Here is a 1153433-nt window from a genome sequence, read left to right on the forward strand (position 1 = left end):
TCTGAGAGCTAGTGACAATTTTTCATCAATGCAAACTTGATAACTAGTTGATAAAGCAGATTCTGGACCAGTTGGTCCAATTCTATCATCAGTACTAAGTTAGCTAAGACCTCCATTTTTAATCTTTGTCATTGCTTGAGGATTTTTAAAATGTTATAAATTACCTTTGATGTTTTTAACATCAGAACTAAAGAATTTTAGAGCTAGTAATGAGGCAGGCAGTTATCTGGTCCGCACCTTGTATTTTACACCAAACTGATGCATTTGCACAGAATTTAAATGGTTTATTCATGTTGATTGCAAGCTGTTATTTCTACTTTGCCTCTTAATTTTTTTTAATCCTCTTTTTTGCAGAAGAAATTCTGCAACTCTGGTGATTTTTCTTTTGTTTGTTTTTTGAGGTCAGGAAGCAACAGTTAGAACTGGACATGGAACAACAGACTGGTTTCAAATAGGAAAAGGAGTACGTCAAGGCTGTATATTGTCACCCTCCTTATTTAACTTATATGCAGAGTACATTGTGAGAAATGCTGAGCTGGAAGAAGCACAAGCTGGAATCAAGATGTCCGGGAGACGTATCAATAACCTCAGATATGCAGATGACACCACCCTTATGGCAGAAAGTGAAGAGGAACTAAAGAGCCTTTTGATGAAAGTGAAAGAGGAGAGTGAAAAAGTTGGCTTAAAACTCAACATTCAGAAAACGAAGATCATGGGATCTGGTCCCATCACTTCATGGGAAATAGATGGGGAAACAGTGGAAACAGTGTCAGACTTTATTTTTCTGGGCTCCAAAATCAATGCAGATGGTGACTGCAGCCATGAAATTAAAAGACGCTTACTCCTTGGAAGAAAAGTTATGACCAACCTAGATAGCATATTCAAAAGCAGAGACATTACTTTGCCAACAAAAGTCTGTCTAGTCAAGGCTATGGTTTTTCCAGTGGTCATGTATGGATGTGAGAGTTGGACTGTGAAGAAAGCTGAGCACTGAAGAACTGAGGCTTTTGAACTGTGGTGTTGGAGAAGACTCTTGAGAGTCCCATGGACTGCAAGGAGATCCAACCAGTCCATTCTGAAGGAGATCAGCCCTGGGATTTCTTTGGAAGGAATGATGCTAAAGCTGAAACTCCAGTACTTTGGCCACCTCATGTGATGAGTTGACTCATTGGAAAAGACTCTGATTCTGGGAGGGATTGGGGGCAGGAGGAAAAGGGGACGACAGAAGATGAAATGGCTGGATGACAGAAGATGAGATGGCTGGATGGCATCACGGACTCGATGGACAGTGAGTTTGAGTGAACTCTGGGAGATGGTGATGGACAGGAAGGCCTGGCATGCTGCGATTCATGGGGTCGCAAAGAGTCGGACATGACTGAGCGACTGAACTGAACTGAATGTGTCCCAATCTATCCAGCATCTATCCAGCCACTCAGTGGGGCAACTGGAAATGATGTTCTCCAGTCACAGCCATAAAACCTCCTAGAGCAGCCGGTATGGTCTCCCAGACTTCCAGGTTCTTGAAAGTGAAAGTGAAGTCGCTCAGTAGTGTCCGACTCTTTGCGACCCCGTGGACTGTAGCCCACCAGGCTCCTCTGTCCATGGGATTCTCCAGGCAAGAATACTGGAGTGGGTTGCCATTTCCCTCTCCAGAGTATCTTCCCGACCCAGGGATTGAACCCAGGTCTCCGGCATTGCGGGCAGACGCTTTAACCTCTGAGCCACTAGGGAAGCCATCTTGACTAACCCAAAATAAGGCATAGAATACCTCCTCCTCACCAGCTTCTCAGGAGACCTAGCATATTGCTAGACTCTTTGACAGAGAGGAATTAATGCCCGTCCTTGATGAGCAATGTCCTAGAGGCTTAGAGAGTTAAAGATACTTGACAGCTGGACTCAGCCAACTGGCAGTTTACTCACCTGGCAGAATCTGGTCAATGGGAAAACGGAAAGAGCCACAATTAGTGAATAAAAACCACCTTTCCTTTTCCTGAAAGTTATACTGGAAAAGGATTCTACTTTTAGAATATGTAAAATCTAGAATCGAAAAGGATCTCTAGAAGCAAAGAATAGATCAATTCTAGTTACTTTTTATTTTAAGTGAATTCTTGAACGTCAGTCTTTGTTTTAGAATGTTATATACATTTTGAAGTTTTATAATAACAAAAGGTGGCTGGTTTTCAGGTCTTAAACTTCTACAAAAGGAAAAGGCTTGCCTTGAAAGCATTTCTAGCTTAAAACAATGCTGCAGCAAGCCCTTACTTAGGAATCATGAGCAACCTTGCTCTTTCTCAAATGGTTCCACTCAAAAGTCATTGCTATTTACTCCCTGCCAAATGGCTGGGCTACTCTCAACCCTGCTGCCTCCCAGAATTCATCTCTAGGCAAATTTGCCTTGTGGCCTCTCCCAGTTGATCTGCTTCTGTGCTCCTGAGCAGGGGGACAGATCCAGAGGCTGTAATACACTTAGGCAGTATTTTCCCTTTGGACTGCCAGCCTGACTCAGACCCAGGTGGGTGGTGATTCAAGTTGAAACAAACATGGGCTCAGTCCAAGCCTTTGGTTTTGATCTGCAGGAAAACTTTGTAATGTGTGCCAGGGAAAAGCAATTTAAAAAATAATAATAATATGCAGGGAATTGTTACATAAGACCTAAGACTGCTTTAGGGTCCCTTGGCTGGGCTGTTTAAAATGCTATATTGTGAGAAGAAAAATGTAAAGTGGAGGCATATTACAACTAAGTTTTGGTATAAAAACATAACCTTTTAAAGGAAGTTGGAGTTGAAGTGCTCCTTGTAAATGACTTTGAGGCCATCATCCTTCAGCTTCTCAAGAATTCAGCCCCAAGGCTGACTTTCAGATCAGAGATCAGTCACTAAGTCGTGTCCGACTCTTTGTGACCCCATGAATCGCAGCACGCCAGGCCTCCCTGTCCATCACCAACTCCCAGAGTTCACTCAGACTCACCTCCATCAAGTCAGTGATGCCATCCAGCCATCTCATCCTCTGTCGTCCCCTTCTCCTCTTGCCCCCAATCCCTCCCAGAATCAGAGTCTCTTCCAATGAGTCAACTCTTCGCATGAGGTGGCCAAAGTACTGGAGTTTCAGCTTTAGCATCATTCCTTCCAAAGAAATCGCAGGGCTGATCTCCTTCAGAATGGACTGGTTGGATCTCCTTGCAGTCCAAGGGACTCTCAAGAATCTTCTCCAACACCACAGTTCAAAAGCATCAATTCTTTGGCACTCAGCCTTCTTCACAGTCCAACTCTCACATCCATACATGACCACAGGAAAAACCATAGCCTTGACTAGACGAACCTTTGTTGGCAAAGTAATGTCTCTGCTTTTGAATATGCTATCTGGGTTGGTCATAACTTTCCTTCCAAGGAGTAAGCGTCTTTTAATTTCATGGCTGCAGTCACCATCTGCAGTGATTTTGGGGCCCCCCAAAATAAAGTCTGACACTGTTTCCACTGTTTCCCCATCTATTTCCCATGAAGTGATGGGATCAGATGCCATGATCTTCGTTTTCTGAATGTTGAGCGTTAAGCCAACTTTTTCACTCTCCACTTTCACTTTCATCAAGAGGCTTTTTAGTTCCTCTTCACTTTCTGCCATAAGGGTGGTGTCATCTGCATATCTGAGGTTATTGATACTTCTCCTTGCAATCTTGATTCCAGCTTGTGTTTCTTCCAGTCCAGCGTTTTTCATGATGTACTCTGCATATAAGTTAAATAAGCAGGGTGACAATATACAGCCTTGACATACTCCTTTTCCTATTTGAAACCAGTCTGTTGTTTCATGTCCAGTTCTAACTGTTGCTTCCTGACCTGCATGCAAATTTCTCAAGAGGCAGATCAGGTGGTCTGGTATTCCCATCTCTTTCAGAATTTTCCAGTTTATTGTGATCCACACAGTCAAAGGCTTTGGCATAGTCAATAAAGCAGAAATAGATGTTTTTCTGGAACTCTCTTGCTTTTTCCATGATCCAGCAGATGTTGGCAATTTGATCTCTGGTTCCTCTGCCTTTTCTAAATCCAGCTTGAAAATATGGAAGTTCACGGTTCACATATTGCTGAAGCCTGGCTTGGAGAATTTTGAGCATTACTTTACTAGCGTGTGAGATGAGTGCAATTGTGCGGTAGTTTGAGCATTCTTTGGCATTGCCTTTCTTTGAGATTGGAATGAAAACGGACCTTTTCCAGTCCTGTGGCCACTGCTGAGTTTTCCAAATTTGCTGGCATATTGAGTGCAGCACTTTCACAGCATCATCTTTCAGGATTTGAAAAAGCTCAACTGGAATTCCGTCACCTCCACAAGCTTTGTTCGTAGTGATGCTTCCGAAGGCCCACTTGACTTCACATTCCAGGATGTCTGGCTCTAGGTCAGAGATCACACCATCGTGATTATCTGGGTCGTGAAGATCTTTTTTGTACAGTTCTTCTGTGTATTCTTGCCACGTCTTCTTAATATCTTCTGCTTCTCTTAGGTCCATACCATTTCTGTCCTTTATCGAGCCCATCTTTGCATGAAATATTCCCTTGGTATCTCTAATTTTCTTGAAGAGATCTCTAGTCTTTCCCATTCTGTTGTTTTCCTCTATTTCTTTGCATTGATCACTGAGGATGGCTGATGTTGGTTTCTCCCAAATGGTGAGCTTGTTGGAGGGTGATGAATTACAAAGCCAAGAAGAATCTTCTCATTCTTGTTCTCATCCTCTGGTGAGAAACTATTGCAGGCAGACTCTTTACCATCTGAGTCATCAGAGAAGCCCATATCATTATATAATATAATATAATAATATAAATAATATCCTTTAAAAGAAATTAGGTATAAAAGGACATGTCTTGAGCTCTAAATTTTTTTATATGCTGTCCTTAGTCTCTCAGTCATGTCCGACTGTGATCCCATGGATTGTAGCCCACCAGACTCCTCTATCCATGGGGATTCTCCAGGCAAGAATATTGGAGAGGTTGCCATGCCCTCCTCCAGGAGATAGTGCCAATCCAAAGACTGAACCCAGGTCTCCCACACTGCGAGAGGATTCCTTACTGTCTGAGCCACCAGGAAAGCCCAAATTGATTTATAGTTTAGGTAAATTTTTACTTGAGACAGCATAGGCCCAAATCGACATCAAGGTCATTTATTTCTCCTTTCCCATCATTCAACCAATTTTAATCTATAAAATCAGGTGGATCATTGTAAAAAATTATCCAAGTAAGTCTCATTAAAATTTTATAAAACATGAATTGTTAAAATGATTGCTTCAGTTCTCCATTTATTAATGTAATGCTGACATATCATTTATAGAAAAATTATTTATACTCCAGTTTTTCTCTGGCTAAATATTTTTATTATTAACATTATAAAGCATATTTAATGCTCATAAGTCCTAAGAATGTGTATAATAACAATCTTCTTAAATTAAACTATTTTTTGTGCATCTCAAAATTAAAATTTGTCATTAATAAGCAAAATCAATACTTTTGAATCTAGGTGGAAGGTGTATGGATATTTCCTGTAAAATTCTTTCAACTTTCCTATATATATGAATTTAAGTAGTTAAAAGTTGTCAAAAAAATAGACTTACCTTATGTAACCTCTCTAACTTTTTCATTAAAATACCTGAGAAGATACACAAAAGGCCAACAACTGGAAACAGTGCTGGAAACTCAGGGGGAAGGAAAAGGCTGTTTGCAGCATTGAAAGACAAGTGCACTGTTGTGTCCCTGGGAGTGGGCTGAGGGACACACTCTGGGGCTCTGCGTGCTGTGAATTTTAAGCTAAAGCAGCAGCGGTAACAGCAATAAAGCAAAAGGCATTGATTCACCTCATCTGCCTGCCCAGAACAAGGAACTCTCTTGGACTAAAACACCAAAGAAGCATTCAGCCATTGACTTCTGCATATGAGCTCTGTTGTGAGCTGGATAGAGCTTTCCCACTGACCCACTCCCAGTCCCACCAACTGCTCCTTTCTTTCCATATCTACTCAGCAGGTAAAACTTCTGCCACAATGCAGGCAGGTAGTAATCTGTTTCAATGTAAAATAATTTTTTAAAGAATATAGTCAAGAAGAAAGAAAGAAAGAGCCCCAAGGATAACATCTGTAGGGGGTGTGCTCAGTTGACACAGCCCTGATTCTTTGTGACCCCCATGGAATGTAGCCAGGCAGGCTCCTCTGTCCATGGAAATTTCCACGCAAGGATACTGGAGTAGGTTGCCATTTTCGATTCCAGAGGATCTTCCTAACCCAGGAATTGAACCTGCTTTTCCTGCTTCTGGCAGATTCTTTACCACTGTGCCACCTTCCCAAGGTCACCAAAGAGCTGGAGACGGGGGCCAACTCTTTGTTGCAGCTGGAGAACCTGCACTCTGAGACGAAAAGGCTCTGGTTCCCTTAGGGCAAAGGATTGGTAACCATGACTTGGGTTTTAAATCCAAGATTTTATGCCAAGCAAGTCTAAAGCTACATATTTATTATCCTTATGATCCCTTCATTTTGTCTTAAGAGTCTTGCTTCTGCTTGGTATCATTTCCCTTCAACCTAAAACCTGTTACTTTTTTATTTTATTTTATTTTTTGCAGTTACTGTCTGTTGGCAAAGAGTTCTCCCAGTGGTACTCTGTAATGTCTTTACCTTCATTTTTAAAGGAGGTTTTCAATGGATATAATAGTTTATCTTGACAGCTTTTTACCCCCTAATTGTTCTTTCGGGACTAAAGATATGGTTCTAGTGTTTTCTGGTCTTCATGATTTCTGAGAGAATTTAGCCTTCATTCTTACCATTGTTTCCCTGAAAGTAAAGATTTTTCACTATCTGGGTGCTCTTAAGATCTGTTCTTGGTCTTTTTTAGCACAGTTTGACTGTCATATGTCAGGGTTTCCCAGGTGGCATCAGCAGTAAAGAATCTGCCTGCAGGAGACGCAAGGGATTCAGATTCAATCCCTGGGTCAGGAAGATCCCCTGGAGTAGGAAATGGCAACCTGCTCCAGGATTCTTGCCTGGAAACCTCCATGGACAGAGGAGCCTGGTGGGCTACAGTCCATGAGGCCACAAAGAGTTGCACATGACTGTCCAACAGTCCCACCCCAGCTGTTTTCTTTGTGTTTATCCTGCTTGGAGTCCACTGAGATTCTTGACTTTGTGGTTTGGTATCACTAATCAACTGAAGAGATTTCTCAACCATTATTTCTTCAAATTTTTCCTGTGCTCCGCTGTCCCCTCCTTGGATTTTAATTACATGTACAGTATTTGACTACTGTTGCTATTGCTTTGCAGAACTCAGATTCCATGGCTTTTAAACCTCCTTCCCTCCCTTTATTTAATTTTGGATCATTTCAATTGACTTGTCTACAGGCTTCACTAACATTTTGTTTCTCTGCTGTGTCCAGTCAGGTAAGTTCATTGAATGATTCTCATATCTGTAATATGTATTTTAACATTTCTAAAACCTCCAGTTCTCTGTGGATTTTGCCCATCTACTTGTGCAGTGTCCATTTTCTACCCACTAGAGCCCTTAATATTCATTATTTATTATAGTTATGTAAAGTCCCTGTCTGATAAGCCCAGCATCTAGGCCATCTCTGGGTTTGCTTTTATTGACTGTTTCTTTTTTCAACCCTAGCTCATATTTTCTTACTTCTTTGAATGTATCTTAACTTTTGATATTAGACAAGACATTGTACATAAAAGATAAATGAAAAGGGAAGTTAATAATATTTGTTTCCAGAAAAGTGCATTTCAATTATTCAACATGGCTCTAAGGTTAGAGGCCTGAATTCTTCTAACCTGTGTGTGAGTTAGTCACTCAGGAGTGTCTGACTCTTTGTGACCCCATGGACTATAAGTTGCCAGGCTCTTCTATCCATGGAATTCTCCAGGCAAAAATACTTGTGTGGGTTGCCATTTGCTTCTCCAGGGGATCTTCCTGACTCAGGGATTGAACCCAGGTCTCTTGCGTTGCAGGCAGATTCTTTACCGTCTGCGCTACTGTCTAATCTGTAGTTGAGCTGAGTATGGACTTTGTTTCAGGTTTGCTAGATTCAGGTTACTAGTTTCAAATGGTTAGAGAGAAGAACTAGCACTTTCCCTTCAGCAGTGCATGGGACCCTACAGTTCTCTTGTTCTGTAGCCAAGTTACCCAGCTTGCTAAATCATGGGAGATCTCTCTCTGCTCTATAGGCTAGCTGCTTGGGGTCCATGGGAAGTTCTCTTTGCTTTTCATCTATGATTCCCAATCAGGGCCTCAGGAGGTCTCTCTGCAGCCTACCCTCAGGCTTTGGAAGCCTATGCAGTGCTCTCAGTGAGGGACTGGTCTCAGTACTCTGACATCCCTTAGCCATAGGAAGCTGGCAGCCAGTGCCTTGCACTGAATGAAACCTTCAGAAGTTTCTCTCAGCTCTCCTTTCCTGTTCCCAGGCCTTGGCTCAGCACCAGTGTGTATTCAGTGAAAGCCCATGGGAGAGTCGACAGGACTGTGAAGACTTGATCTGTGGATAAGGCTCCTTGGGATTCTAACCCGTCATGACAACCCATGTGATGCATTAATATAATGGCATACAACTAAAGTCGCCTTCAAGAAAATACTGCACAGACTCTTCCAGATAATAGGAGATAATAGGAGTAAGAAGAGGGAAGACTTACTTTCTGAGAGTAGCTTAACTTTGATACTAAAGTCTGACACGGGTAACACAAGAAAGGACACTCACATGCAAATCAAAGTGAGTAACGTGTAAAAAGGATCATTCATCATCACCAAGAAGGGTTTATATAAAATATGAAGATATGTCTTAGAGTTATTTATGTATTTATTTTTGGCTATACTGGGTCTTCATTGCTGCATGCAGGCTTTCTCTAGTTGCGGCGAGCAGGGGCTACTCTTCTGGCCCTGCATGGGCTTCTCATTGCTGTGGCTCCTCTTGTTGCACAGCATGGACTCTAGGATGCATGGGTTTCAGCAGCTGTGGCTCCTGGGCTTAGTAGTTGTATTTCCTGGGCTGTAGAGCACAGGCTCAATAGTTGTGGCACATGGGCTTGGTTGCTCCACAGTATGTGGAATCTTCCCAGACTAGGGATCAAACCCATGCCTTCTGCATTGGCAAGCAGTTTCTTTCCCACTGAGCCACCAGGGAAGCCCAAACATGCAGATTTAACATTAGTAAACCAATAAATGGAACTAATTAACAAATGAAATAAATCCTATAATCACCTCAACATATCCAGAAAAATGTATCTGATAAAATTCATTTCCATTTATGATTAAAAATTCCCAGCAATTGTGTATAGAAGGAAAATTATTTGTAGACAACCCAAAAACCTTCCATAAACCTCAGATATAATGATGAGTCATTGGAAGTTGCCCTTTGAGTTCAAGAAAAGACAAGAATGTTCATTCCTACTTTTTCAGTTCAGCATTTTATAGTGTTCCTAGGCAGAGGATTAAAGCATGAGAAAGGCACAAAAGTTTGATGACTGGAAAGGAAGAAATAAAACTGGCATAATTCACATATGATGGTTGTGTTTGTACATGAAACAATGTAATTCAGAAATATAATATTAGAGTCAGTAAGAGAGTTTAGCAAGGTAGCTGTACATAAAATCAGTACACAAACTCCAATTGTATTTCTGTAAAGTAGCAAATTCTTAAAATTATGATTTACAATAGCATCAAAGAAAGTCAATTATCTGTGAATAAATCAGACTAAGAATATAAAAACTTTTAGAGGAAAAAAAGAAAATAGAAAATTTCAGAGACATTTATTGATTTAAATGAACTTCCTAGGTGGCACAGTGGTAAAGAATCTGCCTGCCAATACAGGACATGCAGGAGACTTGGGTTCAATCCCTTGGTTGGGAAGATCCCCTGGAGGAGGAAATGGCAACCCACTCTCGTATTCTTGCCTGAGGAATTCCACGGACAGAGGAGCCTGGTGGGCTACAGCCCATGTGTTGCAAAAGAGTTGGACATGACTGAAGCGATTTGGCATGTAGCATGCTTTTTAAGGTGAGTTAGTACAAAAACATTTGACAGGGATATAATCTTACAAGATTGTTCTAACCAATAGTTTCTATTTCTCTGTAAATCTAGAGTTAATGAAAGTGAGGTATCACATGTGTTGTTGAGAAATCATTGCACAACAAAGGATATCTTAACTCACTCAAACTAGTGGGTTATTTTTCCAGTTTATTTTATACTTGGAGTTAATGAACATGTGTGAGAGCAGCCAGGAAATCAGAATGATGGAACTGGTGCTGCTGCTTGTGTGCCCTTGTGTGTGACACTCAGACACTCTAGGCCTTCATCTCTTTGTTTCGAAAGTGAGGTTGGAGTAGAAATCTCTCAAACTTATCTAGTGTTAAATGTGTAATATTCCTTGAAACCGTGGCTAACTGTGGTGAAGTAAAGAAGCAGCAAGGTGTTCCAGAACTGGAAGGGATTATAGAGACCTGCTATTATTTAATTTGCTGTCCCTCCTGTGCCTCTTACATCCCTGTTCTTTTTGACCAGTTTCATCTGTAAACTGAGAAATGCACCTTAGTTATAATTGCACTGATTAAGTATACATTTGGTCTCTTCCAAGTGGAATGGCAGGAGTTACTCCTTCCATCTACAGCTCAGTATTTTACTCCTTAAACATTGAAAAATGAAGGCTTAACCATACGTCCTTTAGAACAGTATTGCTTAATCATTTTTGGGTTGTGAATTCCTTTCAAAATCTAATAGAGAAGTTTAAACTCCCTACCTAGAAAATGCACATGTAGAATTTAGAATACGTTTTCATCTGACAGTGTACCCATAGCTAAAATCTGCTGCCTTATCCTCAGTGCCTGTATTAAAATTTGTTGTTTTATATTCTTGCCTTTCCTGACAAAATACCATTAATGACAAGTGATATTTTAAGGATTAGTAATTATGTAAGAAAACCCTCTGGCTTAGTATCTGGCTTGTTTTCAAAGTTCAATAAATAATAGCCCATACTGTCGTTATCATTTATGTTATTGTTGTGGTATCATTACTACTACTGCTCAGGAAGGGTCTACATTTTTGTAATATTGTCTTTGGTGACTTGAGTATAAATATACAACTTTTCTATTCTTAAGAGTAATTGAAATTTTGGGCTTCCCTAATTTGAAGCTTAATGTTGGGGAGAGAAGAAAATTTTTATGAGTAGTCTTTTAAGATTCTTATTAGTGCTGTCACCTAATTCATGTTGGAATTAAATAAAATTAGTTATAGTTCAATGTTAAGCAGAAAAATCTCCGATTTGATTCTTTTGTTTTACTTTGCTTTTGTCATGCTGGTTTTATGATCACCAGAAAGCAAAACTGGGAAAGGGAGAGTTAGACTTCAACAGAATTAATGACACTGGGTTTGGAAAGTACCAAGAGGCCATTATGTTTTGCAATATGCCCTGTGGACAAAAAATATCTTTAGCAGCAATAATTACAGTCTATAGAAATAGTCATATATTTTTTGTCCCCTGCAATTCAGACATGAGATAGTTATTGCTTTGATTTTATCAATGCAAGTAAGTCAATAGAATGGTCTCATCCTACTTAGGAGATAATGTGAGGAGAGATTTATTAATTTCATAAATCTAAAGAGCTTTAATGAAAACTTTTTGAAGAGCTTCTAATAACTGACATTTATGCCTTATATTAAATAATTCTGGAAGACAAAATCTTATAATACTTTGTGATTATCTTTTCCTTTCATTTCACGCCTGCCTTCCTTTCTTAACCATTTCTTAGGTGTAGTCCTTCATTATCCCTTATTATAATCATGGCAGTTGTCTTCTGTTGATTTTCTTAGATTTTTTTTTTTCTGGCATTAACTTTTCAATATACAGAGCAGTTCCTGCCATTCCTTTCTTTGGCAGCCTTCAGTAGCTGCATACTGCCGACTTGCTTTCATGCACCTTACCCGGCATTGGCAGAGGATACCTACTCTGGCCAGCATGTGACCTTCAGCCTTCACTTTTTATTGTATCTCTTCCTTGCACTTCAGTAATAGTCAGATTACTTGTTTCAAAATGCTCAACTTCACACCTTTCTGTTTTTACCTGAATTCTGAGTGGATGACACAGTAGATTTCTTTAAAAATTAATTTGTTGCATTCCAAGAGACTTCCTTTCCTCCTTTTGTCCATGTCAGTTAAAGCATTACATGTTTGCTAATATCATTTTCTCAGAAGGGCATACCAGTTCAGTTATATTAAAAAAAAAACAACAAAAAACCGCGTTTCACACTTGGGAAATGGAGCATGGGAAATATATTTGCTAGTAAACTACTTTCCTTTGAGGATTCTTTAATTGCCTTTCCAATAACTTCATTCCTCTGAATATACCTGCAATGAGGCCATATTTCTAGAAGCTGACTACATTAGCTCTTTTTAAGTTGTGTCTAACTTGTGACAAAATACAACAATCAGGAAGATTTACCAAATGTTTAGAAAGAAAAGTCAAAATTACTAATCTGCCTTCTTGACATCTCTTTTAGTCTGCTCTTGAGTTCACAGATGATACTTTTGATCCAGAACTTGTAGCAACAATAGGTAAGCCTGTGTTTAAACATTTAGTAGAAATGTCAAATATTTTCTTGCCTTCAGGCTGTTTTATCTAACTCCCCCTACCTATCCTCTCACTACCCCACTGCTTCCATGTCTGTCAAAATCTTACTTGTCTTTCAAGTGTTACCTTTGGTAGTCATTCAGTTTCCAAAGTCTTTGTATGCTGCCAAATAAAAGACATCCCACAGCACAGGAATGTGTATACAGATAATCATGACATCTTCAGTGTTAACATAAGACCATGAGACAACAGCAAAGGAAGGTATATTTTTGCTTGGTGAGATCTACAAAGTCTTCGGAAACTGAATAACTACCAAAGGTAACACTTGAAAGACAAGTAAGATTTTGACAAACATGGAAGCAGTGGGGCACTGTCCTAAGAGGTGGGTTATAGTGATCAATAATACAAGCTTGGTGTCTGTCATAATGGACCTAGCAGTGTGACCCATGGTAGAGTGTGTTGGTTTTCTAGTTTTAGCATTTTGCATAGTATCTGACATGTATTCTGGCAATATATTTTTTGATATTAGTTATTAAAGACTGTGCACATAAATGCCTCTTAAAATTTTAATTTTTTTTAATATACTACACAGATTTTTATTTCTTTTACAAATGTCATTTTATCTGTATATGTAATATATATTTTCATAAATTATGAATGACCTGATTCTGTAAATGTGAAAAAATCTTGTCAATTCATGACAATAAAAAAAGAAAAGATTAATCACTTTCTTCCACAGAGAAAAGTGAGTGTAGAGACCAGTTCTGACAGCATTTCACATGGTAAAGTATCAAAAAGTCTGATAAACAGCCCCCTTTTAAGGGAAAAAAAAAAAAGATGTCAATGTGTTCTTCCTTTGAACTGTTCAGTAACCCCTGGTGATTTTTAAATTGGGAGGCAGATTACTGGCAATAAGTTCATCAAATTTAGATCTATCCTGAACAGGCACAGTATAGAAATCAAGAACATCTCTAACCCTGCACATCTGGTGAAGCCTGGAGGTAGGCACTGCATGGCCCAAGTCATCAGCTAAACGTGCTAAGAAGCTAAACTTCATATGAACATCTTCCAGGGAGATCTCCTGCCAACTGGTAGGAACAGAAAAAAAAAAAAAAAAAAAAAATTGAAGTTTAGATTGCCTGAAAGTGGTTTGCCACAAAAGCTTACTAGAATATATGAGAAGATAGAGCTAGATAATTTGGTATCACATGTTTAGGGAGTAGATGACAATGTAAAGGTATAAGAGACAACTGGCAGTAGTAGAAAGAGCTGAGTCAGAGCAGTATGAGCATCTCAGCTCTGCCTTGAATGTTGTCACTTTGAGCAAGTCATTAACTTCCTTCATCTGTAAGTTGGGAGTAATTTGTGTGAGAATATATTTTTCTTCCAGCTCTAAAATTTCATGATCTGATGAGGAGAATATAGTAAAGATCTGATCTTGTATTACAATTAGGGAAAGCATCTTAATCAGATTCCCAAAATGTTCACATTTATCACATATGCTTTAGCATTCTCTCCACATACACATACACAGTATTCTTGCTCTTTTCGAATTGTTTGAGAGAAAATTGCATTCAGTATCTTCAGTGTCTTTAACTCTAAGTACTTTAACATATATTTCCTTGATGAGCATGGATACAGTTCTCCTGTATACAGATAGATTTTTATCAGTCATCCTGCTAATATCATATATACCAAAGGAAAGAATTGTTTCTGGTCCAGAGTCCAGTCCAGGACCCTACATTGAATTTTGCTGTCATTTTTCCTTAGTCTCTTTTAATCTGAACAGTTCTTCATTCTTTCTCTGTCTCTTTGTGGCCCTGGCATTTTTGAAGAGCATGTGCAGGCCAGTCGTTCTGTAGAAAATCCTTCCACTGCAGTTGTCCATGTGTCCTCATGGTTAGATTCAGGTTGTGCATTTGGGGCAGGAATTCTCAGCGGTGCTTCTCAGAGCGTGGTGTGTATTGGTGCCGTTAGTGGTGACTGGCCTCGGTTACTTAGATGAAGTGCACCATGTCTTTTCATGTCCGCTGTCATTCCAGCTCCGGTGGTTGTTGAACTGTGGTTTTTCAAATCCCATCTTTCCATTTACATTTCTTACTTAGAATTCTGTAAGGAAGAGCTTTGGACGTGAGTCTGAGCAAACTCCAAGAGATGGTGGAGGACAGAGAAGCCTGACGGGCTACAGTCCTTGAGGTCACAAAGAGTCGGACAGGACTTAGTGACTAAACAACAACAACAGAAGAAAGGCTTTTCTTCGTTTCTATCAATATGATCTCGTGGTGCTTCTGAATTTAATAAATTATATCAGGCATTACTTCTCTTTTGTATGACATATTAGCATTGACAGATTTACCGTTATGTACGAAAATGGAATCATTTAAAACACTACTAGTTCAAAATCTGTTTAATTTGGTTTTGGTATATTATTTGCTTCTTTAAAAAATGAGCTATTAGTAAAACTTGATTTTACTCAGAACATCCCTGGTATTGGATAAGAGTAGCAAATAGTAAGTATCAGGTAAACAAACTTGCTTAGAGTTAAATTTTTACTAAGGGAATGATCCTACATATAAACTTGTTGCTTAGTCTCTAAGTCGTGTCTTACTCTTTGAGACCCCATGGATGTAGCCCGTCATGCTCCTCTATGCATGGGATTCCCCAGGCAAGAATACTGGAGTATGTTGCCACTCCTTCTCCAGGGGATCTTCCTGACCCAGGGATCAACCCTTGTCTCCTGCATTGGCAGGCAGATTCTTTACTGCTGAGCCAACAGGGAAGCTCATAATACACATTGTCTTCATTTCAAATGCAAATGTCATTGGGATCTTGCAGATTGACAGATGATTTGTTGTCTTTATTACTAAAAAGGTTCTGCTTTAAAAACAAATACTAAGATTGTAGCATACTGAAAGAACATTCATAATTTGTTCCCGCAGTCAACCCTGGGTCTTGAAAAGAACCTTTTACATTTTAGCATCAGATAATTTTCTGCCCTAGGTTATAACCAATACACACAAGAGGTTTTGAAATAAAAATAATTATCTCAATTGTTAATGGCCATATGAAAATTAGTATTTTATGGAAAATTAGTGTTTTACCTCACAGTGTAATGGTAAGTAAAGCACACCTTTGTCTTTCAGTAGTACAATGAGACATTCAAGTTTCAGTCGTATATAAAATACTGTATTAAGGTTAATTATTGGATTTTGGGTTTGAAGATGGTACTATTAAGTTGGCATTTTCTTCTGCTTTCTGGCAATCGGCTAATAATGACAAAGACAGGGAAAAACTAAAATACAAACCCCATAGTCTACTAGGCCACAAAACAGGGGAATGGCTGCCTGAAGCAGTGTAGACCAGGCAGGCCGCCTGTGGGAGAAAGTGGACGATGCCATGGCTGCAGAGCCGGGAGCCAGCAGGAGATGCTTCATGAAGTTGAGAGGCCCACCTTGAGGTGCAAAACCTGTTAGCCTTTGTTTGTAAAAGCAGGATGGCTTCTCAAGCCAATGGCAGGACTTTCCCTGCCTCTGGTTGGATTTTGAGAAGTTGGGAAGTGAAACCAAACAGGGAGTCACACCACCAAGGGAAGGAGATGCCTTTGACAAATGTCAAGACCTTCTGTCTCCTCTGGATGCTGAGAAGTAAATAGCTAACTGATTCTCATGTAAAACCCTGAATCAAAACAGAATTTTGCTGGTGCAGAACTCATCCCACTGTGGCCTTCTGCATTAGCTTCCTGTGGACAGCTTGTCCAGAAAAACGTCATCACTTTCAGTGATGACTTGGCAGAAAGAATCCAGCTCAAGGCTGCTACTGCCATTCGAGAATTGAAAAAGGAGAAAGGAATGGAAAAACAAAGGACAGGTGAAGAATATTCATCAGAGAAAAATATTGCTGTAAAGAAGATGAAAATAATGATCCAACATCTTGCCATGAATTTAAGACCCTTAATGGAAATATTTATCAGTGAGAACACAAAACAGTGGTACGAGGTCAGGGAAGAGACAGTGTGACTACATGAGAAAGTGCAGTGTAAGCTGACTGAGTGGAAAGAAAAATAAGATAAAATAAAACTATGGCTGAAGTGAAGATGAAATTGGAGGGCTCACAAGGGACAGTAGAGACTGTGGAAAACACAGTAAAGAACAATAAGCTAGAAATGGATGAGTGGGTAGAATTTACCAAAATGAATAAGAATGTTAAAACAAATTAGAGTGAGAAAACATGGGAATCACAAAAGAAGATTGTTATATAGTCTGTTTCATCTTAAAGAAGAAACATAATGAAACAGCCAATATTTAATGACATAATTCAAGGTAACATTTCTGACATAAAAAATAAACACCCACACAGAGAAAACTGCAAGAATATTTTGACCATGTTTTTGTTTGTAACATGGGAGTGTTTTGGGGGGAAAAACTTAGATTTTTCTTTTTTCCATGACCAGGCCATAAGATGATGCTTAATCACATCTTTACTTAAGTATTTAATCATCTGCATTAGATACAGTTGGTTGAATTTGAGCATGGATATTAGATCTAGTCTGAGTAAATAGCCAAAATTTTCTTCATGTATTCTGTTTGTGATTTTTTAAGTTTACACTTTCTAAAGAAACTTTTGAATGCAAAAAGAGTGCTTTAAGTAAAACTTTTCAAATAAAGAGAAAATTTAGAACTGGTTCTCTACTTAAGACAGGTTCACAAGCTATTTCTTAACTTGTAAGACTTACAATTGTTACAAATGCAGAAGTATTTTTTGGGGTTGATGCATTTCAGCTTAAGTTAGACAAATTTTGGTTGTTGTTGGTGGACTTAGGTCAGTGATTCTTATCACTCCCTTAGTAAGTTTTTAAAGATACCCATTTTGGCTTCTAAGGGAAGATATAAGATCTAAATCCACATGTTACTTTATCATTTGGGCTTACATAACAGAAAGATAATAAAAATAGAAAGCAGCTAATACATCCTGTTTAATGCCATAATATAACCTTGTTAAAATACCTGGAAATGTGAGATAACCTAAAAGAAAAATAGAACTATTCTATTTCATATAATTTCATTCAGGTAAACATTTTAAATGGAATAAAGCTATAAGTATCGTTCTGACATTTCTTTATTTAGAATAATGGCAAATGGTGTTCATCATATATAAATTGTTTCTTTTTTCCATTCTACTTAGAGGCTTTATTAGGAAAGGTTGTGATTTTTTTTTTATGTGCTTTTCAGCACTGACTGATGGCTGACAGACCTTTTTATACTGAAACGTCCTTGCTTTCCTAGTTTAGTCTTTACTCATTTTGTTTGATGTATTTCTGGATTTGGTATATTGCTTTGGGTGGTGTAGTCATTTCCACAACACTGATTCTTCCAGTCCACGAACATGGTATGTCTTAGCACTTGCGTCACCTTTGTTTTCTTTCATCCAGTATATTTCGCTGTGTTCAGGTCTTTCTGAAGTGATTCATGCCGTCTGCACTTCATTCTGATTTTATTTTTTTAACTTGTTGCTTAGACTAACTATACATCTCTTTGGGTGAACTACCATCCTACATATTTTCCTGGCTTCCTTTTTGGACAGTTAGAATTTTCTTCTTGACTTTTTCTTGTGTTTTGAGTCATGAGGACTCCCTTCCTTAACCTCTTTTATCTGATTGTTATGGATAAGTTTGTAATTGAATCGACTAATGCTTTTGTTTTTCTTAATGAGTTTGGGATTTTGTGTCACAGTAGACAGACTTTTTTCTTTCTGAGATTATAATTATCTACTTTTTTACACTTAAATATTGAGCCATCTGGAAACTTATTTTAAAGTCATGTAAAGAGATTGAGAATCAATGATATTGACTGCTTGCTTCAAACAAAAATTGCGCCCCCTTTTCATAATATGGAATTTAATTGAAATATGACTGCCCAATCAAGGACCTCATTTTCTAAGTCCTTTAACTTACATGTGTGGCCATGTGACCAGTAGTCACTAGGAGATGTACACGAGAGTGATGTGTGTCACCTGTAGGCCAAGACTTTTAAGAACGTCTCTGTCCCATTTGCCATCTAAACACAGGCAACAGAAGAGGCAATTGGATTCTGACACCAGAAGTTTGACAGGAACCTGGGTCCCTGAATTACCGGGGTCAAGATGGCCACTCACTGACCAGGAACATCAACAGTGACTGTTACATGAGTGAGAATTAGACTCTCATTGTGGTGAGCCACTACAGAGTTGGGGTTTATTTATTGAACTGGCCAGTATGGCTTCACCAGTACAGAATCCAGAGAGAAGCTAACATTCCCTGAGCACTTGTGTCTGAGCACACCTCATTGTGTCCAGTGAGCACTCTGCCCACTGTCAATGAACAGGAAATGTTAGTTACATAATATTTGTAAAGGATCTGGGAAAGGGGTGGGGGTGGTTTATCAGTGGGTGACTTTCACAATTAACTACATGTTAAAGTGAAAATTCTATTCAGTGCACCTGTGTCATCCACATCACTAAACTAGACCGTGGAAAAATCTGAACGTAAAAACCAGAGGTATTTCAAACCAATCCAGGCTTATTTTCATTTATCTCTCTCTTTTTTAAAAATAACATTGTATTTATTTATTTATTTATTATTTTTTAAAATATAAATTTATTTATTTTAATTGGAGGCTAATTACTTTACAATATTGTATTGGTTTTGCCATACATCAACATGAATTTGCCACGGGTGTACACATGTTCCCCATCCTGAACCTCCACCCACCTCCCTCTCTGTACCATCCCTCTGGTTCATCCCAATACTTCATTTAAAACAAGGCATCCAGTACAAACTTAAAATAGGTGGTATACCAGGATGATAGTAGGAAACAATTTTGGCTTGGAAATTTATCAATTACCTCTATTAAGCAAAATAGGCTTCATCTGTAAATATAAATGGATAACCCAAGATTACATCTGGAGGAATACATGAAAGGAGGAGATGAGCTAATAAAATACCTAAAGTTACTGAACAACAAATATGTGGCAATTAAGTTGAGGTTGAATTAAAAATATTCAAGCATGATAGCACACAGTTGTTCCTCTTAGCTGCCCAGTATCAGGCAGAGTTTACAAATACTTGATTCTTTGTGGAACTACTTTGAAAATCAAGCTGCTGCCCTGCAAAGTTATTGAGCTAATTTGTAAAACTGTGACCAGTTTCTAAATAGAGTCCTCTACTCTTTTTTTGTTGCAATTTGTTCAAAATCAGTTGTGATTCTTTAATCAAAATGTTCAATGAAGGAAACACCATAGAAACATAAAGTTTTGAAGACTTTAGCAAAATGGAATTCTTGAAAACATGGTGCATAAACAGGAAGTAATTGAATTTGTCAATTCACAAGTGAGGGACAAAATGACAAAATCAAATAAGAGGAGTTCAGTGTACCTGCTGAACTTCTATAACTGTGCTTTGTAATTTCATAAATTGTGAGACGAATTTTTGAACGAGTTTCCATTTGTAGGGTGAATTTACATTCTATAATGAATAGAATGAAATTGAAAAGCACTATTTTTGTGACATCTCTATTTTGTTTGGCAAAGTATTCAAGATAATTAGAAACAGACAACACTGTTGTGGAGTTTTGTGTTATAAAATATTTGTCTAAGAATGAGTTTTAATGAAATAAAAATGATAATATGCTGAAAATATTTGGACTAAAGTATTTAAACATTTCCATACATAAAAGCATAATTATGTACCTTCACTGAGAATTTTACTGAGCTTACCAGGAATCTCAACATATGTAGAAAGAATTATTTTTTTCAACAAAATATGGGCTACAGAGAAGAGCTTTTTGAAAGTGTCAATAAATTTCAATTTATTAATGATAAAATGCAATCTTGGGGACTATTACAATTTTATGACAACTGAAAATAATGAGAGCATATTTGTAATTAAGGTCACTGAATGAAAGGGGAAAGACAATGTGGCAGAAAAACATTTGAAGAAATAAAGGCTAAAATATTTCCAAATATGATGGAAAACATCAAGCCACAGGTCCTAAGTGCTTAAAGATATCTAAGAAGATTGAATAGAAAAAAACACCACATATAATCTCATCATAGTCAAATTGCTGAAAGCCAGTAATAAAAAAACATTAAATGAATATAGAGGGAAAAAAGGCATATACCATAGAAAAGATCAATATGAAAGTGAAGACTGAATTCTAATCAGCATTGCATCAAGAAGACAATGCAATGACATTTTTAAAGTGTTGAAGGAAAAAATTCTTCTCAACCTAGAGTTCTATATCTGTTTAAACTATTCTTCAAAAATGAAGAGAAAATAAAGATATTGTTTAATTCATGGGCAAAGAAGAAATCACAAGGGAAATAGGAGCTTATTTTGGAATGAATGATAATGAACATCCCTCATAAAAAAATTGTTGTGGATACCGTTAAAACAGTAGCTAGAAGGAAATTGATAGCATTAAAAGTTTTCTTAGAAGAGAATAAATGTGACTTATCCTACCACCTTAAAAAACTAGAAAATGTAGAGAAAGTTAAACTCAAAGAAAACTGGAAAGACTGAAGAGTAGAACTCAATCAATTAGCAAATAGAGAAACAAAAGAGAAAATAGAGCCAAAAGTTGGTTCTTGAAGAAATTTAATAAAATTGATAATTCCTTAGGAAATAAAAGGTATATAATACAAATTACCAATATCAAGAATTGCATTGGGGACTTCCTTAGAGACATTTAAATGATAAAACACTTAAATGATAAGACATTTAAGTCACCAGGGCTTCCCTGGTGACGCATCAGTAAAGAATTGGCCTGCCAAAGAAGGAGACTCAGATTCAATCCCAGGGTCAGGAAGATACTCTGGAGAAGGAAACAGCAACCCACTCCAGAATTCTTGCCTGGGAAATCCCATGGGCGGAGGAGCCTGGTGGGCTACAGTCCATGGGGTCACAAAGAGTCTGACATGACTAAACAACAAGAAAATAATCGATTAGCAGAATCGGCAAATTCCATATAAAACAAACATACCAAAATTGACCCAAGAATAAAAAGAACATCTTAATGGCCTTCTATTTGTTAAAGAAAGGGGATCTGACATAAAAATTCTTCTCAGAAAAACTCCATGCCCAAAGACTTTACTGGTGAACTCTACCAAACATTTGATAAGAAATGAAAAATGATGCCAACCATAGATCATATATTTCAGAAAACTGAAGAAGAGGAATATTTATTGGCTTGTTTCCTGAGGGCAGTATAACCCTGATATCAAGACCTGAGAAAAGCATTACAAAAAAAAAAAAAGGAAATTGTAACCAATATGCCTCATGAACATCACTGATAAAATATTAACAAAAACAGCAATATGTGAAAATAAAAATGTGAATTATTCTAGGAATGCAAGGTTAGTATAAAGTGATGTCATGTAAGCTGATTTGATTTTAAAAATCATTCAGTATAAGTTGTCACATTCCACAGACTAAAATAGAAAAATAGACATGATAATCTCAGTTGACAGAAATTTGACAAAATTTAATACTTATTCATTTTAAAACATCCCAGAAAACTAGAAGTAGAAAGGAGCTTTCACAATCTGACAGAAGATGGCTGTGAAAAACTTCCAGGTAATCATTATATTTGATGAAATATTGATTCTGTTCCTTACAAAGTCGACAAGGCAATGGTGTCTCTATGTTTTCCTACATTTTCCTGGAAGTTTTAAGCCAGTGCTTAAGTAATAGATAAAGTTTATGTAGGGAGAAATAAAATGGTCTTTATGTGATCTTTACATAATTGCATAAATAAAAACTACTAAAAAAACCTACAAAAATCTACATGAACTAATAAATGAACCTAAAAAGATTACACAGTATAAGGTAGGTATACCAAAACCAATTGAATTTTTATATGCTAGTGAAAAAAAATGAAAAAGGGGTTTAAAATATTTACAATGCTAAAAAATTAATATTGAAGTAAATCCATGTATATCTATAAGATACTTCTGAGACACATTAAATAAGATAATAAGTAAGAGATAAACCATGTTAACAGATTGGAAAATTCCATATTGCTAATACATCTGTTTTCCCCAAATTGATCTGTAGACTGACCATAACCCAATTCTGATCCCAGAAGCCTTTTTTTTTTTTTGATAAATGGACAAGTGATTCTAAAATTAGTATCTAAATGCAAAGAACCTATAACAGCCAAAATACTTTGGAAAAGAGGGAAAATGCTGGATAACTTACCTAACCTAATTTCCATAATTAATATAAAGCTTCAGGAATCAGCACAGTATGGTATCCACCGTATTACAGAAAAACAGATCAATGCACAAAAATAGAGCCACACATAAACTGTCACTTGGTTCTTTGACAGAGGTGTCAAGTTAGCCCGTCTGGTGAAAGGACAGTCTTTTCACTAAAAATGCTGGGACAACTGGGTAACTATAATGGGAAGAAAACAAACCTCTATCCATACTTCCCAAGCTGTGGTACATATACACAATGGAGTATTACTCAGCCATTAAAAAGAATACATTTGAATCCGTTCTAATGAGGTGGATGAAACTGGAGCCTATTATACAGAGTGAAGTAAGCCAGAAAGAAAAACACCAATACAGTATACTACTGCATATATATGGAATTTAGAAAGATGGTAACAATAACCCTGTGTACGAGACAGCGAAAGAGACACTGATGTATTGAACAGTCTTATGGACTCTGTGGGAGAGGGAGAGGGTGGGAAGATTTGGGAGAATGGCATTGAAACATGTATAATATCATGTATGAAACAAGTCGCCAGTCCAGGTTCGATGCACGATACTGGATGCTTGGAGCTGGTGCACTGGGACGACCCAGAGGGAGGGTATGGGGAGGGAGGAGGGAGGAGGGTTCAGGATGGGGAACACATGTATACCTGTGGCGGATTCATTTTGATATTTGGCAAAACTAATACAATATTTTAAAGTTTAAAAATAAAATAAAATTAAAAAAAAAATCCAACAAACATAGGTCTATGAATTATAGATATAAGAAAGTGGAGTCGCTCAGTGGTGTCCAACTCTTTGCGACCCCATGGACTGTAGCCTACCAAGCTCCTCTGTTCATGGGATTTTCCAGTCAAGACCACTGGAGTGGGCTGCCATTTCCTTCTCCAGGGGATATTCTCGACCCAGGGATTGAACTCAGGTCTTTTGCATTGCAGACAGGGGCTTTACCATCTGAGCCACCTAATAAAAGTATTAGCTTTGAGAAGAAAATATAGATGATTTTTTTTAATCTTGGATTAGGCAAAAATTTCTCAGGAAATACTAACCGTAAAAAAAAAAGATAAATTTGATTCCAAAACTTTAAAAACTTCTGTTCATCAAAATACACCATTAAGATAATGCATAGAAAAACCCCAGACTAGGAGAATAAACAATAGTCAGTTGCTCTTTTACATAATAATGCATATGAGAAGTACAACGAAAATAATATTCTATTTTGAGTACAATACATAAAATATTTGAATTCCAGGCATAAACTACTATTGATGAAATAAAAGGACAAATAATTGGAAAGTTATGCTGATTGTATAGACCATAATAAAGATGACAACACTTCCTAATTTAGTAAAGATATTTTAATGTAAGACAAATTAATTTTTCTTTTTCTTCCCAGGAGCAAGCGTCTTTTAATTTTATGGCTGCAGTCACCATCTGCAGTGATTTTTGAGTCAAAAAAAAAAAAGTCTCTCACCGTTTCCACTGTTTCCCCATGTATTTGCCATGAAATGATGGGACCAGATGCCATGATCTTAGTTTTCTGAATGTTGAGTTTTAAGCCAACTTTTTCACTCTCCTCTTTCACTTTCATCAAGGGGCTTTTTAGTTCTTCTTCACTTTCTGCCATAAGGGTGGTGTCATCTGCATATATGAGGTTATTGATATTTCTCCCGGCAATCTTGATTCCAGCTTGTGTTTTATCCAGTCCAGAGCTTCTCATGATGTACTTTGCATATAAGTTAAATAAGCAGCGTGACAATATACAGCCTTGACGTACTCCTTTTCCTATTTGGAACCAGTCTGTTGTTCCATGTCCAGTTCTAACTGTTGCTTCCTGACCTGCATACAGATTTCTCAAGAGGCAGGTCAAGTGGTCTGGTATTCCCATCTCTTTCAGAATTTTCCACAGTTTAGTGTGATCCACACAGTCAAAGGCTTTGGAGTAGTCAATGAAGCAGAAATAGATGTTTTTCTAGAACTCTCTCGCTTTTTCGATGATCCAGCAGATGTTGGCAATTTGATCTCTGGTTCCTCTGCCTTTTCTAAAACCAGCTTGAATATCTGGAAGTTCATGGTTCATGTATAGCTGAAGCCTGGCTTGGAGAATTTTGAGCATTACTTTACTAGCATGTGAGATGAGTGCAACTGTGTGGTAGTTTGAGCAGTCTTTGGCATTGCCTTTCTTTGAAACTGGAATGAAAACTGACCTTTTCCAGTCCTGTAGCCACTGCTGAGTTTTCCAAATTTGCTGGCATGTTGAGTGCAGCACTTTCACAGCATCATCTTTCAGGATTTGAAAAAGCTCAACTGGAATTCCATCACCTCCACTAGCTTTGTTCGTAGTGATGCTTTCTAAGGCCCACTTGACTTCACATACCAGGATGTCTGGCTCTAGGTGAGTGATCACACCATCGTGATTATCTGGGTCATGAAGATCTTTTTTGTACAGTTCTTCTGTGTATTCTTGCCACCTCTTCTTAATATCTTCTGCTTCTGTTAGGTCCATACCATTTCTGTCCTTTGTTGTGCTCATCTTTGCATGAAATGCAACTATTCTGGTTGATTCTTATGTAATGAGCTGAGCATGAATCCACTGACTGGGCTTTTAGAACCACAAAGATACACTAAAACATTGCAAATAGCTAATTCCAGCATATTTCTCCCGGCAATCTTGATTCCAGTTTGTGCTTCACCCAGCCCAGCGTTTCTCTTGATGTACTCTGCATATAAGTTAAATAAGCAGGGTGTTAAATAACATTTTTAAACAGTATTTATAAGCCAAGGAAGCATGTCTTTGATTTTAGTTTATTGACTATTCTTAATAGTACATTTTCATCAGATTGGATTGGGCCAATAAGGAATTCTATAATTGGTCTTTGGTTTGTTAGTGGCTATTCAAACTCACTTTCAAAAAAAAGTTAAGAATACTAGATAAAAATTAGACCATGAACAGCTCTAAATAACATAACAAAAAGCATAGTCTTAGAAAATATCCTGAAGATGTATGCTTTATACCCTTATTATTGTTGAAACTGCACATTGTCACACAGGGTAGCCTAGCAGATACAATGCTTCAGTGGCTTTTTGGTTTACTGAGTGCTCTGAACTGGAAACAAACGCAGATGAAATGTGACCAGAAAAGTCAAAAGAAAACCCTATACAAATAACAAGATTAATCATGGCTATGCAATCAAGATTGACATTCCAGAAGGCCATAAAACCCATGACAACCACAATCACAGAGGCAATAGCAAAAGTTACCCACAAAGAACACAGGGGATGAGAAATTAACCATAAGGAAACCATGAACATAGCTGTTGATGCAACAACCACATTTTGAACAGTGTTTTCTAATATTGCAGAATACTGATTAAAATACATGAATGCCTGATTATACACCATTAGGGAAGCTTCACACTTCTCTGTCATGTCTGGAACTGGAGTAACATCAGCTTTTTATTGGTTGAAGAAGAAATACCCATGGTTTGAATGAAGGCTTGGGAGCAAATGATTTCCTGTGATGATGTAATATTAATATCATACACAAAAAGTGGAAATTCCATTAAAAAGTGGGAATATTGCTTGGAAAAGCTGTCTTATTTAAATCTTGATGGAGTTTTTCTATATATTTTATATATTCTCGCAACCAAAACTCTGTAAGGTTTTTATCTACATACTCATCGTTTTCAAAATCTGCCAGACATTTTTCCAGTTTTTGCCTAGTAACTTTATCCCAGTAGTCAAGAGTCTGTACAAAGTGCAGAGTTATTACAGAACAAGGAGTGATGAGTTGTCTTATGGACTCAGAGGCAACCAGAGAAGGTGTTAGAGAAAGCAGTATCCAAACACAGACTCCGCAAGATTAATGAGACCTTAAGAGATGGGCAAGGTCCATCTCTGGGATAACCATAACCCTGGGACCATAACTTGAAAACTGTTCTTCTTCTACATTAAAATATGGTATGATGTAGGAGTCATCACTTGCCAAATTTCAGAGATCTAAACCTTCCTGCACTCAGAAACACCCATATATACTACTTATGATGTACAAAATGTATAGGAACACTACAAAAATCTTGGACTCGGTGCTTGTGAGAAAAGGACCAAAATAGTCTCTAAAGAATAGATTCACTGGATGGATATCAGCTTTGTGTTCATCTTGAAGAGAATTACATGGGAGGCAGCAGGACTATTTGATGAGGAAAATTTTTGGTCAATTGTTTCCGGCTTCTTCAACCAGCGTAGACAGACTACTTCTCTTTTCCCATCCAGGGCCATAAATGCTCCAAAACAGGTGATGTTATAAAAATAACAAAAGAGCAGGGTTGTTCCTGTATAGATGCAAAAGTATTGTACGGACCTGAAAGAGCTTCCTGTATAGAAGGCCAGAACGTTGGTCATGGTGGTGATTGTCATGGGTACTGCCACTTTTGCATAGACATCAGACATCCGCTTGCTTATGCTATCCATGAGGCTGGTCTTCTGCCAGGCAGAAATCATGGTAAACATGTCATCGACCCCAACACCTGTTAGAGAAAGAAGCAGAGCATTCGTACTTTTTTAACATCCATTAAAAATTAACCAGATCAACTCAAACTGTTTTCTTTGCCCATCCCTCAAGGTCTCATTGATCTTGCGGAGTCTGTGTTTGGATACAGCTTTTTCCGACACCTTCCCTGGTTGCCTCTGAGTCCACAAGACAGCTCATCACTCCTTGCTCTGTAATAACTCTGTGCTTTGTACACACTCCTATTTGTACACATAGCGCAGTACACTCTACTCGCAGTCATCATTCAGGGTATTCAATGAAGAGTCAGGAAACCTGGCTGACTGGGTATTAGGTGAAGCAGGATTAGCAATGTATCTCTGATTCCATCAGAACATTTGAGAGACCATTTTATCTTATAAACCATTTTATTCTAAGGCAGTAATATTGAGGTAACATCGTGTTGTTTAAAATATAAGCTGGATTTATCTGTTCTCCAGTTAGCATCTAGCTATCGATGTGGTATGATTTTAAAGGCACCCGTAGTTTATACACACGCAGATATCTACATCCATGTAGTTTTCCTGTTAGTCTGTTTCTGATACCGAGAATGCTATCATTCCATCTTCACCTGCCCAGGCTAAGGCATTATGTCAGTAAAATGTAGGTACTCTTGAGATCAGAAATATGTACCAAAGTAAACCTTAAGAATCCTTTACATATTAAGTGAATACTAAAGTAACCAGTCTCTTCCACAGTGATGTTTCCTGATTGATTTGTAATAAAGAGGACAGGAGAACATTTGAGGACTCTGAGGTTAGGAGAGGAGGACTACAGAGAAGAAAGGAGATTGCAAAGGACAGCCTAAGCATGTTGCAGGTAAATCTCACTTTCCTCAAGCTTCCAAGCTTCCTACCGCTTTCACTCCCGTACACCTCTGTTTCTGTGTGTATTGATACAAAATCAATACTTGGAACTGAAAAGTGAAAAGAAAGTTAAGTCGCTCAGTCGTGTCTGACTCTTTGCGACCCCATGAACTATAGCCTGCACCAGGCTTTTCCGTCCATGGGATTTTCCAGGCAAGAGTACCGGAGTGGGTCTCCATTTCCTTCTCCAGTGGATCTTCCTGACCCAGGGATCGAACCCAGGTCTCCCGCATTGCAGGCAGACACTTTACTCTCTGAGCCACCAGGGAAGCTTGGAACTGAAATGCTGCTTGATTTTAATACCAACCTTGGAAGATCTTCTCCATGGGTTACATAGGAAGGTACTGGGAATTGCACTTGGCCTCTAATGCCGATGTTCTGTGTGTATGATCTGGGAGAAGGGCCTTCAGTGACACAGGCTTATGTAGTCTATAACAAACTGCATCCTGGCACGCCCCCTGCTGCCAGCTTTGTGGATTTCACTTGCATTCAGCTGGATGAAGGGCAAGAATCCGAACTACTAAGGACCACAAATAAACTCATTGATATGGAACAGGTATTTAAAAACCGGTTTTATTATTTATGCCACTTGGTTCAGAAATTGTCCTCACACATTTCTTGAGCTACTTAAATCACAGCCCGCCCCCACCACATTCACCCCTACACTCACATGTCTATGTATATACAGACAATATGAAGATGGTTGATATGAAGTCAGTTGTCTACACTTGAGTTGTTCATGGCTGTGGGAACATTGAATAAGCGTGAGCGTGTACTGGGAAGGTATACATCCAGTGCACAGTTCCTCCTCTATCTCCCCTAGGAAACCAATTATTAATTCTTTCAAGCTGTTTACTTTCCAAAATATAAACATTTACCTTCTTACACTTATTGTAAAATAAACCCTGAAAGTACAGGAAAATACAAAGAAAAACTTTAAACAACTGCAATTCCACCTGTCAGGGATAATCCTTGCTAATATTTTAAGTGTTATCTATCCAGAATTTGCTATACAAGTATACAGGCATATTTGTATATTGCTCAATTTTAAACATCTTATTTCATAACCACTATTTTTCATTTAACACCTTATATCTACCTCTTTTTAAAGACTGAGTAGGATTCCAAAACTTTAATATGCTCTGAGCAGACCAATGCCGTGTTGATATAGGATTAGCTTGTTTTCGAACACCAAGAACCACCAAACTTTTTTCACAGAGGCAACACCGTTTTATATCCCACTAGCAATGTATAAGTTTTTATGTTTATAGTTGTTATATCTTCTTGATTAATTGGCCCTTTTATAAATATGTAATGTCGTTCTCTCTCTTTCAACAGTTTTTGAAATAGTCTATGTTGTCTGTTATCAGTACAGGCACTCCTAGTCTCTTTTGGTTACTATTCATATGGAGGATCTTTTTCAGTCCTCTTAACTTTCAATCTATTTGTCTTTGGATCTAAAGTGAATCTCTTGTAAATGGCATATAGTTGAATCTTGCTGTTTTATCCATTCTAACAATATCTGCCTTTTGATTAGAAAGTTTAATCTGTTTAGATTTAAAATAATTGGTGACAAGGAAGGACTTACTTCTATTGTTTTGGTATTTATATTCTGTATATATTATAGCCTATTATCTTCATTTCATCCATTTATGCCTTTTTTGTGGCCAAACCCAGACCCCAACAGTGAAAGCACCAAGGAGTCCTAACCATTGGACCACCAGGGAACTCCTGATTTACGCTTTCTTTAATGTGTAGTTTTTGTTTTTAATAGTGAGCTGTTTTGATTAGTCATTTTGCTGCCAGTGATGCCCAAGTCAGCCTGAGCACCGGAATCACATGAAGACATTTTTAGACACATGGATTCTGCAACTTCTCTATAAACCGTAGATCAGAGTCTGCAGATCTGTGTTCCAGGACTGCAGGAATCTAAAGTTCTAAGACTCTTCTAAGTCATTCTGAAAAACTGTTTAACCAACGTCCTTATTGGGGACTAGAAAATCTGCAAGTGTGTTCACTAGTGTTCTACATTCATATCTTTCCTTCCATTGCCTATTGAGCATTAAAATAAAGGTCATTTAGAGAGAGTCAACACAGCGACTAGTCAAACTCAAATCATTCTAGCTAATAATGTACTTCACTCCCCCAACCTCTAAAAAATACCACCAATCCAGAAACCTGAAAGAGGGAATAGGGCTAAACATGTCATATGTAGTTTTTATCCTGTTAATCTTTCTGATTTCAAGATTCATCTTGTTACTTTTATCTTCAGTTCAGTTCAGTTCAGTTGCTCAGTCGTGTTCGACTCTTTGCAACCCCATGGACTGGCAGCATGCCAGGCCTCCCTGTCCATCACCAGCTCCTGGAGTTCACTCAGACTCACGTCCATCGAGTCGGTGATGCCATCCAGCCATCTCATCCTCTGTCATCCCCTTCTCCTCCTGCCCCCAATCCCTCCCAGCATCAGAGTCTTTTCCAGTGAGTCAACTCTTCGCATGAGGTGGCCAAAGTACTGGAGTTTCAGCTTTAGCATCATTCCTTCCAATGAACACCCAGGACTGATCTCCTTTAGGATGGACTTGTTGGATCTCCTTGCAGTCCAAGGGACTCTCAAGAGTCTTCTCCAACACCACAGTTCAAAAGCCTCAGTTCTTCAGTGCTCAGCTTTCTTCACAGTCCAACTCTCACATCCATACATGACCACTGGAAAAACCATAGCCTTGACTAGATGGACCTTTGTTGGCAAAGTAATGTCTCTGCTTTTTAATATGCTGGCTAGTTTGGTCATAACATTCTTGCCACGGAGTAAGCATCTTTTATCTTAAACTCTTGTAAATCAATATTGTTACTTTAAGAAAGTATTGGTTGTAATCAAATTTTGTCATAATAAAGAAATTTACTTTTATTTTGGTGCGTGTGTGTGTGTGTGTATGTTGATCTGGGGCCCTGAGTTTAACTGATAGCATCAGCAGTTTGAGAAAAGGTGAAATACAGACACACATAGTTGTTTTAATAAGAAGAAAGTTTAATTATTTTAATGTGGCCTTGCATGAATAAGGTGTTTAGTTATATTATTGCTCTTTGGGAATCAGTAACTCCATTTCCGTAGCTGAATTTCTTAGTCTTCAAACCAAACTTAGTTTCTCTCTCTTACTAAAAGTTTCTAGAGGCAGTTATCAGTCATTTGTTTGGAAGCAGTTAGCAGTGAAGTAAAACAGAAACCTAGGGATTGTCATCAATATTTTAAGATGTAAAGTTGTGGTTGTTGGTGAGTTAAAGTATTAAATCTTTATTTTTTATTTTTTTTAAAATGCTGTGTATATATTCCCATTTTTGTGGGTCCAACCTAGAAACAGGCATAAGTTGTATTATTCAAAATGGAGCACATATTACTTTTTTTGAAATCAGTAGCCACTTTTCTTGGGTTTCCTCGGTGACTCAGCGATAAAGAATTCACCTGCAATGCAGGTTTGATCCCTGGGTTAGGAAGATTCCCTAGAGGGAGGGCATGGCCACCTACTCCACTATTCTTGCCTAGAGAATCCCATGGAGAGGAGCATAGTGGGCTACAGTCCATAGGATTACAAGCAGACATGACTGAATCGACTGAGCACACACATGCAGCCTCTTTTCTAGAGCACACTTCTCTAGCAGAGGAGAACCACGAACATCTTTTGGAAGGAAGCTGTCATTCTTTCTGTTAGCCACAATATATATTTTAAACCAGCTTTGACATACAGGAGGTATTTAGAATTGCGTTTATGGCTAACTGGAGTCATAACAAGTGGGTGAGAAGATACTTGGACTTGGGCACTTTCATACTGCTTGCTTCCATTCACATTCCTTTGAAGATCAGAGGGGAATTAGCTATTTGCAATGTTTTAGTGTATCTTTGTGGTTCTGAAAGGCCAGTCAGTGGATTTTTGCTTGGCTCGTTACATAAGAATCAACTGGAATAGTTACATTTCATGCAAAGATGAGCACAATAAAGGACAAAAATGGTATGGACCTAATGGAAGCAGAAGATATTAAGAAGAGGTGGCAAGAATACACAGAAGTACTGTACAAAAAAGATCTTTGTGACCCCAATAATCACGATGGTGTGATCACTCACCTAGAGCCAGACATTCTGGAGTGCGAACTCAAGTGGGCCTTAGGACGCATCACTATGAACAAAGCTAGTGGAGGTGATGGAATTCTAGTTTAGCTATAGCAAATCCTAAAAGATGATGCTGTGAAAGTGCTGCACTCGATATGCCAGCAAATCTGGAAAACTCAAGCAGTGGCCACAGGACTGGAAAAGGTCAGTTTTCATTCCAATCCCAACAAAAGGCAATGCCAAAGAATGTTCAAACTACTGCAAAATTGCACTCATCTCACACACTAGCAAAGTAATGCTCAAAATTCTCCAAGCCAGCCTTCAACAGTATGTGAACCATGAACTTCCAGATGTTCAAGCTAAATTTAGAAAAGGCAGAGGAACCAAAGATCAGATTGCCAACATCTGCTGGATCATCAAAACAGCAAGAGAGTTCCAGAAAAACATCTACTTCTGCTTTATTGACTAGTCCGAAGCCTTTGACTGTGTGGATCACAACAAACTGTGGAAGATTCTTCCAGACCACCTGACCTGCCTCCTGAGAAATCTGTATGCAGGTCAAGAAGTAATAGTTAGAACTGGATACAAAACAACAGACTGGTTCCGAATCGGGAAAAGAGTATGTCAAGGCTGTATAATGTCACCCTGTTTATTTAAGTTATATGTAGAGTACGTCACGCGAAATACCGGGCTGGATGAAGCACAAGCTGGAATCAAGATTGCTGGGAGAAATATCAGTATCCTCAGATACACAGATGACACCACATTTATAGCAGAAAGTGAAAAACTAAAGAGCCTCTTGATGAAAGTGAAAGAGGAGACTGAAAAAATTGGCTTAAAACTCAGCTTTCAGAAAACTAATATCATGGCATTTGGTCCCATCACTTCATGGCAAATAGATGCGAAAACAATGGAAAAAGTGAGAGACTTTATTTTTGGGGGGCACCAAAATCACTGAAGATGATGACTGCAGCCATGAAATTGAAAGATGTTTGCTCCTTGGAAGAAAAGCTATGACCAAACTAGACAGCATATTGAAAAGCAGAGACATTACTTTGCCAACATCAGCCCATCTATGGTTTTTCCAGTACTCATGTATCAGTGTGAGAGTTGGACTATAAAGAAAGCTGAGCGCCAAAGAATTGATGCTTTCGGACTGCAGTGTTGGAGAAGGCTCTTGAGAGTCCCTTGGACTGCAAGGTGATCCAACCAGTCAATCCTAAATGAAATCAGTCCTGAATATTCATTGAAAGGACTGATGCTGAAGCTGAAACTCCAATACTTTGGCCACCTGATGTGAAGAACTGGCTCATTTGAAAAGACCCTGATGTTGGGAAAGATTGAGGGCAGGAGGAGAAGGGGACAACGGAGGATGAGATGGTTGGATGGTATCACTGACGCGATGGACTTGACTTTGAGTGGGCTCCAGGAGTTGGTAATGGACAGGGAAGCCTTGGGTGCTGAAGTCCATGGGGTTGCAAAGAGTCAGACATGACTGAGCAACTGAACTGAACAGATTCCCAGCTTTTCTATTCCCTCCCCACCTTTGTTTTTGTTCAGTTGGAATGGGCTAGTGCCTGGAAATCAACATTCTCCTGCAGACAAGTATGGGAATTATTGCCCATGAGGACTCTGAAGATGTGTCTGAGTCAAGAATGTTATGAATTGCTGGAATTTCAGTATGGAAGCTACCACCACAAGTTGCATGACTTTTCCCTCCAAATTTACAGGTGTGACTCTATACAAAACAAAATGTGGGTGGCAGCCTTTGGAGTCATTTCTGCTGCCTTGGCAGTGGTGAGCAGCTTTGGCCTGATGTTGTACATTGGGGTGCCATTTGTGATTATAGTTGCAAATTCACTATTTCTGATTCTAGGTGAATAAAACAAAGTGTGAGGATCTACACTGTGTGTGTGTTGGGGGGGGGGGTGGGTGGTAAAGGCAGGGTATTGTGTTAGATTAAGCAAAGTAAATATATATAGGTGACTCCACAGATCCAAAATGAGAAATCAGGAGAAAAAGAAAATCAAATGGAATTATGTGCCTTTAAGAGTTGGAAAAATCTAGTACCCCAAATGGAAAAACACACACCAGGGACATGAATAGGCAGTTCACACACGCACACAGAATCCAAAATACTAATCATTGAAAATATAAGAAAGAAATATTTGTCTTTTTGACTAATCAAGGGATGAAAGTTCAACCAAAAGTGAGATATCTTGTCTTCTTATTAGAATGAATATTATAGCAAGACTGAAGGTTTGGAGAAGGTTGTATGCAAATAAACACATATTCTGCTGAGGGAAATTTATAAATTGATACACTTTTAAAATATAACTTTAGACAAATCAAAAGACTTAAAAATTTAAAACAGAATACCTTTGACCAGCCAACTTCACTTCTGGGAATTTGTCCTAATTATTGGACAGGTGCTTACAAAATAGAATAAGTATGTTAATTTCAGTATGATTTAGAAGAGGAAAAAGCAAAAACAAGCTAATCCTGTATCAATATGCTTGCTCTACTGAATGAATAATTCTGAATATGGTCAGTATTGGGAACTTCTCTCACATGCAGCCAGCAGCCCCTCAAAATGAGCGAACTCAATGGGAAGCTGGTGGACCACATGGAAGCATCTCTGAGTAACTGTGAGTTGACCCCGCAGGCCAGCTGCTCCACCCTTCCCAAGTAAAATGCCCTGTTCAGTTGCCCAATTGTGTCCAACTGTTTGCAGCCCCATGGACTGCAGCATGCCAGGCTTCCCTGTCCTTCACCATCTCCTGGAGTTTGCTCCAACTTGTCCATTGAGTTGGCGATGCCTTCCAACTATCTCATCTTCTGTCATTCCCTTCTCCTCCTGCCATCAGTCTTTCCCAGCATCAGGGTTTTTTCCAGTGAGTTGGCTCTTTGCATCAGGTAGCCAAAGTATTGGAGCTTCAGTTTCAGCATCAGTCCTTCCAATAAATATTTGGGATTGATTTCCTTTAGGATTGACTGGTTTGATCTCCTTGCAGTCCAAGGGATTCTCAAGACCTCAGAGGCTGAAGGGAAGGGCTTGGAGCCTCTTGAGCCACAGCACGCTTGCCTGGTTGGCTCCTGCAGGCCAAGCAGGTTGCTCCTAGGCCTGGGTGAGCTTCTGGAAGCTTCCATTCCCTTACTTGAGTTACTCCTCCCATCCTGCCCCCTATTGCCTTTTTTCTTGTGATAGCTTCCAGCGAACAGTGTCAGATTCATGATCTCCAAAGAAGAACATTTAGCTTTGGGACCAGGGACCAGGCTTGATCACTCAAGAGCTTTTGTATAGCAGTTTTATTAAAGTACGAAAAGGGACAGAGAAAGCTTCTGACATAGACATCAGAAGGAGGATGGAGAGTGCCCCCCGCCCCGCTAGTTTTAGCACGCTGTTTTATGTTAGAAAGTTAGTAATCAGATAAGACAGACACCTCAAGGCTGATGGAGTTTCACCAGGCCCCTCTCCCACAATATGCATTTTTGAGATAGGATGGCAAGAGGTGTGTCATCTCCTAGCCATAAAATGATTGATAGGAATACTGGTTTATTGAGCTATTATCAGCCAAAGTTAGTCTTAGGTGGAACCATTTTGAAGAAAGCCAAATTCCAAAGCAAATATATAGTTTCATTAACATTGCTTAAGAAAAACATTTCCGTAGAGAGTTTGTTTCCTCCTGCTGCTTAAGGGAGAGAGAAAAAAATGTCTGACACTGCAGCCTATTTCCCCCTTTGGAGACCCCTGACCTTCCAGCCTGTTACCCTCTCACTTGCTTCTTCACTTCTGTCTTGGGGAGAGCTTCCAACAGCAGGTACAGGTGACACGTCCTGTTCCTTAGCAGGTAGCAGCCTGGCAACTCCTGCGGATCGTCCTGCAGAGTCCCAGTCAGCCCGGGCTACCCACAGGTCCTTAACTCTTTCTCCAGCCCAGGCCCAGGGCATAAAGCATGGCATCAGGTACAGCTGCAGGCATTCTTGTTGCATGGAGGGGACCGTTATTAAGACTCATTCCAGACACACCTAAGAAGGGCTCGCGGACGGGCCTGGGTCAGCCAATCCTCACCCATCAGGGACTCATAGCTGCAGAAAATGGGTTTTGCTGCACTGGCCAGTTCCAAGGAACAGGTTTGGGTCCTCAGGGTCAAGATGGACATGTGGCTTCAGCTCTGGTTTTGTTTTCTAACCATTTTAATTGGTCCATGAGTAGGAAGCAACTTCCCAAAGCCCTTCTCTGCATGAGAGAAACCCAGGAGTCAGAGAGAGGAGGGGTGGTGGGTGCAGACAGGTGCCCAGTGCCCCAGGGGCCATAGAAACATCTTGAAGATCTGCTGGAAGGAGGCTGCACAGAGGGTAGCCCAGGGTTACAGACCTGTCCAGGAGCTGCTGTTTGTTAGTTCAGGTCCTGCTCTGAGGGGCTCAGGGTCCGCTCTGACCAAGAAGTGCATTGGGGATGCTCTGCAACAAGGGCTATGTGCATGGTTCCTATGAGCTGAGCCTTGCCTTGGTGCCCATCCAGATAGGCCTTGTGCCCTAGAAGGGGCCTGGCCGTGTGAACCCGGTAGCTGCTGAATGCCTGCCCACAAGAGCTCCATGCCCGATGCAGCGAAGCCCATGTGCCACAACTAGAGAGAAGCCTTCTCACTGCAAAGAATGAGCCTAAGATTCCATGTGCTGTAACTAAGACACCATGCATCCCAAAATAATCAAATAAATAGATATTAAAAAACAGACAACCTGGAAGAAATGGAGAGATTCTTAGAAACAGCCTCTGAACACTGAATCATGAAGAAATAGGAAACTGGAACACACCAATAATGAGCAGGAGGCTGAAACGGTCATTAGAAAAAAAAAACTTACCAACAAAAAAAGGTCAAGATCAGGTGATTTCACTGAACCATGTTTCAATTCTACCAAACACTTAAGAAGAATGAATGCTAGTCCTTCTCATGCATTTCAGGTCCAAATTCTTACACTCAGTCGTATCTGACTCTTTGCAACCCCATGGACTATACAGTCCATGAAATTCTCCAGGCCAGAATACTGGAGTGGGTAGCCTTTTCCTTCTCTAGGGGAATCTTCCCAACATCAAACCCATGTCTCCCACATGGCAGGGGGATTCTTTACCAGCTGGGCCACAAGGGAAGCCCAAGAATACTGGAATGGGTAGCCTATCCCTTCTCCAGCAGATCTTCCTGACCCATGGATCGAACCCAGGTCTCCTGCATTGCAGGTGGATTCTTTACCAGATGAGCCACACGGGAAGCCAGTCCTTCTCAAGTACTTCCAAAAATTGAAGAGGAGGAATAGTCTAAAGGAGAATTTCACAAAGAAAATATCTGTAGAAGATACAAAAAGTGTGGGCCACGTTTTCTAATTCTTCTCCCTCACCCTCGTCCCTCTTGTCAGCCTGTCTGCTTCATCCCTGTTTCTCTGCAGACATCTGTTCTCTCAGATTTATGGCTAATGGTGAAAATGTCAGAGCTTCAGAATTTACACATTCTATGATTAAATCTCCAGCAGGGATTCATGACATCTTTGTTTTTCAGGTCCAAATTCTTACAAGAGAAACTGTCTTATTGGTTCGGTTGGGCTTTATTGGTAAACCTGAACCCAAGCATCAGTGGCTACGGGTGGCGGCGGCTGTGGCTTTGCAGGCTATAGACAGAGCACACGCTGAGAACTGAAAAACTCACCAAAGGGCACCACAACATCTTTGTATATTACATGTGTGTGTGTGCTCAGTGGCTCAGTGTGTCCAACTCTTTGTGACCCTGTGGACTGTAGCCCACCAGGCTCCTCTGTCCATAGAATTTTCCAGGCAAGAATACTGGAGTGGGTTGCCATTTCCTACTCCAGGGGATCTTTCTGACCCAGGGATTGAACCCTAGTCTCTTGCATCTCCTGCATCGGCAGGCAGATTCTTTACCACGAGAGCCACCTGGGTAGCCTATGTATTTCTTAGTTGTGTACATAGACAATACTGACGGCCCAAGTCAATCCGGGCAAACTTCAGTGTGCTTCCTTATAATTTGCTTAGCGTATTGGTGACTTGTGGATTATAGAGTGATGGAGAAAGGCTGGTGATTTGTGTTCACAACAAAGAAACTATATTTAAATATTTAAGCTGTGTCAGTATGAGGCAGAGAAAGGCATGATTTAAATGGTGCTGCGTAGATAATTTTAGCCTCTGCTGTTGTGCTGACATAAAAAAAGAATAACTTTTGTTGCTTTTAGAGGTTAAGGAAGAGATAAGTCGTTTTCCAAAATTGATTTTTTTAAACTCTAAGGATTGAGATTTGTTTTCATTGTCCTTATTTCAAGGTCAAGAAGATGGGAAAATTTCTAGGTGTGAGAGAAAGTCAGTGTGTTTTGAGGAAATATGACTATTGAAGACAGTCTTAAAGACAAAAGAAGAAATCAGTTTATTATGTATGCTGTGAGTGGTGAATTCTAAGTATAAGAGAAAGATTGCTGAAAGATAAGAAGAAATAAATGAGGAGCGTGAGAAGCCTGTTTGGCCAATTTAAAAGAAAAAATAAAGGGAAGGCAAAATCAATACAGATTTATTCCTCAAGTTCATCTGGAAGAAAAATAAAAATATCAATAATTGGTGAAAATAAAAAGTTTTTTAAAGAGAAAGTACAAGGAGAAGAATGGGTTTCTCCTAATGTAAAATATAATGTAAATATTATATATTTAATATAAAAATAAACTAGATGGCTACAAGAATTAAAGGGGTGGTGCACTGGTCAAACACCTAATACACAAATCAATAAAACAAAATAATGAGTCCTGAAAGAGACTCTAAACATAAAAAAAAAAAAAAAAAAAGAAAACTTTGAAAATAAGATACAGGAAATATCACAAAGCAGTGATGAAATAGGATGGGGGAAAGATAGAGCTTTGATTTACAATATATGCTCAAATAAAATCCGGGAAGCGGGAACTAATGGAAACAAAACAGAGGAAAGAAATAATACTTTTCAGGTAAACTAGTAGTTGGACTTTAGCTAAATTTGGTTGGGAAATGACTTCCTTAATGTAAAAGCAGGGGAAGAAGTCACAGTTGTTCAGCCTTGCTGTGTCCCTCCACCCAGGGGAGAGCTAACTGATCACAGAGTGAGAGCTGACTTCCTTTCATCTGTGGAAATGGTCTCATGAAACAGGCGGATCTGGGTTCTCAGGATCAGGACCTGATGGCTCAAGACTGTGTTTCTTTCACTGTGGTCAGTAGACCAACTGCATCCGAACCTCCCAAGATAAACTATGAATGAAGGAATCAAGGAAGGAAGGAGGAAGGAGAGAAGGAAGGACAGGAGGGAGGAAGGGAGGGAAGAAAAAAAGGAGGAAAGAAGATACAATTTAAAAAAAGATTAAAAAGAAATTTAGATTCTATCTTAAACTGAATTAAAGTCTCTGGCAGTACAGCTCAGGACTCTATTTTAACCCACATTTCAAACACAGTATCAAGTTTTGAGAATTGTTGGCTTAAAAAGAAACATTGCTAAGTGGACTAGAAGAAGGGCTTTTGAAAAGAGATGTCAAAAAAAAAAAAGAAAAGAAAAGAGATGTCAGAACATTCCATGGTCCCTATTGTGACATCCCAGGGTCACCCACAGAAAGACGTGGGTTTCTGGTTAAGGACAATGCAGGTTCTCTGACTGATCCCTGCCTGATCCCACTCCTTACCCTTCACACCCCTTGCTATTCTGTCCGGCTTCATGGCAGCAGTTGGCCCATTTGCTCACAATCAATGGGTAAAAGTGCAAGAGAGAAATCTGTACAGTGTCTAGGCGGATTTTCTGTCGCTTGCAGAGAAGGTAAGCTACCTGCCAGTTGTCATGACTGGACAAATTCCTGTTGACTAGGTCCAAACCAGAACTGACTCATTAAATCTTCATTTCACCTTCCTTCTAAGTTTGAGAGGTTAGAAAGCCGAATGCTCTATTTCCCATGCTTCTTTGCTGTTGGAGGTAACGGATGAAAATTCGATTCTGCGAATTGGGTCGACTCACGTGATACTTGGGTCACAGGAGCTCAGGGAAGACTGTCTTTCCATGCTCTCTGCTGCTAAGCCAGGGGACTCTGAAGCATCTTCCTGCTATACGTTGTCAGTTTCTTGGTGTATAGACACCAGAGGCTTGATGTGGAGACAACTCCAGGGGTGGTCTCCAAGGAGGTAGTTCTGCTGGTGGTCAGTTCTACAGTGTTCTGACAACAAAGATCCTGGAATCCCAGCCTAGAACTTGTGTTAGACTCTACAGTAACTGTATAATCACCTAAGACTATATCCAACCCTTTCTTGCTTAATATATGCAGAGTGGATTCTGTTCTTACACCAAGCCCTCATGAACAAAATAATAATAAACAATGTCAGGGATTCACCATTAAATGTCTTGATCAGGTTTTAAAATGCCAGTTTCACTGAAGAATGACCTTGAAGAAGCAGTAACAATGATTAATTTTACTATTTACCCTTAAAATGCATGTGTTTAAAACTTTCTGCATGATGAAATGGGAGGTAAGCATAAAGCACTTTTGCTTCATGCCCGGTTGTGCTTGTCTAAAGGAAAAACACTTGCAAGGTTGTTGAGTTGTGAAATGAACTATTTACTTTTTCACAAAACATCATTTTTACTCTAAACAACAAATGACAGGCAAAGCAAGTTTATTGAGATTCGGGTATTGGCAGATATTTCTCAAAAATGCACAAAATAAGCCTGTCATTGCAAGGAAAGTCACTTGGCAGTTGTCAATTACACAATTTGAATTTTCAAAGCAAAAAGTAAAATTTTGGGAAATTTGTGTCCACCACAGTGGACTTGACATTTTCTCAACTTAAAAACACTTTTCTGATGACAGTGGTGGTGAAAATACTAAGTACATTTTTTCTTGTTGTAGAATGTAGTAGAATATGTTAAAACTCATAACTCAGCAGCCAGTGGCTTTCCAGATGGTCACAGGTCAGTGTTACAAAATCAGGTGTGGATAAAGATAGATTCAAAGTGCAGTAGAGACAACATATTTTAATGTAACAGAAAAGAAGTTCACTGATGGGCTTTAAGATTTCACAGAGCAGCTAAACTTTAAGGAACTACTACTTGTCAGATCTCAATGTAGTAACAGAGAAGAATATACCCAATTATTTGAAAAGGCTATATACCTGTGAGGGTGGATTTTCTTCATGTACTTCAACCAAAGCACCGCCTTGAAATTGACTGAATGTAGAAGTGGACATGAGAATCTAGGTGTCTTTTATTAAGTTCTATACTAGATATGCAACAATTTAAAACAAGGCAATTATTCTTGCCAATTTTTTGTTTTGGGAAACAATGATCTTTTTCATAAAGATGTTATTTATATTAATATGTAATGACTTTATTATTGCTATTTTAATACTTTAAGGAATGTTAACATTTTTGTTTGCAATTTATAATACTATAAATATTCTCAGTATTGATCCTCAATAATTTTGGGGTGTACAGGGTTTCTGTGAACAAAAACCTTGAGAACTGTTTTAGTGTGCGGTTCAATACGTCACCAGGAGGTGGCGTCATGAGCACACGTTGCACGCTCCCCGGCCGTGGTTTAAATTGAACGCTTCAGTTTCCGTAGCACACACAACCTTGCGCCAACAACCTAAGGAGTCTAAGACTGTACATAGTTGATGGTGAGGAAGGAGAGGAAAAAGAGAGGAAGACCGACTCTGCTGCTGCTGCTAAGTCGCTTCAGTCGTGTGCGGCCCCAGAGACGGCAGTCCACCAGGCTCCCCCGTCCCTGGGATTCTCCAGGCAAGAACACTGGAGTGGGTTGCCATTTCCTTCTCCAATGCATGCAAGTGAAAAGTGAAAGGGAAGTCGCTCACTCATGTCCTACTCTTAGCGACCCCATGGACTACAGCCTACCAGGCTCCTCCATCCATGGGATTTTCCAGTACTGGAGTGGGGTGCCATTGCCTTCTCCAAGATTGACTCTAAGTCTTATTAAAAGCCCTGAAAGAACCTGTGATCGTCCTTAGGGAGGGAAGGAAGAAAATCAGATGGTCGGAAATCTGCAGGGGTGAAGTAAGCGCGTTTTAGTGGCAGCGCCTACATAAGTGATGCTGCCTCATCTGCACCTTGAACCTGGAAAGCATCTCTGCATGCCCAGCTGTTAAATGAGACCAGACTTTCCCCCGAAGGAAACCCTTCCACTCCTCTGGTTGCTCTTTATACCCAGAGAACGATTTCTTACTGTGAACATCAAGTTACTGTGAGACTTGGCCCTGACTTCATTCTTCACTGTCCACAAATTCAATTTCCCTCACCAAATTAACAGAAGCAGTTCTCTGCGTGGTAAGTCACAACCCTGTAGCTAGTGTATACCTAGAAATGCCAATTTCCTAGCATTATGAAAAATTATTTGATATAGCATATATTCATGTGATTTGTTCCTTGGGAAATTTGTTCTGAAAAAGACACATCATTTCAAAAATGTGGTGCCCACCCCCTGGAATGTAATTGTGATTATTGTAAGGTTAGACTCTGCCAATTCTTTATTGCTAATCACCCAGCCCCATGAGGAACGGTCTGAAAGGTCGACGTCCCCTCCGTGGACTGAGGTCACTGCACTCAGAGGTCATCCACCCTTTCTAACGTACAGCTGCTCTAAACTATGAAATGTGAGGCCATTACTGTCCTGAGCTTCAGTTCTGGAGCAGCGTCACTTCCTTTACCCACCTTCCTTCTCTGTTTCCTGTTCTGTGTCTGAATCCTCCTTGCTGGGCTGGCGCAGGCTCACTTCGTTCCTCCTGATTTTCATTTCACTGTCCCTTAAGGAAATCCCCGTGTCTTGAGCTGATGTCACACCCCCTGGCCTTGCTCTCACTGCCCTCCACCAGACAAGAAAAGGCAGTAGCTGTGTCTTCACCTGCAGAAGGAGAACCCCATCTACATCCAGCATGGACAGGAGATGAGGCATGATTTCTTAGGGTCTCTCACTTACTACTGTCCCTCCTACCCTGCTTTTCAGAGAGCCAGGTGGGCTTGACCATCAGAGCCACTCCTCTGCTCTGTCCATGCGACCCCATGGACTGTAGCCCCCCAGACTTCTCTGTCCATGGGGATTCTCCAGGCAAGAATACTGAAGTGGGTTGCCATGCCCTCCTCTGGGGATCTTCCCAACCCAGGGATCGAACCCAGGTCTCCCACATTGCAGGTGGATTCTCAACCAACTGAGCCACCAGGGAAGCCCAGCTGGTGATATCCAAGACCAAATCTGTAAGGCATCATCTCAGCCTCTGGCTCTGCTCCCATTCCTCCTGGTCTCTGTTCTGTCTTATGACATAGGAACCTCAATACCTTCTTTGTGCAGAAGTCCACCCATTCATAGGTGCTGCCAGTGATAAAGAACCTGCCTGCCAATGCAGGAAACATAAAAGACGCAGATTTGATCCCTGAGTTGGGAAGATCCCCTGCAGAAGGAAATGCCAACCCATTCCAGTATTCTTGCCTGCAAAAATCTCACAGACAGAGAAGCCTGGCGAGCTATAGTCCATAGGGTCACAAAGAGTTGGACACAACTGAAGCAACTTAGCACAGCACATGCACCCACTCACAGCACTGGTGAGCCCTGTGCACTTGTGGGACCTTAGGGGAGTTCACAGGAGGATGTCGATAGAAATCACGCTGTCATGGGGCTGCAGGTTTTGCCAGGCTCCTTTGCTGGGTCCCTCTCTCCTGGTCCCAGTTGCATCCAACTTGCTTGTTCCTTTCTCCCCATCCTTCCTTTGCTTATCTCTCCTTTGTCTTCCTGAATCATAAGTATCAACACTTCTCTTTGTTTAGGAAGAAAGGCTGCTTTTACCTTCTCTTCTGTGGCCAGGTCCCAGGAAGGACCCTGTCCTTTAAATTCTCACTGTTCATCCCAGGATATATCAAGTTATATTTAGAAAACCCAAACAAAACAAAACAAGAGAAGCTCTTTTGGTTACATAATGGATGACAATTTTTCTAGCTCATTGTTATTTTAGCTTTCAGTTTCTATTAAATTGGGATCCCACAGCAGACCCCAAGCCAAGAGTTTTCCCAAGAGTGCCTTGCTTGGGGGGTGACCATGAAGGGGAGGAAAAGCAGTCAGAGCAGTGGGACACGCCGTGACGGTGCTGGAATGCTCCTGTGTGGGTCTTTCTGGGACATGGGTTTCCATTCTTCCTGGGAAATGCCTGGCAGCGCATGGGCGGGTCATATGCCAGATGTAGGTTTAATTTTTTAGGAAATTGTCAAACTTCTCCAAAGTGGCTGTGACCTTTTACATTGGCATCAGCTCTGTGTGTGAGGGGTCCGGTTTTCCAAGATCTGTATGCCAAAAATGATAATGCAGTGTGTGTGCATGCGTGCCAAGTGCTTCAGTTCAGTTCAGTTCAGTTGCTCAGTCGTGTCCGACTCTTTGCAACCCCATGAATCGCAGCATGCCAGGCCTCCCTGTCCATCACCAACTCCTGGAGCCTACTCAAACTCATGTCCATCGGTGATGCCATCCAGCCATCTCATCCTCTGTCGTCCCCTTCTCCTCCTGTCCCCAATCCCTCTCAGCATCAGGGTCTTTTCCAATGAGTCAACTCTCTGAACTGAAGTGCTTCAGTTGTGTCTAATTCTTTGCGACCCCATGGACTATAGCCTGCCAGGCCCCTCTGTCCATGAGATTCTCCAGGCAAGAATATTGGAATGGTTTGCCATGCCCTCCTCCAAGGGATCCTCCCCACCTGTGGATCAAACCCACATGTCCTGCACCTCCTGCATTGCAGGTGGATTCTTTACCACTTAAGCCAGAAATGCAAAAGACGTGGGACAGACAAAATAACTTTGAGAAAAGAACAGCAGAGTTGAAGGGATAATTTCACCTGATTTCAAGAATTCTCATAAATCTGGGCAATGTTTAAAAGTTCTGAGGCCTGGCCCATGCTCAGCTGGGGTGGGGCTGAGCAGCAGTAAGTTTGAGTCTCCCTAATTCCTGTGTGCTAATTCCTCTGTTGAGACTACTCTGAAAATCTACTTTAAGATTCTTAAGTGAACATATTTCATGAGACCATTAGGGGGCAGCCTAAGCTTAGGACTGCTGGGGTATTGCATTTGCATCACAGCAGCGGGTCTAACTGACACTGGCTAATTTTTTCGGATAATCAGATAATGTGGGGAAGAGGGGAAGGGGAAAGAATAAAGAAAACAAGACGGATGCTTACTGCCTCTGGTAGTACTTTAAAAAATGCACTAAATATTCACTGGGCATGGGGACTGAGCAGCCTTGATTGGTTTTTGATTCTGTGTTGATTGATGGCATCCTGATGTAAAAAGCAGCACCTACCACCTACTAGACATGTTGGTGGCGGATAGAATTTTAGACTTAGCCTGGCGCTTGAGACCTTATCAAACTTGGCTCTAGTTTAAACTTCCACGCTCTTTGAAGCTTTCCCAGACTCCTACATAAACCCTCTGTTTCAGCCACATTGGTCTAGTCTAATCACCTCTTTTCCAACTTGAGGACCGCCCCATTCTGACCTTTGAGGCCCCCAGCCAGAGAACGCCCCAGTCCTCCCCCCCAGGATGTCCTGTTTCCCTCTAGCCCTCAGGGACCGTTCCTCCTCAGAGTCCACTAAGACCTCTTCTTCCTTGCTGCGAGTTTATTACAAGCCTGTGTGCATGCTCAGTCATATCCAGCTCTTTGCAACCCCATGAACTATAGCCCGCCAGGCTCCTCTGGCCGTGGAATTTTCCAGGCAAGAATACTGGGGTGGATTGCCATTCCCTACTCCAGGGTATCTTCCCCACCCAGGGATCGAACCCACATCTCCTGCATCTCCTACATTGGCAAGAGGATTCTTTACCACTGAGCCACCTGAGAAGACCCACTTATTACAGGACACCCCCCTGTAATCCTGAATTGCTTCATACCTTGTCTGACTGACGATACTGGAAGGCTCTTTGAGTCCTGGAGCCCTACTCCCTTTTAATTTAATAATCTTTGGTAGTGTTGCATGTAGATGATTGATTATATTTACTTGATGAAAAATTTTGTTATGATTAGATGAGCTTAAAGTGAACTTCCCAAGAAAAGAGCTACATTTTACGATCCTTAACCCTTGTGCTTAGCATCCTGCCTGAAACAGTGCAGGTGCTTGATATATGATCATTGCCTTGAGATAAATGTGTCCACGTTCAGTATTTCCTTGCTTTATGCTGAATCTTTTCCCTCCTCCTCTTTTTTCTCCTTCTCTTTTTTCAGGAGACAGCTTGGTGCAATCTGGCCCTGGGCTGCTGCTTTTTCTTCCCTCCTCCTACCTCCCCTCTCTTCCCCTCTCCTCTCTCTGATACATGTGCATCTGTGATAGAATGAGAAGCCCAGGTTTGGTCTCTGCCCCCAGTTTCTGGCACAGAGCTTGAAAAACCCTTGTAACTTTCTGAGTGATGGGTGCTGGGAACATCTCTTGGTTTAATACTTGTCTTTTGATTCCCAGTTCCTGACACAGAGCTCCTGAATTCATTGGAATTTCAGGGGTGATAGCAACATCTTTTGTTCTAATGAGGTCACTCTGGGTGGGCTCCTGGATGGCTTCAGAATGGAGGGAGGTCACCAGAAAGACAAAGACGTGATTAGAAGCTTAGGACTTTCAGCTCCATCCTCTAGGAAGGGAGAGGCTAGAGACTGAGTTAGTGAGAGGTCATGCCTACATGGTGAAGCCTCCATTTAAAAAATCCCTAAACTATGGGATTTGGGGAATTTTTGGGTCTGTGAACACATCCACGGGTGTGGGGTGATGCACACCAACCCCGTAGGGACAGAAGCTCCTCAACGTAGGACTCTTCCAGACATCACCCTACACACCTCTTCATCTGGCTCTTTATTCATATCCTTTGTCATGAATCAGTCAGTCCTAAAGGAAATCAATCCCAAGTATTCATTGGAAGGACTGATGCTGAAGCTCCAATACTTTGGCCACCTGATACAAAGAGTTGACTCATTAGAAAAGACCCTGATGCTGGGAAAGATTGAGGGCAAGAGGAGAAGGGGACGACAGAGGATGAGATGCTTAGATGGCATCACCGCCTTGATGGACATGAGTTGAGCAAACTCGGAGATGGTGGAGGGACAGAAAAGCCTGGCATGCTGCAGTCCATGGGGTTGCAAAGAGTTGGATACAACTGAGCGACTGAAAGACAACAATAAACCAATGTAACTGTAAGTTCTTTCCTGAGTTCTGTGAGCCATTTTCACAAATAATGGAACCTGGAAGGGAGTCGTGGGAACAAACTCCAGTCTAGACCTGGTTAGTCAGAAGTACAGGTCATGTGACGGCTTAGGAAGTGGGATCAGCCTTGCAGGCCAATTCCCTAACACGTGGGTTCTGTGCTGACTCTGCGTAGTTAGTGTCAGCATTAAATTAAGTTGTAGGACACCCGTTACCACTGAGGTCGAGAGAATGGTTATCAGTGAGAAGAAAAACCCTATACATTAGTGTCAGAAGTTTTATGAGGGGAGAAATGGTTCTCCTTGAGCTTTATTAACACATTCAATAACAAGACTGAAGCAGAGACAGGCACAATAGCCAAGGTATTTACAACAACTCTCAAGCATTCTGCACAGAGCCGTGATGTTAATGGTGACACAGTCCAAACAGCCACCAATGCCACTCTGGTTTATCAACCGATGTTCAGGATTGAAAAAACCTGTTAAATTGTGGCAGAATTTAGTGAGCATGAAGATGTAATTTCTCCCCAGATATGCTCACAAATCCATTCTGTCTAGAAACCTTTGGTGCCAGGAGGGGTCTGTGGTGTCTCCAAGTTAAAAACCTCTCTTGTGGCACGATATGTGAAGTGCATATTTTTCTTTAATGGTCAAACGAATTCTCTTTCATTTTCTTTTTATTAAAAAAAATTCTAATCTTCAGAAAAGTTTCTAAGCTGCTACCTTTGAGTATTGGAGAAGGAAATGGCAACCCACTCCAGTATTCTTGCCTGGAGAATCCCAGGGACATAGGAGCCTGGTGGGCTGTCGTCTATGGGGTCGCACAGTTAGACACGACTGAAGTGACTTAGCAGCAGCGGCGGCAGCACCTTTGAGTATAAGGTCACACGGATAACCTGAGACCAATATCAGTGGTGCTTAGACTTAAGCATAGGAATCAGAGGGAGTGTTCAGCTTAGAGGCTAGGAATGGCTCACCTGAGGCAGGCGAGCACTGAGCATCTTCATTTCCAGCAAGCACCCAGGCGATGTTGCTGGTGTGGGGTGCCCCTCAGAGTGCCACTCCCTTATAAGAATTTTGCCTTCTGACATGCTGAGAGTTTGAATTGGGCGAGTGACCACCTGGGAAGGAGGTAGCCCAGGGGAAGCAGGAAGAGCTGCGGTGTGTGCTTGTGACATGAGGGGCCTTTGAGGGTGGACAGCCTCGGGGAGGGGCTGTGTGTAGACGCTGGAGACGGACCCGGGTAGCAGACGACTTGGACATCCCACCTCGCTCTGTGGTCACCCTCCAGCTTGCTGACGTTGCCCAGGGCCACGCCTGTCCCCCACATCACTGGGATCTGTGCCCCTGCACACCAGGAGAGGGGTGCCCTGGTTGGCAGCGTCTTCCCGTCGAGGTCTCGGAACACATTCCCAGCCTCACTGTTCTTGCACCACCTGCTTCTATGTGGCTGAGAGCCTGTCGCCCAGGGCAGGGACATTCAGGCTGCATCCCACTTTACCTGCCATCTCTGCCTTTCCTGTCTCACCCTCTTCTCTCTCCTCTCACCTCCCAAAGAAAATGACTCCTTTCCCAGTGCTTGCAGCAGGGGCTGTTTTGTGGGGGAAACTCAACTCACCCTAAGGCATGCTTTCAAATCCCAGCCTGCCCCTCACCCTTGGGGGCCCCAGGAGTGGATCAGTCTCCCCAGCTCCATTTTTGCACCAGAACTAGGGGACCCACCTACCTATTTCCAAGTTATCACCGAGATGGACTCCTATTTCAGAGGCACCCCAGGGCCAGAGCCTGCAGTGGGTTCCAGAGCTCAGCAGAGTGTAGTCCCTGGTCTTCCCTTGAGGCTGGTGGCAACCTGGGAGGAGGGAGGAAGAAGGCAGAGGAGAGAATGAAAGTGTCAGATTCGTGAAACCCACAGGCGAGGGGTTCTCATCCACCCGGTGATCCTCTGGGTGAGTGGGCGGACCGCATCTCTACTCCCCACAGATGCAGCTTTCCCTCTTAGAGAATCCGACTGACAGTAAAACCGTGGGTGGTGGCCTCGGATGCTTTGAGCCATCCTGCTTATCTCCTGGGATTTAAAAATCCTCCTCCCACAGCGCCTGCTATAACCGTATAACATATTCAGTTTCAGCGGCTGAGTTCCGAGTGGAGAAGATGGCCTCATTGATTATCTAACAACCTGGTCTTGCCTTCTCCTCCCTCCTCGTCTCACCCAGGAAGTGGGTTTGCATTTTTATTAATCTGATCATTTATCTCAGAAGTATTAATGACATGCCTGGCATTCACTGGTTTGTTTGACGGTGGACCCTTTAATTTGTTTATGGTTAAGATAAAATTCTATACAGTAGAGAAAGAAATAAAAAAAGCTTTAAATTAATTTCAGAATTTCTTGCTCAGCAAGAGTCTCCCCTTCCAACTGAAAACAAGATATTGAAACAAGTGGTGCGGATGGGGGGAGGCGATCAATGGAACTGCCTCTTCCTTCTCTCCTCTGTGTGAATTTTCAAGCAAGCTCTGTCAGGGGAGATGTATTTTTAAGAACATTTGCTACAGGCAGATGCATCCAAAGGACAGAAAAGGAGGAAGACAGAGTTAGAGAAGATGAAGAAAGCATGAAATGCAAGAGAATCTCAAACAAACACATTTAGAGTGGCAAATCACGTTTTGTAATTTAAAAGAATTTTAAAAGACAGTTTTTATGAGTTCAGACTGAAAGGAGGGCATCTTTCTTCTGAGGAAATTTTACATGTAATTTGAAGTACGGAGCTGTGGATAGCAAAGTGCGCTTTATCTGCCATTTCATCCTTCAACTTGGTCTTAGCGCAAAAGAGCCCGTATGAGCCAGTGAGTCCATTTTTCTGGCTCCTGGCTGAGCAATGGAATGTGGCAGTGGGTCAGGAAGATCAGGGCAGATTTTAAATAGACAAATGGAATTTGAGATGCAGATGATTAAAAGCTAAGAAGCTGAAGTGAATCACTTATTCTTTTGATAGATCATGGCAGACTGTTTGTTCAACCACAGTAGACACCAAGCTGCTTGGGTCCAGGATTCATACCTGGCACATCCTGAGTTTTTGCACAGCATCCCTGGACCTTGAAAAGATCTTGTGCAAATAGTTTTAGCCTTCAGATTTTATTGCATAACATCTTTGCTATATATGGTGTGTGTATATAAGCAAGATGTCAGATATCAAGTGTATACATGTGCATTCACACACTAGGAGTGAAGAGAGAGAAAGGATAGAGATAAACAGATAGAGACAGAGAGAAACCTTTAAGCACAGAGCCCAGAAATGTGCACTGAATTCAGTTGGCCACAGGAGTCGGTCACTAAAAGTTTGTGCATGGAGTATTGATAAAACCAACATTTGCTTTCAAGAAATTTATAGTGGTGATAGATGTATTAATTATCTAAGAATTGGTAGTGATGGGGTTGGTGATTAAAAGTAGAAAGGATAGTCTGGAAGCTCTTGAAGATTGTCTGGGTGAGAAATAAGTCAAGCTTACCCAGTACCAGGGGCTTCCTGGGGGTTCAGATGGTAAAGAATCTGCCTGCAATGCAGGAAACCTGGGTTTGACCCCTGGGTTGGGAAGATCCCCTGGCGAAGGGAATGGCAACCCACTCCAGTGTTCTTGCCTGGAGAATTCCATGGACAGAGGAACCTGGTGGGCTACAGTCCATGAGGTCACATTGAGTCAGACACGACTGAGTGATTAACACTTTCACTTTCACCCAGGACCGGGAATAGAGGTGAATTAACATACTGGGGACACATTGAAGGAGTCGGGGTCAGTGACACAGCAGCTCCTCGTGTGAGGGGGTGAAAGGAAGGGAGAGTTCAGAGAGTTCAGAAATGCCACATCCTGTCTGTCCATCTCTGATCAGGACCTCATTAAGAGTCCCACACCCAGTTATTTACAGTGCTGGAAAGTCCTCCCGAGAAATGCTGGGTGTCCGCCAGCCTCTGCTACGCTAATGCTTTCCATGCTGTCTATTCCACAGGTGATAGCACTCCTTCCTTCCACATAATCGGTGAGAAGGCTCTGGTTTTATATAAAAGGAAGGGGGCAGCCTTTTAACATTGGATATATTCTTTTTAGGGCTTCCCAGGTGGCTCAGTGGTAAAGAATCCACCTGCCAATGCAAGAGATGCAGGAGACAAAGATTCCATCTCTGGGTTAGGAAGATCCCCTGGAGGAGGAAATAACAACCCACTCCAGTACTCTTGCTATAGTCCATGGGGTTGCAAAGAGCTGGACACGACTGAGTGACTAAGCAGCAGCAGCATACCCTTTTTTGAGATGGAATTTGGTTTGCCTTTATAAGATCAGCTACATTATCTGAGAAGGAGAGAAGACGGCCTCCTCAGGTTTTGGATGGGAAGACAGTACTTTGGGGCACGCAGACAACCGGGACTCTAGCCCCCCAAGGGATGGCAGGACCTGAAGAGTGCCAGCCTGGATGTTTCTGAAGTCTGGGCAGCAAGCACTGGACCTGGGGATGAGAGGAGAGGAACCCCAGGGATCCAGCCAGTGGTCAGTGGGGTGAACATTAAGAGGGACACACTTGTGGTTTTCCTGAGCCAGACTTCTTTCTTGAAGCCGTATTAGAAAACCTCTGGTTTGTCTATGGCCCGAGAGAAGGAATGAGGGAGCCATGATAAGAACTGACATCACATGGACATCTTACTGTTCCTAGTAAATGGAATCTGAAAGCCTGGCTTATCTTGATTTTTCTTTCACAGATCTGTTCTCAACTTCATTCTGTTCCACTGATCCATTTATCTGTTTCTGTGCCAGTTTCGTACTTGCTTAATTATCACAGCTCCATGTGTGTGCTAAGTCACTCCAGTCATGTCCAGCTCTTGCGACCCAGTGGACCATGGCCTGCCAGGCTTCTCTGTCCATGGGATTCTTGAGGCAAGAATACTGGAGTGGGTTGCCATTTCCTTCTCCAGGGGATCTTCCTGATCCAGGGATTGAACCCAACTCTCTTAGGTCTTCTGAATTCGGCAGATGGGTTCTATTTTTTTTAACCACTAGCACCACCTGGTACTTACTACAGCTCCATAGTAAACCTAATATCTGGTAAGTCCTTCAGCTTTGGTCGTTTTCTTCTAGATTATTCAGAACTTCCATGTAAATATTATAACTAGTTTGTCAGTTTCCTATAGGAAAAACTTCTGGGGTTTGGACTGGAATTGCATTGAATCTATAAATCAGTTTTACATCTTTTTTATGTCAAATTGTTCTTCCCATACGTGAAAGTGAGTCTCCCTTCAGTTCAGTTCAGTCACTCAGTCGTGTCCGACTCTTTGCGACCCCATGAATCGCAGCACGCCAGGCCTCCCTGTCCATCACCAACTCCTGGAGTTCACTCAGACTCACGTCCATTGAGTCGGTGATGCCATCCAGCCATCTCATCCTCTGTCATCCCCTTTTCCTCCTGCCCCTAATCCCTCCCAGCATCAGAGTCTTTTCCAATGAGTCAACTCTTCGCATGAGGTGGCCAAAGTACTGGAGTTTCAGCTTTAGCATCATTCCTTCCAAAGAACACCCAAGGCTGATCTCCTTTAGAATGGACTGGTTGGATCTCCTTGCAGTCCATGGGACTCTCAAGAGTCTTCTCCAACACCACAGTTCAAAACCATCAATTCTTCAGCGCTCAGCTTTCTTCACAGTCCAACTCTCATATCCATACATGACCACTGGAAAAACCATAGCCTTGACTGGACGGACCTTTGTTGGCAAAGTAATGTCTCTGCTTTTGAATATGCTATCTAGGTTGGTCATAACTTTCCTTCCAAGGAGTAAGCATCTTTTAATTTCATGGCTGCAATCACCATCTGCAGTGATTTTGGAGCCCAAAAAGATAAAGTCTGACACTGTTTCCACTGTTTCCCCATGTATTTCCCATGAAGTGATGGGACCAGATGCCATGATCTTCGTTTTCTGAATGTTGAGCTTTAAGCCAACTTTTTCACTCTCCTCTTTCACTTTCATCAAGAGGCTTTTGAGTTCCTCTTCACTTTCTGCCATAAGGGTGGTGTCATCTGCCTATCTGAGGTTATTGATACTTCTCCTGGCAATCTTGATTCCAGCTTGTGCTTCTTCCAGCCCAGCATTTTAGTTTCTCTAAATAATGTTTACCTTGTTTTAGAGAATAAAGACATAGGGTGATCCATCTACTTAAATACTGTGGGCCACAAACACCTGCTGCGGTGATTAAAGTGCATGGCTCTGCAGTTTTATTGGACATGCTTTTTAGAGGTTTTTCTATCACTGATTTAATTGGGTTTCAGTTCAGTTCAGTTCAGTTGCTCAGTCGTGTCCGATTCTTTGTGACCCTATAGACTGCAGCATGCCAGGCTTCCCTGTCCTTCACCAACTTCTGGAGCTTGCTCAAACTCATGTCCATGAAGTCAGTGATGACATCCAACCATCTCATCCTCTGTTGTCCCCTTCTCCTCCAGCCTTCAATCTTTCCCAGCATCAGGGTCTTTTCCAATGAGTCAGTTGCTTGCATCAGGTAGCCAAAGTATTGGAGCTTCAGCATCAGTCCTTCCAATGAATATTCAGGACTGATTTCCTTTAGGATTGACTGGTTGGATCTCCTTGCAGTCCAAGGGACTCTCAAGAGTCTTCTCCAATACCACAGTTCAAAAGCATCAATTCTTTGGTACTCAGCTTTCTTTATAGTCCAACTCTAACTTCAAAACTCTCAGCTTCCTTGGCTAGCCTGATGCTAGAGTGGAAATCTATAGTCAGTGTCATCAGGGGCCTGGGAAATATAAGCTATGTTGTGGATAATTTCTTTGACCCTTGTTAATTGTGTATGTGTCTCTAAGATTCTGAGCCTCGTTATGATAATTCCGAGTCTGGTATACCATTCTGGAGATTGACAGTGGGCATCCCTGTTGTTGTTATTGTTCATTCTCTAAGTTGTGTCAGTTTCTCTGTGAGCCCATGGACTGCAGCACACTGAGCTCCTCTGTCCTCTGCTATCTCCTGGAGTTTGCTGAAATTCATGTCCACTGAGTCAGTGATGCTATCTAACCATCTCATCCTCTGTCTGCCCCCTGCTTGTCTTGGATGGGTAGGATGATCATCTCTGCTGAAGAGGAAAGTTACTTTCAGATCAGAAATAGACAAATAGGAAATATTTTTTCTCTTCTTTTTTTACTGAAAAAAAAAATTTTTTTTTGACAACCCACTTCAGTACTGTTGCCTGGAAAATCCCATGCATGGAAGAGCCTGGTGGGCTACAGTCTATGGGGTTGCAAAGAGTCGGACATAACTGAGCAACTTTACTTTCGCTTTTCCCTTTAATTGTTTAACTAAGATGTATTAAGATGTAGCCTTATTTTGTGGAATGCTGGGTTAATTCTTTAAAAAACACACACACACATACCCATAAACACACATGCAAACAAACAAATGTCAAGTCATCTAAATAGTAACATTACTTGCTTAGGACCTTATATCAGGTTTTCTGAATAAAGCTCTTGAGATTCTGCACCAAGGCCTAGAATCTATTTTGTAGAAGGAGAAGATAACCCTGTACTGGTCTAGAGGACACCTCAGACTAAAGAGTGGAAGTCATTTTAGGGGGCTGGCTTCAACCTGATATATGAAAAAAGATCTTTCTTACAATGATGACATATTCATAATACACTCTGTTATCAGTTTTTAGAATCTCAGGTTTTAGAGCAGTCTTTTCTTTAATTAGCTAGTTAATTTTCGATGGCGCTGAGTCTTGGTTGCTGCCCGTGGCCCTTCTCTAGTTGCAGTGCACGGGCTTCTCATTGCAGTAGCTTCTCTTGTTGCAGAGCACAGGTTCTAGGGTGCACAGGGTTCTGTAGTTGCAATGTACCAGGTTAGTTTCCCTGTGGCATGTGGAATCTTCCCGTACCAGGCATCAGACCCCTGTCTCCTACATTGGCAGGTGAATTTTTAACCACTGAACCACCAAGGAAGTCTTAGAGCAGTCTTTATAGTACAATATTATTTTTATCAAAAGGAAAACATGCGTATATGCACAGTAAAAAAAGTTTGATAAGACGGAGTTTAAAATGATAGTAGTATTTTTCTTTCTTTTAACCTATGTTTTCTAATATGTATCCACAAGTCTGCATTTCTTGTGTCATAAAAATAGTCATGCAGAACAAAAGGACTTATTGATAGTCAGAGCTGTCCAAAGATGGGGCAGGGTATAAGGCAATAAAGCATTCATCAGCAGAGGAAATGAGCAAAAGTGAGAAGGTTAATTGATATAAATTCCATAGAAAGAGAGCCTTCCACTTAGTTGCCACTGGGCGAAGATAGCCTCTAATCCCCAGCTCAGCCCCAAGGTCTGTAACTTAGAATTCCTCTCATGTGGGCTCTATTTTTCCAAGCCAATTACAAATACTCTGACAGTCATGGCTTCTGGTCACATGAAGTGAAGAGACTGCTAAGATATTTTTAGCCAGTGTTAAATTTCAAATATCCTCGGTATTTTTTTCAGCAAAGTGAAAAGGGCACCATTTTGTATAGAGATGGTCTGCTTGCGTGGTAACTGTCAGCAGCCCTCATGCAGACCTGCCTCCTTCTGCAACCCCATTTCATTATCCCCGAAGGAAGCCAAGTGAGCTGTCACTTAATGGCAGATCGCTAACTTCTTGATGAAGTAAATAAAATAATTGACAAATAAAGGATAACCCAGATTTTCCTGGCACAATGCAGTCTATCTTTTTTTTTTTTTTTAAGAAAAAAACCTAGAACACATTTTAACAGACAGTCATCCTCCTATCCAGACAGGCTTTTAAAAGAAAGGGAAGACCCCACAATAGGGCCTGTCCATGGGGGCCCTTGTTCAGTTTCTGTGGCTGGAGCAAACACTTTTCTATAGAAATGAGAAAAGCTATTTGTGGAGGATCAAAGCAACGCTTCCTCATGGGGCAGACAGGAGCGGAGGGATCTCGTCAGAAGACTTTATCCATTTCATGGGTCTCCTGCGTCTCACCTTGTGAAATGAAAGGAACTCTGTGAATAGAAACCCCAACTCATGAAAGAAAAGACACAAAACACTGAGTACATTTTCTTCACTTTCCTCCTATTTTTTTTTTTTTTTTTTTTTTCTCTCTTAGGACAATTTGTTAGGCTGGTAGGACCTGAAGGCTGCCTGGCCCCATACCTACCATTCCTCTAGATGTTCACTGGTCTTCTGCTTGTCCCAAGTGACTTTTCAGAAATAATGAGGAGGTTAGCGATTGCTGCTGTGCAGAATTTAGCCAGCAGAGAGGGCGTCTCCTCCTAAGTAACCCCACGCTTCTTCAGGGATCATTTCTTAAGAAAAAAGATGAAGTTCAACCACTGAGAGAGATTTTTTCATCATAGTTTTCTTTGCCATTTTTGTTATCATTAGGTGAGAAGGGCAGTATGACAGGGTTTTTGCTAATTGCAGGATATTTGTTCGGGATCTTGTGTCTAGCTTTGACGCTGGGTTTTCCGATTGCACAGGGCTTCAAAGCCTGCGATTTTAACTCTGTTCACCGATTGTCTTAAACCAGCTTTCTGAACTCAAGTAGCAGTCTTTTCATATCTAAATCTTTGTGAGGGATTCGTATTCCATTTTCCCCTTCCATATAAAATTATTACAATATTGTAAAGTTAAAAAATAAAATTAAAATTAAAAAAATAAAATAAAATTATTACACAGACAATATTACAATGGGAAGGAAGGCACCTTTTATTTATTTGCTTTTTTGACATACTACACAGGCTTCATCAGTGATCAATGCAAAGAAATATAAGAAAAACAATAGAATGGGAAAGACTAGAGATATCTTCAAGAAAATTAGATATACCAAGGGAAATTTTCATGCAAAGATGGGCACAATAAAGGACAGAAATGGTATGGACCTAACATAAGCAGAAGATATTAAGAAGAGGTGGCAAGAAAACACAGAAGAACTATACAAAAAAGATCTTCATGACCCACATAACCTCAATGGTGTGATTGAAAGGTTGTTGTTGAATCACGCCAAGGCACCGGGATTCTTGGCCCCCGGAGGAGAAGAATTCAATCCGGGGCCAGAGATGAGGCTTGATCGCTCAGAGCTTTTGTGTAATAAAGTTTTATTAAAGTATAAAGAAGATAGAGAAAGCTTCTGACATAGGCATCAGAAGGGGGCAGAAAGAGTACCCGCTTGCTAGTGTTAACAATGAAGTTATATACTCCAAAAAATGTCTGGGGGTTGTAAAGACCTCCCATAATTTACATTTTAAGATAACAGAATTAGCCAGAAGGTTTAATCCAAAGACTGTCCTTAGGCAGGATACATTATTGTTATATAATCCTTGTAAAGACCAGGTCTACTCCCATAATTTACATTTTAGGATAACAGAATTAGCCAGAAGGTTTAATCCAGAGACTGTCCTTAATCCAGAGACTGTCCTCAGGCGGGATACATTATTGTTATATAATCCTAAGGAATGTAGAGAAGGAAAAAAAGTTTGTCCTTTCTTCCTCCTTGAGAATTCCAGACCCCTCTCTCCTTGGGGACCCCTAGACTCCTTATCAACCTGCGTAGGAAATGACTCTCTCATGATCACTTACCTAGAGCCAGACATCCTGAATGCAAAGTCAGGTGGGCCTTAGGAAGCATCACTACAAACAAAGCTAATGGAGGTGATAGAATTCCAGTTGAGCTATTTCAAATCCTGGAAGATGATGCTATGAAAGTGCTGCACTCAATATGCCAGCAAATATGGAAAACTCAGCAGTGGCCACAGAACTGGAAAAGGTCAGTTTTCATTCCAATCCCAAAGAAAGGCAATGCCAAAGAATGTTCAAACTTCTGCACAATTGCACACATCTCACACACTAGCAAAGTAATGCTCAAAATTCTCCAAGACAGGCTTCAACAGTATGTGAACCATAGACTTCCAGATTTTCAAGCTGGATTTAGAAAAGGCAGAGGAACTAGAGATCAAATTGCCAATAACTGCTGGATCATCGAAAAAGCAAGAGAGTTCCAGAAAAACATCTACTTTTGCTTTATTGACTAGTCCAAAGCCTTTGACTTTGTGGATCACAACAAACTGTGGAAAATTCTTGAAGAGATCGGAATACCAGACCACCTGACCTGCCTCCTAAGAAATCTGTATATAGGACAAGAAGCAACAGTTAGAACTGGACATGGAACAACACACTGGTTCCAAATCGGGAAAGAAGTATGTCAAGGCATTTTATTGTCACCCTGCTTATTTAACTTATATGCAGAGTACATCATGTGAAGTGCTGGGCTGGAAGAAGCCCAAGCTGGAATCAAGATTGCCAGGAGAAATATCAGTAACCTCAGATATGCAGATGACACCACCCTTATGGCAGAAAGCGAAGAACTAAGGAGCCTTTTGATGAAAATGAAAGAGGAGAGTGAAAAAGTTGGCTTAAAGCTCAACATTCAGAAAACTAAGATCATGGCATCCAGTCCCATCACTTCATGGCAAATAGATGGGACAACAATGGAAACAGTGACAGACTTTATTTTTTATTTTGGGGGGCTCAAAAATCACTGTGGATGGTGACTGCAACCATGAAGTTAAAAGACGCTTGCTCCTTGGAAGAAAAGTTATGACCAACCTGGACAGCATATTAAAAAGCAGAGACATCACTTTTCCAACAAAGGTCCATCTAGTCAGAGCTGTGGTTTTTTCCAATAGTCATGTATGGATGTGAGATTTGGACTATAAAGAAAGCTGAGTGCCAAAGAATTGATGCTTTTGCATTGTGTTGATGGAGAAGACTCTTGAGAGTCCCTTTGGCTGCAAAAAGATCCAACCAGTCCATCCTAAATATCCATTGGAAGGACTGATGCTGAAGCTAAAACTCCAATACTTTGGCCACCTGATGCGAGCAACTGACTCATTGGAAAAGACCCCGATGCAGGAGGAGAAGGGGACAAGGGAGGATGAAATGATTGGATGGCATCACTGACTCAATGGACATGAGTTTGAGTGGGTTCCAGGGGTTGGTGATGGACAGGGAAGCCTGGCGTTCGGCAGTCCATGGGGTTGCAAAGAGTCAGACACAACTGTGCGACTGAACTGAACTGACCGCACAGCACGTGGGATCTTAGTTCCCTCACCAAGGATTGAACTCATGCCCTCAGCAGTGGAAGTGCAGTCTTAGCCACTGAACTGCCTCGGATGTCTCAGGAAGGTGCCCCTTTTAACTGAAGAAATATGATCTCACCTTAAGGTATCAATTATTTTGTACTGTTGTGCTTTCTTCTGATCCTTATGTGTATTATATATGGTGCCTATATATTTTACAGAGGTATTTGTAGAATAATCCAACTATTGTTGGCTTCATATTCTGTGGTTTTCAGTTAACTTTGTGTTGTAAACACCTTTTCCCATTTCTCATGGTTGTTTGTAACAAATCTGTGACATAATATCACAGAGTATGATGTATTGTAATTTTCCAGGCCTTCTCTTATTGAACTTTTGGTCATTTTATTAATATATACACAATATTGTAGATATGATATAAAGATAAGCTTTGTTTGCATTTCAGTAAAGACTCAAGCTGTCATTTGACTCCCTAATGGGTTACTAAAGATGTCACTAGCTGTGTAATTGTTTGTTAGTGTCTTTTATACACGATTATAATGCCATTAGCCTGTTGTGTTTAAGACATACACTTTCTACTGATTGGCTTTCTGGGAAACTAGAATTGAAACATGGCACCATGAGGGCCACTCAAGTCTAAAAATGAAGTTTATTTATAAAAAGAAATTTGAGAAAATCCAAAAAGACCTTGATTAAACAAGAACAGTTGAGGGGAAAGTGTTCAAGTTTATCGAATTTCCTGATATTTGCCACTGCTGTTATTATTAGCATATATTTGAGGTTAAAAAACTGTTTTCATGATGATGTTGTTGTTTTGTCACCAAGTCATGTACGACTCTTCGCGACCCCATGGACTGCAGCACACCAGTCTTCCCTGTCCCTCACCATCTCCCAGAGTTTGCCCAAGTGCATGGCCATTGAATCAGTGATGCCGTCCAAACGTCTCCTCCTCCGTCGCCCTCTTTGTCTTCTGTTTTTGTGATATACTATTTTAAATCATGTATCTTGGATTTGTAGAAAGAAAACACTTGTTCCTTCTTTAACTTGGTTCCCAACACTGTGTGTAAATCCATGTGTCTCTCCGTGTCAGGGCAGCGCCACAAATAGTCCCTCACGTGGTGAATGTAATCTGCCCCCTTTGAGAGGGGGCCATGTAGACCTGCCCGCTGTCATTCTGGACACCGTGCAGCTGGAACATCATCCCCACCATTGCAGTAGAGGGGCCACAATATGACAAAATTTGAGGATTTGCTCCAGAACCCATGGCTCCCTTTTGCATGCATGACCATTTCAACAAGATTCCAGATATGAGTATTTGGGTCTGTACATTTTACCTGCTCTTTCCCATTACAGTCAATTGCCACAGGAAATTCCAGATCATCAAGAACGCCATCGTTTAAGGTCTACAGAACTCCAGGACTTGAGAGATGGCAATGACCATCCAGGTGAGGAATTTAAAGCCAAGAGGAGTCATGAGTTTCCTTCAGAGATTAGGACTTGACTTGAAGCTCTGAAGCTTCATGACCCAGTGCTCTTTCATCACCTTCAGCTAATATTTAAAGTTTTATTGCATATACTCTTGGATCTTTTTTATTGAAACAGAAGCAGTTGACAGAGCATCACTTAAAACATTCACTGATCTTATCCTTGATTTTGCTGTCAACTTGCTTAACAGGACTGCATTAAGTCATAAAGCAAAGATACTTGATTTACTGTCTTCCTTCTATTAAATTTTTTATCGTGTATCTACACTGTGTTAGGATACGAGCTAGGTGCTCAGAGTACAAGACGAAGACAGTTTGTGAGGCAATTTGGTGTGGTAGCCAAACACACTGGGGCTTGAATCCCAGTGCTTCCACTTATTAGCCAAGTTCTGCCCTTAGGAGGACTTCCCACGTGGTGCTAGTGGTAAAGAACTGACCTGCCAGTGTAGGAGACATGAGATGCAGGTTTGATCCCTGGGTCTGGAAGGAGCAGGACATGGAAACCCACTCCAGTATTCTTGCCAGGAGAATCCCATGGACAGAAGAGCCTGGTGGGCTACAGTCCATGGGGTTGCAAAGAGTTGGACATGACTGTAATGATTTAACATGCACACACACACACACACACACACAAACTGCCCTAAGGAACAGTGGGTTATTGATAGATTCATGTATTCATTCACAAACATTCAAAGAGTGCTTCAGTAGCACACATGTGGTGAAAGAATAGCTAATACAACAATAAACTGATGAAATGTTACAAGAGTGTGACACACACAGAAAGAGGCCAAAATTTGGAATCCTGTGCAGTGACATGCTACCAGTGGGGCAAGAACAGCATGGTTGTCTCTCAGCAGCACCTGCAAGAGAGAGGGCACAAACAGTAGGGGATTTACAACCAAAATCAGTGTAAAGACATGCTTCTCCAAGAGGCTAGTGAAAAAAAAAGTCCCTTGAATCCTGGTGTTCAGTCTTTCTTCAGGTTTTTGAGAGACATGATAGCAGGCTGAACATTAGAGTCGGAGAGGTCTGGTCCCGTCACAGATGTTAGCTAGGGTGAGTGTCAAACCTTGAAACTCAGGGCTGTCATGTGGGATAAACAGAACTACTCCCTGTAGTTCCAAGGTGGGACTGAATCTTTGGAAAAGCATCTCAGTTTTATTGTCATTGCTGTTGCTCCTCCTCCCTTTATGTCAGATGTAGCAAGAGGAGTGGAAAAGGAGTTAGAAACCCTCTTCGCTCTCAAGGGTGTGCTTTTGCCTACAAATGGAAAATTACCTACACTCTGCGAATGTGAAAAGAAAGAGAACTTGTAACTCTTTTGAGTGGATGGAGGAGTAAGAAGCCTTCTTGCTTGCACTCAGGCACACTGGGTGCTGACTAATAGAAAGTTTTATGATATTTGTATGTGAAGTTAAATGAGTGATGACTCAGGAAGCCACAGTGAATGAGTGATTGTGAACCAGGCAAAATATTTCTGTGTACTCCTTCCTAGTTTTTTATTAAATGAGTCACAGAAAGGAAATATGAAACTGACTCCATAGAAGCCAATCTGTTAAGTAAAAAAACCAACCCAAAGCTTAACAGGCGAAAAAAAAAACGACCATAAATTACTCTCCCAAATGGGAGCTTGATGACAGTGTGGGGCTAGTGTTCTCTGCTTTCAAAAGCAAGAAAAATTGAGCTACAACCTTTCCTTCTTCTCAGATAATAAAGAATGGAATTGAAGTTGGAAAGGAAAATTTTTGAAGCTGGTTTATTCTAAATGAATCCAATAGTGCTGTGTGGTCCCACGTGCCAGAAACCAACATTCCACCAGATTCATGGTCTCGATGGTTCCAATGATTTAATTCTATGTAAGAAACAATCCCAGGCTTCCCAGGTAGCGCTAGTGGTAAAGAACCTGCCTGCCAATGCAGGAGATGGAAGAGACGTGGGTTTGACCCCTGGTTCAGGAAGATCTGCTGGAGGACGGCATGGCAACCCACTCCAGTATTCTTGCCAGGAGAATCCCATGGACAGAGGAGCCTGGTGGGCTACAGTCCATGGCATCTCAAAGAGTCAGACACAACTGAAATGACTTAGCATGCACACATGCGAGAAATAATCCCAGTCTTCATTGGCTTAAAACAATTAACTGTCTATCATATCGTATCATTCCTTAGATACTTTGGGATAGGTGCATCTAGGTAGTTTTCTTCTGTGCCACGTGGCATTGCCTGTAGTCACTTGCTGGTATCCATCTAGCAGAAGGGCTAGTCTGGAGGGTCCAAGGTGGCCTCACTCATGCATCTTGGCTGGGGCCACTGGGGGGCTGAGCTCCACTGGGACTCTGGAACAGAACACCTACACAAGGCATAGCCCCAAAGGCAGTCTCAGGACAGTCAGATTTATTCCATGGTGATTTTTAGCTTCTGGAGTGAGGATCGAATATCATGAGTCATAGCTGAAAGCATTCACACATGAAAGCTCAGCCCTCAGTCCCAGAACATCAATTCTACCACATTCTATCATTGGTCAAGCAACTCACCAAGTGCAGCCCAGTTTGAAAAGGAAAAGAGTGAGAACTGACCTCTTCATGAAAGGAGTATCTGAGAATTTATGGCTGTATTTATTTGATTATAGAGACTAACTCTTGGGTTATAAATGCTAGGTGCACCAGCCCCAAGCAAAGTTTAAAAATAAAATAAAATTAAAAAAAAAAAAAAAGAAAAAAAGAAAACATAAAAAAAAATAAATAAAAAAATAAATGCTAGGGATAATTCAGACTCAAATTTCTCATTATATACTATCGTTTAGCTCTGGATAAGTGTCTTTCTGTGTATTCTCATGGCCTCTTCCTGCAATCGTTCATTACTCTCTGCCCAAGAGTTTTCTCTGGCCACAGGGTTTTTCTCAGCCCAGTTGAGGATCAAGCTGGAAGACCTGGTACTTAATGCTTGCCAGTGAAGGATGGAGATGGAAAGTCAGTATTATTGTGTTACAGAAAATCATTGTGTTGGACTCATTTATCACTGAGGCTGTTTAGAAACTCTGACACACGGTGTTGAATACAAGCACTGTTAATGAACATGCCTGTCTAGCTCTGAGATGAAGAAACAAAACATTAACAGTCACCCCAGAAAACACCATGCTCCCTCATCCTAACTACTACCCCTCTCCCAAGGGCTACCACTCCCCTGACTTCTAACCCCATAGATTGGTTTTGCTTGCTTTTTTTTTTTTTTAATTAATTTTTATTGGAGTATAATTGCTTTACAATGTTGGGCTGGTTTCTACTCTACAGCAAAATGGATCAGCCATGCATATACATATCTCTCATCTGTGCTCAGTTGTGTCCAACTCATTGTGACCCTGTGGAGTGTAAGCCCTCCAGGCTCCTCTGTCCATGGGATTCTCCAGGCAAGAATACTGAAGTGGGTTGCCATTTCCTTCTCCAGGGAATCTTCCCGACCCAGGATTGAACCCACGTCTCCTGTAGCTCCCACCCGGGCAGGGAGATTATCACTAATGCCACCTGGGAAGCCCCTATACAAATGTCCCCTCCCTTTTGGACTTCCTTCTCATTCAGGTCACCACAGAGCATTAAGTGGAGTAAAATGGAATGAAAATGGGTCATTGGTTTTGCCTGCTTTTGAACTCTGCCCGGATGGAATTGTATAGCATATGCTTTATGGAGTCTGGCTTCTGTCACTCACATTATGTTTAATCGGCTGTTTAAATCACTAGCACATGTAGCAGCTGTAGAGTGTCCCTTGGTTTAATATACCACAGTTTACTTTCCAATTCTGTTTTTCAGACATTGACTGGCATTTGGGTGGATTTCTGGCTTGGGTTCTTATGAACATGTCTTCTGAAGGAAAGGAAGAGCATTTCTTTGTTGGGCACGAGCTGAGAAGTGGAGTCCCCCAAGTCTTCTTTGGAAATGCATTTTCCTTTCCTTTCATACTCTAGACCTCTGCTCATCTTTGCACCTTTACTTATGTCTCTCTTAAGCTACTGCAGCACTTTCTGGTCTAAGTAGATCCACTCTCCAGTCTGTTTACTCTTTCATCACAGTTACTCTTCTAAAACTAATATGGCTTGATGTCCCTCTTCTAACCCCAAAACATCTGGTGAATCTTCACCATCTTCAAAACAGAGAGCAGTGAGGGGGCATCTTCCAATCTCATGCTCTGACCAATTCTGCCAGCTTCCACTGACCTCTGCATCCTCTGGCACATTCTGTTGATTGGTCATAGGATCTTATTTGCAGTTCCTGAGTCACAGGTGGCACTAGTGGTAAAGAACCTGCCTGCCAGTGCAGGAGACATAAGAGACATGGGTTCGATCCCTGGGTCGGGAAGATCCCTTGGAGAAGGGCATGGCAACCCACTCCAGGATTCTTGCCTGGAGAGTCCTGTGGACAGAGGAGCCCAGAGGGCTACAGTCCATAGGGTTGCAGAGTCAGACATGACTGAAGCGACTTAGCACACATGCATGAGTCACAGCAATCCTGTTCTTTGGGGGTATTTGTTCAGCCTAAAATACTTGCTTTCATTTTCCAGTTCTCAAAGTTATAGACAAATGTTTGTAGCGCAAAATAACAGTTGCTGTAGAATTACCAGTGGATCCTTGGCGACAGAATCCATGCGTGCTCAGTCGTGTCTGACTCTTTGTGACCCCATGGACTGTAGCCCCCCAGGCTCCTTTGTCCATCAGATTTCCCAGGCAAGAATATTAGAGTGAGTTGCCATTTCCTCCTCCAGGGGATCTTCCCGACCCAGGGATTGAACCTGCATCTCCTGCATGGTAGGCGGATTCTTTACTACTGAGCCACCAGGGAAGTCAGCTGTGAAACAAGTATTGGCACCTCTTGACAGACTCATCCTCTATCTGCTTCTCCTCCACCCCAACGCAGTCAAATACACTTCACATTGGCTCAGCTCAACTCGGAAGCCACCTTCATATCCTCCTGCCCTCCTCCTCTCCACATTTAACTCCTGAATGGTTTCTGACCACCTGCTTTCTCTGCAGAACTCATCCCAGCTCTGACTCTGGCTCCTTCCCACTATCGGTCTTGTGCCAACTTCAGCACCCCAGCCTTGGACCACCCTGACACCTCCCTGGCTTTCCAGCCAGTCCCTTGCTCCCTGCAGTCAGCTCTCCACAGCAACCCACGTGATTATTAAAAATGAATCCATTCCACATCATCTCACAGTTTTGAAAACCCTCAAGTATTTCTGACTTCCCTTGAAATAAAACCCAGCCTCTTTACTGTGGCCTAGAAATCTGCACGATGGGAGTTCTCTCATCAGTGTCTTCTTCCCAAAAGTTACTTCCTCTGAGATGGTACCTGGGCCCCTCCAGCTCACTCATTACCCTCTTGCCCTGCTTTAATCTCTAGACTACTGTTGTCACAGGGTGGCCTGGCATGCTGCAGTCCAAGGGGCCACAGAGAGTCAGGCACAACTGAGTGACTGAACAGCAGCAACCATCGTCATGGCTGAAATAATACTTGTCATTTGTTTGTGGTCTCCAGTCATTAGCATGTCAGCCCTGATGGCAGAACTTCATATGGGTCATCGCTGCACCCTTGAGGAACATCATGGTGTCTGCCCATAGTAGGCACTGAATAAATACTTGTTACATGAGTGAATATGTGAATAAACAAATAGACCAATAAATACACAGCACCACAATTCCTCTACTCATATCAGGACTCTGGATGAAGGCTTTCACTCTCCCACCATTGTCCACAAGGAGATCGACTTGCTCCTTCCTCTAGAATAATTTATATCAACTTTTCACATACTATTTATTTCATTCAGTCTGATAAACAGAATCAGCTTACTTGTCAGCCTCCCCTGTGGGTGACAGGCTCCTGAGTTCAAGGCCTCTCCATGCAAGGCCATCTCTGTGTCCTGAACAGACCCTGCACGTGGGCTTCCACCCTTTCAAGGTCATTGGTGCATCATGGAGAGCTATAGTGTGAGTTATGGGAAATTATTCAGCAATTCTTGGTTCTAACAGGAGGTGCCTGTGATGTCCCTGGTTCTCTTATGTGAATGTGGAGGATAGATATGCAAAGGAAATGCCACCTTGGTGGAACCCACAAGCATTTGTTTATTTATATATTTATTCATTCATTCATCCGACAGGATTTACTTTTTAATAACCAAAGGGAGTAATAGAGATACAGGGACATCTTCTTTTCTCTTTTGAGATTTTCTGGCAGGACATCTCATGAGAACTAAAGATGCTTCATATGTAAAGAAAGAAGTAGAACTAATGTTTCAAGCCATATTTCAATTATTTTAACAGTCACTAGAGGATGAGATGGTTGAATGGCATCACCGACTCAATGGACGTGGGTTTGGGTAGACTCTGGGAGTTGGTGATGGACAGGGAGGCCTGGTGTGCTGTGGTTCATGGGGTCACAAAGAGTCGGACATGGCTGAGCGACTGAACTGAACTGAGGATTTCTTTCTTTTTCCCCTTCATTATTCTGCCATCAAGTAAATAGGACAGATAATCAGGTCATCAGAATAACAAAAAGAAGTCTGAGGTAAAATCTTATGAAGTAACAAATTCCTGTTTTATTGCAAATGTAAAAAGTAGCAAAGCGGATATTTCATTGATATATGAATTTCTTTTAAGTCCCATGCTAGTTTAGATATCATAGCCCTAGCTCTAAAATGATTGGAGGCATACAGGTATGTATAGAACTTTAGTCATATCTCAAATCATTTCATCATATCTCTAAAGCCTTCCCAGGTGGCATTAGTAGTAAAGAATCCCCCTGTCAATGCAGGAGACGCAAGAGACAAGGGTTCAAGCCCTGGGTCAGGAAGATCCCCTGGAGAAGGAAATGGCAACCTACTCCAGTATTCTTGCCTGGAGAATCCTATGGACAGAGGAGCTTGGTGGGCTATAGTCCGTAGGGTTGCAAAGAGTTGGACATGACTGAAGGGACTTAGCATGCACACGTGCATGCTGAAGTCTACAAAGTGACAATAACTTGTTCCAAGAATGATATTGCAATCATAAACATCTCTTTGGGGAATTTCAGCCTAAAATTTAACCATTTATAATTAAGGGGATATAGCTGTGACACATCTAGTGCTTAAAAGCAAGTCTTTCCTTTGATGACAGACACCATCTTTCTCCAGTCCAGCCTCACCATTTACTAGCAAAATAAACTTGGATGAATTACGAGGCTTTGATGAGGGTTCTTGGTTATAAGCAGCAACTAAGACTCTGGCTTACTTAGACAGGGAGGGTGTTCATTAAAAGGATAACAGACAGGAAGGTTGGGAAACCAGGGAGGGGAAAACACAAAAGAACAGGGAAACTAGCTGGAACCACAGCCTACATCCTGCCCCATAAGCAGCTACTGAGGGGCTGCAGTCACTGTGCCTGGACCCCAGTGCCACCACCACCCCGGACACCCCCATGGTCACCCTGGACTTGGGTGTCATAGCAGTGACAGCCCTGAAGAGGCCCAGGTCAGTCCTCGGTCTTCTCGTCACCATCTACACACAATCACTTCATCTCACCTGGTTCACAGCTCTAAACATTATCCCTGTGATGTTAACTCCCCAGTTTACATCTTCTCTTCTCCTCTTTCCTGAACCCTAGACCCTTACCCTATTTCCTGCCCAACACTGAGGTGCCCGAGAGAGAAAGCTCAACACAGCATGTCCAAAACTGGACTTTTGTGCTCTCTCAATGAAAACTCATTCTTCCTTTTCCTCACATTCTACTTTCAATCCATTGGGAAATACTCATCATTCCATATTTAAAATACATGCAGAATCTGACCTCTGCTCTTTGTTCCTGCTCCCACTCTGATCTGAGGCACTATCATCTCTCATCTGGATTATTGCACGAGCCCCTATTCAGTCCTCCTGCCTCTGCCCTCGACCCACCACCCCACCGCACCCTGCTCTTAGCACAGAAGCCAGAGCGGTCACATTAAATGTCAGTCCTTGCTGGTCTCATGCTGTTTCTTACTGCCATTCTGCCATCCCCAGGGCACTGGTGTGGACCGCTGCCTCTATGTGAATGATTTTCCTCTGGGTCCATGGATCTTTGTATGTGTACTCAGGTGCCTGGGGCATCAAATCCAACTCACAGAGGTGCTAAGGGTTATTTCCCACAGCTTATTGAGATATAATTGGCATACATAACTGTATAAGCTTAAGGTGAACAGCAGAACAGTCAGATTTACACGTATTATTATATTTTTAAAAGTCAAGGGAAATACAGTGACATCTGCTGGACACACCACAAACTACTAACTTCAGGTTCTTAGCATTTTCAGCGTTAGGTTGTGTCACATTACTTTCTCAGACATCCCAGTTGTGGCGGGGGGTGGGGGGAGGGAATAATAATCTTGGAAGTTAACAAGGAAGCACTGAATGAAAATTAACATTAAACCAGAAATGAGATAGTTCTTTCCTAATCCAATTCCAAGGATCTGAAAGTTGTTGCATGCCCAACTAGACACCTGAAAGTAATCCCATTAGAAAGCTATCATGGTTATTTACGAATTCAATATATATATATTTTCTATTAAGGAAAGCTAAGTAAGCATGCCAGGGTCCTTGCATAGAAATCATCACCGCTTACTCAACCTTTACTGATGGGTGGTGAGGTAGTCTCCCATCTGAATTCATACAACAGACTTTCCTCAACTTAGGGAGATTGCAGAGACACTGGATAACCAAAGTTCTAAAAAAGGTTCACACCATGATGTAAACTCTCCCTGCCTTAGTTTATTCATAGATTATGTGGGACTTTTAATAATATCTACCTTTCAAGGCATTTTGAGAATGAGAAGATCTGATGCCTAGAAAATAGTTAGCAAAGTTTCATGTATTCAAGGGACTCCAGGTCATTTAAATGAGTACTTTGCCTTTTCTTTTTTTTTTTTTTTTTGGCTGAGACCTGTGGTACCTTAGTTCCCCAACCAGATATTGAACTCATGTCCCCTGCTTTGAGGGCTTCCCTGGTGGCTCAGCTGGTAAAGAAACCAACTGCAATGCAGGAGACCTGGGTTCAATCCCTGGGTTGGGAAGATCCCCTGGAGAAGTGAATGGCTACCCACTCCAGTAGTCTGGCCTGGAGAATTCCATGGACTGTACAGTCCTTGGGGTCACAAAGAATCAGACACGACTGATCAACATTCACTTCACCCCTGCATTGAAAGAGCAGAGTCTTAACCACTAGACCACCGGAAAAGTCCCAGCATTTTGTCTTTGGGACCAATACAGCCCATTTATGTATAGGAGCTGTAGTTTGATGAATTCATCAAGAGAACTTTAGAGAATATGATGGCACACATACCTCTTACCCACCTCAGCTACCGTTAGTGTTTCACTTCTCATAAAGTCTTCAGGAAATGCTGGATTTTGGTTTCTGTTTTATAATTTTCAAAGAGAAAAGTATAATGTAACATTTTTGAGTCTTCTGCAAGGTGAATGGACATGCCTATGACTCTGATGCTGGGAGGGATTGGGGGCAAGAGGAGAAGGGGACGACAGAGGATCAGATGGCTGGGTGGCATCACCAACTTGATGGATGTGAGTTTGAGTAAACTCCGGGTAGATGGTGATGGACAGGGAGGCCTGGCGTGCTGTGGTTCATGGGGTCACAAAGAGTCGGACATGACTGAGCGACTGAACTGAACTGAACTGATGGAGTAACCATTCAATTTAGATGAAGCATAAAACTATCTCTTTTATTGAACATCTTCTAATCTCCTAAAGATGATAATTCACACAGAAAGTAGCATCTGATTGAGCACTCATGCATGACCATAAAAGTATTAGAAACCAACATGAGAAATCAGCTTGGGTGGGGCAATGGATAAAAGGCTTTAGTGACAAGCTCATTCTTAAGATGGCTCCTGGATCCAATCATGTGGGCATTTGGGCTGTTGATTTTTAATTTAAAAAAAAAATAAAACTTTAAATTCATTTTTAATTTTTTAAAATGGAAAATATTTTTTAAAATTTTAAAAATTAATTTTTTAAAAAAGTTTTAGAGTGCTGTGTCAGTTTCTGCCATACAGCAACTTGAATCAGCCATACTTAAACATATGCCCTCTTCTTTTTGAGCCTCCCTTCCCTCCCCCCATTCCACCCCTGAAGGTCATCACAGAGGGCCAGACTGGCTTCCCTGTGTTATACAGCAGCTTCCCACGAGCTGTCTATTTCACACATGGTCGTGTTTTTATATACACCGATGCTGCTTTCTCTACTCATTCCGCTCTCTCCCTCCCCCACTGTCTCCACAAGTCCATTCTCTACATCTGTGTCTACATTCCTTCCCTGCAAATAGGGTCATCGATATCATTTTTCTAGATTCCATATACATGCGTTAATATGTGATCTTTGTTTTTCTCTTTCTGACTTACTTCACTCTGTATAACAGGCTCTAGGTTCATCCACCCAGGGATGCTGATTTTTAAAGAGGAAGATGCTTATGATGTAGAGGTGTGTGTATTTGGAAGGAGAGGCTGAGAATATCAGCAACTCACCTGTTTCCTCTTCTGAATACATTCTGGTTAATTCTGCACTGAATTCTTCTTCTAAATGACACTACCGCTTTCCTGGTGCACTGGGCACAAACGGCCAGGGCACCTTGGATTCGATAACTGTTGGGTTGGTATGCCTTCAGAATTATTACTTGTCTCAACTCTTCTTCCTTGCTCCAAAAGATTTTCTGTATGTGTGTGTGTGAAATATTTAAAATTGTGATAAAATTTTTTTTCTTCCCCTGTGTAATATTCTAGTCACTTCTGTTTTTATCTTATGAAAGTGGGATAAATGGAGAATCCATGGACTTCTCCAGGCAAGAATACTTGAGTGAGTTGCTGTGCCCTCCTCCAGGGGATTTTCCTGACCTGGGGATCGAACCTGCATCTCTTATGTCTCCTGCATTGGCAGGTGGGTTCTTTACCACTGGCGCCACCTAGGAAGCCCCTTGTCCATCTCTACTGCTCAATAAGAACTCTATCATGACCTGTCTTGGAAGCTGATTTTTCTCCTTTGTTCTGTTTCCAGAATTTGAGCCTCCATTTACTTTGCTCTTTTATTCTATTGCTCCCTAATCCAGAGCCTTGCTAACAAGATTCCCAGCTGCTTTAAAAGATGCCTTGAGTAAATGCCAGAAGGTACAAGTGGCATTTACTCAGAAAATATTTTTAGAGCCTCTGATGGTGTTTACAGTTAGAGCGATACTTGAAGGCATCATTTTCAATTCAGAAGCAAGTAAACAAAAGGGTCTTCTCAGCTTGAGATGTGTTGCCTTTATAAACCATCCATCTAGCTTGGAGAAGAACAGTGACATTGACTTACTTTCACCCTCCACTCTCTGCTTGACACCAGCAGCCACATTCCTACTTAGAAGAAAGCCACATCATCAAACAGTTTGGGGTTAATTTAGTTTTTTGTTTGTTTAATTAAAAAACATTCTGGATAGCTAAAACATGACAAAATATAAAAAGCGTAAAATGTTATACAGGGGAAAGTATAACTATTCCCCAGTCCTGTCTAGTTCCCTTTCCCAGAGGCAAACACTGTTGCAGGTTTCTTATGTAACTCACAGCTAAATTTTATCTATACTTAGACCGGTGGTAAAGAATCCGCCTGCCAATGCAAGAGATACAAGAGATGCAGGTTCAATCCCTGGGTCAGGAAGATCTCCTGGAGTAGAAAATGACAACCCACTCAAGTATTCTTGCCTGGAAAATTCCATGGCAAGAGGGAACCTGGGGGCTACAGAACATGTGGTCACAAAGAGTGGGACCCAACTGAGTATGCACGCAGTTCTGTTCTAGTTCTAGACATACTTTACATATATGAATATTTTCCGAATGGCACACGCTGCCATGCATCTTGATTGTGTCGACTGACGCTAGGTCTTAGAGGTGCTGTCGCACAGTGATATACAGACCTGGCTTATTCTTTGTAATGAAGGGGTGTAACTTTCCACCATGCAGCTCAACCGTCATTTGTGGAACCTGCCTCTGCTGATAATCACTCAGGTTGTTTCACTATTACAGGCAGTCCTACAATTAACATCCTTGCACACATCATTTCTCATATCTGTAAAATATCTAAAGATAAATTTTTAGCTGTGATTTTCTGAGTCAGTGGGCATGTGCCATTGACTTCTAGTAGAGACAGCAGGACCTCATTAGATGTTTTCATTTGCATGACCCCCAGCAGGCCAGCTCCTCCAAATCCTCCCTAAGCCTGTTATCAAACGTGATGACTTTTCCAATCTGATATTTGAGAAAATGAAATTTCATGGCAGGTGAATTTGTGCCTCTCCTATTGGAAATGATGTTGAACATCATTTCATGTGATTTAGGGACTTCAAGATTTCTTATGTTTTTTGTCTCATGTCCCTTCTCTATCTTTTCTATGAGGTTTTTTGGGTTCATGTCCCTTCTCCATCTTTTCTATGAGGTCTTGCTTACTTATCTACTTGATTTTGGAGATTTTTTTACATATTTAGGAAAATAGTTCTTCTTGTGATATGGGTGGCAGCTTTTATTTTTCAGAGATTGTCATTTGCACTTTGGCTTTTTAAAGAATGTTTTTGTGATGCTGAACTTCCTCCATCCTTCCCTCCTCCTAACACTCCCCTCCTCTTTCCTTCTTTTCTTTCTTTATGCTTAAAAGGACTTGCTGCACTTCCAGGTTAGGAAAAACGTCCCATGTTTTAGCTTAGTGCTTTGGGGACTTTGTTTCTGCTTTTATGTTTTGTTTTGTTTTTTAATCTATCCAAAATTGATTTAGCACAGGCAGAGACACAAACACATATCTTACCCGGAAGCTGCTTGGATGTTTTGCACCATTCATAGATAATTCATTTCTCCCATCTCCGACATGCAGTATTATCTTTATCAGTAAAATTTAGGTTTACTTTGTAACATTTGTCTGTTTCACTATGGTCTTGCATTTGAGGTGCTGTCTTGTATCTATAAATAGTATGTTCTTATATTTCGTTGGGATAGTTCCCCTTCATTCACATTCTGGCTATTTTTGCTTTTTTTTTTTTTCATATAAACTTTACAATCAGTTTTAAATAATTTAGAGTTCATTCTTTTAAAAAAATCTTTCTGTATATTTTTTAATGAATTAAAATTATTACTATCCTTTCTATCACAAAACAGGGCATGCGTTTTTTTCATGTTCTCATGTGGTATTTTACTGTTTCCTCCATATAAATCCTGTACACCTTTTGTTAAGTTCACTTTCATATACTGCATGTTTTTTCTATAATCTACATATATTAGTATTTTAATTTTTTTCTCCTAAATTCTCTTGTATTCCTCTTATTTTCCATTTGGTTGTTGTTTATATAGGACTGAGTATTGATTTCTGTATATTTATGTACCCAGGCAGCTTGCTGAATTCTGGTTCTAACAACTTTTCAATTTATTCTCTTGGGTTTCCCAAGGTATACAGTATATAATACATAATTCATAATAATTTCACTACCTCCTCTCCAACTTTTAAAACACCTATTATTTCTTTCTCCCACTAAATGTAATGACTAGGACCTCCAGAACAATGTTAAATAATAGCAGTAATTGTGGACATCCTCGTCTAGTCGCGCTTTATTTATGGTGGTGTTCAGTCGCTAAGTTGTGTCTGACTCTGCGATCATTTGGACTGCAGCACGCCAGTCTTCCCTGTCCTTCGCTATCTCCCAGAGTTTGTTCAAATTCATGTCCATTGTGTTGGGGATGCCATCCAACCATAACATCCTCTGTCAACCACTTCTCATCCTGCTCTGTCCTCAATCTTTCCCAGTATCAGGGTCTTTTCCAATGATTCAGTTCTTCGCTTCAGGTGGCCAAAGAATTGGAGCTTTAGCATCAGTCCTTCCAGTGAATATTCAGACTTGATTTCCTTTAGGATTGACTGGTTTGATCTCCTTGCAGTCCAAGGGACTCTAAAGTAGAGTCTTCTCCAGTACCACACTTTATTATTTCCCCATTAAACAGGAAGTCTCAATGTTTGCAGGAGACACATAGTATTAAGAATGTAGTTTTATAGTCTTATTTAACTAAGGGACTGTTTGCTTACTGTTAAGAATAGATATAGAATTTTAATAAATGCTTTTCAGAATCAGAGAGTCATATTTTCTTTGGATCTATTAATATGTTGAAATATAATAATAGATCTCCTAATATTGAAATATCCTTGAATACCTAAAACATGCAGCATTTCTCCATATCCTATTACTCTTAAAATGTGCTTCTAGCTTCTATCATGCAAGATTTTATTAGGATTTATGTATAGGGATTTGGCATCATTGTTATTTGTAAGTAGATTTGAAACAATATAAGTACATGCTGAGGTATCTATTTTTTAATGATTTGATAGAATGCCTCTGTGAAAAAACCCAGAACTTCAATTTTTTGAGTTAGAAAGAACATCATTCTTTGAGATTTTTCTCAATTGTTTCCAGGATTTTTAGTCTCTTTAGATTTTTCTAGTTCTTTTGAGTCACTGTTGATAATTCCTATTTTCTAGAAAGGTGCCATTTCCCCTACATTTAAAAATTTTAGGATTGAAAAAAGCTATCTTTTATTAGTCTTTTAATTTTTTTCATTTGTATTATTTACCTGACCTTGTTTCTTGTTTTGACTATTTTTGCACTCTCGTGTTTTTTTTTTTTTTTTCCTCCTGGATGGAGGGAACTACCTCACTGCGTTCCCCTCCAAGAAAATCAACTTAAAATTTTTTCTACTTATTCTTATATTTTCTAACTTATTAATGAATTTTAATTTTATTAATTTCTTTTTCTGATTTCCTTAGTATTGCATTTTTTTCTCTCTAATTGGTTTTCTTTTTTTCTTCATTTAGGTGTATGACTATGAAGTTTCCTCTAAGCTCTGGTTCAGCTGAATCCTATATTTTCTGATGTATATATAAATCATATATATACTTATATCCATATTCACATTTATTTATATAGTAGACAAATGATTTTACTGTTACTTTTTCAGATATTCAGTAACTTTAATTTTCTTTTTAATGCAAAAAAAAATTGTAAGCAGAATTATTTTTAACTTCTAGGTATATGAGCTTTATTCACTTAAAAAAATTAAATTCTAGTTATGCTGTAGTCTGAGAAGTGAGGGAATGAATACCCTTGGGGTGACTTTCAGACTCCGAAGTGTAGAAGTTGGCCGACAATGCCTCAGCCCCTCCAGCGGCCCCAGCCTCTGTGGAGTTGATTCTGAGGTGTCCTGGACACAGTATCTCAGAAAGTTCCCAGCTGAATGGAGTTCAGATTTCCCATGGAAATAACTAACTTATTAATGTACTCACTTGGCTTTTCTTTTTTCTCTATTTCTTTCTCCCCTTTTCATCACTGTCCTTCTGGAATAGAAACTAACTGCAGCCAGTCCTGTCTTGGTGTCTGTGTTGGGAAAATCAAGGTAAGACACAAGGTATCTTATGAGAAACCATTGAAGAGTGATATATGTGGTATTTTACTGTCATAGACGGATAGAGGTCAACACTGTCTGGAAGGAGAAAGAAATGAGAAGTACTTTGATGCTTAGAATGACTGAAAATGTTAGAAAGAGGAGAGAGAGAGAGACCATATTTAGTGGCTGAGTAGGAATATTCCAGAAAGATAGAATAGCATAATCTAGACGGGATACCAGGAGTGTGTGATGTCACAGTCAGTGAAGTTATCCACAGATTTGCATGGCTCAGTAGGTAAAGAATCTGCCTGCAATGCAGGTGACACAGGAGACATGGTTTGATCCCTGGGTTGGGAAGATCCCCTGGAGGAGGAAATGCCAACCCACTCCAGTACTATTGCCTGAAAAATTCCATGGACAGAGGAACCTGACAGGTTACAGTCCATGGGGTCACAAAGAGTATGACTTGACTGAATGCCTAAGCACGCACGCACACCTTGAGGGGGTACTGAATGGCAAGCCATGTTCTAAGAGCTAGGCTGCAGTGGAGAAGAGACCCCCAGATCTTTCCCCATGAGAGTCTGTGTTCTTCAGACATAGAGAACAAGCTTATGGATATGGCTGCAGAGGTGGGGTGGGGAATGAAGGAGAGGGCGGGATATATGGAGAGAGTAACATGGAAACATACATTACCATATGTAAAGTACATAGCCAATGGGAATTTGGTGTATGACTCAAGGAACTCAAATGAGGGCTCGGTAACAACCTAGATGAGTGGGATGGGGAGGGAGGTGAAAGAGAGGAAGAAGGAGGAGACATGGGTAATCCTATGGCTGATTCATGTTGATATTTGGTAGAAACCAACACAATACTGTAAAGAAATTATCTTTCAATTAAAAGTAAATAAATTGGAAAAAAAAAAGAGTCTGTGTTCTCCTTGGCCACCTGCAGTGTGATTCTGTAGATCAGAGAGCTGTGGCAGGTGTGACATAGGCATTTGAGAGACACAGGGGAAGTAGTAATTACAGTGACTATGGAACTGGGTGCCTCTTGCTAAGTACAAGTGATGTGTTGGAAAAATTTAACAAAAGGTCAGGCGTGATTAATCATAGATTTAAGGCAAAATGTGAAAGTCAGAGGACTTCCTTGCCATTGTGTGAAGGAACTGTCATATCCTGCAGCCAGAAGGCAGTACAAATCCAAGGACCAGGCCTAGAATTTAATTTAAAACATGGCAGAATTCCAGACAAAGTGGTCTAGTTATTATTATCTGGACATCCTGTATGTTGGTTGGGCTAAATTAACAAGGATGGGCAAGAGTACAGAGGTCTTGGTAAGAGTCATGTGTTCCAGATGAATGGGTAAACCCTACAAAGGATTCAGGTCCTCCTACTCCATGGGAACATGGAGGATATTCCATGCAAATTATTGGGTCTCTGCAAAACTTTGATTTACTAAGAAGGAAGCATGAATCCTGGTAGGACTTTTCAGATTCTAGAGTAGCATGTCCAACACATCATGTGTTTCTGATCCATTTTCTAGATGACATGGGAGACTGCCAATGTAGAGTCAATGCCAGAAAGGACTCTGGCAGGAAAGGACTCTGCAGCAGGTCAGGATTATGATATAAACAGTCCTGCTGCTTGACCCATCAAATCCTAAGGCATTAGAGGAGTCTTTGGGGCAAAAGATAGTATGTAGTCTACATAGTGTGACAAAGTCACTATGTAGACTTTGGCAACCCCCTCCAGGGGCCAATCTGCAGCCATGACTGGGAGAGGCAAGCATAAAAAAGCTGCCTTCTTACCCTCGACTTGTGATATTTCTGAAGGACCATCTAAGCTTCAGAACATCTCCTAGGGTCAGCTGAGTCTCTGTTGAGACTGAATCCATTTAACCTCTCCCTTTGCCCATGCCTGTTTCCCTCATTCTCTGCAGCGGCTTTTAAGGTTTGTTCAGAAACTGTTTGGCGTTTCTTCCCTCAAAAGGTGGAGCTGAATTCTCCTTCTCTTGTGTGTGGACAAGACTTGGGACTCATAGATTCACAGAAGCCATGCATGGAGCATTACACCCTGAATTAGCTCATGGGAAGATTGGTTCAGCCTCAGGTACACCCCATCCCTCCCTCACTCTTACACTCTTTCAAGGAGGCCAGCTGCCATCTTCCAAACACTGGGAAGGCAATGAGCTTGAGAGTGGATCCACCAATGGACAGCTTGATGAATCCTTGTGAAAGCTAAAACCACACATCTAAGCCTGACCTGAATCCTGAATCCCTGACCCACAGAAACTGTATGAGACAATAAATGTTCATTGCTTTAAGCTGCAGAGTTTGGGGGTAATTTCCTACATAATAGATAGTGAATACACTCCCTTACAAATGTCCTTGAGAGAACTCTCCAGGGGACGTCTTGCCTGCAGATCTCTGCCTCAGAGTCTGTTTCCCGGGAAATCCATCCCAAGAGAGAAAGAAAAGGCATGTTGATATTACAGGCCTGGCTTTTTCAGAGGGATGCTGAATAATTTATTGCAGCTGAGTGTAGGGAAGCTGATTTATGGCTGTGAATGTGATGGGGAGTGAGAAAGGAGGTTTTCTAAACCAGGCTCATAAAATATAACTTTTATTTTATAGGCAGTTGGGGGAGGGGGGCTACTGAAGGTTTGGGAGCCAGAATAACATTGTGGAAACAGATGAATGGTGGAGAAAATGGAGAGACTAGCAGTAGGGAAGCATATCTGCAGCTGGGTGTGATGTTTGAACAAATATAAGGAAATAAACTACCCACTAACCCCAGATGGTGGGACCTATAAAGTCTACCTGACAATGAGTTGTTAGGACTGAGTGAGTTGACAATGGCGAAGGGCTGAGAACAGCTCCTGGCCTGTTGAATCCCTGTGCGTGTGTTCATTAGGTAAATGTATGCTAGGCTGAGTGGTTCCTCCGTGGCCAGAGAATTTACCAGTCAATACTGGAACATCCAAAGTTCAAATAGGAGGGAAGGGCAGACAATGGTGTGATTCATAGTAAGGTCAGTGTTCTAGGAAACTCACTAATGGGAGAAAGCACGCTGGGTTGATGGTCATCATTCCAAGTTCAAGGCCTTGCTGCCTCTCTCAAATTGGGTTTGTGCTCTTGATAATAAGGGCCACTGGAAAGAGAAGCAAAAATCCATCACTGTGACAATAAAAATAAATCCAGATCTTATGTCTTGCTGACATCTGATCAGCCACTCTGAAGTCTCCCGAGGAAACTTCAAGATGGAAGCCTATCCATCACAGCTGGCCGTGGCCTTTACTCTACTCTCGCTCTGCAAAGTGGATGCATGGCTGGAGACTTCCAAAGCCTTCATGGCTGCACTGCACCTCCTCCACGAATAGGAGGGTAAACTGTGGATGATTTGACCTGGCAAGTTCCTGCTGCCTCATTGCATAGGTCACAACGGATTATTTTCCTGAAAGGCAATTTCCCATTTACTCAGGGCTTAAAAGGCTTCCTCTGATATTTCAGTTGCTGGCTCCAGCTAATGGGCCCGGCTAGCCCAGAGCAGTCACTCAATAGCTATGTAATTAAGAAAGTATTAGATGTCATGTAGAATAAAGAGGAGGAAGTTTATGGCAAAAAAAAAAAAAAAAAAAGTAAGATGGACTGATGCCACCTAAAAACTCAGTCAGAAATAAGGCAGAGTCTGCCCAAACTAGGGTTTTAGGTACAAAGCCATCTAATGGAGGTGCTTTAATGCAGGGCTTTTTTGAAGATGACAAGTGAATTTCTGGAGAGCCATGAAGCCCACATTCTCGAGGGGAAATGACATACAATTTTCTCAGCTGGGATTACATCCTCGAAAGAGAACCTGTGCCAGGGCTTATGCAGGGAGTCTGTCTGGAAGAGTGAGTCCAAGGTCAGGGGTAGGGCTCTGAGAAGAGTACAGGTACACGCACAGATGCTATTACAGTGTGATTTTTTTTCACAACTCAACTGCAGGTTTCCGTCTTTGTGGATAAGTCATAATTCACTTATCCATTTTCCCATTGTTTAGTATTTATGTTGATCCCATTTTTTTTTCTGTTAAAAACAGCATTTTGAAATGTCTCTGTGCATTACCTTTGCAAACATAGTTGATTTCCCTAGGATAAATTGTAAAACTGAAATGGCTAAGTCAAAGATTTCAATGCAGATTATCACATATTCCTACAGAAAGTTATACTAATTTACATGCTTTTGGGTAGTGTATGGGAATTTATATTGCTTCCTAAGTGGCATATTACTATTCTTTTCCATTTTTACTAGATAGAAAATGAGATCTCAGTTGCTTATTTCTGATGTGAACATTTTAACCTGGAACAGAACATTTAAAGATGTACTTATTGGCCATTAGAATTTTTTCTTTTATGGATTTCCCATTCATATCTTTTGGTTTTTTTTAGTGAGTGTGCCAGAATATTTTTCATATTTATTTGAACAAATTCTTTATATAATAAGGAGTTTAGCCCTTTGCAAATATATATAAAATATATATATTTTCACCATTGTTGCTTATTTTAAAATTTTGTTTATAACAATGCATGAAATTTTAAGTTTATGATATAAAATCTGTAAAGTTAAAAATATTTTATGCTTTTCAACTTATGTGTAAGTGCATATTCACCATATATTTAAGATATTTGCTTTCAACATAAATTAGTTTTATCTTGATCAAAGTTTTATTTTCTAATCATCTTTTCTTTCTCAACTAATCTGATGCTATCTTTATCATAAAATAAATACATACACTTGAGTCTGTAAAATAATCACAAGATGAGAAATACAGACATTTGAAAATGTTTAGAGAAAACTGTGTATAACTCTATGCTAATAACTTGAAACTATAAGTGAAATGGCAATTTTATATGAGAACATGAATTTTCAGTTAACTCATACAGAAAATTTGAAAAGATCAATAACCATTTAAGAATTTTTACCTTTTAATTTTAGCTTTGAAATGAATAGAAATTGAATTTAACTTATCAAATCTAGAGGATTTTTTTACTTTTTGATATTTTGCCTTACTTATAGACTGAAAAAAGCAGCTCTTTTGCCTGGATGAAAGAAATATTGTCCTTTAGAGTCATTTATGATTTATTTTTTTGTATTAACTCATATCACATCCAGGATACAATTTGTGTAAGGTGTGACACAAAGAACTAACTCAATTTTCTCTTTCGAACAGTCAACTTCTAAATACCAGGTGTGAATCATCTATTTGTTTCTGTTTGGCTGGTAGATCCTTTACTGTGTTCTAAGTTCTTAAAAATTCTAGACTCTTTCTCAGGGCTTCAGCTATGCTACCATGGGTCTCGTGTTGATACCCTAACTTCTTAATTACTGAAAAGCTACAATACCAAGTAGGTTTTTAATCATATGATTTTAAACCATACAACTCTTTTATTCCAGTGTGAGGCTCTTAAGAGCTACACAGTGGAAAGAGAACACACGGCTCAGAGAACCACACCCCAGGTATGCTGCCAAGTAACTAGGTGGCCCTTGAGAAGCCTCTGAACTTCCCCAGCCCCTAGTTTTCTCATTTGTTAAATAGATAATCAATCCTGAATATTCACTGGAAGGACTGATGCTGAAACTGAAACTCCAATACTTTGGCCACCTGATGTGAAGAGCTGACTCATTGGAGAAGATCCTGATGCTGGGAAAGTTTGAAGGCAGGAGGAGAAGGGGGCAGCAGAGGATAAGATGGTTAGATAGCATCACTGGCTCAATGGACGTGAATTTGAGCAAACTAGGGCTCAGATGGTAAACCATCGGCTTGCAATTCAGGATACCTGGGTTCCATCCCTGGGTCGAGAAGATCTCCCAGAGAAGGGAATGGCAACCCACTCCAGTATTCTTGCCTGGAAGGTTCCATGGACAGAGGAACCTGGTGGGCTACAGTCCATAGGGTCACAAAGAGTTGGACACAACTGAGTGACTAAACAGATAGATATAATCATATTAACCTCCTGGTTGTTGGACTTAACTCCTCCAGAGAAACAAGCAATAGAATGTGTAAACATACACACACACAGAGAGGCAAACAGAAAGAAACAGACTGAGTGACAGAGAAACAGGGGCAGGGAGAGAGAGAAAGATAGAGACAGACAAAGAGACAGAGAGAGACTGAAAGACTTATTGCCAAAATTGATTCATATGGTTGTGGAGCAGGGAAAATTCGATGCTGCAGTATGAGTCTGAAGGCATTCCAGAGGTGCAATGCCTTCTTCCTCAGGGGACCTCGGTCTTTTCTATTAAGGCTTTCCCCTGATTGGATGGATACTTTGGCCACCTGATGTGAAGAACTGACTCATTGGACAAAGCCCTGATGCTGGGAGAGATTGAAGGCAAGAGGGGAAGGGGATGACAGAGGATGAGATGGTTGGATGGCATCAGTGACTCGATGGACATGAATTTGAGCAAGTTCCAGGAGCCGGTGATGGACAGGGAAGCCTGGTGTGCTGCAGTCCATGGGGTTGCAAAGAGTTGGACACGATTGAGTGACTGGACTGAACTGAACTGAACTGAACTGATTGGATGAGGTCCCTCCACACTGCGGAGGGGAGCCTGCTTTACTCAGAGCCCACCAATTTAAATCTTATCATGGCTTAAAGTGTCCTTACAAGCAGTATATAGACTGGTGTTTGACCCAAAATGGGATACCATGGACTAGCATCACAATTATATAACCTTCAAGGTACTTTTACTTCTAAAATTCAGAGGTGCCATGAATCTGAGTAAGCGCTTCTTGTGGGTTACATACATTCATTGTCTCAGATTCTGTAGTCCATTTGGACTCCCTGTCCCAGAACCTTCTCACTGTAGCTCCTTCTTTAGCCTACACTGGGTGGATGACCCGGTTTTATCCTACAAATGTGATATCCCATGTTAAGTCGAGTTCTGGGTCTCTTTCTCCCATCACCGTTGTGTCCTCAAAGATGTCTAGCTTTCTTGTGTGCAGGACTGGAACTGTTTTGCCAGAAGACACCCCTTTCTTAACATTTTCTCAGAGAAAACTCAGATATTAGGAATGGCCTCTTTCTGAGCATAAATTTGGTGTCTAAATTTGGACTTGTCAAGGGGCATTTCCCTTGCAGGATATCACACTGTCTTCCTGACAGTTCGGAATGCTTGAGAGTGGAACAAGAAGAGGCAAACTGCCATCTTGCCTTGGAATAGCATGACTTTTCTTTTCCAGAGTGAACTTAGTACAGTCCTGCATTTGAAGACTCTCTCCCTGAGACATCCGATAACCACTAATATCTCACCCTTTCCCATTAAATCAATTGAATTGACTTTTGTGAAGTCATGTTATCCACAGCTTCCTATATCCAATTTAGGACAGACATAACAGTCATGCAGGAGACCCGGTAACTCAGATAGTAAAGAAACTGACTGCAATGCAGGAGACATAGAGACACAAGTTCGAGCCCTTGGTCGGGAAGATCCCCTGGAGAAGGGCATGGCAACTGACTCTGGTATTCTTGCCTGGAGAATGCCATGAACAGAGGAGCCTGGAGGATCGCAAGGTGTCAAACATGACTGAAGCGACATAGCATGCATGCATAGCCAATTAACAATGTTGTGATAGTTTCAGGTAAAGAGCGAAGGGACTCAGCCAGACATGTACATGTATCTATTCTCCTCATCCACTTTGCAAAAAGCTTTATACCTCATCCACTTTGCACTAAAGTCATGTTATCTGTGACATAACCTACTGACTCTGATCTCAATGTTTGGCTAAACAAAATTAGAGTAACACATACTTCAGAATCTCAGTGAAAACAAACGTGATGTATTGGTCACATTTACTCTCAAACATTACCAGGTCTAATCATGAGACATTCACACTAACCCTTGTTTTAACGTGTGACTTTTAAAGAAGGTCATTTTATCTTTTTTCCTTGAGCTCTGGATCTCATAAGACTTTAGTCAAACTCATAAAAATTCTGACCTGATCACAGAGAAATGATCAGGCTCCAGGAGAGGGGACTTGAGAGGGACCCAAGGAGCTGCATGAAAGGTAAGTGCCTCTCTGTGTTGGTTCTGATTGTATTGCTGCAGTTCAATGTTCCAGAAAGGAAATTCTTCTTGATTAAAGGGGAAAAAATTACATTTTTAAAAAAACCAGAGCTTGTTCAACATAGTTTATTTTGACAAGGACATATTTGAGTAATTCTGGGTTATGGAGTGAAAGTGACAAGTTTTATTTATTAGCCTCAATTCGCAGGAAGATACACCACCATGAATACAGCTCTGTATTCACTCAGGGCAGCCAAGGGAGAGACTATATCTTCTAAGCATATTCTCAGGGCTTTAATTGTACCGTGAAACCACAGACATGACAGATGTAGAATTAAGGAAAGAAACAGATATATATATATATATATATATATATATATATATATATATATCAGTCTTCCAACTCAGCTGGGTAATAAATAAATTTGATTTATTTGCATGATTCAAGTTAATATTTCAAATCTGTTTCTGCCAGAGTGACTTGGAAATAGCGTGACTTTTCTTTTCCAGGAAGAATTTATTTTAAGAGGTGAGAAGAAAAAGAGAAAGGGGAACAACAGTAAGAAAATAGAGGCAGGAGGTGGTTTTCAGGGCTCAGAGACTCCAGCCCTGTCCTCAGGGAGAACAATTCTCTGATCTGCTGTCCCCAACACATGGCCCTTTCACCCCACTTCCCTACATCTTTCTTTCTAGCTTTATTCATTCCTCTCTTTATAAAAGGGAACACCCTTTTGCCTAATCCTTGAGATGCCTGTAGAGCTTCTAGGGTTACAGTGTTTTCCATTCTGCAACAGCCTCCCCTCCTCTGATGACAATAGCTGACCCCTACGCTTTCCAATAATTTTAAGTTTGTTTTCTATGGGACAGCAAGTATTTTGATACCCATTCCATATAGAAAGGAAAGTTGAGGTTGGCGGGGGTTGATGTATGCCCCGGGTCTGGTTGTCTGAAGCTTAATGAAGGTTACTGAAGAGTGGCACAGAGTTCAAACCCGGGTCCTCTCCAGACGTCACTTCTGGGGCTTTGTGTAGTGCCGCGTGGTTCTTTCTCAGGGTTCTTACAGGTGACTTTGCTTGTGTAAACTGAGAAGACTGGAATAGAGTCCAGTTCTGAAATGATGCGGGGACAGTACAAAGAAGGCCGGATGCCCAGGACAGAGCCCAGAAGAGCTGTGTCAGTTGAGACCAGGCCCTCTGATGCCTGAGAGCCCTCCGAAAGTGAGCTGTCTGCTCGGAAAACGTTCTCACTGAAAAATAAACCTAGGAAGAGAGTGATAGGCTCAAAAGAGGTAAGGGAGGGGAATTTGCCCATCCACCTAAAATCTAAAAATAAAAATCTGTGTGCCGAGTTTTCATATTAAGAGAATACATCACATGAAATCTTTGGGTGTATCTTGGCTTGTTCCTATCACTGAGATCTGCTTTTGACTCACTCTGGTTGCCTGAAATTATATTTTGTCTGCTCTGTCAGAGTGAATTGCTTTTAAGGAAAATCCACAGAAAGCTTACAGAGAATATCTGAGTTATGGGAAGGAGATTCAGGCAATGCAGCATGGTCCCAAGCCAGCAGCATCAGTATCCCTTGGGAACGTGTGAGTAACGCAGATCCCCAGGCCCCATCCCGGCCTCCTGACCCAGAAATGCTTGGGGGTAGGCACAGACTTCTGTGTTTTGACAAGCCCACTGAGGGATTCACGTGACCCTCAAGGGTATCCTGGTTTAAGGATGGGTTTTCAGGTCAGCTCTGCCTGGGCAACAATCCTGAGGATGAATGGGACTTTCCCATCCTAGACTCCTCCCTTCTCAGGCAACAGTGTTCTGCCAAGTAACTCAGCCCCACCCCCTCTCAATCATGCTCCCTTCCCAGGTGTCATTTGAGAGAGTGTGTGTGTGTGTGTGTGTGTTTTCCCCCCAGGAGTTCCTGTATTCAAAAAAAAAAAAAAAAAGAAAAGGAATCAAAATGTATTGAGCATCCATGAATGCGACAGGCACTTGGGCTTGGCACCTTTGATGAGTTATTTATGTGATCTTCACAAAAGCCCAAAGGGTAGAAAAACACGTCTCATATTTCATACAGAGGGATATTTGAATGTTGTTAGAGGAACCCTTAAAGACCTAAAACATTTCATGACCTGGAAGGATTTCTATTGGTGGAATCTCATGCACTTGATGGGGGTGGAAGAGATATTTTTGTCAAGGAGGAAGCCCAGGCTGGCACATGCACTAAAAGGATGGTACTTTCTAATGTAACTGTGGTCGTCTTGTCACGCCCTTTACCAGGGTACAAGCAGACTCCCAGGAGCAGGGCTTCCTCTGTCCCAACTCTTGCTATATCTTCTGGTCTCAGTATCCCTTTTGCACATGATTTCAGATTAAAAGAGAAGAAAATTCCACCAAAACACGGCTGATGGCTAAGCATGTATATCCCCCTTCAACCTTTGTTTTGCAGTTTTAGTAGCCCCTGTTTTCTCATTTAAGAGTAATGCTGCCTTAATGGAATATTACTTGGTCATAAAAAAGAACAACATTTTGCCATTTGCAGCAACCTGGATGGACTTGGAGGACACTAGGCTAAGTGAAATGTCAGGCAGAGAAAGACAAATACTGTATGATCTCATTTACATGTGGAATCTAAAACATGTAGCTAACTAGTGAATGAAACAAAAAAGAAGCAGACTCACAGATATAGAGAACAAACTTAGTGATCACCAGTGGGGAGAGGGAAGTGGGGCAACATAGAGGTAGGGAAGGAAGAGGTACAAATGCTTAGGTATAATATAAGCTATAAGGATACAGTGTACAGCACAGGAAATAGAGTCAATATTTTATAACAACTATAAATGGAGTATAACCTTTAAAAGTTGTGAATCACAACATTGTACACCTGTAACCTACATAAGATTGTACAGCAACAATACTTCAATTAAAAAAAGGAGTAAAGCTGTCTGCTAGGTGTGTGCTGAATGGAACAGCTGAGAAGGGGGAACCCAGGCTGCCCATCTGGGTTCTCTCCTTCCTTTAAAAGTCTCCATAAATCCACTTGTGTCTATAACAGGGAGCTTGAGGCTGTCTGTAGAGCAGGCAGAATGGCCTGCAGGCTAGGGTCTCGGGCTCTGGTCAGATCCTGATGAATCAATGGTCAAGGCTATGACCTCCAAGGACCCACTTAACCATCTACCTCCAGCTTCTTCCTCTGGAGAATGTAGTATTGGTGCGTCCCTCGTGGCACCATTGTCAGGATTAATGAGACAATATATACAAAATACTGAAGCACAGCCTGATTGGCAGAAAGCACTAAAAATCATAATCATCACTATTACTATTCAAGGATAAAAATGAATAAATATGTGGATCTATATGTTCAGTGAGGATAAATCTCAAAAATGTGTGAGTGCGTGTTAGAAAGCACAACAGCATGTTCATATTCATGTTCAGGTAATGCTCGTGGCATCTTCCAGATAGTGGTTACCTCTGGTGGTGATGGTGGTGATGTGTAAGGGTGTGTGTGTGTGTGTGCGTGTGCGCGTGTGTGCACATGCATGTAGGCAGAACAGAAGCGGTGTGCATGCTTGGAATGTTTCATAATTAAAAACTGCAGAATGCATTAAAAAAACTTCCATCTGATAATGAGAAGGCTGTCTTGCTCATTTGTATTCTCCTTGGCCATTCAAACTTTCCTTTTGATATTCAAGAGAAGCTGCAGTGTGATATCCATCTGATATGTAAATTATTAATGAGGCTTTTGGTCCTGGGATCCTTCCAGACCAGGATTCTGTGGCTGGAATGTGGGGGCAGGATGGGAAGAAGGCCAGGAGACCAGTTTTATGAATTTACAACATACCGCCTTCCATGATCTGGGGAAAGAAAGATTTACAGCGAAACACCACAGACAGCTTGCTTAATCTCTCTCAGAACATTCCCTTCGCTATAAAATAGAAATAATAAATTGTATTTTATGAGCTTGCTGTGAGAAGTAAATAAACACAGAACATGGCACTTGGTAAGCATATCAAATACCCAGCATTCTGACATCCAATTTATTTTAAAAGCTTCCATGTGACAGACTTTAGAGAGGAAAAAAATATCAATTTTTTGCCAGGCTGAAAGATGTTCTCTGCAGGGGTCAGAGCAACCAGCAGAATTTCCCCTCCACTACCACCCACCCCAAATCAATGGATGCATTTGAGACACCATAAAAGAAACATCCAAGTAAGATCTTTCTGGGTGTTTATGAAACCCCGCCTGTCTTTCCCTACCTTGTGATGTGTGAGCACTTCAAGCATCCAGTGAAAGGGGGTGGAACATGAGCAGGAGGGAGGACAAACCCAAGGCAGCAACCACAGGTGGCTTTGGGAAAGGGTGAGAGGCTGAGCAAAGCCAAGAGAAGGAGGGTTTCAAGGGAGAGAGAGTTGCAGGTGATGGAGGGAGGAGCTGCAGAAGGACCAAGGCTCAAGTAGAAAAGGTGAAGGCTGAGTGATGCCGTCCAAGGTCAGGGATATGTCTGAACTACAGAGCAGGGAGAGGAGAAATGTGACCTCCAGTGGAGGATCAGATCCAGGAGTGCTCTGAGCCTCCTAAACCAGCTCGTGACTTCAAGCTGGATAGCACAAAGGTGTTCTTCCTGTACAAATCTGTAGTCAATCTATCCATCAAGGAACTAAGGTAGCAAGAACAGCAGATAGCCATAAATGAATCTTCAGTAAGGGGATGATGTGTTCTACACAGCTGGGAAAATCAAATCTCATCATGTTGCCAGTTCTGCTAATGATTCAAATCTCCATTTTGTGACTCTTGTCCTCCATGGATGTGAATGTTTTAAAAAATCGCCAAGCTATTTGGTGCCATTGACTCAGACATCACCATTTCAAAAAGCATTTTTGTCACTGATGCTTTAGCCACATTGGATGACAAAGGAAAAATGTGTGGACTCCATTAAGAGGCAACTCAGTCTGGTGAGAAGAGTGGATTTGAGGTCAGACATACTCTGGCTTGCTTCCCAGGTGGCACAGTGGTAAAGAATCGGCGTCCCAATGCAGGAGATGCTGGTTGGATCCCTCAGTCAGGAAGATCCCCTCCAGCGTTCTTGCCTGGAGAATTCCATGGACAGAGGAGCTTGATGGGCTACTATGGTCCAGGGGGTCGCAAAGAATAGAGCACAATTGAGTATGCTTGCACACAAGCATACCCAGACTCATCCATTCTTTCATTCAACAAATATTTATGGAACATGTCCTATGCACTGGGCTTGTAGTATTTACTTTCTAGTAGAGGGTGATAACTGGAGAAGCCAATGGCACCCCACTCCAGTACTCTTGCCTGGAAAATCCCATGGATGGAGGAGCCTGGTAGGCTGCAGTCCATGGCGTCACGAAGAGTCGGACATGACTGAGCAACTTCATTTTCTCTTTTCACTTTCATGCATTGGAGAAGGAAATGGCAACCCACTCCAGTGTTCTTGCCTGGAGAATCCCAGGGACAGCGGAGCCTGGTGGGCTGCCGTCTATGCAGTCACACAGAGTTGGACATGACTGAAACGACTTAGCAGCAGCAGCAGCAGCAGAGGAAGTGAAGGAAGTAAAGGGAGGTGACTACATCAAAGTGTCCAGGAAGAGTAGGGGCTTTATAGTGGGGTGACCATAGGCTGCAGCCTCAATACAAAGCAGTCAACCCAGTGTTAGTTGCGCAGTTGTGTCCAACTCTTTGTGACCCCGTGGACTGTAGCCCACTGGGCTCCTCTGTCCATGGAATTCTCCAGGCAAGAATGCTGGATTGGGTTGCATTCCCTTCTCGTGAGCATCTTCCCAACCCAAGGGTTGAACCTGGGTCTCCTGCATTGCAGGCAGATTATTTACCACTGAGCCACAAGGGAATCTGGGGGTGGGCATTTCATGCAGATCATGTAATGAGCTCACTCTGTATTGCTCTATAGGAAGGCATTCAATTTTAGTGTGCCATTCATATTTCTAAACATCTTACCCAATTTTCATAAAATTTAAATGGTTTGAAGTGGACTCTATTGAGTTTTCTAGGTGGATGAATATATAATTGAAAGTATTAGTTACTTGTCTCTCCTCCCCCTTTTAAAAATTGATTAGCTTTAATCCCCAGAACAGTTTTGCATAGTAGTAGTGACAGCTGGCATCTTTTCTTTGTTCCTGCTTCAGTGGAATTGCTTATGATGTTTCCACATTTAGTGTGGTGTCTGTTGAAATGGTCTAGTAAAAGTAATTGAGGTTTTTTTGCATTATTGAAATTTGCCATTTGGTATTGGAACACATTCTTGAATAAAGGTGGTTATGTTAAACATCATTTTAATGCTCATTTCTTGCCTTATTTATTTATTATTTTTGCTAATGATGTTACTAGCTATATATTTTGTATATATTTTAGACTATGGAAATGATGTTAGACAAAATGCAAATTCAAGAGATTTTCTTATTTGAGTACAAAATGGCTTGTAAAGCAGCAGAGACAGCTCACAACATCCACAACACATTTGGCCCAGAAACTGCCAATGAATGTACAGTGCGGTGGTGACTCAAGGAGTTTTGCAGAGGAGACAGGAACCTTGATGATGAGAAGCACAGTGGCCAGCCATCGGAAGTTGATAATGACCAAATGAGATCCATCACTGAAGCTGATCCTCTTACAACTAAACAAGAAGTTGCCCAGGAGCTCAACATCCACCATTCTATGGTTGTTTGGCATTTGAAGCAAATCAGACAGGTAAAAAAGCTCAATAAGTGGATGCCTCATGAGCTGACCAAAAATTGTAAAGAAAAAAATCTTCATTTTGAAGTGTCATCTTCTCACACCCTATGCAACAATAACAAACCATTTCTCAATTGGATTGTGACATGCAATGAAAAGTGAATTTTATAAGACAGCCAGATATGACTAGCTTACTGGTTGGACTGAGGAGAGATTCCAAAGCATTTCCCAAAGTCAAACTTGCACCCAAAAAAAGTCATGGTCACCATTGGGTGGTCTGCTGCTGGTCTGATTCACTACAGCTCTCTGAATCCTGGCAAAACCATTACATCTAAAGAAGTATACTTAGCAAATCAATGAGATGCACCCAAAACTGCAACGCCTGTAGTCAGCATTGGTCAACAGAAAGGGCCCAATTCTTGTCCCTGACAATGCCTGACTGCATATTGCACAACCAACCTTCAAAAGTTGAATGAATTAGGCTACAAAGTTTTGCCTCATCCACCATATTCACCTGACCTCTCACAAACTGACTACCACTTCTTCAAGCATCTTGACAACTTTTTGCAGCGAAAATGTTTCCCCAAACAGCAGGAGACAGAAAATGCTTTCCAACAGTTTGTCAAATCCCTAAACATGGGTTTTTATGCTACAGGAATAAACAAACTTATTTCTCATTGGCAAAAACGTGTGATTGTAATGTTTCCTATTTTGATTAACAAAGATATGTTTGAGCCTAGGTATAATGATCTAGGTTTCATGATCTGAAGTTGCAATTACGTTCATACCAACCTAAATAAATACCTTTCTCATTTTGGTTTGTGAAGAATTCATTTTTTTCCCTAATATTTTCCTGGCATCTGTGGCATTTGTTACAGGATTTTTCTTCTTTAAACTGTAAATATAGTAATTTACATGAATGATTTTTAATATTGAATAATTCTTACTTTTCTTGGGTAACTCTCAGTTATAATCATTTTGTCTTAATATGTATTCAGTAAGCTGATATTTTATGTAAAATTTCTTCCATCCATATTCATAAATGAGATTGGCCTATGGTTTTGCCCATCCTTTGCAACCATTTTATGGTTTATGCATTGAAATTTGTACTTGTCTTACCAAATGAAATGGGTAGACACCACTCAGAAATAATGTATTTAAGATGGGGATTATCTGTTCTTAAAAGTTTAGTGGAATACTCCTAGATCTACTCCCTTTCCAGGGAATAAATCTTCCACTACAGTGACATTTTCTTCTGTAATCATTGATCTATTCAGATTTTCTAGTTTTCCTGCCAAGTTTGATGGTTCGTAGTTTTTAACTTTATATTGTATCAATTATCGATATAAATTTGTATGTAGTATTTTCTTATGTTTATGTTTTCTGTATTTGTTAATTACAATTTTTTTTCTCATGGGTGTGTATTTCTCCTCTCATTCTCTTACTCTACCTTTTTGAGTCATACTAGCCAAAGATTCATCTATTTTATTTTCAAATTTTACAGTTTCAATTATCTTAACTATATGGCATTTTTGTTTTGTTTAACACTTGTATTAGTCAAGATTCTTCATAGAAAATATATAAAACATGAACAGACAGATATAAACAGATCTATTACAGAAATAGGCTTAGATTATGGAGGCTAAGAAGTACCATGAATCTGCTATCTGCAAACTAGAGAACCAGGACACCTGCCTGTGTAATTAAGTTTGAGTCTAAAGACCTGAGAACTGGGAGCACCAAGGGTGGAGGGCAGGAGAAAGTGGAGGTCCCAGCTCAACAGAGAGCAAATGTGCTCTTCCTCAGTCTTTTTGCTCTTTCTATTCAGGCCTTCAAAGGATTGGATGATGCTCACCCATGCTGGGTGAGCTCATCTCTCCTGGAAACTCCCGCACAGACACACGTAGAAACAATGTCTTACCAGCTTTCTGGGCACCCTTTACCTCAGTCAGGTTGACACATAAAATTAGTCATCACAGCAGCATCTTACTACTTTCTGCTTTTATCTTTATTATTTTCTACCTCTACTCTTCCTTGTTGTTCTTTTATTCTACCTCCTGGTATTGATGAAGAAATCATATTTCCAGACCAACCTGCAAAACCTACTAAGAGACAAGTCAATAAACTGAGGGATCTGAATGTTCTACCAGATAAATTTCCTGACCAATTTCAAACATCTTGGATTGCATCTGTTTAGAAAAGAAAACTGTAATTTGATGTTAGCTGTATATAAAATTCTAAAATTTATTTTCCATCAACACTTGGAAGATATTCATCTACTGTCAATTTGCATTTGGATGTTTGTCCATCTGAATATGGACCAGCTTTGGTGACTTGCTTGTATTGAGTAGAAGTTGATGTGGCCCAACTGCTTTTTCATTATTGAAGGTGATACAGCCTCCATCTGACCTCTCTTGGGATGCTTGCTCTTGGAACCCTGCCACCATACTGTGAGGAAGCCCAGGACACGTGATGAGGCCATACTCAGTAGTCCAGCCAATGGTGCCAATCCAAGGTCCCAGCCACCAGCAAGCAGTAGCCAACAGGAGAGTAAGGAAGCCTTTGAGATGCCCCGAGTGCAGCCACTGTCGGACGCAACTGTATGAGGGAACCCTATGTGAAAATCATTTAGTTAAGCCCAGTTGATCCCCAGAAATCTTGAGCTGGGCCTCCAAGTTCTGCCACTGACAAGCTGTGTGACTTTGGGCAGATTATATAACCTACCTATTAAAAGGTGCTAATAATATCTACACCAGGGGGCTGTATTATTAGTCAAAATAATACCTCTCCAAGGTAGTATTGTTAGGCTCTTTTTCATCCATGAGAACATGTACCAGGAAAGGTCAATTAATTTACACAAAGTTAGTCAAGCAGATACCAAGGGGCAGAATGTGAATTTGAACTTAAGTCTGACTCCAAGCCTGATCCTCTTTACCATTATTCAATTTCACCTCTAAAAAGGGATCACCATAGCAACTCATTAACCTACCTCGTCTCACACAAGGACCTAAGGAAATTGTGCCATCCTTTTGCGTGTTGAGGTTTATTTTAGATCAAACTTGGCAGCAGGCAAAGTTGCAATGCCATTTAAAGCAAAAGAGAGAGAGAGAGGGAGAAAAAAAAAAAACACGTACCATAGGTTTTGAATACCTGAGCCCACGGGCAGGGTGAGCAGACATCTCACTGTGCCAGTATGAGTGAGAACAGCAAGTTCTTTCTAGCCTCACTTTCTTATAGTGCTGTTTGGGGAAAATGATTTCTTACCAAAATAGCATGCCATGGATGAATCTTGTTCAAATGCCAGAGTCACTCTTGGAACCAGAATATAGTTGTATTGCATGTATTTGTAGAGGTTTCCAGCTCCTGGAAAAGAGGAGAGAGGAGCTGAGTAACAGAGTGGGGTGGGGGAGGGTGAGCAGAGTCTCCACGCAGAAGTAGATTTGCATGTGAATTTCATCCATCAGCCTGGGTTCAGATGACATCTCAATGTATATGATAAACACCAACAGCACAAGTCATATTTTATCTGAGCGTGTACCCTGGAAGCAATATTACGAACCAAAAGATAATGTCAGGGTTCTACCTTTGTCACATGGAGGAATGGGGAAATTTTATTTTAGAAAAGGAGGGCTTATTTCTCTGCTTTACTGTGATTTGCTGCTGACAAACTGGTTTACCTCCTCATTGGTGTCATCCTTGCCATCATCAGTTAATTTGTTGAGCACATCCTAAAGGAAATCAGTCCTGAATGTTCACTGGAAGGACTGATGCTGAAGCTGAAACTCCAATACTTTGGCCACCTGATGTGAAGAACTGACTCAACTGGAAAAGACCCTGATGCTGGGAAAGATTGAAGGCAGGAGGAGAAAGGGATTACAGAGGATGAGATGGTTGGATGGCATCACCGACTCAATGGACATGAATTCGAGCAAGCTCTGGGAGTTGGTGATGGACAAGGAAGCCTGGCATGCTGCAGTCCATGGGGTCGCAAAGAGTCGGACATGACTGAGTGACTGAACTGAACTGAGCTAATATACTTAATATGTAATAAAGTTACGGTGTTATATACTTACATGAACCAGGTAGAATTCTTAATAGTTTTCTTGTATTCTCTCCTTTAAAACTCAAAGTATGTTGTAAATACTTTTGAATGTGTGTTCTACAAAAGATGAAATTGAAGCTCAAAGAGACCAATTTAGCTGCCAGGGTAGGAAATATGGAATGTGCAAGGAGGCAGAAGTCAAATCCAGAGCCCATGTTCTTAAGTTCTCAGTTATTTATTAATGTTATTAATATTAGTACGGGTGCCTGCTCAGTCACTTCAGTCATATCAGGCTCTTTGCAACCTCAAGCCCACCAGGCTCGTCTCTCCACGGGATTTTCCAGGCAAGAATACTGAAGTGGGTTGCCATGCCTCCCTCCAGGGGATCTGCCCCATCCAGGTATTGAACCCATGTCTCCTGTGTCTCCTGCATTGCAGGTGTATTCTTTACCCACTAAGCCACTTGAGAAGTCTCATTAATATTAGCATAATCATTATTCTAAAGGAGATCAGTCCTGGGTGTTCATTGGAAGGAATGATGCTAAAGGTGAAACTCCAATACTTTGGCCACCTCATGTGAAGAGTTGACTCATTGGAAAAGACTTTGATGCTGGGAGGGATTGGGGGCAGGAGGAGAAGGGATGACAGGATGAGATGGCTGGATGGCATCACTGACTCGATGGACGTGAGTTTGAGTGAACTCTGGGACTTGGTGATGGACAGGGAGGCCTGGCGTGCTGCGATTCATGGGGTCACAAAGTGTCAGACACAACTGAGCGGCTGAACTGAACCTAACTGAATCATTATTAATTATAATTATTATTTATTGATATATGTGCCAGGCTAGATGCAAAGCCTTGAACAATGCAGAAGAATGAAGGAGAGTGAAAAGGAGATATTTTTCCTCAATATGTGAGTCAGTGTTACCTAATTCCTTGCCTCTTTCCTTGCTGCTCCTTAATGAATCCTTTGGGTTCCTTCCTTGTTACAACGTTTGAACTCATGGATTCACAGGAAGCCAGAACTATGCCTTTTCTACTAGCTCCTTAATTTAACAGATGAGATCTGAACATCGAACATCTGAACATCATGAGAACTGTGCTCTCCGTCCCCTGGGAGCAGGAGTGAAATTATTCAAAATCATTCTCATATACCAGGTTCTGTGCCCCTGTCTCACTGTGCAACACTGGCCAAAGTGTCTAATCTTACAGGGCCATGTTTTTCTCACGCATGTGAGGAGCTGGCTGACCCATGACATCTCAGATTCTTCACGGTCATTGTCTGGGTGGAATGTCTATGGTGTGGCTATTTCATTGTAAGATTAGGAGATAAAGCACTCACTAGGCTATGGTTTTTCCAGTGGTCATGTATGGATGTGAGAGTTGGACTGTGAAGAAAGCTGAGCACCAAAGAATTGATGCTTTTGAACTGTGGTGTTGGAGAAGACTCTTGTGAGTCCCTTGGACTGCAACCAGTCCATCCTAAAGGAGACCAGGCCTGGGTGTTCATTGGAAGGACTGATGCTGAGGCTGAAACTCCAATAATTTGGCCACCTCATGCAAAGAGTTGACTCATTGGGAAAGCCCTGATGCTGGGAGGGATTGAGGGCAGGAGGAGAAGGGGATGACAGATGATGAGATGAGATGGCCGGATGGCATCACCAACTCGATGCACATGAGTTTGAGTAAACTCTGGGAGTTGGTGATGAACAGGGAGGCCTGGTGTGCTGCAGTTCATGGGGTCGCAAGGAGTCAGACATGACTGAGCAACTGAACTGAACTGAACTGAAAGCACTCACTTATACAAAGATTTCATTGTTCTGTAAATCCAATCAGATTATCCTGTCCTAACCAGTGCTTCCCCCAGTAGGGGCTAAGATCACCCACGGAGAGTTCTGATTATAAAGAAGAAAGGGACAGGAATTCAATGACATGGAATTACATCTTTCTCTTTTGGTCTCTCTGCTCTCATCAAGGAGAAAGTCTTACTTTGAAGGTGATGTGTCTTAATCACTCCTCTAGCACTCGTCTCTCTTTTCTTAAAAAAAAACCAAAAAGCAAAAAACTTCCCAGACAACATATCTAGCCAAAATGTAGCAATATTCTGCAGTGATTTTGTCGTATTTGTTTTTGGTTAGTTTCCATTTGTGTCAAGTGAAACTATTTTCTATTTGCTATGAAGACTAAAAATTAAATGGAAAAGTTGCTTTAGAGAAAAATGCTAAACCCATAGTAGTAGGTTCAGTCACTCGGAGAAGGCAATGGCACCCCACTCCAGTACTCGTGCCTGGAAAATCCCATAGACGGAGGAGCCTGGTAGGCTGCAGTCCATGGGGTCGCTAAGAGTCGGACACGACTGAGCGGCTTCACTTTCACTTTTCACTTTCATGCATTGGAGAAGGAAATGGCAACCCACTCCAGTGTTCTTGCCTGGAGAATCCCAAGGACGGCAGAGCCTGGTGGGCTGCCGTCTATGGGGTCGCACAGAGTCGGACATGACTGAAGCGACTTAGCAGCAGCAGCAGGTTCAGTCTCTAAGTCATGTCCAGCTCTTTGCAACCCCATGGCCTGTAACACATCGGGATCCTCTATCCTCCACTATATCCCGGAGATTGTGGAAATTCATTTCCATTGAGTTGGTGATGTTATTTAACCATCTCATTCTCAGCTGCCTCCTTCTCCTTTTGCCTTCAACCCTTCCCAGCGTTGGGGACTTTCCCAATGAGTCAGCTCTTCACATCAGGTGGCCAAAGTATTGGAGCTTCAACTTCAGCATTAGTCCTTCCAATGAATACTCAGGATTGATTTCCTTTAGGATTGATGGGCTTGATTTCCTTGTAGTCCAAGGGACTCTCGGGAGTCTTCTCCAGCACCATAATTCAAAAGCAACAATTCTTCAGGGTTCAGTTTTCTTTATGATCCAATTCTCAGTCAGTACATGACTAATGGAAAAACCATAGCTTTGAATATATAGACCTTTGTTGACGAAATGATGTCTCTGCTTTTTAATACACTGTCTAGGTTTGTCACAGCTTTTCTTCCAAGGAGCATCTTTTAATTTCATGGCTGCAGTCACCATCTGCAGTGATTTTGGAGCCCAAGAAAATAAAATTTGTCACAGCTTCCAATTTTTCCTCTTCTATTTGCCATGAAGGGATGGGGCTAGATGTCATGACCTTAGTTTTTTATTTATTTATTTATTTTTTAAATTTTATTTTATTTTTTAAACTTTACATAATTGTATTAGTTTTGCCAAATATCAAAATGAATCCACCACAGGTATACATGTGTTCCCCATCCTGAACCCTCCTCCCTCCTCCCTCCCCACACCATCCCTCTGGGTCGTCCCAGTGCACCAGCCCCAAGCATCCAGTATCGTGCATCGAACCTGGACTGGCAACTCATTTCATACATGATATTTTACATGTTTCAATGCCATTCTCCCAAATCTTCCCACCCTCTCCCTCTCTCTCAGAGTCCATAAGACTGTTCTATACATCAGTGTCTCTTTTGCTGTCTCGTACACAGGGTTATTGTTACCATCTTTCTAAATTCCATATATATGCGTTAGTATACTGTATTGGTGTTTTTCTTTCTGGCTTACTTCACTCTGTATAATAGGCTCCAGTTTCATCCACCTCATTAGAACTGATTCAAATGTATTCTTTTTAATGGCTGAGTAATACTCCATTGTGTATATGTACCACAGCTTTCTTATCCATTCATCTGCTGATGGACATCTAGGTTGCTTCCATGTCCTGGCTATTATAAACAGTGCTGCGATGAACATTGGGGTACACGTGTCTCTTTCCCTTCTGGTTTCCTCAGTGTGTATGCCCAGCAGTGGGATTGCTGGATCATAAGGCAGTTCTATTTCCAGTTTTTTAAGGAATCTCCACACTCTTCTCCATAGTGGCTGTACTAGTTTGCATTCCCACCAACAGTGCAAGAGGGTTCCCTTTTCTCCACACCTTCTCCAGCATTTATTACTTGTAGACTTTTGGATCGCAGCCATTCTGACTGGTGTGAAATGGTACCTCATAGTGGTTTTGATTTGCATTTCTCTGATAATGAGCGATGTTGAGCATCTTTTCATGTGTTTGTGAGCCATCTGTATGTCTTCTTTGGAGAAATGTCTATTTAGTTCTTTGGCCCATTTTTTGATTGGGTCATTTACTTTTCTGGAGTTGAGCTGTAGGAGTTGCTTGTATATTCTCGAGATTAGTTGTTTGTCAGTTGCTTCATTTGCTATTATCTTCTCCCATTCTGAAGGCTGTCTTTTCACCTTGCTAATAGTTTCCTTTGATGTGCAGAAGCTTTTAAGGTTAATTAGGTCCCATTTGTTTATTTTTGCTTTTATTTCCAATATTCTGGGAGGTGGGTCATAGAGGATCCTGCTGTGATGTATGTCAGAGAGTGTTTTGCCTATGTTCTCCTCTAGGAGTTTTACAGTTTCTGGTCTTACATTTAGATCTTTCATCCATTTTGAGTTTATTTTTGTGTATGGTGTTAGAAAGTGTTCTAGTTTCATTCTTTTACAAGTGGTTGACCAGATTTCCCAGCACGACTTGTTAAAGAGATTGTCTTTAATCCATTGTATATTCTTGCCTCCTTTGTCAAAGATAAGGTGTCCATATGTGCGTGGATTAATCTCTGGGCTTTCTATTTTGTTCCATTGATCTATATTTCTGTCTTTGTGCCAGTACCATACTGTCTTGATAACTGTGGCTTTGTAGTAGAGCCTGAAGTCAGGTAGGTTGATTCCTCCAGTTCCATTCTTCTTTCTCAAGATAGCTTTGGCTATTCGAAGTTTTTTGTATTTCCATACAAATTGTGAAATTATTTGTTCTAGCTCTGTGAAGAATACTGTTGGTAGCTTGATAGGGATTGCATTGAATCTATAGATTGCTTTGGGTAGTATACTCATTTTCACTATATTGATTCTTCCAATCCATGAACATGGTATATTTCTCCATCTGTTAGTGTCCTCTTTGATTTCTTTCACCAGTGTTTTATAGTTTTCTATATATAGGTCTTTAGTTTCTTTAGGTAGATATATTCCTAAGTATTTTATTCTTTCTGTTGCAATGGTGAATGAATTGTTTCCTTAATTTCTCTTTCTGTTTTCTCATTATTAGTGTATAGGAATGCAAGGGATTTCTGTGTGTTGATTTTATATCCTGCAACTTCACTATAGTCATTGATTAGTTCTAGTAATTTTCTGGTGGAGTCTTTAGGGTTTTCTATGTAGAGGATCATGTCATCTGCAAACAGCGAGAGCTTTACTTCTTCTTTTCCAATTTGGATTCCTTTTATTTCTTTTTCTGCTCTGATTGCTGTGGCCAAAACTTCCAAAACTATGTTGAATAGTAATGGTGAAAGTGGGCGCCCTTGTCTTGTTCCTGACTTTAGAGGAAATGCTTTCAATTTTTCACCATTGAGGATAATGTTTGCTGTGGGTTTGTCATATATAGCTTTTATTATGTTGAGGTATGTTCCTTCTATTCCTGCTTTCTGGAGAGTTTTTATCATAAATGGATGTTGAATTTTGTCAAAGGCTTTCTCTGCATCTATTGAGATAATCATATGGTTTTTATTTTTCAATTTGTTAATGTGGTGTATTACATTGATTGATTTGCGGATATTGAAGAATCCTTGCATCCCAGGGATAAAGCCCACTTGGTCATGGTGTATGATCTTTTTAATGTGTTGTTGGATTCTGATTGCTAGAATTTTGTTAAGGATTTTTGCATCTATGTTCATCAGTGATATTGGCCTGTAGTTTTCTTTTTTTGTGGCATCTTTGTCAGGTTTTGGTATTAGGGTGATGGTGGCCTCATAGAATGAGTTTGGAAGTTTACCATCCTCTGCAATTTTCTGGAAGAGTTTGAGCAGGATAGGTGTTAGCTCTTCTCTAAATTTTTGGTAGAATTCAGCTGTGAAACCGTCTGGACCTGGGCTTTTGTTTGCTGGAAGATTTTTGATTACAGTTTCAATTTCCGTGCTTGTGATGGGTCTGTTAAGATTTTCTATTTCTTCCTGGTCGAGTTTTGGAAAGTTGTACTTTTCTAAGAATTTGTCCATTTCTTCCACGTTGTCCATTTTATTGGCATATAATTGTTGATAGTACTCTCTTATGATCCTTTGTATTTCTGTGTTGTCTGTTGTGATCTCTCCATTTTCATTTCTAATTTTATTGATTTGATTTTTCTCCCTTTGTTTCTTGATGAGTCTGGCTAATGGTTTGTCAATTTTATTTATCCTTTCAAAAAGCCAGCTTTTGGTTTTGTTGATTTTTGCTATGATCTCTTTTGTTTCTTTTGCATTTATTTCTGCTCTAAGTTTTAAGATTTCTTTCCTTCTACTAACCCTGGGGTTCTTCATTTCTTCCTTTTCTAGTTGCTTTAGGTGTAGAGTTAGGTTATTTATTTGACTTTTTTCTTGTTTCTTGAGGTGTGCCTGTATTGCTATGAACTTTCCCCTTAGGACTGCTTTTACCGTGTCCCACAGGTTTTGGGTTGTTGTGTTTTCATTTTCATTCGTTTCTATGCAAATTTTGATTTCTTTTTTGATTTCTTCTGTGATTTGTTGGTTATTCAGCAGTGTGTTGTTCAGCCTCCATATGTTGGAATTTTTAATAGTTTTTCTCTTGTAATTGAGATCTAATCTTACTGCATTGTGGTCAGAAAAGATGCTTGGAATGATTTCTATTTTTTTGAATTTACCAAGGCTAGCTTTATGGCCCAGGATGTGATCTATCCTGGAGAAGGTTCCATGTGCGCTTGAGAAAAAGGTGAAATTCATTGTTTTGGGATGAAATGTCCTATAGATATCAATTAGGCCTAACTGGTCTATTGTATCGTTTAAAGTTTGTGTTTCCTTGTTAATTTTCTGTTTAGTTGATCTATCCATAGGTGTGAGTGGGGTATTAAAGTCTCCCACTATTATTGTGTTATTGTTAATTTCTCCTTTCATACTTGTTAGCATTTGTCTTACATACTGCGGTGCTCCCGTGTTGGGTGCATATATATTTATAATTGTTATATCTTCTTCTTGGATTGATCCTTTGATCATTATGTAGTGACCATCTTTGTCTCTTTTCACAGTCTTTGTTTTAAAGTCTATTTTATCTGATATGAGTATTGCTACTCCTGCTTTCTTTTGGTCCCTATTTGCATGGAAAATCTTTTTCCAGCCCTTCACTTTCAGTCTGTATGTGTCCCCTGTTTTGAGGTGGGTCTCTTGTAGACAACATATGTATGGGTCTTGTTTTTGTATCCATTCAGCCAGTCTTTGTCTTTTGGTTGGGGCATTCAACCCATTTACGTTTAAGGTAATTACTGATAAGTATGATCCCATTGCCATTTACTTTGTTGTTTTGGGTTCGAATTTATACACCGTTTTTGTGTTTCCTGTCTAGAGAATATCCTTTAGTATTTGTTGGAGAGCTGGTTTGGTGGTGCAGAATTCTCTCAGCTTTTGCTTGTCTGAAAAGCTTTTGATTTCTCCTTCATACTTGAATGAGATCCTTGCTGGGTACAATAATCTGGGCTGTAGGTTATTTTCTTTCATCATTTTAAGTATGTCTTGCCATTCCCTCCTGGCTTGAAGAGTTTCTATTGAAAGATCAGCTGTTATCCTTATGGGTATTCCCTTGTGTATTATTTGTTGTTTTTCCCTTGCTGCTTTTAATATTTGTTCTTTGTGTTTGATCTTTGTTAATTTGATTAATATGTGTCTTGGGGTGTTTTGCCTTGGGTTTATCCTGTTTGGGACTCTCTGGGTTTCTTGGACTTGGGTGATTATTTCCTTCCCCATTTTAGGGAAGTTTTCAACTATTATCTCCTCAAGTATTTTCTCATGGTCTTTCTTTTTGTCTTCTTCTTCTGGGACCCCTATGATTCGAATGTTGTAGCATTTAATATTGTCCTGGAGGTCTCTGAGATTGTCCTCATTTCTTTTAATTCGTTTTTCTTTTATCCTCTCTGATTCATTTATTTCTACCATTCTATCTTCTAATTCACTAATCCTATCTTCTGCCTCTGTTATTCTACTATTTGTTGCCTCCAGAGTGTTTTTAATTTCACTTATTGCATTATTCATTATATATTGACTCTTTTTTATTTCTTCTAAGTCCTTGTTAAACCTTTCTTGCATCTTCTCAATCCTTGCCTCCAGGCTATTTATCTGTGATTCCATTTTAATTTCAAGATTTTGGATCAATTTCACCATCATTATTCGGAATTCTTTATCAGGTAGATTCCCTATCTCTTCCTCTTTTGTTTGGTTTGGTGGGCATTTATCCTGTTCCTTTATCTGCTGGCTATTCCTCTGTCTCTTCATCTTGTTTAAATTACTGAGTTTGGGGTGTCCTTTCTGTATTCTGGCAGTTTGTGGAGTTCTCTTTATTGTGGTGTTTCCTCACTGTGTGTGGGTTTGTACAGGTGGCTTGTCAAGGTTTCCTGGTTAGGGAAGGTTGTGTCGATGTTCTGGTGGATGGAGCTGTATTTCTTCTCTCTGGAGTGTAATGAAATGTCCAGTAATGAGTTATGAAATGTCTATGGTTTTGGGGTGACTTTGGGCAGCCTGTATCTTGAAGCTCAGGGCTGTGTTCCTTTGTTGCTGGAGAATTTGCTTGGTATGTCTTGCCCTGGAACTTGTTGGCCCTTGTGTGGTGCTTGGTTTCAGTGTCGGTATGGAGGTGTTTGATGAGCTCCTGTCAATTAATGTTCCTTGGAGTCAGGAGTTCCTTGGAGTCAGGGTTTGGACTTAAGCCTCCTACTTCCAGTTATCAGTCTTATTTTTACAGTAGTTTCAAAACTTCTCCTTCTATACAGCACCATTGATAAAACATCTACATTAAAGATGAAAAGTTTCTCTACTGTGAGGGTCACTCAGAGAGGTTCACAGCGTTACATGGAGAAGAGAAGTGGGAGGAGGGAGTTAGAGGTGACCCAAATGAGATGAGGTGGAATCAATAGTGGAGAGAGTGGACTAGCCAGTAGTCACTTCCTTATGTGCACTCCACAACTGGACCGCTCAGAGATGTTCACGGAGTTATACAGAGAAGAGAAGAAGGAGGAAGGAGACAGAGGTGGCCAAAAGGATAAAAGGGGGAAATGAAAAGGAGGGAGACAGATCCAGCCAGTAATCAGTTCCCTAAGTGTTCTCCACCGTCTGGAACACACAGAAATTCACAGAGTTGGGTAGAGTAGAGAAGGGTTAGGGAGGAGATACAGGCGACCTGGTGGAGAAAACAGAGAGTCCAAAGGGAGAGAGAGCAGTCAAGCCAGTAATCTCATTCTCTAGTGAAAAATGCGTCCTGAAGATTGGGTTCTTAAAGGTACAAAATTGGTAACAAATACATAAAAGCAAAAATTAAAAATCTAGAGTAGAGTTTGGAATTTCAAAAATGCGATGTTAATGAAAAGAAGAAGGAAAAGAAAGAGAGAAAAAAGAAACAAAGAAAAACAAACAAGGTTGCGAAAATTATAAAGAAACTACAGGTACAAAATTGATAACTAATACCAGAAAGCAAAAATTAAAAATCTAGAGTAGAGTTTGGAATTTCAAAAATACAATGTTAAAAAAAAAGAAGAAGAAAAATAAAGAGAGAAAACAAACAAACCAACAAAAACAATGTCGCAAAAATTATAAAGAAAATACAGGTACAAAATTGATATCAAATACCAAAAAGCATAAATTAAAAATCTTGAGTAGAGTTTGGAATTGCAGATGTATGATGTTATATAAAAGAAGAAGAGAAAGAAACAGAGGGAAAAAAAAGAAAGAAAAAAAAAAGTCACAGAAATTATAAAAAAAACTATATGTACAAAATTGATAACATATACCAAAAGGCTAAAATTAAAAATCTAGAGTAGAGTTTGGAATTTCAAAAATACGATGTTAAAGAAAAGAAGAAGGAAAAGAAAGAGAGAAAAAACAAACAAAGAAAAACAAACAAGGTCGCGAAAATTATAAAGAAACTACAGGTACAAAATTGATAACTAATACCAAAAAGCACAAGTTAAAAATCTAGAGTAGAGTTTGGAATTTCAAAAATACAATGTTAAAAAAAAGAAGAAGAAAAATAAAGAGAGAAAACAAACAAACCAACAAAAACAATGTCGCAAAAATTATAAAGAAAATACAGGTACAGAATTGATATCAAATACCAAAAAGCATAAATTAAAAATCTTGAGTAGAGTTTGGAATTGCAGATATACGATGTTATACAAAAGAAGAAGAGAAAGAAACAGAGAAAAAAAAAAGTCACAGAAATTATGAAAAAAACTATAGGTACAAAATTGATAACATATACCAAAAGGCTAAAATTAAAAATCTAGAGTAGAGTTTGGAATTTCAAAAATACAATGTTAAAGAAAAGAAGAAAAAGAAACAAAACAAAACAAAACAAAACAAAACATGGTCAAAAAATTATAAAATATATATATGAAGTTTGCTGAAGAAGAAAAAAAAATAGGGTCTTTTTTTTTTTTTTTGCAAAGTAATAGTTATAAAAGTGAAAATTAAAGGACAATAGAGGACTTAAATTTTTTTTTTAATTAAAAAAAAAGAAAGAAAGATTGATCGTAAAAATAGTAAAAATATATCTAGGTCTTTCTCTAGTTTTGTTGTGAGTATTGTGGGTTCAGTTCATTTTTGGCTAGTTCCTTGGTCTGACTTACATTTCTCAAGATCCTATGTAGTCCGTAGTAACCACAGGGTTTTAATCTATGGCCTGTAGCTTCCAAGGCATTTCCCTCTGTTATAGCTTCTTCTGTTTGCTGGTCTCTTCAGTGTCTGGTTCCCGCCCTGACACAAAGGGGGCGGTGGAGGACACTATTTTTTTTTATTTTATTTAGGCTCACTTGTTCAGCCGCGCTGTGGGGAGGGAGGGAGGGATGCTGCAAACAGATAACACTGGCATGCGCTCGCAGTGCCTCAGCCACACTGGGTCTGCCCCCGCTCACGGTGCGTGTAGCCTCCCTGCCCACACTGCTCGGGCTCTAGGTTGTTCCGCCGGGAACAATCAGAGGCCGGCCCTGGGCTGCATGCACCTCCCAGGTCCAAGCCGCTCAGGTTCAGGCACTCGGGTAGTCCTCAGAGGCGCAGACTCGGTTGGGCCTGCGTTTTGTGCTCTTCCCAGATCCGAGCAGCTCAGGTGATGTGTTTGGCGGGCGCCAATGCTGCGACTTATCGCCTCCCCGCCACTCGGTTATCTGGGTGTAAAACCAGCGCACCTTCTCAGGCAGATGTTGACCGTCCAGACCCCCAAGAAGTTTTAGTTAGCAAAGAAGCCTGCTTACAGTTTTATAGATAGTGTCTCTCTTGGGCTGCGATTGCCCCCTTCCGGCTCTGGCTGCCTGTCACCGGAGGGGGAAGGTCTGCAACCGGCTATCTCTGTTCAGTCCTTTGTTCCGTGCTCGGGCCTGGCGGTGTCTTAGGTTAGGGCTGGCTTTTCGCGTGGTAGATATCCCACAGTCTGGTTTGCTAGCCCAAATTATTTCGCTCAGATAGCGCTCAGGACATTCCGCCCGATTCTTACTCTAAGGGACACAGCCCGCGCCGCGCTTCCCTGCCCAGCCCCCGCTTGCTAATGCCGTGTGCAGGCGTCTGCGCTGCTTCTCCGCTGGGGGAGTTACCGTAGGGCTCACAATCTGCGATTTTTAATTGTTTATTTATTTTTTTTCTCCCTTTTATGTTGCCCTCTGTGCTTCCAAAGCTCGGCACAGATTCGGCAGTGAGAAGGTTTCCTGGTGTTTGGAAACTTCTCTCTTTTTAAGACTCCCTTCCCGGGACGGAACTCCGTCCCTCCCTCTTTTGTCTCTTTTTTTGTCTTTTATATTTTTTCCTACCTCCTTTCGAAGAGTTGGGTTGCTTTTCTGGGTGCCTGATGTCCTCTGCCGGCATTCAGAAGTTGTTTTGTGGAATTTACTTGATGTTTAAATGCTCTTTTGATGAATTTGTGGGGGAGAAAGTGTTCTCCCCATCCTACTCCTCCGCCATCTTGGCTCCTCCTCCGACCTTAGTTTTTTAATGTTGAGGTTTAAGCCAGCTTTTTCACTGTCTCTTTTACCTTCATTAAGAGGCTCTTTAGTTTCTCTTCACTTTCTGCCGTTTAGAGTGGTATCATCTGAGTATCTGAGGCTGTTGATATTTCTCCTGGCAATCTTGATTCCATCTTGTGATTCATCCAGCCCAGCATTTCTCATGATGTACTCTGCATAGAAGTTAAAAAAGGAGGATGACTATATACAGCCTTGTCATACACTTTTCCCGGTTTGAACCAGTCAGTTTTTCTCTATTCGGTTCTAACTGTTGTTTCTTGACCTGCATACAAGTTTCTCAGGACAGAGATAAGGTGGTCTAGTAGCCCCATCTCTTTAAGAATTTTCTGGTTTGTTGTGATTCCCACAGTCAAATGCTTTAGTGTAATCAATGAAGCAGAAATAGATGTTTTTCTGGAATTTCATTGCTTACTCCATGATCCAACAGATATGTGGTAATTTGAACTCTGGTTCCTCTGCCTTTTCTAAATCCAGCTTGCACATCTGAAAGCTCTCAGTTCACATACTGCTAAAGTGTAGCTTGAAGGATTTTGAGAATAACCTTGCTAGCACATGAAATGAGCATAACTGAATGGTAGTTTGAACATTCTTTGGCATTGCCCTTCTCTGGCCTGTGGCCACTGCTGAATTTTTCAAATTTGCTGACATATTGAGATCATCACTTTAATAGCATCATCTTTTAGGATTTTAAATATCTCAGCTGGAATTTTGTCACTTCCACTACCTTTGTTCATAGTGATGCTTCCTAAGGCCCACTTGACTTCATACTCCAGGATGTCGGGCTCTAGGCAAGTCACCACACCTTCATGGTTATCCAGGTCATTAAAACCTTTTTTGTATAGTTCTTCCATACATTCTTGCCACTTCCCCTTAATCTCATCTGCTTCTGTTATGTCCTTAATGTTTCTGTCCTTTATCATGCCCATCCTTACATGAAATCTTCCCTTGATACCTCCAATTTTCTTGAAGAGATCTCTAGTCTTTCCCATTTTATTGATTTCCTCTGTTTCTTTGCATTGTTCATTTAAGAAAGCCTTCTTATCTCTCCTTGCTATTCTCTGTAACTTTAAATTCAGTTGGGTATATATTTCCCTTTTCCCCTTGCCTTTTGTTTCTCTTACTTCCTCAGCTATTTGTAAAGCCTCCTCAGACAACCACTTTGCCTTTTTGCCTTTTTTTTTTTTTTTCCCTTGGAAATGGTTTTGATCACTGCCTCCTGTACAGTGTTATGAACCTCTGTCCAGAGTTCTTCAGGCACTCTGTCTACCAAATCTATTTGTCCTTTACTGTATAATCATAAGGGATTTGATTTAGGTTATACCTGAATGGCCTAGTGGTTTTCCCTACTTTCTTCAGTTTAAGCCTCAGTTTGCAATAAGGAGCTCATGATCTGAGCCACAGTCAGCTCCAAATCTTGTTTTTGCTGACTGTATAGAGCTTCTCCATCTTTGGCTGCAAAAAACATAATCAATCTGATTCTGGTATTGACCATCTGGTGATGTCCATGTGTAGAGTCATCTTCTCAGTGGTTGGAAAACCATGTTTACTATATGACCAGCATGTTCTCTTGTCAAAACTCTGTTAGCTTTTGCCCTGCTTCATTTTGTACTCCAAGACCAAACTTGCCGGCTATTCTGGTTACCTCTTGACTTCCTACTTTTGCATTCCAATCCCCTATGATGAAAAGGACATCTGTTTTTGGTGTTAGTTCTAGAAGTTCTTATAGATCTTCATAGAACTAGTCAGCTTCAACTTCTTCACATCAGCAGTTGGGGCAGACTTGGATTACTGTGATGTTGAATGATTTGCCTTGGAAATGAACAGAGATCATTTTGTCATTTTCGAGACTGTACCCAAGTACTGCATTTCAAACTCTTTTGTTGACTGTGAAGGCTACTCCATTTCTTCTAAGGGATCCTTGCCCACAGTAGTAGATATAATGGCCATCTGAATTAAGTTCACCTATTCTGGTCCATTTTAGTTCACTGATTCCTAAGATGTCAATGTTCAGTCTTGCCATCTCCTGCTTGACCACATCCAATTTACCTTGATTCATGGACCTAACATTCCAGATTCCCATGCAATATTGTTCTTTACAACATTGGACTTTACTTTCACCACCAGAAAAATCCACAGCTAAGCATCATTTCTGCTTTGGCCCAGTTGCTTCATTCTTTCTGGACCTATTGGTAATTGTCTTCTGCTCTTCCCCAGTAGGATATGGGACACTTTCTGACATGGGAGGCTCATCTTCCAGTATCATATCTCTTTGCTTTTTCATACAATTCATGGGGTTCTTGTGGCAAGAATATAGGAGTGGGCTACCATTTCCTCCTCCAGTGGACTATGTTTTGTTAGAACTCTTCACTTTGACCTGTCTTTCTTAGGTGGCCCTGCACAGCATGGCTCATAGTGTCATCGAGTTACACAAGTTCCTTCACCATGACAAGGCTGTGATCCATGAAGGGATGTTTATTGGTTATTTATTGCTATATGACAAACCATTCCGAAAGTCAGCGGCTCAGACTAGAACCATTCCATTTTTACTATGATGTGGGTGGGCAGTGTTGGCTGTACTCAGTTGAGTGATTCCTCTGGTCCCAGCTGAAACTCTCATGTATTTGCAGTTAGTCAAAGTCCACGGATTCTTTCTCAAAATAGTGTCTCTTGAGGCATAAAATATATGGAACTACAAAAGAAACCAATTATTTTTGAAATACAAGTGTCAAAATACTACAAAAATAGCAGAATATTGATTCTCTATTAACACATGAAATGACAAGATCCAGTGGCAAGTCCATCAACTACTGTAATTTTGAATAGTGATGGATGTCAACAGTATTTTGAGATTTATGCAAAAGCTTTAATGTGGTATATCTATTATTTCTATTGGTTCCAGAGTCATGATTCTAACAATATGACTGCCATCTGTGGCCTGTATTCATAACAGAAATGGTAAATATTTCAGAAGATAGTGAAAAATCAAGATGTACCTTTCTTTTATCCATTCAAGTTCATTGTTTTCCTCTCCATAAAAGGGGAAATCTGCTTATGGGTTATGGCTGCACTTATCTTCATTCTTTTTTCCTTAAGAAAAGCAAAAGTGTGTCAAAAAATCTGGGGAAATCATGATTTCATTTTGATGAATATATGTTTTATCATATTCCCATTGGCTCTTATTACTTGGGATTTTTGATGGGTTATGTGTTCTCTTCTAGTATCTTGCATAGCCAAGTGTTCCTTCTGATTCTAATCTGAGGTCCCTTGGCATTCTGCTAAAGCTCCAAGGAGCTATCTTTGACCCTTCTCTTATTTTCACAGGACTTAGCCTTCCTTGACATTGTGTTTGTGCTCAGTCACTCACTTGTGTCTGACTCTTTGCAACCCCATGGACGGTACAGGCTCCTCTAATCCATGGAATTCTCTAGGCAAGAATACTTGAGTGGATTGCCATTCCCTTCTCCAGGGGATCTTCTTGACCCAGGGATTGAACTTGTGTCTCCTGTGTCTCCTGCATTGGCAGGTGGATTCTTTACCATTGAGTCACTTGGGAAGCCCTCCTTGACATTATCCATTCCTAAATATTTCCAAAAGATTCTCTGATGCCTGAGGTAAGTACCTACCTCTCTGTTTGTAGTTGGTAGCCTGAGAATGAAAGTGGTGTGTGTGTAGGTGGGAAGGTGTGGGGAGGAGTGAGATTAGGAAGTATATACAGGGAGGGAAGATCGATGAGATGAAATTCTGGTTCTTCTTGGATGACAACAATGTTTAGGAAATGTTGGAGATGCTGGGTGTTAGGGCTGCTGAAGCAAACCCAGAAAGTGCCTATATTTCCTCCCATTCCTCTGCTCTTTCTGGGTAATTCTCTAAGCATTGTGGGGGACATCACAAAAGATCTAAGGAATGAAAAGAGCCTGAAATAATTGATCCTTTGTTGCAAAGAATTTTAGTAGGTATTTATCATGCTTTGCTATGTGGGGTTCATTATGGTGTGGAGACCATTTATGCCAATACATCTGACTCCTATATTACTGTTGAACTGTCTGCAATATACAAGAATATTTCTATGTAGAGTAGACCTGGGCAGTGAAAATATAAAAATTTTAAAAAGCAAAAGACCATGCTGATTATATATAGCTGATGACCAGTACTGGTTAAGGAGTTTTAAATTTTCCTTAGTAGAGTTGCAAGCAGAACTCTCTGCAGAAGAAAGAGTGATGCTACAAGTACAATGATGGATGGCCAAGCAAGTCAGCCAAGAACAATGTTATTTTGGGGGAAATTGAGAATGCAGAAGTTCAAATGGCTCTCCTAGGGACTGCAAAAAATGAAACTAGCATTTTCTCCCTGCAGGATTAAATAAAGGATGATACCTGACTAATTCAGTGTCAAAACTAAGGAATCATTTGTACCCAGTAGATTATTTTTTTTCTACTCTGTCATCAAACAACCATGATTCATTCAAAGCATTGCTTGTTTTACTTGTTCTTCTTTTAGATTGCATAATTAATAAATGTTTATTGCAAAAAAAAAAACCCACAAGCAATACAAGTAATAAGAGAAAGTTGTTTCTCCTCTGCCAATCCCATTCTTCAAGAAAACAGCCTTTAATAACTAAATACGTACACTTACTTTCTATATTTCTAAATGGGCATACCCACATACAAGTGTGTATGGATATACAGGCAAAATGGGATTCTTTTCTACACATAGTTCTGAAATTTGCTTATTTCACCTAAAATAACCTTCTGGGACTTCCCTGGTGGCCCAGGGGCTAAGATACCATACTCCCAATGCAGGAAGCATGGGTTCAAACCCATCTGAGAACTAGATCCCCCTTGCCACAATTTAAAAAAGATCCCTCTCATAGCCAAACAAATCATAAAAAAATATTAAAAAAAAATAACTGTGTTCTCTCTCTCCAGGTGTGTATTAGAGGCAAACTTCTATTTTTTTTCCCAACAACTGTGTTCTGTGAGAGTCTATTGTGTGGCTGCCCGACCATTTGTTTAATATTCTCCTACTGCCTGGTATTTAGGTTGTTTCCCACTCAACAGATATTAATTGGAATCTTGTTATTCTCTAGAGGTGCTGTGGAGGAGTATAAGATATATAAGGAGCTACTTCTTCTCTTGCGGAGTTTGAGACTGAATATGTGAGTTGGAGAGATTGTGTAGCCTTCACATTTTAGCAGAAGAGACTAGGGATTCCAATGTTACAAAATCTAATAGCAAACTGAACAAAAGTAGTCTCTCCAGAGAAAGACGTTGTACAAGAGCATTTTATCGGTAGAAAATCCAATATAATAATACAGAATGGTTAAAGGGCAATTATTCACAGAATAAAGGCTTTTTATTACAAAACGTTTGATTTGTGAAGTTCCCCTCTAGTACTTAACTTTTGATTTTTGTACTGACGGCTATTTGGTACAGTTGAAGGGGAGCTGCCAAGTAAACAGAAGCTTGAACGTTAGGGGGTCCATGAAGGTTGGAATTCTAGCTCCATTTCTTGAACTGTTTAAGTGAAGAAGTACCATTCAATATGTTAAAAGGGCTTTTCAAAACCTAGGTAGGTCAGGAAATTTTAGTTCCTCTTCAGATCATCCCAGGTTCATCTCCAAGACCCTTGGCCTTTTTTTTCTCTCCAGGTTTCACTTGGAGACCAATTTCATATAGTTTCTCATAATTGTCATGGCCTCATGCAATACTTACTATGCAAGAATTACCTGACAGTAGCTTGTCTCAAGTCCATGGCTTGAGCTTCTTGTCTACAACCTAGGGTTTCCTTGTTGCCACTGAGACTCAAGATACATCAGGACCTGCTTGAAACTCACAGGGGCACACACCAAAGTGCAGGGTAATTAATGCCCCAGGGGATGAACCTTTGATCTGTGGGAATTGAGAGATTTGGTGGATAAATTTTCTTCCCTCTTGCTTCACACCTCACCTCCTCTCTATAGACTGTCTTAAGATGCAAGAGCCCTCATGGCCTCTCAGAAGAAGGGCCCTTGAGGTGATGCAATTAGTTGATCTTAACATGAAACAATGGCCATCTCTAGGGTGCAGCCCTCACACTGGGTCTTCCTTGATCTATTCCTTGCCCTCACTTCTGCTTTCCTGGGATTTTACTCCCTGATAGAAGAATTGCAGAAAAGCTATTGACTCAACCTCTGTTTTCTGGAGAATGCATGCAAAGACAAGTCTCATCAGGTGAGGTAGAGGTGGATACATTGCACTGTATATGTTCATTATCTGATTTATAGCTACCCATTATTGAGCACCTAAGTACCCCAAGGTTTTTCAAAGTGCTTTATATGTCATTGAATAACCACCTTATGAAGAGGCTATCACTATTAACAGCAGTTTTTATTCTGCTGTTATTTATTCAGGTTTGGAGAGTACCTTGCTGAAGGATGCATCAGATCACTTTCCAACTTCTCAATTATTGCATTTGGTGGAGGATTGGGGAGCAAGATGGTGCCCTTCTCTACATGGTAATTCAAGCCTTGTTTGACCTCAAGTTTCATATGTGAGACCTTAAGGTCTCATATAGATGTATCAAGTGTGTAAAAACATGGTCAGTGAACGAGAAGGACAGATTTTGGACTCAGAGTTTTATGTGTGAGGCAAGGCAACAGAGGTGCCAACTCAGGGAGGCACCAATCTGCATCTAGTCAGAAAGGTTGGGCTCAGCCAGCATGGGAGGCTGTTATTCACGGCGTGACTCAGCTGCAGCTTCAGCTTTCACACCTCAGGCATGAGTAAGGTTGGCAAGAGTTTTCTGCTGAAATCATCCCTGACTTCTCAGAGTGGCTCATGGGAAACAGGATGGAGTGCTCTGTCATCAGGCTCTCTGATTCCTGCCGTTCCTCCTACCTTATCACACCCTCTGCTCCAGGACCGTCTCCTTCACCTGGGTTCAATCTCACCCAAGTTTTCTGCAGGAGAGTCTCCCCTATCTGACTGACCAGCAGCCTTCTAGACCTGACTTCCAACCAGGGCCACCGCACTGTCCAGCATTCATTTTCTCAATCTCAGGGCTCCCTCCTTTAGTCCATTTTACATGGCAGCTGTTCTAAGCACTCACTGCTCTTTTGCCTTCTCTCAAATGGTTGTCCCCTGTCACCTACACACTCTCAAGAGAAGGAAGGTAAGAGCTCTTTACCATATTCCCCCAAACTACACTCACCCAGCCCTTCACCTGTCCTCCCCACTTTTGTCAACTCAGTTGTCAATTCTCTCTTTGGTGCTCCATGCCTTGGTGGGATTCAAGAAGAGACCCCAGACCTCCATGCTCTGCTCCCAGGTCTGAGGCTAGGTGTGGAGTGACAGCTTTCCCTCCCCTCTTTCCATATGATACAAAATATAGAAGGAAAAACATCACAGGGCTTTTGTTGTAATCCTGCAAATATGCTTAGCTAGCTTTCTGTGCATGTGTGAGTCTTACTTATAGAAGCCATTGTTGAGATTTCCCTGGTGGTCCAATGGTTAAGACTTCACCTTCCAATGCATGGAGTGTGGGTTTGATCTTCAGTTGAGGAGCTAAGATCTCCCATGCCTCATGACCAAAAAACCAGAACTTGAACAAGAGAAGCAATATTGTAACAAATTCAAAAAAGACTTTAAAAACCGGTCCACATTAAAAAAAAAAAACTTTATTAAAAAAAAAAGCCATTGTTGACAGAGGTCGCTTATGTATATGGATTCCTATGGAAGAGATGGACACTGAGGTTAGGTCACTTCAACCTTTGTTGTACCTGGGGAGGTAGAGACTCAGAAGTAGGAGAGATAAGCACCTGGTTTTATTTTAATTGACCATAAAAGTTGTATAAAATCTTGTAAAAGTCATGATCTCTTGAATCACAGCAGAGTACTCTTCCCAACATATTCATTCCTGAGCTCATCACACCAGCAGCCCTAATGGTAGCACTCATATTGTGCTTTGAGCTGGTGGAAATAAATTTAAATTAAGCTTGGTCATGAGCATGTGTCTGTGGCGCTGCTCCTGGATTATTAAAATAAAATTCAGGTCAGAGAAAGCAAAAGCCCTTTTCACAGAGCTAAATTACTTTTTTTTTTTTTTTTTAACCAAGTTCAATTAAAGAAACAACTTTCTCTTCTTGGCAAGTTTTTTTCATTTTTTTTCCAACCTCTCAGGTCTATTTCCACCAATACTTCTAATATATAATCAAACACAAGAAAATATAAACAGTAAACTTTCACTAATGGCTTAAAAAAGAAGAGATTGGTTTAAAGAAATTTGCATTGAACTTGGAAAAAATAAAATAGAGTATTTTTCAATGTGCTGGAGAGCACTATTTCATTCACGGTCTGCATCACATCTGAAACCAGGTGTGTGTTGATGGACACTTGGGTTGTTTCTATGTCTTGGCTGTTGTAAATAGTACTGCTGTGAACGCTGAAGTGCATAAATCTTTTCAAATTAGAGTTTTTATCTTTTCAGGATGTATGCCAGGAGTTGGATTGCTGGATCAAATGGTGCCTGTATGTTTAGTTTTTTAAGGAACCTCCATACTGTTCTCCACAGTAGCTATACCAATTTGCATTCCCACCAACAGTACAGGAGTGTTCCTGCACCCTCTCTAATATTAATTATTTGCAGACTTTTTGATGATGGCTAGTCTGACCAGTGTGAGTTGATACTTCATTGTAGTTTTGATTTGCATTTCTCTAATCATTAGCAGTGTTAAGCATCTTTTTATGTGACTATTGGTAATCTGTGCGTTTGGAGAAATGCCTTTTTAGGTCTTCTGCCCATTTTTGTTTGAGTTTTTTGTTTGTTTTGATATCGAGTTGTATGAGTGGTTTGTATATTTTGGATATCAATCTCTTGTCAGTTGCCTGTTTGCAAATATTTTCCCCCATTCTGTAGATTGTCTTTTTGTTTTGCTTATGGTTTCATTCCCTGTGCAATATCTTTTAAGTTTGATTAGATCCCATTTGTTTAGTTTTGCTTTTCTTTCTTTTGCCTTGGGAGACTGATCTAAGAAAATATTGCTACAATTTATGTCCAAGAATGTTTTGCCTATGTTCTCTTCTAGGAATTTTTTGTGGTATCATGTCTTATATTTAGGTCTTTAAACTATTTTGGGTTTATTTTTATAAATGGCATGAGAGAGTATTCTAATTTCATTGATTTACATGGAGCTGTCCTGCTTTCCAAACACCCGTGTTGAAGAGACTGTCTTTTCTCCATTGTATATTCTTGATTTCTTTGTTGTAAATTAATTGACCATACATGTGTGGGTTTATTTCCGGGCTCTCCATTCAGTTCCAGTAATCTACATGTCTGTTTTTTTGCCAGTACCATGCCCTTTTGACTATAGTAGCTTTGTGGTAGTTGTCTGAGGTCTGAAAGGATTATGCCTCCAGCTTTGTTCTTTCCCCCTCAGGATTGCTTTGGCAATTCTGAGTCTTTTGTGATTTCATCTAAATTTTAGTATTATTTGTCCTTGTCCTGTGAAAAATGCCATAGGTATTTTGAAAAAGATTACATTAAATCTGTAGCTTACTTTGGGTAGTATGGCCATTTGTGCTGGTTTCTGCCATACATCAACTAATACCTATGAATCAGCCATAGGTATATACATGTCTCCTCCCTCCCAAGCCTTCCTCCCACCTCCCACCTCCCACCCCATCCCGCCCCCTCTAGGTTATCACAGAGCACAAGGCTGAGCTCCCTGCACTATATACCAACCTCTCACTAGCTATCTATTTTACACATGGTAATGTAGACATTTCAAGGCTACTCAATTTGTCCCATCTCTCCTTCCCCCACTGTGTCCATAAGTCTGTTCTCTATATTTGAGTCTCTATTCTTGCCCTGCAAATAGGTTCATCAGTATCATTTTCCTAGATTCCATGTACATGCATTAAAAATATCATATATTAATACATATATATGGAATCTTTTGAAAGATATTGATCAGTCATTTCATGGAGTATCCTTTGATTTGAATTTTTCCAATGTTTCTCTTAGAATTAGTTAGGTGATGCATTTGTTATGGACTGAATGTTTGTGTCCCCCAAGTTTCTATGTTGAAATCTTAATCACCGGTGGGGTGATACTTTGTGTGTGCTTTGCCCTGTCCGTGTTTCATGTTGAGGAAACGTGGCATCAATCTTTCTTACTTCTGGTGAGGCTTACTCTCATCACCTGATAGTGGTGTCTACAGAGTTTTTTCATTGTAGTTCCTCCTATTTTCCCTTCGGTAAAATGCTGTAAGGAAATTCTTGGAGACTGTGGAAATATTCCCGTCCCTTTTCATACTTTCATTTAACTTTAGAACCCAAGAAAGAGTCTCACTGTCAACAGGTATCGCTGCGGTGTCTGCCTAAGATGATTTTCTATTTTAATCATGTAGAGGTACATTTTCAATGTTCAGCCATTGGGATTTGACTCAGGCAGAATTTAGTAAGCATTTTCTAAATGTCTGTGCTGTGAGGGAAGGAGGTCAGGGAACCAGCCTTCCTTCTGTTCGTGGAGCGTTTCAGGGCTGGTTGGTTAAGCTCCAGTGGCTTGTTTGATCCCCACAACAGCAGCTGCAGAGGGAGGAGGAGAGGACTCACTTCCTTTGGCTCCTTGCTGCCCTCTGCGTGGCTCCTGCTGTTACCTACACCAGGTGCCCTCCCCATTCACCTTCTAATTGTTCCAACAGCCTCAGCTCCGGGGAAGACTTAGTAGGGAGCTTTCTTATTCTCCCTCCACAACCTTAGCACTTCTCTGGGCTGATTCTGTCACAGCAAAAAATATGCTATCCTAAAACAGCCAGATTTTCCCTTTACGTCCCCCATCACACTGTGAGTAAAGAACTCACAGTTTACCTCTAGATTTTTGAGCTATTGGGCAGCATCTGACAAACAGGATCTCCCCGGGAAGGATCTAATAGAGAAGGAATGAAAGTAAGACAGAGTATTTGTCACAAAATCCTTCCTTACACTTAGCATTTAAAAAAACAATTTGAGGTATCATTTGTATACAGTTAAGTTCATTATTTTGGTGTATCATTCTATGAATTTTGACAAATGTATACTCTCAGGTGGGACTTCCCTGGTGGCTCCAGGGTAAAGAATTGCCTGCTGTGCCAGAGCCACAGGAGATTCGGGTTTGATCCTTGGGTGGGAAAGATCCCTCAGAGAAAGAAATGGCAACCCATTCCAGTATTCTTGCCTGGGAAATCCCATGGACAGAGGCTGCAAGAGTCTAAACCACCACCACCACTCACGCTCTCAGGTAATCATTATCTCATCAAGAGATGGAAATCTCATGTCCTCCCACAAAGTTCCCTTGTGTCCTCTGTAGTCATCCCCTCCCCCACTTAGCTTCTGACTGATTTATTTTCTCTTCTTTTAGTTTTGCCTTTTCCAGGATGTCATATACATGTAATTATAAAACATGTAGCCTTTGGAATTTGACTTCTTTCACTTACTGAAAAGCTTGTAAAATTCACTCTTGTTGTTGTTGCTATGAGGACCTCAGTTCTTTTCATTATTGAGAAGTATTCTCTTTTATAGATTCACCACAGATTATTTATTCACCAGCCACTGGACATTGAATTGATTTCAGTTTGGGGGCTACCACAAACATTCATGAACTAGTTTTTGTGTGGACTCATGTCTTCATTTCTCTTGGGAACATGTCCAGGGGTGGAATCGCTGGGTCATATGACAAGTGAATGGTGAACAAACCTCTTCCTAGAGTGTCTGTATCTTTTTGCATTCTGACCAGCAATGCATGAGCGTTCCTCCTTGTCCTCCTCAGAACACCCGGTAACTGCATGCTGAGGCTTTCAACTGAGGCTTTCACCCCATTACTTGAGACTAGTGAGGGTGAGCATCTTTTCATGTGCTTATTTGCCATTTATATACCTTTTCTAAACAAAGGAGAAAAGGAAAGATATAAGCATCTGAATGCAGAGTTCCAAAGAATAACAAGAAGAGATAGGAAAGCCTTCCTCAGTAATCAATGCAAAGAAATAGAGGAAAACAACAGAATGGGAAAGACTAGAGATCTCTTCAAGAAAATTAGAGATACCAAGGGAACATTTCATGCAAAGATGGGCTCGATAAAGGACAGAAATGGTATGGACCTAACAGAAGCAGAAGATATTAAGAAGAGATGGCAAGAATACACAGAAGAACTGTACAAAAAAGATCTTCACGACCCAGATAATCACAATGGTGTGATCACTGACATAGAGCCTAGACATCCTGGAATGTGAAGTCAAGTGGACCTTAGAAAGCATCACTACGAACAAAGCTAGTGGAGGTGATGGAATTCCAGTTGAGCTATTTCAAGTCCTGAAGGACGATGCTGTGAAAGTGCTACACTCAATATGCCAGCAAATTTGGAAAACTCAGCAGTGGCCACAGGACTGGAAAATGTCAGTTTTCATTCTGATCCCAAAGAAAGGCAATGCCAAAGAATGCTCAAACTACCACACAATTGTACTCGTCTCACATGCTAGTAAAGTAATGCTCAGAATTCTCCAAGCCAGGCTTCGCAATATGTGAACCATGAACTTCCTGATGTTCAAGCTGGTTTTAGAAAAGGCAGAGGAACCAGAGATCAAATTGCCAACATCCGCTGGATCATGGAAAAAGCAAGAGAGTTCCAGAAAAACATCTATTTCTGCTTTCTCGACTATGCCAAAGCCTTTGACTGTGTGGATCACAATAAACTGTGGAAAATTCTGAAAGAGATGGGAATACCAGACCACCTGACCTGCCTCTTGAGAAATTTGTATGCAGGTCAGGAAGCAACAGTTAGAACTGGACATGGAACAACAGACTGGTTCCAAATAGGAAAAGGAGTTCATCAAGGCTGTATATTGTCACCCTGCTTATTTAACTTATATGCAGAGTACATCATGAGAAATGCTGGGCTGGAAGAAACACAAGCTGGAATCAAGATTGCTGGGAGATATATCAATCACCTCAGATATGCAGATGACACCACCCTTATGGCAGAAAGTGAAGAGGAACTAAAAAGCCTCTTGATGAAAGTGAAAGTGGAGAGTGAAAAAGTTGGCTTAAAGCTCAACATTCAGAAAACGAAGATCATGGCATCCGGTCCTATCACTTCATGGGAAATAGATGGGGAAACAGTGGAAACAGTGTCAGACTTTATTTTAGGGGGCTCCAAAATCACTACAGATGGTGACTGCAGCCATGAAATTAAAAGACGCTTACTCCTTGGAAGGAAAGTTATGACCAACCCAGATAGCATATTCAAAAGCAGAGACATTACTTTGCCAACAAAGGTCCGTCCAGTCAAGGCTATGGTTTTTCCTGTGGTCATGTATGGATGTGAGAGTTGGACTGTGAAGAAGGCTGAGTGCCAAAGAATTGATGCTTTTGAACTGTGGTGTTGGAGAAGACTCTTGAGAGTCCCTTGGACTGCAAGGAGATCCAACCAGTCCATTCTGAAGGAGATCAGTCCTGGGATTTCTTTGGAAGGAATGATGCTAAAGCTGAAACTCCAGTACTTTGGCCACCTGATGCAAAGAGTTGACTCATTGGAAAAGACTCTGATGCTGGGAGGGATTGGGGGCAGGAGGAGAAGGGGATGACAGAGGATGAGATGGCTGGATGGCATCACTGACTCGATGGATGTGAGTCTGAGTGAACTCCAGGAGTTGGTGATGGACAGGGAGACCTGGTGTGCTGTGATTCATGGGGTCACAAAGAGTCGGACATGACTGAGTGACTGAACTGAACTGAACTGAAGTGTCTACTCAAATCTTTGTGCATTTCTTATTGGTTTTTTTATTTCCCTATTATTGACTTTTGAGAGTTCATTATATATATTCTAGATATAATATATTTGTCAGATATATGACTTATAAATATTTCCTCCAAACCTGTGGCTTCTTTTTTCATTATCTTAACAGAGTCTTTGAAAAGCAGAACTTCAACCTTTTGATAAAGTCCAATTTATCACTTTTTTTTTATGGTTCATGCTAACATTTATTTGTTCTGCTTGATTGGTAGTAGGTTAAACTTCTTTGTCCAAATTATTTTCTTCTGATAGAATTTCTGAAAAAAAGTACAAGTCTTGATTTCTAAAGCCATAGGCAGGACAGGTCACTTAGCCTTTGTGTAACTTAGTTTTCTTATCTGTTAAATGGAAACAACAGTGCTGTCTTTCTTGGAAGCACTTTTGTCGCCTCCAGGATAAATGCTAGAAGACGCTTACCTGAAGTGAAAAGGAAAAGAAATGATTGGGCTTTGAGAGTTTTATGTTAGCAATAACATGTTGAAGAGGCAAGAAGGAAGTGAGGGTTTACAGGGGAAAAAATGATGGATCCTTATCTACAGGAAGACAAGGAGAAGCAGTCTAAGCCCAGGGGCTCCCCCTTGACTTGGCTGGACTCTAGAGCAGGAAAAGGGAAGTCTAGGAAGCAGATTTTAAAAAATTAAAAATAATTAATATTCAGTAATTTTAAGAGGAAGTCCAAAAGTTGAAAGGTTAAAAAAAGAAACAGGGTTTTTAAAAATGTTTTTATTTTTATTATTTCTGATTGGAGTATAATTGCTTACAATGTTGTATTAGTTTCTGCCATATAACAACGTGAATCAGCTATACGTATATATATATTCTTTCCCTCTTGAGCCTCTCTCCCAGCCCAGCCCAGCCCACTCCTCTAGGTCATCACAGAGCATCACTGAGCTCCCTGTGCTATACAGCAGCTTCCTGCTAGCTATCTATTTTACACATGGTGGTATATATTCATCAGTGCTACTCTCTCAGTTCATCCCACTCTCTCCTTTCCCCATTGTGTCTACATGTCTGTTCTGTACATTTGTGTCTTTATTCCTGCCCTGCAAATAGGTTCATCAATACCATTTTTCTAGATTCCATATACATGCATCAATATACAATATTTGTTTTTCTCTTTCTGACTTACTTCATTCTGTATGACAAGCCAGATGTTTTTATTCTTTGATGATGTCATTACCACGTCCTGTGGAAAGGTACTTTTCTGTGGAAATATTTCTGGCCTTAGTTCCTTCTAGAAGGTTAATAAAAAAGTAAAACAAGACGATCCCAGATACTGAATCTGAGGATTCTTGAATAAGAAACTTTGCACACCTCTCTCTCTGGGTGCTCACACCTCCCAGGTGAGGAGTCAACTTGCAAAGAGTCTCAGTCCAATGACTGAAGATGGAATCGATTATGAGTGACTTCATCATGCAGCAGAACTGAAAAATTGAAGGATCCTCTTCAGAAGGCCAAAGTTCATTCATCTTCATCACATGTCAACACACCAGGCTTCTTTCTTTTTCTAAAGACAAGTAGATCCAGAGAGAAATACAGGATTCTTGGTCACCATCATGAAGAATTCTTGTTGATACAGAATGGCTTCTCGACATCCTGTGTTATTATGTTCCATATCATGATAACAGTTTTTTAAAAAAGATATCCTTCAGTGGCACTGCTTGATTAGGGAGATTGAAGCCACCAGGGTGGGTGGCCCTCTCTCCCCAAACCACCATAATGAACTGCTGATTAATTCTTCACCACCCACTTTGCAAGCAAACTGGGTGTTGTGTTCAAGTAGGATGGGATAGAATCTTATCAGACAGGACTTCACCAGCTGGAACTAGAAACAAATCTGCCCATCTGGCCTGGGCAATGTGCCCTCCTGGAAAATTACTGAACAGCACCCAACTCCATAAAAATACATTCCTTAAAATGCCAGCAGAAGGCACAGACTTATGGTGAAACGAAGAAATTATACAGCCTGCGCAAAGCTCAATTCATCACCAGGCTTGGATAATGGAAATAAATGCCCACCCAGACTTCACACCAAGAACATTAATAATTAGTTCATGGGAACTGTCATGCAGGAAGGTCCTGGCTGTGATTCAGACTCTGGGTGTGAAAAAATGTGATGTAAGTGCTGTGAGACACTAGAGTAATGAGACATTTGGTCCTGCGTGGGCTGGGAACCAGAAGCAGCTCCCTCTCTACAGGGAGGCAGGGGGAAGCAATGGCTTCGGGGATGGCGCTATGGGTTGAGGAAAATTTGCCAAGTTTCATCTGACTGCCTTTCCTTTTCTCTTATTGCATCCTTTCCAGAACTTTGGTTGTGGCCGTCTTCCATCTTCCAAAGGAGAAAGCCATCGGACTAAATGTGCTCCTTGCTGCCCTCACAGTCTGTCCCCAGTCGCCTGCCGTGATGTCCACTCCCTGTTCTTGCAATCATGGTCCCCAGGCAGGTATGGGCCCCTTTCTCCATGAAGCTCTCCTTGCTCTCTGGATTAAGAAGATACCTCCCGCTTGGCTCACAGCTCACATGCTCAGTCCTGTCCAATTCTTTAAGATCCCATGAACTGTAGCCTGTCAGGCTCCTCTGTCCATGGCAAGAATACTAGAAGGGGTTGCCATTTCCTACTTCAGGGGATCTTCCCAACCCAGGGATTGAAGCTGCATTTCTTGCATCTCCTGCTTTGGAGGTGGATTCTTAACCATTGAGCTACCTGGGAAGCCCCACCTCCCCCTTATATTCCTTTTTTTTTTTTTTGGTGGCACATGTAGTTCCTATTTCACATCCTAAATATCCTGTGAAGCTCAGAACCATGCCAGATTCAAATTCGGTTTCTTCTACCCAGAACATTGCTTAGCACATGGTGAGTTCTCTACCAACATTTGTTAAGTGAATCAAAGAAATAACTTGTGATTGATAATGACTATGTGACCTCCTGGCAAGGAGCATTTTTATTTAACACGCACTTGAAAGGTGGCATGGGGTGACCAAAATAACCAAGACTTTCTGATCAGACAAATCTGGCTACGAATGCCAGCTAGACCACAGACTCTAATGTATTGTCTTTATTTCACTCATCTCTAAAGGGATATTTCTACCTATTGTATAGGATTCTGGTATGGATTAGAGAGGGCTTCCCTAGTGGCTCAGATGTTAAAGAATCTGCCTACAATGCAAGAGCTCTGGGTTCGATCCCTGGGTGGGGAAGATCCCCTGGAGCAGGGCATGGCTACCCATTCCAGTATTCTTGCCTGGAGAATTCCATGAACAGAGGAGCCTGGCAGGTTACAGTCCATAGGATCACAAAGAGTCAGACCCAACTGAGCAACTAACACACACACGCATGCATTAGAGAAGGTAACACATGCAAAGACCCTTTAACATTTAAAATGTTAGTTTCCCCTCTTCTTTGTAGTTATCAGAATGGAAGTGCTTAACCTGAAGAAATAAAGTTCTAACGGGAATGCTAAGCATCAGAGGCCCTGGGGGGCGGACAGCTGCCTTCTGCAGGAAGCTCCATCCGAAGAGCCTACCAGCATCCCTCAGCTCGCGGGTGAGAAGCCAGCTCCTCACCCTTTCTAGGAGGTAAGTGTGCTGAGAATCACGGAGTCAGGAGAGAGGCCCAGGAGTTCCAGTCATCAGAGCTGGGGTGAGAGCTCCAGACCCTGGGTGAGAGCCTTGCTATCTGAGCCCAGAGGGGCACCAGCTGGAAAGGCCAACCTGGCTCCATCACGTGAAGTTCCACTCAATTCAGCAACAACTTAATACATGGTGGCTCCCTGTGGATCCACAGAGCAGCGTGACCCCAACCTTCAGGGTTACCCTATTGCAGCACAGACAGTCACAAACCAGGGCTGGGAGCCGGAGATCGGGAGCTGTGGGCACAGTGAGCCTCACCCTTCCTGGATTCCACACGGACAAGTGCACCGACTCACTGAAACCTTTTACCTCCACCTTGATTCTCGTTTTCCCAGTCAGTCACACGTGTGTGCAGAGCAGGGAAGACATCTGAATCCCGCAACATGCACATTCCCAGGTGAGGCGAACGAGGTGCTGTTTCAGCTCTCACACTATGAACATGGGTCCTTTTTATGACCTGTGTACTGTGCCACATTTTCCCCATTTCTGTGCTTTTTGCTGGTGATTTTTCTGTTCAGAATGGGGCTTCCGCACTGATGGCTCAGTGGGTAAAGAATCCACCTGCAATTCAGGAGACATAGGAGATGCAGGTTTGATCCTTGGGTTGGGAAGATGCCCTGGAGAAGGAAATGGCACCCCACTGCAGAATTCTTGCCTGGAAAATTCCATGGGCAGAGGAGCCTGACAGGCTACAGTCCATGGGGCTGCAAAGAGCTGGACATGACTGAGCGACTAAGCACACTTTTCAGTTCAGAATAGCTCTCAGAACAGCACTGAAGAGCCGTTTCACTTTCCTAAGGGCAAGAAGCCCGTGATGTGCCTTGGGGAGAAAATGCAGTGTTGGATAAGCATCATTCAGGCATGAATTACAGTGCCGCCAGCTCTGTGTTCAGTGTTAACAAATCAACGATATATGTTAAATAAAGTGTTTTAAAACAAAGTCACATAAAACAAGGACCTGTTGATCGACTAATGAAAATATTGTGACCAGAGACTCCTCGGAACTGAACCCTGTATTTCCCCAGGAGCAGTGGTTCAATATTGTCTAATTCATTGTTCACAGTGACTTTATAGAATACAACTCCAGCAAATAGTAAGAACTGACTACATTTTGGTGTGAAGCACAGTTCGGAGTTGGATGCAATGGGAGGAGCTGGAGAGACACAAGCAGGGAATTTTCTCCAACAGTAGGGCAGGACCAGGCCTAGATTTTACACTCTGGTGCCTGTGAGAAGAAAGGATGAAAAGAAGGATTTTGGCAAATGGAGTCAGGTTTAAAATTACTCTCCAGGTATATTTTACCTACATCAGCCAGCTACACACAACTTGTAGGTTCACATAGACTTCTGCAAGTATGATCCTGTGTGTGTTGTGGACTGAATTGTGTCCCCTACTCCGAATTCAGACATTGAAACCCCAGCCTCAGATGTGATGGTAGTAGGAGGCCTTTGGGAGATAATTTGATTTGAATGTGGCCACGAGGAAGCCTTCATCATGGCATTCAGTTCAGTTCAGTTCAGTTCAGTCGCTCAGTCATGTCCAACTCTTTGCAACCCCATGGACTGCAGCATGCCAGGCTTCCCTGTCCATCACCAACTCCAGGAGCTTGCTCAAACACATGTCCATAGAGCCAGTGATGCCATCCAACCACTTCATCTCATCATGGCATTAGCACCCATATAGAAAAGGCTGTCTCTCTCTTTCTACCATGTGAGGACACAATGAAGGCAGCTGTCTATAAGCCAGAAGAGAGTTCTCATGAGAAGTCCACCATGCTGCCTCCTTGATCCTGGACTTCTGGCCTCCAGAACTGTAAAAATATACATTTTTGTTGTTTAAGTCTCTAGGTCTATGATATCTTGTTATGGCAACCTGAGCAGACTAAGGCAGTATGCAGACTCTAAAATTTTTAAAGGTGATTTCAGAGAAGACTCAGAAAGACACCTTTTTTTATTTTTGATTGGGATAAAAATAATTTTGGTTGCACGATACTGGATGCTTGAGGCTGGTGCTCTGGGACGACCCAGAGGGATGGTACGGGGAGGGAGGAGAGAGGAGAGTTCAGGATGGGGAACACGTGTATACCTGTGGTGGATTCATGTTGATATATGGCAAAACCAATACAATACTGTAAAGTTAAAAAATAAAATAAAATTAAAAAAAAATCATTTTGGGTATTGGATATATGGTCATCTTTCTACCAAAAAAATTACATGATGAAAAACAGTCAGATATTTTCTAATCTGAATTATTTCCTTTAATTAACTAAACACAAACACATTCACATTCAAACACCTCTTCCAATTTTGGAACACATTAAAAAGAGCAATGACTTGGGAGCCAGGTGATTTGAGTTCAGGCCCAAGTTGCCACCAGCTAAATGGTACCTTTGTGCCTCAGTCCCTCAAGGCTTAAGCGAGGACAATAATGTTGTGTCAGCTCAACCCAGATCACAGGGTCATTGCTGTGAAATGAACAGAACGCAGATGTAAAAATAAAAAAGTTAAAAGGCTATATAGATGCAAAGTATGAACACGGCAGAAATAGAAATTGCTTCTGAATTGCTGGGAATCCAAGCCTGAAATAATTCTTGGAAGCAAGAAAGTCATTTGGGACTTGATAAGTGTCACATTGCTCTTTATGGTTCAAGAACACCAGAGGAACTAAGACATGTTACTAAGGAAATTCGTTCCTACCACTTGATAATAGTCACTTTTATGGAACTCCATTTTTACTGTCATCTGTATGACAAATATACCCCTATGCAAACTACGTCCAGCTTCAGCTGAAATTCTAGGGGGAAAAAAAAGAAAAGTAAGAAAGTGAAGTAGCTAACAAATTAATTTATCCTGTCCACATGTATCTGTGTCTCCATTATGTGCTAAGAATTGTTGGAAATGTTTGAGGAGGCATAAGGTCAAATTTCTGCCTTTGAGAAGATAACAATGCAGCTGAGAACAAGAGAATGACACCAAGTGCTGCTAAATAGAGCTGGAAGTCGTAGAAGCGATGTCACTGGCAGATATGTGACAAGTGCTGACAGGATGTCTAGATTTCAGAGAAGGAAGAGATGAGTGAAGGCTGAACCCGTCATTGAATTTCTTGTTGAAAAGAAGGGACTGGAGTTCGGTCTTGATGACTGACTAGGATTCAGATGGGAAAAGAGAACCAGGCTGGCTTTGCAAGGGGAAGGAAGTCACATGCAAATCAATTGGCTGGAATGGGCTGGGAGGAGCCTTCATGGATAGTGCAACCACAACATAGCTGGGTTCAGTCTGGGCTCTTGAAGACCCTGCTAAAAGAGCTGAGGCCACAGTCCTCATTGCTGCTGCCTTTTAGGTCACAGGGTCTTCAAAGTGCATGAGCCCTTCAGTTCAGTTAGTTCAGTTGCTCAGTCATGTCCAACTCTTTGCGACCCCATGGACTGCAGCATGCCGGGCCTCCCTGTCCATCACCAACTACCGGAGCTTACTCAAACTCATGTCTATTGAGTCGGTGATACCATCCAACCATGCCCACAATGATTTCCATGGAACCTTGATACTTTCTGGGGACTTCCCTGGTGGCTCAGTTGGTAAAGAATCCACCTGCAATGCAGGAGAACTGGGTTTGATCCCTAGGTTGGGAAGATCCCCCGAAGAAGGGAATGGTTACCCACTCCAGTACTCTGGCCTGAAGAATTCCAGGACTGTATAGTTCATGCGGTCCCAAAGAGTCAGACATGACTGAGTGACTTTCACTTGTTACCTTTTGAAGATCAGTATGTCTTGCCCCCAAAATAAAAACATATGGCCAGAAGAATTTAGGGAACATGATATACAGAGATGTTCAATACACATAAGTAGATTCACCAGATTGATTTTGGTAACTCTGAACCATTCCTTATCCCTTTTTATAAGATTTAAAGATATTCTGGGGCTTCCCCCATGGCTCAGATGATAAAGAATTCACCTGCAATGCAGGAGATGTGGGTTCAATACCCAGGTCAAGAAGATCCTCTGGAGAAGGGAATGGCTACCCACTCCAGTATTCTTGCTTGGAGAATTTTATGGACAGAGGAGTCTGGTGGGCTACAGGCTTCCCTGGTGGTTGAGAGAGTAAACAACCTGCCTGCAATGCAGGAGACCTGGGTTCAATCCCTGGGTTGGGAAAACCCCTGGAGAAGAAAATGGCAACTCACTCCAGTATTCTTGGCTGGGAAATCCCATGGACAGAGAAGCTGGGCAGGCTATAGTCCATGGGGTGGGTCACAAAAAGTCAGACATTGAGCAGCTAACACTGAAAGATTCTATGACTGCAGGACGAAACACAGAAGTACTCAGCTGAATGAAAGCAAAATTCTGTCACATACAGCTCCAAAGGAGACAAGGTTGCCATGCAGGACTGTGTAGCGGGTTACACCCACGACAGGATGACAGCAAACTAGAGATGTCCAGGCAGCTTGTATGTGACAAGCTGGCTGGGGTTTGCAAAGTTTCACAGACTTTCTGTGAACTGGTTAGTTTGAATAACTTTGTGGGCTCTGGAGCCTAGGGGTTATCCTTTATTTGGCACCTGACCCCAGGCAACTGGGATGAGCGTGTGATGGCCAAAAGTGTGAGATCTTGGTAGGGAAAAGGCTTGGGATGTGGACTTCATCAGGGGAAACTGACCGGCCTCTGGCCAGGTCTTCCAAATTCTAAAAGCAATAGCAGCAAAATATATGAGTCTTTTTTGTGATCTCTGTAAAATTTAGGGTCTAGCAGCCCAGTAACTTCATTACTGAGTCCCTAAAGTTCAGAGCTCTGATAAGATGCTGTCCTGGAAAGACAATTATCTAAGAAAGAAAAGACAGAAGGGAGAGAAGCTCTACTGTTGTCTTTCCAGCTAGCAGCAGGAGCACATGCAAAGGGATCTAAGGTTTCCAGAGAGCTTTCTAAACTTTTGTCTCGGGGCTGGAGATGGCGGTGGCATCTCCAGCTTTCAAACTGTAATGACCCTTGGATCTCTTGGAATCTTCACCTGACCTTGGCAGCTCCAGCCCTTTCAGGGGATCGTAAGTTCCCGCTCTGCCTTCAGTTCAGTTCAGTTCAGTTCAGTTGCTCAGTTGTGTCTGACTCTTTGCAACCCCATGGACCACAGTCAGTCCTTTTCTACTGGAATCCTCATGTGGTTGCTGCAGTCTTGACTGGACCCCAACAGTATGGCATAAGTAAGCTTCTGAGAAGTCTCACTAGGAGACAAGGCAACATAACTTAAATTAGCATTTCCCACATACTTGATCCCAGAAACTGTCTCTCCTCCCTCTAAACCCTGCCCCACCCCAAACGCTGTCCGATATCCTGGGGAACTTGCGTTCCATGGTCCACCTTTTGGTGAACGCCCAAGGGTTTGTAGACTGAGCACTAAGGAATCCAGAAATAAGGGTGTCATCTCAGCTGTGTGATCTTAGATAATTCACATCTGTTTTCTGGCCTTTAGTTTCATGGGATCTAAGGAAGTATTGGATGAAGTTCACCAGCAGGAGTTGTCCCAGCTGTAACATGTTTTGATTCTGTGAGAAATGGTGTCCTTAAAAGAAAATAATCATTGTTCAGGTAGTAAAGGCAGAAACAACAGCAACAACAAACCCACTGTCCAGTATTTTGCTTTGCCTTCTCTTTCTTTCTGGCTTAATTAGCTTGGATATTTTGAGATTTGAGCTAGGAAAATGCATTAAGGCAAGAAAAGGAAATAAAAGATATCAGTATTGGGAAAAAGGAATAAGACTTTATTTGCAGAAAACATGTTGTATATATAGAAAATCTAAAGGAATTGACTTCTAGAAAAAAATAATTTATTAAGGTCCAGGTCACACAAGATAGAGGTGAATATAAAAAGGTCAAATGTATTTCTATGCCAGAAACAAATAGTGGGAAAATGATAGTAAATATAACAATATTTGTATTAGTATAATCTAATAAATGATGTGCAAGATCTCTATGCCTAAAGCTACAAATATTGCTGAGAGAAATTGAAGATGTCCTAAATAAGTAGAGTTGGACACGACTGAGCGACTGAATTGAACTAAATAAGTAAAAGTGAAATACTATGTTATGAACTGGAAGACTCAATATTGTTTAAAATGATAATTCTCTCTAAACTGATTTATAGCTCTGAGGCAATATTAAGATTCAAACACAATTTTTATAGTTTATAAACTCAAATATTTTATGAAAATGAAAAATCTTATAATTTTGTCAAAATGAGTAAAATTGGAGGATTTACACTACTTGACTTCAAGACATTATTAATATAAACCTACATACTGTGAAAAGACGAGAAGCGAAAAGCAAAGGAGAAAAGGAAAAACATAAACATCTAAATGCAGAGTTCCAAAGAACAGCAAGAAGAGATAACAAAGCCTTCCTCAGCGATCAATGCAAAGAAATAGAGGAAAACAACAGAATGGGAAAGACTAGAGATCTCTTCAAGAAAATTAGAGATACCAAGGGAACATTTCATGCAAAGATGGGCTCGATAAAGGACAGAAATGGTATGGACCTAACAGAAGCAGAAGATATTAAGAAGAGATGGCAAGAATACACAGAACTGTACAAAAAAGATCTTCATGACCCAGATAATCACGATGGTGTGATCTCTGACCTAGAGCCAGACATCCTGGAATGTGAAGTCAAGTGGGCCTTAGAAAGCATCACTACGAACAAAGCTAGTGGAGGTGATGGAATTCCAGTTGAGCTATTTCAAATCCTGAAAGATGATGCTGTGAAAGTGCTGCACTCAATATGCCAGCAAATTTGGAAAACTCAGCAGTGGCCACAGGACTGGAAAAGGTCAGTTTTCATCCCAATCCCAAAGAAAGGCAATGCCAAAGAATGCTCAAACCACCACACAATTGCATTCATCTCACACGCTAGTAAAGTAATGCTCAAAATTCTCCAAGCCAGGCTTCAGCAGTTGTTTACTAAGAGCAGACTCCTAAACATACAAACTTCCTGATGTTCAAGCTGGTTTTAGAAAAGGCAGAGGAACCACAGATCAAATTGCCAACATCTGCTGGATCATCGAAAAAGCAAGAGAGTTCCAGAAAAACATCTATTTCTGCTTTATTGACTATACCAAAGCCTTTGACTGTGGATCACAATAAACTGTGGAAAATTCTGAAAGAGATGGGAATACCAGACCACCTGACCTGCCTCTTGAGAAATTTGTATGCAGGTCAGGAAGCAACAGTTAGAACTGGACATGGAACAACAGACTGGTTCCAAATAGGAAAAGGAGTTCATCAAGGCTGTATATTGTCACCCTGCTTATTTAACTTATATGCAGAGTACATCATGAGAAATGCTGGGCTGGAAGAAACACAAGCTGGAATCAAGATTGCTGGGAGATATATCAATCACCTCAGATATGCAGATGACACCACCCTTATGGCAGAAAGTGAAGAGGAACTAAAAAGCCTCTTGATGAAAGTGAAAGTGGAGAGTGAAAAAGCTGGCTTAAAGCTCAACATTCAGAAAATGAAGATCATGGCATCCGGTCCCATCACTTCATGGGAAATAGATGGGGAAACAGTGGAAACAGTGTCAGACTTTATTTTTTGGGGCTCCAAAATCTGCAGATGGTGACTGCAGCCATGAAATTAAAAGATGCTTACTCCTTGGAAGGAAAGTTATGACCAACCCAGATAGCATATTCAAAAGCAGAGACATTACTTTGCCAACAAAGGTCCATCTAGTCAAGGCTGTGGTTTTTCCAGTGGTCATGTATGGATGTGAGAGTTGGACTGTGAAGAAGGCTGAGCGCTGAAGAATTGATGGTTTTGAACTGTGGTGTTGGAGAAGACTCTTGAGAGTCCCTTGGACTGCAAGGAGATCCAAGCAGTCCATTCTGAAGGAGATGAGCCCTGGGATTTCTTTGGAAGGAATGATGCTAAAGCTGAAACTCCAGTACTTTGGCCACCTGATGCAAAGAATTGACTCATTGGAAAAGACTCTGATGCTGGGAGGGATTGGGGGCAGGAGGAGAAGGGGACGACAGAGGATGAGATGGCTGGATGGCATCACTGATTCAATGAACATGGGTCTGAGTGAACTCCGGGAGTTGGTGATGGACAGGGAGGCCTGGAGTGCTGCGATTCATGGGGTCACAAAGAGTCAGACACAACTGAGCGACTGAACTGAACTGAACAGCACTCAAGACAGTGAGGGAATGATTGACGTGTAAATAAATGGTACAAAATAGCCTAGAAGCACAATGGTACATATATGGTGGAATGATTCTAAACAAAGGACTCAATAAAGAAAATCTTTTCAACGATTAATGGAACAACTGGCCATCTGCAATTTTGTGATTTATAAGAATTATATCTCTGGTCATTCAGGTGATCAAAATATATTAGTCATATGTATTTGATCTTCATTCATGATTCATGGTTCACAGATTCCCAGACCTTTAGCATTTCCTAGGCAAAAGAACAATGGGAACAGCTTTTGCCCTAATATTTTATCTCTTGTCCTCAGTTTCTGGAATGACTTCAGAATGATAAAGGTGAGATGAGTGTCTTTATTTGTTATTCGTAAGAAGTCCATTTCCACCATAAGGTTTATGGTAATGAGTTGACTTTTGGAACACATCTAAAGGCCGGGGGCGGGGCTGGTTGTCAGGGAAACCAACCTGGAATAGAAGGTTTGACCTTCAAGTCCACCCTTTCTGGGAGGGGAGAGAGCAAACGGAGTTTGACTCAATCACCAGTAGCAGATGACTCGATCAACCATACCTATGTAATAATGAAGCCTCCACAAAAACTCAAAAGGAAAGGTTTTGGAGAGCCCCTTCTCCAAACCTGCAGAAATTTGGGGAGAGTGGTAAACTCAGAGAGAGCATGGAAACTCTGTCCCCTCTTTTTTCTCCTTTTCTGCTTCTTTTTCTGGCTTTGTTTCATCCTTTTTACCATGATCTCCACCTGCTTCCCTGTTTTGCCCCCTACTCTCTCTAGACTTCAGAAAAGGAAGGGATATATAATTTTGACCACAGATCACTCTTTTTGGGAAATTCATTGCTTTGTAATGCTCCACTAAATCTCTGATAATGGACAAGTATTTTAGGGAAAGGCCACAGGTAAGCAGAGACATGACTGAATAAACATACCAAGTGAGTGAAAGTTGCTCAGTTGTGTCTGCCTCTTTGCGACCCCATGGACTATACAGTCCATGGAATTCTCCAGGCCAGAACACTGGAGTGGGTAGCCAAGGGGTCTTCCTGACCCAGGGATTGAACCCAGGTCTCCTGCATTGCAGGCAGATTCTTTACCATCTGAGCCCCGAGGGAAGCCCATTTGAAAGAAGTGCCCCAACAGGGTACCACCTCCGGTGCATGTTCCACAAACCACTTGAAGGTTTCTCATGGGACACCTGGCTTGCTCCATCTCAGGGAATTTTAAGTATTAATTAATAAATGATTAGTTCAGCCTCACAAGTTATCAGTCTAATAAAATGGATGTTGAAGCACGTATCTCAACCAATTTGAGTGTGTTATTGCTATTCTAACAGACCTCTTTAATTCGACAACTGAGAAGCATGAAATGTAGTTTAATAGACATAATTTGATGATGTAAAATTGTTATCTGGTGTGAGCCATTCATCTTTATTAATACATCTCAGGTCATGGGAAAATGACTCTTTAATTTGACCTACAAAGGCTGTTGGCTTTTCTTCCTGGTCTTCTGACACAACTTAGCAGCTGAACAACAACAACAAGAAAGTCCTCTAAACTACCGGTGCTGAGAAACCAGGGGAGAGGTTTTTCTGACGCAGTCTTTGTTATCAACTCTGCTGCTGGGCAAGCCAGGCCATCTTGTCTGGCTGGATGGTCTGCTGATGTGCATGTCTTAACTGCACAATAAAATCAAGCTCTGGGCAGAGAAACCCAGTTTTATGTCTCATGTGTATCCCCATGGTGTCTAAAAGTTACAATTAACAATTTGAACTAGATTAAAAATTAAATTTCAATCATTGAATTGAATCGAAAACAAAATCAGAGGACTTTTCATGTGGAAGTCCTGTGAGTTCACATAAACTAGGTAATTTATTAAATCATGTGTGTTTCTCTGTGTAGTGGTTCCCATTTCATTTATTCTTAGAGAATTAGCAGCCTCACAGCTTCTTTCCTAGACCCTCCACTGGCTTCCTAACATGACCACCATCCAGCCCTGACATGCTCCTGCCTCATTCATCTGCTTTTGAGTTTCAACCGTCGTCTTTGTCATTCATAAAATCCCTGGTCAAGCTTCTTTCCATTTTGGCCTATTCTTTGATTCCTAGTGTTATCATTCATGACCCTTTGAGAGTTGCTTTTCTGAGAAATTTTGATAATTAAATAGAATTTATATTTTCTTAAAGTACACTAATTTAAAAAGAAATAAAGAAACATTTTATTGATCAGTTTTTTAAAAAGTACATTAATTTAGTGATAACCATTTCTTTTGTTCTTTAAGGATTTAATGTTATTTATTCTTTTTTGCTGCCTATTGGCCAAGTCAGCAAAATGTTGCCTTATTCTGATTTTGAACATTAAAAGGGGGAGCATGACAATGATGGAAATGAAAATTAATTGGGAAGGAAATGCCCCAGGTTCCTCATTTCCCTCTGCTGATAACTTAGCTTTCTCTATAACCATGGACAAGTTTCTAAACCTCTCAAAATCTTGCTTTACTTAACCTATAAATCGAAGATAATTATACCTCCTAGGATTGCTGTTAAAATCAATTGGGGATAACTGATGTAAAAATTTTTAAAAAGTAAGAGTTCTGTACTAAACCATGATTAGCAATGAGTCGTGCATGACAGCCTGAAATATTGGCCTTTACCTTCAGGGCGGGTTTGTATAAAACTTACCTGCATCTCTAATTAGGTGACTGTCCTTTAGTGCCTCAGTCCCCAAAGTTCAAAACCAAGCTGAGCATCTGCCTGCAAAACCTGCCATTTGATTTGTTTCATAACATGGCCAATTGTGTTGCCATCTTTGTTGCCCGATTCTAAAACAAAATGAAGCTATTTTTGACTTGGGTGGCCATGTCCCAATTTGGATAGAATCATTCTGGTTTATATCTGGTGACCCTGTATATTTGTTTCTAAAGTAGGTGGTTTAAAACAATAGGAATTTATTTTTTTATAGCTTTGGAGATGAGACACCCAGAACTAGGAGTCAGCTAGATTGGCTTTCTGGAAACTCTAAGAGAAAATCTATTCCATGTCTCTCTCCAGCTTCTAGAATTCATCAGGAATCCTTGGTGCTTGTGGACACGTGGCTCCCATCTCTGCCTCCTTGTTTACATGGTGTGTTCACATGGTGTTTTCACATGGTGTCTCTTGCTTCTTATAAGGGTGCCAGTCACTGAGTTTAGAGCCACACTAACTCAGTGTGGCCTCTTCTTGGATTACAATCCTATTTCCGAATGATTAAGACTCGAAGGTATCTTTTCGAGAAACATAATCCTTGTCACTGGGCTCCTCTGGTGGCTCAGATGGTAAAGAATCTGTCTGCAATGTGAGACCAGGGTTCAATCACTGGAATGGGAAGATCCCCTGGAGAAGGGAATGGCTACCCACTCCAGTATATTCTGGCCTGGAGAATTCCATGGACAGAGGAGCCTGGCTTGTCAACCAACTCCTCATTCCCAGATTGAACCACAAGTTGTCTGCGTGGCAGATCAGTCTCTTCAGTGATCTATTTGCCTAAGGTAAAAATCATTCATCCTTTGAGTAATATATAATTTGGAATTCATGTATTTCAATCTCTCCTCCTATAGGGATAATGCCTTGGACTATGACATACTCTGCTGCCTTTTTTTTAAAGACTAAATTGAGTACGTACCATGGTTGTTGATGTGCATTCTTACATCCTTGAAACTTCTTTTTAAATTTTTGAATGAAGAGTAGGATGAGGAAAAGAATTGGAAAAAGAGGTGGGACAATCAGCCCAAGTTCAAACATTTGCAAATTATTTAAAAAATATAATGATAATGTGCTTCTTTGGGTAAATATCAGAATGTTGAGTAAAGGGCACTCATGATGTTCTTACTTCAACTTTTTAGCTTTTAACAACTTGGTCTAGCTTGGTTTGTGTTCGTAGAAATCTGTGAGATCATGTGGAAGAAGGCTATTTCAGAACCTGAGTGAGTTCTGAGCCAGAGCCTGTGGGAGGCACACATGACGTCTGTCTGCTTTTTGCTTCTCGGGACTAAAATTGTAGTATTTTTGACTGACTTAAACTTCCAGAGATAGAAGAAAATTTGAGCAGTTTCTAAACAGGCAGTCTGCCCTGAATTCTGCTACATATATGTATAACAGGTCACCAACAGGCAGGGCATGAAGGCTGACTGTTTTTTAAAAACCTACAAAAGATTCCACATTTCTTTTTAGATTCCACATATAAGGGATGTCATATGCTATTTCTCCCCTCCATCTGACTTCACTCAATATGACACTCTCTAGGTCCATCCACGTTGCTTCAAATGGCATTATTACTTGATACAAATGAGCTTACTTACAAAACAGAAAGAGACTCAGAAAACAAACTTGTGATTGCCAGGGAGAAGGGATAGTTAGGGAGTTAGGGGTGGCCATGTACACACTGCTGAATTTAAAATGAATAATCAACAGGAACCTACTGTATAGCATATGGAACTCAACTCAATGTTACGTGGCATCGGGCATGGGAGTGGAGTTTGAGGGAGAGTGGATACGCATAAATGTATGGCTGAGTCCCTTCGCTGTCCACTTGAAACTATTAGAACATTGTTAGTCAGCTTTACTCCAACACAATACAATGCTTCCATTGTGGCTCAGCTAGTCAAGAATCTGCCTGAAATACGGGAGACCTGGGTTTGATCCCTGGGTTGGGAAGATCCCCTGGAGAAGGGAAAGGCTACCCACTCCAGTATTCTGGCCTGGAGAATTCCATGTCCACGGGGTCACAAAGAGTTGGACAATGAGTAACTTTCACTCTTCACTCCAATACAAAATAAAAAATTTTTTTTAAATCTTCAAAAGAAAGGTGGTGTGATTGTCTTATTTAATACCTCAAAATGAGTGCTTGTGAGAGAGCCAGCAAGCTCTGTGTGAAGCCCATTGTGTTTAATTGTGTTAAAATAGAATTAAAAAAAGAAACATCTTTTGGGGAATAGGTTTAGGATGGACTGGAAGATTCTAATATGGTTAAGTGTTCATCTTTGGCATTTGGAGCTAAGTACATTAAACAGGTTAAGCTTCAAAGGACAGAAAACTGACTGCAGTATACTCTGGGGTGATTTTCTTTTAGCTCTGGCCAAATCACTGGAGCAAAGAGGTTTTCTTAAAAGAAAAGAGGGTAAGAAGGAAAAGGGAGAAAGAACCCTTTTTGGTGTAGTCAGAGGAAACGTTAACAGGAAGGGCTGGGGATGACCTCTCCAAGGAAGGAAGTGAGCAAATGAAGGCTCTCTCAGACCTACACCTGCAGTCACTGAGTGGCTGAACCTTGTGTCTGGGTCCTCCTTGTACATTACAAGGAGGGTAGAAAAATTCTTATCATGGTGAACTCCAGGATGATTAGAAATAGATGAAGTTTGGTATGAGAAAGATAACAAATTTTAGCATTAGTCTTTTATTTTTTAGTTTTTTTTTTTTTTTTTAATGTGAACCATTTTCTTAAAGTCTTTATTGAATCTGTTACAATATTGCTTTTTTTTTTCGTTTTGGTTATTTTGGCCTCCAGGCATGTGAGACCTTAGCTTCCCCATTAGGGATCGAACATGTACCCCCTTGAACTGGAAAGTGAAGTCTTAACCACTGGACCACCAGGGGAGTCCCTGTAGCATTGGTCTTGACTGCATATTCATCTGTGTATTTGTGTTTTTTCGCATGGTAATTAGACATAGTGAAAATACAATGCTAATTATGCAAATAAATAATTATATCTTAAAGGAAGTACACCGGTGACAGGATGGCAGGCCCTCTTCCTTCCAGCTTTCTCTCTTCTTATCTTGCTAAGAAATACTCTCAGGTTGGGGGTTGGCCTTTCCAGCTGAAGCTGACTCCACCCTAACGTGTGTGGGAGGACCACCCTCACCTGTGTGGGAGGATCACCTGCACAGTCTAGGAGGAAACAAAAGCTTGTAAGGCTCATACTGGAAACCTGGATCTCGGTGCATTTGATTGCAGAAGTCAGGCTGCTAGCTGTCAGCACACGAGTGCTAAGATCAATGCAGAGAAGGGAAAAATGTCATTTTCCATTTTTAGAAGAAACTTTCTGCTTTTTAGATATTTATAAATAAGGGATCTTCCAGAAGCAGCACAAAAAAATGGTAAGCGAAGAAAGGGCCACATCAATGCAAACATTTTTTCTGGAAAATAGATTCCTACCAAAATTTTTATTTTCCAACCAAAATTTTTCTTTTCCATTATTTTTGTCTTTTCTTATTGGAAGGAAGCTTTGAGAAAATGCCCTTGCCTTTTGGAGAGCTGTGAAGCAAATAGAAACTGATTTAAAAGTGCAACTTCCCATGTGGATGATAATGTTTGTTCAGCCCAGTCTAAGTGAAGGCAAAGTTGCTCAGTCCTGTCTGACTCTTTGCAACCCCATGGACTATACAGGCCATGGATTTCTCCAGGCCAGAATATGGGACTGGGTAGTCTTTTCCTTCTCCAGGGGATCTTCCCAACCCAGAGATTGAACCTAGGTCTCCTGCATTGCAGGTGGATTCTTTACCAACTGAGCTATCAGGGAAGCCCCAGGATAAAAGCCTCTCAATTGGCAGGTGATGATATCCCAGGGGAACTGACAGCTGAGAAATCCAAGAGCTGCAGGTGAAATAACCACCTCCTCTGTCTCTTTCCACCATCTTCCTCCCCGGACCACCCCCTTGCCATCCAGTATCCTGATGAGCAGAGGATGTTCCAATGCAAAGAGTACACAGATCTTAGAAGAGGGGCGTTGAAGGCCAAAGGCAGTGATTATGTTAATCTTTGTACTGATAGGAAAAGGAGTGATTCTAGGTCCACTTGCGGATATAGATAAAACAGTGTAGACTTGAAAAAAACACGACCTGAAGGTTGTGGACAAAATTTTATTTAGGGGAAAATGAGGACTATAGTCCAGGAGACAGTACCTCAGATAGTTCTGAGAAACTGCTCCAAAGAGGTAAAGGAGGAAGGCCAATATTATGTGATTTTGGTAAAGGGGGAATGCATGCAATCCAGCACATATTTTTTGCATACGATTTTTGCTGGTCATGAGGAGCAGACATCACCATGAAGGAAGTTAGAGCTTTTCTAGATATGAGGAGATACAAGAAGTGGGCTCATAAAATGAGCTCCTGAAAACATATAACTATCTGAAGACCTGAAAAGTGAAAGTGAAGTCACTCAGTCATGTCCGACTCTTTGCGACCCCATGGACTATAGCCTGCACCAAGCTTTTCCATCCATGGGATTTTCCAGCAAAAGTACCGGAGTGGGTTGCCATTTCCTTCTCCAGGAGATCTTCCTGACATAGGATGGAACCCAGGTCTCCTGCATTGCAGGCAGATATTTTACCCTATGAGCCACCAGGGAAGCTATCTGAAGACCTGTCCTGCCAGTTCCCTGCTTCCCCAGAGCACAGAGTGCCTTATATCTGCTCTCCACCCGGAGCTCTTTTCAAGAGGTGTTGAAGGTCAGCAGCTGCAGCAGCACGTGATTTAATCTAGGTAGAGGTAGACGGCAAGTGCCCATGGCAGATAGTTGACAGCAATATCATGGTAGCTTATTGATGAAACACTGACAAAGATTCTTTGCTTGGCCAAACTTTGATCAGGCCTCCTGAACCCTTTCCATAGCCCCCAGAAAAGACCCATCTGTGTGCTTCTTGTAGAAACCAATTTCAGCAAAAATCCATCTAAGTCAGTTTAGGAAGAATTCTCCACAGTCAAATTCCTCATCCCTACCATCCCTCCCCACCCCAGATGGTAATTGATCACCCTGGCCTGCCTTTAGCAAGAATCCTATTGGGTCAGCTCAGCCAGCATCCTCCCAGACTTGATATCTCCTCTTAGTAACCTTCCACCCTCTCCCCATAACTTGCTTCTTGATTTAAAAATCCCCACTTGTTCTGGTTGTATTCAGAATCCAGCCCAGTTCTAACCTGGGCTCCCTCTTCCTTCTTTGCCATTGTGTGTTGAATAAAATCTGTCTTCTTTAACTTCTGTCCAGCTCTGTTTTTTCTTTGACAACACTAGCACTCTTCAGGTAAGATTTGCATCAGCTTTCCATTAACACACCAGTGTTTGCTCTGTGACCGTTCATGGGGACAGCAGCCTTTTCAGACAAATTCCCTGCTTTCATGTTGAGCCTGCACAGTGTGAGCTGGGAAGGTGCTGGCCAAGTGGTCAGCCCTGCAGCCTCTCTCTTGCAGCCCTGAAAAATGAGAACCCTGGTTTACACCAACCATGGAGAACATGGGTGAGTTTGGGAACTGCATCCAGGAATGCTGCTGGAGTGATGTCAGTGTGAGGACTGAGCCTCAACAATCAATCATCTTAGAACACTCCAATTGGACTGAAGTCATGTTAACTGTGTCCGGTCCACTTTCACTGCTGTTCCCATGCCAAACTGCATTTTCAGCCAGTGTGCTCAAAACAAAAGCTAACAAGCTGAACTGAGCAACTCCCCTTCCTGCTCAACAGCTGCCCTCAAACTGACAATTGTGTCAAGAAAACAATGGCTCACAATAGAATAACTCAGAGGAGCATTTTGCATCGCACTTGCTCTGCACTTGGAAATTTAAATTTGTATTCTATTTCTTTTGTTTGCTTTAAAATTAATTGTGTAACATTGACCACTGTTCTCTTTCATTTGAGATCACTTATTGCCTACTTTTGAGTGTTAAAATGTTCCCTTTCTCTTATGAACTGATGTTTACAGTGAAGCTGAATTCAGCCTCTGTAGCCTGGCGTTGAATTAAATCTTGGAGGCGGAGTTTTGGGTGAAGAAGAAAAGAATAGTTTTATTGTGTTGCCAGCAAAGAGGGCCACAGTGGTCTAATGCTGTCAAAACTGTGCCCTGACCTGGTTGGAATAGTGAAGAGTTTTATAGAAATGTTTCAAAGAGGGCATGATCAGCTCGTGGACATACTTCTGATTGGTTGGTGGTGAAGTAATTGGGAGTCAGAATCATACCCTTCTGGTTCCAACTGATCTGGGGGCTATGTGTTTGCGGGCAGCACTCATTCCACCTGATGGGAGTTTCAGTATCTGCAAAACAGCTCAAAGATGGATTCTTTACCACTGAGCCACTAAAGAAACCCATTCGGAATATTATTTTAACATGTAATCAACATAAAATTTGTTATTAATGGGATATTTTACATTCTTTTTTTCATACCAAGCAGATGAAATCTGGTTAGTCTTTTGCTCTTGAAGCTCTTCTGAATTTGGACTAGACATCTTTCACATGCTCTAACAGCCCCAGCTGTCTCATAACTACTGTACTGGACTATGTGGCTCTAAGGAGTTGCAAGGTTAAACATGGAGGGTTTCTAGCCTCAGAGAGAGGAGATAAAAAATGTACATTATTATCATTCAAGGCAATAGGAAAGAGCAAGTGCACAAAATGGGACTAAGCCTTGCCCTGTGAAACTCCTTGTATTGTTTGTATCTGTGGGGATTTGGGACGCTTCTATGGGGATGGGGAGTATCTGGGGCAGATGAAAGGTGAGTAATGGGAGAAGCAGATAAAGAGGATTCCACTTAGGAAGACTAACTGGAGTGATTTTAATACCCAGTACACAAACACAGGGAGAAGGCAATGGCACCCCACTCCAGTACTCTTGCCCAGAAAATCCCATGGATGGAGGAGCCTGGTAGGCTGCAGTCCATGGGGTTGCTACGAGTCAGACAGGACTGAGCGATTTCACTTTCACTTTCCACTTTCATACATTGGAGAAGGAAATGGCAACCCACTCCAGTGTTCTTGCCTGGAGAATCCCATGAACGGAGAAGCCTGGTAGGCTGCAGTCCATGGAGTCGCACAGAGTTGGACACGACTGAAGCAACTTAGCAGCAGCAGCAGCAGCACTCAAACACAAGAGCCCGAGGATCCCAGCCTGTTGCTCTCACACGCTCACCCCTACCTCGTATCAGCCTGCACTCAGGGAGGCTACTTCTAGTTGAAATCACAGAAGGATGGCATTTCATTTCCTACCTCTGTGGTGCCCTTAGCTGCATCTCTGCCTTAGGAAAGGATGGGGAGACTTCCGTCCGCATCCTTAGTTCCTTCCTTGGCCACTCAGCTGAGGGAAAGCAGCTGACTTCTACACCTGTGCTTTTGTACTTTTAGTTCTCTTTACCCCTTCCAGCAGTTAATTACCTTCTACTGGTTATTCATTCTTTGGATTAAACTTGCCTTGTTCAAGTAACTGGGGTGGCTTTTGTTTCCTGTTTGAACATTGACCAATATTCTCATTCACTCTCTCTCTAAAAATTACTGTTGTTCTCCTTGTTGTTTTTATTCAATTTTAGAAAGGAGGCCAGGACAAAATGCCTCTATTTCACATTTAAGCAGATTTGCTCTGGCTTCACTGTGTGTGCAGCACACTTGCTCATGCTCTACTCATGTGCCTTGGGCCTCAGGGCTTCAGTGTAGCCACCTACTTCCAGCTGATGACATCTGACATATGACGAGATGCATAAGAAAGGAATGATCTCAGTGAACCCAGACTCTTGCATCTTCTCATACATAGAAAAGCATTAAATTCCTTAAAGTGGGAATCTTGTTTTCTTTAAATAACAGCAACCTTTTGATGTTCAGACTACCTCCCCTTTTTTGCAAAACTTTTGTATAAATCGGACCCTTCCCTTCCTTGCCTCTTCAGAGCAGTTCTCTCAGGGTTACTTGAGATGCTGTCTCCCAGGTTTGAAGTCCTAAAAATCCCACCAAATATAACTCCCATCAACCTAACTCTCAACATTTAGGTTGTGAACAATTGTTAAGTTCACAGCCTGACACTCCAAGTGCACTGGGATGGTATATGTTAAACTACAGGCGATTCACCATGTATAAAAGTTATATGGATCATCAGTTATAAAACCAAATCATCTATCACAAGCTGAAGAAAATGAATTGTTCTTTTTAAAATCCTTAATATCCCTTGAAGCTATGAAAACATGTTGCTAAAACATCTGTTTGGTTTATTTACTCCAGTCTAATCATCAGTCAGTTCAGCCAGAAACATGTTTGCTGGTATAAACCAAATACCCAGGGGACCGTTGCAACTTTCCACATTTCAGTTACTCACTCTACTGCTGCTGGGACACATCTGCTATCTCAACCACCTTCAGGATAAACTGAAATAAGCATAGCACCACGTTCCCTAGGCTGTTGTGAGGATAATTTCTAAATATTGTTGTGAGGCACATGGCACATAGGGAAGTGTTATACAAATGTTAAATAACAAACGTGGTATACACTATTTCAAGGTACCCAGAGGAAAAACACGAGCTGTATCAGTGCTTAGAACTAGTGCTATTTTTCTCCTGTGTGCCACTGATTAAAAAGCTATTGTATCCAGTAGGTTTCCTGGGCACTTGGATTTATTCTAAATGTGAATAGTTCCTGGTCTTAGTGGTACCATTGTTTTGCTTATGAAGTCTGATCACACAGAAATGACAAAACAGCATAAGCTAGAGCGGTTAATTGTTCATTGTGTGCTAAGTTGTGCCCGACTCCTTGTGACCCTACGGACTATAGCCTTCAACGCTCCTCTGTCCATAGGATTCTCCAGACAAGAACACTGAAGTGGGCTGTCATTTCCTACTCTAGGAGATCTTCCTGATCCAGGAATCAAACCCACGTTTCTTGCATTGGCAGGCAGATTCTTTACCACTAGAGCTACTCGCGAAGGTTAATGTGCTGGATTGCAAATATGACCTGATTCATCATCCCTCCTTGCACCCACCATGAGACTTTGCAGTGTGGTACTTCCCACCTTGGGAAACCTGTCATTCCTTGATGCTGGGCTCAGCCATGTGACTTGTTGGCAGACATCTTGCCAGCAAAGGCTTGATGGGGGCTTAGCCTATTTTAGCTTGCTCTCCCTTGCATCATCTCTGTCTTTGCTATAAACACCTGGGTTAGTTTTCCGGAGGATGACGGGCATGTGAGACAATATTGAGTCATCCCAGGTGAAGCAGGTCACAATTAGCCAACAGCAAGCCACCCTCCACCCATGTGAGTGAGCCCTGCAAATAGCAGAAGAACTACTCAGCTGAGCACAGCACACATTATAAACATATAGACTCATGGGCTAAATTTATGCTTCTTGTTTTAAGTGATTGCACTGTAGGAGGGGTGTAGGCAGTGCTACATGAGTATATAACTTTCCATCAAATGTGGGCTTCCTTGGTGGCTCAGTAGTAAAGCATCTGCCTGCAATGCAGGTTCAATCACTGGGTTGAGAAGATCCCCTGGAGGAGGAAATGGCAAACCGCTCAAGTATTTTTGCTTGGAAAACCCCATGGACATTTTCCTTGGACAGAGGAGCCTGAAGGGCTATCGTCCATGGGGTCGCATAGTCGGACATAAATGAGCATGTATAGGGATCCAAGGTGGACACGCCCACTAGACACTTCAGCTGAAACATTGCTGCTCCAGCTTCCCACCTCATCTCCTTGGTGTGGGTTGATACCCTCAGACTTTCTACATGGCTCACGTCTGAGATTTTACTTCTTCTCAAGAACACCAAAGCTTTTCAATCTTCCTCTCCCCTTGGCATTGTCTCTCTAGCATGCTATGAGCCAAATATGGAGGTAAACTGTTCAATCTTATAACTAACTCCTCAGTAAGCTTCCTGCCCCCTTCACCTTTTATAACCAGAGTTCATTATGACACAGCCGGCAGCAACAAAAATATTTCATTACTCTGACAGACAGCTTAAAGTAATTTTTCTTTAACATTCTCTGAGCCATCGTGGGAGCTGGAGAAACACACAGTGGGTGGGAAGAAGCCGACTGATTGGCAGAGACATTTCTAATTTTTTTTTTAATTTTTTTACACAAAGGGATGCATCTTTAGTTTTCATAGCATTTGCCTCAAGTTAGAACTGTAATAGCTAATTTGCTTCAATCTTAATACTATAATTCAGAAGAAAACTGCCTTCTTACCGTGAATACACTTGTGAAGCACACATGTAGCTGAGTTTCCTTTGTGGGGCCTTTGCATGCCCATCTCTTCCTTTCCTCCATTGAAGCTTTCAGGTAACCGCACAAGTACTAGGAATTAGTGAGGAATTTACTGAGGAAGCAAAGAATGAAGTCATATTGCCCATCAATTTGCAAAATCTACATGAAGAACTCTTTCACCTTTGGTCCTAGGGAGAAGGAATTTTATAAGCAAATAGTACTGTAAATACTAAAGTCTGGATATTAATATTATTTGGCTGGCACTAGTAGAGAAGGAAATGGCAACCCACTCCAGTATTCTTGCCTGGAGAATCCCATGGACAGAGGAGTTATATTCCATAGGATCGCAAAGAGTCGGACACTTCTGAAACGACTTAGCACACACACAGCAGTAAAGAAACCTCCTGCCAATGCAGGAGACATGAGACATGAGTTCGATCCCTGGGTTGGGAAGATCCCCTGGAGAAGGAAATGGCAACCCACTCCCATATTCTTGCCTGGAAAACCCCATGGACAAAGGAGTCTGGTGGGCTACAGTCCATGGGGCCACAAAGACTCAGACAGAACTGAAGTGACTTAGCATGCATGCATCCAAGGGTAACAACAGGTAGTATAAAATCTCCCTACTTCTGCTTGAAATACAAAATAGCTTCAAAAATTTGAAGGCTGCAGGATTTCTTGCACTGTCTCCTGAATTCAGTTGTTCTTTTTTTTTGGTGGGGGGAGGGGGTGGTATTCCTGAATATTAGCCAAGAAACAGCAGGCTCCAACAGGAATATGCCTGAGGGGACCATCTTGCAGCCAGTCCTAGAAATGAGAGAGACATCTTTCTGGAGTTTCACCAACCTTTAGAGCCATAGTGGAGACCACTGTGGAGCCTGGAGCAGAAAAGGAAGAAGGAGGAAGGCAGCCATTTCTCTTCCAGCAATATTTGTTTGTGAATAAGTGTGGGACACCACCATGATGCCCAGAGATATGCGTGAGGTTTGTTTTACAGAGCACTGGAGGCTCTGCTCTGTTTGGCAGGGTGAGAGCCAACAATGTAAATGTTATCCCTGGTTTTAAGGGAAAACATGAGTTATATAAGAATAGACTCCATGTACTAGAAATTCAATCTTTTCTAAGCTTCTTTAGTTTTGAATGGTATTACTTTGCAAAATTCTTCATTAGCTTTTATTTAATTGCAAATACTTGGTATTATGCCTACGGAAACCAAGAGACAGTGTGAGCCATAATATACTCACTTCAGCTTCTAATTTTGATTCTGGAGCCAAATAATAAAACGGAAATAAAGGGAGACTATTCCAAAATGAGTCATAAGATCCACAAAGGTCTGCAAAAATGATTTTTAACTCACCGATCATATTAGAATATACATAAGCTAATGAATCATATATCAATGCTACTTTCTGGGGTGCTAACAGATGGCACTTTCTCTGAAGGAAAGTGAATTTATTCATCTCTGTAGAATCCACATGGGTTGAGAACGAATGGTCCCAACTCCAGCAGCGCTCAGGCAGCCTTTGTCCATCTCCGTCTCTACACAATGGAATCAAAGAATTAGATATAAATAAGATGGAGAGGTGAATTATTGCAAGGGGACTGTCCTATTCCTAACTCAAAGAGGAGAAAGTGTAGAAGAAGAGGGATTCTCCCTAAAGAGTAAGAAGCCTTATCATTGGTTACACTGGATTTGTTTGCATAGAAAAGGGATGGATGTTACTAAAAGTGAAAGGACCACTGAGTTGACCCTCAGGACCCAGAGGCGATGGTTGTTGGCTTGGTTGGGTTTGCATGGGCTTCTCTGCACCTTTGTATCAGACACTCTAGGGGCTGCATCCACATCTTCTTAATCTCTTTGATCATTTCTTTCCCTCTCCCCTGGTTCATGTTTGTTTTTGCTTTTAATGGCCTTTGCCTTGGTTCTCCTTGAAGGCAGGTCACTGGGTTTCGAGAGCCACTTGGCTCACATATGCAGAATGGGACATACCTTTGAGTTTAAGGGAGGCTTCCCTGGTGGCTCAGACACTAAAGTATCTGCCTGCAATACAGACGACCCAAGTTTGACCCCTGGGTTGGGAAGATCCCTGGAGAAGGGAATGGCAGCCTCCTCCAGTATTCTTGCCTGGAGAATCCCATGGACAGAAGAGCTTGATGGGCTACAGTCCATGGGGTCACACAGAGTTGGACACGACTGAGTGACTAACACTCTCTCTTGAGTTTCAGACCCTACCACGGTGGCTATTAGCAAAGACCGGTAACTGGGACAGATGAAGGCCCAGCTCTTTCTGCTCCCGAACTCCCTCAGGGCGCAGTCGAGCTGCAGTCACACCCTTGCTTGGCTTCCTCCCCTCCCCTTGTCTGGCTTCTCCACTCCTTCACTGGTTTCTCCTGGGAGAACCTCCTTAATATGGTCCTGACAAATTCTTTTTTAGCGTTTCTTCCTAGAAGTCCAATCTAAGGTCCTCTCCAAAGATGGCCCTATCCATTTACATGTTCAAAGGGGCTTTCCTGCTCAGCCCTAGTGTCTGGTTGTAGGTTGTTGACTCGTTCACTTGGTTGTAAACTCACCAAACACATTTCGTCAGAACATCCAGGAATGTGTAGATGGCAACAGTGTTCTGAACTCTGGGCTTTTGTGGAAAAATAAAAACTGGAATGATGATAAGCCTCAATCTTCTAAGGACAAGAATAAAAAGTGACTTTTTCATTTCAAAAAATACAGCTAGGGAGACTGATAAAATGACCCTCTTGATAAACAAAAGAATACGCCCTTCTCTCAGTCAGCAGAAGTGAATAGTTTGCCTATTCAAGTTGGAGGTGAGTTGGAAGCTATAATAATTCTGAATCTGAAGAAAGGAGTTGTAATTAGCTCACATGGAACATTTCATTAATTATGTGAGTTGCCACATATTAAGAATGAGGGACATTTACCCTGAGAACTGGGAGTGTCAAGTGGTGACTTTACCTAGACATGATAGGGAGATCTGAATTCTCCTGTCCTAGAGCTCAGAGTCACAGTTGCTGATAGGAGGAGAAAATTCAGGTCATTACTTCCTGCTTCCATTTCTTAATGGAAATTTTGTTTTAGGAGGATTGATTCCAGTCAAATTTATGTTCCATGAGGATATAAATAGACTTTGCATGAGGAAACTGTTGTTTATTTTAATCGACAGAACTTCCCAGAATCTATATCTTGCTAATGTGTGTTGCAAATCTCTCAACATATTATTTCCAAAATTTAATGGTCATAAAACAATTTTTCAAAGTCATCTTTGCTTTTATAGACAAGATTGTGAACTAATTGTTTTCTCCACCTTCCTGAACTTGACTTCTTTGTCGCCTTTCATTGGTTTCTTATAAGAACCATCTGGTATGAAAATATGTGTGAGAAGTATGCTACTGCTGCTAAGCTGCTAAGTCACTTCCGTCGTGTCTGACTCTGTGCGACCCCATAGACGGCAGTCCACCAGGCTCTGCCGTCCCTGGGATTCTCCAGGCAAGACCACTGGAGTGGGTTGCCATTTCCTCTTCCAATGCATGAAAGTGAAAAGTAAAAGTGAAGTCGCTCAGTCGTGTCTGACTCTTCGCGACCCCATGGACTGCAGCCCACCAGGCTCTTCTGTCCATGGGAGTTTCCAGGCAAGAGTACTGGCGTGGGTTGCCATTGCCTTCTCCATGTGAGAAGTATAGGTGTCTATTATTTTCTTTTTCACTTGTTATTTGAACTCAGGTATCCTTTCTACAAAAATTCAGAATGTATTTCTTGGGAGAGACAGGATCATTCTGAAATGGTATATATAATATTATGTTATTTCAGGTATATATTTCTGTCTCCAACTAGATTGTTGTTCAGTCACTAAGTTGTGTCTGACTATGAACCCCATGGACTGACAGAGGCCAGGCTCCTCAGTCCTCGGGGGGAGGGGGCAGGGGAGGGGGCAGGGGAGAGAGAGAAGAATCATATGTATGTGGTCATGGTACTGTGCTTTTTGCTAGGATGAGACTGCTGCTTTACCCTCATATCTAAAATACAGTGATGTCTCACTTAACAGGTGTGTAAGTGGTCTTCTGGAACTTGAGTGCTTTAGAATCTTTCTGTTGGCAGAATGGGCTCCCCTGGTGATTCAGTGATAAAGAATCCTGCTTGCCAATGTAAGATGTAAGAGACTCATTTCCATCCCTGAATCAGGAAGATCCCCTGGAGAATGAAATGGCAACCCACTCCAGTATTCTTGCCTGAAAAATCTCATGGTCAGAGGAGCCTGGTGGGCTACAGTTCATGGGGTCACAAAGAGTCTGACATGACTGAGCAACTAAACAACAACTTATAAGTCCTCAGTGATTGCCAAATCTGAATGTGCCTTAGAAACAGCTTGAGATATTTTCAAAATGTGGAACAGGGGAAAGATGCAGCTTTTGTTTGGGCTGATCCAGCCCGCTGAAGAGGCTTCCATGGAGAAAATCCACATACAGGGCAGGTCTGCACATGTTTAAATATCCAGTACAGCATAGTCCTATATAATCATACAGAGTACGTCCAAACGAACGATGGCGGTCCCTACCTAGAGTCCAAGAGCAAATCAGGAGGAGGCATATGACCGGAGGGGAGAGGTTGTGGAGACAGGGATGCCTTCTGCATATCCAGCCACCCTTGGGTCATTGGTGGCTGCTGTTGTCGTTCTCCTCCTGTTCTGCACAATGAAGGCTGTTTTGGTCATGGTGGGAGCAGACTCTTAACACTCGAATCCTGAGTTCTGTGCCTCAGCTCTCATCCTTCACTCACAGACCATCCTTGAAAATTCTAGCTGAGATAGAAGACAAATTCCCAGTGAAAGGGACTGGGGAGTATACTTATCCCTTTATATCTGGAAAAACAAAGACACCAAGACTTTTATTAAACATGATCAAGCTGATCTAATTTCTGGTTTTATTAACTTAATTTCCAGATGCTTTTGGTGAGTCTTCACTGACTATCTCTTCTGAAATTGAGCTTCAGAGTTTATACCAAGTCAGTATTCCTACCAACTTGTTATTATCAAATAACATTTTAAAGGGTTGTTCAGAAAATAATATTGCTAGGTTGTTTTGGTGCATTGCCTAAGGTATAATTTTGGTGACATAATGTTGCATTATGTAAACATCACACCTAAACTAAAATGATAAGTTGTGGGTATAAATTGTGCTTGGTATATATCACAGTCTTTTGTAGGATAAGCTGTAACTGGCTATGTGTTGATATGTTATTAGTTTAAAATGATTACTCTTGCATGTCGGGGGTGAAATGGAAGAATGCTGCTATGTGCAAACTCACTGTTTTTTAAACTTTCAAGTTTGGGCAGAAATTACAAATCGACCAGAAAGGTGACCAGAAGTTAAATAAGAGCACAGTACTATGTTCTAATATTTGAAACAAAGATGGAAGACTTTGCTGTGACTCAGAGCCCCTTCCCCACCCCCCTCCAAAGCAGTGCAGGGGAGAGAAGGTATGTGGACAAGAATCTTTAGAAATCTGCCCAAATTCTAAGAAGAGTGAATTAAAAAGATGTGTAGGTGGTCCAGAAGTAAATGAAACATCTATGAAAATAAATGTTTCAATCACCTGAGGTCCCAAGAAAGATTAAAAATTCTATCAGGCTTTGCCATTTTGTTTCTTTTGCTGCAAGAAAAGGGAACTAGAAGACAAAATCATCATAATGACGCTGAACTAATTATCTTCAAAGATGATTAGGAATCTAAAAGAACAGAAGACAAAAGAGGAAATAAATATGCCAAGGTTCTTTGCAGGAGGGGGAAAGAGTAGTGGAGTTTCCTCCCTCTACTTCCTCCCTCTTGAAGGTTCTTCCTTCCTCTTAAAGACTCGCGTGTCTCACCTATATTTTCCCTTCTCTTGTTAGAGGATGTGAAGTTGACATAAGATGCAGGTGACATTGGGGAAGGGAAGAACAAGCTGTTTGTGAGAGTAAAGGCCATAAAACCCAGTTTTGAATTGGAGAATGATGTGAAATGTGCAGATGTCCGTAAGTATCTCCTGGACCAAAGAGAGTAAACCTTGGTTCAAGATGATTAAAATTTCAAGAGAGAACACAGAAGTGTTTCCAACTCCCAAACCACTAAGCTACAGAAAAATCCTAAATTTTCACAGCTTTTAATCTAAAGATCTGAGAGCAAGAAAAATAGCCTCAAGAGTTTAAGGAAAATTCACCCAAATCATTGGAGAATAAATTAAAATTTTTGATATAGCTTTAATTCAATCTCACACAAAATAATTTTAAATTTTTAAATAAAAATATAAGCAGATGGAGGCCATTAGCACCTTAAGTTCATGAAGAGGTTAACCTCTAAAATTCAAGAATGTTTAACAATTAATAAATATTAATATGGTGTAAAATCTAATAATAGAGTCAACTATATTATGTATTATATCCATATTATACTATAAATAAATGCCTATACTAAATGGTAGATTATAATAATAACAGTTAAAAAATTAAGGGGGAAATTTAAGAATATTTAACATCTATTTCTATGAAAACCAGACAAAATTGCCTTACAACACACTTGTTTATTACTCAAAATGATTTTGAAATCTCTATCATGAAAGCCAGGATCTTGTGAGCTAATATTTGTTGATTTGGAGAAGAGGGCTTCCCTTGTCCCAGAAGGCATTGGGTTTACATGTTAGAAAGAAAGCAGAAAATGTATCATTATTTGTAGAACTTTTTATTGTCTATAATAAAATAAATAAATAGAAACAAAAATAAAAAAAATAAAAAGAAACAAAATTATGAACAATAGAATAATTCAAAGTGATTGCTAGTTACAAAATTAAAATGCAAAAATTGATAGCTTGTCTAGCTACCTATAATAGAGTCTTCATGACAGCAAAACAAATACAACTGTGGCCTGAACATAGGGATATATTTCTCTCTCTCCCCAAGTCCAGAGGCAGGTAACCCTGGGATTATCACACTCGTCGCTATCAGGGAAGCTTCTATTATTTAGAGAAAAATGAGAAGTTCTATTGGGGAAGAGTTTGCTACTGCCAACTTGAAAATACATTGTAGTAAATGTATCATTTTAAAAAGAAAAAAGAAGCCTAAATAATTTTTAAATACTGGAAATAAACTTAATAAGATACATAAAATTTTATATCCCAGGTGGAACTCTTACAGACTGAATGGATAAAGTTCTTTACGTAAAAATGTGGAAAAGATAGTGAAAATTGTTTGGGAGTAAGGTGTCTTCATGGTGCTAAAATATCCCTCCACCAAGCACTTACTAACATCCAAGGGAGTCACCAACCTTTGCAGTGGCAAGATCAACTGGATCAACTGATGGAACAGTATCATTAGCATTGCAACACCTGATGGATGATTCAGTCTGAAGAGGACAGCATCTCTTGGAATGCGCTTTCACTAAGCCTAGTCAAGCCTTTGACTTCACTCTAGATTCACAGGAAATATAGAAATATCGAAGAGCAGGTTGTTCAAGTAAAATACAATATGGAGACCAAACTTGAAATTTCTTAAGCAAACAAAACCATTTAAGACGTATAAGTGAAACTTAGCATATTCTGCAAAGTGAGTCAAACTTCTCTTGGGCTGCCTCTTGTAAATGCCTCTGAAAATTGTAAAGGGAGCTTAAGCCCTTCTCCAAAACAGGCATGCTACAGCCACTTTTAACCAATCCTGTGTAACTTGGAAAACTCTAAAGCTGCAGCTAATCATTTTAAAGAATAAACACCCTCTGCATTTTCACTATGTTAAGTTGTCTTATAACCATATACCTCTGAGTCTCATTTTACTGTTGGTTTGAGAGCTCTCAATTCACAAACTATTTTGATATACACAACAAACTCTTACTAAATTTTATTTTATTGATCTGGCGATTTTAATTTTGCTATGTTGAGATTTTTGACAAAATTAAACAACTCCTTAAGGAAATAAACACATAAGCCCAGAATGTAGATTATTCATATGACCTCATTAAAAAGCTAATATCAGACAAAAAAAGGTAGACAACTGTTGTATATCAAAGAGACATAACAACAGTATAAAGCAGGTGGACATTAATTAAATCCTAGTTTTAAAACAAACACAAATATTTATCACTTGATGACTAGGTAAATAAAATATAAGGTATATCCATAGAGTGGAATATTTTTCAGTAATAAAAAGATAAATGAAGGGCAGATTTATACTATAACATGGATGAACCTTGAAAACAGCATAACTGAACAAAGTCAGACTCAAAAGGCTACATATTGTATAATTTTATTTATATGAAATGTTCAGACTAGGCAAACCCTTAGAGACAAAAAAAACATCTATTTCTGTTTTATTGACTAAGCCAAAACCTTTGACTGTGTGGACCACAACAAATTCTGGAAAATTCTTAAAGAGATGGGAATACCAGACTACCTGACCTGCCTCTTGAGAAATCTGTATGCAGGTCAGGAAGCAACAGTTAGAACTGGACATGAAACAACAGACTGGTTCCAAATAGGGAAAAGAGTACATTAAGATTGTATATTGTCAACCTGTTTATTTAACTTATATGCAGAGTACATCATGAGAAATGACAGGTTGGATGAAGCACAGTCTGGAATCAAGATTGCCGGGAGAAATATCAATAACCTCAGATATGCAGATGACACCACTCTTATGGCAGAAAGTGAAGAGGAACTCAAAAGCCTCTTGATGAAGGTGGAAGAGGAGAGTGAAAAAGTTGGCTTAAAGCTCAACATTCAGAAAATGAAGATCATGGCACCTGGTCCCATCACTTCATGGGAAATAGATTGGGAAACAGTGGAAACAGTGTCAGACTTTATTTTTGGGGGCTCCAAAATCACTACAGATGGTGACTGCAGCCATGAAATTAAAAGACGCTTACTCCTTGGAAGGAAAGTTATGACCAACCCAGATAGCATATTCAAAAGCAGAGACATTACTTTGCCAACAAATGTCTGTCTAGTCAAGGCTGTGGTTTTTCCAGTGGTCATGTATGGATGTGAGAGTTGGACTGTGAAGAAAGCTGAGCACCCAAGAATTGATGCTTTTGAACTGTGGTGTTGGAGAAGACTCTTGAGAGTCCCTTGGACTGCAAGGAGATCCAACCAGTCCATTCTAAAGGAGATCAGTCCTGTGTGCTCCTTGGAAGGAATGATGCTGAAGCTGAAACTCCAGTACTTTGGCCACCTCATGGGAAAAGCTGACTCATTGGAAAAGACTCTGATGCTGGGAGGGGTTGGGGGCAGGAGGAGAAGGGGACAACAGAGGATGAAATGGCTGGATGGCATCACCGACTCGATGGACGTGAGTTTGAGTGAACTCCAGGAGTTGGTGATGGACAGGGAGGCCTGGAGTGCTGCGATTCATGGGGTTACAAAGAGTTGGACACGACTGAGCAACTGAACTGAACTGAACTGATGTTGATATATTTAGAAATAAGATACCATTCTGCCTATAATTTGGTAACGATACTATGATTAGCAGTCAAATGTCTTTGTTAGGAGATCCATGTTGATATATTTAGGCATAAAGTATCACACCCTTATGTCAGAAAGTGAAGAGGAGCTAAAAAGCCTCTTGCTGAAAGTGAAAGAGGAGAGTGAAAAAGTTGGCTTAAAACTCAACATTCAGAAAACAAAGATCATGGCATCTGGTCCCATCACTTCATGGGAAATAGATGGGGAAACAGTGGAAATGGTGTCAGACTTTATTTTGGGGGGCTCCAAAATCACTGCAGATGGTGACTGCAGCCATGAAATTAAAAGACGCTTACTCCTTGGAAGGAAGGTTTTGACCAACCTAGATAGCATATTAAAAAGCAGAGATATTACTTTGCCAACAAAGGTCCATCTAGTCAAGGCTATGGTTTTTCCTGTGGTCATGTATGGATGTGAGAGTTGGGCTGTGAAGAAAGCTGAACGCTGAAGAATTGATGCTTTCGAAGCGCTTTTGAACTGTGGTGTTGGAGAAGACTCTTGAGAATCTCTTGGACTGCAAGGAGGTCCAATGAGTCCATCCTAAAGGAGATCAGTCCTGGGTGTTCATTGGAAGAACTCATGCTAAAGCTGAAATTCCAATACTTTGGCCACCTGATGTGAAGAGTTGACTCATTGGAAAAGACTCTGATGCTGGGAGGGATTGGGGGCAGGAGGAGAAGGGGACAACAGAGGATGAGATGGCTGGATGGCATCACCGACTCGATGGACGTGAGTTTGAGTGAACTCCAGGAGTTGGTGATGGACAGGGAGGCCTGGCATGCTGCAATTCATGGGGTCGCAAAGAGTCAGACACGACTGAGCGATTGAACTCAACTGATCACATTGCCCAGAGTTTGTTTTCAAATGGCCCAGCAAAAAATAGGAATAAAACAAATAAAATTCCCTAGATAGAAATAAGATATGGCAAATGTCAACAACTTTTGGATCTAAGGGATGAATATATGAATTATCATTTTGCTATTGTTTCAGCTTTTTTGTATCTTCAAAAACTTTCACAGAAAGCTTTGGAGAATCCTGAGATTCTTAAGAGATAATGCAGGTTCACGGAGAGACACATAAAAGGAACCAATGAAGCGAAGGTAAACAGTCTACCGGCAATTGTCGATATCAGTGTCATCCCAATAGGAATATCACCAGCCCTATTTCTGGAAGTTCCCGTCATAACACAAAGGGTAAGCTGGAGAAATAAACATGTGGGAATATCCAAGGAAATTCTGAAAATGAAGGTTAATTGTGGAGACCAACCGTATGGGCTATTAAGCCATTATATAGAACTAAGCCATCTAAAAACAGCTTAATGTAGATGAAAATAGCCAATTAAAGAAAATAAGACAGAGAGTTCAAAAATTGACTCAAATGCATGTGGGAATTGCTTGTATTTAAAAGGGGTGTTAAAGACATAAGTGGAAAAAAGGAAGGCTATATAATAGATTTCTCTGGATCAGATGGACAGCTGTTTGCAAAAATGCAAATATGAATTTCTACTTGTCCTTATTCCAAATACAGTCTAGATGACACAAACCTTAAAAACAAAACAAAACCTAAAACACTAGCCTACAGATAATTAAACCATATCTTACTGAATAGCAAACTGAGGCTTAAAAGTAATTATGTAATACTTGAGTTTTCCTCAGTGAATTGAGCCATGATTCCTCAAATTTGGTGGTGGTGAGGATTTTCACTGCATTGCATTTAGTCAAGGCAGCCTTTTCTAAAGAGCTTGCTGTTCTGAACATCACTGAATGTGGGAAGTTACTGCTGCCCCTTGTCTGGAGGGAGGGAGAGGGTCTGACTCTGGGTTAATTGTGGTACCTTGGAGCTAGAGATGCTCGTTATCATAACTCAAGATTAGATGGGTTGTGTGGGCAAGTGTGTGGTGCTTTCAAAGATAGGAACATGTGCCTGATACCCAGCATTTTGCAACCTTCAAGGAGCATCCCAGGGCCTCCATGGTTAAGCAAATGACAATCCTAGTGCCATTTCCTTACTCAGAGCTGTGCTGTGAACATGAGAATGGACCCTAAGAACCACATGAGGCTAACATGGAAAACTAAACAGTCCACAGATCTGTCATATTCTTAGGAAGAGCATAATAAAGCTACATCCAAGTCCCCCCTCCCCCAACCCCAATGCAGTTTCATGGCCCTCATAAATACCCAGGCTCCCCAAACGTCTGGTATAACCAACAGTCACTGTAGACATATAAGAAAATAAAACTCAGCAAATGCATGAACAGAAGGCCCAGTTTTGGAGGGTCAACTTTCTCCAGAATTAGCTGATGGCACACCGTACGTTTGAATGAGGTCAAATATGTGGAGCTTAAAGGAAAGTGGGGAGAGGTGGGGAGCATTTTCTAAACCAATGGTTTTGGTTTAAAATGATTGCTTTCTAGCCCTTTTTTCTGACGATAACTGGCATGGGTGGAGATGAAAAAATCCCACCAACTGCAGACAAGAGAATGCTTCTTATTTTTTCATATTTATTTTTATCACCAAAGGGCATGCACTGGGCCCAGCATTATATGTAATACCATGAAACTGAATAAGCACCTGAACACAGCCCCTGGTGATGCAGACACATCACAAGAATGAAGTCGACTTGTGGAACAGTTGGAATTCTCACACACTGCTGGTGAGAATGTACATGGTGCAGTCACTGGAAAACAGCTTGGCAGTCCTTCAAAAAGTTAAACATAGACTTACCATATGATCAGCAGTTCCACTTTGAGGCATATTGCCAAGAGAAATAAAAATATACAACCATGTGAAAAGATTGTACATGTATGCTCAGCATAGTACTATTCACATTAGACAAACAATGAAAATAACCCAAATGTCCGTGAACTAAAGACTGGAGAAACAAAATATGGTATGTCCAAGCTATGAAGCATTATTCAATAATAAAAAGGAATGAATTACTGACATACTACAACATAAATGAGGCGTTAGAGCACTACGAAGGCAATCACAAAAGACCACATGCTGTATGAGTGAAAAGTCACCATCTGCAGTGATTTTAGAGCCCAAGAAGTGGAAGAACTGATGCTGAAGCTGAAGCTGTAATGCTCTGGCCACATGATGCAAACAACTGACTCATTGGAAAGACCCTGATGTTGGGAAAGACTGAGGGCAGAAGGAGAAGAGGGCAACAAGGATGAGAGTGTTGGATGGCATCACCGATTCAATGGACATGAACTTGGGCAAACTCCAGTAGATCGTGAGGGACAGGGATGCCTGGTGTGCTGCAGTCCGTGGGGTCATAGAGAGTTGGACATGACATAGAGAGTTTCACGTGAACAACAGTGTGAAAAGTGCAGAATAGGCAAATCTATTTAGAGAGTAAGTGGATACTAGTGGATGCTTAGGACTGGAGGGAGAGGATGGGAGTGATACTGATGGATAGTTTCTTTTCGAGGTGATGAAAATGTTCTACACTTAGATTGAGGTGATGTCTTCCCAACTCTGTGGATAAGCTAAAGCCATTGAAATGTACACTTTAAAGGATGAATTTTGTGGTATGTGAATTATGTCTCAATAAAGATGTTAAAAAGGAAAGAACCAAGTAGGCAGTTTGGCTGAAACTATGGAGGAATATGTTATTCTAAGAGTAACTGTGGGAGAGAACCACAGATGGGATATTCCAGGCCAGGAAACACTTAGAACTGTGGTTACCAATTAAGGGCAATTTTTGTCCCCCAAAGGACATTTGGCAAGGTGGCTCAGATGGTAAAGAATCTGCCTGCAATGACGGAGATCCAGGTTCAGCCCTGGGTTGAGAGGCTCCTCTGGAGAAGGGAATGGCTACCCACTCCAGTATTCTTGCCTGGAGAATCTCATGGGCAGAAGAGCCTGGCGGGCTACAGTCCATGGAGTCTCAAGGAGTAGGACACGACTGAGTGACTACCACTTTCACTTTCAAAGACGTTTTAGATTTTCATAACAGACAGGAAGGCTACTGGTAGCTGGTGAGTAGATGTCAAGTGAAAGTCACTCAGTCGTGTCCAACTCTTTGCAACTCCATGGACTATACAGTCCTTGGAATTCTCCAGGCCAGAATTCCAGAGTGGATAGCCTTTGCCTTCTCCAGGGGATCCCAAAACAGGGACTGAACACAGGTCTCCTGAATTGCAAACGGATTCTTTACCAGCTGAACCACAAGGGAAGCCCAGTAGTTGTCAAGGATGATGCTAAAATCCCATCCCCTGCACCAAAGAATTATCCAGCTCAGAATGTTCACAGTGGTAAGGCTGAGAAGCTCTGCTTTAGTTGAAAGGAGTCAGGCCAACAGTGGAATCTGCTTCACAGGGTTGTTCTTTGCATCTCCACCCTCCCAAATGAGTCTGGATTAAGTAGAGGTAGGGCATTATTATCCAAAGGCATCATTCATACTGAGAATTTCACAGTCTAACCATCTTCAGTCTGATTCTTAGAGCTGCTAGTCATCCAGGGTCTGGCTTGGTGGAAATTCACTCACATTTGATCAACTTCCAAGAGCTGGTAGATTGGAAATAAATAGAAAACAGTATGTTGCTAATTTGTTCCTGTAAGTATGTCCCATATTTAGTGTATCTTTCATAAACTCTCGGGGATCAAAGAAAAGTTACCATTTATTTTGAAGATTTGAAAATAAATTTATCTTAATTTACAAATAATCAGAATTAATTGACTGTGTATTATTTTTAAATCCAATTTCAAAGGGTTGTAAAATAGTCACAAGGTGGAGGAGGGGACTTTTAGCCATTATCTAGTCCAAAAATAAAGTTTGTAGATTTACTTACTTGATGAAAAATCTGTATAGAAGCCAATACAAACACATGGGAGCTAGAAGCTTCTTCTAGGTTTTCCAGAGCATCATTATAATCAGCCACACTTAGAGACGAGCCAAGCAGCTAATCAATCAAATTAGAGGCAGGGAGTTTGGGAAAAGGATGTCACCAGAAAACCAGGCACTTATCAGATTCATGCAGATAATTCTCCTAGAACCCGGGGACATCATAATCAGTTTGGTTTGAGCATCAGGTACAAATAAGTTGCCAAAGGTCAGGAGATTTGGTTCATTCACTCCCCAGGGCTTTAGGATCTCATTTTTTAAATGTACAAAATAAAAGATTTGGAGTGAATTAGTGTTTCCCTGCAATTCATGGAGCTTATTAAATAAGTCTGGGTTCTTAGACTGAATTACTAGGAAGAATGAGTTCATAGGTCTGGAGTCAGGCCCAGGCACCCAGGCTTTAAGTTATGGATGATACTCATGTACATCCCATTTTGGGAATAACTGGACATAATTACTCTGTTGATCCTGGGTGCTTTAGCAAGACAGACATCTAGTGCTTAGCATGGTGTGCCATTCATTGCCCCTCTGCACTCTGTGTCCATATAAATCATGAAGTGAAAAAAATAAAGAAATCTGCCAGGGAAGAGGAGAGCCTTGCAAGGAGGGTGCTGAGGGGAGTGCTGGATGACGTTGCTATGGCAACCCCATCCTTTCCCAGCGTGTGTTCTGAAAGGCTGCCTTTGCTGTGCGGTGGGCTCCACCTCTGATGGAGGGCAAATCACTCATGTCATCAATTTGGGGATGAGGACTTGTAGATAGAGCAGGATAATTAAATAAAAGAGCATCTGAATATTAACCATCAGCAGCATTTCTCAGTAATCTTAATTAAGTGTCTGGTTGTTTGGTTCAAGCCCATCACAGGTAAAACAAGTGGAGTGCTGGTTTCTAGTTTTTGTTTTTTTCAGAGATTCTTTGAGTTTGCTACTTCTATGCTTCTTCCCACTCCAAGCCCCCACCTCCTGAAGGTTAATTGCATCTTCATTTAGAGGAATGACAAAAAAGTCACCAAAAATTTTGATTGACGAGTAAAGCAGCAAATTTAACCACAGGAGGATGAATTTCTCTTTCATGGAGTCAGTCTTTCTACATCCTTTACTTTTTTTCCCTGCACTACTTGTAAGATGGGATGAATGACAAAGAGGAAGGAGGTTGACTGGAATACTAAGTGTGGGCAGTGAATGTCCACAAAGAGCCTGCCCAGTTCAGAGGTTGTTTTCTTGCTGATGGCTCAGCAATTTGAGCATGCTGTGTGCTGCCCCAAGCATTTTCATGAATTATTTATTTAGTCCTCAGAGTGACCCAATGATTTAGCTTCTATTATTTACCCCATTTTACAGAGAGAAAAATTGAGGTTTGGAGGGTTTCTATGATTTGTCCATGATCCCACTGCCAAGGGTGTGCATGCATGCTAAGTCACTTCAGTCCTGTCTCTGCGACCCCATGGACTGGAGCCCATCATGCTCCTCTGTCCGTGGGATTCTCCAGGCAAGAATACTGGAAGGGGTTGCCATTTCCTTTTCCTTCTGCTAAGTGAGTAGTACAAAAAAACCTGACATCTGTCTGTCAGAGTCTGTTCTCTGAACTAACACTGTCTCCTAATTACCTGCATGGCTTTTCTTATGTCTACATGAAAGGGTTGAGTTAGACAAGGACATTTTGCATAGAGGTTGCTTGAAATACATTAGGGGAATGCCAGATGAAATAAATTAAATGAGAATTTTTTTACAGGACTTCTTAAGGCCTATTTGTTATGCTAACATATTCTGATGGAAAACATGCCTCCTTTTCCCACATTTATTTGACCTTGGAGCACACTCTCTGCTTATCTTGGAAAACTATCGTTGAATAAAACCCACCTTAGGAAAGTATGGCATTTGATTATTTTTAGAACCCCACCTGGGTTGGGAAGGTCCCCTGGAGGTGGGCATGGCAACCCACCCCAGTATTCTTGCCTGGAGAATCCCTAAGGACAGAGGAGCCTGAAGGGCTACAGTCCATGGAGTCAAAAAGAGTTGGACATGACTGAGCAACTAAGCCTAGCACAGCACAGGATTAAAGCCAAGGTTCTCCTTTTCCCTTGCTTGCTAATGCTTGCTGCGTTCTTTGTCTTGCCCCCTCCCTTTTTTCTGACATCTTTACTCTAGTATAATTGTCTATTAACATAATCAACTGGACACTGTTGGATGAGTTTTGATAGACATAGATACCCATGAAATGACCAGTATGACCAAAGCACCAAATGTCATTGTTGTTTCCTGTGTCCCATTGCAATCTCTCTCGACACCCCACCTCTAGGCAACCACTTGTCCCTCCAGTGTTAAGGTGAGTAATCTGACTTCTGACCAAGCTGAAGATTATTCTTGGCAATGGTGAAGCACCTCATGGTTTCTGAGTCATTTCATCAACCGTATAAGGAACTTTTTCTATCAAATTAATTTCCAAGCCCCCTTTTTCCTTTCATTTTCACTAACACAAAATGGTGTGCCACCCAGACATTGCATCAGTCATGTACTTGAAACTGGCACTAGAGCCCTCATCCTGCCCATTGCCATGACAGGAAGTCCGGCAATGCTCCAACAATCAGAAGAGAAAGAAAAGGCTTTTATGTGTGGGATGTGGGATCTAGGAAATGTTTATCATCATAAGAAATAGAAAGGCGTTAGGAGATAATTCACTGAATTCTTCAATAAGATGTTTAGCATTTCACAAATATTTAGGTGAAGAGAATTAATTGTATAATCTCTTTATCCATAGGGAAACAAGAAAACTTGGAGACCTGTACTATTTAGATGAGCCATGTGGTCTGGAGGCTTTCTCTTAATTCAGAGATTATCTAGGAAGCTTTTACTATGGGAAGCAGTACTTTACCAGATCCTAGTGAGTCCGAGATAAATAAAACAAAGCACCAGTCATGAAGGAGTCAAGAGTCAAAAGTCTCCATATCATTGATTTTCATCTCAGTATTTAGTTTTTAGCGAGAAATGAACAAATAAAAATGTTTCACTTATCAAGTTGTCTTTTGTGACAGAGTCAAATGTTTAGAGATTATTTGCAATAATAGCACTTAAATATCTCCTCAAGGAAATTTGCAAAAACTGACCTCCTAGAAAATGGTAGAATTTAAAAAAATCTTATTTTAATGTCATGTAGTCATTTCAATTTTTTTCAACAACCTTTGACATGATTTAGCTTATTTCAATGCCCAGATGACCTGGTAAGATAGGTGAGAGGATGTTATCATTCCAATGCTGTTGGTATTTTAGGAAGCCCTCTGAAGGGATAAAGGCAACGACGCTTTCATATTCTGGTTGAAAGATGGCACCTTACAGCTTGACAGCTGTGATCGCCTCCACGAGACAAAGATAAATGATACAATCAGCTCAGGAACCCACAGCGGGTCAGTGCTGGAGTAAGGCAAGAATTCACCATTGGAAATGAAGCAAAATGTTAATATGAACTTGCTGCCCTGGGGTGGAATGGAATCCGCACATCCAGAGGACAATGTGAGCGACTCCAGAGGGCTTGAGCCGACTACATACACAGAGACTGGAGGCAGGGCAGACCCACAAATCTGACACAAAGCTGAGCCAGTTGTTTCCCACCACATTCTGCTTGAGCCTTCAGAGAGAGCTCTCACAGAAAGCTGACATCCTCTCTGCTGGACAGAAGTCATGATCGGCCACCTTTTAGCATTTAACTTTAAGGCGGACCTCTTGATTGGGGTGAAGAGAAAATTAAGGCTGGGGATTGTACCATGAGTTACCCAAGGCATTGAAGTAGGTTTATCCCAGACGTCCCCACTACCATCTTCATTAGTTGGTTAATGCATTCATTGATTAATGTACTCACCAACTCAAATTTCCTCACAGTGAATCTTTTGGTTTCCATACAGTATTTTTGAAAGGAGGAGAAGACTTGTGCATGCTTTAATTGCAAACTCTGTAGAAATTTTAAAATTCACATTTTATCTGGGATTTTCTCAGATTTTAACTACATATTCTTCACATACTCTTTCACCTTCCACATTTACATTTCTAAAAATTGGGTTCCTTTGTTTTTATTCTTTGTTCTATGGCTTTAAAAACACTACACTATTAGCTATCATATGAATTACTGGCCTGGATTCTCTGCCGTTATTAGGAGGGATGTGGGTCTAAAGTCAGACACCATGGCAGTAAACGACTTCAAAAAAAGCCAACCAGCGAGCTGTTAGAACCTCGTTCCCGTTAGAAGCATATTGCCTCTTCCTAATCAAATTACCTTATGATTGTCAAGTTGTTCCTTTCATAAAACCGCCTCTAGTATATTTCCACAAGTGGGGTTAAACTGCCTAGCATGTAATTATTTACTTCATCTTTTTTCTGTCTTTAAATAATGCCATTTTAAATTTCCAGACTTTGAGTATTTAACGTGCTACAAGATATTCCCGGTTTTTCAGGATTAGGGCCGCAAAGACTGTGTCTTATTCACTATCTTTGATCCCGTAGAGTCCAGCAGACTGCTAGAGACATGAGATTAGCACTTGTTTTTCCTCATCATTTTCTTTCTTTCCTCATCCTGGAGTTGGGACTCAAACATTTACCACACACATACCTCAGACCTCAGAATACCACCTACATTTTCTCACTGAGCCCATGTCCAATCCTATGATTCTTCTCATATTTCCCCTGTAGCAGAAAGAAAGGGGCTGTTCTAACAGCTGCAGGGTGTAGACGTTGCTCTACAGGAACGTTATCTCATTTTATCCTCCTAGCAGTCCTTAGAGATAAGTCTTTTTATCTCTTTTTTGCAGCTGAGGAAACCTTGAAGGGCTGAAGGAACTGGCCTGATCTGACAAGAAGAGGAAGTGGCAGAAGCAAAGTCCAAATACAGTCTTTCGATTCCTAAGTCTGTGTTTTTTCTTTTACATCCTTCTGCCTCACTTTTCCAGGAGAAGGCAATGGCAAGCCACTCCAGTACTGTTGCCTAGAAAATCTCATGGACGGAGGAGCCTGGTAGGCTGCAGTTCATGGGGTCACTACTAGTTGGACACGACTGAGCGACTTCACTTTCACTTTTCACTTTCATGCATTGGAGAGGGAAATGGCAACCCACTCCAGTGTTCTTGCCTAGAGAATCCCAGGGACGGCGGAGCCTGGTGGGCTGCCGTCTATGGGGTCGCACAGAGTTGGACATGACTGAAGTGACTTAGCAGCAGCAGCAGCCTCACTTTTCCAGCCTGTAGTTTCTTAGCAGGTTGTTTTTAATATTTTCTTCAACGTTGAGAATCAGCAGCTCATCTTATCTGCCCTTCGGTTTCCAAACTTGTAATACTACTCTCTCAATCTTCTCCTTTTTTTTTTTGGCCCATTTCTTTATCTAGATCAACCTGACCTCTCTCTTGAGCCCTGTACCCTGTTCATTGCTTACTGTACCTCTCACTTCTGCCCCAGCGTCTTCAGGCTGCTCTTCCCTCCTCCGACTCCACTTTGGTTCAACAACTCCATAGCGATTTCTTTTAACACCAGAGCCAAGGGCTCCACTCTCCTTCAAATCCTGCTGACCTCAAACCTGGCCTCCAGACAGGATAAAGGCACAAAGCTGTGATCTACTAAATGTTGAAATACAATTCAAGATTTAAACCATCATTGAAGACAATAATTTGAGAACGATCACAAGACCGTGTGTGACAACTGCCTATTGGGAGGATGTTTATATCATGTGGGATGTTGGAGGAGCAAGATGATCTGACGATGGAGGAAAGCAGGACCCAAACAGGCAAAGAAAAGCACGGGGGTGAGGCTGTCAGGGAAACGATGGGAAGAAACATGGGGGGATTACACAAATGTGACAAATGCAAAAGATACGGGAGGAATGTGTATTGAAAGAGCTTCTTCATGAGAGACGATGTGTTCTTTTGAAGAACAGGTTTAAGGGCCATTGAAGTTGCAAGGACAGTGTTCTGTTTCATTCTTTTCATTATTCAGTTCTATCATTTCTCGGCAGGTTGTTTAGAACATTGCTTTAGCATCACAGAGGACAGATAAATTTAGAAGCTATGATTTAAGCACTGACTGGGGTATTTATCAGGTTCTATAGGAATGTACCTTGCATCTCCATAATAATTATTAGTATTGTTCCTTCAATTATCTATGTTTTCAGCTTTGCCTCTGCTAACACTCCTTTTTTTGTATTTTTAGCAATGACTGAGTTGTATATATTAAAATCAAGTTCTTCTCTGTCCTTTAAAATAAATTCAGCTGCAGCCTGAATACTCTGTCTAAATATTCTGATGGTAACTTTGACCTGACTTCATTTTCAAGACTGTCAAAAGTAATTAGGGACAGAGAAATTTTCCTCTTCAGCATCTGGAACTGCTAAGATACCAAGAAGGAGTCTAAGTGTCATTAGCATCACCTTTCTGCCTACTTTTTCCATCACTCTATAAAATAGTCTATCTCACAGCCAGCAAGGTCTATTATGGAGCTGTCCTTCTCTCTGCAGTCTCAGATTTCCTCCTCTGTTGCTGCTGCTGTTTAGTTGCAAAATCATGTCTGATTCTTTGCAACCCCATGGACCATAGCCCACCTGGTCCCTCTGTCCATGGGATTTCCCAGGCAAGAATACTGGAGTGGGTTGCCATTTCCTTCTCCAGGGAAGCTTCCCAGCCCAGGGATTGAACTCACGTGAAGGAAATGGCAACCCACTCCAGTGTTCTTGCCTGGAGAATCCCAGGGACGGGGGAGCCTGGTGGGCTGTCGTCTTTGGGGTTGCACAGAGTCGGACACGACTGAGGCAACTTAGCAGCAGCAGCAGCAGTCCTGCTTTGCAGTCAGATTCTTTACCACTGAGCCACCAGAGAAGCCCCTTTCTCCCTCTACTGGGAAGCAAAAAACAAGTCCTACCTTTGGAAGGTAGCACCGGTTTTGTTGCCACGCTGACATTGGGCCATTTAGTTCCCCTCCCTGTCTCAATTTCCTTATTTTAAATTACCTCTAAAGATTTTATGAGGATTTCATGGAATAGCACATGTAAGGCAACTTGCAAAGTGATTGGCATATTATAGTCCTCAATAACATTAGCTGTCGGGGTTGATGAATATAGCAGTGGAGAGCTTTGAACTCACAGTATTTGATAGACAATACATTTTGTTTTAATGAACAGAAATCATATTCTAGAAAAACTTTATTTTTCTCCCCATAAATAGCATGATCAATCATAGTCATAATTTTGGAAAAATAGAGTGAAATGCAGAATATCAGAAAAGTGAAGAGTGTGTGTTATGGTCAAAACCCGTCCTTCATTCATTGATAACCAAAGTCACAGTGCACTTAATGGTTTTTATTTTGTAATAATTTAAATAGTACAGAAAAGTTGCAAGAATGCACCCATCTATCCAATCAGATAAAAGTAAAAGCTGAAGCAGAGGCTGAGAACAAAGATGGACTTTCATGAATTCACATCTTCACCGAGGGCTTCCTTTCCTTCTCTTCTTCAATCAGTGAAGACGTAACAAAACATTTGCAGGACTCTTCTGGTTTGTGTACTCCAGTAACGCACATTCAGGGAAGTGTTACCTCTCTGCTGCAAGATAACCCAGCTTCTCATGACTTAAGGTAGACTTTGTTTTCAACACCATTCCCCTTTTATTATAAAAGACTTAATAACAAAGTTATCCTTCACTGGGCTTCCTTGGTGGCTCAGTGGTAAAGAATCCACCTGCCAATGCAGGAGACACAAGAGACTAGGGTTTGATCCCTGGGTGATAAGGATCCCCTGGAGCAGGAGATGGCAACCAAATTCAGTATTCTTGCCTGGGAAACTCCATGGACAGAGGAGCCCAATGGGCTACACTCCACGGTGTGGCTAAGAGTTGAATATGACTGAGCATACACACGTACATTATTCTTTACTGTAAAACCTAACTAACTGAGCTAAACCTCAAGCAGGTTCAATGAAATGTGATCTTTTTGTCATTCCAGTTTTAGAAGAGAAAAACAAACGGCAAGAAGAAAACCTTAATTAGTCTGAATGACAAATTGTGTAGCCCAAATGACTGGGCTACACAAAGGGTCTCTCCATCTGAGAATCATGATATCAGGAATTGCCATGTAATTACACAGGAAAAAAAGTCTCTGGTTATTAATGTTACTCTTTATAAAATAATCAGCTAAAATGGAGCTGTGCAGTACATAAAGATTTCAGTTTTAGCAAGAAGCAACATTGGATGAGACACATAGCAGCTAGTTGTTATGGTGAGATTGGTCCGGGCAGGTAGCTGCCAGTTGTCAGGATGAACTGATGGTCACCAGGGTTACAAAGAGAGCTCAGGACGAGGAAAGCCTGGGGCCTCCAGAAGGTTCTGGGAGAACAGTTGTCCTGATGAAGGCAAACATGCAAATGGACCAACCTATTCATAGGCCCTTAGCTACCTTTACTTTATTTCTACAGCAAAGAACCTTGGAAACTAAGGTACAGTCCCGGTTTGGCTGGCTTTACCATTTTAAGTGATCTGTTTTCCTTTGCCTAGAACCCTTGTCCACCAGAAGTGTCCTGTATTCTGAGATAATCAGAAGACAGTTTAGGGGGGGTGTCTAGTTTCTGGTTTGGATTAAATGCCACACACACACCCCCAGATATAGGGGGGATGATCAGGTGTGCTGTCATCTCTGTGATCCCCAAATCTTCCCCAGTCTTAGGGAACTGAAGAAGTCTAGGCAGTAAGGATGAAAGCTGGAAAGTAAGCCCACATTTACGGGAAACAGGTAGGGTCCGCCCACACTCACATGTGTGCATGTGCACACACATATACACACAAGGTCTAATGTTTAATTTTAAATTCTCCAAACTTGCATTTAGAAACAAATGTTCTCACTGCAGATCTACTAAGTCAAAAACTCCAGGGTGAGAACTAGCACTCTGTGTTTTAACGAGAACTCTACAGCATCCTGGGGACCCTAAGGTTGGGGAAATCACTACATTGAAGAAACTCTGAATGATCAGAGCCAGCGCCCCAGGAGGTTTTCTGCTTCTGTTGCAGCTACTTACCTGCAAATGAAAGCAATGTTGGCCTCATCAGTAACAGTTGTGCCTTGAAGAATCAATATTCAGATGTTTATTTTCATATAAAAATAAGAATGATTCTCCTGCATTGCAGGAGCCGTCTGAGCCACCAGGGAAGCCCCATTCTCAGTCAGGCAGATTTAAGGGAAAAAAAAGTCGTAACCTGAAAAGTTTGCCTAAATCCTTTTTTGCTCCATGGAATTTTAAAATCCTCATCTAAAACTGCCACCCTCTGAGGCTCCAAGTCTTATGCTCAGGACAGCTGTGGATTCACGTCCAGTGCTCGCCTTTCTGTGACTCCAAGAGCAGCCTCTTCCTGGCACGGAATGTACTTGTTCTGTCCATTAGGAAATCACCACAGAGAAAAGAACCCATAAAATGATGCAGTCTTGGACTTCCCTGGTGGTCCAGTGGTTATGAGTCTGCCTGCCAATGCAGGGGACACCAGTTCGATCCCAGGACTGGGAAGATCCCACATGCTGAGGGTCTGCTAAGCCTGTGTGTCACAAATACTGAAGCCCGTGTGCTCTAGAGCCCATGCTCTGCAAGAGGAGAAGCCACCACAATGAGAAGCCTATGCACATCAATTAGAGAAAAGCACGAACCCAACAACAAAGACCCAGGGCAGCCAAAAATAAATACATAAATAAACAACATTTTTCAAATGATTCAGCCTTCCAGGGGTTCAGAGAAAGCAGGAATTGTGCTCATCTATGGAGGTGAAATGTCCATTCTCTTAATTGCTACTAGCACTCAGATGCTTCTTATTTGGGAAATTGCCCAAAGCAGCTTTACTTTGAGAAGCTGAGATCCTGAGGGAAAAAGTGTATGAATGGAGGCAGTTCTATCAAAGAGGGCTAAAGAGCTCCGTGTGGTACCAGAGGAGGGATGCAGGGTAGGTATGCCTGAGAGCAGGAAGAAGAGTGGGAAATAAGTGGGGAGAAGAGGCACTAGCATGTGGTGATGCTGGGATTTAGGGCCAGGGAGGAGCCAGTAGAGAATGCTCTATGTCCTGGTGGCTGGAAGAAATTCCAAGATGCCCGATAGTATTAATAAACTGACAACTTTCGTGTGACATCATTGGAAAGGCTTCTTGTCCCCTACACTCCTCATAGCATATTGTGTGGGTGGGATATTTTGTGCATGGAAAACAAAGCCAATGAGCTAGCTGGATGTCCAGGTTGACATGGAAAGAAAGCAGGAATCGGGGAGACAGAAGTCATTATAGGAACAAAGAGGCCATGCATACATTTAGAAATCGGACAGAACTTAAGACCTCCACCGAGTGTTGAGGGAGAATTTAGGCTGAGCTTATTTAGCTTCCTAAGACAAAGAGACCTCAGCAGGTGCATTTCTTTGTGGTGGTGTTCACAGTCATTGGGCTTTTCTGTTGTCTCAGATGGTAAAGAATCTGTCTGCAGTGCAAGAGAACTGGGTTCAGTCACTGGGTCAGGGCAGTCCCCCTGGAGAAAGCAATGGCAACCCACTCCAGTATTCTTGCCTGGAGAATCCCATGGGCAGAGGAGCCTGGTGGACTACAGTCCATGGGGTCGCAAAAGAGTCAGACACGACTGAGCAACTAACACTTTGACCTCCACTTCATAGTCATGGGAGTTGTGAGAGTTGCTTTCTTCAAGTTGGAGGAATATTGTGCAAAAACTAATGGAAATGATGGTCTTCTCTCTAGACCAGAGCTGGCTGATAGAACTTTCTGCAGTGATGGAAATGTTCTTTATCTGCACTGCTTAATTCAGTAACCACTTGCTACATGTGGCTACTGCACACTTGAAATGCAGCCAGTGAACCTAAGGAGCTGAACTTTTAAGTACATTTAAATTTAAGCCATTCCATGTTGCTACCATGCTGGGTACACAGGTAGAGAAAGATTGGTATTTATTCTATAACTGATTGAGCTAGACTTCCAATTTTATTCTCAAAGCTTTTAGAAATGTTGTTTTGTGATTATTTTTAAATCTCTCTGTATCAATTAGCGTTTCCCTTTTAACATTTTACTTCTTTGATAGTTCCATATTCTCACCTCTTTTCCCTAAGTGAGTTATTTTTGCAGCATACTGTCATTTTAATACACTTCTGTGTTGAATGTGTTGGAGATTTCTTACGATCTCATGTTTTCTTTCTGATTTCTAATTCCTTATTTGACTTTCTCTTTATTACCTTTCCCTTCTGTTCTCCTTTAGCTCATTTTATTCTTCTTTGTCTTTTTTGACTTAGGTGTTTATTTAATTATGTGTTTCCTAATAATTACATCGGAGAAGGCAATGGCATCCCACTCCAGTGCTCTTGCCTGGAAAATCCATGGATGGAGGAGCCTGGAGGGCTGCAGTCCATGGGGTTGCTGAGGGTCGGACACAACTGAGCAGCTTCACTTTCACTTTTCACTTTCCTGCATTGGAGAAGGAAATGGCAACCCACTCCAGTGTTCCTGCCTGGAGAATCCCAGGGACAGCGGAGCCTGGTGGGCTGCTGTCTATGGGGTTGCACAGAGTCGGACATGACTGAAATGATATTTAAGAATTTAAACTTTTTTATGAACTAAGCTTTAGCTATAATAAATTGCTCTTTCTCTTAGATATTTTTGGCCCTTTTATTCAGTGAATTTTTCTTTTCACAAAGTATGCCATATTTTTCTTCCCTTTCATTTATGATGGGGTCTTTTTTTGTTGATGTCTACTTTACTCTTGATGGTGTCTTTATTATTTTGTATGGCAAAAAAAAAAAAAAAAACAACAAACTTGGGGGCAATCTATTCTCAAACTGCCCCTGTAATCCTCAAGTTCTGGGTAGATTACATTTGCTTACACATTTTAATTGAGATATATTTGACATTTAATATTATGTTAGTTTCAGGTGTACAACATAATGATTCAAAATTTGTATATATTGTGAAGTAATCACCACATTAAGTCTAGTTAACATCTATCACCACACATAGTTATAATTTTTTTTCTTATTATGAGGACTTTTAAGATCTACTTTCTTAGCAACTTTCAAATATACAATTCAGTATAAAATATAGTTACCATGTTGTATACTAGGTCCCTAGGATTTACTTGTTTTATAACTGAAAGTTTGGTACATGACTTTTTGACATAAGTTATTAAAAATATCTATTTGGCTACACTGAGTCTTAGCTGAAGCATGTGAGATCTTTTAGTCACAGCATGGGAGCACTTAGAGCACATGGGACCTAGTTCCCTGACCAAGGATCGAACACCTGTTCCCCGCACTGGGAGCATGGGGTTTTAAACACTGTACCACCAGGGAAGTCACCTGTGGCTAGACATGACATGCAATCATGTCAACATGTTTTTGGAGGACCTCCTAGTGGTCCAGTGGTTAAGGTTCCACACTCCCAGAGCAGGGGACATGGGTTTGATCCCTGGTTGGGGAACTAAGATCTCCCATGTTGCACAGTGCGGCCAAAAGAAGGAATGTTTTTTATTTTGTTTTTAATATGAGGATGTTGTGATAAGTCTTGAACAAATTTACAGCTTTAAAAAAGAACTATAGTACATATGAAATTTAGCCTCAAACGCAGGTGTGCATGTGATTTTCTAACTGAAATATCTGATGACTCTGCACCCTGTCTCTCTAGTATAATTCAAGCCAGTCCCTGTGAAATGCAGTGATTCCTCTGTCAGCTGAGCCTCATTTGTATTTGTGTCCCAGTTGCAGACCAGAGCTCAGAAGCTCTGTGCCATCTAGACAGTTCCAGCACTGGGGATATTAGCAGAGGCTCCTGTAGAGGCTGAACGTGTCCACTACTTGTTGGCTAAAGTGATATTGAAATCAGTGGTCCACGGGTGGACCAGGAGGAGTTCCATTCCCACGCCAGGCCCGGCTGCACTAGGTCTTGGAGCTGTGACTATGTTTCCCCCAGCTCTTAATCCCGGCATTTTGATGCAATAAAGCATATCGTGTTTCACCGTGTGACCCCAGAAACTGTCTCTCAGTCTTTCTCCCTCTCATTGTCAATCTCACCCTTGTACTTGCTCTCTTTCTGCAAACCTCATACCAGGGATGGAGTCATGATTCATAGTCCTCTTGGATTCAAGGGAGGTGCAAGGTCTGGAACACCAAGAATTGCCAATGATGCCAGCTCTCTCAGTGATGGCAGTTCTCTATCATGCAGGTGAGAGGGACAGAAAATGCAGTGTTTCTATCCCCTTGAGGCCCGAGCAAGAAAAGACCCCCAATATCAAGGCAGAGAGTTCACTCCATCCAAATTCTTCTTACACAGCTTTCATCTCCTTTCGCCTTTCAAACTCTTCTCTCTCATCACTTTAAATGTTTCACCTCCTTTTCTTCTTGTTTGCTTAGTTTTTAAGCAGAAGTTAGATGTGATTCTTGTTTGTTATTCTACAACTAAGCCATTTTTCTCCAGACTGGCTTCTCTCAAGATTGGTTAAGTAAGGCCACAGCTCAGTGCTGTGGATGGGCAGGGCCATTGGCTGGAACTCTACTCAGAAATGGGGTCCAACAAGATCTGAGGACCAGTCTTCATATACCCCTCCCCTTTCTCCACAGTCTAGTTCAGTAAATTCCCCCAGTGACCCTCATGAGCCCTAGGGAGGTGCTCCTCAATATTGGGGGAGCTGAATGTTCATCTTTGACTCTTTTCCTGCTGGAGAAGCCACAGGCCTGGGGACCTTCTTGGGGCAGTGCTGTACCTGCCTGGAGGCGGTGTGGTGCATTCAGAATGCAGGCTTCTCTGTCTCTGTGGTTTGGGGAAGCTTCAGCCCTAACTCCGAGCTCTGGGGTCTTCCCACTGGTGTCTTGTCCATAGCTGGATAGTTGTTGCTGGGTGTCCTTGTGAGGGGTGTTGTGTTGGGGACCACCTGTGTCTCCACATTAATGATGTCACTTCTGTCTGCCTTTTATTAGTGGGACTTGCTCCAATTTCCACTTGAAATTTTCAGTGTTATTTTTCAGTGGCTAAGTTGTGTTTGACTCTTTGCAACCCCATAGGCTTGCAGCATGCCAGGCTCCCCTGTCCTTCACCATCTCCTGGAGTTTGCTTGAATTCAGGTCCTTTGAGTAAGCGATGTTATCTAACCATCTCATCCTCTGTCGTCCCCTTCTCCTCTTGCCCTCAATCTTTCCCAACATCAGAGTATTTTGCAGTGAGTCAGTTCTTCTCATCAGGTAGCCAAAGTACTGGAACTTCAGCTTCAGCATCAGTTCTTCCAATGAATATTCAGGGTTGATTTCCTTTAGGATTGACTGGTTTGATCTCCTTGCAGTCCAAGGGACTCTCATTGTATATCACATTCTTTTTAGAGGCTTTTTAGTTATGCCAGCCTTATTTGATCTGTTATCTTTGGGCTGTGGGGATGTTGGGAGTGTTCATTCACAGTATGAGCTCTTCTTCTCAGCTCCAGAGTAGATCTTTATTTTTTAATCATTAAATTTCTCAAACTGATAAATCATTTAAGCAATGCAGAAATGAAAAAGATAAAGGTCCTTATGCTTGGGTTTGGAATTAACCTGGGACAAGAGGCTGGAATGGAATAATATTGAGATAATGTCAATCATATCCATCATCTAGTGATAAGCATCAGTTTCACATTTTGACTCAGCTGAGAATGTAGTACAAAAATGACTGCCGTAAACCAAATCCACAGTCGAATAGGAAGCCTTCTGTTGTAAACTTGGCCGTGACAGTAAGAAGATAGAGCAATACTTGGATGGGTTTGCAGAGTTTAACTTTTTTTGGTTGTTATTCTTAATTAAAGGTGACTCTTAGAATATGTGAAAGCCGAGGAGAGGAGAGACTCTTCCAACACAGCTGGGATCAGATCTGCAGATGGCAAGGAGCGCAGAGCCAAACCTGCCCTCATCCTTCTGCTGTGTGGGGCTGATGTTCCTGGCTTTCTTTAAGGTGCCAGATGGAAACCACCCTTGAGCACCCCTCCTGGGTGACTCACTGGCTCATTAGCCCACGGCCAGCTCATGTATTTATACCCTTGGTCATTTGATCTGGTAAACACTCCAGCACACTGGGACCTGATGGTCCATTTTATTGGCTCCCTCACTGACTATCAAGTGCAGTCTTTAACTGAGGAGATATTTCCAATGCCTTGTGAATAGTTTTCTTATATAAAGGTAAGCATTTGTTCAATGCAGTTAGTTACAGGGAAGCAGTGCTTAGTCATCAATCATATCCACCTATCCCTTCTCTATGTCTGCACCTCTATTTCTGCCCTGCAAACATGTTAATCTGTACAATTTTTCTATATTCCATATATATGCATTAATACACAATATTTGTTTTTCTCTTTCTGACTTACTTCACTCTGTATGACCAATTCTAGGTTCATCCATGCATGTATGTGTGCTCAGTTGCTCAGTCATGTCTGACTCTTTGGGACCCTATGGACTATAGCCCACCAAGCTCCTCTTTGCATGGAATTTTCCGGGCAAGAATATGGGAGTGGGTTGTCATTTCCTTCTCCAGAGGATCTTCCTAACTCAGAGACTGAATCCCTATCTCTTGCATCTCCTGCACTGCCAGGCGAATTCTTTACCACTGAGCCAACTAGGAAGCCCCTAGGTCTAGCCACATCACTACAAATGACCCGATGTTGTTCCTTTTGATGGTTGAGTAATATTCTATTGTATGTATGTATCACATCTTCTTTATCCATTCATCTATCAATGGACGTTTAGGTTGCTCCATGTCTTGGCCATTGTAAATAGTGCTGCAGTGAGCAATGGAGCACATGGGCCTTTTAGAACTATGGGGTTTTTGTGTGTGTGTGTGTGTGTGGTTTTTGTTTTTTTGTTTTGTTTTGTTTTGTTTTTTTGAGACAAGGATTGAACCAATAACTTAGTCTGGAGTTCAACTAAATGAAACAGAAGTCTAGGTCATATGAAACCAAGCAAGTACAACTACTTTTACCCCAATTATGGACTTCTCTAGGACAATACAATGAGAAATGCCACATGCATTGAAGTAAACAGTAAATGGGGCAAAGGCATGTGTGGTCTAGAAAGTTCCACCTGGAGGAAGGCTAGGGAAGAAGAAAGAGAGGTTTGCTTAGTAGGAAAAGGAGATTATGAGGGGAATGGACTTGGATTCTAAGTAATATCCAAGCATTTAACAATGTCACAGATTTGAGAGGCAAATTAATACAGTGTTAGAAGGTGTAGATCCCCAGTTCAGACTCCTTGGGTTCAAATCCTGGTTGCATAAGAAGCCTAATCTTTTAGTTTCCTTCATAGTAAAATGGTAACAGTTGGGGGTGATGACTGTGAGAATTAAAGGATACTTAAAACAGCACTTGATCGAAGGAAAAGTAACTCTAAATATCAGCTATTATCATCCCCCAATGACTCGGTCATAATCAGTGTAGACAAACTGAGGGTATTGGAGATACATTGCTTCCCTTGGCTGTTGCTTCCTGGAAGATGCTTAAGGATTAAGTATGATCTGATGGATTGCCTTAGTGGGTTTTGTGGAAAGATTCCACTTACCAGCAGTCTTAATGACTTTTTTCGGCTTAAAAAAATTTTTTTTTTTTTTTGCTGTTCTTTCTGACTAAAGGCTTAGGACGGTGATATGAGAGTCAATATTTGTATATTGTAACATACACATGATTTGATTTTTTACTTAATATTATAATAAGCCTTCTCCAGTGCCATACATTTTTATAATGTTAATATTGTTAATTCATTTGGCTCAATATTCCAGCAATGGAATTGCTACAATTATGATTTTAAAATTTGGCAATACCAGTGATGACTTTTGAGACACTATTATGCCTTAGCACACCAGGGATTATGAATGATATTTGCATCTAGTAATTTCTAAGGGGCTGCAATCACTTCTCTGGCTTTGTATTATGCTTGTTGGAAGACTTAAGTTGAAGAAAGTAGGGAAAACCACTAGACCATTCAGGTATGACCTAAATCAAATCCCTTACGACTGTACAGTGGAAGTGTGAAATAGATTTAAGGGACTAGATCTGATAGACAGAGTGCCTGATGAACTTTGGATTGAGGTTAGTGACATTGTACAGGAGACAGGGATCAAGACCATCCCCAAGAAAAAGAAATGCAAAAAAGCAAAAGGGCTATCTGAAGAGGCCTTACAAATAGCTGTGAAAAGAAGAGAAGCTAAAAGCAAAGGAGAAAAGGAAATATATACCTATTTGAATGCAGAGTTCCAAAGAATAGCAAGGAGAGATAAGAAAGCCTTCCTCAATGATCAGTACAAACAAATAGAGGGAAACAATAGAATGGGAAAGACTAGAGATCTCTTTAAGAAAATTAGAGATACCAAGGGAATATTTCATGCAAAGATGGGCACAATAAAGGACAGAAATGGTAAGGACCTAACAGAGCAGAATATTAAGAAGAGGTGGCAAGAATACACAGAAGAACTGTACAAAAAAGATCTTCATGACCCAGTTAATCACGATGGTGTGATCATGACCTAGAGCCAGACATCCTGGAATGTGAATTCAAGAGGGCCTAAGGAAGAAACACTACAAACAAAGCTAATGGAGGTGATGGAATTCCAGTTGAGCTATTTCAAATCCTGAAAGATGATGCTGTGAAAGTGCTGCACTCAATATGCCAGCAAATTTGGAAAACTCAGCAGTGGCCACAGGACTGGAAAAGGTCAGTTTTCATTCCAATCCCAAAGAAAGGCAATGCCAAAGAATGCACAAACTACCGCACAATTGCACTCATCTCACACACTAGTAAAGTAATGCTCAAAATTTTCCAAGCCAGGCTTCAGCAATATGTGAACCATGAACTTCCTGATGTTCAAGCTGGTTTTAGAAAAGGCAGAGGAACCAGAGATCAAATTGCCAACATCCGCTGGATCATGGAAAAAGCAAGAGAGTTCCAGAAAAACATCTATTTCTGCTTTATTGACTATGCCAAAGCCTTTGACTGTGTGGATCACAATAAACTGTGGAAAATTCTGAAAGAGATGGGAATAAAAGATCACCTGACCTGCTTCTTGAGAAATCTGTATGCAAATCAGGAAGCAACAGTTAGAACTGGACATGAAACAACAGACTGGTTCGAAATAGGGAAAGGAGTACGTCAAGGCTGTATATTGTCACCCTGCTTATTTAGCTTATATGCAGAGTACATCATAAGAAACGCTGGGCTAGATGAACCGCAAGCTGCAATCAAGATTGCCGGGAGAAATATCAATAACCTCAGGTATGCAGATGACACCACCCTTATGGCAGAAAGTGAAGAACAAAAGAGCCTCTTGATGAAAGTGAAAGAGGAGAGTGAAAAAGTTGGCTTAAAGCTCAACATTCAGAAAACAAAGATTATGGCATCTGGTCCCATCACTTCATGGCAAATAGATGGGGAAACAGTGGAAACAGTGTCAGACTTTATTTTTCTGGGCTCCAAAATCACTGCAGATGGTGACTGCAGCCATGAAATTAAAAGACTCTTACTCCTTGGAAGAAAAGTTATGACCAACCTAGATAGCATATTAAAAAGCAGAGACATTACATTGCCTACAAAGTTCCATCTAGTCAAGGCTATGGTTTTTCCTGCGGTCATGTATGGATGTGAGAGTTGGACTGTGAAGAAGGCTGAGCACTGAAGAATTGATGGTTTTGAACTGTCGTGTTGGAGAAGACTCTTGAGAGTCCCTTGGACTGCAAGGACATCCAACCAGTCCATCCTAAAGGAAATCAGTCCTGAATATTCATTGAAAGGACTAATGTTGAAGCTGAAACTCCAAACTTTGGTCACTTAATGCAAAGAACTGAGTCATTTGAAAAGACCCTGATGCTGGGAAAGATTGAAGGCAGGAGGAGAAGGGGATGACAGAGGATGAGATGTTTGGATGGCATCACCAACTCAATAGACATGAGTTTGAGTAAACTCTGGGAGTTGGTAATGGACAGGGAGGCCTGGTGTGCTGCAGTCCATGGGGTTGCAAAGTTGCACCTGACTGAGCGACTGAACTGAATTGCTGGAAGAAATTAAATAATAATGAACAAATAGCCCAAACGTTTTATGGAAAAGGGAGATTGTTCTCCTATGAAAATTGATTTGTTTTAAAGTGAACAAAAGGAGGGCAAGACCGTCTGAAAAAACATTTTTCCCCAAAGTCCTAGAACATTAACTGAATACAAAGATCTCAAACACGTTTTTGAATAAAATAATGGCCATACATAAATCATTGAGATTTACATTAAAGAGCATGACATGTAAGATGGCAAAGTATGAAGGCCCAGAGCTTATCTCCTCCCACGGGCATACAAAAATTACAGAGCAAGTCTTTGCAGAGCAACTTTTTTTCCCTCTTTTTTAAAAGTAAGGAAATGGCAACCCACTCCAGTATTCTTGCCTGGAGAATCCCATGGACAGAGGATCCTGGTAGGCTACAGTCCATGGGGTCGCTAAGAGTCAGACACAACTGAGCGACTTCAATTTCACTTTTCACTTTCACGCATTGGAGAAGGAAATGGCAACCCACTCCAGTGTTCTTGCCTGGAGAATCCCAGGGACGGGGGAGCCTGGTGGGCTGCCATCTATGGGGTCACACAGGGTCGGACACGACTGAAGTGACTTAGCAGCAGCAGCAATGAATTTTGTTACAATAATGTTTCTTTTTCAGGTTTTTTGGGTTTTTTGGCCAAGAGGCATGTGGAGTCTTAGGTCCCTGATCAGAACTGAACCTGCCCTCCCTGCACTGGGAGGTGACATCGTAATTGCTGGATCACCAGGGAACTCCCCAGAGCAACTGTTGATGAGAAACACCAGAAGACTAGTAGAAAATATATACATATAAACTAAATACATTAAGAAAGAATCACGGTGGGAGGGTGAGAGGGGCAGAGTCATGGTCAAATCAAGACTCACCCCAAACCAAGGTGGGTGGCTCTCAAGCTAGAGGATAATTACAATTGCAGAGGTTGTCTTAGGAGTGAGGGGCTAAGCCACAACTAAACCAGCCACAACAATAGATGATTCACTTCGCTGTACAGCCGAGACTAACACAATATTGTAAAGCAATTATACTCCAATCAAAATAGTAGGTACTACCCGAAAAGGGGAAAGGGAGGAAAAAAAGTACTGTGATGTAACATGCAACATAATGAATACAATGAACACTGCTGTATATTGTATATGAAGGTCGTTAGGAGAGTAAATCCTAAGTGTTCTCATGACAAGGAAAAATATTTTTTCTGTATGTTAAATTTTGTACCTATATGAGATAATGGGTCTTCAGTAAACTTGTTTCGAGAATCATTTTGTGATGTGTGTAAGTCAAAAAACTAGGTGCTATATGCTTTACATTTATACTATATACTATAAACTTTTACAAGTTAGGGAAACTTGAAGAAAAATCACAAACATGCAGTTTACCCATTTTGATGGGTACGTGGTACAGAAATAGAGTCACAAAAGAATCATATTTTTTGCCCAGGCCACCATCTTGGGTTGAATGAACATATCCTTTAAAAAACTGGAGAATTAACACATTACCTTTGAACCTTTTAATGTCATTGTCTGATGATCTTAATTTTTTTCTAATGACAAAAGTAATAAATCCTCAGAATGTAAAATGTGAAAAAATACAGAAAGACACAACAAGAAAACATCATTCACTGATTACTCAGAGATAATTTCTGTTAACATGTTAGCCAGTTTCCTTAGATGTTGAGTCTAAATTTCCCTGGGATTGCAGAAATAGATGTTGTTAAGGATAAAGAGATATTAATAAGTCAGAAAACCAAACTTTCTCTGTATATAGCATCACTGTTGCTATGGAAACCAACATCTGACCTGAAGGTAACAAGGAAGCTTGCTTGATGAGGAGGAAATGTGGTTAAGGAGGGCTGCTGGGTGCAGGCGCCTTTTCCCTGTGGGAGCTGACTGCGCCCCAGACAAGGACCCCTAGAGAAACACACAGGGCACCCAGATGTCAGTGTCAGGACTGAGGGCCTGTGAAGTCCAGTGTCTGATAAGAGGCTGGTCTTCCTGACCCACTCACAAAACCTGGACCCCAGAGCTCTGACCAGACCACGCAGGACCATTCACAACTGTTATGGCAAAGAAGGTGTTTTCTACATTATCTGTTGAGTGTGTGAGCAAAATAGGGAGAGTGACCAGAACCAAATGGCCTTTTCCAAATCCTTTCTCTTCCATTTATAAATGGCCTCTAACCAGCGTGTGATTGTTATTATGACTATAAATTCAGAAGACTCGCTATAATGTGCTGGTTGACTTTTCCCTGACAACACATCTTCCTGGCTCTAGTGAAGCTCTCAGAACCAGGAACTCTGAACACAATACAACTTTGCACTGAGTTGCCAATTAGAAAATGATTAGGCACGGATGACCTTCATCCTGGAGAAGTAATTTAATAATAGTATGCTCTGGCTGGGGCCTATTTGCTATAATCCCAACAAAGAAAGCAATTTTACAGCTGAATGACAGTACCCCAAATTCATGGAGGAACCCTCTTTCCATAGCGGTCCAAAGGGTAAAACTCCTGACTTAAAATTTTATAAGATCCTCCGGGAGGTCGCTTTCACTGCCAGTTGCAAAATTTATGAATTTTTATGAACCCATCCAATTAAAGAAATAGAGTCTCTCTCAAAATACAGTCTAATTTCCTTCTATTTTTATTCCAGGTGATTCTGTCGGTGGAGGCCAGATAATACGGCCCACAACTTTCCTATGATACTGAAAAGCAAGTGAAAACAACTCCTTTTGAAAGTCATTTACTGATTATTTTGTAAACGAGGGTAATTTGTTTCTGAGCGATTAAAAAAATATAATAAAAAGGAAAATGTGGGGTCCTAATTAAGAGAGTAGCCTGAATAAGACCTATTTTAAGGTCATATCTATAAGCTGTTGTAGCCAGTTAGGGGGTAAGAATTTGGGGGTTCTGTCATCAGCAGTGATGGGAGAAGAGCCTAACCTCCCAGGCAGGGCACACTTGTACTTGTCGTCTGTGTCATAGGAGTCGTTAACTCTCCTTTCAGTCTCATCGGAAGCATCAGCCCAGTCTTGACTGTGATTTTCAAGGTTCTCCTGGTTCTCTGAGAGGTTTGCCAGTGGAATCTAGATACACACACACCTGGGAGCCAGTGCGGTATAATGAAATCCACACTCAGCAGGAAACACAAAAGTGAAAGTTGCTCAGTCGTGTCCAACTCTTTGCAACTGCATAGACTATACAGTCCATGGAACTCTCCAGGCCAGAATACTGGAATGGGTAGCCTTTCTCTTCTCCAAGGGATCTTCCCAACCCAGGGATTTGGCTTGCAAGTGGATTCTATACCATCTGAGCCACAGGGAAGTAGGAAACATGAAAGGGGGTGACAAGGAATAGATTTGTGTGCTAGTATTTAGTCCCCTGTGTGATCTTCCTCATCATTCAGCCTGCCCCCATGACGCCCAGATGTTTATTCTTGTTCGGGCCTCATACACCTGCCTGACTGTCTTCCCCAAGCCTAATACCTTGAAGATCTGGTTGTTAGACCTGCTACCAATTCAGGGCAATACCGCTTGACCAATTCCATAAAAACAGGGCCTTTGAGAAATCAAACATCGCCTCATGAGGCCATCCTTGTAGATTGTGAAGTGACTTGCGGCCATCCTGTGACAAAGGAAGCCCCAGGAAGGGCCGGAAAGAATCCGCCCACCAGAGAATGGTGTAGCAGTTATGTGAGGGCGCTGGAGTCAGAGGTGACGCTGGCTTTGGAAGAAGGCATTTTCTGTGCAACTGTTCTCTGTGCTGCCAATTCTCAGTCTGTAAAATGAGGTGCCCACCTCAGTTGGTTGGTGGGGGTTGAGAGGATTGATGCGTGTGACGCTGTTACTCAGAGACGATGAAGTCACTCAGAATGACGTCACTAACCCCTGCTGGTTCATCCACGTCAGCCCCCTAGGCTTGAAGGCCTCATTCCCCCAACTGCAAGCTACCAGGCGCTAGTGACTGAAGCACCCAATATCCGATCTTGTCTGATATTGGACATGAGCTGATCAAAACCAGGGTCAGCAAACCATCTCTTCAGTAGCTTCCTATCCAAACAGAAACAAAGTCATAAGGTTGGACACATATAGAAGCTATACTTGTAAATATAGCTGGAGCCTGAAAAAAATACAGATGCACACATAAATGAGGACATTCCATGAAAGTAATCAAGCATCAGTCAGCCACTGGTTCCATTGCCCCCTGAGTCCCTTTAATTTTTACAAAGAGCTGGCTGTTCCTCAGACTTCCCCCAAGGATGGAAGGCTTTGCAACTGAGAGCTATTGGGTCACCTTGCTCTGTTGTGAATTTACACCTGAATGATTTGGGGGCATTTCAGGAAAGATCATCTATCCAGCTGTGGCCATTTTTCCAAAGTCTCTAGGCACAAATGGGGAGATCAATTGTAGTAATAGCTTTTAGCGAACAGTTTATTCATCTCCATCATCTGCGATTATTGGTAGTTCCTGACAGGGTTTCTTCACCAGGGGTCCCCAGATCCATAAATAGGTATCAGGGGAGTCTGTGAACTGGGGTTGAAGAAAGTCTTTATTTTCCTCACTGATATGTTTCATGTGCCTCCGATTTAAAGCTTAGGAACAAACCAGAGCACTACTGGCAGTATTTGTGATTTTGTCACTAACAGAAGTCATACATATTTTCATACCACATTTTAGTTGCTGCATCTCACAAAACATCATTTATGCCCATTGCCACCTCAAAATTAGGATAGTTATATATGAAGGGCATTAGTTATTTAATGCACTAAACAGATAATTGGGACTTCCCTGTAGCTCAAACAAAGTTAGTGGAGGTGATGGAATTCCAGTTGAGCTATTTCAAATCCTGAAAGGTGATGCTGTGAAAGTGCTGCACTCAATATGCCAGCAAATTTGGAAAACTCAGCAGTGGCCACATGACTGGAAAAGGTCAGTTTTCATTCCAATCCCAAAGAAAGGCAATGCCAAAGAATGCTCAAACTACCGCACAATTGGACTCATCTCACACGCTAGTAAAGTAATGCTCAAAATTCTCCAAGCCAGGCTTCAGCAATACGTGAACCATGAACTTCCTGATGTTCAAGCTGGTTTTAGAAAAGGCAGAGGAACCAGAGATCAAATTGCCAACATCCGCTGGATCATGGAAAAAGCAAGAGAGTTCCAGAAAAACATCTATTTCTGCTTTATTGACTATGCCAAAGCCTTTGACTGTGTGGATCACAATAAACTGGAAAATTCTGAAAGAGATGGGAATACCAGACCACCTGATCTGCCTCTTGAGAAATCTGTATGCAGGTCAGGAAGCAACAGTTAGAACTGGACATGGAACAACAGACTGGTTCCAAATAGGAAAAGGAGTACATCAAGGCTTTATATTGTGACACTGTTTATTTAACTTATATGCAGAACACATCATGAGAAACGCTGGACTGGAAGAAGCACAAGCTGGAATCAAGATTGCCGGGAGAAATATCAATAACCTCAGATATGCAGATGACACCACCCTTATGGCAGAAAGTGAAGAGGAACTCAAAAGCCTCTTGTGAAATTGAAACAGGAGAAGTGAAAAAGTTGGCTTAAAGCTCAACATTCAGAGAACGAAGATCATGGCATCTGGTCCCATTACTTCATGGGAAATAGATGGGGAAACAGTGGAAACAGTGCCAGACTTTATTTTGGGGGGTTCCAAAATCACTGCAGATGGTGACTGCAGCCATGAAATTAAAAGACGCTTACTTCTTGGAAGGAAAGTTATGACCAACCTAGATAGCATATTCAAAAGCAGAGACATTACTTTGCCAACAAATGTCCATCTAGTCAAGGCTATGGTTTTTCCTGTGGTCATGTATGGATGTGAGAGTTGGACTGTGAAGAAAGCTGAGTGCTGCAGAATTGATGCTTTTGAACTGTGGTGTTGGAGAAGACTCTTGAGAGTCCCTTGGACTGCAAGGAGATCCAACTAGTCCATTCTGAAGGAGATCAGCCCTGGGATTTCTTTGGAAGGAATGATGCTAAAGCTGAAACTCCAGTACTTTGGCCACCTCTTGCGAAGAGTTGACTCATTGGAAAAGACTCTGATGCTGGGAGGGATTGGGGGCAGGAGGAGAAGGGGACGACAGAGGATGAGATGGCTGGATGGCATCACTGACTCGATGGACGTGAGTCTGAGTGAACTCCAGGAGTTGGTGATGGACAGGGAGGCCTGGCATGCTGCGATTCATGGGGTCACAAAGAGTCAGACATGACTGAGCGACTGAACTGAACTGAACTGAACTGTAGCTCAAATGGTAAAGAATCTGCCTGCAGTGCAGGAGACCCAGGTTCAATCCCTGGCTCAGGAAGATACCTTAGAGAAGGAAATGGCAACCCAGTCCAGTATTCCTGCCTGGAGAATCCCATGGACAGAGGAGCCTGACAGGCTACAGTCCATGGGGTTACAAAGAGTTGGACAAGACAAAGCAACTAACACACACACAAACATATTATTATTAATATTTGCTGCATTGATTAAGGTAGCTGGTTATTAAATGTACTCATAATCAGAATTATTTTGGAATTTTTTGTAAAATACAAATGCTCAGATATGGCTTTTTCCCCTCAGAGCTCCAGATATGTTTCTGATGAGCAGCCATGTTTAAAAGCAACTGGACTATATGATGATCTTTATTTTTAACCAGTTTGTTTAGCTTTTTCTATTTCATATTCAGCACACCTATTTAATTTAGCTTATGTTTTCCAATTTCTCCACGTCTTCTTTTTGATATGCTTTCTCAAATCTTTATCAAGTGTAATAGAAAAGCTTTTGTACATATAAATATACATATAAATAATATGTATAATACTTGTGAATTTTTGCCTAACTAAAATGTTTATGTGGAGAAGGCAGCGGCACCCCACTCCAGTACTCTTGCCTGGAAAATCCCATGGGCGGAGGAGCCTGGTAGGCTGCAGTCCACGGGGTCGCTAAGAGTCGAACACGACTGAGCGACTTTTCACTTTTCACACTCACTTTTCACTTTCATGCATTGGAGAAGGAAATGGCAGCCCACTCTAGTGTTCTTGCCTGGAGAATCCCAGGGATGGCGGACGCTGGTGGGCTGCCATCTATGGGGTCACACAAAGTTGGACACAACTGAAGTGACTTAGAAGAAGAAAAATGTTTATGACATTTTGATTCCACTTGTTTGACTTAATATGAATAGAATGTTAGATTTATAATTAAAAAAATAGATCTGCAATAAGCAACAAAGGTTTACTGTATCACATAGGGAAATATAGTCAATATCTTGTAATAACCTGTGATGGAAAATAATTTCAAAATAATACACATGCATATGGATAACTGAATCACCTTGCTGTGTACCTGAAACACTGTAACTCAACTAAACTTCAATGAAATATATATATATTAAGAAAAAAAGAAAACACATCTTGTAATAAATGCATAATCACAATCTAGTCATAAGAAACACCAGATAAACACAAATTAAGTGCCATTCTAAAAATAACTAACAAGTATTCTTCAAAGGTGTCAAGGTCGCAAAAGACTAGGGAGACACAACAACTAAATACAGTGTGAAACCCTGGATTGGATCTTGGAACAGTGGAAGGACACTTGATGGAAAAGCCTGCTGCTGCTGCTGCTGCTAAGTCGCTTCAGTCGTGTCCGACTCTGTGCGACCCCATAGACTGCAGCCCACCAGGCCTCCCGTCCCTGGGATTCTCCAGGCAAGAACACTGGAGTGGGTTGCCATTTCCTTCTCCAATGCAGGAAAGTGAAAAGTGAAAGTGAAGTCGCTCAGTCGTGTCCGACTCTAGCGACCCTATGGACTGCAGCCCACCAGGCTCCTCCATCCATGGGATTTTCCAGGCAAGAGTACTGGAGTGGGCTGCCATTGCCTTCTCCGGATGGAAAAGCCAGTGAAGTTCAAATACAGTGCACATGTAAGTTCAGAGAATTGCACCAATACTAATTTCTTAGCTTTGATAGATGCACCATGGTTGTCTAAGATATGAACATTAGGGTAATCTGAGTGAGGTGTGTATTAAATGTGCTATACTGTTTTTGCAACATTTCTGTAAGTCTAAAGTTGTTTCCAAATAAAAGATTAGAAAGAATTACATTATTTTTTATTTGAATAAAAAAGAAAGAACCACATCTACTACTCTACCACAATTTGTTTTTATAATATTTTGGCAAAAGTATTTTAAAGAATTATTTTCCTTTGAAGTCCTGTGCACTGTACTTCATGATTTAAAATATTATCATGAGAGGGACCACTGACTCTCTCAGACTGCCAAAAGGATCATGGAGAAAAGATGAAGAATCACTGATTTAAGACCACTGAAGGCTGCAGACACCAAATGTCAAAGTGATTGGATTAAAATCTATGGGAAACCAGTGGCCAGAGGAGCCTCTTCACTTTGGCTTTAGTTTTGAATGAGTTGGTCTGAATCCAAGTTCTTTCCTTTGGCCTCCTTCAGTTCTCCTCTATAGATAGATGTGTCGTGGAGGGAAACTGACCTTGGATGACAGGCAGGACCCACACGCCATTCACTGGACACTCGCGCCCTCCTCCTGGCCCAGCACCACACTTCAAAAGGCTCATCTTTCTTTATCATCCCACTTGTGTTTTGAGCTCAGGTCAGGGTTTAAATTATTAATCACTTTCTGGGGATATTTGTTTCTCAAGTCAGTTTCCAAACCACCTGAACTTGTTCACACAGGTTTTATCCTTCTGCCATGCAATGATGTAAAAACAGCTTTGTCGCTGTTACTAGCCCCTCTGCAGGTGCTGGTGATGGAGCCAGATCCACAGAGGAAACTAATTGGAAACAACATGTCAGGATGCTTTGAGGAATAGTGTTGGTTCAAATGGCTGTGTAACACAAGAGGCAGAGAGGAGAAAAGGCAGTGCCAAGAAAGAAGGGTGGGATGAGGAATGTGGCTGCAGCCTCGGATCTACTGTAAGGATGGCTACAAAGTCTGCCCCCAAGAAGGGATGGGCATCTGGGCACCAAATCTACACCTTCCCTCTCCGCTTCTGACTCAAAGAGGCCAGGAAGCCTTTACTGGGATGAACTCCAGTGTCTCAAAATGGAAATATGGTTTTCAAATAGTGTGGAAACTGTTCTTTTAAAGTAATCTAATTAAATGAAATGGGAAAACTATAGACTGTTGGTTTTACAGTAGTGAATTATGGTTTGGCCATCGTGTTCAGAAGTACTGTGACATGTGTGCTCAAGAGCTCAATTGTGTCTGACTCTGCAACCCCATGGACTGTAGCCCACCAGTCTCCTCTCTCCTGCGAATTTCCTGGCAAGAATATTGGAGTGGGTTGCCATTTCCTTCTCCAGAGGATCTTCCTGTCCCAGAGATTGAACTTGTGTCTCCTGCATCTCCTGCATTGGCCCGTGGATCCTTTATTGCTAGGCCACCATGGAAGCCCCTGTTCAGAAGTAGGGCAATATTAAAACGGTGCTGTCAAGTGACGAGGGTCTGTCCACAACCCCTCCCTGCTTAGTAAACCCCTTCTCTCAGACCTCCAGAGTGGGGATACCTACAGAATTGTGCCTGTGTGTGGCCAGTTCTGTGTTGTGATGCTGTGGCTGTAGGGACCTTTAGTATCCGTGAGAACTACTGAGGTTCAGGCAGATTCAGAACTGACAAAAACCTAAGGGAAGTCTCAAAAGCAGAACTGCAGATAAACACCAAATGAGGGTCTGGAAACACCAGAATGCTGGATGATTTTATTTGTGTATGAAAAGAGGTTTAGGGCTTTTCCAGGACTTCAGCAACCTTACATCCCATAGAGTTTTATAACCCCTCTTTGCGCTTTCTCTATTAAACAGAATTACAAATGCAAACGTGTCTTGCATTCTCTCAAGGAACTCTTCAAACTACTGAATGGAAATTTAGGTGGATCACTTACCATACGCTGCTGCTGCTGCCTAGTTGCTCAGTCAAGTCTCACTCTTGATGACCCCATGAACTGTAGCATACCAGGCTTCCCTGTCCTTCACTATGTCCGGGAGTTTGCTCAAATTCATATCCATTGAATCGGTGATGCCATCCAACCATCTTATCCTCTGTCATCTCCTCCTCCTCCTGCCTTCAATCTTTCCCAGCATCAGGGTCTTTTCCAATGAGTCAGTTCTTCGCATCAGGTGACCAAAGTATTGGAATTTCAGCTTCAGCATCAGTCCTTCCAATGAATATTCAGGACTGATTTCCTTTAGGATTGACTGGTATGGTCTCCTTGCAGTCCAAGGGACTCTCAAGAGTCTTCTCCAACACCACAGTTTGAAACCATAGTGCCAGGAAGTGATAACTATTACACAGAGATTAAACCGGACTATAAATAGGAGTGATCCGTGGTCCTTTTGACATAGACACAATCTTGGAGGAGCAGGTCCCTCTCGATGCATCAATCACAGCTGTCACTTGACCACACATCTGTCCTGGAGACTCCCTTCTGCCAGCCGACTGGCCAAGCAACTGCTCTTTTGCTCCACAGGGCAGGGAGCGTGCTTTTTCCCCCCTCATTATTCCAGCCTCTGCACCTGGAACTCTGTGCTGGAAGGGAGGAAAGGAGTACAGGAGAAATATAATTAATATGATGTATGAGCCTACCAGGCTCCTCTGTCCATGGGATTTTCCAGGCAATAGTACTGGAGTGGATTGCCATTTCCTTCTCCAGGGGATCTTCCCAACCCAGGGATTGAACCCAGGTCTCCTGCATTGTAGACAGACGCTTTACTGTCTGAGCCACCAGGGAAGTCCTAATATGACATAAGAAAATGATTATAAGTTACTGGTACACGCAATCCTGGAGGTTGAGAAGTCCCATGGTCTGCAAGCAGGAAGGCTGGTAATTAGTTCTAAGGCCTGGAGACTGCAGAGTTGATGGCATAGATTTGAGTCTGAGCCTAAAGACCTGGTAAACAAGAGTGCAGAAGGCAGGAGGTCCTTGTTCAACAGTCAGGCAGAGCGAGCACTCAACCTCAACCACCCCTCTCCCTGCCCCCCGCCCAACCTTTCTGTCCTATTCAGGCCCTCAACAGATTGGAGGAGGGCCACCCACTGACACGCAGGGGTGGGGGTTGCATCTGCTTTACTCAACCCACCAATTCAGATGTTCATCTCTTCCAGAAACACCCTTATAGACACACCCAAAAGTAATATTTAGCCAGCTATCTGGGTAACTGTGGCCAGTCCAGCTGACAATAAAATTAACTCTCCCAAAGGGAAGCAGGCAGCAACTTTTCTCCATCACTTGGTCTGCCTGCTTCACTGCCCTTTATGGAAATTCCCTGTCCAGTCCTTCTTCCCCACGGTCTATTGCAGAAGAAAGCGCGAGTTGACCACAGAGAGAATTCACTACCTTTTATCTGTGGGAATTCATTTACCTTTTATCCTTTAAAGTTTGGCCTTTATGCCCAAACTCCAAGGAAGCTGATCTTTCCTATGCTTACTGCTTGGTGCCAGCACTAAAGAAAAATGAGCAGTTGTCTCTCTGGACCAACATTTCCAAAATGTGCTGGGCTGGAGGTTTCATTTGCCTGACAAAGATGCCAGCCCTGGTGGGCCAGGCGGACTTTGAGGCCAAGGGATGCTATGAAACTATCGAATTGCTTGTTATGGAGGGGACCCCCTCCAGACAACCATGCTCAGGCTGTGGGAGTGCTTCTCTGCAGCCTGCGTCCTTGTTCTTAGAGGATCCAGGGTATGGGATGGGGATGAGGGGTGGAGGAGCAGGGACCAGTGAGAACCATGCAAACTCCCCAGCTCCACCCCCAGGGCTTGAGGGCCATGCCTTCAAAGTGGTAGCGGGCTAACCCTGACTCACAAGACTCACCTCTACCATAACCATTTTCATATATATATATATATAAAATATATTTGGCTGCATCTGGTCTTAGCAGCACTTGGCATGCGGGATCTAGCTCCCTGACCAGAGATCAAGCCCTGGCCCCCTGCATTGGGAGCACAGAGTCTTAGTCAGTGGATCACCAGGGAAGTCCCAGCCATGATCATTTTCTTCCTGATATTCTGCTTTATGGATCAGTCATGTGGCCTCTTTGTATGTGCTCAGTCACTCAGTTACGTCCAACGCTTTGTGGCCCCATGAACTGTAGCCCACCAGGCTCCTCTGTCCATGGGATTTTTCAGGCAAGAATACTGGAGTGGGATGGCCTCTTTAGGCTACAGGATTTTCATCTGTAAATAGTTCTTGGGAACAACTCTCACATCCTGAGCGTGTGCTGAGCACCGGGCGTCGTTCCAAGCACTCTCATGGGTTATTGCGTGTAACACTGATGGCTGCCCTTGAGCTACAGATGAGTCTCATATCCATTTTACAGACGAAGATGCTAACCTCATGCCATACCTAAAGTCCGCCTCGATAGACGGCAGTGCCCTCCTTGCTGGGCTCCCTGTGTTGTGTGGAAATGTAATTTCTGTCTGTTCAGAATGCCACTGGCTGCCTCCTGCCCCCCCGTCCCCCTCCCGTCTCCTAACGAATTCTGGATTTGCTCTAAGTGACACCAGGAGACCAGGGATTGACAGCATTTGTACACAGGATGTGTGGGGAGATGGGTGCAAGGGTTTTCTCTTTCCAGTTTCCCAATCTCGTTTCCCCTTTTCCTTATGGTGTGTTCTTCATCTTGTCCACTCACAGCATCTTTCTTCTTCTCTCTGGTCACCCCAGAACCATAATTGATGCTCTTTCATTACTTGCATTAAAACATCCCCTTGCCAGTAGTGTATGTATATATATATATATATATGTTTTTTTTTTTGAGCCTCCCTCAGATAGGTCCATGAAAGAAGGCAAAGATCTCAGATTCTATTGGGGGAAATATTGATCTATATATTAATTATGCACCTCAATTTCCATAGTGTGTTACTTTGGTTGCAGACCCAGCTTAAGCCAGATCCAAGGTAAGTGGAAAAACTGAACACCCTGGGAAGGACAATGATGAGTGAGGGGTTTCAGGACCCTCTGCCCCAAATACAACACCATGACATTTTGAATATTTTAAGCTAAAGGAGTTTGAGAAAACAGCAGAACCACCCTTCTCCCCTGAAAAAGGTCATAAAATCCTCCTGTGATGGACGCCCTCTCTCTACCCATAAGAAATATCTTTCTTTACCCATCTCTTTACCATCTATCTCTTTACCCATAAGAAAGCATCTTTCTCCCAAGACAAAAGGACTCCAAAAGGAATCTAAACAAACAGGACATGCTGTGTCTTCCCCAGTTCACTAGCTCTCCTCCTACTCCTTAACCTACCATATTCCTCCACGACTGTCTGCTCTTCATCAAATTCAGTATAAAAATAGCAGTTCTGTTTCTTCGGGTCTTCATTTCCTTATGAAGGCTCCCATGTCACATAAAACTTGAATAACTTTGAACCCTTTTCTCCCGTTCGTCTGTTTCTAGCATTCTATTAATACATTTCAGACCCAGTCAGGCACCCTACGAGGATCCAGGAACATTTCTCTTCCAACGGGCTCCACAGGATGAACCCACAGCTCAGGAGCCCTGGAGGGCGCGCCTCTGTGCTTGAGTTTCATGTCTCTCTCTGATAGTTTCGTTTCTCTCTCATGAGAAGGAAAGCATGGCTGATGGCAGCTCCCAGGCTTTCTATTTAACAACTTCACAGACAGACTTGCAGTGTCCCTTTTTCTTCCTTTGGGAGGATTTACTGGGCCAATCAAAGACCCAAGATAACAACATGGCAGCCATTGGGATCACGGGGCTCTGCAGGGGAAGGTAGGGCATATGGAACCTTAGATATCCAGGACAGCCCATCATCTGCATTAACATCTCAGCATAATCTCTAAGGTCAGCATATTATTGGACTTGTTGAGTATTGAATTATTTCTGGACTGTTAACCAGCACCCATTGCCTTCTGTTTTGATGTTCGCTTCAGCCAGGAAGATTCCAGTCCCACTGCTACCCCATTTTCTGCATTTGTTCCTTTCCCATGTCTCCCCCACCATGCACCTCCCTGGGTTGTACTGATTCAAGCTGCCCGAGTTTTTCTTCTCTAAAGACACATTATTATCTCACACCTTTCACTTCATTCTCACTTCCTGCTTCTATCTCCTAATTAGCACCTTTTCTATAATTTATTAAGCCAGAACATAATGCTGACAGCATGGCGCCTCTCTAACTGGATAAAGGGAGGGAGCAAAGCATTGAGAGTGATAATCCCACCCATTCAAAATCATCTCATCAGCCTCAATCTCACCTGTCCTCTGGCCTCTTCTGAACCGCAGGGCAGTGCCTGGCTGGGTCTGTCTCCTGAGACTCCTCACATGTCCTGGCATTTTCTACAGGGAAAACCTCTGTAGTACACTGTCTTGGGGCCCACCATGCAGCCATTCCTCAGCTGCTGTGAGTGTTGAGTGCTAAGGCTCAGAGCTGTCCCCCGCTACCCCCACCCCCATCTCCACAGAACCACCCTCTGCTGATTCGACGCCCCACTCTAAGAAGGGAACCCAGAGACATGACTGATTCCTGCAGAATGTGCCTGTGGATCAGGTCAAGGCTAAATTTTCTTTGAGACTACATCCTTTGTCCTTTTTCTATCCTGTGTCTCTTATCTCATTTGCAGTTTTCTCCTAAGAGACAGTCTTTGAAAAATGAAATGCACTGGAGTCTTTTTCTCAGGCTCTGCTTCTAGGGAATCTGACCTAAGACAATGCCTATTTTTCTGAAATCTCTTTAGTGCCTCCACAGTACCTGGTACCCTGCCACTTCACAAACTAAAGTGCCTGAGATGAACAAAACATTTAGAAATTTCCCTTGCTTAGGTTGGATGTGTGAAGGCTCCTCAAAGCCTGTATTCAATATTTCTAGCCATCTGTACCAACATCTACTTCATTTCTTCATCTTGACCACATGGTCACTGCAGTTCCTCAAACAACATCTTATGTGACCTGTGTATACCCAGAGTGTCTTCTCACCCGTCACTTCCAGGAGGAGTTGTGTTTAGTTGAGTGTGTTTTCATTTGGAACTTGGAGTTTTGACTAGGAACCCCTGAGGTTCCGAGTGACGACACTCCCTTTTCTTTCAACACAGACGTTAGCCTTGAGGTCCAGGACAGGGGAGGCTGATGTTCACAGAGGAAAGAAAGTGAGCGTGAACTTTGGAAATGACAGATTTGTGCTCAAATCCTAGTTCTGTTCTTTATAAAACTGTAGTTTTGACCAAGTTACTTAACATCTGAAAGTCTCAGTTCAGCTTCTATACATTAAGTATAATGGTATTTGAATAACAATGATACTCTCCTTTGCACTCAGAAAAAAAAAAAAAATGGTTACAAAGGCAATCTCCTGCAATGCTATGAGTTGCTTTTGAGCAGTGTCCTGAATCTCAGGTGTGTTTCACATAGAGAAAATGGGACGACACGCCGGTGTCAGGCAGGTCTGGGGCAGTACTAGCGCAGCGACAGCTTTCATGCATTAGGTGCTTGTGATAATTCGGCCACTATGCTCAGCTCTCCATCTCAGTTCTCTTGGAATCCTGTCAACAACCTGGCATTGTTCTATTCCTGCCTCTTGGTGGCTATGGGCAGTTGATCAGCCAATGACCTTGAAAATGTTCACAACTGTTGACTTCCATCTCAGGAAATCAAGATTTGGGAGAAGGTGAAGGAGTCAGACTGGAAAGTGCAGACGTGTGTTACCTGGAAGGACCAGATGTAATGAAGGAGCTCATCCACTGCACTCAGAGAGCATCTGAACTAAGAGGTTTTTTACCCCAACTGTGCTTCCTAGGATCCATTTTTGTTTGCTTTCTGTAGAAATCAGTCTTCATCATCTCTTCAAGACTAACTGGTTTCATCGGTTCTCCTAAAACTCTTATTTCATCTTCATTCTGTGTGTCTAGAGACTTCCCTGGTGGCTCAGATGGTAAAAGCATCTGCCTAAAATGTGGGAGACCCAGGTTTGATCCCTGGGGTGGGAAGATCCCCTGGAGAAGGAAATGGCAACCCATTCCAGTACTCTTGCCTGAAAAATCCCATGGACGGAGGAGCCTGGTAGGCTACAATACATGGGATCGCAAAGGGTCGGATACAACTGAGCAACTTTACTTTCTTTCCCTGTGTATCTAAATCCTTTCCCCAACCTTGCCTTCACATTCAGATTTCTGCCTTTCCACAAATAAAATGCTTGGGCTTTGCGGGGATAGAACCCTGACTTGGAGGAAGAAAAACCAAAAAGTTAAAAATACCCTCCTCCCCTGTACACCCAGGAAACTGTGATTACAATTGCCATTTTCTACAAGGCTAAGAGCTCCTGGTTCCCTGGTGCCTCGTGTCCAGATCTGAAATGATAGCCAGTTTTTTTCCATATCCATGACTTGTCTTGGCACCAAACACAGCTGTGTAAATCTCCAGCCACTAAATTCAGCTCTGCAATTCCCCAGGCTGTTCATTTATTATTAATTACAGCCATTATTTATATAGAACTGGAGAGTTTTATGTCAAGGCTGAGGCCCAGCTAGAACATAAAGCTGAATGGGGACCAGTTCAGAGGCAGGGACATGAAGGATCAATAACCTTGTCCCCCACATGCCCCATCCCCCCAAGGACAGAGGTGGAAAAAGGAGGCATGAATGGATGTAGACAGGAAGCTGAGGGAGATGCATGCCTTTCATGAGCTTTCATGCTCTGATAAGTTCCCTTTTGAAGCAAAGGGAGCAGCTTGAGTAGGCAGAGATGGTAATACATTCTGAAATTGTATGATTGGAAGGAAGGACCGTTTTATTCATGAATTTACTTATTTGTTCAACAGTGAGTCATTGAGTGTTGATTATATACTAGGTGTGAGGAATACAGAGATGCACAAAACAGACATGGTCCCTACCTTCCTGAAACTTACATACTGGTTGCATTAATGCATAAAACTGAGACTAGGGCAGTGGTTTGGGTGTTGGGGTCGAAGAGGGTGGTGGTGTAGAGTGGTCAGGGTGGCAAGAGTGGGATAAGACGCAGACTATTACTTAAGAGCAAACACAGCACAAGCACCCTTTTCAAAGAGACCCATTGCATCTCAGCATGGCCATTTTGTAGGCCTGTATTTCTGTTCTAACTCTCTTGGATGAACTCAGAGGCTATGATTCCAACATCAATAGGGTATGGTGTTAATTGTTACTTAACACACACTAATCTAGCTTTCTACATGCCAAGTACTGTACTAAGTGTTTTATACATATTGATTCATTTAATTGACATACCATTTTCTCAAGGTAGATTCTATCAATACTATTGTTTTCATGTTATTGACGAGGAAACTGAGGCACAAAAGCTTAGCTGTCTTGCCGAGGTATGCAGGTGGTAAACGCGGCATCCCTGAATCCAGAGTGATCCTCTCAGTCACCTGTGCTTGGATTTGAAGCTGCTGCAGCTCCACTCCCTGAGTCTTATCACAGTAAATTATCACTTGTTCTCCCTCTAAGAGAGAGTATCAAATGCTAACTACATACATAGGAATACAGAGACACAGAAAGCAATCTGTTGGATGCCAGGAGCTGAGGATAGGGGAAAATTGGGAGCAACTGCCTACTGGCTACAGGGGTAGGGTTTTCTTTTGGGTGATGAAAATGCTTTGGAACCGACCGATTACACAACCTTGTGAATGAACCACATGCTATGAAATGTTTACTTTTACATGGTTAGTTTGATGTTATGTGAATTTCATCTCAAAAGGAAAAAAGAAAATAAGGACGGAAATGAGAGGCCTGACAGGATGAGGGGTGCCCACTTCATTCCAATGTCATGATGGATGGATGCTAAGAGAACCTTCACACACCTTGTGTATTGATACAGAGAACCAGAGGATGCAGGAATTAATTCAGCCTCAGCGGTCAGGGAAGCTTTCACTAAGGTTTCCATTTGAGCTAAGCCATAGCAAAGATCCCTGATGGCTCAGAGGGTAAAGAATCTGCTTACAATGCAGGAGACACAAGAGACACAGGTTCTATCTCTGGGTCGGGAAGATCCTCTGGAGAAGGAAAGGGCAACCCACTCCCCTCGACTAAGCACAGCACAACAAAGATTATAAATCAGGAGGCTTTGTATGGGACAGGACGTAATGTAAATAAGTCATCAGCAGAAAGGTGACAGGAAGGGGTACAGACTCTGTCAAGTGTTCATGTCCCATTCTGTCCTTTCTAGTGACTATTCAACAGACTCCACCCCATCTTGCCACCAGGGTTGTCTGCGTGCCAACAAGACATTTGCCTGAGAATCACCATGTCACACTAAGGCCCTGTTTTTCACTAGATATGTTGGGAGTGTAAGTGTAAAAGTTAAGGAACTCTGAGACAGATTGGAACCAAGCTGGACAGTCTGCAAACATGCATTTTCCTAGATTTTAGAGTGTGGTGTCACTGACTCTACACTCCTCAAAATCAGGATTTGAGCTGTGTAGAGGGCTGCACCTATGACTTGGGGAGTTGGAGCCAGTCTGCAGCTCCTCTTACAGGAACATCTTCATTGTCTGTTGTAACCTCTCCTTTTTACTTCTAATTTTGTTGATTTGATTCTTCTCTCTTTTTTTTCTTGGTGAGTCTGGCCAAAGGTTTGTCCATTTTATCTTCTCAAAGAACCAGCTTTTAGTTTTATTAATCTTTACTATTGTTCCTTTCATTTCTTTTTCATTTATTTCTGCTTTCTTTATGACTTCTTTCCTTCTACTAATTTTGTTTTTTTTTTTTTCTTATTTTTTCAGTAGTTTTAGATATAATGTTAGGTTGTCTAGTTGATGTTTTCTTGTTTCTTGAGGTAGGATTGTATTACTATAAAATTCCCTCTTAGAACTGCTTTTGCTGAATCCCATAGGTTTTGAGTTGTCATGTTTTCATTGTCATTTGTTTCTAGAAATTTTTTTATTTCCCTCTTGATTTCTTCAGTAATTCTGTTATTTAGAAGTGTATTGTTTAATCTCCATGTGTTTGTGTTTCTTACAGTTGCTTTTTTTTCTTGTAACTGATATCTAGTCTCATAGTGTTGCGGTGGCAATGGCACCCCCCTCCAGTACTCTTGCCTGGAGAATCCCAGGGACGGGGGAGCCTGATAGGCTGCAGTGCATGGGGTCACTAAGAGTCGGACACAACTGAGCAACTTCACTTTGACTTTTCACTTTCATGCGTTGGAGAAGGAAATGGCAACCCACTCCAGTGTTCTTGCCTGGAGAATCCCAGGTACGGGGGAGCCTGGTGGCTGCTGTCTGTGGGGTCGCACAGAGTCGGCCACGACTGAAGCGACTTAGCAGCAGCAGCAGCAGTGTTGTGGTTGGAGAAGATGCTTGATATGATTTCAATTTTATTAAATTTACTGAGGTTTGATTTGTGACCCAGGATACAATCTATCCTATAGAATGTTCCATGCATTTGAGAAGAAAGTGTATTCTTTGGATTACACCTTGCATTTGGATGGGATGTCCTGAAGATATCAGTGAGATCCATCTCATCTAATGTATCATTTAAGACTTGTGTTTCCTTATTAATTTTCTGTTTTGATGATCTGTCCATTGGTGTGTGGGGGGTGTTAAAATCTCCTACTATCATTGTGCTACTGTCAATTTCTCCTTTTATGTCTGTTAGTGTTTGTCTTATGTATTGAGGTGCTCCTAAGTTGGATGCATAAATATTTACAATCGTTATGTCTTCCTCTTGGATTGATCCCTGATCATTATGTGGTGTCCTTCCTTATCTCTTGTAATATTCTTCATTTTAAAGTTTATTTTGTCTGATACGAAGATTGCTACTCCAGCTTTCTTTCACTTCCCATTTGCACAGAATATAGTTTTCCATCCTCTCACTTTCAGTCTATATGTGTCTTTAGATCTGAAGTGGGTTTATTGTAGACAGCATATATATAGGTCTTGTTTTTGGATCCATTCAGCCAGCCTGTGTCTTTTGATTGGAGTATTTAATCCCTTTACACTTAAAGTAATTATTGATATGGATGTTCCTATTGTCATTTTCTTAATTGTTTGGGGTTGATTTTGTAGATCTTTTTCTTTCTCTTGTATTTGTTGACTATATCAGATCAGATCAGTCGCTCAGTCGTGTCTGACTCTTTGTGACCCCATGAATCACAGCATGCCAGGCCTCCCTGTCCATCACCAACTCCTGGAGTTCACTCAGACTCACGTCCATCGAGTCAGTGATGCCATCCAGCCATCTCATCCTCTGTCGTCCCCTTCTCCTCTTGCCCCCAATCCCTCCCAGCATCAGAGTCTTTTCCAGTGAGTCAACTCTTCGCATGAGGTGGTCAAAGTACTGGAGTTTCAGCTTTAGCGTCATTCCTTCCAAAGAAATCCCAGGGCTGATCTCCTTCAGAATGGACTGGTTGGCTCTCCTTGCAGTCCAAGGGACTCTCAAGAGTCTTCTCCAACACCACAGTTCAAAAGCATCAATTCTTCGGCACTTGCCTTCTTCACAGTCCAACTCTCACATCCATACATGACCACAGGAAAAACCATAGCCTTGACTAGACGAACCTTTGTTGGCAAAGTAATGTCTCTGCTTTTGAATATGCTATCTAGGTTGGTCATAACTTTCCTTCCAAGGAGTAAGCGTCTTTTAATTTCATGGCTGCAGTCACCATCTGTAGTGATTTTGGAGCCCATGGATGGAGGAGCCTGGTAGGCTACAGTCTATGGGGTCACAAAGAGTCAGACACAACTGAACGACTTCACTTTCACTTTTCACTTATGCTGTCTCTTTAATTAAATCACCCAGCACCGTGCAGGTGTTGTCCTCTTGGAAGTCAGCTCTGTGCTGGGTTTTGCTGTTGCTCAGTTGCCAAGCTGTGTCCAACTCTTTGCAACCCCATGGCCTGCAGCACACCAGGCCTCCCTGTCCCACACTATCTCCCAGAATTTGCCCAAGTTCATATTCAGTGAGTTGGTAATGCTACCAACCATCTTGGAAGCCAGCTCTGTGCTGGGTGCTATCCAATAAACAAATCAATAGAGCTAATTTGTGCTAATCAGACAGAATGTATCCCCTTGACCGAAGGCTTTCTGACTAGCACCTTTGTGCAAAGTTACAGGAACAGTATTCAGGATTTTGACATCTTGGCCGAGTGGCTCGTGACCCCACCTTTGGGCAGCAGCACTGGCTTTGCTAGAAAGAGGCTCAAGGTCTGGTCAGAGCTCCCAAGCAGACTGCCTTGACCCTAAGATCAGGGTCCAGAAGAAACAATGTGTGGTGTCTGTCGTGTCTGCTCTCTTCAAATCTCAACAGTTCTTGTACTTAGAAGTACACTCTAGAAATGTGCATGGGCTCGCCTGGGTTTTCTAGAAGCTGTCAGCTGGTTTGAAGACAAAAATCAGGAATATTGAATGGACTCTGGACACCAGAAGGAAGGTTTAAAACAACATTGAACTATGAAAAAGTAATAGTCATGCTCATGAACCGATTCATTCACGTATTGCAATCACGAAGATTTTTTTCCCATTCGCAGGAATCATCTAAAGCAGACAACATCTGAATAGCTTCATAGTGCTTTTCAGGTCTACTTTATCCTTCTACTTTTCTGTCTATTCATTCTATCAATTTTTGAGAGTTTCATATTGAAGCTCCAACTAAAAATCTTAATTTATCTACTTATAATAATTGTAATATATAATGGAATTATATGTAATTTTGTTCTGTTATTTTCCAAGTCACCTGGAAATGTGTTATTATACTGCCATAATTTTAAAAACTTAAAAAAAGAAAGAGAAAAAAGCAAAGTGAACAGCATAAGAAATCTCAAGGAGGATTATTGTCCAGGTTAAAATAGGAAACTCAGATGACCTGACCTCGTTCTTCAGTTAACTCAAGACCACAAACAGTGGGCAAAGGTTGGCTTCTTGATGTTTCAAATATTCTCTGTCTCCTCCTGGGGACACTCATCCAACTGGAGTGGGACCTCAAAACTGGAGTTAAGTACCAAGCCCTCTTAAGTGGCCACAGGTAGCTGAGAGCCATGAGTTCAAAGGAGAGGTGTGTGTCGCTAGTACCATTTTACATCACTGATTCTCAGCCTGTAGGCGATGTCACAGCAGATGGCAGCCATTAGCACCCCATGTAATTGTCATCACCTCACCCCAGGACACACTGTTGGATCTCAGAAGGCAGGTGCTGTCGGATGCAAACTTCATTTGGCTGCTTGTTTTCTCGTGTATAGGTTTCCTGCTTGCTTTTGACTTCTTTGCCTTCTGTGATTGGTTAACTGTCAAAGGATAAAGAAAAACACTCCTAATAAAGCCCTTTTCATGTATTTCATCTTCTGAATAGATGGGAAATGATGTTTATGAAGACACCCACCAGCGGACCCCTATAGAGAAGTTATTTTGTGTCAAAAACCTACACTGATTGAGAACAGTGCAAAAACATTTAAATTTCTTCCCCCCTGAAGCTTGGAAATTATGTTTTTCAAGATCCTTCAGGGGCTTTGATAAATAACATCTAAATCTCAACAATCTTGTGTTTATTATGGGTTCTGATTTTTAGAAATGTAAGTTGTTATTCTAGGGCCCTGCTAAGCTCTTCTCCAAACCCCTGGAAAGAAGAGCAAGGAGAAATGAATGCATATTTCAGCAAGAAGCCTATCCGTGTTCAATAGGAAAAACTTAGAAACACAAAAATGCAAGTTGGAGTGGGTCTTCCTGATACATGTTCCAAATGAGTTACACAAATACTTACTGCCATTTTAGAAGTGTAAACAGGGCCTCATTGGCCATTGGAATGATCTACTAAAGGAATTATGTTCACATTGGAGAGGATTCTTTGTATTTATTGTATATACGGCATCATGGGCAAATGTGACTAAAACACAGTTTACTGCTATGGATTCAAAGAGAAACACTTGAAATTCTTATTTAATGCTAATAGTTAACCTTCTTGGCACTTGTGAAAGATGGTCTATGGATATTCATCTTGAGAACTTTGTTATTTTAGGAGATACTTAAAGCCCAGGACATCCTTTGTTCCATAAATCAGCACTCTCAAGCTTTCCTGTGCCCACAAATCCTTTGGGGACCTTGTTAAAATGTGGGTGCTGAATCTGCAGTCTGGGGTGTCTCCAAAGAGGCTTCATTTCTAACCAGCTTCTGGGTGATGCTGTAACTGGGATCAGTCCTGAGTGGGAAGCCATAGACGGATCCTGTGGATTCTGTCAGGCACCGCCAGTCTATTCTAGGAAAACTTGACAAGTTGTACACATTTAAATTCTCCTTTAGATTGTGAAATTCACTCTATTTTTCTCTTTAAAAGAAAAGCAAATTGGAAATAATTCAGAAATGTATGTATAAGAGAAAGGAGCAAAGACTACATGATTCAAATGTAACCACTCTTAACTTTATAGTCTTTCTCAGTGGGTCTCAACCTCTCCCAGCATCATAGCTGCAGAGAACTTTTCATACACCACAGACCCTGGAACCCACCTCTCTGTATAACCCTGGACTAAACCTACAGCAATAAATGAACCCAAGAATGGAATAATTGGGATATAGCTAATGTTCTATGTGCAAAAGAGAGAGGATTAGAGAAGGGGGAGTCTTTGAAAGACAATCTTAAGAGACTAGACTTGGGAGTGATGTTGGGCATGGAGGGTTCTGGAAGTAGGCGTTATAAACACAAAAACCTCCTAATTTCTAAGATAAGCTCTGTTCCTGCAGGGAACCTTCCAAGTGTGTGATGTTTTGTCTGTAGAGATACTGGCCCCTCAGTGGTCTCAGGTGGGGTTCTTTCTGGTGGGAACAATATCACTGAGATCCAACATCATTGATACAATTCCTAATGCAGGGCAGGTCACGCACAGCCATGATTCCCTAAGAAAAAAATCCAGGCAGCCAGCAGGACAGGGTTATACGTTCCCTTGTTTCCCTAGTTTGAGACAATGGCTGACAGCATTTCCAAGGGTGAATATGAAAACAGTGGAAAGAGTTACACCGCATCTGTGTGAATGGTTATTGTGTGGACGGAGGATACCTGCTTTATTTTGAATGAAAAGAACAAGAACTCAGAGGACCAGATGGATGAACATATGATATTACTGTATAAATCGGTCTCAGTTTCACAGAGAGCTTTTGCCTTTGACTTCTGCAGAAAATACTACAGACTTTTGGCCAGTAAGATATAAAAAATTATAACATTGGCCCAAGTAATAAGAAGATACCATAAAATTTGAAAACATTTTGATGATTTTATTGTATTAATTAAAGGAGAAAAACTATAGTTACCTTCATAGTTTCAAAAAGATTTTTATAAAATACTCCTAGAAATTAATAAAACAAAGCAAACAAAAATAGCTAGAAATAAAAGGGAAGTTACTTTACCTAAAAACATGCCACCATAAATTATTCTCATTTTTGAGTGGAGTATTAGAAACATTCTTTTTATTCTGGAATGAAACACAGATGAACACTCTAGTCATTTCTCTCTATAGAATCAATGGCCAATGCTCTAAGTATATGAAATGACATTGAAAAAGAAGAAACAAAATGGTCAGTATTTCTGATTATATGATTATCTACATTGAAAAAAAGCCCTATATACACATATATATATATATATATACACACACTAGTATATATATACTAAATAATACTTGTTAATACTACAAATTCAATAAGATTTCTGGGTACATGATCAATAATCAGAAACAAATTATAAATATAATAATAATGATAATAATAATAATAAATCCATCATCAAAGCAACTTGAATTCTAAGAGGCAAGAAATATTTATCTATCAAAATAAGTATAAAACCATTATGGAGAAAAATGTAAGACTTTAATGAAATACATATAAAGTGAGCTAAATGAGAGGAAAATATACCATATCATAGCCAGGACACTGAGATTGCAGTTACATCCAGGCATATATAACTTAGAAAAAGTCTCAGACAAAAACACTGAAATATGTTCTAGAATAGCATTGCAGAACTAATTATAAAGGAACAATAAAAATCAAGTAGCTTAACTGTTAATCAATAGAAGAAATGGATGCAAGCATATACGTGTTATAGTATTTAAATAGCATACAGCCTTTAAAATTAATGAGCTAGGTCTATATATATCAGTATGTGTGAGACTAAGACAATGTTGAGTCAAAAAAAGGAAGTTGTGGAGAACTATGTGTATATAATGTAATGTTATAAACCAAGAAATAAGACTAAATGCTTTACAATAGATACATATACACCCAATAGAAGCAGAAAATTATGGATGAGAATAATGCCCACTGAATTCAGATTCTGAATACTCATCTCTGGCTGAGAGGAAAATTTAATGGGTGAGGCCTTCATCTGTATCTGTGGTATTTTATGTCTTAGAAAAAGAGGAGAATCTGAAGTTAATTTGTTGATATTCGTTAAATCTGAGTGATGTGTTCACAACAGTATGTTTCTCAACTGATCTCATCCCTGTTTGTTTCATTGCAGAAGCTCCATCTTCCCACAGATCAGAATCACCTTCACGGCAGAAGCTGTATACTAAACTTAGGCTTCTCCCAGAGCAAAAGAAACCTCCTAGAAACTTGTTAGTTGTTTTCTCACTGGAATACTAGCATGGCTTTGCATGAGACCTCTCAAGGTTTCTTCTCATTGACAAGACTTTAATCCAAAATAAATAAGCAGCAACTTTAATGGTGCTGAGTAGAGCATGGTGAACTCCATCAAATGATGGCTTGGCTGTTGTGAATCTTTGCAATTTGCACTAAGTGATCGCCTTGACAAAGAGGTCAGCCTTGGATTAATCCACTTTTTAAGAAATCCTGAATAGTTGTTTTTTTTTTTTTTCCCATTCTAGTTCTTTTCTCCATGGTTTAAGAGTTAATGGTAAAGCTTTCACCAATCTTCAGAATAGAAAAATCACAATGGGTCCTCTATGCAGACAAGTCTACTTGAAACACAGTTGATTATGAATGCAGTGCCCATCATGGTTTATCTACTAAATGTTTGTGTTAATCAAACTTGTAAAAAGGACGACTGGCCATAGGTCACAACCTGTCCTCAAGTGAGTGTTAAAGGAGAACAGATCACCAAGAATTGGGGCTTAGTGGGGAGGGGTGTGCTTTGTATGCAAATAATCAAAGCTGACCAAGTAGGTGGGCATGGAGAACCAAGAATCTAGACAGAGCCCAGCCAGGGGCAACCAAGAGCAGGGATCATCTGATGGAGCTGTAGGTATGGAATTTGAGGGTGATCAGTAAAAAAAAAAAAAAAGCCAAGAGCCTAGCTACTGTCTCCATGAGGCATAACAAGATAGAAAAGTAATGAAGAACAGAGACCAACAGTTCAGTCTATCACACTGAGCCCAAGGTACCCAGTCCTCAAGACACACACACACACACACACACACACACACACACACGCATCCACTTTACCAACACACAGTAACTTCTTCAGAGTGAGACATTATTTCTGATAAAACTCTTCAGTTCAGTTCAGTCGCTCAGTCGTGTCCGACTCTTTGCAACCCCATGAATCGCAGCACGCCAGGCCTCCCTGTCCATCACCAACTCCTGGAGTTCACTCAGACTCACGTCCATCGAGTCAATGATGCCATCCAGCCATCTCATCCTCTGTCATCCCCTTCTCCTCCTGCCCCCAATCCCTCCCAGCATCAGAGTCTTTACCAATGAGTCAACTCTTCACAAGAGGTGGCCAAAGTACTGGAGTTTCAGCTTTAGCATCATTCCTTCCAAAGAAATCCCAGGGCTGATCTCCTTCTGAATGGACTGGTTGTATCTCCTTGCAGTCCAACAGACTCTCAAGAGTCTCCAACACCACAGTTCAAAAGCATCAATTCTTCGGCACTCAGCCTTCTTCACAGTCCAACTCTCACATCCATACATGATCACAGGAAAAACCATAGCCTTGACTAGATGGACCTTTGTTGGCAAAGTAATGTCTCTGCTTTTGAATATGCTATCTAGGTTGGTCATAACTTTCCTTCCAAGGAGTAAGCGTCTTTTAATTTCATGGCTGCAGTCACCATCTGCAGTGATTTGGAGCCCAAAAAAATAAAGTCTGACACTGTTTCCACTGTTTCCCCATCTATTTCCGATGAAGTGATGGGACCAGATGCCGTGATCTTTGTTTTCTGAATGTTGAGCTTTAAGCCAACTTTTTCACTCTCCTCTTTCACTTTCATCAAGAGGCTTTTTAGTTCCTCTTCACTTTCTGCCATAAGGGTGATATCATCTGCATATGTGAGATTATTGATATTTCTCCTGGCAATCTTGATTCCAGCTTGTGTTTCTTCCAGCCCAGAGTTTCTCATGATGTACTCTGCATATAAGTTAAATAAGCAGGGTGACAATATACAGCCTTGACGTACTCCTTTTCCTATTTGGAACCAGTCTGTTGTTTCACATCCAGTTCTAACTGTTGCTTCCTGACCTGCATACAGATTTCTCAAGAGGCAGGTCAGGTGGTCTTGCTAACATGCAAATCTCTTACCTGAGACTGAACGAATGAAAACCTCAATAGTTATAAAGAAACAGAAAGTCATATTTTATTGCTCCCTGTCTGCACAACATAAAACTTGATGAGGGAGCTCTTGGTATCCCCAGGTTTTATAAAAGGAAAACCATGTTCAGTCATGTAATTAAATATTGCTATCAAGAACAGGGCCATCTCTGAACAAATACCATTATGTTAACACATGTATATGGAATTTAGAACAATGGTGCAGATGAACCTATTTTCAGGGCAGGAATCATGACAGAGATGCAGAGAACAGACTCGTGGGCACAGGGGGACACAGGGAGGTGGAGTCAAATTGGGAGAGTAGCATTGACGTATCTATGCTACCGTGTGTAAAACAGCTAGTTAGTGGGAAGCTGCTGTATACAGCAGGTGCTCTGTGATGACCTATAGAGGTGGGATGGGGTGGGGGGAAGGTGAGAGGCTTGAGAGGGAAGTGACTTATGTATACATATAGCTGATTCACTCTGACAGCGGAAACTAACACAGTATTGTAAAGCAACTATACTCCAATAAAATCAATCAGTCAGTCCATAAAGGACAAGATTGGTCTCTGAAATTAGCAGAGAACAGCAGTTTTGATCCGGGGCCCTGTAGGGGAGGCACAGACCCCTCCAGGAGGGTATGGGAGGAATCTGCAGCCTGACAGGTATACCAAAGTGCAACACAAGTCCACCCACAGTGTGATTCCTGCTGTTCCTACTCTCAAGCTTGCTAACCTCAGGGGTTTGCTAGGTGTGGTCCTTCTTCTCAGACACTGCCTGTTGGTCTCTGTTGTGATGATCTGTACTTTCCCCAACATTTCAGAACCCAGAGTTCCTCTTCCCATCAGGCTTTGGGTACACCACAGGCAGCTTCCTGGGCCTCGTGGTCTAAATTTACAGCAGCAGCAGACAGCATCTGAAAACAGCAATTTGAAGAACTATTGGTTGGTTCCTGGCTCTAAGATTAGCATCAAAGGCTAAATCAATAATGGAATGTCCCTCATCACAGAGGCACGCAGACAGCAATTAGGACTACATTACTGGGATGACGCACCACTCCGCTCTCTATACCTGAGATCAAACTCGGCTCATTTGCCACTCTTATTTTAATTCTGCCAATTAGAGAAATAAATTGCCAATAAAAGCTCATCTTTTAAAAAGGTTTATTGTAACCTTTTATAAAGTACTTGGGCAAAAGCATAGAGAAGAGCTTCCTAAGTGACTGCTAATTTGTCAGGGTCGGGAGACAGACGCTGTGAAAAATACTGCTTCAAACAACAGCTGAACACTGTCAACCAAGGGGGGAAAAGAAAGAAAAAGAGGAATGCGTTTTCTAGAGCTTTCAGAAACAAAGCATTTTAGCTTAAAATGGAAATATATGGGACAATTGAATATTGGGATTAGAACACAGTATTAATATGAGCTAGCAGGAAAATATCAGTTCTATTTTCAAGCATCCATTCTGTTGCCAAGTATTTATTGAGCGCTGGCAGTGTACTAAGTTCTAGAAAGACAGTGATAAACTCCATGGTCATGGTTCTTGCATTTATAGAACTTGCAGCCAGGTAGCAGAGATAGTCATTAGACAGATGGACACACAGATATGAACAAAATGATGGTGTTCAGAGACGGCAGTGGTGGTAGGGCAACCGTGGTGGCATGCAGCAGGATGACACAAGTTAGAGTGAGAAGATCAGAAGAGGGACCCTGAAGGGGAGACTTGGATAAGGGATTCTGTTTAGTAACTCAGTCATGTCTGACTCACTGTGACCCCATGGACTGCAGCCCACCAGGCTCCTCTGTCCATGGTGATTCTCCAGGCAAGAACATTGGAGTGGGTTGCCATGCCCCCCTCCAGAGGTCTTCCCAACCCAGGGGTCGAACCCAGGTCTCCCACATTGCAGGCAGGTTCTTTATCATCTGAGCCACCAGGGAAGCTGGATAATGGGTTAGAGCTACCCAAGTGGAAAGGACCATTTCAGGCAGAAAGAATGGCCTGTGAAAAGATCAGGAGGCAAGAAAAGCATGGAGGGATCTGAGGGACCCTTGCTTGGAGGGTGGATGCAGGGAGAAAATAGAAAAATGTAAAAACTGTGACTTGAGACAGAATCTTAAAGCTCTGGAAGAAACCTCACTAACCACCCATCCTGTCATCCTGATTATACAGAAGACAAAAATCTAAGTTCCCAAGACAGGACTGAATTATCCAAGATGTCAGAGCTAGGGTGAAAATTCTAATATTGAGTACTTGGGGGTTTTCTAGACATTAGATCCAAAGTGCCCTTTCTAAGCTTATTCCTGCCTAACTTCCACTGTGACTGTCACTGTGATGTTGTAAAAGACTGAAGTGTCTAAGATTTAAGTTGGAAGGCCTAGAGAGGAGGTGGGGCCAAGGGTACATCCTCCTACTCTATGCCTCAGCCCCCACCCCCACTGCACTGTGAGTATATATGTGGGTGTATGGTTATGCCTGATGACTATTCACAACTAGAGTATAAGCTCCATAAAGGCAAGGAAAAGGTTTGTACTCTTGGTTTCTACAGCTGTGGCAGTACACCTGGCAGAAGGTAGACAACCCTGGCTTCCCTGGTGGCTCAATGGTAAAGCATCCACTTGCCAATGCAGGAGACTCAAGTTTGATTCTTGGGTTGGAAAGACCCCCTGGAAAAGGGAATGGCAACCCACTCCAGTATGCTTGCCTGGAGAATTTCACGGACAGAGGAGCCTGGTGGGCTCTAGACCATGGGGTCGCAAAGAGTCAGACTGGACTGAGCAACTCACACAGGCAGTTAGAACAAAGCAGTTTCTTTTAATCCCAGGCTTTGTGAAGAAACAACATGCATTATTTAAGGAGCAACAACAAAAATAAATCCTTGTAAATATTGCACATCCATTTGCAAGCAGAAGATTAATACAATAATAACATCTTGGATATGAAAAACAGGCAGTGAAATGCAAACCTTGCTGAGAGAAATTGCCTTCCTTCTTGGAGAAAAGTCACAGGAGACTGGAGAGAAAATTGTTTTTCTCAGTTCTGGTCCTTTAGGGCATCTGAGATTGCTGAAAAGGATTATGCATCATGCAAAGTGTTAATGTACCTTATTATTCCATTTGTCTCCTATGAATTCTTTGGAATCAATAAAGGTACTTAACAGTTAAGAATTACATTAGGCCACATTGCAATACCAGGAATCTCTTAGATTAATGTAACACCTATCTTCAGCAAGTTCTTTTGAAGCAATCGCAGAGGATGAATAGGTTTTCCTGCTGTGCAAACCCAGTGAATCATGCGGATTTAGGGTGTTTTTCTCCTTGCGGACTTGTTGAGCTGTGGGTAGCGTGGAGCTTATGCAAGTACTGCAAGTTTCCTGTATGTTTAACTTTCTGTTGGTATTTTTGAAATATGTAAGTTCATTAAGCATGTGTCCAAAAAGTGGCTGAAAGATGGGAGAAATGCTACTACTACTCAGAGCAGAGAATTTGCTTTAGTTTGTAGCTGGGAAGATGAGATGGAGATGTTGCTGTTGTTCAGTCTCTGAGTCATGTCCAACTGTGAGACCCCATGCCAGGTGTCTTTGTCCTCTACTATCTCCCGGATTTGTTCAAATTCATGTCCATTGAATCAGTGATACTATCCAACATCTTATCCTCTGCCACCCCCTTCTTCTTTTGCCTTCAGTCTTTCCCAGCATCAGGGTCTTTTCCAGTGAGTCAGTTCTTCACGTCAGGTGGCCAAAATATCGGAGCTTCAGCTTCAGCATCAGTCCTTCTAAGGGAGATCCAGGGTTGATTTATTTTAGGATTGGTTTGCTCTCCTTGCAGTCCAAGGGACTCTCAGCAGTCTTCTCCGGCACTACAATTTGAAAGCATCAGTTCTTCAGTGCTCAGCCTTCTTTATGGTCCATCTCTCACATCCATGCATGACTATTGGAAAAACTATAACTTTGACTACATGGACTTTTGTCCGCAAACTGATGTCTCTGTTTTTAATATGCTAAGTTTGTCATAGCTTTTCTTCCAAGGAGTAAGCATCTTTTAGTTTCATAGGAGAGGGAGATAGGGAAGGTCAAATAGCTCTGCAAGACAAAAATGAAAAAAATGCCACAAGGCAGTCCTTTGAACAATCAGTTTGTGAAGGATAAAACTGGAGGTATTGAGAAGGCATTACCCATGGGGTCTGTTGTGTTCTTGAGAAGAAGGAATTGACCCTTGGAGGAGAAAAATATGAGCGGCAGAAATGAGCACTGAGATTATTCTGAGAGGCATCCAAGGATGGCATACTATTTGTGTTGATTATGCATTTCTTGCAGAACTTCTATCTATTTCAAATTCACTCCCAAGGGCAATGATCACTGATGAAATATAAAACTTGCATGAGGATCATCAGGAAAAGAAAAGAAAATTGAAAGGAAACATTTCACCAAAGCTGGGAACCAGTTTAAGCTTGAGAGGCTCCTGCTATGCCATGTTTTTCTACCTTGACTGTTTTGTAAACTTTACTGCCCTAGAGGATCCTGTAACTAGGCTGTTCTGTGGCTTTGTGAATTAAACCATCCTTTGATCACTCAATTATTCTGGGGTCATTTGATAAAACAACCTGATCCAACATGAAACAGCATAGAACAGGTCTTCGTTGATCCCTACCAATAAATATGCAGCTACCAAAAGCTAAAGAACTTCCTCCTTGTAATACTGAACCACCTATCACAACTTGAACCCATTCACAGATTTGCATGCATTTGGCAAAACTTACAATAAAACCCACTTCTCTGTATGTTGCTGAGTGTTGTGTGAGATATCACAGCCCTGAGTCCAGCTGATTTCTTGGAATTGTGAACATTTCCTACACAGGAACATGCAGGGGAAAAGAGAGGCGGTTATCTGAATGATACCTCCAAGAAAGCTGCCAAGGGGTGTTGGAGAAACAGAATGCTTTGGTTAAGTCCATTGTATACTTACTCTTTTTTTTTTTTGCATCCTCTTTGTTTGTATGTGTATAGGGTGTCCTTAGAATGTTCTCATTTAGAGAAACAGTACCTGTGTTTCCTTGTAGAAGAGTTTTGTTCTTTTTTTTCCTCAAGTGCAATCAAAACACAAGGACTATTTTGATGACATTCTTGGTTTCTGGGGCAGGCTTTTTTGAATCAGTCTTATCCCAGTGCATTCCAGCTTTGATCTTCTCTGATTTTTCACCTCTGTGCTACATAGGCATCACTTTCCTAAAGTTAATAGGAAGATTATAGTCTGATCTATCAGGAAACATCTATGTCTTGATAAACACCTCCTCCTCCACCTCCAAACTGATTAATTTCAGTTCTAATCATTTTTTCTTTGTGTGAAACAAAACATCTAAATTTGTTCCTCCCAATCTTTGTCTACCTTCAGATTCCTAAAAATATCTCAAAATATGCATAAACATAAGGTTCTGAGAAGCAAGCCTTCTCTCTTAACCCTTAGCATTTTTCAACTTGAAATCTTGTCAGAGAAATTGGATGCAAAACATTCTCTCGTTAGCCAAAGGAATATCAGCATTTCCCCTATTTGGGGATGTTGTTTCTTCAAGGTAGATTTTCTTACTTTGGTTTCAGATCACATTAATTGCACTATTTATCTTTCTTCCCTTGAAGGTTCTTTTTCATCTGTTCTTACTGTCTCCTGAATACATTTCTGACTAGCAGGAAGCTCTAAATGATAAATAAGGTAAGAGTCTTAACCTTATCAAACTTTAAGGCATTGGTGTCTAAATTTTGTGTTTTCTGATAGCAGGAGGCTTTTTAACAGGGAAGGAGGTTGTAAGCATCAAACTGGGTGGGAGGAGGTAATTATCTCCTGATCAAAGGCTTACACAACAATCTGTGAGTTTTAGAGAAGTTGATCCATGGCCCCCTAAGGGCTTAGATGGTGTGTTGTCAAAAGAAAGTAGCAAAAAGCCCCATGGCTACCTCTTAGATCTGCCTAGAAACCATGAACAAGGTTTCAATCAATCTTTCTACTTGTTAAATAAAACACTTGGCCAGAATACAAACAATGCTCCAGAGAATAGTGTGCCACATGGAAAGACCTCTTGACAGAAAGTCAGGAAGCCTGGGTTCTAGTCCCTGACTGACCCCCTAGACATTTGACCTTTGGCTTGGTTTGTCACCTCTCTGAGGCTTGGCTGCTTTCACTGGTGTTACAAGAGGGTGAATGAAAGAAAAAAACACAAAAAAAGAGATCTCTGAGTCCTTTTGTAGCTTTAATACACAGTGAGGCCATAATTCTATGCCATAATTCCATAATTCTAAGGGACTAAGCAATACAATGAAGGGACTGAATTTTGAGTCTGAGTTTCTCTCCCTTTGCATTGTGCAAATCTGGACACCTTCAGCATATAGACAGGGGAGGACCACATCCTACAGTGTGATTAGTTAGCCTACTTTTGGAGTGAAGGGAAAGTGCAGGGAGCTGGAGGATGTGAAGATGTGAAACTCCTCCCGTGTAATCAGGGGTACTGAGGGCTGGGCAGGCATAAACACTGCAGAGATAACCACTCCAGCCTTTGGCTAAGCTTCTGAATTAATGTGTTTAAACTCTTGTGACTGCTAAGTGTTAAAAATACCAGAAGCATCTTTTGTTCAAATATGTGGTCTTTGTCCTTGCTTCTGGGTATGCCTGCACGTGCGCACTCAGTCATGTTTGACTCTTTGCAACCACATGGATTGTAGCCCAACAGGCTCCTCTGTCCATGGAATTTTTCCAGGCAAGAATACGGGAGTGCAGAGCTCCTAAATCCCTTAGGATTTCCTGAGTGGTAGGATTGTCTTTTGTTCTAATGAGTCAATACTTGGAGGGCTCTTAGATGAAGAGTAGTCACTAGAAAAACCAAGCTATGAGTAGAAGCCTGGAACTTCCAGCCACCTCCCATCCTCCAGGAAGAGGAGAGGGGCTGGACACTGAGTTAATGATGCATCATGCCTACGTGATGAAGCCTCCATAAAAATCTCAAAGGTACAGGTTCAAGGAGCTTCCAGATTGGCGAACACACCCACATACCTGGAGAATGGGGATACCCAACCTCATGGAGACAGAACCTCCTGCTCCCAGGACCTTTCTAGACCCTGTCCTATGTACCTCTTCATCTGGCTGTTCATCTGTATCCTTTATTGAATCTTTTGTTACATAGTAAACTGGTAAACATGTTTCCCTGAGTTCTGTGAGCTGTTGTAGCAAATGATTGAATCCAAGGAAGGAGACATGAAAGTCTGACTTGGAGCCACATCCTACAGAAGCTATGGGACACCTGGGGACTTACAGTTGTACTTGGCCTCTGAAGTGGGAAAAGTCTAGGGATGCAGCCCTTACATGTGTAGTTCATAATAACTCTAGTCTCAGAATAGAACTCAGTTGTAGGGCATCCAGTTGGTATCACAGAGAATTGCTTGTGGAGGGAGAACCCACACAGCTGATAATTACCAATCAGTGTCAAAGGTGAATCTTGCTGTGTGGGCAGTAAAAGAATACTTTTTCCTTTATGGAAGACTTCTGCAGAAATCTTCACTTTACCTCTTAACCAAGTCCTGAAGGTCCCAGTATTTCTAACTCAATCTAAGTGTATATACTTCTGTATTTTCCTGGGGCGGGGTGGGGGGGTTGGGGGGGGGCAAGTGTGGGGGAAGTGATGGATTATGTCAAATCCTGCCATGGTCAAACTCTGCAGCACGGGAGCAAACCCAAATGGGAAAGTCTTTCATTTTTAGGATTCTCAGGCCATCTTCAATCTCCCTCCGGGTCCCCCTGGGTCCTTTCTAACTGGCCTGCATCACTTCTATCTTCCGCCAAAGTGTTGTCTCTCTGAGAAATGGAAGAATGTGGGGCAGCTGGCCACTGCTGGTGAAGTGTCTGACTTTGTCTTCTGCTATTTTTATTCCCCTGCTTCTAAGGCATCAACGTGAACTGGTGGACTGTCAGCCTCTGGCTGGTGAACACTTTGTCAGGTTCACAAGACACTTGTTTAGTGTCTTGTCTTGAATACTTCCTTCCCCTGCCTGAGGCTGGATTTACTTGTGATGTGGCCCAGCTGAACCATAGGCGTGCAATATCTTCTGAAACAGGTAATACCCTTGAGATACATGCCTTATCGGTTAGATGGGTGGAAATATTCCTGTAGTGGAATTGCTGGAGTACCCATCAGGGTCATTTGATCCACTGGCCCTGGGCCATCTACTTACTAGTATCATTTATGATCAAGGCAAGGGTCCATAATTTTTGTAGTATAAACTCTTTCACTATGACTAAGGATGGGGAAAAATGGAGAGAGAGAGTTGGTAAGAAAAATGGTCATATGGAACAAGATTGAGCTCTCCAGGAGATCACATTCTTTGTGTTAGAAAATAAAATTATCTTCCATACACCTTTATAGACATAACAAGCACAATTTGCCTCTTTAGAAGTGCATTCCTATTTTAGTTAATCCTATGACATGCCAGTGCTTTCTAACTATATAATTAGTGTTATGTCAGTCTTAGAATCGGAGAAGGCAATGGCACCCCACTCCAGTACTCTTGCCTGGAAAATCCCACGGACGGAGGAGCCTGGTGGGCTGCAGTCCATGGGAAGAGTTGGACACGACTGAGCGACTTCACTTTCACTTTTAACTTTCCTGCATTGGAAAAGGAAATGGCAACCCACTCCAGTGTTCTTGCCTGGAGAATCCCAGGGACGGGGGAGCCTGGTGGGCTGCCGTCTATGGGGTCGCATAGAGTCGGACATGACTGAAGCGACTTAGAAGCAGTAGCAGCAGCAGCAGTCTTAGAATGTTCTACAACCTTCTTTCATGACTGAGGTAGCGTTGAGATAGTTAGAGAAGGATTTCTTTGCCTTCCCATTATTGTATAGTTAGGTCTTACCTGGAATTTTACCTGTGTCTCTTTGACTCAAGACAGCCTTGGTTTATGCCTGTTGCCCTGTAATAAGTATTAATAGCAACCCCTTTTCCTATCAACATGTCCTGGATTGGACATTAAGTGATATATACATTCTAGCTTTGCTTATCATGCCAGGAACCATGCTGGTGCCAAGAAGTTCTGATTACTCGGACTCAGATGGTGACTTTAAAGTATTTTTCAGTCCATATGTATAAAGGGCTCATGAAGTCACCAAATAGTCTCCTTGTTATAAATGTCCATCAATTGGGTACAAAAGCAAATCAGAAATAGGATTCATTTTCTCTGTTTTCAAGATGATCTCCTGCTTAGTATGGGGTGCAGGCTTTTATGTGATGGAGTGACGCTCACATGGAGGATAGTTATAAAAGATATTGCACTATGGCCTTGAGACATCACATCACTTTTTCCTGTGATGTCTGTGAACAGTGGCTAGTTGAAAAAGTAGGCATGACTACTGTGGAACCTTGGTTATGACCACGTCAACATCCCAAAATGCAGAGCTAGGTGAGACTGGCCTTTCCCAGGTTTAACTCTTCTTTCTACTCCAGTCCTCTTTCTCTTCCTTCTATTCTTCATACCCAGAGGTTATATGAAGGGAGCAGGAAGCCTAGCTCATTCAATTTTGACTAATGGCTAAATCAGGACAGTGTCTATGGAGTTGAGTTAATGATATGAGTGTTGATTTGTTGGGGCTGCTCTACAGTTGATAGAGTCTGGTTGGGTCTTTGCTTCCACATTTGGTATTCTGCCATCAGATAATATCAAACTCCATTGATTATCACAGGGTGGTTGAATCGGTTGTTTTGTATCCTAGTTCTGTTTAATCAATCACTGTCCTTATATTCATCACTGACATTTGGCAGCATGGAAATATGGCCCTGCTTGCACTGCTCTTAGGTAGTGAATGCTTGAGCTCTAGAAAAGCAATCATCCACACAAATTCAGTTTATTTTAACAATTTTCTCAGATTATGTCTTTTTCAGGAAAAAAAAACATGAAGTACTCTTCCTTGCATGCCTGTGGTTTAAAAACATAATTTTCAAAATGGGCCAGTTCTTTGCCTAGCAATGTATAAACTAAGGTTCCTCATAGTTTATAGGGGTACATTTGAAGATGCTGAAATTGACAGTACAATAAATAAATGCCTGTGGCTGGAAAACACCCAGGCCACTTGTGCAGCATCTCTCAAACTAATAGTGTGTGAAATCATACTGGAATATTTGTGAGCTTTGTCTTGCCATCATTTTGAAGCAATATACATACATATATATATAAGCAATTATATATATATATATATAATATATAGAATTTCCTTCTATATTCTGCACAAATACAGACCATGAGTTTATAGTATGGACCACAAATATTGATTGAGTGAGTGAGTGAAAGTCGCTCAGTCGTGTCCAACTCTTTGTGACTCAATGGACTATAGAGTCCATGGAATTCTCCAAGCCACAATACTGGAATGGGTAGCCTTTTCCTTCTCCAGGGGATCTTCCCAACCCAGGGATCGAACCCAGGTCTCCCACATTGCAGGTGGATTCTTTACCAGCTGAGCCACAAAAGAAGCCCAATATTGATTGAAATGCCTTCTATTCAAGTAGCGATGATCAGTGATGATCAATTTATAAACCTGCTGTACATGTGCACCTTCATATAATTCTTTTGACTGTACGATGAGATATTTATGCCAGTGAATTTGGAGGTTGGTTTTAAGCTGAAGAAATGGATTTGGGAGTCAAGTCTGTTCAGTTTTAGAGAGGAACAGACTGCACAATGTTCCAGAATCCTACAAGGAAGTAATGGTGCGTTGTCCTAGGAACTATTCGAAGAAACGAAATGCTGTTTCCTTTAGCTTATTTGTCATGAGAACTAGTCTTAGAAGAAGACTATTAGAAGAAAAGCTATTTTTGGAAGTGCACTTATTTATTTTATTATTGGGAATATAATTGCTTGACAATTATTGTGTTGGTTTCTGCTGCACAACAAAGCGAATCAGCTGTATGAATACATATATCGTCTCCCTCTTGACCCTCCCTCTCCCCACTCATCCCACCCCTCTAGGTCATCACCGAGCACCAAGCCGAGCTCCCTGTGCTGTACAGCAGCTCCCGCTAGCTAACTCTTTTACACATGGTGGTGTATATATGTCAATGCTACTCTCCCAATTCACTTATTTTGTAAAAAGGGTGAGCTGACCTCATTCATTCAAATGTGTGGGATATAAGCTCCTGGTTGTGAGGTTCCTAGGCTCTTTCTAGCATGCAGACTGGATGTAAACACAGTGGCAGGTAAAGCATCTCTTTCCAGCCTCATACTACTGGAGCAGTTGAGTCATGTTCGCTATAAAATGCCCTGTTTGCTGTGCACCTGAAGACTTAATGAACATTGTGTGCGCAGGAGGGGTGATGATGCCTGCTGACTACTGGGCTGGAAAGCAGGTGGTGGAGGAGCCCATGGCTTCTGGAACAGCACAGGTGGAACTATGATTTGATCCTACTTGTTTTCCTTTAAAACTCTCTTTCTGCCCTTTTTCTGGTGTTTTCTTGCCTTCCTGCTAAAAGGCCAATTGTCCCAGAAACAATTAAGGAATATGTGTGAACATGCGTGTATGTGTAAACATGTCTGAAAAATTAGTTTTGCTCCATAAATCTATTTTTATCAAGAGAAAGATAATAGATCAGGTTGGAAACACCCTCTTGAAGAACATCCACAGAAAAAAATCAAATAAATACTTTCTAGTGAAAGTTGAAAGTGTTAGTCACTAATCCATGGAATTCTCCATGCCAGAATACTGGTGTCAGTAGCTGTTCCCTTCTCCAGGGGATCTTCCCAACCCAGGGATCAAACCCAGGTCTCCCACATTGCAGGCAGATTCTTTACCAGCTGAGCCACCAGGGAAGCCCAAGAATACTGCAGTGGATAGACTGGCCCTTCTCCAGGGGATCTTCCCGACCCAGGAATCGAACTGAGGTCTCCTGCATTGCAGGTGGATTCTTTACCAGCTAAGCCTGCTTGTCACTCAGTCGTGTCTGACTCTTTGTGACCCCGTGGACTGTAGCCTGCCAGTCTCTTCAGTCCATGGGATTCTCTGGGCAAGGATACTAGAGTGGGTTGCCATTCCCTTCTCCAGGGAATTTTCCTGACCCAGGGATGGAACCCAGGTCTCCTGCACTGCAGGTGGATTCTTTACCATCTGAGCCACCAGGGAAGCTCACCTTAGGTACTAAGAAGAACCAAATATTTCAGTCATTGAACAGCTCAATGCCAGGTTTAACATTCTTTCCTTTCCTCCTCCATCTCCCTTGTAAAGGCACCTGTGGAAAGATGTTCTTCTCATCAAGCAATTAGGCAGGCACTTCTATGCCACTTTCCTGGCAAGAGGAAGGTCGGCTTTATCATCTGATTCATTCTGAAGATTCTCCAGAGGCATGTGACAGAGCACCGAGATATGCGTTTGTGCATCCCTCACTCTCTCTCCCACCTCCCTCTTCCCCAGCTTCAATGTTTCCTAAGCACATTGAAAACATTTAAGACCGTGTTAGATCTTCAAGAGCCACTTGGCTGATAAATCGTCCCAATTGTTCTCAGACGCAAACGCAGTTGCCAAGTGGGCTGGCACTAAGTCTGGATTCATTTCAGTACATGTGTAGCTGCTTGTTTGAGAGTTCACAGAAAATTAGGATTCTGGAGGCAATATTTTCATACATGGAGGGGCCATAGGATCTGGACTCACATGGCCAATGTCAGGTCTGTGGTACTCGGTAAAAAGAGAGGATCCAGTCTTGGGATCAGGCTTTGCAGGTTCCCAAACACACTGGAAAGTGAAAGCTGCCATTGTCAGTCCCATGAGTGCAGTTCTTACAAAAGAGAGACCCTCAGACATGAAAGAGCCTTTTATCACTTTGAAATCTCTGTTACTGTTGAGAAGCAGAACTTTTATAACTTCTCATGATTTAAGTACTTAGCTCACTGAACAGGCACCTTTTAAGTACCTAAAATAAATCATCTAACTTTTAACCTCTCTAAAGAGTCTATATATGTGTGAAATTATACATAATGTTAATGACAATAAGGATAATTAAATGCTCTTTGATTTTACAAAAGTGGTGATGCTCATTTGTAATGTCCACACAGGGTACAACCTGTGAGCAAAACTTTCCTAGAGAACCACACCCACAATTAGTTCTTCTAAAAATATGAGAGCATTCGGCCAATTATCCAGGCAGATGAATGCAGTACAGACTTGTACTTCCAATAGAAGTTATGTGCTCTTTGTACATTGTCTCAGGAGTTAATCAAGTACCCATTCTAGACAACTGGCAAAGGGGACTTGAGACTGTCCAACACTGATATCTTTGGAAGAACCTTTGCATTTTTGGGGGGTTTCCCTGGTGGCTTAGATGATAAAGAATCTGCCTGAAATGCAGGAGACCTGGGTTTGATCCCAGGGTCGGGAAGATGCACTGGAGAAAGGGATGGCAACCCACTCCAGTATTCTTGTCTGGAGAATTTCCATGGTCAGAGGAGACTGGTCGGCTACAGTCCATGGGGTTTCAGAGAGTCAGACACAACTGAATGACTCACACTTTCACTTTGCATTTCTATATAAAGACTGGACACTTGGCCAACGCACAGGCAAAAGAATATGTTGTTGAGTTTTTTGTTAGTAGTGGAGGTCAGTTTTCACCAAGCTGCTCAAATTTTCCTCCTTTGTCTCAGTTGTGACCTGTCACACACATGTGTAGACATGTTCATGGGAGAGAATGACCATAGGCCTCGAATCTATAGGCATAGTGTCCATGACCTTGGTCTACTTTGATCACAGCTATTTCCATGGTGTGCATTGGACTGCACTATTCATCCATGGGCTTCCCTGGGTAGCTCAAACTGTAAAGCATCTGTCTGCAATGGGGGTGATCTGGGTTTGATCCCTGGGTCAGGAAGATCCTTTGGAGAAGGAAATGGCAACCCACTCCAGTATTCTTGCCTGGAGAATTCCATGGACAGAGGAGCCTGATGGGCTACAGTCCATGGGGTCACAAAGAGTCAACTATGACAAAGTGACTAACACTTTAACTTTTATTCATCCTTCTGCCCATCATCAGTCCATCTCCCTCCCATATTGTCCTCAAAATCATCATTGGTTGTGGCTCTCTCCAAAGACAGCTGCAATGGTATCTCCCAATCCACATGGTCTTCTTACAATGTAACTCCAAGGCTCCTACCACTAAGTGTTGGACTCTATGTCCCTTGTCCTTGAACATGGATGGGACTTTGTCATTGCCATGACCAACAAAGTATGGCAGAAACAACACTATGTGATTTCCCGGATAGAACATTAAAATGCTATTCACTCCTGCCTTGTTCTTTGGGCATAGTTGGTCTTGGAATCCAGTTCTGTCCAAGCAAACCAAACTGGCTCCTATGGAGAATCCATTTGTAGATGTTCCAGCAAAGTCCCAGCTGGATCCCAGGGATCTGCCAGCAAAACCACCAGACATGGAGGCATTGATGCCTCCAGGTGATCCCAGTCACTCTTTTTCAGTCTCTCAGCTAGGTCCCAGGCACTGAAGAGAGAGAGAGAAGATAAGGACCCATTATCATCCAAATTCCTGATGCACAAAATCCATGAACATAATAAAAAGATTGTTTTATGCCATTAAGTTCCAGGGTAGTTTGTTATGCAGCAGTGGTAACTGGAACATTGTCAAAGCTTAGACTTGGATTGCCTTCAAGCCCTGAGACAGAAAATCGTATTCCATCCTCAGAGTATTTCCATGGCTCAGAAGCACCCTCATGTTTCCACAAGGTGAAGGCTTAGGTAGTAGCCAGTGGAATGAAATATACAAGCTCAAAGTGCTTCAAGACAAAGATGAGGCTCTTTTCTGAAATATAAGATTTTTGAAGAAAATAAAAGTCCCCTTATTTAAAACTTTTTTCTCTTTTTAAAATATTTTTTGATGTGGACCATTTTTAAAGTCTTTATTGAATTTGTTGCAATATTGCTCCTGTTTTATGTTTTGTTTGGGTTTTTTGGCCCCAAGACATGTGGGATCTTAGCTCCCCGACGAGGGATTGAACCCTTGACCCTTGGGTTGGTGAAGCATTGGGAGGTGAAGTCTTAACCACTGGGCCATCAGGAAAGTGGCTAAAACATTTTCTTAATCCTGGTGCCTTGGTGATAGCTGTCTCTTGGACGAAAACCTTGAAAGGGAGATGCATTCCTCCTCCGTGTACAAATTTGTAAGGTCTTCTCTGCATTTAAGATGACTGGTCCTCTGTTCCTGTACCACTTTCCCCAGTGTCAGAAGACTCAAGCTGTACTTCAGACCCACACAACCTGACTTAGATTTTAGACTGATTGTATGCTTCCACAAGCCTTCAGTTTTATGGCTTCAACTATTACACGGAAGAGCTCTGCCTCCTATCAGAGCCACTGATACTCACTTCTTGATTGAGCTGACATTAATCTTCTTCCCTGACTAATCTTCCTCCCTGAACATACATGCAAAGGACAAAGAAAAAATATCACTAACTCCCTCCCTCCCCCACCCTCACATGAGTCAATGCTGACTTTTGCCCCAAGACTCCTCTCTCTTCTTTTTTTTCCTCTCTCATGGGAGTCTCCTTCGAGGCTCTCAAGGGAACCCCATGGTGTTTTATCTTGTCCTAAAGCCCAAATCTGCACTGGTGGTAAACAACATCCACATGCCCAGGTGCCGCCTATCAACCCAAACCAGGCAAAGACCTCTTCAATTTCCTTTACTCATCAATCTCAGGGGACAGAAAATACACAATTTCCTCCAACATTAGACCATTCAGAAAGTGCATCTTGTTCGGAACTAGACACTTGCTCCCAAAGATGACAGTTTGATTTGAATCAGAGAAAGCAATCAAAGCAAGAGGCAGTTACAAGTCCCCGCAACTGCCAGGCCACCAACCAAGGTCACTCTCGGGATTGTCTTTTCCCAGGGCAAGAAGAAAACATTTGATGAAAGGGAAGATTTCAGTGGCAGCTGAAGAGGCACCTGTAAAACAGATCAAATCATCCCCCTGAGGAAAGCAGAGGAAAAGTTCAAAAGCGAAGGAATGACTTAGGACAAAGAGAAAAAACTATAAGCTGCAGTAGAACCTCAAAGTATTAGCTGTGATGCTAGTCATTGTTTGAAAGTGTGAAAGTGTTCATCGCTTAGTTGTGTCCAGCTCTTTGTGAACCCATGGACTGTAGTCAGGTGACTCAGAAGGTAAAGAATCCGCCTTCAATACAAGGAGATCCTGGGTTCGATCCCTGGGTTGGGAAGATCCCCTGGAGAAGGGAATGACAACCTACTCTAGTATTCTTGCCTGGAGAATTCCATGGATAGACGAGCCTGGCAGGCTACAGTCCATAGGGTCTCAAAGAGATGGACATGACTGAGCAACTAACACACTCATCATCTGCCAGTATCTTAGTTGAATTCAACCAAGTTCTTTTTCAATGATTGTGTTGATGTTATGCATGCCCCAGTGTAAGACAGCAGCAAAGATTTCATCCATTTTGTGAGCTATATTTAGGCATCTTCACTCACATTTAATTCACAGAAAGGACCATTAGACCAGCTGTCAGAAAATCTTGGTATTAAACCAACTCTATTTAAAAAGGTCCATATAATGAAACTTTAATATCCAATAGGCATTCCTGGCTCACTGTGACCTCTACACAACTGCCTGCCTCACTCTCCTTTTCCTAAATGCTATAGAATTCCACAAATTCTCATGCTTTCTATAAATTTCTGGGATAAGGTAAATGTTGCCTTGGTACCTCTAATCTTGGTTCATCTTTCAGTATGTGTTATCTCTTCTAAATCCTTTCAACTCACACGTAAAGCCCAGTCTCTTCCTCCATATCTACATAACATTCCTATTCACATCAAGCATTTGGGGAGAAGAACATCATGCATCATGTGGCAAGCAATATAGAAACACAGGTCAGGCTTTCCTACTCTAAAGTCTTTCTGATTATCTGCCAACCTGAGCTCCCTGGCCCTCCATCATCACCTTCAACTGTGGGGCTGAACACTGCTCACCACTCATTCCTCTCACTTTTTTCTTTCTCCTCTTTGCCGAAGGACAATAACTTTCCCCATTTTATCCCAAAAAGCACTTGAATAATTTCTCTTGTAACTCAGTTGGTAAAGGATCCGCCTGCAATGCAGAAGACCTGGGTTCGATTCCTGGGTCTGGAAGATCCCCTGGAGAAGGAATAGGCTACCCACTCTGGTATTATTGGACTTCCCTTGTGGCTCAGCTGGTAAAGAATCAGCCTGCAATGCAGGAGACCTGGGTTCAATCCCTGGGTTGGGAAGATCCCCTGGAGAAGGGAAAGGCTACCCACTCCAGTATTCTGGCCTGAAGAATTCCATGGACTGTATAGCCCATGGAGTCGCAAAGAGTTGGACGTGACTGAGCGACTTTCACTTTCACTCATTGTCAAACTCTAGCAAACAAAAGATCTCATTAAAAAAAAAAAATCGCCAGTCCAGGTTCGATGCATGATACAGGATGCTCGGCGCTGGTGCACTGGGATGACGCAGAGGGATGGTATGGGGAGGGAGGTAGGAGGGGGGTTCAGGATGGGGAACATGTGTACACCCATGGCGGATTCATGTTGATGTATGGCAAAACCAATACAATATTGTAAAGTAATTAGCCTCCAATTAAAATAAATAAATTTATATTAAAAATAAATTAAAAAAACAAAACAAAACTACTCCATGGGACTTCCGTCGTGGTCCAGTGGTTAAGACTTCATCTTCCAATGTGTGTTCAATCCCTGGTCAGGAAACTAAGATCCCAAATGTTTTGTAGCCAAAAAGTCAAATCATAAAACATATGCATTATTGTAACAAATTCAATAAAGACTTTACAAATGATCCACATCAAAAAAAAAAAAAAAAAAGTTAGTCCTGTGTCTAACTGAAATGATGGCAACTGGGCATTGAGAAAGACATGTCCCATCTTGGTATTTGAGTTTCTCTTCCTTTAGACGCCCTGATTCCCCACTGTGGAATTCTCCTTAAGCCCACTGGGGACCAACATTGTGCATGTGGAAAAAAAATGTCAGCTTATCGGCATCTGGGATAATAAACAGATCTACTAATCATGCTTTACATGGAACGTAAAATTCAAGGAAAACCCAAGGGGATGTTAACGGTGCCAAGCAGAGTCCTGTGCTGTTCCCCCTGTTCTACCACGAATCATCTGTGAACTTTGGGTAATTAGTTGGCATGTCTGAACTTCGCTTTTTTCAATTTTGCATCTGTAACATGCTGTGATGAGTTTGGGTATCTCTAAGGTGCACTGTAACCCCTTTGAACGACTGTTTGATGAGATGTAATAAAGCTCAAACAACACCCTGTGGCTTACACTACTCCTCCCAGGAATAAACCCAACAGAAATGCACACACGTGCCCCACAAAGGACACGTATGAGAATATTCACAAAAGCACTATTCACAATTATCCTAGGGTGGGTGGAATGTTGGCACCTATAAGATATGGTGGAGGTGGTTTAGTCACTCAGTCATGTCCAATTCTTGCAACCCCATGAACTATAGCCCACCAGGTTCCTCTGTCCAAGGGTTTCCCAGGCAAGAATACTGGCATGGATTGTCATTTCCTTCACCAGGGAATCTTTCCAAGCCAAGGATCAAACCCAAGCATCTCCTGAATTGCAGGTGGGTTCTTTACTGCTGAACCAGCAGGGAAGCTCCCTCAATAAGATGTATTCACCTCTTAATCCCCAGAACCTGTGAACATGACCTTATTTTGGAAGAGAGTCTTTGTAGATGTAACTAAGGTAAGGTTCTTGTGATGAGATGATCCTGGATTAGATGGTGGGCTCTAAATCCAATGGCAAGTGTCCTTTTGAGAGACAGAGGAGAAGAACAGAGATGAGGAAGAAGGGAGGCCATGTGAAGACAGAGGCAGAGATCGAGGTGATATAGCCAGGAGCGAGGAACACCTGGAGCTGCCTGAGGCTGGCAGAGACAAAGAAGGAATCTCCCCCTGGAGTCTTGAGGGGAACACGGTCCTGAGGCACCTTTATTTCAGACTTTTGGCCTCTAGAAAGAAATCCCATGGACAGAGGAGCCTGGTGGGCTACAGTCCACAGGGTCGCAAGAGTTGAGCATAACTTAGCAACTAAACCACCACAACCAAGAGATGAAGCATTTCTGTTGTTTTAAGTGACCGAATTTGTGGTTGTTTGTTACAGAAGCCCTCAAAACCAATACACATGGACAGGGCAGCCCAGAGCCACTGCCTCTCTCCTTGTAGTGCTGGCCTGGGCACAGGAAGGGTACAAACCTGCCACTCCCCTGAGTTCCACCCACAAAGCTGGGCTTAGGTGTCCTGTATCCTCCAGTCACTCCAAGCCTATCAAAATCCAGGGGGCGAAAGTGTAACGAGAGACAGGGCACGCTGTCCTTTCTCAGGGACACATGGCATACAGATGCCCTGTTCTCTCCTTGTTTGCAAAGTAGGATCCTGTAGTGGTTGGAAGCTCATGACCTGAAGGCAGTTTGCCTGAGTTGGAATCCCAGCCCCTAATGTAACTGTGAGCTTGCTCGCTTGCTTAGTTACTCAGTCATGTCTGACTCTTTGGGACCCTTTGGACTGTATTCTGCCAGGCTCCTCTGTCCATGTGATTTTTTTTTTTCTAGGCAAGAATACTGGAGTCAGTCACCATTTTCCTCCTGCACGGGATCTTCCCAACCCAGGGATTGAACCAGCGTCTCCTGTGTCTCCTGCATTGCAGGTAAATTCTTTACAAACTGAGCCATCAGGGAAGTCCATAATTGTGAGAGTCTGAGCAAATTACTTAACCTCTATAGCTTACTTTCCTGGGTCTCAAATGAGAATAATAGTCACATATACCTTCTGGAATGATTTTGAGGGTTCAGTTCAGTTCAGTCGCTCAGTTGTGTCTGACTCTTTGAAGGTTAGTTGAATTAATACATGATGTTAGATGAATAAACATGGCCCATAGTGAGCATTCACTAAATTTTTCCAGTTTTTTATGATCAAAGTCAGGGCAGAAACTTCATCCAATAACAAAGACAGAGAGAGGCACATTTACTGTGAAACTAAGGAAGCTCAGACTCCAGGGCCCCTCATTTAATTTGTGTTAGTAATGTCATATCACTTTTCTTATAGAGCACCTCCCAAACTTCTGGATCCTACAAAATCTGGCTTCACTCTTGGAAATGAGCTATAGTTTTCCCTTTAGCTTCATCTCTTGGAAACTTGAGCATAGTTGAGGGAGTAGGGGAGTGATGGGGACCCACCATTAATACCTTTTGACTAGGAAGGATGCAGCGAGACCACCATCTACATCCATGCTATCATCCTCATCAAGCTTGTCATCACCGTCCTCCCCGTCCTGATTGCCATCAACTCCACCATCACCAGCAGCATCCTCATTTTCACTGGCACCTCCAATCAGAATCCTCCTCTTCTGCTTCATTATCATTCTTTTAACAGTATTTCTGTTCCAAGTTCTCATTCATTCTCCCACCTCCTCTGAAAAAAAAAGAAAAGGAGCTAAGGTCTTCATTTTTGAGTCAGATAAAGAGGGACACTGATTGATTTTACCATGACTTACTCTTCATATCAGGATGCTTTCAGCCTTGCTCAGAGAAGACTGGATAGGTCACAGGAGTCAGGGTCCAGGGTCTCTTGACCAGAGATCAAATCCAGGCTCTATCATGAACAGTTAGTGCATCTGTAAAAGGAGATGAAACAGGACCTATAGCACAGTGAGGAAATGCAAGTCTAGACCCATGTATCTATGTGCTCAGTCATGTTCAACTCTTTGTGACCCCGTGGACTGTAGCCTGCCAGGCTCCTCTGTTCATGGGGTTTTCCAGGCAAGAATACTGGAGCTGGTTGCCATTTCCTACTCCAGGGGATCTTCCTGACCCAGGGATCGAACCTTCGTCTCTTGTGTCTCCTGCACTGGCAGGCAGATTCTTTATCAGTGAACCACTTGGGAAGTTGAGATAAAGCATCAGTGCAGGAGACCTATGTACATAGCATTGGCCAAAAAGTTCATTCATGTTTTTCCATTGCACCATATAGAAAAAATAAGAACTTTCTGGGCAACCAAATAGTTGCCACATGGAAGGCACTGACCAAACCTCTGGAGTCAGCTCCCTGTCCCCACTGGACCCCTTCCAGAGGACAGATTTACATGATAGAATAAGAAAACAAAGAATCAGACTCACAAAAGGGAAGAAAAACCAAGTACAGAAACCACAAGAGCCAATTTAATTCTAACTGCTAATATTTGCCTCTAGGTTCCCTGGAAGCCAGGGAAGCAATGAAATAAACAGGAAGCTTTCCCTAAAAGAAGTACTTCATTCTTCAACAGAAATGAGTTTACCTTGACATCATATTCTAAAAGATGTTTTCCTTCAGAAATTTTACATGTGATTTTCTGAGACCAGTTTAAAAAAAAAAAATACAGAAGAGTTTTCAAATGGCTGCTGTTTATGTAGACCTTGAATCTACTGGGGGCCTAATATTAAAATCCAAACGATCGAGGTGATTCTTCAGGGAATTATGCAGATGTAGTTCAAGAATAGGAACTGATAGTGATCAGACTTAATATTGGGACAGAATTCAGACAGCATGGAGGAAGCCATGTCCCTTATACTTCCTTCCATCAATGTTAGTTCTCTCAGCTGCCTTTTCAGTAAGAGAGATGATGAGTGGGAGGTTCAAGGTTTAATTCTTTGATAAGAGGTTCATGTACTGATGTTCAGATTCAAGGTAGGCCCATATGTTATTATATAATAGTGAATAATAATAAAGGCAATGGTGATAATAATAAAGCAGTTTGTTCAATATCCCATGAATTCTTGAATTTTGGCTGATGGAACATAAGAGAATATCTGCTAATAACCTATGTGTCAAAATGATTAGCAGGAAGCCTTATTTCTGGTACTCTATCCCAGTGGCTCAGCGGTAAAAAATCTGCCTGCAATGAAGGAGACGTGTGTTCGATCCTTGGGTTGGGAAGATGCCCTGGAGAAAAGAAATGGCAGCCCACTCCAGTATTCTTGCCTGGAGGATCCCAATCCAAGGGGTCGCAGAAGAGTCAGACACAACTGGGTGACTAAACAACAATTTTTTCCTGTAGGAAAAAAAACCTTATGATGCTAGTTAAGAAGCACAGCCTTCTAGATTCAGTTTTCGTCTATTGAGCTCAAAATATACCAAGAAGTTGGGACTGGTTTTCTCAGAACTTCCTTCTGCTTCCTGAAAGCCAAATAATTATTCAAACCATTCAGATAATTGAAGGGTTTGGGGAAAATGTGTTTCTTTTTCAGGTGCAGACATTTCTCTCTTACCCTCTTGGAGCTTTTTCTCTTCATCAAAATGACATCCAAAAAGAACACCATCAATTAAAATTTCTAAAAGTTTAGCTGTTTTTGCTTGTTTATCTCCCAGCTCTGATCCCTCCCAGTTAGCGCTTTGTAACAGTGGGCACTGTCAGTGGACACACTTCAGCGGCAGCCTGTACCCTGCCTGTGTTATAGGACCCTGGCAAGAAAGTAACTTCCAGAAAGTGAAAAGTGAAAGTCGTGTCTGACTCTTTACAACCCCATGGACTTTGGGATCCCATGGGCATCTGTCCATGGGATTTCCCAGGCAAGGATACCAGAGTGGGTTGCCATTTCCTTCTCCAGGGGATCTTTCTGGCTCAGGGATCAAACTCGGGTCTCCTACATTGAAGGCAAAGTCTTTCCTGTCTGAACCACCAGGGAAGCTCAACCTGCCAGTGTGGCCATCAAAATTGCACAGCTAGGCTTGGCGTGATTGGGCACGATATGTCTCTGGGGTCTTGGAACCACTCACTCTAATTATTCCAAGTGGGTGACCAAAGTGTGCTTGTCAGTATTTGTGGAAAGGTTATCCCTGAGGAGCTGGAGTGTCATGGCACAGGGACATCTTGGAATGAATATGGGCTCGGGTGGCCCCAGCCACAGCCGCTTGAAGCAGGGCTTTGGTTCCCAGCCAGAGACGGAGGTTGGGTTGCAACAGTGAAAGCACCCAAACCTAAGTCCTAGAACTGTCAGGGACAAGGCCCTGGCCCTTCGGATTTGCAGAAAGGAATTTCCACAAAAGAAAAGTGGTGAAAAAAGTCAAGTGTTTATTAGGAAGGAAAAAGACTACCGTAGATGTGGATAGACACACAGGTGGGTTCAGAGACAGGATCTCACCCTTGTGCTGGTTTCAATCACTTTTATGGGACATTTCTTCCAGGTTTCTTTTGGCCAATTTTTCTGAGTTTCCAGGTTCTGAGTCCATTTGGTACATCTCAGGGCCTTCCCGTGTGTGCCAGCATCTCTCAGCCAAGATGGATGCCAGTGAAAAGCCTATGGTAGGTTGATACCATTCCCCTTTTGACCTTCAAGAAATTTTCCAGTTGGGAGGATCTCCTTGACCTTGAGAATGAGAAATATGTGGTCTCTTGTCTTCTATCTGGGCAGGGCCCAGCCTCTTCTCTCGATTGTCCTACTATTGATATTTTGGAGTTTTCTATCCACAGGAAACAAACTCTAATGGGCTAGGTGGGGGTGCCTTATCTACCTCTTGCCTCAGATGGACCCCAAATTTTGCAGTTCCTTGAGTCTTGATTTTTTAAATTTGGTAAACAAATATCCTACCTCTGTTCAGCTGTAAGCATGCTCTGTGCTGTCTCTTGGAAGTCTCAGCAGGATTAAGCCCCCAGGTACCTTGGTGAACCCTGTTCACTGATGCACTTGGGACAGACTTCCTTCCCCACCTCACTGTCCACAGCCCTTACTTCCTTGAGGTCTTCATCCAGATGATCCTTGTCACAGGATTAGGGTTTTTTTTACGGCTCGTTCTTGTTTTAAAAAGTTTTGTTGAGGTGTAATTGACACATGACACTATATTAGTTTGAAGTGTCCCACAGAGTGACTCAATACCTGCGTATCTTTTAAAATGTTCACCACAATAAGTCTAATTACAATTTGTCGCCTCACTTAGTCATGAAAACTTTTTCTTTTGATGAGTTCTTTTTCATGTGATGAGAACTCGTAAGATCTACTTTCACAGCCACTTTCAAATATGCAAGACAATATTATTAACTCTAGTCACCAAATATTAGCTTCAGGAGGAACAAAAAAAAAAGAGAGAGAGACACTCTTCATGCACTTTTAATATACGATTTTCATTCCCAGTTTACAGAGAAGGAAACTAAGACTTGGAGTCATGAAGATCAGACATCCAGTAAACAAGAAACCTTGAGTCAATCCACAGGTCCCTGCCCCTCTCCATTACATCAGTGCCTTGTTGAATTGGAAGAGCTAATTTGCCCTTCAGCTGGTACACAGATATGGCTTTAGGAGTACAAGCATCTAGAACTTGCAAGTCCTTTTTCATTAAACTGGTTTTCAAATTTTAAATATCTCTGCAGGGCATTTTTCTCCTTTCTGTTTCATTGGTAACAAAGTATATTTGGTTGCCGCCTTGGAAGTTATGCCTTCATAGTTGCCCAATGAAAGTACTTGCCGTTTCATGTTAGCATAATAATACTCTTCACCTGGTACGCTGGGTGAGTTCTCTTTGTCCCTGGGAGGTCCTCTGTCCCCCTAGTTTACCACCCTGGGAGACTGCCCAATAGAACTGACAAAAATCCACATGTGAGCAAGAAGGCATGGAATTCAAAGGTAATGGGTTAAGCTTTTTTCCAATCATGCTGTCGTAATAACTGAAATCAGTTTTTCAAAGGAGTCAAAATTAGGCAGTAGGATGTGATGAGCAAACACATCTTTGCTTATTGTTAGAAAAACAGAATTCCTTGTTTCATATTGTAATAAAAATGCATTTAAAATGTTACAGGAAAAATGTGATCAAAGAGAGAGAAGCCTGCCTTTTTAGATGTCCCCAGAGCAGAAGCACACGTTAAAATGTCATATTTTTTAAGTTCTGGAGATAAAAGGTGAGGCTGAATGCATAAAAGTGCAAAACAGTTATTTCTAGCTGTGGAAATGCGTAATGGAAAAAGTAGGTAGGAAGGAATTGATTAGGTAGGCAGAAAAAGAGCAAATGTCCAAGCAAATACAGGACATTTGTATGAGCAGAGCTGTTGAGAAGGGAGAGGAATTAGTATGTCAAGCAGAAATAAAGCCACTTTCCACAGCCTCCATCTTCTGGAGAAGGCAATGACATCCCCCTCCACTATTCTTGTCCAGAGAATCCCATGGACAGAGAAGCCTGGCAGGCTACAGTCCACGGGGTCACAAAGAGTCAGACACAACTGAGCAACTGAACACACACGTACACTCCATAGTCTTTCCCAAGAGAGAAAAAGGAAATTGTCTGGGAGGGTGACCCCTAGAATGCCCTTCTGCATTTAAGACAATTTTATCCACCCTGAAGCCTCAAATCCAAAGCCTTTTCCTCAATTGGCTGACAACGCCCAAGCCAACTAACCTCTTTGGGTTTGACTCCTGCCCTTCTTTCAGAGCAAAGTCAGCTTCTTAGCAGTGGTTTGCACTCTGCAGCAGGCTTACTTCTCTGGCTTCAACCAGGCACAATCCTCTGGTACACCTCTGTTTGTGCTCAGTCATTCAGTCATGTCCGACCCTCCTGTGACCCCATGGACTGTAGCCCGCCAGGCTCCTCTGTCCCTGGGATTTTTCAGGCAAGAACACATGTGGGTTGCCATTTCCACCTCCAGGGGATCTTCCCGATCCAGGGATCGAACCTGGTCTCCTGCATTGCAGGCAGCTCCTTTACCACTTAGCCACTGGGGAAGCCTATGGCTCTGTCTGCTTCCTGGCAATTCCATAGCTGTGCCATGTGATGTGGAGATAGTCCATCCTCTCTGTCAGGAATATCTTCACCACCCTGTTGGCCCATCCACCTGGCTCATTCCTATTTGTTCTTTAAAACCAATCCATGACACCTTCTGCAGAAAGTCTTTTTGATTAGCTTCATTTACCAAGTTTTCCACCCCCTCTTAAGTGTGTTTGAGCCTAGGGATGATCACATGGAATCCAATTGTGTATTCACTTGTCTCTCTTTTCTAATACGCTGGAAATGTCTTAAGGGCATTGGGCTGTATTTTATTTATCTTTGTGTGTTCAGAGTTTGACTGGGACACTGAAGCTAGTAGTAGGGGGATGTTGAACTGAATCAGGTTGAGTATATTTAACATGGACTTTGGACTATGGAGATGTGGGTTCAATCCCTGGGCCTGGAAGATACCACTCCAGTATGCTTCTTGGAAAATCCCATGGACAGGGGAGCCCAACAGGCTATAGTCCATGGGGTCGCAAAGAGTCAAACATGACTGAGCACGCATGCCCAGTGTGGTCTTTATGGTATGGTATAAAGTAAGGCAAGTGGGGGTAATCAAACTGTACCCACATTCAGCTGAGTCCCAAGAGGCAAGGAATGTCCACAGTCCAGTAACTCAAGCTAGAACTCTTTTAAATGAGGCTAGCAGATACTTCCAAAAAGAGGTTTACTTCCGTGGGTGCTCCTGATTTTATGACTATGGCGGCCTGAATTACCTGACTCTCAGCTGTGTGTCTTTCACATGGTCCAGGCAGTGCTTGGCTCCCAGGAAAGTGGGTCGCCTGTGATACAACGTCACATCTGTAAAATCTGACAGTTGGGAGGGAGCCGGCTGGGCGCTGCAATCAGAGGGAATTTTCTGCTGGTAGATGGCGATTTGCTGCATTTTGCATTCTCTGAAGTACAATGTCTTTGATTGCCAGCACTGTCATTTCAGGTTTGACATCTTTCTATGGGAACATCTGTGGCATGCGACTTTCTGTACCGGCAAAAAGACAGACAAGACTAATTTTTTTTTTTTAATCACATGATACAGTCTGACATATACAGTAACAGCTAGGCTGCATTTAGGCTGCAATTATTTTTCAATTTGACAGCTAACAGTTGCTCATCTTGTCTTTTCTATTGGTTTTTCTGACTCTTGTGTCCACCCAACCTTCCAGGGCTCTGAGCTGAGGCCAAAAAGATGGGGTATTTCATTCTCATTTCTTCAAGGGATATGTCCTTTTCACTATGACCCTCAGCCACCCAGGAAAGCCAAGAAGGGTCATCAGGGCCCATCCTTCCCCTAGTCTTTCCCATTCTTCTGTAAATGTCCTCCTTTGACATCCCCAGCCACACCTGCATCACAGACTCTCCCATGTTCTTCACTGGTTCTTGGCTCTTACAGACAAGAGGGCAGACCTGTCTAAGAAATGGTTCTACACCAGACCTTGGTAACTTTATGTTTTAACTCCTCCCCAGTTTCCTTAACACAATGGCATTCACTTAATGTAATTAATTACTCTTTACCAGGAATAACACCAAATGCATCCCTGTGGGAAGAATTTCAGGCATCAGTGGTGGTTTTTGAGGAATTATGAGTAGAAGCTCTTCCACATTCCCATTGTAAAAATGGTCTTGCCTTTTCCCTAGTGGGTGACGTGTTGAAGGAGCACCCAGCCTTAGAGTGGTTCTGGTTAATGCACTGAATTACTATGGGACCCCGGACAAGGGAGCTTAATGCTCTGGCCACAGTTCTGTCAAATGAAAAAGAAGGGAATGGGAATTTCCCTCGTGGTCCAGTGGCTAAGACTCCGTGCTCTTAGATGCAAGGGGCCCGAGTTTGATCTCTGGTCAGGGCCCTAGATCCCACATGCTGCAACTAAGAGTTCACACGCTGCAACAAAGAGCCGGTGCAGCCAGATAAATAAATAAATATTTTTTTTAAAGAAGGGAATGTATATTAAATAATAAACATGTTGCTCACAGCTCTAAAATGCCTACATAGCAGAGAATGAGTGTTTCTAGAACATTTCAAAAAAGTTTCCCTCACTTTGACACAGGGACGGCAACACAAGTAACAACAAGGCAGCTTACTCTGGAGATTATCATGAAAGAATCAAGATGATAAATGATGATGAGACCTATGTGTCAGGTCTCTTTAAGTTGGAATCAACAGGACATGGATCCTTCATGAAGTCACATATTTGTCCCTGCTAATGAAGCTGGGAGGCTTTCCATTACTAATCATTTGGACTAAAATCCCAGGTGGTGTGTGTTTGAACAGAACTATGGATGACTTCTTCTGCTCTGTGCTGCAAAAGCATGAATCAGCAGTAGCTGCTTTGTTTGAGGACAGGGTTCGGAGAGTAGAAGTAATAGAGACAGCGTCCAGGTGGCCACAGGTAACTCTCCTCTGAGATGCTCCAGTATTCGCATTCTTACCAGGCAGAGACCCTCAATGCTAAACTTTGTTCTGGAGCTAGAGAAACTTCGACCAACTTGAGACTTTTCTCTTATCATTTGTAAAGTCTTTCTAGGTTTATTTTCCCCTGTATTCAATTTTCAATAGTAAATTCTTCTAGCTGCAATTTTTGGGGGCCTTTAAAAATTTTAGATTTATTAGCTTTTTCTTTTGTGTGTATGCTTTCTTTTAATTAACAGACTTTTTTGGATACAGTTTTAGGTTTACCAAAAAAAAAAAAAATTAGTGCAAAGTACAGAGAGTTCCTCTAAACCCCTGACCCCCAACCAATGTTCCATGTGATTAAAATCCCACATCGGTGTGGCACATTTGTCACAATGAAAGGTCAAGGTCAATGCACTATTCCTAACTAGTCTAGCGATTACATTAGGGCACACTCTGTTGTACATTCTGTGGGTTTTGAAAACTGTGTGATGACAAGTATCCACCATTAGAGTATGATGCAGTTCCAGATTTACAGAGTTATTGCAAAGACAGCACAGAGTTTGTGTATTTCTCACACTCTGTTTTCCGCATTATACACGTCTAAAATTATTATGGTACATTTATCATGATTAATGAACCAGTATTGAAGCTTATTAGCTGAAGTCTATCCTTTATTCAGATGGCCTTATTTTTCATCTAATGCTCCCTTTTTGTGCCAGGATTCCACCCAGGATCCCACATTATATTTGGGCTTCATGTCTCAAGTTCCTCTTGGCTGTGACAGTTTCTTAGACTTGGTTTTTGAAGAGCTTTAAAATTTTCAGGTATTTGGTTAAATGTCTCTCGGAATTTTTTCATATTGTTAAACTAGAATGATATGTTTTGGGGAAGGAATACTACTGAAGTAAAGTATTCTGCTATTGTTGAATGCAGTACATATTTCATAAATGTCAATCAGATCAAGTTGATTGATAGCACTTGTGAAGTAAGCTATTTCTTTATTGATTTCCTGCCTGTTTAATACATCAATTACTCACATGGGTGTTAAAGTGTCCAAGTGTAACAGTGGGTGTGTCTTTTTCTCCTTCAGTCATATGAGTTTTTTGGCTTGTGTATTTTGATGTTCTATTGTCAGGTATATATCCATTTAGAATTTTTATATCCTCTTGAAAAACTGACCCATTTACTATCATGTAGTGACACTCTTTTGGAGAAGGCAATGCCACCCCACCCCAGTACTCTGGCCTGGAAAATCCCATGGACGGAGGAGCCTGGTGGGCTTCAGTCCATGGGGTTACTAGGAGTTGGACACGACTGAGCGACTTCACTTTCAGTTTTCACTTTCATGCATTGGAGAAGGAAATGGCAACCCACTCCAGTGTTTTTGCCTGGAGAATCCCAGGGACGGGGGAGCCTGGTGGACTGCCGTCTCTGGGGTCGCACAGAGTCAGACACGACTGAAGCGACTTAGCAGTAGCAGCAGCAGTGACACTCTTTACCCCTAACAACTTCCCTTGTTTTGAAATCTGCTTTGTTTGAAATTAATACAGCTACTCCAAGTATCTTTTAATTAATGTTAGCATGGTATATCGGAGAAGGCAATGGCACCCCACTCCAGTACTCTTGCCTGGAAACTCCCATGGACGGAGGAGCCTGGTAGGCTGCAGTCCATGGGGTCGCGAAGAGTCGGACATGACTGAGCGACTTCACTTTCATTTTTTCACTTTCCTGCATTGGAGAAGGAAATGGCAACCCACTCCAGTGTTCTTGCCTGGAGAATCCCAGGGACGGGGGAGCCTGGTGGGCTGCCATCTATGCGGTCACACAGAGTCAGACTCGACTGAAACGACTTAGCTAACTTAGCATGGTATATATAGTTCCAACTCTTTACTTTTAATCTATCAGAGTCCTTATATCTAAAGTGGATTTTGTTTGGACAATATATGCTATGCTATGCTATGCTATGCTAAGTCACTTCAGTCGTGTCCGACTCTGTGTGACCCCATAGACGGCAGCCCACCAGGCTCCCCCGTCCCTGGGATTCTCCAGGCAAAAACACTGGAGTGGGTTGCCATTTCCTTCTCCAATGCATGAAAGTGAAAAATGAAAGCGAAGTTGCTCAGTCATGTCTGACTCTTAGCGACCCCATGGACTGCAGCCTGCCAGGCTCCTCCATCCATGGGATTTTCCAGGCAAAAGTACTGGAGTGGGGTGCCATTGCCTTCTCCTTAGGTCCAATTTTTTATCTGACAATCTAGATCTTTTAGTTGGTGTATTTAGACCATTCATTTAAAGAAATTATTGGTATATTTGGTTGAACATCCACCATGCTTTTAACTGTTTTCTATACCTCTGTACAAGAATGCCTGGTATAGCTTTTGCTTTTTGGGATTTATTCTGCTTGATGATCTCTGAGCTTGTTAGATCTGTGGATTGGTGTAAGTCATTAATTTTGGAAATTTCTCAGCTATTATTACCTCAAACTCTTTTTCCTGCTCTTCTATTTCTTTCTTCTCCTTCTAGTGTTTCAATTATAGGCATGTTACATCTTTTGGAATTGTCCCACAGCTGTTAGATATTCTGTTTTTTTATCATTCTTTTTTTCTTTGCATTTCAGTTTGAGGAGTTTGTATTGATCTGCCTTCAAGCTTGCTCACCCTTCAAACCTTGACTTGACAAGTTCAGTTCAGTTCAGTCGCTCAGTCGTGTCCAACTCTTTGAGACCCCATGAATTGCAGCATGCCAGGCCTCCCTGTCCATCACCAACTTAAGCCAACAGTATTTCTATTTCCAGCATTTCCTTTTGATTATTTCTAAGAATTTCCATTTCTCTGCTTATTCTATCAATGTCTTCTTGCATCTGATCTTGTCTATTTTTTCCATTAGATTCTTTTACATATTAAACAGTTATTTTTAATTCCCTGTCTGACTCTAAGCTCTATGTCATATCTGAGTCTGGTTCCGGTGCTTGGTTTGTTTTCGCAGACTGTGCTTTTCTCATATTTTGACAAGCCTTGTAGTCTTTTGTTAATGATGGACATGTCACATCAGGTAACAGGAAAGGAGATGAATAGCCCTCTAGGGCGAGGATTTGTCATGCTAACTAGGACCTGGGCTTTGCTTAGTGTTTCCAATAGCTATAGAGCCAGAAGCTTCAAGTTCTTTTAGTTTTTCTGTTTGTTTGTTTTGTCTTTCCTCTTGACTTTGGGCTTCTTTTCATTGCTCCTCCTCGGAGAAAATCCGTGTCTTACAACTCTTCCAGCTGTGATTCACTGTTATTATACAAGAACCTAGCTGGTACGATGGCAGGTATAGGGGGTGGGGAGCATTCTGTAATTACATCTTGGTCACACTGAGGGGGTCTGTGTCTCTGGACTGGAACCTTTACCTGTGTTTTGTCCTGTAGAATTTCCTCCTACCTAAGCAAGAGAGGAAGCCCAGCAGGGGCTTGTGTGAGAGGACTGCCCTTCCCCCACAGCTCTGAGAGGGAGCTCTGTTTAAGTTTTCCCCCTGGGGAGTGGGCATTTATAGAGAAAACTCTGGGCATCTTGCATTAATATTTCTTCTTCCCTCCCCCTGCCAGTTTCACAATAGGGTTTTTATCAGATCATTAACACAAAACATAGTGGATTCCTGCAAGTAAAGTCGACAGCAGTGTAAGGGCCCCTCATACAGTGGCTCCCAGGAATTTCTCCCTCTCGTGCCTCCAGAAATACACCAAAATTGCCATTTATGTATTTCTTAATGTTCAACCCATTAATGGCTCCTGGCTTCCACTCCAGGAAGATCTCAGCTGTGACTCTCAGCTTTATCTTTTCTCTCCTGAGCTCAGGGCAGTTGATTTTCCCTGCAAAGTCAGTTCTCTTATGGGTCCAAGAGAAGTCTATTATTTTAGTTTGTCCCAAAATTTCTTGTAAGAATAGGAGAAACAACTTCCACACTCTTTATGTCAGAGGTTATAGGGTCTGCAGGTACGATAATTCTCAGGCAAAGTCAAGGTTGTGCCCTTGGGGAGAATTTGTGTTAGGTCAAAATATGCTGCACTTTTCTTTTAAAAAATAAAACCTTAAACACAGCATGAATATATGAATCTGCAATGTCAACCAATATAGTGAACTTCCCAACTGTCTTAATAATCTGTTCTAGTATTTTTCTAACAGTTTCTAGTATTTTTCTAGTACTTTTAAAATACTTTAAACAGATGTTATTAGGAGTCGATTTTGGAATTTTAGTGACTATTTTGAAAATTTAGTAAGTAAATCATAATTTCCATTAAAATACATGGCTCTGTATCCAATTTAAACCCTAACGTGCTCAGGCAGAACATTCTTTAAAGAGGAAGCTTTGCTACTCATCAAAGCCTGATGACAGTTTCACTTGAGAAAAATCACAGGAATCTGATAAACCAGATGACATCCAGGGGATTTCCTTGACTTTTCTTAAGCTGCACTGTGGAAGAGGAAATAAAATACTTCCTCTTCAGTCCCTTCTTTAACTAGTTTTGTCTAAGTTTATTGTGCCTTTAATTGCCTTTGCACTGAATACTAAAAAAATAAATAAATAAATGATGACACAGAACAGACAATGGCAAACAAAAGATTCTTCCAAGTCAAAGAAAATTTCTTTTTCTTGGGACCTACTTATAAAGTAGGCACATTAGAATTATTCTGTTTATGCACATAGGAGGAGACCCTAGGAATCCTCACTGTGACTCAGCCATGAACATCTTGCTGACTTAACTCCCCAAGACCAAGACGTCAAGCAAAGGAAGAAGTATTGACATTACTGTTTTATTTTCTATTCTATTCATTGATTTTTGGCTACTGACAAATGAGAGCTTTCCATAGGTAATTTTTTAAAAAATCTCTCCATGTCTCAGAAGACATATAACAAACAGACAAACAAGAGATCGTCTGTGAAGGGTAACTGTTGGGAAGACACACCAAGAAGTGTAGGTTTTGTTTACTGAGGTCCTTCCTCTCTCCCACCCATCACTCACTTCCTGAGCTCCTCGGTTAGACTCTCAGGCATGAGACATCACCTTAGTGAAACGATATTTGGGATCCAACCATTTTAGATCTAGATAAGAGCTTAGAGATAAAATCGTCCTTTCTCAAAAGAGAAAGTGAAAGCTCCGGAGGAGCTCAGAGATCCACCCAAGCTCCCACCACAGGCCAACTGCCATTCCTCCCTTGTGCCATCTTCCTTGTTTTTGTAACAGCAAACCCACCAACAGATCAGAACATTGAGTGACTCCTATGTGGACCTGCCTGATTCTCCAGTTTTATTCTATTGGCAAAGGGGAGGCATTTGAGGGAAGTTTGAGCCACTTCTGACTTCATTATGTTCTCAGCTAAGTTGTTTTTCCTTTGGACTGTTAATTGCCATTGTACCAAACAAAAATACCCAGGTTCTTAACATTTCTGTTGGCAGCAAGCACACTTGATTACATATCCCTTCAGTCCTGTGGGCAAAGACCACAGTCCTGGGTTCTGCAAGGACTTGTCCTCCCTGGAGCTCCCTTGATGATGGAACAGGGGTACTCCTTCCTTGTTATGTATCAAGGTCCTTCTCCTATACACAGGGAGACAAACTCTTGGGCTCTGCAGTGAGACTGTGACCATGCTGACAGCTTCTCATGTGTGGTCAGAGTCAAATATCCCCTCTGTCATGATGCTCCCTGGCTCCAGCCTGGGTCCATGTCCCTCAGCTCCAATTTAGGGCTGGCTGAGCCTGTGTATTGCCTTTGGAATCTTTCTCCTTGAGGGTTTGGTTCTGTCCGGCTTTTATCCGAGGAATGTTTGCTCTCTGCACCCAATCCTCTCTCTAATTCAGTCAATATTTGTTTTCTGCATCAGCACTCTTCTTTTTCTAAGTGTTGACTTGATGGCAGTATTTGTCTTTCCTGCTCGCTTTCACTTCCTTTTCATTCTGTCACTGTTGAATTTCTCTTAAAAGTAGCTTTGGAATAAAAGAAGGGAAATTAGGGGTATGGGATGAAGAGATGTAAACCACTCTGTATAAAATAGATAAGCAACAAGGATATATTGCATAGCACCTGGAATTATAGCCATTGTCTTATAATAACTTTGAATGGAATGTAATCTATAAAAATACTGAGTCACTATGCTATACATTTGGAACTAATCTAATATTGTAAATCAACTATACTTCAATAAAAAAATTACCATCTATAGCTCCCTGGGTCCCTTCAGCTGGCCCCTGACTCTTAATCCTCCTTTCTTTCTGTGAACAGTGGCCTCTGCATTTTCCACTGTTACCTCTGAGCACAAAATAGCAAAATCTGTGATGTGATATCTTTTTCTAGATGAGACTTTCTAATGAATTCTTCCCTACTGGTGAAGATAGTCTGCCTGAAAAACAACAGGAGAAGAGATGAGGATGTCCCTTAGCAATAAATACCCCTAAATTCATCAGCTTCAAAGAAATTTGACCCATGCTGCCAAAGGTTAAGCAGTGCATTTGTAATCAATGACTTGGAAACTTGTCAGCCTCTGACATTCCCATTCTCCCAACATAGGTGTCCTGCATTCTATTCCTGGTCTGGGAACTAGATCCTACGTGCCACAACTATTAATAAGATAGAAAATCCTGCATGCCACAACTAAGATACAACACAGCCAAATAAGTTTAAATAAATTTTTTAAAAAGGAAATGACTCAGAGACTTCATACCCTCTAACTGGAAGGCTCTATCTTCTACTTACAGCTTCACTAATTCCTGCTTATACTTCAAGTCATGAATTAATATCACTTCTAAAGAAGTGATATTAAAGAGAAGTATTCACTGACCCTCCAAACTAAGTTGTATCATTTTACTTGATCTTCAAGTCTACAGCCAGCCCTCTCCTTTGAACCACAGTTTCAGATATCCAACCACTTACTCAGAATCTCTAATGGATATCCAATTTAAGGCACCTTAAACTTTATAAGGCCAAAGGAGAAGAGGACAGAGGATGATATGGTTAGATAGCATTACCAACACAATCAACATGAACTGGAGCAAACTCCAGGACACAGTGGAGGACCGGGAAGCCTGGTGTGCTACAGTCCATGGGGTCTCAAAGAGTTGGACACGACTTAACTGAATAACAACTACAAACTCAACAAACTGAACTCATTTCCCCCTCCTCAAACCTATTTACCCCCATTTCTGTAAATGTCACCACAATTTATCTAGTTACTCAAGTTGCAAGCTTCAGAGTTCATTGTCTTAGGTTCCTTAAAAGCAGAGGTGAAGGCAGAGATTCCTGTGTATGTGAGAAAGCTCATAGGAAAGCCCTGTAGAGGTATAAAGGAAGCTGTAGGGGCAGGAGAAGATGTGTGGCAAAGGTGTGGGCTCTCCTGGAGTCCACCCTGAGGCCAGGCAGCTTGGAGCATGAATGGCACCAGCGTGGGCTCATTGTGCGATTGGGGGCTGGGCTTTGTATTCCACTAGCAGTGCGTCACTAGTTACAAGTCCCCCTCTTAGCCCAGGATTTCCATTGACTGAGATCCATTCTCCAGAGAAGGAGGCAGCCAGGGGCTCAGCTGGTGATGGGAGCACCCATCTGGTGGTGGGGCATGTGTGCAGCCCTGGCCGAGTCTACTACACACCATCCTGAGTTCCTTCCCCCACCCCCTGCCATCTGCTTCCTCCACACTCCATAAACAAATCCTGGCAAATTGACCTCCAAATTATATCCCAACACAAACAGTCTCTCACTGTCCAATCAGCATCTCCTTAACCCAAACTACCATCTCTCATCTCTTACCTGGACTACCGGGAGCAGATGTACTCATCCCTCCCACAAGAAGCAGGAAATAAAAGAATTAAGGTTGCTTTCTCAGAGACAAGCTCGAAGACCAAGACATGGCCAGTCAGAAAAAGGGTGGGCAGTTGCATGTAGAGGAGTACATTCATCACCCCCTTGGCAAACCCAAACTGACGCAATTGAGTGGACGAGCATATTGAAGAAAAGATTCCATCATGGGAGCAGCTTGTCAGCCAAGGGGGAGATGCAGAGAAACAGCGAGAGAGAGCCCAGAAGTTTCAGTCAGTGAATATCACAAGACCAGTCCAATTTTAACCTGCTGCCGCTCAAGTCATCCACCCAAACCCTCACTCCTTTGTTCTGATTTCATGCTCACCAGGTATATAGAAGGCAAAAAGAATTGGAGTGGTCCTAGAGCAATGGCATTTCCTTCTCATTATAAATAGTAAATGGGCATCCCAGTCTTATTCATCAGAGCATGTTAAGTCACTTCAGATGTGTCTGATTCTTTGCAATCCTACAGACTGTAGCCCCCCAGGCGCCTCTGTCCATGGGGATTCTCCAGGCAAGAATACTGGAGTGGGTTATCATGCCCTCCTCCAGGGGATCTTCCCGACCCAAGGATCAAATTCTAATCTCTTCTGTCTCCTAAACTGGCAGGCGGGTCCTTTACCAGCACTACCTGGGAAGCCCCATTCATCAGTATCTTGATACAAAAACCCACCAAGTGATGAATGTTCCAGCCTGAGCTGCAGCAAATTCCACAGGATGCATAGCAGATTCTATTTTCAATAAATAGCCACAGCGAGAGCCCTGGTTCCACCTGGTCTTCCAGAACTTTGCCACAACCCTGTCAAAAGTGGGAGTCCATCCCCACACCCAAATCTACATGGTTTTTTGGCTATTGCCAAATAGATAGAATGTTATACAAGTGATCAGTGCAAAGAAATAGCGGAAAACAACAGAATGGGAAAGACTAGAGATCTCTTCAAGAAAATTAGAGATACCAAGGGAACATTTCATGCAAAGATGGGCTCGATAAAGGACAGAAATGGTATGGACCTAACAGAAGCAGAAGATATTAAGAAGAGGTGGCAAGAATACACAGAAGAACTGTACAAAAAAGATCTTCACGACCCAGATAATCATGATGATGTGATCACTGACCTAGAGCCAGACATCCTGGAATGTGAAGTCAAGTGGGCCTTAGAAAGCATCACTACGAACAAAGCTAGTGGAGGCAATGGAATTCCAGTGGAGCTATTTCAAATCCTGGAAGATGATGCTGTGAAAGTGCTGCACTCAGTATGCCAGCAAATTTGGAAAACTCAGCAGTGGCCACAGGACTGGAAAAGGTCAGTTTTCATTCCAATCCAAAAGAAAGGCAATGCCAAAAAATGCTCAAACTACCGCACAATTGTACTCATCTCACACGCTAGTAAAGTAATGCTCAAAATTCTTCAAGCCAGGCTTCAGCAATACGTGAACCATGAACTTCCTGATGTTCAAGCTGGTTTTAGAAAAGGCAGAGGAACCAGAGATCAAACTGCCAACATCTGCTAGATCATGGAAAAAGCAAGAGAGTTCCAGAATAACATCTATTTCTGCTTTATTGACTACTCCAAAGCCTTTGACTGTGTGAATCACAATAAACTGTGGAAAATTCTGAAAGAGATGAGAATACCAGACCACCTGACCTGCCTCTTGAGAAACCTGTATGCAGGTCAGGAAGCAACAGTTAGAACTGGACATAGAACAACAGACTGGTCCCAAATAGGAGAAGGAGTACGTCAAGGCTGTATATTGTCACCCTGCTTATTTAACTTATATGCAGAGTACATCATGAGAAACGCTGGACTGGAAGAAGCACAAGCTGGAATCAAGATTTCCAGGAGAAATATCAATAACCTCAGATATGCAGATGACACCACCCTTATGGCAGAAAGTGAAGAGAAACTAAAAAGCCTCTTGATGAAAGTGAAAGTGGAGAGTGAAAAACTGGACTTAAAGCTCAACATTCAGAAAATGAAGATCATGGCATCCGGTCCCATCACTTCATGGGAAATAGATGGGGAAACAGTGGAAACAGTGTCAGACTTTATTTTTCTGGGCTCCAAAATCACTACAGATGGTGACTTTAGCCATGAAATTAAAAGACGCTTACTCCTTGGAAGGAAAGTTATGACCAACCTAGATAGCATATTCAAAAGCAGAGACATTACTTTGCCAACAAAGGTCCGTCTAGTCAAGGCTATGGTTTTTCCTGTGGTCATGTATGGATGTGAGAGTTGGACTGTGAAGAAGGCTGAGTGCCGAAGAATTGATGCTTTTAAACTGGTGTTTGAATGAGTTGAGTCATCCAAAACCCCCAACCTCTAAGGCTGGCTCTGAACAGGTATGAAGATTCCCATGGGATAGAAGTAGAATCCAAGCACCGTAAGTACTATGAGCATGAAGAACTAATAAAAGGTATATACATACAATGGTGTATTAGTCAGCCACTGAAAAAGCATCAATTGATGCTTTTGAACTGATGCTTTTTGAACTGGTGGTGTTGGAGAAGACTCTTGAGAGTCCCTTGGACTGCAAGGAGATCCAACAAGTCCATTCTGAAGGAGATCAGCCCTGGGATTTCTTTGGAAGGAATGATGCTAAAGCTGACACTCCAGTACTTTGGCCACCTCATGCGAAGAGTTGATTCATTGGAAAAGACTCTGATGTTGGGAGGGATTGGGGGCAGGAGGAGAAGGGGATGACAGAGGATGAGATGGCTGGATGGCATCACTGACTCGATGGATGTGAGTCTGAGTGAACTCCGGGAGTTGGTGATGGACAGGGAGGCCTGGCATGCTGCGATTCATGGGGTCGCAAAGAGTCGGACACGACTGAGTGACTGAACTGAACTGAACTGTACAAGTGATGCTGTCTAATTTCCAAGGTGAGATCATAGAAAGCAATATGGCTTCTACTTGGCCCTTGCTCTTTTGGGATGCTCACCCTTTGAGCCCACCACTCTGTTACAAGGAAGTACAGTCCTCAGGGCAAGGCCACCCACAGGTGTTCTGGACAACAGCTCCAGCCAAGATCCCAGCCACCGACCACGGGAAGAAAAGAAACTTCAGATGATTCTAGCCCGGGTCTTCTGACTCCACAGCTGATGATGTACAGAGGGGAGATGAACCAGGCTCACCTAGCCATAGCCAGATTGCAGTTTCATAAGAACAATAAATGTTGGCTTTTTTTAAGTCACTAAATTTTGGGGTGGCTTGTTACATGACAGAAGGTAATCAGACAAAAGAACCTGTTCCAAATTGGAGATCAGCCCAGTATTGCCACTTAACTACATGAGTCCTTGTATTAATCCTTTTCTTTTTAGTTTTTTTCTATTTTTAAAATTGGAATATAATCACTTTATAATGTTGTGTTATTTTCTGCTGCACAATGAAGTGAATCAGCTATATGTATACATATATCCCCTCGCTCTCGAGCATCCCTCCCACCCCCTCATCTCACCCCTCTAAGTCATCACAGAGCACTGAGCTGAGCTTCCTGTGTTATATAGCAGTGAGTGAGTGAAAGATGCTTAATCGTGTCCAACTCTTCGCGACACCATGGATTGTAACCCACCAGGCTTCACTGTCCATGGAATTTTCCAGGCAAGAACACTGGAGTGGTTTGCCATTCCCTTTTCCAAGGGATCTTCCCAACCCAGGGATCAAACCAAGGTCTCCTGCATTTCAGGCAGATTCTTCACTGTCTGAGCCACCAGGGAAGCCTGTGTTATATCGCAGGTTCCCACTGACTATCTATTTTACACATGGTAGTGTGTGTATATCAACACTACGCTCCCAATTCATCCCACCATCACCTTCCCCCTCTGGGGCCACATGTCTGTTTCTCTATGTGTGCATCTCTATTCCTGCCTTGGAAATGGGTTCATCTGGACCACTTTTCTAGATTCCACATATATGTGTTAATATACAATACTTGTTTTGCTCTTTCTGACTTACTTTACTGTGTATGACAGACTCTAGGTCCATCCACATGTCTACAAATAACCCTATCTCTTTCCTTTCAGTGGCTGACTAACACACCATTGTATGTATATACCTTTTATTAGTTCTTCATGCTCATAGTACTTACGGTCTTGGATTCTACTTCTATCCCATGGGAATCTTCATACCTGTTCAGAGCCAGCCTTAGAGGTTGGGGGTTTTGGATGACTCAACTCATTCAGGTGAGTCCTCCGCCTGTTCCTTAAAGGCCGAAGCTTTGTCTGGGTCCTTTTCTCAAGCTCCATTTGAATTATTGTATCATAAGCACAACTTTTCCATCTATCCTCACTCCCTTGATGATTTCACTTGGTTGCTGAGGTTTAAGAAAAATTTTGTTCTGAAGACTGTAACAATGCTTTACCTCTAGCCTGGACATCACCCTGCACTCTAAATCATATCGCTCATTTGATTTCTACACTTGGATAAAGAATAGGCACCTTAAAATGAATGCTCACTGTTGGCCTCCTGCTCTCCTACTGCCTCAAAATTGTTCCTCGCAGGCTGTCTTGTCTCCAGTGAACCAGTGAACCAATGAAGTTGTTCAGTCGTGTCCAACTCTTTGTGATCCCATGGACTGTAGCCTACCAGGCTCCTCCATCCATGGAATTTTCCAGGCAAGAGTACTGGAATGAGTTGCCATTTCCTTCTCCAGGGGATCTTCCCGACCTAGGGATAGAACCCAGGTCTCCTGCATTGCAGGCAAACGCTTTATCATCTGAGCCACCAGGCAATTCTAAATTTTCAGTTCACTCAAATTGAAAAGCCGAGAGGTAGAATTAGGGGAGTACAAGATGAAAGATGTTTATTACAAGAAATTGGCTTCTGTGATTGTGAGGACAGGCAAGCCCCAAGATCTGCAGGGTGAGTCACCATGCTGGAGACCCAGGAGCGGTGACAGTGAAGCTCTAGCCCAACGGCAGCAGGCCTGAGATTCGGGAAAAGCCAATATTGCAGTCTGAGTCTGAAGGCAGGAAAAATTCTCTCATACCCAGGAGAGGGTCCAATTTTTTGTTCTATTCATGCTTTCAACTACTCGAATAAGGCCCACCACACCAGGGAGGGCAATCTGCCTCACTCAATCTAATGACTTAAATATTAATCTCATCACGAAACATGCAGAAAAATGTCTGACCAAAGAGCTGGGTACCCCATAGCCCAACTGAGATGACACACAAAATTAACATCACAAATAACAAGTGCAGAGTTTCCCTCAGGGCCCCTTTGACCGGTTTTGGGAGCCCCTGCCCGGCTCTCAGTGGCCTGCCCTGTGCGGCCTATTCACAAGGTGCCCTGGGGCTACTAGAGCCACACTGCCCTTGTTTAGCAGAGGGCCTCCAGGCACAGAAAGCTAGGAGTGCCTTGGAATGTGCCTCCCAAGGTGACCCTGAAGGTATAGGAATATGAAGCCCCTGGCTCAACTTCAGGCTTCCTATCTTCCCTTCCTGGGTTCTCCTTGGATCAATTCTTTAATAAAAAACTTGCATGAGAACTTCTATCTCAGGGTCTGCTTCTGAGGGAAGTTAGTCTTAAGATAGCAGCCTTTTTTTTTTAATCATACTTTGTTGGCCTTCATAAATATTGTCATTTCCTCCTTAAAGCTGGTCCTTACTCAGTTTTAGGAGACAATCTAAAGCTTCCACATCATCAAATGATTAATTAAAAACATCTTTTCTGTCAGTACCACTAAGAAGCAAGACCTCAGGGTTAGGAAGGTGTGAGCTCTGAAGTCAGTACGTTTCCCCCAAATTGTCTAGGAGCATGAAAACAGTCAGCCTGGCTACTGCATCCTCTGGGAGAGAAACCTCTCTTCCCACTAGTCTCCAGAAGGAGAATTTGGGGCAGCCTGCCATTTGCCACACTGCATGCTTTCCTGTGAAATGAGAGCACTAGGGAAGAAACTAGCTCTGGAACTAATAATAAGACCCAGTTAGCATTTAATTTACACACATACTGATTTATTTTATAATTGCAGTTGCTGAAGAGGTTATGTCTTTCCATTCCCGAGCCCCCAATGACCCCAGAAGGTAATTACAGAAACGGCTCAGCTCTGCTCATAATACGGAATCATCACATTTCTTGAAATGACTTAACCTGTGATGTCATTGAACATCCCCTGAAGAGAATTGGAAGCTAGAAACCCACCTCATAGAGCAGAAGAATCTTTTTCTTTACTCATGTAGAGGAATCTACTTTAATTACCTTTCGGCTCTTCTCTGTGTAAGACGGTACCCAGGAGACTGGAAAACAGTCGTTTAAAGCACCTGATGATAAGCACTGTCAAAGAAGGCCCTGTAGAAAATAGTTACACCATGCTCTTTGAAGCCAGGATGTTTCAAGGGATTTTACGCTAGTTGAGAAATCTAGGTTGTCAAGCTATGGAATTCAGTGCATGCACACAAGTGTGTACATGCATGCACATAAACACACACACACAGTTATCAATTCTACGAAACCTAATGCCTGGAATGGCCTGTGAAGAGTGCAGACACACCATAAGAAAGGAGATGAGAGAGGTTCCATGATTGACTAAACGAGCATTTCACCCATCAAAGTCCTGCTGGTGGTCTGACAGCATTTACAACCCCATTGTGCTGTAACCCAAAGACAGACCAAGACCACTGCACACTTTCTTCCACTGTACGCCTCACCCCTCTTCCCTTGTTGGCTTCCCATCCAAGGTTTGGCCTCTTGGCCTTGCCTGACCTTGACTCCAGGGGATAAGATACCCTTCTGTGAGGTTAGACAGATGCCCCTCAGGTAGGTAGATGGAGAGAGATTTCCAACCAAAGCATCAGCAACACGAAGGGTGGGACCAGGAAATGGAGCCCCGTTGTTGGGAACTCATTTATTATGGCTCAACTCTAAAAGATAAAGGGGGGCAAGAACTGCAGGGGTAAGGGGAGGGTGGGATGAACTGGGGGCTTAGCACTGACATATATACACCACCATGTGTAAAACAGATAGCTAGTGGCAAAGCTGCTATATAACACAGGAAGCTCAGCTTGGTGCTCTGCGATGACGCAGAGGGTCATCAGTGGGATGAATGAGGGATGATCAAGAGGGAGGAGATGTAGGTATACAAATGGCTGATTCCCAAAGGAAATCAATCCTGCATATTCATTGGAAGGACTAGTGCTGAGGCTGAAGCTCAAATACTTTGGCCGCTTGATGCAAAGAGCTGACACACTGGAAAAGACCCTGATGCTGGGAAAAACAAAAGGCAAAAGGAGAAGGGGACAACAGGATGAGCTGGTTAGATAGCATTAATAGACAAGGATTTGAGCAAACTCTGGGAGATAGTGAAGGACAGAGGAGCCTGGGGTGCTGCAGTCCATGGGGTTGCAGAGAGTTGGACACAACCCAGAGACTGAACAACAACTATGGCTAATTCACCATGTTGGACAGCAGAAACTAACACAACACTATAAAACAATCATACTCCAATTAAAAAAATTTTTTAAATAAAAACTGGTAGGCAAGTAGGCATAATCCACATCAAGGAGAAATTCACAACCAGGCAGGAGTTTGATTTAAATAGCTGTGGAAGTGCTTGTCAGGGGAAGGACACATCCCCTAAGGTTTACGGGAGTCTCATTCAGGCAGCAGAGTGGAGGACAACCTGAGCAAAGAGTAATATAGAGGCAGGAAGGCTGGACAGAGGAAGTTGAGGTTTGATGATTGAGGTCATAGGGTAGGTGCCAGACTGTCAGATCGGGGCTAAGAGCAGACCACAGACACTTTTGTTGGTAAGAACCGGCAGGAGGAAAGAGTGTTAGAGGTCACGTCATCGTGACTAGAGATGGTGCTGTGGCAGGAGCCCAGAGAGCCAGTTTCCTGGGACCTTTCCTCTTCTCCCAGGACCATTCCCAGCAGTGAGTGTGTTATGGGCACTCAGGAATTACCTGTTTTACTCAGCTGACCTCATAGTCATCTCTCCTCTCAACCATTCTCTAGGAGAGGCAGAAAATGATGAGATAAGCAAATTAATGGAACTTGGGTAAGTCTCATAAATCTGATTCTGTGTTTCTGCCAGTATAAAATGAGGGGGCTGGACAAGGATCTGGCTGACCATCTCCAACTCTCATACCCAAGGTCAGCCAGTTCTCAGGGGTGGGGCTGGCAGCTGCCTTCTGTGGGGATGTTGGCAGAAATCTTGAGAGATGAACAGACTGCAAAGAGGCTCTTCCAGGTCCCCTCCAAACCCAGGGTTAAGCAAAAGATTGCTGCATTTATTGATTTACTTGTGTTATTTACAAGCACTGACATAGTCATTGTCCTGTAGTTCCCTTTAATGGAGGAAATAAAATGATCTCTACTGAAGGAGGGAGTGGAGTGGGGGACTTGTGTTGCCAAGGCAAGCTTACTGGTGGCATAAAATTCTGGATTTTATATGTTTGTTTTGTTTTAATTGGAGGATAATTGCTTTACAGTATTGCGTTAGTTTCTGCCATACATCAACATGAATCAGCCATGGGTATACACACGTCCCCTCCCTCTGGAACCTCCCTCCCGCCTCCCATCCCATCCCACCCCCTTCTAGGTTGCCACAGAGCACTGGGTTTGAGCTCCCTGCATCACATAGCAAATTCCTACTGGCTATCTATCTCACATATGGTAATGTATATGTTTCAATGTTACTGTTTCAATTTTGTTTTTATTTAAATTGAATTTCCAGTTGACTGGATTGATGCTGCCTTTGACACCCACTCAGTGCTTTGAATAGAACCTGATTCTCGTGGCTTTGTTTTCTCCAGGCCCTGAGAGGGGATCCCGGGATTGTTGATGAAAAGACATTCAGCACAGCTTGTCAGTGTCTCACTGATAACATTCTCTTGACTGACTCATCAGGGCTGCCCTATGTGGGTGGAAGCCTGGCTGGGTCTCCCCAGACCGGTGTTGCCATCTCTGGACCTTGAGCCTCCAGACACTTGAGCAGAAAACCTAATGGGAGGGCAGGAAGGTGCCCAGTGCAGGCTTGTCCCAGACATCACCCCTGTTCAAGTGACTTGCCTGTGTTGTGCTTTGGTCCCCAGCACTGTTTTCCCTTGTCAATTCCGCGAAGCGAGTGGGAGGCTATATGGTGAACACAATGTGCTCCTGGTTTAAAAAGGAAAGAAAGGAGAGGCTCTGTGTGGTATTGCAGCAACCCTTGATTACTGTGAGAAAGGGAAGCAGGAGTCACACACAAGGGAGTGTTCAGGGTTGAAATCTACTTAGTGGAAGTGCTGGCAGGAAAAGACCCCTGGATTCAGAAGCGTAGTTATTAATCTCACAGCTTCCTTATCTATAAAATCATGGCAGGATGTTATCTAATCTCTATTGCCTCTCAGGTCTGTGTGTATGCTAGGTCACTTCAGTTGGGTCTGACTTTTTGTGGCTCCATGGACTGTAGCCCACCAGGCTTTTCTGTCCATGGGAATTCTCCAGGCAAGAATACTGGAGTGGGTTACCATGTCCTCCTCCGGAGGATCTTCCCAACCCAGGGATCAAACCCGTGTCTTCTGTGGTTCGTTCATTGGTAGGCAGGCTCTTTACCACTAGCGCCACCTGGTCTGAGATTCCTAGAAATGCAATCGTAATAGTTAATGTTAGTTGCTGTTGATCAGTAAGGTCAAAGGGTAAAAACCGAGGGAGAAATATCTGCTCTCAGATGCTTCCAGCTACAGGCCTGGATAAGAACTGTCCAAGGTGCTAAGAAGGGAGAGGGATCAGAGAGGACTGTCACTGTTTCCACCAGGACAACAGGCTTAAGCTGGGACAAATGGTCGTCTCAAGAGGGTAGCATCCTTTGGGTGAGATTAGCCTGATAAGTGCTTTGCTGTGTTCCTTTTCTGCTCCTATAAATGCATGCTTCCTACCACTCTGCCCACATGCCCTGAATTAATCCTATGGCCCTGTTGGTCTACCATTTATCAGTGATCTAGTATCAGGCATTCTGCATGGTGAATTGCTGCAATAACAGCTCCCTTACCCATGGCCATGGGTGTTCCCTTCCACACTGACTCTGGGCTAGGCCAAGTGACTTGCTTTGGCCAGTGGAGCATTAGCAAGCATACTGCAGGAGACTGAAAAATGCTTGCATATTAGGGCATGCTCTCTTGGCACTTTTGGAAGTTTGGAATGGTAATGCAAGTAACCCCATGTTAACCTGCTGAATAACGAGAGTCTGGATAGAACAGAAAAGGGCCAATTCAGATGAGGACTCTAGACGACTCAGACCCCAGCCAATTTAGCTGTTGATTAAAGACACGTGAGACAAGCTCATCTGAGACCAGAATATACTTTTGCCTAAGCCTATTCTGAATTTCAAACCTACAAAATCACGAGCTGCATAAATGGTTTTTGTTTTAGTCCAGCACATTTGAAGTGTTTGTTACACAGCAAAAGCTCACTGACACACCTCGTGCTGTTTTAGGAGCTAGAAGGATGCCCAAGAGTGGTACCTATGTCCACAAAGACTTTCTTGCACTCTGATTCTGTGAATAAGCCTGCTCATATGAAATGATAGAGAATAATTCAAAACACTGAGTCTTTGAGAAAAAAAATACGTGTTACTAATATTTGAATATTCTCATAGAAGCTGGTTCACAGTTTGTACCCGAAGAGTAAAAATGATGATTACATGGAGAACCTTGTTCTGACCCCTAAGATGAAGTAGGTGGGTCTGATTTCTTGTTTCCAAGGTAACCTCTTTCAAGAAGCCTTGAGAGAAGAATTACTCTGTGTGAAGACTTGCTCTGCATCACACATAGATGTGGTTCACAGACAATACGCTCACATAAGAACACCAGGTGCTCATGGAATTACCTTGACTTTATGAAGTGAAGCTATTCAAAGTTTAAACACTTGTCTGTAAAAGACTAGAGAAGCATTAGTTTAAAAGTATCCACTTGTTTCAATATGAGATGATTTAGTATAAAAATTTTAAAAGATAAATTTATCCAGTTCTTGCACTTTACAAAGTATAAAATCGAGGCCCAGAAAATTTAAACTGTAAGCTCCACATCTCAGAGCACATTAATGGCAGAACTGGGATAAAAAATTGAGTTTCCAGACTCCTGGTATTGTGCTCTTCTCATCATTTTGTGTATTTTGTATGACTGTCAATGAGGCAGAAGGTATTTGAATATAATATATTTAATTATTTAAGGCAGCAATTAATAATTGACAATTCAAAAATACAACAGAGTACAAATTAGACTACAATAGTCCTTCCACTCAGAAATAATCATGGTTAATTTTTCATATGTATCCTTATAATCATCATTTTACAAGCACGTATTTTTAAAAAAGAGGGATTACACTAATGTATATTTTAACTTGTTTTGTTTCCTTTAATACTATATTGTAAATATATGGTCCATGTAATTAAATATGCATTTATAGCACCATCTTTTCAGCATAGTTTCTCCCCTTGTGGCTTTAACATACACAAATAAGCTTGACTCTCAAATTAGCTCTGTCTTCTGCCTAAGTCAGCCTCAATTTGTTCCAGACACAATTCTAGTGAGTTCCTGGGATCCACAAAGTGGAAAACCACCCTCATCACAGTCTAAGGAATAGAAAGACACAGCCCACAGCTCTTAAGACATCAAGAAGAATCCTCAGGGTTGTGCACGGGAAGAGAAATGCATATTAAATTTCCAATTACCCTCTTTCTCCTGTTAAAGTGGAAAAGGTCAACAAATCTGATGACACATTTTAATGGAAAGCACAGTAAATTTTCGAAATCAGTTCTTTGATGTATTGCAGCTAAGACGGGAAATCAGTGATATAGCTTCATCAGAGAGAAATCTGGCAAAATCTATTAAAATCCTAATACAAACATCTTTCAATTCAGCAATGTCTTCCTAACTGTAGGGCCTCCCTGGGAGCTCAGCTGGTAAAGAATCTACCTGCAATGCAGAAGACTCCAGTTCAATTCCTGGATCTGGAAGATCTGCTGGAGAAAGGATAGGCTGCCCACTCCAGTATTCTAGGGCTTCCCTGGTGGCTCAGACAGTAAAGAATCCACCTGCAATGTGGGAGACCTGGATTCGGTCCCTGGGTTGGGAAGATTCCCTGGAGAAGGAAATGGCTATCTACCTTAGCCTACTTGCCTGGAAAATTCCATGGACAGAGGAGCCTGGCAGGCTACAATCCATGGGGTTGTAACTCTAGTAAATATCATTCATATTTATCTTCCCAAGTATAAAATGGCATGTGATTGAAGTTAATAATGGCAACATAGTTTCTAATTAGGCAAGGCTGGGAGCATCTTAAATACTCATAAATAAGGGACTGGTGTCTTCTCCATAGAATAGAAAATCACACAGCCGCAAAGAAGAATGAGGAGCCCTTCTGTGTACTAATTTGGGTCAAAAATCAAGAATTAATGATAAGTTAGAAAAACAAAAAAAGAGATAATATGTAGGGTGTGTTGCCATTTGTGTAAGAAGAGAATTTGTTTTTAAGATGAGAAATATATTGGCTATCTCAAAAATGTTCAAGAGATTCTTTTGCCATTCAGAACTTTGGGTGCCTTGAGTGGGGTGTAGCTCAGGGGTAGAGCATTTAACTGCAGACTGTTGGGTACCATGGATATTGACATCCTTGAACAAACAGCAATGTAGGTCCAAGTTTCGGCAAATCTACATCAATTAGCAGCAAATGATCTGCGCTTCTCATGTCACTGTGTTGTTTATACTTCAGTCTGCTTTTTTATACCCTACAGATGACTGTTTTTCTCATTAATAAGATTGGGCATATTCAACAGTATTTAAGGCTAGAAAATGTAACTTCTGTGTTAGGACATGACTTTGATTCTCAGGCCAACACTTGTGTTTTGTAAACACACCCTTTGACGTGAGTCTTAAATCAGCTGACAGGACTTCAATCAAACAACCAGGTCGGAAATAGAACAAGGGCACTGTGACAAGCTGCTAACACAATTGCTGCTGCTGACTGGACGTCAGTGGCTCATGCAGAGAATCTCTCTTACAAATAAAGACTGAGCAACTGAAGCAAGGGAGCCCAGACTTACCACCTGGTTATATCCTGGGGGTGAGCAGAGTTGTCCCTGGTGCCTAGTCACATATATCTTCCATGTAGGCTCTGAGTTTTAAACAGTAAAACCGTAAGTCTCTCATTACAAGAAAGTGTCCCACTGTGTACATCCAGCTACTATCAGCTCTGCAAAATGATCCCAGGCTGCCACCATCCTTTACCAGGTGCCATGGCTTTGTCTCTTCCCTTTATGTCATCCTTCTCATAGCACAGAATTCTATGTCTTCACACATTCCTACCTTCTGTTTGAAGATCAATCATACCATCAGATGGCTCAGCCAGCCCTTCAGAGCATCAGCAATCTTGAAGTCTATTCCATTCAATTAAAAAAATATATATCCTATATGTGCTTGAATTGCTGAGGGCAAGAAACCCAAAGCCTAAGGGCTTCAAGGTTCAGGTTTGCCTTAATCTTCATGTCTCCCAATGTCCTATGGCAGATACTGTGAGAAGCCCTTCCATAACCTCTCAGCTCTTACCTGCACATGCTGAGAGCAAGTACTAGGGATGTTCTGCCTGAAGGCTCTCTTTCTGTCTGTGAATAGAGCAAGCCCAAGGTGCTAGAGTCCATATGTTTGGAATTGGCTTCGTTACATGATGAACTGGGAGCTGGTCCCTAAGGATTTCAGCTTTCTAATCCTGCGCAGGAGCCACAGATGCAACAGCACAGCAGTGGCCGAGAGGAGCCACCCCGAGTCCAAGGTAAGGAGCAGCGGCTGCGCTTTGCTGGAGCAGCCGTGAAGAAATACCCCACGTCCAAGGTAAGAGAAACCCAAGTAAGTCAGTAGGTGCTAAGAGAGGGCATCAGAGGGCAGACAGACTGAAATCACAATACAGAAAACTAGCCAATCTGATCACATGGACCACAGCTTTGTCTAACTCAGTGAAACTAAGCCATGCCGTGTGGGGCCACCCAAGAAGGACGGGTCATGGTGGAGAGGTCTGACAGAATGTGGTCCACTGGAGAAGGGAATGGCAAACCACTTCAGTATTCTTGCCTTGAGAACCTCATGAACAGTGTGAAAAGGCAAAAAGATAAGATGCTGAAAGATAAACTCCCCAGGTCGGTAGGTGCCCCATATGCTAGTGAAAATCAGTGGAGAAATAACTCCAGAAAGAATGAAAGGATGGAGCCAAAGCAAAAACAACACCCAATTGTGGATGGGACTGGGGATAGAAGCAAGGTCCGATGCTGTAAAGAGCAATATTGCATAGGAACCTGGAATGTTAGGTCCATGAATCAAGGCAAATTGAAAGTGGTCAAACAGGAGATGACAAGAGTGAACATTGACATTCTAGGAATCAGCGAACTAAAATGGACTGGAATAGGTGAATTTAACTCAGATGACCATTATATCTATTACTGTGGGCAGGAATCCTTTAAAAGAAATGGAGTAGCCATCATAGTCACAAAAGTCTGAAATGCAGTACTTGGATGCAATCTCTGAAACGGCAAAATGATCTCTGTTCGTTTCCAAGGCAAACCATTCAATATCACAGTAATCCAAGTCTATGCCCCGATGAGTAACACTGAAGAAGCTGAAGTTGAATGGTTCTATGAAGACCTACAAGACCTTTTAGAACTAACACCCAAAAAAGATGTCTTTTTTATTATAGGGGACTAGAATGCAAAAGTAGGAAGTCAAGAAACACCTGGAGTAACAGGCAAATTTGGCCTTGGAGTACAGAATGAAGCAGGGTAAAGGCTGATAGAATTCTGCCAAGAGAATGCACTGGTCATAGCAAATACCCTCTTCCAACAACACAAGAGAAGACTCTACACATGAACATCACCAGATGGCCAACACCAAAACCAGATTGATTATATTCTTTGCAGCCAAAGATGGAGAAGCTCTACACAGTCAGCAAAAACAAGACCAGGAGCTGACTGTGGCTCAGATCATGAACTCCTTATTGCCAAATTCAGACTTAAATTGAAAAAAGTAGGGAAAACCACTAGACCATTCAGGTAGCCACCATTCAGGTATGACCTAAATCAAATCTCTTATAACTATACAGTGGAAGTGAGAAATAGATTTAAAGGACTAGATCTGATAGACAGAGTGCTTGATGAACTATGGACAGAGTTTCATGACATTGTACAGGAGATAGGAATCAAAACCATCCCCAAGAAAAAGAAATGCAAAAAAGCAAAATGGCTGTCTGAGGAGGCCTTACAAATAGCTGTGAAAAGAAGAGAAGCAAAAAGCAAAGGAGAAAAGGAAAAATATACGCATCTGAATGCAGAGTTCCAAAGAATAGCAAGGAGAGATAAGAAAGACTTCCTCAACAATCAATGCAAAGAAATGGAGGAAAACAACAGAATGGGAAAGACTAGAGATCTCTTCAACAAACTTAAGAGATACCAAGGGAACATTTCATGCAAAGACGGGCTCAATAAAGGACAGAAATGGTAAGGACCTAACAGAAGCAGAAGATATTAAGAAGAGGTGGCAAGAATACACAGAAGAGTACAAAAAAGATCATCACGACCCAGGTAATCATGATGGTGTGATCACTCACACTCACCTAGAACCAGACATCCTGGAATATGAAGTCAAGTGGGCCTTAAGAAGCAACACTATGAACAAAGCTAGTGGAGGTGATAGAATTCCAGTTGAGCTATTTCAAATCCTAAAAGATGATGCTGTGAAAGTGCTGCACCCAATGTATCAGCAAATTTGGAAAACTCAGTTGTGGCCACAGGACTGGAAAAGGTCAGTTTTCATTCCAATCCTAAACAAAGGCAATGCCAAAGAATGCTCAAACTACCACACAGTTGCACTCATCTCACATGCTAGTAAAGTAACGCTCATAATTCTTCAAGCCAGGTTTGAACAATACGTGAACTGTGAACTTCCAGATGTTCAAGCTGGTTTTAGAAAATGCAGAGGAACCAAAGATCAAATTGCCAACATCTGCTGGATCATAGAAAAAGCAAGAGAGTTCCAGAAAAACATCTATTTCTGCTTTATTGACTATGCCAAAGCCTTTGACTGTGTGGATCACAATAAACTGGAAAATTCTGAAAGAGATGGGAATACCAGACCACCTGACCTGCCTCTTGAGAAATCTGTATGGAGGTCAGAAAGCAACAGTTAGAACTGGATGTGAAACAACAGACTGGTTTCAAATAGGAAAAGGAGTACGTCAAGGCTGTATATTGTCACCCTGCTTATTTAACTTATGTGCAGAGTACATCATGAGAAACACTGGGCTGGAGAAGCACAAGCTGGAATCAAGATTGCCAGGACAAATATCAATAACCTCAGATATGCAGATGACACCAGCTTTATGGCAGAAAGTGAAGAAGAACTAAAGAGCCCTCTTGATAAAAGTGAAAGAGGAAAGTGAAAAAGTTGGCTTAAAGCTCAACATTCAGAAAATGAAGATCATGGCATCCGGTCCCATCACTTCATGGCAAATAGATGAGGAAACACTGTCAGACTATTTTTTTGGGCTCCAAAGTCACTCCAGATGGTGATTGCAGCCATGAAATTAAAAGATGCTTACTCCTTGGAAGGAAAGTTATGACCAATCTAGACAGCATATTAAAAAGTAGAGACATTACTTTGTCAACAAAGGTCCATCTAGTCAAGCCTATAGTTTTTCCAGTTGTCATGTATGGATGTGAGAGTTGGACTACAAAGAAAGCTGAGCGACGAAGTATTGACACTTTTGAACTGTGGTGCTGGAGAAGATTCTTGAGAGTCCCTTGGACTGTAAGGAGATCCAACCAGTCCATCCTAAAGGAGATCAGTCCTGGGTGTTCATTGGAAGGACTGATGTTGAAGCTGAAACTCCAATACTTTGGCTACCTGATGTGAAGATCTGATTGATTGGAAAATACCATGATGCTGGGAAAGATTGGGGGAAGAAGGAGAAGGGGACGACAGAGGATGAGATGGTTGGATGGCATCACCCACTCAATGGACATGGGTTTGGGTGGACTCCGGGAGTTGGTGATGGACATGGAGGCCTGGCATGCTGAGGTTCATGGGGTCACAAACAGTCAGACATGACTGAGCAATTGAACTGAACTGAACTGAATCCTTCACATATGATAACCTTAGACCCATTCTACAGTTCCCCAGAGTTCTTCAGCTACATCACACTCCAATTGGCCAAAAAGATAATCTGATGATTTACACATAGTTACAAATGCAGCAGCAGTGTATAACAAAAGATCAGGAGAAATTCTAGTTACAATACTGGATTTAAAAAAATAAAGCAAAAAAATAAATTAAACTCCTGGATAAGTTAGGTGGCAAAGAAATAAGGGAATTATTTGAAAAGTAGAAATAATGAAAAGCTGAATCCAAAGAAGTAAGCATAAAATGTCAACATTTTCTCTGTAATTATCACTGATCTCAGGTGCTCTAACTTTTGAATTTTAGTTGAGCATGTTAGAGAGCAAGAGACAAAACTTGGGCTCAAACTGGGTGGGAAACCCAATCAAAAAGCCATACAAAAGGCTGAGATCTTTTGAAGGCAATGCTCTGGGATATAGACTAGGAGAAAACACCCTGCTAGTGGGAGAGAAGGTGGCAATCTGTTCATGTCTGGCTTTGGCAATGGAAGAAACATTAGAGATAACAGTAATTTTTTAAAGAAAATTTAAAATCTGTAACCATAAGCCACCATCACCAAGCTGGGGGGAAAACTGATATAACCCAAGTGTCCTAAAATAATCTAAACTTTGATTGTATCCTGAGTTGGTCATACCCCAAGAACTGGCAGAGACAAAAGCACATCATATTTGGAGGACTATTGCCTTGAGTCAATTACAAAGCATTCCCGGAGATGAAGTTCCAAAGAAATTAGCTCACAAATATCACCGGACACAGGAAGTAAGGTACCTTGAGTGACAGTCAGGAAAAACAGCAAATGAGATCATCAGATGGGCAATGAGAGCAGGCATTAGGATTATCATAGATAAAATCTATGGAAATATTAATAAATGTACAGATAGAAGAGAATTAGAAGGATGTCCCTGGTGGTCCAGTGGTTAAGACTCTGAGCTCCCAGTGCAGGGGATGTGGCTCCAGTTCCCAGGGATCTAAATCCTGCATGCTGCAGCTAAGGGCAGCCAAATAATTTTTTTTTTTAAAGAGAGAACTATAATGATGAACTAAATAATAGACACTCAAAATTGACTAAGTATATTTGAAAAAGAACCAAATGGAACTTATTCAGAACACTGTTGTAATTAGAATGAGAAATTCAGTGGATGGGGAAAACAGTAGATTAGACACACCAGCGATGAGAGTTCATGAATGGGAAATGCCTCTGAGAAAGCACCCAGAGATGTGCAGAAAAATGCAATGCAGGGACAGTGCAATGGAGGAGCGAGAGAAAGAGGTTTAACACATTAACACCTGTGATCAAGTTTCCAGGAAAACAAAACAAAACAAAAACCCGAGACGGTATCTGGAGAAATAACGAGTAAGACATTTCCATTAATTTAAAGAAAAAATATAATATATGACAATTAGAGCTGTTGGGTCAATGACAATAGAAAGCACAGGACTGTAGAACAAAATTTTCAAAGCACTAGGAAAAAAAAAAAAAACTATCAGCATAAAACTGTACAGCCAGTAAATTTGAAAAATGCAAGATTAAATAAAGCCATTTACAGACAAACAGAGACTTTTCTGCCAATAGACTCTAACCACAGAAACTTCAAAAACCAACTTCAAAAAGAAAAAAGTCATGCTTGGAAAATCAAAGATGCAAAAGAGAAGGGTAAGCAAAGAAAATGATAAACACACTAGGGTAAATTAGTGGTGTTAAAAAATAAAGTTGAACTAAAATGATTGACAACAACAGTACAGAAATCAGGAGGTGCTGGTTGGAGTGAAAATATGCTAAAGTAAAATCTTATCTTTAAGAAGAAGCATACAGATTATCCTGAAATTTTAGGACTTCTTCGGCTTAGGTAAATGTGTTTGATTGTCTAGGGTGTATGCAGGGGGTTTCTGGGCCTGCACTCTCTTTCTTGATCTAGATGCTAGTTACATAAGTGTGTTTGTATTGTGAACATCCAGGAAGCTGTGTACTTATGATGAGTATATTTTCTATATGTAAATTATCCTTCAGTAACAGTTTAAAATGTAAGGATGGAAATATCCAGGGCAAATAGCATATACAAATAGGATATACAATCTCCCAACCAAAAGAGGGAGGAATAAATTAGAAAAACACATACATGATACAAAAGACAGTAAACCAGGTAAAAAGTAAAATAAAACAAGAAAAGATGCATGGAAAGGTAAAATAAAATATAAAATAAGATAATAAAAGAATTCAAATATACCTGTAATCACAATCAATGTAAATTTGGTTATATGACAAAAATTTACAGTCTGTTAAAAGAGAAATTATAGGCCACCATTCGATCTTTTAAATTGTCAAGCAAATGGTGTTTATGAACACACCTGAAACAAATGATGAGATATTATGCAATTCCTAACTAAAAGAGAGTTAGTGTATATTAATATTAAGCAAAATAGACTTTCTGGACAAAGCCAGATTGGTCACTAAAAATTGGTAAAGTTTGCAATTCACAAAAAATACTACGAATTCTTAATTTGTATGATAATAATAACAAAGCTCCAAAATAAACACACTTTTTCAGAAGACTGAAAGACATTGGCAAATCTACCTTGGTTGTTGTTCACTAAGTTATGTTTGACTCTGCACACCCTCATGGACTACAGCATGCCAAGCTCTTCTGTCCTCCACTATCTCCTGGTGTTTGCTCAAATTCATGTCCACTGAGTCAGTGATACTATCCAACCATCTCATCCTCAGTCAATTCTTCCTCCTCCTGCCCTCAGTCTTTTCCAGAAATAAGATTGCTAGAACTCTGCCCAGGGTTTTTCCAGAGAGTCAGCTCTTCGAATCAGGTGGCCAAAGTTTTGGAGCTTCAGCTTCAGCAATAGTCCTTCCAATGAATATTCAGGACTGATTTCCTTTACGATTGACTAGTTTGATCTCCTTGCAGTCCAAGGGACTTTCAAGAGTCTTCTCCAACACCACAGTTCAAAAGCATCAATTCTTCAGTGCTCAGCCTTCTTTATTGTCCAACTCTCACATGTCCAACTCATACATGACTACTGGAAAAACCATAGCTTTGACTGTGCTCTGCTTAGTTGATCTGTTGTGTCCAACTCTTAACGACCCCATGGACTGTAGTCCTCCAGGCTCCTCTGTCCATGGGGATTCTCCAGGCAAGAATGCTGGAGTGGGTTGCCATACTCTCCTACATGGGATCTTCCCAACTGAGGGATCAAACCCAGGTCTCCTGCATTGCAAGCAGATTCTTTACCATCTGAACCACTAGCGTAGCTTTGACTATAAGGACATTTGTTGGCAAAGTGTTGTCTCAGGCTCTTTAATACCCTGTCTAGATTTGTCGTGGGAGAAGGCAGTGGCACCCAACTCCAGTACTGTTGCCTGGAAAATCCCATGGATGGAGGAGCCTGGTAGGCTGCAGTCCATGGGGTTGCGAAGAGTCAGACACGACTAAGCGACTTCACTTTCACTTTCCACTTTCATGCATCGGAGAAGGAAATGGCAACCCACTCCAGAGTTCTTGCCTGGAGAATCCCATGGACGGAGAAGCCTGGTAGGCTGCAGTCCATGGGGTTGCACAGAGTCAGACACAACTAAAGCAACTTAGCAGCAGCAGCAGCAGCAGAAGATCTGTCATAATTTTCCTTCCAAGGAGCAAGTATCTTTTAATTTCATGGCTTCAGTTACTATCCACAGTGATTTTGGAGCCCAAGAAAATAAAATCTGTCACTGCTTCCACCTTTTCCCCTTCTATTTGTCATAAAGTGATGGGACCAGATGCCATGATCTTAGGGGTTTTTTTTTAATGTTGAGTTTCAACATTATTTTATTCTTTTTTATTCTCCTCTTTCACCTTCATCAAGAGGCTCTTTAGTGCCTTTCACTTTTGCCATTAGAGTGATATCATCTGCATATCTGAGGTTATTGATATTTCTCCCAGCAATCTTGATTCCAGCTTGTGACCAGCATTTCTCATGATGTACTCTGCATAGAAGTTAAATAAACAAGGTGACAATATACAGCCTTGTCATACTCCTTTCCCAATTTTAAACCAATCAGTTGTTCCATGTCCAGTTCTAACTATTGCTTCTTGACCCATATACAGGTTTCTCAGGAGACAGGTAAGGTGGTATGGTACTACCATTTTCCACAGTTTGTTGTGATCAACACAGTCAAAGGCTCTACCATAGTCAACTAAGCAGAAGTAGATGTCTTTCTTGAATTCCCTTGCATTTCCCATGATTCAACAAATGTTGACAATTTGATCTCTGGTTCCTCTGCCTCTTTGAAACCAGCTTATACACCTGGAAGTTCTCGTTGCACGTACTGCTGAAGCCTAGCTTAAAGGATTTTGAGTAAAATCTTGCTAGCATAATCTTGGCTGTGGGGCTGTTTAACTCTCACTTCTCTGTAACTGAATGATTGAGAAAAGGGGGAGGAAGCACAGACTGGAGAAGCTTTGCACAGCAGCAAGCACCAAAGCTTGCACTTTAAATAATACCATCCTTGGGAGAAGTAAAACCATTTTAAAACATGACAGTATCTGAGATAGAAACACCTACATATCTCTGGATGAGTTTATTTAGAATGCACTTTTAAAAAATAAATAAAATAAAACCTTATGAATTTTTTTTCTGATTCCAAAACCAGTATAATATTTGTCAGCAAAATTGCAAGGTCTAATAAGCATACAGTTAGGCAGTTGGTTTTCTTCTGCTGTCCTTGATCTCAAGTGTGAGGCAGGAAGTGTTTTTAATGAGTATGCGTACTAAGAATTACACACATTGTCAAGCCCAGCACAGGTGACCACAGTTCCATCAATTAATTAGGTCTCTCCACTCTGATCTGATGCCTGGAAAATCACTGGTTTGAAATTCTGGGGGAAAGGGGGGCAGCGGGGAACAGGTCAGTGCACTAGCTGAGATTACAGAATCCAATAAAGAAATTGATTTTTCTGTCCAATTAGAGGGTAGAGTTAAGAGCAGGGTAAAAACTAAATGAATACTGTTTTTATGAATTGGAACTTTCAAAGTCCTTTCCTGAACAACAGTCTGGATATACATGCAGCTTCTAGGGGGTCAAAACCTTAAGCAGAGGAGGACAGTGGGAAAAGATGAAGAGCCAGGTGCGTGTCCTGACGTTGTGCAGTTGCAAGGAATACTGAGAACAGATCCACTTGCTTCAAATCAATGCACCCAAGTTCTCTCCCTCTTTTCTCTGATAAGCAGAAGCATCATATGGGATTTGGCAAAGTATTAGTCTCCCTATATTAGAAACCTGCAGGGAGCCACTAGCGAAGATTTGCTTTCTCCTCTCAGAGGACTCACAAGCATGGAGAAAATCTCCACCGTCAATGTATTTATTTTTCCATTACGTCCATAGCAGATAACTGCAAACAGAGGCACAGAGAACACAAATTTATTTTCTTAAAGTTCTTTCAGTCAGAAGTCCAACATGGTTCACTGGGCTAGAATCAAGTTGTCGGCAGGGCTGTGTTTCTTCCTGGTGGCTCCAGTGGAGATTTCATCTCCTTGTTCATTTGGTTGTCAGCAGAATTCATTCCTTTGGGCTGTAAGACCAGGATTCCTTTCTTCTGGTCAGCTGAGAGCTCTTCCTGGCTTCTAGAGGCCACCACATGACCTGGCACACAACCTCCTTTCTGCTCCTTCACAACTGGCAGTGGGGGGCGGGGGGACAAGTTCCCTTTGTGCTTCAAATCTCTCCACCTTCTTCCATCACATCTCTGTCCCCAGCTGGGAATAGTTCTCTGCTTTTAAGAATTTATGGGATTAAATTGTACCCTCGGATAGTCCAGGCTTCTCTCTCCATCTCGAGCTGCATAACCTTAATCACGTTGCAACGTCTCTTCTCCCATCCACACAGGGTGATCTATATCCATAGGCTCCAGGGATTATGGTGTGAGATCTTCAGGGGAAACCTTTGTTTTGCTAACTACAGTGAGATAAAGGGGTGGACCTAACAAAGTTTTGGTCTCACAGTTTGGGGATCAAGTTGGCACTTCAAGTGACAGTAAAGTTCTCTCTTGAGTTGGGAGCCTTGCGATGGAGAAAGAGGTGGTAGTCTTGTTCTTCCCCTGCCCCCAGCCCCCTTCTCCACTCCTGCACTGCAGGGTCCAAGACTGGGAGTGAGGAAAGTCAAGAAAAGAAGGCAGAGCAATCCTCACTGGGATGTGGATTTCTCACTCATTGGCCGAGTTGATGGTTCGAGGACCCGCTCAAGGCTTCTCCAGAGTCTCTTCAGGCCTTCTCTCCCCTACAGTCCTCTTGAGCAGAGAAAGTCCATCTCTACCTACATGGTCAGATGCACTCCTCTCTCTGCTCTCGGTTTCGGTGGCTTCAGCAAGGTTGGTCCAACACGTTCCTGTTGAGGTTTCCTCACACCTTCAGCCACCAGCAGACCTCCTTCTCTGGTGGTCTCGTTGATCCATGAGAAACAGTGGTCCTCTCCCCACTCTTCCAAGCTGCATGTGATGGGAAGGAAAACAGGAAATCATACTTCAGGGAGCTAGCACATGGTGAGAGGTGGGAATGCAAGTGGGGACCCAGCCATAAGAACTGGGGTTCTGTGAAGAGTTGGGGGGTGGTCAGCAAATCAGGTACCCAGTGGGCTCTAAGACAAAATCTTAAGGCTTCCTAGAAGCAGAAACCAAGATGAGGATTTGAAGGCAAGCAGTCTACCTGGAAAAGGAAATGGGAACCCCCTCCAATATTCTTGCCTGGAGAATTCCATGGACAGAGGATCCTGGCAATCTATGGTCCACAGGGTCACAAAGAGTCAGACACGCCTGAAGAGACTTAGCACAAACACACAGTTTACCTGGAAGTTTCCTTTGACCCTATAGCTGGGAGGTGGGGGCTTACTCCAGGGATGGGCAAGCAGCCTACAGAGGTGTGCTGTTCAGTCAGCTGTGTAACAGGCCCTTGGAACTTCCCACCATGGGCAAGTGTGAGGACACGGTGTGGAACACACCTCAGTGCTGTTGCACCTGAGAGGCAAAGGCCTAACGTATTCGTACACCCTCTCCCATCACTCGTGTGCCGCGGGCCCTCCTGGGATATGTGCTGAGCCAGAGAAGCGCTGTTGAAAGCCCCCTGTCACAGAGATGCGGGAGCTACACGTGGACATATTAGAATTCCAAGCAGACAGTGACACATCCAGGGCTGAGAGTGAAATGAAGGGAAAGATTTAGAGGAAAGCATGTGGGCTCTTGAGCCTTTTAGAGATGGAATATGTCCTAGTATCTGGATAGGGATGAATCTAGAAGTAGACACAAGGGTTTCCAAGTAGAAACATACAGGGTTCTCTTTGAGGAGCCAAGATTAACAAAGAAAATGGCAGAGTGAGAAACCAGCCTGTGAGAAGAGCTCTCATGCATGAAGGAGAGTAAGCGCTGAGAGGAATCAACAAGGCAGAGAAGCGAGCGAAGCCTTGAAGGAGGAAGACAGGCTGACCCGCTTCTTAAGGGATGTGGTAGAAGATGGCAGAACTCGTCTCATGATTTGCCTTGGTAACCTTTTTCAGTGTGATGTTTAATTAAAGCCAGGAGGGAAAGTGAGAGAGAAGATGAAGGTATCAACACCAGGAGGGGCATGACACATCTGCGGTGATATCCCCAGGCAAGGGATGAAGAGCATGGGTTTGCTGAGTGCTGAGATTGTCTCAGAAGAAAAGTTCCCATGGTGTTATTTTAGGGCTGAAATGGCTTTCTCGGCTCCCTCTTCTTAATTTGCTGGAGGCTAGTCCAAAGAAAACAATTAGAGCTGTTTGAGGAATGTGTATGCTCTACCACGTTCGATTAAGGACAAGAATAAAGTGAGAGAGAGAGAGAGAAAGAGAGAGAGACAGAGACAGAGGCAGACAGAATGAGTTTGATCACAAGCCCAACAGTGAAAGTCTCTTTCTGTGTCACCACATTTCTCCACGTAAATTTGCACAACATTCCCTTGGTTATTTTAAAGCAATGAATTCCTACCTTATTTCATTTTAAAGAATTTTATTAAGATATAATTATCATACATAAAACACTGGGCATATTTAGAGTAGACAATTTTGATGTGTTATGTACACATGCTAGAACCATTACGACAGTCAAGAGACCTGCTGGAGGCTTCCCTGCCTTGGGGCTTCCACTGCAAGCGGACTTGAGTTTCATCCCTGGTCGGGGAACTAAGATCCCACATGCTGAGTGGCCAAAAGATATAAATCAAATAAATTTTTAAAAATGTTAAAAAAAAAGAGCAACTCATATCTATCACCCCAAAGTGTTCTTCATGCATTTTGTAAACCCTTCTCCTGTGCCCTCCTGCAGCTCTGTCCCCAGGAAACCACCTGCTTTCTGTTGCTGTAGGTTGTTTAAATTGTTAGGATTTTATACCCATGGATCCATACAGTAGGCACTCTTTTTTATCTGGCTTCTTTCACTCACAACTATTCTCAGATTCATCTGTGTTTTTTATATGCATCCATTACTTTCTATTGCTGAGGGATCTTTAAGTTTGCATAGTCAGGTGTCTTTTAATTTTGAGACCTGTCTATCATATCAGTTTCCTAGGACTGCCTTAAAAATTACCGCAAACTGTGTGGCTTTAAACAACAGAAATTTTTCTCTTTCAAGTTCTGGAGGCTAGAATCTGAAACCAAGGGACTTTCCTGGTCCAAGGAAGTTGATCGATTGGGACTTCACCTTCCAATGCAGGGGGTGAAAGTTCAATCCCTGGTTGGGGAGCTAAGATCTCACATGCCTTATGGCCAAAAAAAAAACAAAACATAAAACAGAAGCAGTGTTGTTACAAATTCAATAAAGACTTTTTTTAAAAAAGGTGTCAGTGTTAACATTCGTTTGCCTGATGCACAATGAGACCAAACAAACTGAAACTTTGGTGTTGGGAGCAGAGAAAGGTTTACTGCAGGGCCATGCAGCAGACAGGTAGGTGGTTCAAGCCCGGAGAAGCCTCGAACTCCCGTTTTGGCAAAGTACTTTTAAAAACCAGGTGAGGCTGGGTGTGGGGGTCTCAGGGTTTGTGATCAGCTTGTGCACAATCCTCTGATTGGCCGAAGGTGAAGCAGCAGGACAGAGTCACAGGGGCGAACATTATCAGTCCTTAGGCTCCAGGAGGCCTGGAGGTGTGTGCTCTTGGTCATCAACTAGTTAACACCTTCTGTTTGGTGGGGGGTTTTCACTTCTGCAAAACCACACTCAGGAAATCTGCATCAAATAGGGGCTTCGAGATGATGCAGTGATAAAGACTCCGCCAGCCAATGCAGGAGAGGAAAGAGACTCTGGTTCATTCCTGGGTCTGGAAGGCTCCCCTGGAGGAGGAAATGGCAACCCACTCCAGTATTCTTGCCTGGAAAATTCCATGGAGAGGGGAGCCTGGCAGGCTACAGTCCATGGGGTCACAAAGAGTCAGACATGACTGAACGTGCATGAATACACAAACACCTCTTAACTAGATATCTCGAGAGGAGCTAAAGCAGGATATGGAGGAAAGCCTATCCTAGGAAGGAAGGGCTCAAGGAGCCCTCCTCCTTCTGAAGACTAAAGGGGAGAATGTGTTCCATGCCCTTTTCTTAGCCTCTGGTGCTGGAGCATCCATGCTGTTCCTGGGTTCTAGCTGCATCACTGCCTTCTCTGCCTCCACCCCTATAGGGAGTTCTCTCGAGTGTATGTCTCTGTGTTTTTTTCCTCGTGTAACATGTAAGTCATAGATTAAGGGCTCTTCCTATTCCAGTATGATCTCATCTTAACTAATTACAACTGCAATGATCCTATTTCCAAATCAGTTCACTTCTTAAAGATCCAGGAAGGACACAAATTTGGGGAGATGCTGTCCCACCAAGGACAGTTGTCCTTCCCATTAAACTCTATATGGCTCTGTTAAATTAAATTGGGGAGAGTGATTTTTTTTTTTTTATTCTTGACCTATCTTGAGATAATGTGAGCCAGAAATCACATTTCCCAAAGTGTATTCCAAATAATTACATATGAAATCACATTTTCTAAAAATAGGATAGTAAGCTCAAAAAAGTTTGGTGAATACTGGATTAAAAAAAAAAAGTGTCTTTACTGAAGACTTAGCCAGTCTTTAATATGTATAACTAGAATAAACCTGGCTCTTTTCATTACCTTTCTCAGCACAGCATTGCTTTCACAAGAGCTACAAAAGAATTGAAAAGCAATTTAAGTCTTTATTGCATAACTCTTGAAAACACCACAGGGGAAATATACCACATTATGTACAGTAAAAATACCCCCTAAATCCACACTCATTCCCCACAGCTGCCCCCAAATTGTAGAGTCATCCTTTTAAATAAACCTCCCTAAAGCTTTCTCCCGAAGTGAATCCAAGCTGATCTTGTGGTCTTTGCCCCCTCCTACCCTCCTGCTCTGCCAAGATACACTCTTTTAGAGAGAGGAAAAACTCTCAGTTCTCTCTAATGTAGAAACATTTAGCCTTTTGGAACATCTCTGGTTTTCGCCTCTAACTTCCTTGCTGATGCAAACACGTGGAGACCTTCTTAGAATGTACAAAAGGCTCTGGAGGAGGCTGGCCATGAGGCGGAATTCTACCAGGTCCCGTGGTACAGGTGCGGCTGAACCAGAAAGAGGGCCTAAGGGAAGGGACGTGGCAGTCACTTCAGAAAGATGGCCCAAGCCCAACCTCCAGGGCTTTCTGGTGAATTCCTGAACAATGGAAATTGTTATCTTTGATGCCCCCAGTTGGCCTCTTCAAAAACAATCTGCCCAGATGGACCTCTCTCTGCTAGCTTCCAGATAATCAGTTTATGCAAAAATAGTGCACACAAAATTTATGTTCCCAGACTGAAACAGTCTCGTTTTCTCCCTTCTGTCTTTGATTCCTATTTTTGCCTTCATTCCTTGGCTCAGTCTGCCAAGTGGCTCCTTCTCATGTGAGTAAACAATCTGCCTGCAAAATAAACTAACAAATGTCTCTGAATTGTTCTTTGACAAGAAACATTATTTTCATCCCAGTCACATAAACTGCATTTCACCAAGAATATCCACGTGGGGTATGCCATATTATCCAGCTTTTTCTAAAGTGCCACCTTTGTCTCTTAGAGTCTTTTAATTGATACAGGAGAGGCTTTAAATGGTGATTCCTGCCCCCCATACCCCACCACCGACAATACTTGACAATGTTGGGAACAGTCAAATCTGCTGCAGACCTACAGTGTTTTTAGTTGGAAACCACCAAAAAGCAGGCAACCAGTCCATTGAACATGCACCATTCACGGGATATACTCAAAACATAATTTAATTGTTTTGTCATTTCCCCTTGAAGTAGATTCCCTTTCTGTTTTTAAAGATTGGAGAGGTCTAATGAATTAGGCAATACATAGTTTTATGGCCACAAAGACCTGGGTTTGATCCCTGGATCAGGAAGATCCCCTGGAGAAGGGAATGGCTACCCACTTCTGTATTCCTGCCTGGGAAATCCCAGGGACTTTGACTAAATAAGACACACAGATTTCAGCTTAGAAGTCAGAAGCACTCCTTTGACAGTAATGAAATATGTGAACTTGGTGACTAAGTGTCAAATCTCCCACTTCCCTACTCGGCCTGTCAGGTTTCAGGGGTGGTCCTTCTCCACTCCTGATTCACACTGTTCTTTCCTCCTGCAACTCCTGGCTACAGAGTCTGCCCCTCTGGGACTGGCCGGGGCAGAATTGGGCTTGTGAGAATCCACATCTGACAATCTCTCTCTGGAGTCACCTTTGCAGGTCCTTCCAGATGCAGATCTCAAATGAGGACCGTGCTTCTCCTCTGTACAGACATCTGAGACATTGAGTATTTCCTGCCATATCCATAAATATGGATGTCATAGTCATCAGCGATTTAGGCCCTCCAAATGTGAATTTCTGAGTTCTGAGGGCAATCAGTAAGGAGAACAATACCTGCAATCCAGCAGCCATTAGGCTGCAGTCACTCCCTGCTGTGAGCACTATGGAAAAATGCCAGATACTGGCCCCAGATAGCTGAGAGCTGAGATGCATATGAAAGGAATGATTTCAGTGAGCACAGACTCTTGCATCTTCCCAAATAAAGAAAAGCGCTAAATTCCTTAACTAAAGATATCTGAAAGTGAAAGTGTTAGTTGCTCAGTCATGTCCAACTCTTTGTGACCCCATGAGCTGTAGCCTGCCAGGTTACAGAGAATTCTCCAGGCAAGAATACTACAGTGGGTTGCCATTCCCTTCTCCAGGAGATCTTCCAGACCCAGGGATCAAATCCAGGTGTCCTGCATTGCAGGCAGATTCTTTACTACTGAGCCACCAGGGAAGCCCCTTAAGATATCTGGTTTTCTTTAATTCACCAAGTCCTTTTGATATTCAGACTACCTGCCCTTTGTTGCAAACTTATATACAGCCTCCTCAGAGCAGTTTTCTCAGGGTCACTTGAGACACTCTATCCTGGGATTGAAGTCCTAACTCTTTTAGATCGTGAATATTTTCTAAGTCAACACACCCCAGGTCCAGGCCACGGAGCACATGCTCACCATTGAGGGTTTCATCATCCCTTCAAGGTGGTCCTCTGGCCCAAGACCTGAAATGGATGGGAGCCAGTCATACACGCTGTGTTCAGCGGTGAAGGAGGGACACATGCCTCCCACTGCTGAGCTACTCAGTGATAACTACCAAAGGATCCCACCAGCTTTCCCCTGACCTCCAGATAGCAGGCAGACTGTCAGCTCCTGGGCCTGCAGAATTCAGGGGATGCACCTCAAGTTCTCTGAGGGGTCCCACTGAACTCTCCTCTCAAGCAACTAGGGTTCAGGTGGAAGAATCACTAACCTTTCTACACCTCCCAGCAGGAGTTTTCTTTAAAAAGTACTCATCAAAGAACCCTCTCTACCTCTGCACACTCTTGAGACTCTAGACAAGCTGCCAGGAAATTCTGAAACGAATTGTCTTCTATTTTCTTTACTAAATGACACATACTTCATTTGGGATTCCATTTATATTGTGCCTTGGTTCTTATTAGGAACTTCAGTTCCATGATCCTATTACAACAAGATGTGTCAGAGGGCAAAACGCCAGCATACTCATTCTCGAAGGAAAAAAGAAAGCCAGATATTAGACAAGGTTAGCACTAGGTGACTTTTTTTTTTCTCTTTGATGCTGTGCTGGTCTGATTCTCTCTGTTCGTGTAAGGTAGAAAAATAAGACCTATGTAAATATGAAGAAAATCATGACTCAGAGCAAAAAAAGTAATGAAGTTAAATTTTAGCTACTTTGAAATTTTGAACAGTGTGTTCTAAGTTCCAATACAATTTTTGAGATAAAACATTTAAGAATAATTAGCTGTTAAAATGATCTTGAGAAGTAATCTAGATTTCCCAAAAGAAGTTATTTATGAAGTAAGTAGATGTATTTTGTATTTTGGATAACCATGCAGTAATTGCAAATAATAATCTGTCTCTAAATGTATTGAAAAGACCCTGATCCTGGGAAAGATTGAAGGTGGGAGGAGAAGGGGACGACAGAGGATGAGATGTTTGGATGGCATCACCAACGCAATGGACATGAGTTTGAGTAAACTCCGGGAGTTAGTGGACAGTGAAGCCTGGCGTGCTGCAGTCCATGGGGTCACAAAGAGTCAGAATCAACTGAGCGACTGAACTGAACTGAAATGTATTGACTAAGAAGTGTTGTTCATGCTATACAGTTAAAAATAAACTTAAACCAAACAGTTTTTTATAGCATGGTATCCTTTAATAACTGTGTGTTTATGTGTGAGTGTGTGTGGTACGCTCATAAAAATTGTATGAAATGATATATGCATGTGTGCGTGCTAAGTTGCTTCAGTCGTATCTGACTCTTTGTGACCTCATGGACTATAGCCCACCAGGCTCCTCTGTCCATGGGATTCTCCAGACAAGAATACTGGATTGGGCTGCCATGCCCTCCTCCAGAAGATCTTCCGGACCTAGGAATAAAACCTGTGTCTCCCATGGCTCCTGCATTGCAGGAGAACTCTTTACTGCTGAGCCACTGGGGAAGCCTGGAAGCATATATACCTATATATTAAAAGGAGTCACTCCTAAGTGATAGAATTATGGATAGTTTTCAGTTTTATTTTACATTTTTCTACATTCTCTGATTTTTTAATATTACATGGCTTTACTATTTATAGTGAGAATAAAAACAAGAAAAACATTTTCATTGAAATGAAATATATTTTTCTCATAAATGTGAGGTTTTTAATCAACATAATTATGCTTGAGTTTACTGTTATGAAATTCAGTAAGAGCATTTTTATATTAACTATAATTTGGCTTCGATTCTGAATTAGGTAGTTTTTGCATGTGAATATGTCCATGACAATTTTTTTAAAAAAGATATTGATGAACCAAGCCATTTTCAAATAGATCTGTTTATATTCTCACAATTCAGCAGATATTCTTTTTATTCAGTGGCTGTAAACTGATTGTAGGCAAGACTTTAGCCACAAAATTAAAATTTGTAAACATTTTCCTGAACAATATCCTTAAGAGTTGGGTGGCTTTACTACACATTATTTTTCGAGGTTCTTGTAGATTGCTTAACACTATGTGAAATATACACTATGTCTGCAATTTCTGCACATTTATTTTAATACATATTTCATAGGCACTTTAATATAACTTCATGCTTCACTGACATCAGTTATTCCTGTTTCCCACAAGGAAGAAATTCAGCTGCTAAAGTAATGCGTTTGAAGAAAGAGGAGGGAACAGTAGTATGCTTTAACATGTGCAGCATGTTGTCCCTGAGCTACCTTGGGTATCATAGGGCTCAGGATGTAGAGTGGATGCAGAACAAGAGTGATCTGGTACAGCCTTATCTTTTAATTGGAGTTTCTATTTCTGTCACTGTTTCATTTGCTCACCATAATAGTTTAAACCATAGCAATTGGCAGAAGCATCATTGTTGGTTTGGACCACAGACAAAAGGACACATGTGAGTGCTTTATTTCCAAAGAGGCTTGGAGAGGAATTTAGGATTTTGCCTGGATTTTGCTTGGAAAACAAATTCGATCTGAAAATAGCTAAGCACACACTGAAGCCAGGCTCCTGAGGCATCTTTGCATCCAGCAACACCTCATGAGTCCTCCCAACTCTTTTTACCTCTGCTGCCCATTTCTAGCTAATGGTTAATTTTTATAACTCAAAAGATGTATTTTCCTGAAAACAGCATATGAGGAAACTTGGAGCCCTCGTGTTTGTTGGGAGCTAATGTCCAAAAGACATCAACACATTTATACACATAAAATGTGAGCCAGCAACTTTGTCCTCACATAATAGATAGCAACATTTCTGGTAATTTCTGCTCCAGAGACAGTTCACAAATGGAATAAGAAATGCTGAGTCTAACTTGCCCGGAGAATAGTATTTATATCTGCTGTTCACGGGTCAACATGAGCTATTAAGGAATACTTTCTAAGCACCCTGTCCTCTCTTGCTTCCAGTAGTTGAGTCCTGTTCTTACCAAGAGTCAGATGTGCTTGTTCCCAAGCTTGTTTATCCCAATTTCTGAAATATGCTAGCTGTTTGAAAGTCACATAAAACAATGAAATATGAATGAAAAGATATTTTAAAAAATAAAATGAAGTTGAGTACTTTGAAAAGTCTCAATCAAGATGAATAGAATGTGAATGTGATCTCACTCTTGGAATAACTGATTTAGAGCTTATTATTAAGCTCAAACCAGCAAAGATTTGCACAAGTATGCCACTCATTGTAGCAACCCAAGAACAGAAATTTTTCAGACACTAAACATTTGAAAAGAATTTGGTGGATATTTATTATGGATAAGATGGCAGTCTGCTCAGGAGAGAATGCCAAAGAATTAGTGAAAAAAAAAAAAAGTCAAAATAAACTACAAGTGTGTGTTTAGATTGCATTTTTTCAAAAACAGCCACATCAGTGTCTCCACATATACTCCTATATGGTGATTTGACAGTCCTCTCATGGAGAGACAGGGTCTCTGTCCCTCTCCTTGACTCTGGGTAGGTTTTGTGACTACAAAACCTAGCAGAAGCAGCACCATGGTTCTTGCAAGGCTAGGTTGTAAAAGGTGACAGAGTATCCAGCTGCTCTCTTGGGATGTTCCTGTTGGAATCCAGCCCCGATGCTGTACAAAAACTCACAGCAGCTCCATCAGAGAAATGGCATGAACAGGTCCTGTGTGATTTTCCAGCCAACAGCCAGTTTTACCATCAGACAGGTGAGTGGGGCCACCTCCAGGTCATTCCAGCCCCAGCCATCAAGACAAGTCTCCTTCCAGTCTTTTCAGCTAAGATCCCCAACATCCCGGAACACGCACAGGCCATCTCCACAATGCTCTGCCCACATTTTTGACCTGCAGAACTCACAATCCTAACAAAAGAGCTGTTTTATGCCCATGCACTTTAGGATGCTTTGTTATGCAGCAATAGATAACCAATACAGAATGACCAAATTTTCTGTTGTTCCTTAAAACTATAATATCAAGCTTTGGGGATAATTGAACAATTAAATCTGAGGCTGTTACATTTAACTTAAGGATGTTAGAAATTCAGATGTATAGCTTACAGCTTCTGTAGTAAAATTAAAATGATAGGTGTGTTTGAAATACATGATGAAACAAATCTAAACTTTAAACACTGTATGATGCTAAGAACACATCACTGAATAGACATGCATATAGTAATAGGAAGAGAAAGTGCGAATGCCAAGCTGTGATTCAAACTCAGTACATTAAAGAACAATAAGGAAAATGCCAGGTTATATTTTAATGACCTACTTAGGGATCAGTTCAGTTCAGTTGCTCAGTCGTGTCCAACTCTTTACAACCCCATGGATTGTAGCACACCAGGCTTTCCTGTCCTTCACTATCTCTCAGAGTCTGCTTGAACTCATGTCCATTGAGTCGGTGATGCAATCCAACCATCTCATCCTCTGTCATCCCCTTCTCCTCCTGGTTCAATCTTTCCCAGAATCAGGGTCTTTTCAAATGAGTCAGTTCTGCACATCAGGTGGCCAAAGTATTGGCGTTTCAGCTTCAGCATCAGTTCTTCCAATGAATATTCAGGAATGATTTCCTTTAGGATGGAATGGTTGGATCTCCTTCCAGTCCAAGGGACTCTCAAGAGTCTTCTCCAACACCACAGTTCAAAAGCATCAATTCTGCAGCACTCAGCTTTCTTTATAGTCTAACTCTCTGAGTGACTTTCACTTCACTTCACTTACTTAGGGATATAAAGGCACAATTATAGCCAAGACTTCGTTTACAAATGACAAAATACTTAATTACATTTTATTTAAGCAAAATGAAGGCAGTATTCTTGCTGGGAAAATCCCATGGACAGAGGAGCTTAATGGGGTACAGTCCATGGGATTGCAAAGAGTCAGACATGACTGAGCAACATACATATATATTAGTTTTTTAATCCATATTATGAATATATATTAGTTTCTATAAATGTATTAGTAGTTTTGTGAACAGATTTCATTTCCTTCAAAAATTTAATGAGTTGCTAAGTGTCCCCCATTTTGGAAAACTGCAAAACTAAACATGGCTTACAAATATAATAAACATACAATAACGGAACAGGCCAATCAATCACATTACCACTGTGCTACAAGGTACCTGCTTTGAAACTGGTTCTTCTCTTCTCATGGATCCAGGAGCATGGACCTCAGGGTAAACAGGCTAAAAAGGGACGCTGTGGTCAGTTTCTCCAACATTCACCTCGAAGCTCTAGCACTGTGGGATCCCAGTTCTAAAGAGTAGCTCTTGGCAAAGCAGAAACAGAGACAGACGTAGAGAACAAACATATACACCAAGGCGGAGGAGTGGGAGGAGGAATTGGGAGATTGGGATTGACATATACACTATGTGTAAGTTAAGTCACTTCAGTCCTGTCTGATTCTTTGCGACCCTATGGATTGTAGCCTGCCAGGCTCCTCTGACCATGGGGATTCTCCAGGCACTGCAACCCACTCTGGTATTCTTGCTCTCCTCCAGGGGATCTTCCTGACCCAGGGATCGAACCCACGTCTCTTTTGTCTCCTGCAATGAGGGTGTTTTTTTAACCACTAGTGCCCCTGGGAAGCCCAATAGTAGGTATATATATCTATTATAAGAAGCAGGTGATATTTAGATCTCTTAAGGTTTTCCTCTTTTTTTTTTTTTACTTACAGAATTTTCCACTCCAACAAGCTGCTTGCCTTAAAGGCTTGCCTGTTGGGGATATGTATGGCATTGGGGTAAGTCTTGTTTATTTTTCTCTTAATTTTGCCTGGAAGACCATCTCTTTTTGAATCTCAATAATACAAATTGTGGATTTGAGTAGAAGGCTGAGCGCCGAAGAATTGATGCGTTTGAGCTGTGGTGTTGGAGAAGACTCTTGAGAGTCCCTTGGACTGCAAGGAGATCCAACAAGTCCATTCTGAAGGAGATCAGCCCTGGGATTTCTTTGGAGGGAATGATGCTAAAGATGAAACTCCAATACTTTGACCACCTCATGCGAAGAGTTGACTCATTGGAAAAGACTCTGATGCTGGGAGGGATTGGGGGCAGGAGGAAAAGGGGACGACAGAGGATGAGATGGCTGAAAGGCATCACTGACTCGATGGATGTGAGTCTGAGTGAACTCCCGGAGTTGGTGATGGACAGAGAGGCCTGGCGTGCTGCGATTCATGGGGTCGCAAAGAGTCGGACATGACAGCAACTGAACTGAACTGAACTGAGAGGAATAACAGGAATGAGAAACACTTCTGGAATATTCAGAAGAAACTGAATCAAATTTGTCTGATGAAGCATCGCTTTCAGTCTAAGCAACCGTAGGTGTTAAAACCTGCAAAAATGGCTAATGAAGGCAAGATTCGCACTGTGTTTTCAGGAAACAGGAAAGCACCTGTTGTTTATTTATGCTTCTTCAAATGCAGGTGTTTAGAATCTAAATACAAGTGGGCTTGCATTTCTTCCAAACAAGCTATTCTTCAGCTCTTTAGAGTCCTAAATACCCAACACACTTACAGGTAAAGGTCTAACCTGGACCACAAATCAAACACAGCCACTGCTGGCTTTGCACCAGAGTCACAAGCTTGCAGGATTGCGGTCTTGCTTCTCATGAGGCTCTGATTGGAAATGGCCATCATTTAATGGCATATTGAAGAGGCAGAAGCCAGTGAAGGATGAGGTTAAAAACTAGAACCTGGCCATCTCCTGATAACCCAAAGAATTTCCCCAGTGGCCACTGGGTATCATTGGATGTTCTTGTGTGTGTGCATGCGTGCATGCTCAGTTGCTCAGGTGTGTCTGACTCTGTGATCCCATGGACTATAGCCCTCCAGGCTCCTCAGTCTATGGAATTTTCCAGGCAAGAATACTGGAGTAGGTTGCCATTTCCTACTCCATCTTGTATGCGTGCATTCATGTGAATACATATATGCCTCAGCACATTCCATGTATGTTCTTACACATGTTAATAACAGTGTTTCATCAAAGACAGAGTAAGAGAGGGGCACCCAATTTGAAGTGACATGTTTATAAAGAATGTCTGTGATTTCCAACCCAGTGACCCACTGGGGAGTGAAAGAATTATGTGGAATTGACATTTCTCAAAACTGAAGCATGAGCAACTACCAAAGGTACACATTTCCAGCTCTCAGAACTCCCCATGGGAAGGAGGGTGGCTAAGAACTTGGCATCTAGAGTCAGATTGTTTAGGTTCAAGTCCCGGCTCCATTATGTAAGCTCTCTGCACCTCAATGCTCCCATCTGCAAAATGGGAGTGTTCAGAGTGGTCAGTGATCTAATGCCTGTAAAGAGCAAGAACAGGGCCTGGTCTCATCTCGGCACAGAGAAGCTAGACATTAAGATATGGCAGCAATGAAGGACTGGCCAGTATACACTGCTTTTCTTTTTGTGTTCCAAGGATGTTGTTCCTTCCATTTTCCTAAGATTACTTTTAGATTTGTTTAGATTAGAACTTTATGCTCACAGCCAGCACCAGAGGATTGAGGGTAAAATAACCTTCCGATGGTCTCTGCCTCTGCCTGCCTGCCATCCAAATCTCCCATGACCGCCCAGGCCCTGTTTATTCAGTGCTGCCTCTACCTCACCACTCAGTACCCCTCGCTCCACACGCAGCCTAAGTCCTCTGCCTGGTTTCCCAAACTCCATGCACTTCCACAGCAAGCCCAGAAATACCTCCCTCTTTTCCTACAACAGCAGCTTCAGTGTGAACTGGGTCCTGTGGATTCTGCTCTTTTTGAGAGGAAAAAGGAAGGGTTTTCCCAACTGGAAAGAAATAAAGGAAGCCATGAATCAGATGGCCATTTTGAAGTTGGGAGATGGCACCATTTCAAGACTCAAGGAAGAATGGAAAACAGCCTTTTAAAATATATATTTTGTTTTTATTTTTGGCCTCACCTTGCAGCCTGTGGGACCCTAGTTCTTGGACCATGGATCAAATCTGTACCCCCTGCATTGGAAGGTGAGTCTTAACCACTGGACCATCAGGGAAGTCCTGAAATCAGCTTTATACTCTTAACTCCCTCTTGTCTTCACATCAATGAGCCCACCTCCCTCACCCAGCACTCGGGACATGAGAAGTAATTAGTGCCTGTCAATGTACTGGTGATATCACAGGAAGAATTGATGTGTGGCAACCCAATATTCTTTTTAAAAAATTATAATGGTTGTGAGTGGAAATAATTCAGAGCACAGCTCTTAGCTTTCATATCTTCTCTTTTGCTCTTCATCCCATGGTGTTTTTGGTTTGTTTTATTTCTGCAGCGTCACTGTTCTCAGTCACCCCTTCTTATATAGCTTTGGGTTTCAAGGAGGAGTGCTGGTGGTAGAATCCTGTAGCTCTGACTATAACTGGGCCAAGCGGAGTCCTTCCTGGGAAGTTTACAAAATCTCACCCCAATGCCTGCTCATTGCATTCTCTCTCTCACAGGCCACTGTTTCGTGTCCAGCTGGGACCCTGCACACCCTAAACCCCTCACTCCCGCTTCTGCCTTCACAGACTACTCCTCTTTCAAAAGCTAGATGAATATTTTCTCCAAACTTTATTCAAAGGTTCATTCTCTTGTTAGCATCCCATTCTGATGAAATTCAGAATTTTCACCACCTCCCACTGGCTCCCACATGTTACTTCCAGCCACCCTCCTCCCACCGGCACGCTGCTCCTCGAACTTGACAGACACATTCTCCCCGCCTGGGGCCTTTGCACAAATCTTTTCCTCTACCTACAATTCTCTTCCCACCAAGAATGGGTCACCCTCCCCTCAAATGGCCTCATGGAGAGGCCTTCCCCAAAGTTCCTACACAAAATAACCCCTGTGGCCACTCTGTCCACACATCCTGTTTTCCTAATCTTCTTAGCACTTAACATGGCTTGAGGTCTTCCCCAGTGGCTCAGCAGTAAAGAATCCACCTGCCATGCAGGAGACGTGGGTTCAATCCCTTGGTCGGGAAGATCCCCCAAAGGAGGAAATGGGAACCCACTCCAGTGTTCTTGCCTGGAAGAACTACAGTTCTTCCTGGAAGGCTACAGTCAATGGGGTTGCAAAGAGTTGGACATGACTGAGCAACACACACACACATGACCTGAAATCAGTAGTTGTGGGGTTGGTGTAGATTATCTCTTCTTACCAAAATTTAACCTTCACGAGCAAGGGGACTTTGTCTACTTTTATTCCCTGCTGTCCTTCCAACACTGAAACGGTATTCCTCAGAGTAGGGCCTCAGTAATTATTTTGTTGATGAATGTCTTACTGAACCATTTCCTTGTTGAAAACTCGTACGCTGATGTCCCCAAGCAATTCCTAAAAGCCATTGAAAGGCCACACTCATAAATGTCTTAGGAAATGAATGAACAAGAGACTCAGAAGTAACCTCATCCAATCTCCTCTTTATTAAGATGAGAACAAGGAACCAGGGTGGGCTGAGTGAAGTGCCCAGGAGTGCACACCTATTCACAGCGCAGCTGCTTTTGGCAGAAAAATAAAAATCCAGGCTGAAGCTGTTTACTAGTTTCACAAAGGAAGGCACCCGGGCGCGTGCAAACCCCTCCTGATTTCAATTACATCTGGGAAGCTCAGAGCAGGAAGCAGGTGCTGGCAGTTGGCTTTGTTGTCTCTCAGGCCAAAGCTATACTTGGCCTCCATCTCCAAAGACAGTCTCCCAGCCCCTTCTCCTGCCTCTATTATCTTTGACAAAGGGACTGAATAAGTTCCTATAACACAAAAGACTCCCATGCCCCAGAGCCAGAAGTGGGACAGCAGAAGGGAACACACCAGAGGTGTTTCAGCCCCAGCCCCTCTTCTGTCTCGCTCAAGCAAATGTCCCTGTTCCCTCCCTATCTCCATGGTGCACAATTGCACTCCTGAAGGATGGTGAATCACAGTGATAAATGATACCTAGCTTGTTTGATAAGAGAGCTCTAGTCCCAAAAGTCCTGATTAGCATCTCATAGATTCTTTCCCCATCCCCTTTGGGAAACGCAGCCACAATAGGACAATGTAAGTCAGGAGGCAGTGCCATTCCTTTGTAGGATTTCTGCAGCACCCAGGTGAGCAAAGCAAAGTCTGGGAGGTTTAAGACAGGCCTCAGGGTCACCCACACAGTTACTGCACAGTGCACTGCAGGCTGCAAACTTTTCCTCTAAACCAGGCTGCCTATCAAATTATATCAATTTTGGTTTCTGGAGAAGAAGCAAATTCAATTGCATTGTTCTCATTCAGTACAATTCTTAGGGTGCTCGTGGTAGACAATTAAACACTGCAAAGAGTTTTGTGTTCATTTACCTAATGAAATGCAACATATACATAATGCATATGTGTATACATGAGTTCTTTATATATAAATATATGCATATATACGTGTATGTACATATATGAAGTTTCAGACATACGGTAAGGCAAATAGAACAATACTACTAATACCATGCACCCACTATCCAGCTTGAGATATGAAACAGTAAAAACACCAGCAAATACTCCCATCCTTGAACATTATGGTTTTAATCTGAATTGCCTCATTAATAGTAAGGTTGAATGTATTTTCATATGTTTATTGACCACACATGTTTCCTCTTCTAGAAATTGACTGCTCGGGTACTTAATTGATCTTTCTATTGGATTGCTCATCTTTGTAAGGGTCTTTTATATATTCTGGAATTGAAATCTCATCATGTACATTGATTATAGTTCAATCAAATACATTGGTATTTTCCCCCAGACTGTGACTTGTCTTTTTAATTTTTCATTTTGGCTTACAATGAACGTAGTGTTTTGGCCTAGTATAGCTGGATTTACTACTTTGGTCACCTGATGTGAAGAACTGACTCATTGGAAAAGATCCCGATGCTGGGAAAGATTGAAGGCAGACACAACTGAGTGACTGAACTGAACTGAAAAAATATTTATGATTTTTAACTCTTAAAAATCTTTTCCTACACCAATCATAAAGATTTATTTAAAAAGTTCAGTTCAGTTCAGTTGCTCGGTTGTGTCTAACTCTTTGCGACCCCATGGACTGCAGCATGCACCAACTACCGGAGTTTACCCAAACTCATGTCCATTGAGTTGGTGATGCCATCCAACCATCTCATCCTCTGTTGTCCCCTTCTCCTCCTGCCCTCAATCTTTCCCAGAATCAGGGTCTTTTCAAATGAGTCAGCTCTTCGCATCAGGTGGCCAAAGTATTGGAGTTTCACTTTCAACATCAGTCCTTCCAATGAATATTCAGCAATGATTTCCTTTAGGATGGACTGGTTGGATCTCCTTGCACTCCAAGAGACTCTCAAGAGCCTTCTCCAACATCACAGTTCAAAAGCATCAATTCTTCAGCGCTCAGCTTTCTTCATAGTCCAACTCTCACATCCATACATGACCACTGGAAAAACCATAGCCTTGACTAGATGGACCTTTGTTGGCAAAGTAACGTCTCTGCTTTTTAATATGCTGTCTAGGTAGGTCATAACTTTCCTTTCAAGGAGTAAGCGTCTTTTAATTTCATGGCTGCAATCACCATCTGCAGTGATTTTGGAGCCCAAAAAAATAAAGTCAGCCATTGTTTCCACTGTTTCCCCATCTATTTGCCATGAAGTGATGGGACCAGATGCCATGATCTTAGTTTTCTGAATGTTGAGCTTTAAACCATTTTTTTTCACCCTCCTCTTTCACTTTCATCAAGAGGCTCTTTACTTCTTCACTTTCTGCCATAAGGGTGGTGTCATCTGCATATCTGAGGTTATTGATATTTCTCCCGGCAATCTTGATTTCAGCTTGTGCTTCTTCCAGCTCAGCATTTCTCATGATATACTCTGCATATAAGTTAAATAAGCAGGGTGACAATATACAGCCTTGACGTACTCCTTTTCCTATTTGGAACCAGTCTATTGTTCCATGTCCAGTTCTAACTGTTGCTTCCTGACCTGCATAGGTTTCTCAAGAGGCAGGTCAGGTGGTCTAGTAGTCCCATCTCTTTCAGAAGAGGCTGTGCGGTGCAGGAGCGAGTGGCTGTGAGGAGATACCTCACGTCCAAGGTCAGGAGCAGCAACCGAGAGAAGATACCACAAGTCCAAGGTAAGGAGCAGCGGCTGTGCTTTGCTGGAGCAGCCGTGAAGAGATACCACACGTCCAAGGTAAGAGAAACCCAAGTACGTCAGTAGGTGCTAAGAGAGGGCATCAGAGGGCAGACAGACTGAAACCACAATACAGAAAACTAGCCAATCTGATCGCATGGACCACAGCTTTGTCTAACTCAGTGAAACTAAGCCATGCCGTGTGGGGCCACCCAAGAAGGACGGGTCATGGTGGAGAGGTCTGACAGAATGTGGTCCACTGGAGATGGGAATGGCAAACCACTTCAGTATTCTTGCCTTGAGAACCTCATGAACAGTATAAAAAGGCAAAAAGATATGACGCTGAAAGATGAACTCCCCAGGTCAGCAGGTGCCCAATATGCTACTGGAGATCAGTGGAGAAATAACTCCAGAAAGAATGAAGGGATGGAGCCAAAGCAAAAAAAAAACCCAGTTGTGGATGGGACTGGGGATAGAAGCAAGGTCTGATTCTGTAAAGAGCAATATTGCGTAGGAACCTGGAATGTTAGGTCCATGAATCAAGGCAAATTGGAAGTGGTCAAACAGGAGATGGCAAGAGTGAACGTTGACATCCTAGGAATCAGCGAACTCAAATGGACTGGAATGGGTGAATTTAACTCAGATGACCATTATATCTACTACTGTGGGTAAGAATCCCTTAGAAGAAATGGAGTAGCCATCATAGTCAACAAGAGAGTCTGAAATGCAGTACTTGGATGCAATCTTCGAAATGACAGAATGATCTCTGTTTGTTTCCAAGGCAAAACATTCAATATCACAGTAATCCAAGTCTATGCCCTGACCAGTAATGCTGAAGAAGCTGAATGGTTCTATGAAGACCTACAAGACCTTTTAGAAATAACACCCAAAAAAGATGTCCTTTTCATTATAGGGGACTGGAATGCAAAAGTAGGAAGTCAAGAAACACCTGGAGTAACAGGCAAATTTGGCCTTGGAGTACAGAATGAAGCAGGGTAAAGGCTGATAGAGTTTTGCCAAGAGAATGCACCAGTCATAGCAAACACCCTCTTCCAACAACACAAAAGACCCTACACATGGACATCACCAGATGGCCAACACCGAAATCAGATTGATTATATTTTTTGCAGCCAAAGATGGAGAAGCTCTATATAGTCAGCAAAAACAAGACCAGGAGCTGACTGTGGCTCAGAACATGAACTCCTTATTGCCAAATTCAAACTAAAATTGAAGAAAGTGGGAGAAACCACTAGATCATTCAGGTATGACCTAAATCAAATCCCTTATGATTATACAGTGGAAGTGAGAAATAGATTTAAGGGACTAGGTCTGACAGACAGAGTGCCTGATGAACTACAGATGGAGGTTTGTGACATTGTGCAGGAGACAGAGATCCAGAACATCCCCAAGAAAAGGAAATGCAAAAAAGCAAAATGGCTGTCTGAGGAGGCCTTACAAATAGCTGTGAAAAGAAGAGAAGCAAAAAGCAAAGGAGAAAAGCAAAGATATACCCATTTGAATGCAAAGTTCCAAAGAATAGCAAGGAGAGATTAAAAAAAGCCTTCCTCAGCGATCAATGCAAAGCAATAGAGGAAAACAATAGAATGGGAAAGACTAGGGATCTCTTCAACAAACTTAGAGATACCAAGGGAATATTTCATGCAAAAATGGGCACAATAAAGGACAGAAATGGTATGGACCTAACAGAAGCAGAAGATAATAAGAAGAGATGGCAAGAATACACAGAAGAACTGTACAAAAAAGATCTTCACGACCCAGATAATCATGATGGTATGATCACTGACCTAGAGCCAGACATCCTGGAATGTGAAGTCAAGTGGGCCTTAGAAAGCATCACTACGAACAAAGCTAGTGGAGGTGATGGAATTCCAGTTGAGCTATTTCAAATCCTGGAAGATGATGCTGTGAAAGTGCTGCACTCAATATGCCAGCAAATTTGGAAAACTCAGCAGTGGCCACAGGACTGGAAAAGGTCAGTTTTCATTCCAGTCCCAAAGGATGGCAATGCCAAAGAATGCTCAAACTACCACGCAATTGCACTCATCTCACAGGCTAGTCAAGTAATGCTCAAAATTCTCCAAGCCAGGCTTCAGCAATACGTGAACCGTGAACTTCCTAATGTTCAAGTTGGTTTTAGAAAAGGCAGAGGAACCAGAGATCAAATTGCCAACATCCGCTGGATCATGGAAAAAGCAAGAGAGTTCCAGAAAAACATCTATTTCTGCTTTATTGACTATGCCAAAGCCTTTGACTATGTGGATCATAATTTTTAAGAAAAGTTAATTATTTACTTTATTATCTTTAATCCAAAGTGGAGTTTATATTTGCATACATTATGGAGGAAGGACTGAAATAAAATCGTCTATTCAGTGAATTATCCCACCACCACTTACTGAAAATTCCAGTCTTTCTTAGTATATCTTCATTGCCTGCTCCGCCATTTGTCAAGGTTCCACGTGGGCATATACCTGCTTCCAGGTCTTCTCTTTTGTTCCACTGTGTTCTGTTCTGGAGCCATAAAGCTAAAAACTGATAGGAAGTTGATTTTTCTTTATTTTTGAGCCAATACAACAGCTTGTTTATTTAGTTGAGGTCTTTAAAATGCTTGTTTAACGAAAAATGATTTTCAACCAGCACAACTATCCTCATAGGAGGAGATGCCCATATGAATGAATTTCCTTAAATATTTACTACATTCTATGTTTTGTAATTCAGAGTTTCTTTCTTTTGTTTTCAAACTTTAAATTTTTTATTTTGTATTGGAGTATAGCCAATTAACAGTGTTTCGGTCATTTCTGGTGAACAGTGAAGGGACTCAGCCATACACATACATGTATCCATTCTCCCCCAACACCCCCTCCCATGCAGACTGCCACATAATATTGAGTTGAGTTCCATGTGCTATACAATAGGTCCTTGTTGGTTATCCATTTTGAACATAGCAGTATGTACATGACCTTCCCAAACTCCCTAACTATCCCTTCCTCCCGGCAACCATAAGTTTGTTTTCTAAGTCTGTGAGTGTCTTTCTGTGTCGTAAATAAGTTCATTTGCAGCTTTTTTCTTTAATAACACAAGATCAATGAAGCTGGTTGATGGGCCCATGGTACCTCATTCTACCTTCCCCTCCCATTTTGTGTATGTTTGTTAGTTTCCGTAAGAAAGAACTGTGCAGGTGTTCCCTGGTGGTCCAGCCATCAGGACTCTGAGCTTTCACTGCTGAGGTCACAGGTTCAATCCCTGGTCTAGTAACTAAGATCCCATAAGCTGCTTAGCATGGCCAAAAAAAGAGAGAGGGAGCTGTGCAAGGACCTGGATCTCGGGTCTCAGTGGAATACAAAACTGCTTTACTGGGTGCAGGTGGTCATGGGTAGTGCCGTTAGGGACACCAGATCTCTGCTGTTGAATCCTTCTCTGGGAAACATGCTTCCTTTCATACAGTACCCATTCTTCTGGCTAATGAGACTCACCCCTAATGATTTATCCCCTGGAAGCACTTGCTGACAAATCCAGGCTGAACCGTTTGGGGGCCCTTATCCATGCCGTACTCCAAGCAAGGCTCTCACTCCAGCATGTCTGGGTCTTGCCTTTCCTAAGGCTACTGCTACACTGAGCTCCCTGAGAGCAAGAAATGTATCACGTTTATTTCTGTTTCCCCACAACGCAGCACACTTTAGATATCGGATGTTTAATGATTACTGGGTGAATGACTAAATGACTCTTCAAATATTCTTTTAGGACTAATGATAAGCAATAGGAAAGACATGAGGGGACAAGCAGGATTCTGACTCATAAATTTGGCCTTTAGCATGTCATCAGTGTTGGGATGATTCCAGTTGTGAGACCCAGACTCCATCAGCAGAAGGGCTGGGGAAACTGATCCTGAAAAGCAGCAGGTGTCCGGAAACATCAGCAGAATGTGTGACCTAATACACGCAAAGGCGTCTTAGAAATGTACAAGCCCAGCCCTCCTACACAAAGTGATGTGATATTATTATCAGTAGCTTCTGGTAACTCTTATACTATTCCTGATTATCTCTTGCACTTATGATAGGGTGGCATTTTTTAAAGACATTCCAGCTGAATGTGAAAAATCATCAAGATCATTTTCTAAAAAGGCTAAGAAGTGCAGGATCTATCAACCAAGCAGACAGCACAATTCAGCAAAGAGCTCACAGGTAATATGACCTGCCTGCTTCAGTGAAATGCACTTAGGAAAAAGAAAACCCTTTACTAGCAGAACCCTTTAATTGTCAAAGCGGAGTGATAGAGTCTGTTTTGAGTGGTACAATGTTTTCTTTTTGTTTCCAGGATCAAGCACAAGTGTTTTCATGTGATTGCTAAGAGCAGTTCTCACCGGCAGAGGAAAAAGCTTCCATTGGATAAAAGACACTCTACCACTTCCCATCACAGAGTAAACCCTTTACTTTTCTTTGGTTTTCCCTTTATTTCTTCAAAGGAGTAGCAAGAAGCTGTTTCCAAGAGAATAAAAAGGACAACCTACAATGTTAATAAGTAAATGCTGTGCTTAGTCACTCAGTCATGTCCGACTTTTTGCGACCCCATGGACTATAGCCCACCAGCTCCTCTGTCCACGGGTATTCCCCAGGCAAGAATACCTGAGTGGGCAGCCTATCCCTTCTCCAAGGGAACTTCCTGACCCAGGAATTGAACCAGGGTCTCCTGCATTTACAAGCAGATTTTTTACCAGCTGAGCTACCCAGGAAGCCCTAATAAGTAAATAAGTAATGGCTGTCTTGGTTTAGAATCTGGAGCCCAGGGAGATGAAGGGACTGGACCCAAGATCAGGAGGTAGTGAGTGAGCTGCAATATTTCCTGACTTCAGAGCAAGTGATCTCTCTCCTCCTCCGTGAATTTATTCTTACTCTGCATTATGACCCAATGAGGATGAATCAAGCAGATAATATGTGATGCCTTTTTAGAAACAGAAACAAACTTGGGCAGTTTGGTAATTGGACCACAGATGAAATCAGTGAGAACCTAGGGAAGGATTGCAGGCATTCTGCTGTGGGGTAGCCCTCCATCAGATGCTGTCACCTCAGAAGCTTAAGACTAAGTTATCTACCCAGAATCTGAAACATGCTTTGATCTACCTACTTAGCACAGTGTGAGACTATGAGAAGGCAGTGAGGTGTGGTGTGTGGTTTGATAAAAATTAGTAAACATGGTGCCAGAAGAGAGAGGAAAAACACAAACAGATGTGTAAGCATGTATAATCAGAAAGGCATTATGTGCATAATCCTAGCAGCTTTATTCAATGGCTTATTCCGTTTCGGTGATCATGCTGGTAGATGAGCTAATTGCAAATTTGTTAAATATTCATAACCAGCAATTTCTGCTAAGTGACAATGAACTGTCACAGTCGAAAGGATTACAGACCCTAGCGTGACATGATTCCATAGGCTGCCTCCTGTCTTCACTCAGAGATCATATCTACCCGTTTCCTACCTACAGCACAGGTATTAAGGGGCAGGGCAAGTTGGAGGAAGTGCCCAGGTGTGGAAGGACAGAGCATAATCTGGATACCAGATGGAAACTGATGCCACAGCTTTCAACTACAAAGCTATTCTCCAATGCCCAGACTTTCCCAAGTTTGGGGACTCTGTTATTCTGTTCATTCTCAACTCATTTTCTGTAAATACTGCCTTTTAGAAATGGAAAAACTACAGGAACAGGGCAAATTATTTTCACCAATGAGTTTTTCTGTCCCCTAGAGCCTTACTTCTCAAAGTTGCGGTTGGGAGCATGTTCACATCCAACATCTCAGGCCCCACCCACACCCTTGTGTCCAGATCTGCATTTTAACATGATTTATATCCAAGGTGAATATTATGTGGTTTACTGTGCACCACAGCAAAAGGACTTGAACTTTGTCAGGGGAACTGACTGATACCTTTTGTGGTTCAAGATCACATGGGCTTAGAGCCTTAGAGGAAATAGCACAGAAACCTGTGGTTTTCAGATCTGTTAATACCCACAGTGTATTTGGAGGTGAACCCATCTGCTTTGCACGTTGCTGTCACAGTTACCGCAGTCGCTCTAATAATGGTCATTAGTGTGTCTCCTTATCCAACGTGTAGGAATTCCTCGGTTCTCTGTTGGCTTTCAGGATACGCTGCCCAAGGTGAACTAAGCTCCAAGTTTCTCCATGTGATGCGATTTACTCTTTGCCAGTCAGGTCCTCGACAGCCTTACTCTTTATTAGGCAGTTTCCTCATTATCCATAGTCTGCTTACATGTCCATGCACACTCCAATCCCTCTTACAGACCTCCTCATCTGCAATTTTACGTGTTGATTTGAGATGCATGTGTTCACAGGAATGTGGTTTTCATTTTGCCTTGACATTTGTCATTACGGTCAAAATCAACCGACTAGTTCATTGCTTGTTCATTGTCACAACGATCCATCACTATTTATCAAGCACCTACTAGGTGCCGGACACACTGCTCAGTTCAGTTCAGTTCAGTAGCTCAGTCGTGTCCGACTCTTTGCGACCCCATGAATCGCAGCATGCCAAGCCTCCCTGTCCATCACCAACTCCCAGAGTTCACTCAGACTCACGTCCATTGAGTCGGTGATGCCATCCAGCCATCTCACCCTCTGTCGTCCCCTTCTCCTCCTGCCCCCAATCCCTCCCAGCATCAGAGTCTTTTCCAATGAGTCAACTCTTTGCATGAGGTGGCCAAAGTACTGGAGTTTCAGCTTTAGCATCATTCCTTCCAAAGAACACCCAAGACTGATCTCCCTTAGAATGGATGGGTTGGATCTCCTTGCAGTCCAAGGGACTCTCAAGAGTCTTCTCCAACACCACAGTTCAAAAGCATCAATTCTTCGGCGCTCAGCTTTCTTCACAGTCCAACTCTCACATCCATACATGACCACTGGAAAAACCATACCCTTGACTAGACGGACCTTTGTTGGCAAAGTAATGTCTCTGTTTTTAATATGCTATCTTGCTTGCTTGCTTGCTTGCTTGCTAAGTCGCATCAGTTGTGTCCGACTCTGTGTGACCCCATAGACAGCAGCCCATCAGGCTCCACCGTCCCTGGGATTCTCCAGGCAAGAACACTGGAGCGGGTTGCCATTTCCTTCTCCAACGCATGAAATCAAAAGTGAAAGTGAAGTCGCTCAGTCGTGTCAGAATCTTAGTGACCCCATGGACTGCAGCCTACCAGGCTCCTCTGTCCATGGGATTTTCCAGGCAAGAGTACTGGAGTAGGGTGCCATTGCCTTCTCCAAATATGCTATCTAGGTTGGCCATAACTTTCCTTTCAAGGAGTAAGCGTGTTTTAATTTCATGGCTGCAATCACCATCTGCAGTGATTTTGGAGCCCCCAAAAATAAAGTCTGACACTGTTTCCACTGTTTCCCCATCTATTTCCCATGAAGTGATGGGACCAGATGCCATGATCTTCGTTTTCTGAATGTTGAGCTTTAAGCCAACTTTTTCACTCTCCTCTTTCACTTTCATCAAGAGGCTTTTTAGTTCCTCTTCACTTTCTGCCATAAGGGTGGTGTCATCTGCATATCTGAGGTTATTGATTTCAATTTCTCCTGGCAATCTTGATTCCAACTTGTGCTTCTTCCAGCCCAGCGTTTCTCATGATGTACTCTGCATATAAGTTAAATAAGCAGGGTGACAATATACAGCCTTGACGTACTCCTCACTGCTTAGTACCACACAAATGTTATCTCTAATCCTCTATGCAAAGCAGCATGTAGTATTTACCCCAAATACAGATGAAAAAAATCATCTCAGAAAGCTTAAATGACAGGAGAAATGACAATGTCACCTTTAAGACATGAGGGTGCCAGAATCTAAAGTGGCATCTTTTCACTGCCTCGCTGGTCCCTATTGCCTTTGCCAACTTACATCATTGTGATCACAGTTTTGCATACGTCTAACAATGTTATGCGTTGATCCCTTCTAGGTGTTAAAAGCATTGACTTCACAATGTGTGATGCATCCATTTCATTTGCAAAAGTGGTGTTGACATTCTTAGCTCCATATATTGTTGAACAGCCAGTAGAGAGAGTCATAAATAATTGTCAACTCAGAGTTGAATTATCTGCCTATAGATTTAACTTTTTTTTTAAATTTCTGGAACATGTAGATATAGAAAAAGTATCAAAGAATTAGGTGGTTATTTTAAAGTTTAACAAGTAAATCTTGTTCATAAACCCTTGGGCACTATGAAATCAAAAGATTTAACCCTAAAACTCCTTTTATAGTAATATCTAATTTATATTTTTTCATTTCCAATTTACATTGAATGTATAGTCTGAAAAGACTGTATCATAAATAGATACATAATAATATATGCAGTTTTATGAACACCAAAGAATGATGTCCAAAATAAACTTTTGAACACCTATTTATAAGTATCTGAATATTTTCACTCTAATATTAGGAATTGTGATGAATAGGATGAATTAATTTTAGTAGGGATACCATTTTCTTATCTATACCATAATGGCAAACGTAAATAATATTTTTGTCTTACAAGTTTTAATATGTGAGAGATTTCAGAAATTTGTTATAAGTTATTTTGATATCCCTTGTGTTTGAAATCTTTACACATTTTCTGGTCCAAAATCTTCAACACATATTAAAATTTTTGAGTGGTGGAGAAAAGAAATGGACTCATGTTCCCATCAGATCTCTTAGGGTTGCAAGAAGGAGAAACTTAAATTAGCTGGAATAAAAGACAAGTGTGAAGGTTCAAGACAAGGAACTCACCTGCGATCCCAGGGACTGAAGCAAGGTGCTTAGAAGATAGGAAGAACCAAAGACATCTCTGGCGTCCATGGGCTCTGTCTCAGTCTTGAGTATTTCTGTCCCAACTTCTTCTGATTAGGGACCACCACCAGCTACAGGAAGTGGCTTCCCTATGTCCGAGTAGAAGGGGCCTCACTGTGTAAAGAATTCCTCTTAACAGCACAGCCATACCTGCTGAACAGACCATAGTCCCAGTAATGAAGAAGTGAGCTACAGAAATGTCCTAACTTGGGGAAAATCCCAGGGAGAAATGCCTGGACTTATGGTTCTTGTCCTCCTGCATTTTATGTCTTGCCAGACTCGCCTGCGAAATCAAACCCCTTTGAGCTGGAGAATCCTTGCCCAACTTTCAAAATGTTGTCATGAAATTAATGTCTTATTGTCTTCTCTTCCAGTATCTGGTGGCCCCCAAATGGTTATCTTGACCTTCACTTCATATCATTGTATCTTATTAAGAGGGAGGGAACAGAAGAATTTTGTGGACAGAGATGCTTATGCAGCTTAGATGCTGAAATAGATGTTTGAAATCATGTGGCAACAAGTCAAGGAAAGCCATTGGCCACCAGGAGCTGGAAAAGGTGGGGAGTGGCTCTCCTCTCCAGCCTCCAGATGAAGTGTGGTCCTATCTGCACCCTGGTTTCTGCCCAGCGATATTAATTTCCTACATCTGGCCTCCAGAAATACGAGAAAATAAACTTCTCTTATTTTAAGCCACCAGTTTGGGGTAATTAGTTATCACAGCCACAGAAAACTAACACATTTGGACACACCAAAATTCTGTACATATATGTGAGTGTATCTCTACAATAAACACTCAGAAGATGCTGACCTACAAATGCATAGTTACAATCTTCATGGCTACTACCAACTGCCTCCATAGTAACCACTGAACAGCCCCAGAAGCAAGATTTCAAGCTTGCATATGCTAGTACTCTTGGTATCACAAAGTTACTAAATGCTTTGATTATAAAATTGAAAATTATATTCTAATTGTTGTTTGAAAGTGAATTTCTATTATTCATGGGCTTGTTATTTTAAGATCATTTGTAATATCTGATTGTGTCCACTGCCAATTTTCTGCTGTGCTTTTTTTGTTTGTTTTTTGTTTACTTGAATTTTTTTTTTTTTTTTCAAATCTTTTGGCCGAGCTGCAAGGCATGTGGGATCTTAGTTCCCTGACCAAACTCTCGACCCAGGCATTAGCAACGTAAAGTCTTAACCACTGGACTGTCAGGGAAGTCCCTCTGCTGTGGTTTTGATATTTTGTGTAATCAGTGTCTATGAATCTTTTTATGTTCAAGTAATTAATCTGAATATGAATTACAATTAATTTTTATTTATCATTTGTCTTTTGATTTTACTTTGCCTACAAGATTTTTACCATACAGGATTTCCTCTTTTTTTATGTAATTAATATTTATAGCTGCTGGCTTTCAGGTCATGCTTTGAAAGTCTTTTCCACATCAAAATTATTTTTTAAAGTCCTCTCTTGTAATTATGAAGAGTTTCAGTTTTGATTATTAAATTTAATTGTTTTTCCACATGTGTATCCTGGAGTCCTAATGCTGCTATAAATGATCTATCTTTTGTATGTATTTGGGTCTACTTCGGGACCTTCTCTTCTGCTACAGAGATCTTTCTGTCTATACCTCGTTTTAAATAAAACAAAGCAGGCTGTAAAAGGTGAATTCTGGTTAGGGTATTGAGTTCCCCCACCACTGATGCATCAACCACATCAGGTCTCCTGTTCGTTTAGCTCCTAGACCAGACTTGAAGGGCCCTGCACCATGAGAAATCCCTCAGAGACAAGCACCTGGCAGCAGCTTTCATGACTGCTTCAGCTCCTGCCCGGGCTCCTGGTGAAGTCAGGCTGCACCCGAAGGACCTGTTCCTGAGAGAAACTACAGGACACCTTCCACTTGGAATCAAGAAATAGTCCCTTTGAAGGGATTGGTGAGGAGTCAAGTCAGGACAATTGTGGGGCACTTGTGAGAGAAATGACTAAAACCCATCCCTGGTGTTGTCAACGTGGTTACCCCAGATGCAAAATTACAGTCTGGGCTGGGGACGGAGCCAGGCACAGTCACAGGATGTCTCAGGAGTCCTCCAAGCTTCCCACCGCGGGAACTGTGAAATTTCTAAAGCCATTCCGGGAGTAAAAAATAAGGTCATACATAGGGTCACTGAGTTCTCAGCATCAAAGACTTGAATTGTGTTCAAAACAGCGGCGGGACACAATGACTGCCTGCTTCCCATAGATCCACGTAGCAGTGGGATGGGGTGGTGAAAAATGTTCTCTGACGCGTCCCTTTCCTGGGATTGTTTACAAATCTTGCCATGTTTTCTATGCCGTTTGCCGCTCCTTTGCAGTCTTTTTCTTGCTTGTTTATTCATTTAGTTAAGCCTCTTTGACTGCACAGGCATGCACCATATGACGATATAGCCGGACTTCTTGTTCTAAAAAAAAAAACAGTCAGTCAGTTAGCTAGATGCCTGTCACAAGCAAATGCAGACAGGCAGGAGAGGCTAGTTTGCTTGTCAATCCAGGGTGGAAAGAGGTTCCTGTCAATCAGCTCCATGATAGCATCAGTCTTCTGCATCGCCTCAGAGACAAGAGACTTCACACAGAGCTCTCAGTGTGGCAGGACCTGCACAGGGTTAGAGATATCCTCCGAGCTCATGAGCAGTAAGGGATCCACCCTCCTTCCGGTTAGTCTAGATGGATCTGCATCTTGGGGGCAGCCTCAGCATCAGAAGACCTTATGAAAATCAAAATTAGGAACCTACTATATAGCAGGAGGAGCTCAGCTCAGTGTTCCACAATGACCTAGAGGGGTGGGATGTGGGAGGGGGGAGGTTAAAGAAGGAGGGTGTATGTGTAAGCATGGGTGCACGCTAAGTCGCTTCAGTCAAACCCAACTCTTTGCAGCCCTGTGGACTGTAGCTAGGCTCCTCTGTCCATGGGATTCTCCAGACAAGAATACTGGAGTGGGTTGCCATGCCCTCCTCCACCGGGTCTTCCCAACCCAGGGATCAAATCTGAGTCTCTTAACATCTGCTGCATTGGCAGGTCGGTTCTTTACTGCTAGCACCACCTGGGAGGCCTGTGTATATGTATACATATAGCCAGTACACTTCACTGTATAGCAAAACGAACACAATAAAAATTAATAAATAAATACATTTTGAAATAAAATAAAATGTAAGAAAGATTAGCTAAGGAGAGAAAAATAAAATTTCGTCCTTCTTCACCTTTAAAGCAGAAGGGTTCATCCACTGGGCTGGAGGAACCATGTGAAAGGAAGGTTGGCCTGGGGTTGACTGGGAGAGGAGGAAGAGGGTGATGGGAGAGACCAGACACAGATCACACATACATGGTGTCACTTGAAAACACTCAGTCTCATCTCAGACCTGGCAATATTGACTTTCCACAGTAACATCTCTCATCCCTGACAGAAATTTATACTGAGCTACTAACTCTTCCTTCAAGAGGTTATATATGTTTTTTAAAAAAGATTTAAGGGCCATCTTTGGACATCTGAAATAAAAATGGTAAGGAGTAAGACAGGGAACTCTTGGAATCTAAAAATGCACATTCCTGCTGATCAGTATATAGACACACATGTGTGTGTGCTCACACATACACATATGTATGGATATTTTTCCATTCAGTATCTTAGGTCATTAAGAGCTGATAAAACTGGAGAGTGACAGTGAAGGGTAGTCTTTCACAAAGTGGATTCCAAAAATGGGATATTCATGTCTTTGATTCATACCTGGCACAGTATACAAAAATTAACACAAAATGTACCATAGAATTCTATGTAAAACCCAGAACTGTAAAAAAAATTAAACATAGGAGAAAATATTTGCAGCTTGGTTTAGGCAAAGGCTTCTTATATATGACAACAAAAGTATACACATAAGAACAAACTGATAAATTGAACTTAATCAAAATTTAACCCATCTGTTCTTTGAAAGACACTACTAAGAGAATAAAAAGAAAAACTACAAACTAAGAGAAAATATTTGCAAAGCACATAACTGATGAAGGACTTGTGTCTAAAATACATAAAGAACACTGAAAATTCAATAATAAGAAAATAAACAATCAAGTGAAAGAAGGAAAAGATCTGAACAGACACTTCATCAAAGAAGATACACAGATGTCACATAAATACAAGAAAAGATACTCAACATCATTAGTCATTGTGAAGATGAAAATTAAAATCACAATGAGATGCCATTACACATCTATTAGAATTACTAAAATCAAAGACTGACCACTCCTGGTCTCGGTAAGTACATGGAGGCCTCTCATATACTATTGGTGGGAATGTCAAGTAGTCCAACCACCTAGGGAAACATTTTGGAAAGATACTACAACCAGTTCAATGGAAAATCCAAAGTACCACACAGTTATAGGTATAGACAAGAAATGCTAAAATAAATTAACAGCTATATGCAAAACCAGTTAAAAGCCACAAGACATTGGTGGTGGTGGTGGTTTAGTTGCTAAGTTGTATCCGACTCTTTGCAACCCCATAGACTATAGCCCACCAGGCTCCTCTGTCCATGGGATTTTCCAGGGAGGAATACTGGAGACGGTCGCCATTTCCTTCTCCAGGGGATCTTCCCGACACAGGGATTGAAACTGTGTCTTCTGCATCACAGGTAGATGCTTTACCGCTGAGCCACTAGGGATTTCCCCACAAGGTATTAATCACTTGCATTTCACTGGAGTGAATTTGCATTTCATGGGCAAGACTCATTTGTATTACTCTCAATTTTCTGCAAGTTGCAGAGTTGTGGCATGGCTCAAAGACAATGGAAGGTGAACATAACCCAGATGCATGAGCTACCAGTTAAATAATTCTCTGATGGGTGCTCATTCTTATCTGTATAACTGTCATGATTTTACCTCTTACAAAATTACCCTTTAATAGGAAAGTTGAACAATGTCTAACTAATAAGAAATACTCAATAAATAATAGTTTTTATAACATTAATTTTGTTATTGTTCAGTCACTTAGTCATGTTCAACTCTTTGTGACCCCATGAACTGCAGCACGCCAGGCATCCCTGTCCTTCACCATCTCCCGGAGTCTGCTCAAACCCATGTCCATTGAGTTGGTGAAGCAATCCAACCAACTCATCCTCTGTCATCCTTTTCTCCCTAATAATTTAAAATATTAATGTTTAAATATAAATAAGCATTAATTTTATTAATATTTAAAGTGACTGGAGTCACACTTTAAAGTCATCTGGGAAAGGTACACTGTGAAGATGGCATTCGTGTGCTCAGTCACTTCAGATTATTCCAGTCATTACTGAGTGATTCCTGAGAATAAGGCCCAGTGTTAGCTGTCACTTATTGATAAGACAGAGTTGAGTGGACTCTTCTGCGGTAAGGGGGAGTATTACTTAGCAGGTCTTAGTAGCACTTCAGAGGGGGCAAGGTAAAGTAGATTTGAAATCTAGTTAAAAGTGAACCTTTCAGTAGGAGGGGCTGTGAGCTAGGTTAGGAATGATAAGGATCTTGACATAATGCTTTAGAATTGGTAGACACAGCAGGGTAGGGAATTTGTGGTGACAATTAAACTTGTAAGGTTCAAAGCTTCAGGATATAAAATGTCATTTGGTTCTTTCTTTGAAGAGTTGATTAATCTTTCAGGGAAGTTTCTGGGATGACCAATCAAGTTATTTGTAATTTCTTGGGCAAGAGTTATCTGAAATAGTGACCGCATGTTGATAAAGACAGTGGAATATGAAAGTCATTCAATGTAGGCTTTACACTGTGTGGGTATAGATGGTTTGGTTCTCAAGTAACATTTTTCTTTTATACTTGTTGTTGTCCAGTCACTAAGATGTGTCGAATGCTTTGCGACCTCATAGACTGCAGCACACCAGGCTTCCCTGCCCTTCACTATCTCCTGGAGTTTGCTCAAACTCATGTCCATTCAGTCGGTGATGCCATCCAACCATCTCATCCTCTGTCGCCCCCTTTTCCTCCTGCTTTCAATCTTTCCCAGCATCAGGGTCTTTTTCAATGAGTCTGCTCTTCACATCAGGTGGCCAAAGTATTGGAGCTTCAGCTTCAGCAAAGTCCTTCCAATGAATATTGATTTCCTTTAGGACTGACTGGTTTGATCTCTTTGCAGTTCAAGGAACTCTCAAGAGTCTTCTCCAGCACCACAGTTCAAAAGCATCAATTCTTCAGTGCTCAGCCTTCTTTTTGGTCCAACTCTCACATACATACATGACAACTGGAAAAACCACAGTTTTGACTATAGAGACCTTTTATACTTATTTATCGTTTATCATTTGTGGTCTATCTTCATAATCACATATCCTGTGCTAAATACTCCTATTACTAATAACAACTACCAATAGTATAGCAGCAGCAACCGTTGTGTTTATCCTGTGCTCACTTGGATCTGTGATTCTGAAAGCAGTCTTGTAAATAGCATTTGTTATCCCCACTTCATAGATGAGGAAACCAAGGCTCAGGGGGTGGGGGGACACAGAACTGAATGTGGGACAGCAGGCTCCAAAGTCTACATTATGCTTCCCAACTAAACAGTAAGCTTCCAATGCCAGGCCCAAGGTCATGATCTCCAGGAAGCAGTATAGTCCTGGGCCCAGAGTGTAAATAAGCCCCGAGTAAGTATTTGTGGAGAATGCTGAATAGTGAGACAGTTTGTCCAAAGGCATCTGAGAAGCCTTCCAAAACGGGAGCATCTTCTGACTTTCAATCGAATCTCTATTAGCTGCAGTTGCTGCTCACTTGACTGACCAGGAAGGCGCTGCACAGTTTTATTTCTGTTTAACGACTGAAGTCTTAAAGCTCCCACAGTCACCTGGTCCTTGATTCGGCTGCATAACACACACAGCAAAATCTATAAGGACTCTATTAGCAGCAAATTGGTACTTTAAGCCACAATATTGGTTCAGTCTGGATGCATTAAAGGCCCAGCACTAGGTACATACCTTCCTTCTCTAGCTTTTTCCATTATATACAGAAGATCATTGGTCCCCAGGGTGGAATAGAGGAAAAGATGAATTTAGAGCACATGACAAGGAAAGAGAACAAACCTCACGCTTGTGTCCTTTTCACCTCAGTTTCCGTGAAATTATTGTAGCGCTCAGCATGTGATTTTGTTCATTATTTTGCTTGTGGTATTTTCTTTTACCTGGTGCACATTAATAATCTGTCTATCTAAATGTAATATGTGTTCTCAGTCGCTCAGTAATGTCAGACTCTTTGCGGCCCCATGGACTGTAGTCCACCAGGCTCCTCTGCCTGTGGAATTTTCCAGGCAAGAATTCTGGAGTGGGATGCCATTTCCTACTCCAGGGAATCTTCCCCATCCAGGCATAGAACCTGCATCTCTTGCATCTCCTGCATTGGCAGGAGGATTCTTTACTAACAGCACCAATTGGGAAACCACTATCCAAATATAAGATTTGATGTTAATGATCCAACATGCCCGTGCTCTTCATCTGGCCACATGAAGAACAGGTGCCTAGAAAATCTTGTTTCATGGTTCCACTGGGAATCAAGCTTTAGTCGATTTGTCTTATCAGTTTTCTCTCCAAACCTTAAGTCTTTTGAACTTTTCGTCACATACCCTGGAACTGTTAAAAGCAGTGACAATACATGCTTAGGATTCATACTGGTTTTTATTCACCTGAAGCCTTGTTTCACTTTGTAGTTTAATTCTGTAGGGAAATAAATCAGAACAAGGTGAAGTGGTGTTTGTATTCATTAGTGTGAAATGAATCACTTATTGGATCAGAATCTTTCCTTGAATTCATAAACAGTGCAAAGGAAAAAACCCTCAAATAAAATAATCAGAATATTAGGATTTATCATAATCTCTTTTGAAAGTGAAAGTGAAGTTGCTCAGTCGTGTCCTACTCTTTGCGACCCCATGGACTCCAGGCTCCTCCGTCCATGGGATTTTCTAGGTAAGAGTACTGGAGTGGGTTGCCATTTCCTTCTCCAGAGAATCTTCCCAACCCAGGGATTGAACCCAGGTCTCCTGCATCATAGACAGATGCTTTACCGTCTGAGCCACCAGGGAAGCAATTAATTTTACAAAGTTCTAACAGATTTGATGTAGATTTGATAGAAAACTAATAATAAAATAATTTACAGGTTGAAAATATTCTAGAACTGACAGTAGGAAAATGGTTAAAGTCTACAGAATTCTGCATTTTGTTTTATGGGCTTAATCCCATTAGAGTTCCTTTCTAATTTTATTTATTTATTTTTTCACAATACTTTCTCCTTTTGTGAAAACTAATCTAAAAATTGTCTTTTTCTAAATGAAACGGGTAAGTTAGGAAAATTTCTGTTCCCGGTAATAAATGACTAGGTCATACCTAAACTGGACAAACAGAAAAAATACATAAAAGCACCAAAAGCTAACAAAAATAAGGAATTTCTGGACCAAGATCCAGGAGAGAAAGGGAATCAAGAAAGGCAAGCCCAGAACTCTGGGCAACCTTCATCCCAAGGACAATTGTTACAGTTTAGTCCCTAAGTCATGTCTCACTCTATGACCCCAAGAACTGCCGCATAGTAGGCTTCCCTGTCCTTCACTATCTCCCAGAGTCTGCTCAAACTCACATCCGTTGAGTCAGTGATGCCATTCAACCGTCTCCTCCTTTGTCGCCCCCTTTTCCTCTTGCTCTCAATCTTTCCCAGCATCAGGGTCTTTTCCAATGAGTCAGTTCTTTGCATCAGGTGGCCAAGGTTCTACTATTACTAGTATTCTACTAGTTCTACTATTACAAAGTTCTTCTATTACTACTTCACAATAGTTTGGCCACTATTGGAGCTTCGGCGTCAGCATCAGTCCTTCCAATGAATATTCAGGGTTGGCTTCTTTCAGGATTGACTGGTTTGATCTCCTTGCTGTCCAAGGGACTCTCAAGAGTCTTCTCCAGCACCACAGTTTGAAAGTGTCAATTCTTTAGCACTCAGCCTTCTTTATAGTCCAAACCCCGCATCTGTACATGACTACTAGAAAAACCGTAGTCCTAATATCAGGGCTGATAATGTGAATTGCAGTTTTGAAAAGTCTCACCAGGCCATACAAGCCAGAGTCCTGAACCTGCCACAGTAAACCACACCCCATTTTGGTGTAAGATTACAAGAGTGAAACAAAAATAAGCCAGTCTTTATACAGACTGCAGCCTTGCTTCAATATTTTAGTAGTCCAGAAAGTTGCAAATCTTAAAACTGGGTTAAGATGATCCCAGCTAGCCAGTGCCCCTAGGACCTTAAGAAAGTAAACAGAAAATCTTTAGAGGAAAATAAATTCATCCTATATGACAAATTATTTTTACAAATAATATTGCAAACACAACTTCCAGCACATAGTCAAAGATAAATAGGGACACACAAAAATAAGACATAGTGAATGAGAATCAGCAGGAAGAGCAAATAGGACTAAGCTAGAATATACAAAAATAAAAGGAAGAGGTAAATATGTAGGTAAATCTTACTGATGATTGACTATATAAGACAGTAATAATATAATATTATTATTTATGATGTGCCAAAAAAAAATGAAAGCAATCAAAATGACCTTTACTGTCAGGTTGTTTAGTTGCCAAGTCATGTGCTGACTCTTTGTGACCCCATGGACTGTAGACCACCAGGCTCCTCTGCCCATGGAGTTTTCCAGGCAAGAGTACTTGAGTGGGTTGCCATTTCCTGCTCCAGGGGACTTCCCAACCCGAGGATCCAACCTCAGGGTCTCTCACATTGCAGGCAGATTCTTTACTGTCTGAGCCACCGTATATGTATTCTATTTTATAAGAAAAGAAATTTAAAAGGTGAATTGTATGCAAATTAAAAAGAAAACAAAAAAGGAGGAAAGGAGAGAGTGAAGAAACTGTAAAATTTAGCCCACTAGCATGATTGATCCCACTCCAGTACTTTTGCCTAGAAAATCCCATGGATGGAGGAGCCTGGTGGGCTGCAGTCCATTGGGTCTCTAGAGCCGGACACGACTGAGCGATTTCACTTTCACTTTTCACTTTCATGCATTGGAGAAGGAAATGGCAACCCATTCCAGTGTTCTTGCCTGGAGAATCCCAGGGACGGGGATGCCTGGTGGGCTGCCGTCTATGGGGTCGCACACAGTCGGACACGACTGAAGTGACTTAGCAGCAGCAGCATGATTGATGTGCTTTGCCAAAATGGGAAAAAAAAAAATCGTAAGCAGTGTTTTCAACTACTACTTGATTTGATAGGCAATTTCATAGGAAATGACTGCCCATTTATAGTTTATAAAGGGCTTAGCTTTGAGAAAAGGTCAAGATTCTTGCTGAGAATAAAATATTTATGAAAATAGCCTTGGGTTTGCTTTGTTTTCCTACTCGTGTCCAGCTGCCAAGACTTATGGTGTGCTAAAGACTTGCCCTGGTCTCCATGCCTTTCAGAGATATTTTTGTGACATCCTTTCAAAGGAGCTGAACCTTTTTATCACCATTGGCAAAGACTTCATTCTTTTTTTCGTTTCTTCTATCTCTCTGAAAATATTCCACTTACCTTGTTTTACTAAGTGAGTGACAGTTGTAGATCATGCATCAGAAGACCTTCAGAGCTGCCATGTTGCCCAGCTCCGGGGGCATGCTCACATCATGGCCACGCTGCCACTCTCGAGGTTGCCCAGTGCTCAGATCACCCAGCTTAAGCAGCAGCCTTGTAAGTACTGTGCAGGGGAGTTAGCACTCATATTCCAATGGGTTTCAGGTAGAGGGGAATAGATTGTCTATTGCATAAAATATTCAAGTTAAACCATAAGTGAAGGGGGCTTCCTTGGTGGTGCTAGTGCTAAAGAATCTGCCTGCCAGTGCAGGAGATGCAAGAGACGTGGGTTCAATCCCTGGGTCGGGAAGATCCTCTGGGGTAGGAAATGACACCCCACTCCAGTATTTTTGCCTGGAAAACTCCATGGGCAGAGGAGCTTGGTGGATGGCAGTCCATGGGGCTGCAAAGAGTCAAACTGAGCAACTGAGCCCAAATAGTAGGTGAACTTTTTGCTGTAAAAAATTCCAAGATATTAGTAGGCACAATGCATTTATAACACTCTGCAGAATACAGAGCTCTATCTAATTTATATACCTTCTGAATTTTCATGTGCTGTGGTAGTAGATTCTCACAATCAAAAACTAATAGCAATAGCCTAAGTAACAAGTTTACGTGAACTGCATCAAATAGACCTGCCCTAACATCTGGGGTCTACCTTTCATTGTGAGATCTTGTGCAAGTTGCTTAACTTCTCCGAGCCTCAGATTCATCAAAAGAAAATGATGATGGTGATGAGAGTATCCATCTACCATGGAGACGAAAGTGAGATAATATGCATGAGGCACAGTGACTGGCAGATATGTGCCTTATAACAATTAGATAATATCTTTATTTACTCTCTGATCATTCCTGCTTCCCTTTGAAAATGTTCCCTTCATCCTCGAGTCCTCTGCTCCAGAAGCTGGGAGGCCTCCTTCAGTCTTCTCTTACTCCTTCAGTCTCCCCATACCCATCTCTGCCACAGCCATGTAATCCCCAAGCACCTTTCATTATCCTTAATCTCACATGCTTCTATTACCTCTTCTCAGACTCTTACAAACCTCTTGAGGGACACGTTGCCTCTAATGTTCCCTGCCTCTGTTTACTCATCCATCCATCCATCTATCCATCTATCCACTCAAAATCATACTGAATACACAGAGTAAGTGGCTGAAGAAGACCTCTCTGAGGAGGTGACATCTGGGCAGCTGGGTCAACTGAGGGAGTGAGCATGGAGAGGGCAGGAGTGGTGAGAAGAGAAGACATTCGTGCCAAGGCTCTGAGACAGATGTGTTTGAAGGAATTAAGAAGGCAGCGCATCTCTGCTGGGTGTCAGGAGACGTGGCTGGAGTGGCTGTCAAGGCTGAACCACATCAGAGCTGCAGTGACTGACAGGTTTAAGCAGAGGGGGCGATCTTTTTAGAAAACCTCACTCTAGAGGCAAGGGGGACACTGGGGGACTATGAACAAGTCATTACAGGGGCCGGAGGGTGAAGACCAGCTCGGCAGCAGACAGTCTTCCTAAAACACAGTTCTGAAGGGTCACTCTCCCTACCTAGCCCCTGTTGACACCACACATACACACTCCTGACACCAGCCAAAGTTTTCTCCACTGCCCCTGCTGCTGCTAAGTCGCTTCAGTCCTGTCCGACTCTATGCAACCCCATAGACAGAAGCCCACCAGGCTCCCCCGTCCCTGGGATTCTCCAGGCAAGAACACTGGAGTGGGTTGCCATTTCCTTCTCCAATGCATGAAAGTGAAAAGTGAAAGTGAAGTCGCTCAGTCATGTCCAACTCTTAGCGACCCCATGGACTGCAGCCCACCAGGCTCCTCCCTACATGGGATTTTCCAGGCAAGAGAACTGGAGTGGGGTGCCATTGCCTTCTCCACCACTGCCCCTAGAATAAAGGTAAACTCGGGACCCCTTTCCCAACTCCTGATCTATGTGATCCCGACAGAGGTCATGGTTCTGTAATCCCTCCCCCATATCTACCACTCCCTCACCCACAAATACTCTTCTCTCTTGTCTTTTAGTTTATTCTCCAAAACTCTGCTTTATGATCATCCCCACCCCCACAACCCCCAGAAGCTGGCCTTGATCCTCTTCTTCCTCCTCTCCCAGGAAGACATTACTACCTCCTCTCCCGAGATGGAAAAATATCATATTTATCTCTGTCCTGTATGCTGTGAGCCACTTATGTGCGATGTTCCCATGTTTTAATTTCTTATTTTGAGCCCTCTGTGTAATTACTGCCATCAAGTACGTGTTTAATCTGTGATTAATTGCATAGTAAATAGAGTTTTCTCTCTGGGTAAAGCAGATTGCCTGGGGTTGTTTGGGTATCTCTTTGCTGGAATGTCAAAGAATCTCTGTTCACATCCTTTTGATTTGTTTGTCTCCATGCTCTCATGTCACACTGCCAACTGCTGGATGAATTTGGATTCAGAATCTAGCAATCAGCACTTCCCCCACTATCTTTTTTCTGCTTTCTTGGGTTTTGAGTGCAGTTTCAGAAGTGAACAAATGAGTTCCCCAGGGGCCACCCTTCCTGACCTTCAGTCAATCCTAGACCAACTCTCCTTTCTCAGTCAAAACCAAATAAAAGGCATATACCCTGTCGATTCCATCTTGACTTCAGCTCTCAGAAATTCTTCCTAAATATTCTGTCTTGAAATTTATCATTAATGTTTCACTTAGTCCATCATCAAGGGTCTGCTTCACTGAAGTAGGCTTTAAAATGCTGTCTTTTACAGATTTTTCTCAAACTCCATGGAAAATTAGCAGAGTGATGCTGAACTCTGGCTTGTGTCTTATTGTGTGATGTGCTTAGGTTCTGGCCCGGACACAATCTTAAGTTCTCATGTGAATTGCATTTCCTGTTGCTTATCCTGCATGTTAACTTTCTGCTTGGTAAAATTGCAAATTCCCAATGAAAGCATTCTACAATTGATTACACCCAGGCCATTTGGCAATTTCTTTCTAATCTTTTTTATTGTGCTTTCCATAAAAATGACAGCCCTGGTATAAATCCTAGTTTAAATCAATACCAGTAAGTGCTAATCTCTTCACAGCATTGGAGATGAAAATGTCAAATGGTACCTTCTGGGCATCAGAACTCTTACTGTAAATCATCAAAAATTAAAGCAACACCAAATTGATTTTATTTCACTTCTTTAAAACAGTTACTTTAAGATTCATTATTTTTCTGTTGAGTTATTCTTCCCCCCACCACCAGTTATATTCTGGTTGGATGAGATTGATGAACTGAATTTGGCATAGCAAACAGATTGATGTTTCATGGTAAAATATATAGGACCAAGACTTGTACTAGGGAGAGCCCTAGGATAAATTTGATGTCTTAAAGAATGATGCATATATTTAAGTTATATTTCAAACATTATTCATGTGATTGTTGCTGTTCAGTCACCTAATCGTGTCCAACTCTTTGTGGCCCCATGAACTGCAGCAGGCCAGGCTTCCCTGTCCTTCACTATCTCCTGGAGTTTGCTCAAACTGTCCATTGAGTCAGTGATGGTATCTAACATCTCATCCTCTGCCACCTCCTTCTCCTCTTGCCCTCAATCTTTCCCAGCATCAAGACCTTTCAATGAGTCAGCTCTTTGCATCAGGTAGCCAATGTTTTAGAGCTTCAGCATCAGTCCTTCCAATGAATATTCAGGGTTAAATTTAATTTAGGATCGACTGGATTGATCTTGCCATCCAAGGGACTCTCAAGAGTCTTCTCCACCACTGCACTTTTTGAGGCTTTTGCATCAGTTCTTCAGCACTCAGCCTTCTTTATGTTCCAGCTCTCACTTCCATACATGACTATTGGAAAAACCGTAGCATTGACTATAGTAGCATCCTGGTTGAAGAAGCTATACCACAAGAAGGTATCTAAAAATGGTACAATTACAGAAAAGAATTTCTAGTCCTTTGTCTCATATCTTTGAAGATATTGTCAAAGTTACTCAAGCTTTAACTAGATGTACATCCTCTAAGGGTTGGGTGCCTGGAATCTGGACATTTCACAGTCAAGATAAAGGAAAATGCACAGCTTATGTACTAAATTGTCACGTGACCCTGGAAGAGCTGGGAAATCCCATGGTTTTTAAATCCAGGAGGAACTAACTTAACTAAGCATCTTTTCCAACTTCCCATACTAAATAAAACTAAATAAGAAACTGAAACCTTAGGAGACTTAGTGACAAAATGATGGTCATCACAGATTTAAAGGCAAAGCAGCAGGTCTCTAGATATTTAACCCCTATCTCTTCTTGTTGCATCACAGAGAAAAATAGAAAAGCTCTACCCACATTGAGCAAAGGGCATACAAAACTCTAATGTTTGTGGATGTGTGTGTGTGTTCATAAAAAAAAGGACAAACTCTTCAAATGTGCCGATAGAACAGAAGAGTGGCAGGACAAAACATATTACAGATTAGGCAAAGACTTAATTTAACTGGCCAATTTGAGGTTTACTGCCACACAAAATATTTTTTATGCTTCTTGCACAGTTCCCCTCTCTTTCTCTCTGGTAATTAGCAATGACGTGCTTAAAATATATGTGGCCAAAGAAGTGGCAGAAAAACACATCCCATAGAAAAAGCAGGTCATAAAGGACCCAACTTTTGAATAATGGAGGATCAGGGAAACTTCCAAGAACAAACAACAAAGATTTCTCCAATCTCTTTTAGTTCATTTAGTTATTCATTGTTTTGGTGGCTCAGATGGTAAAGAATCTGCCTACAATGAGGTAGATCTGAGTTCGATCACTGGGTTGGGAAGATCCCCTGAAGAAGGGAATGGCAACCCACTCCAGTATTCTTGCCTGGAGAATTGCATGGACAGAGGAGCCTGGCAGGCTACAGTACATGTGGTCGCAAAGAGTTGGACTCCACTGAGTGACTAACACTTTCACTTTTCTTTCACAACAGCAGTAACCAAAGTGCAAGGTCCTCAAAATTACCTGCCTTTTCTCTTATCAGCTTAAACCCTGCAAGAGTAGCAAAGGACAGGGACTTCCCATGTGGTCCGGTGGTTAACAGTTCGCCATTCAATGCAGGGGATGCAGATTGGATTCCTGGTCAGGGACTGAAGATCCCATAAACCGTGAGGCAACTAAGCCTGCTTGTCACCACTAGAGGAGCCCTTCAGCCTCAGCGAAGACCCAGCAAAGAGAAGCACGTGCCGATGACTGCGGGGGTGGGGTGGGGGTGGGGGCAGTGATGAGCTGGCAGATAGCAGGAATGAGCAACGTGGACTGGGTAAAGACTGGCAAATTTCAAAACACAACCTGAGGACACGGCTCTTCTGTCTCCAGTTAAGACAAATTTGAGTTGTAATTTATACTCCAGATCTTCCCTGCAGGACCAGGTAGAGATTTTACTTGAAATCACACAACTGTTCCACCTGCTTCCCCCTTGTTTCTTGTCTCACTTTCCCCATTCCTTCATCAGAATGCTTCAGGAGCACATCTTCAGAGACTACTTACACGTGAATCTTTTCTTGGCCTGCTTCTAAGCATCTGTCCTAGAACACCCACAAATGTATTGCCTTATTTTATTAAGAGCTACTTTTCCATCCAAATATTTAAGGTAGTTTTACAAATGAAATGATTGTGTGAATGATGGAAAAGTCATGGTGTATGCTGTGTGTGTGTGTGTGTGTGTATAAAGTTACACTTTAAATGTTACATAACAAATATTAGTTACATCCTTCAAGACATTACATACAACTAGAAAGCAGTAAGTGATACAAATCTCACTGTGCAATTAGAGACATTTAGGCATTAGACAGGATATAATGGCCAAGAAAGCAGAACAAAGCCATTTTACCTGATTCTATAAAGGTAGGATATTATGATTAAAAGCATGATTCTACTGTTTCTTGGATTTGTCGACTGTGTTGCTTATTTCAAAAAAGAGATAAATAATATGGCATTTACAATTACATTATTTTCCCATATCCCCAAATCAAGAAAATGTTTCTTCCACAACACAAGCTACATCAATTAAACAATTCTAGAGTAATTGCAAATGCACAGATATGTAATTGAACTAACAGCTATTTGGGCAGCTGATTGGAACAGAAATACTGCTGAAGTCATAATGCATTTTTCAAAATAACTTAGTTGAATACTTCAGTTCAGACACATTTGGTTATAATAATTGCAAAAATCAGTAGGTAGATTAATATACAGGAATTTCCACTCTATTCTTAAGAACCATGTGCTATTTGTTTTATTTTAATAGCCTGTACAGTTATAGGAATATCAGATCAGAAAAAAATATATCCCCACAGATAGTATAATTTCAAGTCATTTTTTAAGAGATTAGAAATGGGAAGAATATTAAAATGTAAAAATGTCTTAGGAGAGTGAAGATTGTTTTGTGGTGCTGAAGCAGTTTGCTAAGCCTTATTATTGGTGTCTTTCCTCAGTTATACAATCGACTGGTTTTTCAAGGGCTGCTTCAAAAATAATTTAGTAAATATGAGCACAAGTTTTTATATTAAAAAGAATCTAAAGGAAGAAAGAAGATGGAAGAAAGAAGATTCAAACTTAGAATCTACCAGTAAAAGTTACATTCAGCAAAACTACAGTTTAATTGCAAAGGCAAAAAGTATTCTCAGACACTTGAGGTCTCAGGGAGAACAGTGCATGCACGTACACACACATACACGCAGGTGCACACACATGCACGCACACACTTTGCTGACACCTTCTCGGAAAAGAAAGAAATGAGTTCAGAACAAAGCAGTGGCTTATGGGAAGTAAGGGTAGGTAATGAAAAGTAAGCCACATATCTCTTAACTTTCCTAGTTCAGTTCAGTCTCTCAGTCACGTCCAACTCTTTGCAACTCCATGAACTGCAGCACGCCACGCCTCCCTGTCCATCATCAACTCCCGGAGTTTACCCAAACTCATGTCCATTGAGTTGGTGATGCCATCTAACCATCTCACCCTCTGTTGTCCCCTTCTTCTCCTGCCCTCAATCTTTCCCAACATTAGGGTCTTTTCAAATGAGTCAGCTCTTCGAATCAGGTGGCCAAAATATTGGAGTTTCAGCTTCAACATCAGTCCTTCCAATGAATATTCAGGACTGATTTCCTTTAGGATGGACCAGATGGATCTCTTTGCAGTCCAAGGGACTCTCAAGAGTCTTCTCCAACACCACAGTTCAAAAGCATCAATTCTTTGGCACTCAGCTTTCTTTATAGTCCAACTCTCATATCCATACATACTACTGGAAAAACCATAGCCTTGACTAGATGGACCTTTGTTGACAAACTAATGTCTCTGCTTTTTAATATGCTGTCTAGGTTGGTCATAACTTTCCTTCCAAGAAGTAAGCATCTTTTAGTTTCATGGCTGTAGTCACTATCTGCAGTGATTTTGGAGCCCAAAAAATGAAGTCTGTCACTGTTTCCACTATTTCCCCATCTATTTGCCATGAAGTGATGGGACTGGATGCCATGATTTTAGTTTTCTGAATGTTGAGCTTTCCTAGTAGTTCCCCTTATATTCTAACGAGAAAAACTTTGGGGACTCCAATCAATTGTACAATCACTTTTGAGCAAATACAAAGTAGAAAGAGTATTTATTTCTCTCCCCTCAAAATACACACACACACACATGTGCATGCACATCAGGCAACCAGCACTCTCTCCTCTTCTCCCCTTATTCAAATTCCAAACCCCTGCTCAAATAAGAGTGCTACTTGCTTCCCACCTGCCAATCAACCCCAGCTCTTGCAGGTAGCCCCTTCTGAGGGGTGTGATCAGGTCCTTCCCTCTTGACTTCTACCAGCAGCATCAAATTGGAGTGCCAATCCAGACTAGACCACATCCCCTACACTAAACTGCAAGGTGGGGTGTATATGCGTAGGCAAGAAGAAACCTTGGGAGGAAATCATCTTTTCCTAGATTTTCAGACTTCATTCTAAGCATGTCCCACCCACCTGGGATGGTATTCCACAGTTGGAAAAATAGATACTTAGAAAGCATACTATCAAAAACACCACTCCCTTGTTTAAAGAAAAAGCACCTGTATAGAGGTTTTTTAAGAAAATAAAAATACAGTTACCATATGATCCTGTGATCCCACTCCTGGGCATATATCTGGAGAAAAACATGGTTTGAAAGGATACATGCACCTCAATATTCACTGCAGTGCTGCTTTACAATAGCCAAGACATGGAAGCAATCTAAATTTCCATTGAAGGATGAATGGATAAAGAAGATATATAAACACACACATATATATATGTACATACATACAGAAACATACATACATACTACTGTTCAGTTCAGTTCAGTTGCTCAGTCGTGTCCAACTCTTTGCGACCCCATGGACTGCAGCATGTCAGGCTTCCCTGTCCATCACCAACTCCCAGAGCTTATTCAAACTCATGTCCATATACAAAAATATGTGTATATGTACATATATATACATACATACATGCAGACGTATATGCACTGAAATATTATTCAGCCATAAAAAGGATGAAATGATGCCATTTGCAACAACATGGATGGACCTGAAGATTATCCTAACAAGTGAAGTAAGTCAGAGAAAGACAAATACAGTATGGGATTGCTTATATGTGGAATCTAAAAAAATGATGCAAATGAACTTATTTACAAAACAGAGACAGATTCACATATTTAGAGAATGAAATTACAGTTACCAAGGGGGAAGAGGTGGGGAAGAACAGACAGATTGGGAGTCTAGGATGGACATGTACACACTGCTATAATTAAAATGGATAACCAACAAGGACCTATTGTATAGCACAGGAAACTCACTCAATACTCTGTAATAACCTAAATGGGAAAAGAACAAGAATAGATACATGTATATATATATAACTGAATCACTTTGCTGTACACCTAAAACTAACACAACATTAATCAGTTCTACTCTGGACACAGAACAACAGACTGATTCCAAATAAGAAAAGGAGTGTGTCAAGGCTGTATATTGTTACCCTGCTTATTTAACTTACATGCAGAGTACATCATGAGAAATGCTGGGTTGGATGAAGCGCAAGTGGGAATCCAGATTGCTGGGAAAAATATCAATAACCTCAGATATGCAGATGACACCACCCTTATGGCAGAAAGTGAAGAGGAACTAAAGAGCCTCTTGATGAAAGTGAAAGAGGAGAGTTAAAAAGTTGGTTTAAAGCTCAACATTCAGAAAACGGAGATCATGGCATCTGGCCCCATCACTTCATGGGAAATAGATGGGGAAATAGTGGAAACAGTGACAGACTTCATTTTGGGGGCTCCAAAATCACTGCAGATAGTGACTACAGCCATGAAACTAAAAGATGCTTACTTCTTGGAAGGAAAGTAATGACCAACCTAGACAGCATATTAAAAAGCAGAGACATTAGTTTGTCCACAAAGGTCCGTCTAGTCAAAGCTATGGCTTTTCCAGTGGTCATGTATGGATATGAAAGTTGGACTATGAAGAAAGCTGAGAGCCAAAGAATTGATGCTTTTGAACTGTAGTGTGGGAGACTCTTGAGAGTCCCTTGGACTGCAAGGAAATCCAACGAGTCTATCCTAAAGGAGATCAGTCCTGAATACTCATTGGAAGGACTGATGCTGAAGCTGAAACTCCAATACTGTGGCCACCTTATGTGCAGAGCTGATTCATTTGAAAAGACCCTGATGCTGGGAAAGATTGAAGGTGGGGGGAGAAGGGGCCAACAGAGGATGAGATGGTTGGATGGCATCACCGACTCAATGGACATGAGTTTGGGTAAACTCCGGGAGTTGGTGATGGACAGGGAGGCAGTTCATGGGATCACAAAGAGTCGGACATGACTGAGCAACTGAACTGAACTAAACTCCAGTGTAAAGTGAAGATGAAATAAACACAGTTAGAATGCTGAAAACAATTGTAGGGCCAGATTTTCTACTAATTTTGTACACTTCCTGATAAATAAATTTAATGCTATAAGAAAGATAAAGCACCTGATCTTGTTTTAAGCCATGCCTCAAGAGTGCTCAACTTGGAAGCGATCAGGTCTCCTGTCTGCTGCTCAATTCTTGCCAACTGAGCAGGAACCCAGAGGCTCCAAATGGCAGCTTCACTTAAGTCGTTCATTTTCGTTTGCTCTCCCTTGGTGATTGCACGGGTTGGGACAGAATTGCAGTCACCAGAAACAATTGCCTTCTTTGTTCTGCGGCTGCTCTTTATTGGATGTGTGACTGCTGTCTTCATACGTCCTGGAGACTATTTAACAGTCTGAAACTGATCAGGCTGGGTGATCCATGCCATATGCCTTATTGCCACCAAACTCAAGGAAGAGAAAAAAAAGAACAGCTACAATCTGTCTCTTGGAACTGGCTGCCTTCCCCTTGCTCAGAGCCAACTCACAGCCTCTCAAGTCTTTCTGGAGCCAGTCTTCTACACTCACACTCACTTCCATGCCATGGTCAGGGTGCTGTTTTCCCAGTGGTCTTAATGTTGTGTCCAACTCTTGTGACCCATGGACAGTAGCCTGCCAGGGTCCTCCGTCCATGGGATTCTCCAGGCAAGAATACTGGACTGGGTTGCCATTTCCTTCTCCAATGGTCTTAACGTAGGGATATGAAATCATATCCGTCGTGCTCTGCCACTCATCAGTCCCTCCACAGTCCTCTGAAAAGTCACAGTGTCCAGGTCTCACACTGAGGGTTATTCAGAGTGAGGGTCCTGGGGGATATTATTGACTTGTAAAGGTGAATGTAGATGGTAGATGTTCAGAGGCGTTAACATTGCCAACAGAATACAATAAATAAAATTCTCTAAGACAAGGATGTAGTGGGTTTCAGGGAAAAAGGAAAGAGCAAAAGAGAAATGTTTCTTCCATGAGAGCCTTTCTTGTCTTCCTGTGGGAAGCTGGAAGGTTTGAAAACCAGCTGCAGAAAATTTATTCCAATTAAGCATGTATTTTGAGTATCTTTATGCTTATATTTGTGAGCAAAACTCTTGAATAGTGGTTTAATTTTTCAGCTCATGGCACCTAGCTTAGTTCTGTGCTCGTAGGTGCTCAGCAAGTAAGTAAATTGTTGCTTCAAAAGAATCCTATCTCTTGGCGCTTAAAAGAACCTCAGAGAAACTAAGAATTAAAGAGATTAAGCTCAAGGTCACACAGCTAGGAAGTTACGGAATCCAAACATGAATCCAAGTCTGCTCTTTTTCTTGGTCATCAGAAAGAGAATGAGGCACAAAAATCATGCCTAAGAGCAGAAACCTGGGGGCCAGACTCCCCGGGTTGGAATTCTAGCTCCACCACTTACTAGCTCTGTGATCTTGGTCAGAAGAGTAACTTTGTCTTGGTTTTGGCATTTGTAAAATGAGGGTAAATATGAAATAAGTCGATGTGTATAAAATACCTAGAACAGTGTCTGATATACAGTGAGCACTCAGTTAATCATTTTAGCTATTTTACATGATTACTGAAGTCGGGAAGTATATTCCATACAGTAATAAAAATTTATGAATTATGCTATAAGTTCCCATATGTTGCAACTCTTAAAAATATATACATAAGGAGAGGGTAAAGTGACTGAAAATAATCACAGCTTTTGTTTGCAACTCAAGTGAATCATCATTCTCTTCATCGCCACCAACATCTTCATCAGCTTCATCACCACCATTTTCTATATTATCACCATCAACTTCATTATTTTCATCACCAACTTCCATTTCGAGACATGTTTGCTTTCTTTTTCACTCATAATTACAAACTTCTCTGCCAGAAAAAGAAGGGAGCCATGTAAAGGTCCTCATGCTTGAGTCAGGTTAAGAAGGACAGAAATGCTTAGTTTTATTTCACTGAGCCTTGTGTGTATATATCTGACTCTTTCAGCCACTAAGACAGCCTGACATAGTAGAGACAGATTGAAAGTCCCAATTCTTGTCATTGTCCATTTAGCAACCCCTGATCTAGTGGCAACTCAGTTTCCTTGTACGTGAAATGGAAGAAAAAATAAGATAGAGAGAATGATATAGAGAATGTTAAGACCAGATGACGCTAGGTAGTCACTGAATAAACAGATTTTGTCAGTGCTTTGTTCTGTCACAACCATTTCCTACCTGCCACAGTTAGAGTAAAAAGCAAGTATACTTTAAGATCAAATGGGATTAATTAAATGCATGATAAAGAAGAATAAGCAAATACATTGGAAGTGAAGATATTTCTTGTCATTATGCATCACATATATCTCTGAGCCTCCCAGAAGCAAGGGCAAAAATTGAATGTCCTGAAAAGGAAAAAGTATACCAATGCTTCAAAAGAAATAAACAGTGAAATAAATAAATAGCCAGAAATAGTGATACTCTTCTCACATGAAATCTTACAAAGATAATGTTGAGTGACACGATGAACAGGTCTCCTGATACCAATGCCATTTTTAATTCAGGTTTTTACATGGATCTTTTCATAAGTAACTTGCCTAACAAGCTGAGAGGTTAACATAAAATCCATTTCAGTTCAAATAGTTTCTGGAGGGGATTAAGTTGACGTTGTCTAAAAATGTAATCTCATGTACTGATAATATGAGGGAAGAATTTAGAAATCATAACCACTCTGAGTGCTATGGAATAAGGAGTTTATTACAGGAATTCAAGTTTGCAGGAGTGTGGGAGGTGCTGGGGAAGAAAGGGTCCAAAAAGGAGAGATGGAAGGTGAGGGGCCAGTCACCAAGCTGGCCTCTGGAAGCACTGCCATGAGTGGATATATTGGAGCCTTCAGAGCAATTTGAAAGCCAAGCACATCCTGCAACTGAAGTGGGACCCTCATCCTGCCAGAGCTGTGTAATAGTAAGATGAGAGATTCCACATGATTGCTTAAAGCTGCCAAGCACACTGCCACTGACATCTTGGTTCTGGGACTTCATCCTAGTATGCCTGGGAAGTCTTCCTCCTTCAAAGACACACAAACCCAGCCTTGAATTGGGCCAGAACATTATATGTCCCCTCACACATCCATTGCAAGACATTCCTTTAACATATTGTTTTTAATTTCATTGCATAATTAAGGTCTTCATTTTATTGTCCATACATTGGACTCTGGTGAGAAGGTGTAAGCTTGTTCTGATCATGAAAGCACAGCCCCTTATTTTGCAAATGGGGTCAAGGTATCAATGATCTGCGCTGAAACATGGCAAGAAAGAAGGGTGGTACTCCTTGTTTTGCATCCTCCATAACACATTTGTCCAAAAAATTATGACCAAAATCATCAAAATAGACAGTTCACAAACCCCTAAACACAGGAACCCCTAAAGACAGACCACAAGTTTCAAAAAGAAATGTATTAAATGCCCTGTACTTTATTTTGTTCATGAACAGAAAAACTTTTAATAAGCCAAATTTCTAAGAAAAGGAGGAGCTGTTAGCTAAAAACGACTTACAAATTAAGTTCAAAGCCTGGGCCATGTGCTCTGAACATATTTTTTTTCTTTAAAACATTTTCTAAGTGCTCAAGAATGGGCACATCACAGATTTGTTCGATTTATTCTCTATTGACATGAACAAGTCATGACTGAGATAGAATAATTTTATCTCTAGTTCTTAGTGTTTTCTCCCTGTAACATTTCACTGGACTGCATCAGTTAGCATTTATGTAGCTCTATTTGAGTAGAGTCTTTGAGTTCTAGTTATTTATTTTTGTACTCTCTTAAGTGGTTCAGACAGTAAAGAGTCTTCCTGTATTGCAGGAGACCCAGGTTTGATCCCTGGGTCGGGCTGGGCTGGGAAGATTGCCAGGAGAAGGGAATGGCTACCCACTCAAGTATTCTTGCATGGAGAATTACATGTACAGAGGAGCCTGGCAGGCTACAGCCCATGGAGTTGCAAAGAGCTGGACATGACTGAGCAAGTAACACAAGGAAGTTTCCGTGGTTCTGTTATTGTATGATCAATTTGTTGGTAGTCATTAAATCAATATAACAGGAAAAGTATTTTCACTTTATATAATTCACGTGATTTCTACAGAGGGTACCTCCTGCTAGGTGCACAAGCAAACATACTCTTGAGTACCTTCATGGTTTGAATATACAGGTTTGAGAGAGAAAATTCAAGGGACTCTTGAGTTCCATATCTGAGTTAATAATGTTGTGAAAGGCTGTCAGCACATTGCAGAGAAAAACCAATTCTGACTCCAATGTTGGAATTGTTTCTTTAGCTTGCTTTTCATTGCTTTTGTTATTATAATCATACATAATGGCTGGTCTTAGAGAATCCTGCCTCTCTGCCTGACTGTTTAAGTGCCTTTGTTCAGAATCCTGTCTACTTTTGGATGGCAGGAAGGAAGAGATGATCACATCCTCTGCCTGAGGCTTGCCATTCTAGGAGATATTTGCAAGATTAATGGCCTTTTTACTTTGTTTCCTCACCTCCCCCATCTTTATTCAATAAAAGAACCTGGCATCCAGACCCCAATAAGATGGTTATTTTGAGACGTTAGTCTGCCACTTCTTCATCAGCCAGGTTTTCCTTGCATCAGTACCTTGTTTCTGATTTATTGGCCTGTCCTGTGGGGAGCAGACCAAGCTTGGACTTTGTAGCAAATGGATACAAGGAGTCTAGGAGTGAAGGTGTCTATGATAAAGCAGTCTTCAGGAACTTTCAGATACCTTGAGGGGGATTAGGATACCCCAGGCCATCTAACTGGGGCTTGGGACAATTCTATATAGATCCCAAAGGCTGGAAGAGTCCGTGGAGATCTCTGGGTTACTTTTTATATACGTTTATCTCTCTTACATTCATGTGTGCTTATTTAAAATCCAAGGTAACCTTGTGAACAAGATAGCTTGTGTTTGGGGGACAAAATAATGTTTCAAGAGGCTACACAACTTGTCCAGCATCTTTATGATAAGGCTGGAAATCTAAATCCTGTCATTACACCAGATACTTTTCCAAAACTGGAGGGTGAAAGGTACAAGATTGGACACAAGTTCTTTCAAGTACTTGCCTTTCCAAGTGATGGTGACTGGAACTGTGATTGGAGGGGTATTCAGTGTTTTTTGAAAACATGATCACAAAACTGGGAAGACACCTTCTTCTTCTGTTTGGTGACCTCATCAGCTTAATTTTCTTATCCTTGTTGCAATTTCTCCCAGTTTTCTTTTCCCATTTTCACACCAGTTCATTCTAGTCTAAGAAGTCACTACCATACGCGCATTAATATTAAATGCAACATTTTAACCTGAAGATCTTTAACATCCACTCTCCAAAACTTCTCAAGACTGCCAGGTGCATAAATTTTCTCATTGACAATACATTAGATATTTTCCTGAGAAACTACATTCTTTGGTTCTCTAATAATGATCAGACTAAGAGACTTTAAAGAGCTATCCCTTTCCCTTGGTTAGTATTGTTATAAGTAACACTTATGTAAAAGGTAAAACTTTAGATTTAAATTTTGATTTCTTCCCAAAACACAGAAGTAAACTTTGTGGTATAAGCTGACTTATTTGTACCTTAGCCTATCCTTTAAACTTAATGTTTTAAATAATTTCATTTATTTATTTATTAATTTTTACTTGTGCTGAGTCTTTGTTACTACACAGGGTTTTCTCTAGTTGCCGCAAGCAGTGTCTACTCTCTAGCTGTTGTGCGCAGGTGTCTCATTGCAGTGGTTCCTCTTGTTGCAGAGCATGGGCTCTAGGGTGCACAGGCAGCACGTGGACTTCATAACTGCAGCTCAATAGTTGTGGTGCTTGGGCATAGTTTCTCTGAGGCATATGGGATCCTCCTGGAGCAGGGATTGAACTCATGTTGCTTGCATTGGTAGGCGGATTCTTTACCACAAGGCCACCAGGGAAGCTCTATCCTTTAACTTTTAAAAGCCATTTTTGGGCATGCCATTACATAATCATTTTTCAGCCCAGAAAAAAAAATAATTGAAGGAACAGTAGAAATTCAGTCCTGTATTTGTGTACAGACATTTGGAGTAATTCCATCATATAATTTTATTCTCACCTTGGCCTCTTATTTTGAAACTGCTCTTCAGAGTTCTTGCATTTGTGCCTATGTTGTGGTAAATTGTTTTAGCATGGTAATATGCTTAGATCAATTGCTGGCAGCAGTAATGTTAGTATCAATCACATACAAATGTGTAATAACTGGGAGATGGATGGTATTACTCCCCTTCTTTTAGCCTGGTACAGTTTGCTCTTCTGGAGGATGCCTTTAGTACAAAGTAATTTTCAGAGAAGTCTGAAGGCACATCAGTCAAGCATTCAGAATTCTTTCAGCTCCTCTCATCCTCAGAGGGAGAGGGGCAGTCCATGCAGTAGCAGGGACTTGGCCAGCACCATGGACAGAGCCACCACATGGATTCTAGGTGCTTCTGAGTGCTGTCATCCAACAACGTCCTGCAACCTCTAACCCAGCACTTTATGCCCTTCAAACACACACACACACATACATACACACACACACACGCTTTCTTTACTTTCCTCTTTCTCTGTTTCTGTATCTCTTGTTTCCTAGCCCTCAATGTTAGGATTTCCTGACTATTCACAATTTTGAATTCTGGTATTTTGTCCTGGGAACTTTTCTCCAAAATGCTGATTTTCCCATTTTATCTATGCCTCCTAATACAGTTTTTCTTAATATTATTGCATTTGCCCCAATGTACGTCACATTTTTGTTCTTATTTGTTTTTACCTTGGCTACTATTTATATTCAGCTGCTCTCCTGGCAACCCACTCCAGTGTTCTTGCCTGGAGAATCCCATGGACGGAGAAGCCTGGTAGGCTGCTGTCCATGGGGTCGCACAGAATCGGACACGACTGAAGCGACTTAGCAGCAGCAGCCCTCCCAGGAGGTTGAAGTTTGTTTTTGATTATATTTATCATAAGTGCTGTATTTAAATATGTAATAACTTTAATATACATGTATTCTATGTCCTGAAAACACATAGCAAGTGTCATATTTCACATAGGTAGTATGTTGGTCAAGATGTTAGCAAAGAAGAGATGGAATATGCAGATGGGAAATTAAGGACAATGTAGTAAGGGACTGTTTATAAATGTATGGAAGGATCAAGCAAATCCAATGAAACATAGTTGAGCGCCCAGGACTAACAACCTATGGGAGCCATTGTCCTTTCAGCCTGAAGAGACAAAGTAAGGGAGTGGTCACTGGAATTGGAGAGGAGTGGGCTTCCCTGGTGCTTCAGGTAGTAAGATATCCACCTGCAGTGCAGGAGACCTGGGTTCGATCCCTGGGTCAGGAAGATCCCCTGGTGAAGGAAATGGCAACCCACTCCAGTATTCTTGCATGGACAGAGGAGCCTGGTGAGCCGCAGTGCATAGGGTCACAAAAAGTCAGACATGACTGAGTGATCAACACATGCATCATATGGAGAGGGCTCTACAACAAAGCTGTGGCATTTAGAAAAGGGATGAAGTCAATACATGGTGACCCAAAAAGGAGGGAGCCTAGAAAATAAAAACCTTCTGCCCTACTCTCCAATTTGTTTCAACAGTTCTTCCCAGTGACTGAATGCAATGGAATGCCATAAAGCAATGAATCTCATTGATGTGACCCATAAAAGTCAGCCTCCCAGAGCATAGCACACATTGGAGAAAGGTGAAGAGGAGATTTGAAGAGGAAAACAGTAATTACCAGGGAGATATAATATACATCATTGGAACCTACATAATAAAACAACAATGTTGAAAATTACTAATATATCATAAACTCAGATGTATTATAAACCCAGGTTATCCATATTTACCACCTGATAACCTCATAGCAAGTAGCTGACCTCAGAGGTCTCTTGCTCAGGTATTTTGTTCTCTCTCGAGTGTCAAATCTCATTATTATTCGTGGGATTCCTGACTCAATACCACTCACTCAATAAACTAGACAAATATGAGTAGGTAACTCACCATTGTCTAATGCTCTAGCCTATTTTTGAAATGCCTTCAGGCCAATATATTCAGCCACATGAGAATGATTGACTTCATGTTCTACCAAAATCTTTTCTTCAATTTGTTCATTGATTTAGCTTTTTTAAAAAATCCCCTTGATTAAGGCTGAATATAACACTTAAATCTGAACACAGCCACACTGCTGTGGTTTTTGACAAATCGCCTCAGCTAAAAGACGCAAGCTCATGCTTCTTATTTATTTGTCTGCTCTTGCCAACTGAACTTGCCAGTTCCTCCTGGTGTATGTCTTCTGGGAAAGAGGAGAGGAGAAATAATAAGGGCACCTTGAAGAAACAATGTAATTATACATAACGTACTGTGGGCAAGGCATTTCATGTGGAACTGAGAACAAGAGCCCTCCTTTCTTGTCATTGAAAGAAATATGAAGACTCGCTCTAGCATAGGTGTATATCTTGGCGATGATTTATTTTTATTCATCATTGAATCCTGGAATTTACACACTGCTACTTAGTAAAATGCCTAGCTGACTTTCCCTTGTGAAGACTGAACCCATGACTTGACTTTGGTACCCCTATACTTCAAACAGCTGAGTCAACCCATCATCAACAAGTCACCAGACATGAATTTGTGACATAAGACTTGGAGCTATCATAGCTGGTTGGACACATGAACATGGCATGATTTTTCTTAACATCCACAGACAAATAACTGATGAGGGGGAAGAGGAATAAGTCAAGAAGAAGGAGGAAGAGGGAGGAGAATGAGGAGTGAGGACGGAGGAGGAAGATGGAGAAGAATAGAAATTACTCTGATTGTTACAATCTGGAATATGTTCAAAAATCTAAGGTCACATAACTAGATTCCATTATCTTTTATCAACTCTAGGTTTCACACACTGTATTATGGCTTAGCCTGAGTTGATGCATTTTGAGCCAAGATCAGCCTTACCTCCATCATCCTCAAACTGAAACATTGCCATTTAAGTCAGATTCAGACCCCAGCAATGTCTACTTGGCTATTCTGAAGAAAATGTCCAGAAGGACACCTACCTTAATTCTTGAGGCCTCTATGAAGAGAGTGATTCATTCTTCCATACAGAAATTATATTATTGAAATGTTCTTTCCCAACACTTTAGAACAATATACCACAGATATATTGAAGATATTAATTTTAAAACTCACCCTTTAAATTAAAAAGTTTGAAGTCAATAGGTTTTCAATCATTTAAATTGACTTGTGAAAATACACTTTTCAATTAAAATGTCTATAGATGCTGGACTTTGTTTGGTATATGGTCTGGATTGCTGTTCAACAAATATTATTTCCCTTTATTCTCCTGCTGTAAGCCAAGTTAGGCTTGGCAATGTGACTTGCTTTGACAGATAGAATACTAGTGGACATGATGCAGTGGCAGCCATAAGTGTTGTTCCATGGCTTTGCTTGGATTTTGAGCTCCATTGATAAGTCCTAAGAAGAGCATGCCTCAGGTAGCCACTGCCACTTCAACTTTGGCTTCAGGAAAAAATAAACATGGAGAAGATCTAAACCAAACTCATGGATTAGAGACAAACTGAGCCAACATGCAGCTTAAAGTAAAGCCACTCAGCCAGCCTAGATCAGCCAAACCAGAGGCAACTGTAACATGAGAATAAAATACTTGCTCTAAGCCATTGAGTTTAGGGTGATTTGTTACACAGCACTGCCATGCAATAGCGGACTGTTACACACTTTGTATGATGGCATTGCCATGCTTCATGTACCATAGCATAGCCTCGTGAAACCAGTAGACCTTAAGAGATATGACAGGCACGAGAGAAATGAGTGTTTGGTAGAAAATATTTTTATTGAAAATTAGCCCTAAACAGAATCTTAGACACAATCAGTCTAAGCAAATACTACCCCCAACTTACATCAAAGCTCAGAGGATGAAGCCACTTACCTCAGGTCCCATGGCTAAAGTAAGAGAGAGCATGAAACAAAGGAGTCTTTGCTTCCAGCTCATGATCCTCCACGTGAACCAAGTCAAGGATGTAAAGCATAGGAGTCATTAAGCTGGTGAACATTCTTCCAACTTGGGCAACTCAGGCCCTGTTATATTTGGTGGTGGGAGGCTAATTGTGACCGAATCACCAAATCTTTGATTATTTTACAAGAAGTCACATTTTGGACTTTGTTATGGGAAATGATTCATTTCCAAAAGATGGTGACTCTTTTTTTTAACATTGTAATCCATATAAAAAAACAATACTTGTGAACCAGCTGCCACCAGCATAAATGAATACATCATAGACTGTGTTATTAGACATCAAGAATACTATGATTAGGCCCTATATGAATTGTAATCTCCTGATTGTAGAATTTTGGTAAAAAAAATAATTCTATAAAAGCCCCTAAGTATTGTCTTAAGTAGTTAGTTCTAGAAGTATGTTTCTAAGGTGTAGGGTTTGGTTTACTCTCTTTAGTGTCATAAGAAGATAAAACAGATATTGTATGATGAAGTTTCTTAAAAATAGATCAGGCCATGTTTCCAAAACCATGAAATTATAGAATGGTTTCAGAAGAAACAGGAAGAGGAATATCTGAGAGCACAGCCATAAATTTATAGCTATTCCTCCAACATTTAAATTACATGATATATCAATTTCTCTGCTTGGGTGAGGTCATCCAATCCAATACTAAAGAGTGTATAATTACTGAAAGAATTTAGGTCTAAGTAAGGACTTTCCTAGAATCAGATGCTTCTTGCAATGGCAGAATTAGCCTTTAAAAACTGTTATACACATTTTAATATTTGAACTTTTATTTTACACATAAAATTCTTATCTTTTCAAATTCCAGTTTATATTTTCTAACAAGCCATGTTCTTTGTTCTCTCTGAATTATTTCTATGTGAGGGGTAGTTTGAAGAGCTCAAAAAATCTCCCTGCTAAAGATAATTTCCATAATCATTCAAAAAAAATGAATTGAAGATTTGCTGTATTTTTTTTAAGACCATGAAACAGAAAAGGAAATAACACAAGGTAGAGAATTCATGAATAGGTAATCACTTTCTACAGACAATAAGCAATGTTCCAATAAGCCCTGAGAAATAACTAACTAATTTTCCAAGTGAGCAAACATTATTTTGTAGTCCTGTAGACCTAAAGAGGAATCTAAAGATAGTGAATAGCAATGTGTTCCTAATTTTCAAAAGAAGATGAAAAAGGCCCTTGGTCCTCATTGTTTAGCTTCTCCAAATCCTAGCAAAATAATAGAACCTAAATTAGCACAAAAAATAAATTTTTACTGTCCTGAAAAATAAGGAAGTAATGAGAGCTTCTGTTTATGAAGAGTCAATTAGTCTGAATAAATTTGATGGCTTGTTGATGAAGTTATAAAATGAATACAACTCATTCTAGATTTAATGCCTTGCTGATAATAAAACTCTCACTAAAACCCCATGAGTCCTCCCCACTGTATTAATTTAAGGCAGCTTAGATACAAGAGTCAGCTGAGATTTCACAACTGAAGAAAAAAACAGAGCTAGGTCATTTAAGGAAAAGGTATAAACTGGTAAAAGCTACAGGAATGGGAGATGGGACCATTCAAGTCCCAATGATTTAAAAGGAGTGAGGATGTGGGAGGAAGGCTCAAAAGGGAGGGGATATATGTGTACATATATCTGATGCATGTTGTTATACAGCAGAAACTAACATAACATTGTACAGCAATTATACTCCATTTAAAAATGAATTAAAAAATAAATAAAAGGAGTGGATGCATGCCAAATAGCTAATTAAATTTTTCAAGCACCTGAATTTTTAGTTAGAGCAAATATGAGAATGTAAATAAATACTGCAGGGAAATGAAATGAGATCTTAGAAAATAAGAATTATCTGGAGAATGTTTTTTAAAAGCTTGATCAATATTGAGTCCAAAATCTGGCAGAAATCTATAAGGTGACACCAGCACTTCAGAAGCCTAAATATGGACTTGGGGGGGAGGGCCGTGTCGTCAGGAAGAATCCACCTGAAGAGGCTGGTAGCACACTGTGACCGTACAGCATTGTGGCACGCCGTGAAATTATATTATTACTGCTCTTAAGGGCTTCCCTGGTGCTTCTGTGGTAAAGAATCCACCTGCCAGTGCAGGAGACATAGGTTTGATCCCTGGATCGGAAAGATCTCCTGGAAGAGTAAATAGCAACCCATTCCAGTATGTTTGTCTGGAAAATTCCAGGGACACAGGAGCCCGGTGGGCTACACTCCATGGGGTCACAAAGAGTCGGACATAACTGAGCATGCAGGCACCACTCTTAGAGAGCTCAGAGTGAAGTCAACAGAAATGAAAAAGCCCAACCTGATTTCTAACAAGGAGGTATTTTAAATTGTACCTTCTGATTTTCATACCTTACTCACCTTCACCTCATCCAATTCGATTACCCATCCATCCAATTGAATAGAAATGAACAGAATTATCTTTCTGCTAACAGTCCAAAGACTATTCAAAGATCCAGCATCCTCTCCTAGGACTTCTACCTTTTCCTCTCCTCCATGGTGATGGGTTTGCCTTCACCTGACACTCCCTGGGGCCAAAATTCTCCCCAGAAATACATCTGAATGAGAGGATCCCAATCACATCTTGGGTGGTTCAGACACTTTTAATCACACATAGGGCTGTTGAGTTACAGTTATGAAGCCATGAAATGAAATACTCTGGTCTTTTCAGGACAATATTTTGTCTTTTCAGGACAATTTCTTCAGAGAGACTCAAGAGCATATGTGTCCCATCTGAACCAGAACCAAATGCCCATGTTTTCTCTACATATACAACAATATCTTTAATAGTAAGAATCTCAGAACTGATGGTTTTCATGTCTGATACTAAGTGTCAGACAGATCAGTTCATCCGTGCACGTGCACTCAGATCAGATCAGATCAGTCACTCAGTTGTGTCCGACTCTTTGCGACCCCATGAATCGCAGCACGCCAGGCCTCCCTGTCCATCACCAACTTCCGGAGTTCACTCAGACTCACATCCATCGAGTCAGTGATGCCATCCAGCCATCTCATCCTCTGTCGTCCCCTTCTCCTCTTGCCTCCAATCCCTCCCAGCATGAGTCTTTTCCAATGAGTCAACTCTTCTCATACAGTGGCCAAAGTACTGGAGTTTCAGCTTTAGCATCATTCCTTCCAAAGAAATCCCAAGGCTGAGCTCCTTCAGAATGGACTGGTTGGATCTCCTTGCAGTCCAAGGGACTCTCAAGAGTCTTCTCCAACACCACAGTTCAAAAGCATCAATTCTTCGGCGCTCAGCTTTCTTCACAGTCCAACTCTCACATCCATTCATGACCACAGGAAAAACCATAGCCTTGACTAGACGAACCTTTGTTGGCAAAGTAATGTCTCTGCTTTTGAATATGCTATCTAGGTTGGTCACAACTTTCCTTCCAAGGAGTAAGCGTCTTTTAATTTCATGGCTGCAGTCACCATCTGCAGTGATTTTGGAGCCCAGAAAAATAAAGTCTGACACTGTTTCCACTGTTTCCCCATCTATTTCCCATGAAGTGGTGGGACCAGATGCCATGATCTTCGTTTTCTGAATGTTGAGCTTTAAGCCAATTTTTTCACTCTCCACTTTCACTTTCATCAAGAGGCTTTTGAGTTCCTCTTCACTTTCTGCCATAAGGGTGGTGTCATCTGCCTATCTGAGGTTATTGATATTTCTCCCAGCAATCTTGATTCCAGCTTGTGTTTCTTTCAGCCCAGCGTTTCTCATGATGTACTCTGCATAGAAGTTAAATAAACAGGGTGACAATATACAGCCTTGACGTACTCCTTTTCCTATTTGGAACCAGTCTGTTGTTCCATGTCCAGTTCTAACTGGTGCTTCCTGACCTGCATACAGATTTCTCAAGAGGCAGATCAGGTGGTCTGGTATTCCCATCTCTTTCAGAATTTTCCACAGTTTATTGTGATCCACACAGTCAAAGGCTTTGGCATAGTCGAGAAAGCAGAAATAGATGTTTTTCTGGAACTCTCTTGCTTTTTCCATGATCCAGTGGATGTTGGCAATTTGATCTCTGGTTCCTCTGCCTTTTCTAAAACCAGCTTGAACATCAGGAAGTTCACGGTTCACATATTGCTGAAGCCTGGCTTGGAGAATTTTGAGCATTACTTGACTAGCGTGTGAGATGAGTGCAATTGTGTGGTAGTTTGAGCATTCTTTGGCATTGCCTTTCTTTGGGACTGGAATGAAAACTGCCCTTTTCCAGTCCTGTGGCGACTGCTGAGTTTTCCAAATTTGCTGGCATATTGAGTGCAGCACTTTCACAGCATCATCTTTCAGGATTTGAAATAGCTCAACTGGAATTCTATCACCTCCACTAGCTTTGTTCGTAGTGATGCTTTCTAAGGCCCACTTGACTTCACATTCCAGGATGTCTGGCTCTAGGTCAGTGATCACACCATTGTGATTATCTGGGTCATGAAGATCTTTTTTGTACAGTTCTTCTGTGTATACTTGCCATCTCTTCTTATTATCTTCTGCTTCTGTTAGGTCCATACCATTTCTGTCCTTTATCGAGCCCATCTTTGCATGAAATGTTCCCTTGGTATCTCTGATTTTCTTGAAGAGATCCCTAGTCTTTCCCATTCTGTTGTTTTCCTCTATTTCTTTGCATTGATCGCTGAAGAAGGCTTTCTTATCTCTTCTTGCTATTCTTTGGAACTCTGCATTCAGATGTTTATATCTTTCCTTTTCTCCTTTGCTTTTCGCTTCGCTTCTTTTCACAGCTATTCGTAAGTCCTCCCCAGACAGCCATTTTGCTTTTTTGCATTTCTTTTCTATGGGAATGGTCTTGATCCCTGTCTCCTGTACAATGTCACGAACCTCATTCCATAGTTCATCAGGCACTCTATCTATCAGATCTAGGCCCTTAAATCTATTTCTCACTTCCACTGTATAATCATAAGGGATTTGATTTAGGTCATACCTGAATGGTCTAGTGATTTTCCCTACTTTCTTCTATTTAAGTCTGAATTTGGCAATAAGGAGTTCATGATCTGAGCCACAGTCAGCTCCTGGTCTTGTTTTTGCTGACTGTATAGAGCTTCTCCATCTTTGGCTGCAAAAATATAATCAATCTGATTTCGGTGTTGACCATCTGGTGATGTCCATGTATAGAGTCTTCTCTTGTGTTGTTGGAAGAGGGTGTTTGTTATGACCAGTGCTTTTTCTTGGCAAAACTCTATTAGTCTTTGCCCTGTTTCATTCTGTATTCCAAGGCCAAATTTGCCTGTTACTCCAGGTGTTTCTTGACTTCCTACTTTTGCATTCCAGTCCCCTATAATGAAAAGGACATCTTTTTTGGGTGTTAGTTCTAAAAGGTCTTGTAGGTCTTCATAGAACTGTTCAACTTCAGCTTCTTTAGCGTTACTGGTTGGGGCATAGACTTGGATTACCATGATATTGAATGGTTTGCCTTGGAAACGAACAGAGATCATTCTGTCATTTTTGAGATTGCATCCAAGTACTGCATTTCACTCAGTCATGTCCAACTCTTTGTGACCCCCTGGGCTGTAGCCCGCCAGGCTCCTCTATCCATGGAAATTTTCCAGGCAAGAATACTGGAGTAGGTTGCCATTTCCTACTCCAGGGGATCTTCCTGACCCAGGGATCAAACTCATGTCTCTTGCATCTCCTGCTTTGGCAGGTCGATTCTTTACCACTGAGCCCCATGGGAAGCCCTGGGATCATTTACTCTGTCCTCAAATTTGCAAAATTAGTAAACATAAGACTCTTTGAGAGAGGTTGTGTTTGTGCTTAGTCGCTCAGTCGTGTCTGACTCTTTCTGGCCTCATGGACTATGCCTGCCAGGCCCCTCTGTCCATGGGATTTTCTAGGCAAGAATACTGGAGTGGGTTGCCATGCCTTCCTTCAGGGGATCTTCCCAACCCAGAGATCGAACCTAGGTCTCCCACATTGCAGGCAGATTCTTAACTGTCTGAGCCACCAGGAAAGCCCATGAATACTGGAGTGGGTAGTCTATCCCTTCTCCAGGGGATCTTCCCGACCCAGGAATCAAACCAGGGTCTCCTGCATTGCAGGCAGATTCTTTACCAGCTGCTCTCCCAGGGAAGCCCCTTGAGAGAGGTTACCTAACAATAAATAGGTCTATTGGCCACCATAATGTTACTGAAAAGGCATGATTGTCTTCAACATTCCTCAAGCTATTGATGATGTTTTCTATGTCAAAGTCTGTACTTGGGCATCTCTTTGAAATTGCTTTCAGATCTGGAAGGTGTCTAATTCAACCACCTCCTTTTACGGATAAGGAGACAAAGGCTTTGAGAGATGCAACGGTTTGGCCCCAGTGACATAGCCAATGACAGCAGAAGCTGCAGTAGCGTTCTTGATTCCACTTCAGTCCTTGCAACAGTCCGCTGCCGTCTTCTGTTCACCTTTTACAACAAAGTTACTATTGTTAATAAAAAAAAAAAGGTAGAAATAGTTATATAAAACACATGATGCACATGGATGTGTATTTGTATTTCAAATAATATCAGTGCATTTCCTCCACTTGCTTACTACATTGTTATACATTAGAAATTTAGTACTTGCACCACAAAAATTTCTTTTTTCATTCACTATGCTGTTCTGACAATATTACGATGAGCTGCATTCTATATAAACCACTAAAAATGGCTTATTCTAATCAGCCACCCAGGCTTTATTTAGCTTGTATCCAATTTTACATGGTTTTAATTATTTAAAATGCAGATACATAAGATTCAACACCGACTAGCATTTCATTTTTAGAATTTATTTAGGAAATGAAGTATTCCTCTGTCGTTGCAGAAAAAAATTAATAAATATCTCTGAATAGATGGTAATTTCATGCTCATTTTCAGAAAGAGTTAGCTACATTAGCAGCACTATTTCCCAATACCCATAATCTTCTAAATTGACTTATTTAATGCTCTTCAGATCTATTTTTCTAAAGACTTAGATTTTTATCTCTGTTGCTGCTTTTGAAATGCTCTCCATGATTGTGAATCCATCTAATGTAATTTTCACATTTGGTGCCATTTTTCTCAAATGATAATACAGGGTAGGAAGAACCACTTAGTATTTCTTCCCAGCCTCATGTGAAAGTGAAAGTGTTAGTCCCTCCATCGTGTCTGACTCTTTTTGACCACATGGACTGCACCTCTGTCCATGGAATTATCCAAGCAAGAATACTGGAGTGGGTTGCCATTCCCTTCTCCGGGGATTTTCCTGACCCTGAGATCGAACCCAGGTCTCCCACATTATGGTCTCATACTTTGATTCAAAATAGGGTAAAATATAAGGAAGTGAGAGAAAGGAAGAGTTGACAGTCTCTAGATAAGAAAACCTTGTGTTAAAATCAAACAGATGGACTATCAGTGATAAGGGATGGAGTAAGATAGGGTGTTTTTGTTTTTGTTTTAAATCTTAGCAGAAATGAACCTCTCAGCAGTAAAGAACTCAGGAAATGAGAGTAGCTCTGTTCCCTTTTATTGACACTTTTCCAGAAACTTTGTCTCTACTCTAGTCTTGTGTTTTAGCACCTTCTCAGCACCTTATTTAGTTTTTCTTAAAGGAATTCAAGTAGTAGTAGTAGTAGTCATAATAATAATAATAACAACTGTATACAGATTTCTTGTGCTCTTATCAAAATCTTCAGTAAAACCTATACTTTTATTTGGTAATGCCTGAACAGGTTTTCCGGGAGCCAACTTCAACAATGAGATCTGCTTCAAAGACAGCGTGTTCCATGGGACTGTGTATTCATTTCTACCGTTAGTGGTTTTCTTATGTAGATTCCAACTTCATGCTAAAATGAAAAGGAGGAAGTCCGAAATACACACACACATATATGTAATGTGTGATTATTATAATCTCTCTCTCTCTCTCCTTCCCACCTCCCCTGCTCTGGATGTATTGCATATAGTTAAGTGTCTGGGGGCGGGGGGGAACCCTCTTATCTCTTATTCAAGTAAGGCAGGATTTTGAACTTTGGAGCTACACAGTTGAGATCAGTGTACACACTCTGTAACTCTATAATATTGTTTGAGTTGCTTTAAAACAATCGCACTCATTTTATTGCAGACATTGCCTCCCTGCTTCCTCGCACTAGGGCAGAAAGAAGCCAGTAGTAAGCAGTTCCTAGGACGTGAGTGCACATTGCTTAACTAGATAACTTAGTTGACCCTCTGCCACTTGGCCTGAATTTGCCCCAGTCGAGGATACTCAGACAGTGTCATCCCAGTGCCTGGATCTGTGGCTGTGCCTTCCCCAAGACGCACCCTCCCTGTCCTTGGGCCGTGTCCCCAAGCCTGAGAAGGCACCTCCAGGCGTCAGTCCCTGCCGAGGCGTCTTGAAGGCGGTCTCCGCGGAGCAGCCCAGACTTCTGGAGGAGTCTCATCTGATCCCACTTGCTGGTGGGGGCGAGCCTGGTCTCCTGCCAGGCTGCCCAGCTGTTTCGTTCCAGATCCGCCTGGAGCCTACAAAAAAATTAAAAAATAGCTCGCTCCTGCACTCTCGCCCCCAAGAGTCACCCCAAGAAGGCTACGTTCCCGCGCTCCCCCACTCCTTCCTTGCCTGTAAGGGAAGCTAAGCCTGCCCTGGGATTTGCCCAAAGTGGTGGGAGGAGAGTTAATGTTCGCTTTGTTATTGAGAGAAGGGGAAGCGAGTAGGATTTCAGTGTGTGTGTGTGTGTGTGTGTGTGTGCGCGCGCGCGCGCGCGTGAGTGTGTGTGAGAGAGAGAGGGAGGGAAAGAGACCGAGAGAGTTGTTTTGCAGCAGAAAATAAACAGGGAAGCAGAGAAGGGAGAGGCCGGTGCCCCAGCTGTCCTCGGGGCCTCGGGAGCGGCGCACACCGTAATTCCCTTTGCAGAGCCCCACAGATTTCCACCAACAATGACATCACTCCGGCGCCGCCGACCGGATTACAGCTGGGGGGATTTTCCCGGGAGCGCGCGGCCCGGGCGGAGATGGGGGCGCTCTCCAGGGTGCTGAAAGGGGCGGGGGCGCGGGCTCGCCTCACGGCGCCCCCAGCGGGCGGAGGCGGACCTGCCCGGCCGGGGGCGGGCAGGGGCGGGCCCGGGGCGGCCCGGGGCGAGGCCCGCCGTCTCTGCAGCCCTCATTGGCTGCCGGCGGGCGCACGTCACTCAGGCTGGTGCTTTCCTCCCTCCCCGATGGAACTGGAGCCGAGGAGGAGCTGAAAATGCAGATTTAGCATCAAGCACAGATACACTCGCTCTTTCTCTGAGATTCACACAGCTCTGCACGTTAGCACCTCTGCGAGCGAGCCAGGCTGCCCGACCACACGGCTTCCCCGCCGGCCAGAGGCTGGAGAACACACACTGATTTGCTGCTTTCCAAACCCCTAATCAGTGTTTTCCTCTACACAAAGATTTTTCAAAAAACAAACACCAACAACAAAAACTACATCTTTTTTTTTTTTTTTTTTTTAATTTGGACCTTCCTTGTGGGACCCTGCTCCGCCATCCTGCGCGCCTCCTGACACCACTTTTCACTCCCAAAGAAAGATGAGAGGTGGTTGTATCTCCCAGGGGAAGGCGGCCGCGGGGCTCCTCTTCTGTGTCATGGTTTTTGCATCTGCCGAGACACCGGTCTTCACGAATCATTTTCTTGTGGAGTTGCACAGAGGGGGAGAGGAAGAAGCTCGCCAAGTTGCAGCAGAGCACGGTTTTGGAGTCCGAAAGGTAAGCATCTCCCTTGCATTTCGCATGTTTGTTTCTAAACGGTGGCAGCCCTGCGCAATCTCATTGCAGATTCGCAAGTTTTCTTTCTTGTGCGATGCAGATATTCTGCCATCGGCTCTTCACACGACATCGCCTCCGGTGATCTTTCACGGGTTATGTAATTAAAATGCCCTTCAAATGCTACTCGGAAGGTCATGAAAACAATTGATCGCCCTTTGACTTAGTGGAGAAAACAGGATAACACCTTTCAAACAATGCGGTGCGCCCGGGCTGCTGTCCGAGCGACCAAGTTCTCAAGGCTGCCTGGGGGTGAGGCAAGAAGTGCCCGCCGTCTGGGCTTGGCGTGGCAGACCCGTCGGGGATGTGCCCCCCGCCCCCATCTCCCGGAGAAAGGCTAGTTTCCGAGGGACAGGGCTGGAAGCTTGGACATCGCAGTTCATCTGCTTGCTATTCGAACCCCGCGCCAGGAGGACTTCCCTTGCCTGACTCTGGTCCCGGCTCTTTCCTAGGGAAGCAGCCCCCAGCTCCAGGAGACTTGGAAACAGAACTGGTTTTTCTTTTCAAAATCGAGGACTGAAACTTGCCCACCTCGCCCCTGCCCACCCACCTCGAAGCGCACTCAGTCGGCTCCCCAGTTTTCAACTTGCAGCGGTAGACGCTGGGGAGGTAGATTTTAAGGGGATTTCCCCTCGGAGAAGTCGGGGTGTCTCTCCCTGCATGTGGGCAGCCGGCTTGGCTTTCCCACCAGAAAGCGGGGATCCCCATGCAAGAAGTTGTCAGAGTTCAGCCGTTTCCCAGCCGGGATGCCGCGGAACTGCTTCGGAGACTCCAGGGTCCCCAGTCTGCGAGGGCGAGGGAGCGGAGAGCACTGGATGGGGGGCCGCGACTGATCTACTTGCTTCCTGCGAAATGTCCTGCCAGGGATCTGAAGTGTCCTTAGGGGACCTGACGAGGGGTGGGGTGGGGTGAGAGGGCAGAGAGAAACCGGGGCGAGCGGAATCTGGAGGACGGAGGGCTGCGTGCGATCTAGCGACCGGAGGGCTGGCCGGGTGGAAAGTCTGTGGGATTCCGGTCCCAGTCCTCCCTCCTGACCCCAGGAAAGACTCTTGAGTTGAGCGGTGGGCGCTTCGGGTGATGCTTGTGCGTCGTCAGGGCAGCGCGAGCTGGGGACTTGGTCCCGACTTCCCACGCGTGGCGCCTCCTTCCCAGCCGCGGCTCAGGCTCCTTCCACCTGCTGCGGGTTCTCTTGCCTCGGTAGGGCGTTGGCCACCGCGGTTCTGACCCCCAAATGGGTCTGCCAGGGAGTTGGACGGAGGTCCGGGAGGAAACACCAGGGCTGCCGGAGGCGCGCGGGCGGCTCCTGCGGGGGAACTTGTTGCTCGAGAAGGAAGCGTGGGTGGAGCGGGGAGAGGAGACGCGGACCGCGGAATCCCGCGCTTCTGGGGCCCGGGGTATGGGGGCTGTTTCCAGAGTGCCGCCAACACAACAAACAAGCATCCCCTCCTTCTTCCCACCCTCACGCCCCCAAACTTGGCAAGATCCAGGAACCAGGGGCATAAATATAGTACTGATTATTACTAGCTGACAGTCACGGGGGGTTGGGAGGGTGATGGAGTCTCTATACACACTTTTATTTAATACTCTCAACAACTGGGAAACTGCTGTTATTATGAAGCCTACGGTTCTGATAAGGAAATTGCCTCAGATAAGGATCCACGATGAAAACTGTTAAGAATTTAAACCCAGATATTTGCAGGGCAGGAATAGAGACGCAGACGTAGAAAACGGACTTGGGGACACAAGGGAAGAAGCAGAGATGAACTTACGCTCTTCAACCTGTTAGTGTATAGCACTCCAAGCTACCTGTCTGCAGGGCATGCTCGCCTTTAGGGTATGAAAAGAGATGTGGCAGCAAGCTCTTTAAAAACCCCACCTTTGTAAAAGAGCTGCAGTTGGAGGGGAAAATCTAACCCTCTCCCCGCCCTCCGCACCCGGGCTACCCAGATGACTCCGTGGTAAAGAGTCCTGCCTACAATGCAAGAAACACTGGGGACTCGGGTTCTATCCCTGGGTGGGGAACATCCCCTGGAGAAGGAAATGGCAACCCACTCCAGTATTTTTGCCTGGGAAATCCCATGGACAGAGGAGTATGACTGGCTACAGTCTGTGAGGTTGCAAAAGAGTGGGACTCAACTGAGCGACTAAACACCAACTCACCCCCTACCAGGCCCTTTCCATGGGATGGGCAGACATCATTATCTTGTTAACTTCTCCTTTTTGAAACTGTGCCCTTAGCATTTGATCTCAGCAATGTAAGCAAACCCAGGTGTAGCTGAGACAGATCATGGCTTAACATATTAATTTTCTAAGAAAGTTATTTCTTTTTTGTATGGTGGTGAACAGCTCAACAAGGGATTTACAGTTTTGGTGATGGGAATTGAGCAACGAGGTGTAGAAAACAATCTCATAAAAGAATCTGAATCCTCTGCATACACTTACCTTAGAATCTCAAGGAACTCCTACTTTGGGGCGAAATCAGACACCTCAGCCTCTTTCCCATCCTTTGCATTACAGCCTCAAACTTGCAATTCCCATCTAGGAAAGATGGGCTTTTACCTTGCCACATCCTCCTTACTTTTCCACGATCTCTCAGAAGTACTCTTATCCAACGGTTTTTGTTCTGAGACATGTTTAAGTAAAAGTCAGTGACACTTCCAATGAATTGTTGCATGAAACTACGCTTGTTGAGAATAAACGTTCTTTTCCTTCTTTGGATCCATGCCCACCCATCCTCCTAGACTGAGTCCCCAAGCTTCCCTGATGCCATGAGCTTTCCCGTCTCCAAATTCCTGTGGGATGAAAAAGCAAAGACTACGTGACTTAAGCTGTAACGTTTCATTACTTGTTCTCTAGTCAGTTCATGAAACTTTTTGCCATCCTATGGACTATAGCCCCCAGGCTTCTGTGTCTGTGGAATTCTCCAGGCAAAAACACTGGAGTGGGTTGCCATGCTCTCCTCCAAGGGATCTTCCTGGCCCAGGGATCAAACCCACAGTCTCTTACATCTCCTACATTGGCAGTTGAGGTTTTTTTTTACTGGTAGTGCCCCCTGGGAAGCCCAGTCACTTCATACATGTAAGTAAACATGGGTGTAAGTAGTGTCTTCCCACTTAAAAAGGTAAATATTCAGGGGTGGAATCTTCTGTATTTCTGGTTTTCTTACCAATGCCAGCTATTATTGGATTTGCCAGCCTGTAAGAAAACTTCTTTCCTTACTCCTCTGGGTTTCCCAAACACTGTTCAGTCTTATTTTCATCATGCTGTAATGTACTTTGGTCAACATTTCTTATCTATTTTTCATTTTAAACCCTCAACACTTCCTTTTCCTTCCTCTCCCTGTCACCCCATCCTTCTAGATGCTCAGTGTAAGACAGCAGAGACTCTCAGCAGTTATTCATCTGAAGGACGGGGGAGGGCCTGCTATTTTACTAAGTTAATTCATCTCATGCATTGGTGAGATAGAAATTATTGGCATCAGCCCTAATTCTCAAATGAAAATCTTTAAAGCTCCAAGAGGTTAAAAGTACCCTCAGATTTAAAGCCAAATGGAAAATAATTTTGTTTTTCTATCATGCTGCCTCCAGAAAGCTTTCCATGACTGCCAAATACTTTGCCTTTTGGGCACCATTTTAGAATTCAGTTATTTTTTCTTTTCTTTTTTCTATATTTAACACTTATTTGGTATTATATGAGCATATGTCATTAGTATGCTTGAGTATGCACTTCTTCAGGTAGGCTGTAAATCTTCCAAAAGACAATATACTATGTCTTTTTATCATGTCTATATTGAGCACAGTAGCCTATGTCTAAGAGCCTCAATGAATATTTGTCAATTATTTTGCCTAACTCCACAAGACCATGAGCAAACAGTTATATTTCCTCTTGAAAATGGAATAAAAGTACCTATAACTTTACCCTCAGGAAGGTGTGTTGAAACTAAAGTTTTCTATTTTATCATAATGTGGCCCAGATCTGTGAGAGAGATGTATATGTCCAGGAGAATGAGTAAGTTTACAACAATGACAAAGACATTATTCTAAAGATTGCTTTAAAATTTTCAATGCGCTGCCAATTGTAATTCCTTTTAAAAATAAGATGATGGTACGGGGAGGGAGGTGGGAGGGGCATTCAGGATGGGGAGCACGTGTACAACCGTGGTGGATTCATGTTGATGTATGGCAAAACCAATACAATATTGTAAAGTAATTAGCCTCCAATTAAAATAAATAAATTTAAATTTTAAATAACTAAATAAAAATAAAAAATAAATAAAAACTTAAAAAAATAAGATGAAAATTATTTATCAAAGTAATGTGTTGAGGGTTGACTAAAAAGCATGTGAGAATTAAAGTAGAAATCCAAACAGCTGACAATTAAGTTTTTTTCTTTTACTATAATGTTTTATTTTTTGCTCATGAAGGACTGAGGCTAGGATGATTACACAAGTAAAATCATGTGACCACTTTTGTATGTATAATTGTTAAAAAATTTTCTAGTCCAGTAGTAATTATACTATTAGGTAATGAAAGAGTAAATTTCTGGTCATTTTAATTTTATTGAAGTATAATTTAGGAAAGATTTCTTTCCCAGATGCTGGGAAAGATTAAAGGCAGGAGAAGAAGGGGATGACAGAGGATGACATGGTTGGATGGCATCCCCAATTCGATGGACATAAGTTTGAGCAAACTCCAGGAGCTGGTGATGGACAGGGAAGCCTTGTGTGCTGCTTCCATGGGGTCGCAAAGAATTGGACACAACTGAGCAACTGAACTGAATTTAAGAAAGAGCACAGCTTGAAAAATTTTCATTAAATGGGCACACATATGTACCCAGCCTCTAAATCAAGAGATAAACTATCATCAGCATTCCCAAAGTCCCCTTTTTGCTCATCTGGATAGTTTTTAGCTTTAGGCTAAATTGCTTAAAATATATTGCTTCTGTGAATATTGTAGTATATGTATGTTGGTGAATACATTTATACTTTTCTGTTGGGAATATTCTTAGGAATATCAGTTTTCCTTTGTTGTATAACAAACCATTACAAATTTAGTGACCTAAAACCACACAATTTGGTTATTTCTTCTTTTTCTTGCATAAAGAGTCTGGCACATGTTAGTTGGTTAGTGAAGCTTCTGCTTAAAGCCTCACAGACTGAGCTCTGGATATTGACAAGCTGTGTCCACATCCAGAGGCACAACTAAGGGAAAATCCTCTTCCAACCACATTCAGATTTTAATGAGAGTTCAACTCATTGTAGTTGCAGACCTGGAATCTTTATTTTCTTGCTGGCTATAGGACCAGGACTACTCCCAGCTTCTAGAGGTGACCCTCATGACCTTGCCACATGGCTTCCTCCATAAGCTTTCATACAGTCTCACCCTTCAGATCTCTGCTTTCTGGAAGGGACAGTCCCTGGTTAACGTTAACCTGATTAGGTCAGGCCCACCCAGGAAAATTTCTCTTTTGATTCTTTTGAACCATACTAAACTGATCTGGGGCCTTAACTACATTTGATAAACCTCTTCACCTCTGCCATGTGATGTAATCTAATCACAGAAGGAAAATTGTCATAGACACCATCCTGCTCTTACTCAGGGGGAGGGGATTATTTGGGGCACAAGGACACAAGGAGCAGAAACACTGGGGGCCCTCCCAGAATTCTGCTGACCACGGACAAACTGGTAAACAGTTTTCCAAAGTAGTTGTGCCAGTTTGCATGCCTGCCAGCCGTGTGTGAAGATTCCATTTGCTCCACATCCCCACCAACATTTGATATTTTATCCCTTTTTCCTTTTAGCTGTTTTGACGGGTACATAGTGTGTCTAGTTGTGATTTGTACTCTGTGTTTCCCTGATGATCCTCTGAAGCTGAATGTCTCTTCGTATGCTTATTTGTGTTTTGGATTTTTTTTAATGCAGTATCTGTTCAGGTGTTTTGCCCTTAAAATATTTTCTTTTGGGTTATCTGTCTCAATTTTTGGTTTGTAGGGGTTCTTTACCTATTATGGATAGGACTCTTGGCAGATATATGTATTTTGAATACTTATTTTCACCATTTTAATAGTGTCTTAATACCCCAATGATATTGAATCCATATTGTATAACTTTACTTTCACTTCCAATGCAAGTAATTTTGTCAGTCAAAAGAATTCTCTGGCCATCTTCCTCTGTTTGGGGGATGAAGACAGAAACAACGGGAAATATATTTGATCCTAAGTGTTTCCAAAAGCATTCCTATTTAAGAAGCCCTTAAGGGATAGTTTTTCTGACTACAAGATCTACTCCCATGCTAGCTAAAGGAAAAGAGCCCAGAACCCCAGAACCAACATGGCTGCCATGAATTCTTTTCGGACCCCAACTTAATACATTATGACTTAGGTCAAGTCCAAGTTCTTCCCTCACATCTTCTCTGATTGTTCTAGAACAGAGCATTTATCTCTTGGGAATTTCCATTGCACATAATTTGTTCCTTTCCTTGGACCAGTCACCAGTCACATCTGTCACAGACATCACCATGCCCAATGCCCCTCTTGTAGTTGAAGGAAACCAAGAACAGTAATGTCTAAAGGAAAAGATGATGTGATTTGGATTAGACAGCACTGGAGACTTGGCTCAATAATGAAATCCCTCAGAGGCTCATTTTATTTGAAATGGTTAATAAAATATGGGGGTTGTGAAAGATCAATAATATAGTGCATGTCAAGTTCTGGACACAGTGCTGAGTGCATAGAATAAAGGCCTATTGTTGGTGGTAGCAATAGTAATAAGATGATGACCTAGCCATATTTTTTACTCAAGAAAGCTTTTGTGGGTTGTACCTTCTCAGGAGTGACAATCTAATTAAGTGAAGAATTAGACACTCAACCCATGAATCAACCATGGTCCATGAGATGGCCTGGCCCAGATAGTTCAGTGATCTATAATTCATTATAGACCATGGTAATTATCTCCACCAATCATACCGGCTTCCTTAGGAAATTTGACTCAATAGTTGCTATAGAATGGAGAATAGAGTATAGTTAGTATGAGAGCGCCCACCCAGGTCTTGGGAGATGCAAATATTTCATCTGAGTTTCTAATAACTTCCTGCTCAACTTCTCAGCCAAAGAACTCTGTGACAGAGACTTAAAACTAATCATCAAACTAACTTCCTCTTCTACATGAGCTACAGAAAGACCTCATTTCCCAGACTGCCTTGCAGGTAGATGTGATCATATGATAATCCCAAACAAGGTATTGTAAACAGAAGTGATGTGCATTTCTTCTATGCTTGATGCATAAAAACTACATGCAGGTTGATCTTCCACACTCTTTTCTGCTCTGAGTCTTGATGTGATCGAGAACAGTAACTTTGAAAGCAAAAGCTAAAGATGGCAGAGTCAAAAGATGAGAGGAGCCCACATCCCTGACTCTTAACTTAGATGACCTTATGTGAATGAAAAATTATTATATTAAGGCACTGAGATTCAGGATTTTATCTTTAGAACAACCAGCATTACTCAAACCAATACATTCTCAATAAATGTCCCTTTATTGCTGAAATGATTCTCCAAGCCTTGCAACCAAACCAAGCCAAATTATAGCAACAATAGTATTTTTAAAAGACTTATACATCTGTATGTCTTCTTTGGAGAAATGTCTATTTAGTTCTTTGGCCCATTTTTTGATTGGGTCATTTCTCCAAAGAAGACATACAAATGGCTAACAAACACATGAAAAGATGCTCAACATCACTCATTATCAGAGAAATGCAAATCAAAACCACTATGAGGTACCATTTCACGCCAGTCAGAATGGCTGCGATCCAAAAGTCTACAAGCAATAAATGCTGGAGAGGGTGTGGAGAAAAGGGAACCCTCTTACACTGTTGATGGGGATGCAAACTAGTACAGCCACTATGGAGAACAGTGTGGAGATTCCTTTAAAAACTGGAAATAGAACTGCCTTATGACCCAGCAATCCCACTGCTGGGCATACACACTGAGGAAACCAGAAGGGAAACAGACACATGTACCCCAATGTTCATCACAGCACTGTTTATAACAGCCAGGACATGGAAGCAACCTAGATGTCCATCAGCAGATGAATGGATAAGAAAGCTGTGGTACATATACACAATGGAGTATTACTCAGCCATTAAAAAGAATACATTTGAATCAGTTCTAATGAGGTGGATGAAACTGGAGCTTATACATAGTGAAGTAAGCCAGAAAGAAAAACACCAATACAGTATACTAACTCATATATATGGAATTTAGAAAGATGGTAACAATAACCCTGTATACGAGACAGCAAAAGAGACACTGATGTATAGAACAGTCTTTTGGACTCTGTGGGAGAGGGCAAGGGTGGGATGATTTGGGAGAATCACATTGAAACATGTATAATATCATATATGAAACGAGTCACCAGTCCAGGTTCGATGCACGATACTGGATGCTTGGGGCTGGTGCACTGGGACGATCCAGAGGGATGGTACGGGGAGGGAAGAGGGAGGAGGGTTCAGGATGGGGAACACATGTATACCTGTGGTGGATTCATGTTGATATATGGCAAAACCAATACAATATTGTAAAGTTAAAAAATAAAATAAATAAATAAAAATTTAAATTTAAATTAAAAAAAAAGACTTATAAAAGAGTTCTTAGATTTTCATCTCATAATGTCAACCAACTTTTCAGGTCCTTGTAACTTGTCTTCTCCAAGAATATAAAATCTACTCAACACTTTGTCCCTCCTACTGACAACCAGTATGCCCTACTCATAGTAGATACTCATTATGTGATTCTTGACTGATACAGGCACTTGGGTCACAAAACAATGATTTAGTCACCAACTCAGAGAGAAGGTACTTGAAGAACTAGACTTTAAGAAATTATTCCTATAGTACACATTTATTTATAGGCAGAAATTTAGAAAATAGAAGTTGTTAACAACCAGCAAATCACTGACTGACAGACTCCAGTGTTTCCCTGAAATTCCCAACTTAGAAATTACCAATACTAGAATAGATGAGTTCTTTGAGCAGAGAAAATAAAGCCTGCAGTTAAAACCTAATAAATATAAAAGAAGGGGGAAATAATACCTCTTTTTCTCAAGTGAGTGAATATCTAGAAATCAGTTTCTATTTCAAAAGGTCTTATTAGCTGTAGATCATAATGTTATAGTACATCAGAGAGTGATGCTGATAGTTAAGTTTGCAATAATTGTATATTCAAGTGTAACTACTCAAAGAAGTCAAGCTTTAAAAATAAAATATGAAACCTGATGTTTAAATGACTTACCCCGACTACAGCAGAAACTTTATTTTACATTAGAGCTCAGATTCATCATTTTGATAGAAACCCTGTACAAAATTTCTGGAATATATTATTTGAGATTCAAATAACCACAGGGCAGTTGAAAAACAATAAATTTAGTTTGTCTTTTTCTACTAAAATGTATCTGTTATAGCTAAAGATGATTTGGTGGCTAAAATCCTCTGATGGTCAGGGAATCAAAAAATTACATCTGAATTAACTCTTCTAACCTAAATATAATGATTGGATATTAGTTGATGGCTTCTACATGGCTTTCTACATATAGAAAAAGTAATAAACTCTCTTGACAAGTTATTTTTGTCCCTAAAGCTATTTGACCATGATTTTTTGGGTATTGTTGTGATATGCTGTGGTCCTCTGATGAGAATAATTGGAAATAATAAATTCTTAGGTTGCAAATGAAGCATTGACACAAACCCTTAATTTTCTGACATAGAATGAAATAAACTTAAGAATGTTACAGCATGTTAACACTTTCCCCCATTATAAAGTTGATAAGAAAATGAAGAAAATTGTAGGATCCTAGAATGGCCCTTCATTTATAACTTTAAATGTGGCGTTGACTCACCTAAACATCCAATTCTTCTAGTTTTTCCTAAAATCTAATTTCATCACAAGTCCTTTTACCAGAACTTCTTCAATCCCGAGCTCTTCATTTTCAAGCATCTCCTGGTTAGCTGGGTTTTATTTAAAAGTGAAGGGATGAGCCAGCACATGAAAAAGGAACTCTCCTTTCTTTGATATAACAAAGAGAAGAGTGGGCAGATGAAGTTCAGTTTTTAGGTCATAGAGGAGGATATGGGAAGAATATCCACTTAGGAGTCACAGTTATTTCAAAGATGTAGGAGGCAAGGCCAATATTTAGAGTGAAGAAAGCAGGGCTGGGATGGGGGCTTCAAAAGAGATAAAGTCTTGTGCTCTGAAAATGGGAATGGGAGAAGATGCTGATAGAGGGCCAGCAATGACTTCTGGCCAGTACCAAGGGGCCAAGCAGGATATAGTGTTACCAACTAAGTTATTTTCTTAAATAGCACTCAAATGGGGGTGATGGAAGTGGGGAGAAAAAGAAATGGGGTTTTTTAAAAAATGGAATATCAAAAAAGTAGAAGAAAAGGTTAATTGAGATTAGTAGTGAGAGAGCTGAAAGGAAGAAAGATATGGTGAGTAGGGTGTTGAAACTCAAGACTCCCCAAATTGAGAACTTCCAGACAATGATGAGGTCTATGGAGGTGAGTTACCAAAGCCAAGAAGAGGTGAAGGTGATCAACTAGCTGAAGGTCAAATGTACAAGCATCCATCCACATGCTCCTCAGTCATGCCATAGCTAAGTAGCATCACCAAGGAAGAGTGTTGAGAAAAAATGAAGTGAAGAGGTTCTAGCACAAAATTTCAGGGGACTTTGGACGCGGAGGGAGAAAGAGGAGCCAGAACTTGGACTGTTAGGGATATGGAAGGATAATTGAGAGAGTGCAGGACTGGGAACAGAATGCAGTTGAGGATTAGGAAAGGAGGGATGGGGCAACAGTGGCCACTGGCTTTAGAGATGAGGTCATTATTAAAATTGGAGGAGCCACCTTAGCACATGGGAAGAAAAGTATGTTGGTTTGGGTCCCCAGGAGTAGTCCTTGGGATAAGGATTAAATACAAGTTGTTTATTCAAAGCGTGATTCTAGTAAATATTGGCAGGGGAGTGGGCAATTGAGAAAGGAAAGGGAAGGCAGGAATTAAGGGTATATCGTATAACAAGTTGTCACTGTGAGTAACTGGAACTCAGTCCCACTAGGAAACTCTGGGAGCTGGTTTAGAATCATGTCCCAGAGTCATACTGCCTGAGTGGGGAGGGAACTGGGGTATTTATACACCAATTGCAATCAGACACTGATTCATGATTGATAGTTTCTCCTGGGTGGCATGGACTCTGCAGCATTTTGACTTGGCAAATGTTCAAACAGAGCATAATCTGGTCGCCAGAGAAAATTCTCAGACAAGTAGATCCAGAGGCTTGCATGCACTAAATGCTGAGGCCCAAAGGGATTTGAACAGGAAATTGATAGTGTCTGCTACAGGAAGGAAGCCAAACTGTGAGGCTGCAGTCAGTAAGATGCAGTAGAAGCATCAAGTGTTGACAATTCCTTTATATAAAGGGGGGACAAGAAGAAAAGTTTTGCTACTCTCCCAATTTGTCTCACCCTCCACCCACCCCGGAGCACATCCACACAATCTGTTCTCTAAGTCTTTGTCTCTATTCCTGCCTTGGAAATAGGGTCATCTGTACTATTTTTCTAGATTTCATTTGTATGTGTTAATACATGATATTTGTTTTTCTCTTTCTGACTCTACTCTGTATGACAGGGTATCTAGGTCCATCCACATCACCACAAATGACAAAATTTCATTCCTTTTTATGGCTGAGTAATATTCTGTTGTATACATGTATCATATCTTCTTTATGCATCTGTCAGTGAACATTTCGGGTGCACTGAGATAACAGCATTGACATATATATACTGCCTATAAAATAGGCAGCTAGTGGAAGCTGCTGTTCAGCACAGGGAGCTCAGCTTGGTGCTCTGTGATGACCTAGAGGGGATGGGGTGGGAAGGAGGCTAAAGAAGGAGGGCATATATGTTCACATATAGCTGATTCATGTTGTTATACAGCAGAAACTAATATTGTAAAGCACTTATACTCCAATAATAAAAATTTTTTTAAAACTCAAGAAAGAGGAAAAGTATTATTATGGTGACTTAAACTTCTATGCTTCTAATGACTTTTATGATAATGATTTCTAAACACTTGTCAGACCACTCACCAATTGGTACCCCACCAAAATATTATGAGATACCTGCTGGTTATTCTAACTGGTTTATCCAGACTCATTTAAATTTTGACAACCAATAACTGAAGTTATGGAATTACAGCCTGTCAGAGCAGTAAGATATCTTGGAAAGGCATTAGATTAACCCCAAATTTTACACACGAGGAAAAGGAGATGAAATGTGATGTTTATGTTCCCAGAAATTTGCTGTGAGCATTTGAACCCTTTTGCTTCCTGCGGTGGTTCAAACGATGCATTCACACTAGACGAGAGAGAGAACCAGACTGAACAAGATTTCTTTGAGTGATTAGGCATGTAAACCAACTTGTTTTCCAGTTCATTTCAGGTCCTCCTGGTCTGCTTTTCAGTTTTGCTCCCACATTTTTTATGGATTCCAGGTTCCCAAACAAAACTGCTCATAGATGCAGAGATTAAAACAATGATCTATTAGATTTATACTTGATAAAAGGTAGAATAAGAATTTTGTATTTCTTTGACTGCCTCCTTAGTGTCTAACACAGTGCTGTACATTTAGCAAGCACTCAATAAATATCAAAATATGTGGTTAGAAAAAATTCAAAATTTTCGCAATAGCATTAGATGCTCAGTAAATGATAAACAGATGTGTTATGAGATACTGTAATCAGGAAAATCAAGCATGTTAGGAACAGTTATAAGAATATCCTAATTTGTGCCCGTGTTAAATGACTTCAATTAATTAATTAACATTAATAGTCTAAAATCTTGGGACTTAAGGAGAAATTAAGAAGCCAGCAGCAGAAAACAGCAAGCAGATCCACAAATTCTGTTTCCTCACCCTTAGCTTGTTCTCCACGTCTCTGAGGGCAGGGGTTGGGGATGGAGGGAGCAATGTCAGTTTCATCAGGACGCTATCAGTTCTCTTAAAAAATTATGGAGTTTGCATGTAAAAAGGTAGTTGGCATGAAACAGTTTATTCTAGTCAGTTCTTGTTGCCTGTGTCAACCAAGAATAGGAGACCAAGTAAGACCTTGCAGAGCCCAAGATGTGGGGAGGAGTTTGGGAAACAAGCCACTGTTGGTCTCTTGGAGTCCGGGAGCAGTACCATCAGGGAGTGGGATGCAGAATCAGGCCAAGGGAACCTTGGAGAGTTGTGTCTGCAATGAGGCAAGGTGTGAGCCAAATTTGGACCCAGAAGCTGAAGCCTGAAATAAGCCGTTCTGGCCATGAACTTACAAAGGAGGAAAGGACCAAAAAAAAGTTATGGGAGTTTGAAACTAATGGACAAAGAAAGTAACAGGAGCCACAGCCTTAGCAGGGTAAGCATACAAGCAGAAGGTTTAGTCCATTCAATAAACATGTGCCTAGCATACTCAGGCAAGTGTGATATCAGACCCCAAGACATGGACTTGGGAACAAGTAAGAAAGGTTTCAGATATAGAGAAGAGATCAAACTCTTGTGTGCAAACACTTTTTGAATCTTTGGTTGTGTTACATTTATTAAGTCCCATTGGCCAAAGAAAGCCATCTGGTCAGGCTCAAAGTCAGTGTGGGAGGGAACCATCCAAAGGAACTGATACAGAGAGACATAAGCAAAATGAGGGGGACTTCCTCGGTGGTCCAATGGTTGGGACTTCACCTTCTGATACAGGCAGTGCCAGTTCAATCCCTGGTTGGGGGATTGTGGTCCCACATGCCTTGTGGTCAAGAGACCAAGGCATAGCACAGAGGCAGTGTTGTAACAAATTCAATAAAGACTTTTAAAAAATGGTCCACATTAAAAAAAAAAATGAGGACCACTTCTGCAACATTCTCCTACAGGACACTCTGGGAGCTATAGCATCTCTGAGTTATCCCATCCAAGGAGGAGGAAGCCAGAAAATGTAGCCACCAGCCCCCGTTCTTCATCAGATTACACCTGAGGGGCAGCAAATCCCTTGTACTTCTGCCCACCCCAAGCAGACCAAGCATGCATCCACAGTCAGAGAACCCCCTCAGCAGAGAGATGCATGAAGACTTTGGCACAGAGAGACACTGTCTACAGTGATCTCCAGGGCAAGGAGAGGGGATATAGGAAGGGCATTAAAACAGTGTCTACTGCACAAGCATTGGCGACACAGACATTGAAAACAGACTTATGGACACAGCTGCAGGGGGGTGGAAGGAGAGGGTGGGATGTATGGAGAGAGTCACATGGAAACATACATTACCATATGTAAAATAGAGAGCCAATGGGAATTTGCTGTATGACTCGGGGAACACAAACCAGGCTTCGGTAACAACCTAGAAGGGTGGGATGGGGAGGAAGGTGGGAGGGATGTGCAGGTAATTTTGTGATGGATCTGTGATATTCGACATGTAAAGCAGAAGGGGAGTCTTCACAAGGCAGGCAAGGTCAAGTTGAGGTGATTTGCAGTGAGGCTCAAAATTTCAGCAAGTAAAAGGGGGTTTATAGATGTTCAAGCTGGTTTTAGAAAAGGCAGAGGAACCAGAGATCAAATTGCCAACATCCGCTGGATCATTGAAAAAGCAAGAGAGTTCCACAAAAACATCTATTTCTGCTTTATTGACTATGCCAAAGCCTTTGACTGTGTGGATCACAATAAACTGTGGAAAATTCTGAAAGAGATGGGAATACCAGACCACCTGACCTGCCTCTTGAGAAACCTATATGCAGGTCAGGAAGAACAGTTAGAACTGGACATGGAACAACAGACTGGTCCCAAATAGGAAAAGGAGTACGACAAGGCTGTATATTGTCACCCTGCTTATTTAACTTATATGCAGAGTACATCATGAGAAATGCTGGGCTGGAAGAAGCACAAGCTGGAATCAAGATTGCTGGGAGAAATATCAATAACCTCAGATATGCAGATGACACCACCCTTATGGCAGAAAGTGAAGAAGAACTAAAGAGCCTCTTGATGAAAGTGAAAGAGGAGAGTGAAAAAGTTGGCTTAAAGCTCAACATTCAGAAAACGAAGATCATGGCATCTGGTCCTATCACTTCATGGGAAATAGATGGGGAAACAGTGGAAACAGTGTCAGACTTTATTTTTTGGGGCTCCAAAATCACCGCAGATGGTGACTGCAGCCATGAAATTAAAAGATGCTTACTCCTTGGAAAGAAAGTTATGACCAACCTAGATAGCATATTGAAAAGCAGAGACATTACATTGCCTACAAAGGTCCGTCTAGTCAAGGCTATGGTTTTTCCTGTGGTCATGTATGGATGTGAGAGTTGGACTGGGAAGAAGGCTGAGTGCCAAAGAATTGATGCTTTTGAACTGTGGTGTTGGAGAAGGCTCTTGAGAGTCCCTTGGACTGCAGGGAGATCCAACCAGTCCATTCTAAAGGAGATCAGTCCTGGGTGTTCTTTGGAAGGAATGATGCTAAAGCTGAAACTCCAGTACTTTGGCCACCTCATGTGAAGAGTTGACTCACTGGAAAAGACTCTGATGCTGGGAGGGATTGGGGGCAGGAGGAGAAGGGGACGACAGAGGATGAGATGGCTGGATGGCATCACCAACTCAATGGACGTGAGTTTGGGTGAACTCCGGGAGTTGGTGATGGACAGGGAGGCCTGGCGTGCTGCAATTCATGGGGTTGCAAAGAGTTGGACACGACTGAGCGACTGAACTGAACTGAACTGAATAGAGGATGGTGTAGCAGGTGAAACAAAATGCACTGGAATTGTATAAGGTTTACTATTAGTATCACCTGACTAGATGCTAAGAAAGAGGGGAGATGAAGCCACAGAAGTGGACTGAGGACAGTTCATGAGGGGTCACCCACACCATGTTAGGCACTGGAATTTTGTGCCTAAATAGAAGGTGGCATTGAAAGATTCTTGAAAAGTATAACCAAGTGGCCACATACAGGAAACCCTAGGATAACAAGTTGAGCTGATAGTGAAGTTGAGGGTAGAGGCTGCCTTGTTCCTTTGTCCTGAGAAACCATTCATATCCTGGAAGCAGGTAGCACCATCCCTTTTGACAGATGTTGCTATTAGGGAATCAGGTTACCTGTCTTTTATCCCATTGCCACTGGATGATGACATCAGAGATGCTAATAGCCACAGTGAATGGCCCGTAGAGGTGGCCAGTTCCATCCATGAAATTTATTCTAGCTAAGAACAAAATGATTCAATGCATCCCACTTCCTCTTAAATACACAAATACATGAATCTAAAACTAGCCCCCTAACTTACAAATCAAACAGAAAAGCCAGGACAGAAATGTCATCTCAGCACACCGGATAAGCCCTTTATTCCCTGATATTCCAAAGGAACAGTGCCTATACTAGATTTTTATTTCTGAGATGATACATGGAAATTTTTCCTTAGTCTAGAAAGGAACTGTCTGTGAGAATAAGGCTGAGACTCAGCTATTCTTCACCTGTCTCGTTGTCTGTCATTTTAGATTTGATATAAATTAGTTGTGTAGTTCTTGGGAATAAATCAGAGTTTGAATCCCACTGTGGACTAGTAGCTCAGTCCTACAGAAATAAACAATCATGGACATCCCAAGCTGTTTTGCCTTTTGGTGCTCCTAGTTGTAGGCAAGAGAAGCTCTTAGCATGACAGAAGAGAACTGAGTGTTGTCCATGGAGAACAATGCTTAGGAGAAGCTTAGAAATGAGCTGGGTGGGTTTAGAACCAGCTGTCCTGAGTGCTAGATCAAGGATTTTCCCCTTTCTCCTTTATCTTCCTCTCAAAGAGCTGATCCCTTCCTCTTACAAATAGCTAATTCCAAAGGAACATCCATCCATATAGTTATATTCTATAGACAAGTTTTTATTGAGACCTGCAGAGACAAAGTGCTTTAAAAGGGCTAGGTTCTACAGACAGCAATGTGACATACTCAGATTTATGTGCAAAGAAAAGCATATTATAGTTCTCTAGCTTATAAGACTTCACTTGATCTGATGGCTTCATCCAGCTCTTACAAATACCTATTTTAAGTGTTGAAGTGTGGAAAGCTCTGTTTAGCAATTGGCATCTGGTTCTACACACAAAGGACTTTCTCAGATCAGGTGACCCTTACAATATGCCCTGATAAGTTCGGGCTGAGTAAGATTTTCCGTCACATCTGGTTACTGAAAGACATGACATCCTCACACCACAGGCTTCCTCCTGTTGACAGAGGAGCTAAAGGCACAAATAAATAATTAGGCTCCTCTGCTGTTTGAGCGGCATCTGTTCAAAGGAGCTGTCAAGCCTTCCACTTCTCTAGTGAAATCATATTTACTTTATTCATCTAAATAATGTGGCTTATTTGCCTTCAGTATGAAATTGTCTTGGTCTGTTTCTTGTTGATTGATTTTTATGAAATAGCATGTCATTTGCTGTGCATCCCTATGCCAGTCTGCTAAGAGTAGAATGACTTCTTATTGAATAGTTCCAATTATTATCTCCTTTTATAGTTTTAGAATCACTGGATTTATTCAAAATGCCCAAGTCCTCATCTCCATGCTATTCACTGCCCAAACATGCCCCTCAAACAAATAAAAGGAAAAGAATGATCAAAAGAAATAAAAATAATAAATAAACATTGAAAAAAAGAAAGATACATACTCTATATTCCTGGAGAAGGAAATGGCAACCCACTCCAGTATTCTTGCCTGGAGAATCCCATGGACGGAGGAGCCTGGGGGCTACAGTCCACGGGGTCTCAAAGAGTCGGACATGACTGAGCGACTTCACTCACTCACTCACTCACTCACTCTATATTCCATTTCCAACACGCTGCTCTGTTTGGGTAATTATAGCAATTGAAACCCACTTAAATGAGCATCTTTCCTGGTGGCTCAGACAGTAAAGAATCTGCCTGCAATGTGGGAGACCCAAGTTTGATCCCTGAATCAGGAAGATCCCTTGGAGAAGGAAATGACTACCCACTCTAGTATTTTTGCCTGGAGAATTCCGTGGACAGAGGTGCCTGGCGGACTACAGTCCATGGAGTCACAAAGAGTCAGGACTGAACGACTAACGCTTTCTTTCTTAAATGGATTATATTATTTTTAAGACTATTTTTAAGATTATTTCTTTTAATTGGAGGATAATTACTTTATGATATTGTGATTTTTTTGCCATACATCAATATGATTTGGCGATAAGAACATGTGTCCCCTTCATCATGAACCCCCTCTCATCTCCTTCCCCACCCTATCCCCCCAGGTTGTCACAGAGCACCAGCTTTGTGTGCCCTGCTTCACACATCAAACTAGCACTGGTTATCCATTTTACATACAGTAATGTATATGCTTCATTACATACAGTAATGTATATCCATTTTACATACAGAAATGTATATACATCAAACTCACACTGGTTATCCATTTTACATAAGTAATGTATATGCTTCAATTTGAGCTATTCTCTCAAATCATCCCGCCCTCTACTTCTGTCACTGAGCCCAAAAGTCTATTTTTAAGACTATTTTTTAAAAGCAACTTTAAGGCACTTCCCTGGCAGTCCAGTGGTTAAGACTCTGCACTTCCAATGCAGGAAGTACAGGTTCAGTCCCTGCTTGGGGAGCTAAGATCCTACACACCACATGGCCAAAAAATCAAAACAAAAAACAGAAGCAATATTGTAACAAAATCAACAAAGACTTTTAAAAAGGTCCACATCAAAAAATCTTTAAAGCAAAAGTATACTGCTCTTTTTTTAAAAAAAGCAATTTAAAGTGTACAACAAAACTGAGAGAAAGGTACAGATAGTTCTCATATATGCCTGCCCCTACACACATAAGCTGTCTACTTTTATCAACATTTTTTCTACATTACTCACCAGAATGGCACCTTTTTTTTACCAAGGATGAACCTATATTGCCACATCATAATGCCAGAAATTCATAGTTTACCTTAGGGTTCACTCTTGGTGCAAATTCTGTAGGTTTGGACCTGAGTATAGTGACGTATCTATCATCATAATATCATACAAAATATTTGGACTTCCCCCACATTCTCTGTGCTCTACCTGTTCTTCTCAGCCCCCACCACCTCTGGCAGACACTGAACCTTTTTTATTCTCTGCAGTTTTGCCTTTTCAAGAATTTCAGATAGTTGGAATCATACAGTATGCAGACTTTTCAAACGGGGTTCCTTTGCTTTAGTAATATGTCTTTTCGTGATTTGATAGGTCATTTCTTTTTAGCAGTGCGTAATAGTCCGTTTCGAGAAGGCAATGGCACCCCACTCCAGTACTCTTGCCTGGAAAATCCCATGGATGGAGGAGCCTAGTAGGCTGCAGTCCATGGGGTCGCTAAGAGTCAGACACGACTGAGCGACTTCACTTTCACTTTTCACTTTCATGCATTGGAGAAGGAAATGGCAACCCACTCCAGTGTTCTTGCCTGGAGAATGCCAGGGACGGTGGGCTGCCGTCTATGGGGTCTCACAGAGTCAGACATGACTGAAGTGACTTAGCAGCAGCAGCAGCAATAGTCTGTTATCTAGATATACCACAGTTTATTTATCCATTTACCTACTGAAGGACATCTCGGAAGCTTCCAAATACTGACAGTTATGAATAAAGCTGCTGTAGACATCTGTGCGCAGGTTATTGTCTGAACATGAGTTTTCTACTCATTTGGGTAAATACCAAGAAGTGCAATTGCTGGATTATATGGAAATAGTATGTTTAGCTTCTTAAGCTGCCAAACCGTCTTTCAGAGTGGCTGTGCCGTTTTGCATCCTCACCAGCAATGGATAAGACACCCTGTTGCTCCACCTTCTCACCAGCCTTCGATGCTGTCAGTGTTCTAGATTTGGGTCATTCTAATAGATGTGTAGTGATATGCCACTGTGGTTTTCATTGGCAATTCCTTATGACGTATGATGTGGAGTATCTCTTCATCTGCCTGTTTGCCACTTGTGTGTCTTCATTGGCAAGGGATCTGTTATGGTCCTTGATCCATTTACTTTTTAACAATTAAAAGAATATATATACATTTAAATTTATTTGGCTGCATGGGGTCCTAGTTGAAGCTGCAGGATCTTTGATCTTTCGTTGTAGCATGCATTATCCCTCTTGCTCTCTCTCTTTTTTTGTTTTTGCAGGAAAAATAATACTTGTTTTTGGTTTTGTTTTTAACAACAGGGAATCCTGCTTATTGCACTCTGGTAACCTGAATGGGAAGGGAGTCCAAAAGGGAGGGAATATGTGGATATGTATGGCTGATTCATTTTGCTGTACAGTATAAACTCTTTGTACACAACATTGTAAAGCAACTATACTCCAAAAAAAATTAATTTAAAAGTTTACACGTGTGAACTCTTTTAGTTGTATGCAAACTCTCAGTTGCACCATGTGGGATCTAGTTTCTTGACCAGGGATTGAACCCAGGCCCCCTGCATTGAGGAGCATGGAGTCTTAGTCACTGGACCACCAGGGAAGTCCCCTTGGACCACTTTTAAATCAAGTTCTTTATTTTCTGATTGTTGAATTTTAAAAGCTCTTCGTGTATGTTGGATAGCAATCTTTTATGTATCCTTTGCAAATATTTTCTCCCAGTCTGTCACTTGTGCTCTAAATTCTCTTGATATATGAAGTCAATACCTGAGAGGCCACTCAGTAAGCTTAAATTTTTGATCCAGGAAACTGAGCTAAATAATCGGTTTCTATTTGGAGCTACTAAGATTTCAGAGAAGGAAGTGGCAACCCACTCCAGTAATCCTGCCTGGGAAATCCCAGGGACAGAGCAGCCTGGTGGGCTACAGTCCCTGGGGTTGCAAAGGGTCGGACACGACTTAGCAAAACAACAGCAATAAGACTTTCTGTGGTTTGTAACACATTATCATGATGATACATGACTGAAACCCCTGTGCCTGAGAGGCTTTCTCCAAGATCAGAGAAGCTTAATGAGGACTCCATGGTCTCCTCAGCCATCAGAGCCACAGACTACCTCCCTGGGTTTGCTGCTGTCTCCATGCTCAGCCACTCATCATGCTCTCTGAGCTTCTTTGTTAATCACCCAAGAGCCTGACAAGAGCTACAATTTATGTTGGTCCTGGGGAGGTGGAAGACAGAGAAGGAGTCTCATGCAGGAGAGGTGGTGGTCTTTACTGATATCCCTCCAGACCCACTTTCTGCCCATCTCTTTTCCCAAAACAAGACAGAAAGAGGTGAGAGTATTCAGATGGCTGAGGTGTGTGACCCTAGGTCCAGACTTGAAGGAGGAGGAACCTTGATTGGGGGATAAGATACAAGTTAGCACAGATGAGCCCTGAGAACCTATTAAACAAGAGATTATTCAGGCTGAAGCATGGGTATAACATAGGCAGGAATACGCTTTGGTACCGACCCTGCCCCAGCCCCTGCCCCTTGTCCCCCATCCCCATAAATTCTCCTCTCTTCCTTTCTGGACCTCTGACCCTCCATCCCATCAGCAAATTTCAGTGAGGCCTTTGGCTGACCACGGCTTAGGGTGTCATCCTTCCCAGAAATAAATGGATTTTCACTCAAGTGTTTGATATGAAAAAAGAATTAAATTTAGGATGGAGTTGAGAGGGAAACTTTGGAGGCAAGGAGAGGCCTTTTAATGCTAAATCATATCAACTGACCTTGCCTCTCTCCAAAATGTTCTCAGGGTACCCCTTCCTTTCTCCTTCTCTTTTTTCCTTACCTTCTCCTAATTGTGGCTGTAAAGCTGCAATCTCCCTATTTCTGTCCATCTCTGTTTCTATAATATTATATGTTTTTGTCAATTGAACATTGTAATTTTCCTGTGTGTTTCTTCATTGGCCTGTAAGTGCCAGTAGGGCAGAGTCTGGGACCATGTCCCTGCCCCTGCCCCCCAGTTCCCTTTCTCCCTCCTCCTTACTGCAAAGTGAAATCCCCCACCCATAAGAGAGTGCATGCAATCCAGGGAAATTAAGAATGATCTCAGGCAATGTCAGTAAAATGAAGAACCTAGGTCCCCTTGTGAAATGCAGAATTCCCCACCCCCCCAATAGAACTGTTATCAGATGAGCCGGTTTTCAATCCTTGATGTTTTATTTCCCAGATTTTACTCCTTGAACCCCATTACAGGAGCTCCCTTTGCCAATAGAATTATAAAATTCTTTATATGTGGAACGAAGTCCAATATTCCACCAAACTTGACTCTCAAATAAACATGACTAAGCATCATGAAAATCAGCATAAAGGAAAAACCTGCCAAAGGAAAAATGATGGGTCAGGACCAGAGACCTCCCACCACCACCATGTTTGGGAGTTCTGGACCCATTTGAAAACCTGTGAGAAGCAGTGGTAATTCCTAAAACAGCAAATGCACAGAAGCACAAAATTTGAGGTGGAGTCTATTTTCGCAGACCAGTGTCCCACTGACTGCCTAAGGGGAAGGGACCCTGGTCTAAAGGGAGACAGGTGTGGGCTCCAGGAGGATTTAGCATGCCTTTTTATCTGTTCACAATCAGCAGCCAGTTCTTGCTGTTGAGGAAAGTGAGCGTGTGGGTTCAAAGAGGAGCTGTAGCTCAGAGCCATGGTTATCTATGGGAAAAGGAGGCAAGAGAGACAGAAGAGAGGCAATGAGAAGCGTTGCTGGGATCTATAACATTCCATGGCATAATGAGAATTTCTAAAAACTGCAAGTCTGAGTTAGCAGCGTTATTATACTGTCACCCAGCCTGAACCTTCAAGCTGACAATTTGCTGTGAATTCTTCTTTCACTTCTTTTTTCTCCTTCCTTCTGGAACCATGCATAGTTTGCCTTAAGAGACAAAGGTGATGGTGTAAAAGAAGAAAAGAAGGGTATGTGTGTGTATATGTGTGTTTAAATGAAGATAACATTGGTCCAGAAGATCCCCTGGGTGAGGGCATGCAACCCACTCCAGTATTCTTGCCTGGAGAATCCCCCTGGAAAGAGGAGCCTGGTGGGCTACAATCCATGGGGTTGTAGAGTCAAACACAACTGACACGACTAAGCATTCACACAAGAGTTGAGATATGTAAGAAGTTTCTTACTGGGAAACAAGTGAAGGTTTGAGGACTTAAGATTGCTTTTAATATATCATTCCTATTTGGAAGATCAGCATTCTACTTAAGAAATGGAGGAATGCACTGAGGTCTCTGTGGACAGCAGGTACCTTGCACTACTGAAATGGGCATGGCATCTGTCTTTCCCTGCCTGACGTAGGCTCAAACTGGCTGATAATCTCCTGAAACAGTCACTTCTCAGAGGCTCGGAGGCCTGTGGATTTGGGGTCTACACTCCAAAGACAGGCAAAAAGGGCTCAGGAAAATAGCCAATGCCTGCAGGTTAATCTTCTGTTTAGTCTGTGATCAGTCAATTTACCTGTATATTGCCCGAGTTTCCAATATCAGCTCTATGAGACCAAGTATTAGTAACTCCACGTCTTCTGTAGCCACGACAGTGCTTCTAATCAAAGAATCTGGGGTCATGGGTCCCCAGGACACAGCAGAGGTCACTCACCAGCTTGGCTGTGCTTGAGTCACACTTATCTTTATCAGGAAGTCCAGCCTGCAATCTCATGAATTCATAGCGCTGGTTACCAAGGGGATGGGACGTACATAGCAAGAGATTGCAGTGAAAGCTGTGTAGTGGGGAGGGTCTGGAGGAACAGTCCGGAGACCGAGGATTTCCTTTAAAAGCTCCCCCTCAACTAGGAAGTCCTGCTCCTCCATGAGCCACAGTGTCTTTTTCTATAAAATGAGACAGTTAGACCAAGCCAGGGTGCCACTCAACTGCCCTAAGTTATAATCATGTGGAAGGACTTTGGGATGTGATAATGGGAAGTGGTGGGACCTCCAGCTTGAACTTTTTAAACATATGACCCTCTTAAGGCCATCCAAATGTAATTTTAGAAAAATATTTTTACATTGTAAACACTTTCAATTTGGGGATAATTTTAGACTTAAAAATTTTGCAAAAAATTGCACACAGGTACACCCATGTTCACAGCAGCATGATTCACAATAGCCAAGAGGTGGAAGGTGTCCATCAGCTGGTAAATGGTGTCCATCAGATGGTGAATGGATGAACACAACGTGTACATACAAGCAATGGAATATTATTCAGCCAGAAAAAGGGGAAGGGAATTCGGACAATGCTTCACACAGATGAACCTTGAAGCTATTCAGCTGAGTGAAGTAAGTCAGTCACAAAAGGATAAATATTGTGTGATTCCACTTACATGAGATACCTAGAGTAGTGAAATTCTTAGAGACAGAGAGTAGAATGGTGGCAGCCAGGACCTTGGGGAGAAGATATGAGGGGTTATTTAATGAACATAGAGTTAAATGTGTAGGATGGAAAGAGCTCTGGGTATCAATAGTAGTGAGGGTTATACAACGGTGGAGAGATACTTAGTGTCGCTAAACTGTGCACTGAATACTTCAAAATGAAAAGTTTTATATTATGTATATTTTACCACAATAAAAATTACTCTTTTTTAAATAGCAGAAAGTTCCCATATACCCCTTATCCAGCTTTTCCAAAGTCAACGTGGACAAAACCATAGGACAATTATCAAAGCCAGGAAAAACATTGCTACAACACTGATAATTAATCTACAGATTTGGTTCACATTATTCCAGTTGTTCCACTAATGTCCTTATTTCTGATTTAGGACCCAATCCAAGATAGGAATTGATTTTGTTTTCCTGTATCGTTAGTCTCCTCCAGTTTTGAAAATTTCTACTGTCCTGATTTGACTTTCATGAACTTGAAGATTTGGAAGGATAGTAGCCAGCTAAGGGCTTCCTCTGACTGAACACAGATTACCTTTTTTGGCAAGAAAATCATATAAGTGATGTCTCCTTCTCAGCGTATCATATCAGGAGGCACGTGATTTTGATGTGTTTCATCTGTGGTGAGATTAACTTGGATAGCTTGGTTGAGGGGGTCTCTGCCAGATTTCTCCACCATAAAGGTATTATTTCTCTTTGTTTATCATTAGATGTGACCCACTATTTTAGCATCCTTTGGTGACACTGGCCAACCACAATTATTTGTTTTTTTTTTTTTAAATGGAGTGTAATTGCTTTACAATGTTGTGTTAGTTTCTGCTGTACAACATGAGTCAGCTGTAAGTATACACATATCCCCTCCCTCTTGAGCCTTCTTTCCCCCACCCCACCATCCCACACCTCTAGGTCATCACAGAGCAACCGAGCCGAGCTCCCTGTGCTATACAGCAGCTTCCCACTAACCACTGTTTTACAATGGTAGTGTATATATGTGTTAGTGCTACTCTCTCAATTCCTCCCACCCTCCTCTACCACTGACCGTGTCCACAAGTCCATGCCCCACGTCTGTGTCTACCATCGTAATTATTCATGGTGCTTCCAAATGGTGATATTCAGCTTCCTTTCATGACTTCTACTTTTGTTAATTGGAATTCTACTGTAAGAAAGAGTTTTCCATTTGCCTCTATTCAAATTTAATTAAAAAAAAATCAGTAAAACAGAGCCAAAACAATGTCTGTCCAAAGCTCAATGGTGCTTGATCACCCCAAATTTCCTTTCTTGTTAAAAATTCACAGATTCTTCATGCCTTCCAGAATAGGAAATAAAATTCCCAAGTTTTTACCACCTGATTGTGGTCACAGGCACAAGTCTTTAGAGAGCAAAAGATGAGCACACCTACATTTCTTTTTTCCCTTCTCCATCTTCGCTCTTCCTTTTTGATAAATCTTAACATTTCCCTGAGTACATCAGCAGGGTTAAGTAGAGAAAACATTCAAGAACCTCTGAGCCTGGAAAGATGCACATGAAATATTTATGTTTAATTTGCCCTGAAGAAGGTGGTTTTAATGAACAGAAACTAAATCACAAATGCTACAGTGTTCTAAAAAATTTTCATTCACACACCCCTAGCCAAACTTGCTGTGCCCTTGAAGTTCATCCAGTATCTGCTTCCTTGGCCTCAGATCCCCTCCTCCAGTGCCAGGAATGTCCCTTGAAGGCCCTTATCTGGGCTGCTCCAGGCTGGTATCACCAACTGACAGACAGCTAATACTAGTGTGGAGTTTCAAATCTGCACAGTCCTAAAAATGGAAGGAATATAAAACTTTTTTTTTTCAGCTACCCATTTGTTCCTGTATTCCATTGCTGAGTAACAAACCAACCCCAAACTTATTAGTTTAAAGCAACAACTATTTTTTAAACTTTTTATTTAATAATGGAGTATAGCCAATGATTACCGCACAACTGCACTCATCTCATATGCTAGTAAAGTAATGCTCAAAATTCTCCAGTCTTCAACAATACATGAACCATGAAATTCCAGATGTTCAAGCTGGTTTTAGAAAAGGCAGACGAACCAGAGATCAAATTGCCAGCATCTGCTGGATCATCAAAAAAGCAAGTGAGTTCCAGAGAAACATCTATTTCTGCTTTATTGACTATGCCAAAGCCTTTGACTGTGTGGATCATAATAAACTCTGGAAAATTCTTAAAGAGATGGGAATACCAGACCACCTGACCTATCTCTTGAGAAATCTATATGCAGGTCAGGAAGCACCAGTTAGAACTGGACATGGAACAACAGACTGGTTCCAAATAGGAAGAGGGATCATCAAAGCTATATATTGTCACCCTGCTTATTTAACTTACATGCAGTGTATATCATGAGAAACGCTGGGCTGGATGAAGCACAAGCTGGAATCAAGATTGCCGGGAGAAATATCAATAACCTCAGATATGCAGATGACACCACCCTTATTGCAGAAAGTGAAGAACTAAAGAGCCTCTTGATGAAAGTGAAAGAGGAGAGTGAAAGTTGGCTTAAAGCTCAACATTCAGAAAATGAAGATCATGGCATCTGGTCCCATCACTTCATGGCAAATAGATGGAGAAACAGTGGCAGACTTTATATTTGGGGGCTCCAAAATCACTGCAGATGGTGATTGCAGCCATGAAATTAAAAGACACTTACTTCTTGGAAGATAAGTTATGACCAACCTAGACAACATATTAAAAAGCAGAGACATTACTTTGCCAACAAAGGTCCTTCCAGTCAAGGCTATAGTTTTTCCAGCAGTCATGAATGGATGTGAGAGTTGGAATATAAAGAAAGCTGAGTGCAGAAGAATTGATGCTTTTGAACTGTGGTGTTGGAGAAGACTCTTGAGAGTCCCTGGGACTGCGAGGAGATCCAACCAGTCCATCCTAAAGGAAATCAGTCCTGAATATTCATTGGAAGGACTGATGTTCAAGCTGAAACTCCAACACTTTGGCCACCTGATGCGAAGAGCTGACTCATTTGAAAAGACCCTGATGCTGGGAAAGATTGAGGGCAGGAGGAGAAGGAGACAACAGAGGATAAGATGGTTGGATGGTATCACTAACTCAATGGACATGAGTTTGAGTAAACTCTGGGATTTGGTGATGGACAGGGAGACCTGGCGTGCTGCAATCCATGGGGTCGCAAAGAGTCGGACACAACTGAGTGACTGAACTGAACTGAACCCATAGCCAATGAACAATGTTGTGGTAGTTTCAGGTGGACAGCAAAGGGACTCAGCCATACATTTACATGTATCCATTCTCTCTCAAACTTCCCTCCCATCCAGGCTGTCACATAACATTGAGCAGAGCTCCCTGTGTTATACAATAGTAGGTCCTTGTTGGTTATCCATTTTAAACATGGCACTGTGTACATGTCCATCCCAAACTCCCTCTCTTTTCCTCCCGTCCTTCCCCTCTGGGAACTGGAGTTTGTTCTCCAAGTCTGTGAACCTGTTAATAAAACAACAGCTACATTATTATGTTCATGGACTTGGGATCAAAGATTCATACAGGCACAATGGGGGGACCTGGGGATGGTCCACATGGGATCCATTTTAATGGCTAATGGCCTGCAGTTTCCTTTTCTTGTGATGCCTAAGAGAAGAGACTAGAGAAGTTGGTGTGGGGATGAACATAAAGGGAAGTCTCTATGGATGAGAAGAGAAGATGAAAAGATAGATGAAAACTACAGTAGTGGAGGAAAGAATGGGTTTGGGGGAGAAGGGAGGTGAACATATTACATCAGAAAAGTAGGGAGATGGGGAGGAGAGCAGTGACAGAGAACCAGAGGGTCGCATGTGGAGTCCCATCCCAGGACCCCCAGCATGCACCCTGGCTCTGGCATCCCTGTCCAGGGGCACCCCCAGAAGCTAACCTTGCCTGTGTCTGTCTGACTCTTTGCAGCTCCCCTTTGCTGAAGGCCTGTACCATTTTTATCACAATGGCCTGGCCAAGGCCAAGAGAAGACGCAGCCTACAGCATCAGCAGCAGCTGGAGAGAGACCCCAGGGTGAGTCTTCCTAGAAACCTGCCTTCTAACCTCTGCGGCCACAGATGAGCCTGTGGAGGGAGTGTGCAAGGGTGGGGCAGGGGGCAGGACTGTGGAGTAAAGGCACTCAGTGGGTGTGTTGCAATCACCCACATGGATCCTTCGCAGAGTGGTCCTGGGGACTCTGCTCCTCTGTCTTACACTTAATAATTTTACCCTGGAGAGGCCAAGGGAAGGGAGTAAACAGGGATACCACCCCTTTTCTGGCCTTTCCTCTTGCATTGTTATGTGAGGATTTCGGGTTGCCAGGGGATGTGCTTTGGCCTCTGATGGATGGGAAGACACCAGCAGTTTAATGAGTCGTTTTATGGGAGGGTTCTCCTGGTGAATCCACATGCCCTGAGGAGACTGCCATGCCCCATGTGGTGAACGGGAACATGAGAGGGCCAGCAAGCCATCAGCTTGCAGGAGACAGCTGGCTTCTCCTGTCCACACACGACTGAGTCCACGGCCTCCTCTGCCCATCTGCCCATCACGGCACTTTCTGGTCTATGTCACCCAGGCCCCCCGTCTTCCTGATGCTTAGGACTCCCACTCTGAACTCCAATCTTTACCTTCTCTTGGACTCTAGGTCTCAATTTCCACTCCCTTCCCCTCCCTGGAAATTTAAATCCATTTTCTTACAACCAAACTCATCACCCTGTCCAAAAGTATCCAAAAGTGGGAAGTGTTCCCACTTCCTGTTTTCTCACTTTGGGCAACAATCGTTGAACCCTCCCCCTCTAACCCCTTCTGCTCTCCCCACTCATTCAACTGGGAGGTTCTGATTTCTTATAGACAGCTCACCAAGAGGGAAAGTCATCATCCAGGCAGCTTGCTATCTGTACGCTGAAGGCTTCATGCCCTCTTGCCCAGGACATGGGGGACACAGATGTAAAGAGGGCAGATGTTTGAATTAGACATTTACATATGACACTCCTTTTGAGCTGGTGGAATCTAGAATCATTCTGGTGGGGCTTTTCATGGAAACGTGACTGCGCTGAATGTGGACTTTAATTAGGAATACAGATGAAGCAGACTCCCCTAGCCGATCACTAGCTGACATGCCACAGGCAATTTTCCTGGAACTCCTCAACCCAGGGGATCCCACGTTCCCTAGAATGGAAACACTGCTTTGAGAATCCACTTAATCTTTGCTTTTGCAGTAGGTTTAAAGATGTCTGTGCTGTCATCTCAGGCCAAGCATTCTTAAAGGGTCTGTTGTAGAAGCTGGCACCATTACTTAAGAGAGAAGCTCTTTTCTGTCATCACATCCTTGACCTTGACTGTACCAGTTCAGTGTCTGGGGATGCCCTTGAGAAGCCCATGGGCAGGGAATCCTGCCTGTCTCACCTGTGTACCCAGAGAAGGTACCAGTGGACCATGACCGCCCTGGTACATGTGACACTGGTTTTCCTTATGCTTCATGCCTGCCCCATGGTCTTACCCTTTATGGTCAATTCTTTACTTTTATTTATATAATTCTTAAAACTCCCTTGTGTGTCTCTCCTTTTCCATGATTAAAGACAGTGCCCCAAGATCATTCAGAGAGAAATAATGAAAGAAACTGGGAAAGAAGGAAAATGATGCTTAAGAGGTTTGGATCAGGAAAGGGAACCAAGAAATAGTGAAACTAAGAAGCCATCATTTGGTTCAGAGAGACACCTTGAGCCCATTAGATTAAGATTGTTTTATTCTTGCACTTACTTGAAACGATCTTTGAAATGTTGATTCTTGAAGTGTATAGAGATGTTTCTGAAAGAGAAGACAATATGATGGGATGGGGAATAAAGAAGGAAATCCTGCATTGGTGATTCCAGTCACTTGTCTTTCTCCTCAAAGTAGTATCTATTTTATCCAAACGGAGCATCCATTCTCTCTCCATTGCCCATTATAAGGGTCCTGGTAGCCACTTGCCTCTGCCTGCTGGGGGTATCCATCTGCCCTATCCACAGAGAACAAGAGAAGATAACAGTGAAATTGAAGATCATAAATCTCCTGTATCTTTTATCTGCTTTCTCATACAGGTTAGGTGTCAGGGCTGCTGTCATTAATACAATCATTTTAGGAAAAGAAATAAAGCATAAAATCTCATAACTCTTTGCAAAATGAAAAAAAAAAAACAACCCTGCTAGTAATGATTGCCTTGTTCCCAAATGTGAGATTAAGGCCTGAGTCTTTTCTGCATGACATGCTTGGGGTCATCTAGTTTTGACATCAGCTAATACCAAAACATGAGGATGACTGCTCTTAAACAAAAAAGCGTTGACAATGGAGAGTACAACAGCTGTATTATAAGGATGCTGTGAGGCCTGTGGACTTATAGACTTCAACAAAAGACAAATACATTGAGTTAGGACACCTCAATGTGGGGGTTCCCAAGCACATTCAAACAAGGTGCAGAAAGAGAAGAAACTGGAAGAATAGACAGGAGAGGGGAAGGACTGGGTAGCTGAAAGGATGTTTTTGTCTCTTGCACAGATGTTGCAAGTTACTTTCATGAATCAGGATCTTAAGAGCAAGTTGTTTTAGCAACTATATTCCAATTAAAAAATAAGTAAATAATAATAATAAAGAATAACAGAGCCACAATATGGAGGAAGCTTGGGTCCCTGAATTACCACATGGAGGAGAAACAAGGCACTGGCCTGAGTTCCTTACCAGGACTGTTTTAGAAACAAGAATAAATATTCTATGGTTGGAATCATAAAATATTAATAAATAAATGAGATAAAATTTTATAGGTATTTGAACACTAGAACAAAATATCTATTTCATCGCTTTTCCACACCAAAAATCAGTCCCACCAAGAAAAAAAGCTTGATTATTTAAAATACTTCATGATATTTCAGTGAAAAAGGGCACAGGTAAAATAAAAGGGCTTAATGAAAGGGAAAAAAAGACCAAGTTATTTCATCCTTCTGTGAAACATGTTATCTCATAGACCAATCGACTTGAATCATGTTTGCTGCCCCAGCTTCCTTCTTACCCCATCTCTGCAGTATTTCCTGGCCACCCTCACTTGCTATTCTCGGGCTTGTTAAGGCAAATACAGAGTCCGAGGAGCCATGCACATACTCCCAGTATGGTTTTAGCTTCTACAGACTCTCAGGGCTCAATCCACCTAAGTAGATTTTTAACGAAAGAAACCACCAAGCTCTCCTATCAACCCAAGAAATAAAGAAGACAAAGATAGAGGACCAAACTTCTGATCAGAAATTTCAAGGAATTTTTGTCCTTCATTTCACTACTAAATTTTTTGTTAAAGGAAAAGAAGAAAAAGACTAGAAAGGGATAACATGGGCTTTTGCCCACACCAACACAGTGCTACTTTCAGTATGTTTACATTTGTTCATCAATATGGAGGGAAGTAGCTAAGAAAACCCCCACTCCAGTACTCTTGCCTGGAAAATCTCATGGACGGAGGAGCCTGGAGGGCTGCAGTCTATGGGGTCGCTGAGGGTCGGCCACAACTGAGCGACTTCACTTTCACTTTTACTTTCATGCATTGGAGAAGGAAATGGCAACCCACTCCAGTGTTCTTGCCTGGAGAATCCCAAGGACGGGGCAGCCTGGTGGGCTGCCGTCTCTGGGGTTGCACAGAGTCGGACACGACTGAAGTGACTTAGCAGCAGTAGCAGCAGCAGCTAAGAAAAATATTCGGATGCAGGACTATTTTAAAGGTGCTCCCTTGTCTTTCCGTTTCTTTCTGCTAAGAGGATTAGCATAATGCTGTGTAACACCATTTAGATGCTAAAAAGCAAAAATTGCATCTTTATTTCTAGGTATCTTTCTATAGTACCATTCTAAGTACACAGTAGATGCTCGATAAATGACTGTCACATGAATAGATGGATGGTTAATAATTTTTCTTCAGGGTTTTAATCCATGAAATAATATTGTTCTTCTCATCTTATGTTTTCATTATTATTCTAAAGTGGAAACAGAAGTATTGCTGTCTTTCCAGGGCCTCCTTTAAATACATTCTTAATTGTGGATGAAAGAAACCACTTCATTTCATCATTTTCAACTCTTGTCACTGAGAATCCCGTGAACAGTCAGCTTTTAATTTCCAAAGTCACTCTGTGTTCCTGCTCATATTCAAAGTCACAGTGCAACCACTGAAGCAAGAACAATGTGTTTGGAAAGTACGAATAGCTAAAATAATGTGAAAATGTAATAAATAAACCCAAAGCTAGAATGAAATAAGAAAACTGAAAATTCCTTCTCAGCATCAAGGTCAAGAACAATTAATCCACGTTCAAAGCCTCTGTGACATTGGTCAAACTTTAGCTAAGAGCAGCATCAACAAATCTTAAAGTCAAACTAAACTATGGTCCACAGTCTACATATCAAACCCCATACATTCAACAAGTGCTTGAAAAGCCGCTGGGAAATAGATTTATTTAAAACATTTGTTTCACAGTCCTTCACATCTGCTCATCTGACATAAAGAGCATTGAAATGAAATATGTTCAAAAATTTAAAGACTCAGTTACTCAATGAGAAACTCCCACTAGTCATATGGAAGCCAGATAATTTAACAAAATAATAATAATAATAATAATAACCTGAATGTCATTTGTTGAGAAAGTTATATTTGATTTAAGAATTTCAAGCATTTATTTCCTTTTCTCAGCAATGATACTAGACCATCCAATTATCTCTTGGGGTTCTCTTTAAACCTGTTTCAAGTCAGAAACTCCTATCAGTCCACTGAAACCTTTTCTTATTTCCCCTGGTCTCAAAGAATATTACATGTTTCCTCTGCATTCTTTACATGGGAGCTACTTCTTCCTAGCTTCTTCCACATCCAAGAGTGTTGACAAGTCTTATAACCATAGGTGTCAGCACATGACCCCATAGTGAGTCAGTTTTGTTCTTTAAGGATCTATTCGGAGCATATGTGTGAGTTTTTAGGGCACTCCAAAAACCTACAAAAGTTAGTTTCACTGGATAGTCCTTCAAAAATCTCACAGACCATGCAACCTGAAAAAAAAAGAGAACTTTGTCTATTCTTTAAAACTAACTGGACATGTCTGGTGTGATCTGTTTGTAAAAATCTGAATAATGAGTGAATCAGGCTTTCTTTGTTTGTGGGACTTCATAATACCATAATTGATAATGCTTTTTTAATAGAGTCATTATGGTAACTGAAACTCAGGTGGTTGACAGAAGCTGAAAATGGCTTGTAAGTGCCATTTGGGTCCTTCAGCAATTCAAACAAGCAGAAAAATTCATCTACCTTCTTCCTCCACGAGTTACATGAAATTTTGTCATAATCACTAAGCTCTTAGCTTCCAAGCATTTTCAAACACCTGGCATCAGTCACAGTAATTTGTAATGATAATGACAACCCACTAGTATGTTTCATGTCTTTCCTTTAATTAATATAACTATTTGATCACAGCCATCCCTCAGTTTCCATAAGGAACTGGTCCCTGGACCCCCGCAGATACCAAATTCCAGATGCTTAAGCCCTTTATGTAAGTGGCATCGAGAAGCTGGCCATCCATATCCGTGGGTTCTGTAAGGGCGGATACAGAAGGCTGACAGTACGTAGATTAAAAGTTGGAGAAGAGAAGAATAAAACACAATTATCTTCTGGAAAATCTACTTTCAAATCGACAATGTCGTGGAGAAAAATGCCTTCCCTCACTTTTCGTTTTGGTTTTGACAAAGCCTTCCCCCAGTGGGTATGTTCTGTCCTTATGTCACAGGGACACCTGAGGACATCCCAGCCTGCGGGGCTGGTGAAAACAAAAAATCCATCTTGTTAGTGCCTTTTAAAAAGAATTTTTAACAATAGGTTGATTTATTTGGTTGGTTGATTTTTATACCCTAGAAAAATTCTTTCCATTTTGTACATTTCTTTTTTTAATAGGTTGTTTTTTATCTTCATCAGTTCAGTTCATTTCAGTTGTTCAGTTATGTCCGACTCTTTGCAACTGGATGAACTGCAGCACGCCAGGCCTCCCTGTCCATCACCAACTCCCGGAGTTCACTCAGACTCACGTCCATCGAGTCAGTGATACCATCCAGCCATCTCATCCTCTGTCGTCCCCTTCTCCTCCTGCCCCCAATCCCTCCCAGCATCACAGTCTTTTCCAGTGAGTCAACTCTTCACATGAGGTGGCCAAAGTACTGGAGTTTCAGCTTTAGCATCATTCCTTCCAAAGAACACCCAGGACTGATCTCCTTTAGAATGGACTGGTTGGATCTCCTTGCAGTCCATGGGACTCTCAAGAGTCTTCTCCAACACCACAGTTCAAAAGCATCAATTCTTGGGTGCTCAGCTTTCTTCACAGTCCAACTCTCACATCCATACATGACCACTGGAAAAACCATAGCCTTGACTAGACGGACATTTGTTGGCTAAGTAATGTCTCTGCTTTTGAATATGCTATCTAGGTTGGTTATAACTTTCCTTCCAAGGAGTAAGCATCTTTTAATTTCATGGCTGCAATCACCATCTGCAGTGATTTTGGAGCCCCCAAAAATAAAGTCTGACACTGTTTCCACTGTTTCCCCATCTATTTCCCATGAAGTGATGGGACCAGATGCCATGATCTTCGTTTTCTGAATGTTGAGCTTTAAGCCAACTTTTTCACTCTCCTCTTTCACTTTCATCAAGAGGCTTTTGAGTTCCTCTTCACTTTCTGCTGTAAGGCTGGTATCATCTGCGTATCTGAGGTAATTATATTTCTCCTGGCAATCTTGATTCCAGCTTGTGTTTCTTCCAGCCCAGCGTTTCTCATGATGTACTCTGCATAGAAGTTAAATAAGCAGGGTGACAATATACAGCCTTGACATACTCCTTTTTCTATTTGGAACCAGTCTGTTGTTCCATGTCCAGTTCTAACTGTTGCTTCCTGACCTGCATATAGGTTTCTCAAGATGCAGGTCAGGTGGTCTGGTATTCCCATCTCTTTCAGAATTTCCCACAGTTGATTGTGATCCACACAGTCAAAGGCTTTGGCATAGTCAATAAAGCAGAAATAGATGTTTTTCTGGAACTCTCTTGCTTTTTCCATGATCCAGTGGATGTTGGCAATTTGATCTCTGGTTCATCTGCCTTTTCTAAAACCAGCTTGAACATCTGGAATTTCATTGTTCACATATTGCTGAAGCCTGGCTTGGAGAATTTTGAGCATTACTTGACTAGCATGTGAGATGAGTGCAATTGTGTGGTAGTTTGAGCATTCTTTGGCATTGCCTTTCTTTGGGATTAGAATGAAAACTGACCTTTTCCAGTCCTGTGGCAACTGCTGAGTTTTCCAAATTTGCTGGCATATTGAGTGCAGCACTTTCACAGCATCATCTTCCAGGATTTGAAATAGCTCAACTGGAATTCCATCACCTCCACTAGCTTTGTTCTTAGTGATGCTTTCTAAGGCCCACTTGACTTCACATTCCAGGATGTCTGGCTCTAGGTCAGTGATCACACTATCATGATTATCTGGGTCATGAAAATCTTTTTTGTACAGTTCTTCTGTGTATTCTTGCCACCTCTTCTTAATATCTTCTGCTTCTGTTAGGTCCATACCATTTCTGTCCTTTATTGTGCCCATCTTTGCATGAAATGTTTCCTTGGTATCTCTAATTTTCTTGAAGAGATCTCTAGTCTTTCCCATTTATCTTCATACTTGACTCTAAATTGGTGAGGTTTGTGGTGCTGAGATCCTGCTCTAAGAAATGGATAGGAATTCCTTGGTTTCTCTTCTGAATGTCTTCTCGAGGGAAAGAATTAAAGCTGATAGATTTAATCATTTTACTTATTTAGAAACACAGACAGAGTGAGTTTATTATAAATAGTACAGCAAGTACAATAGTATTTTAAGTTGCTTTCATGCTTTTATTCCAGAGGGCCTTCATGGCTGCTTCTCTTCATCTCATTTCCTTGGAACACGAGTTGGACCAACAGTTGTTATTCCTTCTTGAAATGAAGGTAACAAAGAGATGGGTGTGTGCTTGAGTCACACACGAGTTTGAAAGCCAAAAACTGACTCAGGTCCCCAGTATTGGCCCCATCTTTTCCACCCTGGATTTAGGTCTCTTGGTCAGCAAGGGAGCAACCTATTTGGAATTGAGATTCTCACAGGGAAAGGACCATCCAGGACGCATGATTATAAGAGCTCTGGGGTCCACGGATATGATTGTGTCCGACTCTTTGCCACCCTATGGACTCTAGCTCGCCAGGCTCCTCTGTTTCTGGGGATTCTCCCAGCAAGAATACTGGAGTGGGTAGCCATGTCTTCTCCAGGGGACCTTCCCAACCCAGGGATCAAACCCAAGTCTCCTGCATGGCAGGCAGATTCTTCACAATCTGAGCCACCAGAGAAGCCCAGGAATACTGGAGTGGTAGCCTATCCCTCCTCCAGGAATCAAACTGGGGTCTCCTGTATTACAGGTGAATTCTTTACCAGCTGAGCTACCAGGGAAGCCCGTGGTCCATTGATAAAGTCATGCAAGTAGAGAGTTAGCCAGTGGTGAGGTTTGAAATTCCTTTAACTCTTGGGGCCTCGGAGGCACAGATTAGCTGGAATTCCCAAGAGACACTCCTGAGCAGGATAACAGGATTCATGGGTGCCTCTGGCATGTCTACTGCAAACAGAATAGTAAACTGGGGACATGGGGAGCTAAACAAAGTGAAGTTGATGCCAGAGGAAGACAGAGAAGGTGAGATGAGGCCCAGAAAACACATTTTTTAATTATTGGTGAAAATTGGATGAGACCCAGCCCCAAACCCACCCCTCAAGGATTGTCTCAATAACACTTGAACCTTGTGACCCCTTCAGTGACCTGGACCTTTCTTGCTCTGTTATCAGCTCAATTTTCTATCATGAAAAAAGGAACCACACTGATCACTTTGAAGAGGCAAATCACTCCTCAAGGAGTGCACAGAAAAACTTCGCATCATTTCTCCCTTTTTCCTCGGGTTTTTCCTCCCTGCTTCTATGCACCTTGTTTCCTCTCCTCGAGAACCCTGAAGTGGCAAACACACACTTTTAGAATGTGGGTCTCAGGGTTCGAAAGCAAAGCTCCTTTACAAAAAATGAACCACAAATGCAAGGGAACCACTACAGCAACATCTAGTAGGAAGGCATTTGGGCTTATACCTCTCCACACCCAACCAGCCAGCCAGCGACCTTGTGTACGTAAGTGGGGAGAAAGCACTTTACACGGTCTTTACACAGTCCTTCAAGATCCTGCTCATGACACTTCTGCAGGACTCAGGTGGCTGAGGAAGAAGAGCCCAGAGGGGAATCTCTCCAGGGCCTCTTCTCAGTTTAATTTCATAACGGTTGTTAAGATTGGTTCGTGTCTGTTGAAGGCTATTGTCTTAGTTTGGGTTCCTGCAAAAAGCAAACCCTGGGACAAGTACCTGGAAGAGGGTCACTTATTTGGGAGGTTGATCCTCAGACGCGCAAGAGGAAGAGTAAATTGATGGAGGGAAGTGACAAAAGTAAGCAGAGGCTGAGATTTACAGCAGGTCTGCATTTAGACAGCTGAGCCTCGGTTTCACGGGCACGCTTCAGAGCTGTCCCACCAGAAAGACAGTTGCCCTTTCTGGTGTCTCTTGTTTCTGAGCTGTCTGTTTCTGAGCTGATCTGAATGTTAAACCCCTGGTACATCCTGTGCATGAGCCTCAGAATGCGGGAGAGAGTCCCCAAGCAGAGGTAGAAATGGAGGTGCTTCATGGAAGAAGCTGTCGGCAGTGGCTGATGATCTCTCGCTACAAATCCTGCTGTCCAACCCATGCTAAGGATTAGCAGGCATCATCTCATTAATCCTCAGAAATCTCCTGTGCATTAAGTGGCATCGGATCCTGAGTCTACAGGCGAGGAAACAGGGGCTTAGGGAGGCTCATGACGTACTGACCATCCCATGGTTTGTGAGGGGTCCCCACACTGCATGGTGCTGCTGTGTCACTGACTTAGATTTCATAATTTCCCTGGTCCTCTGCACAAAGAGAATTGTAGAACAGGAAGATTCCATAGGAAACATTGATTCAACACTCTGCCTTCAAGCTTTAAAATATCATTGAGATAAAATAAACCTAAGAGGGTGACTTCTCTGGGGTCACACAGTCATGATTGAATGGGAAGAAATAATAAAACTGATGATGCCTTTCAATACCAGAGATGATTTAGATAGCAAGCTAAATGAGGATTGATATTGCTTATGAACTTGTGATTCTTTAAGAACTCGTTCTCACTCACGAATAATTGGATTCCCTCCATCAAAAGTAGTGTAATGGGAAAATATGAAGATATATCATCAGCTTATGTGATTTATGTGAACTCAACGCCTGAGTTATAAATGGAAATGTAAAAAAGGAAGGAAAATAAAAACAAAGTGGGCACTTCTGCTCAGGAGTCTGCTTAACCCATGTGTGCCCTCCAGGGGCCAGAATAAGCAGAGTCATCTAAGGATGCAGCCCACATCTTTCCCTCCCAGGTCATAGTGCGAGTGGTTCACCTTTCTGGGTGACAGCCTTTAGCATTTATAGATAATACTTCTTAAGTCAGAAAGAGAAAAACAAATGTAGTGTATTAATGCATATATATGGAATCTAGAAAAATGGTACTGATGAACCTATTTACAGGACAGGAATAGAGAGCCTCAGACATAGGGAACAGACTTACGGACACAGCAGGGGCAGGAGAGGGTGGGACAAATTGAGATAGTAACATGGAAACATGTACGTTACCATATGTAAAAGAGATAGCTAATGGAAAGTTGCTACATAACACAGGGAGCTCAGTGTGATGCTCTGCAACCACCTACGGGATGGGAAGGGATAGGAGATGGGATGGAGGTTCAAGAGGGAGAGAAACACATGTATATCTATGGCTGGTTCCTGTTGTTGTATGGCAGAAACCAACACAACATTGTAAAGCAGTTATCCTCAGTTAAAAATAAATTAAAAAATAATGAAAAAGATAATACTTCTGACGCAAAATATTTCCTAAGTACAAGCTAGCTTGTTCATCTGTTGTGTGAACAATGAGACAGGATTGGGTTCCTTGTGGAAGGAAATTCCACACATTTGTGATGCATTGAGACACAGTATATTGATTTCTAACTTTCCTAAGAAATGTCCGAAGTTCATTTTGACCATGCATAGTTTACATGTTACCTACTTCAGAACTCTGTCCCTACGGTGGGATTTCTCTACAAAAGAGTAAACAAAGATCGGGCTTTAGCTTGCATTCTGTGGAAACAGACTCTGAGGTGGGGAGTTGAGTGTATAAAAGATGTTTCTGAGAACGGGGTTGCAGTGTCTTCTCCCGTGACTCCTTCATTCTCAGATCAACAACACACATCTGATCCTTCTTGTCTTCACATCCCTCTGCTTCTCTTCTGCTTCAGGCTTCTGGGACTCCATTGGACCCACCCAGATAACCTAACATAATCCGCCTCTCTACATTTTAGCAGATTAGTCACCTTAATTCCATCCCCAAAGTCCCTTTTACCATGTGATATATCACATAGTCATGAGAGTGACACCAGGGTCTGGAGACCATGGGGACCAACATTCTGCCCTAAGCCTTGCCTTTCTGGCAATGTTGGCATGCCTCTAGGGTCGGCAACTTTCTCTAGGCAGCCCAGCTTCCCTCACTGGCCCCCTCCTAGGACTGCATGAGCTCAGAGGGAAAAGTAAATCTGTAGACACGCAACTTTGACCACACTTGGAGCCCAAAGGGTGAGCCTGAGAAACCCACATGGAGCAGATACTGACTTAGCTTCCCAACTAGTGACCAAATTCATTTTCTAGACCCCTCGTTAAGAGATAGGCTCAGCAAGTATAAACCTTCATGGGGTGCACATTTTTGAGAGTGATGAGAGCATCTGGAGAAGGAACAATGTGTTGGGGGAGGAAGCAAAAGAGAGCCACCTTTAGTGATGTTCTAACCCAAGGGAAACTGAATCTGCCCTAATCTGCTGGCTTCACGATTCAGCAGGGAGCACTTTCTGTGTCTCCTCTGGGCGCTGCAGATGTACCTGGCTTCCTGCCTCAAAGAGCTGCTGAGAGAGCTATAATTAACTCTTTGTGGGGAACAAGGGAGCTGTGTTTACTATGGATTCAGAAAGGCACAGGGAAAGCTGCTAAGGAGTAAGTCAGGCTTTTTCTAGATGTTGTGAGCTTATTTTAAATGATCACTTATGCTGACACTGTCTCACGACCAAAAGAGAAAGAACACTGGAAGACACCGTTCGGATAGACTTCTGGGGAGGCGCGACTTTCTTTCTAAGAGGTTCTAACGCAGAGGAAAGCAATATGGAAAGAAGAAAGTGCTTTTGTATCATCCTAGTAATTCACAAGATGATAACTCTCAGAAGGCGAGCTGACAAACTTTTAGGACTTTCCACCAAAATCTTCAGTGTTTTTAAGGTGGATTTCCCCTGACCTGCCTCCCATCCAGGGCGTGTTTGATGTGTTCTGTGAGCAACAAGGATGCCAGTAAGACTGGGAAGATGTGTGCCAAGGAGAACAGGAAAAGAAATGAAGTCAGCAAGGAAGCAAGATCACATAAGACATTATAGGTCAGGATAAGGACTGAATCGACTGAATGAATGAATGGGATGGGATTGCTCTACTTTGGGGTGAATGGGGTGGGCATGGGGCTGCACACTGGAAATTAGATCAGTGCAAGGTGATGTCATCTTTCAGGAATGATGGTAGGGAAAGGATGGCAGCTTAAACCAGGGTAGAAGCTGGTCAAGGTGGTAAGAAACAAGTCTGATGTAGGGATGTTTCGTGAAGGTAGAGTCTTCAAATTTGCTGATTCATTGGAGAAGGAAATGGCAACCCACTCCAGTACTCTTGCCTGGAAAATTCCATGGACTGAGGAGCCTGGTAGGCTACAGTCCATGGGATCGCAAAAAGAGTCAAACACGACTGAGCAACTTCACTTTGTTGATAGATTAGATCAGGAATGGGAGAGGAACAGAGAACGCCAGGGTAACTAAGGCAGTTGGCCTGAGTTACTCGAGCACAGAGTAGATAGACTTTTATGTAGATGGACAGATGGGAGGAAAAGCACATTGATTGGGAGTGGGTAGGGAATCAAGAGACAAGTTTTAAGCATGTTAACATCCGAGAGTTGCTTGGAGCATCCAAGTAAAATAAGCAAGCACATTTAAAAGTTTAGGATTGAGGTTGGAGTTGATGACATAATTTGGGAGCCACCCATCTACTAATAGCATTCAATGCCATGAGACAAGTTGAAATTATCTGAGAAATGAGTGCAAATAGAGAAGATAATTTGTGTGGGACTGAGCCCGGGGCATTCTATTAATGAAAGTTAGAAATCTGGAAGATGACTGGGAGCCAGCAGAGGAAATAGAGAAGTTACAGATGCCAGAGAAAAAGGGTCAGAGGTCAAGCAAAGACCCATCTAGTCAATGTGTCCTACTCATTCACTTTTACCAGAGTATCAAGATATAATTATATTTGTATATAATTCCCTATAATTATTTCTTGCTAAAACCACCTAGAAATACCAATGGAAGATGAGTTTCTTCAGTTTTTCCATCTCCAACCTATTTTTTATGAAAGAGTATTGAAATTCATGACACACGCATGAGATTATGAAATAAAAATGGTGGCATGAATTTTAACTCAACCGGACACTGCTGTATCTGGGATGGATGGTGTGTTTTTAAGCAGGGAGTCACATTTGACTCAGAATGGATAAGAACCAATCTAAAACCTCAAGGCCAACGAGGCAATATCTCAGAGCCAAGCCAGTTCTGTGAGTTACTAGGTGGAGTTACCCAGAAATAGCCTCTGTTTGACATGGCAAGAGGGACATCTGAGTTGGGCACTTCTTTTTAATTTTGCTGCTGCTGCTGCTAAGTCGCTTCAGTCGTGTCCGACCCAGTGTGACCCCATAGACGGCAGCCCACCAGGCTCCCCCATCCCTGGGATTCTCCAGGCAAGAACACTGGAGTGGGTTGCCATTTCCTTCTCCAATGCATGAAAGTGAAAAGTGAAAGTGAAGTCGCTCAGTCGTGTCTGACTCTTATCGACCCAATGGACTGCAGCCTATTAGGCTCCTCTGTCCATGGGATTTTCCAGACAAGAGTACTGGAGTGGGTTGCCATTGCCTTCTCCGTCTTTTTAATTTTAAGAAACTATAAAAGCTATGAGACAGATCAGGTTGGACTGTAGACCCACAGGTAATAACCTTAATCGCCAATTCAGAAATGCAAAATCCAAGCTCTGTTGATTCTGCCTTGATCACATTTTCATGTATTTCAGAAAGGTAGAGTTCTTAAAATAATTCCCTGTTAAGATATAAAAATCTGTCTAGAAGGTAGACAGATATGAGCGGTTTCCTCACTCTGGAAACCGCTGCTCCAGAGTGAGCTATATTCAATGCTTAGTTGAAGGAGGTTCTCCGTGCCCCTTCATGATGACACAAACAAATGGTTAAAATAAGTATTTCTATCTGGCTGTGGGTTTTCCTAAGATCATGATTCATGGATAAGCCTAAGAAAGGTTTAAAAAAAAACAACCCACTCTCAAACTCTCTTGGAGTATTTTGAAACTGGTTTAGCCGTTTTGCTTTTATGATGTCCATTGATGTGTTTGTGATCACATCTTCATCCATAAGCAAGCTTGTGCTTTTCAGTCCAAGTCAAAGGAATTTAGAAAAATGAGAGGAAATGAATTCCTACCATTTCCAGTAGCTTCAAACCCTTGTGAGTGGAGTAGAGGAAATGACTGAAGCAGCTAGACAAAGAGATTCACTTCTGAATAACAGTCCAATTGCTAGAGATTATCCAATTGGTTTCCCATTATCTGTACTGAAAATATTGTGTTTTCCATCTTTTCTACGGCAAGTGTGTCCCAGTCAGCAATAAAGAGCTAATTGCCTGAGAGTAAACAGGTAAGACAAAACAATTTTCTGCTTTCCATTCCCCTTGAAAAAGGAAAGCAGCCCCCCTCATATAAAGGACTGCTTAATGGATGTCAGTTTGTAAGGACACCTCAGAGAAATGACAGGGGAAAGCCCTCCCAGAGAACAGAAGGAGTCGTGCCAACTCTTTGTGACCCCGGGGACTGTAGCCTGCCAGGCTCCTCTGTCCGTAGGATTCTCCAGGCAAGAATACTGGAGTGGGTTGCCATTTCCTTCTCCAAAACCAGAGTGGTTCACAAAATGATTGCGTGTAAACAGACTCAAAGAACTGCCAAGGGAGGGGCAAAAGGAGCATGATGGAGGGTGTGCCACCCAAGGTCATTCCTGGGTTCTGACACCAGCTCTAATAATAACTAGCCACGTTTCCTTGTCAAATCATTTTATCCCCCTGTCTTCAGTTTCCTTGTCTACACAGTGAGGAGTGTAGACTGGTTAGCCTTCGAAGGTCCCTTCTGGTGTTTATAGCTGAGGTTCCTCCAGCTGGTTAATGTGCAAGTAGTGAAAGTATTAATCGCTCAGTCACCTCTGACTCTTTGCGACCTCATGGACTGTAACCCACCAGGCTCCTCTGTCCATGGGATTCTCCAAGCAAGGGTAGTCATTCCCTTCTCCAGGGGATCTTCCAGACCCAGGGATCGAACCCAGGTCTCCCACATTGAAGGCAGATTCTTCACCATCTGAGCCCTGGTTGATGTGAAGCCAGAACCAAAACCCAGATTTCCTGCTAGTTTGTGATCCTTCCTTTGCATATCTTTATTTTCATATGAGAAATGGGAATTTTCTTTAAATGACTACTATAAAGCAGGGGTCCCCAATCTCCAAGATCTAAGGCCTGATGATCTGAGGTGGAGCTGATGTAATAATAATAGAAATAAGGTGAACAATAAATGTCATGTGCTTGAATCATCCTTAACCATCCCTCTCTCCAGTCCATGGAAGGATTATCTTCCGTGAAACTGGTCCCTGGTGCCAAAAAGTTGGAGACTGCTACTGTAAAGTGTTTGGAAGAACTACTGCTTATGTTAGTATCCCCAGCTTTTAGAAGAAAATTTCACATCATGCGTTATTCAAACCAGGTCATCAGAGCCCTAAAATTCCATTTCTTGCCTCAAGGGAAACAAGAGATGATGAGATAGAGGCTTTTCATTCACTTCAAAGATAATAGATTTTCCTCCTGGTTTTTTTTTTAATTCATTTTTTAATTGGAGGAAAATTGCTTTACAATGTTATGTTGGTTTCTGCTGTACAACAATAGAAATCATCCATAATTATACATATATCCCTTCCCTCTTGGACCTCCCTCTCCTCCCCCATCCCACACTTCGAGGTCATCACAGAGCACCAGGTTGGGCTCCCTGTGTTACACAGCAACTTCCCACTAGCTATCTGTTTTACACATAATAGTGTATATATGTCGATGCTACTTTTTCCATTCATCCCACTCTCTCCTTCCCCCACTGTGTCTGCAAGTCCCTTCTCTACATCTGTGGATTTGGTGTGAGATTTCATTTGTCAAACTGGGTGGCAACTAGCAGAAGTATTGTTATTTCAACTAAAAAATAAAAGTTTGAAAACCAGTGATTTCTAACTAAATTCTATTCTCCAACACAATCAGTGTGTCAAATCAGGATAACAAACAGAAGGCCTTGAGAGGCTGGGCAAATAAGTCACCAGTTGAGATGGGTTGGGTGTAAGCAGAGCAGTAAGTCAAGCAAGTGGACACATGATCACTTCTTCTTCTGCCTCTAGGTGGGGACACAACAGGGAGTGGTGGGGAGTGTGGAGAACCAGGGAGCATAATCCTTTCACAGGAGGAAGCAGAACAGCTTCCTCAGATGGTTGTTATCTCACAAAAATGGAGATCCATGGCTACCAGATATGCCAATGTTTCAAGAAAATCGGAAAATGCCAACCTTAGTACAAAATCTTTGTGCTGCTTAAATATATTAGTAGCTTAGTCAAGGATTCTTAACACATGAAAAAATAAGTCAGCAGAGCAAATTTGTCCATGGGGCTCCATTTTTCAATCCCTCCTCTTCAACTTCCCCAAACAGGATGACTCAGTATTGGACAAGTCACCTCTATGCAAGCTCCCCCAACCCCCCCAACCCCTCACTGACCTCACAGTTTGCAAAGGTGGTCCAAATAAAAGTTCTTCCTTGGGATTTCCCTGGGAGTCCAGTGGTTAGGAATCTGCCTTCCTAGGTGGGGATACATGTTTGATTCCTGGTCAGAGAACTAAGATCCCACATGCCATGGGGCAATGATAGAGCCCAGGCGCTGCAATGAAGATCCTATGTACTGCAATGAAGACCAGATGCAGCCCACCCCCCCACCAAAAAAAAATCTCCCAGGAAAATGAAAGCTTTAAAAAAAAATTCTTCCTTAAGGCAATCCCAATGCATTGGGACACATCCAGGTTCTGCTTTCTGGGGCTAAATGATCTCCTCCTCCATGTGAGAACACTTTAAACATTTGAATATACTTATTATGACTCTGGACCTTCTTCAGAATAAACATTCCTGGTTCTTGAAGACACTTTAATTTGGTTTGACTTCCTGTCCTTCCTCATCCCACCTCTCTGAACATTGAGAACTAAACACACAATCCAGCTATGATCTGATGATGTCAGAGTAGCCCTGGAGTCTCATTCCTCATACTTTGAAGGCTGTTCTCCTATGAACACACCATTGGATCACTTTATCCTTCTTTAGAGGTCACGGATCTTATGTTGACTAATACTGACCTTTCAACTAGTCAAAACTTCTAGTGTCTTCTCGGATGTGCTGCAAATCAATCCATCCTTGGAAGATTGGTTTATTGGTCCTAAAGCAAAGGCTTAGGTTTAATTTTTGAACTTTTCATCTTATTTATATTTCATATTTTCATCTTATTCATATTTCAGTTTATTATGACCTGTTAAGGTTGTCTTGGATCCTGATTCAGTATCTTTCCCACCTTACTGTCATTCCTTCCCACAGACCTTCCTGTCTGATTTTGATCAACATCAATATCCTCAACCAGTTCTTAATAAAAAGGTTGAATAGAACAGAAAAAAAATGACAAAGCTCAAAAGCCTTTGTCCAGGATGATATAAATCTATTAATATAAACTCCGTGGAATATCTCACACTGACTTCATATTGAAAGGAAATTATAAAGTACCCACAACCCACAAACATCATTCAGGTTAAATGAAAAACAGGGTCTCGCCAGGGAGGCTATTTGAAGACTGGGTTTATATAGCTTAACAGCATCACTTTGAATCTAGTTGATTTGTTTGTGTGCACTGCTCTCTGAGCAATCAGTTTCTTTCCCAGGGAGCAATCTAATTCAGCTGTTCACATGACCAAAATCACCAGACCAACCAGCTTGCAATCTGGTCTTTAGAGGTAATTTGAATTCAGTTGATAATTTGTCCACACATCTGCAAATGGTTGATGTTTAATCATGAAAATTTTTAATCAAAAAACCAAAATCAATGAGTAATCATCAATGCTAATCATGAGAGTATACCAGGTGGCACTCAAGTGCAGACCAAATCAGATTCTTCTAAAACTTAATACAGTGATTCCTTTTTTTTTTTTTTTATTTTTTATTTCTTTATTTTCAAACCTAAGGCAGTTACATTTTATTATCCATTTTTCTTCCAGTTTTATTGAGATATAACATAAAGCACTGTATAAGTTTAAGTTGTGCAACATAATGATTTGATTTGCATGCATCATAAAATAATAACCCCAATAAGTTTAGTGTGCATCTGTCATTCTATATAGATGCAAAAGAAAAACAATCTTCGCTGTGATGAGATTTCTTAGGATTTACTCTCTTAACTTTCTTCCCTCTCCCAACACCCCCTCCACCCCACTCCTCTGGTAACCACAAATCCAATCTTTTTCCCTATGAATTTGCTTGTTTGTTTGTTTTCAGAGTATAATTGATTTACAACGCTATATTAATTCTTGGTGCACAACAGTGATTCTCATATTTTTTAACTTTTTCTTTTGTATTGGGGTATAGCTGATTAACAATGTTGTAATGGTTTCAGGTGAACAGTGAAAGGACCCAGTCATACACATATATGTTATAAAGTTTACTATGCTTAAATCTCTACCTAAATTCTTTCCAGTAAAACATTAAAAAAAAAAAAGAAAGTGAAAGCTTATTAGTGTTTTTCCATAATCAAAGAAGCAATCATTTGCCTTGACAGGATATGTTACCTATGTTCATGGAAAGAATTTTATAAAATGTTGATTAATTTAATGTAAAGTTTTGCTGATTATCCACTATGTTTGGTTTGTACATCGTGAATGCAACATAGTGGATAATCAGTGATTCCTTTTTAATGAGTAAGTTAAACCATCTCAGAAAAAAAAATAACTTGGCCAAGGGTCATATTCTCCATGGCTAAAATATAACTTGTCATTTGACTTCTTCAGAGCATTAAAAAAAACTCATCTCCTACTTAGTCATGCAACATGGGCAAGTCACTTAACCCTTACTAATTGCTTCTATTTTACTATCCGTAGCATTAAGTAACAATGAAAGTCCAAATATCTGAAATAAATTGTCTCAATTTGTCATGTCTATCATGGAATCACAATGCAAGTGCAAATGGCTACAAATGAATGCTCAAGCATTTCAAAGCTATGAGGGTGACTTCATCTTTAAAAATACAAATAACATTGACTTTTGCCAGAGCAGAAAAGCTAACATTACCATCTACTACTTTTGTGTTTTCTCCCTCTTAATTCTCCATTTATTCTCCTTGCTTGCCTCTACTCCATGAAAAATTTTAGTGTGAATTAGAACAATGTTCCTGAAAGTGTATTATGTTGGGATTCTTGCATTTCCTACCAGAATGTTATGAATAATAAAAATATTAGTTAAGATAAGCTGGATCATGTTGCCCCTAAGTTCCAACAGTTTGATGTACAAATGTTTACTGTTCCTTCATACTGCATGTCCAGCATGGGTCCATGGGGGCTTTTATTCACATAATCTTTCAGCAACTGATGCTGTTGAAGATTCCAGCATCTTGAGATGCCTCTGCTCTAATATGGAAGAGGAAGGGGAAAAGGAAGCATGATGAGATCAACCCACTCTTAAATGCTTTGTCTTGAAAAGGACACATATCATATCTCCTCATCACCTACAGGCCAGAAGGAGACACTGTGTGTGACTCAGTTTGAAGAAGCTGAGATGGATACAGTGCCCATGTGCTCCTGAAGGAGAGAAAAACTGGACATGGACACAGTAGAAATGCCCTGTATGGTACATTTTTATTCAAAACAGTAATAAAAATACAAATAAAAGCATGTTCTAACTTTATGGGGGACTCCTTGGGACAGAGGCTCTTTTATAAGCTCAGCACTCACATTCATAATTACATTGGCAGCAATTAGTACCATGTAGTCCCTGGTTAATGAGAAAGGATGGGGCATTTGTGCCAGACTGGGGAACTTACATTTTGCTAAGATGTCGAGAACAACATCTCTCATCACGTGTGCTCTTCTGCAACATGACTTGGCCCTTCTCCATGAACAAGTGGAGTCCTGTTTCTCCATCCTGTAAATCTGAGGAGGCTTGTGACTTTGTGCAGTAGAATGCGACAAGAGTGATGCTATGCCAATTCTTATATTTATGATGTAGCACTTACCTGACCGAGTAGCTTCCACTCTTGACTGTTGGAAGCCAACTCCTTGTAGAAAGTGTGACTATCCTGAGAATACTCTGTTCTGAAGGGAGGCTGAGATACCATGAGGAGAAAAGGATAGCCAAAGTGAATCCAGATACAGCCGTAGGAATGAAGAAGCTTTTGGAAGTGGTCCTTTCAGCCCCAGCGGCCACACCATCTGCTGCTACCCAGAGACAGGTCTCTTCTGAACTTCTGACCCACAAAATCTTGACCCAAATAAGATAGTTGACTCAAGACATCAACTCTTGGAGCATTTATCATACAGTAATAGTCAATTTTCTCACCATTCAGGCCAAATATGAAATGTGGAGAACTGAATCAGGTGTGGAGCATGTTATGGTGGACGGACAGTCAGAGCCACTACACCCCAGGGGTCTATATCTTATCCAAAGGGTCTTTTAGTTAATGGTATTTCATCGGATATTATTGTATTTGTGGGGCTGTTTGTATATTACTTGTAAACTAGTGTTGGTTTCACAGGTATGTAGGAGCTATAAGCCTTAGGAGTTGCTACCAAATTCTACTTTGTGCATATTTTAAATAACAGGTCAAAATGGAGAAGCCAAGGAGAAATGATTTTCTTTGTAAAAGAGTCCATTCCTTGTTCAGGTATATTCAAGTTTAAGAAATCACTGAATCTGAAAAAGATTTCAGAGAGGTGGGCTTCTCCAAGGCATGAACTTTGGCGTGAGACAAAAGCAAAATGGCCCTTTCTGGGCAGAGGCATCAGTGGCGGCCACGTGAGGGGCTGTACGTGTGGTGGGGAGAGTGGTGAACAGGGGATCAGGAGCCATGAGTTCTGACCACAACTCTGTCATTGTCGTCTTGGGCTACAGAAAGCCGCTTGGCTTCGTGGTCCTCATACCGCATCTGTGATATGATGAATGAACACCCTGCTCATTTTGTGTGTTCCTGTGGCAATCAGAGATGAAAGATGGGAGATGTTGATATTGTTCACAGAGATTCAGGGTAGCATTTTAAGTTTCGTGCTGAAAAATCTAAAAATAACTTGATGAAAAACGTGTAGGAAGTGAGCTTAAAAGAATGTCAAAATTATTTTTTTAAATGCAAACCGGTGCCTTATCAAATAGCAAATTACATTGGATTTGAATGCTCTTTGAAGTACAAAGAAATTTGCCCTCTGCTGGGATGCTTGGTCTGGAATAGAGGGTGAATCTAGAGTTCTGGCCATTCTAGAAATTCCTGTATCCTCCTAGTCTGTCTGGAGTGTAGACTCGTGGCCAAGTTTAGGAACTTCGGTAGGTTCAGATTTTAATCACATGTCCACTAGTTCATTTTCCAGCTGCATAAATTCACATAAGTTGTTTAGCCTCTCATAAGCTCCTCTATGAAATTTGGTTAATATTAACAGCACCTATCTCAAGGGTTGGTGTGAGCATATGATGAGATGGTGCTAATTTGTGATCAAAAGATGATAGCTGTGATTAGCAATATTTCATTCTGTAGTATATAATTACAAAGTGACTGACACTGATTTCTGAAAATTACCTGTTTTAGCTCTTTTATTCACTGTTGTTCTTTAACAATTTTATACATACGTCATGAACACATTTAGTTGAGTAGGTGATTTTGTTTTCCCTGTAATTTTGCCAAAACAATACAGTTTTAAAAATTAAATGCAAGCCCTAACATTATTGATGGCAATGTGTTGCCCCACCTCTACCAAGTCTCAGCCCCTCAGAGGCATTATTCATCAATGCTTAGCTGTTCCTGTGTTTACTCCATATTTTAAAATAATCTATGTATGCTGGAATGTGCTGTTTCATCTCAGATGTAGTCTATTGGCTTTCTTCTATGGAGGATGAGAATTTAACTTCTTCAGATTCAACACACACACACACACACACACACACACGTTTGTATTCCAGTCTTTGAATACCACAGTCCCCATTATACCTGGGGAATACAATCCAAGATCCTTAGTAGATGCCGGAAACCACAGATAGTACCAAATCCTACAGATACTATATTTTTTCCTATACATACATACCTATGATAAAGTTTATTAGGCACAGTAAATTAACAACAATAATAAAACAGAACAATTATAACAATATACTTTAATAAAAGTTAAGTGGCCTCTCTTCTCTATCTTACTCAAAAGATCTTACTGTACAAATTCAATGCCTTTTCTATCTTAACAAAGCTTTTATCAAGTCACTCTGGGCATAACCTTTATAGTTTAAGGTGCCACAGCAAAACCGGCACAGATTTTTTTTTCTTCACAGTTTCATAGATAGAAGATTTGTTCTTACTGGAAATCCTAGCAACTGCATATGATTTTTTTCTTTCCTTATTAAGTATATAGCTTTCATCTTTTCACTTAAGGGAAGCACTTCGTGGCTTCTCCTTGGCTTATTCAAATTGCCAGCATCACTACTCATGTGATTTGGGGCCTTATTAAATAAAACAAAAATTACTTAAACATAACCACCAGGATACCTTGACAGTCAGTTTGATAACTGAATGACTGAGGGACAGACCCGGGATAGAGTGAGATGTTGTGAGATTATTATTGCTACTGATGTTATGTATTATTATGATGATGATATTATTATTTTAATAATTTCTTTCTCTGTTTTCTGGAGACCTATCAGTTAGCTGCTGAGCAAATTATAGGATTAATCTTTATAGTTTTATTATTTTTCCTTGTTTCCTTTCCATATTCTTTGTCTTTTTGTTCTACTTTTTGAGAAGATTTATGTGTGTCCATATATCCACCTGGGCTTCCCTGGTAGTTAAGTGGTAAAGAATCCACCTGCCAATGCAGAAGATGCAGGTTAGATCCCTGGGTTGGGAAGATCCCCTGGAGAAGGAAATGCCAATCCACTCCAGTATTCCTGCCTGGGAAATCTCATGGACAGAGGAGCCTGGTGGGCTACAGTCCATGGGGTTGCAAAAGAATCAGACATAACTAAACAACAATAACAAATATATCCATATATACGTTATCTGTATGCATACATATATGTAACTGAAGCAACTTATCATGCATGTATGCATATAGATAACATGTATATGGATATATTTGTTGTTGTTGTTTGTTAAGCTGTGTCTGACTCTTTTGCAACCCCATGGACTGTAGCCTACCAAGTTCCTCTGTCCATGGGATCTCCAGGCAAGAACACTGGAGTGGGTTGCCATTTCCTCCTCCAGGGGATCTTCCCAACCCAGGCATTGAACCCTTGTCTTCTGCATTGGCAGGCAGGTCCTTTACCACACTAGTGCCACCTGGGAAGCCTATGTTGTCTGTATATATCTATATACACACATTATTTTTTTAAGCAAGATTTCTTCCTGTTCCTTTTGTATGGCATCATGCTCTTGTTTCATTGATGAGACTTCTATTCCCTGTAGAGTTTTCCTCCTAGTTCTTTTAAACTTTTGTTCTATACCCTGCATTTTCTCTTTCCCCTGAATTCACTATTTTATGGTTTTAGTTAGTATATATTTGCCTAAACTTTTAGATTACTTTTTCAAATGCCTGATTATCTTTAACTGTCCATTCATTTTTAAAAATTGATTTGAACCTCTACATGCCCCAGTGGAGATACAGCCATTTGTGAGGAGTAACTCCCAAAGAGCTACAGGTCCCATCTCTTGATCATACCAGTTTCCCAAAGGGGCATACACCTACATCCAGCCTGGAGAGCAGCATCTTGCTGCTTGCACTCTGGGGTCTGGTCATGGAAAGGGAATGTTATGGTACAGTGATGAGATCATTTTAGTGAATCCCCACTTTTAATATGACACCTCTTCCCAACTCTTTATATGTTTGTTATCTCCAATATGGAAACTTTCTGGTTCAATAACCAGAATAGTAACCCCAGTCGTTCTTCATGCAGACTTTCAATCCTTCCCCTCACCATTGACGTAGCTGGTGCCTATGATTGTGAAATCTTCCTGGGATGCCGCAGTCTGAGTCAGCTTCATCTTCTTGGCTCTCCCTCAGCGCTCACTCCAGTTCCAGCTTCTCAGTTCAGCTACATCAATGATACATTCTGTACGTGGCAAATAACACGTCGCATGAAGTTGACCCTATTAACAAACGTTTAGGTGTGCAGTACAGAGCCAGTAACTATGAGCAGATCTCTGTAATGTTTTCGTCTTGTGTGGCTTAAACTCTCACAGAACAGCAACTCTCCTTTCCCTCTTCCCCAAGCCTCTGACCACCACCATTTGACTTTCTGCTTCTATGAGTCTGGCTACTTTAGATGCCTCCTATGAGTGGAATCAGGCAGCCTTTGTTCTTCTGTAAGTGGCTTATTTCTCTTAGCGTAATGTCCTCAAGATTCACCCATGTTGTAGCACATGACAGGATTTCCTCCTTTTTTAAATTTGTTTTAGACTTTTCACTACGTGTTTTATGCCGCTATGTGCACACGCATCGTTGCTTCTTTGGGGTAGCCGCCAGAAACAGAACTAATGGGTCAGAGCTGTATTTTGACCCTGGACTGAGAGTGAGGCTTCATCCCACAGGAAGCGGACGTGGGTCCTTTGTGTTTCAGAAAGTGTGACAGAGCCTTCCTCTCACCCTCGGAGTCACCCAGAAGAAGTTCGCTGGTGGCCTTACTCATTACAACGTGTCCTCATTTCCCCCCCCTTTTTTCTTGTTTGTCCCCATTTGACTTTATCCCATTTTGCAATGAACTCACTTCCCAGCTGTTGAGATACTTGGTCTCCAATGTCCCCAGCATCAGTGATCACCTGTTGCTGCTGCTGCTGCTAAGTCGCTTCAGTCGTGTCCGACTCTGTGCGACCCCATAGACGGCAGCCCACCAGGCTCCCCCATCCCTGGGATTCTCCAGGCAAGAACACTGGAGTGGGTTGCCATTTCCTTCTCCAATGCATAAAAGTGAAAAGTGAAAGTGAAGTCGCTCAGTCGTGTCTGACTCTTAGCGACCCCATGGACTGCTGCCTACCAGGCTCCTCCATCCATGGGATTTTCCAGGCAAGAGTACTGGAGTGGGGTGCCATTGCCTTCTCCGATCACCTGTTACTGCTGCCCATTAGGCTGAACACCGCACCCACTACACCCAGCATCGTGAGCAATGGAATAGAGTAATGAGTTATAAAAGTCACAGGGGACCCGCGCCTGAATGTTGTGAAGCATATATAATAAGTAGATGACTTTGCTCCAGAATCCTTTGGTTGGGGAAATACTCTAACATCTTAGATCTATCTAAGACAAACAGAGGATTCTTCATTTATTCACTCCTCCTTTCAGGAGGTGATAATGAGGTACACTTAGTGTCAGGTATTTAAGGTGAAAAATATAACTAAATAATTGCCCTTCTCCATGTCCCGTGAGGCTGTCTAGTCATCCAAATAGTTGTAAGTAAGGCATAGCAAATAAACTCCCAAGTCAGTTGGGAGACCCTGTGTCTCCTGCAAAAATCAACTGTTCTCTCATTTGCTTCTAAGTAATCTGGCCAGATTATTCCTCTCTACACACTGCACTTTAACTTGCTCACACCTAGCAAGTGATGCAAACACTACTTGGAGTCAACTCGGATATTCTGCCACCTTTGCCTTTTCTCTCTCTTCCCCGGAGACTTTCTTTATAGCCTTTTTAAACCATTTCACTTGAAAGTGAAGTGGCCCTGGTGAAGCTCACCATCAAGCCTCTTGATTTGGGTCCAACCCCTGCAGCTGATTGACCACTATGTTGACGACCCATCTGCCAGGCAGACTTTGGGGAAAACCTCTTTATCCTCCTAACTGTGCAATGGAATTAGACATCTCCCCAGCCTGCAATAGATCCACACCCAATGTCAGTCCTCCTGGAGTACCCTTCTTGTCTAGGCACTTCCCTGGGCCCTGATGATGAGGGAAGGCCAGAAGAAAAGCCAATGAACTTTGAAGTCAGGTGCACATGTCCCCTTGGAGGAAAACCTTAGTAAGGTCAGAATCCCAGACTTGGGTGCTTTTATAAAACTAGTTCCAGCCTTTGCTGTAGCTGCGTCCCCACCATGATGCTGAGAATGTCTCAAAGACTTCCCATCTAGTTTGTTATTGTACCAGGTGGGGCAGCTGGTCCAGGCATGTAAGTGACCCTATGCAATGTTCCTCTTTGTTCTAATTCATCTGCCCACTTAACATGGCTAGGATGGCTTCTTATCTTTGGACAGTATCATATACTCAGTTTTAAATCAGCTACTTCCTGCAGGTCGCTGTGAATCCCAATGCCTACTGCGTCTGTTGGCCAAGCAGGGTATTTAAATACCTTTTCTTCAGTTCAATTCAATTCAGTCACTCAGTCGTGTCCCACTCTTTCCAACCCCATGGACTGGAGCACTCCAGGCTTCCCTGTCCATCTCCAACTCCCAGAGCTCGCTTAAACTTGTGCCCATCAAGTCGGTGATGCTATCCAGCCATCTCATCCTCGGTTGTCCCCTTCTCCTCCTGCCTTCAATCTTTCCCAGCATCAGGGTCTTTTCCAAGGAGTCACTTCTTCGCATCAGGTCACCAAAGTATTGGAGCTGCAGCTTCAGCATCAGTCCTTCCAATGAATATTCAGGATTGATTTGCTTTAGGAAGGACTGGTTGGATCTCCTTGCAGTCCAAGGGACTCTCAAGAGTCTTCTCCTACACCACAATTCAAAACCATCAGTTCTTCGGTGCTCAGCTTTCTTTATAGTTCAACTCTCACATCCATACATGACCACTGGAAAAAACCATAGCTTGGACTAGATGGACCTTTGTTGGCAAAATAATGTCTTTGCTTTTTAATATGCTTTCTAGGTTGGTCATAGCTTTTCTTACAAGAAGCAAGAGTCTTTTAATTTTACAGCTGCAGTCACCATCTGCAGTGATTTTGGAGCCCCCAAAAATAAATCTGTCATTGTTTCCATTGTTTCCCCATCTATTTGCCATGAAGTGATGGGACCAGATGCCATGATCTTAGTTTTTTGAATATTGAAATGTATCTGAACCTTGAACCTTGCCCTGCCACTCTTACCTGACTCCCATGTATACTGTTCCTGCCTATGGACAGAGGCTTTCTCTGGGAATTGTAGGCAAATTCTCCATGATCCTGCTTGACTGTTATTATTATGATGCTCCAGATAAACCACTTGACTATTGTCCTTGGATGTACTGCCCTATCCCTGTATCCGTTCTCGAACTCTGAGCTTCCCTGTGTCGTGTGCACAGCCCATAACAGTACTCTCCTGCCCTGTAATGTTCTTTATTACTTTGGCTTCATCTTTCAGAAATTTCCCATGGTATATGCTCTACCAAGGGAAGGGAATATTTTCTTATTTTCCAATGTAGTTAAAGGTTTTTAAAAATTATCTATTTATCTATTATCTATCATCCTATAATACTTAAGGAATTGAAGGAGGCGGGAAGGAAGTGGCTCTCAGGTTGGTATTTGTGCTGATTCCTAAGTGACATTAAATATGGAACATTGATTTCTTCCCTTGGCTTGCTTGCCTTTGGCCCAAATATAATCTCCAGGATATGGCAAGCTTGCTCAAGGAAAGAAAGAGGGACGTGCCCCATTGTTGAATCAAATGCAGATAAGTGCACACCAGATAATACCTCCGCCTCATCTTTTTTATGTAGCTCAGGATAAAAAGAAAATCTCCAAAGGAGGCCTAGAGAACAGCCACATTAATTAAAGGAAAGTTTTGTTTTTTTTTTCCTAAGAAGGGTCTAATAACGAATGGACCAGCAAAAGAGACTCATTAGAGGAAATATTTCCTTTGAAAGGGCATACATGCTGTGAAAAAAGTGTTATGCCAGGTTTTTTTTTTGTTTGTTTTAATGAAGTAAGACCTTTTGCCTTTTTCCTGTTTATCACACAGGCTGGAGAAAATTAATCTGTGTGAGTCTCGTAGATATAGATAAGCTACCATGACTTGAATATTATTCACATCCCAGGTTACTTATTTCTCCCTATTCTTAGGGAAATTTTTTCTTTACTGTTCATGTCCTTGCCTGAAGGATGGTTAGAACAGGGAACCCTTTAGGGAGTCAAACCTAAGTGTGGGGGCTTTGACTCTGTCATCCCTGTTAACTGATCCACCACTTGCCAATAGTGTCTTTTGTGGGTCTTGCCCCACTGAGCAACTAGATGGGAACCTGATCTCATTGCTCAAGACGCTACAGTCAAACAGGAAAGGAAAAGATGCTACAATAGAAAAATGTATGAATGCATGTATAGATAGATACAGAGATATAGATACATAGATAAAGAGACTAAAGAATAAACTCTGTAGAGGACCTATAATTTTAAAAAAGATATTCACAGGTAAGGGAGCTTAGAATGAGTGAATCCTTAAGGAGCTTTCAAGGAGGTAGGGAATAATGTCTAGTATTTGCAGGGTAAATGGAGATTGCTTTTGGATTTCATTTCACCACCCCACTCCCATCATGATGGTTACACTCAGAAACAGCCCTGGAATCTCCAGAAGAAATTGGCCAGTTCAATGAGCACAGTCACTACTTGACCAAAGGAAGAGATGCCTCACATGGAGTACCTAGGCATGAGATTAAGCCTAGGCATGAGATTAAGCCTAATTTCTATTTCTCTACCAAGCCAGAGGATGACCACTGTATGATTTTAAGGATGAGCAATTTTTGACAGGTGTTTAAGCCTTCAGTTTCTTGGGCTGAAAAATGAAGTCTATAGTGGTCTTGTCACACTAAGGAAAAAGGCAGAGGACAATTAGATTTCAGGTGCAGCTCTTCCAGCTGCTGTGCATACTGTGCTAAGTCACTACAGTTGTGTCCGACTCTGCGCAACCCCGTGGACTGCAGCCCTCCAGGCTCCTCCGTCCATGGGATTTTCCAGGCAAAAGTACTGGAGTGGGTTGCCATTGCCTTCTCCATTCCAGCTGCTACCGCTCCCTAAACTGAATTAGCAGCTATACCCGGTCCAGGATCAGCAGGCTGAGAAATTACTAATCTACTTTAGTTCTATGCAAGTCTTTCTTTATGGGCACAAATGAACAAAATGAGCCTCAGAGAAATTTTATGACTTTCCTGAGATGATCCAGTTTGCCATTGCTGGTTCCATAGCTAGAACCCACATCTCCCATCTCCAATGTGTATGGCTCCTCTGGTGTTCTCAGTTGGTATTTAGATCTTTGGCAGGCATCCATGTATATCCATGGCGCATCCATGGTACATTCATGGAGTATCCATGAAGCAGCCACGTAGTCCTACCTCTCTTGGGCGTTCCATAGTATTAGCTCTACCCCCAGCCCCATCACCATCTCGGTGAGTGTAGGAGTTTACAGAGCTCTTCATCTCCCTGAGCACTGTGTGAGATGAGCCAGGAGGTATCATTGTCCCCACTTTGGGAACATTGTTCCCGCTAGACAGAGACTGAGGTTTGTGGAACCAGCAAGTCAAGGAGTAAGAATAGCATGCAAGTTTTCTGTGATACCAGTCTTGGCCTCTGACTACTTCTTAGCTAACAGGACTGACTGTAATCTCCTGAGACTGCCCCTCATACTTGGCTAACTATAAGGTCCAGCATGCTTTTATTGGCAATAGTTTTCATCCTATCCATGAAAGCGTTTCTCAGTTTTCCCTGAGCCATTTCCTGATTGCTACCATAGCCATTTCATTCTTCCTTCCAGGAATCACATCCTCTGCCTTTTCCCTGTCATTTCCTCATGTGAAAGAGCAGGCTTACGCAAGCTCTAAGTCTGTCCACAGCACTGAATTCTTGAGGAGACTGTGTTCTGAGCGCCCCCTTCAGAAAGAGTGGACAGAGTGGCCCCATGAGAAGAGTAACCTTTCAGACCAACGCTTTGGGGAAGTTCCAAAGCCTGGCACAAGTGCTGGACCTCTTTGGTCCCTGGCAGCTATGACCCATCATTACAATGAAAGAATTAGGAGTGGAATTTTCCTTCTTCCCGATCTAGAAGTCAGGCCGTGGTGTCCATCATCCAGGCTCAAGCACCTCACAGACCCACCTGAAGCTCAGCACTGGGTCCTCAGAGGACACTTGAAAAATAATCTTACTACCAGAACCCACAGGAACTGCTGCAAATATTCCCATATGACAGCAGCTGCAGATTTATCATTGGTCTTTTCAGTTAAATTATATTTTATATAAATTTTAATTGATAGAAAATATAATTTTCAAACCCTGCAGAAAACGCATACATATAAGCAAAGATGGTCGAGACTTTGTTCCCAAAAAAATCTCCACTCCATCGTTCCTGTTTTCTCCACTGTGAACAAGCTTTGCATAATGAGGGACCCGTGCTTGCTGGAGCCCCGCTGCCGAAAATTAGCAATAAAAGAAGACCTCACTACCTGGCACATGCGGCTACTCAAAAATTATCTGAAATAAAAACAAGCCAGAATCAGGATAATAGTGTATAACAAAACCCAGACGTCTCTTGAATAAAAGGTTAATCAAATGCTAATGTTAAATGAAAGAGCTTCAAAGGCAGGAGGAAGAATGTTGAAGATAAATGGGAAAATTAGGTGCAGCCTCCATGCACTGGAGAGCGAGCTCTCTGCACAGAATATTTTTTTTTTAAGGAAATTAACCTTTTCTTTAACACCTAGAATGTGTCAGATGCTTTATAAGAAATGTACTAAATACCATTCCCGGAGCTTAGGCTTAAAAAAGAAAAGCCACTAAGATGCATTTGAAGGGAGAAAAATCTAACAGTTGCTACAATGCTTCGAATATTACCCTTCAGCCATATCTCAGATGTTAACATATAAATCCTGGTTTTGTCAAAAATTCAATAGGAGTTTGCAGTGTCTTTAAGCCCACCTGTTCTACTTCCTGGATTGCAGACTGGTCCTGGCCTCACTTCCTAGCACTCCCAGCCTTTGTCCCCACCTTGCTGGAGAGGTCATGTACATAGTGTATATATGTCAGTGTTCTCCAGAGAAACAGAACCAACAGGCTGCATATGTAAAGAGACAGAGATTTATCTTAAGGCATTGGCTCACGTGACTGTGGGGATGCAGGGGGCTCACAGTCTTAAATCTGAAGGGCAGGATGGCAGGCTGGAAGTTCCAGCAAGAGTTGATGGTGCAATCTTGAGTCTGAAGGCACCCTGGAGGCAGAATTTCCTCTTCTTCACGAGACCTCAGTCTTTGCTTTTAAAACTTTCAACTGATTGGACAAGGCCCACCCACATTATGGAGAGTAATACACTTTACTCAAAGTCTACTGATTTAAGTATGAATCACATTTAAAATATACTCTCACAGCAGCATCTAGACTGGTGTTTGACCAAATATCCGAGCACCATAACGTAGCCAAGTTAACACACAAAATTAAAACCATGATGTGGTCCAGTGGGCAAGGTCAGCAAATCAAAATAGCAATTGATGTGTGGGAGTGTTTGGGAGGGTAGCCAAGAAAAGGTGATGAACTGGAGAGTAAACCACAGCAGAAAGGGAGTCAAGAAGGGCATTTCAAGGATTTTCAGGTTCAGAATGTTTTTTTCTATTGCAGTATAATTGCTTTACAATACTGTGTTAGTTTCTCTTGTAGGACAAAGTGAATCAGATTTACATATGTATATATCCTCTCCTTCTTGGACCGCCCTTCCCTACTCCACCCTACCCAACTAGGTCATCACAGAACACCTGAGCTGAGCTCCCTGTGCTTATACAGCAGCTTCCCACTAGCTATCTGTTTTACACTTGGTAATGTATTTATGTCACAGAGTGTGTGTGTGTGTGTGTGTGTGTGTGTGTGTACACGTGCACTTGCACATGCTGAAGTGGGAAGTGGACTCCTGTGATACAAATGACTCTGAAGAAGTAACAGGCCAAGGAGGAGGGTTATCCTTTCGTGTCCACTGTGATTTGCTCCTCAGGCATAGAAGCAAATGTGGGTGGATATTTTTTAACAAGTGGATTAGGAATCTCCAAACTTACTGGAAGTGAAAGAGTGAAAGTGTTAGTTGCTCAGTCATGACTGACTCTTAGCGACCCCATGGACTGTAGCCCACCAGGCTCCTCTGTCCTTGGGATTCTCCTGGCAAGAATGCTGGAGTGGGTAGCCACTCCCTTCACCGGAGCAAGAAGACCTCAATTCTCCAAGAACCAGGAGCTTCAGGAGCAGCAGTACCACTAGCAGCCATAGTTGGGCAAGCCATGGTAGAGTGAAAGTGAAAGTCACTCAGTCACGTTGGACTCTTTGTGATCCAATGAACTATACAGCTCATGGAATTCACTAGGCCAGAATACTGGAGTGGGTAGCCTTTCCCTTCTCCAGGGGCTCTTCCCAACCCAGGGATCGAACCCAGGTCTCCCGCATTGCTGGTGGATTCTTTACCAGCTGAGCCACAAGGGAAGCCATGTTCCATGGTAGCCAGGCACCAAACCCACAGCTCCTTGTAGGTAAAATTCCTGTCTGTAGCCACCCAGTGTTTCTCAAGACACCCTGTGGGGAGGCCTGGAAGGCTTAAAGAGGCCTAGGGAAACCAGGGGAGGCTCAGCAGCCTCTCCATTACCCCCCACTCTCCCCCACACAGGCCACAACATGTGCCTGTGTTATGCTAAACTGTGTCCTGCCAAAATCTAATGGTTCCTTGATAAAGACTCTGCCCACAATGCAGTTAACCCAGGTTCCACTCCTTGGGTCAGGAAGATCTCCTGAAGAAGGAAATGACAACCCACTCCAATATTCTTGCCTGGAAAATCCTATGGACATAGGAGCCTGGAAGACTATAGTCCATGGGGCCACAGAGTCCTATACAACTTAGTGACTTAAACAACAACAACAGCAGAATCTAATGAAGCAGTCCGAACTCCAGTATATCGGAATATAACTCTATTTAAAGATAAGGTCTTCAAAGTTCTACTTAAGTTAAAATGAGGTCATTGGGATGGGCCCTACTCCCATATGAATAGTGTACTTATAAATGGAGGCCATTAGGACACAGACACACCCAGATATAAGACTATGTAGAAGGAATCTGTGAACAGCCATCTACGAACCAAGGAGGAAGACCTTAGAAGAAACCAACTCTGCCGCCACCCTGACCTCAGACTTCTGACTTCCAGAACGGCAGGAAATTGAATTCTGTTATTAAGACACCCCAACCCATGGTATTTTGTTATGGCATAGGTGCATGCATGCTCAGTAATGTCCAACTCTTTGCGACCCCACGGACTGTAACCTGCCAAGCTCCTTTGTCCACAGGATTTTCCAGGCAAGAATACTGAAGTGGGTTGCCATTTTCTACTTCAGGGCATCTTCCCGATCCAGGGATCAAACCTGTGTCTCTTGTGTCTCCTGCATTGGCAGGCAGATTCTTTACTACTGAGCCACCTGGGAAGCAACCCTAGCAAACCAACACACCCAGCTTTACTCTAAATAAGATTACAGTTAGCAGTTGAAGAAGAATGCAGGAAGCTGTCCTAAAAGGCTACAAGAAATAAAAAGCTGGGTTCTTGGGCTGTGCTATTGGATCATAGAAGGATTATTTCCTTCTGTGAAAGGAAAACATAAACGTGTTTCTACAGAGCACCTTGTGCCTAGAAGGAGACATCTCATTTCCTGCAACAGAAGAACAGCAGCAGAGTCCCAGGCGGTGCTGAACAGACAGTGATCAGATTCTTTGCCATTTTGAAGATAAATTTATGCAGTGCTATTGCCTTTCAACTTTGCTTGATCTTATGAGCTGGTTGGCTTAATCAATATTTAGATTGAAGAGCAAAATAGGTGGTGGAGTTGGTCTTTTTGAAACCCAAATTTGTACACCTAAAATGAGCCTAATTAATTTTGTGTACAAGAAGTACAAGACCCTGATGCTGGGAAATATTGAAGGAAAAAGGAGATGGGGACAGCAGAAAATGAAATGGTTAGATAACATCACTGACTCAGTGGACGTGAATTTAAGCAAATTCCAGGAGATAGTGGAGGACAGAGGAGGCTGGCAATGAGGGTCGCAGGTCAGGCTCAACTTAGAGAATGAACAACAATACAAGAGGTAGTAGATGCATATTGGAGGGTCTATATGACCCTCTCTTAAAGAGTAACACCCTGATTATAAGAAATGTTCATCCGATTGTTAATAGTTGGGGAAGTTGTACATGTGTGTGGTGTGAGTGGGGATACATGGAGCCCTCTGAACTTTCCACTCTGTTTGCCTAAAACCTCTCTAAATAATAAAGTTTACTAATTTTTTAAAAAGCACCAAAATAGTAACAATTTAAAAATACTTTTACTATTAAAAAAGGAACTCTTTTATTTATTTATAAATCAATACGTATTTTTTAAAAGTCTAACTTTTGTCTTGATTAGCACAGACTGTTGTAATAAAATACCAGACTCAGTGGGTTAACCAACAGACACTTATTTTTCATGGTTCTAGAGGCTGAAAGCAGCTTGGGTTCTTGATGAGGGTCCTCCTCCCAAAGCAGCTTGGGTTCTTGATGAGGGTCCTCCACCTGCCCATAGCATCCACAAGGGCTCCTGTGTCCCCTACCTTTGGTCTCCAGCACTTGTCAGTCACGCTAAAGTTCTGCCAGTACCAGGTCTTCCCAGGCTGAACCCTACCTTCTGTCTCCATCAATGTGCTCTATCCACAAGAGGTTCTCCCCGAGGCTCAGATCTAGAAATGCGATGCTCCAAAGACCTGGACCTTTCATCCAGTCTCCTACAGTGCAGACAAAGACACTCGGTGGAAGAGACTGGCCCAGGACCCTCTGCAGTTAGGGATGTCTGGTCCCATGGCTGTTTCTGCATAGACCCAGGACTGTGTGCGTGCATGCTAAGTCACTTCAGTCGTGTCCGACTCTGCGACCCCATGGACTATAGCCTGCCAGGTTCCTCTGTCCATGGGATTCTCCAGGCAAGAATATTCGAGTGGGTAGCCATTCCTTCCTCCAGGGGATCTTCCAACCCAGGGATGGAACCCACGTCTTCTGCATTGGCAGGCAGATTTTTTAACACTAGTACCACCTGGGCTTCCCTGGTAGCTCAGCTGGTAAAGAATCCACCTGCAATGCAGGAGACCTGGGTTCGGCTCCAGGGTCGGGAAGATCCCTTGGTGAAGGAATAGGCTACCCACTCCAGTATTGATGGGTTTTCCTGGTGACTCAGATGGTAAAGAATCTGCCTGTAATGCAGGAGACCTGGCTTTGATCTCTGGGTGGGGAAGATCCCCTGGAGGAGAGCATGGCAACTCACTTGTGTTCTTGCCTAGAGAATCTCTATGGACAGAGGAGCCCACAGTCCATGGGTTCACAAGGAGTCAGACACGACTGAGCAACTAAGCACACAAGCGCCACCCGGGAAGCCCAGACCTAGGACTAGCCGCACACTTTCCAGGGCCTCTCATTCAAAAATTATTAAGAATTTCAATGATAGTGACACAGAACCAATTAAACCATGGGCAGGGTCCTGTGTGAACATACCAGTCACACAGGGGGCACAAAACCCACCTGTGTAGACCCCTCCTCTCCCAAAGCAATCCCAGAGAGGCAGGTGGGTGCTTTTGAAACAAGGGCGTTTCTGCTATAGGAGCTCGAGTTGGACCCCAGCTCTGCTTCCCACATTCTGTGTGCCTCACAGGAAGTGTTCACCCCTCTGGCCTGAGTGTCTTCACCTGCAGAATGTGGGTGAGAAGGCAAGAGCATGGCATGTGAAAGGCGCTGACCAAGAGGGGTTCTTTGCCCTCCCCTGACCTTCCTCCACCATATCAGTTATCAGTTTTTTCCCCTCAGGCTAGAAGAACCAGGACATTAAGCTTATCCATTACTGGGAAAAGTTGAAATTCGTATCCTTAAAATATTGGGTCTTCCCCTTCAATATCACACTATGTTTTCCAATTTATTTACATCTTTTTGTGGGTTCTTCAGTAAAATGTCATAGTCTTAGGTATTTAGTTTTTACATATTTCCTTTATTCCCAGGGCTTTTATCATTTGGATTGCTAGCATGAATACTTTCTTTTTACTATTTTTTCTCAAAGACTACAGTCGGAGGAGCCTGGTAGGCTGCAGTCCAAGGGGTTGCTAAGAATCAGGCACGACTGAGCGACTTCACTTTCACTTTTCACTTTCATGCATTGGAGAAGGAAATGGCAACCCACTCCAGTGTTCTTGCCTGGAGAATCCCAGGGACGAGGGAGCCTGGTGGACTGCCGTCTATGGGGTCTCACAGAGTCGGACACGACTGAAGTGACTTAGCAGCAGCAGCAGCGTGCAGGGGAGCTATGAAGTTCTTAAATGTCGACTTTCTCCAGTTTGCTGAAGCTTACTATGATAGCCTGTGAAATGGTTCTCTTGAATTTTTTAGGAAGAAACTCAGATGAAGTATATAGATAATGATCACTTGACATATCTTTTGTAATATTTATATCTCATACGTTTTTCTTGACATTTTGGTTACAACCTCCAGAGAGAAATGAACAAGAACTGTCAGTAGGGACGTCCCTGTGTTGTTCATGATTTTAATGAGAGTGCCTCTTTTGTTTTTTTATATCCTTTGGTAGTGGTTTCCTGACTAAGTCGTGTCCAACTCTTGAGACCCCATGGACTGTAGCCTGCCAGGCTCCTCTGTCCCTGGGATTCTCCAGGCAAGAATACTGGAGTGGATTGCCATTTCCTTCTCCAGTGGATCTTCCCCACCCAGTAATTGAACCTGGGTCTCCTGCGTTGCAGGCAGATTTTTACCAATTGAACTACTAGGAAAGCCCTTATATCCTTTGGACCTTATCAAATATATCAAATATACTTGAAATATTTATCTATATGATTACAGTGTTTGTTTTTCCTTTAAACAATTAATTTAATAAAGTATATTATATTGGCAGATTTCCTAAATATAAAAGCACACCCAAATTGCTAGATTAAATTTTACTTTGTCATGAGATATTATGTTTATTATGCTCTGGATTTAATTTATCGATATTTTATTTAGAATTTTTGAAATCTGTATATTCCTAAAAGGTATTTGTCTGTGGTTTCCCTTTTTGTCAATCTTTTTCTTAAGAACTGTTAAGTCTATAAAATGAACTGGAAGCTTTCTATTTTGTAATGCTTCTTAACAAAAGAACAACATGCTCTTTGAAATTTAATGTAACTCATTTTAAAATAGGGTTATTCTTGTCAGTCTTTAGAAATGTATCTTTGACAACTTTTCTGCTTCTTTTTAAATGCATATTGCCTATTCAGACTTTCTACCACTTCCTGAGCCCATTTTGGTAATTTATATATTTCTTGAAGAGTACTTATTCATCTCAATTATCAAATTTGTTGCTGTAAACCTGTGTATTTTATCATTTAAAAATCCTTTTAGTATCTATAATTATATGCTTTTATTTCTAATGTACTGTATTGCTACTTTTTCTCTTTCATTTTCTTTTTTATTATACTTTCAAAAGGTTTGTCGAATTACATTAGCCATTACAGAAAACCAAAGCTTGGGTTTATTTATCAATACAACTCTGATAGGGGAAGGATTTGGTTTCTGCTTTTATCTTGATAAGGTTTTATATTATTATTTTATATTAATATTTCCTTATTTCTCTTGAAATTATTGCTCTTGTTTTTTGAGCTAGTGCTATTTTGTTTTACTTGTTATTTTATTTGCAGTAAAAGGTGTATATTTCCTATTTATATATATACTTTATTAAAATGTTTTCCTTTGAATCAAGATTTGGATTCATCTCACAGGCTTTGTAAAGTGATCTTCCATCATTATTCCCTTTTCCATAGCCTACAATTATTTTGAAAGTGATATTTGAATAAAATGTGCAGTAACTCCTTGACAATTGCAGTTTTCCACATAATAAAATATAATAGTGTAATAAAATCTGATGTGTTCCTTGTGATACATAAGTTCTCTGTATCCTTATGGTTTTTAGCTCTTCCTAGATTGCCAGTTTTTGAAGAAAGTATGTAAAGTCTCCACTATAACTGAGGTCCAGGTGACCCTTCATTTTATTGCTAGGAATGTTGATTTGCAATCCCAAAGCTATGATGATTGTGTAAAAGTTTTTGATTGTTGTAGCTTTTAGATCAGGGTTCCTTTTAATATGAAATATCTCCTCTCATCCCTTTTAGTCCTTTTCACATAGTTTCTCTTCTCCTGATATTAACATCACCAGCTCTGTTTTTTGAGAAGGTGATCATTTTGCATTTGTTTGGCAAATCTTTCATCATCTGTTTTCAGATTTTCTCATATAGATGTGTCTGTTGCTGAGAGTATATAACTGGCATTCCCTTTGTTTTATTCAGCTGGACAAACTTGTCTTTTATTAGGTATCTAAATCGTTCATATTTATGATGATCACTGATTTACATGTATCTTATTCCTCTCATATTAAGTCATCAGTATATTATACTTTTCTATTATTTCCTTTTTTCCCTTTCTAATCTTATGCTAGAAAACCAACTTTAATGTTATTGCTTCTACCTTCACACACAAAGCTTAGTTCCAAGTTAAATTTAGGGGTGGTTTTTGTTCTTCAGTTGCTGAGTTCTGTCTAGCTCTTTGTGACCCCATGCACCACACACAGCATGCCAGGCTCCTCTTTCCTCCACTCTTTCCCAAAGTTTGCTCAAATTTATTTCCATTGAGTTGGTGATGCTATCTAACCATGTCATCCTCTGCCATCCCCTTCTCCTTTTGCCTTCAGTCTTTCCCAGCATCAGGGTCTTTTCCAATGATCAGCTCTTAGCATCAAGCAGCCAAAGTATCCTATCGGAGCTTCAGCTTCAGCATCAGGCCCTCCAATGAATATTCAGGGTTGATTTCTTTTAGGATTGACTGGTTTGATCTCTTTGCAACCCGAGGCAGGAACTCTCAAGTTTTCAACACCATAATTCAAAAGCATCAATTTATTGGCACTCAGCCTTCTTTATGGTCCAACTCTCAAATCTATACGTGACTACTGGAAAAACCATAGCTTTGACTGTATGGACTTTTGTCAGCAAAGTGATGTCTCTGCTTTTTAATACACTGTCTAGGTTTGTCATAGCTTTCTTTCCAAGGAGTAAACGTCTTTTAATTTCATGGTTGCAGTCACTGTCCACAGTGATTTTGGAGCCCAAGAAAATAAAATCTGTCACTGCTTCCAGTTTTTCTATTTCCCATGAAGTGATGGGACCAGATGCCATGATCTTAGTTTTTTGAATGTTGAGTTTCAAGCCAGCTTTTTCACTCTCCTCTTTCACCTTCATCAAGAGACTTTAGTGCCTCTTCACTTTCTGCCATTAAAGTGGTATCATCTGCATATAAGAGGTTGTTGATTTCTCCCAGTAATCTTGATTCCAGCATGTGAGTCATCCAACCTGGCATTTCACATGATGACTTCTGCATAGAAGTTAAATAAGTGGGGTGACAATATAAAACTTTGTTGTACTCCTTTCCCAGTCAGGAACCAGCCAGTTGCTCCAGGTCCGGTTCCAACTGTTGCTTCTTGACCCACATACAGGTTTCTCAGGAGACAGATAAGGTGGATAAGGTGGTCTAGTACTCCCATCTCTTTAAGAGCTTTCCTCAGTTTGTTGTGATCCACACAATCAGGGTGGCACAGTGGTAAAGAATCCTCCTGCCAATGCAAGAGACGTGGGAGACCCCAGGGACTTGTGTTGATCCCTGAGTCAGGAAGATCCCCTGGAGTAGGAATGGCAGCCCACTCTAGTATTTTTGCCTGGAGAATCCCATGAACAGAGGAGCCTGGAAGGCTACAGTCCATGGAGTCACAAAAGAGTCAGACATGACTGAGTGCACATGTACTCACACAAAGGCTTTAGCATAGGCAGTGAAGCAGAAACAGATATTTTTTGGAACTCCCTTGCTTTCTCCATGATCCAGTGAATGTTGGCAATTTGATCTCTGATTCCTCTATCTCTTTGAAACCCAGCTTGTACATCTGGAAGTTCTCGGTTCACGTACTGCTAAAGCCCAGCTTGAAAAATTTTGAGTATAACCTTACTAGCATGGGAAATAAGCACAACTGTACAATAGTTTGAACATTCTTTGGTGTTGCCCTTCTTTGGGATTGGAATGAAAACTGACCTTTTCCAGTCCTGCAGCCACTGCTGAGTTTTCCAAATTTGCTGACATATTGAATGAATCCAAGGTACACAATCTCTTTTCCTCTGAATTCTGTAAACCTTATTCTGTCTTGTCCTAGCATTTAATATTTCACATAAAAAATCCTAGAATCTAAGACTATCTAGGTCCATATTGATTCTCCCTCCTTGGCATAATTTCTGTCTAAAAGTTTACATAAGTTTATCTTTACCCTGAAACTTTAGAAATTTCCCATGGCATGATTTATTTCTGGTAGCCTGTCTATCATTCAGTGAGATTTCATTCTGTGAAACAAGGTTTCTGAGATCAAAAATATTTTGCTTACTGTAGTCCATTGCCTCTGTTTTCTCCTTCTCAGTGACATGTTACAGATGTGAGATACTCTGGGTCCATGTCTCTTACCCCTACTTTCTTTATTTCTTTCTCTCTCTTTGCACTCTTCTCTGAGAGAGTTCCTTCAGTTCATCTACTTATTTATTAACTTGGCTTTTAGCAATGTCTATTTCATTCCTGAATTAAATCAGGAACAGTAATTGTTTCAATTTTTTTAAAAGGTTCTCTTTTTCCTGTTCCTTCTTTTCTCATAGCAAATGGTTCTTGTCATTTTGATAGAAATACGCCTCAGATTTCACTGAGGTTATTTCAAAATTGGGATGACCTCCCCTGCTTTTGCATTTGTTTCAGTGAGGTTCACACTTATATTCAGGTAACATTTATGGAGAGCTTAATGTACTCCAGTATTCTTGCCTGGAGAATCCCAGGGAAAGAGGAGCCTAGTGGGCTGCTATCTATGGGGTCACACAGAGTTGGACACGACTGAAGGGACTTAGCAGCAGCAGCAGCAGCAATGTGTTCCAGAGGACTCCCCAGGTGACTCAGTGGTAAAGAATCCAACTGCCAAGGCAGGAGAAGTGGGTTTGATCCCTGGGTCTGGAAGATCTCCTGGAGGAGGAAATGGCCACCCGTTTCAGTATTCTTGCCTGGGAAATCCCATGGACAGAGGAGCCTGGTGAGCTGCAGTCCATGGGGTCACAAAGAATGGGACAACAGCAATGTGTACCAGATGTTGTTTGAAATGCTTTACATGTGTTAACTCATTTAATCCCAGACAACCCTTGCAGTTATTATTACCAAACTTTCACAAGCAAGGAGAGCAGGGTAGAACCTGGGTGCCAACCTGGCCATCTGGCTCCGGAGCCCTGAAAGCCCCACCACCCACCGAGAAAAGCTGGTTTGCTCTTTATGCTCAGGTAGGTGTCTTTTTTCAAGCTGCTGCTTTTATAGACATATGTCCATGGTTTTCCTGTTATCTGCCTTGTTTTCTTAAATAAAATGTAAAATGTATTCAGATCCATAAGCAGTGTGACCTGCATGCCTGCCCCCCCCAAGTGAGATAAAATGACCCCAGAGAATCTGGAAGGTGCTTGTTCCAAGGATGTTGAGCCCCAGGGCAAAGCTGTGCAGCTTCCAGGGTGCAGGGCTCAGAGCCCGTCCATAGCATACTGCCCCCACCACCCTGGAATCTGTTGTCTGTCCGATTCACGGCTCCTGCCCTTGATGCCTGCTGGGCAGAAATGCACCTGTTAATGCAAAGCAGCAAGGCTGCCTGAACAAAGCAACAACTCCCTTGGGGCAGAGACACAGTGTGAGGAGGGTTAGTGCCGGGGGCAATAAGTAGGACAGCACCAGAGTCCGCTGCATCTCACACCAGACTTCCAACATCCCAGAGCAAGACAGGACAGATCTCTGATTCACAGAAATCATGAAACCTAAATCATAGGGTCATTTTTATCTAAAAGTATAAAAAATAGTACCAATTTTTAAAGATAGATAATAAATTCAAAGGCCCCTAGATATGACAGTTTGTTGACACCCCACCTTTGAGGCAGACAAACCATATGTGCCCCATCACCCTTCACCTGGACTCACCTTGATACCATCTGTTTCCTGTCTCCCAGAAATTCTTCCGACCTGGCCTATCAAGTTTGTCCTTCTGGATTTTCAGCTCTGTTGCATATTTAATTTTACATTTACATTCATTTGGTTATTTCAATAGAATTTTTTGTAGGGGGGGAAAAAGAATTCCTGAGCTCAAATCATTGCTTTGAAAGTGGGTCTTGTATTTCTGGCATGTTTTGTGTTGCATATTTTTAAATTAATTATCATAATTTTTCTAATCAGAAGGAGAAAGTGTGGGAGGGATTTCGTTATGCAAAATCAGTCAGTCAGTTCAGTCGCTCAGTCATGTCCATCTTTTTGTGACCCCATGGACTGCAGCACACCAGGCCTCCCTGTCCATCACCAACTCCCAGAGTTTACTCAAATACATGTCCATTGAGTTGGTGATGTCATCCAACATCTCATCCTCTCTCATCCCCTTCTCCTCCTGCCTTCAATCTTGCCCAGCATCAGGATCTTTTCAGTTCTTCGCATCAGGTGGCTCAAGTATTGGAGTTTCAGCTTCAACATCAGTCTTTCCAATGAATATTCAGGACTGATTTCCTTTAGGATGGACTGGTTGGATCTCCTCGCAGCCCAAGGGACTCTCAAGAGTCTTCTCTAACACCACAGTTCAAAGCATCAATTCTTCAGTGCTCAGCTTTCTTTATAGTCCAACTCTCACATCCATACATGACTACTGGAAAACCCATAGACTTGACTAGACAGACCTTTTTTGGCAAAGTAATGTCTCTGCTTTTTAATATGCTGTCTAGCTTGGTCATAACTTTTCTTCCAGGGAATAAAAGTCTTTTAATTTATTGGCTGCAGTCACCATCTGCAGTGATTTGGGAGCCCCCCAAAATTAAGTCTGTCACTGTTTCCACTGTTTGCCCATCTATTTGCCATGAAGTGATGGGACCAGATGCCATGATCTTCGTTTTCTGAATGTTGAGCTTTAAGCCAACTTTTTCACTCTCCTCTTGCACTTTCATCAAGAGGCTCTTTAGTTCTTCTTCGCTTTCTGCCATATGGGTAGTGTCATCTGCATATCTGAGGTTATTGATATTTCTCCTGGCAATCTTGATTCCAGCTTGTGCATCATTCAGCCCAGGATTTCTCATGATGTACTCTGTATATAAGTTATATATAAGCATGGTGATAATATATAGCCTTGACGTACTCCTTTCCCTATTTGGAACCAGTCTGTTGTTCCATGTCCAGTTGCTTCCTGACCTGCATACATATTTCTCAAGAGGCAGGTCAGGTGGTCTGATATTCCCATCTGTTTAAGAATTTTCTAGAGTTTGTGGTGACCCACACAGTCAAAGGCTTTGGCATAGTCAATAAAGCAGAAATAGATGTTTTTCTGGAACTCTCTTGCGTTTTCGATAATCCAACAGGTGTTGGCAATTTGATCTCTGGTTCCTCTGCCTTTTCTAAAACCAGCTTGAACGTCTGGAAGTTTACGGTTCATGCAGTGTTGAAGCCTGGCTTGGAGAATTTTGAGCATTACTTTACTAGTGTGTGAGATGAGTACAGTTGTGCAAACTACCGCACAAATGCAAAATCACCTCAACCCTAATAGTTTTGGTGAATTCACTTCTACTTTAATGGTAGACAGGAGGCCCATTGTGATAGCTTCTAACACGTTCACGTGTGTTTCAAAAAGCTCTGTTCATTGGCCCAAAGGTGCTGCGTGAGAGTAAAGTATATTTTGTTGCAGATCATGCAGTAATATACTGAGAGAATGACCTTAGCTTAAATGATACGTAAAGTGGCTCTTTTGTATTTGTATATTTATTTTTAAGAGTATTTTAGAGGATCAATGTCTTCATGACAGTGGAATTTAATTACAATTCCATATGTCCCTGGTAGCTCAGATGGTAAAGAATCTGCCTGCAATGCAGGAGACCTGGGTTCAATCCCTGGGTCGGGAAGATCCCCTGTAGAAAGGAATGGCAACCCACTCCATTATTCTTGCCTGGAGAATTCCATGGACAGAGAAGCCTGGCAGGCTACAGTCCACAGGGTCACAGTCGAAAACAACCAAGCGACTAACACACACACAAGCTATAGTAACTAAGCATTGGCATTTGAGCAGAGAATTTAGTGAACGCACAGAGTTGCAGAGTACACGCTGAGTGTTGTACACAATGGGACAGTCAAGTTCAAAGTTAAAAAGATCTGTTTATATTAGAGACATAGGAAGAGCCAGGCTGGCAGGAGTAGAGGGAGCAAAGGACAACAGGGGACTGAGTGTCTAGTAGAGACCTGGGATCTTGGAAGCCATGGCAGGGAGCTGTGATTTACTTTGGAGAAGGAAGCAAGAAGAGATGGGATTTGGGAGACTAGATCATTGACTCCCCTGAGACTTAAGAAGAGGGTGGAAATCACAGGAAGATACTGGTGTGTGGCAGGTGCTGTGGTTGTCTTTCTGGGAAGAGAGAACAGGGAGATTGTTCAGTGAGAGAGCATTCTCTGGACAGCTGGGAACAGATTTGTCAAGAGGAGGCCAGACCCAGAGCCACCATATCTCCAGTGCTAGCTGGCAGTGAGCCTGAGGTGGGTGGCTGGGTGCTTCAGCCTGTGGGCTGGGTTCAAGTCCATCCATGAGTCCCTCTTTCCCAGACTAGTGGCTCCCTGGAGCCTCCCTTTTCATGGTGCTTCATCAGCTGGGGCTGCTATAACAGAAATACCACAGACTGGGTGTCTTAAACAACAGACATTTCTTTTTTTTTTTTTTTTCTTTCTTTTAGTCTCAATTCACTTTTATTTATTTATTTATTTATTAAACTTTTTATTTTGTATTGCAGTATACCCGATCAACAATCACAGGCATGTATTTCCCACAATTTGGGGGACTGAAAAGTCTGAGATCATGGTGCCACACAAGTCAGTCTCTCTAGGGTCAGCTTCCTCTTTCATAAATGACTGTCTTCTGTGTCCTCACTTGCCAGGAGAGCGAAGAACCCTGTGGGCACTAGTGCCATTCCCATCGGCCCCACCCTCATAACCCAAGCACCTCCCAAAGGCCCCGCCTCCAAACACCATCGCATCACACTGAGGGTTAGGATTTCTGCATATGAATTTGGAGGGGAGACAAACGTTTAGTCTATCACACATGTCAAATGGCAAGAGTGGACTATGTACTTTGACACAGTATTATTTGGCTCATGGTTACCATTCTCATATCATCACTGTGAACATAATGCCTTAACAATAGAAAGTCATATCATTCAATGCTTTTTGCCTTCAAGTCTGCTTTGTCCAACATTAATATATCACCACCCTTGCTCATATGAGTACATGAACCAGATTTGTCTTTGCTAATCTCTTTATTTTTTGCCTACCTGAGTCAATTTCTTTTTTAGGTAATTTTTTTAAATAACGCATAATTCAATTCGGGGTTTCAGTCTCAACTGAAAGCATTTTTCTTTTAGTAAAGCACTCTAAGGCATTTTTATTATTAGAACGAATACATCTATTCTTTTGACTTTTAGACAGCTCTTTTTTTTCCATTTTTAATTTTATGGGTTTTATTTGTATTGTTCCTTTTTCTTCCTCTTGTGCTTTAAAAGCTACAATCCATCTTTATTCTCCTCATGGTTACTGTAAAAAAAGTTTAAGTATATAGATCCATTTTATCCTAATTATAACATATCGGACTTCCCTGGCAGTCCAGTGGTAAAGACTCCACACTTAGAATACAGGGGGTACCAGTTCGATCCCTAGTGGAGAAACTAAGATCCTACATACTTCATGGCCAAACAAACAAACAAAAATATCTAATTATAAAAAGTCTACATCTAACCCATATTTATTAAAATCATTCCTGAGGCAGATAACAGGTTTCTGCCGCTGTTACTTCCTCTCTCTTTGGCTACCTTCCAATTTAAATTGATGTCGATGGGGGGCAGGGGGTTAGACTTAGCTAAAGTCCATCCCACCCCTCACTGAATCATGGACATTTTATAATTTAGCTTTAGAGCAATTGTTCTCACCAGCAGGAGAGGTGATGTGGGCCCCGAGGAGACAGTCAGCAATGCCTACAGACAGTTCAGCTTGTCCAGTCACTCCTGACATCCAGGAGTAGAGACCAAGGATGTTGTTCTGCCTTGTCTAGTGCCCAGGACAGAGCCCACAGCAGAGAGTTACCCAAACCCCAAAGGCCAATAGTATTGAGCTTGAGAAACTGGGCTCTAGAGGTTTTGTTCCTGTGACAGTTATTTTAAGTTAATATTACATATCATACTTAAATTACTTTTACTGCCAGTATTTTAATGCCCTCATTCTGAAAGCTTTTAATTGCTGCTTATCCCGTGACTGGCTAGAAAATGTTTTCAAGTCATGTTTTTTCAGAGACCTTAGAGAAGAGCTGTATTTTCTGAGGCTCCTAGTGCTGGAGTGTTTCCCACAGACAAGCTCTCCTGAAGGAGTGTGAATCGTGCCGCTATGAACACAGGGGTACACGCACCTTTTCAAATCAGAGTTTTCGTCTTTTCTGGATGCTTGCCCATCTGTTGTCTCTTATGCAATTATATTCTCTATGGGTAGTAGCCTAAGGTCTGACATATGCATTAATACCACAAATATTTAAACTATGATGTTTAAGATATCATTGACACCTTAGTTGTATTTCAGATTTTTTATGTACAGAACGTTTATTTTTTAATTTACGATCTCCTCCTTTACTTTCTTTTTTATATAAAGGTTATTTATTTTTGGTTGTGTGGGCTTTTCTCTGGTTTCGGTGAGCAGGGACTACTCTCTAGTTGCAGCGTGCAGGCTTCTCATATCAATGGCCTCTCTTATTGCAGGGCACAAGCTATAGGGAGAGCAGGCTTCAGTAGATGCAGCACGCAGGCTTCAGTGGCTGTGGCTCCCAGGCTCTAGGGCTCAATAGTTGTGGCACACAGGCTTAGTTGCTCCGGGGCATGTAGGATCATCCCGGACCAGATACGGAATGCAGATATGGAACCTGCATTTACCACTAGACCACCAGGGAAACCCTCCTCCTTTACTTTCTTCCCAGAATGCCCTTCTTCATCCTGAGATAAGATATTTTCCTAGTTGTCTCGAGTTACATGTTCATATGCAATAATTTTCAGCTAACAGGATTCATCTGGGTGTTTGTTATGAAATGATCTCAAACAGTTCACAGTTCTCACAATATGACCTAGTAAACAATCCATCCTTGCCCCTCTGATTTGAAATGCCACGTTTATGACATGCTAAACACAAAGGCCAGTTTCTGGAGTTTATGTTTTGTTTCATCAAATCGAACTTTTCTTGTGCTAATCTCTGTTTTAATTATTTTGGCCGTATAATGTTTTCATAGCTGCCAGTCGTTCTTCACTACAATCACTGCTAGCAACCATCCTTTTTAGCTTTTCCAACTCATTTATTCTTCCAGAAGAATGCCTGTAATTTTATCCAATTCCGAAAAATATCCCTTGGAACTTTAATTAGAATTGCATTAAATTTTGAAATTAATGTGTGAAGCATTGACCCCTTTTGCAATACTGATTTATCTTCCATTTCTCTTTTCTACCTTCATTTTTATATCTTCATCATTTCCTCCGAGTTCAGAAAGAATTTTTCAAATTTACCTTCTCTCTGTCTAATCCGATTTTCTACATTATCTGCCCTTCTCCTGGCATGGCAGTGTTGAATTTAATAATCCTGTTCTGCTCTTCATGCAATCTTTCCTGATATCAGAGCAGTCCCTTTTGAGGACTGTCAGCTCTTTCATAAACCTGGTTGGGAATTAGAAACACTTCACTCTCCCATCCCTTGCCATGGATGTGTTTTGGCAGAAAGCATCAGCTCTAAGTCTCTGTCATGAATGACCCAGGCTTCCTGGGGTCTGCGGAAGCAGGTGTATCATCCTCCCTGGCTCACACCAAATGCCTCCCCGAGAGACTGCGGTCCATGTACCTCAGGCCTTAGGGAAGGAAGGAGTGAAAAGCTGAGATTCACTCTGGTTTGATCCTACCTGTTCAGAGACCCAGGGGAAGATGCCCAAGCTGGAGGCACAGTCATTCAGCCAACCCCCTGTCCCCTTGGCAGAGCAGCCACGAATTAGCCCCAGCAGGGTCTTCCAGGCTCCTGGAGGCAGCTGTCCTCATTACAAGTCTGCAGGCCTGTCCTCCCAGCAGGGCCATCTGCGCCCGTCTGGCTCAGAGTCTGCACTGCTGTGGGCGCCTGCTCCCAAGTGGGTGGCATTGATGGGATTAAAGTGCATCTCCCAGGGCCTGGCCGGGGGAGTCCTCCCTGAGGGCTGCTGCCCGGCCCATCCACACTGAATCTGCCAGAAATGCCCGGCAGCTTCTGGAACATTCCTTAGTTTACAGCCTATGCATTGGTTTCTCTGTTTACATCCCTTTTAGTGATCTCCCCAGCAGTTGGTGAGGATGAGATTTTGGTATCTGTGTCCAACCCACTCTGTGGACACTTGAGAAGTTCAGCGGTGGTCAGGGGGAAGTTGAGCTTTTACTTGTGTTTCAGTGGTTATATATATAAAAAAATTAACATATTCTCATTCTTTTCATTTCTTATTTTCATACTTTTTGATTAATAATGAAATATTTCAATAATATTTTCAAAATAATTCATAAAATATTGCAGTTGTCCTAATGTAAGTTCTGATTTTACTTACTTGTAAACAAACCTTTGAAAATCAATTTAAAAAGCAAATGAAGTAAGTCAGAAAGAGAAAAACAAATACCATACATTAACACATGTTTATAGAATCTAGAAAGATGGTACTGATGAACGTATTTGCAGGGCAGCAATAGAGACACGACATAGAAAACAGACTTGTAGACACAATGGGCGAAAGAGAGGGAGGGATGAATTGAGAGAGTAAACTGAAACTTATACGCTACCATATGTAAAATAGATAGCAGTGGGCATTTGCTATATGACTCAGGGAGCTCAAACCCAGTGCTCTGAGACAACCTAGAGGGGTAGAATGGGGTGGGAAGTGGGAGGAAGGCTCAAGAGGGAGGAGACATTTATATACTGTTAGTCGCTCAGTCGTGTCCAACTCATTGCAATTCCATGGACTCCTCTGTCCATGGATTTCTCCAGGCAAGAATAATGGAGTGGGTAGCCCTTCCCTTCTCCCAGGGATCTTCCACACCCAGGGACCAAACCTGGGTCTTCTGCATTGCAGGCAGATTCTTTACCATCTGAGCCACCAGGGAAGCCCAGATATATGTATACCTCTGGCTGACTCATGTTGTTGTATGGCAGAAACCAACACAATATTGTAAAGCCATTATCCATTATCCTCCAATTAAAAATAATTTTTTTTTAAAAGCAAGACATTGAGAGTGGAGATAGTGGCCTACAGGATAAATGAAAAGAGGAAGGCTGTTTGATGTAGTATGAATAGGAATGGGGACTTGGGATAAAAATTCCGACACTGGCATCTTATGTGGATTCAAAAGTGCTGTATCTCAGATACTCGCAGGGGCAATGGAGATGTTAGAAGCCCTGCCTGACACTGTGATGACTCAGAAAGCATCTGGAGGAGGAGGGTCAGGGTCAGAATCTGATGTCCGAGGCACTTGCAAAGAGTTTGGAAAAAACAGGGTGACAGACGATGGGAGTGAAAAAGCAATGGTTTTAAATCAATACTCCATAGGTGTCATTTTAAACATGAGTAAACAAATAATCTGATTACCCCACGGAGACATTTGACTGATTCATCTATAGTTCAAAAAGCTTTTAAAGTCACATTGCCCTTAAAACATTTTTGTAGATTCTTCTAGGGAAAATGGGGCCTCGCCTTAGATTTGAGGTCACCTTTTATTTGGACAGATTCAGTATAAACACTGTCATAAAACCTAAAATATTGCAAGGCAGAAGTGGCCCTTTCATTTCATTTTACAACCCAATTCTGTTCATGACCTTATAAAATACCAAGGTTATGAACAATATATAGTTGGCTGTGTCATCCTCCTCACTTATTAGCAAGTTGCAATATATTCTCAATGTGCAATATGTCTTGATGATTTTAATTTCAATTAAGGAGTTTGAAAGATGATGGTTTTTTGGTGCTGGCCACAAAAAAAAAAAAAAATTGCTGCTGATGAAGTTGTTTGGAATCCTCAAGCTGAAAGATACCCAACATTTTCCAACAACCAGGAGCCAAGAGATCAAAAATAAATATGCGTCCAGATTTCTCCTCTTTCACTCACATACTGGGTACTGCAGCTTTGACCTTCACATCCAAGTCAATGTCTGTGAAAGCAAAAAAAAAAAAAAAATCACACATCTGTCTGACTTCTCTCCATAAGCCATCTCTGCTTAGCCCAGAACTGCAGGCAACCCAGGCCTTGAGGAAACCAAGAACTTTCCTGTTGGATTCCAACAGAGCCTCCCTGCTCATGTCGGCACAGCTCTCTGATATTAAATTTTCTTTAATTCTAGAATTTCATGACCCAATACCTATTCCTCAGCTCCCCTCCAATCCATGTCAATTTCCATCAATTATTTTTTATCATTCACACCTGGGCATGATTAAACTGACTTAAGCTAAGATTAAGTCAACTTAGATTGTTGACTTAGATTGCAACTTAGATTGCAACTAAGATTGTTCATTCCTGCTGTTCATTCTGGCTTCTTGTGTTTCATTCTGTCTTTCCAGACCTTTATTTCTTGCTTTAAATTCCAACTTGGCGACTTTCTAGCCATGTGGTTGAAGCTAGTCACTGTTTTCTCATCTTTTTTTTTTTTTTAATTGAAATATAAGAGTCCGCCTGCAATCCAGGAGACCCGGGTGGATCCCTGGGTCAGGAAAATCCCCTGGAGAAGAGAATGGCAACCCACACAAGTAGTCTTGCCTGGTGAATTCCATGGACAGAGGAGCCTGGAGGGCTACAGTCCATGGGGTCGCAAAGAGTTGAACACAACTGACCAACTAACATTTTCACTTTCACTTTTCATAGTTGATTTACAATATTGTATTTAGTTTCAGGTGTATAGCATAATGATTTAATATTTTTATAGGTTATGCTCCACTTAAAGTTATTCAAAGTTACTGGCTGTATTCCATTTGCTGTGCAATATTTCCTTGTAGCCAATTTATTTCTAGCATAATAATCTATGTCTCTTAATCCCTTACCCCTATCTCTTCCTCCCTTCTTCCATCTCCCCACTGGTAACCACTAGTTTGTTCTATCTGTGAGCTTTTTGTTGCTGCTGTTGTTGTTGTTGTTATACACATTTTTAAAACATTTTTTAGATTCTACCTATAAGTAAAGTCATGCAGTATTTATCTTATTTTACCTATCATAATACCCTCCAGGTCCATCCATGCTACTGCAAATGACAACATTTCATTCACTTTTATGGCTGAGTAATATTCCATTGTATATATGTACCACATCTTCTTTATTCATTTCTCTGTTGAAATGGCAACCCACTCCAATATTCTTGCCTGGAAAATCCCATGGACAGAGGAGCCTAGCGGGCTACAGTCCATGGGGTCACAGAGTCGGACCCGACTTACAGACTTCACTTCTCTCTAGGTTGCTTCCGTATCATGGCAATTGTAAATAGTGCTGCTGTGAACATCAAGGTGCATGTATCTTTTCAAATTAGTGTCTCCATTTTTTTCTGGATATAGATCCACTAGTAGAATTGCTGGGTCATCTGGTAGTTCTATTTTTAGTTTTTTGAGGAAGTTCCATAATGTGTTCCACAGTGGCTGTACTAACTTATATTTCCACTAACAGTGTATGAGGGTTCCCTTTTCTCCACGTCCTCACCAACATTTGTTATCTATAGACCTCTACTAATAGCCATTCTGACAAGTGATATCTGAGGTGATATCCCATTGTGGTTTTAATTTGCACTTCTCCGATAATTACAGTGTTGAGCATCTTTCCACGTGCCTTTTGGCCATCTCTATATCTTCTTTGGAAAAATGTCTATTCAAGTTCTCTGATCAATTTCTAATCCGGTTTTTTGTTTTTTTGATATTGAGTTGTGTGAGCTAGTTACATATTTTGAATATTATTCTTTTATTGGCCACATCATTTGCGAATATTTTCTCCCATTCAGTAGTTTGCCTTTTTGTTTTGTTGATGGTTTCCTTTGCTGTGCAAAAGCTTTTAAGTTTAATTAGGTTTCGTTTATTTTTGCTTTTGTTTCCTTTGCTTTAGGAGACAGATCCAAAAAAAATATTGCCACAATTTATGTCAAAGGGTGCTCTTCCTATGTTTTCTTCTAGGAGTTTTATGGTTTCCAGTCTTAGATTTAGGTATTTAATGCACTTTGAGTTTATTTTTCTGTGTGATGTGAGAAAATGTTCTAATTTCATTCTTTTACATGTAGCTGCTCAGTTTTCCCAGCACTACTTGTTAAAGAGACTGTCTTTTCTCCATCATACATTCTTTCCTTCTTTGTTGCAGATTAATTGACCATAACTCCAGGTGTATTATTTCTGGTTTCTCTGTTCTGTTCCACTGATGTATAAGCCTGTTTTTGTGCCAGTACTATACTGTCTTGATTACTGTGTCTTTATAATATAGTCTGAAGTTAGGGAATGTGATACCACTAGCTTTGTTCCTTTTTTCTCAACAACTATGGTACAAAATCCTTCAAGGATCATTATAAGAACCTAATCAGAAAAAGATGAAGCATACAGCCTATTAAATGTGCATTCAGGACAAGAAAGAACACTTAAAACATAAAATAAGTACAGAAAGCTGTTTTATTTACTTAATTTATTGTTTGCATTTTTAGCATTTGACATGGCATCTGTAATAGTAGACATTTATTAAATCTTTGTTAAAATAAATAAATGAACAGAAAATCTTTATTAATTCACTGAATGGGTAATTCATCAAACCTTTGTTAGTTTAGCAAGATGCCATATACACAAACATTGAAAAGAATATTACCATTGTCATTAAACTGAACATGATGCATTCCATTACTGTTAGACATTCCTGTTGTAACTGCCACAGTATTGTCCTAGGCAGACATTTTTCTGCAAAAGTGTCATTTCTAAAATAAAAGCAGAATTTGCATGAATAGTGTTTTAGTACTAAACATTAGATTTTGAAGATGAGCTATTTTTATAGAGCTTTCTAAAACATAGTGACTGGACATAAAGATGGACAATACAATCGCATCCCCCTTAAGCTAAGAGGATAGTCAATACCATTTCTCCAGAGTTTACATGAACTTCTAGTCCCACTGTTCTTTCTTAATTTGCAGTTAAATTACTCATGTGAAACAGATGATTTGCTATCAACTTGGCACTGACACTAAATGACTGAAGTGCCATGACTGACTAAGCACGCGCACACACACACACATGCCAAAATAAATAAATTAATTAAAATGAGCCCTTTGGTGAGTAACCCACATACTGACTGATTATGAAAGGCGGGAGCTTCCTGAAGAGAACTATTTGAATCCTCAAACAGACAGCTCCAGACAGGTGATGACTTACTGTGTCTACAGGGCATTGGATTTTGAAAGTGAAACTGCTTTCCTCTAAATTTGAATGTACGTTCCATGGGAACAGTGTCCTCCTACCCCATCGGTGTTTCTCATTAATACTCCATCTATACAAGGCCCAGCTGGACCATTGGGTTCATTAACAGAACCTTCAGTGACTTCAGAATCCTTAAGTTCCATGTAAAGAGCTCAGAGCAATATGTGGTGAGTGGCATACAAGCTTTCTCAGTCTTGATACCTTACCTGGAGAAATTTCTGTCGGAATAATTATAACTCTGCCATAAGTCTTAGAGCAAAGTCTCTCTTAAAACTGTATTGATACTTAGAAAAAACTTTGAAATCTAAATGTGATGTGTCACTCATTTAGATAGCTAATTTGGAAGTAAAAGTGTTCTAAATGTGGCTCACTCATTCATTACATTAAGACTGCTGTGAGATGTTAATTTTTAAAATATTTTTACCCAGCTAGGTCAGCCCTAGAAACAGCCACGTTAAATTGTACGACTACAGTCCGCTCTGCCATGCCGAGTTATTTTACAGATTGTATATTGTTTAATTTGGCAAATGCATATTTTGGGACAGCCTTCTTGCCAAGCACCGGGAATGCAAAGTTAAATAAGTAACAGTCTCTAACTTCAGTGAATTTTCAGGCTATTGGAGAAAATTATCATAGAAACATTTGTGATGAGCTCTAAAAATGTAAAAGAATAATTAATTCTCCTTGGTGACAAGAGATGAGTAAAGGAAGAAACTGAAAGGTGAGCCAAGATCCTTGAGGGTTGGATGGGAGTGTGTCAAAGGCCATTCTGGAGTGGAGGCCTGGTCAGGAGTAATGAGCCATTAGGGAAAGTAACACAGGGCCCAGTGTGGCCAATGGATGGTGGTGTACAAAGAGTGATGTGTACAGAGAGAAGTGAAGGACTGTGGCCAGTTTCACACAGTATCCCCTAAAATTGAAAAGATTGGCCAGAGACAGATCACAAAGGGTTTAGCAACCTCTGCTGCTCAACTCATGACCAGCAGAGAAGACAGTCAATGAACAGAGAGACTCTTTGCATTTATTGCATAAAATGAAAGTTAAGACTATGGAAAGGAAGAGACAGAAGCCTTAATGATGATCATGATATAACTGTCAAGCTGGAAGAGGCTTTGTTGATCCAAATGCAATTTTCTCCTCCTCACTGAGCTCCAAAGAGTTAACAGATGAGCTGACATTGAAAAGCAGGTCCCCTAATTTCCATCCAGGACTCATTCCATCCACCGTTCTGTCTGCTTAATTAGACACTCTGCAGTGTTTGCTGCCACCTAATAGGCTGGGAAATGTGGAAGCGGCGTCTAAAGTTTGACCTTCTTCCCCCTGGGCACTATGTCCGGAAGTTTGGTTGCTATCAGAAAATGGAAAACATTAATGGTAATAAACAAGCTTGATAATATTCCCTTTATGTGGAAATTTCATCAACTGATATCCTCACCATTTAAAAGAGCTAATGAAATAATAACATGACGATTGCTAACACTGCTTGAGAATTTGCCTTGTTCGTCTTACCTTGACCTCTAAAATGCCAAAAATAAATGCCAATCCATGCATGTGGGATTGTTCAAACCAGATTTTCTTTTATCGAAACATAATTCTCAAAACTGGTCTGTTTCCTCACTGCGTCTCAACTTCCTTGAGGTCGGGGGCTAGGTCTCATCCATCTTCATGTGCCCAGTTGGGTCCTCAGAAAATACTTGTAGAATAAATGAATGAAGTTTTCCTAGAGAATAGGCGAGATAAAAATAAAAAGCCATCTGCACTCCAATGTTCATAGCAGCGCTTTTCTTAACAGCCAAGACACGGAAGCAACTTAAATGTCCATCAACTGATGAATGGAAAAAGAAGATATGGCACATATACACAATGGAATAGTACTCAGCCATCAGACAGAATGAAATAATGCCATTTGCAGCAATAGGGATGAACCTAGAAATTATCATACTAAGTGAAGTAAGCCAGAGAAAGACAAATATCATGATCTCACTCATATGTGGAGTCTAAAAATACAACACAAATGAACTTATTTACAAAACAGAAGTAGGCTCACAGACATAGAAAACAAACATAGTTACCAAAGGGAAAAGATGGGGAGGGATAAATGTGGAATTTGGGATTAACAGATACAGACTACTATGCATAAAATAAACAACCAGGACCTACTGTATAGCACAGGGAACTATATTCATTATCTTGCAGTAACCTATAACAGAACAGAATCTGAAAAAGGTTCACTGAATCACTTTGCTATATATCTGAAACATCATAAATCAGCTATAACTCAATTTTAAAAATTAATTTAAAAAAATTTAAGCCATCAGAAAGATTCAACAATCAGAGTAATTTGAGGTCATTAAGTGCAGGGCAAATATCCTTGGAGAAACTGCAATTTCATCACTGTGTATTATTTGAGCATCTTAATGGGATATAAAAAGTAGGTATTTTTCAGTGGAAATCTTTCCAAAATCTGTTAGAATGCAAAATGGACGCTAAGGCCATGTCTTCATGAAGACAGTCTACCTTTAAGAAAGGTAAGAAGAAGCCTTAGCACCCATTTTGCATTCTAACAGATTTTGGAAAGATTTCCACTGAAAAATACCTACCTTTTATATCCCATTAACAATAAGTAGATAAGTTTCAGTTCCTGGAGAAGTCACTTATGTGGAATAATTTATTTCCTGATAAATATTACAGAAATATCTCATGTGTATGTATTCATTAAAGACCTTAAACATAAATAACCAGATTGTTATTCCAACAGGAGCAGTGAAGGGCTGGGTGGTGTCAGTACCATTTAACTTGATGCTGTAAGCTCCTGGTCTTTGCAAGGTGACCCAGAAAGTAGATGACTGAATCTAAAAGTGGGTAATTTATCATTTCATTCTGGGGGAATGAGAAGAAGTTCTTGGCTTTTTGGATGCACCTTGGGTCATTAAAGAGCACGTTGACAGTGATGGATGGTCCTTCAACTGTGTGGTTTATATGGATAGATCAGGCCTGGGACAAGAACCCAGGATTTTGGGGTCTGATAGAATCTCTTTTTAGGAAGCATCACTCCCATCGATAATCCTGCAAGGAATCTGGACTGGAGTGAAACAGGCTGTGGGGTTACAAGACAGAAAACAATGGCCCCAAACCTGGTTTTATAGGTTTAGCAATATCTCGAGGGAATAATTCTCTTTCTCTCTCCCTGATCTGTAATTGGCATATACTCCAAATGCCATTAGAACCAGCTTGCTCAAAAGATCTGTGGAGATAGCATTTTTTCTGGTTCTTTATTCAGTACTCACCCACGGCTAACTAAACAGAGGGACCCAGATAAATAAAAGACATTTCATTCAGATGCTATAACCTGGCTGCTTTTCTCTGCAACCTCTTTTTCTTGAGAATTATCTATTTCGACTACAAACACATCATTTCAACAAAGCAGTTGACATTGAAATGCCGTCTCTCCTTTTTCCATTTTAGAGATTAGATTTTATGAACTTCAAATTCAGATGTCAGCTCTCCAACTGGGCCAGTCCTCTGGCCAAGCGTAAATTCTGAAATCAGAGTGACAAAAACCTCAAAGCAGGGAAATGGAGGACTTCTGATTTCCCGTAATTAATCAGGGAGTAAATTCTCTCTCCTTCTGGACCATCACTCATTAAGAACCATTTATTACTTGCCAAAATACTTCCAAAACTAGGAACTCCTTTGATCAGTTTTATAAGGTCAGTAAGGCAAATACTAACACTTAGTGAATGAGTAAATGAGACACAGTGTTTAAGGGATTAAGCCAAAAATGAATAGAAAAACCAGAGCATCTCTAGAACAACAAAACTCTGACCTGACCCCTGACCAGGAGGTTTTCCACTTTCCCGAGAACAGTTTCTCTTCAAGACTATGACGGGGGAGGCGCAGTCTTATGACTATTCCAATATAGCAATGCCTCAGCAATGGCCATCAACTTGCCCTGAAGAATTGCATCTCAACTAGAGAATGGAGCAGGTACAACTGTGTGTCTGGGCCTCTGACTCTGTTAGATTTATTTGTCCCAAATTCAGGTCTTTTCCCCCCTCCCATCAGACTCTTCCCACAAGTACTAACTTTATTTCCTAAAGGAGCATTTGGGTCCCCTGCTCTAGTCAAAGCATTTTCCCGAATTCACCAGTATAACAAACACTGTCCCCGAGTAAAGTAAAGGGAGCCACAAAGGGGGTCTTAAACTTCCCAGCAGGCACATTTTAAAAGGGGAGACAAAACAAGATGTGATTTTAATAATAGGTTTTATTTAACCCAATACACCCGAAGTACAACCATGTCACCATGCACTCCATCTTTTCAAATATATTCATGAAATATTTACGCTATCATTTTTCATCCTGAGTCTGAATAAGCAGGTACTCCACACTCAGAGCACAGCTCAGTAGGGGCCGCAACATCTCAAGTACCGGAAGCCTCAGATGACATGGTCCATGGTCGATAGCAACAGCTCAAGAGCTCTCGTGAGCCATTCCTCATCTCTTTGGGGCTGTGCCCACCCTGCCCCTACCACCCCGACTGCTTCATCACCAGAGAGGACCCCAAATGGTCTCATTCTGTTGTTTCTAAGGAGACCACGGGTACCACTAAGCCCAGAGGTGGGGGGACTGTTAGCATTAGACCTCAGAGTGGTGTCTTTGTGGGGAGGGCAAAGAGAGGCTGGTGAGCAAGGCAGCCCCTCACCCTCACCCATCACGTCCACAGCCTCTGTTCCCCCTGGAGAGGGGAGGCCTTCGTAGCCCCTTTCTGGGTCACTGCTGGTTGAGCCAACCAACAGTGGACTGTAATTTACAACGCCTCTCTCTGCAAGTCAACTGTGGCTAATGGTGGTTCAACATTAATGTTGATGCTGACAGACTGGAAAATAAAAAGGTGCGTGTTTGTTCCGTTGAGAAACCAGGACCCAAAGCCATTAAAATTTCCTAATAGATAAATGAGACACAAATCATGTGTACCTGATGGTCAATGAATAGCTCACATGCACAAAGTAAACGCTGAAAACTCCATTTTTCAGCCAAGAGAGCATGGATGAGTGACTCCTTTTTGTTTTTACCAAAGATTGAGGGCTTCTCTCGGGGAAAACAGACCTGTGTTTCCACCCCACCCAGAAAGGCCAATGACTTTGAGCTCTAACATATGTTTCCAAACAAAATGCAGGTGACCAAACACCCAACAATTGTAGCCATTTAAATTGTCTTAAAACAGCACCTCACCAGATAGATAGACCTCCCACTTAGCAATTTCCAGGATTTCAAATCACTTTAATTTCCTTCCTGTGTAGCTTTAAAAAAGAAAGAAAGAAAGACACTATTTCTTTGGCTGCACCAGGTCTTAGCTGCGCCTTGTTGAATCTACTTCTCCGACTAGGGATCAAATCTGGGCCCCCTTCATTGGGAGCACAGACTGAACCACCAGGGAAGTCCCATCTACGTAGCTTTTTGATTTTGTGTTCCATCGAGCACCAACTTTGAAATATCAAGGGAAAACTGGGTTTGAGAACAAGGCCAGGACATTGAGATTCAAACTTAGAGCACAAGTGGGCAGAGGTTTCCACATCCACAGGCAGTGAAATACTTCAGTTCTGACTGTTCACTGCCCCTGTAGACTAACAGGGTGTTTGTCCCTGTTCTCCAGCGCTCAGTCTCTGCCACAGGTGTGACTGCCTTGGGGAGGGAACGAGTTCATGTGTGTGACCTATGGGGAATACAGGAGGGTTTCTAGCTGGGCTGCACAGGTGGGCTTGTTTTTTTACTGCACACTAAACCAGATAAACTCAAAGATGATGGCTTTTGCTTTTTGTATGATTTTTGAAACAATTCCTCTAATAGAAGATATTGATTTACTCTAGATTTTTTTTTTAAATCTCTTCCAGTTCTCTAGTCTATGCTAGTCATTGGTCTCAAGAATTAAATTTTCCTGTGTTGCCTTTGGGCTTCCTAGATGGTGCAGGGGTAAAGAATCTGCCTGCTAATGCCAGAGATGCGGGTTCGATCCCAGGGTTGGGAGGATCCCCTGGAGAAGGAAATGGCAACTCACTCCAGTATTCTTGCCTGGAGAATTCCATGGACAGAGGAGGCTGGTGGGCTACAGTCCATGGGGTCGCAAAGAGTCGGATACGAACTGAGCATGCACACACGTTGCCTTTGCCACTAATGTTATCAGATGTTTCTTAAACATTTACTGATCTAAATGTGACTCTTTTCTTGTTTGCTGTGTCTGAGTTTCTTTTATGTTTGCAAATTTGTTCTCTGGGGATATGCTGATTATTAAATTGCAGCAAGAGAGATTTACAGTAGATGTAAGGAAGAACTCCTTTACAGCAAGAGGTATTATATGCTGAAAAGCTTCTCAAATCCTTTCTAAAGTAAGCAATGGGACCACTCTAGTGAGGCTCCCTGAGAAGTCTCCATGGTGCTCTCTGTGTGTCCCCCAAGTTGGGAACGCCAGCTTGAAACCTGGGGGTACCCCAGGAGTAGTTCTTGATACAACTGCCAGCCTCTCAAAATGAGGCCTGATCCTGCCGGTGATGGTGATCATCTATGAATGTGAAGGGGAAGGTGGGAAGGGCCAAGGAAAGGAGTTAAGTTGGAGAAGTGGAGGAAGGAAGAGAGCTGGAAATTAGTCTTTTCAGAACCTAGGAAAACACAATTAAGGTTGGTCTTAGCAAAGTCATTTACTTAAGTGAGCTGTGAACTTGGTTAACAGTTGACCCTTCTCCCTGCCGGGCAGGTCCCTCTTAGAGAAGCAGGTTCATGCCTCCAGACAGGGCTGCTCCTCGGCGGCAGCGCTGGGGGGCAGGCTTCATGTCCCTGTGGCCAAAGCAAAGGTGCTGTGAGACCCCAGTGATGCTGCTACCTTTCCTTCCCTTCCCTGTGTCTCCACCCTTGCTGCCCCATCCATGCTTCGGACACAGCACTGCAGGCTCCAACAGGCTAGAGAACCAGGGCGGTGCTGCTAGCCTTCCTCGCAGCACACCCTAGACATCTATTTGGCGAATAATTGAGAAAAAGAAAAACCAAGCATTAAGGCAGACAGGGAGCTGCTGAAAGTAAACTGACCTCAGGGCCTCTTGTTGGGCCTCCCGCTCCCCTGATGGCCTTGCAGTTCTGTGGGTTCACGTCATGGCCAGTTACCTCCCCAGTATGAACCCAGGCCTGCGGACACAGCAGAGGCAAGTAGCTGGGGGTTCTCTAGACACGAAAGCCACGTCCATTCCCGGAATTAAAGATTAACCACAGGGCTCTCACTGGGTCTCTGTTAACAGCTCCATCATTCTTGCTGAACAGCCCGGCTCCACTTCTTAGCCTTCTTTCCCTGGGAGCAGGTGCCTCATGGGGTTCAAGGACTCAGCCTCTGACGTCTGGCTGCCTGAGTGTCACCCCTAAATCCCATCCTCTCGCAGCTGGTTTATCAGCAACCAGGTGGGAACCCTGACCTCACAGGGTCACTACAGCACCCAAAACACTGGGCACCATGGTAGGCAAGCTACCTTTCCTCCCCCTTCCCCTGTGTCTCCCATCCCCATCTTAGCTCCCATTCCTGCAGCCTGCTCTCTGCTACCATCACTCGTTTCCATTCCCACTTCCAGCTGAACTGTTCCTGACCCATAGTTAGCTGTTGGAAGCAAAAAACATCAGGAGGGCAAAGTACTGTATCCAAGTCATTCAAGGGTTTTGAAATTATTGGGAATGTATGGATATGTCTGCACACACATAAACATGTATGTTTGTATATATCAGCCTCTGTGTTTCAGTCACCGTACAAGTGTGTATAGGGGTGAAATAGCGGTTCAGCAAGGCTTTGCACAGTTTTCTATAGATCCCAGACTTGGAAACACACCCTCCCCTGCTTTCCTTGCCTTCCTGGCCCTTCCTTACTCCCCTCCCTGAGTTGCCTTGACTTCCTCCAAATAAGCTCCTTCCTCTGGAACCCCAGGTCAGGGTCTGATTCCATGGGAGTCTAGAGGCTGGCAACATAGCATCCTTTCCCAGACTCTAGGGTGATAGAAAACCTGCATCCGTGTGGGAGAAAGGGGGTCTTAAGATAGTGTGAACCTACACTGACCATTCAAGGAAGAGCAGCCCTCCGTTGTCTCTATGTTTCTGATATTATGATGTGTGATGTGCAGTGTGCCATGTGACAGCTGGGCTCTAAGAGTGGAGCCAGGAGGTTTTCTGTTACATAAGTAGCTCTCAGGCTCCACACAGTCCAGTCTCAGCCAGCACTGCATGCCCAATCCAATTTAGATTCTTTCCAGTCTTTCCTGATGTCTCACGAAGAATGTCAGTGGGAGCATTTCCACAGTCTGCTTTTCTCTCCTCTCTACTTTCCTCCACTTTGTCGAGGGTGTCACATCCTCTCCCCTTGCCCTGATGCCCCCCAGCACCCTGAACACCATACCCCAAAGGCTTTTTTTTCCCTCTCTCAACAAACTCTTTCTCCAGCCAGCTCTCAGGTAAATCACTTAGGCTCTCCACAGGCATTAATTTTTCTCTCAGTTCCCAAAGTCTCTGTAATAATGCAGAGCTTGGGAGCTGACTTGACTGATCCTCAGAAGAATATGGTGAGCACATAAATGGAGAAATGTTAATATTTACACATTAATAACTTTTGCCCCATCAAACTTTCCTCCCTGGAGCATCCTTGCTGGTTCTGTGCATCAGGGTCCAGTGGTCACGTGAATTCTTCAGAAGCTCCATCCGTTCCTTTGAATGTCTTTCTCTGACATTTCTGGGCATCATTTCTCGTAGTTTCCTGCTGTGTTGCCTGGCTGATTCTGACTGTGTGCATTCATGCCCCTATTGGCAAACTTGAGCTCAGAAAATGGGTAACTAAATATTCATTTATTAGAGGTGTTTTTCTTTCACTAGCAGCTGCCATCTGTTCCTCTCCACCTCAACATAATCCCCACCGTTCCCTCCAACATCCTCTTGAGACATTTCTGTTCATTGTTCTTTATTCATTTGTGCATTCAATGGGCAGCCAATTTTTGAAAGAAGAGAAATAAGTAATTCAAAAATAGAAATAATAATAAAAATATTACCCTTAAGTAAAAGAGACATGGAAAGAGGTTTTTATTTTTTAAGAACATATAGACTACATGAAATATTGGGAAGTAACAAAGAAAGTGAATGTTTAAAAAAAAATTATCAAGATGCAGGAAGGACAATTAGGGCATGGCTGGGAAGATGAATAATAACTAAAGAGCTGGAGGACAGCCCATGACAAAGAGGAAGGGTATAAATCAGAAGCGGAAAAAAATGTTTGCCTGATTCTATTTTACAGACAGTCCTTTAAAGCATGACATGTCACTCGAATTTGTTTTGATGTGCCAGACTTCTCTGGCATCCGTTCTGGGCTTCGGATACAACTTGCGTGCCCAATTGCTCAGTTGTGTCCAACTCTTTTGCAACCGCATGGACTGTAGCCCTCCAGGTTCCTCTGTCCATCGAATTTTCCAGACAAGAATACAGGAGTGGGTTGCCATTTCTTCCTCCAGGGGAGTTTCCTGACCCAGGAATTGAACCTGGGTGGATTCTTTACCCACTGGGCCACTGGAGAGCCTCTTGGATGCGACTTAGGATATGTCTTAAGAGCTGCCATTCAGGTTACCTCCTGACTTACTGGCAGACAGTGAGTTCCCAGAAGGAACGTAGTTCCAAATGCCGAAGAGAGCTGAGGACCCAGAACACGTCCAGTTCCACTTCCATCCACCACGTGGAAACTTAAAAACACAGTCCTCAGAATGGCACTCTGGTCTGTTATTTGCCATTTAGAGTTTCTGCAGGGATGTGGCTTCATGCCTGCCTCTGCAGAGACGAGGGATGAGCCTGGACCATAATGAATAGTAGGCGTTTGAGATTCAAAATGCATTGAAGTTGATGTGTTTGTCATCATGTTTTTCCTTTGCCCAGGTCCCATATAGACAGAAAACAACATTACCAGCCCCTGTTTCAAAGGCAAAATGCATTCTGCATTGTATATGAGCCGGGTGATGTCAAGTAGCTATGATTGCAGCGTGGGAGTTGTTTTCGTTTGCTTTGTTTTGACTTAAGTCAGGAAACAATGAGTACGCTTGTCATTTTCTAAACATTATAGCCCCAAACCACTTTGGGCTGGTGGTCTTTCATCTCTATGGGGCATTCCACCCAACAGCCACCTCTGCAGGGATGCCTACAAATGTCAGAGTTCTGCTGGCTTTCTCTGAAGCCCGCCTCTGCTTTCAGAGCTCTGAATAAGCTGCAGGGCCACAATTTACTTCTATTGTCATCTCTTCAGAGAGACAGAGAGAAATACAGCTGCCACTTTAGACGAGGAGCCCATGGGAAGAGTACACACACAATCAGAAAGGCCCAGTGCAGGATCATTCAATTCAGCTGCAATCAAAAGGAAGGAGGGAAAAAAGAGAAAATCCCCGTCTCATTATTTCTGCACCAGTGTTTGAGGAAGGAGCATGCTGCTAACTCTGTGAGGGGGAAAAAAAACTGTTTTCTTTTTTCATTTAAATAGAGTATGGTCAAGGAAGAATCCATCGTTAGAGTGGGCTGTTAAAGGGTCAGTCGTAAGGGGCAGGGCACTAATTTCTAATGATAAAAATGACATATTTTATCTCCATTGTAAATAACTTTCAACCCCATTGAAGAAGTTGTAATAGAGAATTCAAGATGAAGAAGCCATACCAAACCGTCTTTTGCTGTGTAACCAACCATCAAGGTGCAGTAGCTTACAACCAGCTTTTTTATTCAAGGTTTTTTGTTTTTTTTTGATGTGGCCCTTTTTAATGTCTGTGTTAAATTTGTTGCAATATTGCTTCTATTTTATGTTTTGGGTTGTTTTGGCCAGGAGGCATGTGGGTTCTTAGCTCCCCAACCAGGGATCAAACCTGCACCCCCTGCTTTGGAAGGGGGAGTCTTAACCACTGGACTGCCAGGGAAGTCCTAACAACCAGCTTTTATAACCTCCTGATTATCTGGCAACCTGGGATGGTTCAGCTGTGCAGATGTGCTCCCCTGGACTGGGGTTACTCAAGAGGGTGCCATCAGATGGGGGCATGGCTGGGAGCTGATCTGTTTTAGAAGGCTTCACTCACATGTCTGGTATTTAATGCTAGCTGTTAGCTGAGCTGGTGAAGGTGACTGGGCCCTGCACCTCCAAGAGGCTAGCTGAGTTTGTTCACGGGTTGCTGGCCACACGGCTCCTGAGTGCAAACCCCAGGATACAAGCACTTTTCAAACCTCGCTTGTGGGATATTTGTTGTACCCCACTGACCAAAACCTGTTGCGCAGCCATGCCCATGATCAGGGTCAGGCAGGCAGGAAACACTCAGTGCTGTGTTTATAGAGAGGGATGAATTGGGACCGTCACTCTGACAATCGACCGTGAAAGTATTCTTGGAAATATTTTTATCTGTTTCTATCAGACTGAAATTAGGGGACTTAGAATCATGCAGTCATGGTACAGAAAGGATCTTAGGTGTCTCTGAGTCTAAACCCTTCCTTTGACAGATAAGGCAACTTAAATTCATATAGATCACCTTTACGCCTAAGATCACATGATGAACTTGATAATCCACTTGTTATGAAGACATGGGAAAGCATCTGGAATCACTGAGACAGTAGTTGATTTAGTGTGTAGAATAAGTTAAAATGGTTTTTACTGGTTAAAAAAAAAAAAAGAAAAACCATTTCATCAGGACTAGACAGTCTGGAAAATATTTTAGGAAAGAAAAGATGGAGCTCAGGTCAGCAGGTGAATAGTTAGATGTAATAAGAGAAAACCAACTGAAAGCTCAAGGTATCATGTTTTCCTCTTATTCTTTTCGATTCACAAGGTAGTGCTTCTCAAATTGTTTGCATATGAATCACCTGGAATCTTGTTAAAATGCCAATTCTGATTCAGGAGACAGAGCCTGAGGTAGCAACAGTAACCAGTTCCCAGGCCAGAGCTGATGCTGCTGGTCTAAGGACCAAGATGGTCCAGAAGCTGGGCTCTTCTATCCAGTTCCTCACCTCTCATCTCTATTTGGACTTCCCAGGTGGTGCTCGTGGTAAAGAACCCACCTGCCAATGCAGGAGATGCAAGGGACTCAGCTTCGAGTCCTGGGTTCGGAAGATCCCCTGGAGGAGGGCACGGCAACCAGCTCTTGCCTGGAGAATCCCATGGATATAGGAGCCTATAGTCCATGGCATTTGGAGTTTCCAGTAGAAAGAATTCTCCAGCACATTTGGCTTTTGGAGGCAGGAAACTAGCATTTGAGAAAGGCCTTCAGGTAGTGAGTCACTGGAGACTGTTTACAGAGGCAGCTCCCTACTGCAGAGGAGAGAGCAGAAGGCGGTGGGCAAGCCTCAAGTCCTCTGCCTCAACCGTCCTGGGCGAACTAACCAGAAAGGCAGGAGGAACTTAACTGTATGAAAGCTGGGACTAAAACCTAGGGAAGTGCAGGAAAACAAAACAGTATTAAAATGAGCTGACTCTTACAACAACCATTCGGGTTATTTTTATTTTTTTCCCTCTTGGAATTGACAGCGGTTTATGGTGGTTGGTTAATTGGTTCCGTCTATTTTGTTGTCAACATCATTGTTTTTATGTGAACTAAGAATGCCTGACTGCCTTAAATACATGCTTGGTTGGCTTTCAACTTGATCTACCTAAATCACTCAACAGGAAAGCAAAGATTTCTTTTCACTGCTTTCTATTAGAAAACAATAGTAGACCTGCATTTCATTCTGTCCTAGTCATTTGCCTAGCCGATGACCTGGGCCAGGTTACCCTCTCCAAAGCTTCAGTTTTCTCATCTGTTAAAAGAGAAGAGCAATTCTGCCTGCACAAAATGGTGGTTAAGGACTAAAAGAAAAGACATATTTGAACCAGCTCACCCTCCTCCTGCTTTACTCTCTAAGACTCTCCTCATTGCTAAAGACTAAATTCTATTCTATTCCATCAATTCATATTGAAGTTTCACTATATGCAAAAAAAAGAAAAATCAACGAAGATTCCAGGGGAAATATAGAGCTAGTAAAACGTAAGGCGGTCATAAAAAGAACTCTAATAAAATCAGATAATGGTAGGTATTACTTGCAATATAAAGCATGCTATGTTCTGATTTTACACAGAGAAATTATTCTCTATTTTACTGTAATTTACATAACAGAAGTTGGTCCCATAATTCACACTCAACTGCTGAAGTGTGCAAAATTCCCAGCAACTGCCACATTTGATGGAATTGTATTACACGCTGGGAAAAAAAAAAAAAAACTTTGAATAAGCTCTAATTGAGTCTGACATTCTGAAGATTACAAGAAAGAGTTGGAAATAATTTGGAAACTGCTGATTTGTATTAGGCATCAGATCAGATCAGATCAGTCGCTCAGTCGTGTCCGACTCTTTGCGACCCCATGAATCACAGCACACCAGGTGTCCCTGTCCGTCACCAACTTCTGGAGTTCACTCAGACTCATGCCCATCGAGTCAGTGATGCCATCCAACCATCTCATCCTCTGTCGTCCCCTTCTCCTCTTGCCCCCAATCCCTCCCAGCATCAGAGTCTTTTCCAATGAGTCAACTCTTCACATGAGGTGGCCAAAGTACTGGAGTTTCAGCTTTAGCATCATTCCTTCCAAAGAAATCCCAGGGCTGATCTCCTTTAGAACGGACTGGTTGGTTCTCCTTGCAGTCCAAGGGACTCTCAAGAGTCTTCTCCAGCACCACAGTTCAAAAGCATCAATTCTTTGACGCTCAGCCTTCTTCACAGTCCAACTCTCACATCCATACATGACCACAGGAAAAACCATAGCCTTGACTAGACGAACCTTTGTTGGCAAAGTAATGTCTCTGGTTTTGAATATGCTACCTAGGTTGGTCACAACTTTCCTTCCAAGGAGTAAGCGTCTTTTAATTTCATGGCTGCAGTCACCATCTGCAGTGATTTTGGAGCCCAGAAAAATAAAGTCTGACACTGTTTCCACTGTTTCCCCATCTATTTGCCATGAAGTGATGGGACCAGTTGCCATGATCTTCGTTTTCTGAATGTTGAGCTTTAAGCCAACTTTTTCACTCTCCACTTTCACCTTCATCAAGAGGCTTTTTAGTTCCTCTTCACTTTCTGCCATAAGGGTGGTGTCATCTGCATATCTGAGGTTATTGATATTTCTCCCAGCAATCTTGATTCCAGCTTGTGTTTCTTCCAGCCCAGCGTTTCTCATGGTGTACTCTACATGTAAGTTAAATAAGCTGGGTGATAATATACAGCCTTGACGTACTCCTTTTCCTATTTGGAACCAGTCTGTTGTTCCATGTCCAGTTCTAACTGTTGCTTCCTGACCTGCATACAAATTTCTCAAGAGGCAGATCAGGTGGTCTGATATTCCCATCTCTTTCAGAATTTTCCACAGTTTATTGTGATCCACACAGTCAAAGGCTTTGGCATAGTCAATAAAGCAGAAATAGATGTTTTTCTGGAACTCTCTTGCTTTTCCCATGATCCAGCGGATGTTGGCAATTTGATCTCTGGTTCCTCTGCCTTTTCTAAAACCAGCTTGAACATTAGGAAGTTCACAGTTCACATGAAACAGAGAGATGAAAAGTTTTCAAAGTGAGATTATTTTGTCAATTGGACATGACAAAAGAAGAAAATATAAATTATTTTTCCAAGCTTTGAAAATCCCGTTCTGTTGTGATGAGATTGCACTAGGAGAAAAAAAAATAACATTTATTGAACATCTCGAAGTGCCAAATATTAGGACGGAGTCTTCATTTATCATTTTATTTGATCCTGTTGATGTCCCAAAGAACCCGAGAAAGCTATTGATCAGCAAAGGAACACCCATTAGACTTGCTGCAGTAAGGAAGAACTCAGTCTTGAGAAAGAATGGTTTTAGAGCTGAGCTGGTGACTTTGAAGAGGATCTTGCAAGAGAAAGGATTTGTTGGAATTGGGCAAAATTTACGATTTATTATTATTTACTTCAGGTTAGTAAGCACACTAAGGGGAAAATTCTTATGGGAATTGCAACAAGCAGGCTGTTTTTTCCCTTTTCCCTGAGTCTCCTCCTCACCCCTAGTGTCTCAGGATGAGACCGTATTTGGAGGTGGGGACACCTTTGAATAAGACATCGAGAGGGTAGGCGAGGTCATATGGGTGGGCCTTCATCCCATTTGACTGATGTCCTCACAAGAAGAGAATACTGGAACACAGACACACACAACAGGGAAGTCCACATGAAGACAAAGGGGAAGACAGCCATCCACAAGCCAACGAGAGAAGCTTCAGAAGAAACCAAACCTGCCACAACTTGACCTTGGACTCTAGCCTCCAGAACTGTAAGAAAATAATTTCCTGCTGTCTAAGCCACCCGGGCTGTGGTACTTTGCTATGGCAGCCCTCGCAAACTCATACAGCAGGTTCAGAGTCTTTTCTAGACGTGGGCACTTCCAAAGAAGAAGGTTAAGATGACATAGCTATGAAGGTGACCAAGAATCCTAGCTTCAGTCAACTGGACCTCAAAACCAAGTTCTCATCTATGTTGAACTTTAAAGCAGAAATAATTATAAATATGGAGTAAATAGAAAGTACTGGGGCTTTGCTGTACCTTTTATCAGATGGTTGGTTTCATGGGGCAGGAAAACAGCACTGGATGCTCATGGGTTTTTTCCCTACATCCTCCAGGCTAGGTTAGCATCGACTGTTCACAGGATATAAGGACCAGAAAGAGAGAATACTCTTGTGTCTCCTGCCCTCCCCCACCCCAACCCCAACACCTCTTCAGCCCTGACCTTTTGTGAGTGCAGAGACTCTGAAACTTCCAACTGCCAGTACCTGCAACTCATCACCTGAGTGGGTTCCCAGGGCCCTGGAGCCCATTTGGCCTTTGTTCAGGGCAGACAGGAGGCTCTGGGCAGTGAGTAACCCTGTTTTCCTAAAGCAGCTCTTAACCAATGACCCATGGAGTTGGTGGATAAATTCCCCAGCACTGTCCTCCCTCAAGCAGAATAACCCTGTTCCCACAGCTCCCAGTAGGACTGACCCCTAGTTACCCATGGAGGTAACTGGCTTGATGATTCCCTCTTTATGGCTGCCATCCCTCAGCTACTGGTGCTTACAGGATCACCTCCCAAATTAGCTGTTTGCACTCAACTCCTTGTTTTCATGTTATCAAGCCCAAGCTCGTTCTGCTCAGCATGCAATAGGCCAATAAATCAGGAGACAAGTTGTTGGAGCAAGGAATGATGACTTTAATCAGAAGGCCGGCAGACCAAGGAGATGACAGATTGGCGTCTCCAAGAACCATCTCATCTCAGGATTCAGGGCTTCCCTGGTGGCTCAGACCGTAAAGAATCTGCCTGCAATTCAGGAGAACCAGGCTTGATCCCTGGGTTAGGAAGATCTCCTGGAAAAGGGAATGGTAAACCGCTCCAGTATTCTTGCCTGGAGAATCCCATAGACAGAGGACTGAGCAACTAACACTTTCACTTTCTCACTTTATATACAATAGAGAGAGGGGGAAGGGGCATTCAATGGCCCCTATCAATGGTAGAGCAGAACTATGAACTGGTTTCTGGTTGACAGTTGCTCACTTGGGAGGAGGAGGGGCCCATACAGGTGCCCAACCCATAGCTGAGTAGTACTGTTATAGCCAGGGTCTCTCTCTCAATGGAGCTGCAGGCCAGAGCCAGGGAAGGAAGGCCCCTTACACCTTGGGTCCCATCTGGGACCACAGCTACATTAGGATGTGAATTAGAGACTTGAAGCTCTAACTCCTGCTCCAGTACCTCTGTGGACCTCTAGTTCTCTTAGGCTAAAGGCACATTCCTCAGGCTGACCTTGAAGACCCAGCATGACCCAGTCCTTATCAGGGTTCTCACCTTTAGCAACAGAAATAGACCCTGAGTAACTAAAGCAGAAAAGTCATTTATTAGAAGGGCTTCCCGTACAGAATCAGCTCGAAGGCAGGGGACCAGGCTTGTTCAGAGCTAAGCAGCCAAGGCGCTGCTGAAAGGAGCATCATGTAGGACACCCCTGGGGACCCTGTGGCCACCTTGGTCCTGATCATTCTCCTGGGGCCAGATTCTGCGGCCAGACACCCCCTCCCCCCAACAACTGAATGCTTGGCTATCAGCAGCCCCCATGGGAAAGTCCCCATCCAGCACGTGCCTTCTTGGCCCGTGCTCGAGTTATGGCCTGTGAAAGAGCTTTAGGCCTGCATGCAAGCATGGTGCCATGTACACATCATTCTCCCTGCTCCAGGGGCATGGGCAGTGACAGTGTGTGTCAGTCGCTCAGTCATGTCCAACTCTTTGCAACCTTATGGACTATAGCCCACCAGGCTCCTCTGTCCGTGGGATTCTCCAGGCAAGAATACTGGAGTGGGTTGCCACGCCTTCCTCCAGGGGATCCTCAGAGCCAGGGATTGAACCCAGGTCTCTTATTTCTCCTGCGCTGGCAGGTGGGTTCTTTATCACTATCATTACCTGGGAAGCCCACAGCAGGAGTGGAGACACCCCAAATAGGCAGCTTGTGCTCAGATAGTGGGTGATCCAGTGCCAGTGCCCTCCTATCCCCCAGACCCCTCCTTGCCCTGAAGTCCAGCCCACACCTCCTTCTGCCATAAAAAGTGATATTCTCTGTTCCCCTCTTCTGTCCCGTCAATGCCCATTGCTTCAGAATTCAGGTCAGCCTTCCTCTCTGGGAAGCTTTTCCTGAGACTGCAAACAGGTCAGATCCCCCACAAATGTAGGCGCAACAGCTGTCCTCTGAGAACCACAACCCTTGTCCTTGCATCCATACTCAGCCCTTCCTTGAGGTCAGCTCCTGGGGGACCGGGGACGTGTCCATCACCTTGGCTCACCTCCTGTGATCAATGCCAAGCAGAAGTCCCAGCACATATTAGGCATCAACTAGACAGCTGCTGAAGAAATGCACGAGCACATTCTTCAACAGTTCAGTTTAGATTCTACTCAAATCACAGCTTGTCAGTAGCTGAAAGCATTGCCCTTTGGGCTTGGAGGTGAGGCAGCTCAGATTTTGCTCCTTTTTTTTTTTTTAAGCCACTGGTAATTTTTCAAAAAATGGTTACTAATTTATTTGTTCTTTCATCTCTGTAGTTTATTTGGCTGTGCCAGGTCTGAACTGCTACATGTGGGATATTCAGTCTTCACTGTGGCATGAGGGATATTTAGTTGAAGCATGTGAACTCTTAGTTGCAGCATGTGGGATCTAGTTCCCTGACCCAGGATCGAACCCCAGGCACCCTGCCTTGGGAGCGTGGAGTCAGCCACTGGACCACCAGGGAAGTCCCGAGGCAGTTCAGATTTTCAGTGACATACCTGTCCTCTTGTGACAGACACTAAAATAATCCAATGAAACCTGTAGCCCTCCTGATTGCTGCTGCTGCTAAGTCGCTTCTGTCGTGTCTGACTCTGTGCGACCCCAGAGACGGCAGCCCACCAGGCTCCCCTGTCCCTGGGATTCTCCAAGCAAGAACACTGGAGTGGTTTGCCATTCCCTTCTCCAATGCATGAAAGTGAAAAATGAAAGTGAAGTCGCTCAGTCGTGTCCGACTCTTAGCGACTCCATGGACTGCAGCCTACCAGGCTCCTCCGTCCATGGGATTTTCCAGGTGAGAGTGCTGGAGTGGGCTGCCATTGCCTTCTCCAGTCCCTCTTGATTATATACTCTTAAATTGTTTTAACTAACCTTATAAGAAGTTTTTTACATCATAAGTGTATTCCGCTTCAGGGCATGTATCAGTTAACGACTTCTGCTGCCGCTGCCAAGTCACTTCAGTCGTGTCCGACTCTGTGTGACCCCATAGACGGACAGCAGCCCACCAGGCTCCCCTGTCCCTGGGATTCTCAAGGCAAGAACACTGGAGTGGGTTGCCATTTCCTTCCCCAACGACTGCTGCATAACAAATCTCCCCAAAGCCCAGAGGCTAAAAATAACAATTGGTGAATATAGTCCATTCATCTGTGAGCTGGGTGGGGTAAGCTGGTCTAAGCCAGTCTCTGATGAAGGTGGCACCGCTCCTGCCAGCAGTGGACAATCCTGGACACACGCTCCCAGTGACAATGACCAAAGCAGAGGAGTCCGGGTCCCCTTGAAGCTGCAGCTCAGTTTGGTCCCCTGTCACATCTGCCCACTTGCCTTCGATGATCAAACCCAAAGTCAAGAAGTGGGGAAATATATTGTATTTACAGTGAGGGGTGAAAAATCAAGGCCACCAAGGCAATCAATCACAAGATCAGAGGTCAAGTACATGATGAGACGCACTTAGAACAACAAATGGCCAGTTGACATTCATCTTCTCAGTCAGAAGGTAGGTTAGATTTCCTTTGAAAAACAATAGCCTTCAAAACTGTCAAAGAATCAAAAGTAAGAAAAGTTTATAAATTGTCATAGCCAAGAAAGAATAAGGAAACATGAAGACAAAAAAATATAAAATGTGGAATTCTAGATGGGATTATGGGACAGAAAAAGGACATTAGGTAAAATCTAAGAAAATTCAATTAACTTCCCAGGTGGCACAGTGGTAAAGGATCCGCCTGCCAACACAGGAGACACAAGAGACTCGGGTTCGATCCCTGGGTAAGGATGATTTCCTGTAGGAAGCAATGGCAACCCATTCTAGTATTCTTGCCTGGAGAATCCCATGAACAGAGGAGCCTGGTGGGCTAAAGTCTTCGGGGTCACAAAAAGTCAGACATGACTGAGCACACACGAACAAATATGTGTGTGTACAAGGGCAGATTATTATTGTCAGTTAATAAAAATGCTTAGTTGTGAGAAATGTACCAAACTAATGTGAGATGTTAATAGGAAAGAGAGTGTGGGGAACATGGGCATTCTCTGTACTTCCAACTTTTCTAAAACTGTTTAAACAAAAAAGCAGTCAGGTATGGAATATGGTTTGTGATAGCAAGAAAAATCTGTCCCTCAGAGTCATCAAATACATGGCCTTGTTACTGTTTTACAAATGTCAGATTTGCTGCCTAATGGAAGGATGGTGGAGGTGGGGGACCCCCTTTTCTGGGACACTATGACCAGTGATTACTTTCACCTGAGAGGCGCTGGACCTATGTAGGGAGGGCTCCCGTCTGCCAGAAGGAAACAGCTTCCTGCAGTTGCCCTGGAGGTCATGAAGCTGCCTGCCCTGCCCTGCCCTTAATCCTATCCCTAAAGTGAAGTGATTCTGCATCCAGATTATTCAAGAGACCCCTGCCTCTATTTTCTCAACTTTTAAAAAACTACTCTCTAAAACGTGTAGTAGCTTTCAGTTGCTGCCAAATTATAAAGACCTTTTGGTTACTCTTGCCTGGAAAATCCCATGGACAGAGGAGCCTGGTAGGCTGCAGTCCACGGGGTCGCAAAGAGTCGGACACGACTGAGTGATTTCACTTTCACTTTTCACTTTCCTGCATTGGAGAAGGAAATGGCAACCCACTCCAGTGTTCTTGCCTGGAGAATCCCAGGGACAGGGGAGCCTGGTGGGCTGCCGTCTATGGGGTCGCACAGAGTCGGACACGACTGAAGTGACTTAACCTAACCTTAAAGTGAAGTGAAACTCACTCAGTTGTGGCTGACCCTTTGTGACCCCATGGACAGAAGCCTGCCAGGTTCCTCTGTCTGTGGGATTCTCCAGGCAAGATTACTGGAGGGTGCTGCCATTTCCTTCTCCAGGGGATCTTCCCACGCCTAGGATTAAACCCTGGCCTCTTGCACTGCAGGCAGATTCTTTACTCTGGGAACCACCAGGGATTTGAGGACCCTAACCTTAATCTTAATCCCGGCCCCGGGGCCTTCCTTTGGGCTCCCTTGAGCCTTGTCCCGCTGCAGTCTTGCTCCTCTGGGCACCGGCACCCTCTGGTCATTCCTCTTCTTCTCCTGTTTCCTCAGCTCTACATGAAGTCAGACTGGATAAGTTCTAGACCCAGCACCAAACTTTGAAGATTTTGGAATAACACAATGCAAACAGGCTGACTTAAAAATCCACACCTACAATGTGATCAGGGGGGCCACTTCAGTTTCATGTATTCCTCAGAATCTAATTTAAATCCTACCTCCTTCTGAGATGGCTTCCTTGACCGCCCCAGCCTTCATCATATGTGCTTCCTCTGGACACATGACATCCTTACATTACAGGATAATATACCTGTGTTAGGGCATCTCAGCCTGACTGTGAGCTCCTTGGAGGAAGGGACCAACTTGAATGCAATATATATCCTCCAAAGATTAATGGGAAGCTAGGTCCTCTGCCCCCAACCTCCACCTGCCAAACACCCAAGGAAGACCCATGCTCTGCGCCCCTTCCCTGGGGCAAAACCAGCTGTCTGAGGCTGCAGGCAGCTCACCGGCATTGCTGCTGCCATGGCAACCAGCGTCCCTCAAGCAGACCATGCTCCGTGGAGTCCTGGAGCAGCTGCTACCACTGGTCTCCACCAGTGCCATTTCTGCTTCCCTGAATTTGATATTTTCTGGGATAATAATACAAATTAAGGTATTTGCTGGTTTCTATTACCAGTTTTTGGTAAATCACTTTTTCCATATAAATGCATGGGAAAGAAATTGTCAGTAAACATACCATTTATTTTACTGAGAAAAAGCTTTAAATGCTCAGTCATATTTTTCTAATACAATTCAGCGCTTCCAAATTTATTTACTGCCGCCTCAGTAAGTCCAAGTAAATCATTCTTTTATACACACACGCCATGCCCTTGTTGAGAAGAGATTTGTTAATAGTCTGTTTGTTGGGTCCTGGCTATACACCTAGAACAATTGTAATGAAATTCTAGTTTATAGTGGAATGAATGCTAGCAAAGAATTCTTCCTTCATCCTTCAAGGAGTTCTAGTTTAGAGATGCTGGGGAAACGGAAAAACAAAGCAGGCTAAAGGGAATTTAAGCTGACCATCCAGTCCCTAAAATTCAGTTTCCAAACAACAGTTATAAAGCATTTTAAAACTTAGGTTTTATTGCATATTTAGAAATATAATTAATTTCATAGTTTTTTCTTTGACTTCTCCCAGAGAAATTTTTGGAGCCTGGGAGTTTGTGCATGTTTTCCACAATTAAGTTTCTTCCTCATGTGTGTTTTTTTAGTAAACATATGCATATATTTACATATAGTATATGATTATATGTAATTATATATAATATATGCTTTTATACACAATATATTTTTAAGGTAAATGTTTATATTTTGCTTATATTTATATATAATTTATATTATTACATATTTGACAAATCATATTATTAAAATGTAATAAAAGATATAATAATATTTTGTATTGTACATACTTATATATAATTTAAATGTTAGTCTATGACTTAACATATAATGTAAATATAGAGTATGTGTAACTAAATAAATAGTTCATACAAATTAATATACATTAAAAGAGAAAAGTGAAAGTCACTCATTCATGTCCAACTCTTTGCGATCCCATGGACTATACATAGAGTTCTCCAGATCAGAATACTGGAGGGGGTAGCCTTTCCCTTCTCCAGTGGATCTTCCTGACCCAGGAATCAAACCAGGGTCTCCTGCGTTGCAGGTGGACTCTACCAACTGAGCTATCAGGGCTTCCATTGTGGATCAGCTGGTAAAGAATCCTCCTGCAACGTGGGAAACCTGGGTCCGATCCCTGGGTTCGGAACATCCCCTGGAGAAGGAAACAGCTACCCACTCCAGTATTCTGTCCTGGAGAATTCTATAGACTGTGTAGTCCATGGGGTCACAGAGTCAGACACAACTGAGGGATTTTCACTTAATATACATAATGTATATATTTTAGTAGTGAGGACATCTCTAATGTAGACAATTAACTGGCTTTAAATGTCAGAAAAAGCACATGTTTTACTAATTACATTTGGAGAAAGAGGGTGATATAGAGGGGAAGAAAGAGGAGAGTAGGAAAGGCCAATTCAAAGCTGGAAACCATTTTTGAGATTATGTTTTAATGGCCTGGAAGATGAGGTCCAAAGCGGGTATCACTATCATCCAGCTTGCCTGTGACTGAGCTGTAGTAAACAATGAATGATTCTTATCTTTTTTTTTTTTTGGCATGCCGTATGGCTTACGGGATCTTGGTTCCCCAGTTCAGTTCAATTCAGTCACTCAGTTGTGTCCGACTCTGTGACCCCATGAATCGTAGCATACCAGGCCTCCCTGTCCATCACCAACTCCCAGAGTTCACCCAGACTCACGTCCATCGAGTCAGTGATGCCATCCAGCCATCTCATCCTCTGTCGTCCCCTTCTCCTCTTGCCCCCAATCCCTCCCAGCATCAGAGTCTTTTCCAATGAGTCAACTCTTCACATGAGGTGGCCAAAGTACTGGAGTTTCAGCTTTAGCGTCATTTCTTCCAAAGAAATCCCAGGGCTCATCTCCTTCAGAATGGACTGGTTGGATCTCCTTGCAGTCCAAGGGACTCTCAAGAGTCTTCTCCAACACCACAGTTCAAAAGCATCAATTCTTCGACGCTTAGCCTTCTTCACAGTCTAACTATCACATCCATACATGACCACGGGAAAAACCATAGCCTTGACTAGATGAACCTTTGTTGGCAAAGTAATGTCTCTGCTTTTGAATATGCTATCGAGGTTGGACATAACTTTCCTTCCAAGGAGTAAGTGTCTTTTAATTTCATGGCTGCAGTCACCATCTGCGGTGATTTTGGAGCCCCAAAAAATAAAGTCTGACACTGTTTCCACTGTTTCCCCATCTATTTCCCATGAAGTGATGGGACCAGATGCCATGATCTTAGTTTTCTGAATGTTGAGCTTTAAGCCAACTTTTTCACTCTCCTCTTTCACTTTCATCAAGAGAATTTTTAGTTCCTCTTCACTTTCTGCCATAAGGGTGGTGTCATCTGCATATCTGAGGTTATTGATATTTCTCCCAGCAATCTTGATTCCAGCTTGTGTTTCTTCCAGTCCAGAGTTTCTCATGATGTACTCTGCATATAAGTTAAATAATCAGGGTGACAATATACAGCTTTGATGTACTCCTTTTCCTATTTGGAACCAGTCTGTTGTTCCATGTCCAGTTCTAACTGTTGCTTCCTGACCTGCATACAAATTTCTCAAGAGACAGACCAGGTGGTCTGGTATTCCCATCTCTTTCAGAATTTCCCACAGTTTATTGTGATCCACACAGTCAAAGGCTTTGGCATAGTCAATAAAGCAGAAATAGATGTTTTTCTGGAACTCTCTTGCTTTTTCCCAACCAGGGATCAAATCCGTGTCTCCTGTGTTGGAAGTGCAGTCTTAACCACTGGACCACCAGAGAAATCCCCCAACCATTTATATCTCTACTTGAATTGTGAGAAACCAGGAAAACACTCAAAATCTCCACTGTATACACCCAAAGTCAATTACCAGAGCTTTGGTGGTACCCAGCAATCAGCAGCCAGGCTGCCCACAGGCCCTCCTCTCTTCTCCCAGCCAGCCAGGGGGCTGTCCACCACTGGTTTCCAGAATCCTAGATGTTACTTTCTCCTCTAGCTCCATGAGCAGATTGAGAATCGTGTGCTAACTTTTTAATTAAAAAAAATAATAATTAAAGGACTAAACACAGAGTTGACTAGAAACAAACCATTATTCTTCCTTAATCACTTAAGGCTGAGCAATTTATCTTTCAATTTGGCAAACTCTCAAAAAGAATAAATCAATGTTGAATCTGAAATTCAATGACTCGGAGGTTTTGGAAAAAAATAAAGCTCCCAAGGCATCACATAAAGGCAAGAACCAGGATGAGTTCCACCAGTGAAAACAGATCATCAATTTTACTAGATACATACGAGCTAACCCCAAAGCACCTTAACTTCTTTATGCCATCTTTTACATTTTTTATATTGATTTCATAAAAATGTCCCCAATTATTCAAAAGCAAGCTCACTTTACATATAAAGTTTTCTGATAAAAAGCAGATACATTCTGTTTCATCACCATATTATCTAACATTTCAAGTTATAGAGATTTAAAATGCCTGGTACCTATATTCAAGCACAAGTAATGTTCCAAAACAGGTGATTATCAGCTTGAAAGTCTTTCAGCTTGCATATACATGACTTCACAACTGACAAAGCATGATCAAAAGTGTTAATTCATTTGTTTTTATCATGTCCTATATTCCTAAAACTCACAGAAGTAACCTGCAAAGTATTGCTCATTGTAGAAAATTCAAGAAATATATGTAGGAAGAAAACCCTCCATAGCAAGCCCATCTTTCACTTTCACCTCTAGGGGTCACCACTATGATAAGTTCATTATGTCTCCTTCTGAAAGCATGCTGCCCTAGAGGATATAATGTTAGCCATAAAGGGCTACATGATATTAAATAGCCACATTTTTTAAAAGTAAAAGTGAAATTAATAGTATATTTGGTATAATCCATTATATCCCCAATATTATAATTTTATCATGCAGTCAATATAAAATTATAGTGAGATGTTTTGCATTCTTTGCTGGTACTGGGTCTTCAAAACCCAGTGTATGTTTTATACTTGCAGAATATCTCAATTCAAACTGATCACATTTCAAGCACTCAGTAGCTACATGGGACAGTGGCTATCTACTGGACCATTAGGCCCCACATGTTTCTTCATATATAGATCGAGAGTATGGTGTGTGTGTGTGTGTGCAGGTATGCGTGAAAAAGAAAGAAAGAGAGAGAGGTATGGGATGGTAGATCAGTTAAGAGGTCTTTGCTGCCAGTAACAGAACTAATAATAGCTTAAATAATAAAAGCCCTAATTAGCCTGTGTAACAGAAATCAAGATTTCCAAAGCTATTATTTCCAAGTCTGGGCCAACAACTAATAGTCAAGGCTCTGGTTTGGTGTCTCTGAAGGTCTCTCAACCTTTCTCATGGTTGCAGGATGGCTGCTGTCAGTCCAGTGAGTGCATCTTCATCTACCAGCCTCCAAAGACAGGAAGCAGGATGGCTGGGGAAGTGAGAATAGGCCCTCCCTTTATTCATGGAAGGAAAAGCCTCTCCTAGATTCCCCCTTTATAGCTCATGGGCCAGAACACATCACATAGCCTTCCCTAATCACAGGAAAACTGGGTAAACAGGTGTCAAGGAGAGTGGGGTCAAGAAGGGGTGGCAAGTAGACCCCCATAGATCAAGTACAGCTCTAGGAGTGGAGTTCCCAGCTAAAACGGCACATTCACTGTAAAGTCAGACAGACTTTAAACACACAACCCACATGGGCTGTGCCAATTTACACTTCCTCCAAAAATGGATTTAAAAAAAACTATGTTTCACCACATCTGCAGCAGCACTGGCGTGATTGGATTTTCAAATATCCCTTTACAGTTTACGCTTTTATGAGCACAGCCTTCATTCTGCTCAGAAGTTAGATGATTTCCCCAGGTCATAGCAAGCAGAGACTGACCCAAGAACCACTTCTTAAATCCAGGTCTTCTGTTGACACGCTGCTTCTTCTATTCTCAGCTGAGATCTGCCTGACAAGAATCGTTTATGGAAACTGAATGCATAATTACAGAACCTTAAACTTAATTTTATGACCAGTCTGAACACCTAGTGTAAGTTTCAGTCCCTGTCTAGCATAATCTCTGGCCTTTGTGAAAACCTATACACTGAATCCTCTTCTGAGCACCAGGCAGACAGATCCTGGGACCCTGAATGACCTTTCTGTTGTGATCGGCTCAGGATAATTTTTATTCTTGAATAAACAATAAAAATCTCACAGTGCTTTGTGCTCATCATCTAATGTGATTTTAAAAACAGAAAAAAAAATTTTTAAAAACCTGTAAGATTGGCATAAGTGTCCAAATTTACTTAAGTCATGATCACTGAGACTTAGAGAAGTAGAGTGATAGGGTCAAGATCAAATATGTGAGCAGGAACCCAAGTCTTAGATTCTTGAGCATAAAAGAAAGGCTTAGATGCTAGTGGTGAGGAGAGGATTCCATTTCTCATATTATCAAAACCTTCCCAATGGTCTAGGCACTGGATGTAGTAATAATTGCAGCTCACACCTATACAGCATCTACTATGTGCTCATCACCATTCTGAGCCCTTTGTATTTGTTATCATACTGAATTTTCACAGTAGTTTTATAAGGTTGTGTATCAGTCAGCTATTTCCCATAACAAAGAGACTTTCAGGAGCCTACAGTAGGTGTTCAGTTCTCATTAACGTGTATGTGGTTGGGCTGCCGTTCAGTTGATTAGAGGAGGCTCAACTAGATGTGGCTCTAAGCCAAGGACTGGGTTCAAGTTTGTTCTGATTATCTTATCACTTAATGACCAATGGGTTATCTGACAGAAGTCAAAAATTCCCAAAGGAAAAACAGAAACACCTGATTCCTTATATATGTAGGTTTCCTATGGTCCCCATAATTATACTCACATCCTATTGGCCTAAGCAAGTTACATGACCAAGCCCAAACTCAATGGAATGGGAAGTATGTTCCACCCATAAAGGCTGACGAGGACAGAGGGTGACTATCTGCTGTACAATAATTTACTTTAGGGGAATTTTATTATTATTCCTTGTCTTTAAGGTGCAGAAACTAAAGAGAGATTAAGAAACATTCTGAAAGTTTCTGTGCAGCTAAAAAGTTCTAGAGTTGAGATGAAGTAATTGTAAGATGAGTAAGACTCACTCTGTCTAGAACATGCTTCTCTTTTCTTAACTCTTGCATTCATCAGTACAACAAAAAAATTCTGGTGCACCATCTCAATTTCCAGCTTTACTTAATCTTTTCAGCCACATCTATTGTCATGTCAACAAATTCACAGAAACCAACCCCCATCGTGTATCTGTCTGTCTAACGCAAAGGGTTCACACTCATTGGATTGCACATAGAAATAGTATTTTCTCAGTGTTCCTAAATAGGAACTGTAGTCACTCCAGTGTCTGGGCAGAAATGGGAGACCTCCAAAAAGCAGAGAAATTCCACCATGTCCATCTGTATCACAGGACAGAATGGAATTGAGAATAGGTCACTAGATTTGATAAATAGGCGGTTGCTGATTGAGCTGTCCTGTGAAATTCCTGGGTGAGGGCATCACCTGACATGGGTTTCTTTAGAGCAATAGGTGTCAAATTGTGGTCCACTGGATCAGCACCGCGAGCACTACTTGGGAACTTGATAGAAATACACAGTCTCAGGCCCCACCCCAGACCCACAGAATCAGAATCCGGAGGCGGGAACCAGCAATTTGTGTTTTATCAAGCTCTCAGAGGCTTCTGATGCTGCTTCTAAATTTAAGAACCACTGCTCTAAGGGATTCTGAGCACACAGAGAAACACAGCTGCTCCAGTGTTACAGGCGCTGACCTGCTAAAAAGGTTAACAGCTTTCTACTCCACTGGAGCTTTCACACTCTTGGTTCTCTGAGCTCCGCCTTCACTTTACAGCATATACAATGGATGGGTTTGCTTCCAGTCTTAGCCAGTGCCTGCAAGGAGGACCCCACTCTGTGTTATCTTGGGGTTTGGTTTCTCTAGAGATGGAAAGTTGGCAACATTTTCCTTTTTGAAAATTATGCAAATCATCTTGGATTGGATCTGAATCATTTTTTTTTCTTTTGCCATAAAGAATTTCAGTAGGATAATTGATGAAACTTGAATAAAGTGTGCAGATTAGATGATAGTGGTGTTTCAATGTTAATTTCCTGATTTCCGCAATTGAAATGTGGTTATGTCAGAGAATGTAATCGTTTTTAGGAAACACATGCTGACATATTTAAACTTGAAGGGGCATACTATTTACAACTTACTCTCAGATGGTTCAGGAAGAAAAATTGTGTGTATCTGGATATGTGTGGAGATAGAAAAAATAATGATAAAGCAAATGTGGTAAATATAAGTATTTGGCATGTCTAAGTGAAGAATATGTGGGAATTCAATTTTGCCAACTTTTTCTATTGTTTCAAAATAAAAGTTTAAAAGGGAAAAGCAAATAGAATCACCATGACAGTGTGCATGCAACCAATTTCACAGGCTCTCAAGTTATTACCACCAAACGTGTCTTCGTTATAAGCCACTTCGTATACTTGTGGCTTCAAGTCCAGACAGTTGTAAATCCGTAGTGAGTTCACAGCATGTTCAGGTTTATCTGGTTCACTCTCTCATTTTACACCTATTGAAAAGGAAACCCGAGAGGTTAAGTCTCTCCCCTCAGGGGAACAGAGCCTGTCAGGATGACTTACCAGTTCAAGTCATCTGTGCCTGGAATTGCCTCTGCCAACACACTCTCAAGGTTAGGGGTGTGGAAGAGCATGGTAAGGGCGCGCTTTGGTTTTCAGAGAAGGTTTTCAGGCAGGAAACAGCTTTGTCTTAGTATGAGGCACCCCTTGAAGTGAAAATACTATTTCTCAACAGAGTCGTCAGAATAAGAAAGGGCCGGGTACTTCAGGAACACTGAATTCATTTTTTTAATGTTTAGTATTTTTGAGGACTATGGGAAGGAGCACAGTACAATTAGAGTCAGAAAACTGTGGGTTAAAATTTACTAATTAGCTTGAGCAAACGGCTTCATTTCTCTAAGCCCCGATCTCTGCATCCACAAGAGATGGGTGGCAGTACTTCTCTCAGTGCGGTGACTTAAATCAAATGAAAGGATCCTGGGGGGATGTGTCTGGGGCCATGGTGATCGATGAGTTCTTTGCTCCCAAAAAGAGGATGGCAGACTTTTGGGCAGAGAAGCTGATGGCAAAGATCCAGCTTGCAAGGGTCAAGAGGAAGATGCCTGGGTGGAGGGTGGGGGTGGGGCAGGGGCAGGTAGGGAGCAGTTTCTAAAAGGAAGCTTCCGAGGTTTCTGACCAAAGACCTAGGATCGCAGGACAAGGACTTTTCATTCACACACTCATGGGTCTGGGATGAAGACCCTCTCTACCACCTGGATCTTCAGTAAAGCATATAGAATAGTGAGATTTCATTTTTTATTCATACATCCTCAGTGGTGTTGGGTTTCCCCCTGCAATTCGCTGACTAATTAGAAAGGCATTACAGTATAGTCAAGTGCCTTGGTTTCAAACTAGGACAAATCTGACCAAAAAAAAAAAAAAAAAGGCAATTTGAAATTGTGTGATGTGGGGCAAGTTCCTGAAATTTTGTGAGGTTCAATATCTTCTACTCATAAAATGGTGGGTAATTGTTCCAGTTACCAATGCTGTGTCATAAGTCACCCCTGAACTAGAGATGTGAAACAATCACAATTTCACTTTGGCTCATTGTTTCGTGGGTCAAGAATTTGGAAAAGGCTCAGCAGTTCCCATCAACAGGGTCCCTCGTGGTCCCACATGGCTATAGTCAGATGGGCCCCTCCCACACCCACAGGTCCACAGGACCCATGCATGACCTTCAAGCACAGCAGCCTTAGGGTGGTTGGACCTCCTTATGTGCAACTGGCTTCCTAGGTCTATAGGACCAAGTGAGCTTTCTGACCACCTGGTGATATTGGAAGTCAGAGAGCATTTCTTCCTCCACGTCCTACTGGTCGTATTGGTTTACAAGTCCATTCAGAGCACAGGGAAGATGTGGGTTCTACCTGTTGCTGAGAGGACCACTGAGGAACTTACAGACGTGTTTTAAAGCTGCCACTGCCCTTGTGGCTCAGATGGTAAAGAATCTGGCTGCAATGCAGAAAGACCTGGGTTCAATCCCTGAGTCTGGAAGATCCTCTGGAGAAGGGAATGGCAACCCACTTCAGTATTCTTGCCTGGAGAATCCCATGGACAGAGGAGTCTGACAAGCGACAGTCCATGGGGTCACAAAGAGTCATACACGACTGAATGACTAGCTTTTTTTTTTTTTTTAAATAAGATTACTGAAATCACTAGACATCCGATAATTGTATTCTACACATTGAGTTATTTTTGAGATTTTTATAGTTACCGGGTTATAGCAGAATAACAGGGTGCTACTTCTCATCAGTCAGAGAGACGTATGTTATGAGAGAAACATGGATAGATGGTATCATTTCATCAAGCCACAGTTTTATAAAAACCTAGTCACTTGAAACCAGGCTAGTGACTAGTTGAATGCCATCGATTGCTCAGATAACCAGACTGAATGACTTCTCCAGGTCCTTAAAATGCATGGATCGCTAGTGTCCCTCCCCAGCACTGTGTGAATGTCACTGAATGGTAAGAGGCTGTCTAAATAGGCAGAGATATTGATTTTCTTTTCTACCTTTTCTGAAAGCTCTTTGCTTACCAGGTGCTGAGCAAACATCAGGCAAATAGCAGACCATGTAGAAACAGATCAAGTAAGCAGCAACGAAGGCATCCATGGCTTTCTGTCCATGAGGCTGGTTAAGTTCAGGAGCCCACAACTCTGGTTTTCTATTGGAAAGTACACACCTTTATTCACACTCTGCTCTCTGCCAATTGATAATACAACTCACCTAGTTGGTACTAAGTATCATCATGGAAAATGTTCCCAACCAACCCACGGAAATGAAGAGAGGTGAACGTCTGAAGAGAGGTGAACATCTGTTCAGAGTGTGAAGGACAGGGTGTGCTGTGCATTTCAGAGGATAGGGTATGCATGCCAGGTGTTGGGGCAAAATTGCTTATAACCTTGGAAATGGTAAGAAAGGTCTGTCTTAGTCTATCTCAGTGGTGACAGATAAATCAGGATTTCTTTAATATAGAGGACATTGGAGAAACCACCCAGATAAACCAGGATTTCTGTAATATAGAGGACATTGGAGAAACCACCCAGATAAACCAGGATTTCTGTAATATAGAGGACATTGGAGAAACCACCCAGATAAACCAGGATTTCTGTAATATAGAGGACATTGGAGAAACCACCCATAGACACTATATTGTCATTGTCACCCAGGGAAATTGAGTTGTGGTCATCTATTCTCAGGAAGAAAAGTCAGCGTTTCCCCAGGGAAGCCAAGGGGAAGCAGATTAGAAGTCACCTGCTACTCACACCATCGAAAGGAAACCAGTGACTAGGATGGAGAAGGGTCCCTCCGGATTCTAATTGGCTCTGTTTCCAATGTGAATTCCTAGAGAACCACAAAAGGGAATCTGCAAAGAGTGATACTTTTTAGTGATTTCACCAGATTTTCTATGGACTATTACTTTCCACAATATGGTAAAAAGCATAATGGCCCATTCAAGGGTTTGGTGTTAGGTTTTTGCAACATTCTTTAAGGAAAATTCCATAAAAAGACAGGTGTGCTAGGCTCCTCCTTTGGAGCACATTTTTGGCACTTGGTTTGAAGATCATCAATTTTGCCCTCAACTGTAGATAAGAAAAGGTTGCAGTGATTTCATTTCAAGCCCGAAAACAAAGTTTGCTTTTCTGCCCAGTTGCTAGAAGGAGCAAAAGAAGAAAGCCACCTTGTCTGACCTTACGAAGATGGCAGTCTTGCCTTCCCTGAAATGAATGGTAAAGTATGACAAGGGAGGAGGGAGGAGGGTTCAGGATGGGGAAAACATGTATACCTGTGGCAGATTCATTTTGACATTTGGCAAAACTAATACAATTATGTAAAGTTTAAAAATAAAATAAAATTTAAAAAAATAAAAAATAAAAGTGTTGAGAGAGAAAAAAGAATAAAGTCTAAATGTCTCCATTCTGTATGTTATTCCTTGGCTTCAAGGACAGAAAACCAGAGATCAGGCAGGCACAGGACCTCTCCCTGAACCCATACACTTCCGCACCTGCCGTCTCTCTGCACTCAGCTTATTCTGCTGAAGATAAACTTGATTTCTTCATGCTATTCTTATTGCTGTTTGGGTTTTTTTTTCTTTTTAAATTTTATTATTTATTGGAAACCAATTGCTTTACAATATTGTGTTAGTGTCTGCTGTACCATGAGGTGAATCAGCTATACATACATCCCCTCCCTCTTGACCTTTCTCCCACCCACCCCCATCCTACCCCACTAGGTCATCACAGAGCACCGAGCTGAACTCCCTGTGCGGTACATCAGTTTCCCACCAGGTATTTCACACATGATAGTGTATATATATCAGTGCTACTCTCCCAAGTCGTCCCACCCTCTTCCCTCATCCCACGTCTGCACATCTGTTCTCTATGTCTGCATCTCTATTTTTGCCTTGGAAATAGGTTCATCTGTACCATCTTTCCAGACTTCATAAAGTGACCTATTTGCTTTTTCTGTGGAATCATTTCGGAGCATAGCAACCCTGAATAAGATTCCCTTTCTCTTCAATAAATCTTTCATTTTAAAAAATCAAATAAATACTTAATGATTTCCTACTGTGCACCTGCTACATCTGAGAACTGAAAAACAAAGGGGATCAGGGTTCATATCTTCCAGGGCTTTGTCTGCCATTGGGAGGCACAAGTGTACCTTATTCGTAGAGCAATTAATAGATGATGTTGCAGTGGTAAAGAATCCACCTGCCAATATGGGAGATGCAAGAGACCCAGGTTCAATCCCTGAGTTGGGAAGATCCCTTGGAGAAGGAAATGGCACCCCGCTTTAGTATTCTTGCTTGGAAAATTCTATGGATGGAGGAGCCTGGCAGGCTATAGTCTGTGGTGTCGCAAAAGTCAGACACAACTGATCACACAGGCACATATGTTGCAATTCAAAAAGAAAACAGTCTCAAAACTCTAGGAGTCTGCTGCTGCTGCTACTAAGTCACTTCAGCCATGTCCGACTCTGTGCAACCCCATAGACGGCAGCCCACTAGGCTCCCCCGTCTCTGGGATTCTCCAGGCAAGAACACTGGAGTGGGTTGCCATTTCCTTCTCCAATGCATAAAAGTGAAAAGTGAAAGTCTAGACTCACCTAGAAGTCTGCTGCTAAGTCACTTCAGTCGTGTCCGACTCTGTGTGACCCCATAGACATCAGCCCACCAGGCTCTCCTGCCCCTGGGATTCTCCAGGCAAGAACACTGGAGTGGGTTGCCATTTCCTTCTCCAATGCATGAAAGAGAAAAAGCAAAAGTGAAGTCGCTCAGTCGTGTCCGACTCTTAGCGACCCCATGGACTGCAGCCTACCAGGCTCCTCCGCCCACGGGATTTTCCAGGCAAGAGCACTGGAGTGGAGTGTCATTGCCTTCTCCCACCTAGGAGTCTAGGTGAGTCCAAATTGACAAGAAAAACTTTGAGCAAATTGCCCTTCCTTCAAATTCAAGATAGCAGTTCCAGAAAGGCCGTGACAGTGTTCACATAGCATCTTGCTTTTGGGGTGATTTTGCTGAACACATCAACATGCCATGTGTTTTTTGCCAAGAGATCTATTTTTCAGGAGATCTATTCAACAATTAAATAATAAGAACTTTCTCTAAAGACACCTTAAGGGTACACAGAACTTTTCAGTTTTCATATAAATTGAATGTGTAAAAGTGATTGAGAGACTTCACTGGTGGTCCAATGATTAAGATTCTGTGCTTCCAATGCAGGGGGCGTGTCTTTCTGCCTGCAAACTTCTTGGAAAGGGGTCAAAGTCCAAATTCTTTTATGTGAAATAAAACATGATGGAGCTCATTATGGGCTTCCCCGGGTGGCTCAGTGGTGAAGAATCCACCTACAATGTGGGAGACACTGGAGACTCAGGTTCGATCCCTAGGTCAGGAAAATCCCCTGGAGGACAGCGTGGCAACCCACTCCACGATTCATGCCTGGAGAATCCCATGGACAGAGGAGCCTAGCCAGTTACAGTCCATGGGGTTGCATTCATGTTTGGAAGTGAAAAAAGCAAAAAACAAAAAAGTGAATAGAAATCATGACCTGTCAGATAACGTCAGGCTCCCAGTGCAGACGAGGTGGTGGTGGAGCTGGTAACAGAGCTCTCACAGGCCCACTGTTCCATAAATGCAAAACTGTCATATGGAAAGGGCAGACTATTTGTTCTCTGAAAGTGAGACAAAATGTACTTTTACAATTGGTTTTGTTTGCCCCCAAGAAATTACAGTTTAACAGCGGGTACCATACCCAAGTTCAAGAACTGTGTGATGGTGCTAAATGACTATTCAAGTCCCAGCTGTACAGTTTAAACAACTTGTTTTCAGGGGAGTTACCAAAAATGCCGATGGCTGTGATCAGGAAACACAGCAGATATCACAGAATGGGGAGGGTATGGGCAATGGGATGTGCGTGGATTTTCTGACACACGAACGTTGAGGCACGAGTGCCTGCGCCCTAGATAGGAGGCCCGTGAGGACACGTGCGGATTTATAGGGAAACCAGCCTGGCTGGGTCATGGCAGAGGGACTGCAGGCTGGGCGGAAGGGGTGAGAACGCTCTGGCTCCTCGAGTCCCAAACTAAAGCACATCTGCATTCCCCAGAAGTGGTGCTGGTGACTACAGAGAAAAGTATAGAATGTAGACATGTGAGAGGGTGACAGCAACTTCCCTAGCTGACCCTCTGCCTTACCCACAAACCTCTGGCTAGACAGAGGAAACAAGCAAGGCTGCCAGGAAATGACGTGTTCTTCTGGCCGGATCTGCCTGAGCGCCTAACCCAGGAAGGACCATCTTCACACCTGAGGCAGCCCCAGCCCTCTAATCACACCCAGTATTGGAGTCATTGTAGCTGAGGCCCCAGAAATAATGTCACAGACACAAGTCCCATCCCTCTGTGCCATCTCCAAATTCCTGACCCACAGCATCCATAAATTAATGGTTGCTTGAAGCCCCTACACCTCGGGGTGATTAGTCAGCTGAACACAAACACTGACCTCTTGACCTGTCTCCATTCCCTCCTTGGCTTCTGGCATTTCTTATTGCAGCCCAGTTTGATTTTTCATACCTTTGTGGTTAATATGGTTATTTTTTTTTTTCTGCTTAGATGCTTCTGAGACTTTGTCTCTATTGCTGCAATGCAAATATTCCCTGGAATATGACTAAGTATATATAGATCTCACATTATGACTCTTGCTGAGAATGTGGTGAGCCTTTCCAATTATAAAATCAAGTGTTTTGCTTTGTGTCTCTTCCAGTGGCTCTGAACAGTTTCTCCCAGCAGGAGTACTGTTAGCAGCACCGCCAAGCTGAGGAGCCAGCTCCCTGGTAAATTGGGAACCTTCAGTCTGAGTAACTCCCCACTACTGCGTGCCTCCTGTTACTGCCCCAGGTCTAAGGGCCAGCAGCAGGAGACAGTCAAGCAGCTTCTGAGCTGGACTGAAGGCTCAGTTTACTCTTCATCACAGTGAACACAAGCAGTGGAAGGGTCACCAGTTAACATTCGGATCTCTCAGTACCGGAGGTTCAACCTTCGTCGTTTCTAATGTCCACGTAACCCACCCCTACAGGATGCTGCCTGTTATAAAATACAGTCCGTCCGTTAGATCTCAGAAATGATGCCTCACGGGCTATAAACTCTAAGCAAGATAATCCATGCAGAATGCTGGCATCAATACACACAAATAAGACAAAAAAGTCTGGGATCCCCCTGGTGGTCCCGTGGTTAAGACTTTGCTTCGAATACAGGGGGTGAGTGCAGGTTCAATCCCTGGTCAGTGAGTTAAGATCACACATGCCTTGCAACCAAAAAACAAGAACATAAAAGCAATATTGTAACAAATTCAATAAAAACTTTAAAAATGGTCCACATCAAAAAAAAATCTTTAAAAATTAAAAAAAAAAGATAAGAAAGCCCACCTTATCGCCTCCTTTTGAGGCTTTTTAGCAAGGAGTTGAAGCTTCTGAAGTAAAAACACACAGGCAGCTTGAAGATGGAGATTTCCAGGGCACCAAGAACTGGTTATTTGACCTTAAATTACTCCCATTAGATATCAGTTGTATTTGCTACTGAGCAGGCATTCAGGAATGTTCCCATCCCCCCATTAACTAGAACTTTTATGTTGAATCTGTTTCTCTGTTGTATTTCCTGTGTGCGCGCTTAGTCGTTCAGTCATGTCTGACTCTTTGCAACCCCATGGATTGCAGAGCCTCTCACACTGCAGGCGGATTCTTTACCATCTGAGCCCCAAGGGAAGCCCTATATCCCATGACATACACATCGACAATTTTCTCTTCACCATTTTTATCTCTTTCTGATAAAACTGTGAAAATTTACCTTTATCATGACCAATCTGTTTCTGCATTGTCAATTCTGCTCTTTGCTGCTTTCAGAAAAATGTTCATTTTGCTTTTGTGCTTGGTATCCTATTTGTGTTAGTTGTGTCTGACTCTTTGCGACCCCATGGACTGCAAGCCACCAGGCTCCTCTGTCCTTGGGGATTCTCCAGGCAGGAATACTGGCGTGGGTTGCCATACCCTCCTCCAGGGGATCTTCCCAACCCAGGGATTGAACCTATTGCAGGAGGATTCTTAACCAGCTGAGCCAGTAGGGAAACCTGCTGGCTCATGTTTGAGTTGTTCTATGTTTCATCAATTCACTTTTTGTTTTCGTCCTGATGTGTTTTTTCCTCTCAGTCTTACGAATTTGTAGCATTAAAATCCTGATTTATGTCCTAATCAATATATTGAAGAATATCCTTCTGGCTCTGATGTTGAATCACTTTTTTATACAATGCTTCTGCCTGAGTCTTCAGCATGACCTCCCTACCTTGTTCCTAGTTTTTTTCTTTCCAGTTCTCCTATATAGGTTCCTTTTCCTCTGGGTCTTTTGTTTGTTTGTTTATTTATTTACTGCCATTTCTGAATGAAATAAGCTCTATCCAGATCCAGCATTTGCCCTCCGACTCACTGTTGGCTTGCCCTTGGTCCTACCCAGCAGTTATACTACCTTCTCAGACACAGTGTTGGGAGCACACAGTTTGCCAAATTTCCAATGTCTAAAGGACTTTCAGGATTGAGATGGAATCTTCTCTTACAGTCCCTGCATACTTCCCTGACACTCTGAACAAATGTCATGGCTAAAAATAGTGTGAACTGCCACCAGGGCTCTTCCTGGAAGTTTCTACCCACACAGATGGCACTCGGCTTTTGGGATTGACAGTTCCCAAAGTGAAATGCCCACCCTGGGCATTATTCTTCTCATGGCCATGACTGGAAGGCAAGAAATCTCACAGTGGACAAGGATATTTGTTCCAGCATAAGTCCAAAGCAGTACACATACATGACCAATACACATACATGGGCCAAACCCATATCAGAGGAACAGAGAAATACCCCTCCTTTAAGTGAGGTGGGAGGTCAGAGGCTGGTAAATAAATAAAAATTGTATAGTTCAACCAGTGGACGTTTCTGAATCAGGCCTTGGAAGATTGTGCCCAACTGGGTCACGGTCAGGATACTCGGTAGCCCCTCCCCATCGGAGTGCCCCCCACCCCCACCAGCCACTGCAGTCTACCCTGTGAACTGAGTTTCTATAACCATCTCCATTTGCCTGATGTGGTGTTTCTCAGATTTGTCTTCACACTAGTTCCTTTCCTCTGGACACCAAATCTGCAAAGTGCCCTGTTGAAAGTGGACTCCAGAACCAGACCAGATGTCTCAAAAACATCTGCTCTATCCTTCACCTAGGACCCTATTTCTCCTAAAGCATCCAGAGTTTGACTTTTCTTTTTTAGCTATTGCTCATTAACTATTATTACTCTTTCATGTTAAGCTATGTGCATGTATGCTCAGTCATGTCTGACTCTTTGTGACCCATGGACTGTGGCTCCTCTGTCTATGGGATTCTCCAGCAAGAATACTGGAGTGGGTTGCCATTTCCTCCTCCAGGGGATCTTCCCAACCCAGGGATCGAACCTGAGTATCCTGGATTGGCAGGCACTTTCTTTATCACTGAGTCACCACGGAGACATCTGAAAGCCTCCCCTCCCACCAAGACACTTTTCTCTTCCCTGTAATTGTACAACGGATTATTTTTAACCTAAGAATAGCATTGGCTGTCCATTTGCACTGTCATATTTTATCTAGTCAATATAAGCCAATCACTTCAATCTGCTAATATCCTTTGGTGTGAAGATCCTCATCCATGAACTGGACCATTCCTCCTGAATTAGAATCATGCCTCAGCTGTTGATAGAAACAGTTCCAGTTACCCCACTATGATCCTTCTACTACTAGATAAGTTTCATCGGCACCTTGATTCATCCAATAATATAGCTGCTTTGTTTCTTTTTCCAAAGAATTCTGGGTGCTCAGTTTCTCCATCAAACGTCCTTCTTTCCTGTATAGGTTATCTTCAGTAGAATTGGTCTACACTCAGCCTCACTTCCCCACCATAGATGTTAGCTCCTGTCCTGCATGTGGTAGGAAAAATACTGGCCCCCAAAGATGTCCATGACCTAAACCTTAGGTCATGAATCCTTAGGTCATTCATGAGAGCCCATGAATATGTTATGGTACATGGTGAGAGCTAAGTAAAGTTTCTAATCAGCTGGCTTTAAGATAGGGAGATTATCCTGGGTTATCCAGAGCTCGATCATCACAAATACTTCCTCAGATGGAAGCAGAAGAGGAAGTGGTGCCATGTAAGAATTTGATCCACTGTTGCTCCCTTAGAAGTTGGAGGAAGGGTTTGTTGTTTAGTCCCTAAGTTGTGTCTGACTCTTTTGCAACTCCAAGGACTGTAGCCCGCCAGGCTCCTCTATCCATGGGATTTCCCAGGCAAGAATATTGAAGTGGGTTGCATTTCCTTCTCCAGGGGATCTTCCCAACCTAGGGACTGAACCCATATCTCCAGCACTGGCAGGTGGATTCCTTACCACCAAGCCACCAGGGAAGGCCTAGAGGAGGGGGACCATGAACTAATGAATGCATGCAGCCTGTAGCAGCAAAAAAAGGCAAGGAAATGGGGCCTTTGGAAGGAATACAGCCCTGCTCACAGCTCAATTGTAGACTTCTAGCCTTCAGGACTGTAAGAAAATAAATTCGTGTTTCTTTAAGCTACTGAGTTTGGAGATGTGTTACAGCAAGCATAGGAAAGGAGACTTCAGAATGAGAGGCTGTTCCCTCCTGGCATTTCTCAGAGTGCAGATCTAAGCACATGATGGTTTCTGTACCTTCCAGGAGCACAACTGCAAAGTCGGTGTGTGACTTTCTTCATTTGTTCTGCATTGCTGGGCTGGGGCTCGTTAATGCCATGCACTGGGTGCTCTGTGCATTAAGTAGAAGAATAGATCACTCTGACCTTTATTCTTTGTTGGTGTTTCGTCATTCGTGGGCTGCTTGGCTTGACATATGAATTACTCTCCAGCCTCCTGGTGCGGGGGATGCACAGTCACCAGCCCCCGTGTATTTTAGACATATGCCAGTTGTCATTTCTACACACATCTTCTTTTCCACTCTTTCAATTTGGGATTGTTCCACTGGCAATTAATGAAATATGGATAAGAGGAAAGAACCGACAGGGCATTGCTATTGACAAAGAGGTTAGCCTTTGAGGAAGATGAAAAATACATGCCCTTTAGGAAGAACCCACGGAGAAATGGAATATTCAGTCCCCCCTTGCCAGGACTGAACCCTGTTCCTTAATTCATTGGTCTATGGTCCTAACCCCCCAAAATCAAACCTTCAGTGTGTGTGAGTTTAAGAAAAGGAGATTGTAAATTTTCAAGAATCCACTTATGTTCTGTAGCTGACTACTTTTTGGCTTGTTCGCCAACTGAAAACGTATAAAGAAACAATGCAACCTATATTATAGCCAATCAACAGTCAGCATATCCTTCCACGCTGAAGACACACCAGGCGTAAAGAATGTCTCAGGAAGCAAACAAGTCTAGAGGGTTTTCACTGCCCTCTCACCTCCTTTGTCTTAATCCTCCCTCTTCCAGGGCCTCCTGGTTCTAAGCCCTGCATCTGTTATTGCTTTCAGTAAGCACTTCTCCCTGACTTGCAAGAAACTGCCCGAGAATTTGAAAATGACCTTTTCCATAAACTCCCATTCCTTCCTTGCACCAATCTCAATCAGCATCGTCAAGAAAAGCCGTCTCACTAATGAGCTCCTGCACACGTGTTGCTAATTGGTAACACCTGGATGTGTTGCCGTCCCCAGAGGACTTGTTCTCCAAATCTTTTCAAGCAGAGACATAATCTGGATGCTGAAGGCTTAACTCTTCATGGCTGGAACCCAGTCAGTGTGCCCGTGTTCAGGGGAGGTGATCTGAATCATCCCCGGAAGCTTTCTTTGTGCCCCTCACATCCCACCATTTGCACCACTGCTCAGAATTCTGCCCCTGCTTACACACTCATGGAGGAGGTGGATCCCATAGACACGTTATCCATCCTCTAATAGACAGTAGCATGTAACGTGTGCCACATGGTGTCCACCAAAAAACGGTCATTCCATAGGATCCTCACCATCAGCCTGTCTGGTCAAGAATTCTACCATCTCCGTGCTATACACTGGGGGGTCCACAAACTTTCTGTAAAGGGCCAGAGAGCACCTACTTCAGACTTGTGAGCCCCATGGCCTCAGTTGTTCGCACTTGCTCAGTCTCTCTCAGTCATATCTGACTCTTTGCCACTTCATGGTCTGTCAATGGAATTCTCCAAGCAAGGAGATTGGAGTGGATTGCCATTGCCTTCTCCAGGGAATCTTCCCGACCCAGGGATCAAAGCTAGGACTCCTGCATTCCAGGTGGATTCTTTACCATCTGAGCCACCAGGGAAGCCCATGGCCTCAGTTACAACCACTCAAATCTGCCGTTGCAGTGAAGGAAGCCAGAGGCAGGAGATAAACAAATAAGCACAGCAGCATTTGACAAACTTTATTTACAAAACACCCCTGACCTAGATGAGGAAATCAGGACTCAGAGACCTGAGGGAACTACCTCAGAACACCTAAATAAGAAGCTAACCCCTTCCACGGGGACTGAACCTGTTCTTTCCGGTTCTGAGTCCTAGGGCTGGTTCACTGCACCACAGTGCACGGTCTTTCGCACTCAGGTACAGCCATGACTTGAACCAAATCACCCACCCTCCCCACCCATCCCCATTTTCCCCACACACATTTGTGAGGCAGCATCTGGGCTGGGATATCATCAGTACCCTCTGATATGGAAGCAAAGCGAAGGCAACAAACCCATAGGACCAAGCCAGGTGCCCCTGACACTGCAGTTCTGCCTAAAGAGGCGACCGGCAGTAGACATAATTCATGAGACTTGCATTGTACCTGATGTCAGATTCACTTGTTCCTTCCAGAAGCACACTCTTGAATCCCCAGTCAAGTGTAGAACGGGGACTAGATCCTAGGGACATCCTACCCAGCATCCTCTGTTTGGCCCATTAGCAGAAGTGGACCAGGTACCATCATCACTATGGAGGCTGTGCAGGGGAGGAAGTTTCTGGAAGCTGTGTGTTCTAGGTTCAGCTGCAGCCACTCCCTCCCAGCTGGGTGCCACGAGCACCTTCTCTGTGGGCCCTGCTGTCTTCTCTTCACTTCTTACCTCGGTGCCTTTCCAGGAAGACGGAGCACTGAGTGGGCGAGTCATGTGTGAGGACACTTGGAGGGGCCGCAGCTGGCGTGGACAGGGCAGAGCCTTCGCCTCACTCCTCCTCCTCCCCCTATCTGACCTCCTGGGAGCCTTCTGTGTTAGCCTGTGGTCCTTCTGCCCTCCTGCAGTGGGAATCAGAGCCGACCACCTGGCCAGCAGACTCTGCATCAAGTCATTATGTGTGTAGCCAAAAACTATTAATATGCTAAAGCCACTGAGCCTTGCTTTGCTTCTTTTCCACATTTCTCAGGAGAACCTCATTGAAAGGGTCACATCATTGTGATCCCAGACAGCATTTAGGGGTTCCTGGCATCCTCAGAAAGTCATCTTCTCAAGTGTACCCCAGTCTAACCAGCCCTGCTCCAACACCTGGCACAGCTCCTACCACCTTTTAATGTTATTTTTTGTAATAAAATCCCAGAAACCCAACTTGTGACATTCTCTGTGGAAAGAGAACGTCAAGAGGAATTTTGAGATCAAGACATTACACACACCTTCCAGCTGTAGTTTACCTCCTACAGGCATTCCCATCTCTGGTCTCTGTCCTTCGCTCTGCTAGAAGCATCTTTTGATCCCTCCCTAATTACACTGACTTAGCTCAAAGTATATCTTGTATACACAGCTTTAGATGATAGATAGCAATTTGTTAATATCTTGTCACTGAGAGGCAGTGACTGGAACTGTGGCCGGAGGCACACAACCGTATCCTCTCTTCTCAATTGATCGCCTTCATTCTTGAAAGATGGGCAAACCTCTCTAAATGAGGGAAATCAATACCGTGCATTCAACCTTCGTTATGGCTTAACTCCCTGTTCTTTGAAAAGTTAAGCCCTGTGATTTGCCTATAATTGGACTTGCAGAGAAGTCATACCTGCCTACTCAAGGAGGAAATTAAGCCGCCAGACTCTCTGAATGTTCTCTGCTGGCTCCCTGTCCCCACCTCGGGTGAAGGACGCCCATGGGTCAAGTCTTCCCTCCACAGACCTCTGCCTCCAGATCTTGACAGCTAAGGCCAATGATTGGTGGAAAGTGATGAATTGGAATATCTGAGTTTATGTGGCCTCCCTCTTCCATAATCTCCCACCTTATCCAGCAGTGATGGCCTTTCTGGGTTTCTTGTTTGATGAACTGTTTTCAGCTCCTTGGTTCAAACACAGAGCTAACATGCTGCCTTGGAAATTTACAGGGAGAGAGGTGGTTATGTGCTTTTCCTGCAGGGGGTCTTCTGCAGTTAAGACACCCATGAGAATGACTTCAGCTGGTTACTCTCACCATGTTGAACTTGATTTGTCTTCCACTAGCTAAGAGCAGGAAGAGTGAATTAAAGACACGCTGAGCTGCTTTGAGGGGCTTCTCTGGTGGCTCAGATGGTAAAGAATCTGCTTGCATTGCGGGAGACCTAGGTTCAACCCCTGGGTCAGGAAGATGCCCAGGAGAAAGGAATGGCAAACCACTCCAGTATTCTTGCGTGGAGAATTCCATGGACAGAGGAGCCAGGCAGCTACAGTCCATAGAGTTGCAAAGAGTTGGAGGTGGCCATCTTCATCCTATACCTTTATATCTTTCCTCCATGGGTCCTTGTTCAGATTTCCTCTTCTTATAAAGGACACCAGCCATAATGGATTAAGGCTCACCTTAGTGACCTCATTTTAACAGAATTATCTAAGACATTTCCTCAAAAAAAAAAAAAAATCCGATCACATTCTGACACACTGGGGGTGAGAGCACTGACATGTGACTTTTTTCAGGGGGTCATAATTCAACCTGTAACAGATCTGACTCATGGCTCCTCCTTTGGCTCCCTGCATGACTTTTCGTGCCTTCGCTCCTAATCCCTCTTCTGCCCCAAGATTGTTGTGAAAATTATCTGAGATGATGTACATAAAGGTCTGAAACACCTCCTGGCACACAGTCAGCTCAATCAGTGTGAGTGGGTACTAGGTCTCACGTCCATTTTACAGGTGAAAAAAGTGAGCCTCAAATACTTTCTGTAGCTTGCTTGAGATCTCATGATAGTGAACAGTAGGTATATCAGAGTCTCTAATTCACACCTGTCTGTCCCAAAGACCAGCTCTTGTCCACAATGCCACACAGCCTCTTCTTCCACGTTTTATATTCAATAAAAGTCAAGCTATATCGTTCTTCCCATGAGATGAAGACCAACTCAATACATTTCAATTCTCCCCAGCAGCTCAAAACTTAAAAGGACAGCCCCCCAGCATGGCTCTGGCATCTCATGCACCAGAAACGAGGGTCCTTTCCCCACCCCAGGAGAGTCATGACAGATAATCAGGCCAGGGGCCAGAGGGCCATCTGACTCCAGCCTTCACCCTGCACCCCTTGTGGACTTAATGTCAAGTCCACCCACGGATGTTCTAGCTGATGTATTGGGCACAATGTTTCCGGAAGAGCTATTTCTGTTTTGTCTGAACCTATCAGGAAAAGAAAGTCCTCAGCTGATACAGGCTAGGTAATTTACTGTACAAATTAAGAGAGTTTTAATTTTTATTTTTAAGAGCTGTGTTCTTTGGACAATTTGCTGCATTCTGGATATTCTTCCCACTCCCCACCCCTTCTCAGTCTCCCCTCCCCCACCTCCCAGCAAGCAGCCTGAGATGAATAAGAAGAGATTTAATTTTTTGTAAGCAAATACAATGTATTTTCTTATGGGTTTGGGTTTGGTCTCCTCCAGAGAGCACACCCTTGAAGTTGCTTAGTGTAGATGCACTTTGTCCCTCTCTCATCCATAGTTCAATTTCGTTTCTCTGTGATGTGTCAGGACGGGGTCAAGAGACAAGAAGCGGGGGGGTAGAGGAGTCTAGCACACAGCTGCTCAAGCCCCGGGCTCTGAGGAGTCACCTGGAAAGTTCGAGAGACATGGAGGCCAGGGCCGAGTCTACTGCTCTGTTCATCCAGGCTTGGAACCTCTGCTTCCTGCATCACTGATGCACCAGAGAATCAGGAGGGGATCTTGGAGTTTGGAGTCTCCCAGAGACCTCAGTCCAGGACACACGGCGTGACCCTCTAGGAGTTCTTCAAGAACAGGTTCCCAGGCGGCACCCCAGGCCCCCAAAACAGAATAGCCATGTTAGGGTGTCTGAGGGTCACACATGTTCAGGTTCCCCACACTCTCATGCACTGTCAGTGAGCATGCAATTCAGTATAAGCTTTCTGGGGGGCGTTTGGCAGTAACTGCCGATGAGAATTTAAAGTCCTACCCAGCGATGAGTTTATCCTGATGACATAGTCTATAAACATCACCACAGTGTGTGTGTGTATGTGTGTGTGTGTGTGTGTGCATCCTCTTCTTATGAGGACACCAGCTGTACTGTATTAGGACCCAGGCTGCCCTCACCTGAACTAATCACATCTACAATGGCCCCGTCCCCAAACTCAATCACTTTTGGAGCTACCAGGGGTGACAACTTCAACATATCTTCTAGGGGACATAGGTCAACCTGTAATAGGCTCATTGGTAAAGAATCGGCCTGCCAGTGTAGAAGACACCAGAGACTTGAGTTCAATTCCTGGGTTGGGAAGTTCCCCTGGAGGAGGGCATGGCAACCCACTCCAGTATTCATGCCTGGAGAATCCCATGGACAGAGGAGCCTGGTGGGCTATGGTCTATGGGGTCACAACATGTCAGACACAACTGAGCAACTAAGCACGCCCATGACACAGAAAAGCATAGTGTGACACAATCAATAGCATCACAGATCACAAACCAAGTGCCCTCAGCACCACGTTAGTTCTGTGTTTTATGGTTTTTCTTCACAGGCTCACTGCAAGCCTAGGTGTTCTCCCACCCTTTGGAGGCAGATTCCTAGATTGCTCCCCTTTCTCCTGGCCTCTCCCTTGCCCAGCACAGTCAGTGCTAATTATCAGCTATTTAATTATCAGCCGAGCAGGGAAGTGATCCCTGCCCTGATCCTTAGGAAGTTATAGGCGGTGAAGGTCAGTCGTGTCCCACTCTCTGCGACCCCATGGACTGTAGCCTACCAGGCTCTTCCGTCCATGGGATTTTCCAGGCAAGAGTGCTGGAATGGATTGCCATTTCCTTCTCCAGGGGATTTTCCAGGCAAGAGTGCTGGAATGGATTGCCATTTCCTTCTCCAGGAGATCTTCCCAACCCAGGGATTGAACCCGGGTCTCCCGAAGTACAGGCAGACACTTTACCATCTGAGCCACCAGGGAAGCCCATTTAATTATCAGCTTGGCAGGGAAGTGATCCCTGCCCCGATCCTTAGGAAGTTATAGGCGGTGAAGGTCGACTATGTTCCATGCCTCAGGGAGAGGCTGTGTGCTTTAGCGGAAAGTTCACAGCATTTAGAACTGATCAACTTGGGTGACTGCCATGTTTTCAATTTTTGGCCAATGGTCTCTGAACCTTTGTTTCCTCAAGTTCCTTTGAAACTGAAAGTGTTAGTTGCTCAGTTGTGTCCAACTCTTTACAACCTCATGGAGTGTAGCCCACCAGACTCCTTTTTCCATGGGATTCTCTAGGCAAGAATACCAGAGTGGGTTGCCATCCCTTCTCCAAGAGGTCTTTCTTACCCAGGGATCGAACCCTGGTCTCCTGCATAACAGGCAGATTCTTTGCCATCTGAGCCACCAGGGAAGATTAAATGTAGTGAAAGTACCTTGTTAATGCAACTTGTAAAAGAGTATGCCAACATGCAGGGATGTCTGCCTCACCCTAGTACCGTCTGTAACTAGCATATTGTAGATTCACAAAAACGTTTGTGGACTGAAAATCTCTTCATTGAGGGGAGACACAAGGAAGGGAAGGCAGTAGGTGGAGTTGTTCCAGCAAAATCTGTGTTTGTACATGTTTCCAATTAAGGTTTAAAACCTGAACCTGAATCGTAGAATATCCATCTGTTCATTTGTAATAAAATAATACCCAGTAACACATACACCTGCTTTCTCATATTTTTTTATTTGTATAAATGTTTAAGTCAATGAACCAACTTGGGGGAGCATTCTAAAACTAAATACCGAAGCTAACTGTATGTTATATATATATATATATATTTTTTTTTTTTTTTGAAAAGGCGAGAAGCCATGGTTAAGTTTTATGCGTGTCATTGGTCCTACATCTAAGTGATAATGAAAGGAATCATCTGTGAAAGGTTACAGTTCATAGGAGGAAGAAAAGAGAATAAAACTGGTCTTTTAGTTATAATGTGAGGGAAGATTATAGATGCTAGGAAATACTTTTCTGACATTAAGAGCTTTATCACACGTAGAATTGTAACACTGAAACCTTCCCCAGAGGTCTTTAAAAATAGTTTATAACCTCATCTCTCTGCTTATGGCAATTTCACTTACAATAGAAAACAATTAAATGACCACTAAGAGGGAACTCGTTGTATAAGTTATGGTACATTCCTCTATGGAATGTTTAGGAAGCCATTAAAAATTAAAAGATGAGAGCTATGTAGCAATGTATTAAAATTCTTATGGTCAGATACTCAATAAAGAAAGGGTGCCCAATTTTATCAATGATGTGATTACTATTATGTAAAAATTAGGTTTAAATGCAAGTTAGGATTGGACAAGAACCAAAATGCAAAAGCAACTGATGGCAGTATATGGTACCATTGTAGGGGAAACGCTGTTATCTAGTTTTTTGTGTAACAAGTGAAAATATATGTCTTAAAGGTGTTCATCCCTCTTGGAACTCTAACTATGATCTTCACTGAGGACATGAATCAGAAAGCACTCTGCAGTCTTAGGATTCTTGGTTTTTAATAACATAAGGTGCAAAACTATAGACCTCTCAAGTCACACTGCGGTGCTTCTGAGTTACAAGGAGGATGCTGTCCAGTAAGCATGGCATTCCAAAGCATCGCTGGTCTCCATTAAAAACTAATTTATGAAATTAAAAATTAATTTTATGGAAATGAAGTTAGACAGCCTTTTCATTAGAATGCACTTGTTCTGAGTTTGAAGTGACGTTGTGACAGCCATTCCTCCACTGTTATTGGAAAAGATGGAATCTGAGATAGTCTTCCTGGTCTCATGCTTCTGGGAACAACCTGCAGAGTTTTCCAACATAAGTCTATATGATGGGGCCACCGCCAACCAGGGGAGGCCAGGCAAGGTCCCCATCTGAGAGCAGAGCAGGTGAAGACTTGGGTGTGGGACCAAAATGGGAAGATGGGCATTCAGGATGGGCAGGCAAGCTCCAGTTCCTGTACTGGAAATTCTAGTAACCAGAAGCTTTGAGAGGGGGCATTTGGTGGCTCTTTACAGGTTGAGAGTGTAGGGGAGGAAGAAACCTCCCTTGTGCTACTCACAGGTTCCCATGGCTGGTCTAATACTAAAATGGACATGAGACAGATTAATGGGAGAAAAAGAAACAAAATTTAATTCATGCACATGGAGGTCTCATAGAATCCATAGGACCTAAGAAGTGGCCAAAGCAGGCAGCTTTTATGCTTTTTAGACAAAGAAACAATAAATTTGTGAAGAATTGTCAGGACAAAGAAATTCAGGTTTGGAGTGCCCAATCTGTGAAGAATCTAAATAGAATTGAAGCTTGAGGTAGTAAATTAAGGGCTTCCCAGAGTTTCAGTGGTAAAGAGATGCAGGTTCAATCCCTGGGTGGGGAAGATTGCTTGGAGTAGGAAATGGCAATCTGCTCCTCTATTCTAGCCTGGAGAATCCCATGGACAGAGGAGCCTGGCGGGCTACAGTCTGTGGGGTCACAATGAGTTGGATACAACTGAGTGACAAACACATTCACCTCACTTTCAAGGGGTAGGGGTTAACTGTATCACAGGGAATGTCTCTTGTTGGACTCCCCATTCCCCACAAAGAAGTCACAGAGCAAATGGCACACCCACAACTTCTCTACATGGACAGTTTCTTGCAGAATTGAGAATTTTTCTGGCGAATAAGCCCGGGCCTTCCTGTGTCCACGTGTGGAGCAGGAAAGTGAGGAACTGCTCAGCCGCAGCCTCCCTCACCTCCCAGGGCAGCAAGGAAAGGGAGGGTTTTCAGTCATGCCTGTGGTCTCTCTATTCACCCCCTTCCAGCTTCACTCCTAACGTGGAGTCTTCTGTTTTCCCTCGTCCCGTATCTGAGTTCATGGGTGTAGGCAACAGAAATTGATTCTGAATCATGTAAGTGAAAGTGAATCTGTTGGAAAGTGGTGCGGAGCTCATGGTCTGTGGGAGGCTGAAGGATTGGTCCTGGGGGGCTCCAGGCTGGGCTGTGGCCAACAGTGGCAAGGATCCTTTAGGGGGTGGGGTCTGGTGAGTGAGCCTCTGAGATAAACACCCTCCAAGGGTCCTTTCTGCCCTCACACCATTTCCCCATGATTCAGACCCTGGAAGAGAGACACCTTCTGAGGCAGAGAGGCTTCGGTTCCTTTACAAGAGGTTGGTGCCTGGAATTTCACTTCCACAAACACAGAACCCAGTGGACTTGAGGTCATCCTCCCAATATACTGGGGAATATGGCAGAAGGAGAAATGAACCTTTGGCAACAAAATATAATTGTAAAAAATTAACAGCATCCAGAACATACCCTTTTACCCATTTGCATAGTCCTGGAGCAGGTAGATGTTCAGCTACAGCTACTGCATGATGAGTTTGTTTTTGCCCAAGTGGAAAGAAAGCTTCCCTTTTGGGACAAAGCCCAGCTGTTGCCAGGAGCCTCCTGATTCAGCTCCTAAGTTTCATTTCCATCCAAGGGCTTGGGGTTCAATCTGACTGTCCCCAGAAGAAGTGTCAGCATTGCAAAGAGAGCACCAATTTATCTTTGAGGTTCCCTCACTCACCTTCTAGAACTTTGTTGTGGACTTACTGGCTTGTCGGGCAGGTTTTTCTTTTTTTCTTGTTTTGATGTTTGGTTTTGGCTGATTCCCAAATGTGATAGTACAGGATTGTCAATAAAAGTGGCTACTGTTGTTGCAGAAACCAGTACTGGAGAAACCAAGCACCATACTCAGAGAGTTGGAGAACTCAGGTTTATTTCGCTGGTGGGCTTCCGGAAGAGTTAACACTCCAAGCTCTGAGCCCCGAACAAAGGGGTTACAGAGCTTTTTATACACAGACAGGCATGATTAAGCAGGTTTGCAGGGGCTAGAGCGATTGCAAAGAGCAGGACAAGGGTGAGTGAGATAAGCTCCAGTTCCTAGTATTGTGAGTCCCCACTTTCTGAGACCTATGTGATCCAGACTTTGTAAGGAGCAAGCTGGGTTACAGAGGCAGAAGGAGCAGGAGGTAAATTTTCTGTAAAATTTTAACTTTTCCTCTTCATTATGGTGCCTCCAGAAAACTAGGCTGTGATGGGTCCACCCCCTCCCTCTCTGAAATCACATTCATTCCCTTAATGCAAATGTTTCATTGTTTTATTTCACCTAATGCCCCCTACCACCTTATCTCCACCTAATTCTTATTCTCACAAAACTCACTGAAGGCCATCCCCATGGCCTTTTTGTTCAATGCAAATAATAGTAAATTATCTTAGGAAATAATCAGAAAGTAAGAGTGTTCATGAGATGAGCTCAGCTTCTACTGAGGGAATGAAAAAAAAAAAAAAAACATTATATACAAACGGAATTTGAATTTGTGGAAATGAATTCTAAAAGAGGGGTGTTCGACCAATAGTCAGGTAACACTCAGGCATTGTCATTCCAGGTAAAGAGGGCCTTGCAGCAGGAAGGATTCAACCGGAAAAAGCGAGGGTACAGAGACATCAACGAGATCGACATCAACGTGAATGACCCTCTTTTCACGAAGCAATGGTACCTGGTAAGCATCTCCGTCCCTTTCATAACGGTTCTCATCCTGGGACTTCAGACAAAAGATGCATTTCTATTTCCTCATTAGTCTGTGGGATGCTAGCCAGCACCAGCTTGGGGGAACTTTTCTGTCCCCTCTGATCAGTATTGATTTTCCATCACCTTCCACACATCTCATTCTCTAATCGGCTTTCTTTCTGGAACTGCTAAACAGCCATGACCTTCTGGGTTCAAAGCAACTACCAAGAGCTGCTCGGTTTCTCCCAGACCAGTGTATAAGTGAAGACTTGCAGAAACATGTGAAAGTCAAGTCAAAGTTCTGGGAGGAGTAACCAGGGCCTCCAAAGGCAGAGGACTGGGAGGCAAGGATGGGGCCACAGGTGTAAGAGAAAAGAGTGGGGTGACTTCACAAGGGACAAGCAAGAAAACTCAGAGACTAAAGTTGCAGGAGTACCACCTATTGGTGCTTCCTACAATAAAGGCAGTCAATTCAGTAGAGCTTAACTGATGTAGGATTCAAGGCACAGAATCCTAGTCTGTCTGGTGAAACAAATATATTTTCACAACCTATTTGGGTGGGTTGGGTTATGTTTAAAAGAGACGGGCTCACATGCCTCCAAACCAACCCAAACCACAGGGTATATGGAACGGAAGGGGTGACTAATTTGTAAATGTTTGTAATTTATAAACAGCCCATTGTAGGAATGCATCACAATTTTTCCTTTGGAGTTTCAGAGCTGGACTACGCTCTAGGCTTCAGGGCAGGGAATTCTATAAATCCAGTCTGGGTAACTGAATGAGTTTATGTGTGTTAGGATTGCCTAGGTATCTTACAATAACAAACAACCCACAAATCAGAGTGGAATAACAACATCAAAGCTTGTTTCTCACTCACGTTATGCATCCAACACTTTGAAATCCCTTAGGTACCCAGGCTTCATCTTAGCTGCATCCCAATCCCTGGTTACAGGAGCAACTCAATGGCGGGAGAAAAGCAAATCACGCACTGGCTCTTAAAGTTTCTGCCTGGACGTGATGAATGGCATGTAAACTCACATTCCATTGGCCAAAACCAGTCACATGGTTCTAACTTCCAGGGCATGAGGTGTCATCTTCACATGTGCTTAGGAGAAGAGTAGTCATTTCTATAAAGAGCCCTAATAAGAGTTGACTCATTGGAAAAGACTCTGATGCTGGAAGGGATTGGGGGCAGGAGAAGAAGGGGACAACAGAGGATGAGATGGCTGGAAGGCATCACTGACTCAATGGACATGAGTTTGAGTGAACTCCGGGAGTTGGTGATGGACAGGGAGGCCTGGCTTGCTGCGATTCATGGGGTCGCAAAGAGTCAGACACTACTGAGCAACTGAACTGAACTGAACTGAATGATATTTACATCTTTCAGCAGCATCGTACCAGCTACTTGTCACTGTGGGCATCTGTCAATACCAGCTCTAACTTCCCTATTTTTTTTTTAATGATTTATCTTTGAGAGAATCTCTGCAGGACAAAAATGCATAAGAAGAGGGTAGTGAACATATTTGTATGGAATTTTTCTTTTTTCCTTTTCTTTCTTTTTTGATTTTTTTAAGGCGGAAGGCTTTTTTTATTTCTTATATTAGAACTTGCACTAAAGGTGAGGCAGCTGTCTTTAATTCAGTTCAACAAATAATTTTAAGCGAGACTTGGTGTGGGGATATTGAACTTAAAAAGGTAAATAGAGCATGCTCCCTCTTGCAAAGGATATTATTATTTAGTGAGGAAATTATTCAATCAGAATAAAGCAAGACAATACGAACTAAATTCTGAAAGTGAGGAATAAATACAGAGCTACAAGAGTTGTGAGCACTTAATTCTAAACTGGGGAGGGTTTCTTGCAATGTTGGCCCTCAGGAGTTTAAAGATGATGATCCAGTAATGAGGTAGGGAGACAGAAATTGCATTTGAATATTTCCATGAGACAGAAAATACCGGTGTTCTGTGTATCAAAAAACAGAAGGAGCAGACTAGAAGAGGTGGATGGAGGGAACACCCCTAAGTCCTGTTTCATGGAAGACGTGACCTCTGATCTGGCCCTGAAATATCAGGTGGCTGCAGAGTGTGTCAAGCAAATGCTTACCATCTGGTGCTTTACCATCTACACCAAACTAATAAGAGCCTCTGCTTTGGCATTCCTGAACCAGATCAATACCGGGCAAGCTGATGGTACTCCCGGTCTCGACTTGAATGTGGCAGAAGCCTGGGAGCTGGGATACACAGGGAAAGGTGTTACCATTGGAATTATGGACGATGGTGAGTATTCCAAAAGCTTCATTCATCTGGAACCAAGTGTGTCTTTTGCATGTCTTTGGAACGGAAAAGATCCATCGTTCGGGAGTCAGAGGTAGGAGGGCCAGAGGCTGGGCATGGTCATGTATACTGTGCGGACATCCTCACCCTCCTCACGTCAGTGATCCTCAAGACCTTCACAAATATGTACTGAGTTAATAAGTTTACATTTTTTTAATGAACAAATGAAAGTTGACAACCACTGAATTATAATTTCTCACTGGGGCCACTGGACTTCCCCTGGTGGCTCCTGTGGTAAAGAATCCACCTGCCAATGCAAGAGACGTGGGTTCGATCCCTGGGTTGGGAAGATCTCCTGGGGAAGGAAATGGCAATCCACTCCAGCATTCTTGCCTGGGAAATCCCACAGATAGAGGAGCCTGGCAGGCTACAGTCCATGCGGGTCACAAAAGAGCCAGACAGGATTTAGCGACTAAATAACAGCAACAACAAATACTGCTTATATCTCACCTTGAAACAGCTTCTAAACCTGTTTATATTTACCACCTATGTCTCTAGATCCACACTGTTCAATGTAGTAGCCACTAGCCATATGTGGCTATTTATATTTAAGTTTTAATTAGTTAAAGCTAAATACAATTAAAAATTCAATTCCTCAATCACATTCACTTAATTTCAAGGTCTCAATAACCACATGGGGCTAGTGGCAATTCAATTCCACTTCATTTCTATCATCACAGAAAGTTCCATTAGGCAGTGTGGCTCTAGATCCCCCAAAGCATTTTGACTTTATTGCTGCCTTCAGAATGAGCCCTGGTAAAGCAAACTGATCACAGTTTACTATACTTGCCCCCCTGTAATGTTAATTCTATCCCACATGCCTGCCCGACAAAGATTTAGCGGAGCTTTATTTTTTATAGATCATGATATGAAAGCCAAAGGGTTTGATGAACTGCTGTTTTTCTAACTACACGTGCCATTGGCTCTGCCGAGATTCTGGAGTACCTCTACCCTGCAGGCTTCTCATTGGGGATGCACTTTCACCTCTCATCAGCCGTCTGGATCCTCCATAAAAGCTCTGCTGGGCAGTATTGGTCCAAGTACCTATAAAGTCTGTACAGAAATGAAGCAATGGAGCCTTTCTCTTCTCAAGATCCTCAAAGAATATGATGTTCTCTAAAGCAAGCCTTTGAAGCAGGATTGATGGAAAACAAGGACAGACAGCGTGCTTAAAATCAGCGTGTCTTTGTGCCGGCTCAATTAAATATCGACATGAAAACAATGCCCAGTGCTTTCTGAGGTGTGAGATGTTTTGAAGTGGAGGCAAAAGCTTTCTCCAGTGGCCGAGGGCTTTCACAGGAAAAAAAAAGAGCTCTCACAAGAGTGAGTGCATGTGTATATGTGTACACACACACTCATGCCATTGTGGGCAGCTTACCTGTTTTTCCTTCCTGCTGCTTTGGCTCAGAAAGCACCACGGTTGAGGCCAGCTCACCTAGGAGAAAGATGCATGTAGGTTTGGGGGGAACCTGCCTAGGTTATACTGGAATCACCATTTCATCACCAAGCATCTGGGGGATCAGAGCAGCACCCTTAAAAGTGGTCACAGGCAGGCACCTTGCTCTTACAAAACCTCCAAAGTCTCAACTGAACTGTTAACATTGTAACTAAGGATATGCACATGCAGCCCCTTGTTGATTCCCTGAGGGCTCCAGAACTGTCAGCAATTCCTGAGGATTTGGACTGTTGTAGAGTAGACTTTCAAACTAATGACAGGATACCAGTGATTTATGAACTAAAGTATAACCAAGTATTTGTCATTTGCGCACCATATTGCATCATGATGGTCTGGTGATGAGTCAGCGCCCCCTGTAGACTGCAAGCCTTAGGTGGCTGTTCAGCTCAGGTTCTGTGTCTAAATGGTCTGTTTTTCCAAGACCTGCGTAGCACCTGGCATTCATTGCTGACCATAAACCTGTGAATGAAAACAGGAATGAATCCATTAATAATACAAGAATTGAAAAATAAATAAGCTGATTAAGAAGATGTATTCAGTGTCTTCCGCCTCAAAAGATAATCAAATATACCAAAACATTGAAATACTATTTAATTACCAGGTTATCATTTTCATGCTTAGTTTGTTATTATTTTTCTGGATCATGTCTGTCATCCTTAATCCATCTGTCAATAATCTTCCTCAGACCAAAGTCTGTGTCTGTTCTAACTTAACATTCAGTCTTCCACTTAACCTAATTAAACATCTTTTATTTTAATTAGGCTAAATTTATCTTGTTTTAATTCTGATTTCCTTCGGTCTTCAAATTATCTCTTGGCTTCAATATTTTCCCATCACAGAGATGAGACTACCACATCTTAGAAAATTCCTCTCCTAAGTAACTTGAATCATCAGAACAGGAAGCCATATTTTAAAAATTAACTGTTAGGGGAAAAGAAACTTATTCTCTGCATGTGTGTGTATCTTTTCTTTTAAACTTATCTGTTTGTAACAACATGTTTTGCCTAACAATGAGTGCACAAAATGTTACCAATTTCAACAAACATATAGGACAATTTAATTTCAACACAACACTCTAAAACCAAGTTGCTGCTGTTGTTCAGTCTCTCAGTCATGTTGGACTTTTGTGATCCCATGGATTGCAGCACACCAGGCTTCCCTGTCCTTCACTATCTCCCAGAGTTTGCTTACACTCATGTCCATGGAGTCGGTGATGCCATCCAACCAACTCATCCTCTGTCACTCCTTTCTCTTCCTGCCCTCAGCCTTTCCCAGCATCAAGGTCCTTTCTAATGAGTCAGCTCTTTGCCTCAGGTGGCCAAAATATTGGAACTGCAGCTTCAGCGTCAGTCCTTTCAATAAATATTCAGGACTGATTTCCTTTAGGATTGACTGATTTGATCTCCTTGCCATCCAAGGGACTGTCAAGAGTCTCCTCTAACACCACAGTTCAAAAGTATCAATTCTTTGGCGTTATAGTCCAACTCTCACATCCATACATGACTACTGCAAAAACCATAGCTTTGACTAGATGGACCTTTGTCAGCAAAGTGATGTCTCTGCTTTTTAATATGCTGTCTAGGTTTGTCATAGCTTTTCTCCCAAGGAGAAAGCATCTTTTCATTTCATGGCTGCAGTCACTGTCTGCAGTGATTTTGGAGCTCAATAAAGCCTGTAGACTTTTTGAATTATTTCTTCTTTCTACACCATCCACAAAACTCTAGTAATGTGGTCAATGAAAGTACTGATGAGGATGCAAGGAATGTAATTGGTTATGTGTTTACTGCAAGCTAAACACTTTCAGTGAACTGGCTCCGACCTCGAAAACTGCTTTTCGAGGAGAACAGTACCTCTGTTTCAAAGATGAGGAAGCTGAGACTCAGAGAATCTATGCGGCCAGAGTCACATAAACATTTCGGTGCCTGAGCCCGGATAGAACTGGATCTGGTAGTCTCACAGCCTGTGCTTATTCCCAGCTCCATCCCACAGCCTACACTAACATCTCTGAATCAGGGTCCAGAACAACGGTCTGAAACTTTAAAAATATTAGCTTTTTATCTTCCTCCCCCTGTCTTCCTGCAGTTTTGGGGAGCAGGGTAAAGGAGGTGAAAGAGAAGGGCCTGGCTATCGTCTCCCAAACTGTAGAAAGCAGAGTAACAATAGCAGTTGCTTCTGATGTGAAAACATCAGTAGATCAGTGACTCCCAGTCCAGGAATTACTTGTGCAACCAGAAAAAAAAAAAAAAGGAAAACTTCCTTTTAAAAATATACATTTGGATGCAAGTTCTTTTTTGCAGGACAAAGCTACAATGTGGCCCGGCCTTGTTATGCATGCAGCAAAGATGATTGACACTTAATGATGATCAAGACTTAATGATGCCTCTGGCTTGCAAATATTGCAACCCAATAGAGTTACTGGAATAAGACCACACTGTTTTCACCCCTACCGGTTGAGAAGAAAGGAAGCACAGAGAAGCCAAGTACCTTGCCTGAAGTCACTCAGCCAGTCAGCAGCATGGTTGGAATTAAAACTCTGGTCTTTGACTCCAAAGACTACACTCATAACCATGATACTAGGTAGTGCAGGAACCCAGCCAATTTCTGAGAGAGCTGGATGCTCTGATGTTGTTGCTGCTTTTCAATGATTAGATGATACTACAGACCTGGATGAGAGCTTTGCAATTTGCCCTTTGAAGTTCCTCAGTGCTTTCTGAGATCTACATGTTGATGGATCCCAGCAGCGTCAGGGACCATAATCCTACCGTTGCAATGACCCTTGGACAATAAGACAAGCCACATGCAGGAGAAAGCACAGGACTCCCACCAGAAGACTCATAGTCTCGGGCTCCCTGGAAAGCTTTCTGCAAAAACAAGAACCAGTTCCCACCTGGGACACCTCCAGGAAGCCACTTGCCCTTTGCCTAATGGCTTTTCTCGCCAAGCCATGTTTCTCTTGTTATTTCCGTGCCTGGCAATGCTCTCCTAATCCACTGTTGTCTGAGCCCTGTTAAATAATCATCACTTTTCCTCCCCAGGGCAGGCTTCACTTCAGAAGAAATGCCAGCTGATGCTTTAGAAATGTCAGGACTTCCACAAATCTCTCTTAGATCACTTCTCTGATGAGACGTCCATCTTGGGGCCACTAGCTGACATTTGTGTCAGAAGTGTTATGCTAGGGCCCTGAGCTGTAACTGGCTTCACTCCTCTGACACATATGGTGGCCACTGGCTCTGCATCTGGGGTGTGAGGGTGGGCAGTGCCCTCCCCCAGGGGTACCTGAGGCAGGGGCCCAGCGCTCACCCCCTCCCCATCTTCTGATGCCCACACAGAAGGTGACTTCTTGAGTAGGTTTCCTGAGAACACGTGGCAGGTATTAACCCTCTGTTCCTGTGCTCTTGTCTTTTTACAGGAATTGACTACCTCCACCCGGACCTGGCCTCAAACTACGTAAGTGTAAGCTGCCCTGTGTGGGGAATCGCGCGTGTCCTAAATGCTCTGGTGCCCCCGGTGGTGGGAGGACACAGGCATACACACACACCTGCCTGCACGTAGGCCACACCCAGGGCACACAGGTACCCTGCACATGCACACATACCAGACGGCCCATTTTATAGAAGCTGCAGCTCACGTCAAAGACAGATGAGGCGTGGGGGCTGGACCAGGCAAAGGTGAGTGACTTTGGAGAGAAAAAGAAGGAACTGAGGTCTGAAAGGACAAAGTGTCAAGAAAGAAAAGGTAGAGGGAGCAGGGACAGAGAGCCTTGGCAAAGTTTAAAATCAGCTCCAGCTGAGGACATTGACTGGAGGGTGGAAATGAGCCATTTGGGTTCTTGCTGGACAAAACTGATGGCAAAAAGCCCAAAGGGCAGCAACTCGCACAAAACCCACAGCTTTATGAGAGCAAGCATGCCACCTTCTTAAGATTATCTTTGTCCTGATGACTTTCCCCACAAATCCAAATATGGCATATAGCATCCCTTGACAGAGGAAAAATATTAACAGGAAATCACAGTAAATATCTGGGCTCTGACTTTTGATCCAGCAAGTCACCTACTGATTCCTGATAAGATCTGCAAACCCTTTAAACTTAAGTGGTCACTTTACTATAACCCCAGGGAGTATACCATCAAAGCATCAGTGTAGTCACTTAAAATAACCCAAACTATTACTAAGCTATATTTTTCCTACAACTTCCAGATCTAGGTACTTTTTTTTTAGTATTTTGTTTGCTGAAAAGACTCATATATTTAGAGAATATAGATTTAAATAGAGGAAAGATGATTAACAAGAAGAAATATTTGGGGATCCACGTTCTTCCTGGAAGGTGTGAGTGTCCACACTGCAAAACAAGAAGGGAGATTTTACATGCGTGTGGTGGACAGGAAATCAGGAAGCAGAACACAGACATGCTGGGTTTCTATTGATCTCATGGGTCTTATAAATCTAGAAGAGTGTACATTGGGCTGAGCATCTTTTTTAATGGAAAAAAAAAAAGTTAAATTAATCATTGGCGTTGTCCAGCCAATGTGCCTCCAGAGAGAAACAACAGGCATCAATCCAAATCTCACTGGATGGATGGGAATCCACTCTGCTAGATCAAGCAATAAAGAACTGGGACTTCCCTGGTGGTCCAGTTGCAAAGACTTCACCTTCCAACATGAGGGTCGATTCCCTGGTCGGGGTCAAAAAACTGAAAGGTAAAACAGAAACAATAATGTAACAAATTCAGTAAAGACTTTTAAAAATAGACCAAAAAAAGGAAAGAACAGTCTAGGAGCTGTTTCAATAGATTCAGACTCCCAACCACATGCAGAGTCTAAGGACAGCAGGTGCTCCTCCTCCCAGGCCTCCCTACTGGCACATGGAGCCACTGCCTGGCTGTTTCTCTGCTTCCTTAGAGGGACTGCCCTGTGCAGGGCCTTGTCTGTCTCCTTGAAAGCCCCGTGTGTGCATTCACATGTCCAGCTCTTCTAGACTCCATGAACTGTAGCCCGCCAGACTCCTCAGTCCATGGACTTTTCCAGGCAAGAATACTGGAGTGGGTTGCCGTTTCCTCCTCCAGGGGATCTTCCCCACCCAGGGATGGAGACATCTCTTGCATCTCCAGCATTGGCAGGCAGATTCCTTACCACTTTTGCCACCTGGACTACTCCAAAGCCCTGCCTCCCCCAGAAATGCAAAACCATGCAGAGTTTGCCAAGAAGAGATGGAGAGATGCATGTGCCTCGTTTTCTCCCAGGTTCTGATCTTGGAAGCCCTTCCTTGCAGAGAAATGGTAGGGACAACCAGTTGCAGGCGGAGGTTCGGCCTCAGGCCTGCCCTTGCAACTGAGGCACTTCTAGTTTCCTCCCTGGATGAATTCCTCTTGCAACCTGTAGAGCATCACTGTGGGGTGGCTGCCAGTCAGGCTGGACAGCGGGCAGCACATGCCTCTCTCTTTCTAAGGCCACTTACTGCCCTTCCTGGAGATTGAGCTGGCCACCCCTGCCCAGCCCAGGTGTTTCTGTGACAGCTGTTCCCAACACCAGTCACCAGACAAAAAAGAGATAGTAATTCAACACCAGTCACCAGATTAAAAAGAGAGAGTAATTCAAGTGGGAAAAAAATTCTTCTGGGGCTCTGGTGAATGGTAGGTATAATGCCAGTGGACAGTGTCATTCACCTGCCAAAAACCCTCATCTGAATCAGCAAAGTGAAAGATACACATTGAAGGGTGTCAGCTCCCCTCAAATCTGCAATATCAGAACACATCTGAAAAGTCTATGAGTTCTTTGAGTGCTGTTTTCTTTTTTCCTTTTCTTTCCTTTGTTTCTTTCCAAAACAAATGTTTATAAATTAAAAAAAAAATGTCCTCTGTAGAACATGCAGAAAAACATAAAACAGATTCAGAACTAGCTATATCACCATTCTTAACATTTTGACATATTTTGGACTTCATTTCTATGTGTATATTTCTAATAAAATTGGGCTCTTGTTGCATATACAGTATCCCCCCTTCCATGTGTTATGTCATGATATTTTTATATTATCAAATAATCTTCAAAACCTGATTATAGAAGCTATATAGTATTACCTCATGTGATAATTTACTTAAACTCTGCCATCCCCGATAACTGGACAACTAGGTTGCCTCCAATGGGCATCTCACTTTTAGAGAGGTAGTGACAGATGGTGACAAGGGTGGTTGAGGGTCTCCAAACCACAACAGGCTAAGGAGAGTGAAAAGAATTGGGAAAACACACACACACACACACACAACTTAAGAAGCACATTAAATACGTTTTCAAGTATTTCCAGTTCTCTAGAATGGATATGGCATTCAGCCTGTTCAGTAGTTTCTCCCATGGAAATTCCCACCAATGAGTGACCACTGCAGGAGGATTTTAGTTCAGTTAAAGCAAAAACTAATGATTAAGGAATAAATAAAAAGCATTAGCTCTCCCAGGAAGTAATGAGCTCTCCTTACCTGAGAATGTTCATGAAGAGCATTGATGGCCATTTGGCAGGGTTGTTGAAGAAATGACTTAAACTAGATGACATCTAAGACCCAAATGGAAACTGTGAGCTCTGGACAGACCCACATGATTCAACAACTTCCAACCAGAGGAAGGGTCCATGTCTTCAGCACTCACCAAAATGCTTTTAACTTTACAAAGTGAGTATATCTAACTATACATGCCTTTGAAAATGTCCTCTGTCTTTGGTAGAAGTGAGAAAACTGAACACCCAAATAGCCCATCCTTAACTCCTCAGCGGAAAACTTGAACCAGCTAGTTTTCACCAGTCATGCGTCTCCTTCACCCTGGGTAGAGTTGAGAGTGACAACTTTAAAGCTACTTTAAAGCAACTTTAAAGCTGCCAGATTTATCTTCTTTATTTTTAATTAAAAATTTTACACTACAATTAACAGAATGAGGTTGGCAAGTGGAGTAGACCTGCCCAAGAGGGCAGTGAAGTCAGTGGATGGTGATAAACTCAAAAATTGTTTGAGCAAAGGATTAACAGGCAGCTTCACACCTTGTTAGGTGACTTAATGGCTTGGATTCGAGAGCTAGCCAGTGCTCTTCTAGAGAAACGTATTAACTTTGGGAAAGCCCACGTTTGGGTTCCAGCCAAAGCAGACCTGAGACAAGGGTTTGAGGGCAAGTGTTTTATTTGGGAGGTGACCTTAGGAAGCAAGATGAGAGGCAGGCGGAATGAGATGGGAGAGGGAAGGCAGCGGCAGGAGGTGCATTTCAAGCAAGTCACCATGGCAAACCAGCTGGAACTTAATCCCACCGGGGCATCTGTGAGCACATGCTGGGCACCAGAGTTCTCCCACACGGGATGGGACATCTGGAAGCTGGGGTATTTATACTGCAGCTCCCATCAGTCATTGCTGAGGGCTGCTCCCAGGGGACATTAAGACCCCAGCACCTCTGCCCTCCCCAACATCTCGAGAAGAGCCCTCCACAAACGGAAGTGGGAACAGGCAGCCCATCAAGGGTGTGGAAACGACAGGCTGGGTCCTGGCAACATCTGTCTGAGGGAGGGTGACTTGGCAACTTATTAACGGTTAAAATAAACAGAAACGTGCTCAGTGAGAAGTAAAAGCCCCTATCAGAGGCTCTTAGACAAAAGGACAAAAACTTCTTCATAATCAAACCAAGAAAAACATTTCCCAGAGCAGAATTATTATCAAAGCTTGTTTATTCTGCATATTAAAAGACAAGACTCAAGGTAGGCTGGTCGTCCAGCATTCTTTCCATTTAAACTGAGAATTTGAATCCTCTGAAAACTGCAAATTAATATACAAATGTAAGTCACTAGTGTTAATTTAATTCAACAACTCCACCCTGAATCTGTTGAGTGTTAGGAGCAAGAAATGATAGCAGCCACTTCCACTGTTGCTCTGTTGTTCTATGATTGAATTTAACCTGAGGATCCACTCTCCCTGGTAAACGTTCACTATTCCAAATAAATAAATTCTCTCTCTTCATCTCAATAGTAACAACATGAAATGAGTCTTGGCCAAGTCCCTATTTCAGACCAAGCTGAAATCAGTGTTCCTTTACCCAGCCTCTCTGGAGAAACAGTCTGGATATGGGCTCCAACTCAATCAGATGGCCATACATTGGACCCACTGTGGGTGAACCCCGAGGAAGAGAAACCAGACACAGGTTCTTCAGAGGAGCCTGTGGTCCATAATGACATAGGCCCGGATCATGACTTGCAGGTGAGGGGTGGGCAGGCAGCGGGGGTCACTGTCTTTGTGCTGGGTGGTCCCCTGCAGCAATGATCACGTGTTCATGGTGCACGTCCAAGCCTGGGGTCCTCCCAGGCCTGCAGAATAGAGGGAGACAGGCAGGCGTGACCAAGATGGCAGCTTTCAGGGTGTGGGACAGGTGAAGCCGAGCATCTCCTGCTTTGTTCCCAAGCCCGCTCTGCTGAAGCTGATGGGGTGAAGCAATGGCTGGCGGTTCTGTAAAATCCAGAGAGGGCCTCCGTCTGTGGTGGGGGTTTTCTCAGAGGCAGACTGAAACAAAGACTTGAAGGCAAGTAGTTTACCAGGGAGGAGACCCCAGTGGGTGTCAGCCAGTTCTCCCCAGATTGCCTGCCACCCACACAGAACAGAGCCAGGCAGGGCGTGGGGCTGACACTGGGGGAGCAGCCAGCACACCCCCAGGGCCAGCGTGGAAACTGAGTGAACCCTGAGCGTGACTCCCAGCTTCCCGGCTCACAGACATGCAACTTTAGACTCACCAAGTAAACCTCTGTGAACTTTAATTTCCTATCAGGTGTGCTGTGAGGTATCATGAAAGACTGTGTGTGTATCTCCTGATAGATAATGTGTGTGCTCAGTCACTCAGTTGTGTCCAACTCTTTGCAACCGCATGGACTGTAGCCCTCCAGGCTCCTTTGTCCGTGGGAGTTCCCAGGTAAGAATACTGGAGTGGGTTGCCATTTCCTTCTCCAGGGGAACTTCCCAACCTGGGGATCAAACTCGAGTATACTGCATTGCAGGTGGATTCTTTACCACTGAGCCATCTGGGAAGCCCCTGAAAGATAACAGATGCTCAATAAACATCCATTTCTTTCTGAAGAAAGTTGAGATGACACAGGCAGCCTGTCCCGATGGAGAAACAGAGACACGAGCTTAGTGTTATCAAAAGAGAAAACAGGGCACCTCCAGACTCCATGTAAGACTGTGAGGCTAAGAAAGCAGAGGGTGAAAGGTGAAGGCTACCCAAGTCAATCTCAAAGATGGATTTGAAAAAGAACATCCAAGCCAACAGAAGAAACAGGGAGAGAGGACCCTTTGCTTGAAGCCAAGATGGAAGGAAGAGGTCCCACTGACATATTAGGGTCATTTTATGCAGCAGCTCTACAGTTTCCCATGCTAGACTCTCTTCCAGGTCCTCTCACAGTGACTGAGGCCATCCCAGCCTAAGAGAAAACAGATTTGTCTGGCCCCATCCCAGACCTACAGAAACAAAATCTCTAGGAATAAAAAAGCCTCATCACATGTATTTCTTTGACAATATTCCCAGATTTTGAGTGCTGAAGAACTGATGCTTTTAAACTGTAGTGTTGGAGGAAACTCTTGAGAGTCCCTGGGACTGCAAGGAGATCCAACCAGTCAATCTCAAAGGAAATCAACCCTGAATATTCATTGGAAGGACTGATGCTGAAGCTGAAACTCCAATACTTTCACCACCTGATGCAAAGAGTTGACTCATTGGAAAAACCTTGATGCTGGGAAAGATTGAAGGCAGGAGGAGAAGGGGATGACAGAGGATGAGATGGTTGGATGGCATCATCGACTCAATGGACATGAGTTTGAGCAAGCCCCGGGAGATGGTGAAGGATGGGGAAGCCTGATGTGCTGCAGTCCATGGGGTGGCAAAGAGACACAATGACTAAACAACAACCAGATTCTGATGGTTCACCTCATCATTTGTTTTGACACTTTCCTCATTCATTCATCCATTTATTTATTCAACAATGCTATTTCCAACAAGTGTATGACCCTATTGCAACCAGATCACAAGCTCTTTGTAGGGAAGCGAGTACCTCTTCAATTTTGTGTCCTTCTTAACATTTAGCACAGCACTGAGCAGGCATTTAATAAATCTGTGTCAAATTTCATTGCATATTAATCAATCACAATTGCATATTAATTAATAAATCCTTTTGCAAATGAAATCAGGACCTCAATCACGTTTTGGGCCTCTGTTAGTGGTGATGGGAAACACTGGTATGCAGCTTTCATCCACCTCCACCCTGTGCTGCATCACCTGTGTCACTTGTGAGGGGCACAGAGGACCACAGAGGTTAACTGAGGTTTCCCCACAACCCCCAACCCTCCCCTGTGGCTGAAGACCTGGAGAGAATGTGATTCTCAGCATGGATAATCCACCTACAGATAACCAAGAGCTCCTTCTTTCCTGTAATGCTTAGAACTCCCGAGGTTGGTAGGAATGAAAGTAAGTTCTCAGATGGGAGAAGAAAAATTATGCTCTTTGTTTCAGTTCAAAATTTGGAACATTATTTATGCTCCAGAGTTGTAATTTCACCAATGGAAGTTCTTGGAAAAGAAAAGAGGCCACCCCCTAGGACCTGTACTTTTCCACTCTTTTGATGGGCTCCTGACTGTGACTGGCTTTGAAGAGGGGCCTTTGGAGCGCCCTGAAGGGCTGTCAGAACGCAGCCTGCAGCAGGTAGCTTTGAGCTTGGGCCCTGTGCTTGCTGGGAAGCCGCCATGATGAAAGGGTGGCGGCCGGAAGTGACCAGGCCTCAGTCCTGAATGACTCAGATGCTATGAAGTATTGATTGCATGCATCGCTTCAGGCTTTTAGGCTGATTAATATTTAAATAAAGCACATTAATATTGCATATGCAATTGAGGTTGAAACAACCTTGTTGGAAGAAGGAGCTGGGTTTCTTTTGATGTACTCATTAATGCTGGCCAGATCACCATGAGCACTTGATCACCAAGAGGCCAGACTGAATACTGGGGGGTAAGAACCTTTCTTTTCAGTCCTTTGGACAGACCATCAGTCAAATGAATAGGATCTGACTCAACCCATGTACTAGAGGAATCTGTCCATTTTTAGGAACAGACTTTGACATAGAAATGGGAGAAAATAGAATCTTGATTAATGGAAATGAAGTTACTTACTCGGACCTAGATTTCCAACTCCAGGCAAAAGCCAAGAGGAAAAAAAATCTGGTTAATCTTTCTGTATTGCTCAGTTGACTAGTTTCTTTCCATTGAACTGAGTCAAAGATTAAGAGAATCGTATTGAATTTCTACTGTGTTGAAGATACTGTGCAAGGTGCCTGAATGGTTGTATGAAAAATCTGGTCCCAGCCCTTGGGGAGCTCAAAGTTCAGTGTGAGAGGCACACCTGTAGATGTGACATGATATCATGACACGTGCAGTGCTGACCTGGAAGGAAAAACACCACCCACAGTGGGAAGCAGAAAGGAGAACAAGCAAGTGGGCCCTGAAAGCTAGAGGCAGGAAGAGGCTTGAATGCATTTAAAGAATGTTTTCCTGCATTGATATAACATGGGAACTCATCTAGAAGCTTTATCTACACAATATTGAGCAAAGGGTCATTGGCTTCTAATTGGTTTTTCATCTGGAGTTCTGTTTCTACCAAGAAGCCTAGACTATAAGTAACCTGTTAAAATAATTTTCTTATCCCCAAATTTCCTAAAGGCCTATGACAGCCTCTTCAACTAAATGTAAGTGACTTTAAGAACAAGATAATATGTTCTTATTCTTTTGTTCATGAAAGACTCAACCAAAGGCTTCATTCCCCAAGGAGATCATTAACAGAAACTCTTCTGTTAATGAATGACTGAATCGATGGGTGGTGGATAGATGGATGGTTGGATGGATAGATGCTAATAATATTATTAGGCTTTGAGAGGTGTTTGTGTAAGTCCCTCACTTACTACAGGAGGAAACTGAGGCCCAGGATGAAGGTGAATGGCCAGAGGCCACACACCAGGTTAAAGAAGAGCTAGTCCTGGACTCGGGTCCCAATCCTGTGAACCTCACAATTCACACTACATGACCAAGGCGCACATCTGGCCAAATTTGGCCCCACTTGGGGAAGCCCCTCTGAGTCCCTCTGCCGGAGCTTCAAGGCCCTCGGCCCCTCCCAGCCAAGTCCTTCCCTGCCAAGTCCTCCTGCCCCACCCTCTGCCACTGCCACCCCTGCCTTCAGCCACCCAAGTGGGCCCTCGGGAGCAGAGTCTGCCTCTCCCACCCTTTGAACCTGATTTCTACATGCCCCGACCCTGGCAGCCGTCTGGTCTTGCCTCAGCTTCCGGTACCTGTTGCTCTTCTTGGAGGATTGCCCCGGGGCTCCTGGAACCTGCCCTACCCCTCATACGTGGAGAGCTGGTGAGTCCGGGAATGTCCATCCGGTCTTGGCACACCTCAGCTGCCTACAGGAGCATTAAGGCCTTTGGGAAAACGCTGGGCCTGTAACCAACCCTCTGGGGCCCCCTGCTGGACGCGCCTGAAATCACACCCAGGTTTGGCTTCCTCGCCTGTTCTGGGCTGCTTCCCACTCCCACCCGCCATCGCTGGTTTCCCCTGGGAGCACATCTTTAATAAATCACTTGCCCACAAGCCTTCATCTCAGAGTCTGTGTTGGAATCATGACCTCCTTACATTTGAACAATCTTGAGCTTCAGGCAAAACAGCATTTTCCATCCTGCATGGCCAAGGCAGAGGGAATCTCTGACGTAGCAATAAGATTAGCTTCTCAACCATGGTAACCCTGCTGGCTCCCAATCTATGGGAAATTATTTTTCACAAAGAAAGAACCGGTAATAACTAACCGATATTTAAAACCTGAAGCCAAGTGCAGGACTCCGAGCTCGGCTTGGAGTCGTGTTGCTCACCACCGTCCCCAGGACGGCAGGGAGGTCTGTACCTTGAACATCAGGCACACAGCCCCTCCACACTGAGTGCTCTGCTGGGCGGAAGAATAGGATGTATTACAGTGTGTGGGAGATATTTTCATTAAGCTATGGAAATAGGAGGCTTATGTTTTATAGCTCAAACGTTGCCAATTTTTTTAAGTAAGAGGTTTAGTGTAAATCTCAGCTATTCAAGGAGCCCCAGCTCGAGGGATCCCACTGCATCACTGTGAGCAAATAATGCCTCCTTCGATCTTTGCGGTCCTCCGTTTCCCCCTCTGTAAATCAGGGGTGACCAGCTTCCCTGCTTCAGAATCAAAGGATTATAGTGATTGTCCACATTACTGATAAGAACAGTGGGTCTTTGCTCATCTATCCAAAAGTATACACTGAACTCCTCAGAGCTGTTGCAGGCATGGATACCCATCTGGTGCTGAACCTGGGCCTATCTCCACCATCCCCCACAAACACACGCACACATGTTCTCTCTTGTACTTGTAGAGAATGTTCCAGAAGACTCAGCAGGAAGGAGCCAGTGCTCTGCGGGTGCTGGTGACCAGGCAGGCACTGAGTCACTGGGTACAGTCAGTACCATGTTGGGATTCTTCCCAGGCACCTTACAAATAAAAAAATATATATATTCCTGTGAATAAGACAATAGCTCAAGTTCATTAACACTTCAAAAACTAGTCACCTGCAAGCTGTTGCAATTATCCTGTCCTACGGGATGGTTTGGTTTGGGAGTTTTCACTGTTACTTATTTCCACGTGGTTTCCTTAGTGTAGTGGTCTTCATGTTTGCCTGACACGGGTTTGTTTGATCTTGGCTCACACATCCTTATACGGAGAGTTGGTTGTTGGCAAGAGAGGTTAAGATCCCTCTTTTCTCGCTGTGTCAGTCCTGACATGTCCATCCTGTGGTATCGAGCAGCTTCTTCTGAACTGCAGAGATTCTCCACCCAGCATTTGTTAGAAGGTGCTGTGTGCCTGGCTTTGTGTTTTGCATGTATTATCACATTTAATCTGCATGTTAAAATAATAGAATAGACGGTAAAAGAATCTTCGTGCAATGTGAAAGTCCAAGGTTCAATCCATGGGTCAGGAAGATCCCCTCAAGAAGGTAACAGCAATCCACTCCAGTATTCTTGACTGAGGAATTCCATGGACAGAGGAGCCTGGTGGGCTACAGTCCATGGGGTTGCAAAAAGTCAGACACCACTGAGCAGCCAACACTTTCACTTTTTTCAGACACTTTTTACCCACCTCTCAAAGATAGGAAACTGAAGGTCAGAGAGGTTAGTCATCTGCCCTAGCTCACACAGTCAGCAAGGAGTGAGATGTGAAGTTTACCATCTGTCACAAGACTTTGTTGAACTTTGTGCAACTTAGCTCCCCTCCAGGCTCCCACCACTCAGCAAACGGCACCACCATGGACCCAGTGATGAAAGCTCTGAACACGAGAGTGGTCCTTGCCTCTTCTCTCCTCCCGGCTCCTGTCATCTGGTCCTAGCCATGCTCTGCAGCACACCTCCTTCTCTGCCTCCACCACAGGCATCCTGGACCAGGTCAGCAAAGCCTGCCTCCTGGACCTCATAGAAGCCCCAGCTTCCTGCCACCACTTTTCCCTCTACAGTGCCCTCTCCCCCAAATCGCCAGAGTTATTGTAGAGGACAAAAATGACAAGAGGCCACGTCACTGCCCCAGTTAAACCATCTGGAGGCTCTTCCTGCACCCAGAGTCACACCCCTCCTTCCCAGCTCCAGCCACCCTTTCAACCTGTCTCCTCCTCCCTTGCTATTTATCAAACTCTACAACTGCAGCATTTGCCCTGATTCAAGACTTACAAGGCTCATACCCTGAGTCTGTTTCAACCTCTGGTTTAGTCCCTTCCTAGTTCTTAAAGCCATTTGTAGTGAAAGTCACTCAGTCTTGTCCGACTCTTTGTAACCCCATGGACTATACAGTCCATGGAATTCTCCAGGACAGAATACTGGAGTGGGTAGCCTTTCCCTTCTCCAGGGGCTCTTCCCAACCCAGAAATTGAACCAGGGTCTCCTGCACTGCAGGCGGATTCTTTGCCAGCTGAGCTACTAGGGAAGCAGTGATTGTTTATTGTGCCTTCCACTGAAATGTCAGCTCTAGGAGCATGGGGACCTTCTCTGTCTCATTCATCTCTTCGTCCTCAACAAGGCACCATGACCATGGTCAGTATGTGTTGGATGACAGGCTAAAGAAGAAATGCTTTCCTTTTCCTTTTCTTTAGCCTTCGTCCCTAATTTTTCTGGCCATGCTTTCCCCTCACAAAACCCCTCTCTACGGCTTTGTTAGGTTCTTTCTGTCCTGCTTATAATAGAAATTATTTATGTGCACCTTCATAAACACGGTGACAGGAAGCTTCTAGTCAGCACCACCAGGAGGGTGGTCTACACAGCAAATGAACAAGCGTTAGTACTTGCTGGCTTCTGGGGAAAACTGCTGTATTTCTTCATAGCCGCGATCCAAGCCACAGGAGACCCCTCTATCCAGGCTGACCTATGTTTCTTAAAAGAGGAACTAGAAAAAGTGACAGCCATGATTGTCTTGATGTTTAACTCATTCATTTGTTTTAGACAATGAACATAGCCAATTGACTTCAGCAAGCATGCATTTTCAAGCTAAAAAAAAAAAATCAACCAGCTTTTTTCTACTCTGTTATCTTAAAGGTTTTGAAAATTGGAAAACAAAGCTGTCCATGGACGTGTTCCTAGCTAATAACTTTGCTTATCCACCATTCCACCAGGAGAAGGGAATTCTGAAATATAGGAATGCTACTCACAGGACACGGAGAAGGAAATGGCACCTCATTTCAGTACTCTTGCCTGGAAAATCCCATGGGCAGAGGAGCCTGGTAGGCTGCAGTCCATGGGGTCGCTAAAAATTGGACACGACTGAGCGACTTCACTTTCACTTTTCACTTTCATGCATTGGAGAAGGAAATGGCACGCACTCCAGTGTTCTTGCCTGGAGAATCCCAGGGACAGCCGAGCCTGGTAGGCTGCCGTCTATGGGATCACACAGAGTCGGACACGACTGAAGCGACGTAGCAGCAGTAGCAGCAGGAGCAGCAGCACTCACAGGACTCTCTTAAGAAACATGTGGTGTCACGTGTTCTCATTATTAATATTAAACTCCAGGCACCTTATATACAAAGCCTTCCAAAGGAAAACAAACCTGCCCTAGAAACAGAGCTCATAATTATAATCACAGATGCTATTTGTTCCTCACAGGGAATGCTTAAAATATCAATTTAAATGCAAATGAATCTTATCGTTCCAAATGAGGCTCATTCTATTGTGTTGAAATTAATATAGAAAATAATTTTGAACGCTAAATTATGACTAATTAATATTGACACTGCGGAAAAAAATACACTTATTTCGATATTCCGAAGCGGAGCAGACTCATCTGTTTGCTGTGTATGCTGCGAGCAGTGCCCGGCAGGGCTAATTTGTGGGGTTAATACAAAAGAAAGGAGGGGCGGGAGACACATGGCAAGAATATATCTTAGCTATTCTTGGATCCAAAGAAAGCACACTTACGTGATACTCATTTATTTTATTTTGTTCTGGCTGCACCACGCAACATGTAGAATCCTAGCTCCCCAACCAGAGATGGAACTCGTGTCTGCTGTGGTGGAAGCACAGAGTCCTAAACACTGGACCACCTGGGAATTCCCACTTACGTGATATTTAAGAATAAATTATTCCAGGAATACTAAAGAGCTACATTTAAAGAATTAAAATCTTTCTCTTAAACATTAAAACAAAAAGGACCTTTGTCTCCTCTACCATCGCATCTAGAGGTTGGCAAATTACCATCCATAGATCACCCACCTCTTTTGGCAAATAAACTTTTATCAGACATACCCATCAGTTGATTGATTGTTGGACTGCTTTCGTGGTACAATGGCCATGTGGGGGAGTTGGGGCAGAGACCATCCGACCTGCAAAGCCTGCAATTTTTACTATTTGACTCTTTAGAAAAAGTCTGCCAAAACCCCCTGATGGAACCAGCTGTGTATCAACAGTTTTTTGTTTTTTTTTTAAAAAAAAAACACCAGTCCAGTGAGTTGCAATGAAGGACCAATCATGGCTGTTTCACTTCCTAGCCCTGGGGAATCTGACAAAATGCTACTTGTGTTGGAAGCATAGCCTTCTCATTTGTAAGCTGAGAAAGTTGGACTCTTGCCTGCTGTAACTCTAAAATCTTATAACGCTCTCCCCCTTTCCAATAAAATCACTGATTAAGAAACAGAAGCTGAATCGGTTTTCTAAGGAAATGAAATTGTCAAGTAGTTTGAATCTCCTTAACTTGCTTTTGAGAATGACAGACATAAAGTCAAAGTTATGCTCCTTTCCCACGCATAACGCTCTCTGCATTCACCACGGTGCCTGAGTGATTTCAGAGAGTTTTGCACTCATTTACTGTCTTAGTTTGGCTTCCTCTGGAAACCCAGCCTGAGGCTTGTTTATCATGGTCCAAGGAAGCAGGGGTGGGAGAAGGAGTCCAGACAGGGTGTGTATCAAGTTAGTTACCACCGTGGATCTCAGGTGTGCTGGGAAATGCTGAGCTGTGGGTTAGAACTTGAGGAGGGAAGAGTTGGGGTGTTAATACACCAGCTCCCATCAGTCATTGATTGCAGGTTGCTGCCAGGATTGAGGGGAGAGTAGTCTCCTCTTTGGGGCTGCCACAGTCATGGGTAGATTGGGCTCTGGAGATACAGAGATGAAAATGTGACAGAGGAAGGTTGAGTCAATATGCATTGAAAAGCTAAAAGCACGAGTCATGAATGGGATCTCCAGCAGCATTTGCTCACACAAACCACGTCTCCAAACTTTCCAATCATGCATCCCCATCTATAAAACTTTTAAGTAGGCTCTCCAAATATATCCAGTTATTTATTCACACAGTGTATGTGCTACTCTAATAGTTAACTGTGTTCAGTTCAGTTCAGTTGCTCAGTCGTGTCCGACTCTTTGTGACCCCATGGAATGCAGCACAACAGACCTCCCTGTCCATCACCAACTCCCAGAGTTCACTCAAACTTACGTCTGTTGAGTCAAAGATGCCATCCAACCATCTCATCCTCTGTCGTCCCCTTCTCCTCCTGCCCTCAATCTTTCCCAGCATCAGGGTCTTTTCAAATGAGTCAGCTCTTTGCATCAGATGGCCAAAGTATTAGAGTTTCAGCCTCAACATCAGTCCTTCCAATGAACACTCAGGACTGATTTCCTTTAGGATGGACTGGTTGGATCTCCCTGCAGTCCAAGGGACTCTCAAGAGTCTTCTCCAACACCACAGTTCAAAACCATCAATTCTTTGATGCTCAGCTTTCTTTATAGTCCAACTCTCACATCTGTACATGACCACTGGAAAAACCATAGCCTTGACTAGACAGACCTTTGTTGGCAAAGTAATTTCTCTGCTAATATGCTGTCTAGGTTGGTCATAACTTTCCTTCCAAGGAGTAAGCATCTTTTAATTTCATGGCTGCAGTCACCAAATGCGGTGATTTTGGAGCCCCAAAAAATAAAGTCAACCACTGTTTCCCCATCTATTTGCCATGAAGTGATGGGACCAAATGCCATGATCTTAGTTTTCTGAATGTTGAGTTTTAAGCCAAATTTTTCACTCTCCTCTTTCACTGTCATGAAGAGGCTCTTTAGTTCTTCACTTTCTGCTATAAGGGTGGTGTCATCTGCATATCTGAGGTTATTGATATTTCTCTGGGCAATCTTGATTCCAGCTTGTGCTTCATTCAGCCCAGCGTTTCTCATGATGTACTCTGCATGTAAGTTAAATAAGCAGGGTGACAATATACAGCCTTGACATACTCCTTTTCCTAATTGTGTATGGTGGTGCTAATGGTAAAGACCCCACCTACCAATTCAGGAGACATAACAGACGTGAGTTCGATCCCTGGGTTGGAAAGATCCCCTGGAGGAGGGCATGGCAACGTACTCCAGTGTTCTTGCCTGGAGAATCCCATGGACAGAGAAGCCTGGCGGGCTACAGTCCATGGTGTTGCACAGAGTCGGACACAACTGAAGTGACTTAGCACATGCATGTACATTATAAAACATATTCAAGAAAGAAAATTTTAAAAGATAAAATAACAATAAATAACATTCATGTTCATAACAGCACTGGTGATAATAGCCAAAAGGTGGAAGTGACACAAATGTTCATCAACAAAATAATAAGAATGAATGGACACAAAGTGGTCTGTACATAGGATGGAATATCAATGAGCAGCTGAGGGAACTGGGGATAGGAAGTTATTGCTAAATAGTTAGACTATTTTGGAAGATGGTTGCCCAGCAATGTAAACATACCTAACACTGCTAAACTGTGTATTATGCAAGTGTTAAGATAATTCATTTAGGCAATGGCTTTTTTTGCCATAACTGAAGACAAATACATAACTTAAAATCAGGCTAAAACTAGGAAGTTATAATATTTCTCCCCACAGAGGATCTTTTTGCACATCCTCTGTGGTGGGTGTGCCCATTTTAAAGAACTGTGCATTCAACAGCCTGTAATCCTGTCCACAGTGTGGTCAGTAAAAGCTTCTGAATAAAACTCCTTTGGGGTCTTTGCTGGTTGACTCAGTGGTAAAGAATCCTTCTGCTGGTGCAGGAAACACAGGTTCAATCCCTGGTCTGGGAAGAGCCCACATGCCGCGGAGCAAGTAAGCCCGTGCGTCACAACCGTTGAGCCCGCATGCCGCAACTATTGAAGCCCGCTGGCCTTAGAGCCCGAGCTCTGCAGCAGGAGAAACCACGACAATGAGAAAACCGCGCACCACAACTGGAGAGCAGCCCCCGGTCGTCACCGCCAGGGAAAGGCTGAGCAACAAAGACCCAGCACAGCCACAAATAAATAAATAAATTTATGGGGGGAAAACTGCTTTGGTCAGCTCGATGTGAAGATTTCTCTCTTCACGCAAAATAAAAGAGTACAAAAGAAGTGATGCTGAGGAGGTCATGCAAACAGGGGAACCAGCTCCAATCCTACCTCTAGCTTTTAGTTACCAAGATTTGAAGCAAGTTAATTAGCCTCTCTGAGTTGTATTGGGTTGGCCAAAAAGTTTGCTCTGGTTTTTCCATGAGATGTAATGGGAAAACCAGAACAAACTTTTGGCCACCTCAATGTATCCCTCAAATGTAAAAGAGAGATAGTAATGGGTTTTCATCTATTCATTCAACAACTATTTATTGAGTGCTATTCTATGACAAGATCTGTGGTATATTGTTACCTAATGTAATATTTTGTCATTCAGTCACCAAGTAGTGTCTGAGTCTTCGTGACCCCATGGACTGCAGCATAGAAGACCTCCCTGTCCCTCACCATCTCCCAGAGTTTGCCCAAGTTCATGTCCATTGCATCAGTGATGCCATCCAACCATCTCATCCTCTGTCACCCCCTTCTCCTCCTGCCTTCAATCTTTCCCAGCATCAGCGTCTTTTCCAATAAGTCAGCTGTTTGCATCAGGTGACCAGAGTATTGGAGCTTCAGCTTCAGCATCAGACCTTCCAATGTGTATTCAGGGTTGATTTCCTTTAAGATTGACTCGGTTAATCTCCTTGCTGTCCAAGAGACCCTCAAACGTCTTCTCCAGCAGCACCACAGTTCAAAATCATCAGTTCTTCAGTGCTCTGCTTTCTTTATGGTCTATGTAATATTTAGTCTATGATATTTGGTATGTTAGTCACCTATATTGTATTTGCTGCTTAAAAAATTACTCTCCAAACTTGGACATGCGGTATCTGTGGGTCAAGAATCCTGGGACAAGTTGGCTGGATGACTCTGTTTCAGGGTCTCTCATGAGGTTGCAGTCAGGGCTGTGTCATCTGAAGGCTGACTGATGCTGGTGGTTCTGCTTCCAAGATGGATCGCATGGCATGGGGCTGCCGGCAGGAGACCTCCTTTCCTCCCTGTCCCGTGTGGGTCTTTGTGGACTGCTTGAGTATCCTCACGCCTGGGCAGGTCACCTCCCCTGGAGCAAGTGATCTGAGAGGTCTGTCTCTCATGACCCAGCCTCAGAAGTCACCCACTGCCACCTCGCAGAATCCTCTGGGTCATACGTGTCAGTTTTGTTCATTGTGGGAGACTGTGTGCAAGGTCGTGATGCCAAGAGGTGGGACTCCCTGGGGGCCAATTAGATACATCGATGAATAGAGTGGATGTGGTCCCCACCCTCAAAAACCTTTTTGACCGAAAGTGTCTCCCCAGGTAGACTCCAAATAGTTACAGAAATTACTGTTTATTTACGACTGTGGTACTTTCCTATGATTCAAGAGTCCTAGGTCCTGTGAATGTGTGTGGGTTTTTTTTTTTTTTTGGCTGTTCTGGGTTTTCATTGCTGCACACAGGCTTTTCTCTATTTGTGGAGAGTGGGATCTCCTCTTCATTGCAGTGCACAAACTTCTCATTGTGGTGGCTTCTCTTATTGCCGAGCACGGGCTCTGGGCACATGGTCTTCAGTGGTTGCAGCTCCTGGTCTCTAGAGCACAGGCTCAATAGTTGTGAATGAGGGCTTAGTTGCTCTGAAGCATGTGAGACCTTTCCAGACCAGGGATCAAACCCATGTCTCCTGCATTGGCAGGCAAATTCTTTATCACTGAGTCATGAGGGAAGCCCTGAAAATGTGTTTTATGTGAAGAATCTGACCTCATTTGCTGGGTGAGGGAAGAGTTCCCTGCAGAAGAGACACTTATGCTGATGCCTTAAGGATGAGGAGGAGTTAGTCAGGTGTCTGGCAGCAGAGGAAACAGCTGTGCAAAGGCCCTGAGGCAGAAATGTGCCCCGCCCTTTCAACGATCTGAAGAAAGCCAGTATGTATGTAAGCAGGAGGAGGAGCCAGGAGCATATCAGTCCAGGGAGAAAACAGCCTGAGTGACACTGGAGACATAGAAAGAGGCCCGATTGTGTGGACTTCAAGAGCTGTAAAGATTTTCTGCCTCATCATAGGAGCAAAGGAATTTTCTTTTCCTTTGGGTGACAGTGTGGGGTGGAAGTGTGACATCAAATTATATGACTGGGTTTGAAATTTTTCAAAGATCTGTTTGCTTTGGAAATGGATTGGAGGTGGGAAGGAATGGAAGCAGGGAGACCCCATAAGGGGACCTTTCTAGGGTAAGTTATTTGCAAAAGAGCTGTCGTGTTTTTTGTTTTTTAAAGAGAGAGCAAAAGAAAATGTAACATACTCTGAATTTAGGAGAGACTCACCAAATGTTACCTCTCTCTTCCTCTTAAAAAACAAAGAGCTTGGGAGCATTTAAAATAAGGTGGTATCTTCAAGACCTGTGTGTGCATGCTAAGTCACTCAGACGTGTCCAACTGTGTGCAACTCTATGGACCGTAGCCCACCAGGCTCCTCTGTCCATGGGATTCTCCAGGCAAGAATACTGGAGTGGGTTGCCATGCCCTCTTTCAGGGGATCTTCCCGACCCAGGGATCAAGCCCACATCACTTATGCCTCCTGCATGGGTTCTTTACCATTAGCACCACCTGGGAAGCCCATCTGCAAGACAGCTATCTTTAAATAGAAGACAGAACCATCATTCAACTGAAAGCCTCACTAGCCACCTTGCAAGCTCAGGGTCCAGAAGGAGCCTTGTCTTGGAAACAGGGAACAAGATTCAGCAGCAATTGGAATGCCTTGCTCCACTGTCAGCAGGAACCCGGACCAGCCCACAGAGAGCTCTGAATAGCATTTATGATCCTTAATCAGCAAGCATGCAGCGTTGATCTGGAAATTAATTGGATGCTCGGGTTTTTCACACACTGTGGAGAGTTAGATATTACAAAGATTTTGACAGGAATATATTTAGTAACAGCATCACTGATGCTCCATGGCATGCAGAGACCCACATCCACTTTGGGGCTCATTATATCCTGAGTGACAGTGGATGCTTAGCAAATCTCTCCTGATTATGATGATTAACCACATTGCTCAGTGTCTTTAACAGCGAGTGAGGAGCTGGACCAGAGCTGGGGTTTTCTAAATATGACCCACTCTACTATTATTTATTTAACCATCTTTACTTAATTGACTCATTTATTAGATTGTTTTTAAGGGTAATTGTATGTTTCCACCATAATGGAAAAACCTCACTTGCCATGCAAATAGGACAGTCTTTAAAAACAGATACAGTCCTCCCCTAATCCCGAGCGTGGCCCATTGTGGGTGCGTCACACCCCAAGAACTGCTGGGCTGGGATGGGCTTGCAGCAAAGGAACTCAGAATAAAGAGCCAGGGTCATGTGTTCCCACAGCTGTGTGAGTCTGCCGCACACAGCAGGTGATACAAGGAAGGGATAAAGAAGGAGAAGGGGACAGTTTCTCAAGTGAACAGAAGTGAAGATCTGTTGCAGCTCCTGGGAGCACCAGCTAAAAGACAGAGAGAAATGGGTCTTCTGGATTCACCTCCAGGGATCAGAACTCAGTTGTTCAAGGAGGCACGGACAGAAATGGGCAGGGGCTCAGGGTCGCGTTTACTGCTGCTGAAAGTTTCCTTTAGCCTTTACTCTGTTAAAAAATATTTACAAATGTACATAAATGTAGGTTTTTTCAGGGGCAAAACATTGCTTCAACTTCACACATTGCTAGTGGGAAGGTCAAATGGGACAATCCCTTTGAGAAGAGCCATGGTGATTTCTTACGAAGTTAAACACACACACAGTTGCCGTATAACCAGCAAGCCCACCCTAAGTATTTACCCAAGAGAAAATGAAAACATATGTTCATTAAAAGACATGTGCAAAAATGTTCACAGCAGCTTTATTCATCTTTGCAAAAAGTGTAAATAATTCAAATGCCCATGTGCAAGGACAAATAAAGTTGAAACATGGTCATACAATGCAACATGGTTCCACACAACCAAATGAACAAGCCACTGATGCAGACAGCAAAGTAGGCAAATCTCAAAAATGTTATGTCAGGTAGAGACGGCAAACATGAAAAGGACATGCTCTCTGTTTCCATTTACATCAAGTTCTAAAACAGGCAAAATTAAGCTACAGAGATAGAAAGCACAAGACTGGTTGACTGAGCGGGTGGAGACTCAGAGAACTTTCCAAAGAGGCGAAAATATTCTGGGTTTCTATTGCCATGATGATTACATGGGGGCATATGTGGCCAAAACTCTTTGAGCTGTGTATTTAACATTACATATTTTGCTAGAGGTAAAATATACCTCAATTTTTAAAATTAGCTATTAGCCAAAGAGTCAATGTATAAATGAGGTATTACTGAAAATGTCTAGTGAATGTGAAAAGAAGCCAAGGGGAAGCTGCTCGTCTCCTAGGAGATATGCTTTCTCATTGGCCTCCCAAAAGAGGTTGCATGCCCCGCCTCCTCCCCAGGTCATCTCAGACGCAGCAGAAAGTAACACATGTCAAGACACTTGGAAATCCTCCATTCGATACACAGACTGCAAGGGATGCAGTTTAATGATCACTTTTTTGGGGCTCCAAAATCACTGCAGATGGTGATAGCAGCCATGAAATTAAAAGATGCTTACTCCTTGGAAGAAAAGTTATGACCAACCTAGATAGCATATTGAAAAGCTGAGGCATTACTTTGCCAACAAAGGTCCGTCTAGTCAAGGCTATGGTTTTTCCAGTGGTCGTGTATGGATGTGAGAGTTGGACTGTGAAGAAAGCTGAGCACTGAAGAATTGATGCTTTTGAACTGTGGTGTTGGAGAAGACTCTTGAGAGTCCCTTGAACTGCAAGGAGATCCAACCAGTCCATTCTAAAGGAGATCAGCCTTGGGATTTCTTTGGAAGGAATGATGCTGAAGCTGAAACTCCGGTACTTTGGCCACCTCATGTGAAGAGTTGATTCATTGGAAAAGACTCTGATGCTGGGAGGGATTGGGGGCAGAAGGAGAAGGGGACGACAGAGGATGAGATGGCTGGATGGCATCACTGACTCGATGGACGTGAGTCTGAGTGAACTCCAGGAGTTGGTGATGGACAGGGAGGCCTGGCGTGCCGTGATTCATGGGGTCGCAAAGAGTCAGACACAACTGAGTGACTGAACTGAACTGAAACTCTTAGAACAACATCACTCTGTATAGAATACTACTCAGTCATAAAGAAAGCTGAGCACCAAAGAACGGATGCTTTTGAACTGTGGTGCTGAAGACTCTTGAGAGTCCCTTGGACTGCAAGGAGATCAAAGCAGTCCATCCGAAAGGAAATCAGTCCTGATTATTCATTGGAGGGACAGATGCTGAAGCTGAAACTCCAATACTTTGGCCACCTGATGTGAAGAACTGACTCTTTGGAAAAGACCCTGATGCTGGGAAAGATTGAAGGCAGGAGGAGAAGGGGATGACAGAAGATCAAACGGTTGGATGGCATCACTGACTCGATGGACATGAGTTTGAGCAATCTCCGAGAGCTGGTGATGGACAGGGAGGCCTGGTGTGCTGCAGTCCATGGGGTCACAAAGAGTCAGACAGGACTGAGCATCTGAACTGAACAGTCGTAAAAGAGAACAAAATGTTGCCATTTGCAACAACATGGATGGACCTGGAGGGCATTATGCTTAAGTGAAATAAGTCAGACACAGAAAGACAAATATTATATAATATTTATATGGGGAATCTGAAAAATACAACAAACTAGTGAATAAAATGAAGAAGGAGACACACGGACATAGAGAACAAACTAGTGTTTAACAGGGGCAGGTGGGAGGTACAAAGTACTGGGTATAAGACAGGCTCAAGGATGTACTGTACAACACAGGAAGTACAGTAAATATTTTGTATTAACTGTAAATGGAAAGTAGCCTTTAAAATTGTATGATTTTTTTAATTTAAAAAGAACTGCATCACTCTTGTTTTTTTTTCCATATTTGCATTTTTTAATACAGATGGAGGCTTGCTCATCATAAGATTCAGGCAGTACAGAAGTGTAAATAAAATTAAACTTTAGTTCCTCTTCTCTCCCTTCTCCCACCCATCCTCTACAAAGCCTACTCACTTCTCAGTTTGGGTGATGTAACTATTTTATGTGGATCCTTCTAGATTTCTTTCCCTCAAACTGGAATCACAGTACATCCTATCTTGCAGTCCAATGTTAATGTACCAATGTCTTCTCTCCCATAGAATGGATATACTATAATTTATTTAATCAATCCCCTAAAAAATGGTCTTTTTGACTCTCCTGTAATGTTTGCCTCTGATAAACTGTGGAATGAATATATTTCCTTGAAATAGATCTCTGAATTCTTGTGTGAATATCACTGTAGAACAAATTCCTAGAAGTAAAATTTCTGGATCAAGGAGTATATGCGATTTTAATTTTGATAAAGCTTATCAAATTATTATCTGAAAAGACTGAATTAATTTACAGTCCTCCCAAGAAGATCATTTCTTGTTTTGATCTCTGGGAGAGGGAAAATAAAGTGAGGAGAATATTTTCAGTGTTGAAAGGCTCTCCAACGCCCTTGAAAAACAAAGGTGATGCAGAGGTCAGCACATCCTTGTTTTCACTGCTGACTTGAAATTTCCATAATGAGGACATAAAACACATCATTTAAAAACAACTCTTAATCTGTGAGATTAATGAGAGTTGAGAGCTATGACTTGAACATTTGCTGGTTAATAGATTTAGAGATAGAAACACAGTTGCGTCAATTACAGTAATTAATCAGAGATGAAGATGAATTGAAGGGACCCTCCTTTGCCAGCCAAACCTCAATCTAAATGCGGAGAAATGAGCTGCTGGTGGGGATGGAGCGGCCAGAACTGGACCTTCTGAGAGAAGGATGAGGCTCTCATTCCCCAAATGTACTGTGGGTTCCCAGAAGCACAGGGCTCCACCCCACCTCGGCTTCCCAGAAAACCCCCATCTCATACAGCTAGCCCTTCAGGCTATAAACTCCTCTTGGCTGTATCCCCAAGGTGTTTTTCTTCCTTAAATGGAGTTAAACTCTTTCTGAACCCGAAAGAATATGACCCTGAAGGAAATGGAGCCTGTTCCAGTGTTGAAATGCATAAACAGGAAACACCAGAGGCAGCACTTCCGCGTCTTGCCCACCCGGTCAGAGTGGGTCACGACCCACCCAGCTAATCATGTTGGAAACAGTTCTATTGATGCTCTTTATAAAATAGATAACAAGTGAGAACTGACTTGATCACTCAGGGACCTAAGTGCTCTGTGGTGTCCTAAAGGGGAAGGAAATGCAAAACTGACCGGCTATAAGTACACGTATGGCTGATTCACTTTGCTCTAAAGCAGAAAGTAACAAAACATTATAAGGCAACTAAACTTCAATCAAATAAATTTTAAAAAATAAACTAATATGAGATTGAGAATACCATATATTTTTAACAACCTTACAATAAAGAATTATTTACATATTTAAAACATAAAAAAGAATAGGAGAAAAAAAGATTTGAGAGAAACAGTGGTACATTCCAAAGCTATAACTACAAGTCATATTATATACTCCACCAGGAGAAGAGCACTTCACTTATTATCACTTAAAGTCACTCTAGTCTGGGAGCCAATTGCTATTTTTTCCAATTCCCTTTTTAGTTACAGAAAATAAAATGTATTCTTTTTGGTGCACGATTCTATGAGTTTGACAAATGCATAAAATCATGTAACCACCACAACCATTGATAGACAGAACGCTTCTATCACCCCTCAAAGCTCCCTTATGCTGCCCCTTTTTGGTCAGTCCACTGCAAACCCACTCTCAGCCCGTGGCAGCCACAGATCTGATCTGTTTTCTGTCCCTGTAGTTTTGTCCTCTCTAGAGAATGTCATATATAGGGAATCCTACAGTTAAGAAAAAAAAAAGTAAGTCTTTTGAGTCTGGTTGTTTTCCTGCATTTATGATCCATCCATGCACTTGTGTAGTTCAGCATTTGTTCCTTTTTATCACTGTATAGTATTCCATTGTGTGGCTGTACCACAGTTTGTTCATCCAGTCTCCACTTGTGAGACAGTTGGATGCCTCCCAGTTTGGGCAATTATAAATCAAGTCACCATATACATTCACATACAGGGTTTTGTACAAAACTAAGACTGCCTTTATCTTGAGACTGTTGTGTCATATGCTAACCCAACTGCTATTTAATCTCTAGAAAATATCACTATCCTGAGAGTGCAAGGAGCCTGGAAACAACTCAGCCGCCTCTGGGGTGAGCATGCTCCTGTTCAGGAAAACTGCTGTCACACAGCATGGGTCCGGGGGTGGACGTCCATTCCAGCCAGGATAAAGAACCCAGGATCTGAATTCCGATGCCTGCAGTCCAGTTAGTTCAGAAAATCAATTCCCCGTTCTTGTTTTAGGCCCTAAGTCAAGCTAAACCAAGACACTTTCATTTCCTTTCTTTTTCCCATCAACATTTGTATCTTGAAAGTTTCCTTAAGATTTACACACATACACTGGAATTTTTAACTGAATGAAATAAATTTAAATAGAAGTCGATCAATTTTTTTTAATATATGCATTCCCTAAATTGGAACAGTAAATGGAAATTTATGCCATATATTTCCAGAAAGCTAAAAAAATTCTAAATCACCATAATTATACAATCATTATTATAGCTCATCTCTTAAGCATTAATTTTTGATGGTTTGTCCTCAAAAATATAAGTATTTCAAATATTTCTTTTCTGTCACAACTGAACACAGTGAAGGTTCACTGAGTTAAATCCAGCAAAGGCTCAATTGAGGCTGAAGTTTTACTGAAGTTCTGCTGTTTGTAGCACAGCTAATGATTTCTATCTTGCTTCAATTGAATTAAGTTTATGAGACCTCTATTTTTATCTCTAGCATCAGCTTATTTTATTTTTCCATTTTCCACTTGTTTTTCTAAAATAATAAGGGCAAAATGCAATTAAAATATGCAAACAGTGCTGCTGACAACACCATCGTGGCTCAATGTGGTATGAAGTGGTGTGACACTGCATACAAAAGGAGGTCTGGGAATATCAATATTTAATGTACAAAAATGCAAGCAATGAAAAGGTGACTATTTAAAGGTTTAGAAACCCTTGGATGCATAGTTGTGCCATTTTGTCCAATTCCATAAACAAATGATCTTATTTTAATCATTTTGTTTATGGGCAGAAATTGAGCACACTCCACCTGATTAGTCCCTTGATGTCAAACGATACTGGATCAACAAAATGATTTAGACAATTCTTGTCTTTGTGTGTGCATGCTCAGTCATGTCTGACTCTGCAACCCCATGGACTGTAGCCTGCCAGGCTCCTCTGTCCATGGGATTTCCCAGGCAAGAATATTGCTGTGTGTTGCCATTTCCTTCTCCAGAGAATCTCCCTGAACCAGGGATCGAATCCAGGTCTCCTGCATTGCAGGCAGATTCTTTAACTGCTGCACCACGTGGGAAGCCCTCTTGTCTTTAGTTCATTCACTTATTCAACATGTACTGAATGTTTGCTCTTTGTCCAATAGCACCAAAAGACCCCACCTCCTTGAACCACTTACAGTGAACTGGAGGGGGTGGCAAGTAAGACGAGGGCTGTGGAGGGACTTCAATCCACAGCAGAGTGTCATGTAGCGGGGGATCTCTCCCTAAACAGGGTGACATCTGAGCTGCCTCAGTGAGCATAATTGAGGGAGGAGAGAGTTCCAGTCATGATCAGCATGGAGTTCAGTCACGGACGGAGAAGTTGACATTAGAGCCATGTGTGAGCTTCTAGGGCTACTGTAAAAACACCACCAATGGAGAGAACCGCATTGGCGATTCTGGAGGCTGGAAGTGCAAAATTAAGCTGCCAGCAGGGCTGGTCCTTCTGGAATGTCTGAAGGAGAGTCTGTCCCCAGCCTCGCTCCTGGCTTCCAGTGGTGGTGGGCAGTTAATTGAGAGACATCACTTCAGCATCACAGGGGCCCATCTAACCCTGTCATCCTCCTCCATGTGTGTGTGTTTGTGACACAGTCTCTACACTGACCTTCTTATCAGGATACCAGCCTGGGGACTTAGGGTCCACCTTAATCTAGCTCGACCTCATTTAACTTCTTTACATCTGCCAAGACCCTATTTCTAAATAAAGTCTTATTCACATGGGACACCCAAAGTGCTCAGTCTCATAATTTTTTTCTTTTTATCATAGAAAACAGTTGTAGATGCTAGGCGCTACAGAAAAGAATGTGACATTATTTGGAAATAGTAGAGATAGGGGGTTAAGTTTTCCATACCCGAGTTATGACTTCAGCATAGCTTTTTGGGAGGGGCTTCCCTGGTGGCTCAGACAGTAAAGAGTCTGCCTGCAATGCAGGAGACCTCGGTTGCATCCCTTGGTCGGGAAGATCCCCGCTAGAGAAGGGAATAGCAACCCACTCCAGTATTCTTGCCTGGAGAATTCCATGGACAAAGGAGCCTGACAGGCTACAGTCCCTGGGGTCACAAAGAGTCAGGCATAACTGAGCGATTAACACTACCTTTTTGGGAGACATGCTTAACTCACAACAAGAAGGGCTCTGCAAACTACAGCCCACCCACTCCTTTTGATTGCTGTTATTTGTAAATAAGGTTTATGGGGACACAGCCACACCCACCAGTTTACACATCCCTGAGGGAGCCCTGCCCCTTCAAAGGCAGAGATGGGTCTTTGGTTCCACAAAGAGACCAAGGCCTAAAACACTTATCACCTGGTCCTTCCAGGAGAAGGTTGGTGACTCCTGAGCTAGAGATAAACTGGTAAAGCACTGATCATGATCTGCCTTTGGGGTGAAACTAAGGGGTGAAAACTTGACCCCCAAAACTCTGGGAGATGCAGTCCAGTCTTGATAGGAAGTATACAAAATGAGACGGAGATATGGCAAGAAGGAAGAGGAGTGGGCAAGGGGTTTGCAGGCCCTGACAGACTTCTGGGTGATTAGAGGAGAAGAGAAAGAGGGGACAGACAGCAGACAGTGGAGAATGAAATGAGGGCTCTGTGATTTCAACAGAATCACTGTTTTAAGTTATGACAAGATGAAAGAAGGTGCTGGGGTGAAATCGAAGGGGAGTCGTTGGAGCCTGGGGGAGAGGCCATGGGATTGGAAGGCCAGGAGGCCACATGAGCATCCCCATGGTTCTTAGAAATGCCGGCAACAGGGATGGTCAGAGGAACATGAGTCAAGGGTGTGTTGTCCTCAAAAGGACCAGAGCATTTTCTTTCCAAGTGACCAGTGTCCACAATTCAACTGCAGCAACCCCCGTGCACAGACTGTGTGATTAACATGGAGTGTGCTGTTCCACCCTTGTAGCAACTTCACAAAGGTATGTGCACAGACTCCGAACGAAGGCTGTGATCACTTTTCCATAGCTTATGAAATATGAAGTTGGATTCCCATCACAAATGCTGTCAGAGTTTTTTGGTTTCAAAACCAATTAAAATGATGAATAGCTGTGAAAGGAACCACAAGCACATTTAATCTTTCTCCAGAATGGTTGGGGATCTGTCCTTTTTTGGTGTGTGTCACATTTCACATCAACTGAGAATATAAACCTGGCCTCATTCAAAGGTAAGATTCAAACAACATCTTCATGAAAGGGAACAGATCTGCTTGGCCTTTTTCTCAGCCATAAACACTGAGATACTTGCAACGTGCCATGTCGCCCTTTCTGCTTATCTTTCAAGGTCACGGTGCTCTCTTTCCATCTCCTCCTCTTAGCAAGGTTACCCTAAAAAGAATCACCAAAGCAGAGATTAGCTGTTTTGAAGCAAAAAGAGACAAGCAAGAAGGTTGCTGACAAGCTTTTGAGTTTGATTTATTGTGGATTTGAAGCTGTGTAACAATGCAGAGTTCTTGCATCCCCACGCCTCATCTCTCTACCATTTCATGTGTCTGAGGTCTTAATGCTCCCACTCAGCTCCAAGGGCTTTGGGACAAACAAAGTGCTAAGTCTCATAATTTTTTTCCTTTACTTTTCATCATGAGAAAGAGCTGTTGATGCCATGTACTACAGAAAGGAGAGGATGAGTCTGAGTCAGAAGACTTAACTTTTAATACTAACTCAACCACTTCTAGCTGAAAACCTTGAGCAAATTACATGACCTCACTGAGACTCAGTTTTCTCAACTGTTGTGAGGCAACAACCAGGTCCCACTGTACAGCTCAGGGAACCATATTCAATACCATGATAAATCATAATGGAAAAGAATATGAAAGAGAATATATATATGTATAACTGAGTCACTCTGCTGTATAGCAGAAATTAACACAACATTGTAAATCTACCATTCTTCAACAAAAACTTATCAAAAAAGAAATAAACTTCCCAAGTGGCGCTAGTGGTAAAGAATCTGCTTGCCAATGCAGCAGATGCAAGAGACATGGGTTCAATCTCTGGATCAGGAAGATCCTCTGGAGGAAGGCATGACAACACACTCCAGTGTTTTTGCCTGGAGAATCCCATGAACAGAGGAGCTTGGTGGGTTACATTCCCCAGGGTCTCAAAGAGTCAGACACTACTGAGCACACACACACATGCACACACACACACACACACCCCCGAGGCTCGACTGAGTTCAATTTGTGTTGAATTATGCACTCCTTAATTTATACGTAAAACTGATGTGTGATGTTTAATAGCAGCAGACGCCTGTGTGATATAGTCATTATTCACAGAGCTATGCTTCTGACAGAAGGAAAAACATTGTGTAAGTGTGTTTAAGACAAAGTCTCCAATAAATAATATTTGGACAGAACAGCTCCTTCGAAGAGGTGACTCAGCTATCAGTGAACTCATCTCTGCTATTTTTAGGGCTGGAAAAGGAAAGGCTGGTGGTGCTGAAGCTGTGTAACCAGTCGCACAGGGCGGCTTCTCGAAAGTGGTGGCCTTGACCTCGGTGGCCTTTCACAGGGGAAGCGGAGTGGCAGCCATGAGCGTCTCGGCAGCTCCGTAGAGCCCGGTCTGAGGAGGAGAGGGAGACACAGATTGCCTTGTACCTCACCCCCGCGACAGTGCTGAGTTAGACCCTGGCGGCTACAGTATCTCCCAATTTCCTTTCCAAAACCGTGTCTCTGTCTGACTTTTAGGGTGGCTGTCACAAGCCCTCGACAACACACTCAGTCTTTGTGGAACTGAGCAAATGGGTTTGAACCGCCTTTAGCCGGACGCTGCCAGCCCTTCAACCTCCTACCCGGGAAGGTGGTGAGAGCAGGTGTGGGTGCTAAGTCGCTTCAGTCGTGTCCGACTCTATTCGACCCCATGGACTGTAGCCTGCCAGGCTCCTCTGTCCGTGGGATTTCCCAGGCAAGAATACTGGAGTGGGTTGCCATGCCCTCCTCCAGGGGATCTTCTCCATCCAGGGATCGAACCCTTGGCTCTTAGGTCTCCTACATTGGCAGGCAGTTTCTTTACCACTAGTTTCCCACCTGGGAAGCCATGAGAACAGCTACTTGAGCCCAACTGTTGGCTGCCTCTTTCTGTCCCAGAACCTAACCTTATCCTCTTAGGATATCATTACTGTTAAATTCAGCTGCCTTTCTCAAACCCATCAGAGAAAACCATCTTTTCATTACACCTGAAATTAGCCATTGCTTCTGCGGCTGCCTCTCCTGAAGTGTAAAGTCTCCCAGCATGGTCCAGAGCTGCTTTATCCACCTCGCTCAAGGTCACTTTCATCACTGTGGGGCACAGAGACCTCGGCAGTAAAGGCCATGGGGGAACCTGCCGGGCTGGCCTGCAGCTGGGAGGACTGGCCGGTGCTAGGGCCCTTGCCTGAGTGAAACCAGTTAGGAGCTCAGATGAGCTTCGAGCTGCATCCAAGCACAGATTTGGACTGTGAGGCCAAGCAAAGACAGAGCACAGACTCTCTGCACCCTTGTGGTTATCTATGTGTGCCCTCTTTTTACTAAATCCAAATTAGATCTTACAACACTGTTCGTGTTAGCTTGTTTATACCATGTGTTAGAATCCAGGAAACACACATCATTTCTTTTCAGAAACAGAGGCAGGGCATAGAGATAAGCATGCATTGTGATATAAACACATTTTTTAAAGTTTTTAACTCCTATTTGCTGTTCAGGCAGCTTAGCATTTAGTTTGTCTATAACTGGGTATGGTTTTTAAGTTTTGACAGGAACTGCATTTTAAGCAGCAGGAGGCAAATATAATTCAAAGGTTAATATTCATCAAAATTTATCTAACAGCAGGAGACCCTTCACTCTGAACTCATTCTTTCTTGCAAAATCAACCACCCCCCTCAAGAGCTCTCACCTATCAGAAGCACAAGAATCCAAATATATGATGCATCCCAGCCACACACTTTATCTTGTTTCTTTTGTTTTCTTTGGTTCATCAGGTCCTTCCTTCAGAACCAAAGGAATCCATAGCAACAACTCTGTTCTTAGAACTGATCTTCTCCATTGGAAGAACTTCAATCTAGTTGCCAAGAAGCTTCTGATGCTCCCAAATCCTACCCTTCAATCTCTGCTATTAGGGACTGAGACCTGTAACATTTTCCAATGTCCATTCTCTTTTGTTACAGCAAATTATATTGGGAAGGGCCATGAACTATACTTATCCATACTGAAGTCTGAATGGCTTATCAAACTCAGTTTCTTTCTGTTGTAGAATTTAGGCAGAAGAGGGAGGAAGGAAAGCAGGAGAAGATTCTAACAAGGAAATTATGGATATATTTATTAAGGGGGATGAATGGGCCAAAGGCGAACATGTCCCTATGCAAGTATTTTATAAACAAAAGAATCAAGGTGCACACATGAATTCCCCAAAGCTCCTGCTAAAATGCAGATTCAGATTGTGCCAGTCTGGGGTGCAGCCTGAAACCCTACAATTCTAACACATTCTCTGATGATATCAGTACTTCTGGTCCACAGATGGCACTTTACGCAGCAGGAAGGCAGGAAATAGAATGGTGAACAAGGTGTTAGCTCAGTGGTTCTCCATCTTGGCTTAACAGAATCACCTGACGAGTTTTAACATTTTTTTTTTTAACTACTGGTGCCCAAGCTCCACCCAACATCAATTAAATACAAATCTAGGGATCACTCAAGTATTTATATTCCTGAAGGCTCCCCAAGCTATTCTGTTGAGCAGCCTGAGTTGAGAACCACTGTTAGCTGGTAAGTTCACTGGACCCTCAGCTCATGGGGGCTAAAGGCAAGATACCCCAGTCAAGGACATCTTCCTCCCCCGTGGGAGCTTGCTATCACACAATGCCTGGCAAGCGGTTCAGTCAGTTCAGTTCAGTTCAGTTACTCAGTCGTGTCTAACTCTTTGCGACCCCAGGGACTGCAGCACACTAGGCCTCCCTGTCCATCACCAACTCCCGGAGTTGACTCAAACTCATGTCCATTGAGTCAGTGATGCCATCCAACCATCTCATCCTCTGTCGTCCCCTTCTCCTCCTGCCTTCAATCTTTCCCAGCATCAGGGTCTTTTGCAATGAGTCAGTTCTTCACATCAGGTGGCCAAAGTATTGGAGTTTCAGCTTTAGCTTCAGTCCTTCCAATGAATCTTTAGGACTGATCTCCTTTAGGATGGGACTGGTTGGATCTCCTTGCAGTCTAAGGAATTCTCAAGAGTCTTATCCAACACCACAATTCAAAAGCATCAATTCTTTGGTGCTCAGCTTTCTTTATAGTCCAACTCTCACATCCATACATGACTACTGCAAAAACCATAGCCTTGACTAGATGGACCTTTGTTGGCAAAGTATGTCTCTGCTTTTTAATATGCTGTCTAGGTTGGTCATAACTTTCCTTCCAAGGAGTAAGTGTCTTTTAATTTCATGGCTGCAGCCACCATCTGCAGTGATTTTGGAGCCCAAAAAAATAAAGTCTGACACTGTTTCCAATGTTTCTCCATCTATTTGCCGTGAAGTGACGGGACCGGAAGCCATGATCTTAGTTTTCTGAATGCTGAGCTTTAAGCCAACTTTTTCACTCTCCTCCTTCACTTTCATCAAGAGGCTCTTTAGTTCTTCTTCACTTTCTGCCATAAGGGTGGTGTCATCTGCATATCTGAGGTTATTGATATTTCTCCCGGCAATCTTGATTCTAGTTTGTGCTTCAACCAGCCCAGCGTTTCTCATGGTGTACTCTGCATATAAGTTAAATAAGCAGGGTGACAATATAAATAAGCAGGGTGGCAAGCAGTTGGTACTCAATAAGCATAAGTGTGTCCCATGAAAAAATAAATGCATGAATGACTGAAGACCTTTGAAGGCCAACAGTCTACAAAATGTCAAGGATTGAATTCTCATTGAAATGACAATTGACAAGGCTGAAATTTAAAGACAGGAAGTTTTTCCCATGGCTCCTTCAAATACCCCAAACAGATACTCAATTGTCCAGCCACTCCTAGGGATGACTCTGCTGACAACTGGAGAAGTCCAAGCCATAAATATCACCTTTGCTTTATTCCAGTGTTTCCTAACCATCCACCAGTCATAACACACTTTCACAATTTTTTGCTCTCAGTGCTATTATTTACCTAGCTTTCTTCCTTAAATTGACTCACTTTTTTCACAAATGGATGTATTTTAAAGAGAAACTATAAATCACTATTTCAAATATATAGAAAAACAACCAATATCCCTCGACATAAATAGAAGTATCTGTCAAAATAAATACAGTGAGAGCAACTCAAGAAGGATGTTGCTGCCTGCCAACGCTTGCCTCTGTCAGATAAGAAGACGGATTAGCCAGGAATAGGATGATATTAAAGACAAGGGCACTCTTTATGGAGACTTGTCGCTGGCGTGGTAAGAGGGATCGAAGGAGTGTTTTGCAAGAAGTCACAGTCAAATTCTGCAATGCCATGTTAGCGAAGCCACCATGCACAAGCATCTCAAAGAATACCGATATCAGCCAATGATATTCAAGTTGAGCCCAGAAATCCAAGGGCCACCAACTAGTGCTGAAGAGGCTCTGGGAGATAAAAGGAAGTATTTCCAAGATTTCAATTTCTGGGGAATCCAGACATCGATGTGATTTGTCTGTACATAGGGTGATGTTTGTTTTCCTACTTCTAAGAGGAACAATATAATCAACAGAAAAATTCAAAACAGGTTGGACCTTGCAGTCAAAATCAGGGGAATTAGCTTTCTCTTTGAAGGCACATTTGTTGGCTTAAGGCCTTGGAAAAGAAAAATTCACTAAATAAAATCATGCTGTTATCAAATGAATGGATCAGACAATGTAGCTCTCTAGTGAGGGGTGTCCCAGGGTGGGGGTTAAATTGTTATGTTCATACACTTGGATTTGGACAGGTTGGCCCATTGACATTTTAGGGAATAAACCCACTAAATGATTCATTTTTATCTGCGGGTTGTTTTTCTTTTAAACAACACGTGGAGAATGCGACATTATGATTCTAATGCAGAGGCAAGACAGAGAAGTTAGCAGGGAGGCCTCTGGGACCAGGCTGCCTGGTCTAAGTCCCTGCTCTGCGCCCTTTCCACCTGTGTGGCCTCAGGTGAAATACTCAACCCCTCCATGTCTCATGCAGTCTCCTTGCTCAGAGGATGTGATTGATAACAAGGGTACCATCACGTGAGGACATCACAGGATGAGTAAAGAATCTGAAAGATTCCTTTGCACAAAATAAGCACTCAACATGTGTTACCTTTTTCTTATTACCTTCGTATTGTTATTATCATGCCCCAAAATACACAGAACAATAGGTTATGCAATGAAATCTCTTCCACCCCTGTGCCTCCCTCTAGACACAAAATAGAATAAAAGAGCTTTTATCTATCTTTATTTATGCATTTATTATCAAGTATATTTTTCCTCTTCTGTGCTCATGGGGGCTCACCACACACTCTTTTCTACACATTGCCTTTTTCATTTAACATTATGGGAAGGAATAATACCTTGCAGGTCATTTCCCTTGTTCTTTGCTGGAACTGCAGTTTTGCATTGTGTGGCTGCACCGTCACTGATGTAGGTGATCCCTCATGTGGGACAGAAGCCATTTCTGGGTTTTCACTTTTACAATCATGCTGCCATGAACACACTTAAAAATTCGAATCTTTCATATACATACAAGTATGCTGTTAGGGTATATACATCCGGGGCTTTCCTGATAGCTCAGTTGGTAAAGAATCTGCCTGCAATGTGGGAGACCCCAGTTTGATTCCTGGGTTGGGAAGATCCGCTGGAGAAAGGATAGGCCACCCACTCCAGTATTCTGGCCTAGAGAGTTCCATGGACTGTACAGTCCATGGGGTCACAAAGAGTTGGACACTACTGAGCAACTTTCACTTCACTTCACTTCATACCGTTAGGATAGATTCTTTTTTTATTAATTAATTAATTTTAATTGGAGGCTAGTTACTTTACAATATTGTAATGGTTTTTGCCATACATTGACCTGAATCAGCCATGGGTATACATGTGTCCCCCATCCTGAACCCCCCTCCCACCTCCCTCCCCATCCCATCCCTCAGGGTCGTCCCAGTACACCAGCCCTGAGTACCCTGTATCATGCATCAAACCTGGACTGGCGATCTGTTTCACATATGGTCATAAACATGTTTCAGTGCTATTCTCTCAAACCATCCCACCCTCGCCTTCTCCCACAGAGTCCAAAAATCTGTTCTTTATCTCATGTCTCTTTCACTGTCTCACATATAGGGGCATCTTTCTAAATTAGGATAGATTCTTACAGGTGGGATTCCTGGATCAAAAAGTCTGTGCATCTTTTATTCTGATAGATATTGCCAATTTCTCTTCAAAAAGATTACACCCATTTGCATACCACCTATCGAGGTAGACAGTGTGTCTTTCTTCTCATATTCAGGAGTATTTTAAATGCATAAGATAAAATCCATAGGATAATCAAGGAAAAGCAATTATACTGAAACAGTTTTCAAAAGATTTAAAATACACTTTTGTGACGTGGTAATGTGTATCCTTCTTTATATATGTACTATATTAAAAAAAAAATCTAGTGCCAGATATGAGTGAGTAGAAAAGATATTTCAGCAAATCTACAACAGTTATAACCTGGTAGGAAAGTACATATTAGTGACAAACTTGCAGGTCCTGCTAGTAATATTGTGACTCGCAGTCTACACCCACAATTGAAGGAAAGACTAATTTTGATTTGGCAGCTGGTGAAAAAAAAAGATATAAATTTTTTCCAAACAAGTGTTGGACCCTGGGCAGAGTCAGCTCTTGGAGATTTATTCCAATGAGTGGCAGCTTCTCCTCTCCTTCTTCTCCTCAGGTCAGCCCCAGGAATTCTTGCTTTTAGGGAGCTATTAAAATTCATGTGTGGGAACTAGCCTCAATCTAGCCTGGGACAGGCTTCATAGACCTTCTAAAGCATTGAGAGGAGAGAAAGAAGGCATGAGCAGGCAGAGACACTGCTAAAGGACCATCCAGAGGTGCTGCCTTGAGTGTGTCTTAGAGATAGTAACAGACCCACTTCTGCCGTCAGTATATCTGCTCCCCTACCCTACAGAGTTTTGGAGCATGTTAAATAAAGTAAGAGAACTTAAAGTCCTTTGAAAAACGTAAAGGCACTCTATGAACTTAGGGTGGGGAAGGCAATGGCACCCTACTCCAGTACTCTTGCCTGGAAAATCCCATGGACGGAGGAGCCTGGTAGGCTGCAGTCCGTGGGGTCACTAAGAGTCGGACACAACTGAGCGACTTCACTTTCACTTTTCACTTTCATACATTGGAGAAGGACATGTCAACCCACTCCAGTGTTCTTGCCTGGAGAATCCCAGGGACGGGGGAGCCTAGTAGACTGCCGTCTGTGGGGTCGCACAGAGTCGGACACAACTGAAGCTACTTAGCAGCAGCAGCAGCATGAACTTAGGGTGCTATGTTAGCCATTAGGAATTAATATTATGATTATCTCTTCTTATCTTTAGTGCAGGCTTCCCTTGTAGCTCAGCTGGTAAAGAATATGCCTGCAATGCAGAAGACCGCAGTTCGATTTCTGGGTCAGGAAGATCCCCTGGAGAAGGGATAGGATATCCACTCCACCATTCTTGGGCTTTCCTGGTGGCTCAGATGGTAAAGAATCCTCCTGCAATGCAGGAGACCTGGGTTTGATCTCTGGGTTGGGAAGATTCCCTGGAGAAGGGCATGGCAACCGCCTCCAATATTCTTGCCTGGAGAATCCCCATGGACAGAGGGGATGACTAGACTGAACAACTGAACAGCTTAGACTGAACGACTAAGCACAGCACAGCATATTTTGTGGCCAGAACCTCCCTTACATCTGCCAATAGGAGTAACATTAGGGGGACTTCCCTGGTGATTCAGTGGTTAAGACTCCACACTCCTGACACAGGGGGCCCAGGTTCGAGCCCTGGTCGAGGAGCTAGGTCTTGCATGAACTAAGACACACCACAGCCAAATAAATAATTAAAAAAAAATTTTTAAGAGTGACATTAGGACCAAAGGATGGAACTGCACAGCTTTGGAAACTAAAAAGCACAATGGTTCAGACATGGCTTGGACCTACATTCCTCTTACCTGGAGCATAGTCCATGCCATGCTAATTCACTTCAGTTGTGTCCAACTCTTTGCGACCCCATGGACTGTGGCCCACCAGGCTCCTCTTTCCATGGGATTCTCCAGGCAAGAATACTGGAGTGAGTTGCCATCTCCTACTCCAGCGCATAGTCCAGTGAATAGGTCAACATGCTGCTGAAATCTCCTGGTGATAGTAGGAAGTGTCTAATCCATACAGAACATTCTGTCACTGGAAAAACACATGACTCTGGAAATCTTCAGAGTATAGAAGATTTCCAACAATTTTCTGACTATTCACCTTTTAAAAAATTTTTTTGAGTGCTAGAGAAATGTTAAATTTCATAAAGTTTTACTGCTAGACTTAAGATATACATAAATCTCTTTAATGTTGGTTTCAGTCAAAAGTGAGCTGAACATGATCGTTAAACCAGTGCATGTGGGAGAATGAATTGAGGAAAATTCAAATATGCACCATTGGAAAATTTCCAACGTGACCACATCAGGTGCAAGAAGGCGCAGAGCAAAATTCTCCAGACTCTAGTGGACTGGGCACTTTTCTGCTCAATTTCCATACAGATGAGCTTTGTTCTAGGACGATAAGGTTGCAGTTTGGGAGTCTATCTGGGAAGCTTGCTCCTGTCTCATTAGTCCCTAAGCACAGAGCAATTTCAGCTGATACTGTTACCAGCTCCTAGCTGGGTTATGTGGTTAAATGCCTTGAGAGAAAAGAGCAAGCCAGAATAAAGGGACAAATGCAACCCACGCTCTTGTTCTGAGTGCCTATTGCTGCGAAATTACACTGGCGACTAATCATATGCCATGATGTACCATTAGCACAAACTCTCACTGCGTGAGATATTATTTGAGTCTGGAATTACCTGACATCTCACAGGGACGCATTGTATCCCTGGTACAATTCCTCTGCGCTCTTGGCTTATACATGACTGTAACTAGACAGAAGTATTTCTTGCTGTGGCTCAAACACATTCTAGTCCTTACCTGCGTTCTTGTGAAATTGAAAAAAAAAAAAAGCTCCCCCTACCGGTGGGTGAGTTGCAAAACAGCACCTCCTTCTGGGGAACTTTGACTCTAGGGACCTTTGCCGGCAAGGTGATGTCTCTGCTTTTTAATACACTGTCTGGGTATGTCTTAGCTTTCCTTCCAAGGAGCAAGTATCTTTTAATTTCATAGCCAAAATCACTGTCCACAGTGATTTTGGAGCCCAAAAAATGAAATCTGTCACTGCTTCCACTTTTCTCCCTTCTATTTGCCATAAAGTGATGGGACCTGATGCCATGATCTTAATTTTTTGAATGCTGAGTTTTAAGCCAGCTTTTTCACTCTCCGCTTTCACCTTCATCAGCAGGCTCTTTAGTTCCTCTTCGCTTTCTGCCATTAGAAGAGTGTCATCTGCATATGTGAGTGTATTGATATTTCTCCCAGCAATCTTGGTTCCAGCTTGTGATTCATCCAGGCCAGCATTTTGCACGATGTACTCTGCATAGACGTTAAGTAAGCAGGGTGACAATATACAGCCTTGTCATACTTCTTTCCCTATTTGGAACCATTCCATTGTTCCAGATCCTGTTCTAACTATAGCTTCTTGATCCCCAGATAGATTTCTCAGGAGACAAGTAAGGTCGTCTGGTCCCATCTCTTAATTCTTCAGTTTATTGTGATCCACAAAGTCAAAGCCTTTAGCATAATCAATTAAGCAGAAGTAGATATTTTTCTGGAAATCTCTTGCTTTCTCCATGATCCATCAAATGTTGGCAATTTGATCCCTGGTTCCTCTGCCTCTTCGAAACCCAGTTAGTACATCTGGAAGTTCTCAGTTCACGTACAAGCTAGGGCTTGAAGGATTTTGAGCACAACCTTGCTAGCATGTGAAATGAATGCAATTGTGTAGTCATTGGAACATTCTTTGGCATTGCTCTTCTTTAGGATTGGAATGAAAATTGACCTTTTCCAGTTCTGTGGCCACTGCTGAGTTTTGCAAATTTGCTGGCATATTAAGTGTAGCACTTTAACAGCATCATCTTTTAGAATTTTAACTACTCACCTAGAATCCCATCACCTCCACTAGCTTTGCTCATAGTGATGCTTCCTAAGGCCCACTTGAATTCACACTCTAAGATGCTCAGCTCTAGGTGAGTGATCACACCATCATGGTTATCCAGGTCATTAAGACCTTTTTTGTATGGTTCTTCTGTGTATTCATGCCACCTCTTCTTAATCTCTTGTGCTTCTGTTAGGTCCTTACCATTTCTGTCCTTTATTTTGCCCATACTTGCATGAAATATTCCCTTGTTATCTCCAATTTTCCTGAAGAGATCTCTAGTCTTTCCCATTCTATTGTTTTCCTCTATTTCTTTGTGTTGTTCATTTTAAAAGGCCTTCTTATCTCTCCTTGCTATTTTCTGGAACTCTGCATTCATTTGGGTCTATCTTTCCCTCTCTCTCTTGCCTTTTGCTTTTCTTCTTTTCTTGGCCATTTGTAAGGCCTCCTCGGACAACACCTTGCCTTGCATTTCTTTTTCTTGGGGCTGGTTTTGGTCACCATCTCCTGCACAGTTTTATGAACCTCTGTCCATAGTTCTTCAGGCACATTATCTATCAGATATCATCCCTTGAATCTACTTTTCACCCCTACTGTATAATCATAAGGGATTTGGTTAAGGTCATACCTGAATGGCCTAGTGGTTTTCTCTACTTTCTTCAGTTTAAGCCTGAATTTTGCAATAAGCAGCTGATGATCTGAGCCACAGTCAGCTCCAGGTCTTGTTTTTGCTGACTGTATAGAGCCTATCTTTGGCTGCAAATAACATAACCAATCTGATTTCAGTATTAACCATTTGGTGATGTCCATGTGTAGAGTCATGTCTTGAGGTGTTGGAAAAGCATGTTTGCTATGGCCAGGATGTTCTCTTGACAAAACTCTGTTATCCTTTGCCATGTTTCATTTTGTACTCCAAGGCCAAACTTGCCTGTTCTTCTGAGTATCTCTCAACTTCCTACTTTTATATCCCAATTTCCTGTGATGAAAGGACTCTTTTTTTAGGATATTATTTTTGTGTTAGTTCTAAAAGATGTCGTAGGCTTTCATGGTCAGCTTGGTCAGCTTCAGCTTCTTTGGCATCAGTGGTTGGGTCATAGACCCAGAATACTGTGATGTTGAGATGGTTTGCCTTGGAAATGAATCAAAATCATTCTGTCATTTTTGAGGTTGCATCCAAGGACTGCATTTTGAACTCTTTTGTTGACTATAAGAGTTAGTCCATTTCTTCTATGAGATTCTTGTCTGTGTAGTAGATGTAATGGTCATCTGAATTAAATTTACCCATTCCCATCCATTTTAGTTCACTAATTCCTAAGATGTCAGTGTTCAATCTTGCCATCTCCTGCTTGACCACATCCAATTTATCTTGATTCATGGACCTAACAATCCAAGTTCTATACAACATTGTTCTTTACAGCATTGGACTTTACTTTCATTGCCAGACACATCCACAACTGGGCATCATTTCCTCTTCAGCCAAGCTGCTTCATTCTTTCTGGAGCTATTAGTAATTTCTCTCCACTCTTCACCAGTAGCATATTGGGCACCTTCCAACCTGGGGGCTCATCTTCCAGTGTCATACCTTTTTGCCTTTTCATACTGTTCATGAGGTTCTCCTGGCAAGAATACTGGAGTGGATTGCCATTTCCTCCTCCAGTGGACCACAATTTGTCAGAATGGTCCTATGTCCATCTGTCTTGGGTGGCCCTGCACAGCATGGTTCATAGCTTCATTGAATTACACAAGCCCCTTCTCCATGACAAGACTGTGATTCATGCAGGCAAATTCTTTCTGTAAAAGATAGTAAATATTTTAAGATTTGTAGGCTTCTGTCACAACTACTTAAATCTGCTGTTACAGTGTGAAAACAGCCATATGCAACCCATAAGCAAATGAACATAATTATGTTTCAATAAAACTTTATTTAGAAAAACAAGTGGTGGGCTGAATGTGGCTCAGGAGTCATATTTTGTGACTTTTGACATAGATGCTAAAAGAAGCTAAAACAGATGATAAAAGCAGAAGTGTGAGGTCATCCATAGGGTGCTTCCTGGCTCATATCCCTTCCTTCCTCCCTTTTACCCTCATAGCAATAAACAGTTACCATTTTGTCATATGCATTTTAAAGATGAGGAAAATTTCAGTTTCCAGAAACTATGAATATTGCCATGACCAAATAGCCTGGTTCAAAACCAAACCTGTCTGATTTAATGCCTCTTTTCCTTCCCCTACTCCAAGCTGACACCTGCAGACACATCCACTTGTACAACCCAACAAGGAAAATCCAATGGTCCCAGAGCAGGTAGAGTCCAGAATGGGAGGTCAGGGTGGCCGTGCCAGAACTGAGTTCAGTCTCAAAGGTCTCAGAAGCTTCTCTGAAAATGTTAAAGCAATTCAGACATGGTTGCTACCAGGCCCACCACCAGCTTCCATGGTGAGACCAGCCCAAGCATCAGACATGCCTTTAACGGCAGTACCTCAGATATAATGGGGTCAGAAGATTTTGTGAAACTTGGAAGTCCTTTGTCCTTACTAAGCCAAGAGGGCAGGCAAACCAATCTTATGCAAAATGCACAGTGTAAACAGGCAAACCTGTAATTATTAAATTTCTTTTCTGAGAGCTAATCTAATATTTTTTGTGCTCCAAACTCACTGCAGATGGTGACTGCAACCATGAAAATTAAAAGACACTTGCTCCTTGGAAAAAAAGCTATGACAAACCTAGACAACATATTAAAAAGCAGAAACATTACTTTACTTACAAAGGTCCATATAGTGAAAGCTGTGATTTTTCCAGTAGTCATGTATAGATGTGAAAGTTGGACCATAAAGAAGGCTGAGTGCCAAATAATTGATGCTTTTGAATTATGGTGTTCAAGACTCTTAAGAGTCCCTGCCTTGGACTGCAAGGAGGTCAAACCAGTCAATCCTAAAGGAAATCAGTCCTGAATATTCATTGGAAGGACTGATGCTGAAGCTGAAACTCCAATACTTTGGCCACCTGATGCGAAGAACTGACTGACTCATTGGGAAAGACCCTGGTGCTGGAAAAAGATAGAAGGTAGGAGGAGAAGGGGACAGCAGAGGACGAGATAGTTGAATGGCATCATCAACTGGATGGACAAGAGTTTGAGCAAGCTCCGGGAGATGGTGAAGGGCAGGGAAGCCTGGTGTGCTGCATGAAGTCCATGGGGTCACAAAGAGTCAGACATGACTGAGTGACTGAACAGCAACAATCTATTATTGGGGCTATCCAGGTGGTGCAAGTGGTAAAGAAGCCACCTGCCAATGCAGGAGATGTAAGAGGTGAGGGTTAGATCCCTGGGTTGGGAAAATCCCATAGAGTAGGAAATGGCAACCCACTCCAGTATCTTGCCTGGAAAATTCCCTTGGACAGAGGAGCCTGGTGGGCTACAGTCCATCGGGTCGTGAAGGGTCAGACATAACAAGCATCTGAACAATCTAGCATTGTTTTCTGACTATGCATTCAAGTATTCAGAAACTAAGACTTAGATAACTAATTACTGGATGTATTTTTTCCCCTGCACTCAACTCTTAAAGAATAAATGAGCCATTATCAGAAGTTTCTTCCAGAAATAACTTGCAGAGATGCCCTGAGGTCATTTTGGATTCAACCCAGTCTTCCAACTTTCTCCACCATGTTACTCTTAATGGTGACTGTGAATCAGCCTGAGCCTGAATCATCAATGATTAAATTATGTTCACTAAACAGCTAGTATTTTCTAAAGGAAAATAGACTAATGTATTTTTGGACAATGTTACAGAATTCAAACCAAAACAAACTTCTGGCTTAGCCTTGAATTCCCAAGTATTAAATCTACAGAGACTCTACTTCCTCCCAAACATCCATGTTAATGGATATTTTAGAAAATTCCAGTATAATCCAAGGCCAGTTTAATTTATTCCTATACACAGACAATTTTATGGATGACAACACTGTAGTTCAGATCAATAAATGATTCAGTTTGGGCTATAAAATTATAAACAGAACTCTTGCAAAAAGTTGCTCAGCCTTTCTTGCTATAAACCATTTGACTTTTAGCCAGAAAATACATGACCAAACAAAAACAACTGTTTGCCTTCCTTAATACGCAGTCTCAGCATAGACTATTACACAAGGAATTAGCATTAGTCATCAAATTAATTGTAAAGACAACAAATTAAAGTTCCTATATCTTTGTCCATTTCAACCTTCAGAGGTGAAGCTGACCTCAGATAATACATGGTCTTTCTTCTTGCTATAAAAGTGGTCTCAGAGTCTGTGGCTTCTCAGAATCAAACTCTGTTGTCAGAATTCTCCAGTTCCTCCCTCTGCCCCAAACTCACCTCATGGCAAGCCATTTCCTCCAGAACCAAGACTTAGAGCCAAAGACCTCAGCCCAGACCTCGGGAGACAATTGTGAGTGAGAAACCTGGAGAAATGGGTCAGCTGCTTAGGCAGCAAACACAAAAGTGCAGAAAATCCTGACTTTATTTTTCCTCTAGTGGAAGTTAATTTCTATCCAACAAGCTATTCTACCGATGGTAGAAATTTGACATTGTCCTGCTCAAGTTGTGCCCCCACCCTCCTGCCTCCACCCTCAAGCTTCAAAGGACTAGCACAGAATCAAGAAGAGGGGGTGGGGTCCTAGAGCTCATGTCTCATCACCCCTCACCTTGGAACCATCAGCTGCAGCCCCAACCCCACGGGCATCAGTCATCCCTTCTCATATATTCTCTCTGAACCCTGGATCCTCACTGTCCTGACCCCTGGACTTCCTGGGGCAGCCTGTTCTCTCATCGTGTTCTCACTAATCTCAGCCTCCCAAGATTATTCCACTGCTTCCTGCTCTGCACTGTGTATCACAGAGCACAGAGGGGGGCCACCCCAAGTCCCTCAACTAAGACACCCCATAGAGCTGCTTCTGGTCCTCGGCTACTGTCCTAGGATGAGTCCCAGACCTCTCTGAGGTTCAACATTCCAATGCATCCCCTTCCCACTCCAGGAACCCAGCTCAGAAGAGAGAGGTAGCACTCAGGATCCCCTCTGAGGGCCTCAGGAGGGCTAGTCCATGAATTTTCCATTCAGCTCACCTTAGGCTGGGGCCTTTTAATCTCTTTTACATAGGAAAAAACCAAGCTTAGCAAATAATCTTCCAAATCAACTGTTTAAAGTTTCAACCTCAGCTTTGAAACCCAAAAGATAAACTATTACCTTGTATTCCTCTTGATATTCCCACTCCACCAACCTTAGCTAAGAATGCTCTTGACTCAAAAATTCAGGGAAGTTTAGAGGTAACCAAACATACTTAGGGAAGAGGAAGAAGTTACTTTTAAGATAGTATCCCTTGAAAGAACTGACTCTAATTAGCTCAAGAAAAGTCAAGGAAAAGAAAAAAAAATATGCCAAATCTGAGGGGGTCTCCCAAAGATGGGATTATATTAACAGTGAATGCAGGTGATTTGGGTATCTGCCAATAATTATGGCCAGTGGAGACAGGAAGTTATCCTCTCTAAAGCTAGGAACTGAAGGAAGACCTAGATTCTAGAACACAGATAGCCATGTTCAGTGTCCAATATACAATGACTGGTCCAAATTTTGAATGGAATGAGGAATTGTTTTTCAATGAATATGATGTTTCCTTTACACAAAAGAATAAATTCTAGACCTCTGTCATGTAACAGTCAACAATACAGTATTATATACTATCAAATATGTTCAGAGGATAGATTTCATGGTAAATGTTCTTACCAAAAAAAAGAACACAAGGACATTTTTGGAGGTAATGGGTAGGTTGAGTACTTAGGTTGTGGTGATGGTGTCGTGAGTATATACACATGTCCAAACTCAGCAAGATGTACACGTTAAATGTATGGGATATTTTGTGTATCAGTTATACCTCAATAAAGCTAAAAACTTTTAAATGAAAAAATTTTAAACAAATTTCAAGGTGACTTCTGCCCCAAGCACATTTATTTTAATACATTAGTATTACAATTCAGGTCGTTCCAGCTACTGATGGTCCTTTGCCTTCCAACAAATGGAAACCCAGACTCATGGAACTGGTCAATTTGCTCTTAAAAACATCATGCAAACATCATGTAACACTATTACAAACTATAGTGTTTTGTCTCATAAAAGGGCACAACTCCTGAAAATGTCTCAGGGAGGCTTGGAATCGAGACATTTCCAAGCTGGAATACGCACCTAACCCAGTGATTCCGAGCCAAGTGGATACTGTGGACCAGGAAACCATCTGGGATCTTGGTTGCAGACCTCAAAAACAAAGGAGGGAGGGTGGGATGAGAAGAGAGGAGCTTCATGGAACTCCGCATCCCTGGGCAACCCACAAGGCAGAAAGGAGAAAGGACGGGATTAGCCACCCGATGGTAGGGGACCATCTCCCATTATGGACCAAAATAAAAGACTGAGATGGAAAAAATTAAAACATGAAATCACTTAGAGACAAATAAAGTGAGTACATAATTGATTTCTGAGGGGCAAGACTCTTAGTGGGAAAAATGGAGGTGCTGGACTGCATAGAATTTAAACTCCTCATTGTAACCTGTAGGGTTAAGAGGACCCTTGTTTGCAATCCTGTATTTACTTGTTGGATTGATATCTGTCCCCCCTCATTAGGCTGTAAGTTACATGCGGGCAGGGATATCACCACTGTATTCCCATCCTTGGAAAAGTCCTTGGTATATGAAAGTGAAAAGTGAAAGCGGCTCAGTCGTGTCCAACTCTTTGCCACCCCGTGGACTGTCCATGGAATTCTCTAGGCCAGAACACTGGAGTGGGTAGTCATTTCCTTCTCCAGGGAATCTTCCCAGCCCAGGGATCGAACCCAGGTCTCCTGCATTGCAGGTGGATTCTTTACTGTGTGAGCCACCAGGCAAGTCCAAGAATACTGGAGTGGGTAGCCTATCCCTCCTCCAGCGGATCTTCCAGACCCAGGAATCAAACCGGGGTCTCCTGCCTTGCAGGTTACCAGCTGAGCTACCAGGGAACCCCTGGTATATATTAGACTCAATGATATTTGTTGAGTAAATAAATGAGGTTGATATTGTGGCCAGTGTTTGGGTCTTGGGTTTAACACTCGTAATTGTAAAGGAGACAAGCCTCTGTCGGCCCAAAGCTGGGAGCTGGGAATGAGTTCTACATAAAGCAAGAGTCTTCCTCACTTGTGACATGAGAACTAGAACCTTCTGGCCATCAGTCCAGGGAAGCTTAATGTGAGTCTTGGCTCCAAGTGAGCCCCACTGACCCACAGTGGTCCCTCAACTTAAAATGGAGATGGTCCTGGGTAGCACAGAACCCAAATTTGCTAACACTTTGAGAACCTGGAACAGGATGGGGTGAGGGAGCTTGGAAAAGAGGATATCAGGAGAGGATGGAAACCTCCATGGACACACACCTGCTCCATCACTCTTCAAGGGTTGGTCCAGAAAGCAGGTTGACATAGCCCTGGGTGAGAGACCGTCCACATGAGACAGTTGTGTCTCTTAGCATCTTCTCATGCCCGTGCTCTGGATTTATGACCTGGTGATGCACCTTGTGTTTTGCAGAATGCTGAGGCGAGCTACGACTTCAGCAGCAATGATCCCTATCCATACCCTAGATACACAGACGACTGGTTTAACAGGTAAACTGGGCCTCTGGGGATGTCTGGGACATCAGGAGTGGGGTTTTAGTTCACTCTGTTCTGTTTTAAGGCTTGAATATCACCAGAAGAATAATCTCAGTGCCTCACAAAATTATACTGTGACTTTTTCCTTTATTGTGGCTATATTTTTTAAATTCTCTAATTTTTTTTTAATATGACAACATTCTTCTGGAATTTTCTTTCAACCATATTGTTCAGTTGAATAGGAATTACTTGCCACCTTATTAAAGATAAAATAGGAGTAATAAGAAATCCTTTCTCAACTCACCACAAGGTGAATGTAAACATATGAGTTTCACTTATCTCTTGCAACTGTTGCAGAGAACATTTTTGCCCTTCGGGTCTGTGTCTATATGTTTTTGAAAAGTGTTTTCGCCGTAACCTTGTACCAGCTCATGCAGTCCCTTTTGACAAAACAGTACATGTAATTGGCATAGGTTTGAAGTATTTTTTACTAAGGCATAATTAGTGTCAGGTATACAACATAACGGGGCTTCCCTGCTGGCTCAGTGGTAAAGAATCTGCCTGCAATGCAGGAAACCCATGTTCTGTCCCTGAGTCGGGAAGCTCCTCTGGAGGAGGAAGTGGCAACTCACTCCAGTATTCTTGCCGGGACAATCTCACGGACAGAGGTGTGGCAGGCTACAGTCCGTGAGGTCGCAAAGAATCGGACACGCCTGAGTGCACATGCATAGGACATAATGATCCCATATTTGTATATACTGCAAAATGATCACCACAATAAGTTCATTAACATCTGACACCACCCATAGTCACATAAAAAATTTTTTTTCTTGTGATGAAGATTTACTGTCTTAGCAGTTTTCAAATACACAATATAGTATTATTAATTTAGGTCTGATATACTGCTTGATATACTATTATGCAACACTACCCAATGGTAGTGTGACTTTTCTTCAACCTATTTTGCTACTAAACATGAAAATACAGCCTCTTTCTTCTCCAAGTAAAACTCATGCCTAATTTCTCACATGTAAGAAATATCAAGAAATTGAGACAAGTGGCTTGTCAATCAATATCGATTAAGTTTGAAACCTAATACTTCCCCATTATTGATGTTTTCGAGTGAACTTGATAGAACATATGAACTTCAATTAGTGACTGAAGCTCACTTTAATCACTTCTACTTCTTTATTCACTTTACTCATCTCTTCTACTTCTCGTGACAAACTTATGGTAATTGAAATAAACGCTGTCCTCCTCAGTTTAGTGATAAGGAAACAGGCTCAGAAAGATTGCCTGACTTACCTGGTCAAACAACCAGTAAATATCAAAGCCAACACTGGAACCCAAGCTCTGTGTTTCTAAGTCCAAGTTGTACCATTATTTTATAAGCATCGTTTTTATTATAAAAGACAGAGTGTATTATAAAAGACCAAAGAATGGCCAGGGACAGGTCCCGAGTGGACCAGGTAGATTAGACTGTGTTCCTACAATTATTGAATTGACCAGAGACTGTCTGGGGCATAGACAAAGCACACAGGGCTTGATCATTACAGAAAAGGCAGAAAAGAGTAAAGGGGGAAACATAATTCCAATTTGTAGCATTTTAAAAAGATCATTGCTAATATGCAAGACCATAGTCCCCAACTCTCCATTAACCTTCAGTTCAGTTCAGTCACTCAGTCATGTCCGACTCTTTGCGACCCCATGAATCACAGCACACCAGGCCTCCCTGTCCATCACCAGCTCCCGGAGTTCACCCAAACTCATGTCCATCGAGTCGGTGATGCTGTCCAGCCATCTCATCCTCTATCATCCCCTTCTCCTCCTGCCTCCAATCCCTCCCAGCATCAGAGTCTTTTCCAAAGAGTCAACTCTTCGCATGAGGTGGCCTAAGTACTGGAGTTTCAGCTTTAGCATCAGTCCTTCCAATGAACACCCAGGATTGATCTCCTTACTTGCAGTTTAAAGTCATCATGCAGGATTTGTAAGTGTGTGTTTAGGATTGGTAAAAGTGTATGAGCTTGAAAGTGTTAGTCACTCAATCATGTCTGACTCTTAGTGACCCCGTAGACTATAGCCCACCAGGCTCCTCAGTCCATGGGACTCTCTAGGCAAGAATACTGGAGTGAGTAGCCATGCCCTTCTCCAAGGGATCTTCCTGACCCAGGGATCAATGGGACCCAGGAATTGAAACCAGGTCTCCACATTGCAGGGAGATTCTTTACCATCTGAACTACTAGGGAAGATATATTAAAAAGGTTGCAGAACTTTTGATTTGTAGTGTCTCTTACTCCCTGGGACTTACAACCCTAGATCCTTGCTAATAAACCACTTTCAGACACAAGGATGTGAAGTCATCAAATCGAAGTCACTAAACCATGGACAAGACATTATTATAAATGGTGCCTGGAACCTTGCTTTGAGAAGGACCATGAGCGTGGGCCTGGTTTCTGCACTGTCAGTCACCAGCTGTCCACAAGCCGTCAGAAAAGGCAGTAGCTATATAGGACAGGGAATTCTGCTCAATGTTATGTGGCAGCTTGGACAGGAGGGGAGTCTAAGGGAGAATGGATACATGTATGAAAGTGGCTAACTCACTCTACTGTGCACCTGAAACTATCATAACGTTGTTAATGGGCCCTGCTGCTGCTGTTGCCAAATCACATCAGTCGTGTCCGACTCTGTGCGACCCCACAGACGGCAGCCCGCCAGGCTCCCGTCCCTGGGATTCTCCAGGCAAGAACACTGGAGTGGGTTCCCATTTCCTTCTCCAATGCATGAAAGTGAAAAGTGAAAGTGAAGTCGCTCAGTCGTGTCTGACTCTTCATGACCCCATGGACTGCAGCCCACCAGGCTCTTCCGTCCATGGGATTTTCCAGGCAAGAGTACTGGACTGGGGTGCCATTGCCTTCTCTGGGGTTAATGGGCTATACTCCAGTATAAAATAAAAAGTTTAAAAAAAAAAAAAAAGAGCAGTAGCATTACATGTGCCAGCTAATTGCCTCCCCTTCTACAGCTGTTGCTGCTGCTGCTAAGTCACTTCAGTAATATCCAACTCTGTGCAACCCCATAGATGGCAGCCCAACAGGCTTCCCCATCCCTGGGATTCTCCAGGCAAGAACACTGGAGTGGCGTGCCATTTCCTTCTCCAATGCATGAGAGTGAAAAGTGAAAATGAAGTCTCTCAGTCGTGTTTGACTGTTAGCGACCCCGTGGACTGCAGCCTACCAGGCTCCTCCATCCATGGGACTTTCCAGGCATACCAGAGTGGGTTGCCATTGCTTTCTCCCCCTCTACAGCTAGGAGATACTAAATTCATCTCTGATGGATTGATCCAAGCACAAAAATATAAACAACAGAATGGTTCCCCCTCCACTCATTTTCTGAACCTGAACACAACCCCCCTACAAGTACGTCTTCCCATGTAATGAGCTATAAGAATATTCTTTAAACAAAAACAAAAGCAAAGTGGAGGTGTCCTCTATCTTAAATAATTTCATTTGCAAACTTGTTCTTGAAAGTTCAATTTTAAATGGGCTAAAGTCCTTCAGGACTAATGAGTTCTTAGGGTAATGAAATTCTTCATTGCCAGCAGTGAAATCCCCAAGTGTCCAATTGCCTCAGACACAGTCATCATGAGTCAGGCAAGGATGATCCTTGCCTCCTAAGGCGCCAATGACTCAAGACACAGTGGCTACTCTGACTGGTAAATGAGATTTTTCTCAATTATCAAGTGATTTTCAAAGATCCTCATCCATCATGGCTTGTTATTACAAAGCCTGGATGGCACCACAGATCAGATCATGGTCTTTGTTTACTGGTTTACAAAACCAGTTTTAAAAAAATTAATTAAAAATAAATAAATAAAAACTACTATTGCAAGTGATTGTGGGAGGAAGGCAGGTCAAAGTTCAGGCCCATAGCACTGGGAGGTTCTGTGGTCCAAACAGTAGGGTGCTGGAATCCTGGAGGTGCTTCCTACTTGGCACAAGGAGAATATATCATCCTTCCCAGGAGTATAGGATAAGTTCATTAAAAAGTCACCCTTGGGAGAAATGTTATGCCTAGTATTTCCTTCAGTATAGCTAGGGGCCTGGGGAAGAGGAAAACAGAGTAAGGGGGATTGGAGAAAATAAAACTAGCCGTGAGTTAATAATCATAGAAGCTGGATGATGGTATTTACAAGAGATTTCACTCTAGTTTTGTGTATTCTGATGTTTTCTATAGCAAGAAGTAGATAACCCTGTGTATGAGACAGCAAAAGAGACACTGATGTATAGAACAGTCTTATGGACTCTGTGAGAGAGGGAGAGGGTGGGAAGATTTGGGAGAATGGCATTGAAACATGTAAAATATCATGTATGAAACAAGTTGCCAGTCCAGGTTCGATGCACGATACTGGATGCTTGGGGCTGGTGCACTGGGACGACCCAGAGGGATGGAATGGGGAGGGAGGAGGGAGGAGGGTTCAGGATGGGGAACACATGTATACCTATGGCGGATTCATTTTGATATTTGGCAAAACTAATACAGTTATGTAAAGTTTAAAAATAAAATTAAATTTAAAAAATAAATAAATAAAGGCAAAGGGCCCAGGGACTTCCCTGGTGGTCCAGTGGCTAAGACTCTGCACTCCTAATGCAGGGGGCCCAGGGTTCGCCCTGGTGAGGGAACCAGATCCCACGTGCTGCTACTAAGACTCAGCACAGCCAAATAAATTAAAAACATTAAAAATAGTAATAGAGTTTTAAAATTAAGTCATAGGGCATAAAAAGAGATAAAGAGAACTGGGGCTTTAGTGTGGTGCTCATGAAGCTATTAGTTTCGGTGGATAAGCTTCTGAGGAGCCTGCAATGTCCCGTGAGGAGGCCACAGAAGCCTGAATCACTGAGTGCTAAGTATACCCAAGGTTGAAACGATACAAGGAACCATAATGCCTGTTAAGCAGTTACTTGGGCTTCCCTGGTGGCTCAGATGGTAAAGAATCTGCCTGAAATTCAGGAGACCTGGGTTCAATCCCTGGTTTGGGAAGATCCCCTGGAAGAGGGCATGGCAACCCACTCCAGTATTCTTGTCTGGAGAATCCCATGGACAGAGGAGCCTGGTGGGCTACAGTCCTTGGGCCTGCATAGAGTGAGACACGACTGAATGACTAACACCCACACGTGTTTAAGGCAATGTCTTGGTGTTTTGTGTGCACTAATTCTCAAGCTAACCTCCTGAAATAAGTGTGGACATTATAACCCCCATTTTGGAAACTGAAGCACAGCAAGATTAAGTCATGTGTGCAAGGTCACACAATTGATGAGTGGTGGAGACAGGACTTGCCACCAGTGAGGGGGGTGGTTACAAGCACTGCCTTGTAGTAAAGGAGAGTGTGGAGAAATGCAAAACTCTTGTCATCTCTGCCTGGGGAAATGGGGACAGGCCTCCTTGAAGAGGTGGCTTTTGGTCCTGGATCTAAACGAAGGTACTAGGCAGACTTTGGAGAAGGGGTGAGTGTATTCTGGGGTGAATAGGGTATTAATAGAAATTAGGCAAAGAAGCAGAGGCAAGGGGTACAGATGTGTTCGGTAGCTGGGTAACTGGTCCGGGAGTTAGAGACTGGCGCAAAGGGCAGCAATCCGAGAAGGCTCCATGGAGGAGGCAGGCATGAAAGGTTTGGACGATTGCTAGGAGAAGAGAAGAGCTCTTGTGGTTGCGTGGGGTGGGCACAGAAGAGGATCCTCCAGGCATGCTGCTGCCTGAGGTTCTGAGAGCCTTGAGCCCTTGTCTCTGGCCAGAGCAGTGTTTCCTGTCCAGGAGGCATGAGCCTCTGGTCAGCTGTGCAGCTGGCATTCTCTTCTGGGCCTGGAGAAGGAAATGGCAACCCACTCCAGTATTCTTGCCTAGAGAATCCCATGGACAGACGAGCCTGACGGGCCACAGTCCATGGGGTAGCAAAGAGTCGGAAGCAACTGAGCGACTATCACTCACTCACTCACTGTCTTCTGGGCATGGGCATAAAACCCAACACCCTATCTTTGCTCTGCAGACTCGGGCTCTTGGATAAGATAGTTTCAGCATCAAAATGCCCATGAAGGGCTGACAGGTGCTGATCGGCCATGGGCTTGCTGCTGCTGCCGCAGCTCCAGCCAAACCCTCTGGCCACAGAGGCTGGTCAGAACTCGGAGGCAGTAGCTGCCCAGGAAATCTCACGCTCTCCATCACGGTCTCCTCACCGCCATGGAAAGTAAAGGAGAGGGTGGGATGAATGGAGAGAGTATCATTAAAACATATACACTACCACATGTAAAACAGATAGCCAGTGGGAATTTACAGCCAAGGACTTTTCTGAAGGCAAACTTCATACATGTGCAGGACAGCTTTTAGAGGAGATGTGGATTAGAATCCCTTGCCCTGCGCTTAATTTTATTTTGTTGGTTTCTTTCTTTTTCAGCAGAGAAAGTGTATTTATTCTACTGCGAACCATTTGATAATCACATGTGGCATCCGCGCTCCAGGGATGTATTTGAAACACAGTTGAGGAATTTGGAAAAGGAGTGTAATTTCCTCCTTGCTTGCAGTCAGAGAAATACAGACTTGGGCCAAGCAAAATAATAATAGTAGCACAGTAGCAACAATGACCCGAACCACAAGAAGGCAGAAATAACACACATTTAATAAGCCTCCATAATACCCAGCCCAGCTACAGCTGATTTGTCAGGATCCAGCATCACATTTTTTTCTTGCTGGCATTCCATAAATATTGATTGGCTGGTTGATGGATGGGTGGCACACCTTCTCAGCTGGGCCAAGATGTTGAATGGCCTTGACATCTGTCCATTTAGAGCTGCCAACTTCTCCCTAGGCTTGCAGCCCATGCTTTGTCAATAATCTTCCAACCCTGCTGGGTTTTAGGTCAGTGTTTGGTGATGCATTGCAGATCTGAAGTCTATTACCATGCTGCTGTCCATAAAAATCTCTCTTGCATAGCATTTCTTTGACAGGTGTGCACCACTGAAATGTCATCCCCACCATCGGAAATATTTAGGGAGCATCACCAAGTGCAGCGTGCTCTATCCATTACACCCTAAAGAGTCAGAGATGCTGGATTTGATGCAATTCCTGGTTATGAAAAGTTTACTATAAATTCAGGAAGAGAGAAGACATTTATTATTCAACCAAAATGAAGGGAAGGGAGGATAAATGGATGAGAAGGATCGTCTATCTCTAGGTGAATGTATTTGATTGATAGCATTAGTTAAACCTTCAAATAAGAAAGATTTTCAGTGATTAACTTTTTTAAATTAAAAGTCATATTTCATTTTGAATAACCCAATGCGACAGGCCAAAAAAGAACATGTGAGAAAAATGTCCTCTCTGGTTGGCTATTAGCACAGTGATAGAAACCAATACTTTACCCTGGTGACATCTAATGGTTTAGAAATAGATGAACATCTTTCCCTTTCATCTTCATGGACTAATTCTAAAATCACCTCCTGGATAATAAAATCCAAATTGCCTTCAAAGACCTAATCTAAGTTTTTCTTTCATGTGAGCATTGAGACTACCTCATAAACTGATATTAGCTCAAAGTTTGCTGTTTGTAATCAACCCTCTCTCTATCCAAACCAAAGCACAGTGAAATCCAACACAGTTTAATGTGGAGAGCTCTTCTGAGCCACTGAAGAAATACCACTAGGGCTTCCCTGGTGACTCAGACAGTAAAGAATCTGCCTGCAATGCAGGAGACCCAGGTTCGTTCCCTAGGTCGGGAAGATTCCCTGGAAAAAGGAACAGCAACCCACTCCAGTATTCTTGCCTGGAAAATCCCATGGACAGAGGAGCCTGGTGGGCTACAGTCCATGGTCGCAAAGAATCGGACACGACTGAGCAACTAATACTTTCACGCTTTCTGAGTCACTGGAGAAATACCACAAAGTTCCAAGTTTTTCTTTTTCTATTCCCCTACCAGGATTATGCAAGTTTTCATCATTTAAATTTTCCCCTTCAGCTAAAAGAAACAGACATAAGGCAGATTTAGGAGTAATGGAGAGAGTGATGTGGATTGCAATAGAGATGTATTGGTATAATCATTTCTACTTTGGAAACTTTACCATATAAGGGGGATTTTATGATCCCCAGGTGTTAATTATTCTTAACAGAGAAAAATTCAGTAGATTATAATGGACAAATGCTGCTACTGCTGCTAAGTCACTTCAGTCGTGTCCGACTCTGTGCGACCCCACAGACGGCAGCCCACCAGGCTCCCCCGTCCATGGGGTTTTCCAGGCAAGAGTACTGGAGTGGGTTGCCATTGTCTTCTCCACAGTTAGGCTCACTACAATAATAAAAAATGGACAAATGCAGTAGTATATTATTAATTGCTTGGTATGAAATAAGAGATCCCTGAATTGAATCAGTTTTTCTTATCTGTAAAATGCAACTAAACTCCACCCTGAAGGTTTGCATGAGGTACTAAGGGTATGCATACAGACCTGATACAGAGTGTGGCAAATGGTAGGCACCCTCTAGGCGCCAGAAAATCTAATTGTGAAATTCATGGAGAGGATTTCTATAGGATCTAAATCAGAGGTTCTCCACCTAGACAGAAAGTGAGGAAAGTTTATGCCAAAGGGATAAATGAATGTTCCCACCATTTTTCCTCAGATATCCATCCTCTCATCTGAGCTTTTGAGGTTTGTTATTTCTTTAAAAAAAAAAAAAAAACTAGGGAATTCCCTGGAGGTCCAGAGGTTAGGACTTGGCACTTCCATTGCCAAGAGTGTGTGTTCAATCTCTGGTTGGGGAACTAAGATCCCAAAAGCCACACAGCAAGGCCAAACTTTTTCTTTAAAAAATCTCTACCAGAGTGAAGTAAGCCAGAAAGAAAAACACCAATACAGTATACTAACGCATATATATGGAATTTAGAAAGATGGTAACGATAACCCTGTATGTGAGACGGCAAAAGAGACACAGATGTATAGAACAGTCTTTTGGACTCTGTGGGAGAGGGAGAGGGTGGGATTATTTGGGAGAATGGCACTGAAATATGTATAATATCATATAAGAAACGAATCGCCAGTCCAGGTTTGATGCAGGATACAGGATGCTTGGAGCTGGTGCACTGGGATGACCCAGAGGGATGGTAAGGGAGGGAGGTGGCGGGTTGGGGTGGTTCAGGATGGGGAACACGTGTACACCTGTGGTGGATTCATGTTGATGTATGGCAAAACCAATACAATATTGTAAAGTAAAAAAAAAATATATATATATATATATGAGACCTCTAGTCAGTCATTCAACTGAAAGGACTTCATTATAAAAAATTTTGCAACAACCTGGACAACATTCTTTCGACTTCTATGATAGCTGTGCATCAAAATTCACTTGACGTAAAGAGGTCTGCTATGCTTAAATTCACATTAAAATTTCTAACATGATTTAAAAAAAAAATCTCTACCAGTATAAGACAGAGGGATGTGCCCTTGTAATTACTGACTCCTTTGGCCACAGTGAAGTCTGGGATGCCCTAATGGGTTATGTTCAGAACCACACACTTTGCTTTGCTCAGGAAGGTGGGAATTGGGCTGGGGACCATAACTTCACCACATATTTGCTCTGCTTTTTAACTTTCTTCTGTGAACAGTGTCTCCATGACAAATAAGGTAAATATTCTTTACCTGTCCTTTGTTCCCTCAAGGGTTCATTTTCCTCAAGGCATATGCTTTAAAATTAAAACCATCTGGACCACAATAGGATACAAGTGGGTAACATGATCAAAAGAGATCTCATTTACCTTCCCTGGAAAATTGAAGGTATCTTAAAAGAGCCACAATAGAAGTGCTCGTTATAAGCTAAAGTTCTCTGAACAACATCCCTGTCCTCGGGATCAATTTCCTGTTTTCTCTGCACACCACTATGGCCTTAGTTTTCATCCTTAGCACCTCAGCAATGACCTTCTCATCTTTAAAAAAAAAAAAAAGAAAATATTTTATTGATTAAATAAGCACATTCTGTTTAAAATCAAAACATTAGCCAAAATAATTTTGAAGCATCAAAAAGCAGATGCAATAAGACAGACTACTGAATCAGCAACACGGAGGATAAATAGAGAACCATTTATATAATTCAGAAGAATTTTTTTAAGATACATAAAATGTAAATGAAGGCAGCAGACATGAACAGTCTATAATAGAAGTTTCTGCTGTGAATGACTCTCTCTTTCTGCTCTTCCAGATAAACAACTACCATTTTGTTAATTATGTTATATGGTTATTTAGGATATCATCATTTTTTAGAGAGATATATGGAACAATTTGGGGGAAAATAACATCTATATTTTCCTTTAAACTCATTCACAAAAATAATTAATCAAATATGGTAAATATTAACTGTACATGTATACACAATGTTAATCATTTGTATTTAACAAAAGAATGGTGATGGTTTAGTAGCTAAGTCTTGTCTGACTCTTGTGACCCCCATGGGCTGTAGCCTGCCAGACTGTTCTGTACGTGGGATTCTCCAGGCAAGAATACAGGAGTGGGTTGCCATTTCCTTCTCCAAACAGAAGAAAAAAGACACCCACATGTCTATTATTAATAGGGTTATGATGAACAAACGATAGTATACTCACAAAAAATCTAAGTTATGAGAAGCCCTTGACTTTGATAGACTTGAGTGTTGGCCATCTGAGATTCATTCTGTTATTCACCGAATTTGTCTGTACATTTTCAATATTTCCTGTTTTTAAAATAATAAACTGAGCTAAATTGGTTATCCCTCCAGCCTTGCTTGTCCAGCGTATCAGTTATCTATTGCCTAATAATGCTGCATAACAAATCCCAAAATGAATAAGCACCGACATTGCTCACAAATCTGTAGCTCAGCTGGACAGGTCAGTTGATCTGGCTGCCCGTGCATCCACAGTTGGATGGCAGGTGGGCTGGCGACTGGCCAGCCTAGGTTGACCTCTCACATTTCTGGGGGATGGCTGGCTATCAGCTGGAGTGACCGGCATGAAGGGTTACCGTCTCTCATCATCCAATGGGGCAGCCTGGGCTTGCCACATGGCACCTGGGCAGTTTCAGGAGAAAGAACAGCTGTGGTCCTCTTGGCGGCCAGGCTCATCTCTTCCACCACATCCTTTTAGACAAAACAAGTCACCAGGCCAGACTCAAGAGAGAAATGAGCTTCATCTCTTCATGGAGGAGCAAGAAGACCACACTGCCAGGGGCCTGGACATGGGGGAGCAGAAGAACGGGACTACTCTGGCAACATGACATACTCCTGACTCCTGTCACTTGCCCCCCGATGATCTTTATCAGAAGGAGGCCAAACAAGCCACCATATGTGTCCCTCACCCCCACCAACAGCTATTCCCATTTTTGACAGATCATGTTTTATTCTAGAGGCAAAATGGAGCTACTGAATGTTCTTGAAAGCCGAGGGGCCAGGTGAACATGGAATTGGAAAATGATTTTCCTAACATTCAGGGGAGCAAGGACATTTGCCTGAGATGATCAGGAAAACAGGACTGAGGGGAAGACATCCAAGGCTGTGGGAATGAAGTCCACAGAGGCCCGGGGCCTGGTGAAGAGGCCTGGTATCACCAACAGGAGCCACTGCCACTTATAATTAATTGGCATCGCCTAATTTAGCAATGATCTCCCTGATAGCTCAATTGGTAAAGAATCCACATGCAATGCAGGAGACGCCGGTTCAATTCCTGGGTCAAAAAGATCCCCTAGAGAAGGGATAGGCTACCCACTCCAGTATTCTTGGGCTTCCCTTGTGGCTCAGCTGGTAAAGAATCCACCTGCAATGCGAGAGACCTGGGTTCGATCCCTGGGTTGGGAAGATCCCTTGGAGAAGGGAAAGGCTACCCACTCCAGTGTTCTGGTCTGGAGAATTCCATGGACTGTATATCCATGGGGCTTCCCCGGTGGTTCAGCAGGTAAAGAATCTACCAGTAATGCAGGAGATGCAGGAGATGCAGATTTGATACCTGAATTGAGAAGATCCCCTGGAGGAAGAAATGGCTACCCACTCCAGTAGTCTTGTCTGGAGAATCCCAAGGACAGAGGAGGGGAGCGGGCTGGAGTCCATGGGGTCGCAAAGAGTCAAATATGTTTCTTCCCAAATGTTCCTGTGGAGGAACCATGACCAGCATCTCCCCATTTAAAAGCCAAAATTAAAGACACGGAAGCCTTCAGTGTCTTTAGTCTGCTCAAGGAAGTTTGCACGATTTTGTCCTCCAGGTTTCCGTGAGCAGTTTTAGGGCAGACAAGGTTTGTCTCCTGGGTGGGAGGGTGGTGGAGGATACAGTCTCAGACTCAGTGTGTCATTGAGCCTCAGTCTCAGACCTGGCCCAGGTCCGCTGAGACTCAACTTGGACATTTGTGAAATAGAACAGTGCCTGCCCGCACAAGGGGTAGAGGCAGTGAGGCCACAGAGGCAGTGAGCATGTCACGCTCAGTCCATGGCAAGAGGCTGGTCGTCCTCTCACCCCTCAGAGCTGGGCTCCCTCTGCAGCAATGGTGAGGTCTCCTCCAACACAGTCATTCTTGTTCCCAAGGGAATTCGGAGTCCCTGTGATGTGTAGCTTTCATGGAGGCAGAATTTGCTTTTGCTCATGTAGAGAAAGAAAATACGTATATTTCAATCCTCAGATGTGATTTCTTTTAATGGACTGATGTGGTAGGTTTGCATGTCCCAGGAGAATGTATTAACCAGTCTACACTGCAGAAATCAGGACTTTCTGGGCTATGCAGCCAATAAGCCCCTTCCCCATGTGCCCTCCTGCACCCGCCGTATAAATAGCAAGCAGGCAGCCCTCACTGCCATCACCTCCACGGGCCAATCAGATGCTGTTCCAGCAGACTTCAAATTTGGCTGCTTCTTGGAGTGTAAGGAGGGCCTTGCAGGGTTGGGGCTGGTGGCTTGCAAGGACATGAACACTAGGCTCCTCCACAGCTGGGATGCTGTTTAGAGTCCAAACGCACATTCTGATTGACTTCAAGCTTACGCTTGGTTCCGTTGCCATTTAACAAAAGGCCCTCTAACCTAGTGGCTTAAAAGAGAACAAACGCTTCCTTGCTTGCTTATCATGCTGTTAACGTAGGTGGGGCACCTGTCTCTCTCCATATGCTGCTAAAGGGGCGATTGGCTGGGTCTGGAGGAAGAAGACCTCCAGGGGCCTCCCCTGAGGTGCTGTCCGGTCAAGCTCCCCCCGTGGCCTTGTCCGTGGCCCAAGCTGCTCTGCATACTCCACTGCATCCCGTGGGCCCAAGCCAGCCACCAGGCGGCCTTGCTCAGGGAAGGAGAAGTGCTCACAGGAGGGAGAACTGTTTGGATCCCTTTGGTCTAAAGGAAAAGGGAGCAGAAGGGAGAAGCTTAATGAAATTACGGTGTCTATTGCAGAACTATGTAGCGCCCAGTGCCCCCTGGACCCCTGCACTAACATGAGCAAACAACTTGCATGCCTTCGGTGATGGTGAACTCACTCCCTCACAACGAAGTCTGTTCTGCCTTTGGACATAAGACAGTGTCTAGAACTTGAGCCCTAAGAAGCCCTTGCTCAGAATTGTAAGCTCCAGGCCAGCAAACTTCAGAAAGATGGATCTAATGACCGTCCAGGGTTCTTAATCTGGTCAGCCTCAAATTTTCTGTGGAACCCTTCAAATTGAATGTGAAATGTTGCCAGTGTGTGCTTTTTTGGTTCCCAGAGGAAGGTGGGGGTCTGTAGCATATATCTTAAAGGAGCTGTGTGTGCTCAGTCGCTCAGCTGTGTCCGACTTTTTGCGACCCTATGGACTGTAGCCCGCCAGGCTCCTTTTTCCAAAGAGATTCTCCAGTCAAGAATACTGGGGTGGGTTGCCATGCCCTCCTCCAAGGGTTCTTCCCAACTCAGGGATCGAACCCCCAGTCTCCTGCATTGAAAACGGATTCTTTACCGTCTGAGCCACCAGGGAAGCCCAAGAATACTGGGGTGGGTAGCAGTTCCCTTCTCCAGGGGATCTTCCCAACCCAGAGATTGAACTCAGGTCTCCTGCATTGCAGGCAGATTCTTTACCATCTGAACCACCAAGGAAGCTTTAAAGAGGCTAGAATCCAACAAAGGTAAATAAGCTTTGTCCCACAGCTGACAGGCAGCATTCACTGCCTGGTGGCCACAACCAGCCTTGAAAATAAAGCCTAGCCCACAATTCTAGCTGTTCAAAAAAAAAAACAAAGTCAGCTACTTCAACTAGCACCAACCTGTCCATCTCGTGTTTCCTTTTCGCAGCAAGCCTATGACTGCCTTCTGCAGGAAGGCACTTCAGATTTTAAAGTAGAGATCACCTTTCAAGGTTGAAATGTCCTGAGAAGACTCTTCACGGTAGAAACAAGCCAAGGGCAACTGGGAGGTGGAAGGGGTGAGAGGAGAGACACAGACGGAAGATGCGGTGGCCTGGACTGGCTCCAGGCTAACAGAACCACTCAAAAGAATCAAACTGCTTCAACTGACAGAATTTAAGAAACCTTCCCCAAGTCATCTGACCCTCTGTCTGACCCATCTTCACTTCTCTCCACAGCCACGGGACGAGATGTGCCGGGGAGGTCTCTGCGGCTGCCAACAATAACATCTGCGGGGTCGGCGTGGCCTATGGCTCCAAGGTCGCAGGTAGGCTGTCCCGTCCCTGCCAAACATCCCCAGGAGGCATCACACCCAGTCTCCGTCCCAGCCAGGGCCCGGCAAAAACTCCCAGTGGGGCAAGAGGGCAGGGATTGGTACAATTTAGCAAGGGTGAAAAAAAAATTTTTCTAACTTAACCTGTATGGCAATATCAGAAAACTTAAAAAATGTTAAGGTGCACAGATTACAAGCCCACAAGTCAATGAAGTTTCACAAGCCAACCACACACACTTAACCATCAAGAATCAAAACATTATCAGCACCCCAAAGCCTTCCTTGTGTACCCCTCAGTTGCTGCCCATACACACAAGAACACTCATGACTCTGACTTCTAACAGCAAACATGGGTTATTCCCAGTTTTTGAACTTTATATGAATGGAATTGTCCTGTCTGTACTCTTTGTGTATCAGTATCCTTAATATCTTTTTAAAAAAAAATTTATCAAAGTATAGTTGATTTACAATGTTGTGTCCATTTCTGATGTATAGCAAATTGATTTGGTTATACGTATGTGTGTGTGTGTGTGTGTGTGCATACACATGCATGAGCGCTTAGTTGCTCAGTCGTGTCCAATTCTTTGCAACCCCATGGACTGTAGCCCACCAGGCTCCTCTCTCCATGGGGATTTTCCAGGCAAGAATACTAAAGTGGGTAGACTATCCATTCTCCAAGGGATCTTCCCAACCCAGGAATCCCACCAGGGTCTCCTGCATTGCAGGTGGGTCCTTTACCAGCTGAGCTACCAGGGAAGCCCATAAACATATATACACACATAAATATATTCTTTTTTATATTCTTTTCCATTATGGTTTATTACAAGACACTGAATATAGTTCCCTGTGCTATACAGCAGGACCTTGTTGTTCATCCATTGTATATATAACAGTTTCATCTGCTAATCCCAAACTCCCAGTCCTTCTCCCTCCCAACATCCTCCCCCTGAGTAACCACAAGTCTGTTCTCTACGTCTGCAAACCTGTGTCTATTTCATAAATGTCTATTTCATAAATAAGTTAATTTCTATCGTATTTTCTATTTCACATATAAGTGATCCCATGTTACACTTACCTTTCTCTTTCTGACTTGTTTAATTTAGCATGATAACCTCTAGGTCCATCATGTTGCTGCAAAAGGCACTATTTCATTCTTTTTTATGGCTGAGTAGTATTCCAGTCTATGTGTACATGTGTGTATATATATAGATACACCACATCTTCTTATCCAGTCAACTTTCAGTGGACTTTTAGGTTTGTCTCCATGTCTTGGCTACTGTGAATAATGCTTCTATGAACATTGGGGCACCTGCATCTTTTCAAGCTATAGTTTTGGCCGGGTATATGCCCAGGAGTGGGATTGCTCAATCTTGTGGCAACTCTAGTTTTAGTTTTTTGAAGCGCTTCTGTATTGTTTCCATAATGACTGCACCAATTCATGTTCCCACCAACAGTGGAAGAGGGCTCCCTATATTTTCAAAGTATAGTTTTGTCCACGTATCCATAAGACATAAATAGGACTCAGGTAAAGATGGTAGAAAATGAGGAGGAAAGCACAAATTATTGCAAACATACTCCAAACTCTTCAAAATGCTTTTGGTGGCTTGTTTTGTTTGTACCAAGCATCTCATTTTTAAGGGAAAATACTCTACCTAGAAGAATCTTTTTATTAAGTTCTACAGGAAAGATGTTTAACAAATTCCCCTTTATGGGGTCTTTAGAAACCGAGGGTGGCAGGTTACTAGAAACTTAGAAAGCAACACCTTCCCCCTGCCAAAAAAGAAAGGGAGAGAGAAAACGAATGAGGGGATAAGCTAGAGAAGGAAGTGGCTCCTCATTCATTCCAAGTTTTGCATCAAATTTGCTTCTTAATTTATTCAGGCTGAGTCACCCAACCTTGTTTTTCTTTTTTTTACAACCATCTCTATGTGGTTTTTTTTTTTTCCTGGTGATTTAATGGAACCATAAACATACTTTGTGCTGACACTTGAATTTCCAGGGACCTAAATAAAGCAAGAGAAACCTATACAAATCCATCATTAACCTCCTTCAGCGCTGTCTGCTAAGGTCTGCCTGAGTTGGGTGCTGAATTTCATAGAAGAATACATCCAGAGCGTTCTGAAATATAACTAGGGAGGCTTTGCCCCTCGGGTTTCAGCGCTCTGTGTTTGGTGAGACTCCAAAAACCTGACATCAAAACGTCAGAGGCTGCTATGAGCTCAGGGGAAAATATAGCACCCAATTAATATTTAATAAGGCAGGCTCACATGTCGGGTGCTATCTGAATGAGGGGAGGGGCAGTTTCCTATTCACAGGACAGAGTGGAGGCAACGGAAAATTTCAAACCTGGATTCCTCACTCACAGTGAGGTTTTCCAAAGAGTTTTTAAATTTTCTTTATGCCCACAGTAACTGGGTTTTTTTTAACAAGGGATTCTTAAAACTACTTACTGCAAAAATGAAGTGTTGCAATTAGTTCACGGCATTCAGGGATCCATTGGGATCTTTTTCTCCATCGGCTTCTTTTTCTCTCTTGTAATTTGTGCTCTGAAAGCATTTGAGTGTTAGTCGATCAGCTGTGTTCAACTCTTTGCAACCCTATTGGGCTGTAGTCCACCAGTCTCCTCTGTCCATGGGATTCTCCAGGCAAGAATACTGGAGTGGGTAGCCATTCCCTTCCCCAGGGGATCTTCCTGACCCAGGGATTGAACCCGGGTCTCCTCCATTGCAGGCAGATTCTTTCACCATCTGAACCACCAGGGAAGCCCCAAAGTACCTAATTCTCCAGCTCTTTTTGTTTGAATTTCTTAAAAGCAAACCTGAGGCAAGGATCTGGGTGCAAGAAATTTATTTAGGAGGCAACCCGGGAAGCCAGTGAGGGAAGAGAAAGGAAGATAGTGGGAGGGCGGACCAACAGAGGGTGTGTAGGTGAGCTGGGGCTTAGGGGACTGTGGGGACACCCCCTCCGCATTGCCCTCCCTGAGGGGAGGAGGCTGGGAGTTTAACCACCAACTCCCATCTGTCTTCAGTGGAGAGGTAGGGGTCCTCAGCCATGAACCCCTGGCCTGTCCAGCCTGCAGCTCACATGGACTGAGCTCCACCCCAAGGCAGAGGACACGCCCCAGGCAAAGCCCCACCCCCCCACTCACCCCAGAGAGGGCCAGCAGGGCCAGGTGGGGTGTGCCAGCCTCTGACTGATCCCCAAGGCGAGCGAGTGCAGCCTGGCACCTCAAAGACAGAACCTGACTGGTGTCTGTGAACCCCGACACCTCACAGGTCTCACAACAACACTCTGAAAATCCAGAAACTAAGCCCAGAGCCAGTGGGAGGCATTGCAGCCACACAGAGACCCTGAGCAAAGGAGCCGCCTTTTCCACTCCCTTAACCCAGCTTGGCTCCATTGCATCCATTCCTATGGGTCCTAAGTGCTCAGAGCCAGGCAGGTCCAGTCCCATCCTGGGTGCATCTAGACATCCCAGGGACCTCTGGACTCCCCTAGAGGAGCAGAAGGAATTCTTGCTGACGAACCCCTAGAGAGGCACTCAGGACTCACAGTAGAAGCCAAAATCTACCTTTCAGACTTGGGGAAACATTTTGCTCATCCTGGCTATCAGTTCCAAAAGTTGGCTGGTTTTCATCCTAAATAAGGAATCAATTCCAAAAGTCGGCTGGTTTTCATTCTAAATGAGCTATCAATTCCAAAAGTTGGCTGGTTTTCATTCTAAACGAGCTATCAATTCCAAAAGTTGGCTGGTTTTCATTCTAAGCGAGCTGTACCCTCTCGAGAATCTTTCTTTTCAGGAGCTTTCTGAGCTGGGGTCTGGGGCGCCACCTGGTGGCCAACCAAGATCACCGCAAGTCTCAAGGTGTTGAGTTAGGGGGACAAACGTCCCAAAGGACCTCTGTGTGTGCTAAGTTGCTTCAGTCGTGTCCAACTCTTTGCGACCCTATGGACTGTAGGGGCTCTGGTGCTCTCTCTCTCTCTCTCTTTATCTCTCTCTCTCTCTTTATCTCTCTCTCTCTCTCTTTATCTCTCTCTCTCCTAGTCGCTAAGTCGCGTCTGATTCTTGCGACGCCATGGACTGTAGAGTCGTGTCTGACTCTTGCGACCCCATGAACTGTAGCCTGCCAGGCTACTGGGTCCATGGGATTCTCCAGGCAAGAATAGTAGATTGTCATTTCCTTGTAGAGGCTCTAAAGTTGCCTTATTCTGAAGACCCACTGGCATTTACATAATGATAACAACAGTAAGACAAGGCTGTGGTCCTAGTGTGATTAGATTGACTAGTTTTCTGTGAGTATAGCTGTGAAAAGAAGAGAAGCGAAAAGCAAAGGAGAAAAGGAAAGATATAAACATCTGAATGCAGAGTTCCAAAGAATAGCAAGAAGCGATAAGAAAGCCTTCTTCAGCGATCAATGCAAAGAAATGGAGGAAAACAACAGAATGGGAAAGACTAGGGATCTCTTCAAGAAAATAAGAGATACCAAAGGAACATTTCATGCAAAGATGAGCTCGATAAAGGACAGAAATGGTACGGACCTAACAGAAGCAAAAGATACTAAAAAGAGGTGGCAAGAATACACAGAAGAAATGTACAAAAAAGATCTTCATGACCCAGATAATCACGATGGTGTGATCACTGACCTAGAGCCAGACATCCTGGAATGTGAAGTCAAGTGGGCCTTAGAAAGCATCACTACGAACAAAGCTAGTGGAGGTGATGGAATTCCAGTTGAGCTATTCCAAATCCTGAAAGATGATGCTGTGAAAGTGCTGCACTCAATATACCAGAAAATTTGGAAAACTCAGCAGTGGCCACAGGACTGGAAAAGGTCAGTTTTTATTCCAATCCCAAAGAAAGGCAATGCCAAAGAATGCTCAAACTACCCACAATTGCACTCATCTCACACGCTAGTAAAGTAATGCTCAAAATTCTCCAAGCCAGGCTTCAGCAATACGTGAACCGTGAACTTCCTGATGTTCAAGCTGGTTTTAGAAAAGGCAGAGGAACCAGAGATCAAATTGCCAACATCTGCTGGATCATGGAAAAAGCAAGAGAGTTCCAGAAAAACATCTATTTCTGCTTTCTCGGCTATGCCAAAGCCTTTGACTGTGTGGATCACAATAAACTGTGGAAAATTCTGAAAGAGATGGGAATACCAGACCACCTGATCTGCCTCTTGAGAAATTTGTATGCAGGTCAGGAAGCACCAGTTAGAACTGGACATGGAACAACAGACTGGTTCCAAATAGGAAAAGGAGTTCGTCAAGGCTGTATATTGTCACCCTGTTTATTTAACTTATATGCAGAGTACATCATGAGAAACGCTGGACTGGAAGAAACACAAGCTGGAATCAAGATTGCTGGGAGAAATGTCAATAACCTCAGATATGCAGATGAAACCACCCTTATGGCAGAAAGTGAAGAGGAACTCAAAAGCCTCTTGATGAAAGTGAAAGTGGAGAGTGAAAAAGTTGGCTTAAAGCTCAACATTCAGAAAACGAAGATCATGGCATCCGGTCCCACCACTTCATGGGAAATGGATGGGGAAATGGTGGAAACAGTGTCAGACTTCATTTTTTTGGGCTCCAAAATCACTACAGATGGTGACTACAGCCATGAAATTAAAAGACGCTTGCTCCTTGGAAGGAAAGTTATGACCAACCTAGATAGCATATTCAAAAGCAGAGACATTACTTTGCCAACAAAGGTTCGTCTAGTCAAGGCTATGGTTTTTCTTGTGGTCATGTATGGATGTGAGAGTTGGACTGTGAAGAAAGCTGAGCGCCAAAGAATTGATGGTTTTGAACTGTGGTGTTGGAGAAGACTCTTGAGAGTCCCTTGGACTGCAAGGAGATCCAGCCAGTCCATTCTGAAGGAGATCAGCCCTGGGATTTCTTTGGAAGGAATGATGCTAAAGCTGAAACTCCAGTACTTTGGCCACCTCATGGAAGAGTTGACTCATTGGAAAAGACTCTGATGCTGGGAGGGATTGGGGGCAGGAGGAGAAGGGGACAACAGAGGATGAAATGGCTGGATGGCATCACTGACTCGATGGACGTGAGTCTCAGTGAACTCCGGGAGTTGGTGATGGACAGGGAGGCCTGGCGTGCTGCGATTCATGGGGTCGCCAAGAGTCGGACATGACTGAGCGACTGATCTGATCTGAACAACAGTAATAATAGCATTTTGACTCTTTCAACATGTCAGGCAGGATGCAAAACCCTTTACTCACTTTACTCTCTTTGCAACTTTATCATACATTGTTACATATTTTATATATGTGTTCCTGCTAAGTTGCTTCAGTCATGTCTGACTCTGCATGACTCTTTGCCACCCCATGGACTCCTCTGCCAGGCTCCTCTGTCCATGAGATTCTCCGGGCAAGAATACTGGAATGGATTGCTACGCCCTCCTGCAGGGGATCTTCCCAACCCAGGGATCAAACCTGCATTTCTTAGGTCTCCTGCGTTGGCAGATGGGTTCTTTACCACTAGCACCACCTGGTAGACCATGAACATGTTTACTATCTATTATTATCCCTATTGAACACGGGGCCCCACAGCTAGTAAACTGTAGAACAATGTAGCACCCAGAGCACCCTGGGCCCCCGCATTAACATGCATCAACAACTTGCATGCCGTCAGTAATGGGGAAGTCACTCCCTCATGAGGAAGTCTGTTCTGCCTTTGCACGTGTGACTCTTAGAAACTTCTTCCTTAAGATGAACTCTCTGTTTGATTTTTGTTGCCTATTCCATGAGCACAGTTGTTTCCACCTCTTCTAGGTAACACTTGGCAGGAAGGGAGTAAAATTCCAATCAGTCCAATTCCTATAAATTCTCTGTAACATGCAGACCTGTACATTTGAGATGTCCCAAAGTCTTAGCACTGTCTCAAAACCTTCAATTCAGTTCAGTCACTCAGTCATGTCCGACTCTGCAACCCCATGGACTGCAGTGTGCCAGACCTCCCTGTCCATCACCAGCTCCCAGAGCTTGCTCAAACTCACATCCATCGAGTCAGTGATGCTGTCCAACTTCAATTTTTTTTGAAAGTTTAATTATTTACATTTCCTAATCCACTTATTTACTTTATAAATCTTGAATAGAAAAGTTAATTTCCATTTTTTAAAATTTTAAACATGGCTGTCTCAGACAGTAAAGAATTTGTCTGCAATGCTAGAGATCTGGGTTCAATAACTGGGTAGGGAAGATCCCCTGGAGAAGGCAGTGGCAAACCACTCTAGTATTCTTGCTTGGAGAATCCCATGAACAGAGAAGCCTGGTGGGCTACAGTTCATGGATTCCCAAAGAGTCTGACACGACTGAGCGACTAACACACTTATCAAAGTAACTCTTTAAGAAGACAGCTAACAAACACATGAAAAGATGCTCAACATCACTCATTATCAGAGAAATGCAAATCAAAACCACTATGAGGTACCATTTCACACCAGTCAGAATGGCTGCGATCCAAAAGTCTACAAGTAATAAATGCTGGAGAGGGTGTGGAGAAAAGGGAACCCTCTTACACCGTTGGTGGGAATGCAAACTAGTACAGCCATTATGGAGAACAGTGTGGAGATTCCTTAAAAAACTGGAAATAGACCTGCCTTATGATCCAGCAATCCCACTGCTGGGCATACACACTGAGGAAACCAGAAGGGAAAGAGACACGAGTACCCCAATGTTCATCGCAGCACTGTTTATAATAGCCAGGACATGGAAGCAACCTAGATGTCCATCAGCAGATGAATGGATAAGAAAGCTGTGGTACATATACACAATGGAGTATTATTCAGCCATTAAAAAGAATACATTTGAATCAGTTCTAATGAGGTGGATGAAACTGGAGCCTATTATACAGAGTGAAGTAAGCCAGAAAGAAAAACACCAATACAGTACACTAACGCATATATATGGAATTTAGAAAGATGGTAACAATAACCCTGTGTACGAGACAGCAAAACAGACACTGATGTATAGAACAGTCTTATGGACTCTGTGGGAGAGGGAGAGGGTGGGAAGATTTGGGAGAATGGCATTGAAACATGTAAAATATCATGTATGAAACGAGTTGCCAGTCCAGGTTCGATGCACGATACTGGATGCTTGGGGCTGGTGCACTGGGACGACCCAGAGGGATGGAATGGGGAGGGAGGAGGGAGGAGGGTTCAGGATGGGGAACACATGTATACCTGTGGCGGATTCATTTTGATATTTGGCAAAACTAATACAGTTATGTAAAGTTTAAAAATAAAATAAAATTTAAAAAAAAAAAAAAAGAAGAAGACAGCCTATTTCTTTCCTTAGTTTTAGCATTTAAACCAATGTTTGGCATCTTCAGTCAAAGGATTCAAGATAAAATAATCAAAATTGAAAATGTCTTATACGAATTCACAAAGTCCAATAAATGGACATGAAATATAATGAACTCTTCAATTGATATTTCTTGCAAGTTTGTCAGATATTTACTTCTAAGAGTATTAAAAATGCTCAAACTGCATCAAGCCTTTTGAGAAATACTGTCTCTTGCCTCCAGTCCCTTCCAGGACTCAGCAGTCATGACCAGGGGGTCTACCATATGCCAGTCCTGCTGAGGGTGGGAGGATGCAGCCATGAGCCAGAAGACAAGATACCTACCCTCACACAGCTTTGAGTCTAAGGGGGAGACCCAGACCAGGAGCAACAGACACAATAATATCAGATCATGATGCCAGTGTGCAGAATAACCAGGGGATGATTCGAGGGTGGGTCCTGTAGCATCACTTCTGCGGAGCCCCTCAGAGAAGCCCCGGGAGGGGGCCAGGCCAGGTAGCATTGGCCTTACCTGCCTTCCTCTGAAGGCAGAGCAGGTAGACTTATGCACCTGCTGTGATCTCTGTACAAGCTCACCTTTCATAACAAGAGGAGAGGCAGAGGGTTTAGCACAAATCCTTGGGCCGTGGAGGCCCTAGAGCCCAGGACTGCAATCCTGGGCAGCAGGCAAGAGGCTCAGACTCTGAAAGGGAGGAGGGAACCACCGAGTCACCACGAGTCAGGATGGTGGGGACAGAAATGCTGATGTGCCTGTTGTCTTGCCATCACTTCGCATCAGCCAGCAGAGCATTTTGCAGATGCTAGGATGCTGAGTCCTGGCTGCCTGGGCTTCCTTGTTTCTCTCCCTCCCCCAGCCCCGACTCCGTAGCTCCTAGAGCCCTCAGGACAGAGTCCCTCCCTAAAAACCCTTGGGTCACCCTGAGCCTTGGTCTTGGCCCCTAATGCTGCTGTTGCCTGCAAACATTAATTGTGTATCTCATTCAATTCATGCATACCTCATTCCTCCCAAGCTTAATGAGATTAAAAGAATGCCCGGGGCCTGGCCCCTGAATACAAATGAGAACTTGGCTCCCAGCCTGTGACCGTCCCCACCTCCCTAGATGCCAAGAAGTCAGAAGATGAACGCACAACAGCGCTGGCATTCTGGGCGGCACAAAGGCAGCCAGGGTGGGATGAAGGGGGAAAGAGGCAGAGGACAGGAGCTGCAGAGAAAGAGCAAAGGGCACCAGCCAGTGACAAGATTCAGGGGGGACAGTCCAGGCCCACTTAGGCCGGAGTTGAACTTCTTTCTGTCCCCTTCCTGTGGAGGCAGGCTGCTCAGGGCTGGTCATCTGGGCACTGGATGACTTCAAGACCATCTGAGCCTTCTCCTGGCAGTGAATACCTGTCTCCCAGCAAAGTCTCCCCATCCACAAAGTGGATATGACTTAGGAGAAGAATCTGTGCTGTTCAGTTGATTCTGTAAACTGGTGGCCACCTTTGTTAAATAGGTTTTTTTTTCCCCCTAATGGGCAGAATATAGTTGGACCAAGAGCAAAATGTGGAATTTTAGATTTTCTATCCCTAGTGAAATGAACCATAAAAACTTAGCTTCTGGAAAGTTCAAAGACTATGCTTATTCTGTAGGAGATTTTTTTTCCAGGAGAAAGAATGTTAACTAATAATTAGTTAACGCTGGCAAAAATGGTGACCTGATCTATGGGTAGAGGATGGAAAAGTCTGGACCTGTTATCTCTGTTTGGGGGAAAATTAACTAAAAGGTGGCCCAGGCACAGTATTTAGCAAATACTTTCCAGATGATCCTATAATTGGCTTTAAGATAGGTAAAGCTATTACCTGCAACTAGAAAAGGAAAATCAAGGCGGGTCTCTAACTTTGTTCAACTATCAGCAGTTAGTTCTCAGGAACTGTCTGTAGATTTTGGGGAGTGGTGACATGTACATAGATAACCAACATACATGAATCTTCCTTCTTTAACTTGGTGCACACACCACGTTTCAGGCTGGCCCTTGTGTAATAAAGTCCTCGGACCACTGGGGACAAGTAAGAATTGTGGGAAGCCAGGCTCCGCCTGTATACAGCTCAGGCCTTCGCTCCAAATTCCAGTGAGAAGACTGACCAACACTCACCAACACTCTAGGCTCCTTGACTTGAAACAGTGTATGGAGCAGAGAACAATACTGCTTCCAACAGCCAATATTCTGAGGGTAACAATGAAGGAAAAAAACCCCTCTCCGTTGGCTGCTGCTCAGTGAACCCCCAAGAGGTTTTTTTCTAAGCGGTCCCAGGGAGGGGGCGGTGATGTGAACCCCAGTTCCCCAGATGCTCAGGCCTGAGAACAGAGGACCTCTTCCTCCAGAGTCCCTGGACACACAGACACACAATCACGTAATCAAAGAAAAGCTCCCAGCAGGAAGTCACTCCTTCCAGGCATCTGGGTAGCACAGACTTTACAAAGGTGACCCGGGAGGAAAAGGGGTGTCTTCTGCACCCATTTCAAGTATACTTTAGAGTTACCTCTTGGACATTTCTGTTGCCCCAAAGCCCCTTCTCAGTTATGATGCAACTGAGAGTTCCTCTTAGACCTTACCCTCCTTCTCTCCTCAAATATCTGAGAGCAATTGCCTCCAGCCACACTGTCATGCACAGTAGCTTTACTTCTCCTCTGAAAGGTGTCCTCCATCAGCCCCCAGTCCCTGGAGGCCAAGCTTCCACTTAGACACTGGCCTCATTTAGGAATTCTAGCAACCTTTGTAGGGGGTATAGAATTGCCTCCCAATAGGAACATAAGAAAAGGGGTGGATGAGGTGCAAGGAGATGGGGTGGGTGGTTCTGTGCATCTTCCTGATCCCCGATCACCCCACTGTGTGAGGCTGGACTCAGGGTCGCCCCACTGACTCCAGGGCACAGGGACCTGTGGCAGACCCCCCAGCCACATCCAGGACCTAGCCCCCTTCCCCACATCTCTTGCGAACCCGGGACCCACCCACAGTGCTTTCCTGCCCCTGCGTGTCCACAGGTATCCGGATGCTGGACCAGCCCTTCATGACAGACATCATCGAGGCTTCCTCCATCAGCCACATGCCTCAGCTGATTGACATCTACAGTGCCAGCTGGGGCCCCACCGACAACGGGAAGACGGTGGACGGGCCCCGGGAGCTCACACTCCAAGCGATGGCGGATGGCGTGAACAAGGTAAGGTCACTTCTGTGTCCTCACGGGAATGGGGCAGAATGGGACTGGGTGGGATGAGGTGTGTGGGGGTGGGGAATGGAGAGGAGGTAATGGTGGAGTGGAACAAGGAGCAGGGCAGGGATGGAGGTGGGAATTGACACATTCTGCCATCACTCAGGTCCTTTGAGAAACAGATCCCAAAATGGGGTTCAAGGTGCAGACTTATTGGAGGAGTTGCCTGTGAAAGACAAAGGGGAGCAATAGGGCCCTTCAGAGGGTGAGGCTATCCTGGTCCCTGCGAAGAGGGGTGGGCAAGAAGGGTGTCGCAGAGGGGCTGGACTAGCGCCCCCACGGCACAGGCATGGCTGGGAGCAGCCCCGGGAGAGATGGATCTTTGTGCAAACCAGGGGACTTCATGGCACAGCAGGGGAGCTGCATCCAGCTGCTTCCTTGGCTGGACTCAGCCACCCATCCCTGGGATCAGCCCAGGAATGGACAGAGCCACGGAGAAGGGATCAAAGCAGCATCTCAAAGGGAGGCAGCCAGAGCCTCGGGGGTCACTGAGCAGGTCAGCAGTCCCTGGGGAGGGGAAGGAGGTGGCCTCTGGGATCTCTGGGCAGAGTCCACTGCTACTTAACATAGCCAGGCACCGGGGCAGAGTCTTCCTGGGTTCAGGCCCCTGGTCTGCTGCGCAGGGTCTGAGTGTCTCTCCGAAGTGACCTGACCTCACAGCGTATCAGTGTGCCTGCCTGTAAAACAGTGACAAGGGTGCATTTCTCCTGGGGTCACCATCAGATGTGAGATAGACATGCAAGTGTTGGGGCCTGGGAGGTGCCCTGCAAACCACCAGTGTTTGTCAGGGTCATTAGGGACCCTTAATCAACTGCCCCCAAACTCCAAGGCATAAAGTGGCAGGTTTCCCTAGGCTTGTGGACTCTGTGGTCCAAGAATTCAGATGGGATCGTGGGGAGAGACTGTCTCCACTCCAATCCCTGAGCCTTGGCTAGAAGGCAGGGGACTGGATCTCCAGGCTAGGTGTGTCCACTTGTCCCTGGGAGGGACTGAATTACTCACTCTTGATTCCACTGCAGCAGCTCCTCTGGGCACTTAGTCATTTTGTCTAAGTCATCTTAGTCTTTTCCCAGGAATGGACTTGCCCTCTGGTTGATGTGGTGCCCCGTCCCCACTCGCGGCTGATCTGAGATGCCATGAAGGTCCCTAACACTGGAATGGCACAGTGCAGTATACAGAGGGGGTTACTGATAGCATTGGGGGGTGGGGTAGGAAGTGATGCCACTACCCCATCTCAGTGCCCAGACCCTTAGCAGTTTACAGGGTGAGACTTTTGACATAGAGACAGCTACTTCCTTATTGAGTTATTCACGGTGTGGAAGGAGAGAGAAAGCTGCCCATCAAGCCCAGGATCAGGTGACAGCAGGGACCCAGGGGAACACACCCCCCTCCCCATCAGACACGGATTTTCACTGAGAAGCATTTTTTTTTTTGACACCTAGAGGCCAAGAGAGTCAGGGAGGAGGTGACATTTGGCCTCAGTCGGAATTTACAATGCAGATGGGCTCAATGGAGTACCTCCTGGGGCAGCTCCTGTCATTCTCCAGGAGCTTCTGAATGGCTCCATCACATCCCCAGGCAGGGGAGTTCTCTCTCTTCCATCTGCGATGTCCCCTGCTGCAATTAAAAAGGCTCTTTCAAGTGTGATCGTTCTGCAAAGCATGCCAAGTACGCCGAAACTTAAGAGAAAAAAAATTGTTATGACTTATCGTCAGACAACAGCATGTAAATATTTTACAAAGTGGAGAGTGGTGAAAAACACAGTTTCTCATTTGAATCTCCCTCAAACTGTGGGAAAGACTCTTTCCTGGTTTCAAGGTAAAAATACTTTCGGACAAGTTTACAGACTTGTGTGAGCAACGGGGTATTACAGATGAGCACAGCCTTCCTCCCGCTTACTCAGCTATCTGGTCCAGTCTAAAGGAAAGCACCCTCTGAAAGGTGATCTCTACCTAAACAAATTCCCTGGTGGCTCAGCTGGTAAAGAATCTGCCTGCAATGCAGGAGACCTGGGTCTGATCCCTGGCTTGGGAAGATCCCCTGGAGAAGGGAACGGCTACCCACTCCGGTATTCTGGCCTGGAGAATTTAATGGACTGTACAGTCCATGGGGTTGCAAAGAGTAGGACAAAACTGAGCGACTTTCACTTGGACCTAAACAAAGGTGTCAGACAATTACCTATTCCACTAAAGCAGTTCTGATGCTTGTCTTTGAATTTTAGCATCTTGCAGACAGGTTTGCTCCACCAATATCATAATGATAAAAAGCAAGAAGAAGAGGGACCTACCCGGTGATTTGGTGGGGGTCTGCAGTGGACGTGGCTTCAATACCTGGTTGGGGAACTGAAATCCTGTGGGCCGCATTGGGTGGCTAAATGCATAAATAGATTTAAAAAATTGTTTTTTAAAAAAAGAGGAAACAGAGGATAAGAGAACTTTTCAGGAATGTACCATTTGCCACAAACCACACCACTCCCAATCATATGATACCTTCTTCTCACACGCACATCACCTACCTGGCTCCTTAGGGATTTAAGTCAGTGTTTCCTAAATTTGCTCAGTAAACACTTTAGGGAGGAAGCAAGGAGCAGGCATGAAGGAAGAGAGGGAAGCCATTCCCCCTTTATTTCCCGTCTTTCCTCTTTATAGTCTACGTGCTGAATTTCCAGTAAAGACATTCTTCCCATTACATATGAGAGTAGGCAACAGACAGAGATCCCTGAATTATGATAGCCAGAAACTGACTTCTCAGTTCAGGGTAACTCAGACGCAGACCCTGAGACAACAGCTGAGTTCAGGTGGTTACTTTGGGAGGTGAATGGGACACCAGGAGTGAGCGGGGAGGTGTAACCGGGAAGAAAGGGGCCAATAAGGGATTTGTCTTCGAGTCAGCTACCATTGAAGTTGGGACTCAGCTTGGATTAACTGGAGCTTAATCCCATGGGAGAACTGGGAAACTTTGCATAACACACGCTAAAGCTAGCAGCACGGAAGCTGGCAGAAAAGTCAGTGGTTGAGGAGGTTCCCAAGTGGCACCTTCAGCCCAGCGGCAGGTGTGCAAGGCAGCCTTCAGCCTCATGGGAGAAATCCCTTACACGAAGACATGCCTGCACTGACATCTGCTGACGCTCAGCATACAAAAAGCCATAAGGTCGAAGGAATATGGGCGACAACCACTACCATCTACCACAATCTCCAGACTGCAGCTTGGGCAAAGCCTAGTTGAGCTTGGAGTCATCTTTCTCTGGGTAATAAAGGACCAACAAGGTAATGCATTTGTTGGTTAGAAAAGGATGTAGCCCTTGCAGAGAGACTGATGGAGAACAAAGGCCTGTGGATACAGAGCACAGCATGTGACATCACTCTGACAACCAGAAGAGGAATTCAGAGACCGCTGGAGGCTCTTGAATGTGACAACTGACTCATGAACTTCTTTTCACATCTTAAGGAAATGTACCCAGGGCAATCTTGGCCCATGTTTGGCTCTGATGACTATACCCCAACCTCTTATTAATCACACCTCAGGGTTGCTATCAGAGGGAACACCTTAGGAATATTTAAAGATGAAGCAACAGAAAATGTCTAAGGCCCAGATGAGACAAAGCATTGATTGTTTATTTCCTGAGCATGGCAGGGAGGGTTACAAAGAGCACGGACACAGGTCCCAGATCTTGGAACTGAATTGTACATGGGGTCACTTGCAAGACCCTGGCTTGAAAGGCACCCTCCAGGAAGCGGGGGTGGGGTGCGGGCAGGCTTCCCAGGGAGACAGTGATTAACCAGGATGAGCAAGGATAAGCCTGGTGACCCTGCTGAAATTTAATCAGAGCAGCAGGTGGACATGGTGATGCAAGTGCCGGGCCTCTGGCCACAGTGACGCCTCGTGCCAAGGAGCTCTCAGGACTCCTCCCCAAGCCCTGATTAAGGCTCTGAAATGAAGGTTTCAGACAGAGGTTTCCAACTGAGTGGCAGCTGCTGCTGTGTGGAATGCTTATCACAGTTACAATCCCTCCTTTCATTTCTGAGAAGGAGAAACAGGAGCAAAAGCTGGTGGATTTCTAGTGGCCTTTCCTAAGTACCAGCCAGCCTCAGGTGGAGTGGTCAACCGCCCTGGTTGCTCAACATTTTCCGGGTTTTAGCATTGAGAGCCCCACTTCCTGGGGACTCCCCAGCTCTGGACAAACCAAGGCGGCTACCACTCCCCTTAAATAAGCCTTCTTGATGGTGGTGATTATCTGCACCCAGGGAGAAACCCAACTACCTGCTTCACAGACTGATGTGAATGTCAGCCTTCGATAGCCCCCATGACATCAGAAAGGCTCGTCACAGTGTGTCTGGATCTTGTTAGAAAGAGACAGGATGGTATAGGAGCCTGACCTCCAAGGTGGACGTACAGCAGGAGAAGCCATATTTAAAGGCAACCGCAGGTGCAGTGAAACACAGGCTCGAGTGACGGATAAAGCAGAGGCTACAGTGCCATCCTCGTTTGGCTTTCTTGGGACTCAGACACCCCACCCACTCCTGCTGAGCTCCGAGGAACCCATGGGGCACCATGCAGACGCTGGGATCCGGTGGTCTGGCTGCACCTGCCCGGGTGTGGCTTCCTACCCATCACCAGCTGGCCTCTCCCAGTGCTGCTTGTACTTGGGACCTGCTAGCACTGTGGGGGTGGTCCCAGACCCCATGCACACAGCCCAGATCATGGGGGAAGGTTCTCAGGGGTCTCCAGGGGCTGAGGGGGGGCTCCTCATCAGCTCACCCCTGGTTGGCCTTTCTCCCACTCCTTCCCCGACTCCCATCTTGTACTCACGTGTGCTTCCTGAGGTCACCCCCAAGTCCTGGTCTCAGCAGCTGATTTTGAAGCCACATAAATTGGAACCAACCACTTCTCCCTGTAAGTACGGCCTGCTGTTCTCCGGAAGTTAACCACACTCCCAGGAGGGGACCACTCATCCATCATCCTCATTTAAAGCACTGTGTGACTTCACCCCACACTCCCAACACTCCACATACAGAAAGGAAGTGAATAAAGAATGAAAACATAAAACAGCTACACGGAAATATAATTCAGTCCCTGATATTGTGCCAGAGAGGGACTTTCTAAACATACAAGAGAACATATTTACCCCCAATAAAGAGTAATAAATATTACTCATAAAACCTTTCAAAATTTCTGCAAGTCTGGTTATTGTCAAAGCTGATCAATAGATACATGGGGATTCATTATACTAGGTACTCTAATTTTTGTGACGCTTAATGTTTTTCAAATTAAAAGGTTTTTATTCACACTAAAAAGAAAAAAAAAAAGCAATTCAGTAGGTGGTTAAGTTGTCAAGAGTCAGAATATACATCTAGGGAAAAGTGAGAATAGGAACTGTGCTAATATTATACAAATGGCTACTTATGGCTCAGGATAAAATTTTCAGAGACTGCATTATACAGAGGGGTTTTTTTTTGGCGGGGGGAGGTGTTTTTGTGCAGCATGCAGGATCCTAGTTCCCCAACCAGGGATGGAACCCTCACCCCCAACACTGGACGCACAGAGTCCTGACCACTGGACTGCCAGGGAAGTCCCCAGAGAGTTTTTTAAATGCTGTATGTTTTTTAATGTTACATCTATATAAACTGAGTGGAACTGAACACAACCAACTGTATCAGTCAGGAGAGGCTCTCTCATGCTGCAATAACAAACAGCCCCCAAAGTTCAGAGACTTGAAAGCACAAAGATTTTTACTCAATCAGTGACTCATCCATCACAGTCAGTAGAAGGCTTTGCTCACCACAGTCTCCTGGAGGTCAGAGCTGACATCTGAAACATTGCTGCTTACTGTGCAGAGGGAAGGAAGAGCTCTGTGGGTCTGGCATTGACCAGTAAATGGTTCAGAACGTCTTACAGGATCCCATCCAACCACAAGGGGATGCTATCATGGGCCCAGACAGCAGGCAGCTAGAAATACTTGGCAATCAATTCAAAAGCACAATAATGTGCCCAGAAAAACTGCTCAGTGACCCAAGATGTAACCAGTGATCTTGTGAGGAAACACACAAGTGTCAAAGGTATTTATGAGTAGTTTGAATATAATTCTTCCATGAACTGTGAGTACAAAAAAGCAGTACTTGTAAATCAATACATTTTTTATGTTATTTAAATATAGGTGTGAAAAAATAGACTAAAGTAATTAAAGGGAACATTTTCTGCAAGTCAAAATGCAGGCAAAATACAAAAGAAAAGAGTATATCTACACATGTATATAAAGACATATGCAATATTTGATGACAAAAATTTGGTTAAGTTCTTTAATATAGGAAGAGCTCTAACAAATCAATAAAAAAAAGACATGAAAGAAAAGATATGCATAGGACATTATCTTTGGAGACATGGTGCTTTGCTGAGGTATTTATAAAGAATACAAATGAGCAGCAAATATAGAGAAAGAAAAACTCAACTGATAGTGGGGGGAAAAAAAAAACTCAAAACAGTGAGTTTTGTTTTTGTTCACTCAGTTGGCAAAACTATTTTTTTAATGATTCTAAATCTTGACCCAGATGAGCTGAATACTGAGTTCTTGTGCAGTACTGGTGAAAATATAGATTATTATTAAGCCTTATAAAACCAATAATATGGCACCATGGGTCAAAAATCTTCAAACATTTGTTCCTTTTCACCCTACATTCCCTATTTTAAAGACTCTGCTTGAGGAAATAAATAGAAATACAAAGACATATATAGAATCATGTTCATGTCAGCACTTTAAAACCTAGAAACAGCCTTCTAAGAACATCTAAGAAAAAGAGTAAATAAACTATGGAATGGCTATCTAAGAAGACTAATAAAAACTTATGGTATAGAAGAGTATTTAATTATGTGAGGAAATATTAATGTAATGGTAAGTGAGAAATACATTTTAAGCAGGGCCACAGAGATAGATGGATTTTATGATCCCATTTTCATTCTTAAACCTGTTCTTATGCTTTGCATATATATATAACTGGCAGGAATCCACCAAGTATTACCAGTGATTTTATATTCATGGAAGATTACATAAGATTTTTATTTTCTTCTTCACATCTAGATCCCAGTCATTCTACAAAGAACGTGATTTTCATAATACAAATACAATGACTTTTTAAAGTATATCTATGTTCTATTAAGATGTCAAGGTGACTGGAAAATAAAAATTAGTGTAATTAAGTGTCTGGGAAAAGGCAAACTGTATCAGGCTGGCTTCGTCAGTATCTGCAAGCAGATACCACCACTGGGCCAGGACCTGGCAGGGGTGGGGGCGGGGGTTGGGGGGTCGCGGGGGAGGGTAGTCATTCCTCCAGGTCACTAGGCATTGGATAGGATGAAGGGACCAACTCACTTCAGCCTCAAGCTTCTCAGAGCAGGATTTCCACCTCCTGGCACAGGTGATATGCTGAGAGTACACTAAGCCAATGTACCAGCCTTGAGCTGGAAATTTACGTTAGCCAATGGTAAGCAATTTGTGCCATTATTTTTTTTTATAATAATAAATTTTTATTTTTTTTTAAATTATTTATTTTAATTGGAGGCTAATTACTTTACAATATTGTATTGGATATTTTTATATTAAAAGTGAAAGGTTGTTGCTGAGCCGTGAAAGACGCTGGGATTCTTAGCCTCTGGAGGAGGGGAATTCGAGCCGGGGCCAGTGACAAGGCTTGGTCCCTCAGAGCTTTTGTGTAATAGAATTTTATTAAAGTATAAAAGAGATAAAGTTTCTGACATAGACATCAGAAGGGGGCAGAAAGAGTATTCCCCTGCTAGTCTTTAGCCAGATGTTTTATAGCTACTGGGCTTCCCTTGTGGCTCAGCTGGTAAAGAATCTGCCTGCGATGCGGGAGACCTGGGTTTGATCCCTCGGTTGGGAAGATCCCCTGGAGAAGGGAAAGGCTGTCCACTCCAGTATTCTGGCCTGGAAAATTCCATGGACTATATAGTCCTTGGGATCGCAAAAAGTCGGACATGACCGAGCAACTTTCACTTTCTATATAGCTAATAGCAGTCTGCTAATTAGAGAAAGGGAATGTCTCAAAACTCAGAGACTGGAACCAGGCCCTTCACCCACAACATGCATTTTGAGATAACATTGGCACAAGGTGAGTCATCCCAGGCCATAAAACTATTGACATGAATCTTAAAGAAAGGCAGGTTCCAAGTAGATATATAGTTTCATTAACATAGATTAGGAGAACAATGTATGAGTAAAACAAACTGGTTTGTCGAGCCCTTATCGGCACTGAGTCTTAAGCGCAACCAACTTGAAGAAAGACAGAGTCTAGGGTAAATACATAGCTCATTCAATTCAGTTCACTTCAGTCGCTCAGTCGTGTCTGACTCTCTGCGACCCCATGAACCACAGCATGCCAGGCCTCCCTGTCCATCACCAACTCCCGGAGTCCACTCAAACCCATGTCCATTGAGTCGGTGATGCCATCCAGCCATCTCATCCTCTGTCGTCCCCTTCTCCTCCTGCCCTCAATCTTTCCCAGCATCAGGGTCTTTTCCAATGAGTCAACTCTTCACATGAGGTGGCCAAAGTATTGGAGTTTCAGCTTCAACATCAGTCCTTCCAATGAACACCCAGGGCGGATCTCCTTTAGGATGGACTGGTTGGATCTCCTTGCAGTCCAAGGGACTCTCAAGAGTCTTCTCCAACACCACAGTTCAAAAGCATCAATTCTTCTGCACTCAGCTTTCTTTATGGTCCAACTCTCACATCCATACATGACCACTAGAAAAACCATAGCCTTGACTAGATGGACCTTTGTTGGCAAAGAAATGTCTCTGCTTTTTAATATGCTGTCTAAGTTGATCATAACTTTCCTTCCAAGGAGTAAGCGTCTTTTAATTTCATGGCTGCAATCACCATCTGCAGTGATTTTGGAGCCCAAAAAAATAAAGTCTGACACTGTTTCCCCATCTGTTTCCCATGAAGTGGTGGGACCGGATGCCATGATCTTCATTTTCTGAATGTTGAGCTTTAAGCCAACTTTTTCACTCTCCTCCTTCACTTTCATCAAGAGGTTTTTTAGTTCCTCTTCACTTTTTGCCATAAGGGTGGTGTCATCTGCATATCTGAGGTTATTGGTATTTCTCTCAGCATTCTTGATTCCAGCTTGTGCTTCATCCAGCCCAGAGTTTCTCATGATGTACTCTGCATGTAAGTTAAATAAACAGGGTGACAATATACAGCCTTGATGTACTCCTTTTCCTATTTGGAACCAGTCTGTTGTTCCATGTCCAGTTCTAACTGGTGCTTCCTGACCTGCATATAGGTTTCTCAAGAGGCAGGTCAGGTGGTCTGGTATTCCCATCTCTTTCAGAATTTTCTACAGTTTATTATGATCCACACAGTCAAAGGCTTTGGCATAGGCAATAAAGCAGAAATAGATGTTTTTCTGGAACTCTCTTGCTTTTTCAATGATCCAGCAGATGTTGGCAATTTGATCTCTGGTTCCTCTGCCTTTTCTAAAACCAGCTTGAACATCTGGAAGTTAATGGTTCACATAGTGCTGAAGCCTGGCTTGGAGAATTCTGAGCATTACTTTGCTAGCTTGTGAGATGAGTGCAATTGTGCGGTAGTTTGAGCATTCTTTGGCATTGCCTTTCTTTGGGATTGGAATGAAAACTGACCTTTTCCAGTCCTGTGGCCACTGCTGAGTTTTCCAAATGTGCTGGCATATTGAGTGTAGCACTTTCACAGCATCATCTTTCAGGATTTGAAATAGCTCCACAGGAATTCCATCACCTCCACTAGCTTTGTTCGTAGTGACTCTTCCTAAGGCCCACTTGACTTCACATTCCAGGATGTCTGGCTCTAGGTCAGTGATCACACCATCGTGATTATCTGGGTCGTGAAGATCTTTAAAACCCATTAGTTAGCTCAAGGTTTGAGAAAAGTTAAGTTCAGGTGGAACCAGGTGTCATCATGGCAACAAAGAATTTTAAGAGAAACTTTTTAATTTGGTATAGAGAAGGGAAAAAAATCGGACACTACTAGTTTGTTTCCTCCTGCCGCTTAAGAGAGAGAAAAAATGTCTGACGCTTGCAGCCTATTTCCTCTGGTTGGGGACCCTTAGCCTTACTCTTTCAAAAGCACACTACAGAATCCATATGAACTTTTAAGAAACTTGGGCTCTGTGAAAGGCTGCTTTAGGCTATGCTCTTAAAATCACTGCCTTTGCCAATAGGTTAGAGCAAAGACTCAGCCTCTTCTCTACTGACACTAAGTCCCCCTCATTCTTAGTTGTAGCTGGTGGGGGCAGGGGGAGAGGCAGAGGGCTGTCCTCTGTGTTAAAAGTTTAGCATCCTTGGTCTCCACCCACTAGATGCTGGTAGTGAGCACCAAAATGCCTCCAACTATGCCAACTCCCCCCTGGGATACAAAATCACCCCTGGTTGAGAACATCAGTGGTTAAATACCCTCAATAGTGCCTCGGTGACAAATTCTCAGTTAGTGAAATCTTTTAAGAGAGATTAATCCCGCTAACCTCCAAAGACTAATACAAAGAGAGAATTCAAAGTGGAGTTGCACCACATATTAAATTTCATCTAAATGCACTTGCCTTTAAAAAACGAGGGGGAAAAAAAAGAGCAGAGGGGTAGGAGAGGCAGAGAAGATAATTCCAGCCTAAACCAGATAAACATGGAGGCAGGTAGACAGCCAGTCTGCTCCAAGCACGTGCTGCAGAGTAAGGGCGGGAGACCCCAGCAGGCAGCCCACCCTGAGCAGTGCAGGCTCCTAGACCATCTCCTCCCTAATCTCTGGGTGACCCCCACACCCCAGTTGGGGTTTAATAAGTAGTAAGTAGGGGCTTCCCTGGTAGCTCAGTGGCTAAAGCATCTGCCCGCAATGCGGGAGACCCGGGTTAGATCCCTGGGCTGGGAACATCCCCTGGAGAAGGAAATGGCAACCCACTCCAGTATTCTTGCCTGGAGAATCCCATGGACGGAGGAGCCTAGTACCTACTCCCTGGATAAAATTCCCTGTAGTGAACTGCCCAGCATGGCAGAATCTGCCTGATTAAGTCCCAAACGACACAGTGCATCTGTAGGGACCAAGTTAAATTTGTAAGTTAACTTGGGGAAAATCAACAACCCTGTGATGCTGTCTTTCTCTCCACAGGTCATATTTTCATCTGCATCCCTCCCCAGAATTTCAAAGTCCTACTTAGCTCTTTTGTTTGTTTGTTGTGTTTCTTCTTACGTATTTTGTCTTCCATGTGGCTAGTATGAATGGTACTGCCACACAGGACGGCTGTAAGGATGCAGTGAATGACAATGTAAGGTATTCAGAGTGGTCCCTGCTTCACACTAAGTGCCCTAGAAGTGTATGCTGTGATTATCATCCTAATTTCTCCCTTGTACCCTCCAACTGATTGTTTGAATGTGAGTCACAGTTGCTCTGTTTCAGTTTCATCCCAGCTGTAGTTCAAGTGAAGCTGGGGGACAGAACTGGATCTTGAGGTATTGTTTTAACAGGACAGTGTGGTGTGCCAGTAACAGACCCATCCCACAGTCAGCTCTCAGCCCTCTTATAGATGCCCCTTCCCCACTCAACTGCTCCCAGAACTAGGGTCTTCTCTTTAGTGGCCCATCTTGCCCAGAAGTCAGGGACTATTTGCTACTGATACCCAATCATTAGAAGCAAGAATATAATTATTATCACCCTCGTAAACACACACACACAAACAGCTTAGGAAAATGAAGTTTAAAATTCCTAGCAATCAAAATATTCCTGTGGGTTAAGTCTTACAGTCCAAAACAAAACTAATGTTTGCTGCTGACTCTTCAGGAACATGGTGATACTGCTCTCTGTGTATCAGGGAGCAAAGCCACATAACACACTTCCCCAAAACTCGGTAAGTAACAACCATTTAACTCTGATCATGGGTCTACAGGTCAGCTGGGTTGCTCTGCCAACCTGGGCCATCCTTGGCGAATCTCTGGCGGCCTCACTCATGCATCTGTGGTCAGCTGAAGGGTGAGCCACAGACCGCCTGGTCTAGGGTGGCCTCCCATGTGGGGTCACTGTTAGCTGTGGCAGTGAACCTGACTAGACTATCTGTCATCAGCCACACGCTAACTCAGGTTGGTTCCCATGGTCTCTGAGGGAAAGCGGACATGGGTTGGGCTCCTTGAGCCTCATGCTTAGAATCGACCCAGCACCACTGCCCACCACATCCTGTTTGCTGAAGCAAGACAGGAAGCCAATCCAGACTCAAGGGTGAGAAACAGGCCCCTCCTCTTGGTGGGCAGGGCTACAAATAATATAAAGGGGTCATGAACATAGAGAAACCTGACAGGTTAGAGTCACAATCAGTCTCCCTACATCAAGGTGAGAATGCTTTTAGCATTGGTTTCCTTTTAGCAAAGGTTTCCTGTCTCACTAGCAGCCCACCTGTGGGCTGGTTCAGGGGAAGTTTCCCCAGTGGGTAGCCTCACTCACTGATGCTGATTCATGTCTGTTTCACTTTCCAAGGGCAGCATCCTTGACACTGAGCCCAAATCTGAGTCTGCTTGAGAGGGCTGCACCCTCTCGCACCCTCTCAGTTGTAAGGATGCTACGGTTCCTTCTGTGTCTTGGTTTCTGCGGGCAGTTGCCTGCTTGGATGGAGTTTTCCAGCACAGATTTACCAAGACACTGAGGACACTTCTCAGCTAGTGGCTAAATCAGTCTTTGTTGATGTATCGACTCAGCCAGTCACAGGCTAATTAACTCCAAGTCCTGTTAGAAGCAATCAAAATGTCACTTCTCATTGTCAGGAGGCAGGAGACCTTGGAGGTAATTCAGACATCTCCTTTCCTCTGGCGTGTGTGCGTGCTCAGTTGCTAAGACTGTCTGACTCTTTGCCACCCTATGGACTGTAGCCCTTACAGGCTCCTCTGTCCATGGGATTCTCCAGGCAAGAATACTGGAGTGGGTTGCCATGCCCTCCAGGGGATCTTCCCAACCCAGAGATCGGTATCATATACATATATATATAAAATCTGTAAGTGTGTATTTAATACTCACAATATCCATATATATATGTAAACTTATATAAAATATACATAATACCTATAAAATGGAAGCTATATATAAATATCTTTTACATCTTACATAGCTAAGTATAAATTTACAGGTACATTTGCATTTTTGCTGAATAATGCCTGAAAGAATATGTAAGAATTACATGCAGAGGGATTTGTTTTTTTCATTTTCCTTTCCATATACTTTGACTTTTTACCATGAGGATTATCAATGTTTAAAAAGCAGTCCATTTGTCAGTTTTAAGGAGATTCTTCCAGTCCTTCCCACCTTGTTATTCCCAGATTAAATGTAAATTGAGATGACTTTATATTGAATCCTTCCTGCAAAGAAAAATTCTCAGGGTGCCTGTTCAGAAGGACAGTGGTTTTCAAGGACAGATAGAAACCAAGCCAGTCCTTGGGTTCAACTGCTTAAGAGGTCAGGCTGACCGCGCTGCAGCCCGCACATCCCTCTCTGTCCCCCACCCCCAGGGCCGCGGGGGCAAAGGCAGCATCTACGTGTGGGCCTCCGGCGACGGCGGCAGCTACGACGACTGCAACTGCGACGGCTACGCATCGAGCATGTGGACCATCTCCATCAACTCGGCCATCAACGACGGCAGGACCGCGCTCTACGACGAGAGCTGCTCCTCCACGCTGGCCTCCACCTTCAGTAATGGGCGCAAGCGGAACCCCGAGGCTGGCGTGGTGAGTGAGGGCCGGGGGTGCGCGAGGACATTAGTGACGTCATACGCAGACACGGTGACGTCATGGAAGGAGGGCCCGCCTTCAAAGAGTCAGCCCCTGTTCCGAGGGGAGGTGCACCCCTCTTCTGGGCTGGTGATGCTTTGTTATCAAGGTCGAGGCCTCACGAAAAACAAGAGCGCCATGACCTCCTTCCCACTCATGGTCCATAGATTTTCCGGTTTATTGTTCAGGCTTACAAATAATGATGAACTCTAGTTTACCAAGATATTGCCCCAGCATGTTGCTTATAAGGTAACTAATATTAAGAACTGGAGCATCACACCTGCACCCCATCTGAGCCAAGAACATATCCATTTATTAGTGTAATTTAGAAATGGCATCCACGGATGGACTTTTCCCGGTCCCTAGACCTCCCCCAAAGTGGGCACATGTGTGTTTTTGCAAAGGAAGAGTAGTGTGTTTCATAATATTTTAAACCGGGTCCTCAGTTGAGAAAACCAAAAGGTTAAGAATCATAGACATTTATTGCACTCTTCTGAGCAACTCTTCCTTCCTGGGCACCTAGGTTTAACAGTGAATTTTCCAAGTCCGCTAGGCATACAGCCTTTTCTCAGTCCTCCAAGCTAGGAATTTAGTGGGTGACTCAGTAGTCGGGCTGGGCTACATTCTGCCTGGTCACCACCTCCTCCAGGGTTGGGAAAAAGGCAGGAACAAGAATGCAGTCATCAGTACCAGCTAGCCCTTCAGTCCCAAGGTCCTACCTGGGCTCCACCCGACCAGCTCTCACGTGAGCTGGCAGAAGTCCCTTCCCTGCAGGAGACCCAGACCTTAGCCTGGCTCCCCCATGAACCCCCCTAATTTCTCCCATGAGTCCGCTCAGCTCCCCTTAGTCTTGGGGAGGATGGAAAATGTGTCAGCTCCTCCCAAGTGGAAAGAGGCTTCATTTTCTCATCTTCTGAGCTGTATGGGCAGAAAGGGACGAGCAAGGGTGGCCCCAGTCTTGTTCTGCTTGTAAGCCTTCTCCCAAACACCCCCCAGAAGCTCCCCTCCCTGCCCCAAGGGCCTTCCAGTGGTATCACTCTGTCCTCAACCCCTGTCTGTGACGCTACTCCAGCTTGGGAGGAGCACTGAATTCTCTTTGAATATAGTCACTTTCCCCAGGAGATGACTTTAAACTGCCCTGATGCTTTGTCCCCCAAAATAATAGACCCACTCAAGGAGCCTACAGACAAACAAGATAAATGAGTAGTCTCATGGTTTATAAACAATCTTAATGAAAACCCTGTCTCTCACAAACATTGAAGATGAGGATTTTCTCTGTAAAATCCTTTAAAACTCAGCTGATCAACCTCCCCACTTGGGGTAATCACTGATGTAGCAGTTGTCTTGTTCACTGTGTTCCAGAATCTCTTGGTGGATTTTAGATGTAGAGAACCTAACATTTTCTCTTTAATGGCTGTCCCTCTAGGCAAACTTTAGCTGAACTTGTTTCATTTTTCCTCTTTAGGAATGCCACCCTTTTTTCCTGAAGGGAAAATAATTTGTTGATGAAGTAGCCCTGAGCTTTCTGAGCCAATCTCATTTTAACAAACACCACCATTGCATTGAGTATGGTGGTGGTATTGGCTTGTCACTTTTCACCTATAATGTTTCCTTTTAGGGTCCAGAAAATAAATATCTCTTTATTAGAATAGCTGCAAGGTTGACTCTCTAAACAGTTGACTTGCTTGTATCTTATGGACACTGTAACTATAACTGATTGTGTTTCCCTTTTTGCATAGGCTACTAGGAAGCTCAGATAAAAATGTCTGACAAAATAAATACATGAGTGCTAAGCTTATTCTTGCCTCCATCTAAATCATCTTCAGAACAAGGCAGACTTTAAGTAAAAGAAACAGAAGATCTTCTGCTCTGTGTTGTTTTGAGTTTAAAGCAATGGGACTTCTTTACTCATTCCTCACTCTCTTCCCCTCCAGGCAACCACAGATTTATATGGCAACTGCACCCTGAGGCATTCTGGGACATCCGCGGCTGCTCCCGAAGCAGCCGGAGTGTTCGCACTGGCTTTAGAGGCTAAGTATGTTTCCAGCTTGGGACCAAGGGCCAACTCTTCAGGGTGAACTAACACAAGTCTCCCAACCCAACACCTCCAGTGTCCATGGAGGCAAAAGTGGATGGGAGAGTCAGTAAAAAAGTCAGGGCCAATGAACTCTGCTGGGTGTTGCTAATGATACACACACACACACACACACACACACACACACACACATCCCACAAAACTACATCCCTAGAGAGCACAAGAGTCCAACACCCAATCACACATGGGGTCACAGAGATATTTTCTTTCATCTGTGGATTTCATGGCTGTTTCACTCTAATAATACTCCCAATCAGGTAAATGAAAGATCATTGCCAAGCTGGTTATCTAGCAAGGTTTTCAGAACATGTCATGGAAACAAGATGCTCTCGCTCCAAATTTGTTAACTTATATGGTGAACTCACTTTAATACTGAGACAATGTGGGCAAAGTCACACAATGTAGTCCAAGAAATGGGCTTTGCTACTACCTTCCAGCTACCGGTGAGAGACCCCCACCCTCTCTGTTCTCACCATCCCACGGAGAAGCCACACATAACTGCTGCTGGACCCACCTTGAATCTGAGCACCAGCAGAGGTCCCTGCCCACCTGCTCCCCTGTCTTGGTGCAAACCAGAGACTGGCCTTTGGTTTGAGCAATGATTTGTGGCTTCAGGCAACATCCATGTGGTGTAAGTGCACATGCCCACTGTGCAAGGAATTATCCGAGAACACAGAACCAGAAACTTGTAAGAAGTTGGATTCTGGCTCCTGGGGAAGGGAAGTTGAGTTCCCATCCCTGTCGGCTGTTGCTAGGCAACCAGAGCTTCTAGCGTCAATCTTCAGGCAGCCCTGCTTGACTCTCCAGCGATTCAGTGCATTTTCTGACTTGCAAAGGAGGTAAGAGCTGATTCCTAGAATAGGAAAGGACTTCAAAAGATTATCTAGTCCAACCCCTATGCCTTCAAGCAGAAAAAGGCATCCTTATCCTCCTTTTACAAATTGGGCCCCAAATTGGGGATGACTTCTGTCTTTGGGCCAAGCCAAACTTTGATTCCGTTAACAAAACTCAGGTGGAAAATTTAAGAAAGAAGAAATGGACACTCTCTTCCTATTAAGTACCAAGACAAAAAAACCTTACATATTATGTGCATTTCCTAAAAATGAAACTCTTCTCAGGGCCTGTCAGGTTCTAAAGTCTGAGTTGGTCTCGCTCACTCTGATTGGGAGCAGACAAGCAGAGGGAGGCTGGTCCTGCCACAGAGTCTCACAGAGAACAGGGAATAAGGAGTTTCTTGTCTCCCCTTAAATCAAAGAGGAAAGAACTCACCTTAAAGTCTCCCTGGATTCTGACAAGCAAAAAAGTCACTTGCTCAGGCATATATGCCAACAGCTTAGCCTACTAGTCTCCTCTGTCCATGGGATTCTCCAGGCAGGAATACTGGAGTGGGTTGCCATGCCCTCCTCCTCCAGGGGATCTTCCCAACCTAGGGATCAAACCCACGTCTCTTATGTCTCCTGCATTGGCAGGAGAGTTCTTTACCACTGAGCTACCTAGGAATCCTATATGCCAACAAAGTGACATCTAGATCCATCAAAGTGCTTGAGCAGGCTTCTGGAACTTTCAACAGATTTGTGGGCTCTGCAACAATTATTCCCCATTCTTTACCACGCTTGCAGCTTTCCTTACAGAAAAGAATGCAGTCACTGCTTAGGCATACTTCATTTTGGAGCAGTGGTCATCAACTGAGCACTCTCTTGCCATAAACGGGGGGAAAACGATACCAGGTAGTAGGTGGTTCAAACCCATCTTGGAAGCTAGTTCTCAGATTTCTCAGAACACCAGCCACCTGGGTTGGAAACCCTGAGATTAGAGTTTGGTGCGATTCATTAAGAATGGGCTCCCAGCAGAGACCACTGGGAAAGAGAGGAAGTAGGTTAGAGATGGAAAAGGATCTGAGCAAGGATGCTTTTCCAAAGGTTCTCGCCTCAGCCTGACTCCAGGAGTTCTGGAATGTAAATCTTGCCTCAGAGTTTATTCCAAATCAAGGCAAGGGAGTGGGCTGCATAAGCCCTTCCTGGGGTGGTAAAGCCCAAGACTTTTCAGTGGGCAAAAGGGCTCCAATATTCATTGGAAGGATGAAGCTGAAGCTCCAATACTTTGGCCACCTGATATGAAGAGCTGACTCATTGAAAAATATCCTGATGCTGGAAAAGATTGAGGGCAGGAGGAGAAGGGGTCACCAGAGAATGAGATGGTTGGATGGAATCACAGACTCAATGGACAAGAGTTTGAGCAAACTCCCAGTGATGGTGAAGGATAGGGAAGCTTGACGTGCTGCAGTCCATGGAGTTGCAAAGAGTCAGAAACTGCTGAGCAATTGAACAACAACAAAGCCAGGAGTTAAAACCTCTGATCAGCATGAAATAGCCCCGGGAGAGAGCCCAGAGGAAGGAGGCCAGAAGGCTCTCTTTGTGAACACTTCCTGCAGCTCACCTCTCTTTGTGTTCAGACGAGGCTTGTGGGAGTCCTTGGGGACATATGTGGCAGCAGTCAGGGCTGTTTCCCACTTGGAGGGCCAACGGGAAAGCTTTTCCAAAACAACCTGAATGCAGTAAACAAATTATCCTGTCTAAAACATCTGCCCATCAGGACCATGAAAGAGGGAGAAGGACCATCTCTGTGGCTCCAGGGGACAAAGGGAACCCAGTCCTCTGTCCTGACCAGTCATCACCTTGTTGTTTAATCTCATAAAATGCTTTTCTGCCAAATGCTTGAAAATACCTTCTTGATTCCCCAGAGATCATTGCTCACATTTCCCAGGGAGTCCAATATTAGTTTTGCAGGATATCTCTAGTGGGGGTTAGGTGGCACTATTGGTAAAGAACCCGCCTGCCAATGCAGGAGATGTAAGAGATGCAGTTTCGATCCCGGGGTCAGGAAGATCCCCTGGAGAAGGAAACGGCAACCCAATCCAGTATTCTTGCCTGGAGAATCCCTTGGATAGAGGAGTCGAGGGCTGCAGTCTACAGGGTTGCAAAGAGTTGGACAAAACTGAAGTGACTTAGCACACACACACACAGCTATCTTCCCATATGTGGGGTTCTCTCCATGACTCCAGACTTACTGTGGGGTTCTGAGGGGATCATAAAGAGGCAAACTTATGGCCCAGGAGAACCATCCATAGTAAAGCAGCCCACATTCTGGGCTAGAGCAGTGTTTCCGAAAGTGACCTTCCAAGGAATGATTTTGTCATGTAAGCCCCATCAAAGTATAATAGACACAGAGACAAGTGCACACATGTTAGGGAAAGCTCAAAGACTTCTTATAAAGTTAACACATCCATGTAGTATTGGTGTTAGTCACTCAGACGTGTCCGACTCTTTGAGACCCAATGGACTGTAGCCCACCAGGCTCCTCTGTCCACGGGATTCTCCAGGCAAGAACACTGGAGTGGGTAGCCATTTCCTTCTCCAGGGAGTCTTCTCTACCCAGGGATCAAACCCTATCTCCTGCATTGCAGGTGGATTCTTTACCATCTGAGCCACCAGGGAAGCCTTACACATCCACGTAAGCAGCACCCAAATCAGGAAACAGACAATCACCTAAGTATCAGTATGAGCATTTTGGTTCAACATTATGTCTGAGAGATTCCTCCATACTGCTGTTAAATATTACTTCCTTCCGGTCCCACACATCTTAATTCCTTCTCTGGGTGATGTTTCTGAAGATCAGCTCAAGCGCCTCTGCCTTCATATCTGTTCCTCAGATAAAGTTCTGATGTTCTAACATGTGGTTCTCTCCTGCCTCAGTCCCTGGCTCTCCCTCCCTGAAACTCAGGGCTCCTGACCTCCTGTGCTTTTTAAAGTTTGTCACCTGAGTAATGCTTGCCACCTCTGGATCCTTCAAGCCTTTGGCAGATGTATGGACAGGTCCATGGAAGCAACAATTCTGGGTCCTGTCTGACGTCATCGTTGTGTTCATGCTGTCCACACATGCAGCTGAGGCTGTGAACCACCATCTCAGACCCATGTTCTCAAACCCCGTGCACAGAAGCATCACCTGGACACTGTCCTAAGTGTGCATCCTCAGGCCCGCAGCCTCCAGGAGGTCCGATGCCGGAGACCTGAGGTTGAGACCAGGAATCCATGTTTGTCACAGGTTCCCACATGGTTCCAGAGCTGGTCCACATTCTGTGAGATGCTCTCCTTGGGATAACTCCGGGACCCCATTGTTGGCTCCCTCGGCATGACAGGGAGGGAGCTCAGCTCCCCCCTCTTTAAATATTGAGCTGTCTGTCTGTCCGCCCCCCAGACTATAGCTCTGAGACCTTTCCACAGCCTGCTCATAACTAGTGCAGAGCCTGGACATGATACACACTCAATAGATGCTCATAGAATCACTTCACTGTGCCAGTGCTTTTCCGTAGGTCTGTCTTACTTTTCCAACTCTTATATAAACTATTTAAAAGCGTGACCTATTCCTTGCCTATAACACTGAACACAGTGACTTCCATACTGCAGATATTCTGTACGTTTATTTTGTATTAGTTAATAGGTGTCAGCTACAACCCTTGAGCTGCCGTAGTAGGATTAAAGCTTGAAGCAGGTTGTGAGATCCCTGTTTTACACAATGGGGCTTCCCTGGTGGCTCAGACAGTAAATAATCTGCCTGCAATGCAGGAGACCCAGGTTTGATCCCTGGGTCAGGAAGATGCCCCTGAAGAAGGGAATACCAGTCCATTCCAGTATTCTTGCCTGGAGAATTCCATGGACAGAGGAGCCTGGCAAGCTACAGTCCATGGGGTCCCAAAGAGTTGGACACAACTAAACTACTAACACTAACACGCTGTCTTCTGTCAGGCCTTCCAGGTGGTGCTAGTGATAAAGAACCCGCCTGCCAATGCAGGAAACATAAGAGACGTGAGTTTGATCCCTGGGTTGGGAAGATCCCCTGGAGAAGGGCATGGCAACCCACTCCAGTATTCTTGCCTGGAGAATCCCATGGAGAGGAGCCTGGGGTCACGAAGAGTCAGACACGACTGAAGCAACTTAGCATATATGCACATCTTCTGTCAATTCAGAAGTTGCTCAGAATGTAAAAATAGGAGGGACTCAGTGTTACTTTTCAGGCATAAGCAAATGGTTGTTCAACCGGTGTCACAAATTCTGACACTGGAGTATGGGCCTTGCTCTGATTTAGTTTAGAAATGAGAACATCCTTGTTCTAACACATTCTTTCTCATGTGCCCCATGAGAGTAAATCCATGCAGAAAGGTCTAATGGGGTCCCTCAGGAAGCATAGCACATTATTGTGGCAGAACCCCTTGCAAAGGTGAGAGCTACTCCACCTGCCAGCCAGCCCTCTGCTTACCCCGAAGTTAGCGGTTTATCAACACGTTTGGGTTATCAACACTTTTTGGGTTTATCAACACTTTTGGGTTAAATGAATTCAGAATCCTGTTCCACCAAACCACTGAGCTTTCAGCCACAATCAACGTCAGGAAATTTCACGTTGTTCACCTAGTCCACGTGTCCAGGGGACCATATGTCCAAAATAAATATGTTCTTAAATTTCTCAAATAAGCATTGACTTTCCTTGAAACTTTCTCCTTAAAACCTGAAAGTCTACATTTCAAGAGTGTATGAATCACAAGTGTCTTCTGACTCTGATTCAAAGCTTTGAACCAGTGAAACCTGCCCATGATGAGATTTTATCAAATGAGTGATGTTCTTTGAATCATTTGATTCTGAGGAGAACTGTAGTACAAGGTTTTCCCAACATTGTTGACCATGACTCTTAGTGAGAAATACATTTTGCATTCCAACCCAACACATAACACACACACACACACACACACACTTTCCCCATATTACAGTGACACTGTCATTCTCTTTTGTTCTCTTCCACTCGTGACAGCTTCATTTATAAAGAACCTTGTTCTCAACCTCAGCTGTCTCCTGGAATGACCCAAGAAGTGTTAACAATTTCCCAAGCCTGGGTCCCCCTCCCAGAAATTCTGATTCACTTAGTCTAAGATGTGGCTGGAGCGGTTTGGTCTTAAATGTCCCACAAATGATTTTACTGCACAACCCAGATACACAGCCCATGCAGTCAGTCTACCTTCTGGCCCACAAATGGGTCATGGCTGACATTTTGCAAAACACAGACAGTGAGTAATAGTAGACACTAATTTCCAAAGACACTTCTGCAAGCCAACTTGTTTATTTGCTGAATGACGAGTGTGCCGAGGAGGGCCATCCTAGGCCTTGGGGAGACAGATATTGTGGCTGTTGTCTCTGCTCTTGAAGAACTGGCAGCCCATGTTCCCAAATGGAATGCTTGCAAGTAGCCAACACTCAGGTCCAAAAACAAAGCTCAGCTAGCACCCAGAAGCCCCTTGTGTCCCTTCCAAACACCACCTGTGCAAGACCCACCATTAACCTGACTTCCGACAGCACACATTCGTTGTGCCTGTTTCTCTTCTTTAAGTGACTGTAATCGTATAGTTCTCCTCTGTGTCTGACTTCTTTGGGTCAGCATTCTCTTCATCCCCGTTATTCTGAGTAGCTATAGTTCATTCTCACTGCAGTGCAGTGTTCCATGTCCAATAAATACGTCTCATTTGGCTTATTCACTTTACTGTGGATGGGTATTTGGGGGCTTCATAGTTTGGGCTTATGGACATTTCCAGTACATGTATGTCTGGTGAATATATACACACGTTTCTGTTGGCTACACACCTAGAGATGGAACTTCTGGGCCACAGCTTAAGCATGTGGGCAACATTAAAAGATAGAGTCAAATTGTTTTCCAAAGTATTTGCAATAATTTATGCTCTCATCTGCAAAATACTCAGTTGTCCCTCATCTTTGTCAGCACTTGGTACTTTTTCATTTTAGCCATCCCAGTGTGTGTCCACTTTTGCATTTGAAATATATTTAATTAGGAAAGGCAAGACTTTTAATTGATGTACAGCTATACCTATATTATAAATAATGCATGGATAATCCTCCCTTGACTTGGGGGTTCATAGATGTTCCAAAATCTTACTGGAGGTCTACGTGCTATCTTAGTCATTGTGTCTCTTTTTCCTTCTCTTCACCCCTGTCCCATGCCCTTGTCCTTGAATTCCCTGCCTCTGGTCCACAGCCTGGGTCTGACCTGGAGAGACATGCAGCATCTGACTGTGCTCACCTCCAAGCGGAACCAGCTTCACGACGAGGTCCATCAGTGGCGGAGGAATGGGGTCGGCCTGGAGTTTAATCACCTCTTTGGCTACGGAGTCCTAGACGCAGGTGCCATGGTGAAGATGGCCAAGGACTGGAAGACAGTGCCCGAGAGGTTCCACTGCGTGGGTGGCTCCGTGCAGAACCCAGAGTAAGTTGGGGCAGCAAACTCTGCCATTACTCGTGGAAAATACCCTAGAGACGCTGCCACCATGCTGGCGACCATATCAGATGCCCTCTTCTGTCCTCCCGAGATGCACTGGGTTTGATTCAGGGACAGCCAGCTTCCAGGCAGAGCTGTAGCATTGGGCAGTTTCAGAGTATCCAGTCTCCAGAGTCCTAGGGCCTGGAACTTCCATTCCTTATTGCCAAGAGGGAGAGATTTACAAAGAGGGACTTTGCTAAGGGGAAGCCCTTCAGCATCTGTGCCTTTGTAGGCTCTGGGCCACAGCAGGTGGGGGCCGTGGGCAGTGTGACGAGAGCAGGATGTAGTCAGCTGCGTCTTGGCTTACTTTCCCAATTAGCAGAAAGGTGGTACAACCGCAGTATTGAGGAGAATGAGCACTGGGGCGCCACTTAGTCATGGTTTGTGTTGACATCAGACCTTGTTCTCCACGATGGTCCCGGACAGGAAGACTGGGTTTCTGTTGATCCTCATGCTCTATGCTTTTCGGGGGAGGGGGGTGGGAAATGGAGAGCGTATGCCAGGATGAATGATGGTCTCCCTCCCAGGTCCAAGTGCACTGAGCACTCTGTCCTAATTCAGATACTTTCTGGAATTTGGAGCCAGAGGCAACACTGGAAATAGGCCATCTGATGCCCTCATGTTAGTTAAGGAATCTGAGGCCCTAAAGTGTGACCATCCCAGAGACTCACAACCAGCTGGGAGCTTACCCAGTGTTAGCAGCATTATATATTTTTTTTAATCTGGAAAAGTCTTTTATTATGTTTCAGCTGTTCAGGTTAAATTCATCTCACTATATATATAGATGTTCTTGCCTATATGTTTCTTACAGGGTTTTATACAAATTCATCAAGAATTTACCTTTCCCAAGTGATCTGTTGAGACAGTTTTATTCTCAGCAAAATACACATGTACACATATACTATGACAGCAATTTTAAACTTTAAAATATATAGAAATTTCTTAGGGAAAAAAAAAAGGGACTTCTCTGGTCATCCAGTGGTTAGAACTTGGTGCTTCTGCTGCAGGGAACCCAGTTTTGATCCCTGGTTGGAGAACTAAGATCCCACAAGCCACACAGTGTGCCCAAATAATAGAAAAAGAAAGTATATAGAAATGTGTTGGTTTGTGTGGTAAAATACATCTCTCAAGGCCCTACTCCTCAGAGGTTCTGATTTCTGAGATTTTGGATAAGGTCCAGAAGACTGAATTTTGTGGGTGGTCTCAGAAGCATTATTTTAATGAAAGGAAACTTGAGAGCTCTTTTTTATAAAATTTATTTAATTGGAGAATATATCCTGTACAATGTTGTGTGGGTTTCTGCCATACAACAAGGCAAGTCAGTCATGAAAAGTGAAAGTGTTAGTCGCTCAGTCATGTCAGACTCTTTGAGACCCCATGGACTATAGGCCGCCAGGCTCCTCTGTCCGTGGGGATTCTCCAGGCAAGAATACTGGAGTGGGTTGCCCTTCCCTTCACCAAAGAATCAAACCCACATTTCCTGCACTGCAGGCAGGTTCTTTACCATCTGAGCCACCAGGGAAGCCCCAAGTCAGTCATAACTATATGTGTATATCCCCTCCCTTGAGAGCACTTTCAGCATGAACTCAGTTGGGTTTCCCGAGGACAGGAGCCTAGCCTGTCCCATTTGCTGGTGTGTCCTCAGGGCCTAGAACAGCACCTGGAATTTAGCAGTCATGGGATCAATATTTGTGGAATGAATGACTATTCAGCCAGCTTCACCTGGGCACAAGGAAGGCATCTAAACAGTGGTGATAGGCTATAGGGCGGTCACACCAGCCAGGGAAATTTGGGGTGGGGGAGGTCAGGCCTTGTTGGAAGGGCTCTGGTCTCCTGGGTCCCTCTGCCCCCTCACCTCCCCCCCCACCCACACCTGAACTTGATCTCAGGTGCTGATGAGCAAGGTCTGGGGCAGATGCCATGCTGGAAGAACTCAGGCTGGGCAGCGAGGTTCCAGGGGCAGCACCCAGGCCAGCTGGGCCTCTGGCAGAAGCAGCCCTCACTGTCAGGAATCAAGCTTCTCTGGGGCCAGCCGCAGGGCTCCATGACCCCCCGGCAGCGGCCAAGTCTATGCCGGGCTGCGTGGAAACGGGCTGGGAGCCGCTGAGTGGCGACTGTAGGGTTTATGAGTCTCCTCAGCGCTCATCTTCCCAGAGAAGCGGTCAACTCGAAAAGCAATTTTCTAAAGAGACTTTATCAGGAGAATCCATGAAGGATGCTTGACTGAAATAAAAGGGAAAAATAGAACTGGCTGTGAGGCACCTGCGCTGGACCATCCAAGTCAGTGAGCAGAGGCAGCCTGGCCCACCACCCCCCGCCCCCAACAGCGTGTTCCCCGAGCATCCTGTCTGGCTCAGCCCCCACCCTCCCCTGCCCACTCAGCTTCTTGAGCAAAATGTTAGTTGCTCAGTGGTGTTGGACTGTTTGCAACCCCATGGACTGTAGCCCACCAGGTTCCTCTGTCCATGGGGATTCTCCAGACAAGAATGCTGGAGTAGGTTGCCATTCCCTTTTCCAAAAGATCTTTCCCACCCAGGGATTGAACCCGGGTCTCCCGCATTGCAGGCAGATTCTTTATTATCTGAGCCACCAGGGAAACCCCTGAAGGTCATGACAAACTCTGAATTTTAAGTGAATTTGGAAATCAACGTTAACACTTGACCTGAATAGCAGAAGCAGCTCAATAGAGAGTGGAGGGTATGCTCAACTGCATACCGGTCAGGTGTGGCCGTGACCAGTCACTTCTGAGCTGCAGTCACATTGTTATGCTAGTCATAGCAATCACTTTAGCAATAATTTCTCTTTATCAAAGTACTTAGTGCTGTAAAAGAAAGAGTTCTGAGCTCCCGTCTCACTCTCAGTTGCCCTGGTGGGACTTAGGTGCTGACAGTTGTTTTGGTTTTGGTTTTCTTTGAGATGATCTCAGGAGACACAGGTGAGGAGGAGGGGATGTAGACAGGGAAAGAGAACAACCCAGTAGAGAAGACACTGAGGATGCACTGACTGGCACCTCGCTGCCCTGGGCAACTAGGCTCAACCCCACTGGGGACACTGAGTTGTCCCCACCAGCAGTGAGGAAAGCAGGCTGTATTGACTCACCTCCTCCTGTCAATCATTGGTTAGGGTTTTCCCTTCCGGATCAAATCCCTGACATTTTGCCATCAGAGTCCACAGGGGCCTAGGCTGCAAGAGAACCCAGCAGAGACCTGGGAGAAGTGGGAAGGGGATCAACTGCATTGGCTGCATCCCACATCCAAACAGATCAGAGACTGCAGGTGACTTTCTCAGGGTCACACAGCTGGTATAATAATTAACCCCAGACTCCCTGCTCTCCCCACTCCCCAGAGGGGCCTTCAAAACCCCTAGGAATCCCCAATCAGTCCAGTGATCAAGACTCCAACTTCCAATGCAGGGGGCGTGGGTTCAATCCTTGGTGGGGGAACTAAGGTCCCACATGCCCCAGGATGCAGCCAAAATTTCTTTTAAAAATAACAAAAAACCCTGGGATAGTGTCCCCACCCCTCACTGTGTCTCCTCGATACTCTGCCCTCAGGAAAATTCCGACCACTGGCAAGCTGGTGCTAACGCTCACGACCGATGCATGCGAGGGGAAGGAAAACTTCGTCCGCTACCTGGAGCATGTCCAAGCGGTTGTCACGGTCAACGCAACCAGGAGAGGGGACCTGAACATCAACATGACATCCCCCATGGGCACCAAGTCCATCCTGCTGAGCCGGCGCCCCCGGGACGATGATGCCAAGGTGGGCTTCGACAAGTGGCCTTTCATGACCACCCATACTTGGGGGGAGGACGCCAGGGGCACCTGGACCCTGGAGCTGGGCTTCGTGGGGAGCACACCCCAGAAGGGGGTGCTGAAGGAGTGGACGCTGATGCTGCACGGCACGCAGAGTGCCCCCTACATTGACCAGGTGGTGCGGGATTACCAGTCCAAGCTGGCCATGTCCAAGAAGGAGGAGCTGGAGGAAGAGCTGGACGAGGCCGTGCAGAGAAGCCTGAAGAGCATCCTTGGCAAGGACTAGCACCTGGCCCCCCTCCCCCATCCCCGCCGCCCCCTCCAGGCACCTAGCAGTGACCCTCCCCCTACACCAGCGACGCCCACGTCTAGATCTGAAGCTTCGCTCACTGTCAGTGATTCTTTTCATTCCCATGGAAGCAACCTTTTCTATTCTGTGCCCCAAATACAATGCTCCCACCCATACCTCTGTCCTGTTTGTGACTTCAAGGTCTTCATTTCTATCCTTCAGATAGGTGATATCGTGCCAACCAACCCAGGACAGCTCTCCCCCTCCATTTCTTTCATAGAAGAGAAGAGAAAGCATTTAAATAAGCCAGCCCTGGGGACTCCAAGGACGTTTTATTCAAGATCTCAAGGGAGGACCCATTATGTAAAAGGAGGAGCCAGGTTTATGAGAGGTGAGCTCTGAGTCTTTTAAAGCCCAGATGCTGTAAATCCTTTGGGGAAAGATGTGTTGACTTTTAGCAAGATTTTCCAGGGATGTAAATGAAGGTGGCGCGAATCGAAAGTCCCCTAGTTACCAGATGGGGAAGATAGAGTCCAAAAGCATGAACGCAGGAAATCTTACCACCACGGTCAGCACTGTAGCTTGTCTGGCTCGCCAGTGTAATAGGCGTGAGACCTCAGAGGCCTGGCTGCCTCTTCATCAGCCTCTGCCTCTGCTCTGAGTTATGGTAAACTCTGGGAGATGCCCCCTTCACTCTCCGTGTGCCTAGTCTTCCTCCAGCCCGTTTTCTGGGGCTCCTCGCATAGTTATGCCAAAAAAAAAAAAAAAAGGAAGGCAGGATGGAGGCACATCTAGGAAAGAGTAGCTTAGTAGGTCTTAGCACAGGGATGTCCCTTTCCGTCGCTGCTCTGGGGCTTCTTAATCTGATGAAGGGGAGAGAAGGTGAGCATTTTCTAGAGCTTTCCACACACGATTGGAGGAAAACAGCTTCTACAGTTGATGAGTTGGGGAAATGGCCTCTGTTCTGGAAGAGGTGTGTGAAGGCAAGGGGTCAGGTTTGGAGAGGTGGGCAGCCACTTCACAGGAACCCCCATTTGGATGGAGCTCCTTCCCACTGAAGGGGGAAAAGCCAGCTCATCTCCCCGTAACTTGAGACCCGAAGGAGGCAGAAACCCTTCGCACAGAAACCACTACAGTCAGCTGCAGCTGTGGCAGCCAAGCAGTCCAGGAGGGGCTTTAATCTGCAACCCAAAGGCAACATGCCCCCTTCCCCAGTCACCCCCAGAGACAGCATCTCATCACCAAGTAGAAAGGCTTTCCGAGAGGCTGTCACTTTGTTCTCCTACCCAAGGAAGAGCTCACCAGTGCCCCCCCCAACCCCCCAGAACTGATGTGTTGGTTTGATTTGATTCCCAAGAACTGATCCACCCCTTCTGGCTACATTTCTCCCTTTCCGTGGGAGCAGCCAGGAGTTCCTCATCTCTAAGTTGGCAACACAGAGCAGGAGGGCCCTTCCTTGAAGGTGGGAAAGCCTGGAAAACCCATGTTCTTTCTCTTTTCTCCCATGTTGGCATGGATTTCTACCTTCTCTAACACCATATGATCTTCTCTATAGAATGCTTTATGATGTAATAATATTTATGATTTTTAAAAGAAATTTATTACATGTTGCAAAGGTCTTTTTAAACCAGTTTAGACTTAAAGCAAAAATAAATGGAAATCATCAAAATTTCATTTCTCATTAACAGTCTGAAAATAAACCAAAGGACATTAAGTGTGCATGTATGTTTAACTGCACACATAAATATATATACATATGTAGACTAATACACGTGTGTATATATGTGTATATATCTTTATATACACTTGTATAACTGTATATACACACATATACCTAAAATGTGTGTATGTGTATTTACTGAAGAAACAGATACCACATTCATTTCTAAAAGCATATTCAGAGGATATCAAAATGATTCTGGCTGAAGAAAAAGGCCAGTGGAAATTCAGGTGAAATGTTCATGAATTCCCATTACTTCACCTCTGTAATTTTGCACCTTTCTGTATAAACTTTAAGTATCTTATATAGCAGCACAGATACAAAATAGTTGTCCATATTTTCACAGTTGTGGTGTAATTTATGAAATTAGAGAGTAACTTATCAGCTTCTTAATAGAAATGGCAAGTTTTGATATGAGTATACAGTACATAAAATATATATAGTGCTATTTAAAAATATTTGGTCTCTATTTCATTTTTTGCATCAGTATTAACACTAAAATATGTTCAGCTAGTGAGGTTTTTATGATATCCTGATTCTAATGCAAGAGATAGTTATTTATAGTCATTTATTTTAAAAAAAGAAAATAAGTGAATAATAATCACGTTAACATTGTTATTCCCTGTGACAACATTTTATAAGTAAATTTAAAAATACATGATGTAAATTAGGAGATTCAACAATAAAACATTACCTTCCAGAAATTATGTGGGATGTGATATGTATTACATAAAAACACTTCCATCCATTCTGGGAGAGAAAATTAAAAGTTGCCAGAGAAAGAGCTAGAAAGCTTGCTTTCATAAATATGCATGAAAGATTTAAAATTAGCAAATAAATCATACACAAATTATGATCTACAGCAGCATTTTTTAGACTCAGGTTATACCACATTGGCAGTTGTCATATAAATTTAGGAAGTTAAAATCAGCATTTTGGAGTAGAATAGGATAGCATAACAACAGATCATGCATATTAATGACAACAATTGTTTCCTGACTTTTTTTTTTCCAGAAGTGTGTGTGTGTGTGTGTGTGTCTGAGTGTATTTGTAATACATTTCTTATTGGAGTCATGGCCAAAGATCTTTCAGAACGCTCTTCTAGAATACATTCACCAAGCTAGACCAGTTCTACTGTAGTAAAACAGCCCCCAGATCTCAGAGGTTTCACACAACAAAGGTGTGTTTATCATTTACACAAATTTCATGGAGGATCTGGGTAACTCCCCAAGACCATTTGCCATGCAGTGGCTCAGAGATTCAGGCTGCTCCAACCTTCACCCTTAGGTTTGTCATAACAGCACAAGGCTGTGACGGTCAGTAGGCGAGAGAAAGAACCCATGAAGACTCACACCCTCTTCTGCGTTCAGTACGAAGGAGACACACAAGTCATTTGACATAGTGTGTGCTCGCCAGTCCTGGTCAATGACGCTGCTACACAGGAAGCAACCAAGAGATAACAGGATAACTAGTAGAATCCTCGGTGAGCACCGGGGTCTCTACCACAGAGAGGACTTGATAATCCCTTAAAACATATTCTTACATATTGATTTACATGGCAACCTGTTCATGAAAAGTCTCTCAAACTGGCTCCACCCATGTGACCACACACCATTCTAGCAAATCTGGAGAGTTATTCATAAAAATACAAATATCTTACATTTATCATATTTGTTGTAAAAACAATTTTCAGTTTTGTCCTGTGATCCACTACTTACAAAACCCAACTAGTAAAATCTTAAAAAAGCCTGTGGCTGAAAACACATACTGAAAGGCATAAGATCCAATCTGATCTTATGACGGACTGAATGCTGCTTTTCAACACTTAGGTCCAAAGAATGATTTCCCAAAGATAAAATTTAAAAACTGGTTGTTCCTGGGACTACCCTGGTGGTTCAGTGGTTAAGGCTTCACCTTCCAGTGCAGGGGTTGAAGGTTCGATCCCCTGGTTGGAGAGCTAAGACCCCACATGACTCAGGGCCAAAAAACCAAAACATACAATAGAAGTGACATTGTAACAAATTCAGTAAAGACTTTAAAAATAGTCACATCAAAAAATATTTTTTAAAAAACTGATAATTCTTACAGACTCACTACCATGCATCATTGTTGTCGTCCCTTATAAATTACGAAGAGCGGTTTTCATGAGAGCGATGCCTTCATGGGTTGGCATCACCTGAGAACCACACATTACAAAACCTTTAGGAAACGCAGCCAAGCATTTCCTATTTAGAGAGAAAAGTGCATTAGGAGGATTGGTGAACTCATAGCCAGAGTAAGTTTTTGGATGCCAAGAGTCTAATTTGATAGAAATTTCTAGAACTCAGGATGCCAAGATTAGAGACACTGGCTGTAGGAGAGGACAAGGGGATTGAAAAACACTGGGAGTTTGCCGTAAACACAAGCACAGGCTGGGTCTTGGGCCAGCGAAGGTGATTTGATTGTAGCTGCCATGTGGTCTTCTGTCAAAGAAGGACCGAGTTGCAGAGGGGCGGCAGGGGGCATGGTGGGCATGCAGCACGTGGGAGCTTAGGAAATGCAGAGTCATGATGGAAGCTGGGGACAGTATCTGAGTGCTCAGTGTAGGGGAACACAGAGGCCAGTATCAAGGGGGATTCTAGCCTCTGAAGAGCTGACGTCAGTTGAGGACCGGGCATGGAGAGGCCCGCCCCAGGCGAGCTCTTGGAAACCCCTCCACCCCCTCCACCTGCCAACGGTGAGTCCAAGCCCATGCACAGCCTCCCAACACCTTATTCGGCTTCCCAAGGACACTGGCAGCGGGAGAGAGGGTGACCTGCACCTGGATGTCTAGGAAAGAGGCTTCTTCTTCGCTTTATAAATTAATCAACTCCTACTTGAATTGGTCCACTAGTCTCTTGGGCATTTCATTGCCAAGAGGCCTTTCCTTGGGTTCAAGCACCTCTCTGTTGAATTTGGTTTTGAGCTTATAAGGGGCCAGGAATAAAAATCTGACCTGAAGTAAATTTCCCAAGCCAGCCTGCCAACTTCATTTTTCTTCTAGAACTTAGAAGACATGCACTGTCAATCTGGGGATAGAATAAACAAACTGACGATGGAGAAATGCGCTCGGCCCCAGAGATGACGACTCTAATATTCAGTCCTAGGCGGTTTGGGATGGGATGCGGTGATTAGAAATCTCAGCTCACAGGGTTTTAGATGCCCAAACAGCCAAATGAGGCTGGGAATTCCTTAGTTCTAAAGTGAACTGTTACCAGTTCCCACCTGGATGGCTTCAGGCCACCCCACCTTCACCATCCCAGCATGGCGGTCTCATGTCATAGCGCCCTGAAAGATGTCCTGGTTCACCCAAGAGGACAGCCATGGGCTACTCCAAGCTGGATGGAAGACAGAGACTGCAACTTATCTTTTTTTTTTTTAATTTTATTTTATTTTTAAACTTTACAAATTGTATTAGTTTTGCCAAATATCAAAATGAATCCGCCACAGTGCAACTTATCTTTTTCCCTTTTGACCCTATGTCCTGGAACTGGCCACAGGTGACAGATAAGCTGCCAGGTAACTCCCTGTCACAAGCACGCTAGCATGCAGGTGAAGGTGAGTTATTGACTAAGGATGCATCTCCTGATAGAATATACATCTCCACTCAAAACCCCATTTATTTGAGTAAAACATAGGTCAGCATGGCTTCTCTGTGGCATTTATTTGCTTTCATCCAAGCACAAGGGATCAGAGTCAAGCATTTGCAGTAACTGTGGTACTTAAATGATGCTCTTCATCATCAATGTGCCAAGTGCCATACAAGTTTTGAGGTGACTTTACTCACCACTAATGGTCCAACTACAAGTCCAGGATATAGTACTTTAGGATAAATTTGATCATAATGGTTACTTGGAGATTCTTTCTTACAATAAAGCTTCAAGTCAAGGAGAGACTTCAGTGGAATTTTCCAATATGAAAAAGAAAAGGAAAAAACCAGCAGCAATGCCAGGTAAGCAGTATCTTCTGATGCAAGTTGGATTTTGTATGAGACCTTGTTGGTGCGTGTGCCCTACAGCAGGGATCAGCAAACCTGGTATATAAATGTAAATATTCTTGATTTGTAAATACAGTTTTATTGGAACCCATCACATATATTTGCTTTTGTGTTGTCTGTGGCTGTTTTGAGGCTAACATGGCAGAGTTGAGTAGTTATTAATACAAAAGAGCCCAAACAGCCTATAATCTGGCAGAATAAAAGTTTTCCAACCTTTACCCTGTATCTCTCTCCCTGGACAGCCCCATAGGTCACCATACACACCAAGCATGCTCTCTCTGTTGGGGGTGTCCTCTGGCTGCAGAGGTGCACAGGACCTCACGTGCAACAGGCAGAAAAGCCAGGGAATCAGTGCCCCAGAGCCATGCTCACCTGGAGAAGGAGGGGGAGCTGATCCACAGACACCCCAGCTTCCTCACCTCCTGTAGGGATGACTGATGATGCTCTACCTGGCCTCTTCCCTGCAAGTGGAACACAAAGCAATAGCCTGAAGTTAGTGCAGCCTGAAACACCACCGGTGATATTAACAGACAGAACTGAGTATAAGGCACTATTTGTTGTTATTTAGTTGCTAAGTCATGTCTGACTCTGCAATCCCATGGACTGTAGCCCACCAGGCTTCTCAGTCCATGAGATTTCTCAGGCAAGAATACTGGACTGGGTAGCCTTTTCCTTCTCCAAAAGCACTATAAACAGAGCATAAAGAAGCATTATCTTCTTAATTAGAAAAGCAGAAGAGACCACTAATGCACCACATGGACAAAGCACCTGCATCGAACAAGCAGGCTTGCCGGACACCACCACCCCTGCCCAGAGGTGGAGCGTGAGCACCCCTGGCAGGATGCTCTGGAAGACCCAGGTCTCTGAGGAGACTGTAATGAGGCCGCTTCTGCAGATGTTGGAAAGACGGAACTGGCTTCAGCTGTTGCTCAGGGAAGGAAGTGCCACGACCAGGATGAAGTAGCAAACGAGGACCACAGTCTCTCTCTTCCTGCCTTCCCTCTCCCCGACCAGGGGGATGATAGCATATCAGGGATAAGACCACAGCTTCACAGCCCTGGCACCCACTGGAGCATAGACAGGCTGGCTTGGAGCTAAGAGCCTGGGCTTTCTAATAGCATGCCCAGGCCCTGTGATCACCACTCTACAAACCACCAGCACCTGAGATCTTGTTTAGGGTCTGCTCTGGGGGCAATCCCACCTAACTGAAACCTCCATGAATCTCCACCTTGATACCAAGCCTCCTTCACTGGAGGTTTTCTTGTGGATCTCTGGGGTTGCAAGAACAGAAACCAACTCTGATTCATAAAGACACCGAAGCTGCATATCCAAAACAGGCAGTGTAGCACTCAGAACTGAAGGGAAGCCTAAAGAGCCAGCCTGAACCAGCCTGGAAAGGGACAGAGTCTGTAGCGAGCCCCGGGACCAGAAGGCACAGTGGGGACCATGGGAACGACATCAGGACTCCCCAATCACAGGGCGGCTCCTGCATGTTCATCTTGGCTCCAATGGGCTTGGATCTCCTATTCCAACAGTGGGTCTGGTTTGGGACACTTGCCCACCCACAGTGAGAGGAAGGTGGGGTCTTGTGGGTCTGATCAGTAACTTGTGTGAAGGCGCAGCTCCTCAGGACAAGATCAGGGCTGCCCCCACCCAGCAGTGGGGAGGGAGGGGTGTTTGCTGGGCAGATGCCAACCAGCCATCTCAGATTGTTCCTCCCAGAAGCTGACTCTGACACAGGAGTCGAGGTCAAGTCATTTATTTGGAAGGAATCATCTTTATGTAAGGAAGCAGGCAGTGGGACAGAAGAGGAGGAGTCCCATTTGGGCCACGGAGACGGGTGGGTCTCTCCACCCACATCTGCAGCTGACACCCACTGGAGACCATGTACAACAAGCCTCTGGGTGGTCCCAATGGAAGAGCAAGAGAGCTGGGGTGTCCATGCACCTGGACATCACCATTCTAGATGAGGGCCGCTCCCGGAGCCCCAGTACTGACAGCCTGCCCAGTGTGTGGACCAAGCTCACTCCTGGGGCTGCAGGAACCCCGGCAGAGTCACACATGCCTGCTCTGCTGCTTACGCCTGAACCAGACCGGTGAGGGCTGGAGGACCAACCTGGGGGCCAGCTCCTAACTGCGGCTGAAACAACAGTAGTTACTGGTCACCGTGACTCAAATGCTTGAAAAATGGTGGGTCCTGGGAACTGGGAGGCAGTTTCTTTATGGAGGAGGTGGCTCTGGACAGTCTCGGTCCTGGGCTTGAGGCTGAGTCAAAGAGGAGACCAGCCTCCTCCTGCTCCCTGATACAGCAGTTTGGACCAATCATTCCGAGCACTGGCACTTTGGGGTCTCGGTGTTTGGCAAAGCTCCAGCGTTCTCCTGTCATCCATGTTGTTGGGGAACCTGCTTTGGGCCCCTGTGTTTATCTTTTTTATACAAACTTAAGTGCTTGTTTTCAGAGACCTCAGGAGAGGAAAGCCCAGGAAATGAACCCATTCTGCATCTCTCCCGGGGAAAACAGAACCAGGTAGGAAAAGTGCAGAGGAGCAGCCAGGAAAATGAGCGAGTGGGGCGCTGGGGCAGGGGGAGCGGGGTGGGGGGAGGGGGAGCGGGGCGTCGAGGGTCAGAGAGCCCGCCGAGACCCCAAGGAGCTCACCGCAGGCTTCCCTGCACTTCACACTGCAACCCTGGCTTCAAGCAAGGGGGGCTCCGTGAGACGCTGCTCATCTGGTCCCTTGGTCCCCCTGGACCTACCGCCTTCCTCCCCTCCTCCGGTTTCTCCCACACTCCCCCCCTTTACTTGTCTTCCTTGAACAGCCTAGTCTGTTCCTGCCCAAGAAAAGGCATGGAAGTAATAAACCCACCGGACTCATATTTCTCGGTTCTTTCACCTGCCCTGGAGTCTAAAGGTGCCCAGGGATGAAAGGTGCTTGGAGTCTGGGTGATGAGCATGGCTGACACTGCGAAACCACCTACCACGGCTGTGGGTTGGGCTTTGCTAGCCGGCACAGCCCTGGAATGGGCGGGGCCGGGGCCCTCTGGGGGCGGGGCTTGAGTAGAGGGCCCGTTTCCCAGGTGACGGCCGCGCGGAAGAGGCGGGGCTAGGGCCTCCTGGCTCCTGGGGCCGCGACCTGAAACCCTGGCCTCCGACAGTCGGTCAGTAGTAGAGCAGAAGAGAGCGCCAGAGGCCAGCGGCTCTGGACCGAGCAACTCTAGTCGTGGGGACGGGCGACCGAACGGAATGAGGCTTGGGAGAGGCCTGTCCGAGGGACAGGCTGGGGGCGTGGCCTGTGAGACCCGGAAGCTGGCGAGGCGTGAGTGGGTGTGCCCGGCCCTGGGCAAATAGCAGTATATCGGTAACCCGGCGCTCCGAGCTGCGGTCCCGCAGGTCCAAATGAGCGACCGCGCGTCTGGGGGGCAGCGGCGCGGGCGGGCCATACCTAGGGACTCCCAGTCACTGTGGGAACTGGTGGAAGAGCACGTTCCGCTCCCGGAGCGGCCCGAAGTGAAGAGGATTCTAGGGGAGACGACAGTGAATCTGAGCCTGGAGCTACAGGCAGAGGTGGGGCGTAGGAAGGTGGGCCCCACGGCAGACCTGTCCCACGACTTGGATGCTTTTCTCACCTTTTACGGGTCCTTAGCCCTCCCCAGTAACTCTCGAGCTCTTGTCGGATCTCACTGTCCCCCCAACCCTCTCCAATTTAACTGACCGGCCCCTCATTCACCCAGCTTCCCTGCCTCCCTTCACTTCCCTCCGCAGTCGCCGAGGTGCCCCAGCTCTTCTTGCAGGTAGTGATGTTACAATCATTGCTCCAAGAGGCTCGATCTATCCAAGCCTCTGGATCGCGCCCCACCTCTGACCTCTCCTCCCTTCTGGCACCACCGCCCCTCTTAAGAGATCTTGTGTGCCAGGAACTGCAGCAGCTGCTCCAAGGTCTCTGCCAGAAGGCCATCTGTGAGGGCTGGTGGAGCTCCAGACCTGGGTCTGAGCCCTGTCTCCAGAATTCAGATGGGCTAGCCTGGCAACTGACAAGGGGCCAAGGTCGCCTTTCCTGTGGTTCTCCGGAAGGAGCCCCTAAATTGCCTTTATGCATCTTCTGCAGGGACCAGACCCATGCGTGGGTCCAGTATAGCCTCAGCGTCCTGTGCTTTGCCTTGGAGGAGCCCAGGCGTGATTTGCCAGAACAGGAGATGTTCCAGATGAGAGCTGGTGAACCCAGGTATAGTAGTAGGAGAGGCGGGATCTGTCCTTGCTAGGAAAGGGACCCCAGCCAGCTGGTAGGTCCCACCTGCGGGCATAGAGGAGTTCCTGGTCTGGGACTGACACTTCTACAGCCACCTGTGGTAGAGGTCAGCCCATGAGGGCTGCAGAAGCCCAGGAAACACGTGTCAATCCTGAGAGCTTGGTTCCATCTTGGTTTTAAAGTATGAGGAACAGACTTCCAGACAGATACAAAAAGAAGTGTTTTGCAGGAAGAGGAAGAAGTACACGCAGATATGAATGGAAGGAAGGACTTCATCCAGGGGCCAGTTGTCCCTCAGGCTGGGATAGCAGGCTGCGAGGACTGGGTTAGAGAGGGCTAGGGACTGAATGAGATAAATGAGCAGCAGCGTGTTCATCACTGAATGGTAGCAACTTATGTCTCACACATCCTTATAAAGGGGGTGGTGTCACCATTTTGCAGATGAGGATACTAAAGCTCAAAAAGGATGATTGACTTTCCCAGACTCACACATAGGAAAAGGCAGAACCCATGTGCAATCCCAGGCTCCAGATCTCCTCCTTTTAGTACCATCGTGTGTTGCCTTTGTGAGAAAGCACAAAATTATCTAGGAGAAATGGTGATTTTGTCCTGAAGGCCTGGGGTGAAGTAGCATGGGAGAGTGAAGTTGACTTCATCTGCTAGCAACTGTCACTGGGACCTCAGCGTCATCAAGGACCAGCTGAACATGTCCCACACTGACCAGGCGACCAGCTGAACGTGTCCCACACTGACCAGGCTGCTGGACACCTGCAGTGAGGCCCCCAAGTGTGTGCAGTGGGGGTGGAGACAGGGAGGGTGGGACTGCGGATGGACCCTGATGTACTGGGACTACTGGGAGGAGAAGGGAGGGAACACACCTGGCTGGGAGACCCAGGAGAGAGGGGCTGAGAGGTGGAAAGGGCAGGATGCTGATGAGGTTGCTGCCAGGAATCAGTCAAGTACAGATGCCTACACGGGCCTTGGCCTGAGGACTTTTATCCTGGGAGGTGGGGAAGAGATGACACAGAAGAGTTTTTAAAGCAGGGGTGGGGCTGTGATGCGGGAGAGAATGGAGGCAGGAGGACCCGTAAGTCTAGTCCTATCGTGTAGAAGAGAGAATGCTGCTTCTCAGGGTAAGCACTGGGAGGTGGGCAAGGAGAGAGGACACACCCTGCCCAGGAAGAGGCTGGCAGGGCTGCAGGGCTGTGCTGGAACAGCATGAGGGCAGCAGAGGGAGAGGTGGACTGAGATAGGAGGGCCTAGAGGAGGCTCCTGGGGAGGCTGGGGGTGGGGACCTAGTGGAGGGCTCTGCTGAGACCCGGGCCTGCAGCACTGCTTCCGGTGCTGCACTGTCCATGTCCCCGGGCCCTCCTGGAAGAAGAGTGCCTTGCGCTAGAGAGGGAGATTCCCATCTTGCAGGTGAGCTGCAATCCTGGGCCGCCCCGCCCCCAGCCCTTCTGCTGAGTGTAGACGCCTCAGTGTCTTACCCAGGGCATGAGATTCACACACATATGTCTGTGTGTCTGTGCCTGCAGAGGTTGTGTGAACCCTGGGTCCCTTTTTCCTGTGTGCGCACATATGCGTGTGATCCTTAAGTATGTGAACCTGTATTCCAGTTGAGTCCCTAAGTCCGAGCTCAGCACTTTCAGATCAACTGCTGGGTCTGCCTAGGTCTTTTGCCTCCTTCTCTTCCCCAAGTCTGGGTTCAGGCCTGCCACTCCCTTGCCAAGCTCAGCTTTTCAGGGAGAGGCTGGTGTTCCTCTCAGGAGTGCCCCCAGGTTGTTGGGAGGAAGAGACTGCACGGGCTGGTTCCTGTGCCTCGCTGTGGGGATCCTGGCCTGGGCACCCTGCCCAGTCCTGTCCCACCCCTGCCGTAAAGCCAGGCACTGAGCCAGCTCTCCCTGCAGCGCTGCCTGGAAGATGAGTATTCAAGGGCCCCTCGGCCCTCTGAGGCAAGCCTAGAGCCCACCCTGGCAGGTGAGGACCCTAGCAGGCCCCAGAACACCCAGCGCTCCGCTCCCACCCCATCCCACCTTGCTCTTGTAACACAGCCTGGAAGACAGGGCGCTGTGTCTCAGGCAGAACCTCTCCTCCAGAGCTAAAGGGACAGAAGGCAGCCATGCAACAGGAGCTTCGGGCACCTCTGAGGCCTTCCTATGTCTCCCCCAGCCACAGGTAACCCAGAGCAGACAGACAGCTGGATGGGGCAGGCTGAGGGGCAGGCCACGGCCCCCTTGCAGCTACTCCCTCCCATTTAGGCCACAGCCCTTGGAGTCCTTCAGCCAGAGTACTGGACTCCTGCCTTGCCTCCATGGGGCTGCTGGAGTTTGGGCCAGGCTTCTCCAGTGCTTCCTGCCCGCTCCCCGTCTGGAGCGCTGCCCCAAACTTCACAGCCTGGCTACCACCTGCCACTGGGGATGGAAGATTCAGTGCCTCCCTGGGAAAAGGCCAGCTTCTACTCTGATGTCCAGTGCAGCACCCCAGGGCCCAACATGAAGGGCTGTTCAGGAAGGAGGCTTCAGCTTCCATTGGAACTCATCCTGTCTGCTACTGATTTCAGCTGCCAGGGTCCAGCCCACTTCAGATCTAGTCTAGGATGAGCCCTCCCCAGGATTCCACTGCTGTCTGTCTGTCTGGCCCCCACCGTACCTTCTCACCAGGGCCTCAGTGTCCGGTCCTGTCACAGCCTCTGGCCTTTCTCCTCCCAGGCATCCCCCCAAAGGCCTGGCAGGAGGAGGTCTTGTCCCAGCCCTGACTCTTGTCCCCCTGGAGGACCCAGACAAAGCACAGCAGCAGCTCAGAAACAGGAATAGAAATTTCATTAAAACCTATGGACCTTAAAATCCTAATGGTACGCAGATGGTTGGGGGTGGGAGGCGCACTGTTATTGCTACAGAGGATTAGAGGCGGCTTTTCCAGGGCTGTCACTGCAGGGAGGACGGACACACAGACACTGCAGGGCTTGGGGGAAGGAGTTTTGGCTCCAGAGAGTGGTTCGGGCAAACAGGCTCAATTTGGCACGTGAACAAGGGTAGCCCAGTTCGGGAAGACTGGGCTTCAGCCTAGTGGTGGTAGGGCAATGGGGTGTCGTTTAGGGTCCACTTCCCCGGGGCTCTGGGCTCAAACCTCCTGCTGAGCATCACCCCATCCCTAACCCCCAGAAACGAATTCTTTGGGCAGGTTGTTGGGTCATGGGCCTCTGCCGGGCAGGCCCTGACAGCCAGTGCTGGAAGGAGGTGCAGGGACCTCAGAGCTGCCGAGTGACATGCAGGCGTTCCTGGAAGACAGATTGGGCCCGAGGCCAAGGCAAGGGGGTAGCAACCATAGATAAGACAAAAGGGCCAGGCCACACAGCCTGACCAGTAACTGCACAGCCCCCGCCTCCACCTCCCTGCCTCCAGGTAGGAAGATCTGAATTAGCCTGGGGTAGGAAGATCTGAATTAGCAGAGGCTGGGGTCCACCCCAAGGGCGGGAACACTGGTCAGGAGGCCGAAGATTTCACGGACAGGGACAGGTAGAGGACCCACCCAGAACCTCAGCTCAGGGCAAAGTGTGGGGGCATCAGAGGCCATGGGAAGCCCAGCAGGTGTCTGGGGACCTGACCTGAGACCCCTCCAAAGTGCTACTGGGCCCCCCAGCAACCCCTACATCACCCAAACCCTCTAGCTGCCATCTTGGCATCTAAAGGACCTGTAAACACTAGGGAAATGAGCAGAAATGACCGTGCTAGCAGTGGTGGCCAAGGTGACAGGTGCCACCCCTGGGGGGCATGGTGGGGGCAGGCAGTGACACCTCTCCACTGTCTCCCGAGTCTCTGTTGGGAGCACAGGGTGGGGGTGGGGCACTCCCCCCAGGAGCTCACATCTGGGAGTCCTGCAGACGGCTGGAGTCATTACTGCCCACCATGGGAATCTGGGCCTTGTCCGGGTGCAGCGGCTGGACATCAAGCCCATCTTCAGGGGAGGGTGGAATGGTGGGGGCGTAGCGCCCTGTTCGGTGCTTCAGGAGGGCGGGACCCCAGTCTCTGGTTGGCTTTGTTGAGTTTTTCAAACGCTGCAGGAGAGGTAGGCATGGGGGAGGGACGGGCGGGCAGAGTGCATCAGAAGGGAGCCCTGGAGCGCCATCCATCCATCCACCCTCTTCTGATTCACCTGGCTGCCCCTGCCCCCACCCCTCACCTGGAGGAAGGTGTCCCCATCTGTTCTCTGGAAGTGGAACAGGGCGTAGAATGGAATGCAAATAACAGAGGACAGAGCCATAAGGAAGCCAATGGCCTCGGCCCAGCTTGGATAACGGTACTGGTTGTAGGTGATTGGCTGGTACTGGATCACCAGGAAGATGAGAATCAACTGCAAAGAGTGGGGGTTGGGAGTGGGCATGAGTCCTGCCCAGCCCTACCCAGGCCTTAGGCCTCCTATCAGCACTGCTCCCCTCCCTCTCCAGTTTCCCAGACTAGAAAGAGGCATTTCAGGGAGGGCAGGGGTGACATCAACATTTGCTTAGCGGGAGAAGCTGATGGCACCAGGGGTCCAGGGTATGATGGGCAGGTGGACACTGTGGAAGGGGAGGGGTCTGGCTTCTGAATAATCCTGAAGCAGGCAAGAAACTGTTCAGCTGCCGTGGCCCTTGGAAGTCAGTTCTACTCAAAGACTTGCAGCGGCCACCCACTGCCTGCTGAAGTAAGGACTAATCTGTGGCTTTTAAGGCTTCAATGGCATTTTCCATCTACTAAGGATTTTTTGAACTGTGGTGTTGGAGAAGACTCTTAAGAGTCCCTTGGACTGCAAGGAGATCCAACCAGTCCATCCTAAAGGAGATCAGTCCTGGGTGTTTATCAGAAGGGCTGATATTGAAGCTGAAACTCCAGTACTTTGGCCACTTGATGCGAAGAGCTGACTTATTTGAAAAGACCCTTATGCTGGGAAAGATTGAGGGCAGGAGGAGAAGGGGATGATAGAGGATGAGATGGTAGGATGGCATTTCCAACCCAATGGACATGAGTTTGGGTAAACTCCGGGAGTTAGTGATGGACAGGGAGGCCTGGCGTGCTGCAGTTCATGGGGTCACAAAGAATCAGACATGACTGAGCCACTGAACTGAATTGAAGCATTTTTTTAATGTTTCCTCCAGACCTGGGAGCTCCTGGATTGCATCAGCTCTAGGTCTCCAGTGCCCAGCACAGCGCCCGGCACAATCTCATGTGCTGATCTGAACTGACTTATGCAGGGAGGTGGGAGCAATGGGGAAAAAAGGAAAGGGAGAAGTCCTGCCAGTCTATGGCTGCAGAGAAGCAGTGGACAGCCAGGGGAGGCTCCGAAGCCTAGAAACCGTGTCAGGCAGGGGCTGCTCTCAGGAACCGCTTTGGAAAGAGCTGAGGGACACCAGAAATAAAGCCTAGGGTTGCAGCAACAAAAATACTACAGGAAGCAGAAAGATGGGCAGGTGTTTCATGGGCCACTTGGAGGGCCTGGAACAATGGGTGCTGCTTGGCAGGAGGCCTCAGCATACACCTCCAAAGCCTTCAGCCACATCCTGGAGCTCAGGCCCCTCCAGCCTTTTTAGTGACTAAATTCTAGAAGTCAAGACCTGCATCCGGGGGATGCTGCACTTAAAGGAGCTTATAACAAGTTTCCTGAATGGAACTAGAGCCTGATCTAATGTGTGGACAAATTCTTGATTTGAACTGATAGAAGGATGAATTTATTAAAAAAAAAAAATCTTTTCAGCACTATGAAGAAGTAAAGCCTCCAAAAGAAAGCTAACAGCCCAGAAGCACACGGTCCACAGAGCCTGGCCTCCTCACCCGAGGGGATTCCAGCCTGGCTTTCTGAGCACAGAGAGGATGCTGTGGGCTTTGCCTCAGTTTCCTGGAGACACCGGACCCAGGCTGCCTCCTTCCTCCTGCCCTGCCTGGGTGGTGCCCTGGGTCTCCCCACACGGCAGCAGCTTCCTGGGAGCCCTGGAGGATGAGCTCCCCCAGAGCAGGTCCTGGGCCAAAGCCATAACCCCCGAGGGCACAGCGTTTGGCTGTGGTGTCTGCCCTCCCCTCCCTCCCACCACTTACAGGACACTTCCTCTCCTCCTGTTTCAAAGCTGAGCCAGTGGCCAGAGCTGGTGCCTGTGCCAGGCTTGGGAAGATCCCACATTCCAAGTGATGGAGGCCTCAGCCCTCAGGGGCCTTTTTTATTTTTTTTTCCAGAAACATGAGCCAATGTGGAAATCCGGTGCTGACCTCTCTGGGGCACAGAGGAACTGGCACGACTGGGGGGCACGACTCCAGACACTGCCCTGATCATCGGGCTGACCCCTCTATCACTCAGAGACAGCCCTGTCTCTTCTCTGTGGAGGGGCCATTACACTAGCAAATCCCTCCCCCCACCCCCGACTTCTCACCCTGATCATAAAGGAACAAAATCAGAAGGTTTTTAGTCCACAGACCACTCCTCCTCCTAAACTTGTTTCTAGTGCAGCATGGGCCACACACGCTCCAGATCAGACCACCTGCTTTACATGAGGGCTCTGACCCTTAGAAGCTATATAACCTTGGATCAATTACTTAACATCCCAGGGCCTCAGTTTCCTCATCTGTAAAGTGGGGATAATAATGAAACCATGGAGAGTTGTATCACGAGACTTAGTATATTGTTCCTGGTCATGGTGGGCTTTCCCTCCACCACTTCCACTCCCTGCTGGGGGTCTATCTTACAGGTGTTGAATACTGGTGAAAACCCAGAACTCCCTCTCCCAAGCCAGCCTATTCCAAGGTGGCTTAGGAGGGTGTCCTGGATCCTGAGCTGATACCTGACTTGCACAGCCTGCTTCTGGAACATGCATTCACACCACATACCCTGAGCACTCCAAGCACCTCGGCTATGAGGGACTAGAGACACGAGCTCAGTGAAGCTGTCAGAGGCCAATGCCAAGGTCAGTTATGATTTCCAAGGCTCCTCTGGGGGCAGATTTATACCAGGGAGGGAGGGCCGGCTCTCAGCTGCTGCCAGCCTATTTTCCCCTTCTGAAGCTGGGCACTGTCTTCCATCAAATACAGGGCCCTGTGCTCCATTCCTAACCCAAGGCCAGGGCTTGGGTGGTTCTGAGTCTCCACACCTGTCTGACCCTGTACAGCTTCACTCAGACTTCCAGTGACCTGAGCTGTGGGTGTGGAGCCCCAGGGGGAGCTCTGGCCTAATGGATGGGCTCGTGCTCTTCCTTGGCTGGTTCCCAAGAGAAGGATGCTCACCATGGGGCAGCAGGGGAGGGACCAGCAAGGAACTTACAAAGATGATAGTTGGTGAGATGAAGCGCCAGCAGATCTGGAAGAAGCAGGGCGGTGGGAACCCCAGCATCATCTGGATGTCCTCGGAGTAGTTCTGGTGCCCTGGACAGAGGGAGGTCAGCAGCCCACAGAACAGCGTGAGCAGGCCAGGGGCTGGGACTCAGGAGGCCGTGGAAGCTTGGGCACTTACCGTAAATGTACATAATGGACACACACATGATACAGGAGATGATGACCAAGGAGTAGCTGGCCGCATAGTTGTCCATCAGCAGCAGCCAGTAGATGCCTGCCTACGGGCCAGTGGGCAGCTGAGTTGGGGGTGGCTGAGGCTATGGGCCCCTTCTCTCTGCTATCTTCCCCCCACCCCATACCCTGGCAACTTCGGCCCAGCCTTTGCCTTGGTTCTTACCTGGCTGGTGAGGGGGATACCCAGAAGGAAGCCAGCCACAGCCACGCCCAAGGTCACATAAATCTTTTGCTGTAGGATCCACTTGTTCCCTACCTCATCCACAATGGCTGTGACCAGCGTCTCTAGGAGGCAAAACTGCAGGACACGGCCATCAGAGCAAGGACCTACTCTTGGCCCTGCCTCCTCCCACCCTAAGCCTCAGGCCCGAGTCCCATGCCTCGTACCTGAGTGCCCAGCCCCATCAAGATGAGCATGAAGAAGAAGAGCAGGGACCAGAGTGGGGCGATGGGCAGCAGTGTGAGGGCCTCTGGGTATGCCACGAAGGCCAGGCCTGGGCCGTGGTCTGCCACTTGGGACACGTCCTCACCCAGGTGATTCGCCATGAAGCCCAGGATGAAGAAGATGACGAAGCCAGCATAGACGCTGGTGACACAGTTAGTGATGCTGATGACCACACTGTCTCTAATGGGGAGGGAAACACGTGGTCAGGACATGCAGCTTAGTTCCTCCTGCCCAATTTGGGCCAGCAGACTTGGAGACAGGGAAAGTTCTAGGAACAAAAGTACCCCCAATCTCCTCTCTGGTCTGTTCTGGGCCTCTATAAGTGGGCGTGAGGCTCTTGAGTCCTTACAGACCCCTGGGGCATCACTATCATCACCCCTTCTCTCTTCTGCCTAAGTGTTCTCTGTTCTGCAGTGACTGGAACCAGACCCGGCATTGCCAGCATCTCCAGGCTGTGAATGGAAGGAAGGGTGCTGGCAGGCCAGAAGGCTGCTCTGGATCTGATGGGTCTGGGGGAAGCAGAGTCAGGCTGCAGAGAGGGCAGGAACAGGGGGCAGCCCCAGCGCTGGCGGAGAGACTCTCACCGGTAACAGTTGTTATGGAACCTGTTATAGGAAGCCATGGTGATGAGACCGCCCCACGCGCAGCCCAGCGAGTAGAAGATCTGGGAGGCGGCATCCCCCCATACCTGCAGGAGGAGCTGTAGTCAGAGGCTGGCGCCTCTCTGCCCCTCCCCGTCCCTCCAGGTCACCTTCCACCCACAGCCCACCTTGGCCTCCAGGATCTTGTCCCACTGTGGAGTCAGGTAGTACTTGAAGCCCGTGGAGGCTCCTTCCAGGGTCACACCACGGAAGAACAGGATGGTCAGCACCACGTAGGGGAATGTGGCCGTAAAGTACACCACCTGGGGGTGAGAGGGGCCCCACTGGACTCCTCTGGGCTCGTCCCACTCCACCCCTCAACCTGCCCCCTCAACCACCACGGGTCCTCTGGTCCCTCCTACATGCTTTCATCACACCCCCACCCCGCCTCCACACACAAAACCAGGCAGGGAGGCAGGATATTTCTGGGTGGGCACAGATCCTGGAGGGAGGGGACTTACTTTCCCTGAAGACCTGATCCCTTGTATGAGGCAGAGAAAGACGACCACCCAGGAGACAAGGAGGCAGCTGAGGAGGTGCACCTGCACCTCCCCGAAGTTTCCAACGTCATCCGACAGGTTCAGCACGCAGAAACTAGAAGGGGATACTCTGGCACTGAGGGCCAGCCGCACCATCCAGCAACACATTCCCAAGGCCCAGGGCCCAGCCTGGCAGCTCCCTCCTTTCTCACGGAGGCCCAGCAGCCGGCTTGTCTGAGGTGGGAGCCTTGGTGAGGCCCCAGCCCCAGCCTGCCCAGGCCTCTCTGCCTGTTGCCTCTCCCAGGATCCTTGAGGGCGCCTGCAGGCCACACGCCAGGCCTGGGCTACCTTCCTCAACCCCTAGGGTGTGGAGGTCTCCCTGTCCCTGCTCAGACCCGGCCCAGGCCTTTCCTTGAGGAAGCCCCTCTCCTCCAGACTGGACGTTCCCTATCTGGTGTCACCTCCTCCAGGAAGCCTTCTGTGATCTTTTCACAAACACTAGTCCTCCAACTCTGATGAACAGAGGGAGGCAGTGGAGTACTGAGAAAAGACAGAAGATTCCCAGCTGGCGCTAGTGATAAAGAACCCACCTGTCAATGCAGGAGACGTAAGAGATATGGGTTTGATCTCTGGGTTGGGAAGATCCCCTAGTGGAGGAAATGGCAACCCATTTCACTGTTCTTGCCTGGGGAATCCCATGGACAGAGGAGCATGCAGGGATATAGTCCATGGGGTCACAAAGAGTTGGACATGACTAAAGTGACTTAGCACACACTCTGGAGCACACAAGCCCAGACTTGAACCTGAATTCCTCTCCTGAGTATGCATGACTCTCTCTGGAGCCCTATGCCATGCCAGCTGTGTTTCTTCAATCTACTGGATGTTGATGTGCCAAGCCCTTGCTGGGCATATTGACCTAAATCAGGTATTGTGGGCACTGCCAGTAGCGTCTTAACCCCATGGGGAGGAACACACTGGAAGTATTCCTGGAAGAGGGGAAGCTTGAGCCAAAGTTTGAAGGATGGAGAAAAAGTGGGTGAAGAGAAATGAAAGCATATGCCAGGCTGAGGGCACAGGTCAGGGTCAGGTCATGATGCAGCAGGACAGGAACTGCCTGGGCATGTCAGTAAGTCAGGGTCAGGAACTGCCTGGGCATGTCAGTAACTCAGGAAGGCTGGAGGAGAAGGGGAGGGGAACAGAGAAGGATAAAGATAGGAAGGAACAAGATCAAGAGAAGTTGTGAAGTCAAGATGCAGAACTTTGAATTTTATTCTGAGATCAAAGAGAAGCTTCTGGAGGGTTTTTAGAAGAGGTCTCTCAAGGCCTCTCCTTGGCTCAAAACCTTGTAGCAGCTCCCATCTCTGGCCATGGAAAAACCAAAGTCCATAAAGTGGCCTAAAGCCCTTCATGATCCACTATCTCCCAACTGCCGTCTCTCAAATCTCCTCTCCTCCTGCTCCTTCCCCCCTTACTCACTTCTCCAGCTACATCGGGTTCCTTGCTGTTCCTTAAATGTGCCGGGCCCACTCCCACCTCAGGGCCTTTACACATGCTCTTCCCTGTCTGGTGTACTCTTTCCCCAGACCCATGTCCACATGGGTGTGAGATCTGTGCAGGCACACAGGGCCCCGTGCTTAGAAGGGCCTTGTGCTTGGTTTAATGTCCTGCCATTGCCATCTTGAAATTCTGAACACATTTGAACAAGAGGCCCCATCTTTTCATTTTGCCCTGGGCCCCACAAATTACGCAGCTGGGCTTGTCGACATGGTTGCCTCCCTCCTTGCTTCCTTCAAATCTTTACTTGGGTGTCCTCTTTGCAAAGGGGCCTATTCTGGATACCGGGATTAAAACTGCAACCCCAGCCCCAGCCTGGCACACCTTACCCCGTTCTTGGCTGTATTTTCCTCCAGTGTATGTCTCTTTCTATCGCACTGTACATTTTACTATTCAGTTTATCTGCCTTCTATGAAGGCAGGGTTTTGTCTGTTTTGTTCATTCGCATATCCCTCCAGTGGTTTGCAAAGTGCCTAGCACAGAGCCATGCCCAATAAGCATTTGCTGAATGGATGAATGAATTAACATCATGGAAAATTGACTGGGAAGTATAAAGGGGAGTATCTGGAGGGGGACTGGCTTGGCTGTTGGAGTTGTCCAGGCTAAAACTGGTGAGCAAGAGACAAACTATTGAGCCTCAGTTTCCTTATCTTTAACATGGGCATCATAACTTCAACCTAGGATAATCTGTAGATAAATTTAGAAAAATGCGGGCTCCTTTCTTTCCCCTCTTTCAGTGAAGACTTCTCAGCATAGCTCATAGGCTGTCCTCTAATCTTAGCTCTTTTTACTTTTTTTTTCCAACTCAGTTCTCAAACCTCATGAAAACATGTTTAATACCTTGTGATGGGTGGTCACCCTGGTCCCTCATGGGACAATGTTTCCAGGTCCAGGATTTGTTTGTTTGCTCAGCCCACCGGACTGTCAGACTTGCAAGCACTTGCAAGGCCTCCTCTGCCTCCAATATTCTCCTAGGCTGCCCTTCATATTGTGAACTGCAGAGGGCGCTGACCAACACATCCCTCTTCTGCCAAACTCCTGCCTCTGTGTTGGTTCGCTTGACCGCCATCAGGGTCAGAAACTTTCCAGGCTCTCAGTCCATGGGGGAACCAAAGATAAAGGGATGAATAAGATCCACCCCCTCCTCCCAGGAGTGGCTCCTGGACCCTTGCGGCTGGCTGTGCTTTCCAGTCTTTTTCCCTTTGGGACATGCAGAAAAAAATAGTTTGGGCCCATGGGGCAAATAGACAAGGTCACCCAAAGCTGAAGGCATTAGGGCTGGAGATTCTGGGCTGCCCAAGCCCGACCGGACTGGCATACTATTTGGGGCACGTCATGATGGGAGGCTCTGCCTTCCAGAATAGCCACCGGGTCAAGCACCAGCATTCAAAGTAAAGAACCCATTCCTTGCTCAAAAGACTCTCTAAAAGCTTTGTCTAGTTACATATGTTACACTGGTAGTACTTTGTATTATTTTCTTATTGCAAGAGTTCAGCATACAACACAAGGGTTTAAAGAGTTTGGAAAGCTAATCTTCTGAACTCTTTCTTTTTATGGCACCATATTTAACGTTTGGTTTTGGTTTTGGACCATGTGCTTTTGAGACCAAACAACTAACTGAAAAACTTTTGGAACCACACATATTTACAAGTTGGCTTTCACATAATATCTCTTGACTTATTCTGCATAATTTTTTAATTTCCCCAACCAGATGGTAAATGCCTTGAGAACAGGACACTCATCTGTTTCACTGCATCTCTAGCAGTGGCTATCACTGTGCTTACTGAGCACCCGTCACTGTTCTTAGTGATTTCTGCTACATCTTTATAATAACAAGAATGATGTTGTATCCACTCCCACTTAATGGATGAACAGTTGAGACTTAAAGAGGTTTGGTGATCTCACAAGGCCAAGCTGGTATGTAGCACAGCCAGGATTTGAGTGAGGTCTGTGTGGCTCCGGAGCTGGCATGAAGACACTGAGAGAGGGGTGCTGGGATCCAAGTCCCATTGAGTGTCAGGTGTCTTCTGGGGAGATGAGGGCATGGTCCTGAGCTTAGGGCCTGCCTGGCAGGCATCAGATCAGCTCTCAGAGGACCGTAAGGTAATGCTGTAAAGACGTGGTGAAGGCAGGGAAGGCTGGAGGCCAAAGGGTGGGCGAAAGGCAGACATGGGCTCAGAAATCTGCCCTGGGAGCTCTTCTTCCTTTAGAGGAGTCCATCTTTCTCTTGATTTGCTTTGTTCACTTGTAAAATGGGAATATTTTATAAAACCGGCACACACTATCTAATAGGGTTGCTGTGGGGCTCAAATGAGATTGTGCAGCTTTCCAAAGGGTCGCTGGGGACTGTGGGCCCAGAATGCCTGCAGAGTATCATCAGCCTAATTCACATTAGGCCCCAGGCACAGCGGGGCATGCATATCCTGACACATGCATATCCTGATACATGTATATCCTGACACAGCATTGCGGCCTAGTTCCTTAACATCAGGGAATCAGTCTCTGAATCTGAAAATGGGGGTGATATCATATAATATGCCTAGCACATAGTTCCCTGGTGGCTCAGGGGTAAAGAACCCACCTGCCAATGCAGGAGACGGGTTTGATCTCTGGGTTGGGAGGATCCCCTGGAGAAGGAAATGGCAACCCACCCTAGTGTTCTTGCCTAGAGAATCCCATGGACAGACGAGCCTGGAGAGCTACAGCCCATGGAGTTGCAAAAGAGTTGGACACGACTGAGCAGCTAAACAACAAGAAGCACATAGTAGGTGCCCAGAAATGGGGGTGCTTGCTCACCTCATCTCGCTGAACCAGGTTGAGCAGCCCTCTCAAAGGTCAGTTCCCTAGGCTCTCCAGGAGGGGGCAGCAGAGAGCCATCCTGAAGGGAAGGAGTCCTACCTGGGACTGCGGCTCCTTAGGGAGGCCTGGCTCCAGCCCCGGACAAGCAGTGGAGTTCAGCGGGCCATCCTGTGGACCTCCTGACCCGTGGCTAGTTTTCTTGGAGGGAAATTCCCCTCTAATTGCACTGGATAAAATCTCCTGAGCTTTGCCAAGCAGTAGCCCCACCCTGGAAGACAGCCCCTGGGGTGATAATTTCTGGAGCCTCTCCGGGTTTTATGCTTCTGGAACCTTCCAGAAGGTTCTCTCTAGATCAAGTTGTCCAGTCCACACCATGCCCCAAATGTAGCAGAATAACTAAGTGGGTGGAGTCTCTTAGTCCCCGCTCTGTCCCTGCTCTGAGTACAGTCCTCAGTGCCTACTTGGTGCTCAGGAAATGACCCATCCAATGACTGAATGACTGAATCTGCCCAGAGGTATTTTTGCCCAAACCTCACTGGAAGGCAACGGCTCTATGGTCTCCACCATGAGTCTTGAGGACGGTGACCATATCTTAACCATCTTTGAACATCTATAGCGCAGCACATGGCCTTCCCAGGTGGCTCAGTGGTAAAGAATCTGCCTGCCAATGCAGGAGGTGCAGGAAACACTGGTTCAATCCCTGGGTCAGGGAGATGCCCTGGAGTAGGAAATGGCAACCCATGCCAGTATTCTTGCCTGGAAAATTCCATGGACAGAGGCACCTGGCAGGCTACAGTCCATGGGGTTGCCAAGAGTCAGACACGACTGAGCATGTATGCAGCAGCAGCAGCCCAGGGACACTGGGCCCTGAGGCTCTGAGTGCTGGCCCTTGGTTTAGAGGACGTGGACGTGCTAGGACTTCAAGTGTCCCTGGGACCTCCGCTGCTCAGCCCTGACTCTCCATCACAGCGTGGAGAAGGCCTTGAAGCCTCTGACCGGCAGTGGAAGCCCTGTGTCTTTTCATGTCCTGGCCTCCTCTGTCCCAATACTCTGTCCTACCTGCTCCCAACCCCAGCTCCAGTCTGCCACCTCCTGGCTGCAGCTCATCTGCCCATGTCTCCCAATCCTTCTATACTTCCTCTCTCCCTCCTCTGAGAAGTCTTGGGTTTTTTTATGATTTGTTTTTTGACCGTGTCATGCTTGGCATGTGGGATCTTAGTTCCCTGAGGAGGGATTGAACCTGTGCCCCCTGCAGTGGAGGCACTGGAAGCTCAGGAGTCTTAGACACTGGACCTTGAGGGAAGTCCATGGGAAGTGTTCTCAATCACCTGCTCTTGCCCTCACCACATCCCTGCATATACCTGCACTGAGGCCCCTGCCCCAAATAGCTTTAACTACCCATCTCCCTTCTGGACTGTGACCTCCTCGTGGCATGGTCTCAGGGCCATTCATACCCCATGGGCACACAGGGCCCAGCAGAGTGGACACCATAAATGTTTGTGGAATGAATGAACGAGGCCTGCCCACCAGCCCACAAAGCCCTCTTCCCATGAGCTCCTCAACAGGACGTGGGGAATTTCCTCCAGGATGTCCTGCTGGGCCCTCACACCCACCCAGCTGGGACAAGATGTTCCAAACACCCCCAGCAACAGCTTCCCTTCAAGCCAGCCCCGGGACTCCGTTCTCTGTCAGCACAGAGCTCAGGGGTGCCAGGCTGCCCTTCCCAAACACAGCCTGATAATGACAGCTCTGGGCTCAGGAAACTTCCACAGCTCTTCTTTGGTTCTGCAGGGTTAGGTCTACGCTTCTTTCTTGTAAGCCCTCCAAGAGGTCACTTACTCCCTGTAGGCTACCACATGGCTGGTGAGTTTCCCACACACCTGTTACCCCTCGTCACAACGGTTTCCCTCAGGCTCATCTGCAACTAAGGGCCTCTGCCTGTGCTCTTCTGCTTACCAGGAAGCCACCCCTCTTTGCCGCGACCCTCCTTGTTTGACCCGACTGCTGGAGTCTTGATGCTGCTGTGTAAGGACGCTCACAAACTCACAAAGCCTGTGTGTCAGCCTCTCCTGAAGTGGGCTGCGAGCTCCTTACATTTCTTCCCAAACGCCTGCCCTGCTCTATTCCTGGCACCCTCCCTAGACTGCAGACCACTGCCCTTTGGCGAAGAGGGAGGGCTGAAGATAGGCTCCCAGGATAACCCCTAGAAGCCCAGTTCCCATGGGGGCCTCACCTCCAGTACTCCTCGCTGGGGCTTGTCCTCTGGAGGGTCTGGTTGAGTGCCTGAGAGATGTTGCCAGGCATGGCAGAAGGCTGCGTGCTCTTGGTGATGTTGGGGTTTTCCAACATGCTCACACAGTTGGGCGTGTTCCAAGGGTTATCGCAGTAGGTCCAGGGCAGCACGGACGTCAGGGACGAGAAGAAGTAGTAGAAGGCGATGCAGACGACCACATTGTAGTAGATGCCGATGTATGTGGACACCACCATCATGCCGTAGCCCACACCTGGCGGAGGGGAGGGGCAGGAGCAGCCTCACACACCTAGCTGAAGGATGCGAAGCTAATTTTGAAGGGCCTGAGGGGCAGGCTTTCATGGAAGGCCACAGAAGGGGCAGGTCAAAGCCTTGGCAGGAGTGAGCTGGGGGCTGAGTGGGGGAGCGGGTGAAGGGCTTTTGTGTATGCATGTGGTAGGAGGAGAGGGTAGAGGCCAAGTAAACAATGGATCCCAGCATGTGTCCCTGGCCTTGGTCACTGATGTGGACCTCGGGTCAACACCCGGTTACCATAGAGGTTGGCAGTCTTTATACAGATGGGTGAGTCAGCACGGCCCCCCGAGGCCCGTGTGTGTGTGTGTGTACCCCATCCGGGCCTCACCTTTGAACATGGGGCTGATCCTCCAGACCCCCAGGCAGCCCTGACTTGCAAACTGGCCGAAGGAGAGTTCCATGAAGAAGATGGGGATCCCGCAGAAGATGAGCATGATGAAGTAGGGGACCAGGAAGGCTCCTGGTGGGCAGGGAGAGGGCTGGCTCAGGGCTGGCTCTGGGGGAATCCCACCCTGTTCCTGCTCAGAACCCGACAGCAGAACCTTTGCAATTGGCTGGGCTTCCAGGAGGGTGTGCCATGCCCTGGACTGGAGCCTCAGTCTGAGGCACACTGCTCACGGCCTGTTTTTGGACTTGACAGGGGTTCCCAGGAAATCTGCTCTGAGCTGAACCCAGGCCCTAGAGCTGCCAACGTTTGGGTGGGAATTGATGACTTAACCAAGCAATTTCACATACATTAGCTGATGAGGTCCTCAAATATCCCCCGAATCATTTTGGGGGTGGCTGTTGAAATGCGGGGGGGTATAAAACTGAGACTTGGGAGGTTGGATTGCTTTCCTCTCTACCTTTTCTCCCCTCGAGGGATCAGGCTGCCAAGGTCAGGGGGTAAAGTTTACCTAAGCCAGGGTGGGGACAAAGGAGATTAGGGCCAGAGGCCAGCCTGTCTGGAGTGGGGTCTGTCCCGGAAGGGGGTGGTTGGGCCATGGTGGCTGGGCTCTGTCCATGTGGGTGGTCCCTGCCCTGTGCCCACTGGGTACCTCCCCCGTTGCGATAGCAGAGGTATGGGAAGCGCCAGACATTGCCCAGGCCCACGGCATAGCCCACGCTCGTCAGTACAAACTCGATCTGGTTGCCCCAGTTGCCCCGTTGGAGGCTGTGGTCCTTCTCGTCGGGCATAGAACCATTCTGTGCAGACAAGAGAAAAGCCACCATCGGCAAGGCATTGGCATGAGGTGCCTGACCCTTCAGGCCTCCCCTAGTGGGGACACCATGGACCCTCCAGGCCCCCACCCCCGCCCTGGGCTTCCCCTCTGCTGACAGAAGCTGCAGGCAGGCCTGGCAGAGGAGCACAGAGGGAAGAGTGGCTGCCAGAGGGTGCCAAGCGGGGCCTCCCTCACCAGCCCCCAGCACCCTGTGCCGGGGGCACCAGCCCACCTGAGGACATACTGCCAGCATCTGAGAGGTGAGACACTGAGAGGGAGCTCGAGTTGAGAGCCCCCCAGCCCCAGCCCCTCCAAAGCCTCCCCTGTCCCCTCTGGGTGAGGATCTGGGAGCAGCTGAGCCTCATACCAAGCAGCCAAAGGGTTGGGCACAAAGGGGCCTGTGTCCAGACAGCCCCCCAACGCACTGCCACTGTATCGCCAGGCTAAGCACGCTGCCCATGGCAGGTGGCTGTGGGGAAGGGGACGCTGGGCCCCTCCCCCAGCTGAAGGCTTTTTCCAGGGGGCACCTGGTGGTCAGGGCTGTAGAGTACAAGAAGGGGAAAGCAACTGAGCTAGGCCAGACCTGAGGAAGGCATTCTGGGACTCAGGATGGGAGGGCCAGGGGAGCCATCTCTAATTGCCCACGACTGGGGAGGGAAGCCCTGGGGAAGCTGACCAGGGCTGAGGGCGGGGAGCTGCTGGCCATGAGTTGGAAGAGGAGACCAGGGTTGTAGGCACCATGCCAGACTTGGAGGACAGACTCTGGGGAGTTCTACTTCCAGTTCCCTCAGGGGAACTAGAGGCAGTGACTCTAGAAAAGTGTCTCTGAGCTGAGAGAGCATGGGCTGCAGAAGAGGGGGCTGGTCAGGAAGGGCTGATGAGGGGGTTCGCCCAAAAGGAAGGATGTGGGCTTGCCTGGGGAGCTGTGGGGCTGGACTGGGTGGCCTGAAGCCCCACTGAGGACCCCAACCCCACAGTTGGGATTAACCCAGTAAGTCCCTTTATAAGTGTGAGCAGACCCGTCCCCCATGCCATGTCCGTTCCACCCCTCCCACTGACTCAGCCACCCTGAACCGGAGCCTGCGGGGTCAGAGGAGTCTCAGAGGCAAGGGAGGACCTGGAGAGTCACCAACAGAGAAGCCCAGAGACTCCCTGAGTGACACAGACAGTCTCCCAGAGGTGGGCTGTTCTCCTGAGAGAAATGGCCAGGGTCCTTGAGGACACCCAGGATCAGAGACACAGCCGCACGACCTACCTGAGGTACAGCGCGGTAGTGACGCTGACCCTCAGTTTGAAAGAGACAGATTCAAGGCATGCAGGCAAATAAACAAGTGGGCCTGGTGCCTTGACATGCTGCTGGACTCTGACACTGACCGACAGGCGCAGAGTCGGGGAATGGTCTCACCGGCCTGCGCCTTCCAGGAAGGCCTATTTGGGAAGGCAGGCCCAGAGGCCCCAGTACCTGATGGTGGCCCTCCTAGCCACGCACACTTTGCTCTCAGAGGGCGCATCTGGGGGGCGGCTCCGGGCTTGCACAGCACACGGGCACTACTGCACAGACACCCTTGTCCTTGCCAAAGGTGTCACCTCCCACCCAGCACTGCCCAAAGGAGACCCTGAGCCTCACATGGTCCTGGGAGGTTTGGGGCCCAGTACCAGGAACCCTTCACAGAGCACCCAGAGCCGACCAGCAGAGCCTGTATGCATTCATTCACAGAGGCTTACAAGCACCTACTATGTGCCAGGCCCTACCTCAGGCTCAGGAAATTCAGAAGGGAACAAAACACACCCAGACCCACTCAGAAGTCCAGGGGGAAGTAAGCCATTAACGAGATAAACACATAATTTTTGCATGCAACTTCAACGTGACCACAACGAGAACGTGAAAGGATGACTAGGGTTGGGGTAGCAGCAGGGTGAGGTCACAGAAGGCTGCCCTGAGGAAGAGGCTTGAAGGCAACCTTGGCCCTGAGAGAGGGCAGCTCCTAGTCCTGGTGTGACAGGTCCCTACAGAATCCCGGCTAAGCCTGTTACCACCTCCTAGGGGCTTTTTTGGGGACGGGTCTAGCAATAATAGTGTGGGGTCCAGGGGGCACTTTTTCAGAGGGCATGAGGCCTGCCTGGAGTAGTTTATCCATTCCCAAACAAAGCCCAGCCAAATAGGCTTCCTGTATGTTGATCCTACAATAACAGTTTTATTCTGTCTGAGGCTTGTTTACTTAGGGGCACAATGGAGGACTGTAGCAGCTGCAAGTACATGGGGGGTCACGAAGCAGCAGTCACAGCCGTAAGAGAGACAGCTGAGGATCCAGGGTGGCCTCACGGGTGGAGCAGGGCAAGGCCTCTTGCAGAGACCGAGGTCCTAAGGTTTGATGTTCAAGGCCTGACCAAGTGGGCCTCTGAGGTCTCTGCTCCTCCCTTGGTCTGGGAGGGTGGCCAGCAGCGAGTCACAGGCTGACTCAGCCCTCAGGAGTCAGTGGTGGCATTGACGAGCCGCACACTACCGAGCCTTGCGCTCCACAGTTCAGCCCTGCTGGCTGTGCCCCTTGGAGGCCCAAGCCTGGGGGGACTGGAGCCTGGAACTGGAGTTGGGGCTGGGACTGTGGCGGGAAGTAACAGACAACACGAGGGGTCCGCTATGCAGAAGGAGGTGCAATGATGCAAGTGGTGGGAGGAGCTCCCAGCAGAAGCAGCACCAGCCGCTGCTCCCTGGCCCTGTATCCCAGCCCTTCAGTGCCCCATTCAGGAGTTGTGGAGGGAATGCTGCCATGGGGGGCCTAGTCCACAGCTAGGCCTCTGACTTTTCATTCCAGTGCAGCTATGTGCAGGCAGTCTGACTGGTGAGGGCGTGGCGCTCAGCAAAGGACAGAGGAAGCCCACCTTCCTCCAAGAACAAGGGTCCTTCTGTGGGGCTTCCTGGGGGCTCTAGTTCCCTTTCAGCCCTCCTCTGGGGACTCCCCTCCACTTCCTTCCTGGACAGCAATGCCCAAGGCCAGTGAGACTTTTCTAATGCTGCACAAGTTTTTTTCTCCTTGCATAATTTTCCTCATTCTAAGCCCTCCATTCTTTTTTACCTGCTGGGTGGAAGGCCTGTCACTGATAGTAACAGTCCCTGTTGGCTCTGAGGTGCCCACAAAAGAATATCTTTGTGCTCATGGGTTTGACCCAGACTGGTGGCCCGTCTGCCAAACCCAGCTCAGCCCTGCCGACTGGCCAGGCTCCAGGCTCCTGCTGCCCATCACCCATCTCCCACTGTCTGCTGCCCCTCGCTGCCCTCCCAGCCTCCCTCCCTCGCTCACACCTGGGTGGTGAGTTAAACCAGAGTGGCCTGGTGCCCTTCTGGGTTGATCCCTCCTCCTTGGGCTCCCTGGATAGCCCCTACCCTCACCTCTGACTTGTCCTCATAAGCCTCATGGGTGATGTCCTGGGTGGGGATTGCCTCGCCCTGTGCCCAAGCTTCCCCAGGCTCAGCAGGATGCAGGCTATAGGACGTGCCTTCCACGCCTATGTGGATAGGCTGGCTGATCATTCTCCATGACATCTGCCATGCAAAGACATACACACGTAAGACCCTCAGCGCCCCTGACCTAAGAAGCAGTCTTAGGTTGAGGCAGCAGTGTCCATGCCTGCACAAGGATCTGCGACCAGTCTTGTGTTCACAACCTCCCACCCCATCCCTGCCCAGGAGTGTGAGCCACACTGAGTAGTTGCTTATGTAAGTCCTCTCCCTAGCCCTCTGCACTCTGTTTATTCACTGTTCTGGGTGAGCTCCTAGAATTCAGGCAGTTCAGCTCCAACAGCAGAAACCAGAGCTCCCCCAACCCCACACTGCAGAGGCGCCCCTCCCTGTTCCGTGTCCAGACTCAGAGGCAGCCCAGGTTTCTACTCTGGGTGATAGCTGTGCCCAGGCTGCCAACTCCCGCCCTCCAAGAGCAGTGTCCACTGGATATTACTGTGAATTGAGAGCTCTCTCTTCTGCTCATGGTGGACACTGAGGACTCCTGGAGCAGGCCAGGCAGGGCAGACCCTGCTGAGAGCTGGCAGGCTTCTTGTCCAGGACTCTGAAGCCCCAGGGTTTGCTCAAGGGATGAAGTCCTATCCTAGACAAACTTTGCAGAGGAGAACAGGCAAGACCCTATATCCTAGACTGACCTTAAGCCAAATCCAGATCCCTGGCAGCCTTCTCTGAGCTCCAGAGCGGGAATACAGGCAGAACAGCCATGACAGTAAAGCGTGGCTGCCTCGGGAAACCCTGTGACCTAACGCCCTTTGGTTCTTGGTTCCCCAACTTGTCTTCCTGAGGTAGCACCTGCCCTGCAATGACAGAGCCTTCCATCCTTCAACTAGCTTCCTGATCCAGACACGGGAAAGAGTCAAGGGCCGGGCTGGAGGAGCAGGACCATGGGAAAATCTACCCCAGACTCGAGCAGTATACAGGGGCTATTAGTGTCTCCAGCCTCAAGGAAAACCTCACGGTACCTCTCAGGAGATCAGGGCCTCATATGGGAGGTGAGAGAGGCAAGGACGTGCCCGGTGCTGTTTCATCCCAGAGCCCTGACTAGCAGAGGGCTCTGCCAGTATTGACTTGCCAAAATTGTGGACGGCAGACAGGAGATGCAGCCTAGGCATGCCGGGCTCCAGTCCAGACCCTGGGAGTAGTGATGGGACCTTTGGGTGGGCTCTGTCTCTGCCCTGGAGCCCAGCAGTCCTGCCCTGCACTGTGGAAGTCGTGAGCAGCCTCTGCCCCATCGGCTGGCAGCAGGCTGGCATTTTGGAAGTGGCTTTGGTTGCTGATCCTGGCAGTCCTGAGGGTGGAGGGCAGCCCTGCATAATGCTACTCCCAAACCCAACCCAGTTCTCCCTAGAGGACATGCCTTCTCTTGCCTTCTGGAGGTCAAGTCAGGATGAGCTGCAGAGAAAGAAGGTGACCGTCCCAGTCCCCTCTCCCTCACTGCCATCAGCCACACTGTGCCTGCCATCCCCGCCCACCCCCAGCTTCCAGGGATGAGGGCACACCAGTGGTGCCCACCCCACCCGGGTCCTAGTCCTGGACACTGGCAAACATTCCGCAGGGTCTGTCACCTCCCAGCTGAGTTGCTTGCCTGCCCCCTTCCCCCATCCTCACCATGCAGCCCCTGTACCAAGTCCCCCTGCCCCCTCACCCACTCTCCCCATAGGAGTAACTGCCATGGCACAGACAATGGGGCCAAAATGATTAGTACAATTCCTGGGCACCTCTGGCCCATCTCCCCGGGAGCTAGGACAATGCAACTTTGATACACAGAGCAGATTCTCAGCAGGTCCTTGGGCTGGGGGAGCCCTCACACCCCCATTCTCCTCCCCCGCGCCCCCGCCACACAGCTAACTCTTCCTGCTCCTTTGCACAGTTGCAACTTTCTGCATTACTTTTGCTGGTGTTTGTCTCTCTGGCTGGCTGTGCCTGCCCCTCCGTGGCACAGACCACTCAGCCCCTCTCCCCACCCCAAGTCCTGCCTCCCAGTCTGCCTGGCACCAGAGAGGGGGCTTGACCTCCTGGAAAATGACTGACCTGTTCTGGGGAGGAGGGGTCTGCAGGTCCCTGAGCCGCCGCCATCTTGGGGTGAACACTTGGAGTGGAGTGCGTGTGTCTCCTCCACTCATTCACACCTCTGCCAGCTCCGGGCGACACTGATGCATCCCCTGCCTCTTCCATTGCCTGCTGGGCAGCATCAACTACTTTTACCTCATCTCCTCCTGAAACTCTGCTTACCCCCTCCCCTGGCCCTCCCACTCTGGCCAGTCCCCATGCAGCCCAGCGAGGATGCTCCACAGCTAGAGTGAGGCGTGGGGCTTGTTGTGTTTTTCCCTTGTTCCCAGCAAGTTATTGGAACAAAACGCACACACACACTCACAACCACAGGGTGAGGCAGAGCAGGCACAGTAGAGAGAGAGAGGGCAGCTCATTCCCATTCTAGAGTGGGGTCTGGGGCCCAGATGCTTCTGAGCATACAGGCCTGGCACTTGGTGGGCTCCTGGTAATGAGGTTGGGTACCTCTGGGCACTAGAGATGGTGAAGGGGCAGGGAGAAGGGGACGTAGCCACAGGGCACTACCAGAGCATCTCAGACTTCGCAGAGTGCTGTGGCCTGAGGGGTGATGGGCACTGGAGCAATCCCCCCAGGACTTGGGGATCTCCAGCCCGCCAAGATGGTAGAGTGTGTCCTCATAGAAGAATGTGACTGACTGAGTTGTGGCTGCAAAAGAGTTGTGGCCTGGTGAACTGCGCTGTCACCTGTCTGAAGAAAGACAGCATTAGCCAAGAGGGCAGCTGCAGAACACGGACTCTTGAGGATTAGCACTGCGTCACCTAGAACCTGAGGAGGTCCCTCTGGAAGAGTGTGCTGAGTGGTCTGGGTAGAACGTCACTCAGACCCTCAATCCCTCTTCTCTGAGGCCACACTCACTGGTCAGTCTCCAGTGGGTGCTGGGACACCACAAACCAGTGACCAGGAAGGTGGGCATGAGCATTCTGGTGCTGGGAAGACACAGCTTTCAGTTTTTGGAAACTGATGGGTGGGCAAGGTACAAAGTAGGATCTTAGTAACCTAAGATCAAGCATGAATTCTGATGTAAAGGACAGCTTCCCTGTGAGTTTGGTAAGTGTGCTGACGCCAATAGGAACATGGCAGGATGATACTGTTTTAACCTTTTTTGTTATTTTCTTAAAAATATTTATTGGGCCGTTTGGGTCTAAGCGCAGCGCACGGGCTCTTTGGTTGTGGTGCACGGGCTCAGTAGCTGTGGTGCAACAGCTTAGTTGCTCCACGGCATGTGGGATCTTAGTTCTCTGACCAGCAGCCTCGAACCCATGTCCCCTGCACTGCAAGGTGGGTTCCTAGCCACTGGACTACCAGGGAAGTCCCAACATCATTATTTTTAAAGGGCAAAGTCTTTAGAGTCAGACAGGCCTGGGTTCAAACCCCAGCTCTGGTGGATCTCCCTCTATGCATCTCCTTAGACAAGTTACTTTACTTGTCTAGTCTTAGTTTCTTTATCTCTAAAATAGGGATCATATCTACCCATCTTTGAAGCTAGTAAGCATTATAAATAACAGTAATAGATAATATATATGAAGTGCTTACTGTGAGCCAGATGCTGTCCTAAACACTTCATATTAATATATACTAACTCATTTATCCCTCGAGGTGGGTATGATACTATGACCATTTTGGGAGAGAAGATGGGGAGTGATCTTGGCTTAAGCAAGTCTCCCAAGAGAATGGCCTCAGACCCTAGCGACTGAGCTGTTTCCAGGCCAGCCTCATGCAGCCGAGTCCCCAGACACGCTCTGCTGACTTCCGCTGACTTCCTGCTAGTCCAGACTGAGGGCCAAGCTCCTGGCTGGGCCACCGGCTCCAGGAAGGCCCAGTCACCCATGATGCCCAAACGCTCACCTCCACCCAGGGTGGGCTGTGGGCTTTGGCTGCCCTGGCCTGGGCCAGGTGCCCAGAACAGGCAGCCCTGGCTGGACAGCTTTCTCTGGCTCTGGCCATATGGAGACAGCAGGCAGCAGCAGCCCTGCTGGGTACTGGCTGTAATGAGGCCTCATTAGTGGGATCCAGCTGCTCTAGCCCCACTCAGGGAGGCCGGCTCCCCCAAGCCCGCCTCTGACTTTTCTTAATAAGAGCGGGCATTCCTCCAGAGGGCCAAGGAGTCAAGGGGCTTTGTTTGCGACCTGTGACTCTGAGGGAAGGTCCTGCTGAGGCAGGACTGGAATGTGCTGGGGTGCTGGGGCTGCTGGGAAGCTGTGTGAGGGGAAGGGAGGCCACAGAGCTCAGTCGGTGGGCTCCAGGGGTCCAGGGTGGGGAGGGAGGCCAAGTGGAATGGAGGGCAGGTCCTAGGTCCAGAGAGGAAGCCTGAGGAGGTTGGGCTTTTTCCTCTGGATCTAGATATTGTCCATTTCACTGGGGAGGCGGCAGTTGTGAATCTAGGATCACCAGTCATTGTGCAGGCTGCCCTGGCTAGGACAGCACCTCCTCGGGCTAGTACTTGTCATGTAAGGAGAGTGCCCACTGTGTGTTGGTGCCTAAGATAGGAGAAGACCTACTGTGTGTCAAACCGCACTAGGATGGCACCCAGTGTGTGCCAGGGCCAGTGCTGGGAGAACACCCACTGTGTGCCAGCCCCATGCCAGGGAGCCCTGGTGGTTTGCTGGGTCCTGCACTAGATGAGTGTCCCATGTATGCCAAATTCTGGGCCAGGTGAGGACCCAGGATATGGTCAGCACTGAGCACAGTGAGCATGCACTGTGGCCAGGCACACACGCCTGGCACTGTGCTAAGTGAGTGCCCAATGTGTGCCACGTCATACTGGTTGAGCACTTGCCACAAGCCAGGACCCAAGCTGGGTGAGCATCCACTGTGCACCAGGCTCTGTGATGGCTGCTACAGACAAGAAGTATCTAAACACTTTTGTCAAAGCATAACAGAACACATCAGGGTGGGACAGCCCCAGGCGGCCTGTGGTGCTTTCAAAGCCTTCTAGGACGATTTAGATGCTCCAGCACCGGGAACCCTAGCCTGGGTGACTCTGCTGTATTCATCATGAGTCTTCCCAGAGGCACCCAATGCAGCAGAGATGTGGGGAGAGACCAGTAAGACTCACCAAGGCCTATCTGCCCAAGATGCTATATGAGTGGGGAGCAGGCACAGGGGAGGGGACTGAGGTGGACTTCCTGTGAGACCATGGGATTAAAGCTGACCCAGTGGGGCTCTGCTGTCCCGGGCTCCTCTCTACCAGTTCCCTGTCCTCTGAGCCCCAGGAAACCTGGCCCTACATGTGTATAAATAGAGGCACTAGGTCTCCATGAAAGGAACCACCCCCCGCACCACCCCTGGTGCCGCCAAGCATCCCAGCTGCTCCCAGGCTCGGAAGCACCCTGGCCAGGGTTCCTGCATGGCCCTGTCCTAGGAGCTGCTGAGGCAGGAGGGAGGCAGCTGAGCTGGCCTGGCAGAGACCATCTGGGCTGGGAGTCGGAAGGAGGAACATGTGTGGCAGGCAGTGGGCCTGGGCACGGGCTGGGAAGTGGCTTGCCCTCCACGGGGCACCTGCCGCATGGGGAGCCCAGCAGAGGCTCCAAGGATGACACATGGTAGACACTGAGAAGCCCCAGGGGCCCATGTCTTCACACCCAAGCCTGGGGCACAGGGGGATGGAAGTGAGGACCTCGTGGCCAGGGCCAGCTGCCTGCTCCCGATACCAGGACACACATGGCAACAGAAGTCACACACCTGGAGGGTCCAAGTGCCCCTGGTTTACACGCATAGCCCTCAGCTCCCTCTGTTCTGCCCCACCGTGGCCTCTAGAGAAGGAGCATCCTTCATGATCTGCCCTTAGGGGACCACGGGCAGCTAGTGAAGTCCAGATACAGCTGCCCAGGTTAGCAAAGAGGGATGGTGCTCCTCAGAGACAAGGGCTACATGGAGGCAGCACTGGTTCCAACTGAGTCCTGAGAATAGTGTAGCCCAGGGTCATAAGCAGAACTGAGAAAGAATAGAATCTCGAGCAACCACCGGGGGTGCCCAGGGGACCTGCTATGGTGCCTCAGATGCAGCAGCAGTGGGCAGATGTCAAAGGGAACGAAGGAAACTACGCTCTGGCTATCTTTAGGCATATCCTGGTCTGGAAACAGGCGTCCCAAGGCAGCATTCCCTTCCATAGACGGGCTAGCTGGCAGAGCCTGGGGTCTGGGAAGCTCAGCCCCAGCAGGGGTTCTGGGACCTTGGGATTCAGGCTCTCTGTGCTGCTCACGTGGGTCCGACATCACCCCTGCCTGCCCACCCTAGTCCTTTCAGGGTCACTCCAGAGAAAGCAGACCACCCAGCAAGTCCTCAGAGGGTTTCTTAGGTTTCATGGGACTCAAAATCTCCATGGAGGGAGGAGCAGAGCTGCACTCCACTTTCTGCTACAGGCCCATGGCAATTCCAACACTTCTGGCAAGAAGGAAGCCAGTCTTAATCCTATCATGGCATCTACTCCCCCCTAGCAAGTATGTGGGTCTGGAGACCTCCATGTCTGCCCACATCTGAGCACTCAAGAGCTCAGGCTGGCTCAGGAATACTTTGAGAAGCCTAATTCATTCAGACTTGTTCCAATCAGGAGTTGGCCAGACCAGAGCGGGCCTGAGAGCTGAATGCTGGAAGTTCATGACCAGGCAGGAGACAGGGTCCTCAGCCTGGAGCACAACTGTTTGGCTCCCTCCCCAACAGCATGTCTCTGGACCGAGGACAAAAGAGTCCCAGAAATCCCTGGTGGGACAGGGCTTGTTTGGGGAGGGCTCTGCAAGAGACCCTGGGTCAGTCTTTCACTGAAACAGAACGGCAACAGGAGAATCCCTGTGGGGAAGGGAGGAGCCAAGGGAAGTGCCATGCTTAGCCACTGGCTTCCTCCCGGGCAGCTGCCCAGTCTCACTGGTTCTTGAGGCAATATCCCCAGAGAAGGAATACAACGGCTGCCCTTGGGGTATTTTCCTGCCTTCTGATTTCAGAGCTGGCCTGCTCTGTCCATCCATGAGCCATCCATCCATGAGCTGGCCCTGCTCTTGCCCTCTGCTTCGCACCACCTCTCCTGTGCTCTGAGGCAGTGGGCAGTGAAGAGCCATGTCTTGGGGAAAGGGGAGAGGGATGTTTCCTGAAGGACCTCACAAGAGAAATCAACATGAAATGTTCTATGCTATTTTTCGAATGGAAAAAGAGAAAAATCAGTCTCTGAGGACTCCTTGATCAGCCCCTACTGAATGCTCCCCACAGCAGGCAGAGCACAGGATGAGGATGTCAGGGTGTCAGCCACAGGACAGCCCTCCCGGCAGGATCGACTGCAGCCTGATCTCCAGGGTATCTTGTGATGAGGGTGGGGAGTGTGCTTCCTGCCTCCCAGCAGGACCTTCCGGCCCTTTAGCAGAATCTGTCTGCTGTGGGCTCCAAACCGTGGCAGTATCTAACCTGCTGGGTGAGGGGCTGCCTGCCTGGGCCTGTAATAGCCCTAGCACTCAGGAGTCCTGGCAGTGCCAGACTTGGGCCCCATGGAGCCTCCTCGGCCCTCCTGTCGGGGCCAGCAGCTGACAGCAGGCCCCAGAAGGGACGGACAGTGCTCATAACCCCCACCCCCTCGCGGCAGTCTGGTCCCTGTACTCACCAGCATCCCTTTGGCACCTTTTCCTACCATGGTGGTGGTGCGTTAGGGGCTCTGGAGTCTGGATCACACTCACAGGCTTTGTTTCTAGCACCTTTCAGAGTACAGGCCTCCAGAGCTGTGGAGACAGCAGAGAATGAGGTGAGGATTTGGCCCGGGGAAGGCAGGGCAGGAGGTGTGTGGCTCTCCAGAACAGGTAGTGCAGGGCCCAGACCACCCGCCACTCTTCCCTCCCATCCTATTCCTTTCTGGATCACCCTCAATCCAGTTCCTACCTCACTCTTCTCCCAACCCTTCCCCTGAAACCCTTGGTCCCCAGGCTTCCTGTCCCAATGGGCAAAGGTTTATTTTTGATTCTCCAGATGCCGAATTTTTTTTTTTTAAATGAACACAGAACTGGGACAGGGTCCAATTCGTTCATCGTCTGTGTGAATGGCCTCGACCTTTCCCCTGAAGGGGAGGCAGCTTGGATCAGCACATGCTCCCCCACCTCGCCCCAGCCAGGTGGCCAGGATGGGCCTTCCCTATCCTGATGCTGCTCAGCCTGGGCTCCAGGCATCTGGCATTCCACTAACTTGGGCCAGAAGCTCTGGGCACAGCAAACACAGCACGTGCATCATGCCTCCATGCCCTTGCTCAGGTGGGCCCCGACCAAACACCTTCCCTCCTGCTCCCCAGGTGAAATTTTACAAACCCTTTGGGACCCTGCCTCAGTGTCACTTCTCCTCTGTTGCTTTTCCTGACATGGCCCCCACTCCACTCCAGAATGAACAAACTGCTTCCTCTTTTGTGTTTTGTGCTACCAGTGTTCTTATAAACTTACTCCAGACACATTTGCTTATGTCTGTCAACTGTGGGTTGGGCAGTTCCCTGAGGGATTGGATGTGTTTAATTGACCCCTCTGTGCCCTGCTCAGCCTGCCCTCAATCTTTCCCAGCATAAGAGTCTTTTAGGATGAGTCAGCCCTTCGCATCAGGTGGCCAAAGTATTGGAGTTCCAGCTTCAGCATCAGTCCTTCCAATGAATGTTCAGGACTGATTTCCTTTAGAATGGACTGGTTGGATCTCCTTGCAGTCAAAGGGACTCTCAAGAGTCTTCTCCAACACCACTGTTTAAAACCATCAATTCTTTAGTGCTCAGCTTTCTTTATAGTCCAGCTCTCACATCTGTACATGACTACTGGAAAAACCATAGCCTTGACTAGATGGACCTTTGTTGGCAAACTGATGTCTCTGCTTTTCAATATGCTATCTAGGTTGGTCATAACTTTTCTTCCAAGGAGTAAGCATCTTTTAATTTCATGGCTGCAGTCACCATCTGTAGTGATTTTGGAGCCCCAAAATAAAGTCTGTCACTGTTGCCACTGTTCCTCATCTATTTGCCATGAGGAGTTGGGACCAGATGCCATGATCTTCATTTTCTGAATGTTGAGTTTTAAGCCAACTTTTTCACTCTCCTCCTTTTCATCGAGAGGCTCTTTTGTTCCTCTTCCCTTTCTGCCATAAGGGTGGTGTCACCTGCATATCTAAGGTTATTGATATTTCTCCCAGCAATCTTGATTCCAGCTTGTGCTTCATCCAGCCCAGCGTTTCTCATGATGTACTCTGCATATAAATTAAATAATTAGTGTGAGAATATACAGCCTTGATGTACTGCTTTTTCTATTTGGAACCATTCTGTTGTTCCATGTCCAATTCTAACTGTTGCTTCCTGACCTGCATATAGGTTTCTCAAGACGCAGGTCAGGTGGTCTGGGATTCTCATCTCTTTCAGAATTTTCCACAGTTTATTGTGACCCACACAGTCAAAGGCTTTGGCTTAGTCAAAAAAGCAGAAATAGATGTTTTTCTGGAACTCTCTTGCTTTTTCAATGATCCAGCGGATGTTGGCAATTTGATCTCTGGTTCCTCTGTCTTTTCTAAAACCAGCTTGAACATCTGGACATTCACAGTTTACATACTGCTGAAGCCTGGCTTGGAGAATTTTGAGCATTACTTTACTAGTGTTTGAGATGAGTGCAATTGTGTGGTAGTTTGAGCATTTTTGGCATTGCCTTTCTTTGGGATTGGAATGAAAACTGACCTTTTCCAGTCCTGTGGCCACTGCTGAGTTTTCCAAGTTTGCTGCCTTACTAAGTGCAGCACTTCCACAGCATCATTTTTTAGGGTTTGAAAGAGTTCAACTGGAATTTCATCACCTCCACTAGCTTTGTTCATATTGATGCTTCTTAAGGCCCACTTGACTTCACATTCCAGGATGTCTGGCTCTAGGTGAGTGACCACTGAGTTGTGAAGATCTTTTTTGTACAGTTCTTCTGTGTATTCTTGCCACCTCTTCTTAATATTTTCTGTTTCTGTTAGGTCCATACCATTTCTGTCCTTTATTGAGCCCATCTTTGCATGAAATGTTCCCTAGGTATCTCTATCTCTAATTTTCTTGAAGAGATCTCTAATATTTCCCATTCTATTGCTTTCCTCTATTTCTTTGCCTTGATCGCTGAGGAAGGCTTCCTTATCTCTCCTTGCTATTCTTTGGAACTCTGCAGACAAATGGGTATATCTTTCCTTTTCTCCTTTGCTTTTTGCTTCTCTTCTTTTCACAGCTATTTGTAAGGCCTCCTCAGACAGCCATTTTGCATATTTTCATTTCTTTTTCTTGGGGATGGTCTCAATCTCTGTCGCCTGTACAATGTCACAAACCAGAATGTGGTCCACTGGAGAAGGGAACGGCAATCACTTCAGTATTCTTGCCTTGAGAACCCTATGAGCAGTATGTAAAGCCAATAAGATAGGACAATGAAAGATGAACTTCCCAGGTCGGTAGGTGTCCAATATGCTACTGGAGATCAGTGGAGAAATAACTCCAAAAAGAATGAAGGGATGGAGCCATAGCAAAAACAATACCCATCTGTGGATGTGACTGGTGATAGAAGCAAGGTTTGATGCTGTAAAGAGCAATATTGCATAGGAACCTGGAATGTTAGGTCCATGAATCAAGGCAAACTGGAAGTGGTCAAACAGGAGATGGCAAGAGTGAACGTCAAAATTCTAGGGATCAGCCAACTAAAATGGACTGGAATGGGTGAATTTAACTAAAATGACCATTATATCTCCTACTGTGGGCAGGAATCCCTTAGAAGAAATGGAGTAGCCATCATGGTCAACAAAAGAGTCTGAAATGCAGTACTTGGATGCAATCTCAAAAACGACAGAATGATCTCTGTTCGTTTCCAAGGCAAACCATTCAATATCACGGTAATCCACGTCTATGCCCTGACAAGGAATGCTAAAAGAAGCTGAATGGTTCTATGAAGACCTACAAGACCTCTTAGAAATAACACCCAAAAAAGATGTCCTTTTCATTATAGGGGACTGGAATGCAAAAGTCGGAAGTCAAGAAACACCTGGAGTAACAGCAAATTTGGCCTTGGAGTACAGAATGAAGCAGGGCAAAGGCTAATAGAGTTTTGCCAAGAGAACGCACTGGTCATAGCAAACACCCTCTTCCAACAACATAAGAGAAGACTCTACACATGGACATCACCAGATGGCCAACACCGAAATCAGATTGATTATATTCTTTGCAGCCAAAGATGGAAAAGCTCTATACAGTCAGCAAAAATAAGACTGGGAGCTGACTGTGGCTCAGATCATGAATTCCTTATTGCCAAATTCAGACTTAAATTGAAGAAAGTGGGGAAACCACTAGACCATTCAGGTATGACCTAAATCAAACCCCCACTAGGTTCCCTTGGCCTTTCCCCTGGCCACCAGATGTCCTGCATAACCTCCTCAGGGCCAGGCAAGGCTGTGACTTGTGGCTGTTTCCTTTCGCTTAGCCACCCAGACCAGGTTTCCTGACTCTCTAGATACATCCCTGCTCATGGCTTTGGTCTTCTGGGGGCAGTCAGGAGAAGAGGGAATGTGATCATACCCTTGTTCTCACTCACCACATCCCTCCCTCCAAGCTATAAACTCTAGACTTCTTGTTTTCAAAGCTGTCACTCTGTGGCTAACAAATAATGACAATGATGATAGTGATGAAGCACAGCCACCTCATGGCTTGGACATCATGCCTTCTGGTCAGATGAGTAAACTGAGGACACCCTGTCCTGGAACTTGGGCTACAGGGTGATATCCCTGAGTAATGCAATATGGCCCTTGTGTTCAAGGTGCTTCTCTTTCTCAGTGGAAAAAAGACTGCTTGGCAGCTGCTCCCAGGACAATGAGTTGGGTGCAAAGCTTTGCTGCTTCGCCTGCCTCTGTGGTTTCTGTTAACTGGCCCCATCCATCCATTCAAAAGGTACTACCTGAAGGCCTATGATAAGTCAGGCCTTCTGATAGCAGTGGGGCATCCACATTACCCAGGCACCAGGCCTGCCCCTCACCCACATATGGACCACTGTTGACAAGCTGTCTGTGCCATGAGGGTCAGAGTCAGGTTAGCTCATGATGAAGACCTTGGACTCTGGGACCTGGGACAAGGAACTGACTCTGCCAACTCACTATGTATGTGACTTCAAGCAAATTACTGAACCTATCTGACCCTTGCTATCTCAGTCTGGAAGATGGGGCTAATTATACTTCCTTTGTACCTTCTGAAGTTTCTGCTTAAGTTTCGACTCTACAGGGCCTCCACTTTCTCCTCCCCTCCAATCCATTCACCTTCCCAAAGTCCTGAAACCCTGATTCCCTCCAATAGTCTTCCACAGCCAACAGGATATGTCCTAAATCATTCAGCAGGCAGTTCAATTCATTTATTCCACAAATATTTATTTCGGGCTTGCTCTAGGCCAGATGTGTGTTGGAAGCCATGAACTCTTCAGTCTCTGGCCTCCTGCAGCTTACAGGCTGGGTGGAAACAGAAACCAGTGAAACAGGTGACTCAAATACATACAATTAGAGCCTATGATAAAGAGTGGGAAAGTGAAAGATCCTCTTTAACCAGAGCCTACACCAGTGGGGCCTGGCCTTGTCTGAGAGTTACAGAGGACTTTCCTGAGGAAGTGATGTTTAAGAGTGAGAGGGGGATGATTAGGCAACAGTGATCAACAGAAAAGGAAGAGAGATTCAAGCAAATGAAATAATACAGAAAAAGACCAGGAGCCTGGGGCTCAGAGAGTGAGGGAGAAAGTGGCCAAAGATGAAGGTGGATGCAAAAGCAGGGTCAGGGTTTTGGGGGCCTTGTTTTGATCTTTATCCTGAGGGCAATGACAGGCACTGAAGTCTTGAAACCAGAGTTGTAACTGAGAGGAGGAGCAATTGGTGGTGTGTGCATTTTGAAAACGCCAACCTAGATTAGTATGGAGAAAGGACTGGAGGGAGGGAAGAAGGGAAGAAAGGAAATGGATTAGGACTAGGCCAGGCCAGGCCAGGAACGAGGATGCTTGGCTCAGGAAGGTGATGACAGGGTGGCAAGAGGTGCACAGATTTGAGAAAAATATAGAAGGTAACTTTGGTAGGACTTGGTGATGCATTGGACTTGGAGATGAGGGATAAGGAGGGGCCTCTGGTTTCTAATGGTATAATAGGAAGAAGCCAGTGCCTGTCCCAGAGATCAGAGACAGAAATGCGGGGGATGCTGCAGGTTTGGAGTGGGGAGGGGATGAGCTAAGTTGGGTGAGCTGGGTTCAATTTGCCTGTAAGCCATCCAAGGGAGGATAGGGAGAGGATAGTCACAGGACCTGGTCCATCTTTACTGTCTCATTGCTCAGTCTTCCTCTCCTCCAAACAGGACTGTCAGCTCTATCAATTTTAAGGATCCATCTGGGCCAAGCCTTGAAGTCCTTACTGGGGATGGAAAGGTGACAAGGTTTTCTCCTTGCCTTCAAGAACCTCACAGTTTAGGAGAAAAATAGAAAAGGAAGCATAATTTCCCATTCACTGCGAAGGAGGGTGGGGAGGGGCTGTGGGAGTGGGGAAGGGGCCCTTAGTTTTGCCTAGAGCCAAAATCAGCTACCTACAGCCACTTATGGTTACCTGTGGGCCATGTGGGACTATCCAGCATCCCCAGAGGGTTCTTGCCTTCATTCCGTGGCTTAGGCAATTCCCTCTTCTTGAGCACCCTTGTCCCCATTTCCTTCTGCATATACCCCACCCATCTTCAAAACCTGTTCCAAAGCCATTACCACCAAGAAGCCTTCCTTTCTCTTGCATTTGCAGTCAGCCTTTCCACTGTGCCACCGGTTACACCCAATGCACGCAGTGTACATCTGATCAACACGTTCCTCACACGCAGCCATTGTAGCATGCTTGCTGCTGCCGCTGCTGCTATGTCGCTTCAGTCGTGTCCGACTCTGTGCGACTCCAAAGACGGCAGCCCACCAGGCTCCCCCGTCCCTGGGATTCTCCAGGCAAGAACACTGGAGTGGGTTGCCATTTCCTTCTCCAAAGCATGAAAGTGAAAAGTGAAAGTGAAGTCTTTCAGTCATATCCGACTCTTAGCGACTCCATGGACTGCAGCCTACCAGGCTCCTCTGTCCATGGGATTTTCCAGGCAAGAGTACTGGAGTGGGGTGCCATTGCCTTCTCCGTGTAGCATGGTTACTTGTGTCCAAATCTTCCTTCCCCACCAGCTGGAGAGATCCCAGGGCAGAAGTGTGATTCTTCTGCATCCTCAGAGCTGGGCACTGAGCCTCAGTCACAGTGTAGGCGGAGTTAAGGGGGCGTTTTCTTGAGTTGCTTGGAAACACTTGGGCATGCTCAGTGTCGCCCATTAGTCCCTAGAGCCATTGGAGAAGGAAATGGCAACCCACTCCAGTGTTCTTGCCTGGAGAATCCCAGCGACGGGGGAGCCTGGTGGGCTGCCGTCTATGGGGTCGCACATAGTCGGACACGAATGAAGCGACTTAGCAGCAGCAGCAGCAGAACCAGTCCCCCTCACCCACTACCCTCCAATCTTCTGACACTCCCTCACTTTGGGGTTCTTTAACCTCTCAGGCCCTTCTCTCCTTCTCCACTCTTCGGCCCCCCAACCTTTATCTTCTTGCAGCTGCAGCATCAAGCTTATTTCAGCAAGAAACAGACCTAAGCCTTATGAGAGCTATCAGAGAGACAAGGACGCGGCTCCTTTAACAGTGGCCAGCGAGGGGGCGTGGCCTGCGGAGAACTGGCCCTAAAGGGGGCGCGGCTCCTTTAAGAATCTGCCGGTCCGGTGAAAAGAGGCCCCTGAACAGCAAGAAAAGGCCGGGTTGCTTTCGAAGCTGTAGCACCGCCTGGAGAGCCCCGATTCCTCGAAGCCGGCGCCTTCGCCTTAATCCGGATGCGAGGTGTCGGGAGCGGCCGTTACATCAACCGCCAAGAGTGGGCCTCTCAGCTACTGTGGGGACGGTTACCCCACCCCAGGCCCCTGTCTTGGAAAATACCTGGGCGCCCAGGTCCCCGCCCCCTTGCCCCGCCCCCGGCCCCTCTCGGCCCTCTGGGAGAGCCTCCTCCCGCCCGGCCCCAGACTTGCGGTCAGCCCCGCGTGCCGTTGTCTGCGGGGTGCGGGGCACCGGCTGGGGGTGGGCGCCCCGGGCTGCTAGGCCCCTACCCTCACCTGCGGGGTGCGAGGCACCGGCTGGGGGTGGGCGCCCCGGGCTGCTAGGCCCCTACCCTCACCTGCTGCCGCCCGGGACGCCCTAAGGGCACCTGGAATGACGGTTGGGTGGGGAGGACGCGGATTCTTTCCGGGAGAGCAACCGCCCGAGAACACCGCGGCCGTAGCCCCTTCCCAAAGCCGGAGCCGCAGACAAGGGTCCGAGGGCACCGAGACTCCCTGGCACGGCTTCCCAGGACCTTTGGGCCCGCAGGAACCCGACCCGACCGGCGAGTGGCGGGCAGATAGGGAGGCAGGCCGGCTGGTGGTTCCGGGCGTCTGCAGGCCCCCAGAGCGCAGACCCAACTGGCGCCTTGAACGGACGCTCTGGTCCCGGCGCTACCAGTACTAACACGTGCCCGCCGCTGGGGGCCAAACCGTCAACGGCACGCTACTCCCCTCCTCCAGGAGCGGCCCCCCGCCCCCCTCCGCCGCCATTCCGCCCGTTGCAGCTCATTGTTGACAGCGGTGACACCCAGATCTACGCATTTACCCAACCTTTCTGGCGAGACAGACATCCCCACGCGTGTACCTACACTCATCCACAGATGCCCTCATGCATCCAATATCACACACGCGCGCTCTCTCGCTCTTCCTGAGATTCAGCCGGGTGGAGCCACCAAACACCCAGACCAGCTGGATAGTGAGAGGCTCGGGCCGTAGCGCCCCCTGCGGATAGCCCCCTTCCCGTGCTGCAGGCCCGGCCCAGGCGTACTGGGTCCGCACCGAGGTGCGCCCAGGTGACTTTCTTAAAGTTACACCAGCCTCTTGAGGCTCTGTGCCACCGCGAGTCTTCCCGCGCGGCAGTGCTGCTCCTTGCTCCTCCTGAGCTTGTTGTGTTTTGGTTTCGGGGAGTCGGGGGCCAAGAGTTTGGTGAAAGTTTGGAGAGTGAAGAAGGCTTGGGAAACCTAGCCAAGTCCCTCCCCTCTCCCAGCAGCTCCCCTGGCCGCCCTGCCCACCCCTGCCACCCTTCTACCCCATTCTCATCCCCACCCCCGGCGACTTCTCAGGCTCCTCCTCCCAGGGAATAAATTTACAAGTTGCTCCAAGCTTTCCAAGGATTGAGCCCCATGAACCCCTGGGGGTGGGCTCCGCAAAGGAGCCCCCTGCTCTGCCCCATCCTCGCTGCCCTCCAGCTGGGGCCCTTGGAGGAAGTAGATGTCCTCCCCTTGGGCTAGGCTGGAATGAAGCCAGAAAGGCCTGGGGCACTTGGGGGACTGGGACTGGAGTTAGCCTGCCAGGCCCCGGCCTTCTGCACCTGCCTTCAGCCTAGAGAGAAGTCTGAGCAAATTCCATCCCCTTTGGATCAGTGCCCCTGTGCCGGGGTCCAGCCCCGGCTGATCCAGGGTATTCGAAGCGGGGACGGCGTCGGCGACCTATTTATTTATAAATATTTATCAAAGATATAAAGAGTAATAGAATGAGGATAGCTCAGTAGGAAAATTCAGTGGAGAAAAGAGGCTGAGTAGCTTGGTTTATGCGGGAGACCAATAAAACTTCAAGACAAGTTTGCACCACTTACGTTGGCCGCAGGTGTCCTTCCGTTCTCCCGAAGGAGAGGAGATACTGAGGCCTCCCCGGTCGGATCTTAGAAGCCCAGGCATAAGCAAGCATGGCGGATTCCGCGCTCCAGATGGAGACTCAGCCAGAACTTGAGAGAGAGAGTGACATGGGGAGACCAAGTTTCAGTGAACAAGGCCCGCACTTTATTTTCCAAAGTAATTTTTATACCTTAAGTTGTGCATAGAGGATAATGGGGGAAGGGGTGGAGTCATGCAAGGACAGCAGTTCCTGGTCCTAATCGAAGCCAGGCTTTCAAACTTATCATATGCAAAAGTTCAGGTGAATTACATCATCTTCTGGCCCGGAGGCCTGTTAACATTTTAAGAAACTTATTTTTCTCTAAAGGTGATTATTCCAAAGTCAGGCACCAGCCTCCAAAAAAGCATTGGACAAAGCTGCATTTTACATTTCTATACACCCATTATATCAATCAATACACTGCCAAGGACACAGTAGGTAAGGAGTATGGAGACTTAGCAGCAAACATTGGCTCAATAAGTGAAAAACCCTTCACCAATACAATTTCTAATCAATCTTTTAACTACTCAAAAGAATCTGTGTTTAGACAGTTTAGAACATCTCCTGCCTCTCACAGTTGGGAGGCTCTGAACAATCACATGTGGCCGGAAAAACCTATTCAGGCAGGCTAGAGGACTTCCAAAGGAGTTTGTAGGTTGAAACACTGTCACACCCAGGAATTATTAACTGGAGCTGTAAGCTAACTCTTTTTTCAGAGAGAGGTAGTGGGGAACAGCCCCCTGTAAAGTCAGAGATGTAGGTGAAAGCACAAAGCAGAAAGTAGGCAGACTCTGGTTTTGGGGGTAGATGCTCGAGAATTTCCAGGGGGACTCCTGAGGCTCGATCCCACCTTTGCGTGTGCTGAGCCTCCTTCCTCATGACCTTTGTCATGGGCGGAGTTCCTCATGCTGGCTCCCGGCAGTGATAGAATTCCAGTTGAGCTATTCCAGATCCTGAAAGATGATGCTGTGGAAAGTGCTGCACTCAATATGCAATATGCAATATGCACTCAATATGCAATATGCTGGCTCCCGGCACCCCTGGGGACTGTGGGCACAGCTGGGTAAGGCCTGGGCCCTACTCCTTGGAACTGGAGGGCTCGGGGGTCCTTTCTCCACCGACCCTCTCACTGGTTTGGTCACACCTACACTGCCTCGGGTTCTATCCTTGGGTTGGGAAGATCCCCTGGAAGAGGACATGGCAATCCGCTCTAGTATTCTTGCCTAGAGAATCCCATGGACAGAGGAGCCTGGTGGGCTACAGTCCATAGGGTCACAAAGAGTCGGACACTACTGGAATGACTTAGCACGAATGGGGGTTGTTGTATTACAAGGGCTGCAGACACCAACCTGGGCCCTCTGTTCTCACCCTGGGGAGACATGCGGAGGTTCCAATCCTAGCTAAAGGAGACTTTGCCAAAGGGAGCTTTGCTGAGCCTCAGTTTCCAGTCCTACAAAATAAAACACCTTGCTCCGGACTGCCTCTGAGCAGCAGAGGTTGGCAGTTGGTGGGAAGGGGCTCCCACATTTGCTTGTCTTGAGGCCACCAGCTTTCAAGGAGAAGAAGGGCCAGTTAGTACTGGCCGTCAGGGGACTGTTGTCACCCCAGCATCTGCTAAGGAAGGGACCAGTCTCTTCTCTGCACCCTGAGTCTGTCCTCACTGTTGTCTGCCCAGGAAACCAGCTTTCTTTGTTCCCTGGGGATAGTCAGCCTCCAAGAAGCTGACTCACACATGCCAAAGTCGAACAAGATCAGTTGACAAGTGAGATTCCACTTTTCTAATTTACAGAGGCTCTGAGCAAGATAGCAGGTATCAGGCACAGACACTTCCTGCCAAGGAGCACCAGTCCATTCCACCAGGCTTCTCCAGGGCCCAACCACTCAGAACTTACAACCTATTCACCTTAGAGGCTTGGTCAGAACTGGGAAGATTTGGAGACATTCTTCTCATCAGCAAGATTATTTTTGTTTTTCCTTTGTCCCCAGCCTTGCAGGTTTGTGATTTGTATTCTATGAAGGAACTGCAGGTGTCTTGTGGGTGTCCTCTTCCTGAGCAATCTGTGGTTCCCATGGCCCCTGCCCTGTGGATTTGTGTAGATGAATCTGTGTTTGGGAGGGAGTGACTGTGCACTGAAGCAGCTCTGGGTCTCAGTGTGCGTGTGTACCCAACTCTAGGGACTGGGCCCCTGTGACCCAAGTCTCTCTCACTCTGCCTCTCCTGCTGGGACATAAATTCTCTTTCTGGTTCCTCCCTCCCTCCCACTGGGGCTTGTCATAAAGGGCCACCACACAGGGAAGACTGGATAGAGGCTGCTGAAAGATCCTCCATGGAGTGGAGTGGGGACAAGGAAGCATAGGAGGGTGGGACAATGGCCTCCATTCCCCCTGAAGGAGTAGACTGGGGCTGGGGGCCCCTGAGAAGAGAGCACTGAGTGTCAGTGAAGCTTCTGGGACCAACATGGCCACCCCACTCTAAGGACTCCACGTGAAGTGGGGGGTGGGGAGTGGGCTGGGATTGGACGAAGCGAGGGGAGGAGTGCTCAGGACTCAGTCCTGAATCGGGGAGAAGGTGCATTTGGGATGAATCCCGGGACAGGGAGACAGTTTCACACTTTAGCCCATGGGGTAGGGGAAATAGATTTTCCCTGGGGAGTTGGGAAAGTTGGAGATGTTGCCCACATGGGTTTTGCTAGCCTGATGACATCACACAAAGTGCATTTGCATACATACAGAGACTTATAGATCTGTGCATTTTACCCATTTCGATCTAGAAAGGGCTTCAAGCAGATGCACAATGAGGTGAATCCTGAGGAAAAGCTTAGAAGAAAGATTGTTTTGAAAAATCGTCTGTCTCCACGAATCAGAGACCAAAGCGGCTTTTTTCTTCCAACCAGAATAAGCCCCCAAGGGAGGCAGGATTGGGCCTAGCTCAGGTCAGACCCGAGATGGATTCACCCCCACCGTGAGCTCCCCACCCTAGACCGCTGGCCCACAGGATGGGAAGGGCGTGGCCAGCCTGAGCCACCATGGGGAGAAGTGGGGGATCAGGCCAGAGGACAGAGGGGAGGACCGATGGGGTCAGACATCTCGCTGGCTGGCTTCTTCCTGGGCAGGGCAGCAAGAGGACAGGCAGCGGCCGGGCCCCACCCACTGTGGTCTAAGGCGTGTCTCAGGAGCCTCCCAGTGCAGTGCTATTTCCTGGGAGGGCTGGGTCCACGTCAGATCCCCCTGGTGCTGACTGGTTTCACTTGTCATCATCATCCCAAAGAAGCAAGGCCTCTGTCAGGCGGCACAGAGTGTGCTTAGGCGTGTGTCTGGTGGGATGAGGGATCAGGCCGGACGTGGGCCACTTCTGGAGGACCTGTAGGAGCTGGTGGCACTGGGCAGTTGGTGGAGGGTGCTGGGAGACCCTGCAGAGAAGTGGGGGAAGGGTGGACATTGCTTTGAGTTACAGCCTGGCCTGACCAGGCTTGAAGCCCCAGCCTCAGTAGCTGCAGAAACCCACCTGGGCTCTGCTCTCAGAATCTTCCTCCCTTGAATGCCTAGTGGTCAGTGCTTAGCACCTTCCCTATCCTGTCCCAGTGCAAGGGAGGGATCTAGGTTGGTTCCAGAAACAAGAGCTGCCTCTGGGGCTCTGTGTGCCCTTCAGGCCATCCTGCTGTGCTTACTCTGGCCCTGGTCCAGGGGGGCAGCATGAGCCAATTACAGGAATCAGAGCAGGGGCCCAGCCTGTATCTCAGCAGCTGCAGGTAAAATTAGAAGGAGAGATCGGAAACAATGACTTTGGCCTGTCTGGGGTATAGCCTTGATGTCCAGAGCATTCAGTGTTCAGATTTCTAAATACCTTAGTGCTCTCAAAATCCAGGATTCCCAACGCCAAGGGTGCCAGAGCTCTGAACACCACAGCGAACCCGAAACCTAGAGTTCCCAGCACCAAGAGGCCCTAAATGCCCAGAGCCCCTCATGTCTAGATCTCTGGGGTTCCTAACATCCACTGCTCTGAGTGCCAATTCACTGGGAAGGAATCTGGAGTGGGGGGATTGGCGGCCCTGTTGACCCAGTTCCCTTCGGTGACTGGCACTGCCTGAGGAGTGGCCATCACAGAAGCTGGGCCAGGGGTGGTGCTGGAAGCAGCAGCAATGCTTCCCTGATGCTCTCATCCTGTCCTGAAGTGGGATGAAGACTGATGCCCTTTCCTCCAGTCCCTCCCCACCCCCGGTCACATGACCTGTGTGAGTGAATGTCCACTAACTCACACGTATGAATGTACATCTGCTCTGTGCTGGGCGCTGTGCTGATTTCTAGGAACTCAGCCCTGAGAGGAGAGGAACTCCTGCTTTCCTGTATTGGAACCTGACCCTATGTCACGTGCTGGGGTGAGACAGCATGTTTCTGAGGCCCACGTGTAGTCAAGGGCTTGGCTGTGAGAATGAATGGCTGCTGGCCTGCGAGAGTGTGGATGTCAGGCTGTGAGCACAGACAGTCAGCAAGCTGACGTGTCTGACAGTCAGAGTGGATCTGACTATGTCTCTCCATCAAGCCATCTCTGCCTCGCTGCTTTCTTAATGGGTGGAGGTAAGGCCCCTATTCCACCAGATCGGGCCTCCCTGTGAGGAGCAGGAGGCTAGTCCTGGGCTAGAGGCTGACACCCAGAGCCGTCCTGTTGAGGGATGAGGGATGAGGGATTCCTCCCACTGCCCCTGCCCACGCTGAACCCAGAGCCTCCTTGGATTGGGAGAAGTGGCTATAAGTGAAGCAGCCAACACCAAAAATGGCCATCCACCCTGGGGAGAATCCTGAGACACCACCCCCTCCTCCCATCCAGTCCACCCAGCTTGCTGACCTGGAGACTGGATAAGGCTCCTGTCTGACTCTGCTTCCCCGGGTCCTGTCTGAGTAACCCTTTCAGACTGGGAGAAGGAACAAAGCCATGATGTGCCTACCAATGGACATCACAGGGAGCTGTGACATGATGGGGAGTGATACCAAGTGGGTGGTATCTGGCGGCTTGAGTGGGTGGGTCTCCATCTGCTGGCAGCCCCCACAACTCCCAGCAGCTGAAGATGGCGACACTGGATAAGGTTTACTGGAGGGCCCTGCCTTACCAGTCTCCCCCACATGCCTTATAGCCTCTTACCCCTGGGCTAGCTCAGAGAGCAGGCTGGGAGCAGGCTAGAAGAGGGGAAAGGGTCAGCTGTGGCTGGCTGAGCTCCAAGGCAGCCAGCCATGGTCAGGGAGCCCTGGCAGAGCCCCAGAAAGGAGGTGGGAGGGGTCCCCAAGACAGCCATGGCTGCCTGCATTCTTATCCCAGGACTTCCACTTGATAGCCAGGTAAACAGGAACCTCGCTTTCCTCAGTATTCCTCAACAGAAGACTCTCAGTACTGGCTACCAATCACAGTACTGCTATGGGGATTAAATAGGGTGAAGTAGGCAGGGAAAAGGGCCTGGTATCTAGTAAGTGCTCATCCTCCTTCCTAGGGAAGGCCAGGATCCTATAAGGGGCCCACCTGGCCCAGGAGCAGCTCCCAGTTGGCCTGAGCCTTGCAGGGGTTTCCAGAATCTGTGCAGCCCCATCCCCACCCCATCCCTGTCTGCACTTGACTCCAGACTCCCCAGGAATCCTGGGCTTCCTGGCAGAGTTTCTTCCAGCGCCCCACACTAACTTCTTGGAGCCCTAGTACCCACTGGTGACAAAATCCATCCATGGCAGTTACAGCCTATCTTTAGGGCACATCTGTCCAAAGTGCTGTCTTTATGCCTTCCTCACATCATGTTTCCAAGAAGGAACTATCCCCATGTTCTAGAACTAGGGCTCAGGCAGGGTAAATAATTTGCCCAAGGGGAAAGAACTAATAAGTGGCAGAACCTGAGCCTGAACACAGGTTGGCCAGTCTCCAAAACCTATGCTCTCACCCTGCGAACCATATACACACACGGTCATGTGGTGACCCAAAGTTTTATGTACCGTACTGATAATTGGAGTGCAGTGATGGTTGGGTGTGCGCTCACTGAAATTCTTCAGCTGTGAATACAAAATCGTGTGACTTTGTTTTGAGCACAGTGAGGTTGGATGTTTGACTATGGAGACGTTTTGCGTGGCTGTATTATTGTATTGTGTGAGTGTAACCATAGATAGACTGGTCGTTTGTGTTGTGTGAAATTAGCCATGGCAAAGTGCAGCTCTGTGTATGTGTGTGTTTGTGACTGTTGTAGAGGGGTGTGTGGCTAGCTAGCGAGATTGTGTGGGGTAAGCTGACGGAGGGCCCTGAGTTCCCAGCACCCCTTGCCTTTGTGGTCCCAGGACTGTGTGTGCTCACCATGACACACTTGATGGGTGCTCCACATGCCTGATATACTCCCTTGGGCCTCCCAGGTCTTAATCCTCCCCTCACCCCCACTTTTTTTGGAGGAAGTAAGGCAAATAGTGCTGCCAATGGAATTGACTTTCAGTTTTTCCATAGGATATTTGTGATAGCATTTTATGAACCTTTGATGACTCCATTAAAAAATCATTTAAAAAAGAAAAATAGAGCTATTCCAATCCTTTCATTTGAATTCAAGCGTCAGCTCTTATTCGATCTCCAGGTATGTTCACAGATCCCTGGGGGTGTCCAAGACCCTTCCAGGGGATCTACAAGGCAAAAATGATGTTCATGATACTACTGAATTGTTCTTTGCCATTTTCACCTGGCTGATTTGCACTGAGGACACAGAGCAGCAGCGGGTAGAACTGCTGGCACCCAAATAGGAACCAAGGCGCGGCTCGCAACTGCACCAGCAGTCTCAGCCTCTCTCTTTTTGTCTGCCACTGTGCCAGCTCAGCACCAAAAAAGAAGAAAAGGCCGATTTTGCCGTTGATAAAGCAACAAAATTATAAATTTTATTAAATCTCGAGTACATCTTTTCAACATTTCGTGTGACAAAGGGGAAGTGTGCATATAGAAGTATGATAGTTATCTCCAAGAAAAGCACTCAAAATGACTGAGTTGTGAGCCGAGGGTCACTTTTCTCACCGACTGGCTTCTTTCACTTAAAAGAGCACGTGACAAAAATAGTTACTCGGACTTGAGTTTTTGGCGTGATTTTCTCAAGTGAATGAAGTGAGCCTCTCACTTCAAGGGAAAAAAACTATTGGTGTTTGTGGCCACTGATACAATTAGAGCTTTCAAGTGAAAATTAGAGTTTGGAAAACTTCCATCTGCTACCATGAGTTTGAAAGCATCCCAAGTTTGATGAGATTGGTAATGACATTAATGAATGTACAGGCTTTTTGTTTGTTTGGGTTTTTGTTTTGTTGGTTGGTTGGTTGGTGGTTATTGTCCATGTGAGATGTGTCAACATTTGGAAGATCTGATAACTAACTCAGTGAACCACTATTTTCCGAATGACCAGGGTACGAGTTCCAGAAACATGCATGGATAAAAGAACCATTCAAAAGCAAGACAGACCAATGGATTTTAATAGAGTATAATCGGTTCACTGATACAGTTTCAGATTCCACACTGTCACTAACGTTTAAGAAATGACACCTGTCGAGTTTTGGTGTAGTATCAAAGAGGAATAGCCACAGCAAGCTAAAAGACTATAGTTGTTGTTCTTTAGTGGCTCAGTCGTGTCCCACTCTTTTGTGAACTTTTTTCAACTGTAGCCCTCTAGGCTCCTCTGTCCATGGGATTCTCCAGGCAAGAATACTGAAGTGGGTTGCCATTTCCTTCTCCAGGGGATCTTCCCCACCCAGGGATCAAACCAGTGTCTTCTGCATTGGCAGGTGGATTCTTTACTGCTGAGCCACCTGGGAGGCCCGAAAAGACTATTAACTTCTCTCTTTTCCAACTACATATATTGTGAGACTGAGTTTCCTTCACATCTTGCAACCAAAACTATTTATTGCAACCTATTGAATACAAAAGCAGGTATGAGAATCAGTATGAATCAATATGAATATCAACAGATAAAACTCAAAAATTTTGGTGTCCTCAATATTTTAAAAATGTTTTATTTTATATTGAAGTATAGCCAATTAACAATGTTGTGATAGTTTTCAGGTGGACAGGAAAGGGACTCAACCATAGATATACATATATCCATTCTCCCCCAAACTCCCCTCCAGTCCAGGCTGCCACATAACATTAAGCAGATTTCCCTGTGCTATACAGTGAAAGAAAGTGTTAATTAATCACTTAGTTGTGTCCAACTCTTTGCGACCCAGTGGACTATAGCCCTCCAGGCTTCTAGTCCTTGGGATTCTCTAGGCAAGAATACTGAAGTGGGTTCCCATGCCCCTCCTCCAGGGGATCTTTCAGACCCAGGGACTGAACCTGGGTTTCTTCCATTACAGGCAGATTCTTTACCATCTGAGCCATGCACTTTTAAGGTGGTCCTCAAATTGAGTGAAGGTCCTCAATTACTTTTAAGTGTAAAGATTCCTAAGATGAAAAAGTTTGAGAACCACTGAATTCGAGTTTTACTTTAAAAAGGACAAAACTGTGTAAAAACTTGCTAAGAAACTAGATCTAATTTGTCCCTATAATAATGATTATGTAAAACAATAGAGGCATTAGTTAATGCTACAATGGCTATCACATTGCAATATATAGATGTATCAAATTAATATGTGGCCCCCTTAAATGTACACAGTGTTATATATTATTAATGTCTCATTTTTTTTAAAAAGGAGACTTTATTTTTTCTTGTCATTATTAATGTATAAGAGAATAAGCTTCTTTTACTGCTTCCATCACAAAGCAAAGAAGTCACAGATTTTCAGCATTTTCACAGTGTGCCTGGTGGCATTGTCTCTCCCTTGTGGAATGTTCACCTTGTCACCTTCTCCCTGTACAGCCTGGTCTTCCTTCATGAGAAGAAAAATTGATCCCTCAGTAGCTCCTGCCTCCAGGAGCGCTGACATCGGCCAGTTTTCTGGCTGGGCTGTCTATAATTACTGACGCTCCTTCTCATCCCGTCTCTCCTGTTTCTAAACACCCTTTTAAAAAAGCGATTATTTGTTAAGGACTGTGTTAACTTTATATTTCTTTTCTCATTTAATCCTCACAATGATTCTACAGGCTAGAAACTATGATTCTCCTTTTAGAGGTAAGAAAACTCAACCTCAGAAAGCTTAGGAGAACCCTCTAGGAATGGAAATGACTTGAAAGCCCTTTTAATTCATACATTCATAAAGTTGCCCAGCTGAATTTTGGTACGTCAACAATTGTTCTTAGTAATAAATTACCACTGAAGGGAGACATGAGCACAGATCCACACCCGAGCCCTGAGGATGTTTGGGTCCTGGCCCGTGAGACCCCCCTATGCTGAGAGCATGTCTGAGCCCTGCTGATGATGTCTTGCCTGGACTGTTTCCAGAAGCTTTATGCCGAGCCTTCACCCCCACCTCACCCCCACATTCTCTGCAATGGCCTCTCTGAGCCCTTACCTGGGGCAACATGCTTGCGCTCCTCACTGCATCCTGTATACCTGGGCCCTGTGATCCACCATCACACCAGAACCTCACTCCTGGAGTTGAGATCTGGGTGGGTTCAGACTCCAGGATGGCACCTTTTAGGCAGCAGCAGAAGAAGTGGGGGCTGGAGGGTGAGGGGAGTGGGTAGAGATGGAGTGTGAGCCGAGAGAAAGCAAGCATGGAGAGGAACCTTGGGCTGTCGGCCCCCAGCCACAGCCAGGAATGTTCCCAGACAGTGCTGACCTCTCACCCCAGCCCTCTTCAGCTCAGGATCCACAGTCCCCACCACTCCCACTTCAAGGACCAGCAGCCGCCTCTGGAGCAACTGGCCATCACCATAGCAACCAGGCCAGACAGGATGGGAGTGTGGTGGGGCTGCTTTAAAGACTTATATTGCTTCTAAACATAGGCCTGTTCCTCTCATCATGGTCATGTTCAGGGGCCCTGAGGACTGGGAGATCCAGACCAGCAGGGACCATCCGCTCCCTCCGTGCCTCTCAACTCAGGGAAAGAAGTTTCTGTGGTCTCAGCCAGGTCCTTGCCAACACACTCCAAGGGGAAATTCAGGCTCTCTGTCCAGGCCCGCCCCACCCCAGCGCTCTGAATGCTGGTGAACATCGGGCATTCTGGTGGCAGAGTGGGAAGGGAGGCAGGGAGGGGCTGACCCCTTGCCTCTGCCCCTCTGGGCTGAGCCATATTAGGGACAGGACCTTGTCAACTGAGTACCTGATGGGAAGAGTAGAGGAGTGACTGTGCGAGGTGGGGGCTGCTCAGGGCTCAGTGACCTAGACAGAGGCCTTGTGCAGCCAATGAGCTGTCACGCTGGGTCTAAGCTCCTTACCTCGGAACTCGAGCCTCTCCACCCCTAAGGCTAATCCAGAGGTGAGCACAGGAGGGCCTTGATAGGTCTCCAGTGACCCATGTAGCCTAACCAGCTGTGGCCCCGTGGGGTCAGGCTTCTCTCCGGCCCTGTCTCTGTGAATCTCTCTGCTTCTGGGACTCCTCTGCCCGCCTTGCCTTGTGTGGTGCCTCTGTGTTTTGGTGTCCCCGACTCCACGTGTATTTCGTGCCTTGTCTTTGTGAAGGGCTCTGTGGCCCTGACTCCCTGAAACCCTGGTGGGTTGACCGAGGGGCACGGACACCACTAGGAAATGGGCTACACAGACCTCAGTGACAGGGCCGTGGGCGACAGCAAGTCTTTGGAGACACAGACTGGTAGGTGATGTGAGGTCTTAGACGGCACAGGGTCTCGGTGGCAACACATCACGGGTGGCCCAGGTTTGAGGGACGTTGGGCTGTTCGTACTTGGCACACAGATTGGGTGACTCTGAGTTTGTGGCTAACACAGGATCTGGTGACTCAGAGCGATTCCAAATGTGTTCTTGGGTGGCGGAGCGACAGCAGTGGTTCTTGACTAGGGCGGTTTGTCCGTCCCCTCCAGGGGCGTTCGGCTTTGTGTGTGGAGACGCGTTCGGTCGTCTCACCTGAGGGGAAGCTGTGCTATTAGCGCGTAGCGTGCAGAGCCAGGATGTTGCTCCACAGGCCACGTCACAGGCCGGTCCCACACAAGGACCTAAATGTGGGGCCGACTCTGAAACCCGACTGCCAGGCTGAAATCCTAGCTCCTGCCTTCTGCGACTCCGGGTGAATCTTCTTATGTCTAACGTGGAGTACGCAGGCAGTACCCTTCTGGAGTGCTGGGATTGCTGAGCTGACTCTTGTCAAGTGTTTGGAATTGGGCCTGGCACAGAATAGGTATCGTTTTTTTGACTCAGGCCTGGAGAGAATAAGGGTAGGTTTAAATTCAGTGACTCAAACGTTCTCTCCCTTTCTTGTTACAGTTTCTACTTCAGACAGCCTTCTTCCATCAGGAAACCACATGGCCAAAAGCGCTCCTGTCTTATAGTTACCAACCAGGGTTCTTGGCCTTCCTTGTGGGTCAGTCCCTAAGTCGTCTCCGACTCTTCAACCCCACAGATTGCAGCACACCAGGCTTCTGCACACGTATCCTTCACTATCTCCGCAGTTTGCTCACATCCAACTCACATCCATTGAGTTGGCGACGCCATCCAACCATCTCATCCTCCGGTGTCCCCTCCTCCTGCTCTCAATCTCCTGCCCTCTTCAGGGTCTTATCCAATGAGTCAGCCCTTCACATCAGTTAGCCAAAGTACTGGCCTTCCTTACTCAATAAAAAATAAGAGGCCAGACAAGAAATTCACACAAGGACTTTACTGGGGCTTCTACTGCAGCAAGGGGAAACGAAAACAAATAAGTTTCCCTTGCTGGCTCCCTGAGTGGGGAGGGCAAGGTGGTTCTGTATATGGGGTGAAGTTAGGGCTCTGTCCAGGGATTGGGCCAGAGGGGTGGTTTGGGTGGTTTGCCCACCCCTAGTTGGTGTTGAGTGCAGGTGGCATGTGGAATACCCTGCTTTTGTTCCTGACCCCTGCTTTTGTTCCCAGCTCTTTAGAAGTGGCAGTTGGGTTTCTGGCCTTTTTAATATCTTGTCCATAATTTGCCCTAACTGCATGTGCACACTTATTTCTCATGCCTTATGGTTTCTTTGTATTTCTGTTGCTCCAGGAATGTTTGTCCAGATGTGAGCATTGCAGCCAAGGGTCCCAGGCCCCAGCTCTCAGCCGGTCTTTTCATATCATGCAGATGTAGTTATTTCTGAGGAAAAGAGACAAATATCTATAAATCCCTAAGAAATGGCTCTGATTGGCTAAGCCTGGGTCACTTGACCACCCACATTTTGCAGAATACCTCGTAAATAGACTAACTCTTCTATTCTCCATGAAGACTTCCCTGGTGGCTCAGCAGTAAAGTATCTGCCTACAATTCAGGAGACCAAGGTTCGATCCTTGGGTTAGCAAAATCCCCTGGAGAAGGAAATGGCAACCCACTCCAGTACTCTTGCCTGGGAAATCCCATGAACAGAGGAGCCTGGAGGACTATAGTCCATAGAGTCTCAAACAGTCAGACACAACTTAGCAACTAAAGAACAACAATGACAAATTTTTCATGACAACTCTCTGGAGTAGAACTCTTACTTTCCTCTTTTAATAGCTAAGAAAACTGATGCCCAGAGGTTCAGTAACTTGCAAATCCAAGATGGCATCAAGGCAGTCTGGTTTAAAAAGATGCACCCTTCCTTCACAGCCACCATCTTGAATGTTTATATTTAGATATATCAGGTTTTGTTTTTAAACGGGCAAAAAGAAGCAACATTGTATATGTTCATAAAATGCATTCACAGAAGCATTTTCATTACAAAGAGTTGCTCATTTTTCTTTTTCTAAGATAAAGCAATTGCATTAGCCATTAGTCATCTGGTTTCTTGAGTGGGCTAATGAGAGAATGGTTGTGATTTTCTTGGTGAGAGAAAACAATAAGAGCTGGTCCTGGGGTGAAGGGTGGGGTAGGAGGGAGGAAGGGACCTTGGTGATGAGCAGAACTAAGCCTAGATAGAATCTAGACTTGTCCTTGTCCTGAGCTAGGACTGCCATGGTTGACAAATTCTTTGTTTGGATGATGACCCACGACGGGACTCAACCTTTCAACTTTCCCTGAAGCACTGATAGGGATACAGCACAGTCAAATCAATAATTCACTAATAATACATCTGCTGTCAGTTGCACACATCTTGAGGGAAAGAATGCCTGCATTGTGAGATTTATCTTGCCCTAGGGCCAAGGGTGCGAGACAAGGGGCATAGATAGACAGGTGTGCTACATATATCCTTATTCATATCACCTAATGCTTCTTAGGTGCTCAGTATAAGGAATAAGCAGATGAAAGCATGTGAGTGGGTTGAATAGGACGAGGAAGTTTCCCTTGGGGAATTTGGCATCAGAGGTGGGGTTATAGTGCCCTCTAGTGGACACTTTGTGAATTTACACAATATCAGACGATGCGGCAAGTTGGTTTTTGTTTTTGTTTAACCAAGGGGTTCCCTCTTCAGAGTGTTTGGGAAGCAAGCCCATAAGAAACACTGTGTGTGTGTGTGTGTGTGTGTGTGTGTGTGTGTGTGTTGGGAGCTATGCAGCTTTGCCTAACTTCACCATGCAGAAATCAGGAAATGGTTAGAGAAGAAAGCTGTGCGAGTAGTTGATGGCAATAACCCAAAGATTTTATTTAAAATGTGAGAAAACCCAAGGCTGTGGAGATAGGAACTTCTCCCCTCGCTTGAATGGACTAAGGTGATTTAAATAAGGCACAGCCAGTAACTTTCCAAGCAGACCTGGATGACTGCCTGGGTGATTCTAGATGTTAGTTAAACTGAGAAATACTCTAATTCCGCTGCTTCCCCTGATTCACCCGGAACAAGAAATAAAAAGTGCTTTGCCATTATTTAAAAACAAAACAAAACAAAGCAAAAGAAGAGAAGGACCAAGAGATAGTATGCCCACAGTAAACAAAAGTACATTTTTTGTCAGGATGAGAAAATAGAAGGGTTTGGGGGGAAGGGCATGTAAGAGGAGATGAGTTAGAGATTTCATCTTAATGGTGAATATTTTTGTCTTTAAATATGTGTTTAACTTTTTCTCCTTCTGAGAGGGTACCACACTCTGTTTCCAGCCAGAAACTGTCTTTGATTCAATTGGATTTAGAGCTCTTTGGTTAAAAATTAGTATCTGGGGATTTAGAAAATATTTTGTTTGCTTGAATGGCTTCTCTTAAGTTTGTAAATGAATTGTTCTACTATGAGCCTAAATTGCTCTTGGCAAAACTGTCTTTATGTGTTTAACTGGCCAAGGTAAAATTTGTTTCATTTATGAACACAGTAAGATGAATTAAGAGACATTGAAAAAGCTGAGTTATTCTGATAATGATGTTAAGATGTTTTTGGTTTTGTATGTGCAAATAATCGATTAGTTTAATAAAATTTAATTGAAATTGCTCATTAATGCACCATTATAACTTGAACACATCTGTGCAAACATAACTGTTTTAGTCTCTTCAGATCATAACAAAATACCATACTCAGAGAGGTTCAAACTTCAGGCATTTATTTCTAACATCTCTGGAGGCTGGGATGTCCAAGATCAAGGTGCTGGCAGATTCAGTTCTTGGTGAGAGCCTTCTTCCTGGCTTCCTGGCTTGCAGAAAGTTACCCTTTTGCTGTGCATACACATGGTGGGGAGGGACGAAGGGAGAGAGAGAGGGAGAAAACGATGGAGAGAGAAAGTTTTTGGTTTCTTCTCATAAAACACTAATCCCATTATGGGGGCCTCACCTCATGATCTCATCTAAACCCACGCACATACCTACCCCAAGCCCCAACTCACAATGTAACAGAGAACAAACCTGACTCCATATTGGAGCTCTTGTTTTAGCTCAAACCTGTGTGCTCTGTTTCCTGTGCTTACTCCTGCTGGCTCTGCATCCTGGAAAGGAATGCCGCCTACAGCCTGAAACACACACCATAGCTCCTTTCCAGGGCTCTGACTCCCAGGCTGGACTATTGAAGATATCACAATTTACATTCATATAGAGACAATTTTTCTCTTTTGGAGATTTATAGGAATATGGTGACGAGACCTAGAGTGGACAAGACCAAAGGATATCACATTCCCTCTGGGGTCTGGTCAGCACCAAGAAGTTTGCGACAACCAGCCACATCCCCTACCCTTTCAGTATAAAAGAAGCCTGAAGTCTAACTCGGGTAAGATGGTTCTTTGGGATACTTGTCATGTGGTAAGCAGTATGAGCTTAGACTCGGTAACAATATTATCATATTAGGGGCTAGGGTTTCAACACAGAAATTTTAACACATAAACACTGAACTGAACTGAACTTAACATAAATTTGGGAGAACACAAACATTCAGTCCATACACTAACCATCCAGGAAAAATACTCCTGATCACTACCTTCTCTGTCCTTCCCAAAGCAACCATTACCCTGACTGCTGATCCCCCACAGTAGATTTGCTTGGTTTTGAACTTTTTATAGTTAGAATTATACAGTATATATGCTTTTGTGTGTGTGAGATTCATTCATGTTGTTATGTGAAAAAGCAGCTTATTTGTTTCTATTGCTGTATAGTATTCCATTGCATGAATACACAACTATTTATTCATTCTAGTTTTTCCGTTTTTGATGACCAGAAAATATAAATATTTTGGTACACATACCTAGGGTTTGGATTGCTGTTCCCCAGCATTTGCATACATTCAACTTTTACAGATATCATCAAATGGTTTTATAAAGTGCTTGTAGCAATTTACACTCCTACCAACAAATTGTGAGAGTCAGCCATGGTAAAAGTATTTATCCCACAGAAATTGGCAACTTCTACAAATCACACTTTCTTTCCTAGTGAGCCAGTTGTTAAATAGTTACCAGTACACCACAGCCAATACACACTGTCATAGAAACTTCATATGTTTTTCAATTCTTGGTATTATCAGTCCTTTTCTCCCCTCAAAAGAAATAATAGAAGATATTTTAGTTCAAAATTTTAATTGAATGTATTTTAACTCTAAAATAAGACAGAATTTAGAGGTATTATTTTTATTTTATTAAGATAAAAACTAATATAACATTGTAAATCAACTACTCTCTAATAAAGTTTTTAAGAGATCAAATATACAAGCAATCAGATATCTTTTACTTTCTATACACATATACCCCTCAAATTTAAAAATGATAAACTTATTTTTCAGTCTTTTCAAAATCATACATACTTTTATGAAAAATTAAGTTTTATTGACTTAACTAGGGTTTTCTTTTGCTCTGCAGCATGCAGGATTTTCATTCCCCAGTCAGGGGTTGAACCCGATGCCCCCTGCATTGGGAATGCAGAGTCTTAACCACTGGACTGCCAGGGAAGTCCCAAAACCATACATCTTAAAGTCAAGGATGAGGAAAAGCCAGGATAACCTTACATTGTTGGTGCATCTCAAATCTGTCAGAATGTCTATCATCAAAAAAGAACATAAATAAAAAATGTTGGCAAAGATATGAAGAAGAGAGAATCCTTGTACACTGTTGATGAGAATGTAAATTGGTACAGTCACTGTGGAACACAGTATGAAGATTTCTCAAACAACTAAAAGTGGAACTTCCACATGAACCAGGAATTCCTCTCCTTGGTATATTTCCCTCCAAAAAAACAACACTAATTAAAAAAGATACATACATCCCAATGTTCATAGCAACATTATTTATAATTGCAAAGATGTGGAAGCAACGTAAGTATCAACACATGAATGGGTTCAGAAAATACAACTTTATAGATGTGGTATATACCACATCTCAGCCATAAAAAAGTATGAAATTTTGCCTTTTGCAGCAACATAGATGGACTTGGAAGGCATTATGCTAAGTGAAATAAGTCAGACAGAGAAGGGCAAATATTGTATGATACCACTTATAGGTGGGATCTAAAAAAATACAACGAACTAGTGAACATAACAGAAAAGAAGCAGACTCGCAGATACAGAGAACAAACTAGTTGCCAGTAACACTGTCTGTAAGAGAGAAGGAAAAGAACAATTCATACACCCATCGACCACAGAACACATAGTTTGTGGTGTAGTCACACATGGAATACCACACAGCAGTAAAAATGAAAATGATATTCCTTTTTGTGCCACAACATGGCTAATCTTCATAATTATAATTTTGAGTGGAAAAGCAAGTGTCAAAAGACTACTCTTTTCACTAAGATCAAAAGCAAATTAAAAAAACCAATATCTTATTTAGGCATCAACATATGTGATAAAACCCTCAGATAATTGTGGCCTCCTAGGGGAGGCATGAGTATTGGATGGAAGAGGAGTTCGTGGTAGACCTAAGTTACTGATAATAGTTTAGCTCTTGGGATGAGTACCAAACTCATGGGTTCTCATTATATTATTTTAAAAAATGAAATCAAGAAATGAATAGTCCTCACCATATCATCCTTTACTACTAATAGGATCTTCATTGCATTCAAACTCAACCAGAGAGGATGACCAATCTCACCCCTAAGGATGCCAGACTCTCAGTCCCTTGAGCGTTTATTGCTGCAACTATTTTTGGTGTGAGTCACTGTATTGGTCAAAGTGCTTTGTGCAAACTACAGAATCTAATACTCAGTTTAAAAAGAAAGGGATGCATTACAAGGTACTAGGTACTGTGTGGGCTTCCCTGATAGCTCAGTTGGTAAAGAATCCACCTGCAATGCAGGAGACCCCAGTTCAATTTCTGGGTGGGGAAGATCCGCTGGAGAAGGAATAGACTATCCCTTCCAGTATTCTTGAGCTTCCCTTGTGGTTCAGCTGTTAAAGAATCTGCTTGCAATGTGGGAGACCTGGGCTGGATCCCTGGGTTGGGAAGATTCCCTGGAGAAGGGAAAGGCTACCCACTCCAGTATTCTGGCCTAGAGAATTCCATGGACTATAAAGTCCATGGGGTCGCAAAGAGTCGGACCCAACTGAGTGACTTTCACTCACTCACTCACTCAGGTACTGGGTAAAGCTGAATTTTTGAGGCAATAAATTGTGGCTGATGCTAATTATGAATAACAAGAGGCTCTCATAGGGTGGGGTCCCTAGAACAGAGTCTGCAATGGAGATTTTTTTAATATGTTTATTTTTATTACTATTTGTTACTGTGCTGGGCCTTTGTTGCTATGCGTGGGCTTTCTGTAGTCGCAGAGAGTGGGGGCTACTCCCTAGTTGCGGTGTGCAGGCTTATCATGGCGGTGGCTTCTCTTGTTGTGGAGAACGGGCTCTAGGGTGCATGGGCATCAGTTGTTGCTGCGCGTGGGCTCAGTAATTGGCTCAGCTTGCAGGTTTCAGAGAATAGGCTCAATAGTTGTGGCCCCGAGGCATTTGGAATCTTACTGGACCGGGGACTGAAGAGGTGTTCCTTGCTTTGCAAGATGGATTTTTAGTCACTGGACCACCAGGGAAGCTCTAGAGGTTCTTACTTAAGATTCTTATTTAAGAGATTTATTTTACATCTTAATTTAAATTCATCGATATTAATTTAGTTAATTAAGATTAATGAATCAATCTTAATTAAGAGATTATTTATTTGTTTATTATATTTATTTAAGGAGTGCTCTTGGGAGTTGATGAGTGAGGGAAAAGAGACAGGACAAGAGGAAGAAAGTTAAACATGAATTTGGAAGTGTTCTCATCTGGAGACTGTCCTCAGCCTGGTTCTCAGGGGAGCATCAGAGCATAATGGTACCACAGAACTGGCTCCCGCTTCAGGCAAGTAGGATAGGCTAGCCCTTTGTACCTGAGAGGGGGTGCCTAGCTTCCAGAGGAGTTGATTTCCATTTGGCTGGGAAGGGGCCACCGGCTCTGACAGAGATTGGAGTTGGGTGCACTGAGCAGGGCAGAGCCCTGTAAGTGACTCAGCACCAACCTGACCTCACTGGGAAGGGCGGGGGAGATCTGCAATGAGGTCAGGGTTGGAGGAGGGCAGCGAGGTGGGGAGAGCAGAAGAGGGGACTGTCTGTGCACCCTGGAAGTGCAGCCTGAGACCTGGGGGCTTGGCCTTGCGAAGCAGTGATCCCTCATCCCCATGGGTACACAGGACAGGCCAAGCCCTCCCCTTAGCTTCTCATTTCAGAGAGTGCCAAGCACATCAACCCACCCCAGTCATCAGTATCACCCTTCCTGTTACTCAGGCAAAGTGAACTAGGCTTCTCTCTTAGGAACCTTCTTCCCCCTCCCTCCTCACTACTCTCTGCAGCCCCAGCCTTGGCCTTGATGTCAGGCTTTGAAGGTGCTGGATTCAACGTGATGGCTGATTCATTGGGTGATAGGCAGTTTTCCCCCAAGCTGCCTGCCTCAGTCTGGAGTGGATCATTCTGGCCTCATAGGAGGGCAGACCAGGAGGCATTAACCCCTGCTCTGCCAGCATGTCTCTCTAGGACCAGAACCCAGGATTCTGGCAATTTTTCTCTCCAAGGTGGCACCTAAGGGAGCCTTGTGGAGGGCTTTGGCCACTCCATATACTTCCTCATTCTCACCCAGGCCATCCTGGAAACACTTAATCTGAATAAAAGCAGTGTCCCCTGGCCCGCCCCTTTTTGAACACAATTGCCACCTTATGTCTATACTTTCTAGAGCTACCTGTGCCTTCTGCACACTTTCCCCTGCCATCTGCTCCCGGGGGTCGGCCCCCACCTTCAGCAGAGATTTATACCTTTCCAAATACTCACACAGGAAGCCAAAGCCACCACAAGCTGGTGCCGGAAGTTCAGAGGCTGAGACAGGCCTGGGTAGGAGCTATTTCAACATTCCAGTTCTCCCATCCTTCCGGGTGGCTGGCGGATGGGGCCATCTCAGCAGTGTGGGGTGGGGGGCCTGAGCACGGGGTAGGAGCTTTCTGGGAGGGGCCTTGACCAGACGAGGCTCAGCAGGATCCCCCCCAAGTTGGTGGTCCCTCCTGCACTTAGTCCTGTCTTGAAGATGCTGAGGGAGAGGATGTAATTTATGACACTATTAATCTTCTGTAATGATGTGTGGTTGTCTTGCCAGATACCTTTGTTTAGGGAGATGCAATAATCCATTTCAGCACATTTATTCACTGTCTACAATGTATTTTGGAGCATCCACATGGAGAAGGAGTAATTTCTTATTTGGCTAAGCAAAAAACATACTTTTGGACTGTTAGCAGAAAAAAAGAGATGCCTATAGGCAACATAAAAATGTTTGTAAAGATTCTGGTTTCAAGTAATTTCTGTTTCCTAGGATGTGACACTGCAGATACCCGAGTGCACATTTATGCACAGGAGAATACACATATGTGTATTATGGGACATTATATTGTGATAATTGAGATAATTAATAAACTTGTAAACTCTCCCTTATCAGCACTGCACTCTGCCTGGCACACACACAGAGTATGTTCAGTAAATGTGCGTCTGTGCTCAGTCGCTCAGTCATGTCTGACTCTTTGCAACCACATGGACGTAGCCCTCCAGCCTCCTCTGCCCATGGAACTTCCCAGGCAAGAATACTGGAGTGGGTTGCCGTTGCATCTCCATGTGATCTTCCCAACCCCAGGATCAAACCCGCCTCTCCTATGTCTCCTGAATTGCAGGCAGATTCTTTACCGCTTGAGCCATCAGGGAAGCCCCTCAGTAAATGTTAGGCGAGTTCATTAATTAACTGCTGAACAAGGAACTGTGTGGTGACATTTGATTTTGCTTTTGCAGCCCAACCCAGGAGTGCAATCTCTGAGTGAGAAACTTAAGTGACTCAGCCAGGACACAAGGCACGTGTGCTATGCAGGCGGCCCTGGCACCCTGCTTCTTGCCCGTGACCCCTATTGCTTCCATGCGTCTCCACACCTGGTGTCCAAAAGCCCACCTGCACCAGCGATTCTCGGTTGAGGGCTGTCCTGGGCCCTCCCTTCTGGCCAACAGGGATTGGTGGGTCAAGACCCAGCTCCTACACCCTCGGGCAGTGTAACTGAAGACCGAGTTGCGCCCCGTCTCCTAGAGCCCCCAGGTATGGGGGCTGAGCGCCAGCAGCCCACAGTGCCAACCCACCTGGTAGCACCTCTCCTCTCTGATGCCCTGCTGCCTCCACCTCCGTCTCCTGACCTCCTGGCGCTTCCTGGGACCACGTTCCCAGAAATGACATCAGATCCTTGCTGCAGGGTCAGCTTCTTGGGGAACCCAAACTGAGACAGACACATTTAATCACCTGACTTCTAACAAAGCACCCCTCATGCAATCATGTGCTTGTGCCTGAAATGCAGTGAAAACAAGCCGATCCATCACCTGACATGTTTCAGGTGTGAAATCCAGACTCTGATCTTCTAATAAGCCCCGCGACGCCCCGGGGCAAAGGGCTCGTCTACTTTCTTAAATGAGCTCAGCTCAGTGGCTGTTAGCAGGGCACCCCTGTCCTGAGCGAGGCTGGCCCACCTGCAAGCCCAAGGCCCCTGTTAATCAGACAAAGGATGTGCAAGCAAAGAAAACATTTTAATTAAGGCTTCATTGGTAAGCCAGATGGGCCAACCATGATCTAATCCAAAGAACCTTGTATCCTCACCCTTGTAGCTTCTGTTCTAAAACATCCAAGCACGTGTCTACAGGGGCCTAGAGGCACCTCCTCCCGGTTAGCTCAGGCACTGGAGGATCCCTTCTCTCCCAGTTTCTTCTTGTTTGCCTTCGTCTTTTCAATCATGGTCTCCACAATGACAGCAGTCTCTTCGTACGTCTGGATGCTCTCGGTGGAAAACTTCTCTATGGATTCCATCACCTCCACCTTCTCATAGGCCAGTTTCCTGGGAGGGCTTCTCGCCGGCCGGCTGCCACTCCAAGCCCCATGCCCCTCGGACCCACCCAGAGTGACCTGAGGCCCTTGAGACCAGGGTGTAGATGGCCCCTCTGGACCAGGCGCCACCATAGGACAGGGCCCTCTGGCCCCCTCCTCCTTCTGGTCATCCTGTTTCTCCTGAAGGCCCTTCAGTTCTTTGGCATTTTTCTCATCCCCTTTGTCTGCAGGGTGCGGGGTGGGGGGGTGTTCATCTTCTTTCCCCTGCAGAGGCCCCTCTTCCTCCTTCAGACCTTCTCCTTTCCCCTCAGGGGGCTCCCCTTCCTTCTTCAGACCATCTCCTTTCCCCTCAGGGGGCTCCCCTTCCTTCTTCAGACCGTCTCCTTTCCCCTCAGGGGGCTCCCCTTCCTCCTTCACACTGTCTCCTTTCCCCTCAGGGGGCCCCCCTTCTTCCTTCACACCGTCTCCTTTCCCCTCAGGGGGCTCTCCTTTCCCCTCAGGGGGCCCCCCTTCCTCCTTCAGACCATCTTCTTTCTCCGGGGTGGGCCCCTGTCCATCCTCCAGAGGGGGCTCAGGCTGCGGGGGAGAGGGTTCCACGCCGCTGTCAGGAGGCACAGAGTCATCCCCCTTAGACACCACCACACCCCCTTTGGCTGGGACGGAGAAGACACAGAAGCCAGGATCCATGAAACTGGCATCTCCGGAGACCATCACGTACCGCCCTTTGGTGTACAGGTCGGCGGGGGGCTCGGGTTCTTTGGGGCCTTTCACCTTCTCCTTGATCATCTTGCCTAGTTTCTCAAAGGCTTTGCTTATCTTGCCTCCATCTGGGACATCCTCCGGAGCCCCTTCCTGGGTCGAGGGACTTGCTTCTTCATCTCCTGGTTCAAGCTTAGACTCGCCCTCTTCTTTGATTACCACCCGCCCCGGCTTCATGTCCTCTGGACCTCTCAGCGGTGTCTCTTCCAGAATTTCATCTGCTCTGTCTTTCGCTACCATCTCCTTTTTCCTCGGAAGGTTCTTGGGGAGGCCTTTGAGTCTTGGTTTTGCTGCAGTTATATCCTGCACAGCCCTGGTGAGATCTTTGAAAAAAGAAAAAAGGAGGTGGGTGCAATGAGTAAAGGCCAATGAAAGAGGAAGAAAAAGTATTTGTTGAAAAACACATGCCTAGCACTGAGGTGGGGTTTCCTGGTTGGCTGGTTGGCAACAGGGTAGGATCCCTGGGTCCTAAGCATTCATGGCCCACACTGAGGACCCAGCCCTGCCGGCTGCTGTGTGACTTTGGGACAAGTCACTTGGCCCCTCCGGGTTTGCAGAGCAGAGGGGAGGCCCCCACAGTTCCCTTCATACTGGGTACAACTTACTGAGATCCATGTTTCTCCTGCAATAACATTCTGTGGGAGCAGGGCCTCTGCCCCAGCCCAGCACCTTCACCTCGAGGTCACAGGGGACACTTGGATCCAGACCAGACCAGGAAATCCAGTCCAGAGAGTCACTGTCACCTCAGGCTTCCCCAAAGGAGCAACTCAGAGTCAACCCACCTTCCTCTGATGGGTTTGGAATAGCCTCCAGGCACACCCTTGTCCCCCTGCACCCCAAACCAGATAAACACCGCCACTCCTTGCTCACCATCCCCTTCCTCCTGTGCAACAAGAGGAAACGATGCCCTTAAACCCAGAGTGGAAATCCCCTGGGCCAGAGGCCACATTCATTGCTTCCGACCAGCCAAGAGGAGAAACTTAAAGTTTCAGAAAACACAAAGTTTCACCCTGTCTCATCCAAAAGGCAGGCTTTTAGTTCCAGGTGGCACTAGTGGTAAAAAAACAAAAAACAAAAACAAACAACAACAAAAAAAACCCCGCCTGCTGTTGCAGGAGACATAAGAGACACAAGTTCGATCCCTGGGTCAGAAGGATTCCCCTGGAGGAGGGCAGGGCAACCCACTCCAATATTCTTGCCTGGAAAATCCCACGGACAGAGGAGGCTGGCAGGGTAGAGTCCATGGTGTCGCAAAAGAGGCGGACATGTCTGAAGTGACTTAGCACACACACATACATCTGAAAGGCTTTCAAGATTTACTAACACAGTGATTTTTTAACTTTTTAACCCCAAAGTCTTCTCCAGCTACCCTCCTCCCTTTGTTAACCAGAGGACTTGGGTTCACAGAGCCAGGGCATCCCACAGGGGTGACCCTCAATGACAGAGCAGAGTGAGCAGGCATGGCGGTGCAGGTCATGAAGCCATGGGGGAGGGACACAAAGGGGACATGTCAAAGCAGGTGGCCAGAAGCAGGTACAGAAGGGGGTGCTTGCAAGACCAGTTGCTGAATTTCAGGGCCTGCTGTTCAAAACTGTGACGAATTTCCAGACTGCGACAGTAAAGCATCAAGCCCAGCACCCTGCACACAGCTACGGGCCCCTGGAGCCAGCCTGGGTGTCTGGGGACCCCTGCCCCTTCTCCCATCTCCACAAAGCTCTCTGAGCTTTCTGAGACCCTGGGATTTGACAGCACTGTAAGCCAGGCTTTCCTTCCTCCGGGCACCATTCTGTTCGGTCCTGACTGGGGAGACTGAGCCATGAGTGGACATCTCACAAGTGCGGGAAACTGCCGCAAAGGACCAAGTGTTGAAGGCAGAAGCTCCACTGCCCACCAAGCTCTTCCTGCTCAGCTTTGAACAGAAGAGAAAACGAACAAAAGTTGAGCATCTACTCTGCTCCTGATGCTAGATTAAACACCTTTGCTTAAAAGAGTTCATTTCACTGGGGGAGGGGGAGGGTGGATAGATACATTTCATTATCTACTTCTCACCAAAGTAAATGTTAATTGCGATTTTCCTCCCCAATTAAATGCCTCATGCTCATGGATGGTGGCCTCTCGCGTGGCCTGACTTTCTCCTTGTAAACTTTTAGACTCAGTCACTAGGCACCAGTGGGAGGACATCAGCAGAGTGAGGAAGGACCCCACATAAAAGCACTGAATTTCCAGCTGGATCGGAAGGGAGCATGAATGTTACATTTGGAGACAAAGTAGCTTGATTTTTTCGATTTTCCTAGGACAGAAAAGTAGAACAAGCCAGAGTTGGGGACTCACCTTTCCCACCGTGCCAAGGGCTGAGGGAGGCCCCGTGGCTCGCAGTGTACAGGGTGATTGGAGTTTCGATGAAGGCAGAGCTCAGCCTGACAAGAAGAACCAGAAAGAGGGAGGTCACCATCGTTAAGTCATCAAGGCAAACAGAATGGGGTTGGGGGGTAAGAGGGAGGCTCTAGTGTCCAGCAAAAATGAACAAGGCTTCCTCTAGATCCAACAGCTCAAAATCACAAATGTGCTCACACATTGCATGATGATGGGAAAGTCATGTCATAAACTGTGAAACACACATAAAAAATGGTAAGGTATAAATGACTGATAATCTAAATATGCCACTTTTCTGTTGAACAGGAGTTCTCTGTGTTTTGGGGTTTTTTGTAAATAAGAGAGGGTTTCCCAGGTGGCTCGGTGGTAAAGAATCCACCTGGCAATACAGGAGACGCAAGAGACATAAGTTTGATCCCTGGATGGGAAAGATCCCCTGCAGGAGGCAATGGCTACCCACTCCAGTATTCCTGCCTGGAGAATTTCATGGACAGGGGAGCCTGGTGGGTTAAGTCTCAAAGAGTCAGACACGATTGAGCATGCACACCACCCCTAAAATAAGAGAACGGCCAGCCCAGGATAAATTATTTAGGGCAACCAGGATATGATTCTCCAACTTGTTTTTTAAAGAATAGTTTCTATAACCAGAGAGAGCAGGAAGATAAAAGCAATTGAGACAAAATGTAAACAGCTAGTGAATCTAAGAGGATTCAGAATTTCCTTGCTCTGTGCCTGCAACACTTCTATCAGTGTGAAATCATATCAAAATTAAGAGTTCTATACAAACACACAAAAGAGGTACCCAGTTACCTTTTGATGAAGTCCTGCCTCCAAAACAAAACTTTTCACAAAGACATGTAAATACCAGTTCAAGACATTTTGTATATGTGTGCATGAAGCATTCACTGTGACATAAATATAATTGAGTTCAGCACAATACATTGACCGGAACTAGAGAAAACAAAAGAAAATCTTCCTTTTCCTGCAACACATTAGAGCACTCACATGCCAAGACAGAGCCCCAGAGAGAGGACAGAAGTGTCCCTGGGGGAACGCCCGGGTGTTTCTCTTTTATCTCAATCTAAACCCCCCAAACGTACTCACACATTGCATGATGATGGGAAGGTCAATCATAAACTGTGAAACACACATAAAAAATGGTAAGGTAGAAATTGCTGATAATCTAAACATGCCACTTCTTTGTTGAACAGGAGTTCTCTTTGTTTTGGGGGCTTTTTAAAATAAGAGAGGGCTTCCCAGGTGGCTCAGTGATAAAGAACCCGCCTGCCAATACAAGAGCCACAGGAGATGTAAGTCCAATCCCTGGGTTGGTGGAAAGATCCTCTGGAGAAGGCAGGGGCTACCCACTCCAGTATTCCTGCCTGGAGAATCCCATGGACAAAGGAGCCTGGTGGGCTAGGCTGAACTGAAGAATCTCCACTTAATAGAGAAGCAGAGTCCTTACACTGGAAGGCTGGCCTCAATCCATTCTCCACACATCTAGGGCTATAGGTACACAGGTGGATACAGTCATATATGTAGGCATGGGTACGGATAGGAATAATGGAGACACCATTGTAGATGTGTATGTACACAGAGACAATGCAGGTGCCAATGGTTTATACATGTACATAAAGACAATGGAGGTGTAGACAGTTTATGCATGTACATAAAAATAATGGAGATGTAAACAGTTTATACATGTACATAAAGATGACAGAGACATAGAGAGATTATGCATGTACACAAAAACAATGGAGGTATAGACAGTTAATGCATGTACATACAGACAATGGAGGTGTAGACAGTTTATGCTGCTGCTGCTGCTAAGTCACTTCAGTCATGTCCGACTCTGTGCGACCCCATAGACAGCAGCCCACCAGGCTCCTCTGTCCCTGGGATTCTCCAGGCAAGAATACTGGAGTGGGTTGCCATTTCCTTCTCAAATGCATGAAAGTGAAAAGTGAAAGTGAAGTCGTTCAGTCGTGTCCGACTCTTAGTGACCCCATGGACTGAAGCCTACCAGGGTTAGGGTTAGGACATGTACATAAAAATGATGGAGATGTATACAGTTTATACATGTACATAAAGATGATGGAGATGTAGACAGATGAAAACCATGGAGGTATAGGGTTAGTAGAAGGAAAGAAATCTTAAAAATTAGGGCATAAATAAATGTAAAAGAAACAAAAGAGACCATAACAAAAATCAACAAAGCCAAAAGCTGGTTCTTCAAGAAGATAAATAAACTTGACAAACCATTAGCCAGACTCATCAAGAAACAAAGGGAGAAGAATCAAATCAACAAAATTAGAAATGAAAATGGAGAGATCACAACAGACAACACAGAAATACAAAGGATCATAAGAGACTACTATCAGCAATTATATGCCAATAAAATGGACAATTTGGAAGACATGGACAAATTCTTAGAAAAGTACAACTTTCCAAAACTGAACCAGGAAGAAATATAAAATCTTAACAGACCCATCACAAGCACGGAAATTGAAACTGTAATCAGAAATCTTCCAGCAAACAAAAGCCCAGAACCAGACGGCTTCACAGCTGAATTCTACCAAAAATTTAGAGAAGAGCTAACACCTACTATCCTACTTAAACTTTTCCAGAAAATTGCAGAGGAAGGTAAACTTCCAAACTCATTCTATGAGGCCACCATCACCCTAATACCAAAACCAGACAAAGATGCCACAAAAAAAGAAAACTACAGGCCAATATCACTGATGAACATAGATGCAGAAATCCTTAACACAATTCTAGCAAACAGAATCCAACAACATATTAAAAAGATCATACATCATGACCAAGTGGGCTTTATCCCAGGGATGCAAGGATTCTTCAATATCTGCAAATCAATCAAAGTAATACACCACATTAACAAATTGAAAAATAAAAGCCATATGATTATCTCAATAGATGCAGAGAAAGCCTTTCGACAAAATTCAACATCAATTTATGATAAAAACCCTCCAGAAAGCAAGAATAGAAGGAACATACCTCAACATAATAAAAGCTATATATGACAAACCCACAGCAAACATTATCCTCAATGGTGAAAAATTGAAAGCATTTCCTCTAAAGTCAGGAACAAGACAAGGGTGCCCACTCTCACCACTACTATTCAACATAGTTTTGGAAGTTTTGGCCACAGCAATCAGAGCAGAAAATGAAATAAAAGGAATCCACATTGGAAAAGAAGTAAAACTCTCACTGTTTGCAGACAACTTGATCCTCTACATATAAAACCCTAAAGACTCCATCAGAAAATTACTAGAGCTAATCAATGAATATAATAAAGTTGTAGGATATAAAATCAACACACAGAAATCCCTTGCATTCCTATATACTAAGAATGAGAAAACAGAAAGAGAAATTAAGGAAACAATTCCATTCACCATTGCAACGAAAAGAATAAAATACTTAGGAATAAATCTATCTAAAGAAACAAAAGACCTATATATAGAAAACTATAAAACACTGGTGAAAGAAATCAGAGGACACAAATAGATGGAGAAATATACTGTGTTCATGGATCGGAAGAATCAATATAGTGAAAATGAGTATGCTACCCAAAGCAATCTATAGATTCAATGCAATCCCTATCAAGCTACCAATGGTATTTTTCACAGAACTAGAACAAATAATTTCACAATTTTTATGGAAATACAAAAAACATCGAATAGCCGAAGCAATCTTGAGAAAGAAGAATGGAACTGGAGGAATCAGCCTGCCTGACTTCAGGCTCTACTACAAAGCCACAGTCATCAAGACAGTACGGTACTGGCACAAAGACAGAAATATAGATCAATGGAACAAAATAGAAAGCCCAGAGATAAATCCACGCACCTATGGACACCTTATCTTTGAAAAGGAGGCAAGAATATACAATGGATTAAAGACAATCTCTTTAACAAGTGGTGCTGGGAAAACTGGTCAACCACTTGTAAAAGAATGAAACTAGAACAGTTTCTAACACCATACACAAAAATAAACTCAAAATGGATTAAAGATCCAAACATAAGACCAGAAACTATAAAACTCCTAGAGGAGAACATAGGCAAAACACTCTCTGACATAAACCACAGCAGGATCCTCTATGACCCACCTCCAGAATATTGGAAATAAAAGCAAAAATAAACAAATGGGACCTGATTAAACTTAAAAGCTTCTGCACAACAAAGGAAACTATAACAAGGTGAAAAGACAGCCTTCAGAATGGGAGAAAATAATAGCAAATGAAGCAACTGACAAACAACTAATCTCAAAAATATACAAGCAACTCCTACAGCTCAATTCCAGAAAAATAAAAGACCCAATCAAAAAATGGGCAAAGAACTAAACAGACATTTCTCCAAAGAAGACATACAGATGGCTAACAAACACATGAAAAGATGTTCAACATCACTCATTATCAGAGAAATGCAAATCAAAACCACAATGAGGTACCATTTCACGCCAGTCAGAATGGCTGCTATCCAAAGTCTACAAGCAATCAATGCTGGAGAGGGTGTGGAGAAAAGGGAACTCTCTTACACTGTTGGTGGGAATGCAAACTAGTACAGCCATTATGGAGAACAGTGTGGAGATTCCTCAAAAAATTGGAAATAGAACTGCCATATGACCCAGCAATCCCACTGCTGGGCATACACACCGAGGAAACCAGAATTGAAAGAGACACATGTACCCCAATGTTCATCGCAGCACTGTTTATAATAGCCAGGACATGGAAGCAACCTAGATGTCCATCAGCAGACGAATGGATAAGAAAGCTGTGGGTACATATATACAATGGAATATTACTCAGCCATTAAAAAGAATACATTTGAATCAGTTCTAATGAAGTGAATGAAACTGGAGCCTATTATACAGAGTGAAATAAGCCAGAAAGAAAAACACCAATACAGTATACTAACGCATATATATGGAATTTAGAAAGATGGTAACAATAACCCTGTATGAGATACAGCAAAAGAGACACAGATGTATAGAACAGTCTTTCGGACTCTGTGGGAGAGGGCAAGGGTGGGATGATTTGGGAGAATGACATTGAAATATGTATATTATCATATGTGAAACAAATTGCCAGTCCAGGTTCGATGCATGGTACAGGGTGCTTGGGGCTGGTGCACTGGGATGACCCAGAGGGATGGGATGGGGAGGGAGGTGGGAGGGTGGTTTAGGATGGGGAACACATGTACACCCATGGTGGATTCATGTCAATGTATGGCAAAACCAATACAATATTGTAAAGTAAAAAAAAAAAAAGAAAACCATGGAGGTATAGACAGTTTATACATGTACATAAAGACAATGGAGATGTAGACACTTCATGCATGTACATAAAGATGATAGAGATTTACGTACTTATGTGGAGATGAGGTGCAGGCTTAGGTGATAAAGATGTAACTATAACCATAGATAATGTAGATACAGGTGTATGTAGATACAGATGTAAGTGATATAGACATGGATACAGATGATGTAGATGTGGGTGGAAGAAGAGATGCAGATGACATAGAGGTAAGTGCAGGTGTAAATGTGGGTGATGCAGGCATCAGCATAAATAACAGAAGTGCTGAAGATGATGCAGGCACAGAAAATGCAGATGTGGGGTAGACATACATGTAGATGATCCAGACAGACGTAGATGGCAGAGTAGGTGTCAGATGTAGATACAGATGATGTAGGAGTAGGTGATGTAAAGGCAGGTGTAGGTGTAGATGATACAGATGTAGGTTAGGTGATGTGGGTGTAGCTACAGATGATGTAGAGAACGCAGGTGTAGTGTAGATGTACACATACAGACGCTGTGGACACAGATGTAGACATAAGTATACGTGTAGGTGCAGACACGGTCACATAGATGAACACGGAGGAAACAGAGTAACTGATGCAGGTGTAGATGTGAATGAGGCTGAGACAGAGACAGAGACACTTGCCAGCAGACTTCACATCCCAATCCATCGTGCAGAGGAGACGGGACAGCCTGTTGGTAGCCACAGGACTGGCGGGCCAGGTGCTCAGAGTCACATGGCAGCAGCAGTAATAACACCAACTGCTCTGAGCACTGGTCCAGTTCCAGGTACTGTGCAGGCATGTCGCCTGTAGCATCTCAATAACCATACCTGGTCATCCTTTCAGCTAAGACATTCCTGTCACCAGAAGCCTGTGGAGCTAAAAGGCACCTTGACATCCAAACACTCCCACAGTCATCTTCATCACCTCTCCCCTCCCCCCACCATCACTCACGCCAGAGCCCACATCTCTGTTGCAAACCCATTCATCCTCTGCCTCCCCCACTAGCATTCCAGCCCCGTGAGGTCCTGGATTTGGGGGTCTCTTTCTGGTGGCTCAGACGGTAAATAATCTGCCTGCAATGGGTCGGGAAGATCCCCTGTGAAACAGAATGGCTACCCACTCCAGTATCCTTGCCTGGAAAATCCCATGGACAGAGGAACCTGGCAGGCTATAGTCCAGGGGGGGTCACAAAGAGTCGGACACGACTGAGCAACTAACACTCACTTTCCTGACACATTCCCTACAGCCTGGAACTTGCACATGGAAAAACGTGGAACAAGTAAGTGTTTCTGTGCCCATGGGCTCTTACCCACCCTGACCCCACCTGTTGCCTTCATTCTCGATGATGCGATGATACCGGTCCAACTCATTCCTCAGGGTCTGCTGGACGACCACCAGCTGCCGGCAGTCATAGGATGATCTCTCCAGGCTCCTCTCTGCCTCTTCAATCTCCTTCCGCAGGGTGTCGATCTGCTCGTTGTAGAGCTGAATCTCATCATCATAACACTCGTGGGCGTCTCTGATGGCTTGTTCCAGGGCCGCGGTCTGTGGGCAGAGACAATAGTCACGAGAAAACCCAGCCACACTCTCCCTGCAGACACAGACATGGCAGGGGAGAATCCGGACGGCGTACCCAGTTGTATTTGTTTTGTTGGTTTGTTTCTCTGTCCGCAGAGAATCTTTAAGCCACAGAAGGATGTGACAACTGAACCCCTTCCCCTGATGCTTGTATCAGCACCCCAGGAAATCAGCCTGTAGCAGAGCCCCCAACACAAGGCAGTAGGAAGATGAGAAACTCAGAAAATAAAAACTGCCATCCCTGGACTAACATGTACAACTCAGAGTATATTCTTCATACTTTACTGAGGTAGCATGAAAAAGTAGTAAAAAGAAGAACATGGACTAAATAGATAAGATGCTATAATAATAAAAAGGGGGGGATCTCCTTGATCTTATTCAATCACTGCGGCACTTTAATTTTCTCCTGATTTCTGACCAGTAGAGTTACATATATGTTTTGATAGCTAAAATGTGTGTGTTTGTGTGCACTGGCACTTATGTAAAATAACTTCAGAGAAACACTATTTATATATTAAAGCAGGACAAGTCAAAATTAAGGTAGGAAAATGAAAAGAGGTTCCTCGTCTTCACTTTTAGAGCTATGACAACCCATAAGCAGCCACAAGCTTTTTACTTATTTACAAGCAAACTTATTTACAAGCTCAGTACAAGCTCGCCTTCCCACAGAGAAAAGATCTAACAGGCGTAGCCAGTCCTCAAAAGCAAAATAAAACATGTAGACTGAAACCCACTCCATCTGGAAGAGCACTTGTCAAACTTCAACACACATATGAACCACCCCAAGGATATGGTTTTGCTCAGATTTTGACTCAGTAGCTCCAGTGGGACTGGAGGGGCCGGGTTTCTAAGTGTCTCCCCAACAATGCCCATGGCTGTGGCTCTGGTCTCCGGGCCACATTCTTTGAGTCATGGGGAACTAAGCAAGAGTCTGAATCTATCCTCATGTATGTGCATCACAGGATGCCTGACACATGCAGCTTAATGAACACACTGGACAACACGGAGGGTGATTGTTCCTGAGAGCCTGACCCTTCACTATGTACAGATAAGGTCATGAGAAGCAGAGATGGGCAGGAACCGTCCCAGCCTCGAGGAGGCTGAGGAGACAGGACACCTGAATGCAGGCAGGACCCAGGATCAGGCAACCTGTGAACAGGGTAAGGGGTGAGATTTCAGGCAAGTCTCTTACCAGTCTGGTCTGCTCACCAACGTCCTGGTTTCAACCTTGGTGCTTTGCTATTTGGATGTTGACTTTGGGGGAACTGAATGAAGAGTATGGGAAAACTCTGAGCTATTTTCACAGCATCAGAGAAGTCTAAAATTATTTCATAATAAACAAAGAGAGTTTGGCCAGGTTTCTGTTCCTCATTTAAAACTGCCTCCATTCAGGAAACAATCTAGATGTCCATGGATAAAGAAGCTGTGGTACATATATACAATGGAATATTACTCAGCCACAAAAAGGAATGCATTTGAGTCAGTTCTAATGAGGTGGATGAACCTACAGCCTATTATACAGAGTGAAGTAAGTCAGAAAGAGAAAACAAACATCATATACTAATGCACATACATGGAATCTAGAAAGATGGTTACTGATGAACCTCTTTGCAGGGCAGCAATGGCGATGCAGACGTAGAGAACAGACTTGTGGTCAAGGGGCAGGGAAGAAGAGGGAAAGAGTAGCATGGAAACATACACATTACCGTATATAAAGTAGATCACCAGTGGGAATTTGCTGCATGACTCGAAATAGCAACCCACTCCAGTACTCTTGCCTGGAAAATCCCATGGATGGAGGAGCCTGGTAGGCTATAGTCCATGGGGTCCCTAAGAGTCAGACACAACTAAGCAACTTCACTTCACTTCAGACCTCAAACCAGCACTCTGTGACAACCTAGAGAGATGGGATGGGGTAGGAGGTGGGAGGGAGGTTCAAGAGGGAGGGGACATATGTGTACCTATGGCTGATTCATGTTGATATTTGGCAGAAACCAACACAATACTGTAAAGTAATTATCCTTCAATTAAAAATAAATACATTTTAAAAAATAAATAAAATTGTCTCCATTCAAACAGTCTCCTAGGACATCAAACACCAAGGCACAGCCTCTGACTCCTGGTGTGGCCACACTTAACCATACTGGCGTCCACACGCTCCAGGAAAGGCTTCCATGAAGGGATTCAAAGGACCCCTCCAGACCTGAATCGCAGAGACAAGAAGCCATCCAGGAGTGGGTGAATCCCCACGTAAGACTCTCCGTTTCCATGGAGCGGTCCTGAGAACAAAGCCTGCAGGTCACAAACCGGTGTGGCTAGGCTCCATCCACCCCAGAGTCAGCTGGGCAGTAGGGAAACATGAGAGCTGGACACACTTTCATCAAGGCTCACCCTTCTACCACATGAATAGGAAAGAGCTGTGCCCGCAGCACCCACATGTTAAAGCTCAATAATTGAAACCTCCTCCATCAGAAGGAGGGGTGCTCAGAAAGAAACAGTAAAAGCCCCCTTTCGGCAGCTCAAAGGGGGCTAATGAGATGTCTCTGAGGGGACTGACTTCCATGGGGGCTTCAGACACCGTCTAGCACCAGACTGATCATAGGAGAAAGAGACCCTCCTTCCTGGAGCCACAGTCCAGGTTGGCCACAGGGTCAAGCACAGGGTGTCACAGAACCCACGGAGAGGCCCAGGGTGCTGGGGAGGTTGAGGGGGAGGGAGGGGCGGGGCATCACGGAAGGCTTCCAGGAGGACTAAGTCCAGTCCTGGGCACTGCAGAAGCAAAGGGACTTGCAGAAAGAGGCGTGAGAAGGAGAGAGGCGGGCGCCAGGTCTGCAGGGGTGGTCAGGAGAGGAGAGGGGAAGAGAGCTGCCCACTGACAGCCCCAGGTCACTTCGAGAACAGCAGTCAAGCTGATACAGGGGGAGGAGGCAGGTGGCAGGCGTGGGCCTTGAAGCAGCCTGAACTTCACTGTGAGCCAGGTAACTGGGCATTTCTGCCTGGACCATTTGGATTGACCAGCTGATAGTCATCTCCCTACTTGGCTGCAGGCAGGAGCCCAGCCAAGCTCTGCTTGGTGTTCCTGGACCTCACATGGGGCTCGCCAGAAACATCTGAGTAAAAGACAAGTGTTCTAGCTCAGTTGTGGGGCTTGCCTTTGCACTCACAGTCCTCAGGGATCCTGACCTACGCCTCACGTGAGCCCCGTCTGGAGGGGTGACCTCCTGCCTCAGTCCTCTTAGGCCCCTGGACTCCTTTGGGTCCAAGGTCATTTCAAAAAGGAAAAAGAAATCATATCCTTCCCAGATTACATGCCATCTTACCAAAACCTGCCACCAGATGGTGCTAAGGAACTTTCACAAAAAATGACGTCTGGGCAACACACTCGCAAAAATCTGCATTTTTTCACTTCCTGTAACAAAAACTCAACTGATGCAACTTAGAGAATTTAGAGAGCCTGTCCTTTCTCAGGCACCTGGAATAAGTACCATCTCATGCGTGGCCCACGTTCAGGGATCTCATGCGTGGTCCATGTTCAATCTCAAAAGCAGGGGCCCCTAGCTCCAATCGTGGGTGCTCTTGCGGGCAACCTGCAGACCAGTGTTCTCAAAGCTGGCAGAGCCACCTAAGGGGCTTGTTGAAGGAGATGCTGGCCCCTCGCCAGTGTCCCTGATTCCACAGGTCTGGGGCGAGCCTGTGAATGCCCTAACCATAGGCAGAGCCAAGGAGTGCTGCCCCACAACATCCCCACAACATCCCCAGTCCCAGCCCTGGCCCCACTGAGGGGCTATGATGACTGGTCTCCCTGGGAATGTACAGCTTAGCTACTCCATCCGAAAGTCATGGCAACATTTTAAAATCAGCAAAAAGCCAGCTGTAAATATCTCGTGAATTAGGCTGTGGAAGGCCCAGGCCAGGAACATGAGAGGCCCAGATGTAGAACATCCTGACCCAGCATGGGATTCCCACCCCCGCCTCCCCCCCACAAATTAGTGACCTCCAAGTGTGGTTCCCGGGCTAGCAAGCAGCACCTGGACTTCAGAAAGGCAGGTTCTTGAGCCACAAACCAGACCTACTGAGTCAGAAACTCTCAGGTAGGTCCAGACATGTGTGTGTTTTAATTTGAGCTAATCAGGCAGACTTTTGGCCCCGGTGACCTTTACCCCTTAGCTTCTGCCCAAGACTCTGTGGTGTCAGTTGGCAAAGGGACTTTGCAGATGTAAGCAAGGTTCTTAAGCAATTGAGCTTAAAAAATAGAGAGACTATTCTAGATTATTCCTGATCACATGAGCCCTCAAGAGCAGAAATCAAAGAGAGCAGATGCATGAGAAAGAGTCAATGTCCCTGAAGATGCAGGAGGCCACCCACCAAGGAGAGTGGGCAGCATCTGGAATGACTACTGGCAGTAAAGAAACAGGATCCTTGTTCCCACAGGCACACAGAGCAGAATTCTGCCAACGTGACTGGGCTTGTGTCCACTTCTCCAAATGCTTAGTCACACACACACATGTACACAAACACACATACACACACACACGTACACACACATACAACTTATACACACATATATGCACACACACGTACACACATTCAAAAATATTCACACACATTATACATACATGTACACACACACACACACACACACACACACACAAATCCTCCCTCTATCCTCTCAGAACCTCAGAGAAAACTACATTCTCATCAAGTCACTAAATCAACGTGTCTGGTTCTCAAGCCATAGTTTGTCACCAGAGCAGGATGAGTTTTAAGGGGTCTCTGCAGCTGGGGTCTCTGCCTTGGGGACCATCTGCAGACCCCCATGTGCTTTCCGAAGCCCCTGAGTCACTGCACAGTGAGGGGTGTGTGGTGCGTGGGGCAGGAATAGAGATTCCGGACTCGGGTCCTGAAATTTGGTAACACTGAGAACCCACGAAAAGCACCACATCCCACAGGGCTCCAACATGTGATTCTTCTGTCAGCACTGGTGGAGTTCAGTTCAGTTCAGTCGCTCAGTCATGTCTGACTCTGCGACCCCATGAATCGCAGCACGCCAGGCCTCCCTGTCCATCACCAACTCCCAGAGTTCGCTCAAACTCATGTCCATCGAGTCGGTGATGCCATCCAGCCATCTCATCCTCTGTCGTCCCCTTCTCCTCCTGCCCCCAATCCCTCCCAGCATCAGAGTCTTTTCCCAATGAGTCAACTCTTTGCATGAGGTGGCCCAAGTATTGGAGTTTCAGCCTCAGCATCAGTCCTTCCAATGAACACCCAGGACTGGTCTCCTTTAGAATGGACTGGTTGGATCTCCTTGCAGTCCAAGGGACTCTCAAGAGTCTTCTCCAACACCACAGTTCAAAAGCATCAATTCTTCGGCGCTCAGCTTTCTTCACAGTCCAACTCTCACATCCATACAGGACCACTGGAAAAACCATAGCCTTTACTAAACGGACCTTTGTTGGCAAAGTAATGTCTCTGCTTTTAAATATGTTATCTAGGTTGGTCATAACTTTTCTTCTAAGGAGTAAGCATCTTTTAATTTCATGGCTGCAATCACCATCTGCAGTGATTTTGGAGCCCCCAAAAATAAAGTCTGACACTGTTTCCCCATCTATTTCCCATGAAGTGATGGGACCAGATGCCATGATCTTCGTTTTCTGAATGTTGAGCTTTAAGCCAACTTTTTCACTTTCCTCTTTCCCTTTCATCAAGAGGCTTTTGAGTTCCTCTTCACTTTCTGCCATAAGGGTGGTGTCATCTGCATATCTGAGGTTATTGATATTTCTCCCGGCAATCTTGATTTCAGCTTGTGCTCTTCCGGCCCAGTGTTTCTCATGATGTACTCTGCATGTAAGTTAAATAAGCAGGGTGACAATATACAGCCTTGACGAACTCCTTTTCCTATTTGGAACCAGTCTGTTGTTCCATGTCCAGTTCTAACTGTTGCTTCCTGACCTGCATACAGGTTTCTCAAGAGGCAGGTCAGGTGGTCTGGTATTCCCATCTCTTTCAGAGTTTTCCACAGTTTATTGTGATCCACACGGTCAAAGGCTTTGGGATAGTCAATAAAGCAGAAATAGATGTTTTTCTGGAACTCTCTTGCTTTTTCGATGATCCAGCGGATGTTGGCAATTTGATCTCTGGTTCCTCTGCCTTTTCTAAAACCAGCTTGAACATCTGGAAGTTCGCGGTTCACATATTTCTGAAGCCTGGCTTGGAGAATTTTGAGCATTACTTTACTAGGGTGTGCTGTTGCTGCTCCTAAGTCGCTTCAGTTGTGTCCGACCCTGTGCGACCCCATAGACGGCAGCCCACCAGGTTCCCCCGTCCCTGGGATTCTCCAGGCAAGGACACTGGAGTGGGTTGCCATTTCCTTCTCCAATGCATGAAAGTGAAAAGTGAAAGTGAAGTCGATCAGTCGTGTTCAACTCTTAGCGATCCCATGGACTGCAGCCTACCAGGCTTCTCCATCCATGGGATTTTCCAGGCAAGAGTACTAGAGTAGGGTGCCATTGCCTTCTCCGTTACTAGGGTGTGAGATGAGTGCAATTGTGCAGTAGTTTGAGCATTCTTTGGCATTGCCTTTCTTTGGGATTGGAATGAAAACTGACCTTTTCCAGTCCTGTGGCCACTGCTGAGTTTTCCAAATTTGCTGGCATATTGAGTGCAGCACTTTCACAGCATCATCTTTCAGGTGGAGTAGAGACAGAGTAACATATAACATTTAATGGTATACGTAGAGGTGCAGATTTTTTAAATTCTTGTTCTCTTGTCCTTTACATGTACTTGTCAAACCGAACATCAATTTACTTTTGGATTTGGGAAATGTGGTCAAACAGGAAGGAGCGTGTTCTAACCCAACGTACCCATCAGAAGAGCCAGATACATGAAACCACAGAAAGAAACTGAAGGAATCACGGAGGTGCCCCGCAAAGCTTGTGAACCACAGAAGAAGCCTGTAGAAATAGGACTGAGCTTTTCTGGTGAGTTCAGTTTGCAAATTAAGCTTCACCAAGAAAAGAAAAGGGGTGGGATGAAAATGCAAAGTTTCCACTAACAAATTCTGAGCAGGAGCAAATGCAGAAACAGCCCCTCTCTCCAGTCTCCCCTCTGACTGGAATCTGCAGTCAGATTCCAGAGGAGAGAGTTCAGGTCAGAAGCAGGAAGCACAGATTCAAACAAGTGGAGGATTAAAACCCCCAATCTGTGACCATTTCTTATTTTTTACAACAATTTTAAACTGGGCAAAATGGGTCGGTTATGCACAGGTGGGAGCTTACCCTTGGTGGGGGAGGGGGCCTGAGGGAACCTCTCGGGAGCCAGAAATTAGTGGGATCTATTGTTCCTGCTTTCCTGGTGGCTCAGACAGTAAAAGCGTCTGCTTGCAATGCAGGAGACCCAGGTTTGATCCCTGGGTCAGGAAGATCCCCTGGAGAAGGAAATGGCAACCCACTCCAGTACTCTTGCCTGGAAAATTCCATGGATGGAGGAACCTCGTTGGCTACAGTCCATGGGGTCGCAAAGAGTTGTACACAACTAAGAAACTTCACTTTCACTTTCTCTGTCCCCTCTGGCGCAAGCCCTTTCCAGTCTGAGCAGGAAGGGCAGTGCCCTGGGCAGCCCTCCGTCTATGCGGACAGCTGGTCACCCCCCTAGGGATGCTGTCTGTCACTTGAGGGCTGGGAACACAGGTGTGCCAAGTTTGTGAGAATTTACAGTGAGACAGGGCTTCCCTGGTGGCTCAGTGGTAAAGAATCCACGTGCAATGCAGGAGATACGGGAAATTTGGGTTTGGTCCCTGGGTCGGGACGATCCCCTGGAGGAGGGCATAGCAACCCACTCTGGTACAGAGGAGCCTGGCAGGCTATATAGCCCATGGGGTCACAAAGAGTTGGACACAACAGAGGGGCTAAACAACAACAAAACAACACAGTGAGACAAACGCACGCAAGTCTCTCAGGCACGTGACACCAGAATGAACCTGCAGAGGGTGGGGCGCACCTGGGCCTGCAGCTCGGTTCTCTGGGCCTGCAGGAGGCAGACCATCTCCCTGCCGTCCTCCAGCTGGCACTGCAGGGCGGCGGCTTCCCGTTCCGTCAGGAGCTTCTCCTGCACAAAGAAGCCAGACTCAGCATCACACACTTGTCATGGGAGGAAACACGTAGAGGAGGGGAGAGGCCTCCTATGTTCTGCACATTCACATCCCCCTAACCCCGCCCTCAGATTCACAGGCTGAGGCCCTGACCCCCTCCCGCCATGGCAAGGCATCTGGGCTGGGACTTTGGCAGGAAGGGAGGTGGACATGAGGTCACTAGAGTGGGGCCCCCATGGTGGGATTAGTGCCCTTACAAGCAAAGAAGGAGGCACCAGGACCTAAATGTGCTTTGTAAAGTGCACATGAATCCCTGAGCATCTTGCTGAAATGGGGATTGTGACTCAGTGGGTCTGATGGGGGGTCTGGCTGGAGAGTCTGCATTTTTCTCAAGTTTCCAAGTGATGCTGAGGGTCTCTGACAATCACTGACGCCATCAAACTAAGTCTAGATGGTTCTACATTCCTACAACTCAGACAAATGGGGCTACAAGGAAACAGACTATTATGATTTTATAAGTGTGCTCTGATATAAAACACCTTTGAATTAAAGGGGAAAATGTTTGCAAAATACAATAAAGCATCTGGAAAGAAATCTCTGATAAAGAAAATTATGTTTTAGGAAAAGCTGTGTTTTAGACTAGTTCACTTGTGACTTCCCAGGTGGTACTAGTGGTAAAGAACCTACCTGCCAATGCAGGAGACGTAAAGAGACGTGGGTTTGATCCCTGAGTTGGGAAGATCCCCTGGAGGAGGATATGGCACCCTACTCCAGTAGTCTTACCTGCAGAACCCCATGGACAGAGGAGCCTGGTGGGCTATAGTCCATAGGGTCACACAGAGTCGGACACAACTAAAGCAGCTAAACACGCACGCACACAGCTCACTTGGGGTCATTGGTGAGCAATGTGGACAAGAATATCCCCATCAAGGCCAAAAAAAGTAACCCTTCTGCCTCTCAGATGTTACTTGGCAGTATTCAACTATGTCCCAAAAGCAAATTTGGGGATTTCTTTAGCTTTGATATAAAAAGTTAGGTTCAAATAAACATAAAGCAGTCGGCTACCTTTGCCCACTGGTTCTGCAGGGTGTGGGCTTAAGCAGACTTCTATCCTAAGTCATCTCTGCAGAAAAACACAGAATCTCATCAGCTGAACAGTCCACAAAACCCTGACCTCAGTGTAACACTTCTCCAGAGAAAGACCACATGACATTTCTGTTTTAATCTGTATCCTTCTCAGTCTATTTCTACACATACTATATCGTGCATCACAAAATCCCATAAACCACAGTAGGAAAAAATATAGGTCAATATCCTGTTGAACTGTTAAAGAGCTGAGTGAGGAAGGAATCTGGAATATTATACTGGGAATACAGTTTTACACCCAAATTCCAAAACAGCTTCAACCATCTCTAACCGGTCCTGACAGTTTTCATGCCCCAGACTTGCCTCATCATTAGTAGAGCCTTACCTGAAAAACAGAGTCACTCACTATCTTCAATTTTCTGGATTCAAAATTATGGTCAAATTGATAAGGGGAATAAGAAAACAAACAACCCAATAATATACAGATATAGATATAGATATATATGCAAAAGACTTGGGTCTTGGTCCAACAAAGAAGATACGTGAATCATAGATACATGGATGGCAGATAAGCATCCATATGTCTTGACTGAAAAGATACTCAACAAGGAATTCCCTGGTGGTCCAGGGGTTAGGACTCTGTGCTTTCACTGCTGAGGGTTCGATCCCTTTCGGGAACTAACATTCCTGCAAACCATGTGGTGTGGCTTTAAAAAAAAAAATGCTCCTAACAAGATACACAACACATTTATTAGAACAGCAAACAGCAAAACCAAAATAAAAGCCCAACATCCCAGTGCAGGCAAGAAAGCAAAGCAACAGAAGCTCCCATCTGTGGCTGGGGGCGGGGATGCAGTGATGCTACAGAGCTTGGGAGATAGTCTGGTAGTTTCTTATAAGCTAAACAAGGAAGAATAGCCTGTGACCCTCGAGAGGACAAACACCTAGGAAGACGGTCAGCAGCGGAGTTTATGTCCTCAAATGTCTAGATACCCTTGTTCACTTACAGACTGAAAGAGCAGAAGAGTAAACTTGAATATAAATGCTCAGGTTGGGTTGGGGGCCCCAGACAGTCCAACCCGATGACTCTCCCTGGGCCTCTGGGCACCAGCCCTGGGGCTGCAGGACCAATGCCCAAGTGTGGCCACCCTGCTGCTGCGGCTCCTGCTCTTACCTCCCGCATCCCACTCGTTATGGCGGCTGCCTGCGGGGTGGTCTGGATGATCTGCTGCAGGATGGTGACATAGGTCTGAATCTCCAGAAGATTCTGTCAGGGAAGGAAAGAGTTCTCATTAAAACCTGAACTGCCTGAGTTTCTCCCTCCGGGCTAATATGACCCTCGGGATAGCAGACAGTGACCTGCTCGGAGGGCGCCTGATGCCTCCTTTTATCTACACAAAAGCCGCCCTCTGCCGCCTGGAGCAGGTCCTGAGGCAGAGACACAGACACTGAAGCTGGAGGGAGGCCAGGTCCCTGGAGAGGTCAGCCCTCAGGTCTGCTGTGCTCAGGTGACACAGCTGGGCAGGAAAGGAGTGTCTGGCACTTGCATTTTCAAGATGCACAAGCTCAGAGAGGTTAGACCACTGGCCTTAGGTTACACAGCTCCGGGACTGGACTTTCCCAGAACACCAAGCACCCCCACCCCACTGCAGCATGAGGCTATGAGAAGCCAGTAGGGATGAGGGAAGAACACAGCAGTACCTGAGAGGAGGCTCTTGCTATTGCTGTTTAGTCACTAAGTCATGTCCGACTCTCTGCAACCCCGTGGACTGTAGCCCACCAGGCTCCTCTGCCCATGGGATTTCCCAGGCGAGAATGCTGGAGTGGGTTGCCATTTCCTTCTCCAGGGGGCTCCTGCAGGCCACATGTTCCCTCAGAGGCAGCAGTGAAAATTTACAGTTTTTGCATTTTCTCCATTTTCTGATCTGAACCAGTTTTGCTTAATCAAGACGGATTCACATGCAATCACTCTGTGGACTGTAATGTCTCCCATAGATACTGGCTCCCACCCCATCCCCTGACACACACACCCCAAAACCACCTCCCCCTCTGCACATCTGGTTCACTAAGCACTGTCCAGCCCAGTTCACCTGGGCAGCCCACTCCAGCCATCTCATTTTTCAGCCACGAGAGCCCCGGACCGGTTTCCGGTGGGAAAGGGCTGCAAGAGGGGTTGTGGTTACCTTTTTGTACCTGTCCTTGGCTGCACTGATGTCATCCTGCAGAAACTGGGCTTCAATCTGAAGACGCAGGTTACGTAGCAGGGCTTCGTCTGCCTCCTGCAACGAGAGGGTCACAATTCCGACTTGGAGAGGCCGTGGGGTGGGTGTGAAATCTGAACACACAGACCACTGGGGGTCTGGTTAACAGGCAGACTGCTGTTTGGTAGGTCTGGGACGGCGTCCGGGATTCTGCATTTCTAGCAGAGCATTGGGTTAGCCCACTGGACCTGGTCTACCACAATAGCTCTCAGGCAGGGGTGATTCTGCCCCCCCGGGGAAATTTGGCACAATCTGGACATACTCTTAATTGTCACCATTTGGGAGGTGGAGTGCTACTACCGGCATCGAGTGGGTAGGGGTCACAGATGCTGCTAAACATCTCACAATACATAGGACAACCTCACACAACAAATAAACCTCCAGGCCCTAATGCCAATAGTGCCAGGGCTGAGAAGTCTTGATCTAGAAAGTTCAGGGAGAAACAGTATGCTTGCATTCCAATAACCTTAAATTGCTTTCCCGATGGCTCACGTGGTAAAAATCTACCTGCAGTGCACAAGACGCAGGTTCAGTCCCTGGGTGGGGAAGATCTTGTGGAGGAGGAAATGGCAACCCACTTCAGTATTCTTGCCTGGAAAATTTCATGGAGAGAGGAGCCTGGTGGGCTACAGTCCATGTCCAGCTCTCACAAAGAGCTGGACATGACTAAGCGACTAACACACTTTCGAATTATGGTGCTGGAGAAGCCTCTTGAGAGTCCCTTGGACAACAAGGAGATCAAACCAATCAATCTTAAAGGAAATCAACCCTGAATATTCATTGGAAGGACTGATGCTGAAGCTCCAAAGCTTTGGCCACCTGATGTGAGGAGCCAAATCATTGGAAAAGACCCTTATGCTGGGAAAGATTGAGGGCAGGAGGAGAAGGGGGCGACAAAGGATGGGATGGTGGGATAGCGTCACTGAATCAATGGACATGAATTTGAGTAAACTCCAGGAGATAGTAAAGGACAGGGAGGCCTGATGTGCTGCAGTCCATGGGGTCGTAAAGAGTCAGACAGGACTTAGCAACTGAACAATGATAACACATATGCAACCTTAAAATCTGACACATCTGTATTTGTTCTAGAGCCTCTCATCAGTGAGTTGAGTTTCTAAGACTAAGAAACAGGTTTCCCTTAACACTGAAACCTTTACTTTAGAATGAAGCTACAGCCCTATTTTATACCATTCAAAAACGAACTCTAAATGGGTTAGCTGCTGCTGCTGCTAAGTCGCTTCAGTCATGTCTGACTCTGTGCGACCCCATAGACGGGGGCCCACCAGGCTCCCCTGTCCCTGGGATTCTCCAGGCAAGAATACTGGAATGGATTGCCATTTCCTTCTCCAATGCATGAAACTGAAAAGTGAAAGTGAAGTCCCTCAGTCATGTCTGACTAGCGACCCCATGGACTACAGCCTACCAGGCTCCTCCGTCCATGGGATTTTCCAGGCAAGAGTACTGGAGTGGGGAAATGGGTTAGAGACTTAAATAATTTTATACTGAAACAAAACTCCAAGAAGAAACAGGAAAAAACCTCCCTGACATGGGTGTTGGCAATGAATTTTTGGACGTGACACTTAAAGCACAAGCAACAAAATAAAAAATTGGCAAGTAAGACTACTTCTTGCTGCTGTTTAGTCGTTCAGTCATGTGGCATCTTTTGCCACCCCACAGATTGTAGCCCACCAGGCTTCTCTATCCATGGGATTTCCCAGGCAAGAATACTTGAGTGCATTGCAATTTTCGTTTCCAGGGGATCTTCCCAACCCAGGGACCAAATCCACATCTTCAGCGTCTCCTGCACTGCAGATGGTTTCTTTACCACTGAGCCATTGGGGAAGCCCAAGCAAGACTATATCAAACTCAAAAGCTGTGCATAGCAAAAGAAACCATCGATGAAGTCAAAAGACAAACTATCGAGTAGGAAACCTTAATTTTAATAGTTTTCTCCCGAGGACTGTTGACACTTACCTTGGGACCACCCATCTTCAATACAAAATGCATTTTTTAGCATGAATGCTGAGGTGAAGAGTGTTTGCTCCTTTAAAGTTGGAAATGACACAACAGAAGGTTGAATGTTCTTACCAAACTTTTTGATAATTCACCAACTTTTATCTCATCAATCTTCCTTTGAGCAACCAAACAGGTGTGAAGAAGTATTTGTGCTCTTAATAAGAAAGTAATATGATGTGTGGAATTGACTTAAATGCTTCAACAATTCAGTGACATGTTACAGGGCCAAGGACCTTGTTCCTCTCCCAAGACACCTCTGCCTTGCATTTCTACCAATACCTGAGGCCTTGCTAAGTGCATTTTTACTGACTTCCTAATGACTTATTAAAAAGCACTATGAATGTTAGCAACAGGCTCTCATCCATACAGGTAGAATGTGGTCTGCTAAAATATTTAAGATATTCTCCACTCCTGCATGAACAGAGTTAAGACAGTCAAGGTATGTGGACAGGACAAGATATTCTGAGACACTTGCCCTCCTGGTACTAATAGGGGTTAGGGTCATCATGCTGAATTGTCCCTGGGAGAGCACAGCATTGCTGATGGTCTCACGCAGATGCTCCAGGGAAGGTGGAAGGCCCCTTGGAGGTCCTGGTGAATGGGCTTCTGAATTACTCAGAATTGTCACATAGCCTGAGGAAGCCTCTTCAACAGAGAAATGCTAAAGGAAAGGAAGCCTGGTGTCTTCCCAGCAGTGGAAAAGGGCTGAGGAGCCAGAAAGATCCCGGGTAATCTACAGACCCCAAGGGAAAAAGAGTCAGGCCTCAGGAAGGATAGAAACCAGGGCAGTCCCAACAAAGCAAGTAGCAGCGGGCTGTGGCCTGGACACCCAGGATGACCAGCTCCAAAGGCATTTATCTCTGCCCCTCAGGAGTGACATCTCTGAGAGAGAGCTATGATTGGCCCACATGATCACGTGACTGTTATCTTGCTGACAGTCCTACCAGGACCACACTGACAGGAAGGAAGGTCCAAGGGCTCAGGGGTGCACCCTGCCCACTTCAGGCACGGTGGTTCCTGGTGGAAGTGCCTCTCAGCTCCAAGGAGCGGGCCCTGCTTAGTAGGAACAGCTAGCCCTGGGGCCAGAGGCAGGGCAGTGCTGGGTGCAGACATGTGAGGCAGCCCTTTGGGATGTTTTCCTACCTGCCCCATCCCTCGACCCCTCAAGACTGCTGAGGATGGGGTGGGATAGGGAATTCTCAAACATCTGAAACTTTCACCAAAAATTCATCCACAACTGATACACAATTACTGGACTGAAGACCTTTTGTGTTATGACTTACAAAGGGCTATCCTTTTGTAAAAATTTTAGAAATAGAAGGGACCCTAGAGGCCATGGGTCCTCAGACATTTTGTAGCCACATGTGTGTCATCCTGCAAACAAAACATCTCAGGGAAGCCAACATATAGAAGCAAAGCAGAGATGTGTTTCCTAAGGGACATGATGGTTGGGCAGAGGCGGATGCCGATAGGAACCCTGACTATCCAGCAACCCTCCTCCATCAGATGCCCTTCAAGCAAATCCATGGACCTTAAGGGCTCTGCCAAAGACAGCTCGGAAACCATAGAGTCTCAACTTACAGACAGGGAGACATGGAGCCAGTGGGTCATTCAGCTGATTAACAGAAGTTAACAGGAGCTAACAGGCCTGGGGTCTGTCCTGGACTTGCCCCTACTAGTCAGGAGTTGAACGCTGAGTCCTGACCCCACCCTGCAAGGTGCCTTCTGCTCTTCCCTGACTTTCCTCTCAGGGTCAAGCCCAATAACCCCTTAGGTCCCATCAACCAACTTTTTAAACTGCTGAGAATGATAACAAAAGGCCAGCCCACATTTGCCCTTAAAAGAGAGATTAATCAGATGCCCTGCAAGCACATTCTCTCGCTTTGAAGACAATCATCTGATAAACTGCCCGGAAAAACTCCCAAAGGTGAGTCGCTGCTGCTGGAATGTGCAGCTGCTGGTAGAGGGGGGTAGAATTCTTTTGGAAGTGTTTTCTTTTGTTTGCACCAGAATTCAGAAATGTGTGGACGCTTGTGTTTTTATTATGCTTTTGGATGCTGTCAGCTGCAGTTTCAAAAGCTCCACCAGCAGAAGCGTCTAGATTTTTCCAAATCAAGACTCTGAGCCAAAAGTCTAATTTTAGAAAATGCTCCAACCCTGATACTGTGTGTTTTACATCTAGGCGAGTGGTTCGCAAAGTGTGGTTCCTGGACCACACTATCTGGAAATGATTTGAAAAATGAAAGATCTGGTGGATCCCAGACCTATTGGATCAGAATTTCTGGGGTAAAGGACGAGGAATCTGTTTTAACACACCCTCCACGTGCTGCTGATGCTAGATCCACTGGTCTAGATCATCTTTCTTCAGGGGGGCTTCTCAAGTAGCTCAAATGGTAACGAATCTGCCCACAATTCGAGAGACCTGGCTTCGATCCCTGGGTCGGGAAGATCCCCCGGAGTAGGGCATGGCAACCCACTCCAGGATTCTTCCCTGGAGAATCCCTTGGACAGAGGACCTGGCAGGCTACAGTCCACTGAGTTGCAAAGAGTCGGACACAACTGAGCGACTAACACTTTAACTTTTGAGACCATGTTTTAGAAAGGGACTGGAGAAATTAACTGGAGTCCAACATATCCTTGAAAAATCAACCTTGCTAACTCAGCCACAGAGATGCTGGAAATCCATTAAAAACTTCAACTGTCTGTCAGTTCAGTCGCTCAGTCGTGTCGACTCTTTGCAACCCCATGAATCACAGCACGCCAGGCCTCCCTGTCCATCACCAACTCCCAGAGTTTACCCAGACTCATGTGCATCGAGTCGGTGATGCCATCCAGCCATCTCATCCTCTGTCGTCCCCTTCTCCGCCTGCCCCCAATCCCTCCCAGCATCAGGGTCTTTTCCAATGAGTCAACTCTTCACATGAGGTGGCCAAAGTATTGAAGTTTCAGCCTCAGCATCAGTCCTTCCAATGAACACCCAGCACTAATCTCCTTTAGGATGGACTGGTTGGATCTCCTTGCAGTCCAAGGAACTCTCAAGAGTCTTCCCCAACACCACAGTTCAAAAGCATCAATTCTTTGGTGCTCAGCTTTCTTCACAGTCCAACTCTCACATCCATACATGACCACTGGAAAAACCGTAGCCTTGACTAGATGGACCTTTATTGGCAAAGTAATATCTCTGCTTTTTAATATGCTATCTAGGTTGGTCATAACTTTCCTCCCAAGGAGTAAGCGTCTTTTAATTTCATGGCTGCAATCACCATCTACAGTGAACTTGGAGCCCCCAAAAATAAAGTCTGACACTGTTTCCACTGTTTCCCCATCTATTTCCCATGAAGTGATGGGACCAGATGCCATGATCTTCGTTTTCTGAATGTTGAGCATCAACTGTCTGTATCTACACCCAAACCAGTCCAACTAAAAAAATTTAAAAAAACAAAAAATCCAGCTGCTAGGACTTCCCTGGAGGTCCAGAGGTTAGGACTTCACGCTTCCACACTTCCAATGCAGGGGGCACAGGTTCAACCCCTGTGAGAACTAAGGGGAACTAAGATCCCACGTGCTCCCAGATTGGGCCAAAACAAAAAAAAAACAAAACCAACTTCCTGCCTTCCACCACCAGCCTCCTCCAAAACTCTGCTTCCCAGATCCTTCTCCTCTTCTCCAGAAGTTCATTCCCAGCCTCAGAGGAATTCCTGTACGTACGAAGGCTTATAGGCCTGAAAGCAAAAGTGCTTTCACCTCTTAAACTCCCTCACCTCTTGCTCTTTTTCAAACATGTTTAAGATTCACGACTCACACAGAAAAGCACACACGGCAGCTTTAGGTATTTCTTTACCCTGTTTTCAAGTGAAAGCCTTCAGCTAGAACTTACAGCATTTTAAGATTCTGGGAATTTTTTTTTAAAAAAGAGAAATCTTGAAGTCTACACCTTACCATTTATACATGTAAAACAATGAGTCCTAGAGGTTAGCCAAACCCAACTATTTAAAAATCATCAGGTCAGTTCTAGTAACTTCTAATGGAGCATAGCCTATACAAATACTGAAACCCTATGCTGTACACTTAAAACTAACATAATATTGAAAATCAACTATTACTTCATTAAAAAGTTAAAAATAAAAAACAAAACAATTAAATGCTAATGGAAAAAATAAAGGAAGACCCTGTCCATACCTACCAAGAGTGAATGGGGGGCTCTGAGTCATTTAAATTCAGTGAGGGTGAGCTCCTGCCCTGACAGAGAGGTGATATCCCACCTCTTTTTTTGGGTAAAAAACCCAAAATCCTCAAGGCTGTTCCGAGGTTCTGAGAGCTGATGCAGGGACCTCTCCATTCACTGCATTTGCATCCTGTGTTCGTGATTTCTGACACATCCAAATCTACTATTCACCCTGTATTCTTTTCCAATTGATTCATGTTTATTGACATGTATTTAAAAAGAAATTTTTTTAATTTCTTAAATTTTTTAAATTTTTAAAGAATTTTTTTTTATAGTTTTAAAACTATTTTTTGATCCAGCCCTGTCAAATCACTTTACAGATAATTTTCTCATTTTGGCATCAAGGTTGTTGATGTTATAAATACATCTTTCCATTACCTTAATTATTTCTAACACTTCTTTTTTATTTTATTTTATTTTATTTTATTTAACTTTACAATATTGTATTGGTTTTGCCATATATCAAAATGAATCTGCCACAGGTATACATGTGTTCCCCATCCTGAACCCTCCTCCCTCCTCCCTCCCCATACCATCCCTCTGGGTTGTCCCAGTGCTCCAGCCCCAAGCATCCAGTATTGTGCATCGAACCTGGACTGGGGACTCGTTTCATATATATTATACATATTTCAATGCCATTTTTAAAGAATTTTTTTTATGTCATCCGCTACAGAGAAAAGGTAGTCACAAAAATAAATTCACAGCAATTCCAAAGCTATCCCTCTACACACTCCCACTCCCCCGGGGTTACACAGCCACATCTGGAGAGAACTAAGCTGGTGTCCATCGTATCAGGAGACCTACAGTAACAACTGTAGCAGGCAGGTCACATCTACGATTGTGTCACTGAACCTTCACCAGCCATGCAGACAAACACCTGCTCTTGAGGTGGGAACCGGCATTGTTCCCATTTTCCAGATGGAGAAACTGAGGTGCCGAGAGAGGAAGCCACTCGCAGTGGAGTGAGGGGTCCTAGTAGCAGGTCACCCTCCTGCTCTGGATGGCACAGCTCTTGCGGGGAGCAGGGTCTCCCCTGCACCCGGGAACAGCCATGCCGAAGCCTGTGTGGCCCCCGCCCACCCTACTGCCTGGTCCCATCCTCCCACGGAACCTTCATAACATCCCCACTGGACTCAGATCCCAACCGTCCACACGCTACATCACAGAATGAAGCGGGGAAAAGGGTGGAATGCCTTTCCCTTATTTTCCATTTTCTATTTCTTATTTGTCTACTGGGAGTACGCACTGCTTTTGTAATAGCAGAAAAATCGAAGGTTCGAGCTTGTTTTTAAGTCGCATCACTTGCCACCAAAGGTTAAATGGACTAAGTTCTGTCTCTTGCTTCTTTGAGGAAGGCCCAGGATGACACTCTGCAGGGCAGGCGACAACCTCAGTGCCATGTCCAGAGGGAGCCCTACCTGCGGTGAGGACAATCACAAAGCAGAGCGAGCCGTTCGGGGCGTGGGGAAGGGCTGAAAAGTGCCTAAAGCTGATGGCGGTCAGCTTTCTCTATTCCCAGAGGCCTCGGTCTGTGGACACAACAGCAGCCCCACCTGGGAGCCTGGAATTTCCGCCAAAAACAATGGGGATGAGCCATGGGTGTCAGTCGAACTGCTGAGTGAAGTCGAAGGCTAATAAGGCCCAAATCAACTCAGACTTCCAACCCAGCTCAGCACACGGCCAGTCACTGAGCTGTGTCCACAGGACCCCTCTGCAGGACACCCTCCCTGCCAACTCTGGGCTCACGTCTGGGTGCCCACCTGCCCAATTGGCCTGAGACCATCCAGTTTCTATCAATCGACATGTGTGATTACTAAAATTTCCTTCACTCAGTGCCCTGATTTGGACAACATGTCAGACATTCACACATGGACAGACACAGAAGAATCACACAGTGGGTGATATCCACAAAGCAACACTCAGTGTCCCAAGTGTAGTTCTGACCCTCCCACCAACTGGCAGAATAGTCCTGGACAACAGAGATCGGACAAAGCCAGGGGACCTGCAACCAACACCCTGAGCAAACCCTGACAGTCTGAAGTCCCTGCCTGGAGTTCCATGTGGAGAAGAATCTTTTTTTAATTTATTTTATTAAAGTGCAGTTGATTTACAATGTTTTGTTAATCTCTGCTGCATAGCAAAGTGACTCAGTTATACACACATAAATATGTTCTTCTTCATATTCTTTTCCATTATGGTTTATCCCAGGATATTGAATATAGTTCCCTGAGCTCTACAGCAGGACCTGTTAATTTCTGCTACATAGCAAAGTGACTCAGTTATACATACATAAATGTGTTCTTTTTCATATTCTTTTCCATTATGGTTTATCCCAGGATATTGAATATAGTTCCCTGTGCTCTACAGCAGGACCTTATTGCTTATCCATTCTCTATACAACAGTTTGTATCTGCTAATCCCAACCTCCCACTCCATCCCACCACCACCCTCCTTCTCCCTGACAACCACAAGTCTCTATATTTGTGAGTGTGTTTCTATTGTATAGATAGGTTCATTTGTGTCATGGTTTAGATTCCACATATAGTGATATCATATGATATTTGTCTTTCTCTTTCTGACTTACGTGATTAGTATAGTAATTTGTAGGTCCATCCATGTTGCTGCAAATGGCATTATTTAATTATTTTTTAAAACTGAGTAATATTCCATGGTATATATGTGTGAACGTGAAAGTTGCTCAGTTGTGTCCAACTCTTAGGGATCCCATGGACTATACAGTCCATGGAATTCTCCAGGCCAGAATACTGGAGTGGGTAGCCTTTCCCTTCTCCAGGGGATTTTCCCAACCCAGGGATCAAACCCAGGTCTCTCGCATTGCAGGCAGATTCTTTTCCAGCTGAGCCACCAGGGAAGCATCTTTTTTATTCATCTGCTTTATTCATTCATCTGTTGATGGCTATTCAGGTTGTTTCCAAGTCTTGGCTACTGTGAACAGTGCTGCTATGTACATAGGGGTGCATGTATCTTTTCAAATTATGGTTTTGTCCGGATTATGGTTTTGCCCAGGAGTGAGATTGCTGGATCATATGGCAACCATTTGGAGAAGACTCTTAAGGCCACATCTGGGTGCAACAGGGAAGGGTGACAGATTTTATCAGCAATGAGGTTATGGGTGGGGAAGAGGAGAAGGTGAAAGCAGCCAGGCACCCTGAATAAGCAGCCCTTCAACTCATCAGTCCCCGTAGGTCCTTCCTTCTGACATTTGAGCTCCAAAATGATCAGAAAAGGACCATGCTCAGACCTATTGGCCACGGATAACCTCTGCAGTCCAAGATCTCTCTGCTATCTGGTAGTCTAGCTCTCCTGGCTACAGCAGAAAGATCCAGTCAGTTAGGAAATGCTGGAGGATCCAGAAAAGGAAACTGCCCCGGCAGAGAACACTTCCCCCTAAGCTCCAGTACCTCCCTCACTGAGACGGTTCATACTTCGAGAGTGAGGAGTTTGAGGGGAAAAGGAAATTTCGTCCTCTGTTCTCATGGGACTTTCCCCAGGGAGGAGTCTTCTTAAGACTCTTAGCCAACAGGATACGGTAGCACTGATCCAAGTAACCACTGCCTGGAGCAAGTCCTCTCCCAAGTTTGGTGCAAACCACAGCCAGCCTCTGTGACACTGACGTCCTAATGGCCGAACAAAGCAATGAGCTTCATTGTCTAGAGATCTCTCACAAGCTCGTGTAGCTTGTGGGATAGGAGTGCATGGGGGTGTGTGCACTCACTCACAAAGATTTCATTGAAGTTACAAGCCATGAAGGAGGGCAGCAGACAGACACAGAGAACAGACTTGTTGCCAAGTTGTGGGGGGAGGGGAGGGATGGATTGGGAGGCTGGGATTCGCAGATGCAAATTATTATACGTAGGAAGGATAAACAACAGGGTCCTACTGTACAGCTCATAAAACCATCAGTTCAGTCGCGCAGTCATGTCTGACTCTTTGCAACCCCATGGACTGCAGCATGCCAGGCCTCCCTGTCCATCACCAACTCCCGGAGATTACCCAAACTCATGTCCATTGAATCGGTGATGCCATCCAACCATCTCATCCTCATCCTTAAAACCATAATGGGAAAGAAGATGAAAAAGAATGTACATATATGTATAACTGAGTCACTTTGCTGTACAGCAGAAATTAACATTGTAAATCAACGGTACTTCAATAAAACTTTTTTAAAAAGGAGAGTGACCTCAAAAGACATGGAGGAGTCTTGAAAGAACACAAAAAGGAGGCGTGTGGAACAACAATCGTTCAGCTGCTTAGCTCAATCCCACCATGCTATGCTATGCTATGCTATGCTATGCTAAGTCACTTCAGTCATGTCCGACTCTGTGCAACCCCATAGACGGCAGCCCACCAGGCTCCCCCGTCCCTGGGATTCTCCAGGCAAGAACACTGGAGTGGGTTGCCATTTCCTTCTCCAGTGCATGAAAGTGAAAAGTGAAAGTGAAGTCGCTCAGTCGTGTCCAACCCTCAGCGACCCCATGGACTGCAGCCTTCCAGGCTCCTCCATCCATGGAATTTTCCAGGCAAGAGTACTGGAGTGGGGTGCCAATCCCACCATGAATCTACTCAAACCCCAGGTCGGGCTCTGCTTACCTTGTTGAGTCGTTCCAGCATCTCCTTCAGCAGCAGTTGACACTCACACTCATTTTCATACCTGCAGACGGGACACAGAAGGCAGAGTGGGGCATTCAGTCAGCCTGAGTCCTGCGCCCTCTCTTTATGGGAAGCGGGAGCTGATGCTGTCTTTCAGAGCCCACTCACCCTTTCCCAACCTTCTCCATGGTATACATAGGGGGCGCCGTACATGGAGACCCAGGCCCAAGCCCCCAGCACCCCCTCCTAGCCACCCAAGGATGCAGGAATCAGACCTCAGCACAGCTGTCACCCCAGGACCGCAGTTACGGTGCTGGGGGCTGCCCTAAGGTTCTGCCTCAAACACCACTGCCCTGACCTCACCTGGCTATCCTATACTATTGTATTCATCCACCTGAGACAGCTTTTCTGGATTGTGTCTTTTGATCCTTACAAAACCCTGGAAGAGAGCAGCTGCTGTTACCCCCATGTGAAAGATGGGGAAACAGAGGTTGAGAAACTGGCCCGAGGCCCCTGTAGATGCTCTGGGCGCTTCACTCACAGCCTCAGCATCTGTCAGAATCGTTCTGCACACCCAGAGCCTCCCCTGGGCTGGGGGGCAGGGCAGGCTGGAGGTCAAAGAGCCAGTCCGCCTGGGAGCAGCCTGCAAGCTCCAGAGTGGGGACACACACGCCCCGGCTCCCTCCCTCCCAGCTGGGACCACAGACGTGCGCTCTCCACCCCACAGGTGGGCACGAGTGGTCACAAAGGTAACTTGCCGGATGAGGCACCGCTTGGTCTTTCCCTGCCTCCCTCACTTCCCCACTCCCCAACTGCTGCTCCCTGACACCATCCCCCAAATAAACAACTTTCTCAGGCTCAGCTCCTGGAGGACTTCACACATAGAGGGGTGAGTCAGGATTCAGATGTGAGCCTGCCACATCTACCACACTGCCTGGGTACAGCGGGGACACCACCAAAGTTATAAGCATGCACAAGATTAAGAAAGCAGCCAGTGCTAGGAGCACGTGTATTTTTTTCTCCTAGTCTGCTTCTTCCCTGGAGTCCTAAAAAAAAAAAAATAAGAAAATGCTAAAGATCAAGGAAGCAAAGAAACACCAGAAATCATTCTGATCAGAATAAGGTTCCCTCTAGGGGGAATTTCACCCCTGAAGAAAAAGAGAAAGCCCCTTCCCCAACGACCCCCACCTCACTTCCTGTAAGCTGTCCCCAGTATCCATCCTAATAGGAGATAGGAAGCCATGTTTGGAAGCCACAGGGCTGCCTAGAATGAAGACTACATTTCCCAGCCTTCCTTGCAGCTCAGTGTGGCCATGTGACTCAATCCTGACCAATGGGAAGCAAGCATGCCTGTGGCCTCTTGAAGATATCTTTGGTAAGATATGGTGTAGGTGTGTCCTTCTACATCCCTTCCTCCATCTTGTCCCTTGAAACACCAATGCTGCCTTCTTGAAGGCCACACACAGCCTTGTGGGCCTTGATTACCCTAGGGTGCCATACTAAACTGCTAGCCCAGACCTTACACAAGAAAGAAACAATCTTCCACTTGGGATAAGCCAATGTTAACTTGGAATTTATTTGTAGTTGAAACTAATCCTACTTAGCACTTAGCCCAACCTACAAAGCCTGGCTTTCTGTATCCCTGCACACCCATGCCACAGGTTCAAGTTAGGACTTTACACTGACAGGTGCTGGGAAACTGCAGCTCAAAATCAAAAGTCCTGACCTCAGGGAAGAACACTGTTCTCAGTGTCCCCATTTCCAGAGCCATCCAAGAAGCTCAGCTGTAACCAGTAAGCAAAATATATGTGCATAACTTTTTCTTTTCACACCAGGATGTCACATTTAGCAGTTTGTTTTCTGTGTGGCTCTAATGAAGCCAGAAATGATTTTTTTTTTTAATAGTTAATTCCTTTTAAAAATAAAAAAAATTTAATTTTCTTATTGCTTTTTCCTGCTAGAAACATCCAAGAATTTCTATACGTTAAAAACATATTTAGGGATTTCCCTGGTGGTCCAGTGATTAAGACTCCACACCTTCAGTGCAGGGGACCCAGGTTTGATCCTTTGTGGAGGAACTAAGATCCCACATGCTGCACACAGCCAAATACTTTTTAAAAAATAATTTTTAAAATGTTTAAAACATACTTAATAAACAAGATATTAACCTAGCTTCATGCTGTAGACAAGTCTAGGTATTATATTAAAGACGGGCGATCTCATTATAAAGAATTCATGGTAAGAATTCATAATATATTCATATATTCATAGAAGTGAATATAGAAGTGAATTCATAAGGTGGAAAAAACCACTTTGGCTTCAATCATCTGACTGACAGAATTAATTTTAGCTTTCAGCAATTTGGATAATTGACTCATCATTGTATTTTGTATGCATCATTGTATTTATAGTATTTTGGTAGTTTTGTTTTATAGTTTTTATTTTATTTAGCCTTTCTTTGATGTGCTAAAGACCTGATTTTGAAATTATAGAACTATCCAGGTAAAGAATATGCCTAACAAGGCTGCATATACCTTCCTGTTTCTGCATTAATTTCACCTATTTCTGGCTAGTCATCACCACACCTCTGGAATTAAACCAAACTCAGTGTATGTCCCCAGTGTATTACAGATGTGTATAATTTTTACAATGATTTTCTAATCTCACTACCCAATTTTAATTATCAAAACTTCTCTAAGGGGGCACTGGGAGGGAATAAACTAATGAGAATTATCAAATAAATCAGAGAGCCTGAGGGGCTGGCTCCATGATGGACACACAACCCAGAATCAAGTAAAATCAGGAAAACTCAACACAGCCACCCTCCATTGAGGGCTCTCAGGAGTCATGCTTGCCCAACCAAATCACAGCCGACTGTGACCCAAGGACTGTGGCCTAGGTAAAGGCCATCTGGGGATCTGGGGTATCCAGATGACCCATGGAGCTGCCTTGTGTCAACCAACATTCACCTCCATTGCTTTAGGTAACATGAACTTTATATGAGTGAAGGCCTCACTCCACAGGCGTCCAAGGAAGGTTTCTCTCCAAGACACAGCATTCTGGAAAGGGTGTGGGCCTCCAGGCGAAAAACTCAATTTCAAGTCCTGCCACCCACAGGCCCTCTGCAAACCTCAGTTTTCCCTTGAAGAGCTATAGGGATTTTCAGGTGCCTTCTTCCAGGATCAAAACCAGAAACAGGGACTTTCCTGGCAGTCCAATGGTTAAGACTCTACACTTCCACTGCAGGGGCTAAAGGTTCAGTCCCTGGTTAGGGAATTAAGATACTGCATGCCACACAGCACAGCTAAAAAGAAAGAAAACCAGAAACAGCAGGGCTGATGGAATGAATGCTTATGATCAGATAAACAGGCTCGATATACAATGCTGAATAACCTGTTCACATCTGGGGCTGAGAATATGTAATACAAACACAGAGCACATTTGAAGAAAACTCTCCAGCTACCCTAGACCAGAGATCCTCAAACCTGGCTGTTCACTGAAATTACCAGTGGAGCTCATTAAATATGGAAATCCTGGGCTCCACTTGAGGTCTCGGATCAGGTCTACCTCTGAATTTTTTTCATTAATTTATATAATTTTTAAACATATAAATCTCTTACATGGTCAGAGAATTTTTTAAATGACATCAGAAAATGTTAAAATTCTCCCTCTACCTCTGTTCGTCCTCCCTTATCCTCATAGGTAAGCAGTGTTGTTAGGTTTCTGTGTGTGTGCTTGTGTCCTTTTGCAAGCAAAAAATCTCTATGCCTCCCCCTGTCTTTTTAAAATAGATAATAATAACACACTATTTTTTTTTTACAATTGCATAGAATTCCATTGCATGAATGAAGCACAATTTCATAACCTGACTCCTATTAACAGGCATTCAGGTTGGTCCCAGATCTTAATTACTGAGATCATGCTGCAGGGAATATCCTTGTGGACATGTCCTTTGACGAGTATCAGAGGGAACTGCCCAGTGGCGCTAGTGGTAAAGAACCTGCCAAATGCAGTAAACATTAAGAAATGCTGCGGGCTCGATCCCTAGGTCAGGAAGATTCCCCAGAGAAGGAAATGGCAACCCACTCCAGTATTCTTGCCTGGAGGATTCCATGGACAGAGGAGCCTGGCAGGCTACAGTCCATAGGGTCATAGAGAGTCAGACTACACTGAAGTGACTTAGCACATGCACACACAGAATATCCGAGGATAAATTCCCTGGAGCACCCAGCTGAGTCAAAGTGCACACTCATTTATAACCTGGAAAAATGTTGACAAATTGCTGAGCATCTTTTTTTTTTTTTTCTTTAACCGCTTTTAGGGTGATTTTAAAGCATTATTCATTCTATCAAAAGGGGGCACATTGCCCAGGACCAGGACTTTTGAAACTTCAATGTTTAACTTAAATGCTGAATCACCTGGGGGGTCTTGTTAAAGTGCAGTCAGATCCAGGAGCTCTGGGGGTGGGCCCAAGAGTCTCCTTTTTTAACAAGCTCCTGGGTGATGGGAAACTGCTGGTCCATGGATCGCACTTTGAGTAGCCAGACCCTAGAGGACACAGGTTGAAACAATGTCCAGGTGTCAGCTGTGATACAGTGAAGACAGTTAGACTTTGCATGTTCAAGACCTGAATTCCAATCCTGGTGCAGCAGTCACCAGCTGAGTGACCTTTCCCCTAAATCAATACATTGTCTGAATCCCAGTTGCCTCATCTGTGAAATGGGTTGCAATACCCTCTATAACAGGATGAGCCTGGAGCATTAATAAACATCCATCATGGGGTGGCAAAGAGTTAGCCTCACTTAGCAACGAACAACAACAATCTCAAAAACACTATGCAGAGCAGAAGGAGCCAGACACATAGAATATGTCTAGAAGATTCCATTTTTTGTGAAATTCTAGAACGGGCAATAGTAATCTATAGTGACAGAAATCAGAACCCTGGGCGCCTCCGTTGAGGGGACTGGGGAGGGGGAACCAAAGACTGGGAAAGGGCAAAAAGGAACTTTTTGGGTAGAGGAAATATCTTGTTTTAGTAGTTAAATGGGTACCTACGTTTCTCAACTCATTACACGATGCTCTTGAATGTGTGCATTTTATTGCATGTAATTATATCTAGATATTAAGATAGGTTTAAAAAGTAAATTACACCATTTCATGTGACACGGCATCACAACGGAAGCTAGCCCTAGTTCAGGAAAACGCACCATGTGCGTGCCTCCGCGGAGATAAAGTCACCGGTCGCCCGGAGATCAGAGACGGCCCTCCCAGCCCAGTGGCCGCGCGCTCCCGGCCCGCGCCGCCTGTCACCCTAGAGGCGCCGCTTACTTGCTCCGGAACTCGTCGAGCGCGCGCTGCGCCTCTGCACCCTGGCGCTCCAGCCGGGTGCGCTCGGCTGCCAGGTCCCGGGCGCGCTGGCGGTTGCCCTCGACGTGGCGGGCCAGGGCATCCTCGGGGCCTGCCAGCTCGTCCAGGCGCTGGAAGGCGTCCAGCTGCCTCCGGAGGACGGCATGGCGCTGCTCGAGCGCCCGGGCCCGCTGGACGTGAGCGGCCACGCGCTCGCCGAGCCCCTGCAGCGCCGCCAGGCTCGGCGCGGCCGCCCGGGCCTCCGCCAGGCGGTCCGGCTCTGCGGCGCGCGGCGCCTCCTCGGCGCGCTCGTACTGCTCCTTGCGGGTTTGGAAGACGTAGCTGCGCCGGTACATGGCTCCTCTGCGGGCGGGCGAACGCCTGGGTCCCGGAGGCACCTAGCCGAGCCAGCAGTCCGCTAAATAAACATCGGAGGCCCAGGGTGCGCAGCTGGGACGTTCCAGAGCGTGTCAGCTGTCTCTCCACGCGGCGCCCAGCCTCGGGAAGAACAAAAGAGCGGTGGGGCCCGCTTTTGTGCGCTGGCTTAGCGGCCCATAGAGCTCTGAGGGTTGGAAGGTTACCCAGCGCCATGAGGGTTTTGTTCCGGGATTGCCGAGCCCGAGCCCGTTGCTTTTGAGTAAATGGAGGGTCAGGAGGACAAAAGAAGCATACCTTTCTTCTGACTTGTTTCCACTGTGGAATTGCGAAGGAAGCCCAAGGGGGCTGGTTAACCTTGGTCTAGCTGGAGAGCCCAAGGACTCCTGGCTTTGTCTCTTCTCTCTCTTTCTGTCAAGCTCTCAATTCTAGAGCTTTTTAACAATACCTTTTTCTTTTCTGATTACTTAAGCAGCTACTTTTCATAATTACACCATGGCATTAAAGACCCCTTTTAAGTGGTTCTTAACCTTGGATGCAATATCAAATGGCACTTCTCAATAAATTGTGAGGTGTGTCGCAAGATCTTACTGATACTTGAACGTGTTTGTAAGGAATCTCTTCTTTGCACAGTAACTCAGAAAACCTTGCACAGTTGTTACTATTAATACTATCCTGAGGCTCATGGATTCTGACAGCCTTTCTGGAGTAGGAGATGCAAGCCGAGCTCCATCAGGACACTGGCATAATAGATTCTTCCAACCAAAGAAAAAATTCTTACAGCCTAAAGATTTGATAAATTGGCCAACTCTAAATTAGATATATGAAGGAATTTGTGTCACTATGTTTCATTTTAATTTATATTATGGAAATAATAAAGCTAGGCTTTGACAAATTTAAAAGTGAATTATGGGTGTTGAAAGAAATGAATAGCATTTGATGAGACTGTTCCTAGATAGAAATATTTTGTCCTATCTCCAAGTTAACGAATCATTATCAAAAGCCTGTTTTCATAAAAAGATTAGCAGTACCATATAATTAACAACTCTGTTGATTGTATATAGTATACTACAAATTAAAGTCATAGTTAACAAAGAGGAAGAAAATTACACAGATCTTTGTTGGGTTTCTCGGAATTTATTTTTTCTCCAGAAAGACTAAGACATGGATTCAGTCTAGGATGAATCTATGTAAGGGCCAAAGTTGTACTGGTAGTGTAGTTATTCTATTTTCTTGTGTTAAGTCATTTAAAAATAGATTTTATGATCAAATCAAGGAGAACCAACGCTCATTAATATTTTATATAGTATGGCACACATATACCATGCTGATGCCATAGCAAATTGGTTTCAGGCTTCCTAGACAGCAAAACCAACATAGAACAAGAATTGATTTATTTAAAAAAAAATCATTCCTTCCTTTTGACATCATATGTCAGGTATTTCAACAAAACACGCTGACACCCCGCCCCCTAAACTAAGTAGCAGATGAAAAGTCATTTTTTGTCTGATGCTTAGTTTGCAGGTCAGCTGCAGGGCTTTTGTGCAAGCTTCAGGTCTTCTGATCCACCAGGGCAGCTCTGCTCCCAGTGGAACTGCTCTTCCTGGAATTCTCAGTGACAGAAGGATGGGAGCGAGCCCAGATACACAGAACACTCCAAGCCTTTGTTGGCTTTGTGTCCACTAACATCCTTTAGTGAAACCAAAGCACAGGGGGACTTTCCTGGTGGCCTAGTGGCTAAGACTCTGCACTCCCAATGCAGGGGGCCCACATTTGATCCCTGGTCAGATTGAAGACAGGAGAAGAAAGGGACGACAGAGGACGAGGTGGTTGGATGGCATCACCAACTCGAGGGGCATGAGTTTGAGCAAGCTCCAAGAGTTGGTGCTGGACAGGGAACCCTGGCGTGCTGCAGTCCATGGGGTTGCAAAGAGTCAGACACAACTGAGCGGCTGAAGTGAACTGAACAGGGGACTAGATCCCACGTGCCACTGTTTTAGCCACGTGTTCTGGGAAACAAACTCACTCAGAAGGACAATGCAGATAGTGGAGTGCAGTTTATTACACCGGCGGGCCCAATGCAGAGTCTCCTCTTAGCAAGGACCCCGACCAGTTTTTGTGAAAACCTTATATACCCTAAGTGTACATACACAAACCCACCTCCCCAAATTTCCTGACAATCAAAGTTAACCTGTGATTCATATGCCTTAAGCCTAGGTAGTTAACAGTGGACAATTATCAATAGGCCTGTGGTCATACCCCAATAAGCATAATAGAATGTATGATTCTATTCGGTTACACAGATTATTAGGGTATTCTTTTAGCGATGGAGAGCCCTGGGGCTCTTCCTTCTGGGGCCGGTATGTCGTTTCCAAAGATACTGGGCATATAGCTCAAAGTCCACAGTCCGGCCCAAGATGGAGTCCTGCTTTCAAGATAGAGCCTGTTCTCCTTCCTCCTTCATTCCCCCTTCTTGATGCTCTTAACTCATAGTACGAGCATCATTCATAGGGATATATTGTACCCTGGCTCTCCGACTGTCAATTTGGGTTACAAAGTTCATAATTCATTGTAAGATGCTGGGTCCACAAAGCAGAACTATCAAGGCAACTATAACAATGTTCCACCAATCACCCCTCACACAAGATAGTACCGGAGTCCAGAAAGGAATGTTTTTATTTGACATTGCTTTTACCTGGTTTTTCATGTCATCTATGAAGTGACTTAGCAGTAGCAGCAAACCAGCTGATACATTGCTGGAGAAGGCAATGGCACCCCACACCAGTACTCTTGCCTGGAAAATCCCATGGACGGAGGAGCCTGGTAGGCTGCAGTCCATGGGGTCGCTGAGGGTCGGACACAACTGAGCGACTTCACTTTCACTTTTCACTTTCATGCATTGGAGAAGGAAATGGCAACCCACTCTCCAGGCAAGTGTTCTTGCCTGGAGAATCCCAGGGACGGGGGAGCCTGCTGGGCTGCCGACTATGGGGTCGCACAGAGTCAGACACGACTGAAGTGACTTAAAAGTAGCAGCACAGTAGCTGATACATTGCCAGATAAATCAAGAATATATACACAACATTCAGCCTTAATTATAGCACAGGTACCTCCTTGCGCAGCTGTAAGCATGTCCAAAACCATTCTGTTTTGAATTACCGATTTTACTACTTCTATGAAACTGGTGTTTACATAATATGTAACCCCATGACCCAAGCCTATTGACTGTAGGTCTGGCTTACACCAAGAGAACAGGGAGAGACTATGATTGACAAGAGAAAGGAAAGTCTCTTTTTGTTGTCCCAGAAAAGAGCAGAGTGGTTTAAAATCTCCTTGGCAGAGTGGTGACACCTGCCAGGAATGTCCATCCATCACAGACAGAGGCACAGCCCCACAACAAGGAGGCCCCCTGTAGGGCCTCCCATATACAACTTCATCCAGAGAATAGCCATGGGACCACGGGGTTATCCTGAGTCTGAGCAGAGCCGTTGGAAGCAGGTCCACCCAGGAGCAGCAGTCTCCAAATGATCCATTTGGAGAGTGTCTCTTTAAGTGTCCGGTTGGTTAGTTCTACCATCCCAAAACTCTGGGGCCTATAGGCAGTGTGCAGTTTCCATTTGATGCTTAAAGTTTTGCTTACTTGTACTAAATCAGCTACGAAAGCCGGGCCATTGTCTGATCCAAAGCTAGTAGGAAATCCAAATCTGGGAACTATTTCCCTAAGCAGGCACCGGGCTACTTCTGATGCTTTTTCAGTCCGGGTAGGGAAAATTTCTACCCATCCTGAGAACGTACATACCATGACAAGCAAGTAATGGTAGTGTCGGTGAGGTTTCATTTCAGTGAAGTCTGCTTCCAGGTGTTCAAAGGGCAGCGTGCCTTTCAGCTGAATCCCCGGAGGCTTTTGTCTATGCCGAGAGGCAGCATTAACCTGTGAGCAGGCAGTGCAGTTCTGAGATTCTGTCCTGCCTAGGGAAGAGAGGCGGGGAACCAAGAAATATTTTCGAATTAGCTCTTCCAGTTTATCATGGCCTAGGTGGGATGCTTGGTGTGTTTGGCTTACCAGAGTGGGTGCCAGCTCCTCCGGTACCAATAATTTGCCACTTGGAAATTCCCACCATCCCTTTTCAGTCTTGATGGCCCCTTCCACTTTGGCTAGTTGGTTTTGGGCTTCAGTGTATTTTGGAGATGCCAGAGTTAGCTCAGGCAGCTCTGCCAATACGAGAGCTTTAATAGAGCCTTCATTTGTCACCTCCAAGCCCTCAGCTGCTTGTTTAGTGGTCTCATCTGCCAGTTTGTTTCCCGGAGCCTGGGGAAACATCCTCTTTTTGATATCCTCGGCGGTGTATGACTACAACCCTTGCTGGTTCCCAGACAGCATCTAATAGGGTCAGAATTTCTTCTTTACTTTTAATGACCTTTCTGCTGGCTGTCAGAAGAACTCTCTCTTTCTATAAAGCCCCATGTACATGTAAAATAGCAAAAGCATACCTGGAGTCTGTGTAAATGTTTGTCTTCTTACCTTTTGATAGCTGGAGGGCCCAGATTAGAGCATATAGTTTACCCCATTGAGCAGACCAGTGTGATGGCAGAGAGCTAACCTCACCGATGGTTTCTTCCATGACTACCGCATATCCCGACAGTCATTGTCCTTGTTTCACCAGGCTGGTGCCATTGCTGTACACAACCCAATGTGGGCCCGGGATTGGCTGGTCTCTCAAGTCAGGTCTGCTGGCATAAACTTCTAGGATTTCCTTGCAATCATGGGAGGGCCAGGGCTTCCCTCATAGCTCAGTTGGTAAAGAATCTGCCTGCAATGCAGGAGACCCGGGTTCGATTCCTGGGTTGGGCACATGCCCTGGAGAAGGAAGTGGCACCCCACTCCAGTACTCTTGCCTGGAGAATCCCATGGACAGAGCCTGGCAGGCTACAGTCCATGGGGTCACAAGAGTCGGACACGACTTAGCAACTAAGCTGCTGCTATTATTACTACTACTACATGTGAGGGCCCACCTTCTCCCACAGGAAGGAGAGTGGCTGGATTCAGGGCCTGACAAGGCTCAATAGCAACACGGGGGTTCTCACATAACAGTCCCTGTTATTGAGCAATCCGGGATGTCGACAGCCATTTATGGGGGTCCCCTCGCAGGAGAGTGTTGACCTCATGCATGACTTTTATGATCAAATCTTGGCCCAAAGTCAGCTTGGTTGCCTTCTGGACCAGTAAGGCAACCACAGCAACTGCCCATAAGCATCCTGGCCACCCAGTGGCAACATTGTCCAGCCATTTCAAGAGATAAGCCACGGGTCTGTCCCATGTCCCCATAGTCTGGGACAACAGTCCCATAGCTACCTTGTCCTTTTCAGTCACGTAGAGTAAATGGCTTAGCAAGGTCTGGCAGGCCCAAGGCGGGTGCTGACATAATTGTAGTGGGTTTGAGTTCTATTTCCACTGGGACTTGTTTTACAAGCCTGGGAGGGTTGTCTTCCACCCAGACCTGAGGGAATTGTTGAGTTAACTCACTCTCTCTCGATGGTTTAGCCCATCCGGTTTCCCTTCCAGGAGATCGTGTAACCTCCATTCATCTTGGGGGTTACTGAGAGTAAGAGTAAATAAGTGGTGAAGCCCACTCAAAAAGTGGATCTTTCATGGGGGGGAAGGTCACTTGTGCCCCCAATTTAGACAGCAAGTCTCTTCCCAACAAAGGTACTGAGCATTCAGGGATGTATAAAAATTCATGAGTCACTTAGTATCCCCCCATCTGACATTTTCGGGGTAGACTTGAAACACAAAGTCTGCATTTATCTGCATTTATCTGCTGCTGCATCTGAGACCCAGCAGCCTCTGGATCTATTGGTATATAAAGTATACAGGCCTCGCACAGTCTTTCATAGAACTCAGAGGGTGATTCACTTTCCCTTTGAATCACTTTGACGGGTTTTGCCCTATTTATAGGTTTTTGGCCCCCCTCTTGAGACCTTGTAAAACAGCTGCCCGATCTCTCCAGGTGGCCCCTCCCTTCCTCTGTGTTACAGTCCCAGCGGGGCCTCTCATCGGGGGTGGCTAGCTCTGCCCACTGCTGCGGGTTTGTGGTACCCTCGGGTGCCACTTCTCTTAACCATTTTCTGGCCTCGGGATCCTGTGTCTGTTCTCAGTGATGAAGAGGGAGACTAGTAGTTGGATTATGTCATCCCATGTAGGGCTGCTGCTGCTGCTGCTAAGTCGCTTCAGTCGTGTCCGACTATGTGCGACCCCATAGATGGCAGCCCACCAGGCTCCTCTGTCACTGGGATTCTCCAGGCAAGAACACTGGAGTGGGTTGCCATTTCCTTCTCCAATGCATGAAAGTGAAAAGTGAAAGTGAAGTCGCTCAGTCATGTCCGACTCCTAGTGACCCCATGGACTGCAGCCCACCAGGCCCCTCTGTCCATGGGATTTTCCAGGCAAGAGTACTGGAGTGGGTTGCCATTGCCTTCTCCGCATGTAGGGCAGTGGGTTCGAAAAATAGTCTCCATTAGCCTAATCTGGTAATAATAGGCTACAGGGGGTTGATGGTAGTGGCCGTCTGCCCCCTGAACCGGAGGCTGCTGTAACTCTCTGAGGGGCATTTGTAGCGGGGCCCTTTCCTCTGGCTCCTTAGCAGAGCGCAGCCTCTGTTTGATTCTGGTGTCTCCTTTCCCCTTCCTGTCAGTACTCACCGGAAGAGGCGGGTATAGCTTAGGCGGTTCGGCTAAAGCCGGATCCTGAAAGTGTTGGCCAGAGGCTTCTGCACTGGGATCAGAGCCTGCCGAGGTGGTGGCTCTACGACCTCTGGGAGAGCTGGCGGAGGAGCAGCGGCTGCTGCAGGAACTTCACCTGGCCCTGGATTGGGCGTTAAGGCAGCCTCCGGTCCTAGTGGAGCAGTGGGCAGCTGGCATGTCATCATCCAGTATGGCGGGGGCATGGGGGGGCAGGTCATCCTCGTCCAAATCCTTCCAGATCCCAGAGGGAGAAAGGGGATCGGCGTGTCTTCACCTGCCGGTCAGCATGGCCGAACCAGAACACCACATGGTTCAAGACTGTTTCTCCCTAAAGTCTGTTCTGCCTTGATGGGCTTGATCAGGTGCGGATGAAAACACAGAGGGGTTAAATATCCCACGTCCCAGGCCGTCTCCAGAAAAGCCAATTCATACTCACTTATGTATCCCCTTCCTTCTAGCCTGACAATTATGAGGGGGTCAAGAATTTCACAGCAGACAGGACACCTCCTGGGGGAGGGAAGAATATGAGCACACAAGGACCAAGTTTCTTCTCCTAAAAAATCCCCTCGCGATTGCTTGGTAATAATTTTCCCTAAGACAGCGTGGACACACCTCCTAAATGACCTTCACAAATTTCCTCCCTAAACCCTAACACGCTCGTCGACCTGTGTACCAAGCAATCGCTGCCTGCTTATTCCAGGCTCCTGTGGGTCTGTGCCCCTTCTAGTCCCTCCCAGGCAGGTGATCAGGCCCCCTCTTCCACCCTGCCAGGTAGGTTCCTGCTCACCTGAGTGCTAAGTTCCCCTGCTGCCGTCCACTACCTGCTAACATGAAAGGTCCAGACGTTGAGAAGCAAAATCCTTCCAGAAGGGCGAGGCGCCTTCCCCCCTCTAGAAGATTCAAGTTGGAGTAGTCCCAAATGGGACTTGTCTCCTCAAAGTGAGGAGTTTCCTGGCCAATGCACCAAATGTCGTAGCCACGCGTTCCAGGAAACAAACTCATTTAAAAGGACAATGCATATAGTGAGTGCAGTCTATTACACCAGTGGGCCCAAGGTAGAGTCTCCTCTTAGCCAAGGACCCTGACTGGTTTTTGTGAAAACGTTATATACCCTAAGTGTATGTGCACAAACCCACCTCCCCAAATTCCCTGACAATCAAAGTTAACCCGTGATTCATATGCCTTAAGCCTAGGTAACAGTGGACAATTATCAATAGGCCTGTGGTCATACCCCAATAAGCATAATAGAATGTATGATTCTATCCGGTTACACAGATAATTAGGGTATTCTTTTAGCGATGGGCTTCCCTGGTGGCTCAGAGGTTAAAGGGTCTGCGTGCAATGCGGGAGACCCGGGTTCAATCCTTGGGTTGGGAAGATCCCCTGGAGAAGGCAATGGCACCCCACTCCAGTATTTTTGCCTGGAGAATCCCATCGACGGAGGAGCCTGGTGGGTTACAGTCCACGGGGTTGCAAAGAGTCAGACATGACTGAATGACTTCACTTTCTTCCAGTGGGCCCGGTTTTCCAGTTGGTATGTCGTTTCCATAGATACTGGGCATATAGCTCAAAGTCCACAGTCCAGCTCAAGATGGAGTCCCGCTTTCAAGATAGAGCCTGTTCTGTTTCCTCCTTCACCACAACTAAGGGTTTGCATGCTGCAGCTAAGACCCGGTGCAAGTCAAATAAACAAATAAAAACACTGGTGGCTCAGTGTTAAAGAATCTGCCTGTCAAGGCAGTGGACACTGGTTCGATCCCTGGCCTGGGAAGATCCCACATGTCTCGGAGCATTCAAGCCCATGTCCCACGACTACTGAGCCTGTGCTCTAGAGGCCGGAAGCTACAGCTACTGAGCCCACGTGCTGCAACTACTGAAGCCCACATGCCCTAGAGCCCGTGCTCCGCAACAATAAGAAACCCTCAAAGAAGAGTAGCCCCTGCTCATCACAACTACAGAAAGCTCTCACAGCAACAAAGACCCAGCACAGCCAAAAATCAGTAAATAAATGAATATTAAACAAAGCAAAGTACCCAGCCACAGTCAAGGGGCAAGGAAGAGACATGGCCCACCCAAGGGCACTTCAAGGGTGTGGTGTGTAACTCTATCACAACAGAATGAAGCTTTGGGACCAGCCACCCAGTCTGTCACCCATGGAGAGCCCTTTGGGAAAAATACAAACTTCCAGAAACATAACAACAGAAAAAATATTAATTCTGTTTAATCCAGTGGAACACTTAGAAAATATCTACTCACAAAGCATCACCTGGAAGAGTTAAATATTGGACAAGGTCAAGTCCTTACCCTTAAAGGGCAGGAGACAAATTCCTACTTAACAAATAAAGATACAAAGAAATCTGGGATAAGTTCAAAAACAGAGATGGTAACAAAGCACTGTGGTTGCATCAGGGCAGCAGCAGTGAGCGGTGGGTGGGCAGGTAGGCAAGTTAGAATTCCAGATGAAATAGCATAAGCAAGGTGTGTACTCTGAGTTCCCTGAACTTGTAGCTAAACCGGGGCAGGTGTGGCAAGAGGAGTCCCACAAAGGAAGGCTCAAAGGCTCCACATGAGTGACCATGGAACATGGGAATTACCTTCATTCCTTTCACCAAGCCCCACCAAAAATGAGAGTAAGGAATCTTTTGAGATTAAAGTTTCACAAAAATAAGGAAGAAAAGATGACAGTGGACAAGTTCCGTCAACAGATTTTCAGAAGGCTGACCAGGGACAGATTCCGGGAGACTGATGTGGTGCTGTGGAGAAAGCTGAAACCCAACTGTCTCCGGGACTGTCTCCGGGAGGGGAGAAGAAAGCTGGTTCACGCAAGAGGATCTCAGAAAATTTTAGGAATCGTATGTAGCAGATACAGGAGAAGATGGAAGTGAAGGGTAGTGTTAGCCAGTCCAAGTTCGTACTCCTTGCCACATGACAGGTCAATAACTGGAGAGATGAGTTGTCAGGGTAAGGAACAGAGACTGAGAAGATGGTGACTTGTGTCCCAAAGAACCATCTTCTTTGAGTTAGAATTCAGGCCATTTTTATACTAAGAAGGAAGGGGGGTGTGGCTGGTTGTTGCAGACTTCTTGGTGCAGGAATCCTTTGTTCTAGCAGCTGTCCAGGTACATCTTGTCACAATGTTCCTATAAACCTCCAATAAGACAAGTGTTATTCTCTATTCTGCAACTTTTTATCTCTATACAAATGGAAAAGTGTTACCCCTTTAAAGGTCAGAGCTCTGAGAAAGGACTTTCAAGTACATTCCAGACTATAGGCAGCCCGCTTTGACAGAAGGTGCAGACCCCGGAGAAGTTAGCACGGGCAACAGGGCACAATGGTTACGGCTAGAGGAACAGACCCAACATGGAATCAGGTTTGTTCATCTCTGTCACAGTAGAGCTGAAACACAAGAGGGTTGCCTGAGAGTCTGCACGGGAGCAGTTAGCATTTCAGATCTCACACTCTATCCTGCACAGCCAGGCAACCAACCAATCTTCATCATGACAGGAGACCTGAAAGTTATTCCAGGTAAAATTGAACAAGAGATGTCTTGACTTCAAGGTGGCTGGGCATAGCCAAGGGCAGGACAGTGGCCAGATGAAGCAGCTGTGGGTGGTAGGAGCTCAGCCAGCAAACCCATCTGGCCCCAGTATGGTAAAGGGGAATAGTCACTTACAGAACAAGGGTCACCATGCATCCCAGTTCACCTGAGACCATCCACGTTTACCCCCTTTATCACAGTGTGAGTGTAGATGTCTCCCTCTTTTACTCCCAAGAGTATTGCGGTTTGTCTGAGGACACAGCATCTCATCCCAGCCTTGAATGCATCCGTTTCAGTTCAGCCGCTCAGTTGTGTCCAGCTCTTTGCAACCCCATGGACTGCAGCACGCCAGGCTTCCCTGTCCATCACCAACTCCTGGCGCCTACTCAAACTCATGTCCATCACATTGGTGATGCCATCCAACTATTTCATCCTCTGTCGTCCCCCTCTCCTCCTGCCTTCAATCTTTCCCAGCATCAGGGTCCTTTCCAAGAGTCGGTTCTTCGCATCAGGCAGCCAAGGTATTGGAGTTTCAGCTTCAGCATCAGTCCTTCCAATGCCTAAATCTAATCATATAAAAACATCCAGACAAACCCCAAATAAGAAATGTTGTTAATAAGAATAGACGGGAACAATATTTTTTTAAATGTTAATATCATAAAAGATGAAGAGAGACATGGAAACGTTCCAGGTTAAAGGAGACATGACATCCAAATGCATAGTGATCCTAGACTGGATTCTGTACTGAGGAGAGAAGACGCTGTAGGATCACCTCTAGGTCCACTGGCAAAACTGGAAGATGGACAATAGATTAGAACTGAATCAATATTGGATTTACTAAAGTTTATGACTACTCCACAGGCAAGTAAAAGAATGTCTGTATTCTTAGAAAATATCCTCTGAACAATTTGGGGGTAAAATGCATGATGTGTGCAACTTACCCTCAAATGATGGTTTAAAAATTACTTGTATACATGTACACATAAACATAAATATTGACACATATAGACGGACTTGCCTGGAAGTCCAATGGGGCCCGGGTTCCATCCCTGGTCCAGGAACTAGATCCCATATCCTGCAACTAAGAGTTCACATGCCACAACTAAAACTCACACACACCGCAGCCAAGACCCAGCACAACCTAATTAACTAATCAAATGCATGAAAAGAGAAAGGAAGTGGGGCATAATAGCAGCAATAGTAAGCTGATAACTATTAGTAAAGGTAATAATAGCAACTATTAGTTACTATTCTTAATAGTAACTAATAATAGTATTAATTAGTATTAATTGTTACTAATAATAGTAACAATGAATCTGGATAAAAGGTGTATGGGTGTTGTTTGTACTATTCTTGCAGTTTTTCTTAGGTTGAGATGATTTTCAAAACCATTTGGGAAAACTGTGATCACCTTATACATGGAGCACTTTGCAATGCAGACATCTGAAAAAGATCCTTTGCTTCACTCTATAGCTGTGTAGCTACGAAAAAAGCAAAGAGAGGGAAGGGGACAGAGAAGAAGCAGTTTAGTCAACTGTGCAGGAACAATAGAAGAAAATGATCTGTAACCATTGACCAATTTTAATCATGTGAAATATGTGATGACATCAGTGAAATGTTTATAACAAACATGAACGGGAGGAGATAAAACAAAAAGCCACATGCATGGTGATTTTGGCCATATAAAAATATATATAATTAGAAATTAGTTTAATCTACCAGGCTTTATGTTCATCACATCTTTTTATTGCCATTTTAACTTGCTTCAATACATGATATTTAAAAAAATTTGATTAACATGTTTATCCACTGAACAAATACAAAAACTAGGCAAAGATGGTTTGTCTTTTAGTCAGTTTCATACTCGATAGAGTTTTAAACCTTCCCTTTCAGTTAAGATACATTCTGAGTTTGCTCTGGGCTTTTTATAAACATAAAGGGTAGAGGGGGGTTCCCTGCCATCTGATAGTTGTATGGCCTTGAATGATTCCTTTAACCCATTTTCTGAATTGATAGATCTGAGCTAAGGTGTCTGTATGAGCTTCCTGCTTGTTATGGGCTGACTTGCGTCCTCTAAGATTCATATGTTGAAGTCCTCACCCTCTGGTTCCTCAGAATGTGACTGTATTTCGGAGACAGGGCCTTTGAAGAGGTAACTCGGGGCAAATGAGGTCATGTGGGTGGGCCCTGATGAAATATGACTGGTGTCCTGATAAGAGGAGGAGATTAGGACACAAACAGGAAAAGTGAAAGTCGCTCAGTCGTGTCTGCCTCTTTGTGACCCCATGGACGATACAGTCCATGGAATTCTCCAGGCCAGAATACTGCAGTGGGCAGCCATCCCCTTCTCCAGGGAATCTTCCCAAGCCAGGGATTGAACCCAGATCTCCCGCATTGCAGGCAGATTCTGTACCAGCTGAGCCACCAGGGAAGCCCAGACAGGGACAGAGGGGGAACACCTCGTGAAGATACAAGGAGAAAAACAGCCATCTACAAGCCAAGGAAAGAGGCCTCAGAAGAAACCACCCTGCTGACACCTTGATCTCAGACTTCTAACCTGCAGAACTGTGAGAAAATAAATTACTATTGTTGGAGCCCCAGGTCTGCGGGACTTTGTTATGGCAGCCCTGATAGTCTAAGAGGCTGCGGGAGCATTCTGATTCTATACGGTCTCCTTTGATAGTCTATCCTTTCCCAGGACATAGAGATGTGTGCCACAAGAGGGCCACACTGCCCTAAGAGTGGACACCTGCCTCCTGGCCCCTAGGGCAATTGCAGTCAGCAGCGGGTGGCAGTGGGGGGGAGGCTGGGTGCACAGATGCACAGCTTGAAGCCATGCCACCAAACTGGAACAACAGGTCCTGCAGGAGAGGCTCTTACTGAGTAAAGTGGCCAACAACACCAGAGTGAAAGGGCAAACCTCTGACTCCCAGGCCCTGCTCCTTAGACCAGCCTCCCCATCAGCTGTAGAGCAAGCTCGGCTGCCATATAAGTGATGTGTCACCGTGAAGGCAGACAACGGAGGGAGAAAGACACTCAAAAGCAAGGCTCTTTCTCCAACTGCACACGCACTGTGGATGCTACAGGCTTTCGGGAAAGTGAAGCCGCAGGTTCTCTCACTGTCAAAGCCAGGAGGGCACTAAGCATCTACCTGCTTTCCTTCGGGTTCAGTACAGACACCGAAGCAAATATCCAGTGTGCTGATATGTGTATTCCTTGTGGTTTTGGACTGATGGGACCGAAAAAGTATGACAACTAGATTCAGTGCATGAACTTGAATGGGATTCTAGACCAGAAAAAATAAAACGCTACCATGAAACATTACTGTGATGTTTGATGAAATTCAAGTATGGAAAAATGGATTAAATAGTAATAGTATGTGTTAAACTGCCTAACTTTGATAATCATTCAATGGCATATGAGAAAAGGACCTTGTTCTCAGTAAATACATGCTGGTTTAAGGAATAATTAGGCACAATATCTAACTTACTGGCAGTGTTTCAGAAAACAAATAATATATACATGTATATACGATACAGGAGGGTATGGCAACCCACTCCAGTATTCTTGTCTGGAGAATCCTCATGGACAGAGGAGCCTGGCCAGGTACAATCCATGGGGTCACAAAGAGTCGGACGTGACTGAGCGACTGAGCACAATATATGATATACACATATAAATCAATTCATAGAATAGTAAAACAAATGGAGAAAAATATAAATAATTGGTGAATTTAGGTAAGGGGTATAGTAGGAGTACCCTGTACTATTTCTGCAACTTTTCTGTAAGTTTGAAATCATAAAAAAAAAAGAGAGAGAGAGCGAGAGAAAGCTGCCCTCCAAAATCCCAAACACCTCTGGAAAATGTGTGCTGAGAGTAGATGCTTCATAATGATTGCAAGAAAATGCAAAAATGCTCCTTTGATTCACCAGGTGGTATCATGGTTTGATTCACCAGGATTTCATGGTAGGAGCTTAACACACGAATGATGAAGGGGTTTTGAAATATACCTAAGCTCACCTTCCCTGAGCACCAGACGATGGGGCACAGCCATGGAATGTGGTCAAGACCTTGTCACACCTACTTATGCATTATCACTCTGGTTATGTGTGAGAAGTGGTCGTATCCTTGACCCCAGGGATGCCGCAATGAGTCATTGTCCCAACAGGCAGCATTCTCAGGACCAAGTTTGGAGATGTCTCTTTCACAGTTATAATTTCTTGTGGATTTCAATCCAGCCATGCTGTTCATATTTCTGCTCTGTACTTCTCTTCAAGATATCATTAAATGGACCTACTGCCACATTCAAGTTGGGTCAGGGTACATCTGAACCACCCCCTTCTCTTCTAGGAATAGATTGTCCAGTGGTTTGATGTATCATCAAGCCACAGTTGGCCAAATGGCATGCTCACTTTGCCCTAAAAGGAAGCTGTTCCAGACTCTGATTCACACCACTTAGGAAATGGATCCCAAGGAATTAGACACAAACATCCATGAAGGCATTTCTATTAGGAATACACGTCACAGATTTAAGCCTACACCTGGTGTATCCATTGTTTCTACGGGTCCATACTGCTTTCTTACGGATAACAAGAGGAACTGATTGAGCTATTTCACAAGAGATGTCTTATCTTCCAAAGTGTACCAGCTTACCTTTGACCTGAAATTGGGAGGGATGCTATTCCAAGTTATATCTTTACATATTACTCTTATAAACTTTTAATTTTTTGGCCACACACACGGCCTGTGGGACCTTCAGTTCCCTCAACCAGGGGTGGAACCCATACCCCCTTCAGTGGCCTCACAGTGTCTTAACCACTGGACCACTAGGGAAGTCCCAGCAATGTTCTTTTTAAATATATGATTCATTTTTTCCATTTTTCCTATTGATGGTGGTCTCCAGGATGAATCCAGTTTCAATCAACATCCAGTGCTTTAGTCATTGGTTATACTGGAGACAAAGTGGGCTCCTTATCACTTTGAAGGCTGTTAGGCCTCCAAATTGGAGAACGGTTCCCTCAAGGAGAACTTTAACTACCTCAGAGTTTCTTTGTCCAGGTGAAATATGCTTTCATCCATCCTGCAAAAGTGTCCACAAACACTAAGAAGCATCTGAAGTTTTCCGCAGCCCCTCTGTTTGCCAGTCCTCAGTGGGGCAGGTTCCTCTCTAGGACTGAGTTCCCGAGGGGTGAGGGGGTGTCTAGAGCAGGCTTTGGATTGTTTTTTAGCACAAATCACGCAATTCTGAGTGATTTACTAGATGGTTCTTTGCAGATTAGGGCCCATTATATGCTTTGGAATCCTTGGTAAGGTGGCATCTCTCCCGTCATGGGTTTTATTATGAAGGTGCCTCCGGAGAGTATCCAAGCCCCAGGGATCAAAACAATTCCTTCTGCACTGTATTTCCAGCCCGGCAAGGTGTGATCAAGAGTGAATTCCTTTCTTCAACCCCTCCCTTGTCCTTTCCTGAGTACACTGGCTGGGATTTTGACAGAGCTGGGAAAGACGTGACCCTCTCACAGCGTGATGACTGCCTTCTTTGCAGCGTGGTCAGCTAACTGCTTGCCTTTTATTGTATGAGTTTCGACTCTTTGGTGTCCTGGGAGGGGCATTACGGCCACTTGTGAGGGCTTATGGGCTGCCTCTGACAGTGGCAGGATTTCAGCAGTGTGATTTGTGTCCTTAGTATTTGAAGTAAGGAAGCCCCTCTCTTTCCAGATTACCTCATGTACATATACTGCAAAAAATGCAGAGTGAGGGTCTGTATATATGTTCACCCACTTCCCTTCAGCAGCAGAGACAGTTCTTGTTAGAGCAATGACATATGCCTACTGGGCTGAGCTCCCTGGGGACAGGTTTCACTTCAACACTCCTCTCTGGGGTATTTCTGCATACCCAGCGCATCACCTGCCTGGTCCATGAAGCTGCTCCCATCAGTGAACACCTCCAACTCCGGCTCAGCCCAGGGTTGGTCTGTTAAGTCTGGTCTGCTGGAGGACACCAGCTCCGTGTTGTGTGGGCAGTAATGCTCTGGGGGTTGTGTGGCTCCCATCAGGAGCAATGTGGCTGGATTCAGGGCTGAGGAGCCCTGCTCTCTTACACTGGGATTGTCTAAAGAGAACGGCTTGGTACTTTCCCATTCTCCCGGAGGCCAGCCAATAGCCCCCTTTTCATTTCAGTAAAGGAAAGACGTGGTGAGGGACGTACATAGTGAGGAGCTGCCCCAGGGTAAGTTTCTCAGTTTCCTGAAGTCTGTCACAAGTAGCAACTACAGCTTGAAGGCAAGGGCACCACCCCTTACCAGGATGATCTAGCTGCTTTGAGAAGTAGGTGACAGGCTGAGGGATGTCTCCCAGAACCTGAACTAACACCCGAGACTTACCCTTGTCTTTCACAGATTTTCTTCAGATGTGGTAGTCCAAAAGCGTGGGCTGAGATTAACTTTGTTTTTATTGTTTCAAAGGCTCTCTTGTACTCTTCAGCCCCAGTAAGGGGTTTGTGTCCTCTATGTGAATGGGGAAATGTTATACATTGCCAGATTGGAGTTTTGAGAATGGGCTCTTGGGTATATTCCAGGCTACAGTCAATATTCTTTTACCAAAAGTGCAGAGCCCACAAGACTAAGCCCCAACAGTAGAGAACAAACCTCAGAGCTGAAGGAACTGATCCAATATGGAGTCAGGTCTGTTCTTCTTTTTCACAATAGATTTGGCCCAAATCCAGAGAACGACTGATTGCAACCATGTGACTTGTTGGTTCATCTGGATAAGGCTCTGAGTGATGTGGGTGTTCCTGCTGCTCCACCCTCTGCTTCCTGCTCCCGGTTGATTTCGGCTGACTCCCACCACTTCATTAATTTCAAACTTGTGTCGTCTGGCTTTCCTTCTCACCCTATAGATACCATCCTTTTCTTCATTTGTCTACATCCCTTGGTTTGGATACCAATATGTTCCTTTGCATCTCTTACACCTCAGCTCATGCATATTAATTCATGAACATGGATGTCAAGACAGGTCTTCACACCCGAGCCCCCATGGCTGAGCCGAGATACCTTCTGGCGAAGGCTCCACCTCTCTCTCTACCATCCTGGCTACCAGCAGCTCTTTGAGGGCGGAGCCAATGACATTAATGCTGTTCATTCTCCAAAGACCGTCACCGCCAGAGGATTGTCCCAGAGACCCACCTTCCACGATTCTCCAGGCTGCTTTAAATCCCAAAGGGCTGGGTCTCTGGGGTTGCATCGCCTATCTTCCATGTCCTCTGATTTCTTGTGCAGTTTGGCAAACAGGAGTCACCAGCAGGAGGTCAGGGAGACCCCTTTCCTACCTCCCTCTTCTTCAAGCATGACCCCCACCTGTTCCTGCCAGTTCCTGGGCCCCTCACCATGCTTGATGGATTGATACACTTAACCCCGCCCAGAACCCTAGAAGTTGTCCCTTGATTAAATCCTCTCTGGCTAGACTGTTTGTGTCATTATTTCCTGCTAGATACAGAAGAACCCTGATGGGTATCTCATTCATCAACTAGTAGAGCTTCTGATTCAGAGTAGGTGTCTGATAAAAACCAATTAAAGAGCAAATGAATCTTAGATAGAAACTGGACATGAAAGACACATTTTTTGAATGTTGGGAGGTTCGTGTTGAAACCTTAAAATGGGAAAGCTGAGTATTGCTGGGTATTCAACGATGAAGCATGAAGCTCTGACCAACAGCTGGACCTGAGGCCTGGCCCTTTCACCCCACATTTGCTGATGGGGCTGTTTCAAAGTCAGATTTAGTAGCGGCTCTCCCCTGTGATGGTTCTGTTCAAACTTTCATCTTTAGAGGAAATACACAAGGACAAAACAAAAATACATTACTTGTGGAAGAAAACAGTGCACCAGTCAGCAGAACGACTGCAGTTACAAGACACATTCAAAGGAAAAATTAATTCCTTGGAAAAGAGCTTTCTATTTTAAGAGGATGAAAAAAAGAAGAGATGTCCTCAAGTGATACATAATGAAGACACTTCCCAGGCTCCTCCAAGGCTGTGGCTTTTCAGATGTAAACATGAAACAAAACCCATCACCAAGGGTGGCATCCAGGCCACATTCCGGTTGCTTATTTTGTTCTGCGGTCAGTCTCTGCTGAACACGGCAGTTTAAACTCCAGCCACAGAGCTGCCGGCTGCCCTGGTCTCTAACATGCCTTGGACTGTCCTCGATGACCCTAACTTGGGTCGTAGTCCTCCCAGGGCACATTGCTTTTTTCCAGGCAACCTGAGTTTAGGGGTAACACACACATAGTGGTCCTGAAGATGCCACTTTGCCAGGATTTGCTACGTGAAGTCAAGGGACCTCTAAGACCAATTCCAGGGCACCTCAGAGCTAACAAGCCAGTGGTCCCAAGCATGCATTTGAGGCTGCTTCTTAAGAGCTAATAAGACCCAACTGTTAGGTTTTCAGGAATTTGAGGAGTGGGGGGACACCTCATTAGTAGCTTGAAATTAGCCAGATGGGAATGTCTACACCACAGTGTGGAACCCTATACCAAGGTCACGGGTGTAAAGCCTTGTATCAAGGCCACAGATGTGGAGCCCTGTACCAAGGTCAACTCTGGACTGAGCCCCATAGCAACTGTTGCCATGAATCCCTCCCCGTCTAAATCAGTCAGCTCCCTGATTCCATCTTAGATAAAAATACCCATCTTATTACCCACCTATAGCATCCTAACCAGTCACCTAATGCCACCCTTCCAGCAGGAATTTTGTCTTGAGGCTGTAAAAATTGGTTACCAACCCATAAAAGTCGTTGGCTCTCACTTGAGCCAGCCCACTGTACTAACAGTGTCTCTCACTCTAATAAACTCTATTCTGAAATACTCTGTCTGGAAATTCTTTTCCAACCCACTCACAGACCATGATGCACAGAACTGACAAACACCATAAAGACACTCAGGGCACATGCCCCTTGAAAGTCAGGTGTTCAACATTTACTCTATCACATTACCTGTGAAATAATACAGACCCAGCTCTCCAGTCAGAGAAGGCAATGGCACCCCACTCCAGTACTCTTGCCTGGAAAATCCCATGGATGGAGGAGCCTGGAAGGCTGCGGTCCATGGGGTCGCTGAGGGTTGGACACAACCGAGCAACTTCACTTTCACTTTTCACTTTCATGAATTGGAGAAGGAAATGGCAACCCACTCCAGTGTTCTTGCCTGGAGAATCCCAGGGACAGGGCAGCCTGATGGGCTGCCATCTATGGGGTCGCACAGAGTCGGACACCACTGAAGCGACTTAGCGGCAGCAGCTCTCCAGTGGCAGAAATTCATGGGGAGAAATTTTTAATGTCCTTTCTTCTGGCTCTGCCAACTCAAAGAAGAGAATCAGTCTTCCCAAGTATGTAAAGTGGTACCCTAACTTGAAATGCTCAGTTTAAGAAACAATTAGACTATATAGCCTGAGAAAATGGCTTGTTTTCATGTCAAGTTGGCTCAAGAAGTTTCTGAAGATTAATTTACAATAAATTGCCTTATAGAGTTAAAACAGCTTCCAAAATGTTATGGGGCCATTTAAAAAACTGGGGGAGTCAGCCAGTAAATTAAAGTGTAGCTCTATAAAGGAAGAAAAAGATTAATCTCAAAAATAATGCAGGCCCAGCTGGAGGAATCAGTCTCTATTTTAGTGGAATGGTAGACAGCGATCCTTAGCTAATCTCAGGATTTTTTCCCCCCTGAAATAATGGCTGACCATTGGCTCTGTTGTTTTTGGCCAGATTTTCTACCCAAACAAGAATTTTGCAGCTGCAATGACCTAACTTGGGAAACAATTTGATAACATTTTCTAGAAAACACACAACATTTGTTTTACTCTTTCTGAAGACCAACAGAGGGACTGAGAAGACAGCATAGTATTTTGCCTTGAAACAAAGAAAAACGTTAATAAGATCAGTGGCTGGAAGAATATTTCAGTTCAAATAAAGGTCATCCGAAGCCTGTGAAACGCTGTCTTTCAAACCAGTAATGAACATGCCTCACACAACCAGCTAACATCCTGGGTCCTTTCAACTGGTTATTAGGGCGTAAATGGAAACCCTTATCATATGATAAATTGTAAGCTTGGTAGCTAGCTTCGACAAAAACAGCAGGAATGGTGATTCGCTAAAAAAACAGACTTATGTTTTAGAAAAACCAGGAGAAAAGTTATTGTTGTGGTTGGGGAAAAAAAAAAAAAGGCAGCTTGCAGTGACTCAGATTTCAGTTGGATGGTAAGAGAGTGTAAAAACAAAAACTGTATCAGCTCATCTCTCAGCAAAATGCCCTCCCAAAGCTGATTGAATACTCACGTGCTTCATCCCTAAGCTGGAGATGATATTAGCTCCCAAAAGATGTTGTTAGGGTTAAGTGATGTGCTTACAATTGTTGTTACTGTTTAGTGGCTAGGTCATGCCCAACTCTTTGCAACCCACATGGACTGCAGCCTGCCAGGCTTCTCTGTTCATGGGATTCCCCAGGCAAGAATACTGGAGTGGGTTGCCATTTCCTCCTCCAGGAGATCTTCCCAACCCAGGGATCGAACCTGTATCTCCTGTATTGCAGGTAGATTCTTTACCACTGACCCACTAGGGAAGCCCTTTTGTGCTTACAATGGTAAGTTCTTAATAAATATCAGCCATTATTGTTTGCATGTAGCTGACTTACTTTAAGCATTTGTCTTGGCTTGGAGTCCCCCAAAAGCAGACCCTGAGGCAAGGATTCAAATACAAGTATCATTGTCATTCTGTATCTGCGGGCTCCACCAACCGCAAATTAAAAATATTTGGGGGAAAAATTAGAAGGAATTCCCTGGTGGTCCAAGTGGTTAAGATTTTGTGCTTTCACTATTGCGGGGGGCCGGCTCAATCCCTGCTTAGGGAACTAAGATCCTGTAAGCCTTGCCACATATATCATGAAAAATTATATATATTTATATAGAAAAATTTTATATACATATGAAAAAAATTCCAGAAAGTTCCAAAGAGCAAATCTTGAATTTGTCCACATTCAGGCAACTATTTACACAGCATTTATATTGCATTTACCACTATTTACATAGCATTCTATTAGCTATTATAAGTAATCTGGGTATGATAGAGAATGTAAGAGAGAATGTGCATAGCTTGTATGCAAATACGACACCATTTTATAGAGACTTGAGTGTTTGGGGAAGGGGGTCCTGGAACTGACCCCCCATGTATATTGACGGGTGACTGTAGTGTACTGGGTAGAGGGTCCTGAGGCACCAGTAGATGCTTCTGAAGAAGGGGGATAGAGAGAGAAGGCAGCAAGTTACGGGGATGTTCCCACAATGACCACAGAGGACAACTGGAGCTCAGTGTGACTATGTGCTCCAGGAGACTGAGCAGGACCCCCAGAAAGACACCCCACCGAGGGCTGAGGGGGCTGGGTTCTTACCCACCAACTCCCTATCTCTGGTTGAAGGCTGCTCCCAAAAGGGCAGCCTTCAGGTTTAGAGCAACAAGTTTAGGGACACGGCGAGGTGGCGGGGGAGGGGAGTGGGGGGGATGGGGGGGGTGGGCCTGGCAGAGCTTCTAGAATCTGCATCCTTGTTTTCTGATCATTAAATGAGCTGAAGTTCCTCTACATACTCAATGGGTCGACCCTATAGTCATAATAATGCAACAAAACAACTGTGTTCATTCTCTGCTGGTTTTAATAGAGATACTAAGATAGGAAATAAATTATGTAACTTAAAAACATGTATCCTGGAGAAGGAAATGGCAACCCACTCCAGTATTCCTGCCTGGAGAATCCCATGGATGGAGGAGCCTGATAGGCTACAGTGCATGGGGTCTCAAAGAGTAAGACACGACTGAGCGACTTCACTTTCACTTTCAAAAACATGTATAAGTTTCCATCAAGTCAATGCAGCATCTAGAATAATATGTGAAGTTTAAACTCCAACTCTGCTTTGAATTGCTTAACATTTCCTCAATACTTAGCACCTGAAGCTAGAAAGTGTGGCTAATATTTTTTCATATTGCTGTGGAATTGCTAAGTTTTCATGAAAAAGGAAAAAAAAAATCCCTCTTTCCCCCCCAAATCACCAAGCTTTAACAGATGCAATAACATGCTTTCCCAGTAACTGAAACCACTCAAGTTTTTAGGAAAAATAACATATTAAGTTCCCAGGACTTCCCTGGTGGTCTAGTGGTTAAGACTTTGCTTTCCAATGCAGGGGGTGAGGGTTCAATCCCTGTTCAGGGAGCTAGGATCCTACATGCCTCTGGGGGCCAAAAAAACCAAAACATAAAACAGAGGTAATTTTGCAACAAATTCAATAAAGACTTTAAAAATGGTCCACATCAAAAAATCTTAAAAAAAAAACCCACAAAACTTTCCCATGCATCCAGGAAAAGATTCAGATACTAGAGTGATATTAACACTTATGAACTCCATTCCTAAATTGAGAAATTTATGTTACATAATCTGATCATTTGTGTCTTTTCCATGTGAAAAGAGGAAAGTAGCTGACATTTCCAAAATAAATAACTGCCTCAGAGAAAAAGAATGAATGATTTGGCCACATAAAATATACTCCTTTGTGCTACAAAAAACCCAAAAAACACCCAAACAAAAAACCTAACGGCAACAACCCCAAAACAATGTTAGAGGCTAATCAAAAACAGGGGGAAAGTTTGCATAGTAGATAAATGACGAAGTATTATATAAAGATTACAAATCAATCGAAAAGGACAAGTATCTAATAGAAAAGTAGATGAAGATCAAAAGCAGTTGAGAATTTTTTCTGTTACAGAGTCTGACCATTTGTGATATTTTCGAATGAAAAGGAAAATCATATATAAATGGCCTAGGTTTCTAAAGGAAATAAGTATAGAGTTTGATATGGAATGTTAAAGTATAAGGAGGAAGGTGCATGGTCAAAAATATGAAAAGATGTTCAAGCTCGTTATTCATCAAATATTGCAAATTTAAAATGAGAAAGTGGCACCTCCCAACAAATTGGTGAAGGTTAGAAAGATCATTGAGACTTACCTAACACTGAAGTGGGGCCAGGGACCCAGACATCCTTACACTGTTCCTAGAACTGTAACATTTCTAGATGGCAAACTGACAACACGCTTCATATTTCTTTAGATGGCGCAGGAATTTCGACCGAGCAAATTCTACTCACAGGAATTCAGCCTAAGGAAATAATTGGACAAATGTCTGAACATATTCTCAACAGATGCTGTGTCAGTCAGGGCTTTCCAGAGAAACAGAACTAATATATATATATTTAGAGAGAGAGAGAGAGAGATGGATCTATTTTAAGGAACTGGTTTATGCCACTGTGAGGGCTGGAAGGCTGGCAATTCATCGAACAGTTGAAGTGCAGTCTTGAGTTTGAAATCCATCAAGGCAGGTCAGTAGGCTGGCAATTCAGGAAGGATTGCTACTGTTACAGCCTTGAGGCGAATTCCTTCTCCAGAAACCTCAGTTTTTGATGTTACAGCCTTTAGCTGATTGGATGAGGTCCATCCAAATCAGTAATCTGCTTTACTCAGAGCCAACTGATTACAAGTGTTAACCATATTATTTTATTATATGTTATATCTACAAAATACCTTCACATCTACACCTTGACGAGTATTGAACAAGCAACTGGGCACTGCAGCCGAGCCTCAGAGACACATAAAGTTAATCATAAACACTGGTCAAGACTGACTTCACAGATTAATAGGAGTCAACAAAAGACGCTCTTAGTCCAACACCCCATTTTCCCTTCTTGTGTCTCCTCACTAACATTTGGGTGTTGACCACATGCCCTTACTTTTTTTCTTTTTAATTTTTAATGGAATATAGTTGACTTACAATGTTGTGTTATTAATAGTTTCAGGCATACAGTACAGCAAATCAGTTATACATGTACATTTATCTACTCTTTTTTAGGTCATTACAGAGTATTGAGTAGAGTTCCCTGTGCTATACAGTAGGTCCTTATTAGTTATCTATTGTATATATAGTAGTGTGTATATGTCAATCCAATCTCCCAGTTTCTCTCTCCCCCCTTACCCCCTGGTAACCGTAAGTTTGTTTTCTACATCTGCAACTCTATTTCTGCTTTGTAGATAAATTCATTTGTACCCTTTTAATAGATTCCACAAAAAAGTGATATCACATGATATTTGTCTTTGTCTTCACTCAGTATGGCTGAGTAGTATTCCATTGTCTATATGTCCCACATCTTCTTTATCCATTCCTCTGTCCATGGACATTTAGGTTGCTTCCATGAACCACTCTTTCTTAGGTCCAAGATACCACGTGCTTCTGGATTTCCCATTTCTTTACTCCTTCTTAGCCTCTTGAAGATATCCTCTTCAAATTCACATCTTTGAATTATTGGGGGTCTTGCATCCGGATACATGGAACAGGCACCCAACAACAGCTTAACCAAATACAGTGGGGTGTAGAGGCAGGCAGTTTAGGGCTGGCTTGCTGCTGCTGCTAAGTCGCATCAGTCGTGTCTGACTCTGTGTGACCCCATAGACGGCAGCCCACCAGGCTCCGCTGTCCCTGGGATTCTCCAGGCAAGAACACGGGAGTGGGTTGCCATTTCCTTCTCCAATTCATGAAAGTGAAAAGTGAAAGTGAAGTCGCTCAGTCGTGTCCGACCCTTAGCAACCCCATGGACTGTAGCCTACCAGGCTCCTCCATCCACGGGATTTCCCAGGCAAGAGTGCTGGAGTGGGGTGCCATTGCCTTCTCCAGGGCTGGCTTGGTGGACCCCAATTCCTTCCCACTCTTATTCTGCTGACCTGGGTTTGTGGCTCTGGTGCCCATGCTCACAAGATACCTGCTGCCCTCTAGCAGTGTCTACGCCCACAGGGTCTATACCAGCAGTGTCTCCCCACCAACTCTTTGGAATCAGATTCATTTATTTATTCAACAGGTGTTCTTCACAACCTATGATGTGCCAACACTCTCCTGGCACTGAGATGACAGAAGTGAAAAAATATATAATGATCCTTGTTCTTGGGGAGCTTATATTCAAATGACGGAAACAGAAAGTAAAGAAGATAAACAGGTGAAACCTGCCCTGTGTCAGATGGTGGTGGGTAACATGGAGAAAAATAAAACTGGGAACTGCGCTTCTTGCTGTGCATTTTCACCTGTCACACACAGGTTTAGGGGTGGGGTGGACCCAACATTTTTCGGGGAACCTATTTAGCCATATTGGGTCTCTTTTAGCCTTGCTCAATGGCACCCCACTCCAGTACTCTTGCCTGGAAAATCCCATGGATGGAGGAGCCTAGAAGGCTGCAGTCCATGGGGTCGCTGAGGGTCGGACACAACTGAGCGACTTCACTTTCACTTTTCACTTTCATGAATTGGAGAAGGAAATGGCAACCCACTCCAGTGTTCTTGCCTGGAGAATCCCAGGGATGGGGGAGCCTGGTGGGCTGCCATCTATGGGGTTGCACAGAGTCAGACACAACTGAAGTGACTTAGCAGCTTAGCAGCTGAAGCCTTCAGTACTCTCTATTCTTTTTATATGTATATATTTTTATCTCTGAATTTATAAAAGTCCCCAAAGTGAGTAAAACCACTCCCAGTGACTGGTTCAGAAGGTGTGTTAAGAAATGGAGATGCTCAGAGCTCAACCTTATTGTTTAAGCAGCAAGACCCACCTCCCTACAATCCTCTGAAGGTTTTTACCTGAGTCCTTTCTGCCTCTCCAGAGCTCTTTCCCTTCACATGGACCTTGGACATAATTTCTTGGACGTGACTAGAGAGACTCCCAGGCAATTAGATCAGTATTAACCAGCTCTCACGGAGGTGTGCAGACATGCTTCTCTTACAGTTTCTCCCTATTTTAAAAAAGGAATATAAAATGTTTTTTCTGTAGAATTAAATAATATTAAAATGGAAAAAAAAAAACATTAAAAAGCAGAGGGGACAGGAAGGCTGGGGTGTGTGTGGTAACTTCAGACAGGGTAGTCAGGGAAGGCCTCGTGGAGGAGGTGACATCTTAGCTGAGAACTGAGAGAAGTGATAGGCAAGGATTGGGGTGTCTTCCCTGCACAGGGGTACTCGCTAATGATAGAATATGATGCTGGTCATGGCTTTGAAAAATCATAGGAATGCAAAGCTGTATCTATCGAAAGATCGGTTGTATGTGTGTGTGGTTGTGTGAGTGTACAAACTGGAATTCCAAACCAATGCGAGAGCTTCATCTTGGTAAGGGGCAAAGAACTGCAGGAGAGAGAAATTGAAATTTTCTGTGTGTTTTTTTTTTATTTTTAATGAGAGAAACTACTCCAGGTAATTTGTATAATTAATTTTTTTTTAATCACCTTCTAAAATGACTGGCTTAAGGCAATGGGGCAATGAGTGGGGAACATTTTGTTTCTAATACATTTTCAGAACTAAAAAAGTAAGCCTGCATTTTCAAACAACCAGGAAAAAAATGCAACAAGGTGATTTCTGACCTGTAATTATTTTTACTGTCCTTTGGCCCAGCCAGCAGATGACCAAGGGAAGCTCTTATCAGACTGCCTTCCTCCCACAATGTCTGGCTCTGAGCTGCCAGCATCACCATGGATAGCTACGGGCACTCCTGCCACAACCTCAAGGGTGGAAAGAGCTTCCCCCCAGCAGGTGACAACACGTACTAATATAAGATGATGGAGAAGCAAAGGGAGAAAGAATGCAATGGGCTGGGCCTCCGGAAGGCAAAGTCCCAGATCTTCAGCACCCATACCCAGCCCGGGGCTCATCTGCCTGATAACCTGGTTCTCACAGTTTCCCTCCCTCTGGGAAACTGGAGATAAGCTTCCTGGACACTGGGGCAAAGGGCAGTCGGATGCAGTGTTTGGCTGCCCTCTTGCCATGGTCCAGGCTGGTCAATGGCTTCCCTACCAGAGCACAGATAATGTCACTTTATCGTGTCTCTGCCCTCTGACCTCCCTTACAAACCGCTCCATGTTCTCTGTCCTGCAGGTCTGCATCAATCCCACCATGGTCTCCTCTTCCCAAGGAAGCCTTCGTGCTGACCTCACAGATGAACAGAGAAGTCTTTTCAGATCTGTGGCCTTGTCCCGGGTCCTTGGCTCAGGACCCTCACACGCTTGACAGTCATTAGTCCATTTTCTCTGAGGCATGGAAATGTAGCCTGAGCTTTTTCTCACTGTTTTTAATTTTGGCAGCACCACATGGCTTCACTTTATTTCTTCATGCTATGGTATGCTAAGTCACTTCAGTCGTGTCCAACTCTGTGCGACCCCATAGACGGCAGCCCACCAGGCTCCCCGTCCCTGGGATTCTCCAGGCAAGAACATAGCGCCTCCTTATTATGGATTTATGATGACTCCAGACTGTAAAGTGTGTGTGCATGTGGAAAGCCAGTCCTGAATAATACTGTTGTTCTTGTTTTTAGTCTCTAAATTGTGTCTGACTCTTTGTGACCCCATGGACTGCAGCCCACCAGGCTCCTCTGTCCATGGGATTTCCCAGGCAAGTATACTGGAGTGGGTTGCCATTTTCTTCTCCGGTATCTTCCCAACCCAGGGATCGAACCTGAGGCTCCTGCATGTCCTGCATTGCAGGCAGATTGTTTACCACTGAGCCACCAGAGAAGCCTCCCTGAAGGACGCTACTAGTAAGTAAAGCTGCTCTGTTAATAAACTTACTTTGGTCCCATAGGATAAAGCAGCTGAAAGGAAGATTTAAGCTACTTATTACCAGGTTTTGGTAAGCTGTGACATCAGTCTTTGCACTGGGCATGAATATTTGTATACTTTCTTTAGAAAATATGGAGAAGGGAATTACTACCCACTCCAGTGTTCTTGCCTGAAGAATCCCATGGACAGAGGAGCCTAGTGGGCTTCAGTCCACGGGATCGCACAGAGTCCGACACAACTGAGGGACTAACACTGTAGAAGATCAAATCAGCTGATGGAAGTTACATAATGCTGACTTTGTTTTACGAGAAATGAAAATCCTACTCAGGAGTCCAACCATTATTTATGGCTCAGACTTTCTAAGTTTTCCCTGAAACAAGTTGGCATTCTGGATTCCCAACATTCTTCCCAGAATGCTTCGTTGCTTCTACACTGAGAGATGGAGGAATTTTTACTCAGGAAGGAAAATATTTTTCTTTTCTGAGAGGAAAATATTTCCAACTGTACCCGCATCAATTTTTATGGTTGGTAAAGTATTTTCATTATATTAGTCAGAAACAGTCAGGCCTAAAGTACAAAACCAAAGGTATCTGAAATGGCTTCTTAGTCAGGAAGGTCTCGCAACAGCTCAGTTTTTAGACTCAGGGAAAACACACGAAGTCGTGGCTGGCCAGGAAGGCCACCTCACAAGAGGGCTGACTTTTTTTCTCTGAAAGCTTGGAAGTGGAGTCCCAGTTTATTTGTTGACTACACTGTTCTTGTTTCTTGTAACCATAGAGTCTGGTTTGGTTGAGTGTTTCTTCTGTCAAGGCTCCTGCCGAGCCAATATTTATCATTTTAGAAATTTCCGTGAGTCATAAAATAAACCCGAACTCTGCTGTACCTTCTATGGGTACTTCTTTGCTAGAATTATTTAAAATATAAGGAAAAAAAAATTCTGGAATCCAACAGCATTTACCAGCCCACATACACACTTTCTTCTGCATTGCAGGTCCTTCTCTGAGACGTCAAAGCCATTAAAGGTGTGCGGCCTGCTGCCTGGACCCTTCCTGCTCACCAGTTCAGAGCCCTGGCTGGGGGGTGCGGGGGGAGATGGGCGGGAGGGAAGGGGGGCAGGCTGGGGCTGGGAAACAGAGGAAGCTGAAGTTTGAAGCCAGGAAGTGACTCACTGGCTCACAGCACGAGAAATACAAATGAGCAAGTGATTCCTTCCAGCTCCAGCATGGAAAACCTTGCCAGGGGACCACCTCTCAATGACTGAGCCTGAATTTACTGACCAAAAAAATAAAAATAAACAAATGACTGTATGATGTGACATGTCAGCCTCTCACTGACATGGATGAGTATGTGACATGAATGCTATTTTCTCCCTTTGTGCCAATCAGCTCCCTCCCCCTAGGTGTGGCTGCCTGAGAGAAGCCCGTGAGGCCACCACCTGGACAATTATAACAACTTGTTGATTTTGCTGTAAAAATAGGCCCTGTGTCAAGAGCCCAAGGCCCAGAGTTTCTCAACCAAAATTCAAGGGTCTGCCTTAGTAACACTAGAACAGGATATACTCTACAAATGGCTGATACTGCACCAGACGCTCAATAAATCTTCTGTTTAGTGCAGGCATCACATTTTTGAGCTAAAGAAATTAAACTAATCAATACCTTGTTTGCAGGTGAGGACAAGGAGGCCCGGAGAGGGGCACTGTGCAAGGGGTTACACAGCCAGTCACAGCTGGAGCTGGCGACAATGGTATCAAACACCGCATTGAGAGATTGATGGCAGAAATACCGGTGTCTTACAGCAAAAGACCCTCGAATGTCACATCACAACCACGGTTCCTCAGCTGTTTCCCGTATGGGAGCTGTCATAGAGCCTGCCGCAAGCTCCTCATTGGGCAGACCTGGGTATCTTTGGCTGAATTATCAGCTGGCATCCTTCTTCCCATCCCCAAAGGAAGGGAAAACTAGGAAGCACAGTAGAGCATCCCCTCGGGGTGGGGATGGGGGGGAATCAGATTTATATCTATCTAGGTATATTGGTCTGTGGAGTCTAACATTTTGGTAGAAAGGCTTTGTGTTCTTTCCTTCCAAACATCAATCTCTGAGCGTCCCCTCTGGACTCGTGTTCCCCAACCTCAGTAAGAAATCATGTTGGGAACAAATGCTTTCTTCGTCTCTCTCTGGATGCCTTGCTCATTAAGCTCCAGTAACATCTCCCTGCTATGATCTGCCCCATCAGTGGGAGTTTGAGAATTCCCAAGAGATCCTGGGCGGCATTTATCTTGGCATCGATCTGTTCGCACTCGTGATCTCCTTGTGGCAGGGCCCATGACTTATTCATCTTCTTGTTCCTGGTGGCAACACGGCCACAGCTGGCAAAGAGTAGGATCCCAGTTGTCAAATCTAACTGAAAAAATTGCAAAGTGGTATCCTGCTGTGAATGCAATGTTTTGCCTCCAAACACAAACTTTTATTTTTTAACACCTCTTTTTCATGAGAAATTCAGGTGGTGAAAACAGATGGGATGGTGCAAACATCCTTTCAAAAGGCCGGGCTGCTAGGACTCCTACTTGGTTGGTGTGCATTAGGCTGAACCATAAGAAAGTTCTGTTTTTGTAAGTCAGAGGTAGTTGAGTGTTGCCCATTTTCTTTGTTTAGGCTAACAGAAGTGAAAAGAATATAACTGCAGATACATTGCTTTTTACTTTTCACCAGACTCTTGAAGGGAATGTATAGGCCAAGAGGGATGAAAACTCACTGATCAGAATAATTGTGTGACATTCTACCCCATTTTCTCTAGTAGTACACTATCACCTGAAAAACACATGTCATAGGTGTTCAAATTTTATGTTATATAGCAGTATATGACTTAAGGATTAACAGAGAAATGGATAGTGTTACCATGTGGGACTATCCTGTTCCCATGAATACACAACAATATATTTAGCACTTTTCTAAAATAGGCCCTTGGGGCTGCCTGGACCCACAGAACTAGGCTACAGTAAAGGAATGCCCAGAATGCCATTTGCCTTGGTTTGTATACCCCCCACCCCCTGTGGTATTTAGGAAGCAGCAAAGGGTCCCCAGTTCTCTTGTTGGCACCACTGTGAGTGATGTCATGTGGCCTGATGATAATAAACAGACAACTTACTCCTCTGGGCTCCTAAAGACCATCTCCTCCCCTCACCACATCTGTAGAACAGGACTAACAATTGTTTCTACCTGTGCCCATCACCGCTGTCACCTCCCAATGTTCCCTTCTTCCTCTGGAAAGGAACTCCAGCTTCTTAGCCAAGCGCATTGCTGCTCAAAGAAAAGACCACACTTCCAGACTCCCTTGTAGCCATACAACTGAGTTCTCGTTGGTGAGATAAAAGGAGAACCCCACCTGGCACTTCTGGGAAGTTTCTTTAGAAGGCAGAGGTAGATGTCACATTTCTACTTCTGCCCTTAAGGACCCTGGAGGCTGCCACTCTGTCCTAACCACAAGTCAGAAGCTGAACAGACTACTCTCCTTGGATCCATAAGAGAGAAAACGGGGGCAAACCGCTGCCCCTCAAACTGGAGACAGACAGGAAAACACAGGGAGCTGTGGCTTCCAGATCAGAAACTCACAAGGGGAAACCGCCGTGGGAACCAGTGCTGGGTGGGAAGCTCTGAACTGTGATGGACACGTTGCTGGAGGCTCAGGGTGGACAAGTCTGACAGTGAAAAACTCCAGAGAGACTCAGTCGCAGGGGGACCCCCGCACCCTCTGTTTGCCTCCTGGAGCTCCACCAGATTCCCACAGTAAATGCCACAGAGAAATTCCCTCCTGCTTGCAGTTGGGGATGGGGAAAGGAGCCACTCTGAAATCCTTCAGAGCAGCAGTCCCCAACCTTTTGGGCACCAGGGACCAGTTTCATGGAAGGCAATTTTTTTCCATGGACTGGGGAGATTTGAGGATGCTTCAGCACACTACATTTATCGTGCACTTTATTTCTATTATTATTACATCAGCTCCACCTCACATCATCAGGCATTAGATCCCCAAGGTTGAAGCAGACCCTTGCTCCAGAGCATTTTCTTTTTCTTTTTTAAAACATTTATTTATTTGGCTGCATTGGGTCTTATTTGCAGCATGTAGCGCAGGGGCTTCTCTTTAGTTGCCTTGCGGCATGTGGGATTCCAGTTCCCTGACCAGGGATGGAATCCAAGTCCCCTGCACTGGAAGACAGATTTCTAACCAATGGACCACCATGGAAGTCCCACTTTGTTCTTCTTAACAAGGCCTGCCCTCAGGGTAAACTAGTTAACCAGACCCTAACCAATCAGGATTGTACTGAAGCCTAACTCCTCTGGGTTAGGGAAATACCTAACTGGACACAGTTGAGCTAGAGAACACAGCAACAAAATCCTCAAAACCAAAAAGGAAAAAGAACTAAGACTGAAAAATACAGAACAGATAATTCAAGGACAGAGGGACAACAGCAAAAGGTGACTTATAGGTAATGGGAAAACCAGAAGGAGAAGGAAAAGAGAAAGGAATAGAAGAAACAATAGAGACTGAGAATTTCCCCTAATTATTTTCACCAAACCACAGACCCAGAAAGCTAAGAAAACACCAAGTGGGATGAATAACAAAAAAACAAAACCAAAAACTTACATCTAGGTCTATCATTTTCAATTTACAGAATATCAAAGACCAAAAAAACAAAACAAAACAAAACACACTGAAAGAAGCAAGCAGGATAAATCTTATCTATAGAGGAAGAAAGATAAGAATTACTTTTTCCACAAAACTCATTCAAGCAAGAAGAGGGTAAAGGGAAATATGTAAAAGTGTTGAGAGAAAAAAACCCAACAACCTCAAATTCTGTACCTTGCAAAATTACCCTTCAAAAGGGAAAGAGAAGGGATTCCCTGGCAGTCCAGTGGTTGACTCTGCACTTTTTCACTGCTGAGGATCTGGGTTCAATCCCTGATTAGAGAACTAAGATCCTGCAAGCCATGAGACATAGCCAAAAAAGAAAAGAAAAAAGTGAAGGAGCAATAGACTTCCTCAGACTAACAGAAATTAAGAGAACCTGTTGCCAGTAGATCTGCCTTGAAAGAAATGTTACAAGAAATTCTTTAATGAGAAGGTATAGAATAGAGGTCAGGAACTTGGATCTATATGAAAAAAGAACATCAAAGAAGTGAAGGGAAAATAAAAGGTTTTATTTTTATTCTTAATTTGATCTAACGATTGCCTGAAATAATAGCAACAATGTATTCAATTAAACATGCTTTTGTATATATCATATGCATGCCTATCTGAGTATTTACAGATGAGATGAATCACAGGAATAATATAAGAGGCGAAGGGCAGCAGGATTGTTACTGCCAGGTGCTCAGTGTGGCTTTACTTGAAGCAGACCTCACTATGTGTCTTCTGAGGATGAGTACCATGTGAATCACCTGGGGCATATGAGACCCCACTTCTAAACACCTGAACTTACATTTTAACAATATCTTCAGGTGGTCTGGATGCTTATCAAGATTTGAGAAGTGATGAACTGTGGTACTCAAGAAGGATCCTATTTTTTTTTTTTTAATTTCAATCTTTTAACACCAAAAAATATTTTGTATGGGGGCATAGCCAATTAAGAATGTTGTGGCAGTTTCAGGCGAACAGTGAAGGGATTCCGCCATACATACACGTGTATCCTTTCTTCCCCAAACCCCCCACCCATCCACACAGGCACATCATCACACTGAGCAGAGTTCCCTGTGCTATACAGTAGGTCTTTGCTGGTTATCCATTTTAAATATAGCCGTATGTACATGACCTTCCCAAAGTCCCTAACTATCCCTTCCCCCTGGCAACCATAAGTTCATTTTCTAAGTTTGTGAGTCTCTTTCTGTTTTGTAAGTAAGTTCATTTGTATCACTTTTGAAGGACCCACTTTTGATCCCTTGGAAAGTGGTCAGAGATCTCCAGACTCCTGGAAACATTCCAGGATGAGACTGGCAGGCCTGTGATCATGACAGAGTAAGAAGAGTTCTGGAATGAGAAGTTTAGCTGGGAAGGAAATTGGGAAGATGTGGGAGACAGGACAGAAAAGGTAGGCTGAGGCCAGAGGCAGGAGGGCCAGACTGACCTGCTGAGATTTCTGGAGGAAGTCACAGAAAATTTTAAGCATTAAAGAAACAGGATCAAATTCTTATTTCTGGACCGATCTCTGGTGGCAGCGTGGAGGACAAAAGACATAAGAGAGGCCGGAGCAGGCCTAACTTGTGTCCTTAAATGAACACGATTCAGTTTAGGACTAGAAAGGAAGTCTTTGAGGACTCAGAGGTGGAGGGTGACTCCAAGTCCCAGGCCAACAGGGTTCCAGACACAGGTTCCAGTTGCCGGTAGATACAGGTGGGTTCTTTCCTCTCAAAGTGCTAATACCCAACAGCCACATCAGCATCACCCAAGAATCCTTAGAAATTCCTGGGTCTCACCTGAGATATACTATCAAGAAACTCTGGGGTAGGGCACACAAATCTGATTTTAAGTTCTCTTTCACGTTGAAAACCACTGCTCTAACCTGCCAAAAATTCTGCAGTAGCTGCTAAGGCTTAAAAATTGCCACTTTTAAAAACTTTTCCTTAAAAACAAAACAAAAAAACAGAACAGTAATGAGAAATGGGTTTCTATGCCGAATGGGCAGAATAAAAAGCCACATATAATCTAGACCTTATATAGTGCCCAGGAAAAACAAAAAGCGTATTGATTATCTCGTCCAAAAGCCTAACATTGGGAGAATTAAAACAGTTCTGGTAGAGGCCTGCTGGGACTTCTCTTGTGGCTCAATAATAAAGAATCTGCCTGCCAATGCAAGACGTGCGGGGGCCTCAGGTTTGATCCCTGGGTTGGTAACGACATGACTGAGCAACTAAGCATAGCGCAGCACATAGCTCCCCTGGTGGCTTAGATGGTGAAGAATACGCCTGCAACACAGGAGACCTGGATTCAATCCCTGGGTCAGGAAGATCCCCTGGAGATGGCAATGGCTACCCCTTCCAGTATTTTTGCCTGGAGAATCGCATGGATAGAAGAGGCTATTGGGCTACAGTCCATGGGGTCGCAAACAGTCGGTGGCGACTGAGAACAAAGCACATAGGATAGGCGCGTTATGCTCTGCTGCTGCTGCTGCTGCTAGTCGCTTCAGTCATGTCTGACTCTGTGCGACCCCATAGACGGCAGCCCACGAGGCTCCCCCGTCCCTGGGATTCTCCAGGCAAGAACACTGGAGTGGGTTGCCATTTCCTTCTCCAATGCATGAAAGTGAAAAGTGAAAGTGAAGTCGCTCAGTCGTGTCCGACTCTTAGCGACCTCATGGACTACAGCCCACCAGGCTCCTCCATCCATGGGATTCTCCAGGCAAGAGTACTGGAGTGGGGTGCCATTGCCTTCTCCAACGTTATGCTCTGGGGAGCCTAAATTAAGTAAAACGTCATCATGCCGGTTGTAAATTCTGTTTCCTTTATCCTCCACTGAAACGCCTCAGAAAAAAACGCTGGGATTCCTTCTGGCCCTCTGAAAAGTGTGTTTCTGATGCAACTGCCCATGAAACAAACGCAATCCCAAATTAAAAAACCCCCAAAGCCGGGCAGCGGGGCTGGCGCCACCCTCCCTAGGCGAGCAAGCCTTTTCCAGCCGCACCCTGCGGGCGGCAAGGCCTTCCTTCCCCGCGCTGTTCCCGAAGATAAATAAATCGCTCCTTGTTTTTTTTTTTTTCAGACCTGAAATTAGCGGTGACTCAGAGCACTCAGGGCTGCCACAGTCGCCTTGGGAAGGAGGAAAAATGCGCAGACTTTACCCCTCGCCCGAGGGCCTGACGTGCCGGGGCTGGGCCAATCACTGGAGGTTGGCGGGAATCGCACCAAAGTAGGTAAAAAAATGCGGGACGCGCCCCCCATGAGGCCGGCGCCGGACTCCAGCGGGCCCTCCCTGCGGTCTCCTCCACCGGGGGCCTCCCCCTCTGCCTTCCTCGGCCCTCAGGCCCCGCCCCTCGGCCCTCCTCGGCAACCACCCCCTCGATTCCGCCCCTCGCCGCGGCGCACACCTGGCCAGGTGGCTACTTCCTTGTAAGGACAACCGCAACGCAATAGGCGGGGCCCCCACGTGCCCCCGCCCCTCGCTCAAGCTCCGCCTCCTCGTCCGAGCTTGGGGAGGACCTCGTCCGCGCCCCTAATTGATGAGGGGTACTGGGTCCACCCCCCGGTCTCCGGAAGCTGAGGAGGACCCCGCCTGCCCGGAGTCAGAGGAGGCTGGGGGATGGAGGTGGGGGAGTGGGGCGGGTCCGCGGGGACGGGGCGTTGCCTGGCCGGCCGGTTGCCTAGCAACGGTGGGCAGCGCGTGACGTGCACAGCCGCGTCGGGGCCCGCGGCGCCCGCCCACCCCCGGGAGGCTCGCCCGGGCTGCGGTGAAGAGGACGCTCCGTAGACTCGGCGCCGGCCGGCTCCCTCTCCGCACTCTGCAACCGCCGCGGCGAACATGGTGAGCGGGGTTCTGGGGCGCCGCGAGGTCGGGGCGGCAGGGGAGGGAAGAAGGGACACGGGCTTCCGCCGCCGCGACCAGCTGGGCCGCGCGCCGGGGCGACTCGCCGGCCACCACATTCTCGCTATCGCCGCCGCCGCGAGGCCTCCCGCGCGGCCTCGGCAGCCCAGCCGGGGCCGATCGCCCGGCGCTCCGGCTTCGCCGCCAGGGCCCGCCTGCCCTCCCTCCAGTGGGGGCCTCGTCGGCGCTGGTTTGGCCGAGGCCGGGCGCGGGCGGTCAGCGACTCGGGTGGTTTCGGCCCGGTAGGTCTGTGCATCTAGGGAAAGGAATGAGGCCTTGATTGAGCCACCTGGGGCGGGGGAGGGGGGCGCGGGATGACCACCTGGCCTGACCCTGGTGATTCCGAACCTGGCCTGTGGCACTTGACTGCTGCCCCCGACTGTTCGGTCCGCGTCCCTCCCGTCCGGCCGGGCGGTGGCCTGTCTGGCTTCCCCGTGTGGTCACAGATTTTCTTTTACCTGCAGACAGGTTGGTTCTGCCAGCCCTTGGCGTACAGCGGGGTGGCCCTTGGCGTACAGCGGGGTGGCCCTGACGCTGGGATGCTAATAAAAATAAATTAAAAAGCTTTGTCAAGTCTATCAAGTTATCCGAGTTGCTTAAAAGTAAACAGATGTTCCGCATATTCTATATGTTGGACCTTTTGCTTAATGTACCTATTTTTCCCTCCAAAGTAGCATTCTAGTTTGCTGTAGAACTGTGGTATTAACTGGACAACCAAGTAGAACATTTAGTCATTTTCTTTAGTCCGCGCACACTGTTACCATTTTTGGTCAATGATTTGCAGGCGAAGGCTTTGCTAGAAATATTACACTGTTATTGCATCTGTCTGCCTGAAAACAGCTAGTACCAGTTCATCTGCATACAAAATGTTTTCACTGAGTAACAGTTTTCTTAAGGTATTCTTTCATGGTTATGCCGAGTGGCTTATTAGTGGAAGAAAAAAGATTAACCAGTAGTTTCTTGATGACTGAGAATACGGAGTAGGAATTTGCTGTTCGATTTTTGATTATTCTTTGGTTTAATTCTGTGAGCTACAGAGAGGATCAGCATCTTACAACTTTTTAACTGCTTTAAGATTATACTACTTTATATGTTACTCTACACTAAAAGACTTCATCCAAAGGCTTTGAGTTTTCATCAATTTAAGACCATCCACTCCAGTGAAAGTGCTTTGAATCAGATTGGAGCCTGCTTTAGTGCCTTCTGATATGACGTAACTTCATTTTCTGTTTGAAAAAAGAATCAAGCCTTTTTACTTTAGTTAAATGCTTGAATTTTAAAGCTTAACTTCATTTCTGTACATTCAAATAAAATGAACAGTCGGTTTTATTTATGGCTCAAAAGGAGGAGAAATAAAAATCAAGATGGGTGGAGTCTTTCAAACTTAGGAAGAATTTATGAACTACTCTTGTTTGGATGCTTTCAATGTGAGTTCAGAATGCAGATGACTATTTCTATTTTTTTAATTGTGTAGTTGATTTACAATGTGTTAATTTCTGCCCAGAAAAGTGCTTCAGTTGTACATATATATATACACACATACATACACACACATGTATACACTCTCTTTTTAAATATTCTTTTCCATTGTGGTTTGTCACAGGATATTTGAATATGATTTATTTTGCTATACTGTAGGACCTAGTTGGTTATCCATTCTCTGTATAGTAGTTTCCATCTGCTAGCCCCAAACTCCCACTCCATCCCTCCCCTAACCTCCTCCCCCTTCACAACCATGAATTGAATTTGTTCTCTGTGTCTGAGACTCTTCTGTAGATAGGTTTATTTGTGTAGATGACTATTTTTAAAGGTTACTCTTCGATTTAGGCCTATGAGCACAAGAGCATCCTCCCTTCAATCCAGCTGTTAAAGAAAATAGTGAAGATTGAAAAGATTGAAAGTTATTCCAGACTACAGCACTTTACCTCTGTGTTTGAAACTATTTAGATCTGTTGGTTAGATGCTTGCTTCCAAGTTTATTAGCTTTTTTTTTTTTTTTAGGATTAAATATTAACTGCTGATGAGTTTGTTCTACATTAACAAAATCACTTCCTGGTACTCACTAACTTCTAGAAGCACTTGGGAATAAAGTAACTTGAAACCAACTCCAAAAATCACCCTGGGCACTTTAAAATGAGATTTCATGTTTGCATAGTCTCACTTTACAGTGCCAAAAGAAAGAAAAAAAAACAAAAAACACCCCATAAGCCTGCCCTTCACCGGAACCATATACACACTCCAAACAAAACTTTGGTGTGCGTGTGTACTGGGTGTGCCAGCTTCCTCATACGAAGATTATTTACCAGCCTATCATTAAATTCCTAGGGTTATCTGCTGAGTAGTTCTTCCTGTTGGGTATGGATTGACACATCACAGGAGACTGGCCTAGCTACTCTTGTGATAATGTAAATATATTTGCAGCATAGCTGTGTGGCTCTCTGGCCAGTCAGTGTAGTCTTGCCCCCGAAACAGTAAAGGTCTGCATGATAATCTCACCCTTCAGTCGCTCAGTTGTGTCTGACTCTTTGCGACCCCATGGACTGCAGCATGACAAGCCTCCCTGCCCATCACCACCACCTCCTGGAGTTCACTCAAACTCATGTCCATTGAGTCAGTGATGCCACCTAACCGTCTCATCCTCAGTCGTCCCCTTCTCCTGTCGTCCCCTTCTTCTCCTGCCTTCAGTCTTTCCCAGCATCAGGGTCTTTTCAAATGAGTCAGTCAGTTCTTCAATCAGGTAGCCAACGTATTGGAGTTTCAGCTTCAACATTAGTCCTTCCGATGAATATTCGGGACTGATTTCCTTTAGGATGGACTGGTTGGATCTCCTTACAGTCCAAGGGACTCTCAAGAGTCTTCTCCAAAACCACAGTTCAAAAGCATCAGTTCTTCCTTAACCTCACCCTGATCAGAACTCGGCTCTAACAAACTGAGCTGTTGGCTCAGAATGAATTATAAGTGTATCCTGTCACCTGATGATTAGCAAAAACGTTTTTACTTACAGCCATCCAGTAGAAAAGGCTGGTCATGTATTATTCCTATGCCTGTTTAACATATTTGAAAACAGTCTGTAAAGGATTAATTGACTTGGGGCCTTTTCTGCTCCATATCTGGTTTTAAAATAATTTAAAAATTAATTTGGAAGCATTTTAAGCAGTAAGGTACACAGAATTAACAGTTTCCTTTGTACAAAAGAAGATTAACTTTTTGCCATATTTCAGGTTTTTATGTTAGGTAAATTATGCATCTTCATCCCATTTCCTTCCCTCCCTAGAGGTAACGTCTCCTTGTCAAAGAAGTAATACACTTACTGGCCAATTAAGGAGATGATTTTTGCAGGCTATTGTGATTGAGAGAACATTAATTAAAATGAGGAACATCTGCAAAAAAAAGAAACCGGGGGCTGATAAACTGAGAAGGGCAGGGTCATTTTGTTACCCTGAACACAAAATGATGGGAGTGGATTTCTTAATCATCTCTGCTTTCCAGGAGCACAGGGCTCAGGTACAATTCAACATGGTCACCTGCAGCTGATTCATTTGATTCTCATTGATGTTCCACACTTTGAGCTGTACATGTGTGTATCTGTATTATGTTTCCTTGATGTATTGTTATTTTTTATATCAATGTTACCATGCTTCATGCATCCTTTTGCAACTTTGAGAAAAAGAGCTTTGTGAGGTTTAGTTCTAGTTTGCATCCCATCAGCCAGTTTCTCTATGTCTTTTCATTACTTGGCATTATGTGACTTTGAAAACCAATCCAGTAGGTGTGAAATGGGTTCTCATTCTTTTAATTTGTGTTTCTCTCATTAGCAATAGCGGAGTATATTTTCATTTTTTACATGCATACATTCTCACTGAGCCTGACATTGTTTAAATACTCCTCATGTCTTCATCTCAGCTCATTTGTGGATCCATAAAGTAAATCCAGCCTTAAAAGAATATTAATGAGACATTTCAGAACCAGACCTGCGTAATGAAGACTGATGTCCCTCATCTCTGGCTCCTGCTTTTCTTTAAGCTCAATACTCTTAATTCTAGCCAGCTGCCCTTGTGAGGCTCTGGTAGTGGTAGAGTGATCCAGAAGAGAGTTCTATGTTTGGGTGTGGAGATTAACATCCTCTGCTTTATCCGTATCCTTTTCTTTCTTTTTTCCTAGGCAGTATATTTAGCCAAGATATTTTAAAAAGAAAACAAACACGGGGATAGATGGAAAATCTGTACTTTCTGCTCAATTTTGCTGTGAACCTAAAATGTCTCTTAAAAAAAGTTTGTTAAAAATAAGCAAAAATAACCATTATCGTTTTTCACAAATAGAACTGGTTTAAGTCAAATGATGTTTTTAGTATATAGGAAGACTAAACATTTGTGTTTTTATGACAATGTAGCTATTTTCTTTCAGTAATAATTGAGCTGAACTCAATTTGAAATTAAAAAAAAAATTGAAACTCTTTAACTGTTTTTTTTAAAATGTACATTGTTTTTATCTACAGAGTGACTGATCTGATCTGATCTGAAGGCTCTAGTCTGAATAGCCAGGTCTCGTCTCTGTTGGACTCTGGTATTTGCATACCTAAATAATGCTTGTCATTTCAGCATCTTCAGCTTCCTACCCACATAGCATAATATTCCTCTCCAGGTTGTCCATGAGAGATATACCCAAAGATTTGTATTATACATCCCACTCAGAAACGTTTTAATTCGTTTTTCTTCTGTCCCTGCCTCCTTGCCTCAGTGTTAAAAGTGAGTTTCACTTGGAATTGTTCTTCTAAAAGCTGTCCCCTATTCATTTTGCTTGAAATTTTACATCGGGAGAAGCATAGAAGAGAGACGTCAGATTGGTCCATCTCAGTAATGCTTTGACAGACTTGTTGCTTAATTCATCATGGACTCTTCTGTACAAGGACTGCATAGAGTTGAGTGATCTTTAACTCTTTTAAGATTGCCTTCTAGTAGCTGACATTGTAATGCTTAATGTGCTGTTTACCCTATTTCATGATGTGTCTGCTGTGTTAAAATTGAAGAATCTATTTTTTGGTAGATCTTTAAAAAATACCTGATTTCAGTAAAAATGCAATCAAAATTCTTAAAATTCATATTTTAATTTGTAGTGTGAAATAACGAGACTTTGGCTTTACTTATTTTTGACTTGACAAGGGACCATCAAAGAACTCTTACACTGTTACAACAAGGTTTAGGATGAGTGCTTGAAAGATGGAAACTTCAGTGCATACTATAGCAGGAAACCTAATTTAAAACTAATTTATCTTTGTGTTTGTGCTTTTGGATCACGTTAAGGAAAGACTGTTTACTCCTTTCAACATTTTTGCGTTACTTTATAGGTTGTTGCTACTCTTTGTCTTATCACAGAAAAGAAAGATGAATTTTCTACCCATATTCCTATCTTGATCTGTTTTCAGGAGATTGCCAACTTGTAAATGTAATTAGTGTTTATTTTTTAATTGTTTCATGTAGCCCATTTTTGCTCATAGTTTTTTTTTTTTTTGGTAGTAATAGAGCTGAAAGTAAAGCGTGGGCAAATATGGGTAAAACTTCTCTGGGTTGCTAGGGAGCAATCTTATAAGTCAGTTGTCGAAGCTCTGAGGAATTCTCAAATCTCTGTGTTGAGAATGTTTTAAGTCATCTTTAGACCAGTGCTGTTGAATAGAAATAAAATGTGAATTACTTACGTATTTAAATTTTCCAGTAGCCCCATTAGAAAAGTAAAAAGAAAAGATGAAATGTATCTGAAATATGTCAACATTTAATCAATGTAAAAATGAGACATTTTACATTCTTTTCTCATACAAATTGTTTGAAATCGAGTATATATTTTTATACTCAACACATCTCAATTCAGACCCTCAGTTTTCATTGGACACATTTGGTATATATTTAGATATAAACTTTACAGTTGAGAAAGTAGATTCACATACCTAAGTTGCTCCAAGCTTATTTAGTTTTCCAGTAATGGAATGGATAATTGATTTTAAATTTTAAGTTAATTAAAGAAAGTAAAAGTGAAGTCGCTTATTTGTGTCTGACTCTTTGCAACCCCATGGACTGTAAGCCTGGCATGCTTCTCTGTCCATGAGATTTTCCAGGCAAGAATACTGGAGTAGGTTGCCATTTCGTTCTCCAGGGGATCTTCCCGACCCAGGTATCGAACCCACGTCTCCTTCATTGCAGACAGACTTCTTACCGTCTGAGCCACCAGGGAAGTCCCTAAGTTAATTAAAGTGAAATACGGTTAGAAATGCGGTTCCTTGCCACACTGGCCACGTTTAATGGACTCAGTAAACCACATGTAGCGGCTAGTGGCTACCTTGATGGACCAGCGTCAGACTTTGTAAGGGGAAGTTAATGTGGATACCAGCACTTTTGTTAATTCTCTGCATGTTTGCATATGACTGTGCTGAGATAGCACTGTTACTGATTGCACTGTTTTATGGGACTTGTTAAGATGTTTTCTGGAACTGGACCGTTGAGCTCCATAAGATAGGATTTGTGTATTTCAATAGCACAAAGTCTCTGCTAGTAGGCCCGCAACAGATGATGTTGAATGAAAGTGAATGAGAGGACATTCTTCGTTATGATGGGGCAAGTTCCCATAGAGATGGATTGCTTTGATTTTTATGCTTGTTATTCTTCCTTACCTTTTTTTTAAAAAATACAATGGAAATTGAGTTTTAAGTATCTTCTCTTTGTATAGTGTTATAATGTAATTTGAGTCTTATAGTGAAAATCCTTTGAGATAGATAAGGCAAGTATTGTCCAGAGTGGCAGCTTTGATATAATTCTGGCATACAAAAGCCCCATCAACAGTGTCAGTTCCCTTCTCTTAAAAATGAAACAATGCTATTTGATGCTCACTGAGGCATCCTGAACCATAGAAGAGCACTTGAAAGCTTAACAAATGAAAGAACAAGAAATAATGCTGTCTCAGATAACTTATAAGTATTTACTGTGTGTCAGGCTTTGTGTTACTGTATCTCACTCATCCTTACAGCAGCCCAGGGAAGGGGTATTGTATCATAGCTGTGAGACTACACCGGGTCTGGCTGTCTAGGTGTTTTGACTCTTGCCACTTATTAACTATATGACCTTAGACACATGACTGACCGCGGTGTCTCCAGTTCATCATGCTTCCAGATGGGGATGGTAATAGTACCTGCCATCACAGCGTTCTGGGTGAGGTATGTATGTAATAAACTAAAGCATACCTGGCACATGGTTAAGTGCTGCCTATCAGCATTGGCTGCTGCTGCTAAGTCGCTTTAGTCGTGTCCGACTCTTAGTGATCCCATGGACTGCAGCCTACCGGGCTCCTCCGTCCATGGATTTTCCAGGCAAGAGTACTGGAGTGGGGTGCCATTGCCTTCTCCACAGCATTGGCTAAAATAGTAATATTAAACCACCTTTGATCCAAATTACACGGATAGTCTTATTTCCTTATATTCTGATTACACTAGTGCATACTTAAGTAATTGTAGATAAAATGCAAACAGTGGGTGAGTGCATTAAAACATGTCTTTTTAATTGTTTATTCTTTAAATTCATGTTATTTTGCTTGGAATCATTATACATGATCATTTTTTTATGATCAACTTTTTAATTTGACTTTTCAGGTGACTTTGATTCTAAATATAAAAAATCTTGTCTTCCACTCATATTTTTCCTGAAGTAATTAATGGAGATTGAAACACAGTTCTTCTTGGCCCTCAAGGTTTACAATGGAAGTGGAAGTGTTAGTCGCGCAGTCATATCCAGCTCTTTGCAACTCCATGGACTGTAGCCCACCAGGCTCCTCTGTCCATGGGATTCTCCAGGCAAAAATACTGGAGTGAGTTGCCATTTCCTTCTCCAGGAGATCTTTGCAACCTAGGGATCGAACCCAGGTGTCCTGCATAGCAGGCAGACTCGACCATCTGAGCCACCAGCGAAGCCCCAAGGTTTACAACATCAACAGTTTATTCAGTAAATACTTGAGAAATTATATGCCAAGAACTGACCTCAGCACTTAGGATACAGTTCTGGGTAGAGGGGGATTGTGTGTATGTCTTAGACAGAGGACATTGATAAAGATAACAGAGTTAAGGTGGTGTGTCATTGTGATTTTGTTTCCTTGATGTTGAACACCTGTTCATGTGCCTCTTGGCCATTTGTATGTCTTTGAAAAAAACATGTATTCAGAGCCTTTGCCCATTTTTTAATTGAATTTTTTGTTGTTCCTCAATTGTATGAGTGAGTTCTTTACATATTTTAGGTACTAACCCCTTATCAGGTACATGATTTGCAAATATTTTCTCCCAGGACTTCAGTTGGATGGTTTCCTTTGTTGTGCAGAAGTCTCTTCATTGATATAGTTCCACTTATTTTTTGCTTTTGTTGCTTTTGTTCTTGTAGTCAGATCCAAATAATCATCACCAAGACCTGTGTCAAAGAGTTCGCCATCTGTGTTTTCTTTTAGGAGAGTCACCATTTCAGATCTTACATTCATGTCTTTAATCCATTTTTTGAGTCATTTTCCTTATGTTGTAAGATTCTTTTGCACATGACTGTCTGCTTTTCCCAGCACTGTTTGTTAAAGCACTGTCCTTTCCCATTGTACAGGTGACCCTTGAATAGCACCGGTTTGGGTCCACTTAGCCACGGATTTTTTTCAATAGATCTGTGCTGCGGTACTACACACTATGTGGTTGGTTGCATCCACCAATGTGAAACCACGGATTCAGAGGGCTGACTGCAAAATTATATGCTGCTTTTCAGCTGCACCGAGGGTCGGGCCCTCTAACTCCCAAGGTATTCAAGGGTCAACTGTATATTCTTGGTTCTTTTGAGGTAAATTAATTGACTATATTACATTAGAATATCAGTTATAAGAAAGAAATGTTAATAACAGATGTGGGTGAGGATGTGAAGAAAAGGGAACCCTTATGCACTGTTTATGGGAATGTAAATTGGTGCAGTCATTATGGAAATCGGGCTTCCCTGGTAGCTCAGACGGTAAGGTGTCTGCCTGCCATGTGGGTTAGGTCCGTGGGTCAGGAAGATCCCCTCAAGAAGGAGATGGCAACCCACTCCAGTATTCTTGCCTGGAGAATCCCATGGACGGAGGAGCCTGGGAGGTTATAGTCCATGGGGTCGCAAAGAGCTGGACACGACTGAGTGACTTCACTTTCTTTCTTTCTTTTCTTTTTTTCATTATGGAAATCAATGTGGAGATTCCTCCAAAAGTTCAAAAAGAACTACCATATGATCCACTTCTGGGTATTTATCCAAAGGAATAAAAGATGTATGCAAGCCTTTGTTCATTGCAGCGTTCTTTACAATAGACAAGACATAGAAGCTGCCTGTGTTCATTGATAGATGAGTGGATAAAGAAAATGTGGCATATATATGTGCACTTATAAATACATAAATGTAATATTACTTAGCCATAAAAAAGATTTTTACCACTTGCAACAACATGGATGGAGCTTGAAGGCAACAAGCTAAGTAGGTCAAACAGAGAAAGACAGATATCATATGATCTCAATTATATAAGGAGTCTAAAGAAAAAACCCACACTCACAGATAAGAGAACAAACTGATGGTTGCCAAAGAGGATGGTGAGCGAAATGGGTGAAGGTGATCTAAAGAAACAAACCTCCAGTGTCCCCGGGATGTCATGAACAGCTTGGTGACTATAATTAATAATACTTACTGAATATTTGAAAGTTGCTAAAAGAATAAATCCTTAAAAGTTCTTATCACAAGAAAGAAGATTGTAAGTTTATGTTGATGGAAGTTCACCAGACTTATGGGGACTGTTTCACAGTGTATACAAATACTGAATCATTACATTGTACTGTACACCTGAAATTAATAGTTTATCAATTATAGCGCAAAAAATACCTTTGAGTTTCACCATCTTCACAAGTACTTTCATGGATCCTTGATGTGATATGCAGTGAGTTGTCACTTATAAAATGAAGCTATGTGAAATTTTTCCTTCTTTAAAATTTTTTTTTTTTTGTCAGTCAGTTATGAGGAACCTAAAAAACAAACATAAATTTTTGCAAACAGCATTCAGAGGACTGAAGTTTTGTGTCTTTAAGAAAAAGACAAGAATAGCATGTCTCATCAGGTGAAAAAACAGTCCAAGGGAGATCACTGGAAATTGCTAGAAGTGTTTTTAAAGTGAAAGCGAAGTCGCTCAGTCGTCTTCGACTCTTTGCGACCCCACGGACTGTAGCCCGCCAGGCTCCTTCCAGCCATGGGATTTTCCAGACAAGAGTACTGGAGGGGGTTGCCATTTCCTTCTCCAGGAGATCTTCCAGACCCAGGGATTGAATCCTGGTCTCCCACACTGTGGGCAGACTCTTTACCATCTGAGCCACCAGGGAAAAGGAAATTTAGAAAGGAAATTCCTTTTTTTTAAAGGAAATTTAAAACAAAAATTATTTATTTGGCTGTGCTGGGTCCAAGTTGCGGCATATAGGCTCTAGTTTCCTGACCAGGCATGGAACCCAGAGTCCCTGCTTTGGGAGTGAAGAGTCTCAACCTCTGAACCCCTGAAGTTCTGCTTACAAGTTTTTTGCTTTTTTTTTCCCCTTCAGGAGACCCTAAAGTTTTGAGATACAATCTTTTCATTGGTGTAAGAATTGTACTATAAAGGATGGGGAAAAACATCTTGAAGGGCATTTCATAAAAATTGAATAATCATTTTTCAGAACCTAATTAAGTAGATGATATTTCTTAGGTAGAATAGTTAGTTCTTCCCCTTAAGGAGTGCAGTCTAGAGAAAGTTGATCACGTCCTTGGTGATGCTGTGCTAGTAATGATTATCCTCTGTGTTGGCACATGGAAGCCTTGAGTCACTCGGGTTCAGATGGTGGTTGAGGGACCAGGTAAGCCTTGACTTCCCAGAGGAGATGCCTGAGCTGAGCCCTAGAGGCTTTGCCAGAGGAGAGGAGGAAAGGAAAGCACCACTCGTGCGTGTGGTACATTCAGGGAGTCACAGTTGGGCCTGACTGCAGTTACATGGTAGGTGTCGGGGAGAAGTGGGAAAGGAGACTGGAAGGGTACGGCATAAAGGACTTGCGTGGCGTGGGTTTATCCTGAAGGAAATGAGACACTTGAAAGAACAGGAAAGACCTAGGACTGCTTGCCATTGTGCTCACTGCTGCTTGGTGTTCGCCCCTCCCGCTCTTCTGTCTACATTTTGGGAGTGGGTAGGAGGGGGAATGGGGACTTTTATTTTCTCTGTCAGGTTTATTGTTACTTTTTTTTTATTGTTGTTTTTAAATTTTTTGTTAATTTTATTGTTGTTAGGTTTTATTTCTCTGTCCGGTTTGTTATTGTTCCTCCCCACCCTCTCTGACTCCCTGCCTACCAGCTCCCTGCCTACCAGGGGTGAGGAACCTGTTAACCCTAGTCAGATTGTCTGTATGAGTGCAGGCAATCCAAGCAAGAGAGATTGACTATTTTTTAGCAACTGGGCTTTTATTATGTCTAGTCTACTTTGGTGTTGAAATAGTTTTTCTGTAAGATTTGTTTTTCTGGTGGGGTTATGGCTGGTGGTTCAGAGAATTTAGGTTTTTGAAGGAGAGGGTTTTTTTTTCCACCCCCCCAACTAAGTAAAGTGTATCCATAAAATCATTTTTATGCACCTCTGAACTTTACCATATAGCTGGTAGAGTTGCTGTTTGATCTGCATAGACTGTCTCAAGGACATGGTTTGTTTTGCTGTGAGGTGAAGGACTTCTACAATTGGTAATTGGCTATCAATTTAACGCTGTTTGGTCGCCCTGGTTTGGGGGAATGAACCAGTGAGTTAGGGCAGGGAGTTAACTTGGAACGTTTTCTGGATCACTGATAGTCTTTGTAGTGACTGTTTAAATGACAGAGTGGCCATCCCTCGGGGTGGTGTGGCCTTGGGAGACAGGCTCTCCCATATCGAGGGCCTATGGGCACCTACCTATCTTGGCTAGTGGGGCAGGAACTTAACTAGCTCCTTCTTGCGCCCTTGGTCAGGCCCCCATGAGCAAGGCACAATATATAAAACCATCCTCAGCAGCTCTGGACAGTTTGGACTTACCAAGGGATAGAGGATGCTGTGTGTTCGCTGGTCTGATCTATACTTACTGGGCAGGGACAGACTGTAGTACAGAAACTGTTAGCTCACCCCACAGGTCCAAGTTTTCATCCTTGTGAATTGTGGTTTACTGATGTAGGTCAGGTTTATAAGTTTTAAATTATCTGGTTGTTTTGACTTTTTCCAAATTAACATACAGAATACACTCCCCTCAGAGAGTCTGTTATCTAAATTCCCCCCCAAGATTGCCTCTTCACCTCCAGCAGTAGTTGACTATAATTATTAAACTCCAGTTGAAATCCTGACCCTCGGAGGCATTATTTTACTGCCTAGTACAGTTTTGTGTCTTTAAGAAAAAGACAAGAATAGCATGTCTCATCAGGTGAAAAAACAGTCCAAGGGAGATCACTGGAAATTGCTAGAAGTGTTTTTAAAGTGAAAGCGAAGTCGCTCAGTCGTCTTCGACTCTTTGCGACCCCACGGACTGTAGCCCGCCAGGCTCCTTCCAGCCATGGGATTTTCCAGACAAGAGTACTGGAGGGGGTTGCCATTTCCTTCTCCAGGAGATCTTCCAGACCCAGGGATTGAATCCTGGTCTCCCACACTGTGGGCAGACTCTTTACCATCTGAGCCACCAGGGAAAAGGAAATTTAGAAAGGAAATTCCTTTTTTTTAAAGGAAATTTAAAACAAAAATTATTTATTTGGCTGTGCTGGGTCCAAGTTGCGGCATATAGGCTCTAGTTTCCTGACCAGGCATGGAACCCAGAGTCCCTGCTTTGGGAGTGAAGAGTCTCAACCTCTGAACCCCTGAAGTTCTGCTTACAAGTTTTTTGCTTTTTTTTTCCCCTTCAGGAGACCCTAAAGTTTTGAGATACAATCTTTTCATTGGTGTAAGAATTGTACTATAAAGGATGGGGAAAAACATCTTGAAGGGCATTTCATAAAAATTGAATAATCATTTTTCAGAACCTAATTAAGTAGATGATATTTCTTAGGTAGAATAGTTAGTTCTTCCCCTTAAGGAGTGCAGTCTAGAGAAAGTTGATCACGTCCTTGGTGATGCTGTGCTAGTAATGATTATCCTCTGTGTTGGCACATGGAAGCCTTGAGTCACTCGGGTTCAGATGGTGGTTGAGGGACCAGGTAAGCCTTGACTTCCCAGAGGAGATGCCTGAGCTGAGCCCTAGAGGCTTTGCCAGAGGAGAGGAGGAAAGGAAAGCACCACTCGTGCGTGTGGTACATTCAGGGAGTCACAGTTGGGCCTGACTGCAGTTACATGGTAGGTGTCGGGGAGAAGTGGGAAAGGAGACTGGAAGGGTACGGCATAAAGGACTTGCGTGGCGTGGGTTTATCCTGAAGGAAATGAGACACTTGAAAGAACAGGAAAGACCTAGGACTGCTTGCCATTGTGCTCACTGCTGCTTGGTGTTCGCCCCTCCCGCTCTTCTGTCTACATTTTGGGAGTGGGTAGGAGGGGGAATGGGGACTTTTATTTTCTCTGTCAGGTTTATTGTTACTTTTTTTTTATTGTTGTTTTTAAATTTTTTGTTAATTTTATTGTTGTTAGGTTTTATTTCTCTGTCCGGTTTGTTATTGTTCCTCCCCACCCTCTCTGACTCCCTGCCTACCAGCTCCCTGCCTACCAGGGGTGAGGAACCTGTTAACCCTAGTCAGATTGTCTGTATGAGTGCAGGCAATCCAAGCAAGAGAGATTGACTATTTTTTAGCAACTGGGCTTTTATTATGTCTAGTCTACTTTGGTGTTGAAATAGTTTTTCTGTAAGATTTGTTTTTCTGGTGGGGTTATGGCTGGTGGTTCAGAGAATTTAGGTTTTTGAAGGAGAGGGTTTTTTTTTCCACCCCCCCAACTAAGTAAAGTGTATCCATAAAATCATTTTTATGCACCTCTGAACTTTACCATATAGCTGGTAGAGTTGCTGTTTGATCTGCATAGACTGTCTCAAGGACATGGTTTGTTTTGCTGTGAGGTGAAGGACTTCTACAATTGGTAATTGGCTATCAATTTAACGCTGTTTGGTCGCCCTGGTTTGGGGGAATGAACCAGTGAGTTAGGGCAGGGAGTTAACTTGGAACGTTTTCTGGATCACTGATAGTCTTTGTAGTGACTGTTTAAATGACAGAGTGGCCATCCCTCGGGGTGGTGTGGCCTTGGGAGACAGGCTCTCCCATATCGAGGGCCTATGGGCACCTACCTATCTTGGCTAGTGGGGCAGGAACTTAACTAGCTCCTTCTTGCGCCCTTGGTCAGGCCCCCATGAGCAAGGCACAATATATAAAACCATCCTCAGCAGCTCTGGACAGTTTGGACTTACCAAGGGATAGAGGATGCTGTGTGTTCGCTGGTCTGATCTATACTTACTGGGCAGGGACAGACTGTAGTACAGAAACTGTTAGCTCACCCCACAGGTCCAAGTTTTCATCCTTGTGAATTGTGGTTTACTGATGTAGGTCAGGTTTATAAGTTTTAAATTATCTGGTTGTTTTGACTTTTTCCAAATTAACATACAGAATACACTCCCCTCAGAGAGTCTGTTATCTAAATTCCCCCCCAAGATTGCCTCTTCACCTCCAGCAGTAGTTGACTATAATTATTAAACTCCAGTTGAAATCCTGACCCTCGGAGGCATTATTTTACTGCCTAGTACAGTAACTGAGGTTCCTGATGATACGAGGCATCCATAAAGCTAAATAGTTTTTCCAAGACAGAAAATGACATAATAAGCTTTATAAATTTGTTTACCCAAAATGTACTGTTTTAGTATGTATTGAGTAAATTTTTTGTATGTTGTTTTATATTAAGCTACTTAAAGTCCTCAGTTGCATCAGCCGTAGTTCACATGCTCAGTCAGCCCGTGTGGTAGCGGCTGCTGCGTTGAACGTGCAGATGGAGAACATTTGTGTCATCACAGAAGGTGCTGCGGCTCAGCACGGCTCTCTGGAACAGTGGACTGCAGGGTCAGATGCCTGGTCAGGCTTCAGGGCCTGGTGGTAGAGTGACACCTACATGTGGCCACCTATTTTCCTGTTTTCAGTGTTAACTGAGCCAGAAAGACTCTTCTGTTGACCCTCGCCAGAATTCCTGGGATGTGGGGTGGCGGCAGAGTGGCATTCAGGAGGAGACCTGGGCACCTAAATCCTTCTCAGACTTTCATTCGTATTTATTTGAACATTCAGTGGCATTTTGGTAGGGAGATAGATGTATGTGTTCAGCACCCTTCTTGACCCAGAATCTGTGAGGCTTTCAAACCTTACATGTAAAAATGTCCCTGACATACTTGTCACTCTCATTTGTTATGTCAACATTATTGCTCCGAGGCACTGGTTGTAGTAGGCAGAAGCCTAAATATTTTGTAGTCAGTAATTTTCTGTTTCTCCTGGCCCTTGTGCAAGGATAGTGTAGGTAAAGGATATTCATGAACCCATTTAAAACTCCCCAGTTCCTTTGATTAGCATTTATGCTGAGTGTTAAGAGTTGGCAGGTTGAGAAAGGACGTAATTAATGCCTTTTTTTCTGCCAGGTTTTTGTAAATTTGAAATTGTATTTGTCTGCTATGCAATATCCTACTTTCAAATATTTCAGACTCTCTCAGCTTAGAGAAATAATTTTTTTAAATATAATAATTTTCGGAGGTAAGACAGTAGCTTTCATTCCTGTTTTCTCCAGTGAGGGCTTTGTTGGGTATAGCTGACATCAAGTTTGGAGCCGGTCAGGCGTCCTCCTTGCATTTGGTGGTGTAGGCATAGACCACTGTGATATTCTGGGGAAAGATGGGCTGCTGTGAACCATCACATTTTAGCTGGTTCAATTGTTTACAGTAATTGAATCAGAAACTTGAGCTTCTTCTGAAGCTTACCACCCTTCCACTAGAATGGAGAGAATTGATGTTTTAAATGTGTTCACTCATCTGCAACTTTAAAATACTCAGTGTTTTACAGTCTTTGTAGCTTTTTCTTCCCTCTCTGTTAGTAAAGATAAGTTTTAAAAAGAAGTGTACATTGAGTGTATGTTGAGTATAAAAGGCAGTGCCTCCATGTATTCATTTAGTCTCTGAATCAGTGTTTTACAGAATCTCTTCTAGAGATGACTCAGGTTTGAGATCCGTTTCAGACGGTAAAGAATCCACCTGCAATGCAGGAGACCTGGGTTCAATCCCTGGGTTGGGAAGATCCTCTGGAGGAGGGCATGGCAAACCATTCCAATATCCTTGCCTGGAGAATCCCCATGTACAGAGGAGCCTGGTGGGCTAAGCACTCCCATGCTTCAAGAACAAGTTAAAACTGGTAGCCACATGAGATAAAATACAGTGAAGTTAATCATTTAACAGCAACTATTTTGACATGGGGGTGGAGTTCTAAGAGCAACTGCTAATTCTCCAGTGGTCACTGATACAGAACAGAGAGAAACTCAAATCGTGGATAACATATCTTTTTAAGGTAATCACAAGGCTCTTGTTGTAATAGCAGATCTATTTTTGCTCTCAAGATTTTCTTTCCTAACTGCAGCAGATTTTGGTCCTATTTCAGAGTATCCTTTAAAGGTCTTTATTGTTAAAACTTTGCAGTTGAATAAAAATAACTCTCTAGAAATAAATTTCCTTTTTTTTTTTTTGGCCTTGCTGGACAGCATGTGGAATCTTAGTTCCCCAACCAGGGATCGAACTGGTACTCCCTGCAGTGGAAGCACGGAGTCTTAACCCCTGGACCACCAGAGAAATTAATTTAGAATCCCAACTGAGCTTGGTTTTCCTTTAAAAAAAAAATAGACTTTGGATTTTTTTTTTGACAGCTTAGCAGTTAATATGTTAATAATTAACATTTTAGAAAAATACTGAAAACTGATACTTAAGGGAGAGGATCTTTTCTGTTAGGTAAAAACACAGTAAACAAGTGATTGTGTGTATCAGGGTTACACCTGCTTTGAAGATTCCTTGTAATGTCTTTTTGTGGTAACAAATCCAGGGGACTTACTACTCATAGGAATTCTTAATCTTTATGCTAGATGGACCATATTTCAGAATAATTGGCTTCTTTACTGCTGTGTCTTCTGTTTGAAACACCATGTGGAGAAGGGACCCCTTTAGGCTTTACAAGGAGACCGTGTTCCCAAAAATGCTTTGACTTTGGGCCTGTTCATTTTTGTAATGTACTCTTATCTCTACTGCTTCATTATAAAAATTAAACTTGTAGGCAGAGAAGTAAAATAGCAATGAGTGCTAAGATTTTATCATGTTTCTTGAAACTTAAAGCAGCAGTGTAGCGATCTTCACCTGGAGTTTATTGGCCATGTAAGAATCTCAGAGTCTGCCCCAGATACTCGGAATCAGAATCTGCACAATCTGCATTTTAACAGGATCCCCAGGTGATAATACTGATCTAATAAGTCAGCTGAGGAACTCATTTACTTTGGAGAAGTTAAGTGACACACCCGAGGTGACGCAGCTGGTTGTGGGGAAGCTTGGGTGGAGCTGTTGCTCTCATAATTCTGATACTTTAATTTCAAGTTAGCTTCTTTTGGCCTCTAAAAAGTTAGTAAACTATAGTTACTTAAGGATTAGTTTTCCTTTTTTCCATCCCACCAGTCTCTATCCCAGCTTTGCAGTTGGCTCCCTGTCGCCTGCTGATGGAAGGCGGAAGAAGAGCCCTGCTGGTGCCCCGAGCCCGTTGGGGGTGCGGGTGGGGGGCGCGGGCAGAGCCAGTTGGGTTGGAGGAGTGGTTCCCTTGCCTTCTCAGTTGGCCCTTGCGGTTTTTGTTTTAGTTTAGCTTCATAAGAGTCATTATCGGGGGTCTAGGGACCAGTTGTTTAATCTTCCATACCAAATATATTCCAAGTATACGCTAAGTAAACCAAAGTCTAACACATTGAAGCATATTTTATTCATTACAATTGAATCAAATAAACATGTTGCCTTGTACATTTTTTAAATTACTTTCAAGGGCAAAAGCTGGTGTTACAGCGTTAACTCATCACAAAGAGACTGTACTTGTATAACGTCCGGTTAGAGAAGATGAGTGTTTCGTGATGTTAGTCAGCCTCCTGCTGACTAAACACTTGATTCTGACTCACTCCTTCCGACCCTCCCTTCCCAGCCAGGGTGTGGTGCACAGGTGACTGTCACCTTCACCGTGTCTGCCTACCCTCCTCCCTGCGTGCTTCCCCTTTCCCTGATGAGGTCTTCATCAGCTCTTGCCTTGCTGACAGAATCAGCCTTGCAGGTGATGGTCTTGCCACAGTTCTCTTCCTGCTTGGTTGTCTTATGCGTCTCTTCATTATTTTCCAAAAGCGCAGCTCTGGTCACCTTTATGTTGAAAATATCAGTGCCTCCCCCTTCCCCCTGCCCATCCCCATCTCAGTCCCCTCTTCTCGTGTTGTCCACGCTGGGTCCTGTTAGTCAGGAACTGTCTTTTCATCCTTCCAGTCCCTCAGAAAGAGTGACTCACGAGAGTGGAAATGCTCCGTGACTTACCTGTGTCCCCACCCCACCCCCAGTTTGCCTGCTATAAACGCCCTTCTGTTGGAGTTTATCAAGGAATAATGAGTGTTTTACCCCTGTCTTCGTCTTCTCCATCAGTGCATGTCCTTGAGAATCTGATTCATCTTTGATTTCAAGGGAATATAAAAGTGAACAAGACAGACTTAAGAGTGTTAAGGCACTTACCACCCTTTGGGGAGACAGTCAAATAATCTTACAGACAAGACTTGAAACGGTAGTGAGTGTCATGGGTTAGAGACACATGGAAGTATGTGGTAGTGGTTTTAACTCAACTTGGTTTTAGAGAATTGATCTGAGGTATAAAGAGTGAATGAGGCAGAGAAGGGTAAAAAATCAAAATAAAGATTCTTTTTTTTTTTTTTTTTTTCAAAATAAAGATTCTTAACTTGCTTTACATAGATGACTGTGACGACTGGAACAATATTTCTCCTAAAGCAGTAACAGAAGGTTTAAGAAAGTAGTTTTTAGAAGTGGGAAAGTGATATTGTGCGACTTTTGAGGTAATTTTCTGGCCTTAATTTTCTGTATCTATGTGGATCAGATTAGTTAGGACTGAAGTGAGTATGGTTAGATTTGAATTAGATCAGGTGGGATTGAGGTGAATTATGGCTTCCTAGGTGGCTCAGACAGTAAAGAATCTGCCTGTGATTCAGGAGACCTGGGTTCAATCCCTAAATTGGGAAGATCCTGTGGAGAGGGGAATGGCTACTTACTCCAGTATTCTTACCGGGAGAATCTCACGGACAAAAGAGCTTTGTGGGCTACAATCCATGGGGCCACAAAGCGTGGGACACAACTGAGCAACTGACACGTTAACTTTAGTGATTGGATGTGGATTAGATTAGGTGGGACTGTGGTTCAGTTGCTCAGCCATGTCCGATTTTTATAATGAATGAATGATTAAATGGCCCAGTTACCTTAATACTAAGTAACTGCTAGGATCTATGTGTATTTTAACCCCCAGAATTCTTACATGCAGTTTTAAGTAACAGCTTTATTGAGAGTCAGTTCATAGATCATAAAGTACAGTTCACAGATTTTCAGTTTATCTCCAGAGTTGTGCACCCATCACCACTGTCAAATTCCAGAACATTCTGTCTCTAGAAAGAGGCTCCGTAGTCACTCTCCATTCCCTCTCCAACCACTCATCTACTGTCAATGGATTTGCCTGCTCTGAACATTTTATGAAAATAGAATTGTGAGATATGTGGCCTCTTACATCTGGTCTTTCATTTGTTCAGTTGCTCAGTCGTGTCTGATTATTTGCAACCCCATGGACTGTATCATGCCTGGCTTCCCTGTCCTTCACTGTCGTCCAGAATTTGCTCAAACTCATGTGTATGGAGTGATGTCATTCAACCATCTCATCCTCTGTCGCCCCCTTCTCCTCCTGCCCTCAGTTTTTCCCAGCATCAAGGTCTTTTCCAATGAGTCGACTCAGCTCTTCACGTCAGGGGGCTAAAGTATTGGAGCTTTAACATCAGTCCTTCCACTGAATATTCAGGGTTGATTTCCTTTAGAACTGATTAGTTTGGTCTCCTTGGTGTCCAAGGGACTCTAAAGAGTCTTCTTCAGCCCCCCAATTCAGTCTTTCACTTAGCATTATCTTTTTCAAGGTACAGTTTGAAGTGTAGCAGGTGACAGCATCTCGTTGTTATGGTGAGTGATATTCCATTGTATGGATATGCCACGTTTTGTTTATCTGTTCACCAGCTGATAAACATTGGGTTCTTTCTACTTTTTGGCTGTTAGGAACAATGCTGCCATGAACTTTCAGGTACAGATTTTTGTATGGACATTCACTTCCTTTGTATATACAACTAAGAGTGGCATTGCTGGGTGTTAACTCCATGCTTAATGTTTTGAGGAACTGCAAGACGGTTTCCTGAAGCATCTGTGCTGTTTGACAGGTTCTTTCAGCAATGTTTAAGGGCCCTGTTTTGTCAGCAGCCTCACGAAGATTTGTCATTGTCATCTTTTTTGTTAACAGCCATCCCAGTGTGTGTGCAGTATTTTTTCATTATGGTTTTGACTTTATGGCACTTGCCTAATGACTAGTAATGTTGAGTATTTTTTCAAAGTGCTTCTTGGCCATTTTTAAATTTTCTTTAAAGAAATGTCTATTCAGATCATTTGCCCATTTTTAAATTGGGTTGTCTTTTTTTTTTTTTTTAAACTGTGGTTATAAGGTTTCTTTTTATATTCTAGATACAAATTTCTTATTGGATGTATCATTTGCAAATATTTTTTCCTAGTGCGCGGGTTATTTTTTCATCTCACATGCACTTTAACTTCTTAAAAAACTTGATGTTAATTTTGGGTATCATTAACAATTGGTATTGTTCAGTAGTTAAATTCCATTAAGTTTACAATTCTTGTTTTAGAAAAGCTAACATGCAAACCGAAGTAGTTAATGAAGCATAAAAAATTGTAAATAAAGTTAATGAGAATAGCACATTCCTTAAGATGAAAAGATCAAAACCCAGTTTTAGATCTTCTGTTACCAACATCTTGTGTGACCACTTCTTCATTTAGGGATAGCAAATATAATACAATAAAAGGGGGTGTATGTGTGTGTGTGTGTGTGTGTGTGTGTGTGTTTTCTTCTGGTCAGTACAATCCCGAATTAAGTTATCCTCTTTGTTATAACAGTGAATATCTACTTTTAATTAAGATAAAATTGACATGTAACAGGTAAGCTTAGGGTTTACAGGGTGTTGGTTTTTGATACGTTTATGTATTGCAATACAGTTATCACTGTTAGTTAGCTAATACTTGTATCACATCACATAACTATTTCTTGTGGTGTAAATAGTTAAGGTCTAGTCTCCTAGCAATCTTACTTATTCTAATTTTAATCTAAAAGTTGGCGATATTTTAAGTGAAATTTTAAAGGTATGTGACTGATACATTACTGGATATTAATCATAATTTTGACATGTGAATAGAACAAAAACCTTTAAAATATTCTTATTAGCAAAAGGTATGCTGTAGAAGTGGAGTTTTCCCAACCCAGCCACTCTGACCATCTGTTATTCGTTATGAAAAGAATTTGGGAGGGGGTGTTAACACCTGAACTGGAAAAAGAACTACCCACAGTCTGGGCTCTGAGCAACCTCTGTGAGAAGAAACTAGCCTACCACCCCAGGAAGCTCTGTCTTCCAGGTTCTAGGGTCAGAGGAGCCGCTGTGGCCACATCTTCCCTTACTCCCACGTAATGTGATGAACGGCTTTGTACGTGTCATCTTTTTAAAGTTTAATGACTGAGATTAGTGTTTGCAGCTCAGATTTTCTAGTCTTCCTAGTAGATGACATATAAGTGCATACCAGTCTATAACTAGAAGTCAAAGTGTTTTTTATTTGGCATGATAAAGGTTGTACCCCTTTATGATGTTCTTTTCTTCTCATTCTAGGCCTCAGGAGTGCAAGTTGCCGATGAAGTATGTCGCATTTTTTATGACATGAAAGTTCGGAAGTGTTCCACGCCAGAAGAAATCAAGAAAAGAAAGAAGGCTGTCATCTTCTGTCTCAGTGCAGACAAAAAGTGCATCATCGTGGAGGAAGGCAAAGAGATCTTGGTGGGAGATGTTGGTGTCACCATAACCGATCCTTTCAAGCATTTTGTGGGGATGCTTCCTGAAAAAGATTGTCGCTATGCCCTGTATGATGCAAGCTTTGAAACAAAGGAGTCCAGAAAAGAGGAGTTGATGTTTTTCCTGTGGTAAGCATTGTTAAAAATATCAAGCTTTCATAAACTCAGAGTTAATCTCTTGTTGTCAGCTTAGCTCCTCTCCAGAGTCTTCAAGACACTGTGCCCAGAGCCAGCCCTCTTCCCAATTGATTTGTGCTTTTGAAGCGGGTGCGGTCGTCATCTCTGATTGGGATTTGTTCTTTGTACATACTCTCCAGAAGGGTAGCTGCTGGCCTCTTGGGGCTATTGACATGAGACAAAATCAGAAGTTCGGCTTTAGTTTGAGTCGCCACATTTCAGATGCCCAGTAGTCACGTGTGATGAGTGGCTGCCTCGTTAGGCAGCGCTGAGACAGAACATTCCCATCACTGCAGAAAGCTCTGTCAACAGTGCTGCTTTACACAGCGGGAAAGAACTGTAGAGCCATTTACATGGCCTTTTTCTTGAAAGGCTGTTTAGATTATTCTGGTCTTTTCAAGTAAATTCATACTTGAGATTAAGTTTGACTTGAAAGTCACCCTGATCCTCACTTAATCATATTACTGTACATCCCATGATATGGAATTGCCACATAGTGAGAATCTCTCCAGCTTCTAAAGGGGCAGGTGGTAATGGCTTGTGATTTGGGAAGCGAGGGTGGGCCCTGTGGGTCCTCTTGATCCTTTGGCCTGAGCTGGGCAAGGCAAGCAGGGGTTTAGCTCTTAGCTGTGTGCCAGGGGACTGGGAGATCAGAGCATTCTGGTTTCAAGGAATGTGACTCTAGGCCACCCCTAGTCCAGTGCGGCCCTTGGCTGCACCTGGGGAAACAAAGATGCCATGGGGTTGCAGAGATGCCTTGGGGTTACAGATGTGAGGTCATATTGGGCTCTTACTGTGGAGCAGGCCTGGTAGCCACAGACACATGCTTAAAGATTATACTGAGTATTAACACCGAGCATGTTGAATGAAAGTGCATCTGTTAAACTTTTATTTCTGCTGCATGCCAGGTGTTGTGTTAGGGCTGGGAAAGTAGCTGTGAAAAAAGCAGGGAGAGCCCTGGCCCCTCTGGAATTGACTCTGAGCCGCAGATACGGCAGGTTAAAAGTTTAAGCTTTTAAATTGGTGAATATTTCCTTTATTTGCACTATTTTTATCCTGGTTTTTTATCCCTTTTTTTCCCCACTAAGAAAATGATACATCCTCATTAAAGAACATTTGGGAAATGAATGAAAAAGAGAAAATTCCAGTGTTAGTGCTGTGTTTTATTTTGCATCGTTACTTTTTAAAACATAAAACCTTATTTAGGAGTATTCCTATAAAAGGCTCTGTTTAGGGCCCAGGGAATGGCTCTTAAAGTATTTTAAAGATCTGGTTAGAGTAAAATGAGAACAGCTAAAGCTTTTTTTGTCCCTGACCTATTTTGCATAAGAAAAGTACCCACTTAATTTTGTAGCTCGTGTGTCTGAGGTCCACGTTGTGGCTTTGCCACCCTCCTTGGACCCTAGAATTGGGAGGAATACACATCTTGTTCCCAAGAATAGACTTCGCCTGCTGTTGGCAGGCATCAGACCAGGTGAGGGACACACAGGTCCGTGGTGTTCATGCCTGCTGATGTCCTGGAAATGTGGCCACTAAGTGGAGTTGTTAAGTGCTTAAAAGTGTTTAACTACACTCCTTTTACCCTTTGGTGTCGTGTGGTGTAGAGCGCAGGCGGGCCTGAGGTTCGGTGGTGCAGTGAGAAATGATGCATGTGTGGATGTGCAGTTTGAGGAGATGAGATTTTTCTGTGGGTTGTTAATATATCTGTTGCTTTTCAGTATTGCTGCTAATGAATGTGGTAAAGCATATGCCATATTTTTTCAAGAGGGGGAGGCACTGAAAAATTTGTGTATGTAACATAATAGTAATATTAGCAAGACATCATTATCGCTGAACTTCCATTAAGCTTAGAAGAAGAAATCTTTGTGTTGTGGTTTGTGACGCTAGACCGAGATGGAAAACAGGCGCACACGGTCAGAGTTTGCTGCTGGAGTGGACCTGGGCACGGTGGCCAGGAGGGCAGTGTGGGGACTTGGACTTCACTCACATTCTTCTCCCGAAAACAACCTGAAGCAAAAATTGGGAGCATTTCTTAATTCTGGGTGGCAGATACTTGATTCACAGATTATTCTCTATACTTTCCTGTATTTTGAAAGTTTTTCCCACCAGAAATTATTAAAAAACCTCTCACGAAGATGGTGGTTATTAGCCTGAACTCAATCCTTTATTGATACAAATGATTAAAAAGTTATTTTCAAGAAGACAATTGATAATACAGTGAATTATCCAGTGTTGTTTATTTTCACTCCATTAACTGAATCTGATCATTGGTCCCTGACTTTTTTCCTTGGTCAACGCAAGTTGCTCTGTGTATGCGCGTCCAGCACAGTCTTGGAGCAGAACTGGAAAACTGTTCAGTTAGAAAAGTTCTCCCAGAAGGCTGAGGGCCCTCCCACATCTGATGCAGTTGTGTAACGCGATGTTAGTTGTGCTTTCTCTAAACTGGTTTTCTTCTTTTTGGGCCCCTCTCCTCTCCAGGGCACCAGAACTAGCTCCTCTGAAGAGTAAAATGATCTATGCGAGCTCCAAGGATGCCATCAAAAAGAAGTTCCAAGGTAAGGTCTAGCCTCCGCCAGGTGTCAGGGGTGTGGCAAGCCAAGGAGTGGGGCTTCATTTCAGAGCGGCGCCTCATCTCCTTGGCAAACCTCCACACAGAGTGAAGGGCACTGCTTGTTCTGAGGAAACCCGGTGGCAGAGCCAGCTCTCAGCACGTCTCTGCCTCCTGCAGGTCCTTGGGCCGGGAGGCCTGTGCCTGATACTCTGCCCTCTCAACATTGTGTGTGTGTGTGTGGCTTGTTCAGTCTGGTTTGAAACTAGTTTCAGACGTTGCCAAGTTTCTCTCAGGGCAGGTGGAGACAAATTGGTTTACATCGGTCGTAGTAAGTGATAAATCGGCTGTTGCCTCTGAACGTAGCCAAGTAGCAAAAAGGACGTGTTCATAAATGGGAAGGGATGCTCTTATTGCTGGCTTTTTTTTGGAATGGTATGGTTTTTAGGTTATTGACTCACCTGTGTCCAAAGGAGACTGCCCAGGGCTGGCCGGTTATATGTGACTTGCCACTGGGTCACGGGGATCCTGAGAAGATGGCCTGGACCTACTTTCTGTCTCCAACCAGGTGGAGATGCTGGTATGATGGACAGAGCATGGGGCCAGTGCCCGTAGCCCACTGAGGGCTGAGCTTGTCATCTAACTGCTGTGTGGCTCGGCCCAGACCGCATAACCTCTGTGGGCCTGGGTCCTCCCAGCTGAGAGTGGGAAGGTGCCCGCCTTCCTGCTGTGACTGGCTCCAAACCGCTGGGAGAGCCAAGGTCACAAGGGCTTGGCCCATGGTCATGTTCATTTGGTTTCACTGTGACTGGTTTTATATTCTTGCAGTAGGGCAGATTTGCCTTAGCTTGTTTTACGCGGGAAAACAAAATTCTCGCTTCCTTCCCTGAAACCTGGTGCTGCCTCATTGTATCCCTGCCTGGCTCCGCACGTGCTTGTTTGGTGTGGGGTGTGTCCCGGCTCCGTGTCGCCCTCCTGGAGAGGAGCTGCTCCGTGGACACGCTCTGGTGACTCGCAAGGCATCCCCCTCCTGCCCTTCTCCCCAGCGAAAGCATCGCTGGCTTTCTCCCGGCGGTCCTGCGTGGTCTAGAAGTTGCCCCTCTGTGCTAAAAGCAGCTCAAGAAACAGTCTCAAAACTACGGAAAACCAGAAAACAAGGCAGCTGTTCAGAAGCGAGCAGCTGTTTGCAGAGCCTCTGCTGTACACGGGGCTCCCGGGGCCGTGCGCTGTCCTCCCGAGAAGGCCATCACTAGGCCATCTCTGAGAGAGCTGCCCGGACGTGGGGTGTGCAGCCACCGGAGAGCTGCTTTCTGGGCAGAATGATCCCCTCTGTGCTCTTACTCCTCAATCCAGCCGGCTGAATCAAAGTGTCAAATTCATGTATTAACGTACATTTCAAAAACCAGGAAAAAGGATTCCTACTCCTGCTTTTTAACTTTTTTGTTGAAAACAGCCTACCTATGGAAAGCGTACGTGAAGCATGGTTGTCTCCTGATCTGATGACCAGCATCCCAGCCTCACTGCTGCCCCTCCCTGCCCCCTGCTCCTAACGGCGCAGAGTAATTCTGGCTGATTCTGTGGTGTGAGTGGAAGCGTCTAGAATGTGCGCTGCTAGGTCTGGCGCTTCTTTGTCAGCACCAGTTCGCGAGTCTCTGTCACCGGCGCCTGTGCTTTCAGATGACTCATCACCGTGTACTCACCCGCGGTTTGCTCTGCCACAGCTGTCCCACCCCTGTTTAAACCGGCCTTTTAAAACAGTTGCTGTGTTAAAGAAATAGGTAAACTGCTGCCATAACTAAACATAATTGTTTTCTTTCCTCCTTAGGCATAAAACACGAATGTCAAGCAAATGGGCCAGAAGACCTCAATCGGGCTTGTATTGCTGAAAAGCTAGGTGGATCCCTAATTGTAGCTTTTGAAGGATGCCCTGTGTAGACCATCATCTGGTGCCACAAATCGAAAGCTTCTGTGTTTAATGTTATCCTCTTGCTATGTATAAGTAAAGCAGATAATGTTTAGGCTAGGGACTCACTGAAGGGGAGCTGTCTTGTCATTTGTGGGGGTAAACTATTCTATGAACATGTGCAAATGGCCCTAAATAAATCTACACTCTAAAACTTTATTGGTGTGAAATTAACTTCTTACTGGCCAAATCCTGTTTGGATGAGTTGGCTTGTTATAAACATTTTTGTTAAAGCTCGTGATTTTTAATACTTAATAGTGCAGTTCACAAACCAGTAGAAGGCCACATGAAGAGAATTACTGCATCTTTGTTAACCTCAGCAGGTATTTACTTTTTTCTTTTTTGCTTAGAGATTTGGTCATAATCTGGTTGTAATTTTGGCCCAAATTTCTTTATTGTGTTGAGCTAAACTGAATCATGGAAAGTAGTTCTCCTCACAACATGTAACAGCACTCAAGCACTGACTTGGTGATTCTCCTGGATGCATGGTAGAGACTGCCGTGAAAGGTGTAGGCTTCGGACCAGCGCTGACCTTGCAGAGCGCTGTCGCAGCCCATGGCTGGCAGAGGAAGCCACTCCCGAACCTGGGGCCACTCACTCACAGGGTTGGTCGGGAGGCTGTTCTGAGAGTGGCCTTGCACCCTGGATTCAGGAGACAGTGCACCATCTTATAACAGCGAATTGTAAAGCAGACCTGGGCTCCAGCGTAACCCACTTTGTTAATGAAAAATGGTGAGGGTGGTGTATTGACAGACTGCGACTCTGTGCTGTCTTTAACTAATTATGTCTCCTTCAGAACTTTGTTGCTTCTGGTATAATAAAGTATGGAAGAATGTTACTTTTACTCTAGGGCCCGGGAGAACTTCCTCTCCTAGAGTAGCTTGCAGCTGTACATGCAGTGTGGAGCAGGTATGATGGACAACACGGGAAGCCACGCTGAGCACCCCTGGAAGTGACTGTCCTTCACATCACAGGCATAACACTGAACACCTAGAGATCCACAAACAGTGGAATTTAGAAGTAGCAGTACTGGCTTTATGTAATAAAGGAAGCATTTTTAACTTCTCTCCTGTGTAATTATTCATGCGTGACTTGGGAATAAAGGATTTTGCCTTCCACATGTGTGGTTAGGTGGGTAGGCTTGGCTATTTCAGACAATTAGAGTTAAGATCACGGCTCCTTCCTCCTCTGATTGAATGAAAAGGTTGGTATATATATGGAAGTCGTTCTCTTATTCCAAATGTTTATCTAAATGCCAGGCTGTTATCTCTTCTCTTGTTTGGGAGCCAAAAAAAGGTTATGCTTTGATCAAAATACTTCTTTCCAGATTATCTAGAGAACGGTGCTGGCTACTGGTTACATACAGGCTGCTTGTCATTCTTTCATCCTAAATTTCTCTACTGCAAAGCAGTGCTCTCAGTGACTGGATTGATAGGCGCCCGAGAAGCACTGCAGGCCCCAGACGGCCTTGGTGAAGAATCAGCCTCATAGGCAGAGCCAGGCGGTTCAGGAGACAGTCTTCTCTGTGGTTTCACCTTGTGACGTGTGGAGCCACTTGTATGAGCACCTGCCTCCGTGCAGGTATGTGTGTGGGGTGCTGTGGGGAAGGTTTCGAGCAGTGCCTGGGGGTGTGACATGTAAATAGCTCCCGGTACTCAGCTCCAGAAATTGGGAAATGCTAATAGTCACTTCTCTCTCTGTCAAGGAGCTTCTAGATTCCTGAGGTTGGAGCCCTAGATTCTTGCTCACCAGCACTATAGGTAACTCTGTTGCAAAATCAGAGTCTTGGACCTCAGCTGATCCTGGTGAGGAATACAACTGCAGGTATTCTCTGCTTCCAGCACATTTACGCTTGTACAGGTGTTCACACATTGCAGAAGAGTGGGTGGAAAGCTGACTCAGGGTTCATTGAACAACTGCTCTTCTGCCCCGAGGCAGTGGCAGCAGATACCACCACTGACTTTTAGAGCTAACAGACATTTAGAGCTGGGCTGTGAAGTTAGTTATTCCGAGAATATTAATCTCAGAGAAAACCATGAACACAGTGACTCGGGTGGAAAGATGGGGCTTGGTCGAGTGGGTTCCTTTCCTAGAGCCCCTCTCCCCTCCGAGTACAGCTGGTCCACGCATGTGTGGCTTCCGTTCTTTACCAGCTTGTCCTTGGACTCTCAGAGCCTAAATGGGCCTGAGGACAGACATGTTGATTTGTCACAATTTGGGGTATTTTCAAAATGTGGAAGCCATCTCCAGACCAAGTCCTAGCTGGGCTGGGGCTGTAAGAATGGTCACTACATGGTTGGGGAGGGGCACTGAAAGGGGACTTACTGAGCCAGTGCCTCAGCCAGTCCAGAGAGGTAAAGTAACTTGTCCAAGGTCATACAGCACTCGGGTCTCTTCCCCACCCCCAAGCTATTCCCATCACACCCCTGGTGAGTTATTTATTTGTAAAATCTGGAATTCTGAGTTAGGTTTTGTTCCGTTCTGAGGCTGGAAGGAAAACAACTCTTCTTTTGGGCTCTGCATCCTATTAGGCATTTGTGGAGCGTGTCTGGTGGTTTCACTGCCCGAAGGCCAGGCATCCCAGGGGTTGTGCATTTTATTGACCCCCCCCCCCCCCACGCAGGTGACCAGAGGTAGTCCAAAAAGCTGCAATGGGGCTTCCAGATCTAGAGGGGCTGCTAATGGGCAGCGAGACCCTGAGCTTCAGGTCAACCCCGGGAGCCTCTGAACTTAGACGTTTTCAGAGCTCCCAGCTCTTCTGTCACCTGGGGTCTGGGGTAGGTGGCTGCCTCTCCACGCCCCCATCTACCACTGACCGCCTCCCCCATCTTCCTGAGCCTGAGGTTGGACCTGGCCCCTGGACAGCAAGGTCCGCAGGCTCCCCCTGCTGGCCGGGAGCTGCTGCTGCCAGGCCTCTGGCTGCTGGGCCAGTGGTTGGCAGGTGCGGAAGCCCTCACCCTGCCCATCCCCAGACGTGGATGCTGGAGCCCTCCAGGCGGTCTGAGGATGGAGCCCACAGGCAGCAGCTTGGCACCCCTAGGGTCTTTTGAGCCTTCCTTCCCCAGAGGTGACCCCGTTCCTTTAGCCTAAGTTTAGCCACTCAGTTATGTCCAGCTCTTTGCCAACGCCACAGGTTGTATGTAGCCTGCCAGGCTCCTCTGTCCATGGGATTCTCCAGGCAAGAATACTGGAGTGGGTTGCCATTCCCTTCTCCAGGGGATTTTCTCGATCCAGGGATTGAACCTGGGTCTCACCCATTGCAGGCAGAATCTTTACCATCTGAGCCACCAAGGGAGCCCTGCCTAAGGGTCCCCAGCTTTTCAGCCGCGTGGTGGGGGAGGAGAACTTAGTGGAAACGCAGACTATAGAGGACCTGTAGGAGGTCCTGCGGGTGACCTGGTACAGGACACAAGGGCGGCTGTTCACCAGAAAATGGCCCTAACCACTGCCCTCGGGTGAAGGTTCCTGTGTGTGGATGAGTCGTGAGCCCTGCCCGGAGTTGGGAGCTCACAGGGGTGTGGGGTGAGGGGCTGCTGGTCAAGGCTTCCAGTCATAAGCCTTCCTTCCAGCCAAGGCAAGGCCCCAGGCCTCCAGACTTCAGCAGGTATTAGAGGCCGCCTTTCACCAGGTGAGCCGCTCCCACTTCCTGGGGGTTCGTTGCAGGATGGGGGAGGTGCCCCTTCCACGGGCACTTGAGATGTCACATGAGAACGGAGCCTGTGGCCTGACAGGCATCATCAGTCACTTTTTCCCGCTGAGGCTTCTGGCCAGAACCCTTGGCCTGTGTCCCCCGGCCCTTAGGGTTCCTTTCTCCACTTAAGCCGCCTGTAGGGGTCTGGAACAAGTAGGTCTCATCTCCCCTCCTGGGAAACCTAAGTGGCTCCGGTGCCCTGCCCATTCAGACCCCTTGCCTTCATGACCCAGCTCCACGGGGCCCTCTCACCCACCCTGGCCCCTCATCCCATTTTTCTGCACCCTGTCCCCTCGGCCCTGACCCCTCCTCCCTCCTGGCAAACTCCAGGTCCTGCTCTGTCTCTGGGGAACCATCCCAGAATTTCCAGCACCATGATCCCAACACAGTCACCACACCTAAGGCCACTCAGCAGTCAGGTGGCCCACAGACCAAGTGCCCCCTGCGAGCTAGCACCTGGTTTTGGTCGTGCAGCCTGAGGTCAGCACTGCCCAGCCCCTGGCCACTACTTGTGTATGTGGCCGAAGGCAGCTAGAGGAACCTTCCCTCCCTGAGGTCTTGAGGTGCTGGTGACAACCACCCTGGAGGGAGTCAAACCCAGCCTGGAGGTATGGGATGCCGAGGCTCTCAGGCAGGGGTGAGACCCCCCTCCCTCCCATCTGGGTGCACCTGCTGTCCAGGTGCTTGTCTTCCCCCAGCCACACTCAGCCCATCAGACCCCTCTCCCAGGCTTCTGAGTCTTGGGACTGAGCTGGAAGTACCACAGAGACCCCTGGGGGCTGCTTCAGTTCAGCTTCTGTTTCTGGGTTGATGCAACCACTCCCGTGACCCTGCCTCTAAATCCACTTTTGGCTTAAACTCCAGGTTCCTTACGAAGCCCCCAACTCACCTCTTGACCAGACTCAGATCCCCGAAAACATGAGGGTCCAAGGATCATGGCAAGTTAAGCTGGCTGCCCTGTCTCCAGCCCTCCTGAGGAGTGGATGTTTGCCTGGGTCCAGCCAGAAGGATAGAGAGTCCCTTGTTCACTCCTGGAACTCACTTCACACTACGGCCTGGGCCATCCGCAGCCCTGCTCCTTAGGGTGGGGACCAGTCCGTGCATCCATCAGGTCACCAGGTATCTCAGGCCCTGCTCCCTCACCCTGCCCAGTGGGCACTGGGGGACCAGAAACCACACGCATTCTCTCCTGGAAGGAGCCCCCAAGGAAGACGGGACGAGACCAGAGTGCCGGGCGACACGCGGGTTTTAATGGCATTAACACCCAGGAGTCACGCGTCGGTTCTGGGGGCAGCATCTTCTGGGGACTGGGGCTGCTGCCTCGCTGGCTGTGACCTTCCAGTCTGCTCTGCAGCCTTAGGGACTCAGCACTAGAACCACCCGACCCCCAACCCCGCGAAAGACACAATTGCACTGACTGACATACAGACCCCGGGCCCGCCTCCCAGAACAAGCCCTGGGTCTGTCGCACGGCTGACGAGGGCTTTGGCGTCTGCTGGCTGGTGGTCCAGGGCCGGGCCAGGGCGATAGTGTTTCTCGAATGTGACAAAGGTTCTTCTTGTACAAACTGGGTCTGGAAGATCTACTTCTGGTGCTAAGAAACTCTTGTCTTTATGGCTTCTCAGAGCTACCGAAGTTGGGCCCGGATAACGCTGTGTCGGTTGGTTTATTTGTAAGGAATGTGTAAGGCATTTTGGTAAGTTGAACAGTAATTTCGTTTTCTGCAGGAGACTCAGACAGAAGTGCCTTCCTTTGAGCTGCCGTCCTCCTGTGGACAGAGGGTGAAGGGGAGAAGCTGGCCGGCGGGGGCGCACTCATCCTGGCTCCTAACCCACCCTAACTACGGCCTGCAGCCCAACACCAGAGTGGTCTGGGGCTGGAGGAGACACAGAGGGCTTGGCAGGGGCCCAAGGTCAGCTTTCAGGAATCTCTGTTCTCACCCCTCCAGACCCCGAGTCCACGTCTCCTCCTTGCTGGCCTTCCCCAGGGTCCTGGGCACCCCTACCCCCTGCCCCTCGGGGTCGGCGCTCACTGGTCTGTCCAGCCGCTCCTGCAGCTTCTGCACCGTGTCCTTCTCTTTCGCCAGCTGCTCCTGGGTCGTCTTCAAAAGCTCCTGCAGCTTGGTGGCCGCACGTCCAAGGTCACCAGTTAACTTCTTCTCTTTCTCTAGCCTCTCCTGCGGTTGGAGGGTTGAAGGGGATCAGCCTACACATGACATGCAGCAGGACGGGCTCCCTGGCTGTGCCTGTGGGACCACGCCAGGCCCAGGAAGACACGGTCTCCTGGCCACAATCAGGAGTGTCTCTACAGGGCTGTTCGAAGCTGTAGCCCCTGGGGTCACGTGCTGGCTGCTGAGCACTAGCCTTAAGTTCTACTTGATCCAGTTGTCTGTGATACTGGAGGCTCAGGAATACTCCCCCACCTCACCTTCCCCTAAACTAGGGTGGACTGTGCCCAAGGGGCCTCCAGGGACAACAGGGAGTGTGGGGTGATGGCGCCCAGTACCTTCAGCTGTGCAGCCTCCTCCACCTCCGAAGACCCAAGGGCGCTGGTGCAACGGAGCTTCTCCAACTCCGCCTGCAGCTGACTCGCCACGAGCTGAGCCTGGGGGGTTGGTGGGGGCTGGTCAGGACCCATAGAGAAGGCAAGTGACAGGGTGTAGTGACAATCCCCCAGGTGGGTTGCGGCTGGCCCAGCCCTGCCACCCTGACCCACAAGGGCCCTGACAGACAACTGTCAGCTGAGCAGCACCCTGACCTCCTCAAACTCGGCTGTGAGTTTCTGCCGCCGCGTCTGCTCGTCCCCCAGCAGGGCTTCCGTCCGTTCCAGCTGCGTCTTCAGCTGCAGGCAAACACGTTTGGAATCTGGGGCAGGCAGGACCCTTTTAGGCACCCAAGGCCCCCCACACTGCCCTGCCATGGACACGCGGGGTGGCCTGGGCCCTACAGCCGGTCCTGACTCCCCTGGGTCCCACTCCCCTGGGGGAGGCGGGACCCAGCAGCTGGGGAAGGGAGCTGGGTGATGGGGGAAGAGATGCTGATGGGATGTGGGGTCCTCTGGTGAGACCCCAGGACAGAGAACCTCAGCCCTGTGCGAGCCCTGGCCCAGGAGGCCATCCCACCCTGAGGCCGCCACCACCACGGGGAGGCTGTTGATAGTCGGCTGGATCACGGGTCCGGAGGGCGAGTGCCCCACCAGACACCCCAGCCCTCGCCCTTCCTTCCACTCTGCGTCTCTTCAGAAGCGGGTGTCTAGGCAGAGTGGGGCTGGTGATCAGCGAGCGTTGGGGCTGCCGTCCCCGCCCCGCACTGGGTGCAGGAGCCCGTGCAGCGTCAGTGACCAATACCCGGCTCTCCCCTCTAACCTCAGCGGGGTCCTGCTCTGCTCGGGGGGCCTCAGCCACGTCACCATCCTCCACATGGCTCTTCATCTCACTCAGCTGCTGCCTGACCTGGAACAGGGAGGCTGGATTTGTGTTGAGGCATGGCTGGATGCACGCAGCTCCCCAGGAGGACCACAGGCGCTCTCGGCAGCCATGGCCCCTCAGGGGACCTGCTCTGATGAGCGTGGCCTGTGTGGGCTCCCCTGCAGGTTCTTGGGGGGCAGGAGGCCAGCACCGAGACCCTTTGCCAGAGTCAAACTGCAGCTGAGGGACCCAGACTGGCCTTGTGCACACAGTCCACTCACTGCAAGGCCAGTGGCATGGAGCCCAGCGACTCCTAGGGGATGTGGTACATGCGAGACAGGTGTGCAAAGCAAGGGAGGGGACCTCCCAGGCCACACTGTGGTCCCAGCAGCCACAGGCCCAGGGTCAAGCAAACGTGCCAGCAGCCCCTCCAGCAGCCCACCCACATCCCCTCTGACTGGGCGTGGGAACATGCATACCCAGCCCCCACAGAGCAAGCAGTCACACCATGGCCACTCACCAGGGCAAGCTCATCACTTTGTTTCTGGGCTTCACTTTTGGCTGCATCCAGCTGAGACTGAGATTCTAATAAGAGCTGCCTCAACTGAGAAAACAGAGCCGGGTGGTGGGAGAAAAGAAGAGACGACCAGTTCTTGTGAGCACCTCTCAGGGAACCCAATACATGCAGGCACCCGCCCCGGGAACCTGCAGGGGAGGGCAGGGGGAGGCAGCCTCCGGCAGTTTCTGCTCTTTTTAAGACTTGGGAAGCATGGCGTTCAGGACATGGCTTCTCCCAGGCCTTCACAAGTTATGGAGTGTCTTACAAAGCAAAGGCAGAAGTCTGAGATCACTCCAGAATCGGGGTGCTGAGCTTGTCCTCTCTGCTGCCTGAACGTGAAGCCCTGTCACGTTTAAATGCCTGCCCATAAGGATGGTGTTGCTGCACCCGGTGGAGGAATTCCCGCACTGCCAGGCTGGCCGGCCTCACCCAGCCCTGCCTGAGGGGCTGCCGGGGACAGGACTCACCCCCGCCACCTCCTGGGCATAGCTCTGGCACTCGGCACTGGCAGCCGCCACGTGCTTCTCCAGCTCGGCCTCCAGGCGCCAGGTGTGCTCCTTCACCTGGACAGGACGTGTGTCAGAGGCCGCAAACGGGTGGGATGAGAAAGGGACGACCACGGGGATCAGGGCTGGCCGGCCCGGAGACAGGGGCTGGAGGGGGCCTCCGCGGCCCGACGGTTCCAGGAGGGGCCCGGGGCCAGACCCCTGACATGGTGCCACACACAGGCACCCCGGGACAGGATGAGCTCTCAGGCCTAGAGATTTACTTGCAAGGTCGGTGCTGGGGGACCTGCTCCAAGGCCAGGGTGGATGGACGAGCATGGCAGAGCTATCCCGCACCCTCCTCCCACAGTTCCTGAGGCCACGGCAGAAGCCACGGGGCACCACCCTGGGCATGCTGCCTCCGGCCACCCCAAGGTCATAACCGCTCATTAAGGAAAAGCAGGGACACGTGGACCAGGAAGGAAAACGACCACAGGGGCCTCCGTCAGAGGACGGCGCTCTCTGCCCAGAGCCCCCACGCACCTGATCAGAACTTTCAAGTTCCCCTTTGAGCTTCTCGACAACCTCTTCGAGATGTTTCACGGTGACCCGTGACTACAAAGCACAAGGAAGGGGCAGTCAAGCATGAGCCCTGGGGGATCTGATCGGGGACGCACTGCTGCGTCTCCTCACAGCTGTCCTAGGACCCACCCCAGGAAGCCCATGGTGCCCCTGCCCCACAGGGTGACCAGCCCCTCTTCCTAGGGCTGGGGTCTCCTAGAGACTAGGATTCAGCTGTCGAGTCTTTCTGCGACCACACTTCATGTGGCGTCACCAAAACCTGACTCCCCAAGTGACCCAGATGACCCTGTGGGCGTCCCCCTGGCACTGATGGCATTCCGCCCTGGCAGTCTGGCTCGGGCAGGCGGACCCTGGGTGCCTCGGGCACCGTACCTCCTGGAGCTCCTCCTCCGCGGCGCTCACCCGGGCCTTCCACACCTGTTCCTCCTCTTCCACGCTCTTCTGCAGTGCCTTGAGCATGGCCTCCTGTTGGGGCAGCCGTGAGCATGGCCTGCAGACCCCACATACATCCCCCGGCTCCCTCCCTGCCCCAGCGGCCACCCTGTTCAGATCCCAGCCCTGCCGGCCATGCAGCGGGGAAGGGGCGGCCCTGGAGCGGGGCTCCTCCAGCCAGCGTGCAGAAGACAGAGCCGTTGGGACTCTCATCTCTGATGGGTCTGCAGCAGGTGGGCCTCAGCAGCCCAGGAAGGGCCAGCCCCAGGGCAAGGGCTGGGCTCCTGGTGTCATAGGAGAGCCAACCACTCCCCTCCCGCCTCAGACTTGCCCCAGACCTTCGTCCTGAGCACCCCTCTTCGCCATTCAGCCACAGGAACAGGGCCCAGAGGGGGGCCGTGCCCACCCAAGGACACAGAGCCAGCGACCCGGTCGGGCCCCCCAACCTCTGGACTTCCCCGCCGGGCCTCACCGTCTCGGCCAGGATGCTGCGGTACTGGTCACACTCGGCCTGCAGGCCACTCTGCGTCTCCTCCGCCTCCCTCAGCTTGGCGGCCAAGTCCTGCGGGCGGAGGCAGAAGGGGAGGGGTGAGGGGGGCTGGTGAGCCAAAGCCTGATGACCGGCTCCAGGCACCCCCGGGGCACAGGGCAGGCTGTGAGGCTGGACGGCTGTCCGTGCTCACCGAAGGCTCCGGGCTCGCCTGTGGCCGCTTCGACAACTCCAAACAGGCATTCTCTTTGAGCTCCTGCAACCACTCGGCATAACTCTGAAACAGAAATGTTTTGCAGTTGGGCGGGATGCACCCCTCCATGGGCGGGGGGACCCAGAGGAGCCACCCCACCTCCTACCTGGTTGGTGGAGGTGGGGAGCCCCGGGAGCAGGGCCAGCAGGGCCTCCTTGGTCTGGGCCTCCGTCAGGCTGAGTTGCTTCTCTGATTCCTCCTGTGGGGAGTCCAGGCAGGGGTTGTGGGGGGAGTGCAGTGGTCAGCCCGGGCGCTCAGGGGGACCGTTCAGACAAGATGTCAGGGCAGAAGAGCAATACGAACAAAGTCCATGCAGACAGACCAAGCTTGGGCCCCCGGTGGCCTTGGAGGGCAAGGCCCAGCTGAGAAGCAGCACAAAGGATTCACTGCTCCCCACTTCTCCAGGGGAAACAGGCGGGAGGGTGGGCAGAGAACACGTAAGAAGAGGCAGGGATGGGCCCCGGATGGACTCCGGAGCCGGTCTGAGCCCAGGGCTGCCCTGCCCGTGGCTGCAAGCCCTGCTGACCAGCTTGACTGACGCTAGCCCGGAGCCCACACTGACCTTGGCCTGAGTCAGGGACCGCAGCTTCTCCTCGCAGCTCTTCTCGGCCGAGGCCAGAGCCTCCATGGCCTTCCAGTTCTTCTCTCGGAGGTCCTGGGAGGAGAGGGGCATGGTCAACAGCCAGGCTAGTCTCTGCAGGGCAGGCAAACCCCCCTGACCTGCCTCCAGACCCCACAGGGCATGCTGGGCAGCACTGGCGCCTGATGGCTCGGGGTGACCCGGTGCCTTTTAGAGAGAGACTCGTTTGCGGGGCTGGGGGTGGGGAGAGGAGGGCAGTCACTGGCTCCTCAGTTAAGAGCTTCCCGCCACCTGGAGGCCGACTCTGGCCCAGCCAGGCCTCGGGAGGCGCAGGCAGAGGCTCTGGGAGGCGGCCTGGGCCAGGATGCAGCCGAGGCCCCTGCAGATGCGCCCTGTCCACACGGCAGGCGGCCCTTCCCCATCCACACGGCAAGTGCCCTGGCCCCACACTCACATTGTTCTTTGCCTTCTGCTGCTCCACCGCCTCCCTGAGCTCCGTGGCCTCCTTCTCCAGGCACCACACCTGTGACTCCAGCTCCATGAGGCTGGGGACAGACAGCAGGTCACTGTCTGGCTCTGAAGGCCTGCAGCCCCCACAGGGCCTGTCTTGGAGTCCCTCCTTGTCCCAGGCGCCCAGGGGCACACATGGGGTCTGGGATGAGGGCCAGGCCCCTCCCTCACAAGGCACAGGCTTCAGAGGAGCCTGGGCAACTGCCCAGGCCCCTTCCCCGAGAGCCGAGGGCCCAGAGGCCACCAGAGTCCCACTTGGGGACACAGCTGCTTGGACGGAGAGGTCAGAGCAGCCGCCTGGCCAGTGCCGGTACAGGCCCTGGACCATTGCTTTTTGGGGTGCTCTTTCTTTTGTTAAGAGCTTCCCTGATAGCTCAGTTGGTAAAGAATCCACCTGCAATGCAGGACACCCCAGTTCTATTCCTGGGTCAGGAAGATCCCCTGGAGAAGAGAAAGGTTACCCACTCCAGTATTCTGGCCTGGAGAATTCCATGGACTGTACAGTCCAAGAGGTCGTAAAGAGTCAGACACGACTGAACGACGTTCACTTCCCTTCTTCTGCTGCCTGGTCCCGTTCTGTCCCACAGCCTGCGGCCCTGGCCCTTCCCTATGGCCACAGCTGCCCTCGAGAGACGCGGCTGGGCCTCCTGGGAGGACACCAGGCAGCACGGTCGCCCGCAGTCCATCAGGAACATTCCTGCTCTTGGTGGTGCCCGGCAGGCCCTGGCTCCCTGCCGCGACCACCCTGTGTCTAAAACCTGGCTCTGCCGGGACCCAAAGGCTCCCCCTCAGTCCTGCACCCAGGCTCTGAGACGTTGGCCCGAGAGGACCCCCGACACCAGGGGAGCTGGCAGGACAGCGGCACCACTTCCTCACGCTTCTCTCCAGACTCAAGGCCATGTGGTTCTGTCTGCCCCCGTCACCCAGATAGCTCGGGGTGGACACTCTAGAACGTCTCTGGCTGTCCTGAGAAAGAGGCTGCAAATGGACACTTTAACATGTCATCTTTTGCGTCTCGATTTAGAACAGGATAGGAAGCCACTAGTGCCGACCCGAAGTAGCACAACCAGGACCGCTTAGGGTCAGGAAGGAAGTCCCTCCGAGGACGCCCCCGGTGGGAACATGTGTTCTGATTTTCTCACCAGGGGCCACAGTGAACAGCTTTTTGAGGATCGCCACCCTAAGGAAGTGTGTGAAGACAACACCCTCAGGGAGGGCTGTGCGCTGCCTCCCCTGACCCTCACCTTCATTCTAAGTACAGTTTGCACCCAGCCTGGAAGATGGCCGTTGTGGACTTCTAAGATGCTAGTTTCAGCCCACAGAACCTGACCCCACCCTCAAAGCACCACTGGGACCCCTCACAGCTTCTCTGTCAAGCCGCCGGCATTCTGCAGCAGCTGGCCCCCTGCAAATCCCTGCAAGAGCACCCCCAAGGAGGAAGACACAGCCAGCGGGTGACAAGGACACGCTGACAGTCACCCCACTTGGTGGCCACTGCCCAAGGTACGTTCCAGAATATATGGGGTTGGATTACTCACCTCCACCCCAGAATAGGATGGCCTGGCCTAGTCACAACTTCCAGATAAACAGTCTGAGAAGAAAATTTTTAAAAACCCCTCATTCTGTCAAACATCTGCAGGATGCAAAATACTAGAATCAACCCTATTTGCAACATGACCTAAGTACCTAGAAATTAGCGGTGTGGTCCAAGAATCTGATCCTAAAATACAAGAACAAAACACTAAATAAACACAACCTCTCTACCCCCACAAATGCCATGAAGAACAAAGTTGCCCTGAGCTGTCTGGAAAGGTGCAAGGAGAGGGTTTGCTTCTGAGTCTCCAGCAAGGTGCTATGGGGCCTCCGAGAGGCCAGCTTCCTTCCCCAGCCTTCAGACCTGAAGCCGGGAATGCGGGTCGTGGTCTGGAGGCACCAGGGAGGTGATCCACTGGCGGTAGCAGCCAGAACAAGGGAGCCTGGTCAGCAGACAGCCCAGGACAAGGCCGACCGCTTGCACAGGGACAGACAACATCACCAGGCCTCACCCCACATGGCTGCCCTGAGGGCCCCTGGCCACAGCAGCCAGGACCACCCCGTGAGCCCGCAGGCACCTGTTGAGGGACACACACTCGGAGGTGATGGTCACTCCAAGGGATCCAGCCCTCCGGCCTGGGGCACCTCCCCCAGGTCTCAGTAGCCTGGGGCTGGCCGCCGACGTCACCCAGCACCAGCCCGTGTCTGGTCAGCTGGGACCCTGCACCATGGCCAGAGCTGTGCCAAGATCTGGGCAACCTCCAAAGTTCTCCACTCGGGAAGCGTGACCCATTTTCTGTTTGAGTTATGACTTCAAGCCCTAAAATCCCTCTTCCCGTAGACATGGAGAGAAACCCCAACCAGCCAGTCCTTCCCATCCAGAGATGGATGGAAAGATGAATGGATGGACAGTAGGAGGCCCGGCCACTCTCCCCACAGGCTGGGTCCTGCCCTCTTTCCTGCTCCCCACAGGCACTGGAGGAGGGGTGGGGAAGACAGGGCTTCTCAGGGGTCCTCCCCGGGATCCCACACCCAGGATGGGCCCCTGCCCCCTCTTACCGGGCCTGCTGCTGGTCGGCCTCCACTCGACTGGCCTGGAACGAGAGAAGAGCCCCATGATCACCAGGACACATGCCTCGGATGGCAGGTCATCGGTGGGGGGGGCCCTGTGGGGTGGGTGGAGGGGCCCCGGGAGAGGGGTGCTGACCTGGGCGTCCTGGGCCTGGCTGGCCTCCAGCAGGGCCTCGATGGAGCGGATCCTCTCCGTGAGCTGTGAGTTCTGTGCCCGGGCCTCGTCCAGCTGCCCATGGAGACCACGCAGCTCCTCACACTTGCCCCTCACCTCGGCCTCGGAGGACTGCAGCTTGCCGTGCAGCTCTGCAGAAGGGGTGGCAGGTGGGTCAGGGGTGGGGGGTCGCTGACACAGATGCTCCCAGGCTGCCCAGCACACGCCCGTAGGCTCGAGACACACACCGCACCCGGGGCAGCCCACCAGCTAGCTGGTGGAGAGTCACCGCCAGGCTTCTGCACACCGGGGGACAACAAAGTGCCCCCACCACTTGGCAAAGATGGGATTTGAACGGGTGTCTGCTGCAGAGTCTAAACTCTGCTCCTGGGAGATCGGCTCACATTGCTGAGACAAAGGCAGGGGCTCCTGACGTGTCCTTTCCCCTTGGCAACCTCCACAACATCCCACCATGGCTCAGAATGCCAGCCACGTTCGTCTGACTCTGCACAGCCCCTGGCCCGGGGCTCGCTCCCCACACACAGGGCTCTGCTGAGGGTGTCCTCCTCCCCACCCCTCACTCATCTCTGAGGCCTAGGGATCCACATCCACTGCTGGCCCAATCCTCTGGGCACCTCTGTGGCTGCCTGGCCCAGCCCTGGTCCCCGGGCCATTCTGCGCCTCGGTCCTTTCCTGGGCCAGAGCCGGAGCATCCGGAAGGGCAAGTGGGGTTGGTCCCGCCACCCCCACCCACACTCCCAGCCCTCATCACTCCACAGGATGGTCACCCGGGCCCACCTGTCTGCCCCCACACTGGCCACTGCTGCCATCTCCAGCCTTGCGCGCCGACCTCCTCAGTCTGTTTCTTGTACAGTCCAAGTTCAAGTTTGTCCCCATTCCTCAGGGGCTCTGTGCCAGGCATTTCTGGCCTTGTGAGGCAGACCTCTTCCAGTCATCCAGACCCTTCTCCCCAGAGGCCTCCCCTGACCACCTGAAGCCACACCAGGCCCATCACAGCAGAGGACGGCAGCCCAGAACCCTGAGCCATCCCGGCCTATAGCCTGTTTTTGTCAATAGAGCTTTCCTGGCCCACAGCCAAGCCTGTCTGTCCTGGGCTGTGTGGGCACTGTGGCAGCAGAGCTGAGCAGCTGTGACAAACACCATCGGGCCTACAAAGCCGAGATCACTACTGCGTGGCCCTTCACAGACACAGCTGGCCGCTTCTAGGACCTGCTCCAGGTCACAGCGGCCACTTGGAAGTCTGTCGAGCACAAGGCTGTGCGACCTGGTCAATAGACTGCCTGCCCTGCCTCTCCAGGGGCCCTCAGTGCCCTGGGGGTCTCACCACCTCCTGAGGGGGCAGGTGCCCTGAGAGCATGGGGGACCATGACCCACTTCCAGACCTGGCCCTGGGCCTTACTGAGCTGGAGGAAGGAGAAGGCCAGCAGCAGCCCTCGTGGCAGCATCTTCCACCTGAGCCCACCTCCCATAGCCAGCCCCCACGGCCAGTCCTCCAGACCCCAGGCCTGACCCCAAGCACCCCCGTGTGTCCCCCGACAGGTGCAGGAGTCTAGGGTCCCAGGTGCTCTTGCCGCACGGGGCCAGCCCCCTACTGCCCTCACCTGCCATCTGCTGCTGCTGCTCCCGGGCCTTCTCGGCGTCTGCCCGGAGGCTGGCGTGGCTGCTCTGCGCGCGGCATAGCTCCCGGCTGACCTCGTCCAGGCGCTTCTGCAGGGCCTCCTCGCTCTCCTTGTGAGATGCCTGGGGACCAGCCGAGGGAAGGGGGCTGTGAGGGTGTGAGCAGGAGGCTGGACTCTCTCGGCTCTGCCGTCCAGAGCACTTCACTCCCTGCCGCCCCGCACCGACGAAGCAGAAAAGCTGCCTAGATATCTGGGTCAGTTCACCCACTAGACAAGGCCAGGGAGCCATCCTGATCCCTGAAGAGTGGGCACCCACGGAAGACGCTGCAGGTGAGACCAATAGTCGCCCCATTTTCACCTGAGTGGGACCTGGGAATGGTCACAGCTGCTGAGCGTTTCTGGGCAAGGTGCTGTCGAGGGCCCATGTGTCAGCACGGTGAGTCCTGGCCACCCCAAGACACGGGTACCACCATCACACCCACGCTACAGGTGGAAAAACCGGGGCCTCAGGGTCAACACTGTGGGGACTCTGTGTGACTGAGGATGGCAAGACTGATAAGGAGGAGATGTGCAGAGCCTGGGGCTTCCTGACAAGAGTGACGATGACAACTTGGTACCGGAGTGGTGCTCCAGCCCTGGGAGCATCCGGACCACCCAAGGGCTTTCAGAGCACACGCACCAGGCTCTCCCCAGGGGTCCTAGTCCCATCTCACTGCTCAGGCCAGACCCACTTTACACCAAACTATCCACCTCAATTCCACCCAAACAATCCCCCCATTTATCTGTGCCTGTCCTGGGTCCCCTGCGCACACAGCAGTCTCAAAAAACTTCTAGTCCTTTCCGTGACACAGTACAACGTGCTACGGCCGAGCTTCAGCGACTGAGCAGAAACAGGAGCCAAGCCGTGTGGGTCTCCTGGGTTCATGTGTTCTCCCCAAGAAGTCACACACACAGAGGGGTGACACCTGCCCCGAGACAGGCGGCTGGGGGATGTGGGGCTCATTCGGCTGACAGGGAGCTGCCCGGTGCCCTGTGGGGGTTCCTCCCTTTGGGGAACGGGTGTCCCCTGGGTAACTATGAGCTCCCAGGCCACACTCAGGGCTGAGAAGGAAGAAGCCCCACTGGGTGCTGAAGCCAGAGGCTGTGCGGGGACCTGTAATGACACAGGGTGGGTGACTGCCTGGGGGCTCGTGTCCTGGCTCCAAGTGAACTGGGGGGCCTTGCTTAACTTTTTGCCTTCCGTTCCCTTCTGGAGAAATGGCACATAATACCAGTATCTACCCCATGGGGTTACAAGGAAAATTAGCTGAGAATTAATGCTGGTGCGTGTTTAGAACAAATGCCAAGCACACAGATGGAGCCCACTTGACGCTGACCAGGCATCACCAGTAACAAGACCAAGGCTGAGGGTTCCAGCCCCAGCCCTGCCTGGGTCTCCAGCGGCCACAGTCACAGCTGAGGACAGATGACCCCAGGTGGCCGGATGGGCCGGGCGGAGAGGCTTGGTGGGCAGGATACACAGGCACGAGGGGTGCCGCCGCCCCTCACCTGCAACTGCAGGACCTGTTTCTCCACGGCGGCCGCCTTGGCCTCCAGGGCCTTCCGCTGCTGCTCCTCCTGCCGCGCGGCCTCCGACTTCTCCACCAGCTCCTTGCTGACCTTGCCCAGCTCCTGCCGGAGCTTGGCCAGCTCTGTATTCTGCCTGCAAGACAGTCACCAGCCCCCGGAATGACCGACAGGAGAGGGCTGAGTCGGCTCCCGTGTACCCTGAGAGCTGCCCAGGGTGATGGGGACAGGCGGCCCAGAGCCATCCTCCAGGGCCCCAGCTCTTTCTTAAGTCGTTGCCCGAGTCTTGGACCCCACCCCGCTGAAGCCCCTCTGTATCATTAGCCACATGGAGTGAGATGTGTTTTGTTGAAGATGGTATTTCACGAGCAGGGTGGGTGGCTCAGCGAGAGCAAAGAGCAACACAGGCCTGAAGGCAGCCCACAGAGCCGACAGCAGCGGCTGATTCCTCACAGCTGATCTGGGCCCAGACGAGCCCTGGGAGACAGGTGGACGGGCCTCTCCACCCTGAGGGCAGGGCTGCTGGCGGGCTCGAGTCCACTCACAGGACTCATTGGCCAGAGGGACCACGACCAGGCCGGGAGGCCACACAAAGCAGGAGGCTGTGCCATTTTACAGAAGAGACCCCTCAGTGCTGCACAGAAGCTGGGTCTCAGGACCAGGCAGGCAGTCCGGGGGGGCAGGTCCAGGCCCACCTTTCCCAGCGTGAGGAGGTTGTCAGCCTGCCACCTCCTTCCCTGGCATAGAGACACCTCATGGCAGGACTGACTGCCCAGCCAAGCGACAGTAACAGACCAGGTGAAGTGGACAGACAAAACTGTCCCCCAACCCTGGGAGGCAAGAAACCTGGCCAAGTCCAGGTCTGCTCTGCTGCCTGGGGGGCACAGACATGGCCCCGAGCCCCCGGGGCTGGGGTGGGAGGCCGGCTGGCGGGCTCTGGGAGCCAAGTGTAGCTTGGGGTGCATGCAGGGCTTACTTGCTCTCCACCTGGCTCGTGGCCTGGTTCAAGGCGTCCCTCAGGATGGAGTTCTCCTGCTGCAAGCGGGCCAGCTGCGCGCTGGGGCCATTCTCCAGCTGCTCCTGCAGCGTCCGGATCTAAAAGGGCATCCGAGGGGCATCAAAGCCTCGCAAGGACAGCCACTTCAGGAGCAAGGTCGGCAAGCTCCCAGGTCTCAGACAAAAGCCCCGAGCAGAGAGCTCAGCCCAAAGCCCAGGCGTGCTGGTTCACTCGGCCGCTGACCAAGGTCCTGAGACATAGCACAGAGCCCACAGCCACCCCGAGGTCGCCTGTTTCCTACTCTCTGACCCCCTGGGCGCAGCCCCTGCCACCCCGGGGGTATAGAGGAGACAGTGCAAGGCTCCAAGTCCTCAGACCAGAGCTGGCCAGGCCCTCCACTGGGACCGTGCAGATTTCAGGCCCCTTGTTTTGCTGGGTCCTCCCAATCTCGTAGGGAGAAGGCAGAGCTAGCAGGACTCCAGCGTCATGGAGAAGCTGCAAACTTGACCCACAGGCCCCCAGAGTAAGGGATGGTCATGTCCCAACATGACCACTTGGGACCTGAGTATTTTCAGAAAGTGCTCTTTAAACGCATGTACGTCTCACCAGCCAGACAGAACAGCCCCTCGCCCCGCCCCCACCCTCCAATAAACCAGGCCAGGAGGACCCACCCCGTTACTGTGCCCACCTTGCCCTGCAGCTGCTGCACCTCCTTCACGTGCTCCCGGTAGCTGGCCTGCATGCGCGCCTGCACGGCTGTGATCTCCTGCTCCCGGGCTACCAGCTGCTTCTTCACTTTGGCCTCCCCGGCGGCTGCCTTGGCCTTTTCTGCTGCCAGCTCCTAGAGAAAGCAGAGGGCAGGGAGGTAGGAGTTCATCAGGTGAAACCAAGGCCAGCACCACCCAGAGCAATTGATAAACCCCCCACTCCGGCTGTCTGTCCGTCCATCCCCCACAAAACACACCATCCCCCCTGGCTTGGAGCCAAGGCCCTAACTCAGGACAGAAACTCGGACTCCTTGTGAATGAAAGGATCCAGGGCTCAGGGCCCAGGGTGCCCTGAGGCCCCAGCCACCTCCCTGCACCTGCTGCCCCGCAGAGAGGCCGGGCATGGAGAGGAGGCGACAGCCACACGCAGCACTTTGCTGGGAAAGCACGGCTGTCGCAAGACAAGGGGTGTTGCCAGCCCCTCAGGGACCCGGGCTTCCTCCCCAGGAGAGACGAGGGCAAAAAAACCCCAGGTGAGCTGTGACAGGAGCAGCCATGTGCCAACTGCCCCTGAGCAAGACCCCTACCCCGTGTCGGGGTGGCCCAGACCCCCAAGACTGGAGCTCATGGGCACAGCCCAGGCTCCTGGAGTCCTGGGTCTTCACTGGCCCTAGACCCTGGCCCCACCTTGTTGAGCTCCCGCAGCTTGCTCTTGGCGACGGCCGCATCCTCCTGCTCTGTGGCCAGCAGCTTCTCCTTCTCTTCCAACTGGCGTTTCAGAATCACTACGGGGTCGCCCTTCTGAGTGGCCTGGAGAGGCCCACAGAGCCACATTTAACAGGAGGAGGGCAGATGCGGGGTTTGAGCCCCAGTCCAGCCCTCAAACCCTGACCCACGAGCAGAGCCCTGGCTGGATGGTGCAGGAGTGGTTCCTTGCCGACCACACACACACGCGGAGGGGAGGTCCCACCTCAGCTGCCCGGCCCGTCAGGCCTCGGGCCTGCGGGTGCAGGAGCTGCTTGAACCCAAAGCTCTGGACCCCGGGGGCAGTTGTGGGGAGCACGGCGTTTCCCTAACCCAGGTTGATGGTGGTCAGGGCCTCTCCCTGGCCTGATGGAGGCCATTGGCCATCGTTCCCGGCTCAGTGCCCAGGCCTGAGCGGCTGTGTGGGGCCAGCTGAAGTGTGGAGGCTGGGCTGGGGGTGGGGGAGGGTGTATTCTGGGTGTACTGGCCCGAGGCCAGGCCTCTCTTGTGGACGGGTGTGGTCAGCATGACATCCAGCCACTCAAGCCCAGGAAACAGACAGAAGCTCACTGAGCAAAGAGCTCCTGTGACCCCAGGGCCCGTCCCCCCTCAGCGGGGGCCAGGGCTGAAAGAACCCAGTGGCCTTGGGACAGGGGCCACCAGGCTGGCTCTCAGAACACTCCCCAGACATCTCTCACCTCTGAGGCACCACAAAATCCTCTAGCAAAATTACCTATGATGCAGGCTCTGTGTAAGGAACAAACGTGCCCCACAGCACTTCCCGGGGGCAGCTCGTGGCCTCTGCACCAGAGGGGGAAAATCCAGACAGGCAAGCATCTTCCCTCCTGCCCCCAAGCCCTGGCCACAAACCAGTGGGCCAGCTCCTGCGCCCGCCTTGATGCCCCTCCTGTAGTGGCAGCTGGGCTGACTCACCCAGCCATCCCAGGAAGGGGCAGCGAGGAGGCAGGTGGAGGGATTTCAAGGACCTTCTGTGCAGCTGGGCAAGCCCCAGGGAGGCCGGGGCCCTGGGACCACATGGGGTGTGGGGGTGGCCCCTGGCCAGCTGCCCGCAGCCGCAGTGGCACCAAATGTGGCAGGGGGGCCCACCTTGTGCCACGTGTCCTGCACAATGCCCGCCTTGTCGGCCAGGATCTCCATGAGCCGCTGGGCCTCTCCCTCGCTGAGCACCATGCTTCCAACAGCAGAGACCAGCGTCTTGTAGGGCAAGTGTAGAGTGCCATTGGCATCTGGGGGCCCTGTGGATGGAGGGGAGGGTGGGCATCACACACAGGCACAACAGCCAAGCCCAGCATACCCTGGAGCAGGAGCCAGTTGGGGTCCTGCCCAGACAGCACAGAGATGGTCCCCAGTAGAGAAACACTGAGCGTTTCTGGGCTGGAGGAGACAACCCCTGACCTTTTCATCATCAGGAGCAGACGTGGGCAAGGCACACTCTCCCCAGCCAATGGCCCGGTCCAGCTCGGGCTCTCACCACCCAGAGAGGCTCACGGCCCTGCCAAGACCACCCACCCACTCCGTGGGTCTCGGGTCCAGACTGACCAGCGAGCCCATAGGCCCGACGGCTGCAGCCCCACATTGAGGAGGAGGAAGCCGCCTCCCACGTGTCCCGGTCCAGACCCTCTATTTGCAGCTCTCCCCGATAAAGAGTAAGGCAGGTTCCAGGAGGGATGGCTGGGCCAGCCTCATCCAGGCCTGGCCACCTGCTGGGCTGGGAGCACCTGACCTGTTAGAGGACACAGCGCCAGGTGCCAACAGCCAGCTGTCACCCCTGGATACCCCCAACATCCCTACAAGAGCTCCGCTCTCTCACAGGCCCTCATGCAGCCCCAAAGGCAAGAGGGGGTGAACAGGGACGCCCCTGTTCTCATGCCACGGCTCCAACCTGCCCTCGGCGGAAAACAGGGCCCCAAACGAGCCCAAACAAAGCACAGTGGCTGCCCACAGCGGCACCTGCCGCCAAGCCCACCTCGCCGAGGATGAGCGAGGCGGAGGTTTCCATGGCAACACGAAATTCTCTGCCTGTCACAATATTTTCATCACACGTGAAAACACTTGGCAGAATGCCCTTGTAAAGGGGACGAGGGGGTGCGGGTGTGTGGTTGCTACAAGTACCTCACTCAGAACTTCTTGACCCGCAAAGCTCGGAAATGAAAGATAACCAGGCTAACATTCAGGCCTAGAGCTCAAGGTGTCATGAAAACTGGGGGTGGAGGGGTAGCGCCCTTCAGTCTTCACAGTTGTCACTGAAATATGTTATTTAAATAATTTTAATGGAGAACTTCTGCACCCAAGGGGCTTCCGTTGAGGCTCAGCTGGTAAAAAATCTGCCTGCAATGCAGAGACCTGGGTTTGATCCCTGCGTTGGGAAGATCTCCTGGAGAAAGGAAAGGCTACCCACCCCAGTATTCTGCCTGGAGAATCCCACGAACAGTATAGTCCATGGGGTAGCAAAGAGTCGGGCACGACTGAGCACCTTTCACTTACTCACTCTGCACCCAAGAGACAGCGCAAGGACAGCTAAGCCCAGAGAGAAGGAACGAGTCGGATGAAGACCCCACAGTCAGCGCCTTGGTCTCTGGGCTTCCTCTCCTCTGGTCAGCTGGAAGCCCGATGTTCCTGCCTGGGTTCTCCAGAAGAGGGCGCCCGCTGGGTCAGACCTGCCAGGACAGCCTGGCTGAGGCCGGCCACTCAAACCTCCTTCCTGCTCTTTGGGCTGAGAGAGGCAGGCCTGCCCCTGCACTGCCCACACGCAGCCACCAGCCTCGCGGGCACCTGCCAGGGGGCTGGTGGTGGGAACAGGAGTGGTTCCCGGAGGGGCACACACCAGATTCTGAAACCTGGTATGAAAAGAAAGAATGTCAAGGATCTGCAATAACTTTTCATACTGATTGCAAGCTGAAGCGATACAGCATTTGGGGTAAACTGGGTTACGTGAAATACATCATTAAAGCGAATTCCATTTGTCTTTCGTTCGCCTTTCTTAATGTGGCTCACAGTGTATTTCTACCGGACAGACTGGCTACTCTGTTCCAGCCTTGGGGACCCCAAGCACTGCCTGCCCCAGAGTGCCTGTCCTCCCAGGCCCAGGAGTGGTCTGGGGAAGGGGACTCAGCAGCTGGACGATGCAGCTATGTGTCCATAAGGAACACCTCTCCCCTCACAGTGTCACCCCAGGGGTCTCACACATGCGTCTCTTCTGGAAGGCCTGCTGCACAGACTGGGAGAGTGTCATCCTAATACATGTCTGTTAAAACCGTCTCACGTAATTACACTAAATTGTATTAGACTTCCTAATCAAACAAAGTAATACAAAACTTGTAAAGCTATGCAATAGTGAAGTTTACTTCCCCTTGCTCACCCCAACAGAAAAGTTCACGGCCTTCTCCACCCCCATATAAATACTTCAAAATTATTTTCAGAGACGTCACGTTATATTTCTCCATTAAGGCTAAGGACGGTACCATCTCTAGTCTCCCCAAATCAGGGGAAGTAAAACTGAAAGAAAAGAACCGAGAAGCAGGAACCTGAGCCCCACGTGAGTGGCATTTATTTCTGGGTTTCAAGGTCTTCTGGCCAAACTCCCAGCCCTAAGCTCAAGCCCACAGGGGCCGGGGACCGGGTATGGGGGGGCGGGCGGTGGGCGGCACGCTGACCCACACATGGGACTAACATTCCTCCAGCAAACGCTCCAAGGCTAGAAAGAATCCTTGGGGCTGGGAAATCTTAAGGCCCCGAGATAAATCTCTCGAAGACTCAACATCTGTTCTGTGAAGCCATGGGCCTCACCAAGACCATGTGGCCGTGAACTCCCTGAAGACAGGAGCAGCCAAGGCTTTGCGCATGATGGTGCATCTGAAATTCCAGGTGTGGACAGGCCGGAGGCCTAGGGGAGAAAGCCGGTGGCAGGAGGGCAAGGTGGCCAGGCAGGGCCAGTGTCTCATGGAGTCAGTTCAGGGCTGAACCTATCCACGGGCCGGTTTTAGTCTGCAGGTCTGCAGGCAGTGGGTACCCTGTCAGAACAAGGGCCCTGGAGCCCCGAGCTTGAATTCCGGCTCAACTCCTTGCCAGCTGGGCATCCTAGGGCAAGCGGCTTCACCTCTCTGTGCCGATTTCCTCATCCATGAGGAAGGGTGACAATCACTCCTCCCCCACACATGACAGGTTAAATGGCAACGCGCTGGGCACAGGGAAAGCACCGCAGGGTCTGTGAGCAGGGCCAGGCACACCCCAGACCCAGCCCCTCCCTGAGCAGACAGCACCCCAGCAGGGAACTTGTTGCAAGGGGTCCCCTTCCTCTGCCCCCCGACGATCGCCGCAAACAAGTCATGCCAAGCCAGCGCCATGGCCTGTGCCCCTTTAGCCCCTGCCTTGCACACAAGGTCACGGGGGCAGCACATTTAGGAAAGCTAGGAGCCTGTGTCTCCTTGGGCCCTCAGCCCCTAAGCACATACCATTCGTACAACATGCACAAGCCTCAAATTCCAGAACTGCACTCCCGTCTGTGACCACGTTTGGAGGCTTAATCACCCAACATCACTCCAGTCCTGCAGAGGGCATGTAAGTCTCCCTCTCAGTGACGACTGGGGGTCCCTTGGGGAGAAGCCCGTGAATGGTCTCAGCCAATGGGCACTCGGTGGGCTCCCCGCACTGCTTCAGTCCCTGGAAGCCCTGCCCTGCTCATGCCCGGCTCAGCTCATGACAGGGTGACGTTGGAGCTGCTCCAGGAACCGCACTTGCGACAGACAGCTGGGATCCAGCCGGGGTGGTCGCCAGGCCCCAGGATGGTCATCAGGAGGTACCAGCTCCATGCCGGCCGCTGCTGCAGGTTCCCTAAGCCCTGCCTAGGGGGTCTCCCAACGCCAAGAATGCACCAACTATGTACCCTGCAGTCTGCAAAATGCAGGTGGGAGGGACTCCCAGGCAGGAGAAGGAAGGAGACCCCAGACACAGAATCGACAGAGCCCCAAGGACCCCTAAGGAGCGGCCATGGCAGCAACGCTGGGAGGGCTTTTATCGCAGGAGATGCTCATGCCAAACGCTCTGGGCAGAGAGCAGCGAGGGCTGGGGCTCCAGGAAGGGAGGGAGCAGCAAAGACAGGCACCAAAGGTGGCAGAGCAGAGGCAGGCAGGGCTACAGCGGGTCCCAGGCGTCACGGGCCCTGGGGATCCAGGTGTCACCTTGTGGGCAAGGGAGCATCACTTGGGAGTGAGCCGGGTCTGCATCTGAGGACACTGGGGGACCAGGCCGGTCAGGGACGAATCCAGGCCAGGGGCTGAGCGTGCTTAGGAAACTGGGCGGCGATAGGGACCCCGTGTTAAGCCTGGGACTCTGAGGGCGGGACACACGGTGCAGTCTCAGGGCAGGGGGAGGACATCCAGACCAGTCCCCAATGCCTCTGCACAGCTGCCACCCCAACTGTGTGGGTGGGGGGCCGTGCATGGTCCCCTGGACAGGAAGCCAGAGTCCAGCCTCGGGAAGCCCTCCAGGACATCCCCAGTCACCTGAGCCATACCCAGCCACAGGCCCAGGCCCCCAGGAAGGGCCCCCTGCCCTCCCAGAAGCCAGCACTTCTCGACCAATCATGAGACTCAGAGACAAGACAAGCTCCTGACTCCCGCTGACCCCAAGGGCAGAGGGCGGCCCCCATTCAGAGTGGCCGGCAGGCCACCCGTCTCCAGAAACAGGAACCTGAGCCAGCACCATCACGGCCCCCACCCCCCAGGAGCACGGACAGTGGCCGCGAAGGATTCTCCTGAGCCTTCAGGAAAGGGGTCCCCCCAAGGCCCTCAGTGGAAGAGTCCCCAGATGCGGCAGAGGCGCGGCTGTGGCTCCGGCCGGGTTGCGACTATGGCAGTGGACGGCCCCTGGCAGCACAAAGATGGTCGACTGGAAGCCCGTCTCAGGCCAGAGCCCAGCACCACCCGGGCCGTCAGCCCCGACAGGGTGAGGGCCCTGCACGGTGGTGCACTGGGCCCGGGCACCTGGCATCTCGAGGGCACTGGAGCAAAGCACAAGTAATGTTGAGAGCAATCCTACCGGGGCCTCTGAGTCAGGCCTTCTCATCTGGTTAGAGACAAAAGTCATCTGCTGACAGACTGGGAGCTTGTCCATATAATGATGCCTCATGGAATTTTTTTTTTTAAATTCTACAAATTGAATGACTTTATTTTTCTCTTTATATACTTTTGCTCCCCCCACACCAATTTTAATAAAATCCATTTTATATCTGGAAAAAAAAAAAAAAAAAAAAGAACACATCACAGTATTTCTTTAAGAAATACAACCCTGGAGGACCTGTGGGCAAGATCCTTCCTCGGGCCTCAGACAGCCATGAGGTCTGACCTACGGCCGGCAGAAAGGACGGGGGACGGACAGCCTTGGGCCCCTGTCCCGGCAACGATGGGAGACCTGGTGCTGCCACGTGTGAGAGGGCTGACCAGGAATGACCGGAAAGCTCTGGAAGAACGTCTTCCAGCAGCTTCTCTAAGACGCGACAGGCTGCACTGACGCGAGACTCGCCTCCCCGGGGATGTTTTGTTCTTTTGAAAAAGAAGAAAAGGAAAAGCTGGGTTTGAAGAACTTACACAGAAAGTGAATTAAATAAAGGCTCATGAGCCGGTAGTTTTCTTCCGAGCTTCCAACCCTGAGAAACAGAGTTTAGTTTGAAAGAGAGGATCAAGCATGGTCTCACCAGCCCCCGTATCCTGGGGAGAGGAGCGGGCACAGATGGAGACCCAGGCCCAGGGTGCCTCACCCCCCCACCCCTTCTGGGAAATCTCAAAACAGACCTGAACTCTAGTTACTGCTGTCAGAGAACAGGCAGAGATACAAGCCCACCTTAGAGAACGCTGGGGGATAAACGCATAGAAGGACCCCTGCCCTCACCCCAGGCTGGGGTGCAGCAGGACCCCGGGGTGCAGTTCCTGTCCAGTCATACAGCCTGAGATGGGGCCCTGCAGACTACACACACCTGGAGTGATGTTCTCCTGGCCACTTTGGGTCACAGAACACGGCTCCAGTCCTGTGTTTCCCGGGGTCTAGCAGTGGCAGGAGGCCTCTCACAACACGGAGTTGATGGCCCCAGGATGCAAAAACCTCCTTCCTCTCTCATCCAACCTTAGTGCCCACCGTCAGCTGGGTGCCCAGGGGCGGGCACACACTGAGAAGGACTGGCCGCTTCCTTCCTCACCCTGGGCCCCCAAAGAAGCAGGAGGCCCTCTCGCTGCTCAGAGGTCACTCGGGTCCTGCGGTCAGGGCTGGGCTGCCTCCTGACACCCAAAGGGATGCAAGCTCCACTGTGGTCCAATGAGGGCCTGTTTCCTCAACTCACAGACAAATGTGGAATTTTTCTCTCCCACTAACAAGAATACATGTTATAGAAAAACTAGAAAGTGTAGATGGGTGAAGGGAAGAAAATAAAAGTCACTCACAGACCTCCCCCCAAAGACGGCCTTTCTCCCACGTAGACATGTGAGCATATGACTCGTGGGGCCTAAGGGCACCTCCACCTCCCAGAGGCTGGTGGGGCCCAGCTGGTATGGTCTCTGGCCCAGGGTTTAGGCCCAAGTCTGCAGGATGGATGGCATTTGGCATAAAGCCAGGGCACAGAGTCTAAGAGGAGGGCCCCCCAGGCGCCCTCCTGCCCCCCTCCCCGCCTCAGTGACACCCACAAACCAAGCCCCCTGGCAGCATAAGGGCTTGGGCCCAACTCAGAAGGTGCCTCCTGTCCAGCCCAAGCCTGTGTGTCCGTTCAGGGGGCCTGGTCTGTGCCACGTTCACGTGGACGCAAGTCCAGGAGCTGGAGAGACCGCCCTGTCAAGAGGGTCCCAAAGCACCCCCACAGCCACACACTTCCTGGGCAAGAAGCTGCTTTCCTGACCAACGCAGACGCTAGCTGCGGTAACTCTCAAGACAGCAAACCAGGGGAGGCCTGGACGGTGCCACCAACGCTTGGGAGCTTCAATTCCAGAAATTTCTACTTCACAAGGATTCCGTGAATTCCTTCTTCTCCAGACACTGGGAAGAGAACCCAACCTTCTGTTTCATAACCAAGTGTTTTCCTCTAGTCCACACCTGGGTTCCTAATGGCCTCCAACGTCACCTCCATCTCCACACAGCCACATGAGATGCTCACGTGGGCTCATCACCAAGGGGACCGTCCGCTGTGCCAGGCCTTTGGTGGGCAAGGTGGACGGGGCTGTCTCCCTAAGTTAAAAACGCACCTGCCTTCTGATGAAGCAGCGACAGACACATCTAGGACCTGACGCTATGGAGACCCTCACTTGGTGGGACACGGACGTCACTGAGGCAGTTAATTTTAGCAGCAACAGAAGGGCTCACTGCTTCAGAGTATTTAAATACATTACGTTATGCTCAGGCCATGGACAACAACGCAGTCTACTCAGGACCATCCTTCTTCCTGACCTGCTGGCCTCGGGCCAGCACCCTATTGTCATTCCAACAGTTTGAGAAAGTGTTCACATATCAGTCAGAACCAGCCTTCCAACAGTCACTTAAAAATCTATTCAGTATTCTTACTTATTTTTCCCTCAAGAGGCGACTTTCAAGCCCATTGAAATTTTGGCAGGAAGAATAATAAACTACTAAGTAACCAGGGAGTGATAATCATTCTATCATGTATAATCTTTCTTGTCCTGAACCGCGGTATTTTTTCCTGTTCAAACTTCCTCTTATCCTACACCTCAGGTGAACGGCTTTGTGGGTTCACACAGGTCAGAAGTTAGGTCTTCCTCCCAACAACGCTTTTTGTTACCTGCCAATTCTGCCTTCCTTTCTAATGTGAAGTTTCTGTTTCATACCTTATTTCAAATGTCCAAGGCCTTACAGGGTCATGATGATCCCAGGAAGCTCTGATGCGGGAGAAGCCAGAGAACAGACCGGCTCTCACCTACATCCCTACCTCCTGCCTCCAGGGCCCTTGGCCCCGGGTCAGGTACAGCATTGCCTTGAAGACAGGGAGGTGTGCTCCCTCCACCCGTGGGGCCGGGGCCAAGGCTGAGTGTCTGGGTTTTTAAAGGGCCTGAGAGGTTGTCATGACCTGTGGGGCAAACGTAGGCTGGTCCCTGAACCTCACACAGAGCACAGTGTGGTCTGAGAGAATGTCCCCCCGGCAGAAAAGCGGATACAGCTTCAGAAAAAGACAAGAGAGGGGAGACAGCTACAAACAGAGGGCCTGCCTACTTGGCAGAGGCCCCAACATTTCAGGCCCCTAAGATGCCTCACCAAGACAAATGCAATTAATCTTCTGAGTTGACTAATGGTTAATCTAAGAAAGAAAGAAATCTAGCAAGAGAAAGAGAAAGGGGATGGAGGGAGCAAGGAAACACTGGACTACTCTATCAAGTGAGGGTGGACATGAAACAGGAACTCACAGGTTGAGTTTCTACAGTGATCTGCTCTGAAAAGGTAATGGGAAATCCATGTTCTATACATTATCTAACAACATGTGTATCTGATACATAATATCTATTTTAATGTTCTATAATGCTCCCTTCCACAACTGAGGTGGGAGGTAGCAAAGAGGGAAACCTGAGAGGCAGGGGGTGTGGACACCAATGCTTCTTAGGGATAGCATCCTGCTGTTATTCACTCAATAAACATGGAGAAAAGAACAAAGCTATGCTAAAGAACCACGGGAGGCAAGAACGCAGAACAGGTTGACAGAACACGGCCAGACGTTCAAGAGAGACTGCAAGACACAGAACCATTCTCGTTCTCGACGGTGTGGTAGAGGGAATCGTCACCTCTTCTGAACTCACACCTTTCCCCACTGGACATCCTCTTGTTGACTCAGCCTCAGTCTCACAACTTGCTCTGGGCAACAGGACCCTGGTTTGAGAAGTGCCTTTTTACAGCTCTGCCACAACCATGAGAAGGTCCTCTGCCCTCAAGAGTCACTGATGCCTTGGCCTGGGCCCCAGAATGAACACGTGGAAGTTGACCCAAGAGTCAACCTGTGGCAGGAGTCAAACTAGTTAGAGGTAACACAGATCAGTCAACTTCCACCCAAATCAACAGAAACATGAGCAAGAATGAATGACTGATGCTGCAGGACCCTCAGTTCTGGGATGTTGGTTATGCAGCCTTGTTGTGGCAATAGCTGACTGATACAGATGCTTCCCCAAAGGGAATCTACAAGCCACTTAGAGACAGCTCGTCTCTCCACATTAATAAAGAAACCAAAGCTACTTACCAGGCTCACCCTTCTTCTTTGACCCAGACTTCTTCTTTGCAGGAGCCTCTTGCTTTGGTGCTTCCTGGCTCTGGACCATGTCTGCATTTTTGCCCTGGGTAGGAGCTGACTCTGCCTTTTTACCCTGATTGGCAGATGCATCCACCTTCTTGCCCTGGTTGGGGGACCCTTCTGACTTTTTGCCTTGGTTCGAGGTTCCCTCTGCCTTTTTCCCTTGATTTGGGGTCCCATCTGCTTTTTTCCCCTGGTTCGCAATACCCTCCACCTTTGTGCCCTGATTAGCAACTGAATCTGCCTTTTTGCCCTGATTCTGGCCTGCCTCCACTTTTCTGCCCTGGTTCTGGGCCCCCTCTGCCTTCTTGCCCTGGTTCTGGGCTCCCTCTGCCTTCTTGCCCTGGTTCTGGGCCCCCTCTGCCTTTTTGCCCTGATTGGGGGTCCCTTCTGCCTTCCTACCCTGGTTCTGGGCCCCCTCTGCCTTCTTGCCCTGGTTGGGGGTCCCGTCTGCTTTTTTACTCTGGTTTTGAACCACTTCTACCATTTTGCCCTGGTCCAGGGTACTCTGCTCTTTTCTGCCCTGATTCTGGTTCCCCTCTGCCTTTTTGCCCTGGTTCTGGTTCCCCTCTGCCTTTTTGCCCTGGTTCTGGGCCCCCTCTGCTTTCTTGCCTTGGTTCTGGGCCCCCTCTGCCTTTTTACTCTGGTTCTGGGCCCCCTCTGATTTCTTCCCTTGGTTCTGGCCCCCCTCTGCCTTTTTGCCCTGGTTGGGGGTTCCCTCTGATTTCTTTCCCTGGTTCTGGTTCCCCTCTGCCTTCTTGCCCTGGTTCTGGGCCCCCTCTACCTTCTTGCCCTGGTTTTGGGCCCCCTCTGCCTTCTTGCCCTGGTTGGGGGTTCCTTCTGCCTTCTTGCCTTGGTTCTGGGCCCCCTCTGATTTCTTGCCTTGGTTCTGGGCCCCCTCTGCCTTCTTGCCTTGATTCTGGGCCCCCTCTGTCTTCTTGCCTTGGTTCTGGGCCCCCTCTACCTTCTTGCTCTGGTTGGGGGTCCCCTCTGATTTCTTGCCTTGGTTCTGGGCCCCCTCTGATTTCTTGCCTTGGTTCTGGGCCCCCTCTGCCTTCTTGCCTTGGTTCTGGGCCCCCTCTGCCTTCTTGCCCTGGTTCTGGGCGCCCTCTGCCTTCTTGCCTTGGTTCTGGGCCCCCTCTGATTTCTTGCCCTGATTCTGGGCACCCTCTGATTTCTTGCCTTGGTTCTGGGCGCCCTCTGCCTTCTTGCCTTGGTTCTGGGCCCCCTCTACCTTCTTGCCCTGGTTCTGGGCACCCTCTACCTTCTTGCCCTGGTTCTGGGCCCCCTCTGCCTTCTTGCCTTGGTTCTGGGCCCCCTCTGATTTCTTGCCTTGGTTCTGGGCCCCCTCTGCCTTCTTGCCTTGGTTCTGGGCCCCCTCTGCTTTTTTGCCTTGGTTCTGGGCCCCCTCTGCCTTCTTGCCTTGGTTCTGGGCCCCGTCTGCCTTCTTGCCTTGGTTCTGGGCGCCCTCTGCTTTTTTGCCTTGGTTCTGGGCACCCTCTGCTTTCTTGCCTTGGTTCTGGGCCCCCTCTCCCTTCTTGCCTTGGTTCTGGGCCCCCTCTCCCTTCTTGCCTTGGTTCTGGGCCCCCTCTCCCTTCTTGCCTTGGTTCTGGACCCCCTCTCCCTTCTTGCCTTGGTTCTGGGCCCCCTCTCCCTTCTTGCCTTGGTTCTGGGCCCCCTCTCCCTTCTTGCCTTGGTTCTGGGCCCCCTCTCCCTTCTTGCCTTGGTTCTGGGCCCCCTCTCCCTTCTTGCCTTGGCTCTGGGCCCCCTCTCCCTTCTTGCCCTGTGTAGAGCTAGTAGCAGGGGCACTACCTTTGGCGCCCACTGGGGACACCACCACCATAGGCACCTCCTTGGGAGCAGCTTCCAAGATGGCAGCCTTTGAGGCAAGAACCTGGATGGAATTCACTACAGAGCTGACTGCTGGTTCCACCTTTGCCACTTTTTTCTCCTTCTTCTTTTTGTCCTTTGGGGAAGAAGCCAGCTTCTCTTGGGGCATGGCTGATACTGTGGCTACAGGGGCAGTGACCACAGGGGACTGGACTGAGGCTGGGGCCACCGCCACTGCGGGTGCCCACGCTGGGTCCTTGGGGAGGATGGTCACTCCAGGGCTGGGCTCATGGTCAGGTATCTTCCCGTTGGGCTTCTCCTCCTTTTTCTTGGTCTTTCCTTTCTTCTCCACTGTCTTCTCCTTCTTCTTCTTCTCCACTTTCTGGTGGTTGGTCTTCGCCATTTCCTTGCGCTGGTTGGCCAGAGCTTCTTCATACGACGTCTCCTTCATGGAGAAGGTTGACACGAGGAAGATGCCGATGGCAGAAACAACCATGAATCCACCAAAGACCACAACCCCCAAGGTCTGAGTGTCGTAAATATCCATCCTGGCTGGTTTTCCTTTCACCTGCCAAATACATACACGGCAGTTACTTTCTGTAGGAAACCGAGGCATTTGACAGTCACCGTCCCCACTCGCAGCACCTAACATATGGTTCCACTAATCCTTCAGATTGATAAAATCAAAGAAGAAACAAACCAGGCAATCTCTGCTGTCACCTGTTCTCCCTGCCCCCTCAGAAGTGAGCAACTTTTACACAAGCTGGGACACACAAAGCCACGGAGAGATGACAGCAGGCAGCTCCCTGACCAGGGCATGTGGCGCCCATGTAACTCAGGAGCCGTGACCCCAGGTCAAGATGTTCCCCACCACAGGGTCAAAGATGCACATGAACACAAGCATGGGCCAGTGTTAGATAACTGGAAGTGGTAAGGACTGTGTCAAAGTGCCAACTACATCAGGAGCAGGAGTCACCCGGTCACAGGTGATAACTGTCGAAACGTGAGCACTAGGTTGATGTATCTTTTGCTTTCTCATATCAGGACAGATTTTTCCTCTCCTCAACTCAAGTTGACTGATATTAAGAATACCATGTGAGTCAAATCAAACACAGCTGCTGGCTCTCGCTCACAGCATCCGGGCCAGCGGGTCTCATGAGTGCTCTTTCTCTGCTGCCCCCTCTTCCCCAGGCCTGATAAACACAAGTACCCACCCAGGGGCAGAGATGAGAACCTGCACATTACAATCCCAAAGGTGATCAACGTGTGGTGAGGAAAAGCAGAGCCTGTGAATCCGCACATTAGGAAACAGGAAATATCAGTCCTGGGAGGCTGACCAAGTAAGACCTCACTCAGGTCTGAATTCCACATCCAGAGGCTGCAAAGACGGAGGGGGACAGTGTCACCGGGTCCACTCTTCACCTTGGGGAGAGGACCCTTTGTCTGATGACACACTCCCAACCACGAGTATGAACCACCCTTCTCGCTGGCCGGGGACTGAAGTCCACAAGGTTGGAGGTGGCCAGGTCCACACCCAACAGCTGTCAGCTGGGCTACACCTGACTGCAGCGAGGAACTCCAAGGGGTCCGTTTCTTGGATACACTCAACGTTTACCAACTAATTTTGCTGCTGCTATCATAGTTCCCGCCCCTGACCCGGGGTCAGACCTGACCTGCTGACCCAGGAGGACCAGCAGTGCAGGAGCTATGGGAACGCGTGTGTGAGAAGCTGGGGGAGAGGAGGGGCAAAGGAGGGGAGCTAAGCGGTCCCCCAAATCTCTGGAGCTGGCATAGGCCAGGCCCAGGCTTCTCAGTGGCTTAAAATGAGATTTCTCTTCCTGCGTGAGTGGGGGCTTCTAAACAGCCATGGAATCCAAATTTTGACATTAGGGGGTTTGAGAGGAGGGACTGAGCTTAGCATCCTATTCTAAGGAAAATCACTCTCATCATAGGAAAAACGTATGACTTTGCTGTCTTTCTACGAAACCCCTGCAGGAGGAGGGTGGACTATGTATGCCCTGCTCTCGAGGGCAGCACCTTCCTCAGGGGCAGCTGGACACTTACTTCTCCCAGATTGTTGCCGGGGACTGCAGCTCCGGGTCAAACTACACATCCTTGTCCACAAGCCTGAGGGGGCTCATGGAGTCTCCAGGTCTTGGGGCAGCGAGTTCTGACCTCTGGCCATGGGTGCCACACACACAGAGGTCAGGAGCCTTCGGGACCACACTCACAGCTGAGTGCAAAAAGCCTGGAGGGAGGGGTCCAGGAGGTGGGAGGGTGGGGACAAGAAGCTGGAAGGTTCCACCATCCCCTTCTAATCCCTGCTGCTCGGTGGGTGTCCACAACTGAAACGCTGGGTCCTCACAAGGACCCCTCAGAACTCTGCCGACATGGACATGTTTCAGGTATGAGGCAATAGCATAATCATGACATCCATCCTATTCAGGTGACAAAAATCCTCCGACCTACTGTGCAGCACAGGCAACTCTACCCAATATCCAGGAAAAGAACCTGAGAAACAGTGGATACAAAACCTCTCTGCAACACCCTTCTCCAGAGGCAGCACCTGGCCAGGGGCCTGGGTCATGCGGCTGCGGGTCTGCAAGCCCTGGGTCCCCAACGTGCCCTGGAGGGCAGGTCCCATGGAGGCCCTGGGCCCCCGGTCCCCAGGACAGGCATTGCCCTGCCCCATCTCAGCTCCCCCGCCACCGCCACCCCCAACTTCATCCCCTTTCTAGCACCATGGATTCTGCAGCCGAGTGGTCTGGGCAGAAAAGCCATGGATGGAAAGCTGGCTTTGGCTCTCAAGTTAGGCAAACACAGGATACAAGATATTCTCTGTCGGGGGCAGAGTGGAGAGAAGCCAGCTGCGAGAGCATTTCCCTCTGCACAGGCAGACGGACATCTGAGGCCATCACTTCCTATACTTCCAAATACGCTCAAGGTCAGTCTTCGAGGTTAGCCTGCCAGGTGCTCCACACACAGTCAAAGGACCCTGGCAGAAACCTCCCACAAGGTTTTCCACTAGACTCTGCTGTGTGCCGTTGCATCCCAAGTGGGCTGACCACAGAGAATCTGTGCTGTCGATCCCGGAAACTTCTACGAAATGTACACGTTTATTTACAACGGCCGATCTGCTTAGAGTGTGAAGCAGAAGGCCAGCCAGCACAGGGAGCAGACGGCCGCCCCGAGGCTCAGGAACCACTCCCAGGCTCCATGGCTGAAACCCTGGGCCCACCTTGGAGGTGCTGAGGGCATGGCTTTCTTCTGCTCCTGGGAGTAAGGACTGGGGAACAGAGGTTGTGTGGACACCCTAAGCATGGACTACTGTTGCTGATTGACTCAGTCTGACCAGGCTAGTGCAGTTTGTTGAGGTCAGCCCAATCTGGCAACAGGGATTTGGGGTGGTTTTGCAAAAGGACTCTCAACAGCACCTGGGGCTGGGTCGTGTCACCACCCAGCTGTGCCGTGGGGGGCCATGCGTGGGCACTCCGAGAAACTACAGCAGGGGGTGGGGAGGGGGGTGTCAAAGAGACCCAGCCCCATTTCCTGGGTGTAAGGTGACTTACCAGGAAGGGACAAAACTAAAACAGAATGACAACAGAATAGGGACGCTAGCAGATACGACTGCATCATCAAATATCTCAAATATACAGAAGATTAAGAAAAATATTCTGAACGTCCATTTATCCACCACCCAGGTTTAGCAAATCCAAACGCTTTCCCCATTTACTTTAGATAAACATTCAGTGTCTCATCTTTCCTTCCACAGAGGACCAACACTCAATGTGCCCCCACGCTCACCCATGGGTGCCCACCGGACAAGCCCAGGCCCACCCTGGCAAGGGCTGCATGGGACCAGCCCTGCGAGTGTCACTGGGCAACGTTTTATCCTCCAGAACACACCACTGGCCCAGGGTGGGCACTGTGCCACCAGATGCTGCCAACTGCTCCCTGGGGCAGCACGAGGCCCCATCCTCCCCTCACCCTCTAGACATGTCCCCACCAGATGCCAGTGATGCTGGGCCTCCCACAGAGATGAGCATTTCGCGCTTCTCCTGTGATGTAGCCTGCTCACATGCTTGGCCTGTCTTCTGAAGGACTGCCTTTTTCTTTGATTTATAGGTGTCCTTTACATAGCTTGGATATGAACCATTTGTTGTTTTCAATGTATCCAAGTCTGTGGAGCTGACTCCTTGGGAAACACCCTGATGCTAGGAAAGACTGAGGGCAAGAAGAGATGGCGGTGACAGAGGATGAGATGGTTGGATGGCATAACTGACTCAACAGACATGAGTTTGAGCAAACTCCAGGAGATGGTGAAGGACAGGGAAGCCTGGTGTGCTGCCGTCCATGGGGCTGTGCAAAGAGTTGACGTAACTTAGCAACTGAATAACAAGTCTTTGGTTTCATTTTCAACCATCTTGTTTTTACAGTTTTCTTGTATCACAGCTATTGCCTCAGAGTCTGGGGCTGCCCAGGTGGCACTAGTGGTAAAGAACCCACCTGCCAATGCAGGAGACGTAAGAGACTCAGGTGCAATTTCTGGGTCGGGAAGATCCCCTGGAGGAGGGCATGGCAACCCACTCCAGTACTCTTGCCTGGAGAATCCCATGGACAGGGGAGCCTTGTAGGCTACAGTCCATGGGGTCGCAAAGAGTTGGACACGACTGAGTGACTTAGCACACCAGCCACAGAGTCAAAGATAATCTGTTTCCTTTTTCTTTTAAGGAAAAAACTTTTGCTCTCCTTTCAATCTAAATAATCACTCAGTCATGTAAAGAGGCAATGCACTCCTAGGGGTCAAAACTTGAAAGGCACAAAACAGCTGATACAGAGTGAAAACCTCCCTACACCCCTGCCTCAGCCACCCAGGTCCCAGCCACTGGGAGAGAAGCCCTTTACTGTTTATTTTCTGCCACACACTTCAGAAAGCTTTGCGTAGTTTGGTTTAATCACCTGGGATTTACGCTGGCATATGACAGGAAACAGTGTCAGCTTCTCTCATGGCTTAAATTACCTGGCACCCCTTCTGAACTGGTCCACTCTCCTCCCTTCTCCTCCTTACACAGTTGCCTCTGTGCCACCAGGTCTGATGGACTTACACTCTGTCCCACCTGCATACTTATCTGTGCCCAGCATCAATACCACATTTTGGCCCACGCATCCCCTCCAAATCCCAATTCCATCGGGATTTTTGAAACAGACTAAATTTACAGATGAAGGTGGGGACAGCTGACTGTACATCATGGGAACTGTCACTGAACATAGCGTGTAGCACTCCACTTACTTAAATGTCCTTTTATATTATACTTGCAACGAGCTTTAATGATCTCTATAGAAAGTCTTACATGTCTTTTTTTGTTTTTAAGGTTATTGCTATTTTTAAGTGTACAAGAAAAAGGTACCTCTTTCTATTTCTAGCTACAGGCATCCAGCAAAGTTATTCATATTTGCACGTGTGTTGTTTACCCAGATATTACGCTAAACTTTCCTCAAATACAGGAGTTTGTGGATTCTCTTCAAGAAAAAAAAAATCACCTATGAAAAAAGACAGCCGTTTCTTGCTTTCTAAGCCGTATCATCGCATCTCTTTTTCTCATGTCCCTGAGCTGGGCAAGAACTCTGAGCAGGCTTGCTGGTCTTGCCGCTGAGTCTCCATTTCTGATGTGTCACTATTCGATGCTGTGTTGGTAGAAAACTTTTTATGAGTATCAGGTTAAGCTGTCTTATATTCCTAGTTACCTTTCCTTTTTAATAACTGGACATTAAGTTTGAACAAGTGCTTTTTCTTTATCACTTGACATTTTCTCTAACCTGAAATGGGTTGAACTAAAATAACATACATTCTAGTGTTAACTCACAGATGGTTCTGTGTGTGTAGACACTTCTTGATGGTGGGTCTTTTCCTTCATAATCCCTCACTAGATTTGTCTGTTGACATTTTTCTGGGGGATTCGGGGGTGTGAGCTCTCATGTGAGGGGAGGCAGAATCGTCCTCAGACTGTGCTTCCACAGTCTTGGCAGCAAGGTCACCTCAGTCTCATAAGCTGAGGATCACCCCTTTCCCTCTGTTCTTTGCAGATCCAGAAGAAATGGCCTGTAAAACCATCAGAGTCTGGTTTTTTGCGATCTGTTCCTGGAGGGGGAGGAGTGGGTATAGAGCTGCTTTTTTAAAAAATTGCAATATAGGCGCTGTATAAGATTATATAAGTTACAGATGTACAACATAGTGATTCACAATTTTTAAAGGTTTTTTAAGTATAAAACTGCTCCCTCCATAGTTATTATAAAAGATTGGTTATGCTCCCCATGTTGTACAATATACTCTTAGGGCTTGTTTTATTTCATTTTATTTTTGTAGCTTATTTTATATCTCTTAATCCCTTTCCCCTGTCCAGCCCCTCCCCCTTCCCATCCCCCCACTGGTAAACACTAATTTATTTCCTATTATCTGTGAATCTGCTTCTTTTTTGTTATATTCACTAGTTTGTTGTATTTTTTAGATTCCACATATAAGTGATATCATGCTGTATTTTTCTTTCTCTGTCTGACTCATCTCACTTCACACAATACCCTCTAGGTCCAACATCCTCTAGATCCACCCATGTTGTCGCAAATGGCAAAATTTCATTCTTTTCTTAATGGCTGAGTAGTATTCTATCAGTATTTCACTATATATATTATATACGCATCTGACGTCTTCTTTATCCATTCATCTGTCTGTGGACATTCATGTTGTTTCCCCTCTAGACTATTGTAAATAGTGTTGCTATGAACGGTGGGGGGCATGTATCTTTTTGAACTAGTGCTTTTGTTTTCCTTCTGATACATACCCAGGAGCAGAACTTCTGGGTCATATGGTTGTTCTATTTTTAGTTTTTTGAGGAACCTCTATACTCTTCTTTTCCACAGTGGCTGCACCAATTGACATCCCCACCAACTGTGTATGAAGGTTCCCTTTGGTAGAGAGCTGACTTTAACTGCTATTTCAATTTCAGTGATGATTCCAGGACCCGTTTATGGGTTTGTGATTCAGTCCACATAATTAATTTTCATCACTCCTTCTTCTAACTTCCATTGGTTCCTTCTGTTCTTTCTAACTGCTTGACATGAACATTTATAAACTTTCAGGCCTTTTTTTCTTTTTTCTTGTAGCAAATGTTTAAGGTAATAAGTTGTCCTGTAAAGTACTACTGTAGCTTCATCCTCCAAGCTACAATGCACTATTTTCATCGGTGCTCAGTTTGAAGTATCTTCCAGTTCCCAAAAGACCTCTGACTCACAAAATGGCATCGTTAACTTAACATTCCTAACATTCTTAACATTCCTAACATGTGAGGGCTTTGAATTACCATCAACAATCCTAATTCAACTGCATTGTCCATCAGAGGATCCATTCTGTGTGATACAGGTCGAAGCTTTTACACTTGCAACCATGATCCAGGAAGATAACTTGACCCAGGACACATACATGCACCCTCTTATATGCACAGTATGTATGAAAGTGAAAGCGAAGTCGCTCAGTCGTGTCCGACTCTTTGTGACCCCATGGACTGTAGCCTGCTAGGTTCCTCTGTTCATGAGATTCTCCAGGCAAAAATACTGGAGTGCGTTGCCACTTCCTTCTCCAACAGTACGTATGCTGCTGCTGCTGCTGCTGCTAAGTCGCTTCAGTCATGTCCGACTCTGTGCAACCCCATAGACGGCAGCCCACCAGGCTCCCCCGTCCCTGGGATTCTCCAAGCAAGAACACTGGAGTGGGTTGCCCTTGCCTTCTCCAATGCATGAAAGTGAAAAGTGAAGTCGCTCAGTCATGTCCAACTCTTAGCGACCCCATGGACTGCAGCCCACCAGGCTCCTCCGCCCATGGGATTTTCCAGGCGAGAGTACTGGAGTGGGGTGCCATTGCCTTCTCCAACAGTATGTATATGAACATATAAATAATAAGACTTTCATGAAACAGTAACTCAGTATTTGCATGTGTCATGCACTGGTATCTCCTAAGCCATCAACATTTTTTTAAAGTTTTTCACAACAAATTAAATTGACTTTGAGGGTCGTGACACGCTGGGCCTGCAGTCTGATAAAGCACTGGCTTGGATTATGATGTTGGGGTGTTTTGCTAGACTGTGGTCAGCTTTTATGAACATGTACTACGGCAAAGACTGCAGGCAGAAGGAGAAGAAGGTGGCAGAGGGTGAGATGGCTGGATGGCATCACCGATTCAATGGATGTGAACTTGGGCAAACTCCAGGAGATGGTGAGGGACAGGGAGGTCTGGTGTGCTGCAGTCCATGGGGCTGCAAAGAGTCGGACACGACTGAGAGCGACTGAACAACCACAACGTACCCTGTGGACTGAAGGCCGCATGTTCCAGTGTATAACCTTCTGTAGAACCCCATTCATTTTCTGTCTATTTAATCTAACAGCTAGTGAGAGCTTTAAGAATCTCCCTCCATGAGCATGGAGTTGTCAGTTTCTCCTGGGAATCTGTCAACCTGTGCTTTATTGGGAGGGCACCTTATTAGAATATAAAATCAGAACTGTGACATCTTCCTAATAAAGTGCCTACTATTTTATCCTCTATTATAAAGTGATCCTCTTTATCCCTAATGATTTTTTTTCACTTCATTGATTATTTTAAAAGTTACATCAATTTCTGGGGGGGGGGGGGTGTTAATATTGGCCTAGAATCATTTTCTGTTCTTCACTTGCAACCTTTCTGGGGTCATGTTTTAAGTGGAAAATAGCATATAGCTGGATTTTATATTAAGACGAGCATGGCAATTTGTCTTTGTAACTGGTAGGTCCAGTTCATCAACATCTACTGTGATTCGCTATGTATCTGGACTCATTTACACCTTCATCTTGTTATTCTTGTCTACAGTACTTTTTCTTTGCTTATTCCTCACTTATTTTCTTATTTTATTTTGCATTCCACTAGACATCTTGTCCTCTGCATTTGAAAGTTACAGTCTTCTGCTTTTGTGTGTGTCTATGTGCAAGTGCTCTTTTAAAAAATTGTGATTAATCAAAAAAAAAAAGGTGATTAAAATGCCTTTTCCCCTTACATTCTCTTAACACACACACCTGACAGCAGACACTTCCCAGCAAAGGAAGCGCCACAGAAGGCTTGGGTCTGGGGCCTCCATGAAGGGGGGTTCCTTTCCCCCCAACCTGCTTCTCCCTCACACACACCTGGACCACCTGCAGGTACTCTGCAGTTCCAGACATTCATGCTTCTATTTCCCAAATGGTCCCCCGTCTGTCTGCTAGTCACTGCTTCCTGCGTCGCAGGCCTCCTGCATCTCTGAATCTCCCCAAAGCACATCCTTGACCACCTGTTTCATCAAGAATCTCCTCTTAGCAACATTCTCAGTTCTTGCAGCCCTGAAAGGATTTCTTTCCTTCACTGTCATTCACCATGAATGGTTAGCCGAGTACAGAATTCCATGCTGAGAGTTACTTACTCTCACCGCTTTGAAGATACTGTTTTATTTCTCTGGCTTTTTTTTTTTTTTTGGTGGGGGAGAGGGGCGGACGTGCTTAGTATTAAAAGACATGTTGTCAATTTATCATTTATAAGACCTTTAAAAAAAAAAGATCTCATTACTTTTAAGATCCATCTTTGGGTTCTGAGGATTCAACAAAACCTTTAGGTATGTAGTTATTTTTAATCCTCTAATTCAGGCTCACCATGCTTTCTCACATGTTTCATGGGTTCTGGGAATCAATGCTCCTGCTTTTCTGCAGTAACTCCTAACTGCACCTCAACCTCTGCCACCACTCAGGAGAGATCCTCGGACCTGTGTTCCACTTCACCGATTGTCTCTTCAGCTGAATCTAACCAGCTCTGTGATCAATCAGTCCTTTGAGGTTCTTTTTTTTTTTTTTCCCCCAAGTTTGCCTTGTTTTTTCCCTGGTGCTATTTTTTGCCCATTATTGGTTTTCAGTACTTTTATACCTCTTAATAGTGACTCTGGGGGGATTTTATCAGTGGTAATCCTGTCTGGTCTGAATTTCAGGCTTGTCTCCAAAGAGCTATTTTATCTCTGCTTCAACAAGGCCTTAGGAGAAAGCAACAGTGAGGACAGAGTTTTAGCGGCAGCATCATCCCCAGCCAAACATTCCCAGCCTCTCCTGCCTCAGGACAAATCATCTTATCTCCACGCCCCACCCCAACCAGCAGCCCTTTTAGCACAGGTTTTACATGGGAATATGGAGAGGGATTCCATTCCCCCGACACAGCTTCCACCTGGACATAAAAGCCAAAGACCCAAGACCCAGACTCTGGATGATGACACGCACTCCATAGGGCCAGCTTACCTGTGTCCCTGCCGCTCACCCCTCTCCCCGCGGGCTTATGGCCTCTGGCAATCTCCTCTACTACCCTGCAAGCCCAGCTATACTTTTTAGAGAATGCTTATTTGGGCTTCTCTTGTGGCTCAGCCGGTAAAGAATCCGTCTGCAAAGTGGGAGACCTGGGTCCCATTCCTGGGTTGGGAAGATCCCCTGGAGAAGGGAAAGGCTACCCACTCCAGTATTCTGGTCTGGAGAATTCCAAGGACTGCACAGTCCATGGGGTCGCAAAGAGTCAGACACAGCTGAGCAACTTTCACTTTTGGAGAAGGAAATGGCAACCCACTCCAGTACTCCTGCCTGGAAAACTCCATGGACAGAGGAGCCTGGTAGGCTACAGTCAATGGGATCGCAAAAAGTCGTACACGACTGAGCAACTTCACTTCCCTTATTAACTCCATCTAACATGAAATCTTCAGATCACCTCATCTTAAATTTTAAGGGCAACCTCTAATTCTTTTTTTTTTTTAACCCAGAAAAACTAAGAGAAAAATCGGTAACTGAAAGATATATTCAGAAATAATCTATTTCATGTTCTAAGAGGATGGAAATAACTGACTTCCTATTTTCAAGAAACAATGCTATTCATTTTAAAGAAAGCTAAAACACCAAAAATAGAAATGTACTCTATTCCAAGCCTTGGCTTATTCATTGGCCATTTCAGATTCAATTTCTTTGCCTAAGGAAAAATAAATAAATAAATAAACCACTGACATGTTTTTGTGTTTCTCCAAAATAATAGTCTTTGGAAAACTTAGGTACATAAATAGATCTAAATCTTCTTGCCTCATCAGTGAAGACCATACCCCACAAGGTAGGAATCAGGAACCCCGACTCCTCAAGACACACACCGGCTATTCAGACATGCAGAGTTCTTCCTGCAGTGGACACGGGGCTCCCAGGGAGTGGGATCAATGGTTTCCCGCTGCGTTCAGTCTAACCCCAGCACATCCATGCTCCTGAGCATCTCTGAATGCAGGTTCTGTTAGGGGAAGCACACTGACTGAAACCGCCCACCCTGGCCAGGCCCTTTAGTAACCATTCACATGATGGTTTTATGAAAGGAGATCCTGGTAAGGAATATGGAACTAAGCCACCACCATCCAAAAGAGTTCGGGAAAGGTCAAAGGGAGACACCGCGTGTCCATCCACTTCCCAGAATCCCTCTCGCTAGCATCCATCTTGGCTGAGCGATGCGTGCGCCACCAGGAAAGACTCTGAATTAGAATGATTGGCCAAAGACCACTTGCAAAACTAATCCCATCACCATAAAACCCAAGACTGCCAGCCATGTGGCAGAGCAGTTCTCCTGGGTTACGTTACCCTACTGCTCTCCACCCGGGTGCCCTTTCCCAATAAAATCTCTTGCTTTGTCAGCACGCTGTCTCCTCGGACAATTCTTTTCCGAGTGTCAGACAAGAGCCGGCTCTTGGGGCCCTGAAGGGGGGCCTCCCCCTTCCTACAACAGTTCCGCTAAACATCGGTCAGGTGGGAACCATATCGCAACAGCACAGGTACCTTGGTGGGGGAAGAGAACGCATGCCATGCAGTCTCACTGGGGAAAGGTATTTTTCTTGGTTTTTCCGTTTTTACACTATTACAAACATTGCCTCTCTTAAGTTTCATTCTCTGTTGCTGGTGACATTGACAAGTAATTGATCTCTGTTTGGTAATTCTTGCCCACCCCTCCACCCCAGGCAACCTTGCCTGTTTCTACTAAGAGTGTAGATTAAAAAATTTTTCTACATATGTAAGCATATTGCCTGTAGATCCTGTTCCTTTCTTTCCCATCTTTCTATCTTCAGCTTCACTTTTCTTGAGTGTTGGCATAGGGCAGGACTGCCAACACTGGGCATGAGAGGAGTGTCAGCAAGCACCCCATTCTTTCTCATCTCAAAGCGAAATACCTGGGTGTCTTGCTACTTAGTGTGATGCTCAGTATAGAGCTCCTGAAGGCACCCCTTTCATCAGGTTCTTCGTTGTCTTCTTAGCTCAGTGTTGTTAAATTACGTTTTCCTAGAAATTGACTTATGTTGCTAAAAGTTGCAAAATCATTGCCACGTTGGGATGAAAAAAGTTGTCTAGTATGTACAGTGCGGTGCAGCCTCCTCCGCTGGATCCTCCAGGTTCTAATAAACACTTAGGACACTGGTAGACTCTTACTGAGCACAAGTTGTTCATCAAAACCACTCATCTTTTCAATGTCACCACATCTGTAGTGAAGTCCCATTTGACACTCAATATTATTTTCCCTTTCTATGACCAGTTTTGCTTGATATGTGTCACCATGACTTATCTTTTTTAAAAATGAAGCTCTGGCTTTGTTGATCTTCTCTGCGAGCTTCTCCCGCATTTACAGCAAGGGGCTTCCTTTCTGCTGGGACAGCATTTGTTCGTGGGCAGAAATGCCATGGATAGCGGAGCCTGGTGGGCTACAGTCCCGGGGGTTGCAAGAGTCAGACACAACTTAGCAATTAAAACACCACCACTGGTAAAATCTGACCCTTCCACAAGGCTTTTGCAAAGGCTCATCTTTGATGAAGAACTCTGCAGCCAAGGACTGCCACCTCTAGGACAGGGTGAGGGTGGCGGGAGGCAGGGACCTCTCATTAGGAGAAGTGGTAACTCAGCCTCACCTGGCTTCTTTCTGCAGTCGGCCACTGTGGACTACAGTCCAGGCTCTACAACGCTGGCGGGGGTACAACAGAGGACCAGCGCTGGGGGGAAAAGTCCACACTGTCAGTCACCAAAGTCAGGGGCAAGACTACACTTTATAATGTAATTTATTATATATCATAACAGAAGCCCCAAGTTGGAAACTACCTGAGTGCCCCTCCAGAGTGACACATGGAGAACACACAATACAGGGATGACTCACCACAGCCCCAGAGCACGGATGGACCTCACGTTCACATGCATTGTCAAGTGGAGACCCAAAGAGCAACACGCGTGTGAGTCCACTCCCCCTGAGTTCACCTGGGGGTGGAGGGACCCGCGAGCTAAAGGTCAGGAGGGCAGTGACCCTCCAGGAGGGGCAACAGCTGAGGGGCACCAGATGAACTGCTGGGGGATCACATTTCTTGGTCTGCTGGTTAAACAGGGTGCTGCCCCATGGACCTTTATTAAGCTGTAGACACAATGGTGCCTTTTGCGATATTTGTATTTTACTTTAGGACAGAGCTTTACTTTAGTAAGGACTTTCTGGTGGCTCAGACGGTAAAGCGTCTGCCTACAATGCGGGAGACCCAGGTTCAATCCCTGAGTCGGGAAGATCTCCTGGAGAAGGAAATGGCAACCCACTCCAGTACTCTTGCCTGGAAAATCCCATGGACAGAGGAATCTGGTAGGCTACAGTCCACGGGGTCGCAAAGAGTCAGACACGACCGAGCGACTTCACTTTAGTAAAGAGTTAATGCATATAAATATACGTATGCCAATGTGGTAAGAAAATAAGTCCACGTGGCTCTGGAAGGAGCATCTCTGATGCCTTGTGGGTCTGTACCGGCTCAGCCACTCCTATACCACTCAGCTTGCTCACGTGCTCTGACCATGCGGTTCCCATGAGAGGGGAAGTGGAGACCAAGGTCCTGCGGGCGGGCACTTCCTGCCTTAACTCCCCACAGCCCACACTGTCCCTGGTGGCTTCTGACACCAGACTGCTCAGAACAAGGCTTGGGGCTTCCAACCTAAGAGGGAAGAGGTGGCTGGGCCTGGCCATGGCTACTGCCGGCCCGTCCACGCGCTAACGTGTTGCTGAGACTGCCAGTTTGGCATTGGTCACCCAGTCACTCTCCTGTACTGACCCCCTCCCCCGATCACTGTGGTTACTACAAAATTCCCCACAGGATTATCTTTCTTTCTTATGACTACAACTGGTCTAGAATTCCTGGGAAATGAAAACATACTCAACAGAAACAAAGTTACCTTTAATTCCTATGCAGGGTGTCTTAATTAAAAAGGAAATCGGTTTTGCTACAGTTGAGTTGAACCTTTTAACCACTGAATGAAAAGTGCCAGGAAAACGTACCACCTGGGCTGAGGGCCAGAACCTGATCTCTCACGGTTCTGCGTGAAATGAGTGGGCCAGTTCCTCCCATCAGAAGGGGTCGGAGTTTAGATCAACTGTTTCTCTGCCTAAAAGCAAAGGCAGGAGGAGACGAGGGCTGTGGACTCAGCCTGGAAGGGGCTACGACCAGCCCGACCCCTTGCTCAAGCACCCCCCTCTCAGCTCCCATGCCCCTGCCTCGAGGATGCACGGCTAGGGAGGCAGGAGGTTAGCCTCATCAAGCCCTCGTGCTCCTTGGCCCCACAGAGTTTGGCTAAAAGGAGCGGGGATGGAATGCCTGCCACTAAGGAACACTCCTGCTCACAAAGCACAAAATCCACCTCTTTTCGGAGGCAGCACATTGTTCAAACCAAAAAGAGTGTTTTGGCTTCTAGTAAGGGTGCATCACCGATATGCTCGGCTGCCCCACGAGCCAGTCTAACTCTTCAGCTAGGCCGGGAGGTAAGGATGCTCATGGCGAATTCTCCTCCTGGAACGAGCAGAAGCACCTGGGAAGGGCCCGGTCCAGCGAGGCCCCGCGTGGGTGACAGACAGCAGAGAACAGGTGGCACCGAGACCAATCTAACGGCCTGCGGGGGAGGGTGCTGGGGAGAGAGCAGATGCCTGAGCCCTCTGCCGAGGGTCACTCCAGACCCCTGGGCTCTGCTGACCAGAGGACAGCCCACGTGCGGCAGCGTGGCCACGAGTAACTATCGGCTCCCAGCAGGAGCCAGGCTGGAGGGAACCCCACCGTCACTTGGCTTTGGAATTTTATGTTTCATGTTTATATTTGATGCTCAAGCAATCCAGGCTACTTGAGATGGAATCATAATATACTCACAGAACTCGCGCACTAGAAAATCACCTCTCCATTGGCCCGGCAGGACAGGCATCTACCATACGTTGCTGTTCTAGGCGCTAGGGCTGCCCGGGGAAACTGAGCAGACACGTCCCTGCACTGGGAGAGCTTATGCTCCGGGGACAGAAGTGACAAAGTCAGTCACACATGTGACACATGAGGTGGTGATCATGCAGAGAAGTGGGACAGCCCCATGAGCCGACCTGAGGACAGTAGGTGGAGTGGCCACGTGGCCGTCCGGGAACCAGTTCCCCTGGGAGAACCACAGTGCATGCAAAGGCCCTGCGGCCAGAGCGCGCCCAGGAAACAGAGGGCAGCGGTGTGACCAGAGCGGAGGGTGGGGCCGGCAGTGAGGCAGAGGGAAGGCAGGGCCTTGGAGGGTCTTAATGCAGGGTGGCACGACCTGCCATGGGAACAGACCAGAAGGCGAGGGTGAGGACAGAGCAGGAAGACCACCCAGAGCCAGTGAAATACACCAGGGGATGAGGGTTCCGCACCCAGCCAGCCTTGGGGGGACGGGGTGAGTGGACGGAGCTGGTAGGTTTGCCAGCATGAAGGGTACACATATGAGAAAGCACAGAGTGAAGGATAAACCAAGGTGTGTGGCCTCGAAGATGGAGCCACCTGGCCTAGTTCCATTTTACATGAGAAGGAAACTGAAGCCCCGGGAAGGCAAAGTCATGTCCAAGGTCATACCACTTACTCTGGGGATTAGAACCCAAGCTGCAGCTCGGGGGAGACTCTGGTGGACTACTCAGGTCACAGGCAGATGCCCTCCGGCTTCTCTGAGCTCTCAGAGGTGGGGGCAGACAGTGTCCCCAGGGACCCAAGCAAGGTATAGTGAGGGGTGGGGGCTGGGAAGAGAGCACAGGCCCTGCTCAGGGAGGCGACTGCAGTCCACGGCTGCCACCAAGAAACAGATCCAGTGGGCCTGGAAATCCCCATTGTCCCCAAGAAAGCTCCAAAATCTAGATTTTTAACAACAACAGCTTCTCCAATTTTAAAAGGTGGCTCAGTGGTTTAGCAACACGGGGCTGGATAAACCTCATGTGCTGGCCAAGTGCCCTCCATGCAGGTGTGGCCCCAGCCAGGAACCAGTCTCAAGTCAGCCCGAAACACACCCGGTTCACTCACACCTCAGCCAGGGTCAGGGCACAACATTAAAGCCCTGAGTCTAAGATGGTCTTTTATTCCAACTTTGAGGCCAGCCGATGATGTTCACAATCACAATAGCTAGCTGATCACTTCCAGCATGGTCTCTCCGACCAACACGAAGGCAGCTGCCAGTCACTCTGGGATCTCTGTTAACTGGATTGATGCTGCTCTATGTGCAGTACTGACATGAGGCCGCTTGCTCAGAAAAATTCTCTCCAAATACTAACCAATGATCCTTTTGAAGTTACATGGAATATAACAAAGCGCTGCCAATAGCCAGGGCACACCTGATGCCAGCCAAGCAGGCAAACACCAGGACACTGGACTAGGCAGGGTTCAGAGACCGGCTGCTATTGCAGCCTTGCTAAAATAATCCAACGTAGAAATTGCAAAACCTTCTTTATAAATTACAGTTGCTCTGAGTTGCTGAGCGGGTGGGAGAGACACATCACACAGGGCACTTAAAGGAAACAGGCCATGTGTGCCTGGCCTTTGGCCATGGGAGTCGGCCTGCCGGTCTCAGGAAACTCACCTGAACTTTCGAGCCTAAGGAAACAGCCTCCAAGGAAGTCCCCAGGTTAATTTTCGGTAATGTCAAATGGCCCTCTTGCCCAGCTTCTCTGACTTAGAATTAAATATTTACTTTCCCATATGCTTTCTGCCCAATATCTATTTTCCATGTCTGTTACACTGGGCCATTTTGATGGTGCTGCTTTTAGGCAGGAACCTCTCCAGAGCAGGACCCTGCTTCCTCCTTCTTGCCCTGAACATGCAATTTGTAAGGTGCACCCGAGTCAGTCCAAAAGTACTTTCTAAGGTGACATCTCAGTAGGTGGACACGCATGAACTGCCATTAGCCAACTGTTCCTGACCTACAGAATGGGCACTTCACAGGGTTCAACGCAACACTGTCTCTAAACGATCAGGAAAAGTAGAGGCATAATGTTCAAGGGGAAGAAAGCACTGGCAACCCACTCCAATACTCTTGCCTGGAAAATCCCATGGATGGAGGAGCCTGGTAGGCTGCAGTCCATGGGGTCGCGAAGAGTCAGACACAACTGAGTAACTTCACTTTAACTTTTCACTTTCATGCATTGGAGAAGGAAATGGCAACCCACTCCAGTATTCTTGCCTGGAGAATCCCAAGGACAGAGGAGCCTGGTGTGCTGCCGTCTATGGGGTCGCACAGAGTCGGACACGATTAACGTGACTTAGCAGCAGCAGCAATGTTCAGGGAACACCAGCCACCTTCAGACCAGAGCTGTTCAGGACTCCCTGTGGCAGGGGAACAGATTGAAATCTGCGCTGACCACCACGTGGCACTGGGCACTGAAACGTGGCTTTGTGACTAAGAAATGAACTTCCATTTTATTAAAGTTTAAATACTTCTGTGTGGCTACCCTACTGAACAGTTCTAGACAGGAGCTTTTGCAGACACGCATGAGATTCACTCGTCTGCAGTATATGAAGGCCCGGCACACAGGAGATGGTGGAGAAAGATGTGAGATGAAAGCATGGTCTTCACACTCACTGCCATGCTTCACACTGACTCCCCACCTTCCCTCCACTGAAACTCTTCATTTTCAGATCGAGGTGCTCCCTTGGAGTGTGGAATTACAAGGCCTGTTGGTGAACATTCAGAAGGCTGTGCCCACATCACCCAGCAGCTGGGCAGCAGGAACTAGCCTAATGACTGCCTGACCTGCTGGGCCTCCATATTCTCACCCACTGGATGGACACCCGAGATGGAGATCAAAGTTGTGAATCCGTTTCTAAACGGTAAACCTTAAAAATCAAGTTGGGCTGAGCTTCAGTTGTCCAGTGAGACAGCTGGAAAAAATGTACCAGGTTGCTGGTCTGCCTCATTTCATCCACATTTACTCTGTTATGTTCAAAGTGTTAGTTGCTCAGTTGTCTCCAACTCTTTGTGACCCCATGGACTGTACAGACCAGCAGGCTCCTCGGTCCATGGGATTTTCCAGGCAAGAATACTGGACTGGGTTGCCGTGTCCTCCCAGCTACTAAATAAACCAGTATTCCAATCAAATTGTTTGCATTCAACCACTTACATGGAATTTGGTGCTGTATCATCACTATAGCCTATTGACCCTTTAGCAAAGAACATAATTGCTCAAATGTGACTCAGTGATTCAGGATTTATTTAAAACTCTCCCATCACCAAAAAATATTCATGCACCAAAATACCAATCTAATCCCTTACTCTCTGTAGAGACGTTCAAAGGCAGACTCCTAACTCGGAAAGGAAAGAGTTCTGTTACAGCATGGTACTTCCGGCTCTACACACAGGACACGGTTTCTAGTCCCAGAAACACCTTTCTCATCCCCCTCTCTGGTCCTCCCTCCAACCCAAACTCAACTGGCCCAGAAACCCTGCATAGCTCCACCATCTGCCTCCAGCTTTCCTCCTTCACTTAAATAGAGAGGGATGTGGCATGTTTAGGACCTCAGAATTGGAAACTTCTTCCTGGAAGGAACACAAACTGGCTGTCTGTGGTGGGGCTGACCTCTGGAGAGCTCACAAAGGAGTGGAGACGTCACCAGAGAGCAGCTCACTGCAGGGTCACCAGAACTTCCCGGTGTCAGGTTAAATGGAAGTCAAGACGACCCAGCACAGTGGACAGCATCAGGGGACGTGAGGTGCTCCCCAGCCACGTGGGTCGTGAGTAAAGCACACAGCTGCCCTTCTGGAAAGGCTGGACCAAAGACCTGAGTCTCTGGGGACATTCAACAGTCAAAAAGCTCCAATAAGCTCTCTGGCTGTCCCCAACTCCAGAAAATGCCCGGACAGTTTCAGCACACAAGGCAAAACCTGGGAGGTTCCCAAGAGCCTGCAAAGTTTCATTTCCTTGGTGCTTCCTAGGCTGATGACCTCTGACCTCCAGGAGTTATTGCCAAACTGCTTTCGTTTGCACAAGGTCCCCATATGTCCCAGCACCTACCAGGAGCCTGCCTGACCCCATTGTGAGTGGGTGGTTCTATCACCAGGCCACAGATAAGGAAATCCGAGTTCAGAGAGGTTGAGAACCCTGAGCAAAGGGTCTGTGGCGTGGCAGGGGGTGGGACCCAGATTCTGGGACGTGGCAAGGCTGCGTCTGCAGCGGGCTGGCTGGAGGCAAACCCAGACCCCACCTCCCTCCAGGCCTCTGAACTCTCTAGAAACTCATGCAACAGTAACCTCTCACACCTGTAGCCCACTCCCACGAGTGCTGGGTCTCCACGGCTTCTCTCTTCAGCAGCCCCTCTTTCCGACGTGGACCCGCACCCCGGAGTTTAAACAGCCTGGCCGACTCTCCACAATGCGAGCTTGCGGAAGTCAACCCCTTGACCATGATACCACCCAAGCTACCGATTTTTATCTGCCATCTGGGGAGGGCTCCCCGAGGCTTCCCAGATGCTGCACTGGAAAGCGCGGACCCCAGCCCGCCCTCCCCAGCCCAGAGCGAGGCTGGGTGCCCCGGGCAAGAGCCAGACCGTGTGCCAGCGCCGGGCGGCCGCGCCAGGGATGCCGCTTCCTCCGGGCCTGGCACTGCCGGCCCATTCATCGTCCCCGGCCGGGCGCCCTCGCGCCGGGTCCGCGCGGCCAGCCAGGAAAACGGCGCTCCCCGGCCCCGCCGCCAGGGGGAGCAGGGAGTCGCCTGCCACCCCTCCGGGAAGTTGCCACCGCGGCCCGCCGGGCGTCTGGCCCTGGACGGTCCAGGTCCCCGCACGGCGGGCCACCCCACCTCCGCGGCCCCGGGCCCGCCCCGCCCCGTCGGCGCCGATCGGCTCAGCAGAGCCGGGGCCGCAGCCCGAAGTGGGCGCGCTCAGCCCCGGCCCCCATTCAATCCCGCCCCCTCTCCCCGCCGGCCTCCGCCGCCTTCCGCCACCACCCCCCCACCCCAGCCCGGCCCGGACTCCAGCCCGGCAACGTCATCCGGCCGCTTCCCGAAGCTTAACCCCTTCCTCTGCCAGCTGCGCGCCGCCCCGCCCCGCCGCCAACTTTCTTCGCCCAACTTCGGAGCTCGCGGGCCGGCCCGACGGCCAGGCGGAGACGGAGGGAGGGAGGGAGCGGCGGCCACGTCGCGCCGCGGGGCCGCGGCCGGGCCCGCCGACGGCGAGGACGTGGTGTTCACACCGCGGGCGCTCTCGGCCGACGCCCCCTGGCATGGGGTTCGGGCCCGGCACACGCCACCCCCCCAACCCCGGGGCCCACCGGGACACCCCCATCTCGCCCAGGTCCGCGACCGCGGCGACGGCGGGCGGCACCGCCGCCGGGGGAGGGGCCGCCAAGGAGACGTGTCACTCCCGGCGCGGCCCGGCCCGGCCCGGCCCGGCCCCGGCGCCCCGACGGCCCATCCCACGCGCCGCCGCCGCCGCCGCTGCAGGGCCCGGCCAAGTTTCTTACCTGCAGCCGGAGACGCGGGAGGGAGAGCGAGAGGGCAGGAGCCGCCGCCGCCGCCGCGGAAGCGGGAGAGAGAGGTGCCGGCCAAGCCTCCGCCGAGAAGCCGCCCGCTAAGCAGCTGCAGGCGCCTCGATCCCGACGCTGCCCGCCCCGTCCGCCGTCCGCTCCGGCCGCTCGCTGGCTGCGTGCGCGCGTGTGGAGTCGTGGCACTTTCTGCCTCGGAGCTGGCGAACGGCCCCCTCCGCAGGGATCGCCGCCTCCTGCCTTCCCCACCCGGGCCAGCCATTCATCGAGCCGCCTTTCTCCATTGGCTCGCACCCCGCCACTCCGCCGGCCGCTGGCCAGTCAGAGCGCCGGCGGCCGAGCCGCGGCGGCGCCCATTGGGCTGGGAGGCGGGCCTCCACCTCGGCCAATGGGAGAGGGGAGGAGCTGCGAGGGCGGGGCCGGGGTAGGGGGCGGGGCGGGGGCGGGGCCGCGTGGTACGGCGCTCGGCCCCTGCGCTGGGCCGGTGCGGGGCGGGGCCGGGACGCTCGGCCACACGCAAGGGAGGGGGCCCCGGCCGGCCCCGCCCACTCCGGGCGCCTGCTCCGCGCGCGGGCGCCGACCCGGGCCAGGCTCTGGGCCGGCGGGGCCGCGGAGGTTCGAATCCAGGCGGCGCTCCGCCCGCGCCCCTGGCCCGCTCCGGGCTGATGTGGCGGTGGGTGTCGCCCTGAGCAGATGGTTGCGCAACACGGGAACCGTAGGGAGAAATGCTTCGTCTAAAAACCAGCTAACTTACCCCCGCAGCAGCGCCCCCTCCGGGCGCTGGATGAGAGGACAAGTCCTGCAGGCGGTCAGTCCCGAGAGGGCTCGTCCCTATGTTCATTGCAATCGGCCCCAGAAAGAATTTTCTCGAGTAAATGTTGGATCGAGGGCGGAAAGGGCGGAAAGTCCAGACGACGCGCAGAGGAATGGAGGGCGGGCCTCACTTGCACCCATTTTCAGGGTGGTTACATCGAGGCACAGTCCAGACCTCAGCTGGCAGCAGGGCCGCAATTTCAGTTCTCTATATGACTGCAAGGAGATCCAACCAGTCCATCCTAAAGGAAATCAGTCCTGAATATTCGTTGGAAGGACTGATACTGAAGCTGAAACTCCAATCCTTGGCTACCTGATGCAGAGAACTGACTCATTAGAAAAGACCCTGATGCGGGGAAAGATTAAAGGCAGGAGGAGAAGGGGACGACAGAAGATGAGATGGTTGGATGGCATCACCGACCTGATGGACCTGAGTTTGAGCAAACTCCGGGACTTGGTGCTGAACAGGGAAGCCTGGCGTGCTGCAGTCCATGGGGTCGCAAAGAGTCGGACACGACTGAGCGACTTAACTGAACTTAAGGCATTTACGCTGCGCTGAGGGGAGGAGAGAGGTCTGAGCCAAATAAACTCGCCCACTTCCCAGAAAACTGAGCAAACGGCTTCCTTTTGGGACTTCCTCCCTGACCCCCATCCCAGCCCCCTATAAGCCAACACTCTCTCTTCATACCAAATTAATCTTTCAATTAAGATAATTTTAGGCCTGGTGTTTAACCATGATATCAGTGCCGCATAAAAGCTAGCTCTTTAAACTTGAGCCAAAGCCAATTTCTTTGAAATTAAGGTTTCTGAGAGGCCAAGGGGTCTGCTGGAGGCTGTTCTGCCTCACACCGCTTCCCCTGCCTCCCCAAACCCCGCGTGGCCACTGCATCCTCTTCACGGTATCTGTTTCTTGGACAATTTCACATACTCCCTCCCCCTTTGTCACTGGTACTGTACACGTTGTTAGAAAGATGTGCAAAGATAAGCCATCAGAGAATAAAGAGTTATTGGGTTGAAGTTAAACCGTTCATTCCTATTTTTAATCTCAGCAGTTCCCTAGCACATTAATGATTAATCAAGGGGAATTAACCTGGATTAGCTTTGGACAGTCAGTCTTTTTTCCAGTGGTGAACTCCAGCTCCACATAAAAGTAAAAAATTCCAGTTTCCTGCTGTTGTATGTTACCAGCTAGTTCTAGTTGACCATGGGTAAACCAGTTAAGCTCTCTGAACATGGGTGTATCTTGTAAGACAATCACTACCCACTCTGGGTTTTGGAGGTTCATTCTTCCATTGTTCTGTTCATTCATTCATTCATTCATTGGTGTTTGTTGAGTGCCTGGAATTCATTACCAGGCTGGCAAACAGCCAGGAGTGATACACAGACCCGGTAAAGACCCCATTACCCTGGGAAGCCTTGCTGTGGGCAGAGATCTCCTTCTTAAGACTCATTCATACTGTTTAGATTTTCCCAGAAGCAGATCCTGACTGGGAGAGTTTGGATGCAAGGGACTCACCTGGGGGATGATCCCAGGAAACACTAGTAGGGACAGCAGGATGGGAAGGGCTGATGAAGAGTGCAGTGTCAAGCAAGTGACCTCTGCAGGCAAGCAGGGCTCAGCTGGGCACATGGATGCCATGTGGAACTTGCCCAGGGGTGTCCCACCTACAGGTTGGGACTCCCACCAGTCCTTGTGGGTGGAGGGCTTCTTCTGGAAGGACTTTAACTCACCCAGAATTAAAGCCAGAGACAGCCTTTCAGCAGAGAGAAGCAGCTGTTTGCAGCAAGAAGCCCTTGGCAGAGTCTGAGTGCCTGGGGCATCTGGGGTCCAGACGAGCGTCTTCTACTAGCTGTGACCCCAAGGCTGAGACAGCGCCTGCACAGACTGGGGGCTCCGTAAGTGCATGTTCCATAAATGTTATTAAATGAATCACAGGGTTACAAAGTCCCTGCGAGTGAAGGATGTTTACAAATAAAGGAGCTTTCTGTCTGCTCCCTCCTGTGATTGATGTCTGGTTTGGCCCCAGTGCAACATACGGTTCAGCATGGACGAGTGGCCCAGCCTTTGCCTTCTCCTTTCTTCGGTCCCTGCCCCTTGTCCAACCTCCATAAGGAGGTCACCCCCAACCCCCAATGCACCCCTGGTCCAGCCTGACCTTCCCTCACGGCCACTGCTGTGCCCATGGACCTAGCCTCAGCCTGGTCCCGCCTCCTCAGTATATCTCAGCCCAGTGGCGTGTCTGCGGAAAAACAGGAACTGAGCCAGAACCTGATGGATGGGGGTGCTTATGAGGGAGCCAGGGGCTTCCCCAGGCTCAGAACCCCGGGCCCTGCAGCAAACCCAGAACTATCAAGTCACGTGGGAGGAGACAGTTCCGATCTCACAGCACAGCCTCCGGGGCCTATCTGCTCAGGGGCAGCACAGGCCAGAGCTCAGGAATCAGGTCCCTGCCACCCCCTAGGATGACAGTCCAGTGAGGGGCTGTCACATGCAAGCAAGTCAGAGAGATGTCAAGGTGCACTCAGACAGAAGAGAGCAGAGGGTGACAGCGGTAGCTTGAAAGAGAACGGAAAGCCAGCCTGACCAGAAGGTGGGAAAACAGGACAGAGGCCTGTGATCTAGCCTGGCACAGTGCACAAGGGATCCCGCGAGCTGTGGTGTTTTGCCAAAGGCTGGAGGGTGAAGGAGAGGGTCAAGAGAGATGCATCTCAAAAGGGAGCATCACAGGCCCAAGGGACCCATTTAGAGGTGATTCGAACATGCTGCACCTTGGTGATAGTGACAGTTATGCCATCAAATTATGAGCTCCTGAAGAGGGTGAATTTGGTTTGTAAGCAAATTGTTCTGCCATCACCCTAACTCTAGGAAAAAAAAAAAAAAAAGATGTCCTTTCGGATCTTAATTGTATATTAAAAACAAACATTCTTATTAGGAAAAACTTAACATACAAGAATAATAACCTTGTACGGCCCATTAACTCACCACAGGGCTTTGCTTTCTAACTTGCAAGGAATTATTTTTTTAAGAGTAGGCAGAAAGAGAAGAAGATACCTTACAGTGTAAAAAGAGGTTTTTACTTTATCAACAACGATAAAAGGGTGATAAATGACAAACAGAAGGAAAATGTCACGTAAAAAAGAAAAAAAATGTGGCAGAGCACAGTCTCTAAGGGCATTCGGGCTTCAGGAGTTGCCGTTTCTGGGCTCTAGAATATAGGCTCAATAGCTGTGGCACGTGGGCTTTGTTGCTCCATGGCACGTGGGATCTTTCTGGACCAGGGATGGAACCCTTATCGCCTGCATTGGCAGGCAGATTGTTAACTACTGGACCACTAGGGAAGTCCCCCGGTTCCTTATTAGAGCTCACACGTCTATGGGTCAGCTGAGGCTTGGCTGATCTTGGCTGGTTCCTGCGTAGGGTGGGCTGGGGGGAGCTGTACACCTCTTGTCTGGGTTTGACTGGAGCATCTCAGATGCTGCTCCACTTGGCTCACTCCTTTTCTGGGATATCAGAGGCTAGAGAGGGGGTTCACTCCTCATGGTGATGCTGAGAAAGAGAAAAAGAAAATAAGCAGGAGTACACAAGGTCCCTAGAAGGCTTAGACCTGTTTTGTTTTCTACCTCATTCTGTTGGTCAAAGCACCTCACATGGACAAACCCAGGTTCAAGGGAGGAATAAATACGAACAGGGTGAAGAAAAGGTGCCGCTGGTGTAACCTGCCACTGAGTCCAAGAAACATGAGGAAAGGGGGAATCAGGAGAAGGAGGGGTTGCGGAAGAGAGAGTTTTAAAAAGTGAAGAATGGTTAATGCAGCCTGGAGATTCAGCAAGATGAAGACCGAAGTGTGTATCAAACATGGCAACTCAGGAATCATGAGGGACCTTCACAAAACAGCTTTAGAGGAAGGGGCAGGTGAAAAGGTGGCCACCAAACTGTGGGGGTTGAGAAACGAAAGTGGGGATGAAACATGATCCATTCATCCAACAGATGAATTCAACTCGGTACCTATTACATGTCAGTCCTATTCCAGGTGCTGGGGAGACAGCCTTGAATACGGCAAAGGGTTCTTTTCATGGAGTCCGCATTCTAGTGGGAAAAGAAAAAGACAACTGATAAATAAGCAAGGTGAACAGAGATGGTGCCAAAGGCTGCAAGGAAGGAGAGGGGGCTCATGTAGTAGAGGGGTGGGCCTTTGGGAGTGGGGGTGCCGAGGATGCAAAAGGGTGGTCAGAGAAAATGCTTCTGGGGAGGTGATGGCTGAGTTGAGAAGAAGCTGATTTTATGAAAAGAAGGAAGAATGCGTGAAAAAAGTCAGTTTTGTGCCCTGAAACAGGAGCTTGGCAGCTGTTTCAGGGGACAAAAAGAAGGCTGTGTGGGGACTTCCCTGGTGGTCCAGTGGCTGAGATTCTGTGCTCCCAGTGCAGGGGTCCTGGGTTCAGTCCCTGGTCAGGGAACTAGATCCCACGTGCTGCAACTAAGACCCAGTGCAGCCGGATAAATACATACATACATATATTTAAGGCTGTGTGACTGAAGCTCAAGGAGGAAGGGAGAGGAAGGCAAAGGCCAGGAGGCAGAAAGGTGCTAGATAGGATAAGGGGCCTCAGGATCCATCCAGCCAGGGGGAGTAGGAACCTGGAGCAGAAGAGTAAGGTCATCTGATCTGCATTTTAAAAGGGACTTTCCTCGAAGTCCTGGAGGTTAAGACTTTGCACTTCCAGTGCAGGGGGTGCTGGTTCAATCCCTGGTTGGGGAGCTAGGATCCCACATGCCTCTTGACCAAAAGCCAAAATATAAAACAGAAGCAGCAATACCATAACAAATTCAATAAAGACTTTTTAAAAGGTCCACGTTAAAAAAAAAAAAACACTCTAAAAAAAAAAGATCTACTTCAGCCCTGGAGGGCAGAATCGTTAGGATGTGTGATACAGGATTCAAGGACCAGTTTGAAGGCTTTTGTAAGATTCCAGGCAAGATACGGTTGATGTGCTGGTTAATATTTAACAGTTGGCTATGGGAGGTGGGGGGTAGGGAAGCATTCCTAATTTGTAGCATTTGGCAGTTTCTGGGGTGTGAATACTCCCATAGGATTTGATCTGAAGCTACTGAGTAACGGAACACAAAAGTGGAAAGAAATTCGAGGTAAAGTACTATTATAAATCAGATAATCTCATAAATAATCTTAAAGGCAGATATAATGTAAAATGCAGTCAGATAATTAGGATGTGATGAGGATGAGTATCTATTACTTTTGTTTTTAATATAATCTATGTCATTGTAAGTTTACATGATAAAAATGTTTAATAATGACTGTATTTAATGAACTGCTTAAAAAATTTCTGAAAATACAACAAACAACTCTTACCAGGCAGCTGACTCCTTTACACCACTGCATATAACAGTAAGCTGGGGACTTCCCTGGAGATCCAGTGGTTAAGCGCTCCCCTGCCAATGCAGGGGGTGCTGGTTTGATCCCTGGTGGGGGAGTTAAGATTCCCACAGGCATCCTGCCCCACCCCACAAAAGAAACAGAACAGAAACAACAGAAGCAAAATTGTAGCAAATTCAGTAAAGACTTTAAAAATGGTCCACATCAAAAAAAAAAAAAAATCTGAAAAAGAAACGAGTCACCTGGACTGGAATGGAGGGAGGGTGTGTGTGTGTGTGTGTGTGTGTGTGTGTAAGACAGACTCAACAAGATTTGAAAATGTCAGGAAACGAAATAAGGCATGTGCTTATGATGACATTTCAACACACATCTCACACCCTCTTTGAGCAGTGGACTTGTTGGAGGCAATAGCTTGTTCTGATGGATCCTTGTGTTCCCTGAACCCCTAACCCAATGCCTTGATTCTAGTATTAAAAAAAAACAAAAAACAAAAAAACACCTTAGATTGGCTCTCCTCTGAAGAAGACCTTAAGAAGAAGATGCGCGTGAAAGCATTTTATGTGGAGGGTGATCCCAGGAATCACTAGAAGTGTTGGAGGAGTGAGCTGGTGGAGGAAGACAGCCAGTAAACAATGTGTCACCAGCAAATTCCCACCACTGGCATCTGAAGCTTAATCCTGCTGAAGAGCCCTGGGAGACAGGAAGTTTTATGCCTCAGAGGTACCCAATCTGAGAACTGAGGAAGCCAGAATACTTATTCACCAGCTCCCACCCATCACTGGTTGAAGACTGCTCCTGGCATTTCCAGCCCATGCCCCTAGAGAAAAACCTGAGAAAGGTTGCTGGTGTTTGCAATCAGAGGCTGTGAATATACAAAGGAATGGCAGAGGAGATGTGAACAGCATACCAACTGAGTTGATCCAAAACTGATAAATATTTCTTGAATGAACAAATGAATGAATGAATGTAGCTCCTTTAAACACAAATTTAGGATTTAAAGGTTTTGAAACAGTATCACTCCACAGTCAGCACATTTATCTTATAGTTTTGCAAAATTTCAAGCAGGGGATCTACGACATCCCAGACGATTTAAATTCTGCAGCAGCATTACTCAAAATCAGAATAATGTTGTTATACACTTACCAAAAAAACCTCAATAGATAGATTATGTGAGCATACTCAGTCGCTTCAGTCATGTCTGACTCTTTGTGACCCTATGGATTATAGCCCGCCAGGCTCCTCTATCCATGGGATTCTCCAGGCAAGAATACAGGAGTGGATTGCCATTTCTTCCTCCAGGGGATCTTTCTGACCCAGGGATCAAATCTGCATCTCTTACATCTCCTGCATTGCATGTGGACTCTCTACCACTGAGCTGCCAGGGAAGCCCACAGATAAATTATAGTAACTGGCAAAAGAAAACTTACACAAAGAAAATATATGGCAAGAGAGATCCCAAATTACTAATTTTTATGCTGGCTAGTGGTAGTAAAAGATAACTTGAGTCAAAAATGTTTGGTTTGTTGTGTGGCTGATGTTGGAAGTGAGCTTAGAGATAGAAGCTTTTGTGAAAACGAGGACTGTCCCGATGCTGGCTTAATCCCCAAAGAAAATATGGAGGGGAAATAGATGAATGATGTTTGCCTGGTACTTTCCTATTTCCAAAGTGCTTTACAAGCGATCTTTACTAGAACCACGAGAAGGAAGCATTACTATTACTATCTGCTTACAGTAAGGCAGCTGGTGTTCAGAGATGTGTTAAGTAGCTTACTCAAGACATCGCACTTATAAAGGACAGATTTATTGCTGTGGAAAAGCCAGGGGGATAATGAGCAGGTATAACAGACCCTACAGGAATTAATGAAACCTTCCTCCTGTCAACTATTCTTCTGGGATTCCATGCATTGCCCGTTAAGCTTGCTCCTCAAGTAACAACAAGCATTTGGTGAACAGCAAACATTGCTCTATTGAGCTGCTCAGGTCCGTTGTCCTAGGAATCCTGGAATCACACCCCTCTGTCTCAGGTGGGATGCACCAATCATAAGCAATACCTCGTGGCTGTGAGGTCACCTGGCTTGACTAGATGCCTCACACTGGACATGCAGATTCACAATCTGAGGCCCATCAAGTCGAAAGGCTTTCCCTGAGCAGAAAGCCTCCTTAACTAGCCTAGCTCGTTAGACACCTTGATTCTTTTCTTCTAAGATTACCAGTGACGAAGAGCTCAGGATGTCAGAACTTTGTCCGCACCACCTGATTTTGTTCCTTTGATAAAATTTACGGAGCCCTGCTGCTCAGGGCTGAGAACTCAATGGAGAACAAGAAAAGCAGGATCCTATGCTCAGTGAACTTGTGGTAGGCGTGGGGCAGGCAATCAATAATTCATTAGACTAACGTCCAGCTTGAGGTAGATGCTCCAAAGTAAACAGCATGAAGTGTGTACAGAGCCATGAAAGGTCCAACTGTGTTCTCTCTTGCTCACTCTCTTTCCAATCCATCCCCTCACTTTGAGCAAACTCAACCTTCAGAAACCACTGTCTCCATCTCACACCTGCTTCGCCTTCAGGAGGCTCAGATGGGTCCCATGATGTCAGGTTTTCCTTTCTCTGCCTGACTAGTGTGGATTCCCCAAAGCCCCATGCCCCAGACATTCAGCAGGCCCTGCCCCTCACCGCCTGTGCCCACGCCGTGCCTCTGCACAGTCTCACGCCCTCCCCTCCTGCCCCCTTTCAAAGGCTGTCTTTGCTCCTTCATTCTGGAGCCATCACTGCATTCTCCAGACCTTGCTTCATGGTGGGAGCAGAGCTGGATCAACTCTGGTTTCTCTCTTCCTTTGAACAGCTCATAGAACTACTTCCTCCACCAAACTTCTGAATACATTTTTCCCTCTCACTGGCCCCCTGGAGAGGCTGCCCCAACACAACTGAGCGCTAGTTTGCTGGCAGATTCTGTGTACAGGAATCTTTACTGTTAGTATAACTTATAAAAGGCCCGAGTCATGTATTGGTCCTGCTGAATCCACTGTGACCTCTGGTTCTGCCAAGGATCTGCTTTTCGCTTTGGGAAGTTCTTTCTCGTATCTGTCTTAAATCCCTTCTACTTCTTTGTGTATTTTTGTCTAAAGTCTTATTCCTCTTGGCTTTAGGGCACAGCTAAGGCATGCCGACACGACTCCAGTGTCTGTTCAGTGTTCATGGAGTGCATATTGGTTGATTAGTGACTTCCTGGCACTTAGTAATCATTATTCCATCCCCTCCTCTGGGTTCTTTTCTCCAGGCCTAAAAACTGCAGCTCCTTAAGCCTTTTTTCCCCTGTGTCTTTTCCTGAATCTCTTAATCATCACGTGGCTCTTCTTGAACTCTGTTAATCAGCTTCTTCTCCTTTTTTAATCATTAGTAAGAGTTTTGAAAAACGTCTTTAAACCAGAAGCAAAAAAGAAAAGAAAATCCAGAAAGGGCCTATGAGGGTGACTGGGCTCGGCTCCCTGCCTCTGGCCTGGCAGGCCCTTCCACCAGCTAATAGATCAAGCAGACTGTCTCAGATCAGCCCAAGCATAGTCTCCAATCTGAATGTGAGCAGCAGACAAATTAGATCTGAAGGGACGAGAACAGAGCCTGTGGCCCCATTGACACTCTTCTTTAGACTGCTGCTGGCCACTGCGGGCAGAAAAATCCAGTCCTCGGCAGAATTTCGTTAGCCAGTTTAATTTAGGCAACTTTTATTCCTTCTTCCATTGTAAGTTCACAGACTCTCACAAGAGTTCTGGGTGCCACCTGTGGTATGTGTGTGTCTGTGTGTATGCCTGTGTGTGAGAGAAAGAAAAAGAGAAGGAGATGAACTCAGAGTAATTCACACTAAAGTATTACTGACTTACCATGCAATGCCCCTAAAGGCAGAGGAAAGTGAAGGCAGGCAGTGAGAATGGGGCACCAGCCTCTAACCCACCTGCATCAGGAAGGCATTCAAGTTTATATTAAAGATCCATGTGATTTTTGCATTCTTCTTCTCCACAACATATACACAAAGGCAGATTTTCTAAACAAGAATATCGTTTCATTGAACGCTTAAAAAATCACCTGAAGGGACTTCCCTAGTGGTCCAATGGTAAAGAACCTGCTTGCCAATGCAGAGGACGCGGGTTCGATCCCAGATCTGGGAAGATGCCACATGCCATGGGACAAATGAGCCCACGTGCCCTCACTATAGGAACCTGGGCTCCCTGAGGCCCGTGCTCCACAACAAAAGAAGCCACTGCAGTGAGAAGCCCACACACCTCAACTGGAGAGTAGCCCTCACTCTCCACAACTACAAGAAGCCGTGCACAGCAATGAAGACCCAGTGCAGCCAAAAGTTAAAATAATTAATTAATTAAAAATAAAGCTAGGCACTTAGGAATCTTCTATTAAAAAAAAAAATCACCTGAATTCCCAAAAAAATCACCTGAATCCACAACCCTCCCTGTGTGACATTGTCCACTTTTTCCCTTCTATACTATTTTCTTTTATTTTAAAAATTTTATTTATGTTATTTATTTTGGGCAGTGCTGGGTCTTCATTGCAGTGGCTTCTCCTGCTGCAGGGCCCAGGCTCTAGGGCACTCAGGCTTCACTAGTTACGATGCATGGGCTTAGTTACTCCATGGCATGTGGGGGATCTTCCTGGATCAGGGATCAAACCCATGGCCCCTGCATTGGCAGGCAGATTTTTTACCACTGAGCCACCAGGGAAGCTATACTATTTTCTATTAATGAATACAGATAGTTTGTTTCAATACATATTAAATACTTAACATTATAATATACGTTTCATCTATATATAAATAAAATAAAGTTTTACATTATTTACTGCTATGTAAAAAGATCCTGGCAATTTACACAGTGGTGTTAGGTCCAGGCAGGGGAGACGGCTCACCTGACCTCAGGTGTGAGCCTTCCAGGAATTGTGCACATTTTAGAAGAGGACGGAAGAGAGGGCAGAGGACTTTCTGGAAATGCACTGGGTGGGCATTTGCTCAAGGCCATCAGGCCACTGCAGTGGGCAGCCTCTGGTATGGACAATGCCCGGCGCTGGCCAGCCTGTGAGCTCTGTGGGTCCGCTGCGTTTTTCCCTCGAATGACCCACCTACAAACCTAGATTCATCTCCCTTGCAGAGACGTCTCACTCTCTAGCAGAAAGCAAAATCCGCCAATTCCTAAAGAAGTGTTTTCTTGCAGGCACGAAACTTAATGAGCTCCATCTTTGGCCTGGGTTAGAAAATTTCACCGTGGCCTTGGCAAGGCTCGCGCCAACACCAAGACGTTAAAGAGAGCCCACGTTGAGAGCCAGGAGGAACAAAGGTAAGGCTGGCTGGCCTGGTTTCCTCACTCACAGTCGGGAGAGAAAAAAGAGAGAGGAACAAAGCATCTGGCTACAGAGGTGCTTCCCCAAGCTGTTCTGGAACCATCCGTCTCTGCAAGCAGCACAATGCCCTCCTTATTCCCTGGTCATCACCACAGCTGACGTGGAGCCTCCCCGGCAAATGTTCAGACCTGCGGCCGCCAGCATGTCTCAGGCAGATTCCTTCAGCCACTGGGGTGGTTCCCACTCTCAGCAGAGGAGGAAAAAGCCATGTTTGCCTCACAGTCTTTGGTTTTTGGAAAACAGTTGGCAGACTGACTGAATAAACACGACGTGTCGCCTAGTTATCAATAAGTATTTGTTCATTCTCAGTATGTGGTTTTTGAGCACCACCTATGCTCCAGAGGCTGGAGACATAGCTGTGAACAGAACAGACACAGATCCTCCATGAAAGGAAGTTTGGGATGGTGGGAGTGACCATCAGCATTAAACAACCAAAATAATTTCAGGTACTAATAGCACAAGACAGTGAGACAGAAAATGAGAGTCTGTGGGGGGAGCTTGTCTTAGGATTCTCAGTGGAAGCTTCCAGTGACACTGTCACTAAAATCAGAATCACCTGAAGGAGCAGCAGAGGGAAGAAACAGGCACACCAGTTTTCCAGGCAGAGGTTGTGCAAAGGCCCTGAGGCAGCAACATGTTTGAGAACTTCAGGGAACTGAGTGAGAGCTGATGAGGAAATGGTGGTGATGAGCACCAGGCAGAGACCAGGTTTATTAGAGGAATCATCACGTCTAACATTGTAGAGTGTGTTACAGTTTGCAGAGGGCTTTAAACATATGCTATCTCCATTCAGTCATTTTCCTTATTAATATTCCTTACCAAACAGATGAAGAAACTGACGCTGAGGAGGTAACTTCCTCATGGTCACAAACTAGGAAGTGGTGGGACAGAATTCTGACCATGGACTCTGTTGCACAACTCCAAAGGCGCTATCCACACAGCCGGGGGAGCCGTTTGTATCTGCTTGGAGCTTGCACAGTGCACAGCCTGTGCCACTGTACATTGTGACCCTGCGTCAGCCCAGGTCTGTTTTCTCCAAATTTCTATTTTTTTTTTTTCTGTGCTGATGCTATTGAAAATACAAAGAATAAAAAATATTATTTTAGCTGTTGATGAGCACAGGATGTAGTTGAAGAGAAAGAACATAAAAAAAGGTAGTGGGTAATAGACAGTATTTGTTCCAGCAAAGACATTATGGGTGATTTGGTAGGGGCTGTGAGGTTTGTACCTGGTTTGAAGATTTTGATTGGTGGACATATAGGCAAAAAAAAAAAAATCATAGGACTTCACCACATGAACATGCAATGAAATCTCGGTCTGTTGCAGACCTTCACGAGAGCTTGTCTCCAGCAGATGCCAATTTTTTTAAAATGAACATTTATTATTCTATCAAGTAAAAAATGAACCATACAGGCAAAATTTTGGCAAACCTAAGAAGAGGGAAAAAAATCATCTATAATCTCATTCATGAAACAACTACTTTTCACATTTTAGTATAGTTCCTTCTGATTTTTTGACCAGGGAAGTAATTTGTGTGTGTGTATTTATGTATTTATACATATATAGAGAGAACACCTATATATGAATGTGTGTGTATGTGTGTGTGTGTGTGTGGTATGGGCTTCCCTGGTGCATCAGATGGTAAAGAATCTGCCTGCAATGCAGGAAATTTGAGTTCAGTCCCTGAGTTAGGAAGATCCCCTGGAGGAGGGCATGGCAACCCACTCCAATATTCTTACCTGGAGAATCCCATGGACAGAGGAGCCTGGCAGGCCACAGTCCACGGGGTCGCAAAGAGTCGGACATGACTGAGTGACTAAGTACATTATATGTAATATGTGTTGTATATACACACACTACGAGTACAAATACACACATAGTCTCACCTTTATTGACGTATAATTTATGTACTTTAAAATTCACATATTTTAAGTGTGCAGGTTGATAAGTTTTGACTTTGTCCGGTATGCACCTGAGTAACCACTGCTGTGCTAAACACTGGAGTGCTTTCCTTCCCCTCAAAGTTCCCTTTACCCTTTAGCCCATTCCCCCCGGGGCTCCCTCCCTCCTTCAGATAATCACTGACTTACATCTATAGCCTTGAACTAGTTTGGCCTGTTCCAGAACTCCACATAAATGCAGTCAAGTGTGTGCTCTTCTGTCTCTGGCTTCTGTCACTTAGAGTGTTCTTGAGGATTATCATGTTAGCATGTATGCATCAACAGTTTATTCCTTTGTATTGCTGGTTAACATTCCATTTAAAGAATACACAAGAATTTGTTTATTCATTCACCTGACATGTGGGTTGTTTCTGGTTTCTGGTCTGGAGATATTTTGAATCTAGCAGCTATGAACTTCTTGTGCCAGTCTCTTTGTGATGCTTTCCTTTCTCTTGGGGAAACACCTGGGAGTGGAACTGCTGGGACATAGGGTAGGTCTGTATGTATCACTTTGTGGAAAACTACCCAACAATTTTCTAACTGGTGCAGCATCTACAATGGATGGAATCTAAGTGCCCCACATCCTCACCAGCACTTAGTATGGCTGCCTTTTGATTTTAGTTCTTTCTTGGAGTTTGTGGTTTAGTTGCTAACTCGTGTCCAACTCTTGCAACACCATGGACTGTAGCCCGCCAGGCTCCTCTGTCCATGAGATTCTCCAGACAAGAATACTGGAGTAGGTTGCCATTTCCTTCTCTAGGGGATCTTCCTGACCCAGGGATCAAACCAGGGTCTCCTGCATTGCAGGCGGATTCTTTACTGACTAAGCTACAAGGGAAGTCCCCTTGGAGTGTGTGGTAGTTTTAATTTGCATTTCCCTGATCACTAATGATGTTGAGCGTTGTTTCACAGGCATGTGTTTTCATAGTTGTAATTCTTTGTGTTCGCTGCTTTTTAAATTTACACTTAATATTACCATTCTTTTCTGCTGCCTTATAGTGTTCATGATCACTGTATTAATGGCTTCTAATATTTCAACAAGGGAATTTTATACAGCTGATTTAAACATTCCTCTATTAGACATTTATGGACTTTCCTAGTAGCTCAGTTGGTAAAAAATCTGCCTGCAATGCAGGAGACCCCAGTTCAGTTCCTGGGTGGGGAAGATTCGCTGGAGAAGGAATAGGCTAACCCACTCCAGTATTCTTGGGCTTCCCTGTGGCTCAGCTGGTAAAGAATCCACCTGCAATGCGGGAGACCTGGGTTTGATCCCTGGGTTGGGAAGATCCCCTGGAAAAGGAAAAGGCCACCCACTCCAGTATTCTAGTCTGGAGAATTCCATGGACTATACAGACCATGGGGTCACAAAGAGTAGGACACGAATGAGCAACTTTCACTTTCTATTAGACATTTATAGGACTTCCAGCTTCCCACATTTCTGAATAACACTGAAATTAATGTGTGAGTACATAGATTTTCCCCATATTATAATTATTTATTTTATATTAATAAAAAAATAAAATGACCAGGTCCAAGGCATTTTTGTGGCTTTGGGAGCCACAAATAAAATATGAACTGAACATCAAGACCAGTGTCTTCAAAGGCACAAGCTAAGCCCCCTTTCCATCTCAGCTTTGGGCTGCGGTCTCAGAAGGGGGCCCCTTTCATGAATGCAATCCTTCTGTCGAAAGGCAGAGCTGATGGCAGCTTTGTAGCCAATTTTTTTTTTTAATTTTTTATTGGAGGATAATTGCTTTACAATACTGTGCTGGTTTCTGCCATACATCAATATGAATCAGCCACAGGTATACACATGTCCCCTCCCTCTTGAACCTCCCTCCCATCTCCCACCCCGTCCCAGCCTTCTAGGTTGTCACAGAGCCCTGGATTGAGCTCCCTGTGTCACACAGCAAATTCCCACCAGCTACAGAGAACAGTGTGAAGATTCCCTAAAAAACTAGGAATAGAAATACCATATGACCCAACAATTCCACTATTGGGCACATACCCTGAGAAAGCCATAATCGAAAGAGACACGCGTATCCCAATGCTCATTACAGCACTTTTTACAATAGCTAGGATATGGGAGGAGCCTAGACATCCATCGACAGATGAATGCACACTGAATTTATGGTACGTATATACAATGGAATATTTGCTAAGTTGCTTCAGTCGTGTCCGACTCTGTGCAACCCCATAGATGGCAGCCTACCAGGGTCCCCTGTCCCTGGGATTCTCCAGGCAAGAACACTGGAGTGGGTTGCCATTTCCTTCTCCAATGCATGAAAGTGAAAAGTGAAAGTGAAGTCGCTCAATCGTATCCGACTCTTCGCGACCCCATGGACTGCAGCCTACCAGGCTCCTCCGTCCATGGGACTTTCCAGGCAAGAGTACTGGAGTGGGGTGCCATTGCCTTCTCCTAATGGAATATTACTCAGCTATAGAAAAAGAATGTGAGTCAGTCCAATGAGGTAGATGAAACTAGAGCCTATTCAGTTCAGTTCAGTTCATTTCAGTCGCTCAGTCGTGTCCGACTCTTTGCGACCCCATGAATCGCAGCACGCCAGGCCTCCCTGTCCATCACCAACTCCCGGAGTTCACTCAGACTCACGTCCATCGAGTCAGTGATGCCATCCAGCCATCTCATCCTCTGTCATCCCCTTCTCTTCCTGCCCCCAATCCCTCCCAGCATCAGAGTCTTTTCCAATGAGTCAGCTCTTCGCATGAGGTGGCCAAAGTACTGGAGTTTCAGCTTTAGCATCATTCCCTCCAAAGAAATCCCAGGGCTGATCTCCTTCAGAATGGACTGATTGGATCTCCTAGCAGTCCAAGGGACTCTCAAGAGTCTTCTCCAACACCACAGTTCAAAAGCATCAATTCTTCAGCGCTCAGCCTTCTTAACAGTCCAACTCTTACATCCATACATGACCACAGGAAAAACCACAGCCTTGACTAGACGGACCTTTGTTGGCAAAGTAATGTCTCTGCTTTTCAATATGGTATCTAGGTTGGCCATAACTTTTCTTCCAAGGAGTAAGCGTCTTTTTATTTCATGGCTGCAATCACCATCTGCAGTGATTTTGGAGCCCCCAAAAATAAAGTCTGACACTGTTTCCACTGTTTCCCCACCTATTTCCCATGAAGTGATGGGACCGGATGCCATGATCTTCGTTTTCTGAATGTTGAGCTTTAAGCCAACTTTTTCACTCTCCTCTTTCACTTTCATCAAGAGACTTTTTAGTTTCTCTTCATTTTCTGCTGTAAAGGTGGTGTCATCTGCATATCTGAGGTAATTGATATTTCTCCCGGCAATCTTGATTCCAGCTTGTGCTCTTCCGGGCCAGTGTTTCTCATGATGTACTCTGCATATAAGTTAAATAAGCAGGGTGACAATATACAGCCTTGACCTACTCCTTTTCCTATTTGGAACCAGTCTGTTGTTCCCTGTCCAGTTCTAACTGTTGCTTCCTGACCTGCATATAGGTTTCTCAAGAGGCAGGTCAGGTGGTCTGGTATTCCCATCTCTTTCAGAATTTTCCACAGTTTATTGTGATCCACACAGTCAAAGGCTTTGGCATAGTCAATAAAGCAGAAATAGATGTTTTTCTGGAACTCACTTGCTTTTTCCATGATCCAGAGGATGTTGGCAATTTGGTCTCTGGTTCCTCTGCTTTTTCTAAAACCAGCTTGAACATCAAGAAGTTCACGGTTCATGTATTGCTGAAGCTTGGCTTGGAGAATTTTGAGCATTACTTTACTAGTGTGTGAGATGAGTACGATTGTGCGGTAGTTTGAGGATTCTTTGGCATTGCCTTTCTTTGGGATTGGAATGAAAACTGACCTTTTCCAATCCTGTGGTCACTGCTGAGTTTTCCAAATTTGCTGGCATATTGAGTGCGGCACTTTCACAGCATCATCTTTCAGGATTTGAAATAGCTCAACTGGAATTCCATCACCTCCACTAGCTTTGTTCGTAGTGAGCCTATTATACAGAGCCTATTATCAGAAAGAGAAAGTCAATTATGTTTTGAGTCCTGGGTGATGCTGAGAAGGTGCAGACTCATTGACCCCACGTGGCAGTACAATGGGCTTCGTTCTCCCTCCAGCCACAAGGAAATGTGAGACAAGAACTCTGGGTGCCTCGTCCCCTAAGAACCATCTGTGCAGTTGCCCGGCCAAATGGCCACTGAGCTCCTCAAATTCCAGAATTTTCATACGTGAAGTGTTTGAGTGAGGGGGTGAGAACTTGCATCGAAGGGTATTTTGATGCCAGGCACAGTGTTTTCATTCAGGCTACATGTTTGTTTGGGGGACCCTGGGAGGACTGGTAACAATGCAGAGGGGTGAGAGAAAGGAACTGGGGGACCACAGCCCCCTGCAAAAACAGCTGGTTGATCCTGCCTCAGTGTAGGCATGAGGTGGGCACCCAGGAAAGCATATTCATCCCATTGGGTCAGCAGAGACTCTTATCAACTCCCCTCCAAGCATCCGAAAGCTGTCCAAGCCTAACAAAAGCCATATTTTATATGGTTCCAGGTCCCCTTCCAAATTCTTCTTTCAGGAAAAATTGTCTAGGAAGGTGAAAAGCAGGAGGAATTTACACAGCAACTCAGTCCCCTGCGGGTACCACATTCAGGCCTCCTGGGCGGAAAAAAAGACGTTGGGCCAGGTTGCCGAGTCCCCTTGTCCCCACTGGCCTCCCCCGGAGAGTCTCAGCTGAGCTCCTGTGCTTCCTCAGGGCACCCTCATGACGCCCCAAAGGGCCACCAGCAGACCACCTGCCTCTGCCCTGAGACCCGACACCTGCCAGCAATTCCTAAAAACTCCCGGTGCTACTCAGCCAGTTTGTCTTTCCTCCTCTAAATGTGACTTTATCAAGGACAAAAACCATTTCTTGTTCATGATGTCCTAGTCTGGGTTCCCCTCAAGCAGACCCTAAAATGAGGATTCAAGGGCAAGTCATTTATTTAGGGGGCTGGTCCTGATGGGGGAGGATGGAAGTGAGCCAGGAGAGGGAGCAAAAAGACAGGATGTATAGTCAAAATGGTTCCCTGTAGGCTGTAGGCACCAGGGGCTTCGTCCTGGGGGACCTGTGGGGGATGGTACACAGCAGTCCTCCAAATGACCACACCTGAGCAGAAGGGTACCAATCGCCAACAGTCATTGGTTAAGAATGTCCCCAGGGAGACTTTAATCCCTGGCCTTGCAGCTGCATCGCCTGCAGGCAGGGTGGGCTCCAGCAGCTGGAGAAAGCCACCCATCAAAGAGACACAGGTGCTAGCAGCTGGAGGTCAGGCTCCCTCAGACACTGAAGGAGTAGAACCAGGAGGCTACGTGGTGCTGTGCCTCCCTAGTACAGCTCAGCACCAGTGAGGAAGAGGTCCTCATCGGGGCAGGGTGGCTGAGTCCAGAGGTCTGAAGGCTATGTGTGCTGTGCTGTGCTTAGTCTCTCTGTCGTGTCCAACTCTTTGCGACCCCGTGGACTGTGGCCTGCCAGGCTCCTCTGTCCATGGAATTCTCCAGGCCAGAACACTGAAGTGGGTAGCCATTCCCTTCTCCAGGGGATCTTCCCTACACAGGGATGGAACCCAGGTCTCCTATATTACAGGCAGATTTTTTTTACCATCTGAGCCACCACGGAAGCCCAGGAAGCCCATGAAAACTGGAGTGGGTAGTCTATCCCTTTCTCCAAGTGATCTTCCCAACCCAGGCATCGAACCGGGGTCTCCTGCATTGCAGGTGGATTCTTTACCAGCTGAGCCACCAGGGAAGCCCCTCAAAGCTATAGCTCCTGTCCATTCTCCTGCAGCCCCTCAGTATGGCCATCAGCCAGCAGCACTACTTTAGGACCAGACCCCAGAGATCAGTACCCTTTACGTTTTTGAGCAATTGATTCTCAAAGTGTAGTTCCTGGACCGCCAGCAACACCCGGGAACTTGTTAAAAATGCAGATTCTTCAGTCCTACCCCAGCCCTACTGCATCAGGATCCTCAGGGGTGGGGCCCAGGAATCTGTACTTAACAAGCCCTCCACCAGGGCTTCCCTGGTGGCTCAGAGGTTAAAGGGTCTGCCTGCAATGTGGGAGACTCGGGTTCGATCCCTGAGTTGGGAAGATCCCCTGAAGAAGGAAAAGGCAACCCACTCCAGTATTCTTGCCTGGAGAATCACATGGAGAGAGGAGCCTGGTAGGCTACAGTCCACTGGGTCGCAAAGAGTTGGACACGACTGAGCGACTTTACTTTCACTTTCCTGCTGATTTGATTCCACTCCCCACCCCCCAGTTTGAAATCTACCATTTGAGACTCTAACATTCAGGACAGTCTCGAAGGCAAGGCCATTTGCCCTTTGGTTAGACTGTTCCCCACTCCCAGCCTCCAGCAGCAGAGGCAGAAGGAGATGGAACCACTAGAAAACTTGGAGACTTCAGCCCCTTTTTTGTGTGTTTTCCTTTTCTCTTTGGGCTTATCAGACAGAAGTTTTACCTGATTACCAGTGACCTCGAAGGGAAAGCGGTGAAGGCGTATGTACTATGCAAGCTAAAGGTCTGTGCTGGATTTAACGAGAGACAGAGAGGGTGGGGGATGCCTCTGCTTCTATTTGTTTTCCTGAGCTAATATTTAAATTCCTCTGCTTGTCCTCTGAACACACCAGGTGGGCAGTTGGGGGAAAAAACCAGGAGTTGGCTTTGTATATTTAAATCAATCAGACAGGACACGAAAAGCGAAGAGGTAAAGGTGGGAGGTACCCCCTGCAGTCAGTTTATGTAGGAAATTTTATGTATAAAGGAAGAACTTGGTCTAACCGTGTTGGGAAATTGGTCTAACTGTGTTGACCCTGGCCTGGAGAACACCTGGTGTCGGAAGGTTTAAAGCTGCTCCCAGGCTTGGGGGGCAGACACCTCGCTGCTTCTCAGCAGAGCTGGCCCAGGACAGCACCCAGATCGGGTTCAGTTCTAGGTGGGGTTGAGGGGAATCTTCTGACACCAGTGGGGACAGCAGGCCGGGTGGAGGCTGCCCCAGGGTGTGACATCACAATGTAGTCCATTCAGGGTCTGGGGGTTGACTTGCCCCTAGGCTGGGGTATAAGCTGACCCTGCCCAGGACTGGCCCACACTTACAGGCCAGGCCACCCAGATACACTGACCTTCAGCGCCGAGTTCCAGGCACCCTTGGTGAGTACCAGGTGGGCAGGGTGGGACAGGCACTGGGGAGGTCTCACAGGATCACAACAGCATCATCCAGCCTGGGGATCCTTCCTGGGAAGCTGCTTGCCCAACACCTCACCCCTTTTCCAGCCTCTGCCTGCGGGGTTACCAGCTGCAGGAAGTGATATTCTAATCACCTCCAGGCCGCTCTGCCACCTGCCCCAGCTCCCTGGGCAAAGGCCAGCAGTGTCTTGATAGACGCCAGGGGCAGGGAGGCAGGCTGTCAGATGGCAGGTCCACCATTGGATGGCAGCACCCCTTGACCTCCCGGTCCTGGTGAACGGAGGTCATAGGCCATCTTCGGTCAAGGACACACCTCATGGGCGCTGAGCAGATGGAGCCTTGGGTGTGCACCGGATGCCAAAACCACCGCCCCTCCAGAAACACGCACCAAGGCCCTTCCTCTCTGAACACTCTGAGTCTCTGAATTTTTTTAAATTAATTAATTTATTATTATTGGCTGCACTGGGTCTTCCTTGGTGCTCAAGGACTTTTCTGTAGTTGAGGAGAGCTGTGATGCACAGACTTCTCAGTGGGGTGGCTTCTCTTGTTCTCTTGTTTCGGAGTGTGGGCTCTAGACACAGACTTAGTAGTTGTAGTGCACAGGCTCAGTGGCCCCACGGCACGTGGATTCCTCCCAGACCAGGGATGGATCCCGGGTCCGCTGCATTGGCAGGTGGATTCTTAACCACTGGACCACCAGGGAAGCCCTCTGCAGGCTTTAAATCCAACTCGCCACAGCCCTCGGCTGTGTCAGGTCTCCTCCTCCCCTTCCAGGACAATGAGGGAGATGTGAGCCAGTGTTCGGAAGAGGGTGGATGGCTCAGCACACCAGGAGAGCAGGAAAATCAGAGGAAGGTGATGGGGACCGGAGCCACCTCTCCAAGAGGACCCTGGCTCTTCCAGCTGGGCCACCAGCCCTTGGCTGAGGATGGTCTGCAGCCAAGAGCCAGACTCCATGCAGGGACCCCAGGGCGCAGGGCCAGCCTTGCCGTGCCACCCCCACGCTTTCGCTCTGCCCACCCATCCATCAGTTTCAGGCATCCAGACGGCCACTCGCCTTCTGTGACAGGCGCCCACGGGCCGGTTGTTCTGGGGCCCGTGGTTTTCAGAGGCTTCTGGCTTTACCTGAGTGCGTCAGGCAGTAAGCGAGGAGGGTTCATGGAGAGACCTTTGACCCTGAGGCTTTGCCATCCTGCTTCCTCTTCCTGGGATGGCTGACCCAGATCTCGATGTTCACGTCTCACACTTGGGTCCCAGGTGTCAGTTGTCAACAGTCTGCTGAGAACGCTATCTCCACCCGAGGACCACCGAACGGGAAGTATAGTCTAGGGGCCAGAGGGCCCCGGGGGCCACCTGTATCCCCACCTCCCACCTCCCCCGCGTCAGCTCCCAGTTGGAGAGGAGGGTGGGAATATGTATGAGGCACCCATTGTGTATCAGACCTGCCGCCCCATGTCCTTGCTTTAAATCCTGCCACCAGGAAGGTAAAGCTTGTAGACACGGAAACCAGGAACGATGTTTTAAGAGGGGTTTTAACCTAGATTTTATATATACTCCATGTACAGGCAAGCTGTCCAGCATGAGAGAGCTCTGAAAATAGAATGAGCTGCTTTGCAAAGCAGCCATTGGAAGCATCTAGACGAGCTGGGTGCCTTTCGCCAGCAGGGCTGGGGTGGGACCCTTGTGATCAATCGGGAGCTGGACCAAAAAGATCTTGAAAGGCCGATCTGTATCTTGGATGCAGGATCTGGGTCTCAGCACCTGGCTAACCTTCCATGTTTCAGTCCAACTGGGTCAGGCCTCCCAGGGCGGCTGCAAACATGGTTAGAGGGGAGAGCTTGAAGGAACCTGAGGGATCAGCTCCGCTGGGCCCCAGGTAGGAAACCTGGGCCCCAGGCTGGTTAAGGGGAGAGGTCGCAGACAGTCTGCAGAATGAATGCTTGTTGAATGAATGAAGGAGTGACAGCACCAGGTTGGAACCAGCTGCACATGAATCGAACATCCCGCAGCCCGACTCTCCTCTCCTAAGACTCTTGCCTATCAAATCATGATTTGGCCGACACTCACTGAGCACCTCCTGGATATCAAGTGTGTGCACAGACATTATTTCATGCAGTCCTCCCCTAGCCCATCAGGTGGGTGTCCCCACCCTTTCTCAGAGGAGGATGGTTGGGTGCCTGCCCAGAGTGGGGTGACCCTGTGGAGATGTCACAGACACTAAGGGCCGTGCAGTCCTCTAACTCGAGGGAAGGCCTGCTCTCCTCCTGCATCTCCGCCTGCATCTCCACCTGCTGCCCCCCAGGTTGGGCAAGGAAGCACGGTTCTTCCTACCCTTCCAAATAACAAATTGCCCCCAACTCGCCTGGTTCCTCTGGGGCTGTCTTAGCCCCGGCCTCCAACTCTGAGCTGGCTGACATTGGGCCCCCCATGGACCCGCCTGGTTCACTGCCCGTGCGTCTGGCTCTGATGGGACCCCAGCAGATGTTTTGTGCTGAGGAAGAAAATATGGCTAATCGAAAACTGCTCCAACTAATTGTAGCAATTTCCCTTCTCCTAGTTGCCCTGAAATAGTAGCCACACTCTGTTTTTTTTTGTTTGTTTGTTTGTTTTTTTCACATCAGGGAGCCCCAAAGTGGCAGCTTAAATGAGCTTGCAAAGAAGGTTACTAAACAGCCTCTTTGCTGCCAGTTACCTGGGATAAAGCCTAGAATGTGCTCTCCAGGTGACACCCCGGCTCCGCTATCCATGGGCTTGGCTCTTGCTGGGGGTCATAGGGCTGGAGGAACCTCATTGAAACCCATTGAAACCCAGAACCTCACAGGAGATAATGAGGTACCAAGCCCCAGAACACCCAGTATGAGCTTGAGCAAACTCCAGGAGATGGTGAAGGATAGGAAAGCCTGGAATGCTGTGGTTCCTGGGATCGCAAAGAGTTGGACACCACTGAGTGACTGAACTGAACACCCTAATCACCTCCCAGAGGCCCCACATCCTAACACCATCACATGGGGTTAGGATTTTAACCAGTGAATTTGGAGGTGACACAAACATCCAGATACCCTACATTGGGTTTGTGTGTTCTCCTGTCTATTGCTGTTCCTGGACAAGAATGTCAGTCCTGCCAGAGCAGGGTGCTATCTGCGCTCACCTCTCCTCCCTACATCTGGAACAGCACCTGGAATGGCACCTGGCAAATAGAAAGTGCTTAGCACAGTGTCTAGAGCAAGAGAAACCCTGCAGAAGGCCGGGCAGCCATTCCTCAGCTAAATAACAAAATAACCCCTAACTTAGTGGCTTGCTGTTGTTGTTCAGTTGCTCAGTCATGTCTGACTCTTTTTGACCCCATGGACTGCAGCACTCCAGGTTTCCGTGTCCTTCACTATTTCCCGGAGTTTGCTCAAACACATGTCCACTGAGTCAGTGATGCCATCGAACCCTCTCATCCTCTGTTGCCCCCTTCTTCTCCTGCCTTCAAACTTACCCAGCATTAGAGTTTTTTCCAATGAGTCAGCTCTTTGCATCAGATGGCCAAAGTATTGGAGCTTCAGTTTCAGCATCAGTCCTTCCAATGAATATTCAGGGTTGGTTTTCTTTAGGATTGACTGGTGGCTTACAACAGCAATAATTAGCTATTTTACCTGATTCTGTGGGTCAGCTATTTGGGCAAGGCTTCACTCCATGTGGGATGTGTGTGTGTGTGTGTGTGTGTGTGTGTTTCGACTGTGGCACTGTGCAAAGGTGGCCACCTCTCAGCTGCCAGCCACACTGCAGCTGGCTTCTGCCAGAGGAAGCAAAGCCACCAGACCACTGGAGAGCCAAGCATAGCCCAGCAGTGCCACTTTCAGCACATCCTGTTGGCCCAAGCAAGTCAGGATGCAGCCTGAATAAAAGAGAGGAGGCCACATGGCCATAATCCCATGTGGCCCTTGTAGGCTGGAAACTGTACCCAGACCACATGGGGTCTTGTTAAAATGCAGATCCTGATCCAGTGGGTCTAGGGAGTGTCCTGAAACTCTACATTCCTCCACCAACTCCCAGGAGGTGCCAAGTCTGTGCGGGTCCACACCCACATGTGGAGTAGCAAAACTCTCTTTGAGTACAGCCCAGCAGGGTACAGGCAAGGGCTTCAGGAACGGCTGGATCCAGGCCCTCAGAGATGCCAGAAAATTGTCCCCATCTTCAGATCTGCCTCTCCTGAGATCTCACTGGCAGACTCCAAAGTAAGGGAGACATGCCCCCCTCCCCTCGCCTTGCTTTGCACTTACAGCAGGAAGGAGGCCCCACTTCTTCCCTGATCTTTCTGGCTAATGTTCCAGAGTTCTTTCTGGTTGACCTCATGGGGTCCCCATAATCATGGCCAGGAGGCTGTGTCACCTCGCAACCAGGCCTGGGTTCCATGTTGGCCCTTGGAGCCAGGCAGTGAGGCCCAGTCCCCTTGAGCTATGTGGAATGAGGGCAGGAAAGGGGGGATTCTTCGTGGAAAACTAGAAAGGAGGGAACACTGCTGGGAAGCCAAGACATTAGCACGGTTGGCAAGAGACAGGTGTTCTGTGATGGCTAGGGAAGCAGAGGGCAGGCCCCCTATCAGTTCTGGAGAACTACCCAGGCCTCCTGTCTCCCAGCATGGACTCAGAGGGGCTGCAGATTTAAAGAACTTAAACTCCAGAAGAGACTTGAAAAATAGCCATGGCAGTTTCCTCATAACCTAACAGTTAACAGGGATGCTAACTGACATTATTTCAAAGGCCGAGTGGTCCAGGAGAGTCAGGAGACAGTGGGTTAGGCCATGTCAGCTGTTCCCTCTCTGTGCAGGACTTGTCGGGGCCTTGAATAAGCTGGCGGACACTGTGAATCTCTAAGGGTTGGGGGAAGATTAGATGCCATAGTCCTGTTAAGCGCACTTTGGAAAATTAACCTAACTCCATCCCTCTCACCTGATGGACGAAACAGCTGAGGAAGGGAAGTGACTTGGACAAGGTCACGTCGCTGTTTAATTTCAGGCTGAGTCCCAGCTGCTGTCTCAGTGACCTAAGTGACGCTGTATAGAAGCATCACTTTGTACCTTGGGGGGCCCTGTCTCCAGCCCTGGGGTTTTTCCTTCCACTGGAGAGTGTTCTTTTTTCTCCCAGACATCCCTGCACAAAGGTGCTTTGAGGGGCGGTAGGCGCCCAGAGGACCTCCTGTGCCTGGGACCGGCCCTAGCATTGCAGACCTGGACGACTGCAGAAAGTGCAGGAAGCCCGTGGCCACCTGACCACAATTGTGCAAGATGTGTGCAAGATGCCCACATTGTGAGGCTGAAGAGGCTTGATGCCTGGGCAGATGTAGAAGAGTTGGCCACCACCAGCAGTGGCAAGTGAGCCAGGCAAGAGGGCCCTGAGGGAAGGTCACGCTCCGGAAACAAGCGTGCACTCTAAATCCAGAAGTGGCTGTGCGTCACGGCCGAGGAGCGCTGACATGCGTGACAGCTACAGCAACGTTGTTGTTGAGGACCTGGTCCCGGCCCTTCTCCGCCACTCCAAGACTCATGTTTATCAAGAAGACAACACAGCCGTTGGTTAGTTGGTGGGGCTCGCAAATATTAGCCACACAAGAAGGAGCCATGCTTTTCTCCCTGCTGAGCGTACCATCTGGGCTGTGTTATTAGACTCTCTAAGCCTCAGTTTCTTCATCTGTTAAATGGAGCTGAAATGCATTCCTGCCTCCCAGTTTTTTGGGGAGGATTCAATAAGATTTTTGGCATGCTAAGTCACTTCAGTTGTACTCACACTTTTTACAACCGTTTGGATTGTAGCCCACCGAGATCCTTTGCCCATGAGAGTCTCCAGGCAAGAATACTGGAATGGGTTGCCATGCCCTCCTCCAGGTGGATCTTCCTGACCCAGGGACAGAACCTGCATTTCCTGAGGCTCCTGCCCTGCAGGCAGATTTCTTTACCGCTGAACTACAGGGGAAGCCCTTAGTAAGATTACGCCTGTGAAACAGGAACGCTCCTGGTCCATCCACAGCAAGGGCTCCTGAAGGGATGGCGGGAACAGAGAGGTGGGATCAGGGCCAGCTTCCCAGGTGCTAAGGGACAAAGCTAAGATCAGACCACGTCCAGCCAAAGCCTTGGTGTGGCTCCCTCCTGCCCTGGCATGGCTACTCAGAGAGGAGCAGCATTCATGAGAAGACGGCAATGGCTTGGAGCCCAGAAAGGACAAAGGGCTGGTCTGAGTCTTCTTCTGTATACGGGGCGGGGTGTGGGGGGTGGAATATGTGTCTCTGGTTACTTCGAAGTGATCTGATCCAAATGCCAGGCAGAGAAGCAGATGCCGTGAACAGAGTAGGGAGTTTGTATCTGACCTCTTAGAGCAGAGCCAGGCGCCAAGCATGGCTTAATGGGCTTTGGCCATCAGCGCTCAAGGCTGCCCAGAGGGCCATGCCTTAGCATTTCAGGCCTGGTTTGCAAGCCCAGGAAGTCAAGGCTTCACTGGTGGATGCTTTCGGGTGAAAGTCCCAGTGGGGTTGAAGGGGAGGTGCTGGAAGCATCTAGCCATTGAGTGGGGAAGGGAGTAGAGGCAGGCACGGTGGTTACCTGCTTGAGGATACACTGCTTGGGGAAGGTCAGACATGTCCCCAGGAAGCCATGTCTAAAGGTGAAGATGAGTGCCATTCTCGTAAGATCTGAGACATGGCAGCAGAGGTGTCCAGTCTGGGACACTGGTTCCCAAACCCTGAAAATGGACATCAAATTTTCTTTCTATGTGCAAGTGGGGCGTTTTTCTGGAAGGAAAGTCTATAGCAGGAGAGGCAAGCTGGTGGCACGGCTCAGCTTTGTTGGGTCCTCACTGTGTTTCAATGATGTGAATTCAGGTCCAACACTTAAAAATTAGGAACCTGTACATAAAAATAAAAATTTTGGTGTCTCTCGAAATAACTCCCAAGCTCTGGCCACCTGGGACCCACACCCCTGAGAGGGGTTCCCTGGTTGAGGTGGGGGTGGGGTCCCTGGTGGGGCATCTGCACCTTCTGTGGCCTCCCCGATCAACCCCACATGTCAGCCCACACTTACGTCACCCTCACCTTGCTTTTCCTCGAGGGTTTATTATGTTCACTTGCTTGGATCCTCTGGCTTTTGCATTTGTAACCTCAATATGAACTTGGAATAGAGGCTCCACATGGTGTCTGTTTTCAAACAGATCTCAGTTTCAACTGAGATCGCTTCCAGCCTAAACTCTTCCCTGATGATCCAGGATGAAGACTGACACTTAGTAGGGGCAGATTACAGCCCTGCCAGGGCATTCAGAATCTCTTCCCTTTAAGGAATGTGTGTTTACAAACGGGCAGGCTTATCTTGGGATGGCTACGAAACACCCAAAGGTGTCCAGAAATTCCTGAAACTAGTCTCTGCAAGGGTCCTATTTACAAGATAGGTAGTTCATGTTCTATTCAGATAATCAAGCAGTGAGTGAAACCAATGGTAACCTTTGGGCAATCCTTTCTTTATGACTTTTGAAAGGGGACAGATCGGAAAGCGAACAGAACTCTCTGGCTGAGAGCAGCTTTCTGAAGCCAGAGTTAACAAGACTCTGAGTCTTGAGCATGCATGCTGTCACTTTTTCAGTTGTGTCTGACTCTTTGCGACCCTATGGACTTATAGCTCACCTGGCTCCTCTGTCCATGGGAGTCTCCAGGCAAGAATACTGAAGTGGGTTGCCACGCCCTTCTCCAGCAGATCTTCCCAACCCAGGGATTGAACCCAAGTCTCATAAGTCTCCTGCAAGTTCTTTATCAGTAACGCCACCTGGGAAGCCCTGAGTCTTAAGCAGGACTTTGCATTTGGGAAGATGGAGCGAGTCACTCACAGCTAATTTCACACTGAGACTCACAGGAGCGAGCATAGACCCCCAGGCTCACAGCCCTGGGAAGGGGCTGGACCTGCAGTGCTGAGGACCAGACATGGGCAGGAGCACACATGTGAGCCAAGGGATAAAGAGGAGTCTTGGACCAGAACCTGGACTAGAATCTAGGAATCTTGCCAAAGGGCAAGTGGAAGACGCATACATATGGGCTTTGAGTGTCTTAGAATGGACTGACTATACGGCTCCCAACGCAGCACATCACTGCTTCCCTCCTGTACCATGGCTGACTGCTGCAGACCTCACTGGTATGTATCTGCACCCAAGCAGAGGAATTCAGTCCAGAGCTGGAGGGTAGAGAGTGACTGTCCAAGAATGCAGCAGAAGCCTTTCTTGATGACTCAGTGTTTGGGAACCAGATGTTAGCTTGAGCACACGTGGCTTTGAGGCCTCTTGGTGCCCAGGGCCAGTTCATGCATTCTTATCTATAAAAGGGGATCATTGTAGACCCTGCCTCCACACCCTGACAAGGAGATTAAGTGAGATGATATAGGAGAAGAGTTTCAAACACTGGAAGCCAGCTGTTAGTTAGCAGTCACTGAATCTGATTTAAATGCCACAAGCCATTTGGAAGGGGATGCGGGGATGAGGGGTGAGGGCAGAGGCACCCGGGAAGGGAGGGTAGGAGGCTTGTATGCTTGCTCAGTCATGTGCGACTCTCTGCCGCCCCATGGACTGTAGCCCGCCAGGCCCCTCTGTCCATGGAATTTTTCAGGCAAGAATACTGGAGTGAGTGGCCATTTCCTACTCTAGGGGATCTTCTCGACCTAGGGATTGAACACGCGTCTCCTGCTTCGGCAGATGGATTCTTTACTGCTAGTGCCACCTGGGAAGCCCACGAAAGGCGGAGCTGCGTTCAGAGCAGGTGGCTGCCTGGGGCTGTCCACCTGCGGGGGTTGGGGGTGGTTCGGGGGGTGGGGGTGGGGAATTGGGTGTTTATCTACCTGCAGGTCCCTGCTGTGGAAGCTTCGAGCCCCAGGGGATGTGGGTGGGGCAGGGACTGCTTCTGAGAAAATTGCCTTCATGGTTCTGATTCCTCGAATTCCGATCCTGGAGCAGCAGACCTCAGCTCACATCCCCTTCTGGCCCTTCACTGGCTTCGTGACCCTCTTTGCCTCTCTGGGCCGCAGTTTCCCCATCGCTCAGAAGGGGAAGAGTTCTCTAGTGCTGCCAGGTTAATTCTGAAGATTAAGTGTGACCATGACCGTGAAGAGGCAGCAGGTGCCCTAGCAAACGTGAGTCCCTGGGTTCTGTGTCCCTCACTTGCCCACCGTGGACACTCTGTTCCCACCCCAGGGGGAGCTGGGCTGGCACTGACCGTCTCTCCAGATGAGCAGGACAAGCTAAATCCAGACTCGTGTTTGCCTCCGAGGCGACTTCTAAGTGATGGGTCATCTGTGTGCTCAACCGCAATTATCTCCCCAGCCATGTATTATCAGCTGGCTTCCCCTCCAGCTCCGTGGTCTGTGGCTTGCAGATGCAGAGAGAGAGGCAGAATGCTGGCCCGAGGGAGGCCAAGCCAGAAGCGAAATCCCAGCCAGAAGAATTCCTGACTCTGCAGCTCACTGGGCAGCTCAGGGGCCAGAGTGTGGGCGGATGGAGGGGTTTCCGTGGAGTCAGAGGTGGGGAGAGGGCGGCTCAGAGACATGTGGGAGGCGCAGGTAGAATCTGACTTTCAGATAAACTACAAATAAGTTCTTTAGAGTAAGTATACCTTGTGAAATTCTTGGATCAGGCTTATACTAACAAGTTATTTGTTTATTTGAAATTTAAATTAAACTAGGCACCTGTGTCTTTGTTTCCTAAACCTGGCCACCCTCGTCAGGGGGGCACAAACCCTCACCGATGGTTTGAGTTTGAGATCAGCCCAGCAACCATCCAGTTAGCCCTGTAGTCTGAGGCAGGTGGAGAAGGGTCATCGGCCGCCTGACCGCGTCTCTGTCTCCAGGGGCCTCACCCCAGGGCCTATGAACCCCTCAACTGGGTCACCGTGACTGTATTGTCGTGTGCCTAGCGTGCTGCAGTCAATGGGGCACAAAGAGTTGGACACTACTGAGCGACTGAACTGAACTGTCGGTCACAAACGCACTCCACTGCACCTAGGTGTTCAAAGAAAATGCACTTTGTTCTTCCACACTGGGATCCAGGCAAACGGGCTAGAGGTCAGTTCCGGGAAGCCGAGCTGAGACCAGGATGCAGGTGCACCTGGAGGAGGAGGGGGAGGAGTGAGCAGGGCTGGGAGGCTGACCTCGCAAGAGCCCAGGAGTGGGAGCCATGCCAGTGAGCTGGCCCCGCCCCAGGACGAGCGCACCGGGCTTTGTACTCAGTGTCAGGGTCGCTGCTGCCCTCAGCCTCCCAGGCGTCTCTGGGTGTGGTACATCCTCTGCGGGCAGATAACCCCGGGAGAGCCTCCGCCGAGTGTTGGAGACAGCACTTTTAGCAGCTGGGCCGGTCCAGGGGATCTGGGCCTGGCGCCAACTGCACCTAAGGCACATTCTTTGTTCAAGTTCAGGCTGTGTCCCTTCCGTGTGAGCAGTCCACTGTCCAGGCCAATCTAAAGGGTGTCTTTTTGGAGACAGTCTTCTTAAGACTGCTCTCCACCTCTCCAGCCTCCCTAAGGAGTTCCGGGCTGTGGGGCTGGGACGACACTTACGGGTCTGATGGCGGTGGTTGCGGGGGCGGGGAGCGCTGAGTCCTCGTGGTATCTGCAAGATGATGGCCTGACCCCTGAGGTCTGCAGGGGTGACCAGCCCCTTCTGGTCTTCTAGGGATATTTTGGCACCCAGTGCTGTAGTCTATTGCTTGGCCATTTGCCCTAGTTGTTAGGTCCCCAATCCTGGGACTGCTTCATCCTGACGCCAGGCTTTGGCTCACCCATCAGCTCTTATGGGATCTTCTGCCTGGTGCTCAGGCTCACCTACCCAGCCCTTGCTCTTGGCTGCTACACCCCTGCCCTGACCCTTGGGAGTGGCCTGTTCTCGTCATCTGCTGGGAAGCCCAGGGAAGCAGGCCACTGGGTCTCATGCAGTATCACCATGGCCCGGCCAGCGAGCCAGAACTTTACCTCTGGAATCCAATGTGTCTGCCCACTTTGAGAATTTTGTCCCTTATTACCTGTTTCTCAAACATCCTGTTTCCTCTGGTGAATAATGGGGTGAGCTCTCTTTTTCCTCTTTCTAAAATCTTCTTCCATCTGGGGACGCTCCTCCCCAGACAGCATTGCTGCCCCCTCCTCTCTGGGGTTATTTATAGTGGCAGTGAGAGGAGGAATCTGAAAGCTCTATCCATAAGGGGGTATAAATTAAGAAGTTAAAACAATGTGTCTGTTACAGGACACCCATGTTCATAGCAGAATTATCCACAATGGCTTGAAGGCGGAATCAACCAAGAAGTCCATCAACAGGTGAATGATTCTAAAATGTGGTCCATGCACACAATGAAATATTATGATTCAACGTTAAATTCTAACACATGATACAGCATTTGTGCATGCGTGCTAAGTCACTTACTTAGTCGTGTCCAACTCTTTGCGACCCCATGGACTGTAGGCCACCAGGCTTCTCTGTCCATGGGATTCCCCAGGCAAGAATACTGGAGTGGGTTGCCAGGCTCTCTTCCAGGGGATCTTTCTCACCAAGTATCGAGTATGTTATGTCTCCATTGGCAGGTGGGTTCTTTACCACTAGAGCCACCTGGGAAACCCAAATAGATGAACTTAAGGACATTAGTTGAGTTGAGTTCAGTCACTCAGTCTGTCTCTAAGAATGTGACTACTCTAGGGTAGTCTGACTCTTTTTGACCCCAGGGACTGCAGCATGCCAGGCCTCCCTATCTGTTACCAATTCCTAGAGCTTGCTCAAACTCATGCCCATTGAGTCGGTGATGCCATCCAACCATCTCATCCTCTGCCATCCCCTTCTCCTCCTGCCTTCAATCTTTCCCAGCATCAGGGTCTTTTCAAATGAGTCAGCTCTTCGCATCAGGTGGCCAAAGTATTGGAGCTTCAGCTTCAGCATCAGTCCTTCCAATGAATATTCAGGACTGATTTCCTTTAGGATTGACTGGTTTGATCTCCTTGCAGTCTTCTCCAACACCACAGTTCAAAAGCATTAATTCTTCGGTGCTCAGCTTTCTTTATAGTCCAGCTCTCACATCCATACATGACTACTGGAAAAGCCATAGCTTTGACTAGACGGACCTTTGTGGGCAGTAAGGACATTATGCTAAGTGAATTAAGGCAGCCACAAATACTGTTCGATTCCACTTCTGTGAGGTCCCTAGAGTAGTCACATTCTTAGAGACAGAAACTAACACGGTGGTTGCCAGGGCCCGGGAGCTGTTGTTTAATGGATACGAAAAAGATTTGAGAATGGGTCACACAACGATGTGAATAGACTTAACACCACAGAATTGTACACTTGAAAATTGGCTAGGATGGTAAATTTTACTTTTTTTTTTTTTTTACCATAATTAAAAATTAAAAGTGAAGGAAAAAAGGCATCTGTAACCAAAGCAGATGTCTTGTCCATGGAGGGTAACTAATATACTCATCTATTCATTAGGTGATTTTTTTTTTATTAGATCATCCCTGGATCCTTTGCAGAGAACAGGCCCCCAAAGAAGAGGAAATATTTTCATGAAAGAAAAGTGTAGCCAGGAACCGTCCCAGCTAGAACCACCCCCAGACAAAGGTTGTGTGGCAGACAGGATTTCAGACAAAGGGGCAAGTATTTTTAGGGAAAGGGGGTTAGGAGGCTGAGAGTCATGGACAAGAGAGGTGATGTCTGGGTGAGCCGGGGAGATAGGTGTCTTCTCCAGGGGACCATTGCAGGTGGTCTGGGCTGTAGGCAGTGATCTTAGCTCAGGGTCTATAAAGCCTTTCTCAGAACCGCTGCAGGTGGAAGTTTTGGGGGATTCAGATTTTTTTTTGGATTTTAGAAAAGCAATACAGTGCCTATTCTGTGCGTCCGAGACCATTCTCAGTGGAGTCTGGCTCAGTACACTGTAAACAAAGCCATTAATATGCCTGTAGCAAAATGTATAAATATTCACACTAAGTGGCATAATAAAGACTATAAATAGCCTCATGTCAGTTCAGACTAGGTTTTGCTGCCAAGAAGTTTAAAAAAAAAAAATCTGGTTTCCAGAGCTTTTTGGATTTGGGATTTGAAAATGGCAGAATAGAGATTGGAAACCTGTGTGAATTCCGTACCATCCGCAGACTGTAAATGAACAAAGACACACCATGCTGGAAGGGACCAGAATGATGTGTTCCAGCGAACCCAACGTTCTGATTTTATAAATATAAAATGAAAGTTTCTTGCTCAGGCTCACACTGCTGCTCATGGGCAGAGCTGGGCTGAGACTCAAGTAAGGCTCTGACACCCAACCAGGATGCCCAGCAGGGGCCTAGCCATGGCCTTCGGACCCAGATTGCCTTTGGAGTGGGGTCTGCAATCCATGGAGCCAACCCGCCTCCTCCTCTCTAGTTCCTTTAGGAGGGGCCCTCTTGCCTCTGGGAACAGCCTCTCTTATTGCTGAATTCACCTTGTTACACCTCCCGATGGGCCAGTCAAGTTTCCTCTGGGCAAGGTACCTACAGGAGGACTTGTCCTACAGGTTCATAGACAACTCACAGAGCCTTGCATACACATGGTGCTCAGTAAAGACCTGCGAAATCATTGAAGTTATTTGGGTATGCATCAGGGGTAGACCCATCCAGAGAAAGAGCTGTAATTAAAAGGTCATGTGTAAGACAGCCACCAAAGATGTTTGCTATTGTAGAATTGGAGCTAAGGGCGAGGCTTTTTTACTTTTTTTTTTTTAAGATCTGTTTTTGACCTGGACCCTTTGTAAAGTCTTTATTGAATCTGTTACAACATTGCTTCTGTTACAATATTGCTTCTGCCCGTTTGTTTTGTTTTTTTTTGGCCCCAAAGCATGCGGGATCTTAGCTCCCCAACCAGGCATTGAACCCATACCCCCTGCATTGGAAGGTGAAGTCTTAACCACTGAACCACCAGGGAAGTTCCTCACCATTGTTTTTGAATGATGAACATTAATGGTCATTGAAAATGATCTTTCCATCCCTGATGCCTAAGTCATGGGACTGATTCTGCCCTAAGACTGGGCAGAATGAAGATGCTTTCATACCTATAGTGGTACATAGCACATAGTAAAGTGAAAAAGTGAAAGTGCTAGTCGCTCAGTCATATCCAACTCTTTTGCAATCCCATAGTCTATCGCCTGCCAGGCTCCTCTGTCTGTGGAATTCTTCAAACAAGAATAACTGGAGTGGGTAGCCATTCCTGTCTCCGGGAATGAAACCCAGGTCTCCTGCATTGCAGGCGGATTCCTTACCATCTGAACCACCAGGGAAGCCCCAGTGCACCACAAATGCTTGTTGAATGAGTGAGTGAAGGAATGAATACCAGAGGGTGAATTTAGTTAGGACTCTTGCTAACAAAGCACAATTTCAACTTAAACTAATTAAACAAAAGTGGAACATATTGCCTAATGTAGTTAAAAAGTTGAGGGGCTCCTGCCTTTAGGCATGGCTAGATGCAGGCCTGCAAATGATTACTGGGGAATCTCTCTCCTTATCACAGATCTGACTTTCCCATATGTCATCTTCCGTCAAGGGAAGATTCTTGGGAGCAGGTGATGGCAGAGATGGTTGTTCTGATGTGACATTCTACCAGCTGAGTAACCCTTGCAGAGAGAGGAAGCCTCTTTACCAGCAATTCAAAAAGAAGTCCTGGACTTGGCTCCAGCTCGGGAATGCACTCATCTATGAACCAGTCCCTGTGGCCAAAGTGATCACTAGTTTCATTGGCTGCTGTGTTTTGAGCACATAGGGATGGATCCTGAATTTATCCATAAATCTGCTTAATTTAGAAACTATTTATGTTCTCCATAACTTTCAGGCATTGCACAGCTCTTTGATAAAGAGTGTAAGAGCTTTGGATTTGAGTTTTTAAATGAAGGTAGAGGCAAATCCCTGGTGGTCCAGCGATTAAGACTGCGTTTCCACTGCAGGGGGCACAGGTTCAATCCCTGGTTAGGGAACTAAGATCCCTCAAGCCATGCGGCCAAAAAAATAAAATAAACATAGAAAGAGAAAATGGAGGCATTGAGTAAAAAAGCAGACAAGATATGCATGAAGAGGGGAGGTTTTATTCCATGCTAGCTTCTCTAGTTGATGTTTTGTTTAGGTGCTAAGTCATGTCTGACTCTTGTGCAACCCTGTGGACTGTAGCCCACCAGCCTCCTCTCTTGATGGGATTTCCTAGGCAGAATACTAGAGAGGGTTGCCATTTCCTTCTCCAGGGGAAATTCCCGATCCAGGGGTTGAACGCGCATCTCCTTCTTGGCACACAGGTTCTTTACCACTGAACCACCAGGGAAGCCCATTCCTGCCTTGTGTCCTCCCCAAGCACTTGGAGATTCAGAATGAAGTCACTGGAAAGAACACCCTGTAACACAGGAGTCTTTGATGGGACGGGGTTTTGTTAAGGCATTTACAGTGGTTTTCTCACATGACCGTCTAGCTCTTAATCAGCCCCTACTGGAACCTCCACTCCTGACCTCCCCCTCCACCCTTCCCCACTGCCCAGAAATACCACTGACTAGAAGGGGATGCTCTTCTGGGGACCAGAGCCGGCCATGCTCTGCTGGGTGCATGGTCTCAAGCTGGCTACATGCATTTTGGGGCCTCTGTGTTCTCATGAGTGAGATGAGGGGTTTAGGCTGGACAAGAGAGGGACTGGGGGGCAGCATCAGGGGACCAGGCCATGGATCCGTGTTTGGGGCAGGTGTTGGTATTCTCGGCTCGTTCCCAAGTCAACAGAGTAATTCTGCCTTGATCTATGTTATATAAAAAGGATTCCAGGTAAAATTTCCTTTGAAGTAAAGATGCCCCCTTTTTTTAAGTTTGAAAAAGAGGGGATAGGTCATTATTGAGATCTGCTTGCTCTGGAATTCTCTGACATCAAAGCCGTCAGAGAAATTCAATCAGTCATGTCCAACTCTTTGTGATCCCATGGACTGTAGCCAGCCAGGATCCTCTGTCCATGGAATTCTCCAGGCAAGAATGCTGGAGTGGGTAGCCATCCCCTGTCTCCAGGGATCCCCTGTCCTGACCCAGGGATCGAACCCAGGTCTCCTGCATTGCAAGTAATTCTTTACCATTTGAGCCACTGGGGAAGCCCTTCAAAGCTGTCAGGGTCACAGTTAAATCTTCCTGTTGATGGCTAATGAGGATATGATGTCTGGTGGTTGGGGCAGGGTGTAGGCACTGCCATCGTGTCTTCGCTCTTAGGCCATCTAGCGACACAGATGATTCAGAGATGTTGGCAAAGCCTCTTAGCTGGAACCCCATCCTCCTAGAAAACCTGCTTATAATTTTATGAGAAAGAAACCAATGACAAGGCAGCAGTGATTCTCAAACTTTGCAGCATACTGAAATCACCTGCGGAGTTTTTAAAAATTCCAACATTCAGGGTACACTTCATGCTAATTAATTCAAATGCGGAAGGAGAGACCTAAGCATCAGTAATATGTCAATTTCCCAATGTGATCTAATGTGCTGCCAAGTTTAAGAATAAATGCCATTGGTATAGCCAATATGGGAGACAGGATGATGGTTCTTCAAAATATTAGACATAAAATCACCATGGAATCCAAAACTCCCACTTCTGGGGACATACCCAAAAGAACTAAAGCAGAGTCTTGAGACGCTTGTATACCTGTATTCATAGCAGTGTTGTTCACAATAGTCAAAAGGCAGAAACAACCCAAGTGCCCATCAATGGGCACACCCTACTTGCACATGAAATAAAACTTGAACAGACTCCCCCCCCCAAAAAAAAGAATTTCAGTTTTGCAAGATAAGAGACTTCTGGAAATCGGCCACACAACAACATAAATGCGCTTAACCCTACTGAACTGTACCCTTAAAAATGGTTGAGATGGTAAATTTTATGCTTTGTGTATTTTGCCACGATTAAACATCAAATAACATGAAAAGGATAAGTGGCATCACGTCATGCCTTGCTGCTCAGTGTGACGTGTGGGCCCCTGTATCAACATCTTCCAGGAACCAGTTAAAGATACAGCATCTCATATCCACCCCAGACCTGCTGCATCCAAACCTGCAATTCTCAACAAGACCCCCCATGTGACTGGTGTGTACCTTAGTTGGTGTGACTATTAGTCCAGGGTTTAGAATATGGAGCTGACAAGGTCATTCGTCTACTTGGGCCCCACCTCTTCCCTCTCTACTTCCTGGAGAACACAGCGTTCTCCAAGGGGCCGCATGCTCGGGAGGCCTCATCCCCCTCTTGGGGTCCCCCTCCCCTGGCCAGTGACTTGTTCAGGGCTGGCATGTGGTCTGGTTCTGGCCAACAACAGGAAGGGAAGTTCTGCTGCAGAGGTGCTACGGACATCCAAACAGACACGGCCCCTCCTTCCTTTGGATTATCTCATGTCAGGATGGGTCCCAAGCAAGTTCTGTAGGCATCCTGGGACCTTGGGGCTAAGCTAGCCTAGCTCTTGAGAAACAGAGCCTGGGTCCACCTCACCGTGGGTTTCTTGGTTATGAGATTAGAAATGTACTTATTGTTTAAGACCATTCAAGTCAGGGTTCTCTGCTCCTTGTAGCCCAGGGTTCCTCAGCCTCGATGCTGTGGACGTTTGGGGCTGGATGACCCTTTGTTGTGGACAGGCTCTGCAAGCATTACAGGGTGTGTGGCAGCAACCTTGACCTCTACCGTCAGATGCTGACCTCTACTGTCAGACTCCAGTGGCGCTTCCCCCCTCAGCTGTGACAGTGTCTCCAGACACATTGCCAAGTGTTGGACAAGGAGACAATTCACCCCCAGTTGAGAACTCCTGTTGCAGACAAAGCCTCCCTAACAAATGAAAGGATGTTTTCTCAGTGAGCCTGGGGAGGGTAAAAACCACCACCTATGCGCCAGTGTCTTGAGGATCAAAGTGGACTCAGGTGTGCGAGAAAAGCAAACACACAGGTGCTGCTCCTCACTGGCTCTTTCATGCTGCTGGGGCTCTGATAACAATGTTGTACTTTCCGTGTATTCTTTAAATAGGCAGAGATGTTTAACTTAACAGATGGCCAGTGCAGACAGTGAGTGGAATTTTCCCTGGGCAAAGTGGCTGACCCGGCCTGCACTCTTGGGCTCCTCCTCCTGCTCGGAAATTCTGTGTCTCTCTGCCCTCAAATGAGAAGAACAGTGACCCTCGTGGAGCAAAGCAGCAGGTTCTGGTGGGCCCGCTTCACCCTGTATGAAGACCTGACCCCTGGAGATCTGATGGGGTACTCAGGATGCTGGCTACCTCTGCATCCTCACTGAGACCCTGGAGGCTCACATTCAGGGGAAGGTGGCCCATTGGAAAATGCGGAGAGATGAAAACGCAGTTTTGTTAGGAGAGGGCCTTTCTACCTGTGACCTGAGCACGTCCTGTTGGGTTGGGAAAGGTGATGTAACCGACTAAAGTTAGAACACGAGGGACAAGTCAGGTGACTCAGCAAGAGAAAGGATGGGGGAGCCCAGAAGAACATTGCCCCCCCGTTCCCAAGTCTCTCCTGAGAAATGTTGTCTGAAGGAGGTCACGCTTGATAAATGGGCCACTTGCCTTCCTGTGAAGATGCCCCCTAGGATGCAGGGGGGTGAGGAGGAAATCTGGGGTGCCTCCCCACCTCAGAGATGTGGTCAGATGCCACGAGTCTGAGGAGCAGGCAAGGCACAGAGCGAGGATACAGACCTGTCAAGACCTCCACCTCAACCACCAGCCATGGCTTTGGACAGAAGAAACCCAGTTAATGAAGGGAGCTGAGATGCCAAAGGAAGTGGCCGACTCATGACCTCAGATGGCCTGTCCCTCGGGCCAGTCTGAGCTCGTGCCCACAGAAGCAGAGTGCTATAGCAGTAGCTGTCCTTGGGCAGCATCAACCCCAAGTCCATTAGGATGTTAACCAGGCAGTGGACATGGGGAATCCACCAACATCCAAAACTGGGGGCTGCCCTCTTGTCTGATGGAGGACCTGCCTTTACTGTCAGGGCAAGCAACTCCGGTGTCATAGGTGCTATTGACCAGTGGCAATGGAGCATGTCTCCCGTCTTCTCCTTCTCCAAAGGCAGAATTCTCCCCCAGAAATCTCTGGTGCAGATAGCTTGGTTTTCCCCAACACTGCTGACTATGTTGATGACTGTGAACTTCAGAACTTAGTTCATAGGTTACCATCCTGTGAGTAGATACTTCCAGACATGATGGGGAGTCTGATGCACCTCCCAGAAAATATGAACTCGAATCTGAATGCAGTAACTGAATGAATCAGGGGGTTTCACCCTTTGGGGGAGGGGGTAAGTCTATTTAAATATCCAAGTGTGGGTATTTCTGAGGCTTATGTAAGGGAAAGTGAGGGTACCAACATTAGTTTATCGAAGGGGTGGATCATACGGGACATTATGGTTACAACCTTCACACCACCTGCCCCTCTATCCATAATAATCCTGATTTTGTGCAGGTAGCTATACTTGAACTCACAGCTCATACAGCTTAGGGAAAGCTGACTCCACCCCAGATCTAGGATGGGGAGTCCAGCTGGATGAAGCTTGCTGAAGAACTCCTAAGAAACACGTCCCCTCTCTTTTGAAACTTCTTCTTTTGAAACAGAGATGTTGGTGGGGATGGTGAAAAAATCTGAGTGCTGGAGAAGCCATTTCACCACCATGAGGGGAACCAACTCCAACTGAAACCAAATTGAAAAACTCAGAGAAATGGATCCACAATCCTGATTGTACCAGACCCAATCTCACTCTTGGGCTTCTGCCTTATATAATGTCTCTTTTAATATTTGAGCCAGTTAGAGTTTTCTGTTCCTTGCAACCAAACAACCAGCTATTATAGAGTGTGGTAAAGGCTAAAATAAAAATATGAAAAAAATGTTGGAGAACATAGATTAATTAGCTCAGAGAAGCAAGCTGTTTCTTCAAGCATTTAGGGTGGGAAGGTTGGAAAGGAACCCAGCAGAGTTCTTAGCATCAGGGGTCCCCGACCGCCGGGATCTAATGCCTGATGATCTGAGGTGGAACAGATGTAATAATAATAGAAATAAAGTACACAATAAATGTAATGCCCTTGAATCATCCCAAAAACATCCCCTTTCCTCCCTCAGTCTGTGAAAAAATTGTCTTCCATGAAACTGGTCCCTGGTGCCAAACAGGTTGGGGACCCCTGTTTAGCATCCAGCCCACCCTTTTCTTAGGGAGTTCCTGGGCTCATCTGAGGCCACTGCTACCCCTCTCTTAGTCCACACAGGTGGGGATGGGTATGGAAAGGCTTGTGAGCAGGGCATTGCCCCTGGCATCTAAAAATTTCCAGTAAACGCTGGATGGTGGGAGGCACCCACCATCACTGGCCCCAGCCCCCCGCCCTCAGAAGTCTGAGGGTGTTCCCCAGCCTCCTAATGCCCCTGCCTCCACTGCTGTTACAGGAGGACATGGACCACATGTCTCCCAGGCTGAGAGCTTTCCTCTCTGAACCCATCGGAGAAAAGGACGTTGCCTGGGTGGACGGGATCAGCCATGAGCTGGCGATCAACTTGGTCACCAAAGGTTTCAACAAGGTAATCCCTCTTTTCCAGTTTCTCCACCTTCTCCTCCCAACCCATCTCCCCCAACCTGCCAGGTGGCAGCGGCTGCCACGTGTCCCTGCCAGCGGCCATCAGAGAGCAGAGCTGCCACTTGGCCGGGTGCCACAGGCTTCAGCGTCACTGACCCGCGTGCTTGGGCAGCCACCAGGGTCCGCAGAAAATGCGCAAACTGAATCACTGTGACTCGGAGCAGCTGGGCTGTGCAAGGTTCACGTGGCATTCACACACCCAGGGGTGGACAGAGGCGAGCCGGCCACAGAGTCTGGGGCCGAGATGTCAGGATGGGTGACCTGGATGATCTCCCCACCCGCCTTGAAGAAATTCGGATTGGGGAGGCGGGTCCCTCGCCTCCTATTAGGCCTTGGCAGGTAGAGTAATAGCAGCCTGGCATCTACACCCGAGTAAGAGGAAGTGAGTTGTTGTAAGATGTTACTAGCTGTCCAGGTACAGCCTCGAGGGTGGCGGATGGAATCAGAAAGGTCTATGTACGAATAATTGTTTCTACGATGCTGTTACAAGGCTGTGTGAGCCTTAGGAAGGACTGGGAGCTCTTCCCAGAGAAAGTGGGCAGGCGGGAATCCACAGGCTCTCGGTCAACAGAGGCCCCACCAGCAGGGCCACAGCTGGTCATTCCCTTTAGCTCTGAAAGTCGGTCCACAGCCGGGGCAGGAAGAGGCTGCAGAGACACCCAGGGACACTGGCGCCACTGTGTGTGTGACTAACAGTCTGGTTTGCACCGGCCCAGTGCATGGCTGTGGCCGGGGACCGCGGGACGGCTGGTTCTGTAGTTTTCTGATTGACACGCGGCCCTGAGCCATTCGTTAAACACTCTGAATGTCACCCCAGTCTGCCACAATTTAATGTCTTTTAGATGGGATTGTCAGGAAGGTGGAGAGAGGTGAATTTGCTTCTTTCCTTCCAGATAAAGGTGGGAAAGGCATTTGGGAGCAGGAATAAAAGCAGGCAAGTCTGACTAGGGGAGACATTTGAAATTATAAGTTATTTTTTAGAAGAAATTATTATCCCTTTGACTTTTCTATTGTGGGGTATCACATCCACCCTGATGTGATGGTTCAGCTCAGTGAGTTTTCACAATGACACACCTGCACAGCCCCACCACTCTCATCCAGTCATCAGGCTCCTCCACAATTCCAGACAGTTGCCCCGCGTGTCTTCCAGGTCAACGCCACCTCCCCACTCCCACAAATAACTGCTATTCCGGCTTCTACCACCATTGGCTTAATGTCTCCGTAATTGTGAGGTTTTGTTCTTGTTCAGCCATACTCGGTTCAAAAATTATTTAAATTTACATGTGGTAAATTTCACCCCTTTTAGTACCCAGTTCTGCAATTTTTGACAAATGCTCGCAGTTGTGTAGCCATGACCACAATCAAGATCTGCAGCAATCCCACCACGTTAAAATATTTCCCCTTACCTTTCACATTTCTCACCCTCAGTCCCTGGCAACTACAGATTTGTTTTCTGTCCCTATCATTTTGCCTTTTCCAACTTGTTTCAATTGAGATAGATAGGATGACAGGCATATTAAAGACAAAGGAATGAATGAATAATGGGAAATTTCCAGGTATCTGAGAGCTTGATACACAGAGTTAGGGCTACAGGGAAGATGGAACTGGCTAGGTCTCTGGAGACCTGCTCCTCTGTGTCCCCGACCTCCTGCCTTGCTGTGACCGGCTCTCCACATCTGCTCATTGCAAGGGCCACTGATTTCAGGCACTAACGCCAGGGGTTTCACCTTCTGCCTTAGTTTTGAGCCCCTCAGCCAGCCATGAATGAGATGAGAGGTTGCTATCTTCACTTTACAAAGGAGGAGACAGAGGCCCTGGAGACTGAGTGCCTTGATCAAGGTCCTGAGTGAGGACAGAACGGCCATGTGTTATTTCATAAAAAATCACACAAGAAGATTGCTGCCAGGAAGTTATCCCAACAGGGAGGGTGCTTATGCTGGGATTTGGTCGTGAGACCCTGTATCACCTCCTTGAGCCTGGCTGAGCCTCTAAGAGGATCCAGGAGGTGACCCCAATGTAGCATCTACAAGATGAGCAGGTGCTTCAGGGGGGAGGCCAGGTCTGTGGGTGGGGCCACAGGTCTGTAGAGGGAAGGGGGCTGTGGGCAGCCAGCTCAGATGCAGCAGCAGAAAGTCAGACTCCTGCAGTGCTTTCCACAGGCTTTATCTTTTTAGAGCAGTTTTAGGTTCACAGCAAAATAGAGCAGAAAGTTCAGAGTGGTTCCAAATACACCTGTGCCCATCCAGCCTCCCCCATCATCAGCATCCCCTTCAGAGTGGTAGCTTTGTTACAGGAGAACCTACATGGACATGAATCCTCCCAGGTGCACAGTTCACATCAGGGCTTGCTCTGTGTCATGCATTCTATGGGTTTGGACACATGTGTGATGACCTGTATCCACCATGAAATGAAAGAGTTGCTCAGTCATGTCCGACTCTTTGTGAGTCTAGGGACTATAGTCTGCCAGGCTCCTCTGTCCATGGAATTCTCCAGACAGGAATACTGAAGAGTGTTGCCAGTCCCTTCTCCAGGGGATCTTCTGGACCCAGGAGTCGAACCCAGGTCACCAGCATTGCCGGTGGATTCTTTACCATCTAAGCCATTGGGGAAGGCTAGTATCTACCATGGTGATGTCCTACAGAGTCATTCTTCTGCCCCACAATCCTCTGAGCTCCTGGGTTTCTGTGTCCTGCCCACAGGAGGCCTGGGCATGGCAGCCCCTTCCCCAAGCTGGGGATCCCCGAGGTTCCTTGGCTGTGAACAGAAACCCTCTCAATTTCTACCTCTGCTAGTGGCAGCTTCCTCAGCCATGTCCTGTGTGAGAGTTGGGCCATAAAGAAGGCTGAGCACTGAAGAATTTATGCTTTCAAACTGGTGCTGGAGAAGACTCTTAAGTCCCTTGGACTGCAAGGAGATCCAACCAGTCAATCCTAAAGGAAATCAACCCTGAATATTCGCTGGAAAGACTGATGCTGAAACAGAAGCTCCAATACTTTGGCCACTTGATGCAAAGAGTCAAATTATTGGAAAAGACCCTGATGATGGGAAGGATTGAAGGCAGGAGGAGAAGGGGGAGACAGAAGATGAAATGGTTAGATAACATCACTGACTCAATGGACATGAATTTGTGCTAACTCTGGGAGATGGTGAAGGACAGGGGAGCCTGGCGTGCTGCAGTCCATGTGGCCGCAAAGAGTCGGACGTGACAGTGACTTAACAGCAACAGCATAAATGTAGCATTTAGTTAGAGAAAAAGTTTTTGGTCACACACAGTGCCTGGTGCTGTGAAATGCATTCACCACAGGCGCTGAGGAGCTGGGAGCTGGCAGGGGAGTCAGGCAGACAGAGGCTGAGGCTGCATGTCTGTACTTGAGAAGTCTGGGTGTTCTTGTGGAGACTGAAATATTGAATGAACGTTGACCAGGACCAGCTGCTAATTTGCAGGGCCCAGTGCAGGGTGAGGATGGGAGGGCCCTGCTGCAAGTTCATTAGGAATTTCAAGATGGCGCCAGCACAACAGGAAAGCAAGTGGGGCCTCGGAGTACAGGACCTGTGTGCCAACGAGGGTCACCTACAGGAAACCCAGACTCAAATATCACTGCTGTTGAGCAAGGAATGGGCACGCAAGCTAGAGCCTGGTCCAGACCTGCTCATGGTTGGGATGTGGCATTGAGGGGACATCTTCCCTGGAGCCACCATCCTGCCACGTGGGCAAAGGTGGGAGGGATGGTGGGAAATCAGGGTGCCCGCATCCCTTTCCCTGCAGTCAGGTTCCTGTGCTCCCAAGGAGGCAGAGGGCGGCTCCCTGGCTAGGAATTCACCCTCTGGAGCCTGGAGAGAAACCAAGAGGGCTTGGTTTCTATTAGGGCCATGATGAGGGCCCACGACTCTAGCTTCCTTTGGGAGCAGAGAGAAGCAGGCTGACTTCCCCAGCTCCAGAGGCCCTCCTGCCTGCAGGCTTTCTGGAAAGTTCGCCTCTGGTCCTGAGAGCCACACACTTCCTGGCATCCTGGCTGCTGAACATGGAGGGACCTGGAGACTCTGATGACCAGAGCAGCAATGGATGCCAGTAGATGGCAGAGGCACCAGGCCAGGCGGCAGACAGTCGGGTTGTGCTGGAATGGGGCCAAGGACAGGAGTCCTAACCTCCTGGGTTCTAAGTGAGTCCATTCAGAGGATGGATGGGATGCAGGAAACCATGTCAGGAGCCTGTTGATGAAGTTCAAAAGGGCCTCTTACTATTATCATCGAGTTATCTTTCCTGGGGCAAAGCTCTGTGTTTCCCAGTCTTGCACTGCCCACACTTATTGAAGCAACAGGCTCAATCAGTATTCAGTAAATGTTCATTTTTTTTAAAAATTTGAAAAAAAAAAAAACTCAGTAAAATCACCCTTGAAAAGATGAGGATACTGATAAAATGAGGTGATTCTAAGCAATAACACTACTTTTTACAAAAGATGATTAAAGTACCAGATAAAATGACCATGAAATGCTGGCCTTTGTTTCTTTTGAGAAACTGGATCTAGGCTAAAATAAAATAAAAAAATAAAAAAACTCCAATGCTTGGGTATAGTTTATAACTGGAATTCAGCTTTTATTTAATGTCTTTTAAAAAATTCATCTCTTTAATAGTCCAAATGAAGTTTGCTTGGTTTTATGTAAGTGAAATACCCAGACACCAGCGGGTTTTCCTGGAGAGGGCCCAGGACTTAAGGCCTGGACACTGGTTCCCATTCACTCCAGGCTGGAAAGCTGGGCACTGGATGTGGCCTTAAATCTCCGGCCTTCCCTGTTCAGTGGCTCGGCCAGTCTGTGGATCTCAGATGTCTCTTTCTCCATGTGGTCCTCTCCCCTCAGTAGGAACAGTGATGAAACAGCGTGAGAGGAATGAGAAGCTGTGGGACCAGGACTCAGAAAAACAGAGAACACCCTGGAACTTTGTCTAGTGCGTTTTTCATCCATCCACAGAGACTCTTCAGGGTGGGAAGAGGGGCAAGGCTCGGCGTGCTCCATTCCTTGTATGTTCCTCCCATGGACGAAAAGGAGTTTGCATTTCTCCATTGGTCTCACTGGGGCTTCCCAGGTGGCTCTAGTGGTAAAGAACCCGCCTGCCAATGCAGGAGACAGAAGAGACGTGGGTCGATCCCTGGGTCCGAAAGATCCTCTGGAGGAGGAAATGGCAACCCACTCCAGGATTCTTGCCTGGAGAGTCCCTTGGACAGAGGAGCCTGGCGGGCTACAGTCCAGAGGGTCGCACAGAGTTGAACACGACTGAGCGTGCATGTAGGCACCTCTCACCCAGGGCCAGACTCTGGTCAGGATCGAGTCCCCATGGCCTAGGTCAGGATTTCAGGGACGGCCACTGCCCCTTGGATCTGACCTGTGTCCACTCCTTGGTTTTCTCGGGTGTCCTCGCACTGGGGGAGGAAGAGCATGCTGAGTACTTTCCTGTGTCCTCCCCACAGGCTTACGTCCTGTTGGGACAGTTCCTCCTGATGCACAAGAGGGAAGCCGAGTTTCAGAAGTGGCTCATCTGTTGCTGCGGAGCCACCGAGTTTGAGGCCCGGGAGTGTTCCAACTGTCTGAAGGAATGGTGCTCCTGCTTCCTGTAGACCCAGCCTGGCCCTGAGCCACCTCCCAGAAAACAATGCCACTGCATCGACCCCGGGCTCCAAGTCGTTATTTCTCTTTTCCACTTTATTGACTCAGGTTTGTTATAAAAAGCAGCTCAAGAGAATAAAAGAGGACAAACACAGGCACGGTGACCTCCGGATTCCGCCCAGAAACATTCACCTTATGCCGATATCATGCCAGCTGTCTCTTAGCATACGCTCATCTCCAGGAATGGATAATTTTATTTTAAAATGGGAATTCAATTTTAAGTCAGTGTAGTAGTTAACAACTGCTGCAGAACAAAGGAACCCAAAATGCAGCCGCTTAACAGGAACAATCATTTTATCTCACTCAGTTTCTGAGGGTCGGGAACTGAGAGTTGCTTGGCTGGGTGGGTCTATCTCAGGGCCCCTGTGAGATGATAGACTGTGGGCCAGGGAGCAGGTTGGCCTGGGCTGGAGAACCCACATGGTTTCTCATGTAGCTGGTGGCCTGAGACCTCGGCTGCTCTCTGAGGGGGGGCCTCTCTCAGGCTTCGATGACCTGGCTTCTAGGGTCGCCCGGAGCAGGTGACCCAGGAAGGAATAAGAGGGCAGGAGGCCACCATCTTTCATGACCTCAACTCTCACACAAACTCACTTCTGCCTTGATTTGTTTTTAGAACCAAGTCCCTACATCCTCAAGGGAGAATTAAACTTTTCTTGAAATAGCAAATAGTTCAGTTCAGTCACTCAGTCGTGTCTGACTCTCTGCGACCCCATGAACTGCAGCAAGCCAGGCCTCCCGGAACTCCCGGAGTCCACCCAAACCCATGTCCATTGAGTAGGTGATGCCATCCAGCCATCTCATCCTCTGTCGTCCCCTTCTCCTCCTGCCCTCAATGTTTCCCAGCACCAGGGTCTTTTCAAATGAGTCAGGTCTTCGCATGAGGTGGCCAAAGTATTGGAGTTTCAGCTTCAACATCAGTCCTTCCAATGAACACCCAGGACTGATCTCCTTTAGGATGGACTGGTTGGATCTCCTTGCAGTCCAAGGGACTCTCAAGAGTCTTCTCCAATACCACAGTTCAAAAGCATCAATTCTTCGGCGCTCGGCTTTCTTTATAGTCCAACTCTCACATCCATTCATGACTACTGGAAAAACCGTGGCCTTGACTAGATGGACCTTTGTTGGCAAAGTAATGTCTCTGCTTTTTAATATGCTGTCTAGGTTGGTCATAACTTTCCTTCCAAGGAGTAAGTGTCTTAATTTCATGGCTGCAGTCACCATCTGCAGTGATTTTGGAGCCCCCCCAAAATAAAGTCATCCACTGTTTCCACTATTTCCCCATCTATTTGCCATGAAGTGATGGGACCGGATGTCTAGTATGCAAACATTTTTAAGAGCATCACAGACAGGTTTTCGAGATACAATTTACATATGATTTAACTTGTCCTTCTCAGGTGTGTAGTCCTATGAACTCTGACAAATGTGCTGTCCTGGACCACCACATCTTCATCCACCCCCAGAGAGTTCCCTTTAATCACCCCTCACCCCTCCCCAGCCCTTGGCAACCAAGGATCTGTTTTCTGTCCTCAGAGTTTTGACCTTTCCAGAAAACCGTGTAAATGGAATTGCACAATATGTAGCTTTCTGAGATTGGCGTCTTTCACTTGGCATAATTCAGCGGGGGTGGATCCATGATACAGGTTTCTTCAATTTAAGAAACTCAGCAGCTGCTGTTGGTGTCCAGCTATATCCTGTGGACAATCACTGTCCTCGGGGAGTCCCGAACTTCCCTCAAAATCACGGAAATCTCCTCGGCCAGAGGGGGCCTCTGGCTGCAGGAGTGAGTCACCCCATGCACAGGGAAGAGAAGAAATGCCAGTGCACCAGCCCCAAGCATCCAGTATCGTGCATCGAACCTGGACTGGATGCACGATACTGGATGCTTGGGGCTGGTGCACTGGGACGACCCAGAGGGATGGAATGGGGAGGGAGGAGGGAGGAGGGTTCAGGATGGGGAACACAGGTATACCTGTGGCGGATTCATTTTGATATTTGGCAAAACTAATACAGTTATGTAAAGTTTAAAAATAAAATAAAATTAAAAAAAAATTTTTAATTTAAATAAAAAATAACCTCATACTAGAAATAGCTTTAAAAATGTGTAACTTGCATATTGCAAATACATCTCTTTTCTTTCATTATATATTAGTCCATTTGGGCACTAAGCTTATTTTATGCAAGTGAAACTATAAATTGCATCTGTCTTAAATTAAAATTTAAATAAATATTTTAATAATAGAAAAAAAAAAAAAAGAAAAGAAATGCCAGGAAGGTAACACCAGGGGAGCCCTCGGTCTTGATGGAAGTTGACGGTCGAATGCCCCGGGTCCTCTCCCCGTGGGTGGGGCAGTTCTGAGGAGGTTCCCCCAGTTCCCCAGTGGGGCTGAGCCAGGTTCCCCACAAAGAGTGGTTCCCTCTCTTTAACACCTAGCCCCACTTCCTCCCCCCTACATCCTGCGTTTCCAATCCCCTGCCCAGGCTTCATGTAACTCCCCCTCCACCCTGACACACACACATACACACACACACACACACTGAAATACTCAAATTTAGAATCTGCTTCCAGAAGAACCCAAACTAAGACAACCGTGTTAAGACTTAATTTTAACAGAAGAAAAAGGTGGAACAGAGCTGAAAGAATTGCTGAACTTTACTGAATTTTTTCTTTATCACTAGATATAGTCATTTCTAAGTTCATTTCTACTGAGTTTAAAGAATAATGTGAGGCAAACAGTAAGAGAGAGGTTAGCATCCTTAGGTTTATTTTAAACTCTGTTTTTCAATATTAGACAGTATAAACTTCCACTGGGTAGGGGAGAAAAGGAAATAAACACTCTCACTTCTTCCCTCTCATTTTTAAATTGGTTTTATTGTTGCTTTAAAAAAAATTTTTTTAATTGTGGTATAGTTATTTTACAATGTGTTAGTTTCTGCTGCTGCTAAGTCGCTTCAGTCATGTCTGACTCTGTGCGGCCCCGTAGACGGCAGCCCACCAGGCTCCCCCGTCCCTGGGATTTTCCAGGCAAGAACGCTGGAGTGGGTTGCCATTTCCTTCTCCAATGCATGAAAGTGAAAAGTGAAAGTGAAGTCGTTCAGTTGTGTCTGACTCTTTGCGACCCCATGGACTGCAGCCTACCAGGCTCCTCCATCCATGGGAGTTTCGAGGCAAGAGTGCTGGAGTGGGTTGCCATTGCCTTGTCCGGTGTTAGTTTCTATTGTATAGCAAAGTAGAACAGCTATATGTTTACATATATCCTCCTTTTTCTGAATGTCCTTTCCATTAGGTCACCACAGAGCACTGAGCAGAGTTCCCTGTGTTGTACAGCAGGCTCTTATTCTGTTTTATGCATTGCTGTATATTTGTGTCAATCCCAGTCTCCCAATTCATCGCACCTCCCTTTCTCCCCTTGGTGTCTGTGTTTGTTCTCTATGTCTATGCCTATTTCTGCTTTGCAAATAGGTTCATCTGTACCATTTTCTAGGTTTCACATTTATGTGTTAATATAAGATATTTGTTTTTCTCTTTCTGACTTCACTCTCTATGACAGTCTCTGGGTCCTTTTAATTTCTCAAGGTTTAGAATGCATATATGTCCTTCCCATAAGCATAACTCCTATAATTATTTAGTCTTAGTTTTATATTTAAGAGCTTATCATCAATCTTTGTTAGTATCATCATTTTAAAAATCATAGCCTTGTCATTCTCAAATTCTTTATTTTGATACATTTTTTTGTTGGTTGAGGTGGACAGAATCAATGCACCTCAATTGGAAAAGGTCACAGTATGCTGTGGGCTTTGTAGGTGGCGCTAATGGTAAAGAACTTGCCTGCCAATGCAAGAGACATAAGAGACGTGGGTTCGATCCCTGGGTTGGGAAGATCCCCTGGAAGAGGGCATGGCAACCCACTCCAGTATTCTTGCCTGAAGAATTCCATGGACAGAGGAGCCTGGAGGGCTACAGTCCATAGCATCACAAAGAGTTGGACAGGACTAGCGTCAGGAGAGCTCTGATCGTGGTACCCAGGTACATGGGAACTCCCTTTCAATGCCAGCTCCTGTGAGGACCATGGCCATAGAATGGAGATCTGATGAATCGCTCCCTGTATTTCAAAGTCTCTGTCCAAAGTGGTACATTCCACGGATGCTCACATTTCATTGGTCAAAGCAAGTAACATCATCCCTAACTCCAAGGGGCAAGAATTCTTCTGCATTCAGAAGAAGCAGAACTATTTGGTGACAGTAACAACCAAGACCACCCTCATTCAATGAAGCTCATTATTGTTTCTCTGGATGCCTCCCGAGTGTTATGTTTCCTAAATTCATAACATGGTTAGGGTCTTTCTATTGTGGTCTGAGTAACTCCTTCTAACTCTGCTTTTCTAGTTCTCCTCAAGAAGATGCCAAGGAGGATTCCAAGTAAGCCAACGGGTTGGTCTAAAGACTTAAACAGATGCATTTCCTGGGAGCTCAGGTTCTGACTGCCCAGAGTCTGTCCCTGTTGCCGCCTGCACAGCCCACCCTGAGATCAAGTCTCTGCTGAAATAGTCACGGTGTTTAGAAGCCACCTCCCTGCCCAGGATGGGAGCTGGTTGGCTCCAGGGAAGGAAGAGGGAAGTAGCTTACCTCTCACTCCCTCCCACTCTCCTCCAACACTGATGAAATTCATCCCTTTCACCAGGTTGGTGTCCAGGATCCTGTAGGAAGGTTGGGAGCTGAGAAGCCTAGAGGAGATGAGCCCCAGGCCAGAGGAGACTCTGCAGAAGGACCTAACCCAGTAAACTCAAGTAGCTGTTCCCTGTGTGATATCATTGGCGGGACATCTGGATCAACCCTGTCCCCCCAGATCTTCCCCATGAACACCAGGGATGCTCTGCATCAGCCATTCAAATCCTTCTGTTCAGTTTTGTCTTCCTTGTAGGTAAAATTACTGGCTTCAGTTCTTCACTTATCTCGGTATTTCTCTACCCCCATTATGTGATCTTGCAGCCTCCCTATTAGAGGAAGAGTAACTCCCAGCCCCCTTGGGAGTTATTCTCCCCAGATTTGTAACTCTCCCCGCAAAACTACCATGCAGTGTTTTGTTGTATTTCTTTCCACTCTTTCTTCACTTGAATAGGTGTCCATTTGTTAATAACAGGTTTATTGAAATATATTTCACACATCATCAAATTCACTCTTTGGAAGTGTACAATTCAGTGGCCTTTGGTGTATTCCCAGAGTTGTGCAGCTACCACTGCTATTCAATTTCAGAATATATTCATCACCCCCAAAAGGACCTCCCGTTAGCAGTTCCATTAGCCGTCACCCCTCCCTGGCCCCCAGCCAGCCCCTGGTAACCACTAATCTACTTTCTGTCTCTATAGATTTGCCTATTCTGGACATTTCATAAAAATAGTGTCGTACATTCTGCAGGCTTTTGTGACTGGCGTCTTTCAGTGAACATAAGGTATTGAAGGCTCATCATGGTGCAGTAGTGAGGGCGTCCATTTAAGAATAATGGAGATCTCCTCAAGCATCAGGAGACGTCTTGCTTCCTTCATTTATATGTTTAAAATTGTTTTCCTCATTATTAATCTTGGAAAAATACTCTTTAGCAGTTATGCAACAATTCATCAGATCCATATGCAATAATGTATTGAATTGTTCCTAGTTTTGGACTTCTGGGGTTTCTATGAGCAGGTAATCGTGTTTTATTGAATGCGTGAATGATTTATTGGATGAATGCATGAATGGATGGATGAATGAATGGAGGCTTAAATGTGAATCTTTGCAGCATTTCCTATTTCTCCTTTAGCAAGATACTGAGAAGAAGATCTACAGTAGAAAAATGGACATTTTTAAAATTTTTCATTCTTACTGCAACTGCTTTTCTAGAAAGTTGGACCCAATCCACTGAACGAGGCTTTGAGTTCGTCTGGCCACATCTCACTCCATGCTGCTACTGCTGTTAAGTCACTTCAGTCGTGTCCGACTCTATGCGACCCAATAGACTGGACTATGCAGCCCACCAGGCTCCCCTGTCCCTGGGATTCTCCAGGCAAGAACACTGGAGTGGGCTGCCATTTCCTTCTCCGATGCATGAAAGTGAAAAGTGAAAGTGAAGTTGCTCAGTCGTGTCCAACTCTTAGCGACCCCATGGACTGCAGCGCACCAGGCTCCTCCGTCCATGAGATTCTCCAGGCAAGAGTACTGGAGTGGGGTGCCATTGCCTTCTCCATCTCACTCCATGAGTAAAACTGAATTCCTTATTGTGGCCCAGGAGGCCCTGCAGTCTGGCCTGTCCCCTGCCTAATCCCTTCTGTGTCTGCCCCCAACCCCCGCCCCAGCCAGGCTGGCCTCCCTTTTGGTCACACCCACTTGCTGGCAGTGGGGCTGGTGGCCTCTGCGTATCTGTCACCTGTGCCTGGAGCCCTTCCCCAGGCCCTCAAGGCTCATTGCTACCCTTCAAGGCTCTGCTTAAGAGACACTTCTGTGCAAGTTCCTCCTGTTCAAAACGTCACCCCCAGCAGCCCTTGTCTCCTCCCCCAGCTTAATTTTCTTTTTCTCCATAGCACTTACCACCATCTAATATACTGCATAATGTGCTTATTTTGTTTATTGTTTCAACCCCCTAAAATGAACAATTTGGGCCTGGCCCAGTGTCTGGCATGGGGAGGCGTTCAATAAATAAGTGTGGAATTGAGTTGGCGGCCAGCATGGAGGGCTCTTCCTATTAAATCGGGGGCCTCTTCCCCTGGAGGCTCTGTCTTCCACCAAGTCCTAGTCAGTGTTCTTTCTTGACTCAGCTCTGGAGCCAACTGGCCCGGCCACTGCCTTGAGGACTGTGGATTATGCCCTGTAGTGTGAAACCTGGAGGAGGCGGCCCCTGACAGACATGCCCCAGGGACTGGAGAGCACTAAGGCGTGTTACTGGCAGGAGCCCAAACCTTCCCGGGGCCCACACAGAACAGAGCGCACCAGTGACCACACAGCCCCCTGGCCCTGGAGCCGCCTGTCAGGGCCTGGTGTCCTCACCAGCCTCCAGAGAGCAGCTCCAACCCAGACACAGATGGGAGACCCCAGTCTCTGCAGAGCAGGCAGCTTCCTGGTGCACATATTAAGGGCGGGGAGAGGAAGCCCCCGCAGTAAGCTGGGACTCCCCTCTCGGCCAGACTGGCAAAGCAGCAGGGCATTCCTCAGGGGCCTCCCATTGTGGGCCACTTCCGGCCAAGCTCCCAGGGGCTTCCAGGGCAGCCAGAGGATCAAAATCCCCAGATCCACACAGCGATGTTTTTAAAGGACCCACGAGTCAGTGCAGACGCTGCATCATTTATGGTCTCGGGGTTGGTCCTGAGCCAAGGAAGCACATTCAGAAATGGCCCCAACCCGACAGGTGCCCCCAGGTCACCTCCGCCAGCAGGATGGCCCACCAGGAGGGCCAAAGGGCTTCCCTCCTGATCTGCCCCATAAATCCACTGCCCACCCAGACCGCACTGCCCAGCCCCAGGACCCAGCCACTATGGAGGGGACCACTTGGTCCTTACTGGGAACATTTCTGGAATCCGTCCTTCAGAATGACTATTAACCCTCAAGATATACTCTTAAACATTCCCAGTGGATCAAATCTGCATCTTCTGAAGGTCTATTTGAATTTGGGGGAAAATAAAGTTATTTAGAGCAAAGTCTGGTGAATAGGATGAGTGATTGACTTATGGAACACGATTGTTTAGAATTCCCCATTTAAGTGTGTAATGTACACACAGAAAGACACAAATTATAAATAGGCAGCTTGGTGAGTTTTAGGGAATGGAACACAGCCCAGGTGGATAACAGGTTTCTACCGGCAGCCAGGAGGCCCTTCAAGCCCCTTCTGACAGGTCTACCTTCCACAGGCTATCCTGACTTCTAGCAGTAGAGACAATTTAGCTTGCTCTTGAACTTGACGCAATGGGAGCCTGCAATGTGTACACCTCTGTGCCTGGCTCTTTCCATGTTTGTTTGCAGGATTCATGCATGCTAGTGAAGGCACAACTCTTTCTTTTTCGTGACTATATACTATTCCGTTGCACAACTGGACTAGCTTGTTTATTGACACATAGTGCTGCAGAGAACATTCTTGTACCTGTCTTTTGGTGGATGTATTCTCATTTGTCTTGGGCATATACCCAGAGCGGAATTGCTGGCTCACAGGGCATATGTGTATTTAGCTTTCTCAGACACTGCAAAACATTTCATTGTGAGACACAGTAACACAAACATTTCTTGAGAGGCGGGGATCTTGGGATGGGCACAATGTACCTCTCATGCTGGCATTTCAGGGTCCCTACAAATAATTTCAAACTCCCTATCTCTCCCTAAACGCCAAGATTCCAGAGCACCCATCCAGGGAAGTCTTCATGTAAAGTTTTAGCTCTTTACTCATCATGGATTTTTTGCGTCACTTTCGAATTTTTAAAAAATCATGTTAAAATGTTATTTATCCAGACTCCTGAGGTTCTAGGTGCCCCTTCAAAGTGGAGCTCAAGGCAAGTGCCTCCCTGCTTCTCAGCGGCCACAGCCCTGGCCTTGTCTTCTTGTCAAGGTCCCTCTCAGCAAAGAGTCTGGCCTTGGGGTGATGTCCCCCATCAAGTGAGGCTGAGTGAGAGGAGAGGAAGGGTCCCATCATTGTGGCCCAGAGAACTCCACAGTCCCTTCCTTCTCCCCCACTCCCTGAGGCCTGCCGGGCTGGGAGGCTGTTGAAGAAGCATGGCCCTGGGCAGGAGGCTAGAAGTTCCCAGCTCACCCTCCCACCCCTCCCTGAGGCTGCCCTCCTCCAGCCAAACCTCCTGCCACCTTTGAAATCCTCCTGGGGACCCCATTTATCTCACTTTCCTGGAGTCATTCTGAGCTGAGTCCTGTGAATCTTCCAAATTGAAGGCACGTTTCACAACAGTTTGGGAGAAAAACACAATCGTCACCCATTTGAAGCTATAGATTTTTCCCCAGAGCTGTTCGGTTTCACTTCACTGTCCCCAGGTTCCAGGTTTCATTCCTTTTTGCTCTACAGCTGCTTTTCTCTGTCTCTCCCCACCCAACCCCTGCAGGTGCTGCTGCCCAGGGCTCAGTTGGGAGGGGCTCTGGCAGTTTCTGTGGAGGTCAAGGTGTCAGGGAGGCAACAGCTTTCTTTAAAATGAAAATGAGACTATTTCCCAGCCTAGGAAGGCAGCTCCCACCCCGACAAAGACCAAATGCCTCAGAAAACTGCATACTGCTGCTCCCCTAAGTAAACAAGCCCTGTTCTATGAATTCGTGGAAGCTGACCTACTCCTTCACCCTCACCCCACGGCCCCACAGTCCCCTCCCAGATGCACGCTGAAGGGGAAAGCATGAATCACAGCCCCCACACTGGAAACCACTCAGATGTCCATCAGTGGTAAAATGGTACGTTTTGTTGCTCGTCGCGTCCAGCTCTTTGCAACCCCATGGACTGTAGCCCACCAGGCTCCTCTGTCCATGGGATTCTCCAGTCAAGAATACTGGAGTGGGTTGCCATTTCCTTCTCCAGGTAAAACGTTTTTTTTTTTTAAAGGCAAAAATAAATAATCATCAATAATAACTGTAACAAATAAAAAGAAGTAACAGCTCAGTCGTATCCAACTCTTTTCAACTCCGTGGACTGTAGCTGGCCAGGCTCCTCTGTCCATGGATTCTCCAGCCAAGTAAATAAATGGATGAATAAATGCCATCCAATGGACTATCCTACAGCAGTGAGAATGAACAACTGTGACTATATACATACACAGAACGTTACGCTGAACAAAAGAAGCCAGGCACGGAGCATGTGCTGGGTGATTCCATGCCCATGGGGCACTGCCATCCACCAGTAGGGGCTGCCTCACGGGGACAGGCTGCAGGCGGTGCAGGGCTCTGGGGCAGGTGTGGTCGTGGCTCTTGAGCTGGGAGGCTGTGTTTGTGAAAATGCATCAACCTGTACATTTAAACACCTGTGCACGTTTCTATGTATCTGTTACATTTAAATGAGTCAGGAGCAACAGGCAGCTGTCTCCCCTCCCAACTGCCCTCTTGAATCTGATGAGCAGTGAGGTGGCATGGGAGTAGAGAGGTGCAGCTAGGCTCCTGAACGCCCCCCAGGAGAGGGGAGAGCCCTCAAAGCTGCCCCCACCTGTCCCATCCCAGAGTGGCTCAGCAGGGCCGGTCACCTGGGTTGGGACTCCCTTCTTGCCCCCAGGACTCCAGTCCAGTCCAGTGGATGCCAGGGCCAGGGAGGTGGGCCCACTTCTCCAAGGAGGAGAACCTGAGCCCTCTGAAGCAGAGCTGAGACAGGATCGCTGTCACCTGCCTGCAGGGCTGTGACAAGGACAGTGGTATCCTTTAGCTGAGTCAACTCAGCCCCCCGTGAATACATAGCCCCTCCAGAGGCTGGCAGGTTAGGGTGCAGCTCACGTGATACAATCATCACGTGTGTCTTGAGAACCTCTTATTGGCCAGACGCTCTGCTGGGTGCTGGCAGTCCGCCCCTGTCTGTGGCTCACTGACAGATGAAGATCGAATGTGAAAATAAACAAGGCAATCAATTCAACAGGAAAGTGGACAGCAGACTCACCCCTAATATCTACCAGCTCCAGACAAGAGCTTGCGTGAAAGCCACCAGCCTAGAGGCATAGGCAACCTGGGCTCAGCTACCTGGCACTTTTGGGCAACTACTGATGGTCACTGGATCCATGCCTCCCAGTATGGAGTGTGGGACACGGCAAGCCTCCCCTACACCTAAAAAAATCTGGAAACCCAGCCACATGTGTGCTTCCCGTAGAGACCGGTTAAAATCGGCCGATCATCTGTTCAGCAAGGCTAATTGGAAATGAGTCACGTTTATTACTTACCTGGTGGGAGTGAGGACTGTCTACGTATTGGTTGGGGTCTCTGGAGGTGTCAAGGCAGGGTATCCCTAGGACTATTTGAGATAGGGACAGAAATCTAGTTCCAATTGGGTTCAACAGCAGTATAACAAATTCATTTGTTTATGTACCTGAGAAGTCTTGGGGGTTGGCTTCAGGAATAGCAGGCTCCTGGTGCTCCAGTTTCATTCCAGTCCCTAAGTTTTAAGTATATTGATCCAGGTCAGATGGATCCATTCAGAATTTTTAAGTGTGGGTGGAGCAGAAGGAACCACTCACTGCTCAGGGTTCTCTGGTTCTGCAGATCCCAGGCGCTGGGAGGTCTCACTGCCTGGAAGGAGAGCAGTAGGGTCTTTTCCTCCATCCAGCAATCTGGAGGTCTGCTCTCTGCATCCCAGGGGCTCAGCTTGTTTTGTTTGGCTCTTGTTTCTTTTGCTGACACATCAATTAGGAGGTTTTGAATAAAAATCCCCTGGAGGCCAACCCAGCAGCTTCTCTCTGCAGCCTCCTGCAGCGCAGGCTGGAACTCAACCCCGCTCCCTCCCTAGGAGACATTGACCAGGGACAAGGATGCTGGCAGAATAAATCCCCAGAATCCTTGCCCTCAGTGGCGACTCTAAAGGATGCTCCATGCTCCATGTCAGCTCCCTGGGCCTCAGCACCCTGGTTTACACTCTGACCAGCATCTTCCCATCCTCCTTCTCCCCTAACCACCTGCACCCCCCATTTGTGCTTCCAGGAGTCACCTCCCAATCCTCTGCTGGCAACAAGTCCTGTCTGCCTCTGCATTTCAATCCAACCCTCAGCCCACTCCTCCCAGTGAAGCCCTCTGCCCCGCTGGGTGGATTCCTCTGGAGCTGGCTGGGACTCAGTCCTGATGCAAGAGTCACGGACCTCCCAGAGGCCTCTGCATTTGGAGATAGACTGGGCCCAAGAGCCTGTCATTTCAGAGAAACCTCCAGCACAGCCTTCCTGGAGTTCTAAAGTTCCAGCCTTTTCTATGCTCGCTGTAAAAGCTGTGCAAGTGGCTATTTGCTTTCCAGCCTGGAGCACCGAGGGGCTCCTTCTAAATATATCTCAACACACTCACAACTCTCCGCTGCCCAGATGCATGTTTGTCAGTCGCCCTTGAGCCTGTGGTCAAGCAGCTTGGTAGGACCCAGCCAAGTGCCGAGGCTGTGGTTCAAAGCTCTTCGCCTGCCCTGTGGACACCCACCCTCCTGGAGAGAAACAGCAGGGCAGTGAGATTCATCATGAGGCTGGCTTCGAGGGCAGGGGCTTCGTAGAGCTTGACAACAGGCCTGGCACTTAAAATATGCACCAATAAATATTTGTTAGACAGAAATTCTGAAGCCATCTGGGTGGTTTTCTCTCCCTCTCTTTCAGAACAAAGTCCACACACATAGGGTATCGTTGCCCGTAGCAAGGTACAACTGAAACTGACCTCGCGCCCTGGGTGTCGGAGGGTTAATTCCTATGCTTTCGCACCTAATGGAATATTCGAGGCCTTTCATAGGGTGAATGTCATGCTCTGAGCTGGAAGTACCTCCACGATGCTGTATTGTTAAGTGGAAAAGGAGCAGGCCAAAGACCGCTTGTGAGAAAAGGAAATATTGCTCATAGCTGTGTGAAACACCTCTAGAAAGATAAAACACTGAAATCAGGGGCTCCTGGTGGGGAGAGGTTGAACGTGGAGGGTCAAAGTGAGCAAGAAACTTCGCTTTGTATATTTTATAATGTATGCTATGCTATGCTAAGTCACTTCAGTCGTGTCCGACTCTGTGTGACCCCATAGACGGCAGCCCACCAGGCTCCCCCGTCCCTGGGATTCTCCAGGCAAGAACACTGGAGTAGGTTGCCATTTCCTTCTCCAATGCATGAAAGTGAAAAGTGAAAGTGAAGTTGCTCAGTCGTGTCCAACTCCCAGCGACCCCATGGACTGGAGCCTACCAGGCTCCTCCGTCCATGGGATTTTCCAGGCAAGAGTACTGGAGTGGGGTGCCATTGCCTTCTCCATTTTATAATGTATACACTATAAAAAATACACACACACACACACACACATACATTTATGACCTACTTAGGGACCTGAAATGGGTTTTGCTGGGGTAGGGGCAAGGTACAGGGTGATGGGTTGTCTTTCCTGAACATGAATCTGGGCAGCCTTTCCTGGGGGTGATTCTCTTCATTGTCTTGGCTTCATCTCCTTGCCATGGTTTCCAGGGCCTTCAAGGCCTGACCATGTGGCCTTGCCTCTCACCATGGCCCTCTCCCCCTTCCCCACTTCTCTCTCCCCCACAGAGCCCACCTGGGATTCCCCAAGCAGGGCCCCTGGCTCCCTCTCACCTCTGGGAACAGTGCCTCCCAGGGTACCTTCCATACTCTGTGACTACCCCCTCACCCTGCCCCCCATACCCAAGCTCTCACATCCTCCCTTCAGACTCTCCTGGGGTTGAAGTGTCTCCATCTCCTGCCACACGAAGCCCAAGAGGCAGCCCCGGCCACCAACACCTGGTCCAGCTCAAGCATACACCCAACAACACATGATGGATGGATGAACAGATGGGTGGATAAACGGATGGGTGGATGGATGAACAGATGGGTGAATGGAGAGATGGGTGGGTGGATGAACAGATGGTTGAATGAACGGATGAGTAGATGAACGGATAGGTGGATGGATCTATTTGCAAGGGGCTACAGCCCCTTCCAGTCTAGACCCAGTGAGTCTGGACCTCCAGTCCAGACCTGCCCAGACTCATTGACTGTTATCACCTCCCTTTGCAGTATCTGCCTCTCTTCACTCAAAGGCGGTGCCTGAAGCCTCTGGAGGATGCTTTGCCCAGGAACAGGTCAGGCTGGAAGGGCCCTGGGAATTAGCTCCAGCGCCTCAGCCAATGACCCATGGGCACAAACCCACTCTCTTCTCTTGGGGTGGTGGGGCATCATCCTGAGGAGTGGGCACTGCAGCCTCGCAGAGCATCTCCACACAGGTACCCGGCTCCATGACACACAAGTAACAGCTCCTCCCCTTCCCTTCTGACCCCCACCCAACCCTTATCAACATCTCCCGGCCCCCTCCCAAATAAACGACTTGCCCGTGAATCCTTGCCTCAAGGTCCAATGGCAGGACTTCTTATACGTACACCACCGACGGCGCACGAAGCTAAACTGGGGCCGCCGAGGCCAGGCTCTGGACCTTCGCTGGCCCCTCTGCAGAGCGTACACGGGCGGGCACAGGAAAGGACAGAGGCCGGTGAAGATTCAGAAAAGGGGGCTACGACTGCCAAGCTGACAGAAGCAGCCAGGATTCCAGGCGTAGAGGAAAACACAAGGCCCCCGGGGCAGAGAGCAGGATGGAGGCGAAAGGCCTTTCACAGGGCAGCACAGGATGCCTGGGGTGGAGGTAGGGGGGTGGGCTCCCCCAAGTCCTGCCATGAGCAGGGCCGCGGTGCTCAGGGAGGGAGGCTGAAGCCCATGACCACGTCCCATCCAGCCCTGGGAGGGAGACCCAGGTGGCCCATGATCAACCATGAAGCGACATATGGCAGGCTGGGTGAGGCCGGAGCTCGGGTCTACCTGCAGGGCCACCTGAGGGGTAAAGTGGGCCCTGAATGAACATTCCCAGGTTCCCTACTGAAGAATCCACACCTCTGACAGCCTGGGGGCCAAGGCACAGATTTGAGGGGGAGGACTAAGGTCTCTTGTGGGTCTTGAACTTGCACGTTCAGGATCCCAAATAAAAGATGGCTTCTGGACTTGGGTAGGGGAATAGCACACGTGGCTGACAAGGACAGACACGGACTCCACGCGTGAAGCGGTGGCCACCAGGAAGGGCAGCCAGGAGTCTGGACGATGTGGACCCTCCCTACAGCCCAGATCTGCCGCCTCTGTTCTCTCTGGTTCTGGGGTCAGGCAGGTGGGTCCCAAGCTCCAGACACAGGCAGGAAGGGACCTCTACACGTGCCACCTGCTGCAGCAGAGGGACCCGGCTCCTCTCTGAAAGCCAGATGCCAGAGCCACACCTGGCACATAGTAGCTGCTCAATGAGTATATGGCAAATAGAGGAAGAGATCCCAGGCCCAGTCTAGGAGCTGACCTAACAGTGAACACATGGAGTCTGCCCTTTAGGGAGGAGATTACCATAAGGTGATGTTCAATACTAAGTGCTTTGAAGCAAATGGACAGGGCTGCACCCTGATGGTGGGAAGTGGATGTGGTGTGGGGCTTGGGAAGCTGCTCTGAGCTGAGACCCAAAGGATGTGAAGGTGCAAGCTTTGGGCAGGTGAGGAGCTATGTCCCGGACAGAGGGTGTGGCCAACACACACCGCACACACACACAATTTAAAACTAGAGAAAGAAGGCTGAGGTTAGAACAGGCCTTGCTTATGCCACAGTAAAGCAAATAATAAGTGATGTCATGGAATAAAGGGTAAGGCATGTGGTTAGGGGTTCAGCTTTGCCACTAACTGCCCGTGTGGCCCTGAGGGTCATTCTCTCTGGGCTTCCTTCTTTCTTGCTGCAAAATGAGGGAGATTGCTAGCATCTGGAGGCGAGGGGGAGGTGTTGCTAGCACCATGCACACCACCTCTGAGAACAGACTGTGTGCATCTCTTTCCGGCTCCACGGTCAGTGACATCACACAGGTAGGATGAGATGGGCCATCGAGGGACTGTTTATACCATGGACATTGGCAAATGCTGCAAATCAGATTTTTTTTTTTTTTTTTTTTTGGAGAGCTAGTTGCTAAATATTTACCAGCACACTGGCCTAGACAGTACTCCCCAGCTCTTGCTAAAGTCTCCTAAGTGTAGACGAGAGCTTGTCCCTATCCCAGAGGCCAGGGAACTCAGCATCACAGGAGAACTCTCTTTAAATCCTCCTCCTGTCATTTCTGGGCTTCCCTTGTAGCTTCCCTTGCAGCTGGTAAAGAATCTGCCTGCAATGCGGGAGACCTGAGTTCAAGCCCTGGGTTGGGAAGATCTCCTGGAGAAGGGAAAGGCTACCCATTCCAGTATTCTGGCCTGGAGAGTTCCATGGTCTGTATAGTCCATGGGGTCGCAAAGAGTCGGACACGACTGAGCGACTTTCACTTTCACTGTCATTTTAAAATTCAGTTTTACATTCTGTGCCTTAAGGGAGCTCTGCGTCTTGCTTCCTCACACAGTGCAAAATAAAAAAATTTTACTTTCCTGACTTCAGGGACATGCCTGTTGTTAGTGCTGTGGGTTTGTTAACATGACACACACACACACACACACATGTTCTTCCTGCCTGGGTGTCCCTGTGCTCAAGGCCGGCATCATTTAGTCCCTCCAGGTGTAAGGCCTCCCCCTTCATCCTCTCTCCCTCCCTTATCTCTGTTCTTTCCAAACCCCAGGCCCTGGACTTGGACTTGGGCCCTGGGGGGTGGGTGAGGAAGCCAGCCCCGTTGGCCCACTGATGAATGCATGGGTGCCCCAAGGCTCAAGACAGAAGCAGGCAGAATGCCCAGGACAGTGGCACCCAGGCCCGGCCAGTAGACTGCTCCCACTTCTTGAGATCAAGCAGCCTCCCAGCTCCTTGCAGAGGGCCTCACAAACGTTGCCAGCACCCACGGGGTGTGTCTCCGTAGACAGAAAGAAACAGGACTTCCCTTTCCTCCCCCTGCCTCTCTGGAAGCATGTGGGCTTAGCCCTTCACACCGCGGCTGGGCCAGGAGATCTGTTCTCTGGCCCAGACTTGCGGATGCCGCGGGCTTCCTGGCTGACCTCGGAAAGACACTTGTGTTTTGCCTGTGCCTCTTTTTCCGCCATTGGCTGCCGCTAACCTCAATGCTGGGGGTGGCTGGGATGGGGGGGATTCTCCGTGGCGGCCTTGAAAAGCAGACAATAGTTCCACACACAGAGCTGGGCATGTGGGCTGAGGGTCCATATCACTGAGAGAGGGGCTGAGACCCCTCTGCATGGATGCCAGCCCCTAGGGTGTGAGAATGTCCATCAGGGAAAATTACAGGACATTCCAAAGCAATGCCATGCCCCAAAGGGGACCTGAGACCTCTGTGGAAGGGAGCGGAATGTGATGGGGGGGATGGCTGGGAACCGTTACACAGTAAAGGGGCCCTGTCCTCCCCCCTCCTCTGAGCTTCGTGCTGTTTCCACCTCCCACCCTTAGGACTGCCTCCCCCATCACTCCATCAAACTGGTCCCCAAAGATGCCACCTCTTCATTGTGGATCCAATGGCCACTCCCCAGAATGCAGCCCACCACCCATATTGTGATATTTGGACAACCTTTGACCATCTTCACTTAAACATTCTTCTCTATGGGGGTCTTAGCTGGGGCTCAGCAGAGCAGAGCCCAGGACTTGGGTGTAGAGAGTTCACTTGGGAGGAGGCCCAGGAGGCAGGAGTAAGGTCAGAGGAGGGAGGCCGGGACAGAGCTCCTGTTCTGGCACCTGGGGTTCGCTCCCTCCTTGGCCCCCCACCAGGAATATACAGGATGTGCCCGAGGGTTATCTCTGCAGAGGACAAAGGCTGGGGCTTGAGCTGTGCCCCACGGTTACTTCCCAGGGGCATGAGCCCCCTGAGGCAGTGAGAGTCAGCGTGGTGGGTACTTGTGCTGGGAACGCACCTGCATGCACAGGAAGTTCTACGCTGCAGCCATGGTCAGCATTGGATGGAGGGATGAGGTGGGGGATGCCAGGATGTCCCCTGGACTTGACTTCCCTGACAGCTCCCCCGTGGCCTGCCTCCTTCCCCAGGACATGTCTCTCCACCTGTTTCCAGGGCCTCTGAGCCCTGCCCCTCGCAAAGCTCCTCACCCAGCCTGCTCCCCGCAGACCCCTCACCCCTGCCCTTCCACCCAAAGCCCTTGGCTTGTCTCCTGCGCTGCACTAAGCCCATTGTGCGAACACTCTTCTGTTTGCACTTCTTCCTCCCCCAAGAAGCTTCTTAAAAGCAGAGACAGGTGGCCTGTCACCTACCACAGAGCTGGGCACACAGCTGGAGCAGCTCCATGCGGTGCCCAGGGAGGTCAACGGACGGCATCTGCGGGGAGCTGGGCTGGTCTACGGCTCGTGGTGCTTGCTGACACGTTTGGCACTTCGACGGGATTCAGCTGGGGCTGCCAACCAGAGCGTCCATAGGGTGCCTCTCCAGCATGGTGGTCTCAGATAGGGGGATACGGAGGCTCAGAAGTCCTGCCAGCTAAGGACGAGGCCACCGGAAGTCACAAAGCAACCGCAAACTCCACTGGTGGAAGTGGACATGAGCCCACCCAGATTCAGGGAGAGGGACATAGACTCCACCCCTCCAAGGGAGGAGTGCCCAAGAGTTTGTGGTCTCCCATGGCCTGTGGTGGAGAAGGAATATATGAAGAGGGGAGAGGGGATAAAATAAAATAAATAAGGAATTCTGTGTTCGAAGGTGGCTCCATCAACATGACTAACTCCAGGAACCTGTGAACGTGACCTTATTCGGCAAAAAAATAAAATCTTTGCAGAAGAAATTAACTTAAGGATCCTAAGATGACACCATCTGGGATTAACTGGTGGGCCCTAAATCCAACAGCAGGTAAGCTCATAAGAGTGAGGCAGAGGGTGATCAGACAGAAGAGGAAAGACGGCGAGGATGGGGTCATGTAGCCACCAGCCAAGGGGCACCCGGAGCTGCCCAAAGCAGGACAAAGCAGGCAGGATCCTCACCTAGAGCCTATAGAGGGAGTGGGGCCTGGCAATACCTCGGTTTTGGCCTTCTAGTCTGAGGATCTGTGGGATGATAAACTTCTGATTTAAAAAATGTTTTTTATTTTATGGAGGTAGAGTGGATTAACAATTGTGTTAATTTCTACTATACAGCAAAATGAGTCAGTCATACACATATATGCTTTCTTTGGCATATTCTTTTCCATTATGGTTTATTACAGGAGACCAAGTATAGTTTGCTGCGCTACACAGTAGGACATTGCTATTTATCCATCTTCTATACCCTAGTTTGCCTCTGCTGACCCCCACTCCCACTCCATCCCTTCTGCACTCCCTCTGCCCCTGGACAATCACAAGTCTGTTCTCACAGACTCTATGTCTGTGGGTCTGTTTTGCAAATCAGTTCATTTGTGTCATTTTTAGATTCCATGTATAAGTGATATCGTATGGTACTTGTCTTTTTCTGTCTGATTTGCTTCACTTAGTATGATAATCTCTAAATCCATCCACATTGCTTGCTGCAAATGGCATTGTTTCATTCTTTTTATGGCTGAGTAGTATACAGTGGAAGTGAGAAATAGATTTAAGAGACTAGATCTGATAGACAGAGTGCCTGATGAACTATGGACGGAGGTTCATGACATTGTACAGGAGACCGGGATCAAGACCATCCCCATGGAAAACAAATGCAAAAAAGCAAAATGGCTATCTGAGGAGGCCTTACAAATTGCTGTGAAAAGAAGAGAAACGAAAAGCAAAGGAGAAAAGGAAAGATATTCCCATTTGAATGTAGAATTCCAAAGAATAGCAAGGAGAGATAAGAAAGCCTTCCTCTGTGATCAATGCAAAGAAATAGAGGAAAATAATAGAATGGGAAAGACTAGAGATCTCTTCAAGAAAATTAGAGATACCAAGGGAACATTTCATGCAAAGATGGGCTCAAAAAAGGACAGAAATGGTATGGATCTAATAGAAGCAGAAGATGTTAAGAAGAGATGGCAAGAATACACAGAAGAACTGTACAAAAAAGAACTCCACGACCTAGATAATCACGATGGTGTGATCACTCAGCTAGAGCCAGACATCCTGGAATGTGAAGTCAAGTGGGCCTTAGAAAGCATCACTACGAACAAAGCTAGTGGAGGTGATGGAATTCTAGTTAAGCTATTTCAAATCCTGAAAGATGATGCTGTGAAAGTGCTGCACTCAATATGCCAGCAAATTTGGAAAACTCCAGTGGCCACAGGACTGGAAAAGGTCAGTTTTCATTCCAATCCCAAAGAAAGGCAATGCCAAAGAATGCTCAAACTACCACACAATTGCACTCATCTCACACACTAGTAAAGTAATGCTCAAAATTCTCCAAGCCAGGCTTCAGCAATACGTGAACCGTGAACTTCCAGATGTTCAAGCTGGATTTAGAAAAGGCAGAGGAACCAGAGATCAAATTGCCAACATCCATTGGATCATCGAAAAAGCAAGAGAGTTCCAGAAAAACATCTATTTCTGCTTTATTGACTATGCCAAAGCCTTTGACTGTGTGGATCACAATAAACTGTGGGAAATTCTGAAAGAGATGGGAATACCAGACCACCTGACCTGCCTCTTAAGAAACCTATATGCAGGAAGCAACAGTTAGAACTGGACATGGAACAACAGACTGGTTCCAAACAGGAAAAGGAGTAGGTCAAGGCTGTATATTGTCACCCTGCTTATTTAACTTCTGTGCAGAGTACATCATGAGAAACGCTGGGCTGGAAGAAGCACAAGCTGGAATCAAGATTGCCAGGAGAAATATCAATTACCTCAGATATGCAGATGACACCATCTTTACAGCAGAAAATGAAGAGGAACTAAAAAGCCTCTTGATGAAAGTGAAAGAGGAGAGTGAAAAAGTTGGCTTAAAGCTCAACATTCAGAAAACGAAGATCATGGCATCTGGTCCCACCACTTCATGGGAAATAGATGGGGAAACAGTGGAAACAGTGTCAGACTTTATTTTTCTAGGCTCCAAAATCACTGCAGATGGTGATTGCAGCCATGAAATTAAAAGACCCTTACTCCTTGGAAGGAAAGTTATGACCAATCTAGACAGCTTATTAAAAAGCAGAGACATTACTTTGCCAACAAAGGTCTGTCTAGTCAAGGCTATGGTTTTTCCAGTGGTAATGTATGGATGTGAGAGTTGGACTGTGAAGAAGGCTGAGTGCTGAAGAATTGATGCTTTTGAACTGTGGTGTTGGAGAAGACTCTTGAGAGTCCCTTGGACTGCAAGGAGGTCCAACCAGTCCATCCTAGAGGAGATCAGTCCTGAATATTCATTGGAAGGACTGATGCTGAAGCTGAATCTCCAATACTTTGGCCACCTCATGCGAAGAGTTGACTCATTGGAAAAGACCCTGATGCTGGGAGAAATTGGGGGCAGGAGGAGAAGGGGACGACAGAGGATGAGATGGCTGGATGGCATCACCGACTTGATGGACATGAGTTTGAGTGAACTCCGGGAGTTGGTGATAGACAGGGAGGCCTGGCGTGCTGAAATTCATGGGGTCTCAAAGAGTCGGACATGACTGAGCGACTGAACTGAACTGAACTGAACTGAATATTCCATTATCTATATGTACCACATCTTCTTTATCCATTCATCTGTCAGTAGACACTTATGTTGCTTCCATGTCTTGGCTATTGTGAAGAGGGCTGCTATCAACATTGGATGCATGTATCTTTTCAAATGAGTTTTCTCTGGCTATGTGCCCAGGAGTGGGATTTCTGGGTCAAATGGCATCTCTGTTTTTAAACTTCCAATGTTTGAAGTCACCGGTCTGTGGTCATTTGTCACAGCAGACCCAGAGAACTGATAGGCACCGAAACAGGACAATGTAAGAGGATTTTAAGAAAGGGATTCTTTCCTTCTCATTCTGACAGAGGCCCAAAGGCCGAAGTCGACCAAATAGATGGTAAGAGGCCTATACATCAAGATGCTTGGCTCAGACGCACAGAAACCAGGTGATGATCCTGTCTCCTGATTGCCTCAGGGTTAGGCAGGGCTGAATCTGAGAGGCCAGAGGGGCAGAGAGTCCTCTGAGGAAAGTGGCTGGAGGCTGGGAGGCCCACCCTCCTGGGAACCAGTGGGGAGGCAGCCGCCTCACCTCACCCTAGGAATCTGAAGGCAGGAGGCCATGGCCTGTGGCCCGAGGAGCAGGTGGGGTGTGGGGGTTGCGCTGGAACCAGCCAGACCCCCAGGGGTGGCGATGGCGGGGCCAGGATGCCTGCACACCTGTCGGGCACTAGACAAGGGTGAGAGAGGCTAGGACCAGAGGCGTTTCAGGTTCTGTCGGGGTACGGCCCTTCCCTGGCCCTCAACTCTCCTCTCTGGACTTCTTTGCACCCGGAAGAGCTGGGGGCAGCCAGGTGAGAGGTGAGGAGGGTGGGAAGCCCAGGGCTGAGAAATGGTGATCCCAGCGTCTCACTCCCTGCTGCCGGTGCCCTCCCTGATCTGGGCAGCACTGATACGTGCAGAGTGTGGGTGATGACTCTGCACTGAGCATATCAGGTGTTATTGATACAGCGAGTCAATTCTTGCATCTGAAAAGGGGCCAGAAGACACTTGTCCTCGGGCCTGCACTCTGCCTGCTCCAGAATTCTGTTTACTCACATTTGTCCAGATACACATGACTCAGACGGATAGACTGCCCTGAACTCCACCTCCTGACCGTCCAGAGATGTGAGCGGCTACAGCCTAAAACCCCTGTGGGATCCACCCAAAGACTAGGTGCAGGCCCCTCCTGTTTGCATGGCAACCTGACCAAGGCCCATCCTGAGCAGACCCACAGGGAGCTGGGGCAGGAATTCAACCCGGAGGCAGGGGGAGCTGGGCGTTGGTCAGTCACTGGCTGCCCTGCAGGGAGACAGACCCCCAGACTCCAGGCGCTCCAGGCTGTAAGGGGTGGGGGTGGCTGTAGCACCGAGAGCAGGTACCTGAAGCCACAGGTGTCTGCAAAGCACACAGAGGCTGGAAAAATGACCCCAATGGTCGGGGAGGGTGAAGAGAGAAGAGACTATTTCATCCCCACAAATCACATAAGACTTATTGCCGTGGCCATGGACTACGACTCCAAGGACTGAAAATGGCCCTGGTAGCCTGTCCTATGTCACCATAGGAGATCCACCAAAGTCCCTGCTCCTGAGCAGCCATCAGGGGTGCCATTAACACTTCTGCCAATGTCCAGGCAGGTGACACGGTGTCCGCAGACCAGGAAAGGTGGTTGCTTCCTCCAGGAAACACACACAGCCCCAAGTTACACTTCTGGTGCCAGATGACTTATGGAAGCCAGTGGGTGCCAGCCACCCCAGGGCTCCCAGAGCCCAGAGCCACAGAAGGCGGCTCTGCTTAGATGCCTGGCCAAGCTGACAAGGGTGGCCTTTCAGTGACAACACAAAGAGGAGGCTCTTGGGCTTCCCTGGTGGCTCAGATTGTAAGGAATCTGCCTGTAATGCAGGAAACCTGGGTTCGATCCCTGGGTTGGGAAGATCCCCTGGAGAAGGGCGTGGCAACCCACTCCAGTATTCTTGCCTGGAGAATCCCCATGGACAGAGGACCTGGTGGGCTACAGTCCATGGAGTTGCAAAGAGTTGGACATGACTGAGCGCCTAAGCGCTCACTTGTCTGGATGCCCTTTATCTTCTTTCACCAATCCCAGTTGCCCACCCACGTCCATCCAACCCCCCTCCTGCATCTTCCCACTGCTTCTCTCCTTCTGACTCAGGGATGTCAAAGCCACAGACACTCAGAGCATCACTCAGCCACATGGGACCCTTAGGGACAGAGAATTTCATTCATGATTTAGAAGACTAAAAGGAAGGCGGTGGATTTAAATCAGAAGGGGTGAACTATTTTTGCAAAGGATCTGATGGGAAATATTTTAGGTTTCCCAGGCCATAGAGTCTATTGGGAATGCATGCTCAGTTGCTTTAGTCGTGTCCAACTCTTTGCAACCCCCTCAACTATAGCAGCCAGGCTCCTCTGTCCATGGGATTCTCCTGGTAAGAACACTAGAGTGGGTTGTCATTTCCTCCTTCTTAGCAGGTGTGACTAGGTGGCAGGCCTTTGTACTTTCCTAGGGTGGAGTTTTCGGCTCTCCAATGCCAAAAGTTCACTGAACTGGACACTCATGCGTGCATGGCTGGAGTGCGGTGATCCTCTCCACTCTTAACTGGTTCAACTAGAATTAGACACAGCTGACCCCAAGTTTCTAAGAAAAACAACTTGGTCAAACCTGTTGCTTGGGGTCCGTGCTGTTTGGAGGACATGTAGGTTTTAAAACGACCTTGAATAGTGAAGGCAGGTAATATGGATTTACTCACCAGCCACAGACTCACTGGGAAGGATTTCTTTTCCTGACAAAAGCCAAGCTGTTTTGCATGACTCCTATAGCACCTTGCCCCAGCTTTCTACTAATAGGCACCGGAGGAAAACAATGTTCTTTAATTTCCAACATTGCATAGAGCTAAATTGGAATTTATTAACTATCTAGTTAATAAATATATTTTTATTAAAAACTAATAAATATATTATTAAATAACAGATTATTATAGATAATTAATAGATAATAGATTATACTACCTATTATAGATTAATAAATAATAGAATATATAGTAATAATAGATTATTATTTAAAACTATCTAGTAAATAAATTGGCCAATACTTTATTAGTATGTTTAAACAATTGCAGAACAGCAGGCAGAAGATCTGAGAAGTCAATAATTAGTGTCAAGTGACTTTCTAATGTGCAGTCAGAGGTCAAAAAAAAAGAGTCCAAGAAAACCCAAAATAGATATCAGCCAAAAACTGTAGAAAAGTCATCAACTGCTTAACATGAAGAGACTGAAGTTATGCCCATTAATGTGTCAATTCAGTCACCCATTCATCTGTTTATTAACAAACATTTAATGGTCTTATTTGGAGAGGGGTTTATTTTGTGTCCTCTCAAAGCAAACCCTGAGACAAGGATTCAAATGCAAGGGCGTGGTTTCTGGTGACTCCCACCAGCCAGCTCTGCTGTTAAACCTCTCTGAAATGAAATGAAATCCATTCATTTCATGGTGTTGTCTCAGTGGATTTTTTTTTATTGCAAATAACAGAACACACAAATAATAGTGGTTTAAGAAATACAGACACAATTATTTAATAAAAAAGAAAACTGTGGATGTGATAGTTTTGGTATAGCAGCCCAACAACATCAAGAAAGATCATAGATTTTCCCAGCATTCCTGCACCACCAACCTCAGAGAGTTCATTATCACCTTATGGTCATAAGATGGCTGCTGTAGCTCCAGACATCATAATCACACACAAGCATGGGAGGAACATTGCAGCCGATGGTATTCAAGTTTCTCCAGTCTCCTTCCGCCTTAGCCTTTTCGTGTGTATGTGTGTGTGTGTGTGTATGGGCTTAGGTACTCAGTCGCTCAGTCATGTCTGACTCTGCGACCCCATGGAACTCCTCTGTCCATGGTATTTCCCACTTATTGCTGCTTCTGCTGGAGGCTCCATCTGCAACACAAAGAACAGGATGAGCTTCCTCTTCTGCTGTTTTCAGTATCTCTGTGGTGCCTCCCATTGGAGGAACCTCAGCAGAAGCCTGCCAGCAAGACAGCCTGGCAAATGCCACTTGCGGAATTCCAGCCCCTTTGACGTGGAGCGTTAGGTGATTCACAGAGCAGGGTGGAAGATGTAGAGAGGATGGGTGGGTGGCTGTCAGGGAGGTCTATGTAGCAGCAGAACTGGCCAAAGAGAGAAAGAGAGAAAGGACAATCCCCCGTCCCTACTTTGGCGTGGCTTTAGCAGTAGAGTAATGGGGGTTCCAACATCCCACAGGTCATTGGACAAGATGTCTTATCAGGTCCCTCCATTGCAAAAGAATTCCAGTTATGTATTGTCCACATTCACACTTCCACGGCTGTCTTCACTGCATGGTTTTATTCATTTTGAGGGGAGAAGTTGATTATGTGGCTTCTGTTAGACAGCCATCTCCCTGGTGACTGGGCTCACAGTCAGCTCCTCATCCAACTGCCTCCTTGCCTCCCAGCCCTGACTTCACCAATGTTACCGATAGGCGTATGGCCCCTCTGTGTGAAGGGCATTTTTAAAACTCCGCTCTGCTCTTGAAACATGCCCAGGGTCTTAAAGGAAAGATCCCTTCCAAAACTTGGACAGGCACCAAAATAAACTATGCAGAAAAATAAAACCTCTTTCTCCCTCACAGAAGACATTTAACAGCTCATGAGCCTCGGGAATAAACAGTATGTTCTAATGTGTGTGGCCAGTGGGCAAAACTTTGAATATTCATGAACCATCTCCCTGCCCCTCCATCCTGCAATGAAGGTGTTGGAAACCATCATTTAGGTACCACCCATTTAGAGGAAAGGTATATTAAGTATTGGTAGGCTGATGGACCAAAAATGCTCTAAAAACAAGATTTCAGACAATTTCTTTAGAAGTTGCACTGCTTTCTGACACAAGTTAATTCCTGGCGAAGGCAATGGAAAAAACTGGCCAAACGACTGATTTCAGATCAAAAGTCTGGATCAAAGAGACTTGCAGGTAGTTTTATAAACTCAGGCCCACCTCACGTCCCTGCCCACTTAATAACAACTCTTTTCACCCTGGCTTCCATGCTGCTCCTCTATCTCCTGTCATATGAGCTAACTGTGCTACTTGTTTAGAACGTCTTGTGGGAACCAAACCAGTGCAGGGAGCAGAGCCTCCTAAAGTCTAATTAGGAAACTGCCAGACCTCCAGGATCAAGCCTTGAGGTCTTTTCCTCTCTGGGTCTTTCGGGTTTTCTCCAGGGTTGGATTAAGCCAAAGGTTCTCAAACTTGACTGCACATTAAAATCATCTCGGGAGGTTTTCAGTATCACCATACCCACACCGCGGACGCCCTGCCCCAGCAGTCTCTGGGGCTGCACTCGGGGCATAGTGCTTTACCACCTGAGCAGTTTCACCTTGGCAACAGCCTAGGTTGCTGTGGTGGCTGGTCTCTGAGATGCTGCCCCCAGTCCCCACCCTTCCTGACATACACGTGACTGCCCCGTGGGGAGAGGCAATGTGTTCCTCCAGCACCTGAACCTGGCCAGAGCAATGCATACCACTTCTGGTCTAGCCTCCAGGGAAGTGGCAGTCTCTGCTTTCTTCCTCCTGAAACGTTTGCTCTTGGATGGTTCCCACTCAGAATCAGCTGCCATGCTGTGAGATGCCTGAGCCACATGGAGAAACCATGTGGCAGATGAGTAGGGGTGGATGGGTCAAGGAGGTAGCTCATCATTAGCTGCCAATCATGTAGAGCACCTAGACAGAGTATTAAAAAGCAGAGCCATTACTTTGCCAACAAAGGTCCATCTAGTCAAAGCTATGGTTTCTCCAGTAGTCATGTATGGATGTGAGAGTTGGACTGTAAAGAAGGCTGAGTGCTGAAGAATTGATGCTTTTGAACTGTGGTGTTGGAGAAGACTCTTGAGAGTCCCTTAGACTGCAAGGAGATCCAACCAGTCGATCCTAAAGGAAATCAACCCTGAATATGCACTGGAAGGACTGATGCTTAAGCTGAAACTCCAGTACTTTGGCCACCTGATGCAAAGAGATGACTCATTGAAAAAGACCCTAATGGTGGGAAAGATGGAAGGCAGGAGGAGAAGGGGATGACAGAGGATGAGATGGTTGGATGGCATCACTGACTCTACGGACATGAGTTTGAGCAAGTTCCAGGAGTTGGTGAAGGACAGGGAAACCTGGCATGCTGCAGTCCATGGCGTCACAAAGAGTCGGACACAACTGAGCGACTGAACAGCAACAAATGTAGGGCAACTCTCTTGGGGGGACCAGCCCAGTCAAATCTTCAGATGCCTGCAGTCCCTGTTGACATTGACTGAAACCCCAAGAAGGATGACATGAAAGTGAGCGTGCCCTGCTGAGCCTAGTCCATCTACAGATACTGGAGAAGGAATGAATTGCCATTTGAAGCCAATAGGTTTGGGGTTGTCGTCCACCATACAGCAATGATCAGCTGGAACCACCGGGAACCATGTCATCCACAGGTAGACATTCTCCTAAGATACCCACTGTGCCCAGGGCATGAGGACACTGTCTGTACCTTCAGGGCCCCAACCCTGTCTACACTGAGTCTCACCTGCTCCCACAGCCTGCTGGCATGGGGCAGCAAAGAGAACAGAGGGGCACCACTTCCGTCCAGGGAGAAGTGAACCACCAGTTGTTCCCTTCTGGTCCAAAGAAGGATTCAGCCTGTTTTTAATTTTACTATGAAATATTATTCATTTTTATATAGTGTGCTATAATTCATAGAGGTTTCCCTGGCAGTTCAGCTGGTAAAGAATATGCCTGCAATGCTGGAGACTCCAGTTTGATTCCTGGGTTGGGAAGATCCCCTGGAGAAGGGATAGGCTACCCACTCCAGTATTCTTGGGCTTTCCCAGTGGCTCAGACAGTAAAGAATCTTCCCACAATGTGGGAGACCTGGGTTTGATCCCTGGGCTGGGAAGATGCCCTGGAGGAGTGCAAGGCAAAACTTCAGTATTCTTGTCTGAAGAATCCCATGGACAGAGGAGCCTGGTGGACTTCAGTCCATGGCAAAGAGTCAGACAGGACTGAGTGACTAAGCACAGGCTAGCACAGCACGTAATTCATAGATTTCCACTGGGTCCCTCCTGATCCTTCTGGAAGGAAAATACCATCAGCAGTCCCTTTTGCAGATGAGGGAGCCAAAGGCTCAGAGAGGGCATGTGACTTTGCCCAGATGGCACAGCTGGGATTGGTAGAGGCATTGGCCTTGAGTCCAAGCCAGAGCTTTTTTCTGCTATGCTGCACTGCTTCTCTGTTTTGGAAAAAACAAACATAAAAAACATCTTGAGGGTGTGATGGAAAGTGCTGGTTGCCATTCAATACCTGTTCTTCCTTTCTGGGTAAACAACAAAATCATGATTGTATTTAGGAAGGAATGTACCCAGCCAAACTCACATTTCCCTGTCTCTCTTGTAGCTAGGTGTGAAGGCATAACTACATGAGACATAAGCCTGGGTGTTGGTGGGGCTTCCAGGAAACCTCCTTCAAAGGCATCTGTGTCAATTGAGATAAATGCCTTTTTTGCCTTTTCTCCTTCTTCCATCCTGCAGTTCATACAATGGCTGGAGCTCCAGCAGCCATATTAGATCATGAGGATACTGTGAAGGCAGAAGTTACTTACTACAGACAAGGGAGCAGAAATATGCAACAAGCTTGGGTTCTGCCCTGGGTTGTCTACTTCTAAACTTCTTATTTAGTAAAAGAACAAGGGCTTGGGGATTTAAGTCACTATTTTTTAGATCTCTGTTACTCTGCTGCTGTTTAGTCACCAAGTCTTGTCCAACTCTTTGCGACCCCATGGACTATAGCCTGCCACAGCCTCCTCTGTTCATGGGATTTTCCAGGCAAGAATACTGAAGTGGGTTGCCATTCCTTTCTCCAGGATCTCTCCCAGAGATCGAACCCACATCTCCTGCATTGCCAGGTAGATTCTTTACCACTGAGCCTCTTGGGAAGCCAAGATCACCCTTTAAGGCACTGTTAAAATTGCCTGTGTCTGTCCTGCTTGCCCCAAACTGTGAGCTTTCTGAGGTCAGGGCCTGAATACATTTCCCCATAATAAACTCTGTGAACAGGTCCAGCCCAAAGGCCTGAGCCACTGCTCCCAAAGGAGCCGCCCCACATGATCTGGTTCTGGAGGAGGAGCCAGCCCTCCGAGGCGGTGGCTCAGCTCTGCCTGGAAGCAGTGGGTCTGGCCAAAAAACTAAAGCAGGAGAGGAAGAACCAGAGAGTGAGAAAAAGCAGAGTTAGGGGAAAGAGGGAAAGACATATAGAGAAGGGGAGAGGTGAGGAGAGGGTGAGAGGGCAGAGCTGAGGTTATAACCAGAAAAGTGAAAGTGAAAGTTGCTCAGTCGTGTCCTACTCTTTGTGATCCCATGAACTATACAGTCCATGGAATTCTCCAGGCCAGAATACTGGAGTGGGTAGCCTTTCCCTTCTCCAGGGGTTTGTCCCAAGCCAGGGATCAAACCCAGGTCTCTTGCAATGCAGGCAGATTCTTTACCAGCTGAGCCACAAAGGAAACCCAAGAATACTGGAGTGGGTAGCGTATCCCTTCTCCAGGGGATCTTCCCAATCCAGGAATTGAACTGTGGTCTCCCTCATTGCAGGCAGATTATTTACCAACTGAGATATCAGGGAACCAGAAAGGAGCTGCAAATATAGTTAGGTCTCTGCATCCCCGGGTTCTGCAGCTGTGGTTCACCCAACAGCGGAATCCGAGTTTGCAGATCTGGAACCCACGGATGTGGAAGCTGGCTGTCCTGTGCCATCTAATATAAGGCACTCGAGCATCCATGTATTTAGATATCTGTTACAGGGGGTCCTATAACCAATCTTTCTTAGATATCAAGTGGGGTAGTGACGGTGGTAGGTTAGTTGCTAAGCCATGCTGGACTCTTTGCAGCCCTACAGACTAGACTGTGGCCTGCCAGGCTTCTCTGTCCCAGGCCAGAATACTGGAGTGGGTTCCCAGTCCCTTCTTCACGGGATATTCCTGACCCAGGGATCAAACCGGCATCGCCCGTATTGGAGGCAGATTCTTTACCACTAAGCCACGAAGGATACTCCCACATCAAGGAACAACTGTATAAAGATGTTGATGAGGACCCTCAGAGAAAGAGGAGACCAGCAGGAAACAAACCTGTTTCACGGTCATCTCCCTCCCAGCTCTCACCTCTCAGCTACCCAGTAGAACTGACTCCAGCCATGTGTGCAGTTGGCTCAGGCCTCCAGTTCTGGAGCCAGAAACATAAACCAGAGAGTGAGGAAGGCAGGGGGTTGGGGGGGGCGGTGTCCAGAGAGGGTGCACAGCAGACAGGACCCTGGGCCCTGGCACTCCTCTCCTACCACCCCCAAGGCAGGCCAAGAATTCTAGCCTCCCGAGGCCACAAGAGCCCAAGGGAACAGTCTAAGGGTGGCCAAGGGTCTCAGAGCAGAGGCTGCACTGTGGCAGGAGGGGCTCTGGGCCAGGGCCCCGCCAGGACCCATGAATCAAGCTGTGTCCAGGGAAGGGCTGGACCTGCCAGGAGTGCGGTTGCAGAGCCCACATAGCAGACAGTTCAGGACAGGAGAGGTTTTGTCGCTGAAGAGACTCTGAGTCAAGCTCCAGGACATCCTGGCTACTCAGCCTGGGGGCTTGACAAGCACGTCTCCCTGGCACACCTGGCCTGATGTCCAGATCCCTGAATCATCAGAACCCCCTGGGGGCAGGGGTGGGGGTCGGACATATTTGAAAAGCAGAGTCTCAGGGCCCCACCCCTCCCTGAGGATTCTGAGTCCAAAGAGCAGGGGGTGGCCTGGCAAGCTGTGGACTTAAAAAAAAAATCCCCGGAGATTCTGAGAGGCAGCAAACTCAGGAATCAGTGATCTAGAGCAAGGCTTACCAAACTTCTTCTGTAAAAAGCCAGGCTGTGAATATTTTAGGTCCTGCAGGCCAGTGGGTCTCTGACTTAACTACTCAGTTCTGCAGGGTGGTCCCACCAAAGCAGCCATAGATGATGCAGAAATGGAGGGCACAGGCTGTGTTTCTGTGAAACTTTATTTATGGCCCCTGAAATCATAAAATTTTTAGATGCCATGAAATTAAAAAAAAAAATTTCCCCAACCACTTAAAAAGTCAAAATCACCCTGAGCTCAAGTGCAGTGGGGGCAGGACTTGGCTCAAGGGTCTAGTTCACAGATCCCGGCTCTAGACCAGAGCTACTGTGAGGAATCAAGAGCAGATGTTGAGAGTTTTGCTACAGCATCCAGGCACGGGTGTGGAGGCTCCACTTGGCTGATGGGGTGATGGTGAATGCACTGGTAAGCCCCATGGGACTTGTGCTGCTTCCGTCCTGAGACGGAGGACCACATGTGGTCGAAGGTGGGTGATGGGTCGGAATGTTTAACAACTGGGCCTCCATCCCAGAAGTTTTGAAAAGCAGTGATTTATGGTATTCCTTTGACTTCACATGGGATCCAAATCCTCCTAATCTTTACCCAACCACAATCTCTAATTCTCCCTAAAATCTGCAGTCACAGCTACAACAAACAAAACAAATCATGCCAGGAGAGAAAGAGCTGGAAAGGAATATGACAAACGGGTAGTGAAGATTTTTGGAGAAGAGTGACCATACATATCATTTCATTGTATTTGTCTGTTTTCCAAATTTTCTGTAAGGAACACGTGTGAATTTTATAATCGAAAGTTTTGGGGACTTGGTGGTGGTGTTCAGTTGCTCAATCGCGTCTGACTCTTTATGACCCCATGGACTGCAGCAAGCCAGGCTTCCCTGTCCTTCACTATCTCCTGGAGTTTGCTCAAACTCATGTCCATTGAGTCGGTGATGCCATCCAACTGTCTCATCCTCTGCCGTCCCCTTCTCCTCCCGCCCTCAATCTTTCCCAGCATCAGGGTCTTTTCAAATGAGTCGGCTCTTCTCATCAGGTGGCCAAAGTATTGGAGCTTCAGCTTCAGCATGTGGGACTGGGTTTTTTTTAAATAAGGAATGGTTTTACAAAAATTCTCTGGAGATGAATTCCTCCGCCAGACAACCCTTCCTGCTGTCTCCCAGCCTGACAGTCAGTAAGTTCTTTTTTTTTTTTTTTCCATTTTTATTGATGTATAGCTGATCTACAGACTTGTGTTAGTTTCAGGTGTAGAGTGAAGTTAGTCAGTTACACATATACACACATCCACTCTTTCTGAGATCCTTTTACCGTCTAGGTCATTCCAGAGTATTGAGAAGAGGAAGTTCTTTGTTATAATTTAATCCACATCTAGAGAATCGGGGAAGAGACGAAGAAAATGGAAAACACGTGCTGTCCCTATGACTGCGGAGCTCTGTTTCTTGTTATTCTTTGTTATTTTTAACAGGAGGCTCATGGGTGAGGGGCGGGGGTAGGTCAGGGCAGAGATGCTGCCAGCGGTCAGGAGTCTGCCACCACGAGGACCGAGGGAACAGAGAGCTTCCTGCACTGGGGCATCCGCTGGACCCTTCCCGGTGAGTGTCAGTCATGAGCTCCGAGAAAGAGTGTGGGAGACAGTTCAGAACAAAACACCTCCTTCCAGGGAAAATCCCAAGTGTGCAGGGATCATGAGCATTCAAACCCTGATGTGGCCACTTGTTCACTGTGAATCTCAGGCTGAGCAGTGGGGCTCCCGGAGTCTCAGCTTTCCCCTCCAGGACAGTGGGGGTACATAGTATGACCCCAGCTCCCCAACCAGGTGACACGGTGACCAAGGGAGACAGCACACGCAAGCACACCTGACCCAGGTGGCATCTCACCAGTTTTTCCCATTTGCTCTGATGGTGGAGGTCAAGTTCAGTATCCCAGGCAAAGGGCAGAACATAATAACTTCTTTGATTTGGACGGGCTCTTCCAGAAGATGTGAGCTGGGAAGCAGACGCTTTCTTTCTGGGTTCCAGTCCTGCACCTGAGTGCACACATTTGACTCTCCCCAGACCCTAAACTCAGCCCCAGCTGGGGAAACTAGATTAGGATTCCCTTTGCTCAAGATCTTTCCAGTCCAATTTAGTAACCACACGTGGCCCATTTAAATGTAAATTAATTCGATTTAAGTGAAATTTAAAAACTCAGTTCCTCGGTTGCACTAACCACATGTCAGATGCTCAGTAGCCACAGGTGGCTGCCGTCATGGATGGGACAGATGCCACCCTGCCACCATCCTAGAAGGTTCCATCATACAGGGCTGTCCTGGAGGCTCAGTGGGACCCCAGAGGACTGCCTAGACAGCAATGGATTCTGGTGGCCTCTTGGCCTCTCATTTCAGCAATAACTCCTTCTCTATTTGAAAACAAGAATCTACTAAGGTGCCATCCTGGGTCTGGCATATTTAGGGGATGAGCAAGAAGACCCCCAGGTAGATGAGGTCTGGTGGCCCCTGCAAGCCTCATACCCTGAAGCCAAAAGAGGCTTTTGCTCACTGGTTGACTGCCCTTAAAAAAAACAACCAATAAAGAGATGGTGCTTTTATATAGCCACTATGGAAGACAGTCTGGAGATTTCTTTAAAGACTAGGAATAAAACCACCAAAAGACGCAGCAATCCCACTCCTAGGCATGTATCCTGAGGAAACCAAAATTGAAAAAGACAAATGTACCCCAATGTTCATTGCTGCACTATTTACAATAGCTAGGATTTGGAAGCAACATAGATGCCCATCTACAGATGAGTGGATAAAAAAGCTGTGGTACATATATGCAATGGAATATTAGTCATAAAAGGAATGCATTTGAGTCCGTTCTAATGAGGTGGATGAACCTGGAGGCTACTATAGTGAAGTAAGTCAGAAAGAGAAAAACAAATATCATAAATTAATGCATATATATGGAATCTAGAAAGATGGTACTGATGAACCTCTTTGCAGGGCAGCAATGGAGATGCAGACACAAAGAACAGACTTGTGGTCATAGGGAGTGGGGAGGAAGGAGAGGGTGGGATATATAGAGAGAGTACATTACCATATGGAAAACAGATAGCCAATGGGAATGTGCTGTGTGACTCAGGGAACTCAAACCGGGGCTCTGTAACAATCTAGAGGGGTGATGGGGAGGGAGGTGGGAGAGAGGTTCAAGAGGGAAGGGACATATACATGCCTATGTCTGGTTCATGTTGATGTTTAGCAGAAACCAATACTATACTGTGAAGCAATTATCCTCCAATTAAAAATAAGTAAATTTAATTATTAAAAAAAGAGGTGGTGCTTTTATTTTCTTTTTTAACAAGAATAAAGAATCTGAATTCAGAACGGCTTGGTGATATTCACAGTATAGAGAAAAGACGGCTTCAAGCAGTGAGGATGCTGAGCCGCCAGACAGCTCAAGGACCAAGGTGGTCTCTGGACGCCCTGGATCCTCCCAGGGGCCCCAGGTTCTCAGCGGCACCCAGACGCACTGGGGCTCCCCTGGATGGCAGGATGGACCCAGGTCTGCTTCCCCAACCTTCTCTTTAGGGCCCTTAGGAATCTTCGCTTCTAATTCCAACCTCAGATGTGCTCTGTCCCTCCCTCAGGACATAGAGTGGCTGTCCGTGTCCGTGGGCTCTGACCCCTCTGGGAGCTGCAGCCAAGCCCCGTGGTGCTGAGCGAGGTTGCAGGCTAAGCCCGCTGCACCCACACTCGGGTGCAGTCGTCAGAAGTGTACAAATGTTGTTGTGCAGTGTAAAATAGTGCAACGACCTCAGCCCTTGGGCCAGGGGAGTGGGTGGGGTTAACTCCGTGGATCTGTCCCAGAGGCCCCAGTACAGCTGGGCGTCAGTTGCCCACCATGGTCAGCTGACCAACCGCACCCTCCTTTGTCACCTCCCTCCCCTCTCTGTCTCCCTCCCCACACCTCTACCGGCTCTGTCCTGGGATCACCTCCCAAACAAACGGTCTGCCCTCAAGACATTTGATTCAAGGATTGCTCCCAGAGAACACAACAGTTGTGGCAGTCCGAAGGCGGGTTGGAAAAGCATTTCCAGACACAGGGTATTTCAGAAGGGAGTTAGTTGATTAAGGACAAAGGGCAGAGATAATGTAGGTGCTGCGGGCACAGTGGGCCACCTCCTGACTGGCCAGGGAGAGCTGGCGGGGGATATGGTTAGAACAGCGGGCCAGCTCAAGGGAGAGCTGATGCTTTCCGTGGGTGAGTAGCCAATTTTTATAGTCTTAAGCCAAAGAAAATTCCTGCTGGGAGGATGGCATTAGGTGATTGGTTAGAGCACTTTAGAGTGAGGACCAGGGTGGGTATTTTTGCCTAATATGGGCCAGGAGGACGACGGGATGAGATGGTTGGATGGAATCACCAACTCGATGGACATGAGTTTGAGCAAGCTCTGGGAGTTGGTGACAGACAGGGAAGTCTGGCATGCTGCAGTCCATGGGGTTCCAAAGAGTTGGACATGACTGACTGGCTGAACTGAACTGATTGATGGGCCAGGAAGTGGGCTGGTGATGATCCAGGGCTTTTGGTAATGGTTACAAGGGGCTCAGTCCATTCTGGAGGTTGATCTTTTTTCTGGACTCCTCATCTGTGGCCTTGGTGCAAGGCCTCACAACTGTGACCTTGGCTTTGGACACCATGGCAACCTAAGACAGAGACCAAATCCCAGACAGTTCAAGAGCAGCACCAGAAAGTTCAAGAATCAAGAGAAAAATGTGTTATTGAGATGTAAGGGGGAGGCATCCTTTAAAATTCACAGAGAAGTTTTGAGCCATTTGTCAGCAAAGGAGCCCATCATCTGGGATCCCCAGGGCTCAAAAGGATCCCTGAGATTCAAATACCTCCTTCTGGACAACCTGAGGAGTGGAAAGGAAGAAGGGACCCATGCGTTTGCCTTGAAGGACCAGTTTAGACACCCTCCCCGCTGAGGGGCCCAGATCCACAGCAGAAACCCAGTCCACGCAGCCAGGTCTGGTCAGCCACGTTAAGGGAGACCTGCGGGCACAGTGCTACCCGGAAACCAGAAGGGGCTGACATGGGACAGTGTGGTCCCAGGGTCGGTGGAGTCACGAGAAGGGAGCAGGCCACATTCTGTCCAGGGCCCTGGGCAGAGGGGGGCCAGCAGGGCTTTCTCACCTTGTCTCCTCTCCACAGTGATGCCGACTTGCTGGTCAGGGTCAGAACACCCCCACTTCCTGCACGCCCATGGCACAGCAATGGCAAAAAGGCCCACATACCAGGCACACTCACGGCTCCAGAGCAGCCGTCACCTGGCCGAGATGTGAGAGCCTAAAACTGTCCTCTGTGTATAAAATAGATAACTAATAAGGACCTCCTGAATAGCACAGGGAACTCTACTCAAGGCTCCGTCATGACATACAAGGGAAAAGAGTCTGAAAAAGAGTGGATGTATGTGTACATATAACTGATTCACTTTGCTGTACACCTGAAACAAGCACAGCATTGTCAATCAACTAAACTCTAATAAAAAACATTTTTAATAATATAAAACAAAACACAATGGGGACTTCCCTGGTGGTCCGGTGGTTAAGAATCCACCTGCCAGTGCAGAGGACATAGGTTTGATCCCTGCTTCTGGGATCACTCCATATGCCACCACACAACTATTGAAGCCCAAGCTCTCTAGAGTCCGTGCTCTAGAAGAGAAGCCACCGCAATGAGAAGCCCGTGTACTGCAACCACAGACAGTAGTCCTGCTTGCTACAACTAGAGAAAGCCCAGTCACAGCCACAAAGGCCCAGTGCAGCCAAAAATAATAAAATATATAATTAATTAAAAAAAAATACGACTGTCCTCACCGGCTACGTCTCCATGCTTCTGCAAAAGCACTCAGTGGAACAAACATTTCCTCTTGCTGTAGAGCTACACTGTTGTGTCTGATTCCCGATGGACTTTTCCAGACCATCTGCGTGGCCTGCGGGAGGAGCTGGGTCAGTGGTACGGACAGCTCACTGCTTAGATTATTGGACTCTTTTGGTTTTCAGCTTTGAATTTTGAACTAATTTTAGACTTAGAGGAAAGTTGCAAAAAATAATACAGAGAGTTTCTGTGTGCTCCTCATTCTGCCGTATTAGCATCTTACATCACCCGGCCTGGTAGTAAAGGACAGAAAATTAGCATTGGTAGATTCAGGTTAACATTCAGTAACTGAGCTGCAGACAGTGGTCAGATTTCACCTTTCTTCCAGCACTGTCCTTCTGGGACTGAATTTTATCCCTGGTCCCACATTTCATTCATTGACTGTTTCTTCTTAGTCTCCTGGGGTCTAGGGGAAATTCCTTGATCTTTCCTGGTCTCCAAGGACCCCGACCCTACAGAGTACTGGTCAGTTATTTTGTAGAATGTCCTTCAACTTGGGTTTGTTCAATGTTGTCTCATAGCTGGAGTGAGGTTATGCATTTTTTGGCAAGAATTCTCATTAAAATGACGTGCATCATCATGTCCAAGGTTTTATGATGTTGATATGTCTTAATATTGGTGATATTAACACTGATCACTCAGCTAACCCTATGTCTACCATGTTTCTCCACTATGAATGAAATTGTTAAAGATAGACTCTTTGGTGTCTGGCTTTTTGTGTGTGTGTGTGTTAATACAATATCAAGATTTTGAGATTCAACCATATTTTGGCAGGTATTATTTATTCCCTTGCATTGCTGTGAAGTGTTTCACTCTGTGAACGTAACAGCGTTCCCTCTACCTCTAGGAGAGGTGGGAAACGTCAGTATCTCCCTCTCCATTGCCTGCAGCACCACTGGGGTTGGTCCATTGAGCACAGTGTACAGTGCATGACCCGCGCAGCTGGACATGGCGAGCTGTGATTCAAGGACTACCAGAATCACAATCTAGGGCCTCTGTTTTCTTTACCCCAGCAGATTCTACTGCATAATCTCATTTGGAAACTCAGACTGAAGCCCATGCTCTGGCATGGCAGTATGGTATAGTGGTTATGCTCATAAACGTTGAAATCCAAATCTTGGTTCGAATCTTTTTCTTGACACTCCTGAGCTAGGTGACCTTGTATGAGGTACTTTTCACTGGGACTGTTCTATCAGTCAAAGTGATGTTGGTGGTACCTGTCCCATAAGGCTATTCCAAACACTGAATGAGATTTACTTAGAAGAAAGCCCTTAGCATGGTGTCTGGCATATAATAAACAGCCAGCAAATACTGTTATTGTTAATAACATCATTGTTGATTCTTATTATTTATTAATTAGTAATATTATAAGATTGCTCATTTGCTTTGCAGCCTCCACGGCCTAGTCAAGTTGACACATAAATTAGCCATCACATGGACTTCCCTGGTGGTCCAGTGGCTAAGACTCTGCACTCCCAATGCAGGGGCCTGAGTTCAATCCCTGGTTGGGGAACTAGATCCTACATGCCACAGCTAAAAGACCCCATAGGCTTCAGTGAAGACCCAGCACAGCCAAACAGATAAATATTTTTAAAAAATTAACTGTCACAGTGGGCTACAATTAGTGGCTTCCATTCATGCAGAAGGTTTGAAAACTCAAAACCCCTGCTAAAGTCAGTTCAGTGAATAATGAGGGAACTCGTCAGGTGGGGCTTCCTCATGACCTTAGGGAGTAGTGGGGACCTTGGCTAACTGGGGAGCCCAGGCCTCATTGAGACTGGGTGGCCTGGGCTTTGCCCCAGTCCACTGTCACATGGGGACATGCTGTAGTCAGACTGCCAGACACACCAATTTTATTTTTTTTCAAGAAACATTGAAATCTGAATTTCTATGTGAAATTTTCTGTTTCTTTAATGCTGGCAACTAATTAAATTTTTTAAAATACATGCCAGCCAAACAAGTCCAAGCAGAGAAGCACCCTCAGGCAGCTCATTTGCAATGCCTGACTCACAGGATCTTGCTTGATCTCTCAGCTTCCTTGTTTTGCTTATTCATGGAGCTTTCGGTAGTAAAAATGGTAGCTTTGCAGAGGATGTAGTGAGTTCTTTCCAAACAGGATTCCTCTGCACACCCAGAGCAGCTTCATACACATGAGATCAGAGTGTGGATCAGAGTCACCTAGAGGGCTTGCTCCAACGTTATCGGGTTCACCTCTTGTCTCTGTCCCACTGGATCCAGGGTAAAGGCCGAGGATTGGCATTTCTGCCAAGTCCTGCTGGTCCAGGGCCCAGACTTTGAGAATCATCAGCCTAGAGGGAGAAGGAGCTCTGGGTGGATGGTGTGGCTGGCATGGCGACATGAAGGGGGACAGTGTGCAGCAGGGGAATGGGGGCGTGCTGGGTGGTCATCTGCTTCAAAGTCACTGGGATACACCAGGCCTGTGCTACTGCTGTGGGTTGGCCCCATTCTCAGCCCTGTCAGGGGTCCTGCTCCTTGGAGCTCCATAAGGAAGCAGGGATGGAGGACTGTGAGAGAAGGCACCTCCTACTCCACCAGGAATGATGCCCTAAGGTCTGGGAGCCTGGGAATGAGCCCTCCTGGTCCCTCTTGGATGGTTGCACAACAACAAGTATACTTGACATGACATGTCATGTACAAATGAAATGCCATGAAATGCCATGACAAATGGCTAGAAAATGGGAAAATGGTAAACTTTATGCTATATATATATTTTTTACTACAATGAAAATTATATGTGTGTGTGTGTGTGTATCTGTAGTTTCCTGGCAATTTGCTATAGCAGCCCCAGGAAGCTGATACATCCTCCATAAATGTTGGTGGAAAAATACAGGGATAAGGAAGATGCCTTTGAGGGTGGCCAGCGGTACAGAAAAAGATTTGACCTCAGTCTGGCTTCTCAGACCTAGGCCACCTCCCCAGACTTGACGAGGGGGTGTCTCTTATTAGAAACACTTATTCTGGCCTCCTCAAGGCATCTGACAGCTTATGGAGAGCCAGCTGGAAGAAACCCCCCCACCCCACTCCCTAGAGGCCAGGGCTGGACTTCCTAGGCCATGTTCCCTGGATGGGCTCCAAAGCCCCCAAAGGAAAAGGAGTGGTGGACCCCTCAGAGTCCCTGCACATGGCAGCACCAAGTGCCTTCTGCCAGGGACACCCCAGCTCCCCTTCCACAGAAAACACGGCTTGCCCCTTGGAGGCCCCTCCCTGGACGCCTGGGCCTGCCTTCACTGGTTCAGGTCCCATAAAGACTTCTCTCCAGTCTGAGACACGGGAAGGGGGAGATTCCCTGCAGCTGTTCTTCTGTGCTGCCAACCGCTGGCTCCCCCCATCCAGTCTAGTCTCTGCCCCCCACCCTCCGCCTTAGGAGGGGCCCAAGCCCTCACGTCACAGTGACCAGAAAATCAAGAAGAATTCGAAGGAAATATCTCAGGAATGCACCCCCCCCACACACACACACACACATTCTGAGGAGGAGGCCATGATAGCAAAGACAGAGGCTCCTCGCAGGATGACCCTCGTGGGGTGGTGCTCCAGTAACCCAGTCCACACCCGGCTCCACATGCTTTACCTCATGCCCTCAGAATGTCTTCCAGGAGCCTACCTCTGGCCACAGAGAGGACAGCTTCACTGCCACATGTCCCCCAGAAGGCTGGGACCGGCTGGGGCTCCAACGTCATCCTCCCTTCCCCAGCCCCAGCGTTGACTTCGGGTAAGAATTTCCTATGTTCGGAGCTCCTCTTTTCCTTTGATTCTTTCTTTAAATCATGACCAAAGATGTCTTGAATTTTTCCTTTGGCCAAGAGATACAGGCCTCCTAACAAGCATGCAGCCCTGCCCATCCCTCTGACCTGCATCCCAGCCCAGACGTCCAGGCCCCTTGTCAGTAGGCAGTGTGGCAAACAGCCCCCCTAAGTGTGGAGTTGAAGCTGAAGCTGGCAGCAAGGGGAGGGGCTCTCGGCTACAGGAAGCCAGGGCTGCACCCACGGACAGGGCTGGCTGTCCACTATCTCAGCCTCATTGTTAGCTCTGGTTAAGGGGGTCAGGGCGGGGCCCTGAAAAGACTTCCTCCCCCTCTCCCCAAAGAACATCCCCCAATATGGTCCTCAAGCAACTGGAGTCCCTAATCCAGCATCCTCGCAGTTTGCCCAGCTCTGCACCACCTGCATTTAGTCCAAGCTGGTAATGAGTTGAGATGGTCCCCGGCTATTACCTGCACTCCTAAAAGCCTGACCATTCTGCTTCTCTCTTAGCACATCCGCCCCCATCCGCACTCTTCTCTGGGCAATTAGCACAGAGCAAAGCTGTGTGGCCATCCTGGCTTCAGCCAGCCCTGGGCCCCGGCCCTGGCTCAGCCACGTAAACTGTGCTGGCCATGTTCTCCTTTCACTCACCGGCCTGGGCCACGGGGCCAAACAGAAGCCCATACCAGGTGTCTGAATATCTAAGTGTGATAAATCAAGCTAATGAGTAAAATATACTCCATGTCCCCATCTTGACTGTACTCTTTCAAAAGACCTGGGAGGCTAGGTTTGAGAATTCTCAAGCTCCATGGAGACCCACTCCAGGACGTGGCCATGGGGGGAGTGTGGACCAGGTGAAGGCCTGGCCCCTGGCCTGCCCCCAACCACTCTACCTGTTACCACCAAAGCCTCCTACACATACACACACGACTTCCCAGCCCCATGACTAAACAGCTTTCACAAAGAGCTGCCTCTCAGCTTCTCCTCCACCCGCTCCAGTCCTGGGTTTCCTTTGAAAGAGAGTGTTAGTCGCTCAGTCGTGCCCAACTCTTTGCAACCCCATGGACTGCAGCCCTCCAGGTTCCTCTGTCCATGGGATTTTCCAGGCAAGGATACTGGAGGGGGTTGCCATTTCCTTCTCCGGGGGGATCTTCCTGACCCAGGGATTGAACCTGGCTCTCCTGCACTGCAGAAAGAGTGAGCTACTTTACCGACTGAGCTACGAGGGTTTCCTTTGGGGTTGGGTTTAAGGACCCACACGGGCCCTGGGAGGAGGCCTCTGGCCATCGGGGCAGGAGATCCAGGGAATCAGGTATATCGGGCTTGGTCCAGATGGTCTCACAGGCTCTAGGTAGGCGTGTCCCCCAGCACCCAGCCTCCTTACCCCAAGGGGAGAGCAGAACCTTCTAAAGCAGGGGTCCCCAGATTCCAGGCCACAGACCGATACCTCCTGTCAGATCGGTGGCGACATCAGAGTAGAAATGAAGTGCACAGTAAATGTAATTGTGTTTGAATCATCCCCAAACTGTGCCTCCTGCCCAGTGCGTGGGAAACTGTCTTCCACAAAGCTGGTCCCTGGTGCCAAAAGAAAGCTGGGTATCTGCTCTAAAACACAGGGTACCCACCTCCACTTGCTGAGAGGTCTCAGCCACTACTGGTGTGACCTTAGGCTATTTTCTCAACCTTTCTATTTCAGCTGCCTCCTTGATAACTTGTCCTGCAGAGGTGATGTGAAGGTTGGCTGGGATAAAGCAAGTAAAACCTCCAGCACAGCATCTAAAATGTGGAAAGTGAGTAAATACTGCTGGACAGATTGGTCGTGTTTGCTGATTTTTCCTGGCGTGAATCCTCCCCCCATGGTGGATTTCAAACTGTCCACGTTACTTTACTGAACCTGAGCTGGCGCAACCTGGCTCTGGCCTCTGCTGGTGGTTTCCAGAGGATGCAGACAAGACAGGCGAAGTCAGTGCCAAGAACGAGTGGCAGGAGAGATCGGGTTGGGGGTGAAATGAGGGGTGGTACCTCCTGAAGGTGATGGCATTTGGGGTGAGCTTTGAGGGGGTAGGAAGAGATGTGTGAAGATTTCCCAGGCAAGAGGGGCAGCTTGGGCAAAGGCCCAGGGCTGGGAGAGCCCCAGGCACATGGAAGACCCACCCCAATCAGAGGTGGGGTACCCAGAGAAAGATGCTGGAAGATTTGATTGGAAAAGCATTTGAAAGCAGAGCTGAGGACTTAACTCACGTGGCAATGGGGAGCCACGGAGGCTTCTGTGCAGGGGCTGATGTGGTCCAGAGGATGAAGCAGGAGCAGGTGGAGGTGGCCCAGATGCAGGGAGAGCCTGGATGGGACGTGGGGGTGGGGGGTCGAGGAGCAGCCCCAGCTGCCCAGCCAGGAGCTCATAGGAGGGACAGGCAGATGCAAAGGGTCATGTTAAACTCTGCTCCGAGGCTACAGCTGGGGATTTGCTGTTAGTTTCCTCTTAGCAATTGTTCTCCTAGAAAGATGAGAAATGCTAATGGCCATGTCCTGAAAACACTTGCATCTTCCAAACAAAGAATGAGGGGTCTCCAGTGGCCCCTGTAGGGGAGAACTTGCAGGGGAGGGGCCTTCTCCAAGGCCTCCCTGCACAAGGCCCAGCGTCCTTCAAGGACCCTCTAAGTCTCAAGTTCCTCTTGGTCGCCTATCTCCATGGTAACAAAGGGAAGATAGGACAGGGAAAACTGAGTGTGTGATTTGTGTGGGAGATGCCTAGCAATCCTGGTCAGGTTGGGGGGTAGGGGGGACCCTTCAGCCCTATCATGCTCCATGCACCCTGCTGTTGTCCTAAATGAGGGTGGGCATGAGGAGTCGTCAAAGACCCCTGTGCCCCTTACACTATGACATATTGTCCCCCTTAATCCTCACACGCATCCTGTCTGGAAGTCGGTATTTATAGCTCCATTTTACAGATGGAGGGACTGAGGCCCAAAGAGGGGAAGAGCTCCAGCAGGCAGGATGTGGGAGGGCAAGTGCTCTCCCATGCCCAGGGCTCTGCCTTGGGATGTCCAGCCTGTCCAGGGGCAGGAAACTTGCACCTATGCAATATCAGAAGGAGCAGAGAAGCCTTTCTGTGGTCATCTGCAACTCAACAGCCTGACGATGCTGGTCTGAAGAAGCCTTGGGGCCCCTCGGGACAGCACATTGCACCTGTGTTCACTGCACAGAGGCAGCCTTACAGTGACCCAGATGGAGACACCTCCATCCATGAGTGTGTAACCAGAACAGAGCCCAGCCACCTCAGGAACAGACAAACACAGTTGAGCTCACATGAAACATGGGCCTCTCCCAAAGCCTTGAAAGGGTTTTCTAAAATGTCTTCTTGTTGTTCAGTCACTAAGTCATGTCCGACTCTTTGCAACCCCATGGACTGCAGAATGCCAGGCTTACCTGGCGTTCCCAAACTATTTCCCAGAGCTTGCTCAAACTCATGTCCACTGAGTCCATGATGCCATCTAACCATCTCATCCTCTGTCTCCCCCTTCTCCTCCTGCCCTCAATCTTTCCCAGCATCAGGGTCTTTTCCAAAGAATCAGCTCTTCGCATCAGGTGGCCAAAGTACTGGAGCTTCAGCTTCAGCCTCAGTCCTTCCAATGAATATTCAAAGTTGATTTCCTTTAGGATTGACTGGTTTGATCCCTTGGTTCACTATCCAAGGGACTCTCAAGAGTCTTCTTCAGCCCCAAAGTTCAAAAGCATCAAAAGTGACTAGAAGAGGCAAACACAGGAGAAAAAGGAGGGGGGCAGGGGTGAGGGAATATTCCAAACCCACAGCCCCCACCACCACATCTCCAAACATCCCTTCCCCACCTCTCTCCAAAGTCACACAGCACAGCGAGCTCTCCTCTCCATCCCCACCCACCACAGGCTCCATGGCCTTCTCTGCCTTCCTCCCTCACGCCCTCCTCCCCGCCCTGCTCTCCACTCCAAGCTCCTTCCTCCAGGAGGCTTTCCTCTGAGAGCAGCTCTAAGTGCTTTCTCTGGAAAATCGATTTAGCCTCTCGCATCTTCTAAATATCTCCTGCCCATCATCCCATGAACCCACCGAGGCGGGGGAGAAAGGCCAGCCAAGGCTGAGGGGAAAATGTGTGTGTCACAGTCAGTCATCACTCATCCTGCCAGACGATGGGGAAGACCCTGGGCTGCCCGGGAAGACACCTGGATGCCACCTCAGCTCCATCACTCAATAAGTATGTGACCTCCAGTGGGACATTTAAGCCTTGGACTTTGATTTAGAGTAGAAACTGGGAGCAGGGGCTCCTCCCCCTGGGATGAGAGATGCCGTGAATTTTAAACCTGCCAGATCTGGGGCAGAGGAGTGAGAGATAGAATCATATCCCATCCCGGGGAAACAGACGCAAACAGAAGGATGCTTCCACAACACAGTTGGTTTGTGGTCCTCCAAAGCGCCGCAGAGGACACAGGACTCTAGAGAGACGTGACGGCTGAAGGCGGTATGATCTGGGGGTGGATCCTTATCGTGGGATGGGGGGAGGGCATCTATAAAGGACATTATGGGCACAACTGGAGTGTGTGCATGGATCACACAGTAGATCATCGTTTTGAGTCCCTGTCCCATCTCATGAGTCTGATAAACTGCATAGAGGGTGTGTAAGAAGATGCCCTTGTGTTTGGGAGACATACACTGAAGTATTGCCAGGCAAAACCCAGGACTCTCCAGCTTTTTCAAATGTTTCAGAAATTAATAATAGCCCAAGTGTATATATGCATGTGTGTATATGATACATATGTACTATATATGGGCTTCCCTGGTGGCGCATATGGTAAAGAATCTGCATGCAATGCAGGAGACCCAGGTTCAATCCCTGAGTGGGGATGATCCCCTAGAGAAGTAAATAGCAACCCACTCTAGTGTTTTTGTTTGAAAAATCCCTTGGACAGAGGATCCTGGCAGGCCACCGTCCATCGGGTTATAAAGAGTCAGACACGACTGAGTGACTAACACACACATACTGTACTTATGTTTTATATATATATGGAGAGGACAGTGCCAAATGCTAACAAATAGGAAATCTGATAAATGTTTTATCTTATTTTAATGAGTTTTCTATGGAAGCATTTCAAAGCAAAGAGTTAAAAAGAAAAACAACAGTGGCACACAGGAGTCCTGCGGTTATGAACTTTAAAATATCAAAGACGCCTGTTACCCAGCTCTCATTCAACAGGGATTTGCTGAGCACCTGCTGTATGTCAGACACTGCTAGGAATTGGGGCGTGGGGGAAAGAAGCCCGAGTCTAGATGGCCAGACCAAGATCAGGAGTGCAGAGGGCTCTGCTGTGTACTCCCCCATCCTCCTTGGGCCCCAAGGATCTCGTGCCCTGGGAGGGTTGGGGCCCACTGGAGGAGGCCCTTCCCAGGAACTGCCCACACCTGAAGGCATCTACTTTGGCACTTCCCTCCAGGAATCTGATGGCTGGTCATTTGGGGGTCCAGTTAAAGGCTGATGGCCCCTTGTCTGGATTTGGGGTAACAAAAAAGGCCTCCCAGCTTCAGCTCTCCCACAGGGTCAGCCAGACCCCTGGGGAGACAGCACGGCAATTCAACTTCTCCCTTTGCCAAGAGCACACGACCGAAGACTCAGGGTTTGTGTCCAAGGAAACTGAGAACTCTAAAGTCCCAGAGGAATCAAATGCCAGAGTCAGATCAGGCAAAGTCGAGGTGGGTTCTCAAAGGAACAATTGACAGGAGTGTGGGTGGGGTGTGGTGGGACCACAAGGCACAAGGCAGTGAGCTGGGGCTGGGAGCAACCAGGCTATGGTTACCCCTACAAGGGAAGTCCCCAGAGAGAGTGGTTGTATGGAGCAGGGTCCTTCGGGGAGACACAACCAGCCTGAGAGGACCCTGCAGAGGGAGACCCCTACCCCCTCCATTCTCCCCACCTGCCCTGAGTCACCGCCCCCCCCCCGGGGGGCTCAGGGCACAGGGGATAGAGAAGGTGGGGGTGGGTCTGGGGACAGGTGGAAAACAGGAAATGGCAACCCACTCCAGTATTCTTGCCTGGAGAATCCCATGTGCAGAGGAGCCTGGTGGGCTCTAGTCCGTGGGTCACAAAGAGTCGGACAGGACTGAGTGACTAACACTTTTACTGTCACTTCAGGGCCCAATATTCCACCTTTGGATCTTATCCCTTTGAGAATCTGATGGGAGTTCTAAACTCTCCCAGGGAAATGGAACCTAAACACACACACAACTTTGCACCTAATTTTGAGAATTTCATGGATACTCCCCCAGGAAGGCAGTGCTATGGAGTGGTCCAAGTGGACCCTCAAATATGGGCTCCGAAAGGGAGGAGAAAAGCGGAAGAAAGGGAGGAGGTGCCAGTATCCTTATCCTACAAAGCTGGGAATCGAGAGTTACATCAGCAACTGTTGTTGAAATAGGAGGTGCTCCTGCAGAAACCAGAAACAGTCTCAGAAAGTTCACACATTGGGAACAGGGACCTAAATGCTCATCTGAGAGAGTGCAGGCTGAGTAGCTACTGTCTAATGATGGGGACTGAGGAATGGAGGTACAAGTTTGAGATCTGGAGTTTGGAGAGAAAAACATAAACTGGAACTAACTTCCAAAAAATGTTGTCTCTCGGACAGTAGGAAATCTCAGCAGGTGAGGTGCAGCTGTTTTCATGTTAACATTTTCTGATACGTCTGAGTTGTTGCCACATATGTGTGTGTGTGTATGTACTGTATATTACTTTGGTAAATAAAAATAACTTTTATTTTAAAAGCCTTGCTTTGTGTCTGCCCTTGTCTCTACCCCTGCAGGTCCCCAAGGCAGGCAAACCCTGCATCCCTCCAGCAGGCTGGCTCACTCCCACCTGCGGAGCAGAAACAGCCCTGCTTCCGCCACCTAATTCTGTGTCATAAAAACCCAAAAATGCTGACTCAAAACAGTAATGCATTCTTTCTCACCATTCTGTGGATTGACCAGGTGGTTCTGGCTGGGAGCTCAGGAGAGCTGGTGACCAGAAGCCTCTGTTGCTGTGTGTGTGTGTGTGTGTGTGTATGTGTGTGTGCATATGGTGCGTGGTGTGTGTGCATGCTGTATGTGTGCATGGTATGTGTGTGTATGGTGTGTGTGTGTGGTGTGTGTGTGTGTATGATATATGTGTGCATATGGTGTGTGGTGTGTGTATGGTGTGTGTGTGTGTATGGTGTATGTGTGTGGGGTATATGTGTGTATGGTGTGTGTGTGCATATGGTGTATAGTGTGTGTGTATGGTGTATGTGTGTGGTATATGTGTGTATGGCGTGTGTGTGTGTGGTGTGTGTATGGTGTATGGTGTGTGTGTGTGTGTGTGTATGGTATGTGTACGTATGGTCTGTGTGAGTGTATGGTGTGTGGTATGTGTGTGTGGTGTATGTGTGTATATGGTGTGTGGTGTAAGGGGGGTATGTGTGTACGATGGGTGTGTGCATATGGTGTGGTGTGTGTGTGTGTGTGTGTGTGTGTGCATATGGTGTGTGGGGTGTGTGTGTGGTATATGTGTGTATTTGTTGATGTGTGCATGTGTGGCATGTGTGTGTATGCATGCTATGTGTGTGTGCAGACACAGCCACTCTGCACAAGTGTTTCCTGAATGTCTGTCCAGGTGCAACCTGCAAGGACTCGGGTTGAGGGTCCCAATTCCCAGCCTGTCTCACTCGGGAGGGAGACCATTGTGACAGGGTGAGAAGGGAGGGGAAGGACCAGTGGCCAGATAAGCATCTTAGCGGGACTTCTGATGGTCTTCTGAGGCTTCTAGGCAAGAGCGTAAGAGGCAAGACGGTCACACCCACTGAGCTCCCCAGGTAGGGGCGTGGAGCCACCATCAGACAGGTCCGTGGGGTGTTGTCTCTGAAGGAGACACAGAAATCTGGAGCACACTTTGCCTCCAGGAAGAAACAGAAAAGGAGAGAGACCCTTGCGTATGAATTCTTCTGTATCTTCTGGGTTTTATTTGATGTGAGCAGCTCTTCAAAAGCAGAACTTAAGATCGATCCTGGCAAAGTAGACAATAATTCACCCGAGTTTCTTCATAAAAAGGAATCAGTCAAATCCAAATTGAAGAGAATTCTGCAAAACAAATGGGTTCCCTGGATGGCTCAGCAGGTAAAAAATCTGCCTACAATGCAGGAGATGTGGGTTCCAATCTCTGGATCAGGAAGTTCCCCTAGAAAAGAAAATGGCAACCCACTCCAGTATTCTTACCTGGGAAATCCCACGGACAGAGGAGCCTGGCAGGCTACAGTCCATGGGCTCACAGAGTCAGACACGACTGAGAAACTAAGCATGCACGCACAAATGCCAAAGGAACAACCTGAACGCTTTAAAATACCAGCGTCTGGAAAGGCAAGGTGGGTAGGAGAAGGTTCAAATGAGAGGCAGGAGAGAAGACCCAGCAGTCGGGGGAGGCGATGGCCTTATCTGGACCCTGGATCAAGAGGGAAAGGCCAGGATTAGGAAAACTGGCAAAATCTGAGTATTGGCCCCAGAGAGAGACCAGATGTGCCTCTAAGATTCACTGGTGTGATAAGGGTTTTGTTCTTATAAAGGAGAATGTTCATGTCTTAGAATAGACGTGCAGACTTACCTGCACAAAATGTGCAACTTTCAAATAGTCCAGGGGAAAAAAAAAGAACCAAGAGGAAAAGAATGAGGGAAATATTACTGATTTTTTTTGGACCAATGTCTGTGTTTCTATATCGAGATAAGAGTAAATGTGGCAAAATGTTAACTGGTGATGAATTTGACAGTTATTATTCTCACAGTTTTCTGTGGCTGAAAATTTTTTCAAATGAAAAGTCAGGGGAAAACTAAGATGAACATAAAATAAAAATCCTTTTTAAACAATTGCTTATGAAAGGAAAAATTAATGAGTGTTGGCAGATTCTAGAATGAATGTTGAAACTTTTCATATTTTAGTCAAAAACACATTCCTCCCCTGGACGGCAGTGGCCAGCTGACCCGCCCCCTCCTGCAGATGACAGGACGCTCAGGCTTCCAGATGCCTTTTTAAAAACACTCACCCGGACTCCACACAAAGGGAGAAACAAATCACGGTAAAGGTGCTGAGGGAGCCACACGCTCAGAAAATTCTCCGTTCTTTGCAAGCATGTACACGTTTCCAACAATGCAATGACCTGACCTTTTTCACACGCCAAGCCAAAGTCATTTTTCTTTGAATAAGCTCAGATTTAGAACAAGAAAATTATCCAGGTGGCCTTTAAAGCACGAGTGTGATTGTGGGAGCTCCCAGCACCAGAGCAGCGAGAGGGGCCAGGTTGACGGCTGGTGACTTGGGTCCATTGGATCAGTGATGTCCCTCCTTCCACATGCAGGTGCTGGTCGGTTCACCACGAATTCAGAGTATGGACTGGCCACCACGCTGCATTTCTGGTAAAACTGGAGATAATAAGAAAGAAAACTCATTACCATTCATGGTCGCCCAGCAGTGAGTTGACCCTGATAGACGTCTGCAGAGGAGGGTGTTGATAGTACTAGGGGGCACCCAGGGAGAGGGGTCCTGGCTGGGCCAGTAGTGCCTGCAGAGGGGAAACCTGAGATGCAAAGAGGTGTGGAAAACTGGAGGTGCTGAGAACAAGGTCTTGAATTTGACTCTGGGTATTCAGATTCGGGATCCAATCCTGAGCTGGCACAGTCTCTCCAAGCCTTATCACCTTCATCCCTAAACCAGGAAGGTGAGGAGCCACCCAGAGCTGTGCTCTGAAGATAAAGAGAGGGGAAGCCTCTGAAGCCCCTGGGTGTGGATGAGCACAGACCAGACCTGGACGTGCTCCACGGGGACTAGACCTGGGGTTCCTCCATCACTGCTCAGGGGCGAGTGGAAGGTGTGCTTTGTGGCCCTGGCAGGGAAAGTGGGGAAGGTGGGACCAAGGAGCCACCCTCCAAGGAGAAAAGAGATGCCTCATGAACTGCAGGGCTTCTGCTTCCATGAGTGGAATTTGCAAGTTTGGATTCTGAACTGAACCCCTCAAGAAAACAGGGCTGAGACTAAGACAGGATCTGTCACCCACCTCCCCACCAACTCCCCACTAAATATGTGCCGAAGAAAGCGGTTTCATAGTTATATCCATGGAGAAAAGAGGGAGCCTTCAGAAGAGCCTGATTCACTGGGACAACTGGTCGGCCACCTGGGAAAAATAAAGCAGGATCCCCACCTTACTCCTCAGCCCAAAATAGACACAAGAAAAGATGCTCGGCACCGCTGTTCATCAGAGAGATGCAAATCAAAACCACAATGAGATGTCAGCTCACACCTGTCAGAATGGCCACCATCAAAAAGACCACAGATAACAAATGTGGCCGACAATGTGCAGGAAAGGGAATACTCATACTCTGCTGCTGGGAATGGAAAAAGAGGCAGCCACTATGGAAAACATACGGAGGTTCCTCAAAAAATCAAAAATAGAATTACCATATGAGCCAGCAATACTACTCCTGGGTATTGTCTTGAAGAAAACAAAATATTCATTTGAAATATTTAATTTATTTAATATTTATTTTATTTAATTTGAAATATTTGTTATATGCACCCCTATGTTCACTGCAGGTCAGGAAGCAACAGTTAGAACTGGACATGGAAAAGGAGTTCGTCAAGGCTGTATATTGTCACCCTGTTTATTTAACTTATATGCAGAGTACATCATGAGAAACACTGGACTGGAAGAAACACAAACTGGAATCAAGATTGCCGGGAGAAATATCAATAACCTCAGATATGCAGATGACACCATCCTTATGGCAGAAAGTGAAGAGGAACTCAAAAGCCTCTTGATGAAGGTGAAAGTGGAGAGTGAAAAAGTTGGCTTAAAGCTCAACATTCAGAAAACTAAGATCATAGCATCTGGTCCCACCACTTCATGGGAAATAGATGGGGAAACAGTGGAAACAGTGTCAGACTTTATTTTTCTAGGCTCCAAAATCACTACAGAAGGTGACTGCAGCCATGAAATTAAAAGACGCTTACTCCTTGGAAGGAAAGTTATGACCAACCTAGACACCATATTCAAAAGCAGAGACATTACTTTGCCAACAAAGTTTCGTCTAGTCAAGGCTATGGTTTTTCCTGTGGTCAGGTATGGATGTGAGAGTTGGACTGTGAAGAAGGCGAGCACCGAAGAATTGATGCTTTTGAACTGTGGTGTTGGAGAAGACTCTTGAGAGTCCCTTGGACTGCAAGGAGATCCAACCAGTCCATTCTGAAGGAGATCAGCCCTGGGATGTCTTTGGAAGGAATGATGCTAAAGCTGAAACTCCAGTACTTTGGCCACCTCATGCGAAGAGTTGACTCATTGGAAAAGACTCTGATGCTGGGAGGGATTGGGGGCAGGAGGAGAAGGGGACGACAGAGGATGAGATGGCTGGATGGCATCGCTGACTCGATGGACATGAGTCTCAGTGAACTCCGGGAATTGGTGATGGACAGGGAGGCCTGGCGTGCTGCAATTCATGGGGTCGCAAAGAGTCGGACGTGACTGAGCGACTGATCTGATCTGATCTGATGTTCACTGCAGCATTATTTGCAATAACCAAGATATGGAAGTAACCTAAGTGCCTACCAGTATATGAATGGATACTGATTAGTTTTTATATATGGATACAGTTTAGGTTATATATATATATATATATACACACACACACACACACACACACACACACACACGCATGGAATATTAGTCATTAAAAAGAAGTTAATCTTGCCATTTACAACAACACAGATAAATCTAGAGTGTTTTATGCTAAGTGAAATAAGCCAGACAGAGAGGGACAAATACTGCACACGGTATTTTCATTATATGTGGAATCTAACAAACAAAACGGAAACAGACTCATAAATACAAAGAAGAAACAGGTGGTCACCAACAGGTCAGGGGTTGAGTAAAATAGCTGAAGGAGATGAAGAGCCACAAACTTCCAATTACAAAGTAAATAATTCACAGGGATGTGGTTTACAGCTAACAGAATATAGTAATAAATACTAATCTTTATGTATGGTGACAGATGGTTACTAGAATTATTGCTATGATCATTTCATAATGCATTTGATTGTCAAATTACTATGTAGTACATTTGACACTAACATAATATTGTTCATCAACTACACTTCAATAAATTAATAAGTACATAAATAAATAAATTCCAGATGGGTCAGAAATTTAAACATTAAAACAAACCATATAAGCATTAGGAAAAATGGAATATGTTTTTAAATTAAGCTCAGAGTGGGAAAGATTTTTCTCAGCAAAACAAAATTTGGAAGGCATTTTTTAAAGTAATAAATGTAATTATATTAAAAATTTAAATTCAAGTGTCTAATAAAAGTCCAATTATAAACAAAATACAAAGAGATTTACAACTTGGGGGTTGGCAAAGGTCAATTTCCTTAATATATAAAGCACTTCTAGATATCAATTAAAAAAAACCCAACTGAAGTGAAGTGAAAGTTGCTCGGTCATGTCTGACTCTTTGCGACCCCATGGACTGTAGCCCAGCATGTTCCACTGTCCATGGGATTCTCCAGGCAAGAATACTGGAGTGGGTAGCCATTCCCTTCTCCAGGGGATCTTCCCAACCCTAGGATCGAACCCAGGTCTCCCATATTGCAGGCAGATTCTTTACCATCTGAACCACCAGGGAAGTCCAGAAAAAGGCCAACAACCTAATTAAAAAAAAAAAAAACACGAGATAGAGAACGCCCTGGTGGTCCAATGTTTAAGACTCCGTGTTTCCACTGCAGGGAGCATGGGTTCAATCCTTGGTCCGGGAACTAAGATCCTACATGCTAGGTGGTACAGCCAAAAAAAAAAAAAGATGGGAAAGGTTAGAAAAGAACTTATAGAAATGGGAATAAAGGGTCTTTGAACATAATGAGAAGATGTTTTAACCACACTGGTATAAAGAAGAAAGAATTATAATGACTACTACATACCAATTACTTTTAGCTCCTGGGCTGGCAAATATCAAAAAGTTTGATGGCCCTCTGTGTTGGTGAGGGTGTAGAGAAACAGAAGCTCTCAAATACTGTTGATGGGACTTAAGAAATCAGTACAATCGCCCTTTAAAGGGCATTTTGACAATATTTATCAAAACTAAAAATGCACATATCTTTTGGCCAAGAACACCACTGCCAGGATTTATCCTGCAGACACATAGGCACTTGTGCCAAGCAGTCTAGTTACAACGATAAAGATGCTCACTGTGGCTTAGAGAGACAGCAAGATTGGGAGCAACCCAAAGGCCTGGAAATAAAGAATTGGTTAAACAAATATACAATGCTACAAGGGATACTAGCAGCCACTTTTTAAAATGAAGAAGCACTTTCCGTGCCCATACAAAACTATCTCCAAAATATATTAAATGAATTTATATAGAGTTGCCCCTCCCAAAGTGGGATTGTGTTCAGGCCCCCAACCCCACCTTCAGCCACACTCCAAAATCCTCAGATGCTCAACTTCCTCATATAAAATGGTGTAGTGTTTGCATATGATAGACCTCCATCCTCCCATAAACTTTAAATCATCTCTAGATTGCCTACAATACCTAATACAATGCTGGCCCACACAGCAAATCCAGGTTTTGCTTTTTGGAACTTTCTGGAATTTGGGGGGAGGAATTTTTTTTTAATTTATTTATTTTTAATTGAAAAGTGAAAGTCCCTCAGTCGTGTCCAGCTCTTTGGGACCCCATGGACTATACAGTTCATGGAATTCTCCAGGCCAGAATACTGGAGTGGGTAGCCTTTTCCTTCTCCAGGAGATCTTCCCAACCCAGGGATCCAATACAGGTCTCCTGTATTGCAGGCGGATTCTTTACCAGCTGAGCCACCAGGGAAGCCCAAGAATAGTGGAGTGGGTAGACTGTCCCTTCTCCAGCGGATCTTCCCAACTCAGGAATCGAACTGGGATCTCCTGCATTGCTGGCCAATGCTTTACCAACTGAGCTATCAGGGAACCCCTTTTAATTGAAAGATGATTACTTCACAGTATTGTGTTGGTTTCTGCCAAACATCAACATGAATCAGCCATAGGTATACCTATGTCCCCTCCCTTTTCCTCCCTCCACCTCCCTCCCCATCCCACCCCTCTAGGTTGTTACAGAGCCCCCATTTGAGTTCAGCAAATTCCCATTGGCTATCTATTTTACATACGGTAATGTATGTTTCCATGTTACACTCTCCATATATTCTACCCTCTCTTTCCTCCTTTGGGGGAATATTTTTGATCCACAATCTATTGAACCCATAGTGTGAAATCTGCAGATAGGAAAGGCTGACTCTGTGTGTGTGTGTGCGTGTGTGCCCTGCATATATTTATATGTACATACAAATGTATATAATCTATATTATACATTTGTACATACCTTGCACAAAATATACACACATATATGCTTGCAGGGAATACCTCTGGAAGACGCACAGGTAGTGGTTCTCTCTAGAGAAGAAGAAGGGATAGAGGGGTGAAGCCACTTATGTTTCATGTGTGATTATACTAACATGTAGATGTTTTACCTATTTTGAAAAATAACACACTTTACACTTGGGTAGATCAGCCACGTCTTCCTCGTGGACAAGTTCAATCCCTCAAGACAGAAACCAGACTCCTAGGGGACCCCAAAGGTGATGCAGGCTTGGAAATGGAGAGACCCATTGGAGGGCCCAGTGCACCCCGCTGCTCTAGGCTGGAGCCAGCCCCAAACCCAGGGAACATGCTTCTGGAAAACTGGCCAGGCAGAGAGAGAGATGGCGTGGGGAGAGGGGTGGTGGGCTCTCCTAGGCCAGGAGCCAGTCACCTCCAAGAGAAGAATGAAGAAGGAGGCAGGGCCAGGACAAGACTCAAGGAGGTGGCTGGGTTGGGGAGGGCTGCTGAGAGGGGCCTGGCTCAGCCCAGGGTGGGGTGGAGATGCAGAGAGCTCCTTCTCAGACAAAGACCTGGGCCCAGCAGCCTCTGAGCAACTTGAAGGTCCCACAAGGCTGGAAACAGCCCCCCAACCCCACAGCCACATTTCCGCCCAGAAGTCGGCCTGTGTTCGCGGCCACCACACAGGCTGGACTGAGTCAAGGAATTCCAAGAACAGTTGCTCCTGCACTACCAGGCGACCCCCCGCCAGATGTGCGGTTGAGCTGGACTTGGGTCTGCACTCTGTAACATCAGCCATTTCTCTGCGCCCAGGTTTTCCCCTCTGTGTCTCAGTTAAGTGTTCCTTTTGGAAACTTTCAGCCCTTTTATGGCATAGTTAAGGGGAGAGGAATTTTTCCAGAACTCAAAAGACGCTGGTTTAGCTGGGTTGGGAGGAGAGGGCGATTTAGGGGAGAAGAGCCGGAGCAGCTGTGGCTGGGGTGAGGGTGGAGGGACAACATGAGACCTTGGGGAGCGGGGGACTGGGCTCCTCTGGGCCTGGGCCACCTGTCCCACGGGCCACGGGAGCTGAGTCTCGACGGCCTCCACACATTACAGCTCTCCAGCCTTTGGTCCTCCGGTACCTCTCATCACCCCTCAAGTCTCCTGCCCTGGCACTGTCAACACTCAGCACACATGTTCAAACGTGCCCTGCCAGCCCCGGGACCCATGGTTCCCTTCCTCCCCACTGCTTGCCTTCACCTCTCTCCAGCGACACCAGAGAGAAAAACTGCTGGGAAAAAGAACTTTCTGGAATCCACTCCAGCTAAAGCTGCTAAGAGCAACTCAGAGGAGAGCAAGTAAAGTCCACGGAGGCCACTAACCCACCCGGACTCCAGGGATTTGCAGGGACTTCCGGGGGTCTTTGGAGCCCACTCAGACCCCCTCGGCCCAGCCCTCTGTGAGGCGTCTGCTTTCTCCACTCTGTCCTCTTCCTCCCATGGCTTGTTGATTTCCTGCCAAACCATTTCCCTCCTGGCTCCAAACTTCTGTCGGGAAAGAAATGAAATCAGCACTTGGAGGGCTGGAAGGGGAAAAACAGCTGCTTCTAACAAAGTGGGGTGGGGGAGGGGCTGGCAAGCAGCTGGATCCTGGTGGAAAAGGAAGTGTCTGGTGGGGGCGCCAAGCTCATAGCCGGAGGGCCAAACTCACAGCCCAGCGGGCACCAGGATGGAGGCTTCCTATGGGCGTCTTGGGCTGCAGTCTTCAGACGCAAACACATCTCATGTCCACATTAACTGTCCTCGGCTGTGTGTTTCCCTCCACTTGATAGATAAGAGTCCAGCATCTTTCCTCTTGACTCTCCTATGAAGAAAAATTATAGTGCATGTGTTTGGAACATGATAGAGAACAGTGGAGGCTGTGGTATCAGGACCCTCCACTAATATTGATCAGCACAGGAAGACACGGTGGCCTCCACCAGTTGTGGCCACGTGGAACGTGGGCCTCCGATAATAAATCTGACCTAAAGACCCAGATTCTCGCGCACAAATTGCCTAAGATTTAAATGTTGGCAACTAGCTTCCCTGGTGGCTCAGACGGTAAAGAATTTGCCTGCAATGTAGGAGACCTGGGTTCGATCCCTGGGTCGGAAAGATCCCTTGGAGAAGGGAATGGACTCCGGTATTCTTGTCTGGAGAACTCCATGGACAGAGGAGCCTGGTGGGTTTCAGTCCAGGGGGGTCACAAAGAGTCAGACACAACTAAGCAACTAATGAGTGCAGAGGCCTTAAGGCACTGGCAGACCAGCTCGCTGGGGCTGAGCAAAATTAATGTGAGAGCTGGGCCGACAGGTCAGAGGCGGAAACCCTGCTTTATGGGTGAAAGCTGATGAGTGGACTTGGCTGATCGGGCCACCGTGGCCTGGAGTGGGCAATGCCCGGGGCCCCACCCACCCCTTGGGTCTCCTTATAACAGCTTGTATCGCTGACTCCTCCCCCCTCAAAAGGGCTTTTGCTCTCCAGAGAGTGCCCCTGGGGCTCGTCCTTGAAAGGCTGTCCGCCTGCCACAGAGTTTCCTTGCCTGGAGACGGTGAGCCCGGAGCACTGGAACTTCACAGTCTTCTTCCACACCCACTCATCCACCATCTTTGGTGAAGGACTAACAGGAGTATGGACATTTGGCCCTCTTGCCTCGAGTCAGGATAACCCTGAGCATTCCTCACGCTCCAGAGGTCCCAAGGCTAACACACCCTCTGCGGGACTCTGCCTAAAATTGCTCCCGCCGTGGCCTTCCCTCTGTCCTGACCTGCTTTCTCCACTCCCTTAGAAGTTTCTCCTGGGAGAACTTCCTTAATAAACCACAGGCACATGAGCCCTTGTCCCAGGATCTGTTCTGGAGGCCCCTCCCGTAGACACAGCCGGGCTAACAGACAACTCCGCCCACAGTGGAAAAAAGAAGTTTGCCAGGAGCTGAAACCACAGTCAGAGAGCCTCAGAACTGTCAAAGGACACTGCCTTTTCTGAGAATCAGCTTAGGATGCTCAGGGCTCCCACAACCCCTCTACTCTCCTGTCCCACCCCACCCCTTCCTCTGCAGGTCACCCTTCTTTTACCTTGTGGTTGCTCCCAAAGCTCCCCCTCCCCCAGGTCCACCCCCCACCACCTGGCAGCCATGCAGACTGTATATCTGACCCCACCCTAGGCCCAGGGGTGGGACTTGACTGGTAAAAGCCAATTTCAGTAAGTCCCAGCCCTGTCGCATAGTGGCTGGTACAAATAACCCACCTGGAAGTCATTTAGAAAACAAACAAACAAAAATTCCCAGGGAATGCTCTGGGGAGTGGGGCACAAGTAACTCAGTTATCTTGAAGATGGAAATTCTAAAAGACAGATGCAACCTTGATATGAAGGCTTGGAAAATGAGGGAAGTCCGTGAGAATAAGGGTTAGGGTTAGCGGCCAGACTGGATGGTTGTGATGGACTCTATGGCTTCCCCTGTGGCTCAGTGGTAAAGAACCCATCTGCCAATGCAGGAGATGCAGGAGACACAGGTTCAATTCCTGGGTCAGGAAGAGTCCCTGGAGAAGGGAATGGCAAGCCACTCTAGTATTTTCGCTTGGGAAAATCCCATGGACAGAGGAGCCTGGTGGGCTACAGTCCATGGGGTTGCAAACAGTCAGACGTGACCGAGCAGGCACTCACGCAAAGAAGAGGTTGGATGAGAAAATGGACGAGAAAGGAGGACAGAGACCAAACCTGGTGTCTGTTGGTTGCAAGCAAAAGCACCTAGGAAGTGAAGGAAGCCAGTTAGTGCTGTGGGCAGCTGGGACACCCAGGACAGAGGTGACCACCAGAGAGAGGCAAGGGCCTCAGAGTTACCCCAACAAGGGGGAAGGGACCTGGGGCATTTACCCATCAACTCCCACCAGCCAGAGCAGCAGGGCTCCGGCTCCTGGGGCCTCCCACTAGAAGGAGGAGGAGATTTTTTTCAAACTCACGATGCCTGGGTCCACGTCCAGAGATCCTGGGTCCACGTCCAGAGATCCTGGGTTCACAAGCCCCAGCGCTAGGGCTGGAGAAAGCTCCCCAGGGAATCCATGTGCACAGTACGGCTTGGGAAGCCCCAGTCTCGCTGACTTCTCGGATCCCCTGGAGCCTGCAGGCTTAGGGCCTCCCTCAGTAAGTTCAGCTGAGGATGGAAACCCTGGGAAAGCCGCCAGTGCAGCTGGAGATAAATCACTCACGGGCCAGGACCATAGCCGGTGGAGGCTTGAGAAGCAGGGGCTTTGGCCTTCACTCCACTGTTTGCGCTCCCGTGACCAGAACGGAGCCCGACCCACAGACGTTCTTTTCAGGAGGAAAGAAAAAATGTCAAGCATATTTTCTGAGGTTTATTTTCCTCCCAGTGTCCTGAGGAAACCTTCCTAAAGCTCAGGCACCCTCAACCGAGTCTCCGGTATAACATCAAAGACTTTGAAATCGATACCCAGTGTGATTTTGCTAAAGTAAATAAAAACCAGGGGAGGAGGAAAATTAAAAAGAGCCTGGGTCTAGGAGAGGCCAAACCTCCACCAAGAAGGTAAAAAAAAGAGGCTGGTTGGGGTAGGGGAGGGAGCAGAATTCTGAGTTTCAAATTCAGGGAAAGGGTTGCCAGATTCAGCAAATAAAAAAAGCCTCGTTCAATCAAAAACTGGATGCCTAGTTCAATTTGAATTGCAGATGAACATGGAATAATTCTTTCAGTGTAGAAGTGTGTCCTATGCAATAGGGGGCATACTTATATTAAATATTGCATGGGGCAAATATTAAAAGTGGCATGCATTGCCTATCTGAAATTCAAACTTAACTAGGCATCCTGATTTTATCTGGCAACCTACAGGTGAGTAGATAGGTCTCAACTGATTGTGCTGTGCTGTTGTGTCTGACTCTTTGTGACTCCATGGGCCATAGCCTGCCATGCTCCTCTGTCCATGGGATTCTCCAGGCAAGAATACTGGAGTGGGTTGCCATTGAAACTCATTCAGTTCAGTCAGTTCAGTTGCTCAGTCAGGTCCAACTCTTTGTGACCCCATGAGCTGCAGCACACCAGGCCTGCCTGTGCATCCCCAACTCCCGGAGTTTGCTCAAACTCATGTCCATCAAGTCAGTGATGCCAGCCAACCATCTCATCCTCTGTCGTCCCCTTCTCCTCCTGCCTTCCATCTTTCCCAGCATTAGGGTCTTTTCAAATGAGTTAGTTCTTCGCATCAGGTGGCCAAAGTATTGGAGTTTCAGCTTCAGCATCAGTCCTTCCAATGAATATTCAGGACTGATTTCCTCTAGGATGGACTGGTTGGATCTCCTTACTATCCAAGGGACTCTCAAGAGTCTTCTCCAACACCACAGTTCAAAAGCATCAATTCTTCGGTGCTCAGCTTTTTTTATAGTCCAGCTCTCACATCCATACATGACTACTGGAAAAACCATAGCTTTGACTAGATGGACCTTTGTTGGCAAAGTAATGTCTCTGTTTTTTAACATGCTGTCTAGGTTGGTCATAGCTTTTCTTCCAAGGAGCAAGAGTCTTTTATTTTCATGGCTGCAGTCACCATCTGCAAAAAAATAAAGTCTGTCACTGTTTCCATTTTTTCCCCATCTATTTGTCATGAAGTGATGGGACCAGATACCATGATCTTAGTTTTCTGAATGTTGAGTTTTAAGCTAGCTTTTTCACTCTGCTCTTTCACTTTCATCAAGAGGCTCTTTAGTTCTTTGCTTTTTGCCATAAGAGTGGTGTCATCTGCATATCTGAGGTTATTGGCATTTCTTCTGGCAATCTTGATTCCAGCTTGTGCTTCACCCAGCCTGGCATTTCGCATGATGTACTCTGCATATAAGTTAAATAAGCAGGGTGACAATATACAGTCTTGACATACTCCTTTCCCAATTTGGAACCTGTCTGTTGTTCCATGTCCAGTTCTAACTGTTGCTTCTTGACCTGCATACAGATTTCTCAGGAGGCAGGTCAGGTGCTCTGGGGTTCCCATCTCTTTAAGAATTTTCCACAGTTTGTCATGATCCACACAGTCAAAGGCTTTGGCATAGTCAATAAAGCAGAATTAGATGTATTTTCTGGAGCTCTCTTGCTTTTTCGATGATCCAATGGATGTTGGCAATTTGATCTCTGGTTCCTCTGCCTTTTCTAAATCCAGCTTGAACATCTGGAAGTTCACAGTTCACCTACTATTGCGGCCTGGCTTGGAGAATTTTGAGCATTACTTTACTAGCGTGTGAGATAAGTGCAATTGTGTGGTAGTTTGAGCAATCTTTGGCATTGCTCTTCTTTGGGATTGGAATGAAAACTGACCTTTTCCAGTCCTGTGGCCACTGCTGAGTTTTCCAAATTTGCTGGCATGCTGAGTGCAGCACTTTAACAGCATCATCTTTTAGGATTTGAAATGGCTCAACTGGAATTCCATCACCTCCACTAGCTTTGTTTGTAGTGATGTTTCCTAAGGCCCACTTGACTTCACATTCCAGGATGTCTGGCTCTAGGTGAGCTGATCACACCATCATGGCTATCTGGGTCATGAAGATCTTTTTTGTATAGTTCTTCTGTGTATTCTTGCCTCCTCTTCTTAATACCTTCTGCTTCTGTTATGTCCATACCATTTCTGTCCTTTATTGTGCCAATCTTTGTATGAAATGTTTCCTTGGCATAATTTTCTTGAAGAGATCTCTAGTCTTTCCCATTCTATTGTTTTTCTCTATTTCTTTGCATCGATTGCTGAGGAAGGATTTCTTATCTCTCCTTGGCCATTCTTTGGAACTCTGCATTCAGACGCTTATATCTTTCCTTTTCTCCTTTGCTTTTCGCATCTCTTCTTTTCTCAGCTATATGTAAGGCCTCCTCAGAAAACCATTTTGCCTTTTTGCATTTCTTTTTCTTGGGGATGCTCTTGATCACTGCCTCTTGTACAATCTCACGAACCTCTGTCCATAGTTCTTCAGGCACTCTATCAGATCTAATCCCTTGAATCTATTTCTCATTTCCACTGTTTAATCATAAGGCATTTGATTTAGGTCATATCTGAATGGTCTAGTGGTTTTCCCTACTTTCTTCAACTTAAGTCTGAATTTGGCAATAAGGAGTTCATGATCTGAGCCACAGTCTGCTCCCAGTCTTGCTTTTGCTGACTGTATAGTGCTTCTCCATCTTCGTCTGCAAATCAATCTGATTTTTATATTGACCATCTGGTGATGCCCATGTGTAGAGTCTTCTCTTGTGTTTTTGGAAGAGGGTGTTTGCTATGACCAGTGCATTCTCTTAGCAAAACTGTTAGCCTTTGCCCTGCTTCATTTTGTACTCCAAGGCCAAATTTCCCTGTTACTCCAGGTATCTCTTGACTTCCTACTTTTGCATTCCAGTCCCCTATAATGAAAAGGACATCTTTTTTGGATATTAGTTCTAGAAGGTCTCTTAAGTCTTCATAGAACTGTTCAACTTCAGCTTCTTCAGCATTACAGGTCAGGGTATAGACTTGGATTACCATGATATTGAATGGTTTGCCTTGGAAAAGAACAGAGATCGTTCTGTCATTTTTGAGGCTGCATCCAAGTACTGCATTTTGGACTCTTTTGTTGACTATGAGGGGTACTCCATTTCTTCTAATGGATTCTTGCTCACAATAGTAGATATAATTGGCCTCTGAGTTAAATTCACCCATTCCAGTCCATTTTAGTTCACGATTTCTAAAATGTCGATGTTCACTCTTGCCATCTCCTGTTTGACCACTTCCAATTTACCTTGATTCATGAACCTAACATTTCAGGTTCCTATGTAATATTGCTCTTTACAGCATCAGACTTTACTTCCATCACCAGTCACATCCACAACTGGGCATTGGTTTTGCTTTGGCTCTGTCTCTTCACTCTTTCTGGAGTTATTTCTCCATTGATCTCCAGTAGTATACGGGTACCTACCAATCTGGGGAATTAATCTTTCAGTGTCATATATTTTCGCCTTTTTATACTGTTCGTGGGGTTCTCAAAGCAAGAATACTGAAGTGGTTTGCCATTCCCTTCTCCCGTGGATCACGTTTTGTCAGAACTCTCCACCGTGACCCGTTCGTATTGGGTAGCCCTACACGGCATGGCTCATAGCTTCACTGAGTTGGATAAGGCTGTGGTCCATGTGATCAGTTTGATTAGTTTTCTATGATTGTGGTTTTCATTCTGTCTGCCCTCTGAGGGATAAGGATAAGAGGCTTATGGAAGCTTCCTGATGGGAGAGACTGACTGAGGGGGAAACTGGGTCTTGTTCTGATGGGCAACTGGTTAGGACTCCCTTACCTGGGTGTGAGAGTTACTGATATCTCTGCTTAGGTAGAGGTCTCTGGTCTCACCCCAGCATCCCTGACCAGGCAGGTTGTCTCTGGCCTTCTATTTGTAGGTAGAGTGGAAATGCCAGAAGATGATGTAGAATTAGAAGGAAAAAGGAGAAAAGAAGGGAGGAGGGGGTCCAGCTGGGGGTGTGGGGTGAGGGGCCCCAAATCGCCTGGCCAGCCCTCCCCACTCCAACTCCACCCCACCCCACCCAGCGCTACAGGCCAGGGTAGAAACTGCCTCTCTCTCTGCCATCCAAGGATGTGGAGCGAAGGTCCGAAGACATCCGGTAGCTGCCCCAGCCCAGAAGCGACGGGAGACTGAAGTCTTATTCACCCCGCCCCCGATACTCGATACTCGTGGCCACCCCTTCCCCGCCCCCAACTCCCACCCCCTACACATTTCTCCCGGGTTGCCTCCCTCCATCCTTCTCTCTCCCCACCAAATAAGAAACCGGAGGCGGAAGAGCGGCCAGCGAGGATGCCCCGGGGGCTGCTACCCTCCCCCGGGCAGGATCCGGCTGCCTAGCCGCCTGGGCTGGGGGACCGCAGCTGGAAGAGGCCCCTCGGGCCAAGGTCAGGGTCGGGGGGCCAGCGGCGGGCGTGAGGCTCGAGCCCCTGCATGTGAGAAGGGTCCGAGGGCCGCCTAGATCCGGACTGGCCCCCGCCTCTGCCTGCGGCCCCTTCGTGGAGGATGACGTGGCGGCGCGAGGCAGCGCCATGACTTCGGCCCAGACTTCCATCCCCCGGGATCCCGGGATCCGACCCAAAGAAAAGAACGCAGACCCAGGAGAGACGTGTCCGGAAGCCGTCGCCCGTGGCAGGGGACACGGTTTAATAAATGTTGGTACATCAGCACAGTGCAATGGGACTTTATGTCTCCTGGCATTCCTTAGGTGCCCGATGGGTGACGGGCATCCTGCGAGCCTCTGGGTACACAAAGGTAGAGATAAACTCGGCTCTTTGGCTCTTTCCAGGGAGTGAGGGTTCAGGGGCCGGAGTCACAAGGGTAACAACAGGCCTTTAAGAGTTCAATCTCCAGAACCAGGTAGCCAGCCGCAGGTTTGAACACGGGTCTCTATCCAGCTGTGAGATGCGGACCTCAGAGGGACCTGGGGAGGGTCCAGTGGGGTTCTGCCTGTGAGGCCCTTGGCACAGAGCCTGGCATGTAGGTGAAGCTGCCAACAGTCACCGATTGTCATTATTACTGTTACTATTACTATAGGAGTGCAATAGGTGCTGGGGGCTTCCCAGGTGGCGCTAGTAGTAAAGAACCCGCCTGCCCATGCCAGGAGACATAAAAGACACGGTTTCAATCCCTGCGTCAGGAAGATCCTCTGGAGGAAGAAAGGGCAACCCACTCCAGTATTCTCGCCTGGGAAATCCCATGGACAGAGGAGCCTGGCGGGCTGCCATCCACAGGGTCGCAAAGAGTCAGACATGACTGAATTGACTTAGTACACAAGCAGGTGCTGTAACAGAAGAATGTACAATGTAGGATGCTGGCACAGAGACCAATGGGCTAAGTACCCTAATAAAGGGCACAGAAGCTTCCAGGAGCACACAGAACAGAAGTACACTCTTAGCACAGAGGATGGGGTGTATCATTCTGCCTGGGGATGTCACCAAAGCTACCACAGATGGCTGCTCAGCTAGATCATGAAGGATATGAGGTTTGCTGGATAACAAGAAGTGAAAAGGTGTTTCAGGTGGAAGCAAATACGTGGGCCAAGGAGGAGGAGAGAAGGAGCAGGGCAGATTCCAGGATGGGCTTCTAAGTGTCTGGAGGAGACACAGATGAGTGAAGGGTTGCAGCTCTTCCTTCGTGAGCATCTGCCCTCGAGTGCCAAGCTGGCCCTCCCTCTGTGACCATCTGGACCCCACTAGGCACAGCCTCCATCACGGCGAGGTCCCCGTCCTTTCAGCGATCACCGCAACCCACTCAAGGTGCTCTGAGGCTGACATCCAAAGGGAAGGTTCTGGGTCTTTTATCTTTTTCTTCCTACAATGATTCTTGGCCCTTGTGCAAATCTGCTTACCCTTTTCCGGCCACCTTTGAGCTCTTCACAGGTGAGTCATTTTTATGTCCATTGGCCAAAATACAAGTGAAAAGATCCCAAGTTCTTGAAAGAAGGGCCTGTAATGATAATATTAGTGATAACAGTTAACAAACATGGCGGCTTCCTCTCCATCAAGCACTGTGCTGATGCCTTCTTTATCACTGTCCTTACCCCCTGGTTTCAGCTAATGCAGCTGAGTTGAAGTGATCTGTTCAAGGGTCATCCAGCTAGTAATGGTGAATCTGAGATTCAAACCCAGGGCTGCCTTACTCCAGAGCTGATTCCAGTACCACTGGGTCATCTTTCTTCTTCTTCTTTTTTTTTTTTTGGCTTGCAGCATGCAGGATATTAATTCCCAACCAGGGATTGAACCCATGACTCCTACAGTGGAAGCAGAGTCTTAACCACTGGACCACCAGGGAAGTCCCTGAACCATCTACTGAGAAAGCTAAACATGTCTAGTTAGGGCTTGGATCAAGAGAGGGGAGAGGGGAGGGCTCCTAACCTCTTCATTTGGAGGACAAGTTAGCTGGTGAAGATGTCACCAGCCCAACAGGGGCCACAACCATGGACTTGCGTACCCCTGGTGAGTGTCCTATAAGCTCCAGATACCACCCTGCACATCATGTCTTTCAACCAAGGGAAATCACATGAGATCTTTCAACCAAGGGAATTTAACACAGGGAATTTGTTTTGCAGCTTGGACTTCCTGAGGAGCCGAATGGGATGGCGAGGTGACCAGACAGTTTAGTGATAACAGTAAGTCACTGCTGCCATCACTGGGGCCAGGACACGAAGCGGGAAGCTAGGTCACCAGAGCCCATGGCTCAGGCCACCTGGCAGGCGCTGGAACCACAGGGGAGATGTAGCCCAGAAGCACAGGTTTGGGTGGGATGGGGATTTCTGGCAACTACCCTCCAATGTAGTTATGTTTACCCCATTTTAGAGATGAGGAAACTGAGACTTGGAGAGGTTTAGTGACTGGCCCAACCATGATGGAGGTCAGTGTGTCTGTCTTCATAACTCTGGCCAAACCAGTCAGCTCAGGGACTTTGTGAGCCATTAAGAATTCAACAACAGAGGAAGACAACTTAGGAGCCTTCAGGTTCCAAAGACCCGACAGGGATGAGGGTAAGGGATCAAGGGCCCTTGGGTGACAACGATGCCCGTGTGTCTCCTGTGCTGTCCCGCCAAGTCCCAGCTGTAGCCCAGAGAGGCACGTTACGTGAAGCCGCAGCCTGGACTCTGAGTGTTGGGACTAAGGGCGATTCTTTTTCCTTTGAGGTCTTCTGTATTTTCCAAATCTTCCCAGAGGAACACGCACATCTTCATTAGTGGGAAGGACAGCTCATCTCCAGGCATCACTGAAAAGGTACAAGTCTCCAGGTGAAGCCTTTAGCAGAAGAAAAGATGGGCCAAAGATGGTGACACGAGGGAAGACTGGTCACACAGGTGGCTCATCACCAGCCTGCAGCCTCCTCCCTGGGAGGGAACACAACCAGGAGGTGAAAACATGCAATGGTAAGAGCTTCCGTTCACACATACACACCCAGCCCTCTTCTGCACAACACACACACATATGACACACACAAATGTACACACACAAACACACTTGTGTGCTCTCATAAGCAGGCCCAGCACACATATTTGCTTACATGTACACATGAAACACACATATAAACACACATTCCCATACACACATAACCACACATGTGCAACAATAACACACACGTACATTTACACATGCCAAACAGAAGTCTGTTGTGCACATGCACACATCACACCCATGTACACACACACACAAACATCACATACACACAGGCTCATTCTGCTTCTTTTCAAATGAGACTTGGCAAAATGTTCCTTGTCACAGCATCTCCCAGAGAGTGTCTGGCCTCCTTGGAGTAGATCCCAGTATCACCTTCCAGGAACAGACAAGGCTTCACCTTTCAGCCCCAGAACACAAGCCAAACAGGTGCCGTCTCACAGGTGGGCCCCAGAGAGCACCTCCCCCTGTGATGCGAGTGGAGGCCCAGGCAGTCCCCCTGAGCACCCAGCAGTCCAGAGGCACCCATCAGGCAGCCTGGGAACTCCCTGAGGACCCACACCCTGCTGGGCCACCCCGAAGTCTCAGGAGCAGCTGCAGAATTGGCAGAGTCCACTTGTCCCCAGAGGAAGTTGCAAGGCCAGACCCAGCTGGGCACCCAGGAAGGCTCCTGGAGTCTCTTTATGAAGCGAGGGGTGCTGGGAAAGCTGAAGAGTCACATCCAAATCAGTGAAGCTGGAACACACCCTCACACCATGCAGAAAAATAAACTCAGAATGCTTAAAGACTTAAATATAAGACAAGACATCATAAAACGCCTAGCAGAGAACATAGGTAAAACATTCTCTGACATAAATCGTACAGATGTTTTCTTAGGTTGGTTTCCCAAGGCAACAGAAATAAAAGCAAAAATAAACAAATGGGACTTAATCAAACTTACAAGCTTTTGCACAACAAAGGAAACCATAAACAAAACAAGAGACAAGACTGGGAGAAAATATTTGCAAATGAGTCAACCAACAAGGGCTTACTTTCCAAAATATACAAACAACTCATACAACTCAATAACAAAAAGCAAACAACCCATCAAAAAATGGCAAAAGACCTAAATAGAAATTTCTCCAAAGAAGACATACAGATGGCCAATAAGCACATGAAAAGATGCTCAACATCAAAATTATTATTACAGAAATGCAAATCAAAACCACAATGAGGTATCACCTAACACCTATCAGAAAGGTCATCATGAAAATGATGTCCAAAAAACAATAAATGCTGGAGAGGGTGTGGAGAAAAGGGAACCCTTCTATACACTGGAAATGTAAATGTGGGAATGTAAATTGATGCAGCCACTATGGAGAACAGTATGGAGGTTCCTTAAAAAACAAGAAGCAGAATTACCACATGATCCAGTAATCCCACTACTGGGCATATATCCAGAGAAAACTCTAAATAAAAAAAAATACATGCACCCTAATGTTCATAGCAGTACTATTCACAATAGCCAAAACTTAAATGTACATTGACAGATGAATGGGTAAAGAAGCCATCATACACACACACACACACACACACACACACACATATAATGGAATATTACTCAGCCATAAAAAAGAATGAAATAATGCCACTTGCAGGATCATGGATGGACCTAGAGATGATCACACCAAGTGAAGTAAGTCAGACAGAGAAGACAATTACCATATGATGTCACTGATATGTGGAATCTAAAATATGACACACACGAACTTATCTAAGAAACAGAAACAGATCCACAAACATAGAGAAGAGACTTGTGGTTGCCAAGGGGGAAGGCAGGAAGGGGAGGGGTGGAGTAGGAGTCTGGGGATTAGTAGATGCAAACTACTGTATGTAGGATGGATAACAACAAGGTCCTACTATAGCGCACAGGGAACTATATTCAATATCCTGGGATAAACCATAGTGGACAAGGATATGAAAAAAAAAAGAAGAAGAAGAAAGAAAGGCCCTTGCTGTCAGAATACTCAGACCAAGCCCCTGTCCCTAGGTGGGCTCAGTTTCCTCCTCTGTAATGAAGGGGGCTCTCAGCACACCTCGGCACATCCCTTACCTGCTGCATCAGGGTCTTGTAGTTCAAGCTGCAGGTTTAGCTCCTGACCTTTACAAGCGAGGGGAGAGGAATTTAATTCAGAGGCTAAAGTACATCCACCACTGTCGGTGCCACTATAAATATACATGCCACTCACTCACCAGAGGGCCCAGGTGGCTCAGGGAGAGAACACACCTCACCAAGTGGTACATTTACCCCCTCTGGGCCCCTTCAGGTTAACCACAGCCCCCTGTGGCTTGCCAAAAACAACTGCCCATATGTTTCCTGGATGACAATGGAGCAGCAAAGGGCCTGGGATGGGAGGGGCCCGCTGGAAGCTGAGGGCCTCCAGGAGGTCTAGAACAGGAAGTGAGTGGCAGGCTGGTCTGCAGGTGTGGGACAGGGTCTCACAGGCTTCTGACACCAAGGCAGGGGGCCTGCTCAGGGTGGGCTAAGATTTCCCTCTGTAGAGAGGTAACTTTCCAAAGAGGATGCCCAGCAGAGACCAAATTTAGAGCTTTTACTTATTTATTTTTTTAATGTATTCATTTTTATTCATTTGGCTGCATCAGGTCTTAGTTGCAGCATGCAAACTCTTAGTTCAGCATGTGTGATCTAGTTCCCCAACCAGGGATCAAACCCGGGGCCCCTGCATTGGGAGCACAGTGTCTTAGCCACTGGAACACCAGAGAAGTCCTAGAGTTTTCATTTCTTTAGAGAAAGACCTTGCCTGTTACATGGCAAGATAGGTGAGGACAAGAAATTAGCTTGAAAAGACCTGGACTTGGCATCCCTTGGAAAAGGAGACCCTTGATGGTCCAAGGAGTAAGGAGAGGGCACACAGGGACAAGGTAACTCAGGGTGCCCAGACAGTGCTGCCCTTAACCCTGGTGAGAGCCCACACGCTGGTCCTTCCGGGCCGTGTTGGGTAAGGAGTTGGTGAGACAAAGGGGACGTGTACAGCCAGATGACCCACAAGCTGTGTGACCCTCGGCAGGTTACTCAACCTCTCTGATCCTTCATTTCTTCCTCTAAAGTATGATGTCATGTGAAACTTTTACAAGGTTGAATCACAATGAATACTGAATGAAAACAGCTCTTCTAGGGCACACCCTCTTCTTCAAGGCGGCATCCCCAGGCCCGAGGGGTGACCCAGGGCCTCTGTCTGCAAGCGCTTTTCCTGGGCAGCTGCGGTAGCCAGAGTCCCAACAGAAAAACAAGAGTCCAGGCCAAGTGATTCCACAGGGAATTAATGTAGGAAGGAGCAGATGAAAACCTAATAGAAGAGGCAAGAAACCGCTGCTTCCCTCAGGCTGGAGGGACAGAGGAAGCAGGACAAGATCAGTAGCTAAAACCAAGGAGGAGACACCGCCCGACCGGGCTGCAGAGCTGCAGACAAGGTTCAGAGCCGAGAGCGCTGGAGGTACCCCGCCGGGTTTCTCTCCTCCCTTGTAGGGAGAGGCAGTGCCTGTCTCCCTTCCCCTCTTCCCATTGGCTGAACCTAGCGGGGATGCCCGCGTGCAAGGCACCCTGGGAAATGTAGTCCACGGGGTCGGGCCAGGCAGCACTGCAAAGCAGGAGAGCGGGCGGGGGCGGGGGTGGACCCGATGGCTGTAGCTGATGCCCAGCTGTACCGTGGGGCGGAGAAGGGCTGCTGTGCCTGCCCGAAGGCAGCGGGTTTGCCTCTGCTGAATCTTCAAAGCTCCTCGATCCACACATCGGTGGAGGGTAAGTCTGGAGAGAAGAAGCCACTGTCACCCCGCACCATCAGGAGGGAGAACGGGAGAATGACCTTGTGGGCACTTCAGATCACTTGACCCGGGGCCTGGGGAGCTAGTACGCTGGATCCCAACCCTGACCTCCCTGCATGATGGCTCCTGAGCCGCCCTGCCGGCCACAGCTGGGCATCTAACTCCGGGTTTGCGGAGCGCCGCCAACATGGGGGGCGGGGAGAGGGAGGGAGAAAGGTGATGGGGGATTGGTAATAGCAGTTGCTGTTGGTGAAGGCTTTAGAAGTCTAGGCGCTAAGCTTCATACTTTAGATGGACAGTATCATCTGTTCTTTTAACAACCCGTAAAAGGCACCAAGTATGTCCCCATAAAATCCAGGGGGGGAATTTTTTTTATCGTAAAAAAATTTTAAAGTATGTCCCAGGTGTCCACAAATAACTGAGCAAAGTCAAAATCCTGAAACTGAAAAATGGGAACCTCCCAGAAGGTCTGAGCAGGTGTGGTGTGACTGGTTGAGGCCAAACAAGACCTTGAGGTCAACATAATTTTCTGTTAGGTAGATAGAGAACCATTCACTTTGGCCTATGTTCTATGTAATACAGCAGGCATCAGCACCCGCTCTGTTTTCCTTCAGTATTTATCGTGATGCAGTGTTGTAAAAGTTTCACATGACATTATACTCTAGAGAAAGAAATGAAGGATCAAAGAGGTTGAGTAGCCTGCCTAGGGTCACACAGCTTGCCCATGAGAGACAGCATGTTACTCTGTGATGGAGTGGCTGCTAATGAACCCTCGCCCACTACTATTTCCCCACCTATCCAATCAGGTCCAGGGTGCCCGGCGCTGAGTTGAGGTGGCAGGCAGGGTAGTGATGTTGGATGTTTATATTCTGACTGCATCCCAAGGCCAAATATAAACTGGGCCATGCCCCAGAGTGTGATGTTACACTGCCTCCAGGTCATGATGGTGAGCACACCATGGGTAGACGGAACAGGGTCAGTGAACCCCAGTGGTCAGCTCTCAGAAGCCTCTCTGGCTCTCCCTCACTTTTCCCTTTAAGCCAGTAAGAAGACAACAGCAGGAAGAGGCTATGGGGCTCTCCAGTCTCCCTAGCCCTGCAGGCCCCAAGGGGGTTGGGTGACTTGTCCAAGGTCACACAGCTGGTGGAGGATAACCCCATACCACACGTGCAGCTGCAAAACCCATTTCATGCTTGCTTCCTCTCTCTGTCTCTGAAATGATGCCCCTTCACCACTTGAGTTTCGGTGGTTCAAACCTAGAGGGCAGAATGGGTTGGGTTGCATTTTTCACAAAAGCTTTCACAGGTCACAGGCAAGATTTTGCTTGTGAACTGAAAGTAGGAATTTATTAAGTATGGTTTAGGGCACAGCTCTCTCCCTCCTCCCCAACCCAAATACATCAGGATCTTTTCTCCTACCCCCAAAATTATACAACAGGGTGGAAAAGAGGAATCAGTTTCGTTTTCCCACTCCTGGTGGGACATTTCCCCAGAAAAGCAATTCAATCCTCACTGGAAGATTAGGAAAAGGGCAGCTCCCAGTCTCATGGCTGCTTGAGACACAGGTGGACGAGAAGAGAGCTCAGATTGAGTCCAAGGCCTTGGGCTCCAGGCCTTTCGTCCACCAGGCCTCTCGTCCACCAGGCCTCTCATCCAGGCCTCAGCCGTTTCATCGGGGGGTCAGGGGGCCACCTCTTCCAGGTCCTTCTAGGAGGATTAACATTCTGCTACAAGTCATGTACTTGGGGGCAGCAGTGCTAATACCTGAGTTCACAGCTAATGAGCTGCAGGGAGCAGGAGGCTATTTCAACACACTTAGACGCTACTTGAAAACAAGGCTACTTATGAATGCAAGGATGCTATTACATCAGAGCGCTTTGACTGCTTAAAAAGCACCCCCAAACTCAGTGGTTTAAAACAACAGCCATTTACTTAGTTCATGATTCTGCAAGTTAGCAGTTTGGGCTGGGCTCACTCCTATGGCCTGTGGCAGGGTTTGCCTGGCCTGGCTGATGTGTCGATACAATGGCTCAGCCAAAGTGTATGGCTTCATCCTCACAGGGAAGCCTGGGCTTTATATCTTGTAGCTGGCAGGATCCCAAAATAAGAGCCGGGGGTTTCCCTGGGGGCTCAGTGGTAAAGAATCTGCCTACCAATGCAGGAGACACGAGTTCGATCCCTAATCTGGGAAGATCCCACAAAGCCTATGCTCCACAACTGTTGAGCCTGTGCTGCGGAGCCTGGGAGCTGCAACTACTGAAGTTCGTGCATCCGGAGCCCGGGCTCCATAACAAGAGAAGCCACCACAGCGAGAAGCCCAGCAGCACAACTAGAGAGTAGACTCTACTCACTGCAACTAGAGAAAAGCCTTCAGCACAACAAAGACCCAGCACAGCCAAAAGTAAATAAATAAAAATAAAATTAAAGAGACCGGAGCAGAAGAACTCAAGGTCGCAGTCACTGTGACTGTATTCCACTGCCAAGGTCAAGTGACAAGGCCAAGCCTGATTTGAGGATTGAGAAACTGGCTCCAGCTCTTCATGGGGGATGCTGAAAAGTCACATCCCAAAAGGGCATGAACACAGGGAGGAAACAAGGACTGTTACCATGTCCCCAGATGTCCTTTGTAAAGTATTCTAGGAACAAAGTAGAGACTCCTGGCAAGAACAAAAATGTTGAATAGAATAGTCCACCCAAGCAAGGATTCTGTGGCATCAGCCCAGTGTGTACCTACTAAGTGTAAACTGTAAGTCTTAGCAGTATTGAACTGGAGCCCCTGAGTCCTGGTGCACAACAGCAACTGTTAAATCCTCGGGAATTTTGTGAGCCCGGTGTTGAACCATCACAGCTCAAAATTGGCCATGGCAGGAGTATTTACACCCTGGGAATCAGCAAGCACCACAGATCAGGCAACTGAGTTAGCAGGACTCCACTTGTTCAGTCACTCAGTCGTATCTGACCCTTTGCAACCCCATGGACTGCAACACACCAGGCTTCCCTGTCCTTCACTATCTCCCAGAGTTTGCTCAAACTCATGTCCATTGAGTCAGTGATGCCATCCAACCATCTCATCCTCTGTCATCCCCTTCTCCTCCTGCCTTCAATCTTTCCCAGCATCAGGGTCTTTCCCAATGAGTCTGCTCTTAATATCAGGTGACCAAATAAACACTACCATAACAAACACTTTCTCTCCCAACCTAATGAGTAAGATGGACAGATACACAGTGAAAGATTATAAGACTCTGATCAGAACAGGCCGAGTGCAGTGCAAGACAGAAGTCAAGAGACCAGAGACTCAAAGGGAAAGGAAGTCGTGGCTCCCGGAGGTAGAGTTGGGGTAAGGAAGCCATTCTGGGGGAGCTGGCCTTTTCTCTGGGCCTTGAAGGGTGAATAAGGGGAGGCGAGGCTGCAACAGGAGTAAGGGGTACAGGCAAAAGCAGAGAGCGGGGCTGAGATCACAGAGCATTGTTTAGTCTGAGCTTGGCTTCTGGTGACGGTCAGAAGTTTACTTATCCCATCTCAATCTTGGGAAGTAAGTGGTCCAGGCAGGCACGTGGCCCTGCCCCCCACCAGCCCTTCCCCCGCCCTGTTCTAGAATCTCAGCGAACAAGTGCACGACCTTTTCCCTCCTCTTCCTCTAATTGGCTGCAGTGGGCAGTCTGTACACTCACCTGGATTTAATACCAGGTTGTGTGTGCTTAGACAGGTTGCTTAACCTCTGAATCTTTGTTTCCACGTCAGCAAAATGGAGCAAAAGTAACTGCAGAGTCCCTGGGATTCAGGGGCTGATGCCAGTATGGAACTTAACATGGTGGCTACCTGTAGAGTGGACACTCGGCAGGGAGTGTGTGTGAGAGAGAGAGACCGACAGGCAGGCAGGCAGACAGAAAGATTGGTTCTTCCCTCCTTTCTAGGCCCTGACCAAGCCCATCTCAGCCTCCTCCACCCGCTCTAGGGGGGTTGGGGGGCAAGGCTACTCTCCTTCCCAGGCTTGCGGGGTTGGGGGAAGAAGGCCCCGGGTGACCTGGCCTTGTGTTGGTTGATTCTGTGTGGGCAGCCATGCTGAACCTTGGCCACTTCAGTCCAGTTCACTGAAGTCGCTGCTTCAAACAAAGCGTCCAGGGGGACTCCTGGCTGCAACCCCCCAGCTTGTCCACCTTGGTCTGCAGTTCAGGAATCCCATGATGGGATATGGCCACCACACTTGCCTGGAAAGGCCTCTTTAGGAAATAGCACCAACCCCTCCAGGAACAAAGGGTGGGGTGTCTGGTTGGCGCAGGACCTGGATACAAGCCCAGGGGGTGTGAGGGCCAGAAGTCGGCTGGGTCAGTGATCCAAGCAAATATTTGGCAGATCAAGGCTCAAGGCTGACCTTGAGAGTCCATCACTGGGTCCTCGGAGTGTGGGGTCAGGCTGCTCTCCCCCACTTCCCCCTCACTGCAGGGACAGGTGTTTCTAGCCCGGAGAGGCCCCCACCCCCCATCTTCCCAGCCCCCAACCTAGAGTTCCTGCCTTGCACACCTCACACCAGTGGCTCCCCTACAAGTCAGTGTCTCCCTCAGAGTGAGGCGTGGGGGCCGCCAAGCATCTGACACTATGTATTCATTGGAAGGACGGGTGCTGAAGCTGAAGCTCCGATACTTTGGCCACCTGATGCGAAGAACTGACTCATTGGAAAAAGACCCTGATGGTGGGAAAGATTGAAGGCAGGAGGAGAAGGGGACAACAGAGGATGAGATGGTTGGCTGGTATCACCAACTCGATGGACATGAGTTTGAGTAAACTCTGGGAGTTAGTGATGGACAGGGAGGCCTGGTGTGCTGCAGTCCATGGGATTGCAAAGAGTCAGACATGACTGAGCGGCTGAACTGATTGATCCTTCCTGGAGAGAGGCCCGCTACTCGCCCCCACCCCTAACATCCCAGTCTAGCTCTCAGTGCCCCCAGCTGGTGAGGATGTCCCCCTCCAAGCCTCTGAGGGACACAGCCTCAGAGGCACATGAGGGAGCTGGACACACATCCCCCACATCTCCTGCAATGGAGAAGGCCCCCCGTGCTTTCTTAGAAAGCTGCTGAGCACGGCCTCAGCCAAAGCCAAAAGCGCGGCACTGCCTGCCCGGGTGCTTTTTTCCACTTCCTGGAGGGCTAAAAATACCCTGGCACTGCCAAGGAGCCCAGGGGAGCCAGCACCGGGAGGGGTGATCAGGCACCTGCCACAGTTAAAAGGAGAAACGCAGCCACTCCTTCAGAGCAGAATGAGCCAGCTTCCTTTCCCCTGCCCGCTTGGTCCCCAAGACTCTCCCTTCTGTTTCCTCCTCTCGCCATCGAGCGGGCTTTCCTGGGCCCCTGCTGCACCCTTCTCCCTTCCTCCTTCCTTCCGCTGAAACACCTCCATCCCAGAGCAGATGACTGGGCTCTGACACGTGTCAGAACAGCCAATGTCCTGCAGAACACCCCAGAAGCCTCACATTCCTCCAGCAAAGCTGTGATTAGCACCCAGGCTTCAGACGGAAATCCCTTAGTGGGCGAGAACCCAGGGGCTTCAATTCAAGAGTTGGGTCTTAACATCTGTCCGGCCTCAGTCAGTCTTTATCTTCTCAGGACCTCAGGCCTCTTTGAGAATCTGATGAGAGGTTTGGCCCCAGAGTAGCCTTCTCCAAGCAGTGGGAGGGAATGCACGATGGTCAGAGCCCCATCCAGGACCCCCCCAAACCCCCCCAAGTGAGGAGCCCCCCATGTGTTGGAAGCCAGGCCCTAAGTAACACCCTGAGATGGATGATGGGGAAGGGGTGAGGGAGTGGGTCGGGGCATGCAGACAACCGATGGGGCAAGTGTGGGGGAGAGGACCAAGGGCTGTGGGGTGGGGGACTGGAGGGGCCAGGGCAAACCGGGGTGCAGAAAGGAAGAGGGCGCATTTGAATGGGATTTTGAAGGACAGACAAAATTAAACCAGAGAGAAAATGTAGGGCCAGAGGAGGGCATGAAAAAATAGCCTGTCTGGAAGCAGGAGCAGCCAAAGGACTTGCATAAGGCTTGAGGGGCGAGCGTGTTGGTTTTCCATTGCTGTGTAACAATAGGAACACATGCTAGTTGTCTCACAGTTTCCGTGGGTCAGGAGTGAGCACAGCTCTGCTGGATTCTCTGCCCACGAGTTGCAGAAGGTGTCTGTGGAGCTGTGGTATCCCTGAGGCTTCGAGGGGACAAACCTGCCTCCCACTTCATCCAGGTGATTGGCAGAATCCACTGCCTCACAACTCCAAGACCAAGGGCCCCAGGTTTCTACTGGAGGCCACTGTGGGCTCCTGGAAGCCTTCTTATCACATAAATTGGCTGAGACGGAATCTTATATAAGATAACCTAATCAGGGAAGCTACATTCTATGGTCAAACACCCAGTCACTGGTCCCACCTACACCTGGGAGAGGGGATCACACAGAGGGGTAAAAATAAGGGGTGGAGTTCACCAGGCCATTGCAGAATTCTGCTGACCACAGTAAGACTTAGCTGCAAGACAGGGTCAAAGTCCAGTTTTGAAGACCCTTGATTCAGTGGGAAACAGAAAGCCCTGAAAGGGGCTGGGAGGAAAGGATGAGAGCAGAGGCACAAAGTCAGTGCCCTTTGGGAAGGCAGTTGCCATGGTTTATTGTCCCCTTGGCTGATTCTGATTTCCTTCCGGCCTCTATTCAAGTAAGTCATCAGTAAGTCTGATCAGTAAGTCTTCCCTGTCTACCTGACAGGAAATGCTCACCTGCCTCTTCTCCCAGCTCCTCACTCAGTCTTATTGTCTCACAGCCCTTACCACCATTGGTCCCGCTCTGTGTTTGCCTGTCTATCTGCTCATTGTCTTTCTCTCCCTCATAGATTGCAAGAATTCTATTTGGCTTACTGCTGTATCTCCAGCCACATGAACAATGCCTGGGGTATAGCACATGCTCAGTAAATATTTGTCTGTCACTCCAGACAGAATGAATGGATGAATGAATGGGTTCAAGAAATTCTGGCAAGAGACTTGCTAAAACTGCCTGTGATTAAAATTCAGCAGCGGAAGAAGGCTGCACTGGTGATGCACTGAGGTTCGTGTTGATGAGTTGGGTGGTGATGCTCACCGGCATCTCCATGGGAAGGGGATGGTCACAATGGAAAGTGGACACTGAGTTTAGCTTTGGTCGAATGAATCTGAGATGGCTGGGAGCAGCCAAGTTGGGATAGCTAGTAGGCAGTTGGAAATGTGAGATTCCGAGCTCATGAAATGAGTAGAGAATGGGAAATAGATTCCGCAGTTAGTGCTCATAGGGGACAGATAAGTCATAAGGTTAAATGACAGGAGAGAACCAGTGAAGCATCTGGAAAGGAGTCCATCTGAGAGGTAAGAGGAGATGGGTGGGGGGTGGGGCGGGCAGGGCAGAAAAGTTCCTGGAAGAAGGTGGTCCATGCTCAATGCTGCAGAGAGGCCAAGCAAACAAGACAAGAACCAAAAGACTTTGGTAATGAGGGGCCACTGATGACCACGTGACAGCAATCTCAGAGGCATGAGGGATTCCAGGTCAGTGAGAGGCTGCAAGTGGTACCAAGTACCCCTCAAGGAGGAACCTGGGGTGACACTGAGAACAGACATGATCGTGAGGAAGGGCGGAGGGAAGAAGAGGACAGGTCCCAGGGAGATGAAGGATGTTCTGGGACAGCCAAAAAGCCCAGACTCAGACCCCGCTCACACCGGAATGTTCCCTGTCCTGCCCCGCCCCCACCCAGCCATCAACACAGAAGGAGCTGAGGAAAGGAGGGACTTGGGTGGAGAACACATGCTGTCCCTTGAACCTGCCCTGGCCTTGGGCTTGAACTAGCTGCTGAGAGAAGCCTAAAAGGGAATCCTCGGGGGGAGTTCAGCGACTGAGGGCTCCTGGTTACTCATGGGGCATTCTGCTCTCACCCACTCCCTGGGGCTGGAACCCACTGGGAGGAAAGGATGAGAACAGAGGTACAAGTCAGTGCCTTCTGGGAAGGCGGTTGCCATGGTTCCAGGGAAGTGGATCAGGAGCTGCGGCCATGGGGAGGGAGAAGAAAGATCCAGTAAAGACCCTTGGCAGATGGCAGCATCTCCCGTCCACGGGCTCTTCCACAATGAGACCTCGACACACCCCTACCGAGAAGTGAGGCCTGAGTCTCTCCACCCTGACCCTGGTGGCCATTGTGACTTGACTAGTAGAGTCTGGCATAAAGCACAGCGATGACCTCATCCTTGGGGTTGGACCTCACGGCTGGACGGAACCATGCAGCTTCTGAAGGTTTCTCTCTCTGGGAACATGTATCTTTGTAGTCCTGAGCCACCACATAAGTCTGATTAACCTAAAACCACCACAAAGAAGGCCCTTTGACCTGGCCTCAGCTGAACTCCCCGCTGACACATGCCGGCCACACCTCTCACCAAGGCTCTTGACAGCCAGGGCTCTTGACCTTGACCCGCCTTATTTCTGGGGTGGATCATAAGGCCCAGCCTACCCTCCTCCCCTACCGGCCCTGAGAAGGCTGACTTTACTCCCCCAGGGCCTAGAGTGAGTGATAGGCAAGCAGGCCCTGGGCAGGGTGTCACCCCTGAGCCGATCCCCGTGGTAGTGGACACAAGTCACCTGCCAGCTCCCAGACCCCCACCCACTCCCCTCCAGGAAAATCCAGAGCCCATCCCAGGCCCTGCTGCATTCCAGGAAGAGAAACTGGGCAGCCGCCCAGAATCACACAAAATGGACTTTGGGCTGATTGCCCAAGCTGGACCAATGCCCCCACCTTCTTAGAAAGGGCACTCTTTCTGGAACCAAGGCCACAGCTTGTCACGAAAGCCAGATGTTGGCAGAGCAGGACAGACAGATGGGAGGGGCCACTTGAGGTAGATGGGACACCTCCCTGATGCCTCACCAGTCTGTCATTTGGGGGCAGGGAAGGCGGTCCTCAGTGCAGGGAGTAAGTTGTTATGGAGGACAGTTCCAGCTGCTTCTGAGAACAGGCTGCAAGGGCATTGGGGATTCAACCCCCAAATCTCAGCCTTTAGCAGTGAGACAAACAGTGTTTGGGGAGCATCACAAGATGGTCCTCTTTAGAGCAAAATGGGTAAGGGGAAATCAGGAAGAAAATGTTTAATATCCTGTGCTTGTATTAGGATACATGTAACCGGCCATTTAGGATAGGGTTCGATTTATTATTTAAGTTGACTTATTTTCAGTTGGATGGCATTACCAACTCAATGGACATGAGTTTGAGCAAGCCCCGGGAGATAGTGAAGGACAGAGAAGCCTGGTATGCTGCAGTCCACGACTGAACAACAATTCTCAGTTATCCATTCTTTTAAATAATTTTGTAAAATTTATCTTTGGCTATGCTGGGAGTTCCTTGCTTCACAGGCTTTTCCCTTGTTGCAGGGAGCAGAGGCTATGCCCTAGTTGCAGTGTGCAGGCTTCTCCTTGTGGTGGCTTCTTTTGTTGTGGAGCACGGGCTTTAGGGCACGTGAGCCTCAGTCGTCGTGGTGCACAGGCTTAGTTGTTCCACGGCATGTGGGATCTTCCCAGAACAGGGATCGAACCTGTGTCCCCTGCATTGGCAGGCAGATTCTTTACCACTGAGCCACCCAGGGAATCCCTATCCATTCTTTTAACAAATATTCATGGACCATCTAATATGTGCCCATCTCCCCAAAAGAGAAAGACATGCTTTCTTGAATACATATATGTGAGAATATGCAGAAGCTATCTCCAGGACAGTGGTCCTCAACCAGGGTCCCCAGGGACATTTGTCATTGTCTGGAGATAATTTTGGCATCTGGTGGGTGCTGCTTATATCCTACAGTGCACAAGACTGTCCCCAAGACATAGAACTATTTGGTCTGAAATGCCATTAGGGCTGACACTGGGAAACTCTGGGCCTGGAAAGATGAACATAACATAAGAAACAGGTGAGTGATGCCCTCTCCCAGGGCAGAGGAACTGGGAGACTAGGATACATGGAGGTGTGAGATGATTCTTCTCCGTTGTGTACTGTTTTGAGCCGTTTTGTAGAATGTCTTACCATGTGCATGTTTTCCTTATTTTCTAAAAGGAATAACTATGACTTCTTGCCATACTTATTTGGGAGCCTTCTCCTGGCTGTTGGGGCAAAGGAATTTGAAGAGGAGGGAGTCCCAGGGCGTGCACAGTCTGGAGCACCTGCAGTTGTGGGCCATCCAGCCTCCTGTGGTCCAGGTCTCCTCAACTTTGCCACTGACCCTGGGGCCCTGGTCACTCTTTCCCGTGCACTGTTGGGTGTTCAGCAGCATCCCTGGCTTCTGCCCACTCCATGCCAGGAGCATTCTCCCCCTCGCTGTGACAGCCAAACATATTTCCAGATATTCCCAAATGTCCAAGGGGTGGCTGGCAAGGGGCAAAATCATGTCTGGTTTGGAACCACTATGCCAAACCCACCTTGCAAATCCAAACCCAGGGAATTTCCCATTCGCTGACCTCACACATTTACAGTGGCCGGGCTGCATCATCAGAGGGTCACAGAACCATGCAAACCAGCACGGGGACATGGAGTGAGCAGAAGCATGGGGAGCAGAGAGTAAGGTTTCAGCTGCCTGTGGAAACTGATGCTTCCCGATCCCTGAGACAAGAGGGGCCTTGGGACTCCTCTGAACCGTCCACCCATTTCACCGAGGAGGAAATAGAGCAGAGAGGTGATGTGGCCAGAGTCACACAGTGCATGATGACTGGCGGCACTGGTACCACTATTCCCTGTAATCCCGAGATGTCCCCTAGACAGGACATTCTCCTTGTTGCTCATCCACTCCCCATTCTATGGGCACCCAGGAGTCTCCTGGGACACTCTCTTGAAAGTGGACCACCTAAGAGGTTGCAGGGCTAGCGTCCTGTGTTTTCACTTACCCTGCCTTTCTTGATAAGCTGTTTCCAGGCAGCACTAGCTTCAGTGTGAACTGGCTTGTTTGTGGACACAGAGTTGTTTCTCAAGGGTTCCTTCTGAGGCCACAGGAGCTGGGACCTGGGGAAAGCTGGTTTACAGAACCCTCTGACGTTTCAGTGAAAGAGACCAGCAGGGAGGAATGGCTGAGAACCAAAATCCACCTAGTTTCAGCTCCCTGGGGAAAGGCAAGTCAGGGTGAGCCTGGCTTTGACAACAAAGTCAGCCAAGCCATCTGGTCCCTTCTCTCCTGGTATGAAAAGCCAGGCTACTTTTTTCATGGTGAAGAACCCAGGCTTGGAAGCTGGACTGCCTGAGTGTGTAATCCTCTCCTGCGACTTTCTGCTATGTGGTCTCAGGCAAGTTACTCAATCTCTCTGAGCCTGAGTAGTTGCATCAATAAATAGCCATAACAGTGACCGCTTCATAGTATCATTAGAGTCAGCTAAAATAAAATACGTGACATTCTTAGCACAGCTACCAGAACATTGTACCTACAAGTTATGTGATTCCACTGCTATTGCTGTATGATTCATTCTAAATATAATTAGGAATACAGTGTTTACAAATATAATGATATAATAATACCATGGTTCATGGGCCCCAAACAGGTTTTCACAAATAAATTTCATCTGGGGACAAGTGGGCTAGAAAATGAAAGAGACATTTCTGGTCATTAGTATGACATTCACCCCACCTCCCATCCCATATTGGAAAATAAGAGGCACTTTTAAAACCAAATTTTAATGGTGGCCTAGCTCATCTGAACAGGACACAGTTGCCCTGTTCTTGGTTTCGGCTGCTTTCCAGCTGTGGTGTTCTTCTCATTGATCAGAGATCAATCCCCAAGGCCTGGCAAAGGAAGCTTTTAATTGCTCTGGATGGACCGATTTGGGGCTTAGCTGCTCAAGCATATAATTGACTGAGAGAGAGGGAGAGAGGATGAATTACTTTGAGATTGCTTTGAGATAAACATGTAGTCAGACCTCCCCCTCCCCAATCTGACCTAAAAGAGACCCCCTCGCCTGTCTCCCCAGCTCTGGGGCTAGGAGGCCCAAAGCAGGAACCTCGTTTTCCTGCTTTTATCAAAATAACGACGGGTGATGATAACCACCACTCTCCTTCATCATCTGCACTTGCCGTAGGTTGGATTTCCCCAGGAGAAGACCTGAGACAAACATGGAGTCAACCTTCTTTATTTGGAGGGAAGCCTGGAGGGATCAGGAAGGGAGAGGGAAAGTGAGTCAGAGAATGGGAGTCGGCCAATAAAGGGTGTGTTGTCAAGTGCGTAACCACTGGGGCCCCTGGCACTTAATCCCCCAGGGAACACAGACTTCAGCATTGGCTTGTTCAAGGGACAAGGGAGCTGGGGGAAATTATACACCAGACCACTTGGTCACGGCCTCAGGGCTGCTCCTGGTGGAGGGGAGTCAATTCCCTGGCATGTGCAGCCACCCCCAGGGCAGGCAGCCAGAGGAAGGGTGACAGAGACAGGGGGGGCCCCCTCTGGAAAGGGAATGTGTGGGGTGAAGGGGCACCCAGAGACTCAAATAACAAGCCCCCAAATAGGATGATTCTATTAGGGGAACCTGGAGAAGGCAATGGTACCCCACTCCAGTACTCTTGCTTGGAAAATCCCATGGATGGAGGAGCCTGTTAGGCTGCAATCCATGGGGTCGCTAAGAGTTGGACATGACTGAGTGACTTCATTTTCACTTTTCACTTTCATGCATTGGAGAAGGAAATGGCAGCCCACTCCAGTGTTCTTGCCTGGAGAATCCCAGGGACGGGGGAGCCTGGTGGGCTGCCGTCTTTGGGGTCGCACAGAGTCGGACACAACTGAAGCGACTTAGCATAGCATTAGGGGAACCACTGGCTGAAACGACCCGCTGTGGCCAGACACCACGGTAGCCTTTTATATGAGTTGTTTTACAACAGGAGGTCCCGGTAAGAAACACAGAACTAACAAGCTGCCATCAACTGGAAGAATTCGGGAAAGGTCAAAAGGAGAGAGGAAACTCCAGTCCATATGTCCTACCAACCTCCCAGGATCCTTCTGGCTGGAAGCCATCTTGGCTGAGTGGATGCAAGCACCATCAGGAAGGAGTCCTGACTCAGAAGGATCGGCCAGAGACAACCCAGAAACTAATCCCATCACCATAAAACACAAGACTGTGAGCCACGTGGCAGAGCCCTTCTGGTTTCCTTTATGCTGCTGTTCTCTGCCTGGGCGCCACTTCCCAATAGAGTCTCTTGCTTTGTCAGTACGTGCGTCTCCTTGGACAATTCATTTCTGAGTGTTAGATAAAAGCCCACTCTCGGGCCCTTGGAAGGGGTCCCCCTTCCTGTAACAATTCCCTGTTTCCCCACTCAAATATCCAAAGGATGTGTGACCTAACTGAATGTATTTAAGATAATCTTTTTTTCAGTCAATGAAATAGTTAATTATCTATTTATAACAAGTAACTTACTTGCCATCTGTGAGGTTGGCAAGTCATGATCACAGGTTATGTGTGACAACGTGTTACTTTAGAAGAGTGCTCTCATCACCCTATCCTGTCACTCAAGTTTTTGCCACCTCATCCACCACACCTGTGGGCTCAGGGCCTCTGCCATCGTCAAAGCCACCTTTTGAGTCATCTGAGTCGTCCAAGCACGTCTTCTCTCCCTTCTTGGTTCTCTGCGATGCAACATTTTTGAAATCTGTAGGATGCTTTCATGGGCATTTTTATCCAAGCTTCAAGCACCTATTTGCATAACATTAGGGCAGCTGGCGGTCCCATTCATCGGAGGTGTCCCTGCCTGATCCCCATCCTGTAACCCCGGATTGCGTGTTCTTAAGTGTCCTCAAAGGATCTGTGCACACTCGCACTGGAGCCTATGACGCCATAGGATCGGTTCCAATCTGGGTTAAACTTGCTAACCACCCCTCAAGCGGTTCCTCAGATGACCTTGGCCAGAAGGACCCATGCAGGTTGTTTTAGGCAGCATATCTCACTGGTTGTTCAAAAACTAATCACTAAGAGCACTCCACTACGTGAAAGAATGTGTGCCGTCTTTCTTGAAAATAAACAGCCATCTGTTTCAGCATCATTTGGTGAGTGGGGAAATTCGTGGTATATCCAAACAGAGTGCTTTTGGTGGTTCTGGGCGTAAGCTCATGTAACCTCACTACCTCGCCTTGTGAGGTGGGCTCTGGGATACTTACCATTTTATGGATGGAGAAACTGAGTCTTGGAGATGGGAAGGGACTTGCCCAGAGTCACACAGGAAGAGGCAGTAGAGCAATCTGAACCCTGGGTCTGACTGAAAACAGGAGAGGAGAGGGCTGCAGGGACCTGGGTCCCTCTGGAGTTGGGAAGGGCCCTGGGTGGAGAGGAGAACGCTGTGGAGCTAGACACCTTCATCGCCCAACAGGAGCACAGCCGCTGAGCCTTAAGGGCCTCCATGTCTCCCAGGACCCCCTGACCCCACTGGAGACCACCCCAGTCCAGGCCTGGAACCAATGGCCATGTGGGAGCACCATCATCTCCCCAGGCTGGGGGCGGGGCAGGGCGAGGAAATCCAGTGGCCACATGTGCACCCCTGAGTCCCGGGTGTGTTTCTTCTCTTCTGGAAATCAGGATGAGAAGAGTGAAGAGGAAGAGATGGGAGAGGGGAAACTGAGAGAAGACAGGGGCCTGATTTCCCCTGCAGTCACGGCTGCCAGATCCCAGACAGAGCTGGATCCTCCCAGGGGTGCCAGCCGTCCCACCAAAAGGCCTCCCTTGGCCTTGCTCTCGTCTCTTCACAGCTGCAACGTGCAGAGGGTTCTCACAGGCAGGGTTTTAATTTCACAAACATATGCTCAGAAAACGGTGCCTCCCGCACTCCTCCCCCCCACACCCAACAGCAGCCACATCAGCAAATCATGCCACAGAGAAAAGTTCTGCTGCCAGCAGGGCTGGAAGACGGCAGGAGCCAAAGGCCACTCGGGTGGGATGCTCTGTTTTAAATTAGCCAGTGGCTGTCCCCTCCCCCAGGGACAGTAACCAGATTTGGGGGTGAGCGGGTTTGCCCCAGCTCATGAACACTTGATGGACGATCCCCAGGGTGTGAGGCTGGGCCCATCTGCGGCCACACAAAACCTCCAGTTCAAGTAGCCCAGTGACCTCAGGACAGTGACCGCAGAGGACTGGGCGAGGTGGCTTCTGGGACCCGCCCAGTAAGACAGGCTCTAATCCCATATTCTTCTGGTTTCTCCTTATAATGGCTCCACTGGGCCCCTGAGTCGTCCCTGAACTGTCTAAAAAGGGAACACGTGTACTTTGTGGTGAGGACACTTACCACAATTTAGTCTCAAGAAGAGACTGGAAGACAGCTGTCATCTCTGACAACCCTCTTCTTATGGGGTGGGGGCTCCCACTGTGGGGATCTCGGTGAATGGTAGGCGCCTGCCTCCTGGAACAGAGGCGGGGGAGGGCAGGGACCTTGGCCTGGACAATGGGCTAACCCTGCCCAGGGCTCCAAATGGTGTGATCTTGGGAAAATTAACCTCTTTAAGTGTCCATTCCTCACTCATAGAAAGGGAACAACAACTTGATACACTGTTGAGTGAAAACAGCAAAGCCCTAAAAATAATGCCTGACACAAAGTAAGTGCTCAACAAATATTAGATCTAATCTTCAAAACACCTTCAGAGGGTAAAGAAGCATCTTATCCCCATTTCTGGAATGGTAAACTGATGCTGTCCTTGTGGCTCAGCTGGTAAAGAATCCGCCTGCAATGTGGGAGACCTGGGTTCGATCCCTGGGTTGGGAAGATCCCCTGGAGAAGGGAAAGGCTACCCACTCTGGTATTCTGGCCTGGAGAATTCCATAGACAGTATAGTCCATGGGGTCATAAAGGGTTGGATACCACTGAGCAACTTTCACTTTCAAACTGATGCTTAGAAAGGTTAAAGCCTGAAGTAAGTCAGAAAGAAAAACACCAATACAGGATATTAATGCATATATATGGAATTTAGAAAGATGGTAAGGATGACCCTATATGCGAGACAGCAAAAGAGACAGATGTAAAGAACAGACTTTTGGACTGTGTGGGAGAAGGCGAGGGTGGGGTGTTTTGAGAGAATAGCATTGATATCATATGTGAAACAGATCACCAGTCCAGGTTCCATGCATGAGACAGGGTGCTCAGCGCTGGTGCACTGGGATGACCCTGAGGAATGGGATGGGGAGGGAGGTGGGAGGGAGGGTCAGGATGGGGAACACATGTACACCCATGGCTGATTTATGTGAATGTATGGCAAAAACCACCACAATATTGTAATTAGCCTCCAATTAAAATAAAAGAAAGAAAGGTTAAGTCCTCTCCTGGGCGGTAAGCAGTGGGGCCAGAGTTCAAACCGATTCCAGAGATGCTTGCAGGTTATGTTATGTAGATTAAATGCCTGTGTGCACTTACAAGATACCCTGGGGATACGACTGTCACCAGACCCCGCCCAGCCCCGCGCCCTCGCTGGACGCTGACCTGGCCGGTCCTCGGAGCAGCCCTGGCTGCAGCCAGAGGGATGCCCATCGCCCTCAGGCGACTCAGGACTAAGGCTGGTCTGCTGACGTGTCGGGAAGGAAGGGGAAGCCATCACCAAGGGGGGGGGAGGGGCCCGCACCCTCTTGGGGTGGCCGGAGTCTCCAAGAATGCCCGCTGTATCGCTCGCTGCAGCTGGAGACCTTTAAATCCAGCTTTAAATAAACACTAGTCCGAGCTGGAGCAAACCCGGAGGGAGGCGCCTGCTAGGGGAAGTCCCGCCGCCCCGGGGCTGGCTGGTGGCGAGCGCCGAGCCTGCCCGAGGCCGCCACGTAGCAGAGCCGGCCTTCCGGCCCCATCCCGGTCCGACCCGGCCTGGCCCGGCCCACTCCGCAGGCCGCTGTCAGTCAGCCTTCCGAGCATCACGGACTCCGGCGGGGATCCTGGAGGGCCTGCCCGTCAGGCCCCGCCCATTGCCGGCGGTTCTCACCGTAGCCCCGCCCACCGCCGCGGCCGACTCCTCCCCGGCTCCTGCCTCCACGTCCCAGTTCCTCCATCTGCTCCGGCGCCCGGTTCCCCGCAGCAGCCTCCGCCTTCGTGCTCACACTCTCACAACACCCAACCCCCAGAGCTTCAAGAGCATGCGCTCCAGCATCCGACTGGCTGAGTTCAAATCCCTGCTTGCTGGATCTGTGACTTTGGAGAAGTTACTTCATCTCTCTGGGCCCCAGTTTCTCCATTCCTAAAATGGGGATGATGGTAACAAGTGCTCACTCCATAAGGTTATTGGGGAGCTCAAATAAAATAACACAAATAATGGGCCTGGCTTAAAATCAGTGCTGATCTCGTATAGCATGGAAAGGGGCTAATCAGAATATAGAGCTTAATCATCCCAAGGAGACTTCAGTTCAGTCACTCAGTCGTGTCCGACTCTTTGCCACCCCATGAGTTGCAGCAGGCCAGGCCTCCCTGTCCATCACCAACTCCCGGAGTTCACTCAAACTCACGTCCATCGAGTCGGTGATGCCATCCAGCCATCTCATCCTCTGTCGTCCCCTGCTCCTCCTGACCCCAATCCCTCCCAGCATCAGGGTCTTTTCCAATGAGTCAACTCTTCGCATGAGGTGGCCAAAGTATTGGAGTTTCAGCTTTAGCATCAGTCCTTCCAATGAACACCCAGCACTGATCTCCTTTAGGATGGACTGGTTGGATCTCCTTGCAGTCCAAGGGACTCTCAAGAGTCTTCTCCAACACCACACTTCAAAAGCATCAATTCTTCCGCGCTCAGCTTTCTTCACAGTCCAACTCTCACATCCATACATGACCACAGGAAAAACCATAGCCTTGACTAGACTGACCTTTGTTGGCAAAGTAATATCTCTGCTTTTTAATATGCTATCTAGATTGGTTATAACTTTCCTTCCAAGGAGTAAGCATCTTTTAATTTCATGCCTGCAGTCACCATCCTCAGTGATTTGGGAGCCAAGAAAAATAAAGTCAGCCACTGTTTCCCCATCTATTTGCCATAAAATGATAGGACTGGATGCTATGATCTTAGTTTTCTGAATGTTGAGCTTTAAGCCAACTTTTTCACTCTCTTCTTTCACTTTCATCAAGAGACTCTTTATTTCTTCTTCACTTTCTGCCATAAGGGTGGTGTCATCTGCATATCTGAGGTTATTGATATTTCTCCTGCCCATCTTGATTCCAACTTGTGCTTCCTCCAGTCCAGCATTTCTCATGATGTACTCTGCATAGAAGTTAAATAAGCAGGGTGACAATATACAGCCTTGACGTATTCCTTTTCCTATTTGGAACCAGTCTGTTGTTCCATGTCCAGTTCTAACTGTTGCTTCCTGACCTGTATATAGGTTTCTCAAGAGGCAGGTCAGGTGATCTGATATTCCCATCTCTTTCAGAATTTTCCACAGTTTATTGTGGTCCACACAGTCAAAGGCTTTGGCATAGTCAAGAAAGCAGAAATAGATGTTTTTCTGGAACTCTCTTGCTTTTTCCGTGATTCAGCGGATGTTGGCAATTTGATCTCTGGTTCCTCTGCCTTTTCTAAAACCAGCTTGAACATCTGGAAGTTCATGGTTCACGTATTGCTGAAGCCCGGCTTGGAGAATTCTGAGCATTACTTGACTAGCATGTGAGATGAGTGCAATTGTGCAGTAGTTTGAGCATTCTTTGGCATTGCCTTTCTTTGGGATTGGAATGAAAACTGCCCTTTTCCAGTCCTGTGGCCACTGCTGAGTTTTCCAAATTTGCTGGCATATTGAGTGCAGCACTTTCACAGCATCATCTCTCAGGATTTGAAATAGCTCCACTGGAATTCCATCACCTCCACTAGCTTTGTTGGTAGTGATCCTTCCTAAGGCCCACTTGACTTCACATTCCAGGATGTCTGGCTCTAGGTTAGTGATTACACCATCGTGATTATCTGGGTCGTGAAGCTCTTTTTTGTACAGTTCTTCTGTGTATTCTTGCCACCTCTTCTTAATATCTTCTGACTTAGAGTTGACCAAAAAGGGGGGCAGGGGAGGTCCTGTTTCTAGGGACAGGAATTAAGGCTTTGCTCTAGAATAGGCAGGAGGTGGGGGGAGGTGGAGGGGCCTCTCTCTGTCTTCTAGATACCAAAAAGGCAGTGGAATTCCACGGTCTGTGCTTGTTTATCAAGCACTTATCAAGCACCACCTGTGTGCCAGGCACCATCAGGGGAAATCACAGCTCCTGGAGATCAAGGAGCTCTCCGAGTCCAGAGGCACCTAGCAACACACTGCTGAAGGCAACAGGGAAGCACACAGAGCCACAGAAACAGGAGAGGAGCCAGCTCCAAGGCCCAGGGAGCAGCTGGAAACCTCCCTGTCAGGGAGCTGGTCTCCAAGGAGGACCGCTCACATAGGCAGAGAGCATCACCAGCTCTTGAATGGTCTCATTTGCTCAGCTGGGTAGATGGGCTGCATTCCTTAGCCCCATTCAGCTGATGGAAAAGTAGAGGCTCAGAGAGTAAGTAACATCTTCCCCAAGAGCAGGCTTTTAGTAAAAGGGTATTCTCTCAGATCCTAAGGAACCAGTTCGCTCAGCTTCCAGGAGTTTACCAGAAGACCAGAGATGAGGGGGAGGAGAGAGGCTGGACAGATAAGCCAGGCTGGCTGGCCACAGGCCCGGCGCAGGGTCTGGACTTTGTCCTGTGTTGGCGCAGCGAGCCTGCACACAAGTGTCCACACCCCCACATTGCTCCGCCAGCTGCAAGACCAGACTTTGTCCCTGTGACTCCCAGAACTTCCTGAAACAGGGCTCCTCACCACGACACATGGTTTAAATGTAGTGATTTAAAAGAAAGCTGTTGGAGAGAGCAAGGGCCATTCCCACCAAGAAATCCTTTCCTCATCTTCCTGTCTTTGCAGTGTCCACACAGGCACGAGGGGGATGAGGGGGTGCCATCATTTATTGGGCACTGGGTGAGCCAGGCCCTCTGCTGGGACTCTCACAAATATCAGTCTCCTCCATCCTTCAAATCAGAACCCTGGGGCAAGAGTGATGAGCAGGAAGCCACCTGGAATGAGAAGACGGAAGCCTGGCTCTGGCTGAGCCATGCAGACATCTCAGGAGGTTGGGGATGGGGGATTTGACTCCTCTCCCCCAATCAGTGCTGCAGGCTGGGGAGGCAGAGGCCTCTCCTGGTTCACTTGGAGCCCAGGTGGGCCAGGGAGCAGGCACAGGGAGCTTCTTGGCAAGGTGAGGTCAGACCAAGTAGGAGGCCCTGGCCAGCTTTGGCGCCTGGTAGGTGGAGAAGCCAGACTTACTGAATAAAAAATGCAGGATGCTATTTACATTTGAATTTCAGATGAATTAGAAATATGGTGTAGTATAAGGTGTTCCATGGACTAGGGCTGTCGGGGTGGGGAACGCAGAGACAGGGACAGATTTAGGGTTTGATGAGGAGATAGGCTCTGGGGGATTGCCGTGAGCTGGATGCAGGAGCCAGAGAAATCAAGGATCCCCCAAGCTCCAGGCTTGCAGAAATTGTGTGGTTAGTGGGACCACTGAGTGAGCAAAGGCAATGGAGCAGGGTCAGATTAGCAAGGGGAACCAGGGGCTCTGTTTCTGGCAGTTAAGTTGAAGGTGTTTATTTGAGCCCCATGTGGAGGTTGTATAAGTCTGGCGCTTAAGGAAGGAACCTACTGGGGGCCTATCAGCATGTGGATGGAATTTAAAGCAGTGGTTCTGGATGTGACCACCTGGAGCCTGAGAGGGCAGAGACAGTGGTCCTGAACTTGACCTTGAAGATTCTCAGTGTTTGCAGGTCATCCAGAGAGGGAGAGGCAGCCAAGGAAACGGAGTCAGAGTGGCCAGGGAGGTGGGAGGAAAGTCTACTGAGGCAGTAGACGCAACAGAGAAAGGTGTTTCTAGAAGGCACGGGCAGAATGTGCTGAATACTGCAAGGAGACAGGGAGCAGAAGCCAAGGCTGGCCTGCAGTGGACTGAAGGCAGAATTAGAGGGGAGGTGCAGAGGGCCATCAAGACATCCTGCAGTGTTGGTGGGGCTGGAGGCAGAGGGAACAAGGAGGCAGTGTGGTCCAGGCAGTTCAGTTCAGTTCAGTCGCTCAGTTGTGTCCGATTCTTTGCAACCCCATGAACCGCAATACCCCAGGCCTCACTGTCCATCACCAACTCCCGGAGCCCACCCAAACCCATGTCCATTGTCAGTGATGCCATCCAACCGTCTCATCCTCTGTCGTCCCCTTCTCCTCCTGCCCTCAATCTTTCCCAGCATCAGGGTCTTTTCACGTGATTCAGCTCTCCCCATAAGGTGGCCAAAGTATTGGAGATTCATCTTCAATATCAGTCCCTCCAATGAATACCCAGGACTGATCTCCTTTAGGATGGACTGGTTGGATCTCCTTGCAGTCCAAGGGACTCTCAAGAGTCTTCTCCAACACCACAGTTCAAAAGCATCAAATCTTCAGTGCTCAGCTTTTTTTATAGTCCAACTCTCACATCCGTACATGACTACTGGAAAAACCATAGCCTTGACTAGACTGACCTTTGTTGGCAAAGTAATCTCTGCTTTTTAATATGCTGTCTAGGTTGGTCATAACTTTCCTTCCAAGGAGCAAGCGAATTTAAATTTCATGCCTGCAGTCACCATCCTCAGTGATTTGGGAGCCAAGAAAAATAAAGTCAGCCACTGTTTCCCCATCTATTTGCCATAAAATGATAGGACTGGATGCTATGATCTTAGTTTTCTGAATGTTGAGCTTTAAGCCAACTTTTTCACTCTCTTCTTTCACTTTCATCAAGAGACTCTTTATTTCTTCTTCACTTTCTGCCATAAGGGTGGTGTCATCTGCATATCTGAGGTTATTGATATTTCTCCTGCCCATCTTGATTCCAGCTTGTGCTTCCTCCAGTCCAGCATTTCTCATGATGTACTCTGCATAGAAGTTAAATAAGCAGGGTGACAATATACAGCCTTGACGTATTCCTTTTCCTATTTGGAACCAGTCTGTTGTTCCATGTCCAGTTCTAACTGTTGCTTCCTGACCTGTATACAGGTTTCTCAAGAGGCAGATCAGGTGATCTGATATTCCCATCTCTTTCAGAATTTTCCACAGTTTATTGTGGTCCACACAGTCAAAGGATTTGGCATAGTCAAGAAAGCAGAAATAGATGTTTTTCTGGAACTCTCTTGCTTTTTCCGTGATTCAGCAGATGTTGGCAATTTGATCTCTGGTTCCTCTGCCTTTTCTAAAACCAGCTTGAACATCTGGAAGTTCATGGTTCACATATTGCTGAAGCCCGGCTTGGAGAATTTTGAGCATTACTTGACTAGCATGTGAGATGAGTGCAATTGTGCAGTAGTTTGAGCATTCTTTGGCATTACCTTTCTTTGGGACTGGAATGAAAACTGACGTTTTCCAGTCCTGTGGCCACTGCTGAGTTTTCCAAATTTGCTGGCATATTGAGTGCAGCACTTTCACAGCATCATCTCTCAGGATTTGAAATAGCTCCACTGGAATTCCATCACCTCCACTAGCTTTGTTCGTAGTGATCCTTCCTAAGGCCCACCTGACTTCACTTTCCAAGATGTCTGGCTCTAGGCGAATGATCACACCATTGTGATTATCTGGATCATGAAGCTCTTTTTTGTACAGTTCTTCTGTGTATTTTTGGCACCTCTTCTTAATACCTTCTGCTTCTGTTAGGTCCATACCATTTCTGTCCTTTATTGAGCCCATCTTTGCATGAAATGTTCCTTTGGTATCTCTAATTTTCTTGAAGAGCTCTCTAGTCTTTCCCATTCTATTGTTTTCCTCTATTTTTTGTATCGATTGCTGAGGAAGGCTTTCTTATCCCTCCTTGCTATTCTTTGGAACTCTGCATTCAAATGGGTATATCGTTCCTTTTCTCCTTTGTTTTTCGCTTCTCTTCTTTTCAGCACTATTTGTAAGGCCTCCTCAGACAGCCATTTTGCTTTTTTTCATTTATTTTTCTTGGGGATGGTCTTGCTCCCTGTCTCCTGTACAATGTCACGAAACTCCGTCCATAGTTCATCAGGCGCTCTGTCTGTCAGATCTAGTCCCTTAAATCTATTTCTCACTTCCACTGTGTAGTCATAAGGGATTTTATTTAGGTTATACCTGAATGGTCTAGTGGTTTTCCCCACTTTCTTCAATTTAAGTCTGAATTTGGCAATAAGGAGTTCATGGTCTGAGCCACAGTCAGCTCCTGGTCTTGTTTTTGCTGACTGTATAGAGCTTCTCCATCTTTGGCTGCAAAGAATATAATCAATCTGATTTCGGTGTTGACCATCTGGTGATGTCCATGTATAGAGTCTTCTCTTGTGTTGTTGGAAGAGGGTGTTTGTTATGACCAGTGCATTTTCTTGGCAAAACTCTATTAGTTTTTGCCCTGCTTCATTCCATATTCCAAGGCCAAATTTGTCTGTTACTCCGGGTGTTTCTTGACTTCCTACTTTTGCATTCCAGTCCCCTATAATGAAAAGGACATCTTTTGGGGTGTTAGTTCTAGCAGGTCTTGTAGGTCTTCATAGGACCATTCAACTTCAGCTTCTTCAGCATTACTGGTCAGGCCACAGACTTGGATTACTGTGATATTGAAGTTTCCATCTGTAACTTTTGGGGTACATTCCTACCTGGAGGCATGGAGACAAACCTTGACCACCCCCCTCTAACTGGCAGTGGAACCCTGAACAAATCAAGTCAAATGGAAATGGACTAAGGGCCTTTGAAAGTGTACTAAGTGACACAAAAGAGTGTGAGGGATGAACACACACAACAATGTGGATGGATTTCAGAACTATTACAGAGTGAGAATCCCATGGAATAAGGAGCCTGGTAGGCTACAATCCATGGGGTAGCAAAGAGTCGGACACGACTGAGCGACTTTACTTTCTTTTTCTTTCTTTCTACTTTGTGAGAGAAGCCAGCCTCAAAATAGTCTCTGCAGTTGGACACCATTTATGAGAAGGTCAAGAACAGGCAAAACTCATCAAAGAGGAAATAAAGATGCGAACCATGGCTGCCTCTGGGGGCAGTGTGGGGGTGGGTGGAGCGGGAAGGGGCTTGAGGGCACCATCTGGGTGATAACGGCAATGGTCTGAACCTTGACAGGGTTCTGATTCACACAGGCAGATGCTTTTGTCAAAACTTGGCAGATGGTGTGCTTAAGATTTGGAAACTTCATTGCATGTAAATTTCACCTGAGAAAAATGAACTGTAAAGTAATTATTCAACAGAATGATACATGAGCTGAAGTGTTTAGGGGTGAAGTCTGCAACTCTCCTTGAAAGGTATAAAAAGAAATAAGATGGATTGATGGTTTAGAGAGCTGGACAGATATACAGTGAAGCAAACAGAGCAAAATGTTATCCGGTGGTAAGTATTTGAATGTTTGCTCAACTTTTTTCAGAATTCACTTAACTTTTCTGTATGTTCAAAAAATTTTCTATAATAAAATGTCTGGGAGGGGGATAAAGAAAAAAAGATGTGTGAACACTTTCACCCACTCCCAAGATGGTTGTTGAGTGTTGACTGTACATCAGGTTCTGCGAGACCAGAGTGGTGCTGATGGTGATCCCAGAGCTGTGGTGTGACATGCCCTCTGAGTGAGTTTTCCTAGAGCAGAGAACTGTCACTGTCCCTTCTCATGGGGGACACCAGAGACTAAGACAAGCACACAACTCTTCCAGATTTAAAGAAAGACGTCACTGGAGCCAGTGGGGTAGGTGAACAGCCAAGTGAACAAATGAGATTTGGACTGGGATAGTCAACACATGTGGAAACAACTGCTTCAACCCCAGAGGTGAAAATATGCTCCATCTAATTCGCCTACTGTCAGGGGTGGGGGTGGGGAGGTTGAATAATGTTCCAGTCCCTATGTCTATACAGCAGGAGAACATGAACCCAGATGCCTCCACCCAGGATGTATCCTCACTGCCCTGTTTTAAGAGTCAAAGTTTGGCAGCAGTTGACATGTATGTTGTGGGGGTGGGGACCTAGTTAAGTCATTTATGCATGCTTAGACACTTCAGTCATGTCTGACTCTTTGTGACCTCAGGGTAGCCTGTCAGGCTTCTCTGTCCATGGGATTTTCCAGACAAGAATACTGGAGTGGGTTGCCACTTCCTTCTTCAAGAGGTCTTTCCAACCCAAGGACCAAACCCATGTCTCCTATGTCTCCTGGCTTGTAGGCAGATTCTTTACCCACTGAGCCATCAGGGAAGCCCTAAGTCATTTATGGTGGTTTACAAATGCAGTGGAATTCTCTGCAGCTGTTAAAAATGAGTGCAGTAGATCTATATGTCCTGGACTTCAAACAGCTGAAATGTTAATGTAAAGTAAAAATAATAAATATTTATATAAATGATCTTAATTATATTAATTATGTCAGAAATGTGTGTAGATATATACCAATGAATATAAACATATCTATATATATATATTATGCTCCCCTGTCCATAGAATTCTCCAGGCATGAGTACTGGAGTTGTCATTCCCTTCTCCAGGGGATCTTCCCGACCCAGGGGTTGAACCTGGGTCTCCTGCATTGAAGGCAGATTCTTTACCATCTGAGCCACCAGGAAAACCCCATATATTATGTCCTGCATGTCTGCCCAAATCCATATGTTGAACCTGTAACCCACAATGTGGTGGTATGAGGAGGTGGGACTTTGGGGAGGTAATTAGGATTAGATGAGGTCATGAGGGTGGGGCCCCCAGCATGCAGTTAGTGTCCTTATATGGCGCTCCCTCTCTACCAGGTGAAGACATGGTGAGAGAGTGGAATCTACAGCCAAGATCTGGGTCCTCGCCAGACACCAAATCTTTGGGCTCTCTGATCTTGAACTTCCCAGCCTCTGCAACTGTGAGAAATAAATGTTTATTGTCTAAACCACACAGTCTATGCTATTTTTGTTACAGTAGTCCGAGCTCAGACAGTATATAAATGTACACATACATCCACAGCACCATGATAATGTTCACCAAAATGCCAATAAAGGCACTTCTCTGTGATGGAATTTGAATTATTTTTTTCTTCACTTGGTCTTCCCTGGTAGCTCAGACAGTAAAGAATCCACCTGCAATGCAGGAGACCTCAGTTCAATCCCAGATCCCCTGGAGAAGGGAACAGCTACCCACTCCAGTATTCTGGTCTGGAGAATTCCATGGACAGAGGAGCCTGGCGGGCTACATACAGTCCATGGGGTCACAGAGAGTTGGACACGACTGAGCAACTTTCCCTTTCCCTTTTTCTTCACTTTCTGTATTGTTTAAATTTTTCACAGTAAGCATGTATCATTTTCGTGAAGCAATTCTCTTTAAAGATATTTCTTGGAATAAACTGACACTTGCAAGATGCCCGCAACTGTGTCCTCCTCACCCTGAGTCCAGGACAGGAGAAGCTTGAAGAGGGTGGGTGAGCTGGGGACCCTCTCCTGAGTAATTCAGGGCATTTCTATCTTCTCCTGAGCCCTGAGACAGAAGTGACATCATTTGTGGGGCCAGGGAAAAATCAAATTGTAGAGCTCCTTGTTCAAAAATCATGAAGAATTCCAAGATGCTGACAGCAGAGAATTAAGCCAAGCGTGAGACCCTGGTGAGCACAGGGCCTATATGAGGCCCGCCCAGCCCGGCGAGACCATCTGGGAAACAGCCAGCGAGGCAGCCAGAAAACAATGGTCCAGGAGGAACTGATCGTGGCCTTAGGAGGCTGAGTGAGGGACCCTCACAGACCATCAGCTCACCAGGAGTCTCCCTAGGGCCAGCGTGAGAAACATTCTGTACCTGAGTCTTGGAAGGCTGCCCTTTGGAGTGTGCAAGCCCCACAGCCCCGCTCAGGGCGGGTGGGGGTTGTTGAGCTACTTTAATTAGCAAGGGGGCATCAGGAGAGCCTCCTGCCCTAGGAGTGAGTGAGCCCTTTGGAAGCAGCAGCCAACCATGGTGTGGCACCTTCTTCTGGGAACCTTCAGACACACCCTGGGAGCCCCCAGCCCAGCCCTCCATCCCCCTGGCCAGGTCTCCCTGGGGCCCTGCAACCACCTCATCCAGCTGCTCATGGAAAACCTACTCCAGCGCCCTCACTCTGGCCACAAGGAGAGCCTGTGTCAGACCAGCAGTACAAAGGCCGGTCTGTGAGTGGAGGGCAGGGACCGGGGTGTGGGCAGGGCCTCCCGCACGGTCCTCAGGCTATGGATTGGCCTAAGGGCTCCACGAACTCTCTGCTAACTGGTTCCAGCCACTAGCTGTCCACACCCTTCAGCCCAGCTGAACGGGACCCCAGAGATGGAAGTGAAGACCAGTGGCACACAGCCGGCCCGTCCAGCGGGCACCCGCGTTCCCCTGCTGCCTCCTCCCTGCCGCACTCCACTGGCAAACCTGTGCTTCCACTGAACCAGAGACCCCTTGGGTCCATGCCCAGCCCCTCTCAACCCTTCAAACTCGTCTCCTCCATGTTCCCCAAGACCCCCTCTGCTGCAAGGACCCTTCACTCCAAGACTTCACACTGGGCGCCTGCTTCAAGCCTGGGTCCACTGCAGCATCTCCAGGCCAGGCGCCGACCTCAGCGGGTGCCTTGTCCCTGGCCGCCCAAGTGCACATAGCAGGCGCTTAGTAGGTGGGCCTCCTCCGAGCCCACTGAACTGAAGGCTGGGCCTCCACCTTGAGCACCCGCAGGGCTTCCTTGCTCCAGCTGAAGGTGCTCAGACAGCAGCTGCAGGCAAGGGGGGACAGACGGAGTTGGGGCGATGAGGTCTGATGCCGCCAGGTGCCACCTCCACCCACGAGGGTCAGGAGCCTTTGGATGCTTCCCGCAGCTTCGTCTCCTGGTAGGACAACTCTGGGGCGCATCCCACCCGCTTCCTTGGGTGATCCCAGCAGGATGGGGTCCCAGGTGCCCCGTAGGAACTGCCCACAAATGCACTGTGACCTCCCCTTCCAGCCTCCTTGCCATCCCTTCCTGTGCTGGGGCATCACCTGGCAAATACCTGCCTGCACTGGGCTGGCGCGGGTCCCTCTGGTGCAGAACTTCCCAGGCCTCCTCTCACCCCCTGTTTCCCTCACACGTGACAAACATTTGTCCCCCGTCTGTCAGGCATCAGGCAGGGGTGCCTTGGGGTGAGGAGAAACCTTCTCTAGGGCTACTCCCCCTGTTCTCAGCAATGGGGGAGGTGGGGAGAAAGAAAGTAGAACCTGGAAGGGAGGGGCGGGGAGAGAAGGTTTGAGTGCTGGGTACCTGGGCACCACAGCCCAGGGCTGAGCACCCTCACTGGCTTCTCTGGAAAGGCCCTGCAGGCTTAGGACCTGCCCTGCCCCCCAAACCCTGGAAAGCTCAGCTCTAGGGCAGAAAACAAAGAGGAACTAAAGAGCCTCTCGAGGAAGGTGATAGAGGAGCGTGAAAAAGCTGGCCTAAAACTCAACATTCAAAAAACTAAGATCACAGCATTGGATCCCGTCATTTCAGGGCAAACAGATGGGAAACAATGGAAACATTGACAGACTTTATTTTCTTGGGCTCCAAAATCACTGTGGATGGTGACTGCAGCCACAAAATTAAAAGACAATGCTTGCTCCTTGGAAGAAAAGTTATGACAAACTTAGACAGCTTATTAAAAAGCAGAGTCATTACTTTTCCAACAAAGGTCCATATAGTCAAAGCGATGGTTTTTCCAGTAGTCATGTATGGTTGTAAGAGTTGGACAATAAAGAAAGTTGAGCTCTGAAAAATTGATCCTTTCAAACTTTGGTGTTGGAGAAGACTCTTGAGAGTCCCTTGGACTGCAAGGAGATCCAATCAGTCAATTCTAAAGGAAATCAACCCTGAATATTCATTGGAAGGACTGATGTTGAAGCTGAAGCACCAGTATTTTGGCTACCTGATATGAAGAGCTGACTCATTGGAAAAGACCCTGATGCTGGGAAAGATTGAAGGCAGGAAGAGAAGGGGGTGACAGGGGACAAGATGGTTGGATGGCATCACTGACTCCATGGACATGACTTTGAGCAAGTTCCAGGAAATGGTGAAGGACAGGGAAGCCTGGCACGTTGCAGTCCATGGGGTCACAAAGAGCGATTGAAGTGAGGGCTTGTGTTGCCTGGGGGTCTGGTCGCCCTCTTCCTGGTAGATACAGCCTTGGGGAGACTGGAAGGAGATGCAGGGAGGGCTCAGGGCATTGATCCACCCCTGTCCCCCAGCTAACCAGCGACTGGAGCCCCTCTCCCTGAGCCCTGCTGGCCAGCGCTGCTAGTGGACACCTCATCGGCCCTTGCGTTCTCTCCACTCTCCCCACCTGGCTGTGAACAGCCTCTCCATTAAGAAAATGTCCTTAGTGACCCCCACTGAGTTGCTGCTGGTCTGTTGTTGTCCTGACAGAGTGGAGGCCAGGAGGGCATCCCACTCCAGCCTTTGTTTCCATGTCTGAAAAATGGGTGTGACAGAAGCAATGCTAACATCCAGATGATCTCAAAACGACAAATGACAGACCCTTCTTCAGACCCACTTGAGGGAGAGGAAATTCTCAGAGGGCACTGGGGCCCCTGCCGTGACGGAGGAACCCGAGCCAGGGTCTATGACTGGTTCCTTTTGTCTTTCTGTCCTTCTCCCTTCTCTGCTGCATCTCACATACACCCAGCTAAGCTTCCCCTCCAGCTCACCAGTCCTTTCGCTCTCAATAAATATAGATGTTATTGCACAAAAACAGACTCACATGTGTACCAGGGAGAACCTGCTTCTGTTCACTGATCACCAGGTGCCTCGCCCACCTTGCTGTATGTTCTTCTGCTCTGCAGCCACATGGCCCCACATCTTCTGGTTGTCCTACTAACCTTTACTCCCTTGACTTTCACACCTTAACCTTTACACCCTGATCCCATGGTGTTTTTGCAGTAACTGTCACCAGTGTCTGGAGCACAAGTCCCTTTCCAGAGTCCTCTCTCAGGACCCCCTTTTTTTTTTTTTTTTTGCCCGCACAGCTTGTGAGATTTTAGTTCCTTGACCAGAGATTGAACCTAGCACCCTCAGCACTGAGTGTGTGGAGTCCTAACCATTAGGCTGCCAGGGAAGTCTCAGGGTCCCTTCAGAAGCAGACGCTGACTTCCCCTCCATCCTGACTGCCTCGCTCCATCCTCAGCCCTTGTCCTGGCTTCCGTCTGGAGCTCATGAGACGGTGTGGTGCAAGCACACCACCCTGTCCTCCAGTCCTGCCCTGATGTTCTCTGAGCTTTCCAGGGACAGACCCCTGGGGCACAACATCACTCCATTTGGCCCATGTTCCCTGGCAGCCACGACTTTTAAAACACAGTTGAGCCTTACACTGAAGAAAACACAAAGCTACTCTTGTCTCCTCCCGGCCAGGCTACCTCTGCTCTTTAAGCTCAGACAATAGCAATTTGATTGAGCACGCACATGCGCATCCCTCCTAAGGTTTTCAAAAGAGGAAAAGGACACCCAGAACTTTTTCAAATATTGCACAAAATACAGTTTCAAATATCGTGTCAGGCACAGTCCCTGGGGGTGCAGAGGGCACTCAAATGGGGCCATTTGAGGGGAGTTTGATAAGCAGACTGTTGACAAAGGTGCAGGAGGATTTAGTGCCAGGTTAGGCAGAATCCTAGGGTGAGCAATATTGGGGGTCCTTCTTCCCAATAATGACCCACATGAGGTCCTGGACAGGAGCAGGGGATATTAGGGGAGGGAGGTCCCTGACCTGTGCAGATCCAGAAAGGAAGAAGCTGGGGGTTAGGGGGTCAATATCCAGACCTTGCCTTTCTCCTACCCTGCATGTACCACCCTGCTGGCTGGACCCTGCTGAAAACAGGATGTCCTGGCTTAAATGTCCAGCATCCTGGGACACAGGTCAGAGTAGACAGGGACCAGGGGGTGGGGGCCTGGGCGGGGCACAGGCAGAGAGGAGAAGCAGTGGGAGATATATGCTCACAACAGATTTGAAAGTGTGCAGTGCAATTAGAAATGATGAATTTAGTGAAAAAGGAATAGTTATTTGCACAACTAAATGCTTTTTTGATTTTACAAACATTGCTAACTAGTTATCTTGAAAATAACAAACTTCCCCCTTGTAATTAAACTTTAGTTCCATTTATGGACAATTCAGCTGACTCCGCACTCCCAACATCCAGGTAAACCAAATCAGGGCGCACTCATGGGTGGGCTTTGAGTGATGCTCACTTCTGGCAAAGGTCCCCTCTAGTGATGTTTGATGGTGTCTGAGTGGGGAGAGGGCAAACAGTTTTCCCAGAAGAAAATTAGAGATTGAGGAAAAAGGAAGCAGATGCTGGATGGCCAGGAAGCCAGCCAGCCATTCCGTGGAGGCACAAGTTGATATGCAAAGCTCACCCCATTCCTTAGCAGCTGAATACTGATTGAAACACCAGTCTGTCATCCCCAACAGTTTGCAGGAATATTTCGGGCAGCCTTCCACCTTGATCTGTTATCTTTAAGCCTGACCAGCACTATCTTCCCTGGTGGCTCAGCCAGTAAAGAATCTGCCTGCAATTCGGGAGACCTGGGTTCCATCCCTGGGTTGGGAAGATCCCCTGGAGAAGGGAACGGCTACCTTCTCCAGTATTCTTGGGCTTCCCTCGTGGATCAGTCAGTAAAGAATCTGCCTTCAGTGCTGGAGACCTGGGTTTGATCCCTGGGTTGGGAAGATCCCCTGGAGGAGGGCATGACAACCCACTCCAGTATTCTTGCCTGGAGAATCCCATGGACAGAGGAGCCTGTGGCCCACCAGGCTCCTCTGTCCATGGGATCACAAAGAATCAGACACGACTGAGCGACTAAGCACAACACAGTCTTTCCCACAGATGTTCCCTCTTGATGCTCCATCACGGACACTCAGGCCAGCCATGTGAGCCCCTCCCTGCCTTGGGTTACCAGGCAGCCAGTGAACATTTCCCGGGGAAAGTCCTTGTGATGGAATTTCCTCCTGTGCTCTCAGCGCTTAGGAGACGTCATTGCCAAGTGGTGCTTCATCTGTAACGCTGTGTCGCATGATACCTACAGGGACAGACCCGCATCCAGCTGGCGGCTCTGCTCAATGCCAAGGCCCAAGCTGCCCACAGCACCCCGGCCAGCAGACTTGTGGCTGAGTCCAGGTCTCCCACCACTGCTCCTGGCACAGCGCGTCCACCAGCTCCCTGCTGGACACCCAAACTCAGCTAGAAGTCCCAGACACAGACAGAACCTCCACGTGCTGGCACGGCCATTCCAAACAGCCTCGTGCAAACCCTCTCCTGGTTCCCTGTCTCTCCTCACCTAACGCGTGTGGGTAACTGCGTTTCACAAACGGAAGACGATAGAGAAGCACCACGCTGAACTGGGCAGGACAATGTGCAGGAAGCCCAGAAGACACTGCAGATTTAAAGAGCCCTTTTGAACAACTGACCTTTTGAGACAAATCCCAGGGACCTAGGCACAGCCTCTGAGATGGCAGAGTGGGGAGAGCATGTGGGCCACGGTGACAGGTCACTGACTGCTCAGCTGCACCTCCGGTGCCTTCTTGAAATGCCTATTGTTTCCTGACAACAGTGGTGGCCATGGACTGGCTGGCTCCCTATGTCACATCCCCTCAGTGGAAGCCTTTGTCTCCTGCCAGCAGCTCCATGGTTCTTGTCTTCAAGGTGCATCACCCTCACCCGAAGGCCTGCTCTGTGGACTGCGTCTTGGCAGGGCTCCAAAGAAGCTGTCAATCCCTCCTGGCACGTGCAGAAGCACCACTGGCTGAACGGGGAAGCAGAGATCTCCATCCTGGAGCTGGGCTGGAACTAGGCCAACCCGAGTTGGGGAGGATTTCATCACACCCTCCAGCTCCTGATCAACTTCCAGCCACATGGCATCCCATCCTGCTGCTCCCATGGTAACCAGACTTTCAAATGGACCCCTACCTCTTCCTGGCAATGGGTCCCCCACCATGTTTCATAGGGCTGACCTGTGTGATCAGTTTCGGAAATAGCAGGATGTGACTAGGTCATGATAGACCTCATGGGTTCCACCTGCTCTCCTCGGGGTCATGCCTCTGGGGAGAGTCAGCTGCCACATGCTGAGGACCCCCAAGAAGCCTTGTGGGGTAAAGATCTGAGGCCTCCTGCCAATGGCCAGTGTGAGCACTTCATCCATGTGAGTGAGCCGTCTTGGAAGCCAGTCTTCCAACCCCAATCAAGCCTTCAGATGAATGTAGACCTTGCACCTTGATGAGAAACTTACAGGAGACCCTGAGCCAGGACCACACAGCTAAGCCGCTCCTGAATTCCAGACCCACAGAAATGGTGAGACAGTGAACGACTCTTGTTGCTTTAGGCCACTATATTTTATTACACATTACATGGTGTTATGTAGCTTCATGTTCTGGGTGGTAAAGTTTGAAGGGGTGGGGGGCACGACGCAGAGCAGTGAAAGGGAGAGGGTGGACAGGGTCAGTGACCTAGCACACTTGTTTCCTGATTCCTTATGGTCCTGTCCCTCATTGTAAAAAAAGGAAAAAGTGTTAAAAATGTAAGGGTTATCCCAGACGTTCCAACCAGCAGTCAGTGCCTAGCACCTCCCCCCAAGCCCCTAAGAACTGGACACTGCGCTCCCACAAAGTGTCCCAAATCCTGTTCTTCTTAAAAAAAACCCATACAGTACTCTTGACGAATAGAGCCCTGAGCTCCTTTCCAAAGAAACTACTTCCTGGCCAGAACTCCTCAACCCGTTCTGTGCTTGGCAGTGGGTTCTTCTGAAAATCTAACCTTCTCTCATCTGTTTCATCTTAGCTTTATTCTAAAGTTCCAAGCTATTGAGGGGCTTCTCTGGGGTCCAGTGGTTAAGACTCTGAGCTTCCAATGCTAGGGGCATTAGTTCAATCCCTCATGGGGGAAATAAGATCCCACATGCTGTGCAGTGCAGCAAAAAAAAAAAAAAAAAACAAACCATAAAGTGCCAAGCTATTGAACTAACTCCTCTCAGCTTGGGGACCACTTTCACTCTTATCTCCAACATTGTATCACCTTCATATCCGGTGCCGTAGTCTCTCACCATCTGCGTCTGTAACGTTGACTGTAACAGTAACCTGGGCAGAGCTAACTGCAGAGCCCTCTGGCTCTTCTTTGCAGACCCCACCACTGCCTGGGGCCAGAGACCCCTTCATGACAAACATGTTGCAGAGAGCTGTGCAACCTGCCATAAATCACCCAGAAATACTCTCATTATCAATGAGTTTGTGTTAGTCTCTCAGTCGTGTCTGACTCTTTATGACCCCCTGGACTGTAGCCCACCAGGCTTCTTTGTCCATGGGATTCTCCAGGCAAGAACACTGGAGTGGGTTGCCATTTCCTTCTCCAGGGGATCTTTCCGACTCAGGGATCGAACCCAGGTCTCCCACATTGCAGCCAAATTCTTTACTGTCTGAGCCACCAGGGAAGTGAGTTTGCCAACCCATTATCTGAATGCTGACTGGATACAGCTCATTCATGCTACTCACCAGCCTGTCTGCAAACAAAGTGATCTTAGCTTGTGTGTTAGTTTCTGCAGCCTCTGTAACAAATTGCCACAAAGCTGGTGGCTTAAAACAACAGATTTCAGGGGTCAGAAATCTGAAATCTGTATCACTGGATGCAAACCAAGGTGTGAGCAGGGTTCTTCTCCCTCTGATGGCTCTGGGGATGGAACTGCTTCCTCATATCTTCCAGCTCTAGTGCCCACTGGCCTTCCTGGGCTGTGGCTGCATCACTCCAGCATCCAATCCAGCATCTTCGATCTTTCTCTGCTCTGTCATCACTTCACTCTCCTCTCCATGTGTAGGTCTGCCTCTGCCTGTCTCTTATAAGGACATACATGGTGGCATTTAGGGTTCAGCCAGATAATCCAAGATAATGTCTCAAGATCCTTGTCATAGCAGATGAGGAGATAATTATAGAACATGAAAGCATATAATATTTTATATAAAAATACATATTTCAATAATTTTGAAAAAATAAAAAGATCCTTGTTACATCTTCCAAGACCCCTTTTCCTTATAACATTAATAGGTCCAGGGATTAGGATCTGATTTCTCAGTGGGGTGAGAGGATTATTGAGCTCACCCCCACCAAGTTTTCCCACCTCATGGTCACGTCACTCCTTCCTGATGCTTACAAAGAAGCTACATCACGCTCTGCTGTATATCATTTTCCAAAAGTTAACCTCAAGATTACCACTGTCTCTACTTTTATCACCCCACTGGAGAACTCTACTTCCCCAGACCACATCCCTCTGAACATAAGATTGGGGTCATAATCAATCAAAACAGCATTTCTCAGGTTTGCCATTATTGCTGGCTCTCCAGCCCCCTGGAAGCATCAGGACTCCCTAGAATGCACCTCTTAGGTGGAGGCAGGCTAGAGGTTGAGGTCATGATATCTCAATTTGAACTCCCTGGGTCTGAACTCTAGCCCCATCACTGTGGCCAGCTGTACTTTCCAAAGATGGACACCAAAATCTCTCCCACCCCAATGCTCTTCCTGAGCCCGTCAAGAGGTGGAGTCCATTTCTCCACCCGCTTTCATCTGGATTAGCCTATACCATGCTTTCTCCCACAGAACATAGTGGGAAAGACACTGGGCCTCTTCCGCTGGGCTGGCAGTTTCCTGTTCCTGCCTCTTGGAATATTCCTTCTTGGGATGCTGCTCTCTGAAGCCAGCTACTGGGCTGTGAGCAAGTCCCCCACATAAAGACCACTTGTTGCTGCCATGGCCAATAGCTTCCAGATGGCCAGCCCTGTCGAGCCTTCAGATGCCTCCAGTCCCATCAACATCTGTCTGCAGCCACAGTGGACCTCAAATGAAGTCCACCCAGCGAGCCCAGACAATGGGCAGGACCATAAATGACAATAAATTGTCTTGGACTGTGAGGAGATCCAACCAGTCCATTCTAAAGGAGATCAGTCCTGGGTGTTCTTTGGAAGGAATGATGCTAAAGCTGAAACTCCAGTACTTTGGCCACCTCACGCAAAGAGTTGACTCATTGGAAAAGACTCTGATGCTGGGAGGGATTGGGGGCAGGAGGAGAAGGGGACGACAGGGGATGAGATGGCTGGATGGCATCACTGACTTGATGGATGTGAGTCTGAGTGACTTCCGGGAGTTGGTGATAGACAGGGAGGCCTGGTGTGCTGCAATTCATGGCGTCGCAAAGAGTCCGACACGACTGAGCGACTGAACTCAACTGAAGCAGTCGAGTCTTGGGATGGCTTATTATACAGCAATAGATATTCAGATGAGCGACTTACTAACTGCATAGCCTCAGGCGAGGGACAGGCCTTAGTTGAGGGTCTGGCCAGAAGCAGACTCTGCAATAAAGACCTGGTGCCTGTAGTTTACCTGGACTCCAGGAAACACAGGTAGGAGAGTTGGGAGGTGAGAAAGGAAGAGAAGGCAGCCAATAGAAGGAGAGCATTTGTGAGGAGGTTACCGTGGTGACCAGTCCCTCTGGGACCCACAGTTATCTCCTCAATAAGAAGGTGCAGCCTCTGTGGGAAATGCTATGACGTTTCCTCAAAAACTTAAAATTGCCATATGACCCAGCAATCCCACTTCTCAGTATGGATCCAAAATAATTGAAAGCAGGATCTCGAAGGGGTATTTGCACACACGTGTTCACAGCAGTATTATTCACAACAGCCAAGAGGTGGAAGCGACCCTGGTGTCCATTGGTGGATGAATGGATAAGCAAGATATGATATATACATATGGTGGAATATTTTCCAGCCTAAAAAATAAGGGAATTCTGTCACATGCTGCAACATAGATACACCTGGAGGACTTTATGCTCAATGAAAGAAGCCAGTCACACAAGGACAAATGCTGCATGATTCTACTTAAGCACAGTATCTAAAGTAGTCAGATTCATAGAAACAGAAAGTAGAATGGTGGTTATCAGGGGCTGGGGGAGGGGGGCGAGGAGCTATTCAGTGGGCACACGGTTTCAGTTTTGCAAGATGAAAAGGTTTAGAAATCTGTTGCATAACAAAGTGCCTACCGGTAACACTGCTAAGTCAAAAATGGTTAAGATGGTACATGTGTGCTTTTATCATCATAAAAAAATTGTCTCAGCAAGAAGCAAACAAATTGGGGTATTTACCATCAATTTCCTGGTTGAGGGCGTTAACTCGCTCAACCCTCAGAGGGTCAGAGGACACCCCTGTGCAGAAATATAGGAAGTCATCAGCCATATGCGATTCTTGGGGTGACCTCTGGGTGACCAAGGACCTGGGTAGGGAGCTTATAGAGTCTGACACATCACCTATGTTTGAGTTTTGGTTTCCTTGTCTGTAAAACAAAAATGAGAAGGACCCACCTGAAAAAAAATAGAAATACCCACCTGGTCAGACTGTTGTGAAGGCTGTTTTGGGTGACATAAGCTCCCTGCCTGCCCCCACCCCAGGGGCCTCTCCAGCCTCAATTTAAGTGCTCAGAGCTTAATCTCAAGCTGGGACCTGCCCCCATCACAGACCCTGCCTACACCCCTTTCGTTTTTACAAATCAGTGATGTATTTGCCTAGGCCCAAAATTTGTAATGAGCCTCTGAGTTTTGCAAAGACCGAGGCAGCGGCTCTGGGTCCCAAACCTGCACTCGGCCTCCCCGAACTTGGTGTCCTCCTCCCAGCTCACAGACGCCCCGCTGAGGGGTGTGGGCACACAGGCAGCCCTCTCACCAGCCCCCACCAGCATGACACCAGGTGGAGTCCTTGTGTGACTGGCTTCTTCCACTGAGCATAAAGTCCTCAAGGTGTCTCTATGTTGCAGCATGTGACAGAATTTCCTTATTTTGGGGGGCAGACAAGACTTGGCTCTTCTTTATCTTGGTTCTTGCTCCAAGTAGGGCTGTCAAAGCCCTTTCTGGAAGCTGGGAGAAAAGGAGCCAAAATATTAGCAGCAGTTCCAGCTGGTTTTAGGACTCAGGGAGTAGCTATCTTCTTCTTTATGCTTTCAGGATTTTCCACAATAGGCACATTCTATTTTCTTATTGACAGAAAAGCAAATTTATGTTTTTTTAAGCAAGCAATTTCAAAGCCCACGTGGTTGCCTCCAGCATTCTTTGTAGCCTCAGCTCATTCTGGGCATCAGCTTTTCATTACTCTATCTCCTGCCTCTCTGACTTGAGTCCTCTGCCTTTGGACCTCAGCTCCATCCTTCGAAAATCGGAGTTAATCGCAGATGCTTGAACAAACCACACCAGCTTCCCTGTATGCGTCCTTTTTATTTCTTACTTCTCTTTTTAAAATTAATTTTTTTTGGAGTATTGCTGCTTTACAATGTTGTGTTAGTTTCTGCCATACAGCAAAGTGAATCAGCCGTATGTATACATATAGCCCAACTTTTTTCAAATTTCTTCCCATTTAGGACACCTTAAAGAAGCCACCTGCCAATACAGGAGACTCAGGTTCAATCCCTGGGTTGGGAAGTTCCCTGAAGAAGGCAATGGCAACCCACTCCAGTGTTCTTGCCTGGAAAATCCCATGGACAGAGAAGCCTGGTGGGCTGCAGTTCATGGGGTCACAAGAGAGTCAAACACGACTGAGCTACTAAACCACAGCAACAAATGAGCAATGAGTAGAGCTCCCTGTGCTCCAGAGTAGGTTCTCATTAGTCATCTATTTTATGCATGGTATCAATAGTGTATATATGTCAGTCTCATTCTCTCAATTCATCCCATCCCACTACTTGGGTCTTGATTTTCCTTCTCACTGGGAGTGTTCATAACCCAAATTTGCTTTACAATCTCCCAAACCAAAAAATTGCCCTCACATTCTCTTAATATGATGCACTGAGCAGAAAGCAGCATCCCTTCCGTAAAATTCTGGCCGAGAATGCATGACTTGAGTCTAATCTGAGGAAACATCAGACAGAGCCAAACCAAGGCAGCGTCTGTAACATGACCGGCTCCTTCTCTTCAAAGACGTCAGTGTTGTGAAAGCCTGAGGAGCGGCTTAGGAGAGAGAGAATGACCAGAGGCAACTTGTGATTCTAAATGTCGTTTTGTTTAAAAGGATAATATTGGAACAGTTGGTGAAATCTGAATCTGAATGAGGCCTGAGGTGACGTCACCGGGTTGACTGAAGTTCCTGAGTCAGGTAACCACCCTGTGATTCTAGGAGAGAATGTCCTTTGTATTTTTTGGAATTATACCATCAAAGCTTTGGGAGGTAAAGAGTATCCTAGCTGCAACCTGTTCTCGTATAATTCAGGAACACACACACACACACACGTAGAACGTGGATGAGGAGTGAGAAACAAGTTCTTTGTTCTATTCTTGGGATTTTTCTATAAGCCTGAAGTTCTGGTAAAATTAAAAGGGAAAAAAAAATCCTGCAAACCTCAGGCAGCACAGGCCCATCACTCGCGGTCTGACGTTTAGTTCTCTGACCAGAACCTCCCTCCAGTCCACACTCATCCCGCACTCACCCACAATGCCCTGCTGACCCGTCAGAACTTCCGTTTGGAACCGTCTCAGGGGCCGTCTCCCTAAGGAAGGCTGAGAGGCCTCTCCCTGTCCCTTTGCAGGGCAGGAAGGCCTCTCCGCTACAGATCCTGGATTCTCAACATCACAGCAGCGGTTCTCACCCTCTGCTGCTGCTACTGCTGCTAAGTCACTTCAGTCGTGTCCGACTCTGTGCGACCCCATAGACAGCAGCCCACCAGGCTCCCCTGTCCCTGGGATCCTCCAGGCAAGAACACTGGAGTGGGTTGCCATTTCCTTCTCCAATGCATGAAAGTGAAAAGTGAAAGTGAAGTCGCTCAGTCGTGTCCGACTCTTCACGACCCCATGGACTGCAGCCTACCAGGCTCCTCCGTCCATGGGATTTTCCAGGCAAGAGTACCGGAGTGGGGTGCCATTGCCTTCTCTGGTTCTCACCCTCAGGAGCCCTGAAAACTCCAGGCTGAGGCAACGCCTTAGATGACAAGACACGCAGGCTCTCGGGGGTACCCCCAGACCTCCTGAGTCAGAATCTGCACGTTAAACAAGCTTTCTGGATTTCCAGGTAGGACAGCTTTAAAGGAAATCCCCAGCATCTCACACATGCGTTAGGGCCCCCAAGCACTCGGGACTCAGGATGGAGTGACTGAGGTGGGGGCGGGGGGGTGTCCCCCCAGGGTGACCCAAAGATCCCTAGTAAAAGATGGTTAACATAACCCAGACAGAGGCAGAGACTGCGGGACCAGAACGGGAGGAAGGAAGCAGACAGAGATCCTGCAGGAGTTAACTGTCCAGAGAGCACAGTGGGGATGAAGACAATCCCTGCCCTCCCTGTCCGCCCCGCCCCAAGAGCCCCTTGGTCTGCCCTTTGATTTGACCTCCAGAGAATAAAGCTGACACAGCCCCTTTACTCCTAGGAGATGACCCTGTGGTGACACTGAGGAGGAAGACAAGCTCAGAACTAGATGTCTGTCATCATTGCCTGCAGGGGACGCTCTGACTGTCTGCAGATGCTGCCCTCAGGCGGCACTGCACTCCAGAGTCTCGAGGAAGGTATTATTATCCCCAATTTACAGATGAAGAAACTGAGGCTCAGAGAGATGACTTTGCTTGCCCCAAGCCACAGCAGCTGTTAAGTTGCAAGGCCAGGCTGACTTCCAAATCGCTCTGGTTCCACTGTCTTGACAATAAACTAACTGAAGCTGAACCCTCATCTGGATGTGGTGAGCAGGGGCCTTAACTGACTGCTGTGCTGTATCTCCATTTACTCTCTGCTCTCTCCTTTGCTGAAATGACAGAAACAAATGTTACTCTAAAGCTGTGACCCTCGGGCATGTGTGGCTATTTAAACTTTAATTAAAATTAAATAATATTTACAATTCAGTTTCTCAGTCTGACAAGCCAGGTGTCAAGCACTCAGCAGTTACACGTGGCCAGTGGCTACAGAAATCACACAGGACAGATGGCAGAGCAAACTTCCAAAAGTTCCTTTGAATGGGACTAGTCCAAAAAAAATGTACATGCCTTTCACTACCCACAGTCACTCTTCGTTCCAAGTTAACTTTTTTATTTTTAAATGAAACGTCAAACCCACAAAGTTTACTTTTACCTTCTTCTTTATTCCTGGTAGGCTGCAGTCCATGGGGTCGTGAAGAGTCGGACACGACTGAGCGTCTTCACTTTCACTTTTCACTTTCATGCATTGGAGAAGGACATGGTAACCCACTCCAGTGTTCTTGCCTGGAGAATCCCAGGGACGGGGGAGCCTGGTGGGCTGCCGTCTATGGGGTTGCACAGAGTCGGACACGACTGAAGCAACTTAGCAGCAGCAGCAGCATTTGTCAAATAGAAACAGATATTTTCAGCCAGGAAACATCAGGTGTTATTAACAAAAGGGAGGCACCTGCTGGCAACACATGGTATTACAACCTAGCACAATCAGACACTGGAAACTGGCCAGGGCTGGGGTCCAACAGCCATCACGGGGGGATCCAGGAATCCACAGGTGTGGCAGAAATCCCATGTCAAGAGAAGATCCAGGATGAGGCTCCAGGAGGAGACATGGAGTCAGAGAATCTATTTCAGCAAACTGAAATCTCCAGCATTATACACCACGTGCCTGACACTAAGGAGATTACATGATAAATGTTAGCGGCTTAAATGATTGATTGTTGGATTGATTGCTTGATTCTTAGGATTCTAGAATGGCACCACTGAGCATTTAACCTTCTTATCATTTTTTTTCCCAACTGGACATATCCTTTATGTTATGAAGTCAATGGAGACACAAGGGATCTCTGTTTAGCTGACATTAAAGTGTTCAATAACCAAGGGAGGTTAGAACATCACGAAATCATCAGGAACAAGATGTCAAAATTTCTGAGTCTCTGTTGTGGACACAGAATTGGGAGAGTAGGACTGACATAGGTATAGTCCCATGTACAAAATAGGTAGCCAGTGGGAAGCCGCTGCAAAGCACAGGGAGCTCAGCTCATGCTCTGTGATGAGCTAGAGGGGAGGGATGGGGCAGTGGGAGGGAGGTTCAGGAGGGAGGGAATATGTGTACACTGATAGCTGACTCACGCTGCTGCACAGCAGACACCAGCACAACACTGTAAAACAATTATCTTCCAATTAAAAAATCATAAAATAAAAATATCATTTGCAACCTAAAAAATAAAAATGGCTTTTGAGTCTCTGGTAAAACATGAAAAAACATCCCTGGTTTTTCCTTTGGCCCACAGTGGCAGGAATGAAAGATGGCCTGCCTAATTGGGAGATGAATCAAACCCCAAATCATTCATTCATCCATTCAGTTCACAAATACTGATAGGGCTGTACGGGAGCCAGGTGGCCACTTACCTGAGCCTTGCACACAAAGGGACACAAAATCCATCCCCGATCTGGAAGTTAACCCACACAGAGCAAGTGCTCAGCAAAGACCTGGACAGGGCAGCCTCTAAGATGTCTCCTGGGGATCTAGGGATCCAAGTGCTGGGATACCTGGGCTACTGGCTGTGAATCTTGACACTGAAGAAACTAGAGTGTAGACAGCGATGCAATTCCAGCGCCCCCAGATACTGGGAGGCTTTTCATGGGATCCGAGCAAGCTGATCAACAGGTCTGAGTCAGGGTTGTATTAGTAATCTGGTGGCCAAAGGCTGCTTACAGGTTGCTGTCCCGAACCAGAGGGGGCCCACAATCTGGCCTAGCTTCAGGGGATGGGAAAGTAGAAAATGGAGAATACCATTTATTACCAGTTCCGCAACAGCCTGCTTTCAAATAGGAAAAAAAAAACAACGGTCCCTCTATTTCATGAATTTTACAGACTCCCAGTCTTGCTCGTAGGCTGTTCTCAGTGTTAGGGAGATAGATCCATTAATTTCTGGGGCCAGGGGCAGACTCATTACCAAGATCCCTTCTCTCACTCCCATCCTCTGCACAAACCCACTTGAGCCCCTTTTCAATTCATAAGTAAGGCATTGTTTCATGACGCTTTTCCCTTAATCAAAAGTTCTCAGATACCCAATAGAAAAAGTAGGCAAACAACTTAGACATGGCAATTAGCCAAATGGCGGGGAAACATGAAAAGGTGATTCACATTAGTGGTTACAGGGGTTACAGATTAAAACTCCAAGTCCTGGAATGTGTACTCACCAGGATGGCTACAACCAAAGCTCTGGAAACATTCGGGGGAGTGAGGCTGGGGAGTAACAAGGGCACACACATCATCAGTGAAAGGGTGGATGGGTCCACGCCCTGCAGAGGCCTGTCAGGTAGTTCTGCTAAAATCAAACATACATGTAACATCCGACTGAGCAGATCCCCTCCTGGGGATGAGCCAAAGGAAAGCAGGGTCCTCAGAAGCACCCATTGCAGCTGAACCGTGAATAGCCAAACCCTAAACTCAACCCAAATGCCCATCTGTGGAAGAACACAGGAATACATGATGTACAGCACCGAAGGAGATGAATGAATTGCTCTTACACGCAGTACTATGGATAAAGCTCAAAAACAATGTAAAGGAAAAGAAACCAGACACGAAAGAGCACATCCCATCTAACTAAATTTATACGGAGTTTGACAGTTTGTTTGTGACACTGGGGTCACAATAGGGGGGCAGTGGGCAGTGGGGCTTGGGAAGAGGGCTTGAGGGGCCTCACTGGATGACGGAACGTTCTCTGTGCTGACCCAGCTGGTGGTCACATGGGTGTAGACAGTGGTAAAAATTCATCAAGCCATCCACTTAAGAATTTTTTGTTTTGTTTTGTTTTAATATTTGTTTGTTGGGCTGCAGTGGGTCTTAGTTGCAGCATGTGAACTCTTCATTGCGGGACATGGGATTTAGTTCCTTGATCAGGGATTGAACCCAAGCCCCCTGCGTTGGGAGCATGGAGTCTTAGCCACTGGACCACCAAGTCCCTGTCCACTTAAAATGTGTGCATTTTATCATCTGTAAATGATGCATCAATAAAAAAGTAAATAAAAACAATCAAACGTCTTGGTGACCACCCTTGACAGAGGCATGTCTGGACAGCAAAAGCTCACCTGTACTAGGGTGAACCCATCCCCTGGGAGTTTACCAGGGCAGTCTCAAACACCCAGTCCCCAGGCCCTTCGCAACAGCTTCCATCCTTACTGCTCAGCTGGCACCAAAAATGGCGTGTCTCTTTCCAGCCAAACAGGCTGCAGCACCGCCTGCAGGTCTACAGGGACTCCTTCCCTGGAGTTGTCCTCCAACAGCTCCCAAGCCCCTGGGCCCGAGTGCTGCCGGCCCCGCCCTGGACCGGGAGCCAGACCTGCTCAGAACCTCAGGGTCCTGCTGGACTTCAGCAGAAGCTTATGGGGCCACGAGTACACTGGACACGCAGGGCTGCTCTGGAAGGGAAGGTTAGACAAAGGAAGAAACGCTTTAGGAGGGTCCTGTATTTAAAACTCCTTTGTGTCAATCACTTATGCTTCAATTTTTTAAATTTTTATATAAATAAATCAGACACTTCTTTCTGCTAAAATTGCACAGTTTCAGCCGTGTTGCACCCCAGCCCACAGACCAGGGGATGTCAACTTCAGTTGTACATCAGAATCCCATGGAGCTGTGAAACGTAGGGTACCAGGCCCATCCGCCAGACCAGCTGAATCAGACCCTCCCACACAGTGATGCTCAAGGCGTGCTCCTGAAGCAGGAACATGTTAGAAATGCAAACGCCCACGGAGACCTCCTGGATTCTGGAACTGCTCCCAGCAATCTCTGTCATAATTGTTCCAAGAAGCCCTCCCAGTGACTGATACACGCTCAAGTGCGAGGCCCCCTCCTGTGGTTAGAAATTTGCATTCCTCACGGGTTCACAGGTGGTACAGACACTGATGTTCTGGGAACCATCACTGTCTAACTGTCTAATGGGCAGACCCAGCCCTGAGGGGAGGGGATTAAAAGCTGCCCAGGTGAGTGACTCTGACCCAGGTGAGGGTTAATAAATGCTTCCATGGACTGTAATCGTTGAACATGGCAGGAGACCCACATAGGTGAGGACACTACAGGAGGAGAAATTAAATTTGTTCTGGGGGCTTCTTCTCATCCAGTGAAACTGTAATTTGGGGTTCTCGGTGTGGTAGGACTTACTTTCTAGGTGCCCACCCCTAGTTTCTTCTGGCAAGACAGGAACTGGAGAGGTTTCTGGAAGACACTTTGTACAAAAGCCTCAACTGGGGGAAAAGCCTGGTTTTATCCTCAAAGGTTAATCTGTGGTCCATGATGGATGTGGAAGCAAGGGTGGGGAAACTGAAGAATAACGGGGATGGAGAAGAAGACAGTAGATGTGGGGCTGGGCACGAGCCAGTCAGAGAGAGAGCTGGAGAGGGGGAGGGGAGGGGAGGAGACACATCTTCTTTTCAAGTAGAACTGACTCTTTAAAAAAAAAAAAATTGAGTTCCAAGAAGGGTTTGTGTAAGATTAGGGGGAAGAATGGAGTAGGCTGACCTGCAAAGTAGGAAAGAAAAGGATTGAAGTGAGTTCAGAGGGATCTGAAAGGACAGAGGGGGCAAGGAGGCCAGCTGGCCAGGGGGAGGGGTCAGTGGCAGAGGATCGAAGCTTCCTGTTCTCAGACTAATGGCTACGGGTGGAGGGGGAGGAAGGAGAGGGTGGGGGGGAGGAAGGAGAGGGTGGGACGAAGGGAGAGAGTAACTTGGAAGCATATATACGACCATGTGTAAAACAGATAACCAATGGGAATTTGCCATTTGAATCAAGGAACTCAAACCGGGGCTCCTAACAACCTAGAGGGATGGGAAGGGGTGGGAGGTGGGAGGAAGGTTAAAGAGGGAGGGGATACGTGTATACCTGTGGCTGACTCATGTTGATGTATAGCGGAGGCCAACACAATATTGTGAAGCAATTTTCCTTCAATTAAAAATGAATAAGTTTGGGGGGAAAAAAGCTTCCTGTTCTAAGAAGGTAAACCACAGGCTGGCAGGAAACAGTCACCACACATAGACTTTAGGGAAAAACTTGCATTTAGAATATAGAGAATAGTTGCACAGCTCACTGGTAGGAAGGCAGACAACTCAATGAAAAAAAAAATGGGCAAAAGACATGAGTAGACACTTCACAAAGGATACAGATGGCTGACAAGCCCATGAAAAGATGCTCAGCATGACTAGTCATCCGGGAAATGCAAAATAAAACCACAGCCAAATACCATGTAATACCCACAAGTATGGCTAAAATTAAGAACTTGCAATACCAAGTGTTGACAGAAGGGAGAGCATCTGGAATTCTCATATTCTGCTGGCAGAAACTGAAAATTGAACAACCACTTGGGGAAATTCTGGAGTTCCTTTTAACATTAAACATATACCTACCCTGTGACCCAGCAAATCCACTCAGATCTTTCCCAGAGTGCAATTAAAACAAGTATCCACAAAAAGACTTGTGGCTATATTTATATTTACCACTCCCAAAAAGTCTTGGCAAGTGCCAAGGAGGAAAAACTTTCCTCTACCTTCTTAGCTTTGTGATTGGGGCCTGTAAATTAAACTGAAAAAGACACAGTAGTAAGAGAAAAAGCAGAGCTTATTTATTCACCCATGCAAGAGCCCTCAATAACAAGAGTAGTCCTTAGAATCTGGGCCTTATCTACTTACACACCTCACTTAGTAGGGGATATGGAAGAGGAGGGAAAAGACTTCTATAGGAAGAACAAGCAGGTTTCTTTAGGAAAGACAAATGGGTTTTAGGAAAACAAACTGGCCATTAGAACATTTGTGATGGTGTTTGTTCATGTAGGTCCTTCCATTTTCTTCATACACTGTGAAACTCTCCCCAGAGGGGATTTTTTGAAGGTTTATTCTTGGTCTCTCTCCTGCCCCAAAGAGGAAATTTATGATGATCGTCATTTCTCAGAAATTTCTCCTTTTAGTCAGATAAAGGAAGCTTCAAGAAGACTTCTTTCTGCATCCGTTGAATCTCAAATATCTTCAGTATAAAATAATCTTATATCGACTCTGGGGCTTTGAGCAGGTCTCACACAGGGATGCACAGAAAGTGATAATAGTGGTTATGTGTTTGTAGGGCAGGAGATGGAGGCAGGTAGAAACTGAGAGGTTGGGGACAGGAATAAAAGGAAAATATTTGGGGCACATTTTTAATTTCTTTTAAATTCTAGAAAGATATAAATGTGTTGCCCATTCAGAAAAATTTAAGGTCTAAGCATGTTTCTGATCCTTTTAAAGATAAGTTTCAACCCCCTATTTAAAAAAAGATGGATTTTTGCCTCATTAGCAAACCCTAATAGGATCCAGCCCTGCTGCTGGCTGCTGCTAAGTCGCTTCAGTCGTATCCGACTCTGTGAGACCCCATAGACGGCAGCCCACCAGGCTGTCCGTCCCTGGGATTCTCCAGGCAAGAACACTGGAGTGGGTTGCCATTTCCTTCTCCAGTGCATGAAAGCGAAAAATGAAAGTGAAGTCGCTCAGTCGTGTCCGACTCCTAGCAACCTCATGGACTGCAGCCTACCAGGCCCCTCCGTCCATGGGATTTTCCAGGCAAGAGTCCTGGAGTGGGTTGCCATTGCCTTCTCCGATCCAGCCCTGAGGGACGTGCAAAGATTTTATCATCATTTGCTGCAACTTCTACTGGGAAAGGTTATAAGAATCAGGTTACCCTTTCCACTTTGCCGGGAAGGATACTTTCAGCAATGTCTTAGCTATAAGTCCCAAGACTCTCCCTCATTGTCCCTCCTGGTCTCCAGGAACACAAGGCCAGCTGGAGAGGACTGGGTGGGCTGCTAGTGGGTCTCCAAGAGCCAGCCGACAATGGAAACCATCCCCCTTCAAGCAGATGTCAGCTTATTGCTTGCGTTTTGCACATGGGTAAAAGGACAGGCGAAACTCTGACAAACATCTGCATCTTGTCCTGACATTCTGACTCACTGCCCTTAAAAGAATCAAGGTACTGTCCAGCTCAGAGAGGAACTGTTCTTGATCTGAAGAAGACCCCAAAATAAGAATGCAAGGTCAATTCAAGGTTTTTCAGATGTAGTTGATGACAGGGTCTTACATGCCCTGAAATTTTAAAATACAAACCAGATAGGAAAAGAAAGGATCAAGGTTCTGATTCTGGGGACACATCTCATTTCCAAAACATGCCAAGCACACTCCAATCCAGAGGGCATTGAACCCCTCGTCTACAATCTTGTCACGTTGCCCCTGCATCTCATCCTGAGCTCGTCCATTTAAATGCACCTCCCTCAAAATACATCTCAGATCATCCTAATATATAAGTCCACCCAAGCAGTCTCTAAAACACATCCCTTTCATCATTTTAGTCTCTTCAGAGTCCATGCGCGTGCATGCATGTTAAGTTGCTTCCGACTCTTTGCAACCCCATGGACTGTAGCCTGGCTCTGTCTATGGGATTCTCCAAGCAAATACTGGAGTGCATTGCCATGCTCTCCTCCAGGGGATCCTCCCCACTCAGGACTGAACCCAGTTCTCTTATGTCTCCTGCATTGGCAGGCAGGCAGGTTCTTTACCACTAGCGCCAACTTCAGAGTCCTTACCACCCTCAAATTCTTTCTTATTTGCTCATCACCTGTCTCCCAATAAGAATGTCTCCAACAGTGTAGGCATAACTGGCTCCTTCTTCCCCTTCCCCAGTGTTTCCAGCAAGTGCCTAGCACATAGTAAGTGCTCAGTATGTGCTCAATGGATGAATAAATGAGTAAAAGTTCAACCTGAGATGTCTGCAAAATATCCAAGGAGCAATGTCAAATGAGAACTGTCTAAGGTCTACTGTACAGCACAGAGAACTATATTCATATCCTATGATAAACCATAATGGAAAAGAATATGAAAAAAAGGTGTATATGTATATAACTGAAGCACTTTGCTGTACCGCAGAAATTAACACAACATTGTACATCAACTGTACTTCAACTAAAATTAATTAATTTCTATAAGTATAGTTATGTTGAAATAAACTTTTCAAAAGCAAAAAAAAATTTATTTTAAAACACCAAGAGAATGAGCAAAAAAAAAAGAGCTGTTAAGTGTGGGCATCTTTAGAACAAATTCATTCTTCAAATCTATAGGGATCAGTGAACCACCTGAAGAAAGACTTAATGAAAGAAAGAGTCTGAGCTCCTAGGAACCCAGGCTTTCGAGGGTGAGTAGAGAAAGGGGAGAAAGTGAAGAAGAGCAAGAGGAGTCTGGTGAGGCAGAAGGAAAACCAGGAGAAGCCAGTGTTATGGAGGCTGAGAGACAAGAGGGTTTGGAGAGGAAGGAGTAGACGCCCGTGTGGAATGTGACCGCAGGGTGGGCAGCACGGAGGCGGCAAGGATCTGGGCGAGGCAGGTCCAGTGTGGCGATGGGCAGAAACCAGGCGGGAATAGACAGACGCATGAATGGGCCGGGGGAGGAGTGGAAGCCCAAGTGTCAGAGACTCTATGCGGAAGGTTGGTTGCTTCGATCGGTGGAAAAACTGGGTGTAGCTGTAGGCAGACATGGATCCAGGGAAGATCCTCTTCTGCTTAATATTTTATTGTGAAAACTGTCAAACCTGCAAAAAGTTGAAAGAAGAGTATAACACACATCTATCTCTTCACCCTTCACCTAAATTCATCATTTGTTAACATTCTGCCTCATTTACTACCCCTCCCCTTGACACACACACATAGTCATTTTGGGGTGCGGATACTCCTAAATACTGTAGTGTGCTTTTCCTAGGAACAAGACCATTCTCTTCCGTGAGCTCAATGCCACATCCCACTCAGAGAAACGGACCATTGAATCAATAATGTCATCCCACGCACAGACTGTGTGGACATGCTCCCAGCAACAGACACATTCTTTACACTTGCTTTCTTTTTTCCCATTCTGTAGCCAATCGGGGTTCACGCATTCCCTTTGGTTGCCACATATCTGTTCTCTCCTTTAATCAGAAACAGTCCTTGGTTTTTTTTGTTTGTCTTTCACGGCACTGACACGCTTGAAGGGTCCGGGTCGGTTGTCACGTAGCTCGTCCCAAATACTGGGGACTTTGTCTGATTGTTTCCTCATGACTGGACTCAGGTTAAACATTTTTTGGCAGGATTACCACATAGATGATGTGAGCTTCTCAAGGGAGATTTTAAAGATGGAAAAAAAAACACTCCTTGAATGATGTAAATGATTCAGTAGATCAGGGACGATGCTGGGGAGGGGCAGAATTGGAGCAATGAAGGAGGTCATGATGTCTTTAAATTTGCTGGGCTGGGGTGGGGGGGGTGGTTGTGTCATGGGGTCCCAGAATGCAGATTGAATGAATGGATAGGCACAAGCATTTGAGAAATTAAAAAAAACTATAATTAAAAAAAAAACAAACCTCTCAGAAAAATAGAAATAGAGAGGAACTGACTCAACCCTAACCCTAGCTGCTGAGCCAGCTAACAACTTCTGCACCCTCTTCAACTCTAAGGGTTTCCCTCCCTTTACTATTTCATGTGAGCTGGGATTCAGGAAGGAGCCGAGACTAATACCTGTGCTCAGTCTACCCTCAACTCAGAAGGCAGGCACTAGAATTTTACTCTCTGTTTGAACCTAAAACCCAAATTCTCTCCTTGACCGCTGGCCCCCTCACACAAGGCTTGTTTACAACCAGCCAGCCAGTCTTCTCCCAGCCTCTCAGGTTGCAACTGTGCCTTCTTTCTCACCAGTCTGCACCTGATTCTTACTGTTCATTTAATCACATCTCACTGCAGGGCAGAGTGGGTGGTTTATCCCTCTGTTAGGAGGTAGGGCAGAGTTTGGAAAATTCTAAGTGTAACCTGCCTGCCTTAGATCAACGTTGCCTCAGTTCAGTTTAGCTCAGTCGCTCAGTCGTGTTTGACTCTTTGCGACCCCATGGATTGCAGCACGCCAGGCCTGCCTGTCCATCACCAACTCCTGGAGTTTACTCAAACTCATGTCCATTGAGTCAGTGAGGCCATCCAATTATCTCATCTTCTGCCGTCCCCTTCTCAATCTTTCCCAGCATCTTTTCAAATGAGTTAGTTCTTCACATCAGGTGACCAAAGTATTGGAGTTTCAGCTTCAGCATCAGTCCTTCCAATGAATATTCAGGACTGATTTCCTTTAGGATTGACTGGTTGGATCTCCTTGCAGTCCAAGGGACTCTCAAGAGTCCTCTCCAACACCACAGTTCAGATGTCATATTTTTTACATTATGCAAGTAATATTTGGTTGTGTTCTTTTCATAAACATTAAGCCCTTATGAAAGATTCCCCCTTTACTCACCATTCCCAATACAGGCAGATCTTGGAGATACTGCAGGCTTGGTCCCAGACCACAGCAATAAAGCAAGTCACACAAATTCTTTTGGTTTCCCAGGGCACATAAAGATGTTCACACTGTCTTAAGTGTGTGATAGCATTATGTCCAAAAGACAATGTATATACCTTAATTATAAAGTACTTTCCTTTTCGCTCAGGCCTGTGATACCAGCAGGATGGGCAACTGTCGCAGCTTTGCACCGCCAGGAAGCTCCATAGCCACTGAGCAGTCTAGAAGTGGCATGATAAAACAGTACAAGAAAGCCCATGTGGGCACAGCACTGAAGGCCAACGCTTTTGGAGGCACTTCTCAGGCCAAGGGAATTGTGCTTGAAAAAGCAGGGGTTGAAACCAAACAGCCAGATTCTGCCATCAGGCAGTGTGCCAGGGTTCAGCTAATCAAGAATGGTAAAAAAGAAAAAAAAAATCACAGCTTTTGTACTCAATGATGGTTGCTTACATTTTATTGAGGAAAATGATGAAGTTCTGGTTGCTGCCTTTGGTCACAAAGGGCACGCTATTGGCGACATTCCTGGAGTCCACTTTAAGGTTATCAAAGTAGCCATGTATCTGTTTTGACCTTATACAAAGGTAAGAAGGAAAGACCAAACTCATACATTCTGATGATGAAAGCACAATAGTAATACATTTTCATATGCCAAAAAAAGTACTTTCCTTCCCACAAGCCACGTGGTACAGCCTCCCAAAAAAAGTTCTTTCTTGATAAAAAATGATAACCATCATCTGAGCCTTCAAGGAGTCATAATGTTTTGCAGTACTAACACTGAAGATCGCCACTCACAGATCACCATCACAAACACGATAATAATGAAAAATTCTGAAATATTGCAAGAATTACCCAAATGTGACACAGAGACACGAGGTGAGCAAATGCTGCTTAGAAAGCGGCACCAATAGACATGTTCAACATGGGGTTGGCACAAACGCTGAATTTGTAAAAAAAAACAAGCAATGCCTGCAAAGCACAGAAAAGTGACGTGCAACCAAACCAGGTGTCTGTACCAGACAGAAGTGTCTCCAGCCCCGTTTTTATACATTTTCACATGCATTCGCAAGCCCACAGGAAACATAAAGTGTTGTTTTATTGTGGGTTGTTTGCTTTTTTTTTTCCTGTTTTTTTTTTTTTTTTTTTACATTTAACACATAAGAACACTGCATCTTTTCAGTTCTGAATCTCAGCCACCTTTCTATGTTCAGTTCAGTTCAGTCGCTCAGTCGTGTCCGACTCTTTGCAACCCTGTGAATCGCAGCACGCCAGGCCTCCCTGTCCATCACCAACTCCCGGAGTTCACTCAGATTCACATCCATCGAGTCAGTGATGCCATCCAGCCATCTCATCCTCTGTCGTCCCCTTCTCCTCCTGCCCCCAATCCCTCCCAGCATCAGAGTCTTTTCCAATGAGTCAACTCTTCGCATGAGTTGGCCAAAGTACTGGAGTTTCAGCTTCAGCATCATTTCTTCCAAAGAAATCCCAGGGCAGATTTCCTTCAGAATGGACTGGTTTGGATCTCCTTGCAGTCCAAGGGACTCTCAAGAGTCTTCTCCAACACCACAGTTCAAAAGCATCAATTCTTTGGCGCTCAGCCTTCTTTACAGTCCAACTCTCACATCCATACATGACCACAGGAAAAACCATAGCCTTGACTAGACAGACCTTTGTTGGCAAAGTAATGTCTCTGCTTTTGAATATGCTATCTAGGTTGGCCATAACTTTCCTTCCAAGGAGCAAGCATCTTTTAATTTCATGGCTGCAGTCTTATAAATTTCTCATCTTTATTTTTTTACTCTTACCTGGATTTTATACTGTGGACATAACATGTTTATATAGTCATTCTTCAATTAATAAATATTTAGGTTCTTTCCTGTTTGTTTTGCAAGCAGCACAGCTGAGCATCACAGCACAGGGTCTGTGGTCGTGTGCCCCTGGCTGGGGGTAAACACTGAGAAACTTCTATAGCAATTTGGTAGAGTGATGCTATGTCAAATCTCACAATAAAAATCATGGGCTTGTATTTTGTAAGCCTTTGTGTTTTAAAAACTTTATTCCTCTAGCAATTCATTTCTACTGTAAGAGTAAAAATGTATTAGTTTGTGACAGGCTGGAAATAAAGGCTGGAGCTTGCTCAGGATCACGGAGAAGTAGTGCTTTTGTGACCAGCCTTACATACCCACGATGTCACGCTTCTGCAGATTCAAAGAAGTGATTCTCTTTGTTATAGGATGTGGACATTTTTGTATTATAATAGACTGTGTCAACTTGCCCCTCAAAGGGGCTAAGACAGCCTCCCCACCTCCACACACACACCAATCACTAGTATTTTCTTTTCTTTTTGCCACCCTGTGCAAGATCTTAGTTTCCCCACCACGGATGGAACCTGGGCCCTTGGCAGTAAGAGCACAGAGTCCTAACCACTGGACCACCAGAGAATTCCCACAGTTGAACTTTTAACTCACATGTTCCCAAAAACCAGGAAGGTGGAACTTCTTTTTACATGTTCATTGTCTCTTTCCGTTTCTTGGAGCCCAGGAAGTCAGCCAGGCCCTGGACTGTGACAACCCGTTTTTCACTTCGTCTGCTTTGAAGTCCTAGGTGGTCCCAGGAGGTGGGCCAAACCAGGATGATTCCCTCTTTGTGCAAGGAGGCAGGGTTGCACCCGGGGCCCACAACAAACCGCAGACAGCTGATGGCAGGGCCTAGGTCTCCCAGCCCAGAATTCTCACTCCAGACCCAGAAGGAAAGCCCAGGCCCAGGAGCTCAGCAGAACAGGCTGGGAACACAGGTGGGGCTCTGAGGAGTCAGAATAAGAAGCCAGAACTAACTCTAACCCTAAGCTTTGTCTCCCTTCCCCACGTACACCCCACCCCCTCCCCCCCCTCGGCCCAGGGATCACCGCCCTTTAGAAAGCCCTTGCCTTTGAACCCTTGCAACAAGGTCGACTTCTGAGGACACCCAAACTAAGGACCTTCCCAGCTCTCTCAGGAGTTGGTAAGATCAGGTGAAGCTTGTAAACAAAGGTTAAGGTTAACATCATGACCTCTCGGCACCTCCCCATGTGCCACACAAACGGAGCTCCTAGTCAGTGTGACTCCGGTGGCCTCCAGCTTTCAGACCCTAGGGGGCTCCCTGGGGGAACTCCAAGATAGAAGGGACAGGAACTGTGAAAGGCAGTCATTTTGGAGCTGATTTGGACTCTGCCTGGTTTGAACAGCTCCCCATACAAAAGTCACAACTTCCAACTCCACGTGGCGGGGATTCCTTCAAAGACACAGCTCTGCCAACACACCAGTCAACTAAGGAGTATGTTTTACGTATAGTCTAGCCCATAATGGATATCAAACAGGTGTGACCTTGCCCTCAAAGGCCCACAGAACCCAAGCAGAATATCTAAAAATTGGACAAGCGAGAAGAAAGGGCACCAAAATGCTGGGAAAACATAAGGAGCCAGAAAACATGGGGGCTGGTCCACAGGACACGGGAGTTCTGACGGCGCTCCTAGCAGCCAGGGTTGCAGGACTGGGAATAGAGTGAAAAATGATCGTATCAGATTATCACTCACAGAATAGAAGATCTCTAAGTCCATCTGGATAGAAATAGCTACCTGATTAAATAAGTCCATAGAGCAGAAGGAACAGCTTTCCTGCTGTGGAAATCTGATCGATACAATCTGATCAATACACAGAGAAGAAGGTGAGGAGGGAGGGGAAAACAGAGCAATGTTGAAGACAAGATCTGCTGGCTGATGGAGGCTAGAACCATAGAAAGTTTGAGGAGAAAAGGCACCTGAACAGTCTCCAGGAATCTCTCCTGAATTGTCTGTTCATGGGGCAGGGTGAGAAGTGACTCTGACCTCGCAGAGGGAAAGCCCCTTGGGACCACTTGACCAGAGAACCCAGTGTGTGCACACGTGTGCAAGCTCAGTTGTGTCCAACTCTTCTGCGACCCCATGGACTGTAGCCCACCAGGCTCCTCTGTCCATGGGATTCTCCAGGCAAGAATAGCGGACTGGTTAGCCATTCCCTTCTCCAGGGGATCTTCCAGACCCAGGGGATCGAACCCTCATTTCCTGCCTCTCCTGTACTGGCAGGTAGGTTCTTTAACCAGCTGACCCCAGAGAGCCAGGCATCGTTGCACAAGTCAACACCATGACCCTGTGGCCCAGAATCCCAGGCTCCATGTCTGCGGTGCCCTGACCAGGCTCAGGTCCTCCACCCAGCTGTGAGGACCCCACCAAGCCTGGGCTGAGGGGCCTTTGGCCAGGTGACCAGTCAACACACCTCGCAGGTCTTCAGGTCCCGACAGACAAGGAACAGCTTGGGAACCTTTGCCAACGGCAACACAGCAGAGACATAGTACAAGCAGATGCATGTGCAGGGTACTGGATGTATTCCTGGAACCAAGAAGGACTTTAGTGGAAAAGCTGGCGAGGTTCACGCAGGGTCTCAGCTTGGACTCAGGGTGTTAGTGTCAGTTTAACTTTGACTTGACCACTGGGCTACGTGTTTGTAAGTTTGGGGAGGCTGGTAGAGGAGGATGGGAAGCTTTCGGTACTGTCTTTGCAACTTTACTACCAGTAGTACTTCTTGAAATGTAGTTCAAGTAAATGAAAAGTGTTTTAAGAAGCAGCAAATGTCCAGTTTGCCATCAAAGTCCATCTTAGGAAAGGAACAATTGCCACACCTGTGTTGATGTGAGCAATGCTCAAAACTAGGGCAACGGACCTCAAAATATTCTGCTGTGTGTGGGAGGGAAGTAAGAGCCAAGGTCCCCAGGTTCCAAGGAGGCAAAAATGACAAGATCCCATCTGAACAGGATGACAGAGGATGAGATGGTTGGATGGCATCACTGACTCAAAGGACATGAGTTTGAGCAAGCTCCAGGAGATGGTGAAGGACAGGGAAGCCTGGTGTGCTGCAGTCCATGGGGTTGCAAAGAGTCAGACACAACTGAACAACACCAATATGAATAAATTTGGCAGAAAAAAATGTTCAGTGGCCTGAGGGCCAGTCACACACTAATCAATAGCATTCCCCAACTCTGGGGTCCCAGCTGGGGGTTCCCGGGCTTGTGTGCTGCACCCACCCAGGCCAGGAGCTGGTTTCCTAGAAAATCATGTGCAAATCTGTTTCAAGAGCACATCCTGTCCCCACAGACTCCATGTGGCTTGTTCAAGCTGGGATCAGGAGCCCTGCTGCAGCCAGGAGCATTTGGGGGACATTTGGGGGGAATGTGCCTGGGACCAGACTTGACACGTGGGGAGCCAGATGACCGGTTCGATGTGAAGTGACCTGGGAGAGCTATGCTAGGCCCAGCAGAGGCAGGGCTGTCCGGGGAGCCTGTTTGCAGAGAGGAGGGAAACCCCCAGGGCTGCCACGTCTGCTCAGCCCTTTAAGCAAATACTGGCCTGTTTGCAGCCAGGGGAGAAACAAATATTGATGGAGTGAGGAGCAGCACAAGGCCAGGAGGCTGAGGCCACAGAGGGAGCCTGGCCGAGGAAGAGTCCTTGGAAGGAGCCCCAAGATCCCCAGGCCACAGAGCTCCCCTCTGCAGGGCCCCAGAGGGGCCTTTACACATGTCGCCCTCACAGCTTTTTGGCTGAGATGCTGCTGAGGCACTTGGGATCAGTGGCCAGGACGGGAGCCACGCCAGGGGCTCGGGTGGTGGGCAGCGTTTGGCAAAGGCGTAGCACCAAAGGGCCGCCCAGGTCTGGAAGATCCCAGGTGAATCCAATCCTGCTGCAGCGGGTGCTTCATGGGTCCCGGGGGTGTCCATGGGGGGCAAGGAGCTTCTTGATATGGGTGCAGGGCTGTCATCAGAGGCCCCCCAGGGGCACTGGGTGAAAATGTACTTTCCTCCCCCGAGCCCTCCCACCCCCATACCCCTCCATTGACCCAGAGATGGAGCCTTGGACTGTGCATTTTTAGCACCTTTTCTGGTGAGTCTATGTCCATTCAGGTGTGAGGCCCATTAGACCCATTTCACAGACGAGTAAGTCGAGACCCAGAGCGGGAAGTGGGCGGGCACAGCTTCCTTTGGTTGCAAGTGTTGGGGGAGGGCAGCTAGGGAGGCTGGAGGGGCCAGGTGTCCTCTTCACCTCTCCCAGGCCCCAGGAGCAGCAAGCTTGCTTCCACTACTTTGGCCAGGAATGCCTTTCCCTCCCTCCACCAGGTTGTCCAGACCATCCCTCTGGCGAGGGGGTCTCACCCCTGCCTATAGGACCCCCACCTCCAGCCCAGGAAGGAGGCCCTGGGGGTGGGATGTCAGCAGGGGAGGGGGGAGTCACACTTGTGCAGAAGGAAAGCCTGCAAGACGATTGGGTGTCTCACCTCTCTGCCCTGCCCCTCAGTGACTTCACTTACTTTTCTGTAGTTTCTCCCTTAACATGTAATTTGGGGGAAATTAAACAATTTAAGAAACTTGGGGGACAAGAAGACGTTTTCACAAAAAAAGCACAAACTGTGACATTAAACCAGGCTGAGTTGGAGTCTCTGTGGCCATGTGGCCTTGGGTGGGTCACTCGGAGCCCTGGATGCTCACTTGCAACACAGGGGATTGTAGGAACTTGCAAACGTGGCCTTGATGTCTACAGCACCTCCATCAAAAAGCTGGGTCAAATAGCCCTCCCCTTGAATCTTATAAGTTAACAAAATATGTCAGAAGTGACAGTGCTGGGAGGGTGAGATGAATTGGGAGACTGGGATTAACATATACACTATTGATACTGTGTATTAATATAAAATAGATAATTAACAAGAACCTACTGTATAGCACAGGGAACTCTACTCTATGCTCTGTGGTGACCTAAATGGGAAGGAAATCCAAAAGGGAGGGGATATATGTATATGTATGACTGACTTACTTTGTTGTACAGTAGAAACTAACACCACGTTGTAAAAGCGATTATACTCCAATAGAAATTAATGAAAAAATAGAGTGCCAGTGTCGGTTCCGAGCCCAGACTCACTCTCCTGGAAGCTTGTCCAGGGCCCATGAACATAACCTGGGTGAGGCTTGCTGGGGGCCGGGACTCCACAGAGTCAAGACCACCCTTCCCAGGCACGGTCATTCTAAGCCCCCGCCCCCGCCGGCCTGGCAGCCATCCTTGGTACCAGAAATACTGCCTGGCTGGGTCTAGCCATTAAAAATCAAGAGCTTTTATTTTAAGCTACTATGTGCTCGAGTGGTTGTTACACAGCACTAGCTAACGGATACAGACTCTAAAAATGCCCCACTGGACAACCATCATCCTTGCTCCTTCTTTTTTTTACTTATTTTTTAATTGAAGGATAATTGCATTACAGAATTTTGCTGATTTCTGCCGGACATCAACAGGAATCAGCCATGGGTATATGTATGTCCCCTCCCTCTTGAATATCCTTGCTCTTTCTTTCCTTTTTCCTCCATCTGGACTCTCTTCCCAAACACTCACAGGCCTCTCTCATCACCTTCAGGCCTCTGATGAGTGAAGCTACCCTTGGCAATTTCATGTAAAATAACGGCTCCAGCCCTGCTCACCCTCCCAGTCATGTGTCTCAGCAAAGCAGCATCACAACACCTCTATGAACCTGCTCGTTTGTTTATTGTTGCTCTTGCCCCCATACTCACAGCAGAATAAAGTCCAGGAGGGCAAGGATGGTGTGTGTTTCATCCCCTGCTGTCCCTCGCGCCCAGCACGTGATTCAGGCTGTTGGTAGAGTGAGTGATGAGTTCTCCTCATGCTCCTGTGACTCCTGTTCATCAGGTTATAGACCAGCCTGGGTAGAGTCATTCTGGGCATCCCCTCCTCGGCCTGCCTCACTCCAGACATTCACTGCCCTGGTCTTTGCCTTTGAACGCTGATGCCTTTAGAGTGTGAATGGGTCTCCACATCGTCTAGTGGTCCTCTTTTGCTCCATCCACCATTGCAGACGTTTCCACCCCTGGGGACACTTCCACTCTTACTTTTCAGATGGGAAATCAGGGGCTGAGTGACTTGTCCAAGGAGATGGGGGTAATTGGAGGCATGTCTTGTCCAGTGCTCGGTCAGACCACTGGACAGAGGCGCCTCCTGCTTCCTGGCCCCGGGCCCCACAGGACCCCCAGCCGGGAGACTCCACCAGAACCCTTTCTCCTGCTCAAGGTTGCGCCTGACCTGCCCTCCCTGCAGTAGAAGCTCTGGCATCCCTGGAGCCTGAAGACACTGACCTCAGCTCAGACTTGTTTAGTGTGAAGCCAACAGCAGGGCTCTTGGACCTTGGCCTCAGGGCCCCTCTGCACTGAGACCTTCAGACACTAAGGGAGAGGGGCAAGGAGGGGGTGCCCTGCCACCTCCGGGCAGCTGCCTCCTGCCCCTCAACCTCCCTCTCGCCCCTGTGGGCCCCTTGAAGTAGATACTGGTCATTCAGGAGAGCTTGCATGCTCGGTCCTGTCTGACTCTTTGTGACCCCACAGGCTGTAGCCTGCCAGACTCCTCTGTAACTGGGGAGGAAAACCACCAAGTGCGAGTCTCTGGAGCTCCTGAGAGCACTCTCTTTCCTGGGGTTCAGGCTCTTCACACGATCAGGGCAGAGGGTGTGGCTCGGGAGTCCTGGCAAGGGGTGTGGAGGCCAGGGGGCCAGGGTCTGGGCCTGTGGACCCCCACCTCCAACCCACCCCACCATGGCTGAGGACCCCCAGCTCCTGCCCCTTTCTGGGTGGGTCCCTCCCTAGGGGAGCAGCTGGGCCCCGGGACAGAGGGCCCACTGTGTGTGCAGGGGCAGCAATGGGTGGCCTTGGTGGTTAGTGTTGATCCCAAGGTACCTGCAGTGCCCGGGGGGACAGAGACCAAAGAGTGGCTCCCAGGGGGTGGGGTGTCCACAGAGCAGGGCAGGGGGAGCGGAAGCCTCATGTGGTTGACTCGCCCCCTTCGGGTGAAGTGCTGGGTTGCCTCCCCCCCACCCCACACCCCCCGCCCCCAGCCAAAACCCACTAAATGGCCCCTGTGGGTATGCAGCTCCACAGTCCGGGGCCGGGGTCTAGGGGCTGCAGGGCCTGCCTGCCTGGCCAGAGAAAAGTCACAACCTGTCAACCTCTGGCTGCCCTCTGGACGCCTGAGATAGGAACCCAGGCAGAGATGGAATTCCTCAGATGGTATTTTTGTTATTGTTTAGTTGCTAAGTCGTGTTTGACTCTGCAACCCCACGGACTGCAGCACGCCAGGCTTCCCTGTCCTTCACTATCTCACACTCAATGAGGAGATGTAAGACATTCAATCCCTGGGTCAGGAAGATCCCCTGGAGAAGGGAATTGCTTTCCACTCCAGTATCCTTGCCTGGAGAATCCCATGGACAGAGGAGCCTGGCAGGCTGCAGTCCATAGGGCTGCAGAGTTGGGCACAACTGAGCATCTGAGCACCTTATTAAATGGCTCTAAACCAGTGGAACAAACAGCCCTAACTGGGAGTCTGCTGTGTGCATGGCCCTCAGCCAAGAGCCGATGGGGACAAATAAGGGGACAACATCACTTTCAAGAAGCACCTACTATGCACTGAGTACTGTGCTTCCAAAGCCTTTGCCTGGACCACCTCCCTCAGTCCTCACAGCTCCTCCAACTAGTTGGGACTATTACCCAGGACAAGACTGATGTTCCAACGCCCCTTAGGTACACACAGGGGGCCCCAAACCTCCCCATCTTAGCCCTCCTGTTGTGCTCAGAGCAACCCCCCAACCACTAGAGAACCCCACCCCCCCACCGACCCTGCCCTTGTCCCCATGCAAAAGTGCAGAGGTGTGAGCTTTGGGAGTGGCTGGTGGAGGGAGGCAGAAGCAAACCAACTGGGTGATGAGAAAGCATCAGAGTCCTCACCCCCAGGAGACACAGACCAGTCAGAGGAATGAGCCTGGGAAGAAAATGAGCAGAATTAAACCCCAACATGAGGCAGGGATGCAGGAGAGGGAACCACCCAGAGCCAGATGCTGGGCATCCGACTGCCATGCCCCTGCTCTCTTTACAGTCCCGTGACGATTCTACAAAGCGTCTGGAAAAGTATCTAGAACAGCACTAGGTGGACCACTGCCTCCCGCTCTACTCCAGACCGCTTGCTAACAGGTTCTCCCTCCCCTTGCAGGGCTCTGCACACAGCTGCAGACCACCCCCCTGCCCCCTAGAGAAGTCAGCCAGCTGGAAAAAGCAGCCCCTTCATTAAGGCAAGGAGGGGACTCCCACTGCAGTCCCCAGGTCCTGGGAAACTGCTGAGGAGATAAAATTAGAGGGAAGGGCAGTGAGCAGCTCACAGGGCAGGAGTGGGCGGTTCAGTCTCTCATCAAGCTGATTAGATGCGGTCTCAGCCCAGGCCCTGGGGAGATATAACCCACCTCCTAGGGGGTTGAGGGCTTCTTCGCCAAAACCCAGGGGGCCCCAGCCACAGCCTTCTGGACAGAGCCTGGCTTCTCACTCTAGGAGGAGGACCAAGCGTTCCCACAGGCACCCTTTGACCTATGTGTCCAGCTGAGATTCATGTTCCTCATCTGTAAAATGGGCCTAATGAGCACTTGGCTCATGATAATGACTGGATTCACCTAAACAAGGGGCTCTGATCCTGCCTCTACATCAGAACCAGGGGTGAGTGCTGTCCACTAACCCCCTACACTGGAATCAGAAACTTGGGGCTCGGCCCAGGCATCAGCAATTCTAACACATTTTGTTGTTTCGTATTTTTTTTAGGGGGGGTGGTAAGGTCGTGTAGGTCTAGGAGTCTAAGCCGCTGGACACCAGGGGAGTCCCCGGGCTTCAGCATTTTAAGTCTCCCACAGTAGCTCTGAGCCAGAGACCACCGCTCTGGACCACAATGAACCTTCCCATCCATCATACGGAAAGTCTTATTGGTCACCAGGGGTCTGGAGATCCCTTCATTCACCTGCCTGGCTCCCGGGCTGGGAGGGCTTCCAGGCTGGGCTCAGCTGGCCCCTCCTGCACGTGGCTTGGCTTCTCCCAGCATTGCAGCTCGAGAGACAGACAGACACTGGAAGAGACCAGAGGGAGCAGAGAGCAAGGCTTCCTCCTGTCCCTACGGGAAGGTTCCACCCACACCCACCCACAGTGCTGCTCTGTCCCATCCCATGGATTACAAGCATGTCACCAAAGCCAGCCTGGGTTCGTGGGGAAGGAGATCAGACTCCTGGGATGGGTGGTCCCATTATAGCACACGTGGGGTATGGACGCCTTGGGAGCAAACCACCTCAGGGCAGCATCTGCACATCAGGTGGGGATTTGCAGTTGAGGACTGGGCCTTTATGTCGCATCAGAAGGGTCTTTTGTAGACCAAGGTCATGATCAGACGTGGCCAGAGTGAACTCCGGCTGAAAGTGCTGGTGACACGGCCTCCTGACAACCCTGACCCCCGCCGCCCTCCTCAGCTTGCGCACGCTGGCCTGCCTGGGGCCCTGACTCTGTCCCAGCCCCGCTCTGTGGGACAAGCACTCTGCAGGCAGTGCGGACAGGTCCAGAGGACTGAAGACACGAACAAGAAACACTTGTGCAAGCCCCACAGGCTTCACAGCAGTTTCCTTCTGGAAAAATCCACCCAGACTTGCCACTTTCTGGGCCAGGGCAGCTTCCCAGAACGAATGGACTTCATCCATCACCTGCCTGTTCAGTGGCTGCGTCTCCCCTGGTCCTCAGGAGCCTCTTCCTGGGTTCTTCCTCCCATTCTTGCCCTGAAGTCCATGCCTGGCCACTTGCCTGCTAGAAACTGAAAAGGTTGATGATACAATCAACTGCCCAAAGCAGAGATGAGTGACTCACCCCCGAGTGACTCACTCAGCTGTCTGCAGGCACCTCCCTTCCCTGGCAGGCCAGGCCAGCGGGGAGCTGAGCATTCCATCACTAGGCCAGGAATTAGCATATTAGGCCTGAATCTGGGAAAAACTGGCCCTAGCCTAAACCTAGCAGGGCTTTAACTTGCTGCTCTGGAATCTCGCCTGGTCTTAGGTCTCAGAACAGGGAAGAGTCCCCTCTCGTGACCTTGCAGTGTGTTGTTCAGTCGAGTCATATCCAACTCTTTGCGACCCCAGGGACTGCAGCACGCCAAGTTTCAGATATACATCGTTCCCACCCCAGTCTTCAAACTACCAAAATGACAAGTCTGCGACATGAAGGTTAAAAAAGAAGGCCAGTCTTTCCTGACGCCCTCAAAACCTCTACCCCTTTGACTGATGCTAAAAACCCTTGTTAGGCTGAGGGTGCACCACATGAATTAATCCAAGAGCTGAAAGGCAGGTGTAGGATGAAGTGGCTGTAGGCTGGGATTACCGGCTCTCTTTTCCCAAGATGAAGATGACAGGTCTCAAGCTTTAAAAAGAGGTTTTGTAAAGCATGAAAGTTAAGACCCAATTAAAATTAAAATCCTCCTAAAATGGCTATGCTAAATCTTTTTAAGTGAAGCCTTTGCAGAATGGAGAGGAAGGCTGCTGGAACGGGGGTGGGGTGTGTGTAGCTCACTCTCACCGCCTCCATACTTGTCTGCAGGGGGTCCTGCCGTTTCTGGTGGGACTGACAGTCCAGACTAAAAGATGCACAAGTGTTCAGGCTTCAGGACTCCAAGGTTCAAGAGACCAAGCCCTGGATCATTTTCTGTAAAATACCAACCACCACATGCATAGGTAGAGGGGAAATTAAAAACATTCAGTAACTGACTTTCATGGGATGCAGTATGATTGAGGATTTCTTCTAGTAGTCAGAAATAAAGATTATAAACAGAAAGTGAACACCTTTTGAATGGCAACAAGCAATCACCTCGCTCTGCTTGAACATGCAGGGGTGCCTTCTGTCCGTGCTGAGGGGTGTGGGGACGGGGAGCCTGTCCTCTTGGCACCAGTTCATCTGGCCCCTGGGGAAGAGCCCAGGTTTGCAGAAAGGCAGTAATGGCTCCACTGACAGACATGGGGTGAGAGGCGATAGGACTAGAAATGCCCGCACCTACCCAGAACCCCATGGAGCTTCATGACCAGCAAGATGTTAGTGCCAAAGGTAAACACAAGCCCATTACCGTGAGGGGCACCTAGTTTAAAGCTCTGCTGCACTACAGACCTGGCTGGCTCAGAAGAGGAGCCCCTTAAGCCACTAAGCATGACCAGAACCTGGTCCCCAGCATCCTGGCCGCCTTTACCACACCCAGCAATGGCTGTCCAAACCAAGTGCCCCCTGTTAAGCCCTGAGGCAAGGTGGGCTGGCAGCCACAACTCCTGGGTCCAGGTGCAACCCCAGACACACCTGAGTGTTGGTTACCGGGCCGCCAGGTGAGCAGGACAGAGACACAGTTAGGAACCCAGACTGTTTAAATCAACAAGAGAGCAGGAACGACTTGTGTCCAGGCCTGTTTTTAGCTGCTTAACTAACTGGGAAGACAAGACTTCAACATCAGTTTAACATTTGCTCAAAACCAGTGTTTTACAACCCCCACACCAGTTACAACTGATTAAGACTGCTAAAAGCAGTGGGGTGGGTGAACTTTTTTACAGTCTCCAAGTGTATCTTTCAAATAATTATAAAAGATGTAATAAAACTTCAGAGGTGGAAATCTGGCGGACACCACCTCAAAGCTCAGTGACAGACGATGGGGCAGACGGACCCTTATGAACAGGCCTGTCCCATGAATGTGAGGATGAGAAGAGAGGCCAGGACAGCGCCAGGCAACTACCCCACCACCCCAAAGCTGGGCTGCAGCCCGGCGCACTGGGCCTGTTTCCCCCAGAATCACTCCACACACAGCAGAGCATGGATTATTTTATTGGATGCTTTATAAAAAGTCCAAGCACACACATACTGTGCCCCCACCAGGAAGGGAGGGGTTCACATTAGTTGTTCTTATACCTTCAGGATAAGCCTCTCCCCACAAATATTTGTATCCCAGCTACAAAAATGGAGTTGCAAAGGGTATATATAAAGGTATGATATTTTTCTTGCTCTTGTTATAGTACAAACAACTGAAGGTGACTACCGATCTGTGAGAGTAAGAAAGGGGAAAATCACTTGACAAAAGGATGGAATGTCTGTTACCTGCAACAAGTAGCTGACTCATCTGCTATTAACAGGCACCTACCCTAAATTACAGGGACCCGGGTGCATGAAACTGGAGATGACAGGTGCGGGGCCCCTGCTGATTACACTCGCTCCAGAACCCCTTCTTCATTACTACAAATTAAAGGAGAACCCAGTACTTAAGATTCTACCCACTGAGGTATTAACTGCATCAAGATTAGTTATGTCCAAGGAGCATGCAATAGAAATATTTTTAAACCAACATGGTTAAGTGTTAAGATCTTTAGAAATCAAAATATGTATTCACATAATTATAAACTGAAGTCAAGATAAATCAAATCAATCTTCTGTGGTAATGATTTAAGTGCAAGTGATGCTGGCTTTCTTCACATTCAGTCCTTCACTCAGTTGTTCTTGAACAGGTCGATGCAGCTTTGCAGGAGGGACACGTTGTTCTGGAAGAAAGGAATCCAGTGAATGCTCCAGACCTCGCACCTCCAAGTCACCTGAGCTCAGGCCTCAGACCCACGGACGTCTGGGCTGGTGCTTGTTTTTCACGCAGTGACACCTGAACCACAAGTCCCCTTGGCCTGGTCACTGCCCTCAGCACCCTCACCCCACGCCCACCCCAGGTCTGCTCCACTGTAGCCACGCCAATCCCGCTGATGTGGCTGAACCTACACATGACACAAATGAGAGGTCAAAGGCCTTGGAAAGACTGGATAAAAAGTTGCTAAAAATCAGTTGTGGGTGAGATTACAAATGATAAATATTCACATAGGACTTGGCGGGATATGTTTTATGAAGTTCTCACTTTAAAGGAATTCAAATAACTTAGAATACTCAGGACATTACGTATAAATGACACACAGACGATACTTTAAAACCCCAATTTAGAAGGTCAGATACGGTAGGACTGGAAGAACCAAGCGAGGAAACATCTCTGTTGTGGTCAAAATAAAGGAATTCAACACACACACAAATGTCCAGTCTCCCTGCTTTAACCAGTGCAGATGAGCAGTGACACTGACCCAACCGCCCTGGACCAGACAGCACCCTAGGGGGTCAGCATCAGCTGCACCCAGGAACCTCCCAAAGAGCTTTGGGCGTGGGCACAAAAACCCTGAAGAGCTCGAGCAGGACTCGAACGTGCTCCAGCACTGAGAACCACTGCTCTCCATCTCTTCTGGGCTAAATTATCCTACACACATTACATACATAAGGACGTTTTTCTTCCTTTTAAAATCAAAAAGGAATTAGTATCAGAAGTCTAAAGTTAGCAAATTGGCAAACTTAAGCTTGCAATTGCTATGATGGCTGCTTACAAATTACTAGGACAAGCCCTCCACAGCATGGCCCAGGCATCAGGAGGGAAGCAGGGTAACTGCCACCAAGAATGCTCTTCTCACAAAGCAGCTTTTCATCAAGACTACACTTCAGATTTTTGGTTTGCAGTGGAAAAAAATACTCCATCAAGTGGCTCTCATCCACCCACAGGGGATTAAGCCACAAAGCCAGCCCCCACTGCATGACGATACTGGAATAGTGAATTGGGAAGTTAATTTGAAAAACACTCTCCAAAACTGACTCGTGTGAAGATAAGACTTACCCTGGCATGCTTTATTTCCAGTTCAGACATTTCAATTAGATTCTTCCTGAACGCTGCCACTCTCTTCCGTTTGAAATTGATTAGCTCTACAAAAGAAAGTTTACCAAGAAAAACTGAGCAATTTCCATCTTTAACTTCCATACCTCATTTTCACAAACAAAATGATCTCCAGAGCTCTGGTTCCCACCACACCTCACCTTTCACTTCTGCCATTGGTACACACACCTGACATGGAAACCATCCCTGAACACCTGGGGTTTCCTGAGCTGAGCTGCTTGGCCTTTTCCCTCCAGGATGCAGTGTGTGTGGGGAGTGGGCGGGGAGGGGGTGGGCCACACAGACTTGCAGCAAGGGTCTTTTTATGGGTTATTTTAAACTTCCTTTGATCAAATCCCCCTCAGCCCAAGGGGGTGCTGAGGGTCCGAGAAGCAAACTCACCCTTTCGAACCTTATCTACACAGCACTGAGTAGAAAAGAAATGTCATGTTAAGAGCCACGTAAAAACTCAGAAACATACTGACGTTAATGACAGTAGTTCAGATATTAATCAGGCTGGTCATGCAGAGTGTCATAATAAGCTCTCCTCCTTCCCTCCAGGACCAGACAGAACTCAAGAGACACCCATCCGTCTCCCAGGATGCCTGCCTACTGTGCTGTGCTTGTCCAACAGCTCCCATCTAGTCAGCCACAACTTGAGAGCCTCAACCTAGGGGCACAAGGCTAAGAGCCACTCATCTTGGTATCCTACAGGACACTGCACTTTTACAGGCAGTACACCCAGGCTTATCAAATGCCATCAGCACAAACCTTCCGCAATAGAGTTCGGCCTAAATTGGCACCATTTTAAGAAAAACACAAAAATTATCAAAGCCACTAACTCTGGTCTATATAATTACCTGAGATTTCAATGTGGTAGTTTTGAAGTCTCCTTTTTCCTTATACATTTAAATTAGCTATTTTTTTTTAAGCTAGAATTTTACTTTAAGTAGACTGCAAGGAGATCCAACCAGTCCATTCTGAAGGGGATTAGCCCTGGGATTTCTTTGGAAGGAATGATGCTAAAGCTGAAACTGCAGTACTTTGGCCACCTCATGCGAAGAGTTGACTCATTGGAAAAGACTCTGATGCTGGGAGGGATTGGGGGCAGGAGGAGAAGGGGACGACAGAGGATGAGATGGCTGGATGGCATCACCAGCTTGATGGACGTGAGTCTGAGTGAACTCCGGGAGTTGGTGATGGACAGGGAGGCCTGGCGTGCTGCGATTCATAGGGTTGCAAAGAGTCGGACACAACTGAGCGACTGAATTGAACTGAACTGAACTGAGCGAGGAGGAGGTGCCTCTCCAAAAGAAATCCCAAGGGCAGCCACATGGGCGTGTCCACAGGCCATGAGCAGAGATTCTGCACAGAGAAGCCCAGTTCCTCCCAGGGAGGGCCCCATGGTCCTGGCCAGACTCAGCCAAAACAAAGGAGCAGAACCCTCCAGATCCACAGAGGAGGGGAACGTTCTGAGAGAACAGTCTTATGATGAGATATGGGTTTCACACGGAAACCTAGAGTTTTGAAGGGAGAGGGTGTCTTGAGGATGAAATCAAGTACACGTCCACCGTAATGCACATTCACATTCTGTAAGACCAGTCTTCAACTTTTGCTCTGCTATGTTCCATGGCCCCCAAGAGCTTCACGGTAATGAGATCCCCTAGGAAAAGGCCACCTATTACACTCATGTTTAATGGAAATGGTATGCCATCTCCCAATAAAGTTATAAAACTATATTTTATCTTCTTATTTTTGACATGTGGAATCTAAGTTTTCTGACCAGGGATTGAACCTGTGCCCCCTGTATTGTAAGTGTGGCGTCTTAACCACTGGATCACCAGGGAAGTCCTAAATTGTTTTAAAAAGCCCATTATCCAGGAATGGTAGAGGGCAAGAAAGAACCCTGGAGATGGACCAGAACTGAGTCACTATCATGGACTCATGATCCCTGAGGAGCAGGTGTGTATGCACACACCCTGACACTTCCTCACTGTCAGTGGAAGGGTCTAGGAGAAGCACCACCCCAGAAGCAATGTACACACAGAGTGCTCAATATGGGCTCCTGGAAGAGATGGTGATTTTCAGGGCTGGAGTAGAAGTCTAAGACTAAAACAGAGTATCTAAACGCTCAAAAATACGGGGGTGTCATAGGACACGCCAGCTTAAAGGCATGCCCATGGGCTCACTCTGGACAGTAGAAACACCAAAATAGCTTAATACATTGAAAAATTTTTAAACTTCTGGAAAATAGGAATCCAGAATTCTAGTAAAAATGATTTTAAAAAGTAAGGGAGAGAAGGGAAAGCTTGTGCTAATAAAGGGTAGACAGCACTGAAGGCTGGCCTGGAAAAGGAGGGCTGGAGTGTAGCTGCCTCGGCTACATCCGGGAGGAAGGGCGATGCCTGGTCTCACACTGGCTCCTACAGTCTGTTCATCAGCGGCTCGCAGGAAAAAAAAGTCAAGTACACAGTGGACAAACCCCTGACTGTGTCATCAAAACACACAGATATGAGGGGATGAGGGACTCAACATATCCTCAAATGTGATGCCCTCGAAAGGACACAATTACACAGCATCCAGAACCCAATCGTGAGGAGATAGACAAGACAAAATTAAGGGACATCTATTAATATTTGTAAAAAGAAACTGGTCTTCCAAAAGACAAATGTGATTTTAAAAAAACCAAAACAAACAAACAAACAAAAAAACCAAACTAAACCTGAGATGTGTTCCTTCCAGATTAAGGGAGATTTTAGAGTGAAAACTAAATGCAACCCACATTGGTAACTGTATTGCAGAAACATAGCCAAGTTTTTACAGATAAAACGACTAAGGATATAACTTAATCTCAAACAGTTAAAATACAAACCACCCAGATATGTTTATAAAATCACACAAGTAGGAACTCATGAACGTGTGCAGGTGACATAGAGGACATGTGCGCATCTTTTGCACCATTTGGACAACTTCTCTCTGTAAACTTTTTAAATTGTTTCCCAATAAAAAGTGCAAGTAGGGACTTTCCTGGAGGTCCAGTGGGTTAAGAATCGGCACTGCAATGGTGGGGCTATGAGTTGGATCCCTGGTCAGGGAACAAGGATCCCATGTGCCGAGGAGCAACGAAGCCAGCCAGCGTGCGACAACTAGAGTCCACGCACAGCAACGGAATTATCTCACATCCTGCAACGATGATCTGACAGAGCTAATAAAAATATTTTTAAAAAAGAAAGCAAAAAGAAAGAAGTGGCCTCACTCACCATCTTTTGCAGATTCAGAGAGCTGTTCAAACTTCTGGCAGCATTCCTGCTGGTGTGCCTCAGCCAGCTTGACATCTTTGCTCTTTAACCGGGCCTTATCCAGCGCTTTATTTGAATTCTCATAGTCGATGAGGGCTTTGGTGCGTCGGTATAAGAGATCCTAGAAGGCAAATCGACAGATATGATACATGGTAGTTAAACCTATACTGAAAAATCTCTAGAACAGAACAGGAAGACCAGTTAAAGTCTCTAAGAACCAGACAAGTACCTTGGTTTACTGCCTGAAAGGTCAGACGGCAGCCACCTCATGTACTTCCACCCCTTAAGATCACAACATGAGGCAGGGAAGGGCAATTGATTAATGCAATGTTGAGTCTTCCCAGACTTCTCTAACATGCATCAAGAGAAGGAACCAAACAGTGATGACCACAGGGTTACTTCCCAAAAGAAAACATGTCAAAAAACTAATCGCTTAAAATAAAACTAAACTATGGGGAAAAGAATTTTTACTTCCTGATGACCTTTCCCCATTAGCTTAAAATTTTATGCTGCCTAATTTAGTACATTTCATATAAAAATCGTATCAACAACCTCAGATATGCAAATAATAATACCACTCTAATGGCAGAAAGTGAAGAGTAACTAAAGAGTCTCTTGATAAGGGTGAAAGAAAAGGAAAAAGTTAGCTTAAAACTCATTCAAAAAAAAAAAAAAAAAAGATCATGGCATCCAGTTCCCAGCACTTCATGGCAAATAGATGGGGAAAAAGTGGAAACACTGACAAATTTTGTTTTCTTGGGCTCCAAAATCACTAGACATAACTGCAGCCACAAAATTAAAACATACTTGCTCCGTGGAAGAAAAGCTATGATGAACTTAGCATATTAAAAAACAGAGACACCACTTTGCCATGGTTTTTCATCTATAGTCACATACAGATTTGAGAGTTGGACCATAAAGAAAGCTGAGAGCCAAAGAATTGATACTAACTGTGGCACTGGAGAAGACTCTTGAGAGTCCCGTGGACAGCAAAGAGATCAAACCAGCCAATTCTAAAGGAAGTCAACCCTGAACCTTCACTGGAAGGACCGATGCTGAAGCTCCAATACTTTGGCCACCTGATGTGAACAGCCAACTCAATGGAAAAGACCCCGATGCTGGGAAAGACTGGGGACAGAAGTGGGCCACAAAGGATAGATGGTTGGATGGACATGAGTCTGAGCAACAGACGAATTTGAGATAGTGAAGGACAGGAAAACCTGGTGTGCAGTTCATGGGGTCGGTCGCAAAGAGTTGGACATGACTTAGTGACTGAAAGATGATGACATAAATAAAAATAATTTAAACATGTTGTCAGGACAGTGTGGACAGTGAAGAATGCATGTTCCATTCCCAAATGTCACTCTGCTTACACTTCATCTTGCTTTTGGTTAAGCAATGCTTCATGAGTCAAAGGATGCAGTGACAACTACAATTCAATAAGATAACAAACCCCAAAGCCCTTCCTGCCTCACAAAGAGCCCCGTAGGTGTATGTCCACTTATGTCCCCATCCAGCAGCATATTAACTCCCCAAACTCCTGTCTGTCTGTATTAACTCCCCCAAACACTTATTGGCACCAGCCCTCCTGCTCCAGGGCCCTGAAGAACACACACTAAGGACCTGGTATCACACCTAAGAAGGCACGTCCCTGAGAAGATCTGAACCTGGGGGACACACGCACCCTCAGAGTAGGACGAAGGAACTGAGAGACTAACTTCCACAAACACCTGATGCACAGAAGACCCAGCCTGACCTCCCCTCCCGAGCAGTGAGCGCCCAGCCAGTGAGCTTCTGCTCAGGACCAGTGCCCTCAGGCCAATGACATGCCTTCCCAAACTCTTTGTCTTTGCACTCCTTGCCCCAAAGTACAGCCCACTCCAGACCTTCAATGCAATCTCCTGTGGCTTCCCATGCGGCATGCAATTTCTCTGCTCTTCCTGAATAAACTGGTGCTTGCCTCAGTTTACTTCTTTATTTAGGGTGACATCACTTACATGAATGATCCTAACAAATTCCCATCTCCCTTCATTTCTAACCCAGAGAATACACTTGCATCACCAGGCCTTGTTTGGGAGGAGCCCTCACCTTGGCAGCCTCTATGTTGAGCATGTAGTATCGCAGGAGCTCCGTCAGCTTTAAGTCTTCATCTGAGGAGACTCGACTCTCCACTTTCTGTTAAAAAACAAAACAAAAGGCCACCATCATCTAAGAAGAAATCTACAGATTATGAAATGTCTACTATGAAGACCAATGTAAAAATCCTTACCCTAAGTTTTTCAAACAGCTCAGCCACCTTCAACAGGTACCTGCAAATATACACGATTCTGACTTAAGGTCTTAAATATACTACCACCGACTAGCCCAGGCCTAGTAGAACAGGCATTCCATGGTAACAGCTGGGCAGTGGCTCTAGGACCCAGCCCCACCCTGCATGGACCCTAGAATCCAGATGCTCAAGCTCCTGATATATATAATACATGTACACCCTCTTATATATGTTAAATCACCTTTAGATTACTTCCTGTGCCTGATAAAATGTAAATGGATGCAAACAGTTTTAAGTACAATGTAAATGCTATGCAAATAGTGGCTGATGTGCAGCAAATTCAAGTTTTGCTTTTTGGAACTTTCTAAGAAATGTTTTTCTATCTGCAGTTTCTTCTCGTTTGCAGATGCAGAACCCATGGATATGGAGGGGGCCAACTGTACCATCTCATACCAGAAATAACCTGAACAGAGACGCTTAAGAATCTCACTCAGTGACAACTCCAAATCAAATTAATCAAACCACCTGGTGATTCAGGTGATAGAAATCTGCCTGCCCACACAGGAGACAATCCCTGGTCTGGGAGGACTCCACATGCTGTGAAAGGGAAACCAAGCCTGTGTGCCCAACTACTGTGGCTGCATGCCTAGAGCCCTGAGCTCCACAACACAAAGTCCACGCACCATGATGAGAACAGCCCCAGAGCAGTCAAAAATTAACTTTAAAAAAAAAAAAAAAAACACCCACAAAACAGACACATATATGTCTGACAGCAATCAAGTCCTTGACAACAGTTACCACACTTGGTACAGAAGTGCCCTGATTTCCCTATAGATGGCTTAGAAGTACTCCTGTTTGGAGGGTGTATAAAATGCATGCTGGAGACCATCCACCCTCGATGGGCTTGTACTCAGGACAGAACTGAACTATGCAGCCCTTATCCATTATACTCTTAATTGCACAACAGTTTTCAATTAGGGGATGAGAGAAAATGTCTCCCAACAAAAACTTACTTCTTGATGACTGTAGGCTCCTCTAAAGCCAGGCTATGCAAGCAGGCTGCGGTGTGGATATAATCATCTGCGACATCTGTGGGAACAAGGGCAGTCCTTTCATGTGAACAGAGCTGGCACTTGAGCAGAGGTAGGGGGCTAGTGGGTGAGTGCACTCACTTTTATGAGATCTGGTCATCCTGTCAGCCTTTGCACAGGAATCCTTGATCCTGTTGTAATAGTTGATGAGGAAAGTCTTCTCTTGCTCAAAAAAGTCATCTACCTCCTAAAAGGGAAAGAAAAAAGTTTCAAAAAAGCAAAACTTCTACATACGAATATATATTTTATATTTTAAAAATAAGCTTGGGCATAAGAAGTTTAACCTCTAAGGACCAGCGAAATTTAAATAATTTTTTAAATTAACATTTCACACCAGGGATTAGCCAAAGTGAAAGGCTGGCAAGAAACATCGAGAGAACCATTTTGAAGAGCCATTTAGCACAGCCCAGTAAAGCTTGCTGACCTCCTGCAGCAATTCCACTAAAGTGGTGGTCCGGCTAGGTGGGTTGCTACCTTGTCTCAGATACCTGCATTTCTGAAACATGGCCTGGGATGCAATACTGGCATCTGGGGGGCACTGACCAGGGATGCTGAACACCCCTACTATAGACAGGTATCAGCACACCTTCACCGCCACCTAGAGACAGCCCCAGAGCCTCCAAACTTCTGACCAGGCCTGCGTTACCCACATCCTAGTCTCCTTACTCAAGACCACAAGTGGCAAAGTCAGACACCAGACAGTAACTGAGGAGCAAAGAAATAAACCACACCTAGGCTGCTACTGAGAAACCTGGACATCTATTTATGTTCCAGAACAGCACTGTCCAGCAGAAGTAACGTGAGCCAAACGTGCCACTTAGAACTTTCTACTTAGCAGCACAGTATAAAAAGAAGCAGGTAAAATTATTTCTCATGTTTTATGTTTTCTTCATTACTAAAGGCCTACAAATCCAGGGTGTAAACAGAACAGAAACCTCTGTCCCTTAATTACGCCAGGGCACCGCACCAGTCAGGCGCTCAACTCCACACAAGGCTGGGGCTACAGGGACAGTGCAGCTGTGGAGACAGCCGAGACTGGCCACGTAGCTTGTTTTCTTAAGGATAACTGAGTGTCATCTCCTTACAGAAAAGGAGACAACAAAAACCAAAGAGTGAGGCTCTTACCCCTTCTCCTGGGAAAGAACAGGTATTTTGGGAAAATGAGCCAAAGTTCAGTAAGTTGATAAAAATAACCAAAACTTGAAAATATTTCCATTTTGAGAAGCTAATACCATTTGTTTCACAAATACCTATTCTGAAGAAAGAAAAGGTCACCTATTCACACAAAGAGAATTTTCTTAAACAGCTAAAGGCCACTTACCTTAACTCCTGAAAAAAGAACTTCATCAGCACTTTTCACCACACTTTTAAAAAAGCCACCAAACATCTCTTTAGTATTTTTCCGCCTGACACTTAGCTGAAAAGAAATTCAAAATAATTAATGGTACATATATTTTCCATCAAGTTCTGAACACATCCCAAGTAACTGTTCACTAGTATAAGCACATCCAAGACACCTTTAACCCCACTGTAACCACATCTAAAGTGTCAAACAAAACTAAACCTAAGGACAGGTGACAATTCTGACTCAGGAGGTATTCTGAAAAACCATCTATGTATCAAGTCTCATGTGTGTGTGCGTGCTTAGTCATGTCTGACTCTTTTCGACCCCATGGACTACAGCCCACCAGGTTCCCCTGTCCATGGAATTTTCCAAGCAAGATACTTAAAGTGGGCTACCATCTTCTACTCCAGGGGATCTTCCTGGCCCAGAGTCTCTTGCATATTCTATGACTCTGGAGATACTTTGAAAAACTATCTAGGCATCAACTCTTAGTGCCCTTAAATTCTGGGTAGAATTGTTGTTATGCTATTATTCACTGGTTAGAAGACTATGAGGAAATTTGTAAGTCAGTGCTTGTCTCATATATAATGAAGAAAAAGAATGTATTCTTTTAAGGCAACCATATGTCCCCTTTCGATGAAGAAAACTAATGTGGATCAACTTTCAAATAACCCCAAAATTAACTGAAGGGGAAAAGGGAAATCCAACTTTGAAAGTCAACTTTTCAGAAAATATGTATTTTTTTGTACACTGCAATTAAGATTGTGGAAATGCAATTAAAATGACTCACATCTTGATCATATTCCAAAAACACGTGGAAGTTGCGGTCTTTACTGAGAACAGGGTGGGAGGAGAGCCGCTGGAGAAAGACTTCGTGCGAAGACACCGTCTTCTTGAAGACAGCAAGGTACTCCCTGCAACACAGGGCACACGTGCCGCTCAGCCCACCGCCCAGCACCACTCCCGGGATGGCAGCGCGCTGCCCCACAGCTACACACACCTGAACCGGCCCCAAGCAGCCTGGCGTAATGCAGTATCCAGTTAGGTAATGAGGCAGCTCTCATTTGGGAATTTGTGGAATAGCCATGGAAGGGGAAGGAGCCGGCAATGGCACCCCACTGCAGGGCTCTTGCCTGGAGAATCCCAGGGACGGGGGAGCCTGGTGGGCTGCAGTCCATGGGGTCGCACAGAGTCAGACACGACTGAGCTGACTTCACTTTCATGCGTTGGAGAAGGAAATGGCAACCCACTCCAGTGTTCTTGCCTGGAGAGTCCCAGGGACAGAGGAGCCTGGTGGGCTGCCGTCTATGGGGTCACTAAGAGTCGGACACGACTGAAGCGACTTAGCAGCAGCAGCATGGAAGGGGAAGTGACATAACCAGAGTTGATGGACACATCTGTCAAGCCCAAACCCACGTGCAATTACAGCACACAACAATGGCTTCTTTAAAACCATGACAGTCCTTTAATTTTGCAGCCATGTACACAGCCATGTGTCTAACAAAGCTGGGAACTATCAGAAATTACAAAGTGGCTTTATCTCAACCTACACACTCTACGCTCAACAGCAGAAGACCAAGTCTGCAAGTTTGGTGCTCTATCCTCAGAGCTGCCCATGTGGGCCTGGCAGGAGTGTGAGCCCGGGGGCCTAGCTCACCTGGGCCTGTGGCAGCATATTGGCAAAAACTGCTGAAATGGACCCCAATGAATAGGAGAAGGGCAAGAGGAAGGAGCAAGAGGATAGTTCGTGCAAGTCTCCAACTATGGCATAAAGAATCCATTTTTGTTTCAAAGAATTACAATCAGATTAAAATAAGCTTCTTGCAGACCTGGACTTCTTTCAAGCCATCAATGTAGCCATTGTTAGAATGCTTCCTTGTTAACAGCATTTGCTACAATCTAATTTCAACTGTATTTCCAGTAAACAAACGTCAGGGAAGAAAGCTTTTGTACATTACAGTCAAAGGTTTAGTTCTTCACTTTGCCAGACCAACATTCCATGACTCGCATTGTTTACAAAGAGAAAAATAAGTCTATCCAGTATCACCAGGTGGTTCAGTTGCTAAGTCGTCTCCAACTCTTGCAACCCCATGGACTGTACGTAGCCTGTCAGGCCTCCTCTGTCCATGGGATTCTCCAGGCAAGAATACTGGCATCAGTTGCCATTTCCTTCTCCAAGTATCATCAGGGAATCGTTTACAGACCAGGCCCCCACATCCCCATGCAACTCATTGACAGTAGCCATGCAAGTCATTAACTGCTACACTTGAAAACCTTAGCTGGCAGATTCTCTTTGCTGTACAACAGTCATTTTTCTCCTCAGAAGACAGGGCCCCATCAAGGAAAGTCACTTACGCTTCTAGCTCTTGCTTCATCTTGGCAAATTCTTCTTTTGTCATTGACCCTTCACCCTCTCCCAGCTTCTGCATCTTCTCTCGAGGGCCATCGAAGTCGGGCTTGGTCGGCGCCGGCGGGATCTGCAGGCAAGGCACTGACTTCCTGAGCACCCTCACCCCACAGGAGGCGGAGGAAGGGGGGCTCTCTGAAAGTCAACTGTGCTTTTTCTTACCCTCGTTCCTTTTGGCCATTTAAAAAAGAAGGGTCCTTCCTACAACTGGGCACTCACTTTGACATCTGTTCGGTTAACAACTTAATTTATAAGGCAAACTGTATATCCTGCTGCAACTATCTAATTGATATATTACAACCAAGGCTAAAATAAAACCAATGAAGACGCAGCATCCAGGTAATAACCTCTGGACTTACAAGGAATTTTTTTATCCCAGGACAAAAGATTATAATTTTGCATGAAGATTCTTAAAACATAAGCTTCAGTACTGATTTTGTTTTAACTATCTGGCCAGATTCTTGGCCTGGCAGGTCAAGCCACATTTCTCTGTCCTTTAAAATCAGCTAAGTCTCTTTCTGTAGCCAGGCATCAACTCTCCACAGCTGAGCACAAAGACAACTGCCTTCTCAGCAGACTACACACACCAACCACCACCAGGAATCAATTCAACCTGACGGCTGAAAGGAAATGCCACACCCAAAAGTAGACAAGACGGTACACCACGGAACTGCTTACCCTCTTAGACTGTAGACTATAAAACTGTGCTTCTAACAGTGTTTTCACTTACTTTAGACTTTACCAGTAACAGCTAACATATACTCTAGTTGACAGATGAACTCAGACTATTTTCACAACCCATTATACAAAGTGGGTAAATCTCTCAAAACAAAATGAATAGCAAAGTATTAGAAACTTGCTTCGATAATTATCTGATTATTCAAAATGCACTTACAATAAGCCCAGCATAGTCTGTAGTTTCAGTAAGAGTGTCATGTAGCCACACAAAGTCTTCATGTTGCCTTGTAACGGAAAACTCTGGGCTCTGAAACGTGGGTAGTGTGGTCTGTAAAGAAAAAAACAAAGTGACAGTTAACTACCATTTTCCAAAAAAGTGGTTTGGGTTTCATGCAGTGCACAATGGGAAAAATGCACAATAAATCATCTGGTTTTTAAGAGATCTAATAAAGAACAAAGTGGCAACACACGACCTCCCTACCACCAGGAAAGTCAGAGCTAAGATTCCATGTGTTCTTTAAGGAATTCTAGTCACACAGCTCCACCTTTCAGGTTGACTCACACAGATATACGCACACTGCCTCCTGAGGAACAGGTATGCTAATCACGCACCAGGGCAGCAGAGAAACCCACGAGGGAGAGGACCTCAGGGACACACATGTAGTGGGGAGGCACCCGCCAAGAGCTCTCGCTCAAACGTCCTGCCTCACACTGTGCCTATACCACTTTATCTAGACCTGTACCTCAGACCCTCACCTGTAAGATGGCCATCAGAAAAAATCATAATGGAAATCATGTCCAGAAAATCAGGTCCATGTAACCCCTTTAAAACAGTGCCCGGCATAAGACAAGCACGGAGTACACTTAACTAGCATGGAAGGAGAAAGGCTTAAAATGTTCCTGAAAGGGCTCTGAGAAGTTAAACTTTCTGTAGTTTTCAGACTGGCATAGTGCTTTTGTCAAATGAGAAACCTGGAGAAGAATTAACACAACATGGTAAATCATTTACACTTGAAAATAAAATTTTTAAAATTTGGAGAAAAAGTCTTGAATCATAATAGGTTGGGTGATGGCCAAGAACTGAGCAAAGATGGGAAAAGCAAGCATTTGCCATGCATGCAAATTAGAAACAAAGGTGGAGCTGTGCAGGACTGGTGTGCTTCTCAGGTGGAGCACAAGCCACACTCACACCAGCAAAGTGGGCCCCAGGCTCCCCCACAGTGCACAGGGCTGTAACAGAAGCAGGAATCTGATGAGAGTGAGGAGGGGCCTCACCCAGGAGCACTACCCTTCAGCAGCACTTCGGCTCACACCCACTGTAGCACAGATGTAACCTGGCGCTGTTTTCACTACTGAAGTCATTCTGTCACTTACCTTGGTGTGCACTGTAAATTTGACTTTATCTCTCTCACTGAGTGCATCAGGTATGTCAATCTGAAGCGAGGGATCAACATTCAGGTCCACTGACACAGATCTCAGCTGAAATACATTTTTTAGCTATTAGTCTCAAGTCCACTTTAGTCCTAAAAAAGCATCCATCCAAAAATGGGGAGCTAGTAATAACTTTTAGCAATCTATCCATGACCATTGAGAACAAAGTCAGTTGAGGTATCTATCTGCAACTGTGGGGACAACTGCTCTTAAGTGCATGGGTGGGTCCAGTGAATTCTATAATCTGAGAAAAGCAACTATATGATTCTGATATCATGTGCATTACATACTTTGTGTGAAAAATACATTTAACCAGATACTTAAAGAACTTAAAAAAAAAAAAAGAACTTAAAATAGATAAAAATGAAGTTGTGAACTTCCTACATACATGCCCAAATTACAAAAACATTCAAGAGGTGTTAAAAGTTAGAGGCTGGGATAACTTAGAGACAGAAGGTACAAAGAACAGTTGTGTGGTGTGAGGTCTTGGATGGAGAGAAAAATCCACTCCAGCGTGGACCTATGTATATTCAAGGACTGTCTCAAGGATACGAGAGATCTAGAACAGGAGATGAACTGTAAACACCAACAAAGCCATAAACTATCAGAATTCCACTGTGATTACATATAAATAAAGCAGAAGGGTAAGCACTACCATGGAAACAAAAATACCTGATTTTTGAGAGCTGGAAATTCAAGAGGAAAATAATACTCAACTCCAATTTTGCCAGTTTAAAAAGAATTCTTTAAAGAAGTGTATTTTTGGGGGGAAAGTGGCTAAATGGTTTCCCTTAAAAAAAAATTCCTACTGAATCTAAAATATGGTAAATTCTTTCATTCTTATGACAGATAGGCTGACAGTGGATCTGAAGGCCTGTCAGATGAGAAATTGCATGGATTAAGCATCTCATCCTTCCCCAGGCCCACAACTGTAAGCTAGAGCGGAAGGGAGGCTGCCAGGACACTCTGGGTTACTGAACACAGGAAGATGGAGATGCCAAGTGGAGATTGGACCTAAGAACTAAGATGAGGGAACAGGGATCCCAAGTATTTCCCTCTGAATTCTTTTCTTCAAAATAAAACCACCAAAGACAGAAAAATTGGTTCCATCAGGTATAAAAAGATTAAATATATTTTCTAAAAATGTATGGGATTACTTCTTACTTCTTTGTAGTATCTCAGGAAGAGTCAGTACGTCCCATTTTCCTTCAGCACTGTAACTAAGAAAAAATTTTGATTGCAATAACCAGAGGTAGCCTTATAACAGCTTTCCTAGCTAGAAGAACTAAGCCTCATGTTCTTGCCACCAGAATTGATTTTAACATCAGGTATTTGTGAGACCACAACATACTTAACAGTTCCTGCCATGTCAACCTAAACATGTATTTCAAATAAATTCTTGATGACACCTATGAAATATTTGCTTGTTTGGCTTAATTTTCACATGTCCATTCATGAAATCTCTGCAAACAAAGATAAAGCTTCAAGGTCAGGGATACTTCATTTCATTAGAGCTGCGACTCTGGTTCTTGACACATTTCTGATAAAGCCTCCCTCCTGATAATTCATGACTGGGCAAATACAGTATTCAGAAAGACCTCACAACACACACCAGTCTGACTGCAGAGAGTACTGGCCACCCGCCTGATCTTATGTTTCTATGTATCAGAATCGGTACATGAATAAAGCTGGTCTGGTTAATGGTGGAAAGAAAGGGCAGACCCGGGGCCAGGACTAAGGAGCATTTTCCTGAGCTCAGCAACAAGGGCCACGTTTCCTGTGACTCTGCTGCCTTGAGGTCACAAATCCTGGCTTCCTCTCAATTTCTGAACATGCTGACAATTCTGTCTAAGTGCCAAGCCCCATAAGCCAGCAAGCACCACCGGCACTGCCTCTGGAATTAGGGCCGGAGCACGCAGGCGGATGTACATGGGCTCATCACAGCAGGAATCAAAGCTGCAATGGGCTTCACAGGTGAACACTGAGGTCGGCCCTGTTCCCACACCTCCAACCTCACAGGTAACTCCAGACTTTTCAGTTTTCCTATCTTCCTTTCTGGTCAGCAAAGCTATTTCATTTTTTACTGTGAGATAGTGTGATAAGGACACAAAATTAACAGAGTCCATTCAAGGTTGGAAAGACTGCACCTTAAGAAGACATCAAGCACCCAGCTTCTTCTCCAGCTGTCATCACAAGAGAGTCCGAACAATCTCACCCCTCAACATGATACAACACCCTTCTCCCACAGACAAAACAATCAACAATTTTAAAAAGACTCAAAACAGATAACATGAAAAGTTTGCATTTGGGCCTTAAAGAATTGTCTTCAGAGTTAGGTGCAAAATTCTGAGTATGCAAACCCTCACCAACTCAAAAACCACCCCTATTCACAAGTCAAAGGAACTTCCTTGTACTGTAGCTCTCCAGACAAGGCAGAGATAAATCACAGAGGAGTAAAAAGTTGCGAAATGTTTCAAGCTTCTAAGTCAGCACTGTATCCTCACTCCGGAAGTATCCAGTGTGATTAAAAGCTCAGCACTCCTTCTGATCTGTCAACAGAACCAACACCCCACAGTCCCATGCCACAGTACCTGCTAAATACATAAACCAACAGGGTGGAGAGTACAGGAGCAGGTGGCACGCCTCCACACAAAGCCCCTACTCACCACCTGTCCCCTAGTTTCAGCAAGCATCCCCAGGCTGCCTCAGCCCCTGGACACTGTGTGAAAGGAGACTTCAAAACCAAGTCTAACCTTAAGCATGTTAATTTTGGTTTTCATCCCCTTAGGCCACTTGTGAGAGCCAAATTTAAAACTTATTTACTCTATGTGGAAGGCAAGTTTAAAAAAAGACTTTCTTTTGCAGATTTCTACAGAAACCACTGCATCACATACAAAGTTTTAGGTGGAATTTCAGTCCCCAAAATACTTATCACATTAACCCTGATAGTAAGGACTACAGTGATCTTTGTGAGAAAAATAGGGAGTAAACAAGCATTTCTTCATTTGGAAAACAAAATTTTAACTGTTTTAAGAAATCTGGGGGGCCTTCCTAATGGTCCAGTGGTTACCAGTTGGTGCTTCCACTATGGGGTGTGCAGATTTGCTCCCTGGTCAGGGAATGAAGATCTCATATGCCTCGTGACCCCCCAGAAAGGGAATCTGAATGCTTGATAAGAGAACTTGAAAAGGAGAAAAAACTAAAACCAAACCCCCATGCACTCTGTCACCTGTTCATCAGAGCTGGGGCACCTGACACTGGCCAAAGGATGGTCTGCAGAGTTCTGAGCTGCTACATAGGGTCCGGATCTCGCACCTGACTCACTTTGGTACAAGGCCAAGTTAACACCATCTGCAAAAACCCCCTCTTCAAAAGGTGAAGCGGTTCAGAGATGGCAAAGAGTACCTCTGTGGCTGGACAACACACAAAGCTCAATTCAGAAATTCAGAACCTTAGGTGGAAGATAAAGTATAAGAAACGTTACCAGTGGCTACAGACTCCAGTTTACACTACTGCCATAGGGCCAAATGACAAAAAAAAATGTGAACAAGAAACCATCTCCACGCTGACTCTCATCTGCTAGAATGAGGTCTAGCTGAACATTACTTAAATCTAACCAGTTTTGTATACATGCAAGAAATTGAATATGCCAGCCCTGGTATTTCCAGCTTAACGTGAATGTTACACGGAAATTGCCACAGGCAGAGGAAACGCCTGTCTTTCACATTTAAGTGCCTCTCCCTTCTCTAGTCCCGGAGCAGAAAGCACCTGGCCAGCACGGGCTACACCAGGTTCTTCCCATCAAACTGACGCTCTCTGAAGGATGTTCCTTTGCTATACCTTCACCTGACTGCCTAACATACGGAAGACCCCTACTGGGGACAGGACCAAAACAACAGATAACCCATGGTCTGTAAGCAGCATGGAGCCATTATTTCAGCTGGAAAGGGAGGGATGCCATGCCCAGTCCAATACGCTTTAGTAAGGAAATAAATCCAAAAACGCTCTGCTGCAGAAAATCCAAATTACTGGATTTGCAGCAATTTCTGAAAGCAGATTCACATGATGCATACTTATGAAACATACATTGCTCTGTTACTGTTTCAGCTCACAGGAAGGAAGTGTTCTGTAAGAAATTCTAGTATGACATCTATCTTTCTCTGAATTTCTCTTTATGGTTCAAGTTCTTCTGCCCTGAAGCTAACTGAAACCTGTCTGTGTTCTATGCCAGCTTACCCCTGGAGCACCAGTACATGAAAAACTGAACTATGAGCAACACAAGAGCTCTGCCCTTCCAGGTAGCACTGTATCTGTGGTTTATTTCCTCCCTCCACTACTGTCTCTCCCCTCCCTTTAATTCCAGCCCTGCCAATATCATACCTCAGTCTTCAAGGAACACAGAACCAAAGACTTCCAGAAGATCTGTCTACTCACAAACATAACAGCTACGGAAAGTCACTAATTAAAAACTAGGTAAAGAGCTGCAGCAAGTGATCAGATTTCCACCACTCATCTTGGTGAGATGAGCCCACAGGGACCCATCCCTGCTGACACCAGCCATTCTTACCGGTAGTCCACCAACACACAAGCCGTCCACAGTAGAACACAGCAGACTGCAGGGCATTTGGCAACCACGTAACCCAGAGTTCCCAGAACAGGAACCCAGGCTTGGAAGAAGGTCAGTGCAGCGCACTCAGCGAATGGATAAACTGAATCATCATTTCACAAGGCTGCAAGCCCATGAGCTAGTCAGATGCCAAGATGGAACCAAAGAGATTAAGATGAATCCACTGGCTAAGATGAAATTCATTGAGAAATCCATCTAATTAGAAGATATCCGGATTATTTTCAAGAGTTCACAAGGTGAAAGGCTGAACTACAAGATCTATAAACATCTCCTAGCACAGAAATTCTATTGAGAATCAACATACCACTGCTACAGAGGATGTAGCTGCCACACACGTGCATACGCACACACAGACTAGTTTCTTCCTTTCACAGCTGCTGCTGCTAAGTCGCTTCAGTCGTGTCCGACTCTGTGCGACCCCACAGATGGCAGCCCACCAGGCTCCCCCATCCCTGGGATTCTCTAGGCAAGAACACTGGAGTGGGTTCCATTTCCTCCTCCAATGCATGAAAGTGAAAAGTGAAAGTGAAGTTGCTCAGTCGTGTCCAACCCTCAGCGACCCCATGGACTGTAGCCTACCAGGCTCCTCCATCCATGGGATTTTCCAGGCCAGAGTACTGGAGTGGCTAAAACCCTTCATCTACTGCTTCCCTGATAGCTCAACTGGTGAAGTATCTGCCTGCAATGCAGGAGAGCCCGGTTCGATTGCTGAGTTGGGAAGATCCACTGGAGAAGGGATAGGCTACCTACTCCAGTATTCTTGGGCTTCCCTGGTGGCTCAGCTGGTAAAGAATCTGACTGCAATGTGGGAGACCTGGGTTGGATCCCTGGGTTGGGAAGATCCCCTGGAGAAGGGAAAGGCAGAATACTGCAGTATTCTGGCTTGGAGAACAACATGGACTGTACAGTCCATGGGGTCACAAAGAGTCTGACACAACTGAATGACCTTCACCTACTATTTGATCTCATGAAGTCTCCCTACCAAAAGTTCCCACTGTATCAAGTCCACAACTCTTTACAAAGCAGTCTTACTTTATGTTCAACCCAAGATCAAAGAGAAAAATTTGAGGAAAAAAATTTACCTTTACCACCAATAAAGATTACTCAGCAACATGGACAGAGCTGCCTGAGCTTAGGATTGTGTCATCTGAGTTTGAGACACAAAAGGCAACAGAGAGAAGAGAAGGCTGCCTGTTCCTGGTGGAATTCTTGTGTTTAGGTAAAGGTACCACACTTCCCAGGTCTTTCAGATGTAAGTATTTTAACCTCATTTTATCACTCACCAGCTACCCAGCACCCCCCAGCACAACATGCAAGCTTTTTATGTCCTGCTCTTGAGGATGAGGCTGGCAACACTTGCATTTGTGCCCCATACCACAGGCACTATAATGAGACCCAAGGGCTTGTGGAGCTACCCCTCGGAAACAAGTAAACCATAAACTCTTCTGACAGAAAACACGTACCACAGGTTAACATAAGCAACTATTGAGAAAACTACAGTTTTCTCTCCAGATCATGTATCAGTCTGAACAACTTACACCAAATGTGTAAAAAGGAAGAGGGGAAGTCAAGCCAAGGACCCAGTGTCTGTACTGAAAGTCAGTTGCTCTTGCACCTTCACTATTACCTATGTATTTATGTTTTGCCTTTGGGGTACGAGACAGTTGAGAAATTTCACTTTCCCCTTTTAGAGGGGGGTAAATGTCTTCTTACGAGTTACTCCGTAGGGACTTCCCTGATGGTCCAGTGACTGAGACTGCGCTACCCAGTGCGGGGAGGGGGCAGGTTAGATCTCTGGTCAGGGAGCTGGGCAGCTAAAATACATAATCTTTTTTTTTTTTTTTAAGGAGTAACTCAATGGCTAATCAGAAAATATACAGGTGTTGGGGGTAAGGTATCCTTTCAGGGTGGGGGTTGAAGGAGCAAGTTTCTCACAGTAATGTAAAGATACTTCTCAATTTAGACCCATAGAAAACAAATCTGCTATTCATGCAAGACAAGATGTCCCACCATCCCTTCTCTCTATAAAGCTGGGTTCACTGAAAGGTTGTTTCCGTAAATACTACCTAACTTCACTGCATGTGCCTGTCACCACTGGTCAATGGTACCATATCCTAATTTCCTCAAGCAATCAGGACAACAGAGAGCAACATATTTAAAAAGCAGGCTTTTAAACCATGTTCTACCCTGCAGCACAGTCTCAGTCAACTTCAATTCTACCCCACACCACTTTGGCATCAGAGCCTCAGGTTTCCACTGTCCAAAGTGGCCGGTGAACTCCAACACGGTAAGCGCAGCAGCCTTTGTAACCCTCCACTACCCAGAACCCTTCACCATCTTTTGATCAGGTTCCTCAATACTGGGTGAAGGCTAATTCTATTAATGTCAAAGACAGTCAACAATGCTTATGTTTTATGCTATTTCTTTAGAATTTATCAAACATCTGAAAAAAACTAGAAACAAACTGGCACATTAAAGATTAGCCTCTAACATAAGCTGACCTACCCCACCATACCATCTTAGAAAGTCTAAACTGGTGATTCTCAACCAAGACATTTGACAATATCTGCATTTATTTTTGACGGCCACTAAGGAAGCCCAAAATGTCTGTCAGTAGTGCTCAGATTAAGAAACCCTGGTTCAAGCTGAAGTCCTACATTATTAGATCTTAGTCTCTTACTAGGTCTCAAACCAAAGGAGAACTTAGATCTCAGAATCCAAAAAATTCTCGCATAATCTCCCTGGGCCATTTCTTCCCACAGCACATCAAGTGGGCAGATCGTGATCTGTCACGGTAGCATTCACAAAGAGAGATCTTAAGACACTCTGTGCAAGCTGCTGATCCAGAACTAAGGCGTGGGCAACTGAGAACTCATACTTCTCGAATTTAAAGTCATGCCATAAACACAGTCAGAGAAGGCAATGGCACCCCACTCCAGTACTGTTGCCTGGAAAAATCCCATGGACGGAGGGGCCTGGTGGGCTGCCATCTGTGGGGTCGCACAGAGTCGGACACGACTGAAGCGACTTAGCAGCATAAACACAGTGGAAAATTCCAGCCCACAAGAATCAGTTACTCTGGACTTTACAGTATTGGTGAAAATTCAGGTTGTCCCTGTAATATAAGTTATAGGACACTCCATCTAGGCTGGTAGAGTGGTGTCCCTACAGACAACTTCCACATGTGTTAACTGCCTGCAAACCAGAGCAGTAGCAGGTGAAACACTGATGACTGGCTCTGAAAAGGAAAACACCATCCAAAGCCTAGGTAACCAACTAGTGACAAGTTAAGGTGAAAGTAACAAGGCCAGGCTGCAGTGGGGAGCAGGCTTACAAAGCTTCTGTGTACATTGGCACATTGACTTCAGCTCACTAACAAGAGTCAAAAAATACCCCAGGAGACAATCAGGACCCACACTCCATTTGCCACAGGTTGGCGAGATGCACAGGATCACAACACACACTGAGTCTGTAGGTGGGAATCTAAGTGTGATGTTTAAAGGACCTTGAGGTGAACAGGAGACCTGGAGAACATGCAAATGACTGGAGGCCTGAATAAAATATCTTAGGGGAACAAAGTTCTGCATAACCCAATTTCCCCCCCCAACCATTTAAAAACTACAGACACCTGAGGATGTTGATCCAGCCAGTGTTTGTTGGGCAGGGTGGGGGGGACGGGACGGCGCCTCAGTACTGCACTAATTTATCTTGGAGATGAACCTAAGGGTATCAAAGTTCTAGTTAACTGTTTCAGGGGCTAGACTTGGCAAAACCTTACTTTCCTAAACTTAAGGAACATAACACAATCTTTCCCATCAGTACAGAATTAGTTAAAAACTAAATTAACCATGCAACTGCTTTCTGGGCAAGGGGACAAATCAACACCATCAGCTCAAATGGAAACCACTAAATGGAAGCACCAGGCTACTGGATACAGGCCAATTCTCCTGTTTTGCGAGCCAAAAGTTCTGTAGACGGATTAAAAATCCTCGAGATCAACTATGCTCCCTGACTTATTAGTGGGGCCAACCTTGAAGAACCCCTATCCTCATGGAAATCCCTAAGCAGACAATCGGAAAATTTGAACTTCTAATATTTTCAGCAAAAAAGCAAAACTTTTCAGTTAACAAAGCTATATTACAGCAATATAACTGTCTGCCCAAGATCTGTCCGCCTGTTATTTCACTCTTGTCCCATTTGGAACTCCCTTTTTTGGTGAACATTAAAAACCATTTTAATGTTGGTTTCTTAAAAACCTCAGAGCTCAGTTGGTAAAGAATCTGCCTGCAATGCGGGAGACCTGGGTTCGATCCCTGGGTTGGGAAGAGCCCCTGGAGAATTCCATGAACTATACAGTCCATGGGGTCGAAGAGTCGAACAAGCCTGAACTTTCACTTCAACAACCATCTTAATCCATATCACAGGACCAATATCAGAGATGAGAAAGAAAAACGAAGCTGTGTTAAGAGTAACATTTAAATTTCCTATTTCCTTACTTCTGCAATTAAAAAAAAAAATCGGGGCAATAATTCTATATAGTCCTTTCCTGCAGTCACTAAAACCAGAAGGAAGTAGCCTTCACAATCCTGTCCTGCTGGAGGGTCAGAGGGTGGTGAAGGTACTTAAAACCAAGCAGGGCTATACAATACTAACAAACAGAAAGGTCCACTGAAATTTTAAACGGCAGTGTAAAACTAATTACGGGTTGAAAAAGGAGATGCAAGGTGGGGGATATCAAAATTTCTATTCGGTCATCTAAACTTCTAGAGAGAAAACTACCTTTGGAGTCCCAAGTTCCCACTTCCGGCTTTAGGGAGGGAAAAAAAAATTTTTCAGCTTTCAAAGAAATAAAAACACCCCCAACGAAAACGCTCTCCTTACACTTTTAGTAACTAACCCAGCAGCCGTACAACCGCCACTTATTAGATGAAAAGGTCTGTCCAAAGACCTGTGGACCAAAAAACGTGCTTTGGTTTCTAAAGCGATGCCTTCCAGACTAAATCTGAGAGCACCTCGAGTTCCTAGATTACCATTTTTCAATTTTCTGTTAGAAACTTTTTTGTTGACGGTTCTGCACAAACCGCTGTGGCTCACACCAACCCCTGTATTCTCCAAAGTAACTTGTCAAGACAGGACCAATAAAAGCGGAGACCTAATTCGATCTTTAATAGGCTACGGTGACATGCATTTTAGATCTCCAGATTCGAGTGGCAGGGAAGGATAATTTAACATCCACACACGTCTAAAGGGCGAAAAGTTCAGCTATTTGAGAACCTCATAAAATGACACAAGTACCGCAGCGGCGCACTGAGCGCCTTAGTGAAGTTGCAGGGAACACGGGTCCAACTTCGGCCTGGGCGGAATTTCCCCAAAATTTCTGGAGGGGGTGGGGGCGGTTCGGAGCTTCGCTGCACCGCGCAAAGTGGGTCTCACGTGCACCGCCGGGCTCCCCGGGGGAGAGCTGTGTACCGCACAGGCACAGCGTGCGCCCTCTGCCCGGGTCCCGGGAGCGCCCCGGACCACGCGGAGGGAGGGCGGCGGGGTCCCCTGGGGGCCCGTGAAAGGAGCGTGGGGCCCAGAGGCCCGGTGGGGCCTCCCGGCCCGGAGCCCGAGAGCGACCAGGGCCTCACCTTACTGCGGTCCTCCTCCTGCTGCTGCAACACCTCGGGAACCGCGGCCATGGCGACGCGGATCTCGAGCGGGGCCGCCTGGCTGTGCGAGGAGAGAAGAGGCTGGGCCGCCGCCACCGCCGGGGCGCCTCTCAGGGGAAGGGGCGGCCGCGGCCCCGCCTCCGCCAGCCTCCCTGCCCGACGGCGGCGGGAGGCCTCGAGATTCCGCCACCGTCCCAGCAGCCCCGGGAAAGGCGAGCGGCGCCCCCACGTGCTCCCCCAGGGCGGCCTCCCCCGTCCCCGCTGCCGTCCATCTTGGAGCCGGGCAAAGAAGCGACGCGGGGGCCTACCCTCGCTCCGGGCCACCCGGAAGCCGCCAACCGCAGGGCCGCCCTGGGGACGCGGAAACCCAGGGACTCTAGCAGCGAGGTGCGTCTCAAGAAAGGGCAGGCGCGCCTGTGCCGGGGGAATTTATTACTCAGCCAGAGCCCAAGATGGCGACGAGCTCTGACGTCATGAGATCTCGCGAGGAGAAATGGCGCGCTTTGGAGGCGCCCGGGCTCCCGCCGGAAGGGAGGGTTTCCCCACAGAACGCTGGAAAATGCACGAAGCTGGGGGACCAGGGATAGGGGCGGGTCATGAGCGCCGCAGTGCTTGCTGGGGCCGCCCTGCCTGGGCGGGGCCTAGCCTGAGGGCAAAGCGCGGGACGGACGAAAGGACCGGCCCGTGGAGACGTTCGCGCGCTGAAGCTAGCGGAGGGCACCGGCTTCTGAGGTACCTCCCTGCCGGCTGTTCCCTACCGTGATTCTCGCGCGAGGAGTCGCTGCCGGCCTGGTCCTGTGGGGCTCCGCCGAAGCGCGTACATGGCGGCGGGGCCCTACTGACCGCCCCTGGCGATTCAGACCGGGCGGGAGCGCGAGTGCCCAGTCTTGAATGGATCCTAGCGGCGCCCACTGTAGGGGATGTGAGGGGTTAGATGAGAGCTGTCCCTCCATGCTGCTTATCAGAAAGTCTGATTTTCAGTCTTATGGTTACCTGGGGAGAAGGGGGGAGGAATAAATGGCAGATTTGGGAGTGACATATTGTTGCTCTTGTTCAGTCGTGCCCGACTCTTTGCGACCCATGGACTGCAGCCCAGCCGGTGGACTGCAGCACGCCAGACTTCTGTCCTCCACCGTCTTCTGGCGTTTGATCAAATCCATGCCCATCAAGTTGGTGACGTGAGCTTTCCTGGTGGCTCAGACGGTGAAGATAGTGGTGCTCTCTCACCGTCTTATCTTCTCTTGCCCCCTTCTTCCTTTGCCTTCAATCTTTGCCAGCATCAGGGTCTTATTGGAAAGACCCAATCTTTCCTTATTGGAAAGACCGCTCTTCACATCAGGTGGCCAAACTATTGGAACTTCAGCAGCAGCCCTTCCAGTGACTATTCAAGGTTGATTTCCTTTAGGATTGACTGGGTTTGATCTCTTGGCTGTCCAAGGGACTCTCAAGAGTCTTCTTCAGCACCACAATTTGAAAGGGTTGTGGCACATACCCCACTACTTCTGAAGAAAGAAATGGTAACCCACTCCAGTATTCTTGCCTAGAGAGTCCATGGGGTAGCAAAGAGTCGGACACCACAGCACATATGCAAACAAGGACCTGCTGTAAAGCACAGAAAACTCTACTCGATACTCTGCAGTGGCCTATATGGGATAAGAATCTTAAAAGAGAGGGGATATATGTGTATGTATAACTGACTCACTTTGCTCTACACCTGAAACTAATATAACACTGTAAATCGGCTATACTCCAATAAAAAAATTTTTTTTTCCAGAAATCTGATGTTTAGGGATTAGTGGTTAAACTGCTAAATGTGACCACCAGGCCCCTCTAGCGTCCTGTCCTGTGTTTCTTTGTATCACACAGCTCCCTTCATAGGCCGCAGTTGGCACCATAGTGAGTGTTAGGGACACGTTGTTCCAAGCTGTCTACTATTTCACATTTAACAAATGCTGGTGCTTCAAAAGTAGTTTTGTACAAATAGTACGAATTCAAAGCTCAGCTGCAGGACAAGAAATTGATTGATAAGCTGTTGGGACAAGGAATAGCAACTTTATTTGGAAAGCCAGCAGACCCAGAGGATGGTGGACTAGTGCCCCAAAGAGCCATTTTTCCAGAGTTAGAATTGAGACTCCTTTTATCCTAAAAGAGGAGGGCATGGCACTGGTTGTTGCACACTTATTGGTGCAGGAATCCTTTGTTCTTGTAGCTGTCCAGGGAGGTCTGGTCACAATGCTCCTAAAAACCTCAAACGACAATTATTTTCTGTTCTGTAACTTTTTATGCTTGGAAACGTGTTAATACCTTTAAAGATCAGAACTGTGAGAATGGGCCCTCCTGTATATTCCAGGCTATAGGCATAACATTCTCCTACAAAAGGTGCAAAGCCCACATTAAGCCCCGGCAGGGAACTACGGTTAGAATTAAAAGAATAGATCCAATATGGAGTCAGGTTTGTTCTCTGTTAAAACATGTCGAAAAACTTATTGAATGCAATTTTAAAGAGCAGTATCATACCGTTGCAGCTTTCACTTTGATAGTTCAAACATTTAACACATCTAACACCACTTTCTCTTTGATAGGAAAGCAAAAATTAAAAAGGCCTTCAACGTTACAAGTATACCAGAGGGAAGTGAAAAAAAGTCTAAAAATGGAGGTATTTCAGACCATCTGCAGACAGCTTCAGAGTTCAAAGAGATTTTTTGTAGAAGCAGCCCCCCGTGTTGTTTTCTCCACTTCCTCTTATTTGTGTGGCCGGAAGAAAAGAGTGAACCCTTATGAACAAGTGGACCAGGAAAAATACTCTGATTTGGTCAGGTCTGTCTTGTCATTCAGAGGCCATGCTCGGACTCCACAGTCTCTGTTCGAGGAAGATGCTTTACTCTATGGACCGGTGAGTAAGAGTAAGGCCCCAAAGCAAGAAGAAGAAGCAGGAGTTCCACAAAACTGGTTTCCTCTGTTCAATCCAGAGAAAAGCATAAAACCAGACCCGGCAAGGGATCCTTCAGTTCCTCTGAAAATCCCTTTGCAAAGGAATGCGATACCAAGCGTGACCCGAGTCCTGCAGCAGACCATGACGTCAGAACAGACTTTCTACCTGGAGAAGTGGAGGCAGCGCATGATTCTGGAACTAGGAGAGGATGGCTTTGCCGAATATACTTCAAGTAATCTTCTCAATCCTGATTCTTACGGTTATTATGTTTCCCAGAGTAGAAGGCACCCCTATAGCTAAGGAGGAGCTCTTTCAGATGATAGTATTAACAGCGTTTTTTTATAACTCACTTCATTATCATGACAACCCTATGAAGCACAGATACCATTATCCCCATTTTACAGATAAAGCAGAGAGATAAATACTTCGGCTAAAAGATGTATAAAATTCATTTGTTTTATAAGCTATAGACTTAAGTATTAGAATTTCCTGTTTTTTTTTTTTTTTAATGAAATAGTTGATCATCACATAATGGAGTTGTAGTTGTTGCTAGGCTTTCTGTTCAGAATCTAGTAAATGCCCCTTTGGTCTGTTTATCAGCAGTGACTGACTCGTAAATTTAAAGACGCAATAAGTCAGAATGTGTGATCTGTATTTAGATCTTAGTAAACTGAGGTAGATGTTCAGAGCCTGCAACTCCTGTCCTAACTCACTAACTTGAACAACCAAGGAGAATAGCTTTTGTAAAACAGATTCCACCCAAAAGCAAGATGAAAGAAGAGAACGTTAGTACAGGTGAATTCGTTGCTCCCCAGCAGGATCACAGTTGTTAAAGCTAAGTTTGCACTGAGCATCCTTTAGTCCGCACTTCCCAGAGTGCAGGACATGCACCCATACTGGTCCAGAAGCACTTTAATTTTTAATACAGGAGTAATACTTATTTTGAGGCATCTTAGAACAAAGATATGTGTATGCATAACACATTAAACTTGTGGTCACATGTGTTTTAAAGGAAAAATGTTAAGTATTTAGGTGGTGTTTGGATATGGCGAAAATGGTCAAGCCCTATATAAATTCCTCAGCTGCCTCAGCCAAGGACTGCATGCTGGGGCTGACTACCTTCTTAACGTGGTTAATTAGTAACAACAACCAAATTTCTCAGCTTGTTAAACAAGCAACATTTTTTAAAAATATTTTAATGGCATTTTAAGTTTTTTATCTGAAACACTAGAATTTAAAATGGACATTGTTTCCTATGGAAAGTTTTGTTTTGTTATATTCTTTTTAAACCAGAAACAGCTTGTGGGAATCTAAGAAACCTGTTGGGATGTTGTGTACCTAGGTCTGTAGCTCTTGGCACAAAGGAAGGAAGTACTTTGCTGGCTCTTTGATAAAGGAGAGGAGTTGTTTGGTTTGAGCCACCCCAATATCCCAGGAAGAAAGAAAACTGGTTGACTCCATGAAGTCAACTTTATAGATCTAGATTACTATGATATGATTTCTCCGTCAATTTAGGATCAACCTTAAACAGGCAGAATTAATTTTTTTTTTTTTTAATAATGGGGCAGTCACATACAGATTCATGTCATGGCCCAAAATAAAGAAGAAAGAAAAAGAGCAGGAAGGGACGTCCCTGGCAGTCCAGTGGCTCCACTGCAGCAGCGCTAGTTCCATCCCTGGTCAGGGAACTAAGATGCCACATGCTGTACAGTGGGACCAGAAAACCCCAAAACATAGGGTCATTTTCCCAAGCACCAATTTACCTTTGAAGATTGCAGAGGATAAGAAAGTCTGACTTTGATTTATACTTGTATTGATCCTAATGGGAAAGCTGGGGTTTATTTTTTCCGTTTTTTTTTTTGTTTGTTTTGCTACATTGAATATTTGTTAATTCTAAAATACCCATGCTTGTCAGTTAGAATATAGGAGATTCATGATTTTTTTGTTGTTAATATAAGACTTGAAAACACTGCACTTTTATTCCTTTAATTTATTCAAGGAACACTCTAACTTAATTGCTATCTGCAATAATGCTTAAATCTTTTAAAATTTATTTTCACAAGTTGAATCATGTTTAATGTTCTTAACTTTACTGTCCTAAGGGATCCTGTAACCCAGATCCTCATGTTTGCTGCCTTGCACTTTACATGTGAAGAGCTCGCTAGGGGTGAAGACTGCACTGGAGAGTGGGTTGTCTCTTAGCTTGGCTCTTAATAAAGCCATTTTTCTCCTTCCTGTTTTTAACATGTTTGTGTTCTGCTTCATTAAAGCTAATCTGTAGATGAAAACTACACTTCTTTTCCCTAGGTTTTAATTCCATAAGTCTTAAACATTTGTAGGCCTTTTATGTACTGATAAGTCCAGTTAAGCCAGGAAAATTTGGAGTGGAATAACTTAGGTCCTCAGTTGAATTTCACTTCACTTTCTAAGTTGTGTCCCCAGAGCAATTCCATTTTTTGCCAGTAATAGAACTGACCTTTCAAAAATCTTTGTAAAAACAACTTGGCAAAGGTACTATGGTTCAACATTGCCTCATTAGCTGAGATGACTCCCCATTTTCTGTGGGTATGTCTCCAAGCACATCTGTTTCCTCCTCTGTTTCTGTGTGTCACTCTACCTGATGGCCCCTGAGTTTTCTTCTTGCTCTACTGGGTGATGGGCTGGAGTGAGCATGGACTCTGAGGCCAGGCCCAGGCAGCTTTTTGCTTTTGGGCAGTTTAATAGCCACTGCCTGGGCCTCATTAAAATGGGGGTGAAGAGCCTTATCTTGCCAGGTTGCTGTGTTTGAAAGATAAGTTTGAAAGTGCCAAACTTAGTGCTTAGCATAGCAACACCCTCTGTCTTTCCTTCCTTAATCAAGAGTCAAGTGAATATATAATATATCTCGCACTTGTTGAATGTTTGTGTCCTCTTTTTCTTAACTTAAAAGTGTATGAGGAAAAAAAAAACGAGGACAGAGCCACTATCTCTGCTCTCATCCTAAAAGCAAGCGCAGGTGCAGAATGTCATGTTTTCCTCCCCTCCCCCAAGCCCCACAACGTTAATCCCTGCATGCCTTGATTTTCATGCCTTTCCTGTCACTAAGCCTATTGGTAAAGGACGCCTCCACCAGTGTTCATAAGTCAGATTTGGTTGTAAAAAGAACCATAAACAAGTGCAGTTCTCTAAATGTCTAACAACTGTCACAGCTGGTTAACTTCCTGGTTACCTACATTAAATGAATTCTAAGATTCACAGTGCTGTGTGAATTCACTAGGTGTGGTCCTGCAGCCCCCAAATCTTCAATTCTAGCTTTGGCCTAATTCTACTAGAAATGCTTCATTTTAATCCATTGTATTATCTAAGCTCTTCTAGTCCCTTTTGTTCTCAAAGTGCGTTCTTAGATTTCACAGGAGGCCGAAATACAGTTTCTTAGAGGTTATCACTTAAAGGAAATTCATGTGATTTTTAATTTCACTCTTCAGAGTCTTATAGAGTATTTGTTCTTTAGTACTAGCTTTGTTTGGGGTATTTTTTGTTGTCCCTTTCTTCTGATTTTCTTTTCAGACATGTTTTTACAAGGGAAGCAGTTTCATGAAGCCTTGGAAAGCATACTTTCACCCCAGGGGAACTTAAAAGAGAGAGATGAAAGTCTTCTTGAATCTGGCTACATCCAAAGTGTGCAGCATGTTTTGAAAGACATCAGTGGAGTGCGGGCCCTGGAAAGTGCGGTTAAACATGAGACCTTACAGTATGTGGGTCTGCTGGACTGTGTGGCTGATTATCAGTAAGTATATTTGATTTTTCACATCAAGTGTGGAGGTGAGTTAATTCTGGATGGACGCATGGTTCCCATCCAGCACTAGTTTTTCCTCTCAACTCCTGCTTCAAGGTAGAGCCTGTGCTAAGTCACATCAGGTGAGAGCCACATCATCCTTGTCAATCTAAGTGCCCAAGTCAGGGTGTTTGGCGGAGGAAAGGTGTAACTGTCCAGTATGGCTAGGATGGCCTGTTTTCCAGCATGTCCGCCCGCCCCCCCACCCTCAGGCAAGGTACCAGCCATAAGATCCAATCTGATTCCTGCATTGTTTTTCCTGTTTCTCTAAAAATGACACCTTGGTCCATTGGCCCTGAAAATCAACTTTCTTCAAGGCTTCCATGCAGTGTTTGACATGCATAGGAACACTGAGCTCACTAAAACTTCCTGTGATCTTTAAATTGCTGCTGTTACTGTTTTCCCCACTTACTCCAGATTTCAAGGGTAGATATAATCTGCAGATATCCATATTCCCCAAAAAAGCATGTGAGCAATAAAGACGGTGGGGGCAAAATCTGTTAGTGTAACCTTTGGAACTCTGGTTAAAAGGTACTGGGCTCTGGAGACACGCTGCCTGAGTTTGGTTTCTGGGTTTTCTTCTTAACTTTGGGCTACTTATTTAGCTTCTCTGTACCTCCATTTGTTCATCTGTAAAATAGGACAAATAATAGTACTTACCTCACAGGTTTGTTACAGAGGTTAAATGAGACATTCCTGGTACAGTACTTAAAATGTATACTATCTGTTCAGAAAGTGTCAGCCTTGTTATTTTGACCCTCTTCTGTCTTTTTAACTGCTGTTTAGTCTGAATGAACTGTATCCACTTCCATATTTGGAGCTCTCAGGTTATTTCTAGAGTTTCAGAGTTACAAACTGTAGCAGTAACCAGGTCTCCTTGTGTTCTGTCCAGACAGTTTTTTTCGGCAGGTGCACAGGTTCATTGGTTTGTTTTGGTGAGCAACCTATGAGATATGAGTAAATCCAGTCGATCTGAAGTAGGCCTGGGCACAAATAGTTCTTAAATTCTCCAGGCACTTGTCACTTGCACCCAGGATATCAAACCATTGCTCTGTGGTACAGACCTGAAAGGGAAATTGTGGGGTCACAGGGAACAGGTGTTTTAACACTGTGTCTCATCATTCCAGTCTGCGTTTCAAAATAAATTAGGGTAAGCACCTTTTCATTTGTTAAAGAGCTATTTGTGGACTGTCTTACTGCAATTTTAATTTGGGTTTATACTATTAAGATTTTTTTTCCATAATATTAAGTTCTATAAGTAATAGTACATTTCTGGAAACAGTGGTACATGGCAGAAGTCGATACTGTAGGCTATTTTGATTTTATCGAGAGAACTGGGAATGGCAGCCCCCTGGGGATGCTAGGGCCTCTCTTTGTTTGCAGAGATTGTCAAGCTTTACAGAATGGAAAACAGTTACAAAGATGATGTGTAACCTCTACATCTGCACCATCCAGTAGGGCAGCAGTGGGCCCTATAGACCACTAAGCACTTGACTGGGGCTGGTCCAAACTGACGTGTGCTGTAAATACACAAACTAGATTTCAGGAAGTTTGCACAAAAAACAATGTAAAATATCTCATTAACAACTTTTTAATGTTAATTATATACTGAAATGATCATATTTTGGATATATTGGGTTAAATAAAATGTTAAGATTTTACGTTTCTTTTTGGATGTAACTACTGGAAAATTTTAAATGGTGTGTATAGCTCACATTTTCTTTCTTTTAGATAGCGCTCCTCTAGCCTGGTTTTATAAATACCTTGCATAGGTTCTAACTCCAGGGCTATGTTAACAGGAAGATCTCCCTCTGAACAGCTGGTTTTGAACCTGAAGTCAAGGCAGAGCAGTAAGAGTGCTTGAGGGTCACTGGTTCTCAACCCATCCGCCTTGCAGTCCTTTTGACATGTGCGGTTGGCAAGTGTAAAACCCTACCAGGATGGGGGAGAGGGAGGAATGTACTAGTTATTTTACTAAAAAAAAATGTGGCAGGACTTTTTTTCTTTTCCCAAGATCCCTAATAGAAAGTAATATATCCCTGCCCTGTGTGTAAACTTCTAGGACAGGAACCAGGTCTTCTCATTTGAATTTCTACATATTGCTGGTACCTTTTAAGTGTTGATGGACTTGAGCTCCAGGTTTGCTCTCTGAGGCGCCATGATGCTTGGTCCCTTACAATGGGGACTTTGCTGCTGGTCTTTTGTGGTTCATTCTGATAGACGTTTGAAGCAAAATCAACAAAGATAATAGCAGATGTAGTTTCAATTCCCTTGTCAACTATTAAACTGTAGAGGTCCAAAGAGAAGCCTAGAAAGTTTAGAGGCTTTCTCTGGGGAGACTGTTTCCCAGCCCTGGCCCTGGGCCCTCACTGCAGCCCTGTGGTCAACCCCTTCACACGTCGTCACTGACCTGAATGAGGGGCTCAATACCTCTTCAGTTCCAAGGAAAGCTCAAGAGGGCTGTCTGCTTGGAACTGGGGGCAATGGACGCCATAGTCATTGGGTGACAAGCAGCAAACTATAGTAAGAAGAGGGTTAACCTAACAGAGTCTCAGTTTGAGCTGTCACCTTCAAGGGCTTCCTTTGGTTTCTCTCTAGGGGCAAGCTTTGTGTGATTGATTGGAAGACATCAGAGAAGCCAAAGCCTTTCATCCGAAACACATTTGACAACCCACTGCAAGTCGTGGCGTATGTCGGTGCTGTGAACCATGACGCCAACTACAGCTTTCAGGTCAGGATGCAGAGCCTGGCTTGCTTCAGGCTTTGCCCATGCCAGGCCATAGTGCCTTCAAGTTCTGTCCTGTGTGTATCTGACCTCTTCCTCTGTTCTGTCCTTCTGCACTTCACACAGCACTTTCCCCACTTCCTGGGCTTTTTGTTGTTAATAGTTCTTCAATGATCACAGCGGGTTCTTTATGTTCATCTTTCTGTTCTTGTGTATCATCAGCCCATCTTAGAAACTGAGGCGGGAGCTCTCACTGCTGATTGTTTTGCTCTGGGCTTGCCCTGGAGTGAGAAGGGACCAAGCCTCAGTCCTGGTGCTGCTGCAAACTCTGGAATCACCCTGCTCTTTCCTAGGTGCAGTGCGGCTTGATCGTGGTGGCCTACAAAAACGGGTCCCCCGCCCACCCACATTTCATGGATGCCAAGCTCTGCTCCCAGTACTGGGCAAAGTGGCTTCTTCGACTGGAAGAATATACAAAGAAGGAAAAGAACCAGAATATCCAGAAACTAGATTAGGGGCAGGAAGCCTCATGGGAACAGGAAGCGCTTGTTCACAGTCGGGAAGTTGTGTCGCTGTTTGCTGTGATCCGAGATCAGGTGCCATAGGGTCTGAGAGCTGCATCAACACAGGCGCAACCAGTAACTTGGTGGAATTACTGCAACCAAAAAGGTGAAGCCAGAAAAGTTAAATTCAAAGAATCAGACTCGTGCCCATAAAAGACCAGCTCCGCTACCTCTGGCTGGCATTTCCCTGGATAAGGGGCAGGCAGCACTGGACTGGCACAGTGTTGGTGACTCTCAGACCTTCTGTGTCCAGGGCAGGACATTCAGTCTTCACACTGAGACATTCAGGGCGGTGAAGTTTGGTGTGCCAAGCGCTTCCCTGGGGCACACCACGGGGATGGGGCCACACACCCCCAGGGTGTGTATGCAGTGAGAATTCCTATCAGCTAACTGCTTCTGCCAGTGGAGGTTCCTAAATCATGCCTTAGGTTTTGGGGTTCCCTGTATTTCATATGAGGAAGAAAGCATCCATTTACCATTTTTAAAGAATAAACATGTGATCTCTTAGCCTCCAGTAAACATTGCTCTCTGGAAAGATGGTGCACACTCCCCATATCGTTGCATTGCCCTTTGGCCTTCCTCCAGGTAATTCTCAGAAGCAGCTGGGCCCTCTCTGAGAACCGTACTTCTGGGTATTTTGGTAGCTATCTTCTGGTTTGAGTCAAGGAACCGTGTACATGGAGAAAATTGTTTATGGAATTTTCCAGCTACAGGGAATAATAATGACATGTTTTGGGTTGTTTTTTTTTGTTTTTTTCTGTGATCAGTGATAAAATTGATTAGTAGTCACTGGGTTTGGGAAACCTAAATAAACGCCCACTACCGCCCTGAGGGATGGCTCCCTGTTTCATGGAGTAGGTTAGCACTTAAGTTACAGTTGCTATCTTAAAATAGTAGGTGCTACAGTCACTTTTTGCTTTCATTAGCCATTAATTATAAGAAATAAAAGATGAAGTAAAGGCTTTTGGTTTTGCTTTTTATTTAAATGTGTGCATTTACAGGGTGATTTCACAAACCTGGAATTGTTTAGATTTTGTTTGTAAATTCAGAATCTTAACCCATCTTAATCTTGACCCAGTAGCTTTGGGGTGTGTTACACGCATATGCACACACGGTCACCTCACAGGGAAAGTGAGCTTTGAGTGGGGCGGAGGATTGAGGGAGACTTTGTGATGACTCCCACACCTCTCATGCTTTTCAAGCAGCCTAGTGAGTGAGTGAGTGAAAGTCACTCAGTCGTTTCCAACTCTGCGACCCCATGGACTATAGAATCCATGGAATTCTCCAGGTCAGAATACTGGAGTGGGTAGCCTTTCCCTTCACCAGGGGATCTTCCCAACGCAGGGATCAAACCCAGGTCTCCCACATTGCAGACAGATTCTTTACCAGCTGAGCCACAAAGGAAGCCTCTCAAGCAGCCTGTATTCCTGTAATTTCCGAAGTCAGGAATCACGTGAGACTATTTGGAGTGTCCCAGCTGGTGTGGCCCCAGCCCCACCAAGCACCACCCTGGAGTTCAGAAGCCCAGACCCAGCAAGTTCTCTCTGGTGAAGATAGTCACACCCTGGACCTGTCATTCTGCACCCTGAGCTAGTTCAGTTCAGTCCCAAGCTGGTTCAGTTCAATCGCTCAGCCATGTCTGAATCTTTGTGACCCCATGGACTGTAGCATGCCAGGCCTCCCTGTCCATCACCAACTCCCGGAGTTTACTTAAACTCATGTCCATTGGGTCGCTGATGCCATCCAACCAACTCATCCTCTCTTGTCCCCTTCTCCCGCCTTCAATCTTTCCCAGCATCAGGGTCTTTTCCACTAAATCAGCTCTTCACCTCAGGTGGCCCAAGTATTGGAGTTTCAGTTTCAGCATCAGTCCTTCCAATGAATATTCAGGAGTGATTTCCTTTAGGATGGACTGGTTTGATCTCCTTGCTGTCTAAGGGACTCTCAAGAGTCTTCTCCAACAGCACAGTTCAAAAGCATCAGTTCTTCAGCGCTCAGCTTTCTTTATGGTCCAACTCTCACATCCATACATGACTACTGGAAAAACCATAGATTTGACTATATGGAACTTTGTTGGTAAAGTAATGTCTGCTTTTTTAATATGCTGTCTGGGTTGACCATAGCTTTTCTTCCAGGGAGCAAGTGTCTTAATTTCATGGCTGCAGTCACTGGAGTGATTTTGGAGCCCAAGAAAATAAAACTCTCCATTGTTTCCCCATCTATTTGCCATGAAGTGATGGGACCAGATGCCATGGTCTTAGTGTTTTGAATGTTGAGTTTTAAGCCAGCTTTTTCACTCTTCTCTTTCACTTTCATCAGGAGGCTCTTTAATTCCTCTTTGCTTTCTACCTTAAGAGTGGTGTCATCTGCATATCTGAGGTTACTGATATTCCCCCTGCAATCTTGATTCCAGCTTGTGCTTCATCCAGTCCAGCATTTCGCATGATGTACTCTGCATGTAAGTTAAATAAGCAGGGTGACAACATACAGCCTTGACGTATTCATTTCTCAATTTGGAACCAGTTCGTTGTTCCATGTCTGGTTCTACCTGTTGCTTCTCGACCTGCATACAGATTTCTCAGGAGGCAGGTAAGGTGGTTTGGTAGCCCCATCTCTTGAAGAATTTTCCACAGTTTGTTGAGATCCATACAGTCAAAGGCTTTAACATAGTCAATGAAGCAGAAGTAGATGTTTTTCTGGAGCTTGCTTGCTTTTTCTATGATCCAGCGGATGTTGGCAATTTGCTCCCAAGCTAAGGCGGTGCCAATTGTGCCATGAAGGACCCTCTATCTGCCCAGGAAGCCCTGCGGGGAGTGAGGACAATTACAGCCTCCCTGCAGCCCCCACCCCTCAGCCTCCCCAGTGATGGATGCTCAGCCCTGGGGGTGCAGGGGGGTCAAACAAAAAGCAGTTTCACTGCGGAGGCTCAGAAGAGCACATCTAAAGGAGCCACAGCTTTTCAAGAGTCGCCGTGGCTGTTACCGGTGTCTGGATTCCTCCTGCTCCCGTATGTGACATGGCGTATTAACCTCCAGTGAAGTGAAACAGGACTTGCAGCAAGGAGAGAGTCTAATTGAGGATAATTCAATCATTTTGAAAAGGAGGTGCAGATGGCTCTCCTGAGACTTCTTCACAAAAGTGCAGAACAGCCAAACTGCCCTGAGCTTTGAGAGTATCCGGTAGATGGAAAGCTATCTGCTCAAAAACTATTCCCCTTTTTCCTCTGTGATCTTACACTTTTTTTTTTTTTTTGGCGTGTGGCTTGTGGAATCTTAGTTCCCTGACCAGGGATTGAACCCAAGCCCCAGCACTGAAAGTACAGAATCCTAACCACTGGACCACTGGGAAACTCCCTATGCCTTATTATTATTATTGCATTTAGCAGCTAGCAAAAGCTCCATGGTGGCACTGAAAGCCAAATTTCAATGTTTTCCCCCTCAGACTTGGCTTCTCACTCAGAGCCATTAGCCCCCATTAATCTGGGACCATTAACCTCTATAAACCTCTTCCAGTTCTAGGAAAGCTTGTCAACAAAATCCAACATAACGATTTTCTAAGCATTCACCCTAGTGAATACAGGAAGCAGGTTAGTCCTAAGTCATTGTGTTTCTAGGTAACCCATTTGCATGGAGAATCCCACGGACGGAGGAGCCTGGCAGGCTACACTCCATGGGATCACAAAGAGTCGGACACGACTGAGAGCACATAAAGTCTTTCTTACTTAATTTGCCTACAGGCTTTAGAAGGAGTTGGAGGGGATAATTTGTTTTAATCACTGATCTTTCCACCTGAGCAATTATACATTTGATTATAACCTACCCTACCCTCCTACACGCAAAAACCGAAGCAAGGTAGGTTGGACCTTTTATGTTTAAAGAAACACCTTAGTCGTTTGGAGTTGGTGCCTAAGGAGAAACACTGTCTTAAATCAAACCAGTTACTAAGTAAAAGACAGAAGTGACTCTCCTGGGTTCCCACCACCTCCTTCCTTTCCTTCCAGGTTAACAAGATGTCCTGGCTGGCATCTAACTGCTCAACTTGAAAGCTATTTACACTAAAGAGAATTTCTAGGGAGACCACCTTATGTGAGCAAAGGCTTCCCTGGTGCCTTGACAATCACAGCTGTCAGGTTTAAGAAATGCATTTGTGAAGATCAATCATAAAACGCTATTCGGAGTTAGAGTGGGATTTGAGATTTTTCCTTTTTGCTCAAGAGGTTTAGGGAGGGAGATGGGGAGAGGGAGAGAAAAAAATAATAGGCATTACACATAAAAGCCCTTCTCCCTAATCCTGTTTCCCTCTCCCTTGAGATGTGTGTGTGCCTGTTAAGTCACTTTAGTCGTGTCCAACTCTTTGCAACCTCATGGACTGTAGCCCGCCAAGCTACTCTGTCCAAGGGACTCTCCAGGCAAGAATATTGGAATGGGTAGCCATTCCCTTCTCCAGGAGGTCTTCCTGACCCAAGGATAGAACTTGGGTCTCTGGCATTGCAGGTAGATTCTTTAACCGTCTGAGCCACCAGGGAAGCCTCCCTTGAAATAAACACCATCATAAATTTGGTGCATTCTCTTTCTAGCATGTCCTTTTACAGTCTTAAAACTTAGACCTGTGCTGGTCTCCATGCATAACAGGCAGTTCTGCTTTCTGTGTTGGTTTCTACCTCTATCACAACACGAGTCTCAAGACCATCCAGGTTGATGCCCCTAAATCCAGCGCAGGGCCCCCAGCTACTCTGCATGTCCCCTCCTACTTCACAGTCTCACCCGTGAGCTGTTAGACTGTTCTCTCCCGCCGACGGCGCTGCAGTGAGCATGCCCACATGTGCCTGTTCACAGGACACACGAGGCACACGCAGTGCAGCGGAAGCAGATGTGGGTCTTGGCCCTGCCACTTACCAGCTCCGTGACCTTGGGAAAGTTACCTGACCTCTCTGTGGCTGACTTCCTCATTTGTGAGTTGACGGAAAATGAGAGCATTTCTTTGAGCTGTGCAGATTAAATGTGGCTGCGTACCTCGCACACAACAGGAACCAGTACCTGTTGGCCATCCTCATCTTCATCAAGATGAGACCTGCTGTGTCCACCGGGTCCCCATCGTGCCTGGCGTGAGCGTCACTGCCCAGTCCCCCCACCACTGTGATGTCAGCTCCCGCTCCCACCATGCTAAGTCTTTTCAGTCGTATCCAACTCATGGCAACCCCTCCATGCTCCTCTGTCCATGGGATTCTCCAGGCAAGAATACTGGAGTGGGTTGCCATTTCCTGCTCCAGAGATCTTCCTGACCCATGGATCGAACCCTCCACTCTTAATGTCTCCTGCATTGGCAGGCGGATTCTTTACCACTAGCGCCATCTGGGAAGCCCTTCCCGCTCTCACCAATGCTGCTGAAATGTCCTGCTTTCCTGCATCTTCACTATTAAGAGTGTGTAACATGCCAACACGATGGGGTGAAAATTTTTACTTTATAGCTTCAAAAGCGTTATTGCTTGAATTGTTGTTTGTGTCGCTAAGTCGTGTCCGACTGCAACCCCAATAAATGTAGCCCGCCGGCTCCTCTAAAATCTGTGTTAAAACAGGCCTGCCACCTAGTGGTGGGAGAAGATGGCCTGTAGTTAGGGCAAGAAGCCCACGTACAGGTGGACCCACGCGTACCTCATTGGGCATTTCAGTCATTCACACACATCTGAACTGGAGCAAACCACATGAGAGTTCTTCTCTTCTCTTCTTCCCATTTGAGGCAGCTTGTGATTCCTCACTTTTTCCGGTACGACAGTGTGGAGACCTTGCTGCTCAGTCCTGGGCAGCCTCTTCCAGCCAATAACTCTGGGTCCCTGGCTCACAAGAGCAGTGGGGTAGATTAGGAACAAAGCTGTTTACCGAACGGTGGCTTCTGAGGCTCCAGCCAGGGAGGCTTTCCCTGAGCAAACATTGTCCCATGCGGGGAGGTTCAGGAGCAGGCAGTCATCAGGGCTGTGCTGAAAAACTGCCTCCTGGGGCTGAGCTGAGCCCCAGTCAATGTCCTTCCAAACCAAGGCCTTGGACAGTTTGCTGTTAAGACTTCTAAGATCACAGCTGAGAAAGTAGAGTGCACAAAAATGTTGTTGTTCAGTCGCTAAGTCATGTCCAACTCTTTGCGACCCCATGGGCTGCAGCATGCCAGGCTTCTCTGTCCATCACTGACTCCCTGAGTTTCCTCAGACTCATGTCGGTTGAGTTGATGATGCCATCCAGCCATCTCATCCTCTCTCACCCTTCTCCTCTTGCCCTCAGTTTTTCCCAGCATCAGGATCTTTTCCAATTAGTAAGTTCTTCGCATCAGGTGGCCAAAGTATTGGAACTTCAGCTTCAGCATCAGTCTTTCCAATGAATATTCAGGGTTGATTTCCTTTAGGATTAACTGGTTGGATCTCTTTGCAGTCCAAGGGACTCTCAAGAGTCTTCTCTGACACCACAGTTCAAAAGCATCAATTTTTAGGTGCTCAGCCTTCTTTATGTTCCAACTCTCACATCCACACATGACTACTGGAAAAACCATAGCTTTGACTATATGGACCTTTGTCGTCAAAGTGATGTCTCTGCTTTTTAAACACTATCTAGGTTTGACATAGCTATTCTTCCAAGGAGCAAGTGTCTTTTAATTTCGTAGCTGCGGTCACTGTCTGCACTGATTTTGGAGCCCAAGAAAATGAAATCTGACACTTTCCAACAAGAAAATATTAATCCATACTAATTGAGGTTATGATACATATTAAAAGATCTCTAGAAAAATGTTCTATGAACGATAGGGTGTTAAAAAGCAATGACTGGGACTTCTCTGGTGGCACAGTGGATAAGAATCCACCTGCCAATGCAGGGGACACAAGTTCAATCCCTGGTCCCAGAAGATTCCACATGCCACAGAGCAGCTAAGCCTGTGCGCCACAACTATTGAGCCTGTGCTCTGAAACCTGGGAGTCGCAACAACTGAAGCCCATGTGCCCTACAGCCCATGCTCAGCAACACGCGAAGCCACCACAATGAGAAGCCCACTCAGCGCAACTAGAGAAAGACCGCACAAAGCAATGAGGACCCAGCACAGCCAAAAATAAATAAATAAAATTATTTTTTGTTAAAGCAATGATTAACATAACACTGTAAAGAAACTGTACTACAATAAAAATTTTTAATTGATTAAATGATTTCCACAGTACAAAAAAAAAAAAGCAATGATGCTGAGATGTCATATAACTGTAAGTCAGGACTGTCACTAAATGAATGGGATAGGAAACAATAGAAAACAGTCTAAACAACAAGCAAAGGTCAACTGTGATTAGAAACATCCATTCAGGCCAGTCCCGTCTATAGCATGGGCTCCCGTGTCTCTGAGCTGTTGTTTGCACCGAAGCCTTTGCCGAAAACAACTTCCCTTCATCCCTTTGTTTGACCGAGCCTTAGCTCTTTAAGTGCTTGGACCTGAGCCCCAGCCTGCCCTGACCAGCACAGAGCGGAGACGGGGAGCCTCAGCATCGGGCGGGCTGGACCCAAGTCCAGCCTTGCAGTGTCAGGCAAGTCACTCCCCTCCCCTGTGTCTCTCTCCTCATCAGGTAACTTGGGGACAGTTCTGACCCCAGTGCTGTCGGGAAAATTAATTCAAGGAAATGTGTGATGATGCTGGAGATGGAAGGGGTACTGGACAAGCATCCGTTCCATCCTTCTTGGAGCTGGCACCGACCAGCACGTGACGGGTCCACCCTCCTCTGGCCTCCTCTGGAGCCACTGCTTTCACCGCCCGTTTGCATTCTTAGTCGTGTCCTACCGTTTCTCTCGCTTCACCCTTCCAGATGTTTGTGTCGCCTCCCCACTCACAGGACACATCAACAGCACCTGACAGATGCGGGGTCTTCAGTACATCCGCGTACGCGCTCATTAAACTGCCCCACGTGTGAATGCTTCTTTATCCATCACCACGATCAGCAGTTACACACAAGGTGGGGAATTTTTTAAAAATCCAAGACTTGGTGACCACCACAGAACACGACACGAGGGCCAGGTGGGCACAAGTTGTGAGCCTGTGTGCATCCTGAATGCAAGGCCAAGAAAGTGAAAGAGGCTGAAAAAGTCACATGGAACAATTTTAAGAGAGATGAGTGGAAGGGCAAACAACGAAAGGGAGCTAGCCTGCCCGAGAAGAGCAGGAAAAGACCTGGGGGGGTCAGGGTGGCCCCCAGAGACATTCTGGTTAGTTCTGGTCAGCTCTTTGCTGAGAGGCTGTGGCTTCACTCCTGAGCTTGGCAATTTGAAAGGTATTATATGTAGATCTGAGCTCTTCCCTGGTGGCTCAGAGGTTAAAGCGTCTGCCTGCTATGCGGAAGACCTGGCTTCAATCCCTGGGTCGGGAAGATCCCCTGGAGAAGGAAATGGCAACCCACTCCAGTATTCTTGCCTGGAGAATCCCATAGAGAGAGGAGACTGGTGGACTACAGTCCAGGGGGTCGTGAAGAGTCAGACACGACTGAGCGGCTTCACTTTCACTTTTCACTCTCATGCACTGGAGAAGGAAATGGCAACCCACTCCAGTGTTCTTGCCTGGAGAATCCCAGGGACGGGGGAGCCTGGTGGGCTGCCGTCTGTGGGATCGCACAGAGTTGGACACGACTGAAGCGACTTAGCAGCAGCAGCAGCAGACTGTAAACTCCATGTCTGTCTTGTGTCCTCGAAATAAACTCTACCTCTTTTCTTGTTGCTGTTTTATTTTTTTTTTAACGTTTTAATTTTTAAACTTTTTATTTTGTATTGGCAAATAGCCGGTTAATAACACTGTGATAGTTTCAGGTGAACCGCAAAGGGACACAGCCATACATATGCATGTATCCACTTCCTCTCCAAACTCCCCCTCCATCCAAGCTGCCACATAATATTGAGCAGAGTTCCCACTGCTGTAGAGTAGGTCATTTTTGGTATCCATTTTAAATATACCAGTGTTAAACTCTACCTCTTGAAAAGAAAGGCCAAAAAGTTACCTTGCAAAGGTGTGTGAATCCAGGGAAGGGAAGAAATGGGGCTATTTTTACAATTCACCATGCTAATGGCATGACCCAGACAAGTTATACAAAGTCTTTGAGCCTCAGTTTGTAAATGGGCAAGATCATAACTACTTTGTAGGGTTTTTATAGAGATTAGAAATAACAAATGTAAAGTCCCTTGCACATAACCGATACTCAGTAGTAGCTGTGTTATTGTTGCGAGTAATGAAGACGTTTCTTCTCTATTGGGCACGAGTGTTTCCTAAACTTCTGTCAATCCTGTACCACCACCAGGATGTTCACCATACCCAAGGACCACTTAGACAATTATTTACACAATGTTTTTCTTTCAACACTCTCTTATTTGAGGAAATGTATTTCAAAAGCAAACTGTATCTCACCACCACTCTGAAAAAGAGCTATGACCTGCTGTAAACAGGAGGCAATGTAAAATAAAGACAACAGAAATAAAACAGTGCTCTTCATTCTAACTCAGTTCGCTTGCTTTCTGAAGGTCAAATCTGAGGCCCACTTTCTCTTGGTTAAAGAAGCACCAAAAGCTACGGCTACAGAGGTTTTCTTCTTAGTGTAATTGGAGAGATAAGAGGCCTTTTTCATAGTGCGCTCAGGTTATTTGGAGCAGCACACAGAATGGTCTCGAGTTATCAGGAAAACACCAAGTCCAGACCAGAGACCAAAGGGAGAGAATGGCCTGTCTGTCCCCCTCCCACCCTCATGACGGCCGTGGGCCTCTGAGGGGCTCTAAGACGGGGGACATACTGTGGGACAAGGTCTCAGGTGTGGCTCCTGGACCTGTCACTTCCTAGCCACATAACCTTAGGCCCATCTATTGGTAAGTAGGAAACCTTGGTTTCCTCAATGGCAGAACGCAGCTGGTAACTTCTCACGTGCCTCATGGAGTGGCCATAAGACCCAATTGTGAACGAACTTGTATGTCGTTTTCCTTCTTAATCTGTAAACTACTGTATAAACAGAGCCAGTCGTGTGGATAGTCTCTGAGGCCAGGCATGAGGAAGTGGGGGCAAAGGGGTGAAGTTAGAGGAAGGGAGAGCCTGCCTGCTAGCCGCTGGTATAGCTAGATGACCAAGTGCGGGCACACTGGTGATGGAATCAGTGCCCTTACAGGAAGAAGCCAGAGAGCTGGCTTGCTCTCCTCCCGCCTCTCGGGGACACAATGAGAATTTGGTGGCCATCTGCAACTGGAAAAGGACCTTCACTAGAACATGCTGACCACTGATCTTGGACTTGTGGCCTCCAGAACTGGGAGTAATACATTTCTGTTGTTTCTAAGCCACCCCATTTATGGTACTTTGTTATAGCAGCCTGAGCTAAGGCTTCTTAGTAAGAAGCTGAGAACTTCAGCCTGCAGGCTTCATGGTGTTGCAGGTGGACCAAAGCTCCATGGGGCTAAATGCCCCTAGGGCCACCCTCAGCCAACAGATCACACACAGTGGATGAAGAGCCAGCTCCCCACCCCTCGGGGTGCCCTGAGCCCCCAGCAATAACTTGCTTCTGGTTAACCCTGGGCTGTCTTCTCTTTCCCTTTAACTTCCCTGGGACCACATCACAGCCCCGTCTCCTGCCCGGACAGTCATGATCTGGTCAACTGGATGAATGGACAAGATGCTTGGCAGCAAAGGACAGGGGCACAGCTTGCCCACCGCCCCACACAGGCTGCTGCTCTCAGCACGTCCAGACCACACAGGGCACGTGCGCAGCCTACAGCTCCTGCACAGGAAAAGTGCTTCTCAGCTGTCCCCACCAGCCTGCTATTTGTCATCCCATCCATCTGCTGTCCCCACGAAACACTCCCCCACGTCAGCTAAAATGGTGCACTGGGCTTGGAACCGGTTGAGAAAACGTCAGGCGGATGGAACTGAGGAAAAACCTGAAATAGCAACCCTGTGGACTGTTGTGGCGGCCGCAGGACTCGAGCCTCGGCACAGAAGGCCAGACTCCGGGGCCCAGGAGGCCTCTCCAGGGGGATTGTTCCATGGTGTGGGGTGCAGGGAAGGCCCTGGGAGGTGTGAACAGCTGGGCCATCTCCCTCCACTCATCTACCTGAGGCCTGGTGCCTCCACCCCTTCTTCCAACTTCCTTTCCCTCCTGCTTCTTGTCCCCTCTCTGGGAACAGAGGCAATTCCCCAGACATAAAACAGGATATGTTTAAAGCTGCTATTAAATATGTTTGTCTATTAGTTTTCCAATCAGTCTTCCATGTGGCAGGAGTACAATAAGAATGTGTGGATTCTTGGAACTTCCCTGGTGGTCCAGTGCTTAGGACTCCATGCTTCCACTGCAGTGGGCTGCAGGTGGACCAAACTAAGATCTCTGTGTTCTTGCGAGCTGGAGATTGGATGTTTTGTTCCTCAGAGGAAAGGGGTCATTTTCACCAAGGCTGTTTTGATCTCAGAAGAGTGGGTCCTTACACATTCATCCATTCAACAAGTATGACCTGAGAGCCTACCATGAACCAGGCAGTGTCCTCAGCCCCAGGGATAACACGATGAGCAGAACAAACAAAATGCCCACCTCGTGGAGATTGCAGGGCAGTGGGAGAGACAGATAGTAAACAAATGCATGTATAAATGTCATGTTTTAAGTGCTGTGAAGAAAAACAACACAGGGGAAAGGAAACAGAGATAGAGGCTACCTCTTGAGTGGTAATCAGGCAGTGTTCCAGTTCCACAGGGCAGCATGACAAACCTCCTCAAATCTGAGTGATGGAAACAACAATCACTTTGTTATCATTCAAGATTCTGTGGACTGACTGGGTTCAGCTGGGTGGTTCTTCTGCTCCCTGCAGAGTTTTCCTGGTGCTGCTGTTGTATGGGGCTTCGCTGGGTGGGAACATTCGGGGTAATTCATTTACACACCTGTATCTCGGCTGGATGGTGAGAAGCCCAGGCTCTGCTGGGATGTCAAAAGAGTTGAGCCCCCTCTGCGTGCAGTCTCAGGGCTGTTCCCTCTTTGCTTGGCCTGTCCATATGGCCTTTCCCACAGCCTTTCCAGCAGGGTGGTCAGACTTCTTATGTGGCAGCTCAAGGCTCCCCAAATTCCAAAGTGTAAGGTGCCAGGACTTCCCTGATGGTTCAGGGGTTAAGAATCGCCTGCCAGTGTAGGGGACACAGGTTCAGTCTCTGGTCTGAGAAGATCCCACATGCCATGGAGCAACTAAGCCTGTGTGCCACAACTACTGAAGCCAGCTCCCTAGAGTCCATGCTCCACCACAAGAGAAGCCACTGCAATGAAAAGCCTTCACACTGCCACTAGAGAGGAGACCCCGCTCACCACAACTAGAGCAAGCCCTCACAGCAATGAAGACCCAGCACGGCCGAAAAACAACAAAATAAAATTTTAAAATAAATAAAATTTTATTTAAAAGACAAAAAGCAGAAGCTACCAGGCCACGTTAAGGCGTAGGTCCAGAGTTGGCACAGCATCACCTCTGACACATCATGTCGGTTAAAGTAAGTCATGGGACCAACTCAGATTCCACATAGGAGGGGGGCTGCATGGGACAGAGCACTGAGGGGCATGGTTCACTGGGCGCTGGTCACCCAGAGGCCTTGATGATGGTGTGACATTTGGGCAGAGACCAGAATAAAGTGAAGAGGTGAGCATGCTGCTATCCAGGGCGTGTAAAGGCCCTGAGGCAGGGATGTGCTTGGGCTATGAGTGGAAAGCAGAGTCCACTGTGGCTGGAGCTAAGCTCTGGGCCGTGAAGTCAGGGGCAGCCTGCAGGCCAGGGAAGGGGATCAGGGAGTTGTGACCTCCAGGACTCACAGCAGTCACCTGGTCTCAGTGCTGCTGGATCCTGGGCTTTTGGGTCCAGACTCCCCATCACTCTCACCAAGGCCCCAGGACTACCCTGTTTCACCTGCAGCCTCCACTCCGCAGCTCCTCTGCTGGCTGATGTCTCCACAGCTCTGAGCACCCTCTACATGCTTCCAAGTTTTACTCATTTATCTTACCTCTGTCCTGTGTGCATGTGCACTCAGTCATGTCCGACTCTTTGCGACCCAATGGACTGTAGCCCACCAGGCTCCTCTGTCCATTGGGATTCTCCAAGCAAGAATACTGGAGTGGGTTGCCATGTTCTCCTCCAGGGGCTCTTCCTGACCTTCTGTAAATCAAAATGTACTGTGAACAGACAGGCAGGGATTTGGGTTGGCTTTGTGTGCAGGCCCACGAATAATACTTGTGTGAGCAAACTAATCGGTCACTCCCTGCAGCGTCCCCACCCCCATCCTGATCTAACAACGTTTGGGACATATGGGGCGGGACTGCCTAGTAAATAATGAACAACTAAATTAACTTGGCAACAGAATAGCTCTTATATTAATAGTTCCCTCCGTTTATCTCAGTCACCTTCCAGGAAGCAATTATCCAGGGAGAATGAAGAAGTAAAGAAAATAGCCTTGGAAGTAGCCTCAATGGAGACTGCAGGTCACAGGACAGCCTCCACTTCACCTGTGACCCCAGTGTGCCTCACAAGCCAGTCCTCAGACCAACTATCACAGCCTAGAGAGTCCTGGGTTAAAGGCGGAGGGGTGGTGAGAGGACATGGAGAAAGTAAGGCCAGGGCAGGTGTGGCCTCCTGGGCTGCAGGGCATGGAGACAAGCAGCCCGTGGGCCATGGTGGCTCGGGAAGCCTTGCCTATAAATGGTGTGACAGCAGGTGACGTTTATAAAGTGACCGGGTCACTCATAACAGATCAGATTGTGTTCACCGTCTTCTATTTAAGATGAGGAAGTACACACATCTGGGAAAGATTTTCATTCGAAGGGACAGAAAATGTGATAGAAAATACCTGTGAAGTTGTGCCCACCCCACCGCATCCCTCCTTTCCAATGGCAGCTCCTTCGTAGTCCCTGTCGCTGGGCCCTCCTTCACTCTCTACTGCCACGCTGGCCTGCCCACATGCCCATGAACGAACCTACAGCATTTCTCTTCCCTGGAACACTGGCATCTAGCCTCATGTCTTCACGCTCTCTCTGCTCTAGCAAGGCTCAGGCTCTCATATCCAACTCCAATCTCGAGGCAGAGCTCTCACCTTCCCAGACTCCTGGACATCTCATCAACTTGAAAAGATCCAAACCAGAACTTCTGACTCCAGACCTCCACGGACCTAACTCCTCATGCTTGGTCATCCTCAGATCAGTAAATGGCACTTCGACTCTTGCACAAAAGCTCTGGAGTCATCCTTGACTCGAGGGTGATGATCGTGTCATTCATATTTAAACTGGAACTGCCCCAGGCAAAAAAAGATGTATGGTCTGACGATAACCCACATCCAATTCATCAACAGACCCAGTTAGCTCCACTCTGAAAAATATAACCCGGCATCTAGACATTCTCACCACCTCCTCCACTATCACCCTGGTCCAAACATACCTCATGTCCTGCCTTTATTTCTGCAGTGGCCTCCGAGCTGGTCTCCCCACCTCCACCCAATCCTCCCACCTCCAAATCTGTTCCCATGGCAGCCACAACCACCCTGCTCCAACCTCGGAGTGATCACTTTTCTCTTTGGCTCAGAACTCTCAATGGTCTCCCAATTCATTCAGGAGAAAAGCTGCCGTCTTTGCAACAGCCTGCAGTGGCTGCCTGCTGCCCCACCTCTCTGACCTGTCTACACTCGCCCAGCTCTCCTCAGCCCCTGCTCTCAGACATGCTGAGCTGAGCGCATGCTTGTCCCAGCCTCGGCCTTGGCTGTCCTCTCTGCCCTCACTTTCTCCAGGCCACATGTCCCCTCCCACCTCCCCAACACAAAACACCTAAACTCCCCACCTTTTCTGTCTTCCCTTGTCCCACCGTCCTTGCTGTAGATGGCAGATTTTGTTGCCTAAAAAGGGCCACAGAGACATGGACGGTTCTCATTAGCTCATCTAGAACCATCCTCCCACCAGAGGGGAAGACTCATTTCCCTCCCCTCAATGTGGACCGGCCTTAGGGACTTGCCTCTGACAGAAAATGTGGCCGAGGTGACCCAGCAGGACTCTGGAGGCAGCCTCCTCACAGGAGACAGCAGCCTGATGCTCCCTGCACAACATTTCCTAGGAACCCACCACGTCAGAGGAAACCTGCAGAGAGACAATGAGGAGAGACACACAGGGAGGGGAATCCAGGCCCAGGCGACAGCCAGCATCAGGTACCAGATGCTCAAGAGAACCAGCCTTCAGATGGGCCCGAGGCCCAGACTCCGCACAGCAGAGGGCGGCTGTCCCCGCCGCCCCCTGCTGTGCCCTGTCCCCGTTCCTGCCCACCCCCTCCCCGACCCAAGTTTGGCACAGTGTTTATGGTCATAGTAATGGAACACCAATTCTGATCTTCACTATACTATGTAACATGGGAGACTTCCCTGGTCCAGTGATTAGGACTTGGCATTTTCACTGCCATAGGCCTGGGTTCAATCCCTGGTCCAGGAACTAGGATCCCACAAGCCACACAGTGTGGCCCCCCAAAAGTATATGTTTATTGCTTATTTCTCATCTGTCTTCCCCCAAGAGAGACAGTACTCCTGGAGGGCAAGGACTTGGGTCCATTTCTTCCAGCCTTGGTATTCAGTACCACACACACAGTGGGCACTCAGTCAATATTCGCTGAACACACGAATCTCTGCTAATTAAAGAAAACTGCTCCTCACTATAATTCGCAATACCTTCTGCCGAGGCATAAGACCTTTTCCTGAAGACAGCGTTCTCTGGTGTGTTTTGGACCAGCTCCCTGTTAAAAAATATCTCTTGTCAGCCATCTGGAAAATGATAAAGTTGGATCCATACCTCCCACTATACGCCAGGAAACAGTCCAAACGGATCAAAGATTTATACACAATAAAATGAAACCATTAAAGTCCTAGAAAAAAGCATGACAGAATTCCGATACAACCTTAGAGTAGAAAGGCCTTTCTAACTACGATTCACACTCCAGCAGCCATAAAAGAAAAAGATGGATCAATTCAAACTACAGAAACATCACAAAACTTCTGCTTGGTCAAGAAAAGCCAGCATGAGCAAAATTGAAAGATGAATGATGATCTGGGAGAAAACCAGCAAACAAATTTCTACTGGTTGGACAGAAAAAAAGGCCAACATCCCAACAGAAATATGGTCATTCAGGCAGTTCATGGGGAAAGGAACTACAAACAGGCCTTAATCAAATGAAAAGCATGCAACCTCTTTCTCTCACACAGAATAAGAAAAATGTGAAACAAAACATGTGAGAATTGCACCATAGAGAAGGCTGAGTACCAAAGAATCGATACTTTTGAATTGTGGTGCTAGACTCTTGAGAGTCCCTTAGATAGCAAGATCAAACCAGTCAATCCTAAAGGAAATCAGCCCTGAATATTCACTGGAAGGACTGATGCTGAAGCTCTAATACTTCGTCCACCTGATGGGAAGAACCAACTCACTGGAAAAGATCCTGATAGTGGGAAACATTGAAGTCAAAAGGAAAAGGGGGCAGCAGAGGATGAGATGGTTAGATAGCAGCACTGACTCAGTGGACTTGAACTTGGGCAAACTCCAGGAGACAGTGAGGGGCAGGGAGGCCTGGCGTGCTGTAGTCCATGTGGCTGCAGATGGTTGGACAAGATTTAGTGACTGAACAATAACAACAAAACAAAATTACACTGAGAAACTATTTGTCCCCTATCAGCTTGGTCCAAATCCCAAACCATGGCAAAACAAGGTCGGTAGGGTGTGAGGAGAGGGCAATCTCACACTTTGTGAGACTGCTAATCAAATTGGTATATCTCTGTGTTGGGGAATTGGGCCATATTGATCAATGCTATGGAGGGTCTATCCTTAGCCCTAATAACTGCATTTCTGGGAATTTATCCTACAGATATGTCTGCACATATGTGAAATGACAAATGTACAAAGTTACTCACTGTAGCATTCTTCATAGTAGCAAAATATTGGAAACAACATAAATGCCCATCAGTAGAAGTTAGTGGTGTATCCACAGGATACAATAGCAGGGAGCTATAAAGGAGAATGCGGAGAAGGCAATGGCAACCCACTCCAGTACTCTTGCCTGGAAAATCCCATGGACGGAGGAGCCTGGTAGGCTGCCGTCTATGGAGTCCCTAGGAGTCGGACACGACTGAGTGACTTCACTTTCATGCCTTGGAGAAGGAAATGGCAACCCACTCCAGTGTTCTTGCCTGGAGAATCCCAGTGACGGAGGAGCCTGGTGGGCTGCCGTCTACGGGGTCGCACAGAGTCGGACACAACTGAAGTGACTTAGCAGCAGCAGCAGCATAAAGGAGAATGAGGTTTCTTTTTTGTACTATTACGGTAAGAGCTATGAGATGTATTATTAGAAGAAAAGTATAGGGGTGGGGAGAGGGATAAATTAGGAGTTTGAGATTAGCAGATACAAACTATTATATATAAAACAGAAACAACAAGGTCCTATTATATAGCACAGGTTACTATATTCAATCTTTTAATAAACTGTAATGGAAAAGAATATGAAAAAGAATATGTATATGTGTAAGTAAATCACTTTGCTGTACACCAGAAACACAACACTGTAATTTAACTATACTTCAATAAAAAATAAAGAAAAAAAGAAAAACGCAGGGTTCCAAAGAGTATGCATGATGCTATATGTTAATTTTAAAAAACAACGGTAGATAACAAGGACACATATGTTCGTATTTGCTTCTATAGGAGTAAAGAAACTCCAGAAGGTTCCCAAGAAGCTAACAGTGGTTGATCATGATGGATGGTAGAGGAGAGGCTTGGCAGATGAGAGACACGTATGGAGGAAGGACTTGTCTTTGCATACATTTAAAACTATTTTTTATTTCTGTCCCAAACACAAGATAATTTGCAATAAGTGATTCACTCCTTTAGCTCCAAAAGAGGTCCCTTATCAAAACGTAAATATTGGACCTCAATTGGTTTCACAGCTAAGAATCCATTCCTATGATCTCTCCCTCCCTCACCTTGGAAACCGCCACGTGAACCACCCCTGGATGCCAAGAGTGTGGGCTGCTTAACAGCCCGGTGGTCCTGCCTCCCCGCCACCTCCCAGGGACAAGCCACAGCCAACAGCCTCCCTCGGCCTCAAGGTGAGATTCCGTCTGTGGCTCCTGAGATCAGGCTGCGGCTAGACTCCAGCTGCACCCACATCCTCACCTGGTTTCTCTTCGTTGTACCTGGCACCCCTCACCTCCTTCCCGGTTTCTCTTGAGAGCCTCCCCCAGTAAACCACATGCCCTCGATTCCTGGTCTCAGGCTCTGCTTCAAGGAACCCAACCTAGGACATCAAACACATACAGCACACGGGTGATAACAGATCCCTCTTTCCAAAACAAACCGCTAGGAGGCACTTCTGACGAGCACAAGAATTCGTTTCCATTCTCGGTGCTGACCAAAGATCAACCTACAGAAGAGAACTTCCTGACCTAGCCTGACTTCGTACAGGCTAATGGATGGATTCCGATGAGGGCAGAAGATAACAAAAGTTCATCCATATCCATCCTCACCACTATGGACTTAAGTTTCCAGGGGTGCCAACCTGAGAACCAGTGCCCTAAATCCTGATCCTGGATGCTGTAGTGGGATTTCCTGACAACTGGCTGAGAGCAGGACAAGCAAACGGGTGGGAGGAGGGGACAGAGGCTCGGGTGGTCGTCAGCTGGTTTTGCCTGCGGCAGCAGAATCTACAAGCTGCTCCCGTGATCTGTCCCCTCTGCCCTGGCCTACGAGAGCCCATGGCTGAGAACCTGTGTTCCCTCCCCTGCCCCCACCCCAACATGGCAAAGTCCTCACCCTGGAATATGACTGAAAGGGCTATGTGCCATTTCTGGCCAGCCGATTCAGAGGGTGGATGGGACCTGTCCACACCTGAACCAGACCCAGTGCCGTCCCATCCATGTCCCCTCAGCATTTGCTGTACTTGGTGTATTAACATTGCTCACGGCCAAGCCCTCGGGCTCTGCCTGAGGGGTTTTCTTGGCACTTGAGGCATGCCTGGTCAGTGCACAGGGCAAGATGGAAAGGCCCAGAAATTAATGCTCCCATGCCAGCATCCTCAACCAAACCCCAGGCATGCAGAGCCAGTGGACAATGGCTTGCTGTACCCCTCCTGTGGGCAACTGCCTTCCAGGGACCCCCCGCTGGGATTGACTGCCCACCAGTAACTTTCCTGGTTGTATTTGTTTGTGTATGCTCAGTCGCTAAGTCATGTCCCCCTCGTTGCGACCCCGTGGACTGTAGCCCATCAGGCTCCTCTGTCCAGGGGATTCCCCAGGCAAGACTATTGGAGTGGGTTGCCATTTCCTTCTCTAGGGAATCTTCAACTCAGGGATCAAACCCACATCCCCTGCATTGGCAGGCGGATTCTTTGTCACTGTGCCACCTGGGGAAGCCCAACTTTCCTAGTTATGGTCCCTGTATTGCCTTCCTTCTCCTGTCCCACTCCCCCACACCCTACATCTGTTCTTTCCTGGGATCACCTCCTAAGCCAGCAACTTGACCTTGAACTAACCTCAGAAGCAGCTTCTGGAGGAAACCAAACCGCGACAATTCTCTTACTGGCCGAAACCCAGACGCTCAGCTCCAATGAAGCACATATTGACAAGGAACCAGAGCGGCAGGCACGGGAAGTCTGGGTGCCTAAGTAATGGCATGGAGGTGAGCTACCTGCCAAGCCAGAGCCAGCAGGTGAGGAGGAAACATCCCGCTTTAAGCCACATCACGTGCTGGGAATCTTTGTTCCCGCAGCTGTGCCCTGTCTTAGCTGGTACAGTTGCCCAATATCCATGTCCTCTCTGGTCAAAGAACCCTGCTTTCCTGCTGGGTACCCACTCGGACCTCTCCTAGGCCAGAGGTGTAGTCAGCCTGCCCTCTCAGCCCTGCTTCAGAGGAGGCAGGAGCCCCAGGTCAGGCCTGGGCACAGCGCATAGTAATTGGCTGGGGTCAAGGGGAGGCAATGATGAGAGAGAAACTGGGCCAATCAGAGACAAGAAGCATCAGCCCAGGATAATGCCCCGTCAGGAACAGTGAATGGTCATCCAGCCCCCATTCGAACCTGCCTGAGAAAGAAGCCACCTGGAGGAAAACTGGATAAAAGAAAAAAAGGTACAGGATCAAATGATTTAAGCACCTAGGCCCAGCCACCCCTGAAGCTGGAAAAACCCCAGACGTTACAGCTAATACATTCTTTTTCTCCATTAAAGTCATTTTAAATGGACTTTTTGTCACTTGCAACTTGTTTAATAAAAATCTGACCCTAAAGAGAACACCACATCAGCTAGTTCACAATTCCTTCTGCAAAACCGGCCACAGGGCAGCTGGTCCAGACAGAGTCACTTAGGTATTCCCTTACAGGAATGTCAGATAACCGAGGAAAAAGAACCAGCCGCCTTCTAGCTTCTCTCTCCTGCGTCAAGTGCTGAGACCCAACGCCACTCGCCCATTAGAGCCAGGGTTGAGCCCTCAGCACTGGCTCTGTCCCAGGAGGCTGCACCTGGCAACCACCCCACCCCACGCCACATGCCGCCGTGGGTCCCAGGACCCACGTGGTCCCGCAGTGCCGTCTTACCCTTCACCACTGCCCCGGGGCGGTGACACAGGTGGTGAGGATCCCCCAAAGCCTGCCTTCGTCTCACACCAGCCTCAGGTGCAGCCAACGTTGAACCTGAGGCCTTGTCTTTCCTTTCTGAAGGGAGGGTGGGGTGAGGTGGGGAGAGGCGTTCTAACCAGATTTAGGATCCCTGGACCCTTCCTCCAGCGGCCAGTTTCAACCGCAGCTCCAGGCACAGAGATGCTGACCCTATAGGAGCGACCAGAGAACGTCATGCTTGGCTCGGTGCCTGGTGCATCATAGGTGTGAAAAGAGAATTTATTTCCTCCTTCCTTCTGAAGAAAAGTGCTGCTGACTCTACAGAGAAGTGTTGAGTTATAGGATGTACCACTTAAACCAGACTGTAGCCTGAAGCCTGACCACAGTGTTGGGGGCGGGGGGAGGAAGTGGGGGAGAGAAGGTGGAAGCGACAGGGGAGGGAAGAAGGGGAGGATGATGTGGGCAGGGAGGAAAGAAGAAAACGGCCATGGCCATGCCGTAGGAACGTTCCCAGACCAGCCCCAATTCAAGGTTTTCTGAACTTTCCAGAGGGGGAATGAACCAGTGCACTCAGCCAGCGCCTAGGGGTCAAGGGACAGTGAGGTGCTGTGGATCGGACCTCCTGCCTGGTTCCGGCAGCTCCTAGGACTGGAATAGACCTCTCCCACCACAGTGGCTCTGGGGAGATCTGGGTCCTTCTTCCCACCCCTCCAGGCATGGGGGGGGGGACCCTGAAAACCTCCCCACACTCCCTCCCTGCCAGCTTCCCTTTTACTCCATCTCAGTCTCAGGCCGACTTTCTCGCTAACGTCCAGGTGAGGACGTGCAAGTGGCTGAAGGTCACTGTGCTCAGCACTCACAGGGCGTGAGGGAGATACTGATGCCACCATTGTCCCCCCCCACCACCACTCAAGGGCACTAAGTATGCTCCGGGGCTCCTCATGCTCCAGCCTGGCCCCCAGTGCCAGACTCAAGGAGGGTGGACGATGGCCTTCAGCCCTGAGGCCCGGCCCGGGAGGCCAGAGCATCTCCACGGGAACACCCTGGTCACCAAGAGTGTCTGTGAGCCCATGCAAGCTGAGCCCAGTGCCTCTGCCCAGCTCACCAGGCACGTGTTTACCTTTACCCAGTGCTCAAGATTCGCTTCTTCAAACCCACCCACTAGTACAAAACATCAACCCCCAAACAACCTCAAGTCGAAGGTCCCACGATAAGCCCTGGACAGGGAGCACCAGCACTCTCCTGTTGCATTCTGAGCCGGATAATTCCACAAGGATGTTCCCTTTATTAGAATAATTCCGGCCAACGCTTTCAGAATAACAGAATTCGTTTTCCTTGCTGGAGTAGCATTTCAAGTGGAAGTACTTTTATTTCAAGGCACCATATCAATCTCTCCAAGGGTGTGTCTCTCAGAACACCCCTACCTCCATGTGTGAAAATCCTAAAAACAAAATAAAAATGAAAACTAGACCCAGACGGTGATCACAGCTCTCCACAAGCTTCCATTACTGTGATAGCGTTCCTGAGGGCCCAGGTGACAGAGGCCTCATGCCACTGTTATCAATGATAGCGTTGGCATGGAGCCCCCAGTGAGGCCCCCAGGACAGAGAGATGAATGGACCACTTGGACTCTGGAATAGCACGTGGGGCAGGGGACCTCCAAGACCAGGAATCCGTGGACACGTGGCAGAGTTGGTGTCCTCGCCCCTCTCCTACTTCTCCTCCTCCTCACTCAGGTTGGCGTTTTCCTGGAGCGAGGACGTCATCTTGTTTTGCAAGAGAGCTGCCAGTTTCTTGGATGTCTTTTTGAGGAACGCGCTGCCCGGGTGGGCACCGTTCACGTGCAGGTACAGGTCCTCCTGGGTGGGGCCCGTGTAGCCGCAGTCCTCGCAGACATACAGCTTATCCCGGCGCTGCTTATAGGCGTACTGCTGCTGCACCCCGTGGATCTTCTTCAGGTGGGACTCCAAGGAGCAGCGCTGGGTGAAGGCTTTGTGGCAGACGTCACACTTATAGGGGCGAATGCCTGCAGGGGCGAGGGGCAGACACAGAACTGTGGGTCAAGGCCAAGCCAGAGCCTCCCACTTATGAGGCCATTAAAAGTCATCCCATACAACCCAATGGCAAAAAAAAAACCCCAAATGATTCAAAAAACATGCAAAGGAACTGAATAGGCATTTTTCCAAAGAAGACATATGAAGGGCTGAGAGACACAAGGGAAGATGCCCAGCATCACCAATCATCAGAAAAGTGCAAACTGCCACCACGCAGGTTAGGAGAGCCAACTCATTGGAAAAGACCCTGATGCTGGGAAAGATTGAAGGCAAAAGGAGAAGTGGGTAGCAGAGGATTAGATGGTTAGATAGCATCACCAACTCAAAGGATATGAGTTTGAGCGAACTCTAGGAGATAGTGGAGGACAGAGGAGGCTGGCATGCTGCAGTCCATGGGGTCACAAAGAGTCAGACATGACCTAGCAATTGAACAAGGTAGGAGAAATCACCTCACACCTGTCAGAATGTCTATTATCAACAAGACAAGAGGTAACAAATGCTGGAGAAGGTGTGGAGAAAAGGGCACCCTCATGCACTGTTGGGGAGAATGTAGATTGGTGCAGCCACTGTGGAGAACAAGGTGGAGGTTCCTTGAAAACTTAAAGACAGACCTTCCGTATGATCCAGGAATCCCACTATCCGTATTTATCCAAAGAAAATGAAAACAGGATCTCAGGAAGCTATCTCCACCCCCATGTTCACTGTAGCTTTATTCACAACAGCCAAGACATGGAAACACCTAAGTGCCCCTCAACAAATGAATGGATAAAGGAGATGTGGCACATATCTGCAATGGAGTATCATTCAGCCAGGACAAAGGAGGAGATCCTGCCATTTGCAACAATGTGGATGCACCTTGAGAACCTTATGTTCAGTGAGACGAGCCATAAAGAGGAAGACAAACAGTGTGTGGTATCACTTAGATGCAGTAAAGTCCAACTCCCCTGAGAAACAAGAGAAACATACTTGTCAGGGGCTCCCGGGTTGGGGAAACAGGGAGAAAAAAAGGATCACCATAACCAAGGATGAAGAATATGAGGAAAATGGTTAAGGCAGGAGACAAAATTATCCACAGAGCAAACATAATAAAAACAGATGCAAACAGCAAAACTCTACCACCTGGCTTTAAGAGGAGGTGCTCTAATCTTCTCACTTGCCTGCCTTAATGTTTGGGTTTCAGAGTGGGCAGAGTAAACCGTGCTTTTATTTTAGTTTGGGTTTTCCTGGAAAAGCAGGTATTTGGAAGGTGCCTCCAGGAAGGGAGACCCCAGGAACAGTGTGAGGTGACTCCCCACCTTCAGGGGAGGGAGAAGATGACAAGGTTGGGGGGGGGAGGTCATCCAGTCAGTGGGCAACCAGGGTTCAACTGGTCAAGCAAGGTACGGGACAGAGGAGAACACATACCTCCGAGCCGAGTCACTCTGCCCCTTGGGAGCTGGGTTCTTTGTCCCTCTGCTCAGGCAGCACCCTGGAGAGCGCCCTTGGTGGGTGGGGCTCTCTCTCCTGGCAGGTCCTGCCTGCCTGGAGGTGGGGGTGGGGGGCCTCCAGCAAGAACGCCCACAGTGGTCAGCTTCGATGTGGACAGATGTGCTCAGAAGTGACAAGGGACAGGGGCAGGGGCAGGGCACTGATGGCATTAGCTACAGTCAGGAAAGCATCCCCAACCTAGATCTCATGCTGACTTTAAATCTGGTCTACTATTAGTGGGGCCTGCCTCCTGGCTGGAGAAGCCACAGGTACCATACAGAGCAAGAAGCTCAGCAATCAAATGACAGTCACCCCCATGCCCCCATGGGTACCCCACCGGGTGAGATGGAGCTTCTAGAAGTCCAGAGAGGTCCATGGAGCAGAGAGGAGGCTGCAAGTAGTTAGACCATCTCAGGGCCTGGTGGTCAGGAGGACCACTTCCCACTGGAATCCCCAAAGCTTTAGGCTCAAAATTTAAGAGTATGCAAAACCATCAATCAAGATAGGTATTTTCAATCCCTGGATTGGGAAGATCCCCTGGAGAAGGAAATGGCAACCCACTTCCTGGTTGGTACAGTGGTTAGGACTCGCACTTCCACCACAGGGGACATGGGTTTGATCTCAGGTAGGGGAACTAGGATCCTGCATGCCCCGTGGTGCAGCCAAAAAAAGAAAAAATTGTTTTGAGTTGCTTAAAAATAATGAAAATTAAAATTCACACTCTAAAATGCTTATTTGACTTATACAACAATGAAATGTATTACGATTTTACTATCCTAGCTTTAATGGAAGCAAACTATTAAAAGATATCTTCGAAATCTACTTTTTTTGCTTAACAATATTCCTAGGGTACCAGTCAGAATGGCAATCATTAAAAAGTCAACAAATAAATGCTACAGAGGGTGTGGAGAAAAGGGAAGCCTTCTATGCTAATGGTGGGAATGTAAATTGGTGCAGCCGCTATGGAGACCAGTATGGAGGTTCCTCAAAAAACTAAAATAGAGTTACCATATGACCCAGCAATCCCACCCCTGGGTATATATCCAGACAAAACTATAATTCAGAAAAATGCATGCACCCCAATGTTCACAGCAGTACTATTTACAATAGTCAAGATACGGAAGCAACCTAAATGTCCATCAACACATGAATGGCTAAAGATATGGTGCATATACACAATGGAATACTACTCAGCTGTTAAAAAGAATGAAATAATGAATGTCAATTGCAGCAACATGGATGCAAGTAGAGATGTTCACAGTAAGTGAAATAAGTCAGACAAAGACAAATATCATATGATATCACTTATATGTGGAATCTAAAAAGAATATATAAAGTCCCTCAGTTGTATCTGACGCTTTGCAACCCCACGGACTGTAGCCCATTAGGCTCCTCTGTCCATGGGATTCTCTAGGCAAGAATACTGGCTGCTGCTGCTGCTGCTAAGTCGCTTCAGCCGTGTCTGACTCTGTGCGACGCCAGAGACGACAGCCCACCAGGCTCCCCCGTCCCTGGGATTCTCCAGGCAAGAACACTGGAGTGGGTTGCCATTTCCTTCTCCAGGGGATCTTCCCAACCCAGGGATCGAACCCAGGACTCCTGCATTGCAGGCAGATTCTTTACCATCTGAGCCACCAGGGAAGCCCAAAAAAAGAACATATATGTATAACTAAGTCACTTTGCTATACAACAGAAATTAATGTTATAAAACAACTATACTTCAATAAAAAATAAAAATAAGTAAATAGTCCTGGAGAGTTTACCATGGTAGTGTTTACAGCCTGATTTCATCCCTTTTTAGCAGCACCACAGTATTTTGTTGTTCAGCTGCACCCAAATCCCACCTTTTAAAGACTACAGAGATTAAGGAAGTGCTGCAGCCCACACCCTCGCATCACATCACGCTGCCTTGTACAACCTGGTACTAAGGTGTGGTCCACCCCACATCACATCACCTAAGAGCTTGTTGGAAGTGCAGAGCCTTGAGCCCCGACCCTAGACCTCCTGATTCAAGTGAAAGCAGTGGTTCTCAAATTTGAGCCCAAAACAGAATCACCTAGATAGAGGGCTTGTCAAAACACAGATTCCGGGACCCCCACCCTCACTGGCGATCCTGGTTCTGGGGTAGGGCCAAGAACCTGTATTTTCTAGCTGGTTTCCAGGTGATGCTGAGGCTACTTATGCTGAGGTCTGAAGCGATGCCAGATGAAGCCATAGGACAGCACTTGGGGTGTCTGAGGCAGACATGCACCCCAGTCTTTTCCCCAAGGTTACAAGTCCCCAGTGCCTTACTGGTGCTTCCTGGAGAGCTGTATCTGTTTATGAAGTTACACAGATGATAAAGGAAGTCAAAATGGAAAAAAAAAAATACTCCCCACCCTCATTCAACCACCTGAACAAACTGAATGGCTTCCACTATTCTTCCACATCCAGAAGCCTCCATCATTGCCTCTACACTCAGTGTGAAAAAAATTCCATCAGCTCAGTGTTGTGGTGGGGTGTTCCTCCAGCCCACCCAAGCAGAAGGCAGGCCTGTATTATATTCTGCTGGTTCCAGAAAAACTGCCAAAAGAAACTTCATTATAATGCTCAGCACTCGGCACATAATAGGTGCTCAGTAAATCATTTTTGAATGAATGAACCCTCCTGGCCCAGGAAAAGAAAGGAAGATCCCCTGGAGGAGGAAATGGCAACCCAGTCCTGTATTCTTGCCTGGAGAATCCCATGGACAGCGGAGCCTGGCGGGCTACAGTATGGGGCCGCTAAGAGTCAGACACAACTGGGCAACTAACACTGTCCCTGTCAAATCACTTTTCAATGAATGAATGAATGAATGAACCCTACTGGCACAGGAAAAGAGAGGTCAGTCACATCTTGGGGGCTAGTTTTCTACAAACGTAAGGGCTATGATGAGACCTGCCCCAAAGGAATACACCACGTAGGTTGCATGTTTGGGCCACAAGGGGCTTTGTGTTACCCAGGCCTCTGGGCCCACATGGCAGCTGGCTTCTACCACCTCTGGCCAATCAAGAATCACCCTGATTTCAAACCCGAAGCTCATCAAGACAAATTCACCCAGAGACCAGCTGCTCCTTTCAGGAGGGATCGGAAACAGCCCGTGACTATTTTAAAACATCCAAAGTCAGCCGGTGAGGAAACCAGCACACTTCCACCAGCTTTAACCTGGAGCAGTGACTCCTGGATTCTGGAAGTGGAAGTAGGTGGAAGATTTCCACCCTACTCCTGGAGGTCCCCACCCCATGGTGGCCTGAGAAGAGGGGTGGACAGGGCTGCACTGCTTGTCCCAAGCCCTTCCCCTCGGACAAGTCCACATGCAGAGTCACGTCTCCTTCCTCTCTTCATCCAGCTGCTCAGCTGAATTGTACGGGCACCGCATGCAGCACAGACTGGATGGCAAGGGCAAGAGGGTATTGGAACCCTGCATCATGTGGACAACAGAGGTGGGGAGGGGGAGACAGAAGGCCCCCACACCTTGTTACTGCAGTTAATTCTGACTTCTGCAAACCTGCTCCCCCCACCCCATCACCACATTCACCCCTCACTCCCTGGAGCAAGCAGACCTTGTCACACAGCAGCTGCCTCTTGGTGACTCTGGGCTTGGGAACAAGTTCCTGCCTCCTGGAGTCTTCCTTTCCCCTACAGACTCAGAGGTCAGCAAAGAAGATGGCCAGAAAGGAGCCCAGGTGAGGGAGACCAACGCCAAGGTCTCCCTGTCTTGGACATAAGTGCTCTTGAACAATGGCTAATCGTGTCTGTGCTGGGAGTGGGGTTCCAGAACTAGAGACACAATCCCCAACACCTAGACCGTAACAGAGTCCAAGGCCACTGGAATTACCCATCAGCCACTCATCAACCCAGTCCATGCCTCAGTTTCCTCACCTGTAAAATGGGGACAATAATTAATACCCCCTTGTAAGGCTGCTCTGATGAGTAACTGAGATCTTATGAGCCAAGGATCCAGCACACACTAAATACTCAACGGGATGCAGTCTCAAGTGCCTACAGTCCAGGTCAGAAGAATACAAAGACACTCTTTAGAACTTCTTGTTGTTTAGTTGCTAAGTCGTGTCTTTTTTAGGACCCCATGGACTGTAGCCTGCCAGGCTCCTCTGTCCATGGGATTTTCCAGGCAAGAATACTGGAGTGGGTTGCAATTTCCTATTCACAAAAGAGTCAGACACGACTTAGTGATAAAACAACAACAGTATTTACAGAGGACTTCTTTAATGTGTTACATTTCTTAAATGTAGACATATATTTTTAACGTACACCTGCTGCTGCTGCTAAGTCACGTCAGTCGTGTCCGACTCGTGTGACCCCATAGACGGTATCCAACAGGCTCCTCTGTCCCTGGGACACCTAAGTAATATTTAAGGAGCCAAAGCAATGATTCAATCACAGTATCATTTGTCAATGACAAAAATAAAAGCATGTTAGTGACTGGGGAAAAAAAAACAAAACACATTTGTTAAAAAGCATTATGGAACAGACGTGATGAAATTTTTTAAAAAACATTAAAATAATTATTAAAAAATCAAAAATTTTAAAAAAGGATAACATTTTAAAATGTGGTCCCTAGAGACTTCACTGGTAGTCCAGTGGTTAGGACTCCATGTTTCCACGGCATGGGGCCTGGGTTCGATCCCTAGCTGGGGAACAAAGATCCTGTATGCCACATGGCATGGCAATATATATAAAATAATAATAAAATGTGGTCCCTAGGCAGCTGGTGGAGAGAGGCAGGAACAGACTTCCTTCCCCAGCCACTTTCAGTGCAGTGCTGTGGGCCTGTATCACCTAGTCCAGAAAATACCGTGTGTGGATTATCACAAAGAGTTCCTTCTTTTCAAATGTTCTATTTCTACTGCCAAATCAACCTTCATCTCACATATCCTCAAAGAAAAGTCTTTGTTACTGGCAATATCTGTTTTGTTCTGCTTGCTGTATCTAAGTCTCCTTTACTGAACTATATTCAAAAGTGGGCTTCCTCGAAAAGCTCTCTGCAGGCCTCCTCGTGGGAGTGGACATTTAGGGCGACATCCGCGAGAGGCACTGTGACCACGCCCATACACAGCGGAAGCAGTCTACCCTTCAGCCAGCTTCAGGGACATTATCTACAGGAAGACAAACACAAGGAGGCAAAGGATATATAAGATTTGTGATTGCATTCTCTAAAATTAGAATAGAGGGTGAGAAACAAAAGAAATAGGGAAGGGAGGAAAGGGAAAAAAAACCTGAAAATGAAAGACAGTGTTACATTTGGAGCAAGAAAAAAAATGACAATGCCTCCATATTTGAAATTACATCATGATCTCACAATGAGAAACGCTCTGACACCCATTCAACAGAGTGGGACACCTCCACCTGTGCAGGCAGGAAATAGCCTCCCAGATAGACAGTACACAAAAAAGCAGTGTGTACTAAAAATTTCTGGGGAAAAAAATTAAATGGTAGTCTGCTTTCAGGAGGGGCTTCCCTGGTGGCTCAAGATGGTCAGGAGTCTGCCTGCAGTGTGGGAGACCTGGGTTCGATCCCTGGGTTGGGAAGATCCCCTGGAGGAGGAAATGGCAACCCACTCCAGTATTCTTGCCTGGAGAATCCCATGGACAGAGGAGTGCGGCAGACTACGCTCCATGGGGTCGGACGTGACCGAGCGACTTCTTTGCTTTCAAGAGTCGAAATAGGGCTTGGTGTGGAGAGGAGGCTTCTTTTTCTTTCTTTCATTCTTTCCCTTTTATATTATTTTTTGTAGCTAAAAAGTAAGTCAAAATCAAAGAGGGGAGAGCTTGTTGAGTGAAGGAGTGTGTGTTCTTCTCCTCAGCTCCCTGGGCTGGGAGGGGTGGAGGTAACTCTATTCTTCCCCAGTGCACCCCACTCAAGCCTCTCCCAGCCTGTGCTTCTCCCAATCCAATCTCTCCACTCCTTTCCTTTCGCCTCCAAACAAAGGACACCATCGTTTCCTCCTCTTCAGTCAAGATGGGATTTGTTGGCCTTTCTTTCTCAATGTGGCCCAGATGGAAGATAAGGCCAGAGGGCCCCTTGGGGGCTGGGATGGGGGTGGGGGCAGGGCAGAAACAACTGCTCTGGTCAACAGCCCCCCCATTCCCTCAAGTGACCTCCAACCTGAATTCCTCAGTCTCCCCACATGGAACTCAGAAGCTTCCACAGGAATGACAAGCACCTCGAACTGACTCTTTTATTCTAGCCAGAGTTGTAAAGGTATAACCAACATGGTTACGCACTCTGGAGCCTCCCACAAACTGAGCGGGTGACCTCAGACATGTGTGTCCTTTTCAGCTGGTTACAGCAGCTATGCTTTCTCCTTTATAGCTTCTATGTCGACTGGAGTCTTTCACACAGTAAGTAGTCACTTTTACAAACGAGGAAAATAAAATGCTTTCAGTTAAAGCCATATTTGTCTGATGAGCCTGAGACACCTGGTCACAGTAACGAACAACACCCAGACCACACCCCTGACACCTCTGCAGACGTGACTCGGCATTTCCTCTCGCCCCCAGGTGCCAGCGGTGCTCAGGGTCCCCAGGCATCGAGGGCAGAGATGGTGAGTACCAAGTCTGGCCCTTGCTGGTTGCTACATTCTACTCTAAATGACAGATCTCCCCCCACCAAAAAACCAAACCATCTCCTTCCATGGACGGCCAGCTGGTTCAACCTAAAAGATTTAAACAAAGCCAAAAGAATATTCTCTAAAAACAGACCCATGACATTTTTCATGGGCTGTGAACTGAATATACATTCCTTTCTTGAAAGCTCTCCCCCACTCTTCCCCCCTCCATCCTCTGTCTCATTTTGACCTGATGCTGGCCTCAGTGACCCTGTCAATTCCTCTCAAACAGAGCAAATCCCTCTATTCTGTGTGCAGTGAGTGCTCTTGGTTCCCCGACCGGACCCCCTTGAGTGGGCCCCCACTTGCCTGGGGCAGGACAGGCCTGTAGAGCCAGTCCCACCCAAGACCCCAGTGGGATCAGGCTAAGGCCACATCCCTGCTACACTGTCCAGCTCCCCCCTGCCTTGCAGGCTTCTCCCAAGAGCCCACTCTTCAATACATTGGTTTATAAGAATCACCATCTCAGGGACTTTTCTGGTGGTCCAGTGGCTGAGACTATGCGCTCCCAATGCTGGGAGCCCGGGTTCAATCCTTGGTCAGAGAACTAAAGATCCCCCATGCCACAACTAAGACAGGGCACAGCCAAATAACTATAAATAAAAGTAATTATTTAAAAAAAAAGAAAAAGAATCACCATCTCAGAAACTGCTTGTACGGAACCCAACCTAAAACCATCTGGATTGAAAATAGCCACTCGTTTGCCAATATATTTTCACAAGATGGTAAGAGAGCTTCTTCTTTCTATTCCAGTTTCTTTCAACCTGGAGTCAGATGTCATGTAGCTACTCCCCCCAACCCTCCACCTCACTCATACACCCCCGATCTACTCTTTCCTTGGTGAAGTCATATCCAAAAGAGAAGTCTAATCTTTTCTTTCATCTACTTGAATATTAAGGTCAGACATTTCCAGGCTCCGGTTTCCCTGGGTCTTTTCCAAGATGTTTCCTCCTCTTCTGAGTCTTTCCTTAGACGCCCTGTTCTCTCGGGGGCTGCAGAGGGAGGAGGAGATGAGGGGGAGGGGATTCACCCTGCTCTTTGGGCCCCACCCAGCTCTGTCCACCTCTCAACACTGTCCCTCCAATTCTCAAAACAAGGGTCCAGAGATCTTAGGCAAGTTTTTACATTAATCATGGACTGCCCCAACTGGACTGGGAGCAACCGTAACCTTCACTGAACTAGCTACTGTACTTGGGAAAACAGAGTCCGCATCTTTGCTTCTGGTCCAAATACAACATTTACCTGTCACTGTCCAGAGCAAAAATCCAGCATCTGTGTCTCAACCAAAGGCAAAGCCAAGTTCACAGAATTCTGGTGAGCTCTTTGGAGTTAGTGAGGTGGTTCACATGAGCTACAAGGTCAGAGGACCCCCAAGTCTTTGCTCTTTTTACCAGTTATCCCTTTGGCGTAGAGCTCAGAGCTTACAGGGCAGGCCTCTCGAGCCAGGAGGCCAGGTCTGTCCCTCCAGCTCCTGCTCAGCAGCATCACCAAAGCGGTGGCCTTTTGTTGATCTGCCAGCAGCTAATTTGTCAACAAGCCCTTGACTCCTCTCTCTGGTTCATCATTACCTGGAGGCAAGTCTCCATCAGAAAATAAATCAGAGCAGGGAGAACAGGTTCAAGACATTTCCTTAATACTTTTTGTTAACCACGATAAAGAATCTACCTGCAGTGCAGGAGATATGTGTTCGATCCCTGGGTCGGGAAGATCTGGAGGCAGAAATAGCAACCCACTCCAGTATTCTTAACTGGGAAATCCCATGGACAGAGGAGCCTGGCGGGCTACAGTCTATGGGGTCACAAAGAGTTGGACACAGCTGAGCATCAGAAGACCAGAGGTCTAGAACTGGCTCTGGGCCCCTTAAGAAGCTTAAGGAGGAGTCACTTTAAGAGTTAAAATTATGATTAAAAAAATAAAATGATTATCTATAGATTCAATGATCTAAGAACTGTCCAATAGAGACTCAAATGCAAATAACTTGGACTTTCCCAGAGGTCCTGTGGTTATGATTCTGTTCTTCCACTGCAGGGGGTGAGGGTTCAATCCCTGGTCAGGGAACTAAGATCCCACATGCTGCATGGTATGGGAAAAAAAAAAATTCAAGTCACTTTGTAGTTTTACATAGTTCACGATTTTTTTTGGTGGGAGGGCCGTACCGCCTAGCTTGCGGGATCCCAGGGATTTTCGGCCTCCTTTAGCAGTCACTAGAGGTCTATAAAAATCTTGCTCCTCTTTCAGGGCTCAACCAAGAGGACACCTCCTCCGAGAAGCCTCCCTGATGCCACTTTCTCTTCTGTCTGGCACACCCGCTGGCTTTCCTGGGGAGTCCAGGGTTTGGGTTCTTTCTCTCTATGTGGGCTGAGGTCTCTAGAAGCACAGAGGTAAGTCTTCAGGCCTCAGGAAAACTCTGCCAACTATTTCAACATTTACCACCTCTAATAGCTCATATTTATTAAATGCTTACAGAGTGCAAAACACTTTATACACCATTATTGCCCTGAAATCTCACAGCCATCACTTAGGTGATAGGTATTAAAACTCCATGCGCACTTTAGAGATGGACAAACTAAAGCAAAAAAAAAAAAAAAAAAAGTAATTTGGACAAGCCTGCACAGACAGCTAGCTCAGATCCGGATTTCTTAACCACTATGTGACTGATTCAACTTGCAAACTCTTCCCTGAGAGTGGTCAGTCCCTCATATTTCCACTAACGGAGAATTAACTCAGTCACAGATGAGGCAGCTCCATGTTTACTCCAACTGACCATACCAGCAGCCCACAATGCTCCCTGAGCCCCCTTCACTTTGTCTTAAAGGCCAGGATCCAGGATCAGGGAGTGGCCAGAGAACCCACCAGGCAAGGAGCTGCAGAAGAAATAGGCCATGCCCTCAATGACATCCTCAGAAAAAGATGCAAAGCTGAGGAACTCTCCTGGACAGCCAACGACAAATGACTGGGCAACCGGTCCCCAGTTTCTTAACCTCTTGGGGTAGTTGCCTGTTAGACCAGCTTTGTAGCCACTTGTTGGGTCCATTGATAGCTGGGGCTGCCCCATCAACCACAGAACCCCTCCAACTTTTATAGGACCATCTACCACCTACAGGACCCTTCACCCTATTTAGGACCCTCCACAATTACCCTACCACTGGCCACTTCCTAAGTATTCTTCCTGCCTCAACCCAAGGTGTCAGCCTGGCCACACAGAGGTCAAACTTTTACAGGTTCTCCCATGTTCAGGACTGAAATGAAAGTATTAAAGCCAAACCCCAGAGAGCATCCTCTACTGATTCCACTTTCATCACATTCAAAGCCAGACAACAGTCAGTGACACTGCCAGAAGCCAGGCTAACAGTGCCTCTCGGAGGTAAGGTGACAGTGACCAGAGGGGGTGCGGGGCAGGGCAGTGACTTACAGGGTCTGTCAATACTCCAGCTGGTTAGATGGGTGTGTTCACTCTGTAGAAACTCCTACATTCTCAAACTGTGCTCTCATGACATGTGTGCTTTTCTGGATGCATTGTTACTTTTAAATGAAATTTTAAATGAAAATTTCACTTTAGCAAAGTTTTTTTAAAGGAAAAAAGAAAAACCTTTTAGCATGCCAGACCACTCTTTGGGGTGAAGGACACCCTTCTGAGGCCAAGAAGGGACTCACGGCAAGTACCCTAAGAACAAAATGTGTGACGGAGTCTATAAAGGAAATCTCAATAGCAAGGGTCCAAGAAGGACCCTGTGTGGGGCTTGGGGAGCTGCGAGCCCCACTGAGAGAGAGGAGTGGACATTTTCCCACTCCCAAAATGCCGGAGGGGAAACCCTGAACCCTGAAAGGGCCTGAGGGATCAGCAGGACTATAACAAATTCTAGGGACTGTAGGGAGAGAGAGAGGGATCCGCATAAGACTGACTGGGCAGGATGGGATGAGAGGATGGAGCCCAGTGGGGAGCGTGAGGGTTCAGAGGGGCTGGAGGCAGATTTGAAGATGGGAGCCAGACGGAGAGGGGCTTTATATGGAACCCATCAAGATGCAGACTTTGAATTTCATCCTGCCCAGAGTTGGAGATTTTTTTTTTAAGCTGGGAAATGGCATCTTAGAATTCCCAAGGGATCTCTCTGGTAAAGGTGTGGTCCTCAAGAAGAAGCCTGCAGACCAGATACCTCCTACACAAAACTACGGAGGCTACCAGCAATCAGAAGTGCCGGCAGACTGGTGAGCAGGCACCCCCCCAGGGCTGTCTGTGGAAGGAGATGGTGGGGACCCAGACCCACTGCACAAGAAGGGGGAGCTGAGGAAGGCTGGAGGGGCAGGCACTTGCCTGCCTGCCAGAACTCCCACACCCTGACCCTTCCTCCCCACCCCCTCAGAAGGCTTGGAGAGCGCTAAGTCCGCTGAGTGTTTTCTTCCCTTTGTGAGCTCCCAGGAGGAACCAATGTGATGCTATTTTGAGATAGGATCACTTCCCAAGAGAGAAGCACAAAATATCTGCAGAGGGACCACAGGAACCACGTTCCAGCGTCAGCCCGGCCCGATGGCTGCACCTGACGCCCAGATGCTCCGAGTGGGCATCCCAGGGCACTTCCAACCAGTGACCTGCCTCCAACCTCATCTCACTGGGGGCGAGACCAGGCTGGGGGGTGGGGGCGGGGGTGGGTGGTCGCGGGCCCCAGGGGGGCACTGCTGCAGGTGGCCTGGCTCCAAATGGCCCTCCCTCGGCCCCCCTAACCCCCGCCCGGCGATCCTTCCAGAAACACAGCTGTGCTCAGGGCTCCCTCCTTCTTGACACATGAGCTCGCGCCGTGCCCCTCACCTGTGTGCCTGCGCCCCCTCACCTGTGTGCGTGCGCACATGCCGCTTGAGGTCGAAGGTGTCGTTGAAGCCCTTTCCACAGAAGCTGCACAGGTGCCTCTTCACCTGGCTGTGGCACTTGAGGTGCCGGTTGAGCATGCGCTGCAGACGGAAGGCCTTGCCACACAGGTCGCAGGTATGCATGGCCGCATCGCCGCAGGTGCCTGTAGTGAACTGGGGCAGAGAGGGGCGTGAGGTCCAGCGGGGAGTGCGGGGGGCTAGGGGAGGGGAGGGGTTGGCCCTGGCTCGGGCTGCCCCGCCCCCCACTAAAAATTCCCAGCAGGTGTAGGCTTTGGGCAGCGAGGTGGAACAGGGCCGCTCCCCCTATATCCATGCTCTTGATTTCCAGCGGCACCCCGCCCACAGCAAGTAGGGGTGGGACCACCAGCCTAGTGGGTTACACTCTCTGGAAGGGGGAGGATGGTGCCCTTCCTGGCCTTAGTCCTTCCTGCTTGCTAGAGCTCCAGCTGCCACCTCGGACCCTGAGGGGGAAGCCCATGCTGAAGATGGAAGGGAGAAAGAAGAGAGGAGTGTAGGTCTGATGACGTCCCGGAGCCCCCAGAGACAGCCACAGTCAATTCCTTCCTTCCGGGCCTGCGCCGAGGTTGAATCCATCAAAAGGGACTGTGTCTTCACCCCCTGGACCTGGCAGAGCCTCTGTCACTTCCAGATCTTAAGAGACCTAGCAGTGGCTTTTCCTCCCCCCTCTCAGAAACCAGGGGCCACCAAGAAGCCCGAGCACACCATGCTGTGAGGAAGCCCAAGCAGCTCGGCGGAGGAGCAGTGAGGTGCCAGGTGTGGATAAGGGGCCACTGGACCTTCCGGCCCACCCAGGACTACCACCAGCTGAGTGAACAAACTGGCCCAGAGGAGAACTGCCTAGCCCAGCTGTGCCCCAGCTCCTGACCCAGAATCATGAACAAATGACAGTTGGCTTCTGAAGGGACTTGGTCAGAATCCCACAGCTTCATTACCAGAAAAACCATAATCAAATCCCAGGTTCTGAATGGTCTGCTCCATTCTCTCAACTGCATTTGCTGCCTCAAAGGAAGAAAACAGAATCTCTAACTATGTGATGAAAAACACCAAACCTGCTATGTTCATCAAAGGTTTCCTAGATCCTTTAGAATGAAAGTGAAAGTCACTCAGTCGTGTCCGACTCTTTGTAACCCCATAGACTGGGGCCTACCAGGCTCCTCTGTCCATGGGATTTTCCAGGCAATAGTACTGGAGTGGATTGCCATTTCCTTCTCCAGGGGATCTTCCCAAGCCAGGGCTCGAACCCGGGTCTCCTGCACTGTAGACAGACACTTTACCGTCTGAGCCACCAGGGAAGTCCTTTAGAAGATGGATCCAATTGCTCTGCCAAAATTCTATTCATAAAAGAACCTAAAAAACTTGTTTCAGACAAGTGTCATTCGCAAGAAGAGTTGGTCCTTTCCTGGCTTAACACCTTCCATGTCTCAAACATCCTCCTTTCATCCACCCGAGGTACCACCTCCACCAAGCCCCAATTCACCTGTTCCCCCCCAGATAAGCTTCTCCAGGCTCTGCAGTGCCTGCCCAAACTGGTCCCAGTACCCCTAATACCAGAGCCTCTCAAACCCCCGTGTGCACATGAATCCTCTGGGGGTCTTGTTAAAATGCAACTTCTGATTCAGGAGGTCTGCTGGGGTCTGAATTTCTAGCCAGCTCCCAGGAGATGCCACCGTGCGGTCCACGGACCACACTTGAGACATGAAGGACTGGCCTTCAGATGGTTTAGCACTTTATTCCAACTCATTCCAGAGGCTTCCATCACACAGAAGCATTTCCTCAGGGTTCACCTGTTCTCCTCAACTAAATGCCTGGTGGAAGTCAGCAAGTGTTTGTGCAGGTTCCAGCCCCCATGCCCCAAGCCTAGATGGCAGCCCTGCACCGTGCAGGTCAGAAGGAGTTGCTGGGCAATGACACACAGGTGGCAGAATGTGAAGACCCCACAGCAGGGCTTTTCAATCGGCCCCCTCCAGTGGTTCATTCTCAACTGCTCCATCTTAGTCTCAGCCGACATTATGTGTGCCTAATCGCAGACAGAGCCTGTGCTCTGAGCTGGAGGGTGCCCCATCACCAGGATGGCTTGTCCCCAAGAAGCGGCTGGTCTAGGCACAGGCCACTGCCATCCAGGAAGTCCAGGGTGCAAGAGGCTGCTCGGAGGGGCACCTAACCCCAGATGAGGGTTGCGGGGGGGGGGCGGGGGGCAGCGGGGGGAGCGTCCTGGTGCAAGATAACATGCTTCTAGGGAAGTAAGTGTTTCAGCCAAAGAGGAGGAAGAAGATGGGGGAAGGGCAAAGAAGATTCAGGAGAGGGCTGGGAAACAGGAGCTGCGTGGGGTCCAGCCTGGCTAGCCTGAGCCCTGGAGAGCAGCTGATGAAGAGAGCCGAGGAAACAGAGAAGCAGAGAAGGGCAGGGCTCTACCTCAGGTCCCTGATAAACTGGACTGTCAGAGAGCAGTGGGAGGTGGGGTGCATTGGAAGATACAAGAGGACCACGGGGCTTGAGTCTAAAGACCTTCCTGCCTCATACCCCACCTCTGCCCTGTGTCCGCTGAAGTGGTGGGATGTGACAGAGCCTGGGGGCGACTCCGCTGTGCCCAAGGCTCTCCGGTCACCAGGACAGGTCGTGGTCTCCTCCTTGTCCACAGTGCCCAAGTCCCCATTCTGGTCACTGCCTCCATTGAAGGAATGTGAAAAAGACTAAATATAGCCCAAATCTTGGCAAAGGGTACTTGGAGCTTCTCAAAGCCAAGTCTACACAGGAAGGTCATTTGAGAGGTCACACAGCTAATAAAATAGAACACAGGCAAATGACCCTGGTCATTCTGATTAGAAACACGAAGAAAGGGAGAGCTGTCTTCTGAAAGCCCTGCATCAACGTGCCTGGGGAACGTGCCGACCACAGTTCCAACCTGGATTCTTATTTACTTTAATCCTCTCAATAAATTCCTATTTTTAAAATGCTCTGCATGCAACATCAGTTCAGTTCAGTTGCTCAGTCGTGTCCGACTCTTTGCGACCCCACGAATTGCAGCACGCCAGGCCTCCCTGTCCATCACCAACTCCCGGAGTTCACCCAGACTCACTTCCATCGAGTCAGTGATGCCATCCAGCCATCTCATCCTCTGTTGTCCCCTTCTCCTCCTGCCCCCAATCCCTCCCAGTATCAGAGTCTTTTCCAATGAGTCAACTCTTCGCATGAGGTGGCCAAAGTACTAGAGTTTCAGCTTTAGCATCACTCCTTCCAAAGAAATCCCAGGGCTGGTCTCCTTCACAATGGACTGGTTGGATCTCCTCGTAGTCCAAGGGACTCTCAAGAGTCTTCTCCAACACCACAGTTCAAAAGCATCAATCCTTCGGCGCTCAGCCTTCTTCACAGTCCAACTCTCACATCCATACATGACCACAGGAAAAACCATAGCCTTGACTAGACGAATCTTTGTGGCAAAGTAATGTCTTTGCTTTTCAATATGCTATCTAGGTTGGTCAAAACTTTCCTTCCAAAGAGTAAGTGTCTTTTAATTTCATGGCTGCAATCACCATCTGCAGTGATTTTGGAGCCCCCAAAAAATAAAGTCTGACACTGTTTCCACTGTTTCTCCATCTATTTCCCATGAAGTGATGGGACCGGATGCCATGATCTTCGTTTTCTGAATGTTGAGCTTTAAGCCAACTTTTCCACTCTCCTCTTTCACTTTAATCAAGAGGCTTTTGAGTTCCTCTTCACTTTCTGCCATAAGGGTGGTGTCATCTGCATATCTGAGGTTATTGATATTTCTCCCGGCAATCTTGATTCCAGCTTGTGCTTCTTCCAGCCCAGCATTTCTCATGATGTACTCTGCATAGAAGTTAAATAAGCAGGATGACAATATACAGCCTTGACATACTCCTTTTCCTATTTGGAACCAGTCTGTTGTTCCATGTCCAGTTCTAACTGTTCCTGACCTGCATACAAATTTCTCAAGAGGCAGATCAGGTGGTCTGGTATTCCCATCTCTTTCAGAATTGTCCACAGTTTATTGTGATCCACACAGTCAAAGGCTTTGGCATAGTCAAGAAAGAAGAAATAGATGTTTTTCTGGAACTCTCTTGCTTTTTCCATGATCCAGAGGATGTTGGCAATTTGATCTCTGGTTCCTCTGCCTTTTCTAAAACCAGCTTGAACATCAGGAAGTTCATGGTTCACGTATTGCTGAAGCCTGGCTTGGAGAATTTTGAGCATTACTTTACTAGCGTGGGAGATGAGTGCAATTGTGCGGTAGTTTGAGCATTCTTTGGCATTACCTTTCTTTGGGATTGGAATGAAAACTGACCTTTTCCAGTCCTGTGGCCACTGCTGAGTTTTCCAAATTGCTGGCATATTGAGTGCAGCACTTTCACAACATCATCTTTCAGTATTTGAAATAGCTCCACTGGAATTCCATCACCTCCTAGTGATGCTTTCTAAGGCCCACTTGACTTCACATTCCAGGATGTCTGGCTCTAGGTCAGTGATCACATCATTGTGATTATCTGGGTCGTGAAGATCTTTTTTGTACAGTTCTTCTGTGTATTCTTGCCATCTCTTCTTAATATCTTCTGCTTCTGTTAGGTCCATACCATTTCTGTCCTTTATCGAGCCCATCTTTGCATGAAATGTTCCCTTGGTATCTCTAATTTTCTTGAAGAGATCTCTAGTCTTTCCCATTCTGTTGTTTTCCTCTATTTCTTTGCATTGATCGCTGAGGAAGGCTTTTTTATCTCTTCTTGCTATTCTTTGGAACTCTGCATTCAGATGTTTATATCTTTCCTTTTCTTCTTTGCTTTTCGCGTCTCTTCTTTTCACAGCTATAGATACCTCCTATGACTGTTCAGTGTGGAAATCTCATATCAGTGGCACTTTTTGGTTTGAAAAGAAGAAAATGCTGAGGGCAGAGGGGAGGGGGTCAGTAACCACTGAAGGTGGTGCAGAGCCAGCGGGGCATCTGACTGAGCAAGATATAGACAGCTTTCTAACCTTGGGGAGCAAAGAGGAGTGAGGGGATTGCTGAGGGAGGGCACCCCATTCTCAGGAAGCTTCCCTCTGGTCTTCCCAGAGCAAAAGGAAAAGTTCCCCCATGACCCTCAGCGAAGGCAGGGTTCCCATTTGTCCATGTTTATGCGCATCCCCATTTCACAATATGGAAAACGGAGTCACCGCTAAATGCTTATCCAGAGAATCCCCAGAAAGGACCACCTGCTGCCTGTAAATCTGTCCTGAGCAGTCCAGCCCCAGACACTGATGAATTGTATCTAGAGCCTCTGAAGACAGTCTCTCTTTGAAAGATGAAGGCTTAATTAAAAGGCAAAAGATCATGGCTGATAAAGCCAGCTTCTGCCAAACTAGTTCACTTGTCAGAAAGAAAGCCTAGGACTTTCCAGTGGTTAAGTGAACTGACTTTCCAGACGGTCCAGTGGTTAAGACTCCGAAGTCCAATGCAGGGGGTGAGCATTCAATCCCTGGTTGGAAAATCAGATCCCACATGCTGAACGACCAAAAAAAATTTTTTTAATGGCAAAAGGGAAGGAAAAATTCCTTCATCAGAAAGAAAAGAGAGATGCCTTATTAGTCAGCCATAAGAAGGAATGAAATATTGCCATTTGTAGCAACATAGACAAACCTAGAGATGACCATACAAGTGAAGTCAGAGAAAGATAAATACTACATATCACTTATATGTAGAATCTAAAAAATAATACAAATGAACTTATTTATGAAACAGAAATAGACTCACAGATATAGAAAACAAACATAGTTACCAAAGGGGAAAGGAGGGGAAGAGGGATAAATTAGGAGTATGGGATTAACAGATACACAATACTACATATAAAATAGATAACCAACAAGGATTTACAGTATAGCCCAGGGAACTATATTCAATATCTTGTAGTAACCTATAAAGGAAAAGAATCAGGGGGGGAAAAATATATATATATATATGTATAACAGAATGTCTTTGCTGTACTGTGAAACTAACACAATATTGTAAATCAACTATACATCAATTTTTTTAAAAAAAGGAAAAATTCCCAAGAATTCTGCAGTAAAACATTTGGAGGATAAATTTCTAAAGATGAAATTTATCCCACAGAGTGCACTTCACATATGCCTGGAAATTTGGTCTGGATAGCAAAAGGCTGGAAAATTACCTACATGTCCATCAATAGGGACTTGTTACAAAATTAAAAAAAGATGATAGGATCATATAATGAAAGCAGCTAGAAAAAAAGGCAGAAGACTGACTACCAGCCACCTGAGTAAGCCCTCCTGGATATCCCGCCCAGTCAAGCCCCCAGGAGACTCCAGTCCCACTGGCATCCGACGGCACCCGCAAGAGACCCCAGGCAAAACCCACCCAGCTGAGCACAGTCAGGTCACAGAACTAGAAGATATCATAACACATTATACCAAGCTACTAACTCTGGGGTTATCTGTGAAGCAGCAGCAGATCACTGGAATGGTAATAGATGTATCACATTCTCTTAAGACCACCATATTTGTGAGTGTTAAGTCGCTTCGGTCATGTCCAGCTCTTTGCATCCCCATGGACCGTAGCCCGCCTGGCTCCTCTGTCCATGGGATTCTCCAGGCAAGAATGCTGGAGTGGGTTGCCATGCCCTCTTCCAGGGAGGTCATCCCAACGTAGGGATCAAACCCGTCTCCTGGAGCTCCTGCGCTGCAGGCATATTCTTTACCACTGAGACAACGGGGGAAGCCCCAAATGGGATTAGATGAGCTCTTTTCTTAAATTCAAATCCTGCTCTACCACTCATAGTCTGGGAAGTAGGCAAGTTACTCAACCTCTCTAAGGGTAATTTCACACTCTTCCCCCCATAAAATGTGGGCAATAATGATACTTGCCTCTTGGATTGTTAAGGAATACTAGTTGCCCGGTAAATCCTAACTCATAAGAGTTTGACAAGTTCCAGCGTCCTGTGATCCTAAATAAAACGTAACAAAACCTCTTGTTTCTCCACCTGTCTTTTGAGTTTTCCTCTCACTGATGGAAGAAAAAGGGAACTAACCTTCAGTGTGGGTCACCAGCCCCTAGTCCTTCATCTGCAATTCTGAAATCGAAAAAGTTCCGAAAACCAACATTCTCTCTTATCTCCATTGGCAACAAAACCAGAAGCTACCATTTGGTGTCAATACTCATGCTTCAATATAGAAATTATTAATGTGTGCAATTACAGGGTACTGCTCCAGATACTGTGTCATCTTCTGAAAAAGTTTAAGAGTCTCACCCTTAATCCAAAATTAACTCTCCAAGAGGCTCAGCGCTCAAGTGGGGAAGCTACCATGGAGGGTGGGAGGTGACATCAGTCTGGAGATTCATTAACTAATTGGCGATTAATCACGGCCAGAAAGATGAAGAGAGACAGTTAATTCCCCAACCCTGCAGCTTGGTGCTTTCTTATGCTGTCCTGTTTTCTTCAGGATCTCGGCTTTCGTTTTAAAATACACACAAAATTCCCCTCTAGTTCTTCTGAAAAACAGTCCTCTGCAGCAGAAACAAACCCATCATTGTATCGGAGCTACGGAGGATTTCAGGAGCGTCCAGGGAGGTGGGGACTTGGGCTGGCCCTCTGACCAACTTCAAAGCTGGCTAAGGTCACTTACCTGTCAACTTCTAAAGGGAAAAAAAAAATCCTTTATTTTCTGTGGATGCTTCCACCAGACAAGTTCCTTAAACTAATGAACCTATTTCCTGCAGTAGGCTACCATGGGTCTAGGCTACCTTCCATGGCCATGTGGACAAGATTACCACTGACACATCTGCTTATGTCTGAGTCCTCAAAACGTGCTAAGTGTAATTCCCCAATTTCTTTGGGATAAAAATACCCATCCTGCATCCTTAAGCGTCACAATTCCACTACATGGCAGAATGCAGTCTTCCCAAATGCAGAGATGCTGAAGGGAACATATCCTTATCATCCAGAAGAAACAGGGGCTAAAACACTTGCAGGTGCCCACACTGACATGTTGATGGGGCTTGTAGTCTGCAAAATGTGTGCCTACACTTCCCAGGGACAGGCCCATGGGTCTGGGCACGCTGTGTGGGAGAGGGAGGGGTAACCCTGTGCTTTGTTTCCTGTCATGTGGTAGAAACTGCTTCAGGTTCCCTCATGTCACACTAGTGGCTAAGGTGGCAGCACAACAACACAACTACACAACAACGACTACACACTACAACGACAGCACAATATACTAAAGAAAACGGAGCCTTGAGCTGGGCTTTGCCACTAGCACCTGTGAGGAACCCAAAATAACCTCTCTAGCTTTATCTTTCTCCCCATAAATATGAGGAGACTGGACCACATCTGGGCCCTTGAGTAAATCCTGTGGGTGGACAGGCTTAGCTTCTGTCCCTGCTCTGAGGTGGACCATCCTACATAGGAGAGGCTAGAAAGCACGACACAACATTTCCCAGAATCCCTCGCAGCTGTGGTCTTTAGATGTGACCTGGGTTCCACCAGTTACATGCACTGTTGGAGATTTGACTTCAGGCGGGCCTGAGTTAACTGAGCCGAGGCAAGTATGCAGCAATTTTTTCACACCTTGCATTAGCAGAAGCATCATGATGGGCAAACAGCAGCCATAGCGGCCACCGCAGCAGCTCCCTAGGCAGCCCAGTTCTGCAGTGTGGCTCCGGGAGTCACTCCTGGGAGCTCAGCCTGGTCTCTCTTTATCCCAATTTGAAAGAAGTGTTAGTCGCTCAGTCGCGTCTGACTCTTTCCACCCCATGGACTATAGCCCCCCAGGCTCCTCTGTCCATGGAAGTCTCCAGGCAAGGATGCTGGAGTGGGGTGCCATTTCCTTCTCCTGACCCAGGGATCAAACCCAGGTCTCCTGTACTGCAGGCAAATTCTTTACCATCTGAGCCACCAGGAAAGACTTACCCCATTTAATGCCCCATAATTAACCATCATCTGCAGCTCACACGTTGTTCTCCTATTTCTCCTTTTCCCCCTTTAAATTAATTTAAGCTTTTTCAAGTATCCATTCCAAGCATTTCCCCCTTTTTCCTTACTGTTCTTCCCCAAATACTGTCACTTATATCTAGGAACTGTTGACTCCTCCTTCCCTGCCTGTATTTCTTTTCCATGTTGACTTGTGTCCTCCTATGAGTCAGGCATTACTGTACCAGCTGCTGGAAATATGAGCCCACTAGGAATGTTCCCTGCCTTTGGTGGCTCTAGAGTCAAGAAGAGGAGTCTGGTCAGCCAAGGAGATGGTAAGTTACAAGGTTGGAGCTTCCAATTCTGTCTTGGGAGACTGAAGTCAACAGGCAAGGAGTTAGGGATGAGGCTTACGTTGCCTTCCAAACATCAAATGGGTGGGTTTTTTCCAAATAATACTTAAATCCACCCAATCCAGTTGGTAAATCCCTTGTCCTTGCTGGGGGCAACAAAATATTGGACGTCAACAAAACCTGCCACAGGTCTATTGGCTAACTCCCCACTGGGCAGTTTATACACTAAGAAAATCGCTTAGCATTTTGTATCCACTGTCTACCCCAATGCTTGAGAGGCCCATTCTATTATTTCTCCATTTTACAGATCAGGGAACTGAGGCTCAGAACAGCCCAAGCACAGCTGGCGAGATGGACCCAAATGAGGTTTTCCTTCTCCCACGGAGCATCCACACTTTCTGGCTTGGCCCCTTTACCATCTCAGCCTATCCCAGCTATATTTCCAGCTCCTCACCCTGACTCTCCCTGACCCCAGGCCCATTTCCCATCCTCCCTTCAGCTCTGAGTCCTGTTCTTACTCAAGCTTCAGGCTCAGCCCTAAAGCCTGCCTCTTCGCACTCTCTCACTGCCCTCGAATCCACACCAAGAAACCTCCCTCTGCTCAGAATGTATTGCATCTTTCCTCATGCTTCTGGTTGAGCGTTCACTTTCCTGTAATAGCGTTAATAATTAATATAGTATTTGTGTCTCTCCACCAACCCAAAGAATCCTAGCTGGAGTTACTGGGCACCTACCATATTTTCTGATTGACTCATTTATCCTCATGACTCTATGAGGCAAATGTCATTATTATTAAGATTCCCACTTTACAGATGAGGAAACTGAAGCCTGGAAGGTTTCAGTTCAGTTTAGTCGCTAGTCGTGTCCGACTCTTTGTGACCCCATGAATTGCAGCACACCAGGCCTCCCTGTCCATCACCAACTCCCGGAGTTCACCCAGACTCACTTCCATTGAGTCAGTGATGCCATCCAGCCATCTCATCCTCTGTTGTCCCCTTCTCCTCCTGCCCCCAATCCCTCCCAGTATCAGAGTCTTTTCCAATGAGTCAACTCTTCGCATGAGGTGGCCAAAGTACTAGAGTTTCAGCTTTAGCATCATTCCTTCCAAAGAAATCCCAGGGCTGATCTCCTTCACAATGGACTGGTTGGATCTCCTCGTAGTCCAAGGGACTCTCAAGAGTCTTCTCCAATACCACAGTTCAAAAGCATCAATCCTTCGGCGCTCAGCCTTCTTCACAGTCCAACTCTCACATCCATACATGACCACAGGAAAAACCATAGCCTTGACTAGACGAACCTTTGTTGGCAGAGTAATGTCTCTGCTTTTGAATATGTTATCTAGGTTGGTCATAACTTTCCTTCCAAGGAGTAAGCGTCTTTTAATTTCATGGCTGCAATCACCATCTGCAGTGATTTTGGAGCCCAGAAAAATAAAGTCTGACACTGTTTCCACTGTTTCCCCATCTATTTCCCATGAAGTGATGGGACCGGATGCCATGATCTTCGTTTTCTGAATGTTGAGCTTTAAGCCAACTTTTCCACTCTCCTCTTTCACTTTAATCAAGAGGCTTTTGAGTTCCTCTTCACTTTCTGCCATAAGGGTGGTGTCATCTGCATATCTGAGGTTATTGATATTTCTCCCGGCAATCTTGATTCCAGCTTGTGCTTCTTCCAGCCCAGCATTTCTCATGATGTACTCTGCATAGAAGTTAAATAAGCAGGGTGACAATATACAGCCTTGACGTACTCCTTTTCCTATTTGGAACCAGTCTACTGTTCCATGTCCAGTTCTAACTGTTGCTTCCTGACCTGCATACAAATTTCTCAAGAGGCAGATCAGGTGGTCTGGTATTCCCATCTCTTTCAGAATTTTCCACAGTTTATTGTGATCCACACAGTCAAAGGCTTTGGCATAGTCAAGAAAGAAGAAATAGATGTTTTTCTGGAACTCTCTTGCTTTTTCCATGATCCAGAGGATGTTGGCAATTTGATCTCTGGTTCCTCTGCCTTTTCTAAAACCAGCTTGAACATCAGGAAGTTCACGGTTCACATATTGCTGAAGCCTGGCTTGGAGAATTTTGAGCATTACTTTACTAGCGTGTGAGATGAGTGCAATTGTGCAGTAGTTTGAGCATTCTTTGGCATTACCTTTCTTTGGGATTGGAATGAAAACTGACCTTTTCCAGTCCTGTGGCCACTGCTGAGTTTTCCAAATTTGCTGGCAAATTGAGTGCAGCACTTTCACAGCATCATCTTTCAGGATTTGAAATAGCTCAACTGGAATTCTATCACCTCCACTAGCTTTGTTCATAGTGATGCTTTCTAAGGCCCACTTGACTTCACGTTCCAGGATGTCTGGCTCTAGGTCAGTGATCACACCATCGTGATTATCTGGGTCGTGAAGATCTTTTTTGTACAGTTCTTCTGTGTATTCTTGCCATCTCTTTTTAATATCTTCTGCTTCTGTTAGGTCCATACCATTTCTGTCCTTTATCGAGCCTGGAAGGTTTAGCAACTTGCAAAAGCCAGAGCGTAGAACCCTAACCATTACTGTCAGATGGTTCTGAAACACAAGGGTGGCACAACTTTATCTCCTGGCTGCCTTGAGTACAGCAGGCACTAAATGCTGTGGATGGAGCTTCTCTCTGCCCTTCTCTGGTTCTAAGAACCAACTGTTTAATGAGTGCCTTCTAGTCATTGAAAAAAATGCATCTTGCTCGAGTGGCTTCCCCCTCTTAGGCCGTTCCTTGTACTTTGCACAGAACTCTAAAGTCACACCACGTGCTAAGTCAAGGGCGGTTTGACCAGTCATTTGAAAATGGACCATACCATGGCTGATAATTCTACAATCTTGGAGCATCTTGATGCCAAGATGTCTCCTATTTTCTAGTGGAAGCAGAGAGGAGAAGGAACCTGAACTTTGGCCTCAGTAAACAAACAAAAACTCCTCTGGAAATTTAGTTAAGGGTTGAGGAGCAAACTACACTCCACCCCCACCCCTGGGGGCAGCACAAAGACAAGGATCCTGGGAATAAGATCAGTTTCTTCATTCCCTTAATCCGGGGCCCCAGTGGAGCTGTTGGCCCGGGGCATCAGAGATCTCCTAAAATGGTGGTTAAGGGACTGGATAATTTTCCCCTGCCACTTTCTTTCCAGGGCAATGTGGGCAGTTGGGGGATAGAGGTTTAAACTAGCTACAGACCATCCCCAAAACAACGTTTCAATTGTCCTTCCAGCAGGGTGATAAATATGCAAGTGGGACACTTTGTAGAATTTCCTGGAGGGCAGAGGTAGCAGCCTCAGGCAAACTGTCCCTCCCACTTAACCCCAGCAGGCCCAGCAAAGCCTCCCACCAGCTGACTTTGAACCTTTCCAAGCAGGAGGCCCACACCCAGTCGACAGCATCCTTTAAAGCCGTCTTTCCTAAGGATTCCCAGCTCAAGCATCTAGCCTCAATTCATAACCAAATCACCCCAGCCCATCCCAGAGCCAAGCCCCAGGAGCCAGGAATATGCACGGGGGAGGGAAGACCCCTCCCACCAAAAGTAACGGAAGTTTTCCCAATCCTCAGTGTTCTAGGGCTTCCTCCCCATCCCCCGGCCTGGGCAGGGGGCGCGCTGGGACCGCCCAGGAGCGCCCAAGAATTAACACTTCACCGAGGGACTGGAACCCGCAAAAGTTCGCATCAAGGCCCACCTGGCTAGGAGCTGGGGTCATATGATTCCTAAAAACACCACTCCCTGGCTCCGGCTGGCTGTGAGTCAGTGGATTGAGACTTAATCTTGGAGGTAGCGGATACCTTTGAGCAGGCAATCTTGTAAGTTCCACCCAGGAAAGCGCAGATGGGCGTCGTGATAAACTGTGGCCTACAATTCCAAGAGGCTGGGTAGGGGGTGGGGACTAAATCGCGAGAACAGAGGGAAACAAACATTGCCAGCCACTGCGGGCGGGGCCAGGGGGCAATTTGCAGTTGAATCCGATTATCCGTCAGTATGATTCAAGAAGATTTGATAAACACCAGTTTAAAAGTGCTCGGCACAGACCTCGTGTCTAACGGGCACTTCATAATTGGCACTGGGAATAGGTGATACTGTGAAAGACCTACTGTGTGCCAAGCTCCCAGGACAGTCTCCGGAACGCAAGGAACGGGGCGAAACTCCTTTCGAGTTCAAACAGCGCTGGGAACTGCGCCCCAGAGGAGGGGAACCCAGGGCCTGGGGTCCCTCCTTTCCCACCCCTGGAACTCCAACGGCCTGGTTGTGCTTCAGGCTCTATGCACAGAATGGGGGTAGGAGGCTGTGCCTGAGCGCTTTGGGCAGCTCCAGAGGCCACGCGGGAGGGCTGTGCCCGCGCGGGGAGCGGGTCTTCCGGGCGCAGCGGCCGGCTAGCCCGCAGGCAGGAGGACACGCGGAGGCGCCCTGGCCGCGGCCCAAGGGCAGGTGCAGGAGCGGCGCAGCGGGCGCGCAGGGTGCACCGGTGCCCGGCCGCGCGGGCGGGCGCGGCAGGGAGGGGCGCCGGCCCCGGGAGCCCGACGCCAGGGCGTGGTGCAGGTGGCGGCGGGGGCAGAGTCGACTCCGTACCTTGATTTTCGACCTGGCGACCGGGCGCTGCTTAGCCGCCAGGTGTCCATCCGGGCCCTCGCCGTCGCCGGGCTCTGGGGTTTCGCGCTCCGGGCCGCGCGGGGACGAGCTGCTCTCTGCGCCTCCGGGCTCCCCCGCGCTGCTGCTGCCGCCGCCGGTGCTACTGCCGCCGTCGCTGCGGCAGTCCTCGGGGGGATCGTGGAGCAGACGGCCCAGGCCCACTGCGGAGCGAGGGCCGCGCCCCGACACACAGACACGCGGCGTCAGGCCCGGGCGCCCGCAGCAGTTGACCTGCGGGCGGTGCCGCCGCCGCCCCTCCCCGGACCTGGGCACCTCGCCAAGTGGGCAACGCCGCGGGGGTGGGCGAGCGAGCCCCCGACTCGGCCTCCCGAGCAAGCTTGGGGTCCTGGGGGGCGGTGGGGGGGGGGGAGGGCGTCCGCTCCTCTTTCCCAGTTCCCGTGCCCACGAGGTACGAGGGCCAAGCGCGGCTGGGGACACCGCGCGCCAAATTTCCACTCCCTGGGACCCGATCTCGAGCCACCTAGCCCCGGAGAGGTTGACCTATCCCTGTGCAACCTCACGAGGACGTGGGATTGAGGTTGCCCCTTTGTGGCCCCCAGTCCCACTCCTGGGCCACCTCTGCCCGCAGCAGCCAACGGTCCCGCCGCAGGGCAATTAGAGGCGCCCACTAGGGGGGAGGGAGTGCAGGGCGTCCCGGGTTCCCAGCCTCTCACTCTTGGTCCTCTCGCACCCCAGTAACTTCCTCCCCCCTCCCCCAAAGGAGGGGCATGGGGGACGGAGGGAGTCCAGCCCGGGTCGTGGAGTAGAGGGGAACCGGCTACCCCTGCCCCCACCCCAGGAACCCGGCGCCCAGGCCCGGCCCCCGCGCGGCGCTCACCTGGGATGTAGGTGTCTGCCCTCTCCTCGTCCGGGAGCTCATCCCAGCTGCGGACCGAGACCCCCAGGCTCCTCCTCTTCACCAGGAAGACTTTGGGCATCGTGGGGGCCCTCTCCCCGGACTGCGGGCCCCTAGTCCCGGTTGCTCCCCACTAAAGGCGGCGGCGGCGGCTTGGTCCCCGGCTCCCCGCGGCCGGAGCCCACCTTCCCGCCCCGCCTGCCCCCTCCCTCCGCCCCCCACCGCCGCCGCGCGGCCGGGCCTCTCCCCCGCACGCCGGGAGACTCCCAGCCTCCGGGCTCCGCGACACCTCTGCCTGAAATCGCGGGTGAGACCACGCCGAGGAAAAAAGTTTCATAAGGTGGAATAGAAAAGGCACCAGGAAACTTGGGAGTGAGCATGCGCCCTGCAACATAACGGTGTCAACAAGCTCGCTACCTGTCCGACCGGTTCCGGCGGCCGGGGCTGCCTGTTCCAGCCCTTCCTTAGGCATGAATGTTTGCAAAAGAATTTAACGTCTGATTCTCCCCCCTCCCCTTTGTAAAAAGGGAAGGACGCTTCTCTCTGAACCCCCTGCCCCATGCCGCACCACAGGCACTTCAGGGCGATCTCCTGGAACGAAACCCGGCGCGCGCTTCCCGGGGCATTGCTCCTCAGAGCTGGGGCCTCCCGCTAGTGCCCGCCCCCGGCCCCCACCCGTGGATTCGTCTCCGACAAGCAAGCCAGAAAATGGCTCAGCTCCTCTGGACCTTGTGGATCATTCCTGGGTTTGTTGAAGTCTCGGTTGTGTGGAGGCCGCGGGGAGACGCCCGGGATTCTGATCCGGTAAAGAGGGAACTTGGGGGCTTCTGTTCCCCTTCATCTACAACAGCTCCCCCTTCCCCCAGTAAACACAGTAAAAAAAAAAAAAAAAAGAATTCTTTTTTAAATTCAGCATCTTTAGAACACGTTATTTTGGGCCATACAATCTAAGAAAAACCAGTCCGTTTGCTTCCACCCCAAGCCCCTTCCATCCCGCGAACCCTCTCACCCCTAAATAAACACTCTGGAAAAAAAGCCAAGTGCTAGTTATGCAAACGCAGCTTCAAAACAATTTTCTTATCCTCGCTCACTCCGATGATTGCCTCCCCCAACCATTTGCTCCCCAAATTCTGAGGCTGGGAAATACTTTCCAGGAAGCCAGTCAAGATGGGTTTACCTCCCCTTACCGCCCCTACTGGGAGCTTGGCTGGATAGCTTAGGGTTTAATTTAGGTTTGGGGTTTGGGTTTTGTTTTGTATGGGTTTTTTGTTTTTGTTTTTTTAATCTACCTTTATACCTGGAGGGCCAGGGATGGGGGGGAGGGGAGAAGGAAGGGGAGTTGGTAAGAAAAAGATGCCGTTTCTAAGAGCAGCTGTACCCGCTTTGGGGGATAGAGGGCCGCCGCCGGTCCCACGCCCCTGCTCGGATGTGCCCAGGGATGCAGGGCACCGCCTCCACGGCCGCGGGGTCACCCCCCTTCCTGGGGATCAGACGTGTGCCAGCTCCAGGGGCTGCGGGGGCGCGGCCGGCCCGGGGTGCCCTGGGCGCCAGCCGCTTGCCCAACCGCCCGACTCACCTGTCTGTAACCTGACCCGCAGTGCGACCTGCCCACAGGGCGGGAGAATCAACACAGCGGTTTTCCCCGTCCTCTTCCGCCCTGGAATGGCCCTTGGGGACACGGCAGCCTGGTAACGGATTTCTCGGCTCGGCGGCAACACTCAGGGTGCTCGGAGAGGGGCGCAGCTCAGCCCCGACTGCTGGGGACAGACGCGCCCCGCCTCTGGGGCTGCCCTCAAGAGCTACCCCTGTTCGGCCTCATCCCAGTCTGGACCCCAGATTTTCTCTGCGAACAGTCAACGCAGAAGGAAAAAAACTTGGAGCGGAGGGAAGCCGGGGGAGGAAGAGGAAGACATCTCCATAGCGGCACGAGGAGACCAGGCTTCTTTCTCGTCCGAGGCCGATGGCGCAGCTTCTGGGAGCCTCTGCGAGTGTATTTTTATCTACCAACAAACTGGAGCCTGATTAGAAAGAAGACGCTTGGTTGAATGAAAGTAAAAATAGAGTAAAACTGTGAAATCATCGAAGTATGCCCCATCTCATAAAAACCTTAAAAGCTTCACTTTTTTCAAAATTCCTTATTTTACCAAAAAAAAAACAGAAAACAAAAAACCCATTAACAGAGTTTTTTTTTTTTTTTCTTTCACTGGATTTCAAATCACCGAGTATCTGATCCACTCTGTCCATTATTTGAAAACACTGTAGAATGACAGGATCTAAGGCAAGAAATCTCAAAATGTAGCTCAATACTTAGGGCGCTATGGGGGAAGGATAACAGGTTTAATCACACTTTTATTTGACCATGTTGGATGCACACCTATTCTTATATTTACTGGATATCTCTTTGGAAGAAAGGAATTCTGATGTTATCTTTCTTTTGTGTGTGATCAGACCAGATGGGTTTATCAACAGTATTATTAACATTTTCAAAGAATCAGTTTTGCCTCTGTTGACTTTTCTCTTGTGTAACGTCAGTATTTTAAGTTTTGTGAGAGGTATTGATAGAGCAGCACCTCAGAGTAGGATAAGAAATGAAAAGAAAAAAAAAAGAAATGAACTCATTTCTTTTCAAAATCTCCAAAGTTTGGAGTTGGAAGAGTGGTCCAGAGCTCACCCAGTATTAGGGGGAGGAGGTGGCCCCCGTCGTTAGGTGTGTAGTCAGCCTTGCTTGAATACCCCCAAAGCTGTGGAGCTCATTTTTCCAAAATAGCAGCCCTTGTTCCATTTTGACAACACTGCTATTCGAAAGCTTTTCCTTCCATTTAATGGAAATCTGTTTCCCTGCATTTCTACCGCCCCTCCCCATTCTGCCCTCAGGGTCTGCTGCGCCCCCTCCCCCTGGTTCTAAACCAGGAAAAAAATACCTCCCCTAGCCTCTCCTAAGACTCCTTTTCTCTGGTAACGTATGGTCAAGTTGCAATAGACAGGTACAGACCTGCTCAGTGGCACCCTTAGAGCATACAGTTATGAGGACAGGTTAGGATGTTGGGAAAAATATTCCTTAGATTTTTTTTTTAACTTTTTATTGAAGCATATAGCATAGAGTTGGACTTCCTTGGTGGCTCAATAGTAAAAAATCCACCTGCCAATACAGGAGAGGTGGGTTTGATCCCTGGGTTGAGGAGATCCCCTGAAGAAGGAAATGGCAACCCAGTCCAGTGTTCTTGCCTGGGAAATCCCATGGACAGAGGAGCCTGGCGGGTTATAGTCTATGGAGTCAAATAAGAATCAGAGATGACTTAGTAGAGAACAACAACTTAATGTAGCATTAGAAAAAAATGCACAAATTATAAGTCCACAGCTTGATAACTTTTTGCAAACTGAATTCATCTTTGAATCAGCACCCCAGAACAAGACAAAACTGCTTGCTCTATTCAACAATAGACCAGCTTTCTTATAGGTTCAATAAGACAAAAAAGAAGAAATAAAAGTACAGGGTTATAAAGGAAATAACAAACCATCATTTGTAGTCAGTATGATTGTCTGGGTGGAAAACTCAAGAGAATCTTCAGACAAATTATGAAAAGTAATAAGAGAGTTTAGCAAAATTGTTTATAGAAAATCTGTGTATGTGTCAATTGCATTTCTACATAGTAAACAGTCAGAAAAATTAAAAGCCTAATTTAAAAAGTGACTTACAACAGCAACCAAAATACAAAGAGCCTTGAAATAAATTTTCTAAAAATATTGTGCAAATTTCCTGTGAATAAAATTCAAAAACTTTTATTGGAAAGTGTTAAAGAATATGCTAATCAATGGAAAGATTTACCATACTAACAGATTGTTAGACTCCACATGAAAAAGAGGTCAAAAATCTCCAAATTCATCTGTAGATTAAATACAGTTCTTCAGTTCAGTTCAGTTCAGTCGCTCAGTCGTGTCCGACTCTTGGCAACCCCATGAATTGCAGCACGCCAGGCCTCCCTGTCCATCACCAACTCCTGGAGTTCACCCAAACCCATGTCCAATACTTAAAAAAAGAAGATACTTCTGTGCATGTGTGTTCAGTTGTGTCCAACACATTTGCGACCCCATGGACTGTAGCCTGCCAAGTTCCTCTGTCCGTGGGATTTCCCAGGCAAGAATACTAAAGTGGGTTGCTGTTTCCTACTCCAGGGGACCTTCTTGACCCAGGGATCAAACCTGTGTCTCTTGTATCTCCTGTATTGGTAGGCAGATTCTTTACCACTGGGCCACCTGTGGGGTCTGCTCAAATTATTGTAAAGTACATATGAAAGAATAACCATCCCACTCCTGAAGAAAAACGAGGTGTGCAGACAATATCAGACATCAGTAGTAATTAAAATAGTGTGAGACATTGGTGCTAGGCTGGGCATTGGTGGACAGACAGACATTGGTGCATAAGTAGACATTAGTGTACAAGTTGACTGTCAGTACAGAACAGAGAACCCAGAAAGAGACCCACACTTGTGATCTATGAGAGAAGTCACTGCAGAGCAGTGGGGAAAGATGTGTCATTCAATAGGTGAAACCAGAATACTGGTTATCCATTTGGGGAAAAAATAAAGGAAACTGAATAATGTGCACACAGAACAATTTTCAGTGGATTAAACATTGAAATAAGCATGCAAATATATATAGATAGATAGATAGATAGATAATGTAGAAGAATGTATTCATGATCAGAGGGTAGAGAAGAATTTCTTAAGAAACAAACACAGACCACAAAAGTCGATAAGGCTGAAACAGACCATAAAAGTTGATAAGGCTGACTGCAGAAAAATTAAAAATGTATCAAGAGGCACTAGAGAATGGTAAGCTAAACAGCAGAGAACTTTTTGCAACACATATATCTTACAAATGATTAGAATCCAAACTATATAAAGAACTCTCCTGAATGACTGTGAAAAAGACAAACAATAGAAAGAAGGCAAAAGACTTAGACAAGCATCTCCCAGAAGAGAAAACATGAATGGTTCATCAACATATAAAAAGATACTCAGCCTCATTAGTAAATAGGAAAATACAAATTAAAATGACAACAAAATATGATTTCAGGTGGCTCAGATGGTAAAGAGTTTGCCTGCGATGCAGGAGATCTGGACTCAGTCTCTGGGTCAAGAAGATCCCCTGGGTAAGGGAATGGCTAACCAATCCACTATTCTTGCCTGGAGAAGTCCATGGACAGAGGAGCCTGGTAAACTGCAGTCCATGGGACCTCGAAGAATCAAACACTACTGAACAAACTACCAACTCTCAAAACGTTTAAGTCTGACAATACTCCAAGTGTGGTGAGGATGTGGAGCAGTGAAATTGGCCAAATATTTCTAATGGGTATGTATACTCACTGAAGCACTTTGAGGACTTCCCAGTTTCATTATTCAATTTCCTTTATTTTTTCCCCTGATAGTCCAGTGACTTAATAAGACTCTGTGCTCCCAATGCAGTGCATCTGGGTTCAGTCCCTGTTTAGGAAACTTGATCCCACATACCACAGCTAGAAACTCCTGCATGCTACACGTGAAGACTGAAGATTGAAGATCCCAGGGCAGCAACTAAGACCTGGCACAGCCAAATAAGTATTTTTTAAAAAAATTTTTGGAAGAGTTTTTCTTTACCTAGTCAGATTGGACACATACATACTAAATGACACAGATATTCCACTTCAGGTTCTGAATCTAGAAAAAGTCTTGCACTTTTGTACGAAGAGTCACAGACGAGAATACTCATCATAGCAGCATTTATTATACTTAGAAAAATAAGAATTTTAACGCAACCCAAACGACCATCAATAACTGATGTGATTAAAACATGGTGATAAATCTGTACAGTGAGAAGGAATAGCTCATAGCCACACACATTAACAAAAGTAGGTCTCAAGACATATTGTTGAAAGAAAAAAAGCAGGTGACAGAAGAAGTGTACTATAAGATTCAAATTACTTTAAAAAACAGATCAAAGTAAACTGTATCTTATTTAGGAATACAGACACATGTTAAAACCATTAGTCAACAAGCAATGACTTGGAAGAGTCTCTGGAGACTAGGCTGATTTAAAACAAGCAATACGGAAGGTTACCTATTGTATGATTCCATTTATATAACATTCTTCTTATTGCTTATTTTGTTAAAAAATTTTATTCTGCTTCTATTTGTAGTAAAGATATACAGGAAGGTAGATGGTCCATTGTTATAGTAGGTTTACCAGAAGGACAGACCCTATGACTTTCCTGGTGGTCCGGTGGCTAAGACTCCACACTCTCAATGCAGGCAGCCCAGGTTCCATCCCTGGTCAGGGAACTAGAGCCCACATGCCACAGGTAAGGATCAAATAAATAAAAATAGTATTTAAAAAAATCAAAATACTTTCCAAATTCCCTTAAAAAAAGAAAAAGGCCCTGCCTATGACCGTTGTAATCCTTGACAGTTTCTTAGAGGCAGCAACGTCTCTTCCAGTTTTGCTTGTTTAGTTCAGAAACTAAATGTGTTCACAGTGATACCTATGTATACTTGAGTTTGGTGCATTATCTTTTAACATCCTATGTGGGAAAATGAGGACTCAGGGCAGTCATACTTCAGTCTCTGATCCCACTGAAATTAGTCATTTCCTTTTTCAAAAAATTAACTTTCTACCTTCATATTCATTTTACGTTTTGTATTAGTTTGCTGCTGCTGCTGCTGCTAAGTTGCTTCAGTCGTGTCCAACTCTGTGCAACCCCATAGACGGCAGCCCACCAGGCTCTCCCATCCCTGGGATTCTCCAGGCAAGAACACTGGAGTGGGTTGCCATTTCCTCCTCCAATGCATGAAAGTAGAAAGTGAAAGTAAAGTCGCTCAGTTGTGTCTGACTCTTTGCGACCCCATGGTATGCAGCCTACCAGGCTCCTCGATCCATGGGATTTTCCAGGCAAGAGTACTGGAGTGGGGTGCCATCGCCTTCTCTGATTAGTTTGCTAGGGCTACATAAAGTGTAACACTCAGTCGTGTCTGACTCTTTATGACCCCATGAAATGTAGCCCGCCCTGCTCCTCTGTCCATGAAATTCTCCACTCCAGAATACTGGAGTGGATAGCCATTCCCTGTGCCAGGGGATCTTCCAAACCCAGGGATAGAACCCAGGTCTCCCATTCTTGAAATGACAAAATCATAAAAATGGAGAAAAGATCAGTGGTTAAGGATTTGTAAATAGGTAATCAGAGTTAGGGATTTGTAAATAGGTAACCTGAGGGATCAAAGAAGGCAATGGCAACCCACTCCAGTACTCTTGCCTGGAAAATCCCATGGATGGAGGGGCCTGGTGGGCTGCAGTCCATGGGATCACTAGGAGTCTCAGACACGACTGAGCGACTTCCCTTTCACTTTTCACTTTCATGCATTGGAGAAGGCAATGGCAACCCACTCCAGTGTTCTTGCCTGGAGAATCCCAGGGACGGGGGAGCCTGGTGGGCTGCCGTCTATGGGGTCGCACAGAGTCGGACACGACTGAAGCGACTTAGCAGCAGCAGCAGCAGCAACCTGAGGGATTCGTGTGTGATGGAACTGCTCCATACCTATAGTAGCTAATAGTCCAACATGCATATATGATACTGCTGCTGCTGCTGCTGCTAAGTCGCTTCAGTCGTGTCCGACTCTGTGCGACCCCATAGACGGCAGCCCACCAGGCCCTGCCGTCCCTGGGATTCTCCAGGCAAGAACACTGGAGTGGGTTGCCATTGCCTTCTCCAATGCATGAAAGTGAAAAGTGAAAGGGAAGTCGCTCAGTCGTGTCTGACTGTTAGCGACCCCATGGACTACAGCCTACCAGGCTCCTCCATCCATGGGATTTTTCCAGGCAAGAGTACTGGAGTGGGGTGCCATTGCCTTCTCTGATATATGATACAGTTGTATAGAATTAAACACACATACACACAGAGGCTTCCCAGGTGGGGCTAGTGGTAAAGAACCTCCCTACCAATGCAAGAGACATAAGAGACATGGGTTTGATCCCTGAGTCAGGAAAATCCTCTCGAGTAGGGCATGGCCACCCACTCCACTATTCTTGCCTGGAAAATTCCATGGACACAGAAGCCTGGTGGGCTACAGTCCATAGGATCAAAAAGGGACAGACACAACTGAAGCAACTTAGCATTCATGCACACAAACACACACGCAGGGACCTACCTGGTGGTCCAGTGGTTACGATTTCACTTTCTAGTGCAGAGGGTGTGGATTCGAAGCTAAGATCCCACATGCCTTCTGGCCAAAAAGCCAAAACATAGAAGCAATATTGTAACAAGTTCAATAAAGACTTAAAAAAAAAAATGGTCCACATCCAAAAAAAAAAAAAGACTTAAAAAAAAAATAAAATGAACACACACACACACACACACCACCACCACTCACGCACCAGTGAGTACAAGTAAAACTGTGTAGGTCTGGAGAAGACCTGTGGGTTGTCTCAATGCCAATATTCTGCTGATAATATACTTCACTCGTTCTCTATGACTTACCATTGGGGGAAACTGGATGAAGGACACACAACTGCATGTGAAACTGCATTATCTCAAAATTATAGTGTCCTACTCTGAATTCTCCAGGCCAGAATAATGGAGTGGGTAGCCTTTCCCTTCTCCAGGGGATCTTCCCAACCCAGGGATCAAACCCAGGTCTCCCACATTGCGGGTGGATTCTTTACCAGCTGAGCCACAAGTGAAGCCCAGCAAGAGAGTTCATCTTCAAAGTTTTCATCACAAGGAAAAAAATTATGTGCGGTGATGAATATTAACTAAATTTATTGTGGTAATCATTTTGCAACACATATATGTATCAAATCATTGCATTGTATACCTAAAACAGATTTAATGTTATATGTCAATTATATCACAATTAAAACACTAGGCAAAGCAGGAAAATGATCAATACAAAAGTCACCAGAATGTTGTTCACTTGGAAAGAAGACCAGGTGTAAAATTGTTGCTGTTGTTCAGTGGCTCATTCGTGTCTCTTGACCACTCTTTACGACTCTTTATGACCCCATGGACTGCAGCACACCAGGCTTCCCTGTCCTTCACCATCTCCTGGAGTTTGCTCAAACTCATGTCCATTGAGTCGATGATGCCACCCAACCATCTAATCCTCTGTCACCTGCTTCTCCTCCTGCCCTCTGTCTTTCCCAGCATCAAGGTCTTTTCCAATGAGTTCTTTACATCAGGTGGCCAAAGAATTGGAGCTTCAGCTTCAGCATCAGTCTTTCCAAAGAATATTCAGGATTGATTTCCTTTAGGATTGACTGGTTTGATCTCCTTGCAGTCCAAGGGACTCTCAAGAATCTCTCCAACACCACAGTTTGAAAGCATCAATTCTTGGGCCCTCAGGCTTCTCTACGGTCCAACTCTCACATCCATGCATGACTACTGGAAAAACCATAGCTTTGACTAGATGGACCTTTGTCAGCAAAGTGATGTCTCTGCTTTTTAATACAGTGTCTAGGTTTGTCATAGCTATTCCTCCAAGGAACAAGGGTCTTTTATTCGCATGGCTGCAGTCACTGTTCTCACTAATTGTGGAGCCCAAGAAAATAAAGTCTGTCACTGTTTCCATTTTTTCCCCCATCCATTTGCCATGAAGTAGTGGGACTGAATGCCATGATCTTAGTTTTTTGGATGTTGAGTTTTAAGCCAGCCTCCTTCATCTTCATCAAGAGGTCTTTAGTTCCTCTTCATTTTCTCCCATAAGGGTGGTGTCATCAGTATATCTGAACTTATTGATATTTCTCCCAGTGATCTTCATTCCAGCTTGTGTTTCATCCAGCCCGGCATTTCATATGATGTACTCTGCATCTCAGTTAAATAAGCAGTGACAGTATACAGCCTTGATGTACTCCTTTCCCAATTTGGAACCAGTCCATTGTTACATGTCTGGTTCTATCTGTTGCTTCTTAACCTGCATACATTTCCAGGAGGCAGGTGTAAAACTAGGCAGGGATAAGCAGGGGGTGCCCAGGTGGTTCAGTACATAAGGAATCTGTCTGCCGTGCAGGAGACCTGGATTTGATCCCTGAGTTGGGAAGATCCCCTGGAGGAGGGTATGGCAACCCACTCTAGTATTCTGGCCTGGAGAATCCCATGGACAGAGGAGCCTGGTGGGCTACAGTCCAAGGGGTAGCAAAGAGTTGGACACCACTGAGCAACTAAGCACAGCACACAAACAGGGGTAGGGGTGGGGGTTCCAAAGTCCTGGCAATATTGTATTACTCAACCTGGAAAACGAGAATAATTGTTGTTGTTGTTGTTATTTAATCACGTATTCACATTAAAAACTGTCTTGTCACTGTAATATATTTGACAATATTCTTTAAAATTTAACAAACCAAATCGGCTGATGTAGTGCACATCTTTACTTTTGGGTAATCTCCCTGTAAGAGTCACAAGGGAGCCAGGAGATTCCTTTCTCAGACTCCTCTGCTGCTGGGTGCAAGCCTGTGACCCGGGATCTACCCCTGGGGTTTAGGGTCCTGGAGGCGGGTCCTGAACTCAACGAGGATGGATCCCGGCCACCCGGACGGCCGCGGCAGAGCCCCCAGTGGAGACGCTAGGAACTGCAGTCTGAACATCCTTTAGCTCGCTGCTCCCTTCCTAGACAGATTCTAGGGACTCCTGGAGATTTCGTGAGCTCCCTAACATCTTTAATAAATTATTTTCCTGATTAAACAAGGTAGAGTGCAGTCTGTTGCCATCTTGGGTCATCTATGCTGCAACTGGGGTTGTCTCCAGGACTTCATTAGGCTGTCTTGCAATCAAGGACATTACCCTCCGACGACTGTAATTCAAAATAAAAACAATAAACCACAAAATAGGTATCCTTTTTTAAAATCTCTCCTTTATAGAATAATTTGCAAGATTCTGGTTAAACTCCTGGATGCGAAATCTCTCTCTTTCTTCTCTCAGCCCCTTCCTGGTGCCCTAAATAGACACCTAGTATGCCTCTAGTCCCATACTATCCCAAATGAGAGCTACCAGCTGGTCACATGTAGCTGCTGAGCACCTGAAAGGTGGTTGGTCTGAACTCAGATGTGCTTTAAGTGTAACACACTGGACTTTGAAGACACTATGAAAAAAAGACTTCAAAATATTTCATTACTACTTTTGTATATCATTTTATATGTTGAAATGATTATACTTTGAATGTGTGCATGCTAAGTCTCTTCAGTCGTGTTCAGCCCACCAGGCTCCTCTGTCCATAAGATTTTCCAGGCAAGAATACTGGAGTGGATTGCCATGCCCTCCTCCAGGTAATCCCTACCCAGGGATCGAACCCATGTCTCTTACATCTGCATTGGTAGGCAGGTTCTTTACCACTAAAGCCACTTGGGAAGCCCAATAGTTTGAATATATTGGGTTAAATGAAATATTAAGATAGAGTTCAAGGGTTTTGGTTTTGTTTTTTGCTTTTTAATGTGGCTACCAGAAAATTTAACACTACTCTGTTATTTGAGTTATAATTTTATCTGACAGTTCTGGTCTAGACTATTGATGACCAGCAAGGGGAGCCTGTGCAGTTCTGGAAGGCTGTTCTTTGCCATCCTCACATTTTCTGGTCAGCACTGTGATTTTGTGGGGGGGGTATGTTGACAGGGAGGTCACATTGAAGGCCAAGGACTTCACTTTGTACCATGGCTCTGCCATTGAAATGCTCCAGGGACATGCAAAGTCATTTAAATTCTCTGAGCCACAGCATCTTTATCCATAACGAGGGATGATAACGTGTCTCTTACCTACTTCACACAGTTACTGAGAATCAAATGGACCATATTTGTGAATGTGAGTGTTGGAAGCATTTCCTATTGTTTAAATACCAATGACCAATGTTAATCGAATTGCCTTCTCTAATCTAGACACTGGGTCACCTGCACTAGCCACGTTGTTTCACCAAACAACCATCTGTGAGAGAGAAAAACTTTTTGTACCCATTTCACAAGTGAGAAAACAAAAGTTTTAAAAGGTTAAGGACCACTGCTCTTAGGAAAGCACCAGCTGCCAAGAGCATCCACCCTGTGCTCAGCAGAAACGGGCAGTGTGTCCATCAGGGACCCCAGCTGGCCTGAGATGTGCCATGGGGGGACTCTCCCTTTGCCTGAGGATTACTCAGTCTGTAAACACACTAAAAGTCTTCCAAGAACAAGATCTCAGTGTCTCTTCCACACTAATGAGCTCTCCATGCTCCTGGGTGCACCTGTGTCTGGGGCAGGGACACCTCTACCTGTGGAGGCCACCTGGTGTTTCCACCTGCCCTCCGGCATCCATTTCTCCCATCTTCTAGTAACTGAACATGCAGTTCTGGGTGGGCTGACTTTACCCCCTGGGGCAGGTGGGCACTTAACCTGGCTAATTAGACCCTTTGACTTGGCTACTGTGATTGCTTCCGGGACAGAGATCCAAACTGAACCAGCACTGGGGAGGAGCTGTTGCCAGGACACTCTTTTTTTTTTTTTTTTTTTCTGATGCATGTCACTAACCTGGTGACTGACTATGCCATAAGGGCCACAGCCAGTGAATAAGGTCAGCAGTTACTCTTCAAGGACTCTAGCACACTAAGGCAACAGTGGATACCCAAGCGTGACTCTAGCCTCGACCAGGACACTCTTTCCCTGGAGGGTGAGGGAGGATGTGACACAAGCCCAGGGCAGGCAACCAGCAGCTGCCCGAGAATGCTGGCAACACAGAGGAAGGCGATGCCAAGAGACGGAGAGAGCCAGCCTGAGTCCTCAGGAGAGTTCTGGATCCAGCCCAGCTTGAAGCAAGTCTACCCCTGGGACTCCTGAATAAATTCTCTCTCTCTCTTGCTCAAGCCAGTGGGAGTGGTGCTTTGTCATTTTCTACCAAGAGTTTCACCTAAATACCTAATAAAAATGACGCTTGTTTGCTTCTCTGCTCTCCAGTGAGTCATAGAAAAGATAGTGTATCCCTTACCCATGAACCACAACCTGGGTCTCCAAAGACCAGCAGGACACAATGATTGTTTTTTTTTTTTTTTTAATTATTTGTTTATTTGACTTAGCTGGGTCTTAGTTGTGGCACATAGGATCTTCAGTTGAGGTATGTGGAATCTAGTTCCCTAACCAGGAATCGAACTCAGGGCCCCTGTGTTGGGAGAGAGGAGACTTAGACACTAGACCACCAGGGAAGTCTCTGCAATGACTTTTTAACTTACTCCTATGAGACAGAAGGTGTGGTTCTATAAATTAAGTATGAACATATGAATCAACTAATTTCCATCTTTTAGGCACATAAACATGTAAATATAAATAGATAAGCTGCTATGAACATTTCTGCAAAAGCTTTGTATGGATATATGCTTTTATTTCTCCCGGGTAAATACCTAGAAATGGCAATACCTAGCAAGTGATGATCCCATGCTTGCTCCACATGCTTGTCTTGTGTGTATTTGCCAATTTCAGCCCTTCTAATAGGAGGAGTGGTATTTTATTGTGGTTTTAATGTACATTTCCCTAGTTGCCTGAGCTTTTTTTGCCACCAGGTTAAAATGTGTCTATGAGTATATACATATGTCAGTACGTTAGTCGCTCAGTCATGTCTGACTCTTTGTGACCCCATGAACTGTGGCCTGCCAGGCTCTTCTGTCCATGGGATCCTCCAGGCAAGAATACTGGGGTGGGTTGCCATTTCCTTCTCCAGGGGATCTTCCCGACCCAGGGATGGAATCCAGGTCTCCCGCATTGCAAGCAAACTCTTTACCATCTGAGCCACCAGGGGAGACTTAATAAATTATGTTTCATTATGGTTAAGTGTCTTTTCAGATATTTTGACTATCTGTGGGTATTGTTTGCTTATTATGGACTAGTGAGAATTCTCTGAATATGAAAAGTCCTCTATCAGATATATATATTTTTCGTAGTCTGGTGCTTGTCTTTCCATCCTCTTAGCTCTGTCTTTGGAGAAGGCAATGGCACCCCACTCCAGTACTCTTGCCTGGAAAATCCCATGGATGGAGGAGCCTGATGGGCTGCAGTCCATGGGGTTGCGAAGAGTCGGACACGACTGAGCGTCTTCACTTTCACTTTTCACTTTAATGCATTGGAGAAGGAAATGGCAACCCACTCCAGTGTTCTTGCCTGGAGAATCCCAGGGACGGGGGAGCCTGGTGGGCTGCCGTCAGCGGGGTCGCACAGAGTTGGACACGACTGAAGCAACTTAGCCGCAGCAGCAGCAGCTCTGTCTTTGAAGAGCAGTTTTTAATTTTGATGTAGTCCAGTTTATCCATTGTTCTTTTTGAATCATAGTATTATATGTATCTAAGAAAAATTTCTTAGATTTTGAGATTTTTCTTAAAATTTTAGAAATATTTTCTCCCAGAAATTTCTTCTAGAAATTTTGTAGTTTAATGGCCTTGAATTTAGGTCTATGATCTGTTTTGAGTTAATTTTTGTGTATGGTACAAGATGTGGATTGAAGTTCAAGCTTTTGGATATGAATATACAATTGTTCTGGTACCATTTGTTGAAAGGACTATTGTGTCTCAACTGAATCACCTTTGTACCTTTGTTGAAAATTGGTCATCTGTATACATGTGGGTCAATCGCTGGACCCTATTCTATTCTGTTGATATATTTGTGTATTTTAATGCCACACTGTCTTTATTACTGTGGCTTCATGAATCTTGGAATCAAGTTCTGTAAATCATTCAATTTTGTTCTTCTTTTTCATAGCTATTTTGACTCTTCTAGGTCCTTTTCATTTGCATATGAATTTTGGAATCAGCTTGTCAATGTCTACAATAAAGCTTGTTGGAAATGTAAAATATATATATATATATATATATATATATATATAAAGCTTGGGAGTGAGTTGATTATCATTATGAGTTACTGATCTAATCACCAGAAGAGACTTACAGTTATGTATGAATCCAGATTCACACACTCAGGTATGGGGACCAAGTCACAAGATTTTATCTTCTTTAACCTGACTCCACGCTTCCATCCCAATGGTGAGTTTGCCATGGAGCCACCTTCTCCACCTCCCCATCTCCTCACTGCTTCTGGATCATGGGCCTCGGCCTCCCTCCTCAGCCTGAGCAACCTCCCTGCCCTCCATCCATCCACACCCCCCGCCCCAACTCATGAGTTTAGGTTTTCTTTATAGACTGCAGGAGAGATGCCCTCAAAAACCCTTGATTTTCAACCCAAACCTCCCTGAAGACTAGAAAGCATGAAGGAACATCTACCTGGTTGGTACGAACGGAAGAAAAATTACTGTTTAGACAGAATACAAATTAATATCTCAGTAATTTTCCTACCACAAGGCTTCCCAGTAATGAACTCACCATTGTTGTTTGTCAACCAGGCAAGGCTCTGTGGTTGTTTGGGGTATATTTACTGCTCTCTGGTAAATATTAACATGGAATGCCCCAGGTGAGAAGGTGGTTCTCTTTTTAATTGAGACCCTTCTGACTAGGTCCAGAAGAAAATCTCAGCTTGGTGCTAATCAGTCTTCAACACCTTTCTAATACTGGCTAGATTCCCTTTAAGTAGCAAGCCAACCTCAGGCTTTGATCTTCTGTCAGGCATGCCAGAGTCGGACACGACTGAAGTGACTTAGCAGTAGCAGTAGCAGCAGGCATGCCAGTGGTAAATAGTTAAACTTTAACAACTTCATTCTGTTGGGCTATGCGCTCAGATGCTCAGTCGTGCCTGACTCTTTGCAACCCCACAGCCTGAAACCCACCAGGCTTCTCTGTCTATGGGATTTAGACAAGAATACGGGAGTGTCATTTCCTCCTCCAGGGGATCTTTCCAACTCAGGGATCAGAGCTGTGTCTCTTGTCTCCTGCATTGGTTGGCGGATTCTTTAACACTAGCGCCACATACTGTGACCTATATTTTCACCACTGAGTAAAGAAAGTGATACTGGCTTTCTCTTTCTAGTAGTGATATGAAATGTCCTATTTATTGATTTATCTATTTTTGTATTCTATTAGATGATGTGATTTTATTTATTTAATTTTTGAAATTGAAGTATAGTTGATTTATAATATCATATTAATGTCAGATGTACAACATGATGATTCAGTAATTTCACAGATAATATTCCATTATAAATTATTCCAAGAGAATGGCTATAATTCCCTGTGCTATACATATAAGTGAGATCGTATAGTGTTTGTCTTTGTCTGACTTATTTCACTTAGCATAATACCCTTCATGTGAATTTACATTGTTGCAAATGGCAGAATTTCATTTTTTATGGCTGAGTTAAAATTTCCTTTTTATTTATTTATTTTTCTTTTTTGACCATGCCAGGTTGCATGTGGGATCTTAGTTCCCTGACCAGGGATTGAACCCTTGCCCCCTGCAGTGGAAGCATGGAATCTTAACCAGTAGATCACTAGGTAAGTCCCTGTATGTAGAATTTTAAATTCTTTTAGATTTCCTCTCGGTCTCTTCCCCCTGCCCCTTGCAATTAATTTGTTGAAGAAGCCAAGTTGTGTGTCTGGTGGGATGCCCCACAATTCTGAAGTGCTGATTCCATCCGCCTTCCCCTGCTTGGCCCCCACACTAACGTGTTCTGCAAGGGGGTTGCCGGATCTAGAAGCTCAATCAGACTCAGAATGGGTTTTTTTGGCAAGAATGCATCAATTGCTGTTGAGTTCTTCCATCAAGCGATGTAAAATATCTTGTCCCTCGTTTGTGTGGTTTAGTGCCATTGATATGTATTACCTATGTCCATATTTCTCTAGGGATTCATATTAATAGACTGTGGATGCTCTAATTCTATCTTCCCTTCTTTTATTTTTTTTTTTTTCATTTTCTTTGGATTTATGCCCAGGGGTGGAATTGCTGGATTTTATGGTAGCTCTATTTTTAGTTTTTTGAGGAATCTCCATACTGTCTCCATAGCAGCTGCACCAATTTGCATTCTTACCAACACTGCACAAGGGGCCCCTTTTTGCACATTCTCATCTTCATTTGTTATTTGTAGACTTTTCAATGATAATTATTCTGACAGGTGCAAGGAGATATCTTCCTGTGGCTGTGATTTGCATATTTTTTCTTTTGGCTCATGGGATTAGTTGCTCCATAGCACGTGCAGTCTTCCTGGACCAGGGATCGAATCTGTGTCTCCTGCATTGGAAGGCAGATTCTTTACCATTGATCCACCAGGGAAGCCCTATCATTTCTTCTTTATTAGCTGGAGTGTTCTATAAAGAGATGCTTCTTGTCAACAATTTACCTTTGAGATACAATTTACAGATAAAGTTAGATGAATGCCTATTCTAGAAGGGTCATCTTAACAGTGGGGACACATTTGAGGGTCCTCTTGTCTTCAATGCTCTTGTTCAGTGTTCTGCACCAGACATTCTATAGTCCTGCCTGGTAACCCCTCCATCCCCAATACCCTCAATTCTCTGATCCTTTCTTCCTTTGCTGCACACATCTGAAAAAAATCCCATGCTGAAAGGCTTGTACCACCTGCCTTCCTCTGGGCCTGACCCTGAGCTGGGGAGCCTTACTGAAGAAAAATGATCAACCAGGGCCAGCTGGTTTCACAAACCTGGAGCCCACTCTGTTTCTCCACTGAGGCACAAAATGTGCCTAGTGAGTCTACAGAAATAAATGTCTACTCTTATTTACTTTAAAGACAAATGGTCTCATTTGGCTAGTGGCTACCATATTGACAGCACAGATTATAGAACATTTTTCTGATTTCAGGGAAAAAGTTCTATTAGGCTCGTCTAGGAAACTGATTTTCCATTCCTCAAGATGATGAGTTCATACATTGTCTCCTTGCCTCAAAACTCCTCTATCATTTTCTCCACTCTGCTTTCATTCTTCTCTGAGAATACAGAGCGTAGAATCTTCCAGATAAACCCTCCCTTCTTTATTATTATTTATTTGGCTGCATCAGGACTTTAGTTGCAGCATATGGGATCTTCATTTAGGCTCAGGCTCGGTAGTTGCGGTGACAGGCTCACTTACTATACAGCATGTATGATCTTAGTTATCCGACCAGAGATCAAACCATGTCCCCTGCATTGCAAGGTGGATTCTTAACCACTGGATCACCAGGGAAGTCCTAACTCTTCATTCTTTATGGAATATACAGAAGCTCCCTGGTACAAGCTTCCTCAGTCTCCTGCCTCTAATCCACAAAATCTATGCACACTTGCTAGCATGGGGTTAATGCCCAGGTTTCACCAGAGGCCAAAGCACCCACGAGGCTTCAAATCCAGCCCCTTTTTCATCATCAAGGACTTTGCCCCTTCTGCGTGGTCCAGCTCCCTCACTCTATCAGTCACTCCCATCTGCAAGCAAATACCTTCATCTTCAATCTTTGAAAATCCTTCCTTTATCCCCCTGCTCCTCTCCCCTCCCCCACACCCCACCCCAGTTTTCACCAGAGGCCAAAGCACCCACGAGGCTTCAAATCCAGCCCCTTTTTCATCATCAAGGACTTTGCCCCTTCTGCGTGGTCCAGCTCCCTCACTCTATCAGTCACTCCCATCTGCAAGCAAATACCTTCATCTTCAATCTTTGAAAATCCTTCCTTTATCCCCCTGCTCCTCTCCCCTCCCCCACACCCCACCCCAGTTTTCTGATGCCTATTCAAGTCAAAAGCGTTCATTCTGCTAGCAGGTCTCGAACTGTGGTCCTCAGGGTAGTAGCATCAGCCTGACCTGGAAATTTGTTAGAAATGCAAACCCCAGGCACTGTCCTTGATTTCTGTGCCCAGGAGTCTGGGCTTTACCCAGATTCTGGTGATTCTGGTAAGCACTGGGGTTTGAGAAGCACATTACATGCTCTACAGTATGTACCTACATCACTTTCTGTTCTCTCTTCCTCCTTCAACTGAACTGTTGTTCTCAGCTTGCCCTCAGAGCTGGATGCTGGCTCCTTTCATCTTCCCTACCTTCATTCTTTCCCAAGCAGATCTCACCCATTTCTTATTGTTAAATTTCAATTCCTTCAAAGGTGCAAACCACACCTTCCTTAGAGTTTCAGATTCCCCTGGATCAATTACTTATTTGGTGTCTCCATTCTGAGTCTCTGTAAATCATCCCAGTAAGTCTGAAAAAGTCCTGAATGTTTCCTCGAAATCTCTCCTTCCCCCTGTCCCTGCCCCCAGACTTCCCCATCAGTAAGTAGCATTCATTCAGCAGCCCCAGAGAAAACCTAAAGTGAAAAGTAAAAGCCGCTCAGTTGTGTCTGACTCTGTGTGACCCCATGGACTGTACGTCCAAGGAATTCTCCCCAGGCCAGAATATTGGAGTGGGTAGCCATTCCCTTCTCCAGGAGATCTTCCCAACCCAGGAATCAAACCCAGGTCTCCTGCATGGTAAGGGGATTCTTTACCGTCTGAGCCACCAGAGAAGCCCCCAAAGGAAACCTAATAATCATCCCAATTCTTCCTTCCTCTCACTGCCTCTCCTCATCCTTCATTCCTCTTTGCTGTGAGACATATTGACAAGTCTGGAGACTAAGATGTGGACTCTCCATCCTCAAATGTGGGTTGCACAGTGACTGATTTTTTCAAAGAGGACAGTACAGAAAGGAAAACAAAAGTAATTTTGGTGGACAAACCCAGTAAATACTCTCTCAGCTAGATGATCAAGATGGACCTCAACCATGATTAGTCGTGTGTCTAATACGCACTCTTGATGAGACATGATGAAAATGGCACTTTGCCTCCCAAACACACACAACCCCAGCCTCTTCATGAGAAAAACCTCAGATAAGGTCTACAAACACTAAATGCTGGAGAGGATGTGGAGAAAAGGGAACCTTCTTATATTATTGGTAGGAATGTAAATTGATGCAGCCCCTATGGAGAATAGTATGGAGGTTCCTTTAAAAACTAAAAATAGAATTATCACATGACCCAGCACCCAGAAATTCCACTCCTGGGCATATATCTAGAGAAAACCAATTCTCTAGAGAAAACTCTAATTCAAAAAGATATGTGTACCCCAAAGTTCACAGCAGTGCTATTTACAATAGTTAGGACACAGAAGCAACCTAAATGTTCATCAACAGACGAATGGATAAGAAAGATGTGGTATACACACACTCACACACACACACACACACAAACAGTATACTACTTAGCCATAAGAAACAATGTTTATTTCCTGCCACTAAGTAAACCCATTTTCCACCTGTTCTGTAGGTCATTATAGTTTAAACTACTAGACATTTAGTTATATTAGTGATTTTGTTTATATTATGTAAAATATAATATATAATAATAGGAAAAAGAAAGAATGAAATAATGTAACTTGCAGCAACATGGATAGATGGATGGATCTAGAGATTATCATACTAACTGAAATAAGTCAGAGAAAGACAGATACTATATGATTTCACTTATATGTAAAATCTAAAATATGATACAAATGAACTTATTAACAAAATAGAAACAGACTCACACGTATAGAAAACAAACTTGTGGGACTTTCCTGGCGGTACAATGGATAAGACTGCCTGCCAATGTGGAAGACATGGGTTCGATCCCTGGTCTGGGAAGATTCTGCCTGCTTCAGAGCAACTAAGCCCGTGAGTCACAACTACTGAAGCCCAGGTGCTGCAACTACTGAAGCTCATACCCCTAGAGCCTGTGCTCCACAGCAAGAGAAGTCACCAAGACCAGAAGCCTGTGCACTGCAACTAGAGGAAGCCTGTGCAGCAACGAATACCCAGCACAGCCAAAAATAAATAAATAAATATTTTTAAAAAGCCTATAATCTAATGGACAAGATAAACCAGCAAACCAACAATCACAGTAGAGTGGAAAATGTATGCATGCATGCAGGTCTTCAGAAGAGAGGCCCAAATATTATTCATATTTGTAACCCCGCCCCCCCATCCAGTTCAGAGCCTGGATGAGGCCCTCTATAAACACTAGTTTAACTGAAGACTTACCGAATGTCAAGCATGGGTAAATTTCTTTAAAATCACTTCCTATGGAGAGAAATGGCTAGATGGATATTGTGAACTTCCTATGGAGAGAAATAGCTAGATGGATGTTGTGAAAAGTTTAATGAAATTAACTTAATTATTGATTAATAAGGGCTTCCCTGTGGCTTAGCTGGTAAAGAATCTGCCAACAATGCAGGAGACCTGGGTTCGATCCCTGGGTTGGGAAGATTCCTTGGTGAAGGAAAAGGCTACCCACGCCAGTATTCTGGCCTGGAGAATTCCATGGACTGTACAGTCCATGGGGTCACATTAATAAATTTTTGCTTAATTAATAGCCAAATTAATTAATCATTATTAACTACTGATAAAATTTTGGGAGCAAAGATCCACGTGCCTCATGGCCAAAAAGCTAAAACATAAGCAGAAGCAATATTATAACAAATTCAGTACTTTAAAAATAGTTCACAGCAACAACCAAAAAAAAAAGATTTGCACTTTTACTTGTATAATACCCCAGTGTTTTAAAATGCTTTAGATTTTAAAGTTATTTTAATCTGATTTGTGTACTAGTTGGTTGTGTACAAGGAGCTAAGGTTCACTCTCCACTGTTGCTTTCTTGGGAGCAGGCTTCTTGTCTGAGTCTGACAAGCACAGGACACTGTGTTAGGTTCCAGGGACACCAAGCAAAGACGTGGTCTCTCCCTAGACAAAATATTTGCTGTTGCTCACAAAGGGGAGCATGTGTTTGGAATCCACCAAATTCAGGATTACGTTTTGTCCTGCTTGGTGAAAATACAGCTGCATGAGAAGAAAAGTGACCATTTTCCTCAAAAGCAAAAAGGTTTTTCAAAGGACATATAATTCTGTCCTGGCATCAGAAGGTGATTAGACCTTCCACATTGCAGACCACTCCTGAAGAGAGACCTTGGCATGGACAGTGAAGAGCACAGATCAGAATGCATGCTGGAATGCCCGTGGAGCAGGGCTCTGTGTGCCATTTAGCTTCTGATAGACTTCCTGGCGACATCTCGTTTTTTCTTCTGTCCCCCATGTTGGTTTGATTTATGCACTCTTTGCCTGATGTCTTCATGTTCCTCACAGAAAGTTCCCAAATAAGAATGTTAGTCTGTCCCTTGTAAGAAAAATACTAAACCTTAACTCATTTTTTTGAGGGGGTTATTTATGTACGCTAGGTTTGAATGTACTCTTGCCTGGAAAATCCCATGGGCGGAGGAGCTTGGTAGGCTGCAGTCCTTGGGGTCGCTAAGAGTTGGACACGACTGAGCGACTTCACTTTCACTTTTCACTTTCATACATTGGAGAAGGAAATGGCAACCCACTCCAGTATTCTTGCCTGGAGAATCCCAGGGACGGGGGAGCCTGGTGGGCTGCCGTCTATGGGGTCGCACAGAGTCGGACACAACTGAAGTGACTTAGCAGCAGCAGCATGTTTGAATGACATTCTGATGTGATTGTTGTACTTCTCTTTCGCCAAGTTCCCAAATGCTATCAACTTATTCTTAAAATGCAAACAAGCAAAAACCATTCCAAACAGAAAGAAACTGAGACAACTATATATGTTTTTAATGATCTTAAAAGTACACGGTTACGAACTTGGTTACTACTGGAAAAGGATCAGTGTTGCATACATTTTCCTAATATTAACTCATTTATTCTGCAAAGATCTGTTCATCTTCTTTTGCACTCTAGCTCACTTTTACTGACCATGTGGGAAGTGCAGTAATAGGTAAAGTGCTGTCAGAGACAAACAAGATACAGCTTTTGCCTCCAGGAGTTAAAATATGACAGGAATGAAGAGATCTTCTGGTGTGGCAGATTAAATAATAATAATACAAGAATTAAATAAACTACATCTGACTATATAAGAATTTTTTAAAATTTCTACAAAGATATCAAGATAGGAAAAATGACATTATTAGACGTGAGGTGATTAAAAGCTATTTCAATGGGTACATTTTGCTGCCTTTTTTGCTAACAATGAGGGAAAATATTTGTATTTGTTTCCATATACTTAAACTCTGGAAAGATTCATGCAAAATGAAGACAGAAGTTATCCTAAGGCAGAAGGGAAGATCTGGACAAATGGGGAAAGTGTTCACTGCTTACCATATGTAAGTGTAAATTACAGAGTTTGAAGACTAGGTACAAAAACAAAATGTGAAATATCTCATTGATAAATTTTTATATTGATTACATGTTGGAAGGATAGTTCAGATATATTGGGTCAAATAAAATATATAAAAGTTCATTTCCCCTGTTTATCTTTTCATTTATGTTTTTCTTTTCTTGTTTTTGATATGGTACAAGAAAATATAAGATGACGCCTGTGGCTCATGTCCTATCTTCTGGATGGCACTACTGGACAAAAGAGAGACCTTTGAACACTCAGTGAAGATTTTCCAGCTTCTTTCCTTCCCATGTCTTGGTCATTCAGCTCTTCCTTCAGCTATCTGAAAACCTCACAATACTTCATAGATTCATGTGTAAACTAGCTGAAGTCCATATCTATTTCTTGCCACAAAATTAAATCGCAGGATGTTGCAAGAATTCAGAAAAAGATTAAATCACCTTGAGTTCTACTCAAGTAGAGAGGGGAAACCATGAATTTAACATGTGGCCTGAACACATGTGTTTATCTCCACTCATCCCATTATTCACTAAAATAACCACATACAGATTTAAAAAGCCATACAAACCCTTTTAGGGCACAGAGGACAGAAGAAGTGACCACAAGCAGAAAAGAGACATCAGCACTGTTTTTAAAGATGGGAAGTAGACAGACAAGCGCAAGCAGGAATAGACTTGGTAGATCAAACTCGTCTCAAATGCTGCACTGGGGATAGGGTGGTGGATAAAAGCAAGGGGCTTTAAAAAAGAAGCTTTTTTTTTTTTTTTGCATCAGAATACTGGAAAAGCTACTCTGGTGGCTCAACAGTAAAGAAGTCACCTGCAATGCAGGAGACATGGGTTAGATCCCTGGGTCGGGAAGATCCCCTGGAGAAGGAAATGGCAACCACTTCAGTATTCTTGCCTGGGAAATCCACGTGTCTCTACCCTCAGCTCCTTCCCATCCTGCTCATTTGTTGCATGGTCAGGGAGGCTCACTCTGATCATCATATTTTTATTATAATCTGACTTCCTCTCCCTACTGGCACTCCTAACCCTCCTATCCTGCTCTGCTGTTCTTATCACTTTCTAACACACAAGACAAGTGATGTATTTATATTTATTCACTTTATCTGTTTTCTTCATGAGGATACTTTAAGGCAAGTCTTTTGTGTGTGTATATATATATATATATATCCCAAGTACCTAAAACAGTATCTGGTACATGTTAGGCAACAAATAAGCATTTGTTGAATGTATGAACAAATGAAGAATGGAGACAAGGCTGAATGAGAAATCACCAGAGAATTCTTATTTATGGAATCAATCCATCAATGAGGCTGGAGACAATGAGGAGCTGAGCAATGTCAATCCTGGTTGGTTGAGGTGAGATAAAGGCTAAAAATAATTCACTAACTATGAACTTTATGTCATGAGAGGAATTCCTGACAAGGAATTCCAATTCCTGGAAATCCTATATTATGTCTTGATGATTCATCCATACATTTCTCTGACAAATAGTACCACAAAGAACTCACTTCATTCAAAAAGGAATAATAAAAATTAAAACAATAATAATAAAAGATGAAATATTAAATTTATAAATTTATTCACAAGAAAAAAACTGAGGAAAATAACAGGAAAAAAAAAATAAGATGGATGAAGACCTCTCCCTGGAAAAATGTTACCCAAGAGCACATGAGAATCTGACCATACATATTGTCATGACTCCTAAAACTCAATGAACAAATCTGCTGTATAAAATAAGAACATAAATTAGAGCTACAAGAGATTAAGGAAAGTGTAAAGAGACAACAAAAAGAAGAAGGAAGTGGTATCAGTAAAATTGTGACCCTTGAAGCCTTGCTTTAGGAATTTTACTTTTTTATTTCAAGAATCTTGCTCACCATATAAATATTGAGAAAACAACTAGAAGCTGTCTGAGTCAACATTGTAGGAGCTCCAGAAAACAAGCAAAGGTTAACAGCAACCAAGCAAACACCCATTCAAGAAGAGGTCATCTTCTGCACTTTGCTGGTGGTCCAGTGGTTAGGATTCCATGCTCTCATTCCTAAGGGCCTGGGTTCAATCCTTAGTCAAAGAACTAACATCCCAGAAGCCTCACAGTGTGGCCAAAAAAAAAAAAAGGAAAAGTAAAAAATTGTACATGTATTTATGAGTCCATATTGATATAAATAAATTATTGAATAATTTCCTGAGAGGGAGAGAAGAGACACACCTCCAGTGTAGAATTATATAGTTCCTCCATTGAATTCTCATTGATCCATTTCCATTGATCAATTCCAGCACTAGAGGGAAGACTGTGTTGGACCTACTGAGAGAAAGTCAATTTTCTCCTTCCTTCAAGGACACCTTCCTTCAGGGACAGTTTGGACAATGGATGGCTGAAATGAGAAGCTGAGCTCAAGGAAGATGGGACCCTATTGCTTAACTATCTGCTAGGGCCCACACAGGGCCATCCGTGAGGCAGGGCCCTACATTTGCTTTTTAAACAGTCCTACTGGTGCCATCTGGGGTCCCACGTGGTGCGATGTTTCCAAGCCATTTGGTGCTGAGATTGGAACATGTACATAAAAGATGATCACTGGCGCCACTTCAGCGATGCCCTCCACCTTCTTCCTAAACAAACGGTGGCCTCTCTGCCTCCTCTTTATTCCTCATCCCTGCCTCACATGACCTTCAAGTTCACTATGCCTCCACCCTCACCTGCGCGCTCCTGCCAACCATTTATTCCACCTTGAACCTATGCTTGCCTATGAACACCTCCCACTAGATAAGAGTAGATGATTAGTATTACCAGCGACTTGGAAACCCACAACAGCTTCGAGGACCTGGCCCCGATTCAAACCTGCAGGACAGAAGCCACATTACACTCAGGGGTGAAGGCATTTTTTCAAATCCCACCCTTGCACGAGTGCAGGTGGAGCCAGTACTGATGACCATAGTGTTCAAACATGGGGAGGGGGCTGTACTTCCTCCACTTCGTTTCCATTGCTTGGTTCTTCTCCAAGCTGCTGATCTCCAGCTGCACTTGTTTTTGACTTTGTGGCTCAGCTGGTAAAGAAACCGCCTGCAATGTGGGAGACTTGGGTTCGATCCCTGGGTTGGGGAGATCCCCTGGAGGAGGGAAAGGCTACCCACTCCAATATTCTGACCTGGAGAATTCCATGGACATACAGTCCATAGGGTCGCAAAGAGTCAGAGATGACAGAGCGACTTTCACTTTTACTTTGCAGGGACTGTAGGGAGGGGCAAAGGGTAGTTTGCTATTCTAAGCAGTTTGGAGCTTTATCCTAAGGAATGGGGGGCCATTGGGAGGTTTTGAGAAGGTCAGATTCATATTTTTGTCTTAGATGGTATTTTCAATCTGATGGCAGTGTTTAGGTCTCCCAGTGGTTTTGCTTAGGAAGAAATATCACGCACCAGGGGCTTCCCAGGTGGCTCAGTGGTAAAGAATTCACTTGCTGATGCAAGAGACGCAGGAGACTTGGGTTTGATCCCTGGGTTGGGCAGATCCCCTGAAGAAGGAAATGGCAACCTATTCCAGCATTCTTGCCTGGGAAATCCCACGGATAGAGGAGCCTGGTAGGCTACAGTCCACGGAGTTGCAAGTCTTACATGACTTAGCTACTAAACAATAGCAAATATATATATATGTATGTGTGTGTGTGTGTGTGTGTACTTTTTCAAATTCTTTTCCACTACAAGATATTGAGTATAGTTCCCTGTGCTATATTGTATGTTCTTGTTCTTTACCTATATTATATAGTATATAGTAGCGTGTATATCGGAGAAGGCAATAGCACCCCACTCCAGTACTCTTGCCTGGAAAATCCCATGGACGGAGAAGCCTGGTAGGCTGCAGTCCATGGGGTGGCTAAGAGTCAGGCACAACTGAGTAACTTCACTCTCACTTTTCACTTTCATGAATTGGAGAAGGAAATGGCAACCCACACCAGTGTTCTCACCTGGAGTATCCCAGGGACGGGGGAGCCTGGTGGGCTGCCGTCTGTGGGGTCACACAGAGTCAGACACGACTGAAGTGACTTAGCAGCAGCAGCGTGTATATGTTAATGCCATACTCCTAATTTATTCCCCCATTCCTTTTGGAAACCACAAGTTTGTTTTCTGTGTCTATGAGTCTATTTCTGTTTTGTAAATAAGTTCGTTTGTAACATTAAAAAAAAATTCCACATATAAGTGAGATCATGTATTTGTGTTTATCTGACTTACTTCACTTAATAAGACCTCAATTCTTGATAGTCATCGTGGAGAAAAAAACTTTCTTGGTGCAAGAAGCAATGATAAAATGTGAAGCCTTTTTTTTTTTTTCAGTTCATAATTTTATGTAAGAATTTTTTTTTTTTTTTTTTTTGTCTTGCCCCACAGCTTGTGGAACCTTAGTTTCCCAACCAGGGATTGAACCAGAGCCCTCAGCAGTAAAAGCATGAAGTCTTGATTGCTGGACTGCCAAGGATGTCCCTTATATAGGATTTTGTATAGCAGTAGGCCATGCATATAGATATGAGCACAAAATCTATTACCACTTGATTCATCTTCACGAATACCCAGTAGCAGCAAGATTAGGAAACAGGGGACTTCCCTGGTGGTCCAGTGGTTAAGATTCTGACCTCCCACTGCAGAGGGCCTGGGTTCGATCCTTGGCCAGGGAACTAGATCCCACATGTTGCAACCAAGATTTTGCATGCCACAACTAGGACCCGGCACAGCCAAATAAATAAATATTAAAGAGGGAAAAAAAAAAAGATTAGGAAACAGGATGCTATCAGCATCCCAGAAGACCCATTCACACTCTGTTCTTTCAGGAAATACTCTCCCACTCTGCCCCCACCCCCAGTAAGGTAAGCACCTGAAGATTTCTGCAAGTGGGATATACGCAGATACACTTGCACATGTTTTGGGTGCACACACGTATGCAGTTCTGTGGGGCCTCCATTGGGGGTTGACGGTTCTGGGTCACAGGATTCAAACTGGTTCAGCTCCAGTAGATTCAGCTGAAGTGGTTCCAAGAGACACTCCCACCCAGAGCACAGCACGTTCCAACTATTCTACGTCTTTGCTAACGTGTGGTATTGTCAGTTAAAGCCATTATTTTTTTCACAATGATTCATAAATTTACGGCAGTCGAAATTGCCTGTCTTTAAAGGATCTAACAGCTCCTTTCTTCCATTAACAACCGGTAAGGTTGACATTTTTCTCTGACAACGTGACTGGATTTTGAATCCAAAGGAACTCAGCCAGCCACACCAAGAATTTTGAATCACGGTTGGGGCAAGTGCTGTGAGAATGCTCGCGCTGCCTCCAGCTGGGATGTTGCTGAAAGGCCCTTTGAGCTGCAAATGAACAGACTTCTTCCAAGGCTGTGAAGACAGGGATTCCCCCTCCTCTCAAGGCTGAGGGGGTCCATCTCACCACTCCTACGGGACCCCTGAAGACTCACTGGCCAGAGCATGACACGCATTACTGCCACAGGCCTGACTTGGTGCAGTCACGCTGCTAATTCGTCATCTCAACCAGCAAGTCCAGGGGGCAGCAGACATATCACTGTCCCCACGGTACAGAGGGGGAAACTGAGGCCCCCAGAGGTCAGGGACTGTTCCCAGTGAAGCCAGAAGCCCTTTGTCGTAGAGCTTCACTCACTGAGACCACTTTCTGAGAACAACATCCTGCCAGAGGATAGCAAGGCTCCCACAAAGGGAGGAATGGGATACTCGAAAACGGAACTCGAGGCCCATGTGAACGGGGCGTAGCTGTCCGAGGCCAAATGAGCATCCTGAGAGGCCAATGCTCTGACCGCAGAACCTACGGGGAATCCATTGCTTTCCTGTTCTCTTCTGTTTCTTTCTCTTTCTTCTCCCACCTGTGTGTCTAGCCTTAACTGCCTCCCTTTCTTTCCACTCCTCCCATTCTGTAAGTACCTGAAATACAGAATTGAAAGAGTCTACATATACACATTTTCCTTGTGGACTACCTCAAGTTAAAAGTTCTCTGTTAAATCAAGTGAAAATTCACTTTTAAATTGAAGTTTGATCTTCAGTTGAGTTTAATCTTTTATGTCTTTTGAAAACAAAACTAAAAACCAATTATGTTGCACTGTAACTTTCAGGCTGTGGACTCTGGGCAAGTTACCTTCCTCCTTTGTAAAATGGGCATAATAGCACCTATTGTGCAAATGAAATGAATTGATACATACAAACAGCTTTATTTTTTTGCCTTCTTTTAATAACTTTATTGAAATCATAATTCAGTTCAGTTCAGTAGCTTAGTCGTATCAGACTCTTTGCGACCCCATGAACCACAGCACGCCAGGCCTCCCTGTCCATCACCAACTCCCAGAGTCTATCCAAACCCATGTCCATTGAGTCGGTGATGCCATCCAACCATCTCATCTTCTGTCGTCCCCTTCTCCTCCTGCCCTCATTCCTTCCCAGCATCAGGGTCTTTTCAAATGAGTCAGCCCTTCACATCAGGTGGCCAAAGTGTTGGAGTTTCAGCTTCTACATCAGTCCTTCCAGTGAACACCCAGGACTAATCTCCTTTAAGATGGACTGGTTGGATCTCCTTGCAGTCCAAGGGACTCTCAAGAGTCTTCTCCAACACCACAGTTCAAAAGCATCAATTCTTTGGCACTCAGCTTTCTTTACAGTCCAACTTTCATATCCATACATGACTACTGGAAAAACAATAGCCTTGACTAGACGGACCTCTGTTGACAAAGTAATGTCTCTGTTTTTTAATATGCTGTCTAGGTTGGTCATAACTTTCCTTTCATAATTAGCATACCTTAAAATATATCCCCTCTTTTTTTTAATGGGGATGATTTTTTAGTATTTTTATTTATTTATTTGGCTATGTTGGGTCTTAGTTGCAGATAAATAAATATATAAACAAACAGATAAGCCATTTCTGAATTTGACACTGTTAACTCATAAGGTATATTTTGTGAGGGGGAGACCACACCTTAAGGCTTGAGGGCTCTTAAGGAATTGGGACATGGAAGTGAAAGCACAGAGTCCTAACTCCCGAACGGCCAGTGAATCCCCATGAGGGACTTTTGAAAAGCAGAATAACAATCCATTTCAAAAAGACAAGTTGAAAAATCAGTCATGGTAGAGTGAAAGACCATCTCACTCTGTTCAGTTCAGTTCAGTCGCTCAGTCGTGTCCGACTCTTTGCGACCCCATGAATCACAGCATGCCAAGCCTCCCGGTCCATCACCAACTCCCTGAGTTCACTCAAACTCACGTCCATCAAGTCAGTGATGCCATCTAGCCATCTCATCCTCTGTCGTCCCCTTCTCCTCCTGCCCCCAATCCCTCCCAGCATCAGAGTCTTTCCCAATGAGTCAACTCTTCGCATGAGGTGGCCAAAGTACTGGAGTTTCAGCTTTAGCATCATTCCTTCCAAAGACATCCCAGGGCTGATCTCCTTTAGAATGGACTGGTTGGATCTCCTTGCAGTCCAAGGGACTCTCAAGAGTCTTCTCCAACACCACAGTTCAAAAGCATCAATTTGTCGGCACTCAGCTTTCTTCACAGTACAACTCTCACATCCATACATGACCACTGGAAAAACCATAGCCTTGACTAGACGGACCTTTGTTGCCAAAGTAATGTCTTTGCTTTTCAATATGCTATCTAGGTTGTTCAAAACTTTCCTTCCAAGGAGTAAGCGTCTTTTAATTTCATGGCTGCAGTCACCATCTGCAGTGATTTTGGAGCCCCAAAAAATAAAGTCTGACACTGTTTCCACTGTTTCCCCATCTATTTCCCATAAAGTGATGGGACTGGATGCCATGATCTTCGTTTTCTGAATGTTGAGCTTTAAGCCAACTTTTTCAATCTCTTTCACTTTCATCAAGAGGCTTTTTAGTTCCTCTTCACTTTCTGCCATAAGGGTGGTGTCATCTGCATATCTGAGTTTATTGATATTTCTCCTGGCAATCTTGATTCCAGCTTGTGCTTCTTCCAGCCCAGTGTTTCTCATGATGTACTCTGCACAGAAGTTAAATAAGCAGGGTGACAATAAACAGCCTTGACGTACTCCTTTTCCTATTTGGAACCAGTCTGTTGTTCTATGTCCAGTTCTAACTGTTGCTTCCTGACTTGCATACAGGTTTCTCAAGAGGCAGGTCAGTTGGTCTGGTATTCCCATCTCTTTCAGAATTTTCCACAGTTTATTGTGATCCACACAGTCAAAGGCTTTGGCATAGTCAATAAAGCAGAAATAGATGTTTTTCTGGAATTCTCTTGCTTTTTCCATGATCTCACTCTGACATACATTCTAAAGACATGCAGCTTTATTGAAGGCTCACTGACTAAGAGGGAGAAAATACCTGGAGTCTACTAAAAGTAAAAAGTAGTCTAATATACCTTTTTTTTTTCTTTAGAGAAAAAGCCAATATGCCCTGAATTAAATTGCTTCTATCTCCAAGGTCAACACAGGGATCCTATTCTCCAACTCAATGGTACTTCCTCCTCTGCAGAGAAAAATGCTGCAGACGAAATATTTGAAAACATTATTTTCACTTTAAAAGTTATTTTTATCTCATTACATTTCTGGAGAGCAGTATTCACTTCAAGTAACTGACACTCTACACAACAGACCCTGGAATAGCAAAGCACTACAGAGAACAAGGTGGAAGAAACCTCAGGGTGGGACTCAGCCCAAATTAACAGTGTCCACAGCTGTTTGCACAGGAGGAAATCTGTCCTTTCGGAATTCCAGTGGGAAAAAATATTGTTGTTCAGTCGCTAAGTTGCGTCAGACTCTTTGCGATTCCATAGACAGTAGCATGCCAGACTTCCCTGTCCTTCACCATCTCCTGAAGTTTGCTCAAACTCATGTCCACTGGGTCGGTGATGCCATCCAACCATTTCTTGATTCTAACACCTCTCTTCCTTGGAGCCCATCGTCTGCGTGAGCTGGGCATAGTATCTTTTTCGGTGGGCTTCTCAGTTCTCCACTTCGCTCCATCATTTCTGACCCTAGTAACGCGGGTAACTGAACGCAGAAACCGGTATAGACGGGATGTCTCAAGGGCTACCTGGAGACAAGGGGACAGCGTCTTTCGTACCAGCAGAAGAGGAACCGCTGCCTGGAGAGCTTGCTCTGCAGCCAGAAGGTTTCCCGACGACGTCAAGAAAAACCAGACCCTGAATATTCATTGGAAGAGTAAAAGTGAAATCGCTCAGTCCCGTCCAACTCTTTGCGACCCCCATGGACGGTAGCCTACCAGGCTCCGCGGTCCATGGGATTTTCCAGGCAATACTGGAGTGGGCTGCCATTTCCTTCTCCAGGGGATCTTCCCAACCTAGGGATCGAGGCCGGGTCTCCTGCATTGCAGGCAGACGCTTTCCCGTCTGAGCCACTAGGGAAGGCATGATGCTAAAGCTTGCGAAGAACTGACTCATTTGAAAAGACCCTAATGCTGGGAAAGATTGAAGGCAGGAGAAGAAGGGAACGACAGAGGATGAGATGGTTGGATGGCATCACCGACTCAATGGACATCAGTGGACATCGGGAGTTGGTGATGGACAGGGAAGACTGGGGTGCTGCAGTCCATGGGGTCGCAAAGACTCGGACACGACTGAGCGACTGAACTGAACTGAGTAACGCGGGCACCTGACCGCGGAAACCGGTGTAGACGGGATGTCCCAAGGGTTACCTGGCTACAAGGTAACAGCGTCTTTCGTACCAGCAGGAGAGGTACCGCTGCCTGGAGAGCTGGCTCTGCAGCCAGGTTTCCCGACGACGATGTTAAGAAAAACCAGACCCTGCCTCGCCCTCCCACCGCGTCAAGGTGGAAGCAGGTGGACTGCCACGTCTCACCAGAAAAACTCTCTCTCCTGGTGCCCTCCCCCGCCAAGGGGCAACGAGCGCCGCGTTTTGGGATGGTGGCGTGGCAGCGCCCCGCGCTCCGAAGGGACGCGCGAGGCGGAGGGTCCGCAAGGTACTCAAGCCCGGAATCCTGCCTCCCGACACTCCCGCAGCAGAGGACGGCAGATGAGAGGAGGGGGGTCAGGCCTCCAAACACCGTCCCGGGTGGTGATGCCGGGGCCAGCTCTGGGCGGGGGCTCTTGGAAGTTGTCCCTTCTCCAGCCCGCAGGGCAGGGAGATGATCTGGTCCTTCGGGTACCCGCCAGGCCCCGCCGGAAGTCACGCTCTGCGGCGGAGTAAGGACAGCGCTCGGCGCTCGACTCCCCGCGCCTGGCGGCGACCGGGCTCTGCGCTTGAGGCATCGCGCCTGGCCCCGCCCCTGGCGGCGACGCGGACTCGGCGGCGGCGGAGGCGGCCCCGGGCCTCAAGCGCTGCGAGTAGAGCCCGCGGCCGGCAGGCAGGCAGGCGAGGGGGATGTCCAGACGCTCCAAGGTGGTTTTGGGCCTCTCGGTGCTGCTGACTGCGGCCACCGTGGCGGGCGTGCATCTGAAGCAACGGCAGGACCGGCAGGTCGGTGTCCCAGGCCCGCGCGGTTCGGGCCTCGGGCCTGGCTCCGCGTGGCGCCTCTTTTCCTCGCCTTTCCTCCCTTCTCCGGGGCCGGGGGACCCCCCTTCTCCTTGGGAGGAACGGTCCTGGGGGTGAGGGGGGAGTCCCCGGGTACACTGGGCTCCGAGACGCCCCCCACCCCGGCCCCCAGGCCCGCCGGCGTCGGAGCGCAGGAGACTGACCGTCCGCGCTGTGTCTCTCAGTTCTCGGGTCTTCCATTTCCCAATCGGTCAGCGTGACCCCCGGGCGCAAGCCTTGGCCCCGAGCTCGTAGGGAAGAAAGAAGAGGAAGAGCAGCTGGTCGTGGGTCTGATGGTCGAGCGAGGGGAGTGGCTGGGGGCGGCGGAGCCTGGGTCGCCCGGGGTGGGCACAGGCAGCGGGAGGGAGTCGGTGCGTGTGCTGGTGGTGCGGAGATGCTGCCGGCGAGGCCTCTGTCCTGTTCCACGCTCTGGAAATCGGCAGACGAGGCCGACGGTGGTACAGGGATTTAGCGGAGGGAATGGAATGATTAACGATGACAGGACATGGAGGAGATTTGGGCTTAAAGTAGGGCTCTAAGGGACTTCCCTGGTGGCTCAGAGGATAAAGAATGTGCCTGCGATGCGGGAGACCTGGGTTCCATCCCTGGGTGGGGAAGATCCCCTGGAGGAGGACATGGCAACCCGCTCGGGTACTCTGGCCTGGAGAATTTCCATGAACAGAGGAGCTTGGGGGGGCTACAGTCCATAGGGTCGGGAGGAGTCCGGCACGACTGAGCAACTAACACAGCTAAGGGGATAGCTTTCCAAACAGAGGCAGGAGGCTTCCTTCTCTAAGAAGGAAAAGATGGTGATGGGAGGAAATTTGACAAGGGGGTTGAGAATGCTGTAGCGGATGTAACTCTGAGGTCAGGGAGCAGGGGTTTTTCCGAGTGTAGAGTAAGGCTGGGCTCAAGCTTGATTCTGACCCCCAGCTACACGTGCCAGTATTCCTGGGAAGTTTTTTTTTTTTTTAAATACCGTGAAACCGCCTGGGTCCTGCTCCAGACCTGTCCAATCAGAATCTCTTGCGGGTGTGGAACCTGCTTATGTATGTTTTAAAAGCGACCCAGGGGTTCTAACATGCAGCCAGAGTTGAGAACTGCTGTTATAATGCGAAAAGTGAAAGGTTTAGATATTTGTAAGTTAGAGGTGAAGGTTGACCAGAATAACTTGTGTTTGTTATCCGTCCAGTCATTCATGTGGCTTACTTCCTGGGAAAGAGGAGGACATGTGATTTGACATAGTTGGGTGTGTTGGAAGGTTCAGGGAAGCAAGAAATAAATCAGTGGTTGGCGTGGTCCCCCGTTGTTTCCTGACTGTCTACCACATACCAGGCACTGTACGGAGCGCTCATCCTCACAGGAAGCCAGCAAAACTGGCAGTACTACCCGAGGAGTAAGAACTGCACCAGGAGCTGGGTTCCAGGTGTAAGAGTTATGGTAATGAAGAGGTCTGGGTGGTCAGCACAGTTGTCAGCCGGAAGTCCCAGGAAGGGTGTGCCAGGCAGTTGGCACAGATCTTGAAACTTGAGGGGGAAACTAGCAAATGATGGATGGAGAACAAGAACCTAAGCCATGTGCCAAAGTCTGAGAAAGGAAGGGAGGACCTCAGAGCAGGTGTGGAAGGTGTGGGCTTCAGGGGTTGGGTGGGGTATGTCAATGTGTCCTGACAGGAGGCCCACAGGACAGGAGCTGGGGAGGGAAGAGTAGAATGAGAGCTTCCGATTCTGTCTGGACATCTGGCCAAGGGCGCAGGGTTCAAGACAGATGGGTTTCAGTTGTGTATCAGTCCCAGGACTCTTAAATTTCTTAGCTCCCTGATGATGAGGACTGAAGCTCCAGGCCTGGAGGAGGGCCAGCACCAAGGTACTTGGTGAGTTGTTAAAGTAGACATAATAGTAAATTTAAAAACCAAAAACAAACAGATCTGTAACTTGGTGCTTGTTGATGAATTGCAAGCTAGCCTTGCAGATGGAGATACTTATCTTGTAGTTTATTTGAAAGAGGTCTGGTTTAAAATTAAAAAAACAAAAACAAAAAAACATTTACCCAGGTCCCATGCCCTGCCCCCATTATTCTGCCTCACAGGCCACTGTTAGGAGAGTATTTAATGACCTGTAAACTATAAAATGTTTGTTATTAGTAATGACTGGATTGATGCTTCAGGAAGTCATCTTAGATGCCACATTCATGTTCTGGAACCTTCTGTCATTAGTGCTTGTGAAAGTAATTGTCATTGGTGGGCCTTTGTTTTTCCTCTGCTGATAGCTTTCTTTTTTTCCCCTTCTCTGCCCATTAGGTAATTGATGGTAATTCTGTGTAATTTTTACTTATTCTCTTTATGTAACAGAACAAGCCAGGTTCTTTACTTTCTCGGACTTAAACTTTGTTCAAATTTTAGTACTTTTTTTCTATGATATTTATTATTCAGCTAGGACAATTGCTAACAGGAATGTAGTTCACAGTTACTTTAACTCTCATCAAGGTTTTTTTTTGGGGGTCAGGGGACATAGGTGGCCTGCGGGGTCTTTGTTCCCCAACCAGTGGAAATGGAGATTCTTAACCACTGGACCGCCAGGGAATTCCCTCCTCAAATTTTTATTTAGCTCTCTTTTTTTTCTTCTGTTTCTTTTTTGTTTGTTGTTTTTCACTTGTTTTATTTTTTTCCATTGCTCTCAAATTTTTAAAGTATCATGTATCAACTAAACTTCTAAAATTCAGCACAGTGGCAGTTTTTCTTTCTTTTTTTAAAAAGAGATTTATTTTTGGCTGTGTTGGGTCATCGTTGCTGTGCTTGGGCTTTTGTTGCAGGTTGCAGTGCTCAGGCTTTTTACTATGGTGGAGTACAGACTTGAGGGTGTTGAGGCACATCTGCTAAATAGTGGTACACAGGCTTAGTGTTGCCCTGAAGCATGGGGAATCTTCCCAGCAGAAGCAGGGATCAAATCTGTGTCCCCTGCATTGGCAGGAGGATTCTTACCCACTAGACCACCAGGGAAGCCCCAGTTTTTAATTTTTAATTGCTATTTACCATATTTGTATTAAATGATGTGGACAGTAAGAAGTCTGTAATAATACTATGGCAGTCTACCAAGTTAATTTTATGGTTTCTTTATTACATTTATACAGTAAATTGGGAGAAGGCAATGGCACCCCACTTCAGTACTCTTGCTGGAAAATCCCATGGATGGAGGAGCCTGGTAGGCTGCAGTCCATGAGGTCGCTAAGAGTTGGACACGACTGAGAGACTTCACTTTCATTTTTCACTTTCATGCATTGGAGAAGGAAATGGCAACCCACTCCAGTGTTCTTGCCTGGAGAATCCCAGGGACAGAGGAGCCTGGTAGGAGGCCATCTATGGGGTCGCACAGAGTCGGACACGACTGAAGCGACTTAGCAACAGCAGCATACAGTAAAATAGTAATTAGGTAGTTGGAATCTAAAAGTTTTAACTGTATCTAAACTGTTTTTTAGATTTGAATGATACAAGGATGGGAACTACCTGTTCCAGTTTTACTGAAATCTGTTTCTTACATTTTTAGAGGCTTCATGATGGAGTGATCAGAGACATTGAAAGGCAAAATCGGAAAAAAGAAAATATTCGTCTTTTGGGAGAACAGATTCTTCTGACTGAGCAACTTGAAGCAGAAAGAGAGAAAATGGTGTTGGCAAAGGGATCTCAAGAAACGTGACTTGAAGTGTGTGTGAAGTATTGATGAAAGAGACAGCATTCAATGTGTGTGTTGATGGAGAACAGCTTAGTGAAATCTTTTTTACTCACTGTCCTTTTAAACTTGATCAGAAAAAGGACAATGGCTCATATATTCTAAATAATGTCTTTAGAGCCCCTTGTGTCTGCGTAGAGGTGTCCAAGTATTGGGGTTGTTCCTGAGAACCCTGACCCTGTGAGCCGGGAGGGATGGAGGGTAGCATCCACCTGAGCGGTTTGATTAGTCGGCACGACGATGAAGCCACGAGAACATCAACCTCGGAGGGACTGGAGGAGGGGGAGGTGGAGGGGGAGACCCTGTTGATCGTGGAGTCGGAGGACCAGGCATCTGTGGACTTGTCTCACGACCATAGCGGGGACTCCCTCAACAGTGATGAAGGGGATGTGTCGTGGATGGAGGAGCAGCTGTCCTACTTCTGCGACAAGTGCCAGAAGTGGATCCCAGCCAGTAAGGAGCTTCTCCTTTCCTTTGCTCTGTCAGTTCCTGTGGGAAGATGTGTTTTCCTAACCTGTGAAAGAAACAGGAATGTGAAGTAGATCTAAATAAAAAGATAACTCTTTCATTTATTACTAGTTTAGTTGCTTAACTGCAGACTTATATAAAACATAGACACATTTGTCCTAATAAATATGACTGCCAACCTCTGTCACTTTGTTAAATTAACGTTCTTGATTGCCACCCAATAAAAATTAGAAATTCTGTGTGACTTAAAGAATCAGCTGCATTTTTCTATCAGGGTCACATTATTGTGGATTTGCAACCAAATTCTAGGCCCAGCATAGAGCTGAAGTTCAGACTTATAACTCAGGTAATATTTAACTTACATGGAAAACAGCTGCGATAGTTTGCTGATATAAGGAATTAGCAGATTAGAAATGTGTTGCGCCTGTTTCTAGTGTTTTCTTCTTGCTGGCTTCCTTGATCTGCTGGTAGATCTGCTAGTAGATACACACACACACCCCAAGAGGTCCTTTGCCAGGCATCAGGGCAGTAACCGAAGCAGGGCTTTTCCATTAGATGGAGACTAGTAAAGACACATGTATTGGAGGAGTACTCTGTGTACTGGAACCTGTAACCAAGTCAGAGAAATTTAGATATGTGTGTGTATGTGTATTTTTTGTTGTGAACTGGGTCATTTTCTGGTATGTGGAGATGTTTTTAAGATGGATTCAGCTATTCAGATTCCTAATTACTATTTAATAAAGTAACACCATTTTCACAGAAAGCAAACCTAAAATTTACTACCTATACGCTAGTTTTGAGGGCTTCCCAGGTGGCTCAGGAGTAAAGAATCCACCTGCCACTGCAGGAGACATGGGTTTAATCCCTAGGTCAAGTAGATCCCCTGGAGTAGGAAATGGCAGCCCATTCTAGTTATCTTGCCTGGAAAATACCACAGAAAGAGGAGCCTGATGGGGCTATAGTCCGTGAGGTCACAAAGAGTTGGACATGACTGAGAACATACAAGTGTGCGTGCGCACAGGCATGCACATGTGCACTAGCTAGTTTTTGCTCTTGAGCTGTCTCTGCTTGTAGATCCAGGGTTCTGGATGGCTGGGTGGCTCTCTCCTGTCCTCACTGTAAACCGCCCTTCCTGCTGGGCACCTGCAACTGCTCCAGCCTCTCCTTCATGACTTCCTCTCCCCACAGATAATCCCTGCAGAGCTCTGTAGCCAGGGTGACCTTTTCATTCTCCACGAGCAGGTCTTTCTTCTCCCTGGGACTTTGCACATGTAAATTTCCTTTGTGGAACATGTGTCTTTGCAGCTTCTATCCTCCCTATACCCCCAGCACCTTTTTACACCTGCCAATTCTAAGCATCCTTCAGGCCCCAGTGCCCCCACTTTTTCCAGCTCTCCTGTCTTCCTACTGTAGGTTGGCATCTCTTTTATGTGCCCTCACGTTGCCCTACTGAGCCCATCACATTCCACTCCAGGGGTCTTCATGTCTCCCAGAGCTTCAGCATCTCCTGGGGAACTTCAGAAAATGCCCTACATCTAGAGGTTGATTACCTGTGTGTGGGACAAGCCCAGGGATATTAAAACAAACAGCTTCTTGGGTGGTTCTGATACACAGGATGGAGAGCAGCTGTGGTGCTGTTACCTGCTTGCCCCGCTGTGCCCCTCGCAGCAGCTATAAGCCTCTGAGGGCGCTCAGCACATCTGCCCTGGGCATCCTGTTCCCAGTTCCTAGCCAAATGGCACAGTGGGAGCTCAGATATTTCTTAAAGGGTATGTAAGGAGATCTCTTGTAGGAGTCAGGAATGTTAACAGTTGGAACAGCCAGTGAGGATAACCCTACCTGTCTTCTCAATGTCTTCTGACAGTCAGGGAACCATGGATCTATCTTACTGGGCATGCACTTGATGTTAGAAGAATAACCTTCCGACTTAGGTTGGCTGAAAGAAAAATGGAAGACAGCCTGGGAAACTTGGAAAATGGTTGGTAAACTGATTAAACCTTTGGTTACTTTGTTCTAGTGATGTATCTTTTTGTTTTCCTCCTAGGTCAGCTGAGGGAACAGCTCAGTTACCTTAAGGGCGACAATTTTTTTAGGTTTACCTGTTCTGATTGCTCAGAAGATGGCAAGGAGCAGTATGAGAGGCTGAAGCTGACATGGCAGCAAGTGAGTAAAAGCTCTTCCTCTAGAGTTCGTGAGGTTTGTCTGCCCCAGATTTATTGGAGTAAGTGTCTAGAGAATGAGGAACTTACATATGAGCTTTTGAGTTGTTTTGAGGGTCACTTTTTCACAATGAAAATCATACTGAATATGTGGAGAGAAGAGTTCTTAGTAAAATTACTCACTGCCAACTTAGCATACTGGGTTTGAGATTCTTGAAAATCTCACCCACACAGTTTCATTTATACATAATACCAAATTTCTGATTTTAATCAAAGAGGTTCACATTTTTCTGGCAGCTGTTTTTAGAAAAATAAAACCATTCTAAAAAATGTGAAGATGGTGAATCACTACACTACACCTGATAACAATACAATACTGAAAGCAACTGTGCTTCAATTTAAAAAAAAGTGAAGTTGGCCAACCTAACCCTGCCCAACTATTGCCTGAATAGTATCTTATAACTGATCTCCAGGTTGTGTTAATTTTGGGGGGTTTGTTTTTATATTAATATGTTTATAGCAAGGCACCAATGGTATATGCAGCCTTTTAAGTTCTAAAAATAATGAATTAAACATCACTTACTTGTGGCTTAGCTGGTAAAGAATCCGCCTGCAATGCGGGAGACCTGGGTTCGATCCCTGGGTTGGGAAGATCCCCTGGAAGAGGGAAAGGCTACCCACTCCAGTATTCTGGCCTGGAGAATTCCATGGACTTTATAATCCATGGGGTCGCAAAGAGTTGGACATGACTGAGTGACTTTCACTTTCATTTTCACTCGGTTTTTATGTTTATTCTTTCAACAAATACCGAGTGCATACCATGCACCAGGCACTGTTCTAGCCTGGCGAGTAGAGTCTAGTCGAAACTAGCTAATTCTCATCCAGCTCTTTCTTTTCTATGGTGAATGAGACATCCAAGACAGCCCCAGGCAGCTGACTTTCTGGACATTTGTTTTAGATAATAAGCAGACAAATACATAGGTTAATTATTCCTAGCACTTTTTGCTATGAGGGGAAATAAACAGGATAATGAGAAGGTAATTTTGTTATACCCTCTAAGTCACTTATGGTGTCCTTATAGATTGTAGTTGTGTTTGCAGCCTGGGACTGTCATCTTAATTATTGTTGCTTTTATTAGGACATCTAATGAAATCTGTCAATGGTGATTTTAGGGAGCGTTTTTTGACTTGCCTGAAAATATGTGAGTAGAAAATGAAGCTTGTACTGAGGATGTTTACAGTCTAATGAATATTATAACTGGGATTGTTTTTTTTTTCCAAAGCATACATAGAATACTTTGTCTTGGCAAGATCAGATTAATATTACCATTATTTTGATGTGTGCACACATAGGCAGATTTGGAATTATAGAAGGACTCTCTTCTTAGATTCTCTGTCCCCTTTTCAGTTTCATTGACCCAAAATTAATCATTATTTTTATAAGGATGAAAACATGGTTTTGAATAGCATGTATAGCTTATTGTCTATTTATGACTACAAAACTTTCTTTAGATGAGAAGAGAAATGTCTGAAAGCACCGTCACCGAAAATGTTAAAAAAGATGATTTCTTGATGGTGGATTTAAAATGATTTTTACTTCCTTTTTTGTTCTTTTCTCTTCTATACAGTGTGTTATTTATATTTCAAGAAAGTACTTCCCCATTTGGGGCTGTGAATGCATTACCTGTGAAATACATGGTTGGGCCAGATGCAGTGGAGCGGGGGTGTCATGCTCTCTGAGGATAAACAGGGCAGCCAGGCCCGTCAGGTCTCTGTCCCTCGTCCATGCCAGTTTCATCTTGGGAGAAGTTGGCCATGGCTGAGAAAGGCTAAACCCAGAGTAGATGGTACCTCACATTGTCTTCAGTGCTGAAATTCTGATAGTCTCTTGTTTCTGCCTCTGAAGGGCTTAGAAAGTGTATGTGCAGGGGTGATGCTCAGAATATTTAGTAAAGGTCAGCACTGTCTGTCAGCAACACCAGATGGAGCAGCCCCTGGGGCCTCCTGATGCCTGTGGTTAACACAGCATTTAGTGCTACCTTTGAGTGATGGAGGGGGCGGGCATGGGGGTGCTTAGGACAGTCCTTACTCTTCACCAGCTCAGCCACACAGCAGCCTGGCGTTGGTGACATGTGAGGAGCAAGTGCACGTGATTACAAGGCTAAGTGATGCTCATCTGTGGAAAGCAAACAGGAAGTAGAATTCTGTACTGAAGATTCTCCAGGGTGTTATCCTTCCCCTCCCCTGACGCCCACTCAAACAGCAAACGTTCCTCCTGTTGGTGCTTTTCCCCCAACCTGTGCACTTGTGTTCCAGGTGGTCGTGCTGGCGATGTACAACTTGTCCCTGGAAGGCAGCGGGAGGCAGGGCTATTTCCGGTGGAAGGAAGACATCTGCGCCTTTATTGAGAAACACTGGACTTTTCTACTAGGAAATAGGTAATGTGACTTCTAAAAGTCTTATCCTTGAATGAAGATGTAAAGAGCAAAATACATGCGACTTAAGACAGTCTAATGCAAGCCTTTAGAGCTTTAGCGTATACACTTGCGGCAGTTCCTAAAAATTTTTTAATCCAGAAGGTGATTTCACTTTAAGTTAATAATCTCAGCAGAGGTGGGTATAATTACCAGCATAGATATAAGTGTAGGTTTCCATACTTCTTATCCTACATCCAGGGGAAACTGCTGGTTTCTCCTGAGCAGGAAGATGTTTGAACAGATTCTTAGACTGTTGAAAAACAGAGTTTGATTAAATGAAGCTGCATAATAGCTGGGTAGGTGACTAATTTGAGGACAGAGGACTATTATGTCCTTTTAGAATCAGTGCCTTACAGGAGGTCAGAAGAAGAGAAATAAAGGCAGTTATTGACTGGACTCATTGAAGTTGCTCTTCATTAATTACTAGTGTTTGTCTTTATTAGCTCTGGAAGGTAGAAACCGTTGTGTACTTTTTGGCATTCATAACACTTTGCCAGGTCTAGGCAGATTTACATGCATGTGGTTTATTCATTTGTTACTCTTTTTTAAAAAAATTTACTTATTTATTTATAATTTTTGGCTATGCTGGGTCTTTGTTGCTGCGTAGGCTCTCTCTAGTTGCAGTGACCAGGGGCTATTCTCTAGTTTCAATGCGTGGGCTTCTCATTGAGGTGGCTTCTCTTGCTGCGAAGCACAGGTTCTAGGGCACACAGGCTTCACTAGTTGTGGTTCCTGGGTTCTAGAGCATAGGCTCAGTAATCCTGAGCTTAGTTGCTTTGTCACGGGGGACCTTCTTGGACCAGAGATCGAACCTGTACCTCCTGCATTGGCAGGTGGATTCCTCATCACTGAGCCATCAGGGAAGCTCCATATTGCTATTTTTAAAATGGATAAGTGACAAGGACCTACTGCTGTATAGCACAGGAAACTCTGCTCAATATTCTATAACAACCTAGTTGGGAAAAGAATTTGAAAAAGAATAGATACATATATATGCATAACTGAATCACTTTATACCTGAAATTAATACAACATTGTTAATCAACTGTACTTAAATATAAAAAGTTAAAAATATAGATACAGACACTTTGGAGATCTGACTTAATATGAAGTATATTGCATTCCCTGGAAGATGGTACCTGTATATTCTAAGCAATATGTTTTGGGTGCTCAGTTGCTCAGTTGTGTCTGACTCTTTGTGACCTGATGCACTGTAGCCTGCCAGGCTCTTCTGTCCATGGAATTTTCCAGGGGAGAATATTGGAGTGGGTTGCCATTTCCTACTCCACATTTATTACTCTTTTTCATCATGATGCTTTGAGTTTGCCCCTCCTTTGTGACCCACTCCTTGGGTCATCAGATGTAGGGATGCCGGGCCACAGACATCCAGACCAGACGTTGAAGCTGAAGGTACATGTGCATCGAGCAAGATTTTCATTGCTCTCAGGGATTTAGCAAGTTGGCAGTTGCATTGGCGGATTGTTTGAGACTGTGATTGTTAGTTGCCTTCTGAAGTTCTGGGTGAGATGCACGAATCCTGCAGATTTGGGGCAATATGGACACGATCAAGGTGGGCACAGGGAGTTTGTGCCTGTCCTCGCCCATGTCCTCAGATGCCAAGAAGTCACAGCTGTGCCAGAGTTGCTGTGGGATCGGGGAGGGGTGACCATCTGCAAGCTGCCATGAGGAGAAATAGATTCAGTGCCTTTTTACAAAAGGAGCTATTTTTGTTCTGGAGATATTTAGTGGTACTAAGAAAAGAACTGACAGTTTAACTGGTTCTTTTTCTTAAGGAAAGGAAATCTGTTGTCTTAGTTTAATTATATAGGTCTATTTATGGAACTTAATACACCCCATTTGTAAGGGGCAGGGAAGGGAAAAAACTGATAAAATTAGATCTTGGCAGGTTTTCATGATCAGTGCTGTTCTACTTGGTGGATTGTTCTCTAGAAGAAGCTGGACCATAAATTACAGTCCATTTGGTCAATTTTAGCTCTGAGTACAGTAGTGTCTAATGACCTCACATCCTTCAGCCCAGTGACAGACAGCCACACACGCCTTCCAGGAGCAGCTTGGCACAGTGTGGGGTCTGGATGGACACACAGGACCATGCCCTCCAATCATATCTGTGCTCTGATCTCCTGCTGCTGCTTCTGATCACAGAAGTGCTGACACAGGGGTAGGCAGCCTTTGTCATTGCACCTCCCCCAACTGTTGCAGGCCCCGCCCCTCTGGCTGGATTGACTTTAAAGGAACTTAAGGGCTGGCACCTTCTTCCCCACCTTCACTTTCCTCTTTGTCCCTCTTTTGGAGCCAGACATTGAAGACTGAAGATGTTCGAAAGCAACCATCTATACAGGGGCGATTAGTCTCCATGCATGCCCAGGGGAAGGCACAGGCTTAGACGTGAGCCAAGAGGACCTTGAGTTTTCAGTCCAGCTGAAAACTGGCACAGTTTTCTGGCACAGAGACAGCTTGCAGCCATCATGTCCAGTGAACCCTGGGGAAAGAAGAAAGACTGACGTCCAAATGTCCGATGTTTGTTTTCAACAGACAAACCCTAAGGAATACAGAGAACCAGAAAGTATGACCTATTTGAAGGGAAAAAATAAACTCGAAACTATCCCTGAAGAAGGACTTAATGGTGGAGTTACTAGTCAAAGACTTTAAAACAGCTTAGAGATGCCCAGAGAACTAAAGGAAGAGGTGGGAAACATCAGGCAGCAAGGAATGAATGAAACAGAAATACCATCAAAGAGATGGAAGTCCTAAGTAAATAAAAAAGAAGTTCTGGAGCTGAGAAGTACAATAACTGAAATGGGAAATTCACTAGAGGGATTTGAAGCCAAATAGGACAATGGGAAGAAAAGTGAACAGAGCTCCAGAGACCTCTGGAGTAGGTTCCCCCGGTCAGACCTCTGGGTGGGGGTCTGGAAGTTTCAAAACCAGGTGAGATGGTGGCAGAAGAGAAGTATTCTGGGGCCAGAGGCTGGGGGTCACTCTCCCATCTCAGTGCTTAGGCCCTTTACAGTCTTTTTGTTTTTTTGTGGGGTTCTTTTGGTTTGTCTATATTTGTCTAGTATATCTCTGTTCTTAAGAATACCTTTCTCCTTTGCCTTTTCAGCAGTATTTTCCATTGTTAGACTGGCCTTTGTAATTAAAGACGATCCTTCAGGATTTCTGGTCACTGGTTTATGTTTTTGAGGAGGTAATAGAACACTTTCCTTATATAATAGACCAATTTTTTACAGGAACCTGAGTACTTGACATTTATGTGTGCTGTGCATGCTCAGTCGTGTCTAATTCTATGTGATCCCACGGACTGTAGCCCACCAGGATTTCCCAGCAAGAATGCTGGAGTGGATTGCCATTTCCTACTCCCGGGGGTCTTCCTGACCCAGGAATCCAACCTGTGTCTGCTGCATTGGCAGGCAGATTCTTTACTGCTGTACCACCTGGGAAGCCCCAGTTGACATTTTACATATTTAAAATTTTTGGTGTATACACTCTAGTGTAGTTATTTTTAAATGCTTGTTGTGTTTTGGTTGGGGAGTGGGGGATTTGGTTAGAGTTGATTATTCCCCCGAGGCTCGACTCTGTGTTTGTGGGACATACCATATAGTTTTATTCCTCCTCTGCTACGTGAAGGCAGGTAGCAGAATGAGGGATGCCTCCGACTCCGTGTGTAAAATGAACTACTTACCAGGGCTAAGGACTCTCCTGCTTGCTTTCCTGAGACTTGGTTTAACTGATACATAAAAGCTGCTGCTGCTGCTAAGTCGCTTCAGTCGTGTCCGACTCTGCGACCCCATAGACGACAGCCCACTAGGCTCCTCTGTCCCTGGGATTCTCCAGGCAAGAATGGAGTGGGTTGCCATTTCCTTTTCCCCATACATAAAAGCAGCTCAAGTTAAATAAAATTAGCCTGTTGTTGTTGTCTAGTCGCTAAGTTGTGTCAGACTCCATGGGCTATAGCCCACCAGGATTTCCCAGGCAAGAATGCTGGAGTGGGTTGCCATTCCCTGCTCTAGGGGATCTTCCCAACTGAAACTCTATAATCATGTGGATTCTGATAAGAAGTGTTTTATGAGCTCTGTTTTATGGCATTATTCCATTTAATCCCCTCAGCAGCCTTGCCAGTTTTATTATCCTGATTTTAAAGATGAAGAACCTGAGGCAGCTGTTAATAGAAGGGGTGGTGGAGACGGGATTTGAAGCCATGCAGAACCCTGTGCCTCTCCCTTACCTGAGGAGCTCTGTTCCTTCAAAGAGGCAGGTTCCGTAGCCCATCCCAGACCTGGAGGCAGAGACTGCACCATCGAGGTAAGGAGAGAGTTGTAAAGCCAATAATTTTTAAATCCTCGGACTCTCAGGAAGAAGACTTCCACCTGGTGGAGCACGGTCGCTGGCTGCCTCAGCGTGGGGAGCCCCATGTATTTCCGCTCGGGAGCTCAGGAGTTTGGAGAACCAGGATGGTGGAAGCTCGTCCACAACAGGCCCCCAACCCTGAAACCCGAGGGAGAGAAGCTGTCCGCCTCCGCTCTGAAAGTGAAAGGTACCATCATGAGCCCAGAAATGCCAGTGTAGACGACCTATTTTTACCAGGCAGGCACTGTGGCCTCCCTGGAGCTGCTCTGCTCCACAGTTTTCTTCTAACACAGGTTTTTATTCTGTAAATAAATAGTGTACAAAATATTTTGTAACTTCCTAATCAAGGAATTAAACAGAGGAGCCTGGTGCACTACAGTCCATGGAGTCACAAAAGAGTCAGACGTGACTTAGCAACTTTGTAAATTTCCTTGGGTATCTAAAAGGTTGTCTATTTTCAGTAAGTTTTTTTATGTTTTTAACCTTTTTAGTATGGAAAATGTTAAATATACAGATGTGAAGAGAGTCATGTAGTGAATCCCTTCACACTTTTGTCTTCACTTTAGCTGTTAACCCTGGAGATCTCCTTTAATCTCATTTATCTGGGCCCCTGGGTGCTTCTTCCCAGCCCCCCACCCATCCACACCCTTGGGTTATTCAGAAGCAACTTCCAGGTATCAGCAGTTCCTTCTTAAATATTTCATTATTAGCCATAAGGGTTTTTTCCTGTAACCTCACCTTAATGGCATTTTCTCACTTATAAAAAACTAATAGTAGCTCCTTACTGTCACATATTGATCTGATTTTTTTAATCTAAAATTGTTTTGATAATAAACTTCTAACTTTTTAACAATGTAGCTGGGAATAAATCACATAGTATTGAAGCTATAAAGTCTGAAAGTCCCTCTCCACCTCCTGCAGCTTAACTTCAGCGGGGCCACTGTTGTCTCTTGTGAGTGCTTTTAGAAGTCTTCTTTGTATATTTAAGCGTTTTCTTAAAAAAAAAAAAAAAAAAAAACTGGTTCATACTATATTACCTCTTCTCCAATTTTTCCACACTTACCAAGTATATCTTGGCCATCTTTCCATAGCAATACATGTAGGTCTATCCTGTTTCTTTTATTTCATTGCATTTCACTGAGTAGCTGCATGACAACTAAACCATTACCCTGTTGATGCACATTTTGGTTATTTCTATCATTTTTGTTATTTAAACAATACTGTAATTATATACATTTGCCAAAATTTTGTGATAAATTCCTGGAAATAGGTTATTGTATCAAAGGGCATATGTTTATTCAAAATTTTAGTCATATTACCAAATTACCCTCCAAAAAGATGTGATAAACTTTATGCTCTACCAAAAAGACATGAAAATACCCTTTTCCCCCTGTGCTCTCTGAGCATTATCAAACTTTTAGTGTTAGTCACTCAGTCGTGTCCAGCTCTTTGTGACCCCATGGACTGTAGCCCTCCAGGCTCCTCTGTCCATGGAATTCTCCAGGCAAGAATACTGGAGTGAGTTGCCATTCCCTTCTCCAGGGGATCTTCCCGATGCAGGCACTGAACCCAGGCCTCTTGCATTGCAGGTTCTTTATTATCCCTAAGCCATCCCAGTTTCTAAACTTTTAACCTTTACCAGTTCCAGTAAGTGAAAGTCCATGTGGAAAGTGTTTGTATTTACATTATAATTCCTTTTTCCTGGTTAAGAGAAATCTTAATCTTAGTTCAGGACATTCATTGAACATTTCTCTTTCTAGGGTAGTAGATTCACAATAAGTTAGTAAAAGTAGCTAACGCTGAATTGGTATTTAAAAATTTAGATCTTTTGTTCTTCACCAGCAGCCTCCAAACCAACTTTAGATCCCATCATCACTGTTGAGGGACTTAGAAAACGAGCGAGTCGGAATCCTGTGGAATCTGCCATGGAACTGAAAGAGAAAAGATCACGGACTCAGGAAGCCAAGGATATCAGGAGAGCCCAGAAGGAGGCGGCTGGCTTTGCTGACCGGAGCAGCTCTTCCACACCTGTCAAATTCATCAGCCGAGGCCGCAGGCCCGACGTGATTCTCGAGAAAGGAGAAGTCATTGACTTTTCGTCCCTGAGCTCCTCGGACCGCACTCCGCTCACTAGCCCATCGCCCTCACCATCCCTGGACTTCTCCGCCCCAGGGACCCCGGCCTCTCACTCAGCCACGCCCAGCCTGCTTTCGGAAGCTGACCTCATTCCAGATGTGATGCCGCCACAGGCCTTGTTTCATGGTGAGCTGTTGTTCTGGGGCCTCAGGGCCTGTGTGGCCCTTGGGGCGGTGAGTGTGCTTTCCCTGGGGAGCGGTGGGGCCACATTTCCTCACTTGCTTTTTGTTCCTCACAGATGACGACGAGATGGAAGGAGACGGTGTCATAGACCCTGGGATGGAGTACGTCCCGCCCCCTGCCGGTACGGCTGCCTCAGGGACAGGGCTCGGGGGCAGAAAGAAGGTCAGGGCCCCCGAGCAGATCAAGCAGGAGGTGGAGAGTGAGGAGGAGAAGCCCGACAGGATGGACATCGACAGTGAGGACACAGACTCCAACACATCCTTGCAGATGAGGGCTCGAGAGAAGAGGAAACCTGTGCTGGAGAAGGACCGGAAGCCCAAGGGGCCCAAGTTCACCCCCGTGAGCATCTATGAGGAGAAGCTGCTCCTCAGGCGGCTGGAGGCCTGTCCTGGGGCCGTGGCCATGACCCCCGAGGCCCGGCGGCTGAAGCGGAAGCTGATCGTCCGGCAGGCAAAGAGAGACCGGGGGCTGCCGCTCTTTGACCTGGACCAGGTCGTGAACGCTGCGCTCCTGTTAGTGGATGGAATTTACGGGGCCAAAGATGGAGGAGTTTCCAGGCTTCCAGCTGGACAGGCCACGTACAGGACGACCTGTCAGGACTTTAGAATCCTTGACCGGTACCAGGTGGGTGTTGTCTCACTCTCCAACTCCTGGGGCTGCGGCTCCCTGGTGCGTTCGAGAGAGTGGAAGAACAGTGAGGGGAGAAGTGCAAAGACGACTGGGCTGTGTTTATTTTAATTGTCCAACGTGAACATTCCTGAATACATCTGAGTTTGGGTTTCTGTTTTCCTTTTGGGTATTCTAGACAGAACCTAGACATTCTCTTCATATCTCTTAGTCTCCTAGGGTGGCTACTCATGTTCTGGGTTGTAGCTTTGATTGGCAGGTTTGTTGAGGATGTACAGTGTGCCAGTGTACCGGACACTGAGCTGAGCAGGAGTGAAGGTGTGGTTTCATCTGTGTAGTTAGGAGACGCCCTGCAGGAAGAGCAGCAGGTCAGCATGGTGTCCGCCTGGCCGGAGGACACTGGTGTGTGAGCGCTCCAGGGACAGGTGATTCCACCACAAGTGCCAGAACTCCACCTCCCCATGGCAGGAGCCAGCCAATCTCTCTCCCCGTGTCTTGCTAGCATTGCTGCTAACCATTCCTTAACTAATTTTGCTATTCTGATGGCTATAAAATGAAGTCTTGTTTTTTTTGTTTGTTTTTTGGATGTATTTCTTTGATTACAGGTGAAGTTAGAACATTCTCCTGTGTCCTGGTTGTTTGTGCATTGCTTGTCTGGACTGTCTTCTTCTGTGGTGGTCTGGTCTTTTACCTGTCTTCTCTGGACACTGGTGGGGTGTGGACTTTGCTGCTGGTATTCTGGTTACCCAGCACTGCACTGCATGTGGGGCTGCTCTTCCCGATGCTGGGCCTTTGCCTATGGGCCTTTCTATTTGAAATGCTCTTTCTTGAGTTCTGGAATTTCCTGGCATCTATTTCTGTCTGTTGGGAGCACTCCTGTTATTTGGCTGTTGGACCCTCTTGACCAGAGGTGTGTAAGCCTGTTCTCTGAGGGGTCAGAGAGTAAGTAGCTGTAACTTCGCTACCCAGCTCTGCTGTGTGGTGTGAGGGCAGCATACACGACTGATGAAAGGCGTCACTGTGCACCAGAAACAGGATGTACAAAAGCAGGCTGGATTCGGTCTCCGGTCTTCTGTAGTTTCCAAAGACCTTCACTCCAGCTGGATCCCTGTAATTCTTTTCCCTGTTTCTCCTTCCTGGGAAGCCGTAACCTGCCTGCTTGCATCTTAGGAACCTTGTGAGGAGAGCCAGGGGCTGACCATGCAGTTGTTAAACTTCCCCTGAGTCTCCCTGTTTTCTGGACAGAACTTCTACCCTTGGCTGCATCAGAATCTCTCATTGGAGCCTCCAGAGAATCTGGTCTTCCCTGAAGGGAGAGGTTGTTTCTGTATGTGGATGGCAGAAGTGTCATTGGAGCTTTAATACCTCTTGACCCAAGAGACCCCTCAGTCTATGGCCCCCTGCCCGCCCTCAGCTTCACTTGGACCTGATGTCCTTGCTGACCTGAGGCACTGGTTCTGGCCTGTCCTCACAGCCACCTTAGGTTTGGGCTCTCCTGGTCTTAGTCACTTGCCACTTATTCATATGCTTTTGTTGCTGTCATCTGGTCACCTGTTCTTTGTTCCTTTTAATCACTATACTTAACTGTTAAAATTATGAAAGGCATCTTACCCATACGAACACATACAGGTATAGTTTAGAGGTTAATAAGATCAGTAAGAAACAGGGCATTAAAACCACCTTAATTCTGCAGCCTGCCCACTCCCCCAGCGGAAGCGACTCTTTGACTTTTAGTGTTAACCGTTCCCTTTGCCTTTTTAAACTCTTTATCCATAAACAGTGTGGGAAGCATGGATGGAGCATGCTACTATTAGATGAAGGCTTCCAGAAGAAGACAGGCTTAATGTGTTTTGCAGGTCACTGATGTAGACTGAATTGTGTCCCCAAACGTGTGTATTTTCCTGACTCCTGGTGCCTGTGCATGTGACCTCACGTGGAAATAGGGCCTTTGCAGATACAAGTAGTTAAGCTGAGGTTGCATGGGGCAAAGTGGGCCCTTAGCCCAGCATGACTGGTGTCCTCCCAAGAACAGGAGAGACACACAGGAGAGACGCCCTGTGACGGCCCAGGCAGTGGTTCGAGCGGTGTGTCTGCAGAGCTGAGGAGCACAGGCCTTGAGGCCACACCAAAAGCCGAGAGAAGGGCCTGGCATAGGTTGTCCCTTGGAGCCTTAGAGAGCACAGCCCTGCTGAGGGGTCTTACTGCTCCGCACGCAGCTTTTCAGTTCAGTTCAGTTGCTCAGTCGTGTCTGACTCTTTGTGACCCCATGAACTGCAGCACGCCAGGCCTCCCTGTCCATCACCAATTCCCAGAATCCACCCAAACCCATGTCCGTTAAGTTGGTGATGCCATCCAGCCATCTCATCCTCTGTCGTCCCCTTCTCCTCCTACCTTCAATCTTTCCCAGCATCAGGGTCTTTTCAAATGAGTCAGCTCTTCACATCAGGTGGCCAAAGTATTGGAGTTTCAGCTTCAACATCAGTCCTACCAACGAACACCTTTCTTTGGTGTTCGTTGGTAGGACTGGTCTTCTTTAGGATGGACTGGTTGGATCTCCTTGCTGTCCAAAGGACTCTCAAGAGTCTTCTCCAACACCACAGTTCAAAAGCATCAATTCTTCAGCGCTCAGCTTTCTTTATTGTCCAACTCTCACATCCATACATGACTACTGCAAAAACCATAGCCTTGACTAGGTGGACCTTTGTTGGCAAAGGAATGTCTCTGCTTTTTAATATGCTGTCTAGGTTGGTCATACCTTCCTTCTAAGGAGTAAGTGTCTTAATTTCACGGCTGCAATCACCATCTGCAGTGATTTTGGATCCCAGAAAAATAAAGTCAGCCGCTTTTTCCATATCTATTTGCCATGAAGTGATGGGACTGGATGCTACGATCTTAGTTTTCTGAATGTTGAGCTTTAAGTCAACTTTTTCACTTTCCTCTTTGCCTTTCATCAAGAGGCTCTTTAGTTCTTCTTCACTTTCTGCCATAAGGGTGGTGTCATCTTCATATCTGAGGTTATTGATATTTCTCCCAGCAGTCTTGATTCCAGCTTGTGCTTTTACCTGCACCTTAGTTCTCTGCCTGCCTTATTCCTAGTGCCAGACAAAACTGGTGCTGCGAGTTGCATCGTAAGAGGATTCTGCAGTACAGGTTGGGCTGGTTCTCACTTCACCCAAAGCCAGCTCCAGATTCTGGCTTGAAATCTCTTAATTTTAATCTATCTGCTTCCCAGTTACTGTGGTTTCTGCCGATCTTTTTGTTCTTGTGTATTTGTCTTTTATTTATTTTTAAAGTCTATATCTATAGTTGTGGTGGGGTTTTGGGAAGAACTAAAATTAAATGTTTGTGTTTCATCCCCCATCTTAACCTGGAATGTTAGTATCACTTTAATACAGTTACATAGGGGAGCAGCCGTAAATGCGTTTGTTCAATCCACTTGCCTTCTCGTCCTCTGATCAGTATATTCGTAGCTGTAACTGTCCCTGTGATATTTTAGCCATTACTTATGACTTGAAATGATGTGACTTTTTTTATAGTTCAGTATTTAGTGTTTTGCAATTTTTGTTAACCTTTCCTCTTTAACCCAAGAGTTATTTAGTGCTAAATAACTCTTAGTTTTCAGATACATGAGAATTTTTATACTATCTTTTAGTAATTGATTTAATTTCTAATCAGATTATTTTGTAGTCAGAGAAAATAGTCTATGTGACGTTGATGCTTTTCTATAGAGAAAATTGTTCCATTTTTATTCTTTTTATAGGTCTTAACTTAAGACATGTATTTCTTTTTCTGTATTATTTTTTAAATATTACCATGTGATCCTCGTCCTACAAACAAAAAACTACCTCTGCTCTCCTTTTCCTTTTTTCCATTGTGTTGCTTATTTAGTCAACAATAAACCTCACTAAACTTAAACTTTTAATTCACTTCCCATCATTTCTTCCAGGTTAATTACTTGCTGAAGCACTTTTTGTAACAGTTCTTAAAATGTGGTCTTTTTGAAGTTCAGAACATCCTCACTCTCACATTTCAATGATAGTATAGCTGGATATAAAATTGTCATTTTTTCCCCTGTTGACATTTAGCATCACCACTTCATCATCACCTCACTATCAGCTTGTTCCTGGAGCTGTGTTGTCATTCTTAATACTTGCTTGTTTACAGGTGGTCTTCTTTTATTGTCCTGTGCCCTGGAAGCTTTCACAGTTTTCTCTTTGTTTTTGATATTTATTTGTATTCACACACTTTAAGTGCTTTTGCTTTCATTTATCTTGCCTGGCACCTCTGCCCTTTTGTTACAGGTAACCAATAGACTTCTTAGCATTTGTCCTCCTCGTTCTGTGAGCTCCTTGGATCTGTGGTTTTAGTTTGGTGTCTGATTAATTTGGGGAAATCCTCAGCTGTTACCATTTCAGGTATTTCTTCTGTCCCATGTGCTCCTCCTGCTATTCCCATTTTGCATATATTACACTTTTAGTAGTTACACCACAGTTTTCAGATATTCTTTTCCTTTCTGGGGGTGGGGGGTGGGGCTTTTTTTTTCCTCTCGGCTTTTCAGTTTTGGCATTGGGTCTCAGCAGTTGGCTTAAAGTATTCAGAAAACCATGTTGAAAACAGATATGCTGTCATCCACGCTGTGTTGTTCCATTTACAGAGCACAGGCTGTGTAGACGGAGCATAAATCAGACGGTGAGTGAGCACTGGCTTCACCTTAACACCACCAGCTGCATTAGCCCCTCCACGTAAGAGAGTCAGCCTAAGAGAAAAAAAAAAGTCAGCCTGTCCTTTGAAGCTTTGAAGCCTGAAGCCAGGCACTGACTTCTCCTCTCTAGTTATTAAAGTCCCGGATGGCAGCTTCTTCCAGTGGATGACTGTTCCATCTACACTGACAAACTGTGGTTTAGTGCAGCCACCTTCTGTCACTCTCTCACCTAAGTCTTCTGTATGACCTGCCACAGCTTCTGCATCAGCACTTGCACTTCTCTCATGGAAACAGATGTCTTCTTGCCTTAAACCTTTACAAGCCTCAAACTTTTCTTCTGCAGCTTCCTCACCTCTCAGCCTTCATGGAATTGAAGGGAGTTAGGGCCTGGCTCTGGATTAGACAGTGACTTAAGACAGAGGAGGTCCCTGACACCAGGAGCAGGGAGATGACAGTACTGAACCGGCAGGGACTTTTCCTCCAAGTGAGTGCCATGGGGAGCAGGGGCGGGAGGTGGACGCACCTTTTGTGGAGGTGATGCTCGAACCATGTCCTGATCCGCAGGAGGAGCCCGTCCAGGAAGGTTTAGGGCAGGAAGGCCCCGAGGCAGGATTTCATTTGGCATGTGGGGTGGGAATGTCTTAATGGCGGAGGACCTGGCCGATGGGGTCGTGGATCCTGCAGGGCATGGGACAGGAGTCTGTGTCGTATTCTGAATGCACAGCTGGAAGCCATGTAGGAGTTTCAGACCAGGAAGGTAACTTTTATTACTTTTTAAAAGTAGGCTCTGGCCTTGTGTGGAGATGGATGGGGTGGCGTGAGTGTGGCAGGGAGGAGCCCGGTAGGGGGCAGGGGTAGTTCATGGACCAGGCAGAAGCTAAGGATGGTTAACCTGGTGTGGAAGCCAGGGAGACAGATAGGGTGAGGACTGTGCATATCCGGGGGTCTCACAGACCTCACCTCCACATGCTGACTTGATGCTGTTCACAGGCTCAGTGGCTGGTGTTATCTGTTCTCAAGTTGCATACCACCCCAAAACTTAGTAGCTTAAAACAATAACTAATTCTGAGTCTGTGGGTTGACTGGGTTCAGCTGGGTATTTTTCTACTTCATGAGCTGAAGGAAGGGGCACCCTGTGGCTCCACTTAGCTGGAGCTTGGTCTGCTAGAGCCTGTTTACATGTGGCCACCAGCCCTTCAGTGTCCCACCTGGGTACCACAGCAGCTGGACTCGAGGAGGAAGCCACCAGCTCCCTTATGGCCTGGGCTCAGAGGTCCCAGAATGTTATTACTTCTGCCATGTTCTGACTGGTCAGGCCTACCTCAGGCCTGCCAGGTTCCAGAGGAGGGGACATTGACTTCGCCTTTTGATACAGGAGATGGGTGTGCCTTCAGGCTCAGGAGGAAACGGGCTGTACTTGGAAACTGTGTACCCCAAGTTTGAATTTCACTTGAAAACTCAAAGTCCTGGCAGAATTTCAGAGTTGATTGGCCTCTGAAAGTTTTGGTGTCCAGTTTGGGAAAGTAATCAGAGCAAAATTATTAAGAAAGGAATTCATGCTCTTCTTCCAACAAAGTTATTTTCTAGCCCAAGAGCAAGCTGATTCTACAAAAACAACTCAGATTTCTAAACTTCATCCAACCCCTGGCAAACCGCTTTGTAAATGTACTTTTTAATCTTCCGTCTGAGCTGTTTGCTACGAAACCTAATTGTCCGTGTTCTGTTACGACATGATTGAGGGCCCTTGAGCAGCCCTATGTGGAGAGCAGGCGTCTGCAGGCCTGTGGGGAGCAGGGACCATGTCCCCTGGACCCTCTGGTCAGTCCTCTCCGCTCACACTGTGTTGTAGGGATAATAATCTACGTCAGTCCTACTTTTGTGAGATTTACTCAGTAGAGACATATTGTAGTAAATCCATATACACATGCAGCAGTGATTTCTGCCATGGTAACAGAGACCCTTCATGAGACAGGAGCTGTGTATGTCTGTGTGCGTGTGTGTGTGACCCACCTGATGCTTGGGCTGACTGATATTTGATGAACGGATTCAAGGTGGCTTATAGACAACATGAAACTTGGAGAAGCTATAACATAACTTAAAACTTTTTAATTATTTTGCCTTTAAACTATTAAACTGCAATTAGGTTTTCGTATCTAGTTTTATACAAAGGTACCTATGAAGTTTTTATGAACCTTAAATTTTCCAGTTAAGTCCTGCAGAAAGACCTACTTTCTGCCACATAAAAATGTCCTAAGTACTACTCATCTGTAGAAATGAAACCAGCCCTTTGAGTAATTTTATTTTTGTATAACTGGCCTGTCTTTCTCACAGACTGCCTTGCCATCCAGGAAAGGATTCCGGCACCAGAGCACAAAGTTTCTGTACCGTTTGGTGGGATCGGAAGATATGGCTGTGGACCAGAGCATTGTCAGCCCATACACGTCTCGGATCCTGAAACCCTACATCAGGTACACAGAGGAGAGCTGTGACACTGGGTGTGGCACAAGCAGTGGTGCTTGGGTTCTGAGCCAGCCCCAGCCTCCCCACATCTGTGAACTGGTGTTGGCAAGAACCAGGCCTCTGCTCTGTGTCTAGTCTCGTCCTGAAACAATATACAGCATGTTTCAACTGTATATTATTATAGAAAGGTTGGTCCCTTTGAAATAAATATACAAGGCAACTCTGAGATTTCATTCTGATTATCATACTCATTGTTTTATTTTAAATTTTAAATTTACATAGTTAGTTGTCTGCAAAAGGAAACAAGGGGACAGTGGGGCCTGTCCGTGGACTGATGATGAATATCCCATGTAGGCAGCACCTGGACAGTGAGCTGGCCAGAGTTCCTACCCCCACCCGCACTGGGCTGCACATGACTGACAGTTATCTCTGCCACCCCAGTCATGTGTCCTCCTGGCCCAGCGCCCCATGCTCCCCCCGGGCAGACCCATGGGTCAGCATACAAGCCTGCTCCTTGCCCCTGGGTTTCCAGCTGTCCAGGCGGAGTTGGGCCTTCCTCCCCGGGCTCTGTCCTGGGTCAGAGGGTGGAATTAGAAAGCCGTTTCTGTTTCCGCAGTCCATTCATTAAGGCTCACCAGCACTAGTGGACTTCCTGGCAGGTTCCAATAGGTCTTGTCTAACAAATGTTAGTAGAGATAATTTTAAGTGTCATACCAGAAGAATACTGTAGCTCTTAAGTCAGCTGACATATAAAGTAGTGCGAATTAATTTAAAATTTTCAGCAGATCAAGGGGCATTGTGAATCAAATGGCTGGGAGTAATGGGTATTTTCCTTGTCTTCTGTGTGTTTCTTTTCTGGATTGTGGAGGCGTGATTATGAAACAAAGCCACCCAAATTGCAGCTGCTCTCCCAGATCCGCTCCCACCTGCACAGGGGGGACCCTCACTGGACGCCGGAGCCAGACGCCCCTCTTGATTACTGCTATGTCCGGCCAAATCACATCCCAACCATAAACTCCATGTGTCAGGAGTTCTTCTGGCCCGGTATGTTCTCCCTATCCAAGTTCAGCAGATCCACCTTCCGTATCGTTCACTTCAGCAGTTTTTAAAACTAGTGTGTGTGTCATGTGACCCCAAAACCTTTACTCATATGGTTTCATTCAGTTTGTCTGCTCATATAGACAGTTTAAAATATGAACATCTCTTTCTCTCCTAAAATCAGGAAGAAGTGAGCAGTTCAGTTCAGTTGCTCAGTCGTGTCCGACTCTTTGCGACCCCATGAACTGCAGCATGCCAGGCCTCCCTGTCCATCACCAACTCCCAGAGTCCACCCAAACCCATGTCCATCGAGTTGGTGATGCCATCCAACCATCTCATCCTCTGTCGTCCCCTTCTCCTGCCTTCAATCTTTCCCAGCATCAGGGTCTTTTCAAATGAGTCAGTTCTTTGCATCAGGTGGCCAAAGTATTGGAGTTTCAGCTTCAACATCAGTCCTTCCAATGAACACCCAGGATTGATCTCCTTTGGGATAGACTGGTTGGATCTCCTTGCAGTCCAAGGGACTCTCAAGAGTCTTCTCCAATACCACAGTTCAAAAGCATCAATTCTTCGGCACTCAGCTTTGTTTATAGTCCAACTCTCACATCCATACATGACCACTGGAAAAACCATAGCCTTGACTAGACGGACCTTTGTTGGCAAAATAATGTCTCTGCTTTTTAATATGCTGTCTAGGTTGGTCATACCTTCCTTCCAAGGAGTAAGCGTCTTAATTTCACAGCTGCACTCACCATCTGCAGTGATTTTGGATCCCAGAAAAATAAAGTCAGCCACTGTTTGCACATCTATTTGCCATGAAGTGATGGGACCGGATGCTACGATCTTAGTTTTCTGAATGTTGAGCTTTAAGTCAACTTTTTCACTTTCCTCTTTGCCTTTCATCAAGAGGCTCTTTAGTTCCTCCTCACTTTCTGCCATAAGGGTAGTGTCATCTTCATATCTGAGGTTATTGATATTTCTCCCAGCAATCTTGATTCTAGCTTGTGCTAACTCCAGCCCAGCGTTTCTCATGATGTACTCTGCATATAAATTAAATAAGCAGGGTGACAATATACGGCCTTGACGTACTCCTTTTCCTATTTGGAACCAGCCTGTTGTTCCATGTCCAGTTCTAACTGTTGCTTCCTGACCTGCATACAGATTTCTCAGGAGGCAGGTCAGGTGGTCTGGTATTTCCATCTCTTTAAGAATTTTCCACAGTATTTTGTGATCCACACAGAAGTTAAAGCAATAAACAGTGCCGTTTGTTCCTCTTCCCTCTTTGTCTCTGGTTTCAGAAGAAACGGTTCACCCTGTTATCTCCCGCATGTATCGAGATCCCAGGTTATATCCATCAGCACCACAGGCTAGTGGCTTGGATGTGTCTGGACACTTTTGATGTTTGCTTAATAATCCTGTGTGCTTTGTTTACTTAACTAGTCCTTGGTGTTAGTACAGCCAAAAAGTTGTTTTTAAAAAGCCAAAAACCCCAATCACAGACTTTGAAAATAATAGACCCAATGCGATATGTCATTTTATCAGCCTTACCACATTATATATAGTCTCTGAAGTCATGAATTAAAGGAACACTGTCTCATTGCTAAATGTATGTTCTTTGTGGCTCTGCTTTGAAATGTAAAGGAAACAATATGTCTTCTAGGGGCTGGATAAGATTTTGTCAGGATGTCAGTGCATGTAGTGGGGGGTGGGATGGGGCTGAAAGGAACGTTCTGGGAGTGTCTGTTTCTTCCTGCCCCTATGTGAGGTGGCTTCCAAACAATAAGCATGGAATTATGTGATATTTAACTCCTTTATTGTAAAAAGTGACATTTTTGTCAAAGAGCTTGTCAGTGGTCTGTGTATGAGGTAAAGAACACGACAATTTGGGTGGTCTCAGATCTTCCCTTCAGGTCTGGGTATCTCTCATCTCACCTGAGGCAGATTCCCGAGGCAGGGCGTTGGGGTACGTGCCAGCTGGCGCACATGGCCCAGAGGCCAAGCTCAAAGCCAGGTGTGTCCACTTCCAGCCTGTGTGCTCTCTCCTATCCACCCTGTCCCGCTTCTCTTCTTTAACATATGTACACAGACCAGATGATGCTAATTTTGGTATTTATGTGTGGCGTCTGCAGTGGTGTCTCTGTCTGCAGTCTGGGTGTTTTTAGCAGGCAGGTGCAGCGGAAGCACAGACTGAACAGCCTGCTGCTCACTCATCCCAGAGCCTGGGCTGACTGATCGCTTCTCTCCGTAGGCGTCGACCTGTCCGAGTGCCTGCAGTACCCTGACTTCAGCGTCGTTGTCCTCTATAAGAAAGTCATCATCGCCTTCGGCTTCATGGTCCCCGACGTGAAGTACAACGAAGCTTATATTTCGTTTCTGTTTGTCCATCCTGACTGGAGGAGAGCGGGGATAGCAACTTTCATGATTTATCATCTGATTCAGGTATGTTGTCTCTGCTCACTGTCTGCCCACCTGCCCTGAAAGGCTTGGAGTGCGGACGGGGCCAGAGCCAGGCAACACCAGGTAAAGGGGAGCCAGCTCTGTTGTCCACAAGGTTATTTACACCTAGACAGAAGCCTCACCCTCAAAGAGGTCACTCCTCAGACCCAAGTTTCAAAGAAATCAGTTTGTGGACATGTGTAATAAATAAAATGAGGTGAGTACAGAGGTAAGAGCCTGCAACACTCAGACCGTCTTTTTTTTTTAGTTAATTTTTATTTGGCTGCACCAGGTCTTACTAGCAGCACGTGGGATCTTTGATCTTCATTGCAGAAGTCAAACTTTCAGTTGCAGCACATGGGAATCAAATTCTGGTCATTCCCTGACCAGGAATTGAACCCAGGCACCCTGCATTGGTTGCGTGGAGTCTTAGCCACTGGACCACCTGGGAAGTCCCGGACCCTCCAACTTGTAACTGCTTCTGGTCTTGGAGTCACCACCGAGGTGACTCTGAGAAGTGGGGGTGAACATGTGATTTTTAGTTCTTAGGTATTTTTAAACATTTTAACAAAACCATTTATCAGGGATTTCCCTGGTGAACTAGTGATTAAGACTGCACTCCCAATGCAGGGGGTGCGGGTTCTGTCCCTGGTGGGGGAACTAGATCCCGCATGCCACCCAGCATGACCAAAACCAAAAAAACCTCATGCTATCAGCAGTAGGTATATTCTGTTATTGCCGCTTGTTTTTTTACTGTCACTGTGTAAGCTGCTGTGAACCTTCTAAGTAATCCATCCTTTGATGTATCTGTATCACCTTTGAGGAAGATAGACCATATATTTATATACAAACACCAGAAACACAGGCAAGGTTTTTTTTTACCCCAGAATTCATCTAGTGACTTACTTAGAAGCCATTTGGTATGGAGCATTGTGTGTCATGTGGGCAAGGTTCTTTTTAAATAGGAGATGGTGATTGAATGTTTTTTTCCCAGTTTTTAATGAAACTTGCTCAATAATTATCACATGTTGGTGTCTGTCCAGCTTTGATGAGGCCTCTTAGTATAGGAAGCCTTAAGGACCCTGGGGTTGTAAAACCTCCAGGACTCATGAAGTCCACAATCTCAGCACCTCCTCACTCAAGAGCCAGTTCTGAGTTTATGTAACTTCCGGTGCTCTCTTCTGTGTGGCTAGTTAAAGAATCTGAGAACCTGCCTAGCTGCAGTAGACAGACACCCCTCTTTTCCCCCACTGGATAAGGCTGGTGCTACATGAAGAAACCTCAGTTCTGAGAAGTCTGGGAGTGCTGGGGGGGGGCGGGGAAGGGGGGGGGTTGGTCTTTGGGATTCAAAATGTCCCTAGGGGATACCCAGCTTGTATAATTAAACAGAAGTCTTGAGGTTTCATACCCGGTCACATAACTTGACATCTTTCCTAGTAGGTCCAGGGGGAAGCGTATATGATTGTCTTGCAGGATGACATCTAGTTTTTAAAAACAGAACCTCTGGTTTCATCCCTTGTTTCTTCAAGGTTGTCATAGTGTTTGGTATTATTACGCTGGATATACTTAAATGTAACTGAATTATAAAACAGTTGGCAGTGAAATATCCCCAGTGGCTCTTTGCTCCAGAGAGAAAAAACTGGAGGTTTTACAAACCAGGGTCCTTAAGGCTTTGTATACTAAGAGGCCTCATTAAGGGTGGACAGACACCAACATGTGGGAATTACTGAGCAAGTTTCATTAAAAACTGGGAAAAAACATTCAACACCTTACCGTCTGCCTCCTTAGTCTGGAACGTTTCATCGAGGGTTTTGGCGGCGGCCAGCGGGCTTGGGTCCCCCCACGGGCGCTGGCTCGTGGTGCCGTGCCCCAGCCTCAGGCCGGACTCTTCCAGCCTCCATACCTGACTGCCTGCACGTCAGGGACTCTCTCCACCCACTCCTTTTCCCCGAGGCCCTCTCGTTCTCACTGCGTGCTTCTCCACTCTCTTGCAGACCTGCATGGGCAAGGACGTGACCCTGCACGTTTCCGCCAGCAACCCTGCCATGCTGCTCTACCAGAAGTTCGGGTTCAAGACGGAAGAATACGTCTTAGACTTTTATGACAAGTATTACCCCCTGGAGAGCACGGAGTGTAAGCACGCGTTCTTTCTGCGTCTGCGACGCTGACGTGAGCGCGGCTCCTCACGGGGCGCATGCGCTTGGAGGAGAGGGCTGACGTGAGCGCGGCTCCTCACGGGGCGCACGCGCTTAGAGGAGAGGGCTGACGTGAGCACAGCTCCTCACGGGGTGCACGCGCTTGGAGGAGAGGGCTAACAGGAGGCCCGGTGGCAGGTGCTCACCCATTGCGGGTTCTGAGCTCCGCGGAGCTGAGGGGCGGGGGCGACGCGTGTGTGGTGACCCCCTGGTCAGCAGAGTCACTGGACAGGCCTTCGCCCGCACCTTGGACTCCCAAGGTCAGCCAAGACTGCCAGGTGTGCCGGCCTTCAGCTGAGAGCGCGTTGAGCCAGAAAGGCCTGAGCTGATGTTCCTGAGGAGAGACGTTCTGTCCCATTTAAAGTGAGCAGAGTGATTGTAGTGCAAGATCCCTGCTGTGTCCGCGAGGCCCTGCGCTGTCCTGGTGACGACCACATGCTGACCCAGCCTGTCCCAACCCGGCTGTGCTGTCCCTGGAGGGGGGCATGCGCTGTCTTTGGTCACAGTGTCTGTGTGTGACGTCGCCTCACCTTTCTCCTGTGAGCATTTCCGGCTGGGGCCCTGGCCTGGGAGGCGAGAGCTGTTCTCCTGTCCTGTGAAGTGAGGTCAGTTTGGGGCTGGAGGAGCCGGGCAGCCTACCGTTTGACTGTGCCCCTGATGGAGTTGTGCGGTGGTGGAGGGGTCAGCCGTGGACAGACACACCTCGCGTCTGCCGGCCGAGGCTGTTGGCTGGCTTGTGGAGAGTGGAAGTAGACCATCAGTCAGGTGCTTTTGGATTTAGTAGAAATGCTTCCCACAGTATCAAATGTTCTCAAATAAAATATTTTCTTGTTAGAACCTATGACCAGTCTAACCAGTTCGCTTTCCAACTCGCTTAAGAGCAGTAGTTCTTATTTTGTGGGTGGTTGGCGGGGTGGGGTGGGGGTGGGACATGATTCCCTTTGAGAAGGCAAAAGAAAGCTCTGCACATGTAAGATTTCGCATCTGTGATCCTTGTACACCAGGATCTCTTTTCTGGAGTCTGTGCTTAGAGGGAGCTGGAATCTCTTCATTCAAGGGAAATGTGTGTGTCTCCCCCAAGGGAAAAGTCTGAGACTGTCCTGTCGCTTGTCTCTGATAACTGGGATGGGCTCCAGGGCTCCCCAGGCTCCTTTCCCCTCCCCCTACAAGACCCAGGCTGGATATATGGGGTCACTCAGGTACCAGGTTCCCCAGGGCAACAATGATCAGCCTTCAAGAAGAGGGTCTTCTGGAGGGAGGTTCAAGAGGGAGGGGATATATGTATACCTATGGCTGATTCATGTTGAGGTTTGACAGAAAACAACAAAATTCTGTAGAGCAGTTATCCTTCAATTAAAAAAATAAAAAAGGGGTCTTCTGGGCTCTTCTCACCCTCTTCCCTTTCAGAGAGTCAGCACCAGCATTTCCCCAGCCTGGCCTTCCAGGGACCCCCCAGCAGACTGGGAGGGGCCAGCTGTCACCTGATGTGCACTTGGCCTTAAGATATAGGTTTTTAACAATACAGGTGTGTCATATTCTACTCTCTGAGTGTATCTGTTTTAATGCTTAAGTGACTTCCTCAGTCAGTCTCTCCCATCAGGAATCTTCCATAAATGTATTATCCTTATCCATCAGAGGGCAGACAGAATGAAAACCACAATCACAGAAAACTAACCAAACTGATCACATGGACCACAGCCTTATCTAACTCAATGAAACTGTGAGCCATGCTGTGTAGGGCCACCCAGTCCATGACAGACGGGTCATGGTGGAGAGTTCTGAGAAAACGTAGTCCACCGGAGAAGGGAATGGCAAACCGTATTCTTGCCTTGCGAACTCCACAAACAGCATGAAAAGGCACAAAGATAGGAAGGACACTGAAAGATGAACTCCCCAAGGTGGTAGGTGCCCAATATGCTGCTGGAGATTGGTGGAGAACTAATTCCAGAAAGAATGAAGAGATGGAGCCAAAGCAAAAATAACACCCAATTGTGGATGTGACTGGTGATGGAAGTAAAGTCTGATGCTGTAAAGAGCGATATTGCATAGGAACCTGGAATGTTAGGTCCTTGAATCAAGGTAAATTAGTAGTGGTCAAGCAGAAGATGGCAAGAGTGAACATTGATATTTTAGGAATCAGTGAACTAAAATGGACTGGAATGGGCGAATTTAACTCAGATGACCATTATACATACTACTGTGGGAGGAGAAGGGGACAACTGAGGATGAGATGGTTGGATGGCATCACTGACTCGATGGACATGAGTTTGAGTAAGCTCCAGGAGTTGGTGGTGGACAGGAAGCCTGGCGTGCTGCAGCCCGTGGGGTTGCAAAGAATTGAACACAACTGAGCCACTGAACTGAACTAATGGGTTTTTTCCAACCCAGAGCTCAAGGAAGAGCCGACAGCTGTACATACAAGCCCCGGGTGTGTATTTGTCCCCACAGATGGACCTGCCGTCTCATTCCTCTGCAATGAAATGTCAGGGATTCCAGACAGACTGATCTGTGCTCTGAGTGATAACCTGCTAATTTGGGTCATCTTGAGGAGAATTTTGAGTTGAAGATAAGTGGTGGCTGAAAAGCAAATATACTGCTTGTATCTTTGTGTATATGTGTGTGTGTGTGTGTGCGCGCGCGTGCGTGTGCGTGCATGCTCAGTTGTGTCCGACTCTGCGACCCCATGGACTGTAGCCCGCCAGGTTCCTCTCTCCATGGAATTTTCTAGGCAAGACTACTGGAGTGGGTAGCCATTCCCTTCTCCAAGGGATCTTTCCAGCCCAGGGGTCACTCATATGTTTACATTTTGCCAAAATGCCAAGCCATTATCAGGAACCGACACATTCTCACTTAGCCCCCTTTTCTTTAGTTCAAGCAAATCGTTCTTCCCATCCCCAATTCGGTTAGAGTGGGGGAGATAAATTCTGCTCATGCCAGTTGGTCGTACAGCAGTGTCAAGTCACATGGCAAAGGACATGAGGAATTATAATCAGTGTAATCGGCGGATTAGGTCAAAGATTGTATTCCTTAACATTGTTAAATTCAAACTGTTGTCTCATTTCTCTCGTGATTTCTTTTTTGACTCCTGGATTATTTAGAAGCAAGTCTTTTAGTTTCCATATCTTGGGGGAATGTTTTCATCTGTCTTTCTGTTACTGATTTCTAGTTTAATTCTCATGATCAGAGAACATACTTTGTATCAGTGTTTAATTCCTTAAGCCAAAGGCTGTGCTGTGCTGATGTAATAGAACCTCTCTGTTCTTAGGAAATACGTTCTGGAGTCTTTAGGGGTGAATGACCATGATGTGTGTAACTAACCCTCACATGGATCATGAAAAAAAAATGTGTGTGTGTGTGTGTAGAAACTGCAAGTAAGTGAAAGGCGGGCAGGAAACATGCATATATCATAAAGCTAAAGGATAAAATGTTAACAGTGGATGAATCTTGACAAAGGATATGTAGGGGTTCTTTGTACCACTTTTAATTTTGGCAACTTTTCTATAAATTTGAAATCTCCAAATAAAAAAATAAAGAGAAAGGAAAAGCTAATAATCTCTCTCTACTCCTTCAGTTGTGTATCCTTCCATACCCCTTCCATCCCCGCACAAACATATGTGAATATTTATACACTTAGATGGGCTTTTATCCTTTTATTAAAATGGGATTATTCTCAGTGCATTAAATACTGTGCAAATTGATTTTCTCTCTTGACAAGACATTGTAAAACTCCTTCTAGGTCAAAAGACACAGGTTTAATTTATTTTTAAACAGAGGTGTGTAAGTATCAATTTCTTCAACCATGCCCCTAATGTTGGACATTCTGGCAGTTTCTAGTTTTTTTGTCACTACAAACAAGGCAGCAAAAACCATCCATGTGCACATCACCCACAGTATTGGTGCCGAGCCCATGACTCACTTCTGGAATTAGAATTTCAGTCAGATCAGCTTGTATGACAAATAACTTCACAATCCACCATGTTCAAGGCTGTTGGGCTGTGGGAAAGAGGCCTGTCTCCAGAGGCCACCTGCTCATAACCTCGTGTCCAGTTGCACACAAGCCCCGCATTTTCAGAGGCGGCTGGAACGGCCCTCCCATGTTTCTCTTTGGACACAAGAGACTGTTAGAACCCATCTTGCTGTCTGTGGCGGGGCCTCGTGTTGATATGGTGGGGAGTCCAGCCTCTCCGTGTGTCAGCCAGACTTGGAACATCCCTCTTTAGCTAGTTCACACACCTGTTCATTACATAACTGTATCAAGGTTTTGCTTGACATTTTAGGCAGAGCCCAGGCTTCCGGAGGTGGGGCCGCAGATGGCACCTGAACGGGTGGTTGGCTGCTCTAGTGGAGCCGTCTGGTACAGTTGATCTGGCTGAGGTCATAGGTGTGACCTTCGCGTGGGACAGTCCCTCTCCAAGGATGGCAGTTAACATCCATGCGGTGTTGCCTCTTGCCTGGCAGTGGGCTGAGCACTTCTACACAGAGCATCTTGTTTGACTCCTCCGTGACTCTGAGGTCATATAATCCTATTACATCACTTGCCTATGGCATGGCCACAGTTCTACCTAAAACCAGTGCCAGCGTGTGGGCAGATCATTTCCCAAGTCTCTGTGCAAGAGACCAGATTCCCAAGAAGACTCCTATCTGCAAGGAGTTTACAATCTGAGCCCACCTCACAGGGTGCTGAGTAAGGTCAGGGACACAGTCTTGGCTGATGGCCAGAGAGAGGCCCTCTCCCTCCCTCTTTGTGGGGTCCCCTGGGTGAGTGTGTTGTGGATCCCACATCTGTGCCCAGGCTTCATGGCAAGTATCCCAGTCCATCCCAAAGGGGTTTGTGGGGAAGGCCTTGACTCTGGTCTGGAAGCAGCTCCCAGCCATCTGCCTGCTGAGGAGGGATGTCAGTGTTGCCCCCAGAGGCACTCATTCAGAGTTCATGTCACTGTCTGTGACTCCATCTCCTCCCCGTAGAACTCTGAGGAGAGGGAACTGGGGCTGAGTGACCCTCCAGCATCTGGATGAGACCTCGGAGAGCAACAGCCTGAACAGCTGCCTCACCACCTGCCAGCTTCTACCCACCACCCCCAGGTCTGTTTCCTTTCAAATGCGTGTATTTTACTGGGTCAGCTTGACAATTTTTTTACCCAAATATATGGGGTGCCTAGTTGAAGACACTGGCCCCTTCCAGCACAGCAGAATGTCCCTGTGTCCTCCATTGTCCTCCTCAAGGTCACCAGTTTTCTGACCTTTATCCCTGAAGGTGAGTTTTACAACTTCTCTGCTTTCTTAGAAGTAGAGTCATCCTGCATCTTATGCTTTTCCTTGTTGATCTGTACAGTTCCCACAGGGCTCCTTGAGGGTAGGAATGTTACAGAACTCAGGTCTAGCTGCTCAGTGCTCCAAAGCCAATACCTGAGAGGCAGGTGTTGGTGGAAAGGAAAGTTTGCTTTATTCCAGAGACCAGCAACCAGGGGAGAAGGCAGACTACTGTCCAAAGGCCAGCTACCCCCACCATCAGTGGGCAAGAGCTCTTATGGGAGGGGCTACATACAGAAGCAGCACAGTCAGCTCTGAGAGTCATCTTGAAATTGGTCATCGATGGTCTGACCAACATCATCTTGATGGTTATAGGTATGGTTAATCTTCAGTTCCAAGGTCAGCTTGTTCCCATTTCTTTGAGGCCAGTTCCTGGAATTGTGGCAGCTTATGTCATGGCTACAGTCTGGTCATCAAGTAGTTAGCTTCTTGCATCTTGTGGGGGTTTCAGTATCTACAAGACAGCTCATAGGATATGGCTCAATATTATCTGCAGCTCTTGAGGAGGAACTGAAGACAGTTCATGACAGTTTGCTTCATGACAAAACTATTATTATTTGGTCTTGGACTGCTTTCCTTTGTTTCTATATTTTCTCATCTCTCTGATGAAATTTATTCTTTGGCTAAAGATTTTGTACAGACAAGAGGGAGGTGGAAGACTTCAGAAGTCAGGGGTAGTCTGTCCTGAGAAGGCCCCATAGGGTCCTTCCCAACTCAGAACTGGGTCTTCATCACCTCAGTCCCTGTCCCCTCCCTCCAGGCCAACACAGAGCAGGGTGCCCAGTGTGTTCCTTCCGTGAAGGCCAGCCTGCCTCTGCACAGCACAGGGTGATGGGGAAGAGCACAGGCTGCCTGCATTCAAACCCTGATGCTCCCACTTACCGCTGTGTGACCTTGGGCAAGTTACCTAACCTCTCTGTACCAAACCAGGGAGAATAATAGTAAATACTTGCCTAATATTAATAGGATCATTGTGATAATTAAGTGCATTGATAAAGTTCTTCCCAATGTCTGGGTGTCCCTTGTGGCTCAACTGGTAAAGAATCCACCTGCAATGCAGGAGACCTGGGTTTCATCCCTGGGTTGGGAAGATCCCCTGGAGAAGGGAAATGGCCTGGAGAATTCCATGGACTGTATAGTCCATGGGGTCGCAAAGGGTTGGACACGACTGAGCGACTTTCACTTTTCACTTTCCAAATGTCTGGCCTAATGTGGCTGTTTAAGTGTTTGTTAAATGAAGACATGAAAAAAAGAGAAATTTTCCATCTGAACAGCTGAGGGCAAGGCCCAGCCCTGTTTTTTGACCACCATCTCCTGAGTCAGGAGTCAGCAAATTACAGCCTCCCCACCGCCGGGTCTTGTAGGTAAAGTTTGGCGCACAGCCACACCCCTGGTTTGTGTGTAGTCTAGGGCTCCTTCCGCACTGCAGGGCAGAGTACAGACCATTTACTCTCTGGCCTTTCCTGGAGTGACCTTACTGACCCTACCCTGAGTCTTCTGAACTCACCATCCACAGGGGTCTGCCACAGCTGCCAAGCAGACTGCTCTGACCTGGCAGAAAGTGGCTTCTGTGGGTGTCACCCATTTAACTGCCTCAACTATCCTCTCTGCGAAAACCCCTTGCCTCCCAGGGATTTCCTGGGCCTTCTTCATGGTCCTGGAGAGCTCTGGGAGAGGTCAGGCCCGGCAGGTTGAAACAAGACTGTCTCACTGAGCATTAGAACAGTCTGGGCCTACGGGGTTTGTTCCTTCCTCCATCTGATCATTCATCACAAGTTTTCTGAGAGGCAACCATGGGCAGGGCCAACATGCAGCAGTAAAGTGACAACACAAACAAAAGCATTAACACAAAGGAAAAAATGAATTAGACTTTATTAGGAGGCTATTTCATGTAACTTGATGATGTTTCCAACTTTGCTGGTGAGGCACAGGGATTCTGAGTTATTTCAGAAGACAAAGAGGAATTCCTTGGTGGTCCAGTGGTTGGGACTCAGTGCTTTCACTGCCAAGGGCATGGGTTCTACCCCTGGTCGGGAAACTAAGATCCTGCAAGCTGTGCGTGCGTGCTAAGTCACTTCAGTCGTGTCTGACTCTTTGGACCCTATACTCTTTGTGACTCCTTTGTGACCCATATGGTCAGGAGTATAGCCTGCCAGGCTCCTCTGTCCACAGGATTCTCCAGGCAAGAGTACTGGAGTGGGTTGCCATGCCCTCCTCCAGGGGATCTTCCCAACCCAGGGATTGAACCCAAGTCTCCTGCATTGGCAGGAGTGGGTTCTTTACCACTAGTACCACCTGGGAAGCTGTGCTTGCAGCCAAAAAAAATAAAGGAAAATGAAGAAACAGAGAGAGCCCACTTGAGAAAATTAACAAGGAGATCCTGGTAAAACCCTGGTTCTCTTACTTACTGGGCCTTTACTGGCATGTGACCCTGGAGAGTGATCTCACTGAGCACACAGGGGCAATTGGACACAGAGGGCAGGAAGGGGTGCCCAGCAGCCACCTGAGCCCAGCCCTGGGTGCCATCTGTTCACATCCGCCAGCAGAAGACTTGATGAACCCACCGCCCAGAGGCAGAGACAATCATCTGAAAATGCAGGGAATCAAAACAATGCAACCTGCAGATGCTTTACTCAAAGCACAAGCCGTGCCAAATAGGAATGTTAATTCAAAAGAACAAAAAGAAAAGCTTAACCTTTATGTACTTATTTAGACCTTCCTAGCAATATAAGTCTGCCGTCTACTGGAGAGACAATTGGAGTTTTTTTTTAATGTTTATTTTATTTTTATTTATTTATTTTATTTTAATGTTTATGTGTCAGGCCTTTATTTTTTATTTTATTTATTTTTTAATTTCAATGTTTATTTATGCATCAGGTCTTAGTTGTGGCCTAAGAAGATCTTTGTTGCATCATGTGGGATCTTTCGCTGCAGGACAGGGACTCTCTTGTGGCTCACAGGCTCCAGAGCGCACGGCTCAGTAGTTGTGATCTATGGGCTTAGTTGCTCCTTGGCATGTAGGATCTTAATTCCCTGGCCAGAGATTGAACCCTGTGTCCCCTGCATTGCAAGGCACATTCTTATTTTTTTTTTAATTTTAAATTGGTTTGGACTTTATTTATTTATTTTTTAATTTTAAATTGGTTTGGACTTTATTTATTTATTTATTTTTTTTATTTTATGCAAGGCACATTCTTAATAACTGGACCACCAGGGAAGTCCCCGACAATGGAAGTTTAATCAGCCTGTGTGGCTGGATGTCCTCACTTGGGAAAGAACAACCTAGGGTGGCTGGGTCTTGGCAACTGAAGACCAAGTTGTCAAAATGGAGCAGGTTTCTCTAGAAGTAGCAGGATTCAAGGCGAGGGACAAAGATCTTAATAGTCAAAGATTGGTGGCCATTAAAACAAAGAAAACTGCCACAAAAGGTAAAACTACCTATTGTATGGGCTGGTGGTTAGGACTGGAGTTGAACATCCTTCAGATATTAGGCACGTGAATGTGTGGTCACTAGTATGATTATTACTGCTGTTAAGTAGTGAATGATTTGAATGTCCCATCTAGTCAGTTCTTTTAGCTCTGATAGAACTTCAGTATCATGTAGCTTTTAAATCTGGGGCTTTTGGTCAACTCTAAGCCTGGCCTGATCCTAGGAATTCCTATTGTTGCTACAGGACTTGCTATCAGTCAACAGGACCAAAAAAAAAAAAAAAAAAAAAAAATTATTTTCAAGAACCTAGAAAGTAGGTGGTATCTTGGCATCAGCCTAGTTTTATTCCCTCTCTGAGCCCAAGGCTGACTGTTGGCGGGGTTCTTGAACTTCAGTCTTCTGTTTTTTAATTCACTTTGCTTTTTCTTAAACACCACCCAGGTTTTCTGCTGGATCCCACGGAAAGAGTGCCTAGCGGTACCCTGTCTCATGCTTGGGACAAGTTGACATGTGTAAGACAGAGCTGCCAGCCAAGGGGCCTCGGGACTGGGGTTAAACCAGACTCTTGCTTCTTTACCGCTGCCTGCAAAATAAAACCTCTGGGCTGAAGGGTGGCAGGTCCCAGTGAAGGGTGGTGATTCTTGGATCATCTATGTTTTTCTTGGCTGGAGGCCAGAGCCAACATACTCAGGCAACATTTGCAGAGAAAAGTCCTTATGTTTGCTTACTTTGCTTTCTTGCTCTTTCTCATCAAGATTTAAACAGTGCTGAGCCTGACAATGAGCAGATTTAGGGAAAAACAGCAATAACAACCTGGAAAATGAGCTGGGGAGCCCTGTTGACTGGGGACTGACAGGCTCAGAGGCCCTCCGGAGGTGGTGACTTTTGGACTTTCAATTGAATCCCTGCTGTGTCCCACTGTCTTTTCCCTTACCTTTCCCATCCTGGGCTCTGGAATTAAGGTCCAGAATTGAGGGCTGTTCTGAGCATGAGGTGAACAGAAATGTGATGTATCCATTTTTTCTGGTGTCCTAAGAAAGAGACACCTGAATTTAGCCAAGAGAATAATTTTTCTGAGGCTAAGAAAGAAAAATGCCCGTGTGGAACATGTATTCTCAGAGATGTTATATTATGACCTACTATGTGTCCTGTGGGCTTCCCCTGTGGCTCAGATGGTAAAGAATCTGCCTGCAATGTGAGAGACCTGGGTTAAATCCCTGGGTCGGGAAGACCCCCTGGAGGAGAGCACAGCAACCCACTCCAGTATTCTTGCCTGGAGAATCCCATGGACAGAGGAGCCTGGTGGGCTATAGTCCATGGGGTCACAGAGAGTCGGACACAACTTAGCAACTGAGCATGCCTCACACATGTGTCCTGCACTGTTTAGAAATTACCTAAAATGAATCAAACCATGGAACTTAAGCTAGTTGCAGAGCCTCTGAATAGAGGTGATATGGAGGTCTAGGGTATTATTTTAGTCCTATCACGCCACTGTCAATAATTATATTTACTTTTATTCATGATTAATTAGATAGCAATATCACTTGTGCTTCTTTTCTTGCAATGAGATGGGGAAAATACAAGGTGAGCCTGAAGCATAAATTTTTTTTTAAACTGGGGTATATGCGATTTACAATATTTTGTAAGTTTCAGGTATACAACATAGTGATTCACAATTTTTAAAGGTTATACTCCGTTTACAGTTATTATAAAATATTGGCTGTAATCTCTGATGTACAATGTATCCTTGTACCTATTTATTTAATATATAGTAGTTTGTATCTTTTAATCCCTTATCCCTATTTTGCCACTTCCTCCTTCCTTCCCCCTCCAGTAACGACTAATTTATTCTCTATGTCTGTGAGTCTGTTTCTTTTTTGCTATATTCACTATCTTGTTTTATTTTTTAGATTCCACATTTTTAAAGTATTTCTTTGGCTGCACCAGATCTTTATTTGTTTATTTGGCTGCACACAGTTGTGGTGTGTGAGACTTTTTAATTGAGGCCTTCAAACTCTTAGTTGTGGGCATGTTTAGTTCCTCAACCAGGGATCAAACCCTGGCCCCCCTGCATTGGAAACACAGGGTCTTAGCCACTGGACCACCAGTGAAGTCCCCTAGATTCAACATTTAAGTGATATCATGTAGTATTTCTTTCTCTTATTTCACTAAGCATAATACCCTGAAAGTTCAACCATATTGCTACAAATGGCAAAATGTCACTCTTTTTTAAGGCTGAGTAATATTCCATTATATATATGTGTCAAATCTGCTTTATCCACTCCTCTGTTCATGGTCACTTAGGTAGTTTCTATATCTTGGCTGTTGTAAATAGTGCTGCTATGAAGAGTCTGAAGCATCTTGTCAGGCCAGTAAGGGAGGAAGTACTTGAAAAGAATGGGGATGTGGCAGATGGTTCAGAAACATGACAGAGCTTCTAATGGCCAAAGCTGGAGCAATAGAAGCAATAAAATAAATAACAATGTTGAATTATAACCCATAGAATAAAATAAATATCCATTAGCACATATTGATATAAGTAAATAAAGTTTTAAAAATTAATAAGTAAATAAGGGAGAAAGGCCAGCTCTTCCTTATAAAAGATTTCTAATTAATAAATGTAGAAAGAAAGAGGGGAACAGAAATCTCCTGGAGAAAATCAATCTAATAGTTCTCAGATCCACAAATGAATGTTCAAGTTGTCAGCAAAAGTTTGTGGAAAAACAAGATATTTGCAGTCTCAAGTATCCCCACCCACAAGATATTTATTAATTACAAAGAGGAAAACAGTAATCTTATGGTCAAGAGACAGCACCATAACCAAGTGATCAAAGGCAATACCACTGTAAAAAGATGTCAACATGCTGCTCCCCTGATAGGATACAAACCCAAATGGAGGGTGTCCTGCTAAATAAGTGGCCAGTGCTTTTCAGTAATGCCCAAGTCATGAAAGATAAGGGAAGATAGGGAAAGTCACAGATCTAAGGAGATTAAGGCTATATGACAGCCAAATGCAGATGTGGGAAAACTGGTCAAGTCCAAATAAAGTCTGCAGATGGATTAATAGTACTGTACCCATGACTACTTCTTAACTTTTATATGATTATGCTAGATAGTAACATTAGGGGAATCTGGGTAAAGGGTAAGTAACCAACTTTTCTCTAAGTCGAAAAATATTTTTAAAGGACAGAATACATTTGAAAGTAGGTCTATTTTATGTTTAATAGGAAGAGAGTTACCTTTAGCTTCAGAACAGTCTGATTTTACAAAGCACCTGCTTATCATGGACTTAGAGTTATCAAGAGTTGCAAACATGTGTATCTAAGGAGAAAGAGCCAGCTGTCAGGGTAGCCGAGACCTTTCTTCTTGCTTGGACACTTCAGTTCAGTTCAGTTCAGTCACTCAGTCGTGTCCAGCTCTTTGCGACCCCATGAACTGCAGCACGCCAGGGCTCCCTGTCCATCACCAACTCCTGGAGTTCACTCAAACCCATGTCCATTGAGTCGGTGATGCCATCCAACGATCTCATCCTCTGTCAGCCCCTTCTCCTCCTGCCCTCAATCTTTCCCAGCATCAGGGTCTTTTCAAATGAGTCAGTTCTTCTCATGGGGTGGCCAAAGTATTGGAGTTTCAGCTTCAACATCAGTCCTTCCAATGAATACCCAGGACTGATCTCCTTTAGAATGGACTGGCTGGATCTCCTTACAGTCCAACGGACTCTCAAGAGTCTTCTCCAACACCACAGTTCAAGAGCATCAATTCTTCAGTGCTCAGCTTTCTTTATAGTCCAACTCTCACATCCATACATGACTACTGGAAAAACCATAGCCTTGACTAAACGGACCTTTGTTGGCAAAGTAATGTCTGCTTTTTAATATGCTGTCTAGGTTGGTCATAACTTTCCTTCCAAGGAGTAAGCGTCTTTTAATTTCATGGCTGCTGACTCAGTATTTCCAGGTCATTTTCATTTTCCAGATTTGTAATGAATCTGTGGCACATAAGTATGACAAATAATCACAGTTCTTTGCATCGGGTCATACGACTTGTACCAAACATTATTCTTTAAAAAAAGAAAAAAGGCAATACAGAAACCATTTGGTGTGCATTTTGTTTATCTGAAATCAGACATCACATTGACCCTATAACTTCTGGCCTCACAGTGGTGCATCAAAGTCCTCAGACTACATACAGATAGAGCACATCCCTCAACACAGCTGGTTACAGGGACCCAACTGATAGAAAGAAAAATAGAGAACAAGGGAGTTTTCCCTAGTAACTAAACAGTTAGGACTTTCTGAGAGAAAAATTCAAATTCCAAGTAACCAGAAAGTTTCACAGGTCATGTGGGTATGAATATCACTGTAATCAACAATTAACAGAATATTTGTGTGGTGCCTTTTGTATTGTATCAACTGAAAAGAGTGGACTACTCCCCTTATCTTTTGTAAGCTTTTCAAAGAAACACTTTTTTTTTTTTTTTTAAGGAAATTGTATTTTTAACAAAGGTGCTATGTATTCTCTCTTGGTCTGTGAAATTTAACATTGGTCAAGTAGGGGAAAATTGGCCCCAGGCAGAAACACCATGAACAGTTGTACATGTTGAGCACTGCAAAAATGGCACCCCAGTGAAGGGCTAGTGGGCCTGAAACCCGTTCTTCTTTCTGCCCTCCAGGCTGCATGACTGAGAGTCATATCCGCCCAGAGGAGTGGTTGCCTTATTCTAATTACACAAAGGCGCTGAGTAGGCTGATGTTGACTTTAGCAGTAGGTGTGGTGTGACCAGTGTGGGAAGTAGATTGGGAATTATAAGTTTGGTGTGGCAGAAGGGATTTTGATGATCTATAACTGTTGAAAACGCTTTATTATTTTATGGCAAATGTTTCTTTCTAAATCCAGAGTTTTTATTGAAAGAGTAAGGCTCTCTGTTGGGCTTCTTTAGTGACTCAGTGGTAAAGAACCCGCCTGCCAATGCAGGAAATGCGGGTTCATTCCCTGGGCAGGAAGATTCCCCTGGAGAAGAAAATGGCAGCCCACCCCAATATTCTTGCCTGGGAAATCCCATGGATGGAAGTGCCTGGTGGGCTACAGTCCATAGGATCACAAGAGAGTTGGTGACATGACTTAGTGCCTAAACAACAAGGCTCTCTGCCATCCCAGAAACCCACCATGTTCCTCACATGTCACTCAGAAATTTCCTATATACATATTTGTATGCACATAAATTTGTATAATTGGCAGCTTATTATTACATCCTTTGCTTTCTAAAAACATTAAATAATATTCTTTTATTAATCTGATAAAATATATATAATATAAAATTTGCCATTTTAACCATTTTTAAGTGTACAATTCAGTGACCTTAAGTATATTCATTATTGTACAGCCATACTACTTATTATGTTCAGAATTCTTTCATTGCCCCAAACTGAAATCTATTCCCAGTACATAAGAACTCCCTATACCCCTCTGCCCCCAGCCCATGGTGATTGCCATTCTACTTTCTGTCTCTATGAATTTGACTATTTCAGATACCTCATGTAAGTGAAATCATACAATATTTGTCCTTTTGTATCTTTATTTCACGTCAAATAATGTCTTCAAGTTCCATTCAAATAATGTCATTTATGTGGCAGTGTATATTAGAATGTCATTTCTTTTTCAGGCTGAATAATATTTCAGTGTATGTGTGTGAGTGAGTGTATCTCATATCTTGTTTATCCATTCATCTGTCAATGGATACTTGGGTTGCTTCAGCCTTTTTGGCTACTGTGGATAGTACTGCTACAAACATGGGTGTACAAATCTCTCTCCAAGAAGCCCTGCTTTTTTATAGACCCTGCATATAAACCCCAAAGTGGAATTGTTGGATCATATAATAATCTTATTTTTTAGTTTTCAAGGAATCACCAAGCTGTTTTCCAGAACAATTGCACCATTTTACATTTCCACCAACAGTGAATAGGTGTTCCAATCCCTTCACATCCTTGCCAACACTTGTTCTTTTCTGGGTTTTTGATAATAGCCATCCTTATTGCTGTAAGGCTGTATATATCACTGTAGTTTTGATTTGCATTTCCTTAATGATGAGTGACATTTGAGCATTGTTTCATGTGTTTATTGATCATCTGTGTATAGTTGAATGTTTTCCCTGCACCATTTGTTGAAAAGACTGTCCTTTCCCCATCAATAGTGTTAGTCCCCTCGTCAAAAATCATTTGACCCTGTATGTGAGATTTATTTCCAAGCTCTCTATTCTGTTCCAGTGGTCTGTATGTCTGTCTTTATGCCAGTACCATACTGAAAGTATGAATCCTCCAACTCTGTTTTTTTTTTTTAAGATTGTTTTAGCTATTTGCAGTCTCTTGAGAGTCTATATGAATTTAAGAATGAATTTTTCTATTTATGCAAAAATATCTTTGAGGTTTTGATAGGGAGTTGGTGATGGACAGGGAGGCCTGGCGTGCTGCGATTCATGGGGTCGCAAAGAGTCGGACACGACTGAGCAACTGATCTGATCTGATTTGATCTGATACTTGACTCTATATATCAGTTTGGGTAATAGTAACATCTTGATGATATTAAGTCTTCCAATCCATGAACACAAAATGCCTTTCATTTATTTGTGTCCTTAGTTTCTTTTAGCAATGTTTTATACTTTTCAGTATGTAAGTCTTTCACCTCCTTGGTTAAATTAATTCCTAAGTATTTCATTCTTTTTGTGCTACAGTAAATGAGATTATTTTTTTAATTTCCTTTTTACTCTGTTCATTGTTAGTGTATAGAAACACAACTGATATTTGTGTGTTGATTGCATATCCTGCAGTCGATGGGATCACAAGGAGTCGGACACAACCAAGCGACTTAACTGAACTGACTACCTCTTACTTTTTAAAACGTATGCCTTGGGGCTTTTTCACACAATAAATATTTGGACATGCCTCGTCATACTCTGGATAGCATTTCATTGTGTGGATATCCTAGTTTGGTTCAGTTCAGTCGCTCAGTCGTGTCCGACTCTGTGACCCCATGAACCACAGCACTCCAGGGTTCCCTGTCCATCACCAACTCCCAGAGTCCACCCAAACCCATGTCCATTGAGTCGGTGATGGATATCCTAGACCTGAGACCAAAGACATCTGTTTTCATATTTGACTGAGCATAGTTTTAAAGAAGGGCCTACATAATAAACTCTGTGCTGCTTCTTGGCCCTGGAAGTCTAAAATACTATCTGGCTCTTTAAGAAACAGCTTGTCAGTCCCCATTCTAGAGCACACTTGGCCAGGCTCTTACTGAAAGGCCAGTTGAATTGTTTCCAGTTTAGTGCTATTAAAAACAATTTTCAGTTATGGAATTTTGCCCTCAGAATCTGTAGAGGAAGAAGTGCCGGATGCAGAGGTACACGCGTCCAGTTTTTGACACTGAACACCAAAGGGCCTTGGAGAACACAGAGTCCTTGGCCTCTCACCAGCACCGCCTCTGGTGGTGTCCAAAACCTGCGTCCAACGTGGATTATCCGTCATTTCAATTTTTATTGTCTGGTTGGGATTTCCATTGCTTTTATTGTGAATTAGGTTGAGCACCTTTTTATATATAAACTACCTGCTCTTATCTTTTGTTGACTCTTCTTTCAGATGTTGGATTACGGATATTAACCAGCTCTTTCTGATTTTTAAGTAACAGTTGTTCTTTCAGTAGTAAGGCAGTTAGGCCTTTGTTGTTTTAGTAGCGAATGTTTTTTCCAAGTCTGTCATTTCAAAACACTTTTAGAAATAACTATTTTTCCCTAAATAAACTTTTTTCCTTAGAAAATTAATCTGCTGTAAAAAAATATAGTTAATGTACAGTATTATATGTTGCTGCTGCTGCTAAGTTGCTTCAGTCGTGTCTGACTCTGTGCGACCCCATAGACGGCAGCCCACCAGGCTCCCCCGTCCCTGGGATTCTCCAGGCAAGAACACTGGAGTGGGTTGCCATTTCCTTCTCCAATGCATGAAAGTGAAAAGTGAAAGTGAAGTCGCTCAGTCGGGTCCAACCCTCAGCAACCCCATGGACTGCAGCCCACCAGGCTCCTCCGTCCATGGGATTTTCCAGGCAAGAGTACTGGAGTAGGGTGCCATTGCCTTCTCCGGTATTATATGTTACAGGTACACAATATAGTGAATCACAATTTTTAAAGGTTATACGCCATTTATAGATATTATAAAATATTGACTGTAGTCTGCATACTGTACAATATATTCTTATAGCTTATTTTATACATAATAGTTTGCACCTCTTAATCGTCTATAAAAACTTTATGGGTATGAAAACGTAGCAACCTTTTCCTTTATGGCTTTTGGGTTTTATGTCTTATTTAGAAAAATCTTCCCTATTTGGAGATGATTTAAAAAAAAAAAACCCTCAAGCTTCTTTCCGTGCTTTTATGTTCTCAAAGTACTTTTCTCCATCTGGAATTTTCTTCAGTGTAAGGAGCACGCCATGGCTCCAGCTGGCACTCAGCTGTCCTAGAGTCATTTATTGAATAATATACCTTTTTATCATTGCTTTGAAATGTCATCTTTCCATATGTGTTGGGGTCCATTTCTGGACTCTTATTTGTCTCGTTGATCTCACTGTACATTCTATGCTATTTCAAGCACCTTTAAGTAAGCGTAGTTTTATGTGTGCTTAGTCACTCAGTCACGTCCGACTCTTTGCGACCCCGTGGACTGTAGCCCGCCAGGCTCCTCCGTCCATGGGTTTCTCCAGGCAAGAACACTGGAGTGGGGTGCCAGTCCCTTCTTCAGGGGATCTTCCCAAGCCAGGGATCAAACCCAAGTCTCCCACATTGCAGGCAGATTCTTTACCAACTGAGCCACCAGGGAAGCCCAAGAATACTGGAATGAGTAGCCTATCCCTTCTGCAGGGATCTTCCCGACCCAGGAATCAAACTGGGGTCTCCTGCATTGCAGGCAGATTCTTTACCAGCTGAGCTACCAGAGAAGCCCTAGTTATTATTATTCAGAAGGGCAGTCTCACCTATTAGCCTTCTTTTATAGAGTTTTCTTGGCTAGTTTTGCATGATATGAACTTTATTTTTTTAATGTCTAAATTTTTTCCTATTTTCTTTGTGTAAATCTTATACTTCTACTTATTTATTTCTGGCTGCACTGGGTCTTCTTTGCTTTGTGCAAGCTTTCTCCAGTTGTGGTGAGTGGGGGCTGCTCTAGTTGCCGTGTGCTGGCTTCTCACTGAGGTGGCTTCTTTGGTTGCAGAGCACGGGTTTTATGCACACAGGCTTCAGTAGCTGCAGGCACATGGGCTTAGTTGCTCCGCAGCATGTGGGATCTTCCTGGACCAGAGACTGAACTCATGTCCCCTGCACAGGCAGGTGGATTTTTAACAACTCTACCACCAGGGAAGTCCTCATATGAACTTTAGAATCAGCTTGTCTAATTAAGAAATAGATATTTTTTATTGAGATTGCATTAAATTTTTAGATAAGTATGGCAACCCACTCCAGGATTCTTGCCTGGAGAATCCCATGGACGGAGGATGAGTAACAGTCCATAGGGTCACAAAGAGTTGGACATGACTGAAGTGACTGAGCATAGGGAGGAAGAAGCATAATGTCAGTTCTTGTTATTAAAAAATAGGGTGTATTTTGCTATTTGCTCAATATTTTTTAAGTTTTACTGGAGCTATAAAGTTTTGGTTCATTTAAATTCATCTTAACTGAGTTTATTCCTAGATATTCTGTCTTTTGTGGGCATTGCAAGTGAATTTTCCTTCTGTTATATTTTCCAACAGGTTCCTTGCACATCAGAAAGCCATTGCTTATTGAATGTTAAATTTGTAACTAGTCACATTACTGAATTTTCTTTTTATTTCTATTCATTTTTCAGTTGAATCTCCCAGATACACAATCGTATCACCCACAAGTAGCGATTCTTTCACCTAAAATTTAACTTATATAGTTACTTTTACTGTAAGATTTCATTACAGGGCCATGCAAGGGTTTTCCAATTTGTTGTCTTTGAAGGCTGAGTCTACAGCTGGGACAGGCAGGGTCCAGGTACTCTGCTTTCCACCCTGGGAGCCCGTGGAGGAGTCCCCTGAGCATAAAACTTAACAGAGAGGAGCTCTAAGCAGAGGGTCATACCTGGAGGTGAGAAAACCACTGGGCATCTCCCATCTGACCTTCCTTTCTGTACCCTTGAGCAACATTTTCCATATCTCTGTTGAAATGAAGATGGTTCAGATCACTCAAGTCATACCAGGCTTCAACTGAGTGATTCAAATACTGAGATTCTTTCAATATTGAAGGCATGTTCCCCGCTTTTAAAGCTACTAATCCCAGGCAGGAGTAAATTGGCACAGTTACCTTGGAAACCTGTTTGGCATCATTTCCTAAGTCTTAAATCACCTCTAGCCTCTGATCCAGCAATTTCACTCCTAAGTTTTTATGCTCAAGAGAAATGAAATGCTCACACCTAGAGTCAATTAATCTATGACTAAGGAGGAAAGGATACACAATAGAGAAAATACAGTCTGTTCAGCAAAGCTGGGAAAGCTGGACAGCCTCATATAAGTCAGTGACGTTAGACCCACTCACACCATATACAAAAATAAATTCAAAGTGACTTAAAGACTTAAACATAAAACACCATAAAACTCCTAGAAGAGATCATAGGCAAAATGCTCTCTGACATAAATCGCAACAGTGTCTTCTTAGGTCAATCTCCCAAGGCAACAGAAATAAAAACAAAAATAAACAAACAGGACCTAATCAGATTTACAAGCTTCTGCACAGCAAAGAAAGTAATAAACAAAAGGAAAAGACCACCTACAGAATGGGAGAAGATATCTGCAAACAAGGTGACCGACAAGGACTTAATCTCCAAAATACAAACAACTCCTACAACCCAGCAAAAAAAAAAGCAAACAACCCAATCGAAAAATGGGAGAAGACCTAAATAGACAATTCTCCAAAGAAGAAATACAGAAAGTCAACAAGCAAGTGAAAAGATGCTCAGCATCACTAATTATTAGAGAAATGCAAACCAAAACCACAATGAGGTATCACCTCACACTGGTTAGAATAGCCATCATTAAAAATTCTACAAATAATTAATACTGGAGAGGGTATGGAGAAAAGGGAACCCTCCTACACTGATGGTGGGAATGTAAATTCATGCAGCACTATGGAGAACAGTATAGAGGTTGCTCAGAAACCTAAAAATAGAACTACCTTATGACCCAGCAATCCCACTCCTGAGCATATATCCAAAGAAAACTGTAATTCGAAAAAAATACATGCACCCCAATGTTCATAGCAGCACTATTCACAATAGACAAGACATGGAAACAATGTGACAGATGAGTGGATAAAGATGTGGTACATGTATACAGTGGAATACTATTTCAGCCATAAAAAGTGAGATGCCATTTAAAATAACATGGATGGACTTAGCGATTATCACACTGAGTAAAGTAAGTCAGAGAAAGACAAATACAATCACTTATATGTGGAATCTAAAATATGACCCAAATGAACATATCCAAAAAATAGAAACAGACTCACTGACATGGAGAACAGACTCGTGGTTGCCAAGGGGAGGAATGGTGGGGGACAGATGGGTTGGGAGTTAGGGATTAGCAAATACAAGCTATTACATACAGAATGGATAAACAATAAGGTCCTACTGTAGAGCACATAGAAATATAGTCAGTATCCTGTAACAAACCATAATGGAAAAGAATGCACATATGCATGTAACTGAATCACTTTGCTGTCCAGCAGAAATTAACCCAATTATAAATCTACTATACTTAAATAAAAAGTAAGAAGAGCGACAAGTGAGCGTACAGAGTCTCCAGTGTCACAGGCAGGAACATTTTCAGTATTTCTGCTGGCTCCATCTTCCAATCAAAACCAACTCAAATGTCCATCAGCAGAAGGACAGATAAACTGTGATCTATTCACTCAACAGAATCTTTCTTAGCAGTGAAAATGCCTGGCAGAGACATTCACTATGATAATGACCATATTCCTGCCACACTCACAGTGTGACTGGCTCCACAGATGTGATATAAGCCCAGAAGCCAGACCTGGCAGAGGGCACACTGCGGGTTTCTACTATGAACTACTTTTGTGTATCTTCAAAATTCTCCATAATAAAGGTTTTATTTTTTCCAGCTGCCCTGAAAGAAAAAGGTAAAGAAACATGTAAAGCCATTTAGAAAAATTTCCATCAAAACTGCTAAAATTAAGTCTGACAGTTGAAGAAGAAAAAAATGGAAGGAAAACAGTAAAGCATTTTACAAAAACATTAACCCAAAATATTATTTAAGAAGTTTTTGCTGTATGGAGGAGTGGGGTGGCATCGTCTGTGACCTGAATCGGGCAGCCTGGAAGAACTGGCCATGCTTATTCACTCACTGTGGGTGGGCCACAGGGACCAACCTCTAGGGCAGAGGGACAGTGCGCCCTGCATCTGCCACTCACCTGTGCCCACACTGCTCAGCTCTCCTGGTTCTAGACCAGCATCCACTTCAGTGTGTCATGAGGAATTAGAATCACGAACACAGGTGCTCTCACTTCTTGCAGGAAACCAAAAGCATGGAGTGTAGGGGGGCAGATTTGCTTTTGGAATGATGCTCTGAGTAGGCAGGGCAAGCAGATGGCAGTTCATTTAGAGAAGCACACAGAGCCCTGAGGTTGGAGTGGTTGGAAGATTAGTTTCACATGATGACTGGCAGCACAGCCCCTGGAGCCAAAGCCTGGAGACCTGTCTATGCCTCAAATCCCTGAATTCAGTATGACCTCGAAGACCAGGGGGACAGAATATGTGGAAAGGTTTAGCAGCCTACTTGGCCTGAAGGATACTTAATGCTGGTACTCAATGAACCTGCTTTCTATTATTACAATCATAATAGATCTGCCCCTTTGTTCTGATATGGGCTTTCCTTGTGGTCACCTGGTAAAGAATCTGCCTGCAATGCGGGAGATCTGGGTTTGATCCCTGGGTTGGGAAGATCCCTGGAGAAGGGAAAGGCTACCCACTCCAGTATTCTGGCCTGGAGAATTCCATGGACGTATAGTCCATGGGGTCGCAAAGAGTCAGACATGACTGAGTGACTTTCACTTTCACCTTTGTTCTGATGTGCCATGGGCCCCTTAAGGATTTCTGGGGCCAGCCCACATTTGCAGAATGACCAGACTCCACTATGGGTGCATTGAGGATCTTTTTGCTAAAGCTTTCATTGATTCAGGCTGCACCTAATCAACTTAGGTAGGCACTCGGAGTTTTTAAATAGCCAAACAGACCTTTAATAACACTTTTATAGATCACATCCAGGGTCATGTGCCACTGTGACACAAACCTCCATTTGCTCTCCTGTGAAATGGGTGCACATCCTCCAGGTGCTAGGAAGGAGAAGCCTGTGGTTAACAGGAATAGATCCTTGCATAAGGGTAAGACTTAGAGGTCCCAGGAAGACGGCCCCGGGTGATTCCTCTCCTCTCTGGGTTTGCCCCAGACTCTTCCTGCTCCTGACTTCCTCGGTGAATCGGCCGGGCGATTCACCAGATTCAGTCTGGAAGCAGGCGTGAAGGGTCCTGCCCATCTTCTCAGACACACAAGATCGCAGATTTTCTTCTCTAGGTCTTGGTGTCTGCCACAGATCCCGGGTACAGGCTGTAGACCGTGGGAGAGTGGATTCCCGCCATCCCCGCCTTCTCCCCATGGGGGTCACCGAGAACACCCTCTGCACATTTGTTTAGTAGGTGTAGCAGTAGACACGTTTCGCCCCAGCAACTTCTTTAGTGTTGTCACTATCATCTCAAGAAAGTCTCATCAAGCTGTTCCATTTACTCCAAAGCAGCGAAACGAAACACTGCTGTGACCAGGGCTCGGCCTGCTCTTGATTTCAAAAGGCCTCGGGCGGCCCCTCCCGAGATCGTCTGGGCTCAGGATGTCCCTCCCTGGTCATGCCCAGATTCTTGATGGATTATTAAGTTTCATGGGAGAAAGCTTTTCTCTGTTATTTGTTTAGCAAATCCTCCTGTTGGGAGATGATTGTAAGAAGCACAGGGAGAAGAAATGCAGTCACATGTGGTCTCCAGAGCTGACCCCTAGTATTCCAGAGGCCCCAGGGGCCAGGTGGGGAAAACGCAGACTAGACTGGGGTGAGATGTTTGCCTAAAGGTCTGCACTCGTTGAGAGCAATGCTGACCACCCCTCAGGGAGTCTCAGACACCCTTGCCGCCAGGTCAGGCAGCAGGGAGGGAGTAGTGGTGGGGACCAGGGTGACCAGGAGAGCCTTGCCCCTTCCAGAGGGAGTCCCCACCTCACCTCAGGCCTGCTTGCCTTGTGGGAATGAATACCAGCTTCACGTTGGACACTTTTTTTTTAATTGAAAAGACATTCAACATTAGTCATCATTAGGGAAATGAAAGTCAAACAACAGTGAGATACCACCTCATCCCCATTAGGATGGGTTATTATTTAAAAGATAATAAAACAAAAAAAATTCGTCTTGGTGAAAATGTAGACAGGCTGGAAATCATGTACACTGTTGATGGGAATGCCGCAAAGTACAGCTGCTAGGTTTATTAAGGATAGAATTATCCTATGATACAGCAGTTCCATTTCTGGATGTATGATTTGAAACAGTGTCTCAAAGAGGTGTTTGTACATTCATGTTCATAGCAGAATTATTCACAATAGCTAAAATGTGGAAGTACCCCCGCTGTCCGTTGATGGATGAATGAATGAATAAAGTGTGGTATATTCACATGATGGAAATCTGTTCAACCTTAAAAAGGTAGAATATTCTGACACGTACTACAACATGGACCTAACAGAACATCATTGACATTATGATACAGGAAATAAGACAGTCACAACCAGACAAATAGCATTGTTATTGTTTAGTCGCCAAGTCATATCTGACTCTTTTGTGACCCTGTGGACTGTCGCCTGCCAGTCTCCTCTGTCCATGGGATTTCTCAGGCAAGAATACTGGAGTGGGTTGCCATTTCCTCCTCCAGGGGATCTTCGCAACCCAGGGATCCAACCCGCGTCTCCTGCATTGGCAGGTAGATTCTTTTTTTTTTTTTTTGGCAGGTAGATTCTTTACCACTGAGTCACCAAGGAAGCCCACAAATCATTCCATTGAACAAGGTACTTAAAATCATAAAATTCATAGAAATTCAGTAGAAAGTAGAACTGTGGTTGCCAGGGGCTGGGGGAGTGGGGAATGGGGAGTTAGTGTTTAATGGGGACAGGGTCTTGTAAGAAGAAAAGAGTTTGGGAGACAGATAGTGGAGATGGCTGCACAACAATGTGAGTGTACTTAATGCCATTGAACTGTACACTCAAAAGTAGTTAAGAAGGTAAATTTTATGTGTATTTTCCCACAATAAAAAGCAAATTGGAAATAAACTTTAAGTATAGCCCACACCAAGGAAGACTTGTCTTTGGACCATTGGAGCCTGAGGCTGCTGGCTTGTCCCCTCTGCTGTGGGCGACGAGCTTCCACAGCAGCCTGGGCACCAAGTCCACTCTCCTCCTGGCCCAGCTGGGTGCCGTTTCCAGAACTGGGGGCACCTGGGTTTGAATCCTGGCTCTGCTTCTCACAGTTGTGAGATGCTGGGAGACTTCTAAGCAGGGGTCAAGGATTACAGAAGCAGCTTTGTCTCTGTGTTTGTCTCCTACCTGAAGGTGCCTGGAGGTTCTGACCCCACATGCCTCAGCCCAGGAAACCTGGGTGATGGCAGAGGTGAGTTCGGCTCCTGCCCACGTGAACTGGTACCTGCACGCTGACCTCAAATGGTGTTTTAGAATCCCAGGCTCTCTTGGAATCTGTGCTTAACAGTTTAAGGGGAGGGCAGGTGTGCATGTGGGCTGAGCTCAACCCTCTGAAGAAAGCGGGGAGGGTGCGTTAGCAAAACAGGTTTTACATAATTTCCCCTTGCAGTTTTCCTGTAGAAATTGCAAGTTTTATTATTTCCTGTTTTCTTTAAGGAATTCCAGTGGACTTGTCTTTCCTGATGGCATAACATTTAGTAAAAGTAAATTAGAATGTTTTTGATAAAAGTAAATGTATGAGTTATATTCTTAAATTATGCCGTCTTTTCTTGGACATTTACTGAGGATTTGAAAACAAATAAGTTGTTCAGGGCCCTGTCCTCAAGGAGCTTACATTCCAGAAAAGAGATAGAAAATTAAAGTACTTTTGTAGC

General features: G+C 45.5%; 15 protein-coding genes, 7 long non-coding RNA genes, 2 other non-coding genes and 2 pseudogenes across 52 annotated transcripts in view; 11 read left to right on the forward strand and 15 right to left on the reverse strand.

The window, feature by feature from the left end:
- Positions 1 to 25728: 25728 nt before the first annotated feature.
- Positions 25729 to 49043, reverse strand: LOC129626172 (patched domain-containing protein 3-like; annotated as a pseudogene).
- Positions 49044 to 91024: 41981 nt separating this feature from the next.
- Positions 91025 to 107416, reverse strand: LOC129625546 (uncharacterized). The gene is made up of 3 exons (XR_008701530.1): positions 107257 to 107416; positions 94622 to 94720; positions 91025 to 91462 (listed from the first exon to the last, which is right to left on the reverse strand). It is a non-coding gene; the product is annotated as an uncharacterized LOC129625546 (long non-coding RNA).
- A 224119-nt stretch (positions 107417 to 331535) lies between these two features.
- On the reverse strand, positions 331536 to 332995 carry LOC129626247 (uncharacterized). Its single transcript, XR_008701866.1, has 3 exons — positions 332902 to 332995; positions 332330 to 332527; positions 331536 to 331857 (listed from the first exon to the last, which is right to left on the reverse strand). It is a non-coding gene; the product is annotated as an uncharacterized LOC129626247 (long non-coding RNA).
- A 292-nt stretch (positions 332996 to 333287) lies between these two features.
- On the forward strand, positions 333288 to 574837 carry PCSK2 (proprotein convertase subtilisin/kexin type 2). 2 transcript variants are annotated; one of them, XM_055544038.1, is made up of 12 exons: positions 333288 to 333750; positions 362086 to 362190; positions 467301 to 467414; positions 469588 to 469696; positions 474619 to 474656; positions 521253 to 521329; positions 535882 to 535970; positions 547317 to 547492; positions 561071 to 561286; positions 563263 to 563363; positions 570516 to 570743; positions 574351 to 574837. In XM_055544038.1, exons 1-12 carry the CDS (start codon positions 333574 to 333576, stop codon positions 574835 to 574837), a joined length of 1917 nt encoding a protein of 638 aa, XP_055400013.1. In that variant the 5' UTR covers positions 333288 to 333573. The 2 variants fall into 2 exon arrangements, with proteins under 2 accessions (XP_055400013.1, XP_055400014.1); XM_055544039.1 differs by lacking the exon at positions 362086 to 362190.
- LOC129625548 (uncharacterized) lies at positions 444905 to 458747 on the reverse strand. The gene is made up of 3 exons (XR_008701531.1): positions 458602 to 458747; positions 447515 to 447642; positions 444905 to 445436 (listed from the first exon to the last, which is right to left on the reverse strand). It is a non-coding gene; the product is annotated as an uncharacterized LOC129625548 (long non-coding RNA).
- Positions 574838 to 582516: 7679 nt separating the features above from the next.
- Positions 582517 to 587660, forward strand: LOC129626173 (coiled-coil domain-containing protein 24-like). The gene is made up of 10 exons (XM_055545376.1): positions 582517 to 582671; positions 583729 to 583897; positions 583964 to 584137; positions 584365 to 584540; positions 584679 to 584795; positions 585483 to 585551; positions 586166 to 586238; positions 586727 to 586796; positions 586916 to 586994; positions 587528 to 587660. The coding sequence occupies exons 1-10, from the start codon at positions 582517 to 582519 to the stop codon at positions 587658 to 587660; spliced, it is 1215 nt and encodes a 404-aa protein (XP_055401351.1).
- LOC129625549 (sodium- and chloride-dependent glycine transporter 1-like) lies at positions 587617 to 622411 on the reverse strand. Of its 12 annotated transcripts, none has more exons than XM_055544043.1 (16): positions 622273 to 622411; positions 613179 to 613293; positions 607556 to 607702; positions 601843 to 601990; positions 601134 to 601265; positions 600494 to 600764; positions 593890 to 594022; positions 593557 to 593691; positions 593372 to 593475; positions 592730 to 592967; positions 592506 to 592640; positions 592287 to 592386; positions 592098 to 592198; positions 588999 to 589169; positions 588683 to 588873; positions 587617 to 588096 (listed from the first exon to the last, which is right to left on the reverse strand). In XM_055544043.1, the coding sequence occupies exons 2-16, from the start codon at positions 613206 to 613208 to the stop codon at positions 588009 to 588011; spliced, it is 2124 nt and encodes a 707-aa protein (XP_055400018.1). In that variant the 5' UTR covers positions 613209 to 613293; positions 622273 to 622411; the 3' UTR covers positions 587617 to 588008. The 12 variants fall into 12 exon arrangements, with proteins under 12 accessions (XP_055400018.1, XP_055400015.1, XP_055400016.1 ...); XM_055544040.1 differs by having other exon boundaries at positions 607556 to 607705; XM_055544041.1 differs by lacking the exon at positions 622273 to 622411 and adding an exon at positions 621287 to 622002 and having other exon boundaries at positions 607556 to 607705.
- Positions 622412 to 643715: 21304 nt separating this feature from the next.
- Positions 643716 to 682285, reverse strand: BFSP1 (beaded filament structural protein 1). Of its 2 annotated transcripts, none has more exons than XM_055545402.1 (8): positions 681671 to 682285; positions 676343 to 676403; positions 665413 to 665508; positions 664404 to 664496; positions 662053 to 662160; positions 653804 to 654024; positions 647122 to 647207; positions 643716 to 645113 (listed from the first exon to the last, which is right to left on the reverse strand). In XM_055545402.1, the coding sequence occupies exons 1-8, from the start codon at positions 682042 to 682044 to the stop codon at positions 643879 to 643881; spliced, it is 2274 nt and encodes a 757-aa protein (XP_055401377.1). In that variant the 5' UTR covers positions 682045 to 682285; the 3' UTR covers positions 643716 to 643878. The 2 variants fall into 2 exon arrangements, with proteins under 2 accessions (XP_055401377.1, XP_055401378.1); XM_055545403.1 differs by lacking the exon at positions 681671 to 682285 and adding an exon at positions 677531 to 677596.
- A 29857-nt stretch (positions 682286 to 712142) lies between these two features.
- LOC129625553 (uncharacterized) lies at positions 712143 to 717892 on the reverse strand. Its single transcript, XR_008701532.1, has 2 exons — positions 717753 to 717892; positions 712143 to 712404 (listed from the first exon to the last, which is right to left on the reverse strand). It is a non-coding gene; the product is annotated as an uncharacterized LOC129625553 (long non-coding RNA).
- A 463-nt stretch (positions 717893 to 718355) lies between these two features.
- DSTN (destrin, actin depolymerizing factor) lies at positions 718356 to 745603 on the forward strand. Of its 2 annotated transcripts, none has more exons than XM_055544055.1 (4): positions 718356 to 718509; positions 740578 to 740885; positions 743412 to 743488; positions 745307 to 745603. In XM_055544055.1, the coding sequence occupies exons 1-4, from the start codon at positions 718507 to 718509 to the stop codon at positions 745414 to 745416; spliced, it is 498 nt and encodes a 165-aa protein (XP_055400030.1). In that variant the 5' UTR covers positions 718356 to 718506; the 3' UTR covers positions 745417 to 745603. The 2 variants fall into 2 exon arrangements, with proteins under 2 accessions (XP_055400030.1, XP_055400031.1); XM_055544056.1 differs by lacking the exon at positions 718356 to 718509 and adding an exon at positions 727185 to 727373.
- Positions 745604 to 750363: 4760 nt separating this feature from the next.
- RRBP1 (ribosome binding protein 1) lies at positions 750364 to 797918 on the reverse strand. Of its 2 annotated transcripts, XM_055544053.1 has the most exons (24): positions 797786 to 797918; positions 775079 to 777527; positions 765952 to 766100; positions 764788 to 764910; positions 764082 to 764234; positions 763373 to 763491; positions 762379 to 762532; positions 760813 to 760951; positions 759173 to 759342; positions 759025 to 759059; positions 756377 to 756467; positions 755905 to 755997; positions 755449 to 755541; positions 755283 to 755366; positions 755072 to 755161; positions 754540 to 754632; positions 754129 to 754200; positions 753568 to 753663; positions 753062 to 753145; positions 752500 to 752586; positions 751893 to 751976; positions 751641 to 751739; positions 751168 to 751311; positions 750364 to 750903 (listed from the first exon to the last, which is right to left on the reverse strand). In XM_055544053.1, the coding sequence occupies exons 2-24, from the start codon at positions 777504 to 777506 to the stop codon at positions 750868 to 750870; spliced, it is 4716 nt and encodes a 1571-aa protein (XP_055400028.1). In that variant the 5' UTR covers positions 777507 to 777527; positions 797786 to 797918; the 3' UTR covers positions 750364 to 750867. The 2 variants fall into 2 exon arrangements, with proteins under 2 accessions (XP_055400028.1, XP_055400029.1); XM_055544054.1 differs by lacking the exon at positions 753568 to 753663.
- LOC129625161 (translation initiation factor IF-2-like) lies at positions 796729 to 823850 on the forward strand. The gene is made up of 7 exons (XM_055543288.1): positions 796729 to 797859; positions 798065 to 798230; positions 816573 to 816717; positions 818468 to 818519; positions 819330 to 819486; positions 822594 to 822775; positions 823758 to 823850. Exons 1-7 carry the CDS (start codon positions 796729 to 796731, stop codon positions 823848 to 823850), a joined length of 1926 nt encoding a protein of 641 aa, XP_055399263.1.
- Positions 823851 to 827630: 3780 nt separating this feature from the next.
- BANF2 (BANF family member 2) lies at positions 827631 to 844770 on the forward strand. The gene is made up of 4 exons (XM_055545404.1): positions 827631 to 827691; positions 829789 to 829859; positions 838971 to 839102; positions 844624 to 844770. The coding sequence occupies exons 3-4, from the start codon at positions 838977 to 838979 to the stop codon at positions 844768 to 844770; spliced, it is 273 nt and encodes a 90-aa protein (XP_055401379.1). The 5' UTR covers positions 827631 to 827691; positions 829789 to 829859; positions 838971 to 838976.
- Positions 844771 to 891713: 46943 nt separating this feature from the next.
- Positions 891714 to 904455, reverse strand: LOC129626251 (histidine-rich glycoprotein-like). Of its 6 annotated transcripts, XM_055545407.1 has the most exons (6): positions 903970 to 904455; positions 901683 to 901835; positions 901359 to 901519; positions 899995 to 900065; positions 894642 to 895017; positions 891714 to 893785 (listed from the first exon to the last, which is right to left on the reverse strand). In XM_055545407.1, the coding sequence occupies exon 6, from the start codon at positions 893442 to 893444 to the stop codon at positions 892518 to 892520; it is 927 nt and encodes a 308-aa protein (XP_055401382.1). In that variant the 5' UTR covers positions 893445 to 893785; positions 894642 to 895017; positions 899995 to 900065; positions 901359 to 901519; positions 901683 to 901835; positions 903970 to 904455; the 3' UTR covers positions 891714 to 892517. The 6 variants fall into 6 exon arrangements, with proteins under 6 accessions (XP_055401382.1, XP_055401383.1, XP_055401381.1 ...); XM_055545408.1 differs by lacking the exon at positions 899995 to 900065 and having other exon boundaries at positions 901359 to 901516; XM_055545406.1 differs by lacking the exon at positions 899995 to 900065.
- Positions 904456 to 965041: 60586 nt separating this feature from the next.
- Positions 965042 to 967624, forward strand: LOC129625162 (40S ribosomal protein S23-like; annotated as a pseudogene).
- A 13102-nt stretch (positions 967625 to 980726) lies between these two features.
- SNX5 (sorting nexin 5) lies at positions 980727 to 1005990 on the reverse strand. Of its 2 annotated transcripts, none has more exons than XM_055544058.1 (14): positions 1005749 to 1005990; positions 1005420 to 1005497; positions 995106 to 995210; positions 993949 to 994059; positions 993002 to 993123; positions 991437 to 991560; positions 990623 to 990718; positions 989383 to 989488; positions 989224 to 989299; positions 988211 to 988250; positions 988030 to 988116; positions 985903 to 986062; positions 982607 to 982692; positions 980727 to 981452 (listed from the first exon to the last, which is right to left on the reverse strand). In XM_055544058.1, the coding sequence occupies exons 2-14, from the start codon at positions 1005468 to 1005470 to the stop codon at positions 981402 to 981404; spliced, it is 1215 nt and encodes a 404-aa protein (XP_055400033.1). In that variant the 5' UTR covers positions 1005471 to 1005497; positions 1005749 to 1005990; the 3' UTR covers positions 980727 to 981401. The 2 variants fall into 2 exon arrangements, with proteins under 2 accessions (XP_055400033.1, XP_055400032.1); XM_055544057.1 differs by having other exon boundaries at positions 1005420 to 1005501; positions 1005749 to 1005876.
- Positions 999653 to 999888, reverse strand: LOC129626287 (small nucleolar RNA SNORD17). Its single transcript, XR_008701899.1, has one exon. It is a non-coding gene; the product is annotated as a small nucleolar RNA SNORD17 (small nucleolar RNA).
- Positions 1005990 to 1016436, forward strand: MGME1 (mitochondrial genome maintenance exonuclease 1). Its single transcript, XM_055544060.1, has 5 exons — positions 1005990 to 1006172; positions 1008023 to 1008604; positions 1011919 to 1012138; positions 1014785 to 1014917; positions 1015265 to 1016436. The coding sequence occupies exons 2-5, from the start codon at positions 1008091 to 1008093 to the stop codon at positions 1015424 to 1015426; spliced, it is 1029 nt and encodes a 342-aa protein (XP_055400035.1). The 5' UTR covers positions 1005990 to 1006172; positions 1008023 to 1008090; the 3' UTR covers positions 1015427 to 1016436.
- A 10402-nt stretch (positions 1016437 to 1026838) lies between these two features.
- On the reverse strand, positions 1026839 to 1030319 carry LOC129626252 (uncharacterized). Its single transcript, XR_008701867.1, has 3 exons — positions 1030291 to 1030319; positions 1028471 to 1028639; positions 1026839 to 1027606 (listed from the first exon to the last, which is right to left on the reverse strand). It is a non-coding gene; the product is annotated as an uncharacterized LOC129626252 (long non-coding RNA).
- A 142-nt stretch (positions 1030320 to 1030461) lies between these two features.
- LOC129626253 (uncharacterized) lies at positions 1030462 to 1035206 on the reverse strand. Its single transcript, XR_008701868.1, has 3 exons — positions 1035007 to 1035206; positions 1031162 to 1031226; positions 1030462 to 1030583 (listed from the first exon to the last, which is right to left on the reverse strand). It is a non-coding gene; the product is annotated as an uncharacterized LOC129626253 (long non-coding RNA).
- Positions 1035207 to 1037427: 2221 nt separating this feature from the next.
- OVOL2 (ovo like zinc finger 2) lies at positions 1037428 to 1066026 on the reverse strand. 6 transcript variants are annotated; one of them, XM_055544061.1, is made up of 5 exons: positions 1065875 to 1066026; positions 1064977 to 1065197; positions 1064196 to 1064262; positions 1051077 to 1051256; positions 1037428 to 1038109 (listed from the first exon to the last, which is right to left on the reverse strand). In XM_055544061.1, exons 1-5 carry the CDS (start codon positions 1065972 to 1065974, stop codon positions 1037796 to 1037798), a joined length of 882 nt encoding a protein of 293 aa, XP_055400036.1. In that variant the 5' UTR covers positions 1065975 to 1066026; the 3' UTR covers positions 1037428 to 1037795. The 6 variants fall into 6 exon arrangements, with proteins under 6 accessions (XP_055400036.1, XP_055400037.1, XP_055400038.1 ...); XM_055544062.1 differs by having other exon boundaries at positions 1051077 to 1051266; positions 1065875 to 1066018; XM_055544063.1 differs by lacking the exon at positions 1064196 to 1064262 and having other exon boundaries at positions 1051077 to 1051266.
- On the forward strand, positions 1064575 to 1067992 carry LOC129625557 (uncharacterized). The gene is made up of 3 exons (XM_055544067.1): positions 1064575 to 1064684; positions 1066466 to 1066696; positions 1067491 to 1067992. Exons 1-3 carry the CDS (start codon positions 1064670 to 1064672, stop codon positions 1067935 to 1067937), a joined length of 693 nt encoding a protein of 230 aa, XP_055400042.1. The 5' UTR covers positions 1064575 to 1064669; the 3' UTR covers positions 1067938 to 1067992.
- A 10397-nt stretch (positions 1067993 to 1078389) lies between these two features.
- Positions 1078390 to 1078519, reverse strand: LOC129626271 (small nucleolar RNA SNORA3/SNORA45 family). The gene has a single exon (XR_008701885.1). It is a non-coding gene; the product is annotated as a small nucleolar RNA SNORA3/SNORA45 family (small nucleolar RNA).
- Positions 1078520 to 1099238: 20719 nt separating this feature from the next.
- LOC129625560 (protein PET117 homolog, mitochondrial) lies at positions 1099239 to 1103379 on the forward strand. Its single transcript, XM_055544071.1, has 2 exons — positions 1099239 to 1099438; positions 1103035 to 1103379. Exons 1-2 carry the CDS (start codon positions 1099343 to 1099345, stop codon positions 1103182 to 1103184), a joined length of 246 nt encoding a protein of 81 aa, XP_055400046.1. The 5' UTR covers positions 1099239 to 1099342; the 3' UTR covers positions 1103185 to 1103379.
- Positions 1103380 to 1103404: 25 nt separating this feature from the next.
- KAT14 (lysine acetyltransferase 14) lies at positions 1103405 to 1129306 on the forward strand. Of its 3 annotated transcripts, none has more exons than XM_055544068.1 (10): positions 1103405 to 1103670; positions 1105730 to 1105848; positions 1108160 to 1108281; positions 1112694 to 1112875; positions 1114531 to 1114950; positions 1115063 to 1115631; positions 1122668 to 1122804; positions 1123665 to 1123840; positions 1126083 to 1126273; positions 1128265 to 1129306. In XM_055544068.1, the coding sequence occupies exons 1-10, from the start codon at positions 1103412 to 1103414 to the stop codon at positions 1128436 to 1128438; spliced, it is 2349 nt and encodes a 782-aa protein (XP_055400043.1). In that variant the 5' UTR covers positions 1103405 to 1103411; the 3' UTR covers positions 1128439 to 1129306. The 3 variants fall into 3 exon arrangements, with proteins under 3 accessions (XP_055400043.1, XP_055400044.1, XP_055400045.1); XM_055544069.1 differs by having other exon boundaries at positions 1114534 to 1114950; XM_055544070.1 differs by having other exon boundaries at positions 1103528 to 1105663; positions 1105779 to 1105848.
- A 23526-nt stretch (positions 1129307 to 1152832) lies between these two features.
- LOC129626254 (uncharacterized) overlaps positions 1152833 to 1153433 on the forward strand; it is a 1390-nt gene continuing 789 nt past the window's right edge. The window contains exon 1 of the long non-coding RNA XR_008701869.1: positions 1152833 to 1152970. This is a non-coding gene — a long non-coding RNA (uncharacterized LOC129626254). The remainder of the gene's footprint in view (positions 1152971 to 1153433) is intronic.

This window comes from Bubalus kerabau, chromosome 13, assembly GCF_029407905.1.
Source record: "Bubalus kerabau isolate K-KA32 ecotype Philippines breed swamp buffalo chromosome 13, PCC_UOA_SB_1v2, whole genome shotgun sequence".
Lineage (NCBI taxonomy): Eukaryota > Metazoa > Chordata > Mammalia > Artiodactyla > Bovidae > Bubalus > Bubalus kerabau.

Bases quoted from the DNA above. Each gene is read 5' to 3' on its own strand.
- LOC129626251 (XM_055545411.1), bottom strand. From the start codon at position 893,444: ATGGTGGCTCCACGCCCCTACCTGGGGAGCTCAGTGGGTGTGACCGTC.
- LOC129626173 (XM_055545376.1), top strand. From the start codon at position 582,517: ATGCACCTGGACATCACCATTCTAGATGAGGGCCGCTCCCGGAGCCCC. The intron at 585,552-586,165 runs CTGAACGTGTCC...GCTTCCGGTGCT, and splicing joins CACACTGACCAGGCGACCAG to GCACTGTCCATGTCCCCGGG. The intron at 586,797-586,915 runs GTGAGGACCCTA...CCTCTCCTCCAG, and splicing joins CCTAGAGCCCACCCTGGCAG to AGCTAAAGGGACAGAAGGCA.
- DSTN (XM_055544055.1), top strand. The intron at 740,886-743,411 runs GTAAGCATTGTT...TCTCCTCTCCAG, and splicing joins GAGTTGATGTTTTTCCTGTG to GGCACCAGAACTAGCTCCTC. The intron at 743,489-745,306 runs GTAAGGTCTAGC...TTTCCTCCTTAG, and splicing joins CATCAAAAAGAAGTTCCAAG to GCATAAAACACGAATGTCAA.
- MGME1 (XM_055544060.1), top strand. From the start codon at position 1,008,091: ATGGAGGTATTTCAGACCATCTGCAGACAGCTTCAGAGTTCAAAGAGA. The intron at 1,008,605-1,011,918 runs GTAATCTTCTCA...TTTTCTTTTCAG, and splicing joins CTTTGCCGAATATACTTCAA to ACATGTTTTTACAAGGGAAG. The intron at 1,014,918-1,015,264 runs GTCAGGATGCAG...GCTCTTTCCTAG, and splicing joins ACGCCAACTACAGCTTTCAG to GTGCAGTGCGGCTTGATCGT.
- RRBP1 (XM_055544053.1), bottom strand. From the start codon at position 777,506: ATGGATATTTACGACACTCAGACCTTGGGGGTTGTGGTCTTTGGTGGA. The intron at 760,952-762,378 runs GTGAGGGGCGGC...GCTGGTCCCCAG, and splicing joins AACAGGTCCTGCAGTTGCAG to GCATCTCACAAGGAGAGCGA. The intron at 755,367-755,448 runs GTAGGAGGTGGG...TTTCTGTTTCAG, and splicing joins TCCCCACCTCCACCAACCAG to AGTTATGCCGAGTGGTTGCA.
- OVOL2 (XM_055544061.1), bottom strand. From the start codon at position 1,065,974: ATGCCCAAAGTCTTCCTGGTGAAGAGGAGGAGCCTGGGGGTCTCGGTC. The intron at 1,064,263-1,064,976 runs GTACGGAGTCGA...TTGGAATTGTAG, and splicing joins TCGCCAGGTCGAAAATCAAG to GCCACAGTTTATCACGACGC. The intron at 1,038,110-1,051,076 runs GTGAGGGGGCGC...TCGCCCCTGCAG, and splicing joins GCATGTGCGCACGCACACAG to GCATTCGCCCCTATAAGTGT.
- LOC129625549 (XM_055544040.1), bottom strand. From the start codon at position 613,208: ATGGTAGGAAAAGGTGCCAAAGGGATGCTG. The intron at 592,968-593,371 runs GTGAGAGTCTCT...CCTCCCCATTAG, and splicing joins TTCCATAACAACTGTTACCG to AGACAGTGTGGTCATCAGCA. The intron at 588,874-588,998 runs GTGAGGGGTGGG...CCTCTCCTGCAG, and splicing joins ATGGGGACACCTTCCTCCAG to CGTTTGAAAAACTCAACAAA.
- LOC129625557 (XM_055544067.1), top strand. The intron at 1,066,697-1,067,490 runs GTAAAGAGGGAA...CCTGACCCGCAG, and splicing joins ACGCCCGGGATTCTGATCCG to TGCGACCTGCCCACAGGGCG.
- BANF2 (XM_055545404.1), top strand. From the start codon at position 838,977: ATGGACCACATGTCTCCCAGGCTGAGAGCTTTCCTCTCTGAACCCATC. The intron at 839,103-844,623 runs GTAATCCCTCTT...TCCTCCCCACAG, and splicing joins TCACCAAAGGTTTCAACAAG to GCTTACGTCCTGTTGGGACA.
- LOC129625560 (XM_055544071.1), top strand. From the start codon at position 1,099,343: ATGTCCAGACGCTCCAAGGTGGTTTTGGGCCTCTCGGTGCTGCTGACT. The intron at 1,099,439-1,103,034 runs GTCGGTGTCCCA...TTACATTTTTAG, and splicing joins AGCAACGGCAGGACCGGCAG to AGGCTTCATGATGGAGTGAT.
- KAT14 (XM_055544068.1), top strand. From the start codon at position 1,103,412: ATGGAGGGTAGCATCCACCTGAGCGGTTTGATTAGTCGGCACGACGAT. The intron at 1,122,805-1,123,664 runs GTACACAGAGGA...TGGATTGTGGAG, and splicing joins ATCCTGAAACCCTACATCAG to GCGTGATTATGAAACAAAGC. The intron at 1,123,841-1,126,082 runs GTATGTTCTCCC...TTCTCTCCGTAG, and splicing joins TCAGGAGTTCTTCTGGCCCG to GCGTCGACCTGTCCGAGTGC.
- SNX5 (XM_055544058.1), bottom strand. From the start codon at position 1,005,470: ATGGCCGCGGTTCCCGAGGTGTTGCAGCAGCAGGAGGAGGACCGCAGT. The intron at 988,251-989,223 runs GTAAGTTTTTGT...GTATATTTGCAG, and splicing joins GAGCCTACAGTCATCAAGAA to GTACCTGTTGAAGGTGGCTG. The intron at 986,063-988,029 runs GTGAGGGCTCCT...TTTGCCTTCTAG, and splicing joins TCAACATAGAGGCTGCCAAG to GATCTCTTATACCGACGCAC.
- BFSP1 (XM_055545402.1), bottom strand. From the start codon at position 682,044: ATGTACCGGCGCAGCTACGTCTTCCAAACCCGCAAGGAGCAGTACGAG. The intron at 654,025-662,052 runs GTGCGCCCCACC...CTCTGCCCACAG, and splicing joins GAACCGAGCTGCAGGCCCAG to ACCGCGGCCCTGGAACAAGC. The intron at 645,114-647,121 runs GTGAGTCCCCAA...CTTTTTTCAAAG, and splicing joins CCCTTGGCACGGTGGGAAAG to ATCTCACCAGGGCTGTGCAG.
- LOC129625161 (XM_055543288.1), top strand. From the start codon at position 796,729: ATGATACCACCCAAGCTACCGATTTTTATCTGCCATCTGGGGAGGGCT. The intron at 818,520-819,329 runs GTGAGTACCAGG...CTCCCCTTCCAG, and splicing joins CCGAGTTCCAGGCACCCTTG to GACAATGAGGGAGATGTGAG. The intron at 822,776-823,757 runs GTAAGGGAGACA...GACCGGCCCTAG, and splicing joins TCTCACTGGCAGACTCCAAA to CATTGCAGACCTGGACGACT.
- PCSK2 (XM_055544038.1), top strand. From the start codon at position 333,574: ATGAGAGGTGGTTGTATCTCCCAGGGGAAGGCGGCCGCGGGGCTCCTC. The intron at 467,415-469,587 runs GTAAGCATCTCC...TTCCTGAACCAG, and splicing joins TCACGAAGCAATGGTACCTG to ATCAATACCGGGCAAGCTGA. The intron at 547,493-561,070 runs GTAAGGTCACTT...CCCCACCCCCAG, and splicing joins TGGCGGATGGCGTGAACAAG to GGCCGCGGGGGCAAAGGCAG.